The sequence below is a fragment of the Acomys russatus genome, chromosome 13 (genome assembly GCF_903995435.1).
Source record: "Acomys russatus chromosome 13, mAcoRus1.1, whole genome shotgun sequence".
Lineage (NCBI taxonomy): Eukaryota > Metazoa > Chordata > Mammalia > Rodentia > Muridae > Acomys > Acomys russatus.
In genome coordinates, this window is record NC_067149.1 from 33,808,399 (window position 1) to 34,961,831 (window position 1,153,433).

At 38.6% G+C, this 1,153,433-nt stretch overlaps 4 protein-coding genes and 1 pseudogene across 8 annotated transcripts; 3 read left to right on the forward strand and 2 right to left on the reverse strand.

Moving 5' to 3' along the window:
• Positions 1-37,947: 37,947 nt before the first annotated feature.
• Positions 37,948-784,750, forward strand: LOC127197235 (contactin-4). Of its 4 annotated transcripts, none has more exons than XM_051155008.1 (23): positions 37,948-38,003; positions 285,015-285,162; positions 437,006-437,132; positions 445,548-445,723; positions 518,275-518,370; positions 569,077-569,274; positions 588,774-588,876; positions 591,990-592,174; positions 605,384-605,520; positions 607,496-607,625; positions 629,924-630,074; positions 702,932-703,059; positions 749,550-749,725; positions 754,922-755,042; positions 759,181-759,339; positions 762,483-762,632; positions 764,278-764,348; positions 765,386-765,620; positions 767,808-767,920; positions 768,788-768,974; positions 769,411-769,523; positions 778,099-778,267; positions 782,077-784,749. In XM_051155008.1, the coding sequence occupies exons 2-23, from the start codon at positions 285,108-285,110 to the stop codon at positions 782,175-782,177; spliced, it is 3,081 nt and encodes a 1,026-aa protein (XP_051010965.1). In that variant the 5' UTR covers positions 37,948-38,003; positions 285,015-285,107; the 3' UTR covers positions 782,178-784,749. The 4 variants fall into 4 exon arrangements, with proteins under 4 accessions (XP_051010965.1, XP_051010966.1, XP_051010964.1 ...); XM_051155009.1 differs by lacking the exon at positions 37,948-38,003 and adding an exon at positions 230,811-231,279 and having other exon boundaries at positions 754,925-755,042; positions 782,077-784,750; XM_051155007.1 differs by lacking the exon at positions 37,948-38,003 and adding an exon at positions 230,815-231,279.
• LOC127196910 (rRNA 2'-O-methyltransferase fibrillarin-like) lies at positions 717,632-726,295 on the forward strand (annotated as a pseudogene).
• A 10,032-nt stretch (positions 784,751-794,782) lies between the features above and the next one.
• Positions 794,783-826,079, reverse strand: Il5ra (interleukin 5 receptor subunit alpha). The gene is made up of 11 exons (XM_051155011.1): positions 825,634-826,079; positions 825,324-825,408; positions 823,714-823,859; positions 822,063-822,201; positions 819,344-819,497; positions 819,080-819,267; positions 818,125-818,270; positions 814,898-815,036; positions 801,089-801,182; positions 800,063-800,147; positions 794,783-795,530 (listed from the first exon to the last, which is right to left on the reverse strand). Exons 1-11 carry the CDS (start codon positions 825,742-825,744, stop codon positions 795,444-795,446), a joined length of 1,374 nt encoding a protein of 457 aa, XP_051010968.1. The 5' UTR covers positions 825,745-826,079; the 3' UTR covers positions 794,783-795,443.
• Positions 826,080-843,722: 17,643 nt separating this feature from the next.
• Trnt1 (tRNA nucleotidyl transferase 1) lies at positions 843,723-861,115 on the forward strand. The gene is made up of 8 exons (XM_051155012.1): positions 843,723-844,325; positions 847,202-847,395; positions 849,870-850,008; positions 853,928-854,054; positions 856,822-857,015; positions 857,640-857,893; positions 858,036-858,317; positions 860,970-861,115. The coding sequence occupies exons 1-7, from the start codon at positions 844,136-844,138 to the stop codon at positions 858,282-858,284; spliced, it is 1,347 nt and encodes a 448-aa protein (XP_051010969.1). The 5' UTR covers positions 843,723-844,135; the 3' UTR covers positions 858,285-858,317; positions 860,970-861,115.
• Positions 859,724-880,135, reverse strand: Crbn (cereblon). Of its 2 annotated transcripts, none has more exons than XM_051155013.1 (11): positions 880,006-880,135; positions 876,111-876,226; positions 875,268-875,470; positions 874,483-874,632; positions 870,621-870,780; positions 863,726-863,788; positions 862,662-862,746; positions 862,145-862,260; positions 861,725-861,789; positions 861,028-861,159; positions 859,724-860,096 (listed from the first exon to the last, which is right to left on the reverse strand). In XM_051155013.1, exons 1-11 carry the CDS (start codon positions 880,070-880,072, stop codon positions 859,916-859,918), a joined length of 1,338 nt encoding a protein of 445 aa, XP_051010970.1. In that variant the 5' UTR covers positions 880,073-880,135; the 3' UTR covers positions 859,724-859,915. The 2 variants fall into 2 exon arrangements, with proteins under 2 accessions (XP_051010970.1, XP_051010971.1); XM_051155014.1 differs by having other exon boundaries at positions 876,111-876,223; positions 880,006-880,125.
• Positions 880,136-1,153,433: the final 273,298 nt, after the last annotated feature.

Below are 1,153,433 nucleotides of genomic sequence, written 5' to 3' on the forward strand. Positions count from 1 at the left end.
ATGAATAATCTCCATTGGCCCTTGACTAAGCTCTAAATACATTTTTATAAAACCATTTGACATTTAGGTATTTTATTAAGCCCAATAAATGCCAGAGAAAATTGAATTAAGAAATGTTGTAATGTGCTTTACTACTAGCCAAAGAAAATGTGGCTGTAAACGGTTCTGCTCTTTATCAAGCATAGATCACAGAATATACGTGTATATTTTTCTGTCTTTTTTTTTTTTATGCTACAGGCCTTGACCTTTCCTATTGATGGCTAGTTTTTAACAGCTTTACCTTATGTTTTATTCCTTTTGATTCCTAAGAAGTTTGATTATCAGCCTAGAGCAGAAATCATAATCACGGAAAAACAGGCAGATCCTTCAGGGAATAATGCAGAGTTGTTTGAACAGCACTGTGAAGATTGGCTTTTACTGACTCAGAAACACATTCAAAAGGGGAACACATCAGACTCCAGACAGGAATGCACCAGGTGGTGAGAAGCCTTTCCCCTGGGTCCTTGTCATTCTGTGGGGGCTTGCCTGACTTCTGTAACATGAATAAATAACTAGCAGTGTGACAACTCTGTTGTAAAATGATGCCCTACTTTCCTCAGATTAGCGATCTACTTGATAGAAACCATCAGTAACTTCAAAACTATAGTCTAAAATTGATGGGGTGATATAGGTAGAACCACCAGTAACGATGACAAATCTGTATTTGGATCCCATCTAAATTGGAACTGAAGTCATTCCTGATTGTGTTTTCCTTTATGACAAATCTTATGAGAAGTCATGTAAAGAAAGATGCTATTAACTTTGATTTTATAAAACCAAAGATAATTTGACTCTTACATAACTTAAAATAAATCTTAAAAACTAGGGCAAAATCTCACTTTAAATCTTTTTAGGATATATTAGAGACATTACAGCACTTACTTTTGAAACACAATCCTCTCTCCTCTATTCAGTTCTCTGACTTAGAAATTCTTAAAGGCAGGTCCTGGTCATAGCCTGTATCCAATTCCTCATTAGACACAGACCATAAAAAGTCAACAGCCTATTGTAGATATGTGAAATAGTGGCTATTTTTTCCCAAAGGGAGAATATCTATTGCTATTCTGGATGCTTCCTACACAAGCTCATCTGTCCTTAAGGATTTTTGTTAATATCTATTAATACAGTGTGCACTGTGTGTGTGGTCCTTTAGCAACTTTGTGTATCTTTCTCTTTCAGAAGTAATTAAACCATCACAGCTTTGGGTGGGTTTTATCTGACTTCTTATAATCACAGATAATCTGATTATCTGGTAGGTGTAATGCATAGCGATACTCAGCCCAAATGTCTCTTGATGTGCTCTTCATTTGATCATATCTGAAGAGATCTTCAGTGACATGGCATATTTCTTAAGTTGCTGTGAGAATTTGGGAATTAGTACTTAAAGTAGAATATTTATCTAACAGAATCTTTGAAACTTTTTCTTTGAAAGTTCAAATTTATATGCTTGTTTTTAAATTTTTCTCATTTAAATACCTAATGAATGCATTATGTAATAGTGATATATCCTTGTTGTGATGCTCAGTTGTGTGCTACTAAGTTATATTAGTACATTTAAAGAAATATATGATATATTAGAATTATATTATAAACTATTAGTAGTATTATTAATCTATACCATCTATACTCATTGAAACACATCTATAGCCAGATTTTATTGCTAGGTTTTTGTTTTCATTGTTTTAGATTTACGTGGTCTTAGATGTTATGATTAAAGAAAGTTCAAAGGGAGTGAAAGAATGTCCTGTCTGTATGAACAAGACACTTAATATGTTCTTGCTTGAGTTCACAATGTAATTAGGATGAAACACTGTTGGCTTTGCTAATTAGGAAAATAATAAAGGCTAAGGATTGGCTTTATCATATCATGCAATGTGACCCACCAAGTAATCTCTAGCAGGCGTGCAGAATACTCAGGGTAAACATGGTGGGCTTCTCAGTTGTAATCTACCATAGATGTCTTAGTAACCTGGCAAAATGTTATCTTTTGAAACCATCAAATACATTATATAAGCACAGGTATTTGCAAAAGGCAACAACCAGGCAGATATTCATAAAAAGCTACTAGGAAGTAACAGAGATTAAGAAGAGATGGAGTGACTAACGAGAATGGTGGAAAATGACTTCTCTCTGTGCTAGGTAGAATGAGTAGGTGAGTTTGAGGCCAGCCTAATCTACAAAGTGAGTCTGGGACATCCAAGGCTATACAGAGATATCTGTCTAGATAAACCATAAACCAACCAACAAAAACTCAAGAAGCTCTTGTCCATATTTTCTTGCCCTTACATTCCTTCGACTCCCTAATCTGCAATGACCAGACAGGTTTAGAGGTGGTGGCAAAGTGTCCTTTTAGACTTCAGCACTCGGCCATCACTAGTTGCCAGAATCTTGAGAAGCCATGCATCTCTGCACTCACTGCTGTCCATCACAAAGGGAAGCTTCTCTGCTTAAGGCCAGAAAAGCATCAGTCTATGGGTATACCTGTAATCTTGGAAGGCACCTTGGATGTTCTCATAACTTAGATAAACAGTAGTAAGCAGTAACATCACTTTTATGGCTCAAGACTTCCTTAGCCGTTTCTGTTTGTACTTGCTTTACTTTTCCAGAGCACCAGGGCGCAAGCATGAGATATTAACCAGAATTTTGGAGGGTTTTTTTAAATACAGAAAATAACAGCAAGACATTTTCCACTAAGCATTAGTTAAATATTTTTATCTTTTAAAAAAGAAATTTAGTTTATTATAATGTTTTCAGATTACATCCTGGTTGTTATCCTTTTGCTTGTTTCTTCCTGTTCTGATCCTGCCTCCTTCTCCTCTCTTAGGCCACTGACAGATGGGAACCTCCTCCTCCCCCATATGACCACAGCCTATCAGGTCTCATCCTGATAATCTACTACCCCTATTCTGTGTGCCAGCTGGGCTTTCCCATCAAGGGAAAGTGAACAAAACAGGGGAACCAGAGTTCATATCAAAGGCAGTACTCACTCTCCCCACAACCATGGACAATGAACTGTCCATTGGCTACATCTGAACAGGAGCTCTAGGTGTGCTGCATGTCTTGTCCTTCCTTGGTTGGTACAATAGTTTGTGCAGGCCCAGCTGGGTCTAGATCCACCAGACTCAATAGCCTCCTTGTGGGGCTCCATTTTAATTTTCAGCATATTGTGTCTCTTTTTCATTCGTCTCAATTTCCCCACCCCGCTTGAGTCTTCAGTATTTATGAGTAACTTCTTTACCTACCCATGGATTTGCAAATTCTCCAAGTTTGCTTGCAGCTTTGATGTCTAAATTAATGGTAAGAAAGCACAACTTTCATAATTTAAGTACCTGTCAATTAAATGAAGCTTGTGTTATGCTATCATATAGAAACCCTAGCTATGATTTCATGTTTGATATGTTGCTCTTTGTTTGCGTGTGAGCTACCACTCTTCTGTTTGGGATTCGAATTCTTTCTCTTTGACACTCTTGAAACCTAGGCTGTTACCCAGCAAAGAACTGACAAGTATAGTCTACCAGTTTTAGGTAATTGTTATCTTTTTATTGGGACATTCCTGTATACCTGGTCTTATAGTATGTCAAAATGAACAAATTTTTTTAATTCTTTTAAAAGATCCTTATTTTTAATATTTCTGTCTCCAGTCATCTTTTGCTCTCACAGAATGACACGTGAAGGCCAATTTGTGATAAAAATTAATTCATTCCACTTTCAAAGCCTGGGGAAGTCCATAGTGGAAGGGTTGCATCTAGTGATGACCTACTTGATGCATTACAACATGGTAGAGGATATTGAATTGTTACTGGAAATTCACATGGCCCTTCTTGGGCACCACATGTTACCATGGAAGTTTACATCCTGGCTTTATCTTCCAAGACTTGTTTTTAAAACTGTTTCAGAATGAACTCAGAAGGAAGGCTCAAGGCCAATTTTATTAGAGTTTAAAATAAAAGCTACAGGGCAGGCATGCTGTCAATTTCAGCAGCTGCCTAGAATAAGGAACTGAGGAAGAGGAAAAAAGAAAGCTTGCCTCTTTGAGTTAGTCAGGGAGGTCCAGTGAGCAAACACATGGCAAAAGTGTAGTGGCTTCAAAAAAAAAGGAAAAACCCAAAGTACAACAGAAATCAAACTTAGGCTTTGGCCAGCAACTATGAGATGATTTACAGGTCTATCTGGATGAACTTTTATTTTTTTAATAGCTTGGAATATTAGGACTCCACAGAGGACAGAGTTAGATTCCATTCCTTTAATGAGAAATAAATAGCTTTCGTTTAAGAATCTACAACAGAGCCCTGATCAAGGCTACTGTAACAATACGTTGAGAGGACTGTGATAGGAGATAAGCTCACCAGTGTTGCTCATGGGCTTTAATAATGATAAAAACAATCCAATGCAAGTGTGGACTCACTGTAAACTAGTCATCTCTTTAAAAATCCCACCTCTCAGTACTGTCTCTATGGCAGTTAAATGTTTCATAAATATTAGAGAGCTAATTCAAGCTAATACAGTTATACTATGGACTAGACTATTTTATGGACAAAGAGTAAAAAAAAAAATGTAGTTTTCCCAATATATCGTGTCTTAGAACCACTTGAAAGCCAGCATGTATGCTTTTTTTATTTCACACAAATTTTTTAATCTGTGAAGTAGTATATAGATACAGAGTAAGACTGCACTGTTACTGAATGCTTTCTGATGAGAAGGCACATTCCTAGCTTTCTTTAAACCTTGATTCATTCAGTTATCAGGTAAAATACATGCAAATTTCATCAACCTCCAATCATATACTCCCAAGAGTCAATGCTAGGAAAGTTAAAACTAAATGTATAAATGAGTAGTAAGATGCTCTCATAGTTGAAATATATAGCAAAGGACAGACTGAAGCAGTGTCTCTTGAACATAGCTTACCCCTTCTTTCACTGCATGCACTTGAAGTTTCCCACTATCAAGACTTCTGTTGCTTTACTGTTTCTTTACAACATGATGTTAGCATTGATAACCCTAAAACTCCTACTTTATAGATCAGCATTTTCTTCACTGTAACTGGTGAAATGGGACACCATGACCTACAGAAGAACATTTTCTCACTCAGTACAACATGTGTAAGGGAGAGTGGCTTTGTCATAATGTACAATGTCTGCCATTCACTGTCTCTAATAGTAATGTCCTCTGTGATTCACAAAGCTGCTGGAGAGACATTTATGGCATAAGGGCCACCATTTCCACTTTTCAACCAAAAATGTTCAGCTCCATCTTAACATCAGTCTCATTTTTTTATAGCCATCAGTTATCGTTAATATTTAACATAACATATATAGTATTGCTTGCTCCCTGTGAAAAATAGAGTCTGGCTTAGTCTAGAGGCGTATTAAGCATCTGTGAGAATGTATGTGCTCTTTGCTATTTTCACTAAAATTACCACAAATACCTCTTATGGAAAAGGCTTTTAACCTTCTGCTACCTAAGACACAGTCCTCTTTTGCTCCCTCTTGTTTTCAGTTACTCTAAAGAAATAAACTGATGACAATTGAATACTAAAAAGTGTTCTATAGCAGGGCCTGCATGCACCACACTCGTAAACACTCAAATGATAGCCACTCAGCCTGTCTTTCAAAGCACACATTTTGTTTTGAGAATTTCATGTTTGATTTATAAACGAAAGTCTCCCATGACTTTATCCTCCTATTTTTCACACTTTTTGTTTCTTTATAAATAGTGAAAAATAACAGCTTAGAAACATTGCCTGCAATGAAATTATCAGAAACAGAAGCAAATGGGCAAAAATGCACTTCTCTCCCTCCTTCTAACATTAATGTCTTACTGGGTCTGGGAAAATATAATGCTTTTCTAATTGAAAGGTATTTTTTCCCTATCCTCAATGTAACTGGTGTGCCAAATCAGCAGCAACAGAAATGTGTCCCTGTCTCTACATAAAGCAATGCTTTGTAGATGGTGGGGTAATGGATAGATTATTTCCTTCTTCTTAAAATATGCTTGCCTGTGTCATTCCATCAAGTGTCCGGTCATATTTTAAATTTTAATTTTATATTTATTTTAATCTGCTGCGTTATTTCACTGGAGTCATAGGTGAAAGACATCAAATGAGAGTATGATTGACCCGAAGCAGTAAGATATCTCTCCCTAACACAAGAACCACTGAGTTTTCTTTCTCTCCTAGCTTTTAATGGCTCTGCCAGTCTACCTTTAGTCATCTGAAGTAAAAGCAGAACACAGGGTGTTACTTGAAGCAGTGTTGACAGGAAGTTCAGCTGGGCACCTGTGAGAACTAATGACCAAGGCAGTGTTCCTTTTGGTCACTCAGCAGGGGAGGCATTTCAATAGGTTTTCTTCCCTACTCTTATCTGCCAAGGGCCTTCAGTAGGTTGCACTTAATCTACTATCCACACTGCTAGCTTGTTATGTCAAACAAGGCTTACACACATTTATAACATTTTGGAGACTGTTTGATTAGATAATTGTTTGGAAAATTGCATATGTGAAAAGTAGTTGAATTGAAATGTTTTCCAAGCAATTGCATTTTCTTCTCAAAAATCATTGCCCTTCACTTCAAGATGAGCAAACTTCTAAGGAAGTCCTTATTTTCCAGATCACAATGTTTTGAGATTCTTTTTGCTTGTTTCTTTGTTTTTGGTTTTTGTTTTTGATTTTTATTCTGAGATAGGTTTTTGCTGCTGTCCTAGACTCTCTTTGTAGACCAGGATGGCCTCCAACTCACAGATATCCACTTGCCTCTGCCTTTTCAAGTGCTGGGATTACAGGCATGCATAACCACACCTGGATGTTTAGAGATTGTGAATTGAGACAGTGTGTCTGACACAAGTGGCAAAGAGCTAATAAATATTCAATAGATGGATGCATGAAAACTAAGGATAAGAAGAATGTTGATCATATATACATTTTAAATTTTACAGTAGAAGAAAATACTATACTTGTGTTTCTTTAAGGAAGTAAAAGAATAATTATGCTACTTGTCATATCTTTGAATGTGAAGTATCCATCCCAGTTTATGTGTTTGAACACTTGGTCTCCAGCTGGTACTGCTGTTCAGAAAAGACCTGTATGGCTTTAGTCAGAGCTGGTGAAGGAGAATGACTGGATGCAGGCCTTTGAGGGTATATTTTCTCCAAGGTTCCCAAATACAAATAGCCAAAACATTATGAATGTATCATTAATATAATTCCTGATTGTGTCATGGTTCTTCTTGCTATAGGCAGTTTATTGTGTGTGTGTGTGTGTGTGTATGTATATATATATATATATATATATATACACATATATATATACACACATATGTATATAAATGTATTTGTGAAAAATAAAAATGTTAAATCAATAAAAAATATATTGTACCATGAGAAAAGTTAATAGCTCTAAATTTTATATATAATACTCTATAAATTAAAGTCATATTTAGCTTCAAAGGTTTCAACAGATAATCTTACAGAAATAAGAAAGTGATGAGCAAATACTTCAGAATACAATGAGAGCACATAGATCTGTAGTGTAGTTACGAGAGTGCCTATCTAGACTCCTCAGAGGTCTGTATTCTGTTGCCAGCACTGCATAAACGAGATGGTGGGATTCACCTGTAACCCTAGCAACTAGGAACTGGAGGCAGGAAGGTAAGCAATGCAAGGTCATCAACATCAACTACAGAGAGAGCCCAAGGTCAGCCAAGTGATGGAAAACTGTTGAGTTGGATCTATAAATATACTGAGCTGATGAGGCAATAAAAATCCAAATGTAGGCAATTTAAAAGAAGAAGGAACATAGACAGTTATGAATAGTTTCACTATTAATCAAAAATTCATATATTTAAGCGATAATTTTCAAGTATCAAATTCGCAGATGTACTAAAAAGTGGCTGCTGTTTGAGGTTCCGTCAAATAATATATCCTCATGATATGTAAAAAACTTTAGGCTACTCTCTCCTTAGAGTTTTGTACATAAATATATAAATCCCACTTTAATTTGTTTTAAGCAAAACTAAGAGGAAGCAAGGGAAGCTCGACTGGCAATGTAGTGGATAGTTCATGGCATTGACCGCACCATTGAGGTCGGCGAAGCCAATAAGCTCTGAGTACCGTGTCAGAAATTCAGTGGTGGGAGATGCATCTGCTTCTGTTGCTACTACTACTACCACTAATAATTAATAATAATAATAATAATAATAATAATAATAATAATAATAATAATAACAACAACAACAACAAACTATTTAATAATTTTAATTATTTTAAGATAATTATAATTAATAATAGTATTAATAATGTTTTTACAACTTATTTATTTTTCTCTGAAATAAATGATAACTTGAAATGAACACTAGTAAAGAAGGTGAACATTTGACGTAATTGATGTAATTTATGCCTTTTGAATAGAATAAAGTAAGAGTTTTAGATCCATAGCATATTTATGTCACTCGGGATGACATTTTTCTAGTTCCCTCCCTTTTGCCTTCAAATTTTGTGATAAATTAGATGATGAGACTCATGGCTGTAATCCTAGCAACTAGGAGCTGGAGGCAAGAAAATAAGCAATTCAAGGTTATCATCATCAACCACAGAGAGAGCTCAAGACCAGCCAACTGATGGAAAACTGCCAAGTTGCATCTTTAAGTATACTGTGCTGATGAGTACATAAGTTTAAAAAAATACTAAAAACAAGACTCTAGAGTCGTATCAACACAGGAGCAACATAATTCATTAAATAATTTTCCACATGCAAATGTATTTTTTTCAGAGGTGAGTAATCTGTTCTTCTCTTAAGAGACACGTCTTTTGTTTTCTTATTCTAGTTATTATGAGTAGAGTGGTGATAAGTATGGTTGAGCAAGTGTTCTTGTGGTTGGATGGAGTATCATTTGCGTATATGCCCAAGAATGGTAGAGCATGATCTGGAAGTAGATTGTTTCCCATCTTTCCAAGGTACTTCTATACTGATTGCTATAGTGGCTGCACAAGTTTACACTCCCACTAGCAGTGCAGACATGTTTCCCTCTGTCCAAATCCTGTCCAGCATGAGCTGCCACTTGAATTATTGATCTTAGCCATTCTGACAGGTGTAAGACAGAACTCAAAATAGTTTTGATATGCATTTCCATGATGGCTAAGGATGTTGAACATTTCTTTGTTTTTCAGCCATTTGAGTTTCCTCTGTTGAGAATTCTGTTTAGATTTGTATACAATTTTAAAATTGTTTAATTTGAATTTTATACACACACACACACACACACACACACACACACACACACACACACACACATATGTCTTCTGCCACGTATGAATAGTATAAAAATCTCTTCCCATTGTTTAGCTTCTGCAGCTAGGTAGAAAAGAGTGGAGGAGGCTGTATTCAGATTACATTGTATCAGAGAAGAATCTATGCTTAATAAAAGGAAGGAAATTAAAAACAAATTCAGTTTTTGCAATCACTAAAAAACAAGATTTTGTAGTCCTTTCAATACATGAGCAACATTGATTAAATAATTTTCCAGATGAAAAGTTAAGAAGGGATAGGGACTTGCTAAGGAAATCAAGGGTATCCAGGTTGAGTGTATGTTAGATGACTGTAGCTTTAGTTTTCCTTCTTCTGCTGTGTTTTTTTCCTCTGAAACTTTTCTTTTTTCACAAGGTGTTGCGTTCTGGCCTTATTTTCACTATATGACTGAGATGGCCCTGAATTCTGAATCCTACTGCCTTTACCATCCTCAGTGCACAGATTACATTTATGTACTACCAAACCTAGATTTTTATTTTCTCTAGTTTAAATTTTTGCCTAAAATATACATGATTTTAATAAGAATAATTTAATATATTTACCAAATTATGAAAATAAAATATATGTAGAGACTCCCTGAGTGACTCATATAAGCCAGTTAGTTTTCTTATGTAGTAGAATCATTTGTGGATCTAGCATCAAGTTTATGTTCTAGTTCTGTAATTCTCAGTTATTGATGTGAATGAACCATTTAATTTGTGGAATTGTTGGAGACCTTATCTGAAAATGATGGCTTAATATTAACATCTGTGTCAAAATATGACTAATTTTATTTAACAATCATGTCATATGTTCAATATATTTAAAGGCTTAACTCCTTGAATATATGTTTAACATGTTTGACTATATGTTTAAATGTCTAAATTAAGCCCCAAATATCATTTTGTCAAAACTTCACTGAACATGATGACTCTTCTCAAGTTGTTAATACAATGCCATTCTTATTTTTATTATTATGAAAGACAAGACCTTCCTCAGTGTCTCACATTATTTTTCATTTGGTTTTGAGGAGGTGAGTTTCTTACCACAACCATCTCAGAATACTGATAGAAAAGAATCCAGTTGCCTAATAATGTGAAGATGAGAGTAGAGCATTCAGTAAACTGTTAATAAGTATGCATTAACTACTTCAATATATAGAGATGTTTTATTCTGAAAGATTTCCACTGCTTTTATTAGACAGCAAGGTGTGATTTTTATGACATGCATTATCTAGGCTTATCTGAAGTATATGTTCTTTATTTGACTTATAAAATTGTGGAAATTACAATTAGACTTAGAGAGTAAGAGAAGGGAGTCTTAAATTATAGGTATCTGGTAATTTAAATATGTAGAATATGCAATGTAAAAGTAAGTTTATTAACAAGTAGCCAAACAGCCCTTTTACTTAAAAGACTGGTACAAACAGAAGCATGAGGCGTGGTCTGTTGGCACATTATTTATTATTATTCATGTCATCCATATACCACTACCATATCATATCGGTCCAGCAATATGTACATTAAAATTGACCTCTGAGAAGATTACTTCATCCATGGATATCTTTGAAATGTCCACTGATGGAAACTATTTGTGAAAAGCAGTTAAGCTCATTACTTTCCAAATTTTCCTTTCAACATTAAATGTGATTCTTGTGTATTTCCTTTTTCATCATTTTTACTGCCAGAAATAGCAATGGAACTGCCTTGCTCATACTGAGTAAGCACACTCTCACTGATCCATATCGCCAGCCTACTTGTGGCTTTCCTTATGATAGTGTCTTACTAAGTCACCCAGGCTGCACTTGAACTCATTCTCTCTCCCAAGTAGGCCTTAAGCTACTAATTCTCCTGCATCAGCCTCCTAAACAGCCAGTGTGTGCCCCCAAGTCCCTTTTTGTTTCCACACCTTCTTTTTCTTCTGGCCTTCCTTCATTCCACATCTACTCGTATTTGCATTTTCCTAATTGCTGCCTCGCTCGGGTAGTTCTTACATACTCTCATTTCTTTCTGAAATGGGGTTCTTTCCATCAGTACACTTTCCTCAGTGTCTTTGCGTGGAGCCTGTAGCAAATATTCCTAACATGCATTTCAAGGTTTTATATAAGTGCAAGGCTTAGAGATGCCTCTTGAATCTAAACCTGACATGACTTCCTGAATAGGGCAAGCTTGCAAATCTGAATTCAGTCAACAGTGGTGTCTATTTATGTTACACTTGGAGTTGCATTAGTTCAACCTTATTACCTTATGTAAAGATCAGATCTGTTTTGTATAGTTTGTTTTTTAGGTACTAGAAGGTAGATGATTCATCACAATAATAACCAAAATAAAAAGGGAAATCAATAGCTACTTTTCAACCATAGAATTTTTTTTTTTTTACTCCTCCCCCAGAGTTGTCTTTAAACAGAATGGTGGAGGTCAGACTGTTGCTCTTGGATTACACCTGCGCCGCACACAAACAGCCCTGAAGATGAAGGTACCCTCTGGCTCACAGTGCAGAGGGTCATCAAGGCATTCCTTTATGTGTATCCTCTGGCCCTTGATTCTCTTCTAATGGACAGACGTAGTTTACAGTAGTTTAGAGCTTTCCTTCTAGTTAATCTGTCAATTTTTCTCACGCAGTGCAGCTGCTGTGAAAGAGATTGGAGCTGTTACACTCCTTGCTTTGATACCGTTTGTAAAATGCAAGGTGGGAGACAGTAAACCAAACACAGCATGCTAGTAATTTCTTTAAAAGGACTGATGTGCTGGCTCTTAGCGTCTGCATCCCGGGGAGCTAGCATCTTTTTTTTTTTCTTTCCTCTGAAAAGATGAATACGATTGGAAAGTATTATCCCACTCTTGTGGCTGCAGTTCAGATGTCTTTGGGGTGACTTTTAAGACTCAATTCATAACATTTAGACTTTCAAGTTCATATCCATATTGTTTCTAACTTTTTAGTGGGAAATCACTTGGAGGTTAATCCTAGAATATGTAATATGATATGTTCAAAGCAAGAATTTGAATATACTGAATAGCATTCATTATGAGAGATCATTTAACATATATCATACAAGGAATGGTACATAAAAATTTATAAATATAATTAAATTGATCTACTCTCTATAAAGGACAGTTTATAATATGGCTAATGTGGCCCTTTCTTTGTTGAGAGTCTCACAACATGAGTGAGACTGAAAATTATCTGTGACACATGAAAAATCTTTTCCCTTCTGTCAGATGTCAATTCATTCTCCCTGTTGTGTAATATGAACTGCAACTACTGCATTTTAATTCAGAGTTCTCAGAGGAATATGAGACCATCTCCACATAAAGATGTATCTTTATGTTTCTAAGTGTGTACATCTTAATGTTATTGAGAAGCTATGTAACCCTCTATTGTAATAAAATTAGCTTTCTTTCTCTCTCACTCCCTGCCCCCTTTCTCTCTTTCTCTCACTCCTTTTTCTGCATGCATAGGTTCTGTGTGGGGTGCATGAGTTTGACTTGGGGAATCTTTTGGGTCACTATGCACCTTATATATTAAGACAGGACCTCTTACTAGGATTCAGAGGTCCCTGGTTCTGTAGACTTGATCTGTCTGGCCTATTTGCTGTGGTGCTCCCTTGACTATACTGAGATTATAAGTGACCTACCAATCCCATGTGGCCTTTTTTTTTTTTTACTATGTTGATGCATGTGATGTAAACTCAAGTCCTCTCACATATGCAGCAGGTATTTTACCCCTTAAGCCATCTTCCCAGCTTCAGTAAAGATTATTTTTAAGCCAAATAACACATGATTGGTATCACTGCAGTTAGACAGCATGGAACAATCTGTTAACAATTGGTCACATATCCCAGTGTAGAAGCACACTATTATCCTCACTGCCTGGGAGTCTAAGGTGGGGAGATGAAGAGTTCAGAATGGACAGACTAACAGAAGGGGAATACTAATCCCTGAAACAAACAAACAAACAGCCACACAGAGAGTCTTATGTACAGTAGCTACTCCATAAAATTAGGGGTGAGCTGAAATTTTATTATAAAAAAAATACAATTGAAGAAGTGTCAAAGTAAAGTAGGAACTTGCCAAGCCTCACCATGGAGGCTTAGGAGAAGCTCTTATATATCTCAAGAACGATATTATAGAGGTTGAAAACATATTCAAACTCTGAATGGTTTTAATTCACATTATGTAATGAAATATTCATATCTAACTGTCTGCATAGCAGCAACTTAGTGGTAATTAATGAAAGAACCACAGAAAACTACCTGGATAGATTCCTGTGTATAACATCTGTCAAAAAGAGACACAAGAAAGCATTTCTGAAGGTAATTTTTGGTTTTTTTTTCTTTTATGTTTTTTTATTAATTTATTCTTGTTACATCTCAATGTTTATCCCATCCCTTGTACCCTCCCATTCCCCCCCCCCATTTTCCCATTATTCCCCTCCCCTATGACTGTTCCTGGGGGGGATTACCTCCCCCTGTATATTCTCATAGGGTATCAAGTCTCTTCTTGCCTACCTGCTGTCCTGAAGGTAATTTTTGAAGACAGTTTGAGAAACTACAAAACTAGAGCACAATGCATGCCACTAGCCCTGGAGACCTACGTGGTCTTATCACATGGACCTACCTTTGTCCCTGAAGACCATACAAAGGAACAGGATGAGATATAGAGATAGTGACATTGCTGAGTTTGACCCCACCAAGTGTTTGTGTCTTCACTTTGATCGTCAACAAAACTAATGTTGTTTAAGTCATAGAATAAAGATGCAAAGAAATGGGCTGGAGAGGTTAAGAGCATGGTCTATTCTTCCAAAGGTCCCAAGTTCAATTCCCAGAAACCACATGGTGGCTCATTACCATCTGTAATGAGATTTGGTGCCTTCTTCTGCTGGACAAGCACACATACAGGCAGGATACTGTATGCATAATAAATAAATAGTTTTAAAAGATGCAAAGAAAGTATTTGGTAAAACTGCATAATGTACGTTTTAAGGAAAGAATTGCTATAACTGTCCAAAGTTTAATTTTTTATAATGAGCAAAAATAATAGTAAACTAAAGTAATAAAATCTTAAAGAAAGGGGACTTTTAAGATTAAGCTAATAAATTTGGTGGTTTTTAAAGTGTGTGGTAGCAATGTCTAAGTTCCTGCCACACAAGGTTATATATTTGAGGAACAATTCCTAATCCCTCACTAGACTCTTTCTCTGTATGTTTCAGCCCTGACTCCCATATACTGTATCCAGAGTAAGGGTAGGATGCTGCTAAGATATTTTAGTCTCTTCCCCAACAAAAGTAGTAGAGGCACTTTTGTAGTGTACATAGGTTGGGGTCAGAGAAAAGATGCTTGAGTCTTACTAGGTTCTTCTGACCTGGCGTGATGAATCAGCAAGAACAATTGAATTCCTACCTGGACTGGTCCCCTGCACCACAGCCCTGCACATAGTCCCAAGGACAATTCTCCCAAAGCAGAGAGAGGTTATTTTTGAAAAGGAAATTTTTCTGACATTTCTACTATGAAGATCATCCCTGTCCACAGGTTTTTAGTTTTTATTTTGATTGGGGTGCACTGAATCTGTTCACTTTAAAATATATATTCTTACAATACTCCTAAAGTCTGGTCCCAGGAATCAAGAAGTAAGTATAACCTTCATAGGTCTGTAATACTAAAGATATTTTCATAACATTTATGAGATGATTAGATAATATGATACCCTTACTCTTTTGATGTGTGCAGTGGATTTTTCCACAAACTACATGAGATTGATATAACATAGGTCTGAAAGAAGAGACCTCTGCTCCTTGATGTTAAGATATTAAAGATATTTACAAACATGTAGAAACTGCCACCTCTTAAAATTTTGTGGATGGATCATATATAGGGTTATAACAGATGACATCCTTGGCCCAACTCCATAGCTACTCAAATCCCTTATATAAATTGGTATAATATCACAGATAAACTACATATGTCCTCAAAGGAAGAAGGATTTAGGTTACTTTGGATCCAACTATAAATTATCATTGTCTAAGAATACAGATTTAGGTTGTCCTAGTTTTTCTAGTACATAACAAAGAAGGTCATAAATGAAAACACTTTTCAGGCATGTTGTTGAGTACATTAAGTAGGAATTTTCAGAGAAAGGAAATTTCAGTTATAGGCCTCAGATACAATCTAATGTCATTCTTCACCCTTTGGTTGGTAGAAGCTGGGAATCTGTTTATACACCCCCTGTTACTTAGCTGATAGTCACAATAAATAGGGTCAAAAATAAAGGGCGCAATGAATGCTTACTGAAAAACTAATGATGTGTTCACTTAGACCAGCAGCATTCAAATCTCACTAAAGTAGTGATAAGTTAATCAGCATTGTACAGTGCTCTGTGTAGACTCATATTCACTCTGAGGACTAGAGTTCAGACCATCAAGCAATGTAATCCCCTTTCATACAAATTCTACAAGGGGAAACTGGATTTTGATGTTCAAATCCTCCAACTGAGAAGTCCATTTTCTAGTCACTGAGTAACTTACAAAGGCAGAATAGGAGAATAAAATTTCAATTCAAGCAAGATTAGGAGTTTCTGCCACTATTTTTTGAATTAGTATTATGTGCTAAGCCCTGAACAGTAAAAATAGCATGGTCCCCATTTTCGCCTTTATTTTATTATTCTTTTTTAAAAGATGGTGTCTCTCACTATGCATAGCTCCAGCTGTTCTGGAACTTTCTATGTAGACCTGGCATCAAACTGAGAGAAATCTGCCTCCCTCTGCCCCTGGAATGCTGCTATTAATGGTGTGCACATCCACAACATCCAGCTGGTCTTCATTTTTGGATGCAGAAGTTGAAGCTAAGATTGGCTGTTCTGGCCAATTCCTGTAGAAAAAAAAATGTGAGCTCGGTAGGAATTCAACAAACCTTTAACTCTAATACCTTTTAGTTTTCTAATTTCCTAAGCTCATTGGTATTTTAATACCCATAATATTTTTGCCTGTAGAATATAAGACATAAGATATAATTCAAATGAAAGATCCCTTAACTAGTTCACTTAAACTACCCAGACTCTGTAATTATTACTGGGATCTCGCTGTGGCTTCCCCCTGGGCTCTATCCTATGTATTGAGACAACACACACAAGGTCCAGTGTATACGATAGATAGTTTAATACACTTAGAGAAGGGACAAGAGTAAGCAGCGACCAGAGGGGCCTTTTCATATGGACACTTTTAGAGGGAGAGTGAATAAAGATGAGACACTTTGTGTAGAATTGCATGCTGAAATAGGATTCATACCACTTCCCAGAGTCTATGAACAGAACATTTCCTGGGACATTTTATCCTGGAAGGTGATTGGGAGGCCCTTTTGGATAAACTCTTATGGGAGAGGGCAATGACATGTTTTGTTTGTTAGCAGAAAGTTAAGTTCTATCTAACACAGCAGATATAATTTATGATCTACTCTTTTGAATAAAAACTTCGTGTAATGGAGCAGAATTTAAAGGAAGTAAGGAAAGAACACCAAGTTTACAAAAATAGCCATGTGTTTTCAGGAGGAAATAGCATCCCCTTATTTTTCATCAAAGCCATTGTTTCTGCTCCTAACCCCAGTTTTTTGTATAGTATTTCATATCCCAGGAGGGGCTTATTGTAATATTACTCCCTTCAATTATGTTATTTGTTTTAAATTATATGTTACCATAGAGCAGGAGGTAGTGCCCAAGGCTCTGATTGTACAGGAGGGGGAGTCCATCCTCAATGACCTTCAAGATCACTCATTTCTAACTAGCCACCTGACAGTAATGATATAGGAAAATTTCATGTGTATGTACCTTTAAAGTGCTCATTTTCCTTTTAAAAATGGTAAAGAAATCCCTCACAGAGTCAGAAATATTTACATTCTTTGTGGGCTTATGCAAGGATTTCTAAATTGATGGCTATTTGCTTCAAAATTAGGCAGGAAATCAATCCTGGAAATTATTGTGTATGTAGCTCAATTCAGAAAGTTGTAAAATATTATTTCTTTATCCCATTTTCTGCTGTTTAGTTGCTATTTCATTTTTCAGGATAATAACAAAATAGTCAACAATACTGGAAATGCATACTGATCTTGAAGATTTGTTTTAGAATTGTTTCATAGTCCACATAACATGTAACTTTTACAGCAGTAAATCTCTTTAGGGAAGAAAATCAGGACATGATTCATAATATACATGTATTTCAGATGGTTTTCTTCCAAAATATTTCACTATGTAATTAGTCCTTCTGTTTTTAAGCAAAAAAAAAAAAAAAAAAAAAAAAAAAAAAGCGCCAAGGCAATCCCTTTAAAGCCCATAAATAATGACGATAAAATATGTAGCTGGTAGATGGTAGTATTTTAAATAGTAAGATTCTTTCAAGACTAAGAGAAGCATTGAGAAAGATTTCCCGCAAAAACTCCTTTCACTGACAGAGATAGAAGCTGATATAGGAGATTCAATAACCATCCACAATCAAAATGCATTTATTGCTTTTATAGAGTTGCAAAGAGGGAGGGAGGGACCACTGATCATAGAGTATACTGAAAGTACTAGATAGAATATAAAGCCTTAACTCTCTAATAACTTTGATTGCCTGTACCTTAGCCAACATTAAGAGAGCCCTGTGGATCCTTCTATTTCCCCATTCTCCCTGCGTCTCTCACCTAGAGCCCCAATAAAAAGTCTTTCCCTCCATCCAACTTTCCTGTAAAGTGAAGACTTTCATGGGACATGATCTTTGGGCTAGTGTCCAGATATAAGTAAGTATATGCCATTTGACTCTTTCTGCTTCTGGGTTAACTCACTCATTATGATCATTTGTAGTTCAATCGATTTGTCCAAAAATTTTGGGAATTCCTTGTTTTTAATAGCTGGGTAGTATTCCATAGAATAAATGTACCACAGTTTCTTTATCCATTCTTCTACTGAGGGACACTTAGGCTGTTTCTAAGTTCTGGCTATTATGAATAAGGCTCCTATGAACATGGTTGAGCAAATGTTCTTGTTGGGTGCTGGGGCATCTTCTGGGTATATTCCAAGGAGTAGAATAGCTGGGTCTTGAGGAAGCCTTATTCCCAGTTTTCTGAGATAGCACCAGATAGCTTTCCAAAGTGGTTGTACTAGTTTGCATTCCCACCAGCAATGAAGGAGTGTTCCTCTTTCTTTACATCTCACTAGCATGTGATAGTAGATCTGGGCCCAGGAGGTGCTGCTCAAACTATGGTACCAGCCAAGGACAATACGTGCAGTAAACTTCGAACTCCTACTGAGATCTAGCCAATGGACAGGACATTCTCCACAGTTGAGTGGAGGATGGGGACTGACTTTCACACAAACTCTGGTATCCCATATTTGACCATGTCCACTGGATGGGGAGGCCTGGTGTCATGCAGAGGAAGTATAGCAGGCTACCAAGAAGAGACTTGGTACCCTATGAGCATATACAGGGGGAGGAAGTCCCCCTCAGTCACAGTCATAGAGGAAGGGAGTAAGGTGAAAATGGGAGAGAGGGAGGAATGGGAGGATGCAAGGCATGGGATAACAATTGAAATGTAATATGAATAAATTAAATTTAAAAAAAGATAGCCCTGTGTCCCTACCTTAGGGCGTTTATTTGCTAGAAATCTAACAGCTAAACAGAGGTACTAGATAGGTTATAGACTTAATGCAAATTGCCCTAGACTTGTCAGGGAGGCAAATTACAGAGGTATGTGGCTAATAGATTTTGTATTTCTACAGTGGTAGGTATAACAGTTAGGTATATAGATGCATATATAGATAGATAGATGAAGTCTGAGTTTCACTTCTCTTGCTATGATACAATACCCTGAGTGAATAAACAACTCATGAGAAAGGATTTACTTTAGTTCACAGTCCCAGTGACAATCCATCATTGTGGGGAAGTCAGAGCATAGCATGAGCTTGAAACAACCGGTCACTTTGCATTTATAGTCAAGAGGCAGGAAGGAATAGAATAATGCAAAAATGATGGTGTGCAGCTTAGTCTCTGATCTTTTATATAGTTTAAAATATCCTGCCTAGGGGATGGTTCTACCCATGGTGGGCAAGACTTAAGATATCAGTTAATGTAATTAAGATGATCCCCTAAAGATGTGTCTACAAGCCAACATGATCTGGACTCCCCTTCCCTTGAGACTCTCTTCCTAAGTGAATCTAGATTTTTGTCAAGTTGTAAAAAACTAACCATTACAGATCGATAGGTGATTGGATCATGTCTTACTTTTCTAGTGCCATGAAGGTACATTGCCAAGGAAACTTTGTAATAAGGCATTTAACTTGGGGCTAATGGTCCATAGGGGTAGAGTTTATCAACATCATAGTACATGACATGAAGGCAGGCATGGCAGACACTAGGACAATAGCTGTGAACTTATATGTTGAAATAACAATGATGAAAAAGAGAGAAAAAAAGAGAGATATCTAGGGATGTTCTGAGCTTCTGTACCCTCGCAGCCCTTTCCCAGTGACATATCTCTTCCACCAAGGTGCCACCTCTTCATCCTTCCCAAACAGTTTTATCGAATAAATGAACCTATGTGGACATTCTCTTAAACTACTAGAGATGAGGGGAGGGTTCTGAAGGAAAATGAGAGAGAGAGAGAGAGAGAGAGAGAGAGAGAGAGAGAGAGAGAGAGAGAGAGAGAGAGAGATCTCAAAACCCTCTATCTTATAATTAGCCTGGGTTGTTTAAGGATCTCCATGGAACCTCCTTGGCCAAAAACTCAACCAAATGCAACCTAGTCCTACCACTGGAAGCTGTGCTGCCTACAAAAGATGGCCAGACCCTTTATACTTGATTACTAGGACTCTTCACTAAGGTCAGCCACATAGATTCTAGGAATTTCCACTGCACTAGATTTCTATACTACTCCCCAATTCCCCCAATTCCAGCTGTTTCTCCCTGCACACTTCCCCTCCACTTGCTCCTACTTAATCACCACAGCTCCTGTCCCCATCTACCCTCAATCCACCCACAAAATCTATTCTATTTCACCTTCACAGGGAGATCTATATTTCCCTCCTATAGCCCTTTTCTTTACCTAGCCTTTTCAGATCTATGGATTATAGTTTTTTTTTTTAATCATTTACTTAATAGCTAATGTCTAGTTATTAATGAATTCATGCTATGTTTCTTTTTCTGGATTTTGGTTATGCCACTCAGGATGATTTTTTTTCTCATTCCATCCTTTGGGTGCAAATTGTATAATGCCATATTTTTAACAAATGATAATTACTCCATTCTGTACATGTGCTATTTCTGTATCTATTCGTTGGTTGGGAGACATGAAGGTTTTTTCCAATTTCTGGCTATTATGAAAAAAATGCAATGAACATAATTGAGGAAGCAACCTTGGGAAGAATGGAGGTAGATCTACTTCCAGTTTTCTGAGGAACTACCATGTTGCTTTCCATAGTGACTGTACAATGAAGTAGTAATCACCTTGGCCTACATCATCTCTTGCAAGAGCTGTCACTTGTATTATTGATCTTAGCCATTCTGACATGTGTAAAATGGAATCTAAGAGACCTTTTGATTTGCATTTACCAGATGGCTAAGGATGTTGTACATTTCTTTTAATATTTCTCAGCCATTTGAGATTCTTCTATTGAGAATTCCCTATTAGATCTATACCTAATTTTAATTTAATTAAATTTCAATATCTAGTTTCTTAAGTTCTTTGTATATTTTGAATATTAGCCCTCTATTGGATGTGGACTTAGTGAAAAAGTTTTCAAATTCTGTAGGCTGGTGGTGGTCTGGTTGACTTGGTCCTTAACCTTGCAGAAGCTTTTCAGGTCCATGAGGTCTCATTTATTAATTTTTGTTCTTAGTGCCTACATTATTGGTGCTCTGTTCATAAAGTTGTCTCCTGTGCCTATGTGTTCAAGGCTATTCCCCACTTTCTCTATCAGGTTCATTGTGTCTGTGTATGTTGAGGTCTTTGATACACATGAACTTGAGTTTTGTTCAGGGGGACAAAAATGAATATAATCGGGTATTTCTACATGCATATATCCAGTTTGACTGCCATCATTTGTTGAAGATGCTTTCTTTTTTCTAGTGTGGATTTCTGGTTTCTTTATTAAAAAAAAAATCAAGTGTCCATAGGTGTGTGAATTTATGCCTGTATTTTATTTTTTTATTAATTTATACTTGTTACATCTCAATGGTTATCCCATCCCTTGTATCCTCCCATTCTTCCATCCCTCCCATTTTCTCATTATTCCTCTCCCCTATGATTGTTCCTGAGGGGGATTACCTCCCCCTGTATATGCTCATAGGGTATCAAGTCTCTTCTTGATAACCTGCTGTCCTTCCTCTGAGTGCCACCAGGTCTCCCCCTCCAGGGGACATGGTCAAATGTGAGGCACCAGAGTACATGAGAAAATCATATCCCACTCTCCATTCAACTGTGGAGAATGTTCTGCCCATTGGCTAGATCTGGGTAGGGGTTTAAAGTTTACTGCCTATATTGTTTTTGGCTGGTGCCTTATGCCTCTATTTTAAATTCAATTTCATTAATCAGTATGTCTGTTTATGCCAATACTATACATATTTTATTACTTAGCTCTTTAGTACAACTTGAAATCAGTGATGGTGAAACTTCCAGGAGTTCTTTTATTGTACAGGACTGTTTTAGCTATCGTGGAGTTTTTGTTCTTTCATATGAAGTTGAATATTGTTCCTTGAAACAATTGTGTTGGAATTTTTATAGGAATTGTGTTGAATCTATACATAACTTTTAACACAATAGTCATTTCTGCTGTTAATCTCACCAATCCCTGAGCATGGAAGATCTTTCCGTCTTTTGATATCGTCTTCAATTTCTTCCTTCAAAGACTTGAAGTTCTTATTATACAAGTCTTTCCTTGCTTGGTTAAAGTTACACTAAAATGTTTTATATTATTTGAGGATATTTTGAAGGGTGTTGCTTCTGTGATTTCTTTATTAGTCAATTTGTCATTTGTTCATAGGAGGGCTATTGATTTGGGGAGGGGAGGGGGTCACTTTGTATCCAGCTACTTTGCTCAAAGTATTTATCAGCTGGAAAAGTTCCCAGGTAAAATTTTTAGGTCATATACTATCATACTATCATCTCATCTGCAAATAATGACACTTTGATGTATTATTTTCCAAATTGTATTTGCTTGATTTCCTTTAGTTGAATATAAATCTAAAGAGTAGGCAATGTTACCTTCTTATTTTAGTAAAGTTTCTATGAGTTTCTATCCATTTAATTAAAGGTTGGCTATACATTTGTTGTAAATTGCCTTTATTACTTTTAAGTTTGTCCTTTGTATACCTAATCCCTGGACTTATCATAAAGGGGTGCTGGATTTTGTCAAAGGCAATTTTTGGCATCTAATGAGATTATTATATGAGGTTTGTTTTAAGATTATTTATATGGTAGATGGCATTCACTGTATTTTGTATGTTAAATCATACCTGCATCTCGCCTATGAAACCTAATTGGTCATTCTGGATGATCTTTTTTATGTGTTCTTGGATTTTATTTGCAAGCATTTTACTCACTATAGTTCATCTATGTCTATGAGGAAAATTGGTCTGTAATTCTTTCTTTGTTGGGTCTTTATGTGGTTTGGTTAGCAAAGTAACTGTGGTCTCATAAAAGAAGTTGGGAAATGTGCCTTCTGTTTCTATTTTGTGGAATAATTTGATGGGTATTGGTTTTAAATCTTCCTTGAAGTCTGGTAGGATTCTTCATCGAAACTGTCAAACTATGGGATGTGTGTGTGTGTGTGTGTGTGTGTGTGTGTGTGTGTGTTGGCAGAGTTTTAATGATGTCTTCTATTTCACTGTGGGTTATAGGTCTCTTAAAAATCATTTACATGATATTAATTTATATTTGGTAGGTGGTATCTATTGAGAAAAATATGTGGTAGGGTACATGATTTTAGAGTATGTATTAATGGTTTCTGGATTTCTTAGGTGTCTGTTTTTGTGTTTTCCTTTTTGTTTTTGATTTTGATAGTTTGGATATTCTCTCTCTCTCTCTCTCTCTCTCTCTCTCTCTCTCTCTCTCTCACTCTCTCTCCCCTTGTGTGTGTAGGTGTGTGTGTGTGTGTGTGTGTGTGTGTGTGTGTGTGTGTGTGTCTGTTTTAGTTAGTTTGGATAAGGGTTTTATATATTGTTGATTTTATCAAAGGAATAGTTTTTTGTTTCATTGAGTCTTTGTATTGTTCTATTTGTTTCTATTTTTACTGATTTCAATCCTCAATTTGAAAATTTCCTGCCATCTAATCCCCTTGAGTGTGTTTTGTTCTAGAGCTTTTATGTGTGCTGTTAGGTTTCTAGTATGAGGTTACTCCAATATTGTTTTTGAATGTATCCATGTACTGTTATCAACCTTCCTCTTAACATGGCTTTAATTGTGTCACATAAGCTTGAATATGTTGTATATTCATTTTCACTGAATTTTAGAAAGTTTTAAATTTCTTTATTTCTGTCTTGAACCTTTTTCTTTCAATAAAGGATTGATCAGTTTTCATAAGTTTGTAAGATTTTTGTCATTTCTGTTGTTGTTGATATCTAACGTAGAATAGGATGCAGGGAGTTATTTCAATTTTATTGATTATATTGAGACTTACTTTGGGTTTGAGTATATTATCAGTTTTGGTGAAAATTCCATGAGATGCAGAAAAGGTATATTGTTTTTTAAATACTTGTTCATTTGGTTAGTAAAGTCAGTTAGCTCTGACATTTTTCTCTTTAATTTTTGTCTGGATAACCTGTCTATTGGTAAGGGTTGGATACTGAAGTCTCACAATCACTGTGTGAGGGTCAATATGTGATTTAAGCTTCAATAGTGTCTTTTATAAAAGTGGCTACCCTTGGTTTGGGAGTATAGATATTAAAATTGAAATGTCATCTTACTGCATTTTTCCTTTCATGCTCTTGTGTCTTTCCCCATCACTTTTGATTAACTGTTAGTTTAAAATCTATTTTGTTAGATATTAAAATAGTTACACTTACTTGCATCCATTTGCTTGGAATACCTTTTTCCAATCTTTTACTGTGACTTAATGTCAACACTTGGTGCTGTAATGTGTTTCTCCTATGCAACAGAAGGATGGATCCTGTTTTTCCATCCTTCTGCATCTCTGTATTGGTGAATTAAGATCATTGACATTGAGAGATGTCAATGACCAATGATTGCCATAATTTGTTGTTGGTGGTGATGGTAATGGTTGTGTGTGTGTGTATGTGTGTGTGTGTGTGTGTGTGTGTGTGTGTGTGTGTGTGTGTGCATGTACAGCTAACCTCTTTAGGTTGGAGTTTTTAATTTTACCACCTATTGTGTGTTAGGATTTGTAGATAGATATGTTTAAATTTGACTTCATCATGGAATATCTTCTTTTCTCTATGATGATTGGAACTTTTTTCTGGGTATAGTGGTCTGTGCTGGAATCTGTGATCGCTTAGAGTCTATAGCACATCTTTCTAGGCCCTTTGGCTTTTAGTGTTTCCATTAAGATTTCAGGTTTAATTCTAATAGGTCAGCCTTTATGTATTGCTTGTGTTTTTCCCCTTGAAGCTTTTAATATTCTTTCTTTTTTATGTTTAGTATTTTGATTACTATGTGATGAGAGGAATTTCTTCTTTGATCCAATCTATTTGGTGTTCTGTATGCTTAGTGTACCTTTATATGCATCTCCTTCTTTATGTTAGGAAAATTTTCTTCTATGATTTTGCTGAAAACATTTTCCAGGCCTTTCAACTGGATCTTTCTCCTTCCTCTATTCCTATTATTCTTAGGTTTGTTCATTTCAAAGCATCCCAGGTTTCCTGGTTGTTTCATCTGTCATGATTTTTTTTTGTTTTTTATTTAACATTTTTTGATAACTTATCCTATTTCTTCTACTGTGCTTTTAATGCCTGAGATATTTTTCTCCCATCTCTTGGATTTTGCTGGTTAAGTTTGCCTCTGCAATTTCTGTTTGCCTGCCTAAATTTTCATCTCCAGAATTCCCTGCTTGTGTTTTCAATGTTATTTATATTTCCATTTTCAGGTATTGAACAGTTTTACTCATTTTCTCCAATTGTTTGTTTGTGGCTTTTCTGGCTTTCTTTGAAGAATGTATTCATTTCCTCCAATTGTTTGTGTTTTTCTATATTTCTTTAATAGACTTATTCATTTCTTCCTTGAGGACCTCTATGGTCTTTTACTTGTGCTTCAGCTGTGTTGGAATTTTGAGAGCTTGCTGTGGTAGCATAGAAGTCTTGCAGAGACATATTTCACTGTCTATTGTTTATTTTGTTCTTATGCTGGCATCCTAGGCATCTGGGTTTGGGGTTATTATAGGTCTAAATATTGATTTTTCAGAGTTATCTTTGTTGGGCAGGTGATTTATTCCTTGGCCATTTCCTCTCTAGATTTGCACTGAGTGTGTTGGCTGTATTGCCTTGTTTAGTGGCCTGCTCAGCTGTTGTGCTCATGTGGAATTCCTGCTATTGTTGGAGAATCGAGCAAGGGGAGGCCAGGGTGAGATTGTGTGATGCACTGATGACCCTGAGCATTGGGTCTCAGAGAACAGTGAGAGTGGAGAACTTTGCCAGCAGCCCTTTTGGTCTCCTGGCAGGCCTGACCTGTAATTGAGTAGGGAGTGTTTGCCCATATAATAGGCTGGGACATAGCCATGAGGGTGGTTGAGGAAAAGATACTCTGTAGAATCCACAGGAGCATGACAGGTGAAAGAGGAGCCTGCAGCTGCTATTCTCTTGCAGTGCTTGGAATGACCCTGAGGATTGAGTCTCTGGAAGCAGAGAAAGTTGAAAAGGTCTCTGGGCAGCCTAACTGGACTTCTTGAACTTCCTATGTTTTCTTCATCGCTTATTCTGGAGCCACAGATGGGTGGCAACTGATAAGGAACACGTATTCAAATTATCCCAAGTGCCATGTTCAAACACTCTAGCAGGATCATCTAATTTTTATAGTAAATGAACAAAGAAATATTTTTTAAAAAGCATTTTAACAATCCATTGGTTGATGGCCCAGGGAGATAGCTGCATGGGTAAAAACACTTACCTCAGAAACCTGATGACCTGACTTTCATCACTGCAACCCTCAGAAAAAGCAAATGCAGAAGCATAGATCTGTAATCACCCTTAAAATGAGATAGAACATGAATCCTGCTAAACTTTCCTTAAGCTTATGGATCAGTTCCCTAGATTAAATAGTCTGCTTCAAAACAAGGTGGGGGGGGGACAGAACCAAATTCTAAAAAGGTTGTGTTATGACATTTACATGTAATCCAAGACTTGTACACACACAGACTCAACCAAAAGTAATAAATACAGAAATAAATTAATGAGTTTATATAACAAGCATGCTACAAGAAAGAAAGTTCTGCAGTAGTCTATAGAACTGTATGATGGCATTCTTTGTTCCTAAAGATATACTTATTTTTTTTTCTTTTCTTTTCTTTATTTATTTTTTTATTAATTTATTCTTGTTACATCTCAATGTTTATCCCATCCCTTGTATCCTCCCATTCTTCCCCCCCCACCCATTTTCCCATTATTCCCCTCCCCTATGACTGTTCCTGAGGGGGATTACCTCCCCCTATATATTCTCATAGGGTATCAAGTCTCTTCTTGGCTACCTGCTGTCCTTCCTCTGAGTGCCACCAGGTCTCCCCCTCCAGGGGACATGGTCAAATGTGAGGCACCATAGTACGTGAGAAAGTCATATCACACTCTCCACTCAACTGTGGAGAATATTCTGACCATTGGCTAGATCTGGGAAGGGGTTTAAAGTTTACCTCCTGTATTGTCCTTGGCTGGTGCCTTAGTCTGGTGCTATCTCAGAAAAATGGGAATAGGGCTTCCCAAAGACCCAGCTATTCCTTGGAATATACCCAGAAGATGCTCCAGCACACAACAAGAAAATTTGCTCAACCATGTTCATAGCAGCCTTATTCATAATAGCCAGAACATGGAAACAGCCTAAGTGTCCCTCAGTAGAAGAGTGGATAAAGAAACTGTGGTACATATACACTATGGAATACTACTCAGCTATTAAAAACAAGGAATTCCCGAAATTTGTGGATAAATGGATTGAGCTAGAAATGATCATAATGAGTGAGTTAACCCAGAAGCAGAAAGAATCAAATGGTATATACTCACTTATATCTGTATACTTATTTTTTTATATTATATGTATGGGTGTTTGCCTGAATATATATTTGTATACATCAGGCATGTCTGGTACCCTTGGAGGTCAGAACAGGGTGGCATATATTCTAGAACTCATGTTGCACTTGTCATCCTCCACTTGATTACTGGGAACCAAACCCAAATATTCTGCAAGAGCAACAAGTACTTTTACCCCTGACTTGTCTCTTAAGGCCCTAGTGTTATTCTTAGCTTTCATCTAGGGGTAGTTAATGTTCTATTTGCACTTTGTAAACTGATTCACTTAATAGTCAGTATGGATGTGAAATCAAACCCAGGTGGACACTGAATAGTTATTAAGATGGTAAAAGATAGTTCAACATAGTTTGGTTTTTAACCAGCAGAGCAACATTCCAACTGTCTGCAATCAGAAGCTTTTAGTAGAAAACCAACCCTTTAGAATACTTCACACAGGTGTGTTTTTTCCCCTGAAACATTGGTTCACACCCCTTAGATTTCAGAAACTACATAGAAGCTCTCTCATTTAAAGATGTATTTAGAACACACCACAATGGTGTGTTGACATTTGAGGAAATAATAAAAGCACTTATAAGAACTAGAAAGAATCCTTCTTTCTTCTTCCTGAAACAGTAATGAAACCTGGATCACATTCCTTTAAAGTGTCTCATTCAACACTTACATTTCAGAGGATACCATGATCTCTATTATATGTAAATCATTTATGGTTGTAATTTTTTTTCTTCTTAGAAATGCTAAATGGAGATCTTCTCAGGTATGCAGACTGTTCTTTCACCCCCACACCCCAGAATGCTATAGACTACATGCAGCTAGGTGGTCTGTGTATGCAGCCATCACTAGGAATGAGGCCCTGTGCAGCTAATATAGATCAAAGCTGAACAGAACAAAAGCTCAAAGGATCAAGCAGAGGAACTGGCTTTGTCTGAGGAGTCCTACTTCAGTTCCCAAAAATTCATTTACATCTCTATACTGCAGGTTTACTAAAGATTGTTAAAAGTGTCCTTTACTGTGTACCAGTCAGAATTCTCAGGATTTCCCAAATATTTGTTTCTGGAATCCTTACAGTAACCCTATCAATCTTGTCCAGAAGAATTAAAGATAGTTTCCCTCTACTCATCACCCAACAGCCACTTTTTGTGAGAAGAATGCATGGGTTCCCAACAGGCCAGTTTACGTCCAGTATCTCAATATCTATTACTGGGCTTAAGGTCAGATCCTGGAAGTTCAGGGTTTATTGAAACTAGAATGTCAACTGGCTTCAGATGTCAATCACAGATCAAAACCCCTGAGACTTCTGATTTACCAGCTAAAGATCACAAGTTCCCACAATACTCTCCCAGGATTCAATTATTTGATAGACTGGTTCACAGAATTAGGGAAATCCATCTACTTACGTTAACTCATCAATTATAAAGTATGCTAAAAAAAAAGAACCTATGAACAGCTACATGGAAAAGGCATTGGACAAGTGTAGGGGATAGGAGGGGAGCCTCCTTGCCTCTTCTGAATAACCATCCTCCAGGCACCACTCCTACTCAGCAGGGTAAACTCTCTGAAAGGCTGTCTCTTCCCTGAGGTTTAGTTATACAGACAAGTATGATTAAATCTTTGCCAATTGATGATCAACTCAACCCTTAGCCCTTCTCCTTTCCAGAGGGCAATGGGCAATCGTATCTCCTGGATGTTTTCTCTGGCAGCAGGTCCAGATTTTTAGACTATCAGGATACCCCAGTCTTCAGTCATCTCACTAGTACATAAATGTCTCTTACTACTTTGGAAATCCCAAACTTTTTAGGAGCCATATGGGAAGAAGATCAAGTATATATTTGTTACTAAAAAATCATAGTATCTCAGAAGTGAATTGGGTCAGTGTTATCTCTAAGAAACAACAAACTAAAACAAAACAATGAATTTGCTGACAGTTACTTAAACAAAAACATGGGTGCTTTGTAATCTAGATTGCATAATCAGCCACTCACCCTATGATGTAATTGTTTGAGTATAGGAAATTCTGTTCATGGAAGTCTCTGGACCCAGCTACTGCACATGCTGTTTGTTTATCTTCCATTTGCTGTGCACAAATGTGGGTGCAATATTCTTCCCCTACATCAACAAAACAGCTGCCAAATAAATGACAAACACATATAGGAAATATTAAATTTTAAATGCCCAGTATATTTTATTTCACATCACATGACATGACATGTTAAACAGCTGTGAAATGTCAGAAATTGGCATATAGGATGACTCAGAAACAGAATGACAGGTTTCCATTCTAACTGTGCCAAGTTTTTGTTGATAGTGGTGAAACCTGGAAATTTTCATTTTCTGGTATTACATACTGCCAACACACTGATATTTCACATACGGGTTCCCAATTGGAAAAAAATTGTGTTTAGCTAAATCTGATAATTTTCTTCAATGGAAATTCAAGAAGTGATAAAACCCACATATCCCAATTATATTAATCAAAATTTCTTTAACTTTGCTGAAAAGTCACCTCCAGTTGAAGATTGTTGGTTTAGAGGAGTACAAACTTTGTCTCTTTATTACTGTAAAAAATAAAAATTCATTGATGCATCTCTACAGCTTTAAAACCTAAATGTTCTGATAATAGTAACAATACTGGAGAGACAGATCAGCAGTTAAGAGAATGTGACTTATGATCCACAGTGCCAAATATAGCGCCATGAATATTGAAGAATGATACTTACTCTTATATCCTGAGTCATATTCTACTTTGGAGAGTGTCAAGTCTGTCTCTCACAGAACCTAAAAGAAATCATGTATTCATGTAGCATTTTAAGATTTTACTAATAATCTCTCCAAATAAAAATTTTATTGCCTGGCAGTAGTGGCACATGTCTTTAATCACTCCAGAGGCAGAGGCAGACAGATCTCTGAGTTCAAGGCCAGTCTTTTCTATAAAGAGAATCAATGCCAGCCAGGGCTATACAGAAAAACCCTGTTTCAGCAAACCATACATTGCTGACAGTAACTTAACCAGAAAATGAATGCTTTGAAATCTAGATTGTATTATCAAAGCCACTCACATCATGATGTAATTGAGTATAGGAATATATATGTATATATATTTATATAGTGATATATATGTTTATACATATATAATATCATGTATAATATATACTCAATATAGGAATATATATACATATATATGTTTATACATATATGTATACATGTATGTGTATGTATGTATATATATATATATATTTGATAACTGTAGAAGGATTTTCTGCTCAAGTACAAAGGAGCCATTGCAATGGCACTAGGAATTTGCAAGAGAAAAACGTTTATCATGTATTCTCCTAGTATGCCATCAACTGTAAGTTCACAGTTGCCTCCCCAATCAGCCCCACTCCTTTTTCCAGATGTAGATATTTTTGAGATGTCTAGAGGTCATTGACCACACACACACACACACACACACACACACACACACAACATATTTTCTGGAATATGTAAAAGTTCACCTGTTGATATACTCCTTTAATCTGGGCACCTGAGAGGTGGAACAGGAGGATGGCCAGTTAAAGAACAGACTAGCATAACTGTGTAACTCTGTGTGTGTGTGTGTGTGTGTGTGTGTGTGTGTGTATACACGAGTTTGTATGATACTTAAGAAAATTGTATACAAGAGTGTCCATCTAGGAATTGAGCTGACTTCTGCTAATTTGGGCTGACTTTTGAAAAGATGGGGTTTTTTTATGCTTTTAAATTCAATGTTTTCTTTAGTTTCCACAGCAACAAGCTTTTTATTTGCAAATTCTCTAAATTACAAAAGAAAGACTGAAGAAGCCTAACTTCTGTCTTATTTTCTCGATTTTGGGGAGATCAGAAAATAACAGTGTTCTAAGTAATTTGGGGTGTGACAGTTCTCTAGTGAGTAGCACCCTCAAGTAAAGCCCGTATCTTGTGCCCATTACATTTTCTTTCCCATAAAGCAACATCAAAGTCTCATTGGTGTTTACTGTTTTTGGTTTCTGAATTGAAATCCATATTCCACTGTTGATGTTCAGATAGTACTTATTGGCTGTCTAGGGACCACATTGAGACTGAAATATCTGTCTTTGTCTCGCAGATGAACTGTCTTAATATACCAGAACAGCTAGTGAGGCTCAGAATCTCCTTTCTGACCTTACACTGCTGTTCTCAGTTCCCTCTATGTCTTAAGTCAATACACTGATCTCTGAGCCTTTAAGTTTCACTTACCCCTATTTACTTATAGTAAATATGCTAAGAATTTGTCATTTAAAATGGCTATTTTTGCCATATTCTTGAAAGTGATGGTGCTTAAGTACCCTTTGCAAGAAAACTGTAAATGTCATCTCAGGAATAGTCACTGCTTGTTAGTTAAAATTGTTAGCTTTATGATTTAGCAAAAAATAAATAAGACCTTTTCCCTAGGGTAATGGCTTTTTCTCACTTTGTGGAAACTGCAGGGACCCTTGTTATTAAGATATAACTATAGTCTAATGGTGCCACTTATTGTGCCCAGTGAAAGTCCCAAGGATGTGATTATCTCTTAATAACGGGGAAGCTGGTTATGTTTCATATTGTAGAGTTTACTTTGAGTATGTTTGTGTGGGGAACCCATTAGTGATCTCTGCAGTTGTTATTATTCATTGTGATAATGGTAAAATAATCAAGTCGCCATTCGTTTGCTTGTAGCTAGACAGCATGATTACAAATGCATTCACTTCCCACTGAAAAATGCATCGAAATATAATCTCTTGCTTAGTATTAGTTTAATAACCCTGATGTTAATAGTAAATTATGTCAAGCGAAGCTAATGGAAATTCCTGAAATGCACATGGATAATTTAACGTGTGCATGACCTTTATCTCCCATGGAGAATTCTGGTTGGGTTTTAACTACCTGTGAAGGAAGTAAATACCCATGTGAAATGCCTGCTGATTCAGTGATAGAAAATGCTATCAATAACCTAAGCAAAAAAAGCTAGACGTAGGAAAAGACCTTTAACTAAAATGTCCTTTTATAATATGAATAGATATTGAATGACAACCTTTTTTTTCTCTTTCATTCTACCCATTCAGGTACCAGTTATATTAGTAATAATCATATCATTTATTAAACACTTGCTCAGCCAGATTGTTTTCATATCTTTTCCCAGTGTCCTCACAAGGAGACCTCAAGGTCATTAATCTCGGTCTTCTTTGCAGTTGAGTGAATTATTTGATATTGTAAGAGATTATACAAATTGTGTACATGAAGCAATTTGTTGCAGAAGTTTGAATTCAAATCCATCTTCAAAGTTTGTTTTATTTAGTATATAAAGGCATACTGTCTTAGTTAAGGTCTCTATTGCTATGAAGAGATACCATGATCACAGCAACTCTTTTTTTTAATTTTATTTGTATTTTATTAATTTATTCATATTACATCTCAATGGTTATCCCATCCCTTGTATCCTCCCATTCCTCCCTCCTTCCCATTTTCTCCTTGCTCCCCTCCCCTCTAGATGAGAGAAGCATGGGAGAATGGCAAAGTAGAAGGATCCAGAGGGTCCTAGAAACTTATAAGAAGAACATTATGGTAGGCAGATTTGGGCCCAGGGGTCCTGCTCATTCTTAAAATACAATGGAGACATTAGTACCTCTAGTACCCTTAAAAAACACCTATTTTATGCCATGTTGTATTAATTCAAACTGATAGATAAAACAACAAAATCCATAATTCCTTCTTATAAGGGTTGGGTTTGGGAATATGGTGACCATTGTGGTAGAAACAGATAATGAATAAAACAAGCATCCAAGAAGTCTAAAATACATCATAATTCTGAATTGCAAGAATTGTAGTAAAAGAATTTTCCCAAAAATATCCTTTATGGCTTAGCTACCTTTGAAGATTTGTTCCTTTGCTTTGCTTTGCTTTGCTTTGTGTGTGTAGTTTGGCACCCTTAGTACTTTCATTTTGAAAGCAAACCATATGACATCAAAGATTTCTTTCTTTTTTTTTTTTTTTTTTTCATTAGTAAATACTCTCTGAATTACAAAATGAAAGCAAGGACTCCAAAGAGATGGTTTGGTCAGTAAAGTGCTTGCCTTGCAAATATAAAGACCTACTTTATTTCACAGAAGTCCTATAAAATAAGCACGGCATGGTGGCATGCACTTGTAATCCTAGCTTAGCAGTGGCAAGTATATTCCTGGAGCTCACTAGCCAGTGGGCTTTATTTACTTTGGAGATAGGTCTCCAAAAGAAGAAGAAGGTGGAGAAGGAGGAGGAAGAGGAGGAGAAGGAGGAGAAAGAGTAGATGAAACCAGAGGAATGACTCCTGAGGTCTTTTGGCCTCCATCCTCTATGCGTGCACACACGTGTATCTGTACACTCTCACACATGTGTACCTTACACATGAACATCTGTTCACTCACAGCAGAAAATAAAGGAAGTATGACAGCTATTACCATATATACTGATGTGGTTAATATTTATCAACCAGGAAAATTGGTACATGAACATTTCCTTTCTGGAGAGTTGGTACACACATGCACAAACACACACACACACACATACACAAACACAAACACACAGTGTTAGATTTTTGGAGGAATTTTTTGGAAGACATGTGATAATTGCTGTTTCATTTTCTCATATATTTACGTACAAACCAAGGCTTATATGTTACCTTTTAGAAATCTTGTTTTCATGAGCTCTTTTTCTTTTCCTCAGAAATTTATTGATGTCATATAAAGCTTTGACTTAGCTACTGTAAGAAGTGCTATAGAAAGCACACAGCAGGCAAAATGATAGCCACCTAAGAATAGAAAGCTGCAATGCCTGACCCTATATGTTCTTGGCTTTACAAGTCAAGAGATAGGGCTACTTCTCACACTGTCACCTTAATTTTAAAGCCTCACTTCGCATAGAGTGAGGAGTAAGTATGTGCAGTTATTTCATTTCTGCTGTTCTCTGTCTTTTTCTCTGGTACTCTCAACAAACTAGCTTCGTATGTCAAGAATTCCTGCCTTGTAGTCCTCAAATTCTCAGTGTTGCCATTCAAATCCTACAATACAGAGAATCATATTGGCTTAGTGTGAGGTAAATATTAATTGCTGATGATTCCAAAGCTGTACCTTTACAATGAAACATGCATCGCAAAGTGTTGATCTTCCTAGCGATGGAGATCTTCATGAGACCAGTCCCAAATCTTTCTCTCTCCTCTCCTTTTCTGTGAATTTTTTATAAAAATGTTATTTTTTACATATATTTATATTATTCCACATATATGCAATAAAGCATCTATATCAAGAATAATCATGACATAATCAGGAATTGTGTAAATGTTACATTTTTAGTGTTTTGGGATATGTTTTTTGTTTCTTTTTTTCTATTTTATTAATTTATTCATATTGCATCTCAATGGTTATCCCATCCCTTGTATCCTCCCATTCCTCCCTCCCTCCCATTTTCCCCTTACTCCCCTCCCCTATGACTGTGACTGACGGGGACTTCCTCCTCCTGTATATGCTCATAGGGAATCAAGTCTCTTCTTGGTAGCCTGCTGTTCTTCCTGTGAGTGCCACCATGACATCCTATTGGGATGTGTTTTGAAATTATATTTCTCTCCCTCTTCTGTTCCTATGTCTCCCACATGTGGTGTATGTGTGTGTGTGTGTGTGTGTGTGTGTGTGTTTGTGTGTGTGTGTGTTACAGAATGCACACGCAAGTCAGAAGACAACCTGTGGGAATGATTTCTCTCCTTTGTCAGTGTGCATCCCAGGGTATAAAACTCAGGTTGTCAGCAACAGTCCCTACCAGCTGAGCCATTCATTCTACTAACTCACCCACATTTCTTTGTCTTGCTGCACCTTTTCCTATTCTATTCTTTGCTAAGTTGTAGCTAACTAATCATATGAAGCTGTTCTCTTGTGTGTGAGGCCACACAGCACAGAAGCAAGTTACCTTGGCCTAGACAAGAGATTACAAAGTTCAAAGGAAGCTGATCATATTTTATATCGCAGGCAAGTATTTTAAAGCAGGTTCTTTGAGGTTCCCACTTAGCACTTGGTGGGTCAAGTTTATCATTCATGGTGCTACGAATAAATTGTTACTAGCATGGCCACCACTTCTAGTGTCTAATAGACTAGTGCCCATCCACTGTATGCCTAACTTGCCTATTACTAGTTAATAATTGAATTGAGAATTAAAACAATACTGATTTGCTGTTGCTTTATTTTCAAAAAGGGTCTCACGTTTCCCAGGGTGACCTCAGCACACTCTCTAGCTTAAAGATGTCTTTGAGCTTCTCATCCTCCTGTTTTCACTTCCCAAGAGCCTGTATTAGAACCATATACTACTATACTCAGGCTTCTACACTTTGGGTTTCAACCCTAGAACTTTTGCATAAACGGTAACTGCACTTCATCTGTGCTCCATCCATAGCCCTTAAGCAATTCCTTTGGGGTATATTACGTTACTATCTCTCATGAATAGATAAAGTTGAGGGTTTTATCAATTAAAGAATTGGAGGAAGATCACATATCTAGTAAATAATTGAATCACTATATCACGCTAACAACTTATTCAAGAAGTTGGGCATCTCAAATAAAATACAACTTAATATAAACATATTTAACTTTGTAAATACTTATGTTTAGCAGAGGGGGTAAATATAATCTCCACTTTGATTTGGGTTCTATGACCATATATAAATATATATGTAAATATGTGCATGTATATATGTAAATGTGACATGTCTCTGTTAACATTATTAAAAATTGACCAATACTGTAAGGATTTTGAGATTATAATTGATGCTGCTATTATTGATTGATAATTCAAGTAGGCACTATTGGTTTTGAAGCCATAAACAGTGTAGTAGTTTAGTGTCACTAGAGTGTATCCTTCACGTAAGAAGATTGAATCACATTTAAATTATATGCTGAATTTTTATAGTCAACTCATACAGCTAGTGACTGACCATATTCAAATAAAACAGATGGTGGTGTACTTGTGATTCATCTAACATAAATATAGGAGTCTTTTTTCTATTCCATAAGTAGCATTTTGTTATATTTGGCATAATGTGGAATGTTGTAATTTGAAATATGTAAGAAAGGGTAAGGAAAATTTTAACACTGCACATATTAAAAGTATCAGGAACAGGGCTTTGATCTTTGCTTTCTGAGTATAAACATATGGGTTTTGCAAACTTTTGGAGAATGTATACACTTAAGCGATAATGTAGTTATAGGTAATCAATACAGTGCAATACAATGCATTATTTTAATTCCAATTAATTACAATGTACCTAAATATAAGTCAGAATGCACTGTGCTAAATAATGTTTTGTAGAAGGACACAGATTGAAATTGAGAACCTGTAGTAAGTTCACCACAAAACAAAAACAGCAACAACAACAACAACAACAATCTATGCAGCTTCATTAAATGTAGCTTGAGACCACACATACAATTAGCTAAGTTGTAAACTAATTTGTTAAATTGTAGTCAGATTATTAGTTGATTGAGTGGACTGTAGATATCTATGTTTCTTTCTATGTTATACTTCCACCTCTATGTAAATACTGTCTGATTGTACAGTTGGTTCCAAGTATCTAAAGCTGATCTGGTTCTAGGAGAATCCAGATACAAGAATGAGTTCTCTCTGGCTTGCTACAATCAGCTCTACTGGAATTAGTCACTGTAGAAAAGTTTCTCCCTTAACATTTAAACACTTAAAGATATGTTTAAGTGAGTGACTAAGCTCTCTTTATAGAAAATAACATTATATGTATAATATAGTGTATAAATGTGTATAATATTTATAATTAATGAAATAACAAAATTACTTAGGAGTGGTTGTGTCGGGTAGAAACTACATTAGGGTATAAAAGCACACAAGCATATGTATTGGTTTAGTTCCTTGAGAGATAGGAATAAAATGAGTTGTTCAAGAATTTACCAATCTGTGATAAGTCCCCCTTTTCAATTAAAGTTTATCTTGGAGATTTTGAGATAAGACTTGTGATACTTAAATGAAGAAAATTTGTTTAATTTTTCTTATCTCAATATTTTATCTACTCATTTACCTAAAACAAACTGATAAAACCCCAGAAAAGACATATCTTAGTGCTTGAGTTTTATTACTTTTAAAGCTGTGTAATGCACTTTCTTGTACAATAATTATTTCATTTGAATCCAAATACCACAAAATATAAAATTCTACCAACTTCTAAAGCTATTCCCTGGCATGGGAAAGGTCCTGAACTGACAGGTCAAGACATTTGTTTATTAACACACAGCAGAGGGTAAAATCTGGCAGCTCAAACCCACCGTATCTAATTTTCATTTCCTCCTAATTTAATTTTAGAAGGGTTAATATAATAAGTGTGAGCTGTGTATGAGCCTGTGTTGAACAGTGTGCTAATTTGTATATTCTGTTTTTATTGTAGGATTATTGACACATGGTAATTCCACAACATGTGGCTCTCCGAGCTGCCCTGAAAGGTAAGCTCCCACAAGGGAGGCTTTCCTTATCTGTGCTTCACTTTGCTTAGTTTCTATGGAAACACAGAGAGCCAGCCTTTCCAAGTTATGCCATGAACTCCTTTTACTTGCTTTTATAAATGTTGTAGTTAATTTAGTTAGAGAAGTTACATAAATTAATGCTGAATCTGTGCAACAGAGACAATTCCTGTTTCTCTGGAGAGAATACTTGAGGTAGACTTTTGGTACTCAAATTACATTGGCAGTTCAAAAATACTAATATCTTAAATTGTGAAAAAAGTGTTTGTAATAAAGTACATTTCTTTGCCTGTTTCCCCAATAGTTTTCCAAAACAAGATCACTTTAGCAGCAGAATAAAACATTAAATTCTAAAAATGCTTATGTCCAGAAGGATGTATTTTATATGATAAATCATATACAATAATACAACTCAGTGTTTATAGTGCTTGCATTTTTCTTTGACGAAAAGTATATCTTAAAAAATCAAATTATTTTTAGTTCCTGAAGGAGAAATCAAACCTATAGTTCTATAGGTAACACATCCAAACTAAAGTATATCTGTTATGCCATGGTGTCTAACAGGACTTAAAGAGTCCTTCCTTGTTCTTAGCCTCTGGTAAGTATTAGTAACCTGCTGATTGCAGAATTGCTTGACAAGCCCACTCTCTAGATACGAAATTATATGATTTAAGGTTTTACTTCCACAAAGAAAAAGTTGAATTGTTTACCAACTGTCTTAGAGTTTCTGTTGATGGGAAGAGACACCATGATTAAGGCAATTCTAATAAAGCATTTAATTAGGCTGGCTTATGGTTCAAGGTTTAGCCCACTATTGTCATGGAAGGAAACATGGCAGTATTCAGGTGGACATGGTGTTAGAAAAGCAGCTGAGAGTTCTACATCTTACCCACAGGCAGCAGGAGATACTGAGCCACTCAACCCTAGCCTGAGTTCTTAAAGCCCTCTACCCCCACCAGTGACATACTTCCTTCAAAGGCTACACCTACTCCACAAGGCCACACCTCCTAATAATGCCACTCCCTATGGGCCAAGCATTCAAACACATGAGTCTATGAGGGACATGCCTATTCAAACCACCACAGCAATGTTTAGAAATAAGGGTTTTCATATTAAAGGGCATTTTCTAACTTATCTGAAAAAAAAAATTCAGAATGACTTTGTGCTTTGTGTGCATTCCTGCTCTATATCTCTACATGCCTATCATCTGGGTTTTATTCTTTGTTCTCTATACAATTTTTTATCTAACACCTGCAGTCAGCATTCACATATTGTACAGAATCATAGGTAGATGGTGTATGAATTCTTACCGCACCTTCTAAGTGTCTGTGCTGAAACCAAGATCAGCAGAGTAATTGCTGAATGGACAATTTAGTCATCCGCCAACTAAGGACAAACTCATTGTAGTCTTGTATTCACAGTGCTGCAATTGAATTCTTGCTTCAATACTTGAGTAGATAGCTTCAGTCTCTGATGCCAGTTTTCCCATCCTAAAAAACAAACTGAGGTGGCAATATTGCTCATAGGCGTAATGTCAGCTTGCTTTATTAAGATTGCAGATCGAGGCTATTCAGAACCCAGAGACACGGAAGAAGCTTACATTCACCTCTCTAGACTGGTTTAGATAAATGCAGTTATTTAGTGGTTTCTAGGAAACAGTGGGACTCAGAAGGGCATGGCTTTTTGTTATGACAAGGTTTCTGTTTGGTACGAGTGGAAATGTTCTGAAGTAGATAGTTGTAAACATTACACAACCTTGGAGATATACTAATGGTCAACAAGTTGTTTCTAAATGGTGAGTTTTATGGCAGATGATCATTTCAGTATGGACATGTGGAAATGTGTTTCAGGTAGAGAAGTTTCATTTTCAGCTATCATGATACAGGAGATATATCATAAACTCGGTAGACTCCTTGAAAGCAATGCAGACTAGCTTCCTGAGTGTTCTGACATGACTGTGCTCCAATCCCTTTCATAGAAAAAGGTTAAGAGAGACATGTTGATGGTTCAATTACTTTATCAGATGCTGCTTCTAGCCTCAGTTTCCTAAACTGATTTTGTAAGTTTGGAATGTCAAATACTTGCTGTGATGCCAGGCCTTGTGTAATTGACACTTTTTTATAATTAGTGTTATTTGGTTGTAAATATTAGGCTATAACATTAGCTTCTTGGCAGTTCAGCTGATGCACTGTCGGCTTTTCTCTTACTGGCATCTTGGCCAGAAAGAAAAGAATGATGAGAATTTCTGCTAGCTCTTAATGAATTCAATCAGCCTTCAAGGGACTTTTGATATAGTAGAGAAATATTTAACAAGGAGCAGAATTTGTATTCTCTCTGTGTTTCTCTTCATAGCTGGCAGAACCTTCCCTAGTAGAAGTAACATTACCTGTGCTGAGAGATGCATTAACATACCATGAGAGAAATGTTAGAACTCAGAAAACACATCCCTATGGCCTTGTGTTTCTGTGCTTATGCTACTGAATACATTTCAGGCCACTGCCAATAAGAAAATAACCCATTACCTGATGATGTGCAATTCTCTTGTTTATCTGTGTTATTGGTTATGGTTTTTTTTTTTTTTTTTATTTCAGTAACATTGTAAAGAGCTTTTAAAAACCCCCTTTGTCTTTGGAAATTCAGATAAAAAATCCTAGTTTGATGGCATAAAGTACTATATTCCAATATATATATGATATGCATATTACAATAGTAAAAATAAGGTGTAGAAACTGTTCATAATAATCATGTAAAAATGTCTAGATGGATTTTGTAAATTGGTCCAGTTTCTGCTATATACTTTTTCTTAAGTGTAATGGAAAAGATTATGTTATGTTTCATTGAAAGAATATCAGGAGCAAAGGATCCTTTGTTTTCTCTACAGCAATCTTCAGGAAGTCAATATACTAGAATATCTAATAGACTTGATGGCGCCATGAGAAGTAAAATACCTATTTCTCTGGAGTGTTGAATTTGAAGTTCCTTGGAAGAAATGAAAACATACATGTAAAATTAAAATAATGTGATTATGTTATTAAAAAGCGACAGAATGTAATGATAAACAGAGCTATGGTTTTACAGTGCTATGAACTTACCTGGCACGTAACCAGGTTTTCCAATTACCATGAGTGGACAGCAGCTATCTATCAATATGTGGAATTGATCTGTCTTCATTACTGTGTGATTCGTCACTTCTCAATAATTCTAACTTTTAAAAAGAATTGTTTTTGCTTATGTGTGTGTGTGTCAATGTGTGTGTGTGTGTATGCATACATATGTGTGTGCCGACACATAGGGCAGCAGAAGGTATCAAAACCCTAGAACTGTAATTTCACGCTTTTCCTGAGGCTCGATTCTTTAACTTGGTACTGGGATCTGAATATGGGTCTCCTTCACTGAGAATCATGTGTTCAATTGCTGATCCATCTCCTAGGCCCCAGTTTCTTTCCCACTTGTAATTTATTTGATACTATGATGTTGAATTTCTTTACTTAACTTTACCTCAGTCTGTCATTGATGTTTTATTTTGTTTGCAACATCTGATAATTCATTCCAGCAAGTTTTCTTTTCAGTAGCATGAAGCTGTATCCTTTTGGTCTTTTGTTCTTTTTAAGAGGGGAGTTGCATTTGGTTGTTCTCATTTTAATCCGTGAAAGAAGGGATTGTTCTTTCTTTGATGAGTATTTTTGTTTCTCCATGTGTCTCTGCTTTCCTTTGGAATGACTGAGTATTCTTTAAGCACTGTATTAGTGACTTTTCTGTTACTGTGATAAAGCACAATGTCCAAAAGCAACTTAAATAAAAAGTTTAGTTTGGCTTACAATTTCAGATAGGTGAGATTAATTATAGAAGAGAGGCATGGCTGCATGAAACAGGCTTGGTGGCCACAGCAGGGCACTGAGTGCTCAAAATCTGAACCAGGAACATAAATCAGGGAGAGCAAACAAGAAGAGGGGTCAGTATATAAACAGTCAAATACCTCCGTCTACCACCAGGCCTCCACCCACCTGAGCTGGGTACTTTCTCCAGGAATGCTTTGTAATTTCTCCCAAAGGTTCACCAACATCCACACAGATCCACGATTGGGGAACCAACTGTTCGTATGCCAGAGACTATGAAGGGTATTTCTTACTCAAACCACCAGAAACACTATTTAGATTATTTTGGAATTTTCTCTTTATTTCTAGTTTTGGTAGATGTCTCAGTAAGGTTTTCTTTTGCTGTGATGAAACACATGGCCAAAAACGAGGTGAGGAAGAAAGGATTTATCCTGCTATACTTCTGTACTCTGTTCATTATCCCAGGACGTCAGGGCAGGAATTCAAACAGGGCCAGAACCCAAACGCTGGAGATGATGAAGAGGTCAAGGAGGAATGTTGTGTAGTGGCTTGGTTACCATGACCTGCTCAGCCTGCTTTCTTACAGGCCCAGAACCACCAGCCTAGGGAGGCCACCACCAAAAATGGGCTGGGTCCTCTTCCATTAATCACTAATTAAGAATATGCTCTACAGTCAAATCTTATGAAGGCATTTTCTCAACCGAGTTTCCCTCTTCTCAGATATCCCTAGTTTGTGTCAAAGTGAAATAAACTAGCCAGGACAATAAGCCTCATAAAAATTTCATCTTAATAGAGCCCTATTTAACAGTGTTTACTAATATGACCTAAAAACTGAGCTATACAGCTCCTCAAAGCTCTAAGTTATCATTGAATAAATAGCTTTTTTGTTCAATGTTTTCTTCCAGTTAATGATTGTTATTATAACACAATGTAGTGAATGTTTAAATTACATTCGTTTTCCTATGTATTTATAAGATTATTTTTTTTTTTAGATAAAGAGACGTTTATTAAATGAGCCGAGGGGAGAAGGAAAGTGGGGAGGGGTACCCCAGGGAGAGAGAGAGAGAGAGAGAGGGACAGAGACAGAGGAAGAGAGAGGGACAGTGACAGAGGAAGAGAGAAAGGGGGTAAGAAAAAAAGTATAAGATTATTTTTAATTGCTTGTACTAATCCATTTCCTTTGAGTTCAGGTGTTTTTGTTCAAAATACACATTAATCATTTATTTCCGTGGGTGTATTAAGAGTAAACTTTCTATACTGTTTATAGTTGAATGCAAACCTTACCACTATTTTTGAATAATGTTAAAATATTTTTAGAATTTCTATATGACAGATATTACTTTTTTTCCTCAATACATTGAAGATATTGCTGCATTTTGCCCTAGCCTTTGTTGGTACGGAAAATGAGAAATGTTGTTTGTCCAACATCTGTTGTTCTCCTGTATGACACCTTTTTGTTCTTTTTGCTTTTAACATTTTTTTCTCTGTATGATTGGAGGCCTATTTCTTTTTCTTTTTTAAAAATTTTAAACGTTTATTATAATTTCTTCATATTCCATCTTGGTTGTATCCCCTCACTTGTATCTTTGCATTCCCATGCTCCTCCCTCTTACACCCTGTTTCCCTGCACTAGACCTCTGAGAGAATGGGTCCTCCTCCCTCACCATAGGACACAGGCTATCAGGTCTCATCCTCTGTATGCCCACAGCACCTCCCAAACAAGGAGAGGTGATTGAATCTGGGGCATCAGAGTTGATGTCTGGGGGAGCCCCATTCCTTGACAACCATGAAGAATGAGCTGTCCATTGGCTATATCTAAACAGGGTATTGAGGTTCACTGCATGCATAGTCCTTGATTGGTGTAACAGTTTATGCAGACTTCCTGGGTCCAGATCCACTTGTCTTGATGGTCTCCTTGTGGGACTCTTAAACTTTCTGGGACTTTCTACCTGCCTACTCCCCACCCCCTCCATCCGCCATGCTCAATACTTTGCTCAGAATCTAGCTACAAGTCCCAGCATCTGTTCCCCTACTGGGCGGAGTCTCTCAGAGGACGTCTATGTTGGGCTAATACCCACTTATAACTGAGTATATACCACATGTGTCAATCTGGTCTGGGTCACCTCACTTAGAATGATCATTTCTAGTTCCATCAATTTGCCTGCAAAAATTCAAGAATTTCTTGTTCTTAATGGCTGTGTAGTATGCCATTGTGTAAATATACCACAATTTCTTTATTTGTTCTTTGGTTGAGGCACATCTAGGTTGTTTCCAGATTCTGGCTATTACAAATAAAGCTGCTATGAATGTAGTTGAGCAAATGTCCTTGTTGTATGGTGGAGCATCTTTCCAGTAAATGCACAGGAGTGATATAGCTGGGAAACAAAAAACCCATAATAGCTAAAACAATCCTGTACAATAAAAGTTTTTCCAGATGTATCTCTATCCCAAATCACAAGCTGTACTACAGAGCAACAGTAATAAAAATGGCATGGTATTGATATAGTAATAGGCTGGCTGATCGATGGAATCTAATTGAAGACTCAAAAATAAACCCACACACCTATACACACTTGTTTTTGAAAAGATCTAGTTCTTTTTATGACATATTGAAATATATATGTATGTGTATATATTATATGTATACATATATGTATATATGTGTGTATACATGTATGTATGTACATATATGTGTATGTATATATATGTATGAATGCATATATATATGTACTCTAACTTCAGTCTGAGAACATCTTCACTTTTAATATTGAGAACCTCACACTATTTTTCTGTTGCCATTTTCTGCATATATGATAAGTTATATTTTAATCAATAATCCTGTCATTAATAATACTAATGTATTTTGTAGAATAATTATTTTACATGTTCAATTTGTATAGAAGGTAAGTACTTCAGATCTTCCAATGCCTTAATTATTTCCTCACCAATGTTTCTTCTACTATTGACCAAGCACTACAAGTTTTCTCATAACAACAGTAGAGTTTTTTTAATGTGCCATACTACATACCAAAGCTGATAAATCATATCAGAGAATATCTTTTCACAGTGAGAAAACTTTGGAGATTGGGAATAAATCTAATAGTTTCTTTTTGAAAATCAACTCATGATGTCTTTGGACAAATTCCATTAAGAAACTACAATGTTTTGACTCCAAAGTAGGAGGAGACCTGTGACACTCAGAGGAAGGACAGCAGGTTACCAAGAAGAGACTTGATACCCTATGAACATATACAGGGGGAGGTAATCCCCCTCATTCAAAGTCATAGGGGAGGGGAATAATGGGAAAATGGGAGGGAGGGAAGAATGGGAGGATACAAGGGATGAGATAACCATTGAGATATAAGAAGAATAAATTAATAAAAAATTTAAAAAAAGAAAAGAAAAATAAAGCAATAATTGTTTAAGCACATACCAGAAAATAAAGGAAGGCCATAGCATTTGTGAAATCACTGAACGTTTACACAAAGCTTCCACTTGTCTAAATCATTAAATGAATATTTAAGAATTCTAGTTTTTTAGAATTTCTTTTTGGTTTTCTTCCCATTTCAACCATTATCCATTTAATTATGGATTCATTAATGTCTTTTGTAGCTCTCTATATTTAGTTTCTTGTGAAGTTCAGTAATAATTATTTTTGTGTGTTTATGATGTGTCCATTTATTATATGTCCTTTTATTATGACACATACTCAAAATCACTGCTCAGATGTGATGTCACATCTTGGATGTCACAGTTCTTTTATGATAGTTTCTGCACAGTTTTGTTTTATTTCATCATATAAAACATCTTTTTAAAACTGTCCTTGGGATGAGGGTGTAATTAAGTGTTAGAACACTATCCCAACATGCATGGGGACCTAGGTTTTATACCCAGCACTATAAATAAACGAATGAGTCAAATTAATCTAGTTCTGTTGTCATGTAACTTTCACTGGGAAGATATGAACAACTGTCTGTTTACCCTAGTAGGCAACCAAAGACATACCAACATAATGAATCTACTCAAAGTTAGCTAAGTGAACCAACACAGTTATTAGTATTACCTGCAGGAGCATGGTGGGGGCGCAGTTACAAGAGCACAATTATCTCAGAGGCAGCTCCATCAATTAAAAGACTACCACAATATGTGTGATGATTCAAAAGAGCTGCATGTGCATATCTCTCTAAGTCCCCAGTATGACTCAGCGATAGGCCCTTTTCCCAGCCGCTATTGCTAACCTGGAGACTGGGCATTGTGGATCATGTATGATTTTCTAAACTTCCTAAGTCTTACAAAGTGCATGAGTTGCTTTCCTCCCTTCAGAAGGGAATGTGCGATTTTGGGGCTACGTTTTATTTTTATGTTTGCTGATCTACATCAGGTAAGTTATCCTGCTTTGAAAACTATAAGTTCTGAACATCAAGCTTCTAATGCACTAGAAAAGGTTTTCAAATTGCATTTTTTACTATGCTTTTCTAGCACATCTTTCCTTATAAACTAGTAAAGGAAAAGCAAGAATAATAATTCTTCGTTTCTTTCTGCTTTGATTTCAAGAAGGTTTGGGGCCATATTGTAAAAACTGCTAAACAAAAGCAGGGTACAAATTGTCCATCTGTACCATAAGAAACCATAGCTTGTGCCTTAAATAAATGCATTCTGTTCTCTAAACTAAGCTAGCCTAGATAGGATATTTCAGGAAAGGTCCTACAACCTCATCAACATTTTGATATTGAATATTTTTATTATTTCCCACAGAATTCTTTGGTGATATTACTTTAAAAGATGTGTTATTACACCATTTCCAGTAAAGAAATATCATATTTTATTGAGCCTGGAGTTGAATGAGGTTGGGTTTGCTGTTTGATAGTTTTCAAGAGGTGATAGCAACGTAAAATCAATGTTGATTGTTCTAAGATAGGTTTTCAAATAATCTTATGTTACTGATTTCTACATATAGAAAAACAAAGCAAGATGCATTATACCTTGTCACATGTAAACTAAAATATATCCAGCTTATTAAAATTTCCAAATAATCTTTTACAAACCTTCTAATTCATTTCATGTAAAATGGAGGAATGTATATTTCATTAAATCATGAAATATACACTGCAATTCTTTTTTTAAAGTACACCTTAATTAACATAATCAAAATGATTAAGTTTGTGCTCATTGGTAAAGTGTTAGGCCAGCATTCACAGCCTCCTGAATTTAATCTTCAACACAAAAAGAGTAATAAAATAAATAAATCATAAAATTAATGAAAACCCTCAACATCACAATAACTATTTGAACATTGTGAAGTTATACTCATTGATATAATTAATACTGGGAGGTAGTGACTGTTTTGATCATTAAGTTTTAAGGAAGGACAACAGTCGATGTGCTACCTTGAATAGCAGTAGGGCCCGGAGGCCTCCACCACACAGAGGAACAAAGAAAATTTGAGGGGAGTCTCCCACAGAAAAAGTCCACCAATAGATATCTAATAACAAATAGGCTAAGAACATCCAAACAACTAACTTTGTGCATACTTCCCAGGTTGTACTTATGTATCTAGGAATAATTCTATATAAATGTAACAACAAATAATGTAAATAGGGACCATGAATTTGAAAAAAAAAAAAAAAACAGGGAGGGGTAGTTGGGAGGTTTTGGAGAAAGCGAAGGGAAGAAAGAAATTATCTAATTAGAGTCTATAAAATAAAATAGTGGGAAGGAAAGAAAAAGTTGCATTAAATTTAATGTATTTACCTAGCCATTTGGATAGAGCCGAAGCGAGGAATGGGCCACCTATCCTGACAGCACTAGCATGGCTTTGATTTTACCTGCCTGTAAGGATTGGATGATGTTGCCCAGTGGAAACAGGTAAATGGAAAATGGAATAAGCTCTCAGATGCAGTACTGTTGAACTAAAATATGAACTGAGAACAATGAAGCAAACAACCAGAAGCAAGCTAGAGAAATTTCAGAAGCTTCAGCCTGGGTATTGGTGCAATGAAATTCAACAGCTGCTAACTTTATCTGAAAAGGATGAAATAAGAGTGGGACAAAATGTAACATTTATATAATTCCTGATTGTGTCATGGTTCTTCTTGCTATAGGTAGTTTATTGTATATATGTGGAATAATATAAATGTATATGTGTGTGTATGTGTGTGTGTGTATATATATATGCACTTGCCTCAAAGGTCAAGGACTCAATATTCTCTAGATAAGTGGTCCTGCTTCTTTTACCTTTTCACCTCCCTTTGAAATAAAAGATTAGAGATTAGAGGAATGCTAACTAGATCCTTACTAGGAGAAAGAAAATTTTACAAGGAAGCTGTAATTACAGCTACCTTCAAAGCTTCTGGATGCTGTGTCTCATGCTAAGGCAAGATTAAGTATGCTGGTAATGGCAGAGCATGAGTTGTTTCCAGCAGACTCCTTAAGAGCTTGAAAAAACACAGCTTAAAGAGCTGATGCCTGGACCTAGGTGTTGAGTAATCTTCACCTGTTCTCTGCAGGGAGGAGAATAGTGGGTAAACAAAAACTCCCAGTAAGGACTTGATGGCAGTGAGAGAAAAGGAGCATCGAAGGCTGCACACAGGTAGATCTACTCTTAATAATTTGAACAAAATAGGCAAGCAATTGCTGAAAGCACAGCTTATGAGCCAAAGACGAAGACGTGGCAAGTGTGCTTAAATAAAGATGATGTAGAATGTAATTCTGGGGGTATTTCTTTCTTCAAGACACTTGTAAAACTATCACTCACCAAATACCTACATCCTTCTTAATTCCTCTCCTTTAATTCTGTGTTCATGAAATCCCTAGAAATGAAAAAGCCATCAGTCAATACCTAATTGATGATTACAAATTGAACTTAAACAGGCACTGTATAAATATTTCATTAGCAGAGAAGTAGGATAACAAAAAGAAAACAGCAACAACACAATGACAAGAAAATTCAAAGAAGAAATGAGAACAGACCAAGTAGCACCAGTCTTTGTGTGAAGCATAAAATTTTAATGTTTGAAGCCATTATGTTCTGGATTGTTACCACAAAGCCTAACTCTAACTCCTAAGTAACCTAGTTCTCCAGCATCTAAGATAGCCTGGAATGAAAATGGCCCTGCTTATGCTCTTGATTGCTCCATAGCACAGTAGTACCGTGCTGTAGCAATGATGTCTATGATAAATCCTTTTATTGACTTTTCCTATACTACAAATGATTGCTTAAGATCAAATTGTGCTAATTGCATAACTAGCAAACTGCACAATACAATTCCACTTACGAATATGAGATTGTTTGTTTAATGAGTAAGCTGGAAAGATTAAACTCACAGAGCATTATACATAAAATGTACCCTAGGTTCCATCCCTGCCAAGATTGCCATTACATTGTAGAGGAAACAGGTTTAGAAATGGTTCTTTGTCTCACAGTTCCCAAGAATAGCATAAAAGTCTTGGCACACAGTGTATAGAGAATAAACTTTTTACCTCCACAAAATGTTTTCCTCTTTAGGGAAGAGCAACAGTGACATTTCCAGCACTAAAGGACTAACTAATCTTTATGTGTGCAACAGACATAGAGACCATCTAGTAACATATATAGAAGCAAATTATCTCTCTTGTTTGGGAAGTCTAGAAAAGTTGAGCTCATGAGATCAGAATGAGGAAAGAACAGGAGGTGGCAGAATTGAGGGATGTTGGTCCAAGGGCACATAGTTTAGATGTATGACTTGATTCTTGAGATTTATTGTATAGAAGGTGCCTATAACTGACATAGATAATATTTCCTAATAAGTAACAGATTTAAATCTCTCATCTCTGAGGTTTTTGAAGACCTTATCTAACTATCCTACCTTATCTTTCTATAGAATCATATCTATCTGCCTCAATTAAGAAGTATATTCTTGTGATAAAAGTAGACTAGCAATTGATATGACCATGGTTTGATCAACTAACAATGAACTTGTATAACTTATTTATCCTAAACAGCCTGCAATAGCACTTTCAAAGTATTGCAAATAAACATTGTATTATGATTGAGTTATATGGGTAAAATACCTCATATTAAAGTAGAAATATATTCATAATGTGTGTGAAGAATATTCTTCTTCTTCTTCTTCTTCTTCTTCTTCTTCTTCTTCTTCTTCTTCTTCTTCTTCTTCTTCTTCTTCTTCGGACTGTTTCAAGACAGGGTCTCTCTGCCTGCCTCTGCCTCCTGAGTACTGGGATTAAAGGCCTGTGCCACCATGCTTGGCTTGTGAAAAATAATCTTACATTTTAATTTTATACCACTGTATCTAGAATTAAACTTATTTTGCATCTATATACACAATTCTATACCAGTGAATTAAAAATGACCTTGTGAGTGACAAATGAGGCATTATGTTGAGGAATACATTCACTATTCTACTTTTTGTTCTATATTCCCTATGTATTTTTATATTCCCCCTTCTTTTTTTGAACCCCAATTGATTTACATTCAGAATTTTAGACGCACCAAGATAGGAAAGATGTGTTCTTTAAGGCTGTCAAATACAAATAGCCAAAACACTAAGAATGTAACATTTATATAATTCCTGATTACGTCATGGTTCTTCTTGCTACAGGTAGTTTATTGTATATATGTGGAATAATATAAATGTATATGTAAAAATTAAAAATAAATAAATCCCTCACCTCCCAAACATGTTGTTACTATATTCATACTATATTTGTTTTATTTCATTATTTTATATTAAAGGTGAGATATGTGTTCACATGACACTTTATCCTACAATGCTAAAAATCATTATTTTTCACATTAAAATAGTGCTTTTTAAAAGAAAAGCTGAAACAATCCTTAAGGAATAGTGGCATTTATAAGTTACATGTGCTGAGTGCTATTGGCTTAACAAACACTTTTCTGATTCCTATAATCAGTTCTTCTTTAGCACTTATGGCCAAGCCCAAACATAGATTCTAACATTTCTTCACATTTCTGTTTAAGAATGTAAACTTGAGATTGCTTACATAAGCCTCTCTATCTTTCTTGTCACTCTCCAGTGGAGTCAGGATTCCCAGCCACTTCCACCTGTGTTCTAGGGGTAGCATGGCAAATTATTGCTTCTATTCCTGCTTTTGAACAGAAACTTGAGGCTCTTGCACTGAGTGAGGTGAAGAGGAGGTAATGTTAACAGATGTTAAGAAAGACACCTGCTGGAGGGTTGTTGAAGCTCCCCAAACTCTCATCTGTTAGGAGGGCTAACAGAGCTCTTGTGTATGAGAACGTGATATTAGCAAGAGGCGTTTATGCTATTTTGCTTTTGGTTGAGGCTGTAAGAAAAAATTACACTTGGCTGAAAGTAAGCTGTTGATTGCTTACATGGGTTTCTGTGGCATGCTGGCTATTCTTGCCAGCATGCTCTTCCTCATGAAAGAGCTGGGAGCTCCAAGTGAGGTGAGAATCCCACTTGACAAGCAGACATAGTCCTTTGGGGAATATGCAAATTAAAAGGCTCCAAGATAGAAATAGGAACATTAGCAGCAGGGACTATCTTGAGGATACACTGTGTCAGCTTGCATCCAGTAGTTGAGAGAGTAAGTGAGTCATAACCTCCCAAAGGATAAACCCTGCTGTGTCAGGACTTGGACAGCCTTTGAATTTGTAGTAGCTATTTAAAGTTGCCAGAGATGACTTTAATACCCCTCAAGCCTGCAAATGCTTAGGAGCATTCTTTAATTATGCCCAGTATGCCTGTCCCCCATCTTGCTTAAGCATTTCTGCTAATTTCTAACTTGCAAGTCAAGCATGGCCATAGAACTTTGCTTGGTTTTTTGTTTGTTTGTTTGGTTGCTAGGATTTTTGCTTTTGTTTTCGTTTTCCAGAGGAAAAGTACAGAAATGTACAAAGTTAGAGATATTTTCCTAGGTTGCCCAAAGATTCACACAATCAGCTACACAATTGTGGTACTGAGTTCTATGTGCTCTTTATCAGAATATGTGACAATGTACACTGTCATGGCTACATCTGACATGTGTGTTGTCCAAGAAATACCAAGAAGAGACTTGATACCCTATGAACATATACAGGGGGAGGAAGTCCCCCTCAGGAACTGTCATAGGGGAGGGGAATAAGGGGAAAATGGGAGGGATGGAAGAATGGGAGGATACAAGGAATGGGATAATCATAGAGATGTAACAAGAATAAATAAATAAATATTTAAAAAAGAAATACTAATTATGACAAAGAAAATCCTTCTTAAACTAACTCAGTTAGTTTACTGGAAATGTGTGAAGTATCTTACAGAAACCGCATGGGTGGATGAATAGCTGTATCTGTGTCAGGAGCTCTGCTTTTCTGAACTATGTGTTTGCTCGCTTGTACCACCTTGTGCATCCATCTATCCATCCCACATTTCTTTTTTCCATCCATCCCTTGTTTGTTTCACTCCTTTTCTTCTGCTTATCTTAACCTTAATATTCTCTACTGTGCCTCCTGCTCTCTTTTACAATCTCCAATGTATCATTAACTCATCTGACAATTTATTATGAGCCCATTGGCCTTACTCACTCTGTATTCACATGACTCTTGGGCAGACTCCTTCAGGAATAATTTAGTCTCTGTATCTCAGTAAGAAGTTCCATTGTGAAACATGTCCAGTTGATTTGTGGTACAAAGAGAGTTTAGAACTCCCTTGCATACAGTTCTGTAGGTATTTAGTGAATCTATGGATTAGTTGCTCTTGCATTGCTGTGTCTAAATACCCAAGGGAGAGAACTGAATAGGGGAAAGATCCATTATAGCCCATAGGTGCAGAGGGATTCAAATTCATCATGCTGGAAAATGGGGAGGGAGATGGAACAGTTCTGTCCATTGTATTAAGAGTGTGATGTGCTCATAAAAATCATCAAGTCTCTTCTTGGTAACCTGCTATCCTTCCTCTGAGTGCCACCAGGTCTCCCCCTCCAGGGGACATGGTCAAATATGAGGCACCAGAGTTCGTGTGAAAGTCATACCCCACTCTCCACTATGAGCATATACGGGGGAGGAAATCCCCCTCAGGAACAGTCACAGAGGAGGGGAGTAAGGGGAAAATGGGAGGGAGTGAAGAATGGGAGGATACAAGGGATGGGATAACCATTGAGATGTAACAAGAATAAATTAATAAAATTTTTTTTAAAAAAGAGTGTGATGTGGAGTGTTTTCCTTGCCCACAAACCAAATACCAGATGATACAGCTTGTACCAGGGTCATGTGTAGCTTTCAGAGGCCCACCACTAGTGACTTAATTTCATAAGTAAAACTCTGTCCCCTAAACCAAATAGCACCACAAGCTAGAAACTAGGAGCTCCATTACATTTCTGTTGCTTAGACTTGATACCATAGCCAAAAGCAAATTAAAGAAGCAAAGGTTTATTTTGGCTTAGGCTTCCAGAGTGATAGTGTATACATCACGGTGGGGAAGGCATGGCATGGTGGTAGGTAGGAACAGGAAAGCTGGATGGTCACTACAGGGAAGACAGAGAGGGGTGGAGGAAAAATAGCTAATGGTATGAATTTATAAATCCTCAAAGCCCATACCCAGTGAAATACCTTCTCCAACAAGGCTTCACCAACAAAAGGATCTATAACACCCCTAAACAGTGCCATCATCAGGGCACAAGGTTTTCACATACTTAAATCTACAGGCATTTCTTTTCAAATAACCATATACTCAAACCATGGTCTTATCATGGCAGGCTGTAATGTTGGGCAAACAATCCAGTGATTGATTTTTACTTATGCATCTAGTAAATTATTTTCTCCAATGATCTCTTCTGCTTTAAATTATAGCATCGTCAGCACTCTTTCTTGGTTACTGTATACTATAAGCCCACCACCAGTGGACAACGTTATTTTTTTCCAGAATGTATGTTAGTTGCCCAGTTACCTCAGTTGAGGCATGTATCCTGATTGATGACCCTTACCAAGGAAGACTAAATATAGCAGTGAGGAGGGATTTTATGTACTATGATGCATGACATTTCTAGTTTTCAAAGTCAGAGGTACTGTCTTTTGTATACCCCTGGTTAGGATTTTATTACAAAAATATGATTTACAACTTTTATATAAAAATAATAAGAGCCCAGCTAGGTATCATGTACTTGGAGTCTCAGCTAACTGGGTGGTTATGACACTTCACCATTATCTAAGAGTTTATTAAGTCTAAAATGTGTTGTTCATTAAAAGCCATCAGAATTAATGTTTTCAAATTTTCGATTACTTCCGTTTATTATATATGTGTTTACAGCATGCATATTTGTGCACTACAAGGCTTTAGTGCCCTCAGAGGTCTGAGAAGGTGTCCAATCCCCTGAGACCTGAGTTACAGATAGTTGCCAACAACTACATGAACAGTGGGAAGCAAAACTGAGTCCTCTACAAGAATAGATAGTGCTTTCAATTGGTGACCCACCTCTCAAGCACCAGAGTTACTTTTTAAAAAGCTATTGCTTACTTTAAAGATGACACAGAAGTAAATTTTCATGGTATGTGTTTATTAGCATAGCTTGGTACTGAAACAAGGACTTAACAAAGTCCAAGTTCCTATGTGTCAAGTGGGAATCTCAATTAAAAAAAAAAAAAACACTCCATTACAGGGACTATGAATGTATCAATAAGAAAATTAAAGAAATGCTCATTTGTAATCATACCCTTAATTGCTACATGGTTGTCCACAGAGCACACTTAAATTATCAATGTCATGGAAAACTGATTTTGACTCTAGAATTATTAGGTTTTTCAGAATATAGCAGAAAAGAATAACACTCAAATTTTTCGCTTAAGCCTTAAGCAAGATGAATTGCTGTTGAGTTAGGTTCCCTGCTTAAAGACACCCCAGCTTGGAACAGGTTTGAATTAAAATCATAATTCTGTTGAATCTACCACCTGCTGGGACTGGTATTTACTACAGTGATTCCATGTTCCTTTGTTCACCTTAGGAGGAGTTACTGTGTGCACAGCCTTAATTCACTGCCTCTGTCTGTTTTTAGTTCACACAGGTATTGTGAACATAAACATATACATAGAAAGACAGATTTATCTATGTTTCAGCCAAGCTTTTGCAAGGCAAGTCCAAGCTGCAGAGAGATTGTTGATTGATAATAAATTTTTGACAGCTGCGTGTATATTTTCAGCAATAAGATGAGTAACTTGGGCTAAAGGGGACCGATGAGATAAAACTCAGATTTATTAAGGACCTTTCCAGTGAGCAGGCTGTGTCCTTACTCAGTCCTAAATAAATAGTGTCCGATTCCAATTATATGATCCTGTGAAGTGTAATTTAGCTTTGATTAACTGCTATAAATCACTATCATCTTCGTAATCTTGGGTTTATTTCCCATCATGCTTTAACATCTATAGATTTAAAATGATGTGATATTCTGTATATTTCAAGAATACACCCTACACTATGTCATATTGTACTGAGAGTTTTTTAAAGGCTCTTGCTACTACTGTCTCTAATGTAACACATATAAATTCTATTTCTAATAAGTGATTTACAAACTTAATATGTGGATTAGAAATAATTGTTTATTCCATATAACCTTTAGGTTCCATAGATAAAGGTAAATCATATGTGACAAATTTATATCTTTTTTTGCATTCCATAATACATATTTTTGCATGCATAGATATTTAGTTTTCTTTATGTTGGGAATTGTATACATGTATACAATGATATATCATATCTTCATCTCACCTGTCTTCTGTTACTCCGTATTGCTTTTACTTCATCTATTTTTTTAATAACCCATTAGATACAGTCAGTGCTGCCATATATCCATGGATGTGGGGTTCTCCACTAGAAGACAGCAATTGTACCAATGGTCACATCCTAAAAAAGAACAACTGATTATTTTTCTACAACAGCTTTCAATCCCAGAAGCTTTTCAGTAAGAAGTAGGTCAGTGTCACGTTGTAGAGGTTTTTTACAGGTTACCCCTTATGCTGCAAGTTCATTTTGATTTTTTTCTAAAGATTTTATTTTGTTTTATTGACATACACATTTATATTATTACACATAAATTAAAAAAACTAAATATAGCAAGAAGAACCACAAAACAATCAGGAATTATATAAATGTTACATTCATGATGTTTTGGCTAATTATATTTGGCAACCTTGTAGAAAACATACTTCCTATCTTGGTGAGTCTAAAATTGTGAATGAAAATCAATATCTATCATATCTCATTTCATTCTACTTAAAACATCTATCTAAATCTAAAAACCTCTTTACTCCTAAACAACTAAACTTAATTGTAAAACTAAACTATCTGGTCTTCAACCCCATCAGAGACTTGAGAAGGAATAAAACTTAATTACCAGAGTGTAACAGAAGTGCAACTTAGCAGCTTCCAAAATGAAAAAAAAAAAATGACAGAAACATTTTGCTGCCTGAACAGTCACCCAAAACTCTCTATAATGTTGGAGCATCATCTTCAGCCTTCTGGTCCAATATATCTGACAGACATTTTTGTGAGGCAGGAACTATTGAGGACTTGCTCATGCTGTCTTGGTAGAGGTCAGCCGTTGACTCTGCCTACATCCAAGCTTGCCCTTTTTTAGGCAAAATTCTGTCTCTGGCAGAAACAAGGTCAGTTCGCCCAGTGGCTGGTTTGCCAAATTTGAAGCCATTTCCCTAAGTAGGTTTTTTGATGCTCATTATCTTCTTGAGGTACGCTGGGTGTGGCCAGGAGTTAACCTGTCTTGTCAAAGAATCTTTAAAATATTAGAACCATTTTTAATTACCATATTCTGTGGGACTCTGAGGCTTTTGAAGGTCTTATCTAACTACTTTACCTTATCTATCTATAGGAGCATATCTATCTGTTAAACCAAGGCTATATATTCTTGTGGTAAAAATAGACTAGAAATTGACACAACCATGATTTGATCAACCAACAATTAGCTTATATTACTTACCTATCTTAAACAGCCTACAAGAGCACTTTGAAGGTATTGGAAGTAATCTTTGTATTCTAATTGAGTTATATGGATACAATACCTCATATTAGAATAGAAATATATGTAATGGGTATGGAGAATAATCTTAAGTTTGAATTCTGTACCAATGTATCAGAATTAAAATCCCCAAGTCCAATACCGTTTTCTCTCTGAATAAGACCAATGATAACTTATTACCAACTTCCCTTGAAAATAAGCATCTGTTGCCCAAGAGAGCAATCAGAAACCTACCCAACCCTCCTTAGAGGAAATGGGGTGTCCTTCTCTTAAGGTTTCTTCTGGCTGATTTGGGGGTGTATAGTACCTCTGTAGAGGCCCAAATAAAATTGGGGAAATGGTTAAACAAGACAGGAATAGCATTTGTAGTCCAGTTTGTAAATGTTAAGAAATTCCAGTCTTAATAGGAGTCCTGTGTGGGACAGTTTGAAATGCTGGGTCAATTTGCATCAGAAGCTTCCTTTGAAGCTGTCCTGGGAGCTAACCTGTTCTAATGAGTAACAGCAACTGAGGTGCCTGAGGCTGGAACACGAAGAATGTAGGATGTCAGCATCCAACATGCTGAAAGAATGAATCCTGTCAGGTCTGATCCGGCTTCAGAGTCCAGTTCTCTTGTTCTGAAAACATATAATTTCTCACAAGCATTATACAATCATACCATTAAAAATATATGAGGTGTGTGTAATACACAGAGCAATTATGAATTGTTCTCTGTTCTTCATATGAGCAGAAGAAAGATATCTGCAAATCTTCATTCATGCCGTACGAAAAATGACATCTAATAATAATCACAAGGATTCTATGACTATCAAGAGCCTTGTCTATACATGTACATTTCTACCCTATGTTCTTCCCCTAGTCCTCTGACAGGTGATGTCCTCCTCCCCCATGGTCGGACCACAGTCTATCAGGTCTCAACTAGATAGCCTGCACCCCCTTCCTCTGTGATCCAAGGGGCAGTGATCAAATCTGAGCACCTGAGTTCCTGTCAGATGCAGTCCGCCATTCTCCCCTCTCCTTTTCCATGTGAAGAATGAGCTGTTGCATTGGCTACATATGCACAGGTAATCTAGGTTCTCTGCTTGCAGTGTCCTTGGTTAGTGCATAGTTTATGCAGGCCGCCCTCAGCCCAGATCCACCGGCCTTTATATTCTCCTTGTGGAAATCCTGAAACCTCCCTTCCTATTCTCCCAACTCTTCCATGGGTTACGAACTGAGAGTTGTATAGCATTAAGTTTTAACAGTATTTAGAACTGAACAAATTAAAGTGTATATTTGCTGAGGAAAAAGTTAAAAAAAAAACATTCTTCTTCCTAAAGTTACTTAAAAATAATTCCAAGTGATATACTATTTAATATTACCCAAAGCATCACTTCTGTTTCTGCATCGTATCTGATAGTTAATGGAAAGTAATGGCTGGACAGATCTAAACTAATGTGCATGAATAGTTTTTATCATGCGACTATGATGTTGCTTGTAATCTCAAACTGGTTATATATAGTGAACAGAATGTGGGAAATCTGAAGCTATTACTCAAGGGGCAAGGTTCCTTTTGTAAAATATGGAAAATATGGTGGATAAAGAAGCGTTGCTGGAGCTGTGCATGGTGACACATGGCTGTAATCCTACCACTGGATAGCCTGAGACCAGAGGATGATGAGCTCAAAACAAGCCTATTGATATAGTATAGTGAAATGCTATCTCAAAAATTAAAGTACAGGGGTGATCGTGCCGCTATCAGTTATATGAGTTAAAAACAGTTTCAGAGGCACCCAAATATGTTTGTTTTGCTTTGAGAAAAAAAGGTCACTTCTTTTTCTATTACTTGGTCAAGGGCAATCCCAAGTTTGAATTCTCTCCCATGTCTTCCGCATGCCTGCACCTTGAGGTCCTGACTTGTCTGTAGTGTGTCATATTCTATCTCATCCTACGTGATGCCTAATGTTCTCTTTTGCCTTCTGTGAATTCTCTCCCTAACAGGGATTTTGCTCATATTCATTGAATAGCAAAGAAGGAATACAGGCTAGTGTAAAGAAATATTTAACTGAATTTTACAAGGGATTAAGCTATTTACCTCCAACTGACCCCAAAGCACTACAAACGCACTGATCAAGCAATATCATATATTGCCTCCAATTTTATTTTGGTCAATACTTGTCGCATAAGGTCACCTTCTACCTCTTTGCTGTACTCAACAAATGATGATCTTAACAAATTATATACATAGACAATTCTGTCTGGGACAGGGCCATGGATAGAAATATAATTTGAGATTTAAAATGTGCATTATCTTATTAGTAAAAGCTAACTATGAAATCTGAAGTTGATTGTTACATTGTTCTTGTAAATGTATATTAAACAAATAGGCAGCGTTACAACAGACTATTATTCTTTACTCTTCAGTGACTTCAAAGTGTATTATTAACTTGTCTGAGATGTCCAGGCAAAAGTCCAGTCTTTTGATATTCTCATAAAAGTATATCACTACATGATATTAAGATGCTTGCTGCAAAACCATAAGGACCTGAGATCAATCCCTTTGTGAACAAAACAGGTGTGATGATACTCATGCACAATCCTAGGACTGGTCATATAGAGCTCATGAAAGCCAGTGTAATGGTGATCTCCAGGCCAGTCAAAGACCCTGTTTCAAAAACAAACAAACAAACAAGCAAAAAAAAAAAAAAAAAAAAAAAAACAGAAAAAAAAAACAACAACCACAAAACAACAACAGAAAAGTAGAACTAACACCTGAGGGGACCTCTAGCCTCTGCACATACACATACCTACACACAAACTGCTGTGCACAACAGACAAAATTAAATAAAGAAGTAAAAGAACATGACTTGCGGCATCATTGGCAATATATGCTATTCTCTTCTACAGGAGCTGGAGGGTCTAAGAAGGGAACTTCTTCCTGGGCTCCATTTAGGATGACGCATGGGTGGACTTGGATTTGTAAATGTCACAATTGTATCAAATTATTTGATATTCTGTGCCTTTTTCCCCTTGTCACAGTAAAACAATCACCTTCCAAATGAAATACAGAAACATATTAGCAGATTTTAATCAGCCCATGACAGCCCTCTGAGATACTGAAATGGTGACTTTGGGAAATCTGATGCCACAAGATACGTCAATCATGTCTGTGCCATTTAATTACCTGAATGTGATTTTACAGATAGTGATGATAGATTTTTTTTTAGGTAAGTTCATTGTACTTGAATAGAATTGAGCATAACTATTAGACAATCACAATGCATAAGGTAAAATGTGTGTGTGTGTGTGTGTGTGTGTGTGTGTGTGTGTATTACATATATAAGGCCTAAGACTCTACCATTTACTTAGGAACTCCTCTGTGGAACTGATGTTGCAAATCTTACAGACAACATAGGCCCCTGATAGAAGTTACTTAAACCTCTGTGATGTTTAGCAGTGTGATTTATGACAAATCATCACTTCCGCCTTATACCCAAGTCACACCCAAACTAATACATTTTGGAACCAAACCATATATGTTAGAGTCTTCACTCCCATTTACTCCCTTCCTAGATCATTGTTTTGGAGTTCCTACCAAATACCAAGTACACTGAAATATATTTATAAACATAGACCTTGTAGAAAAAGGAATTAGTAGTAACACCAGGGTGAAATACCAGAGGAGGAGCTTATTACTGTGTATTAGGATGAGAGTAGTTCTATTGGAGCGTGGAGTACACTGAAGAGATAAGAAGATACTGCATATTAGAAGAAGGTGACGAAGAGCTGAAATGTCAAAACACAGTGTCTTTCTTCAGACATTTCCAAAGACAGGAATGTAAGCAGGAAATCAGGATAACTTTGTGTTCCTATATTAGAATGATTTTTCTATTGAGTTTTTCCAAACTAATTTCCATTTGGTTCTAAAACTATTAACTCTTCAGTTTATAGGTTTTAAAAAGAACTTCCAGGTTTTCAAATTTATTTTCCTTTCCTAAACAAATCTATTTAGTTTTTTATTGAAATGAAAAAACTACTGACATTCTCCCAGTATGTTGGTCTCTTATTTTGATATTTTGGTCAATAAAATGTGGATGTGTATGACATAACGTTAAAAGTTAACTTAAGGAGCAGATTTTTCTTCTCATCAAACACAAACAGTGGGGAGTTCAGATTTCTTTGTCACATAGCCAGGGTGATGACATCATACCCACTGAGACATTGTCTGGATGTGATAAGAAGTGTGTGTCATTGCTTTTACTAGGCATCTCATATAATCATATATTTGCCATGGTATAGCCTGCATGATGACCTTGTAAAAAGAGAAAATTTACCCTTTGCATTAAATGATATAGTATTGTCTTATGTTTCTTGTCATGTAAGCCTGTCTTGGTAAGGAGTGATTGATAATGCATACTTTGAATCTTTTAGTCCCCCAGGTAATGTTTGATGATGCCTAGAGAAAATTTTAGTTGGCACAACACCCTGAAGGAAGTTGCTATTTTGTATGTAGTAGGTAGGACCAGTATAGTGCTGATCCCTCTGCAAAGGAGAACATAGATTTCAAAACAGGCATCTAACCCAAAATATTAAGTCAAGTTATAGCATCCATGACTTACACTATATCCTAAGGTCTTTCTGTGATCTTAGTTTTATTTGCTCATGCTTTTAACACTCATTACAAAGTGAGAGATTAATATTGTTTTCATGCATCATGTAATACATTATTACAGAATTTATATAGTCTGATATTTATTTATTTTATAAGATGTTTATTTGCTGTATATCCCAATCATAACCTCCTCCCTTCTCTCCTCCAGTATCACTTTCACTCCCTCTTCCCCAATCCACCATGCCCTATTTCTCAGAAAAGGAGAGCAACACCCACCCACCCCAGCTCTTCAAGTTACATCCCTCTGGACTGAGCATGTCCTCTTCCACTGTTGCCACACATGGCAGCCACACAAGAGGGGAGCAATGAAAAAGCCAGCACCAGAGTCCATGTCAGAGACAGCCCGCACTCCCCCTACTAGGGAACCCACATAAAGCCTGAGCTGTCCATCTGCTTCTTTTGTGTGGGGCTACACTTGTAGTCAGGAGACTAGCATAGCTGTCCTCTGAGAGGCTACACGCAGCATAGGATCAAAAAAGATGCAGAGACTCACAGCCAAAAATTAGGAGAAGCATAGGGAGTATTGCAGAAAACTGGAGGATGATAAAAGCACCTGACAGGGTCTCCACAGGAAGACCAACAGAGCCAACTAATCCAGGCCCAAGGGGACTTGTAGAGACTGAAGCACCAAACAAGGACCATATGGACATTTTTGCATATGGACTTTCTTTCTTTCTTTCTTTCTTTCTTTCTTTCTTTCTTTCTTTCTTTCTTTCTTTCTTTCCTTACTTTAAACTAGATGAATAAGAACAGCTATGAAATAGTCAGTTACATTCATAACGTTTAGCTCATTTTGTACTTGGCAACCTTGCAGAAAATACTATCTATCCTACATACTTGAGTCTGAAGTTTTGTACCTACACCGTTCTCTGCCATAACTTATATTTATCAACTTAAAAAACAACTTTCTAGACCTTAAAACATTTTCTTAAATCCTAAACAACTTAAGCCTAACTGAAAATATAACTATCTAGTTGTCAACCCTGCCAGAGACTTGAGAAGGAATAAAACCATTACTGAAGTAGGAAATGCAGGCAAGCGGGCAATATATGACAGACAGTTTACCACCTGGTCAGGCACCCAGTCTCTCTATATAATGTTGGACCCAACTTCCCTATATAGTGTTGGAGCATCATCTTCAGACTTCTAGCCCAGTGTATCTGGCAGATATAATTGTGAATCAGTAAATATGAACAATTTAAATGTATTATAAGATAATATTTCTACCTAAAGTCCCCACATATAAAGTAAGAGTTGGTCAGGTGAAGCAGCCATTCAAAACCAAGCATGAGCAATAAACAAGAATATGTTGCAGAATTATAAAGAATTATACTTTCTCTTGCTGTGACAAAATATGTAAGAAAAGCAACATACGGAGAAAAGATTTATTTGGGCTCAGGGGTACTTTGCTCCATTGTTTCTTGGCCTGCTTGAGACAGAACATAGAATAGAGCACAAAGCAGAAAAATATCAGGGAAAGACATGGAAACTGTGAGGACAGCCTTCAAGATACTCCACTAGTGAGTTGCATTCTCTATGCTCCACTCACCAAAGTTTCTACTGTCCCACTCATGCCACAATAAATTATGACTCCACCCACGTATAAATCCAATGATGAGGCCAGAGCACCAGTGATCTTGTCTCCTCCCAAAGACCTGATGTATGACTGTTGGCACACTAAGTTCTAAGCCTTCCCATTAGATTTTGCAGAGCATTGAAAACTTAAACCATATTGTATTTAAACATGAGTAAGTATGGTTGTTAATGAAAGTAGCTTGAAGATTATGCAACAACCAGTTCTGGCAAAGGCCTTGGGGGCCATGCAAAAGGCTCATTGTCATTCTAGAAACAAGATTTTAAAACAGAGAGGTAACTATGGTAATGGTCACACTTAAAGCCAAAGTGAAATCATTGTCATTGTTATATAATAAATTTCTATAGTAGTACTTATGGTAGGTTTTAGTGATGGGAGTAATGTAGATGTCTCAGTTTGAGTCATTCAAAGAATGGCTGAGTTTCCTGTTGTGTAAAACACCCTGATACCTCCATTTGTCTCCTCTCCCTTAGTGAAGCAGGAGTTTAGTCAGCATATGATAAAGTATCATAAAATGTCACCATATGATAAAGTGTTTTTGACAAGTATAGACTAGATTTCTTTTAATGCCTCTTATTTAAACAGGAAAAGTAATACTGGTTGTTTCCAGATTTTCTACTATGGTATCTGTGGCCTAGACTTCACTTCTGAGGAGGGGGTATTTTCTTATAAAAATTAGAAAACCATGTCTTAGCACAAGTGCAGGACCCTACTAGATTAAGGACTGACCACTATTTATTGCTGTACATGGGACTAAAAGTGATCTGGCTGTTCCCCAAGCCTAGAAGTTTCTCTCTACATATCTAAGGACAGAACACTAATATCTTGTATTTGTATAAAAGCCATGTAAGGTTGACATGATTATGGCTTCTGTTTATTAGACATGAAAACTCTATCTAAATTGTCTTATTTAGTAATTCTAAGAAGCTGCACCCTAGATCCAGATTTGGTTCTCATTTTTTCCAGTTTTACTACATCCCAATTCTAGAATCCTAAATTCCCAAAGTCTTTCCTCTTTTTATGTACTTGTGTGGTAATGAAAAGTAACTGGTCAGCAAGATTGTCAAGTGGCTTTCTGCATAAATGTAAAGTCATCTTCAAGGTGTGGTATTGACAGCAAGCTTCATAAAGCACAGAAAGTGGTAATTCTTCCAAAGACTGAAACAATAAATACTATGCTAATGCATAATCTATAGCCTTAATGTAGGCGATTTCCTACAAATAGAAAATAAGTAATGTGTGCAGCATATTTCAGTTATATGATTGCTTCTTAATGATCATCGAAGTATGGAATATTTATAAGAGAAGAAGCAAGTTAATGTTCCAGTCATCTATGAGCCAGGGCTTTGCTTGACTGTGGTATTATAATATTTCAATGTGACTTCTTACTTTGTTTATTTGGGAATTTGACTTTGGGTGAAATTTGGTGCATTTAAATATAACTAAGCTTAAAAACAAAAAATTTTAAAACCTTGGTAATTTTTAAATTTTAAGTTGTAGCACTGAAAACAGCTTGCAGTACACATGAAATGTCTGACGTTCTGAGACTTTCTTTGAAAATGGCTAAGAATGGCTTGGAGATATTCACAAAGGTACCTGGCATTGATGGATAAGAGCTAGTAAGTTGTTTGTGTCCATCACTATGAGTGTTGCACTTACTGTTTGTCTTTACTTTGTTGACTTGGGATGACAGAGAGAGGGATTTAAACGGAACCTTTGAAAACAATAACAGTGAAAATCCTCCTTCCAAAAACAGTCAGAAGTTACCAAAAGTTAGACCACAGAAAAATAACACTCTGAATTTTATTTGTTTGTTTGACAGTCTATCTATTCTAGATCTCCTTGTCCCTGGATGACAGTTAAATAATAAGGATGTGTGCTTTGCTAAACAAAGTCAGTTGGTATTGTTTCCAGAAATCAGTTAAAGGGGTAAAAGAAGCAGAACTCTTTCCTGTGCATCCTGGTTTCTTACTACTTGAAAGCACGTGTAAGCGATTTCAACAAAGCTAAGTGGAAAACCCCAATGTACCCATTTTAACGAAGGAAACTCTCCTTGGTAAATGAACCTAGGGAATTGATTTATCAATACCAAGTATTGAAGACTCATTTTTCCACTTGTTTGTGCTACCTCACATTTGCTGTTTGTATTGTCCATAAAATGTTAATGGTCCAGATTTACTTTGTAATTTTGGCTTTTTATTCTAAAGAGTTTATTTGCTCTTGGGGGATAAGAAATTTAGGCTATCATGTCTTATATAATTTACATATTTTATGTGATGATGGAACAGCTTTATTTATTTTTTCAAAGTTTTATGTTTTAATTTTGAAGTTCCTATAGAAATTATTTAGTTTAATTTAAGTTTGTAATTGGACAAAAACCAAAGCGGTAAGTACAAGTAATATCAGTTTGGCATCTCTAGTCTCTTCATCAATGCCAACTGATGGCAGTCATGATTCTCTTCTTGTGAGTTTCTCTAATATTTTTTGGGATTTATCATCCTGAAGCACATTGCTTCAGAATTGCATATGGATAAAAGTGTCCCCTGCTCTCTCAAGCGAAGAGTCCAGTCCTGATAGCACAATCCTGTGATCTGTTCTCAGCTTCCCTGCCTAGTAATTATAGTGCCAGGTTTTTCCATCTTTTCCCTCCTCAGCCTCACTAGTCTCAGAAATGGGGAACAACACCCCAATGCAATCTATCTTTGCAAATTCCATTCCACTTGTTACCATCAATAGGTCAATAAATGTAAACGTGGAAGAAGGGAAAAAACAATCATATAGGCATTTTTCTTCTTAAAGTCTGTTCTTTCAAAAGGCCCAGGTACCTATACCATATGATTATCTTGTCATAGTCAAGGAGATTCTAGAGTTTATTTATAATATTGTACAATGTTGCAGCAAAATAGGGTATCCTGACAGAGGTCTAAATATAGATAGCAAAAGAGCCGTTTCTGGCATTAAAATGAGAAAAAAATATTGAAGTACAAAATTAAAGTGATCTTCAAAAGAAAAAGAAATTGGGGATTTCTGAAAGTTATGTTATTATTCTTGAGAAATGTGTCTTGAATGAAAAATGCAAATATATAATTTGGGTTTTTTCAAGATATTTGCTTAAAATATGCAAAGCGAATTAGTTATGCTATACCTGAAAGTATAAATGGACCACTCTCCAGACAGATTCTTTCGCATAAATCGGAAAACAAACTGCCCTTGTAAATATAAAAGTGATGCTTCTTGTGGTGGTGTTTAGTGAGTACACATTGATGTTTTTCCACTGGAAGGTAACATCTCTGGATTTGAACTTATTCTCACTTTTTGTTTTTAACACATGGAGAAAAATCCATTGAGAGCAGTTCTCTCCATACCCATAAAAATAATTCAGAAAGAATACTTGAGCCTTTAATCTCTTGGCCCAACTGAGCATCATTCAGTTTTTCACAGATCAGTACAGTTCCTTTAGCATTAAACTTACATCTAGATTTATTTAAGCAAGGATTTTCTTCCTGGTTTTCTAGCTTTAAAGATATACTTGTTTATAAGTGAATATATACCATTTGAGTCTCTCTGCTTCTGGGTTAGCTCACTCATTATGATCATTTCTAGTTCAATCCATTTGTCCACAAATTTCGGAAATTCCTTGTTTTTAATAGCTGAGTAGTATTCCATAGTGTAAATGTACCCAAGGGGCAGGTCCCATGAAAGTCTGCACCTACCAGGAAAGTGAGATAGAGGTGAGAACATCCTATTGAGACTCTAGGTGAGAAAAATATAGGGGATAGGGAAGTAGGTGGATCCAGATGGTCATAGAAACCTACAAGAGGAACATTATGATGGGTGGATCTGAGCCCAGGGGTTCTGCTTGATGATCTAAGGCACCAAGGACAAAACGTGCAGTCATCATCAAACTCCTACCCAGATCTAGCCAAGGGACAGAACATTCTCCACAGTTAAGTGGAGACTGGGGACTGGGGATCTCTGGTGCCCCGTATTTGGCCATGTCCCTTTGTTGGGGAGGCCCAATGGCACTCGGAGGATGGATAGCGGACTACCAAGAAGAGACATGATACCCCAGCACCATATTCAGGGGGAAAGGGCCCCTCAGTCACAGTCACAGGGAAGGGGGAGTGGGGTGAAAGTGGGGGGGGGAGGAATGGGAGGATGCATGGGATGGGATAGAAAATGAGATGTAATATGAATTATTTTATTTTTCAATAAAAATGTGTTAAAAAAAAGATACATCCTCCTTTATATGTCACATATAAAACTCATCTCATCCTTCTCAGTTGGTTTGAATTTATATGTAGATGTACATAGTCAGTGCCATAAGTCAGTTGGAAGCTGTCTTTTCCTTGGGTAGGGTTTCTCTTGCCATATCTACTCTAAGTTATTCTTCTTCAATTTAACATCATCAAATATATTAGAGCGACTGGATAGGTTACCTGTATCTCCTAGACATTTTTACGCTAGAAGATTATAGAGGCTGTTTCCTTATTAATAAATTTTTAGATATAATGGATGGCATTTGATATATAAAATATGAATGGACTGGATCCTTCATTGTTCTCTAATTTTGAAGAAAAGGGATTATTGGAAGTGACATGAAAGTCTCTAAAGTGCCCAGCCATTTTAAGAAAGCATTCGAAGCATTATGAAGTGTAAAGTTTCAAGTAAACAATAAGAGAACAGTGTCTTCTCTGGTTAACATGCAGTCACACCTCAAGCAGTCCAAAGAAGCGCAGAGAGAAATGGTGTAAAACTGAATGGTGAGTTCAACACTTGCCTGTGTGAAGAACCAAGTCCAAGGTCAAAGTACAGAAACATAAATAAAAACAGTGATGTGCCAGTTTCAAACCCTTGGCTTTATCTCAGTTCCTTAAGAATTTGGAGAACTATTATTCTGTTCACCTCTTCATGATCCAACTAAGGAGACACTGGCATCATTCTTTCACTGTCCTATCTGTACTGTTACTTTTGCATTAATTTAAGAAATTCAAACCCAATATTATTTGGCAGTACTCTATACCCATCCAGGTGTTAAATGACAAGTGCTCGTTTAAAGATCAGATGCCTTCCCAAGAAATGCAAGGCATGCAGATATAAGCAGACGCTTGATGCAAGTAGGCAAATTCCTCTGAATCCCTACCATTTTAAATTTCTTGTAGTGTGGACTGAATCTAATTATACATAGTGGTTTTTATTCTTGGGATTTGAGGTCATCCAGTGGATTGTCTACACTCTGATGGAAATCTGATGTCCCTTCCTTTAGTGAGGACATTGGAAATGTATATGTTTAGATAGCAAAGGCCACCCTTTCAGGTAAAGTCTCTGCATCTAATGATAGAAATAACTTATTGCAAAACAAAGCGGGGAAAAGAGTAATAATAATTACATTGACTTACAGCCAGCTCCCTTTTCTTTGTCTACGTTAATAGGATGGTGGTTTAGACTCATTTGTTAAATAAGATGATAGTTCCCTTGTGATGATTTCTAGGGCTATTTATAGTGTTAGTGTGCTCTAATATCAGATACAGTTGACCATATCATTAGTCAGCTCTCATATCTTATTTCCAAAGAGACTGAGAACTGAGACCAATTTGCACAGCATTTCCAATAAGTTACGTGCATTAGCTAAATGTCTGCGTTACTGTAGCTCTCAAACATATAGCTAGCCCTCAATATCTACCTATTCCATGTCTATAAACTCAACTACCAATGTCCCATGGTTTTAAAATGAAATTAACTTCTGTACTAAAGATGAACAGTTTTCTTGTTGTTTGTGCCAAAACAAGACAGTATAACAGATATTAGCATTGTACAGTACATAATCCAAATGTGTGTAGCGTCTATGGAAGAAGTTCATTTTCTGTAAGGGCATAAACATGGATATCCTTAAAACATGATGAGTAGCAAGTAAACACTTCATGAGTTGTCATATATCAGCATCATTCTTTGGACTTTATGTTTTTTCCCACAGGGCTCACATCCTGGGGCCAAAAGATATTAGTTTCTAACTGCTGACGTTATCTGTTACTCAATATGTGTCTTACTTTTTAATCTTTAAAGGCACATAATTTAAGACCAGTATTAGGCATTCTGTGGCATTTTTATGTCCATTAACTAAAAAAAGAAACAAGTCAGTCACAGTGTTACACTCAAATAATCCCAGCACTCAGCAAGGCAGAAGCAGGCAGATTTGGATATCTGTGAGTGTGAGTTCAAGGCCAGCCCGGTCTACAAAGGTGTCCAGACAGCCAAGGCTATGCAGAGAAAACCTGTCTTGAAAAACTATATATATATATATATATATATATATATATATATATAGAGAGAGAGAGAGAGAGAGAGAGAGAGAGAGAGAGAGAGAGAAAGAAGAAGAAGAAGAAGAAGAAGAAGAAGAAGAAGAAGAAGAAGAAGAAGAAGAAGAAAAGATTGATTTCATTTTATCAAAATCAAACCATGTCCCCAAAATGACTTACAAAGTAAACTTGGCTACAGCTTTCAAATCCAAGAGTCATAGTTGCACTTAAAAGAGTGAAATGAGCCCAATATGTCACCCAGAGGTGACCGAGAATTAAAATATTCCCTACTGTTTCTATACCTGTTTGATCTGATAACACTGGAAGGACAAGAGCTTAATGAGACAGCTCGATTCAAATGCACTTGCATGTTTTTCATGAGAGAAAATACTCTTTCAGTTTATGGAATGGGCCACTTACTGCACACATGGCAATAAACTCAAAGACCAATATCATGTGGCACTTGATAAGTGAATGGGTGATCTTATTTATTGGTTACTATTGCTGATTTATTTTCATCATAGAGCTAATGACGTAAAGTTTTATGTGTATATCCTGATATTTCTCAACCATGGATGTATATTATTTTTCAAACAAGCTCCTTGACCCTATATGTGCTTTGTTCTGTAGACAGTCTGCAGTTTGAAGACTGAACCAACCAAGTAGTAATATCATGTGTTATTCCCACTATGTGCAACATACCATTAAATTTTAAAACCTTTATATAAATACTGTAAAGCTATTATATTACTTGCTGACTCCATGGTTTCAAATTTAGACTAAGGGTGAATACAAATTAAAATGTACCACCCTCTGTTTGGGTATAATTTAGACATAGAAACTGGAGAAAGTAAAGTGGTAACTTATATCATCTGCATCTTGGATACTGTGTGTGTGTGGAAGAAACTCCTGAACCCTTGTGGCTCATTCTAATTGTTTATAACTCAGTGACCCACAGCATGATCCTTCTTATCACAATGGATGGACATTTGAGTTCACCTTAATGATTAACATCGCATGCCACTTGGGGCAGTGAATAGCATTCTTTTATGGGTCATACTTCTCTGCAGGCCATATGAAATTCTCTTTCATAATGCTTAAAGACAGTTATTATCTTTTAAAGATCTTCTGGAAATATCTTTGAAAAAGCCTGTTTTCACATCCTCCTTAACATTACAAACCTCCTCTGATGTCTTGGATATTCTTTTTCCTTGTTCCAGAATTTTATTGCTACTGTCACGATATCCTAGATCATTGGTTTGTGTATAAGCAATGCAATTTAATTATTTACAATTATAACTTTATCTAGTAGGTTCTCAAAATGTGTTTGATGAATGAATGAAGTTTTGTGTGAGTGTGTGTGTGTGTGTATGTGTGTATGTGTGTATCTGTGTGTGTGTTTATGTATGTAGTTGTTGACATAGGCCTCTCATGTAACCCAACCTGATCTCAAACTTTCTATTTAGTCAAGGGGCCACTTTGAACTCCTGATTTTCTGGTATCTTTCTCCCAAGTACTATTATTACAGGTCTGTACAATCATGCCTGTTTCTATGCAATGCTGGGCAGGGAACCCACGGCTTTGTAAATGTTAGGTAAGAACTGTACTAAATAAGCTATGTGTCTAGTACCCAATGCTGTTGTTTTCTATGAATTGTAATTTTCCAATGCCATGCACATATTAAGCAGATATTATATATATATATGTGTATATATATATAATATTCTCAAAAAATATCCAATTAATGAGTCAACAAAAGTACTTTGAAAAAATTTAATGTTCATGTGAGTAACAAAATAATGTTTGCTAGTCCTGGTAGAGACTCATAATTCTACTAATGCTGGTATGGTTTCCATTAAATTATTTCTTTTGAAAAGTGATGATGGGAAAATCAACTGAAAAATCAAGTGCATGTAGCTGCAGCATTTACAATGCAGCAGTTGGGCATGTTCTGCGAGTGTACAAATAAATTTTGAGCGGAGAAATTAAAGCCACCATCTGATTACTTAGTGCTGTTTGGTTTAGATAAGAATGCTTTCATCTCATTTAAATAAACAATCATTATGTTTTTCATATAAATGAGGATACAAGCTGTGGTAATAACTGCTTATGGAAGTTGCATAAATATAATCATTCTCAGAATAATCTTTTGTTAAACCCTGGGGGTGGGGTAATGACAAGTACTTGCAGAAGCCTTGTTTATTTATTTATTTTTATTGAGAACATACGCTTTGGAGGATTAAAGTGTAAAAGACCATACCAGTATTATAAAAGGAGACATAAATGGATTTTAACATAGAAAGCCAGAAAATGAAGTAATTTTGTGAAGAGGTTTGAAAATAAGTGTTTCTGGTGATTTATCCACATGAAGACTGAGAGTGTTTGCTGTAAATCTGTGACAGGATGCAGCATATGAATAGCAGTAAAATATGTGTCGTTTGGTTTTCTTTGTTTAGCATAGGATATAACAGATCCAATGAGAAAGCTGATCATTTATTTCTTCACTTGTAGAAAATATACTGGCCTTAAACTCCAAATCAGGGACAGCATTTAGACTTAACACCAACTTCTGATCCATGATTTTTTTGGAAGAGCATTCATTTTGAAGGGACTATATATTTCCAAATAAAACTCATTTTCTTTGGTGCTAGCTAGCTGGTTTTCAGAGCCTGAACAGACCTTTTTTTTCAAGTTCTGGAATGGAAAATAGGCATGAAGTAGTTAAAAGTACAATGTAGGGGTAATGAGAAGATGTACAGTTTAGCATCAAGTGGGCTTGGGTGAATTTTACTGTGGTAAGGTAACTATGTTTCTGGTCTTCTCAATCCTCAGATAGAGAGGAAGGCTGTTAATCAGTTAATCTCAGAAGTTCTGCCAAGGTTGACAGATTCAGGAAGCGATGTTCTTTACTGAATCTCAGGAGAGCTGTGACTTTTGATCAATGTAAGTCAAGGACAGTTTCATCCCTAAGGGTAAAGGCTAGTTAAGATCTTCAGATGAAGGTTGTAATTGCTCTGCCTGAATCTATCCTTCATTTCTAGTAGAAAGGACTGTACTTGCAGGAATTTGGTACATATTGAAAACCACAGATAGGCACAGACCCATGGATGTACTATATGTTTGCCTATGAATATTTATGGGTATGTATATGTGCATATATTAGTTTGGTTCTGTTGAAGTGATAAACACTATGACTTAAAGCAACTAGGGAAACATAGAACTTATTTCAGATTTCAGGCTTAATCCATCTCCAGAGAAGCCAAGGCTACTCAAGGTAGGGACCAGAGGCAAGAGCTAAAGGCAAGACCATAACAGAACACTGCTTACTGACTTGTTCCGCTGCTTGCTCAGCTATCATTTTTAGACAGCCCAGGAATATCTGCACAGGATGGCATGGTCCACAGTGGATGGGGACTGCCTACATCAATTACCAATCAAAAAATGCCCCAAACACATGCCCATAGGAAGCAATTCCTCCATTGGGATTCCTCCTCCCAGGTATGTTTAAATTTTTGTCAAGTTGACAAAAACTAACCAGTACATTTTACATGCAGGTATGTGTGAGAGTATGTGAAAGCCAGATGTGGACATGGGCTGTCTTCCTCTGTTTCTCTTCACCTTATTTGTGTGTGGCGTTCTCTCACTGAACCTAGCTCACTTATCATATTCTGGTTCTGCAGAGGCATCTGTTCTTGCCTCCCCAAAGCTAGGCTTATGGAATCACAGCACTTGTTTCTTTCTTTATCACGGGTCATGTGGATCCCAGTTTAGGTTCCCATGCCTCCTCAGCTAGCACTTTAACAAGTGTGCTGTCTCCCTTCCCGGCTCCAGGTACGGGTGAATGTATTATATGCTAACTGCTTTTTTAAATGTAGACATTACCAGGTTTTTACTTGAAAATTTTATGCAAGTTCCCGTTTTAATTTACTCTCCAAATCCATCCAATAAACCAAATATTGGCATTGAGAAAGCTGGTGACCAGTATAAGTATATGGTCAAACATTAAAAATCCCTTAGTGGTTCCTAAAGAGAACCTCAGTGTTTGATAGTAGTTACAGAAGTAATGTCTGGTGCCTAAAATAAACATCAAGTTGTGATTTTAGAGTCTTTGTAATCATACTTGTGCAGATACATTGCAGAAGGATGTAGCATGTAAAAGCATTTTAAAGAATTTCGGTTGCAGAAAAGCTCTTTAAAGGTCAACCTCATTAAGGCAATGTTTTTGAACCAGTATAAAGTAGATACTATTATTGGAAATCCGTGCAGCAGTGCAGAATGGCATTTCACTTACAGTTTAAACTTTCCATGGTTAATTTGAAAAGCAAAAATGATCTTTTGGGCGGTTCCTGATCTCTGACTTAAATGACATTTTAATCAATAATAATGATTTCTTTGCTATGATTAGGAGAACTTTTGTTCTCTAGAGTACGTGGTATGAACAACTGAGGAGTTTTAGATGCTCTAAAGAAAGGAATTAGTAATACAAGTCCCTTTCTTCTGAGCCAAAGAAAATCGACTTTTCCGGTAGGAGGCACTCTTACTTACTTTCTTTGGGTTTTTTTTTTCCTTTAATTCTAACTTTACTTCTACAACTGACTGTCCAGACTACAGAAAATGTATTGGTTTGTGTGGATCTCATAGGGGTACTCACCACTAGACACAAAATGAAGCCTGAGATAGGACAGAGAGCTAGTACCGGAACTCAGCCAGTCCCTCTAAAATCAATGGCCAAGTAAGTGTATGTCCATGTTCTTAGTACAATTTCACTGTAATTCCTAGAAGGAAGATTTATTCCTGTTACTCGCTCACTACTTTTTTTTTTTTTTTTTTACCAAGCATGTAGCCGAATATGCAAACTCAGACCAGTTGGGGAATAACTGGTAGTTACCAAGTAGGATCCCTGTAGACAGCACTAAATGTTTAGTCAGGTTGTGTCTACTTTGTCTCTGTTCAGCAAGTGAAGCTGACATAGCACATAGTCTTATATTTTTTTGAGACAAGGTTTCTCTGTGTAGACTTGGCTGTCTTGCACTGGCTTTGTAGACCAGGCTGGCCTCAGAACTCCCCAAGTTCTGGAATTACAGTCATTCACCACTGTGCCTGGTTTAGTGCACACTCTTAAAGACTGGCTGCCGTGGCAGGGCACACTGAAAAGAGCAAGACTCTCTACTTCCAATGACAAATTATTATTAGAAGCTATAAGATATTTATATTTAGTCATTAAACACTACTTATCATGAGGAAATTAAAGTCTTGAATGCCAAAACTATCATAAATACAGAAAATATGAATGAGTCTTTAAATTTTTATTTAATGATGAAATGGAAGATCGTATTCTTCACATCCTGCAATGCTAATTGAGGGACACCAGTTGAAATATTGATTAAATAAGTGAGAAAAAGATGAATGACTTTTCCAAAACACTTGTCCTATATTTAGATATAATTTAATATTTTATGTTATAATCCAGTCCACTTTTTCCCCTCAATGCATTTATAAGAGTGATATTGAACAATATGCCTTTAAAATGAGAGATTATCAGGCAATACACATAGTGTCCTGTCTTCACAGGTCATCACTCAGGTTCTCTCCTATCTGAGAAGGTTTGATGAGGTTGCATATTAATCTTTAACTGGATTAACTAGTTGGTGACAGTGGACACTGTTTAATCTTCTGTAATACATTGCAAACTCTCCAGTGAAATAGAAATTGCTACCTACAAATACTTTCTGTGACATTTTCTTTGTCTTACTCAGTGTATGTGTTACAGAAGAGATCACCAGTGGCACTCAGAGGAAGGACAGCAGGTAGCCAAGAAGAGACTTGATACCCTATGAGAATATACAGGGGGAGGTAATCCCCCCTCAGGAACAGTCATAGGGGAGGGGAATAATGGGAAAAAGGGGGGGTGGGAGGAATGGGAGGATACAAGGGATGGGATAAACATTGAATTGTAACAAGAATAAATTAATTAAAAAAAAAACAAAACAAAACAACAACAACAACAAAAAACAAATTTAAGCCTTGCCAAAACATCATGCAGTTCTATCTTCCTTGCTACATTACAGTGAAGCTATTATTTCCTCCTTTAATATCTTCTGTCCTACCTTTCTTTTGTTTCCCTCCCTCCACTCCTCCTTTCCTTCCTTCCTTCCTTCCAGTTTTTAATGGCTTTTTGCTGTTGTTGTTGTTGTTGTTTCTTTTTTTCTCTAAAACTGAAGTTGATTTATTTTGAAGTTTGAAAGAATATTGCAGCAACTTCTTTAACTCCAGAGCCTTTCAATGCTCAATAATATTATGGCCTTGGTGTCTCTAGTGGAAAAGACCACCTCGTTATATCAGTTAAGTTACATGTCCTACTTGGCACTTTCTAGAGACAGATGCAAGGGATTGCCTGAACACAGAGCTCCTGCCAGTCTCTCAAAGGCACAACAGTTGCCACAGGGTGCAGCTCATCTTCTTGGGAGCATGCCCTATTCTGAAGATCTCCAGATACAAATGACTCTTCTTTTCTCTCTTTTTTATCAATTGTCAATCGTTTTTATATCAGAAAGTGTCACCAGGTTTATGTGTCTGTCCACATTTCATAAAGTGAAAAGACACATGATAAAAATCTAAGAATAACAGCATAAATCATCCATGCCTCTGAATTTCTTAAAAGGTTAAGTGCTTTTGTTTTGGTCCAGATGTTCAGTTCACCCCTTTTATATAAGCCTGATGCACATCAGTTGAAAGAAATTTTTAAGAAATAAAAAGAAAGAAAGAAAAAGAAAAGAAAAAAGAAAAATGAATAGCTGGTTTTACAAAGCCACTATTGTCTTTAAACATAAGGTATGGTGTGTTTTCCTTTTTGTCTTATTTTGCCATTTATTGAAGGATCAAAACTTACCTCTACTTTATATAAAAAACACTTGCTACTACAAATGAATGGAAGAATTATATGATAAATGTAATTTTCTGTTATCCTATGACAGTAATTTGCTAATTTCTGGGAAAAGTTGTATAGTCCAAGACTGTTGGGGCCCACACTGTTCATTTCAACATTTTAGTAATCCAGGCATCAAGGAGAAACAACCTACTGCTTTGTGCTTTCCCTATAACTGTTCAGTTCAAATAATTCACTTGAAATAATGATATATTTCCTAAGCTAAGCCACAGTATTTTCTTATAGAGTAATTATCAGTTGTGATGATGGTGTTGTGGTTTTGCTTATGAGTTAAGAATTATTGGTATGTACAAAAGACAGATTACTTTTCCTTGGGAACAGGTGGTATGTGAGAGTCAAGGAAGGACTCAGGGTTGCAGTAATATTTGACGTAGACTGTAAAGTATTTGTATCATCTGTCAATGTTTTATATAAAAATAAAAAGTGTTATGTGTTAACTACAGTCAAGGATTGAAGAAGTAGCTCAGATGGTAGAGGGCTTGCCTGGCTTGCAAGAGAATCTGGGTCAGTTTCCAGCATTTTCTAAAAACTCAACCTAGAGGTACAAGCCTGTTATCCCACTCTGCACAGTTGGAGGCAGAAGGATCAAAAATGTATATATAATTCTGTTTCTCTAATAGAAAGTTCAAGGCCAACTCCCAGAGTGCAGTCTTCACATCTCTCTCTTTCAGCACTTTCTACTCTGAGTTGTTTCATTTGTGACATTTCAAGTTTCATCTGTTTTCTACTTAGCTTTCTGGGTGGTTTCAGGCATTTATGCTAATAACTTGGCTTAACACATTTTATGTTCTGCTACTTCATGTTGTGATGCTGGCTTTCTTGGTTCTTCATCAGTGTGTGACCACCACACACAGACTCATGTTCTGTCATCATCGTGTAGGTCTGGTAAATCCTTAGCATAAGATAAGTTAGTACAAAGGAAATACAATTCCAGCTAAATAAATCCAGTTATTATGTGATATCATGATGGTACAGGAAGACTAGTGTTTCTAGTGGAGCCAGGTGGTGATCAAAAGGATGTTCTAGAAATCACTACTTCTAATCTGAATGCCATTAAGAGTAGAGTTTCATTACACAGAGTATATTCATAGAATACTGCCTATACCTATAAGCCAGGGTTTCTCTCTTTCTCCCACACGAACATTGATATGTCACCAATGGATATTACACGTCTGTACCCTGTGCATAATTTTGTGTTAGGGGGCGTGACACTTCTCAGGAAAGGTCAGACAAAATCCATTGTCTTTACACAATAACACTTTAATTTTAGATAAGAGTTTCTCAAAAATAAAAATAAAAGTTTCCCTTGAAAAAGGCTCAATAAAACTGAAGCTGCCTGAAATATTTATGTTCTCATAAAATATTTTCTAGAGGCAAATAGAATGCCAAAATTAAAGTTTCATTTTCCTTAAGAATAGGCTGGCTGGGGATATAACTGTGTTTGAATAGTGCTTGCTTAGCATCCATGATGTCCTGAGTTCTGCCCTAGAACATTGTAAGTCACATATGATGGTGTAGTCATGTAATTTCAGAACTTTGGAGGGTTAAGGCAGGATAGTCAGAAGTCCCAGCCATCCTTGAATATAAAGAAGAGTTTGAGGCTGGCCTGGATCACATGAGATCCTGTCTTTAAAAAAGAAAAAGAATAAAAAGAAGGGAAGGAAAGTGAATAGGCCAGGACGGAAATAAGGGCTAGAGAGATTGCTCTTCATTTAAGAGCCAGTACTGCTTTTGTAGAGGATCCAAGTTTTATTCTCAGGACCCATGTCAGCTGGCTCACCAATGTCAGATGTCCTAGAATTCCAGCCCCCTTAGGGCCCATGGTCCTCTCTGGATTCTGTGGGCACTACATTCATGTGCAGAAAGCCACACACAGGCACATAATTAAAATTAAAACCTTCAAAAATTAAAGAATCACTTTATAAAATATGAGTCCCATTCCTATGTCATCCTAGATTTCTATATTGGGTCAGAAGATTCTAGACAAGTGTAATGAAATCATCAGTTGGCTGGATAAGAACCAGACTGCAGACAAGGAAGAGTTTGAACACGAGCAGAAAGAACTGGAGAAAGTCTGCAACCTCATCATTACCAAGTTGTACCAGAGTGCTGGTGGCATGCCAGGAGGAATGCCTGGCAGCTTCCCTGGTGGTGGAGCACCTCCATCTGGTGTGCTTCTTCAGGCCCCACCATTGAGGAGATGGATTAAGTCAGTCCAAGTAGAGGTGTAGCATTGTTCCACAGGGAAACAAGTGAAGGACCCAAATTTATTTAGCAAGTTACATGGCAGTTAAATTAAACTGCTAGAATAAATTTCTGGGCATTCTCAATACTTGAACATGGAACATGTGCACAGGGAAAGAACATTGCACTTAATAACACTGTATCCTAGGGTGGAAAATGGATGTCTAATAAAAATATTTCAATTGGCACCACAAAAAAGAAAATACTGTGGCTTCCTATGAGCCTATGGGGGCCACTTTCTTTCAAACCACTATGGGATTTATGCTACATCTGTACATATCTGTTTTAATGTAATCTGTGGCTACTGGGTATTTGGAATATAAGTAAAACAGAATCGACATCCTACAATATAATTCAGTGCTTGAATTAAGTAGACATCAATAGTGTTTATTTTAGAGCAACTAGATAAAATAAATAGGTCCACAGGCACTAGGTTCAATAAAACAAATTTGTTTCTTATGATCTTTTTGTCTTTAGCATATCCAGCACACAGGTGCCACCACAAATGGTTACAATTTTATTTATCAAAAAATAAACCTCCTCATGTATGCCAACAGTAGAAAAGAGGGATTGTTCTTACTCCTATAGTTATTCAGGTGTCCATGTGGAGGAGGTTTCTGCCTTACCAACATTCCACTCCAGGATGACATTGACCACCACCATTGTATTCAATAGTAGGATAAAACAACCTGGAACAACTTGGGAAGGAATATGTGAGACATGTTTGGATGTGACACACTTAATTTGAAAGCACTCACAATGGTTAAACTCAAGTCATGTACCTTAGTTGGACATACTGCAGTCTAGCTTTGTGTCCTGGAAATCAGGGTGATGGTATATTGTCCTTGTAATGGCAGGTGACAAACTCTGATCTACTTACTTCTTGTTTTATTTTCTTTTCCTTTCACTGGACATGTTTGAAGAGCAGGTTATATGCTACACATTGTGACATGAGCTGAGTTTATTATTGTCTTTCGCAATGGGCCGTCCCATGATTCTTAGCATAGCTCATTAAGGTCATCTTGCATAAGAAAGATAAGACTTCAGATTCATGTAAAGCATATAGAGAATTTCGAGCTCCAGCATTAGTTCTTCTGATCTTTCCTTTTTGATTTTTGAGCAGGAAATTATAAATTCTAGGGTCTGTTGCTACTATTGTTTCTAACTTCTGCCAATATTTCTGTCAGTTATTTTTATTAATGTAATTGACCTTACATTCTAATCTGAAATTATATGATATTATATATATATGTATATATATGTATATATGTGTATATATATATATAAAACACCACTATTATAAAGACATTTCACCTATTTATTATAAATATTCCTTCAGAGACACAGGTAGATGCTAATATAAAACAGTGGATATCATGTGTTCATACCTTATACTAGAAATTTAACTGCAGAAATTTAAGTATTTTCTCTGCTGTTTGACTAGGGAGCTTTTTGTAGCCTTCTTAAACAGCAGTTCTTTCATTAGCCTTAAATATAATGGACTGGGGTTGGAGCTGGGTGATAGACCTCGTCTGTAACACAGTTAACCATTCCAGGTGCAAGTCTCAATACCACACAAAATCAGTACCTTAGGAGTCAAGTGAGCACTTAATTTCATATTTTATGTCTTTTACTATAATCTGTCAAAGAAATCTTTCCTTGTGAAATGAAAGTGAGTTTTTTTTTCTTTCTTCAGCCCCTTGGGTTTTTATAAAAGTTGGGGGAGATGAGATGAGGTTTTTTTTTAAAGTACACCATTACTGTCATGTAAACGACAGGTATGGACAGTGTATCTCAATCTTTGATGGTGACGTTAAAGTTTGTATCTGTGTTTGGTACATGAAAATATCTGTTTTCCTCTTTTAGGTCTTTAAGTCATTTGGATAAAATATTAAAGAGGATTGAGATCTTGTAGATTAGAAGTGGGAAATAGATGAAGAAAATGAAATGAGTCTATTTTACATTTATATAGCTCTGAGGAGCAGGTGAGATTTGACATTAATTTGAATAGTAATGGGACTGACCACTCTTACAGCACCTTATAATTTCCAGACATTTTGCAGACTTTAACTGGTTTATCTAAATACCACTTCTGTGGTGAAGTAAATACTCTAATTTAGTAACTGAGGACATTTAACAAAATGACTTTTCTCACAACTCATTTACTGTATTGATGATTGCCAAAAGAGTTCTTCTAACTTAGACTTGCTAGAAATGCATTTTTGTTGTGTTGTTTCCTACCCTTATGCTATCTGAGATGAAATATCTTTTCCAGAGTACAGTAGCAGCTTCATCTGTGAATGGGGTGTCCTAGAGGGAAGGGGAGTCATGGAATTTCCATCTAGTTTCACTGAATACTTCTATGTTTCTCAATTCATTGATTTATAATTAACCAGTATCATAAATTCTGCCCTTGTGTACTTTATATTGGTATGAAAAAATACCATAAGCAAAAGCAGCAATAGAAAAATAGGAGTGATTTCATCTTAAGGCTTGCAGGCCACTGTGAAAGGTAGGTGGGCAACAACTTAAGGTGGGAATCTGGAAGTAGGAACTGAAACAAAGATCATGAAGGAAGACCACTCACTGCCTGGCTCCCTATGACTTGTTCAGTTTGCCTTATTACACATCCCAGAATCACACTGCCCACAATGGCCTGAGACCTCCTGCATCAATCATTAATCAAGAAAATGTCACCACACACTTGTTTACACACCAATGTGCTAGAGATATTTTCTCAATTTAGGCTTTTATTTTCCAAGATGACCCAAGGTTGTATCGAGTTGAAACATATTTTCCTTATTACTTCAACATGCGGTTTTCTATTGTCCGAATTTGCAATTATTTAAATACTTACAGAACATTTTTCTCTTTTATAGAAAGAGATATGTCTCTTCCTTTGATTGTTAAATTTCGTGTCCCATCCTACTCCATTAGTGTGTATATATATACACACAGAATATATATATATATATATATATATATATATATATATATATATATATATATTCTGGAAATGATACAGTTAGGTAATAAGTTTTTGCTTAGACATCTTACTTAGATTTTACTAATTGACAAAACTTAAAATCAAAATTTGAATTCTTTGGACTGTATTTTACTCTATAATATAGCATTAATAAATATGAACTCGCAAGTTAATGTGAAAATCACCCAATATAAAATATGTGAAGTTATTAGGGACTTCTTCATGTGCAAGCTGAGTTATTTTCTTATTTTCAAGCCCATATGTTAAGCCTTGCAATCTGTATATGGATTTCCCTTCCAGTTATAAATATCTGTAGGTGGCTCGAAAATAATTTCTGTTCTTTGACAATGTTACTGTCTTGATTATGTAGGGAAAACATATTCTTTTTAAAATACTGCACAACTTGAAAAGTATGTCTGCTTCTTTGAACATACTCAAATATGTCACATACTTTAGTATTTTCTCCTACAGCTTTGAAACGTTTCTGTGAAGAGGAAACATTCAAAGATCAAATTATCTGATTAGAACTGAGAACAAAAATGTAAGAACATAATTGAAAAGCATCGAGAAAGTTTTAAACCAAAGGTAATACACCTGAGGACTCAGCTGATTTTACTTACACAGCCAATGGGAATTTGATCTTTTTTACGGACATAAGATGCTGGATCTGTGATATAAGCTACTAGTTACTAACTAGTTACTAGACAGTTACTAACTAACTAACTAAATGTTTGTGTGTGTGTTTAAAAATATTTTTTCAAAGCTATCTAAGCATAGCTGACATTATTTCAACCTACTTTTCTTAGATTTTTGTCCTTTGCTGATTTGTTTTTCTGAATTGAGATCACTCACTGCAGGCATTTTCGGTCTAAACCTATAATCAGTAAAATAGAAGCAGTTTCTAAGAACTGCTCCCTTGCCTCTAAAAGGGCTTATCTTCTACTTCTGTTCTTCTCGTTTGCGTGATTGGCTGTTTGAATCTGACTTACTGATGGATTAGGAGTGAAAACGACAAATGCTTCCCTCTCCTTCTGGATTAGGCATCTCTAGAGCATGTATTAAGAAACACCAATTTCTGTGAGTGAAGTTCGTGTATAAAATGCAGGGATAGTTTATAAAGCTGAAAGCTGCGAGGTGAACAGAGACGGACAAACCCATGTTGCCCTAGAACCTTAATGTGTTGCATTAATTTTGAAACCTCAAATTGTTTCTAAAGCAGGCAGCATTTCCCAGGTTCTGTCAATATACATCCTAGTTGTTTTTTTTTTTTTTTTCTGATAATGATAACCATATCCACGCTTGTAACATCTCATGTTTTCCATTTGCCAAACCACTGTTGAAGTATTTGAGGCAGTGGATCACCATTAATGGTGGTGATGATGTTGATGATGAAACTGGGGACAAGTGAGAAATGCAAGATGTCTCTTCTGTGTACACTATGTCACATCTGAGTCCTCACATAGTCCTGTAGTTAAAATGCCATTTGTTTTCCTATTTCACAGTTGAGAACAATGAGACTGAAGGTATTAGGTAAATCATCTCATGTCACACAAAGCACATGCATAGGGATACAGGGATCTGGATCTTGTCCTTGGAGAGCTTTGTCAGATTCTGATAGATTTAAAATGAATGATCTGTATACATTTCTTCCCCACCATATCTCCATTAGTCCCTCCCTCACTTGGTCCTTCCATCTCTCATTTCATACTTGTGTCTCATATAATAACCTTAACAATTTAAACTATATCCAGATCTCTTATTTTAAAATCTGCTTATTTCTAAGCAGTTGTGTATTATATGAAAGAAATAGAACACTAGATATTCTGTAGGAATGTTGTTGAGTGGAATAAATGATTGGTTGTTGGGATGATATTTGAATTTATTGCATGTAGCCTGCCACATGATAAAGTCTGAATAAATATTAATTCATGTAGCTATTAGCCTTATTAAAAACTAAAATATGGTCGATAAAAACAAAATAGATCACCATTTATTTATGGACCCATTTTATGCTCTGGATACTAAGAAACTGTGGGGCAGGAAGGGAATCAATACTCAAGAAAATTGTCCATATGCATATATAGCATGGGCTCATGCAAGAGGTTTTCTGGCCTCCTATAATCACACAATTACTAAGCACACATAAATCCATCTATTAGATTAATTTTGTGGTCCGACCCTAGTCAAATTATCTTATGTTGAGATTAATGCCAGAAAATGCCAGAAAGAGACAAATTTATTATGCCTATTTTAATGGCTTTCTAAAGTCGTAGATGAGGAAATCAGGAATTGTCAGAAACAAACGTTCAGGAATGATAAACTGCAAATGCACAATTAAGTAGAAGGGAAAGTAACTATGCTTTGTAGGCTTGGTTTTTGCTGTTGTTGTTGTTGTTGTTGTGAGACAATTGTAGGAAAATTTCTATGGTCTAAATGTATAATTTCAAAGAGTCCATTCACAGAGTCATATATTTGTGTCTGTGTATATATAGATGTATGTATGTATGTATGTATGTATGTATATAGGTACACAGGTGAATAAATTGATACAATAGGATAGATAATCTGTGTGCAGTCCACATAGTTCCTTCTATAGAGGCCTGAGTTCTAAAATCATAGGACTACAATACTATGGGCTGCATTGGCTCCATTGAAGTGCCCTTGTCTTTCTTGCTTGCTTTACATATCATTTAAGATTCTAAATGTATCTCCCTCACCGTACTGCCCAGGAAAAAAATCAATTATCTATCATCAGAATAAGAGGAATGCTATCAACTTTTTATGTATGCATCCTCTTTGCTCTTAATATATAAGTCCCTCATTTAACTCTCCAGCCTTCTTCATGCTTTCTTTTCCATAGTGGTATCAGCTCATTCAAAGCTTTGTTATAGAAACAATTCCATTAGCTAAGTCTGTGCATTGTTTTTTACTATTCTCACTGTGCAGAATAAACAGACAGAAGATGTACAGCATAGTTAGCCTTTTGCTGAGCTTCTAACTAGAGCAGTCTTCATGCCTCCTTGTTTCTGAAAGGCTCATATATTCAAGCTCTTGTCACCAAGTACCCAGCACACAGAGAATGACTTGAAGAAAAAAGTTATTCTCTTATAATTTAATTTTTTAATTTATTATTATTTAATAAATTTGTTCAGATTACTTCTCAATTGTTTTCCCCTCACTTGTATCCACCCGTTCCTTCCTCCCTCCCGCTTTCACCCTATTCACCTCCCCTAGGTCTATGACTGAGGGGGACTTCCTCCCCCAGTATATGGTCATAGGCTTTCTATCAAGTCTCATTTTGGTAGCCTGCTTATCTTTTCTCTGAGTGCCACCAGGCCTCCCTATGACAAGGAAGTGGTCAAATATGGGGCACCAGAGTTCATGTCAGAGTCAGTCCCCACTCTCCACATAACTGTGGAGAATGTTCTGTCCATTGGCTAGATCTGAGTAAAGGTGTGCTGTTTACTGCATGTATTGTCCTTGGTTGGTACAGTATGTTGAGCAGACCCCCCCCTTGGGTCCAGATCTACCCATCATGATTTTCTTCTTGTAGGTTTCTAGGACCCTTTGGGTCCTTCTATTTCCCCATTCGCCCATGCTTTTCTCATCTAGGATCCCAATTGTATGTCTTCACATCTATCCCAATCTGCTGGTATGTGAAGACTTTTATGGGACATGACTTTCCGGCTAGTGTCCAATTATAAGTGAGTATATACCATGTGAGTCATTCTGTCATTGAGCTAACTCACTCAGTATGATCATTTCTAGTTCCATCCATTTGTCCACAAATTTTGGGATTTCCTTGTTTTTAATACCTGAGTAGTATTCCATAATGTAAATGTACCACAGGTTCTTTATCTAGTCTTTGACTGAGGGACATTTAAGTTGTTTCCATGTTCTGGCTATTATGAGTAAGGCTGCTTTGAACATGGTTGAGCATATGTCTTTGTTGTGTGGGGCAGCATCTTCTGGGTATATTCCAAGGAGTGGAATAGCTGGGTCTCGAGGTAGCCCTATTCCCAGTTTTTGAGAAAGCAACATATAGATTTCCAAAATGGTTATACATGTTTGCATTCCCACCAGAAATGAAGGAGTATTCCCCTTTCTCCATCACCTTACGAGCATGTGCTGTCAGTTGAGTTTTTAATCTTAGCCATTCTAATGGGTATAAGATGGAATCTCAGATTTATTTTGATTTGCATTTCTCTGATGATTAAGGAGATTGAGCATTTCTTTAAGTGTTTCTCAGTCATTTGATATTCCTCTGTTGAGAATTCTCTGAGCCCCATTCCTTAATTGGGTTATTTTTTGGTGGTGTTTAATTTCATGAGTTCTTTATATATTTTGGATTTTAGACCATTGTCAGATGTAGGGTTGGTGAAGATCTTTTCCCAGTCTATAGGCTGTTGCTTTATTCTGAATTGAAAGTGTCATCTGCCTTACAGAAGATTCTCTGCTTCATGAGGTCCCATTTATTAATTGTTGATCTTAAGGCCTGGGCTGTTAGTGTTCTGTTCAGGAAGTTGTCTCCTGAGCCAATGTGTTCCAATCTCTTCCCTGCTTTTTCTTCTAACCTATTTAGTGTCTCTAGTTTTATGTTGAGGTCTTTAATCCACTTGAGTTTTTTGCATTGTGATAAATGTGGATCTAATTGCATTTTTCTACATGTAGCCATCCAGTTACACCAGCACCATTTGTTAAAGAACTTACTCTTTTCCCATGGAATAGATATGGCTTCTTGTCAAAAATCAAGTGACCATATGTGTGTGGATTCATTTCTAGATCTTAGATTCAATTCCATTGATCAACCAGCCTATTGCTGTGCCAGTGCCATGCTGTTTTAATTACTGTTGCTCTGTAGTACAGCTTGAGATAAGGTATGGCGATTCCTCCAGAGGATCTTTTATTGTACAGGATTGTTTTAGCTATTCTGTTTATTTTTCTATATGAAGTTGAGAATTGATCTTTCAATGTCTTTAAAAATTGTGTTGGCATTTTGATGTGGATTGCATTGAATCTTGCCTTCAGTAAGATGGCCATTTTCACTATGTTAATTCTCCCAATCCATGAACAAGGGATATCATTCCATCTTCTGATGTCATCTTTAATCTCCTTTAGAGATTTGAAGGTTTTTTTTTTCAAACAAGTCGATCACTTGCTTTGTTAGAGATACTGCTAGATACTTTATATTGTTTGTAGGTATATTGAAGGGTGTAGTTTCCCTAATTTCTTCCTCTGCATGATTGTCATTTGCATATAGGAAGACTACTGACTTTTTTGAGTTTATTTTGTATCCAGCCATTTTGCTGAAGGTGTTTATCAGCTATAGGAGTTCTCTGGAGGAATTTTGGGTATCACTTATGTACATTATCATATCATCTGCAAATAGAGATAATTTTGCTTCCTCCTTTCCTATTTGGATCCCCTTGATCTCCTTTTGTTGTCTTAGTGCTCTGACTAGAACTTAAAGAACTATCTTGAAGAGATATGGAGAAAATGGGCAGCCCTGCCTGGTCCCCAATTTTAAAGGAATTTCCTTGAGTATCTCTCCATTTAACTTGACATTGGCTATTGGCTTGCTGTATATAGTCTTTGTTATGTTTATGTATGTGCCTTGTATTCCTGCTCTCTCCAAACCTTTAAACATGAATGGGTGTTGGATTTTATTAAATGCTTTCTCTGCGTCTAAGGAGAAGATGATATGTTTTATTTCTTTCAGTTTGTTTATATGGTGGATTACATTGATGGGTTTCCATATATTAAACCATCCCTGTATGGCTGGAATGAATCCTACCTGGCCATGGTGAATGATATCTTTGATATATTCTTGTATTCGGTTTGTGAGTATTTTATTGAGTATTTTTTTGTTCATCAGAGAAACTGGTTTGAAATTCCTTTTCTTTGTTGTGTCTTTGTGCAGTTTAGGTATCAATGTGACTGTGACCTCCTAGAATGAGTTTGGTAATGTTCCATCCATTTCTATCTTTTGTAGTAACTTGAAGAGTAATGGTATTAGCTCCTCTTTGAAGGTCTAGTTGAATTCTGCGCTGAAAAAATCTGGCCCTGGCCTTTTTTTGGTTGGGAGACTATTAATGACTGTTTCTATTTCTGTAGAAGAGATTGGACTTTTAATTTGTTTATCTGCACTAGATTCAGTTTTGGCAAGAGGAATCAATAAAAAATTGTCCATTTTTCTTAGATTTTCAAAATTTGTAGTATATATGCCTTTGAAGTAGGATTTTATGATTCTTTGTATTTCTTCAGTGTCTACTGTTATGTCTCCCTTTTCATTTCTGACTTTGCTAATTTGGATAGTACCTCTTTGCCTTTTAGTTAGTTTGGCTAACGTTCTGTCTATCTATGCATTTTCTCACAGAACCAACTTCTGGTTTCCTTGATTCTTTGAATTGTTCTCTTCATTTCTAACATTGATTTCAGCCCAGAGTTTGATTATTTCCACACATCTACTCCTCTTAGGTGCTTCTGTTTCTTTTTTTCTAGGGCTTCAAGCTTTATCATCCAGTTGCTTATATGAGATGTTTCCAATTTCTTTATAAAGGCACTTAGGGCTATGAATGTTCCTCTTAGGAATGTTTTCAATGTGTCCCACAAAGTTGGTTTTTTTTTGTTTTTTTTTTTTTCATTTTCGTTGAATTTCAGGAAGTCCTTAATTTCTTTCTTTTTTTCTTCCCTGATCCAGGTGTCATTAAGTAGAGTGTTGTTTAGTTTCCATGTGTGTGAAGGCTTTTTTTTAATTTCTGTTGTGGTTGAAGTCCAGCATCAGACCATGATGATCTGATAGGATACAAGATATTATTTCAATCTTCTTTAATCTGTTGCGGCTTGCTTTGTTACCTACTATATGATCAATTTCAGAGAAGGTCCCATGGGGTGCTGAGAAGAAGGTATAATCCTGTGTGTTTGGGTGAAAATTTCTGTAGATATCTGTTAGATCCACTTAATTCATGACACTGGTCAGTGTCATTATTTAATATATACATTTATTTCATTACACATGTATAAAACAAACTACATACAGCAAGGAGATGTGACAATCAGGAGAATCATGAGCTCTATAAATGTTACACCCATAGTGGTTTGGCTATTTGTATTTGTCCAGTTTGAAGTAAATGTCTTAACTGTTTTGTTAGGTCTAAATTTCTGAATGAAATTCAATATCTATCCTATCTCAACTCTAATAATTTAACTTCTTTATCTTGATCTAAAACTATCTTATCCCCTAACAAACTAAACTTGATTGTAAAACTATACTATCTTGCCCTCAATGACCCTCAGAGACTTGAGAAAGAATAAAATTAAATTCCTGAATGAACCAGCAGTGCAGGTTATCATCTTACAAAATGTGCAAATTGAATTATGCAGTTTACTGCTTCAACAGTCACCCAACACTCTCTATAACGTTGGAGCCTCATCTTCGGCTTTCTGGCCCAATATCTCTGCCAGCCTTATTTGCAGGGCAGGAACTATTGAGGGCTTGCTTACCTTTTCTTGGTAGAGTGCGGTCATCAACTCTGCCTGCATCTAGCTGCCCATTTTTAGGCAGATTCTGTTTGTGGTAGGAATTAGCACATTTTGCCCAGCAGCTGGTTTGCCACATTTGAAGCCATCATCTTCTTTTAGGTGGAATGGGTGTTGTCAGGTGTTAACTTGTCTTGTCAAAGAAATTTAGGACTATAAAACTACTTTAAATGCCATATTCTATGTGTCTCTGAGGCTTTTGAAATCCTTATTCAATTATTTTACCTCATATATTGATAGAGTCATAGCTATCTGTTAGACGTAGGATATATATTCTTGTGCTAAAATCTGACAAGTATTTGACATGCCTATGTTTTGTATCAATATACTAAGTTCTATAGCAATGACTTAGACATAACTTTCATTATGAGTAACAATTAAGGCCTTGAATTAAGGAGTAGGTGTAATCATCTCACTTTTGTTGTGTCCTCCCTCTATGTTCCTATATCTCCCTTTGTTTGTTTTCAGTTCCTATCTCCTTACCTATGTATGCGAGATAAAGGAAAAATAATATGTCCTTGTATTTCACCTAGTTTTTTTCTCTGTATAAGATCAATAAAGACTTATGACTAACTCCCAATGAGAATAAGTATTTGTAGACCAAGAGAGCAAACAGAAACCTATTCCCCCCCCCCCATTAGAGGGAATGGGGCATTGATCTGTTTCAATGACCTATCCTTCAGTGAAAGTGGGATGTTGAAGTCTTCTACTATTAACGTGTGGGCATTGTTGTGTGGGTTCAGCTTTGATAATAGCTGTTTTACAAATATGGGTGCCCTTGTATTGATAGCACAGATGTTTAGAATTGTGATGTCATCTTGGTTGACTTTACCTTTGATGAGTATGAAGATACCATATTCATCTCTTCTGATTAATTTTGGTTGGAAGTCTATTTTATTAGATAATAAAATGGCTACACCAACTTGCTTCTTGTGTCCGTTTGCTTGGAATAGCATTTTCCAGCCTTTTATCCTGGGTTAATGTCTATCCTTAAGAATGAGATGTGTTTCTTGAATGCAGAGGAATTTTGGGTCTTGTTTATGCATCCATTCAGTTAGTCTGTGTCTTTTTATGGGAGAATTGAGACCATTGATATTGAGAGATATTAATGACCAGTGACCGTTACTTCCCTTGATTTAGATGTTGGTTGCACTACAGTGTCTGTGTGGTTATGCTTTTGCCACAGTACATTTATCTATATCCCATGTAATTTTGGTTATAGCTTGTCACTTTGGGTTGTAGGTTTCTTTCTAGTAACTTCTGTAAGAACAGATTTGTGCATAGGTACTGTTTGAATTTGTTTTTGAATTTCTTGTTTTCTCCATCAGTGATTAGTGACCGTTTCACTGGGTAAAGTAGTCTGGCCTGTCATCTGTGGTCTCTTAGGGTTTGCAGGACCTCTGTCCAGGCCCTTCTGGATTTTAGGGTCTCTGCTGAGAAGTTGGGTGTAATTCTGATATGTTTCCCACTATATGTTACTTGGTCCTTTTCTCTTGCTGCTTTTAATATTTTTCTTTGTTCTGTATATTTTGTGTTTTGATTACTATGTGCCAGGAATATTTTTTTCTGGTCTATTCTATTTGGTGTTCTGAAGGCCTCTTGTATGTTATTATGCAGCTCATTCTTTAAATTGTGGTAATTTTCTTCTATGATTTTGTTGGAGATATTTTCTGGACCATGGAGTTGGGCATCTTCTCCTTCCTCAATGCCTATTTTCCTCAGGTTTCATCTTGTCATGGTGTCCATGATTTCCTGGATGTTTTGTGTCCGGAATTTTTCAGATTTATCATTGTCTTTGATGGTTGCTTCAAGTTCTACAATTGTATCTTCTACTCCTAAGAATTGTTTCTCCATCTCTTGCGTTCTATTTGAGAAGCTCGCCTCTGTGTTGCTTGCTTTATTCTCTAAGGTCTCTTGTTCCCCTTTTTCTTCTGTCTGTGCCTTTATCATTGTTTCCATTTTCATCTTCAGATCTTGAACTGTTTTATTGACTTCCTTCATCTTATTGTTTGTATTTTCCTGAATTGCTTCCAGTGACTATAGGCATCACTTATGTCTTCAACCTGTTTGGCTGCATACTCCTGCATTTGTTTATGGATTTTATTTGTGTCTTCCATTATCATCTTCATTACTAAGGATTTGAGGTCATTTTCTTGTATTTTGATTTTGTTTGAGTTCTCAGGGTTCTTTTTTGGGATAGCTGGGATCTGGAGATGCCGAATTGTTTTGGTTATTGTTGTTTGCATTCTTAAACTGGCTTTTAATCTTCTTGTTGTCTCTGTCTTCTGGCATCCTTCACTGGTCTTTGAGAGTGGATAGTTGGGGAGTGATTATATGTCAGGTGCCCCTGCCTGTGGAGAACAGGGAATTCTTCTGTGGAATAAGCAAGTGACCTGGTTTCTACTCCAGGAAACTTTGCTCTAAGCCTTAGGCTCCCCACTGGGTCAGCAGAAGTAGGCTTCTGTCTGGTCCTGTTCAGATTGCACTACTGAGGCAGTTCAGTCCCACTGAGTTTTGGCAGCTGTTTAGTTTTCTCTCCTGATACCTCAGGGTTGTCTAGCCTCTCCCAAGAGCATGGGAGACCCTGCTGGGCCATGTTGCCTGACTAGGTCAGGTTCTATGTTCCCAATTGTGCAGGCATCGATGGTAGTGGCCAGTAGCTAGGTTCCTATCTGGTCATGTTCAATCTTGCCACTGTGGCTGGGTAAGGTTTTCACAGCCACATGGGCTTCCTTGTGTCCCCTGGGCTTTCTGTGGACTGGTGCAAGGTGGGTGGGAGGGTCTTAAGCCAGATCCAACCATTGTTCCCCAGGCCAGGAGCTCTGGTGTTTCACTGGCCCATATACTAAGTTTGGGTTATAGAGCCCAGCTGCAGTTTGCCAGCGGGTTCCATAGCAGCATCTGGGGATGGGTCTCCTGTCCTCTGTGGGCTGTTGGTTGACCAGGGGCCAGGCCTGCCTGTGGTCTGCACTATGCAAGACCACACTCACCTAGTGTTCTCCAGTTCTTTCAGTCTGTGGCTCCCTGTCAGGTCACCAGCCTCTGTACGGTAGATCAGATACAGTGTGTGATAGGAGCCACCACCATGAAATCTGGGTCCAGGATCTTAAAGTGTTCCCATTCCCTGGATCCTTTACTACAACCTATTCTGTCTTTACCATATAGGGCTCTTATTCTGATTTTCAAGTGAGCAGATCTGGCTGAACAGTGGTTGACCTGGGAGGGTCCAGGGCCTCCAGGCTGTTGTTCCTTCTGCTGTGCTGCTGACTGGTGACTGTCCCAGGCTGGCAGCCAGGAAACTGCATCTCAGGAGAGATTTTTGCTCTTATAATTTATAAGCTAATAGTCTATGTTCTCTCTGAGCCTTCCAGAAGCAGAACTCTTGTTGCCCACATCCCTAGTTGTTCTGTGACATGTAGGAGCCTCACTTCAAGCTCTGTGTCTATTAAGTTTACGTTATAGATATTTTACATTGATATTTATAGTAACATGTTTCATTTTAACATTTCAGACAAAATGGATTTTGTTGATTTTCATTCCTTTTCTTTCCTCCATTTGCTTGACCTTGTTACATAACTTTCCACTTGTTTTACTCTCTCTGCTTTCATATTTCCTAACTCGCATTGCTTTACTCATGTTCCTAAATCAACATTTCTTCTTTTCTTCTTTCCTTCCTTCTTCCTTTCTTTCTGTCCTTTTTTTCTTGCTTCCTATAATTTTCTTTCTAATTTTTTAACCTGTGCCCATACTCACCCACACTTACAACATACCTATAAACATTGTAAGCTGAAAACTATGATTTACAAATGATAGACCAGGTAATTATTTTTCTTTCTGAGCCTGGGATATATTGTTTAATATAATACTTTCTAATTATTGCATTTTCTACATTTTTCCAATTTCATTTTTCTTTGCAACTGATTAAAATTTTTTAATGTATATATACCTTACTTTCATTATCCATTGCTCTGATGATTGACACCTAGGAAAGACTAGTCTCTTTCTATTGTGATGCTTTTTTTGGTAGTTATTGTGCAATTTCATGTTTCTCTTCCTATGGTAATATCAGCTAGTTTAGTCAACATACCTTGTTGGAAGACCCTGGTATATGAGGTCACTGTTTGCTGTGTCCAGACAGCTCTCCCTAGTTTGCTGCAGAATGGAAGACTCCCTTTCACAGCAGGAGGTTTCTTTATCTCCTGAATTCAGCTAGGGTGTGTCTCTAAGGAATACCCCACTCCTAAAGGAAGTCATATAGCCCATGGTTAGGAAGAGGTTCAGTGCAATTCCTAATAATGTTCTTTCTCCATTTAACATAAGGATAAGTGAGTATGCACTCAAGAAAAGTAATAAGATCATATGTACCTCTCTCCTCTCCAATCAAACTGCAGATATTAAACATTACATGATAAACAAACATTCATGAACACAAATTCTCTATCTTCAACAATAATTGAATAACAATAGCCTATATACATGCTATATTCATTATAGCATGTTTATTCATGCCTCAATTTCTTTATTTCAAACATGAATTTCAAGTCAAAGATTTTTTTCCCTAATTTAATATTTCAGTGCCTCACACTGCTCCTTGAAAGACAGAAGAAAACACATATCAAACTAATGTCTTGAATTTATTCTGAGTTAATTTCTATCTTCCCTCTGATGGCATTGTATAGGACACCAGACTGTCAGGATGTAAAGTTACAGTATAAACAATCCACATTTCTTATAGCCCACTTTAAATGCAAAGAATATTGTTACCATCTGCAGTGGTTCATATAACTACCACTATCCTTGGATGCTAATAGCCTGGTCTTAGAATTAGTTTAAATCATTGTTTGAAATGTATGTTTGTGTTGAATTGAAATTGTTCATTGGAAAAGATATTTTCATTGGTAACAATGAGTTTTTTGATAGATGATAGAAGAGAAACTCTAAACATTTTCACATGCTTTGCACTAGGAAATTTCTAGGGAGATATATGAAAATTGCAATGCTATTTCTGTTTATAGATTTTAGCTAAAAACTGAAAGCTAAAGGCATACTTTCCCATTTACAAATAAAACTAGAATTTATCTCAACAGATTATTCATTAAATATGAGGCATCTTTTCACAACCAGTTTGGGCTGGGGCATAAAGTGTATAAACCAGTGGCTAATGATAATTTGAGAATGCAAAGCTTGTATCGAGCAGAGGAGGTCATTACTACAGGAATTTAGAATAAGAGGCACTTGCAGCTGAGCATTCAATATCAAGATTACTTCTTTGCTTCTGTTTAGTAAGGGATAAAATTCATAGAGTCTCATATATAGCAAGCTCACACCACTCTCTGTTTCTGTCTGCTGTACTGAATCTTTGAGTACTTTGAGAATGTGAAAATAAAACTTAGATTTTAGGTGTTCTAATCTGCAATTCTAAAGTGAGTTTCAATTGCTGCAGAAATTCAGAGAAAACAACAATGACAAAGACAGTAACAACAAACTTTTCTGATGGTGAATTCTTATTGGTGCATATGATGAAATGGTTCAAAGCCATCTAAATATTAAAGTTACATAAGTACAAGGTATAGCTCAGTGTATATCACAGTTCTCTAGCGTGTGGAAGGTTACAGTTACAGCTACAGAAATGTAGAGGAGGGGAAAGCTAACGAAAGATAGCTATGGCAGAGATTCTTTCATTGTTATGTGTCCTGAAAGGTGCTGTTGTTTACTCCAGGTATTTGGCTACCGTAATTAGCTGGCATACTTAAAATCTCTTATTACACCCTTAATCTGATGACTTATTCATATCATCAAGAAGAGTGCTTATTAACAGGAAAAAAAAAGATTATTTAAAAGTAAGACTGGAATACACTATTGCTGGTACTGTACATTTATATTACATAATGAGGGCATGACTACTGTAGTGTCGACTTCTATATTCTATAGTGGTACTGTCTTCCATTTTAAATAGCTAATTTCTTGGTGGCCCTGAAACATGGCGAAGAGGATCATTTGATCATACGTTAGATGGATGGAATGCTTAATGAGACAGGAATGCTTGAAATGACGGACAACTTAATTATGAGAAATGAAATGAGCATGAGACTAATGGGAGGTGTCTGTGATGAGATTCACATTGACTATGTCCATATTATTTTCCAGTAGGAGAGGGAAACACCAAATTTCCGAAGGAAAGTTTCATGTTGTTGTTTGGCTGATGTTTTCCTACAGGAGTTTGGTACTTTTGAAGGCTGTGTTGCACTTCCATTATTCTTTATCATTTCTTGTGTTCCACCCATTATGCCTGAACTTTGTATATCATCAGAAGATAAAAACGAAGAGCTGGTTTTCCCAAGAACAAAGTGTGACTCAAATTGATTTTAAATTGCTCTGTGCCATGTAAGCAACGTGCTAAAGAAGAGTGCAGTCGCATTCTCTGAAGACACTGATCCTGAGTTTCGAGTCTGTTGTTAGTCTCTGTGCAGTGACATACTCACATATGCTACTGTGACTGCAGTGAAGTCTTTCATACCAAATGTAGTTAGTAATGCTCAGTTAACAAAACATGAAATTAAACAACATATATTTTAGAAAACATTTTTTTTTATTTCTGTGCAGATGGTCCTCACAGTTCAGAGTTACAAAGTAAATAATACAATTCAATATATTTCTGATGAGTTGGAGATATATTGTCTGGTTAAATTATTTGTATGTGTAATGCAATAAAATATTGGGTATACATGTGTCTCAGAATGTAATGTTCCAAATAGAAAATTGCAGTTAAATAAAATGTATCAGAAGTTTTTCTTTGAAAATGTTTTCCTCACAGTAGATCAAAGACTGATATTTTGGGGGTTAAATATATTTAATATCATCCTTGTTTCTCTGTTAGCCTGGTATAAGCTACAGTTAATTCATTGTCATAGGAGAAACTAGACTATTTTGCACCATAGCTTATGTTTTCTCAGAATAAAGAGTGTTTATTGGTATGGCCAGTAGTCTTATTATGATCAGAAACCTGCTGAACCAATATGTTTGCAAGTCTTCCATTCCACTTATTCTTACATGGACTTGCCTATTTCTTACATCAAAACTGCTGTTCTCAGTAACAAATGCTTTTAAACATTTTTAAATATTCATATTTTCCTCTCTTTCTGTGTATGAGTCAGAGAGAGAGAGAGAGAGAGAGAGAGAGAGAGAGAGAAAGAAGAAGAAAGAAGAAGAAGAAGAAGAAGAAGAAGAAGAAGAAGAAGAAGAAGAAGAAGAAGAAGAAGAAGAAGAAGAAGAAATGAAATACCCTTGTTGGAGGCACAGGCAGTTTATGATCTGCCTGCTGTGAGTTCTGGGAACTGAGCTCCAGTAAACACTCTTAACCTCTAAGTAATTTTTCCAGCCCTAATAACATTTTTTTTACATGACTCCTCACCATTTTGTTCTTTGAGGAATTTTTGTCTTACAGAGGTCTTGGCAAAATTTGTCTTTTATAGTCTATCTCTGTGCTACTAACATTAGCCACATTTTATTATTCAGTAACACTTCCTACTCCTGGGATAGGTCTGTATGGTTACTGTACATTTACTGTACATTCTTTATATACTTACTTGATTTTTATTTTTATGACTTTTGCTCACTTTTCTACCCATGTGTTATGGTCTCCTTCCCTTGAAAGTGTTGATATCTCATGAGAAATCAGATAATTTTTTTTGTTTCCTCCATTGGTCTTTCCCCTCTAACTATAATATAAAGATCGAAACTCCTTTGTGGAGAAAATTGATAGATACAATGCTACTCAAGTGAGCAAAGTTGATTTGACTGATACGGGGACAAACTTGAACAATGTAGTTGATTTGTGCTGGGGACATAAAAGAATTCAGAAAAATCATGCACAAAAAGATTAATTCAAGAAGAGTTCTAAAAATAATTTTTCTGTAATACTCTGAAGTGCCTTATATAAAAACAGGATGGATGGACTGCTCCAGTCAAGAGATGAAAGGGCTACTTTTCCTGGAAGAGCTGGATCCATGGTACTCTGAAGCAATTACAAAGGCAAGGCAGAAAAATAGAAATGCAATACTTCGATAATCGTACAATTTAAATATTTATTTTCATAGATATAGTATGGTTACATAAAAGAATGTTTTCCTTTTAAAGGAACATACAATAAAACTTAGATTTTTAAAGATTAAACACAATTCATGGCTGAAAGTGTGGTGTGTGTGTGTATGTGTGTGTGTGTGTGTGTGTGTGTGTGTATGTTTAATAATCTTAACAGGTTACTTCAGCTACTTATGAATTTTAAATATGCTTAGAAAACACATAGCAACATTGGTATCATGTGTATAAATTAAATTGATGTGAATACTATCAAATATTGTATATTGTTAGTTATTAATAAATATCTTAGAGTTTATTTTTCTCCACCACCTAAATTGATTTCACATGAAGTAACATTTGCAGAACCAAAAGTATTGTAATTTAAGAAAGGAAATAATGCTAAACATATAGTCAGAAATCATCTGGCTGATGTAATTTTTTAATAATGGTTTATTTTTTTTTTGTTTATTGCCTTGGGAAATCTTACACAGAGAGATGCCAGCCCAAGACTTCATTAAAAGCCATTTTTAATAGCATGACTTCCAGAAAGCACATCTCTATTCTAGAAGATACATTGTTTTTCAAGTATTTTTTTTTAGATTACTAAATAAGAGATGTAAAACATAATCCATAATAGCCATTGTGTGGCTTAAAATTCTAAAAGCAGGTGTTCCATACAGCATCTGAAGAGCTGGGCTATTGAAGCCACATTTAGTTCGTAATAGGCTCAGTATTGACCTTCCTTGCCACACTACCCATGGGCATTACACTAACCTGATGAAATGGCGAGGATCCGAGAGGCACTTTTGTTTATGGGTTGGACTCATGCCATATCTTCCAGTGTAATACCCAGCATCCAATCGGAAGGTACTGAGGCAGAAATGTGGAGCACAGTGCCTAATAGGGGTGTGTTGAGGTACGTGCTGTGTGCTTATTTCACTCCTTGTTTCTGATTAAATTTTCGCTGGCCCTTTTAGTGACCATTTTTACAATTGTATTATTTCAGCTCTACAAGGCTGAAAGTCATTATCAAAAATGCAATGTGTCAGCTCAAGACAAACCCTAAGAAAAAAGAGCAGCTTTGGTGTTTCCTCAGGAAACAGTGTTGTAATCATTTAAAGTCACAGGGTTAGAAGAGAAAATTACAGGATACAGATGCTAGCATCTCCGTGTCCTGATAACGGAATGTCCCGATGACAATATATCTGAGAGTAGCAGTCCTCATGGGGGTGGTGGCATAATAAATTAAGAGCAAAGCAGAAATGAAGCTTGTGTACGGTACCAGGTGAATTGTTCAAAATTCACTTGATTAAAAGCCCTGAGTACAAAATCCTTCAAATGGACGGCTCTAAAAATCCGATAATGATTTTGAATCATAATATATTTATCAGTACTAAATTTGGGATCAAAGAGTACCCTCAACAATAGAAAGCTTAGTAAATAGCCTTTTGGTTGAATTTGTGACTGATGAGATGTTTCTGAAAGTGCTAGTGTCCTGCCACTTTGGGGTACATGACAGGGAAACCTTTTCACTGAGGAGGCTCCATCTGCTTAATCAACATGTCACATCAGGGGCAGCAGCACTTTTTGTTTAGATGAGATGTTATTAACTAGTTACAGTCATTGGGGCTGCTTCTTAGGGTACTCAGAATAGAACTGAAATTTCTTCAAGATTACACCCCACTTGTCAATTTCAAACATCGAAGTGCTGTTGTATGCTTCCAAATCAGAAATGCTAAATCCATTTTTACTAGACTGTTCCTTAGATGCTCCATAGAAAACAACACATTTCTTTTTAAATTTTTTATTATAATTTATTCACATTATATCCTGAATGTAATCCCTTTGCTCTTATCTTCTTGTTCCCAACGTATCTCCCTTTTCTGAACTATTCCACTTCCCTAGACATCTGACCGGTGGGATCCTCCTCCCTCACTATCTGACTACAGCCTATCAAGTCTCATCTGAATAGCCTGCATCCTACTTCTCTGTGTTCCTACATGGCCTCTCTATCACCTGGCACTGATCAAATCTTAGGCACCAGAAATCATGTCAGAGATAATTCCCTGCTCCCCTCCACACACTTCTCCATGTGGAGAATGAGCTATCCATTGGCTACATCTAAACAGGTGGTCTAGGCTCTCTGGTTGCAATGTCCTTGTTTGGAACAAAAGTTTGTGCAGGACCCCTTGGGTCCAGATCCACCATCCTAGATAGTCTCTTTGTGGAACTCCTGGCAGTCCTCACCACACACCTCACCCGCAACCCTGTCCTTCCATTCCAATTTCTTCCAGGTAACTCACAACTCTTAGTCCAGAGTCAGGCTGTTAGTTCCAGTATCTGTCCCAATCCCCTGCTGGGTGGAGTCTCTCAGAAGACATCTATGTTGAGCGAATGAATATCCACTTAAAGTGAGTATGTACCATTCATGTCTTTCTGGGTCTTGGTTATCTCACTCAGGATGATCTTTCTAGTTCCATTCATTTGCCTGCAAATTTCAAGATTTCCTTGTTTTTAATATCTGAGTAGCACTCCATTGTGTAAATGTGCCATTTCTTCTTTATCCATTCTTTGGTTGAGGGACATCTAGGTTGTTTCCAGATTCTATCTATTATGAATAAGGCTGCTATGAACATAGTTGAGCAAATGTCCTTGTTGTATGGTAGGGCATCTTTTGGGCATAAGCCCAGGAGTCCTATAGCTGTATTTTGAGGTAACACTATTCCCAATTTTCTAAGAAAATACCAGATTGATTATCAAAGTGGTTGTATAAGTTTACACTCCCACCAGCAATGGTTCCCTTTTCCCCATACCCTCACCAACACGTGCTGTTACTTGAGTTTTTTTTATCTTAGCCATTCTGACAGGTGTAAGATGGAATCTCAGATCCATTTTGATTTGCATTGCCCTGATGACTGAGGACATTGATGATTTCTTTAAGTGTTTCTCAGCCATTTGATATTCCTTTGTTGAAAATTTGTTGTTTAGCTCTGATCTTTGAGAAAAATCAACAAGAGAAACAAACGATATAAAAGCCAAACTAACTAAAAGGCAGAGGGAGAGTATTCAAATCAACAAAATCTGAGATGAAAAGGGAGACATGACAACAGACACTGAGGAAATCCAAAGAATCATTAGGTCCTACTTCAAAAGCCTATATGACACAAAAATCGAAAATCTAAATGAAATGGATGATTTTCTTGATAGCTACCATTACCAAAGGCGAGCTAAGATCAGGTAAACAAATTAAATCCTGTATCTCCTAAGGAAATAGAAGCAACACATTTCTTGTCCTTCTGTAAGGATGGCTCTTCTCAGAGTGAAGTCAGCTGATCTCTGGTAGACAATGAATGACTTAATAGCTTTTTAATGTGTTTTCATTCCTGCTTAGAAGCTCAACACTTAGAAATCTCTGAGATTAAATATCTTTAGTATCTCTACTATGTTTTTTGTAAATTGTTACTTTTCAGAGACATGATATGTTCCAGAAACATGCACTTATTTCTCTCTAACTCCACTGTCCAGAGTCATTCACCAACTCATTAAAACAGCGTCCTACCATTGCTCAACAGTACAAGGATCTAAAGACCTTAAATATCAGGAAATTATTGTCTTACAGTATGATATGCTAGAAGACAAAAAAATAAGGTATTACCAGAGTTAGTAAATTGTGAAGATTGTATGTGAATTACTTTTAGCCTATATTCTGCATATACTTATACGTATTCATCTCTGTTCTAGAGGACTTATCACTGTGATAGATCATCTGATAGCAATACAAGAAAATCTGTATTATTCTCACAGTTTTGGAGATTTTGGTTCATTGTAGTAGGAAGGACATAGCAGAACAATCCATGTCACATCATCTGAAGCAGAGAGAAACAGGAAGGTCCATATATATATATATATATATATATATATATATATATATATATATATATATATATATATATATGTTAAACAACATAATCTAAAGGCACAGGCTTATTCTATCCAGGCCCTACTTTCCAAAGTTGCCTCCATGGCATAATAGTTCACTCAGCTTTTTACTAAAGCTTCAGTGATGCTAGAGCATTTGAGGTCTAACTCCTCTCCAAATGTCCTCACAGAGATTCCAGGTACATGCTTTACTAATGTCTTAGTCATTACATTCTGATCACAGGTAGCTATCATATCACTTTACTTTTCAAGTAGGAAAAATAAAACATGATATTATTGTCTTAAAAATCTATTTAATAGTAGTAATCTTTAGGAGTACTGAGTAAACATGAATTTTCCAATACAGGCTGTCTTTAAATTCATCTCTTGAAAGTTTTGTATGTGTACATAAAGTATATTGTTCATATTTTCCCCTAACTACTTCCTTCCATCTCTTCCCATTCTTCCCCTACCATGTACCACATTTCATTCCTAGCTTCGTGTCTTTTGTTGTGTTGTTGTTGTTTTTGCTATTGTTGTTTGGCTTCCTATTCCTATTATTCTTCATCTTCTTCTTCTTCTTCTTTTTCTTCTTCTTCTTCTTCTTCTTCCTACTGCTGCTTCTGCTATTACTACTACTACTACCGTAGTACCACTACTAGTATTGATGATGATGATGATGATAATGATGATGATGATGATGATATAATTAGCGCTGTCTGCATACACATGGGCACGGAATCAACCACTGGGGCAGAAGGATCATAACAGTGAACACAGCCCTAAAGAAAGTGACTCTTTCTTCCCCAGCATCCACCAACTACCAACAGTTCTTCAGCTAGCAAAAAGACTCATGAGCCAGCTTTGCACTGAAATTTTTAACTGGCTTAATCTTATGCAGGCTGTACGAATAACCAAAGGTGCTATAAGTTCATTTATGCTATCACCATGCCATGTCCATAAGGCCACATTTCACAGTAATCCTCCCCATCGTCCAGTGTATATATTCTTCTCACCTGCTCTTCAGTGATTCCCTGTGAGCCTTTGGAGATGTGCACAGTGATGAAATTGATATAGATATCACATCTACAACTGAGCACTCAAACTCACAGTGACTTAGTCTCAGAATTTTGAAAACTTAAATGCAAGAAACTATTTCTTTGAATGAAGAAAATCAACAGGCAAGGCATCAGAAAGTCAAAATATGGACATCTCTAAAGGTTCAGGAGGCATCTTTAGAGTTCTCTTATAAATAGGAACAATATGTAGACACAAGGTCAGAGGTCAGGCTTGGCAAAAAGAGCATTTCTGAAACCACTGATTAATATGAAACTATATAGATTTTTTTTCTTTAACTCTACTAGGACCTCAAGCCTAATTTATTTATAGTGACAGCTGAAACCTTTCCCAATAAGCACATAGAAAAAATTGCTCAGCATCCTTAGAAGAGAAATGAAGTTTGAAACCATAGAAAATGCTTTCTCAAGTGCTACTGAGATTGTGGATTGATATTTATACACCTTGGAGTTGTGGGGCTGATTGTGTAAATTATTCTGTGTAACAAATAATATTTAAAATTAGTACTCCTTGAAAATTATGGGTAGCTCATGTCTTGAAGAAATTATAATGTATAATTATATAAGTTTACAGTCAAATAATACATACATACAGACAGACAGACACACACGCACACACACCTATACACAGAGGCACACACACAGGGTGGGAGTAGGGAGGGATGGTTTTCATGCCTGCCTATTTTGGATTGAAGATATAATGAAAAAGAGACTAGATATAGGCCTAAAATGTTTTCTCAGAACTAATGTTAAACTCTGCAATTTAGAAACAGTGAGACTGACCCCACTATTTTCACCTAAACTGGCCCTTGAGATGGCTTTCCTGGCTACCCCCATCGATGTCCCACATATCACCCTTTGCTATGGACACTCATAGTCGCCAGATGTTCATTTAAAATGAATCCATTTGAATTGACTGCTCAAAGCAGTAGAACTCCCATGATGCCACAACAAATGCAACTTGTGCCAAGGCAGTCCTAATTTTAAAACTCGAGTGTTATGTCTGGGAGCTTTTTCTTTTTTTATTAACCTCTCCTATAACTCTTCTGTGCTGTCATACATAAATCAAAGGATTATGAAAGAAGTGGTGAAAGAAGCTGTTTCCTTCTACGACTGTAATTTGGTTCCATGAATTATTAATTATTTGAATGGTATGGCATGTGTTCCTGAGAACCCATATAAATGCAAAAGCTCCACCTTATCAGTGATAATCTAAGGAGCTGCAGTAATGTGATTCTTACCATTTAGTGCTCTGTGGTATGTTAAAGGGACTTGGGATATTTAAATTGCTAAAGTTTCTAAGAGAAAATGCAGAGGACAGAAAGATTTGATTTTTGTGATTAGATTTGAAACTCAGTATAAGGAAGCAGATGTGGATATCTCCAAGAATCCTGAAAGCTCTAGAAAATGGGGCTGCTTCCTAATGATGGAAGCGTGTGAAAGGCTGTGGCTGAAGCCGACTATGTGAGACAATGTGGAACATCTGCATCTCTGCTGTTTAACAATAGACAAATAATGCACCAGAGCTTGGGCTTGTGGAAAGATAGGTTCTGTGTATATTGAAAGCAGAGGTCAGATGTACCTTGTTTCTCAAATATGAATTATGATCCTTAGAATTTTTTCAAAGGAACAGCAATGATAAATATTAGATCCTCTTATTTCTTGCTATGGTCCTTAGCTTTAATACTTGATGAAGCCCCTAATTCTTTCTTTGCTTCTCCCTTTAATATATAATGCAATTTTGTTTTGAACCCTTCTGAAACAAATATATATCTTCTCCTCACTATGATGGCCATGTGATTAATCTCCTGTTCATTGTGGGTTTTGTTTACATGTTTATTTTCATTTTTGAAATTTATGAATATTTCAGAGGTGTGTTCTGCACATGCAAGTACATTGGACAACCAATTCTAGCAAATTCTATATATAGTAATTCATAAAAGGAAAAATTACAAATGCCACACTTTCAGACATTATGATTTAAATAAGGAAATAACATAAGTGCTCTGATCTGGCCAATATTTTTGAATTGTGGTTCCAGGAGATTTTCAAATAGAGGAGAGTATGCCTGGTGGACAGCTGTGATAAAATACATGAATTATGTTTTACTAGATTAGTTACTGTGAGATATTACTTAAAAATAATTAGTTCACTAAATCTCTCTAGACTTTCATATTATTAATACAAAATTCAGTAACTTTATTACTTAGAGCGCTCTGTAACCATTCCAGTGTTCTTTGACTGAAACAAGTAAGGTTGATTATCTACATAATTTTGTGGAGTTGAATTTGCTGTTGCAAATAGAGTATATATTTCTAAGCAAAATTGTTTACATGTGAAAGTAACTTGAGAAATAAAAGTGCCTTGAGTATTCACTTTTGTTTATGTGCAGTGGAATTTAGGAGATCAGCAGTTAAAATTCTGCTCTAATTCTACATGAGATTAATGTATTGAAAGTAGATAATTTTCTCATTTTTAAAAGCTTTTTAATTGATTCTTTGTCAATTTTACATCATGCAACACAATCCTACTCATTGGCCCATCACTTCATATCTGTCCCCCACACTTGTAACCCCCACAAAAAACCCACAAAAATTAATATAGAAAACAATCTTGTTGTGGAAGCTGCAGTGTGTCACAGTTTGTTACACAGTATACAGTTTTGCTAAGGTAGCTTGACTTGCAAATGTTCATTGAAACAAGTCATTGGTCTGGTTCAAGGCCTCTGGCTTCTGCCGCAGTATCAATGCTGGGTACTCACTGGGACTCCTCTCTGATATCCTGTTGTTGCCCTGTGTCATAGAGGTTCTGCAGCTTTGGATCTGCTGAACTGCCCCACTACTCATATACTCCAGCAATGCATAGATGGAATGCATGTTGGGGTTGGCCAACTTAGAGCCCTTGATCTGGGCCTGAATAGAAGCTGAGTTGCCCCAATATCTCTCCTGGGCAAGTGCCATCAGGGCTAGTTCTTCTCTGGTTTTCCCAGGCTAGGGGCAGGGCTAGTTCTCCTCCCCTCATATCCTAGAGACTTACTCACCTGTACCCCTTTCCCCTGAGCCAGCTCTCCTGCACTTATGCCAACAGAGTCAGTTCTTTCATGCTGTCCTGGCAAGAAGTAGGGTAGCACAGAACTCAGAATCAATAGGACCTCAGGAACAGATGATAGCCCAGACCAGGAACATCTGCATGGTCTTTGGTGGTAACATGGCCTCAGACATCAATATAGACTCTGGTTGCAGTAAGACATGGCCTCCACTGACAGCATGGGTCCACATGAAGCCATGGCCTCAGATGGAAGCACAGACCACTCAGATCAGTATGTCCCCCAATAGCAGCAAGGCCCTCAGGTACCTACATGGCCTCAGGTAGCATTCCAGATCATTGATGTCACCATAGCCTTCTATGGAAACTTAGCCCATGGACATTGACACAGATCCCAGCTGCAGCAGACTATGGAGCCAGACATGCCCCTCTGACTCAGCCTAGGTCAAGGTGTCACCATGCCCTCAGGTGGCAGCTTAGGTGACTCAGATAAGTTTGGTCCCCAGTGTCAGTAGGACCCCTGGACATCAACATGGACACAGGAAGCAGCCCAGACATCTGCATGGCTTTTGGTAACAACACAGGCCATAGAAATCAGCACAGACCCTAACTGCAGTAGGGCCTTGTACACAGACATGGCCCTTGGCTGCATCCTGGGCTTGACCTCTCCATGATCCCAGGTAGCAGTGTAGTCTCTTTATATCCACCTGTTTCCTACCACCAGTGTGTCTCCAGTTCCATCTCTTTCCACCGTGCATGAACCACTCAGCTCCATTTTTTTCTCTCATCTCTCCACCAAATACTCTCTCTTTCCCATCTTTCCATCATATATTCACTCATCCTAATAGAACCCACTGCAAGGCTGGGGTATGAGTTTGGGTGTCTCCTACTCATTTTCTTCTAGGCCCAATAAGCAAAGGTCTAACATATATACTTCAAATAATAGAGCATTATGTATTATAAAGACATGAAACATACCTGTATTGTAACTTTCATATTGGAAGTTTTATAAAGGTGTGTATTTCCTTTAAGACTTAAAATAATAAAAACTAATGGTATAGTTTTATATTCATTAATTTTCTATTTTAAATAAATATTATTGTGTATACAGCTTCAGGAGCAAACATAAAAAATGCCAACAGCTAAAAATCATTTCATTTTTTATGTACTACTACTTTGGCCTATTTACACTTTTGTCTGCCAATTAAAATGAATATTTCTCTGAATTTATTTTATTTGAAAGGTTGGTTCCCTACATTGCTTTTGGACAGTGGGAAGATCTATATAGAAGCACAGTCACTGTTGGCTTAATTGACAGTGTATGTTGAGTCAACTGAGCATGTGATATATGATATGATACATCAAAATTTATGAAGATTTGTGGAATATTAAGAAAAGAAACATGTAAATGGTACTCTTATTGACCTGATGCAATTGTCATCCCAGACACTACTGGATAACTCACCCTTTCTATCTCTTTCTGAACTCTAGCTGGCTGGTTCAATCCATCTCTTCTAGCTCAAAGTCCTCTTCAAGCTGGACCCATTCAATATTGTTTCTATCTCCTTGTGACTGAATTGCTCTGGTTAGTCTCAAACTAACTATGGCAATCTGTCCTAATCATCTGTCTCCTGCTTATTCTCTGGCTTTAGCTGCCTCTGTTAACCTGCAGTGAACTGAAAAAAATTATGAATGAACTCAGCTGCACTGACTTGAAATGCCCTACACTGCATTGCACTGCACTTGCTGCAGTGATCCCAGTTGACTAACTGAACTGATCTGAACTGAGCCAAACTGAACTCCTCCACTGCACACACTCCCAACTCAATCAAACTCAATTACACTTGAAATGACTGTCCTGTCCTGTATGGAACTCAACTCTAATGTACTATCCTCTCTACTGAAGTCTCTAGTGTGCTCAATCTACTCCTTTCTCTTTCTTTTCTACTAACCTCTCTACTTTTCTTCTTCCTCTTCCTCTTTCTCCTCCTCTTCTTCTTTTCTCTCTCCTCTTCTTCTTCTCTCTCTCTCTCTCTCTCTCTCTCTCTCTCTCTCTCTGTCTTTCTCTGTCTCTCTCTCTCTCCCTCTGTCTCTCTCTCTCTCTCTCTCTCTCTCTCTCTCTCTCTCTCTCTCTCTCTCTCTCTCTCTCTCTCTCTCTCTCTCTCTCTCTCTCTCTCCCTCTCTCTTACCCTTCTCTACTGTCTCACCTCTACTATACTGCTTTTGAGTACCTTCCCTGTGTCTGATGTTTTGAGAGTTGGGCTTATCCTATCTCTGATTCATTCTGTCAAATCTTTCTCTTATTCATCACTTTATCTGCCCCTCAGTTAGATATCATTTTCAAACATGGGTGTTTCTTTCTACAAACAAATTTCACCTTCATTGTTTGGGATTAAAGGTGTACACTAAGGGTGTGTCTGTATTCCAGCCAGAGGGATTAAAGGTTTGCCATTCCAATTGGATCATAGCCCTACAAAGACTTTGGATGTGATTCTTTACCAGAGCAACTATGTTTCTGTATTAAAATTCCTCTACAGAAACCTCTTTATAGAATCCTTGCAACTCCAAAAACTGGCTACTTGGGAATTGTGTTAGCACTTGAATATGAACTTTGATACTGGTCACAAATGAATGCTCCTTCTCCATTAATTCTTACATTCCTAACTTGAGACCTTCTTTTCATTGTTACTGTAGAATTGGCTTATACTCTTTGATTTGAAAGGAAGCTATATTTGAGTCATAGATTTATTTCAGGGATAGATTTATTAAATGAAACTTGAGTATTAAGTTAGACCAAAGTTGGCAAATTTAAAATAAATGAGCTAATTTATAAATCATAGGGCATTTTGGAGGAAAGTGGTATGACTTTGTAGCAGCCAGTGAACTAACTGTCTTTAAAACTAAGGGGGATTTATTGATTTGGTAAGGAGAAGTAAACTAATAAATCACTAAAACTAAGAAGGTTTTATTGAATTTGGAAGATGAGAAAAATGAAAAGAAAATGATGCAGAGATAAGAGCAATTACTCTTTTGTTACATAATCGGTGTTTCGTGGCCACTTTGTGCTGCCACGTCCTGGGTTATGTAAATCAATAAACACTGGCTAAGAGAAGTCTTCATAGACATTTTACACTTTCTCACATGTTCTACCCTGTCTTGTATACATTTTTATAGTTTTTTAAATTTTAATTTAATTATATTATAACCCAATTGTAATTCCCCTCACTCTTATCTTCCTGTTCTTATGCTCCCTCTCTCTTCTGTCCTGTTCTCCTCACCTAGACCTCTGACAGGTAGGGTCCTCCTCATCTTCCACCATCTGACATATCAGGTCTCATCTAGATAGACTGCATCCCTTTTCTCTGTATTCCCACAGGACCTCTCTGCCAAAGGGCAATGATTTCTTGAGTCTTTTATACCAATGTTCATTTGAAAAATCACTGCTTATATGCTTCAGCCAACTTTTTTCATAAATACATAGATTTGGAGTAGTTTAGCATCCATTACTAATCTCAAGTTAAGTGTGCAAGATATGTCTTTTGGAAACCAGCCACGATACTATATCACTGCGACTACTTGCCTTAGTTCTATGATCCTATTTTTATTATTAAATAATGGTATTAATATTATCTATCTGATCCAGGCATGGTAATAATCCCAGCACTCTGGAAGGCAGAGACAACCAGATCTCTGTGAGTTCAAGGCTAGCCAGATCTACAGAGAGTCCAGGACAGCCAAGGCTACACAGTAAAACACTATCTCAAAAAACAACAACAACAACAAAAAAAAAAAACCTAGCTATCTGATTAGACTGTGTGAGAAGTTAAAATGTAAATAAAGCCTTAGTATTTGCCTTGCACACACCAGATGCAGAGTTGTTCAGTATCTACATACCTTGTATCTGAAGGGCTTTATTTTTACTATAACCCTTGCAATTAATTCTAGTTTAGAGTAACAATAGATTTGGTTGTTTATATGATTTTGAAGTAGGTAAAAAAAGTATCATATTTAATTGTGCATTTATTTCAGTAAGGGAAAAAAATCACATGGTTTCTTCATTAGCATTTCACCACATAATCATGTGGTGGGAGAAATCTACTTAAGAGAAATAACCTCCTCATTTATCTTCCAGCAGAATCAATAGATGTGGATGATTTCATTAGCTATGAAATATTTCAGGGGAAAATATAATTGAGTACATCGTATAGTACAATTAAAAGTGAGCAGGAAAACTGAGATCAATTATAGGGTAGATAAAAGACTAGTCTAAGGGTCTTCCTGTTCCTATGCTCCCTCCCTCTTCTGTCCTGTTCTTATATAGAGTAAGAATCATATTCGTAATGTGTGCATGTTCTCTGCCTTCAGAAATGCCACGATTGCCTAGTTTTGAGACTTTGCATCTTTATGGAGCTTTCCTGACAAGGAATACTATTTGTTTACCTTAGGTCATCTGACTACTACAAAAAAAGACATGCATCCGCTTTTGAAATTTCCTTGCAGTTTCATTATACCTACCTCTTTTCTTTGGGTAATATTTTATTATGAGATTTGAAATCCTTGTTCTCATTGGTTCTCTGGTCCTCTCCTTTGTGCTTTTAGTCCTGTAGGGTAACTAAGCACCACAGTAAAGGTTTTTAGTGCTAGTTTAATGAAGCATATACTTGCTAATTATATACTTAGTAATAAGCCAATATCAAATTCTGAGTAGTTTTAAAAGAATAGTATTTTTCCATGGCTATTTCTGAGCATTGATATTAAAAATTATGACACCATAATTCTGAAAATGAAACATTATATTCATAAGAAGTTTGTGCTTATAAGTATATAAAACCCAAAATAAAATATTAATTTGGTAATGGCTTTTATTTCATGTTTTCAACTGGTTATAAGGTAGAATATTCTCTAATATTCCCAGTTGAATTTCTAAGGCAAGATGCTTGTTCTTTCTACACATACACTTCCCCAGTTTAATATCATCCCCTTTGGATGATCATTTTCATTTTCTTCTGTGGTTCCTAGAGGATAACCATGGATATTTAAAGAAAATAGCCTCAAGCACGTATTTGCATTTGAAAATATTTACTTTGTTCAATTTCTACCATTAAATTATATACACCTAATATTAAAGTATAGTGTTTCCACTTTAATCAGCCTGTATTATAGTTACGTAGCTCCCCTATGCCCAAATTTACAATAATGAATTCCATAATGCAATACTTCTTGGTAGATTTCTCAGAGTATATCAGTGGCATTATTTGAATCTCATGGTTGTAGATGTGTGTAAATGATCCCTAGGGAATATTTTGCTCCTTTGATCAATGGCATGATCTACTCAGAGCAGTTTCCGAAGGTCAGAGTTGTTAGTGAGTGGGAGGGTCCAAAAAGCAGGTCTCATCTCCTTACATAATTCCTGTTTGACTTCATCACATTTCCTCTGAGTCTGATCAATAAACTGTTCCTGTTGGCATTCAGAAATCACTCAGTTATTGAAGATGCTGTAGCAGAGTAGATATTTTGTAGCATCATTCCCAAGAAGAGACTTGATACCCTATGAGCATATACAGGGGGAGGAAATCCCCCTCAGGAACAGTCATAGGGGAGGGGAGTAAGGGGAAAATGGGAGGGAGGGAGGAATGGGAGGACACAAGGGATGGGATAAACATTGAGATGTAACAAGAATAAATTAATAAAAAAAAAAGAAAAGAAAAGATGACAAAAGATAATGTACCCTTAATATACTCTTGTGTGATATTTCTTTTATAGTCTAAATTTTACTCTTTCTATTAAATAATAGTATGCTTTTGATAATTCACTTTCCTTCTTGTCTACAGTAAACTGATTGACAGAGATAACCCGAGTAAACCAAGACCACAGATAAACACAGAAAATGGAAGAATTATTTATTTATTTCTTAGTCAGAGAGAGCAATATGTGCAGTGTGATCATGTCCTTGGGGAACCAAAATCTGTTTATAGTTAATAATCGTTTACCCTCCAGATAGGCTACAGAAATAGGGGTTAAAACTCATGCTGCATAAGTCTAGCTATTTGTTCTTCACACTGCATTTCCAGGTAAACTTTAATGGAAACACTCCAGAGATTTTATATTTTAATCCTACAGAAGTGATCTTTGCACCAGTGTACATGTACCTGAATTTTGAATATCTCTAAGAGGAGCAAGGCTCAGAACTCATGATACGTGAGAGCTACTTCTGGGGCATAGAACATTTACTCATCTGTAACCTAGTAAAATGAAGCTGGTCAGAGATGCTTATCTATGACATTTGATCTAGTAGAACCATGGTTGAACAGCCCAGGCAGGTGTATCTTGACAATGCAATCAAGATGGGGCTGCAGAAACAGCCTCACTAAGACATCTGCCTCTTCCCTCCAACATTCTGCTCTCCGTATCCTTTGCCGATGAATTTAGCAATATTTTACCATCTCAGAAGCATGCGTTCCATTGCCTAACTTCCATACCTTTCCTTTGATACAGTCTTACATTTGAGCCTGCAGTTAAATATGATACATTATGCCAAGCCAAAATTGACCAGGGAGGTTAGAAAAATGAAAGGCCACATAGAAGAAGGAAAGGAGATACAAAATATAAACTTAAGAATTAAATTTATTCCTTCTCAAGTCTCTGATGGAGTTGAAGACCAGCTAGTCTAGGTTTAAAATTAGGCTTAGTTGTTTAGGTAATGAGATGTTTTTAGGTCTCGATACACGTTGTAAGTTCATAATAAGATATAATAGATATTGATTTACACTCAAAATTTTAGAGTCACCAAGATAAGAAAGATGTTTTTTTCAAGGCTGCCAAATACAAATAGCCAAAACAATATGAACATAACATTTATATATTCCTGATTGTTTCATGGTTCTTCTTGTTATAGGTAGTATATTGTATGTATGTGTAATGATATAAGTGTGTATGTAAAATATTTAATAAAAATTGTAAAAAAAAAAAGAATTTCATTTTGAAATCTTTCTTTTCTTATCTCTGATTTAAAGCAATGTTCTCAATGTACCTGTATCCACTCCTTTTTTTCCTAAGATACCAACAGCTGTTCCAATCTAAGTAGAGAAAGAAGGAATTGAGCCTGAAATCTGATGGTAACCAAAGGCAAAGATGTATCCATAAATGAAGGGACCATACCAAAGAACACATGAAAGAACACATGCACTTATGAAATTTAAGTTACAGTTACTTATTTACCATATAGAACAAAAGAAATATTTGTGAGCCAAGAAGAAGATAAATACAGGTAGAGACTGGGGGAAAATGATTAAGTCAGTGTTATAGATGGTAACTGAGTGGATAGAGGACTGATTGGTTGTTATGTGATATATACATGCTAGATAATTGATAGGTGATAGATTAGTGGTAGGTAGATATAGATAGATGATAGATTATAGATAGATAGATAGATAGATAGATAGATAGATAGATGATAGATAATAGATGATTAAAAGACAGAGACCGATGAGATAGTATCAGGCACACAAAAAATGAGAGCTACTCTTTATGGTAAATTTACAGTACCATAAATTATATCATTATATCATGGAACAGGAAAAAGCCACTTGTGAAAACAATGTTAAGTACAAATAAGTCTGTTTTGACAGTTGAACTAGTATAATATGATCTGTTAATATTGGACTGCTATGGGTGTATATTTGAATCCTCTGTATTAATTTTCAACCAAAATTATTCTGACACTTTTTCTTTTTAGTCTAGCCCTTCCATTTCTGAGCTTCAAAATCTTGTTTAATTCCTAACTCTTCAATGATCCTTTTTTGCTTAGTTATGGACTGGCTTTCCAATGCAGGTCATATGTCACAAAACATAAGAAAGATAACTAAGAAAGATAATATAGCCATAATAGTTAAAAGATATTTTGAAGTGCTAGGAATTTCAATTCTTCCAATAAAATTATAGTCAGGACTGCATTATTAATTTTATTAGATGGGGTCTCACCTTGTTGCTGAAGCTGACCTTATCTCCTGTCCATGAGTCATCTTTCTGCCTCCTTGTTACTTGGAACTACATTCATGCATGAAGATGCTTGGCTAAGAGAATTTTTAAATTTATTATAATATTTTTAATCATTAAAAAATTTAGTCATGCCATATTGTACCTTACCATGTTGGTAAAGATGGCCACAACTTCTTTCCTTAAGCCATCCTCCTACCTCAGTTTACTGATTAATTGAGACTACTGATACTTGGCCAATGTACCTTAAGTTATAATGACATATTTATAACATAAAAGTTTAACCACTTATATTGTCTTCAGTGGAAGTAATTATATTCACCACATTGTACAACTGGCACTGCTACCTCTTTCCAAAACTCTTTCAAGTTTCACAGTAAGTAAAACCATTGGAGAACAAAATTTGGATTCAGTGTAACCTGAGAAAATGCTTCAACTGTCTGCAACCTTAGAAGACAAATCTCAAAGCTATAACTTTGTTACCAACAAACTATGTATCCCTCATTTCAGCTATTTTCACCACCCTATAATAATATAAATGTACTCTCATTAAACACAGAAGTTCTGTCTAATTTACTAACAAAGGATTAGACTTCCACTCTAAAACTACTACCAAATATGTGCATAAATAAATTACAATATAAGCTTTTAAAAGTTCTCTAATTTAACATTTTAAAAATTAGGATATTCTAGGGAGGTCACCAACAGGAGTGCACTCAGACTTATCCTCTATAAACTGACAAGACTGCACAAAGGCCATTCAACTATCTCCTGTAGCCCAAACCCACTATGAATACCACATTTTATTCTGCGGTGAAACTATGTTTACTTGATATTGATAAGCTCAATATTTCTGTCTGATGAATAGATTATGCAATCCCATATGTTGCTAATTCATTTTGCTCTCCATTTGCCAAGGTAAATTGTCAGAGAGAAGTAAGGAATTTCCCTCTTCACAATTTATTAAACAAACAATGAATGTGGTGCCATCAATGCTGCTTGGTGTCCTTCCAATGGGGAACTGCTGGCAAGATATTTCCCTAAATGAGAATTATAAATTAAAGCCCTTACTACTTTTTTCTCCTAAAGTACATTTCCTAATATTTAATTTATAAATTATGTCCCAGATGTATTAGTAATAAATGGCTGAAGGCGGCAGACAGGTTTCCAACAAGAAAGCCTCATGCTCCCCATTTACAGGGAGTCCTCATTAAAAAGGCATCAGGAGAAAGAAAAGTAAAACAACCCAGTGAACCTTTGTAATTGGTCTCTAGGGGTATGTAACTCTCAGGGTATCAATACAGAATTGTTCTAGCTAAAACTCCTCCTAGATAGTGCAGAAAATATCTACCTGCTGATATACACTAGGTATAGTTGAATATAATATTTTTTCAAACAAAAAAATACTGTTTGGGTTTATGTATTCTCTACTTAAAACAATATTTAGAATGAACTGCATGATGTTAAAAAATGAAGCAATTAGAATAAATCAAATATATTTATCAGGAACATAGAGGTTCAGGGATACACACATTTATATAATGTTCAGTCGGGGTAAAACATCCAACTGTTGTAAGGCATCACAGCATAATCATCTCATGAGGATTTATTTCATCTATTGTTAGTTATTAGTATTTTCATTTAATTCTTTTAAAAAACAATAGATACTCTTATAAAGAAAGATATTGCTTTGTGTTCTTTGTTATGGATCAGACATAATGTGATATTTGACTTATTTGGAACACCAATTTTAACACGTAGAATTATTTCTATTTTTTCCTTGATACACAGAATAATAATTTGTCAAGTGAAAGCCAAAGACAAACAAGATGTCTAAGTATTTCTACAATGTGAAGCTTGAGGCTAAGATGGCAAAAGTGCATACATGCTAAGCCTCTATATTATTTTTTATGTATTTTCTGCATCTCATAATTTTTTCATCTTCCAAATAATGAGAATGATTATGCCAGGTATGCTCTTATAGTTACAAAATTTTGGTTAATGGACGGACTAAGTAAGTCATAAGACCAATTAGCAATGGGACTGAGATACAAATAAAAATATGTACAGCATCAGCACAATTATATTATTAAATTTAATAATCACTATTATTGTTTGTATATGAAAAATATGTGTTCGTGTGTGTGTGTGTGTGTGTGTGTGTGTGTGTGAGTGTTAAGGGTTTTCATGTGGAAGTCATGGAAGATAACTGTAGGGAGTCAGTTCTTTCCTTCCACCTTCACAAGTTCCTGATTATGGAACTCAGGTAGCCAGGCTTCTGCAGTAGGCATTTTTACGCACTGGCCACCATCTGAAGACGCTTGATTCTTCATATGTATATTGGTACCTTGGATACTGGGTGGCAAGTTAATACGACTTTCTTGTATCTTAATTTTATGCTAAAAAAATTATATGTAAACACAGCATAGCTTTATGGACTCTTACCCCAAATGAACCCAGTACTTCAATCTCATTAAAAACGTTTTAAAAACAAAGGTAGATAAAAGAATTTCACCAAATTTCCATGAATATTTTGAAAAGGTGTCACTTCATTCAACAGATAACTTATAAACATGACGAATGTGTAAGAATTTTAATTTTTAGGATATATTTTGTACAAAAATATTCTAATACATAAAACTGGAACATGAGGATTTGGCTCTGAATTTATACTTATTTCTCACCTTGTTTCATCTTTACAATTTGTGCTTTGATTTTTGTGTCACATATAAAAAAATAAGACTCTAAGAAGTCTAATGTGTTTACCTTGGATAATGATTATGTATGCATAAAATACTTATTTTTAGAACACATTTTATACAAGACTCAGTAAATTTCTTTGCTTTTTGATAGCAACCTCAAGATAATAATTCATTTTGATGTAATAAGTATACAAAATACAAAGAAAGGGTAAATTCACATATTGTTCTATTGTGTGGCAATAACAATGACCATATCTTCTTGTAATGTAAATGGAAAAAAATGAAAGTCCTGGAAATGTTACAGATGTTGTTAACACAGAGAAACTGTGTTTTAGCAACCTCCATCCCCATAAAAACAAAAAGAAAGAAAAAAGTGAGAGAGAGAGAGAGAGAGAAAGAAAGAAAGAGAAAGAGAAAACAAACAAGTGCTTATATATATTTGGACAAAATGGAACTCTGAAGCAGTGCTGGTGATGATATAAACAAGTGTGACCTCAATGAAAATAAGTATGAAGGTTTTCTTTAACATAAATAAATAAACAAAACACTAGAAATAGACCTCCCATATGAGTGAGCTTTATCACTCTTGGGTATTTATTTGAAGGTCCCAGGTGAGCATAACATAGAGATTCTCACAGATCAACCTTGACTGCAGCACTGCTCACAACAACTACATTATGAAACCTATCTAGATGCCCAACCACAGAGGATTAGATAAGGCGAATGAGCTATATATGCACAGTGGAAGTTTTTAGGTCTAAAGAAGAATGAAGTTGTGTCCTTTGTAGGAAAACGGACCTAATTGAGGATAATTATGTAATGCAAGTTAAGTCCATGTTGGAAACACAAATGTCATATGGATTCTTTCAATTGCAGTTCCTGTTTTACGTATTTACATAAACTTATATATCTGCATATAAAATGAACTGGGAGTTATATTTCCCAGGAGCACAGAGGAAAGTGAGATTTGGGAGAAGAAGGTGATAGGGTATATGTTCAACTTTAATATATACCTACAAGAAATATTTGAAAAAAAATAATGACATTTAGTCACCTTTATTTTTTTTTATTTGTTTTTTATTTTGTGTACCTCTTGATAAAGCACTGTCTTGGTGAGTGTAACAAGGCAACAGTCCTTCAGACAAACTGTATGAGGAGGAGACCACACATTGAAAATCCATGTTGACAGCACATCTCCAATTGTCCTGACAACATTGGCATCTGCAAGAGAACAGACTTTTCTGTAAAAGTCATAGTTTTTTTTATATAAAGATTGTTACAGAGGCATAATAATTCCAAAAGATTTCCATCTTCCAGCAGTCTCTTGAAATTAATGAGTGAAGACAATGGGCTCCTACTCAATCAATTTTGCCACATCAGGCAGTGGAAATAGAAAGCAATATAAAATTAATTCCTTCTCTTGACAGTTGTAAAATTATAATCCTTCCTTTTAGCCTCCCAAAGGATATTTGAATATGACACATTATTCTCCAATTCAATATTCTATCTCATAACCTCATATATTGTATAGCCTATTTCATTGTTAGTGGTCAAAATAACACTCAGTAGAAAGCTATAGCTCAGCTAAAAGGGCCCCAAAGAATGTATCCATGCTGAATATCAATTTCAGATGTACTTTAGTGTTATTGCTTAGCATAAGTGTCATTTTCTAAGATATCACAAACCTAGACTTGAGAAACTTACTCACGTGAATAAGCTTAAATGTATGTCATCTGTTTTCAATTTTCCTACTTAAAAGCCTTACTGAGGGATCATGATCAAGAAGACCTAAATACTTCATTGTACTAGTCCTTTTTATATTAAAGTGTCAGCACTCTTCTTTAGTCCCTTCGTTATGTTTTCCATGGTGTTTTAAATAATGTGATTTTTAGAATAATCAATAAGCCAATAAATGTGGAAAAGCCTCCTTACTATCTTTTAACTAGATTTAACATATGAAATGAAACATTCTTAGATGTAGTCATCTCCTATGATTACCATTTAATCGTCTTGTAAACTAACAAACATATTATATATTTATTTCTTCAGAATTATAGGGGTATTTATTTTATTGTATTGAATTGTCTTTTTGTGGTTGATGGATATTATTATTATTTTTAATTATAATTTTTCATTAAATATTTTACATATACATTTATATTATTACACATATATACAATAAAATACCTACAGCAAGAACCATGAAACAAACAGGAATTATATATATATATATATATACACACACACACACACACATTATATTCATAGTATTTACACTCTTTGTATTTGGTACCCTTGAAGAAACATCTTTCCTATCTCGTTGAGTCTAAAATTCTGAATGGGAAATCAATATCTATCATATCTTGTCATTATCAACTTAAAACATCTTTCTAGACCTAAAAACATCACTGTAGGGATGTCCTACAGAACATGTCATTTAAAGATGTTTATTGTTTTAAGGATTTTTTGACAATAAGACAGGTAAACTCCTGGCAACATCAATCCTACCTCAAAGAAGATAATAAGCATCAAAGGACCTCCTTATGGAGATGGCTTCAAATGTGGCAAAGCAGCCACTGGGCAAGAGGTCCTCATTTCTTCTATAGACAGAATTCTGCCCAAAAATAGGCAAGCTTGGATGCAGGCAGAGTTGAAGGCCAAACTCTGCCAAGACAGGATAAGCAAGTCCTCAGTAGTGCCTGCCTCACAAATATGTCTGTCAAATATACTTGTCCGTAAGGCTCAAGATGATGCTCCAATGTTATAGGGACTGTTGGGTGATTGTTCAGGTAGCAAAATGCCTCTGTCATCTTCTCACTTTGGAAGCTGCTAAGCTGCACTTCTTGTCTACTCAGATAATTAATCTTATTCCTTCTCAAGTCTATGATGGGGTTGAAGACCAGATAGTTTGGTTTTATAATAAGCTTACTTGTTTAGTGCTTAAGATGTTTTTAGGTCTAGATAGATGTTTTAAGTTGATAATAATGAGATATGATAGATATTGATTTACATTAAGAATTTAAGACTCACCAAGATAGGAAATATATTTTTTCAAGGTTCCCAAATACAAATAGCCAAAACATTATGAATGTAACCCTAATACAATTCCTGATTGTTTTGTGGTTCTGCTTGCTATATGTAGTTTATTATTTATATGTGTAATAAGATAAATGTATATGTAAAAATATTTTAATGACAAGAATACAATAGAGAGAATCCTTGCATTTTTCTGGAAAGTAATTATTTTAACCCAGAACTATATGAACAAATAAATGATTCATCAAAAGTAAATAATAATAATAATAATAATAATAATAATAATAATAATAATAAACTCTGCTTCAAGGAAATTATATAAAACAAGGTACCTGACATCCTCCTCTGGCCCTCATGTATCACTTCACACATACACCACACACATACATACATGGTCATGCATTCATCTATACATACATACATACACGCACACACACACACACACACACATGAAATTAAGTTTCTGTATAGTTCAATTTTCAAAAGGAATTTCTGGAAAATTATGTTCCTCAATAAATAAAAATATAAACTACATTCAAGAATAGCAAAAGACTCAAGCTTATAAATAATCAGTCATAAAGCAGATAATCTCCTGGCATGAATTATGCACCCAAAATTTCATGGGGTAAAAAGCTTGAACAGATGTTATTTATATTCCATTGTATTATAGCTTTCTGTATGTTGATACATTCAGCTTCATTAAGATTTAATAATTTTAGGAATAAATATTGTTAATAAATAACTTGAAATGTCCTATAAAGAGATAAGTGATAAATGCAAGTGGTAAAATCTGTTCTCAAGATGCTCATGTGTTCACAATATATCCAACATTCATTTTGTTCTAGACAGGAGACAGAATAAGCTCATATCTTTGAGTCTCTTCCAGCTCCATGTTTCAAAAAACCTGTCATTTTAGTGAAATACAATATGAATGTCATAATATAATGTGGCTGACAGAGAAGTCTGCTATGAAAAGATAAAGTACTTGTATGTCAAAGGGCATTGTGTAAATAAACCTAAAATATAATTTTGAAACAATTTTTTAAACCTTTTACTACCAATCCTAATATGGTGTCATGCAGAAGAATGAGGTGGCAAAGAGTGTTATGAGGGGACATGGAGGCAGCCAATTGTCTGCCAGTAGTAAATGAATTCAGTAAATCTTTAAAGGAACGACCATGTGAAACAAATGCGAGTTCATTTTGTAGAACTCATGTATTTTTCTCTTTATCCCCAGTAGCCAGAAACATGCACACATATCAGCACAAATAATTATTTTCCTTTGATTTCAGACTTAACAGTTGCTCTACTTGATAAACATAATATCTGGCTACACACTGAATAGTCCCTGGGTGAGGATTGTGTAAAGATCATTGTCACTGGCAGCATGAAGCCTGGAAGACAGTCCAACGTATGGAATCTCAGGGCAATTCCTGGGGTTTGTTCCTTGTGAACCACAATACTGTAAGCAGGTATTAAAACTCCACACAGCTCCTACTTGCCAGCATCCTGCTGGATTGGGAAATTTTTATCAGTGCTCTGACAAAATGCCAGACAAAAGCACCTCTAGGAAGGATGTGTTTGTTGTGGCTCATAGTCTGAGGGGATAGTCTGTCATTGTGAAGCAGGTATGTTGGCAGCAGCGTGAGACAAGTGTCAATCCTGTCCGGTGTTCTCATGGATGCTGGTAACACGCTTCAGTTTTCATACTTGAGTGGGAGGGCCTTCATGTGCTGAGGCATTTTGATAGGCCCCAGGGCCTATTTCTGTGACTCAAGTTTCCAATCAATAAACTGGCATTAATCCTGCTACCCCAACCTGACCAGGAGTGTTACGTCTTGAGAGCTACTATACATGCTTGACAAAGTCAGCCAGTATCCTTGACTCAAAGAAACAATGGTGTTTAAAATCGGATGCACATGCATCTCTGGGAGAATATGCCATTGTTTCTGGGCATAATTCTCATATTGAAGTAACATTTAATCATTTCTGTTCATTCTCATATCCAACATGGCCTAGGAGGCAGAAGAGGTGGAAGAGTGATTGCATGTGCCTGTTAAATCCTTTTGTGAGTTTCCTATTACTCCTCTTATTCCTTTTTCTTCTCTAAGGGGCAGGACCAGGCAATAATACTGCAGCCCTTCACCACGGTTTCACTAGGGATCTGTTGCAAGACATGTTCTTCCACAAAGCCTAATGTCTGCTTTTCAAAGATGGGGCAGACACCAGTATCATTTATTATATAACCACTGAGAACTGAGCCTTCACTTTTCAGGCAAATTGCTAAATAGCTTTCAACCTTTTCTAGCATCCTGCTGACTCCACAGGTAGCATTGTTACTGCCATTTCACCAAAGGGAGGCTGCAGTCACACACACATTAGGTAATTTGCTCAACAGCACTTAAGCTAATAACATCTTGGGAGAGCATTGAGACTTCTTCCCGTTTTATGTGGCCTATGAAAATGTGAGATCTAACATCGGAGCGTTTGATTTTAGCACCATCTACCACCTAATCTTCCCTGAGTCACTACATTTTATGGACAACTTTACCTCTGAGGTCTGAAATTGAAAATGAATAAATTAAAGGCAGCACAAGATTTCATACTGACTCTTATACCAAATTAAAGAATGGTTTTTAATCACAGGAGACTCATGGCCTGGGAGGGGAATACAGGCCAATTATTTGCATCTATTTATGTTATCATTTACAGGAACCACTTCTGGTGCCTCCTGGGAAACCTCTTTCTCACACTTCTGGGGTCCTACTCTGAAACAATGGCATCCATAGTCCCAGAGAAAAAGGGTGCTTCTAATTCTGTAAGCTAAAACAAGAGGCTGAAAATCCTCTCTACTCCAAACATGTTTTCGTTATCATGGTCCTCAGCTACACAGCTTTTCCATGCTAAATTCTGATGATGTGTAATAGCCAATCTATCAGCATTTATAATAGACCATATCAAGAAAATAAGCAAAGAATCACATCCAACACGTTTGGCCTTTACATTGGTCTTGTGGGCCAGTCCCTTTTCGTGTGTACATTTTTAAAATGTGTCTGGTCTGCAAATCATTTTGCAATTGATTTTAGCATTTTTCTGCCCCCTCAACATGTTATTGAAATCTAAAATTTTGAGGACTAGATTTAACCCTTTGTCACAAGGTGTGGGTCTTTTCTCAGGAAGAGAGAAATATGAATACTCTGGTTTTCCTATTAGCTGGCAGTGACATTGCTCAAAGATATGTGTCACACAGGGTCCAGTTTGAGGAACCATCCTGTAATATATTATCACAGCCCCTGAAAATTACTTAGGGCTTTGTTCAAAAGAGCATCATTCCTTTTATCCCCATTTGCCACCTGTCCTGTTTCTAGTACCAAGTCCAAATTTCCATGCCAGATTGCAAAAGCAGAATTGGCCCTTGGTTGCTCTCTTTTTTTTTCACATCAGATTTGTATTTAAGCATGTGAGATGGTGCCATTGATTGTAGTAAAATGAACTTTGAGTGAACTCTCACAGCCGCTAACTGATAACCAATAAAATAAATAATTGATTCATCTCTGAGCTGTCAGATTCCTACAAGCAGTTGCGGGACCTCTCTGATCTAGCTGCCTTCTAGAAAGCCTCACAAGTTTTGGCCTTTCATCGTTATTTCTTTTTTTTTCAAATGTGCAATTTTTGACAGACTCCTAAGAGCAGTCAAGTGTCAAATACAAAGTTATGGCTGGTGCAGCTGCTTTGGGATCACACGCTCCATTTACTCATTATGGGAAGCTCAGATGCACAGGCATGTGGTGCCACTTTGTAGACCTGTCAATTTAGTGCAGCTAATGAACATTGATCATGTTCACCCAGACGCGCTTCTCAGTGCTACAAACAAGAGCTCAGGGGTTCTGAAAGACACCCTGGAAACTTTTCTTTTGATCTATATACTATTTTGCTGAAACTAAATTAATAAATCTAAATACAATGCCTTGGAATTAGCAGCCAACTTATATATGTGTGTGCGTGTATATGTATCTGCATGTATATGTGTGTGTATGTATGTTTTGGTCTGAGGTGTTGGCTCACAACTTTAATCTCAGCAGTTATGAGGCAGAGACAGGCAGATCTCCATGAGTCAGAGGCCACTCTGGCCTCTAGAGTGAGTTCTAGCCAGTCATATCTATATAGTAAGAACCTGTCTAACAAGAAAAGAAGCAAACAAAACCCACTTAATTTGGTTCTGAGTTTTGTAAATCTAAGTATTTCAATACTTAACATACAATGTAGGTTTCTCGGTGGTTTTTTGGGTTGTAGAGGTTAAACCAGGGCTTCAAGTCTGACAAACAGATATAGCACTGAGCAGTATTCCCAGGCACTGAGTATCAGGTTGAATGAGTGATAACTCTGATGATTATTGAGTAACCCTATGAATATTTAAATTTAATAGCTTGGCTGTTCCTAAACTCATTTGTAGCATTTCAGAATTATTTTGGCAATTATGAAACCTTCTGCTGAGTATTTTTACCGTTCATAAGTTCTACTGAACACACCAATCAAAGCAAGGTCTGTCATTCTACAGTGTAATGAAAATACACTTTGAGTTTTGCATCCTATCAAAATTCACATAAAAGGAAAACTTTGCATCATTATAATCAGAAGAAACAGTTTTTTTTATACAGGAGTAAACTTTTTGTTTCTTACCTCAGTTTTAGGAAATAAACAAAAATCAAGATAAATTATTTTGTCCTAGGTACATTGCATTATGGTTAGAAATGGCTTGTTCTTAACTGTGGTTTGTGGAGAATGAACAAATCTGTTTTTGGAATACACTGTATACATTTACATTAGATGGTATATGTTATTATTTTAGTGTAAATATTTGTTCTGTTTGAGGTTTAACTCTATCACATTGTGACACAAAATAGCTAAAGGATACAAATGTTTATAAATTATATCACAGTCCCATCTATAAACCTTGTGGGTTTTCCAACTTGCTGATAAAAATTAGAATTAAATCCTAATGCCAAATCCTACTTCACAAATACAACTTTAGACATGGTAACTTAGAGGAATAAGTAGAGCACTGAAATAAAAGAAAGCACACCTTTAGACAAAAAGGAAAAGAGAAACAAAAAACAACAAACAAAAAAACCTTTTTTATTTTTATAAGGTCCTATCATTCAAATTTTTTAACATATTTCTGAATGAAGCATTTTCAGAGGTATTTACTACAGAGGTTGTTTTTAATAAGAAAATTTTGGGTGATATAAATATAAATCCATAGTGGAAAGGTTCTAAAAATTATGTTCCAAACATCTGGTAGAGTATTGTAAGCTCTCTAAAATGATGAGACAAGCTGGCATGCACTGACATGAAAGAGTATGCATGCTCATAAAAAAGCATTATATACTATATTATGATACAGTTATGATTTCAGTTTAATTCAATCTCTATATTTTTGTTGGAGATATATACAAATATATATATTCCCCCTATACATAAACACACACATACACACACGCACGCGCACACACACACACACACACACACACACAGAGAAAGAGAGAGAGAGAGAGAGAGAGAGAGAGAGAGAGAGAGAGAGAGAGAGAGAGAGAGAGAGAGAGAAGCAGGGACAGAGACAGAGACAGAAATAGAGACAGAGACAGAGACAGAGACAGAGACAGAGAGACCTGACCATTGGCTACTTCTGTGTAGCACCTAAGTCCAGTCTATGCATGGTCCTTGGTTGGTGCTCCAGTCTCTGTGCGCCTCTCTGGGCCATGATTAATTGGTTCTGTTGGTCTTCTTATGGAGCTTCTGTCACTTCCATGTCCTTCTGTCTTCCCATTCATTTTTCCAATAGAATCACCCAATGTTTGGCTTTGAGTCTTGGCATCTGCTCATCTGTGCTGGATGGAGCCTCTCAGGAGACAGCATATCATTAGTAGTGAAAGGGTTGGCTCTCTCCCATGAGGTGGATCTCAGGTTGGGCCAAGCATTGGCTGGACATTCCTTCAATCTCTGCTTTATCTTTATCCCTGCCCATCTTGTAGGCAGGGTAAATTTTGGGTCAAAGTTACTGTGGGTGGGTTTGTATTCTGTTCCCTCCACTAGGAGTCCTGTCTAGTTAGAGGATACCCTTTTCAGTCTCCAGGACCCCTTCTACCAGAAGTGTCAGCTAGGGTCACCCCCATATCCTCACAGATGTCTTTCCTGTCTTGGATCTTCAGCCTGTCACAAAGATACACCCCGTCCCACCCATGGTTTCTCTTCTCTCTGTAGCCCTTCTGTCCTCCTGCCTCCAGTCCCCAGGACTGGTATCCACTCTCATTTCTTAATGTGCTTCCTATCCTACATTATTTCCTCTTTCAACTGCTCTATTGTCTATTCTGTTACCCCATCTGAGTGAGATTTAATCATCGTTCCTTGAATCCTCCTTGTTACTTATCTTCTTTGGGTCTGTGCTTTGTAGTATGTTTATTCTATATGGCTAAAATCCACTTATAAGTGGGTACATAGCTTGTGTTTCTTTTGGGGTCTGGGTTACCTCACTGAGTATGGCCTTTCCTGGTTCCACCCATTTGCCTGCAAATTTCATGATTTCACTGCTTGTTAAAGTAGAGTAGTATTCCATTGTGTAAATGTACCATAGTTTCTTTATTAATTCTTCAGTTGAAAGATATCTAGCAGATTTCCAGATTCTGTCTATTGCCAATAAAGCTGATATGAACATAGTTGAAAAAGTGTCCTTGTTGTATGATGGAGCATCTTTTGGGTATATTCCCAGAAGTGGTATAGCTAGGTTTTGAGGTAATACTATTCCCAATTTACTGTGAAAATGCTAGACTGATTTATTTTATTTTATTTTATCTTATTTTATTAATCTATTCATATTACATCTCAATTGTTAGCCCATCCCTTGTATTCTCCTACTCCTCCCTCCCTCCTGCTTATCCCCTACTCCCCTCCCCTATATCTGTGACTGAGGGGGACTTCCTCCCCCTATATATGATCTTAGGGTATCGAGTCTCTTCTTGGTAACCTGCTATTCTTCCTCTGAGTGCCATCAGGTCTCCCCATCCAGGAGACATGGTCATAAATGGGGTACCAGAGTTCATGTGAAAGTCAGATCTCACTCTCCACTCAACAGTGGAGAATGTCCTGTCCATTGGCTAGGTTTGGGTAGGGGTTCGAAGTTTACTGCCTATATTTTCCTTGGCTGGTGCCATAGTTTGAGGAGGACCCCAGGACCCAGGTCCGCCTGTCATAAAGTTCTTCTTGTAGGTTTCAGGACATCTGGATCCTTCTATTTCCCCATTCTCCCATGCTTCTCTCACCTAAAGTCTCAATAGGATGTCCTCCCCTCTGACCCACTTTCCTGGTAAGTAAAATTTTTCATGGGACATACCCCTTGGACTAGTGTCTTGATATAAGTGAGTATATACCATTTGTCTCTTTTTGCTTTGGGGTGAACTCCCTCATTATGATAATTTCTAGTTCAATCCATTTATCCACAAATTTCAGGAATTCCTTGTTTTAAATAGCTGAGTAGTATTCCATAGTGTAAATATACCACAGTTTCCTTATCCATTCTTAGATCTTCACCAACCCTTCATCTGACAAAGGTCTAATATCCAAAACATATAAAGAACTCAAGAAATTAAACACCACCAAACCAAATAACCCAATTGAGAAATGGGGCTCAGAACTAAATAGAGAATTCTCAACAGAGGAATATCAACTGGCTGAGAAACACTGAAAGAAATGCTCGACCTCCTTAGTCATCAGAGAAATTCAAATAAAGATGACACTGAGATTCCATCTTACACCCATCAGAATGGCTAAGATGAATAACTCAACTGACGCCATATGCTGGCGAGGATGTGGGGAGAGAGGAACACTCCTTCATTGCTGGTGGGAATGCAAACTAGTATAGCAACTTTGGAAATCTATCTGGTGCTATCTCAGAAAAATGGGAATAGGGCTTCCTCAAGACCCAGCTATTCCACTCCTTGGAATATACCCAGAAAATGCTCTACCACACAAAAGGGACATATGCTCAACCATGTTCATAGCTGCCTTATTCATAATAGCCAGTACATGGAAACAACTAGACTGATTTCAAAAGTGGTTGTACAAGTTTGTACTCCTACCAGCAGTGGAAGAGTGTTCCATTTTTCTCCACATCCTTGTGAGTATGAACTGTTACTTGATTTATTGATCTAGCCAATGTGATGGGTATAAGATGGAATCTCAGAGTTTTTTGATTTACATTTCCTTAATGACTAAGGACATTGAACATTTCTTTAATTGTTTCTTGGCCATTTGAGATTCCACTGTTGAGAATTTTCTGCTTAGCTGTGTATCCTTTTTTATGATTTATTTTGATTTTTAACATGTGTTTACTTTACATCCAGACTGTAGCCCCTTCTCAAGACTCCTCCCATTCCCATCCTCTCTGCCTCAATCCCCTCTCCCTTTTCCTAGTCCTCAGAAAAGGGATCCTTCCTCGCCTAACATTTGACCTCAACCTATCAAGCCTCATCTAGACTGACTATTCCTTTCTTCTTTGACAGGCAAGACCTCCACAAAAGGGGGAAGTGATCCATGAGTGGGAACCATAAACTATGTCATAAGTAGTCCCTACTCCCCATATTATGGACACTCCACAAGGAGACTGTTCTGCCTATCTACTATATCTGAGCAGAGGGTTTACGTTCTCAATATGCATGGTCCTTGGTTGGTGCATCAGTCTCTGCACCACCACCCTCCTCTGCCCAGATTTGTTGACTCCATTAGTCTCCTTGTGTAGATCCTGTTCCCTCTAGGTCCTACTATCTCCCAACTCTTCCATAAGACTCTTTGTGCTCCACCCTGAAGTCTGGCTATGAGTATCAGCATCTGCTTCAATCCCCTGCTGTGTGGAGTCTTTCAGAGGACCTCTATGCTAGGTTCCCTTCCTATTCTTTCTCTTCAACTGTTTCGGGTGTCTATTCTATTTGCCCCTCTGAATGAGAATTAAGCATTATTCCTAGGATCCTCTTTGTTATTTAACTTCTTTAGGTCGGTCCATTGTAGTGTAGTTATCCTGTATTATGTGGCTTATATCCTCTTATAATTGAATAGTATATACCGTGTTTGTCTGGGATACCTTACTCTGGATGATTAATTCTAGTTCCATCCATTTGCCTGGAAATGTTATGATTTTAATAGCTGAATAGTATTCCACTGTGTAAATATACCACAGTTTCTTTATTCATTCTTTGGTTGAGGGACATCTAGGTTGTTTCCAGATTCTGGCTATTACTAATAAAGCTGCTATGAACATAGTTGAGCAAATCTCCTTGTTATATGGTGGATCATCTTTTTGGTATATGTCCAGAAGTAGTATAGCTGGGTCTTGAGGTAGCACTATTCCCAATTTTCTGAGAAAGAGCCAAATTGATTTCCAAAGTGGTTGTACAAGTTTGTAGTCCCACCAGCAATGGAAAAGTGTTCTCCTTTGTCCATATCTTCACCAGCATGTGCTGTCTCTTGAGTTTTTTATTTTAACCATTCTGATAGGAGTAAAATGGAATCTCAGAGTCATTTTCATTTTCATTTCCCTGATGACTAGGGATGTTGAGAATTTCTTTTTTTTTATTTTATTATATTTCTTTTTTAACATATACATTTATATTGTTACACATGAATAAAATAAACTACATACAGCAGGAAGAACCAGGAGACAAACAGGAATTATATAAATATTACATTCATAGTGATTTGGCCATTTGTGTTTGGCAAACTTGAAGTAAACATCTTTCCTATCTTCTTGTGTCTAAATTTCTGAGTGGAGATTAATTAATATCTATCATATCTCATATCTATTAACTTAAAACATCTATCTTGATCTAAAAACATCTTAAGTCCTAACCTACAAAGCTTAATTGAAACACTAAGCTATCTGGTCTTCAAACCTATCAGAGACTTGAGAAGGGATAAAACTTAAATACCTGAGTGAACCTGGAGTACAGGTTAGCAGCTTCCAAAATGAAAATGACTGAGAACATTCTCTATAATGTTGGAACTTCATCTTCAGCCTCCTTGCCCAATATATCTGACAAACATATTTGTGAGGTAGGAACTATTAAGGACTTCTTACCCTGTCTTGTCAGGGTTTGGCTGTTGACTCTGCCTGCATGTAAACATGTCCATTTTTAGGCAGAATTCTGTCTGTGGAAGAATTTGATGCTTATCTTCTTCTTTGAGGCAGGCTGAGTGCTGCCAGGAGTTAATTTGTCTTGGTGTCAAAGAATCGTTAAAATAATAAAAACATCTTTAAATGCAATATTTTGTAAGTCTCTGAGGTTTTTGAAGACCTTATCTATTTTACCTCATATAACTATAGAATCATATGTATCTATCAGACCTAGAGTATATATTCTTGTGATAAAATTAGACTAGTTTTTGACATGAACATGATTTGCATCAATATACAAAACTCAATACCATTGAACAAAAAAAAAAAACCCCTCATTTATGGGTAACAATTAGGGCCTTGTGATGAGGAGTATATTCAATAAGCTACCTATTGTTCTATCCTCCCTCTATATTTCTATATCTCCTTTTTCTTCTTTTCAGATCCTATCTCCTTACCTACAAAAGAAAGATTCAACAAGACACACAAACCCTCAGCCAAATAACTAAAAGGCAGATTGAGAGTACTCAAATCACCAGAATCAGAAATGAAAAGGGAGATAGAGTGACAAACACTGAGGAAATCCAAAGACTCACTAGGTCTTACTTCAAAAGCCTATATGCCACAAAATTTGAAAATATAAATGAAATGGACAATTTTCTTGATAGCCAGCAATCACCAAAATTGAATCAAGATAAAGTAAACAAATTAAATATTCTTGTGCCTCCTAAGGAAATAGAAGCAGTCATCAAATGTCTCCCATGCCCCCCCCCAAACAAGCCTAGGACCAGATGGATTCAGAACAGAATATCATCTTATTGCTGTGTTGCTTTAGCAGAACAGTAGCATTTGGCTTTCCCCTAAGTCTATAACCTATATAGTCTCCGGTACTTGGCCACCAAAGCAATGCCTAAAATGAGTTTCCTCTCATAAAATTGGCCTTAAATCAATGTGATCCAATAAATACATGATCTATATATGCTCCAAAAAATTCTAGAGAAATATATGTGGTTCTGTTTATTTCCCACAGAACTTGGAACATCACTATGTGTTTCTTTGTTGTGTGATCCATTGCTGGTTATATACCTAAACTATGCGTTTATTGACAGAGCAAAGTGTTAAAGAAACAAAACAGGCAATGTGGGTCAAAACCCCATTTATTTCTATGTTACTGAGAAAGGCAAAACCTTAGTAAATGTCTGTTGGTGAAGTTGAATTGAATTAATTTGAAATGAATTGAATTGCTCTGAGAGAACTAGAGCTAGAGCCAAACCTTTGACCAGGTTTCATGTGAATATTTCAGCAATTATGCTTTCAATCAACATTTTCTTGACTAGATACAGTTCAAGACAGTGAATTTAGATATTAAATAAACATAGTGCCACAATAACTTCACAGTTCACAGAGGAAGATAATGTGTAATATACAACTGATGACTATAGTGAAAATTAAGGGAGTGTCCCAAAGGAGGAAATACATTATAAGATGGTAGAAGTCAGTGAAGTTGAAGAATACCAGAGATGTCCCATGAATAGAATCCTAAGATAATACCGTCATAGGCAATTGAGGCAAATAACATATGTAGTGGAAACCTATCACTCTAGTATGTTTAAAACAATTTATCACTGTGCTATTTCCTCCTGTTATTTTTCTATGTTGTTGGATTATCTTGCTGGAATCATTTTGTATTGCTCTCTAGTGTTACACATTTGAGCAATGGTTACTGAAAGAATACACTCATGATCTTAAAATTGGTAGGAATTGTAACTATATTAATCTATAGAAATATATGCATTTCCATCCACCTATTGTCTATCTTCTATCAATCTATGAATCTATGATCTATCTACCTATCTGTCTGTATATCTAACTATATATCAATTACCTATCTATAGATACAGATCTATAGATCTACTGTCTATTTATCTATTATCCTTCTATCATCTATCATTTATCTATCTATATATTATATTCATTTTCATTGCAGTTTTTAATTGATAGTCTTTGTTTCAGTGTATTTTATTTTCAGATGTATCACATATTTTCTCTTATAAATAAGTATGGATAAAAATTAGCACGTGGCGAATAAAATTGATACACTGAATTGTGGAAAAAATTTACAAGTATGCTTTCCTAACTTTGGGAACTGAATAGCCAAGTTTTGAGATTTTGGGTGTTTTTTTAAACCATAGATTGGCGAACTTGAAGTTTGCAGGTTTTAGCATTAAGTTACATCTTATCAGGTAATGCAATATATTCCTGCCAAAGTTATGTTTCACCTTCTTAATATCTTTAGTGGATGAGGATGAAGTTGATCTTTTCTAACATAAATTGGAGGTTACAAGATGGATCAGAGGTTAAAGGGGTTTGCTTCATAATCCCAAAGACCTGAGTAGCATCCCCCAAACCCATGTACAGGTAAAGGAGAACTAACTCAACAAAATTCTATTCTAATCTACAAATTAAATCCTGGCACATTCACTGTTCATATATACTGCATACACACAGACACATAGCATAATAAATTTAAATATTAAACATTAAAATTGAGTTAGATAAAATGTGTTTTGTATACACATAGATTGAGGCAAGTTATGCTTCAATTTTGTTTATGTGTATACATGAATTAATTCCTTTTCTGTTGCAGTGAAATAATAGCATAACCCGAGCCAATCTTGAGAAAGAAGGGTTTATTTGGCTAATAGTTCCAGAGCGATAGGAGTTTATTAGGGGAGGAAAGCATGACAGCAAGCAGCAACCATGTTGCCTAGAGCAGGATCAGAGAGTTCACCTCTCAAATCACAAAGTGGTTTGTTAGAATATTCCCTAAAAAAAAAAAATCAGAGAGAGCACACTGTAAACAGTACATGGTTTTTGAAATCTAAAAGCTCCTACAACTAACATACTTCCCCCGAGAATGCCATACCTCCTACATCAACCCAAACAGTGCCATCATCTGGAGGCAATACATTCAGATGCCCAAGAACATGCGTGGGCTTCTCATTCAAACCACCAGCTTACATACATGTCTTGGGTAGCTGCGAATGTGTCTATACGTTTGTGTGTGGATGTGCCTGCACATGATACACTTGCTTTGCCTGATAAGGACAAAAGCATGCTATTCTTCAGGAGTCAGCTACCTCCATTTTGAGGCATGGCCTTTCATTGGCTTAGAGTTCACAATCATGCTATCCACGCTGGCCAGCAAACCCTAGGGATCCACCTATCTTGACCTGCCCTGCACTTTTACTAAGTGTTTATAAGCACTTCACTGAGTGAATCAGCTCTTTATTTTTTTATTCCACCATATTTTTACACGGAAATATTTTTATTGTCAATCTTTGCTGACATGTTTTAAATTTATGATTTTTAGGGAATATTCTGAAAAAGTGGGCATTTCTGGCCATTCAATATATTTAGTAGACAATTATCATAGAATCCCCCCTCTTGGAAAACATTTGGTACAGTAAAAGTGGTGAACCTATCAGTAACTTATATATGTATAAATTTTTTCATAAGAAAAATCGCTCCATTAAGGCACATTAAAATTAAATGCTATATAGTAAAATAATGTCTATCAAAAGAACCAGTTATTTTTATTCTTTTTTTCACAGTATGATTAATGATAGCTTTTTGCTGCCAAAAAATGTACATTTTATTCAAATCTCTCTATGTTATGAAATTTAAATCATATCATTGCAATAAATCAAATGCCAGATTCTTAAATCCATGTATTTTATTCTATGGAGATCTCTGACTTGGAGCAGCAATAATAATAAAAAGAGCTCTAAAAGTAAAAGTTCCAAAAAGTTATATGAATAATTACTATTTCTATATTGATTAAAATACACATATCCATGCCTCTCCCAAATATTCTTTTCAAAAAGTCATTGTCTCCAGTCTGATAACTTTTTTTAAAATGGAAATTCTGAAAGGATACGATCCAGGTGCTTGCATTAACCACTCTGAGAAGCTTTGAAGTGTGAAGCCCTGTGCCTTTATCTTTGAAGAGCCTGTCTTTTATACTGGTGAGGAGTTAGAGCCACATGTTGAGAGAATAAGTTTTGATGAAAGCAGGTAATGGTGTTCTGAATTTACTGCTGGAACACACATCCCAGAAACAAATAACTATTCAGTTGTGTCTTTGCAGTCTCTATTATGTTCACATTAATAGACCCATTTCCATATCCTTTATATTTGAATCTCATAAAATGCCGTCATGCCTCTAGTCAATGTGCTTTTCAAATCATTCATTTTCTTGAGTTTCATCTCCTTTGCACTTATGTTTGTACTGAAGTTCAAAGGTTCAAATATTTTTACTTTCTTTCCCAACTGCTTCTTACTTTCACGCTATATTTTGTTCACTGATTCTTTAAAGATGACCAGATGTGCCAAATTTGGCACTGCATTATTCATTTTAATGTATTTACTTATTTATATGCTTACTTACATAGGAGCATATATATTTGTTTGTTTTATGGGAAATATGAACAAATTTTCTTGCTAGATGAGAAATGAAAGGTAGGAGCAATGTATAGTCAGCAGCATAGTTTAGAGAGTTACAATACAAAGGTCAACCACAACTATCTGGCAGGTGCAGTGAGAGCAGTCTAGGGATATGAACCAAGTATGTGGACCTGTTCTCAAATATTCAATTGACATTTATTATTTCTCATTTTGATGAACTTCTGAACAATGCTCCTCAGCTTAAGGTTCATAGGTAGGAAAAACACAGTAGTATATTCACGTACACACACAAGAGAAAAGGATAAAACGCATGTAAAACAGAAGGGTATAATATAGACTGTAGCAGAGGTCATCATCCCTATGTGACTATCTCTACAATAGTACCAGATGGTTGTTTTGATAGTAGATATTTGTATTTGTGGCTAATATAAAGTTTCTGGAATTGGGGACCTACAATCAACCTTTTTAAATCAAAATCAAGTCAGAAACCCCTGGCAACATGTTAGGACATGAGTATTCTCAAAGGCTAGATAAAAACAACAACATTCAGACAACACTACACACTTATGGAATAAGAACCTGGGGAAGACTAAACAGAAGTGGAGGTTCCTGGTTTCTCTGAAGATTCAGTTATGTCATGTGAACATGTTTTTTGTTTTGGTCCCAAGTGTGGCATGGGGGAGTGTTTTTCCACCACTGAAGATAGACTTGTGATCTTTGTTAGCAGAAAACAGACCTGAGGAAGGACACATTATGTTTTGCTGCAAGCTGTCTTGCACAAGGGGTGTGGCTTTTGCCAGCTGAAACACACCCTTGTGCAGACTCTGAGATGGGATAAATAGAAGCCCACAGACAGTAATCCATCGCTTTTGCATCTGTATCCTTTGCAATGGTTCACGAGGCTTAGAAAGTCTTGCTTTGTCTACATTCGCTCCACACACAGAAATGCTCCAGGGAAATTCTTGTGGCACTCTTGCCGAGTCTTGCCACTGCCACGGACTTGTACAGATTTGGCTGAATTTTACAGTTTCTGCTATATTGTACCATGTCCGCTGTTTCATGACACTGCTGCTGATTCATGTTGCTGTTTGATGTTTGCTATTTTGATTGGAGTGCGGGTATCCTGACAACAAAGAGCAGAATGGCCCCATGGACCTACATTGATAAAAGTGCACAACCCACTTTTTCTACTAACCTTCTTTTTACCCTACCTCTGGTCAGTGCGCTGGAATTAGGGGAGACGTGTTTAAGAACCCTAAGTAAAGTAGGTTTTTTTTTTTTTTTTTAATCTAAGCCTACAATCCAGGACATCTGTCATGGTTCTAGGTTTTGTTTTTTTTTTTAATTTTAATTTTGTTTATTTACATTTCTTGTGAGGATAGAGATCCAATACAGTGCTTTCCACATACCAAACAAGTATTCCTTTTTTGAGGCACATCCTCAGCTCAGGAAATTGATTGTAACAGGAACTATATCTTTTTTTACACCTTAAAAATTGTATTATAATTTATTCAGATTACAACCTGAATGTTATCCCCTCACTTGTATCTTCCTGTTCCCATCTTCCCTCCCTCTTCCACTCTATTCCCCTCACCTCGACCTCTAACAGAAGGGACATCCTCTCCCACCATAAGACTACAGCCTATCAGGTCTTATATGGATAGTCTGCTTTCCCTTCTTTTGTGTGCCCACCTGGCTTTGCCACCAAGGGGAAGTGATCAAATTGGGAGGGGGGATAGAGTTAATGTGAGAGATAGTCCCTGCTTTCCCCACAACCGTGGAGAGTATACTGTCCATTGACTAGATCTGAACAGGGGGTCTAGGTTTGCTGCATGCATTGTCCTTAGTTGGTGGAACAGTTTCTGCACGCTCCCCTGGGTCCAGATCTGCCTGTTTTGATGGTCTCCTTGTGGGACACCTAAGCCCTCTGGGTTCTTCCATCTCTCCATTTTTCCATGCAACTCTCAGTGTTCTATCTGGAGTCCATCAGGAAGTCCCAGCATCTATCCAGAAGCCCCACTGGGTAGAGTCTCTCAGAGGACTACTATGTTGGGCTAATATCCACTTATAACTTTCTCACATATGTTGATGTTTGAAATCCATTGACTTGCTGCTTCTGGCAAACCAGGGAACTACTGATTTACTCGGCATTATAGTCATGATAATATAATTCATTTTAATATCGGTTTTCTTTTTACTACTAGTTCTTCTTGTATTTCCATTTGTGTCCATGAGTGAAGATTAAACATTACTCAAACTAATAAAGAGAGATAGAAATTCTCTGCCTTTCACATTGTATTTAATTACCTAACCCTTCCTTAGGAGAAGTCTGAGTCAGTTCCCACACCTACTGTGTGTGTGTCGGAGGTGATAACAAGTCTGGTGGTTTAGAGTAGATTATTGTAGAGAAGAAATCTGATACCAATGAATATTTGAAGCTGTTGAATTCTTAGCAGGGTTGGTGATGATACGATGACCCATTCCCAAGCCCTGAGGCACTCCACTCTGCAGCAAGCACTAAAATGGTCAGGTTCACCTGACTTTTAGTTCAACAGTTCCACTGTTTTAAAAAGCAGTGCCTTTGGAATAATATAATCTTTAGAAGTAAAATTGTTACTTCTAGCTTTAGGAACGTTGGAACTCGTGCTAGCAAAGGCCTCTGGCACTAAGTAAAAGGATTAAAAAAAAGTGAAGAGAAATGCACAGGGTTACAAACATCAAAAGCAGCTTTCTCTCTTTTTTTCCCCCATAAATATTGCACTAACAGAGATGCTCTTGAAATTCAGGTAACTTATCTACTACCCATATTACTTTTTTAAATTTTCTATCAGAAAGTATATGAGATCAGTCACACAGATATCACATCATATATAGAATCCTTCTTTAAAATCCCATGCTTGTATTCCAGTCGCACTGGTAAGAATTAGTTTCACCATGTGTCATTGAACCTTTAATTTTATACAACCTCAATAAATAAATAGTATATGAAGGTAACATGTGAATTGCTCATAATACTCGATATCTCCCATCCTCCCATTCATGTTTAATCTATTTATATAAATATGAGCTTTTCTGCTAAAAAGAAAATACTGTACACATAAGCATCTCAAGAATAGAAATATGTGAATTTTTACTGGAATGCATAGAATATTTAGCTATGTATTGCAAAGCTAAATAATCTTTTTTAATTTATTCCGCTCTTCTTTCAAAAGATGGTAAAGAAGATTAAGTGTGTCATCCAGGGCTCCATGCTTGAGGGAAAGTTGATTGATCTCTAAAGCTGGTGTCCTATAACAAAGTATATGCTTTGTACATTTTACTTCTATTCTCTGCAATATATGTATATGATCCTAATTTGAAGAGAAGGTGAGTTTCTATGTCCTGCATTCAGTCATTCCTAAGTAAATAAAAACCCATAGGTTTTTTTGAATATATATATTCAAAAGTTTGTCCAAAAGAAACATTTTCAAAATAAGGAAAGATACCTTATTTTTTAAGCTTTCTATGTATGTGTGATATGATTGAATCAGCCTTGCTTACAACAGGACCCAAGAGAAATAAACTGCATTTCCTAATATTACATGTTCCCCAAAGAGACACTTCTTCACAGGGAAGTATTCTAATACACTGGCAAATAAAACTCTGGGCGGGGGTTTCTCTTCATCAATATACACTATTCTGGAAAGTCACAGGTAATATATAAGGTTTTAGAGAAGATTTTCAGTTCTAATTTAGAGTCTTGCAATGCTGTCATTTGCACTGTTCAAATACCATTTTTACAGATGCAAAGAGAGCACTATGAGATCCCGCAATACGAGTAATTGCCAGCTATTGTCTACACGAAGTGGTTTGGGAAGTCTCTTTCCGGGCATCTTACTGTGTTCAGGTTTCTTGACAATATGAGAAGCAGCGGGGGACATGTAGCCACCAAGAACAACCACGTGTAGAGATTTAAAGGTGGCAGCTGTAGGTAAGAGTAAAAGGAATGTGTTAGATCTTAGATTCTCTAATGTTAAGATGTGTCTTCACAGAGGTGAAAATCTAGGAGAATGTTATTATATGGGAGACTGGATCTTCATGTATGATTTATCTTCATTTGAAATTGCCTCTTTCCAACAAACATCTTCTTCTTAGAATTTCTTCACAACTATAAAGAATTTACCTAGGTGTTAAAAAAAAAAACTTTTTATGATGAATATACATTTCAAGAATTTCTATTAAGTACAAATTTAATAAAAGCTTAAGTCAGACTTGCAACTGTGTGAAAATTTTTGATTCTTATGATATTTGTATTAACCTTTCTTTGCATTGTGTCCTGTTTATAGTTCATTAAATATAACGTAGGCTTAAGCATAGAATTACCCAAACAATTAAATTTTTATAAATTATCTAGGTGAAGCTACAAAAAGTAAACCAATATTTGGTGAGCCATAAAGATCTATGGTACATGGGATAAAATGAACTGTTTCTAACTAAGAGATGAAAAAAATAAAAATCTTGTGTTTATATTGGGGTCCATTTAGCTATCTACAAAGCTTTGCGTTACATGTCAAGATATATTTTAACAGAAAAATCATGAGGCTTATATTTCTTCTCTATTTCTTTTATGGTACACTGCTTAAATATTAAAATGCATTTCTTCTCACATGGGAAGCCTCATATCATTATCTTTGTGAGATTCATTGACGAAGAGAAAAATTCTGATGACGAGCATCCCTCATCAGTGAAGTTTCTATATGTAGCAGCCTAATGTTATGACAGTAATATATAACTCACTGGACAGAATGCAGAGAGTATGTGACTATAGGGTGTCCAGCACTAAATGGAACATCTAATAAACCAGCCTATCCAAGACTCAAGGAAGATTATGCACAAGAGATGAGAAAGATTGTAAGAGCCTGAGGAGCAGAAAGACTTTTTCCAGACAGTGGCTCCATGTTTTGGCAGTATTGCTGTTCCCTTGAAATTCAACAATATGGCTGCCTAAACAAGGCCTTGAGAGACCACATTTGCCAACACGTCAACAGAGATGTAAAAGAATTTTACAAAACTCTACACTTATGTAAAGAGCTTTAGGTGGTCAGTGCTGCTGTGGGAGAAAGAAATAGTTTTTTTCAGAGATGTGTCCCCCAATCCTAAGTGGTCAACCCTAAACACATGTGCGTTCAGAAGATACCAATGCGTGCTGTATGATAAATACATACATACATACATACATACATACATACATACATACATGCATGTAGATAAATAAGATCATGTAAATATAATATTAAAAGAAGAGTACATGAATTTTTTAAAAAGGTGGGGAAGGAGCTGGATGAAGGATAAGGAGTTGTGGAAATCATCCAAATACAGTATCTTGTATGAAATTCTCAAATCCTAAAAACAGCTCAGTGGATTAGTTAATCTTGGTATGTTACCTGAATCTTCCAGAGTTTGAAGAGTTTAAGTGGCGACATCAAACTAGCAGTTTTAATACTTATTATATCATGTCTGTGACATGCATGTGTATCCTAAGTGCTAAATGATGAGAAATATTTTATTGTTGTTGTTTAATTCCAAGCTTAGTGACAGTTTGAATATCTGTACTTGGTCTCTGAAGGGGTATATTACTGATAGTATTTGCATTCAAGAAATGGCTTACTTAGGGGAAATTATTCTTTATGAACCAGTAGCATTTTTTTTTAAAGTATAATCTTCCTTGGGCTAGTATGCAGATATAAGTGAGTATATGCCATTTGATTCTTTCTGCTTCTGGGTTAACTCACTCATTATGATCATTTCTAGCTCAATCCATTTGTCCACAAATTTCGGGAATTCCTTGTTTTTAATAGCTGAGTAGTATTCCATAGTGTAAATATACCACAGTTTCTTTATCCACTCTTCTACTGAGGGACACTTAGGCTGTTTCCATGTTCTGGCTATTATGAATAAGGCTGCTATACTAGCCCAAGGGGCATGTCCCACGAAAGCCTTCACTTACCAGGAAACTGGGACAGAGGGGAAGGCATCCTATTGGGACTCTAAATGAGAGACGCATGGAAGAATAGCAAAATAAAAGGATACAGAGGGTCCTAGAAATCTACAAGTAGAACAATATGATAGGCAGATTTGGGCCCAGGGGTTCTGCTTAAACTAAGGCACCAGCCAAGGACAATACAGGAGGTAAACTTTAAACCCCTTCCCAGATCTAGCCAATGGTCAGAATATTCTCCACAGTTGAGTGGAGAGTGTGATAGGACTTTCTCACGTACTCTGGTGCCTCACATTTGACCATGTCCCCTGGAGGGGGAGACCTGGTGGCACTCAGAGGAAGGACAGCAGGTAGCCAAGAAGAGACTTGATACCCTATGAGAATATATAGGGGGAGGTAATCCCCCTCAGGAACAGTCATAGGGGAGGGGAATAATGGGAAAATGGGGGGGGGAGGAATGGGAGGATACAAGGGATGGGATAAACATTGAGATGTAACAAGAATAAATTAATAAAAAAAAATAAATAAAGTATAATCTTCCTAGGAAAATGCTGCAAGGTCAGCACCACCTTCTTAGAAGAACTTATAAACAATGCAGACAAAAGTCCCATTGATAAACATGTCCCTTCTGTGTAATTGATGAGTTGGTTCCACTGTGGTTGCCAGTGACTCATCTGGTGATGAGCCTGAGATAATGTACGAAACGGAAACCATGTCTTCATTTTTAAATGTGACCAATAGTTTCTTGCAGGACACTTGAGCTTCCTTTCTCCTTTTCTCTCACTTATGCACCATCCTTTCCTCCTTCAGTGCTTCACTCTCCTTTAAACCACCAAGGCAAGTGCCCTTTTAGTGAATCATATCATTAGTTCTAAAGGATCAAGAAGGTTTTTGATAAGCCCATATTGGGTTTTTATGGTGAAGGGTGAATAAGAAAGAATAAGCCAATCAGTTTGAAATCTTGCCAGAGTAATTTCAGTCAGATGGGACAGAGCTGCACTTTAAATCTCTGTTTCAGTGTTTGCCTAACCATCTCAGCAAGATTGAGCCTGTGATCTGCTGGAAACCTGTATCCTGATTAGCAAAACATCACTAAGGCCAGGGGCTCAGACTCAGGCATGCAACACAGTGGCTGAGCATCATGGGGAGTCCTCAGTTTGCATTCATTCTTGTTCTCTTCATTTCCTTATAGTTGGATTCTGATTCATCAACCAAATAGCTTCATTTGTGGTTCAGTCAATTTACTTGTGGTTTATATTATTTTCCTGTTTGTCTGCTGGCTATGGAGGTCTAAGATGATTAACATAGTTTGTATGCAAATCAACACAATCAAATTTGAATTAGTACTGCTCTAGGAAAGTCCATGTTTGCATATTTCTCAATTATATTTCTACTTTACTTTATAATCCTATATAGTTATTGATAATTTGTTATAATATACTTTTATCTGCTTTTAAAAGTTATTCATTGTTTAGTATTATTTGGACATGTGTTTCAAAGTTGACTACCGTTTCTCCATGAATACACACAGAATAAAATAGACGTAAATTTTTCCATGGACCATTGTTCTCATTAAGGGAAACAATGTGCCTGCTTTGGTGTCATATGCCTGTACTCTTGGGAGGGTAAAGAAGGAGAATCTGGAATCTGAAACCAGCCTAGGATATGCTGGAAGTCCATGAAAAAGGAGAGAGAAAGGATGAAAGGGAGGGGAAGCACACTGATACTGTGTTTGGTAAGGATATGAAGATAAAGCACAAGAGTTTAAAAATAATGAATGACAGACACAGCTAACTGCACAAAAACTGAGTACAAAAGGTATCCTCTTAAGAGAGGGGATGTAGGGCCAGGGACCACATAACATCCAAGAGGGGCAGTGCATAACCTTCCAAGAGGAGGGGCAGCCTTAGAGGGGAAACTCTAGTCTTGCATTGAAGGGTGAGAAAAGCCAGAAAGGCTACTGAAGAAGTTGGGAAAGATGGTTTGGAGAAGAAAGGAAAAAAAGTCAGTCACACATTCAGATTCTAACATTACAAAATAGAAAGAGTACAGCACTTTGTAGTTGGTGATAAATGAGAGGCTGACAGAAGTGAGATCATATGGAGTCCTATTAGACATATGTCTAAATTCAGTGAGGATGCAGAGCAGAAATTCATCTTTCATCTTTGCGACGTTGGTGTGAGCATGGGGTCTGTTGTCACCACTACAGTCTACCATGTGAGAAGTGTTGGTAAAAGTATAGTAGGAAAAAATGAATTCATGCCTCTCCGATCCTGTTTTCCTTTCTTCTGTGTGTCTATTGAAAGCAAAACATTTTATTTTCCAGTTAATTTTGCCCTTTAATATCAGAATTGCACAGATTTCTACTGATGTGGTATTTTAACCTATGACAAAAGTGTACTCACAGCTTACAAGATCCAGACAATTACAATTTCCCACACTCCAAGCCATAAATGCTATCGTTTTCCCTATATGCTGCAAAGCTTAAAAAAAAAAAATCTGATTGGCTTGACAGATTGAGCATGATTGAATGTCTACTTAAGCTTCCTGTGTTTCCATCTGATTGCTAATCCTGAAGGATGATGCTAAGCCGAATCCCCAGCTGAGAGGTCAGAGGATCAGAAATCCACTCCTCTAAAATGATGAGAGGGATAGACACAGTGCTTCTCGTGTGCAGGGGACCCTGGAATTGGATGCTTTTGTTGATTCTTTTCAGAGGAATGCCTCTATGTCCCTCTTTACTAAGTGGTCACAATACATAAAGTCCTAACACCTGAGAGTAAGAAGAGGACAGAGTACAATAGTTGATGAATCTGGAGAAAAGACATGCAGTTGAGGATGTCCCTCTTGAACATTTCATAAACTATAGTTAATTACTCTTCTTTAGAAGTAATATTTAAGGCTATAAACAAATTTATGTGCAAAGACATCAATCTCTTAGTACATAAGTTTTAAATTTCATTATTATTATTATTACTATTATTACTAAGTTATTTACATTACATCTGGATTGCTGCAACCCCTCCCTCCTCTCTTCCCAGTCCTCCCCTCCTCCTCCCATCCACCACTCCTCCAATTTGTATCTGTTGAAGGCTTTGTGCAGAATTTGGGGCAGTGTGGTTTTTTTTTCCTCATTGATTTACTTATTTATTCACTTTACATCCCAGTTGCAGCCCCCTTCCTCCTTTCTTCCTGGTCCCTTCCCCCACCCTCTTCCCTCTCTCCCCTTCTCCTCAGAAAAGGGGAGCCCCAGACAAGGCAGCCAAGCTACGAGAAAGAAGTCCAAAAGCAGACAATAGACTCCTGTCAGAGACAGCCCCACTCCAGTTGTTAGAGAGTACACATAAAGACCAAGCTGCCCATCAGCTATATATATGTAGGGAGTCTAAGTCCAGTCCATGTATGCTGTTTGGTTGGTGATTCAGTTTCTGTGAGCACCCATGATCCTAGGTTGGTTTATTCTGTTTGTATTCTTGTGGATATCTTGTCTTCTCCAGAATCATTCTATCCTTATCTCCACTCTTCCACAAGACTTTCTGAACTCCCCCAGTATTTGGCTGTGGCTCTCAGCATCTGTTTCAATCTTTTGCAGTGTGGAGCCTCTCAGAGGGCAGTTATGCTAGGCTCCAGTCTGCAAGCATAATAGAGCATCATTAATAATGTCAGGCGTTGGCTCTCTCCCATAGAGTGGGTCTCAAGTTGGGCCAGTCACTGTTTGGCCATTCCCTTAATCTCTGCTCCATCTTTATCCTGCACATCTTGTACACAGAGTAAATTTTGGGTTGGAGGTTTTCTGGGTTGGTTGGTGTCTTTATCCTTCTACTGGAAGTCCTGCCTGGCTATAGCAGTCACTCACTTCAGTCTAAATATCCCTCGATGCTAGGAGTCACAGCTGGAGCCACCCTCATATCCTCCCAGGAACCTAACCCATCACAGGTCTCAAGCTTGCCTTAGAGATGCTGGCCCCCCCATCAGTTTCTCTTCTCTCTCATAACTCTCACTTCCAACCCCCACTCTCCCCACATCTGATTCCCACCCCATTTCCCTCCACACTCCCTCTCCCAGCCAGTTCTCTCTCTTCATCTGCATCTGATGCCTATTTGATTTCCCCTTCTAATTGGGATTCACGAGTCCCTCTTTGGGTCCTCCTTGTTACTTAGCTTCTCTGGGGATATGGAAGGTAGTGTGTTTATCCTGTCCTATATGGCTAATATATACTTACAAGTGAGTACATAACATCTGTGTATTTCTGGGTCTAGGTTACCTCACTCATGATAATATTTTCTAGCTCCATCCACTTGCCTGCAAATTTCATGATTTATTATTTTTAATACTGAGTAGTATTCCATTATGTAAGTGTGCCACATTTTCCATATCCATTCTGCAGTTGAGGGATATCTGGGTTCTTTCCAGTTTCTGGCTATTATGAATAAAGCTGCTATGAACATAGTTGAACAAATCTTCTTGTATGGTGGAACATCTTTTGGGTATATACCAGGAATGGTATAGTTGGTTCCTGGGTTAGAACTATGCTACCTTCTTTTATCACCCCTAACAACAGTGAGTTTGCCTTCTTTTGCAGCACCTAAGCTTAATCTCTGGTACATGGGAGATACTGAACTAAAGTGCTGTATAACTGAAAGGTTAGATGAAGGAATGAAAATTTGACTTCTGTTCTGATTTTGGTTGAGTTGTAAAAATCTGTACATTCCTAAGGTGACAACTCTTGTTAGATTAGTGAGGATCACAATGTACTCACCTTGGTGAGGTCATAGGGGAGGTTTGTCCTAACCATGGACAGACAGGTTGTTCACATTATATTTTCTCTTCTTTGTTTTGTTTCTTTTGGTTTTTGTTTGCTGTTATTATTGCTTGTTTGTTTTCTTGAGACAGGGTTTTACATTGTAACCTTGGCTATCCTGGACTTCCTTTGTAGACCAGGTTGGCTTTGAACCCTTAGAGATCCACCTCTCTCTGCCTCCCCAAGTCCTGGAGTGCTGGGCTTACAGGCATAGGCCACCATGATGGCTTGGGTTGTTTTCACCTCTTAAAGTGAAAGAAATACTTATTTCCCTCTGTGGCACAGCTGTGGTTCTGTGTTATTAGCATGTCCAACTTGACTGCCATGCCTATGTCACAATGAGCCATGCCACACTGGTGCAAAGACCAGCAAGTGAGATGCTAATGCAGATTGAATATAGAATGTGGTTTTTCTCTTTTTCTGTCTCCAGAACCTTAGAGCATCTTGTCGTTGTTGCATAGTTAAATGATGTCTTTCTTAAAGGGCTGGTTTTTCTCATGCCAATTATTTTCTCATTCTCTCCCTGATTTCCTTTCACAAGAATTCAGTAACTCTCATCTTCTAGTACATTACCCTGCAGCTCATTCATACCTTCACCCTCACTCCTTGAATCGACTTCAGAATGTCAAGCTTGTCTCGGGGAAGTGTAAAGCACCCTCTGCTATAAATAAACATTAAGTTTACTTAGGTTTGGTACTACATGAGTCACTGCAGCATATGGTGTACTTTGTGCTATCAGCATCTTGTGGGTTCAGCTCTTATCTTTATTTTTCCTCTGAAAAATGACAGAATTAAATACATCTTCAGAAGCAAAAGACAGGTTGAGGAACTGGTTCTATGTAACTGTTGGAGACAGAAAAATTAAGCTTATAGTCCCAACAAGAGCAACAAAACAGCCCTCCTACATTTCCCCCAACCTCCTACTCCAGCCATGTAACATCTTTAATATGTGAGGATTATAGGTTAGAAAACAAAAGAGCGATTGGGGAACTAAGAATAGCTAGAAAAAATAAAATACCACTAATAACAATGTCACTCCATCATATTTTACAGTATTTTTACATGACCATAAAAGAGAATGGTTTCTTTCCACCCAATAGTGTCAAATATTACCAGACACTAACTATGTTGGCTTGAATTTGAAACTTTTAAACTCTGAGTCCAGACTGTAATATCCTATGTTCTTTCATAGGGGTGTTTGCCCTCCTGTGTCCTGTGGTCTAGGTCTTCATCACTTGACCCACAGTGGAGTATATACGTTTTGATCTCATAATGTAGTAATGCACCTAGAGAGAGACAGCACAAGAAAACCAAGTATTAGGACGTCCCAGGAAAAACCATTTTTAGACAGTTGCTAATCATGCCAGATACTATTGCTTTTGGAATCCCCATTTTCATGATCTTCCAGAATGTGATCTAGACACAGAACTAGAATGTGTGGATTGGCCTTCATTGGTATTAATTTGGGAGCCTGTCTTAGTTGGGGTTGCTATTGCTGTAATAAATTACCATGAGCAAAAGCAACTTGGGGAGAAATGGTTTACTTCACTTGCGACATATGACAATTCGTCATCAAAAGTAGTAAGGCAGAAACATGGAGGCTGGAGCTGATGCAGAGGACTTGGAGATGTGCTGCTTCTGACTTTCTCTGCTTTCCTATAGAATCCAGGACCACCTGCCCGGGTATGGCACCACCCACAATCCACAAGTTCCTCCCCATTTATAACTAATTACCCTTACAGAAAGATCTTTTGGAGGCACTTTCTTACATCTGTACCTTCCTCCTTTGTCATGACACCAGCTTGTGTGAAGCTGACATAAAACTAGCAAGTACAGGCCACTTTCACAATGTCATATCAGAAATGATTTTATTTAATTTTAATTTTATTTTATTTGCACTTATGTATATTTAGGCATTTTCCATATTCTGCTCGTAGCTTTTGATCTTTGTGCGCTCATTAAGTTGTCATCCCCACCCCCATGTTATATTTAATATTTGCACCACCTTATAAATGAGAAGCCATGCTCAATATTGGAAACTTGCCCAAGGTCAAACAGCTCTCAAGTGAAGGAGACACTCTCAGACTGACTTCAGCTTTTCTTCCATTAAGTACTTAACTTCTGAGGCTCAGAAGTGTGGATTAGCAGCTCTCTTTCCCCAGGGTATATATATACTTGGAGTCACCTTGAAATTTAGCGTAGTTCCAGGTCATCTGTGAACACATTCTCTTTATCACCACCAAATGATGCATGGGACAGAATAACTCCATTGTCTTTTTCTTGTGTCATTTTTTTATTATTCTATGCTTAATTTCTCTTTAACTTAATTTTATAGGTGTGGTGTTTTTCCCATACGTATATCTGTGTTCTGCTTATACATCTAGTTTACCAGAAGTAGCTGTTGGGTTCCTCTTGAAATGATGTTGCAGATAGTTATAAGCCACCATGTGGGTGCTCTGAATCAGACTCAGATATTCTGAAAGAACAGCCAGTGCTCTTAACCACTGAGGCATCTCTCCAGCACCAAATTTTTCTAATCTTTATGAAAGGAATGTATCCTCATGTATTTTGCTTTCTAAGCCACATTTCCATGAAAGAAAGAGCCTTTATCTTAGTTCAAGTTGCTAGTCCTCACCCCATAACTGTTATTAAACTATGTCTCCCAGTTTTTTTAAAAAAAAAGTGATATTCAAGGGCTGGAGGTATAGTTCAATGGTAGAACATCTATCTGCCACACAAAAATTAAGGACCACAAAACACCAGTACTGGTGACCCACAGATGAGAGGGGTCCAAACTGTGTGGAACATGGTTGGTTCTGGACTGGGGCCACCCTGTAAAACCATGAAAAAGTCCCAGGTCCCTGAAGAAATGCGCAGGTGCCAAGCCTCCGAAGGCTAGTGCCATATGCCTGGCTGGCAGGCAGCTCTTGAACTCCCAGGAGACAGGAGGAGCTATAGATTGCAAAACCACCGGTGTCTGTAGGTTCTAGCAGTTAGTAGATGCTGCAGTCTGGAACACAAGTGGATCTGACCTCAGGTCACCCAAAAAAGACACAGAAAGCTCCACTAGAGGTCAAAGTAGGCACTGGTACATACTCCAACCAGAAACATCACAATGGAACAAGGTCAGTGTAAGAATACAAGCAATAATCCCAGGACCATTTGATACCACAAGAAACCAGCACTCCCACCACCACAGCAAGTCCTGGAGATACTATCACAGGTGACACACAAGAGAAAGATTTCAAATCTGAGGTTATGATTAAGACCTTAAAGGAGGAAAATAAATCCCTCAAACTAGAATAGGACTACCCAAAGAAAGAGATGAAAAAATGAACAAATCACTTAAAGAAATTATAATCAAACAGGAAAAGGAAATGAATAAAAGGTCCCAAGACCTAAAAATGGAGATAGAAGCTATGAAGAAAACACAATCTGAGATAATCCTGGAAATGGGAAACCAGAGAAGAGGACAGGATCTACAGACACAAACATTACCAACTGAATTCAAGAGATGGAAAAAAGAATATCAAGGATAGAAGATATGACTGGAGAAATAGATATAGCATGCAAAGAAAATGTTAAATCTAAAAAGCTCTTGACACATCATATTTAAGAAATCTGGGACACTATGAAAACACCAAACCTAAGAATCACAGGGATAGAAGAAAAAGAAGACTCTCAACCTCAAGGCCTAGAAAATATTTTCAACAAAGTCATGGTAGAAAACTTCCCTAACCTAAAGAAAGAAATGTCCTTAAGTATACAAGAAGCCTACAGAACTCCAAATAGATTGGACCAGAAAAGAAAATCCACTTGCTTCATAATAATCAAAACACTAACCATACAGAACAAAGAAAGAATATTAAGGCTGCAAGAGAAAAAGGCTAAGTCACATATACAGGCAAATGTATTAGAATTACACCTGTCTTCTCAAAGGAGACTATGAAAACCAGAAGGGTCTGGATAGATGTCATGCTGACACTAAGAGACCACAGAAGCCAACCCAGACTACTATACCCAACAAAACTTTCAATCACCATAGCTGGAGACAACAAGATATTCCATGACAAAACCAAGTTCAAACAGTACCACAGTACCTAACCATAAGCTAAGCCCTAGAGAAGATGCTAGAAGGAAAACTCCAACCCACACATCTTAAAAAAAAAAAAGAAGAAGAAGAAGAAGAAAGAAAAGAAAAGAGAGAAAAGAAAACAAAGGAAGCTCATACACACACTCTAACTCTACCAACAGAAAACAATGGTAACCAGTAACCACTGGTCGTTAATATCTCTCAACATCAGTGACCTCTCCTCCCCAATTAAGAGACACAGGCTAACAGAATGCAAAAACAAGACCCATCATTCAGCTTCATACAACAAACACACCTCAGCAGTAAACATAAACAGTAATTTAGAGTAAAGGGCTAGAAAAAAGGTATTCAAAGCAAACAGACCCAGGAAACAAGCTGGAGTATCCATCCAGGTGGTGTCTAATATGATAGGCTTTCAATCAAAACTAATCAAAACAGATGGGGAAAGGCAATTCATACTGATTAAAGGAAAAATACCCCATGATGATGTCTTAATTGTGACCATCTATGCCCCTAATGCAGGAGTACCCATATTCATAAAAGAAATAGTACAAAACCTTAAATCACACATATATCCCCACACATTAATAGTGGGAGACTTTAACAACCCACACTCACCAATAAATTGATCATGGAGGTGGAAAATAAATGGAGAAACAACAAAACTAATAGATGTCATGAATCAAATGGGCCTAACTGATATCTACAGAACTTTTCACCCAAACAAGAAAGAATTCACATTCTTCTCATTTCCTCACAGAATCTTCTCCAAAATCAACCATATATACTGTCACAAAGCAAACCTCACCAGATTAAAAAAAAAAAAAGGTAGAAATAATCCCTTGCATCTTATCAGACCATAGTAAATTAAACCTGAAACTCAACAACAGAAACAACAGAAAGCCTACAAAATTATGGAAACTGAACTCCCTATTCAATGATCTGTGAGTAAGGAATGAAATAAAAAAGAAGTTAAAAGCTTCCTAGAATTCAATGAAACTGAAGGTACAACACACTCAAACTTAATGCGACACAATGAAAGCAGTGCTAAGAGGAAAGTTCACAGCACTAAGTGTCCATACTGGCAACTTTTAACAGCACATCTGAAAGCTCTAGAATAAAGAGAGGCAGAATCACCAAAGAGGAGTAGACAGCTACAAAGCATCAAACTCAGGGATGAAACCAATTAATTAGAAACAAAGAGAACTCAAAGAATCAACAAAATCAGGGGCTGATTCTTTGAAATATTCAACAAGATAAACAAACCCTTAGCCAAACTAACTAAAAGGCAAAGGGAGAGTATTCAAATCAACAAAATCAGAAATTAAAAAGGGAGATATAACAACAGACATTGAGGATATCCAAACAATCATTAGGTCATATTTCAAAAGCCTATATGCAACAAAATTTGAAAATTTAAAGGAAATGGAAATTTTTCTTGATAGATACCAACTACCAAAATTGAATCAAGATCAGGTAAACAAACTAAATAGTCCTATATCTCCTAAAGAAATAGAGGCAGTCATCAAAACTCTCCCAACCAAAGACAGCCCAGGACCAGATGGATTCAGCACACAATTCTATCAGACTTTCAGAGAAGAGCTAACACCAATTCTCTTTAAACACTCCACAAAGTAGAATCAGAAGGAACATTAGAAAACTCATTCTACGAGGCCATGGTCACCTCGATACATAAACCACAGAAAGACTCAAGAAAGAAAGAAAGAAAGATAATTTCAGACCAATTTCTCTTATGAATATAGATGCAAAAATACTCAATAAAATACTCACAACCAAACAAATCCAAGATCACATCAAAAATATCATTCACCATGACCAAGTAAGCTTCATCCCAGGCATACAATATACAAAAATCCATCAATGTAATCAATCATATAAGCAAACTGAAAGAAGAAAAACGCATGACCATCTCCTTAAATCCATAAAAGGCATTTGACAAAATCCAACAAACATTCTTATTTAAAGTTGTGAAGAAAGCAGGGATACAAGGCAAAAACCTCAACATAATAAAGGCAATATACAGCAAGCCTATAGCCAACATCAAACTAAATGGAGAGAAACTTAAATTAATTCCAATGAAACCAAGGACAAGATAAGGCTGTCCACTCCCTTCAAGTCTCTTAAATTTGTATTTGAAGTCTCAGCTAGAGCAATAAGACAACTAAAGGCTAACATGGAGATACAAATTGGAAAGGAAGAAGTCAAACTATCCCTATTCATGGATGACATGATAGTTACATAAGTGATGCTAAATATTTTACCAAGGAGCTCTTGCAGCTGATAAGCACCTTTAGCAAAGTGACTGGATACAAAATCAACTTTAAAAAAATCAGTATCCCTGCTGTATACAAATGACAAATGGGCTAGAAAGAAATTAGGGAACCTACACCCTTCACAATAACCACAAATAATACAAAGTATCTTGGAAGTCTAAGCAAGCAATGACAGACTTGTATGAAAAAAAAAAAAACTTCTAGTCTCTAAAGAACGTAATTGAAGAAGATTTCAGAAGATGGTAAGATCTCCCATGCTCATGGATTGGTAGAATCAACATAGTAAAAATGGCCATCTTACAGAAGGCAGTTTACGGATTCAAAGCAATTTCTGTCAATATTCCAGCACAATTCTTTACAGATCCTGAAAGATCAATATTTAACTTCATCTGGAAAAAACAATAAAACCTAGACGAGCTAAATCAATCCTATACAATAAAAGATTTTCTGGAGGAATCCCAGATCTCAAGCTAATATAGAGCAATAGTAATTAAAACAGCATGGTACTTGCATGGAAATAGGCTGGTTGTTCAATGTAATAGAATAGAAGATCCAGAAGTAAACACACATACCTGGATCATTTGATTTTTGCAAAGAAACCAAATCTGTACAATGGAATAAAGATACCATCTTCAACAAGTGATGCTAGTCTAGCTAGCTGACTACATGTAGAAAAATACTAGCAGACCCATATTTATCATGGTGCACAAAACTAAAGTCCAAGTGGAATAATGACCTCAACTTAAAATCGGATACACTAAATCTCTTAAAAGAAAAAGTGAGGAAGAACCTTGAAGTCATTGGCACAGGAGACAACTTCCTGGAGAAAACACCAACAGCTCAGGCTCTAAGATCAACAATTAATAAATGGGACCTCATGAAACTGAAAATCTTCTGTAAGGCAAAGGACACTGTCATCTAAACAAACTGAACCAGCTAATGAATGAAATATAATTGCTATTTACATTTATGTATCTATATTTCTATCTACATGTTTGCATATTCAATTAATTCATAATTGCCACATGTATTCATTATGCATTCTAATGGTACTATTGCGTACCTATGTGTGTGGCTCTTTGATAAATAAGTGCTTCAAATTAATTATTCCTTTCAGTCTTTTGATATTATAATTACATATAAATACTAGTCCTAACCTACTATTGAATTAATTAATAAATTTGTTTGTTTTGTTGCTGGGGACAGAGAACCCAGAGTCTCAATGATGCTGGTAAGTTTCTAATATTGAGAGATATCCTGTGCCCTATTAACATCATTTTTATAAAAACTATGGATAGTCAATATTCACATATATAAATCACTAAATAACTGCTCAGTGATCATGTGTATCTTCAAACTTTCCAAGTTTTTCATGGGGACGTACCCCTTGGACTAGTGTCTCAATATAAGTGAGTATATACCATTTAACTCTTTTTGCTTCTGGGTGAAGTCACTCATTATGATAATTTTTGGTTCAATCCATTTGTCCACAAATTTTGGAAATTCCTTGTTTTTAATAGCTGAGTAGTATTCCATAGTGTAAATGCACCACAGTTTCTTTATCCATTCTTCTACTGAGGGACACGTAGGCTGTTTCCATGTTCTGGCTATTATGTATAAAGCAGCTATGAACATGGTTGAGCATATGTCCCTGTTGTGTGGTAGTGCATCTTCTGGGTATATTCCAAGGAGTAGACTAGATGGGTCTTGAGGAAGCCCTATTCCCAATTTTCTGAGAAAGTGCCAGATAGCTTTCCAAAGTGGTCGTACTAGTTTGCATTCCCACCAGCAATGAAGGAGTGTTCCTCTCTCTCCACATCCTCACCAGCATGTGGTGTCAGTTGAGTTATTGATCTTAGCCATTCTGATGGGTGTAAGATGGAATCTCAGTGTCGTTTTGATTTGCATTTCTCTGATGACTAAAGAGGTCAAGCATTTCTTTAAGTGTTTCTCAGACATTTAATATTCCTTTGTTGAGAATTCTCTGTTTAGTTCTGAGCCCCATTTCTCAATTGGGTTATTTGGTTTGGTGGTGTTTAATTTCTTAAGTTCTTTATATATTTTGGATATTAGACCTTTGTCAAATGAAGGGTTGGTGAAGATCTTTTCCCAGTCTGTAGGCTGTCGCTTTGTTCTCTTGACAGTGTCTCCTGCCTTACAGAAGCTTCTCAGCCTCATGAGGTCCCATTTATTAATTGTTGATGTTAAGGCCTTGGCTGTTGGTGTTCTGTTCAGGAAGTTGTCTCCTGTGCCTATGTGTTCCAGACACTTCCCCACTTTTTCCTCTAACTGGATTAATGTCTCTGGTTTTAGGTTGAGGTCTTTAATCCACTTGGACTTGAGTTTTGTGCATGGTGACAAATAGGGGTCTAATTGCATTTTTCTACATGTAGACATCCAGTTAGACCAGCACCATTAATTATAAAGTCTATATTAAAATAACAAATGCCCTAACTTTTTAGACACACTGAAATGTTAATAGTTAGCTCCTCATATTTGAATATAGTGCTTATATATTTGTATGTATACTCTTATGTATATTTTGGTTTATTTCATCTCATTGTAATCTGATACCCATAAAAGAAAATACTTAATTTTATTCCTCTAAATAACTAGGCTTAGCAGAATATTGGGGCTTTCAGCATGCATATATTTTAAGTAAATGATAAATACCCTTTATATTGATAAACCAGTATAAAACTGATTGTGCATATAGGTATTAACCACACATGTTACGTAAAACTCAGTGCATATGGAAATGAATGTAATGAGTACTAAGTTTTTGGTCTTATGTTAAGAAATTCCAATGCATTGCCTGTCAATCTCTTCAGAGCTAGTTGTTTGTATTCTATATTTATGAATTTTATCCTTTTCATTATTTTTTAGATTAAAATTTAATTACATTTCCCCCTTTTATTTTCTTCTCCCAAGCCCTCTTATAATCAGCTCCCTGCTTTCCTTCAAGTTTATGGTCTCTTTTTACACAGTTATAACGTGCATGTATGTATATGTCTATTGTATATTATGCCAAATATGACCTGTTCAGTACATATACTGTCACCTGTACGTATGTTTTCAGGGCTGACCATTTGGTGGTACCCAACAACAAATCAGTGTGCTCTTCTCTAGGAAAAGCTACTTATGTTAACACTTGGCATTAGGTAAGTGACTTGGTGAAGGACAGTTAGTTCAAAACCCTGCAATTAGGGTTTAGATTAAGGCCTGTGAGACAAAGCAAAACCATTTCCGCCTTGATATGTATCCCCAAACTATTATGTAAGTGGAAATTTAAAAATATAGAAACAATTATGCCCTGTATATACACAAATAAAACTATCAGATGTCCAGTGTCCCTTAGAAAATAGTGAGCATAACCAAGCTGGAAGGAGGCAGCAAACCTGTTAGTGTAACAAAGTGTCTCGGTATAATTGGAAAGGAACATGATCTCAAAAAATGTATTGCTTGCTATGAAATATTAAAAAATATATTTGCATACCTCTCTCTCTCTCCTCTTCCTCCCTCCTTTCTTTCTTTCTTTCTTTCTTTCTTTCTTTCTTTCTTTCTTTCTTTCTTTCTTTCTTTCTTTCTTTCTTTCTTTCTTTCTTTCTTTCTTCTCTTATATATTACATCCTGACTGCAGTTTGCCCTCTTTCCTCCCTCCCAGTGCCTCCTCCCTGGACCCCGACTCTGACTCGCTGATCCACTCCTCCTACATTTCTCTTCAGGAAAGAGTAGTCCTCCCATGGATGTTGACCAAATATGGCATACCAACCTTCAACAAGGCTAGGCCCCTACCTATTAAGGCTGGGCAAAGCAGCTCATTAAGGGTCAAAAGAGCCATAGGCAGCCTCCCCTCACACTGTTAGAAGTCCCACAATAATGCCGACCTACACAAGTGTAACATCTGCAGAGGACCTAGGTCAGATCCATGCAGGCTCTTGGAAGAATGTGAGCCCCTATGAGTCCAGATTGATTGATTCTGTGTGTTTTCTTGTGGCGTGCTTCACCCCTCTAGCTTCTACAGTCCCTCCTTCCTTTCTGCAGTGAAATATTCTTAATCACAATCTTAGGAATCAGGAGCTGGGGGTGCTGCATTGAAGCAAGTGAGTGTATTCTTCTCTTAAGAAGAGGAAAACCAGGGATCATATGAGTAGCATGAAAGGTAAATGAGATCTTCAGTATATTACCCTCTACTTGTGACTCTTACAGAGATATGTGTAATGATAGAATTTCTCAATTTCATGTTACAGATGCCCACATTGAATAAAGTTGAAAGTGGCCATATTTCTCACCAGAATTAACTGAACATGTGAGACTTTCTGAGTGTTTGAACAGGTCACACAGCACTGATTTATCTGGCTCATATGCCAGATTTTCTTTTTATTTAAATTTTAATTTATTATCATTTATTTAGATTACATACTGAATGTTATTCTCTCACTCCTAGCTTCCCATTCCCACCCTCCCTTCTTCTTCTGCCATATTCCCATCTCCTAAAACACTGACAGAAGGGGACCTGCTCCCCCACCATAAGGCCATAGCATATCAGGTCTCATCTGGATAGCCTGCTTCCCCTTCCTATGTGTGCCCACAGGGCCTTCCCACCAAGGGAAAGTGATCAAATCTGGGGAACTAGAGTTCATGTCAGAATCAGTCCCTGCTCTCACCTCAGCTCTGGAGAATGAGCTGTCTATTGGCTAGATCTGAACAGTGTGTCTAACCCAACATAGATGTCCTCTGAGAGTATCCACCCAGCAGGGCATAGAGACAGATGCTAGGACTCACTGCTGGACTCTGAGTGGAGCAGTGCTGAGAGTGGTTTGGACGAATAGGGGCATGGAAGAACCCAGAGGGTTCAGGAGTCCCATGAGGAGACCATCAAGGCTGGCAGATCTGGACCCAGAATGTCCTGCACAAACTGTTGCACAACCAACCAAGAACAAAGCATGTAGCAAACCTAGGCCCCCTGTTCAGATATAGCCAGATCGTTTTAATGGACAACTCTTGCACTCAGACTCATGGAAGTCATGGCTTCATTAATAGCTATGTTAACAGTATCTCTCTCTCTCTCTCTCTCTCTCTCTCTCTCTCTCTCTCTCTCTCTCTCTCTCACACACACACACACACACACACACACACACACACACACACACACTTTATCTTTCTCTCTCCTTCCTTCTCTCTATTACTCTTCCCTCCCACTCCTGTTTACTATAATTTTAACAAACATATTATAGTGTACCATTTGATAAATTTTGTTGAATAGCAACTCTAAAAGGATGGAGGATATATCACCTGCTTTGTGAATTCTACTCTGCTAGTCCAAAAGCCCAGATGTCCCGCTTAAATAACAGAGTGATCAAGTCTGATTTAGGTTTGGGATGCAGATTGGGTGGGGAATGTATAGAGAGCCACTGTGTGAATTATGGAATGCATATAACATGAGGCGCTATTTTATCATCAATTATTAAAGCATGTGGCACTGACTTTCTATCTCCAGATGTTTTTCCTTTAAGTTTCTAGCTTGTGTTGCTTTTTTAAAGCATGCTAATTTTCACTTCCAAACAAAAGTTCACAGTTTTGAGAGAGCACATGTTACTGTTTCACTTTCCAATTAAAGAAGGAAAGATGCTTGGAGATAACGAAGACCTAGAATTCTGCATCTTCTTTTCACAATAACATGGTGTTTAGAACATGTTGGTCATCAGAGAGGAATATATAATCATAAAAATCTGTGCCATTCCAGAATTATCATTGGAAATATAGTTTCATCAGCCAGGAACAAGGAGGCCCTCTTTTGAAGTCATTTGGAAACACCCTGTTTTGGACATTGTTGTGATAAACATGGAGGTACAGTTATGTCTCCCAGATTTTACCTTCAATTCTTCTGGATGTACATCCAGAATAGGTAGTTAGATCATGTGTTGGACTACTTTTAAGTTGCTGGTGTATTTATGAAATAAAATATCATTTAGCCTCAGTAAGAACATTCTGTCATTTAAGAGCAGATGGGTGAACCTGTGGTCAGTATTCTTAATGCAACCAGACAGCAAAATTAAGCAAATCATCTATGGTTTTTTCCTAAGACGTTAAAAATTGTCAAATTCATAGAACCTAATAATAGAATAGCAGTTTCCGGGTATTAAGGAGACTGGGTGATGTGAAATTATTGTTTGATGGATATAGATTTTCAGCAACTCATGATGCAAATTTTCTGTAAATCAGCTGTATGCTATAGCATTTACAGTTAATATTTTGCTACACAGGTAAAATATTATTAAGAAGACCTAAGCCATGCTAAATCTTCTTAGGGAAATCAATAGAGCCTAAAGGGAACCCTAGGAGATAATATGCATATCTTTTACATTTAGTGTTGGTGGTATGTTAACTCAACAATTACACTAAGAATATATAGTATCTTCAATATACATTTACTTTATTAAAGGAATAAATAAATGTTAAATAAATACTGAAAAGAGATTAGACATTAGGCAAGTTGGGTAAAAATAAGAAGCACAGTCTCAGATAAATGTTCTAACATAATGACAAACTATGGTATATAATGGTACCTATGGTAGGTGTAGGAACAGAAGCAAGGCCCATGGAGGTGTTGGAGAATGAATTAAAAAAGGGAAATTGTCTTCAGACATGACTTATATGTGCTACATTTTTTGTGTATAGTGCCTTTAGATTCCAAGATACTAGTTAGTAGGAATATTGGAACTTGAAGAGTGAAAAGAAAAGGTATTTTATGATTAAAACATAGTAAAAGGCCATACTCTTAATCCCAGAACTCAGCAGGCAGAGGTATGCGGATCATTGTGTTTGAATCCAGCCTGGTCTACAGAGTGATTACCAAGACAGTCATGGCTACACAGAGAAACCCTGTCTCAAAAACCAAACAAATAAATAAACAAACAAAAATGTAATAAAAATTTAGTATGTTTCCTTGGCCTTGGAATTCTTTGCAGTATGTAATCTCTTCATTAATATTCTACCTCCAGTCTAGTCATACCATCAGAAAAAAGGGACTAATGTGCCAAATATAATTCAAGGTTTTATGAATGAGATTATTCTTAAGAGTAGACTCCCTGAGGAAACAGATTCCATGGAGTTCATTTAAAACAAATGTGCTCTCTTTCCAGTTGAAGATATGATGTCCCTAGGAAGACGCAGCCTTACTCCATTCAAATACTTACAGGCAAAGAGGTGAAAACAGAGACAGAATAACATAAAAGCTACATAAGACTATACTGTCTCTAATGTCACCATGTGGATCTAGAATACCCAAAAGGGTACAATAGATAGACTCAGTCAGTGAGTCACAAAGCAGAACAAATAAAACAGAAAGGGACCTGTTTGGTAAGCAAGGGTTGGGGTTGACAAGGTTGTATGGGAGAAGATAAAGAGAGGGCAAGAGTCATCAGAATGAATATGTATGTATGTATGTATGTATGTATGTATGTATGTATGTTTATGTATTTATATGTGTATATAAATATGCACTTGTCAAAGAACAAATTGAATCAGTATAACAAAAAATCAATGAATCCTTCTCTCTCTCTCTCTCTCTCTCTCTCTCTCTCTCTCTCTCTCTCTCTCTCTCTCTTTCTCTCTCTCTTTCTATCTCTCCTGTTAGGTAAATGGTCCTATGAGTATGCACACATAATGGACTGTAGCCAGAAGTTGATTCCAGCTTATTTTTTTGATTGCTTACCTCATTTACATTTAGAGACAGAGTCTAACTGAACTGGGAGTTCAACAAATTGACTAGACTTGCTGTCCAGTGAAATATGGGGATCTGTCTGTCTCCACCACCGCTGTCTCTGGCACTCAGTTTTACGGAGGTGCTGCTGTGCTCACCTTCATATATATATATATACATACACACACACTGAGGTCTAATTCAGGTCCTCACCATTACACAACTAGGAGGTTACCACTGAACCACACACACAAACCAGCCCCTAATTTATTCTAAACATAATGGAGAGGAATGAAGGAAAGTGGTAACTGTCCTCAAGAACAAGGCATGACTGAATCCCCATTCTATGTCCTAAAAGAAGAATGCAGATAAGAATAAAAGTATTTCATTTTCTTTCTTGTGATTAATAAATTTTGTTTATGAGATTAGAGAAGCGTTATTCTCAAGTAAGGAAATATGAATGACCTTGAGACCAGGTATGCTATTACCCAGATACGCAGATAGTCTGACTTTAATTTTTATTAATGTAGATAATAGCTTATGTGAGCCTTATGGTGACATTACTAGCACTCTAAAATTTAATTAGATTTTTTAGAGCTTCCATTAATGTCTTTTGTAGGATTATACAATCTAGGGCAGCAAGCTTCATTTTATTTTCATTATGGTTTGAGATGATGCGTTTTGTGTATTGAAAACAGTTTGATCTGAGTGCTTAAAAAAAACAGCATCAGAATCATTTTATGTGAGACTTCTAATATATATATATATATCTTGCATACATTTCTTAACTAACACTAGAGACACATTTGCTCATTTCTACTTTTTGAGGGTAATATTTTAGTAATTGTTAAGTGTAAAATCCTACAAACATTTTCATCCTTACATTGATTTTGAAACAATCATTTGGTGTTGGTATATATTTTTCCTAAAAATCTATTTCCTTTGGATATGCCCTGTTGTCATTGTCTCTTTATTATCACGCCTTGATTATATGAGTGATAGACTTTTACAGACTGGTAAAGCCTTGGAATTAATCGAAAAAAACTATTCAACTCTATTTAAAATCATCACACTAAGGCACTGGATATTTTTTTTTTTTTTACAAATTTTCAACTATTTATCTCTTTCATCCACAAACAAATACAAAACTTTAGGACAGAAATTAAATCTCTATTTTACAAAGAGCATATTTAAGAAAAAAAGATGAAAAAGAGGAATTCTATTGATTCATGGTAGCATTTTTTGTCATTGTTCTCATTCTCACATTGGGGTTGCTTAGAAAGTATGTGCACATTGTAAGACATTTGCAGGATCTGAGGAAACAGACACAATCTACATCTAACTTGAAGATCAGCACTATACAAAAAGTGGACAAAATGGGAATTAGAACTAAAGCTGTCTGTTTGGAGCCTATGGTGTTTTGACTTTGCCCTTAGCCCTGGATTGAGCTTTCTTTGCTGGACACAAAAAAAGCCAATCAAGGCAAACACAGTCCCAGAATACTATTTGAGTTGGAAGCAGTTGATGAAGGTAATTATTGCAGGGGCATGAGTATGTTCCCTGGTTTGTACATCATTGTGTGAATTTAGGCAGCCTGTATGCAGCCATGCTCAACTGTCACAACTCAGCCCTTACATGCCTTCTGGTGGGTTTACAAAGGAATTCTGTTTGTGAAAGGACTTAGTCTGGCATGATTATAGCCTAGTAATTACAAAAGCACAGATTATTCTTCATCTGTAATTACAGTGCTTGCTTGTTATTTCTTCCCCTAGTTTGTTACATTGAAGAGGAGAAGGAACCAGGTTCCTGAGACATAAGTTCATCTGCAGTTTTAGTCTTTCATTATATTGGTTATTTATCTTTAATTATAGGCCCCACTCCCTGTAAAATCAATCATTTCAATTTATGTCCTCTACTTGACTTTGGAATGAAAGACACAAGGTAAAGAAATAATCCTTAGTCAAATGCCTTACTTCAGTATAGTAATATAAAACTTTGATGGAAAACATTATCAAACACAGGCAACATGTAGCCCTGCCTTGCTACACAGGCATGACCTCACAGAAAACTATTACTGTCTCATAAGCTCTGCAGATCTTCACCACTATGCATTATGATAGAATTTTAATTATTTTCCTGATTAGGTATAGCATTTATTCCTAATGTTCATCTGAGTGAAATAAAATGATATATACCAAGGCAAGTGTTAACAGACTGCATCATCTATACAATTTGATATGTTATTAAAAGAAATGGTAATGACAGTGACCTAATTTGCGGAATAATCTCTTTGCATGAAATAATCTACTAGTTTGTAATTATATGATTAAGTCAAGAAGAAAAATAGAAGTCAATCAAGTCTGAATCCTCAAGTTACAGAATAAGAAGAATCTGTAACTTCTGTAACTTTTCAATTTAATTTGTTACCTACAGTGAACTTTCATGTGAATTCCAAACATAAACACTCATTAAAATTATTTTTAGGAGAAAGATGTTCATTTATTTGTCACGAAACCTCAAAAGATAAGGAGAAAAAAGAAATTCCTCAAGTAAAGATAGATCCTTGTTAAGCAGATAGTGTTTGTAAAGCTCTCCACACATAGGCAGTGTCTTTACATTGCCTGATTTTCTAGCTGCTGGGATCTCATGATGACAAGAAGGGAGATGCCTCATTGTAGATTACAGTTGACAAGCGGATGCAGTCTACTGAGAAAGGGAAGATGTGGCACAAATATGTGATAACGCATAATTTCACCTCAGTTCAGAAGCAGAGATGAACAAACAAAGTTACTCAGGTTTCCTCCTAATTTCTCTTTATATTTTGATTGGAACTCCAGCCTCTGTTAAACTTTATAGGAAACACCCACATAAACACTCCAATGTGTTTCCCATGGTGTCTCCATGGTGGCTTTAAAGCTGGTTAAACGAAGATCAGCTATCTACAAGAAGTAAGTGAAGGGAAAAGATGCTTTTCAACACTTGGTCACTGAAGATCATTAGCAACCACGTAGCCTTTGCAGAGTCAGATTTTGTAAATGCTGCAGAAATTGTGTGTGCTTTAATTATTTTAGGAAAAAAAAATAAGGCCAAGTGTTGGTGGCACACAGCTTTGGCCCAGCCCTCAGGAGGTAGAGGCAGGAGGATCTCTTGAGTTTGAATCCAGTCTGCTGTACAGAACAAGTTCTGAGACATGAGGCAGCCAGTGCTATACAGAGAAACCCTATTTCTAAAAGCAAACAAACAAAACAATACAAAAACAAAAATCCAATCAACCAAAACAAACAAAAACCACCCAAAACACCAACAACAAAAACTGAAAAACAAAAGAAAGGAAGGAAAAAAGAAATTAAAATGTAAGCAGTGTGGGTCTTGAAACTTTTCAACATAGTTAATTATATTGTATCCTATAGATTTCAAGTAAAACTTTATTCATAAGATACAAAATAAATAAACAGATATGTCTAGCTAGGAAGTTGGTATTATAAATTGCTCAAAAATGAGTATGATTTGACATAAAACCAATAAATGATGGGAAACTATATCTACAGATATCTAAATAAATTTCAGACAAAAAACCCACTCACTTGGAAATAAGGGAAACACTTTCATGGACAGGGTAGATATTAAGATGGCATCTGTGTCTTTATGTGTTATGTACATGCTGAGAATCATATAGCTTCCTGGGAAAGTAGATGTTTACCCTACATTGGAAACAGGAAACTTGTGTCTCAAAGTCTTAATTTTCTTGTGGTCCATTTATCAAGACAATAATAATAATTCAAAGCAAGTATTTCTGAATCCAAATTCTAAATATTTAGCTCTCTTCACCATTCATGATCTTCCCTTCTACTCTGCCAGCCATCATATGAGTCAAACGGCCAGTAAATGTTTTATAACTGAAGGGCTAAAAGTCTGACTGGCTGAACATTTTTGTAAAAGAACTTTGGCCTTACTCATGCTGCAGTGAGATTAAAATACAATTGTTAGATTTAAGACGCAACTAGTAGTTGAGGAATTAAGAGATAACAGTGTGCCTTTTAGAAGTAGAGGGGAAAAAAAAGAGTAAAGTGTCTTTGATTACAAATAGCTAAAAACAAAAGCAAATTAGCTAAATCTCAGGCTTATTTCACATGTCATTGGCATTTGAGACAAAAATAAAGCCAGTAAATATGGCCAGGAACCAGCTCATTATCACTGGATTGCTCAGGAGAGGAAATGTGTGAGACTCCACTGCAGGAAGGACTGGACTTGCAAGTGCTTCCAGGAAAAGCTTATAGCAGAATTCAGCAAGGACTGTGGCAGACACATATGCACAGAGCGATAGGCAAATTTAATATCGGTGAGGAAAGATCATCAACCCGTGTTTGGCTTTATAATAACCATTACTCTTCATTTGAGGTTATCGATTGTTCTAACAGCTGGAACAACAAGTGTAATGAACTGTTACAACCACTCTGGCTGAATGTCAGCCCTCTAAATGATCATTACCCAGAGAGGACAGTATAAATGGTTCAAGTGTTAGAAACAAACTGCAAAGACGACGTGAGGTACTAAAGGGGGAAAGTGGGTCCTTGTTTCATGCATCTGGTTTACTCTTCATAGGAGACATCTTTTTTTCTATGCTTTACTTCTGCGGCCAGAATTTCTCATGTAAAATCTCTTTCAGTGTGGCATGAGGAGGGGGACATTTTCCATCGATGCCTCTTTTTTAACTGATGGAGAAAAAGCACCCCAGGAAACTATAGAAAATCAAATATATTGTTTCAGTGCAATGCTTAGCCAGTTATACCTATGTTTCTTTTGTCTTCAGCAAGTTTTTGTAAAGCATATGAGGAAGGCATTGTATTGCTGTGTTATGCTTCCATGAGATGAATCATGTTTACTGAAAAGCCTGATAGTACAAAGGTTAATTGAGATGACTATTAAATTAAGAATCATTTGGCTCTAGGGTTGGAGTGACAGCTCAACTGTTAAGAGATTAATGAAATAGTTATTCACCATTGTAGTTCTTTCAGAGGACCTGAGTTTGGTTTTCAGTACCCACATAATACCTTACAATTGTTCTTAACTCTAGTTCCAAAGGGTAGGGCATCCGTTTCTAGCCTTTATAGGCATTAGGCATGCATGAAGTACACATACATACATACATGCCAAATATTCATATGCACACTTAAAAATAACAAATACACATATTTTAAAAGTTGCTTAGCATTAAGTAGTTCATACTTCGTCTTTCTTTCCTCTAGTTTCCTCATCAGACATCCTTAATATTTCTTAAACTTGTATCAAAGTTCTATCTGTTAAGTACCTTCTATGTGACAGATATTTTCCTAGCTACTGTGTGAGTGTGTGTGTGTGTGTTTTGTGTGTGTGTGTGTGTTGCTAGCTATGGAACTCAAGACCTAACACATGGCAGAGCTGTGCTCTCCCACTGAACTGTACTCCCACCACAATCTATATAATTTAATTCACATACTAGATTAGTCAGTTAGCCCTTTGTTATCTCTACATATCATGAACCGAGGTGGAGAAAAACTGGGTAAGCCAAGCTCTACACAGTAAAGGACAGATGGATCTAGAAAACAAATCAACTTTCCCTGCATCTGAATTGTATTTTTTTCCTCATTGTCTATCTGCCGGAACATCAGTACTTTGTTCATTTTTACATACCAATAATTAATACAGCTGTACACCTTTATGTATAAATGCCACATTGCATTTATCTTTTCACATCTGTGTGGATCTTTAGATTGACTGTATCTTTGGGGGTATTGTGAATATTTCTGTCACAACTGTGGCATGTAAGTATCTTCCTGTTTGTTGTTACTGTAAATTTAATGTTTATTTTTAAATATCTTTGATACATCTTTTGAGTATTTATTTTGAACTAGTTAATACAGTCAATAATGAAAATATTATTACTGCCTCAATTTTACGAAGCAGGATGCTTCTTCAGAGGTTTGTGTGCCTTGTATTGAGTCATGTGGCTAATGATACCAGTATTCAGAGGTTTGTGTGCCTTGTATTGAGCCATGTGGCTAATGATACCAGTATTTATACTATTACAGCCACATTTCAGAGTTTACACTGGGCCATTTTTTCCTTAAACATTGTAAGTTTCAGACACACACATGCAGCCTGTGGGACCCTGCCATTAAGGTTGAAGTTTGGCATTACCTGATAGCCCCTGAGCTCCATGTAAAATAGGGACTCCCTTTGTCAGCAGGGCTCCTTCTTCTCTGCCTGATAAGGACAGCCCAAGTCCCCACATCCTCTACTTGAGGAATGTTATAGTCTTTAGGGGAAAAAAAAAAAAAAAAAAAAAAAACAGGTTCAACTCCCTTCCTTCAGGTATAATCTGTTCAGCAGGCATGAGGAAGGGGATTCCTGGAAACACCCCACCTTATGCTTATGAAGCCTTAGATTTCAGCAAATGACCTTTAACCGTATCTGGAGTTCTTCCTCATCCCATAGAATAATTACCTACTGTGTTCCCACTTTTAGGACTGTGCTATTTATTGCCTATAAGTAAAGTATCCCGGGCATCCCTAGCCTTAACAAACCAAACAAATTTACTGTCAAAACCCCTCCCACTGCCCAAGGTTTTTACCATCCCTGATTCAAGAAATAAACACTTGCATACATTCTCTCCCTCTCCATTACTCCACCATGACTGCCTGACACTCATAATTTATTCTATAGAAGGATATGATCCCTTCATCCCTAAAGAATTCATCACTGGACCCTCAAGCCTTGGCTTCTGACTAGGCAGCCACAGCTGAAGAAGGGGTGAGCCACTGACCACCAAAGAAGTAGCCCACCTTGAACTGGCAAATCATGGGTGCATGCCACCATTAGCGCAGCAATTTAATGAAAGGCCTGTAACACTGTGGTGTCATCACCAGCTTTGGAACACCCAAGTTTCCATGCTGTCTGGTACCAACAATCTCATTAAAAAGAACAAAGTGTAACTAACACCCCACGGAAATCTCTTTTCCACAAGCCGCTGAGATCCGGGAGCCTTGCACATAGGCCTCATTCTGAGCACTCTAGCCACTCCTGAGAGAAGAATAAACACTTGACGCTGAGATTCCACCCACCCCGACTCAGAAGCCTTCCCACCCAAAAACTCACTTCCAGCATGGAGCTCAAACGACCAGCAGTGGCGGCAGGAATTCAGAATGACAGCAAACACCTTGTCAGTTTTACCTGGGTGGACAGTGTTTGGTCAAGTATCTTCTAAAAATTTACAATGCAGTATATCATATAAAATCTTATTATTAAGTAAAGCTAGCAATGCTTTTTACTCAACATGATTATTAATTTATATTTTATGTACGTTAGGAAAGTATTTCAGTGTTAGAGTTTAAGAATGTTATTTTAAAAAAGTGAAAAAACAAACAAAAAAGAATGTTTATTATTTCTTAATTTAAAAATCATATACTAGAATTAAAATAAACAAAAGCCAAGCTTAGTCATTAAGATATAGAATGAGGTTATAATACACATGTAAGTTTAGAATTCTGCACTGTAAAGAACTACACAATTTTTTTTTTTTTTTATGAACTTGTTCTGAAAAAGAAGTTGTGACTATTACTAGAGGTGTGTTCTAACAGCTTTGTTATGTATTTACTCACAGCTCTGTTTTGCCTTGCTTAGCAGGTTCATAACAAACAAGTTAGAACTGAAGGTTAATACACTAAAACACTCAGGACCCTTAATTTGCTGCTTGATCGTAGCTCCCCTTTGCAGCACTCAGCTTAAGTGCCTGATTTTTTTTTTTTTTTTTTTTTTTTTTTTCCGTCTACATACAGAAGGTCCCAAGCATCTGGAGAATTCACTGAATATATTTTAGATCCATGCCATACTATTAAGATAAGTTTAGATTTCACTGCTTGGTCTATTAATTTTCTTTCCTAGTTAGGAAAGTATGAAGAGTCTGCCCTGCGGCCATGCAGAGAGTTTATACCTTCAGTCAACAGCTGGGAGAAATCTGACCATTTTAAGTGTCACTTAGAAGTGTGTTTGAATAGTTTATTTTTCCTCAAAGCTAAACCTCCCATCTGCTGCTTTCTGAGTAGTGGGAGCCTTGGAGTACACCTAGGCTGTGAAATGGAGGGATTGACAGGTTGTCTTTAGGTTTACTTACAGCTTTTTGAAACTATGGAGTATCCTTACATTGAATATTAGACGTTAGAGTATCTCTCTTAGTATAATTTATTATTTTAGAGATGTGCCTATATTAATAGCTACTGATAACATTTTAATCTCACCTGCTACTATGAATAAAACAAACTATGCATCGGTCCATGAGTCTATTTTCATAACATCTTAACTTAATGTTGAGTTGTATTAATACAGTGTATTCTTTTTTTTTAACACATTTTTATTGAAAGATAAAATAATTCATATTACATCTCATTTTCTATCCCATCCCATGCATCCTCCCATTCCACCCTCCCTCCCACTTTTACCCCAATTGCCCTTCCCTATGACTGTGACTGAGGGGGACCTCCTCCCCCTGAATATGGTGTTAGGGTATCAAGTCTCCTCTTGGTAGTCCGCTATCCTTCCTCTGAGTGCCATTGGGCCTCCCCAACAAAGGGACATGGCCAAATATGGGGCACCAGAGATCCTGTGACAGTCAGTCCCCAGTCTCCACTTAACTGTGGAGAATGTTCTGTCCCTTGGTTAGAACTGGGTAGGGGTTTGATGATGGTTGCATGTTTTGTCCTTGGTTGGTGCCTTTGATCAAGCAGAACCCCTGGGCTCAGATCCATCCATCATAATGTTCCTCTTGTAGGTTTCAAGGACCCTCTGGATCCACCTACTTCCCTATCCCCTATATTTTTCTCACATAGAGTCTCAATATACAGTGTATTCTTGAGTCTATTTTTGTACCAACATTACCTTAGTGAAATGTATATTTTTAAAGTGAAATGAGTTTTATTAAACCCTAAGAAACATATCTTTCCTTTATAAAACAATTATATGAGTCAAGTTAGGCTTCTTCAATAAATTATGTTAATAAGCATATTAAATTTAACAAAATCAAAATGTTGTTAACAAACATTTAAATTATTTTATATCTGTATTAAGTCTAAATATATTAACCAGGTATAATATATCTATTCATTCTGTGTTTTTAATGAATATGTAAAGGTGGATATACTTTATAAAATATGCCATTTATTAGGAAAATTTCAAGAATGGATTTCTTTTCTCCATAATAGTGCTCATACATGTTTACCATTTCTTTTCATTAACGTCAAGGAAGCCAAATGGTTGTCTTGTTTCATGAAGGTTATTTTAAATGGGCAGAGAGTCTTCTTGGCTTCCTTTTTAAATGGATTTTCATAAGTGGATGAAATTAAAATGAAGTAACAGCAGTAGTGATACATGTTTAGCTTAGAGACTATAATGTAGAATATTGGCTTTGTGAGCCAATGGTCCCAAACACACTCCTTCCTGGTAGTATAACAAATCAAATGATGAAATTCTTTCCATCCCTAGCCCCTCTGCTGATCTGGCAGATCTCATTTTCACTGTGGTCTTTTCCTTTTGCATTCCTTTGTTGTGACGGTGATCAAGTGACAAGCAGAGAGAAAAGACCGGCCCTTTCAGAAATGGTACTCAAAATAGCTCGGTTCACAAAATGTGTTTATGTCTTCTATTAAACCACTATGGCTACTGCAAAGGCTAAGTGGGTTCCTGTCCTTTCAGGCTCAAAAATCCCCACAATTGAGTTTCTGGGGCAATCAATGACTGTAAGTAGATGATTTGATTTCTCTGAGTTTTCTTCAGTTTCTGAGGCAAGTCTAGCAAATATAGAGCTTGTTAGCCTAGTTTTCACCCTGAATTCATGGAAGTCGTCATTACTGTATCATCTTCCTCTGATCTTCCACACCTGAATGCTCTTTCATAATCTCTCAATAGTACCTGAGAGAGCTGTTGTTTGGAGTCAGAGATACTTCATTAGCTGCTACTGGTGAGGCCATGACTCTCCTGGTTGACTGACAGTCACTTGCCTGTTTAGCCAAAGGTAGACTTAAAGGTCTTTCTTTTATGATTCTATGTCAGTCCCATAGAAACACTCAAACTATTCTTTAGTGGCACTCAACTTTGAGCACCATTTTTTTGCAAGTCTTTTAATTGTCTTTGTTCAAAAAGTAATTTTCTGACCCATTTTGACTGTTTCTATTTTGAACATCTCCTGTCAAGACAGGAGGGATACATGTGCATGTTCTACAGCTGTTGGACATTAGTTTTATGATTAGTTGCTAGTTTCATGAAAGCTCAATAGGTGTATAGAGTGTGTCTGTGCCTGCAATCTCTGAGACTCACATGTCAAGGCTGCAAAGGCAGATACTGGGCCTTTTCTTAACATTTCATCCCCAATGTCCAAGACTACTGTACTCTATTTTGGTTTTTATGCTCTTGAAAATTACAAAGATGATTGTAATGATTTTGCTTAACTTGGGTAAGAAAACAATATATAATAATTCTAAATAGACTGAACTATAAGGAAACAGTGTCTTTCCCAAGATCCTAAGGGGAAACTCTTCCTACAGATAAGACAGTTAATAATGTTGGGCACTTTAGTGAGATTTCTCGGGTGTCAAAACATTGCTTCTGAAACAGTTCTAGTGTATGGAGTACCTCCTGTGTGTCTGACACAAAATGAGTCATGGGAAATGTGGCTGCAGATGAAAGGAAAAGAACTGTTCTTGCTGCTTCCTGTTCAAGAGACAGATGGACACTAATCTGAGAAGTCAGCCTCCTGATGGCTCAAACCAGGAAAGAATTTTGTCTGGCCTAGTAATCCCACATTACATTGGGCAATGAGTTGAGTTTATCTATACAATCTTAGTATACTAGTCCACAATAGTCATATTCAGAAGAGACCTGAGGGCTAGAATAAAATAATCATTATGAACATTAGAAATACCATATGCTTCATAAATTCAAGGTGTTTATTCCCTTGTCTAGGTTCTCTATTACTAAATGATTAATTTCCATATATTTTACAAAATGCTAATATGTATAAGCTATGAAAATTAATAGTGAAAGCAAAACTATCATAAGGTGTATATTACATCATTATCAAATTAGCTACTAAGTAATTTGCTTAATAACCCTGTGGAGATTAGGTTTTATTGTCCAAGTTCTATAGGTTTAGACCACAAAGATTAGGCAAGGTTATTGTTTTTTTTCCAAGACCAGAGAGCTAGTAATTTATCCTATAACTTCAAGCCAGGTGAGCTGATTCAAGAGCTTGGGCTCTTAACCTCTGTGCTATGTTGAATCCCTGGAAAACATCACTGCAGTATCTTTATCAATAAGAAAACTGAAGCTTGGGCTAATAGGTTTGTTTCAACATATTGCAGTCTAAAGAATAGAGACATATTTAATCTTACATCTCCACTTTGAAATAATATAAGTAGCAGGTTAGTCTGTAATGGTGTTCACCCTATGTCATTTTCTCTACGGATGATTTCCACGTTGGCTCATCTATTTTGTCATCACATATACTTTGAAGTGTTCCCATTTTACTATTTAGCAAGTGAAGACATTCTGAGACTAAGTTGTTTAACACCACATAACTGCAGTGTTAAGGAGGTGGGAGTCTAACTCAGCAATCCTGGAAGGAAACTTTGTTTGCTAACTCTGTGATTCCCAAACCAAGGATTTTTCTTTACCTAGCCTCAGGGCATTCTCAAACTGCTCACAAATACTTGTGTTGAATTCTAGTCAGTATAGTACAGGACTGCTGCATAAGACCATAGCATACAAAAGCAAGCCCTTGGGGCTAAGCAGACCACTCATTTGGTAAATGTCCTACACAAGCATGAATATTTGAGTATGAATTGCCACCATCACCTATGTATCTTTAGAGCCCAGATTTAGCAGAAGATCATATCAGTGTTTGTGTGTGTGTTTCTGGGTGTGTGTGTGTGTGTGTGTGTGTGTGTGTGTGTGTGTGTGTGTGTGTGTTTAAAAGCCATTGATAAAAATAGACAAGGTCAATTTCTGGCCTCCATTGCCTTCCACATGCACACACGCTCAAACATGTATACACACATACACATAATCATATTAAACAGGAGGACAATGTTGATGGAGACCCATATAATCAATGATTACTTTCGTCAGAATGCCATAGTATTCTAACTTCTAAACCATCTTTCTTTAATTCAAAGAGAGAGCAACCAAACCTACATGCTACTTTACAAAACTCTCAGGGAAGTGGATTTACCTCCAGTTAAAATTCTTTGTTTAGTGTGTGTGTGTGTGTGTGTGTGTGTGTGTGTGTGTGTGTGTGTGTTTCAGGACTGCAGGTTTGGGCTGCAATAAACTTTAGTAGGTACCTCATCGTATACAAACTAGCGCCATGCCTAGCAGAAAGCCTGGGGGGGGGGTGGGCTCATCAGTTATTAAAATAAAAGCATAAATTGGTATGCTTAGATTTAGGATGAAAGAATGGCAAGCCAGTTGGAGAAGATGATAAAAGTGGTACTCTGATGATTAGTTGTGATTTTGGCTTTAGTGCAGAAAAGTAGCTACATTGTTATTCAGAAAACATGTTATTTTGGAAGGGAGGAAATGTGATGTTTCAGGCATTTTCTTTTCATTAAAACAAACCTATTTTGCAGATTTAGTAAGCCTTTTATCAGTAGTACAGCTCAATTACAGTCTGGGCAGTACGTTTGGACAAAAATAAAAAGAGGGATAAAAATATTTTTATACCTACATTGTAAATTTCTCACAAGAGTTTCAAAGTGTAATTATCTGTGAGTTTCATCCAAAAAATATTCAACTCTGTGGATCTCGCATTTGGTTTCTTGCTAATCAGAACTGGGCCTAAGTCCAGTGTGTATGCTACATAAAGAGATGGGGACCATATTTCAAGCACAAGGAAAATTCTATACAAGATGTACCATGGTTTTCTGCTGTTCACACTCATCCTGCCTATCACCCTCCCCTTCTTTTATGTTTTTGTTTAATGCATACTTTGATATAATTTATTGAATTGCCTATTGTTCTGAGAATAATAGAAATACTAAAAATCTCTCTTCATGGCATAGGGGAGACAAAATTAATATATCTCATACAAATAATACAATGAGAATCCTTAGGGTTATAACAATAATTTTAGCAAATCAGCAGCTGCCATATTGAGGTCAATTAGAAATATATTTAAAAGGATGTGATCAGGCAGATATAGCTAGAGGTACAATAGTAGATATGGAAAATGGTATCATTGAACTCACAAGAATACAGTATTGGACGAGATCTAGGCTTGGATTGATGTTTCATTAAGCCAAGATGAAGACTAGTATAAGTTAGTATGAATTCGGACTTCACGACAGACATGCTACATAACTTTGTAAATACATGCCTGATACTTTACTTTTAACATGAATGTGATTTAGTTATTCTGATTTTCAAAACAAAAATCCTACTCATATATGTTATTATTAGTAGTATATTCTTCCTTATACTTTAAATTCTATGTCCAAAACTGTATTAGTTACTTTTTTTTTTTGCCATTGTTATAGAATAACCAAAAGCAAAATAGCAGACACAGCATGAGTGAGACAAAATTATTTAATCTTAGAAGGTTGTAGTCCATCAAGCCAGGGAAATCATGGTGGATCCATGACCATGGGCATGTATGGTGAGGACAAGCCATGTAATAACAGACAAGAAACCAAAATTCTAGAGTAGAAGTGGGTTAAACCTATCCAGCTCCCCCCTAGTGACCTGCTAATGACAGTGGGGCTCCATATTCTAAAGATTTCACAAACCTCCAAATTAGCACCACCAGCTAGGGACCATTGAGTCTGTAGAGGACATTTAACATTCAAATATTTTCACCGACTGTCTTGAAAATGCACGTTTATTGATGTAGAGCTATGCTCAGGGTTAGCCCATGTGTGTGCTTCACAGTATTGCTGTCCAGTAGAAATATCTTTCCAGATCCATAACATAGAAAGTTACTAATACATGGTATATACTCATTTGTAATTGGGCACTAGCCCAAAAGGCATGTCCCACAAAAGTATTCACTTACCAAGAGATTGGGATAGACGTGGGGACATCCTACTGAGACTCTAGGTAAGACAAATATAGGAGAATGGGGAAATAGAAGGACCCAGAAGGTACTAGAAACCTACAAGAAGAACATCATCATGGGTGGATCGGGGCCTAGCAGGTCTGCTCAAACTATTGCACTAAACAAGGACAATACAAGTAGTAAACATCGGACCCCTACTCTGATCTAGCCAATGGACAGGACATTCTCCACAGTTATGTGGAGAGCGGGGACTGACTCTGACATGAACTCTAGTGCTCCATATTTGACCTCCTCCCCTTGGTGGGGAGGCCTGGTGGCACTCAAAGAAAGAATAAGCAGGCTACCAAGATGAGACTTGATAGCCTATGACCATATAGTGGGGGAGGAGGTCCACCTCGGTCTTAAACCTAGGGGAGGGGCATAGGGCGAAAGCAGGAGGGAGGGAAGAATGGGAGGAAACAAGTGATGGGATAGCAATTGAATTGTAATCTGAATAAATTAATAAAATTTAAAAAAGAGAGTTACTAATATCATCACACAAAATAAAAAGGTGGATGCTTTTAACTTTCTATTTTATTTAATCCAATTAAATGTAATGCAGTATCATTTCAATGCAGTATTTATATAAAATGACTCATAGCCTAACAAAATGAAATCTGGCCCTTTATGGAGAAAAAATGATAGACTTAGAGATCGTGTTAAGTGAAACAAGCCAGGTACAGAAAGATAAGTGGCACATGAGCTCACTTGTGTGGAGTTTAAACCTCTTATGAAACAGAGGTCTGAAGTACTAAGTAGGAGGTACAAAACAAGGGAGAGAGGTGCGTGCAGAGAGAGTCTTCCGTGAGTGCTCACCATTCAGCTTACACAGGAGTAACAAGGTGTGGTGCTCTGTTGCATAGTACACATGACAGATTCAAAATGCCAAAGGAGAACAATTTACAGGTTACCGACATAAATGTTAATTGTTTGAGGAAGTGTTAAATCTTATTTAAATGTCAGTCTGTACATATAATAAGATATCATATATAGTACCCCAAAAGCACAAGTAACTTACATGTTTTACCTATCAGTTTATAACTAGCAGGCTGTAAATAACCAGTTTAAATATAATGTTCATAAAATAGTAATATGTGCTTTATATGTAATATATATATGCACACCTAGTCACATGTGTGTGTAAATGAAACCAGCCCTGCATTTTATTCTCATAGCAGATATAATATTGAATAACCACACCATTTTCTGAGATTCACCTATTTGAGAGCTGTTCCCTGGTCTATATTCTTAAGCAATAAAAATCACTGGGTGGATGTGTCGCTTTAGATGATTATAACGAAGCATGTCATGCCTCGATACAGATGTCAAAAGGTAGAAGGCAGAAATATAACTGGGAAAAATGACAAGCTGACATTTCCCCCCTTGGGAGAAAAAAAGCCACTTGCCTTTAAGGCGACAGATAAAACATAAGTAACAGTACATTTTAAAAATAAAAACCCATCATGAATCTTAAACTTATAATTCAACTCTTTGGGCCCTCAAGTCAAAATAAATCTTCTGTTAAATTAACACAGGTCATCTTTTGGTTATTGGATTAAATTCAGCACAAAGAATATGTTATATAAATCATATTGCTGTATTGAGAACTAGTGATATAACTCCGTAGTACTGTTTGTCTATCAGGTGCAAGTCCCTGGGTTCAATTCCCAGAATTGCCAAAGCAGAGAAAACCAAGCCTATTTGTATGATTGCTTTAACATTAAGCTGCTGTTGTTTAACTCTGTTTGTCTGGCTCTAAATATGATTTTGATTCCATGGGCTATCTTTATCTGTGAAGCTGTCTATGGTTGAGAAGCAATGCCATGATTAGTCTTTGCTTTCTAAACCTAAACACAATTCTAGTAAACCCTGGAATTGCCCAATTTTCATCCAACCTTCTTAGAAAACTGAGGGTACCTCCCACTGTCAGCCCCAGTTTTGTACCTCCGTGTGTGACATAGTCAAAACACGATGTGGCTTGGTTCACATATGGCTCTGTCCACACTAGCTCATTCACTGCCATCCTAGATCAGCTGAAATGTAGCTTTTCATCTCAGTACAATTAATTGTCATACAAACAATTAAAACATAATTCTATTTTTAAAAGTAGTACCTCACCATGTTTGAATAACAAGCTTAGCAGCCAAGCTCATCCTTGTATATTCATTTATGTTTCCAAAAAGAAAAATGTGTTTGCAACCTACATGGCTTTGATCTTTTACTATTTAACAAACACATGATCTTGTCAATTAATAAATAGTGGTGGGATTGAATGGTCATAAGTGAAATGGATAGTATCATTTTCTGTAATTTTTTCATCTACCCAAAAGATTAACCATCCATGAAATACAGTTAAAACCACTTTTTACAGATGACCTCATAAACTACTTCCCTGATCCTAAAATAGCTTCTGCAATTAAGGAAGTTGTCCAATGTGAGCAGAAGATTGAAAGATCTACAGTCAAGGACAAAAATTAAAAAAAAAATGCACTGCGCTATAACTTTTGTTTAGTTTTATTAACTTCAAACATGTTATTACACAAGAGACATTTTGTAATGAAGCCTTCTTTATTTTACACACACACACACACACACACACACACACACACACACACACACATGAACAACATGGTATATTTAAATTTTCTTTATTCCTCCAAAAGTTTATAACATGCAACCAGCAATCTTTGAAGAATATGGGCTGGAAAAGAAGCTAACTTAGAAATACAGTGGTCAATAAAATGAAAATGAAATGCAGCTCATATTTTTAAGGTGATTATTTTAATAGTATATGTTTTGTACTTGGGTAAAAGGAGTTTGCAATTTAGTGTAACCACTAGCAGCACTGGTCTGATTCATGTGTTTTTATTGTGGGTTTTGCCTCATTTTGGATTCTGACTTGGTAGTTAAGAGTAAGATTCATTACAGGCTTGAGTACCATTTGATCCTGGAAGCCTATCCTACTCTCTTACCACAGCTCATAGTGTTGCTATACGGTTTTTGCTTTTCTGTTTGTTTGTTTGCTTGTTTGTTGCCAAAAGCTACCAAACAAAGAATGCTTTATTTTCTCATTGCTGATGGTCAAATAAGAGAAATAAAGTCTTGATGCTAGTGATATATTAACATACACGGTAAATGCCACAAAAGAGAAATATGGTGATTAAATGTATATAGCATCCATGGCTTCTTTTATTAGTCTGCACAAATATTATCCACTCTTTCTCTTGTAGTTTTCCACTCAGAGGCCATTAGGAAACTATGGGAAAGTCAGCAAGTTCTATGTTTTGGTCCTTTCCAAGTTTGATTTGTGAGATTAAAACTAAAATGTTTCACCTATCTATGCCCCTCAAGGAGTTCATTATATGTGAATTATGCCAGACCTCATACTCCATGAGAGAAAAATCATTCAACATATATATCATGTTCTTGGTCAGTTGGCGAGGAAGAGAATTCAGTTCTGCCTTTAACCAATTATCTCTAACCCTCACTGTGGGAAATCTTGGCATTATGAACTAGTGCTTTGAGTTTGTTTTGAAACTAAAATGTTATAGCTCCCTTCTGCTGAAACTTTGCTTCTCTTGTTACTCAGGGTGACTTAAAGGAATGCCTTGGAAATACAAAAAAGAGACATCAAAATATTGTGAATTTGAAGGGGATGTACAGATTTAAGGGAAAAGGAAGAATTATAAAGGAAAAGTAGTCAAGGAAACTTAGGTATAGATTGTAGTCCCCTTGAGACCAATTAAAATGATACATTCTTAGGATTTTACTGAACATTAGATTGGAACTTGGAAGATGTATTTTATCAGTAATCCAAAAACAGTGGACCACAGTGAGAAATTCAACCATGTAGAAAAGCAAATTATACTGTAAAAAGGCATATCATAAGTTTCACTACTGATTCTATCTCAAGAAAAATGAATATTCCAGGATGTAGGTTAATTGGTGGCAATCAAAATTGTTGAAGCTTTCTGATAAGTGTATCTAGGACAGTGGTTTTCAACATGTGGGTCATGAGCTTTTGGGGGATCTCATATCAGATATTATGCAATTTCTATATTACAAGTCATAACAGCAGAAAAATACAGTAATTAAATAGTGACAAAATGCTTTTATGGTTGGGGGGTCACCACAAAATGAAGAACTGTATTAAAGGCTCACAGCATTAGGGAGGTTGAGAAGCACTGTTCTAGGGGATATGGTTTAAGTGTATCTTAATTTTTTAAAAAGGTTGGAAGCTTTGTTCTTTGATACAACAGTGCTAAAAGATGATGGAAATGGTAAGAAGTGCATTCTAGTCAAAGAGGATTATCAGACCATGGGGCTGTGGAAACATGCCTTAGAAAGGATTTGTGTTGTTTTGTTTGACCCATCTCTGAAGTCCTGTTTTACCATATAAGGCTCTGTCTGTCTGATTGTCTGCCTCTGCCTCTCCTCTGCCTCTGCCTTCCTGTCAGCCTGTCTGTTGGTCCGCCTTCCTGTCTATCTGACTCTGTCTGTCTGTCTAATTCCCCCCCCTCTCTCCCCTTTCCCTTCCTCCCTCCTTCCCTCCCTGCATCTCCCCTCTCTCTCTCACACACACACACATACACACTCACATTATAAATTCAACAGTACTTTGATCTTGAGATTATTGTAGTCATCTATGACATGATTAACAATCAGGAAAACTTCAATCAGGAAGGCATTAGGAAAGATAACTGGCTTTCAATTAAAAACAAAAAGAGACTTAGTTTAGTTTATTTCTTTGGGTTTTGGTTTCAACCAAGATCAGAAAAATGTGAACAGTGCTTGCTTTGGCTTCTTAAGAGAAGTCTAGTAAAACAAGAAGTCAATTTTTAAGTGTAAAACCTTTGTTTTTTATTTCTGTTTCTGTTTTTGTTTTTACACTTAAATGCTTATAGTTTGTAAGTTGAATCACATGGATTCTTGGTTCTTTTTCCACTGAAGTCCAACATCAATTATATGATACTTTAATGTTTTAATGTAATGTAAAATATTTCTCGTAAGTAGTGGACTGTATAATTCATAGCTGGAAAGCGGTAAGGGTCATAGCTGCTCTTTGAAAATGATTTGAATTTATTCAGAATGTACTATAAACAGGAACAAAAGCCTGAAGGATGCTAAAGACTTAGTAGTCCACTGTTTGTTGAAAGTACAAGGCAATTCACAATTCACTTCAGTGCACAAGTCCAACACTGTGTGAAGCCATCAGACAACACACGGTGACTTCACCAATTTAATTGAGGTAATTACTGCAGGTGCATTGGAAACATCTAAAATGGACATGCATACCATGATGCACAAACTTGTTGAAATACAATTATGAGAGTGTTTGAGTGGTTGATGTAAAGATGGAATTTATGCCAAACAAATGTATCCTCCTCAATTTGCACAGCAAAAACTCTTATTTGGGACTAGATTATAGGTATGCAGAAAAAAAAAACAAGGGTTTATGTCTTCAAATCACATTTGTATCTCTTATCAGAAAGTACTGCAGTTTTGTAGAGTGCTAAGATTGGAGGCCTACAATGCACTTAATGATGAAAGTGGAAATTTAGAATGAAATAAATTTTCCTAAGAAAGAAGTAATGACAGTACTTTTGTAAAGTTCCTTTTTTTTAAAGGTTTAAAAATATTTCTTTTTTTAACTTGTGATTGTGTTTGCTGACATAACAGGGGAAAAAAGCTAGCTGAAATAGTATCTCTAAATGATATCTTTAAAGTTTTATGTCTTAACTGTACATAGTCATATGGAGAGACAAAAAAACGTGTATTTCTGCTGTTGTTTGCATGTTATACCTAGATAAACAGAGATATGTTCTATAATAAATAAGTTATTTATTCAATACAAAATCCAAGCACCATTCTACAGGAGCTCAGTTTGAGTGGCTGATGTAAAGATCTGTGCTAAACAAACATGCCCCCGCACACTTTTCAATTAATAAGGGAATAAAATAGCACTTACATGCTGATGGCTCCGTGATATGATGGAGTAACTGTTTCCATTCCAGCTACAATGTTCAGCATGGGAAAAAGATTCAGGTCTTATCATTTCTTTGTTTGTTTTAAAATTTTAAACAAGTTTTTAATCTTCATTTGTTGCTTAATTTTTTCCTACATCCCAGCTGCTAAAGCTCTCAGTTACTGATCTAAATTTAGTATCCACATATGGAGTAGATGCCAGTCCTGCCTTGTTTGAACAAATCATACAGTGTCACTAGCTCATATTTTTCCCATTAGGTGATATGCTAAGGATATTTTTGAGAAGAAAAAAAAAAAAGACCTAGTCAGGCTGTGGCTCCCCAAAATACCAAAAATATGAATATTGATAAGATTCCTAAATTGGTCCAGGTTTGCTAATACATTTACTTTCTGAATTCTAAATTTAATCTCTAGCTAGAGTTCCCATTAGCCCTTCCTGTAGTTTGGCCTCTAGGTGCAAGAACTGGGAAATGGTGAATGTTAATTACGTTTGCCCTTGGATAGTTACAACTCCATTTTCCAACCATCTGCAACATATTTTAGGTAGGTCAAAGAAAAATTGAATTATATATGTGAGGTCCATTTTAACATGATAAAATGAGAAGTTTGCCCATTGTAGAAGCTGTTATTTGTGTAATATTGTTGAGGTATTGACTGCTTCTTCAGTGAGGATAGTTAAGGCTGCTTTTAATCTTCATATAAAATGTGTTCTAATGTCCAAATAGAATGCTTGGCAATTTGTAGTTATGCAATAATTACTAATTTGATTTTTTAAAAACATATTTTATTAATTTATTATATTACATCTCAATGGTTATCCCATCCCTTGTATCCTCCCATTCTTCCCTCCCTCCCATTTTCCCCCTACCCTCCTCCCCTATGACTGTGACTGAGGGGGACCTCCTCCCCCTGTATATGCTCATAGGGTATCAAGTCTCTTCTTGGTAACCTGCTGTCCTTCCTCTGAGTGCAACCAGGTCTCCCCATCCAGGGGACATGGTCAAATATGAGGCACATGTGAAAGTCATACCCCACTCTCCACTCAACTCTCCACTCCTTGGAATATACCTAGAAGATGCTCCAGCAACTAATTTGATTTTTATTAAGGAGTAATAAGAAGGAAATCTTGAGTTTAGAGAAATGGCTCAATGGTTAAGAGCATTTGCTGTTGCTACAGAAGTTCACAGCATCAGTCCATATGAAAGTCCAGGTCCAGGGGCTCTGACACCCTCTACTGGCTTATATGGATACCAGACATGCGTATGGTGCATGTACATACATGGAGGCAAACATTCTGACACATGAAAAAATTAAATAAAAGAGAAGCAATATTTGTTAAGTATAATTAGTACATGAATAAATATTTGCTTATTAATTACCTTATTGACAATTTGTGAAAATAAATTAATTAATTACTGAATAAATAAAAACTAAAAGAAACTCTTATATGTAGGTGGAGATTGATGCAGAATAAAATAATCCTCTTAAACCAAGACCTAGTGTGAGAGATACTTGAACTTGGCATTGTGATTGTGGTGTGCTCGTCCCTCCACTGTATTGAAATTATACTAATTATTATAAATCATACGTTTCATTTATAACTTGACTATATTTTTAGGCATATATTGTTCCTGTTAGTTTAATGGTATGGCCTAAAAATGTTTATTAGGCTATAGTTCTTACAGCAGTATTATCTAACCCGCCTTTACAATCAGTAAAGACCCAGACACCTGATGTATTTTAGAATAGCTTATTTTCACCTGGGGCAAGACAGATAATACCTTCTAAGCCTTTTCTATTTATATCCCCAGCTGCCATCACATGCCACCTGCTTCTAATAATTTCTGTTTGATATATTTCCCGTCTATAATCCCAAAATACTTACTAAGGTGGTTCATTTGGGCCATGTCTTCTATGTGGGACTTCAGAGTTCCTCCTCTGGCCACATGGCTCTTTCCTATCCCATGGAGATTGTCCTCTTTTTTCCTCCTCCATTCTGTCTTTTCTCCTTCCCAAGATTCTCTATGCTCTAAACCCAGGAACTTTTGCTCAGCCCTTCCTTCTGCCTTGCCCAGGTGTAGGCCTTTTATTCAGCCAATCAGGGAGGCAAGGTTCATGGCAGCAACTAGAACTTGAAAGCCAGCATTAAAATACAGAGCTTCAGACCAAACTCCAAGATTATGTTCTTCAAAGGAGTTATAAATTATGGAGTCTCTGCTCCTATTGTATGGGAAGGGACGTGAAGCCCCAGGTTTCTCAGTGGTCTGTAAATAAGGACAAAGTTACCCTAGGCTCAATTGCTCCTAGTTACTACCTTTGACCCTAAACCAGTCAGTTCCTTTAAGAAACCAAGAACAGAGGGTACTCTGAAAATAAGATATTGGAGCATTTAAGACAACACTGGCATTTAAAGTTCATTATAATCAAAACAGGGAAGTAAAGGTATAACAAAAGACCTTTTAAATCTAGGTTTCTAATATTACATTCTCATCAAAGGCAATACCGATAACTCATGATCGTTTCCAGGGAAATCAGAAGCCCCACCCCCACCCCCGCCATGAAATGGTACAACTCATGTTGTAGCTTACCAGTATGTTACCAGGGTATATGGTGTGTCAAATTTAGGGTTTGTGATATGAACACAGTCAAATAGAAGGTTATCCTCAAGCTTGTGAGAAAAATGATTTTTTTAGAACAAGGTGCTTAGTTATCATTTACAGGGTAGCATATATATCATGTAAAAAATACAGGTTTAGATGGGAAGCTCTGGTACCTTGGATCCTCATGGATTGTATCAGCTAAAATAATGTGCTACTCTCTTATGTTTTTTAATATATTTTATTAATTTATTCATATTACATCCCAATTGTTATCCCATCCTTTGTATCCTCCCATTCCTCCCTCCCTCCCATTTCCCCCTTAATTCTTACTAGGTTGGAAAACTGGGTTAGGGGTCTTATTAGCTCTGAGGCTGATGCATGTCAAAAGTGAAATTAAGTTTATCTTTCCCTTCTTCGCTGCCTTCATTAGTCTTTAGTTTTTGTGAATCTCAGAATGTGGTCTCAAGATCATTTTAGAACCACAGGAGTCATAATTGGTTCATTGTAGGATAAACTACAGGAAGATAAACCATTGGAATCTCTTTTAATATATTATTATATAAAGGCAAGAACTATGCTCAGAGATTCTTTCCTGTCTCTGATGTTAAGATTTATTGGATATAACCACCTCGTAACTCTCTTGCCTATTAGTAGCTGTTTGGAGTCAACACACTTCCAAATCTGGTTTAGAGACATATGATTAGTGCAACTGGCGTAGTCGCATCAGACATCATCGTGCAGTGAAGAAAAATGAGGTTCTATCATTATAGATAGGAGGAAGCTGGCATCATCCCATCACCTTCTCTCTGCTGTGATCATTTCTACAGATCTACATAAGTCAACTAAGTTTTATCCTTTTCACTAAATTATGCAACACCCTTTCATTCCTAAAATATCCCAATGTGTTAAGTAATAATCACGTACTTAGTTCTTTGCTTCTTAAATATGGCAATTACTTCTAATAGTCTGCTTTTAAAGTAGGAACTATTCTGGGAAAGAAAACATTGACTGATTTTATTAAGTCAGTTTTGAAGTCTAGAAGAACATTCATTTGTTCCATTTTCTGACAAGTGCTCATTATGATTTGTCCTAATTGTACCAGTGGCCGCAGGTGAATATGGTGCCTTATTTCTTACTTAACTTACACCCACTCTTATGGACTTTGAGGATTCTATTGGCATGAGCTTTTTAGATAAATTTTAGGTGGTTTGGTAGAGGTGATGGTGTACGTACATGTGGGGAGTATGTACATATTTGTGTGGATGTGTTCACATATGCAGAAGATGTGGAGTGTCATGGAGGCAGATGCATATGGAGGTCAGAGGCTGAGTTCAATTGTCTTTGTTTTCTTGCTATTTTTTCTCTCTACCTTATTTTTTGAAACAAGGACTCATACTGAACCAGGAGCATATCAATTTAGTTAGTTCATGAGGTCCAGCGATCTGCCTGTCCCAGTATGCTCAGCTTTAATGTGAGTGCTATAGACCAAACTCATATCCTCATGTCTGTGCAGCAGATAATATGCTTTTCAGAGCATTCTTAAATTTACTTTGTGATAGGATATACATGATTATCAGGTAGTTTTACCCCGTGAAAACTTAGTTTCTCTACTGATAAAATTATAGAGCATATCCCTTCTCTTATCTAGTATGAAAACTGCAGTGAATTCTGATTCTAGGATATAGCTGTTGCTTTTAAGATCACATCTAGTTGTATTTCTAGAAACTTCTTAATACTCCTTTCCTCTCTACAGTCTTATCTGCTGTTGTGAAAGACCCAAACATCTTCTACCCCTGTTACTTACTTTTCCCTGTTATGTCATTTTGTTACAAGAGACTATTAAGAGTTCTCTAGAGGAGCAGACTTACAGAATGGATATGTATATTGAAAGATATTTATTCTGTTGGTTGAACTACATGGTAAGAGCAAACAAATCCAACATGCCTGTCCACAGACTGGAGAAACCAAGAACTCCTCTAGTGGGTCAGTCCATGAAGTTGGATGTTTCAGCAATCCTAATATGGTCCTGAGGAGAGGGAGATTTGATGTGGAAAGCCTAGAGGCACTCTATTCTGCTGACAGCAAAGGATAGATGCAATTACCAGCACGAAGTGAAGGCAGGCAAGTATCACTGATTTTTTTTCTGATGATTTTAGATATGGGATATAGTTAGAAGGTACCACCCACTCTGAAGATAGTTTTATCCCCTCCAATAATGATTCCAGAAAATATTCTCAAGGATCTGTCCATGGAGGCTGTCGCTTAGTGGATTCCAGATTCAATTAAGCCGACGGTCAATATTAAATATTATAGACTTGCAACCTGACCTATAAAATTTAATGTTACGTATCACCTATTTGATCCTATAATTAAAACAGCTATGCATTCTTCTAATGAATATGCCCTATTCAAAACCATAATAATTTGCACATCTCCCTAGTAGAGGTGAGGAAAAGTTTAATAAATCTAGTAGATAATTATTGGCCAGATACCCTTGGGACACAAAGTACATGTTTAGTAGGTAGTAAAACACTTTGAGAAATCCAGGTGTAAAAATAATATTTTTCCCTAGGCAGTGCAACTTTTACAGGAAAAACAATGGTAAATGGGTCTATTGTAATGTATGTTATCAGCTGAATGAAATTTTGTTGAATAAATATGATTATAGTTACAAAAGCTACAGAAATTCCCAGGGAATAGTGACCACCATTTTCCACCAGATAATTTTTTGAGAGAGAGAGAGAGAGAGAGAGAGAGAGAGAGAGAGAGAGAGAGAGAGAGAGAGAGAGAGAGAGAGAGAGAGAGAGAGAGAGAGAGAGAGAGAGAGAGAGATTTCACTTCTGGGAAGTGAGGTCCAAATAGCACCATTTTAGCTTTGACCAAAATGAGATGTATTTGTAGACCCCAACAGAACATTCAAAAAGAGGTAAAGAAAAGCTGTCTGCGGAAAGCTGTACAACAATACACAACGTTATGAACATATTAATCTGACAGAAGAACTTGTTGAAAAATTATCCCAATATTGGGATTGATGTTGAGCAACCTAGGAAAGAGTGTGGAAAGTTGGCTTTCTGAATCCTGCATTCCCACATTTTGTTTTCTAAAATAGTCAAGTGTCCTACAGCAAAGGGGATTTTTTTCAAATGTGGGAAGCATCTGTGTTTTCTCTTTTTAATAAGAGAAAAATATCATTTACCTTTTGAAGTAGTTAATCTAACAGTTAATGCTTCTTTAATTTTGTGATTGCCCTTCATAAATGTTAAACTTGTAAATCATCAGACCTTGATGAATGGGAGGCCATCTGTCCCTCCAGAGATGTACTGCTTCACAATATTTCAAAATGAGGTGGTCATGACATGTTCCAGTGTAGGACACTAGAAAATCTTCCGTCTAAGTGTGTTGAGCATTCTAAGGTCATAGTGTCAAAAATCATTTTCCATTGGACTTTTCATTAACCTTGCCTGCATCTTATGTTAGAGTCTTGGGTTTTACCATCTGAGAACACTTGTGAATGCCTCATTCAGAGAGCAGATGTTAAAGTCTGGTTTTCTTTTCTTTTTTCTTTTTCTTTTTTTATATATACATCTATACTATTACACACATATACAATAACCTACCTACAGCAAGAAGAACCACAAAACAATCAGGAATTATATAAATGTTACATTCACAGTTTTGGCTATTTATATTTGGAAACTTTAAAGAGAATATCTTTCCCATCTTGGTGTGTCTAAAATTCTGAATGTAAATCAAAGTCTGGTTTTCAAAGATCAGATATGACACTAAATATATTTTGAGTGATTTGATACTAAAAATCTTACCATTCTGGAAAAAAAATCTTAAGCTGCTTGAAATTTAACTAAGAAAAGGAATTAAATTTAAAAGTTTCTCCATAGATTTTTCAGGCAACACATTAAAAGCAAGGTTTACTTAGATGGTGGGGTTATGCTGGCAATGGTAAAGCAGAGAAAGGATTGTTTAAAATAGATTGCCTTCTGAGACAGTGTTTGAAAAGAAACAATGCCTGGGCTAATAGGCCCTTGATAATGGAAAATGTAAATAAAACAGACATAAATAAAAAGGCCCAGATCTGCCCGTCATGATGCTCTTCTTGTAGGTTTCTCGGACCCTCTGAGTCCTTCTATTTCCCCATTTTCCCCTATGTCTCTCACCTAGAGTCCCAGTAGGATGTTCTCCCATCTATTCCAATCTCCTGGTAAGTGAAGACTTTCATGGGACATGTCTCTTGGGCTAGTATCCAATTATAAATGAATATATACCATGTGAGTCTTTCTGCTTCTGGGTTAACTCACTCATTATGATCATTTCTAGTTCCATCCATTTGTCCACAAATTTTGGGATTTCCTTGTTTTTAATAGCTGAGTAGTATTCCATAGCGTAAATGTACCACAGTTTCTTTATCCATTCAACTGAGGGACACTTAGGCTGCTTCAGGGTTCTGGTTCTTATGAATAAGGCTGCTATGAACATGGTTGAGCATATGTCCTTGTTCTGTGGTGGAGCATCTTCTGGGTATATTCCAAGGAGAGGAATAGTTGGGTCTTGAGGAAGCCCTATTTCCAGTTTTCTGAGATAGTTCCAGATAGATTTCCAAAGTGGTTGTACAAGTTTCTGCTCAAACTACTGCACCAACCGAGGACAATATGCGCAGTAAACATCAAACCCTTACTCACATCCAGCCAATGGACATGACATTCTCCACAGTTGAGTAGAGATCAGGGACTGACTCTGATATGAACTCTGGTGCCCCGTATTTAACCACTTCCCCTTGGTGGGGAGGCCTGGTGACATTCAGAGAAAAAATAAGCAGGCTACCAACTTGATAGGCTGTGACCATATAATGGTAAAGGAGGTCCCCCTCAATCTCAGACATAGAGGCGGGGAATAGGGTGAAAGCAGGATGGAGGGGGGAATAGAATAGGAGGATGCAAAGGATGGGATAACAATTGAGATGTAATCTGAAAAAATTAATAAAATAAAATAAAATAAAAAGCCTCCAAGGTGGAAGTGTACAAGAGTTTTACCAGAAGGATCTTTGACTAGAATCTTCTAATTTCAGAATTTTAAAAAAGGGAATATTTAATGGTCTTCAGAATTTTGAAGCAAACCGAAATCATAAAATAAATTTTTCAACTTTTTCTTTCCGGTTTCCTTGCAACAAAACAACACAGTGTTACTTAATGAATTCATTCAAGAAATTCTGGGCTGGACAGAAGGCTTAGTAGATGAGAATACTTGTTCTGTAAGTGTGAGGACACCAGTTTATAGCCCAGCACCCACATAAAAATTTCAGGCATGGCCACTTGTGCCTGTAACCACAGTGCTAGGGTAGAGACACAAAGACAGGGTGGGCTCTGAAGCTAGTCAGCCCAAGCTAAGTGAAAATACCTGCTTAAAGAGAGTAAGGCAAAGAGTGGTTGAGACAGAGCCATACAAATATACATGAATAACATACACGCAAGCATGCGCGCACACACACATGTGAAATGAGATGCATATATATTAAGTGCCTTTTAACAGTGTGGAATATATTGGGATATATTCAGAAGTATGGGGAACTGATATGGCTGCCCTGCAGAAGTGAACTAGCTAAGCCAGGTTGTCTCATGCCAGAAAGCAGAGGAGAAATCAAAGATGAATGAGAATACAGCAAAAGGACACAGGGCAATAAATGCCTCCCCACAGTCTTAAATTGGGACAATTTGAGCATCAATAAAAATAGTGTCTGCAACTGATTTGAAGTATTAAGTGCATAATAAATCTGTTCATTCATATGTCACAAGATGGATGAGTTCCTAATACCCTGATAAGTAGATTCATCTTATTTCTATTTACCAGAAATAAGACGAAAGCTTGAGTGGTGGTTGGCTTCAGACCCAGATTCTAACCAGCTGGAGCTGCACAGTCCCAGGGCAGAGGCTCGCTATCACTGAGCACCATCACAGTAGTACACAGCCCTCTGCTTAACTAGTCCTGGTATGGTGCTTTTCATGTGGAACAGAAAATGGCATAGATTGTTTTGTTGTTGCGTTTCTCTGATCTTTTTCTGTAACACCCATTCTGAGTTGTTCCCAATAATCAATTGCACAGAATATGAGGTCAAGGGAGAAAGCTCGTACATTGAAAAACAAAACAGCAGACACAGAAACATCTTTATTTACTCTTTCCAGTTTGAAGCGAAGCTTGGGGCTAGAGGAGACGGTTCTCACCTTAGCACTTCCAGCCACAAACTGGGTAAAAAATGGTTGTAACAGATATCATTCAGACAAAGTCTAAAAGTGGCATTGCTTTATCTTAAGTTAAAAACCTATGTGAAGATTTATTTTGGTCAATTCTGTTTAATTTTTTAAAATACATCTTTCTAAAGGATTTATTTAGTTGTACAGTGTGTGTGTGTGTGTTTTTGTGTGTGTGTGTGTGTGTGTGTATACACCATATGTGTGAGAGTGCTTATGGAATTTAGAAGAGGATGTTAGATTCCAAGGGTTGGAATTGCAAGCGGTTTTAAGCCGCTATCTATGAGTGATGAGAAGGAAACCCAAGTCACCGGCAAGAGCAACAAGCGCTCTCTCTCTCTCTCTCTCTCTCTCTCTCTCTCTCTCTCTCTCTCTCTCTCTCTCTCTGTCTGTCTGTCTCTTCCCCTCCCTCCATTCCTCCTCTCTCCCTCGCTCTTTCCTTCCCTCCCTTCCTCTTCAAGCAATTGATGTGTTTACTTTACTTCCCAGTAAGAAGTTTTCCTTCCCTCATCTCCTCCCAGGCCCTCTCTCTCATCTCCCCTCCTCTCCTCTCAGTCCCTCCCTCTCACTTCCCAGCCCTTGTGCCCTCTGTCCTTTCTTCTCAGAGAAGGAGAGACTTCCCATGGGTATCAAAGGCACACCTGATCTCCAAGCTAAGCAGACAAATCTGGGGTCACAATTCATTCAGCTCCTAAGAGGATCGGGGTATGGCCAGCACATTAGTCCTTTGAGGAGTGTTGACCAGGCATGGTGAACAGGGCAGGGCTGGTCTGTGTGGACTGAAGAAAATTATAAGAGAGAGAGAGAGAGAGAGAGAGAGAGAGAGAGAGAGAGAGAGAGAGAGAGAGAGAGAGGGAGAGACAGGGAGAAATGAGAAATCTAAAGTCCAGTGCCAGCTGGCAAGTACTCTTAAACACCATGCCATCTCTCCAGCTACTGTGAAATAAGTCTTAATCAAAGAAAACTTGTTGGTGCTTAGGGAAAAGGGAAGGACTTGAATGAGTATACCTTCACCAAGGCAGTTCTTTAACATTAATATGTGCTTTGCCATATTTTTACATGTCTATAATTTTCTATGAAACATAATTTTATGTATTTCATACTGCAGAGCATACTTTAAGACAGTGTGTGTGTGTGTGCATGAGAGAGAGAGACAGAGAGAGAGAGAGACAGAGAGAGAGAGACAGAGAGAGAGAGACAGAGAGAGAGACAGAGAGAGAGAGTGAGTTTGTTTATGTGTTGTGGCTGACCTTTGTAACTCAGCTTACCAGATTATATTACATGGAATCTCATAGCACTATTCACAGTCAAAAAGAGATTATGGGAAATTAAAGTTTAAGTTCTGAAGTCCTAATATCTAATACTACTCTTCCATGTGCTCAGTTACCCTTGTGGCTACTGACAATGATGTTCAACAGCACAGACTTAAGAACATATTCTGAAAGATGGCCAGTGTTTCCACGATGGCTTACAATATTATTTGGGGGGGGATAGGTGTGTTTTGAAAAATAAGTTATAATTGGTACAAGTGCATAGCAATAAATATAAATATAATTGGGAATGTGATTCAATGCCTAAAATCAAGTTGGATAGAACAGACTTGAGCATTCATGGCTTCTAAACTTCCCCAGAAATAGGTGAGCCGTGGGGACAGGCAAAGCTCAGTTACTGCACAGAAATCACTTTCATTCTCAGGAAGTCAGAATGCAGTGGCTGCAAAATAAATCTGATGCTTTGACAAGATGCCATCTCCAGTCACAGAGTCATCATCTACTCCGGAAAGATGCTAACCCTGAGCACTCTTCTCTATATCTACGTGCTGTCGAGAACCTAGTCCTGACCATCATCGCATCTACCAAATCCTTGAGAAGTTGAATCATCTGTCCCAAATCACTTCAGTGAAGACACCCCTCTCCCTGCAGTCCTTCCATGCTGCTTTCCTGTAACAGAGTCCTCTATGCAGTCTTTCCCTCCTCAATTCCATCAGAGCCAACAATGTGTTCATATCAAGTTACAACTCTATAATCTAGCACACCTATGCCACATAGACTGCAGGCCACCTGCAATGCTACCGGCCACTTTGCTCTCTTGTCACTGTTCCATGGGCTTTATTCCAGTCAGTAGGAAGTAAGGTGGCTATATCCAGGACGTGCTACTAGTAATGTAGCCATACAGCATGTAGATGTGACAATACTCTGTTGGGCAGCACAGGTGAGAATATGCTCAGTGTGGCAGGACATCATTTGAAGGATGGTACTTTATAGATCAGTGCTTTCCTTTAACAATGGCCCTTGGGGTATGTAAGGTGATTCTGAGATGACTAAGTGCATTTCTGCTCAGCCCCTATCTTCTTTACTTCTTTATCCAGTTTTGGTTTAGATGCTGAGAATATATATTTCTGCGTAGTCTGCTTGAGCTCAATTGCCAGTTCCCCACATATTACCCTTCCTTTGCCGGGCTAAGGCTCCTGTTGTAGCAACATGAAGCATTCCCAGCACAGAATTTATCATCTATATTGTGACTTCTAAGACAGTGTGTGTGTTTTATGGGTGTGCTTGTGTCTTCCCCTCTCTTACTTATTTTCATATGTAAGAGTTTAGCTTAATGCCCAGGTCTACATACTCTCATTTTCTTTTTTAAATTTATTTTAAAATGTATTTTAAATTTATATATTAACTTAACATCCCAATCATATCCCCTGTCTCTCCTTTCCTCCTGATCCCATCCTCTTTCTCCATCCCCCTTCCCCTTGTCCTCAGAGAAGGGGTACCCCCCTACCAACCTACCCTACCACATCAAGTAGCATCAGGACTGAACTCTTCCTCATCCAATAAGACCAGGCAAGGCAGCCCACTTAGGGCAAAATGTTTGCAAACAAGCAATATAGTCCATGACATAGGGAGCACCTGACCAACTTACTACGGGACCCACATAAAGATCAAACTGCCAGTCAGTTACATATGTGCAGGGTGATAACTCCAATCCATGCATGCTCTTTGGTTGGTGTTTCTGTCTCTGTCAGTCCCCATGGGTCTATCTTAATTGACTCTGTTGGTCTTCTTGCAGGTTCTAGTACCCTCCTGGTCCTTCTATCCTTCCCTCCCACTCTTGCACAGGATTTAATTATTGTATAAATTAAAATGCTTATTTGCAATAAACAGGGGAATCTAATAAAATAAATGCGGCAATTATGTTATTTACAGCTAAGCCTTGCAAAAATCAACTTTATTTTAAAACTCTAGAAATTAATTTATTTGTGTGAACATTCATTTCTGTTTCCTTTTGCAAAATAGGCATAAAATTAAGAGAGGAAGAATTTATATTAGCTCATAGTCTTAGAGCATTCAGCCTATGGTCCTTGGGCGTGGTGGATTGTGTGGCATTGGTGAAGAAGATCATCACAGAAGTAAGGTCATGTATCAAAGGCTTCTTACCACAGGGTACATAGGAATCAGGGATCGATGGAAGAAATGAGAGGTAACCTACAAAGGATTACTACCAGGAACTTCTTTCCTTAAGAAATAATGCTACCATCTGCAGGCCAAGCATTCAACACTATCTTTCTTCCTAATAGCATAGATTATGTAAAGAACTTTAACCTGAAATCATAAAATGGTGACCATGATTGTAATAATAATAATAGAAAATATGAGGAAAAAAATTTTACACTGATTACCAAGACTACATTTCATGTAAGCCAAGCCAAAAGAGCATTTCATTATTGAACATAATTAGAAAAAATGGCTGTTTTCATATTCTTGTGTTGCCTTCTAACCCTGGAATACATGAATATATAATTTACAGTTGCCTTTGTATTATAGTACCCAATTTTACTTTTAGTACTAATATTTCATCACAAATGTCATATATGAACACATAATAATTTTTAATAGCTGTACAACATTATATCCTGTTTTAACAGCAAATTTACTAATAAATATCTCTCTTATTTCAGGAACAATTAGATTATTTTCAGTGTTTCATATTTTAAGTACCCATGCATTGAATATTTTCATATAGACAGTATTTTGGCATTGTAATGAGACAGACAAAGAGAGAGAGAGAGAGAGAGAGAGAGAGAGAGAGAGAGAGAGAGAGAGAGAGAGAGAGGTATTTTTACCTTAGGCTAAATTGTTTTATCTAAATAGCATGAGTATCTGATATTTTAAAAATATGTATTATACATGTGTGTAATTTTTTGTTTTCTATTATTTATGTATCATTACATATCTAAACATAATTGTGCTTGAAATTGTTTAAAAAGTAAAATTCTCAACCTGCTCAAAGATTAAGTTTAACATTTAAGTAAAAATATTATCTAGCTTACTCATCTTCAAAAATTGTCTAGTGTAAATAAAACTGCAAGGTGGTTTGTGTAGTACATTTTTCAGATTTACAGATGAGAGAGGAGGGTTGATAAGGTTAAACTCAAAGGTCATGAGTGTTTTGGCCTTGAGCATGGTTCATTAGCTGTTTTAACACTTTTGTTTGAGATGTATTTCAGGAAGGAATTAGTGTCTCTCTAGACAACCTCACGGCAGTATGGATTTTGAAATTTATGTTGAAAGTCCCTTTTCTGTTTCCTTTTGTTTTCTGGGGTTTGGGCCCAAGGCCTTGTGCACAGTAAGCAGGTCTCCACCCCTGAGATACTTCCCAACTCTATATTTGTTACTCTTAATCCATGTTAAGCATAACCGTGACACTAGGGACTTCTTGGCCATCTCATGTCTTCTTAATGCCCCTGGTTTTTGTCTTAGCTCAGTGGTAATTTTTATTCATATCTTAATTGAATTTTTAAGTGTTTGAATGACCTTACAAACTTTTCTCTATTGTGCTCCTAAAATTTTAGAGTGCTATCAACAGCATATAACAGTCCTCCTTTCTTCAAATCCTGGCTAGCAATAATATTTTTTTCATTTGCATAGTGTCCATTACCTCGTAATGATCATGGTTTTCATTTACCTTATTATTTGATATCTCATTTTAATTGTTTAACTTTCATGACTAAATATTTTAACAGTGTCTTAGACTCTGTCCCGTAATAACAATAAAAACGAAGAAGTTCAGGGATAAAACAATATTGCCAAATTCTATTGATCATTATGCACTGGGCATTTCAAACATTTGAAACACATAAACAAAGCTTTTGCACATATTCGTTAATGTGAAAAAAAAAGAATTTCAGAGAGGTGGTGTAATTTGTCTGAAGCATCCCTGCTTTTCAGTCTAGACCAATTTAAATGAAGTTTCTGTTCTCATATGGGTCAACAGCTTTATTTTTAATTTTAAAAAAATTACATGAATTCTTTATCAGTGACTGCTTCTGGGAGGGAGAAACCCATTTATTTTCATTAGAGTGACACCTTCCCCGAGCCCAAGACAACACTAACTCATTTCTTTTTTTAAGTTAGAGCTGCTGATGTTAGGAAAGGGTGGAAGGGGGGATGATCACTAGATTGAGAGAGTAGGGAGACAGAGGTAGATCTGGGAGAAACTGGCATGGAAGACGAATATGATCAAAATACACTGTATGACTTTTTGAACGAACAAATACAAACATCATTTTTTAAAAAAAAGAACCTTTGAAAGCTAGTATACACAAATATATTCAATATTTCCTTGAATCCAACTATAATTACACATTTAGACTAAATGTCAAATGCCCCCAGAAAAATCTGAGTTTAGAAAGCATAGGCATCTCATTGCCTAAGAAGTGATTTAAATTTCCTCTAAACAAGTCATTCTGGTAACTGGTAGCCCAGAGTGCTCACTTAGGACAGGCCAGCTGGAATTTCCCAATATGTGGAATAGAAATTTCCATGACTGTATAATGAAAAATGCACAGAAGAACCAATACCTCAGCTGATGTCAGCCTGTGCATCCTGAATCACTTGATCATTCTCATAAAGCCAAAGCCGAGGAGGTCAAGTGCACCAGGATGGAGATAGCCCGCTTCTGACAGTTTTAGATTCTCCATTATAGCACTATTTAAATGTCTCACTTTCTTTCATGTTCAGGTTCATAATCTCTGCTACAGGGGAATTCTGGTTCTTATTTTAGCTACAAATGGTAAATATTGGTCCGTTAGCAGTTAGTATACCTATATGATAGCTTATTATTTAGCAGTAAGTAAGAACACACAAAGGATAACTCCCACAGGAAGGAGGAAAGCTTGAAGCAGTAGGCTGGCTGAGAGAACCCAGATGTACTGTGCGACACCATTCATATAATGACCCTAGAAAAGTCCAATATGTGGGGACACAATGCAGAGGTGTGGTTGGCTGGTGCTAGCAACAGACATGAGGACTGACTACAAGTGAGTGAGAGGGACCTGTTTCAGATGATAGACTTATTCTAAATTTTGATTCTGGTGATGCTTGTACAATTCTGTAAATGTGCGAAAGTATCATCAAGTTCTACAGTGAAGTGTATGTTATATTTTGTAAATTACAGTTGACCTCAATAAAGTCTTTTAACAAGGGCCCTAAAGATGTTTAGCATAGCCAGCTGTCATTAGTGTCTTCTTATCTTATGATTATTTCATTATTTTTCACATATTTTCCCTACCAAGTCTTTATCATTCCATTACATACAGTAAGAGATTCTGCCACAGGACTCAGTGCTTGGATGAATTTCAACATTTTATCAGCCTTTTGGATGAAAACACACTTTCAAGTTTTGAGAATGACACAGCTGGAAGGGATAACGAATAGAGCAGAGCTCCAAACCAAGGCTTTGAATTATTTTGACAGCCTGAAAAGCTGGGCCAGAAAAAAAAAAAAAAGACATCAAAATTAACAAAAAAATAAAATAAAATAAAATAAAATAAATGTGACGTCTGGCACAGGCTGGCTTCCTTAGGTAGAAACTAGAAGTATGTTCAGCTGGATTGGCTCACCGCTCGTTTTGAAAATGTGTATGTTTGTGATGAAGGAAATCCCATAATGCCCCAGAGAACATTTTGGAATGACACTGGAGACTGGTGAATTTACAATACATAGGTTTTTGAAAGATGCTGGAAGATTTTTCATCTGGATATTCTATGATTTGGGTTCACATGAATTTATATATGAATTTATATATAATGGACAAATTAGCACTCATAATTGCATAATTAATATATGTTTGTATAAAGTATTGCTTTAGCGTTTGTGAGAGCATTACTCACAAGAAACATGCTTATCCCCTGTGTAGTGTAGAGCTAAGACCTCTTGAACATTACTCAAACAGCGAGCATGGAGGACATACTTAAGAAACAAGTGCTCACAGTGCAGGACTCCTGTCTCAACACTTGAATTTTGCCTCCTGAGTTTTACAACTCTTCCTATGCTAAATGCAACTCCTGAATTCTACAGCCAAGCAAAAATGCCAAAGCACAGGCGTATAGAGTGTCTACACTTTGAAAGTTTAAGCACTGATTTTTTTCTTACCAATATCATGATTGGTTTATTTTAGCTCAAATCCTTTGGGAGGGACTAATTTCCATCACTCTGCTTCAAACTGTGGTGGATCTAATGAGCTGTATGAAAATGCTGAGGTATCAAAGGCTGAGGCCACTGGAGCAAGAAGGCAGTAAACTCAGTAGGAACAGCTGCTTAATAAAAGGCTATTAGTAGGCCAGAAAACAAAAGAGATTTTGCTGAGGCATACAACCTATTTTTAAATTAATTTGAAACAATCGCTCAGACATTTATGTGAAAGAGGCATTTATCATTTATCAAAATTTTAGAAGTTTTATTCAATGCCAGTAAATATAGTTTTGAATATTTATTTTCTGTTTTTTTTTTTTAATTTTGTGCCCAGAAATCTAAAAATAAAAAAGGTCAGTCATGTCTTTATAAAGACTAGAATGTATGGTATGCTTACTTGATATGCTTTTATTGGAAAGAAGAAAAATGCAAGGTGCAAGTTCAGCAAAAGCATAATTGCTATGTTCTTGTTTCAAAAGGTCATACACACAGAGGTAAGCTAGAACAATGCATAGAGCTCTAGGACTAGCGGATTAGGAGCACACTGGCAAGCTCCTGTGTACTGTATATAGTTATCAGAGCGGTGACTCAAATTAATTTTGAAAATAATGAATGAAAAATGTCAGTTACTGACATATAGGTTTCTTTATTACTTATTTAGTTAAGTCTGTTAATTATTTCATTTTTACACATTCTGATCACAACCTGGACAAAAATTATAATCTTTATTATCCTCATTGAAACAAGACATTTATCAACTGAATGTGTGTCGATTAGATTTTTATTCTTCTTGTATGGTCTGTTTTCAATGCTGATTAGACAGAGAAACATTTTTGTGGTATCTTTGTCTTTTCTTTGCTACATTCAGGTTTATACTTACACAAAAACACAAAACCATGGGTTTCTTTCTCTGTTCTAGAAAAAAATACACAATATTCTGAAATTTCCACCAAATTTTACCTTCTGTTACCACTTTCTTAGGCATTTAAAAAATTTTACGAAGCTAGATATTAATTTACTTTAAAAATATTTCATATTGAATTAAATAAATTATCCTTTTAATGTATACATTTGTAATGATGCCCTAATTAGAAAAAACACAGAGTTTTTTTTCTTCAGAATGCAGAAGAAAAAGCAAAGCAAACTCAAAAGAATATAAAAATAATTATATAACATGATGAGGTAGGGATTATTTCAGAAAGCAAGGCTAGACTGATACTCAAAGAAGGGTTACTGTAACCCATTGCATCCAGAAGTTAAAAGAAAAATGAACACAAACATATCAGTAGTGTCTGAAAAGGGTTGACAGAAATCAACACTTATTCGTAACAAGATCATTAAGTTAAATGGTAATGAAGGAGATTTTCTCATTCAAAACATACCCATAGAGTTCCTATAGAGTATGTAATAGAGATGAAAAATAAAATATAATAATACTTTCCCAAGAGATTAAAAAAAAAAAACAAATGAGGGTATTCCTTTTCATTCCTGCCTTCCAACATCATAGTAGAATTTCTGGGTGAGACAGAACAAGAAAAGGAAATAAAATTTGTTGTCCTGGCCTGATGGACAAATCGAACCAGGGTTTACTTGAAAGAGGGGCTGTGCATTGAAAGTGGGGACAGAGGCTCCAGAAAATTGAGTGAAGTCTGGAAATTTCTGATCAAGAGTCTCTTTAATGCAAGACTTTATTATATACCAAGGTCAACAGGATCTATTGTAATCTCACTTTCCCTAGCCCCAGGCAAGAATACAATCCCCTGAATAGCTCCCCATAAGAACCTCCTTAATCCTCTGGGTAGTTCCCTGTAAGAACCTCCCTATTTCTTTCAAAGGTAAACAATCTAAAGATAGCCTAGAACCATTCCCCTGGAGGGGGAGACCTGGTGGCACTCAGAGGAAGGACAGCAGGTTACTGAGAAGAGACCTGATACCCTATGAGCATATACAGGGGGAGGTAATCCCCCTCAGGAGCAGTCATGGGGGAGGGGAATAATGGGAAAATGGGAGGGAGGGAAGAATGGGAGGATACAAGGGATGGGATAACCATTGAGATGTAACAAGAATAAATTAATAAAAAAATAAATAAAAATAAAGATAGCCTAGAACACAAGACCTCCTTCAGCAAGAGTCAACAACTGGGAGGTCACAGTGCATGGCCTAAGCAAGGGATTTCTAACATGGCTGAATTCAGCATGGCTCCCCACAATTTGTGTCTTGGGAAGGTCAAAATCAAACTATAGGGACTCTGAAATTATTTCCAGAGGCCTAGAAAGGGCTCGATGGTAAAAAGCACCTGATACTCTTGCAAATAATCCAAATATAGTTCCCAATGCCCACATTGCACACAAATAATCCAAATTCAGTTCCCAATGCCCACATTGCACACTCACAACTGTCTGTAACTCAAACTCCACTACACTAATACTCTCTTCTGGCCTTCCTGGCACCTGTACCCAGGTGAACATACAAATACACAGGCAGGCACATATATGAATAATCAAAGATTTTTTTAACTCCTAGAACTAAGAATCATTAATAATAGTGCTACTTGATACAAACTCTACAAAGAGAGGGAACGTAATCCCTTCTCTGTAATTTATCAATGACTGAGTATTTTTGAATTAATAATGTTATGCCATTTACATTGATATAACAAAATGATATCCTCAGGCAAAGCTAATAAAATATGTAAGATCTAGATGAAGAAAACTATAGAACTTTATCAACAGAAAGCGAAAAACAAAATTTATGGAGAAATGTCAATGTTCATTGAGAGGAAAGAAATGTTGTCAAGATAGTGTACGCTTGTGAGACGCCAGACAGGTGAAGCAGCAAACCTAACCTAGGAATATATCCATATAAATATAGAAAATTGATCTAGACGTAGGAACAAAAGGCAGGTGCTAGAAAATTGTAGGGCTACGTACAAAAGACTTAATGGATGCCCACATCTCATACCTTTCCCAAAGATTAATGGTTTAGAAGACCAAGTATAAAATTCTAGGTTACTGAACAGCTGGATGATAAGTACAGGGGAAAACCTTATTTGACCTCAGTTTGAACAAAGATATTTCATTAAAGAGTAATTCTATAAGTTGAATATTGTTAAAACTTAAGTTTCAGCTCTATAAAATACATTGGCAAGAGAACGAAAATGATGAGCTGCATTTAGCGAAATAGAATATGCAAAGGATACATACAAAAAGATTTTTTTATCTAAAGTATATAAAGAATTCTCTTATAACTTGAAAATCACACAACAGTTTGGCAATTTCTTACAATGCTAAATATGCTTTTGCCATATGGACCAGCAGTTATATGCCTCTATAGGCTCAAATGGATTGAAAACAGTGTTCTGACAATATTTCCCTCTTAGCTAATATTCCTGACTAGCAGAACTTGGAAGAAACTAAATATTTATTAATATTCTAGTTTAATAGACATACTCTTGAATATCCAGACACTATTATTCAGAGCTAAAAATAAAAAATGAGCAACCCATATACAAAAACCTCCAGGAAACTGAAATGCACACAGATATGTGAAACATATGAATGGGTTACATACTATATGCATTCTAGACAAGAATAAAACAATGGAAACAAGAATGATGGCAGTTGCTAGGGCTTAAAGGAATAAATGAATGGAGATATGGGTACAGCTAATTGTTGAAGCCATCAAATCTCATTGTCTAAAATTATAGATTGCACAGTGCCATAAATGATCCCAGATATAAGCTATGAACTGGGGATAGAGATACATCATTGTAGGCTTATCATGTGTGAAAATTGTTCTACACTGGTTATGGATGTTGCTAGTGGAAGAGACTATACATGAACTTAAAAAATATATGTTGTGTACAACATAAAACTCCAGTGATACACTTTAATAACATAAAATTAACTAGTTTATGTTCATTACTAACTTGTAATATTTAAAATGTGCTTTTACACAAGAATTTAGCTTCTATTGTGTGCCTGTAGAAGTTCAGTTGCATAAGAACAGTCCCTTTGTTTCCTCCTTGCCATGAGCACCTTGCAGCTTTTCTTGCTCAATCTGTCATGTAATAGTTGTGATGATCTGGGATCAAAGTGTTCTTGATGTGGAAAGGATGTTAAGATAATGAGGAAATGGAATATCTAAACATACGCCGTAATATTTGATGTTCAGAACTATCAGCAATTAGCTCACTGACTCTATATTTTTAACCTATAGAAAAACATGCATGGAGTGACTGCTCTAAAATATCTGACTGAAGCTAAAAGTTGAATTGAAAAAAGTTCATTTTTGACATCTTAATTCAACCCTCCATCTGGACTAATGAGGTAGTGTGATAATGCTCCTTCAACACAGCAAAATGCCTGTAACTATTGACATATAAAGGAGAAAAGGTTTAGTTGGGTCACTGGTATACAAGTCCCAGTCCACGGTCTGATGGGCCTATGGCTGATTGACCTCTGAATGTGATATCAAATATAATGACAGAAAATGTATGATTGATCAATCGATCACGTTGTGGCCTGGAAGCAGGAGAAAGGGTAATGTGCTGGGAATCCCACAGTGGACATGACCTAAATATTTCCTACAAGCCTGTTTCTTTTAAAGGTCCACAGTACCTGCCAAATACTCTGCCCTGAGAATCAACCCTTGATCATAGGGAAATTTGGGAGACTCTGGCATCTGATCTGTATCGCACAGTCAGTCCAATTCTATTCCTAGATTAGTGCTGTTTGGATAAAAATAACTTGGGGTTTGTAATTTGCTTCTGAATAAGCAGAAACTGTAATGTCCTATGAACACTAGCTTGGATGTGAAGCCTTAGCATCCTTTGGTTGGGAAGGCATGACAACAGCGCTCAGAGGCAGCTCCTATTTTGGGTGCACAGATAAGCAAAGAGATGAATGCTGTTATTCAGCTCCTTTGCCTTTTTGTTCATTGTGCGATGCCTGTCTGTGGTGTAGTGCCGCCATATTCCAAATGACTAATCTCTCTGGTAACTTTCTCATAGTCAAAACCAAAAATGTGTCTCTATGATGTTTCTAAATGCAAATCAAGTTGTCAAGGAGTGAGAGGGGGGGATGAAGGGTTGAGGAGTATATTTTCTCAAAATAACATATATTAATGAATAGATAGAATTTTATCAAAAAGGATTAACCATTATAAAGATATTAGATTTAAAATTCCTCAAATGATTATTTCAAGAATTATATATAATTTTATATAATATTTTATAATACTTTTAGTGACATATATGATGTAAATTTTTAGCCTTGCTGAGATAAATTATTTAATGTGTGTACTATCTTCCCCCTAGTTGACAACCATAAAATGGCATTTACAGCAGACACTTCTATATATATTTTTTTCAGACGTTATTTCCATTGTAATTTTTCAGTGGTATCAAATTCTTGGTATAATTTCTGTTATAAAGAGAATAATTTGTATAAGTATTTATTTCTGAGTTTGACTTCCTTCTCTCTCTATCATCTCTTATATTTATAATTTCTTTTTGTAAGTGTTATCCCACCATATTTGCTGGTTTAGTAGTGAGGGCTTGAGCTTAGCAAAGAGAATAAGAAGAGACGCTACACTTGCATGGCTGTTGGGATGGGCATGTAGCTCTATGATAGAGTGTCTGGCTAACACTGAACTGAAAAGGGCCGGGCGTGGTGGCGCACGCCTTTAATCCCAGCACTCGGGAGGCAGAGCCAGGTGGATCGCTGTGAGTTCAAGGCCAGCCTGGCCTACAAAGTGAGTCCAGGAAAGCCAACGCTACACAGAGAAACCCTGTCTCGAAAAACCAAAAAAAAAAAAACAAAAAAAAACAAAAAAAAACAAAAAACAAAAAACAGAACTGAAAAGAAAAATTGCATTAACATTTTAAAATAAATCTTGAATGGAAACCACATTTCTTCCCTTCTCTCCTACTATGTAGCCACTTAACCAAGCAACAAACCATTTATGTAATCATTGACTCTGTCACGATTATTTGTTTCCAAAACATCTAGACATAATCATATATTGTCTTTCAGAAGGTCACAATCTTGCTGCCTGAGGAGACCACTGATGTTTTCAGACACACCCACATAATACTTCCTTCAAACAAAAATAAAAACCCATGTGTGTTTATAGTACAGACATATAAAATATGTTAATCTCTTTACAAAAGTTTTTCTCCTCTTTCCATTTGGTTCGGGGGATCATGAGAGTCAAGGAAGTTTAAAAGCCTTTGGCTAGACATTGCATTAATATTGCTTTCTTCCTTCCTAGGCCTTTTTAATTTCAAGTATATATGAGAAAACTTCTTTCATATTTTTCTTCTGTTTTTCAGCCTTTGCCACTTATAAAGAGTTGGGAAGAAATCAGCATTGGTAGCAAATTAATTTTTATAAAAAAAATTAATTGACATGAACCAATAAATTTTCTTGTTCATGAAAATAAATTTAAGCAAGTAAATTAAGACTCAATGAATTTTTAAGCTAAAATAGAAAGGAGGCTTAGTAATGTGCAGGTAAGAAAGTGATGAAATTACTCCTATTTTTCCTTGCTTTCTTTCTTTGTACATGCCTCCAGAATTAGCATCATCAAAGCAATTGAACTATTAAAATTATCAGTATAACAGGTTTACCTTCTTGAATGTTAGCCAAATTGTACACATTGCAACTCCTTATCCCCTCAAGTATAACTGCTTGCCATTACCTAACAGGTTTATATGTGGAGAGCTAACAGCAATGCAAGTTCATGTTAGCTGGAAGACTGCTAAACAAAAACTTTCAGACATGTATGTAGCTTTAAATATCAATGCATGCTCTTTTTGTATTAGTATATACAGTTGCTTTCAATTGAAATGGATGCTTACAAGTGAGAAATACAACTACCATAATGCTATTTAAATTGAATATAGACTCCATATTTAATAATAGATAGTCTGGAATAATAGATAAAAAGAAATGATGAATAATAAAATAGAATCCAGCTTATTCATCTTCTTGTTGCTCTACGTAGACACTTTGATTTCTATCAGATATATTCCTGGAAGCAAGACTTCCTTATTTATGTAAATTATTATGTTTTACTGTTAAAATATTTCCACATAATGTAAGCATGTATTGACTTGATTTTCTTTTTGTTGAGACACAGAGATAGCTCAACTTAAAGAATTGTCTGGTACTTTGGCCACTCTTGAGAGGATTAAAATCCTGTGGAAAACAAGTATTTTTCTCTCAACAAAGTACATTGTGCGTACAGGCCTTGTAAAATTATTCTATTTAGTTTTCCAGCACTCACTATAGGGATTAAACCTTACCAATCTTCCTCAAGACGTGGGTGTAAAACTAAACATGAAAACAGTGACTTTCCCACATATTTTTGTCTTGTATGGAACTCAAAGGTTGACAGATAAAAACAGAGAAGCCTGTACCCCACAAGTGCCCTTTATTTTCCCATCCCATATACCACACATTTTTTTTCTTAGCTGCCTGAATTTATCCAAGTAGAAACAGAGAAATCACTTCTTTTGTTCACATGTGTGTGTTTTTCACCACACATCCACAAAGACAAATGAGAAATTGAGAAAATTGGAGCCATTAGGTCATAGATCTTTTCTAGGCCAGGGATGCTGAAAAAAACAAAACAAAAAACAGAGTTGAAATTACTATCTATGCAAAGAAAGGACAAAGCTCATAGTGTGTGCACAGACAGAGGGCTTTCCCACCAAGCTCTCCTTCTAGATAGGAAAACAATGGTGATAACATCTGCAAGCAGCACCACTGCTCTAAAACCTCCACCAGGAGTTTCTCTAAAAAGGCTCACTCTCCTTTAGTAGGGCTTTCCTCTGAGTATATGACTTCATACCAAAAGGCACAGGTTTTACCCCACCTTTATCATGAAGTGCTTTCTAGACAGCATGCTAATGTGCTCAACTCTCTATCTGAATCAACCAAGATATACCCTAAAGAATATGTCAGAAATTATGTTTAATATACTGGTTTCAGTGTTGCACATGCTTTTAGTGGTCCAAGCCTATTTTAGTTTTCCTTTTTACTCTAATTTATTATAATGCATTCAGATTATATCCCAATTGTTGTCCCTCTCTTGTATCCTCCCATTCTCACCTTTCCACCCTATTCCCCTCTCCTAGACTTCTGAAAGAAGGAGACCCCACCATATGGCCACAGCCATGTATTCTCACACAGATAGCTTGCTTCCCATTCCTTTGTGTTCCCACAGGGCCTCTCCACCAAGGGGAAGTGATCAAATTGGAGGGCATCAGAGTTCATGTCAGAGGCAGTTACTGCGCTCCCCACAACCTTGGAGTATGAGCTGTCCATTAGCTAAATCTGAACAGGGGGTCTCTGATAAATGCATTGTCCTTGGTTGGTGCAACAGTTTCTGTAGCACTCCCCCTCCATATCCACCTGCCGTGATTGTCTCCTTGTGGGGCTCCTGAACCCTCTGGGACCATCCATCACCCCCATTCTTCCCTATTGTTCTCAGAACTCATCCCAGAGTCCAAGCAGAGAGCCCCAGCATCTATCCTAATGCCCTACTGGGTGGTGTCTCTCAGAGGACATCTATGTTGGCCTAATATCCACTTATAAGTCAGTATATACTATGTATGTCCTTCTGAGTTACTTCACTCAAGATAAATCATTTGTAGCCTGGGCATATACCCAAAAGATGCTCCACCATGCAACAAGGACATTTACAGCTATGCTTATAACAGCTTTATTCATAATAGCCAGAATCTGGAAACAACCCAGATGTCCCTCAACTGAAGAACGGATAAAGAAACTGTGGTACATACACAATGGAATACTACTCAGTTATTAAAAACAAGGAAATCGTGAAATTTGCAGGCAAATGGATGGAACTAGTTTTATTGATATTCGTTATGCAAAGTTTTACAAAGTGATACCCTTCAAAACCCCATATGCTAAAAATCATTTACACCTTAAAAGAACCCATATATGTCCTTTTGTACCTTGTTACAGAGGATCAAGTATCTATAAGAAAAGAAACATGATCCCTAGAATTTATGTTTATATCATCATCTACTTTGTGTATAACATTGGATAATATCACATAAAATGTGGTTCAAAATTAGGATTATAATCTACTTTCAAATGATTGTTCTAAAAGTAAAAAATGATCTTGCTTAGTATAAATAAACTTCTAGTGAAATGAAAATATCAGCAATATCATCTGGGAGAGTAGAATATTTTCTATAGAAGGAAAAAATAAGCTTCTCTGTAGCCTAAACCAATACTGGATAAATAAAGAGAATAAATGTCATATTTAATAGGCTTTTACCTTATGCTCCCCATTGCAAAATGGGCACTCATAAGATAGCTTTCAGAGATTGCCTGATCATAGCATTAAAAAATCCATCCCACATACGCCAATTAATCATTGCCAATGAAATATAGTTCAAGAAGGATTACAGAGATGGCTCAGCCATTAAAATCCTTTTTGCTCTTGTTGAGGTCTTCAATATGATTCCTAGCACCCACATGTTAGATCATATTCACCTGAAACTTCAGTTGCATGATCTGACACCATCTTCTGGCTTCCACAGCCAGCAAGCACACATATGGGCAGAACTCTTTTTTTTATTATTATTAATTTATTCAGATTATATCTCCATTGTTATCCCCACACTTGTATCTTCCAATTCCTCACCCCCTCCCTCCCTCTTTCATCCTATTCCCCTCCCCTAGGTCTGTGACAGAAGGGGATCTCCTTCCCCACCATATGGTCACAGCCTATCAAGTCTCATCCTGGTGGCCTGCTTATCCTTTCTCTGAGTGCCACCAGGGCTCCCCACTATAGGCAGAACTTTTATATAAATTAATTAAATTGATTAGTTAAAATCCAAAAATAATTCTGAGAAATGAAGAACTGAGTTATAAAAGAATAATGGAATAAACTATATTTTTGTTCTTAGTAGAATCCTACCTCTAGTGAATTAACAAATGACAGAAAAAGAAGCAAAAACATGAACACATATGTAGACAGTAAACTGTAAAATGATGTTGAATTTAAATAATGTATATTCTAGTGATTATTTGACCCATGTAATTTGTAAAGTGTAAGCACGGTCACAGTGAAACACTGAGAAGCACTTGACTATTACCTATGTCTCATAAGATATACTATTAAAAAACCCGCAGAGCAAAAAGGCTACAACAATCACATTCTACATTTGTGATTACCTTATTTGAACCATCTGCTGTTTGTGGTTTAAAATCTGTTATTTTATTTATTATATTTAGTTTTATTTTATTTTAATTTATTTTTTACATCATGACAGTAGTTTCCTTCCCTTCTCTCCTCCCTGTCTCTCCCTCAACCTCCTCTCTGTTCTGCTCCCCCCATACATTCTTCCTCTGTTTCTCTTCAGAAGAGGAAAGGCCTCCAAGAAGATAACAACCAAACATTCCATATCAAGTTGCAGTAAGACTAGGCATCTCCCCTTTTTTTAAGGCTGGAGTAGGCAACCCAGTATGAGGAAAAGGGGTCTCAAAAGTCAGTAAAATAGTCAGAGACAGCCTCCCACTCACACTGTTATGAGTCCCACAAGACCAAGGTACAGATTTGTAACATATATGCAGAGAATCTAGGTCAGTCCCATGTCGACTCCCTCGTATGCAGCTCAGTCTCTGTGAGCCCCTAATAGCCTAGGTTAGTTATTGTGTGGGTTTTCTTGTAGTGTTATTGACCCCTCTGTCTCCTCCCATCCTTTCTCCCCCTCTTGAATTGTAGTTTTAGTATATCTGACAACTGATATCCAGTGTGATCCAAATCTCTCTGATGACATCTGTATTCCCATTTTTCAGGCCCTTTTCATAAGACTGGAAATTTACTTTTTCTCAGAGCATGAGAAGGTGGGTATTCCATCATGTACTTGCCTGCCTTCTTAGGCTCTGTTGCACTCTGGAGCTTCACAAAAGAATTCTGTCTGTGATAATTTGTGAGTCTCTTCCTGAGTTTTCTATTTGTATCACACACTTATGTTGTCCACTTTTCAGACAGTGGGTGTTTTGTGTTTGTAACTTTTGACTTACCTGGAATCAAAAACATATAGTGGCTTAGGATTTATCATGTTGTTTTGATTTCTATTTTCTTTCTAACGGTATCTGTGTGCCTACTAGATTAGTTCCATAGAAAACTGAAGTTTACTTGAAGACAGGAAATACTCTCATTGGGTTACTGTACCTTAGACATGTTATTGTAACAGGGCATGTTGACTAAGTCAACTTGAATTAGTCAGGAGAGGTGATCCCTACATTTCACAAATAATTTACAGTTTTGTTATAGAACCTATTTTATAGTCTTTATAAACCATTCCTGAAATGTGAGTTTAGCTCAATAAGGATCTGAGTTTAATTCCCAGAACCCAGGTGTAAATGATAGCCTGTTAGTTAAACTGATCGACTGTGTACAAGGATATCTCAACTGTATAGTAACAAAACACTACTGAGGGAAAGTAGACATGGGCATTTGTCACAATGAAAATGAAGACATGCTGTATCTGGTGGCCCCTTGCCTGAACAAATCCCATCACCAGAGAAGCTTGAATAGGAAGACTCTTAAGTTCAAGGCCTGCAAAGGCACAATGGCACAAGGTGGCTTCAACCCAACAAGATGGAGTTGTTTGTGTTAGCCCTTCCAAAAAGTGACTAACTGTGAAGAGGTTATGTAGAAATGGATCATATGCCTGGTCACATAACACTAACTGAATGCATTCTAACCTTGACTCCTACTTGTGTTAGTTTCAGACATGGGCATATTTCACTTCAACTTGAGGTATTAAATCAAAAAATGGGGCTATGGAAGCAGGTTTTCCTGACAGGATGCAGCTAGATGATGAACTTGTAGGCAAGAGGAGCGTGTCTCTTGAAGAGTTCCTTCCCTGAGATGTTTAGCTATGTGTAGCTCTTCCCTTCTCTGACCTTCCTCATGTCCTAGAAGATGGCCTCCAAGTCTGTGGATCATTTTGTTCCTCTTCCTAGTGTGTCCGGGTTAAATAAAACTCCAGATGTAGTGGCATGCACTTTTAATGCCAGGGATTTTTACTGGCACATCAGCCTAGAATACTTGGTGAGCTCTAGGCCAAGGAAGATACACTGCCTGCAAAAACTTGAAAAATGCTTGAGACATGACATCCAAGGTGATTTTGGGCAGGGTCTTTCTTTCTGTCTCTCTCTCTCCCCCCCCCTCCCTTCCTCCCTCCTCCTATCTCCATCTCCCTCCCTTCTTCACTCTTCCTCCCTCCCTGCCTCGTGCACACATTGACAGAGACAGAGAGAGACCTAGAAAAACAGAGACGGAAACCCAGACATAGAGAAACAAAGATAGAATAGTCGTTTCTTCTAAATAGGTCTCAAATCCCAGAGACATTATAGTTTAGGTCAGTGAATCACATTATTGATAACAGAGATGACCTCAGATCTTACTATCCTGAGGAAACACTGTAACTGAGATGCCAAACACAATTGCAAACTCTTATAAGTTTCCAAATTGACAGAATGTCATGAGTTATATTTTAGAGTTTTCAAAGGTAAGATCAGCCATTTCTCCTTCCATTTTCCAGAAAAGTAGATGGCCATATTCTCATTCACAAATCCTTTCTTTTCTTTGTTCAAGAGATTAAACAAAACCCTTACTCTTGAATCAATATTATTTTTTAATACTGAGTTTTAATTTTCATCCTGTGAATCTTTGGTCCTTAGTTTAAGACATTGCAGCAAATTAAAGAATAGGGAGGATGAATGTGGAATACTTTAGAAAGAAGGACAGATGGTCTCCTAATTAACAAACAAGAAGTGTAGCAGTAAGTCATACTTCGAAGAGAGTAGCCTCCAGTCTTTGCATCGTATTAGTTTTTATAGAAAGAATATCCAAAGTTGTAGTTACAGTCTTAATGCTATGAGCATAAAGAAATAATCATTCTAGGGTCATTAAAAACTGTCTTTTACTGATGGAATATTTTTCTGGCATAAAAACTAGTTTTTTATAAACAGCTGCAGACTTTATTGTTTGCCTCTTAAAGTTCTTAAGTTGTAGGTATAAATAAATGATTCACTTTAATTGTGAACTCCCATACCACATTTTCTGTATGAACAAGGCAACAAAGAGAACAACATAGCGCTTGTGGTGGATGTCAAGGTCATAAAGTTACCTTCCATGGTCAACTTTTTTTTAATTTTTTATTAATTTATTCTTGTTACATCTTAATGGTCATCCCATCCCTTGTATCCTCCCATTCTTCCCTCCCTCCCATTTTCCTCTTATTCCCTTCCCCGATGACTGTTCCTGTAACCCAGAAGCAGGAAGACTCAAATGGTATATACTCATTTATATCTGCATACTAGACCAAGATGCATGTCTTATGAAAGCCTTCACTTACCAGGAAACTGGGACAGAGGGGAGGACATCCTACTGGGACTTTAGATGTGAGAAGTATGGGAGAATAGCAAAGTAGAAGGATCCAGAGGGTCCTAGAAACTTACAAGTAGAAAATGATGATAGGCAGATTTGGGTCCAGGGGTCCCACTCAAACTAAGGCACCAGCCAAGGACAATACAGGCGGTAAAAGCTTTAAACTCCTACCATGGTCAACTTTTAAAACAACTTTCTTCCTCTGGTTTCATTTACCAATTTACAAAAATTGTTATTCACTCTAAAATAGTTGAATCAATAGGGATACTTTAATGTGTTTATATGATATGAGCTACATTAGGCCTGGACATCTCATCTTCCACACATCAGAAAATGGCATCCTTGAGGCTTAAAACGATATCCTAAGGGCTGAGGTGGGCCATATTTTAGCTCCATTACAAAAGATTTTGAGACAAGTTGCAGGCTCAGATTTGTTTTTCCAGCTGTTGAGGAAGCTGAGGCAGGAGGATCCCAAGTTTCTACCCAGGCTTAGAATAAGTTCAAGCCAACCTAGAATTCCTAGTGAGACCCTATTTGAAAATAGGATGTAAATGAGATTTTACAATACATAATACTTGTCTAACACACACGTAGGTTGATTTCAATCTCCAATATTGGGAGAAAAAAAAAACTTTTCTAAAACAAAAGAATTGAAGCGTATTCATGTATCTGTTAAAAGTCATGAGATAGAGCCATACACTCATCTGATTGGAACCATCTTATCAAGTAAAACTGCCATTTTTATTTCATACAGTGATTTTTGTCTGTGTATTTTTATTTCTGATTTGAGTATAGATTTGGAAAGGAACCATTGTTTATAGGCAACATCCTTTCTTCCATTCTTCTTTATTAAACAGAACACTAATTATTAAGTGTGTCCAAATGAGATGTTGTCATTGCAAAAACATTTGTAACTCATATGATTGTTGAAATAGAGGTCTCTAGTGGAATACATGCTGGAATATCTGTGGGAAAGTATCTGTGGTAATTCTAAACAAGATGATTGGCTGGGAATTGGTCTTTTTATCTTTTCATTTTTCTTTTTTTTTAAAGATTTATTTATTTAATGTATGTGAATGTTTTATCTGCATATATGTCTGTCTGTTCACCAGAAGAGTTCATGTGGTCCCATGAGACTACAGTTATAGATGGCTCTGAACCACCATGTGGATGCTGGGAATTGAACTTAGGACCTCTGAAAGAGCAGCTAACTGCTTTTAACCACTGGGCCACCTCTCCAGCCCAATAATTGTCGAACACACACATTTTTTTAAATCCTTTTTGATGCCTTGAAAACATTCTTCAGGGCTTGGCCTCTGGTAAGTGGCATTTCATTCTGGAGAAAACTCAAAGATGAGTCTTAGGTCCTGAATTAACATGGGACATCTGCTGCACTGTGCCTGTCCAGCTTTTTAGGATTTTTTTTCCCTGTGTATGAGTCAGAAATGAGCTTCACTTTTATTTGAGCTATTATTATTTTTATTCTTTCTTGTATTTATTTGGAACTGTTTTTGACAGAATGAGGTCCCATATGAATGATGTTAAGAGAATTGGAGTTATAGAAATTTGGTGAGTCATTGAAATGAACATCAGGCATAATATAAGTAGCTCATAATACTGGCAGAGAGAGAGAGAGAGAGAGAGAGAGAGAGAGAGAGAGAGAGAGAGAGAGAGAGAGAGAGAGAGAGAGGGAGAGAGAGAGAGAGAGAGACAGAGAGAGAGACAGAGAGAGAGAGAGAGAGAGAGAGAGAGAGAGAGAGAGAGAGAGAGAGAGAGAGAGAGAGAATGATATCCTACCTACAAAATTATATTAGGTAGAAATTTTTGCAAAAATGTGGTATTGTTTGCATTGAAATTTTCCATTATTATAGTTCCTTGATCTAGAGTAGAGCAAAGTTTCTATCCCTGAATTAATTCCTTTAGTTCATGAGAAGTTTCATCCCTAAAGGAAAGCTTCCGCTTATACCCGATTCTGGAATTTCAGGGTGGTTTTGAAGTTAGAAAGATTGCGTTCACCTGGAGAAAGGCCTCGGATTCTGCAAAGAGGCTAGCATGGCTATTTGAAATCCCCCTCCCATCACACTAGTCCACGTCTTATTGCAAACATCTAAAAGTGAAACCTACTTCACATTTCATTTCACATAGCACCTCCTTACACCAAACATTTTTCAAAGTACTGCACACAGAAAATAATATTTCTTTTTCTAAATCCTATGAGGACTTTAAATTTTCTCTTAAAATACTTATCATTGTGTCTAATACACATCTACTAGACTTCCAGTTCCTTGAACACAAGTATCAAACCTGGAATTCTGTTCGATTCCAGGCCATTTACACAAATGGCTTAGCCAATACACGTTTAGGGGATGGTTTCCCACTTTAAGCCATTTTTTCTGACTTTATATACTGCATAGCTCTGTCTGAAGAGCTTCCATTGCAGAATAATTTAATAAGGGAGGCCTCCAAGTCAGACCCAGCTTCAGCCACTGGAACATGGCAGAGAGACAGAGCAGATGGTGAGCACAGCACATAGCTGTAAGGCACATCTTGTTACTTGTCTTCTGTCCCTAACTATGCAGGTGACAAAAGAAATTAGATCTGTGCATGAGTTTCTTCAGAAAAGTTAGACATGAAAAAGATGCAGACTGCTTCCTGCCAGGAGACAGATTTTAATATACTGAGATTTTGGTGCAGATATAAAATGAAGGAAAATTGGTCATGTGTTCTTTTGAGATTACAACTCAAATTCATTATGTCCTTCCATAAAAGTCATAAAAGTCTAGGAATCAGATGACCTCTTGTGCGTGATAGCATTCAGTGTGTTTACTGTCAATATTGGTTTAATTCTACCATGTTTTTTTTTTAAATCATCTTAATTCGCTTTTACTGGAGTGTTGTACCTTCTAGGCTATTCTAGGAGGGGGAAATATTTGGGAGTTTTACATAATATCAGAACAATCTGCATGGGCCTGGGGAGGTTCCTCCAGTGGATAAAACAATGTGTGCATGTGTGAGGAACAGTCTTCTAATCACTTGAAACTCATTTAAATGCCAAATGGGTGTGATGGTCTACCTGCAATTATAACCTTGTAAGGTATGGACAGGACTTCCCCAGAGCAAGCTGGCTAATGAGACTAGCTTTATTGGCAAGCTCTATGTTTGACTGAAAGATAATGTCTCACAAATAAATGGGGAAGAACAATGGATGATGAGTCTCAATATTAAACTTGAGCCTCCACATGTACATGCACCTATGTACATATATGTCCAAAAACATGCCAACATGCATAAACAGGCATAGAAATGGAAAACTTCTTTTAAAAAGAATCACTCCCTTTACTATCCACTGAGTGGCTGTCTTAGTTGGACCATGAAAAGTAAAGTACTTGTTCCACAAGCATAGGGACAGGATTTTAATATCTCTAAGAGCTGTGTAAAAAGACAGGGTGATGGTGCACACCTGTAATCCCTATCCCATGGAGGCTGACATATGAGAATCTCAGTTTTGCTAGCCAGACAGCATAGATGAGGCAGCAAGCTTAAGATTCAGAGAAAAGCCTTTCCTCCAGAAATAAGGCTGAAAATGTTTGAAAATGACATCATTTATCAACTTCCATATGCATGCATAAACAGGTACATACACATAGGCACACACACACACACATACACATGAAGACATGACTCACAAACTGAGACAAACAGAAATCTAAACATTATCACTGGCAAAGACAAAAGTATCCCTTGAGCTATAGAGATGCAGAGTGCTTATAGATTCCTCCTGAATGAGTCCAATTATTTACTTACCTAGTTTCTTGCACACCTTCACAGCTTCACTCTCTAGGACTCATTTCTGAAGATAAAAGTTCTACATTGTGACAGAGCAAATGGGACTTGGTTGTTATGTAGAGGTTTAGCCAAAAAACCAGAACTGTTTATATTCTTCTCCATTGTTCTAAACTCTCCAGGAAGGATAGGAAGTACTGTTATAACATTGCATCTCTAAGTGGGAACATGTTGCCTGAGTATTGATACTTTGCTGGCATGCAGCAGGGTTCTTCAGAGAAACAGAACAACTAATGTGTTTGGGGTATATGAGGGAGTAACTATGGGAACCACAGAGGCCAAAGGATGAGAAATGGGAGCTCAAGGCTGACTTAGATACCAAATTTGAACCTAGGGCTTCTGATGTCAAAGGACAAGGGAAAGCACATGATTCATCCCAAGAAAAGAGCTTATTATTGTTATTTTTTTATTTGGACTTTGAAAGGAATATATCAGCAAAACTCATACTGGTGACGCAGATGTCTGCAGTTTGCTGATTGAACACTTCAGAAACACGATTGTAGCCACACACAGAACTAAGTTTTTACCAACTCTTTGAGTGTTCCTTAGCCCGCTTAAGATGACACATAAAATTAACTACTTCTTCCCTCTTCTACAAGCCTTTCATTTTATAATGGTGTTGGTATTTAAAATATTTCCTAATTTTCTTTTCTCCAATAAACCAAGTATATTAGGATACATACTTTCTTTCCCCCCTGTGATTCACATATCAAATCCTTAATTTATTATTCAAGAGCCTCATGAACTCACCACTGAATATGTAAAACAAACTCAGTAATTAGTGTCTCTATAGCATATTCACATGATGTGGCTCATTATCTCACAAGTGTCCCATGTCTAGATACCTAAATTATCTTACTAAAAGGAGCCTTGAGTGATGTTAGGTTTATTCCTGTCACATCCAGATAAAGTAATGCCAGGAACGTGGCATAGAAAACTTCCCATGTTTTCTAGTATCACTTCTGGTTAGCGCTTCTAATGTGAATATCGTTTCTCTTTGTGACCTGCTGAATAGTGAAATGCCAATGTGTGTTTGTCTCTATTTTACAATTCTATTTTGTTTCTTCCAGAGGATTTAACCTATAACCACTGAATTTACTTATTGACTACTTATCCATTGTCCTCCTTTTACAGGTTGTAAATCTTCTAACTACTTCAGTCTCTTGTTCTATCTAGCTCTTCACATGGTGATTGATACCAACAAATAACACGTTTGAGCTAAAGGAATCCTTTACGTTAGTTCATTTCTTATCCAGTCTTCTCTTTACCCTATCTACAACCAATAGGCTTTCAGTTCCTATCAGGTAAAAATTACTTAAAAGACAGGAAACCACCATTATTATAGTATTAGTTATAACAGGAGATATTATTATGTGCCTAATCTATTGGATATTTCTATTTTATTTCCATTTCATATAACACTGTAAATACATAAGAATCCTACTAGCTGGTACTTAATAGATCTTTAAAAATACTATTGTATTTCTGGGCATGTATGCATTCATAATAGGCTTTAGAAGTTGGATGGATGTTTACCAGTGTGCATCACCTTACAATTCCTGCCTACTCTTTATCTACCTTCTGGATCCTGGCTTTCTACAACCTCACCAACATTTTTTGCTATTATTCTTATTTAAACTATTCTTATACATGTTATATTTCATTGCAAGTTTTAATTTTCATTTCTCTAATAGCTATCAGTATTGCATTTAACATTTTACCTGTATTTTCAACTTTTAGTAAGCAAATTTTTGATCTTGGCATTCTTTTATTAATAACAATCTTTTGTTTAACACAGTTGAAAATATTTTGCCTAGGCAATAATTTGTTCTTTCATCTGAACAAGCTATATTATCACATTAAAAATTTTTAAACTTGGTGGTATCTAATTTATCCATGTTTGTTTTCATTTGTATGGTCTGTGGTCATGTTATCTAAGCATCTTTTGTCTAAGCTTACATTCAAAAATATTTTATTATATTTTCTCTAAAACATTTATAACTTCCTGAATTATATCTAAGTTCATTCAACTTGAGCTAATGCTTATATAAGTTGTAAACTTTAGGTAGATATTCAAATTTTTCTGCCAATATTACTTTAAAAAATCTTTAATATGTCAAATTGTTTGTGTACTCTTTTGAAAAATCATCCTACCTACTGTTAAATGTAGACTTTTCATAGTGATATATTTGCTCTACATTACATACTAGTGATGGTCACATAAAGTTGTGACTATGCTACAAAACTTTAAACTTTCAACTTTCCTGGCGTGTAGTTTATGCCCACAATGTAGACTACACATCAATATCACTGCTATAAGAAACAGGCTGGGAAACTAAGCTACCTGGTCTTCAACCCCATCAGAGACTTGAGAAGGAATACATTTGATTACCTGAGTATTTAGAGAGTGCAGGTTAGTTGCTTTCCAAGTGAAAAGATGAGAGAGACAGTTTGTTACCTGAATAGTCCCCCAAAACTCTCTAAAATGTTGAAGCATCTTTTTTAGTCTTCTGGCCCAATATATCTGACAGACATATTTGTGAGGCAGGAAGTACTGAGGACTTGCTTCTCCTGTTTTGGCAGACTTTGGCCATTGACTCTGCCTGCATCCAAGCTTGCCCTTTTTTAGGCAGAATTCTGTCTGTGATAGAAATAAGGAAAAATTTCCCAGTGGCTTGTTTGCCACATTTGAAGCCATCTCCATAATGAGGTTCTTTGATGCTCATCATCCTCTTTGAGGTAGGCTGGGTGTTGCTAGGAGTTAACCTGTCTCATTGTCAAGTGTTAAAAGAAAAGAAAAGAAAAGAAAAGAAAAGAAAAGAAAAGAAAAGAAAACATATGGACAAATGATGTCATACTAATTGGAGGAGGGTGTATTTAGAAATATGCATGTAACAACAGGTTACATGTAACATTTAATGAAAATGTAACAAAAATTAATGAAAAAAGAGGCCATTAATTTGAAAGAAAGAGGGAGGACACATGGAAAGATTTGCAGGAATAAAGGAAGCGAGATATGATATACTTATATTAATCTCAAAATAAAAGAAAAATCTCTTTTCTTAAAAAAAGGAAAGAAACAGGTTGGACAGGTGTATGTGGCTCTATTTCTCGATATTCTATGTGGATCCATTTATCTAGTCTCTGTCTTTCTGTCAATACCATGCTCTCATGATTAATGAAGTTATATGGCTAAGCTTTGTTATTGAGAAAAGCATTTCTTCCTACACTATTCTTTTGTGTCAATAGTGTTTTAGCTGTCATGTGTATAGTACCATATACATTATAGCAATTTTAAAATATACTATTTATTGTAAAATAGTAATAGTATTAACTAATGAATTTAGTCTCATACACGAATGTACATATATACTATACATTATCGTGCATACACAAAATGTTGGAGTATCTAATGGTAATCTGATAGACACATTTTGGAAAATATTCCTATACAGTATCTTTCAGCATGAAAACCATATATAATTTTTATTGAACTGTTATAAGTTTAGTGTACATATTATATTCACATATATAGGTGTGAAGTTTATACCCAAGGATATCAGCTCATTGGCAGTGATTATAAATCACATCCTTACTTGTTAAATTTCCTCCTGTTCTCTGATCTTAATAAATACCAATATAGTTGATGTTTGTGTATTGGCCTTCCACCTACAGTTTTATATAATCCAACATTTGTAGTTTTAACATTCAGACCTACTGGACTTTCACAGCCTTATTTTGCTGAAGAGACAGGGCAGTGGAGATCACATGTCTAGTTTAAGCTGGTCTCAATTCCCTACCACTACCTAAAAGAAAGGAGCAGTTTCATACAATTATATAGAGGGACAGATAGGAATGGTATGGATATGGTGCTTATGTACAAAATACTCAAAATGGTTTTAAAAAAAACAACATATTCAGTTCTAGAATTCTCACTGACTATATATTGAACACGCTTATTCTCTCCTACCTGTGTGCTCAGATATTATACACATGTTTAATACTGTAGCTTACTATAAATTTACACTCATAAATTTAATCAGTAAAATCCTAAAATCTTTCATCCCCTCATTACACTCAAACAGAATTTAACTTGATATTTATCTTCCAGTGTACTTTTTAATTAATATTTTCTTAATATTTATGCATAATTTATGTATAATAGATACATGGACACTGAGTTTATAGTATGGAAAGTCTTCACAGTGTTCCTGAGTTTGAATTTTAACTATCAAGATACCAAACACTTCCCCACTACCTAGAATTCTCTAATACATGCTTTATATAATCTACCATTTCCCTCACACTAAATATATACAACTTTTAAAATTGCATGCTTGTCTTTACTTTCTTTTTAAATAAATTTTTGTTTATTTTTCTCTCATATAATAGATCCAGACTGAAGTTTTCCCTCCCTTCTCTTTACCCTGTCCCTCTCCTCCCACTTCCCCTCTTCCTCCAATCCATTCCTCCTCTATTTCCCCTCATAAAAGGGTAGGCCTTCCATGACGATCAACCAAACATGGTTTATCTGGTTGCAATAAGACTAGGCACCTCACCTTGTTTTAAGGCTAGAAGAAGCAACTCAGTAGGAGGAAAGGGTCATAAAAGCAGGCTCACATCATTAGGAGTCCCACAAGAAAACCAAGCTATACAACCAACATATAAGCAGAGGGCCTAAGACAGACAGGGGCTCTCTGTATTTGTGAGCCCCTATAAGTCCAGGTTAATTGATTCCATGGGTTTTCTTGTGGTATCCTTGACCCCTTTGACTCCTACAGTCTTATGTCCCCTTCTTCCTTGGCATTTCCTGAGCTCCACCTAATATTTGGCTGTGGGTCTCTGCATTTGTTTCCATCAGTTGCTGAATGAAACCTCACTGGTGACAATTGGCCTAGGCTTCAATCTGTAGGTATAGCAGAATGCCGTTCAGAATCATTTCATTGACTTTTTCTTTGTTTGATTGGTTGGTTCTACCCTAGGCCTCCAGGCTATCCAGCCTCAGGGTACTGGTCCTCTGGGCAGTCAGTCAGTGGTGGGCTCCCTTTTGTGCATGGGTCTCAAGGTAGATCAGCCATTGATTGGCCACTCCCACAATATCTGTTCCATCTCTACCCCAATACATCTTGAAGACAGGAAAAATTGTAGGTGGAAGGTTTTGTGGCTATGTTGGTGTCCCAATCCCTCTATTGGAAGTCTTGCCTGGTTAAAGGTAATAGCCCAGTTAGGCTCCATATGCCTCCTTGCTAGGAGTCTTAGCTGGTGTCACCCTACTAGATTCCTGTCTTTTATTTCCATACTGAATGTATATAGCTAATTCATGCTAGTTATCAGATTCTTCTATTATGTTTAGTTCTTTTTATACCAGTTAATGATTGCAACTTTGGATGTCTCCCCATGATGTTTTCCTTGTGTGATATATTCTTAGAAGATTTGTGATTAGCTGTAAGGGACATTTGTGGTCATGATGGTAGATAAATACCAATACAAAAAGTCTAAGTTCATATCTGATAAATCTCAAGTATGGTTATAGTGTTTTTATAGTTTCTAAATTTTCCTATTCATCTTACTGGACCGGCACTAGAAAGTATAAATTTGGCCTTTATACTTAGGTAGATTATAGTTGATAGGTTATCTTTTCTATACTAGTATCTTATTGATACTATAACAAATGTCCACTAACTTGATGTCTTAAATACACACACAAAATTAAAGAATATTTACTGTATAATATATTGTATATAATAAATTTATATTATATAATTATATTAAATTTTATTAGTATTATCATTATCATCATTATTATTTTATTTGACCATTTTGAGGCCAGGTATCTAAAACATGTCTGTAGAGCTGCATTTCTTTGAGCCTCCAGTCCAGAGAAGTGGGTCACATTTGAGAAGCTGTGTGTATTTCTTACACTGGGGCTTCTGGTGCTATGTTAAAGCAGTAGCATGGTTTGCCTCTTTTCCCTTTCCTCTCTTCTCTCTCCTTTTCTTCTTCTCTCTTTGTTGAATTTCCTTCTTTTGTCTCCTCAACAGTCTTTGTGATAGCCTCAGGCCCATTTATACATTCATAATATACTCACTGTGTTAAAATTTTATAGTGACCACATCCACAAAGGCCTTTCCACTATTCCAACATTTAAGGTAGTATATTAACAACTTTGGAACACTGTGTTTTGACCATTAGATGGAGGGGTATTAGCCAGCTTATTAAGTCTTTTCCATAAATTTTAGAGACAGAACAGTTCAATACTTGGGTATAGAGGTAGATTTTTCTTATGTTTAGTCTCTCTCATATTAGAGGTCTTGAAATTTTCTCTGCTGTGTATAATTTATCACTGTGGGGGAATGGAACCCGGTGTTTCAGTGTCCAGCAGTGATTTTCTCCAGGAAATGCATTCAAATGACCTAAGATGAGCAGCACTACATCCCTGCCAGCCACCCAAGCCCATTCAACATGCACTCCACCGTCGGTATAATGCTCTTCTTATGCTCTACCAGTTTGTTTCCTTCTAAAATCAGCATAGACACACCTGTGCATACATACCATTTTGATATATTTTTTTCAATCAGCATATTGATGAGTATGAAACAATAACATTAGTTCACCATTTTCCTTAAAATTTGCCTTCATAGTGCATGTGACAATCAGGCTTCTGAGCTAAGTGAATTGACTTATCTGAGTACACATGGATAGTAAATAATCAGAGTAGGCTTAATACGTAGCTTTCATTCTACTTTTTTCTATGTATTTGAAATTTTTTAAATAAGTGTCTGAAAAACTCTTGCTCTCGTCTCTCTCAGAGATATCATACACTGAATGCCTAGTATGCCAGCCATGTTTAAGAGCTTTACATTAACTCATGTAATCCTCATATCATCTGTTCATGATAGGTGATTCCATTGTCCTCATTTTCTACAAAGTCAAGCACAAATGAGTACTGTAATTGTTCAAGCTTGCCCAGCAAGTGGGTACTGACCTGCTTCACTCCATCATTTTCACTGTGAACCTTTTCAGGTAGAGGTACTTCTAAAAGGCTGGCAGGATTATCTTCATGATGAGTTAGATGTGTGAATGTGTTAAAAATAAAATGAAGATTGTATTTCATGGATCTGTAAAGTAAAAAGGAGGAAGGAACCATTCTACTTGACAAATGGATTATAAAGTACACATCTGTGTACAATGGGTGTGGTTGTCAAGAGGAGTCATTGCAGAATGGATGTTCATTAATTGGGAATTTTTTGGCCTTACTAGGTAATTAAGAGGAATCCACTGAAAGTTTTTTTAAAAAAGACATTATGTCTCCAGTTCCATTTTGAAACAGATACCCTGACATCGCTGTGGAGAATAGATTACAACTGGCATGTTCCATTTATTTTTTTTTATTCACAGGTGAAAATGCTGCAACAAAACAGAACAGTTTATATGTCAATAAATGGTACAACTTTCAATGTCTTGAAGGAATGTTTGGCTTCTTCACAGAAAGAGTGTCTTGCAAACACTCTAAGTGAATCTAATCTGGTAAAGAGCATTTTTAGCACTGGTAGGTGCAGAGAGGGATGTCTAACTATTTAGTTTAAGCCACTAATGGGAAAGCCACTCCCAAATTATTCTGTGCATTTTCCCATTTCCTTTAAAAAAAATGAGCAACATCTGTGTCTTTCTCCCATCTAGAACACCTTCCTGAATAGCTTCATGAACACATTGGCCTCTGACTCTGAAAGTAAGTCAGGAATCTAGTATTTCCTGAATATTATTCATTACCACAACTTGCAAATTTTATAGGAGATAACAATGACTACAAAGCCTACAAGAAAGAAAATTAAAATATTATTAATTATGGAGTTATGGTGGCATATTACAAATACTTTATTGGTAGCATCATTATAAAATAAATTTAGTTGGTGTGGTAGTACACATGTTAAGTCTAGCACTTGGGAGGCAGAGGGATGGAAATCTCTGTGAGTCCAAGGAAAGCATGATCTGCATGGTGAGTTCCAGGCCAGCTAGGACTACAAACTTAAACTCTGTTTATTTTTAAAAAGACACATTCTACATATGTCAACATGTAGAATAACTATTTTGTAAATGATGATGAAAAATTTTTATGTAGTTGCAAATTTTATTTTGTCTCCCCCAATTTTAGTGATTACTTACAAAGGTAAAATAAAATTTCATATTTATAACAGGAAGATCTGGTGATCATATTTAATATCACCAACATTAAGACAATAATGTCTGCCTCTAACTATATGGATTAAGATAACATGCTATTTATACATAGTTCAACTGACCAAAATATTAAACAATCAGTTATACATAATATAGTTGACGTTTATTTTTAATCATGAAGAAACAATTAAAAAAACTAATTTGGTCTGTGTATTGTAAGTTGTTTATCCTATACTATATGGGTAAATTCCACTTATGAGTGAGTACAAACAATATGCGTCTTTCTGGGTCTGGATTACTTTAATTAATATCTATTCTAGTTCCATCCATTTGCCTGCAAATGTCATTATTTCTTTGTTTTTAATAGCTGAGTCGGGTTCCATTGTGTAAATGTACCACAATTTCTTCATCCATTCTTCGGTTGAAGGGCATCTATGTCGTTTCCAGATTATGGCTATTATGAATAGATCTGCTATGAATATAGTTAAGCAAGTGTCTTTGTTGTTCAGTGGAGAGTCTTTTGGGTATACCCAGGAGTGGTATAGTACAGGATAAGCATACTACAATGCGCAGACCCAAAGACAATAAGTAACAAAGAGGACCCAAAGGAGGATGCTTAAATCTCACACAGAAGAGGAGGTATACTAGACAGGGATAGTGGGTGAAGAGAGGGAACAAGGTAGAAGAGGAAGCGCAGAGAGATATGAGGGTGGAGATCAGACCCGAGGAGAGCGAGGGCTGGAGGTTAGAAGGCCTGAGGAGAAAAAAGAAATTGTGGCTGGGGCCAGCTCTGTTGCAAGCTGGAGACCTAAGTCAGGGTAAGCTCCTGGGAGGAGATGAGGGACACTCTAGCAGAGATTCTTAGTTGCAGGGGCCATGGAGACTGAAGAGGACACTCTCTAACTAGACAAGGTATCTAGTATAGGGAGGGGAACAGCAATCCACCCACAAGAACTCTGACCCCAAATCCACCCTTCCTACAAGATGTGCAGGGATAGAGAAGATAGAGCAGAGACTGAAGGAATGCCCAGTCACTGCCTGGCCCAACCCATCATGTACCCCATGGGAGAGAGTCAACCCCTGACACTACTAAGGCTGCTCTGCTATGCTTGCAGACAGGAGCCTATCAGAGTTGTCTTCTGAGAGGATCCACCCAGCAGCAGTTAGAAACAGACGCTGAGACTCACAGCCAAACATTTGATAATGCTTAGGGAGTCCTCTGGAAAAGAAGTGGGGGAAGGGCCCTGGAGGAGACAAGAAATCCACAAGAAGACCCAAATAGAACATAGTCAACTAACCAAGGCACAGAGATGCTTGCTAAGGCACCAACCAAAGATTTTTCATGGATAGGACTTTGGACCCCTACACAGATGTAGCCCAATAGGCAGCTCAGGGCTCATGTGAGTCCTCTTGTAAGGAGAGTAGAGGCTGTCTCTGACAGGGAATCTGTTGCCAGTCCCTTTGATCACTTCCCCCTGGTAGGACTGCCTTGCCAGGCTACAAGGGAAGAAGATGAACTCAGCCCTGATGGAATTTGATAAACTGAGGTGGATGGGAAGTAGAGCTCCCCTTTTCAGAGGAATAGAGGAGGGGAGAGGGAAGAGGGAGGGAAGGTGGAACTGGAAAATGAGGATGTACAGGAATATTATCAGGAGGTAAAGTGAATAAAATGGTAGAGATAGATAGATGATAGATAGATAGATAGATAGATAGATAGATAGATTGACAGATAGATGGATAGATAGATAGATAGATAGATAGATAGATATAAATTTTAAAAAAGAAACAACAGATTGGGTATAATTTTATAAAAATAATTGACCTAGGTTCTTTATAGTTATTATTTTCACGAAGAAAGTAGTAGAGGGACTCTCCTCCGTAACAAAAATGTATGAACACACACACACACACACACACACACACACACACACACACACAGTCACCTTATAGTCCTTAATTGGGCCTTAGAACAGAAAAACAGAGAAAAAGGCACCTAGCCATAGAGTGCAGTCAGTACTGGTTCAATTTAAAACGTGCAGTGTTGACTGTATAGTAGAGTGTAATTGTGTGCCAGTGTTCAGTTCCTTGCTTTAGGTAATTGGGTCATAGTTATATAGCTAAATATTGCCTTTTTAAGATATGTGTTATATCCTTGGAAACTCGGTTTACAGATGAAATTGAATACATACTGTGCACTTTGGAATGATTTTTTTCCATTTACTTTATTTCCTTTTTTGTTTTTTAAATTTTAATTTATTCAGATTACATTCTGATTGTTAGCCCCTTGATTACATCATCCCACTCCCTCCCTCCTCCCCTCCCTCCCTCCCTCTTCTGTCCTATTCCCCTTCCCAAGACCTCTGATAGAAGGGGACCTCATCCTTTTCCATATGACCACAGCACATCAGTTCTCATCCTGATAGCCTACTTCCCCTTCCTCTGGGTGCTGTCAGGCCTCCCCACCAAGGGCAAGTGATCAAAACACACGCACCAGAGTTCATGTCAGAGGCAGTCCCTGCTCTCTGCACAACCATGGAGAACGAGCTGTCCATTGGCTGTATCTGAATAGGTTTACTGCATTCATTGTCCTTGGTTGTTGCAACAGTTTGTGCAGTCACCCCTGGGGCTAGATCCACCTGCCTTGATGGTCTCCTTGTGGAGTTTCCGAACCCTCTAGGTCCTTCCATCCCGGCATTCTTCCACATGATTTTTAACAATCTATAGTATAATAGAGGAGAAGTAGTGAGGGATATAAGGAAAGAGAATAAGTTATAAGGAATGGAAAATTAAAGTTGTTAACATTGCAATGTTTGGATTAACATTGCATACGAGTGATAAGGTTAATATTTTTGCTTAATTTTTTCAGTGTGTTTCAAATTTGCAAATTATATTAAAATTGCAAAGACATAGCTAAATATATCAGTTAGCATAAGAGTGGTTGTATACTTTTAAATTACAGGAGATTATGAAGCTATGCTATGTCAGGTTTATCAATTTCACATTCCTGGAATAAAAGATGATTTTTGTGGTTGGCACTTGCCTGCCATCTTACTATAACATAGATAAAGGATGGAGGAAGTACCAGTGCAGGCTGAAATATGCCAGGGAAGGTCTTTTAAGTTTTCCATATGGAAAGAGACCTGACCTTTGACCTAATATGTGATCTAACTTGTGTTCTAAATTCAAGCTATTTTCTTTTTTATGTAAATGAAATGAGGGAAACAAACACATTAGTCCATTTTTCAAAGCAAGTAGAAAAAGAAAAATGTGTCTTACCCTTATTTCTTCACACAGTTTATGAAGCTACAGGTTAGACCCATTCAAATCGGCACTCTCCCTGGCTCTAACCCTGCAGTAACCTTAAATATGGAACTCTTTGAGTTCAGCTCTGCCCTTGCCAAGCTTTATCACGGGGTTATCTGCTTTATCATCTAGTCCTGTCTCCATAAGTCTAATGGCAAACAGTTCCGCTTTAAAACAACCACAGTTAGCTATGACTCCTTTGGTGTAAAAGCCTGAACAGGGCATTTTGTAGTTGTTAGAAGGATTGCAGAAGAGTTAAATGAAAAGCAGATGCGCTGTGCCTAGCACCTATACTCCCTAGAGCTGACCGAAGATCTTAGGCACAGATCAGAGGCGTCCATGAGGCAGCACATTAGGGAAACAGCTGATTATAAATAATAATGTCCTCAGTGGATGACGAGAAACGCAGTAAACCTTTTCTGAGCCAGACAGAATGATGGAGGGGATACAACAGCAGTGCATAAAATCTGTGAGGGAAGCAGATGCTGAGAGGTTCATTTCATACCCCAATAATTTAAATCAGCAATGAATTCAGTAGGTGCTCAATAAATATTGGTTGACTCAGTAAGCAAAGGCAGTGTGAAACTGATTTCCTAACAAAAGTCAGTGAATCACATTGTGTTTATACCAAATACTAACGCCGTATTCAAATCAAAACATATTTATTTTAGAAGTTGAGAATTCTGAGAAGAGAGCATAGAGAATGAAGCTCATCTATTTAGAGTTAAGGACAGAGACAGAAAGAACATGTATAAATAGCATTCAATTTGCTCATGAGATGTGTCTGTTGTGTTGGTGGTGAGAAACAGGAAGAGACCAAGAGAGACTGGGGTGACGTTAAGATATGATTTGTTTTAATTATCCCTCTCCTTGAAATCTGAGTATAGTATTACCCGATAACATGAAAACAATGCCCGTACCAGACACCATAGGCTAATAAACAAAAACTCCCTGTGCTAGGAATGGGTTAATATGATTTGTCTTAATTATCCCTCCCCTTGAAACCTATGAGTCTAGAATTACCTGATAACATGAAAACAATGCCCATACCAGAAAACATTGGCTAACAAATAAAAACTCCAGTGCTAGGAATGCGTTACTTCTTCTGGAACTGTTAGCCAGTGAGGTCCCATGGACTCCCATACCTTACAGGCTATCTCCAATGTTCTTTCTTGCCCTCCACAACTTTGACATTAAGACCACCAAAAAAAAAATTGCAGAGTGTATACCTACAAGCCCTGTCATTACTTGCTAGGCTTCATGGTACTAGAAAATACAATGCACACCAGTGAAGAAAAAGAGAAATCATCTTTCCTGCCCAGATGCAAAGTCTGCAAGCTATAGTAAAGTCTGGTCTGACAGTGTATGCCCAAAATGTGGAAATAGCCAATCTTGTCTAATTGGATTTAGGGCCCACCCCACAAATTGAATACCATAAAAGGCACTGATGTCAGGGTAGAAAGAAAAAAAAAAAAACTCTAGATATATAGGTCACAAGCCCTAGGGCAAACCCCACAACTATTAATCTACTAAATGGACATGATATTAAAACAATTCCTAATGAATTGTCCTTTTAACTGTAGATTACTTTTTACATCTCTCAAATTTCGTCAGAGACCCACAACTGCTCAAGATGCAGGAAATAAGAGACTGCAGAATTATCAGCTACAAATGAGACATATATCACACCCCCTCCTAGCACTGCACAGAGTTCATTGCAGAAGATAAAGCAAAAAGATTTTAAGAGCCAGAGACAGTGGATAACTACAAGTCAAAAATGTGTTTTGTGGACACAGCAAGGGAGTTGCACACATGAACTAATAGTGACTGCAATGGCATGCATACAGGTTGCTTAATGGAGATGAACATGCAGTTTAGAGCCCAGGTGTGTAGCTGTTGTGAGAGTTTTCTTTATGAGTGTAACCTCTGGAAGGTTGTCTACCATCTAGTGATGGTCACACATCCAAGACTATATGAGAGGCACATTTGGAATCGATTTTTTTAAAAAATGAGAATACGAACTCAGGTACATAAGGAAAGAAGGCAAGTTTGGGGGAATCTGGAGGAAGGGGATGAAATACAATCAGAATATACTATGTACATTTCTCATAGAATTAATTTTAAAAGATATATTTTTAGTTATATTTAGCTTTATGAAACTGAAAGATGGCCATATTAGGGACTTATTGATGACTTTTTTCTTAGGCTCCTCACTGGTAATTTTGTTGTTACTGCTGTTGTTTCCTTATACCTGCAATTTGCATTGATACATCAGAATCATGCCTTTTTCCTTTTAAAATAGCTTGCTCTGCTAAGCATGCTTTCTTATTGTTGTTGTTATTGTTGTTATTGCTGTTGTTTTGTTTTTACAAAATCATGTTTCAAAATCTAAACTAACTCTGAAAGCAGGACAGCTTGATATACTCCTGCAACCATGTCTAGGACAACGCCACTCATCTAGGCATTTTGTAAATCACAGTCCTTGAAAAATCCCATCTTAAAGTGCTATTGCAGGTTGTTTAGGATAAACAAGTTTTACTAGTCTATTTTTATCACAGGAATATACATCTTAGGTGAGGCAGATAGATATAATTATAAAGAAAGATAAGGAAGGATAGTTAGATAAGGTCTTCAAAAACCCCAGAGACATGTAGACTATGACATTTTAAAATGTTTTTATTATTTTAAAGATTCACTGACAATGAGACAGGTTAACTCCTGGCAACACCCAGCCTACCTCAAAGAGGATGATGAGCATCAAAGAACCCCATTATGGAGATGGCTTCAAATGTGGCAAACAAGCCAGTGAGCAAAATGTCTTCATTTTCACCACAGACAGAGTTCTGCCTAAAATTGGGCAAGCTTGGACACAAGCAGAGTTGACAGCCAAACTCTACCAAGACAGGATACGCAAGTCCTCAATACTTCTTGCCTCACAAATATGTCTGTCAGATATATTGGGCCAGAAGACTGAAGAAGATGTTCTAATATTATAGAGAGTTTTGGGTGACTATTCAGGTAGCAAACTGTCTCTGTCATCTTCTCATTTGGAAAGCTGTTAACATGCACTTCCAGCATACTCAGGTAATCAAGTTTATTCCTTCTCAAGTTGCTGATGAAATTGAAGACCAGGTAGCTTAGTTTTATAATGAAGCGTAGTTGTTAAGGGTTAAGATGTTTCTAGGTCTAGATAGATGTTTTAAGTTGATAATGACAAGATGTGATCAAGATTGATTTACATTCAGAATTTTAGAAGCACCAAGATAGGAAAGATGTTTTCTTCAAGGCTACCATATACAAATAGCCAAAACACTAAGAGTGTAGCGTTAATGTAATTCCTGATTGTGTCACAGTTCTTCTTTATATGGGCAATTTTTGTATATATATGTAATAATATGAATGTATATGTAAAAATAAAAATGTTTAATTAATAAAAAAGAAAAGAAAAGGAAAACCCTATCATGCTGGCCTTCTGTCAGGGTTTCTTACCAGGGAACTTTGGATGTAATAGTGATTCTCTGTGATTGGTGCCATCCTGTTCACTGTAAAGACTCAAGTAGCCAAAGCATGCAACTACCAGTTGTTGCAAACACAAATCAGCCCTTCAAAACTTTCTTTTTACGTTGGAAGGAAAAACAGAATAATCTTAGGATAAGTCACTTCTTGATCACCTTTTGAATGATAAGAAAATCGGCTAGTACTTTTCAGTCTTCATAATAAAAGTAAGGAATATCTTTTGTAAGGTAATGTTACTCTATACACATAAAGAGACATATACATACGTACGTATATACATCCATCCATCCATACATACAAGTAATATACTTGTTTTTCCTATGGTCAGTCCAAATATATGAACAATTACTTGTAGGTGTGACACCCATTAAGCCACAGGCTAGTTTAATATCATTTTGACATGGATCCCATGGATTCTTTTCTCCAGAGAATTTTAATTTTCTGAACCTGGTCCCTCTGGGTTATTGTTGCAGAAATATAATCAGCTTCTGGAAATGAACATGGCCACCCACTTCGTTTTGTAGATGGATACTATTAACATACGGCTTGCTTGTATTTTTACTGGTCTTGTTACTTCTGTTTGGAAAAGAAAATTTAGTCACTGTTGTACAAATTGTCATTTCAGTGGCTGTCCTGGACAGCAGCGTTTGAGTCACTACCTTCCCAGCTGGAGAAATGTCATAGTTGTCTCTGCTTTTGACTCTTTTAGTGAGAGAAATGAAGATGAAGGAAATATATCCCTTTTCTAGAAGATGCAATGAGAAATTTTATGCACATCTGGTGACTTACTGTTGAAGACTCCAAAGCATTTACAAATATTGATTAAGTCTCAACCTGTTGGGAAATTGTTGCCGTAACTTTCCTTTTGTCCCTAGAATTGCTGAGGCTCAGAGCTTTATTTAAGTTGCTGAATCCTGTGTTATAGCCAGAAAGAGACCTCAGAAGCCCTGTTCCCCAGGTTCTTATTAGCCTTGACAACTGTTATTAAAATTGCATGCTCTTCAACATACAAAGGAAAGCAGCATCATGCAATTTGAATGCAAAGGTGTGTGTGTGTGTGTGTGTATGTGTGTGTGTGAAAAGAGAGAGAGAGAGAGAGAGAGAGAGAGAGAGAGAGAGAGAGAGAGAGAGAAAGAGAGAGAGAGTCCTGTATATATTTAGAAATAGATTACAAAGGGATACATTGTTTTACTTTTGCAAAATGTATTATTTGTAGTTACTGCTTGCTGTATTTCCCATCATTCTTTGGTATATTTATTACAACATTAATTGGTTTCATCTGAAACCAAAGAGTGATCCAGGCTTAGCCTTTTATACTAAACCACTTCATGTTTTAAGTAGTATGTCTCAAGGGAGAGGTGTATGAAGAATTCACGGTAGTTAGAAATTCTCAGTTTGAAATTATCACCTGCCATTAAAAATAAGTGCAAAGCATATGATATCAACGTGAATGTATCACATACCATAATCAAAGATGAATCAAAGTAATTACCAGCCAAGCTGAGAGTGAATGGAACCCAAAACCAATTAAACTATTTATTTCGATGTACCACTGAATAAACACTTTGGTGTTTTAATTTGTTCCTCTTTTCATCTACTCTAGGAATACATTTGCTAATACAACAAAGAAGCACAATTACTATTTAATTAACCTATTTTTGTCAGCACCTCACAATGAGCTACCTAAGTAGATGTGTTAAAGTCTCAATAATGATGATCCTGATAAAAATAACAAATGTGAAATTTGTACCCGTCATTTTTACAATGATCACCAAATTGCAACACCCGAAGAATAAAGGACGTGTGTTCACTTAAATTGACTTGGAAATACTTGCAAATACATATTGAACCAATATGAAGTAATTAAGTTTAGGACAACATTAACAGAGTCCAATTGCAGTCCCGTTGTTTCTGACACAGAGTTCTGTTACGATTAACGGGCATCAGGGTTGCAGAGCTAGAGCTGATAAGGACAGTGACATTATCTGGGAGCATGCATCTCATACTTGTCAGGTGTCACGTAGGAGAGCCACTCACCTCATGATTAGCAAAGTTATCACAGAGTGTTGGTCCACCTGTCACTTGTTGTCTGTGATCAGCATCAAAGCCATAAGACAGATTGGTTTGTGGTGAATTAGAGCATGAATGTTTTCCACAGGATCGGGACTAGTCATGAGGGTGGCCACTTTCTATTATTAGTTAATGTAGGAAGGAAAGCTGGGACAACCTAAATCAAATACCGTGCTGCGGATGTCACCTGGTGATAGAACATCTGCCCTGGGTCTGATAATCAGGATTCAGAGACAACAAATAAAAACCTCATAGTTTAAATAGAGCGGGAATCCACCCATAAAGGTACAGAGGTCTGGTCACTGACACAAGGAAGGCAAATTTGACCTTCACCTAGATGTTTTATTCTTGAGTAGGCTTTGTTAGTTGTAGCGATTTCACCTCCCACAACCTGCCTTTTGTTTACTCTCTCACATAACCTCCCAGCTTTCAGTGTTCAAAGTCCTATAAACCACAGCTTAGCAGACACTGGATTCTGGACTCCCTGTGGAAACAGACGTCTCCACTTTCAAATTGCAGAAATCAAGAATTCATTTCCATAGCTAGACCAGCCTTGAACTAATGGCAATCCTCCTGTCTCAGCTTCTAAAGTGTTGTACACCACATTCCACTGGGAAACCCACTTTCTAGCTTCTAGAACAATATTGGAATGTCACTTCCAGAGGTTCGCAGAGGACCAGGCTATTGTCTTTTACTGTGTAGATGGCTGTGTGCTGTCTATGTGTTCTTCTGAAAGAATGAACAGGTGTGATCTGAGATCCAACTTGATTTCTTACTCAAGTTCATTGGGAGAGCTATGCATGCATGTGTTATGGAAAACAAGACACAGAATGGAAGTGTCATAGTGTAGATCACCTGTGTTTTCCCAGTAAAATGAAGACCATAACTCAGGTGTGTGTCTCTCTAAATGTTTTCCCTTTTTGCAGAAACTCTTTAACTACAGGTACTTTAAGTGGCACATATTCTTAAAAAAAAAAAAAAAAAAAAAAAAGAATGTTTGTATTCTGAAACCAGAGTTTGGTCAAATTTACAGAAGTGTCTTCAAGGGCTAGAAAGCAGCCTACATAGTCATCATTAAGAGCAGCAGAGTTCTGATAAAGCATAACAAATATGTCCCATTTAAAAAATACATTCAGATTCTAAATCTCTCTCTTGCCAAAGCCTGCCAGTTTATAAGCTTCTGGCTTGGCCCCCCTGGGCGCGTTTTCCCATGCAGATGCAATAAAACAGAGTCTACAGCAGCAGCTCCAGCAGCAGCTCCTTTTAGATTCCTAGGGACCCCAAGAAGCTGGCGGGATACTCCGCTTGAACATCCTGTTCCATAGTCATTGGAGAAGCACATTTAGGTGTGGAAACCACCCCACAGGGAACGGATTCAATCCAACCTGTCTTCCCACAGACTAAACTCGAAAAGAATACACACAAACACATTGCATCAAATCCGTAGGGGAAATTACGCTGCAGCCTGCAGCCGCCCTGGGAGATGCTGAGAAACCGGAACAGACAAACCAAATCATCGTAGGGCAAACCCACCATATGTAGCAAACAACCAGTGCAATTATACTCTGCAGTTGAGGAATTACATAAATTGCCCACTGGGAAGGAAGCCTTAATCTCCACCCCTCCCAGCAAATCTACAGACAGCTGCGTGCTGTCTCCGTGTCTTTCTGAAAGGTTGAACACATTTGATCTGAGAATCAACTTGATTTCCTAATCAGGTTTGAAGTGAGAGACCGGTTATAGATATATGTGATTCTCCCGGTGTGCGTCTTTGATTCAGGCACTAATTACGTCGATCCTTTGGGAAGCACAACCACGGAGCTGGGTCCTCCTTGATTAATGCTGGCAGAGAGCCACGCAGCGCTCAGCAGAGAGCTGCTCAGAAGCTCCAGTCCCAGCTGAGAATATGGTCCCATTATCTCCCAGCTGCCTAACCAATCCATAAGGGCCTGTTCTGCGTGGATGATCAGTGTAGTGGAAGCAGGGACTCGCTGAGAGGTGAAGTCTGTTTGATTTGCTGTAACATGTAAGACGAACTGGGACGTTTTACTTTACAGTCTGTAAGTACCAAGTTCTCCTCCAGACCCCCCTTCCCTATTGCTCCATGTGAATGCGACTTTGCAAACCGTGTTGCGTTTTCTGTTCCTCGTTATTTGTTGAATGAAGCTGATGAGACAGTGTTATCTGTTCAGCGCTTTCTGCTCTGTCAAACCACTTAGACAACTGACTTATACAAAGCAAAGCATACTCTTTCCAGAATGCCTTTCTGGGAGTTACAAATAATTGACTTAGTTTTACATTTTGAGAGTGGGGGGGTGTGTTATCTATGGGGCCTGGAGTGGTCAGAGTATTTTATCTTCTGTAACCCTGCAAGAACAGTGTAAGGCTAATGTATATGTGAAGAGACCGTTTTGCAGGCACACCTGCATTAGAGAAGCAGGTCTCCTCTGTATTCCCAACCTTTAAGGTAGTTTATTTTGCTTCTCTGCTGCCACTAGGAAGTGTATAAACAGTAAAGTTCTACGCTTTTTTGCCTATTGTTTTTTTGGTTTTGTTTTGTTGCAACAATTTAGAAACTTTTCAAAAGGAAGGTTGTATAAATCTGAAATATTAAAACATACAAATTTTATAATTCCACTTAGTACCTCTGTTTAACTGCTGCTCACCATTTTTTAAAAGGTAATGAGTTGTTTTGTTTTTTTAAGCAAAAGCATACCGCTTCAAAATAGGCCCATTTATCTTTATATATATCCTTGAATGCAATCTATCAAGTTGGTATTTGTTATTCACACAAGATGAATTTATTATAGAATGCTATTAAAATTTAATATAGTTAATAGTATTTGAATAGTATCTTTCAACCGAGCATCGCCTCAGTGAAATTAAAGATTGTTATCATTGTGGAGAAGGATTTGTGGAATATTTTTACATATGGGTTTCTCTAACCTATATATAAATCACACTTTTTTTAACTGGATTAAAAATAGAATAATTGAATGGTTGTAAGGATGAATATGAGTCATGAATCATTGACACCACGAGCCAGTGTTAGTGTACACTAACATGAGCTTGCAGACATTCATATCCAAAAACCAGCACTTTGCTTCCCATAGTGAGCCCAAAACTACAGCGATCATAATTTTCAGAGTGCAAATACAGTGCATCTGAACAGGCAGTTAAGTCTCAAGGCAGAGGAGAAACCACACCTGTGAAGTATGAAAATGTCTCATGGAGTATGTTCTCAGTTGACTCAGCCCAGGAGCAGATGAGAGAGGAGACTCAAAATAGATGGGTGCCTGATTGACCTCAGGTATTCTCAGGGTTTGAAGTTTGGAAAAAAGACAAAACCGAAACCAAAGCCACAGCATCCCAATAACAAGAGAGGGTTTAGGGAAGATGAAGGCATGAAAGAGTAGCTGTCATAACTCTGAGCAGTGACCTATTTCAGGTTGGCATTGGCTGAGAACTCTGGACCCTGAAGAAAGTAAGTCCCGTAAGAGGCAGACACTGAAATCTGAAATAATTGCCAGTTGGGTTAGATGCTCAAGTTTCCGTACATGAAGGAATAGCTTCATAGCAAAGCTGACTTTTGAGTGTGTTGATTCTGAGCATGCAATTATGTTTTTAAATAATTGCTGGTCTTTATCTTGTTTATTCAAGTTCACGGTCCTGTTTTTTTTTATTTTTTATTTTTTATTAATTTATTCTTGTTACATCTCAATGGTTATCCCATCCCTTGTATCCTCCCATTCTTCCCTCCCTCCCATTTTCTCCTTATTCCCCTCCCCTATGACTGTGACTGAGGGGGACTTCCTCCCCCTGTATATGCTCATAGGGTATCAAGTCTCTTCTTGGTAGCCTGCTATCCGTCCTCTGAGTGCCACCAGGTCTCCCTCTCCAGGGGACGTGGTCAAATATGAGGCACCAGAGTTCGTGTGAAAGTCAGACCCCACTCTCCACTCAACTGTGGAGAATGTTCTGTCCATTGGCTAGATCTGGCAAAACTAAGGTCCTGTTTGTTTTAAGGAGATGACAGGAATAGAAAGTTAAGATCCTGTGTTTCTCTTACTCTTAAACAAATGTTTGATCTCCAAATGGCTACTTTAGTCAAGGCTGTGTTTGGATGATATTTTTCCTATTCCTTCAAACATTTAAAATGTTTAAATGATGTATTTGGATGGTATATATTTAATGTGTGATAGTCATAAACCTCAAAGTGGTATATGCACTATCTAGTATGCTGTTGCTACTTGCTTCTTTAAAAATGTTTGGGATTGTTATTTAAATGTTGAGAAACTGTTTCCTTAGTTGTGTTCAATCTGTTTAAAGAAAATTAGGGCAGGTTTGAATGCTCTAGGACCTGTTCAGGGTCTGCTGGCTCGACAGATGGGGAATCCAGATGGGCATCACACTCACCTTTTAAGAGGTTCCTTTAAAACCATGGTGATTTGATTGGTCTTCAAAATAAGTTTAAAGTGCTATAAATGAGATGAACAAATGAATCCTCACTTTCTGTACGAAGGTAATATGTCTGGATATGTCTGTTTGTATGTATGGAATCCACCCTCCTGTCTTTTGGACAGTATCTATGCTACCCAAAGTGTACTATCTCCCACCCCTCATCACCTCAAAAGTGATTATCTTGAACAAAATGGAAGGGTCAGGTGAGCTGAGTAGGGATGTACCAGCAAAGAAAGCTAAGTTTGCTCAGAGCTGTGGGAAACAAGAAAGACTGTCCTAGGCCCCTGAAATGTGTTTATAAACATGGCCTCTTTGCAGACAGAGTATACTCTAGTCTTCTTTAACAGACTGTGAGATGAGAAATGAAATTCTGTGATATAACCTTATAACACATGAAAAATAAAATAAGAAGTGAATGTGGTTGCATGAAAAATAAAGACTGTCGTAATCCTAATATTTTAGGCAGCTATAAATGTTTGGCTGTCTGGACCATGTACTAAGTGAATGTGTACCACACAGGTTGTCTATGATAACGTGGAAGTTTGAGTTAAACTACGTTAAGCTGATATGGAACTGCTTAGACTGTTTTACCTGCCTATACCTCGGTATCTATGTGTGAACTGGTGCCATTTCTAAGATCCCTTCTTGGTTAGAAAAGACTATGATCTCAAGATGCCTCATTCTGACCCGTCATTCCATTGGAACACTCTTCCAATTTCCAAGAAATGGAATGGTATTGTCAAGCTAAACAAGATCCCAGTAATCCTCCTGCCTCTGCTTCTCAAGTGTGTTGGTTATAGATTTTTACTACCACACATTTACCTTTTCTTCCCTTCATTCCCTGGTCCTTGTATCAGTAGAGTCCAACCGCTGCATACATACAGCGGTTCTTAGTCTCCACTCTACTTTCTGTTCCGTGTCTGGTTCTGTTTCCATCCAGAGTTGTTCCTTGAGTCAGGACTTTAGGAACAAGCAGTCATCACCTATTGCTTGCATAACCTGTTTGCTGGCTTTCTTCTGCTAGAAGAAAGTGTATTGTAGTAAAAACAATATGCTAGCATACTGCTTCTCTGTGGATTCCATCTCATTCTCTCTTTTACTCTCTCTCTCTCTCTCTCTCTCTCTCTCTCTGTCTCTCTCTGTCTCTCTTTGTCTCTCTCTCTGTCTCTCTCTCTCTGTGAATATTATGTGTATATGTGTATTATCATATGTGTGTATGTGTGTGCATCTGTGTATGATGATCATGCTCTGGTGTTTAGGTGAAGGTCAACACATAACCTCAGGTGTCAGTCCTTACACTTCAACTTGATTATGGCTGTGTCTCTTTGTCCTCTGAAATTGTGTAACATATAATGTGATAGCCGGTGATATCCGAGGGGATTCTCCTGTCTCTACCTTCCATCTCACTGTGGGGGTACTGTGATTACAGATGTGTGCTCCCATGCCCACATTTATGTGGTCCTGGGGATTGAAACTCATGTCCTCATACCTGTATGGCAAGTGCTTTACGTACCAAGCCATCTCCTAGGCCCAGGCATTCCATGTTCTTAGTCTTACACATGTATGGGCAGAAATTTACAGAAAGATAACTCCAAAAATTACAGTTTTATAGAGACACCCAAATAAATGTTAAAAATAAGAGTATATTCATGTTACATTCTCTGTAAAAGATGTCCAAGCAGGACTCAGTTTTATGAATTAGACTAAAATTTCTCATTTTAAGGTTAAAAATTCCCCATATGAAAGCTACTTCTATGCAACTGAATATTGAAGAGCTTTATTTTTAACAGAAGGAGGCAGGGCACAATCAAAGCACCTTATTTTCCACAGGAAATGACTGTCTTGTCCAACTATATGGAAGATAAGATTCATGTCCATGACAACAAAGTCATATAAGCAACTTTTGGGGAAATTCAAGTAAAATTAAATAAAGTACCTACTGGAGAATTTGCTTACGACCGATTAATTGTCATCCCAGAACTGCTCATTGCAAGATAAGCCTCTCAGGCACAGACGAAAGAGGATGCAATTACAAAACCTATCAGCAGTACTCTGGGAGCTTCTTGATGTGTCTAAGCCAAATGGTAAATAAATTGCATGTGAGATGCAAACTCGGTCACAGACACTGCAATAGGCTAAGTCAATCCAGAGTTTCTATTTGTAGTACAAAGATCGTAGCCCTTGTGCTTTTCTCACTATTAAATGAAATAAAATATGCACTGGCCATGTAGCTGGAATGACACAAATAATTACAGACTAATGCAGTACTTAACAGTTGGCACTTTATATTTATGTAGGTTTTTTTTTTTTTTTAATATCAAGTGTACTACTTTAGGATAGATGCTAAGTAGCTGTCTGAAGACAGTAATAGCTCAGAAGGATAACTGTTTTTCCACATGAAAATAATGTTTTGATGGCTTTTAAATATTAGTTGGAATAATCATTTTCATCTCATTTTTTTTTTTGCCACTAATAAATCCCAGTATATGCAGCTTATTATTCTGGAGTTTTAATGTGAATGTCATCCCATTGTAGCTGTAGACTGTGTTTCATGTCTCCACGCAGAGGATAAAATTAATTTTTCCAAATCCCACAAAGCTGAGTAGATGGCCCAGCTTTTAAGGCAGCAGGTCAGTTGTAAGTGAAATTTGTAATGAGCGATAATTCATTTGTTTTATACTTGTATGGCCTTCTATGACCAAAGTAATTTATGCCTGTGGACTCCTTCAACACTGAACATATATAAAATGACAAGAGATCATATCTGATAAACGGTGCCTCTTCAATACCTGATTATAAAGTTAACTCACAGTTCTACAGCACTACTTTGGCTTTTAAACTAGCATTTCTAATGACTTGAGATGCTTGGTCCACTCTTTTAATGGATCCATGATCCATTGGCTTGAATTTTTTTTTCTGCATAGTTAAGAAAGTAAAATTGTAACCTGCTGTCCTTTCTCTGAGTGCCACCAGGTCTCCCCCTCCAGGGGACATGGCCAAATGTGAGGCACCAGAGTACGTGAGAAAGTCATATCCCACTCTCCACTCAAGTGTGGAGACTGTTCTGACCATTGGCTAGATCTGGGTAGGGGTCTATGAGCATATACAGGGGGAGGTAATCCCCCTCAGGAACAGTCATAGGGGAGGGGAATAAGGGGAAAAGAGGAGGGAGGGAAGAATGGGAGGACACAAGGGATGGGATAACCATTGAGATGTAACAAGAATAAATTAATAATAAAAATTTTAAAAAAGAAAAGTAAAATTGTAAATTGGACTAATGGCTTTAGATTTCAGAGATGGCTCCCCATGTCTTTGTCTCTAGGTTAAAGAATGCACATCCTTGTGTATTTTAGCACAAATTTTCTGTTGTTTTGAGGATGGGGTGGGATAATTTATGGCTGTAAAGTTACATAAGAAGCTGAGAAGAAAGTGTTTGGGTTTTTTTAACAGTTAGATAGGAAATGCAGAGTTACACATTTGAAAGCCATAGCAGAATTTATAGAAGTTCACTGTGCCAGAAGGAAATCTTATATTGGTGGATAGAAATGTGAGTGCCGTCCAAGCAGAAATAAAATGTATATATGATAGTGGTGGAATGAGTGTAAATGTATTGTGGTTAAAAGTGCTGTGGCTTTGGGCCACAAATGGAAATAGTGGGTGAATGGGTGAAAAATATGCTACATAAGGGCTGTGGGACTTATCCCAACAGAGTTGGCCTAGGCATCACTGAGTTACTTTACACATAATTAAGAAATTTGGATCAATGGAGACATGCTGAGAAAAGGAAAGCTTTTGGCTCTTGGCTTTGATAGCTGGCATTCTTTAAAAACACAATTATTGTACATAACATGGGCACTGTGGCACAAGGTTTAGATTTCCTTATTGTGTGAGGATTTCTAGACAAATGTGTGGGCATATCCTGTCTAGTTAGGTGCATGTTGGTAAACAAGTTTCTACGGGAATTGTGCAGCTACTTACACAGATTGCTAGTCTTCTTGATCCAATTCCCCATTGTGGTGTTTCTACTCCACTGCCCTGTTGTCTTTGCACATTATCTAACATGATTCTAGGAGATTGCATGGGAAACTGACTCCCAAGAGATCGGTTTTATTAAATCATGTCAATTACCCAGGAAGCAAAGTTACAATTCTCAGTGTTGGGTGGGAATATAACACCACTCCACTGAATGGCATCTTGTGTTATTCCAATTCACTTTTCCTATACTAACTGTCTTATTAAAATTAATACATTTACATCAGCCAGGGATTGGATAAGAAACATTATGTGCTGGACATGAACCTTGATACCCTGAATTAAACACAGCCATTTGTAAGAATTAGTCTCTAATATGATTAGGATTCAATGTGTCCCTTTAAGATTGGAAAAGCTGCTCACATAGAGACAAAATGCCTGCCATCAGGGCCAAAAATAACCAACATCTCCCAGAAGAGAAAATTCATGTATTTAAACATGGTCTCTGACATCTTAGGGTATGACTGTAAGGTATGAATCTGGTCATTCAGTGTGTGTGACTCTGACTCGCCTCCAGTGGTCTGACAGTGTGCTTAGAGAGAACCCCAACAGCTTTAGACATCCATGCCCACTCCCTTGTGTCCCCCTCCCTTCACCTCTCCCTCTGCCCACAGGAATCCACATGGGTAGTCGGCTGGCTGTGGTAATTAACCGCTCTTGTGATATGCTAGTCCTTGTTTCAAGTACCTTTTGTGACATGTCAGTATGTGTAAAAGATGTGAAAGCCTTCAAATTAAACTCTCTTTCAAATTATTATTGGGATTCTGGTATAAATTAAAGGCTGTATAAGCATCCAAGATAAGCTCTTTAAAAATTTGAAATATTTGTCAAAGATCATGAAAAAGTAATACACAGGTAATCATTTTCACAATGTGGGATCCCATTTGAGATACTTATAAAACTAATAGACTGAAGTGTATTTAACTTGGAGAATATTCATAATTTTATATACCATACTCTTTTTTTGTTGTTGTTTTTGTTTTTGTTTTTGTTTTTGTTGTTGTTGTTTTTTATTAATTTATTCTTGTTACATCTCAATGTTTATCCCATCCCTTGTATCCTCCCATTCCTCCTCCCCCCATTTTCCCATTATTCCCCTCCCCTATGACTGTTCCTGAGGGGGATTACCTCCCCCTATATATTCTCATAGGGTACCAAGTCTCTTCTTGGCTACCTTCTGTCCTTCCTCTGAGTGCCACCAAGTCTCCCCCTCCAGGGGACATGGTCAAATGTGAGGCACCAGAGTACATGAGAAAGTCCTATCACACTCTCCACTCAACTGTGGAGAATGTTCTGACCATTGGCTAGATCTGGGAAGGGGTTTAAAGTTTACCTCCTGTATTGTCCTTGGCTGGTGCCTTAGTTTGAGCGGGACCCCTGGGCCTAAATCTGCCTATCATATTGTTCTACTTGTAGATTTCTAGGACCCTCTGTATCCTTTTATTTTGCTATTCTCCCATGCGTCTCTCATTTAGAGTCCCAATAGGATGCCTTCCCCTCTGTCCCAGTTTCCTGGTAAGTGAAGGCTTTCGTGGGACATGCCCCTTGGGCTAGTGTGCAGATATAAGTGAGTATATACCATTTGATTCTTTCTGCTTCTGGGTTAACTCACTCATTATGATCATTTCTAGCTGAATCCATTTATCCACAAATTTTGGGAATTCCTTGTTTTTAATAGCTGAGTAGTATTCCATAGTGTATATGTACCACAGGGTAACCCAATTGAGAAATTGGGCTTGGAACTAAACAGAGAATTCTCAACAGAGGAGTATCAAATGGCTGAGAAACACTTAAAGAAATGCTCAACCTCCTTAGTCATCATGGAAATGCAAATCAAAACAACTCTGAGATTCCATCTTACACCCATCAGAATGGCTAAGATCAAAAACTCAAGCGACACCACATGCTGGCGAGGATGTGGAGAGAGAGGAACACTCCTTCATTGCTGGTGGGAATGCAAACTAGTACAGCCACTTTGGAAATCTATCTGGTGCTATCTCAGAAAAATGGGAATAGGGCTTCCTCAAGACCCAGCTATTCCACTCCTTGGCATATACCCAGAAGATGCTCCAGCACACAACAAGAAAATTTGCTCAACCATGTTCATAGCAGCCTTATTCATAATAGCCAGAACATGGAAACAGCCTAAGTGTCCCTCAGTAGAAGAGTGGATACCATACTCTTTAAACTCCACATAATTGGGAAAAGAGAGGATCATATTGAAAGCCCGTTTAAGGCCCTGAAAATCCCTCTGAAATATGTACTTGATAAACTTCAGGCTTTAGTTTGCAAAAATTTGAATCTCTTCATCTAGTAGAAGGCTGAAACCCAGTTAGATATTTTTAATGAATATGTTCAAAGAAATTATCCCCCACACACACACACAAAGCACATGTTCTTACACATATAATTACACAGCACAGAACTAAGTTCTGATTTAGATTGCATATTTCAACTTTATCAGTTATCAGTTTTAAAATAATCTTAACTACAACCATTTTGTTTTGGTTTTTGGATTTCTGAGACAGGTTCTCTCTATGTAGCATTGGCTATCCTGGCCTTGCTTTGTAGACCAGGCTAGCCTCGAACTCACAGAGATCTGCCTGCCTCTACCTATGAAAATGCTTGGATTACAGGCATGGACCACTGAGCCCAGCTGACAATAGCATTTCTTGATAGTATGTTAATGTGCTACAAACTGCTCCTTCTCAGATACTCATACTGGGCCTGAAAGTTCAGGGGGAAAAGTAAATAAAATAAGAGGCCTTTTTTTACATGTACCTTTTTTGTTTTGTTGTGTTTACTTGTATGTTCCTTCATCCATAGGAAAATGGTGATTCAATGAATTGGCACGATGTAGTGTTTTTCTTTAAGCTGTTATGAAAGGCATTTGAAGAAAAGTAGTTAAGTTATATGATAAATAGAAGGCAGATTAAAGCTAATTTAGTACAGTCTGATATATGAAATTTTCCTGCCTTGACACAATGTCTCTGTTGATAAGTGGGTTTCTTTGTCTGGGTTTAGACTTGAAGGAGGATGTATTTGCAGTTGGATCTGCTTCTGTAAAGCAAAGGGAAAGTCATACTGCCCTTCTTTCACTATTGATCTTCAAATATCCGTGGCTCATAATAATCATTATAGCTGTCCGAAGACAAAATGGTAACAAATTTAGCAGTAGATCTCATTGATTTTTTATTTGCAACCCACGAATTATCTCTCGCTGGATTATACACAGTAGAATGATAATTTCTGCATGGCCCGGGATGAGCCATGGACCTTAAAAGATGGAAACAAGAAGAAAAAATAGAATTGCTTGGCATCAGGTTACTTTTCGTGAGTAATAAAACAGGGAGAATGAGTGGCCTGCTGACTCTGGTCAACTGGAATCTCTTGTCAGGAAAACATGATGTGAAGGCTCCGCTTCTTTGGAATCGCATTCTGGTGTTGCCGCACTTACCATAGCTGACTCCATTTTCTCTTGATCTAGTCTGATAGTCCTGGATTAGGACCTCAGATAAAAATGAAAAAGTTCCTATTAATTTTGTGTAATACACCACAGTGATACATTTGTAGTATCTCAATAATTCAGTTTATTAAGCTGTAATTGCAGTTACTTATCTTATAACATACTTGACATTTGTGTTTTCACTTAGGCATGAATTTCATCAGTCATGAATCCACTATTGAAAGTGATACACCTTTCTTATATATCCTTCTTCTCTTATGCAGCCCAGGGACTAATGGAGCAAATAGAAAATTACATATCCTCATCCACTCACTTGATTTTATGACACTTGGGAAAGAAAGATGGTTTGATTTTTCACATTGTTGACCAAAGTGCACATCCTAATGTCACTTACAATATGTGTTTTAGAAGGTGTTTCTGCTAAAGGTACATAAATCTAGTGCAACAGCATTTTGTGATACTCTGTAGTGAGTAGAATTACAGTCCCACATTCATTAAAAAATATATTACTTTATATTCATTATCTTGTCCTGGGGTTTAATGATACAAAATGATCAAAATCAAATAGACAGAGTTGGATTTTCCTTCTGAGAATGTGTATATTCTTCTGATATAGTCATCTAGATAGAAGAGGCAAGGGCATGCTCTAAGGGCACCAATAGTTCTGTGGTGGCCTAACTGTCTTTTCACTGCTTCTCTTTACTCTGCCCACTCTTTCTTTCAGATGAGTACACATCTGTGCTAAGTCAATTCCATAGGGTCCACATGAAGTGCAGGGCTGTTTTTAAAGATATTTTTGTGAACCCAAATGGGCTGAAATGGTCAGTTGAAGTACAGTGTATTTAAAAGTTTTTTAAGTAGGTCATGAAGCTACCAAGGCATATGTTTATTAAACCTCTGCTATTTTGTTTAAGTGAACAAAGCCTGACACCACCACTTCAACAATTGTTCCATATTTTAGGTGTTTTCCTGTCCACCTGCCTTATATGATCCCATTGGCCAGTGTTTTTATACCAATTTGGAATTCTCTAGATCAGAGAGCAACAGTCCCTCCCTGGATGATATTTTAAGAAGAGTTGAATTAATATGTAGGAATATATTTTCTGCTTTTTTTGAACAAGATGTTTTATAACTGCAAAGGACTATTACTATTAAAGATAATAATTTAGAAGTAAATATTATAGCAACTGAGCTCAAAGAAGCTTTTAGTGAACTATTTCTATTTCAATGTGTAAAAAGAAGATTGGAACTAAAATACAGTGTCTCTCTGCCATGTAATTTTGATTCCCCAAGTCTATTGACTTTTCTCTCTCTTCTAACTTCCTTTTGACAACTCACGAATGACTTAAGCTTTGAAGCTGCCAGCTTCAAACATGTGACAGCTTTGCATTTTACCCCTAATATGTGGCTGCTGAATGCTGTGCAGTGACTAACTGTGCCCGTGTCTGATGTCATTTTTCAGAAGCACCAAAGCAGGTTTGCTTTTCACTAAGAGTAGTTGGGTTTGGCCTTTGGCAAAGTATCCCTGACCTCATGTGATTCTAGGAAAGGACAGAAAGGATTATAATTACCCTTTGGAGCCTATGAGTCCAATGATCTTCTGACTTGATCCCTAATTAAATACAGGGTATTCAGGGACACATTTCACTACTATTGGGAAAGCAAGTCTCCTGCTAACATGATTGGATTATTCTGCACCCAGCCTTCCTGAGAAATTAATTCTATCTAAACACACTCACATATATAATTCAAGATATACAGCTATATAATATCAAATGTCTGTACTTATATGCATGCATTACAAGGAACTTTGTGCAAGCATCATATAATGTACTTATAAAGTCTGAGGTCATTGAACACACACATATTCTTCTTACCTGAAGCACTGCCCATAGTTCATAGTCTGTGGCAGTGCATAGAGATAAGGAAATAAGAGGGAAGGGAGGAGAGAGAAAGAGAAAGCAAAAGTGGGAGATTTTAGGTAGATAAATCATAGGTAGATAGAAATGTTTTATATGTATAGAGAGAGTAAGAGACAGACAATAGATAGATGATAGATAGATAAATAGATAGATACATAGATAGATAGATAGATAGATAGATGATAAAGCACAAAGTACCTAATAAAACACATGTTTTATTTTATATTTTATCTATGAGGTTTTATATTAAATACTCCAGACAACATACCTTCTTACATAAAATTCTAACATAGGCCAAATTAAGGTAGTATCTTAAATTATTTTATTTTATGGTTTTAAAAGGATATATAATTATTTCAAATTATAACTGTGGGCTAAACAGCAAGAACAGCACCTGCTGCCATATAAAAAGCAAACATCACTATTAATTTCAGTAATTTTGGAAGATATGAATGTCTTAAGAATTAAACTACTCCTTTTAGGTGTATTTGTGTTAATATTTATGTTTAATGATATATCTCACTGCTTCCCTCTTAAATTAAATTATGGAAAGTAATGAACCTTACAAGTGTATTAACAAATTTAGGGTTCTGACATATAACATAGGATCAAATATCATAGGTAATTGTTTTCTGTCTAGCCATTCACAAACAAGGTAATGTAGTATTTGAAAGGTAAAAGATTTTTACTCACTATTAACAGGAAGATTGTCTTTCCATGAAGAGTCTAGGAAATGCTATAGCTTTTAGTTTTTGGTGGTGGTGGTATTGGTTTTGTTTTTAGTTTTGGTTTTTTGAGACAGGATTTCTCTGTGTAACAGAGCCCTGCCTGTCCTGGACCCACTCTGTAGACCAGGCTGGCCTCAAACCCATAAAAATCCACCTGCATCTGCCTCTCACATGCTGTGAATAAAGGCGTGTGCTGCACCAGCTCATATTTTTAGTTGACATCCAAAAGGGAAATGTTTTAGACTAACAGTTCTGTCCACCTGTTAAGAGAAAGGTTAGCATTTAAATTTGCGTACACTGGGGCCTATATGGTGTCTCTGCTTTCTATTCCACCGTGATATGATGTACCTTGATTTGATACCCAAGTTTGAAAGGTTAGTTACTTGAAGGCAGGTGAAGTAAAATATTTAATGTTTCAGCTAAGATAGATGCTGTCTCTAGAATATTAAAAAATAATAGATATACGGGAGTAAAAAAAATGGGATCCATATTCTAGGGCATTACGAAACCTAATATTGTTTGTTCTGGTTTATTCCTCTAAATAAAAAAAAATAATGTGAACTTTTCTAATCTGCACCATCTAGGGTGCCCCACTGTAGATTTCTCTTAATAACATTGCAGATTGTCTAGTAGCTGGTACTGACCACATTTGGGAAAAGCAAGGACTGAGCCTTTTCTTTTCTTTTCTTTTCTTTCTTTCTTTCTTTTTTATTAAACTTTCCTCCATTTGTGACATGATGACAGCTGCCATGGGAATGGAAAAAGATAGAGCAATTTTTCAGAGTCTGTGAAATAAAGGTGCGTTCAGTGCTATAACATAATGAAAGTTGCTTCATTGTGACATGTGTCAGAGTCTTTGGTGACGCAAATGTGGAAGGATCTTTTCTGAAAGATTTATGCCTCCAGTCTAGATTTGAGCTAGAGGGACATGACCTTGGCTTTGAACTTACAAAGTTCATCCCTGTAATAAAATCCAGAGACAGGATGAAGAGTTTCTCAGATCAGGAAGACAGTCAAAATAAACAGCAGCAGCGAGAGATGGAAAGGAGCAAATATCAGACCAGCAGAGATCTTCTTACCTGCATTTTACCCAGAATCCTCCGCTAGCAGATAGCTATTTAGGCAGCCACCCCTGGGTATCTATGTATAAAAATGCATGACCTTTTCAGTCTTCATCAAAATGACCTTTTTAAAAGCAAATGGGCAACACACACACACACACACACACACACACACACACACACACACACACACACACACACACTTCTCTTTATTTAAATTTCTACTGCAACCCCTATTGTGAATGTCAGCATAGTTTCCAGAGTCTGGGAAGAGAGAGAAAAGAGAGGGAGGATAGGGGAAGGTGGATCATTAAATTCTATCACTGTAGCACTTGCAAGAAGTTACAGTGTGCTACTTCACAGGAGGATAGTTGCGGTTAACAATAACATCCTTCAAGTAGCCGGACAAAAGGTTTTCTTTGTTTTGTTTTGTGATTTTGGTTTTTGGTTTCATGAGACAGGGTTTCTCTGTATATCCGTGGCTGTCCTGGACTTGCTTTTTAGAGCACACTGGCCTCAAATTCACAGAGATCTGCCTTCTTCTGCCACCCTCTGTGCTGGGATTACAAGCATGCAACACTGCACTTGGTTTAGACAAAAGGATTTTAAAAGCTTTTAAATAAATAGCAGATATAAGGACATATACATACCTAAACCAATTTAAGCACCATACAGTGTATATAAGAACAAAACTTCACACAGAACCACATTCCAATGTACTTAAAAAAATTTGTATATAAGTATATCGATAAATTTAATTTTATGAATATTGAACAGAATTAAGAAAATCGTTAGTTTTTTTCTAAATAGCTTTACTGAATTACAATCATAACAATAAGAACACATCAGAGAGTAGCTCCATGTGGTTAGTGTATTTGGGGAAATGTATGACTGTTACAACAACCAATTTCAAAGCAACTTTATCATCCTTGAAGAAATCTTAAACTAGGTTTAGGGAGTTGATTCCATCAGACATTGGTTTCTATACAAACATGATGAGTACCTGCATTCAGGTCTTCAACACCCAAGTAAAAAGCCAGGTATACTGGTGTATGCCAGTCACCCAGCACAGGTGCTTGAGGCAGGAGACAGGGGCATCCCCGGTGCTTATTGGCTACCTAGCTTGTAAAATTGGTGACTTCTGGATATTGAAAGATATCTCAATATCACTAAAAATAAGGTAAAGAACAATAACAGAGAACACCCAAGTGAACCTTTGGTATCCACAGGTATACAACTGAACACATAGCTCTAAATTCACATACATGTGTGAGGACCCACACATAAACACACACACAACTGTAAACCTATTAAGTCATTCCTCATTCTCGGCCAGCACTAGACATACCTTAATCTACTTTCCTGCATTTGCCTGTTATGGATATTGTATATGTTTCACACAATATGTATTAGTGTGTGTCTAGATTCTTTCCTTTAGATTCCTGTTTATCCATTATCTATTTGATGACATTCGAGATGTCTAAAGTACTTGTAGTTATAATTAATGTACATATAAATAGCCATTTTTTTCTCTCTCTGTGGACACATATGCAGGGGTGAACTTTCTGGGTATAGATGAATTATCTTTAAGCATATGTTCAATTTCCGCAACACTAAAATAGTAAATTTTAAATTATAATAATATGTAAAAATCTGAATGTTTTCTTCCATATGAAGCAAAACCTGTGTTGTCCAATGTTTTAGTCACATTCAAATAGATGTTTCCTAACTGTAATCACTCTCATCAATTCTAGTAATACCACACTTTCCCACGATGAAGGATGTGACTAGTAGGCAGAAGTTTAAAGAATTTGTCACATAAAACAAACAATTGTCTTTTTACTTGTTAACATCAATATATGTCCATCTTAAATTAAGGTCATTTACAGACTAGTTTAGTTGGAACAGAAGAAAATAATTTCCTAATTTGGTCCCACCCAGCTAGGGTGTTTTGGTTTTTGCTTTGTTTTGTTTACTATTTGCGTAGCAAGATTGAAAATTATAGGTAAACTCTGTCACACTGTTTTCAAAATCCAAGGCTGCATAAGTAAAAAAGACATGAGGCTTGTGTTTTTACATTCCTACTAGTGCCAATTGACATAATAAAAATTTAGAGTGTGTCCATACAGGAATTAGATCTTTACTGTGGATAGCTGGATATAACTTAGTTTACAACACTTGTTAGGGAGGCACCTGCCAAATGCACTGGGGACAGTGATGTTATCCATGCAATCTGCACCTTGGAAGGCTATGTGGATTGCAAGTGATTACTACTCCTGTGGATTTGATGTTTAGTAAGTATCCTGTGGGGACTGCCTTCTATTTATTTCCAATTGAAAATAAGTTAGAGGAAGGATGTAAACATGTTAATGTGCTGCGAGGAAATTTAAAGTGATATGCTTTTATAGAAAATGTCCTCCTTGACCTGATTCCTCAAAAATAAAGTGAAGATGTAAACTGGCTATGGTGTCAGTAAAATATAGCCAGTTGTAGGCATTTTTAATGTTATTATCTCTGAGTGAAATAAGATGAGTTTCATTTAATACTCTCCAAAAACAAGCAAGCAATTATTTCATCTAAATGCAAGTTATTGACAGACCTTTGGTGGACACTACACAGCACTAAATTACTCTATGGCACCAAGCACAATGACATAGTAGTTTATATATTGCAGAATTTGTCCATGCTTTTATGTTTAATTTTCTCTTTTCAGAGTCAAGATTCCTATTTCCTTAAATGTTATTAACAGCAAATACATGAACTCAACACAGTATCAAATATTGGCTTTCTAGGCCTTTTGAAAATATATAAGGAGATGCAAATAGTTCAGGAAAACTGAGTTGTGAGGAGTTAATTGAATATCATGTTACTGTGAGAAACCCATACATGTATATAATGCTGCCTAGAAAGAGAAATTAATACTATTACTCATACAGTTGCCAAGTCAACCTTCATGAGACAAATATCTCATTGTATATTATATAGGATATTATTAAAGACTGAATTATGTCCTGACATTCCCCCCCACAAACACACAGTTTTTACACACACACACACACACACACACACACACACACACACACACACACATACACACACACATTTCCTGGAACCTATAATCCCTGCATTCAGGTTTCTTGCCTGTCTGTTCCACTCTGCCCCTTTTTAGCACTGAATCTAAACATATTTTCCCCCACAAATAACTCTTATTCAGTAGGACAGAGGAAAGGGGAGAGATGAAATGGAAGTTTCTACAGTAGATCAGATGGTTTGCACTTTATACTTGCACAAAGAACCTGAATAATATTGCCTAGATTTTTTTCTTCTTAGAAAATGTCATAATAAAGATATTCCTTACCTCTGTAATTCTTATAAATAAGTCTTCATAATAATAGTGAAATACAAATATAGCCTGGCATCTGTAATCTTAGCATTCAAAAGACTAAGACAGGGGGATTAGCCTTCAAGGTCAACCTGAACTACAGAGCAGAACCATGTCAAGAAAGCAAGCAAGCAAGAAATTGATCTCTATGTGCGTATGTAATAGATATTTTCTGTATACCTATGTAATAGAGGAAATGGAATATAAGGACAGAAATATTTCACTTTCAAAACTCAAAATATACCAAAAAAAATCTCACAATGGTACCCTGGCTGGCCCCAAGCAAACCCACTGCTTCAATCTCAAAAGGCCCTGTAACTACAGATGTACCCTGTCACACCTGACTCTGAGACAATTATATTTGAATAGAGAAAAATGTAGTTCCTCATGGAGTTTTTTTACTCAATATTTGCATAAGCAGGCACGTGTTTATGGTTGAGAGGGGTTGGGGAGGAGAAAAGAGGTCTTATTTTGTTGAAGAAGATGTAGGATGCATAACTCACTGGAGTGCATACAGATCACAAAGGGAACAGCAGGTGTCTTCTGGAGATTTGATTTGTGTAATCAGGGCTTACTCCTCTAGGATGTGGGTCATTTCCAGTCTGGACATTCTTTGTAAACTCAAGAGTGTAACAGTAACCCCTCCAACTTGGGGCCTGGGAAATTCTCTGGGAAAGTGTAGAAGGCAGTCTGGCTTCTCTGCTTCCAATTGTGGGATTCCTTCAGAGTGGGGCTGTTTCCAGGCAGCAAGTCCCCTTGCAGTGTTGCTTTCTTCAGACACTGTGTGGAAGAGATGCTACGGGCATTCACTGTTGATGTGAACAGCTGATTCTGTGTGATCTGTATGAATCTCTTGGCACCATATTGCAGCAGAGATCCCTGGCTTAAGAGCCTTTGATGTTTCACCTTTATCTATATTTCCTGTGAAAGTTTTGATTGTGAGCCTAACCTTTAATGGCTAAACCTTTTCTCCAGCCTTACTGTGAAAGTTTAATGGGATCTATTGTCCTATTCTCTGTCCTGTCACTTTAGAGGATGCCATTTTGTCCTTGAAGACTGGCTAGAAATGTGAAAACTCACAACACCCAACTCCAAGTTTTTATTGTTGTCTCCATCTAGACAGCATGACTGTAATTTGGTGAGAGTGTGTGCCGTGCTATGATGGAAGTGTTGTTAAAGGTTGTGCTACTTCAGTGAGGGGTGGTGCTGAGGGGATGGGAGTTTTATAACACTTACTCTGTCTGTGCTAGTAACACACACTTGGAAAGCCTCATTTCAGCTGTATAATAAGAGTTGGCTCTTTTTCCACTATGCGTTTGAGGGCTTCTTCAAATAGGATTCTCTGTCTCTGTCTTTCTGTCTCTGTCTCTCTCTCTCTCTGTCTGTCTCCCTCTGTCTCTCTCTCTCTCTCTCTCTTTCTCTGTCTCTCTCTCTCTCTCTCTCTCTCTCTCTCTCTCTCTCTCTCTCTCTCTCTCTCTGTGTGTGTGTGTGTCTCTCTCTCTGTGTGTCTATATATATATATATATATATATATATATATACATACATACATATATATATATACATATATACATATAGATGTGTGTATGTATTTCTATGTCTTTCTCATTCTCTTTCTATCTCTCAGTTTGTCTCTCTCTCAATCTCTGTGTGTGTTTATGTGCATGCTTGTGTGTGTGTGTATGTGTGTGTGTGTGAATGTGTGTTTCATATGTGTGTGCTTTCCTACAAAGGCCAGCAAGGGTGTTGATCCCGTGGATCTGGAGTTATAGACAATTGTGAACCTCCTGACTGTGGGCTAGCTTGCACCGCTAACCTCTTTGCCATCTCCCCTGCCTCAATCTGCCATTATTTTAAAGATCGTATCGTATCTTCAGAGAACTAGTTGTACCAAAGCTGCCTTCTCACAGAAAAGAGGTTGAGTTTTTGGCATTCCTGACGACACATTTTACCCACAGCTGGACACTTCGGCCTCTCACGTCATATCTGCCCTCAACTCTTCCTAAAGTTCTTTTTCTGATGCAGGGATTTCTATTTTTTGATCTATTGATATGTATATATCTTTCCTGGGGTCTCCCTTCACATGCCAGCTTCAGTTCTGAATTCCCTGTCATTTAAACATGGACCTTTTCTGTGTTCTTTCTAAAAACATGAGTGTACTTTCAAGTTTCCATATACATTTTTTTTCTTTTAGCTAATATCTGAGTTCAAAAACTTTTCAAACGCATAGTAAATGCATGGCCTTCCCTTTGTCTCAGCAGAGTTGCTGGCTTCTTCTACATAGTTCTTCACGTAATACCCCACTTGTTGCTCAGGCAGAAGGGAGCCCAGATTCTTTATTTTGGATCAGAAAAACAAAACCTATAAAATATGATTCTTTTATGTTCTAAGCTATTACCTTTTTTATTAGAATTGGATTTTGACTGTGTAGCCTTGGACATGTTCATAAAAATAGGATTACCAGCTATGTTATACCACACTGAGGGCCACTCAGTATGTTAGTCCATAAATTGGACATAGTACACACCAGAGATCAAGCCGTTCCCATTTAAACGAACAGTATACAGCACCAATGCTAGTAAAATCCTGTTATGACATACATGTAATTCAATCTGAGCTTACTCTAAGTGTATTGCTTCAAAGTGTAATACCTTAAGATCTGTTGCCTCAAACATATTTTCCCAAACACTTTAATGACTGTGGTGGGTCACTGAGACCAACCTGATGGTAAAAGGTATCTAAGTGTTTGCTGGGACAGATCATGTTGCTTCTTCCACATAATTTCAAACAAGATTTCACTGAACATGAACCTTTAAAAACACTCAAACTATTGTTTAAATTGCACAATGAATTGTTCTCCCATTGGCTATGGATGTCTATTGACTTTCATGTTTATATAAAATAGAAATTTTATAATATCAGTGTTTATGTTCATTTATAGTCTGACAATTGCTTCTTCTATAGAAACAACACATGTGATAGCAAGATATTCTATTAAGAAATCAACAGGAGAGGAAATATCCTTGGCTGCAAGGTATACAGCTCATTGGACACACAAGCTGATCGTTGAACTAGCTGAATTATTCACACTCTGTTCAGCTAGCTGCGTTGTCTTGACTCTTAGACTAAGTTCATGGTGGTGACTACCACATAATAATAACAACCACAAGCGCAGCGAAGCAACAGGATCAGCAGAGCTTCTCAGATATTTTGAAACACTGATACGCTTCTTTGATTCCAGTTTGATTTTTCCTCCTTGGCCCGGATGCTGCAGATGAACTAGTGGTGGTTTGTGTATTTCTGTCAGTGAACAGTGAGATGCTGTGTATACAGATTTTGTTCCTTGCGATAATGTGTGTGTGTGTGTGTGTGTGTGTGTGTGTGTGTGTGTATCTGTGTATCTGTGTGTGTGTGTCTGGGTTTTGCTTTTGAGACAACATTCTCTGTGTAGCTCTGGCTCTCCTGGAACTCATTCAATAGACCAAAGTTGCCTTGACCTCTCAGCTCTGCCTGCATCTGTCTCCTAAATATTGGAATTATGCATTCACCACTATTTCCTAGTGCTTGTTTTTATTCTATTACTGCATCCACCTAGAGCAGTGGTCCCAAGGGTCACATGTCAGTTATTCTACACATAAGATATTACATTATGATTTATAATAGTACCGCAATTACAATTATGAAGTAACATTCAAAGAGCTTTGTGTTTGGGGGTCACTACAACATGAGGAACTTAGTAAAGAGTTGCAGCATTAGGAAGGTTGAGAACCACTGACCTAGAATAATGGATGTGTACTCTCTGCCCTAGTGGTAACTCTTGGCCCCAGATTTAAGAAGCATGCTGACCTACAAAAATGTCCATTTACATTTTTAGGCATTCAGAGCCCTATTACATTATAGAAAATATAATGATGCTTTTCTGATTTTTGTGATGATCTTTTTGACATATTCTAATTTTCTTTGAATTGTACCCAAAACAAAGATTCATTTTTGATACTGGAATTTGTGTCCCTATGATAACAGCCATAGATACCCAGGAAGCTTATTGTGTACAATTTAATAAAATCAGACTCAAGTATAAATCTGTCTTGATAGTCATAATAAGGACTCATGTGCTATTTCTGACATAAAGAAGAAAAACAAATACCTTGCAGTATTAGCTCTAATACAGGACCTAGTGATAAAACAATTTTACCCATATAAGAAGTAAAGTATTGGGGCTGAAGAGATGGCTCAGAGATTACGAGCACTGCCTACTCTCCCAAAGGTCCTGAGTTCAATTCCCAACAACCACATGGTGGCTCACAAACGTCTATAGTGAGATTCCATGGCCTCTTCTGGTGTGCTTGACCATTGCCCCAACATATCTTGCAAACAGGACATACTATAGGTTAAATGTATTGTGGCTGGGTTGGTGTATCCAGGCTTCTTACTGAAAAAAAGTTTTCAAATAAATTCACTAAATGAAAAAAATGCAGCTTTAGAAACAACACGTTTCCAATATTTTTGGTTCATACATATGCGTAACAGTAATGGAAACTAACAAATACACTTCATTTTCCAAAACAACTTACCAACTAAAGCTAAAAATAATTATAAATGTTCATTTCAAAATTAGATGTTCACAGTGTACACACCACAGAACAATCATGACAGATGTTCCTTTACGTTTCAGTAGACAAAATGTATGTCTAACTGGGGTTGTCAGTTTAGTACCTGTGTAATCATGCATCCTTACATGTTTTAAGGAAGCTAGGAAAATAAAAAAAAAATCATGGGGTTCACAGTCTTGCAAGCTCTCTGGTTATGTTAATTCTAAAATATGAAAATGAGTATGTTCCAGAGACTTGTTTTGTGTGGTTATTGCACACAGCCCTGTATCTGCAGTTTCATTTCATTAGTAACCTACCCAGAATTACTCTCTTGCAATATTGCCCTTGCCAATGTTGGCTTTATTTGTGAACTCAGACCTGACATTTGAACTTCTTTGTCTACACTACTCTCTAGGAAAATGTTTCCATGTAGCATGACTGAGTTACAGCAGTCTTTCAGGGTTGGGTTGCTTCCAGCTGCTGTAGGTGCTTGGAAGTTATTGCCTTCTCTCAGATACATTGCCCAAGATGACAGAACAGGCATCTTGGATGTACATTATTGATAAAAACTCTGGATTCTGTGTGGTAGATACAAATCTCTTGGCACAGAAAGGCTTGACATAAGTGTCTTGACCCTGGCTCATGTTTTCTTTTTTTTTTTTTTTTTTTTTTTTTTTTTTTTTTTTTTATTAATTTATTCTTGTTACATCTCAATGGTTATCCCATCCCTTGTATCCTCCCATTCCTCCCCCCCCCCATTTTCCCATTATTCCCCTCCCCTATGACTGTTCCTGAGGGGGATTACCTCCCCCTATATATTCTCAGATGAAAGTCCTCTCAAGTCTTATTTGGTTCTACTCTGTTCCCTTTCATTCTCTTCTCTGTCATCTTCAAAGCCTCTGTTAGAGCCACTTCAGTCTTGAGACCGGGTATTCAAATTGCCTGTTGTTTTATTTTCTTAAATACTTATTTAGAATGTGGCAAGTGTAAGTTTAGGTGCCAAGTAGAATCAATTTTAAAGATTTATCAGAGGCAGGCCTGTTCTTCCCACAAATATAGAAAACAAGATATCCATTGGCTAGATCAAAACAGGGATTCTAGGTTTCCTGCATGCATTGTCCTTCATTGGTACAGCAGTTAATGCAGGACCCCTGGGTCCAGATCCATCAGTCTTGATGGTCTTCTTGTGGGTCTCCTGGACCCTCTGGGTCATTCTGCCCTGCCTGGTGCCCCCAATCTGATCACTTCTCCTTGGTGGGGAGGTCCAGTGGCACTCAGAAGAAGGGGAAGCAGGCTATCCAGATGAGACCTGATAGGCTGGGATCATATGGTGACAGAGGAAGTCCCTTCTGTCAGAGGTCTCGGGGACGGGAATAGAGTGAAAGAGTGAGAGAGCAGGGGAATGAGAAAAAAGTGAGATGTAATCTGAATAAATTATTAAAAAATAAAATAAAAATATTTATCTTGAGATAGAAATGTGCCTCAACAGTTAAAAGCACATGTTGTTCTTGCAGAGGACGTTGGTTTGATTCCCAGCTTATAGTTTCTTTTTCTTTCCTTCTTTTTCGCATATCCATTTATATTATTACACATATATATACAATAAACTACTAAACAAGAACAATGAAACAATCAGGTATTATATAAATGTTTTTTTCATAGTGTTTTGCCTATTTGTATTTGGCAGCCTTGAAGAAAACATCTTCCTATCTTGGTGAGTCTAAAATTCTGAATATAAATCAATAGCCATCTTATCTCATCATTATCAACTTACGACATCTATCTAGACCTAAAAACATCTTAACCCCTAAACACCTAAGCTTAACTGTAAATCTAAACTATCTGGTCTTCAACCCAATCAGAGTCTTGAAAAGGAATAAAATTAATTACCTGAGTATATAGGTATACAGGTATACAGGTCATCAGAAAATGACAGAGACAATTTGCTGCCTGAACAGTAACCCAAAACTCTCTATAACGTTGGCGCATATTCTTCCAATTTCTGACCCAATTTATCTGACAGACATATTTGTGAGGCAGTAATGAATAAGGACTTGCTTATCCTGTCTTGGTAGAGTTTGGCTGTCGACTCTGCCTGTATCCAAGCTTGTCCATTTTTAGGAAGAATTCTGCCTGTGGTAAAAATCAGGACATTTTGCTCAGTGGTTGGTTTGCCACGTTTGAAGTTATCTCTATAAGAAGGTTCTTTGATGCTAATATGAGGTATTGTTCTTATACAACTCAATTATAATGCAAGGTTTATTCCAATACTTTGAAAGTGCTATTGCAGGCTGTTTAGGATAAATAAGTCATACAAGTCAATTGTTAGTTGATCAAATCATACTCATATTAATTACTAGACTATTTTTAATCACAAGAATATATATCCTAGGTGTAACAGATAGATTCTATAGAAAGATAAAGTTTAATAGTTAGATAAGTTCTTCAAAAACCTCAGAGACATACCGAATATGGCTCTTAAAGATGTTTTTATTGTTTTAAAGATTCATTTACAATGAGACAAGTTAGATCCTGGCAACACCCAGCCTACCTCAAAGAAGATGATGAGCAGCCAGCTTATACTTTCACAGAAATGGGATTTCTCCTTCTTTCTCTAGAAAGTTGCTTACTTTTAATTTATTATATTTATAAATCATCTCACCTATATATTGAAAGGTTGATTAACCCATCCTTTTTTTTACTATTGAGCCATCAGTGATATGCAGAGAAGGAGCCCTGATTTTCTCAGATCTTCTAGATCTTTGGGTAAATTTCAGATGTACTAAGTTAAACTGGGAGGAGCATTTACTCAGATGGACCCATTCTTCTGTTTTTAAGCTTAAGCCTAATTCTGGATAAGAGTGCCTTGGGTTGTTGGGAGGAGTAGAGAGGAGTAGAGGAGGGGAGGGGAAAGATAGGGAGGGGAGGAGAGGAAAGGAAGGGAAGGGAGGGGAAGAGAGGGAAAGAGAGGAGACAGAGAAGAGACAGATAGATACACACAGACAGAAAGTGATTATGTCTGCATGTAAATGCAAAGACCAGAGGTCAAGCATGAATGCCATTCTCAAAAACTACCCACATTTTTGAGGCAGGATCTTTTGCTGAGACCAGGAACCGCCCAATTAGACTAGCCTGACTGCCAGCAAGGACAAGAGATCATTCTATATCTGCCTTCCCTATGCTAGCTTTTGATACGGGTGCGGAGAGTGAGCTCAAATCCTCAAGCTTGTACACCAAGCACTGTACCACTGTACTGACTGAACAGCCTCCTAACACCTATAATTTTATAAGGTGAGGTCATTGCTTCTATTCTAATATGTTTTAAAACATTTAAATGAGACATGCCAACCCTTGTCTATTCAAGGATCTGTAAGAGACCCTCTCAAAAGAGATTGAGTCCGAAATAACTACTTTCATTGACGTATTTTCAAAATGTTTGAGACTAATCTAAGGAAAGGATGATTTGGAAGGCACTGACAGCTGGTAGCCTGAAGAGATGCTCCACCTTCCTGAAGCAGTGCTTTTGAAGCCTCCTCTTCAAAGACCAAGCCCAGCATTTTGCCTTGCGTGCAGAACAAGATCAATGAGTAGAATTTCTGTGTAGCAGGGAAAAGACATGCATGAAAGACCTCTGAGCTAGCACCTTGAACATCAAGTGTGTGATCCTGTTGGGAACCACCTAGAGATTTATCAGGCAGAGATTTAAGAGGACAGCAGCTTATGTCCATGTCTCCCACCACATTACTCAGAGCTGACATTTATATACTAAGGAATCATTTAAAGACCTTCTAGATGTTTGGGTAAATTTTAGATCTACTCAGTGAAACTGGGAGGAGGGTTTACTTAGATGAACCCACTCTTCTCTGTTTTTAAGCCAAATCCTATTTCCTGGACTGACTCGGAGGCCAAATCACAATTATAACTCCTCAATGACTAGAGGTGATAATTGATTTCATAACTTGAGATAAGTTTTCCTTAAATTTCTGCTTTTCCTTTTTAAAAGAAACTAACCTGAAAGTCAATGTCTTGTATTGAAAATATTAAAGTGACATTATGTGTGTGTATGTATATATAAACATAGGTAAGGCTATATCAAAGTAATACATAGAATTTAAGTTCCAAAAAGAAAAATAAGCCAAGCTGTTTAAAAAATATCAAAGTGAGCCATTGTTATAGGTCACAAAATACCTTTCCTCTTTCTTTATACCAGAAATAGATTTTATAGCAAGTTCACATTTGAGAATATAATGTTTAAGAACTCAAGCCTTAGAATACTGCTATATTGTGCAGATTTTGGCTCTCATACTTGATCAATGTGACCATAAGAAAACAAATCAGTGCTTTCTTCTCAGTTTTCTTGTCTATAAAGTAAAGCAAATCATTGCATTACCAATTGAGCTTAATGCATAGTGCCTAAATGGTAGTACTAAATTTGATTAAGGAGAGTTAATTAAATAAGAATTAAGTCTCCCTAAGTAACAGGTGCCTTACTATATGCTATGGTACTATATAAAAAGAGGCAAAGTATTTCTACATTTTTGGAAAATCATTCCTTAGATACATATATTCTATAGGGAAAAATCTGCAGAAGCATTTTTGCTTGCTTCCATAAACTATATTGATCTTGTTGTCAATGGCACAGATACGTGAAACACTGTCTTAGAAACTTTCAATTGCCTATGTCACTGAAGTGAGCTCACTTTTGTATAACGTCCAGAAGAGACTTGGAAGTTCTGAGATGGTATCTGGGAAGTCTAAAGTGAAATAAATGGATGGAGCTAGAAGGATACAGAGTGTAGAGTTTCTGTATTTTCGAGAGAGCCATGTCTAGTTCATCCATTTGTCACCAAGATGTTTTGATGACTTCAAAGCTATAACTCTTCACATCTTCTTACAAAATTCCCCTTCATCTCATTTCTTTCTTGATAGCCATGTGTCGCATATGTCTGATAAACATAACTTAGGGTAAAATTTTTGGCACAAGTATCCAGACTAAGATATTTCTCAGCAAATTTAATGGTTTGTTTCCCAACTTACCATTTTCTTTCCCATCACCAACTACTCCATGAATTTGGTGTCTAGGGGAAAGATATTGTAAATGCTTAGAAACATGAGTTGTAATTGTCATTTATGTATGCATATATCCATCCACACATTGACCATTCACACATTCTCATCTCATGTATTTGTATAAAGGTGAGCAAGTTAACTAGAAGTGGCTCGAGAGCAGATTTCCAATAGCACTTCTCTTAGAAGTGGGATGAGAGCCCCTTCTTCCCCCTAATTCTCAATAAGGAATGCTACAGCTTGAATTGTGACCTTGTCCAGATTCATGTATGGTAATATAACCTTAGTAGGAAGTAATTTTGTCTCAGATTTAGTTACTATGATGCCATAGAGGAAGAGGGTGGCCTCTACCTGGCACTCCTGATGCTCTCACAGAAAGGAGAAAAAATGGAGCAATAGAGATGAGAGTATATAGCTCTTTTTCCAGAGGACCAGTGTTGGCTCCTCGGTGCCCATGTTTAGTGGCTTACAGCTGTTTTTCACTCTAGGGAATCCTATACTTTCATCTAATAGCCATTAGCAACGGTGCACATGTGCAAAGATGCATATGTACTTCTAATTTTTAAATCTTAACTAAGTATATATATTGGACAAATAGAGATCAATGTTATGAAGCCCATATAAGGCCTGGAGTCATTCCAGCTGTGGAAAAGGTATTTCGAGTGCCTGGCCTCACTGAACCCTTAATGAGAACCTTCTATCCTCCAGAACTTCTATACTGTAAAGTTCTGTACTGTAAAGGTCTCTTGTCCTTAATGCTCAGTAGAGCTATGGTGGCTCTAGCAAGTTTAAACAACAAACTAATTTTTAACTCTCCTGGTACGTGTGCAAATGATTCTTTGTCTACTTAGCAATATATACTTTAGTTATTTCTCTGTGTGAAATACTATGTCTCCATATTATTCCCAAGAATTTCAGCATATGGCAATTTTCAAAATTATAATAAAGCATGCTAATATGTTCACAAAGTTATATATCAGTGTATTCATTTGCCTCCATTCAAAATTCTGCAAATTAATGATATAATCTGATTTAGATTTGAAGTAATTTATTTTACTTTTTGTGAATATATATTGTATATATTCCTAATTCTAAAATTAATATATATATAAAATGTTCTATAAACTTAATAAGTGTGCATACTCATGTGTGTGTGTGTGTATACTTACCCATGTATGGGCATTGGAAGTCATTGGGTACCTTTCTCAGTTACTCTCCACATTGTCATCATCACTATTGGCAAATTATATTTTCGATTGATTTTTTTTTTTTTTTGCACATGCACAAATGACATGGGAGTAAAGACAAAAGGATAATTTTTAAGAATCAGTTTCTCTTCTTTTACCCTGTGAGTCCTGGAAATTGGACTCAGGTTATAAGGATTGGTAGTAAATAACTTTATGCTCCGAATCATATTACTGGCCTCCACCTTACACTGGGCCCATTTAACCCTGCTGTCTGACCCCACACCCTCACCAATCCTACAGCTGCAGACATACCCTACTGCATCTGAATTTTACATGGACGCTAGTGATCTAGGCTTAGACTCTCATTCTTGCACAGTAAGCACTTGACTAGGTAAGCCATTTTTCAAGTTTGTTTGTCTGTCTGTTTGCTTGTTTGAAGCTGAAGTTTTTATTCCCAGTTGGTGTGTGTGTGTGTGTGTGTGTGTGTGTGTGTGTGTGTGTGTGTGTGTGTATCAACCTACCCTCAAATTTTTAAGGATCATCCTGCCTTAGCCTCCTCAGTGCTGGATTTACAAATATGCTTTGCCATGCATAGCCTGCACATTTATTTCATTACTTAGTATGTTAAAACATGTTATACTTTTGTACTTATCTTATGGAATATTTCAAAATTGAAAGCTGTACTTGGTCAATTTGTATATGTAACAGATTAGTCATGTGATTACTTTCCATTATTAAACAGTATTATATCTGTAACATTTAACATTTGTTGCAGTGCCTGGGAGTACTAAAAACACAAGGAGGAAAGACCAAAGGTTGCGTAATTGTAATGATTTTTATGGTAATTATTTCCATATCGATTTATTTTAGGCACAATAATAGTGGAATTGCCTAATTTAAAATGCTTATTTGTTCTTAAATTTTGTATAAACTTGCAGTGTAAGACAATGTAGTGATATAAGACATATTCCTTATGCTAGAGATTAACACTGGGAATTTGATTTCTTTCTGAGCTAAGTTGAAAACTTTCACAAAAACTTCATCTCTTCCCACACCTGCCTGCTCAAACCTCTCCTTAGAATCCCTTTGTCTTGACACTAACTGGCTTTTATATCTGAGTCCTTGAAAAATAAATGTTTCCTTTTTTTGTCAACTTTGTTTCCTTACTTGGTACCTAGAAATGCCCTAGGTATAAACTCCTGAAGAGATTCAAGGTATGATGTCTGTACCACTTACACTTAGCAAATAAACTTTGACTTTTTGTCCTTCACCACATGGTACTGATGCCTAAATCAGTGAAGCATTCTGGTTTCATGAGCTTGATTTCTTTTTTTTTTTTTTTTTTTTCACAAAAAAAGGGAAATTCATGAAATTAATGTTGTAAGTAACTAGATTCCAGCTTTGTTCCTTGATATTCACCATCTACATACTCCAAACACACAGAGAAACATAAGACAACGTAGGGTATGTTGGGTGTTTTTTGTTTTGCTTTGGGGGATTGGATTTTGGTTTTCTTGGAGTTTTGCTTGCTTGTTTGTTTGTTTGCTTGTTTTGCTTTTGTGCTTCTGGTCGTTGATATACCAGGATCAGATACAGTTTGCATTAAGAAATACAGCTTGCATACCATTGGGTGTCTGCTACCCTAAATGATTGTGACAAGATAGGTTTCAATATTTCTGTATTGTTTGGAAGTCTAATGTATTTCCATTCAGAGGATGAGATATCTAGGAGTCTAAATGTGAAATTGTCTTATGTGCAATGGAAACCTCATACTCATAGCCTGAAGGTAATTTTGCTACAGCTCTTACCACTTCAGTGTTTAAAGTTTGACCAGTTGTGTAAAGTTTTATGTGGTGTCATGTCAGGATGAGAAAAAAAGATGCTTTGGATCACCTCAGATTCAGTTCCTTGATTGAGGATTCTCATCCTGCATTATAAACTCATTTGGTTATATACCACTTCTTGCTTTAGAGCTTGAGAAAAATGAAGAGATGCCCCTTTCCTCCTCTGAGGTCATCCAAGTAATATTTTGAAGGAAAGTTATTTTAACAACTAGGCATCATCACTTGAAAGCAAATGGCAAAGGAGGAGATGTGCGTGGATCAGCGTGGTCAATATGTGTTGTCAGCAAGTAAATGTGGAAGTGGTAGATAGTTGCAAAGCTTGGAAAACACAAGAACCATCCAAAGAAGCTTCCATAAATAACTAGCCTCACTCTTCTCTGCCCCTCTTTTGAGAATCCATCTTCTGTTGTTTGGTAATGAAATTGAAGATGGGTCAGAGTTGCATTTTTAAACTGCCCCAGCAGTAGTTTCATTACAACGAATTGCATCATCTTTCCTGGTACCCTGGGCTGAATCTCTAGACAGCTTGATTTGCATCATAACTCCTATGGGCAATGAGTATTAATCCTCTTGACACAAAATAAAGAGCAATGAGCTGAGGAGAAGGACTTGTTTGGCTACAGAGCAGAAGCTGTGAAAGGGGGATAGATTTTTATTTCTCCTGCTTTCATGCTAGGTACTAAAGTGCCTTTGCCTGTAGAGATTTCAAATGTGTGTGTGTGTGTGTGTGTGTGTGTGTGTAGAGGTGAGGGCAGCACAGGCTGGGGTATCTATAATTCCAGCTGGTGTGATACTGAACCTGGAAGAAGAAGCCATTGAAGCCAAGCTCCTCAATGCATGCTAAGTTTCAGGAAACCTGGACTAAATAGTGAGATTTTTATCTTAAAAAAAAAAAAAAAAAAAAAAAAAAAAAAAAAAAAAAAAAAAAAACCAAAGTGAAAGAAATTTCATGTATGGATAAATTTTAGGCATTATCTAAAATTACAATTAACAGTTAATTTTGTAAATATAATTTAGTAACCATTACTTGTCAAAAATACTAGGTAGGAACATATTTGGACATTTTTTTTTTGGTAATAAAATTGTCTTTGTTTTATTTGTCTGGATCCTAAGAGTACCTTCCATTTGACCTCTTTTAGGGAGAAAGAAGCCATGCTGGGGGCATTAAAGAATCTACCTAATTCCCTCAGTGGAAAAAGTGTGTTTTTTTTTTCCCCCTAAGCTTATTTGCAAAACAAAGTTAATAGAATAGTTAATAACTATTACACTGAGAAATTTCATTTGCACAAAAAACAGATGAATATGTGAAACGCTGTGTATGTATTGCTTAGTATCATTTATTACTTACTGATTATACCTCATATTATGCCTCATGAAACAAGAAATGAAAAAATGTAACAAAAGAAAGTGGCCCAGAGTACTGTGTAAGTCACTTGTGTTTTTTGCTTCCTTAACTTTTTTTCCTTAAAAAAGAGAAAACAAACTAAAAGGATAAAATAAGAAGAGGGGAAAAAGATGATACTGCAGTTAAATATTTTTCCATTCCATATGGAGTGAAGTGCTGCCACACTGACAGAAGAAGCTACAGTTGCCTAGCGTCTGCTTAGCCAATGAAGAAAACCACACCTTCAGATCCATTGATTGACACTGTGTAGCTAGCCCTAGAGTCTACACTTCTGTTTCTCTCCAAGTCTCTGAATTTAGCCATTCTCAGGTGATCAAGGCCAGATATGGGAAGTCTGGGGAATTGTTAGCCTGAATTTTAAAAACCCTCAAGTGCTATTTGCTTTTGCACTTGCCTGTGGTGGTGCTGGCTAACAGCCTTAGGGCTATGGCATGGGGTACTTTCTCTAGTTACAGTGTTTTCTTCCTGTAGTAAGGTGAAGGTAAATAACCAAACTCATATGCTCACGTATGTATCCATGTGACTGTGCCTAACAAACTTCTTAGCAGTTTCTTTTTCTTTCAAACCGCGCCTTACTATATATCCCAAGCTGGGCTAGAGCTCAGGACAGTCTCGCATCTGTCTCCAAATGTTGGAATTATAGACACAACACCCAACATCCTTATACTCTAGATAACTTTGCTTTATAAATAAGTCAAAGAAAAATACCAGTTTCTCATAGAAGATTCAGACAAAATAAATCTGGATGTTATGGAAGTCTCAAAGCATTTAGTGTCACCTCCTCCCTAATAGGTCCAACAGAAGTTGAACTCTGGAATTTTGAGGCTCTTCACGGTTCCTGGCAGTGAATCCCCTATATTTGTCACATACGATTTTTTCAAGATACCTGACATAACCTTTCCCAGACATTTGGCTTAAAATTAATTGGCAGTCAATGGCAGAGGGTAGAATCACTTAAATCTGATGTAGCAGGCACAGTGGCATGTACTGGAGTGCATGTCAGATTTTTCTCAGATTGCCAAGGGCAAAATAGGTGCTGGAGGAGGCCTTTCTGGTGGTGCTATGGTAAGGAGTCCTTCCCTTCCTAATTAGTAGACAGTGAATATAGCCACTGCCTTGAATGGTTGTCCAAGATGCCATCAGGCAGGACCTTGGCAACTCTCAGATCCATTTCTGTAGAACTCAGTGTGAACTGAAAGGTGCTTTCGAAATTCTGCTAAGTATTTTCAACCAGCAATTTGGAGCCAGCCTGCAGGTCATTAAAACTATCAGTGTATACTGTAATGGAAGGCAGGGTATGGTCCTGACGTTGGGTCACTGGCATGTGATCCATTTACATGTCAGTGGCCCTTGACATGTAACGCCATTTTAGCAATGTCATTTATATTTTCACCCTGAACTTCACTGCAGATTAAATTACATGAGAAAAAGTCTTCTTGATAAGACCAGGAAGGACACTAGAAGCAGTCTAAATGTAGCTACCTGGTCTGTCAGCCTCCCATCTTATCTTCCAAATGAATAAGAACCTTACAAATGGTCAGATAAGCAAAACAGATCTTCCAGGAATCCAGGCTAAAAGGCTTGATCAGGAAATGTGATTTAAAGACCAAGGAAGAGAAGGAGCAAAGGCAGAATACCAGAGTATGGGAGATAGGCTCAGGGTTGGATTTGTATCAAAAAATAGTCTACCAAAAAAAAAATAATAATATAAACAAGCAATAATCTCCCAAGCACAGGGTCGGGCTTCTGCATTTTCATTCTACTGCTAACAGTGTGCTAGCAGCAGCTGATAGCACATTTTCCTGGATGTCAGATTGAGACCTCCAGAAGGTTTATTTCTGCAGGAGATTAAGGTAAAAATATTTCCAGATTAGTTTCAGGGTGGCAAGATCAACTCACAGCATGGGGCTTCTAACATCACGGATAGACGATGCTTTGTCACACTTTTTTTCTACCCTCACAAATGAAGTGGCAAAATTGCCTCTTAAGTCAAATGGAAGAAGGCTGAATGCTGCTGTGTGAGGTGTCCTGGGGAGTGAATGGCACATCTCCTGGGCTGGAGAAGAGGTCAGGATGCAGAAAGAACACTCACCGTTCTCTGTAGAACTAGAGGATTAAAAACTATCTAACCACACTCTTCTTATATCACAAGTGACACTTAAAAAATCCCACCTATTCTGCTGTCACTAAAGTAAGCATGTGCTGAGGAAACTGGGCTAGAGGGCACCAATTGGTTCATGCGACGTTGCATTTGTACGATATACATATAACATGCTGTAAGATGCACTGAGAGGAATCCTCTAGTCATTTTTATCTCCAATTGCTCTTGGAAACCTGCTTTGGTCACTTTCAATATATATATTTAAACATACACACACACACACATACACACACACATCACTTGGTGAGACAAAGCTTCCCAGTTAAAGCTCTCAGACTGAGAAGTAACCTTTGAAAATAAACTCAGAGGAAGTCCATTTAATAAGCCAATAATAAGGCATGCTAGAGAAGCAGTCATGGGCTGATAAAACGGCTCAGTAAGTAAAGGATCTTGCTGAAAAAGATGACAACCTTAGTTCAATCCCCTATTACCTACACAGTGGAAGGAGAAAAGTGACTTCTAGAGTTTGTTCTCTGACATCCACAAATATGTGTGGACAAATTCACACACACGCACACACACACACACACACACACACACACACACACACACACACACACAGAGTGAATAAATGAATAATGAATAAACAAATGTAAAATTAATCTTTATGAAAGAGGCAGTTGTGTGAGTTATAGTATAATTAATAGTTTCTATGCTGTGACTATATCTCATTGAACAGAAGCCTGGGTCATGCAGTAAATAAAGGCTTAGCTGTGGACTCTGCTGTGCACTTGGAGATAAGAGGAGCCAGTTGGAGTACTTCAGCTTCATAGCTTCCTTGACTGTATCTTCAGAAGGGATAAGTACAGAGAACCAAAGCAAGTACACCCCTCTCATTGCTTCCTCTCCTCTCCATGTGGGAGCTGCAGAATACTCATGAGAATACAGAATTGAAAACTAAATACATTAAACCTCTTTCCTGTGTTCAGCTAAGATGCGAGGCTGCATTAAGAGTCACAGCGGTGTTCTTTCTTTAGGGTTACATCCTCTACCTGTTTACACTGAGGATTTAAGTAGATGCTTAATGTTTAATGTCTGTTTACCTACATGTCCTAAAAAAGGAAGAAGCATCACAGTACATACACATGATGGTGTTGCTTGTTTATTTCTTTGCCTAATAAAGGTTTACTTTGGCATGGACAGAAAGCAGAAACTACCCTCTCTTTCCTGACACTAACTTTGCATATCTGAGATATGACTAATTTCATGTTCCCTTTAGGGAAACATAGCACAGTTCCTATTATTAACTTATTAATTCAATTTTTCTGAAAATAGTAGTTACTACTGTTTTGCATAGTTGTGTTTACCAGTTGAGAAGCTAGTATCCATAGTAATAAATATTATTAATCTTACTCAGCTCACACTTGCCAATGCTCATAATAATTCTATAAACGCCATTGATATCTTATTTTTATCAATTATTCATGAGATAAGCTTATGGGTTTTGAAAATATTCTGATTGTCAACATTGATTTATATATATTTTTTTATTGAAAATAGATTCTTCTCTCACACAGTACATCCCAATCACTTCTTTCCCTCCTTCCACTCCTGCCAACTCACTCCCCACCTCCCCTCTCCCCCAGATCCGCTCCTGGATTCCATGTGGCATTTCTATCCATGTATATCTCTTACAATGAGCCTATGGGTCCACTGTCATTATACTCCTTCCTCGTCCCATAGTCTTGAACACCTCTTCCCTAGCAGCTGAGAATCTCACTTTTGTCTTCATGTCTTTTACTCCCCACAAATTCATACTCAACCTTCTGTATTGGGCTTCTCTCACTAAATATAATGTCCTCGAGTAGTTATGTACTTTTCTAGTGTGTGCATGCATGCATGCATGCATACATGGGACCATGTGTGTGTGTTGTGTGTGTGTGTGTGTGTGTGTGTGTGTGTGTGTGTGTGATTTTCTTTTTCCTTATCTTTATCTATATATGGATTCCATACCAAAGTTATTTTAAAGACTTCAAGAAGGGACATGTATTTCTAAGTATCCATTTTAATTGATGATTTTGTTTCCTGTGGCTAAATGCACAGGAGTGAAATATTTGTTAAATACGGTTGTTATACTTTTTAATTATTTAAGTACGTTCTGTGTTGATTTCCATTATGTCCCACTCAAACTAATAGTCTATAATGTTTGCTTCAATTTTCTTCACATTCTTCCTATGACTTGTTATTATTTTTACTTTTTGCTAATATCCTGTCTTAGCCAGTGTTCAATTGCCCAAATCAATTCTTGTAAAAGTAAGCATTTAATTGGGGCTTGCTTACCATTTCACATGTTTAGCTTATTGTTATCATGATAAGAAGCATGGTATGGCACAGGTAGGCATAATACAGGAGAAGAACTGGGTAGTTTTACATGTGGGTCTGCAAGCAGCAGGAAAAGGAGATGCCCACTTCTTTCAAGAAGGCCAAGACTACTCCAGTAAGGCTATGCATGCCAATCCCTTCCAAATATATAAGCTTATGGGGGCCATTATTATTATTCAAGCAACCACAGTGTCTAATGCTAATGCTCTACCTATCACACTCTCTGTCATCTTAGTTATCCTTGCAGACAAAGGGAAGAAATAACATTTTTATACAATTTTATGTGGTACATATACACTATGGAATACTACTCAGCTATTAAAAACAAGGAATTCCCGAAATTTGTGGATAAATGGATTGAGCTAGAAATGATCATAATGAGTGAGTTAACCCAGAAGCAGAAAGAATCAAATGGTATATACTCACTTATATCTGCATACTAGCCCAAGGGGCATGTCCCACGAAAGCCTTCACTTACCAGGAAACTGGGACAGAGGGGAAGGCATCCTATTGGGACTCTAAATGAGAGACGCATGGGAGAACAGCAAAATAAAAGGATCCAGAGGGTCCTAGAAATCTACAAGTAGAACAATATGATAGGCAGATTTGGGCCCAGGGGTCCCGCTCAAACTAAGGCACCAGCCAAGGACAATACAGGAGGTAAACTTTAAACCCCTTCCCAGATCTAGCCAATGGTCAGAATATTCTCCACAGTTGAGTGGAGAGTGTGATACGACTTTCTCACATACTCTGGTGCCTCACATTTGACCATGTCCCCTGGAGGGGGAGACCTGGTGGCACTCAGAGGAAGGACAGCAAGTAGCCAAGAAGAGACTTGATACCCTATGAGAATATATAGGGGGACGTAATCCCCCTCAGGAACAGTCATAGGGGAGGGGAATAATGGGAAAATGGGGGGGGAGGAATGGGAGGATACAAGGGATGGGATAAACATTGAGATGTAACAAGAATAAATTAATAAAAAAAAAAAAAAAAAAAAAAAAAAAACTTGGAAAGAGTTTGTCTTGGGAAAATGGGAGGAGTTGGAGGGGAATAGAGGAATAAAGCTGATTGTATTTCATTGTTACACACATACAAACTAAAAAATTTTTAAATAAGATATTAGTGACAAAATATACATAATAAATTTTAAAAGAAAGAAAAACTCCCAAAATCTCAGTATGTTTTAGAGAACATTAAAAATAAAGTTCAAGAAAAAAAAAAAAAAAAAAAAAAAAAAAAAAAAAAAACAATTTTATTTTATTTTTTTAAGGTTTTATACAATATTTTTATTTATTTTTTGTGATTTATGTTTTTTTATTAATTTATTCTTGTTACATCTCAATGTTTATCCCATCCCTTGTATCCTCCCATTCCTCCCTCCCCCCCCCCATTTTCCCATTATTCCCCTCCCCTATGACTGTTCCTGAGGGGGATTACCTCCCCCTGTATATTCTCATAGGGTATCAAGTCTCTTCTTGGCAACCTGCTGTCCTTCCTCTGAGTGCCACCAGGTCTCCCCCTCCAGGGGACATGGTCAAATGTGAGGCACCAGAGTACGTGAGAAAGTCATATCACACTCTCCACTCAACTGTGGAGATTATTCTGACCATTGGCTAGATCTGGGATTAAAAACAAGGAATCCCCGAAATTTGTGGTTAAATGGATTGAGCTAGAAATGATCATAATGAGTGAGTTAACCCAGAAGCAGAAAGAATCAAATGGTATATACTCACTTATATCTGCATACTAGCCCAAGGGGCATGTCCCACGAAAGCCTTCACTTACCAGGAAACTGGGACAGAGGGGAAGGCATCCTATTGGGACTCTAAATGAGAGACGCATGGGAGAATAGCAAAATAAAAGGATACAGAGGGTCCTAGAAACCTACAAGTAGAACAATATGATAGGCAGATTTGGGCCCAGGGGTCCCGCTCAAACTAAGGCACCAGCCAAGGACAATACAGGAGGTAAACTTTTATACAATTTTAAATTTACTGTGTACATATAAGCATTTCTTGAAGCTAAATCCTCCAGAAAGTGTTGAGTAGAATATCGTCAGACAAGTAAAAACCAATCAAGTTTTTAAACACCCTTCGATAGCAAAGATAGCAATTGTGGTGAAGCACAAAGAAAATGAGGACAAAGGCTGGACTCTGCCTTCAAGGCACCCGCTGTTCACTTGGCAAAAGAAAACAAAGTGTTGTTAACACAGATACAAATATCAGTTCAATTAAAATGAACATACTTGATTGAGTAATAACAATAATCAATGATTAACATGGTAGAAATTTGAGAAATAGCCACAGGTTAGCCCATCTTCCAAGGCCAAAGGAAGTTAAGTGGATTAAGTTGGATCCACAAAAATTTGTAAGATTTGTACATTTTGGTCAAAGCAGAATGAATGTCCTAGCAAGGGCAAAAGTAAAAGCAAAGAAATATAAAACCCATGACTGTGATGAAGATAGAGGTTAACTTTTATTAAGTTCCTAATATGATCATGTAAAGTTGATTTATATTCATTAAAGCTTCTGAGATAATTTTAAGACTTGTCAATTGATGAATTTAGTCCTGGACTGGATATAGATACCAGACATTTAGGAAATGGGAATATAGCTCTGAAAGTTAATATACAAGAATTCAAGGTCTTCAGGCCTACTTCTGATCTGCTTAGGGGTGAGAGACATTATGACACTCTCCAATATTATAGACACTCATACATATAAGTACATATATATGAGAGAGAAATAGATGACTGATAAAGAGAGATAGATGATAGATAGATCATACATACATTAATACATACATATTTACACATATCTAGATACATAAAGTTTATAATACACTATCCGGGGATCAGCTGATTTTATCATATCTAAAACAGACTTAAGGTCAAAAAAATTAATTTTGTTAATTAGCTCTCACATAACTTTTCCTATAAAAAGGCATTTTTGCATAATACCTTGCAGGTATCATGATCTTAGTAACACTGTTTATTCTAACCATTGCACCTAAGAATAATCATAGTTTATAAATAATCAGGTATCACTATGACCCAATATTCTCTGAGGACTTAGGCTTTGGGGTTTGATCCATAAGTTGGTAGCAATTCATCTAGGTTCCAAATAAGAAGGGATTTTGTCTACAGTCCACATTCCTCCATTCCTTGTTAGAAATATTGGCCACAGTCAATAGGTGGGTTCTGAGGAGCTCCTGAAAGGCCTTCACATCAGTTAAATCTGGTGAAAACCACATAGAATATCCCACTTAGAGATGTAAATATGTGTCATCTTCTTACAGGCTATAGGATTATACTAGACCTATCCTCATTGAACTTTAGGACCTTAAGTAACCTCACAAACACTTGTCCACGAAGATAACCAGAGAAAATACTAATCTGTTCCATGGCAGTTTGTGATAAATTGCTTCTTACAGTCTCACTTCATTCACTCCTGTGGACAATTTGAACTCTTAGATTTCCTTGAGTTTTTTTCTCAGTAATTTGATGTAGCATAGTTGATAGCAGTTCAGCTTGGGTACGAACTTTAAAATGCTGGGAAATAAGACATCCTTTGTCTTTTCCTTCAAGATTGTAGAATAACAGAGGGGAAGTAGGGATGGGTTTCAGTATTATTTAGTAATTCCTCTAAAGGATGAATTCTGGATAATGAAAGAGCAGCAGTGCAAAATACTATTGGGAAAAAATTAGAGAAATCATCCCCCAAATGCTCATCTAAGATGTAAACTTGAAGGAGACAGTAGACCAGTAGGTATGGAGGAGATGATTATCAGATGTATCTAAATAACCTGTTGTGTGAGTATGGTCTAGATTTATACTGTAGAAGGCTGTGGATGCTGGGAAAAGAGGGTCTTTTCTGGGATTTTTTTAAGGATGAGGGGTAGTTACAAGTTAAACGGAGCTTGACAAGATTTAGCATAAGGTCCCATAACTGTAGTTGGAGTATAGAGAAATGATTGGTTAGAGCCAGGCTGCTTAGATTGAAACATTTTTGGGTTTTTTTGTTTGTTTGTTTCTTTGTTTTTTAACTATCATAATATTTCTCTAGGGATTCTACTATGAGAGACATATAGTTCCAAGTTCTTTCTGCAAACAGCAATATTTGCACACCTTCTGGGTTATGATGAGAAACCAAGTGTTGCTAGTATTTTCCCCATAACCATCTGCTTGTGATTGTAAGCAGGAATGTTCATTTGTGGGTATTAGAAACATTATGAAGTGATGAATAAAAACTGTTTCCTAAAATTCAAAGGAAGCTTTATCATATGTTTTATAATATGACAGAGATTGGTACCAAGAGGACAGCCTGATTGCTGCAAGTAAAGGGCATACTTGACTATTGAGACAAACCTGGGAATGTTTTTCGATAACATTAATTAACCTAGAAGAGACTTGCCTTGAGTTGGTTTTCAGCCTTCAGAAGTGGTTGTCATGTAAAAATATGCATGTCTGATTAGACACCCTGTCTGATGTTCTCAGGTACTTGTACTGTTTACTTATAACTGAATGAGACATATTTTTCAGGTTCTCCTCATTTATATTAACAATATGTGAAGGATATCTACCATATGTAAGATAGAGCACTGGCATGGAAAAGCATGTGATAGTTTTTTATTGTTTTCTTCTGTGGAATACATTATGCTGTGTTAAAAATAAGCACCCAATTTAAAAGACATGCTAAGAAACATATATGCACATACAATTACATTTAGCTACATAATATAATTATACATGTTTTTATTTATAATATATTTGAGATATTGCAGATGTATTACATATATAATGTATAATAATGTGATTTAATAAATGGATAGATGATATTGTCATTGCTTTTGGGGGGTTATTTTTAGTAAATAAAATTATTAAGGAAAGAAAGGAGGATGGGTGTGGGAGATGAGGGGAATGAAAAGAATAGAATGTCCTTGAACTCCGCCGTCATCAGAAGGAATGTTTACTCAACAATGGCAGGAATCCAGCTCCTAAGATCTAAATTAAGGTTGCATGGGTATTATTAACTACTGGTTAATGTGATTGTGGATTGGATATTAAAAGATACAGGGAGGACCATGGGTAAGATTTGGGAATCTGATTCAAAGAGGCACTATTAATATCAGGACATGTTCACATCAACCAAAGAGAAGAAATATGTTTCCCTATCCATCCGTCTCCTGATCACTGGGATGTTCACTGGGAACATGTTCATCATGGTTCACAAACTTCTTTCTCCTTGTGTGAACTCAGAAGAGCATCAGATCTGCTGGAAGGAATCATGCCAGAGCTCAGAAGTAACACAAGGCTGTCACTGATATCTGATGCAACTACAGCTGCATTGCCAGCAGCGTGGGGGCTTACAGTGAGTCACGAGCATTGCGAAAATACAAAGCATTTTTGTAGTTAGTAAAATTTGTCTTCCCTGAACTTGGTTGGATTCTTGGAAGACAGTTTCACTGTGTTTATGTAGGTTATTCCTTTTTCTAACAAGGTAACTCTTACCCAAGAGGCATTTTGTTGTTGTCGTTTCTATCACACAGGTCCCTTGCAGTACCCAAGAAGCAATCTGAACATGAAACAAGAGACCAATGAAAGCTTAGCAATATTGACAGTGAAATAGACTTTAGTGCCAAAAGACAACACTTTACCAGCATTTTTCCTGTTTTTAAAAATACTGTTCTAAAACTGGTGGCTGGAGTATAGTAAGTGAGAGACTAATAGATAATAAAATAAAAACTTAAACTGTGTGCAGGCATATGCTTGTAAAATATTATGGAGTTCAATTTTCTGATATAACTTCAAGTATTTGGGTTTTTCTTTTGCTCTTTGTCAGATTTCTGAAATAGCATTAGTTTCAAATTTTGTGTCTTATAAATAACAATTTTATTCTCAAAATGGCTTTAACATGTAAACTATTTCTAATTCCTGTAAATAACCGAAATTACTATAGAACCTTTGATTAACAGCATCTCTGGGCTGCTAATTTGACAAAGTTTGGTGTGAGAAAACTTGTAGCATACAACTCTATTATGGTGCTGCACTATGTAGTTTCATGTTTTTCTGATAAAACACCATGACCAGAAGCAACTTGTAGAACATGGAGTTTATTTGAGCTTATGGCCCAGAAGGATGAGATCCTACCATGGTGGGAGGAATGAAACAAATGGAAGGTATGACAGTAGGAACAAGAAGTTAAGAGATGACACCTTCAGCTGCAAACTCAGAGAAGAGAGCAAACAGGAAGTAAGGTGATGATATAAACCCTCAAGACCACCTCCAGTGGCAAACTTCCTCCAGCAAACCCATAGTTTTTAACCTTCCTCAAACAAACTACCCACTAGAGACCAATTGTTCAAATGCCTATATGTGTAAGGGAGATGGTTCTCTTTCAATCCACCAGAGCTGCAATGGCCATTTTTATATTTTTGTCCTTTACACACAAGCCACATTTAATTGACAAATGTTGCAGTGGGAATACTGAGTTCTTACTTTTTTCCTGCATTATGATTAATACAGTAAATTTGGTTCTTTGTGCACCTTAGTTTGATTATCTCATAGTCTAAATAGTGCTATAGCAAAGCTTAATGCTGATGATAATGATAGTGTCTTAGAGTGTCGGACATTTATTTCCCAGAAGTTTTTCTATGATGCTCTTATCTTCTGGTAGCCAGCATGTAAAGATACATGTGCTTTGTGTGCCACTGATAGTAGCCACCACAGCAGAGCCTCAGCTGTTATACTGTGTATGTATGGAAGATAGTTCTGCTTTAGAAAAAACAATAACAATGCAAGGAGTAAGAGTAAAATTCCAAGGCTAGGGAAATATTTATGCATCTTTACTGATATCTTGAATTGACTATATACTTAGAGAAAATGTTAGGAGCCAGTTCTCTCCTTAGACTATGTGCATTTCAGAAATCAAACACAGATCATTAAGCTTAGTCACAATTATCTAATATATGCCTATACAGGTTCCCTTATATGAACATACACATGTGCTCATGGATACATATACACACAAATAATAAATAACATTAAAATGTTAAAGTAATATTATAAAGTTCTCATAGCACTTTTGTCCTACTTCTAAGTTAATATTATATGCAAGTATACTAGAAAAGGTTGGAAATTGTCATTGACATATTACTGTTAATTATGTAACTTACTGTATTTGAAGTTTCACAATTTTAAATTTCAAGATCAAACCGAAAATGTCAACATTTATACTTTTATTTTTTATACTTTCCATCACTGCATGGCAGACTTTCTGTGCCTTTTTATAACTTAGACTATATATTTATTGGGTAACTATTTTGTAGAATACTAGTAGTTACCTAACATTTTTCATGATCATACTGCTGTTTGAAATTTTGAGGGTACAACAAAAGAGTATTGTGCTCTCATCCAGTAAAATACCAAAGCAATAAGCAAGACCAGTTAAGCTTGAAAGTTAAGCTAAGATGGTCCTCTGACTTCACCACTGTAACCACCACTGCCACCCTGACATTGGCTTTATAAAAAGGCATGTGTATTCCTTCTTAATTTATTAAAGGTTATCCAATAACTGTGCTCATTTCTTCCTGTTTTCCTTACCAAAATTTATAAGATTAATATCTAGTTGTTATCCTAATATGTTTGACAAGAATTATTACACTGTTATTCAGAAATTCTTGGATAAAAATCACTTTATAAGTGGAAATGATCACCCATAGCTTTTTAAATAAGATCATAAATAGAATAGTGAAAAGTAAATTGGCTGTGTGTTCATTTCGTCCCCAGAGCTACAGAGACATCTGTTATATGAGTGGCAGTCCAGCCCTAAAACCTGGCTTTCTCAGAGCCTGTATCATTTGCCCAATTTAACCTAAGTCATCTTGATTAAATAAAGAACATATTTCTTACTTGCTACCTACTTTGTATAATTAAACTAACTAGATAGATAACCACCCACTGATAAAAGCAATACATAACTCCTTAAAAACTGTCACATGTGTAATTTCTCCTATTACTATAAGGTGTAAGCATACCATCCCCTCAGCATGCCTATCATTTTGAAACTAGATGCTGTAATTCAATTTCATTGGTTTATTTCTGTAACTAATGAGGATATCTTCCCACCAGAGCAGAGAAAGGCAGCCTTTACAAGGTTTACAGGATTCTTGTTCTCTCTGTCTCTGAGTGTCGCTGATGTATGCCCTACTGTAACACACAGAAGTGAAGTTGGCCATTTGGAGGGCCAGTAGGCAGCAACAAAAGTTATGTTGGAGAAATAGGTGGCTCTCATCCATTTCCAAGCTCCTGCCTCTTTGACAAATAGAAACTATAATGTACCTCAAGTTATTGTGATTGTTCAGTAATCTGTATAACCCTTTGGGTAACAATTGCTACACTGATACATGCTCAAGAAAGAAAATCACAGCTTGTGACTTTTCTTGTTCTTCCCACTAATTCCTAGCCAAGATTTAGATTTGGGTTAAAAAAGACAAGGCAATGGAGGCCGCGGGTTATTTCAATAGATCTTTTTTGTTTCTAAGAAGACCCTATAAAACTACTCAGAACTAGATGAAGTTCCATTGAGTTGTTCAGATAATATAGAAACGTGACAACATAGGTATACTGTCATTGATTAAAGAACAATAAAATAGATATAGGTTTTATAAGAAATTAGAACATTCAAAAAAGTATTCAAGAAAATAAACTAGAATATGTGTTAGGATATAAACTTAGTGAGAGTAGAGACTGGTCTCATTCATTAAGATACCCAATGTCCAACAAGATACAAATGTTCAACAGAAGATTTTTCATAACTTTCATACACACACACACACACACACACACACACACACATGTTCTCATGACAATTGGACATATATACATACTTATTTCTATCATGTTCTCCTGTCTCCCATTATACTCTCATGATTACCTCCAACACCCAAGCTCTTTCCTCCTCCAAACTACTTAGCCTTTCCACATTCCCATCTGCTTTTGTCTTTGTGACCCAATGAGTTTCATTAAGGCTGTTTGTAGAAACAAGAGTAAGGCTTTCTTTACAGGAGCACCTCATGACTGGCTACAGCACTAAAGAAAATGTCTGCCCCTCTGTAGAGGGGGTGGGTATGTGAACCTTCTAATTCCATGACGGGAGGTTGGCAGAACCAATCTCTTGCAAATCTCCTGTCCATGACATTGCTAGATGATAGTTTCAAAATAACATTCAGTTGTATAAGTGATAACACAGAATCCAGACATATGCTTTGGTGCTATTTTTCGCTTGGTTTATTTTCTTGATTCTATGTTTTGTCTGGGTGTCTTAAACAAAGAGATGAGTCATTGCATGTCCTGAAAGTCTACTCATTTTATTATGAGAGACTCCAAGTTTGCTATAAGTAAAACAAAGCTCTAAGATTGTGTTGCTGTATCTTCTTTCCCCATCAGTCAGTAGTTTCCTGGAGTTCCTCTTCCAGGGTTGAGACTCTACAAAACTTTCTCCAGTCCACATTAACCTGTGTGTTGACAATACCATTGCTTGATTTTTTTTAAGGTAGCCATTTTTAGGAAAGACTTTTTCACAGCACACTACCTGGTATTCTGATTTGTGAGTCCTTCCTTCCCCTCTTCTGTGATGATCACTGAACCATACATGCAGTAACTATGATTTAGATGTACCTATTGCGACAGGGCTCCTCTTGATCTGTTGATCTCTTCAATGTGTCAAGTTGTGATTTTCTTTGATGGTTTCCATTGGCTGGAGAAAGAGGCTTCTTTAATAGCAGGTGGTAGCTACTCTTACCTGTGAATATGAGGATAAAATTTATAATATAGGAAGGAATTATGCTCATCTAGCAAGATGACAGTAGTACATTATTTTTATTTTTTCATTATGGTGAATCACTCTTGTTTGCACCATCTCTTGAGTTTCCCTATAATCTTCGGAAACTTGTGGCAATATCTCCATTTTAGTGATGAAAATGGAGAAGATGGGAAACAGCTTTAAAATCTTAAAAATCAAGAATAAGTACATGTTATATTTTCTTAATCAGTATCTATGTCCTAATATTTCATCTCTATGGTATTAATATAATATTTGGTTATTTGTTACCTGGCAAGAGAAAATAATCTTCATGTGGCAGATTGTTTATTGTTCCTTGCTTGGGCTTGTTGCTAGAATCCTATACATATTTTGTGAGATTTTATTTAGCCCATTTATTGGTATAAACTATCATACAAATTGCTGGGGATTGTTTTTGTTTTTGTTGGAAATCTTATGGTTTTTATGAAGGAGATACAGATTCTCTTTCAAGCTTGCAGATATCTGATTTGGCTGTCTGAGCAATCAGCAATCTGTGCATAATGATAAATATACTAGTAAGCTTTACTTCCCCACTAAGTGCATGCAAGTAAAAGCCCTGAAATTTGCACGGCTCTTGCCTCTTTAAATCTGACACCTAATGTATTAGGTATTAGAGTGTTTTGTGCTTACCTTTAGCTCTTCTTTAGTTTAGGTGATTAAAAAATGCCTGTTGCTGTCTGTATTGCAACATGCTTCATTAACAGTGATTTATTTGGGAGTTTAGCAGAATTGGCACTGTGCAGCACACCAGTGGGCAGGAAGAAAACAAACGTGAGATGGTTGCTAAGAAATGTAATTTCCTCTGCTTGTAGTAAGAGCCCAAGAGTCTACAGAATCTGCTCCCTTGTACCCAGAAAGCTGGGATAAGAATGTGGCTTCTGGTCCCTGCCATTGGTCCCTCCTCACTGACTCTCCTGTAATACTCACTCAGAAGGGAATCCAAGGGTTTCCCCTATGGCATTAAGCACTCCTCTCTGCATCTGTTACTTCCCACTGCTTAATGATTCCAGGCCTTGCCTATGTTTCCACAAGTTTCCTGCTCAAAGCCAAGCACAACTTTTTCTAGTAGACTCCAATTATAAAGATTTTTCTCTCATATTCTTTCCAACAACTCTGCATCTTTACTGTCATTTTACCAAAGAAGAAAGTGAAGTTAGCAGAGGTTAAATGACTTGCCCAAGGTCAACAGCTAAATGGTAAAGCTGGGATTTAAACCTGCCTGGTATGATGCTACAGCCAACATGCTCAACCACCAAAGGAGAGCAAAGGTATTTTTATTTCACTTGCAACATGTATTGATTTTGTCGTGTCTATTTGAAATGCTCTGCTGAGAAGATTCTGGGGCTGCCCTCAGGCTAAGCAGGAATGAGTGCAAATCAATTAACATTGCTCTCCGAGGGAGAGGTAGAAGGGAGAGGCACCAGGCATTTCTCTTTCCTAAGCTATGATTTACTCTTGTTGATTTTATTGTAATGAGAATACAATATAGCACTGGCACCCCAATGTAAAAATGAAGCATCAGAGTGATCAAGATGTGAAATGAAAGCTCTGTTTTGTATGCAACAGTTGGCTCCACAATACTATTTTGGGAAATTCAAGAGTAGTTAAATTCCCATGAAGTAAAATGTGAGGATTCACTTGTGAGCAGGATGGAAGAATTGTGTGTGTCTGTTGACAACGTTGTTTGTCTTTACAGTTTAAAAAACTCATAGAACTATACAACAAAACAAGCTATGCCATTATGTAAAGTATACTAGTCTGAGGAAGGAAAGTATTTAAATTTAAAATTATTCTCTTTATCATAAGACTAGCAAGGAGCAGGCTATCCAGATGAGACCTGAGAAGTTGTATTCATATGGTGGGGGAGGAAGCCCCTGTGTCAAAGTCTAGGGGGAGAGGAATTGGGCAGAAGAGGGAGGGAGGGTGGGAATGGAAGATACAAAGGAGGGGATAACAATCCGGAATGTAATCTGAATAAATTATAATAAATTAAAATTTAAAAATAATAAAAAAAAAAAAGACTAAGCATTTACAAAACAATCTGATTTACTTTTAGAATACTCTCTGGTAGCAGATAGAGGTTGATTGTGATGTCCAACCTACAGATTATCTGAAACAATTAGAAACTACTCCACTTTCATGGCAAAACTAAGCAATAACTCAATGTGCTTTATTTCAAATCTAGCATTTTCCTGCTTTGTCTTCATGCTTTGAGGCCTTAAAAATACATTGTAAATTTAAAATATGCTTAGTAATTGAACATGCAATTCCATTGTTGGCCAGAGGAGAAAAAGAGAAGAAATGAAGTAGTTCATGCTCCACGTGGTGGCTTGGAAAGCAGATCTCTACACAGGGAAGTCAGCTTGCTGGGATCCTGTCCCTCATGAAAGCCATTCTGGCTGTGTTCTTGCCATTTAGACAAATCAAGTCTGAAAGTCTGTGCATGTAGAAGTGGTTGTCCCTAAGACTTGCCACCATACCCAGGAGTTTATGTTGTTTATGTGGATCTAAATTCACCCACCCATGCTTGAAGGATAAATGCTTTATTGACTGAGCTTTCTTTCTAGTCCAAGCTCAAAACTTTTCATATGCCATGAAGACTGATGGAAGCATTAGTTAGAACTTCTCTTCAAACCTTTTTTTTCTTTCTGACTCCCACCCACAGCTTGTTCCCCTCTGTCTTCAACAAGGATGGCTTCAGAGCCAACTCTAGGATGGTACCCATGCTGAGAGGCTCCTGTACGTTCTTAGTCTTCCAAAAAGCCACTGAGTGTGTGTGTGTGTGTGTGTGTGTGTGTGTGTGTGTGTGTGTGTGTGTGTGCATTTTATAGATGAACAACTAGGGAATGGTAGGTACAAGATGACAACAAGCCAGTATGGCATAATGCATTTTTTTCACTCTTTCATATCTCCACAACCTGGCTCTGTCTCAGATCATAGTTTCTTGACTTGATTTTCCACTAGTTGGCATTAGAAAGCTTTTTCTCCACTATTTGACCTTTAAGGTTGATTTATGCAGGCCCTCTGAAGTTCATTCTTGAAGATATTGTCCATCCCATTCCTGGATCCCTTCCCTTCTCATTTTCTGCATCTATAAATTTCCTTAACAGATTCACCAGAAGCTTTATTAAATTGTAATTGCTCGGTTATTTGCCTTTCACAAGTAAACTGTAAGCTCACCAGAGACAAAGTCTTGCCTTCCTTGTTTCTGCACACCCACCACTTAGCACTGTCCCTACCACATGGACAGAACTGATGCCATTTGAATGCCAACATAACTTCAATTTAGCCAATGGCCAGAACATATATGAATACATGTCTAGGCTGTACATATACAGTCCTGGAAGCCAAGGCTCTCAGTGATGATCTGGATCACTCTTCTGTGCTTTTGTCAGTGGTTTATCCTGAGGTCTTGTGTACGATTATGTTTATGACTGGGGGAATTTTTGCTTTGTATGAGAATATACGAACGAGAAAAAAAAGTAGAACTCTCAGTTATCCATCTCCTTCCTCAGAGAAAAACAACAAACTTCTGTTTCGTTGTGCAGCGTCCTCTTCAGGATTTATGTGTGTCTGTCCTAGAGAGGATCTCAGAGTTAGTGCATTGTATACTACCTCTGCTGCAGCTACCTTCCAATAAAGCAGAGAGAGCTCAGAGCTGCACGAGAGATCTATTGCCACCATAACTCTCCGCATATCCTACACCTTTCTTTCTGGCACTGGCAAGAAAACAGAAATTATGAAACTTTCTCTCTTGCACAAGATTGCCACATGAGAGTCATGAATCTCCAGCACCTTCAGAAAAACTGCTGCATATGACAGTACTGCCCACTTGAAAAATTACCAGCAAGGACACCATTATTTCTGATTATTAAGAGTGAACCTTACACATCTGAATGTAAATAAATGGCCATACAGTGCTTAAATTTCTCCAGCTTTAGAATCTTCAGCTCTTCAAAGAATATGCCTTCTAAATAGTATCATATCATAAACTCAATCATGGTCATATAACTGGATACATTTCCTAAGCTGGTTTTAATTGCTCCTAGAAACTGCTTAACATTGTAGATCAATCTCTAGATCTGCGATGGCATTACCCAGGCAAATTAATTATTAATACTCTGATCACTAACTTTGGACATTAATAGCTTTTATTGATCAGCACATCCTGTTTATCCAAATGCCCTAATCACTAATCATGTTATAGAAGTATCTGAACATATCCAATTATAGGCACAGCCCACTGCCAGCCACATCAGCAGCTCACAGGTCAAGGGTACCTCTTGTCTTCACAACATATTAAGTCTGGCTCTATCGCAGATGTATCTATTTAAGGGCAAAAAAAAAGAGGTGAGTTCTCCAATGATGGGAGCTCATTTTCTCTTGTCTTCCTGTCAGACATAAAGGCTTTTCAGGGATCAGGTAGGGTAAATTAATCCTAAAAGCACTTTTTCACAGAAGCCTGTATTTGCTCATAGTGTGTCTGTCATACATGAGACTGGGATGAGAAGCCTCAGGTTACATTCAATTAAAAATAGTGGGGTCTCTACAATGCGCATATGTGTCACATTTATAATTCATATCCATATTCATATATATGTATGTATGTGTATTGAGGCTGCAGTAATCATTATATGTGTTAACTTGTTGTGTAGTATAGTTTTCAAAGAGGTTTCACCTTGCTGAGGGCCTTCCAAGCCAGGAAATGTTCATCCTTCCATAATAAAAGTGTATTTTACAGTTGACAAAGTTGTAGCATGCTGTCTCCATTGGAGCATGAGCTACTAGAAGCTAGAGACAGGATCTTGTTATTTGGACAGGTCCCTTGTATTGGGAAAGCAGACGGTACTCCATACAAGTATGATGCATGGCTGCCTGCCAGCCAGCAGTGTGGAATAGCATGAGGATGAGAGGGAGCCCTGAGCTCATGTAGCAATGTACCAGAGTGAAATTGGTTTAAATATTTTATCATTATATAGATTTATTTCAAAATAGCATCATGTAAGTAAACATCTTAGTTAGGATTTGTACTGCTGATATAAAATGCTAGGAACTTGGGCAGGTGGGGGGAGTATTTATTTTAGTTTACATTTCCAAATCATAGTTGATCATTGAAGAGAGTCAGAACAGGAACTCAAACAGGGCAGAAACGTGGGAGGCGAGAGATTATTGTTGAAGCCACAATGAGTGCTACTTATTGGCTTGCTCCTCATTGCTTGCTCAACTGGCTTATACACCCAAGGATGGCCCTGCCCAGGGGTAGCACCATCCACAAGAGGCTGAGCTTTTGTACATCAATCACCAATGAAAACAATGTACCAGTGGCTTGCCATGAGCCACTCTGGTCGGCACATTTTTGGTCTTGAGATTTCCTCATCTCAGATGAATGACATAAAACTAGCTGATACAGTAGATATGTGCTAAATATTTTTGAGATTATAAAATTATTTTCTATTATCTAGGCATGGTGATGCATGCCATTAATACCAGCACTTGGGGAGGCAGAGGCAGGTGGATCTCTCAGTTCGAGGCCAAGTCGTCCTATAAAGCAAGTTCAGAACAGCTAGGTTTTTTTTTTTTTTTCAAAATCCTGTCTCAAAAAAAAAAAATCACTTTCTGTTGATGCAAACACATACAGTCTTTTACAAAAGCACTGTGTATAGTATTTGGTGGAACAGATTTCAAACACAGGTAACTTTTAAAGATTTCTACACTCAGTCTCTGGAGATTCTACTCAGTGCATTTTACTGAAGGCCTTAAGAACTGTAGTTATGGGAAACTGTAGTTATACGAAGCTGTAGTTATGGAGAGCTGTAGTTATGGGGAGCTGTAGTTATGGGGAACTATAGTTAGAAAGTTCATTCCAAGATTGTTGATTTTGTTCAACGGGAAAAAAATCATTTACTATGCATTTGGAAAGCTCTTACAGTTGATCATATGGTTTAGAGTGTCATACACATGTGTACATGATGTACCCTGACTAGTCTTGTACCCCACCCCATCCTCTCTTATGCAGACCCCCCCACACACTATTACTCATACCATTCATTTTCCAATATTTATGATATTTGATTTAATATTTTGAGCCACTTACTTACTTAGACTCATTTGTGTGAGCATTGGTTGAATTATCTAGTGGCATCACCAGTTGGGACAAAATCGAAAGCAGCGACTCTCTTCTTCCTCAATAGATGATTACCAATAATTCATCTCTTCATCAATCAATGCCTGAGTGTTGATGAGCCCATTCTTGTGTATTAGCAGCTTCTGTAAGTTCCTCATTGCACCTCTGTGTCTTTCCTAGAAGATGACATTTTACAGCTATCCTGTCTTCTTGCTCTCACATTCCTTCCCATCCCTTCTTTTACAATATACCCCGACCCTTAGAGGAAATGCTATGAATGTTTTGTTTAAGGCCAAACATTCAGTCATCAAGTGTTCAATCTTACTAAACATGCCCAATCTCATCTTAAAATATTTAAGCTAATTGCCAACCATTAAAACTTGATCGGTTTTCAAAATGCAATACAGTGTAGAATTTTTTTTTCTTTTGCAAAATTTGTAGGTACTCTATACATCTGAGGCTGAGCCTCACATATCCTTGCTCTGCTTGACCTGGGCATGGGTAAAATCTGCCCATTTCTGCCAGGAGCTACCAGGGCTGTCCATAAAGCCAGCAGTGCCCTACCTGCCTCACATATTTGGCTATGTAGCTATTAAAAGTTTCACAAAATACAGACTGTCTTTACTATAGAAGTCTTGTTTAAGATTTCTGGCCAATAGGAAAACTATTATGATTGTTTAAGGCAGTTATCTTAAGATTAAGTGCAATAAAAAAATCTCTATACTTTTTGTTTAATTTGGCTTTATTTTACAATGTTACATAAAGCTATTTTCATGCAAGTACATAATACACTGTTCCTACTCCCTGTTCCTCTCACATTGGATCCATTTGTCCTTCTAGGCAGTTTTGCTTCTATGTTTGTTCATGCCATCTGTACATATATGATTTTAAATCTCTGTGAAACCAGTATCCATGAATGAGAAAGAAAAGATACATATCTTTCTGAGACTGAAGTAATTTACTCAATATCATTATTATCAGTGATACACATTTTCATGTAAACAATATAACTTCCTCCTTTTTAAATTTTGGTTTTGGTTTCTCCATGTGAACTCAGTTGGCAGCAACTCACAATTGGTAAGATTTATTTCACTAGACACCAGAGTTGTGTGCTTCGATTGTCTTTAGATTTTCCCATTTTTCTTCAGTTTAATGAAATACCTAAGGCAGCTACTTATGTAGAATAAGATGTTTATTGTAGCTCATAGCTTTAGAAGATTAATATCCAAACATGTGATACAGACTCTAACACTAATCCTATGCTGGATGGAAGGAAAGAGTACACACAAAAGAGGTCACATTAGGAGGTAGGAACCAAGGGATGAGTGAGTCAGATCTTTCTGTTATAATTCACTCTTGCAAGGACTTATAGGTCCATTGACAGTTTACCTTAATCCCTTTTGAAGACATCTCCTGTAATAGCATAATCAGGTCTCACTAAGTCCTACCTTCTTCAGGTCTCATGATCTTTTACTTTACAATACTTTGTACATAGACCTTCCAAGAGTATATTCACAAAAATAATATCCACACTGTAAATTTTTTAATTAAGTGTGGAACAATATGGGGAAATACATGAATGGGTGGAATAATTGCAGGTTCTCCACCCAGTTCTATTCTGGAAATTCGGAGTTCACCTTAAGGTTTATGAAAGCTATCATTATTTATCTCATTCTATGGGTATTTCTCTCTATTCAGTATTTGGGGTATTATTATTTTCTGGAAAATATAATAAGATATTATACAAAGGGACAAAGGATGTCTTTTCCTCTGCCTTCAAGTTAATTCCTACCTAATCAGCAGAGGTTCTTGTTTTATTACCAGGTATGTATAGAAGCATATCAGTGCCCAGTTCTTCACTAAGTCTTATGTGAAAGAAAGGAATATGCATTGGGCTGGGTATCTTAGTCTACATTTGTAATTCTGGCATTGAGGAGACTAAGTCGGGAGAATTTGAAGTTTGGAGTCAGTGTGGGCTATATAGAGAGACCCAATCTCAAAATAAAATAGAAGTAGGAGGCTTATTTGTGTTCATATTCATAATTCAGTGTTCTTTCTTTTCCTTCAGTGATATTTTCCACAAGTGAATTTTATTCTTATTCAATTAAAGGCAGATATTCAGAGACCATAAGGAGACATGGAGCCAAATCTCATTGTAATGTCTCTTCTTGTCCACAGATTAAAGGTTGCACAAAACTTAAAAGGAGCAGAAGCAGCAGTTCTATTCACTTGTTATTGGACTTGAAACTCCTTTGACCTCGGAAACTGAAGATGAGGTTGCCATGGGAACTGCTGGTGCTGCAATCATTCATGTTGTGCCTTGCAGGTAGAGTGTCATTTCAAAACTTTTTGATTTAAAAGTGCTACTGTATTTCACACTAATTCAAAAGTGGGTGTTTGCTTTAGAAGGCAATGGTAAAATCATAAGTGTGCAGGTTACTGGGGCTTGCATTTGCTGACAGTGGGGAACACACCTTCTTGCTACACTTTCACTGGCTCTTTTCATGGTGCTCTGTCCAGTCATCAGCAGTGATCTTTTATCTGCAGACCTTTCCCTTTATAGCTATTTAAGCCATTATTTAGTTTGAACATTTTTATTTTTGTTCATCCCAGAGCTCAGTTGCATGGAGGTATTAAGCAGTAAATCTGATAATATAGCCTGAAGAATTGGCTATTTGTTGTTAGTGGATGGGATTTTATCTGGGTAGTTCTTTCAATCCAGTCCATCTTATTATTCTCTGTTTTTCATTTCAATGCCTCAATAGCCTACTAAGACCCAGAAACCAAAATACAGAAGGTTTTGCCATATACTCATAGCTAACCACTAGAAAAGAGGATTTAAAAGTTCAAACATACTGCTTATTGCATTTTAAGTTTTCTGGGAGATTTGAGCCTAGCATTTGACATGTGTGATTCAGAAGCAATGCCTTGTGAGTCCAATTGGGCTGGAAATTGTTTCCTGGATTGGGTTAATGCGTATCTTTCAGTCTTTATAAATGACTCTGGTTGACTTGATTTGTTGTTTATAGTACGAAATCCTAAAGAGATATTTGTGTGTGTATGTATGTGTATATATATATATATACATATATGTGTGTGTGCATGTGTGTAAATATATATATATATATATATATATATATATATATATATATATATATATATATATATATATATATCATTACATCATGAAGCAAATAAGACTTTTGGATCTCCCGTCTTTTTAACTGATTCATCCATTTATATATTACTAGGTAGCTTGCAGTGAGCCAGCCCAGGACTGGAACCTGAGGCTATAATCCTGAGCAGAATATACACAGCTACCATGCTTCTGGGATACTATTGCTTTTCAAATAGACTCTCTATTAGATCAAAGGCAGCATCAGCACATATGGGTCCCTCACTTCATGACAGGCACTCTACTAAGTGTTTGCGTTTAACAACTTTCCATTCTTGCTTCAAACACCAGGAGGCAAGTATTTATAATGGTCCTTTTGTTGTTTTTGTTCCAATAGTGGACAATATTGCTGGTCAATCAAGAAGTGGAAAAAAATCACTCAAGTTCACAAATCTGGTACTTGGGACTTCTATGTCTACATCACAAACTTAAGCAGACTGTAGTTTTGATAACCATGAGTTACATTCTTTTAGTGTAATTGTTAATTTAGGCAGTTCATGATTGAAATTCACCTTTGAAGTTGTGTTTCATCCCTGTTTTAGAACATTAAACTGTCAATTATTGATAAATTGCATACTTTATTATTTTACTAGTATATTAGTTGTTTTAATTTGCTGTATTTTATTTATAAATCTCTGATTACATTTTCTTTAAATTCAATTTTAACATTCTTGCCTGAGTTGGATATACAACACACTCTTCTGTGATTTACAAACGTTTTGAAATCTCTTCTTAGAGGTCATAGTTCTCTCCCTTTTGTGTTCAGAGCCGAACTCTTCTACCATCTCAACAGTGTAACACAAATTATGTACATCTGTTGGTCTTCTCTGATTCCTAACTCCCTAAAGACCATGACTGAGGTCCTGAAACTTTTATTTATTATAATGATCCTGCACAGATATCCTTCACACATTCAAGAAGTAAATAGATTTCTTGGTTTTACCAGCAACAATGCATTCACTTAATCCTGTGTTCTTGAAGGGATATTAGAAAATTAAAGGTTGCAAGCAAACAAAAAACAAAACTACAAACCTTTTCAGTTGTGTTTGGAATGTGAGCAGTACCACCCCAGCAATGCACACCATTGACTCACTACATATTTGTATACAAATACTCAGTACTCTATTTCCAGAAGCCTTATGTGAACTGTTTTACATGGATTAATGTTGCCTTAACCATATGCTTCTTTCAGAGTAGGTAAAGCCAAGCTTTAATTGATGTTTTTGTTTTCTTACTTTTTGTCTTTATTACATTAGTTTCCACAGCACTTGACGCTCCCAATACTGAACAGATTTCTTTAACTGCTCATTTCCATCTTCCTGGGTATCATCCATATTTTTCTATATCTCTTTAGCTTTAAGTTTCAGAATGAGTTTGGCAAGGACAGTATGTATGCTTATGTTTACCATAATTAACTTTCAAACATCCCCTTTCCTGATCATTTTCTATTCCAAATATTTAACCAGGTTTACCATACTTAAAAGGAATCCTTTAAGATGTAGGGGCACTAAATGATGTATTTTAGTTTGGTGGTTTTTTTTTCTTTTCTTTTTGTCTTGTCATCAAGTACTAGACTATTTGTATAGACTCATACATTGACTGTTTTCATGAGCTGATAATTCAAATATATATATATATATATATATCACCTAAAAATTGAATTACAAAGTAATTGACATTACTTTTGTGTCCCTAAAGCCACTCCAAACTGGAATGACAATACTATACTTTTTTTTAAAGAGCAAGGAAACCTGCAGATTGGCAACACATAATCAGGTGACAATTAAAAATGAACTGTGGTACATTTACACTATGGAATACTACTCAGCTATTAAAAACAAGGATTTCTCAAAATTTGTGGACAAATGGATTGAAATAGAAATGATCATAATGAGTGAGTTAACCAAGAAGCAGAAAGAGTCAAATGGTATATACTCACTTATATCTGCATACTAGCCCAAGGGGCATGGCTCATAAAAGTCTTCACTTACTAGGAAACTGGGACAGAGAGAAGGACATCCTATTGGGACTCTAGATGAAAGAAGCATGGGAGAATGGCAAAGTAGAAGGATCCAGAGGGTCCTAGAAACCTACAAGTAGAACATTATTATAGGCAGATTTGGGCTCAGGGGTCCCGCTCAAACTATGGCACCAGCCAAGGACAATAGAGGCCATAAACTTCAAACCCCTACCCAGGTCTAGCCAATGGATAGGACATTCTCCACAGTTGAGTGGAGAGTGGGGTCTGACCTTCACACGTACTCTGGTGCCTCATATTTGACCATGTCCCTTGGAGGGGGAGACCTGGTGGCACTCAGAGGAAGGATATCAGGCTACCAAGAAGAGACTTGATACCCTATGAACATATAAAGGTGGAGGAAGTCCCCTCAGTCACAGTCATAGGGGAGGGGAGTAAGGGGAAAATGGGAGGGAGGGAAGAATGGGAGGATACAAGGGATGGGATAACCATTGAGATGTAACAAGAATAATTAATAAAAAAATTTTTTTAAATGAACACAGGCTTGTATTTAATGTTTGTATTTCTGAACCCATAGTGTTTGACACTATGAAAATTTTCATGGAGTTTTAGTATCATAATATTAATGAATCAAATGAAAATATTTTCTTTTTTTGTTTTTGTTTTGTTTTTTTATTAATTTATTCTTGTTACATCTCAATGTTTATCCCATCCCTTGTATCCTCCGAGTCCTCCCCTCCCCCATTTTCCCATTATTCCCATCCCCTATGACTGTTCCTGAGGGGGATTACCTCCCCCTGTATATTCTCTTAGGGTATCAAGTGTCTCTTCTTGGCTACCAGCTGTCCTTCCTCTGAATGCCACCAGGTCTCCCCCTCCAGGGGACATGGTCAAATGTGAGGCACCAGAGTACGTGAGAAAGTCATATCCCACTCTCCACTCAACTGTGGAGAATATTCTGACCATTGGCTAGATCTGGGAAGGGGTTTAAAGTTTACCTCCTGTATTGTCCTTGGCTGGTGCCTTAGTTTGAGCGGGACCCCTGGGCCCAAATGTGCCTATCATATTGTTCTACTTGTAGATTTCTAGGACCCTCTGTATCCTTTTATTTTGCTATTCTCCCATGCGTCTCTCATTTAGAGTCCCAATAGGATGCCCTCCCCTCTTTCCCAGTTTCCTGGTAAGTGAAGGCTTTCGTGGAAGATACTAGATTTGTTCAAAGAAACACAAACTGGTCTGTATGCTTGGTGTAGTCCCTACCCTACTGTTTCCTAATTATTTTCCCCTTAACATTTGATTGTCCTGTCATATAGAAATCATACAGATACCATTTACAATTAGACTTAAGGGCCTCCTTTTGTCAAGAATATACCTTTAATATGTCTAAGATTTGTTTTCTACCATTTTTTAGATATGCCCTACAATGTTACATAATCAATGTAGTTTTATGACTATAAATAAGTTAAAATATCATTGTTCTTTTTTTCTCACATCTTCTACCTTCTAAATTATTTAAATTTTCTTTTGATCACTTATCAGTATCACTAGAATACTATTTCAGAGATATGTTGTTTAAAAGTCCATTATTAAATGGTTGATGTAAGATTTCTGTCTTTTCAGTCCACTGCTATACAGCTAGCATTGAGTGGCCTAGCACATAGGGCTAGTATTGATTTAATGAATGTCCCATATTGGCCAGTCACATAAAAGAGACAGGAGAAGAGATCGAGGTAGAGTTGGAGATGGAGAAAGAGGAAGGGAGGGAGGGAAAGAAGGAGAGAGAGAGGGAGGGAAAGAAGGAGAGAGAGAGGGAGGGAGAGAGAGAGAGAGAGAGAGAGAGAGAGAGAGAGAGAGAGAGAGAGAGAGAGAGAGAGAGAGAGAGAGAGAGAGAACCAAAGTACAGATCTCCAATTAAATGCTGTAGTGTAGTTATTGGGATGCCATGGGGTACTCATATCACATTAATTATAGGTTAACAAATGAGTTATCTATGAAGCTAACCCATACATGTATTTTAAAATTATTTCAAATTAGAAAAGAATGACTAAAATATTTAAATTGCTTGGTGTCCCTGGAGCTCTGTATTACATGATCTTGGTCCAACAGCCTCTTACCCATTCTGACTTCAGCTACACCTCTGGTGGCATTTTTATATATTTCTCTGCCTCTGGCCATTCTCGTACATCACAAACATGAGGAACCGTGAAACACTAACCCTCTCCTTAGGGGCAGTCCTCAGCCAATGGAGCATGACAGTCCACAGATAAATGACTCAGTCTTCTGTTCTTTGAAGAGTCAATTCTTAGGCAGTCTTTCTTGCAATGCCATAGGGATCCCCAACATGAAGAGCCCAGAGCCCCAAATGACCAAAGTAGCAACTTTTGCCTCTTTATTCTTTACACTTGGATTTTAGAGTTGCCTCCAGATAGAGTAATTGTTTAGACAGTCTTCTCTCAGACTCTGCTTTTGAGAGACTGCAGACCAATAACATATATAAAGCAACCAATAGAAACAGATACTTAGTGTAGTTTGTATCAGTAATTAGGAAGGACAGCAGGCAGAAAGAACAGCTTTAGCCAATGATGGAAAAGCTTACTGCATATGTTGCTCCACAAATGCCTAAGCATGCCTATACTTAAAGCATTTCATAAACATAAAACCTCATAGAGTGAACCCTGTAAACATGGAGGTCCTACAACTGGATCGATACATTCTTTCCACTGTTTACTAATTTTGCTGTTTACCAGATATTGGACAAGTCATTTTGCCTCACATGGATTCGTTTTACACCTTTGTGTAACAAAGGGCTAAAACAAATGGTCTCTAAAGAACCTGTTTCAACTCTAAAACTGTACAATGCTATCAATATTCATAGTTGGAGACACAAATACATATTCTGATAGGGATAAAACTAAGTCTAGGATTTCAACTAATATGAAATTTTATACAGGTCATATGTTTTACAATGTGTTCCTAATTCTGTTCGCATTGGCAGAGTTTGAAAGAAAGAATGAAATGTCTGGGCCATATGTTGATGTGCAGCAAGAGGCAGGAAGACTTTAAAAGGAAACCCTCTGTGGAAATGTGTAAAAATGTAAACTTAGATCAGCTTGGTTTCATGGAAGCTAAATTTACTCTCCTATTAGCCATTTACTAACTTCATGAGTTATCTCTTTTTGAGAAAGTTATTCTTCTGTAACTATTAGCATTTTGTTGATTTGATCTCTCTCTCTCACACACACACACACACACACACACACAGAGGGGGAGAGAGAGAGAGACAGAGACAGAGACAGAGACAGAGACAGAGACAGAGATAGATCTATGCAACTGTTACAGCTGCATCTGAGGGTAAGTCCTAGAGAAAGGTCTTGGATAATTCATAGGAGAAATATTCTGATATTAGCCTGAGATTGGTGAGTGCTCAGAAACTGGAGCAATGGGGAGTCCTTAGGAAAGTAGTGAATTTCAGGTATGCAGCTCAAATTTGTGATAGTAAAAATGCTAAGCAAAGGCCAACACCTGAAGTCAGAATACACAAGAAGAAGTCCCGAGTGAATTTCTGAACGATTCTTTTATTATCAGCGAGCCTTGGTCCCTAAAATGGAAGTGGGTTGTTGTCTGTGCTTACAGGCCCTGAATGTAAAATAACTCTATTGAAGTTATCCATATTTGTACATAGAATCTGATGGTCACACATTTTGCCACTTTATCAAAATATTACAGCACAGCACAGAACCGCAACCCATCTTCACACTTCATTCTTTCTTCATTATGCCTTTATTGTCTCACTAGGAAGAGATAATGCATGGGAGTGATCTGTAGGCTTGATATCACAGTGGACCAGCTATAATATTTCAATCTCACAGGCTTTCCTGTTTTTCCAGAGACAAGACAGAAAAAGAAACAGCAGGCATATCAAGCAATCCTTATTCTAGACAGATACTATGGTGGTTTAGATTAGCAATAACCTCCTTAGTCCCAGTCATTTGAATGCAGGAGTCCTATTAGATGGCACTGTATTGGGAAGCTTAGGAGGTGTGGCCTTGCTGGAGGAAGTATGTCCCTCAGATTGGGCTTTGAGAGTTAAAATCCTTGAGCCCCATCTAGCCCATTCTCTCTGATTTGTGCTTGTGGTTCAGGACGTGAGTTCTCGGCTTCCCGCTACTACAGCCTCCATGCCTGCTGCTTGCTGCCATGCCTCTGCACTATGGTTATGCTAGACTCTTGGCCCTCTAGCTTATCATCCCCAATAAACTTAGTTTTCTGTAGGTTGTCCTGGGCATGCTTTTTCATAGTAATTGATAATTAACTAATACAGATGACAAACCTACTGTTGCTTGTGGTCTCACAGAATATATTTAAGATCAAAAGACAGCAGACTGGGTGGTAATTTAGTGACTTCAAACAGAGTCCTGTCATGATATCTTATTTGACTGTTTCCCTATGAAAGTAGGTTCACAGTCATGTTGATGGAATCCTAAGCTTAAGATTCCTCTTTTCTCGGTGCTCTCTCATAATTATGGCCACGACATAAAGCCCAATTAGTACAAAGATTAAGCCCAGAAGAGAGCTAATGATTATGTTAAAATGGAGAAGGGACTACTTCTGACGTGGACTCTGATCCCGACATGTTGATCACATGCCCCTGGTGGGGCATCCTTGTCAGGCCACAGAAGAAAAGGATACAGGCAGTCCAGATGAGAGTTGATAGGCTAAAGTCAGATGTTAGGACTGGAGGGCTCACCTTTCTCAAGACTAGGGGAAGGAGGGAGAGGACATGAGGGAGGGTGGGTGGAATTGAGAGGCAACAAGCAAGGGAGGAGGCTACAATCAGAATGTAAAGTGAACAAATTAAAATTTTTAAAAACAGAAAACCATGGCTCTAGTGATAAAGAATTCAGAGCATGAAAAATAAAATATGCCCCTACACCAGAAAAAAAAAAGGAATAGGAAAAAAAAAAACTTTTTCAATGAAGAGTTTTATATTTAAGTAATTTCACAACAGAGAAATATTAATCAGTAGTAAAGATGACATAATAGATAAACCTCAGTGCTTATTTATGTGATTATTTATGGCCATAGGCATCATAGGCAATGGATGTATAGCAGCATTCATATAAAAATTATTAGAACAATCTATTTAATACTTTTCCTAAAGCAAATCCTTAATGACTTCATTAGGTATGCCCAGCCAGGCTAGATATCTTAACTATAAATAAGAGAAGAGTTTGCAGAGAGTGTCTGTGATATATCATATGGGAAGAAGGGTGATAGAATGCTGATGAGTAGAATGAATTAAAGATGGAAAAAAGACATGAGTAAAAATACTAACCTTCTATGCTGTTAATATCAGCTGACCAATGCTTCTTGTTGAAGTGTGAATCAATGATGCTGCTTCATTCAAGATGCAGAAAGTGAAATGGCCCATGGCAATGAGTTTCATGCCAAAATAACACCAACTAGAAACTTGGTAGAGCTTACAGATAAGAGTATCGACTGTGCCATTAGTAAACGTCTAATGCCTCTTAGCTATGCTATCACAGGATGCCATCCCTTAGGTCATAGGTTGTTGTTGTTTTTTATTATTATTATTATTATTATTATTATTATTATTATTATTATTATTATTATTATTATTATTAGTGGTGGTGGTGGTGTATTTTCTCATTAATATAGTGAGCAAAACTACTGAATTTCCTCTGGTGTTTCTGAAGACTGGACTCACGGTTATGTACTTTGTCTCTAGTCATTTGATTTTATTATAGTGCTGGTGTGAGTTTTGTATTCATTGCTTCTTTTGACATATGTTCAGTTACCTGCTAGTGCTGAACCAATTAGCTTGATTCTAAATTAAACAGTTTTTATCAGATAAATGATGATGATGATGATGATGATGATGATAATGACAGTGATGGTGATAATTATGACTGTGGTAGTACTACTGGTGGTGATGATATGATGAACTTAGTTACTCTAGTTATAAATTTCTTGGAAGACATATTTCTGGTCCTTCTTTAGAAGTTGAAGTGTTTTTGTTTTGTTTTGTTTTGTTTTATTTTTTAGAAGTTGAAGTTTGTGTACCAAAATTTATAGCACATCTGTTTTTCCAAATGTTTGCAATGTGACCTCTTTATACAATGACAATATGGTAACTATATATGAATACTAAATACCTAAGGAATGTTAATTTGTATATATGTGTGAGTGTATGTGCATGTGTGTGTGTGTGTGTGTGTGTGTGTGTGTGTGTGTGTGTGTGTAAGTGTATAAGTATGGAGTACTTAGAACAGGGACTGCCTTCATAGAGAGAGCATGTATCTGTTGCTTCTTTGGACATCCTCTTATAACCATGAATGGCAACTGTATCAGAAGCAGCAGAACATCAGTTGGCATCAAATGTTTTCACATAGGTGCAGAAACAGAGTCACTGTTTTACCACCTAGCCATTCAGGAAAAGTACCTATTAGTGAAATAGGGTTGGCACTATGTAAGAGCTGTAATAATTTCTATGATTGAGCCCCAGACATTAATTAGGTTTCAAGAGCATGGGAATTCTATCAAAATGGTTGAAAGTCTAAAATGATGAAATATTTTTATACTGAAGTGTACACTACGTATCAATATTGCTTACTCTTTCTGATATCCCTTCTTTATGGTCTCTAACCCACCAGTGGGTCTAGTACCATCCTATATATAAAGTGTATGATGGAATACAGAAAACAGTGTTTCTTAATTCTAAATGGAAATAGAAATGTGCTGTAGAATACTTGGATGTATCCCTTGAGCATACAAATAAAGTACAATTGAACATCATTTTAGCAAATGATAATATATATTATTAGGTATAAATTCTGTAATTTGGGAGATAAAATAAGTTTTCACTGTTTGCAAAACCCCCAGTGGATTGCCAGATTGTTCCGTGTTTTCTCAGAGTAATCAAGCATACTTTTCCTTAAGGAAGATGACATTATTTTGCTTTGAAAATAATTGACTCTGAGGGAGAGGGCTCACCTCCTCAGATACAAATTAAGACTTAGTTTATATGTTTTCATTTCCAAAGCAGTTTGAAAAGAGTCATAAAAGAAACCCTCTCTGAAGTTTTTAAGTTGGGCTAGAGATTTGCAAGCACATGAAAGGTGACCAGTACAAACTGATCCCCCAGTATGCATACCAGCACCTCAGAACTGCCATAAGGAATCACCGCCCACTGTTGAGCCTGAAACACCACAAGAATTACTGTTCCCTGATTCTTGGGGTTGGAAGTCTGAACTCAAGATGCCTACATGTTAGATTTTCCTGGGTTATAGAAACAAATGTCTATTTTTCCCAGGGAGTGCACCACCAGCAGCCCCCAGAAATTATTCCATCCAAGTCTAGCTAATAGAGACAATAGGTTAGAGGAATCACTTACAGGCAGATGGCCAGCTTAAATGCCTAAAGGTAGCTGATTCTCTGGAAAGTCGACTGCAGCATGGGTGACAGCTCACAGAAGCTTCATTTTTGCTGTTCTCTGTACAAAGGCTCCTCTATCTCACAAATTACTTCTTTTGTAAGCACGTACATGGAGAGCTGTGATTGGTACAAGTCGTTGCTTGCTGGTCTTGTAAGTTTCCTAAGCGTCTTGACTCCATTCCACTAGGATGGAATGTTTCCATTTGCAGGAAATTGCTAAATACCCAGCCACATGGCCACATCCATTCTGAGAATGGCAGATTCTGTCCTCCCATTCCTGGTGTCTGGCTGTGGCAGCGATCCTAACTTAGTGGCTTAGGGATGCAGTACAAGAAGTATCTGACCCTACTTAAACATCTCTCTCTCCTCCATCCACTGTCTGTTTAGCATGGTGAATGCAGAACAATTTATTAGTAGTTTTTATATAATCATGTATTTGATTTGATTTTTTGGTTTATGTAAAATAATGATTACTGTCCCTCATTTTCTTTGTTTTTTTTTTGTTTGTTTTGTTTTATTTTGTTTTTGTTTTTGTTTTGTTTTGTTTTTTGAGACAGATTTTCTCTGTGTAGCTTTGGCTGTCCTGGACTCACTTTGTAGACCATGCTAGCCTCAAACTCACAAAGCTTCACCAGCCTTTGCCTCCCTGAGTGCTGGGATTACAGGCATGCACCACCAGGGCCAGCTTTTTCTTTTCCATTAATGTGGGAACTTAGGAAACTTACAACTACAGACTTGCTTTGTCTTGAATTTCTAATGAGCAGCATGGGCTTTGAAGATAAAGACTTTGGGAAAGCAATTATGTATCTGGAAAGATGGCTCCATGGTTAAGAGCACTTACTGCTTGTTCTTCCAGAGGTCATGAATTTGCTTCCCAGAAGACATGTCAAACAACTCATAATTGCCTGTAATTTCAGCTGCAGATAATATGACACCCACTCCTGGCTTATATAGGCACTTGTACACACATGGCATACACTCACACAACTACACACACATGCACAGGAATAAAAGCTTATTCTTTTCTTAAAAAAATAGAAGAAACATATATGTTAAAATGGTAGAGGGTTAACTAAAAGTATATCTGTGTGTACATGTGTGTGTGTGCGTGCGCGTGCACGTGTGCGTGTAGAGAGAGAGAGAGAGAGAAATGAAGATGAGATGTTTTTAATCACAGTTCCATGAGACACCTCACTGAAGTAAAGAATGACTGTAATATATTCAGCAAAAAGACTGAAGCAGTGATACTTGGAATTTTTAAAAAGTTCTTTCCATAGACATGTGAATAGCACTGAGAAAAAATTAATTAGTACTCAATATTAAGAGAAGTAAGATCCGTGACTTTCTCCCGTACTCTGGTGACGCACATTTGACCATGTCCCCTGGAGGGGGAGACCTGGTGGTACTCAGAGGAAGGACAGCAGGTTACCAAGAAGAGACTTGATACCCTATGAGCAAATACAGGGGGAGGTAATCCCCCTCAGGAACAGTCATAGGGGAGGGGAGTAATGAAAAAATGGGACGAAGGGAAGAATGGGAGGATACAAGGGATGGGATAAACATTGAGATGTAACAAGAATAAATTAATAAAAAAAAATAAGAGAAGTAAGATCCGTAAAGGAGAAACATGCAGATATTTATTATTTGGTAAAAGAATACATAATATTCAGTAGGCCCATATGAAAAGATATTTATCACTAAAAAGTAAAAGAAATAGCAGGATATACGTAACAGCATGAATGAACCCTGAAAACCTTTTTCTAAGTGAATAAAGTTAAACCCAAAGGTTATACATTATAGTACTCCATTTATTTGAACACTAGACACATCAATCAAAAGAAAAAAATAAGTTTGTGCTGATCCAGAATAGAATGGGGGCAGGATTAAGAGACTGAAACTCTCTATTGTTCTCATGTTAGGATGAAGAGAACAATCAAGGATTAGATAGTAGTTAGGGTTGAGTAACCCCATGACTTAACTGTGTCTTTCAAAAGACTTAATTGAATCTTGTCTGTATTATCAATTTGTCTTTGAAATGCATCTGATCTCATGATATTTTTTCTGATGCTCTTTCTGCAAGAAATTGCCTTCCCTTTGTGTATTGTGTTGTGGATGGAAGAAATCTCAGAAGGCCCCACCACTAGATAAAGAGCTAAAGGCAACTAATGACAGTTGAGAGATGGAAAATCAATTGTCCCCAGGGATGGGCACTTTATTGGGTTATCCATTATCAAGTCATCAGTCCTAAAAACTTACTTATATATATTATAGATATAGACATAGATATAGATATATGTGTGTATGTATATGAGCAACACTAAATGGGCCCAGCAGACTATATTTATACCTTCATATGTATACATACATGTAATAACAATAATTTAAAAATAGTATAAATAATATATGAAAGTTGAAGGAGGGCTTGGTCATATAAGAAGGGGAAAGTAGAAGAGGGGAAGAGACTATGATATTATGGGACTACAGATGATTAAGTTCTATCATGCACATGTAAGAGATACCATAATTAAATGTATTATTTATGCAAATAATAAATGCTAATGAAATGAAGATGTTTAATGAGTGGGTAACAACCCTTTTAAAAATCTCTATTGAGTCAATGACACTAAATACAAATTTTAATTTTGCCCACTAGAGAGCTATAATAGTCTGGTGAGTCAGTCACTTTTCCATGATTCCAATGGAAAAATAACTGTAAATACAGGGAGTTTTTCCTTTCCCTCCATTTATAAAATTACCCTCACATTTTCTCCCTGGGAAAGTCTCCCTGCTCTTTCTCAGGGAGGAAGTCCATATGGCACAGATGAGAATTCAGTATCAGAGATACATTTACTCTCATCCCTGACTCTTGTTTGAAAAGTCATCCTTGCATGTAAAATGAAAACGAATAAAGTATTTCTTTATTCCATTAACGTTGAAATAAGTGTTCTGTGGCTAGAGAAATTACTAAGTGGTTAAAAGCATTTGTTACTCCTGCAAAGGATCAATTCAGTGTTCAGCACTCATGGGGTAGCTCATCAGATAAACACATACTGCACATATATACATGCAGGCAAAACACTCACACACATACAATGCAATATATTAATTTACAGGTAAAAATAAATAATACCCTAATTTCAACCACTTTGTTCCCACATTTATACCACAGAATAATGAACACAACTAAAAGCACTGCTCTTGTTGGAGTGGAATGAAATGTCAAACAAGTTAAAGTAAGCATGAAACATGGAAAAAAACTTTACTCTCTGTGTCTAAGTCATTTTGAAGATCTGGCCAATGGTTAACATAGCAACCTCAAAGTGATGATTCAGCATTAGAGATTCACACATGGTCAAAGTTTTGTGATCATATAGTCGTGCTGTCCCAATAAGATGATGAAAAATCTGCAGAACAGATAATTTTTACCTATTCTCCGAAGTTCACATTTCTACCTGCTCTGAGACCTAGACAATAATGTTGGAAATATCTAATTTATTGTTACAAAGCATCAATAATTTTCCATGATTTTGAGTTCATGTTGCCTTTCTTGTTACTTCACAACAAATCTGAACCGTTTTTAATGTAATAGACATGGCCTTGTTATTCTAAGGGTGCTTTGGATGAAATATTGATTGTCTTTGTGAGCATCTCACAGATAATGGTCTTAGAAAACGTGGCTAAATTGCTTTGTCCTCTTTCACTAGAGTGACAATGATAACTAAGAATGGCTTACTTGTTCATGTTTGAAACAGTTGACTCTGAATATACTGATCCATTCATTTATCAATTTATACATTTCCAGATAATATTTTCTGAAGCACTTCCTATCATCTGTACATTGATACTTGTTAGACACACTAACTTGTGTACTTAATAATTTATAAAGTGTGAAGTGAAACGATTTGCTTCAAAATATATTAGGCACAATTTAAATGAAAACTCCAAACTAATGATAATGTGCTTGCCACTGGCCCATACTATTACTGTGTTAAAAAGTTTTGCTTAGGTTTAACTTTAATAGATAAGACAGTAGTCCTGGGGCTGAGATTAATCTGCCTTCAAAATTTATCTCTAGTTATAACTGTTCAGTACACATTCTTTGGGAAGTAGTGTAGACTATATAAACATGATTGAATGGCCTATGGTCAGAGATTGATTATATCCATTATTTATTAGTAAAAAATATTAAATAATAATACTAATTTATTGCAAAATATATGCATATTAAAGTTTGTTAAGTACCTAATATATTATTATTAAAATATAGTACTCTAAATTTATTTCAAGTATGTAAGTATGTTAACTATATTAAACATATAAATAATTTACTTAATATATAAATAAATATGAATATATATGAACATAGATTAAAATGTATGTGGTATTTGTCTTTCCCACAAAAACACTTCCATTTGCTTTATCTTTAGTGGGTCTTAAATTAAATACTTTGGAAAAGAAAACAGCAAAAATAAAATAAAATTAGTGGGTGTCCAGAACGGAATGCCTTCATGGGGGTTTATTTCTACCTGTTCTATTTTGCATAAAAAAAATAGAAGAAGGTCAGAGTGATAGAGTTTAGTCTTGACCTTGACTTAAAGGATAGGACAAAGAGTTCTTCAGTCTCAATTTTCTTCTTTAAAGGGAAGAACAGAGGAAACAAAATTATTGGCTGCTGCTGTTACTTTATTATATTCTTGGGGTTAGGAGCAAGAGATCAATGATTAAGCATATGTCAACTATGAGCTTTGACCACAGAAATTACTGTATTTTCCAGCATATAAGATGACTTTTTAACTTTTTAATGCCTGGGTGTCTGTGCCCTGCCTACAAATAGACACATACCAGAGTCTGCTGTACAGAATGTGTGTTGGAAGAGCAGGAGTCTTAGATATGGGAAATATATTCCAAACTCTATATTTTAACTGGAAAAGTTGAGGGTCATCTTATATGGCCAGTCATATGCTAGAAATATTTTCGTGATGAATCTGTCTGTCTCTCTCTTTTTTTTTTTTTTTTTTGAATCTGTATCTTTTTCTGTTCATTGTTATATATACAATGATGTACATGAGCATTCTTTTTCTAAATTTTCACTATCTATTGGATAATCTGCTAATATTTGAATGAAAAAATTATATAAAAGGAAGAAAACACTATATAACTTATCCAATGTAATATAATTGCAGATTGCTATTTTGTGCATAGATTGCTTTTTTGTATATATTTTCACATGGAATAATGTCAAAACATGCCTTGGCCTTATCATTGCAGATGTTATCTCTAATAATTTAAAAACCCATCACTGCCCTCTTCCTTATCTGCTGACCACTTTTACTGAATTATATATTTATAGTGAGCTCAAAGCCATCATACTCTGTTGAATAGTTTAACCCATATATTAAAGGTGGATAAAAAATTATGTGAAGTAATTTTCTAGCTGTACTATTAAGTACACAGTGTGATATCTAATGCTTATTGTAAACTCAACTGAAATTAGAATCGCTTATGTGACAAGCCTCTGGTCATGTTCATAAAGTGGTTTCAGGAGTGTTAACAGAAGTAGGAAAACATACCCTGAACAGAGGCAGTACCGTCCTGTGCACTAGGGTGCAGGCGAGGAAAATATGTGCGCTGAGCCTCAGCATCCACTGACATCTGCTTCCTGACTGCAGATGCTGTGTGGTTAGTTGCATCAGGCTCCTACCAGCACCACTACCACAGCTTCTCTACCATGGTGCACTGCATCCTGAAATCATGCGGCAAGGCCCACCCTTTCTTCCCATAAGTCATACTTCTCCAGTGTTTCCTCACAGAGATGTGAATACTAATAGAGTAGGTTTCGGTGATCAACGTTATCCTGCACACCAGCAGCTTCAATTTGCAATGGTGCTTATAAAGCTAACAGAACCTTTGTTGTTCTCTGGAACATGGACTTCACATCCTTGTATTTAGTGTCTGCTCAGCTTTGCCACTTGACTGTTTCTTCCACAGTCAGATGTGCTGCTTGTTAACTAAGAAATAAAAAGAAATAATGATTAAACTGTGTAGATGTTACCCCTTTCCCTTGCTTTATTTGTTGTTCATAGCTAACTACAGCATGGTGGTTTCTCCTTTCCTCCAGGGAGACATTCTTCCCCTGGCTCCCCAGCATTTTATTTCTCTCTGAGTTGTTGCCTTGTTTTTCTTTCTACCCCCTGCTGAAATATTCATTATTACTCCCCCTGACCTACTCGGCTATGTTCTTTCTCCCTCCTTCTTGTACCCTTTTGCTTTATCGGTCTAATTATATCTTGCCTTAGAATACAGATTTAAAGCTAATGAAATTGTGTTTAAATACACCTTGGAACTCCAACTGTTCACCTCCCTCTGAGATGAAAAGAGTAAAGTTCTAATGTATTTCTTTAAAATTCCCTAGACTAGTATGTTCATATATGACAAAATGTTTCATATGTATTGTTTTCTGTGCTCCTTTGAGAAAGATTGTAAACTACTTTATCACATTCTCTTCTTTTGCAGAAAAGAGTATCATATCCCCTCACAATCATCGAAATTATAATTCAAAGAAAGCATACAAATCCAAAATAAATTCCTGGTCTTCTCAGAGCAAAAGGGTAAATATTAAAAATGCAGCAGTATTTGTCAGGGTCAACCATTTACCACTTTTCTGAGAATCTGATGTGATCCTCTGGAGAATTCTCTGTAAAGTTATGACTTACAGATGAGACAGATGACTATGATTGGACCACACGTGATCTTTGCAAAACAGAAATTGCCCAGTGAAAAATGAATGGTTCCTGCCCATTTTCTTTTACTTTCTTTAGTAGAGTTCTTTGGACACCCTCCTAAGGAATTTGTTTCCATTCTGTAATATTTACACATAAACTTGGGATGCCATATAATAATTATCCAGCTAGACTGTCTTAGTTAGTGTTTCTATTTACATGATGAAATACCATGACTATAGAAACTTGGAAGGAGAGGGTTTATTTGGACCATTATTCCACATCACTGTTCTTTACTGAAGAAAATCAGAGCAAGTAATCAATCAGGGTGGGGTCCTGAGGGCAGGACATGATGCAGAAGCCATGGAGGAGTGCTGCTCACTGGCTTGCTCCCCAAGTTTTATACTGCCTGCTTTCTTACAGAACTCAGGACTAATTGCCCAGGAGTGTCCCACATGACAATAGGCTGGGATCTTCCACATCAATCACTAAATGAAAAAAATGCCCTACAGATTTACCTATAACTCAGTCTTAAGGAGACATTTTCGCAGTTGAGGCTCCCTCCTCTGTAGTGACTATAGATTGTATAAAGTTGACAGAAACCTAAGCAGTAGACAGAAATAGCAAAAGTGTTAAGTTGATGTGCTAGTTTTGTTGTAATTTCTGTAAAATTTCTGTTAAACTCTCTACTGGATTACATTTAAGATGAGGGAAGGGGGAAGGGATTATCAACTATATTTATAATTGCTGATGAATTTATTTCTATTTTTTGTTTTTGTTGTTGGTTTTTTGTCTTTTTCTGGTTTTTGTTTTGTTTGGGTTTTTGGCTTTTTATTGCTTTGTTTTTTGTTTATTTGTTTGTTTGAGATGAGGATTTTCTGTGTAACCTCGGTTGTCCTGTAGACCAGGCTGGCTTTGAACTCCTAAATCCACCTGCCTCTGCCTCCTGAGTTAAAGCTGTGTACCACCACCACCACCTAACAATTAATTTATTATTTAAACTTGATCTTTAATTCAGTTAATCTATAAAAATTAAAATGAATTAATTAATTTTAAATAAATGTGTTGGAAAACACTGCTGATTGAGGTCACAGTCCACCATGTCTGGATACCTCTCCTGAGAATGTCAGAATGGAAGACTCCCTTTCTCACCAGGGGGCTTCTTTCTCTCTGCCTGAATTCCTCTGGAAAGTGTCTCTAAGCACAACCCTGACTCCTGAAGGAAGTCACATAGCCGTTGGCCAAAAGGCAGGTTCAACCTCCTTTCTCCAAATAAGAATCTGCCTGAAAAGTATCTAGGATTCCTTAAATGTAAATAATTCTGGACACCTTAAGCCAAGCAAATAGTATATATCCACCCTGGGAAATCCTCACCCAAAACCCAAGAACTATATAACTCTTGTTCATCTCAAATAAAGTTTATCTGTCTCACTGAAGCCGCACCTGGAAATCAGTCATTCTATCCTACTCATAGGCTGTCTAAACCTCCCAGCCCATTGCCTCTGTTCCCTTTGCCCTCATGGACCAATATCAGCCAATGATCCCAAAGGGAAAGGAAGATCACATAAATATATGTTTTGCTTACTATTTAGAAACCAGTATGGAATTTTGGTCTTTACTGTTTCCTTGAAAGTTATTGACCTAAATATACAAAGATATCACTATCTTAGTACTATCAATGAACTTCAAAAACTTATTCATTCTACTGCTTAGGTTTTCAAATCATGTGTGTGTCAAATTATGGTGTTGTGCCTACAGTGAGGATTCTAAGTGAATTTGTTCCAAAATTTGATCATCATCTTTTTATTCTTTCTGTGAATTATCTGAATGTCTATTTCCCTTCAGTCTTTTATGTTAAATATAAACATACATGTAGTTAACATAATGTGTAAAATCCATATTTGATAATGGTATAAAATTTTATACAAAAATACATTATATTTATATCATTCCAAACACTGCCTCTTCTCCTCCTTCCCCCACTCCTTCTTCTCTCTGATTCACTACTATTTCCTCTATAATTATTATTATTACAAGTATACATATAAACACACAAATATATTCACACAAAGTCCTGAGTCTTGTTAGCATTATTATATGCACATATGCTTACGCTTAGGGCTGACCAATTGGGACTGAATAACCTATAAGTGGCCTACTCCCTGGAAAAATTGGATTCTCCTTAACTCCACAGCCATTGCCTTCCTTCTGTTCTTCATATAGGAAAAGAACCTTGGAGATTTTTCTGACACCCCCAATAACATGTCAGCTGGCATGATCATTATGTAGGTTCTGTTCATGCAGCCATAATGTTGAGATTTTATGGGCACAGCTTTCCTGTTGTGTCTAGTAGAAAATGTACTGCTGTAGAAATCCTGCATCTCTTGTTCTTATAATCTCCCTTTACCTTTTTGCAAAATCCCTAGTGCCTTAAGCATAGGAATCACATTATAAATATATTAATTGGGGCAGGGCAACTCATAGTCATTACTCCCCACATTTTGAGTAGTTATGGACCTCTGTAGGAGCCTTATATCTGCTGGGAAAAGTAAAGCACGTATTTGATGATGCATGAAGTCCTTCTAACCACTTACCTGTGGGTATAAGTGCTTAGAATATACTTAACAACTATTGCTTCAGGACAATGGTTCTAACACATTTTGATATTTCTAGACACTGATAGTTGGCTAGGTTTATGGTACAAACCATGCATTCCTATGTACAGAGTAATACTGAACTATAATTATGTAGCTATTCATTAGTGTCCCCGACTCACACATACATGATTTGTGTCATTATTACACACTTGGAGGTATCCTGCCAGGTCATTCAGGTAGGCATTTATAGAGTTAACAACTCGGTCAGCCTATTGATTATTTTCTCCCTTAGCATCTTGATGAATACCTACTGATACTATGAGAGACAGACCCCGGGAAGAATGTTCCCAGGTCATTTTCCGCAAGTTTTGTGTCCAAAGTGTGTGGTATCTTCAAAATACCTTACAGTTCTTGGAAGCAATCAAGGCAATAGCAGTAGCTTACATTGTTTTGGGTGATTGCCTCAGTGTCCCAGCACAACAAACAACTCAAAGGCATTTGTTAGACAGTCTGTGGTGCCTGGATAGAACATAATAACCCATATGACAATTTGATTTACACTGTATTTCTATATGTAGTATACACATGTGTGTACCTATTTTAAATGAACTCATGAAATTTCCTATAGATTTTGCAAACATCCTAAGTGTTATTTATTTCTCCTCCTCTTTCTATATGCCTATTGAAACAGACCTAAGCTAAAGTGTATAGAATTCATTTATTATAGCCATCTTTTCCTCAGATAAAACATCACTCCATGAAAATAAGACAGTGATAAAGTACAGCACTTTGAAAGACACAGTAATGCCATCTGCAACTCATTTCCTTAGCTGAATCAGAAGAACTCAAAGAGAAACAACTAAGGTGTGACAGACTGATTCTACTTTGCATCTCTATTATCTAAAATTTGGCTCACACAAAAGTGTTGTATTTCTCTCACTTTAGAAAAAAAAGTCAAGAGTATATCTTACCTAAACTTAAAAAACCAGATACTGTAATGACTAAACCTGAAAGATCCCATATACACTGACTGCAATGATTCAGCTAAATCATATTTTATATGTCATTGCTTTGTTGTCATATGTTGGGTTTTTAAGTAACAGTTGTTTGCTTTTACTCTGTGTATTATGTAACATTCTTTCAGGAAGTTACAGTCAGGAGTCATTTGTGGAAATGGCCAAAGGAATTTCTATGACTATAATAGCAATTTCTCTCTCTCTCTTACTACTGTATTTTATATTTTTGAGCTAACATGTAAAAGTTAGCAAGTTACATAGTATAATTTAATTATGGGGTCAAGAGACATAACAATATTATTGCTTTTGTGATTCAATTTTATGATATGAGAAAGCTTCCTGAGCAACAAGGTTACAGCATATTTCATCTTGCTCATCCCTCTGCCCAGAATACTATATGGATAACTTCAAGAGGCTGGGTGAAAAGCATGAAGTTGGAACAGTAGTAGCCTGGCATGTAACACTGTTATGACTAGAGGCCTTTTGCATGCACAATGTTTTGACAGAGTGCTGAGTGTTTGTCAGTAGGAGTGTGTAATTCAACACAGAAACCATTCTCCAAATTTTTGGGAGCCCAATTGGCTCTCAAACACACAATTTGTGTGTTTCCTTGCCAGGTTCTTAAACATCCTTTCAAGTGTCTTTTTGTTCACAAGGCTGCAAAAACGCTGGCTTGTCTGTGTGTTTGGCCATCTACTGCTATTATAAGTCTAGTGTTGAAGCGTGAAATATCAGAATTATGGAATCTTTGCAAGAGTGTAGTGGTCATTCCCAGTGTACCAACTGTACTCTTTCTTCTGTAAAGTAGTATTAAAGAATTTTTAACTCTATACGCATATTTAGGTTAGGAATTTTGAGCAGCTTAGCAGTGGTTTTGATTCAGAATTCTCTCAGGAAATTTCAGTCAAAAGGTGTCAACCCTTTGAGGACCATCTTACCAATTCCCACAGAGGTAGTTAATATTCCTTCCAATGGCGAATAAGATTCCCCCTTCCCCACATTTTTCCTAGCACTTTTTGCCCTTTGTTTTCCTGATGATATCCAGGTTAAGGGAAGTCAGATAAAATCTCAAAGAAGCTTTAATTTTAATTGGCATGTTAGCTGAAAATGTCAACATTTTAAAGCATTTATTTAATAATGTTTCTTACTTTCAAAAAACTCAACTACCCCTGTCTGTTTCTTCCAATGATTGTTTCCTCTGCTGTCAAACAGCTTATTAAATTCATGCAATCATTATTGAGAATTTATATCTATTTCTTGCTGTATGCATGTCTGTTTTTTGTATCAAGGGTAATATTAGCATCAAAGAATGATGTGGGTGGCATTCTTTGCTTCATGCTTTTGAGAAGATTTTGACATGTATTCATGTTAGCTACTCCTTAAAGGTTTGCTAGAATTCAGAAGTGAAGTCTTCCAATCTTGGTCTCTTGTTTTAGATGAAACTTTATTACTTTTTCAATCTCATGATTGTTAAGGTTCTATTTGAGGTTTTTTATAGCTTCTTGATTTAATTTTGGTAGGTTATAATACTTAGGAAAGTTTCCATTTTTTCTACATTTTCCAATGTAGGAAACATAATATTTGAAAATCTTCCCTAAATATTCTGTATATTTCTTTTTTAATTTTTGTATTCATTCTTCTCCCATATATTACATCCCAACCACAGCTTCCTCTCCCTCCTCTCCTGCTATTCCATTCTACCCACTTTGCCCCATACACTCCTTTCCTCTTGAAAAAGGGACAAGCCTCCCAAGAATATCAACCAAGTATGGCATATCAACTTTTAGTACCACTAGTGCCTCCCCTTCTATTAAGGCTGGATGAAGCAACACAGTAAGAGGAAAAGAGTCTTAAAAGCAGGCAAACGAGTCAGAGATAACACTTGTTTCCATGGTTAAGAATCCTACAAGAAGAGCAAGATACACAACTGTAACATATATGCAGAGGGCCTAGGTCAGACCCATGCAGGCTCTCTGTTTGCCAATTTAATCTCTGTTAGCCCTTTTGAACCTAGGTTAGTTGATTCTATGGGTTCTCTTGTCCTTCACCCCTCTGACTACTACAATCTTTCCTCTACCTCTTCCACAAGATTCTTTGAGCTCTGCCTGTTAGCTGTGTGTCTCTGCATCAGTTTCCATCAGTTACTAGATGAAGCTTCTTTGATGACAATTCAGCTAGGCATCAGTCTATGAGTATAGCAGGATATGATTAGGAATCCGTTGACTTTTTTTCTTTTTTCTTTGCCAGTCATGTTTGGTTCCATTCTAGGTCTTTAGGCCATCCATCCTCTGGATTCTGGCCTTCTGGGTAGTATCAATGGTGGGCTCTCTCTCATGCCATATGTCTCAAGTTGGCCACTTCCAGAATTTCATTACCCCAGCACATTTTGTAGGTAGGACAAATTGTAGGTCAAAGGTTTTGTGGCTGGGTTGCTGTACAAATCCATCCACTAGAACTCTTGCCTGGTTAAAGGAGATGGTCAGTTGAGGCTCTCTAGCCCCATTGCTATGAATCTTAACTAGCTTCACCCACATAGAATCCTGGTACTTTCCATTGCACTAGATTTCTAACTCATCCTCAAGATGTACCCTAATTTCAGTTCTCTCTCCTAATAATCTCTCCCTCCAACCTCCTTGCACATTATACTTCTTGTATCTGTCCCTACCTACCCACCAACTCTACAGAAAGTACTAGAGAAAAACTCCAACCCAAGGAGGCTAGCTACATCTGTGAAAACCTAGAAAATAATTTCACACCATCATAACAAAAAGATGGAATACACACATATACTCACACACATATACACACACTACCAACAGCAACAACAACAAAAGATAGCAAGAATTAACAATCATTGGTCATTAATATTTCTCAATATCAATGGATTCAGTTTCCCAATAAAAAGACAGGTACTAGAATGGATCAAAAAACTGCATCCATCCTTATGTTGCATCCAGGTAACACACCTCAACATCAAAGATTAACTTAATCCACCTTTCATAGTCTCTGTTGAGAAGTCAAGTATAATCTCATAGGATTGCCTTTATATGTGACTTGACCTATTTCCTTTGTTGCTTTTAATATTCTTTCCTTGTTCTGCACATTTAGTGTTTTTATTAATATATGGTGAGTTCAATCTACTTGGTGTTCTATAAGCTTCTTTTATGTTTCTAGGCATCTCTCTCTTTGGGTTGGGGGAGTTTTCTTCTGTGATTTTGTTGAAAATATTTTCTGGGCCTTGGAATTGGGAGTCTTCTTCTATTCCTATTATTCTTAGGTTTGGCCTTTTTATTATGTCCCAGATTTCTTGGATGCTTTGTGTCAGGGACTTTTTAGTTTTATATTTTCTTTGACTGATTTATTGATTTCTTCAATCATATCTCATATGCCTCAGATTCTCTCTTCCATCTCTTTTTTCTGTTGGTGTTACTTGTGTCCAGAGTTACTGTTCTCTTCCATAGGTTTTCCATTTCCAAGATTGCCTCGTATTATATTTTCTTTATTCCTTCTAATTCTATTTTTGGGGTCTTAAACAGTCTTACTCATTTCTTTCTTTGATTTGATTTGATTTTCCTGTATTTCTTTAAATTAAGGTTATTCAACTCCTTTATCTGTTTGATTGCATTTTCCTGAAATTCTTTGAGGGATTTATTTTCCTCCTTTAAGGACTCTATCATTTTAATAACCATAAATTTAAGATCATTTTCTTGTACTTTAGGTATGTTAGTATCTCCAGCACTTGCTGTGGTAGTATAGCTATTTTTGAGTGGTGTCATGTAGCCCTGGGTTTTGTTGCTTGTGTGCTTATGCTAACCTCTAGCCATCTGGTTATCTTTGATGATAGCAGGCCTGGTGGTCTCTAATGTCCAGGCAGTTCAGTGTAGGCAGAGAAGGCTCTAAGTTGAATGTTGCTCAGGCCAGCACAGGGCTCCTTGGCTTGGCATATGGGCAATGTGGGTCAGACCCAGAGTACTGCTCATCTCTGCTAGCCTTGTTTCAGGTGAGATAGGCATGTCCTGGTGTCATCAGGGACAGGGCTGTAAGCTGAATGTTGCATGGCTCCCAACTGGACCACTCAGGATGGCAGACAATGGGGGTTGGGTCCCATCTACATCTCACATTTCTGGTGGCTGTGATCCAGATATAATGGGTAGATCAGGATGATCACAAGAGAGCTTTGGCATTATGAAGTCGACTTGGCAGTGAATGGGTTCTGGCTTTATGGAATCAGATTCAGCCATGTGGCCCTTTGCTACTGAAGCAGGCAGTGTGCTCCCTGCACTCAGGTTGGTCTGGGCTTTGCCATCTTGGACCCATGTCCTGTATGCTCATATTATCCAGTTGGTTTCTGCAGGGGGACCAACAAAACCATGGGTTGGGGGTAGGATGCTGACCTCTGGTATGTAGGCATTAGGGTTAGCAGCAGGGATAAGGTCTGATTGCTGAAGAGGAGTGCCCATGGAACTGGGGACCCGCATTCCATATAGGCATCTAAGTCCCAGTAAGATTTTCTGGACTCCTGGACCTAGGAGACAGCTGCATGGGGCCGGGAACTATGCATCCCCAGCTCCCAGGATGTCAGCTCCCATCTGGGAAACACTGATGTCTTCTGTGGCCATCTGTTAAGTTACTCACCATAACCAACCAGTCTCTGGTCTTCTGCCACTCAGATACAGTACACCCTGGCCACCACCATGATGGAAGTGTCTAGCTTATTTTCTATTTCACATTTGTTTTGTGTGTTGACTTCTATGATGTCATTTGTGGACATCATCACTGGTAAAAGGCTTGAAGATAACATCTAATTTGATATTAATTTTTAAATCTAAACTACTAGTCTGTTTCCTTTTTGTATGGTGGTGGTGGTGGTGGTGGTGGTGGTGGTGTGTGTGTGTGTGTGTGTGTGTGTCTGTGTGTGACTCACTATGTAGCCGAAGACAAACTTGAATTTCTTACCCTCTACCTCCCAAGTATGTTTATCACTGTGCATTACCACCGTTAGCATATGTTGTGCTAGAAATTGTACAGAGTACTTCTTGCACGTTAGGTAATCACTCTGCTCAGTTGTACCATCTCTCCAGCCATAGTCTGCATCTTTTAAATGGAAAGCTGGAAGTATTTGCATCACAGTCTATTATTGAGAGGAATTTACTAATGTCTATAATTTTTCTTATTGTTGTTCTGGTTTGGTGAATCGCTATTCCTCATTTTTCAAAGCTCCTGTTAGAATTAGGGGTCTGTTAGTTTATTGTATTAGTGATGATGAATTTCTTTCTCTTTGTCAATTCTTTTCATGATTTTTTTATGTGCATTCACAAGTGACTCTGCCTTTTTCTTTGTTTATATATAGTATTATGTTAACTATTTTCTGCAGTGCTGACTTGCTTATCTTGAAATGTCCTAAACTCTATGTACAAATTAAAAGATAGATCTGTTGACTATAAAAATTCTAGCTGACACTTACTCATTCTGGACTTGAAATATACTGTTTCGCCCTTTCATAGCTTTTAGAGTTGCTGATGGAGGATATAGTAGCTTTATGTTTTTCTCTGATGCATGAGTTGGCATTTTTTTCTTATAGCATTTAATATTCTTTCTTTGCGATGCTTCTTTGATGCTTTGTGTGTTAAGTGCATGTTTTGTCTGCACATGCGCACAATTGTCTATACAGGTGCACTCTGTGACTATGTTGCCTGGACACTTGTAGGCATGCAATAAAAATGTTTACAATGCACAAGCAATCAACAATAGCATCAGCTAACAAGAGCCCTTAGGAGAAGCAAGTGTGATTGTGCTTTAAGGTCAGCTGTGCCTGGGAGGTTTGTATGACAAGGCACAAGGAAGAAGGCCCTTGAGAAGCGACTGATTGGGAAGAAGCACCTTCTGCTCCTGAGAAAGCAGAATGAAGTGTATATTTTCAAGGCATAAACACAGGATAACAAAGATCCATTGTGGCTATCCTGTTAATTAGATGACAGAGAGTGAGTGTTGAATGCCAGGTGTCTGAACATTGTTTCAATCAAGGCTGAGAAGCAGTCACTGAAGGTTTTTCCTGGTCCTGACTTTTTGCTGTGCTAGCTTCTTGTCATGGTGATTAACATGACTCTGACAGATAAGACAGCATGTGTAAGACAGAGTGACCTTTGTTTTACCTGTCTTTGTAGCAATTATATCTTTTGTCATAAAGACAGAAAAATTACAAAGGTAGGTCAAAATATGTTTTAAGTTTGCTAAAACTAAATGAAAGTGAGAGTTGATATGACCATTCTCTAAAGCAATGTTAAAGCTGGTCAAAGCCTTAAACCTGTTCACACATGTATTAGGACATAGTTCTAATATGTGGCAAATTAGGACTTTTGTGAATATTGTATTTATTATACTGAGAAACTGTAGCCTAGTGACAAAATATTAATGAGAGAAACTGTCCACACAGGAAGTCTGATTGTAAGAAAATTTCTTAAGCAAATTTCTTTTTAATCAGCTCTAATCTCACTGTGCTGTATATAGAACCCAGTCACTAATCTTTAAAGACACCTTATATAGTTACCTCTTCAATTTCAACATATATGAATAGACAAGAGTATATATTTGGTCTATATATTCCTTTAGTGTTTGGGAGACTCCTCTTGCATATGAAAACCAATATAAACAGCCAATTATGTTGATTTCATTTTTTCTTTTTTTAATTACGTTTCTTTTTAATGTATACATTTATATTATTACACATGAATAAAATAAACTACATACAGCAGGAAGAACTATGAGACAATCAGGAATTATATAAATATTATATTCATAGTGATTTGGCTATTTGTATTTGGCAAACTTGAAATAAGCATCTTTCCTATCTTGTTGGGTCTAAATTTCTGAATGAAGATCAATATCTATCATATCTCATCTCTATTAACTTAAAACACCTATCTTGATCTAAAAATACCTTAGTCCCTAGCATACTAAGCTTAATTGTAAGACTAAACTATCTGGTCTGCAACCCCATCAGAGATTTGAGAAGGAATAAAACTTAAATACCTGAGTGAGTGAACTAGAAGTACAGATTAGCAGGTTCCAAAATGAAAAAAAAATGACTGAGACAGTTTGCTGCCTGAACAGTCACCCAACACTCTCTATAATGTTGGAGCCTCATTTTCGGCCTTCTGGCCCAATATATCTGACAGACATATTTGTGAGGCAGGAACTATTGAGGACTAGCTTACCCTGTCTTGGCGGAGTTTGGCCATCGACTCTGCCTGCATCTAAGCTTGTCTATTTTTAGGCAGAATTCTGTCTGTGGCAGAAATGAGAACATTTTGGCCAGTGGCTTGTTTGGCACATTTGAAGCCAACTCCTTAAGGAGATTCTTTGATGCTCATCATCTTCTTTGAGGCAGGCGGGGTGTTGCCAGGAGTTAACTTGTCTTGTTGTCAAAGAATCTTTAAAATAATAAAAACATCTTTAAATGCCATATTCTGTAGGTCTCTGAGGATTTTGAAGACTTTATTTAACTGTTTACCTCATATAGCTATAGAATCATATCTATCTTTTAGACCTAGAATATGTTTTAATGATTATTGACTAATCAGAAAATGGCATAGTAGGAAAATACCCTATGCATGCAATTTTTAGCTACAGTAATTATTATCATTTTGTTTGCGTCCACTTTGTGACAAGGTCTCTACTTAATGTTCTACCTCCACTGATATTTCAAATCCAGATGGATTTTTTGATAATATCTCAGTTTAATAGTTAGAAAACTAAAGATAAGGTAAAAGCTGCCAATATTCCAATGCTTACAAAGAAGGGTGTGATGGAAATTCGAGTTTGATAGTGTTGAAATGGTTGTGCAATTGGTTGATTTTTAAGCCCATGAGATAGCAAGGTTTTGTTTTATTTTTATTGTAGACTGGATATTTGGGGTAGAAAACAATATGCTACATTTTAGCTGTAGGCCTCACAAAAGGTTTATTTTCACAGTCCATACCTAGACATTTTGAAAATATTTTAGAGACTTATCCAGTTGAATTGGTTTGTTTCAGATGCTTCTGGATAGAGTGAGTAACACCAGGTTTTCTGTATATATAACAATGTCTGATAAATAATTAGTCATGAAGAGAAAAAGAAATAAAGTCTATGTCAATATTTCTGTCATTGCTTGCAGTAGTGATGTATAGTTTATTTCCAGTGATGTTTCCAGTTTATTTCCAGTGATGATGCCTTGTATTTGCATAGAATCATATAGTTCAATAAATATCATAGCCATGGAAATTTTGCATTAGTTTTACAAAAATAGAAGTTTTCAACTAATCTCACAATTTGTATGTTTCAAAATTAAAGTGCCTCGAGGACCTTAACTTGTTTGGGAATGGCGCATAAATTGGACTTCCTGGTACCCCATTGGCATATGTTTAAAATCAATTTACAAGCAAAACATGATTTTGAAAACAATGCGTCACTCTGCTTACATAGTTTCTGCCTCCTGCTCTATGTTTTACAGGAGAGCTCTATTTGCTTGGAGTAATTTTGAACACAATTCTTGAGAAATTGTTTTCTTTAGACAGTTTGAAACATTAAAATTAGTCATATTTAAGGACAATTCTTTGCATACAATATAAAAATTCCTGCTGATTATGTTTAAATTAAAGTTCATTATTTTATGTACACATATATTCTGGTAGAGGATCATTTCCTAGTGAAATCTGTGACCACAGCATAAAACAGACCCCAGAAATCTCTTTTAGTAAGTTATCAGTGAGTGAATGCTTTATACCTTCGTATTATGTATGTACATATGTTTATACTTTGATTATTTTTCTTCTTCATTTTCAAAGCCAGATGTGAAAAGTTTTGCGTGTGATGCCAATCTTTTTGTATAGGCAGTTTGAGTTGTAGTCGTAACTGGAGAGGGTAGAGCCTTTTGTAGAAATTGCTTTTATCACATTAATCACAGTTCCCTTTCAAATAGTACACTTGATCAGCCTTTACCCAGGTAAAATAAAGAACCTCAGTTGTAACTGGTTGTGCACTAGTGGTAATATTCCACCCTTTGATTATAACAGTGTAGTCTTTCAATGCTCTCATGTATTTTTGTTACTTCCTTCAAAATATTAGCAAATATTTTACAATTTATTAAGTATTCCCAATACTTCTGTTATAGTTAATTTAAGTAAATGTTTATCAAACAGTTATCTTATGGAGGTTAAAGATGACACTGTTCATGGCTGAGGAGATGGCTTAGTTGATAAAGAGCTTCCATAAATGGGAAGCCTAGAGTTTGGATACCAAACACCTATGTGAGACTCAGGAAGGTGTTCTAGCTGTGTGTAATCTTAGCACTCAGGTGACAGAGACAGAGATTACTGAGGCAAGCTGGCTGCTTCATAGACAAGGACTAGAATTGGTATTTCTAGGTTCAGAGAGAGACTTTGTCTCAGTAAATAAGATGGCACACAACTGTAAAAACACTCAATATTGACTTTAGGCTTCTACATGCACACATGTGCTTACATGTAAAAACAATCATGTAAAACACACACACACACACACACACACACACAAATAATGCCAAGAAAAATGTTTTTCATAGTTGTCATACCAGTTAGACTGTATCTGGTTCTATGCATGTTGTCTATACACGAGGACAAATTATTTGATATTATACATCCTAGAATAGAAAATTAATTGGGGAAATTACATAGGTTGGGTTTTAGCAAAGAAAAAATATGGAGGTCTCATGATCTCTCATCTCACCTGAGGACGTGGCAGATGAGCGATTCTTTAGTCTGCAACATAGACGTGTCTCTATGTTAAAGCCGCCCTCCGTACATACTAACACAGTCTACCACATTAGTAAAATAGAATATTTAGACCCAAGAACACTCTTTGAAGAAATTCTGGAAAGAATTCGTGTTACCAGCATCTGAGGATCCTCATACCCTGTAGAATGGTATGGTATCGTTGAGAAAGAGGTGGAGGCCACTGGTCACATGTCGAAATTAAGTGTGAATGCAGCCCCTCTTCCATGTAAGCCCAGGAATGGCTCTATCCTAATCATTCCACATATCTGTGTCACACACAATGCATCCCCAGCATTGTTTTTACAATTGTACACCTTGAAACTACAAGAGTAGGTTAACATGATCCCAAAGCAGACAGGTACTACATGTTCTCAAAGTTGGTCACCTTTAGACAGACTCTCATCATTTAATGGAAGAATCACTATAATTACTGTGGGAATTAGTTATCATCACCTACTAGATGTGGGTGGCATTACACTAATCTCGACAAAACAATTGTAGCTATCATTTAATAATACTGGGTAAAATTTTATAATGTAATTATTAAATATTAAATGTAATTAATTTAATAATACTATATAAAAATTGAAGCCTCTAGGAGTTTATAACTATCAGTTTATTCCCAAAGTCTACACATTATGAATTAAAAATAGCTCTTTGTTCATGCCTCTACATGTGGGCATATTTGAAAGTAAAGAGTGACTACTATGCTTCTGGCTTCTGATGGGTATCACAGTAAAAATGAACCTTGCAAAATCTTGCTATTCCTACTTCCTTAGAGAGAAGTAAGCGAGAGTGTATTGAATTAAACCTAATTCTTGTAAACATCAATTTACATAAAAATGAGTTTACTGTCCAAATAATAGTGTATGCATTAGGCATATTTACTTAATAGTAACCTACATATGGAACATAGTTGCTGGTCTCAGGATTCTGTACTGTCTTAAGTGAAGATGATATGCCATTCGTAGTAATTTCAAGGGCAAAGATAGCAGTGGCAATTGTTTATTGACTGCCTCCTCAGGAAGAAACTAGAAACCAATCTAGCCATATCAGTTTACATATCTATATATATGCACATACATAAGTACTATGCATGCAATTATATTTTTACTTACCTGCACATTTTTCTACATGTCCCTTTTCTCAACATCAATGATACAAAGTAGGTTTTGGGTTTGTTTTTTTGTTTTCTTTTGTTTGTGCCTACTTCTCCGTTAACTCTGATTAAGATTTCTCTGATCTGCTCCCATAACTGTGTTAAAGTAAATATTGTTTGAGTCTTGGTAGTTGAGATTTAAAGCCCATATTTTCTCTGTGGGCTTTCTCTGTTTTCTGCACTCACAAACTTAGGTGGTGTTTACCAAGGAATGTAACTGGACAAATATCCTGGGCTTCATGGTGGGAAGGAAATAGAAGCCAAAGATACTCCAACCAAATTCTCATGGGACATTGGTTAGCCCTGCCAATCACAGCTCTTCCATCACTTACATAAGACAACCGATGTTCTTTTGTAGTACTCCACCAAGAGTCCATAGGAGTTCAAGAGGTCAGAGGCTTCCATGGGAATTACAGTAAATTAGTGCTGTTAGGAATAGACTGAAGTCTGAAACTGTGGATAGCAAACGAGAAGACAATACCTTTCTGTCTTTGGAACATGTCTTTAAGGCTCAGCATGACACTTCATACAGAGTTTGGAAGGATTTTTGCCAAGTAAACAGTGAGAAACTTTCTCTTTAATATAAAGAAGCAAAATAGAAAGACATCTCTTTTCTGACTCACGGCTCATGAGTCATAATTCTGATAAACTCCAGCCTGCGGTTTAGGCAGCAGGAGACATCTGGTGACTACAGCCCAGCTGTTCCTCTCAAAAGGTGCAAAAAAGAGTCAGCAGCCTGAAGGGATGAGAGATGGCACCCAAAAAAGTGGTGCTGGGTATCGAGGAAGGAGCCAAATGAGAAGAACAGAGACCTAGCCTGAACTATCCCATGTGTAAAGTTTCTCAGGTACCAAAGGGCTGTGAAGGAGGGCCTTCCAATGTTATCAAACCTGGGATTTCTGGGAGTGACTTGTTAATGTTCACGAGTCCTGAAAGACAGCCTGGTTTGGTTCCATCTACCCATATTAGTAACATATACAAGAGAAATAAATACCTCTACAAACAAATGCCATGTTTGAGAGGAGGAAAAAAAGAATTGAAGTCATCTAATTTTATCTTCTTCTTAATGAACTATTTTGTATCCATCAGTTTCTAACCAAGCAGCCACTGAAAGTTTTATTCATGCTGTGTTTGCCCCAAGCATTGATTTTTGCAATTCTCTTTTACAGCCTTCCTTTCTGGGGCGGTGTTGAGGTTATAATACACTCAAAATTCAGGAGATGCTTCTAGCCTGGAAGTGTCTTACTGTCTCTCTTCTGGCTTCCTTTAGTGGCTCCTCATATCAAACATGATTGCTCCTCTGATTTTAATTTTTACTTGCTGTGTCAGTGAAACAGCCTTGTTAGTGCTACTATTGAGCTCAGTTGGCAGTGCTGGGAGCCCTGAATAGTTTTGTACCCCATAAACTGCCATTAGCAAGTACAATGCACTAAGAATTATCTTCCGCTTATTATGCAAAAAGTTTCTGGTTAGTTTTAAGGGAGGAAAATGCATTATAAAGGATAGGGGAAAAGGAAGAACTTGAGAGCAAACTGTGTTTGCCTGTCAATACTGGAATCACAAAGCATTAGAATTTTAAGGAGCCCATTCAAATTTGATGTTTCTATTTAGAACTGACTTTAGGGAGTTTGTGTGCACTTGTTCTCCCATTTATTTTATTGTTACTTGCCCTGCTATAAAGCCAGCACTCTTCCTTGCTTTATGAGTGTACCATGCTCATTCTGGAATTCAGAAACATAAGAGGAACATTATGTAGCTCACATAGACATTAAGTAAATTTAGGGATGAATGGCAAATAAATTCAAATGTCGGCCAGCAGCCAAAACCTTAACAATTAGTTCAATTATCTGTGTATGACATTGGCATTAAGTCTTGTCCCTACATATATGCATGAATGAACAACAAATATCCATTCTTTTGCTTTTGTAGCTAAACAAATTTCTTCAAGTTATTTATAAAAGTAATAAATATTCTTATATAAAAGCCTTTCTTTTGTATTGAAGATTATTTATTTATTTATTTATTCTTAAATGCACATTTATATTATTATACACACATATATAATAAACTACCTATTGCAAGAAGAAGCATGAAACAGTCAGTAATTATATAAATGTTTCATTCTTAGTGTTTTGGCTATTTGTATTTGCCTTGAAGAAAACATCTTTCCTATCTCGGTGCGTCTAAAATTCGGAGTGTAGATCAATCTCCATCACTTCTTGTTATTATCTACTTAAAACATCTATCTAGACCCAAAAAGATATAAAGGACACTTTCAAAAGGGGAAAAGGTTGGGGTTTTTTCTTTCTTGGCTTTAAATGCATTTTTGATCTAAGTAAAGTATACTTGTCTCTTTGAATCATGATATCTTGTTAAAACTAATTGAAATAACTTGAGTACTTAATAGAGACCAAATATTGTACAAAATTCTTTCCAGCCTTATTTTTCCTTTTATTGAACATAAATTATCCCCTCATACAATCATCCTGATTATTATTTTCCCTCTGTCTATTCCTCCCAGTTCCTCTTCACCTCCTCTTCCCTCCAGATCCACTTCTTTAGCCTCTCATTAGGAAAGAACAAGCCTCTGAGAGGTTAAAAACAAAACATTTGATATATTAAAATACAATAAAATGAAGCAAAAAAAAAATGTATTGAGGCTGGACATGGCAACCCAACAGGAGGAAAAGAGTCCCCAGAGCAGACATAAGGGTTAAGAGTTCCATAGAATCATCAAGCCAAAAGCTGTAATATATACTCAAAGAACCTTCGATAAAGCTATGAACGCCCTGTGCTTGCTGCTTCTGTCTCTCTGAGTTCATATGTACCTAGCTTAGTTAATTCAAATGGCCTTGTTCTCTCACTTTCCAAAATTCCTTCTAGCTCCCAAAATACCTGCACCTCCTGCTCCTGAGGATTCTGCAAGCTCTGGGGGAAGGGATCTAACAGAGACCTTCCATTTAGACTCTATGCAGTGCCTGCTTTGGGTCTCTGCATCTTTGTCTCTCTGATGATGACTGAATAACGGCACTGATCTCTGAGTATAGCAGAATGTCGTTAGGAGTCATTTTAATAATACATTTTTTAGACCAGTATTGTTTGCTCTTAAGTTTGTTCACCCAAGAAGTGTCAGATCTGGCCCAATCTCATTTTAACCTGAAAAAGTGGCCAACCTATACTGGCCTCAGACACTATGTAGAAAGGGTTCAGTCCTAGCATCCTTGCTTTCATATGTACATAAAAGATGTGCGTTTTAGTTTAATTGTTATTTGAAAATTTAGTTTTACTCGGTGCATATATTACAGACTAAAAAAAAAGTAATACTTTGTAAAAACACCAAATGTCACCGTCTATGTCAGACTTGAAATTTATCTATTACTTATTTAATGAATGTGGGCTCTATAAGTAAAAAGTGTAGAGTATAACAGTCATTGGCACCATTTCTAGTCATAGTTTCCACTTGATAATTCTTAGGATAATCAATATGAGGTTTATAGGGTATAAATAAATTCTCCTGATCATATATCTGTTAAATAATAAAGAATTAGAGAGACTGTAGGTGTTTGCTGAAGAACCCTGGGGACCTGAGGTCAATCCCCAGAATCAATGCCAAAAAGAATCTGGGTATGGTGGTACATAACTATAATCTTAGCATAGAAAAGGAAGAGTCGAGAGGCATTGACTGGGCCTTGCTGGTCAGATAGCCAAGCAAAATCAACATACTCCATTTAAAAATGAGCGCGTGTCCATCAAAGACAAGGGAAAAATACTAAAACCCAAGTATGTGAAGCTTTTATTTGATTATCTCATTCCATTTGTTGGGAGGGGGGTAAACCCACGGTGGAAGCATGGAAATCATAGCAAAGAGTAAACTTTTGTCTTTTTTCGATGAAAGTGAACGTTATGTGTGATATTACTGTACAGAGTGAGAAGTCTCTCAGATAGGCTGTCCCTCTAATTTCTTTCCTTTACTTACATTTACACTTTGGCTAGTGTAATTTGAAGCCATCAGTCAGTTAAAAGTTAGTCACTATGGGGATCTCTGGGTAAACATCCAATCAGAGAAAAGGATGCATTATATGAAATTATATTGGCATTATGTATTATTGTGGTAGAGACCATATTATTGCTGATTCCTAAGCACAGATCAAGTTCCCAGTGGAATTTGGTGTAAATTCTGTATGGTTTTTAATTCTCTGAAGCCTCGGAGATTTACACAAGTACATTTTTTAAACTCATATTTGTACCTTCCTGTTTTCAGATGATAAAAATGTGGTTTGATTTTGTGATTTTTCCCAAACTGCTTCTTAGTTTGCTGGATATGTATGAATAAAAATGGCAAGCAAGCAAGGATTACAAGTGCTCTCTGTTGAGAATACTTGAAGCAGCAGCGAAAACCAAAGTGCTGCTGTTCCTGCTCAGTGAATGAGCTCTCGAAAGTCTCTACTTAGAGAAAGTTGCTCTTACTGACCAAAGCCAATCCTAGTGAGCATGCATCACAATATGGCCTCCATTGTGAATGCAGATGAAGGAGCTTTTTAGAACTTTATCAACAAATACACTTTCAGATTAGTTTTAATAACTTTAATTGACTTAATTTATTATTAACATATCCTCATGAATTTCTGAAGCTTTCCACTTCCTCTAAGACACCGTAACCAACGTAATGTACATGAGAAAGTATTTATTGGAGAATGTTTACAGTTTCAGAGGTTGAGTCCATGGCCACCATGGCCAGGGATATGGAAGCAGGCAGGCAAATGATGCTGGAGCTTATATATTTAGAGAAAAACTTCAGATGGAAGAGGAAGGGAGGGCGAGGAGGAGGAAGAGGCAGGGGGAAAGAGATAAAGGCAGAGAGCTAATATGAAATGACATGGGCTTTTGAAACCTAAAAGCCCACTCCCTTGCTCTCACAAGGCTCTGCCAACCATCCAAATATATGAGACTTAGGGAGCCGTTCTCATTCAAACCACCACAGTAATGCTTCACCCCCAAAATAAAATATAGATCTAATAAATTCTGAAATGTAATGTATTTCCTTTTATTGAAAATAAAAAAATAGGAATACTGTCTTTGATTTGGGGGACATTTTAGGATATCTTTGGGTATTAATCAGAAGTCTTGTATAACATGCTCAAAGCAAACCTAAAAATCAGTACTGACAAAATACATTATGAAAGTTACAGAGTGTGGAGATTGTCATTGTGAGAGAAGCAGCCCATCAAATCTTTGCTCCTCAAAATCAAGATACAAAATCTCACAGAAAAGATTCTTGTGTTCTAGTGATTTATGTGTCAGAAAAAAAAAATGGAATAGGTAAATTAAAACACAAGCAAATAATAGGAGAGATGGTTTCTAAAAAGTCAGACTCTGGAATTTTTAGTTAGTGGCTTATATGTCAAATGGCTTAAAAATAATTTTTGAGAAGTAGCTGGAATGTTGCTGAATGGTAAAGTATATGCTTCAATATGTATATAAACATATACCTATATTACTATATATGTATGTATGTATATTGTTTTAATTTGAGAGTGAAAGCTTTAAAATATAATATACCTCTTAAGCAATATATATGTATATATATACATTTGTTTGTTTGTTTTTGTTTTTCGAGACAGGGTTTCTCTGTGTAGCCTTGCCTCTCCTCGACTCAAATTTGTAGACCAGTCTGGCCTCAAACTCACAGTGACCTATCTGCCTCTGCCTCTCTGAGTGCTAGGATTAAAGGCATGTGCCACCACACCTGGGTTTAGCAAAAATTTTAAGTAGACACCACAGTATTATTGATCATATTTCCTATGTTATATTGGGAATTTCCGGAACATCCTTATTTTGCATGACTACAAGCCCAACATTTGAGGATCAGGATTTCCTCAGTTTCTTTCAAGTGTCATGTGTGAGGAGTAGGAGAAGGAAGCTGAAATTTAATAGGATGATAATACAGTAAATTATGCAATCTTATACAGGGAATAATTCTTCCTGAGTGAGATGTTCCTCGTTGCAGAACTTTAAACAGAAGCCCATTATAGCATAGTTATAATATGTGTAGATATTTCATGTAGAATAGCCTTGATAGCCAAAAGATAAGTAAAAGGAGCACAGCTGAAAAGCTGTTGAAGCAATCCATGTAAGACAACTGTGGTTTGGACCAGATATGTGCTATATGAAGTACTGGATTTTGCATGCATTAGAAGGTAAAGGTATATAACACTCTCTAATCATGACACTAAAATCTTAAGGCATCCGTGATTACTACATCAATTTAATTCATTCATGTCGGTTAAGTATTCCTTATCTGAAGTGGTTAAGATCAAATGTGTTCAGATTGGGGGTCAGGAGGAATGCTAGTATAAACATAATGACATATCTTAGATAAGGCCCAAGTCTAAACATCTAAATATCAAATTAATTTTCATCTAATGTGCATCTTTTAAGTATAGCTCAAAATAATAATATATAATATTTCTTAAATATTTTATAAACAAAGTTTATAGTGCACATTTTAAAGTTATAACATATAACTTCTCAACATATTTCTGATTTGAAAGTATTTTGGATTTTAAGGTTAAAACCGCTACATTCAGTCCGCATAACTGACATCCTATGAGCTGCTAGGACTAGTAGAGAGTTGCTGTTCAATGGTTGGATGATAATTGTGGTGTTTGATTCCAGTCAAAGGAGGCCAGTCACAAATAACCTATCAATGGTAAAATAGGTAGAAGTTAATGCTAGAAAAAGAAGTGTTACCACGGAGATTTGCGTGTTGGAAATAGTCATGTAGGATAAGGAACTGGAATGAGGCCAGGACTGCAGTGCCCCATGTGAAAAGGAATCCAAACTGAAGGGATTTTTAGGTGGGATGAAGAGTGTTCTACATAGACACAGAATTGGTGCGATGGTTAGAAGGCTTAGCTAGTTGGAGGAAATGTGTCTTTGTTAAGCTCAGAGTGAGGGGACAAAGTGGTGTATCTGTATCGATGAGGAGGTCACTGGGGGTCAGATCACACTGAGATTCACAGACTGAGGAAAATTTTTACATTATCGCAGTTCTCTGACAATAAGATGACATTGGAGGGTTTCAAGCAGAGAAAAATATAACCTCATTTATCTTTTTAAAAATACCTCTTCTGAGTGCTGGGTTGAAAATGGATTTTAAAGGGAACTTTGACAATGGAGACACTCAGAAAGCTATTCTGTTGACTAATTCTGCATTCTTTTCTTTGCACAAGTTGATGTTAGCTTTGTTCTTTAAGCAAAATAAATGTTTACCCATTCATGCTACCATAACTACTTATTTGTCAGTATTCTTAGTGAGAAAGTGGCCACTCTTATACGTCCAACATAACTATGAGTTCGTTTTGAAACTCCCTGTCTTTAAGAGGATATGGTGCATTTCCATGGTTTCCCTGAAAATGTAATGCACAGTTACCAGTTAAATGAAGGATGGCCAAGAAGACCTGGTCTGTTCCTTGCTTCATCCCTGTTGTTATCATTGTTTAAAAGTGATGGCCTCAACCTCTTTAAATGCCCATCTTGCAAGCTATTGATGCATCTCTGCCTCTGTCCTTTCTCCTTTGTTCCTTTTGTAACTTCTGTACTTCACTTTTATAATTTTACATTTTCAAGATTTCAAAACCATTGTAAACTTCTTTTTTTATTATATTGCTGTCTCTCTCTCACTGCATAAAGAATGTGGACTTTGTGAACATCATTTTCTTACACATTATTTTTTTTAATTTTGGATCATTCAAGCTTTATGTTTCTGATAGGAAATTATGTAAAAGCAAGTTATATGAGTTTGTATTTTACAAATCAAACTGTAGAACACTACACTAACATCAAATAGATGGCACCTACAATCCAGAAACAATAACACCTTACAAAAACATGTATATTTCATATAGTACAAGAAATATACAAGGATGTTCACCAAAGCAATATTTGCATGGGTACATTGGGAAAAGCAGCATAACTACCTGTCAATAGGTAAATGTAGACTGGGGAGGCACTCATGAGTCCTATGCTCCCTTCTGAGCTATTGGCTATTGGTGGATTGTGGAGGAGGAACAGTCACCGTCCATTTGTTGAGCCCATCAAGCTGCAGTGGACAGTTTCAAAGCCATTGTTACAAAGATGGCCCTGGTTAAACACAGTGAATCCAAAAACAAAACAAAAAGACATTGAAAATAAACACAACAACTTGAGGCATAGAAGGAAGGTTTATTGGCAAGAGAAGGAGTCAGAGGAGAAACTGTAGAGTGGGACTATTGAGATGCACTATATATGTTTGATATTATTAGAAAAAATATATTACAAATAAAGGGTGGCTGTTTAGATAATTTATTTCTGTAATGTAATGTTGTCTAATAACATTTCTGAATGAGAGTTACATGTCAAAGAGAAAACCACAAATGTTTCGCTGTTTATCTGAAAGCTAATAGAAAAACTTAGTCATTTAACAATAAAAAAAATATTGTAAGAAATGTGTTGAGGGATTTAATCATCTTTTAAGCTTCATGGAGTCTATATATGTTCCATGATAGGACGGTACAGCCTTTTACATACCTAGTAATCAATGTAAAAGCCAGCATAATATTTAAGTATATTGAATACACTACATAATGAAGACACAGCACTACATTCTCTTTTACCTAAACATATAAAAGGTGCAGAAAGAATACAGTATAAAAGGAAATAATATATTGCTTCTGTGGTATCTTGAGCATGTGTATGCAACTGGAAGTAGCTGTACCCACATTGCGTGTAGAGTAGATGTAAATGTGGAAGACACTACTGTGCACTCTTGTAGTATCAATACAAATGGCACACCACGGCTACACTTATTTTTTGAGTCACCTGAGTTCTTTCTTTATCTCTTCAGTGATGTTTAGTCATTTCCATATAAATATATAATACAAACTTTTTCCTCATAACTGACAGTATGGTTTTCAGATGTGATACTAAACTTTTGGGGGGGGGGGGGTCTGTGTGTTCTTTTTGTTTTGTTTTTTTCTTTTTCTTTTTTTAAAAATTTAAAATAGATTCTCTTCTCACATAATATGTCCCAACTTCAGTGTCCCTCATTCCAATTCTGCCAGCCCCTGCTACATCTCCTCTCTTCTGAAGCCCCTACATTTCTTTTCAGGAAAGAAACAACAACCAAACAAAATGAAAGAAGATACCATGAAACTAGGAAAGCACCCTAATATCAAGTTTGGACAAGGCAATCCAATAGAAGGAAAAGAATCCCAAGAGCAGGCATAAGAGTCAGAGACACACATGCTTCCACTGTTAGGAGTTCCACAAAAGCACTAAAGTTAACAGCCATAACATATATGTAGATGACCTACTTAAGACCCTCATGCAGGCCCCATGCTGTTCAGTCTCTGTGAGGCCATTATGAAGTCTACTTAGTTGATTTAGTGGGCCCTGTTCTTTTGGAGTCCTCCACTCTCTCTGGATTCTACAGTCTTTCCCCCCTACTTCTACTGCAGAGTTCCCAGATCTCTGAGGCAAGGGTCATGGGGGCGACATTCAATTTAGACTCTGTATAATGTCTAGCTGTGAGTCTTTGAGCCTGCTCCTCTCAGCTGCCGGAGGAAGCTTCTCTGATAACTAGACAAGGCACAGATCTATGAGGATAGCAGAATATCGTTAGGAATCATTTTATTGATTTTTTTTTTTTTTTTTTTTTACCGTTCATGTTTGATTCTACCCTAGGTCTCTGGAATATCAAGTCTGTGGTTCCTAACAATCCAGACAATGTCTGGCATGGGCTCCTTCTTGTGGCATGGAACTTAAGTAAAAGCAGATATTAGTTGCCTACTCCTACAAGTCCTGCACCACCATGGCCCCAGCATATCTTGCAGGCAGGAGAGAGTGTAAGTCGAGTTTTTATGGCTGGGTTGGTATCCGATTTTCTTTTTCCAAAGTCTGCAGAATGCCTTCCGGTGTCAGAGACTAGAATGTAGGGATGATGCCAAACCTTTAAAACATGTGTTAATTTTCCAAAAAAACCATAGGACTTCATTATAAAATATAAGCAAGAGACTAAAATAACTAGAATGTGGTGAAATTTAGCATGCTTTATTGATATATCTGACTATATGAGGTAATAGTGTAGCTTTCAGTTAATAGCTGATCAATTTGTGTGTGCATTTGTTGGAGGAATTCAAGGCATTCTGAAACAGTTCCATTTACTCTTGCCTGTACACTTGAACCATTTGAACTAAGAAAGCTTAACGATGATTAATACAAGTCTCTCTGAAAAAAGAGAGTGGATTTCATAGAGGAAAGTTGAGACATCAACTCCCTGATGCCCTGATTTTTCTACCATTGTGATATTTCCAAGGGCATATGTATTTTTCAGATATTAAGTACTGTGTTTTTTCTCTTTATTTATTAACTCTTGATAACAAACAATTAAGAAAGCCACTGAGGGACTAGGAAGAGGGCTCAGTAGTTAAGAGCGCTTGATTCAGCTGAGGACCAGGGTACTGTTCCGAACACCAACATGGCAACTTAGAACCATTCCTAACTCCAGTTTCAGGGAATCTGGTGCCCTTTCCTGGCCTCTAAGGGCAATGGACATCCACATGGCGCACATACACACATGCAGAAATATCACTCATACACAAACATTTTTTTTTTAATTTAAAGAAGCCCACTGATAATTCCTAGGATGATAAGTCATACTAGGAAAACACTGACGTTTGTCTTGCTTTCCTTAGCGATCAGTTGCATTTGCTGCCTGTTCTCATAGATCTTTCTGAAGTTTGACTGAATCTATTCAAAATATATGTTAAAATTTCGTCCACGTTGTTGACGTTTTAAAACGTGAGGTCTTTAGGAAGTAAATCATTAAAATGATCTTTTAATCCATGTAAAAAAAAAACCTTGAATGCATTGTCTCACACCTTTTCTCTTTGGTCACATCTCAACCCAAGACAGTATCTAAAGCTCTGTCTAAGAAGCAGAACTTGGTCTCTCAAAAATCCTCACCATAATTGGTGGGACCTTAATTGAACCTCCATCTTCCATAGATATGAACAATAAATTTTAACTAATTATAAAGGGCCCCAAACAAGGTGTCTTGGCACAAGAACAAATAGATAAGACAGATTTTCTATGGATTTTCAAATAGTGAAATAGTTAAATATAGACAATTCTTTAAAATAGAACAGAGTAAATTCTGTCAGAGAATATCAAGCAGCATTAATTACACATTAATTTCGGTCCTTATTTTTGCATTATTATAAAGAAAATATATCTTTTGGATTTGGAAACATTTAAGTATTATGCAATTGTTTTAGGGTGGCTTTGGTTTTAAAATGATGACATTTTTTCCTTTATGATCCTATAGATTTCAAAATTTTTCAAGTATACTATTTCCCTAGTTATCAGTAAAGTAACACTTTGAGATTTATATACCCTTACATGTGGTACCATGTTGTTCCTTTGAATAGACATCATGATTACTATCACATACAAAGAACCCCTATGTTTTCTTAAACTTAATTTATATTTTTCCACACAGACAAAATACCTTTTATCTGGTTTTGTTTGACTTTTTTGAAGTTTAAGATGCTGTCTTGGAGGTACTATGTCTAGTCCCAGCACAATGCTGGTTCAAGACAGATACTTAAGTGGCTACTGACTGAAGTGTTTGGATAAAATATAAATATAGAATACCATGATATACAAACATATTTCTTATGTTTTCATTGTTTTATGCTTGTTTTTTTTTTGTTTGTTTGTTTTATGAAAAAAATCTGGCTGCAGTAATCCAGGCTAGTCTCAAAAGTGTCCTGTAACTTAGTCTACCCTTGAACTAAGCCTCTGATTTACTGGAATTATAAATATGTGCCACCATATTTGGATACTATACACTTATTTTCAAATAAACAATATGTTGTATGCCATATAGTTTCTTGTTTGCTACCCTCTTTCCATAAGGTGTGTATTCAATATGACAGATCTTAGTATCTATATTATGTTTGTTAGTTTTTGTCATGTTGGCACAAAAGAGAGTCACCTGGGAAGAGAAAATCTCAAATGAGTATTGGCATGTGGTACTGTATATGGAACATTTCTTATTTACAATTGATATGAGGGGGCCCACCCCACTTTAGGCAGTGCCACTCCAAATGCAGGTTCTGCATTTGTAAGAAAGCAAGCTGAGCAAGAAATAGCAAGTGTGTCAGTAAGCAGTGTTCTTTCATACAATCTGATCCCATTTCTTCCTCCAGCTTTCTGCTTGAGCTCCTGCCCTGGAATCCTTCTATGATACACTAGTACGTATAAGCCAAATAAACCCTTGTCCCACTCAATTGGTTTGGTCAGTATTTTATTACATAAAAAACAAGAAACAAACAGAAACCAAAGCAAACTTGGTCAGCTGCTTTAGTCGTATAAAAAACAATACACACACACACACACACACACACACACACACACACACACACACACGCACACACATATATATATATGTATAAATAAATACATCATTTGGGATTATATATAAATCTTTCGCTCAAATAAGCTATTTCAGCCTCCTAAACATATGGAAACAGAGGTATGAACCAGCACTCTTGAATATATATTATTTCTAATCAATGAGCAAACATTGTTTTTTATTAACTATGAAACAGATAATTGATGAAAATGGAGGGAACACAAGTCCTTTAAACATATTCTCAGGATTTAAATATGAAGTTGAGTGTTTGAGTGTGTCCTAGGAGAATGTTTGGATTCAATCATATTTTACCTGTCAAGGGTATGCTGCCAAGTAGAGGGTCACTTTTATTCCACTGTACTTTAGGAGAATCAGCTTTTTCCCCATTGTTCTATAGTCTGATCGGGTTTCCTCATTTTGACTTTTGAAATTGTCATTATCTTTTGCTAAGGAAATGATGTGTAGAAGAGCATCTTGGATAAGTTAGTTTCTGTTTGGATGAGATAGTTTTGTTACTCTGCCATCTCTTTTAAGGCACTTTTCCTATCCTTTTGAAACCTATGGCTATTTTTTATTAATTAATTAATTTATTTGTTTGTTTATTTTAATTATTAATTTATTCAAATTACATATCAGTTGTTAGCCCATCCCTTGTATTCTCCCATTCCTCCCTCCCTCCCGCTTCACCCCCATTCTCCTCCCCTATGTCTGTGACTGAGGGAGACCTCCTCTCCCTGTATATGCTCATAGGGTATCGAGTCTCTTCTTGATGACCTATTATCCTTCCTCTGAGTGCCACCAGGCATCTCCATCCAAGGGACATGGTCAAATACGGGGCACCAAAGTTTGTGTGAAAGTCAGGTCTCCTTCTCCACTTAACGGTGGAGAATGTCCTGTCCATTGGCTAGTCTGGGTAGGGGTTCAAAATTTACTGCCTATATTTTCCTTGGCTGGTGCCATAGTTTGAGGAGGACCCCAGGGCCCAGACCCGCCTGTAGTTTTCCAGGACCCTCTGGATCCTTCTATTTCCTCATTCTCCCAGGCTTCTCACACCTAAAGTCTCAATAGGATGTCCTCCCCTCTGACCCACTTTCCTGGTAGGTAAAGTTTTCCATGGGGACGTACCCCTTGGACTAGTGTCTCGATATAAGTGAGCTATTTTTAAATCACTGTTGCTATAGAGGAGGCAGCATGTGCCATGCTATATTATTCAGTTCTAGCATTCTGTTTGGGTGGCTCTGTTCACATTCACAGTGTGTGTATTTTTTTTTTAACTTTTTTGCTATTGTCACCTTTTCTACAGCTATTTCCACCAACTCGTGTTTCAATCCGTGTGAAAACTCATGACAAATTGTCATCTAGTAAACTCTTACATTTTATCCATTTTGCCATTGTGGGGGTAGATTCATGTACTATAAATGTGCAATTCTGTCCAGCAACAACAAATACTGCATGGAGAGGAATCCAAGAGCCTGTTTTGTTCTATTTGCATCTGTTTGTGAGTGTTTTTTTACAGTGAGCAGTTTATTAGCTATCTCATAATAACATGAAAATATCTTATAATTACAAACACACATCCAGGCAGAAAAGCAGCCACTGTAAATATTTGTGAAGTACCTTTTCTGAGACCACAGTGGTGGTTAATACTGCCAAGAGAAACGGCACATTGTTCTCATGTATCTGGAAAATTTTTACAAATGGGAGCTAATATTTCCATGAATTGTATTAAGATAACTCAACCAAATTTTTCTCTCTTTTCATCTGAGTAATTTTCTTGTACATTTTATACTATATCCAACCTGGAATATAGTTTGTATGTTTTATCTCTCGTAATCCTTAGAAGAAGCATTTCCAGTAAAAGTTCCTGCTGTCTCAATTATATGGATGTCGTGAGCAGAGTTTCAAGACTCGTATGCATGAGACAATGACTGAAAATGACACATAGCAAATCCTTCACCACTCTTTTTCACACTCATGAAGTAATTATTATGACATTTGCTATGTTCCCATCCTTGAACACATAAAGATCTAAAAGATTAGAGGACAAATTCTTCATACAACCTGGACCAAAAAAAATATCATTAAAATTCATATGACATAAGTCTCTCAAGAGCTGTGGCCAGATGGGAAATGGGTAAAAGCAAGTATGAAAATCAGCCAGTAAGAGACGTAGCACTTTGTCCACCAGCTTAATCTTCAAGAACAAAAGAAACAGGCACCTCCCTCCCCTCTACTATGGTGACTGATCCTTACCAAAAGTCATAATGCTACCTAAGTATGCGGGGTAAGGCTGGCCCGATCCTTGCAAAACCTAGTTTTAAATTTCTTGAGTTACAAAGGAGCTCCAAATTTGGGTGAAAATTTTTCATTCTATAGTTTCCTGTTCTTCAAAGGCTATCACTGTTGCTGGTTCATAACAGAGTCTTCACATCCATTCAGTTGGACACAATGGCATAAATCCAGCTGTCACTATGAAGGTCACTAGTTGTAAGCTCATGAGAAGTGCCATTCTTGTCTGTGTCTCTCCTGCCCAGCAACAAGTGATACTTCCAAACCTGCTGAGGGAAGCTGTTGCTGAAGGCACTTTTTGAACTCCCAACGTACTATGCCTTAAAAGGATTCCCACCTTTCTGCTCTTTCTTTTTCTTCCCTGCACTACTGAGTGTCCGCCTGCTTTGGGCTTTTTTAATGACTAGTCAGTGTGGGAGATGTCGAGGGAAAGGAGCCCAGAAAGATTGTTTTATTTTTAAATGCAGGATGGTTCTTACTAAAGAAAGACTTTATAGGTAGAAAGAAAAAGCCAATGAGGATGAGGACTGAGACTAGACAGTGGAGGACAAGGAATTTTGAGAGTTTTTTTTTTTTAATATTTGGAACATAGAACATTGGTAAAGGGGCTAAGATGTCTGTCTTTCTAGCATATTATAGACTGCCTTAGCACATATATTCTAGAGATAGAGGAAAGTATTTGGTTATGTTTTTGTAGCAGATAGACATTTATTTTTTATGCAAATGTCCTTTAGCAGAGTTAGAATGATGGCTCAGTGGTTCATGTACTGCTCTTGCAGGAGACCTGAACTCAGATCCCAACACTCATGTAACCTATAACTCCAGCTCCAGAGAAACCAATCCCTCTGGCCTCCATGGGTACCTGCACTCATGTGCACATACTCACAGAAAGATATGAAACATAACTAATTATAATAAATATTTCCAAGAAATTCTTGAAAAAAATTTTTTCCAGCCCTTTATTCTCAAGAGGATGAAGTAGTGCAAGAGAAATGTTTTCAGTGCAGTGAAACCTATTATGTACAGACATACAGTTACTGTTACAGATGCTTTTTGTTAAACATGGTTAAATCTTGTTGCTGAGAAACTTCAGGAAATGTTGCTTTTAGCCAGTAGAATCATATAACTAGTATTGATGGTTATTTGGGAGAAATGTCATGTAAAAACTGTATTTCTTTATATATCTTATTCTTAAATAATTAAGAACATTGGTGATGCCAAAATTGAGTATGCTAACAGATACGATTTTAATTTAGTGAAAATCCATGGTACAAAGTGGAAAGGATGGAGCAACTTATAACATAAGTTGCTTTGCATCATCTCATCCCAAAAGTGTTAGCCTGGGCGATGTTGACATAAAAAAAAAAAAAAGGGAGTTGTGTGGTTACTCAGCAGACCTCGCTTTTCTCTCATACATGCCAAGAATGTCTCTATGAAGGCAAATATTATAAAAAATCATTTTGTATCTTATAGCCCAGGCACTTGTAAGCTTATCAGTGGTACCGTGATATCAACAGTGATATGATATTTTTCTTTCATGATTTGTTAATTTTACTGACTGAGATTCTGAGAATGGCAGCTTATTTTCCTTTAATGAAAGTTGCCTAGACCTAAGCTCACAAGGAGATTCCATATCCAGTGGTGAAAATCCTTGGCAAATATTTTTTCAGTGATGATGACTTGTCCCCAGAGTTCCCTGACTCTCTCTTTACTTATTGTCACAAGAATTTCAAGGCATCAGTGGTGTCATCACTAGCAAGAAAATGGTGCTATGATGATATTCTTAGTTCAACTATGATTCAACCATTGACTACATGGCTTTTTCTTCCTAGTTACACAGGGCCAAAAAGAAAAAGATGATAATAAACTCCATTAGACAAGACAAAGGAAAGTAAAAAGTAGTAACAGTGGTTCTAAGACATTGATTAATAGACTGTAAAATAATTTGTTTTTCACATGATTAATACTTTTAAACATGTTATACATAGGACCATATATATCATACTTCATGCTGATACCAGGCAGTGTAGTAAGGCATGTTTTTGTTGTAGACTTAGAGATAACATCAAATCATGCATAAGACTACGCTAATGTCAATTTTTGCCTTAGTTTCTTTACTATTATCATATCGTCATAAACAATATTTTTGTTTTGTTTGCCATCTATAATGATAAGATATAAACCCAGAACCTCTTGTTAGTAAAGTACTTTACTATTATACCATCAGCCACTTAAGCAGTACTTTAATGTTGAAGAGAGAGTATAATTGGTTGATATGAAAATCTTATTAAACGTTAAATGTTTGTGGTTGTTGTTTTTAAAAGATATATTAATACAGATTTATTTTCTTCCTTTCAATAAACAAAGCTTGCTAGACCTATTGGTACACCCAAATAACTATGCAACCAATGTGTTTTCTTCTGTGTAGCTACTACTTTTTTTTTTTTTTTTTACTATGGTAAGAGAGCAAAGGATGAGGCATAAAAAAAAGAAAATAACCAAATAAGTCAACTACTAAAACCATGAAACAAAGTAGGATAGTTAAAGTGAGTGGTAAAAAGACAATGGGTAATTATTACAAAAAGCTGAAGATATCTTCTCTGGGGAAAAAATTAAATTAAATTCAAAATTAAGACACACAAGAAACCAGCATGCAACACCAGACTGGACTGTATTCTCGGCTTTGGCAATTTATAATCAAAGACCCTAAACCAGGAATAAGCTTCAAATATGACCTATGAGGAAAGAAGAGAACAAGGGAGTACTAAATTATATACCATTTTGTGAAACGGGTTATACAAAGTGTAGAGGGACATTATTACAAAATTATATATTAATACATTGTCAGTTACTCAGTGGATAAGAAATAGAAAATATACTGTAGAAAAATGAGCAAAACACAGTGTTATTGTTTTCTAGAGGCAAAGTGATGGTGGGAAGGCTGTGCATCTGGGAGGGGAGTGGTAGATTTAGGGAGCTCAGATTGTAAATGCTGGCACAAGGCCCAAAGTTCAGATCCTCATTATCCATGTAAGACAGCCAGGTGCCTGAGCATACACCTGTAATCCCAGCACTGGGAAGATAGAGACAAGAACTACCCTGGTGTTTGCTTGCCATACAATCTAGTTGAATCTGTGATATTCATATTCACTGACAGACTCTGTCTCAAGGAATAAAATGTGGAGAATTATTGAGGAAGTCATCAATCTCTGGCCTACACACACACAAACACCCCACTTACAAATACAGAGGCATATACACAAAGTCAGGAGGGGAGAGAGAGAGAGACAGAGACAGAGACAGAGAGACAGAGAGAGAGACAGAGAGAGACAGAGAGACAGAAAGAGACAGACAGACAGACAGAGAGACAGACAGACACAGAGACAGAGACAGGGAGACAGAGACAGAGAGACAGAGACAGAGAGACAGAGACAGAGACAGACAGACAGACAGACAGACAGACACAGAGAGAGACAGAGACGGAGACAGAGAGAGAGACAGAGAGAGACAGACAGACAGACAGACACAGAGACAGAGACAGGGAGACAGAGACAGAGAGACAGAGACAGAGAGACAGAGACAGAGACAGACAGACAGACAGACAGACAGACACAGAGAGAGACAGAGACGGAGACAGAGAGAGAGACAGAGAGAGACAGACAGACAGACAGACACAGAGACAGGGAGACAGAGACAGAGAGATATAGAGAGATACAGAGAGAGAGACAGAGAGACAGAGAGAGACAGACAGAGACAGAGACAGGAAGACAGAGAGATAGAGAGATACAGAGAGACAGGCAGACAGACAGACAGAGACACAGAGACAGAGAGAGACAGAGAGCCCGTAGGCATACACTCTCACTTTAGAAAGCTTTGAAGAGAAAAATCCTAAGAAGGAGGAAATGAAATAAAGGATTACCTGTGTTGACTTTTAAGTGTTGTGGAAGAATGGTATTCTGGGATGAATCAAAAACAGTTGTTTGGCAAGAGACTACACACAAGATAAATGGACATGTTTTGGTCTTAAGGTCTAGATGCCTGTCAGACATATTTGAAATGCCAAGAGAGCTGTTAAAAAACAGCGGTCCCAAATTTCAGGAAGCTACTGAGTCAGGAGACACAGATTGGAGATCCACCCGCATGTAAGAAAACAGAGAAACACATATACAAGTTTGATTAATTCCAGGCTGTATTCTGAAGAATAATTTGAATAACTGAAAATTGATGAGTAGTTATTTACTGAAATATTTATTTTGAAATTTTGTTGACAGCACTGTTACTGAGAATTTAATTGATTGCTCATGACAAGAAGCAATGGCTCATTTCTTCAAAGTTTCCCTACAAGACAAAGTTTTGTTTTGTTTTTACATTCTTTTTTTATTTAATTAATTTATTCAGATTACATCTCAGTCATTATCCCATCCCTTGTATCCTCCCATTCCTCTCTCCCTCCAGCTTTCACCCTATTCCCCTCCCCTATGTCTGTGACTGAGGGGGAACTCCTTCCCCTCTATATGATCATAGGCTATCAAGTCTCAACTTGGTAGCCTGCTATCCTTTCTCTGAGTGCCACTGGGCCTCCCCATAAAGGGGACATGGTCAAATGTGGGGCACCAGAGCTCGTGTGAGAGTCATTCCCTGCTCTCCACTCCACTGTGGAGAATGTCCTGTCCATTGGCTGGATCTGAGTAGGGGTTCGATGTTTACTGCATGTATTGTCCTTGGTTGGTGCAATAGTTTGAGCAGAAGCCCTGGGCCCAGATCCACCCATCATAATGTTCTTCTTGTAGGTTTCTAAGACCCTCTGGATCCATTTCCCCATTCTCCCATATTTCTCTCACCTAGAGTTCCAATAGGATGTCCTCTCATCTATCCCAATTTCCTGGTAAGTGAGGTCTGGGTTAACTCACTCATTATGATCATTTCTAGTTCCATCTATTTGTCTACAAATTTCGGCTGAGTGGTATTCCATAGTGTAAATGTATCACAGTTTCTTAGTCCATGCTTCTACTGAGGGACACTTAGGCTGTTTCCAGCTTCTGGCTATTATGAATAAGGCTGCTATGAACATGGTTGAGCATACATCCTTGTTGTGTGCTGGGGCATCTTCTGGGTATATTCCAAGGAGTGGAATAGCTGAATCTTGGGGAATCCCTATTCCCAACTTTCTGAGATAGTGCCAGGTAGATTTCCAAAGTGGTTGTACAAGTTTGCATTCCCACCAGCAATGAAGGACTGTTCCCCTTTCTTCACATCCTTGCCAGCATGTGCTGTCATTTGAGTTTTTTATCTTAGCCATTCTGATGGGAATAAGATAGAATCTCAGAGTCGTTTTGATTTGCATTTCTCTGATGACTAAAGACGTTGAGCATTTCTTTAAGTGTTTCTCAGCCATTCGATATTCCTCTGTTGAGAAATCTCTCTTTAACCAATACTATCTTTTGGATTGCCTTGAAAATTGTATTTACATGTCACTATTTAGGGTTAGCAATAAAATCATGTGTGTGCTTCATTAATCAAACAAGGACACCATTGTAAAATAGTCTGTCATATTAATTAAGCCCTAAAAGAAGGCAAGCATTATAGTCGTTTGTAACTGAGTATTGCGTAAGTTGCTAATCAATGAAAAAACCTGAGTAATTAACAAGCCACCAGTCAGCATTTTGAGAAGTTGGTGACTTTCAGCTTAATTAAACCTTGCAGGTGTCAGTGATGATGTGCTAGAATCTTTAATCTCTTTGTGCCTAAATTCCCCCAGATCATTTTAACATCTGTACATGTTTAAAGCCCCTGCCTATTCTGAGACAGGTAAGGGGATTTCAGAGTCTTAAAACACTTTGCATTTTCTAAAGCCTTCTTCTTAGCTAAATCATTGAAGGTTTCTTTTGGATTAACACAACAGAATGAAATTATGATCTACTTCACCCACAAAAAGATCAACTTGGAAAGCTGGGTACTGTCACTCAAATCTAATATACACACCAGGAAATCATTTCAATATGCACTTCATTGACTTTCAGTGACTATACAGAGTTGTATAGTGGTATTTACCATTTAATAAGAATAAATGAAGTTTGAAAGTTTGGAAACGTGCTCTCATAATGGTAAAGTAGCTTGGAGCAAAGTTAGGATGTGCATAGTCTTTAAGGTTTGCCCTTTAAGATGATAGTTATGTCTTTTCTTTGCTTCTAAAATGTGTTCATACTTCTGCTAAAGCTACCATCAAAAACAGGATTCAAGACAGGATCAGCCAAGGATTAGGATTAATCTGTTCTTTAACTAACATTTAAATACTACAAATGCCTCAGGAAGTGTATTATTTGGCAAAAAGTTAAGACTTCTGCTTGCTAGAGCTGTCCTTCGTTTTCCCTCCTGGTTAGGGGTAGTTCTCTTATTGAGTAATGTAAAGATCAAAGTGTCCCTCATTGTGGCATTTATATTTGTTATAATACCTATTGCAAGGTGGTGTCATTCTCAAAAACTTCCTTGGAAAGTGAGCAAACATTGATATTTAAAGTTAAATAGACATAAACATAAAATATTTATCATATAAAAACAAGATTATTATTTGCCATTTTCAAAACACTGATCGTAGCTTGTTGAAGGAAAGTAGTATTAATAGGCATAAAGGTCCGTCATCCCTTATGTGCCAAGGAACACACCACACACTTATATATGCATTTATGTAAATATGTACAAACAGATGTGTTTGTATATGTGTATGCATATACATGTGGGGTCTATATACTATTTCAAATAGAGTGTAGATCTCAGAACATATAGGTATGTCTTTTTATAGGTATGTGTAAATATATAAAAATGCATTTAATGGACATAATAACCTTATGGAATAGTATTTGTTTTGTTCTCATCCCACAAACTAGAAAATTAGTACTCAGTGAATGTAAATGGTTTTTTGCGGATGTTTCATATGGTTACTGGAAGCCATGTGATGTTAGATGCAGGAAGCCAGACTCCAGGTATCTTTTTCTTATTCAGTCTGTTGCTCCTACTAGAAACTTATTATCGCCATCATTCACATGACAAGATTTCACTTGCTCATTATCACTGGACATTACAGAACCTTCATTCAATGTCCCAAATTAAAATACCAATCAGAGTTTGCTCTGCAATTCTCCCTTCAATATTTTTTGTTTATTTTTCTCAATGTTGGTAGCTGTTCCCCTCAATACAATTATCTTTATTTGTATCAATTTGATACATCATAATTTCATTCTTTGTTCCAGTTGAATGTACCTCAGTTGTATATTTATGTAACTGTTTTTTCATCCATTCATCTGTTGATAGACATCTTGGCTGGTTATGTATATCGTCTTTGGTACATCAATAAATGTAGATATTTCTGTGCTTGTTAACTTAAGAGTTCTTTGGTTATAGACCCAAGAAGGTAATAAGTAGTTTTATTTCCCTTTTCTTGAGCATGTTGAATCCATAGAGGCTATGTCACTTTACATTTTCCACCAGTAGTTATAAGTAATCTTTCTCTTTTCATCATTGTCAGAACTTGTTAAGTCATTTGTTTTCTCCAATATAGCTATTTTACAAAGGTGAAATGGAAAACACCTTTAATTTGCATTCCTCTGATCTCTAATGACATCAAATGCTTTTTCAAATATTCCCTGACCATTTGTATTTCTTCCACTAAGAACTCATTGTCCTATTAATTATCCAATTTATGAGTAATTTTTTGGTATTTATATCCTAGAGTTCTTTCTACTAAGTCAATTGTGCATATTAAAGAAAAAATACTTGTCTTCCTTTGATGCACAATCTACATGAAAGTAGGTATATTTATTTCTTCTTCTTTTTTTATTAATTTATTCTTGTTACATCTCAGTGGTTATCTCATTCCTTGTATCCTCCCATTCTTCCCTCCCTCCCATTTTTCCCTTATTCCCCTCCCCTATGACTGTGCCTGAGGGGGACTTCCTCCCCCTTTATATGATCATAGGGTATCAAGTCTCTTCTTGGTAGCCTGCTATCCTTCAAGGACAATACAGGCCGTAAACTTCAAACCCCTACCCAGATCTAGCCAATGGACAGGACATTCTCCACAGTTGAGTGTAGAGTGGGATATGACTTTCACACATACTCTGGTGCCTCATATTTGACCATGTCCCCTGGAAGGGGAGACCTAGTGGCATTCAGAGGAAGGATAGCAGCCTACCAATAAAAGTAGGTATATTTAAAGGTGAGGGAACAACAGAGTAATGGAGTGTGTGTGTGTGTGTGTGTTTGTGTGTGTGTGTGTGTGTGTGTGTGTGTGTATGTGTGTGACTGTGTGTGTGTGTTCGGACTATTTAGGAGACAGAAATGAATCAACAAAGGTGGTAAGATAGAACAGAAGATGCAAGAAGAAATGAATAAAAACAAAGTAAAATGACATATGTATATGAAAAACTACAATGAAGTGAATGGGTTTTTTTTACGCTCACCAATAAAAACGTTTTAAAGAAAGTGCTAGTTTTTCTAATAGGTAATTGCAGAAGACTGGAACATTATTGTGTACTATTGAACCACTTATCTGTATAACAGGGAATTTGCTCCCTGATTGACACATTGCTTCCATGAGTGTCTCAATAATAACAGGACAGTCACACTTGCCCCACTCCTGGGAGTTTCCATTTACTTAATTATCTCATCATAGGCTGTAAGTGACACTGTGGAGAAACTATGCCCTCTTATGACGGAATCCTTGGAAATCACTTAGAGATTCCTCCTCTTACTTCAGACGATAATATTAAATTTCACGTGGGAGTAAAAGGTATAGGAAGAGATAATATTGTGTTTCCCAAAACAGTTGTCAAAAAGAGCAAATGTGATAAGTGAAATTCTCTTCCTGAGCTCTGGTGCCCAGTGCAAACTATAGCTTCAGCTTCATGTTCCTTTAAGTATAAATATTTGTTGATTTGAAGATGTAGGACCAAAAGGGGATTACAATGGGAGTAAATATTTTCAAATGTATTCCTAGATGAATAGATTTAAAACATTTCACTGTTCATTTGGAGGGAAAAACACTTACAGCATTCATGTACACCTTTATTTTCTGTTTTGATCATCTCAAAGTTATTTAGCAGGGAGGGTGTGTCTGTTAGGTCAAAATTATAAGATTATAGACATCAGAAACAGCATTCAGTTTAATCATCAGAGAAGATGAAGTCAGGCAGCATTTGCTTTTGCATCCTTCCTTACAGGGGAATATTTCTCTTGCTGGGTATAGGAAATGAGGGAGAAAGTGCTTTTTCTATGAAATGTTTTCTGTATCGATCAGACACTAATAACACACCACAGACTGTCAAGGGTGCAAGTGCTTTCACCTTCTTACTCAGTCCACTTAATGTTCTGGCCATTTTGCTTTGCCTTGTTTTTTTTTTTTTGTTTTTTTGTTTTTTTATTTTTTGGGGGTTTTTTTTGGGGGGGGTTGTTTGTTTTGTTTTTGTTTTTTTTCCTCAGCTGTGCTCAGAATGTATGCCTTTAACCCTTTGAATATTTTAGTCTCTTGTTCCTAAGACACAGACTATATTGTATGTCTCTATCTGGTGCTTCTCCCCTGCCCATCACAAATAAGACTATCTCCCCAAATTTGTATCTATGCAAGGGCACATGGGATTCTGTTTCTAAGGAGCTGTAAAAAAATTGAGGTAAACCAGCCATTCAGTGGATTATATTAACCTAAATCACTGATGCCAGGGAAGGGCCATGCTACATGAGATCATTTCACTTCTCACTTAATATAACTTTCAATGAGCTCCTTGTGTGATTGAGTCATTTGCAGCAACAGATACTCTTGCAGTTACTAAGAGTCTAGGGAAATCTAACTTGTAGGAACATGATGGCATCAAGTACCAACTCCATACTTTTGCACTACTCCTAAAAGATTTAGCTGTAGAAAATACTGCTGCCACTTGAATGTGATCCTTTATAATTGTTTAAATTTAAGTGAAGACCCTCTTTGCACAAGAATGTCCTTGGACATGGACTGAGAAGGATATTAGAAACTTTGGAAACATATTTACATAGATATGCAACCCTAGATTCTGCAGTAACCTCTACCTATGTATTATTTTCCCTATTTTTAAACAACAACAAAAACTAACCTCTCAACATCTCTGTTCAATATTATGGTTGTTGAGGAATCATTTTGTCTTTGTTTTCTCTTTTCTGTGGATTGAATAAAGAGAGATTATATCTTTTAAGAGAATAAAACTTAAGCATGAAATAGAAATGAAGTTAATGTTGGCTGTAGGGAGTACATAGTTAAAAACATATGTATGGCTGGATCTTATCAAGGTTTCATTTCATCATCTTTGAAATAACAAAAATAATACCAGCCTTATGAGGTTGTTTGGAAGATTGAGAAAACTCCTGACAAATTCTTAGCAGGTTGTTAGATCCATAAATTTCTCAATAAATGTCAGCAACTCCCTCTTCTCCTTCCATTTATCTTCAACTCACCACGAATGTATATAAAATATAACATGCACCATGGCAACTGGTCTGAATCTGCCTAAGCATTCTATAGAAGGGAACATTCCATTTATATGCATTTATCTCATACATTTATAATCAACTTGTTTTCAGTAGGTTGTTATGGTAATTACATTTTCATAAACTATTTTCTCAAAAAACTCAGTGTCTATGGCTATGAGAATGAAACCCATTTGAGTCCAATCCAGATTCTGTGTCTTAAAAGACTGATATCTCCTCTGGCATCTTTTGTGTGCCTGGACAGTCCTCACCAGGCCATCTCATGCTGTCATACTCTTTGTAGCCTCAGGACTCTGAGTCTACTCTGCAGACCTTAAGCCTAGCTGAGTGTTTGGATATTGAGAGCTCACAGGAAGGGGCCTTTTGCTTGCAGGACAGTGGAGCTTCTTGATTTCCATTTTTCCTCTCATTTTTAGGGGAAAAAACGTCATTCTGTAAGAAGATCCTTGTTCCACATTTCGAGGATGTTTTCTTTCAAAGTCTTCTGTTTCTGTGCATGCTCTACTCAATATGACAATATGTGGAAATATTTTAATCTTTGCCTTTTGAGAAACAGAGTCACTTGTAGATGGGAATCCAACAAAACTATAAACTGAAACCATAGCTCCAACTGTACAAGAAAATAAATGTTTCTGTCCCAGGTAGCACTGTTAGACCATTAGATGAATGTACACAGTTATGTTGAAGAAGGTGCATGGAGTTGATTCTTCCTTCAGGCAAAATGATTTATTAGAGTTAGGATCATGATGGAGTCTGAAGAAAAGCTCTAATCTGCTTAAGGAGAAAAAAAGTGTATTCTTAGACATTTTTATTTTTAATGTGGAGAGAAGAAAGGAAATTTTGAGAATGAAAGAAAAGATAGAGAGGAGGTGTTTTGCCACAAGGAAATGAGTCCAAAATCCATGAACATGGCCCCAAAAACTGTTCTGTGAGTTCTGGGCTTAAGCAAATGTTTGGAAAATCCTACAGACATTTCTGGATGGGGGCCTATGGAAAACCTCACAGAATATTAGTATAGTTCAACTCTGATATACACATTGAGTGTGCTTTTGCACTTGCCTATAGCTTTCTCATATGACTCTTTCCAGAAGTGACAGGTTCTCCACTTATGTGACATGACACAAACATCATGTCAATCTTAACAATACTAGGAAATCACTCAGAAGCCACAGAACTTAACGCAAATGTACAAAGCCATTGCTGACTCTTTAAAGTAACTTGACCTGAGGTTAGAGAATATTCATAACTTCGTTGTTTTTAATCTTTCCTCTCAATGAAATACAGTTGGTAAAATACATTAAATTGTGACTATTCTTTGTTGCTTCTGCACACAATCAAAGGATTCTGAGAGTAAGGAATTAGAAAGAAGTAGAAAAATAAACTTTGAAGTAAAGGAGATGACTAAAAAACATATAACAAGTTTGTCATTGTGGAGTAAATGTATTATTATTATTTATTGATTGTTTTAATAAGTGCCAAGCTTTTTGAGAAACCTAAATGTGTTCTATTGTAACAAAGGTGGAGATTGATTTATTCAATTTCAGATGACCCACCAGAGGCTAAGAGAGTTCAGTATCTCATGCGAGATCATGTAGTTGATATGAAAAATGTTAGGGTCTTGTCCATATGGGTCAGAGAGCAGTAGAAGGGGCATGTTACTGTTTTTTTGTTTTTTGTTTTTGTCTATAACCCAGCCTACATTCTGCATATTAACTTAATAAAGTGTTATTTTGTTGTTCTTAGCTTCCAAGTAGTCATTATCTGCAAAGAAATGAATGGGATAAGAGACCACATTGTTCCAGAGGGCAGATTGGCTGGCAGCTTCATAAATGGTGCAAAGCATCATAGAGAGCTACTTCTCTGTTCACTGAAGCATGACAGAACCCCTTCATCTCTAGCTTAGTCAAGGATGATGCTGTGCTGGGCATATGAACAATAAACATTAACAGCTTCAGGTACCCTTTACTGAGACCTATTCTCTTTTATTTTCATTTTTACACTTATGTTTTCCTTTCTGATTTCCTACCCTCTTGTTTTGCCCATTCATGGTCCATATATTTTTGTCATTTTAACTCCTCATCCTGAAGCTCAGCAATCATTTCTGAGTTTTATGGATCACTGCACAGATATTCTGGTGGTATGCTATTAATCCTTCTCCAACCACATGGCAGTTTTACCAAGACTTCAGGATAATATTCAGCTATCCCCGTGGAGCTTCCTCCTGCAGCGTAGGCAGGAGGGATGTGAGGAGGTCAGAGGATAGGTAAACATAAATCAGCTGTGTGCAAACAAGCATGATGAATTCTAGTTCCCAAAGTGCCCTGCCTTTTGTCAGACTTATATATTGGGAGAGAGGGCTGCGTAGAATGAATGATGAGTTTAAAGCTGTTCCCCGGTGAAGAAACAAGCATAGAAATGGCTACAGTGACACAGTAGCCTGGATGCAGAGAAAGCTTGAGAATACAGAGTGGAAAGCAAAAGCATCCCCAGAAGCTGGGATGAAGCAATAAAGGCAGAAGGAGCAGCATGGCGTCTCCCATCGGAGAGCCCGGATCCACTGTCACTAGGAGGAAAACTGGAAGATCTTCTGTAAGACACAATCCATCAAGATGGAATGGCAAGGCTCACAAGTAGAAAAACAAAACAAAGCAAAATACTGTGTGTATTAATCATCCACCGAAGTTCAGCAATTCCTCCAATTAATATTAAATAATCATGAAATTGTGGCAAGTTATGATGGTTGCATAACCAATAGAAGTCACTGACATATTCATGTATCATTTTAGTACAAATATTTTAAAATATCATCATGTTCATGGCCCTGAAATTGTGAGGCTTATTAAACTTGCCATTTGAAACATTTATTATTATCATTATCTCTATTATTACTGTGGTCCTGAGAGTATATGTTAGGCAAACTTATTATTGATAATATACCCAAACAGCACAAATAATTTTGTCAAAATATCTAAAATTCTTTCATAATTACTATTATAATTATTATATACTTTAAAATAATAATAATTATTATTATAACCACTGCCCAGCAAAGAAGCTTCTTGGTGTAACATACAGAGACTAAAACAGATATCTATAACTAATTAAAATTCATAGAGTAAGGGACTGTGGAGTGCCCAATTATATGTAAGACATCTTCAATGGAATCCCAATACCTACAGCTCAGAGAAATTTGGAGATGTAGCAGGAAGATTATATGAGCCAAATGCCCAGGTTACCTTTTGATAGGGTCCTCTAGGGGTGACAGACAAAATGAAACCATGAAACCCAACATTATGGTTGCCAAAATGAGACCATAATGATGACAATACTAAGTTGGCATGGTGAAATAGAAAATGGACCGCTTTGGTCCCACACCTCGATAAAAAAAAAAAAAAAAAAAAAAAAAACCTACAGATGGCTAATGGCTTCTGAAAAGGAGAGAATTAATTTCTTTCAGGGATGACATAGCCCAGAATACATGGACATTGAGGATTGCTACATGGAGAAAGTAGATTGTACATGCATGTTTGAACTTGTATGTGTATATATAACACTATGAATAAAGAAAATAATTATAATTTTGGAGAGGGAAGTAGCAACCACCTGGAGTTTGAGGTGGATAAAGGAATGACATATAAGCTGTGTTTGTGTATGAAGTTCTCAAAAAACAGTCCACCATTTCAATGGAGTTAAAAATGATCCAAAGAATAATAATTTAAAACAGCTTGCAATTCTCACCTTAACATCCAGATTTTTAAGACCTTAAATTAAGACTTTTCAAATTGCTTTGGGGGGAACTCTGCTTTGATAAGTTCAATATAGTTCATATATATTGATAAATGATTGGTTTATGGTGTAATTTGTGCTGGACTTTGGTAGCTGAAGCTCCCTCTGTATTGAAATGTCTCCTTTCTCTTGATGAACACCTTGGATGTCAACAGCTATTGGTCCCTACCTAGCTTGAGCCATCCTTCCTCCAGTCCTTCCTGATATAACACAAATGACATAAAAAGGCTTCAGTGTCCTTTTCACCCAAAATGAGTTTATCCTATGCATTCCAAGGTACTGTCCCTGATAAGTGGAAATTTTGTCACAGAGAAGTCATTGTAAAGTTCTGGGTAGTAGGCATTTAGGCATCAGGAAATTGGTGTACGGAGAGGAAAGGGCACACCTGGGATTTCAGGAAATGGAATAGGAACATTAAGAAAAATTGTCTGAGAGTCTGACTTTGCTCTGAACTTGGACATCTAAAAAAAAGGCTGTAAAAGCTTTGATTCGTGAGAATATTTTTCATTCATAATATGGTGTAGTAGATTTCTGATGTACCTAGTGTCAGTCTAAGTGACTATTGAGAGGATTTTCAAATTTCTCTGATTGCCATCAGTAGACAGTAATGAAGTGGACTTTTCCCCCCTCCTGGCCTTTTTCTGTGTCAGTGAAATGAGCATAAAGCTCTCTTTGCTCCCAAATTGGAGAGAACTCAGATCTGAATCTTCAGAAATCAGCAGAACATGTTCTATCGGTGTGCCTGATTTGGAGACAGTTGGTAGCCACATTCCTAAAAGAATCCTGATCTTGTGGTCATTTGAAACTGGACATTAAGCAAAATTTGATACTTGCTCAAAAAAAATCCCACCTCTGGATTATAAATATCTAGATATACATTTTTAAAGTAAAAAAAAAAAAAAACTAGAGTAGTCTTAAAAATAAAAGCTATGATATCATATTCCTTTTTAAAAAAGTTTTCTACACTGTGACTAGTACATTAAAATGACTATGAAACAGGGAAATTGGGGTCCTCTTTTAGGTTTCTTAATCTCAATAAAATAATCTAAGAATTAACTCTAAGAGAAGGTTAACAACAATTTTATTTTACATTTCAAAGTAAAAACTCCATGGGCAGGCAAGTTGAAAGGTCCAATAGATGGCTGGAAGAAGATGATGAAGGAGAAGTAGAGAAAGGGCATGCCTTATGAGCTGACATGAGGTCAGACACAGGGCAGACAAGTAGTCAGAGGGCTGAGAGAGAGAGAGAGTTTAGAGAAAGAATAAGGTAGCTCAGGATGTTGGTGGGAAAGCCCAGTGTTCAGGAAACAGTGCTTAGAAAAGAGACAGAAAGGGAGGGGAAACAGAAATTATGTTTCTCTGAATAATTCAGAAATATGAGCAAGCTTAGAATGCTTCATGACTATTGCAATAGGAGGCAGAGATTCTAGGAACAAAAATGCACCATGTCTCATTAAAGAACTAATTTTTTTCCTTTTTTTTTATTAATTTATTCTTGTTACATCTCAATGTTTATCCCATCCCTTGTATCCTCCCATTCCTCTCCCCCCCCCCCATTTTCCCATTATTCCCCTCCCCTATGACTGTTCCTGAGGGGGATTACCTCCCCCTATATATGCTCATAGGGTATCAAGTCTCTTCTTGGTAACCTGCTGTCCTTCCTCTGAGTGCCACCAGGTCTCCCCCTCCAGGGGACATGGTCAAATGTGAGGCACCAGAGTACGTGAGAAAGTCATATCCCACTCTCCACTCAACTATGGAGAATATTCTGACCATTGGCTAGATCTGGGAAGGGGTTTAAAGTTTACCTCCTGTATTGTCCTTGGCTGGTGCCTTAGTTTGAGCGGGACCCCTGGGCCCAAATCTGCCTATCATATTGTTCTACTTGTAGATTTCTAGGACCCTCTGTATCCTTTTATTTTGCTATTCTCCCATGCGTCTCTCATTTAGAGTCCCAATAGGATGGCTCAGCCGTTAAAGGCTAGGCTCACAACCAAAAATAAAAGAACTAATTATTACACCTATCTCTTTAGCATGGCTTAAGATGAACCTGCCTTTCTAGGAGTGGTCACTTACCCAAGTGATTATTACGACTTAACCTAACTCAATTATTAGGCCTCCAGCTAGGCAAAAGATTTTATCTTTTGACCAGTTTTTCACCATAGTAACTAAGTGTTAGAATAAAAATACAATTGTGGCTACTGTATGCATTCAAAAAATTTAAGGGAGGCATTTAAGGGGGAACTTAAAGTGAAATGAGGTCATAGGGTATGGCTGTAGCCCATCCTGAAGACAAAGACACACCAAAGGCATACAGAGATAAAAAGGTTTATAGGAACACAGACACTTAAGCCATAGAATTTACATCCACCAATGGCATCTAACCTTATGGTGATGATAGTAGGATGTATATGTAAGTATGTTTCTAATAGACATGCACAATGATGAATATGTGGAAGTTATAGGTCACCATGGGGGAGTTAATTTTGTCTTTCTATGGTGTGAGTTCTGGGCTTGAACTCAGTTCATCAGACTTGGCAGGAAGCACCTTTACCTGCTGAGTCATCTCACAGGGCCAAATCTAGTAATTCTATAGAACTAAATATATACTAACCAGGTCTCAAAGTCTCCAAACTTAATAGTTCCTTTTATATCACAGACACTAGAGATTATCACTGGCTCTGTTTCCAGTCACTGAAACAGAGTGAACTGTCCAACATAAGGTCCCTTTGGCAATAGTTCCCCAAACCAGGATTTAAAAAATATATATATAAAGACTATAAACTACAAAACTACACCATCCTAAGTATTTAAGCCGTGACTGCTAATAATGGCTAAGGAATTCTATGGGGCGAATATATTTGGTTTAAGATGTAAAGAATCTGTTAAACTTACAAAAAAAAAAAAAAAAAAAAAAAAAAAAAAAAAAAAAACTTTTCTGTACAGTGATCATTTCCATTGTCCAAAGGATGTTTTATGATACTGAAATCATTAGCCATTTGCTTTGAGGTCCATTTTCAGAAGCATTCCAAGTCATCTGCCAAGACTGGCACCATAGTGCGGATCCCTAGTGTTATTTCCATAGAACCCATGGTAACCAGTGGCCAGGCCGTGCCCAGGAGGAAGAGGGTGAATACATACTCACTGTCTTTGCATGCTCACTAGATATCAATTCCTCCCGTCAGTTTGCATCATGCATCTTTGTCATAACTCACAAGTTACATTCAGTGATACGATTCCAAATTCTGTGTCCGTACATATTTAATACACAGACAAGTCAGCACACTAATTAAGCTTTGAGGATTTCAGCTCCATGACTATTCAGGCCACAAACACCCCAAAAAAAAATCCTCCCTTTGATTAAAATGATCCCACTTGATTTAGGAGTTAAGTCCATTGTAGAAACAAAATGTATTTTTTTCACTCCACTGAGATTTTTCTAATGTCTGCTTTTATATTAAACTTATTAGTGATAATAATGCAAGTATAAAAACAACTAGATCCAAGGTGTCATAGCAGCATTCACCCCAGGCTGCAACTCTAACAGACTAGAAACACAGAAGCATTGTATAGATAACATTGCTGGTCTGAGATTAATTCAGAAAACTACTATGTCTTGACCTCAAATTCTACCCTCCCCCTACGAGAAAGGAAAAAATGGGGAAACAGATTTGCTTTTCACTCTCTGGAAATGAAAGGAGAAAATGCGATACTCAGAATTAAGTAATATACTAGAAACATATTTTTCTCTTTTCAGTCCTATTTCCTCTTGAATCCAATGATATTTTAGGTAAAGAAATGCTTGTCTCCTCTCTACAAATGATATCCTACCCTTTGCAATCATTGTTTTTCATGAACAGATGAACACAGTGGTTGGGAAATTATTTAAATTGTTTCTGAGTTCTTTGGAGGGTCTCATGCAAATTCATTAGTAACTCTGGAACTGTCTAGTATGCATTTATGTAATGAAAAATGTATTAGTTTCACTACACAAATGTATTAGCTTCCACTCTGTAGTTAAATGAAAAATGTATTAGCCTCTATGTATCAATGTATTATCATTCACTCAGTGGCATATTTTCTTAGATGATTCTCCACAGAACTAGTCAGTAATACAAACACTGCTGGAGAACTGTATTCTTTAAAAACAAATTCTTAGAAATATTAACATTGTTTGCTTTCAGAATGCATTCAGTGGTAGCTTTGTGTAGGATGCTGCTAGAAGTAGACACCTTGATCTATGAATAATTATACTCATTAACCTTATGAAGTACCTTTTTTAAGATGTGGAATTGGAGGGACAGAGAGATAGCTCAGAGATTAAGAGCACAGGTTGCTCTTATAGAGGACTCACGTTCAACCCAGAGCAACAATATGGTGACTCATGACTATCTGTTAAGTTCTGTTCCAGAGATCTGATTGCCTTCCTTGGCCCCCTACTGGCATCAGGTACTAATGTGGTGTGCCGACATGCATGTACATAAAACATCCGTACACATAACAAATAATAATAATAAAACATTCACACTTTTCTTAAAGAAAAGGCATGGTATTAACCATTAAATGACTGGAGGGATTCAATTTGGCAATGACTAAATATGGGTCTGCAAGACATAACTCCTTGAACCACCCAAGAAGTGCTGATTTTTTCCATTATTTGTTTCATTTTTCTGGTAGACAATGTAGCTCTAGTTTATTTAAGCTAAAACCCATTCACTGACTTCATTCCTTCACATCTTTCACCCTGAGCAACCCTAAATTTAATTTTCCCCCTCATTTCCTTGATATTAGCTTATTACATTTATTGAATCAATGTGAAAATCCTTCAATATGTATAAAAGTAAATTAATAATAATTATTATTATAATAAATAATAATAATGTGAAAAGGGATAGAACAGTATTAGATACATCTTCCAAAATTCATGGATGGGAATTTAAAGCATGGTGGTGAGAAGAGGGCCCATAAGAGTGGATCAGAATGTATGGGCTCTGCTTTCACCAACAGGCTGCTTCATTATGGTAGGATGAATTTAGTTATCACAGTAGGAATAGTTCATCTACCCTCTTATGTAGCCTATGACTACAGCTCTTTCCCTTCCTCCTTCTACCATTGCCTGTCCCAGCAAGAAAGCCCTTGCCATATGGGACCCTGAGTATCCCATTCTTCAGTTCCATAAAATAAATTGTGCTTACCGCAAATTAACTCTTCTCTCTTGCTTTTCTAACATGGTAAATCAAACTAATACAAATGAGATAGTAAATTTTAAGATGATACCAAGTACTTTATGGTAATTCTATGCACAATATTTTTTAGTGATTTTTTTTTTCATGTCCTTTTTTTCTCTTGTATAACAGTATTTTGAAAGAATAATACTTAATGAGACAATGGTATGTTGTCTGTATAGATCTGTGTATACTTTCATGAATCCATGTCATATATTTTCATCATGTAAACTGCTTCCTTCACAATGAAATAACCAGGTACCAATTCTATTCCCCTTTGTCCTGCAAGTAATTTTGGAAATTTCCACGGCATGACATATATGTGTGACAGAAGGGTTTGTTCTTGAAGTGCTACTTAGCATCGCTCTGCTCCTCCCATTCAGCTTCTTCTGGCATGTTCCAAGTTTACTTAAGTCAGATCTCCAAAGGAGCTGTCAGCCCTCATCAAGAGAAGAGGGATAAGTGAGCTCATCTGTATATTTGTGCTCCTGAGGCATCAGAATGTAATCCATCCTTTCTTTTCCATCCTTTCTTTTCCTGAGCAATATGATGTGTCTATTAAAATTAGACTTGGAATACAAAATGCCTAGAGTCTTAAGGACTGCACAACCATTTTACAGAAGACTTACAGCATTGCACACATCAGCTTGCCACAAATGAAATAAAATAACAGAGACTGTCTATCCCCACATTATCTGATTTAACTTGACAAAAAGGTAAAAAAAAAAAAGTCTTTCTTAGTGCATTTTGTTATTGGGCAATATGTAAACTCCCCAACTAAACTCACATTGGTTTATTGCATCATAACTACTCTTTCAGTATCAACAATGGACTCCAAATGAGTTTATACAGACTAACAGAATCATAGACATAGGCTTTCTTAAAAAGAGCATTGCATTTTATGGAGGCTATTCCCATTTTATTAGAATGCGTTTACTTCTTAAGGAAAAAAATAGGATCATCTCATATATGGTTGCTTTAGAAATAGCAGTACTCCCATATCTACATGCATATATTCATGTATTAATACATACCTGCATATATAGCTCGATGCCAGCCTGGTCTACAAAGGGAATTCAGACCATCCAAGGCTACACAAAGAAACCCTGTTTCAAAAAGAAAATGTATATATCATTAAAGCATTTTCTTTCTTTCTTGAGAGTTAATACATATGTGTGCATGTATCTTGACCATAAACATACCCATTTCCCCTCTTTCCTTCAAATTGCCCTACCCAGCAGATATCCCTCTTACCCTTACCATTGTGACTTTTTTTTTTTTTATGTATATCATATCTTTTTTTACACTAGTGCTGCCTACTTGTACATGGGCAACCTGCCAGTAGCCACACTCCAACACAAGCAACCATCATTTGTAATAATTCCTCAGCTGATACAGGGTCGTCAAGACTTCCTTCCCCATCAATCTGCATCAAGTTTTATCATGTAACTATACTATGTCGTTTCTACATTCTTTAGATGAAGCTTAAAACTTTTTAATGAGCTGGTATCCTCCTTTGGCTTAAGTGTAAAATCAGTTTTTCTTCAGAGTGTGGTCCTGGCCTTGATCCTTGCCTCATCAGAAAATACCCCAGAGTGTCAAAATTGTCTCTATTGTAATGTGTTAGATGAGTTACATCCACCTCCTACTTATTACCAGCTTGTTAGATTGCCTCCTATAAACCACTGATCCTTTCCTGTCAGCTTTCTTAGATTATTTTTTTTAATTTTTTATTAATTTATTCAGATTACATCTCAGTTGTTATCCCCTTACTTGTATCCTCCTGTTCCTCACTCCCTCCCTATTTCACCCTATTCCCCTCCCCTAGGTCTGTGACAAAAGGGGACTTCCTCCCCAACCATATGGTCACAACCTATCAAGTCTCATCTTGGTAGCCTGCCTATTCTTTCTCTTGCTTAGATTCTTGGCTGAAGTTTCCCTTGGGTATAGGACTGATTACCTTCCTAACTTGTGATCACCAGTACACCTGCCATTCCATTCTCATGTCTATCACTACTAAATATCTCTTTCATGAAATATCTAGTCCCCAGTTTACAGAAATTTCTTTTACCAATTCATTCAATACTTAATGAGACTTTGGCTACATGTGGAACTAGTGACTGGCATTAAAATCCATTGCACTTTTAAACTATTTGACCTTTGGCAAATTTCTAATCCCTTTATCTACAAAATCTGCCTCTAGGTGGGTAAAGTATAGGTCTTTAATAAGATACTTATATAAACTGCAAAGCTTAGGGCACAGACTTTATCGGAATTTAGCAGAGGCTGACACCTGCTTTCTCCTTGCCTGGACTGACATTTAGCATATGGGAAAAGGCATCCTAGTCTCCTCTGCATTGGTACTCACTCTCACTTGGCTTCTGATGTCTGTCTCAGTGTACACTTAAAGCCTGCCAGGGTCCTGTGGGTCCTGTGATCACAGGCAGGCTTTCACTCGCCTCACATGCTAACTTCTTGATCCACAATGTTCACGATTCTGCTCTGCTCTGCCCTAGCACAGCTGGAGCAACACGATCTTTTCATTTAGTAGAAAGGGGATTACAAGAGGGAAGGAAGAAATTTTCAAAGGAGGGGCCGGAGAAAGAGAGGGCAATGGAATACATATGGCAAAACAGTGGAAGGCGGAATGGGGGACTAATTGGACAGAGAAAGGTGACCAGTAGGAGGGAGGGAAAGGCAAAGGAAAGGAGGATCAGAACAAGGGATTCTGTAGTCTCTCAGCCTCCCCTCCACTGTTTTGGTCTTTAGCTCTAGATTCCCCTACGATATCCCACATATCAATGACTCAGTGCAATAGTAATTTTCTTTATGCTTCTGTACTACTTCACTTATCATATTTTCTGTTTCCAGGGTGACCCGTATAGAAAATGACAAAAGTAAACACTATCCCATATGTGTGTACTATAGTTCCTTTAACCATGTAGACATTGTTGTTTTCTTATCTTTGGATTGCACCTAACATTGCTGTGAATGGGAGATGACACTGTCTTCACAGCATGGTGATTTTATTTCCTTAGAGTGTATGCCTATAGGAGAGTTGTCTGGGTCATGTGAGAATATGCAGACTTATCATTTTAACCATATTAAATACTCCAAATCCATTTTATAGATTATTTTTGCACATGGAAATAATTATATCCAGTGACATTATTAGCAATATATATGTGATCTGAGGTTTAGCAAGCATCTCATACATGGCCTGTGAGCTTGACCACCTCATTTTATCATGCACATGAGTTTCACCTGAACATTTCAAGTGATAGCAGTTGGATGCTTTCCATTGCTTAGACCAAACCCTCCTTTTTGAAAACACATCTGTTGTTATTGTTGTTGTTATTATTTCATGTCTCTTAGCCAATCTATGCCTTTTAAATATGTTTACAAGCAACCTAGTGCTGGCCATGCTTCATCACATCTTCCTGAACTAAGATGCCACCAAGCATCTCTGCTCTGGGATATCCAAATTCTATAGTCAGGCTCTCTTTTGTTCCTTGCAATTCATTCTACCACTTTTGTCATCCTGCTTTCTCCTTGCTCATCCCAGCCTGTTATTATCACTTCTGTCAGAATAATTCTTTTGAAGAGTAAACCAGGGCTTAAGAGATGGTACTATGTCTGAAAGCATTGGCTGCTCTTACAGAAAACTTTGATTTGAACTCATGGTAGCTCATAACCATCTGTGAGTACAGTTCCAGGGGATCAGATATTTTCTTCTGGACTCCTTGGGCATGAGCCATGGAAGAGGTGAACAGACATAGATGCAAGTAAAACACCATTCACATAATAAATAAAATAAAAATAAAATTGAAAAGAGAATAAGTCAGAATAGGTATTCTCATATCTAAACCTTGCATTAATGCTACATATGCTAAGAGCAAAGCTGATTTTCTCTTGGTCACCATGTGTGAGTAGCACTCTGGTCTCTGTCAACGTCATCTCGCCTAGGCTTTGATCAGCTGTGTTACACAATGTATTTTCTTTTGTACCTTTCTTCACATTCACAGATTCTTTAATCCTATGCCAGTTCTTTCTTTTTCATTTGAAACCTGTGTTTGATAAGATGATAACATATCACATACTTCAGTCTTTTGTCATATTTGTTTAGCAGCTTCCTGAAACTAGGAATGTTGGTTTTCTGCACTTAAAATAGTTCCTGGAAGACAGCGTACATCAGTGGGTGTTTACTGAATGGATGGATAGATGCAGTGATATATGGATGAATAAATGAATGAAAGAAGTGAATTTTACTTTCTTAAATGCACTAAAACTTAGGAGAAGCTTAATGCACTCGTGTTTTGTTGAGTCGGTAGTTCATTGCTGCTGAGCTTTCTCTACAAGGTTGAAATACAGAAGAGAAAAGAAAAGCCTCACTACTTATCAGGCTGTGTGCAGATAATGCCAAATGATTGAATGCTTGACTGAATAGATTGCTTGTTTGGACATATTTTTTATAGTAGCTTGAGGAAAAACTAAGCTATCTGACTTCCTCTCCCTCACCCCTTGCTAGAGTTAGAACTGATGAAAAAGGGAGGAAAGTCACATAATACACACTTGGTTTTTACAGAATTCAGTTAATTGAACTCAATGAACCAAAAACACTCACAGTAAAAATCATCAACATTTATATGTAAAACAAAATCTGTTTTTTTTTTTTTTGTCTGGCTTAGAGGGGATGTAGCTAAGGGAGAAAAGATTACAAATAAGTAAGAGAAATATCTGACATTGCTTTTCTTTGCACATGAGCTTTCTAAACTATTGTCAATGGTACGAAATTCACACATGATGGTAAATGTTTGGCAAGTTGAAGAGTTTAAATGAAGTAACAAAAGAAAACATTACCGTATCACACAGGAAAAGCCTTGTCCAGACAACAGATCAAAAGCTGTACTTACAGTGTGGTACTTTTAGTATACAGAATTAATATTTTCAGGAATACTGAAGGCCATTCATGAGTTAGTGTGCAAAATAATGCTGTATCATAAAATAAATATACAGTTTCTGTATAGAATGTGTGTGGCAGGAATTAAAAAATTAGGAAGTGATTCTTTGGTGAAACAACCAAAATATGATAAGGAATTAGTGGTGACCTAGTGTAGAGAAAGGAAAACATGACCGGAGCCCATAGTGGCAATACTCACAAAACTGAATAATAGTTGTAGTATAGATTACTAGAAGCCAGGGTAAACTTCTATATATGTATGGGCACAGATGTGTATACAGACTTATCTTATTTACTTATTCTATATGTGTATGGTTGCTCATAAATACATGCCATATACACACATGGCTACCTCACATGCCTGCATGTGTTTATACACATGTACCTACCATATATATATTTTGCGTGCATATATGAAAAGCATTAAAGAAATCTTCAATTGAAAATATTACTATTTCTATTCAGTTCTTAATATCAAACTCCCCACCTCTGACAATTCTTTTAAAACTGGTTGACTTTCACAACTGAAAGGCCTTTCTAAGAATGCAGCTATTTCTCAGCTCATGTGTCCTCATGAACACAATTTTCTAGATGTGTCACATTTGTCATGTCCCCTTTTTTCTGAGCTGGGAGTAACATTAGAATGGCGGATATGGATATGAGGGGAGGAGAATAAAGTTGATTGATGGGGAGAGAGAGAGAAAGTGGAAGACGCTCATGAAGACCTTTTTGATTTCTCAATTCTGTGATGGCTGGCATTGAAAAAGGAGCCAGTGTGCTCCTTGAAACTCTGTGCATTTGTCATACCTAAAAATTAATATGATACACAACTTCAAGTGTTCTTAATGCATCAAAATTTTAGTGATGTATGAAATTAAGTACTGTTATGAACGTAGCCAGTGCCAAATCAATCCATTAATTATGATAGCTACTTTGAACAAAACATGTATTTAAAACCGTACTGAATTTGTCTTTAAATATATTTGAAATGATCTTTCTTTGTTCTGTTAAGGCTACTTGGAAAATACAGATTTTTCACATTTTTCACCAGGGCTTGAGAGCAGGAAAAGACATAGTCCAAAATTCAACCTTTGCATTTAAATCTCACGAAATTTTATTATTTTTTCATTTGTTTTGTTTTTTGTTAACTGTAGTCGATTATATCATTAAACAAATGCACCAAAGCAAATAAATGTTCTGAATGAGAATAACAATTCACCCGTTTTCTTTCCAGTATCCCCAGCACTGTCAATCTTGTTGCTTCAATTGATGCATCCATTTTCTCTTGTAGTTGGTTTGCTTCCACAGAAACTTCAATGTGACTCTAGTCAAAAATTCTAGTTATTTATGATTACTTTAAACAGCCTGCTCTAGTGACAACACTTTGTGTCAGATGTAAGAACGATGCCATTTGGTGTTCTAGAGGTAAGTGCTTTAAAATTTGTTCTTTGCTGGGTCGCCAGAGCTTATAAAACGCCAGCAAGGAAAAGTATTTAGAACCTCAGATTTTAATGTAGTCTATATCAGCAGATATGATGTATAAATCCAGTCAGATAGCAAGCTGCATTTGTATTATGCTGAATAATATATTTAATTATATCCACATTTCTTTCACACCTTAACTTGGTGGATCTCAAAATATTTCATGAGACTTTAGAAGTGAAAAAATTCTCATTCCTCAAATGAAACACATAGCTTGTATAAAGTATATTCCTCCTCTTCATCCCCAAGCCTTCCTGCCTCTACATTTTTTACATGTATATGTAGAAGATCTATAACTATACATTTCTTGTGTGTCTTTATATATAAATTATATATATATATATAATTATAAATTATATTTATATTATGACCAAATCTTACATATGGCATTTTTATATTTAGTGAATCTTCTGCCAACTTTTCTTATCCTGCTCAGTATGCCCACATATATTTATTTCCACAAATAAAAGGTAGAAATTATGTTTTTCTCTTTCTTTTTTCTTTGCTCCTCCTATTCAGTCTTTATCCAGCTCCACTTATAACTCCACCTGTACTTTCATAGATGTATGTTTTTCTGTGACTTGGACCACAGTTTGAAATGGGTTGTCAGGTAGGCTGTGTGACCTCACAGCTGGCAGCCTCAGTGTCATCTGCTGCACATTGATGGTGGAAATAGATGTAACTCCTGGCGTATATAGAAGATTCAATTGTATTCATCTCTGTAAAGCATTGAAACTAATACATATCACAAGGCAATGTTTCAGCAATGCAAAGTGAACTGTATTGTCCATGGAGTGCTTTGTGTCCCCATCTACTGATCTTTCCCCTTTTCAGTGACCTCGTGGTGCTTTGCATATAGAGAGCTGTGTGTGAGAACTGTGTCCTTCAGGCTAATCTGTACATGTGCCCACCTTCTGCATTGCTGAGCATTTCTAGAGCACTTAGAATGGCAAATGCCATTTACTAGTATCAAGACACCAGCAATGTAAGCTTACTTTCCTTTCAGCTAGAAAAGACAGACAGTAAACAAGAAAATAGATCAATAACACCATTTTAGACAGTGCTTAGAGCTAGGAAGGAAATGAAAACTGCTGTTTCCTTTTTGCTTTATATGTCAGGAACTACAGTACCAAAAAGTAGAGCAAGGCCACATAGCTGTTTCGCTTCCCTTTCAACAATTGCTCAGCTATCTGTGTCGGAGGACATATGTATCCTTTATGAAATTTCCACAGTGTATACTCTGGCATCTCCCAGTGCCACATGATCACTTTCATTCAAATCCATCCACTTTATATAAACCTGTTTTCTCTTGGTATCTGACCCAACATAGTGCCTTCAATTATATTCTGATTAAGAACACAGTGTTCTGGGTATTGCTATTAGATGAATCCCAAGATACTGTCAAGGACTTTGATCCTTCCTTATGATTCTACATACAAGAGCCTGAGAGCAGAACACAGAGCCCTGGCATCTGTTCCTGTATCCCACACCAGGCTTATTTTTCTTCTTGCCAAGGAGAGAATATATTTTTAAAAACTCTAAAGGTAAATCTTAATGATCTCCCCCAAGAAAAGCAACTATGTCTGAGATGCTCTCAGCAAAAATGCCAGCTGTCATTGTTGATTTTCTCTCTAGAGATTGAGAAGTGGTCCAGCAACACTGGTTCTCTGAATAAGGTAGAAGAAAAGGGTTGACTGGATCACGGTTGTCATTGTTTCAAGCTGTATAATAATTTCAAATTATTTATTTTCAAAACTCTGGAGGTTATGCTCAACAAGTAAAAATGGTGAGGGGAAAGGAAGATTGCATTTACAATGTTATGTGTGATCTGTCTGTCTGCCCTTAGTCATTCAATACTTTTACATGCTTTATTCATCCTCTTCTATAAACTATGCCTGGCTAAACCTAGGAGATCAAGACCATGGAGAAATTAAGTTAAGACCATGGATTTGACTCAGCCTTTGCTTCATGATTTGTCTACATGTAAGTCACAGATGCAAAGATAATTGATATTGGGCTATCTTAAAGTCTTTGGAAACAGACACAATTTCATGCTAGGGGAAAATATGTTTGGGATGCAGGTTGATTCTATATGGTATATTGGTACCATACAGAGGTAAACGTAAAGACTTTATCTGTGTCAAGGAAAGTCACTAATCTCTTATCCTGTATTTTGCAAACACCTTATGTCAGCCTGTCTATACCCAAGGCACAGGCTTCATTAAGTAATGCCTTCTTTTCCTGTTAAGTATTCAGAACTCATCTTCCCAAACTAAGTGGCAAAGAAAATAATTTCTAAAGCAGGTGTTAGTAGGGGCAGCTTGATTGTACTGAAAACATTTGATTACGTCGATTCAAGCGCCACATCCAAATTAATGAAGACTGGCACACTTTACCCATTTCCATTTCTTATTTTTCAGACATGAAAATTACTCAGACTTCAAGTCTAGTCTGTGTGAGAGCATTAAGTGTTTCAGAAACCAACATGTCTTATTAATCTATTGTGCTCTTGAGGAGAAAAGCCAACTTGTAACATTATTTCCTTATGCTCTGGAAGCCTGTGAATTCCTTACTGTACATCAAGAGCATAAGCAAATTTCACTGTAAAGAGGTTTCTGTGACAAGACCTGGGAAGAACATTGTTATTAAGTGTAGTCATTGATACTTACAGGATAGCTTTTCTAAGATTATCTTTTTTTTCTTGTTGGGATACAGGTGGTTATTTAAGACAATCAATTTACATAGAACAATTTATTCTTTTTTCATGCTGTTAAAGCAAATTGGTATGTAATTAGATTTATATACTGAATAATCTCATTTGCATATCCAATTAATTCTTCCTGTTTTAATTTGCTAGGGTTGAATTCACATTAGTAGTAAAAATAACACTTAAATTATCAAGGCCTCAAATTTTCCTTTGCTGTAATTTGTTCAAGATGTTCCATCTAAAAATTGGTCCCCAGCATTCTTTACAAAACCAACTGGGAATTAGTAAAATACTTCACTCAAAAATGCCCTTAGCCAAAACACACAGAGATGAAACTTACCCTTTGTTCATGATACATGAGATAGTGATTTTGAAAAAACATCCCTTGTCTAATTGTGTGTGTGTGTGTGTGTGTGTGTGTGTGTGTGTGTAGAAACATTATTTATTCCCAGATGGTTTATTGCATCAATAAAGGTGGTTTATCATTGTAGAAATGTAAATAGAATGGAAAATGGATGATATTATAGTGCAATACATGATGGTTTACTATTTACTTCTATGGTAGAATTTGACATGAAGAAAGGGATGTAAAGAAAATATTATGTACCATTGAGAGTTATCATGATTTCAAATGGTATAACATAAAAGACCCTACTCAATTGAGTTTGTCCACATGCTTCATATATTTATATTTAACAAACAGGGCTCAACATTGTATTATATACATACATATATATATATATATACACACACAAATATGTATACACATTAAATTTTGACATATATAGGTTTGTGTTTTGTGATTATGGCCAAAATAATACAGTAACTATTTCCATAGTATATACGTCACATGAGTTGTTCTAAGGAATTAAAAATTATTGAAATGAACAGATATAATTAGATTATATGGAAATATCACCTCATTTTACAAAAGTTATTTGAGTATCCACAAATTTTGGTGACTCTGGAGTAGGGAGTCCTTGAATTAAGTCCCAGTAGCTACTGAACAATGACATTTTGAGTGCCTGACCACACTCAGCACTTAGATCTGGTCATGTATAGTTTGAAAATTACAATTTGCTAAACATAGTGGTGCATGCCTTTAATCCCAGCACTCGGGAGACAGAGGCAGGCAGATCTCTGTAAGTTCAAGGCCAGCCTGGTCTATAAAACGAGTCTTGGTCAGGCAGGACTATAAGAGAAACCCTGTCTTTAAAAACAAAAGAAAACTAACAGAAAACCAAAAGAAACCATACCAAAACAAAAACAAAAACAAACAAACAAAAAACAAAAAGGAAGAGGAGGAGGAGGAGAAGAAGAAGAAGAAGAAAATTAAAATTCACTTTATAAGACTCATTATTTTATTAAGGTTTATGACTACTTATTAATAGATAGGTACTTTTATTGCTGACTCTGGATTCAAATATTAGGTAGTCTATATGCAATGGTTAATTAGCCATTGTCAGCCTTGTTTTCTTTACCTGATAAATAGGAATAGTCTTGTCTCCCTATTTCATAGAAATTCAGAAGAAGAAGGGTTAGCACATGTTAAATACTTGGACTATTTCCATAGGACATAATTCATGTTCCCCATGACTATCACTATTTTTTGTATTTTCATTTTTTGTTGTCCATTGGTTGAGAAACTATAGCATATAACTCAAGTTGTCCTCAGACTCACTCTGTAGCTACAAATGACCTTCAGCTTCACATATTCCTGCATTCACATCAGGAGTATTGGGATTACAGGTCTGTACCATTCTACCCAGTTTATGGTGTGTTGTGGAGTAAATCTGGAACTTTCTGTCTTTTAGACAAGTGTTACACATGCTAAGCTATATATCAAGCCCTTTAATTGTTATCTTTAAACATGTGTATGTAGAAATTTACTAAGATATAGTTCTGGGTATATTGTTTGCTAAAGCTATTAAATAAAGCAGCATGGATTTAGTGATTTAAACAGTAGATATTTGTTTTCTTATAGTTCAATAGGCTATAAGTCCCAGGTTCAAGTTGTCCATAATTTGGCTGTCCTGGACTTATTTTGTAGACCTTGCTGGCCTCAAACTCGCAGTGATTTGCCTGCCTCTACCTCCTCTACCTCCCAAGTGCTGGGATTAAAGATGTGCACCACCACACCTGACCTTCACTTGAGTTTCTTAAGGCATTTCTCATAGTAACTTACAGTTGTTTGCAGGGTTACTGTGTCCTTACATAGTCTTTCCTCTGAGTGTCTAAATTCCTCCTTCTATTCAGGTCACCAGTGAGAGTGGATTAGGATGTACCCTGAGGACATCATTTTGTGTTAATTACTTCTTCAAAGGCAGTGTCTTCACATATAAATTCTAAAACTGTGATAGATGAGAATCTAATATTTATATCTAGAGTTGAGGAACACCACTCAATCCATAACCTAAGACTGCACTTTCCTTACATACAAAATATGTCAAAACTTGGAGTTCAGAGCTGATGATAAGAATAGAAAACATACCTATTTTCTCATGGTATTCAGAAGACATATGTTATTATCCATGTGGTTTCTTACCAAAAAACTACCTCCCATTTTCTGTGTCAGCCTTTTGAGATTTTCACCAGCACTTAACCTATCTTTTAGTCTTTTAATTCTATAGTAGAAACAGCAAAACTTTATCAAAAGATTCTTAGCTAGATTTGTTACTTACTAAAAATATACAAATCTGTTGCGGCTGGGAAATTGGCTCAGCAGTTAAGAGCAATCATGTCTGCATTGCCCACATCCATTTGGTGGCTTACAGCCATCTGAAAGTCAAAGGCCAGGAGAATCAATAACTTCTTTCTACCTCTGAGGCCATCAGGCATGCTTATGGTACATATACATATATGTGAGCAAAGTACTCAGGCACATAAATTACATAGATCTTTACAAATGTACACGTATGCACTGTGTAATCTGGGCACGTCATTTTTCCCAGGGAACACATAGTCTCACAAACAGAAATAAAGTAACCTAAGCCAGCAGAGGAGAAATAATTTAGCAAACTCTAAATTGCTACAGAGATACCATCTGTCTCTGATACTAAAGTGGCAATTTTGATTCTCTTTTCTATTTTATGTTATTGTTAGTTTATAGTTATTAATACTAAATGACTTCAATGGCCACTTTAGGAAAGACATTAACTTTGTTGTTAAAGCAATGAGCTCACAATTATATACTGGGGTGCTTTTATTCTGTATTTTAAAGAAACCATAATTTGCAGTTGATACACAAATTACTATGCCCCACTGCACAACCTCCCTGGACATCAGTTGAGTATGCTGTAACAACTAGAGAAAAAATGCCTCAGAGATTTCCATTTGTCAAAATGCCACTATGCCTCGGGAACTGACATTTTAACATTGTGCTAATGTCACTTGCTTTATTTGCGATGTCTGTACTCTCTGTGTAACTTTCAACAAGACTATAGATATTTGCAGATCTCTGCCAGTTCATCAGTATTTTAATTTGGCGAAGGGGCAGAGTTGCCCAGAAAACAAAACCATCTTATTAATTGGCACTGCCTATGATAACGATAACTTGTGGCTTCAATCTCAGGTCTTCTTCAATGACTTTATGACTTCCATTTCCTTAAGTATGATTTCCTCACTAGTGCCACCATTACACCTTGTTAGTCACACAGTTCTATCATATTCCCATAGAACCTACTAAGTGAACATCAGTTTCCAGTTATAAAATTGTCCTCTCTCAGCCAATAGCCTGTATATAATACTGAAAGAAAGCCTATTCTTATTTTCTGCTTTGGTAGCCTGATCCAAACCACTAAAAGTTGGGAGCTGAGTGGAGGGATGTAATCCTATTACATATGCATTTGCAATAAGTATCTCTACCATATGACTTACCAAAAACGTGTTCTGACAAGATGTCCTCTGTCCACAAAGACTTGCTGATCTAAATAAGCACTCTCCATCCTGCTGCATCAATGTTGAACTGACTAATGAATACAAGTTGCTACATAGCTAAGATAAGATGTGGTCCCCAACTAGCTTCATCAAAGTCTGGATCTGTACAGAGGAGATGAGAGCTCATCCTGGGGAATGAGCTGCTGTGTCTCGATAATAAAATCATTAAGAGAAATTCATGAGATTCCCTGAGAGTGGAAAGTCCTATCTAGTGGCACAAAACAAAGTAGTTTGGGTCTTGGTAAACTTTATGTCTTGGGAATTATAATGCTCATGGTATAAACTGCAGTGCTGGTGAGTAACTGTGTGCTCCTTTCAAGCATGCGTCCAAAACTGCACACTTACGAGGTTATCTTGCCCATGTGTAAATCCTTCATGGATCTTCAGCTTGGCTGTTTCCTTTTTGACTTACACTTTGCCTCTCTGACTGTTTCTTCTATACTCTCGTCCTTTGAAGCTTAATTTCATTTTTGGCAACTCTTAAGCTTACTATTTTTAGAAAACAGTTCTCAGCCAAGTCACAGGAGAGGTTAGTACTCATGCTGGGCAAAACTGTTTTTCCAGTTGAAAATGAATTGTGACTATAAATTAATGAAACTAATTTTCTTGTGTGGGTTGTAAATCAGCTTTCTGTAGTATTTCAAAGAGGAATTTAAAACTTCAGTGAAGTAATGCATAGGAAAGCTTTTTTAAAAGCTATAAATCACCCTATAAAAGTAAAGGCTTTTTAATTGTTAGTAATTATTGAATTATATTCAACAACTGCTTTGAGGCTCAATAAATATGTTCTCAATTTTCCTTTTAAGTACAAAATTAATTTCATTAATAGTTATGCATTTGCTGGTGTATATTAATTAATGAACAGTTAAGTTCTTTTCCATATGTAGATCATAGGGCCACAGGAAAATGAGAAAACTGTCAAATGTGGAAAAGGAAGTTCAAAAAGGAAAAACAAATCAATTCCCTGAGTTGTCAAGGATAATAACTGATATATCAAAGAATAGCTTTCCAGTGTCCTGACCCTTGTTTCACTAAACCTGCTGTATTTCACTCATGCATCTGATGACTTTAGCCTGATATATTTTTGTCCTACTTTTCCCATGCCTTCAGCATCTCCTAGTTTATTTCTCCTTTACTACTTCTATGTTTTGGGCTTGGAACAAGAATAAGACAGTCTCCGTTCCTTTTCGTCCTTGTATTTCCCCTCAGTGACTTCTTGAAACTGATGCTTGTGTAATGGACATAGGGTGAGCTGAGTTGTAATTTTTGAAGAGTTTTGTTTTCATGAGAACCAGATCCTCTGCATCAAAGTCAGGGTGGGGTTCTGATTTATATGTTTTTGAGTTATAAGTGGTTCCAAAGGGCTAGGTAGAAGCTGGAAAACAAGAAGGTGGGGACTGGAGGCCACAAAAGGGAGTGGAAGTTTGCAGTGGTTGTTTGTTATTGTTTGTTCTGATTTTTTTTTGTTGCCCTTGGTAGATGAAATGAACCTGATGATAGGACTTGTGTTTTCTAATTTCCTCAACGCTTCCTTTCCTTTTTTCAAAGCAATTGGTCTGTGTCCTTTGGGGGGATGAATGGGCTTTCTTTCCTTCTTCTGCAGCAAAGCTGAGCTACAGGAAGCCAAATGGGACTTAGCATAGCATTGCAAACACAGAGCTTTACTACCTTCACTCAAGTGCTTGCCATGGCTAGGATCTTTGTAAATTCTTGAAAGAATTTCCCAAGAAGGCCCCATCAAAACTAGATCACTTTTATACCAAACAGTTTACTAGTGTCCAGAGAGGAAATGTATCATTTTGATTAATGTGCTATTTTAAAAACCATATTCTTTGTAATTGTGGGTATTGCAATGTGTATTATAAGGTGTATTCCATTTCCCTGCAAGCATTCTTGCAAACTATATGCCCCTTTCATGAAAGTCCTAATGATACTAGGCCAATGTTAATAAGTCTGAGAATAAGATGAGGTGTTGCTAGCCGTTCTCCAAAGTTGCATTATTAGAAGCAGCCCTTGCCCCCTCTCCATGTCATGGATATAAAATATGTATCTTTGTTTAAAAAGGCATATTTGGAAAGAGTATATGATTAAGTATAGGATTATGTATGTAATTACTTTGTACAAAACCTCTTCCTACCAGTTTTATGACACTTGGAAACCACAAACTGTGTTGATTAACTTACAGTGAAGAGACAGGTATCTGAAGGCTTAGGTAAGGTCTAAGTCATTAGAATTTTTGCTTCTCGTTATCCAAGTAGAAGGCTGGGTTTTATGGCCTACCTTGTTGGAAGCACAAAGTCCTTGGTCCCACAAATCACCAGGGAAACCAGGAATGTTAAACATTCAGAATTGTCTTTTTTTCAAAGGAAAGGAGGTAAAACCTGTTTTTCCACCCAGAAACCTGGGAACTGAGGTGATTAATAGCCTGGTGTTCTGTGTTATCTGTTGATCCCTACAGAATCAAGCTCCCATAACTAGAACTGGAGGGAGCTAGTAATTCAAATCACTCTAACATTATCTGTAGAGCCAGGGGCTCCCTCAAGCTCCCTCAACCAGGACCAAAGGTGGGTAATAGCACAAATGACTTCAACGCAATCTGTATACCCAAGACCACTAGATCCTTTCCTAGGCCCTTAAGGTAATATAGGTAAGCTATCATAGAATCCATCTTTTTGGAAGAAATGGCGTGTACTTTGAGTTGAGTTTCGATGTAATTATGCCTCCTTATGCACCAGGGATTCTGCTATACCAGAAACTGTTCCCCAAGTTGTACTATGTTTAAATATGCTGCCAGTAAACCACCTGGAATCAGGCCGATTCAGACCAACTATGACATACTGGAATGAGTGTTTTTTTCATATTCCTTCATAGTTGGTTTTGCTGCCTGCCATGACACTTAAGGGACCGCCCCCGCCCCCCCCCCCCCGCACTGCTTAAGAAGAAATTTGACCTGGTAACATTTGACTACAGCCAAGTATTCCAATACATGTGGAAATTTGCAACAATTGTAATGTCTCAGAAATTAGATAAACTTTCGACCTTCATTTCGTATACAAACATTTTTTAAAGAAATGCTTTGTCTATCTAAGGTAGAAAGTCATACATGATCATTTTCTCTCTGAAAAGCCATACTCTATAAGTGACATAAAGCTTGGTATGCCAAATAATTTAGAATTTTTTTTTTTGCGTGACTTCTCCTCTCCTCTTACTGAGGAACTCACATTGCCTCTTTAATTATTAGCTCTAAAGAGAGTTTAGGGATGGTACACTAGGGAGAGTCACAGCTGTAACTACAAAGCAAAATCCTGTCTCTTAAAGGATTTTTATGCACTATTGCATGACTCCATGTGTATGCTAGTTCTTCTATTTTTACCACTTATACTGACAAGCTGTCTCCTCATTCTCTGTGCCCTGCACCTTTGTTAGAATGAGAGTAAAGTGGGAAAGTCTATGCTGTTCTCATGAAAGTTGAAGTGAGGGTATTGACACTGGTTTAACGCACTCTCGATGTCCTTCTTTATTTGCCTAATTGCCTCTTCTTTGTTTCTGTTTTATGGTTCACCTATATTGTAGTATGTAAGCTAGCTCCCAAAGGTTGTCTATCCAATGAGGACACCATTATCAGCATAAGCCGTTGTGTCTGACAGACGAATAACAACGTACTGGAATTATGTAAACCACTATAATACTGAGAATGAGGTAAAGGATTGTGAGAGACCTTTAACAGCTTGAGCATGAGTATTCTAGCATAAAGTAGTATAATATACCTCTTCTTGACAGAAGTTGATCATGAAACATATATGTAGGTCATTGCTTTATAACCAAACTTCTTTTGACTTTGGCTTTCAATGTGTTCCTCTGTTTTAGCTTTCAAATGCTTGAAGTCCATCAAATGAGGAAAGATACTAAATAATTTGTACAACCAACACAAGTTGTATAAATAGTGAAAATGAAAGGCACATTCTAGGCCAAATATAGGATTTACTTTTCAAGAAATCTCACTAGTAGGATAGACTTTCAGAAATAGTGAATATGTCATTGTTTTATTATCACAAGAACATAAGAATTGTGACCATATGTAACAACAATAACAAGTTAAGAATAGGACCATAGACTACACGAAATTTTAGCAGCACTAAGATTAGAAATTAAGTGATAACTGACTCTCACACGAACTCTGGTGCCCCTTTTCTGACCATGTCCCCCAGATGAGGAGACCTGGTGGCACTCAGAGGAAGGATAGCTAGTTACCAAGAAGAGACTTGATATTCTGAGAGCATATATAGGGGGAGGAGGTCTCCCTCGGTCACGGACATAGGGGAGGGGAGAAGGGGAGAAATAGGAGGGAGGGAAGAATGGGAGGAAACAGGGGAAGGGCTAACAATCGAGATTTATATGAATAAATTAATAAAAAAAGATTTAAAAAAAGAAAGAAAGAAATTAAGTGATAAACAAGTTCAGATTTTTCTTTTCTGTGATAATTTTTCTTTCATTGAAAATAAGTTATTTTCTCATACAATATATCCTGATTATAGTTTGCCCTCTCTCTACTCTATTCAATTTCTTCCCACCTCCCTCTCCTCTTCAGATCTGCTCCCTTTCTGTCTCTTATAAAAAAAGAACAGGCTTGGAAAAGATAACAATCAAACATGAGAAAATTCTTATTTCACTGCATGAGAGTAGATCCAAATATACATGACGTTTTAAGAGAGAAAAATCATTTCAAAATCTAAGAAAATCAGAATTAACTTAAATAGAAATAAAAGCAAATTGTGAGGCATAACTATGCTGCTCTATATGGAAAGCATTTTGGTCAAAGTCCAGATTAATGAAAGATGTTGTCATATCCAATGAATGGTTCTCTCAGTGAAGCCTATTTTAACAGTTGAAATGAAGAATTTGTTTATATGACTGACTGGCCGATTTCTTCCCAGTGTAAATCAGTTATGAAGCCTACTACTTTGTCTGGTCTCCCTCTGAATCATGAGGTCTAGGAAGGTGCCTGAAACATAATGTGAGCTAAACACTTGTTAAATAAATTACTGACTGAATGGTTTTTGGTAACAGTGTAACAAATAACTGAGGGGTCATATTTCAGAAGGAAAGTCTTGGCTAAATAATCTTTTAAATTTGCTCATGATAGCATTTAATTTACAAAAATAACTTCCATAGATATGGGTAGCTACACAGCAAATGAAGTTCACTGGGGACATGTAACCATAGGTCTATATTCATTCCAGTGTTCTGTTTACAATGTATCAGCTATGTTCTTTATTCTGGAGTAAAAACATTGGCAGACTTACCCCAGTGCTTGTCTTACAGTTCAGGATCCTGGGTCATTGGGAATTCTGGTCAGATACTTCCAAATACAATTGAGCAAGCTCTCAGACAAACCTAGGTAGGTTGCAAAATAGTTTAAGAGTGCAGTGGTTTGATATGATCTGGAACGTTTCACCAACTGCAATTTGACAATGAAAAAAAAAAACCTATATAATAGGACACAAGACTGTAGCGGTTTGGAATATAGTTACCAACTAAAAATAATTATGTAGATTAATGTCACAAACTTCTCAACCAGACAAACATGTATTTTAGATTCTAGGGGCAAAGGACTCCCTGTAAGCATTCTTGTATGTCATGAAACTAAGTGAAAATAACCTCTACTTTTGAGACACTTATTGAAAATGTATTTTCAGCTGAACACACAATCCAAGATAATAAAGGCTATTTGATAAGAAACACTAGAGATATCTATAACATGAGGCTTTTTATTACAGGCTTATTACAACAATCTCTCCAGTGGGCAATGGAACCTGTAAACATACTCTATGTAGGAGGTTCCTTGTGGGCTTTTTATTCATGCTGAAGTAAGCACAGCAAACTTATTTGCTGTCAGGGTACATTGAATTTAAGATTAGTATTTATTTTGGTTCTGAGGAGGTTTTGCTTTTGTGAGTTGAAATTTGGATCAGCTGTGTGAAAACAAGACGAGTCTACAGAAAGCACAGGAAATAAATTAGTTTTTCCCCAAATATGCATTCTGTAAACCTACATGTTTGGTTAACACAGGGTGCATATGTGCAGTTTCTCGGATGGGTGACTCATACACTGGATAGGTGTATGTATGGCTCTATGGTTTGGGCAAGATATATATATATATATATATATATATATATATATATATATATATATATATATATATTTTTTTTTTTTTTTAATATATCTATTCAAAATACCATGTTGAGGTGACTGGTTTTTCAATTCAGGGAGTTCCAGAAAGACAAGGGTAAGAGGCTTTAGGAAGGACTACCATAAATTCTTGACCAGTGACTTTATGAAATTTAGGAGGACACATGAAATGAAACAGTCACACTTCAGTCACACAGACATTCTGTAAGCAGAAAATAGCATTGTTACGTTACTACATTTTATTCTAAGACTTAAAACTTATGAGAATAAGTTGACTATAGAAAGGATCACAATAGTAATAGTGGTAACTTGTTATGACATGCTAATGATCACATAGATGCTACGCTAAGGGATCTTCAGGAGTTACTTGATTTAAGCCTGTGGTTAGGAAGCATGAATATAAAGGCAGATACCATTCACTCTCACGTTGTAGAGGAGGGAAATCAGAACTAAGGGAAGCAGAGTAGAGTATTAAGAGTCATGGAGTTACTTTCAGGGCCTGATCCATTTACAGTTGTGTTGTCATTAAATGCCTCACCTCATGTGTGCATCACCTTTTTCTCTTAAATTCTAATGCTGTGCACCTTGGTCCCATTCTTTATTTCTTGAGGTTGAGAGTAAAAGATATTGGGTTTTTCTTAAATTTAGTTTATGTTTTATATGTAGTGCTGGCTCACATGCATGTGTTATATGTATGCACAACACATGCGTACAGTGTCACTGGAGGATAGGAGAAGGCAATAAAACCCCGGGAACGGAAAGGACAGATGGTTGTAAGAGCAACAAGGGCTCTTAACTGCTGAATCATCTCTTCAGACCAAGAGATGCTGTGTTTGATCTTAACTCATAACCTATTCCAATTTTATTTTCGAGAACTGAAGCTTGAAGAAAAAGATTTCTTCAGTTTCTTTACTTCCTTTGGGCACCAGCCCTTTTTAATAATAATGTCTCCCGCACTTTCCATGAGATCATGATCAATAGTCTCAGGACTGAATACAGAAGATAATTAACTGCATATCATGGATTCATCAGAATAAATATTTGAGGGAAATGTATTTGTATCATATGACTACAGAGCAGAGCTACCATCCCAGGGCATGTTACTTATATTGGGTTCAAAAGTAAAATCTGATCAGAGAATATGCTGCTAAAATCAGTGACATTCTTCTTTGTTATTTGAGTCACTTTGCTGGGAAATACAGCTCTATGAGACCTTTCTTAGAAATCGATCAGAGGGAAAGTCTGCAGCTATCACCCTAGTCCACATTGAGTTGTTCTGATCAACCTCTATAATGATTAATGAGCCATAGTATCTTTTTAATTCATGCACAAAGCCACAGACACATTTTTGTGCAGATTTGACATGAACAAGTGCTTGGTAATTTTGTTTAGGTTTGTTGGCTTGTGATCTCATACTCTTTGTGTATAATCTCTTGATGAAACATTATACATAACAGCATGTAAATTTCTTAACACACTGATCTTGTTTAGCACAGATAACTGAGTCTGGTCAGGCTTGGTCTGAAGAGCTCCATTTTCTCATCCGCTGTTTGTACATGAAATCCTATTTCTATTTGTCACTTATTGGCTTTGAAAATCTAGCATGACAGTTTGACAGAGTTACTGGGCTTTTGCAAATCTCTCTTTCTTAAGGGCCAGAGACATTTGCATTTCTTGCAGGCTTCTCTGGCTATGAACAGTCTGTCCGAGGAGTGACCCCAGTTCAGTCAAAAGCATCAGGCATCTTGAAAATTATAAAGCCAGGGCACCTGCAGGCTTTATAAGGTCTAAAAGATGGTACGTAAATGATAACAAAACTGCAGTTGCACACTCAAAACATTTTCTAAAAAAAAAAAAAAATAGCATTGTAAGTCTACAGGGACTTATGCAGAAAAGACGTGCTAATACAGGGGTGGTGAGTTCAGTCATACAGTGACATCAAACAAGTATTTCATAGCAGAGATAAAGCTGCAAACTATACAAAATAAGCAGCATGTGTTCACCTTAGATAGTAGGAGTATTTTATCCCGGATAAATTTGCTCTGCTTTTAAGAATCTAGGGCAATGTTGTCTGGTAGACAAGTACTGCTGCAGGCCTATCTTAATCCTGCCATTAATTGGCACCTATCCAGGCAATTAAAACTATGGAATCTAGCAAATTAACAAGGTACATGTAAAACCCCAAGGTCTTCTGAAATTCTAAGGTTAAATTGAGATAATATTAAATTATCTTATTTGGAAGATCATCCCCATCTCTGTGTTTTTTGTTGTTTTTTGTTTTTTTACCAATGATGATAATATAGACTTTGCATCTTCAAAGGAAGAAATCACAGGAATTCTGTTTGACAAACATCAGAATGACAAATATGACACTAAAATTAAACAAGACATGTTTTCCTGCATGTCTGAGGAAAACTATCACTAAAAGACAATTTAATCCCATCATGGATTAGGAATAAAGAAGCCTATGCTAGCATGGTAGGTGTCTTAAGGTCGTCATAGCCAATGCCCCCTTCATAGTATTCTCTTCACTAATGATTAGATTAGAGTACATAATTCTTGGAACATTGTCTATAGGGTGTACTGTCTGAGAGTATTTGAGTGTTTTAATTGTATAGCCAAGAAAACTAGGATTAAAGGGAAAGTACATGTTTCACCTCTATTTCACTGAATGCCTTACTCTTTCTTTCTTTCTTTCTTTCTTTCTTTCTTTCTTTCTTTCTTTCTAAGCTAAACTGAAAGCGCTCTATCCTCTCTGGTTCATTCTTAGTATCAAATGACAAAGAAATGCACCGAGTATGATTTCACACTTCTCAGTCCCTGGTTCTCCTGCTGAATATGTGTTTAACGGCAGAGAGACACCCCCAAAACCAGGCAGGCCTGATGAGGGAGCCTCTAGCATAAATATTCCAGGGACTCTTCAACCCCTGAATATTTTAATGGACTCTGTGACATATGAATCTATAGCTGAAATAAAACATTTTGAGAGTCTTTTTGGAAGATGTTTTCAATATTTATGATAGTCAAGGTCAAAATATGCTCTGTGGGTCATTTGCATTCAAGAAGCTTGATGCAGAACAGTAGCTGTACATAATAACTTGGGGGTCATTATCTTGTTAGTGCTCATTACTCTGTGTAAAATTTGATCATATGTACAATAAACAAACACAACATCCAACGTAGATTTTTCCAAATTTTCATAAGGAACAAAATGTAATCTCTATCACTACCCTTTGTTTAAAAAAAAAGAAAAGAAAGAAAAAGAAATATTCCTTTAAAACAGACACAGGAAAAGAAGTCTAAGATTTTTTAACTCCTTTAACAAATATTTATCAGTGTGTGCCAGGTAGGGGGGTATGAGTGTGTGTGTGTGTGTGTGTGTGAGAGAGAGAGAGAGAGAGAGAGAGAGAGAGAGAGAGAGAGAGAGAGAGAGAGAGAGAGAGAGAGAAGAGAGAGAGAGAGAGAGAGAGAGAGAGAGAGAGAGAGAGAGAGATGGCTAATATAGTTTTAAACATCCCAACTCAGTCCATGTCTTCATAGAGTTCACAAATTAGTGAAAAAAATAAGTCACAGTTTATGAGTTACAGTTACCACCCAGTAGTTGATAAGTGGAAGGAGGAATGTGGAGAGAGAAACTTGGACCATCTGGGGGCCTGGCTGTTGTATAGTGCTGGCTGTGATCACAGATTCCTTCTAGATTCTGAAGTTTAATATGCTAAACTTATTCTCACACATGCAGTGTTCAGGGGAGGGGCGTGAACAATGCCCATGCAGTCATTCATAGAAAAAGGTTAATTTTCAGTGTGTAATTTTCAAGATGTTCTGGATATTGGCATCCAGTCACTGAAAGGGAGAAGAGAAAGAAAAAGGAACATTGTACAGGGGGCTTTTGTGCTCTGTCCCTGGGGAGATTCTTCAGCGTCATTTCAAGTCTAATGCTCAGAAATATATCTGACGCTCGGCCCTTCGGACACAAGGGAAAGATTACATAAGGCCCACCTAGATTCTGTTTCTGTTTGTGATGTCAGTAAAGGCAACAGGAAATGTGGCATTCCATGTGTTTATTTGGTTTTGGTTTTGTTTCATGAATATCCTTGGTTGTTAAGAAGGATAACCAAGAAAAGAAAGATTTTCAAAACCAAAGGTAGAAGATAGCCCAAATGTCCACAAACTGGGGAATTTCTAATCAACAAAATAATACTAATAAGCAGTAAAAAGGAAAGAAATAGTGATGTATACTATTAAACATGCTAAGCAAGGTGATTCTACTGTCAACACCATGTATTGTATGCTCCCAATTCTTTGAACTGTCCAGCATGAACTAATGAACTGAAATGGGAAGTAAGCTGGGGAGTGCAGGAGGATGGTTTCACGTTTTATGAAGGCACACCCATAACGTCCAATCAGTGGCAAGCATGTATCCTGATGCACTCCCGGCCTACATACCTCCCACCCACATGTAACCAAGCATATCTGGTGCAGATGGGACAAACAGGAATTTAGTCTTAACTGTCTTAACTACAAACAGAACCATTAACCTGCAAAGTATATTTTTCCTGTTTTGGTTTCCCATTAAGTTGTAAGGTTTATTGTTCTTGTTTCTGTTTTTGGAACAAGTGCACAGGTGATAGAAATCAGTGCACGCTGTCAGAAGGTACGTAGAATATTCCTGGAAACCTCTCTGGGAAAGAGTCAGGGGACTTCTGCCTGCCCTGTAATGTTGCCTATAAGTACAGCGGTGCGTCTTTATTCAAGTAGTAGTTTTCTGTCAAAACCCATTAAAATAAAGACACCAAAATAATTCAAAAAGAAGAAGAAGAAGAAGAAGAAGAAGAAGAAGAAGAAGAAGAAGAAGAAGAAGAAGAAGAAGAAGAAGAAGAAGAAGAAGAAGAAGAAGAAAGGAAGAAGGCATGGTTAGTTTCAGAGTAAGGGTTTTAGAGAAACAATAAAGATATTCTTTAAATGATGTGGTGATAATTGAATAATTGCTAATTGTGAATATATTTAAATTCATTAATATTTGAAATGTGTCATGTTTTGATAAATGCATCGTTCAATAAAATTAGATAAAACAAATATTATATTTTTAAAAACTCAATAAAATTTCATTTGAGTTTTAAAAAAAAAAAAAAAAAAAAAAAAACTTAGCAACTACCAGGAGGAGGAAATGGCAGAGAAGGAAAGAAAGCCATGCCATTTAAGTGGGTATGGAGGCAGTGGACATGTAAAGAATCCCAAAGTCTTGGGGGAGTCCAGAGTGTTTGAGAAATGTGTTTTACAAAGAAGACTGATGAAAAGGAGAAGTTAGCTTCCAAATCTCATGGCTGTGGCATGACCACCACACTAAGAACTGGGATTCTGGGAAGAAAAATCGAGTATCTCACTAAAAAACTAATGATTTTTCCCATTTCTTTAGCTTGGGTTAGGGTAAGCCTCTCTTCCTAAGGCAGGTCCCTTGGCCAAGTCAACTGGAATGTTAGATCTCCACCCAGGCCAGACACTCTTTGCTCTTAGCTACAAGGAGGCTTTTGTCTTTTTTTTTTTTTTTAAATAATGTATTCATATTACATCTTGACTGATGTCCCCTCACTTGTATCTTTCCGTTCCCCACTCCCTCCCTCTTCCACCCTATTCCCCTCCCCTAGGCCTGTGACAGAAAGGGACCATATGATCAAGGCCTTTTTGTCTTAATGGAACCAGATTACGGATTAGAGTCTCTAAACAGTTAGGGAATCTTAACTAACTAGCAAGGACTAGGATTTGATGATTCCCACAGATACTTATTTATTTATTTATTGTTTTTATTTTTGTTGTTTTTTTTTTATTAATTTATACTTGTTACATCTCAATGGTTATCCCATCCCTTGTATCCTCCCATTCTTCCCTCCCTCCCATTTTCCCCTTATTCCCCTCCCCTATGACCATTCCTGAGGGGGATTACCTCCCCCTGTATATGCTCATAGGGTATCAAGTCTCTTCTTGGTAACCTGCTGTCCTTCCTCTGAGTGCCACCAGGTCTCCCCCTCCAAGGGACATGGTCAAATGTGAGGCACCAGAGTACGTGAGAAAGTCATATCCCACTCTCCACTCAACTGTGGAGAATGTTCTGACCATTGGCTAGATCTGGGTAGGGGTTTAAAGTTTACTGCCTGTATTGTCCTTGGCTGGTGCCTTAGTTTGAGCAGGCAGATATTTATTTTTAAATACAAAAGAATTGATTATTTTCCTTTGGGGTCTTTTTGCTCTAACTAAACCTTCTGTAAAGAAAATTCTGGTTTGTAAATAATTTTGGTCCAGAGTTATATTTAAATTATATTTGCATTTCAATTATTTAAATTATACTTAAAATCTATTTTGTTTGTAATTGGCCACCTTTTATGGCACAGAGATTACTACTCATAACTATTCCTTGTTTTAAAAAAATTAAATTATTTCTATAAATTAGCATTGAGTTTTCTGAGAGTTTGTTAGATAGTAATATATGTTTAATATCACAGTGTTGCGCAAATTTATCTTGTATGCTATTGCCATTAGCTGTGAACCCATGGCCCCCTGTTAGCTAGGATTGTACATTAACTGTACAGCCTGTCCTTAAATGCATCCATGCATGGGACCCCAAGTGAACCTAGACAAAATTTATCAGAGGAAAACATTTGTCACTTTCCATTTAAATTCCCATCCAAGATTTTTCTCTGGGTTTTCTTGGAACTTCAAAAATATCACAGTTATACATTATTTAGGAACCAGCTTGCTTTGCAAAGGTCAGGTTCATGTTATTCAAAGCGTGATGCTTAGTATGCACAAACAGATTTGTTTTTTTAGAGTAGAACGTGATGAGTGAAACTAACTTTCTCTGGAAGAAAAATGTTTCCTTTCCTCAGCATTTGATTTGTAAGTGGGCTTGGCTTCATTAATATTTAACCATCTTTTTAATCTGTATGTCAGATTTTATTGCAGCCTGCTGCTAGAGAGCTTTCCTTTTGAAATATCAGTAACACCCAGTCCTCATCCTTACATCATAAAAAGGGCTGTCTCAGGAGGCTACTAATTGCATTTCATCTCTAAGGATATAATTATATTGTGTTTATTCCCAGTTCCTCAGGGGACTGATGGGATAGGACACCCTTCTTACAAACCTTTGTATTTCCAAAGGAGAGTCTAGTTGGTGTTTCAAACATTAATTCAGATGGTCTTGCATCACCCTTGTGTATTGCCTGTTGCTAACCATGCTATGAACTAGTTCTGCTTTTGTATGAGTGTGCTACTTGCATCTTTGAAGCTCTATTAGTTGATCCTTTCAAGGTGTTTTTTTTTTTAATGAGCTTCAGTCTTTTCTGTTAATGTGTTTTTAACATTTAAAATTATTCTCAAGCTCAGAATACATCAGAGTAGAGAATAGAATTATCTACAACCCAGTCTGAACCATCAGTATGATCACACAGCAATAAAACTACAAATAGGAACTCAGAATCAGTGTCTGTGGAGATTACCATTGAAGAATCGAGGTTGGCATCTCTTCAGCTTGCCTCAGCCCCTTCCATGCAAGTTAGTAATTTTTACTTCCTGATTGGTTGGGAGAACCTGACTAGGAGGAAAACGTAAATTGCAGGGGTTTTGTTTCTGATAAGAGAAGTCCCTGTGGTAAAAGCCTTAACTTGAAAGGTGACATTCCTTGGCCCTTTCAGGAGAGGGTGTGAGGTAAGATGTTCTATGGAGAAGGATGCTATCCCCTTAATGAATCCCAGTGGGGTCAGAAAGTATGACTTTGTATAGTTTCCTCTTGCTGAGTACTGAACATGAGTGAGGAAATATGAGAAATTGCGATCCTATGTCTATCCATATCCTGAGAGTGTAGCCCTGTGCTGTGCTGGTGAGGAAGGCTTTGGCATCAGTAGAAATGATGCTTTGTCTGTGTTCATAAGAAGATGAGCCCTAGCATTGCCTTGAGTCTTCAGAGAGTTCATTAACTGATAATAAATACATGGACATGCTTTGAAGCTAAAGAATATCCCGTATTTGCCATATTTAAGCTTGTTAGGGATCTGTGCTGATAACATGCATGTCTACTGCAGTCACACACCAACGCTCACAAAGGTGAATTAATGTGACTATATTTCATGAATTTTTTTCCCAAGAGAAGACAAGCCCACTGGTTATCCAGGACCTTTAATGCCTTTTCTCCTCAGGCTTATCAATTCCATTTACTAGCAGCTTTGGGAAGTGTAACCAGGGGTTTCATACTTTAGAGCTTCACCTTCTGTGTAGAGGATTGTTTATGTAGAAAAACTTGCTCTTCACAGCCAGGATTCATGATTCTGTGAATAGGTAATCAAAAGTTACAAATCCGGAATTGAAAGCTGGAGGCCTGCCTCAGGGGATAAAGCATTCATTGTGAAAAGATGAAGACCTATCTGAGTTTGGACTTCTAGGACCCACGTAAAACAATGTCATTTTTTTTTGCATTTTTTTTATTAATTTATTCTTGTTACATCTCAATGTTTATCCCATCCCTTGTATCCTCCCATTCCTCCCCCACCCCCCATTTTCCCATTATTCCCCTCCCCTATGACTGTTCCTGAGGGGGATTACGTCCCCCTATATATTCTCATAGGGTATCAAGTCTCTTCTTGGTTTTTAAGATTTATTATTTATTATTATGTATACGGTGTTCTGCCTGCATTTACACCTGCAGGCCAGAAGAGGGAACCAGATCTCATTATAGATGGTTGTGAGCCACCATGTGGTTGCTGGGAATTGAACTCAGGACCTCCGGAAGAGTAGTCAGTGCCCTTAACCTCTGAGCCATCTCTCCAGCCCCAACAATGTCATTTCAACAGTCCAAAATCTCACATATCGCTATCCTGGAATATTCAGTGTCAAGAAACAAGAGACATTCTCTGAAACATGGTGAGAGGTGAGGACAAGCACCTGAGGTTGCTCTCTGACACCCACATATGCACCCAAACACATTAGAGCATGCACATTCATACACACACACACACACACACACACACACATACACACACACACGCATGTGCACGCATATACACATGTGCACCCCCACACAGGGGTGGAGAGGGAAATAAAAGAGTTGGAACTTCAAAAATCTGATTTTGATATAGTATTAAACATAAACAAAAAAATGTTCATTTTAGAAAGCTACCATTTTTTCTAAGTCATTGGGTAATAACTGTCTTTTATGATCACTATTGATTTTTCCAAGTAAAACGATGCTGGTTTGTTTTATCTATGTTAGCTTTTTCTTCTAAAAGAAAGTTCCTGGAGGAGATTTTTCTCACAAGAAATGAATTTTAAAAATAGGAAACTTTCCATTGCTCAAGGCAGAAAACACCCTTAATTAGTTTTGTAACATTTGAGTTCATTAATTCAGTAATAGTTGTCTGAAGTTGTCTATGAACCAGCCACCCACTGTTGTAGGCCCTGGGGATGAACAGATGGTTACAAGTAGTCCTTACTCCATAAAAGCTTCCATTTTAGTGAGATAGAGATTCACCTAAACAGGACTGGAAACAGTTTCATTATTGCAACAGTAGGTACTCAAAAGTATGAGAACATATACCGGATCCCTTTTTGAGCTTTTTGTTTTGTTTTTGTTTTTTGATACAGGGTTTCTCTGTGTAACTTTGGCTGTCCTGGACTTGCTCTGTAGATCAGGTTGGCTTTAAACTCAAAGACAGCCACCTGCCTCTGCCTCCTGCCTCCTGGAGTGCTGAGATTACAGGTGTGTACCAACATGCTCAACAATTATTTTTAAACTATTATGTCAAGCATACTGTACTGCAAAGAGTTGTTTCTTTTTCCTTTCCTGTCTATATAGTGAGAATTGGTACATTATATTAATTTAAAACGTGCAGTCTGATGGGATATTGATATGACATCTGCTTCTCCAGAGACTCGGGTATCATTTCGGACAAGGAAATGATGTTCCTCAGACTCTATAGGCTCACTGCACAGTAACTGTGACAAAACAAACCCCATGCAAACTCTAGCCAGTCCGAATGCCAGCAAGGAGAGAGAGGTTGGCATCAAGTGCCACCCTTAGCACAGCACTTGCCGTTTCCACTGCTGTCCTCTTGAAATGCTGCCTTGAGACAACCATGTCAGGGAGCTAACTTAGCGCATGGAAAAGGAAAGGCAATGTGGAAATAATCCACACCAAGCTCATAGAGTTTTCTCACCAACTGCTCAACTACCTCAGACCTTCAGGCTGCCCAACTTATCCACACTGAGGGTCAAGGTGGAGGCACCTGGAGGGAAAAAGCGCTCCAAATTTAACCACTCAGTATGGGAGTAGTCCATTCTACTGCAATAAAGAATTGAACAACCCAACAGAATCCACATAAGGAAAAATGTAGGTTTTCCAAGGACAATACAAGTAGTAAACACCGAACCCCTGCTCTGATCTAGCTAATGGACAGGATATCCTCCACAGTTATGTGGAGAGCAGGAACTACTCTGACATGAGCTATGGTGTCCACATTTGACGACCTCCTCTTAGTGCGAAGCCCTGCTGGCACTCAAAGAATAGGCAGACTACCAAGATGAGACTTGTTAGCCTGTGACCATAAAGTGGAGGAGGAGAGCCCCATCAGGCATGGACCTAAGGGAGAGTAATAGGGTAAGGGTTAGAGGGTAAGAGAAATGGGAGGATACGAGTGATGGGAGAACAATTGAGTTGTAATCGGAATAAATTAATAAAAAAAAAAAAAAGAGAAATGTAAGTTTTCAAGGCAAAACTGTTTTCATCATTCTAAATTTCTTACTTCGTATTGTGTTTGTTTTGCTTGTACATGTGTTCATATGTTCATGTGGATATGCATATATACTTAGAAAGGTCAAAAGGCAATCTTGAATATCATTCCTCAGGAGCCATCCACCTTACTTCCCTCACCCCACATTTTAAACAGACACCTTCCTTTCTACTCTGACCTTGCTGTCCTCACCATACGATAGAATCTTCCCTCTTCTCTCAAGTACTGGAGACCATCTCATACATCACATCTTACATAAATATCATTTTCTCAGCAAGGTCTTGAACTTCCTAAAACACCTCCAGCCTTATGGTAATCCTAAACCATTTACCGCTTGCTTTTCCGTCATAGGACCCATCATTATTTAAAGTTCCCTGTTTTGTATTTTCTTTTCTTCATTCTTTCTTAAAATTAAAAAAAGAGAGAGCTGCATAAGACAAGAAAAAAGAAGCCTGGGCCACACATGTCTAGTTCCTACGAAGTCATCTGGTGTAGTACATAAGCCTGATAAATGCACATGAAAGATGGGCACAGGGGCTGGCCATGGGGAAGGGTGGGGTAGGGGGCAATCAGTGTGAAAAATGGCTTGGTACCAGCTATGAAAACACATAGCAGTGATCATAGGTCTTATGAAATTCCAACAACTAAAATACTAATGCTTTTTACATTGTTTCTTTTGACCAAACAATCTGCTAAGCATATCTATAATCACCCTACCCTCTCATAGTAAACATAGTGTTCTAGGTTCTAGACTTTACCTTTTTTTTTTTTTTTTCAAGAAGAAAACTTGGTCTTATAAAATTCTTGAGAGTTCAACTTCCAAAATTTAACTCATGAAACCCTTTAAAAATGCATGGGATTATTTTGCTCAATCCTTATTTACAGTCATCCTATATTTTTAACCCTCCCTTTGGCGGGATCATGTTTTGCTTCAGGTTTGGATCATTAGTACTAAGTTCTTTGTGAACAGATTTCAAGATGTAACCCATATGGGTGATCACTTCTCCCTGGACCACCTGATGGGTGTGGGGGCCGGGAATTTACTGAAGTGCACCTTTTATTAAAGTTGTTAGAGTGAGAACCTGTATCCGAGCTGCTCCTACCTAACTGGGAAGGTTCAACCACTCATCTCCAGTAGGCCAATTAGGCAAGTAAGTAATAATGAGCAACAGAAAAAGAAAGGCATTTATTCAATGTGGCCATATTGAACAAAGAGATCCAGTAAACCCTACCTCTCTGTTCATCTACAGAGTCCTAATGTGAGATATAGGCCTAATAACACGTCAATATAGACATAGAGCTAAGTATTTCAGGTCAAGATGTAACCCTTTCAGCATTATCTTCTCAGATTGGATCTTTCCTACAAATAGCTTGACAAGTTTCTAAGTGAAATCTTGCATCCTCCTTCAGCTGACAAGATCTCAGCCTTTTCATTATCCTTGCATGTTATCCTGGAAATTTCCAATATATTGGGCTCCATTGTTTCATCAATCTGATTGCCAAAGGGAGAGAGAGACCCATCAGTCTCTTTAGAATACTTTTTTTCCTTCCAGGTTTATAACAGGCCATGAAGAATGGGCTAATTGAAGTTGACCAAGCAGAAACAGGAAATGTAGAGACACACAAATTACTATTATGTGCAGTTTTACAATATAGTTTTCACATTTAATATGTAGTTATACCACAACATTTTTGTGGGGAAATCTTTCTTGGTAAGCTTTATATTGTTGTCAACCTTGTTAAAAAAAATTTTTGGAAATTAAAAATGACACATTAAGAAGAAGGGAGTGAGCATGATTAAATAGCTGACCATCAGCAGACCCAAACTGAACAGTTTATTAAGTGATCTTGGTGTTTGTCCTCAATCAAAAGACGTTTGTGTGGATGAAGGGCATCTATCCAAACAGGTTTCATTTCACTGCAGTGAGCCTTTCTGAGACAACAGCATTGCAAACACTTTCAACTTTGTCTGAGAAACACCCTGCACATCAAATAAGCAAAATCTAGTAACAGGTGACAACAGTGAAGGGATTAGCAATGGACTCTAGTGAGAAGTCTAAACACTGCCTTGGGTGAATGATAAGAGAACAAGTTAAAAAGGCACAAATACGCACCACACACATACATCAGTGCATGACTAGTTTGTCTTCACAGATGCTTGAGGGTGTCTGGGAAGCAATGTCATCTTTGTGGATATAGGTCGAACATCATCAAATGGCGTGATTCACAGTGAATTTTTTGTTTCAAGTTTTTTAAACAGTTGTCTTCAAATTCCCAGCAGATGGTAGAGGCAGCAGGCAGGCACTGGAGTCAATGAGAAATCAAAGTGAACTTTCAAATTAGCTGATTCTTAAACTTGGAACAAAAAAAAAAAAAAGTGCATGTTAGGAAAAATTAACAGGTTTCCTACAATGCATCTCATTATGAGTAAATAACAAAATGTAAAACTGTGGAGTTTACAATAAGCACAATGGGTACTTTATATTATGGAAATTAAAAACATTTCATCAGTCAGTGACCAGAGAAACTGAATGTTCGCTGTCACCAAAGCTCTTCAGTGTATAATAACCTCAGAAATGCAGACCCATGTGTTTTTCTCAAGCAAAGCTTACTAGGGAGTTTTCTGAATAAGTTTTCATATTTATATTAGTGAATCAGAAGGAGAAACATGAGTATTTTCCTAATACTCATTGTACAATATTCTTCTTGTCATCTTACTATGCCTAATATTTTTGTGTGTGCCAGACTGCTTATTTTAATACTATTTTGGAAAGAGAAGTATTTTTGTATTACGGTGCTTTCTATAGTGTGTTCTTTTCTTTTAATATGTCAAACTTTAGCCGTCTATGATTCTGTGAAGAAAATAGTAGTCTACCCTGGTTAATAAAAAGAGGAAGCAACATAGTTTTATAGCTATGGCATTTGCATATAGCATCTTTTTTTGTGGTAACTTAGGGTTTTTTTAAATTTTTTTTATTAATTTATTCTTGTTGCATCTCAATGGTTATCCCATCCCTTGTATCCTCCCATTCCTCCCTCCCTCCCATTTTCCCCTTACTCCCCTCCCCTATGACTGTGACTGAGGGGGATTTCCTCCCCCTGTATATGCTCATAGGGTATCAAGTCTCTTCTCGGTAACCTGCACATACAGCATCTCTTTAAAAATACTATGTATAACTTCTTATTCCAGTGGAAATTTTTCCATCACTTTATTCATTGTTACCTTTATGTTATTGGACACTGCTAACCAAAAACTAAAGCAAAACTATATCTTTTTCTCCCCCAATTTCAATGTCTGTTTTGGTCTGTAGTTAAACTCTTTTCTATGACAGGAGATGAGATATTTATGGGGATAAGAGGAGCTCCAGAGTTACAGAGAAGTAAGCATCAGGACCAGAAGAGGTATTCCTAGCACTGGAAGACCATGTTTGCAACTAGTCCTGTACTTTCTCCTGGTATTGTATCTTCTGCTGCTTATGATTCCCCCAGGCTCTTTTTATACAAATCAGGTTATCAGTATAAAATGAAACAGCCCGAGATACCACTCAACTTCTCCATATGTTAGGCACTCGCCATAGCTAAGAGGCATCGTCCTATGCCAGGAAGAAAGAAGAGCCATTAGTTCCTTGGGGGCAAGTCCACATTAAATCTTTAGAGCTTTAAAGCTTTTCTCATGCCTTAAGAAGTCAGCAGATGTGGTAACTACTCCAGACAACTGGTTTCCTTTCCTTAGTTGGGTGATCAGCATGGTTAAAAAAAAAAAAATGTAGCTGTCATCTTAACTACAAACAACAGGCTTTACATCTAGCTGCAAAAGAGCATATTTGTTTTATTAAAATTAGTTCACTGAATGCATTGAAAATTTAGTTAACACAACTGGGTATACTGAAACTCTTCAGCAAGTGCTTAATCCCCTTGTTAATCGGCCATTTTCTATTGTGTTCGTCTTTCCTGCCTATCTGTCGAATGTTCCTTAATTAAGAATTATTCTTAATTACAAAGTTTATGCATCATTTTATTTTAGAGGTAATTAATTAAGTTTAACACTAATCGTTGTGGATATTGCCTTTCCTGCACTCACATTGTTGCTTAATTATTGGGATACCTGAATCCTTTGACTGAAGCGGGTAGGGCATATTGATTTGTGTGTGGCAGCCCATACTGAATAGGCTAGAGACTCAGCCCATCAACCAGACAAAGAAGTAGGAAACATTTTTTTCCTCAGTTGACAAAGGACACTGAACAAATGCACTCTGCCCATTCACTGCATTCTGTGAGGTTTCAGAGGGGCAAGGAAGGGTGATGATTATGGATGAAATTCGATCCTGGAAAGAATAGCCCAAGTAAAGCCATTCAAGAAGAGTCCTTTGGTACTTTCTGGAATGAATTTACCAATTTTCTTGTGTGGGAGATTATACTAAGGTCACCCTTGGCTGGCCATCTGATTGGGGAAGAAGAGACATTCTGTGGCCAGATCAGGCAAGGAATGTCTTACTGCTTCCTGCCCTCCATTGCACATTTTCTGATCTTATAAGCTATGTTACTTCCTCAGAGAAGCCTTCCACAGCTAAATGAGAGGCGTTCCTAAATATAACAGGTACTTGTTATAACCTGTTTATCTGCTCATCTCCCTCATTAAGTTATTGGAGTGTCCTAAAGGACTGAGATCATTTGTGATTTTGCTTATCATTGGGTTTTTGTTTGCTTAGCTAGTATTTAACTCAGGGAAGTGGTTAAGTAAACATTTGAGTGGGTGGTTATTTTGACGAAACCTCAAGTTTGCTGGGGCTACTACAGTATTGTGTCTGTTATGATGTATGCCATTGTAACTTACTAGCTTTTGTAAGAAAGGCATAGATGGATGAAAGCTAATTCATGCATTAAAACATCGTTAACACTGTAGAGAAGAAACACACCCATAAACATCACAGAAACTAGACTATAGTACATGCTATCATAGAGACATTGCAGACGTTTGTGAGAATGTATAGAAAGCAAATTGAAAGAATTTCAAACATGTGAAGCTGACCTGAAGTCTGCCTCAAGTGGTGCTTTGGACAAATGGAGAAAGATGACTGAGTGAAGAAAAGTCTGATATACAAACAAGTATGATGTTGTCAAAAATTAGAAAAGAGATGGCACTAGGGCCTAGCAAAGATGACTAAGAAGTGTGTACAAGAGTGTCATAACTGCAAATGGGTGAATTGGAAAGCAATTTTGCAGTGCACTCCAGGAGTGAGGTATTTCCCCTTCCTAGAATCTATCAATTACTATATGTTACAGTTTATTATGTTCAAAATTATACTATCATATTTAGCAAATATTAACAGACTAAGAAAATATTACAGGTTAATGACTAAATGAGTTATGGAATGTCTATAAAATCGAGCACTAAACATATTCTTGAAATGAAGTTTTAAAGGTATAAACAACTTCAACTTTATTCTTAATTGATATGTCATGTGCTTTTACAACTTATAGTGTATGATTAAACTTTTTAGGTTGCTCAATAATCCCTATACGATAGAGAGATGGCTCAGTGATTTATTAAGAGTACTTACTGCGCTTACAAAGGACATGGGTTAGGTTCCCAGCACCCACATGATAGCTCACAACCATCTATAACTCCAATTCTGGAGGATTTGATGTCTTCTTTTGGCTTCTGTAGGCAGCAGAAACAAATGTAGTACATTGATTATAAGTAATTTTAGAACACTTGGTAGTCATTATTTGAGAAATTTTAACCTCCACACAAAGATGTGGCATCCATTCACCATTACGCTGTTCCTCTGAACTCAAAAAAAATGTTACCATACAGTTCAACCCTGTGGATGTACTTATTCATTTCATAGAGAGGTATCATATGAAATGTGGCCTTTTCTAACTCGCTTTTTCTATTTAGCATCATATTATAAGGTTGACCCATAGAATAAAGTGTACAAGTTCTTTGTTTTCTATTTATTATTGAATAATACTTCCTGCCATAGCTGTTGAATCTTTTAAACATATTCTTTCACAATTTCATACAGACAGATAATGTACTTTCTTCACATTTCCCTATTACTCTTTCTTATTCCCCTCCCAGTCTGCTAGTCACTTCTTCTTCCCAGCAAGACTCCCTCCTATTTTGATATCTGCCTGGCTTTTTTGCTGTTGGCTCTAATGACTGCTGCCTACATAAGCCTGGGCAGCACCTGGTGGCATTTATATATGCAAGAACAACTGACCAGTGACAACACCACTAAGGAGTGTGACTCCTCCTCCCCAAAACAATGTGTTTTAGAATATTATTTAATGGTGTGGAGAAATGCCTGAAATTCCATATATATGCATGACATTCAATATGTCATCAAAAGTCAAAGTGATCCAAATATGGGTCAGAATATTAGGGTGTTATTTTGCTTTGTGGTGCTGCAAAGCAAACCCAGGGTGTCCTATATGATAGGCAAGCACTCTGCCCTTCTTGCCTTCCTCCAGCTTCAGGATGCCCGTTTCATAAGGGTAAAAATGCACTCATTTACACACTAATTTTCCAACATTTATTTACTTTTGTACAGTGAGTTTGCAATGAGTATCCATATTCATATATATATATATATATATATATATATATATATATATATATATATATATATATTTCATAGTGGATGTATCACCTTCATAACATAAGAAAGAAATAGGATGCATCTGATGGCTGAAGTAGAAATACAAAAAGGAAAGCTGTATTTCTTAAAGTACTTCTAGATGCTATAATATGAATCGAGTCTACATAATCAGCCATAGAGAATAAAGGCCAAGACCTACCCATCTTTTTGAGTATTTTAATATAGCCAAGGAGACAAAAATAAAAATGCTATGAAAATATCCTACAACAGCTTTTCTGATAACATGAGACAGGGTACTGCAAATCCTGGTTGTCCCCTAGTCATGGTTTCCTGAAAGATGTATAAACATACTATCTGTGCCAGTGCTCATGGTATCTGCACTTATTTTCCGTAGAAATAAAGTCAGGGGGTGGCTGAGGAAGTTCTAAAACATGTAAGGATGGTCTCCTTAATGAGTAGGCAGTTACACACTTTTTGGAGCAATAAGGGTTAAAAATACATTCATTTGCACATTAATTTGCCAACATTTATTTACTTTTGATGGGTTTCGCCATTATGGCAGTTCAAGCTGTAGCTCTTTACATGTTACCTGTGGACCAGAAACACTGAGGGCATCTTTGCTGATATAGTGTTTCGTGTCCAACTTTCAAGCTCTTGGACTGTGGGAATACTAGAAGAGCAATGAATGTGGCCCAACATATTTGTTACAATGCAATATGTTACATCAGGAAGTGGGGAACCTCTGACTATGAGTGTCTCATTTACTTTTCTCTTGCTGTGGAGAGACACCATGACCAAGGAAATATATTTTTAAAAAATCATTTAATTAGGGACTTGCTAACAGTTTCATAAAAGGAGTCCATGACCATCATGGTAAGGATCATGGCAGCAGGCAGGTAGGCATGGCAGGCACTGGAGCAGTAGCTGAGATCTCACATCTGATCCACTACCACGAGGCAGTGAGAGAAAGTTTAGGCCTAGCATGGCCTTTTAAAACTTTAAAGACAACCTTCTCCAACAAGGTCATGCTTCCCAATCCTTCGCAAAACAGTTACATCAACTGGGGACCAAGCATTCATATATATAAGTCTTTGGTGGGCGTGGGAGTAGGGGAGCTGTTCTCATTCAGACAACCACAGTAAGTTGCTCTTAACATTTCACTGTGGAAGAAATAGACCACGTTAGTCAGGTAATGAAAATAGAAATACTTCCATAATCTACAAGCCCAGGATACCATAATTAGCCTTTTTTAATGTGTGGATTTTCTCTAAGCCAATCCATGTGCATTTTGTTTGAAATTTCTTCTTGGATGAGCTGTTAGAATATAGATTACATTGGTCTAGAAGCAAAGATCACTTCAAATGAGAAAGCCAGTAAGGAGAAGTGTGTAGGCATTTTGATGTTGTGTGGGTCCCTTTGAAAGTCTGGCACTGGGCATGGGAAACCGATTGCAAGGCAAGGGGATCAAACTCCTAATTGCTAGAAAAATTACACCCTGTAACGTATTTATACCATGGGTTCATTCCCAAGGGCCCGTCTCTTAGCCATTGCCAGTCTTCACTTAATTTGACATAAGTGCCCAATCTCCTCCATTTCATTTCAAAGATTGCCCTTTAGCAGCAAGAGATTTTGCTCTTAACCTTCACAAGGTGGATTTCCTTCTGTTGCCAGCCTGCAGGTGTGCAGGTGGCACCTCGTTGAAACCAAAGGAGAAAACAGAGCAGTCCTTACCAATCACCAACCCCATCATTCAGAACGATTGAGGTCTGTCTTGTCAGTTTCCTGTGTAGGGACATTTTCTCTCCTTTGATTCCCTATAAGTCAAAACAATCCACCACTATTATTTTTAAAGCGTGTCCATCTCACCAAGTGTCAAACTCTTTACAACAAGAAATGGAATAGAAAGACGGTGCTTTGCAGAATTTGGGCACAGTTATTTTCAAAGAGAAAAGGAAAATGACAAGAAGAGATTGAGCTGAGCAGAGTAAAAGTAAAGATAAGAGCCTGGCTTGGAGAAAAATAAGCAAGGCAAGATTGAGAGATTCTGTGCAAAGCAATCTCTTGCTTTCTGTCTCCCCCAACCCTGGCAATGTACAGGGTATAACAATCTCAGCATCTTCTATCCAGAGTTTTGATGGTGAGGGTTCTTGTTAATTTTTAATGCCAACAATATAATTATATGCTTATTCTCGATGATCATTCAGTTGGTCTTTCCCAATATATGTTCACACTGAAGACTGAATCATTTAATGAATGAATGAAAACATTTAGATCAATGTGTGACACATAGGGACGCACTTCAAGGGTGTTAGCATTATTAATGGATGTTGATGAAGGTGATGATAATAGTGGTCTGTCATTAATCTTTTTATTCCTTACAAACTCTCCATGATGAAAAATATTTAATCCTTTTAATAGTTGAGTGAACTTAAACAGTGTTCCAAAAGTAGTTGATCCAGTCATATTTTGACACCTGACAATATATTCCAGTATTATTTGGGGTGACAGATATTCTTAGGAGTTCTGAAAGTTTCACTTGCATTACTCACCTATATTGCTTTATTTGGAATATGAAGTCCTTAGCTTCACATGAAATCTCCAAAACAGCATCTTTGGGGTACCACCCTCATGATGGTTTCATAATAATTCCTTGAAGTGATTCCATAGCATCCAAAAGTTTGAAAGCCATTGCCTTGAATTTGAAGGAATCCACATTTACCCATCTTTTATAGAATCTACCTAAAGTTTTAATTGGAAGAGAGCTCTGTGGAGGAAAAATGTGGTGTCTCAAATGTCTTCCATGGTTTTTGTGTAGTCTACAGATTAAACATTTATTCCTTTGATTTCTAGTGTACCTATAAGAGTCTCCATTTAAAATTTAAATACTCGAGGAAGCCATTAACATCCATTAGCACTCACTGTGAATGAGGTTTTTGAAAGTCAGTCATTCAGCAAGGCTTCAAGGGGACAGGAAGATGAATGAATCCCATTGAGGAGTTGAGAGGCCAGCCTAACTGAAGCATTGCAGCTGAAAAACCTGGGGAGTTTGGGGAATGGGAGACAAAGGGCTCTATCCTACCTGCCAAAAATCTAGCTGGGAACCAAGTTCTATAAAGTTCTGTGGTAGAGATCTTCCCCCAAGGGATACATTTTACTTGTTTTGGTCCCAGTGTGAGGGACCATAGACCCTGTGCCTTGATACCTGCATTTTAAAATTCAATGCAGGGCTGGGAGATGACTGAGTGGGTAAAGGGTCTGCATACAAGCATGAAGGCCTGAGTTTAACCTCCTAGTACCCATATACAACCTGTGTCTAGCAGTTCACACCTCTAATCTCAGTGGTGTGGAGAATGGAGATGCTTAGATCAATGGATCTTACCTGTCTGTTGGGCATTCTAGCCAATCTCATCAGTAAGCATAAGTAAGTCCTAAGTCCCAGAGAGACCCTGTCTACAGAAATAAGCCATTGAGAAAGCTACCATCTGACATTGGCCTCTTGCCCCCCCCCCCCGGTCTCTCTCTGTCTTTCTCTCTGCTTTCTCTCTGTCTCTCTTTGCCTGTGTCTGTCTGTCTGTCTGTCTCTCTCTCTCTCTCTCTCTCTCTCTCTCTCTCTGTGTGTGTGTGTGTGTCTCTCTCTCTCTCTCTCTCTGAATGCACACTTGTCATCCTTACAAGAATGATAGACTCTTGTAACTGAGTACCTGGGAAGCTGATGCAAACAGATTGTACATTCAAGGACAGCCATGGTTAGATCATGTGTCCTTATGAAACCCAGTACCATACATAGTGACTATACATCACTACAAATCAATTTCAAAGATAAATATCGTAGGGAAAATGACCTTCTCAGTGTTTCCTGACCATCCTTTGCCCCTAGTATATTGAATCCTAGGCTATAGCTGACTATGTGAAAGACTGCATATTAAATAAGGGATTTTTTATAATATTGAAAGCAAAACTAAATAATTAACAAAAATTTAAAAGCAAGCACTTCATTCAGCAAAAAGCATTCCCAAAGGAAATATCTTGGTATTATATCAATTGAGCATGTTTGATAAAATTCCCAAAGGAAATATCTTGATATCATATCAATTGAGCATGTTTGATAAAATGCCTATAGTGGCAAACAAATAGAAATAAAACAAAAGATAGGCTAAAAGGCTTTTTGCAGTGTTCCAGGCTGCTCCTCTGTGTAACTTTAGCATTAAATCTGAACAAAATGGACAAACATTATATCTTGGTTTAACAAAACTTCTGTAATCACATTGTTTCTTTAAAATATTTTAAATTGATTATTTTTTAAATTTTTTTTTATTAATTTATTCTTGTTACATCTCAATGTTTATCCCATCCCTTGTGTCCTCCCATTCTTCCCTCACTCCCATTTTCCCATTATTCTCCTCCCCTATGACTGTTCCTGAGGGGGATTACCTCCCCCTGTATATGCTCATAGGGTATCAAGTCTCTTCTTGGCAACCTGCTGTCCTTCCTCTGAGTGCCATCAGGTTTCCCCCTCCAGGGGACATGGTCAAATGTGAAGCACCAGAGTACGTGAGAAAGTCAGATCCCATTCTCCACTCAACTATGGAGAATTTTTTGACCATTGTCTAGGTCTGGGTAGGAGTTTAAAGTTTACCACCTGTATTGTCCTTGGCTGGTGCCTTAGTTTGAGCGGGACCCCTGGGCCCAAATCTGCCTATCATAACGTTCTACTTGTAGGTTTCTAGGACCCTCTGGATCCTTCTACTTTGCTATTCTCCCGTGCTTCTCTCATCTAGAGTCCCAATAGGATGTCCTCCCCTCTGTCCCAGTTTCCTGGTATGTGAAGGCTTTCATGGGACGTGCCCCTTGGCCTAGTATGCAGATATAAGTGAGTATATTTTTTGTTGCTGCCGTTACAATATGAAAAAATTGTTGCTTATTTCCCATCCTTGGTAGCATTAAACCTTCCTCTCTTCTGTTTGAATTCTCTGTTATTGAAATCACATCATAAACAATTTTGTCTTAGAGCACGTAGTACATGTTTAGGTTTACAGCACAAACTCTTCACAATTATGATTCTGTTCCAGTTTCCATTTTCAGTCAGCAATGTGACCTTGTGATTTTAGACAGTGGGAAGAAATACATTTCAAAAACAAACCTGATTTTTATTTGAAGAAAATATATCAAGCAAATGCAGTTACCCAGACGGTATTTTAACACTAAAGCACATGGAATTAAAATGGTTGCAAATATAAACACACATACAGAGACTTACTTCCTACACAAAAATAAAACTCTGCTACTTTATTGTTGGCTGGAGGGAAAGATGCATGCATTGAGTAGTATGTGGTTCCAATTAGTCAACAAAGCCCTTAACTTAGGAGTTCATTTATTTAGGGGGGAAAAAACAGATAAGCTAGCAATCTGTATGATGCATACTGCCTAGCAATGAGATGTATTTCCAGCAGATTTTAACTCTTCCGTCAAACAGAATCTACCTTCTATTATATCTTTAATCTTTGATCTGTCCCCTGGAACCAAATGTGTTCAGTCTAGTGCATCTGAGATTACAAGAAGCAGAACAGAGTCAAAGGCATTGACCATGCTTGCCCACACCCAGTCCCTTCATAACCTGGAGGTTTGGAAGCCTTGATTCCTCATTTCCTGTCTTTGTTGCAAATCCTAATACCAGCTTTTTGATGGATTTTGATTTAACATTTCTGTAAAGCCTATCGTCCAGTGTCTACATACTGTTCTCCAACTGCATAATGCATAAGAACTCTGCAGATGTCTAAGCTATAATATTTTGTTCTGTGGACTTCCCTGTTATTTCTCCCTGCCAGTCTTAGTTTACACAAGCACCTGTCCAGTTTTATTTTGCTCACAATTGAATTCCTGAATGCTATGGGAGAAAACCAGCAGTGTACAAATTGGTGCCACTAAAACTTTACAGTGTCCAAGGAGAGGTGCCCAGGAAACTGTGAAATTTGTGGCCTGAGGTTAATCATAAGAGTCAAGCTAGAGAGTGGGATTTGGGATTTCTTAGCCTAAATGTAACAATGGAGAAAGCCACTGGTCAGAATGACCTTATATAGGTGTCATGTCTTTTCCTTATCTGGCCAATATTTGCCTATATAAAGTTTCAGTTAATTAAATACCAGAAGATCCAACAAAAGAGTCTAGAGCCATATCTACTTCAGGCAGTGTGCAGATGACAGATTTATACCCGTACAACAATGGCTTCACTCTAGGAAGAAGTCACCTTCAATAGTCAGGACACTGCTCCTTGCTTCACTGAAGTTCCTAACACGTATCTCCAGTATTTGCATATCAGCATGTATTATGCAGACATTTACATTTGGAAATATCTGTGGGATGTGGTGAACCTATCTTTATCTTTGCGTCCTTTCTCTTCTAAGTTGGCAGTATTTTGCAACTGGTCAGTAGCTTGTGTTGGTAGTCTTGTTTTCTTCCATCTACTCTGCCTTTCTCTATTAATTTCTTCTTCTCTTTCTTTTCTTCCTTCTCTTTCTCTCCCCTTTTCCTTTTTATTTTTTTATTTTTTATGTGAATTCCCTGTATAGCCCAGGCTCACCTCAATCTCCCAATCTTTCTTCCTTTGTCTACTAAATGTTGTAATTGGTACATGAGCCATCACAAACTGCTCAAAGAAAATGATTTGTTGTTACCTTTTTATTTTTATCAACCCATTGGCAGCGTATAAGCTGTCGATGTTAGAGTAGAAAGAAACCTTAGTAGTATTTTATGGAAGAGCCAAAGAGGCAGGTACAGTGATTTCTTGAGAGTTAACAATAAGTTAATAATTTGACTTGAAGGTAAAAATCAAGTTGAATGGTATTCCCAAACTTTGGCATCTTCAGCTGCTGACATTCATTTTGACATATTTATTTTTTTTAATAGAAAAACCCAGGAAGTGAGTGCATGAATGAATATGTGAGACTATATGCATATCCATTTTGACATATTTATAATACATCCTAGAAGAAAGTGGTTGGGGATTCTATATGGATGTGGATAATAAACAGCAAAAACAAAATGAAACTGATAATTATTTTGATGGTTTATTAAAATAAGAACGTATAATATATAAGCATATTTAGGCATTACAAACTTATTTATACAGCTGTGGCTTGAATAAGTGATTTTTAAAATAATATGCTTATTTTTACCTATTGACAGAAATAGCAATTTCCTTAGTATTTTGCTTTGGGCCACATTGCTTTTTTCCCCCTTAACACAGTTTGCCATGCAACGAAATGAAAGGGGCTTTGGGTACCACCCTCCATCTCAGAGTCAAAAGAATCATTTGTTCAGAAAGGTATGAGCCATGCCAAGCTCAGCACCAGTCAATTACTGGTTACTCAAGCTATATTTTCTCACCACAAATATGTGGAATTAAAATAATTGTAAATGTGCATATGCACACAGAAAGAAAATATCATGTGCACACAGACCCTTGGTGATCATGGGAGCAATGGTATATTTGCCTCAGAGCAATATGCAATTCCTGTTTTGAAAAGACTCATTAACTTGATCCCATATTTATTAAGACAGCAGATGAATACAGGGAGCTTTGTATTGAGGAACTATCCAGCAGGGTTAGCCCTTCAGCTACACTACAGGCATGAATAGCCCTGTGTAGTAACTGGCTGGAAGAGTGGCAGAAAATACACATTGACCTACTAAAGTATTTATCAGCCCTTGCTACCTCTGCAGAATTTTGTGATTTCCTTAGAAATGTACTTAGATAAGTTCTGATCCCTGACTAAAAAGCTAACCATTTCTGCAGCCTACAAACTAGTGCTAAACATTGAAAAAGCTGAAAATCCAGGAATCAACCAGTAAGCTGGGAGCAGGGCCAAGATTGGGTACAGTCCTCCTGAGGACTCTACCGAAACCCACCCAGATAGAGGGTGGAAATCCAACCCAACAGAGAGCTCCGAAGCTTCTGCACACAAGAAAAAAAGATCAATGTGGATAGCTTAGTTTTCTTTAATACATCTTATTTCTGACTCCCACCCACCATTCATGTTTTAACAAGTTAGTGAAGAAGTTGGTTCTATGCTTCTTGTAACCAATCCAGCTATTAAGTATTAAATATGAAAACCAGGAAGGAGATCTAAATTCTATTCTTTTAAGATGGCCACAGACAAACTATGTGACCTTCTTCTTGTCAAATCCCAAGCTGTTCATTGACAGGTGGTTGTTGTATACTCTCTTCATGCCGTTGCTAGAGGCATTACTGAAGTTATGGCGTCAGTACCTTGGATAGCAGCTACTACAGGCCAAGGAGCAAACCTCGACACTAATTGATTTTCTTCTCATCCCAACTTTTACCTGTTTATTGCTAGAAACCAATTTACTTTCACTGTCTGGGCCTTTTCACTTCCTAAGAGGAGCGGGAGTGGTGTTAGAAAGACATGAAACTGAAGGAGAATGGTTCATAAGGTCAGGCTGGAACAGACTCTCAGAAGTCCATTCTGGGATTAGCAGTACAGAGAAAGATGTAGGAAGTTTGCATTTTTAATGCCATCCTCAGACCTTATCCACCTTCTCTTCTGTACATACCCCAGTGGGATTTTAGAATTCCTACAGGGACAGAGAAATGCTTCTTTCCAGCCTCTAGCATATATTTGAGTTAGTATTGACCGTTTTATGTGCGCTCTTTATGAAAATTCAGGCACAACTTACGAAATCTCTCTCCCTTTCTCTTTCTTTCTCTTTCTCTCTGTATGTGTGTGCTGTGCACTCTCACTTGTATGCCAATGGTATACCCAAAATCTTAGGTTAAGTTTTCACTATTTTTATTTTTGTTGTTCAGGGGAAAACTTGACTGTTAAACTTAGAAAAGGGGTCAGACAAGCAAATCAATTTTCTGTTCTCTTTACACTCTTGTCCTCTCAGCAAGTTGTATGCGTGCCAAGGCTTCTGGATATTTCCCATAACTACCATGTCTGTTAAACTGCATTCTCTATGCAGGTGAGAAACAGACTTTGGGTGACTGCATCTCTCTCTAGTGAGTTTGCTCACCAAGTCCGGAGATGTTGAAATTAGTCATTGTAGAAGAGAAGCCTATTCAAACACAGGGAGATAAATATGACGTTTGGAGGCCTTCGGATGCTTGTGCTACCTTTGTGGCCTTGGGTGGGTTATATTATGTTGTAGCTCTTGTTGTGTCTACATAAGTGGTAGTTGCTGCTAAGACTGTGTCTCTGTTAGCAGAGAGGAGTCACTGTCATTATCCAGCAATATATCATAGCTATAAATTATTCTAAACCAGAGATCTGTAACCCCAAGCTGGAGTAACTTATTTTTGTAATATATGTGCTAAAAATAATTTTAGTTAAAAATAATAAATGAGAAAGAATATTGATATTTTCTTTTTTAAAAAATTTTTTATTTAAATAATTTGTTCGGATTACATCTTAATCGTTATCTTCCCGTTCATTCCCCCTCCCTCCCTCTTTTATTCTATACTCCTCCCCTAGGCCTGTGACAAAAGGGGACCTCCTCCCCACCGTATGACCCAGCCTATCGGGTCTCATCCTGGTAACCTGAGTGCACACATGAAAATTGTGAGATGTAAACAGCAGTGTTTATCCACAATGTTTAATTAGAACAAAAGCCTATACAAACTTTTTCATGTTGCATATGAAAACTTTAATTTATGAGTTGTAGAGATGAATGGTTGAAATAAAAAACATTGTCCCACAGACTTTGCTCTCTGCTTCTTCTAGTTGTTGTTGTTATCATTGTTAGCAGTACTAGTTTTAGCAGAGAAACTGGGGCTCCCTTTTTTTTTTTTTTTTTGGAATTCTTATTCTCATTAATAAATCATTTAAAAAATGGTGAAAAAGATACCTTCAGAAATATTTTCTTAGAGTAACAAACAAACAAACAAAAAAAACCCAACAACAACAATAAATACAAAACAAATAAATAACCAAACACAGAACAGGAGAATTGTAAAGCTTAACAACTGCCAGGAGAAGAAAAATGAAAAAGAAGAAGAAAAGAAAGAGAAAGCTATGCTATGTGCAATGGGGTTCAACAAGTAGCCACATGCCAGAGGGAGAAAAGGCCTTCAGAGGAAGGAAAAACAAAGAACAACAACAACAACAACACACACACACACACACACACACACACACACACACACACACACACAGACACCAAAAAACATAACATCAGGGAAAAAATGCCCAGGCTCTGGCTAGTATCAAGAGAATGACAAATAGATAAAAGGAATAAAAAAGGAAGAGTTGCAGACTCAGAAAAGTACACAAGCCCCAAGGCCAAGATTCTGCAAACGGCTGTTAAGTACTTCTACTGAAAAGAAGCTTTGGGGAAGGAAAAATACGTTATCTCATTATGTGGATAATTATTCCTCCCATCTCTTACTAGATTAGTTTGGAAAGCCAGGTCTCCACCAAGGACTAAAGTTAGAATTTAGAACAAAGCCTAGATAACTTCACCTTTTCATATGATAATTTATATTTCTAGGAATTAGGACAAAGCAAATATTCCTTCTAGTGTTTTCAGGGAAAGGGGAGGTAAGGCTCAAAGCTACCATAGCCTAAGGCCCCATCCCATCTACAGAGGACTGAACCTAGGACCTATGCACACTAGGCAAATGCTACATACATCTCCAGATATCTTTTCTATTTGTATTTTTCATTTTGAGACAGATTGTCAGTCAGTTACCCAAGCTTTCCTGGAACACACTTGGTAACCCAGTTTTGAACCTTCTGACTTTTGGCTTTTTGAGTAACTAAAATACACACACTTTTGAGGGGAGGGCATACTCTGTCCCCTACATGTAGTTATGGTCAAATAGGCTTTGGTTTTCTGCCACCTGGTTTATTTCACATGTTAACTTTGGGGTCTTTTTGTCCATGCTCTACTCTCTAACCACACCATTCCCTAAAGTATACATTCAAAAATTATTAAAAATCTTCCCAACCATTTTCACCATGGTGTCACAAAGACTGTGTGTGTGTGTGTGTGTGAGAGAGAGAGAGAGAGAGAGAGAGAGAGAGAGAGAGAGAGAGAGAGAGAGAGAGAGAGATTTGGTGTTAACAGAGGTAGTTGCATTAAGATGCTAATAAGGAATAAGATAAGGACATGAAGAAAAAATTGGGGAGGAAGACAAAGGAAGGCAGGTGGGGGAAAAAAGAATTAAAAAGTAGAGAACGAGGATTTCATCTGGACCAGTGTGGGTTGACAGCAGGAGAGCTGCTTGTCAATACTGGCTTGAAGGTAACAGGACCTCAGTTCTAGGCTGGATAGAAGAAGAAAAATGATGTTTCACTTTCATGGGGCACTGGAAATGAGGACCTGTCTGAAACATAATAGAAGCTATGAATTTCAAAATCCAGTCCCTGCACAATAGCATTGCATCAGGCTGTTTACCTGCAGCCATTATCTTTGGGGAATACGTTAATTAGCATAGCTATCAGCTCATATACATAAGTTAAACATATGTATTTTGACTAACAAATTACCCCTCTAAGAAAAGGAGGTTAGATACACTTTCTTGGCACTGTAAGAAAATTGCAAGTTAAAATAAACATTTGTTACAGTATTTTTTTTCACTGTTGTTTCTAATTGAGTTTGTAATGTTTCCAACTGCAGACATGTTTTTAACCTTTGTTAGTTAGCACACTGGTACATGTCAGCATATTAGACAAGTAGAAACCCAGGGAACTTTCCGAGGATGATGACATTTGTTTTCAATGCTTGGCAACCTACCCAGGTGAGACGGGTCTACCCCCCTGCACCAGTACAATAGCTAGGCAGCAGTATACAACCTAGTTGATGTGCACTGAGTGCACTGCCTAAATTAAATCTCAAATTCCTCAATTAAAGCTAAGTGGCCCACTTTGACCTGTGAGAACTATTAAGTTCTTATAGGCAACTGGCATGTCTACCTGCTCATTCACAAATATTTGAAGACAGAAGGAAGAGTTGTCAAAAAGTAGCTTTGCGTCTTAGAGTTCAATGTTCTCCTTTCAGAAAAGCAAGAAGATGTGACAATGCCCACCCAGTGCTTTATCCTCTTCCCCACCCATGCTTTTCCTGAAAAAACATCAGTAATTTCCCTTTCCTTCTCATCTACTTACCCTTGATCAGTGAATACTTGAGTCTGGAAGATTGGGGCTGGAGCAAAGAAAACTGGTTTCTTTAACTGTTAAGAGAATACGAATACTTTCTGTTTTTTCTTTTGCCTCTCTTTTTATTATGACAGGAAATTTAGGATTAAATTTGTCTCTTGGAGGCCTGTTGCTATTTATTTCTTTGCCTAAAACATCCTGTGACAATATATTATGAGAAGCTTTCATTGTAAATATTCTTCCGTAAATATCTTTTGTCAGCCACACACTGACACATAGGCACACAATTTCATTTTGTCTTATAGTGATTCTGCCAAGAAAGAGAAAGTTCTATATAGAAAATTTTCTGAATTAATTGTTTGTGAAAAACATTTGTAAGAAGGCATTCGGGGGCCCACCTCAGTGGATAAAACACTTGTGTGCCAAGGTTCAGAACTAGCCCAGCAGTTAATAATGTGTGTTACTTCTGTAGAGGACCTGGGTTCAGTTCCCTGGGTAGTTCACAACCATCTATAACTCCACTTCCAGGAGATCTGATGCCTTCTTATGTCCTCCATAGGCACCAGGTAAGCATACAATATACATACAATAGACAAAGCATTTATAAACCTAAAATAATATTTTAAAAGTAAAAATAAATAAATAAACAACCCATTGAATACAAATAAGAAGACATGAATTCTGATCAGAACCCATGTAAACCCAGCCACAGCAACATGCAACTGCTCCCCCATGTTCCTACTACAAGATGACAGTTACAGAGAGGACACTCATCTGCATCTTGTAGAGCACCTAACATGATACGTGCATGTTGAAGAAGACACTCTGATTCAAACAAAGTAAAATACAAGGATCAATACCCAAGATTGTCCTTTGTGCATACATGGGCATGTGCACACACACACACATACATATATACATACATACAGAGAGAGAGAGAGAGAGACAGAGAGAGACAGAGACAGACAGTGACAGAGACAGAGAGGTCAAAATGAAGAGAAAACATTCAGCTTTTATTTCCTTGTATTTCTTTACCATACATTTAGTTGTTTATTGTTAATACGGTACCTTCAAAAGACTAATGTGATGTTCTTCTATGAACATTTGTTCCTGATTTTACTTTTTATTAATAGAAAATCATTCAACCATTGTGAATTTAAAATAATGTTTGAGAAAATCTTTATATATCTACAGATAGATTCCATCTTCAACTTGGACATATATATGTGTCTCCTTGTACCCACTGGTCAATCTATTCATCTTTTTGTTGAACTATATCAAAGTAAGCCACAGGTTCTCATTTGCTTCTCTATAAAGGTTTGTTCTGCATATTGTTAATTGGTATTTAATATTTGGTTTGGTTTTTGGTTTTTGGTTTTTTTTTTTTTTTTGAGAAGAAATTTAACCACAGTGAAACAACCATAAGTGGGCATGTTTTAATGCTTTGATAAATGTAATACATAAATTAAATCCCAAAGTATCACAATACTGAACATTACCCCAGAAATCTTCTTGCTGCCACTTCCCAGTCTAATCTGTTTTATATCAAGTATCAGAACACATATATTTTTTTTGGCGTTTTATTTTGGTGTCTTTAATGCCAGTGAAAGACCTCCGAAGGGAGACCCTCACTCAAGCCTTGGGATGGCGTGCACCCAAAGACACACAAACCACCGTCTTGCTGTAAACGCACGAGGTAGTTTATTGGCGGAGCTCCAGGTCGACACGTATCTCACGCAGGACACAGAGAGGTCGACCGAGAAGCCCAGGGGTTTGGGATTTATATGGCCAAAGGTCGGGGGGAGCGTGAAGTTTTGGCGTGGCCACACACAATTGGTTGTTTCAAACATTTGAACATCAGCAAATTGCGTAGGCAGATCTGGGGTAAGGTCAGACTTAATCACACGGAACATTCCTTGGTTCCTGTTCTTCTCGGAACCCAAGGGTAGATGTTTATCTGAGCTAACGACACATCTGGTTAAACTCAAACCTGGAACATTGTGTGTGGGCCTCAAGAGGGGATTAAGCAAACACCATAAGATCGGATGAGGGGTCTTGGCTCATTACTCACTCGACCATGCCCGGTACCTGTTTCTCTCAGGAATTTGTCCTTGTGTACCCTCCCTATCTTTTATGGCCAGCCAGTCCCTGGAACACTCAATAGGCCTCTGTCTCTTAGCTCCGCATTCTTTGTGACTTATCATCTAAGACCTTGGGCTAGCATACCTGCTGACCTGCACTTATGAGTTAGAGAGATGAGAGCTCTGCTGTTCTGGTTGCTTTAATGCTAACTAAAATTTTTCCCTTTCACCAGCAGAAAATATAGGTTTAATTTTTTTTTTTAATTCAGGATATATTTGCCTATGTGTGAGCTTATGAGTGACTTTATGTTGGCTTTTCTCTTGAATATTTTGGTGACACTTGTAGAGTGACTTCTTATCAGTGATAGCAATTATTACTTTTATTCTTCTGGTCATGAAAACGGTCTTCTCATGCCCAGGCAGTGAACATGCCCTTATCAAGCTGCTTTTTAGAAGTCCTCCATGCTAGAGAGTGGGCAACTGTTCTAAGTAGTCTATGTCTGCCATTAGAATTCTCTATGAAAGAGATGGCTCAGTTCTCTGATACTCTGGGGGGTCTATATCGAACACAACCAGGGATCATAGAGAATGGATTGGTAAGATCATTCAATGGGTAAAAAAAAGTATTTGCCTGCTGACATGTATGTGATCCCTAGAATTCACATTCAGCTGGGTAGGAAGCACTAATTCCAAAAATTTGTCTTCTGACATTCTCATGTACACTGTGATATGTGTGCACTCCAAAAACAACACTAATAAACAGTTAACAAATAACTCACAGGGAGGCACATGACTAATCCAAGGTCACACTCCTTAGCAGTTCTCAACTACATGTAGAAGGCAAGATAATAGTTTGTTCTTTGTTGTAAAATTTTATATGTATGTGTGGATGTGCATATGCACATGTGTGTGTATGCGTGTGTATGTGTGTGTGTGTGTGTGTGTGTGCCAGGTGTTTTCATGTATCCCTAGAGGTCAGAAGCAACTGGAGTTATAGGTAGTTCTGACCCACCCAACTTAGGTGCTGTCAACCCAAGTGAGGTTCTCTGAAACTGCCTCAAGCATTTTTACATTTGTGATATCTCTCCAACCCCTCTTCTTTTTTTAATACAGTTTATTAATTTATTCATATTACATCTCAATTGTTATCCCATCCCTTGTGTCCTCCCACTACTCCCTCCCTCCCATTTTCCCCTTACTTCTCTCCCCTATGACTGTGACTAAAGGGGACCTCCTCCCCCTGTATATGCTTATAGGGTATCAAGTCTCTTCTTGGTAGCCTGCTATCCTTCCTCTGAGCGCCACTAGGTCTCTCCATCCAAGGGACGTGATCCCCCTCAGTCACAGTCATAGGGAAGGGGAATGAGGTGAAAGCGGGAGGGAGGGAGGAATGGGAGGATACATGGGATGGGATAGCAAATGATAAAAAATGTGTTTAAATAAAAAGAGACAAAAAACAAAAACAAACAAGCAAAAAAAAAAATACGAGGCACTAGAGTTCGTGTGAAATTCAGACCCCCTCTCCACTCCACAGTGGAGAATGTCCTATCCATTGGCTAGATCTGGGTAGAGGTTCGAAGTTTACTGAACATATTGTCCTTGACTACACTATGGAATACTACTCAGCTATTAAAAACAAGGAATTCCCAAAATTTGTGGACAAATGGATTGAACTAGAAATGATCATAATGACTGAGTTAACCCAGAAGCAGAAAGAGTCAAATGGTATATACTCACTTATGTCTGGACACTAGCCCAAGGGGCATGTTCCCACGAAAGCCTTCACTTACCAGGAAACTGGGACAGAGGAGAGGACATCCTATTGGGACTCTAAATGAGAGAAGCATGGGAGAATAGCAAAGTAGAAGGATCCAGAGGATCCTAGAAACCTACAAGTAGAACGTTATGATAGGCAGATTTGGGCCCAGGGGTCCCGCTCAAACTAAGGCACCAGCCAAGGGTCTTGACTCTTTCTCAAGAACACTAGGAGGGAAATCTTAGGATTCGTGGAAGAGCTCTTTATCCCTTTGGCTACAAGAACATTTCTAATGTTCCTCCTCTGTGAAGTGCTGAGTCCCACTTCTTCACAAGGATACTTCTCTAACCTGCTGCACTGGCTCTCTGCTATATCTGACATTAAGATTTATTTTATATATGTATCTGTATATATGTCTGTTGGTGTGAATATATGTTATTGTGTGTCAATACCTGAAGAGGCCAGAAGAAGTCAGATCCTTTAAAGCTGGAGTTGCAGGCCATTATGAGCCAGCTGATACAGGTGCTGGAAACTAAACTCAATGTCCTCCAGGAAAATGACCAGCACTTTTCAATGCTATGCCATTGCTCTAATGCTGATGTTAAATATTCTGATATGAATTTAACCTACTATATATTTTATCAAAACCTTCATAATATACTCTAGTTTTGGTAGTCTACCAGTTGTCACCCTTACAATTACAACCATCTACTTTTCCATTGTAATGCCTTACCTAAGGTTTCCTTTCTTCCTTTTTTCCTTTTCTCTCTTCTTAATTAACTGTCCTTTAAATTTCACCTATCTGTTCTATCTTTCCCCCTTTTCCCATAAGAAGCCATCTTATCAAAGAACTCCCACAATACTTACTACTACCATCTCTTCCACCAACCTTTTAGAATTAAACACACCTGTTGAGTACCGCAGGCAGCTGACCTTGTAGCATTGTGCTTAGCACAATATACAAGACTCATACGTATATTTTCTCAAAAGTCACTGTTTTCTGTACATTTTGTCTTTGTTTTCTCAGAGGTTAAAATATAGTGTCTAGATTACTACTTCCTCTTACCTAAGTACCTATGTGGCCTCCTTGGATTCTTCAGTAATAGGGTCTTGTAATAGGCAGAATGAAATAATTAACACAATTATAACAGATTGGGTAGCCTGACTGAAAATACGGACAATAAAAGGCTTTACATCCCAGGATTTGAAGTTATGGCAGACAGTAGTTTCTTTTCTTCATTAAAACAGTTTAATTTTTAAGTGATAGTAGTCATGGTACACCAGAGAAATAGAACATTAATATATATATATATATAATATATATATATATATATATATATATATATGGCTTCCTTCCCTGTCATGACACACCCTTTAGAGACATGAGCTAAAATGAACATTTATTTATTTATTTTCATTTTGTCATGGTAGTTTACTACAGCAACAGAAAAGTTACTAATATATCTGCAGATTTCACTCTTAATTATATCAGAAATAACTCAAAAACATATGTACCAAGGCTGGTGTTTGACCAAACAATTGTGTAGCCAAGTTAGCATGCCTGGCCCTGAGATGTAACTTACAATTGGTGGAATAGCTTAATGCAGAAGGGAATTCGTTGATATATTTATCTCATGAAATGTAATCACTCAGACCCTAAAAACACCACATGTGTTACTACTCCAGGTTACCAAGGCTAAGACTTGTCAGAAGGATTTTCAAGTGGGAAAATCCATCATTGTTCATCTGCCGGAAGATGTTTCTGGTATGCTTTCGAAGTAGTTTCACACCTGGCACCTTGTCTCCTCTGTACTTGACCCTTCTTCTCTCAGCTCCTTTCAGAATGTTGCACCCGGATTGTCAAATACCACTTCAGACTAGATCGGTGCCCCCAAAAGTCACATGCAACTTCATAAAAGAATTCTGCCTGACATTTTCAAGTGCTGTTCACTTGAACTCATAAAAGTCAGGTGTAAATTGAGAACGGATTTACACCTAAGCCTTTTTGGTTGGTTTTGGTATTTATTTGGAACTGACATTTGGAAGAATAACCCAATTGCCTTTAGAATCAGACCCTGCTCACTCCAAGGTGTGTGTGTGTGTGTGTGTGTGTGTGTGTGTGTGTGTGTGTGTGTGTGTGTGTGTGCGCGCGCACACATGCAGTGGTGTGTGTGTGTGTGTGTGTGTGTGTGTTCTTGGTTGTGGGTTTCGTTGCAAATGGCTACTGCAATATGCTTCAGGTAAATTCCAGGCAATCTTGTTTATGAGTTTTAGGTTTAGCCAGTTTAAATTCGAAGTAAGCAATCTGTCAATTCAGTCATTTCAGTAGTATGGCCTCTTGAGGAGGAGTTGAATAGCTATCTGACTCACACTTCTTGCCTGAAGATGTGAATGATTGTGTGGCCTGGCCTCCCAAGCCTTACTCTTCAACAGTAATGTGTTGATCATTATCATTTGAGACCTGCTTGGTCCTGCAACGGAAGTCTCTGCTCACATTCTGCATCCACGAAAGCTTCTGCCACTGAGTGACTTGATGGAGCAGGTGATGCTTCTTCTCAGACTACTGCAGCAAACAGATGGAATGGCAAGTTGCCCGTGACTAAGTGTCTCTGAACAGGAAGCCATCCTTGTGCTACCCCAGCCATTCTGCTTTCATGTACCATGCAACTGAGCCATGGCAGGTGCACACCAGAAAGAGTACATGTGGTAGCTTTAGCCAATGTAACCTTTACACTGGAAATTCAGTGCAATGTGATATCTATCAGAGTCAGCCCCCAAATTATGTTTTCCAAAGGCAAAAGTCAAGGGAGATAACCCTATAAAGTTTCTGTGGAATTTTTTTTCATTCTAGAGAAGCAAAAGCATGTTTTTTTAAAAGGATCTAGTCCTTTCCAGAACTCAGTTATATAGTTACTGACAGAGGAAGAGCAAGAATCCTAGCTCCTCTTGTGTCTGAATAGTATCCATTTATTGAGTATGACAAATAAATAAAATTGATAGCAAGGAAATGAGAAATCAGAAAGTGTTCACCAACTTCATGTTTTCAAAGTTGAAGATATAATCTGGAATAATGGTACATGCCTGTAATCCTAGCTCATAGCCTATAAAGGCAGAAGGGTCAGGAGCTCAAGAGCATCCTTGGGTATGTAATGAGATTGGGGCCATTTTGGGTTATATGACACATTGTCTTAAAACATTTGTGGTTATATCTTTACATTGTGTTGCTTTCAACCTTGGTCAGTGAAGTTTCCTATTACAGATGGTAATGGCAAATACAGAGACTTCCAACTATTCAAAGTTTTGAAAATATTTCTAGCTCAATCCATTTATCCACAAATTTCAGGAATTCCTTGTTTTTAATAGCTGAGTAGTATTCCATAGTGTATATGTATTACAGTTTCTTTTTCCATTCTTCTACTGAGGGACACTTAGGCTGTTTCCATGTTCTGGCTATTATGAATAAGGCTGCTATGAACATGGTTGAGCAAATTTTCTTGTTGTGTGCTGGAGCATCTTCTGGGTATATTCCAAGGAGTGGAATAGCTGGGTCTTGAGGAATCCCTATCCCCAGTTTTCTGAGATAGTACCAGATAGATTTCCAAAGTGGCTGTACTAGTGTGCATTCCCACCAGCAATGAAGGAGTGTTCCTCTCTCCCCACATCCTCGCCAGCATGTGGTGTAGCTTGAATTTTTTATCTTAGCCATTCTGATGGGTGTAAGATGGAATCTCAGAGTTGTTTTGATTTGCATTTCCCTGATGACTAAGGAGGTTGAGCATTTCTTAAGTGTTTCTCAGCCATGTGATATTCCTCTGTTGAGAATTCTCTGTTTAGTTCCAAGCCCCACTTCTCAATTGGGTTATTTGGTTTGGTGCTGTTTAATTTCTTGAGTTCTTTATATACAAAGTTGTAGATAAACATCTACACCAAACCTGTCCCTCCAAAGCAGAGGGGATACTTCAGAAGAGAAAGTACAATGAAGATACTAGCCAGAGAGTGGCAGAGTGCTGAGAAGTGCTGCCTCTTGGTACACATGAACTCACAGCAACTGTGGTCCTCACAGATGACTAACCCAAGATCAAATATATTAAAACTTCCACCATGTGCTGCTGGGTGGGCCTCTGAGAGGCTCAAGCCTACAGGAGCCTATGGTAATGAATAGTTCTTTATGGGGAGTGGCCAATGGTAGATTGTCCATGCCCCAGTTGGATGACTTCACACACATATGGTGCATATGCTCTCCTTAATTGGACTCGGTGTTTTTGTTTTGTTTTGTTTTGATCAGGGAATGAAGATAGGAAGGAGATGTGTTGGTAAGGTTGTGGGGGAAGTTGGAGGGAAGTTGGAGGGAGTTGGAGACTGTGGCCAAGATACATTGCCTTCACATATGAATTTTCAACCAGAAAAATATAGTTAAAGCTTAAAGGCTTTAAAGCCTCTTTTGTTTATTCTGTCTCACTTTTTATATTCCTAGAAGGGAGGACTCTTGATGTATTCTGCCTTGTAGGAATATTAATTTGTAAGTTGCTTTGAAATTAGTCTGTCTTCTAAGTCACTGATATATAGTTAAAATAAATTCTCTCAGAGAGAATGGTAAGGGAGAAAGAGTTTTATCATTTGTATGGATCAGTTCCAGTACTTCACTTCAGTTTAGTTATTAGTTTTCCCTATAGCACAAGATATTCAATTAAACCTCCCTCAAATTGGCCATAAATTTCAATGAAAATGGAAGAAGTTCCATTGAGCAAACAATTTCTGTCCCAGAACCTAATAATCCATGATGTAATAAGAATGATTCCCATTTACATACCTTACTCTTTGTGTGTTGTGCTTTGAACACATGGTCTCTGCATGCCAAGCAAGGGTCCTGATGCTGAGATATACCCACAACTCCAACACAAAGCATTTTACAGTCATACATGAAGGTAATCCACAAGACAATTTTTGTAGCAACATGTTCCTCACTGATGTCTAAAATGAAATTTTATGATATACCACATGAACATTTATTTCTTTTTTTAAAAAAAATTCTGTGTGTCTTGGGCCTTTCTTGATAACAGAGTTTTTTTTATTATTTATTTAATTTATTCAGATTACATCTCAATTGTTTTCCCCTCACTTGTAGCCACCTGTTTCTTCCTCCCTCTCGCTTTCACCCTATTTCCCTTCCCCAGGTCCACGGCCAACCGAGGGGAACCTCCTCCCCCACTATAGCCTGCTTACCCTTTCTCTGAGTGCCACCAGGCCTTCCCACCATGGAGAAGTGGTCAAATATGCGACAGAACTGAGACACAAGTCATATCTGAGACTCTTTCTCCCATTCTTACCTGAACACATAAAATAGTTTTCATGGTCTTTGCTTTGTACCTTAGTATATGAAGGTAAAACTTCATACACTCAATGTCTCTGCACAAACACACCACTCTGATAAATATATGTGATTTTCATGGAGCAAAGAATGATCTGGGTATTGGCAACAATAGAAAATTAAAATAGAGATAGTTCCTTTAGGGATTTCTTTTCTAGCATGGAATATGCAGCACAGATGAAAATGTAATGAAGATAACACAGCAGGTACTTGTAAGCATCACTAATGAAAACACAGAGATGCTTAGTCCCTGTCTCCGGGATTGAAAGGCATTTGGGCTGCAACCTGTAAGGTTCTAGAAATATACTCTTGCAATTTATATTCTTCTTCTTTTGTGAATGGACTGAGGCAGAGATGTACAGGAAGTAAGGAGTAGAGAAAAGCCAACCATAGGATTGCAACATGTGTTTCTTAGAATAGACAGTTTTTTCATCATTACCTCACCTCTGATTTTACGGATGAGATCGTTGAGGTTAAATAAGGCAATACTTCTCTATCTAAGGTATAACACACTACAACATCCTTTTTAAAAAACTAATTAATGTATTTCTTTACTTTACTTCCCAATCATAGCCCACTCCCTCCTCTCCTTCTCATCTTACTAGGGGACCCAAAAAAGTCTGAGCTGCTCTCTGCTACATCTGTGTAGGGGGCCTAGGTTCAGTCATAGTTCTTGGTTGATGTTTCAGTCTCTGCAAGTCCCCCTGGCCCATGGAATTTCAAGACTGATTTTTCCAATTTCCTTTTCATGGTTGTTCTCAGAATACCTTAGTTATTTAGTATTGTAAGGATGTGAGGAATACAAACTAACTTTGTATAACTTAAATGGAAAAAGAATGCAATAGTAAGTGAGAAGAGACTTTGAGAAACTATGAAGATGTTTACAAACATGGATTTGTAGGCTGGGTTTGTGAGAAGCAATAACCTCAAAGGTATCTGCAAGTAAGGACCGAGCTAGTGGAATGAACAGGCTGTGAACTTTTTACCTATAGCTGTGTGTTATTTCTCAAAGTCCAGACGCTTAGAGAGAACACTGTATGATTGACTTTGCATGGAGACTGTGCTGGAGCCCACATCTTAGACAGCACGGGGATGCGCATCTTGATTTATACCCCACTGTGACAGCATCTGTAAGTGAACTAGAACATCACCAAACAAAACCAGGGTGAACCAATGAAGTTTTACTGTAGGAATAAGGTCACATGTCAGTGAAAGATGTAACCAGCAATGAAATTACATAATCACATGACTAACACATGATTCCTGTGGGTCTGAATTCAAAGGGTTCATTGTATAATATTTTTTCATGTTTAAAATACAGCAAATACATCCTAAGTACTCAACCAAATGGAGTGAGCATGGCACCCTGATTTCCCTTGTGCTCACTAGTGTGAAGATATATTCGACACAGTTGAAGTGTAGTAGTTGGGGGACTGTTCACGTATGAGACTTATAATTAAATTGACTCCCGGTTTAAAGTTTCCTAGGACAGTGTTTTCATGATCTCCCTCCAGAAAGAAAAATACATTCTGGAGTAAGAACAGTGTGATTAAAATTGCCTGGATGCTAAAAGTACACTTGTGTGTGTGTGTGTGTGTGTGTGTGTGTGTGTGTGTGTGTGTGTGTGTACATGTGCATGCACGTGCACTTTATTTATTATACTTGAGGGAATGGGGATGCTCTGTTTGGAAAGGTAGTTAAGGACACAGACAGAGTTTCTCACCACAAACCGGCCATTTTACAGCATGGTAAAGCCACTGGGGATTCCTTTTGTCCTTTGTTCCATACGCAGCAATCTCCTGCCTGCCTTCCCAAAGAAAAAGTGCTAAAATAGACTTCAGCTGCAAACTGTGTTGGCTAGCAGCCTGTTGCACCACTTTCAGGAAAGTTCTACTGGTAATTCTTGAAGTTTTTGCATGAAATGAAGTAGTTAGTACTTTATGGTTTTTACCTGTATCATTTCATACACTTGTCCTGGCATGGTATGTGGAAACTAAGTAGGGTAAGGTTGAGTAAGGTACATACTATCACCTAGTATGTATCTTTTATATAACATTACACTCCTTGAATTGTTCTTTTCTGCATTGAAGTAGAAGCCCTTTGGAAGCAAAAATGATCTTTTGTCCATACTTAGATGAAATATGATAAACATATGCTGGCACATAGTTCAAATTGACACAACTGCATAAATATGAGCAACATGATATCCAAGCAAGCAATATTTGTGCCTCAGTGAATATAATAGCTTACATGAGTGAATATAATAGCTTACATGGGTGAATACAATAGCTTACATGAAATGGAAAGACACATAATATAATCTAATTTGTTTCTAGCTCTCAAACATGTTAGTCTGTTTACTTAATACAAGACATACATTAAGTTGGAGGGAATTTTTGTCTTGTATTTTAACTTAAAATTTCAAAGATGATGTAACCTGTCAGTTGTAACATGACTGTAAGTAGTTCTTAATTATAAATCATCGACTGCACAACCACATCTTCAGTACATTTTAGAATGTCAAGATTGTACAAGATTAATTAAATAATCACTAAAACATGAAACTAAAGTTTTAGGAACACAAGTAAAACCATGAAGTTCTTTGTCTTACTATCAAAGAAATCAGCATATAAGTGTCACAGTTACTATCAGTATAACATGAAAATTAACACAACACACACAATTGTCTTTGAAGAAGAAAATATCAGTATGACACTATGTGAAGATTTTGAAGCTAGTAGCATCAGTAAAGAGATAGCAAGTAAATGGAAGACTGAATCTGGAAGAATCTAAATACAATTCTTGGGTATAAAAAGATGAAAAGAAGGACTCAGTCTTTCTTCATGCTTATTTTTCCTAACTCCATATCTTCTGATTTTATAAACATGGGTAGACCACATATCTGGATAGGAGGTGCTGCTGCTGCTCATATGAAAAGCAGATTCAGATGTGTTACAGATTAGAATTTGAATATTTGCCAACCCTCCATATGTTATAGGTATGGTCATCACCTTTGTGATTTTTAAAAAGCCATGGAAAGTTTAGAAGGCAATCTGCTGGAAAGGAAGGAAGCTAGGTCATAAGAGGTTTTCTATGAAGGAGATATTAGGACTGCTGACCACTCCTCCTCCTTTCCTTTTTGCTCCCTTGCTTCTGTGAGGTGAATGTTTACCTTAATACATGCTTCCACCATACTCCATTACATTGCCCCATACAGAAAGCAATAGAGCCCTCAAAAGTATCTGAGCCTTTTGTTTTGTTTTTTTAATGACAGTTTATGTGAAGATTCTTGTCATATTGATGAACACAGAATGACTGTCCCGGTGTACTCGAAGTCCTCTGTTTGAAGTTCCATTATTAGTGACTTGTAACTTGAGAAATCTAGGTCTCTCACTAGGGAAGTCATGTCTGGGTGCTCTCTTCTAGAAGTGAACAGTATATTAGTTTAGAGAGTAGGAGAAGCTGGTCTCTTGTTTGGACTTTAAATTGTATGCTAGGACATGTCCATGTTATTAAAATACAGACTTGGATGTGGGTCATCAGATTGACTTTAAGACGCATTAATGGACCCAGGTTTTTATAAGACTAGACCATTTAGAGATAAATGAAAGGAAAGATATAAAAAGGCTTTAATGCATAATAGTTTATTGAAATTGGCTATGGCTAATGATTGTTGAAGTTTAAATCTTAAGAAGACTGTCTTTCTTATAGAATATTAAAGTCTATTTCCTTCCCTATCTCAAGTCATATCCAAAGACTGTAAATGATAATGGGATCAAAGCTCACAAAGCACTGTACTTGTCAAGTGTTAAATCTAAATCCTTCAGAAATGTTCATATGCATCTGCTCTATGATTGAAATTCTCAAATTCTCTCATAGATGGTAGACATCTGTTAAACTTGTAAAATAGCCAAATGGCTATTTTAAAAATAGAAACAAGAAGGACCCCAGGACATTAGTGCATACTTTTTAGATTAACATGTCTTTTATGTTACACATATCACCGTGATCATGAGTTCTGCTTGATATGCACCGACTGAGAAAATACTCCAATTGACAATACTCCAACACTTGAGAAAATCGAAGTGTGGTTACCTATGGAAACTGATGTGTGCAGATGATTCATTAACTCTAAGTAAGGTGCTTCTACCATAACCACAGAGGAGAGAGGGGGAGTTTAACTTTTTAACATTATCTTTGTTTGATTTGGAAGTCACACTTAAAATTTGCTTTACATCTCTGAAGAAGAGACCTTCTGTGTTATCATGTAAGACCATGTTGCTTCCTCACTCTGGGTAATATTAGGGAGTAGGGACAGATAAATATTTCATTGAAAAGAAAGAAACAAACAATGACTGTGGCTACTGAGTTAGTCTTCTGCTGTTTGTTAGGTGTTTTCATCTGCTAAAGCTAAAGGTTACCTGTGTAATCTAAGTAGAGAGGTGCCCATGTAGAATTCTTTGAACTTTTCTACATGTTTAAAATTAGAGGAGCAGATGTAAAAGATTATGTAGATCTCAGAGTCTAGGTGCTCAGAATGAAATCCTACCTCTTTTGCTATGACCTTAAGAAAGTCTCTCATGGTCAAATATGGGGCACCAGAGTTTGTGTGAAAGTCAGATCTCCTTCTCCACTTAACGGTGGAGAATGTCCTGTCCATCAGCTAGTCTGGATAGGGGTTCAAAATTTACTGCCTATATTTTCCTTGGCTGCTGCCATAGTTTGAGGAGGACCCCAGGGCCCAGACCCACCTATAGTTTTCCAGGACCCTCTGGATCCTTCTATTTCCTCTTTCTCCCAGGCTTCTCACACCTAAAGTCTCAATAGGATGTCCTCCCCTCTGACTCACTTTCCTGGTAGGTAAAGTTTTTCAGGTCCCTTGGATGGGGACGCCTGGTGGCACTCAGAGGAAGGATAATAGGTCATCAAGAAGAGACTTGATACCCTATGAGCATATACAGGAGGAGGAGGTCCCCCTCAGTCACAGACATAGGGGAGGGGAATAGGGGAGGAAGTGGGAGGGAGGGAGAAATGGGAGGATACAAGGGATGGGCTAACAACTGAGATGTAATATGAATAAATTAATAATAAAAAAAGGAAAAAAAAAAAGAAAGTTTCTCAAACTTGGTCTCACAATTTCTTCATGCATAAAATAGTTCTTCTTGACATAGAACTCACAACATAACACATGCTGCTGTCAAAGCTGGTGCTCTCCTACCTCCATTCTCAAGTGCTCAGACTCTGGACACAAGTCACCACTCCTGGATTACTGAATGTTTTTTAATAAATTAAAATAATGGAATATTTATAAATATAAATATATTTCATCATCTTCATTTGTTGCATTATAGTATCATATATGTAATTCAACATAAGGAATGACTCTAGAAAATTCTAATTAACTACACATCAAGTTTTCTTCCCATGAATCATTTTGAGAGGTACACAGAAAACTTTTTTTAAAAAGCTCACCTTGTATGATACTGATTTATTCTTAACTTCTTCCTTTTGAGTACTGATAAAATAAAAATTGAAATTCACAGTATGATTTCAGACATGGAAGGTGATCAAACATGTCATCTCTAAGAATTTTCCATTTTGTTTTTTTGTCCTGGTGATTTAATATTGTATTCACCACTGGCAAGAAAAAGAAAGCAACACCGACTTAAAATACTTAATAATTCTGATCTTCACAACGTGTCTTAAAAATAATAATACTGACAAAATATCTTCAGCTACTCATAATAAAATGTCATTGTTAACTATGAGATGACACATAAAAATATAGTCATTTATATTAAACCACTATGCTTCTTATGAGAGATATTTATAAAAATGAATCCTTATTGCTGGTGACAAATGGCTGTAATTATTGGTTAGAGCAGTAGTGAAGGATCCCATTGGAGATTGGTTGTTCTTGGAAGGATGACTTCAGAGTATAGAGAATTAGGTCATCTCTGAACATTGTGCTGAAGCTCCGGGAGTTGGGCACTCACCTTCAGTGACAAGACTGTGATGTTTTAATAAAGTACTCTACTGCTGAGGCCCTTGGGGTCCAGCAATGTGCCCACACCATGAATATTCAAAATCTCCTGCAATCAGGAGGCATGCTCATGAACCTCCCAGGAAGATCATCCACTCCTTTCTAATCTCTTCTATGATGACAGCAGAAATGCACATACACACCAGGACTAGAATGACAGAGTGTCCTTGCCTAAAAATATTACTAGAATATACCATAATTAAATTGAAGTTGTTATCTAGAAAACATGTACACATATACACACACACACAGTCACACGCACACACACACACAGACACACACACACAGACACACACAGACATACACACACACACCAGAAGAAAAATGATAGTGTCCTTGTCTGAAAATAAACTAGACAATACTGTATTATACTATAGTAAAACTAGTGTCTCTGTGTGTGTGTGTGTGTGTGTGTGTGTGTGTGTGTGTGTCGCGCATGCGCCTGTGTGTGGGTGAGCACACTTTCCATTTCTCTCTAAAATGTTCTAAAAGGAAACATTTTAAGTGCAAATCCGGTAAAATATTAATGGATTCCTGCATGGAACTGCATCTCAGAAATGTGTTTATATATTTTTCTGTGTGCATCTTTAAGATAAAAGCGCATATCCTTGAGATGCTCCCATTCTAGTCCCCGCTGGTGATTCTTGTTTTTAACCACAGAGGCTGAGTTTAAGCCTCACAGATACAGCCTTAATGTTTGCTGACAACCCGGAAAACATGCATATCACATTTACAACAAACAGAAATAGATTTTTATCAGTAAAGAGAACCATTCTTCAGAGTAAGGGATTCTGCCATAGTTCTGGTTGGATGGGAGCCAGGTGTTGTGGCTCACACTTGTGATGCCAGCTCTCAAGAGACTGAGCAAGGAGGATTCCTGTAAGTTGGAGGCCACCTGAGCAACGTAGCAGGTTCCTAGCAAGTCTCAGAAAATCAACAACAGCAGAAGAGAAGTTTTGAAAGAAGCCAGATTTACCCTCACTGTGGTGTGGCTCTCAGACATAGCTGGGGTCATCAGTGCCATCTGGAGAGCTGTAAAAAAAACTATTGATGCTTGAGTCCAGGTATATGCCGATGACTTGATTGCTAAGTGTGCAAACCATCTACCAGGGAACTCTTCGGCTCACCTATATTGTACTGTGCTGCAAAACATAGGAACTGTGGAAACCCATCCTCAGACCACAGCACATCTATGTAGTTCAGCCCATGCCAAACACATACTAACTATTTAGATCATCCTTCTGTTCATTTCTCTAGCACAAACAGCTTCTCTTTGAAATCATGCTTTGACCGTCACTGGAGATGTCCGACGCATGTCTCCCGAGTTACTACTTAGGGCTAATGACCACCATTGCTAACACAGCTACTATGTTAACATAGTTACTCTATAGATAGACTAGTGCTTTTTTTTTTAGACAAGTCATTAAATTAAAAAAAAATGGTGACTCAGTCGCTGTAATATTTAACTCATATTATAATTAGAATCACATTTAGTAAATATAAAATACACAAGACAAAATGTCTTTAGTTTAGTACCTCACATCCACACACTTTGCATGAATTTTTGTGTTTGTTGTGTTAAATTTGAGCATGGGTTTTAGTTTTTAGCTTTGATCATTACATGGATTCAGAAAACTCCAAATAATGCATCATTTAAAGGCATCTATCCTTTGGAAGATATGGGTAAGACAGTGTATAGCTTGCTTATCTAGGTCACACACAAAGAGTAACTGGAAAGAAAAAAGAAAAACACATCAAAGATGCTTTAATTATATATTATTATGGCAATTTTAATCATGGTTTTGTTGTGTTTTGCCAACAACAGCTATACCCAGACATCTTCGCTTCTGTTACTAGGACAATCTCCTTGACTTAAAAGCTCCACATAGTTGTAACCTGGTCTTTTTAGTCTTCCTTGTTTCACTGAGGATATTAAAGTTTGCATGTGTGTTGCAGGATGGATAAAAGACAAATGCTAAAAGATGTCATTTACAGTCGCCTTTTAATACAGGAAAACATCCAAACTTGTGGTCTGTTTTCACTTAATTTTAGATATGATTTTAATTTTCTTGGCAAGCCATGTGCTTGTCACAAATTAATTAAATGCTTACTTTCTTTTATCTAATTGAGGCTACTTCTATCCTTGATGAGTAATATCAATAAATTTGTTACAAAGGAAAATACTTTTTGGATGATTATATAGAAATACAGAATAGCTCTCTTGTAGTTCTTAGTCATGACTGAGGCTCTGCAGACATTCTTCTGAAATTAGTTTGTGCTCTAAGAGAACAAGTTTCTCCCTTTTTAAGATGCACAGCAAGAAAGTATACTTGAACTCAAGTTTCAAAGCACAGAAGTCCACTTCAGCCAGTAGGTACTGTTTTGTTTTTGTTTTGTTTTCTGTTTTGTTTTGAAAGGAGTAAAATGGCAAGGTATGAAATGGAGGACTTGGGAGTTGGATTCAGATGAGATTCAATCAGCCCAAAAAGCGAATCATTTACAGGACGGCCTTCAGAGTCATTATCAATATGTCATGATTTCTTCAAGCCAAAGAAGTGTCACTCACAGGAGGAAGGTTACAGACCCAGATACCTATAGGAGTCAAGTACAGGAAGCAAAACTTGGAGCTAGAAATATAGGTAATAAATTGGTTGTGATGGAGGCTCCGCTCAGAACTCTGGAGAATTATAACTCTTCCAAAGCCATCAGTACTTTTTGAATTAAAGCCAGCTCCTGCTAATATGAAAGCCACCACTGTATAGAGTCCTGTATTTTTAAAGAACTGTAAAGTTGGATTACACTCTCTCCTTATATTCGTTAATAGAATTTAATATCACTACAACCAGTACATTACAATGTTTATACCAGTATTATTTTGATAATGTTGGAAAAACTTTAAAGTTTTTTTTAATGTTGTAAGCTAACACCAGAAATTCAAGGTATGTTTTGGAAGCAGATTTATCAGAAATTTTGACCTATATGAGAGTATATTTAAGAATCTCCAGCTTTTCCATAAGAAGATCATACAGAACTAGAAGAAACTGAGGAAGGTGGAAAGGACCCTAAAGAGGCAAATGGGGCATTACATCAATGCTGTCTTCAGATTAGAAAACTGTGGTAACCCCAGAGAGTCTTGGCATGGTAGAAAGAGAAATAATCATTATCTATGACAACTCCTCTGCTAAGAGTGTGTCTTGTCAGTCTGTTACCAAGAAAGAATCATAATACAATCAGAGAACTTGAAAGGACATCTTTAGAGATCTTAAATTACAGGACAAGAAACAACACATAGCTCTTTTCACTAGCTGATGACAAGCAGAGCCTATTTCCCGGTTGTCTTTGGTACAAAGGCATCTATCGTGCACATAAATAATACACAGTCATTCATTTTAACTCTTCCTTCATTATATTAAGAATTTTTAATAATGTTATTTATAGTATAGTTCATCTGAAGGCTGCATTGTTCAATTCTCTATTGCTGATAAATGAATCACCATTCATCATGTACTCAATTATACAGTCATTAAAATGCAGTTTGTAGAAACGATAGAAACGCAAAAGGTGCTTGTCATCAGTACAAAGCTTTTCATAAAGCCTCATATACACTGTTATTTCAATTATTATTGTAGCTGAATTGCAAACAAATAAAAGAACTGCAGTAAAAGTAGCTGTTAAGGAGGTAAAATTACATTTGATTTTTAAAATTAAGTTTCTTCAGAATACCATGCAGCTGAATTGATTTCAATTAAAAACATGATTATGGAGCTGGAGAGATGACTCAGAGGTTAAGAGCACTGGTTGCTCTTCCAAAGGTCCTGAGTTCAATCCCCAGCAACCACATGATGGCTCATAACAATGTGATATGATGTCCTTTTTGGGCCTGCAGGTATACATGTAAGCAGAACACTGTATACATAATAAATAAATAAATAAATAAATAAATAAATAAATAAATAAACAAACAAACAAAACATGTGGTTATAAAAATAAGTTGTTCTTTTAATATTACTATAAATTTGGCAATGTACTGGTTGTAATTATATTAACTAAAATAAGGAGGTAGAGGGTAGTATTTTTCCTCATTTATTTTATAACTCATAGGTGAGAATCTACAACAATCAATTAAACATTTCTTGGGCTTTTCTCAGGCAGCAGATGCCATGAAGGCTTGACTTAGAGAGCTAAAGATTTAGATACACTCAATTAAGCGGAATTAGTGTTTTTAGACTCACATTTATTCCTGTACTTTCTGTTCAGTCTACTTTTATGCACTGAACTTTATTGAGTGTAAAATTATACATTCCTTTTGTAAGACTTACTATCCCTGGATATTATTTCTAAGAAAAGTCTATTAAATCCCTCTTTGACCACAAAAATGTATACTGTAAATTTTATTTCAGTTTATTTCATAACTAACTTTGAAATTACAGAAACTAGATTATATTCTTTACCTAAAACTTACTTTGTTTTTATTGACAATTAGTGAAATATGAAGATGATTATTCTTGGAAAGGGGAAGGAAGACAAGGAAGGATGGGGAGGAAATGAAAATGAAGGAGAAGAAGAAGAAAGGTGAGAGGAAGTCAGGGAAGACAGGTTGTGTTGGATTCTGATAGGAGATTTTCAGGAGTCTGAAGATTCAGAAATCATCTTTTCATCTGATAAGTTTGAAAACCAATAGGTTTTTAGTTCCTTAAATTTTTGTATAACCACATCTCTGTGTCCATCCAGAAATGATTCTTTGTGTGGGAGTTCTCAAAAAATTTTATACTTTGCTAACTGACCTGCTTAGAAATTCTTTTTTCTTTAGGCAGTTTTAGACCTTTTATTTTCCATTCCTTAATTTTTACAGTGTTGAAACCATATCTCCTTTGATCCTTTTGATTTTTTTTTCTGTAACTGTTGTTTTTCTTATTTGTGTAATGAAACCTTGTATTCCTTTTAAAATAATATTCTTGAACTATTTATGGATCACACGTTTGTAGATTTCTTTAAATTACATATAACTTATTTTAACCAATACTTATTTTCTAATGGATCTAACTTTATTTTCTTTCCTTCCCTTTTCTTGTTTATTTATTCTTATTTCATATGTTAACTTTTGTAATGTTTATATATGAGTAAATAAGTAAGATATGAGACTATGAAACTAGATAGAATACTATGAAAAAAGAGCCAGAAGTGTTGAGAAAGGGGACTTTGGGGAGGGTAAAACATCACATGGAAAATGAAAGTGGATTAGAGGCTACTGGATGTGGGAGACAACAAGGGAAGGAGAGAAATGACACAGTAAATAGAGGTGAGAAACCAGGAAAAAAAACCAACAAATTTTATTTGAAAAATAGCAAAATAAAGCCTAATTTTTAATCTAATAAGAATTGTACTTAAATACTTTACTGTGACTAACAAACACTTAAAATATAGCTGCTCCTTTACTTCAAGTTAGAAATATTGCCAATGGAAATGCAGTTGATCCAGCCATTCTACTGAATATGCAAGCTCCTCTCAGCCCTCGTTAATGTAGGGATGCAAAATGCCTACATTAGCCTGCAGCTGAGCTAAATGACCTAACAAATGCCTTTCTTATAAAATAGTGATCTGTATGCCACGGGTTAATATAATACAGCACTGAAAGTGAAAACAGTGAATTATATGAGAATATACCACCAACATCCCACTGAATCTCCCTAGACCTGAGAAAGGTTTGAATCACTGAACTGTATTAGTTGTTAGATGACGGGGAAGCTACAGTGATACGTTCATCCATTTCTGACAAGCAGTTCTGGCTTTTCCCCACTTCCCAGCTCCTAGAATATACATTGTGGTTCATGGCACTGGCTTGGAAAAAAGTCAAAAGTCAGAACTGGAAGCATGATCTATTGTTGACCACACAATTGATCAGAGATGAGAAGCATCTATGATCTCACCGTGTAGGAAAGTAAATATCACAATGGCTAGCAGACGTTCCTGAAGCATATTTTATTTCAGGAGATATGCTGCCTTCCGAATGCAGAGATAAATTCTATTTGTATGGAACACCACATTTTGCTTTGGTGTTTTTTTTTTTTTTTTTCTTCTTCTTGTTGTCAATAAAATTAAAATGCCATGGCATCAAAAGACAGAAACCAATCAAAGAGGTTCTCACTCCCTTTATTTCCTGTTACAGTCAGGCAGATGTTGCCCATGTTCTTGGCAGCCTTGCCTGTGGGTGGCCTTTTTCAATTGTCTAAACATCCTGAGTCTAAATGTTGAGCTGCATTCTTTTAACCGTGGAGGGAAAGATTTAAAGCAGCTTGGCTGAGATTCACACCTGAGTTTCTGTAGCCTCAACAAGGGCACCAATTTCAAAGAAAATCCACACTGTATAAAATATATTTCAAAAACGTTAGGAAAATACTAAAAAAAAATCCATTTCTAGTTTTAAAACGAATAGTCTTAGCAAAAGTAGTGCATGCCTGTATCCCAGCAACTACGAATTAAAGGCAGGTGAGTTAGGAGAGTTCAAGGTCGACCTTAGCTATTAGTAAACTTGGGAATAACGTGAAGTATATGAGACCGAGTCTCAAAAATTTTTTTAAAAAAGGGGGAGGGGTTGCGGAAGTGGTTGGGAAATGGCTCAGTCAATAAACTGCTTAGAATTCAAGCAGGAGGACCTGAATTTAATCCCCAGAAACCATGTGCCAAAAAATACGAGCAAGGAATCATACTTCTTTAATCTCTCGGCTGTGCAAATGGGGACAAAAGAGCCTTACTCTGTGTGATCAATCAGTCTAGTGAACTGATGAGCTACATGTTCGGGGACAGGCTCTGTCTCAAAATCAATGCAGAAGCAACTGTGGATGACACGTGGTGTGGGAATATTTGATACATACTATCTTACTCATTCATTTTGCACTTCCCATTATATAAGCATTATTTCCTGTTCATAAAATAATTTTGTTATTGTAAATGATCGCGTAGTGTTCTAGCAGGTAAGCATATGATTATTAAACATTTTAAGTGCAATATTTTTTTTATTCCTTGGAGATTTTATAAATATATACATATATTTTGATCATGTTCATCCTCACTCCTCTCCCTAACATCCACCTCCCACCTTAGCCCACAATTTCATATCCTTTTATTTTGTAATAACATATTGAGATCAATCTGTGCTGCCCATGTTAGGGGGGAGCCATCCATTGGCCAGCATACCATACAGGAGGCATACTCTTATAGAAAAATAAAATCAAATGTTAGTAGCTCCTCAGCTAGGCGTGGAGGTTCTTGAGACCTCCTCTCCTGCCTCTGTTAGGATGTTGACTGTCTTCATCTTGTGCTGGCAACCACAGCTGCAGAGTTCGTGAAAGTAGCAGTTCCGTCAGCTCCAATTGTTACTGCTTTGTTCCAGTATTCCCTGACAATCATTCTGCCTCTACTTCTTAGAAGTTCTCTAAGCTGTGGAGAAAGGGAATATGATACAGATATCCTACTTCTGGCTGAGCACATCATAAAATATGAACTCTTAATTTATTTTCAAATACTTACTTGCTTTAATTATATGTGTGCAAGTGTGTGTGTGTGTGTGTGTGTATGTGTGTGCGCGCGTGCGTGCATGCGTACGCGCATGTAAATGCAGATACTTCTGGAGGCTAGAGACATCAGATCCTCTGGAGCTGCACTTATATGTGGTCCTGAGCTACTTGGGGTGAGTGCTGGAGCTAAGATCAGTTTCCTTGGAAAGGCAGTGTGGGTTCTTAGCCACTGGGCCGTCTCTAGCCCCAAGATGATGGTTCTTAAGCCTTAGATTTTTCTGCTTGCTAATGACTCCTTGCTACTTTCTTCTTTCATTTTTCTCCCTTTGAAAGGAGAATGTCAGCTCTATTCTTACCACACCATTTCATTCTAGAAGCAAAAATCCTGTTCAGTTTCACAGACTAAAATCTGAAAGAGAATTTACATCAATTAATTGGACCTTAAGTCTCATTCATATTCTTCTTGTATGATATTTAGAAGATATTCCAGATTTTAGACTTTTAATTGCTTTTGGAACACATTAAGACGTTGAGGAATATTGGATGGAACATGAAAAAACAAAGGTTAAGAGTGCTGTGGTCTGAATTTTTATTGTCATCAGAAAATTCATGTTGGAACCCCAGTTAGGAGGATAGCAAGGGGAGGAAAAGACCTTTTGAGTTACTATTTATTATAGAAGAGATCCCAGGTAGGTGCTCTGTCCTATCCACCACCCGAGAACACAAGTAAAAAATTCCTAATGAGTCAGAAAGCAGGTCCTTGCTACACTTGACATATGTCCATGCTTTGCTCACACACACCTCAGGCTTCAGAATTATAAGCAATAACCTTCCACTGTTTACAAGCCACACAGTTTACAGTGTTTAGTTATAGAAGCCCAAATAGACTCAGAGAAACTATAAAATTCAGTGCTTTCTGTGCATTTTTTTTCTATTTTTTTATATACTTTCTGCATGGAACTGATCATCTGTTTGGTACATGACATAAGTTACTTCAAGCTCACCTCCCTCATCTACATGCTGAACTGTTAGGGCTAGAATGTTTATTGATTGTTCTATGTTGAATGCAGTCTAGTGGTGCATATATTCAGTAAATACTTGCCAAGTAAGTTAAGATGTTAATCCATTATCCCCTATCAATGATGTTTTCCAGAGTTTATGTTTGTCTTATTTGGGGTTTCTTTTGCTGTCTTATAAAGAAAACATTTAATTGGGGCTGGCTTACAGTTCAGAGGTTTAGCCTATGATTGTCACGGCAAGAAGCATGATGGTGTGCAGGCAGACATGGTGCTGGAGAGGGAGCTGAGAGCTCTACATCTGGATCAGCAGGCAACAAGAAGAGAAGGAATCACACTAGGCCTGAATTGAGTTTCTGAGACTTCAAAGCCCACCCCCAATAACTCACTTCCTCCAACAAGGCCACACCTACTCCAACAAAGCAACACCCTATAAGCCTATGGGACCATTTTCATTCAAACTGCCACAGTGCTGTTCTACAAAATAGATATTTTTGTTGCAAAAACCAAGAGAAAGGGCTAGAGAGACAGCTCAGAGGTTAGGGGCAAACACTGCTCTTGCAGACCGTCTGAGTTTGGCTTACAACTACCTATAAGTAGCAGAAGGAGATACCATACACTCTTCTGGACTTGTTGGACACTATAGTCATCTATGCATGCACACCCACTTGCAGATATTATACACACACACACACACACACACATACACACACGCACAAATAAATTTAAAACATACTTTTTTTAAAGTCAGAGAAGACCATATTCATCCTCATGCACTGGGGCTAGAGGTGCACAGGAAAGGACGTGGACACCGTTTAGTGGGAAAATGAGAAGGACAGCTGAATGGGAAGTGTCTTTTTCAAAGGGCCCAATAACTTAATGGACTTGCTTTTTACCACTTAAGAAAACCAAGAAAGCATCTCTCTCCATCTCTTCATAAGCCTGTGAATTCAAGTCAAAGGCATTTTATGTTGCCATTTATCCCTTCACAAAAAGAAAATTTGCTTTGTATTTGCTCAAATCAGTGGGCATGCCACTTTGCCTTATGACAGAATGACATAGAAAAAGCATAATGTCCAATAATTAGCTGCAAACTTGAATGTTAACATTTTGAAAGATTATGAATACCCTCCTTTATAATGTTGTCTATTGAAACTGCTTTAGGACAAAATAACCCCTTCTACACATCCTAACACTGCTAATTCCTAAAGAGAGCAACCTTGTAATTGGAAAGAATTAGTAACAAGGGTGTCCTGCCCATGAATCACTTGTATCCATTCTTTTCTGTATTTAAAGGAAATTGCTTTTCACTTATTTCTTCCTGTACTAAAGTAAGAAGACACAAATATGGCTCTAAGAGGTTATCTTCATCCCTAGGGGAGAGACTACAGCATCCTTCTTTACTAAAGAAGACGCTGCTGCTGATATACATAAAATAAATAGGGAAAAAACATAGGAACTATAAAAAATGTTTAAATTGATTCAGAAAAGGAGGATTGTGGTTAGAACTCCATCACATATAGCCATGTAACTTTAGGAAATATCACTTAATGCCTGTATGCTAGTTGGGTTTTCTTACATGAACACAACTAGAGTCATCTGGGAGAATAGAAATGCATGTATGACCTGTGGTGTGTCTATAGGGCATTTTCTTCATTAATGATTAACATGGGAGGGCCCAGTCAGTGTGGTTTGCATCATCCTTGGACAGGTGGTCTTGGGCTGTTTAAGGAAACAGGCTTAGCACGCCACTGGGCAGATTTCCCCCACAGCTCTCACTTCTGCTCATGCCTAAATTCCTGTCCTGACTTTCTTCAGTGATGTGCTGTCACATGGGATTTCAAGCTAAATAAACCCTTTCATCGCCAAGTTGCTTTTGTTCAGTGTTTTATCACAGCAACAGAGAAAGAAACTAGAATAATCTGAAATGCTTTGGTTTTATCGCCTCAAAAATGAGCTAAGATTAAAACAAAATCTGAGTTAACATTTAATGATGCTTTTATTCTGTGTCATTTTTGCTGTTGTATTAAAATATTTGAGACTGATTTCTTTAAAAAAAAAAAACAGAAAGCATTTTGGGAATTTTTTTGGGGGGGTTCTTTCTTTCTGGGTATGAGAAGGGGTACTCTATTGGATGTGAGGAAATTTAGGGTCAGAGCACTGAGAGATTCAGTGCTGTGCTTCCAAGCTTATATCTTACAGCTGTGTCCTCCAGAGAGCATGGATACTTTGTATATCGTAGCACTGCGAAGCACAGAGGTTTTGTTGCTGTAACTGACTACCACAAGCTGCATAACTTATAATGAAATGATAATGTTTACTTGATCTGACCTTTTGGAGGCAAGATGTCTAAGAACATGGTCCCGAAATCTGCTAAGAGTCTTCATGCTGACAACATGGTAGTTGTCAGAACCTCATGACCTTCTTGTTCTTGTGTTATAAAAACACTGTTGTCATCATATGGTCCCTGCCTTGTGATGCCCTCAAATTCCAAGTACTTCTCCAAGGCTCTGTCTAGAAGTATAATGACCATATTAATTTGAGGGATTGGAGGACTGTGGTGGCTTGAATGAGAAGAGTGTCCCTCACGGCCTCTAATAGTTGAACTCTTGGTTCCCAGAGGAGGTTTAGGAAGCACATTCTTGCTGAAGGAAGTATGTCACTGGGGGTAGGAGAAGAGTCACAGTTGGTTTATGGTTTCTATCACTGAGCCCACATCTACCCTCCTTGAACGATTTATGGATTATGTTTGTCCTTCTTCTCAGGTCTTCTGCCTTCACTGAGAGAATGGTGCAGAACAGAAGCTTAGATTGGTTTTGATAAACAACTTCCAATTAAAATGCTGATGTCCCACATGGGACACCCAGACTCAGAGCCATTGCCTACCCTGAATATTATCTCAAAAATTTTTTATCCATTTCAGTTTCACCATGTATGTTATGACAACCCAGTTTTCTAAGAAACAGTATGCAAAATAATTAGCTATATACCAGAAAGAGAAGTATACTAAAGTCAAGTTTAGTAGATCTTTCTGGTTAAAACATGTTGCCAGGGTTTTAGTTGAACAGCATTCCCTCTCCCCATATGTATTCCCTATCCAGCTTCCTTGCATCTATATTGATGAGTTAGCTTTGTGCCAAATCAAAAGCCTGAATCTTGCAGAGGAAAGACAGAAGTGGGGTATTCTAACTGCCAAAGAGACAGGTGCAGAGGTTTATGAATAATACTTGAGGAGCCACAGTGCATGTAGCACGAAGGCACTGCCTTCAGGCCTTCTGTGTTTAGGCACTTTAATGTCAAAGAAAGCAGAGGGAGGAGACAGGACTTGTCACCGAGGAGAGAAGAACTACAGCAGTTCATGCCAGAAGGGCTTAAAACAGATGGTCTCTAAGAGGGTGTGATGGTGACTGACAGTAGAAGAGGCAACCTCAGCACTGTGGTCATAACATTTGTTTAGTTAAGAAAGAGGATACCTTGACTCTGAGAAACTTAGAGGCAAGCAGGGAAAGGATTGGTTATTTCTTCCTAGTCCACAGAAGCTTCAACAACCCTGGGCCCTTAGTATGCTTAATGCATGATACAGGAATGTTAGAAGTCAGAGCAGGTATTTTAGAATAACTTACATTTTATATTTTAAAGAGGGACATATACACTCGTGTATGTATGTATGTATGTATGTATGATAGGAGACATTTCTCTCACTCAGAGAATAGAGAGGAGGCACTCCAGCATTTTCTTGAGGAACCACACAGATGCTGTTCTCTCTCAGTTCTCGGTTCAGGTGGCCAGGTGCTCCCTACACATCCTGTCGTTGACATTTCCACCACTCTGCCCTCTTTAAGTGGAGGCTTATGAGGAGATCCTGCCTTTAGTTCCCAGAACAATGACGTTTAAAGCAGGAGAACTGCTTGAGCCCAGAAGGCTGAGGCCAGCCTTGCAGCAGAGACAGATCCTGAATGCAAAAAAGAAGAAAAGACAAAGGAAAAAATGTGGTATTTTGGATATGGATCACCTGTTTCTGGTAACTTCAGAAACATGGTTATAAACCACATGCATGTACCCCATTCTCAAGTCTAATCAGAATTTTAAAGAGAATAGAGTTTTGTATTCTTTATGTTGAAGAGAGAGAAATTTTTTTTTAATTTAGCACAGCAAGTAGTGGTCTTGATTATGGCATTTTCATTCATATGCATCTTCATTTTTACCTGGTTCTCCAGGAGAATCATTTGGGGGATCAGTGACTGCACAAAACATATTAAAAATGTCACCATAATCTAGCAGTACCATAGATAAATCTTTATTTGAAGCAAACAGTCTTCAGAATAGATTAGCATGCAAATATATATGTGTCTATGGAAAGGATAATCTTAATAGGTTTTACTGTGGGTTTCCATAAATATCAGAAGGAGCTGTGTTCCAGAGAGCAGTCTGATAGACAAATAGACATCAGCTAACCATAGGACCAACCAGGTTAAGCAACTGGCCAATAATTAAGTAATTAGCCTATTGTATTCTGTAGGGCTATAAAGCTGACCCTCTTCTGTGTTCTCTCTCTCTCTCTCTCTCTCTCTCTCTCTCTCTCTCTCTCTCTCTCTCTCTCTCCCCTTTAGATCCCACTGTCTAAAGGAAATAGGTGAGAGAGAGAGAGGAGAGAGAAAGAGAGAGAGAGATTTGATTCTGTGACTTGGATGATGGTACCCTTCATAAATTCAGTGTGCATTAGGAACCACGTAGTTGCAAATAAGAATAGCAACTCCAGCTGGCTTCAGGTCACTGGTTATCTCACATATCTGAGAATCACGATGGTCAGGGGTGGGGTGTGGGGGCGAAGGCAATCTTGGATTGGGGAAGAATGCCTTTGAGTGATCTACCTTAGTTTGAGAAGGGGTTTTACATCAGTAGTTTCATAAACCCTATAGTGAGGTCTCATTAGCCAAAACTGGGGTACTTTGTTAAAATCCGGTGTAACCAAGGGAATGGACCGTGAAATTACTGGGGCCAGGGCACATAATTTCAGACCCCTCAAATATCATAGCTCTTTTATTAGTGGACATGTGCCATAATGTACTTGCTAAAACCACAGAATATACACACAAAAAATGAAGTCTAGTGTAAGATCTATCATTTAGTCAATAGCAACATGTCAATACCAGCTCATCAAAAACAATACATCTACCACACTGAGGCAAGATATTCATAATGGTGCAACATGTCAGCAAGGGAGAATAGTCCATGAGGCTTGTTTACATTCCAGACTGTGTTTCATACTACCCTAAAGAAATGTCTGTTTAAAAACTCTAACCAGTTATTGTGTAGGTATGCTTCTAGATTACACATTGGCTATGCTCAAGACAATGTCTCCTTCTCACACTGCTAGGTCTGCTCTAAGCAGTATTGGAGTTTGCGTATAATAGAGGTCTCAAAACTCTGTTCATAAGCTATTTGGGTCAAATGTGTTTGAGAATTAAGAAATTTTCTCATTTTAGAAAAGAAAAATGACCCACAAAGCATGCCCAGTGTTATATAACATCCCCAGCTGAGTCCAGGTCAGCACTCCATAATCAAAGTGCCTCTAATTCTGCAGCAAAGTACATGAATATTCACACCGAGACTATAAATAGCCTCACATCAGTTCAGGTCAGCTTTTGCCTCCAAATGAGTAGCAACATTTTTTTGCATTTGTTGAAAGTGCCTCTTTCTAGCTGTAACTGGGGCCTGTAGTTAAAACCATCCTAGGATTTATTTTTAGACACTAGTTGCTCCATGATCCCTTGAGTATCAAGGTATGAGGTCAAGGCCAGAGGAAGAAGTTGATACAGCTTTTCCCCCCACTAAACCACCCCTGACTTTTCTTACCCAGCCTTACAAATTCTTGCACAGTATAAAATTTTTCTCTAAACAACTTACTTTTATCTCCCTATCCCATCCCAATCTCTAAGATCTGGCATTCTGCATGATTAGAGCCTTGTTATGTGTGTGGGGTGTCTGTTGGCAGAGACATTATTTTGTTAACCAGAGAACAAAGACTTAGCAGGACAAGAATTCACTTCCTATTTGGATTTTCTTTCACTTTGTGCCTTCAAAGATATGCCAGCCATTGTTCCACTACTCTATTTCTTGCTGTTAAAAATACTCATTTGAGACTGTTTAAAAAAAAATAAAACAACTGTGGAAGATAGAAGCGAGACCAAGTAAAAGAAGCATTCCACTCTTTAAGCAGATGTGTCTGTCTCTTCTAATATTGGTTTACTTCTGTTTTGTTCAACTGAACACCCTAGCAGAATGCTTATTTGGTACACACTCTGTACATTGATTACTGTGAGCACAAATACAGAGCCTTTGAACATCCTTTGCTACTTACTTAATAAATACTAACAACACTAAATCTTATTTGTAACGATGATATAACAGATGACCTATCATTTCTACAATGATTCTCTTGTTAAAAAGAAATTCTTGCTCTTGGGGGAATCATCTTTATGATATTTTATTCATGTTTGAATTTCCTTGGATTACACTCATACAATTTATGTTATTTATATCCACAGAGATGTGCAGGCCTCACTGGTTTTTAGCCACAATGAATTTCTACAATCATTGAAAGTCTGTGGAAGAATCGTAGCCTTGTTTATGCTCTTCCTGGAAAATTTGGGTGATGGACAATTCCAGGGGAGAGAAGAAGAAAATGAGATATAGATCAGACTTTAGGAACCAACCCAGAGAACCAGTGTAGCAGAATTGCCTGTTTCCTGTCCCAGAGGATGTTGTTATTCAACCCAATAAGTCCATGCATTCCCAAGGAATACACACCTAGAGTATGTGCTCTCTCCTTTCCTCAAGAATCACATAGCATAGAAGGCAAAGGTTTGCACAGCATGGCCACCATGATGGTTTTTGCAAGCACGCTTTTGGGCATGTGTACATAACCATCTACCTACCTTCCAGATGTGACCCAGATACAGCACACATCTAAAATGATGTAGTTGGTTTGTGATAACTGGTGTTCTATGCTTTTATTCAAACTCCTGTGCTCCCCATTAGTTTCGAGGAGTTCAATTGGAAGCTAAGATTGTTGCCATTTATGTCTCTTTTCCCCTCAAGGCCAGGTGTTTAATTAGGGAGCCTATTTGATGTCCTAGGAAGAATGGCTACCACAGTCTTAAATTCTTGCATGTGATGGCACCACTTTCTTACCTGCCATGAGGATTAAGGAGCTGCACAATCCCAGGTGCAGCACCTGGGATCTGTATAGCTCTTATGAGCACTTTGTTTCCTCATATGAGATCACAGTATTAGGCTCGTGGTCTTTTCAGCAATATTTCTAGCAGAAAAGTGCACTTTGATAGGGTCACGCTGGAAAGTGTGTTGTTCATCCCATGGGCCAGCTATAGATGATCTATCACATAACCCAGCAATCTGCCATGTGGCTTCTCATCATAGTGAATGCTTAAGGCAGTTCTGTGATCAATTTGTAAGTCTAAATATGAGTTTTGGATTTTAATATACAAGACTCAACAGAGGTATTTAGTAAAATAATATTTTGTAATTCCTGATAAGGAAGTCCAGAGGGAGTTCACGAATTGGTGGGTTTTAAATTTTATTTATTTTTAATTTGTTCACTTTATATCCCGATTGCAGGCTGACCCTCATTGCCTCCCAGATTCAGGTCCCCCTCCCTCCCTCAGCCCCTCTCCAGCTCCTCACCTAGTCCTCAGAAAGGAGGAGTGCTCCTCCACTATCATCTGACCTCAGCCTATCAAGTCCCCTCTGAACTGCCTGAATCCTCTTCCTCTGTGACCTGGCAAGGCTGCACCACCAGGAGAAAGAGGTCAATGTGTGGGCACTGGAGACCAAGTCAGAAGTAGTCCCGACTCCCTGTATTATGGGACCCACAAGAAGACTGAGCTTCCTACCTACTACATCTGAGAGGAGGGTCTAGGTCCTCACCATGCATGATCCTTGGTTGGTCCCTGCAGCACCGCATCCCCCTCCATGCACCCAGAAATGTTGGCTCCATTGGTCTCTATGTGGCGCTCCTGTTCCCTCCAGGTCCTTTCATCCCCAAACCCATTTTTGAAGACTGCAGTGACATAGGAGGCTGTCAACCAAATTTAGGAAATGATAAACTAGCTTAGTGTGGCGTGTTAGTTTTTGCTACGTTGTTTTCTATGAGATGTTCGTTGTCAGATTAGACCTGTTTCCATGTTTACTCTGCCTCCCACTTCATACCTTCACTGCTGTCTCAATTACATTTTTATAATTGTTTATAGATAATTCTGATAAACAAAAGACCCTCATCTAGTGCATATGCATCTTAGCCCGACCTTTCACTTAAACAACTTTCTGGTTCTGAGATCCTTTTCCTATTGTGTTCCTCCCTCCCAAACTTCAATGGTTAGTAAGTGTTATTGAAGCATTGAGAGAAGCTGAGTCTTCTCCCATCTCGTTGCAAAGATGTCATTGATTTAGAAACAAGAGCAGGAGAGCCTCTGTGGTGTTGTTACTAGAGTCCCAGGCCATACATCTGATTCAAGGGCTCTACCAAGCCTACCAAGCTGGGCTCTACCACCTCTCTAGATAGTCAAAACAGAGGTGAGTGATGAAGAAGCAAGGCAGGGTTTTACATTCAATGTCTCTACTCTAGGAAGCAAAGGGACCAGCCTCCTGATTTTCAGGATACTTCTAGACTTACACATTCATACAATGGACGGGCAATGTCAACAAGCCAAAAGGAGCATGTGCAAATAAACTTCATCAGACTATGGCCCAGTTGTTCATTATCTCAGATCTGTATCTCCACTGAGATCCTGCTAGTACCAGACACAGTACAGTTCCCATCCTGAGATGATTGCTTCGGCTAAGTTCTCATCATGGAAAACTTCTCCCATGTAGGGAGCAGTTTCATCATCCTACAGTGATCTGACACAAGCCTTGTTATCACTGGAAATTATACATTCTTCAGTACATTTTTTTTTATTTTGTTGTAGTCAGTTCTGAAGAGCGTTGAGAGAGATTAGGACAAATGAAAAGCTCACCAACCATGTATTTTTTATTTATTTTTTTATTCTTGAATGATTAATATATCTATGTGTAGAGTTGAACAGGAATTTGACCTGGAGTTTATGGTAGAAAAGAAGATGCAAAATTGAGGAAGAGGAGCCATGGTTTTGGTTAGCCTTTAGACATCTGCAGAGCCAAGTTAAGGCTTCGTGAATTTTAGCAGAAAGGGCCCCTAAGTTCCTGACAGCCATATTTGCAAATGTAGTGAGAATCTCTTCTGTGATAGAAGTGAGTCTCATGATTCTCTAATCAAAAGAAAGTAGCTCAGGAAGTCAAGCCTTATCATATGAGGACCAACATTAAATCACTAATCTAGGGGTGCTGTCAATAGTCTAAACGTATGAGACCATTGTTCTTAACCATGATTTTCAGGAATTCCAAGAATATTATAATGTGTTACTTCCTTTATGATGACACTATGAGTCTTTTATACTCATGTCTCCAAGGCAGCAAGGCTGTGGGACAATTTTTCTCTTTTGAGGGAACCCAGAAATAAAAGCATTAGTCTTATATTATGTCACCTAAATAAAGATGACAAAAAATTCGTTGCAACAGTAATGCTGTGTGCACCAAGTAAGAATAAAACATTTCTGTAGGCCAGTATGCTATTGTGGTCTCACCAAAGATTCTATTTATCTGCTCAGTGGAACCCTCTGGGAAGCCTTATGGTCAGCATCCAGAAGGTATGAGTGTTCTAAGGAAGAGTTCATTTGTACAACTTTAGTCCTAGGCCTTAACAAAACTGTCCATTTGTCTTTTCTGTCTGCTTTGCTTTTGTTTCATTTCATTTCAGTTTTTTATTGTTGTTACTTTGAGTTAGAGTCTCACCAGCTTCAAACATTGTATGTAACCTATGCTGGACTTGAGCTTGTAATCTTCCTGCCTTGGACTCCAGAGTTCTGAAATAGCCATGCACCACCATGCTCAGGCATCCATAAGCTTTTGGGGGCTCAGTTTCCATTCTTGGATATTCCCTTTTAGCTATGAGTCCGCATTTTCACTAAAACTGCCTCTCTAACTTTTACCAAGCAAGGACTGTGGGTTAGATCTTGCTCAAATAAATATCTTAGAGTGAGTCTAAAGTCAATGTTTTCTGGAGTTTTGTTCTGGGGAGATAGTGAGCTACAATCAGAAAGGTCTTTGATTTTAGTTTTCAAACTTTAATGTGCAAGGAAATCACTCAAAGATTCAGGGAGAGGGAGAGGGCTCAGCAGTTAGGAGCACTGGTTGCTCTTGCTGAGGACCCAGGTTCTGTTGGCAGCTCACAAGTACCTGTAACTCTAGTCAGAGGCATTTGACAGCTTCTCTGGCTTTACCAAGCCGCACATATGATATACATACATACATGCATCATAACTGCTCATATACATAAAAATAAAATATGTAAGTCTAAAAAGAGAATCACCCAGAGTGAAGTTAAATCTTCTTTGTGAACACCTATTTCTTCTGGTAGAGTCAGTCATTCTGGGATTTAATAACACAAGCCTAGCAAGGTTTGAACACAAGTGCTCAGTAACTTAGCTTGGACAGTGACTTCTCTGTCGTTAGCTGAAATGTTTCTTTATCTGTCTAGACTATTTAGATAGCAATACAGAGCTTCTGTGCAGTTGCAAGAGACTTGGGAGTCTTTTTGTGACCAGTGCGCTTAGACTATACTTGGCAATGCTTTCTAAGAAACCCTCTTGTGTCTGTTTCATTCAAGCTGGCACCTCACACTTTAGTTGAAACAAAACACCTCTTTTGTTCCTCAAATACATTGGTGACCAAGGTCTAAAGGTTTAAAAACTAAGATGTCAGCTTCCTACACCTGGGCTGCCAAGGATTATCAAATCTGTGTGTGTGTGTGTGTGTGTGTGTGTGTGTAACAGGAAACCAAATAGGCCAAGCACTAAAAACTCTGCACTGCTTTAGATGAGTGCTGAAATTTGGTTCACTTTATGCTAAAGGTCCTTTCCAGGCAGCTTGCTTAACTAACAGAAAATAAAAACTTTAGATGAAATGTGTTATTTATAGCGAATACGAAGCATCATTATTATCAATTCTTATTACAAAATACACAGAAAAAATACCCTTTTTGTTATTTAAATATGGCTTGGCTACATTGAGAAATAGTACAGATGTTAATCCACAGCCTCCCAGCTGCATCCTGGGTAATCATTATTATGTTTTATTCCTATTTGGAATTACTGGTAATAGACTGTATATTTTTGTGTGAAATTCAAATCAGGGAGCCCTGATGAATTGAGATGATTGATATTATATATACACACACATAATTTTGGAATTGGGGACAACAATAGAAATACTTCTCTCTTAGAGAAAATGTACTCCACTAGCTGCTGTCTCTGTGATCTTGTTACAGAATGTTTTTCATCAGAATAGATGTGCCAACATTTACTGAATTGTCCATAGTTGGAATAAACTGACCCTTGACAAGTAATCTAAATTTGTTTTGAAAATATCTATGCAATTGTTGAAAATCTGTAACATAAATATCTGGATCCTAAAATATATGGCTTTAATGCACAAGTATTTAAAACCTCATGACTGTATGCTTTTATTCTGTGTTTTTGTTTTCTTTGATATCTCCTGCATTCTCTGAGTAAATATCTCACTGGTAAAATTTTACATATATAACCTGGAAAAGAATGGGGCCAATATAATATGTAATATTGTTGAAATATACATTTTTACATAAACATTTGTGTTTATGAACAAATGTTTATTTTCCCATTTATAATCCCTTCTAAACTGACTGACCTAGTCTAGCATAATTACTTTGTAACAAACTAAGATACGGTGAGACGGTGGCTTCCCAGAGGTCCTGAAGTTAGGAGCCAAGCAAAGCATTAAGTGACAGTTCATGGTTCACAAATCCTCATGCTGCACCTTCCACATCAGAGTCGTATGTGGTACTTCCATCTCTGGAACAGAATATAATTCTATGAAATCATCTTGTTCCCTTTATGTACTTATGTCTCAACCATAACATGAAGCTTTAATTTTTAATGTCTGAGTTAAAATAAATCACCTTACCAGATTTTACTTGATCCCCAAACCATCTTGATTTATGTCCCTTTGTCCCAGTTCTAAATGAGTTCTATCTGGAATTATCACTCATCAGTTTAAAAAAAAAAAATGTTTATAAAGGTTTTCCAGACTAGATGACCTGGACTCTCAACAGAAAGCTGGTAATCTTTATCATGTCATGTTATGGGCAGCAGTGCTTCTGTCTGACCATTTGTCAGGCAACACCAAAATGGGCTAATTATTTAAAAATTTTTAATATCAATTAAAAATAGGACATGTCCTTATGGACAACTTACCAGCACATAGAGAATTAATGTGGAGAAGATGCATCATTCTCTTAAGAAATTCATGATTCAGGGAAGGGAAAAGAAAGGCTTGAATACCTTGATAGAAAAAGAGGAATATTAGAGGGAAATCATCTTTAAAATTATACGGTTGAAAAAAAGATAAAGGTCTAAAAACCTTCTGGGAGAAAGGATAGAAATTGCACATGTTTTTGAAGAATGAAAATCCTATAGATTTTCCATAGACATAGGTAATGAGATGCACTTTGAACAGTGTTTGTATGTGTATACTCTAATAACAGGCCCAGATACTTAAATTATGGTCTGTAGCTTATTCTTTGAGCTTTGTTCCTGTTCCATGACAAAATGACTGCCACACATCTAAGTTCTCTTCTTCAAAAACAAGATTTAGAAATGTACGGTTGTTTGCCTTTGCTCTGTGTTTAAGCACATGATCAGTTGGCATAAAATTAGTCCTTTGCTACAGATCATTTTAGGAATCAGATTTTCAGACTTCTTTTACTTGCCCGCATAATCATTTTAATTAGTGCCGCCCCCCCCGTGAGTGTGTGTGTGTGTGTGTGTGTGTTTCATGCATGTACACACTGACATGAGTGCTGAATATAAAGCTGTTCCTTATTAACATTTTATTATTTTTAAAAAATCATCATTGCTTTTTCCTAATTATGACTTTAATTACAAAGGGAGAAACTGTTAACTTTATGGCATTATGCAGCTTTCCAAAATGACAGCAGCACAAAAAGGATGTAGGAAGCACAAAATGTGGACAGAATAGAAGGTTGGGCCAAAGCAGATGGAACAATAAGACAGAAGGAAGAAGGGGATGTGCCAGGCAGCCTGTGTCTGGAAGCTGGTAGTGAAGCAAATGATCAACATGTGGCTGGGGAGCCCTGTCTCGGCTTCGTAAATGCTGGGAGGAGGTTATGCTTCAATAGGAAACTGTCATCTTGAAGCTGAGGCAGAGTATTGAGCATCACGGTTTCATGTTTGTTATTTCTTCACAGTGTGGTATTGATTCTGGTTGTTGCTCCTATTGGAAATGTGGTATTCAATGAGGAACTTTTCTCTTTCAGATGACTACACCCTGCATGGTCCAGTTTTTGTTCAAGAACCAAGTCACATAATGTTTCCTTTGGATTCAGAGGAGAAAAAGGTGAAACTCAGTTGTGAAGTTAAAGGGAATCCAAAGCCCCACATCAGGTTTGTTGATTTAAGAATGTGTTTCCAACCTGGGGTGATGATGGCACACGCCTTTAGTCATAGCATTTCAGAGGCAGAGCTAGGAATTCAGGGTGAATTCCAGACCAGCCTGATGTACATAGTGAGTTCCAGACCTACCCAGGTCTACATAGTGAGACCCTGGTTCAAAAATGAATAAATAAACAAAACCAAAACAAACATATTTTCATGCATATATTTTACATGATTAAAATTAAAATTGGCAACTACTTACAGAGTACTGAAGAAGAAATAGTATTTAGGATGGCATTGTAAGGTATCCTGAGAAACATGAGGAAATGGTTCTTTCATGGGGGAAAAAAACGTGCCAAACTTCTGTTATCCTGAATAACCTTTTAAAAAAATTAGCAATTTCTAATAACACAGTTTTAATAAAAGTACAACTTTTTATTTTGTCAGAAAGCAAAGAAGGAAATAAGAAGCACATGGATGTAAGAGTAAATGGATTTAGAACAAACAGGAGTTGGCACTTTGACATGTTCTGTGACTGATTTGTGCAACCTTTCAAGGACCAGAGTTGTAAGACAAAGCCTAGGCTCACAGGAACATGTAACAGAACATTCTCTCAAAAGAATCCAAACATGCAAGCTCTCCATGTTTAGTATAAGTGCTAACCAAAAACAGCTTGCCAGCTTTGGTTACAATAAAGTGCCATTTATCACTTACTTTAGACCAGACCATGTGTATTAGTAATTTTTGTAAGAATTGACATGAGTCTCTAAAGAGAACTGGCAAGCTGGATAAATGCAATCATCTCAAGGCAACAGAAAGAGGTGAAAAGAAGCAAATTTTGGAGAGTGGGGCAAATGGCGAGAGGAAGGGTGAAGAAAGGGGGGAGGAATGTGTATGTTTTGATCAGAGTCAGCCATCTTGAGTTCCAGAATGAAAGATGCAAAAAGAATGGGCCAGAAACGACTGTTAGAGAGAAGCGTCAGGATTTCTAACACTGCAGCTTTAGGAAGCCTAGCACAATTCCAAACAACAAATCCTGAAGTCTCTTCTAGAGCAGTGAACAGGTAGAATACCAGATGAAAGAAATGGCCATTATGGAGCCAGACTTCAAATCCAAATATTTTTAAATAAAGTGACAGTTAAACTGGCAACTGATTCCTCAATGTCAACAAAAAAGAAAGTTAACATTTTAATAAATGAAAAAAATTAACTATACAGGGGCTATTGTCAGAAATTGGAAAATGCAAAAAATCAGAAATGCTAGTAAGGATATAGAGAAAGAGAATTCTTAATTGCTTGTTAGTAGGAATATGAAGGAGATAGTTCTTCATAAAAGTAAAAATTACCTATTCCATACTGTTCTTGTTTGCTTTAATGTTGCAATGATAAAATTCTGGACCAAAACTAGTTCAGAGAAGAAAAGGTTTATTTGACTTACAGATGACAGCCCATCATTAAGGGAAAACAAAACATGAACTCAAGGCAGGAAACTGAAGGACAGAGCTAATCAGAGATCACCAAGAAATGCTGGTTACTGTCGTTGTTCGCCATGGTTTGCTAAGCTACCTTTCTTATACAACCCAAGAGCACTTGCCCAAGGTTTATACTGCCTATAGTGGGCTGGGCCCTCCTACATCCATCTGCAATCAAGAAGATACCCCAGTGCACATGTCTCCATGCCAATCTGATGGAGGCAATTCCTCGATTCCATTTCTTTCTTTACAGCTCACCCTGGTTTGTATCAAGGTCTTAAAAACCAAGCCACCCGTATCTTAGTATATACCCACAGAAAATTTAATCATTCTTCCAAAGAGATATCTGGATGTCCATGTTTGTTAAATGACTAAACATAATGACAAGAATATGGGATGAACTGGGGTGAAAATCATATGAAAGGACAAAGAAATAGAAGATTACTCAGTCACAAAAAGAATGAAATCCTGCTCTGTCACTCCCACACTGTGGATGGCACTACAGGGTATTACATTAAATGAAATAAGCCAGCTATAGAATGATATTTAATGTTCTTACCTCTATATAGAAACTCAAGTATTGATCTTTTAGAAATACAGGGTAGAAGAGTGGTTGCCAAAGGACATGAAGGGAGAAGGAATAGAGAGTGGTTGGGAAGCATGAACCAAAATACAGAAAGCATGGCTGACTTGCTCTTAGCTTTCTGTACTACTGTTAGATTAAGACAAATTTTCATATATTTGAAAATAATTAGGTTTGTGACAGCATACTTCCACAACATGTGTGAGGCCCTCGATTCAATCCTAGTACTTGGGATGACAAAAATTAGCCAAGATAAACTAATTCAATCTTCCTTTCCTTTCTTCTGATCTGGAATGTAGTTCAGTTGCTACAATAGTTATCCAGTATGTATGAAGCTCTGAATTTGATCCCCAGAACCCACATAACCAAAAATAATGGGACAAAACTATAAGGCCACCATTTAGGAGCTGATACTTAGTAATAGAGGCAAAATTAAAAGTATCAAGTTTGTCCTCAAATACCCAAAGGAGGTCGAGGTTAGCCTGGAGTTCATGAGGCCCTGTCTCAAAAAAACAAAAACAAAAACAAAAACAAAAAAAGAATTAATTTATATAAAAATAATTGTATTAACAAATTAAAATTTATTAAAATAAAAGTGAGTGAATAGATGAAAGTCTAGTTTTAACATTCTAAGCATAAAGAACTGCAAGGTACCCTAATTTGATATCGTATTGTATATGCATGTCAGGTTTTCACGTGGTACCTTATAAATATGTGTAATTTTTATTTAGACATTTCTATCAAGGAGAACAGACTATGTATGTCTGTAGGCAGACATACACTGAATTTTGATTCCTACAGACTCTCACTATAGAAAATTCTAAAAGACAGCTTGAGATAGGATAAAAATGATCCCAGAGAGAATTCCTGAGCTATGTGGAGACAGAATTAAACAAAGTGATTTGTCAATAATTCCACATAAAATTGATTGCACAAAAAAATGAATAATAAAGAGAATACATTTTTCTAAAAAAATCAAAAGAAGAAAAGTTAACATTCATGACAGTGATAGAAGTACTTTGAAAAGTCTTGCCTTGGTCAATGGATTGCCCATGTGGTTAAAGAAAGAAATAACATCGAATCCTTGTTTCACATTACACACAAAAAATCAATTTCAGGTTAATAACAGCCCTAAATGGGACATTTTGAAAGAAGAAAGAAAACAGGCATGCATATTTATGACATTGGGGAGGAAAAGGATTTTTGGTATGTCATATAAAAAAATAACCTCATTAATATTAATAGTAAATATTCTGTTCAATGGAATAGACTGAGCTGAACAAAATCATAGGCTACAGATTGAGGATGATATATTTAGTACATTTTTTCTTGGTAAAAACTTGATATGAAGATTAGGTAGAGAATGTTAGGTGGAGTAGTTGTGAGACAGAGGCATTCGAGGCCAGCCTGGTCTACAAAGGGAGTTCTAGGACAGCCATGGCTACATAAAAACCCTGTCTTGAAAACACAGAAAAATAAAAAGAAAGAAAATAAGGAAGGAAAGAAGGAAGGAAGCAAAGAAGGAAGGAAAGGAAGGGTAGAAGGTTATCGGGTCTTAGGAAGTGATGATGGTATTTTCCCAGTTGCTGTGGTAAGACGCCTGACAGAAGCAGCACAGGGAGAAAGAGTTTAGTTTAGTTCACAGTTCAAGGGTGTTGCCTACCATGGTGGGAAATAATAGCGCAGGGATTTGAAGCAATTGGTTAAATCACAGCGAGGAAAAGAGCAATGAATGCTTATGCTCACCCTTCTTGTGGCCTTGAGACAGTGTCCACCACAAGGCAATGTCAGTGTCTGCTTCTTAGAAATTGAATGATGGTCAAAGGGACCTCTTAGTTCTGTTAATTTTCACAAGCCTTTAGCCCACATAGGCCAGATTTGCATATTCTGATACATTCAGAACCACCCATAAGAACAACAGCAACAACAACAACAACAACAATAACAATAACAACAACAACAACAAACTACTTAAAACATGGTGAGAATGAGAGTGGAGTTTATACATGGAAAAAGGCATGGTTCCAATCAAAATGAACACAAGAGACCTCAATAGTAACTACTACTCACTTTATTAAACATAGGTCTTCAGTATTTCATGATCCTTTACAACACATATCTTATGTGAGTTATTTTGTCTGTATGTAAGTGTAATGCTGATACAGTTACTGCAAGAGTGAGTAAAATACATCTATACCATCCTTCCTGGCTCAGTGAACAGAGTTCAGAGAGAACATAAGAGTTAGGGGATGCAAATGAATCCTGTACAGTGCTAGCTTCCAAGCATTGCATGGCTGACACACTCATGAATGCACAGTAGCAGTGGCTACCAGGTTGCTGAGGAAATAAAAAAAAAAATTTTTAATTTAGAAGTAGTGGGTAGATGTGGTAAAGGCTTCAAAGAAAAGGAGATATTACAGGTCTTTGGGGAAAAAAAAAGGCCACCTGCTCTGCCATATAAAGAACATTCCACAAAGAAAAGAACAACTAATTAGAGTGGGCTTGATAATTGAGTGAACATGGCATTTATCATCTGAAATATTTTTGAAAGTGAAAGAACACTGTTCACAGTTACTGTAGAAGCTCATCTGCAAACTCTATGCTGTCCTGACTAGACCAGGGTACATCATCTCTCTCTGTGTATAATACAGTAAACTCAAGTTAATGATTTGAAAACACCCTGCAAAGTAAAAACAAATGCAAGAGGCAAAGTTGCTCAGATATATACACGATGAGTTAACAGTTCCCACTTTGAGCACAGAGCCAAGGGTAAGTTCATATGTTAGCTATAAATGAAAACAAATTTCGCAGCAGATTTTGGCAAGTTGTTGCATTGTTTTCCCCCAAACTGCGACCTTTAATTAACATTGCCTGTGTAACATTGTGTTCCTAGATATAGGGGCTTGCCTTGTTATTTAAAACAAGCCATAGAACAGAAACCTATTATGTTTTTAAAGATTGCAGGGGAAAGCTGGGGAGAGCTTTTAATCAAATGCATTAGCAATTCCAGGCAGTGCACAGTGCCTGCCTTTATCCCTCTAGCAGTTTCCTTGTAGCATAATAGCAGTCTGGACCTGAGAGCTTAAAAACTCCCTGTTGTTGATGGAAAGAGCAAGAGAATGAATAGAGAGATCAGGTGTTTTCTAACGCCTTGCTCGCTGCACTTTCTTAGTCTTGGCATTGAGTTTCAGCGGGTTGAACAAGTAGGAAAATTTCGAAAGTGAGTGCTCTGTGGGGATCTTCAGCTGCAGGTTTTTCCTAGGACACCCTAACTGACCTTTTTTTCTTTACATTTATTCCTTCAGCTGAGCCTTTTCTTTTCATTGTTTCTGCCTGTCCGTTTTGAAAAGATTGACCCCCGACCCAGAGATTTTAAGAAGTTTTGTCTCATGCCAACTTGTCTTGTATTAAAGTTCCCCAAGGAGGAGTGACATTACTTATTTCACTCAGCATCCCTACCCAGGTGGAAGAAACCTTCAAGCACCTGGTTAGAGTTGGTTTTCTGTGAAGTTTGTATTCAACTGAGTCTGCAAAGAACAAATTCCAAGTCAGGAAGGGCCTGCCCCGCCCTGAACGTCAAGTTCAAAGAGTTAACAGAGAAGGTTTTTCTGCAGTGATTCTGTATACTGACTTCTTAGCAGAGTGAGGACAACATGCCTTGTGGAGGTTCAAGGTGGCTGGATTGGCCTGCTCTCTGGAGAGAATTCAGCAGTGCTTCCCCCAAGTAATTCAGCTTACAAGACACCAATTTGCCTTGCCCCCTGGGAAAATCTCTTATTGACTCCAAATGAGCCTTGCCTCTCCATTACCAATACTTAAAAGATTCCTAAAACATTGAAAGTAAATTGTGAGGAGTTTCAAGAATGTTTCACTATGCAATGAGATAAGAAATCTGCCATGCAATCCACATTCAATTGGAATGAACACCGACTGCATTGCAGTAAAACACCATGTCATGGTTTATAACACAGACCTGACTGCGTGTCTCATAAAGCACTTTATTTTCTAAATAATCCCATCCCTGCTGCTGTTTGTATGTAAAAGCAGGCAATAAAGTAGATGAACGGACTTTGTGCACAGCATTTTTTGGTTGAGGTGACAAGTGCAGACAAACCTACAGAGGTGTCATTATTCCCTCAGCCAGCCTTCTAAAAGGACTCACATGGTCCCATTCCCAAATTCCACACTCTGCTTGCAGCTCACATTATATTGCAATTTCCTCTTTGAGTTCTTAGATTTGTCATATTAAATTGCTCTACTATCATTTGAACTGAGAGTTATGGCCAAGACGTGATCAGCTGACTAAAAGCAAATGTGTAGGGCAGGCAGTCAGTTCTAGAGATTCATGTGCAGCTAGCACTACTGGGATATAACTCGGCTGTTCTCTTTATTGCTTATTACTTTCTTGTCTGTGTCAGAGCACAGAGAGAATTACTGCAGAGCCTAAAAACACTGTCAGTGTCTAATATCCAGCTTCCTATAAACAAACACATAAAGAGCGAAGTCCTATTTCTGCTTCTAGCCTACTTTCCTGGCCCTCCTGTTTCTAGATTTTTGCACTTCAAAGACACAGATGTGAATAAACTCATGCTACTGTGCTGGGTGAGGCAAGTGGGGTTCATGAATTGTGTATATGCTCAAAGCTCAAATATATACCAGAGGAGTGCAATATTGAATGTGTTAAATTCAACAAGTGTTATTGAACACAGTAAGAGGGCTTAAGGTCCAGATGGATGAAAATGAGAATACGAAAGTAATTTAGGTAAATTGTCTTGTGGCAAAGGGAGTCTTTGCATGAGGAGGAGGAGAATTTCCATGGGACATCTGATAAAACATGAGACATTTTCATGAGAAATACAGACAAGGACTTCATTGGAAATTTTGCTTGACCCCCACCTTTTCTTTTTAAGACAGAGTTTCCTTCTTTAAACCTGTCTGGCCTGAAGGTCACTGCATAGACTAGGCTGGCTTCCAACTCACATGGATCTGCCTGCATCTGCCTGGTGGGCACTGAGTTTAAAGGCAATGGGCACACTAAAGGATATGTATTGTGAGCTGGGCTTTGGTGCTAGATGTACTGTCTTGTCTATAATCCCAGCACTTGAGAGATGGAGGAAAGAGGACCAGGAGTTTGAGATTATCTTACTTATAAAGAAGCCTGAGCTGCCTGAGACCATGTCTCTGAAAAACACGTGTGTACACATACACACACACATACACACACATTGTATGTAATTTGAAGCTAACAGGCTGACAATGTTATCATTTAAATTCTTTTGCATTATGTATTCAAAACCACAGTGCTCTGGGATATTATAAAGATTGCACCCACAATGGGTGGGTATGCACATACACGTTTCTATTTAGGTAATGGCTCTTGTTATTTTAAGAAAGTAAAATGAATAATTCTCAATTTCTACTCACTTTGTTGATTTGAAACAATTTTCTTTGTGCTACAATCTTTTCATGTTTTCTACTCCTATGAGAGTTTTGGTAATTCATAAGCTATCAAAAAGCAGTCATTGAATTATATTAGTTCAAAAGTTGATATGGATTCCTGTGAGTTCCTTAAAGGTGACGTGACTCAGATAAAGCTCTCATTCTTGGTGTTTTAGTGGCTCTGAGAACAGACCTGTAGATCTCCCATACCAAAGATAAGCTACTGAAATGAGTCCTCATAAAACTAATTTATTTGGCTCACTGCTACAGTCAGATTCACAGGTAACCCAAATAAATAAACTGAAGGACAGAAAAACATTCTTTGCTTTGGTTACTTAATAGCCTAGAGTTCACTGGGGCATTTGATTGACATTTTTAGTGCCAGTGGCTAAAGAGATCAGCAAGTTGATCCATGGTCAGGAAGCTTTGTTCCCTGAAGCATCTCAGATCAATAGAATTCCTTGGCTTTGCAACCAGGCACTTCAGTCATTTTAAGAACTGAGTCAAATCAGCTGCAATTTCAGCAACTCCTCCGCTGTCTCCCTGAAAGTGGTATATTCTGTCCTCTTGATATACCTATTTAAGCAGTGATTGCCAACCAGAAAGGGGACATTTTATGGAGCAGTAATAGAAATCATGTAAAAATAATTGTCTTCCATAAGAAGTTAATTACTTGTAGTAGTCTCATGTAGTCACAGAGCAGGTGCTAATGTTTGATTGTCATCATTTACCACAAAAGACAGCTCTTTCTTCATAAATATTTAAGATGTCACCATTGCTGAGTAGACACTTTTTAATATATGTTTTTACCATACCTCAAACGTTCACAGATGATATTTCATGGTCTTTATAGTTTTTGTCTATTTTAGACAATTTAGGAATATTGATTAATATTACAAGACCTTATCTACTGGCATTTTTATACTATAGGTGGAAGTTAAATGGAACAGATGTTGACATTGGTATGGATTTCCGCTACAGTGTTGTTGACGGCAGCTTGTTGATCAATAACCCCAATAAAACCCAAGATGCTGGAACGTACCAGTGCATAGCAACAAACTCGTTTGGAACAATTGTAAGCAGAGAAGCAAAGCTTCAGTTTGCTTGTAAGTAGCAATTATATTGCACCCCAGATGTTTCTTTGAGCTTTTGTACATTGTATAAATAATTTACAAACAGTACCTTCGGAAAAACCACATCATTTGAATGGGGCACATGATAGTTTTATCTTTTCTTCATATTTAGAGGATAGCTTATGTGACTTATGAACAATAAGCATGGGAGGAAAGAGGCATGTTTCATAAGGCTTGAGATAGTTTGTATATATGATCATTTGGTTATATGATGCTTTAAACACACATAAATTTACATGTGTTAAAGTTTACACATGATAAGTGCGTGTGTGACGCATGTATAAATATTAAACATACCATCTATGAAAAGGCAATTGAACTGCCAGCAACCTAGTAGTTAATGAAGAAGTGCTTTAATGATAAAATACAGAATGGAGATGTAGCTTAGCTATCAATTCACCAGTAAACCCTACAATTCTCTGTTTTGTTTCATCCAGTAGAAAAATATTTTTAAGTCCAATAATGGAAAGGAGAGAGAAAGTATTATTCACCTTTTATATTTATATACCAAATTAGAACACTGAAAAACAAATTGCCAGGTCCTAAGATTGCTATTTAATGAAAATTTTTGCCTGTGTGAAAGAAATTAGAATTTAGAAATAGAGAGTTGAAAATCAAAATCCAGGAGCAGAAGCAATAAGTACACGTCGTATTGCAGACACCTTGAGGATTGCTGTTCAGATACAATTTTAAGGGCATATGTATTTGCATATGATTATTTATTCCCTTGTATAAAGTCTCAACTCATATAGCAGTATGTTAATAGCAAAGGTTTCACAATTACTAAGTCTGTAGGTGATAACACTGTAGAATATTCTTATTAACAAAACCCTCTCTGGGAACAGGATATCAAATATACCTATTATAGTATTCAGCACTTAATCTTTTATTGCTATTTTATGACAATTTTTGTAATTGAGAATTGAATTTCCTGGAAATTATATATATTGGATTGTGAAGCTATCTTGTTTGTAAATGTCTCCTGAGATAGTCTTTTGATTTCGTGGGTAAGCAGAACAATAGGAGAGTGACACAGCTGACTAAGGGCCACAGAACCAAGGTGCACATTCTTCTTGGTTTAATACAAACTAGTACTCTGTACTCAGGTTTTGGTAATGACAGGTGAATTTCATTATGTCCATTCATCAAAACAATTATGAAATCATAGGTATTTAGCATAGAGGAAAATATAATTTTTCAATATATTGTGACTCCTCTGTGATTTTTTTTTTTTTAATTTACAGTAAAAATTTAACAACAAAAGGGCGGGAGGCAAAGAAAGCTACCATTACCAGCAAGTTGACTTTCTAATATACACTTTAAAAATAATTTTAGCACACCTCAAACCTATACCTTTATAAAAAGCACAGGCATTTTTGTCATCAAAATCATTATGAGGTCGAGATTATATATTCAAGAATAGTGATTTAAATACAACAGAACAGTTTACCAGGAGAATGTGTTCCTTGCTTACCTTTGATCGGCTTTCCTGAAGACAAACATTTGAAATCCTCCTTGCTCATCCAGTGTCACCAGTGACAGAAGCGTCTTTCCCTTCCAGAATTGTTGCTGACCATCACATTTCATGTTACGTCTATAGATGTTTTGTCTGCATGCATATCTGTACACTACGTGTGCATAGTCCCTACAGAGAGACTATATTGGCTCATTTGGAGCTGAAGTCACAAGCTGCCATGTGGGTACTTGGAATGGAATCTGGGTCCTCTGGAAGAACAGCCAGTGCTCTGAACTACTGAGTCATCTCTCTAGTTCTTTTCCAATTGTTACTATATAAAATATATGAAACTATATCTTTCTCGTCTATCTATTTATTTACTGGCTTTTTGAGACATGGTTTCTCTGTCTAGCCTTGGGTGTCCTGGACTACCTTTGTAGATCAGACTGGCCTCGAACTCACAGAGATTCACCTGCCTCTGCTTCCTGAGTTCTCGGATTAAAGGTGTGCGCTACCACACCTGGCTTTTCTTTAATGAACAATTATCTTCTGCACAACACATGCCTGTGTAAATTCATTTATTAAGAAGTCTACATTTTCTATACATTCCATGATCTTTGCAGAAGACAATAGAAGCCAGCATTTCCCTGCTGTGAATGTCCACTGCAGCTAATGGACTGGCTATACTAGTAATTTCTAAAGTGCTTTTCCTTTACTGCAACCATATTGTTAATTTACAGCTTATCCAATTATCTCATGTTATTAAACTAAATTCACAATATAGTATTCTCCTGTGATATATCCCTTCTCAGCAGTAGTCCATTGTTCTAACACATTTCAAATTATTTTAAATAATTTTCTTTCAGCACCTCTTCCAACATGCTAGTATCCCCTGGGATACTGTGATTCCCATGGGGCAGGGGTAGCTTGTCTTTCATTCCAAACCTATGTGTTTCCTGATATAAAAAATGATACTAGCCATTGTTGAATTCTTTCTTCCAGCTTGCAAGGATTGAATATCATAGTTGAGGTTAGACCAATGGCTCAAAGCTCAATATACGGTAGAAGCTTTTAATGTAGGCATTTTGGTTAAATTAGTATGGTGGTTGATGCTTCTATTCTAAGTACTTAGTAAGCTGAGGCAAGAAGATAGCTATGACTTTAAGGGCACTTTTTACTTTATAGTGAGTTCCAGGCCATTCTGAGCCACAGAGTAAAATCTTGGCTCACTCATAAGAACAAGAAAAGTGGTTGGGGTGCAGCTCAGTTCTCAGGAGTGTTTGCCAAGCAATCTGATGTGCTGGATATAATTCAACACCACATAAAGGTAAATGTGTTTTTATTAGTTTTATTTATATGAAATACTAATTAGCCTCCCAACTCAGTATGGACAGAAAATCTGATGGCTATGTCTCTACCAATAAGTCTCTACTGGTTATGTGTTGACCATGATGTCATGTGTACCATAGAGAGCTCTACTAATATGAGGTCAGCTCAAACCCTTACAGTAGTGTTCTTTGCACATTCTTGTTCAGCCAGCTGCAAATTTAACCAATTATTCTGTGATTGGACCCCAATTTCTATTTACCCTTAAAGCAGTGAGAATTTCCTTTAAAAAATCAGGATGTACTGTCTCTTCAGCATTCATTCCTGTCTGGCCTCTCTTTAACTTGGAGCCTTGCTTCAACTATTTGTCATAAAACAGCAAATATTCTTTTAAAAAATGTAAATTAGATCATTCCACTTCATTGATTTATGCCTTCTGCTGCACCTTGAAAAAAAATATTTTGCCATGTCTAATTTCAATTTCTGAAAAAAAAAATAGCAAACTACTCTTTCGGTACCAGATATTAATACTTTCATTCCCTTTGCCTGATACCCAACACTCCCTTTTTCCACTCTTTCAATTGGCTGTTGCTTTAAAATCTTCCGTTTTCAATGTCAGTGTAATAATCTGTGGTGGTTTGAATAAGAATGACCCCCCCCCATGGGCTAACATATTTGTATGTTTGGTTCCCACTTGGTTGTTGACTGTTAGGAATGATTAGGAGGTGTAACCTTGTTAGGGAGGGTATGTCATGAGGGACTAAGCTTTGAGGTTTTAGAATCCCATACAGGTCCCAGCCTATCTTATCTATTGCTTGTTCTCAGCTCCTGCCACATATCTGCCCCAGTGCCATGGCTGCCTTCCTACTGCCATGCTTCCCCCCATAATGGAAATGGACTAACGCTCTGAAGCTATGAGCAATCTCACTATTAAAGACTTCCTTCCATGAGTCTTTGCTCATGGTGTCTCTTGATAGCAATAGGATAGTAGCTATGACACATCCTAAAACGTATTTTTCACATGTCCTTTTCTTCCACAAAAGATACATTTCTTTTCCTTTCTTCTGCCTATCTTCCTCCAGCTCTCTACTTCAACACCACAGCATTCTCTGTTTCTTGGACAAGATTTGGCAAAACATCAAATGGCTATATTTTTCCATTTGCTTTTGATTCTTCTGATAGCATCTTCATTCCAGAGGACCTGAGATCATGTTCTCCATCCTATATTTGTAGACCTTAGCAATTTACTTGTATGAATTCAGACATTCCTTTGTTAACTCCAATTTAGTAATGAGTATGTCTCCAAAACTAAGAATGTAGAATGTTATGAATCAAGGCAATTTTTAAATATATGGATGAAAACAAAGGTGGTTACAAGAAGATGGAGAGAACACCCTTATAGGCCTAAGATAATATCTGGTGACATTCTTAGCTTTTAGGTTGGTAGATCCTAGTGATCTATTAAAGTTAATAGACTGCACAAGATTTTTATTAAGTAGTTACAAGACATTCGTTCCCATAAAGATGTGACAAAGGATTGACTATTTAGGGGGATAAATCTAGTCCCAGATAAAATAATTAGGCTCGAGCTCTATAACAGTCTAACATTTCCATATCTCTATAGTTCCACTCAGTCAATCGGTCTTGGCAGGTACAGCCTCTTTCAAGGATTCTCATCCACTCTGGTACTTAAAAAAAGGATAAAAGGTTATCCTTTACTTAATAAATAAGACTTAAGTAAAGTAGTGATGTCCTTTACATATCACTGAGCGATTTTTCCTTTAAGCATTTGTTTATTCTTGAAGACCAATGTTGCTTCCTGACCATATTCTATACCCTGTACCAAACAAGTAAGCCTATATGTGATTTTGAATCATGTGATTTTATGTCTGAGGAAATTCTATATATTTCTTAGTTTGTATCCTTATAAAAATGAAAGTGAAGATGGAAGTGGATGAACTATTTGTTGTTATTACACAGCCAATAATTTCCAGCCAAGAAAATCCAGCCCTCAGCTCTTAGTCCTGAGCTAGCTTTTTTTTTCTACTTCAAACTAACCTATGTCATAAGAAAAGCACCCCTTTTTTTTAAACACATTTTTATTGAAAGATAAAATAATTCATATTACATCTCATTTTCTATCCCATCCCATACATCCTCCCATTCCTCCCTCCCTCCCACTTTCACCCCAATCCCCCTTCCCTATGACTGTGACCAAGGGGGACCTCCTCCCCCTGAATATGGTGCTAGGGTATCAAGTCTCTTCTTGGTAGTCTGCTATCCTTCCTCCGAGTGCCATTGGGCCTCCCCAACAAAGGGACATGGCCAAATATGGGGCACCAGAGATCCTGTAAGTCAGTCCCCAGTCTCCACTTAACTGTGGAGAATGTTCTGTCCCTTGGTTAGATCTGGGTAGGGGTTTGATGATGGTTGCATGTTTTGTCCTTGGTTGGTGCCTTTGATCAAGCAGAACCCCTGGGCTCCGATCCACCCATCATAATGTTCCTCTTGTAGGTTTCTAGGACCCTCTGGATCCACTTACTTCCCTATCCCCTATATTTTTCTCACCTAGAGTCTCAATAGGATGTTCTCACCTCTATCCCACTTTCCTGGTAGGTGCAGATTTTGATGGGACCTGCCCCTTGGGCTAGTGTCCAGTTATAAGTGAGTATATACCATTTGAGTCTTTCTGCTTCTGGGTTAGCTCACGCATTATGATCCTTTCTAGTTCAATCCATTTGTCCACAAATTTCGGGAATTCCTTGTTTTTAATAGCTGAGTAGTATTCCATAGTGTTTATGTACCACAGTTTCTTTATCCATTCTTCTACTGATGGACACTTAGGCTGTTTCCATGTTCTGGCTATTATGAATAAGGCTGCTATGAACATGGTTGAACAAATTTTCTTGTTGTGTGCTGGAGCATCTTCTGGGTATATTCCAAGGAGAGCAATAGCTGGGTCTTGAGGAAGCCCTATTCTCAGTTTTCTAAGGTAGCACCAGATAGATTTCCAAAGTGGCTGTACTAGTTTGCATTCCCACCAGCAATGAAGGAGTGTTCCTCTCTCTCCACATCCTCGCCAGCATGTGTTGTCACGTGAATGTTTGATGGGTGTAAGATGGAATCTCAGAGTTGTTTTGATTTGCATTTCTCTGATGACTAGAGATGTTGAGCATTTCTTTAAGTGTTGTTCAGCCATTTGATATTCCTCTATTGAGAATTCTCTGTTTAATTCTGAGCCCCATTTCTCAATTGGGTTATTTGGTTTGGTGGCGTTTAATTTCTTGAGTTCTTTATAAAGTTTGGATATTAGACCTTTGTCAGATGCAGGGTTGGTGAAGATTTTTTCCCAGTCTGTAGGCGGTCGCTTTGTTCTTTTGACAGTGTCTGCTGCCTTACAGAAGCTTCTCAGCCTCATGAGGTCCCATTTATTAATTGTTGACATTAAGGCCTGGGCTGTTGGTCTTCTGTTCAGGAAGTTGTCTCCGGTGCCAATGTGTTCCAGGCTCTTCCCCACTTTTTCTTCTAACTGATTTAGTGTCTCTGGTTTTATATTGAGGTCTTTAATCCATTTGGACTTGAGCTTTGTGCATGGTGACAAGTATGGGTCCAATTGCATTTTTCTACATGTGGAAATCCAGTTAGACCAGCACCATTTGTTGAAGATGATATCCTTTTTCCATTGAATAGATTTGGCTTCTTTGTCAAAAATCAGGTGACTATATGTGTGTGGATTCATATCTGGGTCTTCGATTCGATTCCACTGATCAACCAGTCTATTACTGTGCCAGTACCATGCTGTTTTAATTACTATTGCTCTATAGTACAGCTTGAGATCAGGTATGGAGATTCCTCCTGAGGATCTTTTATTGTATAATATTGTTTTAGCTATTCTGGGTTTTTTGTTTTTCCATATAAAGTTGAGAATTGACCTTTCAATGTCTTTAAAAAATTGTGTAGGTATTTTGATAGGGATTGCATTGAATCTGTAAATTGCTTTTGGTAAAATGGCCATTTTTACTATGTTGATTCTCCCAATCCACGAACAAGGGAGATTCCCTCCATCTTCTCAAGTCACCTTCAATCTCTTTCTTTAGGGACTTAAAGTTTTTTTCAAACAAGTCTTTCACTTGCTTGGTTAGCGTTACTCCTAGGTATTTTAAATTGCTTGTGGCTAACGTGAAGGGTATAGATTTCCTAATTTCTTCCTCTGTATGATTGTCATTTGTATATAGGAAGGCTACTGATTTTTTTGAGTTAATTTTGTAACCAGCCAGTTTGCTGAATGTGCTTATCAACTGAAGGAGTTCTCTGGTGGAATTTTGGGGGTCACTTATGTACACTATCATATCATCTGCAATAGGGATAGCTTGACTTCTTCCTTTCCCATTTGGACCCCCTTGATCTCCTTGTGTTGTCTTATTGCTCTGGCTAGGACTTCAAGAACTATATTGAAGAGATATGGAGAAAGTGGGCAGCCTTGTCTGGTCCCTGATTTTAGAGGAATTTCCTTGAGTATCTCTCCATTTAATTTGATGTTGGCTATTGGCTTGCTGTATATAGCCTTTATTATGTTGAGGAATGTGCCTTGTATCCCCGATCTCTCCAACACTTTAAACATGAATGGGTGTTGGATTTTGTCAAATACTTTTTCTGCATCTAAGGAGATGATCATGTGGTTTTTTTTCTTTAGTTTGTTTATATGGTGGATTACATTGATGGATTTCCATATATTAAACCATCCCTGCATGCCTGGAATGAAGCCTACCTGGTCATGATGAATGATATCTTTGATATGCTCTTGTATTCATTTTGCAAGAAAAGCACCCCTTAACCTTGATGTAATGAATCACATGTTTTCAGATCTCATTTACATATTTTGTATGATTTTATCTGTAGAACAAGTATAAAGAAATAGATTTATTGTTTCTATTTTAAAATTTATTTAAAAATTGTCTCATACTGCGTTTGTTGGCAGAACTGGATAATTTCTTATATTGGCACTTAACATCTTTAACTTTTATTAATTGACCTGTACACATTTCATGGTTTACTAGAGAGAATTTGTCTAAGAATATGTTCTCATTTTGCTACACAATGTCTCTAGAAGATATTTTTTTCTTTAATTAAACAAGGACAGCATGATGTAGGCTCCTCTTAGTGAGATATGGACCCTTCCGTGAACGTTACTTATTTGTATTATAATTTTGAGAGCATTTTGCATTTTGTTTTTTGGTATCCACTCTCCCGGGGGTTATTATCTGGCCACCAGCAATCCTCTCCTTGTCTGCCAATTACCCGGCTGCATACCTCTCTAACTTTTACTCCTTCTACTTCACTTGGGTCTATAGAAAGTGATTGACTAATTTTCCCAGTGACTGGCACTTAGTTAACTCTCAATAATACCCTGAATGAATGAATGAATGAATGAATGAATGAATGAATGGATACTAAATAAGTGTTGAATAGTTGTTGCCTCATCACACATAAGAATGAGTGGCCACTGTCTTCAGGGACTTTCTTGTGGCCCCATGGAGAGTGGTGCGGGTGTGTCCAAACCTTACCACTTAGAGGCTAAGCAGGAGATGATTGGCATCGTAACTACAGATGTGTTCCTGTGCTGGGTTGAAAAACACTACCCACACTAAAAGGACAACCTATGTGAGATACAGCAACAGTGCCATCATAGGCAAGTCAAATATGAGACTATGCTTTCCTTTCATTTAAGTGAGCCTCTCCAACCCTCACCCATTTCCTCCTTTCAGTCATCCAGAAGAATGTCACACCGAATGTTGTTTTCAATATTTCACAGGCAAGTGAATCAGTGGACAAAGGTGAGAGCAAAGGGGATTTACTTGAAAGCATCATTTCCACAACATAATGACAAATGTGTTTCCAGAGGCCGTGTGTATGTAGAACAGGATGCTGCTGCCTCATCTCTGAGCATCCATGCTTCTTGCTTCTACAGCTAGGCTATCCAGACTAGATTTTCTGGAGAACCAAGATGCACTCAACAGCAGTTAAAGTATTCTCTGATATATAGACATGAATCACAAAGGACCAGGGACGTAGCTCTGTGTTAGATTACTTTCCAAATACAGACAAGGTCTGGGTTGATGCCCAATATTGCCAAATAAGAAACAAACCAACAAATCCAAATGTACCTCTCTACACTTGCCTATAACCCTAGAAGTCAGTAGGCAAAGGCAAGAGGTTTCTCAGTTGGAGGCCTGCCTTGTGGACATTTTGTATTCCATTCAGCCACACCACACAGAGAAATTCTGTTGAAGGAGAGAGAGAGAGAGAGAGAGAGAGAGAGAGAGAGAGAGAGAGAGAGAGAGAGAGGAGAGAGACAGACAGACAGACAGAGACAGAGACAGAGAGACAGAGAGACAGAGAGACAGAGACAGAGCCAGACAAAGACAGACAGAGACAGAGACAGAGAGACAGAGAGAGAGACAGAGAGAGAGAGAGAGAGAGATGGGAGAGAGACAGAGACCCAGAAAGACAGAGAATGTGAGATGAGAGAGATGCAGGCTTGAGAAGTACTGAATCTGTTTTGTGTAGTTGGAATGGAATGTGTTCCATTTCATGTATTTCTCCAATAATAGTTGTAGATCAGCAGCTCTGGTGGTGGGGTGGAAGCACTCCCCTCTTAGAGATATAATATCTCCTAAGGTTCCTAGCCTCAGAAAGTTATGCAATGATTCTCCCTTTCCTTTCATTTCTTTCCCATATTTCTTCCATGTCTTGTCTCTTTGAAATAAAAAATAGTTACACACTTAGGTATAGTCAGATAGAAATGCAAAGTATGGTCGCCATTCTTTGGAATCAGGTTCAGCTCCTACGGATGCCTATGACCTTGAACAAGGTGTTTCCTCCTACTTCAAATTCTTTACACCTAAGATAGAGGTTAGTTACTCTGCCTCTTTGGCTATAAAGATCAAATAAACTAGTATTGTAATCTCCTAAGTCATGCGTTAGTAAGACTGAATGATTATTAGGCATTATTATACTTTTATTACTCTATATTGGCAATTATGCTAAGCATTTTGAAAGCATTATCCCATTTAACTCTCAACGCAACCCAAGACTCTGTAGTCACTCTCTTCACCTTAGAGCTGAGTGGCATGGAAATTAGTGAATTGAAATCTCTATCCAGGATATGGGTTAGAAGTAAGTAATAGCATAGGACTCTGGTCACCTAATGCCTGAGCAGCTGTCTGTAACCCTGTGACACATAAAATATTTTTCTAAAGCTCTTTGTGATCAAAGCATTGATTTGGTACCTTGATAAAGTGTTTCTTTGATAGATACACATAAACTCTTTCATTGTATTTATTACCCTTGCTGTAGTAATCCATAATTTTTGTTTAACATTTTGGTTATAAATGCTCATAATACCATTATACTGTTGATTTGTAACATGAAAATGAATAATGTTATATACCATAATTATGTACTTATTTGTGACTCTCACTTTCATGTAATTGGTTTCAGGTTCTATAATTAGAATAATTAATAGCAATATTTCTGCTTGAAAACTTAACAGGCAAGGTTCCAATTTATTTTAAGTAGATGTTAAAAAACATTCTAAGTAATCGATTTTTATGACAAACAATGGTGGGTGGGTGCACAGTTGTTCCCCAATCAGAACATGACATATTACAAATTTCTTACTCCCATATCATTCCTCCTCAATAGATGACAAAGATGTACGTTAAATGTCTATTATGATGAAGAACTTCCAAGAGAATAAGCTAATAACTTTAGATCCTAGCTCATCAAACTGATAGCTTTTAAAACATTGTTTGGGGCCTTCTTCTAGTGAGTGCAGCTGTTTTATAACAGTTCAGATCTGCAACAAAAGACCTAAGCTATTCATCATCTCAAGTTGTGTATGACTATAATTCACACATAAGTAGCTGCAAATTGTTCACAGTACAATTAACTCCTTCAACAAAATCCAGTTACCTACCTGCTGTCGGAAGACTGGCATTGTCTTGGCAAGTGCCCCTTGTACTAGCATTCTGGTGGAACCAATAGGTGGCATGTAGGCTTCTAGTTCTCTTTGCTGATATCCAGCTTGAGGTAGGAGAGGATGGACAAGTGCCAGCATCTGAGCTGATGCAATGAGATGAGACCAGAAGCAAAGACATAAAAATGAAGGAAGAAAAAAATAGAGCTCATAAATGGAATTAAGAACAAATACCACTATATATTGGCCTTCTTTTCACCTTAAATAGCACATTAGGATACAATAATTAAATCTTGAAGTATAACTCAGTGGCAGAACACTTTTCTAGTGTGCACTCAATTGCCAGTATCACAAAAAAAAAAAAAAAAAAAAAAATACAAAATACAAAATCCACGCTGAGGGTAATTTCAGTAGATTTTGTCATTCGTGTCAGTCACCATGTCTTTGTATATTGAAACTGTCCAATGGAGCATAGCAGCTGATGAGATAAACTTCTTCCTTGTGGCTGCTGCAGTCAGCCTCATTTAAGGTCTTATGTTTGGCATATCATCTACTGTAAGGATGGAGGTGGCTTGTGGTGGGAATAGGAGAAAAGTGGTAACATGGAAAATGGTGAGGATTCTGTCAACCTTGTCTTTGTTCTCTCATAATTTCTAGTATTACTGTAATTTTCAACTGTTCATGATTTGAAATATTTTAAAAATTAGCTTTTTTCTCAGAGCTAGAGAATGGGCGCTCAATGAGAACAAAAACGGGGAGTTTGGTAGATGGCCAGCTTTGTGACTGGCTTGACTGGTTTTTAATTAGGAAAGCTGCTGAAATAGGCAAAGTTTTGTTTCTGAGCAATAAAATGTTGATAGATGGCTGTTTGAGTAAATAATTTGTGAATATTTAGGTCAATTAAAACTTAATCAATCAACATTTGGGTGTCAAAACTGAAAACATTTACAATGCAACTCTTGGGTCTTCGATGTAAGAAAAAAAATGTTCTTTTTACTTTACTGGTTAGAAGAATTCGATCCAAAACTTGCAGAATTTCTCAGGAAATGTTCTCATAAAAGGAAATCATTTCTGCCACCAAGTGCAGTAGTGGAGACATTGATGGTGAGTGACAACTGGTGTTGGTTGAAAATTGAGTAATGTGGAGCCTAAGAACTTACTGTACAAACAGATGCTAGTTTATTGTAATTCTTACCTATTATGCTTATCCCCTTTCAGACTTCTCACAGTTGTATTTGGGATCTGTAAAATAGGAAACAGTAGTTTGTGACTTAAGAAAATTTAACTAAGATGCTTATAATAGGATTATATCATGATAGTAAAAAAAAAAACAAAATAAATTATAATAATAAAATGGAAAAAAAAGAAAATTTGAAAAGTATTAATTTCTTTAAATATCAGAGATATTCTAAGAGCACAATATATGTGAAAATAGATTACAGATAGCAACCTAAACAAGTTTGCCCAGACATATCTTTTTAAAAGTTAATTAAATTAAAGTCAGTTCATTTTCTGTGAGGGATGGAACATGAATGAGAACATGAGAAGGTAACAACACATGGCAGTAAAAGAAAAAGGAGCTGACTATTTTAGAGAAGTAGCAGCAAAGGACAGGAGAGATGGAGGAAGAGAGCGAGGCATAAGGACAAGTCTAATGATAAGTGTACATAAAATGTCACAGTGAAACTTTACTAAAAATAATTTAAAAATCAATTGTTAGAAGCAGTGAATTTACTGAAATGTGTATCTTTCAATATTATGAACTAATAATTTAGTCATATAATTACATTATTTTAATTAAGTAATGATATTTATTTTTAAAAATCTAAGCTTTCAACACTGTTATTTTGTAGCCAATGAAAAGGGGAACAGATGTCAATCTTACTCTAGCTGGACTGCCCCTTTTCAGTCACAAATGCATACAGATAGTTACTTGTGCTCAATCTGCAGTCTGATTGACTGTCTTTAGTATGCTCATGCTCCATGCTAATTACTGCTGATGAGATAGTTGCTTTCTTTCCAAAATTGATATGTTAAAATCCTAACTACCCGAAGTGTGTTTAGTTGCCTCATAAGAACCAACAAATCTAGGCCCAATGGGGCCTGCAGAGACTGATGGGCCAACCTGGCACCATGCATGGAAAGGACCTAGACCCCTGGCTCAGACGTAGTCAATAGACAGTACAGTCTCTTCCATGTGAGTCCCATAATATGGGGAGTAGGGGCTGCTTCTGACATGTACTCTGTTGCCCACTCATTGGCACTTCCCCCTGGTGGAAAGGCCTTGCCAGGCCACAGAAGAAGAGGATGCAGGCAGTCCAGATGAGACTTTATACATTGGGGTCAGTTGGTAAGGGAGGAGGGCTCTCCCTTTTTGAGGACTAGGGGAGGGGGAAGGGGGAAGAGGAAGAAAGGGTGGGACCAGAAGGAGATAAGAGAAGTGGCTACAATCAGGATGTAAATAAAGTTAATTAAAACAAAACAAAAAAAAAATCATTTGTGAGAGCATCTTTGGTCCTGTACCTTGAAAAAGGATAGCCCTCAAATCAAGGTGTAGGCTCTCGACAGATGCCCAAATTGCAAATTGTGAATATGATCCTTTTTTTAGTCTTTTCAGTTACAGTTGAAGATCTATAGATGAGATCATCCAGGACTTCCCAGGTGGATCATAAATCCACCCAAGAGAGATTGTATGGAGACGAGACATTGTGACCATCCATACTGTGAATGACACAGTCAGGGGAGGCAGTGATCATTTTCAGGCAACAGAAGCTAAGCAAAGCAAAGAAGTGTCCTCTGGGGCTTTAGCATGAACACAGTTTGTTGACACACTCATTTTGGATTTCTAGCCTCTAGTGTTTTGAAAGAAAAAAGGGGCTCTCTGAAGGTGCTATATGCTAACGTTTGGGTGGTAGTGTCAGAAAATCAACAGGCTGGTATACATACAGATCATTTCCTCTCCTTTAATGATACTGGTCAAGACATGACAAAGGAAGATGGGCAATGATACTTCTGGTACTTTGGGTATTTAACTATACTAGTGTGCATGGTGCCTTCAGTGAAACAGGGATTTATCTGTAGACATTTTGTGTAACACTCTACATTTTACCATGGAGAGTATAACAGGATTTTGAACTTTATATAATAGTATAATTTGACCAAATAATGACAATGATCATTGCAGAAATTCAGAGAGTAACCTTTCTGTTTCCCCAGCACACTTCATTCTCCCGCTTGGACCAGGATTGGCCCTCTCTTCAGAGGGCAATAATTTGAAGTGATTCAGAAGAGGTTGTTAGCCCTGAATCCCTCTCTCTGGATTTCTTGCTTTTTCTGGATCATTGTCCCGGAATTTGACCCCTTTGTCTGGCACTCTAAAGCCCCAGAAACTGGCTATTATCACATTTAGAGTGTGTGACCTACCTGTAGCCCTAACAGTTCCACTGTAGTCTCTCAGGCATTGTTATCACTCATGCTGTGACATTTCCAGCCCTAGAAAGCCCTTGTGTTAGCAAGGGTTAGCTACTACCTTCTTCCCTATCAGCACCTTTTCCTGAGTGAGCTGTAATGTGAGAGAGCTGTTTACCTCTGAGCTGACATGTATTTTTATGCACCACACCAACTAGTTTTTATTTCCTGGCTACAATATGCAGTTCCTTTAGATAGCAATGCATGGCTTAGGGTTCAGAGGTTAGATCGCAGATTCAAAGGCATCAGGAAAAAATGTATGCGTGTTCTCCATGCCCTCAATTATTCTATCAGAGAATTTTCCAGTGATTGACTTTTGCCTTAGCCTCTAAGCCTTTAGTGAATGACACCAAGTGCCCGCAATTTGTCCCTGAAATGTGTATTTTGGGTACACACTAATTATGATCAGAGTGTTAATTTGCTTTAACAGCTGCATTGTTTTATTATATTAGAATTTTAGATTTGTTCATTTTCTCATAGCTGCTACTTTTTTCTCCTAAATGGAAGAAAGGTATTCTTGTGCAAAGAGCAATCTGTTAGCTTGGCCTCATAAAATTTAGATTTACTGTGCTATAAAGACCCTCATTTAAAAGCCCTGGAAGTAGAATGTATGATGAGGTGTGGGCATCAACAAATAGACTTTGAATGTCACTGGGTGCTTTTTCTTACTTTCTTCAAGCTTCACTAGAGTTACAGAAAGCAGCTAGGTTGGTGGTATAGGCCTTTAAGGCCAGAACTCAGGAGTCAGAAACAGGTGAATCTCAGTAAGTTCCAGGCTAGCTATGGCTACATGATAATGTGGGGAGATTTAAAAAAAAAAAAAAAAAGAATATGTACAAAAATCTATAACTGGAAGCAAACAATATTTGTGGACCGATGAATGAAATTAGGAGAAACAGGAATTACCTTTTTGCAGCCATATTGCCTTGGATGAAGAAATGCTTTTTTTACATTTCAAAAATTGGGAATCAGCCTCTAATAAGTCATAAATGCAGTATTTATCTTTCATAATATATAATTCCATAATTTGAGGTCTGTCAGTCAATGATTTTTTCCATGTTCACCAAGTTGTTAACCTATCTATCCTCTGTGTCCAACTTCAAAAGGCTTGCAGCACTCTAGCACACAATCCTATACCCATATGCTCTGTTCCTCTCACATCCTCATAGTCACCATTGTACTTTGTCTCAAATGGCCTTGTCCTATTTTGAACATTGCATAGAAGTAGAACCATTTGGGTTTTTCATGTAACATGTCTGCACACTGTTGTATTTTCTTATATGTCTTATCTTCAAGTGTTCTATCAGGGTTTTTTGGGTTTTGTTGTTGTTGTTGTTGTTGTTATTGTTATTGTTGTTCTATCAGTTTTTAAGACTGGAGGTAAACAGTATAGGTTGGTAGATGGTCTCACCTGTCTGTGTGCAAAATCAGTCTGAGCCTATTTGTCATTTAAATAGAAGTAGTCTCCCAAAGCCTCAGGTTGAAGGCTTGGTCCTCTGAAGAGCCCCTCACCTCGTAATAGATAATTCCACTGACAGGTTCATAGTTCAATGCCATTGTTGCAAAGAAGCAGAACTGTGAAACAGTTGGACCTACTTAGAAAAAGTAAGTCACTGGAGGCTGAACTTCCAAGTGCATACCTTATTCCTTATGGCTTCCTGTCTCTCAGCTCACTGCTCCCTGGCCAGCATAGAGCAAACAGCCTCACCCTCACAGTCCTACCTCCCTTATGTTTTCATAGATCTAGATACTGTTGGATTGAAACTTTTGAAACTATGAACCAAAATAAACTTTTCTACTTTTTAAATTGCTTCTCCTGGGTATATATCATAGTCACAGAAAGATAATTATATCAGGTCATGGTTTTGTATTTGATTTGGCATTAAACGCATTTCCCAATCACTAGAAGGTATTCATAGGCATTGAGTGCACTTTGTAGTCTCTCTCTCTCTCTTTCTCTCTCTCTCTCTCTCTCTCTCTCTCTCTCTCTCTCTCTCTCTCTCTCTCTCTCTGTCTCTCTCTCTCTCTCTGTCTCTAGCTTATTTTAGAAAATTGAGGACCCATGTATAATTCAATATTTTAATCACAGAATCACAGTCTGATGTTTTTGTAAGTTTTTCCCTTTGGGGTTGGTAAGATGGCTTAGCAAGGGTTTAGTCACAAGCCTAATGACCCGAATTTGATCCCCAGATTCCAAAACATGGTAGGATAGAACCAGATCCCTAGAGCTATCCTATGATATCCACAAGCATGACACATGTACATACCAGCACTCAAAACACATGTATACAAACATACATGTTTACATGTAGTAAAGTAAGTAGACTTTAGTTTCTTTGGTAATTTGACTCTGGAGCTTGAACCTAGGACCTCATGAATGCTATGTAAGTACAGCACCATACACATATCTCAATTCTGAGATTTTAAATATGTATATATTATTAATTAGCTGCCACGACTGTCTATAGTTTTTTATCTTTTATATCTTTGAAGATTACGTTTTAAATATGTAATATAAGCCACACAACAGATAGGATATGAAGAAGTTTATTTGTAGAAGTGTGGGAGAGCTGGTAGTGGGTGGGGCATCCCTAGGGGCAGGGGTGGGGGGAGAGACAGTCAGAGAGAACTAGAGAGAGAGGAAGAGAGAAGGAGAGACAGAAACAGAAAAAGAGATAAGAGGTAAGAGAGGTAAGAGAGAGGAACTAGGTGGTTTTGTCCTTTTATATAATCTTGGGCAGAGACACGCCTGGTGGCAGGCAGGTAATGAAGTCATTGGTTGCTAGGTAGACTGGAGGCAGTATGCTAACATTAAGCACCTTTGAAAACTAATAGGCATTTTCAAACTAATCAGGCAAATACATTGTAGATTGGTCTAGCAATACATAGTGTAAAGGTTTACCTTATTCTTTTCTTTTCTTCCCATATCAGTTAGGTAGGAGGTATTATGCAGCATGTGAGCAACATATCTGTGGATTAAGCAGACATGAAGTTTGCATCCAGCAGGGAAAGGGTGAGATTGAACAAGCAACCTCCAGTGTATGAAATGTTAGGAAGATTCAGGGTTCAGATTTCCAAGGCACATTACAGAATAAGCTAACGTTTATATAGCAGGTAATTTTGACAGATGTTAAAGGAATGATTGATAGAAAGGGGAGCAGAAAGAGAAAAATATGTCAAGAAAGGACCAGAACACTGGCTGCATGTAACCTTCATAGTGCACAGTTTTCTTAGCATGTGCTGTATAGAGAAGTTAAAAAAAAAAAAAACAACAACAACAACAACAAAAAACAAAAGCCAGACCTACTTCTTCACCTTGCATAGTTTATTTTTAAGTGAGAGAGAAAAATGTCGCACAAGCAGTCATACAAAAACAATCTCTCGTTGCAATTAATGCTGCGCAAATAGCTTTCAGTCTAAAACACTTGCGATAAAGGCATCAAACATTGCAATTACTAAGGAAAACCTCTCTGATGGAATGACTACAATTATGGTCTGAAAGGAAAACACAAAAGAATTTTCTCAGTAAGAATCATAGTATGTGCAAAGATACTCTAGTGGCATAGAAAATTCAAGGGTTCAGAACGAGTCTAACCTCTGGGATAGAGAGCACAGAGACAAAGTAAAGGCAGCAGAATGCAAGATGGTGGTGGCAAGTAAAAGAAGGATTGCATAATGTTTTTATCTTACTACACGATTTCCCAGTGTCACTGACTGTCCTTCAGCATATCACTTGACCACTTCCACAGTACGATGCTGGTTTTGAAATCTGCATGACACAGTACAAAACAGAAACTTTCTAGGAGTCTTCTCACCAATTCTATCAAGAAGCTAACCTGCCTCCCTTGATGTGCACACCCCTGCAATTAAACTGCATGGTCTCGTGTACCAGTTGCCTTGATTCCAGCCACATGCAGTCTCATCCATTCTCCTTTTACAAAGGAGGGAGCTGAGGCATGGAAATAACCAAAGTTCACAAAGATGCAAAGCTGAAGGACCTTATGCCAGGCCATTTGATTTTCATATTTTTACTCCTAATTACTGAACTTTCCCTGCTGTCAACTATTTCCACTACACATCTCCTACATAGGGTACATTTTGCCAGAGGAATTCAAGCCTAGATTTGGAGCTTGGAGGTTTGGAGATTTGGAGATTTGACGGTAATAAGATAGCCAAATTCACTTTCCCAACACCTTACTACTAAGTCCCACCTGTATCTGCAGATGGACAGGGAAACCTCTGTTTTGTTTTCTTGCCAATAAATTCACTGCTGAGGGCAGAAGGGCAGTAGGATTTACCATCACCACTCACGTTTGCATTGCTCACTGTCTTTGCAGGGATGGGATTGTCAGACGGAAGATGCTTATAGAGCCAGGAGAAGCTACTTACCAGATCCGTGTTGCTGGGTGGGGTTCAAGGTCCTTTCAAGGCTGAAGAGTCATTTCTCCTGGCTTGCTTTGACAAGATAGCAATGGCTATGTGAAAACCAGAAAATGTATGTCAAGGATCTGGTGTACAAAGGAAAAGGGAGCCTTTGTGTTTACCTAAAGTTAGACTTTTAGTCAGGCAAGGTTCTAATAGCTTCACGTGAGTTTTTAATTTTTAATAATTTTTAAATATTAACCATTGGCTAAATGTGGTTAGCTATAGTTAGGTATCGTTCTATGAGGTAACGTTGCTGGGCCTGCGAGTAATAGCATGTAGGTTTCCCTTGCTGTCTCTTGGCCCTGGCTTATAAAACAGGAGACCCCTGAGAGAATTCTGCAGCTTGATAATTCTAATCCCATCAAGAAGCTCAAATCCTTTTATTATACATTTTTATTTAAAATATAATGGCATCACTTTTCTTCTTCCCTTTACTTCCTCTAGCCCCTCCCAAATCCTCTCTCCAGATACTTTCATATTCTGCTCTCAAATTGACAACCTCTTTCTCTTTATTATTATACACACATACATGCACATAAGCACACAAAACCATAAATATAACCTTCTGAGTCCAATGTTGCAGTTTGTATATATACGGTTTTAGCATTGACCAATTTGTATTGAATAACCAGTTAGGGATTTCATCTCTGAGAGAAGCTAATTCTCCATCTCTCAGAAGTCATTAGTTGCTATAGTTTTTTGACTGGGGAATTCCTGGTTCCTGTGAGATTTCCATTCTTCTGCATTATACTGTCTATTGATATTGCCATTGTTCTGGTCTTATTTATGCAGCCATTTCTAGAGGAGATTGTTTCATAATGGAGTTCCAATTCTGGCTCTCCTGCTCTTTCCATACCCTCTTGCTTAATGCTCGCAGAACCATGGACACAAGAGCTGTGATTCAGAAGTATCCACTGAGGCTGGGCTGCCCATAATCATTGTTCTCTGGATTGTTGTGTCCAGTTGTAGTTTTCTGGGATTGTCTCCATTCACTGCAAATCCAAGTTCTTCTTCAGAAGCCACCTTTGCCTGCCAAAGAGCCATAAAGTATTTATCAATTTAAATGGAATAAAACAGACATTAGTGAATTTATCTCCAAGGACAATATTATACCTAAGCTTGTAGATGGCAACCATATTGGGTAAAAGGAGGAGAAATCACAATGTTTAAAAAGAAGGAATATTTTGTGATCTTAGAAATTTGGACGGTGAAAGTAATAACCTGCCAAAATTTTATCACCTTTTCATAGCTTTCCCCAAATATTTCAATTTCCTTGAGAAGCCATCCCCCAAGATTAGGTCTGAACCAGCTATAGTTCAGCCTACTCTTTCTACCTGACTAAAGTCATTCTCCCTGGTGACTGTCTCTTCTTCTGAGGTTTCCCATCACATCCCCCTCGGTTACCATCTATAATTTTATCTGCTGGTCAGGTTGCTGCTTGTGAACCCCACTGTACATGTCTACAGGGTTTCACAGTTTTCTACATATTTTTGTTGGATGAGAAAGTAAGCAAGTCACTTTGTGTAGAGGCCAGAGTAACCAAAGGAAGGTACCTTACTTTAAAAGTTCTCCCATCCTGAAATAAAGATGCAGGATGAACTCTTAAGTGATTCAGAGAAGCTCTCATTTCAGAAGACTTACTGATGTGGGAGAATAGGAAACGAGAGAATTCAGGGCTGCATTGCCCTGGCTGTCACTGTAGGTTGATCAAAAGGATGTAAACACAGCTCATCGACAAGTGTCCTTTATTCATGCCGTCCGCTATCAAGCGATTGGTTGATAGAATAGATGCATTGTGTATCTGAAAAAGAGCGTATATGAATTTGTTCCCTACTGCCTTGTTATTTTTCATTTCCCTTTCACATTAACACACAATAGAAATAATGAGTGCCCAGAATACTTGAGTGGCCCATTGGAGATGTCTGTCTTCCTTCTGGAAAGGTGCATACCAAAATCCCAGGACAGACTTCTGATGTTTGTTCTGTCTTTTGTTTTCTTTTTGGCTTGAGCCTGACAGTGACAAGAAGTGGTCTCAACTGGAAGTTCATTGCTGAGAGCAACTATGCTCTCTTTTTCCTGAGCGCCTAGCAACTAATTCATTGCACCATAGACAGCGTGTGCTCAATAAAGGAGTTTCATGTTAAATAGGCTTCTTTCTCCATACATGTTTTTAAGGAGATTACAAGACATTAAAATATTCTTGACTAGCAGTGGGTATGCATCAGTTGCTGTTTTCCAACCAAAAGGCAAAGCTAGCAAGCATTTGCATTTTTTAATTTAAAATTGTAAATGACTGAAAGGTAAATAAGCAGTCAAAGAGAGACACTTATAGATGAACAAATGTATTACATCTGTGGAGCCTTTGAATTCATTACTTTGAGTGTCATTGCCATTTCCTGATGGAAATTAAGCATCACAATGTACCCTTCATTTGATCAGGGGGCCTCCATGCCTCACAAATGAATGGGAAATCCAGGAATATAAATTATAATCATATCATAAACATTTTCCTCTTAACCTTGGCAGGCATATAAAAATAGTGCATTTTAAGCTTATTTTGAAGGTTAAGCAGGAAATCTTGTCTTGAATAATTAATGTATCAACAAAAACCTATATTGCTACTGTTAGCAGGTAAGTGATTTGGCTAATTGGCTCAATTGAAAATTTGTTAGCTATAAATTATCTTTTGGATGAAATTATGTTTGTAGATATTATTATGTGGAAATTGGTGAGGTGTTTACCATCTAATTCAGCCAGCTGTAGAGAGCCCTTGAAATAAATGTGGAGGATCATAGGAACTGATCCTCCAAAGGCCTACAAATAGCCCAATGATCTTTCCCAACTGCTTTGTAATGACACCAGGGATTTTAGCGCTTAGGATTCTGGCACCCTTCCCTAGGATGTACCTTGGCCCTTTATGTTTACTGCATCAGTTTCTCTTTGATGGTCCATGCCTTGAAAACATAATGAATAGCTAAATTGTCTACACTATTTGGCTGTTTAAAAAATTCTTCAAAATGTATTTCATTATTCAGTCATTACAAAGACCATCTTGATCATTTTTCCTATATTTTACAGATAAACATTGTGCATCTCAGAGACAGGAAGGGATTTCTGCAAGCCCATGGTACTCATGGTCAAAGCTAGGCCTCAAAGCTCAGATTTAGACTTCAAGTCCTAATGTCTATTCACCATAATTGCATCACCATTGTTCTCGGGAATGAATTCCATCAGAGACAAAGGAATAGATCTTTGCTAATGGAGTGTGTGTCATCTTAGTGATGTTGAAAAAACTTTTAGACTGGGCCTAGAGAGGGGTGAAGAAACACTCTCTTAAATATAGTTTTACTCCAATGGTGAATTTTCTAACATGCTACAGTGTATAGCATGTACTACTTTATAAATTTTATTATTAAGATTGAGTTCAGACAGTTGAAAGGGTGGTGTTCCTCCTACCATTGTGTTGTTCTCTTTCTCTTATTTTTAATGCTAACTAGTTTTGTCCTATATGAACTAATAGAAGAATGACATCATAATACTAACAGTTTTAAACATCTGTACTTGAAATCTATAAAGCTATGTTGATTTCATATAAATACCTTCTTTTTCTTTAATGTTCGATTTTTGGGATGCTGGAGAGATTACTCAGAGGAAAAGAGTATTTCCCTCTCTTTCAGAGGATCTGACTTTGGTTTACAGTAAACATGTAATGCATCTTACAACTACCTGTAACTCATACTCCAGGGCATATCTGCATTCATACACACACACACACACACACACACACATACAGAGACAGACAGACAGAGATAGAGACAGAGAATTTTAAAAGGTATGTAGTTTTGAGTTTGGAGATCTTAACTAGTGTGTTCAAGGTTCTGTATTTTGTTCCTAGTGCTGAAATTCTATTTGTTCATTAAATCAGAAGGTCTATAAACCATGTGTTTGAAAAGCAAATCCAGCTGATGGAAAGGAAGATTAGACAGAATGCTTTCAACCTGCCACCTAGTCCCATAGAAATCACCAATAGGGTCAAGGGTCTGCAACAATCAGAAGCAAAGCAAGGAAACATTCTTCATAAACAATGCCTACCTCTAAGCTAGTCCCTGGGAACCATAACTTACTCCTCTGTGCCTGAGCTAAGTCTTATTGCCTTGGCTAGATTAACATATCCTATTACTGGGGAACTAAAGGATAGCTGCCCTTCCATCTCTTTCTACCTAGCTGGGTGTTTGAATACTATAACCATTTAGCACAAAGCAGTAATTGTTTGATGTCCACACATAACTCTCTTCCCTTGAACCCAAATACATCTTCTCCCTTTATCACAAAAAGTAAGTACAATTTCTTCTCATTCTCCTCTGAAAAAGAAAAGGGATTTTGAAAGCTACAAGTTTTTGAAAAGCCTTGTCACTTCAGCTTACCTTTTCTAAGTACATGTATCATCACTGTGCTAACCCATTAGGATTAAGGACAATAACCAATAAAAGTTGTGTAGGGTTAGAAATGGTCAGTAGAAGTAGATCATTATGACGGGCGGATCTGGGCTCAGGGGTTCTGCTCAAACTATGGTACCAGCCAAGGACAATACAGGCAGTAAACTTTGAACCCCTACCCAGATCTACCCAATGGACAGGACATTCTTCACAATTGAATGGAGAATGAGGTCTGACTTTCATACAAACTCTGGTGCCCCATATTTGACCACGTCCCCTGGATGGGGAGGCCTGGTGGCACTCAGAGGAAGGATAGCAGGCTACCAAGAAGAGACTTGATACCCAATGAGCATATACAGGGGGAAGAGGTCCCCCTCAGTCACAGTCATAGGGGAAGGGAGTAAGGGGAAAATGGGAGGGAGGGAGGAATGGGAGGATACGGGAGATGGGATAACAATTGAGATGTAATATGAATAAATTAATAAACTATATTTTTAAAAAAGAAATGGCCAGTGGGCCAGGTAGAGAAATAAATGTGTAAGCATTAGGTAGCCAGGAGTCACAATTTGAAAAGCTAATATGTGGTGAATAGTAAGAAACTGGACCACAAATGCTATTCCTAGCTTGTTTAATTATATTCCCCAATTTTGTTTGGGCCCCTAAAAAGGTATTATTTATCCCAAATCAGCCAAAGAAAACTTAAAAGTATGACAACCCATTTCTTCTAATGGGGGTTATATAGGTCTGGTTCCTTTCTTGGGTGATAGATGATTATTCTCATTGGGAGTTGGTTAGAAATTATCATTGGTCTTATTAGGAGAGAAAACAAGCTTGAACTCCAGGATGTCTCTTTTTCCTTTATCTTTCATTCTTAGGTTTGGAGATAGGGGCTTAAAAGACAGAAGGGGGAATATAGAAAAAGGACAAAAAGTAGATTAGTGAACCTAATCTTCAACTTAATTCCTTAATTATTACTCACAGTTACTTTTAATTCACTGGTATAGAATTTTGCATATAGACACAAAATAGATGTTTAATTTTTGATATATTTGGTATAGAATTCAAATTTAAGATTATTCTTCACACAAACACACCATATATATATACTCAAATATAAGGTATTGTATCCATACAATTCAATTATAATACAAGGTTTTCTTCTAATACTTTGAAAGTAGTATTGCAGGCTGTTTAGGATAAGTAAGTTATACAAGTTAATTGTTAGTTGAGCAAAGCATGGTCATATCAATTACTAATCTATTTTTATCACAAAAATATACATCCAAGGTGTAGCAGATAGATATGATTCTATACAAAGATAGGATAAAATAGTGAGATAAGGTCTTCAAAAAACCTCAAAGGCATACAGATTTGGCACTTAAAGATGTTTTTATTATTTTAATGATTCACTGACAATGAGACAGGCTAATTCCTGGAAACACCCAGGCAGAACCTCCTTATGGAGATGGCTTCAAATGTGGCAAACAAGCCACTGGGTGAAATATCCTCATTTCTACCACAGACAGAATTCTGCCTAAAAATGAGCAAGCATGGATGCAAGCAGAGTCGACAGACAAGCTGTGCTAATACAGGGTAAGCAAGTCCACAATAGTTCCTTCCTCACAAATATGTCTGTCAGATATATTGGGCCAGAAGGCTGAAGATGATGCTCCAACATTGTGGAGGGTTTTGAGTGACTGTTCAGGCAGCAAAGTATTCTGTCATCTCATTTGGGAAGCTGCTAACCTGTATTCCATGTATATTCAGGTAATTAATTTTATTCCTTCTCAAGTCTCTGATGGAGTTGAAGACCAGATAGTTTATTTTTTACAATTAAACTTAGTTTTTTAAGGGTTAAGATGTTTTTAGGTTTAGATAAATGTTTTAAGTTAATAATGATTTGATTTACATTCATAATTTTAGATTCCTCAAGATATGAAAGATGTTTTCTTCAAGGCTTCCAAATACAAATAGGCAAAACACTAAGAATTTAGCGTTTATATGATTCCTGGTTGTTTCATGGTTCCTTTTGCTGTAGGTAGTTTATTGTACATAAGTGAAATAATATAAATGCATATGTAAAAAATAAAAATAAATTTAAAAAATACTTTAAAGACAGCACTTGATGATGACAAAGTATTCCAAGGTAGTATTCTGGTTTTTTTCCAAGATGCAATAAAAAATACCAAATATGAGAGATGATGCCAAGAAGTTTAGGCCGCACATAGTCACATTGAGAAATATTGAGATTTATCAGTAGTTTCTAACTTCCATTCTCTGAAAGGTCTAAAGTAAAAAGAACTTGGTGCAACTTCACCCATTGATAGGGATATCCCTTTCTAATATCAGCACTTAAAGGGGGAATGTAATTAAAACAAAGCTTGAAGTTCCCTTAAGGTATGTATACATTCTCCCATTAGATGCCGCCATTTCATTTTTCCTTTACGGACTGAAAAAAATCAACAAAAATAGTAAACATTATTATTCGTTTAATTGAGCACCAGTAGAAGGATGTTGCTAGGATTTAGAATCTGTATGTGAAAATTTACATATGTTAAGTACCATGAAAATGGTGAAATAATCTAGCTGCATGAAGCCAGTAAGAATTGAAACTTTAAAACAACTCTAGATGAGCTCCCACCTCTAACACTGTATGGGAAACTCACCATAGTTGCTGCATAGTGGATATTATTATATTACTGTTTACTGGTTGCATCCTCCCTCATGCATGCCAATATCCCATTGTGTGACCTCTCTGAAACTCATGTTTTTCTTGCATAAATGCTGACAATATCAACAGCTTATGTAAGGATCACTGTAGAGAAATGTCTGTCTGTATATTTTCTTCCAACTGTAAAAGTAAGATGTGTTTTCCTGAGGGGGAAAAACAGCAGGGAAAGGTCTAAAGAAAGAGATATCTTAAAGGACAAAAAAATTCATAAGGGTAAACATGCAGTCCAGTTAAAGAAAGAGGCATAAAGTATTAATTCTAACAATTATGGGGCAAGTGAAAAGACAGCAGTGTGTACAGTATGCTATGAGAACAATATGTAACCCATTCCTGGGTACACAGTAGGCTCCCCAAGAGATGTAGCAGCTGAGCCAAGTCTTGACAGATGGTTGAGAGTTAAAGAGGCCAACAGAACTGGCAATGAGCTCTATGAAACAGGAGCAGCAAAGCTGGAATTTTCATGGATATGCAATAGACATGGAAACACGCCATATATCAAGGTTGTCAATTATGAAATGGGCATGGGAGGCTAAAAGGTTATGGGAAAGGGGAAAGGTCCAATCATGGAGGCCCTTGTTTGACAGGCTAATGAGGTTGAGTTAATCGGTTGGTGGCTGATGATTTCAAAGGGTCTTAAGCATGGGAGTAATATAAACAAGTTTCGCATATTTAAAATTGATTGCTATGACCTCATTTCAGTGCTGGTAGATCAGCATCTAGAGAAAACAGTTACAAGGAGTATCTAACACACTAGGCAGGCAGTGATGATACAGAACAAAGATTAGTATGGCAGACTTAGAGAAGACATATTTATAAAACACTTGTAATAAAAATTTTCAGAGGCAGTAGATGGCTTGGATGAGAGTTAGGAAAGAAGTAGAGTGTGGTAGCTTTTAAGTCTATTGTCTTAAATAAAATGAATCAGCAACTGAATATAGAAGCAGGCTAGCATGGCTAGAGTGGGAAACCAGAAATGACAGATTTAATTGAAAAGAAACTGACCCTTATTATTTCTCTTGCATACATAGGCACTTATGACTGTGAAAAGAGCCTTTACTATTAAGCTTGTGAGGGCCATAAATACAAATCCCATTACCTCATGCAATCTGGCATGTAAAGTCACTGCATTTACAGTTTATTCTTATAGAGAGCAATGTGCTCATCAGACTGTTGAGGATTTGAGTGTATCACCTCACCAGGATTAAAAATTTACCGTAAGTAGAAACAAGAATAAAGGGTAGAATTCAAATCGAGAGAACGTACCAGATTGTCTCCCAAAGAGAGAAGAGCAGCATGTTAAGAGCAGGCCAAGGGCACCCAAGTAAATGCTAGTGCTGAAAGAACCCTTAAAGCAAACAAAGGGGGAGTGAGAAACAGTAGATAGCCAAAATACACACTGCAGGGAGTGACTGAAGGCATCCATTGAAATAGAAGAATCAGGTAAAGTAGCTATTGAAAAAAAAAATGCCCAGTAGATCTGGCAACATTCTGTTTTTATTTTTTGTCAGAGTAGTTTTGTGTGAGGATTGAGGTCAGCATCCAGATATTGTGGCCTGACGCATCAGCGGGAAGTGGAGACATAGAAAAGTGCAAAGCTGTAGCTGAAGGAAAGAAGAAAAGAGAAGCGTGTAGCTGAAGGGAAGTGAATCAGAGGGAGCAACTCTTTGTTTCTTCAAGTTGGCAGAAAGTTTTATTATTCTCTTAGGCTAAAGACTAAGTTAAAAGGTATACCTCTTCTTCATTAGTAGTACCATCCAAGCCAGTGCAATTTTCACTCAATTAGATATGAATGGATAGTATTTATTCAATGAATCTATTAACTTGTCTTATATTTGGAGTTATAAGTTCATCAAGAATAGAACCCATGCGGAGCTATTGCTTGGAGCTCAAGACCAGCATGTGCTACACAGTAAGCTCCAGGCTGTTACCAAGGATTACAGTTCCTTATTTGTGGATTTTGCCTACTATTAGCTAGACCTAATTTCTGCCAGCCCTACCCTGCTTCTGACATGTGCTCTTCCCTTCGCCATCTTCCTCATCTCGGAAGCTGCTGAGATTCACAGTGTGTTTTTCTCTTAAACTCTAATTAAATTGTACTCAATCTTCATTCAAGTCTATTCCAAATTCTTTTGCTAAGAATTTGGGGGTTTTGGTGGGAGAAGAGGGGAGAGGCAACAGAAAGCAAACTACAAAAGAGAATAAATCCAACTTTATTACTGGGCACATTCTACAGAACACTAGCTGAACTTATATGAGATATCCTGCAGTTAGAAGAAGCCGTCAAAGAGATCATTTGTTTGTGATCCAGATGAGGAGATCTGGGGCTGAAGTTGGGCACTTGGTCTGCTCTTGACTCACTGCAGAGAGGCTGCACCACTGTTTCCCTTAAGCATCTATAGGAAGTGTGTTCTCCCTTATGGGCAGAATGGAACATTAAGGGTATGAACTCTGGTGGTGTGCAATACTAAAACCTTTACCCCACTCCTAGACTTTTATTACTGCAGAAAGGAGGCACGACTCCACTCCTTGTCTACATTGCATCTGCTATGATTGTTGCTTTGTGATCACCTCACCTTGCTGAGGAACCCTTTCTTTGCTCTTTTACCAAATTCATATGATATGATACCTCCTTATGTAATTACCTTCAACAGAACTAATAAGATATTCTCTCTTATGTAAATCACAAAACATAGACCTATTTCCACTAAAAGCAATTATCTAAGAAATATTCTTCATGAGTTTATTGAACATATAGAAAGCAACTGGTATTTTATATATTTTGAGATTTAGGAAACCTTCCAAAATGCTGAATTTTGTCCCAGAGTATACAAATATGGCATAGTGTAAGGAGGTTAAAACAAAGCTGCACTCCTCAGATTGCTGTAGCTATCTACTTCTGTCCAGAAAACGTAAATAGCAACAACTGTTACAAGAGATCTGGGACATTGTTCTGTGAGACAGCACAGAGCTCCATCATGTTTATGTCCTTATTTTCACTAATTGTTTAGTCTCTGGAATATGAAACAAGGGTTCTCTTGGGTGATTTACGAACTACCACAAAGAAAATTTTGCAAGCTCCCCAGGATTCTATGTCAATACCCTTTCAAGCATAGACTATCCCTGGCCTTTGGAACCATACATGACCATCTCAGCTTTGCAAAAGATTGCTTGCTCTTCTAGTTATCCCAGCAGCCTTCTGGTATGCTTTATTCATCATATGCTCTGTGGGACAGTAATGACTCTCAAGCAAACAGAAGTGACAATTTTCATTTGCATCTTCAAAGCATTAATTTTGTATGATTTGATCCATATGCTTTGTCCAGTGTTGGTAGCAATTAAGCCTTTATATGGTCTCCTTTAGGGCATTACATTGGGTTACTTCAGAATTCACTTACTGCATAGGTTTTTTTTCTCCCTAGTCAGTTCATTCTTGTCAGTCTGTTTCAATCCTCATTCCTTTCTGCTTAACTCCTCATCACCATAATGCCTATTGAAGATTCCCCACATGCATAGTTCTTGTGGCAGTACACCATCTCTCCCCACCCTCTGGAAAGTTGATTCTACCATATAATCTCAAAAATACTTCAAGAATTCTAGCAGAAACATTTATTACACTATGTGTGATTTTCTCACTCTTAAGCTCTTATGTCTCCCTCATTTTTTAACAGAATTCAATGACAAAAAGAACCTTCTATTTTCATTACTATAATCCCCAGCATTGAAAATTACCTATTCCGGCAATTAACAGATATTTATTGATTGACTGACATATTGCTTTTCAGATGGGCCAGACAACTCTTTATATATGCCTTGTACTTTGTGCATAGATATAACATATGTAAACTTTGTAAAATGTAAACTTCTTGAGAGAAGAGATCAGATCTTCCTCATCATTGATTACCTAGTATGTAGTAAGTGTTTACTGAGTCTATATGGGTCAAACTTTGTTATGTAGAGAGGTTTTTCCTGGGGCAATACAACACGCACATCTATTCGCCTGAGAGAGGAGGACCATAACAAACCAGAGTAGCCACTGCACCAAAGTTCAATTTGGTGAAGCAATGGGTTTTCATGGGTTAGTAATAGGAGTATGAGTGAGGGTTTCTTCACAAGAGCAGGTATGGCTCTAAGGTAGAGTAACAGAAAGCCCATCCCAACACAAATGGTGACTCACAATAGCCACGCCCCTGGAGATCTATGCATAAGTTTCATTCAGGTCAATGAGTTCAAGAGTTTTCTTGGCAGCTTAGCTGGTTGGTCTCGTTGACCGTCAATGGTTATGGCTTCTGTAAGAATTGAGTAGTGTCTTTGAAACTCTTAGAAATTTCATATTTCCCAACTTATGACATTTCTTTATTTCTTGATTAGAGCTGAGCCACTCCCTTCCTTCTAGAGCATGGCTCTCAACATTCCTAATGCTGTGACTCTGTAATATAGTTCCTCAGGTTGTGGTGACCTGTAACCATAAAACTATTTTTGTTGCTACTTATTAACTTTAATTTTGCTGCTGTTATGAATCATAATTTAAATATCTTATATGCAGGATATGTGATATGTGACCCCTGTGAAAAGGTTATTCAACTTCCAAAGGGTTTTCTACCCATCCACAGGTTGAAAACCACTATCCTAGAGGAAACATTTCAGTAAGGAGAAAACTACTACAACAAAGCCTTCCATTAGACCTGAGTATTAGCTGTAAATATATATGTCTGCTTCAGCTACATTTGTCTTTTACATATATGATGTAGAAAGTATGTGTATTTTATATTACGTATTATAATTATTATGTATTTGGTTTTTTGCATGTATATGTGTGGAAGGAATGTCACCTTGCCTTAGCCTGGGCCCAAGGTGAAACAGTCTTGGGGCTTGACCCCACTGATACCCCATTGAGATAAACCTCTGTGATAAGACTGAGAGGAGCCATTTTGGGCCCAGGATTAAGGAAAGGGGTGAGGGACTCACCATGGGGGGTGGGGGGTGGGGGGGTTGGGCATTGGGAAGAGACCTGCAAGCAGAGCAAAGGGGAAGACTGTAAGTTCAGACCACAGTGGTACTGCTTTCTTCTGTCAGGCAGAGGATCTTCAAGATTCCCAGAGAATTATGCCAAGGGATTCCTCTGACGAAACTCACACCCAGAAGGTTTGATTCTTATTCTCCTTCATCTCTTTTCCCTCCTCCTGTTTAGGATAGTCGGGTTGTAAGGAAGATACCTTTGTTCAATCAATTCATAATAAAGTTTAATTGCTAAGGAACCAGAGCCAACAAATATGTGGTATGTGTATATGAATGTCCTCACGTGTGTGAACACAGGTGTATGAGTGTGATGTTGTAACGTGGGCACTGAGTGTCTTCCTCAATGCAAAAGTTCTTCACTTTAGTCTTTGAAAGAGGACTTTGATTCGAACCCAGAGCTTCATGAGACTGCTAGTCTAGCTCTCCAGCTTGCCCTAAGGATCCTGCCTCTATCTCCTACCCGAAAGCTGGGACTGCAACACACCTGCCATGACCACTAAATATTTACACTAATTTTGGGGATGCAGACTATACAGTAAACTCTTTATAGTCTGCTCCAGCACCCCACGCTGCCTTGTATCATATAATATGATATATATATATATATATATATATATATATATATATATATATATATATATATATATGTTCTCAGAATCTCTGTTATTCCTGATTGGTAGCTCTAACATGAGAGAAATTATGAGACCACCCCATCCTCAACATCTGGGGTATGCACTTCTGTCTGATTAGTACAGAGGACTTAGATGTAGTTATTGGCACTGAGTACCTCAGACTGTAAAGGAGTCTCCTCCTAGGATACTGCTATACATGTATTTGTTTGAATAATGATTTTAATAGATAAACAAACTTGACATTTATCCACTACCCTCATCCCAGGACAGAAGCGTCAGATTCACTCTAGCCAGAAAACAGCAGAAAGAGCACCTGAAGCATTGGAGTCTCTAATTCCTGTAAGCTGACCCACGTCATGAGGATCCAGAAGCGAGCTGCCGACTGTTCTGCAGTGGGGCTTTCCTACACACAGGAAGTGCAGCCAATCACAACTTGATTTGTGTGGAAAGTATCTTGCCCAACTCATCTCCCAAAAGTGAAGATTTACATAAAATCTTTCAGTATAAAAGTGTGTTTCTTAACATGCCAAACCGCACAATATTTTTTTCTATGAAAGTGCTTAAAACTATTTCTCAAGGACTTAACCTAACCAAATCTAGCTATTGCTTACTTGTATTTTAATCTATTCATTTTGCTTTCTGATAGACAGCACCTATCTTCTAATTTTAAGAAATAACTAACCAAGAAATACTACATTCATGTCATCTATATTCCATGTATATGTAAGAGAAAGTCCTGGTCAATTTTAAAGAAGATTTTAAAGTTAATATATGGAAGAAATGCTCCTCTAGAACAAACAGATTAAATTGGTGATTCAGAATGTGAGCCATTCATGTTTCACAGCAAATTTACAGCCCCCAAATCTCCTAAACTTAAAGATTTAAGGCTGCAAATTTCCTCAGTTTTCCTCTGTTTACAGCAGATAATCCTCTTTAAAAATCAGGGCTGTCCTCACCAATATCCATTATAAAAATTTTAATTTACTCTAACCATGACTACATGTAGTAAGTGCTGTTCCAGACAGGAAGTAGAACTCTTATAATGATGGACTCCTTTCTCCTAGTTATTAAAGAAATCTGTTTTATCATGCTGGTTCTTTTCAGCTTCCCATAATGTGTGGAATAACCAATGCTGTGTGTTCAGTATAATGGGGAAGAACGAGGAAGAAAACAACATGCAGAATAATAGCTGGCTTTTAATGAGAATTCTTTAGGGCTTTGACCAAGCAGATCCAAAATAATTCCTCTTATGATAGTAGCAAAGGCAAATTACTCACAACATTATACTGTTAAGGGCCGTCACTGTATTCCCACAGCTGTAATACTGCCTCTTATAGATGTGCTAGAATCAACTTTATAACTTTGGCTATTAGTTGCTAAGAAACAAATTATAATTGCAGTTCATATCCTTTCCTGTGTTAGCCTCTTAATGCCCCATAGTAGCATTTATTTCCTTCAGAAGATTAAATCATCAACAAAGTAATTGTTTTAAATATAATTGACAAGGAAAGCACTTTTAGAAAGCAGGCCATGGTTGTATTATTTTTATTTGGGAGGGGCTTGGGATTATCCTAATAGTGCTATTACATAATCATGCTGCAATGGCTTAAAACTTTGACAAACATTTAATGGCTTCCTTTGCAGGCAGTTGGTTCTTAATTAGGAACCAGTATCATCATTTTTATGAATCATCAGGTTCCACAAAAAAAAAGAAATGATATTTAGAAGGACACATTTTGCTGGGAAACTGACCAGAGTACATACAGTGGCTTTATCCCATATTGTATTGGCTGCTTTAAATTATTCAATTTCCTGAAGACTTCAGTGTTCCCTGCTGAGAAGCAGCAGTAAAAATATATCTGTGTTCTGTTGCTGAAGCAATAATCAGGATAATACATTTGAAATATGTAACAGCCACGCAGAAAATGGTGACAGTTAATTGTGTTCTTGTCAACTCTTAAGATCAGGGAAGAAATTCTAAAGATCATTTTAAACACCTTCATAAGGATAACTGGCTGCAAGGATTGATTAGCCACACATGGCTTCTAATTAATATACTGTTAACTCTTAGAAAGCTATATCAAAATCAGACAGTGAATGAGAAATTCACTAATTCATTCATTTATTTGAAAATGTGCCTGAGCAGTATTGCTTGAAGACTTAAACACTTCCTGATAAAAAAGGGCAGAAATAAAGGAAAGGTCTTAATGCCACAAATAGTGGTGATCACTGTGTTATTGAAGAGAAAATGCTCTTGCATACCAGACTCACACCCTGAGCAAATACTGAATCTAAAAGTATGATGATCTTGCACACTCTTCTGGGGAGAACTGCCTGTTGGTAGAGAACTACTTTAAATCCTAGTCACAGCCCTATCTCTCCTTCTCCCCTCTCCCCCTTCCCCTATTCCTCAGAGGAAGGGAGACCCCTTCCCATCCACCCCAGCTCATCAAATTGCATCAGGACTAAGAAAATCCTCTTCCTCTGTAGCTTGGCAAGTCAGTCCCACCAGGAGGACATGATAAAAAACCTGACAACAAAGTCCACATCAGGAAGAGCCCCCCACTTCCCTTACTAGGGGAACCACTTGAATCCTGAGCTGCCCATTGCCTGCATCTGTGTAGGCCTAGGTCCAGTCCATGCATGGCACTTGATTGGTGCTTCACTCTCAGCAAGCCCTGCTGTGCACTAGCTAGTCGGCTCTGTTAGTCTTCTGGAGCTCCTGTCACCTCCATGTCCTTTGCTCCTTCTCCCCACTTTTCCACAAGACTCTGTACACATCGCCCAATGTTTGGCTATGAGTCTCAGCATCTGTTTAGGGGCATTGCTGGGTGGGGTCTCTCAGAGGACCATTTAGCTAGGCTCCTGGCTGCAAGCTTATCAGAGTATAGCTAATAGTGTCGGCAGAGACTCCTAGTAGCAGAGGCCACATACCCTGAAGAGGTCACCCTCTAACTAGATAAGTCTTCTAGTAGAGAGAGAGGAATACCAACCCACACACCAAACCTGAGATCCAAAATTTACCCTGCCTACAAGATCTGCAGGGGTAAAAGATAGAGCAGAGAGAACAGAAATTGAGGAAACGTCCAACCAATGCCTGGCCCAAACCTCAGAATGTTTTAAGCTGTACTGTGGTCAGTACTGTGGTTTTCACTCCAGAGTGCTTCCCTAGTGTTCAGCACTTTGCCCCTGACAATATGAATCTCCTCAATGTCAGAAAGGTTCTTTGTGTCTGTTCATCTATGTGATCTTGTTTCTCTGACTTTTAGATTCCTTTCTCAAATAAAACAAAAAACTCATCACTTTTATAATCTTCAAGTGTTCTGGATACCTCAAATTTCAACATGTTCAATTTGTATGGCATATTTTAACTTTTAGAGGGGGTATGCATGAGAAAGATTGTGGTTTGTCTTATTAAAAAAAAGCACTCACTGGTTTTTATTGTTTTGGGGACTGTCATTCTGATTGGTGAGGTGACATCTCAATGTAGTTTTAATTTGCATTTCTCTGATAGCCAGTGATGCTGAACATTTTTCCTGTGGTTATTGACCATTTGCTCTTTATCTTTTGAGAACCGTTTTTGTTACAGTAGTTGGCTTATTGTTAGAATTGTCTTATTTCTCATCAGTTAGCCTTTTGAGTTCCTTGTCTATTGTAGATATTTGTCCTTTGTCAAATGTATAATAGTAAAGATAACCTCCCACTCTGAAGGCAGTCTTTTCACTCAGTTAACTGTTCCCATTGCTGTTCAAAAGGATGTGACCAAGGGGAACTCTTAGACACTGCTGGTTGTAATGTACATTAGTCCAGCCACTATGAAAATCAGTACGAACATTCCTCAAAACCATGAAAGTAGATTTCCCCATGACAACCTTTATTACTTATAGTTATGAGCTTAAAAGATTCCAGGTTGGCATATCACCAAGATACCTGCTCATCAAGTTGCAATCCAATACCTCACCATAGCTGAGCTGAAGAACCTACACACACATCCAATAACAGTGGAGTAGATGAAGGAAATTTATAAATACACAACGGAGCTTTTTTTATATTAAAAAGAAAAGCAAAATTATATCATTTACAGGAAAATGGATATTATCAGGCTTAATCTTCAAAAAGACAATTTTCGACGTTTATCTAACATTTGGTTCCTTGATTTTTATATGTACACACAAAATCTTGTACATATTTATGACATGAAATGCGGAATAAAAATGCTGAGGGGATCAAATGGAACTAAGTAGGATGAAAACTGGGAGAGTAGGTAGGCATGGGAGTTTATACTCAATAGACAAAGTATACATCTGTGAAAGCACACATATATAACACAGTACCATATATAAGGATTATATGCTATGAGAAAAATATAAGCAAATCCCAAATATGAACTCCTACATGCTACCCCCAAAATAAAATAAAATCTGAACTTCTCCCTTTGAGGAAGGACAGCACAGGCCATCATTTATGGATGACATCAAGCTCCTGTGAGTGAGTCATGCTCTCTTGTCACGTCCATCTTCCTGGAAGATGCAGTTACATCTCGGTGACTTCTCTCACTAAACATTTCCTTCTGACCTCTGTTGAGAAGCAGGTTTGTGTTTCTTGATGCCCTTATATTCTCATGCCATTCAAATTTTATGCTTGCATGGGTGAAAAAATTTGCCACTTTCATGTCTATAATAACACACTTTGCTTCTCTGAGGAAGGAAGCTGAGATGCTGTGTGTTATAGAAAAAAAATCATCTTTTTCAGAATCCTTCCACTTATAATTACAAATCTTAGGTGATGTGAATTCTTTGAGGATTGTAATTATCTCTCACAATTCCAAGCCCAAGTTAAGTTAAATGTTTTGATCTACATTTAAATGCTAACAGAGTACAGTATAGTGTGCAAGGAACACTGGGAAACCCAGCGTGAAATTAGATATGATTCTGCTAAAATCTCAAATGAATGGGAAGAGGGAAAGTAAAAAAGAAATGTACATGGTAGGCTTAGGTTCAAATGAAAAGGAAATATGCCAGAAGACCAATTGAAATAGAACACCTGCCAGAAGTTAGAACCATGGATATAGGTGTTACAACCTTAGGTCCAGAAGATGCACATGCTGTGTTCAGTGACCTCTACTTACGTTGTTTATTCTTCATAACCTTCGTTTCTCCCTTTGCAATTTATAAGAGATTACTCTGCCATCATTTGCTTGTCATCATTAACTAATATTCAAAATACATTACAGGCTGAAAAATGGACATGGAAGTGGACAAGAGTAGTATGCTATAAGTCAGATGGATATAAGCTATTAGTTAAAGTAGATGCAAGGGTTAAGAAACTCATAACTCTGCACTAACCCTTTGAGGATACCTTCTGTGAAGCACCTTTTCACCACATACTTTCGTAGTAGCAGTAAAGGTTGAAAATACCCATCTATAATAGATTCCAAGCTTCTATTCTGTTTCTTTCCCTTTAATGGAAAGCAATAGACAGTTTACAAAAACTCCTGCTTTTCTTTCTAACAAAGAGTTAGTGTAAGTCCCAACATTCTGACTGTTTCTCTAAGAAGTTAGGATACACCACTGAGCAGGCAGGAGACCAGGTGCCATGATTTCCTTTGGGGATCAAGAGCCAGTAACATTTCACTTTGAAAGTCTTGTTAGTGCTCGTTCCCTGTGGCTTCCAGACTAAGCTACTACTTTTCTTTATCTCTCTGCTCTATAATGCATAATAAGAAAGAAAGAAAGAATGCATGTGTCCCAGAGTCCTGTGGTGAGAAAAGCAACTAGATGCTTAAGAAGAGCTTTCAGGGGATCCAAGCTTAGGGCTGAAGAGTGTCTTAGAAACAAGCTGATAATACTGTTGCCTGTCTGACCTGAACCACTGATTTACTTAGCACTATAAGGAAGCCTATAGAAATCAGCATCTCATTTCAATAATTTCAAATACTAGGAGTACAAGAGCCTTAGAAGTCCATCTTGAAGGAGATCACAGATGGCAGCGTGGTCCAACTGCTGTTAATAGGGCTCCCTGCCCCTCACCATCATGTATATTATTACATATTGGTGTTCTCCCTTTCTTGAAAACAGAATAGCATCAAGGCAACCATGGTACAGTATCTAGGAGCTGAAAGGAGTGACTTGAGGAATTATGAACCAAAGGCAAGAGTTAGGAGCTAATTGTGACTTTTTTTTCTTAGCAGAATACCGGCTTTTAAAAGAAAGCAATACCAACTTTCTCTAGATAAACAGGAAATATTATTTTATTGCTTTGATGTTTGCATTATGCAAAAATTTTTAACAAATCAGATTTCCATGTTATTTCTAACCCAAGATAGGACTCATTATTTAGTAAGAAAGATCTATTTTTAGCATTTGAAAGATTATTTGATTATTGTAGGGTAGTTACTATTGTTCGTGGTCCACTAGGTTGACATTTGATACACACTTAAAACAACTCTTCCCCTTACCTAGTTTACTCTGTGATTTTTGTTGCTTTCTTTTCAATTTGTAATATTTACAACAAAGGTGCTGTAGACAACTTCCCAAAAAAGTCAATATATTTTCCTTATTAACTGTAGTTTATTCTGGTTGTCTATGTGTATAACTTTCAGTGAATAAATTATTTTATCATGACCTCAAATTTTAGGTTGTACACATCGATTACTTTGTTTATAATGCCTGCTGAAAATTCTGCATATAGCCATTTTAAAAAGTGAAGTAATAGCAGGCAGTTTTTATTATTATTCTTTTTGGAGTTAGAAAATCTCTCATCAGTGGGGAAAGTCCTCTGAAAGGCTAGACTGGGAGAGTGAGTATAAGAGCAATAGAGACCGAATGATTTTGTGTTGAGCCATATCTATGTGCTCTTATATACATTATTTGGTATTATGAAGGCAATTTAATAATCATGTTAGGCAAGAACATGGTAAACTGCACTGTTGTTCCCATTGTTGTTAAAATTAATCAGACACACTTTTATATATACTATCTGATAAAACATTGTATAGGCACTATACAAATAGCCCCATTTATCCGATAAGGAGACCAAATTTTTCAAGGTGAAGGTCTTTGCCTGAGTTCATGCAGCTAAGAAGTGGCAGAAATGATCCTCAGCATAAACCTTATTCTAATAACATGGAATCCATAAATATGTGTTCAGAGGGAAAAGATAACATTCTGGGTATTGGCTTGAGGGTGAAAATATTAATTTAGAAATACATAAATGTATTTACATTTCATGCTATACTTTGCTGCCGCCCCCCAAAGCATGCCTACAAAAATGCCTTTAAAAGTTTGGAGATGGTGGTGTATACTTGTAGTCATAGCTCTGGGGAGGCTGACAAGATAGATCCTTGAGATTTGCTGTTGCAACAGCCTAGGTGGATTGGCAAAATCCAGGACACTGAGAGACACTGTCTTAAAAAACAAAGTGATGACTCCTGAGTGATGATACCCAACGTTAACCACTGGCTTCCACATTTACACATACATGTATGTGCATACACACACACACACACACACACACACACACATCCTCACCAGCTTTAAAATGATGGCTATGTGCTTTTGTGTTCAGCCTGGTACAGTTACTATTGTATGCTCATGATGGGATCTCCCATACTGGATTCTAGATGGATCTTCTTACCATACAGAATAATGTATTGTGTAGACTGACAAAGACTGGAAACTGGTTTACCATTTAAACAATCTGTTTATCTCTTTGGGAACAAAAGATAGAATTTAAGGCAACTGCCTGCTGTGGTCCTTGTATAGGACTTTGAAGACGGTGTTTCACCTTCCTGTATTTCATTCTACTCCACTAAAGAATGAGAAAAACTAATAACGATTCATTTCAAGATCCTTCTAGGTGTGATATACCATTAACATGTGTGACCTAATTAAAATAACTCATTTCAAGCTAAATCAAACTGAATCAAAATCTCAAATTAAGATGAAATCATGGGAAATATGACCTGAACCCTGGAGAACCAAGAAGTATTTTTATGAAAGAAATTGAATCTGGGCAGGGAGGGATCTACCACGACCTAGAAGGAGAGGACCTTTGACAACAAATGTCCTTGGGTAAAAATCCCAGTCTTTCTTAGTTTGAGACAATGGTTTTACTTTTAAAAAGTTATTTAACTTTTCTCAAACTCAACCTGATCAGGTAGTTTTGAGAATTCAATGGCTTGGCTCATGCAAATTTTCATTGGTTCTCTTTCTACTGTGCCCAGGAATGCAGGTTTGAGGACAGCATTTTTTTTTTTTTTTTTCAAAACAAAAAAAGAAAGAAAAAAACAAAAAACAACAAGTGTTCTTTCATATTAAATATTTTAATGATAAAACTTGAGGGGTTACCGCTTAGATATCCTTTCATGTCTTAACTTCATTGTGTAAGATATACTAAAGTTCTAATCTTATTTATTTCAACCCAGTTATAAAGACACTTCTTGCTATGTACAACTGTTGGTTGATATTTACTATTTATAAAATTGTGTAAGTGTGCTAATCATCATTCGTCAGAGAATCAATAAGAGATGTATATTTTTCTTGAGAGAAGTTCTTATGTTATTATGTTTAATGTTATTATGAGGAATTAGCTCATATATTCATAGAGATTACAAAAATCCCATGATATTTGCCTACAAAACGTTGTAAGTCCTAGAATGTTAGTGCAAGCTAATAATACTAATTACCTGTGAAAGCTAATATAGTATTATAGCAAGCTCAAAACCTGGATGACATAGACAGAAAATTCAAGTCTACCTTGGACTGTTTAATGAGACTTGTTTCAAAATGTAAAAGTGAATGCTTCATGGCTCAGCATGTAAACACATCTGCTGCCAAAGCCTGACAACCTTAGCTCAATTCTACATGATGGCAGAAGAAATTGGATCTCCACAAACTGTCCTGTGACCTCTATGTGCATGCCATTGTATGTTGATATATGCACACAAATATATACTCACTCACCCCACCCCAGCCCACACAGAAGAACACACACTCACACTTACACCATATACACAAAAACAGCTTTAAAAGATAGCAAAAGGCAACCATCATGCTCTGGCAAAAGCATAGTTTGTCTTTGCATACATTGGGACCCAGGAAGGACCTTGATTTTGAGTTAGCAAAGCTTCTCTGAGGGCAGAAATATGTGGCAGAGTTTGAATATTTCTCCTTCTGATGAAGGAGATGTTTGACGTTAGATCCAAAGCAAAACAAACAAACCAAGGAGTGATTCTTACTTCTCACTATTGTCTCCAGCTTGCCTGAAATAATGAGCAGTATTGGTAATTATCAAAACCTAATCCTCATCTTTTTCAAGGGCCTTAATTGTGTTTAGAAAAAAATAGAATTGACTAAAGCCAAGAGCAGCATGACCTCAAAAAAAAAAAAAAAAAAAAAAGTGCTTCTTGCCTGTGGTTTCCAGTGTTTAAGCATCATTATTTCTGTTTTTTGTGAACTACAATGAATTTTACAGTGAGCAACATCTGAGGTTTGTAAGGGCAGATTTCCAGGAGAGTAAAATCTAGTGTCAGTCTCAAGGCCAGAAATAAAATACTAACCCTGAATGTGATGAGTGACCTCAGTAATTCATTCAAATGATTCCATTTTGTACTTGAACAATATTCTTGATACTCAGACAGGAGAAAAATCACTATCAGAAATTAATATGTAATAGATTCATGATAGAATGACTTTATGGTTTGAACTTGCCAACTAAGAATAGGGCAGATTTGAAGGTATTTTAAGAAAATCTAATACTGTATGTATTAGTACAAATACGAATTAAGGGAAAGGTGATTGAAGGCTGGATGTGAACAGAATTATTTTATCTCATGAGGAAAAAATTGTGGAGACACCTAGTTGTGGTGAGCATATAGACATTATTTGGCATAAGCAACAGTGTGTGTGTGTGTGTGTGTGTGTGTGTGTGTGTGTGTGTGTGTGATCAGTCTGAGCTTATCCAGAGATAATCCAGGGAAGTAAGAGTTCTGCAATGGCTCAGCTGTATTACAGTATCCTTGACCTCAAATTCAGTCTCTGACACTTACAATTCTTTTGCACAGCTAGTCACTCACATTCTCTGAGTTGATTTTCCTTCCTGGTGACATGAGAATGGTGTCAAGCATCCCTGATGGGCTTATTAGGTCAGTAATGCACAGTGCAGCCTCTTCTTGGCCCTGTGGAGTGTAAGTAATCACATGACATGTAGTATTACTAACAACTGTGCCACCCCATCATAACCAAAATAGGTAGTGTATTCCAGAATTCACTTTGTACCAGGAACTAGTGTAAACAGTTTGCAGGGCTAGCTTGCTTAATCAACATAAAGTTATGTGGTCTCCATTGATTTCTATGGAATGGAATATGATGTAGCCTAGAGACCTTAAATGTTTACCCAAGGTCACATAGCTTGTTAGTGGGAAGCCAGGATCTGAAGCCTGCTAGCATGACTCTTATTCTAACGCTATACTGTTTTATATTCTAGTATTAATCACTACAAATAAAATAATAATCCTAGCTACTAACTCAAACTAGTAAGAAACACTGTTATTATCAATGCATGGTCACTGTTTTATATGTTTGGCATGGCCAGCTCACTCTCAGGTCCTACTCTGTAGTGTTTTTCTCACTTGGATTCTGTTTCTGCCCACATGATTTTGAGTGGGCTGTGGTTATGGTACCTGTGTTTGTGGTCTAGTTTTTCTATTCCCAAGATACAAAGAGGAATGTGAGGAGGAGGCTCTCAGTCTCTCAGTACAACATAGTTGACTTCTCTTTCCACTATTAACACAGCACATACTAAGAAGAAGAAAAAGAAAGAAAGAAAAAAAGCCTTGAGCTCTGCTTTTGTACTAATGTTCCTTACTGCAGGTGTTTGCTTTCCGCAGTGCCAGGCTGCTCTGATGGTACTGGGTACTCCTTTATTACTATATTTTTTTAACTTTGCTCTAAACAATTTTTAGTATCTATTCTGCCTTCCATGTTGTGGAAAACTGAGGTACGATTTCTCTTCCTTCAAGACATTGGTAAGCATCCCTAAGGAAGTTCAGTCAGTAGCAGGGAAAAATAATCATTAGAGAGTAGTTTATATTTCTCCCTTTCAGACCCCATTTGGCATCTACCTGTGATCTTAAAGTATGAGGCTCAGTGAAAGAGAGTTTTTTGTTTTTTTTTTTTTAATGAAAAGCCACTCTAGGGAAATAGGCTTTTTAAGTGTGAGTTTTCTTCCATGTCTGGTGTACTCCTGTGTCTGGCACCCACTCCTTTTACTATATGAGATAATAAAGAATTATTTAACCCCAAAAAGTATAAACTGATACACTATATATGACCTCATCCAAAAATAATAAAATGGAATGTGGGAATATGTTATTGACCTCTAAAATATTACAAGTATCTATTCACAATATCTTTCTGTAGGTAATATACCCAATATCACATCTTAAAAATAGCTACGAAAGAAGGCTGCAATAGGGTACTTGTAACAAAGTTATGGGGCCTTATTCAGATAGACTTTCACAGAAAGTTCTGTCTTGATAATTTCTTTTCTAATTAAATTATAATCTTATAGAAACATTTATGTTGAAAGCCAAATTAAAATGCATTTATTCTCAAAGGCTCTAAAACAGTGGTTCTTGACCTGTACATCAGCACCCCTTTGGGGAAGGGAGGATCACAGATACACGACATATCAGGTATCTACATTACAGTTCAAAACTGTAGCAAAATTACAATTATGAAGTAACAATGAAGATAAGTTTATGGTGGAGGGGTCACCACAACATGAGGCACTGTATTAAACGGTAGCAGCATTAGGACGATTGAGAACCACTGTTCTAAAACATAGTTCTAAGAATGCCAACCTCAAAATGGAGGCATTGTTCAACTCAGATTCTGAAGAGCTTTTGTCAGAACTATCCACCCCTTCAGCCAATCTGTCATCTCAAGGGATAGTAGGAGCCTCTGTGCAGGATGAAACCTTACTATTTAAAATATATGACATTCAGAGACATGGGATTCTGCAGTTATGTATACTAAGATTCTGAGAGACATAGACAAGATAGGAGGGAAGCATTAGCAGGGATGCTACTGTTATTTCTTGTGTTTAAGCTTTCTACCAGTTCATAACCAGATGGCTGGTCAGGTCATATGATATTTGAGCTACTTAGTATCATGGGTAGAGCTCCAAGTGACTTGGCCAAGCACTCAACATAGCCCAAGTACTTTAGATCCTGGTCTATGGCCTGGTTGTGTAGAGTTCAATTTTTGCCTTAATTATTAGCATCATACTCTGTTCAGGCTCTGCGTTCAGAATTTGTTTCCTCATCTATAAATTGATAATAGTAATTACTAACACATGGATGAGTTGCAGTATTGAATACGGAACTTAGTGGAATAATATGATATTGTTTATTATTATTATTATTATTATTATTATTATTATTATTATTATTTATTACTATTATATCCTTATTGCTATTGACTTGCACCCTGAGAAGCCAGATTGGTGTTGTTGCCCAAGTGGGTGCACCTCACAAATTCCTTTTCAACAGAAATCAAAAGGGTTCCAAAGAACATTGTAGACAGGTAAATAGAAATGTAACTTAACTGGAAGAGAACTGGAAAGACTTAGAGCTGGTTTCAAGTGCTGAAAGATTACATGTTTTCAGCCTTACCTTACTTTCTGTTTCTACCACATGAAAGAACTGGCCATGGCCATGGCCATGAACCACGTGGTACTTTCTAAATGAGTTAACTCTCTCTTTGAGAAGGTGCAATCAATATTGTAATGATAATAATAATAGTAGCAATTGCTTTTTAATGGTTTATATTTACTATGTGCCAGCTTGTACAATTTGCAAGCATAATTCCACTTCATTTATACAGAAAAAAATCATTACATCTCATTAAAAAGAGAAAACCAAGGTTAAGCCGAATGAGGTAATTTATCTGAAGTCACATAGCATATGGCAAAGCTAAGCCAAACCTACACTTAGTCTACTCTAACCTTGTAAATGCTATCTCTCCCTACTCGTGTGTGTTGATTTCAATGAAAACGACCTCCATAGGATCATATGCCTGAATACTCCATTCCTAATTGGTGGAACAGTTTCGGAGGGACTAATTATATGTAGATTTCTTGCAGGAGGAACGCTACAAAGGGCAGATTTTTTAAGCTTTATACCAGTGTCTGCCCCCAACTTTCAGATCAAGATGTAAATTCTTAGCTATTCATGTCACGATACTTTTGTTCCACCACCATGGACTCTAACACTCTGAGACTGTAAGCCCCCATTTAAATGCTTTCCTTTCTAAGTTGCCTTGGTCATGGTATTTTATTACAGCAACAGAAAAGTAACTAAAACATGGGGTGAGTCCTTGTTTTCATCCATATTTGGGGCCATCAAAAGGAATTAGTTATGTTCAAGTAAGCTGAAGAGACAGGGGGGAGGCACTGAAGTGTAATATATCTCTGGAGATCGACTGAGAGAGCTCGTGGCCTTCATGATGTAAATGACCCAGCCATCTAGGACAGACGCTTCTATTTTTTATTTCCTGCAAGATCTCAGGGATAGTTATTTTCACGACTTCCTCCCATGGCAGGGGAGCAGAACCAGTCAAGCACAGCAGAGTAAGAGCACGAGTGGGCAGATGTGCTCTGTATGACTCAAACCCCCAGCAGACAAGCTTTCTGTGGACTGTTCTGCTTGAGAACTTTCTGTTTAACATGTCAGTCAAACCAGCCACCAAGTTAAGTGGAGGAAAATCACTTTGCTTCCTGTGATGCCCTATAGCCGTGTCCAGTGGCTTTAGCTGCTACTTTCCTATCATTGCTTAGAGGATAGTGGTTACAGGCTGACCAATGAGCTGTCTTTTCAGCCACCTATAACTTTTCTATTTCCCCAATAATGTGAGTTCATTGAATTTTCTGCAAAGCATGCATATAAAATAGATAAACGTTAGAAAATAGTGAGCATCTGTTATCAGCAATTTGCAGAAGTAGTAAGTATTATGCCTTTGTTTAGATAAGATTTAAGTGAGATTGGATATGGTTGCATATCTCCTATAGCACCCTGTCATTGCTAGCCTGTAAACTCTGTGTGGCCAAGTATAATCCCAGTGTTTTAAAGATATTATGCTCTGTATGAAAGGAGAAAAGAGAGACCCAATATAGGAGTTCCCAAAAAACCCATTTCCTTAAGAATGAGCCTTTCAGCCTCTAGTAAGGTTAACAAAATGAGATTTGCCACACAATTCAGGGGATATTGGGAAAGAATTAGGCAAATGGTGAGAATTAGACAAATGGTAGTGGGGTTTGCCACTTATTTTATCACTTAACTAAAAGAAGCATTTTTCTATTATTATTGTTAATTGCTTTATATCGTGGTTATAGCCCTCTCCTTCCTCTTCACCCAGTCCCACCCTCCTTTCCTCTCCATCTGTCCCCATCCCCTAGTCCTCAGAAAAGGGGAAAACCCCTACCCACACTCTGCAGCTCATCAAGTCGCAGCAGAGCAGAGTGTATCCTTTCCCCCTGTGCCTTAGCAAATCAGTCCTTTCAGAAGGAAGTAATCAAAAAGCAGGCAACAGAGTCCATATCAGGGACAGCTCCTGCTTTCCTTACTAGAGGACACACATAAAGCCTGATCTGCCCATCAGCTACATTTGTGTAGGAGGCCTAGGTTCAGCGCATGTATGGTCCTTGCATGGTGCTTCAGTCTCCACAAGCCCCTCTGGGCTCTGGTTAGTTGGCTCTGTGGTATATTGTGTAAATGGAATACTACTCAGCTATTAAAAGCACGGAAATCATGAAATTTGCAAGCACCATCCTGAATGAGGTAACCTAGACCCAGAAAGACACACATGGTTTGTGTTCACTAAGAGCGGATTTTAGCCATATAGTGCAAGAGACACATAGCCATATAGTGCACAGACCCAAAGAAGATAAGTAACAAGGAGGACCCAAGGGAGGAGGCTTTAAATCTCATTCAGAAGGAGAAATAGAATAAACAGAGATAGCGGTTGAAGAGAGGAAACAAGGTAGGAGAGGGAACGCAGAGAGAAATGAGGGTGGAGATCAAACCTGGAGAGAGCGGGAGAAGGAGAGGAGAAGACCTACAGAGGAAAGAGAAACTGCAGTAGGGGTATTTCTGTGACAAGCTGGAGACCTAAGCCAGGGTCGGCTTTTGGAAGGATATGAGGGGAAATGTAGCTGAGAATCCTAGTGGCAGAGGCCATGGAGACTGAAGAGGACACTCTCTAACTAGATAAGACTCCTAGTGGAGGGACAGAAAAACCAACCCACCCACAGAAACATTTTACCCAGCCTCAAGACATCCAGCGATAAAGATAGAGCAGATAAAGCAGAGATTGATGGAATGTCCAACCAATGCCTGGCCCAACCCAAGACGCACCACACGGAAGAGAGCCAACCCCTGACACTATTAATGATCCCCTGCTATGTTAGCACCCAGGAGCCTAGCAGAGTTGTGCTCTGAGAGGGTCCACCCAGCCGCGGTTGGAAAGAGATGCTGAGAATCACAGCCAAACATTGCATGAAGCATAAGGAGTCTTGTGAAAAAAGTGGGGGGAAGGAAAAAAGGACCTGGAGGCAACAGAAACATTTTTCTAAAGATAAAATATTGAAGTTCATACATATAAGTGACCATTTGGATAATGCAAACCTGGTAGACTTCTTTCCCGGGCTACTATAAGAAGTTAACTTCAGTCTGCCTGCTTGAAAACAATGTATATTTGCTCTTTCATGATTCTGAAAGCGGGAACTCCAACACATAATAGAGACGCATTATTTCTGCCTAATGTAGCACACGAAGCAAGACAACACCAACCTGGTGTACATGTTCGCTATGCCGCCATAACAAAGAAACCTAAGTTTGCTGTCATGAAACAAAAAGAAATGTGTTCCACTATGCTTCTGGAAGGCAGATATCCAAAGCTTAATAGGCACACATTCTTTCTGGGGTCTCAAGAGAAGAATTGGTCCCCTGAGCTTCTTATACCAAGGAATGGCTACCAAGGGAGTCATGAGCTGTGACCATTTTATTTCAAGTTCTTTCTGTGTTTATGTGCCTTTCCCTCAGTATATCTAACCTCACAGGCTGCACTCTTAAAGCACGCATGCCAATTGTAGGACCTACCAAGCTAATTCATAATGAATTTCTTCTCTCAAATCTTTGGTCATTTCTGTAAAAGGTTCCCTTTTCCATACTAAGTCTTATCAGTTTTAACTAAGGTTTATTAGATGTATTTTAAAGATATATTATATTTATTTAACGTGCAAGTATTTTGTCTGCGTATATATACATGTGGCATGTGTATCTGGTTCCTGAAGAGGCCAAATTGGTTTTGGATTCCTTAGAACTGGAGTTACAGATGATTGTGAGTCATCGTGTGGGGCTGGGAACTTTTGCAAAACCAGTAAGTGCCCTTAACCACTGAGCCATCCCTCTAGCCCCTACTGATTATCTTTTATGTGGCCATTTCTAGGTCCATTATACCTAGCCACCATTTGTTAATACAGTCTCTATACTTTCCTCACAGATATCCTGATGTGACATTTTTACAGTGAGAAATGTTGAAATGCCTAAATGCTGTTGTTTATTTCAAAGATGGATCATTTCATAATCTGCATTCCCTCCAGCCTAACAGATATAATGTTATTTTGTTTGAATATTAATATCATTTTTAGCTTAGAAGGAGATGTTTTTAAAAGTGTTTAAGGCTGATTGATACATGCAACTCTTAGTTTGCAACTGAATGGGTTCTAATTCTCGCTGTGAGCTCTCTAAGGCAAAATAGGAGAAAACCAATTGAATTAACAAATTCACTCCAATTGCTGTAGTATTATTGCACTAACTGTGGAAGTCCTTAAGGAAAAATCAGCCACAGAAACTATCTTGCTAAGAGACACCTGTCACAACCAATCCCTTCACATAGTACTTACTTCTAATATTGAAATGTATTTCATATAATTTCAGTTTCTTTTTCTCCCAAGAAATGGAGAAACAGAGAGACAGATAGATTGCTAGACCCTTACATTAAACTCTTACTTTTAAAATAGGTGTGAAGAAAAAAATATTCTGTACTATTAAAAGTACATGTATGTTATGAATTTTTAGAATACACATCCTGAAGTGACAGTTTTTATGGAAACATCCCCCTGGACAATGAAGGGTTGCAAAGCAGAGCTGATCTTTCATAAAGGATGGAGACAGCTCTGTCATGTCTCCAATGAACTGATATGGGCAGCCTTCTTGAGGAAGGCTTCTTATTTGCATCATGGTTGCTGGGGAACAGGAAGTTCAGTTGCCAAATTATTTCTGCCTAACAGGAGATGAAATGAAAAAAATCTAACCCTGTATACAATGGCATAATCAAAGCTAGAGTTCATATTAAAAAGAAGGAAGGAAGGAAAGAAGAAAAGAAAACTTCACAATTAGCTTCACCCTAAATGAAAATGGGTTTGCTTTCTGTAAATTGAAATCTTACTTTTCAGTTTCTATTCTCCCTCTTTCTCACTTTTCAAAATCTACAAGAAGGCTAGTTAATAATTTCATCTGCTCATAAAAGCAGTTAATCTCTATGGTTGACCAAGAACAAGTAGTGCCACCTACAGTGAGGCAGTGTATAGCCACGTCTAGCTTTTATCATAACCATTGGCTTATTTTCAGCTATATAAGAACTTAAGATTTTACTGGTCAGAGATTGTTAATTATTGACACCTCCTTTTATGAATATGATATGATTCTAGTTTTATCAAAGACAAACAAGACTGTGGCGATCCAAAATAATTTGTATTTTTGATTGCTACTTGAGAGAGATTCTTCTGGCTTCTTGCATGCCCTGACAATGGTGATCACACCTTTCTGATCAACTCGTTTGTGACTACCAATATGCTACCACCTATTCAATACTGTGTGTGAAATATCATAGGTGGAAAGATCAGTAATTGCCTTAGCTATAGTTCTCCAATATATATCAACAAGAGAAAATAGTTGGGTTCTTCCAGTTTGAAGGAACTAAAGGTTAGAAGTAGTGAACCCATTCCTATGAATGAGCCTTGGTGAATGAATGATTCAAATCCTGTTCATAAATAATGACCGCCAGATATCTACCACTTGCCTGTAGGTTGTGATTAGTTTGAAATACCAAGCAAAAGAAACAACATACAATGCAATAAATATATTATGTTGGTGGGGTGTTTAAAGCACACATTTAGCATGTTTTAAAATCCATAGTGTAATTTATTTTAGGTATAATTTCCCTATCTAATCACCTCCTTTATTGGTTCAAAATGAATTGTAAGATATATGTCACATTTTACAGATTTTGATCCTCAAAACTAATTACTATTATTTGTTTTAACTCTGCAAAAAAAAAATCTAGTGCCTGATCCAACTGTGGAAAACTCCTGGCTTCCTAATGCTTAGCAGAAGTCTTAGCACAAGTTTCGCAGGACCCTGCAAGAGGCAGCATAGGTACTAATTCAAAGGCCTTCTGGAAATAGTTAGTACTGTGAAATGCCTCATGTGTCCTTCTCAAAGGAAGTATTGACAATTCCCATGCCTAAAGTCAGTTGAAGACTAGCCCTGGTATTGCTCATAGGAAGTATTTTCAGAAGGAATGCTACAGTAAAATGACTACAGCAGCACAAGATAGCAGGATGAAGATGGATTGGCTGTGGCAGTCTGGTTTCCAACTCTAACTCTGCCACAAATGAGGCACTTTAAACACATCACTGATAGCTCAAAATGTCAGCTTCCTAAGGGAGGAGAAACAAATGTGTTCTTGTGTGTTTGAAAACTTTGCTGCCATAGTATGAATGACTTAGAAACAACAACAACACAAAAAAAATACATTTGTAGTAGTTCTGACCTCAGAAGTTCTAGACCAAAGCGGCAGCAGATGTGGTATCCACTGCTTTAGAGACCACTATCTTCTTGTACCTTGGTGTGTGGGAAAGTGAAGAGGCCACCTGGGGTCCTTTATATAAGGTTACTAAATTCGTTTATCAGCCCTCTTGGCTAATCACTATAGTCCTTATGTCTAAACAATCCCCCACAAGTAGTTAGGATTTTCACACATGAAATTAGGGGAGACACAAACACTGAGTCTGTAGCAACTTGAAATACTGTACAACCACCCAGGTTAAGACTCATGTGTGATATTCACATTTCCATCTTGCCAGTTTAATTATAGTCTTTTAGTTTGGATAAGAATTATCAAGCCCATAGAACATTTAAGTGATTAATGTCCTGAAAAATATCAATGCCTTGAAAGTATAGTAATCATGAGCAAATAATCTACATGAGACATATGGAATATGACAATTGAACCTGGTGAGACAATACTTTGATTTTCACTCTACATGAACAACTGGAATATATTCTGGCTCTTTCTAAGTTTCTTGAGAAAGTGTAGGTACTGAAGGATTCTGATTGCTTTTACTGCCATTAGTTGAAGAATCTGCTCACCTCTCCCCACGATCTGGTCAAAGTAGGATAATTGATGGTCTTCATTCTTTCTTCTTGTCTGATACATATTTTTCCTTTTTCCTTTTTTTTTTTTCCCTTTTTCCTTTTCTTAATATAATATGGCATAAATTATGCCAGGTAAATGAAAATCATCTCATTTTACTCCGAGACATCTTATTTTAAAATAAAATATATTCTATGTTTGGATTTAAATTTGTCTTCTATCTTTAAAAAGTACTTCTGATCCATACAAAAACCAGTCAGAATTATTGAAAATTTAGTTGTGAGTAAACACTCTTTTTGTTGCATCTAATTTTTATATGCTCATGATTACAAAAAATGAAAACAACCCCTTTCAGACATTTGTAAATTACTTGTCCTTTTATTAATCATGGAAACAGCTGAAAAAAAAAAAAGAACAAAACTTTTCATAGACTCATTGGATGAGGTTTCCCTGACACATGTGACTTAAAAAGCAGTCTGTCCTTATTTTCATTGTGTAAATCAAATACAAGTTCATTCACTTTGGTTATTTACTTGGTTTATTACAAAGTATAAATCAAAGGCTTAAGCTATACTATAACATATCAACTGAATTTTTTTACCTTTCACCATCTTTCAACATTAGTGTTCTTATAAAAATGGAATTATAAAAAGCTGTCCTTTAAAGAATTAAACACACAGGTTTTTTGAAAATAAAAACATGAAAAGTTGAGAAACTCATCAATATGACTAACATGAAGCAGAGTTTGTTAACGCTAAAATCTAGCAGAATCTTTTGACATCTCTTTACCTAAAAATACAATTGATTGAATTCACTCCTCGATGTCCCTTTCAATTCTATGGAATGATTTTTAATGTGACCTTATTTCTCTGAGGGAAAAAAAGCAGTGAAATTTAAAGTAGGAGTCTAAAAATAAAAGCTATAATTAATAAATAAGCAAAATATATTTCCAAGTTTTCTCATGGCCACATTAATTCAATGAAATCTACTTTAAGCTTGTGCCATTGTTCTGAATAAAGATGAGTGCATATTATAGGTCCACATTATGTTTCAGTTTCTTTCTTTTTAGATTGATCAGAAGAAATGCTAATTACTTAAATCCTTACATAAGCACCTATGTTCCTTTTTTTTTTTTAAATGGAGGCAAGATTAAGAATAAGGTAACAACTAAATCTGCATTTACTTTTAGCTTTCTCCACTTCTGTTGTTAAATTGCTAATGTAATAGCCCTGAATTCATACCACTTAAGCAACAGCTTCCTGAAAGCCAGATGGTATTGTGTAGCTCAACACCTTACCAGACTCTGTTCCTCAATTCCTGTAGTTGCTATTGTTGCTTACAGGAATCTTTCCCCGAACTGGTAAACTTTTCTACTGCATACTGATAAAGGAAACTTCAGCATAACCAGTTGTCAGACTTTAGGAACTGTTAGAATAAAATTAAACATGTCACTTTATTGAAGGTTTATTTTGTAGTAAACATGGTATAGCTGAGACATCAGTACATTTTTAACCTTCTTACAATGTAAAAAAAAAAAATCATTCTTACTTAGCAAGGTTCTTATGGGAAAACAAATGTAAAAGTCTAGGACCATTATGAGCCCACTCATACTAGCTACATGCCTATCTGACATATCATATATTGTTAATGTCCCTTGATCATTTGATATCATGCCTTAACCCTGTCCCCTCTCGTTCTCATCCCTTGTCCCATTCTCTCATTGCTTTCCTTGAAATGCTAATTTTCCAGGTTGAGACCATATATTATATACTATGTAGCTACATTTTTCCTCATGCAGTAAAAATAATTTGTTTTGTTCCTTGAGTACCACAAATTTTGTTTACACACTTAGAGAACTCTTAGCTCTTAGCCTTGATTTTTAAATCTAGTAGCTGCCCACATCCTCCTATAATTTGAGTCCTTCAGAGAGACAAAGGCTGTGTTTTAATTTTATCTGCCCACTTTTTCTTCTGTAGTTCTCTTCCAGACATCTAGTGGGCAATTACTGTATTTGAAGAAATTGATTTGGATAACCACAAAACCATCAGTCAAACCGTGTTAGTCTGCTTTAGAGACATTTCAGTAGCTTTTGCATCCACCCTGAGAGCTGGAGAACTCACAAAAATCCACAAGACTCTCTCAGCCTCTACCCTCCCTGTGCCCCCTCCGTGTTGCCTTTCTCCTTCATTCATTCTTCACTATCCAAACTGACCTGTGTGCTCTTTGAACATGCCTGGGATCCTACCTTTCATCTAAACTGTTTTCTCCCTAAAATGTGCCTGAATAAATTCTCACCTTCCTAAGTCTTTGCTCAAGTGTTACCTACTTGCTTTGGCTTACTTTTTTAAAGCTTTATTTGTAGATTTGTGTGGATGGGGAAGTAGGTCTTTGCACATGTGTGCATGTACCCAAGGAGGCAAAAAACAAAACAAAAAAACAAAAAAAAAACAAAAAACAAACAAAAAAAAAACCCACTAGTTTAAGGCTAGGAGCCTAACTCTGGTCATTTCAAAATCCATACAAACTCTTAACCCTAACTCCTCTCTCCAGACCTCGGAGTCGATTCCTTATATCATAGCCTTTCTTCCTACCCCTGTGCCTTCCATTCCTGCAACCCCGCACTGTCCCATAACCACAGTACCTCCTAACACACTGTCATTTGCTGTGCTTTGTTCATTGTTATACCACAAGACCATAGAGCAAGTCCTCTGTAAGCATATGTTAAGTGAAGTGAACGAGTGGACATTATTTTCATTCCATTTTCTAGTTCAGTGAATTTATGATGTCCACTTGCCACAATATGTCCATAGAGAACTTAATAAGATCAAGTGGGTTTTGTTAGTTTCCATTGTTGAAAGTTGGTGTCTGCACTTCAACTCACTCAAGCTGTGAAGGCAGTAAAACATTGCATCAATTAAAATATTCCAATTAACACTAATCAGGAAGAGCAATATTAATAACACAGCTGAACTGAGTTGATGAATCTTTGCAGCTTTGCCTATTGCTCAAGGCACAGTGTGTCAATTTAATAAGATAATTTTTATTCCTTATTATGGATTTTCATAAAATAATAAAGATATCAATCAAAGGAAGACAGTGAAGGTTTATAAGATAACAAAGACCTACATTTTAAAGCACATCACTTGCTATTCAAACCAGTATGTCATCATTTTCAGCATCATGTTACAGAGTAAAATTCTATGGTCCATCTATCTCAATAGGACATAAGGACAGATTTTTCAAACTCTAAGGAACATGGGATATCTTTCTCACCCTGCAGTACCCTCCAAACTCCAACATAAGTAATTGCACTAGATTCTTGTCCCACATTTTTTTTTAACTTGGCAGGAGCTTAATTAATGTTAAGCAACTTTTCCTGAGCTTCAAGTTTCTTCTTTATATCATATGTAATGCTGAATGGAGTCTTTGCTATTCTCCTTCAAGGAGATGTTTTCATAGTTAGACAAATGATTATGAGTAAAAAATGCTGAGTTTATTTATACTGGCCTGGAGAGATGACCCAGAAGTTAGGAACACTTACTGTTCTTGCAAAAGACCTGAATTTCATTCCCAGCATTCACATTGAGGAGCTCACAACAACCTGTAACTCCAGCCCAAGGATTCTGACACCCTCTCTGGACTCCACAGGCACCTGTGCTTATCTGCACATACCCAAATAGACACACATATATACATATAATCATTTTAAGTAGTATGAAAACTAAGGGAAGTATTTCAGCACTTCCAATATTGTAGTTAATAAATTATTATGACCATTATCCTTTTGTGTGGTATAATCATTTTACACACAGAATGTTCTGTGAGTAAAAATGAGAAAAAAAAGACTTCTGGCTATACCTATGTATAAACTCTGTGTGGTACACTAGATATTTAACAGTGCCATTTATCAGGTGCCTCTGGGTGCACATTTCTGAGCTAGGTGCCCTGAAATTTGTCTGTAACACCCACATTAACACTCAGAGCCTTTGCAGTTATTTGTGGATGTACGCAGAAGTCAAGCTATTTGAGTCACTTGACACTCATTTTTCCACCTGAGATTGAGCAAGGTGACACTCTGCCTTCTTGTTTCAGCTCTTTCACTATAAACAAGTGTCCTTTCTGCAAGTTATTTAGTGGCATGCCTTTTGCATTTTGGTGCTTATAGTTGGTGATTTCTAGAATTGCCCAAAGCAATAATACTGAAGTGCTATCTAGTGTTTATAGGCACAGGAAAGCCATGGCTCAGACAGCAAATACATGTTGTACATAAACTTCATTCAGGCATGAATTGTTGTGCCTTTGGCCATAAGTGCAATGCTCATAAATCAACATACATTAAGTAAAATGGCCTCTAACAGAAAAACACTTAAAATGAGCTTCTGTGGTGATCAGTTGATGGAATTGTAGTGACCAGGGATACATAGGAACCTAATTCTGTCTTCCCTAAGAGCAATGGTATAGTAGTTAATAGTCAATGCAGCCTTATTAAATATAGCTGCCACCAATAGGGGCTAACCTTAGCTTGCCTAATACTGCAGTGCTACAACAAGCAGCACAGTTCTGATCAAAGTAAGCATAACAAAACCATACTATTTTTGGAAAATACAGGAGAGAGTCCTCTACCTTTCAGATTAAAAAGAGTTTTCTGAAATAAGAAGTTAAAAATGTCAATCACAGAGAGAATATTGATGCATTCATGAGATTTGCATCCATCAAATACCAAGCAGTGTACAAAGTCTTATACCAGGAGATACTTGTAAGCCTGTAAAAGAAAATACAGAAGGAACTTAAGTGTATAAATAACACCAATGAGTCACCTGAAAAAGACAAAAATCCCAGTAGATAACAGGATAAATGGCATGAACTGACATATTCAAGTGTGATGTAAGGCCAATTAAAAATTATAAAATTACCATTTTATAGACAAAACTAACAAAGAATAAAATGTTAAGTATTGGTGAGAAGTATCAGGAATTTTCACCAAAAACTCCTAAGAACTTTAGGAAAATGATGGGATGCTTGCTTAATGAAATTTTAGTCTAAACATTTTTTGTCTTATACACACACAAACACACACACACACACACACACACACACACACACACATACACACACACAAACACATGATCATAGAAACACTTAAAAATGTGCTCAGGCCATAAGAATTCATTTCATATTCACAAGTAAGATGAATGGAAAGAGGGGAACATGGGAGAGTAGAAAGGTACTAGATTTAGTAGCATTTTATAAAGATGCATTTAAAATAATAGAATAACAGCTATAGCTGTCATGTGTGAATCTCTATAGAGGCTGGGGAGATAGCTCAGTCAGTAAAGTGCTTGCTTTGCAAACATGAGATGCTAAATTTGATACTCATATTTCATATTAAATAGCCAGCTATGGTGCCATATGCTTATAATCCCAGGATTAGGGTGGGAGGCAGACACATTAGTTAGACAATGTAACATACTTGATGAACTTCAGGCCAGTGGGAGACTGTGTCTCAAAAGGTTAGATGTATAGTTCCTGATTAAAAAAAAAACAAAACAAAACAAACAAAAAAAAAAAACACCCTACCTCTAGCTTCTACATGCATACACATATGTGTCCAATGCACCTTCAAACATACACACACACACACACACACACATACACACACATGTATATATACACACACATGAAAAAAGCAACTCTAAAATCAGCTTGTAGTGTCTTTCTACTTTTATGAGTACAAATTACTTAAAAGTATATAATACGTTACTTAGGGCCAGATATGTATGTGTATGTTTGCACTCATATTTATACAGAATAGTAAGATAATTTGAAATAAGGAAGAGCATATAGAGGATTTGAAACTCATAAAAAAGTTTCATCTTTGATGCTTTATTTTACAATCACATGAGTATTTTGTTCTTTAAACTTTGTGTTCACTTTATACTTTCTTTTGTGTGCTTATTATAGCACACAAATAAAAAATGAGACAAAGGGGGAAAAACATCATTTTATCTGGAATCATACAGCCCAGGTTAGAATTCTAACATTAATTTTATTACAATGATAAATAAATATCCTAGCTTTAAAGGCTTGTGTTCCTCACATATGAAAGAAAATGTAATATCAGGGACCTAATGGTATTATTGACAAAGTTAAATTAATTGATCCATGTGAAGTCTTTGAAATAATAGCTGGCATATAGGAAGATTTCAGAAAATGTTGACTGTAAATGCCAATTTTTCATTCAAATCCAAAGTGGTTGAATTAGTTCTCAGACTTCTTACAGAATAAGACATGAGTGTTTCTGTCATCACTGGAGTTCGAGAATACCTCAGCATATAGCCTTAATAATATTTGTTTGTTTATTCAAAGATTTTTTTTTCAGAAAACTTTAAGATGCCTCCATCATTTTCCATGCTGGGTAGTGGCCTGATAATTGTGGTCTCATCTATTATCTTTAAAGAAAGTCTGGAAATCAGAATCTACAGTAGAGTGTGTCTGTGACGTTTGCTGCTACAGGGGATCCATTAGAGACATGTAAGAGCTCAGTTTTTTAAGGCACCAGCATAAAAGTGCTAAGGCAGAAGAAAACTCATCAAATCAGTTGAAAAATGGAATGCATTATGAGAATGGGAAGACAATAGGCTGGTACTCAGAGTTTTAAGTTGAAAGTATGGCTTGATAGGAGCTCATCTTCTGGTTTGAAAAACAGAATACTGATAGCACTGCTGTTGTCATTCTGGGTGTGCATAATCCCTCTGAGCCCAGTTGATGCTACAGCTTCCTACCTAGTCGCAGCTTGCACTGATGTTACATAAAACAGGACCCAGTGGCCTTCATTAGACAGTAGGACAATAAACAGAGCACACGTGTGTTGAGAAGCAGGTCACAGAGGCCAATGGAGAAACTTGGTCATTTGATGTTCCACAAGTTAATGCTAAATTCTATATCCTCATAGTTCTGGGTCATTAGTCTTTACAGGTAGACTGTTGATTTGATGGACACCTAGTCAGAACTTCCAACTGTGTAGTACTTTCTAACTCTACACATCATTGACTACACTCATCCTCCAGCGTCTTCAGGGCATTGGCTCTGGAGTCCCTTCAGATAACAAAGTCTCTCAATGCTTAAGTGTCTCATATACATATGGTGCAGTATATACTTTACTTGCATGTGTCCTATTATATATTTTAAATCATCTCTATATGTATGAACTGTAATACCTCATATAAGGTTAATGTCATATAAATCATCATATGTCATATAAATCACAGATCATTGTGCTGTGTTGTTTAAGGAAATGTCCAGAGAACACATATGTGACATGGGAATTTGAATTTGATATCCCTCATAGTCTCAGGAATTTGAATACTTGGTCTCCAGTTGATGATGATGTTTGGGAGGCTTAAAAGGTGTGGCCTTGCTGAAGGAGTGTGTCATTGGGGAAGGTATTTGAGAGCGAAAAGGCTTCACCATTTCCAGTTTGCCATGTATCTCCTGCTGTGCTTCAGGGTGTAAGCCCTAGGCATCCTGCTCCTGCCTTCATATCTTTGTTTTATCACCATAGATTCTAACCCTCTGAAATCATAAGCCCAAATAAAGTCTTCTATAAGTTTTGTCAGGCATGATGTTTTACAAGAGCAATATAATAGTAACTATTACATACCTGTGTAGATTGCTGTGGGTGCAAACTTCACCATAACCCTGTAAGTTTATAATGGGTTCAACTCTTTGTGTACTGTTCATGAATAACAGAGGGCTGAGTAAACTTCCTTTAGATCTATAATACAGCAATGTTTTGAAATGTGGCTGCTAATCTAGGTTATAAAAACTTCTTGGAGCCACATCCAATTCACACTCATATTCTCCTCATAGCATCTACCATACATGACACTATGAATAATATTGAAGGAGGAAAGGAAAGATAGATTGAAGCCATGATCCTCGGGTCTTTACAATTCTCAAATATTTGGCTTGTGGCATATCTGAGACCGAGTAGCCCCATCTAAGACCAGAACTTTATCACAATAAAAGTGGAGAACTGTCTTCCTTTAAAAGTCCTGTGTTCAAATTCGCAATTCCTCTGCTGCTCTCTCCTTTCTCCTACTTGTCCTTCGGTAGCTATTTTGTTTTGCCACTGAGACATTTTAAACTTTTAAATGTAAGCAGAAAATACTTATTAGTTTCCTCTGGTTTTACATGACCTAAGGTGACTTCCACCACAGTTATAAATTGCACACTACAAGGCTCACCTAGGACTGCTGTGTCATTGGCTGTATTTTGTACCCTTCTTGGCAGACTCAGTGGGGGACAAGAGCTGACTTGGCAAGAGAGTATGATTTATCCTCTCACACTAAGAAGTAGGATGGGAAATAAAAAGGTTCAACATTATCTCGTTGTAAGCCTTCAAATAAAAATCCTTTACTGTGTTTACCTATTGTGTTTTTCTATGCAAATATAACCTCCAGGGAGTTACTTATATTTTAAATTATTTGTTTGGGTTTTTGCTCTTTTATGTATAGTAAGCTCTTTGAATTTTTAAGTTCTATTTTTGTTAAACTATATGTTTAAATATACTTTAAAATATATTTTTATTTGTTGTATATCTGCATATATTTGTGCATTTGAATGCTATTATGTGTATCTAGAGGTCAGAGGACTAATGGCAATCTGTTCTCTCCTTTTACCATGTAGATTCTAAGTATAGAACTCTGGTCATCAGTCTTGGCAGTAAGGGCCTTTACTAGCTAAAATGTCTTGCCTGCTCACTTCAAGTTCATTGAGACAAGAAATGTATGTCACGCTCGGACACTCCCTTTTACAAGCAGCCTTTGATTCTTTTCTGAGGGACAATAACTGCAGATCTTAGTTAGACCACAAAAGACACAAGCTTTCAGGTACCACCCTTCCAGCCCAGATATATGTTGTAAGAGTAAATATTAATAAATAATATTGGACTAAAAGATCCCACATTCATTCACCTTGGCCATGGGATTGTCCAGGTAGATGAGAGCCATACCAATGAAACAACTGGATTTGCAAACTTAATGTTACTTAATAAATTCTGACATTGTGCAAAGACATAAACACGTTCATGTTTCTAGCATAGCATGCTCCTGGCACCCTAAATCCTCTTTATGAAAATGAGGATGAAACAGTGCCCTTAGCCAAATCTAAATCAATAATGAATAAGCACTGCACTTGGATGTGGAGTTGATGATGGTTTTATTTTCAAAACTGTAATTAAATGAGATAAAAATATATGTTGAAGTTTTTGAAACATTTTAAATTCAGCTTATATAACAGCTGTTCCTCATCTGAGAGCTTGACTTAAGGGCAGATCCTTGTTTTTCATGCCTTCAAAGTTCATTAACCAGTACACAGCTGATTAATACCTACTATACCAAGAACTTTATAATAGCTACTTGCTATTTCCCACAGTCTTGGTTCACCTAAAATAACTTATATGGCAATGTATGTGCAACATCTTAGCAGCAATGAATCCAAACATGACTGGCATATTTTTATGAGTTAACAATCCCTATTTTATTGTTTTCATGCCCTAAAACAGAGTATACTACATGGAAACTTCTGTTTGCTTTGAAAGCAAAATTTTTCTGCAACGCTGAGAAACTACTAGAGAATTCTGACAACTGCCTTCCCGCTTCAGCATTGGTCACCACAGTTTCTTGGAGAAGGGAAGGGCTGTCTTTAAGGATAGAACTTAGAGGAAGTGAAGTTACATGAGCCAATGTCTTTTTAGTTTTATTTGAGTGGGAAGCCAGAGCCTATCTCTCCCACCCAAGACCTCTGACATACTGCCATTAAGTTCTCACCAAATGTAACAGTGAGTTCATTGCCCAGGCTTGTATCTCTGGAAGGTTTAAAACAGAAAAGCCGCTGGGAGAGCATGTTTGAGATAAAGGGATTCATTTCACTTTGAAGCAGGGCATTTCATGAGCTATTGTGTGGCTGGTAGATTGCTAGACTCTTGGGTTTGACTGTGATCTGGGGCACTTACATCTCCATTTGTAGTACGTTCCCAAGGTTTTTCCTATAGATTACTGACTTTGTGATAGTCTCTTGACATGTGACTTTTCTGCCTTTTCTTCAGAGAGTATTCAGCCTAGTGTTCCTTTGATGTGTCTGATTTGCTTCTAAGGTGGCCCGTTTATTAAGAAAACTGGGCCAATGGATTGCAACTTGCAGACTTTAATTTTCAGTGGGGAAAAGCAAAGGTTATGAAGTGAAATATCCAAATGAAGAATTATGTTTCTTTCTGTGAAGGCTGCAATGATCCTAACTTTTTCTACCCTAGAATTCTCACACTAGACAAAGAACAGATAACTTCTATGTCACCGACTAGTGTCTAAAAACTGACCACACTAAGTCTTTTCAATTTCCTGGTGTGATTCTGTGTTTAGGTCTGGTCACTCTTTGCTGGGATAGGTAGATGGATGGAAGAGATGGTGCTTCTTTTGCCTAGAAGTGTTACAGTTTCATGTGCTAAGTGTACCCTGCCCCAGGATGTTCTGCATCAGATAGTTTTAAGCATTGTACAGATTACTGATAAAGATTGTGTATATAGTAACCCTATGAAGAAGTAATCAAGAAAAGATATGGTAGATTATCTGGAGTCAAGATCCATTTTAGATGAACAGGAAAAGGCCCTTTGAGGAAGTTCCATCTGATTTGGACTCTGAAGATTGACCATGGGTCATGAGCGACTGTCCTTCAAGCTAATCAAACTTCCTTCGGGAGTTCATCTTCGTTACCCTTGTCAAAGATCATCCCTACTGAGATGGTCAGTCATTTACATGGCAACACAAAGGGCATAACAGGCCATGAGATTCTCTCCTGAGAATCTGCTGTTCCTTACCATCTGGCAAATCTGCACATGGCATGAAGGAGGAACAATAGTAGATAGATAGTGGCTGGGAAAGACTAGAGTAAGACTCCATCTATGAAGCTACAGAGAAGCCCACATCACTGCAGGTTAAGGCTTTACAGGTGCTGCCAAGTGGGGGAGAAGTGCCCACCTCCCTATAAGTTACCTGTCATCTAGGCTCAGCGCGGAGGCCCAACTTATTTACTGGCTCTCAGAGTGAACTTTTATGGAATCATGCATTGGTTTGTCATTGGGATCTTGGGAAGAGAAATGACCTTGGTCTACATCTCTTCCAGGGAAGGAATTTTAGCAGCACCCTGATATGCCCAAAGTAGAAGACTACATCAAATAAGAAATTGGCATACTCAGAGGTCCCAAGACAGGGTCAGCCTTAAAAGTTCTTGTAGACTAAAAGGAAAGCACAATATCACAGTAAAAAATAACAAAGAGAAAAAGTAGTATAGAGTAACTTCAGTGATGTAGGCAAGGGTCAGATCCCCAGGACCCTTTGCAGATCACTGTGAAGAGTCGTGTTTTACATAGAAATTCAATAGTTCAAATTGTTTTCCGGTTTGTCTTTGTACTGTGTTAGTATGAAACCAAAGATAAGAGAATGCAGCTGCCTAACCATTAACACTCCAACGTCAGGGTGATGTGCGAACAGAGATGAGCTCCTATAGAGAAAACTGCTGGTAATAACAGCTTGCATTTTAGGGCACCTGTCTCCAAATCAGAACAGCATTATTTGTGATGCCACATCTCACTAATCACAGTCACCTCGTGGGCTAGATGGGTAACATTTTTATGGAGCACCTAGGGAAGCTCAAGTGTTTTAAATTGAGTTGTTCTTTGGCTTCTTAAATAGCACAAAGGGTTAGATAAAATAAAGTATGTCAAAGAGATGAAAGAAAGGAAAGAACTCAAACCAGAAATAAAAATAGCTGCCTGGTAAGTCCTACACGGTCAGAGAAAAGGGAAGAAAAGCAAGCTTCATTTTCTTGTGAAGCCTAGAAAATAATAGTTGATGGTAAGAAAGTGTGAGTGTCACAAGGACCAATCATATAATCTGCTAGATGTTTTTTAATTCTGTTACCTAAGTCAATGTAGGAAAGAGGCTAAATTTATGGGCTTCTCTATTGGGAAGTTCTGGGTTCTAGTTCAGCCTCTTCCTTGTTTCCATTTGTAATCATGGGTAGTTTTCATGGCATTAAGTGGAATGAATAATAGAACCAACTTCACAGAGTAGCTGTGAGAATCACACGGGAATAAGTGTGTGCTTTGTATGTAACCTAGTTAGAATTGGCCTTACATTCTTCTGAAGAGGTACAGTTTATGAAAGGTGTGATGTAACCAAAGTAGCCTGCAGAAGCCACCTCAATTTGGAATAGCGACTCAGCTGTCTTTAGGGCTTGCTGGGGTTTTGTTCCTGGAAACAACAGGCAGAGTAGTAAAATGCTGCACGAACACAGAGCAGGTTAGTATCCTCTTTCACTAAATGCAGGATTTCTGACCCTGAGCACAAGTTGAACTTGGTGGGCTTTAGGGGTAAAAAGAGAGAGGATGGATATCTTGGAAGGGAATATGCAGGGTCTGGGATGAGAATGGGAAGAACTGGAGAATAAATATAATAAAATACTTTTATGCATGCATAAAATTCTCAAAGAATTAATAAAATGTTATATTTAATTTTAATTTAATAACATATTTTTATAACATCTTAAATATTATATTTAGTAACAATATTCTATTTTTTAAATGTGGGTTCCTTACTTTAGACAGAAAAAGAGATAATAATTTCCAGGCATTTGGAGAAGGTATAGAGTGCAATTTGCTTTGTTTTGCTAAGTTGTTTCTGAAAGAAAGTGGTTGACACCAATAGATGTCAATAAACAGCAAGAATCAAAGAATTATTGCTGAACATTGGGTAAAACAAATGAAAATTACTAACATAGAAAGATCAAGAGAGATGGCTTAGTGGGTAAGAGTGTGTACTTTCTCCAGAGATTCTGATCCCAGTGCCCAGCATCCACAACCTCCAGTGATTATAGCTCCAGGAGACCCAGTTTCTTTTTCTGCACTCATCAGCCCTCATTTGCATGTACCCCACATATACAAACACACAGATGCATAATAAAAAATAAAATTACCAGTTGTGCTAGTGCACACCTGTAATATCAACACTCCAGAAGGCAGAGGCAGGCGGATCTCTGTGAGTTCGAGGCCAGCCTGATCTACAAAGTGAGTCCAGAACAGCCAAGGCTACACAAAGAAACCCACACTTGAAAAACCAAAAAAGGAGGAAAATAAGGTAAAAATTATATGTCCTTTAAAAAAAAGGATAAGATACACGTACTTTTATCAGTATTTTATGAATATTAGTATAGTTGAATGTATTTAAGCTTAGAGATATTCGTGCATGTGTGTGTGTGTATGTGTGTGTGTATGTGTGTGTGTGTGTGTGTGTGTGTACATACTTATTGATACTTAGAGTGTGTAGAATGGACTCCTAAACTTTATGTTTTGTGGCTAAATGTTTACAGTAATATATTTTTCTTTCTGATTTAAAATAGCACAGTAGGGCTGGCAGTGTATGTGATTAGGAAGATAGAGAAACTGCCTAGTGTGCTTGGAGCCGTGGTTATTATCGTCAGCACCACATAAAACTGTGTGTAGTGACACATGCCCACAATCTCAAATCTCTGCAAGAGGAGACAGGGGTACATAAGTTCAAAGTTATCCTCAATCACATAGAAAACTCTAACCCACCCTAGGCCATTTGAGACCATGCCTCAATGAAATTCTAAAAATATAAATAACACATTTAATTTTAAAGGGAAAAATTTCCTATTTTATAAATTGTTTTCATTTTTGTGTTAAAAAGCAACAGATTCTCTCAGACCATAATATTATACAAGGAATTTCTTCCAGGAAAGTACCTGAAGCCAAACATTTATAATTGTAAGTCTTACAAAGATGTTAGCACATAAAGTAAAAGGCATGGAGGACTGGGTAGACTGTGATGCCTGTCTTGGCTTAAAAACATAGTAAAAGAGGATATGTTTAAAGTTTTATCCACATGATGTGGTGTGGTGTGGTGTGGTGTGGTGTGTTGTGGTGGTGGTGTGTGTGTGTGTGTGTATGTGTCTCTATGTGTTTGTGTGTTTGTGTGTGTCTGTATGTTTGTCTATGTGTTTGTCTGTGTGTGTGTCTGTCTGTGTGTGAAGTTATTCTGTATGTGTGTGAGTTTATCTGTGTGTGCTTGTGTGTGCAGTGTCAGTGCAAGGGGTGTGTGTTATATGTCCCAATAAAACTTTGGCTTTGATACATAAATGTCACCCTAGTGGAAATTTAATCTCTCTCTCCTGGTAAGCCACTTCGTGTACAGTCCTCTTGGACAGTGGTAAAACGAACGCTCACAGAGCACTGACTTCGGAATAGGCGGTGAGTTAAGTGCCTTACACACATCGTTTTAATCTTCCGAAAGCCCTATGAAATGAGAATTATTGACCTGATACTAGAGATGAAGAAGTTGAAGTTCAAGGAGATTAAAGAATTCACCCACATCATACAGCAATGGAGGAGGAGTGCTGAGAGCATATACAGGCCTCTGACTCCAAAGCCAGTGTGATAAACCATTAAGCAATTCTTCCTCTTGCTATAAAGTCACACTTGGAAACCCACTCAACCATGCCAGTCTCACTAATGGTTTCTTCCTCCTTCCTGAGCGGAAAGAATGTAAGAAAATGTGGCTTTGCAACCCATGAGGTTTTGTGAATTCAGATTTATTCTGGGTAGGAGCCTCTGCAATCCCAAGAACCACGCATATGTGCACTCACACTTAGGGAGCAAATGGAAGACATTCGCGACATGATTTAAAATATGCTGCCTGGTAACAGGGTTTTGGAATTACTCTCCAAAAATACCTCCTTCTTTTTATAAATGTTGAAATCATCATTATGGAAATCATATTCATAACTGATGTATTACTTGACCATCTTCCTGGGTTGGTATTGATTTCCTTATTGATTGCTTTTTCTCAAAGCTGAAGGAAGCAATAAGACAGGAGATGGGTGCTGACAGTTTCTTGTGCTAAGGACACATTGTGAGAATTAATAGAATCCAGGCCTATCCAACTCCACAAAAAATGTAAATTTATATTTTTAAACATATACAATACAGAGAATGCATAAGTAAAAGTGATTGCATTGTGTGTATAGTTTAGTATGCCGTTTTTCATTCTTCATTTTCTCCCTTTTCTCTGTAGACTTATAGTACATCATGGTGTGTCTTACTATCTCATTAACCTTTTCTGGCCATTTCACAACTCAACTTTTTATATGCTCCTCTGGGAGGTGCCAGCTTGCAGATAGCTTCAGTCCTTCCTACCCATGTGTGCAATGGCTGGTCTCTTAATGGTGGCTAAATAAATTGCTTTTTCTTGGTCAATGTTATTACTTCTCACAAAAATGTCTTGGATCATGTTGCTTTTATTGGTTCTGAAACACCTCCAAGTATTTATGGTAAGCTACTTTTTTTAACCAGCTCTCCAAATTTAATAACTTTCCAGACAGGAAATATTTAGATGTTTTCCACCTTACTGTCTGGTTTACTCTGTGATTTGAATTCCAAATGCTTTTCTGTTCAAAGAGTTTTCTGTTTGTCTGTTTTTTGTTTTTATTTTTACTAGTGATTGCATGTTGCAATCTTAAGGCCTTTATGCCCCTTCATGCCTCCAGGAATTTAACTGCTAAATCACTTTTGTGCCCTTGATGAGCTAACTCACTCCAAATGCCATAGCACATTTTCTAATTTGGTGAAAAATAACATATTAATATCATATTTTATAAGAGAATAAAGGATAGATACTTGGCAGTAAAAACACAATTTGAAAGCATACCTACCATAAAACTGTTTGTCCCTCAGCACATTATTTCTGATTTTTTTTTAATCTAAAGTAATGACAAATGAAATCACAACAGGACTAGAGGTAGTTATTTTTAAGATCTGTGCATTGCATACCAATGAGCCATATGTAAAGGGAGAAAAAAAAATGCTGTTTCAAGAAACTATGGAGATGGGTGTTAAGCCATGCATTGTGCCTTATATCCAGCTGTGGCTTTAGTAGCCATATGCATGAGCTAAAGGAAGAGGAGCTGAAAGAAAATGCTAGTTCAGCTCCTCAGATGGCCACTGTCCTTTTTCTCACTAGAGTTGGTTCTGATTCTCCTCACTTTGCTCCCCCTCCTCCTCTTGTCTCATCCTCTGCACACAAAGTTTAAACTTCCGCATAAAGTAGTCATCCATAGTGGAAACCAAGGGAAGATTTGCGGCTGATCTCCCTAGTCAGCACCCCCTTCACCAAATAGAGCCACCCTTGCATTCAGTGACAGGAAATTCATTTACACAAACTGTCTGTGTCAATTTACTGGTGTAGGTGTTCTTTGTCCTCAGCCTCACTACATTCCTAATGAAGCTAAGGATTCTCTCTCAGTGGCCCTGGAGGAAAAGACTTGGCTGTACTACCCTGACAAATTTCCAGGAGCATGAGCACAGAAACACTGAACTTTCTTACATGAACAGGGAATTTTGTTACCTTACTCATGAATGGTGAATTGGAGCCATAATGGAGAGAGATGAAGATGTGTAAGAAATGTACTTAGTACACAGCACGACCTCAGTACGATATGCAAATGGGCATTGTTGCAAGTCATGTGATGGTCATGGTGAAGCAATGTTACCCATAATTGGTTGTCTTTCCTGGGGTTGTTGCTGTGGTCATTATTTAATACCAAAGCTTTGGCAATAACATGACTAAATATTTGTTAGTTTGTGTTTAATATATTTTATATGTTTTACTTATAGACTTTACTATTGAAACCTTGCAACAACAGCAATAACAACATCCACACAAACACGCACATGCACTGAAGTTAACCAAACCCAAAGTCTATATATCTTAGTGAATTTTTATACAGTTAGAACAGCTATTTGGAAAATTGTGAAGCTTTCTTCTAACTCTGTCATGAATTTTTGTTTGTTTGTTTCAGTGCTGGATTAGGATGTAATTAAATATTCTGTATTCTATCATGAAAGTTTATGTTTTATATTTATATTATATAATTTATATTTTATTGTATGTCGTAAATACTGCCAGTAAAAAGCATGGACAAGAGTGTACAAATACAAAAATTTCCTATTCACTGCCAGGAGTGATGGCCCATGCCAGTAATCTCAACACTCAGGAAGGCAAAGGCAGGCAGATCTCTGTGAGTTCGAGGCCAGCCTGTTCTACAAAGCAAGTCCAAGACAGCCAGGGCTAAACAAAGATACCCTGTCTCAAAAAACCGAAATCATAAAATAAGTAAATAAAATAACTACTCATTCACACACATACCCTTTTGACTTAGAAAATAACCATGCTACTAGCTAGCCGTTATATGTGGATGGGTTATGATATTTATAAATATAAATTTGAGATCTGTCTTATTTTCCTAAATATGGAGAATATATATATATATATATATATATATATATATATATCCTAGTTTTTTCTACCGTATATTTATTTAATTACATTACAGACTGATCCCAGCCTCTCTCTCCTCTCCTCCCAGTCCCACCCTCATGCCCCCTCCTTCTTGAACTGTCCCTCCTTCTTTTCAGAGAAGGAGAAGCCCTCAAGCCCTCAAGGGGTATCAACTTACCCTGGCCCCTCAAATTGTAGCAGGACTAAGTGCATCCTCTCCCATTCAGACCAGATAAGGCAACCCAGCTAGGGGAAAGGGATCCAAAAGCAGGCAACGGAGTCAGAGACAGCCCCCACTCCCTTTGTTAGGAGACCCACATGATGACTAAGCTGCACATCTGCTACATATGTGTAGGGGGTCTAGGTTCAGCCCATGCACCTTCCTTGCAGTGGTCCAGTCTCTGTGAGCCCCCAGAGGCCCAGATAAGTTTACTCTGCTGGTCTTCTTATAGTGACCTTAACCCCTCTGGCTCCCTCAATCCTTCCTCCCACTCTTCTACAAAACTCTCTGGGCTCAACACATTATTTGGTTGTGGGTCTCTGCATCTGTTTCCATAAGCTGCTAGATGAAGCCTCTCAGAAGACAGTAATGCTAGGCTCCTGTCTGCAAGCATAGGAGAGTATCATTAATAGTGTCAGTGGTTAGCTCTCCCCCATGAGTCTCAAGTTGGGCCAGTTTGCTGTTTGCTGTTCCCTCAATCTCTACTCCACCTTTACCCATACACTTCTTGTAGGCAAGACAAGTTTTGAGTCAAAGGTTTTATGGGTGGATTGGTGTCCCCCTCCCTCCACTCGAAGTCTCACCTGGCTACAGGTGGCAACTTCAGATCTCTGGGAGAGTGGAGGCTCCTAGCAGTCTATGGAGGTGATGACTTATTTTTCTTAGCATCCACAGATTGTTCTTATTGTGTATTTACAAATTGGACACCTTTTCTAAAATTAGATGCTTAGAAAATTATTTCCCACCCAGAAGCAGAAAGAGCCAAATGGCATATACTCACTTATATCTGGACACTAGCTCAAGAGGCATGTCCCATGAAAGTCTTCACTTACCAGTAAAGTGGGACAGAAAGGAAGACATCCTATTGGGACTCTAGGTGAGAGAAGCATGGAAGAATGGGGAAATAGAAGGATCCAGAGGGTCCTAGAAACCTACAAGAAGAACATTATGATGGGCAGATCTGGGCCCAGGGGTCCTGCTCAAACTATGTCACCAGCCAAGAACAATACGTGCAGTAAACTTTGAACCCCTACCCAGATCTAGCCAATGGACAGGACATTCTCCACAGTTGAGTGGAGAGTGGGGTCTGACTTTCACACGAAATCTAATGCCCCACATTTGACCACAACCCCTGGATGGGGAGGCCTGGTGGCACTCAGAGGAAGGATAGCAGGCTACCAACAAGAGACTTGATACCCTATGAGCATATACAGGGTAAAGAGGTCCCCCTCAGTCACAGTCATAGGGGAGGGGAGTAAGGGGAAAATGGGAAGGAGGGAGGAATGGGAGGATACAAGGGATGGGATAACAATTGAGATGTAATATGAATAAATTAATAAACTATATTTTTAAAAACTTATTTTCTATGGAATCTCAACCATCCTTTGTGAACAGGACCATATACTGAATGCCAACCTCACACCTTGAAATAATTTGTGCTTAGCAATATACATTTTTCATAGTATTTCCTTTCATTTTTGCCACGATTCTTACTTTAAAGCCATCCACAAGAGCTGGGTGACGGCATACACTTTTAAACTCTGGGAAGGAGAAGCAAGAGGACCACTGTGAGTTCGAGGCTAGCCTGGTCTACAAATTGAGTCCAGGACAGCTGAGGCTACACAGAGAAACAAGTCTCAAAACACCAAGAAGAAAAAGAAAAAGGGAAAAAAAGAGGAAAGAGAAAGAAAGAAGGAAAGAAAGAAAGAAAGAAAGAAAGAAAGAAAGAAAGAACAAAACACATCATATTCTCAGTTTACCTGTCATAAAATGAACATGTTCCAAGATCAGCACAATTAATAAGAGGCAGAGATGGTTTCCAAGCTCAAGTCTATCCAAATCCATTCTTTCCATTCAAAGTGGATAAGTTTTATGACCTGGAATAATCCTTGTTAACTACAACCAAATATTTCTAAATATTTCCTCAAATGTCTTATGAATATAGTATACTCTGTGCACTCAGATATTATAAAACTAGGCCATTCATAAATTAAAGAGGCAAAGCCTGCATTCCATTTTTAAAACTCAGGTAGAGTACTTGAAAGTTGTTGGACATATTTCTTTAAGTTCTTTCCCAATTTTTGAAATTTTATTGACTTTTTTATGTATATGAGTGTTATATTTGCAATATATAAACACTGTGTGTGTGTGTGTGTGTGTGTGTGTGTGTGTGTGTGCGTGCGTGTGTGTGTGTGCAGTGACTGTGGAAAACCAGAGTGGGTGTCATATCTGCTAGAACTGGAGTTGCAAACTGTTGTAAGCTACCCGTGTGTGCTGGGAACTGAATCCAGGTCCTTTGGATGATCACTAAGTTCTCTTAACCACTGAGCCATCTTTCTAGTTCCCTCTTCCATTTCTTCACAGGTTCTTAAGTCAGAAGCAATGCTTGCTTCTATCTGTATGGATTGCATATCTACTATGAATAACTTCTTAATATTTTATGCCACTCTGAAAATTGGATGGGATAACTATTTTTAAAAAAATATAGATGACAGATCCTAAGAACCAAACTGTAGAAGAGATTATTTAGTAGGATTCAGTGTCTCTGATGGGAATAATGGCTTAAAACATTAATTCCATGACAAAGATTTTTTTTTAACCTCTACTTTATCTCTTTTCATATCATTTCCTTAAAGAAAAGAAAAATAGCATGTTTGCCCTACCCATAACCTAGAACCTATTTGAAGTATCTGAATGAAAATGCCATCCATAAGATCATATTCTTGGATGTTTGGTCCCCAGTTAGGGGAACTGTTTGGGATAGATTAGGACATGTTGTGTGCTCTAGGAGTAGGCTTAGAGGTTTCAAAAAATACATATACAGGCTATTTTCAGTGTTTCCCTCTGACGCTCCTGCTTGTGGATCAAAATGAAGACTCTCAGTTACTCCTGAAGCTCCATGCCTGCCTGCTTGCCTCCTACCATGCTCTCCACCATAGAGGATTTATATTGCAGAGGTAGAAGAGAAAAACAATGCTGAATATCATCTGCCCCTTTATCTCAAGGATCTTACATCACTCATTATTTATTTGCAACTAGTTTTTTGTTTCTTCTAGCTGTGACATTTGGGCTATAAATTTCTTTCCTCTCCTCCCATGTATAAGTTTCTCCCCACAAAAATGATAACCAGACCCTTATCAATATTAAAAAATAGATATGAACTCAAAATAATTTTGTGAATGTGTTTATACTGTACACACACACATATTATATATATATACATATATATCTGTGTATGTATTTAACGTGTACATAGAAGAACAAAGTTCAGTAATCCTAGTACTTGGAAGTATGTAGCATAAAAATAGTGTGTTTGAGACTGTGAGTTCAGGGCTAGCTTGGACTGTATCTGAGTACCATAATTCTAAAAATCAGAGCAAGGAAGTAAGGAATCTGCAGAGAGAGCAAGAAAGAGAGAGCTATTATTGCATAAAGTAGGTTTGTGAAATAAACAGACCTAAGTATTATATCAGAAACAAGTGATTGTATCATAACAATGACACTTAACTATAGGATGTCGTACAAACTTCAATTTCTTCGCCTGAGTTGGTAATGTCTAGTAGAATTTCTTAGAATGATAGAAGTGTCCTTTATATGTGCTATGGGGTGTAGTAAGTAGTTATTGAGTACTCAAAAATGGACTAGTTTTATCTGAGGATCTAAATTACACACTTAATTTTAGTTATTCTGGGTCTGAATAAGCATACATGGCAAGCGCCTGTTTTATTGACAACCTAGCAATGGAATCCAGGAGTAAGGGACAATGTTGTTACGAGACTGTGAGTATCAGTTAAGCAGAATTTCACTGGCGTAGGTGCAATCCAAGATATTTTTTTCAGCACAACCACCTTCTTGGAAATAGCAATGGTGTCCCATGGTATCTTAGGGCTGTAAAGCTTAAATGTGTTTTCCTTCATTTCTCCCAACAGATCTTGAAAACTTTAAGACAAGAACAAGAAGCACTGTGTCGGTCCGTCGAGGTCAGGGAATGGTACTCCTGTGCGGCCCGCCACCCCATTCTGGAGGTACCTATAAATATGTCTACATGAACACACTTTGCTGGCTGATAGTTTTCTTGCAGAATGTTTTCCCTCTTGACACCAGCTGAGGGGACAGTGTCATTTATAGAAATTCCCATAGTCCCTCTATGTACAGCAAGAGGTGTTGTGAATGCCTCCCATATTTAGAATAGGAAAATATCAGATTGTACAAATGTTCCATCCCCCCTGTGATCCTAGCACAAAGGAAAAACTGCCCAAGTCAGTCAAAGTCAAACTCTAGTTTAGTTCGGTATTCTAGCTAAACTATCAGTACCTGTTACATCTCTGGAGCATTCCAAGAAAAAGATGGTGCTAGGAGATTTTATCCTATTCTGGGTCTGGGGAGGGAATCTATGAACTACTCCTATTATATTTCTGATACATAATATGTGTGTTTTGATTTTCTATAACAATAAGCAATTCTCCAGCACTCTGGATACAAGTGGGCTATGCAGTGGTCCACGTCCATACTGATATCGCTGCCTAGCCTTAGCATGAGAGCCCACAGACACAAGGCTCAGAATCACAAGGCCACTCTACCTCCAGGGCCATGAGCAAAGACCTTCCCAATCTCCAGTGCTTCTGGCCAGCTACTCCTAACTGAGGTTAATGGTTTGCTATAAGAGCTAACAGAACTAAGGGAAAACAGTTTGCACATTATTTTAGTTCATCAAACCTAGGGGCAAAAGATACTGAAAAAATCAAGTGTTTTAAACAGTTACCTTATGTCCCAAGAAATATATTGGTTACATTCATAAAGGATAATTCTGAGAAATGTCAAGCAAAGTTACTGCAAGTTCAGAGTTAAACAGTGATACTAATAGAATTTCACAAAGGATTTTTGTGCTAATTTTATGGGTATGATTATTTTATCTGGGGTATGTATTCATCCACATATCTAATTCCAGTGATCAAAAGAGGGCATAAGGTCCACGGAAATGGATGTCTACATTGTGGGGAGATTCCATGTGAGTGCTGAGAATCGAACCCAGCTCCTCTTTAGCATCAGCCAGTGCTCTTAACTGCTGAGCTTTCTATCCAGTCTCTTTTTAAATTTTTATTTAATTAATTTATTCAGATTACATCTCAATTGTTAGCCCCTCACTTGTATCCTCCCATTCCTCCTTCCCTCCCTCTTTCATCATATTTCCCTTCCCTAGGTCTGTGACAGAAGGGGACTTCCTCCCCCTCCATATGGTCACAGCCAATCAAGTCTCATCTTGGTAGCCTGCTTATCCTTTCTCTGAGTTCCACCAAGGGGAACTGGTCAAATATGGGGCACCAGAGTTCAAGTCAGAGTCAGTACTCGCTCTCCACACAACTGTGGAGAATGCCCTGTCCATTGGCTAGATCTGAGTAGGGGTTCAATGTTTACTGCATGTATTGTCCTTGGTTGGTGCTGTAGTTTGAGCTGACCCCCTGGGTCCATATCCACCCATCACGATGTTCTTCTTGAGGGTTTCTAGGACCCTCTGGATCTTTCTATTTCCCCATTCTTCCATACTTCTCTCATCTAGAGTCCCAATAGGAGGTCCCCGCATCCATTCCAATCTCCTGGTAAGTGAAGATTTTCATGGGGCATCTCTTTTGCTCTAGTGTCCAATTATAAATCAGCATATACCATATGAGTCTTTCTGTGTCTGGATTAACTCACTCAGAATGATCATTTCTATCCATTTGTCCACAAATTTCAGGATTTCCTTGTTTTTAATAGCTGAGTAGTATTCCACAGTGTAAGTGTACCACAGTTTCTTTCACAGTTTCTTTATCCATTCTTTGACTGAGGGACATATAGGCTGTTTCTAAGTTCTGGCTATTATGAATAAGGCTGCTATGAACATGGTTGAGCATATGTTCTTATTGTGCTGGAGCAGCTTCTAGATATATTCCAAGGAGTGGAATAGCTGGATCTTGAGGTAGCCCTATTCCCAGTTTTCCAAGAAAGCGCCAGATAGATTTCCAAAGTGGTTGTACAAGTTTGCATTTCCACCATCAATGGAGGAGTGTTTCCCTTTCTCCACATCCTCACCAGCATGTGCTGTCACTTGAGGTTTTTATCTTAGCCATTCTGATGGGTGTAAGATGGAATTTCAGAGTCATTTTGATTTGCATTTCTCTTCAGGAACTTAGGGTGCTCTGAGCCTAGGACCCAAATTCTCAAGGCCCGAAGTCAGGGTATCCAAAGCCCAGCCAATGACAGGATAACCGGCTCTACATACGCTACCTCTATCCAGTCTCTTAACAAAAGTTTTCCATGGCAAACTTGATAAGGTCAAAGGCTGGAGAGTTGGACGAGCAGCTAAGAGTACTTGATGCTCTTACAGATAGCACAGGTTCGATTCCCAGCCCCCTCATGGTGGCTCATAGTCATCTGTAGCATCAGTTTCAGATTATCTGAACCTTCTTCTGGCTTCCTCAGGAACCAGAAATTCATATGGTGCACATATATACATGAGGCAAAACACTTACATGTGTAACATTAAAGTAAACAAATCTTTTTTACCCTAAAAGGGAAATATCTATTCTTAGTAAGGAGATCTGATTTAGTTTGGTATCTACTGTAATGATCCCATAAATGTTCTGTTTGGCATTCAAGGTTAAAGGAACAAGCTTTTAAACGTGCTGTTTGAAACTACTGGTGTTTTTGTCGCGTATTCAAAATTGTAACTTCCTTTGTATTTAAAAGATTGTGTGTGTGTGTTTTGTGTGTGTGTGTGTGTGTGTGTGTGTGTGTGTGTGTGTGTGTGTGTGTGTGTGTGTAAAGCCATAGGTCAACCTTGGTGACATTCCTCTGGAGCTACTCACTTAATTTCTTGGATGTTCTGTATGTTTTGTTTGTGTGCTTGTTTGTTTTATTTGTTTTGAGACAGGGTTTCTCTTGAATGTGGAGATTTTCAGACAGGCTAGGCATCCACCTGTCTCTGCCTCCCCAGCAGTGAAATGACGGCACACACCATCACACAGATTTTTACTTGGGCTCTGGAGCTCGCACACAGACTCTTGAGCTTGTTTGATAAACTTACCCGCTGAGCCATGGCCTCACCTCTGTAACTTCCTTTTTAATCTAATGTCACACTTAACATTTCCAGCATCAAAAACAATTAATGAGAAGGTTCGAAAGCTTGCAGTTGGAGCGTGAGCACACTGCTTATAAAGCAGTAGGAAAGGAATGCATTCAGGGAAGCCTGCAGGGACACGGGCCTGTTAGGGTCTGTTAGGTGCTCTCAGAGAGGGGTTTGTTTCTTAGTAATTCATTTCCTTACAAATGAAATAAGAAGCACCAAACTCACAGAAAAAAAGGGCTTTTCCTCATCCTGATTCAAATCATTATTTTAAATTGTGCAAATATTTTGGAATTTCTCCGACTCACTCTTCCTGTCTTGTAGGGAAAGAACTTACAACAAAACTCTCAGATCCCGATTATTCACATTATTCCATAATTGTAACTCAGTAAATGCTAATGAATGTCTTTATTAAGTGTGTTTGCATTGTAGAAGGCCAATCCTTTCCAAAGGAAACCAGTTAACCATTGAAATGTATTTTGATTCTTGTGAAATTTGTTCAGATTAGCATTTTATGAATATTTCATCTGATTAAAAGAAATATGGTAGTTTTGCTAGTTTCTTTTATGAGAACCGTCAGAGTATTAAATTTCTGTAACATGATGTTGATTCTAACAACTCATCTTAGAGGTGTATTTTCAAAGTACCCCTCTTCCCCTGTATAAGGATAATGCTGAGAAAGACACAACATGATGAGGCAAGGAGACTATGTTGCCTGATGATGAAGTGCCTAACTCCTTCCCCGTTCCCACAGAGAATGTTATTAAAAATTGCCATAGACTTCTGAAATGTGTCTGTCTCCATTGGCAGCAGTCAGCATCTCTGAAATCTATTTCCTTGAGCAGTTCTGACATTCTTGACAGTCTTGATGGTGAAAGACAAGGAAATAAATATTCTCATTATGGGCTCTATTAGAAGCCGTGCACACAGTAATACTGAGAGCAAGACAGATACAGCCTGAGATTTTTCAAGAAAACAACAAAGAGGATTTTGAAGGTTGTAAGAGAGCATGTCAGACATCTACCTGTTTTGTCCAGTGGAGTTACTGATTACCTCAACAAAATCTTCCATCTATTCAGAAACCTCCAACATGGGTTGTAGCTACAATTTTCTCATGCTTTTCTTTTGCAACTTGAATACTACCTAAGAGCTGGCAGAACCACCAAAGGCTACTGGACCTACTGAGCATTTTAGACTTACCATATGGTATCCGGGTCTCAATTGCAACATATCACACAGGGGGAAGGAAATGAGTCAGCCTCTTACTGTATCAGTGGGGTACTCGGTAATACCATGAAGTCCACTGTAAGGGATGCTGCCCATCCTGTTTCTAAGAGTGTACACTGTCAGACCTTCTTAAGGGAACACAGAAATGAGCAGCATGTGTGTGTGTGTGTGTGTGTGTGTGTGTGTGTGTGTGTGTGTGTGTACAGATGTAATCTTGCATAGATTTTTATCATTAAATGAGGATGCAGTCACAGGAAAAAAAGAAAAAAGAAAGAAAAAGAAACGAGTCTGGTAGATTCTTGTCCTTAGGTCCTCTTTTGTATTAGAAACAGACATCACTGAATTCTGGAAGGTTCACTTTAATTCTGCCACCCACTGTATCACTTGGCACCAGGAATTCATGACCTTTAGCCAAGCCTTCGTTAAACGGGATTAAAATGAAGTGTTTTTGTCATGGTTCCTTCTGATGTAATTAAGCCCCCAGATTATTCATCACTGAAATCCATCAACTATTTTTTGAAAGAGGTTTGAGTCTTCTATGCCACCAAGGTCCTTTCTACACAAAAGCAGCAGTGATCTCACCTGGGAATTTATAATAAGGGCAAACTCTCAAACGCCATGCAGGGCCAGTTGAACCAAGTTCCTGCTCTTAATGAGATCTCCCACTGTTCGCATGCACACTGAAGTTTGAGAAACCCAAAACTTCTTCTCTGGTTCCTCAAACACCTTACCACTCTGGCCAGGAGCAGCTTTAGAATTATCTAGGTGATCTATTATGGCTGTAAGTGGCCAACCATTTCTCAAGGGTAATCTGATTCCATAGAACTGGGGTTGGTTCCCCCCAAAGTATCATTATATAAAACTGTAGTTGACTCTGAGGTAGCACTAGATTTGAGATCCAGTCACTTTGTTCATGTTCTACAAAACTAGTGTAGGAACATCCCTGTTGGGGTAGAGTCCTTTGATTCTACATCACCCAAGCTGAATCTGTGACCGTCCCTTTATATAAAAAGAAATGTATATATACATATATATAATATATATTAGAGGTAGAGAGGTGGCTCAGTGGATAAAATAAAGTGGGGTGCAGTGGTATGTGTCTGTAACTTCAATACTGAGGGACAGAGGCTAGCGGATCCTGGGGTCTCACTAGCAAGCCAGTCTAGACTTCCAAGTTCAGTGAGAGACCATATCCGAAAACATAAAGTGAAAATGATTCAGGAAGACATTTGAAGTCAACCTGTGGTCTCCTTCTAGCTGTATACATATGTCCCATATAAATTTTTTAATGTTAAAATAAAATATGGTATTTTATGATCTTAGGTTTTGTCTTTGATTTCAGGTGTTCTTTTGGCTGTTGGTAAGGAAAATTAATGTCCTTCACTATTTTTCCCAGTTATTCATCTTCATGAGTTGTATTTTGTGGTTGGCCATCTCTTGCTAAACTAGCTAAACTATTGTCAGTAAAAGTATGGCTTCTTAAAGTTGAAAAAAGAAACAACATAGGCTGATTCTGTACTGAAGTTTTCATTTTAGAGACACTAGCTAGAATTTTCTTGCTTAGATCTTTTCATACAGAGCACATACCAGTAAAGTTAGACCCCATTCCCGAGACATGAGACACATGGACCTTACAAGAGAGCATCTGTGGAGTTCGTCATGGCATTTATACTGCTTTAGTTTGTATTCTATAGTCTCTTGATGTTCATAATAATTGAGATGAAGTAAGCATACAAATCCTATCAATAAGGATGATAAAGCAAAGAGATTGTGTGAGGATACACAATGATCAGTACCAGGGTTACTATAGACCAGAACACATCACTCTTTAACAAATAGTAAAGTGGAAATATGTTTTGTTCTCCCCATGCCAGGAATCTCTGGGCTCTACCCCAAGGCAATTAAATTTAAATATTCTTGGAAACACAGATCCTCTGTGGCATTCTTGGTAATTTTTAAAATTCCATATAAGATCTAATACATAGCCAGGCTGTAAAATTGATGTCTGTCATTACAAAATTGACACCTGACCCAGAAAAACCTTTCCATTGCAAGCCTCTTCAGGATTCTCCTTGATCTGGACATATCCACATGGATTCTACTCAGAGCTGTATAAGAATCAGCATGCCTTCCTACGCTGTGGGTATTTCAGATGAACTGTTCTGTAATCACTAAAGGGTGGAATAAAGATGGAAATGTAGGACACCCATGTTGTAGTCCTAGCTCTCTCCTATTACCCTACTGTGGTCTTAGGCTGACTGTGGAATTTCTCTGAGCTGTATTTCCTCATTTCAGCTTTCCGTTACTATCCTCTCATACCTACTCAGCTTTCAGCACCAAAAGGCTATTCTCAGGATTAGATTCATCCAGTTATGTGCTCAGTTCAGGCTAGGCTGACATGCTTCTGAGCCAGAAGTAATCTTACTGTGCTAAAATTGAATAGCCTCTGAACCCAGAATAATCACAAAGACATTGTAGTCAAGCTGCCTGACTCTCCACTTTATACCTCATTCCCATTGCCCTCCCCATGCTTACTCCCATTACTTGGCTATTCTTCATAGCTTTAGATTACCAAGTAAAGCATTATTTGCTTCAAATATCAGCCCATTTCATTGTTCTATAGACTTTCAGGTTACCTCTTGTTTTCATGTCAAACTCAGTGGTAAATTTGTATCTCTCTCTCTCTCTCTCTCTCTCTCTCTCTCTCTCTCTCTCTCTCTCTCTCTCTCTCTCTCTCTCCTCTCTCTCTCTCTCTCTCTCTCTCTCTCTCTCTCTGTGTGTGTGTGTGTGTGTGTGTGTGTGTGTGTGTGTGTGTGTGTGTGTGTCTTATATCTACATGGGAGGATGCTGGGTATCCTGCTTCATCAAAATTTGACTTATTATCTTGAGACAGAGTCTACCACTGCATGACCTGGCTATTGGCAGGCAAGCAACAATGGCCCCCGTGTCTTTGCCAGCAGCAGTACTTGGGTCGCAGGCACATGAGTTGCTGTGCCCTGCTTCTTTCATCGATGCTGAGGTTCTGAATTCAGGTCATCATGCTTGATCAACGAGCTCTCTCAGCTACTGACCCATCTCCTTGGTCCCAATTTAGCTTCATTCTGAAACCTGAACGATGATAGCCTGTCTTGGATGCAGTATTATGGGTGTCTAAGGTATCCGCTTACTGAGCCTCAGCTATTGAATCGTACCACACAGATTGAATCTTGGGTGTGCTGCCCTGTTATTTGAACAACTGACTACATTTCTCAGAACGTAACCCTTCTACGTCCACCTTATTCCCTCTCCTTTCTCTCCGTGAACTTGCAAGTGCTATCATTTTCCCATAACTTAGCTCAAAGTATGAGTCTCAATTCTTCATGTAGTACTAATCCAGCAGAATGGAATTGACCTTTGTCCTAAAAACTCAAATGTCAAAAAGACAGGGTAGAGAGATACAGAAAACATGGTACTAATGCACACAGCTAAAACTTAGAATCACGATTTTATTAACTTTATTAGTTTTATTAGTTTTATTTGGTCATTTCTATTTGCTTAAACATAAAATCAAGAAACTTCCTTTTAAAATATATATGATCTCTTGACTTACCCTCATATAACAACTCATAAGCAGGCATACACTTTTCAGCTGAGTCTCTTCAGTGATTCATCTATGATTTACATCTATTATTAATATAAAGTGGTAGTGCTTTGTATAGCTTTATGAAAATGCTGATTTAGCCATTTGTCTCAAATTTCAAAGTTCCTTTCTAAGACTGAAAATGACAGTTGAGATAAATCCTGCAATAGTTGTCATGCAGGTGAAGGCTGGTCTACTTTGTTAGGTTTGCATGTTCTATGTGAATTCTGTTTCACTTCCTTATGGAAGAAAACAGACATTATGTGGACATGAGGAGCCAAGATAGTGTGTGTGTTCTGTGTGTGTGTGTGTGTGTGTGTGTGTGTGTGTGTGTGGTGTTACTGCCAATTACATAGAACTCTTTTTGCTTGCTAGACAAACTGCTCTGCCACTGACTTATATCCCCAACTTCAGGAATAATTTACATAATTTAAAATATTTTGAATAATCCTGAATTGTTTTTAAATAGACTAAAGAACATTGTCTTCCACTTATTTTTATGGCATTTGAAAGTGAGCAAAATGTGAGCTTTTTAAATGATTATGATGCTAACAATTAGCTAATGTCATGAAAACTGTAAAGAAATCACACAAAGTGTTGAGTTATGTTCTTTTTCTAGTCATAATGGAATCACAGTGAAATGTGTTTGTCATGCACAATGTAAGAAGGCTCCATAATCTACTTTGTCTCATTCTGTGGGCATATGTATATTTGCATGAATAAACGCATGGATATACATGCATTTCTGCATGTGTGCATCTGTGCACATGTGTGTAAGTGTGTGTGTGTGCGTGCGCGCACATGTGTAGAAAGGGGATGTACCCATATATAGTCAGTTTTGAAAACATTTAAATTACAGGTGTCTAAATAATGGCCTTAAATCATGATTTTTGTTGCTTGGCCACCACTAAAGCAGTTTTGTTTTATCTCAATTTTATGTCACTTAAAAAGTGACGTTCCTGAGAGAGTTTTGCCTTAACTCCTGCAAAAAAGTTTAAAACCACAGCTGGGCAGTACATTAAGGCAGAGCCACTGGGGATAAGTAATTCAGAAGAGGTCCGTTCATCATGGATAAAGAGTGGATTCTTGTTTGTAGACTCAAACCCCTAGGCGTGCTGTTGCAATACTACTACAGAACCACTCCTTAAAGATGTGAGGACCAGTCAACCTGGGTAGAATCAATATTAACAGTATAGTCTCCATGGAATGTGTAGTCTATCCTCATTTTGAGTTTTTAGCAACGGAACCTACATATCCTCTTAATTCAGTGAAGTCAACATTTAGTGATAGATTATCAACCATGAGAAAGACATATGTCATCATTGGCATGAGGTGTCTTTAAAACTTTAGTTACATAATGTTAAGGAAATCTTGTTTGATCTTCCTTAAGTCTAGTATGTTTATGTCAACGATATGAATTTGGGCTCTTTTATTTTAAATAGGACCAGCCGATTCCAACCTTTTTTCTATCACTTTGCCAATCAGAGAGACCATAGAATGTTAGAGATGTAATCAGTGTGTCATAAGGGTAAATAATTTGCAAATACATGCTCATCTACATTCATTAAATCTCCATATTCACCTCCTTGTTGAACATAACAGGAAGAAAATAAGAAACTACCCAGGGGTAACTTGTTAAATACATTATCAGGCCCAAATGACATGGTAGAGTGTTTCTTGTTCAGGAAGATGGCGGGCTCTGTTCTTCTCAGCTATGAGGCTGTAGCACTCAAAGAAGGGGAAAAAAACAGAAGGGGAGGAACAGAGGCCTACGGGTCTAGAAGAGTAACTTACATCTTCCCTATGGAAGAAAACAAAAAAGATAATATGAAGAAACAAAGACACAAATGGCCCTGCTGTCAATTATCTCTAAAACTGGTGCCTTGGCTTCTATGATGCTATTCTCACACTCTTTCTCCTTGGATTTTTCTGACAACTCATTCTGATACCATATGAATGTTTCGTGATGGTGCTTTTGAGTTCCTACTATCAGCAGCTGTTCACACAGTAGGAGAATAAAAAACAAACTTTTCAATGTTAACAAAATATTTTCTGGGGACTAGAGAGATTGTTCTCTGGTTAGGAGCACTATCTGACCTTCCAAAGGACCTGAGTTCAACTCCCAGCACCCACATGGCAGCTCAGAACCATCTAATACTCCAGTTGCAATGTATCTGATGACTGCACACACAAGAAGTAGGCATAACACCAATGTCTATAAAATAAAAGTAGATACGTAGATAGATAGGTAGAGAGATATATAAAATATTCTCTGGCCACAAATTAGTTGATTCTAGATCCTATAGAACTGAGCCTCCAATTTTTTTATTAACCTGCTGGCCTAGTTTCTAAGAGATGTCCAAGAGTAACATTTTCATACTTTGCACCTTCATTCTGCTTTTTCATTCTGATATGAGAAAGGTTTATGATGCTTGGTTAGTTACAACAAGTGCCAGGTTATAACACTTAGAAATAGACTCATGTACCTTAATCAATAGCTATTGAATCAAAAGAATTTTATTCAATAGGCTGAATGGTCATTTCCTTAAAAATGCAAAAAAATATATTTCAAAAAACTGCTTTACCTCTTTTGCTCCTTCTTTGTTTATGCAAATAATTTATTTACATAATTATTATATACTTAATCCTTTATTAGGAAGAAAACAAGGATTATATTTCATTAAAATAGCTGCAATTATCTACCTTCTTTCCTTGACAGTTACTTTAATCATAGGTGCTTTTAAAATGTTTGGTGGATATATAGATTTATACTCGAGTTAGAAATGCTTCTATTTTCTTTTTAAGCAAAATTCACATCCAAAAAAAATGTAAGAGATTGTCTCCAGTTTATTTTTAGAACTGGAAGCCCCTTGATGAATTAGACGAAAGACTAAACACATTAATATTAAAGAAAAATGGCAATTTATAAAGTGAAATGTTTAACTCTGGGTCTGAATGACCAACAGATTGATCATTTCAGGAAACTCTGTCAAAAGCCAAGGTTTTTTATGTGGAACTTCTCACCCTAGAGAGCAGCCAAGGCATGATGGTGTCTGAGAGCATGAGTGCTAGCCGGGACAGGAAGACTCTAGAGATGTGAGAATATATCATGTTCCTAGAAGAGTGTTACCAGGAGTGAGCCAGCCAGAACAGAACAGATGACCAAAACTGATCCTTCAACAACACGAACCTCACTGAGCATCTCCACACAACCCATGGACATTCGCAGAAGGATCCATGGGAGCCATTCTTGTTTTAACGTTTGCTGGATATAAACCCTATGACATTCAGCTGGGAAAATAAAAAAGAAAGCACACGACAAGGGCAGTCCTTTGGATACATTTCCAGCAATGGACTGGTACTTTCAAGTTGTTATATCACATGATGTTACAGTGAATTACACAGGACAGTGAAGAATTGTTAGCTGAGTTATAAACGATTAGAAATAGTTTCTGGATAAGTATTCAAAGAATAAGTGTTTTCCAGAGTCAAATTTCTTGATCTTCTCAATATTAAGCATGAATAAGGAGTTAACCAAGTGCTATAGAGATCGCTCGGGGGTTAAGAGTACTGGTTGCTCTTCCAGAGGACCCAGGTTCAATTCCCAGCACCCACATGGCAGCTCACAAGTGTCTGTAACTCCAGGATCTCATACTCTCACACAGACATACATGCAGACAAAATACCAATGTATATAAAATAAGGTAAATAACTTTTAAAAAAGAAGTTAAGCAACTTCTTCATTATTAAATTTGGATTAACACACAAAGAAATAGGTTTCAAAGTCACATTTGCACACATAAATATTACAGATTTAATTATTGGATGTTTTAAAACTTTCTTATGTTAGATTTCAGATGTCTGGAAAGAAAATTATTATCATACACAAAATTAAAGGATAAAAGCTACCCATTTGAGCAAGTGACTTTCCTATTCACACATAAGGTAATAATTGCCAGCAAATGTTAAAGGGAGGATAAAGCCTTATGGTTTTATAAAGTATCTGAATAGTTATTTTCAAAAATTATTTAATTAACTGGCTATATATCAAGACAAACAATATGTGTGAAAACAGTTTTGAAACAGGGTCTCAGTATGCATCCCAAGCTGGCAATATGTATGCCTTGAGTTAGCGATCTTCTTGCTTCAGCCTTCTGAGCTAGGGCCCAAGGGCTTGGCAACATAATTGCCTAAAAACTTAGCTGATGTGAGCCTACCATTTTGGTTTGGGACTTTGACATTTATAGATATGTGGAATAAATAGAGTATTCCAAATAAAGTGCAGTGGTTATAAAGGGAGAAACTCTCCTGGCATTATAAACTATGTTGTGTCTTTAATTCAGAGTCTTATTTAGAGAATAATCAAGACATCTTAGGTAAATACTGACTATTCATGAAACAACAGGTATCCGTTTCACACTGAGCCAAGAAAACTTGTCTCACTGTAACGCACATTAGTTAGTTACAGGTTAACTCATTATCACAATCTTCCCTGTCAAAATGAACCCCTGGAAAAGAGGATGTGTCATAATAATTCTCCATAGGAATTCATAAAACCATATGGCAGGCACAGCTGGAGAGGTAGCTACAGTTGACAACGTAATGGTTTAGATGAGATCAGGCACATTCTGGGTGGTATGGCTATAGATGAACATTTCAACAACATCTGTAAGAGGCTGCTGAGATGGTTCCACACTTAAAAGCACTTGATGCTCTTGAAGAGGTTCTGGGTTCAGTTCCCAGCAGTCACGTTGTGGTTTGCTACCATTCATAACTTGGGTTCTAGGCCCTCTATGGCCACCAGACTTGCCCATGCTGTACATACATAGATGCAGGCAGGCAAAAGTCATATACATAAAAATAAGTAGTTGTTTTAAATAGAGAAATATCATAAGAATGACACCGTGTGAAGCAATTTGGATTGTACATGCTGTTTCGTTCCTTCAAAACAGCATACTCTCCAGGGAAGATACCACTATACTTCAGCTTCAGGGACTTAAAGCTCAGTATGCAATATTTTACACTGAGAAATGGTTAACCTTTAAAAAAATAAAGAATTCTAAAATCAAAATGTAGATAATTTAAGTATCATTTTTTTTCTTTCTGTGGTTCCTACTTCCTGCGAATATAGGCAGGTGTGACACCTTTAAGTCCTTTCCTACGTATAAAGCATGTATAGCTGAAATTTCTCAATTTAGCTTATTTCAGGTCCAGTAGGTTGTGATGGAGCATATAAATTAAGAGTTCAGGGTGAAGAGGTTAAAGTAGCTTACGGAGATAAAACATGAGACATTGGCAGAAGCCATCAAATACCAGACATGTAGAAGACACTGCACGTACAAAACTTAAGCAAGACAGAATGGTCCCTTGTGCTTCGTGATGTATGAAGGCAATCAAATAATCATTTGAGATGTTTGTTCTTGGTTATTAGAGGGAAGAGAGAGGGGACAGCATTCAGGAACTGATGTGAAATAGGAAAATACAATGTGTACTGGAGTGACAGTGCTTCCTGTAAGAAGATTTATAAATGTAAGTCTGAAGTTTAAGAAAGTAAAAAGAAAAAGAATAAATGAAAAAACAGCTATGTAAAGCTTGAATAGGAAGTTTGTCCCAAAGAGGTTGGTTTTAGGGGACTGTAAATATGGCTCAGTGATTAAGAGCATGTGCTGTTGTTACAGAGAACACAGTTTCCTTCCCATATTAAGCAACCCACACCCACCTGTAGCACCAACTCTGAAAAATTCAATGCCTTCTTCTGCTCTCCACAGGTACCTTCACACAGGCACACGCACACACACGCGCGCGCGCACACACACACACACACACACACACACACAAAGTTCAAAATAATATTTTTTATTTTGTTTTTTGAGACAGGGTTAATCTGTGTAGCCCTGGCTGTCCTAGAACTCATCCTGTAGGCCAGGCTGGCCTCAAACTCATAGAGATCCTCCTGCCTTCACCTCCTTGAGTTCTGGGATTAAAGGTATGTGCCATCACTGCTTGGCTAACAAATCATTTTTTTTTTTTAAAGAAGCTGTCGTGGCCTATTAGGATGGTATTCAAGTGTATGTGCTGTGGTTTGCTGTAAAAAGAAGCCTTGGAGCAATACAAAATTCTATCATGGCTTCTCAGAGTCTTACAAAATCACTGATAGCCCAACACTAGTAATTTGGGAACAGAAAATGACTGTCACAAGACTTCAAACTTAACATCTAACATAGGAAGCCTGGCAGCTCAGTGAAGTCACTTTCTGGAAACAAAGGGGCGTGTCCTCTGATGGTTGGAGAACTAAAGATCTAAACATAACTATAACATGTATTCGTAAAGATTGGACTTTTAAAAACTTCATGGTGACTTTAGGTGATATTCTGTGATAAAAGGAAATAGGAGGCACTGACTAAAGGAAAAAAACAAAACCAAGAACTATATGCTAAGAGGGTGCTACAAGAAAATGCAAGATGACTGAAAGATTTCCCCATGTTATATTTGCAACCTAGTATATAAAACAACAGCATGAAGTCTATAAAGCAAGAATGTTAAAGGAAAAAAGTTGCCTGTAATATATAATGAGGCATAAAAGGAGCTGGGAAAAAATTAGAAAGAATTAAAGTCAGCAATGCAGAGTCAGTAAAAAGTCAAATGAACATTACAGAAAATTGAATTAGTGATAAGCATGACTTACTAGATAAGTTTTTAATACAGAATTCAGAATGAGAGCATAATGATCAGAGACTTCATAAATATGGAAATGGGTGAATAAAGCTCCAATTTATGTATAATCAAAGTAATTGATAAAGACATAGACTCAGCATATACATAGTATCCTGTTATTTAGTGCTCTGACCTACTTAACATTCTCTTGCAGTTTGCCCTCTCCCTTGAGTTGTAGAATGGTGAATTGTTTATTCTTTCATAGAGAGTTAAACACTACTGATATTTAATAAATAGAAAAAATAAAGATCCAGGAGTAGGGAAAAATATAAATAGATGTGCCTTTCAACCTTAGAAAACAGTAAAATCAGCTAAGTAATGGACAAAAGACATATTCCAGTGTTGGAATCCCTACCCAGCATGAGTGATGTACCCTAGGTACAACTGCCAGAACCACCAAAACATAGTCATATGTGCCATCTAATTAGAGAAAATAAAACAATGCATACATGAAAAACTATACAGAAAATAAGTACAGATGGAACACTATGTACCTTATGACAAAATAGCCTAGCATTTAACTTCTGTATTAAACATACCAAGCTCTGAGTTGGATATATGTGTGTTTTAAACAAAAGACAAAGGCATAAAATACTTACTTTACTAAGAACAGATTTTAAGAAGAAATGATAAAATCACAAGTGTATTACTCAAGTATAAAGCCACTAAATATGAAAAGGCAATTTTATGCCAAAATCCTAATCACCATGAAGACATTCTATTTGCATTATTTATAATGTAGAGTCTCAAAGATAAAACTACTAACAGATCTATAAGGAGACATTTCGAGAGTCTACTTGTTATTCAATTTTGTTGATCAAGTAAATATATGAAGAATTTTAACATTGTGATACTGTTATCCTTTTTTGGTGTATGAATACGAACTTACGCTTTGTAGCTGTGTGGTAATGGGGAATAAAGCTAAGATGCTGCTTACTTTAGGTAACATTGAGCTACAGCCCAAGCCCTGTGTAACCTATCCTTTTGTACTGCCTCTGAAATCCTTACTATAATTGGTTCCACATTAAAACGAAAATGAAGAAAATTAAAATCACATTGGATAAAGATTAGTTTTTTTCCATTATGTAATTAAATAAGCAATTAGTTTATAGATGACTTTTGTACAAGAACAGCACAACACATTACAGAAAAACCAACCTGCGTAAATTTCAACTCATACTTTTATTATCCAAGGTGTCCACGAAAAAAAACATATTTCAAGCATGACATAAGTGAGAATAAATATATCTATACTTGTAGAAAGTCTGAAAAGTTTTTTCTGATGTGACTCAATCTTCTAAAAGTCATCGGTAAGAACTACTAGATGGATGCGAGGGTGACATGGCCATGCCATGACATCTGCCATGCCTGTGGTTGTCAGAGTTGATTCTGTTGAATTGGATCAGGCTGGCTAGTCAGGTGCCACATCATCCCCTGGACATCTATTTGTATCTGTCTTTCCTGAAGCTGTGTGATAGAAGAGGATGATCTTCCCCAAACAGAGAAAGACCAATCTTTAGTCAAGGTAGACAAGTAAGCCAGGCATGGTGGTGCACACCTTTAATACCATCACTGAGGAGGCAGAGGCAGGCAGATCTCCATGTGTTCAAGGCCAGCCTGAGCTACAGAGTGAGTCCAGGACAGCCTAGGCTATACAGAGAAACCCTGTCTTGAAAAACCAAAACTAAAAAAAAAGAACAAATGAGTAGATAAGTAGCTGTGTTGTGTGTGTTTCCTAGCTGGAGCCTCTGAACCAAGCTCTCAAGACATCAAAATCTGTAACAAGTATTTGCCTAATAAAGTTACCACAAACAAACAATCACAAACTCAAGAGACATACAATAAAAAAAGATAAAAGATATATTTATCAAATTTAAAATAGTACACATGACATATTCAAGGGAAGCTTTGAGAAAGATAGGAAGATATGTCTAAGGCAATTCTGTCAAAATAAAATCCAGAACACAAATGGCATACACAGTCACAACAGGATGAAAACAATTTTGTATAAAAGACAAAATCTAAAGGAAAATCCACATAAAATTATATGACTATTTGAACAGCTAGATAAAACACACACTCTAGTGAGACTGAACCAAGAAATGCAGACTAGACCAATTGTCATGGAAGGCACTGAAAGTTTTCAGGGATTTACTTTCTTCAAGTGTTTTTAGGAAATACATTTTATGGAAAAGATCTTTCAAATTTTACAGTAATTCCCTTGCCAAATAATTTGTGTCAGAGCAAAGACATGATGAAACCGACAAGCCAGAGGCTTATCATCTGAAACTAGATTAATCCTGGCTCCTGAACTTGTCAAAGACTGCAAAAGAGGCAATGATGTCACATGCGAATGTTAGGAACACACTGTAGACATGTCAGGCAATAGTTTAAATACTTTCCAAACACTTAGAATCCATCTTAAAAACATAAAATCCCCAAAATATTAGATAAATATGATATCACCCAGAAACTCATGAATAAACACTTTAGGATATGTCTATAAATAAAGGATGAGGAGAAGATTTCAGAAGTGCAAATATCTCAAGACAAGCTTCCTTTCCCCCACCAAAACTTTTTAAAATTCAAACCGTATCTCAGATTTAAAACACAAAATATACAAATTAAAATCCTGCCAGGCGTGGTGGTGCATGCCTTTAAACATAGCATTCAGGAGAGATAGGAAAGCAGATCTTTATGAGTTTGAGGCCAGCGTGGTCTACAAAACATGTTGAGAACAGCCAGGACTTTTTACATAGAGAAACTAAAAACAAACAAACAAACAAACAAAAAAACCCAAATAAAACAAAACCTCCAAACATGAGGACTGGGAGATGATTGAGTACATAAGAACTTAATGTGCAAATCTGAGTTTTGGACCAACAGAGAGCATGCTAAACACTGGGCAGGAGTGGTGGTCACCTTTAATCCAGTACTCGGGATTTCCAAGCTCTGGGTTTTATCAAGAGACCTTGTCTCAGTAAGTACAGAATAGGGTCTTCAGGGAAGACACTTTATGTCAACTTTGGGCCTATACATGAACATAAACACACACGCACTATACACAAACATGAACCCACACATGTGATCACGTATACTCATGTACACACAACTAAAAAACTTCAAGCATCATGAAAAGTAAAAAGATACTCCTATGGCCTGCTAAATGAAAGTGAATCCCACAGTTATGAGAGGGCACAGCAATAAAAAGTGATTTCTACTGTTTTATTTATGTATGTCAAAATGTTTTTATTTCTAAAGTCTTCTTAAAAGAAGGTGGCTGAATTCAGGAATCTCCAGTCTGTAGGAAGAGGTTTGGCAACACTTTTTAATATTTATTCCTTTTCTTTAAAAAGAAAAAACAATAGATTTTAATACTAAGTTTTGCCATGGTAACTGGGAACACTGGTCTCCTACAAGTCATATCGCTCTTTTAAAACTCACTCTGTTTACCCATGTTAATGTAGCTGTCCTTTCTACCTTGCCTTGAGAGATTGGTGTCACTAAAAATGCCTGGATTGGCAGTAATCCGCTTTGCTTCTGGCTGGAGCCCTTCAGAATCTCCAGGGGCAAGTGTTCAGTGAGGTACATTAAATCAGCACTCAGCAATTCTCATGCAGCTTGGCTTTCTGTGGTGAATCAGTCACACACACACACACACACACACACACACACACATACACTCACATGCATGTGCACACACACAGGTTCATATACACATAGACATATGCACACACATACAGGTGAATACAGAGAGAGAGAGGGAGAGAGAGAGAGAGATTTTATATTTATATATGTAATCCCTGTTTCCTGATGGCACAGCAGCCCAATTAAGAAAACTGCTTCTGGTCAAGTACATGATGCTAAGGGCACTGGTTCAGGTTAGGAAATGTACATTCTAGTTGGCAAGCTTTTATTGTCTTTTTCCTACTTAACTGGGGAAATGTGAAGTTTGTCACTATAAATCAACCAATGAAATAAAAAGGGAGGGTAGTTCAGTCACTTGGTCCAAAGGCTGCCAGCTGCTATCATAGGAAATATGGAAATATGTAGTGTTTGTGTTTATAAGAGATAGCATCCTGTGCTTTCCACTGGGCAATCTTCTCTAAGTTCCAACAAAAGCTTACGTACCCAGCAGTAGTCTTTAAGAGCAGAAAATACAATTAACATAAGATTTCTTGACTTGTACCAACATTCCAGAGAGCACGTGAACAGTGAAGGATCATGTGCCCACTAAATGCAGAGGGCCAGGGTGAGGCATGCTTATGGTGGGCTGCTCTCTCACTTTTCCTACCAAGAAAGGCCTCACAGAAGATGCTCCCCTGTGAAGCACTGCATGTGACCTCCCCAATTGGGATCTCAGAGTAGATCCATTAAGCTTAAGGTGCATAAGCTTTCATGCAGCGACTCCACTGAAGTGAGCGGAATGACAGTGAACAGTCTTGTTACAGAGCTAACTAGGTAAGACAAAATCGATCCTCCCTAATGCTAGCTTTAAAACATCTCATCTTTGCTAAGGACAAGTGTCTTTGAACAGCATGTGGTCATCCTACGTCTATGTAGCCTACCACATTTCCATTCCATTCCAATAGAAACTGGTAATTACAATATCAGTGGTTTATCACAGGCCCGAATGAACCGAAGAGTTGGCTACTTTTGCTGATGAGAGAAATGGTAAAGTTTTGAGAGTCTGTTGATGGACTGATAGAATGTGTTTGCCTTTGAGACCCTAGGCTTTGTATAGGGGTAAAAAAATGAAGAAGCAGTTTGGGTGTTGATCCTGGGCGATGTAATTTATGCATGGCTCATGTAAGCTGTTACCTCTTAATCATGCTGGAGCCCCAGATCTTGAAGAGAGCTAATGATCCCCTGCTGACTACCTGCTCTACTTGTAGTTCTTCCTTCAACACATCTGTCAGCACTACTTCCCAAGGGGACTGTGCGCAAGTTGGAAAGTCTGACATTGAGCGTTAACTACTCTGAGTCTTTCTCCATTAATAATGGACTGCTCCTCCATAAGCTATGACTTTCCCACCCAAAACACCCATGCTGCTCCTTTTATGTGCCACTGGGCCTGTCGTCTGAGAGATGGGCAGGAAAGAGGCATCTGGCATCTGTAACTCATAGGGGCTTCATAAAACTAAACCAGGAAGATTATTCTCTCAAATGATGTTCCTGGAAATGCTAAGAGATGAGTGAGTATCAAGATAATGACATTCTTTCCCTAGTTGGTGACAGTTAAATATATATATATTAACTCCTCACATATACACAGAGCCACACATACCCTACATTTTTATTTCAGAGATGTATTTCTAATTCTTATGATGGATCCCTGGAGAAAAAGCCCAATTATTTTGAAAGAATTACTCTTATGAAGGAATTGTCCTATAATGTGACAACTACCTATGCTGGCAACATCTATTTTCCAATTAATGGTTTAAAGAAATTCTCTGAAATAAATCAAAAGTACTTTTGTGATTTGGGGAGGGATGTTATTATCCATTTACATTAAATACAGGTAAAAAGAAGGGTGGGTTTAGGTCTAGAATAGGAAAATAAAAGGTTCATTGTAATGTACAGTGTTGCCCTTTGGCCAAAAAAAAAGAAAAAAAAATACAAACAGAAGAAAACAATAAGAGGAGGAGAGAGAAGGAGAGAGGGAGGGAAAAGGGAAAGGTAGTCAAAACTAATAAATAAGACTCTACATGTGAATGTTTAAATCTCCAAAGCTCATAAACACTGCTGTTTGTTGCGTCTTTTGACATATCCCTTGTGAAGTTAGCATAGGAAATCAGAATCCAGGATAGGTCTCTCAAAATTTTAGAGACCACACTGCAGTTGAACTGAGGCAAGGCAGATGTGAGCTGATGGAGAATGGGGAAGAGTCAGGAGACCTAGTTAGCATAAATTGCATCAAAGGGGAATAGCAAGTTGTCATCATGAACCCGAGGGTTCCCTCCGAGGCTCAACTAGACCATCCAATGAATTTGATTACCCTATGTCACACTTGGCATCTGATTCATTGAACATCATGATAGTGCATGCCAACAGGGGAGGCCAGATGTTTGTGCTCAGTAGGAGACCCTAAGTAGTCTCAAAAGTGATACAAGGACATTTTTAAAATTCTGCTTTTCCATGTGTTATCACAGGAACACTTGAACACCAAATTCAAATTCATGTGGGTATGTGTGGGACTTCCTAAGTTAGAAGATGCACGTCTTGATTTTTTTTTTCTTCCAACATTTGCATAGACTTACATTCTAGAGTTGCCAGGAAAAGCCTAGTGGCAAAAGTGTCTACCCTCAGAGAAGCAAGTGTAGTCATTTTTGACCAGATACCAGGTACTAATGGTCATTTTACCATAGTATTTTGGCCCGCTCACAGAGCTAACATTCTAACTTATAGGAGTCCTAAATAACAAACCCTGCCAAAATAGCCCATGGTAGCTTTATTCCCAGAAAAAAAAAAAAAAATACCGTGAGACTGTATGCAGAGTTGCTAGGAAATGCCTGGTCATTCTCCTTCCTTTTTATTTCTTTTACTTTCTGTTCCTCTTCTTCCAAGTTATACTTGCCTCACCTTTCTCTTCCTTTAAGAAGAAAAACCTCACTGTGTAACTCTTTTCAATGTTAAGTATTTTCAATTTTAAGTAAAAAAGAGTAGAACAATGACAGTATGGTTTGTTATGAAAATGAGACTCTTCTTGTATCTGGGCTCAAGGACAACAAGACTGCTTGGCTTCCTTCTCCTCCTGTAACCCACATTCACATGCAGAAACAACAAATTAAAAAAAACTTTTTTAAAATAATTCAGGGCTTTTCAAAGACATAAATGATTGGCAATTATCTAATTGTTATATTAGATTCCAAACAAAGTTGCATCAGGGGCTCAGCCATGCTAGGGAAACAGGACTCAGAGAGAGGCGACAGATTTGCTGTGCCAGGGTGGGTTGGTAATGGGGGAGGTATGGGGGAAGTGGGTGGGAGGGTGGGATGTAAAATGAACAAACAAACAAATAGACAAATAAATAAATAAAAGATTTCCAAACAAAGACATTAAAGGAGATCCTTCTTGGCAGACAGATATAACTCTATAGAAAGATAAAGTAGAATAGTTAGATAAGGTCTTCAAAAACCTCAGAGACATGCAGAATATGGCATTTAAAAATGTTTTTATTATTTTAAAGATTCATTGACAATGAGACAGGATAACTCCTGGCAAAACCCAGCCTACTTCAAAAAGGATGATGAGCATCAAAGAACCCCATTATGGAGATGGCTTCAAATGAGGCAAACCAGCTCTAGGCAAAATGTTTCTAGCACAGTCAGAATTCTAGGTAAAAAGGGGAAAGCTTGGATACAGGCAGAGTCGATGGACAAACTCTGCCAAGACAGGATAAGCAAGTAACCAATGCTTCCTGCCTCACAAATATGTCTCTCAGATATATTAGGCCAGGAGGCTGAGGAGGATGCTCCAAGATATAGACAGTTTTGGGTGACTATTCAGGTAGCAAACTGTCTCTGTCATCTTCTCATTTGGAAAGCTACTAACCTGTACTCCTGGCATACTCAGGTAATCAAGTTTATTCCTTCTCAAGTCTCTGATGGGGTTAAAGACCAGATAGTTTAGTTTTATAATTAAGCTTAGTTGTTTAGGAGTTTTTAGGCCTAGATAGATGTTTTAAGTTGATAATGGCAAGATGTGATCTAGACTGATTTACATTTAGAATTTTAGAAGCACCAAGATAGGAAAGATGTTTTCTTCAAGGCTGTCAAATACAAGTAGCCAAAACACTAAGAATGTAACATTTGTACAATTCCTGGTTGTGTCATGGTTCTTGTTGCTATCGGTAGTTTACTGTATATATGTGTAATAATATAAATGTATATGTAAAAGTAAAAATGTTTAATTAATGTTTTAAAATGGAAAAAAGGAGCTCCTTCTGACTAAAGTGGGAGTCGGTCCACCTCATTTGGTTTTGTTATCATTTCCCAGAGAAAATGGATCAAAATAGTTACCTCTGGGGACTGGAGATAGAGCTTGCTTAGAAACTATGTTCGATTCCCAGCACCCACATTATCCTGTAACTCTAATTCCAGGGGATCTGACACCATTTCTGACCCCAAGAATACCTTCACATACATGGTATACATACATAAACATGAATGAGTAATGTTTGTAATGTTGTTCTTGAGTAGACTCTACCTTGGCTCGGCTTTCCAGAGCATGGGTTTGTTCACATATAGGACAGAGATTCCAGCATGGTTATTGTGACTATACTGTGAACTGAAGTTGCATCCTGTTCTGACATGATCATATCCTACAGTGACTCAACTTGCTTATTTTTTCAGTTGCAAACAGTTCCCAGAAAAGTGGGTGTCGGGGGAGGTACGCGCGCACACATGTGTATGACTATACTCCTGGGTGTCGTGCCTGTAGAAGCCAAAAGAGGGGCTCAGTTCCCCTGGAGCTGGAATTACAGGCAGATGCGAGCTGCAGGAAATGGGTGCTGGGAACTGAACATAGGTCCTCTGCAAGAGCAGAAAACACTCTTCCCCACTGAGCCATCATTCCAGCCCCACTTCCATTATCTTGTTCCTACTATGCTTTCATTTATCAGTTTCATCTCAGATAAGGCCTGAGACAAGGATCCCATCTGTAGCCAACAGGGAAGAAATGAATTTGCCAATTCCAAATCTGGTTCTAAACCAGATGTACATGTAGAAAGCGGCTTAGGGATTGTATTCCTTCCTTCAGCCTTTTTCAGGAAATCATGTTGAGGGCCATGGGCCCTTTGCTGTGCAGTAAAAGCACAGACCACAGGAATGGAAGGAACTGAGTTGGAAGTAATTGTGCCTTGTTGATATTAAAGCTAAGTCTCGCTTGTGTTACGAGGGACAATTGCAGGATTTCTTTCTACCTCCACTGAGCTTTTCACTCAGGGAATGTTCTGTAGACGGTTAGTCTTCTGCACTAAACCTAATCTTTTATAACAGAGAGAGAACTCGACCAGAGGTGTTGAATGCTAGTTGTTAGAGGACTAAGCTGATCTCGTTAAAATATGTGTGGAATCTAGTCATCTGCTGCATTTAATTAGTTGCTTATTTATTCATTTTGAAGCATGATGAAAAAAATCATGGTCCTCCGATCTCAGTATTGGGATTACCTGTACCCAGCACTATTTCTGTTGGACTCCTATCTAGTCACCTTTAAAAATAAAGAGGAAAGTAAAGGAACACTTTAGTCATAATAAAACAGAGCATTCACGATGTGTAGCATTTTTTGCTCAAAACTGATGAGGCAATCTTAAGGAGTGTTCTTTAATTTAAGAACAATGAAAAGCCACTAGTTTTTAAGTGGATTTCAAAATAGCATTCATTTTAAGGATATGTGAAATGGGTGATGTCATAAGAAGGCACCAGAAAATTGATGTTATGACAATTCAAGCCATTAATGTTAGTGTTTTCCTGTTAGGTAGCAACTGTGGTGATGGGTTATTTGTCCTCACTCCCTTCTTGGAATGCACGCAAACAGTTTTGCTGGTCCCCTGTCTAACATGAGTATAAACCAATCCATCCTAACCCCTCGGTTAGGACCTTTGCTCTGACTGTGTGTTTCTCCTTTCTCCTTTACTAGGTAGACTTTCCTTTCTCTACATCACTAAATACATCTAGATTCAAATGCTCAGCATCACCATCCCTCATTTTTACATAAGAAAAATTATTTACATAAAGACTTGATTTTTATGTTTCTCTTTACAGAAAAATGTTACTTGTTATCTTTATACTTCCAGTTGATTCTTACATCCAGTCCACTTTAGAATTGTACCTGGCGTTGTATAATAATAACAATAACAATAATTAATAATAATAATAATAATAGTAATACAGTCGGTGATTTCCACAATGCTGATACTGATGTTACAATCTCACTTCTCATCTTATTCCACTTATCAGTAGTATTCAATGAATTTAATTATCCTACCCTTCTTTAAGTGCTTTCTTCCCTGGTCTATTGGGTTATAGCTAGCTAGTTATGAGCACTCACCCACTGGTTTTCCTCATTGGTGTCTTTTGATGGCTTCTTCTTATTTCCTTGCCATTTTCCCATCTTCTTAAAGTAACATTTTAGTGCCTTGAGACTCTAGTCCCAGGCTTTTCATGTCAGCATATGCTCTCTCCTTGGGGATTCAATCTTTCTTGCAGCTTTAAATAACATCTTTATATCAATATTTCTTAATGTCTATCTTTAGTCCTTTTAAGGTCTTGATTCACATATCCATTGGCTACCTGTCTACTTACTGTGTTCTGTATTACGTCATCTCAAATATAACAGAGGCAACCCTGAGAAATTTATTTCTCCTCCTAAATCCTACAGAGTTCAGGAAAGAACTCTTGTCTCTCAGTGGCTTGACTGAAATTCAGGGGACTGTCTAATTTCCTTTTTTCCCTATTCCATCATCTATCTCCTAGCAAAATTTCATTCTTTCTTCTTCAAAATATTCCCCAAATATTCACAGCGTACTTAGACTGAAACCACTCCTCTCTTTCTATCCACTGCAAGGCCAGGGTAAATACTTGAGATTTTCCCAACCCCTTCCTAACCAGTGTCTCCACTTCTGTTCCTGTGCCTCTCTAGCAATTTGTTAGCATAGAAACCAGGGTGAACATTCTAAGCATAGGCCGATTCATGAGTATCTCACATTTAAACCTTGTAAAGCAGCTGGTTCTCACTTAAACCCAAAAAAACAACAGTGCCATAAACTGTTCCCTGGCTGTAGTCTCCGTCGCGCCACCCATTTCTTTCATCCATACACTGCTTATCAAGGACAGTACAGCTTGTCTCTGCTGGAAGTGTGGCTTTTGGGCTTGTTCTCTTGTTTTGAAAGCCCCTCCCGCCCCCCTCAGACTCCAAAGCTTGCAACTTTTCATTTCAGATCTCTGCTCATTTTCACCTCCTCCCTGAGGTTTCTAAAACAGTGCTTGTCATTCTTTTCCTTGTTGCTTTTGTTTTCTTACAAGTGTTTAGCACTACATGACAGAAAGCTCCTATTTGAGAATTGTGTTTATTCAGAGTGAGAAATTTCATGGTCGCAATTACAACGTTTTATATTAAAGTCACCAGGGCTATATTAGGCTGTAGTACTAAGAAGTCCAAGTCAACATAAAATATTTGCTGCGGGCTGGCACAGAGGTCTTTCTGGTCATGCCTTCTGAGTTCTAGAAATGCTAGTTCTAGTAGCTGAGAGTATTCATTAGTGAGTTTTCTCCTTGCTATGATCAAATGTGTAATGCAATCTACTCAATGACAGAAGCAACCTGCTTTCCTGTCTCCATCACCCCTTGATCAGCCATCATACCTGTAAAGCACATTATTAGGATCCTTCACGCAAGCAGCTCCAATTGCGACATAGCTCTGAATGCCGTTGAAGAAGCCTGTGCAAAGACTTTCAGTGAAAATGACATCATCTGGTGAGCAAGAGTCTGTTTAAGAGACAGTAAAAAAAAATGTAGCTCTTTTGAAAGACATGAACAGGCAGTCTCAACCCACCTCCCCTTTACTAGCATTGTGGGTAAATAAAGTCACCCCATGGCTGAAAGGTCATAGCAGATAGGCTGCCGACAAGTAAGTCAAAACCCCTCCCCCCTTTTTTTGCTGGATAACGAAATGGTGTGCTGCCAAGGATCAGAAATTATTTTTCTTGAAGCTCTTTATGGCTTCTATACTATATAAAGTAATATTTTTAAAAGGATTGCCGTATTCACAAAAGGCTATGTGAAATCCTTGAAGAAGTCTCGAGAAAAACAAATCAATAAAATAAATTAATAAATAAGTGTGTTTTGAGCAAGATAAATATTTTAAGTAAAATGATTATAAATCATACTTTAGTGTGATTCTGTCCACAGATCTTTTTACACATTATTTTTTAAGGAAAGTAAAACTGTAAATGAGAGTGGATGGTACATAATTAGTAGAGATTTTTTGATCATGACAACTCCAATGAATTATGAAATTTAAACAAATGGGTGAAAAATAAGGGAGACACTTGCACAGTAACAAAATGTTGAAGAAATATATTTTATTGTCCAAATATTTTTTAAAACTTATATAAAGTAAGTATTAATATGTAAACTGTAGAAGATAAGCTGGGTTGAGTTGATTTCATGAACTATTTCAGATGTAAGTGTGATGCTTCTTTAAGACTTCTCTCTCCTAACCAAGATATTTGATTCACCAACAAACTCTCAAGTCCTAAAAATACATAATCAGTGAGACTTTACATTTTCATATAATTTAGTTTGGGGGGACACAGCTTACTGGGGATGTGAAATGTATGTGAGGGTGAGAGGACAGCAAGCAGGAGTTCCTTCTCTTCTCTCATGTAGATCCTTGAGGTCGAACTCAGGTCGGCAGGCTTGGTGGCAAGTATTTTTTTCTGCTGAGCCATCTCGACAGCTTGGCTGTTACATTTTTGAAAACAGCTTTAGCAACCAAGAATTGTAATCTTGTTGCAGACATATTGAGAACAGCAAAGGAAGTAAAAGCTGCAGAACAATTCTGGGAGAGAAGGCTCAATTATTATCCCCATTTTCTACGTGAGACTTAGAGAGTGCAGATGACGACCGAGGACTCACTGTTTTTAGAACTTAAATCTGCTTTAGTGGCATTTCTGCTCTCAGCACTCATGCTCTGCTGCCTCCACAGACTTCTTTCTTCTATGCTTTTCATTTAGATCTTTTATCCCAGAGATTTATCCAAATATATCTTGGCATACTGCAGAGGTAGTAATGTTTAGTTTATGGCCTCTCAATCACTGTGACATTGTGACAACAAACCTGCTAGTGTGTGTGTGAGTTCAGTAATCAATTAGTCCTTTGAGATAGTCTCTGAGCATGTCTTTGTTGAAAATATCTATAAACGTTTTCTTTTGTTTATTAGATGTACGTGTATATATGTGCACATGTGCCATGGCAGACATGTAGAGGTCAGAGGACAGCTTTCACACGTCACTTTTCTCCTTCCACTCTGAAGGCCTTGGGGATCAAACTCAGGTTGCCAGGCATGGGGACAGGCACCTTCTGCCACTGAGCCATCTGGGCAGCCCTAGAGACCTTTTATTGATCAAGTCATTTTAAGAAATGTCTTTGGAAGCTCCACAAGAAGACCATCAAGTCAGGTAGATCCGGATGCAGAGACACATGCACAAACTGTTGCAGCAACCAAGGACAATGCATGTAGCAAACCTAGACTGCCCTGTTCAGAGCTAGCAAATGGACAGCTCATTCTCTGTGGTTGTGTGGAGAACAGGGACTGCCTCTGACATGAAGTCTGGTGTCCCTGAATTGATCACTTCCCCTTGGTTGGGAGGGACCAGTGGGCACACAGAGGAAGGGGAAGCAGGCTATCCTGATGGGACTTGATAGGCTGTGTCCATACGGTAGGGGAGGAGGTCCCTTCTGTCAGATGTCTAGGGTAGGGGAATAGGGCAGAAGAGGGAGGAAGGATGGGGATGGGAAGATACAAGTGAGGGGGATAACATTCAGGATGTAATCTGAATAAATTAATAATGATGATAATAATAATAATAATAATAATAATAATAATAATAATAGAAATTCCTTTGGAGATTTGCAACACTAAATTTTGGGCAAGTGTCATAAAAATATATACAAGCTAATTATCTCCACAGGTATATGTTTGCCTTGGTTATCAAATAACCCCCTGCTCACCTTTTACTATGGCAGAATCTCAAAGCATAGTTTTAAACTATTTTATCAGCGTACCTTTCTTATGTTCATTTTGTTCTTTTCCACCTATCAGAGGGTGTGACTATTGCTCTCTACACTGAATCATTTTATAGTCCCCTCAGCTCCTCACTATACTTAGGAGAGAAAGGTAAATGTTGCAAAGGAAAAAAAAATAGGCTTCCCAGTTTCTTGTAAGAGCTAACCTGACCTTAGCACCCATCCCTTAGAGGTCAGTAAAGGGTGCATATGGTTATCCACAAGCCAATTCCACTGAGGGCTGAGATCACCCCTTTGCTCATCAGGTCTCAGTTAAGAAGCTTATGTAGAGTGGGGAAAAAGTGCAGACTCCTACCACAAGCAGAGCAAGTGCATCCGAGGTCAGGCAACATCAAAGAGGGTCAACTAATCAATGTTCACCTAGCAATTTGTGATCTGAAAGGCTGGAGGAATGCTAAAATTATAGGTCTCTTGTCACTTGCAGCTAACATTGACCTGTCAGGTGGTGATTGTTTTGAGCTTTTGAAGTTGGCTGAAAATAACTCTGTGCAGCCCTTAGCACTGGCCCAGATGCAACCACACATCCTTCTTTACACAATAACCAGGCTGTGGGAGATGTACTGCCATGTGTCTATCCTGTGCAAACTCAGTGTATACCAGCTTCCCACTACCCAGTATATAGCAGATAAACATGGGGAGCTTCAATAAAAAGCTTTCGTGAAGAAAAAGATTCCCTTTTACCCTTCTTTCTCTCTTTCATGAATCTTCACCAGCATACGTCAGAAGGACCTTCCTATAGAGACAGTGATAAGGAATGCCAACCTCACTGACATTTCTGCCCTGGTATTCTGACTAAGATAGACCTGACTAACCCCAAGACCCAGAGAATTCAAATGACTTGTTCAAGGTCACACAGCTGTGTTCCACATCAGTCGGTGTGGGGTTATATCTTAAATCATAGGCTGAGCCTCCTGACATCATGGCACTTTGAACAGTAAGAGACTGGGTAGATATCAGCTGGGGGTGATGGAAGCAGCGGTGATAGTCCTCCATCCTGTAACTACTGTCTAATAGTTCTGCTAATTAGGAAGGTTCCATTCAGTAATGTCAAATTCCAGTTAGAAGAACCTCTCCTAAAAACATGAGAATTTGTTGACAGGAAATTCGCATCAGACACAGCTAGCTTTGGTGTCTGAAGTGGACAGTTTAGAATCTGTTGATCCTCTAACTTTGCTTTCCCCAGGCTGCCTTTCACTGCCTAGTAACCCAGCAAAAAAAGACTGCCCTCTCCCCAGAAATCCTAACAGAAGATTTAAAAGTGTTTTTCACATGTAAATTTGACTGACATGCCCATCCTTAAGCCAGTCTTGGTGAATGAAGGTCATGAAAGCATCAACAGACAGAGAAAGTGGTCTGGTCAATGTAGAACATGGGTCTGTGGCCAGACATACTCCTATGTCTGAGAGTTAGAGAAATGGTTCCTATCACAACACTGGAACAAGCTTACTGGTTGTGACTGTAAGGGAGGAAATGAGATCCAAAACCAAATAATGTCCAGCCAACATCTTATTGACATGGTGTAGGTTATAACCCATATCTCATCTCTAGAGTCTTATTTCAAGATGAAAGAACTTTTTCCTGCACCATAGGATCTACTATGTTGGATTCATGAGCAGGATTCTCAGAACCCCTAAAGTATGTGTTTATTCCTTTGTCCTAGAACCTACGATACATGACACATGGTAGAAATGTATTTACTATTTATTGAGTGAACAGTTAAAAGCTTACTCAGTGGATACAGGATTTCAGTCTTGGACTACAGATCCCCTGAGATAGATAATGCTGATGGAGGGACAGGGATGTGATCACATTTAAAACCACTGAACAATAACTACAAAATAGTTGAAATGGTAAATTTATGTATATGCTGCAAAAAATATTTTTTAAAAAGGGAAAAATCTAAGACATGAAGGAAGATGAGATTCTAGTGGCTTCTCTATAAACTCCTTCTTTCTGTTTAAACTCCCCCTCCTCTGCGATTAGAGTCTGGAAGTTCAGCAGCCTCAGATTGAAACACAAAGGAGTATTGACTTAGTGTTTTGTCTACTACAGAGGAGCATAGATGTCTAGTACCTCCTACTTTACACAAGATCTAGGAACACAAAATAATTGCAGCTGCTGGAAGTTGGGATTCATTTTATGTACACATGCACTAAATAGAGGGTATCCCACCCAAATTCACCAGATCAGGTCATGTAAATGAGGAGCAATCCACCCTTCCATTTATATAATCCATCCACTTGTGAGCTTAGCCCAGTTATTGCCTTGAAGAAACTTGGGTTCATCACAGCTTGGCCTTACTGCTTTACATAGAAGCTACCAGTGTGGGATATTTACCTGAGGCTTGTTTTGTTTTCTGTTTGTAATGGGGTCTCATTATGTACCCCTAACTTCCTAGAATTCACTATGTTAACCAGGCTGTCCTTAAAGTCACAAAGATCTTGGCTGATTCAGCTGGTTAGGTGCTAGGATAAAAGATGTGCACCACCATGCCTGGCAGGTCTTTCCATTTTAATGTTAGCAATTACTTCTGTAAGCTTTATATAGTGGCATGGGAAACAGAACACATTTCATAAAGTGGCGTCAGCTTGAAATATCTGTAAAAAGTACTATGTATAGTCCATTTGTTTTCAGTTTTATACTCAATTAGATGAATATTTACTTTCAAACTTATGACAGTAGTGACCCCATCTATGCCTTTGCTTGTTAGAGCTGAAGATAATATGCACAGTCTGGACAGATGCCCTCAGACATACTCTTGGAACATTTGAGCCCTTAACATGGAGGGACTCAAGTTACAGATGGTGTGAAATAATATTGCATACCATGTGACATAGGGTTGTTGCATTCTGAATAAATATCCTCCCGTTTTCTTATTTATTATATATCTACATGAATCATTCCCTTTGACGCTGGAGAAAACAAATTTCTCACTTCTCAAAAACATCACTGGTTCATCATAGTGTAAGGAAAATCATTACTTATGCAAAACTGCAGAAGTAGATTTCTGTATTTATCCATAATAAGTAAAATAACTAGGGAATTTAGATCATAAAATAGTTTCCATCTTGCCAGAGATGGATAGATTTTTTTTTCTTTCCTGAGGGAACTTTTAAAAATGTGTTTAAATCCCCATGGCATGTTGAAATAATCATTAATGTTTACAGTTGCTATGGCAACAGAAAATGCTGGCAATTGTGTAGCAAAGATGCCTGAGAGGCGAAGATAAGCTGTGTCAATTATTGAACATCTGTCAAACAGCCAATTTAAAGTGACAGATAAGGCGCTAGAAATCGAAGGTGGAAAAAATATCTTTACTAACATGCAGTTAAGAACATCAAGTTTGTATTGTTCTGCCACTAACGTAGAAGAATAATTAGATTCTCTTTTCATCCACATAAAAGAAGTATTTTCGAGTGGTAACAAATGGCTGCATGTGTAATTTTGTTAATTCTCTAATAATCTTCATCTGTCTCTACTGAATGCTACTTTTTAGTTTCCTGAGTTTTATTACGTAGATTATTTAATTCCAGTTTCATGACAACACTCTGAATTTTTAAAAAAATAATTGCCACTTTATAGACTTTTACAGAGCAGAGAAGTGAGAAATTGTGCGCATGCTCCTGGGCCTGCCTTCCCATTCAGAGCTCTTCTTTGCCATTCTAGCCACTGCTCACTCTGGCTGTCCCATAAGTATTCTTCACATGCCTGGTGATGCCCACTCTTGTTCCCTTGTCAGTCATCACAAATCAATTGTAGTTCCTTTTCCTTCGGAATTCTAGCAATCCTCTAAATCCCGAGCCAGCATGCTGGAAGCCAATACCAATTAGGAGGAGCATTGTAGGCAAGTCCAGATCTTTCTGCAATCCCTGCCCTTTAATGATTTCTTACCAGGGCTTGGTAGTTATTGTTTACAACTTGTTTTCTCATGTATGCTCTCATTTGACCATCAAGCCTATGGAGTCAGGGGTTGTTATCACTTCCTCACATGGGAGAAAATTGAAATTGCAGCTTAGAGAGATGAAGTGATCAGAAGATTTCAGAGTCCAGGGGAACACATCTCCTCCAGTGCTGCCTTTTGCCATGCAGTGAGAAATGTGCACCTGGCAAAAATCTAGTGTAATGGGTTCCAATACTGCTGTGATAAGTTACTAAGGAGGGAGGAAAGGAAAGCAAAGCAAAGAGAAGGGAAGGAAAGCAAAAAATGGAAGGAAGGAAGCAAAGAAGGACGGAAGGAATGAGTGCTTAATTATTCTGTCAGTATTCACCCAACTTCTGACAAAGGAAAGCATTGGACAGGTTTTTTTTTTTCCTATAGTGGTTTCCAGCTATAATCTATAATGTGTGAACTAAGTATAAATTCACCTACTTAAGTCCCAAATGCATCATTTTTAACTATATGGAACACTTCCTTTGATCTTTATACCACCAACTCATTTCATATATAGGTTTCTAGAAGGTAAGAGACAGTATTAGTTTTATGATTTTGCCACAGTAATGGATTAATAAAATAGAAATTGTACAGATGGTTAAAAGATTTAATTTTACTGACTGACTGTTTAAGGATACATTTGACACCTCACTTTTTCTTTCTGTTCCCTGATTTCAGTTTTGGAGAGAAGATAGTATGATCTCATAGATGACTCAAATTCATTAACATAAGTGAATATAGGTGCAGAAAAATAAAGTATTGTCCTGACATATCAGTGTTGTGTACAGCTTTGTCAATTTTACATTCCACCCAGTTCCTGTTCCATTAACATAGTACATGATTTGGAATTGATTTTAAATTTCATTTTTAAAGTGAAATGGGTATGTAATTCATCATATGAGTCTAGTCATCATTTTCCTGCTCACTGATCATAATAAACCTTGGTATTTATTGAATAACATTATCTCCTGGATAGTTGGCTAATTATAATGTCTTTTGTTTTCAGTACTTCACTTGACCCTCTGAGTGGCACTGTGATAAATATTATTATTTATATTCCTCTAAAAAGAAAAACTGAGCCCTAGATAGAAAGCAATTTTCCACTCAGAGTTATAACAATGCAGAGTTATAGGGCCAACTATATCTAACTTCAGATCCCAGGATTTATCAGTATTATAGTCAACTGAGGTAATGATAATAATTTTAAATAATCAAACCAAAAATTATTTTGCTTAGGTATCAGATGGAGATTTTTCATTAATAAATATTGTTTTCTCCTGAAATTACTTTCTTGTAGTTGACATTTTTATTTGAAGTCTGTCTTTGTTTTACTGCCTTGGAGAGTTAGAAGGCTCATTGATAGGAATCTACCATTTTTAGGAGGCCATCTTAAAATGGACAATTCTAAATAGGAATATGTAGATGGCAGATTAGTCCACAAGGACCTCCCAAAAAGACATCTTGTGTAGGTTTACATAGATAAGAGTAAAATATGATTAACTCTGGGAGGGAAGAGGTGATCTCTCTAAGAAGAAGATGTCTCATAGATTTATATTGATTATGATACTTTGATCACAAGGAACGAAAGCTAGGATTTAGGGAACACAGGCCTTTCTGTGAATGAATGTGTCAATATAAACAAGGGAAAAAGAATGCTTCTTCTAAGTTAATTTCCTTTAAGAGCCCAACTTGTGTCTATTTCTTCCTTTTGCTATTAGCTGAGTTTTGCTTTGCCTCCTCTGACCACCTCTTTGTCAGAGTACGTTGGCATGGAAGCACTCCTTTATGACCTCAAACACTGAAGTGAGAAGGTTCAAAGGTCCCGTTCTGGTCAGGTTGAATTTTGAACATCTTGGTTTGGATATCTTATGTCATTTAGTCCTTACTGGACCAACAAATGCCCTATGCAATGAAGTAGTAATTATTCAGCCTTATAACTCATCTTTATGTCTCTTCTTGACCTTAGAGAAGTAAAGACTTATTGCATTGAAAACCAACTGAAGACACATTGGTAACAAAGAGAAAATTGGGCCCAGACAGAGTACAATAAGAATCTACTATGGGCAAATGGCAAATGTTATTAAAACCTTGATTTGTGTGTGTGTGTGTGTGTGTGTGTGTGTGTGAGAGAGAGAGAGAGAGAGAGAGAGAGAGAGAGAGAGAGAGAGAGAGAGAGAGAGAGAGAGAGAGAGAATTTTTTAAAAATTTGAGTAAGGTTAACTTATAAATGCTCAGAATTTGAACATCAATTATCTGGATTTTAGATCACATCTTTAATTGAAGAGGGTGTGAAGTTGTAATAATCTGGTGAAAGGCTGTGTGTTAGTGTCTTGTGTGGGAGCTGGTTATTACTGCTTGGAATCTTGCTCAGCTAGTCATATTGCTATTTAGAGCCTTTAAAAAGGTAAATAATTATAGCTTAATTGACATCTCCACATTTATCCAAATCATTCATCATTTCTAAGTATCCCTTTTAGTTCCATGCTGAATAATTCCCTTTCTCCTCAGAAATTACTAAGCTTAAAGTAACAAGAGAGATTTTGATGCTACTGCAGCAAACCTCTTATGTTCCTATGCATTATGCTTAATGTAACCTTTCTTGGGGTACATCTTTCATTTCTGACAATGTGAGTGGCAAATGTGTTCTGCTATTTAGTATTTATCAGGTCATCTGAGCTTCTGAAATCCCAAACATCTCCTGAGCATCAGTTGTATTCTGACAGCTCTTCCCAGTTGCTATGTCATAGCCCTTCAACCGAAGGTTGGACATATCAGTTACTGTATTCACTTCAGGCCACCATGTCACTAGTGAGTGTGGCTGAAGATTTCAGTTGCAATTGATTATGGCATAAGGCAAAATGTTTGCCTCCTCTCAAAAGACATCTTTTTAAACCCAAGATCTCATCCTATTGGCTCTTTGTGAACTCACCTCACTTTCCTATATCTGTTTCGTCTGTCTCTTATTTCAACCATTTCCAAATAAGAATAGAGATGACAAATGATATTGTGGTTATAAGTGCCTTTAAGGCACCGAGGCAGTAAAAGATTCCTTTCCTAGCAGGTACAAAGCCCTGGGTTCCAACCCCAGCTCTTAAGACAAAAAAATCTTAAGAAAATGTAAAGAATTGACAGGCTGTGGATTTATGACATACTTGTAATAAGTAATCTTATGTAAGGGGGACCTCAGTTATGAGAAGCTGTATGGGCTCCTCTTTGCATGGAAATATCTTAGGCTAGAACTTGCTGTCACCTTTGAGTAACTGCAATCTGGCCATGTTACTGGTATCATCTGGTAACTCAAGAGGGATCATCATTATGTGCCCTTTAACCTAGTTATGGTATGTAAGCTGGCCTCAGCCTCTCCTTATGCTTCAATTTTACATTTAATGATTATCGGTGACTCTTTTTTTTGGTTTTTGATACAAAGTTTCTCTGTATAGCCTTGGTTATCCTGAACTTTCTTTGTAGACCAGGCTGGTCTTGAACTTACAACAATCTGCCGGCCTCTGCCTCCCTGAGTGCTGGGATTAAAGGCTCGGACATCATTCAGATAGTTACAGAAGCAACTGGCATGTTAGGAAAAACAAAAAGAAAATTAAAGAAAAGAGGAGGAGAAAAGAGGGAGAGGGCAAGAAGGAATGTGGGTGCATGAAGAGTTCTTTGAAGGGGAAAGACTTTAGGCATCACGACTTAAAACTTACAGCTGTTGATATTATAGAATTTCTGCCTTCCTCTGATCCCAGTGATTTCAACGTTCTACCAACTATTTAATGAAAGTGCTATACCCTGCCATTTATGAGGACATTCTCCCAAGCACATTTGATCTGGAGTTCAGTAGTGATGTCATTGCTCTGGAAAGTTCTGACATTTGGTCTAGTTCATGTCTGCTCTTACTGAGCATCACAGATCAGGAGAAGTGGAAGAAAGACATGTGTTTCCTTCCATGTGTATATATTGCTGCACTTAATACTGAAGTCTACTAGATGAAAAAGCAGTAAACTACCTAGCCATTCAAATGGATGGGGTGCTGCAGAGATGAATGTACCAAACAAGGACCATGCATGGTGAGGACCTAGACCCTCTGCTCAGATGTAGTAGATAGGCAGCTCAGTCTCCTTGTGGGTCCCATAATATGGGAGTTGGGACTACTTCTGTCTTGGACTCCAGTGCCCACCCATTGATCTCCTCCTCCTGGTGGGGCAGCCTTGCCAGGTCACAGAGGAAGAGGATGCAGGCAGTCCAGATGAGACTTGATAGGCTGAGGTCAGATGTTAGGGGAGGAGAGCTCCCCTTTCCTGCGGACTAAGGGAGGAAGGAAGGGAGGGAGGGAGGGAGGGAGGGAAGGAGGGAGGGAGGGAGGGAGGGAGGGAGGGAGAGAGGGAGGGAGGGAGGGGGGGTGGGACTGGGAGATGAAGAGGGAGGGGCCTATAATCAGGATGAAAAGTGAACAAATTTTAAAAATTTTAAATTTTAAAAATTTAATATGTGAAATAGTATGTTAGTTGCTTTTAGGCAAACATAGAAAAGTGACAGCCAATTTTTCATGAAGAGATATCAATTTTTGTATCAGAAAATGGCTCTTTGCAAAAGGGAGTGTCTGTAATCAGGCAAAGTTTAGAGTCATCTAAGACGCAAACCTCTGGGCATGTTTGTGAGTGACTTTCTAGACTGAGGTGAAAAGATCCATTTTAACTGTGGGCAGTCCTGGACTGAATAAAAGAGAGAGCCAAACACTGACGTTCATACCTCTGCCTCTTGGGAGTGGAAGCCGTGTGACCACCTGCTTCGTGCACATGCCATCGTGATCAGTCCACGATGACCCCTCAGACTGTGAACTGAAACAATTTCTCCCTTACCTTGTTTTTGTCAGGCTTTTTTTTTTTTTTTTTTTTTTTTTTTTTTTTTTTTTTTTTTTTTTTTTTTGTCACAGCAACAAGAAAAAGTAAATAGTACAAACAGGCAAATAATGTGGAGTGATAGGGTGGTGAAGGAAATGAAAAGTTTTATGAATTCGAATCACTAGACTTGGAGGTTCCTAGGAGCCACTCTTCCCAAAGCCGAGGGATCCCAAAGCTGGATCTTAGAGAAACTCCCTAGAGAGACTCCCATAGATAGTGAGATGCTCTGAATTGTTGAGCCAAAAGAGGTTAATCAGCTGATTTCTTCTGTTTTCAACCACCAGATGAAGAATGTGATATTGTTTCTGAGCTTGACATTGACCTTTGATAGGCATTTATATAAGAGTAGGTCATTTCCATGGCATCTGAAGTATTTATGCTTGACTATCAAAGGGCATCCATGCTTCAGGAGATTCCTCCTTGTAAACACCAGCTATCTTCATGCTTGAAGATGCTCATGTACTGAGCCTCACCAGTGTGTTGAGCTCTCTGTAAAACAGGAAGCTATCTTGAATTTCTTAAAATACGAAGTTTTTAACAAATAGATGAAAATAGCATTCTTTATCTCCCACGAGCACTATTAAAACTCTGTAGGCTTGATGGGACTGGCCACATGGAGCAGGCTGGACCACACTTCCTCCTCTATCCTGCTATCCACTTCCCCACCCTCGTTTAGCACTTCTTGACCTATTATTCCTTTCTATGCCTTTATACCACTGCATTCTGTCACACCTCCTGAAAGCCCCGCCTCGTGGCCCTGTAGTAATTTCCTGACCTCTGTGGGTGTTCCAGTTGAAACACAAACATCTGAAGATTCAAAGCTAACATCCACAAATGAGAGAAAACATGCAGGGTTTGTCTTTCCGAGTCTGGGTTACCTCACTCAGAATGCCTGTTCCTATCTACAGCCATTTGCCTATACATTTCACTTCTTAAGCGTCTGAATAATATCCCATGGTGTAAATGTACCGCACGTTCCCTGTCAGTTCACCACCTGATGACCATCTGGGCTGTTTCCACTTTCTGACTGCTGTGATTAGACCAGCAAGAACTGCAGATGAGCAGGTACCTATAGGGGAAGACAGTGACTCCTTTGACTCTATACCCCAAGGTAGTATATATGGATCCTGTAGTAGGTCTATTTTAATCTCTTTGAGAAATCCCCACAGCTATTTTCATAGTGTCTATACATGTTCTCAGCCCCAACACCCACAATAGCATTTGTCTTTTTTTTTTTTTCCCAACCTCGGTCATTTCTTCATCCAATCATTCTGGAGTTTACTTGGGCTCAAGGACCACTTAGAGTAAAAGACACTAAGCTTCTCCCTGTAGCTGCTCCTCAGAACTGTTATCTAATGCTGTGTTCACATTACAAGGATAGCCTACTATGTAGACAGCTATTTTACTTTTACTATTTTAAAACCATTAGAAATCATAGAAGACACAGACACTGTCAAAATGCATGTCCTTTCATGCATGTCTACTAAGTAGCTGAACCATGCAAACACAAAGGACACTTTCCTGTTTCACACACACAAACACACACACACACACACACACACACACACACACACACACACACACATTTTGCTTTGTTTATGCAGAGCATTCTGGCTAAAGACCAATAAACATTTCTTATACTTTTTTCACAGATACATTTGTAAAAGCAAAAGAGAGTCATAACCTACCCTGGGAGTCTAGGAGTACATTGCAAGGCAATCAGCTCTAAGTATAAGACGTAGTTGAAGCTTTACAGTTCATGTGAATCTCATATTTCATTCCATCAGATACCCATATCAGTGTGTTAAATTACTTTCAAGTTAAATTCCTTACTTAACGCCGCCCCCCCCCCAGGAAAAATGCTCAATTTTCCCTGTAAAATAGTGACAAGAAAATAAGTAATATATAAAATTGGAGAAATTTTAAGCCATATCCAGAGCAATATTCAAGGACTCTTGTGCATTAGAAAATGGCACTTTTGGCATCTGCCCTCCCACACCCCCATTGCCACATCTCAGTGAGTAAGTCACATGTACTAAAAATACCATGGGAAAAAAGCCGAAGCCCCTTAGTCAGAGGCTTAATTTTAGAAATGCTGCCACGAGGTTGGGTGAGATTTAGCACTAATCTAATCTCTGCCTTGCCACCTCATTCCTCCACAGTCACTGCTGGTTAAATGGCCTTTATCCAAAATGCCTGGGACCAGAAGTATTTTAGATTCTTTGACATTTTTGACTATTTGTACATTTATGTAATGAAATATCAGGGTAAGACACTAATTCTCAATATAAAAATTCATTTATAACTAACATCTATATATCCACATGGCCCAAAGATAACTTTATACAATATATAAATAATTTTGTGCATGAAACAATGTTTTGTGTGGAATTTTCCATTAGTGGCATCCGGACTGTGGCAATGAAGCCTAGACCAGTTCATATTTGGGTTTTTCCAATGAGTGATATATATTGTGAAGATGATAAACCATTTGGGATTTTTGTGCCAACACAACTTGCTTGGAGTTAATTGACTATAGCACTGTACTGAGAACGATTCAGAATCTGTGTCTGGCAAAACCAAAGATAGCAGTCAGCCATGGGTATATGGATAGCAGCTTACAGTCCAAGTGACAGGTGTACGCCATACCTTCCCTGTTCTAACACTGGTAAATAAGGACATCAATGTCCAGACACTAAACTGTCCTCTCTGATGCATAGAACATTCTGTACCAAAATCTCTATTGCACAGAGCATTCATAATAAGATGTCCTGTCAGTAATAGCCAGAGTTTCATTGACCTTTGCTTTAAAGGGTTATCAGTGTCATTACAGGACTTAAGTACCCATAAATCTACCTTTAATTAATAAAGGCGCAACATTGATCCTCTTTCCATACCTCAATATTTCAGCTTCTCTCTGTACCCTCTTCAATACTCATGTTCTCTCAAATATTATTTATTGGAGCACAAAACACATACTGTTTTACATTTACCTTTTAATGTCTTAGTATAGTTATAGGTCACCCAGATTGTACTTTTTCTTTTTTAACCCAGAGTGCTCTTTGGGGTTAGCTCACAAATCCCTCAAACAACACACTCACCGGACTCTCTTAATAGCTGTATAGTACACATGGTCATTGGAGCTAATTTGCCCTTAGTGTTTCTAGACCAGTTCTCTTTTTCTTGGAGGGAGAGTTAGGAATTTCTTTGTTTTTAGGAAACTTGTGATTTACAACATTTCCTTTTGCCAAAATTCAGAAAAAGGTAAACAACTTAACACCGAATTTAAAAGGCATTTTGTTAGAAGGAAGGGAAAAATATGATCGCCAGAATCTCAAATGTTTATATCTCTGTGTCTGGTGACTTGTGAATGTCTTGGGTGAGGTAAACAAATACTCCTTTTAATAACTTGGTCTTCAGGTGAAAAGTAGGAATAGGACGTACTTAGCATCTGGTAAGCACTAAAGCTTGCACTCAGTCCATGTCTGTAGAGAGCCAACCCAGGGATGGTCCCCTGTGGCTATGCCCCTATTCAGGAAAACTACTAACCAACCCCAACTCATCTCTCTCAGACCCTCCAAGCCTTGGCCAGCACTGCTGTCCTTTAGTGTGCCCAGAGTACAGCTTTTATCAAACCAGTAACCCAATGGAGATATTGGCATTGGCTGTTTCATTTGCAAATCTCAAACCTACTTTCATAGCATCATGTCCCTGTTCAAATTCAGCCTCACAGACACTATCTACCCTGATGTTAAAATGCTCTTGACTATTAAATCTAGTGGATTTCCTATAAAACATAACCCAGATTCATTCAACTGAGCAACTGGGGGTGTAGTGGGGAGTGTATGCACATAAATATGTGTACATTTGTATCTACTGAAACCAAAAGAGAACATCAAATCTGCTGGAGGTGGAATTACACACAGTTGTGAACCATGCTGGGAACTGAATTTGGGTCCTCTGAAGTGCAGGAAGCATTCCTAACTGTTGAGCCACCTGTCCCAGTCCATTGGTACAATTTTTAGATTCTGCCTGTACAGTATTTAGGGAGGTTCTTGTCTCACTTTATTTCTTTGACAAATGGGCTATAAGATATGTTGACATTTATTTAGAAATTATGGACTTTTAATGCTGGGAGAAAGAGAGGGATCATCCCATTCTACTCCCTCAATGTCCACATCAGGAAAAATAGACCCCTTCCGACCCCAGAATAAAATAACAACAACATACATCTTCCTAACAAAGCCTACTCTCATACACTAATTCCACTCTACATCCCTGTATGCGCTGGGTACCAAATGTCCCATCCTGTACCCTTCGTGAATTTCTTTAGGATTCATTTTCTATATTTGTAAAGTGGAAGAGGTTGAAATACAATCTTTTCATATTTAAAAACTGAACCTCAAGAAAGGCATCTTTAAAATATGACACATTTGTCACTGTTGGACTAGAAGTCAATGCAATAGGCATATGACTCTGCAAAGAAAGTGGAGTGAGGAAAAGTTAAGACGGTCTGCCAGGAGAACACATTCACATCTGTTGCTCTGCTCAGTGAATGCCTGCTTCTTGCTGATCACGATTAGTTTAGTTTCTTAAAAAACCAACAACAACAACAACAACAACAAAAACCAGAGCATTCTCCACTCTTGGTCCACAGATATAAATAAGAGTTATTCAGATAATAAAGACTTGATCTAATTTCCAGTCAGTTTGTATGCTCCAAATCATAAACTCATTGCTAGATCCTTCTGCCTTAATTAGTGCCACATTATAACTAGCCTCACGCAGTCTGTTCCGTTGAGCATCAGAAGTTCCACAATCCATTTGATACATTGCATTCCAGATATCTGTTTATTCAGTTGTTACAAATTGCCAATGGGACAGAAACTGTCTGTCACTTCCAGAGCAATTAGTGAGTGAAAACTTATCAAAAGAAATCTGTCAAGTCTGAGTAAGTATAAATATTGCATGAAAGTCCCCAAGGAAATCAAACTGAGTGGGATCTGTTTTTTTGTTTTGTTTTGTTTTGTGCTTTTCTTCTCGTTGCAGCACATGATAGTTTGTTTTGTTTTGTTTTCTTGGCTTCACTTTTTTTTTTTTTTAAGAGTGTTGATAACATTTTATATAACCCAATGGATTAATGTTTTGCTCTGGTGAAAATAGGTTTTGGTTCTTCAGGGAAATTTGTATTGTCTGTTGAGTGGTTTAACAATGGTGTTCTTTATTTTAAAATGCCAAGGGTGTCTGTTGTCCTGGCAGAGTGCTGAAATGGGAGCATTGCCAGAAGCATGAGGTCATTTTCTGCCTAGCCATCTTTGGATGTCCCACCCTGACCTTTTCTAGGCCTCGGTATTTTCATATCTTCTAAGTCTAGAAATGCAGCATGATCTGTTGGTGCTATTTAGCTTTACTACTTTTTCTGCCTGTTTTGATATTGTTCTGTTATTGGATTATATTCTTTCCAGTCCTCCTGATGGCCCTGAACCTATATACAAACACAAACACAATATTTCAGGTAGTGATATTTGCTTTGAAGAAAACTAAGTTAATTTATCAGTTGGAGATGTCCTGTTGAGGGCTGAGCATTCTGTCAAACACTGTTATTTTACCTGTTCTCCAGCTGAGACTTTTCTCCTTGTCTTCAGGATGAGGAACTTACAAAAGGACAGGTTTTGAATTGATGGTTTTAGGGTCCTTCGCACCAGATATTTGATACTTTTTTATTTTAAATTAAATTTTGTTCTCTTACAAGGAAATGGGTTTTGCTGTGATGGAGCAGCTTTACACATAATATAATCATGCTTCATTATTTTCCCCACTGTGTACCCTCCTCTGCTTCCTCCTTGCTATTTTCTCTGTACCTGTACATGTTCTTCTTCTAATATATATTATATATTTTTTTTCATTTCTCATATGCACTCCTTTCTCCTCTCATGTCTTCTTCCTTCTTTCTCATAGTCTCTTTCTATTTTCATCCAGCACAAACACATGATCATGCATGCATGTACACATGGGTTGGGGGGGAGAGAGAGAGAGAGAGAGAGAGAGAGAGAGAGAGAGAGAGAGAGAGAGAGAGAGAGAGAGAGAGAGATTGAAGTCTAGGTTCTATAAACATCTGAAAGTAAAATATTTGTCTTTCCAATTCTGTATCCTTTTTTGTTTTCCTATAAATATCATAATTTTCTTTGAAATTCTTTTTGGCACTTCAGGTTTAGTCTCTTTTCAAGCGTGAAAAGTAGTTATGGCATCATATTGTTATTACAACTTGACAAGATTATTATAACTTACTGTTTCATCATTTTTTGCTCCCATTATTCACCATCATTTCTTCCTCAGCTTTCATTTACCCTTTATTCAATTTGAATATAAATTCTTCTCCTCAGTATGATTTACAACTTCCCAATTAGATAGAGTTCATGGCAATTGTGGAGTCAAGTGATATTCCAGGATTTGTCCCTGTAATAAGCTAAGAAAGATACAATGATGAGCTTGAACAGGTGATGTGTTCTCATGATCCCATCTACTCAGGATTCTGAGGCAGAAGGAACACAAGTTTGAGTCCTACATGGCCAACTTAGTCAAGCCCTGTCTGCAGATCAGAAGTAAAAAGAGGTTGGGAATATTGGTCTAGTATACAGTGCTTACATTATGTAATTTGTTCACCATCGATCATGCACGACAACTGGAACAAGTGTTTTTGCTAAAAAAAAAAAACAAAAAAACAAAAACAAACAAACAAACAAACAAACAAAAACCTTAATCCCTAGATGCTGTAGTAATTGGTGAGGCACTTTGAGATTATATTGCAAGCTAGTGATATGCAAAAGTTGAAGTATGACTTGAAATGTTGATTGCTTGCCTCTGTGCTATGACACAGTCCTTGAGAAAAGCGGCTAGAAAGAGATTGACTTTGGTTTATAGCTCTAGGGTGTAGCCCATCACAGTAGGGAAAGGACACTGGTAGGAGCTTACAGTAGCTTGTCAGTTACATGGGCTATGGAATCAGAAAGCAAAGGAGACAAAAGTTTGTGCTCAGCAACATATCTCCCTTTTATTCAGTCCAAGACCTCAGGCAAAGGGATGGCACTACCCACATTGAGGGTTTGCCTTCCTACCTTAACTAACCTACTCTATGTAATCCCTCACAACTGTGCACACAGGTTTGCCTCCCCAGTGAATCTAGATCTAGTCAAGTTGGGAATATTAACCATCACAAGTCCAACCTGACATTCAAACATACCACGTTTAAACCATCATCTTCTACCTACTGTTTCCATAGGCTTATGGCCACCCCATAATTCCAAATGCATAAAATGCATTCAGTCCTGCTTCACAAGTCCCCATAGTCTTTCAAAATTCCAATGTATTGTAAATCCAAATCCCAAATCTCGTATGAAATTTAATGCCATCTCTTACTTCATCATAAAATAATAAAAAGTTAGTAACATCCAATATAAAGTAGCAAAAAATAACATTCCGATTCCAGCAGGGAGGAATAAGGACGTAGTAAGGAAAGATAAAGCCAAAACAAACTGAGAGAGAAGAAAGATAGGGGCATCACTGGGACTTGCAGCCTTCTGGCCTAGCTTCAGGATCAGGGAGAGACTCTGCATCAAAAGGAATAAAGTGAACAGAGAAGGACCATGACACCTGATTTCCTCCTCTGGTCTTTCTAAGTGTGCACACACTACATACATACAGCAAACTTAGACACAGACAAACAGACAGAGGGGGAGAGGGAGAGGGAGGAAAGGAAGAGAGGGAGGGGAAGAGGAGGGAGAGGAAGAGGGGAGAGAGGTAAAGAGAACTTAAAGAGGGGAGGATTTATTTTGGCCCACAGTTTCAGGATTTGCTTCATCATGGGAGGAAAGTCATGGACGCAGGAGACTGAGGCAGTTGAGTTTATTGACTCCACGGCAGGACCAAAGGGAGATGAATGTTTGTGTTCAACTCAATTTCTCTTATATTATTCTGCTCAGGACCCCAGCCAATGGAATGGCACTGGCCACATTCAGGATTTGTCTACCCAATTCACTCAATCTAACCTACATAATTCTTCACAAATATGCCCGGAGGTATGATTCTAGATTGACCGTGCCAAGTTGACAACCAATATCAACAATGATACTTGGTTCAAATATGGTTATGATTTAATACTGGGGAGTTGGTTTGTTTAGTGTTTTGTAATACTTAGGGTTACGCATTGACAAGATCAGCAATCACTAGGGAGATGGGTCTACAAGCATGCTTGTGAGGGATTGTTTTGATTATGTTAATTGAGTTAGGAATACCTGCCTAAATTAGATGGCAGTATTCTTTCCCTGGAATACAATCCTGAATTTATTTAAAAACAAAAGTGAGCTAAGGTTCTTCTCTCCCTATTTCCTGATTGTGGATTCCATGTGACCTGCTGTTTCAGTTAGCGCTCCCCTGACTTGCCTGCCCTGTTAGACTGTACCCCTGACTTGTCTGCCATTTTAGACTGTACCCCTGACTTGCCTGCCATGTTAGACTGTACCCCTGACTTGCCTGCCATGTTAGACTGTACCCCTGACTTGCCTGCCCTGTTAGACTGTACCCCTGACTTGCCTGCCCTGTTAGACTGTACCCCTGACTTGTCTGCCATGTTAGACTGTACCCTCGACTTGCCTGCCTTGTTAGACTGTACCCCTGACTTGCCTGCCATGTTAGACTGTACCCCTGACTTGCCTTCCATGTTAGACTGCACCCTTGAACATGAGTGGAACTAAATCTTGAGTTCCTTGCCAGCATATTTAATCACAAAACAGGAAAATAAACTAAAACTAAAAATGCCCTATCTGCTACATAGATTTTGTTTTTGTTCGTCTCTTTTTAATTAAATTCATCTCAATGACTATAAAACAAATATTATATAAACTAATACAATAAAGTAATGCTTCAACACATATACACTATTTAAACTTTAAGTCAGGTTGACATTATCTCTCCAAAGGTTATTATTTTTTGTGACAAATACTTCTAAAATATTTTTTTAGGAAGTACAGTACATTACTGTTACTTTCTGCTGTTTCTTATTATTTTGTTTAATGTTAGATGATATAGTATATATAGTATACACGTAATAGTATATATTTATTTTCTATATATGCATGTCTGTGTGTATGCTCAATGTTTTTTAATTGAAGTCATTGCATTAGTTCAAGTTTTCCAAGTTGAGCTTTGTATGTTTAGAAAAACAATATGTGTACACAATTCTGTAGAACCATCTCTCTCTCTCTCTCTCTCTCTCTCTCTCTCTCTCTCTCTCTCTCTCTCTCTCCCTCACCCTCTTTCTCTCAGTGTGTGTGTGTGTGTGTGTGTGTGTGTGTGTGTGTGTGTGTGTGTGTAACCTGAAGACAGGAGCTGACATAGAGGCCATGGTAGAACATGGCTCACTGTCCTGCTCATACAGCTTTTCTTATATATGCCTGTATCCCAGTATCCAGAGGTGGCTCCACCCACAGAAACTGGGACCTCCTACATTTATCATCAACCAAGAAAGTGCTCAGTGACAAATTTAATGTAGGCCATTGCTCAAATGAAATTCCCTCTTCCCAGATGACTCCAGCTGACATCAAGTTGACAAAGCATAACCAGCACACTTATCAAAATGTCCAGGAAAAAAAGAAATTCTTGCCAAGTGACTTGATCATGTGACATTTTGAATTTAAGGTTGAGTGTGGAACAAGAGGGCTCCATTCAAGGACCAAACTGTAGGAGATGCTGCGGCGTGCTCTTAGAGTTGGTTATGTCTCCCATAAAATCACCAAAGCACTTAAGTCACGAATACAGCGAAAATGAAAGAAACTAACTTAGTCACAAATACACTAGATAGCATGTTAGCAGAATAAATTTTCTTTCTTGAGACAGAGATTCACGCATCTCAGGCTAGCCTGGAACTTATGTTGTTGTAGATACCCTTGAATTTCTGATTATTTTCTCACTCATGAATGCTGGGATTACAGATGTGCACTGCTATAACTAGAGAATGAGGTGCTGAAGGCTAAACTTAGGTCCTCCTTCATGCTAGGCAAGCTATCAAGCAACTGAGCTCTACCTCTAGCTCCATCAAATCTACTTGTAAAGGGAGAAGGGGGAATGTGCAGGTACCCAAGAAGCAGAATGGTTAAGAGAAAATATAAAGGCAAATATGTCTGAAAAGAGGCCTTGTGAAACCCATTCATTTGTATGCTGTAATGAATGAGCAAAATGAAGCATTTTTTTTTAATTATTAAGCTAGTGACAGAGATGATAATAATGGAAATCTCTACAACACTGCAGACATTTCAATAATTTCTGCATCAACTATTAGTACATATTCCTATATGCTATATAGGTACACATACCTATATACCAGTTTAAATTATCAACATTTTATTGATTAAGAAGTAGAGAGTGAGAGAGTATAAGTGGCTTCTCTTATGTAACACAGATTTAAGTTTTGCTGCTTTTCCTCCAGTTACCAAATACCAGATGCCTTTTTTTTTCTAATTGCTGCGTTCTGGTTGCTAAATTTCTCCCTTAGAGTTGAGAGACCTTCACAGCCACTAGCCATCTCAAGAATTTGAAAAAAAATCTCAAAGGAAAATTTATACTTTTGTATATTTGATTTCAACCCTCTTTGGGAAAGTGAGAAATGATTAATTTTCTGCTTGTAAATTGCCTTGCAGTGTCTACTTTGTGACTTTGGAGGTGGTAATTTATATCTAAATTTTTCTTATAGCTTCCTAGAGGATACATGGTGTTCTCATTGTCCATATGAGAGCACAGGAACACCGAGAGATGGCAGGGTTTGCTATAAATGGAATTATGAAGTTGAATACAGAGTACTTTGTCTGTCTTGCTGATTTTATACATCTTTTCTTACTGGAAGGTGTCCCTGCTATGTTATGTTTCCTCGTGACCTCTTATCTGGTCTTTTTCTATATTAAAGTTTATGTACTTTTGTTGTTATTGTTGTTCTTTTGGTTTGATTGTTTGTTTTTTTGTTTTGGTTGGGAAAATAACCAACTTACTGTGTGTTGTATGACTTTTCTTTTTAAATTTTTAAAAGTATTTTTCTTCTTTTTTTAATGTTTATGGAGTGTTTTACTTGCATATATGTTGGTGCAACATGTGTATTCCTGGTACCTAAGGGTGCCAGAAGAAGGCATCAGATTGTCTGTAACTGGAGTTTCAGATGATTGTGAGCTGTCATCCAGGTACTGGGAGTTGAACTGGGGTCCTCTGGAAAATCAAGTACTCTTAAATGTTGATCCATTTCTCCATCCTTATGTAACTTTTCTTGGGAATGTAAACAAACATCTACTTATTGCAGATAAGTCACTAATACAAACCAAAGAAACTATGCCCCCATAATCTAGACTAGAAAATCACATAAAGCCTACCTCACATGAGTGACAACTAAGAAACCTGTATCCACAGAGCTCGCTCGTCCTATCATGTGAGGTTGGAGTCACTTCTTCCTGATGCATCTTCCTACTTCCATAACTATGAAGAAAGGTTTTATGGATTTATTAAGTTTCAGGAACTTCTTGAGACTTAGATGTTTGTTTCCTTCTTGTTCCTTATAAGCTTCCTTTACTTTCTGAGTCTTAAAAATGCTTTTTTCCAAAATAGGATATTTCATATCAGAAGAAATTGTTCCATGACCTTGGGGAAAAAACTTGTTTGCTTCTGCTCAGTATCCTCTCACCATCAGCATGGGTTACCTCTAATTACATGCACATGCAGAAAGTGATTAACTTTTCTCATAGAAACATAATTATAGCTCTCTGAGATAATACATGTGGAAATGCTATAATTCTGGGATAAAGGGAGAGTAATTTACATGACCCTTCTTTTGTATGTCAACAATGGAATATTAAGGCAAACCATGTTTCTTATTACTTATTCAGTGGTTGAGGTCAATTATGGTTGGGATTCACTGAAGGATTAAACAGCAAAAATGCCTTCTACAGTAATTAGAGTTCTCTTTATAAAGCTCAAGTGGCCTTTCTGCCACTTACGAAGGACCATTCATGCATTTAGAATTTAAGTAGGCTCATATAAAAGAATGACATAGAGTAACTCAGCCAACTGTTTCTACAACCAGAGGCTCGCTGTGTGACTTGTTTTTTGTTTTTTGGTTTTTTTTTTCTCCTTCCCCCAACAAAGTGATTTTTAAAGATAAAAGTAATATTAAACAATAAGGGCCAGTAGCCAGTTTACCATGTCTCAGGTTTGGATACATCTGAGTTCACACTTCATAAAGAAGAATGAACTGCCTGGAGTTGAAGTTTGGTGTCCTGGATCATGATGGGTCATTGTAGCCCATCAGATAAATTCATAGTCATTTGGGGTTCTTTGAATTTGAAAACATGGGTTTATATGTTCATTCACAAAATGAAAGGAAGAGCTGTCCAAAGCATATTTCCAGATAGGACTGCTCCATACAATTGCCCCACTGCATTCTGGGACGAGTACAACTATTTACAAGCTTGCTTCTCTGACCACTATTGTTCCACATACACTTTTTTTTGTTTTGTTTTGTTTTTTTGAAACAGGATTTCTCTGTGTAGCCTTAACTGTCCTGGACTCACTTTTGTAGACCAGGCTGGCCTCGAACTCACAGAGATCCACCTGCCTTTGCCCCCTGAGTGCTGGAATTAAAGGTGTGTACCGCCATGCCTGGTCATGTACACTTTCTTATGGCTATGTCTTTTAACAACTGTATTTTGAAGAACATATCTTACATATGGAATAATTAAACCATCCGTGTGTGTTTGGCTAGAAATGACTACAATATGTAATTATTAGCTTATTAAATTTTTGGAGAAGTCATCCACTTTCTAAGTAAGGAGAGAAGAGAATTTCAGCTGAGAGTGGGAGAAGTGGGGAAAAACATAGAGTGAATCTTGGCGATCACTCTCTCTAGTTAAGGTTAAGAGGTTGAATTCATTGCTGTTTTTCTGTATCCAATCTTCATGAAAAGAGTGAAATGCATCAAATACCATAGAGTACTATGTAAACCTGTAACCCAATTCACTATAGTGACCATTATTATATACAAAAAGTGATCAAACACTGTGCAGGATAGCATCTCACATTATTATGTCAAGGTTATATACTGGGTCTTTAACATTTGCATTCCTTTAGAACTTGCTACAAAGTGCTTGACATGTGCATATTCCTTTGGCTTATAAAGGTTAGGCCTCTCTGGGTAAATGTCCAGCGTATTTCCTAGTCTTCTGGAAATAAAGCATTATTGACTGACAGTAGGAAACCTTAAGTGACTGTGATTACCTCCCATTTGTATCTTACAGGGTGAAGAGCAGCAATCTAAGGTTCTAGCTTGACCATTTCTGTTCTAGATGCATCAAAGTTCCAGGGACAAAAACAATAATTGCAATGATGATTCTTGTGCTTGCAGAGTTGAGCTATGCTTGGATCTTCAATGAATACCCTTCCTATCAGGATAACCGCCGCTTCGTTTCTCAAGAGACTGGGAATCTGTATATTGCCAAAGTAGAAAAATCCGATGTTGGGAATTATACCTGTGTAGTTACCAACACTGTGACAAACCACAAGGTCTTGGGGCCACCCACACCACTAATCCTGAGGAATGATGGTGAGTTGCCTAGCAATGTTCTCAGTTCTATTTATGGAGATCATGGGTGGGGCATGGAAAGGTACTGTATTATTGGCCCATAAGGCTTTTAAAAAAAAAAAAGTTTAATACATTCTTTATTTGGTTACCATTATTTTTTTTTCCAGTTGTGCAAGAAATAAGCCCATAAACCTATTTTGGAAAACTAGTTAGAAATCTGATTGTTAATCTCAATAGGGATGGAATATGGATTTAGGTGAATATAAATAACAAAAGGATGTTAAATTGTATACACAGGCGAAATGAAGTGAAGGGTTAAACAATAAGCTCATTAATTAACTCTATGTAATTGAGTATTCAGGATCCAGAAAGTATTTTTAAATTATCCAAATAATACCTAGATTTACAATAGTGGAGGCATAGTTTCTACCACAAAAAAATTCAGAAATATGTATAGCTCATTTGAGACAAAAAAATTTTAATTCCTCACCGTGTATGAGATTATTTTAGGAAAATATGTGAATTTTATGTACATGTCTGGACAGAACACATTATGTCACCATGTGCTTTTAAAAGACATTCTGGTTAGCTAAAGCATATGAGTACCAAGACTCGTTCTACTGTAGATTCTCATCTGTGCCATTTCCCTCTCCTGAAATCCTTTCTTAGTCCCAAATTCTGACTTAGTAGATGATATATGCACTGTGTCGTCCCGGTTCTTTAGAAATACCACATATTTTCCAGGAAGCCATCTCTCCAAGTCTACTGCTCCCACCCATGCTGCACCAGGCAACTTCTCATTAAACACCAATAAAGTCCATTACTATATGCCCACCACCACCACCACACATGCACAGTTTACACATGAACTACTTATCCTTCTGCACTTGCCAGTGAGTGTCATTTAAGCTACCTATACTGTCTTCCTTATTGCTGTCTAGTATAGAAGGCAGCAGATAGAAGTGTCTTGTTAAATATTCATTGGAAGAATGACAACAATGTGTATTTAAGCCCTTTAGGAAGAACCAATGTGAAGATTTCAATATTTGTTGTTGACAGGTTTAGGCTTTTATTCTAAAAACAAAATCAATAACATGTGAAATGGAATGACAAGATTTTATCATACAGGTAAAGAAATGATAGGTTAAGATATTAATAACAACAAACAAAAAAATATTGGTCACTTACTATGTGCTAGGCTGTACGTTTATCTCATTTAAAATTTAAGGAGTGTCTTCTTCCTCACTTGAGGAAACTGGGCCTCAGATGTGTTAAATAACAAATCCAAAACCACATAACTAAGATTCCAACACAGTACTCTGTCCGCTGACTCAAGGGCTTACATAGTTTTAACCTTTACCCTCTTTCTTTCATCGCCCTACACAGACCCTTACATGAAGTCATATAAGAAACAATGCCCTTTATTTCCCAAATCTATTACTCTGTACAGTTCTTGTCTTGAAATGCTAAGGATTGAACTCAGGTCCTTGCACATGCTAGGCAAGGCCTCTGCCACTAAGCCACACATGCACCTAGCTTCCTCTATCTCTCTACATTACCAGTGGGTTTGAACTTGAAGTTTCCAAGTCAGGGTTTTAACATCCAAATTAGCTCTTTAGAGATGGTCTACACATTCTTAAAATATAGACCACAGTGGACATTTTTAATGAATAGTTTAGTTTTCAGTTGCTTGACTTAGTCATACAATTAATATTTTTATTTAGCACTTGTTATGTGACAGTAATGCTTCTATGTTCCAGTAAGTAGAACAGAACCCTATTTAATAATTCATATATTCTACTGGCCAGGTGGGGTTTGTTTTTTAGAATAATACATAAAAATAATACATAATAATGTGGTAAACAGAGTCATGCAGAGGAAGAAATTAGGAAAACTATACCCTTCACATGAGCCACAAGCAATATAAAATATTTAAAAGTTACTCTAACCAAGCAAGTGAAGAACTTGTTTGAAAAAAATTTCAAAACTCTGAAGAAAGAGATTGAAGATGACATGAGAGGATGAAATGATCTTCCTCGCTTGTGGATTGGGAGAATTAACATAGTAAAATGGACATCTTACCAAAAGCAATTTACAGATTCAATGCAATTCCTATCAAAATACCTACACAATTTTTTAAAGACATTGAAAGTTCAATTTTCAACTTCATATGGAAAAACAAAAACCCAGAATAGCTAAAACAATCTTGTACAATAAAAGGTGCTCCAGAGGAATCTCCATACCTGATCTCAAGCTGTACTATAAAGCAATAGTAATTAAAACAGCATGGTACTGGCACAGCAACAGGCTGGTTGATCAGTAGAATCAAATTGAAGACCCAGAAATGAACCCACACACATATGGTCACTTGATTTTTGACAAAGAAGCCAAATCTATTCAATGGAAAAAAGATAGCATCTTCAACAAATGGTGCTGGTCTAACTGGAGGTGTACGTGTAAAAAAAAATGCAACTGGACCCATATTTGTTACTATGCACAAAACTCAAATCCAAGTGGACAGAGACCTCAACATAAAACCAGAAACACTAAGTCAGATAGAAGAAAAAGTGGGGAAGAGCCTGGAACACATTGGCACAGGAGACAACTTCCTGAACAGAAATCTAACAGTCTAGGCCTTAAGGTCAACAATTAATAAATGGGACCTCATGAGGCTGAGAAGCTTCTGCAAGGTAGGAAACATTGTCAACAGAACAAAGTGACAGCCTACAGACTGGGAAAAGATCTTCACCAACCTTGCAACTGACAAAGGTCAAATATCCAAAAATATATAAAGAACTCAAGAAATTAACCACCACCAAACCAAATAACCCAATTGAGAAATGGGGCTCAGAACTAAACAGGCGTGGTGGCGCACACCTTTAATCCCAGCACTCGGGAGGCAGAGGCAGGCGGATCGCTGTGAGTTCGAGGCCAGCCTGGTCTACAAAGTGAGTCCAGAATGGCCAAGGCTACACAGAGAAACCCTGTCTCAAAAAACCAAAAAAAAAAAAAAAAAAAAAAAAGAGAATTCTCAACAGAGGAATATCAAATGGCTGAGAAACACTTAAAGAAATGCTCAACCTCCTTAGTCATCATGGAAATGCAAATCAAAACGACTCTGAGATTCTATCTACACCCATCAGAATGGCTAAGATCTGATGGCACTCAGAGGAAGGATAACAGGTTACCAAGAAGAGACTTGATACCCTATGAGCATATACAGGGCGAGGAAATCCCCCTCAGGAACAGTCATAGGGGAGGGGAATAAGGGGAAAATGGGAGGGAGGGAAGAATGGGAGGACACAAGGGATGGGATAACCATTGAGATGTAACAAGAATAAATAAATAAATAAATAAATAAATAAATAAGATAAAAAATTCAAGTGATACCACATGCTGGCGAGGATGTGGAGAGAGAGGAACACTCCTTCATTGCTGGTGGGAATGCAAACTAGTACAGCCACTTTGAAAATCTATCTGGTGCTAGCTATCTCAGAAAACTGGGAATAGGGCTTCCTCAAGACCCAGCTGTTCCACTCCTTGGGATATACCCAGAAGATGCTCCAGCACACAACAAGAACATTTGCTCTACCATGTTCATAGCAGCCTTATTCATCATAGCCAGAACATGGAAACAGCCTAAGTGTCCCTCAGTAGAAGAATGGATAAAGAAACTGGTACATTTACACTATGGAATACTACTCAGCTATTAAAAACAATGAATTACAGGAATTTGTGGACATATGGATTGAACTAGAAATGATCATAATGAGTGAGTTAACCCAGAAGCAGAAAGACTCAAATGGTATAAAGTCACTTATATCTGGACACTAGCCCAAGGGTCATGTCCCACGAAAGCCTTCACTTACCAGGAAAGTGGGACAGAGGAGAGGACATCCTATTAGGACTCTAGATGAGAGAAGCATAGGAGAATGGGGAAATAGAAGGATCCAGAGCATCCTAGAAACCTACAAGAACATTATGATGGGCAGATCTGGGCCCAGGGGTCCTGCTCAAACTATGGCACCAGCCAAGGACAATACATGCAGTAAACTTTGAACCCCTACCCAGATCTATCCAATAGACAGGACATTCTTCACCGTTGAGTGGAGAGTGGGGACTGACTTTCACATGAACTCTGGTGCTTCATATTTGACCAAGTCCCCTGGATGGGGAGGCCTGGTGGCACTCAGAGGAAGGATAGCAGGCTTCCAAGAAGAGACTTGATACCCTATGAACATATACAGGGGGAAGAGGTCCCTCTCATATACAGCCATAGGGGAGGAGAGTAAGGGGATAATGGGAGGGAGGGAGGAATGGGAGGGTACAAGGGATGGGATAACAAGTGAGATGTAATATGAATAAATTAATAAAATATATTTTTTAAATGTGGTAAAATAGAACCCTTCCTGTAGAAAGGGTTGACATTGAAATCCTCTCGGAAGAGGACATGGGGATATCATTGAAATGATAAGAAATAAGTCCTGAGATGATTAGAAAAAGGAATAGTCCAGGCTGAGCTGTCATCATGCCCCAAGGTCCTGAGGTACAGAGCAGACACCAAGAAAAACGTTTACTTCTTCTCGGACTAAGAAGACAATTAAGGTGGTTCAAGCGTGGTAATCTAGGCAGAGAGTGGCCTGGAGTTTAAGGAACACAAGCCAGTCATGGAGACCAGAGAGAAAAGACTACATTTTATTTCTAGACTGGTGGTCCTCAGCCTTCCTAATGCTCTGGCCCTTTAATACAGTTCCTCACGCTGTGCTGACCCCAACCGTACAATTATTCTGTTGCTACATTATAGCTGTAATGTTGCTACAGTTATGAATCATAGTGTAAATATATAATATGCATGATATCTAGTATAATTGGCTGCTTTCCAGAAAAGAAAAAAAAAAAAAAAAGACTTCCAGGAAGTAGGCAGATAAAATGCACATCTGGTCAGAAGAGTGCCGGGAACGGTGGTAAGCTGGGCTAAGAAGAATAGTTGAGAGGGACAGAAGTGTATCTGAGGCACACTTTGCAAGTAAACATGCCAGACTGTAACAACACACAGGATATGATGGAGGGCAGATGAGAAAATCATGAATGGAAAGTACCTCCCTGGCTCAGCAAATGAGACTATATATTTTTTTTAAAAACCTATGTGCTGAAATAATTGAAATGATTTAGCAAGGAGATTTACAAATGAAAAGTTGAGGATTCTCGTTTACATTCTAGACACGTGACTTTTCCCTTCACAAATAGACAGAATTACCTGTTTTCTGGTGTTTCGGTCAAGTTCTGTCATAATATTCGTCTGATATACCTGCATTTGTTACTTGCATTTTGATCCTCACTCTACTCAAGAGAAGACTTTACCACCTTCATCAGGACTCCATGCTGAACACTAGCACCCTTGCTGAGACACAGCAAAGTTAAATTGCTCCCGTGGATTCTGGTTAAATTAGCATGGTGTATGGTAGTCATAAAACCAGTCATCAGTTTAGAAGTAGGCAAGGTGCACTGGTGCTGCAGCTCAACCCAGTTGACACGCTCCCTGCCTCACACACACAGAGTTCTAGGTTCAATAGAGTAGCTCAGTGCTGCATGCACCTGGGCCTCGTGGCATACGCCTGAAATCCCAACGCTTGGGGAGTGGAGGCAGGAGGATCCGGCGTACAGGGTCCTCCTCAGCTATTTAGTGAGTATAAATGCAGACTGGGCTACACGAGACCCAGTTTAAAAGATAATCTCAGGCAAAGTACCAGCCCTGTCAAAAGGCAAAAGTGCCACCTTTCCTGAAACAATGATGAAGAAAGGATTCGCTCCGGTGGCATTTTGTACAAGATCAGTTTAGAACACAGACCTTTGGGGGGGATGGGGGTTCCCTAAACAAATGTATGTATGCCAAAATATCTAGCCATGGGTATTACCTGATTTGGTGTATCAAGTCATGGATATAATAAAATATTGACTTGGATACAGCTGAAGACAAACATCACAGAAAGCTGCAGAAACTTTGGAAGTGGGAAGCAAATTAGGAACACAGAAATCCCAGTATCATCACATATACCTCAGGCTGGCAGCAACTTTGCCTTTTGCTCCCTTTTTAGATTTATTTCTGAAATGTATTCTCTAGTCCATCTCATAAGAAATGACCAATGCTTTGTATCAGAATATTTTATCACAGAATTAACAGGCTAAACACCTCATTCTTCGGCAATTAATGCCCATTCATTTCTAATTTGCATGAGAGTTGCATGGCAAAAAAAATTTATATCTTTCTCATTTAGACTGGAGTACATAAAATGGATATGAAGTTCAATTACTAAGCACAAAACAAGTTATTTAATTAGCTCCTGTCTGAAGGTGAGAGAAGAGGGGAGAAATAAATCAAAAGGAGATTGCAAAATTAAGATGACATCTTTAATGAAATCTATTCTGCAAGAGTAAAAAAAAAAATCTACGAAATTATCACTCTACAGGAGCTGGTATTTAGTGACTATGTTAGGCTGATATATGCAAGGGGTGTAGACTTGGAACAGTCATTTTGATCACTGAAGCACACTCAAAATTTCACACCCTTTTTCTGACTCAGAAATATAACAAGTACAGCAGTGGAAGTTCAAGCCTGAACTAAACTAATTGCCACAACTGGTACTTTACAGCGCTGTGAACAGAGGTAGCTTAAATGACTAGTTTTCCTACCATTCAAGTCGTGGCTTTTGAGTTCCAGGAAGACGGTTCTAGACTCACTGTTTCCAGGCTAAAAGGTCACCAGAGAATCATAAAACGTGAACTGTGAGTCTTGGCTCGGGTGTTCGCAGGAATCAAGTGTGGTGTCCCGCATCCACCTCACTGCATTTACCTTGTGCTCCTAGCTCTTTATCCCTTAGGTCTTTTGTATGGGCTCTTTCTTTAATCTCACACTGAACAAAATGCCTTCCTCTTGCCTCTCTCTTCCTTATTCAATTTTTAGCAAGGAAATAAGCCAGGAAGACTGAGGAGTAGGTTCTCTGTGTAGAATCAAGACCCACCAGTGACTGTCTATTTCACAGGGAAATTGCAATTTAACCCCATTGGCCTTTGTTTACTCATCAGTAAAGTTAGTATAACAGTATTTACCTCAGAGAGATACTTTGTGTATTAAAAATGCATGCAGAGTGATTTGAACAGTTATGAAATAAAAGTATGCATCAATAACTTTCCTAAAATATGCTTCAAAAATTTCATTTTAATAAGATTGCAATAATAAGCAGAAAAGATGTTGTTTACAGAATATAAGTGGAATTATGTTTTCCAAAATGCTGATTAACAAGGTGTTTTCCTTTGGGTATAAATTTTTGATTTGGGGCCTGGAGAGATAGCTCAGCAGTAAAGAATACATATTGCTCTTCCGGAGTACCTGCATTTGGATCCTAGCATCCATACTGGGCAGCTCACAACCATCTCTAACTTAGTTCCTGGGGCCCTGACTCCCTCTCTGGCCTCTCTGTGTACCTGCGCACATGAGCATGTAACCACACACAGAATGAGACAGACAGCATTTAAAGACACGAAATTTTACATCTTCAATTCGGAGGAAAAGGGATTTTTGAAGAGCTGGGAAGTGAGGCAGAGCAGCATTGGCTAGGCTTCTGGTCCCTGTCCATCTTGCTGAGCCTCAGGAAGAGCTGTCCTAGGCTCTAGATTCTCAGACCTCCCTTTTCTCTTTTTTAAAATATGGATGCTTTTTCATTTTACATTTGGGATTCTTCCAAATAACCAAAGCTTGTCCTCCAGTGTTCTCCTCTAAAAAAATATATAAAATTGAAAATTGTTAGACAGATATGATAGAATTTTGTTTCAGAGATTATAGTTCTTTTTCTACATATTTTTAATTTACTGTGAAAAATAACACAAGTTATTATTTGGCAACACGTGCCTATTGCTTAGGTATCTGGAAAGGGAAAGATTTTAATTAGGAAGAATGCATCTGGGTTATTAATAGAGGGTAGTCCAGTGGTCTTCTGGTCAATATTAGCCCCAATGCTGGTCATTAATAAAAGTGAGCTCAGCGTATTATATACTTGCTGCACAGATCTCAACAATTTGTCTCACATTTTTCATAAAAAGTAATAGATTAATGTAAAACACATATTAAAGAAAAATAAGAATTTGGTAACCCGAATATGGCTACTTTCTATATGCTCAGTCATTACCCTACACTCTCCATGCAAAAGCTCATGACAAAAGAAGTTAACCGGAAAAGCGAGCAATTGGGAAATGAAGAAGTCTCTAAGGATGCTGATGTCACTCACATGAGTGCATAATTGAGCTTAACGAGCACTTGTCTAGACTTGGCCTTCTATCTGTGTTCCTTGAGACTGCCTAGAGATATGCTTGCATATTGTTTTGCTCACTAGAACCAAGATAATTGATGAGCAAGATGATTTCATCCTGGCTCTGTTTAATGGGCCCGTGTTTTACACACTGATTGTTAAATATTTTAAACTAATTTCCCCGATCAGAACTCTATATAGGAAAATACCAAGGAGTAAGGAGCAAAAAATTTATCCCCAGAAGTTTCACAAAATTCTTTTTCTCTGTTTAATCCTGTGTTTATTTGTATCTTAGGAATATACATATATATCTTTATGTGAAATTTACATTTTTTGGATGCTTATACATCATCATAAAATTAAAATATTAGAGGTGATTGTCGTCCAGCAGTAGATTTTTTTCTCATAGGTAACTGAACCCCAAAGTGTCAATCTAAAACCCGTGAGCCTATGAGCAACATTGAATGCATTTTGTAGGATGTGTGTGTGTGTGTGTGTGTGTGTGTGTGTGTGTATTTGTGTAAAACAATAATTGAAGAAGAAAAAGGAGAGGAGGAGAAGGAGAAGAAGGAAGAAGAAGTAGGAAGAAGAAGAAGAGGAAGAAGAAGAGGAGGAGGAAGAAATCGTGAATTTAAAAGGGAGTGGGTTAAATGGGAGGAGTTGAGGGAATAAGGGGAGGTGGAAATATACTACTTATGTATGAAATTCTTGGAAAAAACCAAACAACTTAATTTTTTAAGTACTGAAAGTGTACATTTATGTTCTCAAAGTATAAATGAAATTCCTAACCATGTTTTCCTAAGTCTTCACCTTTGCCCCAAAGGTAATAGAGCTCAGCTGTGAAAACATGGGCCAGGCTCCCTGTTGAAACATTTAATGTTCTTACCTTAAGTCATGCTTTAACCAAATGGAAGAAGGGCGAGATGGTGATGATCTCAGCTTCTCCCAGATTCAGGAAAAACCCAAAGCGGACAACAATAAATGTTCTGCACACGTATAGGACTAAAAAGCAGAAAGGAAAGGTGATGGAATGCGGAGTACTGTCCAGATCTACAGTTAGTAGGAGATAGTGGTCTCACTTCTCTGGTCCTTAGTTTTAGTTACTGAATGAGTGAGCAGTATTTATTAATTTACGTCTAAGATTCTTTCTTGCCATCTAGGTGATTCTAGGAACAGCTTTTCAGCTTACTTCAGGCTCAGAATTTGCAAAGATTAGGTTATATAAAACACTACTGATATGGCAAGTGTTTATCATTGGGTCAGATTTCTCCCAGATACAAATCTTAGCAAACTGCAAGGCACAATCACTTACAGGGCACAGAGATAATGGTCTCCATCTCTATCAACATTAAAACTTGTAGTGCAATGACCAACACAGCCCATCCCATATTTACATATTTAAAACCAGCACAAATATTTAAAGCAAAAAAGAATGGGTTTTCTTGGAAATGTATTGCTTCCTTTATTGTCTTGCTAACGGCTCACAGCAAGTGTCCCTAATGTTTCCCTAACTTGCATTAGAGCCTCATGGGTCCCTAGCAACCACTATTTGTCTTTATGAATAAGTCAGCTTCATTTATGGGCCACTTAATTAACCCAGGGGTCATAATTTTTAAAAAGACATTAGAGTGGAGTGTTTCTTTTAGTGTGTACTTGGCCTACTTAAGGTCTATTATTAATATACCAGCATTTAGTCAACAGGCTATCCCCTCCATTTAAATGTAATTTTGTATTATTTAAGGAATTCTCCCACAAAATTCTTTGCTTTATTTAAGTCTCACTTTTAATTGCAACTTTGGTGCAGCTTTGTCACAGCAATCATGTCTTGTTTTTAATTTTCTAACAACTTCACAGTTGAGGATCTGTGGGCGTAAAACATGTTTGATGAGAACATCTAAATGACTAAAGGATGTGAGACGTTTTTTTCTAAGCTGCCTTTGCTAATCTGATTTAATAGAGTCTTAATGGCTGCGGATATTCTGAAGGTTTGACAAGCTTAGGAACTTGGCAGTCAGCTTTAGATCTCTATTCCAGCCAATTCCATTTTGGGTCCATGGGGGCCAAAGGTCTTGGATGGTCATTTGGCTAGTCAGTTAGGAAGCATCTGTTCAGTGTTCATGGCGGGCAGTATACTATGAAGTCAAAAGACCCAGTTTTTAGCACATTGAAACATAATCTTAGAGAACCCTAAACTAGCAACGGGTCTAGTTTTATTGTTTACTGGCTATAAAATTGGATTCTTGACAATAGAATAACAGATGGAGAAATTAGAGATAAAATAAAGTATTAGAGGTGTATGACTAGAATTGACTTAGCTTGGGCAAATGGCTTTGTTTACTTATTTCTTTATTGGGCTGAGGATGTAGAAAGTAAAGGATAACTTTCAGGAGTCAATTCTTCCACTCCATCCTGTGGGTTAAATAATCAAACTCATATGGATAGAAAGTTTGGGTGCGAAGGACATTTCCATGGTCTTAAGAATCATCTTCCAGGAAGTTGAACAATCTGAAATGAGAAAAGAGTTCCCAACAGAAGACATTGCTCATTGACAAACTCTTTGAAGGCCACCTGTGGCCTATGCCTATGGCCTGTTTCAGTAGGTAAAATTAAAATTTTCTTTATAGATAAGTTGGCTATTCTTGGATAATTTCTAGAGTTTGTGTCATTCTTATTGTATTCTAAATGATATTTTGTTTTTAACCATACTATCTAATTTGTTATTGCTTGTTAAAGAATGCTTTTACTCTTAAAAAGTATTCTTTATCTGCTAAGCTTATTGAAACCTCTTGTTAGTTCTAATACTCTATTGATAGCATTGTTCTTCTTTCAAATGTCACTATCTTCACCATTTCAGCCCATTATGACTCCTGGGCCCACCACCTGTTTTTATTATTAAAGTTTTATTTAGCACACAGTCACTTACCCATTGGCAAATATTTGTCTATGACTGTTTCCAAACCAGAGAGGAGAGAGAGAGAGAGAGAGGGTTCAGATCTTCTATCCCCAAAGTCTAAGTGAATCTTGTGTGCCCTGACCTTACATTAAAAAGCCTTGCTGACCCTATGAGAATATACAGGGGGAGGTAATCCCCCTCAGTCACAGTCATAGGGGAGGGGAATAATGGGAAAATGGGGGGGGGGGGAGGGAGGAATGGGAGGATACAAGGGATGGGATAAACATTGAGATGTAACAAGAATAAATTAATAAAAAGAAAAAAATAAAAAAGTTAAAAAAAAAAAAGATTACAACCAAAAAAAAAAAAAAAAAAAAGCCTTGCTGACTTCTGAGACCATGACAAAATCATTAAATATCAAGACAGTCTTCCAACCGTCTATACTGATTTCAGTTAGTGTCAGTGCATGCAGAGGCAGAGAAAGAAGTAATTAAACACAATATGAAGAACATCTTAGTATTTGTGAGTATCCTCAAAGGAGACAAAAATTATCCAAGACAGCCTATAATCAATTTCACATACTGCACACAGCAAGTTACCACCGGCGTCCAGGTAAGCAGACACTCTGCCAACCAATCAGAGATCTGTGCTCACTCTGTCTTTGTATTGACACAGTCTTCTAGAAAAAGTTTTTTCTGCATCTAAACTGTTGTAAAGAAAGGAAGGAGGTACAATTTTGTTTAAGAAAAATAATGCATTTATTTTCATTTCTCATGGATTTTTGAGACCATTCCAAGATCCTGGTGGTAAAACATAATATACCTTTTCTCTTTCTATAAGTGAGGAGATTCTTGTTTAGACATATGTTTCAGTGCGAATTCTTCTGCTGGGTTGTGATACATGAGATGCTGTGTGGGTTATTTTTTGTCATCTTGACACAAATGAGTTACCTGGGAAGAAGGGACCTCAGCTGACAACTTGACTCCGTTGGACTGGCACATGGGCGTGCGAGGTGTATATGTGTGTGTGTGGTGTGTGTGTATATGTGTGTGTGCGTGTGTGTGTGTGTGTGTGTGTGCATTTTCTGGATTAATGACTGATGTGGGAGGGCCCAGACCCCTGTGGGTGGTGCCTCCATTGTGAGGGTGGCCCTGCATTGTATAGGAAAACAGGCTGAGCACACCATGGAGAGCAAGCCAGTAAGCAGTGTTCCTCATGGCTCCCGCCTCTGTCTCTGCTTGAGTGACTGACCTGACTTCTCTCACTAGTGGACTGTGATGGGGATTTGTAAGCCAAATAAACCATTTCCGATCCTAGCCCCTTTTGGCCATAGGTTTTATCTCAGCAACAGAAATATACTAGGACCAATCCTCAGACATTTCATCAGGTTTTCCTCCACACTCAGAAGAATAAAAAAGCATGACTTTTAGAAAAAGGCCACAGTAGCAAACTCAGCCAAGGGAACTTGTATGACTAATCAGATATTTCCAAATATTTTTAGGTGAATGGAATACATACTATGTGACTTGTTTTTCAAGAAAGACAGTGTGGGAACTTTTTCCAAAACACTTTTTTTTTGGCAATTATTTTTTTTTCAGTAGAAAATCCCACTCAGTGGAAGTTAGTAAATGTTCGTTCCATCTGTAGTTTAATTTAGCAAGCACAGATTCCAGCTAAGGCAGGCGTTGGCAAAAAAAAAAAATCCTTAAGCACTCGGTTTTGCAAACTGTCTTCCTTCTGCCAGCACAGTACTCTGCAAATTGTACTTAAACAAGAGCAGCATGTGGCTGATTTCACTCATATTCTGTAAATTGTGATCTATTTCTTTAGGTCCTATGATCTTACAGACCTGGGCAACAGCCTTTAACAAGAGTCTAGGTTTTAGTTATGGAACAATCTCTACCCACGAAGTCGTCAACAATGTGGTTTTCAATGGCCTCATCACTGGTAGACCTTTATTCCTGGCATCTCCCCACCATGACATACTTGCAGGACAGGTTTATGAACATCAGGTGGAATGTCTTCCCTTTGCTCATAATTAGGATAGTGGCACTCAAAGTGTGTTCTTCAAGCCGTCAGCAGCATCACCTGGGATCGACCTGGAGGGGCAGAGCCTCATCCTCTGGCTTTCGCTCTGCTCTGTAAATTAGAAACTCAAGCCCTCCAGACAATTTCCATCACAGAATGAACAACTGCTTCATAACAAACACCCAGGAAGTTCTAGCCAGGTTTCCTGGTGAAGTCAACTTTTACTTACACAGTAAGCAATTCATCACAGTTTAAGTATGCCTCATCACCAGGCGACCTACCAAAAACCAGTAGTCTTATAAAAGCCATAAATACAGGAATCAGGACAGTGTGAACTGCAGTGAGCTCCAGCCCCCTTTGCCAGGCATACTGAATAGTTTATGACTGATGTTAGTATTTATTAAGTTCAGCCATAACATAAATAGAACCAAGACCTGGCCTTTTGGGAACTTTGACATAAGGAATTTCCATTACTTAATGTAACTTTCATAACTGTTACAATGGGTCTCTAGTTCCAAAAAACAGATAACATTGAAGGTGCCTTTTCATAAGCCATAAGGTTTTTCCAACCTCATGCATAAATATATAGAGGAAAGTATATCATTTTTCAATTGGACATAATAAAGAAATCATGTTATCTATATGGAAAAAAAAGTGTGGCAGAGATCACATTTTCTGGTTGAGCCATGTTATATTGCATGCATTCTCTCTAGTTTTTTTTTAGGTTTTTGTTATGTAAATGAACTTAAGTTTTTATATCTCCTACCTTTGTGAAGATAGAAAATAGATTTAGGAGTAATTCTATCAATGGCCATGCTTTGTAAACCGCCAGACCATCTGTGGACCAATTAAGTTCAACCATTTCCAGGTGGTCAGAGAAACAGCCTAAAAAGATGTGTCTCTGTTTTCACCAGCCTTTTGTTTTCCGCAAAACAGAAAGGCAACAGATTTGACATCTAATGTAAAATGTAAAGGGCACAATATTTAGAATTTAAAAAAATAGCCAAAGCAAAATACAGCATATACCAGATGTTCCCAAATTAAATGGTGAACTTCCACAGGTGTTCCCCAGTATATCACTCATAATATAGTTGAAGCAAAGTGCTCCCCTTATAAGTATGATTATAAAATGAGGCTACTCATTATAAGCATTGACATTCCTATAAGCAGCAGTGAAAATCATCTTTATGTACTATAACTACTGCTGTGTATTCAGATCAGTCTGTCCTTACTGATACTTATTTGTTCGTATTTACATATCTATAAATATGGATCGCTCTATAAACCAAGAAACTGCCCCCATATGACCAGGAAAACAAGCTATCCTGTTCATGTTAGTAAAGGGAAACCACAAGGATAGATAGTAAATGACTCTCATGGCAGGAAAACAGCATGTGTCTCTTACTATTATAGGCCATATTTAAAATGCCTGCATGCCTGCCATCTTTTCCCCCTTACCACTCATCCCTGCTCATCTCAATTTTTTTCCATATTCATGTTACTAAGATATGGCTTGTGAATGATATGGAAACATAATAAGATTTTCATTTCTCAAGATACAATGTACAATGGAGGAGAAGCCTTGCTTATAACTAGCTATAAAGATGATGGAAAATGGCTCACTCTTTGAGAGGTGCTATGGACTTTGTAAGATGCTTTATGTCTGTAGTTATTGACTGAACACCTACTAAGAGATTGTGAATCTCAGGTAGGTATACAAGTTAAAAAAAAACAAAACAAAACACTATATCTCTTGGTGGTATCTTTTCCCCTTTGAGTGAAAGCTAATAAATATATAAACAAATGAGAGAGTCTTACACATGATAAGTAACAAGAAGGAAAGGAAATGCTAATAAAAAAATCAATAGTAGGGACAGAGTTTAAACAGGGTGATCTGAGCAGGCAAGATAGCTCAACCATTAAAGGCTAGGCTCACAACCAAAAATATAAACAGGGTGACCAAAATACAATACTTTGAGGCTGCATCATTTGTAGTAAGACATAAACCAGCAGACTCATGTATATGAAACTCTTAGAGAACATAAGGCAAATAAAACATATGGCCACACAAAGCATATCATGGCTCATTGAAGCATCACTGGCAGTAGCCAAATATGACAGCTGCCCAAGTGCTTGTCAGTCAGTGTTGCAGTATGTTGCATCCTACCTCTTTCCTTGCTCTACCTTCAAAAATGCAGCCTTATAAAGAGCTAGAGTCATTGTAAGTAGAGATAATTAAAATGAGGACATCCTGAAATAGAATGGGGCCTTAACTCACATTGTAGATACAGAGAAAGAGTCATTTAAACACAGGGGCAGTGATCTGAATAACATAGCTACAAGCTGAGGATCGCTTCAATTGACTGCACCCCCCCAGAACCTGGAAAGAAGCAAAGGTATATACCCAGAGCCTTAGCTCTAAGACCTGCCAGTGCCTCCAGGACTATGGCAAAATATGTTCCTTTCAGCTACTTAGCTTGTACTTCTTTGTTATAGGACCACTACAAAACTAATGCAAATGTTTATCTTATAAATAAACAGTGTAATGTGCACACAGTGACATCCTGTTTTGCAACAGGTCATGCATAATGCTGGTATGCTATGGCATGGCCCTTAAAAGCATGGCATATAAAAGAAGCCAGACAGGAAAGACACCAATGGGACACTAGAGAAAGGGCAAACAGTTAAGAACACTGGTTGCACTTACAGAGGATACAGGTTCAGTTCTCAGAACGTACATGGCGCTCACAGCTGTCTGTAATTCTATTTCTGGAGGATCTGGTACCCTCTTCTGACCTCCAAAGGAACTAGACATGCATGTGGTATACATATATACATGAAGGCAAACATTCATACACATAAGAAGAAATACATTTTATAAACAATGCAGATATATGGTTCTATTAATATGAAGTGCCGTGACCAGATAAATGTACTGAAAGTAGGCCAGAGGTGGCTCGAGGCTGGGCTGGGCTAGGCTAGGCTGACAACAGTAAATGGCATCACAGATATAATTTGGGTATTGGTAAAAGGAAAAAAGATGATGTATACAACATGAAGAGAAACCAGAGTATTTATTTGGGTATCAGAAATGCTCAGAAACCAGTTTATGGTGACAGTGGAATCATAATCATTGAATCTGCTCATTAAATTGGCGAATTGCTAATATGCAAGTTATATCTTTAAAAATGTTGATATTTTTAAAGTACTTTAAAAATAGAAAGAAATGAAGCAGAAAAAAAAATATTCTTTCCGGTTAGTCACAAACCTCAGTCGGCTAGAGACTAGTTCACTCAGAGACAGGGAGGAGGGGTTTTATGTAACAGTTCTTACAAGTGGGAACTCTGAATCCACACTCTGATAGGCAGAATTTTTAGGATGGAGAATAGACATTTGGGGATCTAGACATTGAGTCCACATCCACACTGATGCTCAGAACAACGCTAGATTCTTACTATACTCTTCATAGATTCATTAAAGAAACATGATGCACATGTAGAAAAAGACGACACAGACAAGACCAGCCACTTCCAAGACACCCTTGCCCCTTGTATTTCTAACCTTATTGTCTCATCTCTATCCAATATGCCACATATTACGCTGCAAATGTCTTGATTTCCTGGGAATCAAAGGCAACTTTTTTTTTTCAATTAACACCGATCTCAGAGTAAACAGCCACATGCACATCACCAAAAGGTGTTAACTTGCTCCCTGCACTCCGAGTCATACTCCTGATATTTATGGGATGATGATTCAGCCGTACAGACGGTTTGTTAGCAAGTTCAGCAGCTGTGTGTGAATGCAGTTGTTAGCATGCACCACGCCACTACTCAGTCAGCTTTGTGCAAATGCTCAAAGGAAGGCAATCAAATATAGGTGCAAGAGGAATTTTGGCAGAGACTTGAAAAAAAAAGGAACTAGCTTTGTTTATGAACAAAACAAATGTGTCTTTGGTGTGTTTTACTTCACTTTGACAGTTGTATACACTGTAGAGGAGAAAGGGCACAGTACAAAGCGAAGACTCAACTTGAGTTTTTAACTTTGACGGTGAACTAGATCTTGGTGGGACTGAAAACACATTGTTAAACCATTTTAGATTAAAGCCTCCCTTACAAAAATAGCAATTGTACCCTTTTTGAGGATTAAGAGTTGTCTTAATCCCTTCCTCTAAAAGGCCCCTAATGGTGATCTCCCCTGAATGCAAAGAAGTCTGGCTGGAGTTTTGGCTGCTTTATTGGGTTCTTTTACCTACCTCCCTACAGTACCCCTATCCTCAAAACCCCCAACACTAGGTAGGAGAGAAAGAAGGTTAGAGGGGAAGGAGGTCATTGATATCTTTGGACTACTTCCTGCTGATTAGGGGCATCAAATTCCTTGGGGTGAGTTCGATCATTACCATCAGGATATCTCCAAAGGAAATCCAACAACACAGCAGAAGCAAACAGGAATGGGCAGCAGAGGAAACAGCAGCGCTCCCCACCCCTGCCTCTTGGGGCTTTAGCGTTTATACGCTCTGAAGAGTTCCCTGAATTCCATCCTCAGATGGCAAAATCATGCCCATGCTAGAGCATGAGACAAATCATAGTTAGCTGCTGAGGACAATATGAGCAGCCCTATACCCCATTCCTGGCCTTAAAACAAAAAGATATCCCCATAACATTTCTGTGTTTTTAAAGAAACCAGGAATTCTCTGTACACAGAGTATATATTCAAGGAATGTCAAACTTATCCCTGGAAGATGAGATGGCTCAACTGTTAAAAGTGCTTATTCTTGCAGAGGACCAGGGTTCAGTTTTCAGTGTGTACTGGTGGCTCATTTCCATTGGTAACTGCAGTTCCAGGAGATCTGATATCTTCTTCTGATCTCTTTAGAGAGCAGACACTTCACATAGTCTTTTCTTATACACATAAAATAAAATAAAGAAATCTAAAAATGTCTTTTAAGAACACAGGGGAAAATTACCTCGAAGTCCCTCCTAAAGCTGCTATTCTCTGTTATTCTAGACAAGGAAAATAAAACCAAACAGCAAAGGCAGAACTGTATCCCAGTTCACCCTTCCACAACAGACCTCATGATGAACCTAGCAACACTGTCAATATCTAACTCGTAGTGCTGAGTTGTTGTTGTTGTTGTTGTTGTTTTTTTTTTTTTTCGTAGACTGATTAGATCCTTGTGACTCCTCTCGGTCTAAGCCAGCACATGAAACGTGTTTGCAAAATGAATAAAATCAGCTCTCTTTGTTTCTGCACCTGTGCCTGTCCATTCCTTGTTGTTACTCTTCTGAAACCATTCATGTCTTTTCCCTCTGACTTAAGGGAGGCCTAAAAGAGAGATGAATGGAAGAGACCATTCACTTTGAAAAAAAAAAAAAAAGTAGATACCATCAAAATCTTCGTCAGTGACTGTTGAATCGGTAATCATGGGAAATGTCCAGGGTTTAAGTTGAAATAGATACATTAAACTGATGACAGCCTTAACCAATGAGTCAAGATAGTATTGATAGGAAATAAATGATATGTTTTTAGTCATTAAACATAGATTTACTCTTTTGGGCTGTTACTGTAACTGTCACACACCATCATCTTTCTAGATATGGGGGACAATGGCTACCAAGGTAACTAACTACTCCATTGACAAGACAAGCACATGTAAACTTTGCCTATTTCAAGTGCTAATCATTTGTTATGGGTTGGCAATTTAGAATACAGGCTTCTTATGCTGCCTTGAATATACTCATTTAGATTCCTTCACGTTGGCCTCAGGAATAAGTAAACATCGTAGCCACAGAATGCCTCTGAGAAATCACTACCTGGACACCTTAAAGGACATATTTTTAAGGTGTTTTTAAATAGTTTAGTGTTTTGTGCAGTCTGTTTCCAAAGGGGTGATATTTTTACTGATTAGGAAGATATCAACTCCTTTTCCTTTCCCACCCCAAGTACAAAGTACTTCTGAGGAGCGTGGAGAAATTAACCCTCTGCAGGTGGTATAAACGCTGTGGTACTGGGAGAAACTGTAGGGGAGGGGAATAGGGTGAAAGTGGGCGGGAGGGAGAAACAGGAGAATACAAGTGATGGGATAACATTGAGTTGTAGTCTGAATAAATTAATAAAATTAAAATATAAAAAAAGAAACTGTAGCAAGGGTTGGGGTTGCATGGTGTTGGCATAGAGCCTATTTTATATGAAGAGGTTAAATGTGCACATAGGAATATAGGAATATTCTGTATTGAAAGAAAACACTTATGTGTATGTTGACAGTTTCTTTGAGACTTAGTTTCTTTTTCTGTATACAGGGGTGATGGGTGAATATGAGCCCAAAATAGAAGTCCAGTTTCCTGAAACCGTCCCGGCTGAGAAAGGAACCACAGTCAAGCTGGAATGCTTTGCCTTAGGAAAGTAAGTTCTGCTCGTTCCTCCTCCAGTCAGCTCTGGCAGGTAGAGGCCTGTCTTCGGGCCTCACAGTGATGGTTTCTGAGCTGTCTGAAAAAATCAAATCATCTTTCTCTTTGTAATTCTGTATGTGCATCTTTGATTCTGCCCCCTTCCTATAGAGAAAGACAGGTAATGGCTGCAGAAGGATTGGGCTGCCACAATTGACATGGCCACAAAGGAGAGGAGAACAGGCGATTCTGCAAAAGTATTTCATTCTATTATTATGACCTATAACATGCATGCTGCCTAAGCCAGAATGACAGGAAAACAATGGCTTTCATTTGAGGTGCAGGCACGCTGACTATTTGGGGAAAAAATGGGGACTTTCATTCTGGCCCCATTTACAGAGAATACATAAAAATTCTCTTGAATTTCTTTTCAAATTGCCCAACTCTTCTCTCTCATTTGGATTCTCTTCTGCTCTCACTAGAGATAGGGAAGAGCTGGTATCTAAGAGTCTATTTTAGAGTGGTCTGAAAATTATTCACAACTTTATTATCCCATCTGGATTACACTTAAAAGAACCTACTTGGAAAGCACTTAGCCTTCTCATAGAGGCTCTGCCAGAGGGCATCAGAAAGGAAATGCAGATCAGCTGGGATTTTTATATGCCAGGAACCAACAGGAACGGTTTGGCATCAACAATATAAACTACAACTAGAAGGGTGAATACTGGGGCCCTTGTGGATTTTAATGGTCTGTAACTATCTTTTCTCCCAGCCTCATCTAGCCAACTACCCATTCCTAACTCTGTCTGGTTTGTTTGTTTGTTTGTTTGTTTGTTTGTTTGTTTCTGTGCCTGAGTATTAATGAAAGCCATAACGTAAGTTCTTGCCCAGTCCTTTTCTCAGTGTATATTATTTTTTAAATGAAATTATTGTGTCTTACAAAAGCTTTAGCCAGTCTTTGCAATTCCAATTTTATTTTCAACTCTAATGGAATGATGGCATTCAGGTTGTGACAACGCGGTCCACAGTGGTATCTACACTTTGAAACACTTTGATGAGGTTCAATGCAGTGGTAATTTTGTATTTCCGAGAAACCACAGTATATAAATTGTGACAGAGCTGCAAGCCTGAGCACTACACGGAAATGAATGGCAAGCTGTAAAGGCACATGTAAGACACAGCAATGATTTATTGCTGAGAAGAAAAGCAGATTGCACACATTATATTGTGGTTGGTCTTAAGTGTTTAAAATCTTTCTGCAAACCTATGAAATAACTAGGGAGACAGTAAGGTAGGTGACTAGATCATCAGGATCTATATTTGGTGATCTTTGCAAGATGACACTTAAAAAAAAAATTCCTCCCTGGAGAAGGAAAAATTCACATCGCTCGCACTTCCGAAGGGACTATGAATTAAACTCTATTCACAGTGCTTAAGTGGCACTAAAATAAAAACAAAGGACACAAATTGGGTTTCTCACATCCACACAGAAATGTTTGGATATGCATGTCTTGCTGTTGAAACACTCCATCAATGCCCATTTAAGAGTAGAAGACTAGTCTAAGTGCCCTTGTGTTTAAAGGCATGTATTAAGTATATATATGATTGGATATAAAGGCACCCATAATGGGCTTCTGATGGAGCCCTCCTGCATTTTGAGTCAGTGTCTGCCTAATGACTTAAATTATTTTAAAACAAATATAGTAGAGTTGATAACGTTAATTTTTTAAATACCATCTCAAGTTTTCCAGAGAAGATTGGCAAATCTTTAGTGTAATTACTTCTCTGTGAGTGTTTTTGTGAAAAATAAATAAGTAAATAATTGCATCCCCTGCTAGGAAGCTGCAATCCTAAAAGCTGCAGTTAGTTTAAAAACCACTCATTTGCAGACAGGCTGCCCTCATTGGCAATTTAAGATGGGGTCTGAACAGTTATGGGAAAAGGATGGTGGGTGTGCTGAGAGAACAGTAAGACCCCACACATGGCTCTCTTCTCCATCCTGCTACTTTAACTATTGTTTCTACAAACCACCTTCCGAATGGGCCACTCTAAATTGGTACGGTCATCAATATGGAAATGACTATAAGAACAAACTGTGTCGCTCAGATCAGGTTGTCATGAGTGAGCTGCTCCTTTATACTAGCAATTAGGTTGCAGTTTCCAGGCTTTATGAGCTCATTACTTTTATTATCGCTTGTTCAATATGTGGGTGTAACTGACAGTGTGGTACTCACATTGCTGGACTTAACACTTAGAAGAATATATTGTTTCTACTCTCAAGTGTTGCATTACAAACTTTGAAGGAACAAGCAGCCAACATCGTATTATTATCTCATAATTTATGCGTTAGGAATCCAAGCAAGGTTTAGCTGGATGATGTTTTTGGTTTATGTGATGTCTCGTGGTGTGAAGCTGGCACATCAATGCTGTGGAGACCTCAAAAAGGTATCTTTCACATTCTGGCATCTTGGACGCAAGGTTGGATGATGGAGGCAGCTGGGTCTGTCACTAGGTAAAATCCCCCTTGCGACATCCTCTGTGTGGCAGGATTAAGGTAGGCAAACTTTTTGCAGTTGCCTGTAAGAAAGTATTCCAAGAAATAGGGCATGGAATCTGTCTGTTTCTTAATACTGGAATCTAGAATTCAATTCAATATCACCCCTGTCTCTTTATAAGTCAAAGTAGTCAAAGAGCCCAACAAGTTCAAGGGGAGGAGCCATGAACCTGGTCTCAGTGGGAGGAATAAGTAGGAAGTTGTCTCTATCTTAACTCTACCACACACGTGCCTGAACATTTTTGTTTTAATAGTCATAATGTAGAAACCCCATATATATTGGAAAATTATAAAAGGAATATACTAAAAATGTTCTTTTCTTTCAATGGTAATGGTGTGGAAGAGAATGAATGCATTGTTTAGTGTTAAGAGTAAGAAAACCATGACGTGGATAATGCTAGACATGTAGATGTTGCTAAAATAATGGTATTGTAGAAATGAAAATTAGGAAATGCTTTAATGTGTTTGTGGTTTTGAAAACAATGGAAGGACTTATTAGTGTAGATTGGAAAAAGAGAGAGAGAGAGACAGAGCTTCCTTTAATTTGGTTCACCCCACTTTATTCTCATTTTTAGCCCAGTCCCAACTATTCTATGGCGAAGAGCTGATGGAAAGCCAATAGCAAGAAAAGCAAGAAGACATAAGTCAAATGGAATTCTGGAAATTCCCAATTTTCAACAGGAAGATGCTGGTTCATATGAATGTGTGGCTGAGAACTCCAGAGGCAAAAATGTAGCCAAGGGACAGTTGACTTTTTATGGTAAGTTTTCAGTTATGATTATTATTTGCCATGCTACAGACTGTTTCATGTTAAGATCATGCACTGGCAGACCTGCAGTGGGAGATTGTTTTTACAAGACTCATGTAGAATAGGACAGTAAGATTCACTTCCCGACATAATTAGCATGCCCTAGATGGCTCTGAGTGTGGAAAGCAGAGGTGGGGGCAAGGATGTTGAAGGAGCAGAGAGGAAGGAATTAAGCTGATGTGTTTAGGATATGGATGAGAGTGTGAACACACTCCCAGGGGAGAGCGTTTCCCTCTTTTTCCTCTTCCCATTGAGCTATAAGCCTGACACAGGAAGTAAGTGTGTGTGTGTGTGTATGTGTGTGTGTGTGTGTGTGTGTGTGTGTGTGTATGTATGTGTGTATGTGTGAATCTCTCTGCTTCATTTGAACTTTGATTTAAGCCTCACCCTAATCCTTCTCAGTAGCGGTTTAAAGCGGTATCATGAACGTTTCAAAATGCACACTGTCCAAGTTTAGTTCTCAGAGGAGAGCATGAGAAATATATTATCATATATACATATATACATATATATATATGATCATATAGACTTTCTACGTGAAGAAAGCAGTTCCTGTTCTGATCAAACCATCTGTATTGACCCAAACATAAGTGTAAAATCTGTGCTAAGAAGAGACTTGATATCCTATGAGCATTTAAGGGGAAGGAAGTCCCCCTCAGTCACAGTCATAGGGGAGGGGAGTAAGGGGATAATGGGAGGGAGGGAGGAATGGGAGGATACAAGGGATGGGATAACCATTGAGATATAATATGAATAAATTAATAAAATAAAATAAAATAAATCTGTGCCACAAGGCAATATTTTTCTTTCTTCTTAGTTGAATAGAATTTTAGATTCAGGGGTTCCTATATTTTTTTTATTTACTTTACACTCTAACTGTAGCCCTATCCCCTTTTCCTCCTCATCCCACCCTCCCTATCTCTTCTCCCTATCCATACTTCCCTACTGCTCAGAACAGGGGACCTCTACCCCTATCAGCCCAAGAGAATTTGCTAAGTCCTGAGTGGTTCCTAAATGCTACTTAAATCACAGGATTAATTGAATAAACTTACTTTCACTTCCATGGTTTTCTCCTAATGTGCAATGCTTGCATTCAGCATGTTAAGAAGGTGTTTACTGCAGCCAAATTTTGCTATAGGTCTTCCTAGGCATTTGAGTCTCCCACCCTGGAAATACAGTGATGTAGAGTCACTGTAGTGGGGAACAGACATTGTCACTGGGCCCAACCTTGTGTAAATTAGGTACTCACCAAAGGATCCTGCCCTAGAGATGGAAATCAGGGCCTAATAACATTTGTTTGTCTGTCTGTTTGTTTGTTTTTAAATTTTTTCTTTTATTTAAAAATTTATTTATTTATTTATTTATTCACTTTACATCCTGGCCCTAGCCCCCTCCCTCTTCTCCTCTCAGTCCCATCCTCACTCCCTTTTCCCCTATCCCCCAATCCAAAAAGGGGAGCTCCCCTTATCCACCTAACCCAGTCACATCAGGACTGAGTACATCCTCTTCCCCTCCTTCCATGAGGAAGTGATCAAAAAACAGGCAACAGAGTCCATATCAGAGACAGTCCCTGCTCCCCTTACTAGAAGACTCACATGAAGCTTTAATACCCATCAGCTACATCTGAATTGAAGACCTAGGTCCAGTCCATGCATGGTCCTTGCTTGGTGTTTCAGTCTCCACAATCCTGCAAAGTTGTCCTGTGAGAGGCTCCACGCAGCAGCAGTTGGAAACAGATGCTGAGACTCACAGCCGAGCATTGGGTAAAGCATAGGGAGTCTTGTTGAAAGTGTGTGTGTGTGTGTGTGTGTGTGTGTGTGTGTGTGTGTGTGTGATGTGGGGGTGGGGTAGGAGAAAAGGACCTGGAGGTGACAGGAGCGCCACAAGACCAACAAAACCAATGTTTGCCTTGTAAATGGTGCTTGGCAGAGGAGCAGAAAGATTTGCCTGTTTTCCGAAGATAGCAATGTCCCATCCTTGTCAGTCACCCTTGATGTCAGGCCAGCTGACTCTTCCAGCACTTGGCAATTGAATCTGTTTATTCTTGTGTTTTTCCTCTACTAGCATATCATTGATATTGCTTTTACTGTTACAGAAGGGTTTAATTATACAGAAGTGCTTCGCTGCCATTTTTTTTTTCTTGTCTATATTTTTTCTTGAAGGGAGGTACTTGGTATGGTTCCAGTGCTATGCTCTTAATATCCAGCTGCCTTAATCATCAAGTTAAAGGAATTATTATAATTAAAATCACCACATAGAGTCCCACAAAGGGAGGAAGCAGTCCTAGTCACTTATCCAGGAACATCCTGCCTTTGTTGACAGGACAGTTCCTTACAACATTAAAGTATACTTGCTCAGGGATTAGAACCATGGGTTTGTGCTTAGAAATACATACATTCAGTTTTAATAACGAAATTTTACAGGAAAAGGATGGATCTGGAAAGTGTAAAATTAAACAAAGTCACAGAAAATAAACAAAATTAGCATTTTCTCTGTCACATGTGGTCACTAGTCTATGGGGTAAACATGTATATATGTATATAGGTGGATATCTTTCACATGTAGATATGAAACAGGAAGAGAAACTGGAAGATTATAAAAGAGAACCAAGGTTAAGGGACATGAGGAAGAAACAGAAGCACAAATGCAAATTTTGTTTGCCTGGCAAGGTGATTGATTTCTAGGACTTTGTGTGCTAATGAGTAACTGATAATCAGAAAGAAAACTGAGGGAAAACATTGTTTTTGTTGTTATGCCACAGTGCTGACCCATTTAGGAGCTCTGCAGTCACAATTCTGGTAAAGTGGATTTTCATTTCCCTGTTGCACTAAAAGAGCATTTAACCTTATTCCAAACATTTGCTGTGCAAAATCACATTGCACTTGCTCCCCCTGTGGGAGTAACAGAGGTACTTGGCCCATGCTGGGGCAATCCCTGTGCCCACATAGCTTAAGGAGTGTCACTTGTCTCGCCGTGTCTGAAGAACTGGGATGAGTGCAGATATAGTGCTACCTCATCTTATTTGTTTATTTTGCTCAGGCCTATATCTTGCTAGGGCAGTTAACTTTAATCTGCTCTTTCACTCTGTTTTTTTTTTTTTTTTCAAGAAAAATATCTTTAAAATAAATCTGTCTTCAGATGCAGAGTGCTAAAATGTGTTTCCTGGGGCAGAATTTCTCCCATATGACTTCACTATGTTATGCATTTGTTCAAAACTATCTTCATGTGGTCCTACTATGTGGGGCTCCACTGCTGTGTAGTAGGATGCTAGAAAAATCTTTGCCCCCAGGAACCAGAGACTTCACCAGATGTGAGGAGATAAAGGACTCAAATAAATGAACTCAAACATTGCAGGTTTTAGTAAGAATACAGGGGGAAATAGTGATAGCTTTTTGATATGAAGAAATTGGCTGCAGAGAAAGACACCTAAGGTAAAAGAGTCAGGCAAGGCTCGTGTGAGATTGACCTCCAAGCAGAAATCCAGAAGTTAAAAAAAGGATAGCCTCCACAGGGACGCATACTCCAGGCAGAAAATAGGAAGCTGTCCCAGAAGCCCTGAGGCTGACAGCTGTATGACAAACTTGACATGCAGGATGGAAGTCCGTGTTTCTAAATCAGAAGGACCAAGGACATATGCCTGAAACAGAGGTAAGAGCTAGGCGGTGTCTTATATGTCTTATAAACCAGGGAGAGTTTAGGTCTTATTCACAATCCATGAGAAGATGTTGAATGATCCATCTGATTCATACTTCTAAAATACGTGTTGCTTTGCGATGAGTAGATGTTTCATTCACGAGCGCCTAAAAGAGAATTAAGCAAGCAGCCACTTGTCCTGTCTGTGTGGGGCAGGTTTGTGGCTAGGACTTTGAGAAAAAATAATTAGGGACAGGTGTATTTTGGAGTGAGAGCCAGTGGGACTTTCTTATTTCATTCTTCCACCTACCCAGTTTAGAGGAGGAGCTGACTTCCAAAAGGTACTAAAGTATGCGATTGATGTTCACATATTAGGAAGCAGAACTGGATTCCAAATGCTTGTGCTAGAGGTTCAGAAGCTTTGGTGTACAACAGGGGAAGTGGGAGAACTTAAGAAAACGCAGATACCCCACTCTCCACTCAACTGTGGAGAATGTTCTGTCCATTGGCTAGATCTGGGTAGGGGTTTAAAGTTTACCGCCTGTATTGTCCTTGGCTGGTGCCTTAGTTTGAGCGGGACCCCTGGGCCCAAATCTGCCTATCATAATGTTCTATTTGTAGGTTTCTAGGACCCTCTGGATCCTTCTGCTTTGCTATTCTCCCATGCTTCTCTCATCTGGTGCCTCATATTTGACCATGTCCCCTGGAGGGGGAGACCTGGTGGCACTCAGAGGAAGGATAGCAGGTTACCAAGAAGAGACTTGATACCCTATGAGCATATACAGGGGGAGGTAATCCCCCTCAGGAACAGTCATAGGGGAGGGGAATAAGGGGAAAATGGGAGGGAGGGAAGAATGGGAGGATACAAGGGATGGGATAACCATTGAGATGTAACAAGAATAAATTAATTTAAAAAAAAAAGGAAAGAAAGAAAGAAAACACAGCATACTGGATCCTGTCCATGGGGGCTTTGGTTTTGGTAGAAAGTAGAATGCCTTTCAGTTAATTTCCCAGGTATAATTTTATTGCTGATGCTTGGGTGGGGACATCATGGTAAGGAGAGCTCTTCTCTGTGAGAGATTGTTTCCAGTGTTATAGTGAAGCCAGAGGTAAGATCACTTGCAGAAGATTGTTCCTGGTGCTCTGGAAAGCTTCTATCCCGGTGTCACAGAAAGCTCTGCAGTCAGTCCACATATGCCAGGTAGAAGCATCTAGTCATGTTTGAGAAGGGAGGAAAGGAAAATGGAGTGTACATCATTCTCTTGGGAATTGGTCATTGTTCCATCTAACCAGCTCTGGAGCCACTTATTTTTTCTCTTGTCCAAACACACAGATGGAATTACAGTCCTCACCTTGAAGAATGAACTGTGAACTGAGAGTCTGACAAGCAGAGCCTTTCGTACACTTTCTCCTATAGGAATAATTGATATACTCATCACTAAGAAACAGAGAGACTTATATCCCATAAAGTCTCTATTTCAAAGAGCCTGCTAACTCTTTTGTTGGAAGAAACTATTGGGTCCATTCCTTTGATTTTACAAGTAAAGTAGAAACCTAGGGATGAAACAATATTTTACCCCAAACCACATACTCTGTGGGATCTGACTATGCCATGCAATATGCGCTGCTGTTGATCTCAGTTCAAGGCTCATCAATCAGCCACCCTGGCACTCTCTGCAACCAATGAATGGTATGAATGAATATTTCTGGATAAACAATTGAGTCTTATTTTTCTCTTACCCCTCCCCCCCCCCCTTGTATACATTGATCAAACTTGTCAGTGAGTACAAAAGAGCTCTTTTGAAACAAAAACTGTTCTTCAAATTTTTGGAAGCAACTTCTATGCTGCAGTCCTGTGGCTGTAAAGGAAAGGCTGTGAGCTGGATTGTACTGCAGAGGGTATATAAGTGTGTGTGTGTGTGAGGTCATCAATAAGTGATTACAGAAGCATTCTGTGTACAGCTCCCTAATTCCCCATGGATGTGCTCTGTATATGTGATGGCTAGATAATATTCAACTCGGCAAAATGGCTTAAAGAACAGAGTGACCAGAAGATAAACACAGCAGTTAAGGTGATTTCACAGTACAGCAATAAGTGCTTAATTGTCCTAGGCAGAACTCATATTGGGAAGCTCAGTGCCCTCTGGGTGTCACATAAGGTACAGCCTATGGTTTTTGTTTCTTTTCTTGCATCTAATAACACCAATGAATTGAATCTCTACTGTTTTTCAATGAGTGTGCATTGAAAACCTGCTGTAAATAACAAAATATGGGACGTAATACAGAAATGGAAATAGAAGCTTGTCACCCCATGAGAGCGGACCACAAAGGAAATGATCACACCAGTGACAGTATGTTGAAACATAGGCCTAGCCTCTCTATACTGTAACAGAAGACAAAAAGCATACTAAGTATATTTTTATTGATTAAACGTACCATACCAAGGTTTTCATGAATATAATCATCAATGGGGATAGCTTATGATTCTAGTTTCAAGTGTCCTTTTCAGACCAAAAATAAAATCACTAAAAGCCTCAAATATGTAGTTATGGCATTTCTATCCACCAACACCTACCATGTTGTAAGTTAAAATAGATTTTGATTTAGTGTATCCTTAATTTAAAATGAAAAAAAATGTATTTAGATATTTATCATATTTTAAGAAAGCTGATTCTATTTTCCCAAATCAAGCAGCTATAGAGAAAGTAGGATATTATTTGTACTTTTCCAAATGTCTTTCATATCTATTTTAAGAGAAGATAACTGGATTCTCCTATGTATTTCTCTGATCACCCTGCTATGATGTGTTGGTTTGTTAGAACAATATGAAGACAATCTGGTCTCACATAGGTATATGGTTTCATCAGGTGAATTCATGGATGCTCTGCAGAGATCCTGGGGATCCACAGTGGTCCAGCAGCCACATTTTTACCATCATACGTCCAGATGAGTACTCCCAATGTCTTTAGCAAAGCAGGCATAATTTTAGATCCTCTGGCTGAAGAAAAGGTCTTGAAGTAGAATAGGTCCTAATCTTTGCCCTGTCAATCTAGATCCAAACATCTCTGGGCCTCTAGATAAGATGGGAGTGATTCCACCTAACTTTCATGTTGGTATTTGCCTTAGAAGAGATATACCTCATGTGATACTGGGAAGGTCCACATGTAAGTAGTGTATTCCGTTGACTGTATTGGGAATTTATGGTGGACAGGAAAAGGGAAAGAATTTAGCATAAGTTAGAGAAGATTCAGAAAACTATTAGGTCAAAGCTTAGGTAAGGATGAAATGGAATTAATTTTTGTTAGACTACACTTCTTGGTTAATTTTAGGGGTGTAATTAGCCTTAGTATATCAGCACTAAGGCCTTTTAAATAGTGGAAATACTGTGATTTAACTTTTTTCTCTCAATAACTTACGTATAAACTCATGAATTGTCTATCATACCCCTGGGAGGAAAAAAGAAAATATGTACTTTTATAAAAACGAACACGTGTGGCCCAGGGTGGTGTCACTGTTTCCCAATGGATGAGCAGCATTTATTTGACTCAGTGAGTAAAATCAATTCAGCCAGCCATCCATAAATCAATAAACAAATCAATAATTATGAGGGAGAACATAAAGTCAGTAGGAAGATGTGGGAGACTGGGAGGAGCTGCAGGGGAGAACTTAGGGGCAGATGTTATCATATGTTGCATACATGTACAAAATTTTCAAAGAATAAATAAAAGTTAAAATTAAAAACAAAGAGCAAGGCAGCTGATGGCACACAGTACTTAGACTGTGTGTGCCAAATGAGCTGCAGATGAGGAGAACTGAGATTGGCAGGACAGATGGGTTCCAGAGGGGGTATACGGTGCAGCAGAACATTGGGTAGGAGGTGAAAGGAAGGAGAAGATCCCTGAAAATAAGATGGTATAGACAAAGACGTGGGGGCAGAAACTGGCTTGTTATTATATCTAAGGATGAAGAAAACCTATCTGACAAGAGCTTGGGATTCACTGGCTGGAAGAAAATTGGGTGAGAGCAGATGGCAGATGAGTTTAAACATTAGCCCAAAGATATGAAATAATGGTGATGGCCTCTTAATGAATGTCACATTGACAGCGGGTGAAGCACATTACAGACTTCATTCAATATCTCCTATGCACATGACTTTCTGCAATCATATTTGTTTTCTATGCTAATGCAGACCTAGTAACAGAAATGTGCCCAGTATGGCTTGCCATCTAGGGTATCTTCACATTTTTCTACTGATTTCTTTATTATATTTTATGTATATGGATGTTTTGCCTGGATGTATGTGTATCATATGGGTGTATGGTGCCTGTTGTGGTCAGAAAGGAGCATCCAGTCCCCTTTAACTGCAGTTAAATATGATTGTGGGCCACCATAAGCCTGCTGAGCAACTAGTCTCTGCAAGAGCATGTGTTCTGCAAGGGCAACTAGTGCTCTTAACTACTGAGTCATCTCTCCAGCTCCTCACCATGGTAGATTTTTATGCTTGTTTGTCACTGGTGTCTGTGAAAGTGTTGATTCAGAGGCATCTCCTCTCCTCTGCCCTTACAGAAAAATCGACTGGATCTTATAGAGAAATCAGAAAGCCGTAAACAAGAGTGTGTGACTAAAACAAAACAAAACAAAAAAAAATAGTAAAATGCACAACAGGCATGAATCCTATTGGTGTAAAAAGCAATATATAGGGCCAGAAAGGTGACTCAGCTACTGAGAACATGTGCTGCTCTTACAGAAGTCTCAAACTCAGTTCCCAGCACCTACATTTAAAGGCTCACAAATACCTATAATTCCAATTCCATGGAGCTCCAATGCATCTGATGTCTGTAGTCACCTATTCTCACATGCACATACAACTCCCATTCATAGACTCAAGAGTGGAAATAAATAAAAATATTTTAAAAAGAATGTAAACAGGGATTTACATATGGAAGTCAGAGGGGGTTTTTCAGTGTCAAGTTCAACTTTCAGTTCCAGAAGAAAATGTGGGTCCTCAACCTCTGCGCCTCAAACCTCTTCCTGCGGCCACACGACCTCATATTAGAGCAATGTTTCTCACTATGAGTGTGATTAATCATCAAGTCATATTTTACATGAAATGTGACAAATGCTTAGTGTTCAAAACAGAGAAGGTCTGCTCTTGTTAAATCCAGTATCTTCTAAGAACACTTAGTCCTGGTAGAGCTTGCTTTGAATCCCTGTGGGATAATGACAGCCATTGTAGTGTGAGTACTAGAGCCCATCACACATAAACAAAGATGGAATCTGGATAATATCTTGGAGCATAATGTAAGTGTAATTTCAATGATATATGTAAACCAAGGACTTTCTAAAACCCAGTCTATAATTATAAACTATCTATTCAAACATTAAAAGATGGTCACTTGTAGTATAAACACAAGGGATATTAGATTTAAGGTCAACTGAGACTATTTTGAAAATTTTAAGAGTCATGGTTAGAATCCTAGGAAGTGGGAGGCAGAGGCAAGCAGATCGCTGTGAGTTTGAGGCCAGCCTGATCTACAAAGCGAGACCAGGACAGCTAAGGCTACACAGAGAGACCCTGTCTCGAAAAACCAAAAGGAAAAAAAAAAGAAAGAAAGAAAGAAAGAAAAGAATCCCAGAAAGTTTATATATGTGGATGGCAAAGTGAAAATGAGTAGTTACCTCCAGACTCAGAAAGCTCACTACCAACAAAAGCAGTGTTTGAGCCAGCTCTCTGCATGACATGGAAACAATTCAAGCTGCTTCAAGATAGTTGAAGTCATCAGAAATAATTGCAAATGTCTATAGGTCAACTTTGCAAAAGTTACTGAAAGGATTTGCCTAGCATGCCCTTTCTCTTAGATGTTTAAAACTCCAAGGTCTAAGGCCGAGGCTTGCCCTTGTTTCTGTGAGAAATTTCTGGTCTGGGGGAATGAAGAGAACAGATCCCTCTGAGAATTGTTTGACCCTTGAGTTCAAATTATATTTGTTTGAAATAGAAATTATTATTGGATAAGAGGCTTGTATGATTCCAGGGGCTGGAATATACAAACCTTGATTTAGGTCATTTCTGGCAGTTATTGAACAAAAGATTGAAATGAAAAGATTGTTCATCTGTCAAAATATGAACAGTATGGCAGGGTCAAATCCCAGCACAGAGATTTAATCTTACATTTGAACTTGTGGCTTGAGACAAGACTTAGGAATGATTCTTCTGTTCCAAATGTAGAAGAATGCAAAAGAGCAAAACAGTGATTTCTTTTTTGATATAAGAATTTATTTAATTCTATTTGATGCATGAGCTCATAAAAGAATATTTAGAAATCTTTGTAAAACAACAATTCATGTGCACTTCTGTGAACTGATGTGTGGCATGTTTAGTTAAATATTATCATTGAATTTTGATGACATATGATAAACAATATCTACTCGATTTAGTTTACAAATGATGTTTACTGAAATGCACTGAGCTCAAATGTTCGCCAAAGATTTTTTTTTTTAACTTGGTGGCCCCAAAGCATATGCACACCTATAAACCATCTCTAGCAAGCACACAGATTTTGTTATTGAAAGGAAAAAAAATCACCCAGTTATAATATATGTGATTTATCCAACATAAATAAGTGGTAGTGAAAAAAGTGACAATGTATGGTTTTGACCTGTAGATCCACAATTGGCACATTAAAATATAAACTATCCCTCGTACAATAGGTTAATCATGTGTGTGTGTGTGTGTGTGTGTGTGTGTCTGTGTGTCTGTGTGTCTGTGTCTGTGTAAGTAAATAAGACATGAATCCCAAATGTTATTCCTTGGGATGTGGCCACATTAAATTTTAAGACAGGTCCTCCTCACATTAATAAGCTGACAGTCCAGTGAACCCCAGAGATATGCCTATCTCTGGTTCCAATTTAGTTAAGCTGGCTGTCCAGTGAACCCCAGATGTATACCTGTCTTTGCCTTGCTGTGTTGGTACTACAGTCATGTATCACCATGCCCAGCCTGTATACGCTAACTCATGCTTGCATATCAAGTCCTTTACTAGCTAAGCAATCTCCTCAGTCCATGCCACCCCATTCTTCGCCTCCCTGGGTTCCTGTGCAGTTATTCACTTCAGAGCAAGTGTATGTAGGTCATCTTAATTTAACTTCTATGAACAGATTTTATTTTGAAAGCAAAGAAAGTACCTGATGACTGTTGTTGTCAAACAGCAAATTAGTTCAGTATTAGACAAATTAGTTGTGGGTTTCACCTCAGCTGGGACAAATTGTCCATTCTTGAATGCTTTGACTTTCATAACCCTATCGCACAAGAAAGGAGGAGCCCTTACAAGTACCTAATTAGTTTGAAATTTGCAAGGTCATTTTAAACTCTTCAAAGGCTCCCTTTTCCTAATCCTTTGTGAGATGGCAAGGCTTGGCTTCCAGCTTTCTAAAGTTTAGAGGAAAAAAAAAATGAGCCCAAGTGTTGCGGGAAGTGGGTGACATTGAAATCTGTCTCTGTGTGTGTTTGTGAAGTTTCCTGTTTGAACTTCAACTTGACATTGCTTCATAAGTTACATTCGCCCTTCCTTGTTTTGCTTTTTATTCCCTCATTCTTGTTCAGAAGTTTATTCTTGTTAGTATTCAACAGATTTCCGTGGCGTTCTTGTTCTTGTTTGCTTTGTTTCCTGGGACTCTGCAGGGGGTGAATATGCTGCAAGTTGAATGTGCAGCTGGCAGGCTAGGCCATTCGTCCTAAAGGAGTTGCACACTGCCTTCTCCCAGTGGAGCTCAGGGAAGATATTGCCTCCTGAGCTTCCCTTCCCATTAGCAGCCGGATGATAGAGGACAGCAGCCAACTTGCAGTTCTTTCAGTGATGCAGGTTATAACCCTTCATTCAAGCTAATGCTTGTTGATGTTGTAACGTTTTTTTGAAGTTGACCCTTTTGGCCTACCCTCTTAAGCAGCCATGCATCATCTCCATCAGGAGAGGTTTTGCAAAATTGTGTTTTGCTCTTTGAAAAACATGGAATTGCTTGGAGATGGAAAAGAAGAAAACAGCATTTAGCCAAGGACCTAGAGACCTCTGCTGGTTAAGTGACTCATTGTGTACTTTTCTATTTTTGTTTATTATCCAGAAAGTAAGATACACAGTTTGGCCATCACACGACCAATGTCTCTTTGAATTAAATTATCCATGACTTGAAGCCTCGCTGAATGGCTATACTGAGGTCAAGTCAGCTAAAAGACATGTTAAGAACATGTAATGATATCTCCCAATTAATGCTGGTATCAGCTCTGGTTATTGAGTTGCCATCAGTAGTTCTTACCGTGTAGAAATGACCTGTGAACAGGTAACTACCCCAAGTAATAGCTGTGGTTATGTTCTGCAGGAGTTTTAGCAAAAGATTTTCTACCAATATATATACCATTGTAGATAAAAGTATGAACTGTGCTGTAGGGAAGAACTTCTATTTATTAATATTTTATGGAATATTAGTTGTATATATAAGGAGATCATTGAAAATTAAACATGCTTTCAACAGAAACATGAAAAATATGGTACGATGTGAATGGTTGGTGTAGTGTTCAGTGTCATGATATGTGAGAATTAATTGCTGCTTTCAGTTTCTATGTGAGTTTGTGGGCAGAGCTTGATTTTCTAAAAGGGCTCTATAAATCCAAAACTCACTCAAAATATTGGGTTTAAGGATTATAGTGATGTGGCTAGCATTCTTCCACTATGGGATCAGAAAATAATAAATGGCAACTGTTCTTCATAGGCATATAAGGGACACAGAGGGTTTCCATGTAACATATGGGAATGAAACATGTTAGTAAAAAGATGAGATAACCTGTTCTAATGAAAGAAAACTCAACATACAATGGCTTAAATGAGAAGCACATTTGTCTCAGGTTATCATTCCAAGAAGGAATAAGTAGCTCTTACTATTGAGTTGCTTTGCTTTGTAATATCACTCAAGGGTCAAAATATACTGGTCATCAATTTCATCTCTATAGAACTGTCATCTACCTTTCTACACCTGTTAAAGTTTTTACTATTTTCCAGTCAATGCAGAGGTGCAAAGCTCCAGGGCTTGCTAGTGTCTGAGGGGGCCCTCTCCACTTCCACCAGGGACCAAGTGGAAAGAATGTAGATACTTGGTTATTTCTTAATGAAAAGGAGTCTTGGAAAAGTACAGTTAGAAATCATGAGCTCATCCAAAAGTGGTATGGTGGTGGTCCTTGAAGTGTTCTCACATTAAAACAAAATAATAACAGTACTTAACGAACAGGAACAATTTAAACCATGGTTAGTAGAACTTTTGTCAATCGTGCCTTCAATGATTAAAAAGACCCACAGTATGGATGAGAAACAAGGTGTTCATAGGGGCATACAGTCTCCTTATCATTTGTATGTCATATAGAAAAGGAATTTGATTAAAATCCCATTTTAATCTTCAATTGCTTAGAATAAAAAGAAATTGACTATACACTGAATATATGCCTCTTGTTTGTTTGTTTATGTTTTTGTTTTTGAATGCCTATAGCTCAACCTAATTGGGTTCAAAAAATAAATGATATCCATGTGGCCATGGAAGAGAGTGTCTTCTGGGAATGTAAAGCAAATGGGAGGCCCAAGCCTACTTACAGGTGGCTAAAAAATGGTGACCCACTGTTAACACGGGTAAGTAAATTGATGGTAATTGTGTCTTAATGTAATATAATGTTTACTGTGGCTTCGTTGCTATGGAAACAGAATAATGTTGAGTTGTCTCCAATATAGCAAGCAACCAAATGCCATTAGTAGTAGAAAAAATGAATGAATACAGTTAGCAAGAAGAAATTATAAATAAATCCTGTTAAGCTTCTATACCAGTCCTCTATAGCGCACAGATTACCACTTTGGTAGTTTTACAGAATGTCTGAAACCTGAAAATATGCTAAGATGTTTAGAAAGTGAATCCAAGGATCCATTTTGAGGGTGGAGACGAGTCTTGATATGATACAAGGATAACCATCACAAGGGAATGTGTCTCTCAGAAGGAAATCTGAGAGATAATTATGTCCATTTAATTTTCTTTATTGTGTCTTTCCTATGAAATGCCGAGTGTTACCTAAAATTTGGCATTTTCCTCAGCCCCACGCTGAGAGCCAGCTTTCATTCAGATTTCTTGCCTGCAAAGTACATCTAGAAAAGAAAATATGTCTGCCCCAGACAACTGGTAGAAAAAGGAAACAATTTCTTCTGACCACATCATCTCATGGTCATCCCCAACCCCCTGGATGGTGCCTCTGGTTCATCATTCCCTCTGCTACAGAAGTCAAGCAAGTTGCTAGTGTGCAGATTCCCTGGCACTTGGCATTTCCCTCTCTTCATGAAATGTGAGGGACAAGGATTGCTTGAAAGTCTAACAAAGTAACTCTTCAAGTAGACAGCCATGCCTCAGAAAACAGGATTCTTTACTCTAAGGCTTTGTGTTCACTGGGGAATGATGTGTGTGTGTGTGTGTGTGTGTGTGTGTGTGTGTGTGTGTGTGTCTGTGTCTATCTATGTGTGTGTGTCTATGTATGTATCTATGTGTGTGTCTCTGTGTGTATCCATGTGTGTGTGTGTCTCTGTGTGTATCTATGTATATGTGTGTCTGTGTGTGTATCTATGTGTGTGTGTGTGTATGTGTGTGTCTATGTGTTTGTCTCTGTGTGTGTCTCTCTCTGGGTGTGTGTGAGTGTGTGTGTGTGTGTGTGTATGTGTGTGTGTGTGTGTGCATAATGTGGAGACAGGAAATCCTTAGTGAAATAGAAGTTGACACTTAAGTTGCATGACTTCAGCTTTTCCCCTAAGAAGGTTCTCTCATCTTATATACTATCTTTCTTCTTTCATCTTGGCTAATAGTAGATCCTAAGTGTAAATCATCCCATTGACAATAATCACGCATCACAACATTGATTTATTTTTGACACAGAGCTTTACTATGTATCTCTTACTAATCTAGAACTCACCACATAGACCATCCTATCCTCAAACTTAAGGTATCTGTGTGCCTCTGCCTCTGCCCCTCTGCCTCTGCCTCTTGCCTCCACTTCTCTGCCTCTGACTCTTGGGTGCTGGGATTCAAGGTATGTGCCACCATCATGACTGGTAGAATATTGAATTAATAACACCTATTATTTTTTGGTAAGTCCAACAGGTACTAAAAATTTGTGTGAGCCCATCTAAGATTATAATCCTATCAGCCCTTGAAGGGCCACCTGGTGATAATTTAAGAGCTTTAAACTCTAATGATAAACTTGATTGTATTTTCACCCTTTCACCAATTAGCACAAAACCATAGAGTAAAAACAGCTCTTCAGCTTTCAAGGTCAAGTTCACTTATTTACAGGGCATATTCATATGAATGACTTCACTATTAAATCAACGTGAATGCAAGAGAATCCTACAATTTAAATTCCATTTACCAACTGATTTGCTGCTAGTTCCATTTGCCATCTGACCTGGCACAGATTTATTTGACAGATAAGCAGATCATGTTAATGTAAATTGCTTATATGATGACTATTTGTCCTCCCATTAAGCCCTCTTGACATTACATGTAGCAAAATTGCCTTAAGTTCTCAGATATAGAAGGTCACTATTTTTATACTCCTCTTTTCTTTCACAGGATAGAATACAAATCGAGCAAGGAACACTCAACATAACAATAGTGAATCTCTCAGACGCTGGCATGTACCAGTGTGTGGCAGAGAACAAACATGGAGTCATCTTCTCCAGCGCTGAGCTTAGTGTAATAGGTGAGTCTGTATAGTGGAAAGAAAAAGAAATAGAAAAAAATCTCTTTAAGTCACTAAAGTAATAAGCGAACCTGCCAACCGTAAATGTTCACTTCTAGAGAATGCATAAAGAGATCCTCAGGCTTGAAGATGTTCTAGAAACAAGTGGCATAGTCTCCAAGCAACAGGAAGAGACCACTTTTGAAATGGGTCTCTTCTGGCACTTACAGAAGCTAACACAGCTCCCTGGGTACTCACTTTCTATTTCTTCACAGTCTACATTTCTTAAACGAACAAAGTTTCAGAAACACATCTGCTGTGATCATTATGATCTGGTACAACTTCCGCTTGGGGGGAGTAGAGTTGACTTGGATTGGAAAGGCTTTTTTGAACAGCTGGCAAAGTGACCATTGCTCTTCCCTGTCTGAACTTTCCAGCCTATGCACTAATGGTCTGCTGATGTGCTATGTCTTCCCTTTAGAACTCACCTCTCCCATCCACATACATAGCAACCCTTTAATTATTCCTTTATTATTCCTTTAATTATTATTTACTTAATTCCACAACTCATTTTATGAGACATTCTCTCAACTCCTTTATTCACTTAATACTCTCATTTATTCATATGTTCATTTAGTGCTTGTCAAATGACAACTGTGCTCTTCACTGTTGCATTTAGTTCCGGGGAAGCAGTTTTCCCACAGGCCAATGGAACACACTGCTCCTGCTTGCACGGCTTCTGTGCCATGCTCCAAGCCCCAAGATGGCTTCTGCAGGAAATCACATGCCCTGTGCCCAAATAAGTTCCTCCTATTACTGATTTCTGTACTGTCCTTTACCTTTATCGCCTTAATAACAGAGGTCAGAGGTATATAATACTTTGATATGTTTATCCTTTTATTCTCTACTATATTTTAAACTCTCTATGGTGTCAAAGTTCATAATTGTGTCCTCAGGGCTGAATGAAATAGATAAGTACATGGTAGGTACTCAATAAATGCTGAATGAATAAAGATAGTAAGTGAATGATGGAGTTGAGATATCATTTTAGAAAACATATTCATGTGCCAATAAATACCTCATTGAATAATTGGTTAATCTAATCTATAGATATTGTTTTTAAGTCCAGGAAAGTGATTTGCATGTATCCCATAGAAAGTTCTAAAAATTTAGCTATTACTAATGTAAAGGTAATGCTAATTGTCTAAATGCACCAAAAGGATTGTAAATTATTTCATCAGTAGCTCTTAACACAGAGGGACTAAACAATTGTTCTTGGCTGGAGCATAATAGAAGGAATAAAAGGCCAGAACAAGAGCAATTCCCATTGCCGATGGATTTCCCAGGTTCTATATCCTGGCTCTCTCCTTAAAGGTTGTGCTCAATGCCTAACATGTAGATTTTACATTGAAAATATATCATCTCAAATTGACTATCTTCTAACCTGTGCAAAGACAGGAGAAATCTCCACAGTTACTCTTCTTGTCAAAATCTTTACATTGGACGAGCGTCCATCGGGTCAAAGGCAAAAGCTTCCATGAGTTGTGGGAGCTACACATGCCGTGGGCAGCAGGCCTCAGAGAAGGTAATGGAAGCTTCATTTTCCTGGCATGATTATTTTCCCTAATCACCACCTTGTAATACCATTATCTTAGGTATTAGATCCTCAAGTCAACATTTCTTAAAGCACAAACAACTCAGGTCAGAGCCTGAAGAGTGAAGACGAAAACTCCTCAGAAGACATTAGCCAACCTGATTTCAGTCACATTTAACATGAGGATTTTAATGGCACCTCAGGAAAGTAATAGGCCAAACTAGCACTGAAGAGAGAATTGGTAGGAGCCAAGGGAGGGGAGATTAGCTGATGAGCGGGACTAGACAGCTGAGCCTTGCACAAGTTGGATTTGAAAAATTCAAACAGAAAGAAGACCAAGAATGTGTCAGAGCAGAGTAAAATGGCCTGAAATCAGAAAGTACCCAGCACGATTTCCTGTAAATATAGAACCCTGGATGTGTTTTTAAAAATCAGTTCATGTGCTGAAAGCATGTGTAGACAGAATTTACCTCAAGACATAAAGATGAAATCTTATTAATGAACAATTTCAGAAACTCTTAAATGACAGATTTAAAAGCTCCATCCTTAAGAGCCCATTTTTCATTCCAAACCTGTCACATTGTGTATTTGGGGTTAATTTAAGGACATTTGTGTGTTGAGTGGGTAGTTCCGCAGATTCTCCCTCAAGGGAGGAAACATTCAATCTTTTAAAATGAAACATAGATTAATATTGCTTAACTGTGTAGTAAACTATAATTGTCTTTTATTGCAAAGACATTTTGTTCCTCAAAAAATAATAATACTCTGACTCTTTGGGCTTCCATATTCTGTTTCTTCTTCCCTGTATTAGAATTGTGAGGCTAAACTGAAGAAACAAAACCAGAAATGAAACTAAAATCATCCTTAGGGATGAAAAAAACATGTTAGTTTCAACTATTAATACAATATTAGGTACTCTTTAGTGCAATGGAGGAGATTCCCTTTAATGCTAGATAATAGCCATCATGAATAAGAGATGGCTAGGAAGTATACACTTAATAGGATTTCCCTATGGTCTGGCTTTATGTGTTCTGTGAGGATATTTAATATACTTGTAACATGTCTGTTTTTCATGGATTGAAACTGCTGAATAATAAATGAAAGTATTGGGTGCTATGCTCACAAGGCCTGGAGAGAGTTTTACCTTGAGGTCAATACATTAATATTACATAGAGATGGCCCGGTTTTTAACTGATCAATTATAACTTACTTTTTTTTTTTTTTTCAATTTTCCAAGGGAACTGTTACCCAAATATTTTAAATTTTTTCAATTATGGTTTCCTTTATTCCTTTTGTGGGACTGTATGTGACTCAGGCCATCAGGTGTGGAGGCAAGCACTTTTAGCCACTGAGCCATCTAACCCATTCTCCAAGTCTCCATTTCCACTACTAGCTTATGTAATAGGTGAGATTCCTTTGGGGATCATAATTCCTAAGTTTGGAGGGGGCTGCATATAAACCCTGGGTGATAACTATAATTCCAAGTCTCTCCTTAACTCCTGCGAATATATTACAATTGAAATGACTACAACTCTGAAAGTACTGGGAAACTCGGTTGTTAAATAAATCATTTTAAAACTAATGGCAACTGTCTACATTACATATTTCCTGGGTTAAACGGTAACCATTCTAATGTAATATTTCTACTCTTGTCCACAAAGTGACAGGATTGCTCAATGAACCGCCAAAGCATAAGATTATCTGATATATTTGATATAGAATGTTTATGTGATATAAATAATTATGATATAGAGAGTGTCTGGATTCTTAGAGCAGAAGCACAGGTCATATAGCTATAAGCATTAAAGGAATGTTCTCTGGGGAAAAATCCATAAGATAAGAAGATTAGCCAAGAAGAAGCAGTGAGCAGAGATAAGAGCTTCACTAAGTGAACACTAGCCCAGGTGTGATACAGAAGGGAGATTTTTGAAATGAAAATCACACCTCAGAGTTATTTTTTATCTTGAGACCGGGATGCTGGTTTTACTTGAGGAAACATTTCAGTTTCCCTCTGGACTGTCTCACTAGTGACAGAGATGAGGTCCTAGGTTGGAGGTAGAGGAGCTGGGAGATAGACTGAAGAGTGAAGCAGGTCTCCCAAAGTCAACTTCCCAGAGAAGAGAATAGCTTGGAGGTGCCAAATACACAACATTCAGTAGCTGAGGAGAGAAAGCAGCGCACAAATCACTGTGCGAACCAAGATACTTGCATGCTTTGTCCAGTTGGACTCTAAAGGGCAGTCTCATCAGCATACTAGAGAACCTTTACTTTGTGCCATAGAATAGGCTCCCTGAAAGAGGAAGTGGTCTGCCACTTTGAATATGACATGAATTTTTCAGGACTTAAATGAAACAGTAGCTACCTCTGTCCTAAAGAAATTCTTTTTTTAACTGTTACTTAAAATGTGCATTGGCAGCCCCGACTGCAGTAAATCTTAAGGAAATTCCATTGCAGCAATTCTCCTGCCCTGCTTGGGAGAGGACATCTGACCCTAGCAGGACACTCAAGCCACATTCAGTAACTGATGAACCAATTAAACTGAGGTGCAGGGTTGAGCAATTATCCAGTTAATTTGGCATTTATCCAGATGATTGGCTCCCAAATTAGAAAACCATTAAGGCTAAACTAAAAGTTATTTCAGAGGGACTTTCACAAGTGCTTATCTGCATCTCTGTCTGATTTCTCAACTGCCTCGTTGAGCCAGATTACAAAATAATCAAATGGAGGCGTGTGAGCAGCATCTAATGAGAGGACAAACGTCTTTCTTATCCAAATGCAACTGTCTAGTCAGAAACTCTACCATCACAAAGAGGCAAAGCAAATGCTTGCATCTCAGAATCCAAGTTTATGCATTTAAAACATCACTGAGTCCACACTTGTCAGATGGAAGAGGATATTGTTACCCCATCTTCCTGTGAAGACTAGGAAATCTTGTGGTAATACCTTTTCAAACTTGAAAAGTGTTTATAGCAACATGGGGTCATTTGTGTTAACTCTATTCAAACAAAAAATGTGTAGATAGCTTCAAAATCAATAATGCATATAATTTTTGTAATTATCAAATTTTACTGCAAACTATTATGATCTAGGGAATCTTTTTCTGATGTTGTACTTTGTGCATGTCAAGTGATTCCATCTCTGTACTCAGAACCAGGCATTATTCCTCAAAATTCTCTGAGTATGACTCCCATGAAGAGCAAAAGCCAGCAATAAATGTCTTACTGATTAAATCTAAATACCATAGAACTTTGCATAAAGTCTCAGTTCTCCAACTTTTCTGTAAACCAATATCATCTAGATTCTATTCCATCTACACATTGTTGCACCTGTTCCCCAGAATTCTGGATAGTGCTTCTGAGATGAGACCTGAAAATTCACATTTCTAACAAGGAACCAGGTCATGCTGACATTTCTGGTCAAGAACATATGTTCAGTTCTGAATGGAACATTTGCTTTCTTTTTAAAAGTTGAGCATATTCTACCTTGGGAATTCTCTGGTTAGCAACAGTATTTCACATTAGAAGTTTCCTGTATAGGAGAAATATGAAACATCATGAATAGCTACCATGGTAGGATTTGTGTCACCAGGACACTGATAGAAAGAACGTGAAGATTGGGCAAAGATGTTACATGCTATGGATCTTATATCTTAAAGGTTATGTAGGAGAGACATTACAGTCTCGGAGATATGTATTATAATTCTTAACAGCCATAGAAAGGCAATGAGTTAAAATGTGAAATCAAGACATTGGAGTGTGACATTGAGTATATGTTGTCTTTTTTAGCAGAATTCCCTTTATCCCCGATAAAATTTCTGTGAAAGCATTATCTACCTTGAAATCCATGTTTTAAAAAAGATATTCCTAACAAATTGATCTTAAAGCGAAGAAATTTTTCTTTAAAATAGAAAAGTGTAAGCCCAGAGCCAAAATCTTCACCAGCCAGTAATAAAGAGATTCCTTTCCCTTACTCTCCATGTTGCTTTGTCCATGTTGGCTTTCAAGAGTCCAAGCTTATTTAATGCTCCCATACAATTCTACTGAGATTGTTTTCCTTCCTTTATTCTGTTTGACTCGAGTAATATCTTAAATGCACTTATTGTTTTATGTATTTTACCATTATCCCCTTAAATCTTTTTAATGAGAAAATGTAATGAAATGAGATAATTGTTTTCCTATTTACCTCTTTCTAGTAACAAATTAATTACATTTTTGGTAGCATGGCTTAGGGTATGCTTAGAATTGACATTTATGAAGTTTTTCAAGTAGAAAGTAATGGCAGCAAAATAAAAGAAGGACCCTCCTGTCCACTGGATACACAGACTTAACAATACATAGAGCAGTTGCAATTGTGACATTTCTAGAAACAACTGCTGCCGGAAAAACTGAGACTCCTTTTGTATGTTCTTAGTCTCATTAATAAAGGAAATTTAAAATGGACATAGAAGGAACCTTGAGAGTCATTTTATTAGTGTTTTATAGATTAACCAGAGTGTATGTAAGTGGTGAAACTCAGACGCTTGTGGGAGGGCAGAGATGAATAAAAGAATGAGAGATAGCCATTCCTTTTGAGTTAGGATCCGACAAAGCAGGACAGGTTCACCCTTGGTAGGCAGGAGGATTTGGGACAGCATCTCAAAAAGAGATAACAAGAAGAAAACAGAAAAAAAAAAACCTTGTGGAGTTAGAACTCCGAAGAGTTAGCAGGTTTAGCAGTGAAGATCTATGAGCAAGTAAATTGGAAGAAGTGTTTAGTGTATAACTATGTAATCTCATATAGGGTATAATAATTCCTCCCATCTCCTTAGCATGTCAGAAGGTGAAACAGCCTTCCAAGAGGTGAACTCCTTGTCAACTAATTGACAGGGCCAGCTGTACTAATTCTTAAGGGAAGAGACAGTCCTATGTAGAGTTCTACTTTAATAAGTAGGTCAGACTGCTCTATCTCTACCCAGGGCCTGACATAGAACTCAAACTCCACTCTTCTGACCATAAGGAAGTACTTTTGCTTTAACAGGGCTTAGCAAAGCCATGGTATGGTCAAATTTTTCAAGTAGCATTGTAAATCACATGAGAAGTGATTGTGACTCTTCCCTTGCTCATATTACCAGGGAAACATGGAATGAAGTCCAAAGCTGACAGTGAGGGAGGGATCCATCCTTAACAGCCTCTCAGGTTGGGAATATCAGTCTAGCTACCTAACACAATGAATGTTTCTGCTTTCTAGTCATTGGGAAAAACAGCCATGTTAAGTCATAGTAGAAAAATTCATAGTGCTCACTCATTGGGAGTCAGTTATCTCTACCCATTCCACCAATATCTGAACATTAAATAAAGTCATCCGTAAAATAATCCCAACTTCCGATATTTATCTGGAGACAGTGGGGGAAGAGTATAAGAAGCATTTAATATAGTGACTATTTATAATTTATTCAAAGGAAAGGAGGAAAAGGAACAATGCCAAAAAGAACAATGTATATTTCCTTAAATCTAAATGCTGATATAAAAAGGCCTTTGGGGGTAAGGCCCACTGAATACAAAAACTACTTATCCAGACTTAACCTGGTCTGACATCAGAGTCAGTTATACAGTGTACACTAGGGGCATTCTACCCTCACAGCCAGGGCACACCTTAGAAAAAGACAAGGCCACTCTCAGAGAGAACACTGTGGAGGCACTGAGCACTGAAAACCTCTGTACACAAATATGGTGTATTTAAAAGAACAGCTTAAGAATTTAGAAACCAACTCTAAAGAATTAGAAGTTTATTAATTACCCAAAAAATTCAAATTAACCACAATTTCAATTCTTGATAATTTTTTCAAGACAGCAAAATTAAATTGATAAAATGATACATTGGAAAAAATAGAATAATTGTGGACAAAGAAGAAGAAGAAGAAGAAGAAGAAGAAGAAGAAGAAGAAGAAGAAGAAGAAGAAGAAGAAGAAGAAGAAGAAGGAGAAGGAGAAGGAGAAGGAGAAGGAGAAGGAAAAAGGAAAAAGGAGAAGGAGAAGGAGAAAAAGAATAAATTCTGGAGGTGAAGGAAGCCAACTTAGCCAAGAAGAAGAAACAATCAGTAATTCAGAGACAGAACACTGGAAATTATGGAGGCAGAGGAACAAAATTCAAAGGAAAGTGAAAATAACTAAGGAACTTATGTGACAGAATCCAACAGAATTATATACTCATTCTGAAATTCAAAAAATGAAAATAAAGCATTAAATAAATATGTTTGAATAATGAGGAGGCTTGGTGGCACTCAGAGGAAGGATAGCAAGTTACCAAGAAGAGACTCGATATTCTAAGAGCATATATAGGGGGAGGAGGTCTCCCTCAATCACAGACATAGGGGAGGGGAGAAGGGGGGAAGTGGGAGGGAGGGAGGAATGGGAGGAAATAGGGGAAGGGCTAACAATCGAGATGTAATATGAATAAAATAATAAAATTTTAAAAAATGTTTGAATAAGTGATGGCTTAAATTTCTTGGGGAGGAATGGACATAGAGATTCAAGAACTTCACAAAATACCTCCTAGAATTAATCCAAAGAGATATACACTTAGAAAAATGATGATTAAATACAAAACCAATATTGCAAAGAGAATACCCATATAGCAAGAAACAAGTGACATATCTCATGTAGGAGAGAGATCCTGAAAGACTATTTGCAGACGTCTCTGCATGAGTTTTACAATCCAGTAGGAAATTCTGGGAGAAATATATTTTCAATGAAAACCACCATAGCTAACAATATTTTCATTTAAAAATAGAATAGAAATTAATACTTCCTCAGGTCAACTAAATCAAAGTTCATCATTAGTAGGCCTGTACTGCAATAAATGCTAAAGAAACTTCTGAGTTAAAGTGGATGACACAGTCATATGAAAATCTCGGTCAAACCACCATGTAGAGATACATACATAAATAAATGTAGGATTGCAATAGTCTAACATAGATGCAAAAGGCACTTTTAAGTCTGGCAAAGATATATATATATAAGAAAAAACATAAAATGTAACTATAAATTTGAGTATATGTTATTAAAACATTAAAGATATTTTATCTCATCTGCAACAGGGTTGCAGGACAAAAATCAAACTAGAAATAAAAGAAATTAAGCTTGAAATAAATTATTCTGATTTTAAGAAATGTCATATAATTGCAAGGTTAAACACAAATATATATATATATATATATATCATATTCATGCATATGAAACATACACAAAGAGAAATGATCAGGAAAAAAACTTGCCACTAAATGATCAAGGAAATAAAGACTAATATGTAAAGAAAAGGAGGAACACAAATGATAAAATACAAACAAAAAACCCACAAAATGGCCATTTTAATTCCTTCCCTTATCAATATTGTCTCAGGTATAAAATGGATTTTATATACATTTAAAAGACAGATTGACTGAATGGATTTTATAATATTAAAACTATATGCTATCTTGAAGAAATTGTATATAGGGGTTGTAGAGGTTACTAAGTAATTAAGAAGAGCACTTGCTCTTGTGGAGAATCAAGGATCTATTCCCAGCACCCACATGATTGTTCACAACCATCTGTAACTGTAGTTCTAGGTAATCTGCTGCCCTCTTCTGACCTCTTAGGGCACCAAGCACACATGAGATGCACATACATATGTGTAAGCTAAACACTCTCATATGAAATAAAATCTTTTTTTGTGAAAATCAGTGTATCAGACAAGACAAAATGTAAGGCAAAAACCTGTCACACTAAGAAGATTGCCTCATGGTAAAAGAGTCAGTTTACCATCATAGGAGGATGATGATGTCTGTGTCTGTGTTTGTGTGTGTGTCAGAACCCCTCATGTAGGAAACAAAAGTCAGAAAACATGAGGGAATAAATAATTGTAAAGTACTTTGATATTCCACTCTTATGTTATGGAAAGACGGAGAAAAATATCACAAAGGAAACAGGCAACTTGAACAAAGGTAGACCAGTTGGACGTAACTGGCACCTACAGATCAATTCTGACCCATATTCTTTGCAAGCATGACTATGACATTTTATAAGATAATCCACATCTAATAAATCTCAACAGATTTATGCTTAGAATTATACAAATATCCTTGCTAACCACCTTAAGATGAAAATAGAACTCATTAGTCTAGGGAAAATAGGAAATTTGCAAATATGTGAAAATTGAACAACTGAACCTTATGCCATCAATGTATAGAGAGAAATGAAAGAAAACCTGAAAATTTTCTGTAGAGAAGTAAAAATATAACAAAACTTACAAAAGCAGCAGAAGTCTAGGTAAGGAGGTAAACTTTTAGTAATAAATAATTTTACAAGAAGCTACCTGGGTTTACAACTAAGAAGTTAGAAGAAGAGGTTAAACAAAACAAGAAAGTAGTAACAAGGAAATGATATTTATTAAAGCAGAACACATGACATAAAGAATAGAAAAGAAATTAGTAAAATGAAGAGTTTATTAATTAAAAAGATCAACAAACTTGGTAAACATTCGTAGACTAAGAAAAAGCTAAAATAAAGCAAAAAATAAAATATTGAAAATTATAACACAGATGTTTTTTAAGCTTGATGCCTTAGAAGCAGATAAATTACTGCACACAACTTTTCCAGCTGAGTTATGAAGACACAGGGCATCTGAATAGTTTATAACCAGTGATAAAGTGAAAGTCATAGTTAAAGCCTCCCAAGCAAAAAGACCCAGGACCAAATGAAAGGAATTAGCACCAGTTCTGCTCAAACTTTCCACAGAAATTTAGAAGAGGAAACATATCCAGCCTCCTTCTTTGAGATTAGTACTTGCCTGATATCATGAGCAGCAGACATCCATACTGTATCTCCTGATATGTTGTGATGAGCAAAGTCCCTCACTTGAAGAGGGTTCATGCTGTGAATCTCTGCCTGTCTTTCCACTACAAGGCAAGACTGAAGAAAACACCAAATATCACCTCAGTCAATGAGGAAAAACAGCTGACAAATTTTAGCACCATTTCATGATTTTAAAAAGAGCATTCAGCAATAAGGGTTAGAGAGAACTGTCTCTGTAATAGGAGTTGCAAACAAAGCAGCCTGCCAACATCACACTCATTCTTGAAAGCTTTAAAGTCTCCTATGATTGGGAGCAAGGAAAGATGCCCACCCTCATCATTATTGTTTAGTTTAGGACCAGAAGTCCTAGGAAGAGCAATTAGATGAGAAAAAGCAGTAAAGACTTCCAACTTGGAATAGAAAGAAAGTAAAGTCTTTGTTTGAAGATGACATGATCTTGCATAGAGCAAACTCAAAAGCAGCTACAAAAGCAGAGATGCCCTATTGAAACTAATAAATCATTTCAGGAAAGCTGCAGGATGCAAAGTCAGGACACACAAAGAATTCAGTGACAGAGAGGTATGCCAACAGAGACCAATCCAAAAAGGAAATAAAGAGAATCTTATCTATGATAGTATCAAAGACAAATAAATTTAGGAGTAATCAAGGGGGGCAAGAAAATACAGATAGAAAAGCATTCCCTACTTGTATTAGAAGATTCCCTGCTCTTAAAATGTCCATTCCTCCCAGATCTGTTGACAATTTCAATATACTCACATTAAAATCTTATGTGGAAAGTAATTTTTAATTATATACATTTTATATATATTATGAGGTCTCAAGAAGGCCATCAATAGCTAACAGTATGTTAGAAAAGAACAGAGTTGGAAACTTCATTATTCCTGATTGCAGGACTGAAAGTGCCAATACAGTGTGCCTCTGCACATAGGTTCATAGATCACTGTGAGAAAAGCGAAAGCCCAGAAAGCAAACCGTGGACTATAACCAAATAACTTTCAGCAATGGTGCCCAAAGATCGCATAGCAGACTGGCACACTCACAGCAATAGTCTTTTGAACTAATGAGTCCTAGAACGATGGCTCAGTAGGTACAGCCACTTGTACACAAACCTGAAAGCCTGAGTTTTATGCCAAGGATTTCACAAGGCGACAAGATGGAATCAGTTCCTAGAAGCAGTCCTTTGACCTTTGGCCTCCACATGGGTGCTGTGGCACGAGTATCTACACACAACAACAACAACAACAAAACACACACACAACAACAACAACAACAAAACACACACACAACAACAACAAAACACACACACAACAACAACAACAACAAAACACACACAACAACAACAACAACAACACACAACAACAACAACAAAACACACACACACAACAACAACAACAACAAAACACACACACAACAACAACAACACACACACAACAACAACAACAAAACACACACACACACAATTCTTTTTATATTCCCTGTCTGCTGTGATATATATATATTCTCCTGTAGGATATTACAACCTGCCCCACAATTTCCCTTTCCTCCCTTCCCCAACCCCTGCCCCAAACTCCCTTGATGTGATGATATGTGCTGAGTCTTATTGTAGTTTTCATACAGTTTTTGGTTGATGATCGCAGGAGACCTACACACACACAATTTAATATGGTATTGTAGGAACTGGATAGCCACATTTAAAAGAACAAAGTTGAGCCTCTATCTTAATAGAAATACATCAAGCAGAAACTATTTGTGTAAGGAGATAACATTGAAAAGGCCACATATGAAATGGAGATTATATTTTTATAAGGAATAAAAACACCTACTGAAACTTAATAACAAGAAAAAAACTAACTAAAAATATACAAAGGAGGCTGGAGAGGTGGCTCGGCTGTTAACAGATCGGCTTACAACTAAAAGACAACAACAACAAAAAAAAAACAAGTAGACAAGTTTTTGAATAGACATATTTGTAAACAACAGACACAATTCATGAAGAAATACAAATCAGAATCACAATGTATTGTATCATACACCACTAAACAGAGTGTGAAGGGTAAAGGATGAGGAAAAAGATAGCAAATGCTGCAAGAGGGCCATGGAATCCTTGAAATTAGCCAAAACAGTTCAACTAGGGAAAAGCAGTGGATTCAATATATTGTAACTTGTGTGCCATTGGTGACAGTTAAAAAAAAAAAAAAAAGTTACAACACTACAAAAAAAAATAGTATCTCCTCAAAAAGTCACAAGTTATTATAGGACCCACCAAGCCTCCCTTTTGGTATATATTCAAAATAATTAAAAAGCAGCATCCCAAACAAGTATTTGTACACCCATGATCACTGCACCATTATTCATAATGGCCAAAAAACAGAAACAATCTAAATGTTCATGACTGGACACATAGTGAAATATAGCACACATACAATGGAATATTCCTCAGTCTTAAAGATATGGAATTACTGATGTATACTCCAACACAGATGAACCATGCATGAGGAGACATGGAGTAAAATAAGATCATTACATGAAGGAAATTGTGTATATTCCAGTTACGTGAAGCACCTAGACAGGTCAAATCTATAAGCAGAAAGCAGAGGAATAAATGGAGAAGAAGAGGGGAGATGACAGGTCATGAATTAATGGGTGTGTAAATTTTCTATGTTGAAAAATGAAAAAGTACTAGACATCCACTGAATAGTATCAGATAGACTCAACATTGATGTATACAGAAAGTAGCTAAGATGATAAACGTCATGTTGTGTGCTTCTTAGCACAATAAAAAATAAAGATACAGCAATAAATTTCGATATTTATTACCTGTGTGAATTACTTTGAGATGTTGAATTCTATGTCTGGTTTCAAATCCAAAAGAAAATCTGGAACTATGTGTCTTTATAGCTTTACTAGCTGGTGGTGCTAATTTTTCTCTTCCATGGAGCACATGGTCCCTGGGCAAAGTTCTTATAATAAAATTTCCAGGTCCCACTTATGGTGGGTGTGTTCAAGAGCATTTGGTGTCAAAAAGCACCTTAACATGATTATGTTGAGTTATCTGAGGTGTCAGTGATGCCAAGTCTGGGGTCCAGGTCCCTATAATCCTTAGTCTTACCAATCACAGCAGGTATCTTGCTCCTTCATAAAATATGGAGAAGCAGGGCAAGGGCCATGTTCAATTTATCTATCTTCCTGGTCCCATTGTCCATACACATCATAAACCAAAACTTGATTTAAAAAAAAATCTGTGTCCTAGAAGAAAAGTTTTTTTTTTTTTTTTACCAGGTATACAGTATGTATTAGACCAAGACCACAGCCTTTGATATTTTTCTACCCTTAGAAAACTGTGGCTTGTCAGGGTTTCTGAAGCAATTGAATTGTCTTTTGAGTAAGGCATGCGACACTTAATGAAGTCTTTTAAGTGGGAGTGAAAACAAACATGGCCAAGGGCAAGTGACACACTGGCTGCCTGCACAAGTGTTTCTGATGCCTTGCTGAAGGAGCAGGATAACCAGGAATCTGCCTCTGCTGTGTTCCACACACAGCTCTTCTGCACCATACTATGTTCCCATGGAAACAGAAGCACTCCAAACTGTCATAATACCTTGATTCATGAAGTCTAGAAACCAGATTTGTGGAATAAAGTGAACTCGCAGAGGGAACTGGGAAAGTGTTGATGCTCTTGGCTTTTTAACTCCGGATCCCCCTGTGGGGTATACCTAGAAAATAAACAAAACTCCATGCTGCAGCTGCAAAATAAGGCCTGCATCCAGCAAGCTGAAAGCCCCAGGGAGCTTGTACCTTGAACCTTGTTGCCATCCCTAAGTGTACTTTTTGTGGAAAGTGGACAAAACCTGTGGGGTTCTGGTGCTAGATCATATTGACAGGAGCTGATTCTGCAAAGTTATTTCCAATTCTGCCTTTAATGATTTCACATTGAAATAAGCAAAGGTAGAATATTTGCACTGCAGAAAATGGCAGGTGCCGCAATCAAAATCATTGGTATATTTTGTTGAGTGAGATATTGAATGTATCCTATGTTCAGGTGATTTGTGAGTATAAATAGCCCAGACAATAATTGTTAGCTAACCCTTTTGTTATATGTTTTTAATAGATGCTATATATGCTTCATTTAACTGAGGTCTCACTCTTTGTATGTTCAATTGTCTGATGTCCAGGCTTGGTATTTAAAGAGGCAATCTGTATCAAGGAAGAAAGTGCTATAGGACCTAGGCAAAGCATCATGTGGAAGAAATGATCCAGACCGCTGAGTTCTCTCCTTGAAAAATGCACCGGGCTAGAGAGATGGGTCAGACGTTAAAGGCTAGGCTCACAACGAAAAATGCACCAATGCAACATATACATATATTTCATATAAAATACCATGCTTGATTACAGGGCTATGCAATAAACATTGTTACCCTAATGGAACTACTGTGGGCTAGAGATACAGATAGTGTGCATGAACCATGTTCATACCACCTATAACTAGAGATGAAGGCAGAAGGATTAGAATTTCAAGGTCATTCTCAACTACATAGTGAACTCAGGGCCAGCTGGTGATATGTGTGCTCTTGTCTTAAACAAACAGACAAACAATAAATGGCCTAATAAGAGCTAATAGCAAAACTATCTTTTATTAACCACTAGTTTTATAATTCATACTGTGCCCCTGGAGGGTCTCTATTCTATTCTTTTAGCAAATATTTCTGTCACAAAATAAAATTACTTATAATAATGTATAACTTTGTAGCTATATATATACATGTATTGTTATGGGTTTACATAAGTTAAGAATATATTGCTAAATACAACAAAGTAACATTTGGACAGATACAAGAAGGTCAATGCAATTACCCAGTTTTAAAACTGCATAATGTCTATTTATCTTTATGTAGATGGTCAAAGGAGGTTAACAAGGGGTCAGTGGGACAAACCTTACTAAAGCATTACATAAGAATGATTTAAAGTACTGAGCTAAAGAGTGTTTGAGCAAGGATGTTCTAAAATGGAGTTAAAGTGTTTTCCTTGAAATAAGAAATAATTTCTTTCTATATTTACTTAATTAGTCTTTCGATATTCAACCCGTTAAAAAAGAAAGAAGAAGAAAAACTTGTTGGCAGGGAAATCTTGGAGAGATTCTGAAATGGTGTCTGCACAAAAGCCATTTGGCAGTCACCATTGAGTCTATAATGTCTATATTAAAGTGACATTTCATATCCACACTAGGGTTTACCACTCAGTAATACAGAGGAGCTGTTTGGATGCACACTAGCTTAGATGGCTAATCAGAGCTCTGAAGTTCAGTGGAAAAGAGAAAAGAGAAAGCAGAAAGTTGGCTGCTGTGTGACTCTCCATGTCTAAAATAATCTCAGCGTGGGAAAGGCACACAAAGAAATTGGTGCTTCCCAGGGATTAAGAACAGTGTGGTCAAGAGGGAAGGGTAGGACTGATGAGGAAAAGAATATTGTTTGCTATCATGTCTTTTCTTGACCTCAGCACTATATACATAAATCTGTATAAATGACTGACATACATCTAACGGTCAGTTTCCTTATTCTGCTATCTGCTGGTTGCCTACCACTCAATCGTTGGAGAAACACAGAGAAGGATACAGAGGCCATCTCTATGTTGTTCTTGAAAACTCTCTGTGAGTCTATAATTATTTCCAAATAAAGAGAGTTTGTTTGTTTTATCTCTCTTATTGCATACAAGTCCCCGTCCTCCTCCCCCAATGCCTTTGGTAGAACTTACTGCTGCATTGGACATAGTAGTGGAGCAAAGGGAGTGCCAGGTTCTCTGGCACAAGTACCAAGTTAAGTACTTCTATAGCTTCTTGTCAACCTGCTATAAAGTCTACTGACACAAGCAACAGAGGTGAGAAGGTTTCATTCTCACCTTTTGCAGGTACCTATCCATCACTGTGAGTTTCTGACCATCACTGCCCATCACTGCAGTGAAGTCACAGTGGCAGGAGTTTGAGACAGCTGGTCACATTGCATCTAAAGTAAAGAATCAGAAAGTAGCAGATGAATGAGCGCATGCTAGGCTTGGTTCACTTTCTGTGGTCTCTGTAGCCATGCCCAGGGAATGGTCCCACCCACAATTAAAGACTGGCATTCCCATATCAATTATATAATCAGAATAATCCCCCAGAGGCACAGCCATAGGCTCATCTCCCATGAGCCATAGGTTCTTCTAAATTTTGTTAAGGCAACAATGAACATTTAACCACGACTAGTGCTTTTTGTAGATGTGTATTTTTTCTCTTAGTCCACCCAATAACGTTGCAACTATGAACAGTGTTTCTCTGCTTCTGCTTTCTTATATCTCACTCAAAGGGGCATGAGTTCTTGGAGTCTGAGGAAACAAAAAGGTCATGAGTGGATCATCCCAAAGTCAAACAGACTTTGGGAGCTTGGCAATGACACCTCATGCTGAGGAGGAAAGAAAACCATCTCCTTCAGAGCTGTGTGGAGTATCTCTTTATGTAGAGTTGGCTAATCAGGGAGGCCAGATTTTAAACCCAGAAAGAAACACCCCCATGCTCCACACCCACACTCCCACCCCCACCCTGCTGCCAGCAATCCAGGAGAAGCTTGAGCTTTGTGGTCTGATATCACCATTATCTCCTCAGTAAAAGAAAGACTGGAATTAATGCATTGGCTCTGGGTGTTTTTTATAGGACGATGAAGTAATGGCTAAAGATAATGGATAAAGGTTAAAATAATATGAAATCCTCAACTTCCAAAAGCACCAGCCTTAATAGTCTCCCCTGGCAATGTTCCCAGTGATGTTTCTACAGGCCAGCTGTGACAGAACAGGCATACAGAATTGTCCTGTCCTTTTCAGTAATGTAGTAAAACATTGTACTCATGCATTTCCCAAATGGTATTGCCACTGCATAGCTAGTTAAGGGATTATCATTTTATTATCGCTCTTGAGAACGACACTAACTCAGACACAGAGAGAACTTCTGTTTTTTAAGAGGTCTGTTGGCCACTTTAGATATCCTTGATATGTGACCAAGAGTCATTTAATTGATTAAATATAAATAGTTGTGAATTGCATAGATGGATTCCCACAGTTTTTCATAGTTAGTATATGTTTAGTAGAATGCAGATCATTGGTAAGTAGTTAAAAGTTGCACCTCCCACATGGAAGAGGGCCGCTGCAGGATACATCCCAGGCCTGAGCGATTGCTGCCATCTAGTAGCTCACATGAGAAGCACTAGCCTCCAGGTCTACTGGGTTCAGCAAATGAGCACCTGCAAGAATCTGTCAGCAGCTCCCAGGCTTAATTGGGTGATTTCACTGATGGTTTTGTCACTCCAGCACTTTTCTGACGACTGAAATTTTACCTCCCTGGGCACTAAGTGTTTAGTATGAGCAAAGAGTGTGTTTTAATGCTGCCCTCCTGTGGCCCTACCATTAGCATCTAGTAATGACACTCACCTTTGTGAGTGCCAAATGGGGCAGAAGGACCTATTTCCCTTTCCTCCAAGCCTGTGTTAGGCCACTGTTTGGGTGAATATGAGTAAATATAGGGTATCATTAGGAAAAATCACCCCTCCATGAGCTAAACTGACTCTCAAGTGGCACAGGTTGTCACCAAACAGCAGAATGTTAAGAAACCTATCTGGTATTCAAAATGTGATGGAGCTTTGATAGTTGTACCCTAGAAATCACTATGGCTTATGGTGACAACTGATACATTTGCAGGGTTAGATAACACCGGAAACAAATGGAATAGACAACGGGAAAATATTTGATGTATAATTTCATTTTTATGAGTGAAAGATGTTCAAGTCAGTCTTATCTCTAAGCTATCCAAAAGGTAATATGTCTGTAACTGGAATATACAAATACCTCTTAAACTAGGCATGTTTTCTGCTTTCTGATACTGTGCAACTTCAAATCTGTAAAAGCGATATATAGGTTTTTTTTTGTTTTTTTTTTGACAAATACACCCATGTGTGGTGCACAGTTTGATTTATATAAACTCATTTTGAATGCAGAGGCAGAATTCCTCCTGAACAGATGAAAATATCTGCCTAGAGTGATAAATGCATGTGTGTGGAAAGATAGAGTTGTAAGAAGGGATTTTTTTTATGAGAAAGGTTTGTAACATTATTTTAAATTTTCCCTTTAAACAATCTTCTGGAAGACTTGATTTTATTTTTATGTTTTTTTGTGTCAGTTTGGATGTTTACCTAATTTGAGAAGGAGTCTGTTCTGCCAAAACATTTTCCTGTGACACAACATAGCTGATGTGGCGTTGCTAAGTACAAGAAGACACTGCTATAGCATAAAGGCTTTACATTAGCAGTTTTGAGCCCATGGGTCACGACCTCTGCAAGGGTTAAAAGACCCTTTCACAGGGGATCACATATTAACTATTTGCATTACTATTGATAACAGTATCAAAATTATAGTCATGAAATAGCAATGAAATCATCTTATGAGCGGGACCCCTGGGCCCAAATCTGCCTATCATAATGTTCTTCTTGTAGGTTTCTAGGATCCTTCTACTTTGCTCTTCTCTCATGCTTCTCTCACCTAGAGTCCCAAAGACAATACAGGCCATAAACTTCAAACCCCTACCCAGATCTAGCCAATGGACAGGACATTCTCCACAGTTGAGTGGAGAGTGGAGTATGACTTTCACACGTACTCTGGTGCCTCATATTTGACCATGTCCCATGAAGAGGGAGACCTGGTGGCACTCAGAGGAAGGACAGCAGGCTACCAAGAAGAGACTTGATACCCTATGAGCATATACAGGGGGAGGTAATCCCCCTCAGTCACAGCCATAGGGAAGGGGAGTAAGGGGAAAATGGGAGGTAGGGAAGAATAGGAGGATACAAGGGATAGGATAACCATTGAGATGTAACAAGAATAAATTAATAAAAATAAAAAAATAAAAAATAAATCATTTTATGGTTGACGGTCACTATAACATGAGGAATGGTATTAAAGAGTTTCAGCATTAGGAAAGCTGAAAACCACTGTTCTCAGAATGTTCTTGAATTTACTCTTGATGCAACTAGAACAACAGCCCACTAATACAGACCAGTACAGCTATCCAGTGGGTGAAGACGATCCCAGGCAATCTTACTCACTCACAGTCCACTGATGCAATTTCTGCCACAATCTCCACTAGTGTGTACAGTTCAACTTCTCTGCAATTTAAACATAACTATATACCTTAGCAATGTAAACATTTTCTTTCTTCCTCCTAGTTATATTTACACACACACACACACACACACACACACACACACACACGCACACACACATGCACACACACACAAGGAGAGAGAATGAAAAAATATATATATATTCTTTATATATTTTGATTTATATATTTTGATATGAATATTGATTATAGCATAACAGTTTAATCATGCTTAATATTTACTAAGATTTTTGTTAGTATCTTAACCTAAGTGTTTAGTGGCTCTGCCCTAACCATCTGTTCCATTATCTCTATTTTTTTTTTTTTTTATGATGTAACTTTGTAGACCATACTGGTACCATGTTATTCTTAGCACAATATTACAATATACAACATTTTCGTTATAAATAGTTATACTTGCACACTGTCCACTGCATTTATCAGTATCAAGTTACCGTTTGCATTGCAGATTATTATGAATCCAAATATACACATTGAGATGTCAGTAGCCTGGTGATTCATTTAATTTCAGCTTCACAGTGAAACCATCCCCGTGTAAATGTTATAGCGCCCCCTCGCGAAGTAATCTTCTCAATGTTATTTGTTGCTAGGCAGTTGTGAAAATTACTTTTACCACAGAAGCCTTTAATAAGAGTCAACTCATTTCCACTAAAGCTTGATTGGAATTTTAAATATCATTGGTTATAGCTAGGACTTATTATGCAGGCCTATCTCTCCCACTTTGGAGGAGACTAAGACAGGAGGGTTACACGTTCAAGGTATGCCTGATCTAGAGTCACTGCAAAGCCAGTCAGGGAAACTCATTACAAGAGATCTACAGACACAGCACTGTGGTAGAGCGTTGCCTAGCATGCATGAAGCCCCAGGTTCAATTCAGTCCTTGATTTTAAGAATATTTACTAGCTATGCTTTGAGAGTATTTAGGAAATGTGCCTATAGGTTGGAGAGATAGCTCAGCACTTAAGAGTACTTGCTGCTCTTGCAGAAGATTTGGATTTGGTTCCCAGCACCCCATGGGGTTCATAACCATCTATAATTCCTGTTCCAGGGGCTCTGACATGTTCTTCTGGCCTCTGTGGACACTGAATGCATGTGGTGCATATACATACTGTAGGCAAAACACACATACATATACAAATAAAAAATTGTTTTAAAAATAAGCAGGTATGTACTTCACCCATATATACACACACACACACACACACACACACACACACACACACACACAAAGTCTTTGTTTAAGCCTTTTATAGTTTCAATTTAAAGGCTGCCTCACCATGATTTGAAATCTTCAGTTCCATGACATTAAGTTGCAAGGAGTCAGAATTTTAAATAAGATACAAATTACAAAGGAAAATGAATCCACCAGGTTATTCAAGAATTCTTCCTCCCATAGTAACAAAATAAACTCAGAAGAAAACAGAGATCTTTCAGAAAGGCTTGTTTGTTTTGTTTGTTTGTTTGTTTGTATAAGACAGAAGATGGTGTGTTCTGTTTCATAGAAGCAGTAATTATTTGATATTATTAATATATCAGCACAGTGTAATATATCAATATGAGTGGAGTCCTTAGAGCAATAGAAATTAGTGTGTAACATGGTTTTCCAAATTTCTGCACCAAATGAAGGTGAGGTCCTCTAATAGAATAAGCACTGTGTTGGGTATTGGTGATGAGAGGTGAACAGAGCCCTTGATTTTTAAGAATAAACTCACATCCATTTGTCCATGGGCCCAAGGGTTCTTCTCAAACTACTGCACCAACCAAGGACAATACTTGCTGTAAACATAGAACCCCCTCTCAGATCTAGCCAATGGACAAGACGTTCTCCACAGTTGAGTGGAGAGCGGGGACTGACTCAGACGTGAACTCTGGTGCCCCATATTTGATCACTTCCCCTTGATGGGGAGGCCAGGTGGCACTCAGAGAAAGAATAAGCAGGTCACCAAGATGAGACTTGATGGCCTATGACCATTTGGTGGGGAAGTAGAGCCCCTTAGGTCACAGACATAGGGCAGGGGAACAAGGTGAAAGTGGGAGGGAGGGCAGAATAGGAGGATACAAGGGATGTAATAATAATTGAGATGTAATCTGAACAAATTAATTAAATTAAAAAATTAAATAAAATAATAAAATAAAATAAAAAGAATAAACTCACAGAAGGCAATAATGGAAGGATTTGCTGGTGAATACATAGAGAGAGGACGTGGTGAGGAAAGGAAACAGGGAAGGAAGGAGCGAGAAAGCCACGTTGTGTAACAGAACCAGTAACTGTCAGAGAAAAGGGCCACTTTAGCATATATAATCAGGAAAGTTACCAAATGTGTTCTTTGTTTTGCTTTGTTTCTTTCCCTATTGCTTCTCTTAAATTTTTAAATGTTTGTCCATTTGAAGGTGGAATAAATTTTTTAAGAAAAATCCTCCACAGGGAGGGTAAGAATGTTTGATATCTAGATCTTCGTGGTAGTAGATACAAAATCCATCAAGTTACATCCATATAGCAGTTGTACTTTATCATATATAAATCATGGATTAAATTTTAATAACCCATTCAAACATGCAGTGCTGTGTGCTTTCCATCAGCAAAAATTTAGCTTCCTGTCTCTGGTGATCTATAGTAAGTAGGTAAATAAATATCACAGAGAGAAAAAGGCTAAATTGTTTCTTCCTTCCATAATAATGTTATTTTTCTATATTTTCTCTAGCTGAAAGTCCAGATTTTTCAAGAACACTCTTGAAAAGAGTGACACTTGTCAAGGTGGGAGGTGAAGTTGTCATTGAGTGTAAACCAAAAGCATCCCCAAGACCTGTCTACACTTGGAGAAAGGGAAGAGAAATATTAAGAGAAAATGAAAGGTACTGTGTTGAAATAGTTTTACATATTTGATTAACCTGTAATAAATTGTCTTTCTGTTCTACCTGAGCAAATAGTCAAAGCTGGAAACTATATAAGACGGGGGTAAACTGCTCTCTCTACCCTATGAGCATATACAGGGGGAGGAAATCCCCCTTAAGAACAATCATAGAGGAGGGGAATAAGGGGAAAATGGGAGGGAGGGAAGAATGGGAGGATACAAGGGATGGGATAACCATTGAGATGTAACAAGAATAAATTAATAAAAAATTTAAAAAAATAAGACAGGGGTAACATTGACCTCCACATTCTTTCTTAATATTGGGGTTCTAGAAAGCCCTCCAAGCAGAAAGAGAGATGGCATGAACCCTATGAGGTCTCAAAAAGGTGCTTGCAGGTGAGCAGCTGGAAATATATTTTAAGCCTAAAATTTTGTCTCTGTGCATCTACCCATTATAATTCCTTGGCTTAGTCAAACCAGTCTAGTTCCATACCACGACACTCTTCAGACATTTGACACTATCTGTTATGTTTCCTGGTGTGATATAGATTGCTTATAGCCAGTGGCTCTGCGTGGTTGTTCATTATTTCATTTGTATCTCTTTAAGATACCAGATTGGTTCTAATATCTGAATTGCTTGCGTCTGCTTCCTATTATACATGAATTACATTCAGAAAGCATATTGTTTAAAGGATGCAAATTTGTATAGGTTACTTGGAGTTTGACATCAGATAGTGCTAAATAGCATATATCTCCAAGACCTTGTCTTGGCTGTCACCCCCATAAAATATCTTCTACCACTTTCTGTAATGTATTCAATCTGTTGAAAAAGGGTAATTATGCATAAACCTGTGTTTGTCACCCATAAGACAGGATTTACCAGCTGTATACATAATGATTTTAATTGGTGTTAAAGGGCAAATATTCATATATCCAATAAGGAAGCGTTTAAAAATGTGTGTATCTACCCTTTTACACCTGCACACCTTCACATTTGCATATACAAATTAGCTCACTGTGCCAATGATGTTGTCTTTTTTAATTATTTTTATAAACAAACTTGATATGGTTTCAAAGTGACATATCCACACACGTATTAACTTCATAATATTCCTTTCTGATTCCTGATATATTAAGGAGGCAGCATAGTCCACTGAATACCGGAATGGCAATCAAATTTTAAAGCAAATCTGGACATTGAAATCAGTTTCTAAAATTTTTATTATGCAAATTAATTATGCATAATTGATTTTATTATGATATTTTGTGCATGTGTATAATTTATTTTAATCATATCCACCCACTCACCTACTCTTGTCCTCTTCTGTTGACCCGGGTTCCTTTTCACTCCCCACATAATTCCTCTTCTAATTTCTTGTTTTGAATTTTGCTTTTCGGCGACTCAGTGAGTTCACCTGGGGTTCCCTCTAAGAACACAGACAACTATCAGTGACTACACCACTGAAGAAAATTTCTCTGCCTCCGCCAGGAACCATTGATACCCTATAAGTCCCAAAGGAGTGGGACCTCATGACTCACACCACTTTTGATAATATAATATCAACAGGCCCAAGTGTGCTGCATGTTTTGTGCAAGCAAGTACAAGCGCTGGCAACTGAAGAGTGCAGCGACTGTACCTTACCCAGAAGACAGCCTTGTAAGCTATGCCCTATGAGTCTTTCTACTCCCTCTTCCCTTATGCTTTCTCAGCTTTGGAAGGGATGCTGTAAACTCACTGAGGCCTGAGCATTCAGCAGTGACTTCTTCTGCACGCTTGCATCAGTTTGAGCCCCACAGAAACCACCACCTGTGGCAAACAGAAGTGTTGGGGGACGGTCTGATGTATTTTTATGCTAAAAACTGTTTGCTGTCTATGTTACCCACCTTTTGTTTAATGAAAAGCCATCCCACCTGGGCAGGGCAAAGGAGGTAGGTGGGGCTAAAAGAGAGAGAAATTCTGGAAGAAAAAAAGACCACCACGAGGAAAAAAGAGAGAGACCTGAAGAAAGAAGAGGAAGGTCGCCGTGGGTTAGCTGGAGGAGAAGCACATGGCGTGGATGGAGAATCCGGCCCAGATAAAAAACTTTAACAAGTATTTGGGATTATTGATGGGAGGTAGCTTGATAGAAGCTATTAGAAACAGATGGCATGGGATTGAGGCAGGGATCCCATGCCTGCCCCACTATGGAAAAGAGTTTAGAGGATTGATATCTGCCCTGCCCCAGATTAGCTAAGGATATTTTAAAATATAATAAGTGTCAGTGTCTTAATTGAGCACTAGCAGGGCCTACTGATAATACAGATAATTTAAAAAACAATACAGAAGCTACTCTTACCAAGCTTGAAAGGAACTGCTGGTGTATGGGCGATAAGACAAACATTCAGAAGGTACTGTCACAGGCATGTCATGTCCACTTAACAATACAACAGTACTAGAAAGCAGGATTTCTTACTGAAACACCTTAGTGTTTCTCAAAATGTGGTGTGTGAAATTATATTGAATATCTACAATTTAAATATAATTGAATTATAATTAGTATGCACTGCTTAGAATAAGGCTGTGTTTTTAAGATTTAAATTGTAAGATGATTTAAGAACATAACATTAAGAGAATGGTAGAGGGGCTAAGAAAGCCCTTGCAGAGCCGCGGTTCCACTCACAGCATTCATGTCCCACAGCCTCCGTAACTCTAGCTTCCGGGATCTGATGCCCTTTTGTGTCCTCCATACCTACAGACACACACACACACACACACACACACACAGCATACACACATACTCATATACACACAGTGAGAGAAAATAAAATCTACATAAATAAAGTACTTTATAAAAATGATATGAATTTAAAGACCCATCAAAAACTGAATGAATGAAGGTCGAGAAATTATTGAGGACCAATCTAGAGAGTAAAGCATGCTAATATAAGAAGCCATGGTGATCTTGGAGAAGATCATGGAGAAAAAGCAATTTCTCATTCACACAGCACACCAGCAAGGGTCTGTTGATAGCTCTGCTCTCCTACAAATACCACCTCGGAAGACCAGGTCTCTCTGAAGCTGTGCCAGTGCATAATAAAATGTGTCAAACACATGACCTTTTAGTCTTTTAGGCTGGAAATGAAGCAGCTTTCTGTTCACTGATACTATATTAGCCAAAACAGGCCAAGTGCCACCCTAAAGAAAAATATAATTGTGCTATCTACCTAGAAAAAAAAAAAAAAAGAAACAACCTAACAACGCATACCTGTTTATACATGACATCCTAATGTTTTTTACTGTATTAATGGTAGCTTGGTACTGCTAAAGCATAACCATTTCCACATAACTGATTTAATTTTCTCTTAGAAGATGGTATATTATTGTGCCGGTTTCTATAGGACAAATGAATTTGATTAATTATTCCCACCACTTTACTTACTGCACTTTTTTCTATTCAAGTTGTGTTGGTTTCATTAATAGACACCAAGCATGCTTCCACATTCCTCTGACACAGGAAGTATATTTAAGCTGAAGCTACTCCCTGCTGTTGCTTCGTTTCTTCTACTTATCACCTCCACCTCCGGTGTCACCAGGCTGGTCCCAAAGCATCAATATTAGCACTTAATCTCCATGTGGGTGCTGTGCTCTCATGGCTCTACCGTACTCTTGCCTGTTATCAGGTAGAATGGATTTGGTCATGTGGATGCACTCAGCCCTAGCCAAGTGGAATGTAAAGGGGAAAAGTAAGACATGCCTGCCCCACAGCCACATGAAGCAGGTTGGTGTTAGACCATTTTATTTCTCAGGAGAAAAGAGACACTTAGATTTGGTTTGAAGTTCTGATTCTCAGACAACAAACCAACTCTTTCTAACATTCTGATATAACGACAATGAGCACCATGAATCTATAGAGCGAGTTCACTACATGAGCTACTGGCTTTTAACCTCCAAGTAAGACAAACACACTGTTGAACACTTCATACAATAAAAAGAGCTGGGAATCAAAGAGACCTCACTATTGTCTCCTCATCGACAAAAATAAATGCTATTTTTCTTTTTTTCCTGATAGAGATGAAAGATAATTAAGTGGACAAATGAGCAAAATCAATCATACGTGTTATTTGCTAATGAAAAAATTATGATCCATATTTTAGGAGAAGATTGACATAGTGGACTACTACAAAGGGTAATTAGTATTGAGTAATAATTTCTAACATACTGCCTTATTAGCCTTAATTCTCTGTTGAGACTAGACTCTTCACAGTCAAATAGTGAATCTTTAACCTTTGAATACAAATTATTAATCCCTTAATTACAAAGCCCTGCTCTAACTACTCTGAGACAAAACTTCATCATCTAGCATACTATTTAATGTTCTGCCTAAGTTCTATATTTCTGAAAGACTTAGTCAGACGATGCTTATCAATTTCTATGTAATTCCCATTTCAGCTGCTTAATTGTCTACAAATGAGTTTGCTACAAAAGCAGAAGGAAGAACATGGAGAAAACTCATGACCCTTTATCTTAAAGTCAGATGTTAGAGGCCATGGTAGAGTTCAGTGTACACAGCCTGGAAATCCTAGTTGAACATCAGCACGTTGTTGGTTTAAATATATAGTCATAAACTTATTGTTTCCATTTCTCTTTGCTTGCAAATTTAAAACATATTAGCACTGCTTTCATTTAGATGAACCCAAACATCTAAATGAAAGTCGAAAAAGTAAAGCAATTGTTTAGCTTTGCTGTAGGGCAGTCCACACATCCATATGTTAATGGAAAGTTTCTATTGTCTTCTATTCTTACCATGCTATTAGTGTTAGCGATATCAGATGTTTGGAACAGCCCCACTATTTCAGTCCTCAGGAGGGAAGCCTAGTCACCGTGGAAGTGAGGCCAATCATTTCGATGAATTGAGCAATTAAGCTTTCTAACTGAATAAAGTTGATTATTTTGTTTACTTTTAGTTTTTAAACAGAAGGCCCTTGAGGCAAATAAGAATGGCTTTATGCTGTAACAAAAACAAGATTGTGCATAAGTAGCAGAATCTTTAATAACCTAACTCCTAGAATTCTAAGTACAATGATAACCATTGTATCAGTTGGGATGGACCCTTATGGTTGTAAATTAGACAGGCTCCTTGCGGCCTGGGTTAAGTATGAAAGTGAGTTTTCTGGTCATTTCCTTGAGAACATCATGTGAACATGGCAACTGTCAACATGGCTAAGGAGATACCATCAGAACTTTGCTTTGCCTGCCTTAGTCTCATTCTCTAGAAAACTGTTTTCTGCTGGTAGTATAAGGGTCACCAGTAGCCCCAAGTTTGCCCTTTTTCTCAAGTGATCACAGATATTCGAGAACAGATTTTCTAGGTATCAGCTAAGCCTTCGTTGGTCCAGGTTCTTCTCAGAACCAGCTGTATTCAAGGAGTATCTGATTACCCTGTGTGCTGATTGAGTGGTTGTGGGTCTTTGAAGGCATATGGCGAAATGCCCCTCCAACCACTTAGCCCAGTGCTTCTCAACCTTCCTAACACTGCAACCCTTTAATTCAGTTCCTCACATTCTGGTGACCCCCAACCATAAAATTATTTTCATTGCTACTTCAATAACTGTAATTTTGCTACTGTTATGAATCATAAGTATTTTTTAAGTGAAGTTTTGTCAAAGAGCTTGCGCCCCATGGGCTGAGAACTGCTGACTTACACTGAGTGATGCAGTGACATAGACTGAGTTTATGAAATAAATCTACCTGCTATTATAAAAACTGAGAATTCAGAGTGGGCAGGCACCATTGCTACATGCCTCCTACTACAATCCCTACAGATCCCATCCCTCCTCCAGGACAAGGGTCCACACAAGTCTTAGCTCTTCATCATTTCCCTGGAACTCATAATGACAGACCCTAAGTAGATGAAAAATTATATTCCCAGCAGCATCCACTCATTTTTGGTTCTACTTTATGAAGCTAGGCTAACAAATTTAATTCTTCTTTACTGTTCTTCCCTGTCTCTTTATGTACTTACTGGAAATATGTTTTCATTGCCTCTTCTAGATCTTCTGCAAGCTCAAATATCCCATTTCCTTCTGCTGTTCTTATTGTGATATTGTTCGCCACCCTCTTCCTTGCATCATATTGGTCATTTCTTTGACTGTCTTCTTGAAGGTATATCACCCTGATCTAATGGCAGCATTCGTGAGCAAAAGACACCCTTTATTCATCAACCCAGAGAAGGATGGTCATTATGATTATTCAGTGACCTCTTTAAAAGGGAAAAATTGTCTCTAGTGAACTTAGATTAGTAAAACAGGAAAGTACATAAGTAACCTTGAAAACCTGCTTCCTGTAAATAGTTACTTTAAAACATTATCCCAGTGTTTAAAGGGTAAGTATAGACAGATGTTGAAAACTTCACTTAGGAGAAAATAGTTTACTTTCTACTGAAGGTGGGAATAAAAATGAATAAAATGGAGCTCTAGTTAACATTGTGTAAATAAAGACTTCTTCCTCATAATCACATTTGAGCCTTCCACAGCCCCCTCTCATAGACATGAAGTTATCTATTAACATCAAGTTAAAAAATAATAACTAGGTATAGATAAGCCAGTGAATAGTTCAGAAAAATGTCTCAGAACTATAACCTAAATATCACTGGCCTGGTTCTGGACAGCGGCATAGATGCTCTACCATAAACTACCCACCTCCATTCTCATTCAGTGAACAAGACCCTCCTTGAGCATTTGGCATATGCTAGGCCTACTGCTTGGCACTGAGAATAAAAGGGAAAAATACATAAACCCAGTCCTCGAGATGCTCACAGTCTTCTGCCAGGATCCGTGAGCAAGATTACATGAGTTTTTCAGTAATGCTGAGGGATATGTTATAAAGGTGAATTATTGAGAAGAAACATTGAAAAATGTAGGCTAGCAGTAGATTGTGGATACTTCATACTTTATATCTGAGGAGCTTAGATTTGGACCTCAACACCACAGATGGAATTGAAGGGTTTTATGTGGAGTGATGCACAGCATCCAGCAGCAAGAAACAGAGTGAAACAGAACTGGGAATTCAAGGAATCCAAGTGTAGGCTGCAGTCTGGGGTAGAAATTGTGAGTGGCTGAAGGGTATCACTGTCCTTAGAACAAGGCGAGGAGACAGATGTGTGGGATAGAAGTTGAGGCCCTTAGTGATATCCTAGGCAGAAAGATTCAGAGAGCAAGAAGAAAAACAAAACATGACCGTAAAGATTCCTGCTTCAACAGCTGTTGAGTGATAATGTCATTTGCTACAATAGTGACTGTTTTTTAAAAGTACATTTGGGACCTAGAGAGATGACACAGCAGTTAGAAGCACTTGCTCCCTGGGTATCCAACCCAGATTCGGGTGCCAGCACCCACATGGTGTTTCATAACCACCCGTAATTCCAGGCCCAGGAAACCTGATGCTTTCTTCTGGATTCCATAGGCTCTAGGGTCACAAATAAAGTTCATATATGCATGTCAGCAAAACATTAAGATTTAAAAATAAATAAATAAATAAATCTTTTTAAAAAATTGAAGGAAAGAAAGAATGGTTTCTCTCTCTCTCTCTCTCTCTCTCTCTCTCTCTCTCTCTCTCTCTCTCTCTCTCTCTCTCTCTCTGTGTGTGTGTGTGTGTGTGTGTGTGTGTGTGTGTGTGTTCAGATTATGTGCTTGATTTAAGCAATATAAATTTAGTGTATGACTACTGAAAGCATCCAAGTTTTAAAATGGGCCTTACTAGGCTAAAGCAAAGGCCTCAACTGTGTTGTATTCCTTTTGAGAATACAGGGGGAAAATCTGTTTTTGGCTCATGTAGACTCCTCCAATCCATAATTTGTGGCCCCTTTCCTCTCTCTTCAAGTTAGCACAGGTGAGTCCTCCTTGTATCTGTCCCACCTACTATCATACCTTCCTATTTCATTTTGATGGGCTACTGTATCTGCGCTGGGCCCTTTCTATATAGTTATTCCACTCTGTCCCACTTTCATCTAAACCCCTGCCTAGTGAATGCTCCGCAGCTGTTTCCTAGTAGAAAGCTGGAAACACCAGTCTAAGCTGAGGGATGGGCACAGAGAACTGCCCATCACCTGGAGGAGGTCATCAGCAGTGCTGTTGAGGTCAGATCACTCTGGGGTTCAAAGGAAGGAGCCCTTAGGAACTGCCATTTCCACACAAGATAAAGAAGAAAGCTGCCAAGGAGGGCAAGAAGGAAACTAAAAGAGATAAAGTAACAACTAGGAGAACATAACAGACACAAGCCAAAGCAGTGGAAAGATGCAAGAACAAGCAAGTGGCTTCTAATGTAAAGAGGTCCCTGGCTTAGGGTTGAGCAGCGGCATGGAGGCCCCTAGAGCTAGTGACCCTCTGGATGCTGAGAATGGAAATGCTCATTTGCTCAGCACTTTGACTAGTCGGGGAAAGAAAATGACTCCTGCACACCTGCAGTTTATGTGACAGATGTAACTTTCCCAGTGGCAGAACACACTGCTACCGCAGCAAAGCCAGAGCAAGGTGGCCTGCCTGGGTATGAGCGATTTATGGTTATACCTTCTACTCAGTATCCCAGGAGTGTTTCCTTAGGGAGCCCCTGTACTTGATGAATAAATCCTAGTGACCTCACAGTGTCACTGGCTTTCTAACCTCAGACTACGACTGAGCCCAAGAAGCCAGAGACTGCATTTAGCCACTGCCAAAGGGGGATTGCTCACTTCAAATGCACTTTGTACAGTTACTTAGCCCTTCTTATGTTCTGGTTTGAGAGATATGCCACTTTGCCTTTCCCGGAACTTTGTGGTTTACCCCTTCACGCCCAGGGGCAAGGTGTGGTATATCTGCAAAGTTAGAACCTAAAAAGTGGGAAAGATAGGGTCAAGTTAAGAATAATAAAATGAGTCATCCTCCTAAAAAAAAAGAAGGAGGAGAAGGAAGAGGAGGAGGAGGAAAAAAGGAAAGAAAAAGGAAGGAAGGAAGGAAGGAAGGAAGGAAGGAAGGAAGGAAGGAAAAGAAAGAAGAGGTTTGAAGCTATTACTCAAAAGATATATCCAATTCATCGCCCTACCATCATTTTGCACAGAACACGCTAAGTCACTGTGGACCAGTTTTGAAGACAGGAAAACCACACTAAGCATTCAGAGTTTTCACCATATCTTCTTAGAATGATACACATAGTGATGTTTGCCTGCTCTGTGCTGTATAACCCAGGGACAGCAAGCAATCTGTTAAAACGCTCAACCCAAACAGGAATAAAATCTTGTTCACGTGTCTTCTTAGAGACGCTGACAGCTGCCTCCAAGGTGAAATCGGATTATGGCCTCAATTTGCCTGTCTTCCCAAAGGCATTTAAGAGAGTTGAAATTCATGTAAAACATGGAAGGGAATCCCAGGACAGGGCTGTGAAACTCCATGTTATATGCAAGGTGTGAAAGCCAGGTCGGAGGATGCCAAATGTGATGGCAGGTATTTGCCCAGAAGGCCAATTGAGTCCTGGTGTGGGGACGGGAAGCTTATTGCTTGAGGTGTTCTGTTTCTCTTCTGGAGGCAGAATGTCAATGTATGTGTTCCTAATGAGAAGCCTGCCCTCAGGATAACTCTCACTGTCGTTGCAGAGCTATACTCTTCTGTTATTAGGGATTCTGCCCTAGGGAACAATTATGTTATTGCAATAATTAGAGGCAGTTCATCTCCATAATAATGGAAATCCTGCCTTGGAGGCAAAACAGCATCAAAGCAACAGCAAGCACCATGGCTCTTCTTAGAATCTGCAGCCCTGCTCATTGACGGCATTATATCACTTTAATTCTGCATACACAGTTGTGGAAATAAACCTTACCCTGCTCCTCCAAATCTAGTTCTAGAACTTTCACCCATTACCTCAGCTTGCCTGCCTTGGAGCTACAGATGAGACACTTATGGGCTTAAGCACCTCTACGCAGTTATGAAAGACTAGAGAGAGATTTCTTTTAAATGGTTCTCATGATACATTTGTTCATCGTGTAGTCCTTTGGAAGACTCCATGAACTTACCACCACAGCCTTTTCTACCTTAATGTAGTACATCAAGTAATATTATGGTCAGGGGTGAATGTACTGACCACACTAAGACAGTGACCACCTGAGACTGTCCTGCCCCCTGTTTGACTCAAGGAGCCGAGTATTGGTTAGGTCTCAAACATATATATGGAACTCATTTGGGAAACTCAGTCTAAATGCAATACTTGGTTGTTGTTTTTTTTTTTAAACACCCTTTCCAGTGTTTCCTATAGGAATGCTGTCTTTGCCAGCCAGAGAGAGCCCTCTGCCCCTTTGATCATTTTAAATCCTTACATTAACTTTGCAACTGTTAAACCTATTAGCTGGTTTCCTTAGGACCAGCCCTCACCCGGGTTTTCTAAATGCTGAAGTTTTCCACATCTTACCTCTGATTAATTCATTTTAATAAATGCCTGTCATGTCTCTCAGTCCCCCTCTGTACAACAAATATTTAATATGATAGACATAGTGTCATTGGAATAAGGGTTCTGTGGATGACATAAAAAGAGAGACTAAAGTTTTTCTATTGTCATTTAAAGGGTAAAGACTAGTCGCCCTGCTCTCTTAGAAACTTTGTTTGCCCATAGAATGAGCTGATATTTATTTCTCTTCACAGAATTACAAGGTCTGAAGGGAGCGATGTTATTTGTCTTAGACCACGGAGGTAACCCCTTGCACTGTGCTGCAGATACTCATTAGTTTCATATGTAAAGAATAACCCAGCTGCTGAGGGCTCATGTGTTTAAACACTTGGCTACCAGCAGATGGCGCTGTTTTGTGAGGTTGAGGACTCTCCATTGTGAGGCCTGGGAAGATGGAAGTGGAGAGGTTCCATTATACCCTTGCTTCTGGACTGAGCGCTCTGGTTCTTGAGCCACCAAGATGTGTGGTGCCCCACTCTCTTGTTAGCCACCGGATATGACAATCTGCTAAGCCTTCCCCACCTCGATGGACCGAAACCACAGGCCAAGATGTTCGCTCTTCTTCCCTAGGTGGTTTCTGACACTGCAATCAGAAAAGTAATGGGAAAAAACAAAACAAAACAAAACAAAACAAAAAACCAACCAACCAAACCAAAACAGCAACAACAGCAAAGAAACGAACAGCCAAGCAAAAGCACCTGCTTTTTGGAGGGGATTGGTGAAGGTGGCACTGGTATATTTAAATATAAGAAGGAAAGTTTAAAAACATGAGCTATAATCCCAGCATTAATGGAGGCAGAGGCAGACACATTGCTGTGAGTTCCAGGCCAGCCTAGTCTACAGAGCAAAACCAAGACCTCCAAGGCTACACAGAGAAACCCTGTCTCGAAAAACAAAACAAAACAAAACAAAAAAACCACAATGTGACAAACTGAGCTTGCATTTCTCTGAGGACCAGTCAAAGTCCAGAAGGATGCTGTGATACCTCTTCCTACTTCCTTTAAGGGGCATCCTATCTTTTGTCATTTGAATTTGGCCACTGTATTTGGAGTGCCAGCTGTGTCTTACCATGTTTCCAATCAGGAGATCATCAGGCTTCCCAAGGGTAGAATTTCTCCATCTAGACACTAAAGACCTAGGAGAACTTCCCAAACAAAGCTCTGAACACTAGTGCCTGTTGGCTGTACAAACATTAATACAGGTATACCAAGTCACAGGCTGAGGAGGTGGCTCAACTGCTAAAAGTGCTTGACATACAATGGCCTGAGCTTGGATGTCCAGCACATACATACACACACACACACACACACACACACACACACACACACACACATACAGCTAAACTTGGTCACACACATACCTGCTCCCTGTTAGGGGCAGGTATAGGAGAATTACTCTGGTTTACTGGCCAATACTCTAGGTTCATTAAGAGAACCTATACCTATGCATATACATATACCACAAACATAACACACACACACACACACACACATACACACACACACACACACACACACAAACTCATGTACATGTATAGGTTTATGTATGCCCTATAGCACACACACCCATCTGTTTGTGTGGGGATCTAAATCCTAATTTTTCACAAATTCTGAGATGAACCCAGAATATTGCCGATATTTTGTGTTTCCTAGCTGAGTCTGTGTCAGTGGCCCCCACATTCCATGACTTGTAAGACTCTAGATTAGCAGTTCTCAACCTAAAGATCACAATCCCACTCTCCACTCAACTGTGGAGAATATTCTGACCATTGGCTAGATCTGGGAAGGGGTTTAAAGTTTACCTCCTGTATTGTCCTTGGCTGGTTCCCCTGGAGGGGGAGACCTGGTGGCACTCAGAGGAAGGACAGCAAGTAGCCAAGAAGAGACTTGATACCCTATGAGACTATATAGGGGGACGTAATCCCCCTCAGGAACAGTCATAGGGGAGGGGAATAATGGGAAAATGGGGGGGGGGAGGAATGGGAGGATACAAGGGATGGGATAAACATTGAGATGTAACAAGAATAAATTAATTAAAAAAAAAAAAAAAAAAAGATCACAATCCCCTTGGGGTCACATATCAGATATCCTGCATATCAGATAGTTACATTACAACTTGTAACCGTAGCAAAACTACACTTATAAAGTAACAACAAAGTAATTTTATGCTTGGGGGTCACTATAATAGTAGGAACTCTATTAAAGGATTGCAGCATTAGAAAGGTTGAGAACACTGACCTAGATCTCTCCAACCTCACTCACTATCACTGGAGTTTCCTCTATTGCATTGTCTTCTTTTGTTTCTTCAAACAGCCTTTTTGTCCAGCCCAAAAGCCTTACGTGTGATGTTTCTTCATAAAATGCTCTTTCTCAGACAGAAATTACAGTCCAGGGGCTGGATCCCACCCTCTGCTTGTTTTTGTAGTCTGAAACCCGTGGCATGAATCTGAAGAATTGAAACACAAAAGTTGCATCAATGTCAAACTTCAATCTACACCTGAAGCTTTATCAAAGGCACTAGACTAATTCATTGCTTGGCTATCCATGCTGTTTTCATGCCAGAAGCACAAAGTTGGCTAATTCAATGGAAGCTCAGCTCCCAGAGCCTAAACCACTGACTGTCCAGTCCTTTGCAAAAGAAAGCTTCCCAACACCTATTGTGTCTGACAGAGCACAGTAAAGCATCCGCATAGCTACATGCCCTTCTCCCTAGCTGGGGCTCTTTTTTATGTTGACTTTATTTGGGTTTCCTGTGCTTACACTTTTGATTAAATTGTCACTTCCATTGGGCCCATCTAATGCAAAGTGAAGGAGAAGGAGATTTGGTTGGAGGCCTGAATTATTTCCCTTGGCTCTCTAGAGCAAGAGCCCTTGACTTTTGCCAAGGAAGCTTCTTTTGGACTGACATGAACCCCTTGGGGAAATTAGATCAAGGATAGGGGCATTAAACATGAAGGCACAGAAGGCAAAGAATGGCAGAGCGGCAAGGCAAACAGAAACCTGGCCAGGTCCCCGTCCCCCCACCACCACCACATCTCTGACCAATTCTGCATAGCAGCAAAGAAAAGACAAGCTAGTAAGCACCTATCACTGGTGAGAAACTCATAGTCACGCCAGCTGTGTTACATAGCAGCTTCCCTTTAAATTTATACTTATAAAGAATATAAATATCTAGCTTGGGAGAGAAAAGAAAGAAATTGTGAGTCTTGCTTCCTAGGGCTTCATAAAATATTGTTATTTCTACAATATGTATACCTGTAAAGCAATTTACAAACCACCGAGAAAGCACAAATTAACATAATAGAGTCCAAACATCTCAAAAATTAGTGCTTAGGCAACACTCAGAGAAGACACCATCCCAGGAAGGCAGAACCTGCCAATAGTGGCTCCCAACAGAATATGAGTTTGAGCTGTTGTCCGACCAAGTGATCCTCATAAAGAAGGAGACAGGGGAAAGAGTATGTGCACACATTGGCACTCAACTGCATTATTCGAAGACAGACATTAGCAAGTCATATACGGACATGAAATGAGGGTAGGGGTAGACTCAGTACCTGCAGAATTTAGATGGGAGGAATAGAATCATCCTCAATAAGAAGGTGCTATGAGTTTCCTGAGAGATTATTGACATTATGAAATAATGTGGATGGATGTGAAATAATAGTGACAGAAACAGAGTGCGTCAGCTTGACTCCAGGAAGCCCTGGGGAATCTCTGGCCATTAAGCTGAAATGAGACTTTGATCACCCTCTGTCACTGTTGCATTCATGAATAAATCTTAGGCAATGGGAACCTTGGGGATTCCAGAAACATCTTTCTTTGGCCCTAGTCATGTATTTCTTGGTTGTCTTGTGGCCATCATTTAAATTGCAATTTTAAAAAAATGAACATTTTCAACCTTTCTCCCCAATTTGTTAGTACATTTTAAAATTATCTTTACTATGCCCTTTGCTAAATATTTTATAAGATCCTTTTGAATCCTTATAAACATGTTATGAGGCCAGCACTGTAGTTAACTTTCATCAGGGCCTGACAGTGTGTATACCTAATGGAAGCTTGTAGAGCTTGCCACTGTTTGATTTGGGAGTTGAAGCCATGGTTTATATATCCCAAGATCGATGAAGTCACCAGTTTTGCTAGAAGATGAAATAATTATACATGTTTCCCTGTACTGCACAGAGCATCTGTAATCTGGTCACAAGGCAAAAATTATTAATACAAATAAAGCATTTTATTACCTCCTTTTTGGAACACTGGGAAATGGATGGCACTTTTAATACAGATAGTATGAGTGGCCACAGCAGCCTTGACTCTTCATCACCTCAAAATTTCAGTAATAAACTGGCAGCCTTTGTATCCAGAGCTTTATCATTGTAGAGAGTTGCAGGGGTGGAGCGGTAATGGCCTGATTTCAAAGCTGGGTCATACTAGCTAAACCCCTTGGAGAAGAGGTAAATGAAATCCGTGAATTACCTTAGCAGTGCCTTTGTTCAGATCAAATAGCTTGGTGTCATCAAGTGGGTTTAAGTGATCATGAAAATATCCAAACCAAAGTGGCATATAATTAAGAGCAATTAGAACTGAAGTGATGTGACTGGTATTAAAACCAGACATGCCACATCTTCTGCCTACCCTGTGGAAGCAAGGCCATAATTTCAGTTTCTCCTGACTTTATCATCTCCAGAAAAAAAAATCTGTTAGATAGCTTAGATGCACTGATGTCATGTAAATATTGAAGATCTGAGATCGCACAGTTTTTGGCCCTGATTTTTCTGTTGTATAGTTTTTCCCTCATATTTCAATAACAGATATGCCATAGTTAATTATGATCCTACTAGTAAGTATCCATCATGGTGTTTCTAAGTCCCCTTTGCCAAATGAACTAATTAGAGCAACACTTGGCTCTCTATATAATTACAGCATATGGTACCTAGAGGGTTCATATAGCAGAATTAGGTTGCCTGATGAGAAATCCAGGTGGTGGCTAAAAGACGCTATTAAACAGAGGTATCCTGTGTGTGTATGTGTGTGTGTGTGTGTGTGTGTGTGTGTGTGTGTGTTAACTTACACAATCTCTCCTACTGATCTATGAAGCATATTTTGTAATTCAACTATCTTCCTACATGGAACAACATAATTATATCATAGAATTAGAGTTTTAAATTTTAAAAGAAAACAAATAAATGGTATATTAGTATAAATTATTTAACATCCCATGCCTCTTGTCATGTAAAGCAACTCAGGAGATGTAAAGCAACTCAGGAGGGGTGAATGTAAGTCTGTGAGGGAATTGTTTGATGAGAAGTAATAATCTCTCAAAGCTAGATCACTTGTGCAAACTGCTATGTGTGTGTCAAGAGTAGGCCTGAATCCTAAAACCAAAAATAAAAAAGGAAAGAAAAAAAAGGAAAGAAGAAAGAAAGAAAACAAAAGAGAAAGGTTCTTTTGTGACTAGTCATAATCTCTGTAAAACAAACAAACAAACAAGAACACTAACTGGTTTGGAGTGGTTATGTATTAGTGAGCTGGACTGCGCTCACCCAGGCTCACAAGAGCTGACTCTGTACTTTTCTTCCCAGTTTATTTTCAGTGATATCAGCCATTCTATAACTTGAAATTGAACTCAGTGGGGCTAATTACACCATGGGAATTGGCATGTGTCAAAGGCACGTTTCCCTTAACCAAGAGATTGCTAAGCAATTACAAATGTCCCACTGCTCATGGAGTACATGCTGCTCAAGCTTGCCAATGCCAGACTGGAAAGAGCAGAATCAGAACTGTGGCTTTCCCAACCACCTTCGAAGTGTTATGAGTAACTAAGCTTCATTGAGTGAAAATGTGAAAATGCTACACAAAAGGATTCTAGAAAGATTCATTTGAAATTTGAAGTGTATGACAGGGAAAAAGAAATCTTTCTGGAAACCTGAAGGACAACAAGGAAATAGGCATGCTCTGAAACTCTAAGGACAATGAATAGGTAGTGATCAATGACATAAGGAATCATCTATGCCCATAAAAACTGAAGACCACAATATAAGTGTGTGCGCGCGTGCGCGCGCGCGCGTGTGTGTGTGTGTGTGTGTGTGTGTGACAACAAAGCTAAAATTAACCTTGAAATAAATACTTTCAATGAGAGCAATGCTACAGTGGTTGGCGATTAAGCAGCTAGAATCAGGGTCTATTTCTCTTTCTAAGAGATAAACGAAACATACTGGAGTGAACTGAGAAGTGTAAGAAAAATATTGTATGACGATAGAGCATGTGAGGTTGCAGAAATCCTAAGTATGAGCTCAGAGGTACTATGTTCATTGAGTTATTATTATTGTATTAAAATGCCTGAGGTGGGGCTGGAGAAACGGCTTTGGAGTTAAGAGCTTGCCACTTTTGCAGAAGACCAGCATGTGAAGCTTAGCAACCCCATCAAGCAGCTCACAACTACCTGAAATGTCAGCTCCAGGGAATTTGAAAGCCTTTTATTGACTTCTACAGGCAGATATACAACCACACAGAGACACAGACACACACAGAATCTTTTTTCTAAAATCTTTTAAAAACTCAAATATGTGAGGTAGTGAAGTTTAAAAAGAAGGACAGAGACAGAGACGTTTATTTTAGTTTTTTAAGGAAGTTCCAGCCTGCGTTCAGACCTGGGTACCTACACATCATGGTAGGTAGTCAGGATATGAAGGGTTAAAAAACGAGTTCAGACTCTGGTATCTAACTTCTACCTTCCTTATACTCAGCTCCGTCTTCTAAAGATTCCTCCATCTCCCATTAATACTGTAGGCTGGTGATCATGGCTTCAGCACACGGGCCTTCAGAGGACTATTGAACAAGCTTAGTGTAAGACAGGGCATTGAGGAATTTCATATAATGAAACTTTTGCAGAGAGAGAGAGGGGCAGCGGATTAAAGTCTAGCCATGGAAATGATTGTGTGCTTGAGAGAAGGGAAGAACGAAAGGTCTAGATCAGTGGTTTCCAACCTATAGGTCTTGATCCCCCAAAGACAATCTGAAAACAGATATTTATATTAAAAGTCATAACAGTAGCAAAACTAGTTATGAAGTAGCAATGAAAATCATTTTATGTTTGGAGGTCACCGCAACATGGGGAACTATGTTAAAGGGTCACAGCATTAGGAAGATCGAGAACTACTGGTCTAGATTGTTTCTATGATCAGTACATAGAAATACAATTGAACGTTTTACATTTTAAGTTGCTGTCATACACATCTACTTTCCCACACGTTGATATTATCTTAAATTTTTATTCCAAAAGAAGCATTTCCAAAGCATGCATAGAGTTGTTACAAAAACAAAATTGAAGCGGGATGCTCTCACTATCAAGAAAAACATTTGGAGGAAAATATAATGTATTCTGACTCAGAAAAGAACAGTGCACTTCAAATATGTTGTCCCCTTTGCTCATCATCTTGAAATCTTTGCCCCCTATGTCACAATCCTCTTTCTCTCATCACCAGCCCCTCCATTGCCCCCTGTGTCACACATCTTCTTTCTCACATCACCAGCCCCTCCATCCCTCTCACTTTGTACCACTGCATCATTCCACCAGTGCATCAAATGCTGCCTCATCTACACCACCTCCTTTGCTCCCTCCACTTCCACTGTCTTTCTGGAGAGAGGGTTCCCCGCCCCCGGGTGGCTTTAAACTCTAACTGCTGTTGGCTCTCAAACTTCAGCTCAGAATTGTCCCCTGAGCAGTTCACTCTGGCCACCTACCTCAGCCCAGAAACCCAGGCTCTCCCAGCAGAACACAATCCTCCTCCCATGGTTCAAGCTAGAAACATAGAAATTATTCTTTTTCGTTCCCATTCTGAATGTCTAATACACTAGTAAAGTTTATCAATTCTACTCCCCCAAATAAGTATCTGTCTCCTTTCTCTCTCCATCATCAGTGCCCTGGCCCAACCACCACCATTTTTTTTCTAGGCTGCTACAGCAGCCACCATTCATTGTTCCTCTGTGCTTGGCCACTAGGACCCTCCCTATTCTCTATCCCATGGTCAAATGGACTTTTAAAAGAGAAATCTAGCTCATGGCTAATTATTAAGAAAATAAACAAAAGGCATATATGTCAGGCTTATTTCCTATATTCATTGGTTGCTTTTCTCATTCATGTAATAAAATACCCGAAGAATTTATTTTGGCTCATGGTTTAAGGAAATTCAGATTTATATTAACAGGGAAGGCAATGCAGCAAAACCAGGTCGTCTGTGATGGCAGGGGCATGGGGCTTCTTGTTCACATCTTGGTGGACCAGAAGTATCAGGAATCAAAGAAAGGAAAGTGTAGGCACTGTGCTAGCATTCCCCGATTTCCCTTTCTTTTCATCCCATGGACCACATCTCTCACATTACCAATGGGTCTTCCTCCCTCAATTTTCTCTGCTAAACTCTTCACAGTCACATCCAAAGTCTTGATGCATTAATTCCCCGGGTGTTTTTCTAATCCAGCCAAGTTGATAATAGAAATTTGCCATGACACCAACACATCACCAGGATGCACTTTCTTCAGTTCTTTGTTTACATTTCTCTGTGCTGTAAAAACTCATTCTTGTCTTGGTTGACTTGACAGTTACTGTATTCCTGAACTGTCTTCAAGCTGTGTGAGGACAGACCTCCTGTGCATTCACCATTATTTGTTCATCACTACAGGTATATAATTTGCAGTGTTAGGAAGTATGTGTTGGATAAATAGAGAAATCTGACAATACGAAAACTCATAAAGGAGTCTCATACAAATGTAAAAGCAATAGAAAAAATAAATGTAAGTGGGGAAGTTGGATATAGTGTGGGATAATCAAAACAAAGATAGAAATGTCACAATGAAATTCAGCACAGAAATACTTTCAGCATGATTCACATGTTTGATTGTATCTATTTTACTACCCAAGCAAAGATTGATCTGGTGAGCATAGTTAAAATATAGAGTTTCTAAGCTTATAAACAACTCAGGCTGGAGGGATGACTCATTGGTTAAGAGCATTTGCTGTTCTTCCAGAGGACCAAAATTCCCAGCACCCATGATCCCATGATGGATGACTTACAGCTGCCTCTAACTCTGGCTCCAAAGAATTTCATCTGATGTCCTCTTCTGGCCTCCATAACACACACACACACACACACACACACACACACACACACACACACACACACTACTTAAAAATAAAAATAAACCTTTTTAAAAAATGGGTTTTAAAATCTTAGCAAACTCTTCCCGACAAGAAACAGTTATTAGGAGACCCATCAAGATATCAGATATGTGCATTCTACATTGGACAAATTACATAGTGATAAAGAACAAGAAATAAAATTCAGTCCTACAAGGTGGTATGAAGTTTTCAAATGGGAATTTTTAAGTCAAAGGCAAAATAGTAAAAAGATTACATCAATATTTTTCACAGTCATTAATATGAGAAGTGATACATATTATCTAAAGAAGTTTCTAATCAAAAAATAATAAGAAATGCAATTTAAACTTCCTGGAGTATAGTCTTTCTCAGAACACTTATTCTGAAAATTGCATTGAGAATATCTTAGAATTGTGGCCCCTAAATATATTTCCAGATGAACGGTATTGCACAGAATATTCAAGGACTTAAGGATTTCAGGTAGCTAAATAAAAAAATAAATGATTTTAAACCTTAAATGTAGGAGATTCTGATGTTCTTTATTATGACCAGAATTATAAAGACTCATTAGAAGAAATGCTAAGATTATAACTCCTAGAAATAAAATGAGATGCAGCAATTTCTGTGTTATCCATCTAAGCCAGGCATACACAGTTGAGTAGGCCAAAGAAGACAAAGTGTGAATGTTACCTAAGAATGATATGATTGTGCAAATCCAATATTAGAAAGCATAAGAAGGGGACTGGAGAGATGGTTCAGTGGTTAAGGGTGCCACCTGCTCTTCCAAAGATCCTGAGTTCAATTCCCAGCAACCACATGGTGGTTCACAACCATCTATAATGAGATCTGGTGCCCTCTTCTGGCCTGCAGGGGTACATACAGGCAGAATACATTATAAATAATAAATAAATGAATCTGAAAGAAAAGAAAGAAAGAAAGACAGAAAGCATAAGTATGAGACATTTAACCATTACTGACTGGTACCCACAGACTCAAGCTAAGGGAAGCTTGATGCAAGCTTCACCTACTCTTTCACATTTTTTTCCAAAACTTCTAAACTATGTATCATAAATGAACAGCTAAAATTTTTAAAAAGCCATTATTTCTATGTAGAATAATAAATAATGCGATGTAGCCCAGTAAAGCGCTTGACTGGCATGCACATAGCCCTGGGTTTGACCCCTAGGATTGCATAAATTATATAAACCCACCAGCGGTTTACATAATGATGCTGAGACTTCTTTATAGTTTTAAGTTTGTCCGGACCCGCCGGACAATCAACTGGGACCCTCGGACCCCTAGGGAGAGAATGAGGGACAAGAGACACAAAGAACGGACAGCAAGTCAAGGAGTCTGATCAAGCTGACCAAATTTTATTTTCTCACAGGCGAATATGTACCATTGAAGCAGGAGGTTGAGTGAGGTGATCCGGGTGGGCGGTTTTCGCAAGATATCAGGAAGTCAGGAAGTTTGGCAGGGCGAGGGCCCCTGTGGTTCTGGGTCTGGGTAGAATTGTTAGGCATCTGGAACCACAAGATGTTATCTATAGACTTCGTTTTGCTCATCCTCTGAAGGCCTCTGTAATTCTGGGAATACTGAGAACAGCTAGAGAGTACCTTGAGGGAGGGGAAGAGGTTACAAGGCAGCCTTCTGGAATGTACCCTGAGGCAAGGAGGGAAAGAGGCAGCCTGCCCCAGGTCTACTCAATGTGTTATTCCAAGGTCTGAGATGCTTGCTGGCCATGGTCTTGGCTCCTCACAAAAGCTTAGGCCTTTTGCTGAGGCAGTTTTCAGCTAACATCTAGACATAACCTGTCTATTCTATCATTATGACCTGCCACATAGCTAGCTCTTTACCGCCCTGCTCAACTCTACTCTGTGTCTGTTTGCTTCTGCATTCTCTTGGAATCTCATGCTTCAACTTGCTTCTTCAGGTGTCACTCACCCTTTGCCCAGAAGTTCCACCCTTGTAATTCCTGCCTCAGCTATTGGCCATAAGCTCTTTCTACATAACCACTCACCAGTGAGACAACACCTAGTTCATCTCTTAGATGTGTCTAGCCATAAAGGGCTGTCTGACCTTCAGTATCTAAGCAGATGTGGAAGAACAAGTATTTACAAATATAAAGCAGGTACAGAATTAACAATTAAAACTACAGAGACACACCTTCATCTGATGTAAAGGAAAGACACCCCAACAAGTGTATACTGGGACACATCTGTAATTCCTGCATTCAGGAAGCAGAGGCAGGAGAGTCAGAAATTCAAGGTTATTCTTTCCTATATAGTGAGTTCCAGGCTAGCCTCAGCCTTTCTCAACAGTAAATTAGTAAATAAACAAACAACAGTGTGAACAATTCAAGGCTATAATTAGCACAGTACAAAGAGAGCTTTGCTTTCAAGGATGAAGAGGCGGAAAATTTATGCACAGTCAAGGAAAAAGTAACACTCAGCAAATTCTTAGCTGCAGCATCTTTGTTGATCTGGCATCTGGTAATTCATGCAGATTAGTGAACACAGATGTTCCACAAAAGACAATGGTCCAACTTTATGATGACACAAAAGCACATACATCCAGTAAAAAGAAACTGTACTTTGAGTCTGAATCTGACTCTTTTCCTGGGCTTGTGACTAATCATAACTTGTATCTGATGATGCCGTGTGATGGTTGTGTCAGCTCCCAGTTAGCCAAGGGAGCAGGAGAGGAAATGACCAATAACCTACAGTGATTGTGTTACTAACAGATGAATGTTTAGTAAGTTGACTGGCTTGCTTTTCTCACCTCATACACTAAATAGCGTCTTCTGTAGTTATAGAGATGTTTTTACATTAATATATATTTGCATAGTACTTCAATAATTTAAATAACTACAGACAATTTCCTAATAACTGGCTTGGAAATCTGGTTTAGATATGAGTACCCCTCTCCACAGTTTATTGTTGAGCAGTGTTATTGAAGACTTACCTCTCAGCTGATAAGACTATTGAGAGGTGACTGGATCATGCAACTGTTATTCTCAAAATGGATTCATCCATGTATGGGTTCATAGCATCTTGTATTTTAAAAGGTAGAGTCTGGTTGAAGTAGGTCCCTGGGGACATGCTCTAGAAGGGCATATCTCATTCTTTACCTTCCAGGTGTATGTGTTTGTGTTTCTGATTATATTACACTGGAATTATAATGCCATAGTAAAAAAGAGAAATTTTTTATTAAAAACTAGTTCAACAGTTTTTCCTGTGAATTTTTTTTTCTCTTTGGAGACTGGGTTTCTATGTGTAGTCCTGGCTGTCCTGGACTCACTCTCACTTTGCAGACCAAGCTGGCCTCGAACTCACGGTGATCCACCTGCCTCTGCCTCCCGAGTGCTGGGATTAAAGGCATGCGCCACCACAACCGGCTTACTATAACATTCCTAATATCTTTACTATTTCATTTAAGTAAGAAGCTGTGAGCTAAAAACATTGCCCAGATAATGGTACCCTTGCAGTGGAAGGATCATCTGAAACCAGTCATTATCTCACAATAGCCAGCTAGTCTTCCGTGGGAAGCCTGGAACATTCTGCATAGATTTCATGCTCTATTCAAAGTACAGTCTATGGTAGAGAATAGCAATGGATCAAAGTATGAGTCCCCACGTGACTGCATTGTCCCAATCCTCTCATCAGAAGACCAACTCAAACAGTGAACCACAGTCTTGCCATTCGCAGACTGAGTGGAATTGATGTCCATTGGTTCTCTGCTCCTTCCATCCCTGCTTCCTAAAGTGGCCTGTCAGCCTCCACATGCCAACAACTGCACTCTCTTTCTAAACTTCTGTTCAAGGTTGTCAGTCAGTTTCTTCCATTTTTACCTCCTGGATGAAGTTATTAATGACCTGTGATCTACATTGAAAGGGGGAAAGAAAAGAAGCAAAGAAACTCAAACTTTGACACTAGGTTAAGAAGACTACTTCCTTTCCCTTCTTCTTGAGCTATTTTATACAAAAGATTTAATTCTCTTTTTCTGCTTTGAGCTGAAAAATGAGCAGTAACTAGAACAGCAGAGCAGTTAGTAAAAGTTACTGTAAGCTAGTTGTTCAAGGAGAATTTTTGTCAAGCAACCCCTTCAAAACAGAAAGGATTAAAAATAACACACACACACACACACACACACACACACACACACACACACACACACACACACACACCCCTCATTTGGGAACTTTCAAAAGTTGAATGGAGTAGTACTGAAATTATATTGAGTATAATACTACTTAAATGTTTCTATAATTCATATGTGTGGGTAATAAAAGTAGGAGACGGGCTTAGAGAGCCCATCATCTTTTAACAATGCATCTGTTCATGTAACAATCTCACCTCTTGATTATGCAGATTGGAGACCTAGATGAAGCTTTACAGTCAAAACATGATTTTCAGTCTGTTGTTGCCTCAGCATCGCAGAGTATGCCCATTGTTTAAGTAATCATTGTAAAACCGGGGGAAGTAAAGGTGGGGGAAAGAGCCTAGGAGTGCGAGGGATGCAGGGACCACAGGCAAGGGCATGCCTCAGAAAAACCTGCAAAACATTCTTTCTCATCTAGCTTTCCAACACATGGGGCCCACTGGTTTGCTAGCACCATAGTTTTACATTTACTAGATAATTGTGCTTAGATGGCTTAATAGAGATCTCCAAAGTAACTATTGCTACATACATGTTGGTGTAATAGTATGTCCAAACTAAGGGTCCCCCTTTCCATGAAAGCAATAAGGATTTCTTGCAAGAATACCAGTTAGGAACCTTCAACGATGCCAGCAGAAGCTTTGAAAGTTACCCACTGAAGCACTCACCAATTCTAGCTTTCAATTCCAAAATGTTTATTTACTTTGTTTATTAGCTATTTTGTGTGTAACTATGTGGGGTGCAGGCGCACACATGCCACAGCGTGTGAGTGGAAGTCAGAGGAAGAATCTGGGCAGTCCATTTTCTTTTGCTGCCTGTGGCATCTGGGGATTGAACTGGAACCTCTAGGCCTCTTTATGCTTCTCCCCACTCTGCCAGCCCCTTTAGCTTGCATTGAGGAGCTCAGCGTATTAGCATAGTACCATGTTTCATATTTTTAAATTAGCTCCCCACAAGCACAATATGAAATGTGTCATATATCTGGACTTCTGACTCCTCCTCAGAGCCTGCAGTAGTCTAGATATCTATGTGACAGTAATTGGCTGGAGCTGAGGAAAGTTTCCTTTTCACCAGTGATATGAGAACTCTAGCTAGCCATGTGACCTACGTCCCCATGTCATGCTCCATCACCACTGGCCACTTACCATTACCCTTGAGTGTCATTCTTGTTCTTCTTGTTATAGTAAAATTATGATTTGAGGAAAGCGTAGGGAGTGGAGAGATAGATCACTGTTTAAGAGCACTTGATGCTCTTGCAGAGGACCAGGGCTTGGTTCCTGATATCCATATGGCATTATAAACCTGTCTGTGACTCTAGAACAGTGGATCTCAACCTGGGGTCACAGCTGTCTGGGCTGTCTCATATCATATATTCTACATATCATCTATTTGCATTGCAGTTCATGACAGTAGCAAATTATCACAGTTATGAAGTAGCAACAAAAATAATTTTATGGTTGGGAGTCACCACAACATGAGGAAATGTATTCAAGGATTGTAGCGTTATAAAGGTTGAAAACTACTGGTGTAGAAGATCAGACACCCTTCTTCTGGCTTTCCTAGGCACCAGGAACACACATGGTGCACAAACATGTAGGGAAAACACTCATATATATATAATTACTTTATTTTATTTGGGGGTTTTAAAATTTTATTTATTCGCTTTACATCCCAGGCATAGTCTCCTCCCTCCTGTCCTCTCAGTCCCACCCTCCCTCTCCCATCCCCTCCCCTATTTCTTGGAAAAGAAAAAGGGGAGCCTCTCACCCACCCACCCACCCCAGCTTATCATATTGCATCAGGACTGAGTCATCTTCTTCCCCTGTGGCCTGGCAAAGCAGTTCTGTCAGGGGGGCGCAATAAAAAAAGCAGGTCCGTATCAGAGACAGCCCACACTGCCCTTACTAGTAGACCCACAGGAAGCCTGAGCTGCCCATCAGCTACATCTGTGTAGGGGCCAAGGTCCTGTCCATGCATGGTGCCTGGTTGGTGCTTCAGACCTCACAGCCCCCTCTGGGCCTGGTTAGTTGGCTCTGTTGTTCTTCTTGTGGAACTCTTGCCATCTCTAGGTCCTTTTATCCTTACCTCCATTTTCCACTGGACTCCCTATGCTTCTCCCAATGTTTGGCTGTGATTCTCAGCATCTGTTTAGATCTGCTATTGGGTGGAGCCTCTCAGAGGACAACTCCGATAGGCTCCTCCTGTAAGCATAGAAGAATATCCTTAATAATGTCAGTGCTTGGCTCTCTTCCATAGGGAGTGTTTTGGGTTGGGCCAGGCATTGGGTTGGACACGCCCTCAATTTCTGCTCTACCTGTTCCATCTTTTTCCTTGCATGTTTTGTAGGGAGAATAAATTTTGGATCAAAGTTTTTGTGGGTGGGTTGGTGTTCTCCTCCCTCTACGAGGAGTCTTGTCTATTTAGAGGGTGTCTTCTTCAGTCTCCGTAGCCCCTGCTACTTGGAGTCTCAGCTATAGTCCCACTTATATCCTCCCAGAGGCTGGTTCTGACTTAGGTCTCCAGCTTGTCACAGTTGGATGCCCCCACCCACAGTTTCTCTCTTCTCTGAAGGTCTTCTGTCCTCCCACCCCTGCAGCCAGGTATCATATCCATCCTCATCTCTCTCTGTGCTCCCTCTACTACCTTGTCCCCTCTCTTCAACTACTACCGCTGTCTAGATTTCCTGGGACCTCCCCTATCCCAGGTCTGTGACAGGTCCCAGAGGTGCACCCCCCCACCTCTGATCCCTGTTCTCTCACCTGGCCCTCTCTCCTTCACTATCCCAATTCCTAATCGTCACCCCCAATCCCCTCCCCATCCTCTCTTGTCACACTCTTTCTTTAAAAAATCTACTTTATTTGGGGTGTTTGGGCCTCAACTTCCCTTCCAACCTCCCAAACCTATTTTACTTCTCCCAGCTGTTTAGAGTCAAGTGGGTTCTTTTGGGATATGCCTGTCTCTGTCAACAGCAGCATGCCACATGCCAACATCACATACCACCCCCATGCTCTCTCTGTGCTCTTTTTACACCCTTGGAGTGCTGGACCATACTCCCATGCTGCAAGTGAAAGGCCTTTACCAGCTGGCAAAAGCCAAGTGCTTCAGGAGACAGTTAACAGGTGTGGACAAGCAAAAGCTCAAACTAAAACCTCACATGTGGAATTAGAACAAAAATATATTTACATAACACAACTGAGTTTAAAAAGAAACTGAAACTTCTATGACCCTCTTCTACCAGTTCCCTCCCTTCATCCACCTCCAATGCCTATTTTTATTACCTCTTGTGAGTGAGATTCAAGCTTCCTCCTTTGATCCTTCCCTGTTACTTTGCTTCTTTGAGTTTGTGGAGGGTAGCATAGTTAGCCTGTACTTGACGGCTGATATCTGCTTATAAATGAGTAAATACCATGTGTGTCTTCCTGGGTCTGGGTTACCTCACTCAAGATGATCTTTTCCAGTCCATTTGCCTGCAAATTTCATGATTTCTTTGTCTTTAATGGCTGAATAGTACTCCATTGTGTAAATGTAACACAGTTTCTTTATCCATTCTTTGGTTGATGGATATCTGGGTTGTTTCCAGATTCTGGCTATTACAAATAAAGCTGCTATGAACATAGATAAGGAAATGTCCTTGTCATATGGTGGAACATCTTTTGGGTGTATGCTCAGGAGTGGTATAGCTGGTCTTGAGGTAGAGCTATTTTCAATTTTCTGAGAAAGTGCCAGATTGATTTGCAGAGCAGTTGTACAAGTTTGCACTCCCACTAGAAATGGAGGAGCATGTACTGTAACTTGAGTTTTTTATTTTAGCCATTCTGACAGGTGTAAAATGGAATCCAGAGTTGTTTTGATTTGCATTTCCCTGATGACTAAGGATGTTGAGCATTTCTTAAGTGCTTCTCAGCCATTTGATATTCCTCTGTTGAGAATTCTCTGGCTTTCCCTGTGTATCCCTGGCTGTCCTGGGACACCTTCTGTAGACCAGATTGACCTTGAATTCATGGAGATCCACCTGCCTCTACCTCTCAAGTGCTGGGATTAAAGGTGTGTGCCACCACTTCTGGCACAAAATCATTTTTTAAAGGAAATAAAAGCCAGTGGCAGTAACGAAGATTTGAAGAGAAAGAGGCAGGAACATAAAACTGAGAATACCTTGGAACACACACTCTAAGAATCACAATTTGAAAACCGATGCTATAAAACTCTACAGAACTTAATAATAGATTGAATTTGTTTTTAATTACTATTTAAAAAAATATTGAACCATTTTTCCTTGTTATTTCCTGCCTGAATTCTGTGTTCACTGATACTTGAAATTCTGCCATTTGAATCTGTCACTGTGTCCTTGCTTCTGGTGGTAGCCGGAAAGAGCAAGAGTGTTTTATATCTCCCTGGCTAATGAAGAACTCTAATCCAGTGTTTATAGAAATTTCCCTTGGAAGGTTAAATAAATGCTGTATTTCTTCCCTGAGAACCTGTTGTATCCACTAGAGTTCTCTAGAGGAACAGAACCGGTATAATGAATATATGGTACACAGAAATTTATTAGATTGGCTTTTAGAGTCCAGCCTGGGTAGGTCAACAATGGCTGTCTACCTGCCAGAGATGCTGAGAACACAGCAGCTTCTCAGTGCACAAGACCTAAAACCTCAGCAGTCCCTGTGTGCTTCTGAAGGACTGAGAGATTCCTATGAGCCAGTGGTCCTCATCCCATGTATGAAGGCTGGAAAAGCTGACCTCTGGTGTCAGTGAAGAATGACAGCAGGAGCAGCAATAGAGTAGATGCACGCACCAGCAAGGAGCAAAGGCATGCAGGTGGAAGTAGGGCAGCCTTAAAAGAAGGCAGCTTTCAGGGTGCTGCCTGTTCTTAGGGATGTCTTCTCCCTCTTGCAATCTTCCCAGAACTCTCACAGTGCCCTGTGGGTGTCTCTTACTTTATCCCAAATTCATACAACTTAACAGCCAATATTAACCATCACAATAGTTCTAAAGTTGTATGTTCATGAGCACATGCATGTGTTTGCATGCCCATGTGTATGAATGTGTGCATGCATGTTTATGTGCATGTGTTGTATGTGTGCATGCCTGTATGTGTGTGTATGAGTGCAGGCATGAATGTGTATGTATGTGCATGTGGGGGGGTGTGCCTGTATGTGTGTGTGCATGCCTCTGTGTGTGTGTATGTATATGTGTATGTGTGCATGCATGCCTCTGTGTGTCTAGTCTTAGTTTTCTCTAGCATACTGACAGGAATAACAAGCCGTCAATTAACCTCCTTCCCAGATTATATTAAAATCTGAGCCTAAAAGTTGTAGCTGCCTTGCCCCTCTCTCATTATAAACATGAGACATCTAATACCCCCCAAGTTGTGACTTTCTTTGTTATTTTCCCCAGCAGCTGACTGTCAGCCTAACCCAGTGCCCATAGATGAATTCAACAGAGAACTCAACTTGCCTTCTAAACCAGGAAATTATTCTGTTCTAACATTATTGTTCATATTAAACTCCTGTACCATTAAAACTGTCTCATTTAAATGAACGTACACTGGATGCATTGTTTATTCAATTTAATTGTAGTGGGAAAAACACCCATAGAAGGGAAATGGCTGTTTGAACTGGTTTTTACCAGTCACAATCCATGTGAATGAGTGTCCAATTAAAGTGCGGCTCACTAGGACTTGTATAATTGTAACATCTGTTATCTTAATTAAACAAGTTGCTATATAAAGGAGCATGCACAGCTCACTGTTAGAATAGGTTCTGACCTAGAAACTTGCAGAGGGGTTCACCTCTTGGTGGGATTTTTCCACTGGTGGCATTCCCAGTTGGTCCCATTATACCATAGACCTGACAACCTCTGTGATCTACAGACCTACACATATGTTCACACCCTCAGAGCCTGAAGGGAAGAAGGAAGTGAAGTTCATGATGCAAAGCCAAGCAAATAAAACAAGACAAGCACTGGGTGAGAGTGCTTCCTAGCCCTGTGGTGTCCTCATGTGCTGTGACCTGGAGAGAAATGGTTGTGAGCAATGGGTCCTTGAAGAATAATGGTAGCAAGTATTTATTAACTCCAAGGTGTGCCAAGCACCCAGGAAAGCTCGTGCATGAGAGCACAGACTCAGAACTCTCTACCTGCACCTTTGAGATCCAAAACAAAGCAAAAAGGTGTTTTTCTTTTTTTTATCTCCTCCACCATTTATTAATTTATTCAGGTACTTGAGGTGAACTCATGGCAAGCCTCAGTGATGATAAAACTAAACTTAATCCTGGATCTCTTATGTCTTTAGCCCTTTTAGTCACAAAATTAAGATATTTGGTTTTGATACTATATTCTTTAGATGTTATAAAATAGAGTTGTGTGTGTGTGTGTGTGTGTGTGTGTGTGTGTGTGTGTGTGTGTACATGTGCCCATTTGCTGTACATGACAAGATGGAGTCTCTTATTTTTTTAGACATTTACTTGGTTTTGTGTAGGTGACTATTTTGCCTGCATGTTTGCATATGCATTGCATACATATTCAGTGCCTCCTGAGGTCAGAAGAGGTCAGGATAAAGTTGAAGTTGGTTGTGAATCACCATGTAGATGCTGGGAATCTGGCACTGATTTTCTATAAAAGAAACAAGTGTTCTTAACCACTGAGTCATTTCAAGCCCACGCGATCCTTTTGATTGTACCAGTGTCTTGTGATAGGTACCATTTCAACTGAGATGTAGGATAAGATGGAGGTGACTATTAAAGATCAGAAAGGAAGTGGTATATATGTACCATGATGACTGCATGTACATCAGAAGACAACAATGCATGTGTGTGTGTGCATGTGTGTTTGTGCCTGTGTGTGTGTGTGTGCATGTGCGCATGTGTGCACATGTGCACAGGTACCCATAAAGTTTAGGGAAAAAAACCTTGACAGATTCCTTGAAGCTTGACTTATCAGTGGCTGTGGGATACCCAACTTGGTTTCTGAGAACTGGACATTGGTCCTCTACAAGAGTAGCAGGCACTCTTAACTGCCATTTTCAGTCTGCCCCAAACCTAGTCAGTTCAACCTCAGTCATCTTTGTCGGAGTTCTCTTTGCTGACTGTGTGCAGCATTCTAAGTTTGTCAGTGCTGGTGGTGCCTTTGCCTTTCCAATAGTTAAAGGTCTGACTGGGTGCACGGTGTACAATAAACCAGTAACACCATTTTTTTTCTTGGAATAAGAATCTTCTTACAGTATGGCAGAGTTAAAACACTGTCATTTGAGGGCAGATCTCTGTGAATATTATCCCTTAAACTCTATTTCTGCTTTCCTAAAGCCACTTCCTGCCACTTCCTGCCCCTTCCATGTCCCCTGTGTTAAACTTCTCTAGTTTAGAGCCACCACTACCCCCTTTCATTCAATAAATTCTTCTGTTAACATAATTTATCAGTCTGTTCCAATTACTGACAATTCCAAACCCTATCTGATCTTTGTAAGCAAAATGGGCCATCGGTCAGGAGATTATTTCTTCTCTAAATCTTCCATTTAAAAAAGAAAATTTAAAAAAGACAACTTTTTAATGACATTTCTCTTATTTATTGAAAATAACTGGAATTTATCCCATTTGAAAAAAGACAACTTCCTAACTTGACTGTCTGACATCTCTGGGGACAGAGTGAAATATTTTGCCTCATCAAGGTGTTCTGTTTCACTCACTCCATGAACAACCTCATCCAAGGCATATGGAGTTGTTCAGCATATAGAATGGCATAGATACTTGGAACTAAAAAGTTTCCCCTCCAGAGACCTGTATTTCCTAGAACAGCGCAGGTTGTGTTGTGCCCATCCTCCTGGGCCTGTTCTCAGTTCTCTGGCTGTGATACAAGAGGAGGTAAAGTTTGGAAGATAAAGCCTTTGGCTAGGTTTATGTGGACTCAGGTTGTCTGGCATCTGCATCCTCCCATAGTGAGTCATTGTTCTGTGCTTCACTGATTTTTGCTGAAGGAGATTTGGACAATGGACCTGAACGTGCCAAATGAATTAAGAAATTGCTGGCCCATCAGCAGCTTGTTATATAAGCACCTCCAGCTCAGTTGTTAGGCCTGACACCATTTCTGATGAGTAGCAGGTTTTTATGTGAGTGGCATCTAATCTGGTCCCTTGCCCATCTCTAGGCATAATATTTGAACCAAAGATGCTGGGATATGCTGCCTTTAGCAAAATGAGCTCCCGTCAGCCTGGTGGCATTGCATAAGCTGGCAGAGAGTATAAAAAGCACCCTGGCACATCATCTTAGCCACAAATAAAGAGGGAAGGAGGATAAACAATGTTGGAATTAATGTTTTTTTTTCCTATGCCCACTCTAGCTCCAAATAGTGAAATGGAGACTTACTATATTTATTAATAAGCTTTAGAGCATCATAGCTCGGCAGATATGATCTATTCTAACCCGGCTATACTCTTCTGGCTACTTCCCAGCCATGTGCCCCATGCTGCTTGCCACCTAGTCTCTCTGCAGCCACTCCAGCTCCATCTTTGTCTTCAGGGTGACTCCTCAAGGTGTCTGTCCCATTAGCATCTCCAGTTGGCCTCCCCTTCCCGCACATAGTCTGTTAAATCCCACTCCTTTCTCCAACTCTACCCCCTTAAAGGAAAGCCTCCTTGTTCCTTGCATTCCTGAGGATCCCCCAAACACCCCCCTGGACATACTAGCTCCCCAAGTCCAGCCAGTGGCAAACACATCATCTTCCTTCACCTGCAATCCTCAAAACCCCTGCCTGCTTTGGAATGACTTCCTGTGACCTCTTTTCCTGAAGCTGCTGAATCCACGAGCAACTTCAGTTCCCAAATAAACCTGCCCTTTTTATACTTTTAATCTGGCGTTGATTGGTGACTTCCTGGGAACAGGGGAACAACAAGGTGTCTAAGGAGGGCTGAACCAGCCCAGGTCAAAACTCCCATGCTGATCAGGAGTGGGATTTAACAGATCATGTGGAGGAGGGGAAGGGGGAGGGCAACCAGAGATGCCAACTGAACAGCGACCTTCTTCTTTCTCTCCCTCCTCCTCCTCTCTATCCCTCCCCCATTCCCCCCCCCCCCCCACCTCTCCATCCCTCCATCCCTCCTTTCCTCCCTCCATACCTGGGACCCCTGAGAATGAAAATCCTGCCTACCATTTTCTCTGCCCATCATAGACTCTTCAGTTTTATTAACCAATCAGAGATAATTGGGAAGTCATCTGTACATAACACTGAGGTAGGAGATTCCTCAATAGCAATGACAATACCAGAATCTGTGATCATTTAGCTCTCTGCTGGTTCTACAATTAACAAATGACTATACAGAAACACGCCTTAATACAATGAGAATGAAGGTCACCTCTACAAAGCACAGGCCTACCTTCCCAAAGCCGCAGAATCTAAGGGCTTCTTCTGGTAGAGATGGAGCTCATTGGCATTCACATCCTCCATCTCTTCTAAGCTTTTAAGACTTTCTTATATCTTGAGACAATTCATATACTCTTATAAGTACTGTATTTGGGGAGTGAAATCGGGAGCCATCTTTCCTATCTATATCACATACACACAAGTCACTTTCTCATCTGTAAGCTAAAAACATTGAATACCTGCAACACTCTGGTGAGGTTTCATTACATGTTAAGCCGTTGTGGAGATTCTATTTTATGCATATTTTTACAATTTTATAATTTGACTTTTGTGACACATGGTACTACCATCCTATATGGAAGGCCGTGATATTTGCACCTTATATTTATGTAGCACAATCCTTTTTTAAGATTTACATATATATAAATTTTTATATATATGAATTTTTTGCCTGCTTACATGAATATCATCCAAAACATGCCTGGTGTCTGTGGAAGCCAAATAAGTATGTCTGTTCCCCCTGGAACTAGAGCTACAGATGGTTATGAGCCACCATACAGATGTGATAATCAAACCTGAGTCTTCTACATGAGCAGATCTGTCTCTCCAACATGTTTGCCACAATTTTATTGCATCATATTAGTTTTTCAGTTTGATACAAATACTTATTAGTCAATTTTAAATGATTGTCTTCCTTAAAAATTGACCTTAACTGCATGGATATACAAACATGCAAATCAGAATTAAAATACAGATTGCGTATCCATTTTCTGTAATACATGGAACCAGAAATGTTTGGCATTTTTCAATTTTTGAGATTTACCTATTCCCATAGATATAATGAGATATGGAAACAGAACTCAAACCTAGATATGGCATTCAATTGTTTCATACACTCCTTACCCACATAGCTCAAATGTAATTTTATATGATTTCTCTTTAATAATTTGTACCAAAAAGAAGTTTCATAGCATGGAGTTAGGGATTATGGATACTCAATAAACTAAATTGAGAAATGCTAGTCTGCCACAGTTTTAAATGTCTGTCTATATAACAGAAACAGATAGTTGTTTAAGTACCTATTCTGAGTTAATTTTTAATGCATATACTTATCTTAGTCTCCCCCAAAACTCACTATTTTTGTGGTCATTTTGCTTGTGGAGAAACTGAAGCCATGAATGTTAGCCAGATCATCTAGAAAAGAAGCAACTGTAGTCCACTCCCTGTGTAAGGCAACCCATGTGATGCTAAACTCTACTTGTTGGCTTCTTACTTATTTTACATGTTGCTCTTCCTAAAACATATCTAATTATGTATCCACTGTGTATCTACTGCTGGGAATGGTTCCACCATCTCTCCTGTTACCCTGACCATCAGCCCTTTCTTCCAATATCCTAATCCACTCTTGGTAAGGTTAACTATTGCTGGGTTGTTGAGGCTAATGACCACTTTTGATTCTTGGCCTTTCTATGACATTTGACAAGAGAGTGGACCATTCCTGCCTCTCCTGTCACCCTTGATATTCAAGACCCTTTAGTTGTCTGGTTTTCCTTTTCCTATGGTTCAGCACCCCAGCCCCTGACACCAGACATTTCCCAATATGTCTGTCGTTCTCCTTTCCATAACCCCTACAGTGAAACAGAGCCCAGCATTTGAGCTAATTTTGTCTCTCCATGGCTGCTCTTCTTGGATACGTTTATTGAGTCCATCCACCTCTAACATCTCTAAATCCTAAAAAAGTCCACTTTTATATTTCCAGTCCAGAATTCTCCCTGGAATGCCAGAGTCCTATATTGAATGACCTATTCAACATCAACCTGGTTTTGTGATCCATCTTAGGAATAAAAGATTCCAACTGCAATATGTAAACTGTCTTCCTCCTTTGTGAAAAGAGGGGGAGACAGTCAAGCTTCGTTGGGCCTATTGATTTAGATGACATGAATTCTCTAAACCACCTAGAGGTATTCATTGATTAATTGAGTAATTAATTCATTGATTCACTCCTTCAAATATTAATTAGTGACTACATCATATGCCAAGTACCATGCTAAGGATTTATATAGGATTTTTAAAGCCAATTATCTAGGCAATAGGAAACTCTAAATTAAGTTGATAACTTAGGAATCAGCTTTCCACTTAATTATACACAGTGAATGGAGAACTTCTCAATCGCTCATTCCCTGAGTCTCTTTTCTAAAATATTCTGAATATGTTCCAAAATGGAGATTTATGTGGTTGTCATATAAGATAATTGCAGAGTTGTAAACCTGACCTGAGGGAGATGGAGTTCTCATTCAGAACTTTATCTTGACTGCTTAGACATCACCCAGCATCCTCTGATCTCTCTGCTTGATGTCACTTTGTCTGCCTGTCTTCAACAGAGAAAGAGGAAACTTCACTAAAATGAACAGGGTCTTCCACCTTCTCGCTTTGGGTTAGAGGAAAAAGCTATTTATGAGAATTGTCCCCGAGTACCCATTGGGAACTTAGAGACAATCAATTACTACAGATGGACAGCATGTCTGGTCTCTCTCTGTCTTTCCACATATTAAATTGTCACTGTGTCAAATGTCTTGTCATCAAATATGGTGCTGCTGTGTCAAATGTCTTGTCATCAAATATGGTGCTGCAAGGAAATTGCAATTATATTTATCAGGTGTTTTTTTTTTTCCTCTTCTGACCTTTGGATTCCATTCAGTCTACAGAGAATCGCCCTAGGTGGTTCTGAGAACATGTGTCATCCAAATCAATAGGGCTGACAACACCAGCCTCCTCTTTCTGTTCACAGAGTAGGGAAAATGGTTCAAGTGTAGCAGTCAGAGCTCTTTTCTGTGCTATGGATAGCAAAGTCCCTCCTTGTCAGTCCACTTACATGGGAAATGTGATGATAGTGTTATAGGCATGTGTGTTATAGGCATGTGTGTTATAGGCATGTGTGTTATAGGCATGTATGTTATAGGCATGTGTGTTATAGGCATGTGTGTTATAGGCATGTGTGTTATAGGCATGTGTGTTATAGGCATGTGTGTTATAGGCATGTGTGTTATAGGCATGTGTGTTATAGGCATGTGTGTTATAGGCATGTGTGTTATAGGCATGTGTGTTATAGGCATGTGTGTTATAGGCATGTGTGTTATAGGCATGTGTGTTATAGGCATGTGTGTTATAGGCATGTGTGTTATAGGCATGTGTGTTATAGGCATGTGTGTTATAGGCATGTGTGTTATAGGTATGTGTGTTATAGGCATGGGTGTTATAGGCATGTGTGTTATAGGCATGTGTATTATAGGCATGTGTGTTATAGGCATGTGTATTATAGGCATGTGTGTTATAGCCATGCAGTCTAGGTCCATCAGTAACGATACTGTGTGGAGTTTCCTACTCCTTGTAATCTCTGTGCCTCCTATTCACTTTGAGTTTCTGTTTTGAAATCTCTTATTCTCTAGTCAGTATTTCTTACCATGAGTGTTCTGGCTGTGAGATCCCAAGATATCTGTCCTAAGTCTATCTAATGTTTACCTAAAGTCCTACTTCCTCAACAAAATCACCTAGGCTATGCTGAGGAGACACATGGCAGGTGGCAGCAGCTGAGGTTACCAGTAGTGCTGCTTTGTTTTAATATTGACTAAAACAGAAATAATCAAAAAGGCAAATATGCCGAGAAAAGTCTTAGAAAACATTCCAAAGTTAAATGGATCATTAAAAAAAAATAGTAGGCAAAGAAGACAGCTAAGTACTCACCAAGCTCCAAGTTTGAAAGTTATACATAATCAGTAAGATTAGATGCAAAAGCAGCCTTAAAGATAAAATATTCCTTGGGACTCCAGGCTAAAATGCACATAAATCTTATTTATTAGCATGACTGAGCGAGCTACCAAGTAAATGATACTTGCACGTGTCAGTCAGGTAGAGTTTATTAAGTCTCTTCTGGTGTCTCAAGTGGCAAAATAAACCCAATCTCAGCTCTTCTGTCGGCCATGTTATTCTCACTCTTAGACAGTGCATTAGTCACTTTTCTAGTGCTATGATAAAACGCCATGACCAAGGCAACTTATATAAGAAAGGGCATGTGATTTGGGTGTATGATTGTGAAAGGACAAGAATCTATCTTCATCACGGCAAGGGAGTGAGGCAGCAGGCAGACACAGTGGCTGGAGCAGTAAGCTGAGAGCTCACATCCTGAAATGCAAACAAGAGTGTGACAAAGAAGCTTGCACTGAGAATGGCTAGCTGCTTTGACACCTCAGAGCCTGCCCTGGGGACACACTTTCTCCAAGAAGGCAACATCTCCTAAACCTACCCAAACAGGCCCACCAGCTGGGGACCAGTTACCCATGAGGCACCTGAGCCTATGGAGGACATTCTCATTGAAACCATCACAAACAAGTTTCCTTCTCATGAAAAGCAAGAGCCTCTAAACATAGAGTTTTCGTATAGATAATTTTAAAAGAGTTAAATGAGAGTCATTTTCTAGAAAAAGTCTTAGGGGAAAAAAGGTCTCTTTACTGTTCACTGTCTCAGATAAAACCCTGAGATGTGCCCCTCCTAACTACAGTGACCAGAGGACATTAATGGCTATGCTCAGCCTCAGCTTGGGTTGGGGTTTAAATGGATCTAACCAAAATCTCATGGGTGGAGCTTACAGGGACCATTTTCAAATGGCTTTTATTATCCATAGCACTAACAAACCCAGTGTCCAACTGCTCCTGCAAGAAGGAATGGCCAAAATGGGAAGAGATCATAGAGAGATTGGAACCCATGTGCACTGCTAATAGGAATGTAAAAATGGCTCAGCTGAAAGGAAAACAGGAAGCTCAGTCTGCAAAGCGATTGCAGATACAATTAACAGCTCATCAATTCCAGTTTAAGGCGTTACTCAGAGGGACTGAAAGCAAAAGCTCACAGACAGATGTTTTTCCCATCATGTTCCTAAAAAAAAAAAACGTGATTCACAATAGTCAGGTGAAAACAAGGCAAACATCTTAGAAAAGACAGATTTATAAACCAAATACATGGGTCTATTTACAACAGAATGCTTTGCAGGCTGAAAGAGCGACAGAGTGCTAATGTGTGGTGCGACATGAATGCACCTTGAAAACAGAGTGAGTGGTACAGAATAGGCGGAAATGAACAAATAGTGCAGATTATTACCATAGAAGGAGCACATGTGCACATCCATAGAAAGGAAAGATAGACTATCAGTTCACATGAGTTGAAGTGGGGGAGGAAATAGTAATTCTTTTGATATGGGACCACAGTTTCAGTTAGGGATGATGAAAATTCTGAAACGTAGATGATGGTTTTCCAAAATGGAGATGTGCTTAGCATCATTGGATATACAAAGCAAAAATCAAGAAATGATAATTTTATGTTATACCTATTTTATCCTAATAAAAAGCTAACAAAAATAAAATATAGACAAGAAAAAGTCAAAGGCAATAAGCACCCACATAAAGGAGATAGTGCTTCTTTCTCTTTTTTAAACAAGTGAATGACACCAATTTTATTTTAAAATATTGTACTTTAGTTAACAATTGATTGTACTCAAGACATTTAACATATTTGGTATAATGGTACATACATATAACCCCAGCACTGAGAAAGCTGGGGTAGGAGCATGGCAAAGTTGGAGGCCAGCCTAAGATACATTGGAAGCCGTATCTCAAATTAATCCTGTGTATACACTCTCTCTCTCTCTCTCTCTCTCTCTCTCTCTCTCTCTCTCTCTCTCTCTCTCTCTCTCTCACACACACACACACACACACACACACACACACACACACACACACACACGCACCACACTTACAGACTGTATGCATGTATATGCGACCCATCATATATACTGGTCACCATCATGAAACTGAATATATCTGTAACCACACAGAGTATACATTAAATCAGCAGAACTTGTCCTGTAACTGAATTTTTGTAGCCTTGACCAGCATCTCTCCATTTTTCCATGTCTTAGCTTTTCACAGCTACTGTTCTGTTGTTCTGTCACTAATCTGCTTGTGTGAGTTCTATATTTTAGGCTCCACATGTGAATGGTATCATACGATAGTTACCTTTCTATGTCTGGCGCATTTCACAGACTGCTATGTTCTCTAGGTATATCCATGTGCTTTTAAATAGCAAGGTTTCCTTTCATGTAGCTCACTAGTGCTCTGTCATACATGTGCATCATAATTTCTTTACATTTCCACTGGTGTTTTGAAACCTTGCTAACTGTCTGTAATGCTGCAGTGAACATGCACATAACCCTTCCAGAGACTGATTTCTTTTCACCTAAAGGTGTATCCAGAAGATTACCTGGTAGATCTAATTAGTTTTCTCTGATAAACCTGAGTACTTTTTTCTACAAAGTCTATAGAAGTCTCACTTCCTACCTTCACAGTTCCCTTTTCCTATAACCCTGGCTAACACTTGTCATCTCTTGTGTCTTTTCTTAAAGTCAGTCTATCAGACATGAGGTGGTATCTCACTTTGGTTTTGATTTGCATTTTCTCGTAACTAGTGACTTTGAACACCTTCCCATAGGCCTTTGGACAGTTGTGTATCTTGGAGAACTGTCTCTTAGGCCTTCGGCTTTTGCTGCCCATGGTTGTGACTATCATACACAAGACTTTCCTGACAAAAATTAATGCCATAAAGTTTTACTCTTTTGTTTTATTCTAGGGAATTTACAGTGTCACTTTTTCACACTGAAATATTTTTAGTTTAATTTAGCATATGAGAGCTGGAATATTGAGCTCAAGACCAGACTGGACACAAGTGAGGGCCCAAAGGGCTACACTAGATATTCTGTGAAATTCAAAACATAAAGAAAGCGAGGTAGGGAGAAGGGAAGGGAGGGAGGGATGGAGGAAAGGAAGAAAGGAGGGAAGGAGAGAAGGGAGGAAGGACAGAATGAAGGAAGGAAGGAAAAGGAAGAAAAAATGGCAAGAAAGGGAGAAAGACAAGAAAGGAAGAAAGACAAGGAAAAAAGAGTCACAGGACACCACTGTGTCCTTCTAGCATCTCACTCATGGCCACTCTAGACTTGAAATCATTATCCTCCCCCAGTCTCTCAAATACTGAGGTGTTAGCAACCATGTCTGGCTTTAGAGTCCATCTTTCTTTTCTGCATGCATCTTTGCTACATTTTGTGAAATCTAGCATCTCTAGGTCCAGGCTTTCCTAGCCACTGTGACAAGAAAAACCTCCATCTATCTTAAGCACACTGTTAGAGATGCTGCTGCTTCTAATTAAGAACTAATGGTTTGTGGGGAAAGAGTAGGCCAGTTCAGCTGGATGAGTGACAGTTTTATCTTTCATGGCACATTAATAACTGAACATCCCATTTTATGTACTAGGTTCTCACATGTTCTTATATTTTATAAGTAGACAGCCTAATGAATTCATGATGCAGGGAAGGTAGTTTCTGAACCTTCACGGGTGAGGTCTAGACAGTGGACCATGGAAATTCAGTGGTGTACCTCAGACTATTGAATTCTCATCACAGCAAGGCTCACACCCTCTTTCTATTTGTAGTGAGTGCCTTTTAAACTTTAGCATAAACAACCAGAATTTTTAAAAAAACATCCTTGTTAAAAATCACCGGAATGCAACTGCGCATGATAAAAAAAAAAAGAAGTCACATTTGGAGTCGACCTCAAGGAGCATAGAAAATATAGGCATTGTAGTACAAGATAGAGCACAGAACCCCTTAAGAAGTATTGGCATCTGCCTGCCAGCATCTAGGAGAGGCAGAGAAAGGGCATCAAGCTGGGAGAAAGCAGCAGGGTGTCATGAAAGAGACAGCAACTAAGAAAGACATGTCTTCTGTTATGGCTGAGCAGAAACTTTAAAGAAGGGGCATTCTGTGAGTAAAGCAGAAACTACAGCACAACCTCAAGCATCTTTGTCTTGGCCATCCCTTCTGGCCATCCCTTACCTCAGCGTGAGGTAAGATAAAAGAGCCATTTTGTTGATTAGTTTTACAAGGTTTGTTCCTTCAGGGAACAGGAGTATCACCAGAGTATGATGTATATGAACACAAACAGGTAACAGGTCAGGATGCGTATACACAGGGCTAGAGAGATGGTCTGCTGCTTAAGAGAACTTCATGGTCTTCCAGAGGACCAGAGTCCAGCTCTGAGCATTCATGTTGGGTGGCTCACAACTCCCTGAAACTCCAGGTCCAGGGATCCAAGGTTCTTTTTGGTTTCTGTAGGCGCATCAACACATGTGGCATGCGCACAGGCACACATATAAATAAAGATAAAAATAAATCTTTTTGAAATGCATAAAAGGAAAGTAATTGGGGTAGAAATTAAAATCAAATCCCATAGTCTCTATTCAGAGTGTTTCCCCCAGGCCATACTGAGTAAAGTCTATCAGCATATAAACTTACTGTATACTCTTCCCTGTGCTTACAAATAAATATCACTGCAGGAGATCACCACAGTATCTTGACATCAAGAAAAGAATATCATTCTTTGAAGTCCTTTTAGGTCAAGGAAAGTAGTTTCTGGAGAGAAATATATTAAGTATCAAAAGTCCAATAGTGTTTTTGGAGAGTGAGTTTTCACATAGCAGTACACTGTCAGTTATGTCCATGGGAAGCTGGGGAATTAGAGTTATCTATTCCATATTCAGAATGGCTCAACTAGCAGGTCTGCACAAATGTCCATGAGTTCTTCAGTTCTTTTTACCTTGAAAGCCCTTTCCACAAGCCTTTGCCTTAGCTGTGGTGTTAACCCTAGAAGAACTAGGACATGAATTTGGAATTCATACAATCATCTACGATTAAACTCTGCAATGCACCCACCAGCTCCTGTTTTGAATACTTGGGCCCCAACTGGTGCCAAATTTTGGGATGTGAGAAGTAGCTGCATGAAGTAAAGTCAATAGAGACAAGGCTTTGAAGGTTATGCTCAATGCCTGGTTCCTGCCTTGCCCTCTGCTTTCGAGCTGCCATGATGTGAGCAGACTCCACAAGGACCAGGGCTATAATAGGAGTACCCGCTGTCACACCCGTCCATTGTGATGTGAGAACCCTCTGTCATGTCCATCCACTGTACTTAGAACACCCACCCACTGCGATGTGAACCCACCCACTGTGATGTGATCACCTTCTGTCACACCCACCCACTGTGATGTGAACATCATCAGTCACACCCACCCACTGTGATATGAACACCCTCAATCACACCTGCCCACTGTGGTGTGATCACCCTCTGTCACACCCACCCACTGTGGTGTGAACACCTCTGTCATACCCACCCATTGTGATGTAAACACTGTCAGTCACACCACCCACTGTGATGTGAACACCCTCTGTCACACCCACCCATTGTGATGTGAACACCTCTGTGACACCCTCCCACTATTATGTGAACACCGTCTGCCACACCCATGCACTGTTATGTAAGAACCTGACACACACACCCAGTGTGATGTGAAAACCTCTGTGACACCCTCCCACTATTATGTGAACACCGTCTGCCACACCCATGCACTGTTATGTAAGAACCTGACACACACACCCAGTGTGATGTGAAAACCTCTTCCACACTCATCCACTGTTATTTGAGCACCCTCTGTCACATCCTCTCTACTTTGCCTTCTACTTCCAGAAGGATAAGAACTCTCTGAAGCTATGGTCCAAAATAAATCTTTCCTCCCTTAAGTCATTTCTGTAAGTCATCACCATCACACCAATATGTAAGTAGTTAACACACCATCTAACTATTGTTTTAAATTTTAGATTTATGTACATGGTCGTTTTGTTTGCATGTATGCCTGAACACCACATCCATGCAGTGCCTGAGGAGGCTAGAAGAGAGCTGGATCCCCTGGAACTGGAGTTACAGATGGTTGTGAGCAGCCATGTAGGTGTTGGGTCCTCTAGAAGAACAGCCAGTACTCTTAGCTGCTCATTATGCCACTTGCCCCCTAATTATTATTTTAGTGTAAACTCTTTCTTTACCATTTAGATGGAATTCCAAGCCCATTTCATATTTAACTGAGAAAGCTTCAACTCATTAGAAATAATTTGGGATCTCTAAAAATCGCCTAGTTTAATCCAGAGCTAAATTCTGCCAAAGACCTTTAAGACCTGTTAAGTCTTTGTCTTAGCAGACATGAGAATTTTCTACTACAAATTTACAGGAAAATGTTAAAAAAAAAAAAAAAAAAAAAAACAGCTTCAATAACTTTCTAGTGCTATTTAACTTTGGTACAAACTTCAATGAAAATATTTCAAGTCAACATTTCAAATTCAACTGCCACGTCTCAGGTACTGTTCCCCAGCCTCAGTCGCAGGGCCATGAAACACTGTAGCTCTGTCTTCAAAGCCCTTTGAAAACCTGCCTCATGATATCTTTGGAGGAAAAATATTCCAAAGTGAAATGAAGATCCTCATTTTCAGCTGCATGTGTTTTATGTCTGTCACCTTCTTAGGCTTTATGCTCTGAATTTTAAAATATTTCTCTTTTTGAATCCATGAGGACTGTAAAAGGCTACATCCCTGCTGAAAAACTGGCTTAGGATAATTTCCTGAAAAACTTTTGTCAGGGTATTCCATTGTCACTCAGGATAGAACCAGGAGAATGGGGGCTGGAATAGTGACTAGGCCTCTTTAAAAGATACAGCACCCTTCCCTTCTATTACAAACATTTCAAATGTCTGCAGGTACCATGTGGACAGTAACAGTGCCTTGGATAAATAGAAATATGTTTTTCTTATCACAATAGCTCTCACTACAGAGAATGCAGAAGCACACTTCATGCAGCTTAGATGACAGGTCATATAGAACAAGGTGAGTGAAATACAGCATTAGACCATGAAGAAGCAAAAAGAATACAGCAGTAATGATGTAGTAAGGGTGTGTGGGGGGGAACAAAGTGATGGCACATACCTATAAATCCTAATACTTAAGTGCTGAGGCAGGAATATCACAAACATGAAGACAACCTGAGCTACATAGCAAGGCCATGTCTTTTTTTTTTTTTTTTTTTATTAATTTATTCTTGTTACATCTCAATGGTTATCCCATCCCTTGTATCCTCCCATTCTCCCTCCCCCCATTTTCCCATTATTCCCCTCCCCTATGACTGTTCCTGAGGGGGATTTCCTCCCCCTGTATATGCTCATAGAGTATCAAGTCTCTTCTTGGTAACCTGCTGTCCTTCCTCTGAGTGCCACCAGGTCTCCCCCTCCAGAGGACATGGTCAAATGTGAGGCACCAGAGTACGTGAGAAAGTCATATCCCACTCTCCACTCAACTGTGGAGAATGTTCTGACCATTGGCCAGATCTGGGTAGAGGTTTAAAGTTTACCGCCTGTATTGTCCTTGGCTGGTGGCAAGACCATGTCTTAAAACAAAATATCAACAAAGGATTTAGCTAATGATAATACTTGATAAAATACTTGATAAAAATACTTGAGTTTCTTCGAAACAGAAAATATACCAATGACACAACAGTATTTATTATCTGAAAAAAAAAACTTAAAGAGAAAAAAGTTTCTTCTGATAAGAAATTACAATTAAATTTCAAAGTCTGATGAGTTGTGGCTTGACTGGTATTTTAGTGGCCACCTGTCATCACGCCCTTTCGTGGAACCTTTATATTTTGACTTTGTACTTGATCTCATTGATGAGTAATGCCAGGGAATGCTTTTTTAAAAACTTTCACTTGGGAAGCAGACCCTGCTGGTTTTAAAACTCTGTCTCTATCATGTGGACAAGAGAAGAGAAAACTTGAGGGAGGAAGGGGCACAAGTCACAGTCCTATCTGTACCCCTAGACAACTCTTAGCTACCTATAGAATACACAAGTAAAACTCTTGTTTCACAAAACTGAGTCTGGGAGTTGTTTGTCCTGAAGCAAGAGCTGACTGATATAGGTCCTTAAAGGAACAAAGAAAATAGACAGTAGATAATTAGCAACTGTAGCGTGCTTTCTATTTATCAAATGCAATCCTTGAGGGCCTTCAATCTATGAAAATAAAAGCATATTACATTATTCTTAATGCAATGTGTAGTACAGAATACGTTACCAAATTTCTACTAGAGATGGTCCAGCCACCTGTGAAAGGTCTTTGTTATGAGAAATCAGCCACCCTCTCAGTCCTGCTCAAGAGCTTGCTGAATGGCTGGGAAAACAAAAGCTATTATTGCTCTCTCCAATGCATTATAAATGGGACTTCAGAAAGAATCAAGTGACCCAAGTGCAGGTTAGCCATGCTACCATAGTCAAAGGGTGAAAACAGAGCCATCCGCAAAGAATAACCTTTGAAAATAAAGCGAGATTGTATTCGAGCTCTCAGTGGCACTTCCAATAAAACTCCATCACTTTTTTTTCTTCTTCATCAAAGTCTGTTTAAGCTTGGGGAAAATATGCTTGCAAAAACATGTCAAGGGCAATTACATCTGAAAAGTCAAGTCCTATGAAAGACTCCATTTGAACTCCAAGACTTATTGAATCTCTGGATCTTAAAAGTTATTTCTGCCAAACCCATCTCATTCCTGTCTTCAATCCACCCACCCACCCCAAAATCTGAGCATGTCAAATGCACTTCATTCCAAGACATCTCCACTAATAGAAACTTTGGTGAAGAACTGCCACTAAGGAAGCCTTCATCGAGTAAAACTCTTAACCATAGATAGTCTGTAGTAATTGAATTTTAAGCAGGCCCCTTAGTGTTCTGAAGACAGCCAGGCTCCTCTCCTCGCCACTCCTCCGCCCAGGTTTATCTAACTTCTTTGTTCTCTGGCTCAATGTGTCAGCATTCCTGGGTTGCGATGAACAGAAATAGCTCCAGCTAAGTCAAGCACAGGGGAATTTTGTTGGAAGGATGTAGGGGCCTTGAAACAATCCCCGGAAGAAACAGGTTAGAAAATAAAAGGGTCCAGGGTGGCTCTCTGGAGCTAGGACACAAAATGCAGATGTGATTTTCTTTTACAGGAACCTTTTGATTAGCGGCCCCTGTGGAGATAAATATCAGCCAAGCTGGGTTTCTTTGTCCTTTGGGGTTTAAGGAGGCAGCTACTGTGATGAGACTTTGATAATAGGCCGCAGGAGGGAAAGGTGCAGGCAGCATGGGGCCCCTATTAGAAATAGACACGGAATAACGACACTTTTAGAGGGGGAAAAAAAGTGAACTTCGAGCGCCATTCTCTGTCTTCTTGTGAAGTGGCCTAGATTCACCTCGGCCTTGTTCTCATAAACTGAGTATTTCCTGCGTTCTGGTGATGCACAGTGCTTGCTTTTCAACAGTATGTCCCTGCTCCACACCGGAGGGCTAGCTTCGACTTAAAATCCAATTATAAAAAGGCTCAATTGATAAGCTCTGTAATACAGCAAATGATCCTAAGAGGTATAATTCTCGGGTCTACAAAATATCGCGGTGCTTGAGACCGAGTCTAGCGACTTGAGTTTAATCCCTGGGCCGTATGTGGTGGAAGAGTCCACTAAATTGTTCTCTGACCTGCGCGCGCGCGCGCGCGCGCACACACACACACACACACACACACATTCACACAATACACAAACACATACATTCACACACAAACATACACACTCTGTCTCTCACACACACACACACACAAATAAATAAATAATAAATAAGTGATAAACCTTATATAACGTTAAAATACAAGCATTTGCTTCCTTGCTAGCATGTTTATAATAAAAGTCACTTCTAGACTTATGTAAAAGATGTAATTCTTCTTGTACAATTCTGGTATTGGAGTGTGAACTGAAGTCCCCAGAAGAAATACATTCCTGTGCTAAAGTTTATCCAAGGTTGACTGATGGGTTAGAATATCATTGATTATGGAGAGTTTTAGATATTGCAAATCTAGAGACAATTTATCTTGGGCCCTGTTTAGCCTCCTTTAGAACAGTCTGAGACTCTCAATTGGGGTGTTGCCGCTATCATATTGACTTGTGAACACATCGAAGGGAATTTCTTGATGGATGTTTGATTCTTTCAGAGGTGGCAGCCCACCACGGGCAGCAGAATCCCTGCTCATAGGATCCTGGTTGTGTGAAAAAACTGGCTGAGCAGGAGCTAGGGAGCAGGGCAGGCGCATCACTCCTCCACCCCTCCATGGTTTCTGCTCGGGTTCCTGCTCGAACTCCTAACCCTGACTTCCCTAAGACAATGGATTGTGACCTGGAAGTATATACTGAAATAAACCATTTTCCCCAAAATGGTTTTGATCAATATTTATTCTAGGAACTGGAAACGGATGTGAACTCTGGGTCTGACCTAACATTCTCATGACTATCACATAAAATGGCACCTATGTCAGTGGGTATGTCTGTGCTGTAAGCATGCAGCTCTTGAGTCCTCTCATTCTTTAAAGTATTTTTTGTAGTCCCTAGCCATCTGGAAAACACACATTAAAAGTGCTTTGAAATTTCATTTTAGCCCAGGTAGAATAGATAAGACAAAACAACAACAAAAACAATGACAGCATATGCTGACGTGAATGAGAGGATAGGGGAACACATATTCACTGTTAGTGGGAGCACATGCTAGTGCAGCCACTATGAAAATCAACGTGGAAGTTCCTCAGAAACATTTTGAGTTTTCACTTTGGTTTTTATTTACATTTATTTTCTGTGCACGTTTGTCTGTGTGTGCCGCAATTCATGAATAAAGAGAACTCTGGACCATGGGAGAATCGGTTCTCTTCTTCTAACATGGGGCTGACAGAGAGGAGACCCTGGTCATCAAGTGGGTGGCAGGCAGTTGTACCCATGGAGCCATCTCTACAGCTGCCTGTGCTCCCTCAGCATGTAGCTGGTCTTGGTTTTCCTGGCCTATCTTATGCTATAGCTTGCTTGCCTCTTTATTGTCAGTGAGGCTGTTATGTAACACACCTTTGAGAGTACTGCTTCCCTACGTCCCCATGTAAAGGAAGAAAATCTTTGCTCTGAGGTGTATTCCAAGATTCCTTGTGGCCAGTCATTTTGCTCCAGTCCCCTCTCCGCCTCCCAGCTGATGCTCAGTCAACATGGTCCTATCCTGCTACCCAGTGTCCTCTGTATACATCTGCATTCTGTGTATCCTCAGGAACCAGCTTCTCTGCACGCAAAGCCTCCCTGGCTCATCCCTACTTGTATCCTCTGCTCCCTTTTTAGGTTATGTTAGAGTTCTGCTTCAGTCTGGCTACCTGCCGTGTCGTTGCTTACCTGCCACAGGGGCGGGGCCCTGCCCAGGGCCATATAAAAAGACAAACCATCCACATGGTCTCTCTACTCGCTCCTCTTCTCACTCTTCTCTCTCTCTCTCTCTCTCTCTCTCTCTCTCTCTCTCTCTCTCTCTCTCTCTCAGGTACTCGTCCCCCCTTTCCTCTGCCCCCCCCATGTTCATTTAATAAACTCCTCTACAATATAATACCTGGCATCTGGTACCTTATTATCTTATTGCCTTATGTCTTATATCTTTATTTTTGATCATGAAAGGTTACCCCATAAATGTTCATATCACTATGGTTATTGATATTCTATTATCTACTTGTGCTTGCATGCTGGTGTGGCATGCGCATGATTCTCCTGAGACCCTCGTCTGGCTAGTAAACCCAGAGAGACACTGAATAAATGTGAGGTGGAAGCAAGAGAAAGGACGGATTTGAGAGAGGGCTCATCACCCCCAATGTTACGCATACATATAGAAATAGTGGGTGTTAGTGTATTTGAAATCTCAATTTCTTTGTTCACATCGCTTTCTTGCTGTTTTAAGAGCATACTGCCAATTTTTTAATTTCGAGTTGGAAAAAACTCATTATCAGGGTTATTTTTTTAATATAGCTCCCCCATAAATAACTGATACAGTGACTTTAGTTTCAAATGTGAAAAATAAAAGGCACGGTATTGTAACCAGCTTGGTAGAACTGAAGGTGTTCTAAAGAGACACTTGTGTCTCTCAATCTGTCAGACCGTTGTTGAAACAATGGACCTCAAAGCAATAGGGATTGTCCCAGGGGTCTCATGCTGCTGCTGCGGAAGGAAAAGGCACCAGGCAGCTAGAGAACACATCTCCCGCAAAGGGATTTCACACAGTTCCAACAATTTCTTAGACCACCTTACAGGATGAGACTGAAGCCCTGACAAGGATGGGTCAGTGGTGGCTGGACCACACCTTGGTTAGGTATGTGTCCTTAGCCTTCTATCTCAATTTTGATCTCACTTCAGGTCCCAGAGATGGCCTTAATGTGGCCCAACTAGATCTCTCTGTACTTCTTTCCAATGTGTTGGCTCTCTTAATTAGCTTTTTGAGCATGGGAGGCCAGATCTGACTTGAGGCACAGTTTGTGAACCCTGAGGTATCTACCCCACGTGGAATGACTGTTTGAATCAGCTAAAATGTTTGCCTTTTGCTAACATTTCTGAATCTTTGATTACAGTGACTTGTGTCCTAGTCTTGAAATCTCCATGTGTGCGTGTGTATAGATGTGTGTGTGTATAAGTGCACTTGTCCAGGTGTGTGTGTGTGTGTGTGTGTGTGTGTGTGTGTGTGTGAGAGAGAGAGAGAGAGAGACAGAGACAGAGACAGAGACAGAGACAGACAGACAAAGACAAAGAGAGACAGAGAGACAGAGAGATTCCGTCAGAGCCATTTACTTTGCTGTGTGAAACCCTGACCTGGAGCTTACAAATTAGGGTACATTGTCCGAATAGTGAACCCCAGGCATCCTGCTGGCTCTCCTGCCCCAGAACTTGGATTGCATAGGTGTATCACCAAGCCTGGCTTCTTATGTTGTTCTGGAGATTGATATCAAGCCCTAATGCTTGCATGGCAAGCACTTCACCCACTTTGCTTTCTCCCAGGCCTTTGACCATGGCCTTTTAAAGACAGAAAACACTAAGGCCAGTCCGTCATCTTCAGAGCAATGTACAGCTTGACCATGGTAAACTGGGTACTGACATAGTGGATTTGGTTGACCCTGATGTGTAGAAGAGCACATGGTGAAAGCCCAAGTGTATGAGGAAACCATTTTAATCTGCAAGTCCCCTTTTTAGAGCAGTTTCTTTTTTTTTTTTTTTTAAGGGGGGCGGGGTTTGCAATGATCTTGATGGGATTTTTTTCTTCTTAAAACAAGAGTTGCAGTGCTCCATTGCATTTTGAACTTCATGTTCTGTCGGAGTGGGGCAGGTCATTGTCTTTGACCCATGGTCATTCAAACTTAGGGAGTCTGCCTTATCTCAGAAGCCTGCGCCTCTGGCTGCTGTTCAGATGGTATCAGCTGCGACAAATAAGCTGAGATTGCATTTGCTGCTTTTCTCAGCTAATCTCAAGTATGGCTCCAAAAATGGTTTGTCAGCAGCTAAAGGAGCTCAGTGTCTGTGGGCATGTACTTATGCCTCCTCACAAGAAAATCAGCTTTTTACTTTCTTGGGCGTTGATTATAATGTGCTTTTTCTCTGTCTCCACGCAAGTAAGACAAGCATCCCAATCTCTCAGATCGTACTGTAAAATGTGTTTCTAAGTGGCAAAAGACACACATCCACACTGAGAGCAAAAATATGGATGGACCAAGCCAAATAAAACTGGGATTTATAATTCTTACTGAATCTATCGATACATGGATGAAGAGAGTTGAGAACTGTGGCAGTTATAAGTAACTTTACTGAGTTTCGTTAATGACCTTGATCAAATAATTTCGCCCTGAATTTTCTTAAAAACACAGAGGCCGATAAAACCAAGTCTTAACTCTGAATAGTGCTGTTGCTATCAAACCTCAGGGCACAACATGCTTCATGTCAGGTCCAACACAATCCTCAACAAGCCAATTAAACGAGGCAAGTTAAACAAATGGCAAAATTATATATAGAAAACAATTATTTGAAAATAAACCTTCTGATTTGTTATCAGTAAAAAAAAAAAAAAAAAAAGTAGAAAGCAAAAACACCAGGTTTATTGAGTGTGGTTAGATGGACAAGGAGATCCTGTGAACTCCCCACACCCATCTAAAAGGAGATCAAAGTTTAAAAGCAAGGCCAAGGACACGCCCATCTGAGTAGACCCAACCAAGGTGTGGTCCAGCCACCGCTGACCTAGAAGGTGGTCTGACAAGCTGTGAGAACTATGTGAAATCTCTTTCCAGCAGACAAGTTTCCCTCTGGGTGGGCTTTTCCTTTTCAAAGTATGAAATATTTCCTATATATCAAACTCTCACAAATACATACCATATACACCAAGCAGGAAGAGTGTTATATTTCTTTATTGTATTATCTGGTAAGGTTACAAAACCAGGAAGACATTTAATACTTTAGAAATCTAGCCATTTGGTGCTGAAAGGGAGTGTGCTGGTCAAAGGATGGCTGGATATTGAGACTCATGTTAACAGTCAGCAGAAGCTGAAAGGACTTAGCACATTTTAATTTCTATTAAAATATTTCTGAACTCCATAAATCTTTATACATATCATGGAAACAATAAGTGAAATCTAAGGTCTTTGGAATAAATAATAACAGCAGTAATAAATACCTTCAAGGTCTATAGTTTATGTGAAAAGTGAAAAGACTAGGGCTGAAAATTGCAAAGGAACAACTTGATTTTTTTAAAAGTAAATTTATACTTAATTTCATAAAAAGAAATATAGTTTGTGGCAAATTTCAGATCCTTAGAAACCATATTTTTCTGGTGGCTTTGAAACTTCTCTTTCTTGACAGGAACTTTCGACAGTGGCAAGATATTATTTTATGACCTTAACCGCAATCTCACCAGGAAGGGGCTGTAAAGACTTGCAAATGAGGCTGTGAATAGCTCAAGTGAAGGGGCTGACTCCCTTGCCACATCGCCTAATGTGCATTTTACATTATGCTCCAGATAAATACTAAGAAATAAACATGAATAGCCCATGAAAAAGTCCAGTTCCCCATTTTCCAAGAACAGTAATATAATTGCAACTCCAATTTATGGCATATTTCATAGGGTTGCTGATTAATTATACAGACCTCCTGGTGTTTTATATTCTTTTCAACTTTGTCTCCTTCTACGATTTGACCACTACAAAGCAAATATCTTTAAATCACTTATTATTCAAGTTACCTCATTTTGGGGAAAAAATTGAATTTGCTATTAAGATCAGTTTCCTCATAAATCACTGTAATTCATAAATACTAATGCTTGTGCTCGTTAATACTGGTACCCCCTCATTCTTATTCATGGACACACGTAGGCACATATGCACTTAAAAGAAAGCTTTTAAGAATTCTTTTCTCATTTACATGATTACTAAGTGTGTGTGTGTGTGTGTGTGTGTGTGTGTGTGTGTGTGTGTGTGTGTTTCTATGATAACTTCCTCCAGAGATGTATATAGATATCTGCTCACTCCAGAGACGGAACCAAACACAGACCAAAAGGGTTTAACTAAAATCCAAGCAATGCATTTTGGGGGCGCTACCTATAGAAATACAGGTGAGGGCTTACTTACAGAGGCAGAAATGGCTCAAAGAGAGCTGAATTACCAAAGCCCAACCTAGCATTGGGTGACAGCTCATGAGAGTTGGAAACCTGAAGTTCACTGGACAGCCTGCATGCAGTTAGACAGGTTGGACAGTATCCTTTCCAGAAAGCCCAGCTAGCCTGAGCCTCTTCTAGGCAGTGCAGCTCATCTGAGTCTTCTGTGGTGCTGGGTTGGTCTTCTAGTGACTCTCAGCAGTCCTTACTGATTCTGTTCTTTTAGAACAGGAAGGCCCTAGTGAATCTGATCAGTTTCAGGGACCTCCTCAACCCTTTGTTGTTTCTGAGCTTAAGAACTTCCCTAAAGGATTGGATGTTTTCCCACCTCTTGGAACATTGGATATCTTACTGGGCTCCCCCATCAACATGGAATGCTCCACCTCACAGGAAACTGCTACATAAAAGTTCTATGTGTGCACATGCTTGTGGGTTTGAGAGGTTGACTCCGGGTGTCTTGCTCCAATACTCCTCACTTTATTTTTTTGAGACAGGGTCTTTCACTGAAGTTAAGGCTCATTGATTAAGCTACGCAAGCTGGCTAGAGAGCTCCTAGGATCACACAGTTCTGACTCCTACTAATGTACTGGGATTATAGGTGCATGCTGACACACCTGGGATTTTATGTAGGTGCCACAGGTCTGAATTCAGGTCTTATGCTCACATGGCAAGTGCCTTAACCATGACTCCATCTTCTGAGTCCTATGATGCATTACTTATTTTATAGCCAAGGCAAATATTTTGTAAAGTGCTGTATTTCTTGACTTGAGGAATTAGACACAAAATAAAGCGTGCTTTGTTAAGCAATCTAATTTTTTAAGTAGTTAGCAATTTAATTGGTGGCAAACAGTTGTTGCCCGTTTGCTGCAGAATGTTGAAGATTGTCAGTATTTTCAAGATTGCTCTTCAGTTCTTGATTCCGTTGAGTTTTACACTTACATAGAAGCCTCATCTGCCATATTTTCCAAGTGTGCTGTGCTGATTATCAGAGAAGGAATTGTCAGAAAAAATCTTTTATACACACAGAGGATAAACATGTTCAGGTGGTTTCTTGCTTTGCACTTTGCTTTAAGTAGGTCATTTGTACAATGGCCCATCTTCCTCAGACCTTTCTCATGCCCTTATCAAACTCCGTTTATCACTGGCATATCTAAATTACTAGCCTCTCCTCTCCACCAAGACATTTTCCATAATAAAAGCTTCCTGGTCCTTCCCTAAGTCTTCACTTTTTCTGTCATCAGCTTCCCCTTGGAATTAGGAAAAGGTCCTTGCAGATTTGGGCTATTAAGTAGGAGAGGCCCCATATATCAAGTATTTAAATGTTCTGTCATCTTGAGAATTATTTATTGCAACCCATTACCTGTGTGACTTCACCGTTCTTTTTCGACGGTTTGTCTGAAAAGAATAAAGACTCTTTCTTGAGAAGAAATAGCTTCCTTTGCCATGAGCAGAGGCAGGGAAGGGGGATAGCTGAGTACAATAGTTGAGAGAAAGGGGAAAGGAGGCTGCTGCAAGGACCTGGGTTGATTAAGAAAATTGCTGTACAAAATAGACTTGAAGAAACAGTGCACATAAAAATGATTTCCCTGGGAAGAGAATACTTATGTATTAACTTCATAAAAGAGTTATTTACTGAGCCTCATAGAAATAGTAAACATACCTTATACAGCTTTGTAACTAGAACTTTTACAGTCTCTCTGTTTGCCCAAGGGCAGTGACCTTTTTTGCAGAGTTTTTTCTTTGTTTGTTTCATTTTATTTTGTTTCACTTTGTTTTGTTTTTAATTTTTAGAGACTAGTAATCTTTAGCAGTACTGTGAATAGTTGCAGCTTCATCTATAGAATATTATAATTTTATAATTTGCTTTGGGTTCTAAAAAATTTTTGAACTGCACTCATCCATTAAAATTATTTTTAAAAAGTTAGAGGGTTTTTTTGTTTGTTTGTTTGATGTGTGTGTGTATGTGTGTGTGTGTGTGTGTAGTTTGTACAAATGTGGGTACAAATGCATGCACCCATGTGTGTAGGTGTCAGAGGAGGCTGATCTTATCCCCTGGAGATACAGTTGCTGGATCTAGGGTAGTGGTTCTCCTGTCTGAGATTACAGACATCTCAGTGACCACACCCTATGTGGGGGATTTGAACTCAGGTCTTCAGGCACACAGTAAGTAATTGCTTTCATCCATTGATCCATATACTGTCCATCCATTGTCTAGCTCATATATTAAGGTCTTAACCTTAAGAAGTTGCCACTGTGTCTGATATCCTTTAAGACTAAATACTTTTAATGCAGTCATCAATGTATTAACTACTTGCCTGTTGATGTGAAGTAGTAATAAGGGGATAGAAGAAAAATAAGGCCTGGGACCTGGTATTTGGAGTTTTTATATAGGTTGTGTGTGCAGCTGGTGTTGATAAGTGCTAAGTCAATTCACTGGGCAGCTGTGGAGGGCTATGAACTGAGTAACAGAAGCTGCCTAACACACACTGACATTCAGAATGTCATACAAGGAATGGTAGGAACAGGGCTGACGGAGAGCATGTTTCACATTACTGAAGCCGTGCATCTCTCCATGTCCTTGAGTGCACTGGAACAGCACATAGCGCACAGCTGCAGAACCCATGCACACCCTTCTGAGAAGAGAAAGAAGAAACTCAATTTGGCTCTAGCATGTGCGAACAATTTGGAAGCCCAAGCAATCCCTCTTACACGAAAACTACTGCTGCCTCTGGGCTCCGATCTTGTCAGACAACTGTACCTGATGAACACATTCATAATATTTATTTTTATTGTTATCGTCATTTCTGGTGGGCAGATACTGATTTCCATCAGTCATAGGCATATTGTATTTCCTTTACCCAACTGCTGCAATTTTCAAATTTAGGCTCTTCAAAGAAAATGTTAACTGACTATTGATTATGAAAATGAATCTAAAAATAGTAACAAAAGCAATCATGGCAATCTCATTTATCAGCTGCTTACTCAGCAGTGGTGATAAGTGTTTCAGGGCTATTTTCATATTTAGCCTTCTCAAAACTCAGATTGCATTAAGATGCTATCAGTGTGGTCCCAATTTTATTTAATTTTCTAATTTTTTGTTATTTTATGTGCAGGAGTGTTTTGCCTCAAAGTATGTATATGTACCATGTCCATTCTGGTGCTGACACACCAGAAGAAGTCATTGGATCCCATGGGACTGTAGTCACAAATATTTGTGAGCTGCCCCATGCTGTCCTGAAAACTGAACCCAGGTCTTCTGTAAACAGAGCAAGGTTCCGCAACCTCTGAGCATCTCTGCATCCATAAGACTCTGGTTCTAAAGGTGCAAACCAGAATCTTGAGTGTTGAGACTTTCTCAAGCTCTGTGCTTGAGAAATAGAGATTTAAGCCACTTTGAATGACTAGAGCAGAGATGGAAGGCCCATCAAGTATAAAGTCTGAGAAAGGCCAGATGGTACGACTGTTTTTGTGATTCCAAGTTTCTGTTTTACCACAGCAGGCAAAGGTGCTGTGTAGCCAGTGTTCAGGACAGGGAAACCATTAGGCATTACATTTCAGCTAAACCTTAACAATGGCATTCTGTCATGACCTAAGCAAGAATGAGGACATTCATGCTCCGTTTCTACTCTGAGAAAGACATTGCAGTTCTGGTATGACATATGAAGCAAACACAGCCTTGTCTTGCAGTTATCAAGAGACTGAGAATTGGGAAAATAATCCAGTTAAAACAAGTTTTCTTGTTATTACCAATATCACTGTGTGCATTGTGGAAATGGCTTCTATGCAGTAACTTATACAAGCTGTGTAGTGTACTCCCTTTCTGGTTGATAATTAAAAAATTTCTGACTAATAATAATGCCTTCTAGGCATTTCAGTTACTGAGACAAATGGACCATCCTGTGATTTTGGTCTTTAATTCTTTTTATATATTCTTTACTTGTTCCTATGCTTTCCGACATATTGGCATGAATGTAAATTCCTTGATATGAGAGAAAAGACATTTTGATAAGTTAACTAGAAAAAAAACCCTAATTATAAATAAATCTCTAGTGGAAGTGGAAGGAAAATCACTTAACTATGGTTGTGTCCTGTCTTGTGTTTGTGTAATTTCTGGTAGTACACAGGGTGAAATAATAGAAGCAGTAGAAACTGTGGGCATACCTGGGCTTGTGACGTCTTTTCACCTCTTACTGATCTTGACCATTTTAGTACATTTCTCTGAAATGATCTTCCTACTTGAGATTATGTCAACTGAAATGACCTTATAGAAGCTGGAGCCACACAGCAGTAACCATTAGGAATTTGAAGGTTCTTAATAGGCTGTATGTCTTTCATGCTCAACACCTCACTTAATACACTCACTTGTTCTATGTTTTTTTGTCCATCCGGTCTTTTTTAATTGACAGTTGTTTCCAAAGGTTCTTGAACTTGTTTATTAAATTCTTCTTTTACTCACTATCTACTCTAATGTCCTAGGAAGATATTATATAAAAATTTCTGAATGCCTTTAGTAGTATTTTTTTTCATCACATAAGTAATATTACTTTTCTATGATGCTTTGACAGAGGCATATGAAATTATAAACAATGAAATATATTACCTTTATCCGTCTGCCCCTCATTTGTTTTCATGATGTCTGGTGAATTTATGTTAACATTATGCCATAATTTCTCAGAAGAAAGAAATTCTAAATCCTTTATTAATGGAGACACAAAATAACCTTGCATAAATTAAACCCTGAAATTTAAGAAACAAAATTTAGATCGAAGCATGCTCTAATGTTATCCCCTTCTTCCCAGATGTGGTATGTTTAGTCTTTTATATTTACAAGAACAAACAAAATGACAAAGTTTTAGTAGATCAAGAAAATATTTTCCTTTCTATCATGCATGGCCCAGAAAATATTATGATTAACTCTGTGATTGTTTTTACTCTTCTACTGTCAGGCAGTTGCTTCTTCCCAGGGCTTTGCAAAGGCAGAAGTTAAATGTAACCATCATGACTCTGTTTTCTCTTGGAAGCAGTGCTTTGTGCAGAGGCTGTGGGGGTCACAGTAGCTGAGTGTTCTTCTGATGGACTGAGATACACATGTTGTTCGGTACTTTATTGAACTCAGGTCTTACGACAGAAAGCAAATTATCTCCGAGAGAACTTTGTCACCAGGGAGCCTGTTCAATAGTGATGTCTCTTGCTGCCACAGAAACTACATGGGAAGATCAATGACAGGTTCCCTTGAAACTGTCCTTGGACTCAGTCTCATCTTGCTGGCCCTCATTTACATTTGTAATCTAAGCATCCTTTTTGCCTTTCAGTGGGAGTAAAGCTGTCTTCTGCTGTTCTCAACTCACTTAAATTGCACATCACCCTAAACAGTATTGCTTTCTAAAGTCAGCAGAAGTCACTCCCTCCCTGAAACTGAGAATGCTTAGATCTGTTAAAATTAAATATTTAAGCTTGGGCACATGCCATTTAAAGAAAAAGTAGAAGGGAAATCAAACTAATTCAAACCACATTATAGTGGCAGGAATGAGAATGGCCCCCAGGAGCACATTTATTTGAATTCTCGGTCTATAGTTTGTAGACCTATTAAGGAAGGTTTAGGAGGTGTGGCCTTGTTGAGGAAATGTGTCACTGGGGGAGGGCTTAGAGGTTTTGATAACCCAAACCATTCCCAGTGTCACTTTCTCTGCTTCGTGCTTGTGGATCAACATGTAAGCTTCCAGCTTCGGTTTAAGCATCAAGTCTACCTGACTGCTCTCGTGCTCCCCCTAAGATGATAATGGACTCATCCTCTTAAACTGTAAGCCCCAAATAAATTCTTTCTTCTGTAGTTTTTCTTGGTCATGGTGTCTCATCATAGTAACAGAAAAGTAAAAAAAAAAAAAAAAAAAAAAAAAAAACCACATCCTTTTTATTTCTTCAGAGGCAAATTTAGTGTTATCTGCTGTCAGGTAGCTATGTGATATACATACCAATGATGATTATCCAACCCGGCTCTTCAAATTTCTCAGATGACGAAAATCAAGGGAGCTTCTTCCAAGTTCATTTATCACCCCTGTCAGGTTCTGTTGTAAAACCCTGGTGACATGCCAACCGTAAAAATAAAGACACTGAGACCTTGTAATATTTTAAAGCTTAGGCCTTAGCTGGGCAGACTTTCAACTAGCTCATCTAAGTTAACCCAACCATTTAGCATCATCCAGTCACGTGGCTAGGTATACCTTCCAAGTCCATAGTCACATCGGTCTCCTCTTGTGTCTTCTGGTAAAAAGAACCTCCTCTTTATTTTTCCCAGAGTCCCTTTCTCTCTACCAGGAAGTCCAGCCTCCCACTTCCTTCCTGGATATTGGCTTTTGGATTTTTATTAAAGCCAATCATGGAATGCCTTAGGTAGGTGAGGAAAGACAGAGACACACTTTTACACAGGGCACCCCAAAATCTCCCCCTTTTAGTCCAATAAAGGGCTTTTCCCCCTCTGACTACAACAGCCTCTATACAATAAGAACAATTATGAAAACTGTCATGTAAGAACTACATTCACAATGTCCAGCCTATTTATATTTGCAGCCTTGGAGAAAATATTCCACTAGCTATCTATCTTGGTGAATTGAAATTTCTGTACCTAAATCACTATCTCGGCGTTTTTATCCTCTAACAATCACAACTTGTAATTACCAACCTTAAAAAACCTGTTTACAACTTCCCCCAACCTTCATAAAATACATTCTTAGACCCACTAACCTCCATTTACCAACCTTAAAGCACCTTCTTACAACTTAGACTTTCATGTCCCCCAACCTTCATAACTTGCAGCTATCATTCTTAAAACAGCTCTTTGGACCCTAAACACTTTCTTAGATTCTTCACAACTTAAGCTTTTATGTCTCTCAATCTTAATAAATTTTACTTCTCTTTTTTAGTTTCTTTTCTGAATTTGGTAACAAGGAAAGCCATAAGACTATAATTATCTAGTCTTCAAGCTCAGTAGAGACCTGAAAAGGATAAATTTTACCTGAGTAAGCAGGACGTACAGAGCAAAGAGTTTTTGAACAACAAAAATGACAGACACTTACTGTCTACCTGGACAGTCACCTTAGATTTCTCCATGTCAGTGACGCATCCATCTTCTCTGGCTATTGGTTCCAGAATATTTGACAGGCTTCTCTGTGAAGCAGAAGTGCTGTCCTACCTTGACGGAGCAGAGTTGGGCAATCGATTTCCTAGTAGCCTGCTTGTCCCCAGTTTGGACAGCCAGCTGTCAGCAGCGGAGGCAAGGGCAGTTTTCTGCCCAGTTGACAACTTTGCAATGATTGAAGAAAACTTCAGATGGTAGTTGTTCAGTGCCCATCATCTTTGGAGGAGGAGTAGAATAAGGGTGCTATCAGGAGCTGATCTGTCTTTCTGTCAGAAGAGCCTTTTATTATTAAAACATCTAAATGCCATGTTCTGCTGATCTCTGAAGTGTTTGAGGGCCATTTATCTATCTAAAGCATATCTAAATAGATAAAAGTTGTTTGTTTCTATCTACTTACTTTCTGTTTAACTTAGAAAACATACAGTAGACTAAATTAGGCTTATTTTATTAATTAAACTAGTACCTAATATGACTATATATTGACTGACTAATAACTTGCATTCCTTAAGTATCTTTAACAGTTTTTATAGTAACTTCCAGGAGATTAGGACTTTGCATTTCATTTCTAAATACATTGTATATGCATATATACCTTAACCAAGAGTTGGACCAATCTGCAGTAGAATAATTATAACCTTACATTTCTGTCACGTCTGTCTATATCAATTTTAAAATATTTGAGACTTACAATAATCTTCTTCTCTTTTCATGGAGATATTGTAATCTATCCTGTTATCCCTTATTCCTCTCCCCCTTTACCCCTTTTCACCACCAAACATTAGATAGAAAAGGAAGAAGTTTATAGGAGAGAGAGAAATGCCTGAATCTAATGTTCTTTTGTTACCTCCCTCACCATTAACAATCATCGATTCAACCCTATAGATGCCAGTAAACATCAATAACCCACTGAACAACAACAAAAAACAAACAAAAAAACCACCCACCCCACCTCTCGGGACTGAGGGTGTCATTTTTTTTATGTTTCCTGCTGTTGGGGGTGACAACATATTTTGGAGGCCCTAAGAAAGTTGGGATGCTGGTAAATCCTGGGAGGGCTAGCTGTTTCTCTTGTTATCCAGGCTTTATGTGACAGGAAAGTGCAGGGCTTACCTAAGTCCTGGATGAAGCAGTCTGAGTCTGGACCAACAGGTGTCAGCCAGTTTAAAGCAAGTTTTGATGAAACAGTGGCAAAGGCAGTCTATGAGGCTGAATCTAGCAAGATGCTGGCATAAATATGTCTCAGTATCTCAGTATCCTTTTCAAAGTTGAATCTTATCAGGGCCACTTTAACTGTCCGGTTGTTTCTCTCTGAAAACACAGAAACATTTAAATATAACATCGAGGAACATTTTTTGTATTAACATATGTATACAACAAATCTGCTAATGATGAATCTAGGTTTGATCAGATGAAAAGCATCTGTCAATCTTTATAAGTCAAATTAGATTGTACAGCCAAATTTCATGTATACAAAGATTATGTAATCTTTATAAATCAGGTTATATTGTATAATCCCCATCCATGCCATATGAGAAAGAATGGCATGTAATAATAAGACATGAGGGTCAGGTAGCCAAACGGATTCATTGGCTATTTCAGAGATATTCATGGTTCTCCGAGCTGTTCCTACATATGGGGATCAGAATATGTGTCACCTGTTTTGTTGGCAGGTCTTCTGGGTCCTTTTCATCTTCCATGTTAGGAGCAAAGATCTTCTTGAGATCTCTTAAGGTCAAATCTAATTTTTATTAACTTTGAAAGAATCCACACAGCTTTCCATTTTCTGTGGAAATAAAACCATAGCCTCTTTCCCAGTGCAACACATTTCCAGCCTTCCATTCTGAGATCAACACATCTTTAAAATATTTGGACTGATTTAAATCAGCAGGCTTTTCTAAAATCCATTGTTTTTCAGCAGCTGTGCTGTGTCATTGACATTAAAAAATTAAAGTTAATAAAGCATTATGTAATCTATGTCTGGGAGATCCCATATCCTTCTGTTTTTATAAGCATTACCTTTAAAGTATGGTTAGATATTTCCAAGATTGCTTGACCTATAGGGTTATATGGTCAGTAACATGTTTTATATTATAATATTAAAGAATTGCTGTATTTACTAAATACATATGCTGGAGCACTATTAGTTTTAATCTCTAAAGATGTCCCCATGACAGCCATTGCCTCTAATAAATGGGTAATTACAGAATCAGGATTATTAGAATTCAAGGCAGAAGCCCATTGAAATCCTGATTAGGTATCAATTATATGGTGTATATACTTCAGTTTTCCAAATTCTGCAAAATGAAAAATATCCATCTGTCATATTTCATTTCTTTGGATACCATTAGGGTTTCTTCCAGCAGTTAATGGAACTTGATTATAAAAAGAACATTAGGTCAATTATATATAATCTCTTTGTCTTGCTTTCAGGTTTTAGATATTTTTTTCTTTAAATCTCTACTATTTACATGATTCCTTTTAGGAAAATTTGAAGCTTTTAATACATTTCTATTAATAATTGATCTATCTCCTCAATTTTTAGTGCCAATGGTCCTGATAACCCTGTATGAGACAAATATAGATTATATATAATGGATGATCTCTGTTTAAAATGATCTGTTGTACTTGTATAAATAACAAAGTTAATTCTGAATCATCCGGACCAACTTCATCAGCCTCTATATACAAAACAGCTCTTTCTGCATATTGAAAGTCAGTTACTATAGTAAGGGATCCTGAAAAATCTAATAGAACAATGAGAAGAGCATATAGTTCTGATGTTTGAACTGAAGGATATAGGCTTTGAACTACTTTACTCGTATTTTCTGATTTATAACCTGCTATTCCCAACTTATTGACATCCATTTTTAAATGGTAAAAGACTGAGAAATTGGTGCTCCTCTTACTATATAAAAAGAATCAAATTAGTTCTTTTTAATAAACTGGACTTGTTGGCTTTTGGGGTATCTGTTGTTAATTTCAAAAAAAAAAAATGCTGCAAGCTCTTTGCCAGTGTTTGTTTTCTGCCCATAATGAAGCAATTTCAGCATTAGTAAAACGTACCGCAATTTCTGCTAGGTCTGTTCCTGCTAACTAACAGAGTCTCATTTTTCCTTTCAGAATCAATGCAGAAAACTTTTCTATATAGGTGTTTAATTTTTCACTCTGTTTGCTAAAAATATCCATTCTAAGATATTATCTTCTCTCTGAATACAAATTCCTGTGGGAGAATAAGTGAAAGACAAAATAACTAAAATAAAATCCAGCTTTGGACCCAAGAGATTCACATGTGCATCCTGAAATTTCTTTTCTACCAGAGCCAATTCTCTCTCATGACCCAGCTGATAATTTTCTTGGACTTTTTACATCTTTATCACTTTGTAAGGTTTAACACAAATTACTTACCTCTTGAGTAGCTAATCCAATACTGGCCATAGCCAGTTAATATTTCCCAGCAATTTCTCTCTCCTTCCCTTATTATCTCTTTCTCTCTGCTTCCTTCAGAGCCTTTACTTTTTATATTCAAACTCAATATTTCATTATATGATTGACTATGTTCAGTTTCTTTCATTTCTTCATCCATCTTTCAAAGCATTTCTATTTCATTTACTTTCCTTCAGAGATTTCACTTTCTATGTGCATTCACTAATTTCTCTTTCACTGCGTTCAAACTCCCTCTGTAATTAATTTCCTCTAAACACTGTTTTCTTGGGATTTCCAGTTTCAAGCATACACTACTTACAGGTTCAATGTCAGCTTTTCAGTCTTCAGGCACTGTGGTGGCCTCAGTCTGTGCCTGTTTCTACTGCCTGCAAGCTGTGTCTAGATATGGATTCTGAGCCCCAGGTTTCCCATGTCTAAGCTAGGAATTCATGCACCTGGGTATCACTTTTGGAGTCCATTCAGGGCCTTAACCTTGGATCTCATGATCTACTTTGGTATGCCAATTGTTGTAAGACCCTGGTGACCTGGACACCATAAATATAAAGACACCGAGACCTTTCTAATCTTTTAAAGCGTAGGCCTTAGTTGGATAGATTCTCAACTATCTCATCTAAATTATCCTAAGCACCTAGCTCCACCCATGGCTAGGTATACCTTCCAGGCCTGATGTCATAATCTGTCTCCTCTTGTGTCTCCTGGTGAAAAGACCCTCTTCTTTCTTCTTCCCAGAGTCTCTTTTTCCCTACCAGGAAGTCCCATCTTCCATATTCTGCCCAGATATTGGCTGTCATATTTTTTAAAAGCCAATCAGTGAATGCCTTAGGTAAGGAAGGACAGAGACACATCTTCAAACAGTGTACCCCAACAAATCTCCTCCTTGATTAGCCAAGTCTTTATTCTTCTTTACCTGTGGACATTTTAAAATGTAAATTTTTAAAAATGTGTATGGGTATTTTGCCTACATGCATGGCTGTGTACTTCAAGTATGAAGTTGTTCGTGTTGGTCATAAGACAATATTGAATTCCCTGGGACTAGGCAGTTGTGACTCACTATGTGGGTGCTTAGACCTTTCCAACCCCACCTGAATGGTATTACTTTTATATTCCATCTCTATGTGTTGCTCCACTGTTGTTGGAAGACCCTTTGCAAATAGCAAAGCAGTTGATCAGTAAGCATGTGAGCTGGTAACCAGGCCTACAGAAACAAAATCTTTGTACTTTGTATAAAGCTCCTACTTTGTACCCTCCTCTTTTTATCCTATAATTTAGTATACAGGACTATACTGTAATATAGACGTTACTTGATCACATAGGACTAATAACTCTGGTGAGTTTCTTCTTTTGATAGATTGAGTATTGTATCCCTAAAAGTCATATTCACTTAGAACTTTGCAGTATGTCCTTATATGGAAATGGTCATCAGAAATCAATCAGATTACAATAAGGTCAGAACAGACCACATAATTCAATGATCAGGGTCATGGTGGGAGAGAAATTTGAGTACGGAAACATGTACAGGGAAGGCAATGTGAAGAACACATGGAAAGGATATCATGTGATAATAGAATCAGAGTACTAAGAGATGTCTCCACAAGATTAGGGACAAGTGTGGCCAACCAAGAAGGATAGGTCAGCCTCTTCCTTAGAACATCTAAGCAGAACTAACCAATCCTATCTTGAGAAATTAGGCTTTCCTTCAGAACTGCTCACAAAAATCAATAATATCAGACTTCAGCCTCTTGAGATATGAATTAAAAGGTCTCGTGGTGAAGGTACTTGGTATGTGGAACGTAGCAATGGTAATACCCTACTACCTTTACCTGCTGTTTTCTATGTGGTAAGTCAGCACACAGAGATAAGAGGGAGGGACTTTATGCCTTCAGCTTTATGCCTAAAGGCTGCCCCAACTCCTGCTCCAAATGCTTCACAAATGGGAGCAGCAAAAAAATAAGGAGTTACAATCTGAGAGGTCCACAGGGGACAGATAGAAAATACAATGAGAAGTTCATCTGTTCCTAGAAGCAACTTCTGTTTTCTGGCCTATTGCTGCCCTGAAGGGATGTGTTACCTATAATACCCTGTTTTCCCATATGTCACAATTATTCCAGAATGGAGTTTTGCGTGAAATATCCCAATTATTTGAATGAACAGAATGTTCAATATAGAATGAAACACACACACACAGGCCTAGGCAACCTATGCTCTGATCTCGCAATGAGGGGATGATTGACATGCTCTGTGGTATCCCTCAACAAAAAGCAGGAGGGAATCCCTGGTTGAGAGCAGGCATGTCTTAACTGTACCTAAGGTATCATTGGTAACCCTTGGACATTGTAGTCCACTCCTGTGTGGAGCCAAACACCATGAGGCAATGCCACCAACCTGCCAGTCTTCCTGAGCCAACAAGTAGCAATACCTACCAACATCGCTGCTTTTTAAAGAACTCCAACCCACCCTGCAATGTATGAAACTATTGCCTTGTTCTCAGGCTTTCAACTTTCAATTGTGTAATTTTGTTTTTACTATATTTCATGTAAAGTAGAGAAAAAGAGTTTTATAATCCCTTTCTATGTATCAAAAGGGTGTTTTCTTGCCATTTTGCACAAGGAAGTGTGGCTTTGTAGTGTAAAGAGATTTAATTATAAGAAAATATTTCAAAGTGACTCAGGCAAATGAGTATGCCCTGTCTCTCTCCTTAACAGCAGGACCTCCACGCACAACTGCTCAGAAGAATTACAGGTCACCATTCAGAGATCAACCTTCCCTTTGGGGTGATAGAATATTGTGGAGTTGGCAGCTTTTGTCATCTGCTACTAAAGCCCCCCAAAAGAAAAGATTCAGCACTTTTAAAGGTCCCCTGTCCCCAGACTGGTTTTGATTTACAGGGCTGACAAGGTCAGCTCTTTAACGGCTGCAAGCCAGAGCTTCGAACTAAGAAAGAAAGATTCAATTTATTTCATAATTCCAGATATGCTCCTGCCACCCCCAACCCCCACCATATCTGAAACCTCTGGTGATAGTAGGAGAGCAAACATTTCTGTGTGCTGCAGGTAATTTACTGTGTTGTGAATTAGATGACCTCTCCTCATGTAGAGACAATTGAGTTCCATGTCACACCCTTGTTTTTATTACTTGATACTTTATCATTGTTGACTTTTCTCTGATATTATCAGGGATGTCCTCAAAAACCCACTGGGAGGTCATGACGGACCCATTCTAAGCCACGGATGGATTTACATTTTTCAATCCTTTTTATCTAGTTCTATCACTATTCCTAAGCCTTAGGAGGAGCTTAGAGTTCAGAGTCAACCTCAGGGTCAATCAATAGCCTAAAATGGAAAAGCTCAAGTGAGATGGAGCACAAAGGAAGCTTTGTCATCTTAGTGAGAAGGGCTCCAGGGATGGCTTAGTGGTTAAGGGCACTTTCTGCTATTGCATAGGAGCCAGGTATGTTTCCCAGCACCTACATGGTAACACCAAACCATCTGTAACTCCAGGTCTAGGGATCCAGTACCCTCTTCTGACCACTATAATCACCAAAAACATACATGGTGCACATAAATACACCAGCAAAATTCTCATACACATAAAAAAATTAAATAAAACTTTTTAAATTTTCAAGAAAATTAATGTACAATGAGTCTTTGAGGAACTTGGTTTTTTTTTTTTCTTTCTTTCTTTTTGAAAGTTAGTGTGGCATCCAACTTAAAAGGAAATATATATAGATATAGATATAGATATTAATATTGGGTATTATCTCAAAAAATATTTGAGATTGTCCAACTAGCACTTAAAATATGAGCTATTTTCTAGCTCATAGAAAGGTTCCATAAAACAGAGATTAAAATTAAGGTTCAGTCAGTAAAATGCCTATCATGAAAACATGCAGACTGAATTCAGATCTTGAGGACCTGTGCACAAATCAGACTTTGCAGTGCATGTATATAATTTCATCTGAGGAACCAGGCTGCAGAAAGGAAGGAGGAGACAGAAGGACCACTCAGGCTCATTGCCCAGCCTGTGTATATCCCAATCTGTGACCTCTAGCTTTAGCGAGGGATCTTCTGTCAAAAAACCCAGTAGAAAGCAAAGAGGTCACCCGATGTGTCAGCCTCTGAGGTCCATACGCATGTACTCACATGTACACATATAAACAAGTATATGTAAGACACACACGCATACACACATCTATAAAACAAACTTAAAGCAATAGGTTAATGTGTAACTTATAGCCTTTAAGTGTAGAAATAAGTAGCTAAAAGTATGATACAGCTATACATGAGGAGGTATCATGCTAGTTTTTCCTATACTCACTACTCTGCGGCTGTTCTACCATAGTAAGCATTCATCAGTTTGTTCATAATATGTTCTGGAAAGGCAGCCACCCGCCCCCCTTCCCGACTCACTGGCAGAAACCCGTCCTCTGTCTGCCACTCTCATATACACTATCACCTGGACAAGTTCTGAAATGTCTTGAAGAGATTGCATTCTTCCATTTTTATGGGCTGAAAACTATTTCTTGTGTCTGAAATTGTTGGTTCGTATATCATGGATTCCTAACTATTGGACAGAGTCAGAAGCTCAGCATTGAAATAAAGTGCTGGCCTCTCCATTTTTGCCTCTCTCAGTCTCTTTGCTTGACTTCCTTAAGAACTGTCTTTTTTCTATGGCAAGTGAAGTAACTGCCCACATTCCTGTTTTATATCATCCAAGTTTAGCAATTTGCCAGAAAAAGGTTGTCTTCTCAGATAGACTCTGGTTTCAGTAGCATGTATATCCTTAAGCCAACCACTGCAGAAAAGACAAGTGGGTCTCCTGGTCAGCCAGGTCTGGCCACTACTCTTCTCACAGCTAGGGTTATGAAAAACATCTTTCTTATTGGAAGAGTAGTGACCTTTTCACTCATAGAAATGGATGGTCTATAACATGATAACATTATTTCTAGTTCTATTGTCATGTTTAAAGCATTATTACATTTATTGAAAATGTAACTATATGGGTGAAGGCTATTATACTAATTTTTCCTGAAGAGATATAAACAAACATTTTACTCCAGATAGGGCACCCCGCCAAAAGTCAACTGCTGAAACAATGAGTTTATTAGCATTTCTTACAGGGGGTGTGAGGGAGGGGTTGCTCAGAGGCAGCTGAATCCTGCCCAGGATGGGTGCCAACTCAAGAAAGCTCCAATTCAGGAGCTCTATGCATGACTTGCAGGTGGCTCTACAGATCCAAGAGTAGCTTTTCCAAGCAGCTCAGCTGGTCAGAGTTTCTTCCCCAGGCAGCTATTTCCTGATTTTTTAACTATGGGGAGGGGCCTTGTGAATCCTCTAAGTTTCAGATCTTCTTCCTTGACTTGTAAGATCGTTCATTTTCTGAATTTCATGAGCTTCCCTCCTCCCTCTAGGAGGGAATATCTCAATTAGGAAGTAATTGTCATATGACAAAGGTATATTAAACACCCATGGATGATGCTCATACGCCTTCTCTATTGTTTGACAACTTAGTGTCACCTGTATGCCTTGTTGAATGTGCTGATATGTCATAGGACTCCAGATGGTAGAACTACTCCCCAGTTCTCTTGACCTGAGCATTCCCTTACGGATACTTGAAACAATGGGGGGAGGGGGGAGAGGGAGGTGCAGCTCTCCACTGATGAAAACAATTGGTTGATACAGCTAACTGGTACATTTGGTGTGCCACACATTTTCTAAGTACCAACAACCTACAAGACAGTTTTTATTCGTGTGTTTGCTCAAATGAGACAACTTAAGTACAGAGATACCACTTCACTCAAAATGATACAGCTTAAGCGTAGGAGTGAGTGTTGAGTTTAGGTTCAGAATTGGTCTTCTTAGCCACTGAATTTTGTTGCAAGAGAATCATTCTGCAAACACAAGATTGGCCCCTAATCTGGATTGCACCAAGGAAGAGTAAAGAGCTGAAGCAAGAAGACGTGATTTAGTGAAGGCTGCTGAAGTTGTCCACCTACCAATGACCTTGCTCACTCGCATCCTCCCTATGAATTCTAATATTCCAAGTCTTTTTTTTATTAATAACAATGAGAAGGGTAAAGTACAAAACAGAACCGATGTCAATCACTAAAATAACAAATTGCCTTAGATCAGTTCTCAACTAGAGGTAAAACTTGCCCTCTCCCCAAGGACAGGTCCCCTTGATCTTTTTTGATTGTCAGAACGTTGGGCTGGGAGTGAAATGGGGACAGAGATGGCCCTAGTGTGCTCTTGGTATCCTTCCCTAAGACGAAGAATCATCGAAACCAAAAGAACGGTACTGAAAGGGTCAAGCTGCCCTGTCCTTGAGCATAAATAATGTGGGCACGTTACGCACTTGACATGTATCAGGGTCAGTCTAGGGCCCAAATCATTTTTGGGAGGATCCTCTGCTCGCTTCCTGCTCCGTATCATTTGCATGGTACAGTTTTATTTGGGCAGTAGCTTTAGGATTTTGGAATGCAAATGATACTGTTTTAATTGAAGCAATCTATTAATAGACCTTTGTGCATCAAAAGTGTCCCTCTGAGTGTTTACTATACTCCAGGCTCATCTACCTCATGTTAAATGAATTCACATCCAAAATATGAAAGCCACCCTATTTACTGAGTTATCATATGTCAACATTTCTCAATTTCCAGCAAATTGTCTCATAAATAGGAATGTGATTAAGTCCCTGAAAGCTATTTTGGTTATTATTGAGGTAATTAAAATGTGGTCACCACTCTGCTTTTGTGAGTACATCTGCTCTCTGGTAAATAAGGAATCAAATTCTGTGCAGTGAGAAACTGTATATGCCTTTGTGGGTGAGTAAGCAGAAGGCCTCCTGTCTGCTTCTTTTTCAACCAAGGCTTTGATTTAACTGGAGCAAGAATACCTTTACCGCTGTAGCTTTGAGGAATTGTACTGTGGGAGATAATCCCTACGTATAAAAACTAAGAGGAACTTCATCATTATTTACTACATTTTCTGTATGTTTTCCCACATGTAAATGATGTGCTTTGATAGTATTCATTTCCTCCCGCCTCCTACTCCAGCTAAGACCCTTCCTCTCCCAAAATATCCCCCCTCCCCCTTCCCCCCCCCCCCGTGAACTTCCTACCCTGTGTATATGACTCAATGAGTTTCATTAAGGTTATTTATGGGCATATGGGCAATGACTTATGTAAGGGTGCTTGGGTCCCTTCTTGGTGCCTGCATCACTAAAGAAAACATCCCTCTTTTTCACACATCAACCATTGCCCAAGTAAGAATCCACAGGGAAAGGTGGGGCCCCTTTCATGGTACTGTTGACAGGTGCAACCTTGTCCAGTGCTTGAGAGGATTTATGTTACCTGACTTTATAGCTTGATATTCTATTGATTTTAAAGCTTTGTTGGTTTGGGCTCCTATGTCCTTCTTTGCCTGGGTGACTTAGAAACAGAAGCTGCAATGAGCAGCTCCTTTTCTCTTTGTGTTGCAGATAGGACCTGTGTGTGATTTTAAGGCTGCTTCCTCTTGTGTGAGTCTGAATTCACAGCCATGGCCGAGGGCAGGTTTTATTACTTGGAAAACTTTGCTTTAATTGTGTCTCCATAGGCTTTGTGGCTTGTAAAACAGAAAGAATACAACTACTAAGGCAACCCTCTCAGGCCAGCTGCCAGGAGCTACTGCCACGTAATGGCCATGATTCTGACATGACTTTTTAGTCTCCACAGGGGATCTATTTCAGCCCACAAACCATTGTCCCCCAAACTCCAGTCCTCTAGCAGAGGGCAACACAGGCACAGCCACCACCCACCAGTACAGACCCTCCCAACCACAACACTCTAGCTGCCCCTCTGTACCTTCTCTGCTGATTTGTGATGACTCAGTTTATTTACAGGCTGACTTAACTACTCTATAAAATGAGAGTACTGAAGAGGGTTTTGTAGGTCCCAACCCCCCCTTATGTAGAAGTGACTAAGTAATAGTCCATGTTTCAAAACAAAAGAGAATAGATGTCTTAGTATATTCATCTATAGTAGTCCTAGCACTTGGGTCAGAAATACAAGGCCAGCCTGGGCTACACAGTGTGTTCCTTTCTCAAAAATAAAATCAATCAATTGATTAATAATTAACAAAACAAATAGATGAAAGATACTGCTATCTGATAAATGTGCTAGAAATTCCATAGAACCTGCCTTTTCCAAGAGCGAGTCAGGTTTATTTTAATAAGTTTGATTTCATAGATAAGGAGACCAAAGGTCACAAAGATGAGCAAGCAGAGTTGGCATATGTGGTGTACAAATCACCTGTGTGATTCCAGCATCTTTGTTTTCCACATTCTAGCTAGCTTACTCATAGAATCTGGAACATGTCTGAGAAGACCTGTAGCTTCATTATGCAAAAGATAGTAAATGTGGTGTCTGCAATACAGTAAATTTAAATCTTCAATTATGTTTATTTAAAAATCAAAATTTCTTTTAAGTGAAGCCCTGTCCATTCTAGATCCTTGGCTGAAATAGCTACTAGAACCCCCACTGGTTTAGCCACTCAAGTTCCCATAATATATGACAGTTCTTAGAATAGAATTTACTTACATACTTATTCATTCTACCACTTAACAACAGTTTACAGGACATTTGTAACCTCTACCCAATATGCCAGATACAAGTTATGTCATAAGATGAACACTGCCCCTGCTCTCAGAAGATATAGGACAAGGAACAAATAACTGACAAAGGGAGGCAATGTCCAAGTCTAGCAGAATTGTAAGTACAAAGGCCCCGAGGTAGAAAGAGATCCGAAATACTCTAGGAACTTGTAGGGAACCACTGTGCTTAAAGGTCATTGAAGGCAAAACATAAGAGAAGCAAGAGAACAGTGTGTGAGTGTGTGTGTATGTATGTGTGTGTGTGTGTGTGTGTGTGTGTGTGTGTGTGTGTGAGAGAGAGAGAGAGAGAGAGAGAGAGAGAGAGAGAGAGAGAGAGAGAGAGAGAGAGAGAGAGACAGAGACAGAGTCAGAGACAGAGACACAGAAACAGACAGAGGGAGAGGTAGAGATCATGAGGGAATAAGGGCATGGGCACGAGGATGTGAGGGAGTAAGGGCAGGAGTGTGTGAGAGCAAGCAGGCATGAAGACAGATGTGTTAAGGCTAGGGTTAAATCTTGAGTATCATCCCCACATGCTGGCCACCCACCTTAGTATTTTAAGACAAGGTTTCTTATTCACCTGGAAGCTCACTGAGCAGGCTGAAACTGCCTAACCCTTAAGTCTCAGGCATCCACCTACGGCTGCCTTTCCACTGCCTTTACAAGCTCATGACGTTCCAACCACCTTTTTTCACATGGGTTCTGGGAATGGAACCCAGGCCCTCACCGTTCTGTGGCAAGCATTTTACCAGCTAAGCTATCTCCTCCACATCCTTTTCTAATTTTTCCTTAGCTGTTTTAAACCTGATGGTGGTCTTCAAGATCTCCCTTTGTGTTGTATGATCAGAGGTATTACAGAACGAGAGATGTTATTTTAACCAAAGTTTGAGAGTGTTTTCAGCAAGAAAAATAGTAAAAGTATTAAATGCACCACATGTCCCAATAATTTTGATGCATATGTAGACAAACCGCCTAAAAACAGATGAGCCTGTCAAAGGATGTAGCTATGATGTATAGTGTGAAAGGCCGTAGAATGGCAGAAATCATGTCTCATGAGAAAACACTTTACCTATTTGCTTTGCTTTCAGAATTACCATTTCTGAAGATGGAAACCTCAGAATCATCAATGTGACTAAATCCGATGCTGGAAGCTACACCTGTATAGCTACTAACCATTTCGGAACTGCCAGCAGTACTGGGAATGTGGTCGTGAAAGGTAACGTCTAACTCAGAGAGGCCACGTGTCTTCTAAGAATAGATTCTCTAGACGTGGCAGTGCTCATATTAATATGTATAGATAGCACTGTTGCTAGATTAATTCATCACAGCAAGCTTGATATGATTAACAATTCTTCGAGAACCGTTGGTAATGAATATGATTGAAAGGCTATCTTATTTCGGCATCGTCCAATACAATTTGAGAATTACAGCCATTGTGTCTATTATAGTACTGTAACAAATGTTATCTGCAGTCCTTTAATTAAATTTCTTTCAAGTCTCTATAGGTTTGAAATTCATGTCTAGGAACCCTGCGCTAACAAATTAAAAACCCATGATTCAAGTACTATTTTTAGCAAACATTGTTTAAACAACGACTCTGGCAGTTTTACAAAGAGCTGCCCTGGGTATTCACAGATATGGATATGGCTTCTGCAAGTAATAAAGGGTTTTGATCACCTCTGTGCTTTGCTTAAGTCACCCAGCCAACCCTGTCAGTTTTATGGAAATAAAATGTCCCTCATCTCTTAGTCTGGGTGCTTTATATTTCACGACTGAAAGTCCTTTATGCTCCTCGCACAGCGTATGATGTGAAACTGTCCCAACACCAGCTCGATGGCATTGCTGCTGGAAGTGCTAAGGATTGTAAAGGATGAGATCTTAATTTCCATTTCATTTGAATTTCTATCACCTCCTGTCTTGCACAGTCAGTCTTAGGATTTTTCAGTTGCTTTGACTAATAAAAATAACACTCAGTGTGGTGACTTATTAGAGGTCACCAAAAATGGAAGGACTTAAGCCTAGGAATCTGACTCCAGGTTTTCCCTAGTTCTACAAGTAAAATTGGAGACCATTTTTTTTTTCTTGCTGATATGTAATGCATTCTGATAAGCTGCTTCATATTCTTCCTTACTGACCTATTTGTAGCTTCCTCTCTGAAGTAAGATAGATCAAGGAAAGGAAAAATATTCAAAAACAATATTTACCTCAATTATCATTTAAACAGGAAGCTAAAAAAATCACCTAATTATATATGTCAGGGTCATAGGAGGTTAACAATTTGTTGTCATCTTGAAAAGTCTTTTTTTTTTTTTTTTTTTAAACCATGAATATCCTTATCTGTACAGATGGAGAATTGAAAGTCAAAGAGACTTAGAGGTAGATCTGTGTTTAGCTGGAGTCCAAATATTTTGGTTTATTATGCATTCTCCATGCCAGTATCATAGGCATATGACTGTGGGTTTGCTCTGTTTCACAGGGCAAAAGAAAAAGTGGCTAGGTAATATTTATAGCATAGAATTCCAGCTAGAGACCTTGGGTAATGTATGGTTGTTGGCTGCCAGAGGAAATTTAGTGATTACTAGGACCTGGACAGAGAGGCCAAGCTTTCCAAGACAGTTACTAGTTAAGCTCAGGCCTGTTAGAATGATGTTTCCCTTGTGCAGATACAAGGGAATACTAGCACACCATGTTAAATTACAATCAAAGACCAGGATTAAAGTCAAAGAGATGTGGCTTAGATCTCACTTCTTCTCCTTACTATCTCCATGACCTTGTACATGGATTAGTAGCTTGTATGGAGACAATAGCTTGGCATGGTTGATGTGTCTGTGGTGATCCACATTAAGAAGTAAGCAAGAGGCAGAGGTAGGAGGACCTCTGAGAGTTCAAGGCCAGCCTGGCCTACAAAGTGAGTCTAGGACAGCCAAGGCTACACAGAGAAACCCTATCTTTAAAAAAAAGGAAATAAGTATGGGTATCTGAAAATAGGAGGTGTTATTTATATTATAATAAAATTATTATATACACATTCTAAATCACTGGACACTTACTGAAGTTCCTCATCCAGTACAGTAATTAGGAAAGACAAATAAGAGGAGGTTACAGACATACTGATATAGACATCATATGTCCCTGCCGCACTGTAGAAAGTAGGGTATTTTCCCATCAGCCTTCTGATGCTGGAGGTGCCACCAGAAAGATGAAGAAATGGTTCCCAAGCAACTGTTCAGTTCTCTGCTGCCATCTTGTATGGTGCCACAGAGCAAAGCTTCCAAGCATACCAGGATGAAGTGTATCACAGCCACCTCATATTCTGTATAGATATAAATATTACTGAGATAATAGCTTTTACTTATCTTCATAAATTAAATAATTTATTCATTGCCATCTAGTAAGATGTGAACAGTAGTTCCTCAAGAATAGTACAAGAGTTCCTGTGGGTTCGCAGTTAAATGTTTTTCATTTTAGTAATCATGTGCTTCAATGTGTGTTAGGAAAACAATAGTTTTCTGTCAATAGCAATGAATCAAAAATGTTAAAATATACTTAAGTATGTCAGCACACATAAGAGTATTAAATATCCATTGTTACAAGAGACCATGTCAAAGTAGGCAGGGTGGTGCGCATATAGTTAAAGATTGGAACCAGACCTTCCAGGACATTTTCAAGAGAACTCTAGTGAGTTTAGAAGGTCAAAAGACATCCTGCAAGGTGTGCATAGAGCACTCTAACTGTAAGTACTAGGCTGAGAAGGCTCCATCTTTACAGTGCTAGTCTTGCAAGCATGTGGACCTGGATTCAGTGGCCAGAATACAGGTTTCAAGAGCCAGGCCTGGTGACATGCACATATAATTCCCAGGTAAGGTAGGTCTCTTATGCTCCCTAGCCAGCCAGTTCAGCCTACGTGGCATGGCACTGTCTCAAGAGAACAAGGTGGATCACTCCCAGAGAACAGAATCCAATCTGCCTCTAGCCTTCATATACATGTGTACCATGTCCATGCCCACCTACACATACATGTGCAGATACACTTGCACACACACACACACACACACACACACACACACACAAATTTTCAGAACAATATGAGAAAGAGGGAGTCCTGGGAGAAAAGGCACATGGGTAATATGAAGAGAGGAGAGGAAGGCAGACATGCTCATGTATGAACAGTGAGGTCAGGTCATCCCAGCCCAGGAGCCCGGTGCCCACTTGAACTTCATGTCTTTCATTGGTCTCTCTGGACTTACTCACTGGCACTCAGATATATCAGCGTCCCCAGCCAGGCTTCGGATGCCTGTGTTGTTGTGATACAGGCATGGGGATATGAGCTTCATCTCATCAGTATGGTCGTGGAAGATAAGAAACCTGTTACCTTTAAGTACAGCCCAAGGTGATTAGGAAGCACTCCTGTCTCCTTCCAGGGCTTGAGTCTGACCTCTGCCGGTATTAGGGGGCAGTGCCTGTGTGTACTGGGGACTGCTAGGCTGCCAGGCCTCTCCCAAAGACGATAACATAAACTGAGACATGCAATTGAGAAATCTGCTCCATAAAGCACAGTAAAAGCAGAGGAAAACCATTCTGAACTCAGCATGAACTGTGCCCAGCACTCAATTCCACATCAAATGCTTGAGCCCCACACCTTGAGTGCAGTTGTAGCCATTTAGCCTGGAATAGGAGATACTGCTGTATTTTAATTCACTTTCCAGATCTACAAAGAGACTGAAATTTATCAGAGATGGTGCTCTCTAATCTTAAAACGTGCTTCTGGTCGTTTTGATCTCTTCATATGTCTGGGATTCGAATTCTGGGAAGATCATACATCAGAACACATTTCCCTCCTAACTTTTTTTTTTTTTTTTTTTTATACAATAATTGTGTCATTAACCACTCCTTTAAAATTCAATTCTTTTACTCACTACCTCTTGCCCAGCTATTTGGAGAGAGGCTGAAGGGAGATATTTTCAGACACAGGGTCAGTAAGTAGGGGAGGGAAGGGGGCACATTTCTACACGAGACAGGAGGTTTAAATTAATCCCTGGCAAGTATCCATCTAGGGGATAAATATTCAGATTATGCATGAGCAGGCTTCTAGGCTGCAGGATTCTGACAGGTGCCCAGGAGACTCTTGATTATCCTCCTACTGTCTGAATGTCTAAGTCTTACTGATTTAATTTTATGGTAGTTGTAGTATACTTAGAATTTGGTTTGTTGTTTAACTCTAAGCAAGATCATTTCTCAAGTCCGACTCCCAACTCCTAACAGAAAGAATTGACTTACCTTTAAGTCAATTCTCCAGGGATCATCATGTAATGCAGCTTTTAAGCTATGGCTGTGATTACCATGGTTATCTTGTTGAATTACCTCAGAGTGACCTTGTATGACTGTAGTTAGTGGTTTCAGTCTGTGCTTTGATGGGCAGCCTCCTAAGATGAAGGACTTTGTCCATGTTCCCTAGCAAGGGAGAACTGAGTAGAGCTCGTCTCCTGGAGGCAGGTCTCCTGGGCCCTGCCACTAACCTACTGTGTCTTCACATTTAGGGACAAGACTTGAAAGAAGCCACGTGTTAAATGAGCACTCCAATTGCTCATTATACTTACCTGAGCTAGAGAATGTAAGGATTTGAACACCACGGCCCGTGGGTTGTACCCAGCCCTCTGCCTGCTGTCTGTCCCAAAGCTCAGAATAACAAGCACTTGTCCAACTGGTTCAACTGAGAAAATAAAATTTTTGAATGTAGAAATTTTATGAAATTGATATTTCACTATTCATAAATAAAGTATATTTAGAAGTCAGGCAGAACATTTGTTTACATAACTGTGCTTTTATACTGCAGCAAGAATGTGGAGTTGTTAAGACACAAACTTTGCCTCATGGCCTGCATGGTCTTAAGTATTTACTGTTCAATCCTTTGGATATATGTGGATCTTTTCTTTGGGTAGCTTTTCTTTAACTAATCCTTCAAAACTTGGTGTGAGACATCCTCTTATCCGTACACAGCTCTGCTTGCACCTCGTGCTAACTTTGCATGATGGAAATTCCTATCAGATGGCCAGCTGCAGATGGCAGAGAGATTTCTTTCCCAAACTCTTTTTTCACTCCAGTGTCAGGAGAGTGACCTTCATAACTTGGATATATGCTGAAAATACAGAGAGACAATATAGGTCATTAACTTTCCCTTTGGCTGGTCACTAAACAATGCATTCAGTTTAATTCTATGGGATTTGTGGAGCCTCATACAGTTAAGACAAAAAAAAAAGTGTATGCTTGGAAGACCCCACAATGTGAAGGATAATCACTGGGGTTCTTGAACACACAAACCTCCCACTGTGACCAGCCTAATCCAGCTGAATTTCTACCTTGCATTTTCCCTAGGCTGTTCCTTTACTAATGCATTGGTGTTTCTTGTGAGATCAGCCAACATAAAAGTTCAACATTGTTTTACCCAAAGAGTAAGACTTCTTTCTGTGCATCTGTTTATTTTAATTCATTACAAAGAATCACATTCTCAATAAGACAAAAATTAATTTTCACTTCAAGGAACTATGTGAGAAGTGAAGTTTTCTGTAGGCCTTCACTCATACTCCATATACTCCCAAGGAAAAGCTAATTTTGCATTCCTTTCCAGCCCTGCACACTGAAGGTGCTTCAGGGATTATGTGAACATTCAATTGATTGCTTTCTTGCCAGACACAGTGATCATTGTTTGCCTCATCGAAAGTTTAGTCATGTTCAGAAACCACAGCTTCTTTAAGTATATTCATCCATACACATACGCATGCGTGCGTGTGTGTGTGTGTGTGTGCGCGTGTTTATAGTGACTCCATCACATAATACATGTATTGGTATATGTTTATATATCTATATGTGTATGCACATATGTGGTGGTTTCAATAGGAATGGCCCCCATAAATTTGTGTGTTTGAATGTTTGGCCATAGGCAGTGGTGTTACTAGGATGTATGGCCTTGTTTGGAGGAAGTGTCACCGTGGAGGTAAGCTCCTTGCTACCTGCAGGTCAAGATGTAGAATTCTTGGCTCCTCTAGCATCGTGTCTGCCTGCACTCTGCCCTGCTTTTCACTGTGTTGATAATAGACTAAAGCCCTGAAACTGTAAGCCAGCCCCAATTAAACATTCCTTTTTAAGAGTTGCCCTGGTCATGGTGCCTCTTCACAGCAATGAAACCCTAACTGAGACCGCACACATATAAGACAGAAAAGGAAATGTCTTCTCAGAAGCAAAGGTTAGGTTATCTATAATATCTTTAGTGTGGTCTGTCTAAAATTCAACTTTTGTGCTACCTCAATGGGACACTGAGAAATATCAACTGTCGCCTACATAAAGAGATGAATGGAAGATAGTCTTTCCTGCTGGAACCATTTTGAAGAATGCATTTGAAGCAGCCTATATATTACATGTAAAATTATTTGACTGGGGAATCAATCAGAAATCAGTAACCAGCAATGACATTTGGCTGCTAACACACAACAAAAGCTTTTAACAGTAGACCCTGATAACAGAATATATTTTGACCTAATTAGATGTCTTCCACTGGAACCAATTATATCCAGGCAATAATTAAAGGCCTTCCTAATAGGATTAGCACAATTTATGACCCAAGGCACCTAAAGCAGGAAAGAAAACTTTGTTGGTTAGAAGTGCTAAATACTAATTATAATAGATCCTTCCATAGAATGACAGTGGCCGGGTCATGTCAGTAGTAGATTCTACCACCATCTAAAGTAGTAAGAGAAAGTGTAGGCCACTGAACCTCATGGTCTGCCCATGTACACAGTAGCTTGACATAGTTGGAAATCTAATGACACAGGACATAATGATATCCTCTGACATTCATGAGGACCTTGACAACAGACACTAAGATTTCACAAACTACCTGACATTAGCATTACTAGCTATGGACATAGTGATTCTTTCTTTTAAACAAATCTATCATGAAAGAGACCTTGTAGCACTGAGATTTAAGTTTATAAAGGTTATATTCCATGAGGCCCTTTGCCACATCTGGTGGGTACTTGACGTCTCCATTCTTGGCCTAAGAGGAAAATAATATCCATTGACTTATACTTCTTTATATGTTGTTCTTTCATGGGAAAGCATGTAGGGCGGAGAGATGCATCTCCATCACATTCTTGGTTTGGGTGTACTAGACACACAGAGAGCCAGCCAGCTTGAAAAAGAAGCATCACCCAATATATATATATATATATTCCCATTAAAAAAAGAAGCATCACCCTTACTGCTAATAATCACAAAATCCATTGAAGCATCCAACTAACTTACATATAAGATTAGCAACAGGAATCAATAGCCTTTGTTGGTAAGTGTGGAAGGAAAATGGTAACCAAAAACCAGGAATGCTATTCACATACAACCAGAATAGACACTTGAATAATAAAATTCACAACACATAATCACTGTGGACCAGGAATTCCATTTCTGGATACCTACTCTAGAGGAAATCACAGATAGATGCTCTAGAAATGCAAAGAGATGAAACAACATAAACCATTTTAAAAACAGTATTATCTAATTTATGTATTGTGGCTAAATACTAAGTTGGTAATATAAAATAATGCCATGTAATTTTTAAGCAGAAAATACGTGTGTACCATAAATATACATTATTGGAAAACGGATATTGAGTGTTCTTATAATGAAATGAAATGAAAGCATTTAGCTCTGTTACTCATAATCTTTTTGCATAGAATGTAAACATATATTCTTAAAGAAAAGGGATGAAAATGTGTTGAAAACTGCTAATTCTAGAAATGTACACATGAGGATTGGTAAGTTGTTGCTGTGGTTCTGAAACATCTCAGATTTAAAAGGTCAGATCAGAACTCCATACTGTGGGTGATATCATCTAGACAGCTGATCTGAAAATTTCTTCTTCTTGCCCTCATATTGTAAACCAGACTCAACTTTTATACCAAAGGTCCTTAACTAGCTCTGTGCAAATGCTTTCTTTTAAGGTTAAAAAAAAAAAAAAAAAAAGGTAGGATAAAATAATGGATATTTTTCCTTAATGAATATTTAACAGTCAGAATTAGTCAAACAAACAAAGGCAACACAATATGACTCTGGAGCCTCATTAAATGTGAAGCACATAATTAATTTCTTTTCCAGCCATTCAAAGACACTTGTGTTGTACTGATTCAGTTTAATTGAACTTATTACCACAAACAGATAATAAGAAATATATTGAAGATATCCATCTGGCTTGCATCGGAAAACTCACATTTCATTCTTCATGGCTGTCATAGGCCATACTAATTGCCTCCTTTCAGTTGGTTTACAATCAGTATGATTTAGCTATTAATGTGATAAAATTCTTACTCAAGAAGAAGTTGATATTAAAAGCATAGATCTCTGAGCTACCTCTGCTACCACTTCTGCACACATCCTCAGCATTATTAAAGTTATATATTTTTAAGCACATAAATACAAATTCATCGTTCTCATGTGTATCTTTTTAGGGTACATCAGTCATCTTTCCACAGAGCTGTTCCTCTAACCAAGGAGAGACATGGTTTATGTTTGGCTTTTCAGTTCATTAAATGTTTACTTCCTTAGCGGAAATGGATTTTAAACAACTAATTGTTTAATAAATAAAAAGCAGAGCAAAATTAGCCATCCTCTTTCCTGCTTCTGTCTCTGAACTCCAGGTGGTTTCTTACTCTGTCAGATAGGCAGTTTTCGTGGTCACACAGTGTCTCAGAAGCAGAGGGTGTGTGGAGTGTGTATATTTCTGTTAAATCACCCCTCTCCTTTTGTTAGAGAGGTGACCCAATGGATAGAGGGATGTAACGCCTGCTCCCAACTCTGAAAGAGAAGGCTTGGTCTCTTAAAAACCCTGAACCAGAAAGGAAATGTGCCCGAAGAAGTCACAAGTGATTCTCCCCTTCCTTCCTTGGCATTTGTTTTCTGCACCAGAGGCAAGATGGGCATGACTCTCCCAAAGGAACAGGCTCTCCAAACCATGATTGAATTTCTCTAGCTGTCATATGCAATCAGATCTTAGAAAAACACTCAAAAGACTCTAGGCCTTGAGGTTAAATACAGAATCTGACCGAGATGAAAGCAAGTTAATTAACATTTTCATCATCTCTCTGTGATTTGCTTTAGCAGGGGCCATTTCTAAAAGGTTAAAATGGTTGTCTCTGTTATACATCCATTTGAGGAGCTGAAAGGAGGCTCCTGGGTTCATGGTGTAAGAGAGGAAATGTGGGCAGAACATGCAGAGAAGCAGTGACTTTTCACGTGGCCTTCTCGCAGGTCTATAATCAGTGTGCAAAAAAGCAAGATAGGCCATTAAGGAAAGATTAACAACTTCTGCTTTGAAGATTTCCCAGACTGGAGAACATGTCAACTGTCATCTTATTGACTTTCCCCCTTTCCCGCTTCAGAAGTGTAACTATTTGTAGAAGCAGGGAAAGCTCGGATTCTACTTTACAAATTAAGATGCACAGAGTCTAATCAACAATGCCTTCTCCTCCATGTATATGTTCTTAAACCTACCCTGATCATTCCTGATATAACATTTGTCTCTCTCCATTGGGTTTCCCTACAGTGTAGGAACAATATTTGATCACTGCTGTTTGCCTCAGCATTCCTTAATGCATAAGACAAAAAATAATTATGAATAATGACCAGGATCATTGCTTAAGGGACTCTCTAGTGTAGTTCCAATATGTGAGGCAACCAAAAGGTACACAGTACCTAGCCATCTCCTTCACAGGCTACTATGCACCCCAACCACAGGCAGCAGAACAGTATGGGAGCTTTAAAATAAACACACAGCCCCCAACTGTTCCCCAAAACACATGTAGCCAGAAGATCCAAGGATAAGACCCAGGAATTTTCCTTCTTAACTAGGTTTATAGATAATGTCTAAATTATGCAAAAGCTGCAAGGATAGGAGCTGATGATCTAGGAGTAGTTGATAAGCCAAGACAGAGGTATTCAAAGAGCAGGTAACTTTTCTCATTGCCATGACAAGAGGCGAGATGAAAGCAACTTAAAGGAAGATGGCTTTCTTTTGGCTCACAGTTTGATGGTGCAGTCCATTATAGAGGAAGTCCATGGTGGCAGGATCTTGAAGTAGCATGGTCCCGTTGTTTCCACAGGAAGCAGAGATAGATGAGTGCTGATGCTAAGCTTGCATTCTCCTTTTTACTTAGCTTGAGGCACAAATCCACAGATTGATATTTCCCTCATTTAGAATGGGTCTTCCCTCCTTGATGAACCCAATCTATTAGTCCCTTTCAGACGGGCCCAGCGGGTCATCTACTTGGTGCTTTTAGATCTTATGAAATTGGCAATCCAGCATACAAGGCACATGGAGGAAGGAGAAAAGAGCAAGGGGAATAAAGATGAAAGCTAAGCAAATATTGACAGATCAATAAAATTCAAATTAATAAAATAAAAAGGAGGGAGTATTGATGGTGCAGAAGTTAAGAGCATCTGATCACGAAGAGTAGAGTTACCTTGGATCCACAGATGCAAGCTAGGGGTTCTCCCTAACACTTGTAACCTTATCTCCTAGCTGTGGAGGGGCAAGACAGTTGCTGGGGCTTCCTAGTGTCCAAATTAGGAGAGAGAACATGAGCCCCAGGTTCAGGGAGAGATCCTGACATAGATTAATAGGTAGAGAATACTAGACATCTCATTCTGGCCTTCATCCACAGGCACAGGTATGCACACAATAACATATATATGCTCCAAAAAAAAAAAAAAAAAAAAAAAAAAAAAAAAAAAGTAGGATCTGGACAGATGGCTTAGCAGTTAAAAAGAATTTACTTCTTTTGCAGAGGACCCAGGTTTGATTTTCAGCACCTGTGTCAGATAGATCACAAGAGCCTGTGACTCCAGCTCCAGGGAATCTGATACCTCTGTCTGGGCTCCACAAGCACTGCATGTGAGTGCACAAAGCCACACCAACATACACAAAAGTTTAAAATAATAAAACTAAGTCTTAGTAAGGGTAAAGAGTTAAATGCAAAAGTAATGCCAGGCAGAGAGACTATAAGTAATAACCCAAAAGCAAGAGACTTGCAGAACCTACACATGGCATGTGAAAGAGGAAAACAGAATAGATCTGGGAAGAGGCTTCAAAGGGAATCAGGAGCAGCCAAGAATGTGGGAGAATGTCAAATACACACACTGCACTGCTTTATAAGAAATGTCATGATGATGTCTAATGCCTTATATGATAATTTTAAAAAGTGTTTTAAAGCCTCAAGGAAAATCCAGTGTGAAAATGAGGTGAGCTCTCATCATAGGTGAATGCTCTGGATGACTGTTGGGCAGACTCCAGGAGCTGAGTAGAGCAGAACATGAGTGGTTTTAATTTCTTGTTAATAAAAATAAAACACACTCTATTAATTGGAGTGAAAAGATCTTGACACCAGCTTCACAGGGAATTTTTATATCTCCAGAGAAAATTTAGAAAGTGATTAATACATATAGAAGAAATTTGTATTATGCATTAGTCATGCAATAATTTGTCTTATTAGTTATGCAAAAAAATCTGTTAGTTATTTATAGAAATATAAAGCCAGGTATGGTGACATGCATCTTTAATCCCAGAGCTACGGGAGGCAGAGGCAGGCAGATCTCTGTGAGTTCGAGGCCAGCCTTGTCTACATAGAGGACATCCAGGACAGCCAAGGCTACATAGATAGACAAAAAACAAAAACAAAAAATGAAAGAAATAGATAATCCCATCATTCAGAAAGATCCTCATTTTTAAACTTTTGTTTTATATTTATATAGAGGTTCAAATAAATCTATATCTATCAAAATATAATCTATATCTGTTTACTTTTAGCCCCATCACAAAGATATGATACTATGTTCAAACTAAGGAATTTATTTTTCATTAATCTTTCTTTAAGAATAGATTGTCTTTATTTTATTTTCTTTGATATGTGTACGGCTCAGTGTATGTGCACTGTATGAGTGCACATGTCTGTGGAGGCCAGAAAAAGGCATCGGATTCCCTAGAACATGAATCACTGGTGTTTGTGAGCCACTCACTGTGGGTGCCAGGAACTGAATTTGGGGCCTTTGCACAAGTAGCAAATGTTCTTCACAGGTGAGCCATCTTTCCAGACCCTACAAGGATAGATTTTTGAGCAGTAGATTAAATTTATTTTCATATAAATATGTTTATTTCTTCTTTTATTATTAATATTCTTGTTACATCTCAATGTTTATCCCATCCCTTGTATCCTCCTATTCTCCCCCCCCCCCCATTTTCCCATTATTTCCCTCCCCTATGACTGTTCCTGAGGGGGATTACCTCCCCCTGTATATGCTCATAGGGTATCAAGTCTCTTCTTGGCAACCTGCTGTCCTTCCTCTGAGTGCCACCAGGTCTCCCCCTCCAGGGGACACGGTCAAATATGAGGCACCAGAGTACGTGAGAAAGTCACTCAACTGTGGAGAATGTTCTGACCGTTGGCTAGATCTGGGTAGGGGCTTAAAGTTTACCGCCTGTATTGTCCTTGGCTGTTGCCTTAGTTTGAGCGGGACCTCTGGGCCCAAATCTGCCTATCATAATGTTCTACTTGTAGGTTTCTAGGACCCTCTTCTTCTTGCTATTAAGAATAATACCTAAAAGAATAATATCTGTGAAAGAAAGAAAAGCTTCTATGATGTGTTCATGGTTAAGAAGATAGGAGTAAAAGAGGAGCAAAAACTAGGTCACATGTCACCCCAAAGCTGGCCAGAAAATTATCTTAGTCCATTCATAATGTGTGTCTCATGTCTCTGGAGTTGCCTGTAGACTTGATGTGTGGTGAGGGCCTGACCCCTACTTCCAAGATGACTCTTTGTTGCTGCATCCCTGTAGAGTACCAATGCTGCCATGTGGTCCAAGAAACAGACCAGGTGGAAGGGGTAGACTTCCTCTGAAACTCTTGCTGAAAGGAACTTAATCATTCACATGACTAAGCCACTTTACAAAGCCTGCTCTTAAAACAAAACAAAACCAAGAACATTTGTTTGTGTGTATGTATGTTTGTGGGTGGTATGTACACCTGAATGCAGGTACCATCAGAACCCAGAAGAGGGTGGCAGATCTCTGGAGCTGGAATGGCAGGTGTTTGTGAGCTACCTGATATAGGTTCTGGGAATTAGATTCAAGTGGCCTTGGATGAACAGCACAAGCTCTTAACCCCTGAGCCATCTCTCGAGCCCCCTGCCCACCTTTAATAGTGTTGTGTTGCAAGTTAAAGTCTCGGCATGGCTGTGTAGGGGACAGCAATGTCACTGGTGATGGTAGACCTCTGGTTATTACTTCCCTTCCTCAACCTTTTGCTATTGAAATTTCTTATCAGCAGCACTGGGCATTGCTGATAACATGCAGAGTGAATGCTGATCATATGAATCACTAGGGGATAGATTAAATGACAGAGTCGGCATTCAGAATTACCTTGAAAAGATCATCTTGGGAGCCAAATGTGACAAGTTTCATTTTAATCATCATAAATATAGATTTGCATTCAGGTTCTAAGCTCCTGATGAATTTCAGGGTCAGGCTTGTGTTAGAGGTTTTAGTTGACCATAAAGCAATTGATGGCTCAATTACACTCTATGCTTTCTAAAAATGCAAATTAAATCTAGACTGCAATATAGTATCCTAAGCGAAAGAGCAAAACCTTTAAGATCTACCAGAGCAGTAGGAGCAGTAAAAACCAGGGGAGGATGTTGCTTTATTTCCAGATAGACTTTAAGATTTGATGTCAGCTTAAAGAGTGGCATCTGGGATAACAATAAAAGCAACAGCTATGGGGAGTCAGGCTGGGTAAGCTACAGAAGACTCACAGAGGGCAGAATGAGGAAGGATGGTCATTATTTACAGACATTTAAAGAGCTTTGAAACTCTCGGTGACCTGAGAGGGCAGGAGCAGAGGAGATGGGAGGTAACTACAGGGGCTTATTCATGTCAAGTAAAAGGTAAAAAGCTGCAAACAAGTAGGCCACTGAAAATATAAAATTCCTGATTTTTCTATTGTTGTTGACTGGACCTCTGCACTGGGGAAACACTGCAGAGAGAAGTCGTGCATCCAAGGGAATGTGTGGTCTGAGTGGCCTGTTGAGGGCATTCTATTCATCTCAACTTTCTTAGGACCTTCCCTGAATAAACATTGACCTGTGAGCCCCTCTCATCTCTGTCTCCAAAGTACTAGCATCCTCTGATTTTAATCTCTGCCCTAGTGTTTTCCTAACTCCTGAGAAAATGTGCTCCTGCTTGTAATTTACTTTGTTTTGTTTTGTTTTGTTTTGTTTTTTAATTGCAGACTGCCATGGAACTTTTTCTTCCCTTCTGGCATCAACTTAGCCATTATCAGCAGTGCATTGTGGGTTTTTAAAAAAAGGTTGTTCTATAATATAAACAATATTGTCTCAAGTAACATAGTCTAAGATAGTATCCAGCAAAAAGATCCCATTTATGTTTATTCATGTGTTGGGGCTTTATGGAGTCCAGTGACTAATATCCTGTTCAAATATATAGGCTTAGAACTAGTTGCAAATAGGTCCTCTAAAGAGGCAGATGCCAATCATAATTAACTGTGTTATTTCAATTGTTTCCAGTTGTTAAACATCAGGTAAATAAAACCTGACTGTGTTGTTACGGATGTGAGAAAACTGGAGAAGGAAATATTCCAACTCCTTGCATTTATGATTCCACACTCAATCTGCATTTCTCGCAGTGTCTATAACCAGAGGTTATCAGTGGGAAAGAAGCTCAGGTTTCTGCGTGGATGTGGGCTTCTCAGGAGCAGTCTGTGGTTAATTGGGACAAGAAAATACAAGCCATTATCACCGAGAAATCTGAAGCAAATGAAGGCAGGTTTGTCACCTCTCACCAAGAAACAAATTAGTCCTGTCTTTGCCTTTCCCCAGCTGCTGACTGGGGATTCTGTCAACCGTCAAAGCAACTGGGTCCCTGTAGATTAGTGTTACTGAAATCATGGTCACAAGAAGACTGTGAACCCATTTTCCCATTTCCATGAATATTTCTAACTGATTGAGTAGTACGCTTGATTGACACAGTTTGTGTGAGGCCCTCTGCTACAGAAATCAAGGTGTCATTTCCCAGTGGAAATCATTAGTGAACCTTCTTCTGTACAGAAGTTCTCGTATAAAGTGGGGAAGGACCGTAAATTATAGACAACAAACCTCTACCTCTTGGTTAGCTTACCTTTGTAGATTGCCATCTGGGAAAGTGCACAGTTCAGCTTTAGCACTGAAGAGAAACAATAAAGCAGAAGACACTGTGCTACATTCTGAGTACAGCCTTGAAAATGTGTAGCTTTCTTTTCTTTCTGTGAAGGTGAGTGAATGTGTCTATGTGTGAGTCTGGATAGGTTTATATGTATGTGTGTGTAGAGGCCAGAAGACAACATCAGGTATCTTTTCTCAATTGTCATCCACCTTGATTTTTTTTTTTTTAACAGACTTGAAACTCACTAAGTAGATTAGGTTGCTGACTGATGGGTCCCACCTGTCTCTGCCTTCACAGGGCTGTGACTGTGTGCATGCATCACTATGTTCGGCTGTTTTTCATATGCATTGTAAGGGTTGCACTCAGGTTCTTATAGTTGCAAGGCAAGGACTCCACTGATTAGGCTGTCTCTTCCGCTTCCAAAATATAATCCTTTTGAAACTGTATGAATATAGGATGATCTCAGCAGAGGGGAAAGAACTGGGACCCTCTGTACTTCTTTTTTTTTTTAATTTTTTTATTAATTTATTCTTGTTACATCTCAATGTTTATCCCATCCCTTGTATTCCCCATTCTTCCCTCCCTCCCATTTTCCCATTATTCCCCTCCCCTCTGTACTTGTTGATTGGTCCTGGATCTATTAGTGACGAATGGTGTGAACTGGATAGGGTGTATCCCCCAGACTCCAGTTTTCTCTTCCCAAAAATAAAAAGACTTCATCACAAAGAATTAAAGCCTCTTTTCTTAAATTTCTATGAAACTATTAGAGGAAACCATCAACACACTCTCATTTCAAATATTTTTGTAAGTCTATAAAGCAAAAAGTCTATCTGGGAGTATAACTCAGTTTCCTGGTGAAAAATAATATGAAATCTCTCATGTGCAAGAGAGTTGCATTATGGGAACACTCATTTCAAACAAATTCAGGTTATGATCTCTGAAAGGAAAGGAGAAAAATTACAATTTAAACAGCATGGGCAGTTTTGCCAACCAGTCCATCTGCAAAAGGATCAAGTTGCCACGCTGAATCAAATTCCAGTGTTTGATGACATGCTGATGTTATTCAATACGATCTCCAAACACAAATAGTTATTCCATCTTTTTCTCTACTCAGAGCTCATCAATTCAGAACTCCAGCAGCTGACCAAATAGCCATATCCTCTAAGCATTTGTCTATGCCACTGCATTCTTGGAAATACACATAAAACCTTCTATACCCACTAGAGTGGCATTCCACTGCTACAGCTCTTCAGGGCAGGAGTTCTGCCTCAGGATTCTGCACTGTGACCACAGCAGAGTGTGGCTGGATGAAGGCAGTCTGAGCTTTGGAGACAAGGTGAAGATCTCCCTTTCAAAATCTAGGAGGGGATTCTGATATTCTTTGAATCTCTTACAGTGTCATTCTCCTGTTTTGAAAGTTTCACATATTCAAAACCAAATACCTTTATAGACACTTGTGGGTAAAATGTAGCATCATGAAAGCCTTTCTTCCAGGCATAAACCTCTGGGGCACACACACACACACACACACACACACACACACACACGTCATGTACAAGTGCCCACACAATTGGATGTGCATACTTACATCAATTTGTACCATACACATACATGCAAAAAAGAAAATATAGCATCTTTTAAAATGCATGATTGTATGCCAGGCACAGTGGCACACACCTTTAATAAGTTCATCTTTAGTGAGTTCAAGGTCAGCCTGGTCTACATAGAGAGCTGTAGGACACCCAGAGCCACATAAGGAGATCCTTTCTTGGAAAAATAAAAGCATGATTGGGAGTCTAGAGAGATAGCTTGGCTGGTAAGAGCACTGCTGTTCTTGCAGAGGACCCAACTTTGATTCCCAATACTTGCATTAGGTGGCTCCCAAGCAGTTGTAATTCCAGTTCCAGACCATCTGAAACCCTCATCTGGCCTCTTAAACATTAAATACTTCTCTGTCTCTGTCTCTGTCTCTCTGTCTGTCTCTGTCTCTCTGTCTCTGTCTCTGTCTCTCTGTCTCTGTCTCTGTCTCTCTGTCTGTCTCTGTCTCTCTGTCTCTCTGTCTCTGTCTCTCTGTCTCTGTCTCTGTCTCTCTGTCTCTGTCTCTCTCTCTCTCTCTCTCTCTCTCTCTCTCACACACACACACACACACACACACACACACACACACACACACACACACTTGGTGCCTATGTATATACTCAAGCCCATACACAGGCATATAAAGTAAATCTTTAAATTAAGTGCTGAGTAAATTTGTAAGTAGACTAGGGAGAGTGAGGTCTTCCGTAGAATACAGACATGCATTTTTATATGAAACAGGCATAGTTTTACAATCCAAAGCTACCATTGTTAGTAGATCTGTTATGTGGCGACAAACTAATCTTTAAAAGTTCTGGTATCCTCATCTATAAAATGAGTAATCTGTCCAGTTACAAACATTAGAATTGTATACTTCTATATGTATAAAATGTATTCTAATTCTAATGTATTCTAATTCTAAATGTATAAAATACTTGATGGCTCTTGGTGTCTAGCCACGTACCCACCATTGTGCTTGTGCGTTTTTTACACCTGCCTCCATGATTTCTACTGCCACTTACCGAGGAACAATATCTCAAAGTGCATGCCTCTGTGTATTGCTACACTTCTCTAAACAATACACCAAGATCCATCAGTGGTTGTGTCACCGCCTGGAGATCTGAGAGATTAGTCATCCCCTTCTCAGGCAAAAGTAAACCATCATTATATATTTACTTCTTATATTTATGCTGTTTACTGTCATGCAAGTATTATGACACCCACAAATCAATACACTCAGCAGGCAAAACTGTTTCGACCCGCAGCGTGGTGTGCTTTTTACTAGTTCTCTGACAAACCCATGTCCGTCTCCTCTGAATCCTTCCTGCTGGGTAGGACAGTGATGTGGGTAGCTGAGGTGTGTGATTGATCTCTGGGTGACTTGCAAATTCATCAAGGAGCAAAAATAATTTCTATGTATCTGATTGACCTTCTCTGTAAGATTACCATCCCTTCTGTAGTGCCAGTGACTTATTCTTCACTCATAAAGATGGATATCAGCTCATTTTAATCAGTAGCCAACAAAAGGTGTCACCTGGCTCTGCCTGTGGTTAACTGTAATGTCTGACCTGCATGATCCTGTCATTTGTCAAATAGCTTGGTTTCATTTAATGCACCTGGGAAATGAACCTGCTTTTATTTTAAGACAGTATGCAGAGTAATGCATTAGGTTAATAAAATTTTTGTTTATTTTCTGGATAAAGAGAGAGGAAAAAGTAAAGAGGTTAAAAAATCCCTTTACCCACCTTCATTATGCCTCAGTATCAGAGTAGAACAAATCTTAACACGTGAACAAGAAAGTCCCAGCATAAGTCCTGAGTAACTCACAGCATAGTAACATAAAAACAAATTGTAAAGTATCATAAGGGCGTGAAATAGCCATTTTATTACAGTCAGGTTATACAGAGTGCTGTGGGTACCCTAGAACTGCAGAGACAAACCAGGTCTTCCCTGGGAAAACAAGGACGTAGGTCAACCCAATGTTGAGTATTGTGGTAGTGGTGTTTCTGAGATGGACTCCTCTTGGGGGTCCTTCAGATAAGAAATTAACCTCAGCAAAACAAATTAATCTCAGCATGTTACTCAGACCTGTGAGGACTGTATGGTTCCATGTTCGAGACAATGGTTTCTGTTAGAAGATGTGAGGTGTTAATTCCTGGGAAGGAGTGTAGACATGAAGCTTGGACAGCTTTCAGCAGGTCCTAAGCCCCTCCTCCATGTCAGTCTAGGAACAGTGCTAAACCATCCTATCTAAACTTCTGTTTGGAGGTACAGTGGGGCAAGCAGTAAACTGCCTTTCTCCTACATGAATGTGAGACAGCAGAACTCAGAATGACGACACTTGATCTGTCACAGAACCTCCAAAGAAAGCAAGCCAATTATAGCACTCATATCTGAGACATAATAGCAGCAAGGCACAGAAACAGGGTTTTTTACCCTGAACAAATGGGAGAATCTTTTATAAAGTTTGACAATATCCACAGGTCATTAAACCTGATGAGGAAGCTTAAAATACAGTGTTTGGGGTTCTTAGGATGGCCTTTGACTTCTTCTCTGAAAACAGTTTACCTCCTTCCTCTCTGAGCTTCAGATCCTTTCTTTGTAAAATGAGACTGATAAGCCACCTATCTGCAAAGCAGCACTGGAAAGAGAGCACGCAACATGTTCCCAGACACAAAGATGCTGTAAATGACAGGTCTTCCGGTTATTTATAAAGCAGGATAGAAGTCCCCAAAACAAAGAAATGATGATGCAATGGAAATCTTAATCTCCCCAATTTGATCTCTAGACACTGTTTATGAATATCAGATTATCACACTGCCTTATATAAATATGTACACTTTTCTTAAGTTAGCGAAAGGGTTTGTTTTTTGTTTTGTTTTGTTTTGTTTTGTTTTTTTAGTGATTAGGAAGAACAAAATGCTACCTGCAGTGATTTAATCATTCATCACTCCTCGTATGTGTACTCTGACTTACTATGTCCTGCCTCATGAATGTATTCTGTTTTATTTTTAAGAAAGGAGAGGTCTTTCCTTCCTAAGGCAACTCAGCCTTTGAGAGCCCACTGGCTTTCTGGTACTTGAGAGTGTCTACAGAAGGCTAAGGAGACTGCTCGGCTGGTGAAGTGCTTGCTGAACAAATAGGAGGTCTTGAGTTCAATTTCTAGTACCCACACAAAAAGCCAGGTGTAGTAGCATACACTTAAAATTTCAGCTCTGAGGAAGCCAACACACATAGGCTAGGGGCTTACTCACATATACACTAGCACACATGTACATACACAGATAGCAGGCATATGCACAAAACCAGAGCACGTGCACACACACACATACACACACACACACACACACACACACACACACACACACACACACACATGCACACATTCCTCCTGCCACAGTGCTTGAGTGTAAAAGTATCCTTTATTCTCCTGAAGTAATTGTCATTTCAGAGGCTAACTGCCTCCATCTGCTAAGCTAGACCTAGTCCTGAAAGCTTCCAGCTTCTGTATAACCTTATTGGAGACTTACTGCAGAATAAGCTCACCCTTTCTAGTTCTTTCTAAACTCTGTCTGACTGGCTTACCTCAGTTGTTCTGGCTCAAATGCCTCTTCAAGCTGACTGATTCAATCTGACTTCTCTCTCTGCCTCTGACTGAATTGCTCCACTTGGCCTCAAACTAACTCTAGCAATCTGTTCTGATCTTCTGCCTCCTTCTCATTCTCTGGTTTGTTTTCATCTGTGTGTAGCTTGTTCTCTTTTCAACCTGTCTCTGTAAAACTCTCCTGGTAAAACTGCCTCTGAATTCCATGAACCGTACTGCCCCAAGTTCAACTCCACTGTACTGTCTCTCAACTCACTGACTCAACCAAACTGACTGAACAAAACTGACTAGAACTCAGAGATCCACATGCCTCTGTCTCCTGTGTACTGGGATTACAGGTGTGTACCATCTTGCCTGGATCTAAGCTTTTCTTTAGCTGAAACTTATTCTATACCGGGCTGGACATAAACCCACAGATCTGCTTGCCTCTGTCTCCTGGCATTAAAGGCATGCCTGTATTCCAGCCGGATCATACAGACCTAGAAGGTCTTTTTTTGATGAGCAGCCATGTTCTGAATTAAGATTCCACTACACCTGTATGCTGGGATTGCAGGTGTGTGTCACCACAAACCACTCCAAAGTTTTTTTTTAAACTATGGTGAGATACATACTATAAAACATATAAGACAGGCTGGGGCTCACTGGCTAGCCATCCTAACTTAGGGAACGCCAAGTCAATGAGAGACCCTGTCTCACAAAATGCAATGTAGATGATTCCTGAGGGAATGATCCTCAAGGTATCTGGCCTGTGCACACACATGCTTGAATGCATGCATGAACACACACACACACACACACACACACACACACACACACACACACACTGCCTACATATCAAGAGGAAGCTTTTTTACTACTTAATTGTGTGAACTTTCTGAGTCTTAGTGTCTGCCTTACAGTTTTATATTTTCTAAATTTATGTTTTCCCCCAGAGATAGAGAGAAAAATAAGACTCTCATATTTCTAAAAGGCTTAACATGAATAGCAACCTTCCTGCCCGTTGCTTCGCCTTTCCTCGAGGCGACAGCTTCCACTCACTTGGCCTTTGCTGTCCTTTGGTTTGGTATTGATTTTCATCTGTAAGTCACATCCCCATAGTCACATCTCTTGATCCTTTGGTTTCATGGATTATCTTCTGACTTACAAAAAAACAAGTTCTAAACTAAACATGTAGGACACGCCTTCAGTCCCTGCTACCCCAGAAGCCAAAGGAAAAATAAGAGGCTGACCAGCCTAGCTTGCATAGTGAAGTCCTACCTTAAATAAATAAATATCTTTAATTTTATTTCAAACCTCTTCCTATAATAAGTCAATCATAGTCCTGGCTAGCTCATTAATCTGTAGCTACAATTATAATTATTCTGTGTTGTTCCCACGGCAGTTACGATCACTTTTCTCTCCTTTTCCCTTTTCTACTCTCCTGGTTCCTCTTTTTCTTCCTTTTTCACATTATTGTTATTGTATTTTACTGATTAATTTATTTATTTACTGTGCATATGGTTGTTGAGGGGACATGCCCGAAAGTGAAGTCAAAGGACACCTTATCGGAGTCAGTTTTCTCTTTGTATCATTTTAACTCAGGGGTTTATCGCAGGTAGGTAGCCAACCTTTGTAGCAAGCATTTTTGCCTGCTCAGCTATCTCAGAAGCCCTCTTCCATGTTTTCCTTCCTGCCATTTTCCCCCGTGTCTATATTTGTTAGTTTTACAAAATATTGACATTACTAAGTCAAATCTCAAGCTTCTGAACTATTTTCCAAAATGTACTAGGGTTTTGTGTGCCTTGTTTTGTTATGTATTTGCCGTGTGTGTGTGTGTGTGTGTGTGTGTGTTGGTATTTATGTGAGTGTCAATATGTCATCACCTCAGCCCCATGTTTTGTTTCTCAGACAAGAACTTGATGTGTACTCTGGGCTGACCTGCAACTCATGGTCCTCTGTCACAGTGCCTGCATTACAGGAATTACACGTGTGTGGCAAAACAGCCTGCTCAAAAGTTTTTTGAGCATTTAAAGTGTCTTTAATGATGGTTAGCACTAAAGTCAATTTGACCTAGAGTCACCTGAAAAAAGAGTCTCAGTAAAGGATTGCCTCCGTTGAGTTGGACTATGCACATGTCTGGAGGACTGTATAAATTAATTCAATTGGTGTGGGAAGAGCCAGCCCATCATGGGTGACAGGGAGCTCCTGAATTGTATAAGCATTATGAAACCAGGCTCAGCACACACAAGCAGGCAGGGAGGCATGTACTCCATTCTCTACCATTTACTATAGATGCTATATGACTGGCTACTTTAAGAACCTTCAATCTTAGAAATCCTGAGACTCGTGGAGGTGGGGGACACTGCAGATGCTGGAGCTGCGTTACCAGAATACAGTAAGAAACCAGGTTTCAGGCCCATGGGGGTGGTTTTGGTGGCAGAAGAGGCTTTGGTGACAGAGGCGGTAGAGGAGGAAGAGGAAGAGGAGGCCACGGAGGCTTTGGCAGTGGACTGGTGGATGAGGAGGTTTTGGTGAAGGTCGATGTCTGGGTGGAGGTGGTGGCTTCAGGGACTGAGGAGGTAGGGGAGGAGGCAGACTGGGGGCAACCAGGGTCAAAGAAGGCAAAAGAGGAAACCAGTCAGGGAAGAATGTGATGGTGGAACTACGTTAGTATGAAGGCGTCTTTAACTGTCACAGAAAGAAGGATGCACTAGTCACAAAGAATCTTGTCCCTGGAGAATCTGTGTATAGAGAGAAGAGAGTCTCTATTTCAAGGGAGATAACAAAATTGAGTACTGAGCCTGGAACCCCTTCCGCTCCAAACTAGCAGCAGTAATCCTTGGTGTCATAGACCAAATCCACACCAAGCCCAGGGTCAAGGTGCTCTACCTTGGTGCAGCCTCAGGCACTACCGTCTCCCACATCTCTGATATCGTTGGCTCAGATGGTCTGGTCTATGCAGCAGTTGAGTTCTCTTACTGGTCTGGCTGTGACCTCATCAACTTGGCCAAGAAGAGGATCCCATTTGTCTGGGAATAGAATTCTAGGATAGGAACAAATTTCCCTTTGCATTTGGAAGTGTTGTTCCACTGTCATCCAAACTCCAGTACTGTTATGGAGATGTCTATGTTCTTTAAATTATGACCTGTGGATAAAAACTTTTTGTATATGTGTTTCATATGATTGAATCATTTCCTTGGAAAATTCTTCAACCTCATCAGAATTTATAGGTTTTGTTGTTGTTGTTTTAGGCTGATTGCTGCTTATAAATACTATCCAGTCTTCCTACTCTTTAGAAGGCATAAGTTGCCTTTGAAATCATATTGAGAAAAAAAAAGGGAATATTAGCTTTCAGTTATTTGAACATTTACTATATCTCTACTTGTTCTATCTCAATTTGATCTTCTATCCTCTGGCTCAGAGAACCTCTTGCATATTAGCTACTTTAAAGTAAGATCTAAGCATATTTCGCAGGTGGGGATGCTAGTTGCTGCAGTGTGTGGAATAGTACAGATTTTGCAGGCCCAGCTGCTTCTAACAACACTCAGCCAATGAGAGCTCTGCTGCTGCACATCAGGCAGACCACTTTGGGGATTTTTGGAGGATGTTTTATAAAGGTGGACTTCCTTCCTGCCTGTCTTTCCCCACTGCTAACAAGTTTCAGGAATTAACAAGTAGAACGGCCTGAAGACGACCTGAACAGGTACTGCAACAAACCTAAGGAAGGGCAATGCATAGTGATACAAATCCACCATAAACCAAGCCCAGCCATAGCAATCACAATGAAAGTTTCAAAGAATATTTTAAAGGGAGGAGGCCGCAAAGGACAGTGTAAACTGCAACGATGTATTTAAAAGCCTTGCTGAATGATGAGAGTGGGAGGAGTGTTTAAACATGTGACATCAATACAACAATGGTCACCTGTATAGCATGAGTGCCTTTTTGGAAAGAGCATGTTTCACTTCGCAGAAAGGCAGAACCTTAAACAAACCATGGCGAGCCCAACTACCTAATAGATAAGGTTAAACTTGCATCCATACGTAAGCTTTCACCATAGTGCAAGATTGTCTTTAAGTATCCCACTAGCAAAAGATTGTGCCAGGGCCTTCACATCCTATGTGACAAAATAAACAGCTATTCTCTGTTTCAAAAAAAAAAAAAAGTTTCAGGAACTCTTGTTCACTATCCATCTAATTGCTTCCCCACACCCCCAATTTAAAAAAATGCCTTTCAATCATTCTTTCTGCCTTCTAGACTTATGAGAAGAAAAAAAGCCCACTCCATCTCTATTTAAAGAAGTGTTAAATGACTCCCTAATAGAGTTATGATGAAAAGGGAACAAGATAACATGAAAAGAAGTTAGCAGAGTGCTTATACATATTCCTTGCAATTATTTTTATTTCTCTGTTATTCTTCTAACCTTGTAAAATCTTCCAAGTGCATAAATTACTTTGGGTCATTTCTGAAGAGACAAATAGCACACATAAGAAAGGACCTCTGAAATTAAGCCTCCTGTGCTTCACCTGCATTTTTTAAAGGTCTTATTGTCAGGTTATTTATATAACTATTAAGTGCTTGAACTGAGCTTGTAAAAGAAACAGAAATGGAGTGTGAGTGCCACCCAGCCATAACATGATGAGAATTGTAAGTCTGTGTTTAGCATTATTTAAATACATGCCTGTGTTGTAATGCAGACCTGAAAGTTTCCTGACTTCTGTTGAAGAGTGAGTTGCCCACCTGAAGGTTGCTCCCTCATCCCTGCCCCCAGATGTCTTATCACTGTACAAAGACCAGCAGCATGCCTTAGGTGCCCCTGTGAGATGAGCAGTCATACAGTGCATCTAGGACCCTGTCCTGATGGTCCCCAAAGCAGCCCTTTGTCCTTGAGCAATTTATGGCTTCTGGAGAATTATAAAACAGAAAATAAGAGGAGAGAAATAAAGATTTGAAAAGATTCTGTGCTGCAAAGCCAAATATGCCACTCATTTAAGCTATGCTGTGAACTTTCATGTCCCTCAATAAAGTCTATTTTTGGCTATGCCCCATAAACTACTCAAATAATCCATTAGGATAGCTGTAGAAATCAGCATAGCAAACGATCAGTGAACTAGTTTAGTTATTCACCGGTTATTAATCTTCTCAGTTCAGGGTCATATTGTCCTGTCTTCAGCATTTTTCACAGCGTCTGATGATGTCCAGAGAGTTAATGGAAGTCTGGAGTGTGGATTCAACAAGCATAATAATCCTTTGACTTGATGTCATTCTGGGGATCGTCTTTCTACTTGGTGTGTTGCCCTGGCAAATGAGCACGGAGGCACCTGTACTATTTATCTAGGTGTTTGTACATTGTCCTGGCAAGAAAATCTTCATGCACAATGATAATTTTCTCATGGTTCATTTACTAGCAGCAAATTTTCCTAGGCATTTGTTATCAATATTAGTGGCTGTCAATTCTACTTCTTCTTTGATTTCCTTGAAGAGTTTTAAGTGGGCTTAGTTACAAGTTAGACGTCCATGGTATTGTTTAGTAGACTTACATAGGCATATTTTTCTTCTCTAACTAAAATTTCTTCGCTCCCTCCTCCAATGCATGTGTGTTTGTAGATGCTGCCTATATCTAAAAATTTATGGATTTAAAATACTTGGACACAAGCACAAATGGGTGTGCAATGCTAGAGGTAGTGATTGATGGAGCAATAACTTTTATCAAGAGCTTAAAATGTTTGTCGTAGTGTATGGAGCCATAAGACTATTCCAGACTAAAAATAAATAGTCTAAAGATGGAGAAGATAACTCAATGAGTAACAAACTTATTGTACAACCATGAAGATGTGAGTTCAAATTACCAGCACTCAGATAAAAGCCAGGTATAGTGACACATGCCTGTAACCTCAGTGCCAAACCATGGGAGGAAACAAAGACAGGTGGATCCCAGGAGCCCACTGTCCAGCCAACCTAGCCAAATTGAATTAAATACAGACTCTTTCCTTAAAAAATAGAGTTAAAAACAGATGAAAAAAATATATCCTGATACCAAACTCTGACCTCTGCAAGTGCCCTCTTAGCAAGGACACACACACACACACACACACACACACACACACACACACACACACACACACCATAGAGAGATACATAAATAAATAATACCTAACTTTCAAGTCAAGAAGCTTATTTAGAATCAGATGACTGGCAAGCAGCAGAATCAAAATTTCTTTCTAGATATTTCCGAGTCAAGTGCTTAGTAATTTTTTTAACTACTTATAGTTTTTAAGAATAGCCTTCTGTCTAGATTCTAGAATCTCTAGTGATCAGAATTCACATAGAAATAAATGTTCAGTTTGGATATAAATGGTACAAATATCTATTGTTACACAAGAAAGGAATTCTTTCAGTGAAGAATTATGTCTTCAATGAACTATCATTTGAGATCATGTATGTTGTTACGGCCATTGTAAAGATCACCATATTTACTCTAAGCTAAGTTTGTCAGCATCTCTGATTTGGTTACTTTCTTAGTAAAAGTTAGCACATATTGCCAGAGAAAAGTAACCAACAGTCTTAATCAGCTACCAACTCTGTGTGACAGCGTAAGGACTGGCCTACCCAAACATGCCCACTGATTAGGTGGTGGCACAAATGTTATGGGAATAACCAATCATTTTCTGCTTGGATTTAGAGCTTGTTTCACAAATGGAAGTCATTCCTGGTACTGTTGTCTAGTTTAAGAACCTATGGATAAGTAAGTCACAGACCCTAAGAAAGAACTTCCTGCCATTATTCTACTAAATTGACATAAGTTGGAATTGCCCTATGAGTATTTATTTTTATAAACTAGTGTATCTCTCCACTCTCATCAGAGTGTTTTCTTTCTGTAGTAGATGACAATTAATACAGAGACCCATAGCTGATCAGAGTGGAGAAAATAAGAGATTATGGAGTTCCCAGCTCTAGATGAGACACAGATACTGCACCTGCTCCTTTAAGGTGCAGGGAACATCTTAAAAGAGTGGGGGGAAAAGCCGGGCGTGGTGGCACACGCCTTTAATCCCAGCACTCAGGAGGCAGAGGCAGGCGGATCGCTGTGAGTTTGAGGCCAGCCTGGTCTACAAAAGCAAGTCTAGGACAGCCAAGGCTACACAGAGAAACCCTGTCTCGAAAAACAAAAAACAAAACCAAAATAAATAAATAGTTATAAAAAAAAAAAAGAGTGGGGGAAAGATGTTAAGAGCCAGAGGTAGTATATGACCATGACACAACGGTTTTCCCATCATGCCAGGGCTATTGCACACATGAATTCACAGGGGCTATGACTAAATTCATAAGACTTGAACAAGATCAAGCAGGGATCAACAAGGGATAGGTAAGAAGCTCATAAATTCCCATCCTAGATGATGATCTACTGACACTGTGTGGTTTCTGGTAAAAGGAGAGTCAATTGGTAGTGTAGCTCTAGATAGACCGTATGCGTGGCCCAAAGGGCATGCATAGACTGGAAGCACTGAACACACCCGTTTTTAAAGAGCATATGAAGTTCGCAGATAAAAAAAAGGTAAGGAGGACAAGGGACGAATTGAAAGGAAGAAAATAATGGGGTGGTCAAAGCACATTATATGCATGTATGAAAGCCTCAAACAATAAAGACAACACATATTGGGTTCTTATTATGTAGTGGTACTCTGGGAACATTTCATAAATTTATCTATCAATTCTCAAGGTATAAGAGATGTGTTGCTATTTCAATTAAATCAAGAGAAAATAATGTACTAAGAAAATATTTAATTTCCCAGTGGTCAATATGGTAGGAGGTAGAAGAAACACAACTAAAATTTTGGGAATTCTGTCTGCACTGCCCATGGTCTTCACCCCTAATCCCTAAACTATCGCTCACCTAAGGGCCCTAATTTTCTACATGATTTTAAATTAGCTATTTTTTTTTTTTTTGTCTCCAGTCAAGTTGTTACTCTATGTAGGGACATATTCCAGTGGTGCTTCCCTGTCTTCCCAATATGGAGTCCTATGCTTTTGCTCTTGGATGCTTTCCTCATCACTTTGTACTCAGCCTGGTTCCCATTTCTTCATCTACCTTTCGTGTCTTGACTCCAGAAAATATCTCTTGTTCCAACACAGCATGTCACAATCTTTCAGAGTAAAAAGAGAATTTGGCAGATTTCATTTATACCTGTGCATTGGCAGCCACCCAAGTGCCTCTTTCACAGCAAATTAAAGTGAGCAGTGAACTGTAGTCATACTGAAATAGAAATCAGTAACTTACAGGGCTGTAGAATCAACCAGAGGTGGGAACCAGTACCTGTTTTCTCCTTTAATTAGCAGTGTAGCCTGTAGCCTGTTAGAAATGTGGAGGGTGATGAAACCTATGTCATAGACTAGAAAGCTGAACTGCCTGTGTTTGCTGATCATATGTTCTGCCGTGTGTGTGTGTGTGTGTGTGTGTGTGTGTGTGTATGTGTGAGCGCATCTTTGTGCACGTCTACTGTATGTGTGTAGAGCTCAGAGAGAGCAGTATTGGGGTTGCCTTCCACCCTGATTGAAGTAGGGTCTCTTTATTACCACTACCTACTCCAGGATAACCTTCCAGGAGTTGTCTTGTCTTTGACCACCCTGTTTCCATAGGAATGTTGAGAGCACAGGCGGGTACTACTGCACGCGGCTTTTAGATTTATTCTGGAGCTTCAAATACATGTCTTTTCACTTACATAGTGAGATATTTACCCACTGGATCATCTCCTCAGCCCTACTCATTTTAGATATTCAGATACCTGTTATGCCAATGACTGTGAGATATATCCACATTGCATAAGAGAGGCATCTTTGCCTCATAATGCTCATATATAGTGAGGTCTTGGGTACAGTTATGCAGTAAAGACTCTGACCCATGAAAAACACAGGACATATGTATGCTGTCAAGCAGACAAGTATGATTACATATATATACACACACACACACACACATATGATGCTCATGATGGTCTTTCCTATGGTTTTGACCGAGAACCTACAGTAATACTTCCAACCAGTAGAAACTAGATATCAGTAAGAAATCTACTTGCTCATTTTTTAAATTTCTTCTCATATAAATGATTCACCAAGTAACTAAACAACAAAGAAAAACTATTTACTATACACATTGCCTGAGTATATACCTTGACATACACCCTGCAGTTTTAACTCTTCCTGCAGAATAACAGAGGGGAAGCACTTAGCATCAAAGCTTCTGCTTAGAGACAAAGGATTATCATGTTTTGAAAAAGTCATAAATGAATGTAACCTCGTACTGCCCTGCAGTGAATGATGCTTATAAAAAAAATAAAAGCAAGATTGTTGTTTTTATTTTTAACCACCATTTTTAAAAAGCTATCAGTTTCTTCTTTTATCCTTTTCCATGTATGTGGTGCACATGTATGTATGTGTATGTGTGTTCATTTGACACATGTATGTGTGGGTACATGTGTGTGGGTGTGCATGTAGAAGTCAACTGTTGACACCAGATGCCATCAACCATTATGCTCCACTTTGTTTACTAAGGCAAGGTTTTTCACTGAACCCAGAGCTCATTGATTGGCTGGTATGGCCAGCCAGCTTGCTCCAAGATCCCTTCTGTTCGTCAAAAGCCCTAAAACTACAAGAGAGCCCCCACCCCACCCAACCTGTATATGGTGCTAAGTGTCCATACCCTGATCCTCACGACTGCAGAGCGAAAGCTTTTCCTACTGAACCATCTGTCTAGTCCCAGTCTGCACCCACATTTGATTTCCTTCTCTTGCCAGTGGTTTATATTCTTTTTGATTCCATAGCCTTTCTCGTCGGTTTCACAGTTACTTCTTCTGGGTAATTTTCCCATGACATCTCTTCCTGTTGGAATGTACATTTATGCAGCCCTCTGGCTTGAAATGCCAGAATGTTGTTGGCGCATGAAGTGTCTTTGGATTTAGCGGCTAGCTTGAAGCATCTGGCAATTGCACATAAACTCCTGTACTTGAGCATTCATGCTTGAACCAGAAATTACTTTGTCATCTTTGCTGGCTTTTACTAAGCAGCCAGCAGCTGCCTTGGAACTATGACTTATTACAGAGCTCTCTTCCTTAGTCGTCACACTCTTCTAATTCTCACAACTACTGTTTCCTTTCCTTCCCAGGCAAATCTTTGTTACCAACATTAATACTACCATTTTTATGTCACACCATGTAGCAGAGTTTATGAAGCATATTAAAAATCCATCGATCCGTACAATGATCCATAAAAACTCCACAGTCCTCCTACACTGTCAAATGCCATCACCTTGAAAACTGCGTATCTGAGATGCCAAATGACTTCCAAATGGTGACTGATGCACCATTGCTGTGTGCCCAGAGTTGACAACTAGGTTCTTAGACACCAGGCTATGTGTTTAATCCATTTCTTTCTGATGATTTTTTTTTTAACTGACATCAACCCTAATGCTTCTTTAAGAAAATGTCTTCTGCCTCTGAAGGTCTAACTACTAGCCACCATGTCTGAGTAAACTCTGGCTTAGTTTCTAGTAAAGGGTGTGTGAATACTCTCTCGGTTCCTATTTGACCACGTACCCTACAGTGAATGAATCCCACTTGGGATTATGAAAAGGAGCCGGTCCTGGTATGGTGACAAAATGAAAGATTATTTTTTCTTACAGAGAACAGATGGAAGAGTTTTGTAAATTACAGAACAATCTGTAAGTAGAAAGACCCATACACCTTGCACACTAGGCCTGCTTATGAGTAATCTAAAGAGTGAGTTGGTTTTTCTTACCTATATCTTTGTGAGTATCAGTTTATCAGAAATGGTAGCAAATTGGCAAAGTCTTCTTCACTTTGTCCCACTGCAACCCAAGAGATCAGTCCAGGGACTTAATATCAGTTGGTCAAATAATGTATTTATATTTGTTAGAATTTTAGATGTGGTCTTGCCCTTACTATCTTTCCTACCAATGATAAGCTGTTGGTTCTAATGAGTAATTTAAGTATATAAATTGCCTTTTAACTAAAATTTATTAATGAATGCACACGCATACACACATATGCATACATTCATACATATGAACCTTCAAAGGTTCTATTTGTTTGAATTTAAGCAATGCTCATGTTTCTGAAATGAGGAAGTTATGTTTTTAGTTAATGAAGTCCTAGCCACATAGCTAATTCTCCTTCTGACTTTCACTAAATCACTTACTAATGTGGTCTATTGTTTGTTTGTTTGTTTTGCTACCTTCTGCTCAGTATTTCCATATATGATGCTATAGAGTGGATGTCCTGTGTTCATCACAATGACAAAGGCCATCTGTCTTTGTAGATGACTTAAGTGTAGATTTGGGAAATATAAGACATTGGGTAAAGTCTGAACTCTGACTTACATTCCAGGTACCATTTTAATGAAAGTAGCAACATAATGCATTTTACTCATTTTTACCCCCCAGCATCCCTTTTTCATCTCCAGCCCTCCCCTATGAACCCCTTCCTCCCAGAAGGCCCCTACTACTTTTACATCTTGTCCTTTATTTGAGTAGGTTAAAATTATTTTATATATATGTATATATATGTATGTGTGTATATATGTATATGTATGTATGTGTGTATATATATTTTGTGTGTGTGTGTGTAAGTGTGCATGTGTGCATGTGCATGCCTGTGTCCCTCTCTGTGTATGCCCCTGCCCATGGCCTGGAATGTGTGTGCAGAAGAAAGATGAAAGGACAACATTAAGTCAGTTCTCTCCTTCTACTATGTGGATTCTTGGGATCAAAGTGGGTCACCAGGCTTGGTGTCCAATGTCTTTACCTAGCCAGCCATCTTGCTGGCCCCTCTTTGGTTTTGATTTCTTGGTATGGGTGACCCACTGAGTTTAATTAACGTTGCTGGCATGAGCATGGTGGGAAGTTCTTTCTCATAACACCTTTTGTTTCTATTTTAATGTCCTAAAGACCAATAAATGGAGCATTGCTTCATAAGAGACAGCCTGTTTACGTGTTTTTATTGTTGCTTACCTGTCTAGCTCTCATTTGTTACTGTCTTTTATCATGAGTGTGGTCTGTTTGGTGTTTATGAGATGGAAGGTCCTATGCCCTTTACCCATGTCTTTCTTGGTCAGTTTCTCTGTTTTTGCATCTTTTCTGCCAACTTTCCTGTTCGACTTCAGATTTTGATGTCCCCTCAACCAAATTTTAAAAACATGAAAAGTTGTGCCGTCACTCTGAAAATAAACTGAATTAAGTTGCTTTATACTTCTCTTACCTCGCATTGATTTTCTTTTTCTTTCTTTCTTTCTTTCTTTTTTAATTTGGGTCAGAAATTCTCAATGAAAAGGAAATTTCCCCTTCTTCTGGGGTGGACAACTGTACTCTTGTGCAGTGACCCTCAAACCTACTCCAGAGAGTTGCCCAGACTTACAAGAGCATTTTCCAGTAATTGGCATTGTCTCAAAATTTAGAACACTGACAAAGCCTTAATTGAGAATTCTACGGATTTTCATTTGCCATTAAATTTCGAGAAAGTGTGCACCCACTCAGCTCTGAAGCAGGAAGCGCAACAGGAAGAAGAGTCTCCTTAATGCAGTTTGTGATGTCTCCTCCAGCAGGATTACCAAAGGGGCAGCCATTGCCAGGAGCCAAGGAGCTGTTAATAGTTGTCTTCTGTTGATAGGATCCCAGAGTAAGATTCACTTAAAATGACAGCCGAGCCCCCCAAGACAAGCTAGCGGCGGTGGACCTGACTGCTGGGGGTATGTGGGTCTGCTCAGGATTCTGTTCTGCAGAAGGCTTTAGAAATCAATCTCACCATGCCAAATAAAGGAAGGCCAGCTAATAATGCCCAGCAAGGAATTAATACCCTCTCTCTTAAGCTCTGTGAACACCTCAGCGACCTCGGCTCAAATCTATAAGCAAACACAGACACATGCTTTAGGATAGATGGAAGAATTACAACCTTTTTCCCAGAGTCCTTAAACTCAAGAAACTGAAAACAGGAAAATTGCTGACAGGAGCCTCTTAAGCAGAATAAAGGGTTGCGTTCTCATTCTGCGAGGTTGCAGCGCCATCTACTGTCTAAAATATTAATCCTCCCGTTACACCGAAGCCTGTGTGTGAATAGGGATAGGTGCTCACGTGTAACTTTGCTTTGTCTTAACGTTCATTTTCATTGTCTCAAGAAATACATGTCATTTCTTTTTGAGTCTAGCTAAATGCTCCCTTATTTTTCTATCAGTAGATACAGAAAACGTCGCTCAACTTCAAGACTATTTCTTTAATCACCAGAGACTTCATTGTGCCATATTTTTGTAGTGTTTATGGTGTGATTCATTCTGTCTTGTTGACACTAATGGGACTCTTTGTAACCACTATGCCCAGTGACTCATGGGAGATTTACTTGTGTGTCGTAGGTGAAAGTAACAGTCCTATAATTCCTCCTTCTCAACCAGAAAGAAATCTAATCATTACTTGATGCAAATGTGTATGAATCTTTTTTCATCTTCCATCACAACCAAAGGGTTCTAATTATACTTTAACATAAAGATGTTCTTTATTTAATTTGTCATTGAGAATCGTTTTTTCCAAATGTCTATTCTAGATTATTTCTTTTAAACTATAAAGAAAGCTTTAAAAAGGAAAGTGTCAAACCAAGATGGTAAATTTAGCAAACCCTTCAGCCAGCCCTGGTTACTTACTGGCCAGTCTGATTTCAGACTATTCTTATTGATCATAGAGGCTTGGACACCTTTGGAAAATTCTTTGCATTTACAAAGACATCCCAGAGACCCCATGACTTCAGCATAGCATACATTCAAAACCAGAATGTTGGCTTTCCCTGATGGCATGAGAAAAAAAGAGTAAGCAGATAAAGTAGGAATAATTTCCAGGAAAAGCTATATAATCTGTTCTTAAGAATAAGCAACTTGATATCAATAGTTGAGCCAAGACTTGTAATGCAACCATGTGTGTTGGGGTGTCATTAGAACAATTCTATTCTTGTAACTAAGTAGGCACTCTGCTACACATTGGAACCAGGAAATTTTACTAACTTTGATAATCACAACAGTGCTTGCTGTACAACACACTTGCCACCCTCGGTTGGCTTGTGACATTTCTGTTTGTGTCAATCACTCTTATCGCACAGCTCTGCTTTGTATTTGTTTTCTCTACTCCTTGATAATAGACCATAAGTATTCTGCTCACAGGCCGTTTGTAAATTGTTTTACAAAGGAGTCTCCAGTTTCTATTCTGTGTGACTGGTGGGGGCTGGGGGGGGACTCTTTTATGTCACTTATCACATTACTAAAAGAACCAAGGCACCAATTAAACACCTGGAGTCAGGAAAGGGTACATACTTTGCTGTCCTCTGTAGGTTACAAAGCTAAGGAGAACTGTAGAACATCGTCCTGCCCATGCTTCCTCCCCCATCTGCTACGTCCACCATACAGATGAGGGTGAGTTCTGATCAGTCAGCATCCCAGCTCCTTTCCTGCTGCTTTTAGAGCATCCTCCCTGTGCTTTTAATTGAGCCATCTTATTTTTGTCATTTTGATGTTTATGGTTTGGAGGAATGGAGCCACTGTTAGAGACAGGCAGAGCTGGCAGAGTATCTCCCAAGGGGAGACTTTAATTTGCAGGCTGGCCCTGCTTGGGTGAATTAGGTTATCTGCTGTCAAAAAGGCAGATGATCCTACATCCTTTTAGGGGAATACTCATTCAGACTCAGGGGCATGGAATTTGTACCTGTAAATAGCCATAATAAAACAACATGAAAAGGGAAGTGCACATGGATTTCTCAAGGACCTCCATACCCTGTAGTGGATATGAACGTGTTTTTGTTTTGATCCCAAGTGTGAGATGTGAAACTGACTTGCCTGAGGGTCTGCAGTGTTTGTTCTCTGGAAACAAGCTTGTAGGGAACATGTGATGTTTGTCCACTAGAAGAGGAGCTGCTCTTGGAGGGGCACAGTCTTTGCCAACTGATAAACATTTTAATATACACCAAATATATGCCCAAAACAAAAGGCTTAGCTTTTTTTGCTCTTTGGTTTTGGCATCACCTCCTTTGTTTGTCTGTTCATTGCTCCACTTTGAGGTGCTCCCAGAAAGAAAGACTCCAGAGAATACTTCTAGGTTCCTGCGTTCTAGCTGCTGCTCCAGATTTCAGCTGCTGTGGTTGCAGTCACCTTTGCTGAATTGCTGCTTTGCTGGTTAAAGGGTCTACTGGAATCCTGATGATGAAAAGTGGAATAACTCCAAGGAAATGAGTCTAAAAAGATCTACTTCTCCTGTTCCCATTAACCTCTTTTCTCTACTGTCTAGGGTAGATGGGCTGGAAGGGAGATATAAGCATTAAAGAATCCTGAAAAAAGTAGTTTTGTAAATGTTCAAAGCCTACAAGACCCCATCCATCTCATGCTCCCATTCAACTCCCCAAAAGAATGAATTATTTTGTCTAAGTAATGCTGGGGAAAGGATGCAAATTGGACATGGGTGTAGGTGTGCGTGTGTGAGAGTGTGAATGTGTATGCATGTGTGCATGTTGAGGGAATGTTACAATGTAGAATCTATGACAGTGACCAAGTGCTGACATATTCCTGTAATCCTAACACTCAGGAGCCTGAGACAAAAGTGCAATTCCAGAGCCGCCCAGGCTGCATAGCAAGATACTATTTCAGAAAAACAAACATGCCACCCAACCACCAAACAAACAAAACCTCAAGACATACAAATAAACTGTAGAATGTAATGACCCAACTAATTTTATTTATTTAAGGATGAATTTTTCTCTGAAGATAAATATATATATATATATACACACACACACACAATGTGTTGCAACTCACAGTAAATATTTTTATTTGTGTATTTACTAAGATTTTCCTCATTGTGTGTGCAATGTGTAGAAAGTTATTGTTTACATTTTAGTGGAATGGTTAATTCTGTTTATTCTTGTGTAGAACTTGAGCTTTTAAATGGTATCTGCTCTCCAATTAGACTTAGCGTCTTGTTTGGTCATGTATTTTGTCTTACTTTTTTATTCTCATGTAGATATGTGTGTTATATACATGCACTCATGTGTGTACATGTTCTCGTGCATGGGTACACATGTTTGTGCAAACTCACCTGTGTATGTGTGTGTTAACGTTGATATTGGGAGTTTCTTTCTATTACTTTCCATCTTTTCTGATTCAGGGTTTCTCAGTTGTACGAAGAGCTTGCTGATAGAACTAGTTTGCCTAGTCAACTTGCCTGAAGGATCATTTTCTCTATCTTTGTGTTGGAATTAGTGGGGCTGCCCACTGACCTGATATTACGTGGGTGCTGGGGATCCAAATGCTAGTCTTTATGCTTGTGGGTCATGCACATTAGCAGATGAGCCTTCTTTCTAACCCCTGGTAATGTGCTTTCACTTTTTATATGTTAAATAAAATTTAAACTAAATAGCCTTCCCTTCATTTCCTTTCCTAGAACAAAGAAAAAAATGAGAATGACTATGAAGCATGACGAGATGGGTTGGAAAGCTCTATGAGTGCATCTGTGGGCCCAGAATCTAGGACACAAAATGATCATGGGTAGGCACAAAATGATGCAAAGGAAGTAACCAGCAGGGTTAGGGGATTATTGATGAGCATAATAGCACAAGAAGAAACTCAACACCATAAAGAATTACTTGAAATTAAGATATATTTAAAGCTATAAATGTTTATGATATATGTGTTACTTGTGTATGTATTGTGGGGCGTGTGTGTGTGTGAATGATATTGATAACAATGAACACATCAATTTTCCCTACCTGGGTTCTAAAAAATATAGTCAACTAAAAACCACCAGGGTTCCTTGGAGAAGTGATTGATTATATATATATGTGTGTGTGTGTGTGTGTGTGTGTGTGTGTGTGTGTGTGTGTGTGTGTATGGATTCATATATAAAATATATATATATATGGATATATATGGATATAGAAAAAGGAAATGTAAGATAAGCTTAGGGCTGGGGAATCACTGGTAAGCATTGCTGTCAAAGCATGTGGGCATGAGTTCAATCCCTAGCACACAGATGAGAGAGAGAAATGCTGGGTGTGGCTACATGTGTGTGTGCTTGCTGTAACCCAGCACAGCCTAGCTCAAAAATAACAAGCATTAACTCACTCTCTCCCTCTTTCCTTCTCTCTGTCCGTCTCCCTCTCCCCTGCTCTCTCCCTGTGCATGTGTGTGTGGGTGTTTGTGTGGTGTAGGTACACACACTCATACAAGAGAGGTCTAGAACATGTTGTTGGATCACACTGTAAAGAAATACTCAGTGATAAAATGCCAATAGGACAGAAGCTTCCCACTGGCCAAAATGGGAAATTTTTAAGCATTGAAAAAAATGTTAGTAATATCCCATAAACTGTTGAATAAAACAAGAAGGTATGAGTTGTTGTCAATATCTGTAAGTAGGTACACCAGAGAGATAGGAACACATTTCCCTAGAGTAGAATGTCTCCTGGCATATGTACATAGAATGGCGGCTACAAGGGGTCGTTTGATAGCCACCGTAGAAGTAGTTGGTTCAGACAGGATTTTCTGTGTAAACTCAAAACACCTTCCCACAGACTGCCCACCAGCCACAGCAGGGAAATGATATAAGGTGGAGAAGCCAGGAAGATACGTTTGTGTGGTAGGTGCTGATGGAAGGAGAAAATCACAAATACAAGGCACAACACATCTTGTCCAGCCTGCCTGGACATCAGTGCCACTTTGTATCCATTTCTGATGGTTCTTTCATCCTTTTGAATACTTTCTAAATGGAGATTCGTGGTTCCCTCAGGAAACCCATTTTCCCATTAGAAAAATCCAATGATTAGAAAAGCCCTTCTTTATGCAGGACTAAAACAGTCTTTTCTACTGTGGGCAAATACAAAATAGGCAGCTAAGCTTCTGCTTATAAACCTTTCATGGGTTTAAAAGCTACCATCATGCCTCTCTTTGTTTTTCTTTCTTGAATTGAACACTCAGGGTGATTTTTGCTGTTTAAATGTATTGAATCCTTCAGTAGCAAGGGTGTGCTCATCTGTCAGTAAATGCAAAGGAGAGTAGTGGTTAGCTATGTCCCGACTAATGCAAAATACAGCTGGACTATTACCTCCTTAAATTGGAATAACATAGGCAATGAGTGTAGTCCAAGATTTCATTAACTTTTTTTGGCAGTTACATGGATCCCTCACATTATGAAATATTCATCTTGTCTTTGGGCACTGCCAATCCTTCAGTATCTACTGAGGTTGCTAACTTTTAAAAGTGCAGCCATTTGCAATTATCCCTGTTAAATTTCATCCTAGATTTTAAAAAAGCATGGTCCAGTTTGACTCACTGAGAATCTTGATTTCCATCTAATATTTAAGACATCCTTTTTGATATATATCTTACAAAGAATTGATAAATTCATTTATCCAGTATTGATTTTATTTTTATTGAAAAATAGGGGCCAACTAAAAAGTGTTGAAGATTACCCACAAGTATGTGACTCCAGCATTATTATTATCATCCATCAATAGCTTTTGCTGTGGCATTTATTATTGAAAGCAGTTCTCTATCCATTTTCCCTTAAGTCATTAAAAGTAAAACTAGCTCTTAGCTCTTTGGCAAGTTGCACGCCTTTAAAGAGTTTCATACTTTTTAAAGCTCCTTCCTAAAAAAAGAAATGATAATTTAAAAGAAGACACACAAAAAAAACATCATCTCAGCCATCACAGTTAGGACATTTGCTAACAAATGATTCATGATGAGTAAACACACATCCATACACTCTTACACACACATCCACACACTCACACGTTCACTAACACATTGACATAGGTATACACTTACACACACATTGACACATACTCACACACACACATGTTCACACACACACACTCAACCACACACTCACACACTCATGTACACAAATAAATGAACATGCCCACTCACACATAAACATATACACAATCACACACTCATACATGAGCGCATAAATATACACAGCACATTTACTTGCTCACACACTCACACATACACATGTATGCACACACATACTCACACACTTCCTTGATAGGCACCAAGTGAATATCTTAGCATTGTGATTGAAATGAAAAGAAATTGTAAAGGAAAAAGGAAAATGCAATCTTGAAAAATAACAGCAAAACTAGAGTCATTGGGCTTGAAGAGATGGTTCAGTGAGCACGTTGTTGCCATGAAAAAAGGAGAGTCTAAATTCATGTGCCCAAACACACATGGTGTGCCTGTACTCCCAGGGCTCCTACTGTGTGACAGGATCTGGAAATAGAAGAAACCCCAGAGTCTCACAGGCCAGCTGGGCAGGTGTGCACAGATGAACAACAAAGAGATCCAGCCTCAAACAAGGTAGAAATCAAGGACTGTCACACAAAGTTGACTTTTTACTTCTGCACATGTTCTAGGTATGTAAGTACCTGTACTCACACACAGACACATTAAAAAGTTTTAATGGAATTACTATCTCATAGGCACAAAGAACTTTTAAAATTACTGTCTATTTGCTATAAAATGACTCATTTTATTGTGGCACTTTTATGCATGAAGATCGTGGACTTTTAAAATATTCAATCCCCATGCCCTTCTCTGCCTTCTTTATGTTTCCCTTCCTTTCTACCACATGTCATTATGTATATTGAGAGAATAGTTAAGTAGGTAGGTAGGTAGATGATAGAGAGATGATAGGGAGTGACAGAGAGAGACAGAGAGAAAGACAGAGAAAGAGAGAGAGAGAGAGAGAGAGATGAGAGGCACAGAGAGAGAGAGAGAGAGAGAGAGAGAGAGGGTCCCTCTATAACCTTGCATGTGCTAGAACTTACCATGTGAGTTCAAGCTGACCTCTGTGAGTTTGAGGACCCTGGTCTACAAAACAAGTCCAGGACAGCTAAGGCTACACAGAGAAACCCTGTCTTGGAACACCCCCAGCACCCCAAGAAACCATTGTTTATGGTAGTTAAACAATAAACATGGCTATGTAGTTATTACTCTTGTATGACCAAAACCATTTGCTTCTACAGACAATATCTATAATTTGAAATGCCTTTTTACCCATCATCAAGTCAGCACATAAAATGGCTTGGATATGTATTATGTACCCATTCATTTGTTAATTAATCTGATTATTTACTTGTCTAATTATTAACTTTTTCTTGTGGTTGTTAAATTCTTTAAAACAAAGCAATTGGTCTATCTAGAAATCAATGCAGGAAATAAAATAATTTCTATGAGCTCTTAGTAGCTTAAGCAGTTAGTAAATAAGTGTCAGCTTCAGTGCTCGAGCATCCTGGATTTGTCACTCTCCATGTTGGAAACATGAAACAACCACAGACTGGATGTCTGAGGGTGTACTTGGTCCTACTATTGTTGTCACTTAATTGCAACAGGATTCAAACAGCATCTTGAGTTTTAATTGCCACTGAGAGTTCTGTGCACAGAACAATAGTGAGAGTGACTTGTCAAAACAGAAGTCATAAATACAGGTCCTCCGTGATCTTGATGAATTAAAACCAAAGGAAGGGAGACAGTTTGTTTTCACAGGAAGCCATCTGTTTATTTGTGTACAGCAGTTGTATTCAGATTTAAGGAAATTAATCAAGTAAAAGCATCAGAATTCATAACACAGTAAACAAGAGTGCTGAAGAGGTAAACACCGATAAAACCAAGGACCTAATGAGGTTTTCAAGCTCCTTAGTTTAATCTCCTCTGGTCCCTGGGAGACCTCTCTGGTGTGTGGACATGCATGACTTACTTTGCATTGATTGTTGCTACTCCAGAGCTCAGACCATGAATTGGTAACAAGCACTAAATTAATGAATTAGCTCTTGTCAGTACTGCAACTTGGCCAGCACAATCCTTTATGTGAGAAACCCCACTGGTCCTTGGCTAACAGGCATTAGAGTTTCATTAATAAAAATCTGTTCCAGATCCCTGAATGTGCTAGGGATGTGACTCGGTATTACAAGGTATGCAAAGCCATAGGTTCGATTTCTAACACAAAAGGAGAGAATGTATATAGAGAAGAGAACACGATTTCAGATATATGTAGATTTTGTTATATTTGCAGATTCCTTGCGGATATCCCACACAAGGTCAGGGAATAACAGTTTTATGGTCTTGAGCCTGGATATTTGACTCTACTCTCCTAAATTTCACATGTAGGCTTACTACTAGAGGTAGCATTTTAGGAATCACTATGTGGTATCTACTTGTAGCAACAGGTCCATTACCTTTACAGTAATATTTGTGTCCTGTGTCAGAAGCTCTTAGAATCCATCTGTACTTAAATATCTTCAGTTGACTACACATAATAAGGAGTGCAAATTGCTGTCTTATGCTCTTAGGCTTGTGATATGCAAGACGTGTGCACTGATCTCGTGTTCTCAGCTACATGAAGGAAAGGAGGATAGTACAACACACACTTCCTTAACCTTTTTTGGTCATCAATCTTCTTGTCTATTAGACAGAAATAGTAATGCTGTCTACTAGGAATATGTGAGATATGCTATGTGGAGTGTTTAACGGTGCTAAGGGTCTTAATAATGATTCTTATTATTCTATCAGTCCCTTCGATGTGCAGCAGTATATTGCACAAAGCCCACACAGGCATGGTCCTAGCAAAGAGTGGGGAGTGAGCATGGGTTCCCACTCCTATCTAAGAAGTTATTTGCAAATGATGCCTTCTAGCAAATGGAAAATCAGTTTTCTCTAGTGGAGTATATCCACACTATAGGGAATGTCCTGTGCCCAGGAGTAGTTGGCCAACACAAAACAAACTCCATTCTTTGGTTTGTTTGGTTTGGTGAACTTTTTGTTTCATTTTATTTTGTCTAGACAGTGTGTGTCCTGTTGGTCCTATGCTTGTTTGTTTTGATTTTCATTTTGATGATTTTGTTTGGTTTTTTTGTTCAATTAATTTTTATTTTTTATTTTGAAAAAATAAAGAACATAAAGCTGGGTGAGTAGGAAGGTAGGAAAGTTCTAGAGTTCTGAGTTGGGGGAGAAGAAAAAATAATCAAAATATATTAAATATAAGTGTGTATTAAAACAAAGAAAACTCACATTATACATATATACTGTATATATATATATGCACACTGTATATATATACACACAATGATTGTCAATTAGAAGGAAAGTAGAGCCAAATGAAAAGTCTTCCATGAAATTTTATTTCAAAATTCCTACCATAGATTTTAATCCAAGCAGTACATTTAATAAATAGTTTTATAAGTCTTACAGGCAGGCTGAAACAGTTCTATGAATATGGAGGATATTTAATTTATGTTTTCTTTGTTGTTGTTCTTGAGGGTGGTAGTTTCGACTTAATATTGTTTGCAGCTTTTGTTAGCATATAGGTGGCTGCCTCTAGGTTGATTAGCAACTTATGATGTCATTGCTTGCTGTCACCAGGTGTGTGACAGAATATGAAAAGGCCAACCGGCCACTTTATCTCACCCTCTTTCTCTCTTACCTCTCTCTCTCTTGCACTCTTCCTAGGGGGTGCCTCCTTTCCCTACCTCTCTCTCCCACTGTCTCTCTGTCTCTGTCTCTCTTTCTACCCTCATGGCCCCCTCAGTCCTAACTCCACTCCCTTTCCCTTCCCTCCAATAAACCTCCCCACATCTCCACTGCGTGGTATCGGATTCTTAATGAAAACAATACTTTGGTTTACTGCAAAGACCTTTGAGAAATACGACTGAATTCAGATTTCGTTCATGAGGTGTGGACGTGACCACTGTGTCGAAGTCGTATTGCTTGTTACCATTGTACTTTCTGACATCATTTATGAAACTCTGTAGCATTGTAAACAACCACATGTGGGTTAAGAATTGACAAACCTTCTCTGCTAAGCAAGCTTGTTTCACCCCAAATAAAACAAACAAACAAAAAGTGTAAAGGGTAACATTGAAAACTAATAACTCTTGTAAACATTTTAATTTTAATGATGTATGCATGTTTGTGTGGGTGTGGACAGAGGTGGCAGATAACCCTGGAGCTAGAGTTACAGAAGGTTATAACCTGCCTGATACAGATGCTCAGAACAATCTCAGGTCCGCCGGAAGAGAGCATACTCTTAAGCAATGAGACATGTCTTCAGCCCAAAACTATTATTCTTTATTTCGAAGAAGCAATATACAGGTTTCACCTTCTTTGTGCTATTCATTACTTTTGTGGTTGTATTTAAATCCCTTAAAATCGCTACTAATTTCAAAGTGGCAAGCTGTAAATTGATAGACAGATTATGAAATAGCTTGATAAAGATATAAGCAAACACATACTAAGTTGGAAGGAATGCCGTGCTATCTCTGCACCATGTGTAAGAAATAAATCATTAGAGGGGAATAAAAGAGGAGCCAGTATTCATATCAATTCAACCTTAAAACAAATCACAGGAGCAGACTCTATTGGTTTGGAAGGTTGGCACCCAGAAGCCTGAGGCTCAGGCTCAGTATAAAGGGGACAGGAGAACACTGCGCAGGGTCTAAGATTTAGTTTTTGTTGGGAGGCATGGGGATTGAGGAGGACCTGGTGAAGCCAGGCCCAGAAACTTGCCTTTTTTAAAAACTATGACATAGGACCTAAAGACAATGTACCTGTTTTTGTTGTTGTTGTTTTGTTTTGTTTTGTTTTGTTTTTCTCCCAGCTCCAGAGTCTGTGATAAGGGTTAGCTGCTTTATGAATTACATGGGCAACCGATTTCTTAAAGCCCTGGGCCTGATTTAAGGCCCTGGTTTTGGGGTGAACCCACTAGCCTGCTTTTAGGGTATTGGCAACCCCTTACGTCAAGTCTCCCCCACGCCCCTCCATGACTCTGTCCTCTTCTGTCTATCTGCCTGTCTACTCCTCTACTCCCCTTCCCCTAAATAAACCTCATTTATACCAGATACATTGCCTGGCCCTATTTACATTTTATAAAAGAAGTAGGAGGTTTCCTTTATCATGTTTACAGTGGCATAAAACAAAACAACTGAAAAAAAAAAAATGAGCCTGAAGATGGGGGGAAATTCTGCCTAAAGAGATGAGGGAGAGGGCTACAATTGAGATGTAAAGTGAATAAATTAAAAATAAAAATTTAAAAAGTGGCCAAAAAGAAAACATCCCAAAGGATAAATATCTTTCCTTTGTTTCTAGAACTTTTGTAATAAACTCTACGGAGTTAGTGTCAAGTCACAGGTAGTAAAAGCATGAAGTCACGGAATTTCGAGAAATCCAAACTCTTTCTTCTGACATCAGTAAAATGCAACTCCCATTGATGAGCAATTATAACATATAGAATAGCCCTCTGGAACAGGAAGCTATAGCTATTTCCTAAAGCTTGTCTCGGGGTTTCTCTGGAGCAATTACAAGGGAGGCTGTAGCATCTAGTAAGACAAAAAGTCAAAGAAACTAACCTTCTTACCTAATCAGGAGGAAAGGCTCCTTGGTTCCTCATCTAGATGCGTCCGTGGAGTGGGAGTAGCCGTCAATATCATCACACTTTAAAACACGTCCTCGTAGGCACTATTCGGTTTTATTTCATTCAGTTTTAGGTCCATTGACCACTGTCCAGACCTATACTTCAGTTCACTAAAACAGCTTGCTGATCAAGGCTTGAGGAGCATTCCAGTCCTTTACTGCCCTGGTTTCTTCACAAGTCAGTATTTGGCTGTATTGAGTCAGTCTTTTTCTGGATGAAATAATAAAATTAAGACTGGGGCCCCCAAAGAGCTGTGAGTCTGCCCTTTCTTGTAACAGATGGGAACTAGTACACCCTAGAGGCTGGCCTAAATTGTTCCACCTCCTTAGATGTAACTTTTAGAACTACAGTATCTATCTATCTATCTATCTATCTATCTTTCTATCTATCTATATCATACAGGGTCTCTCTGCATAGCCTTGGATATGCTGGAACTCACTATATGGAGCCTTGGCGGGGGGGGGGGGGGGTGGAATAAAAGAAAAGGATAGTTTCACTACTTCTCAATCTTCTGCTAAGATCAAGGGAAAACAGAAGTTTTATGTGGATGTGGTTTGGTATTGCTTTTTGTGGAAATTTTTTGCTTTGATTTGTTGTCCAGTTTCTGGATTTTTTCCCTCTCATTTTGATATACTACAATTCTAGACACTTTTGCAACAACAATAAAAACAAACGAAAATCCAAAAGTCAAACAAGCTTCAAAGTACATAGATTATTAAACATAGATTTTTTTTTCTGCTTGTATGTATATAAACTGGTGGCATTACCATTGTGTGGTACGGGTAAAGGGGAGGCTTTTATTTTGTATATGGGAGAGAGAACCACTAGGCGCATATTGAAGAGTCTAGAACAAAGGGAGAAAATAGTAAAGGACATAGGGCCAGGAGACAGGATCTGAGAGAACCAGGGCTGGAGAGAGAGGGAGGAGGGAGACACAGAGAAGAAGACAAAGAGAGTGAGAAGAAGGGAGAGGGGGGAGCACTGTAGAAATAACAGAGTTTGAAGGAGAATGAATAGCTGGGGGAAGAAAAGCCCACGAGCCAGAACATTAGCGTAGGGGAGGGTTGAGAAGGGCTAGGATGTTGGCATGGACTCTGGAGTGTGTAACAGCTATTTGTGCTCCTGAGGGAGCCTGGAGGCCAGCGTGCACTCTGGTATGCTAACAGACACCACAAATAGCCATTTGCCCCTTCTGCTACTGATAAGGAGAATAGCTCCTTTTTGCAGCAGGCAACTGGCTTCACAAGTTCCTGAGGAATGCTGGCTTTTGTCTAACCTCCGGAATGGAGGCATTTTCCTTTGGACCTGACAGTATGAAACAGAGATATAGCTTGTAGTGAGACCAGGGAGACATGCAAACCTTTTAAAAAGAGGATCTTTCAGAGCAGCCTGCCAGCCAGTGAACCCTTGTGTGCATGTCTCCTGAGATCTCACCTCATGGCTTCTGGGCTGAATTCTATTGCTCCGTGAAAGTGCACATAGAGAGCAGCTTTATCTTTTTATATTGAAAATAACCTCCTGTCTGAATCTGGGCATCTCAGGTAACTTAAGCTGGGTAATCTCAGCTTAAGAAAGAGCATCAAACCAAGTACTTTCCTTCTGCTGTAGTTTCAAAAGGGTTCTACACTGAATTGCCATACAAACTGATGAACTGTTTGTTTGTTTGTTTGTTCGTGATGATGGCTAGGGGGAGTTTGATGGTACTGGAGATTGCATTTAGGGCTTGACATATGTGTGTAAGGAAAGTGATTTACCACTGACCTGCATCTACAACCCTTGTTGTTTTCTTTCAAACTCTAGACCCAACAAAGGTGATGGTACCTCCTTCCAGCATGGATGTCACTGTGGGAGAAAGCATTGTTCTTCCATGCCAGGTGACACATGATCACTCCCTGGACATTGTGTTCACTTGGTCATTTAATGGACACTTGATAGACTTTGACAAAGATGGAGACCACTTTGAAAGAGTTGGAGGGGTAAGTATTAATGTCATACTATCCAGAGGAAACAGCACACCTAAAGTTCTGCAGTCTGAACCAAATTAATTTGTTTGGATTAACTTGCAAACAAATGTAAAGTCATTTTTGAAGTCTCTTATTTCACAGAATTTTTTATTCATTTCTGCTCTTTTCTGCATCCTTGGTTGAGTAAGTGGTATTGCATATAGCATGCATAGCCAACCTGATGTCAAGTTAGTTATTTACTGCTGTGTGTGAAGAAGGGAAGTGAAGGTCGTAGGAGTTATATGAAGTGCCTTTTCTCCACATTTGCTAAGTGAACAGACTCAGCTTTGAGCTTCTCAGCCTAAGCTCTACTCCCATATTAGATAATATACCACCAAGCAGTTAATGAAGTATCTTTTTTTTTTCATTATTTGTGGTGTTTTTAAAAATTTTATTAATTTATTCATATTACATCTTGATTGTTAGCCCTTCCCCTGTTTCCTCCCATTCTTCCCTCCCTCCCACTTCCCCCCTTCTCCCCTCCCCTATGTCTATGATTGAGGGAGATCTCCTCCCCCTATATATGCTCTTAGAATATCGAGTCTCTTCTTGGTAACTTGCTATCCTTCCTCTGAGTGTTGCCAGGCCTCCCCATCCAGGGGACGTGGTCAGAAAAGGGGCACCAGAGTTCGTGTGAGAGTCAGATCTCACTCACCACTCAACGGTGGAGAATATCATGTTTGTCGGCTAGGTCCTGGTAGAGGTTTGAAGCTTACTGCCTACATCTTAAAGTTAGTTTCCGTGTATGCCTTTAGGCTGATACTGTATCTCTCTATGCTCCTATGGGAGACTCATCATCACAAGGTTGGCATTTGTTTTCTTGATTCTGCAAGTACACAGAGGTGATTTATTATCTCCATGGAGTCTGACTCCAAATACTTCAATTTTTGAAATGCCTTACTTTCTAGGACAATATATATATTATCATTGAATATGTGCCAAGAGAAGATTAAATCTAGGAACAATATTTGTCCATTGGAAAAGTTTTCCCCAATTATTTTTCTGTATTATCACAGCTTTACATTCCTGTTGGTAATGAATATTCACTCTGGTGGTTGCTTTCTTAGAAGGACAAATCAGAAAGCACTGTGGTATAAAACTAGGGCTATGATTTGAAAGGCACTAATCTCCCTCAACTGCCATAGAAATATGATATACTGATTTGCTCTTCTCATCCCATGTGTACCCCTTTAGGTGGATTATAAATGCCCTGAATCTAAGAACTCCTTCTATAAGATATATTGGGAATATATTTTCTTTTGGGGGAAGAATATATTTTCAACCTAACTATTGTAATATTCTACCCATGACAAGCATGCTTAGTTTGGTATAGTTTAAGTTGCAGAACACTAGAAGAGATCTGAATGAATATTCTCTTTATTCCCTCAAGGATGATATTTAAATGATATCACTTTGTATGCACAGGAGAGAAGCTAATTCATGACACCAGAGGCTGTCTCTGTTTGTTAAGGATTCTCTTTTGGAATATTGGTTGAGTAAGGCTGGATGACTTTGCCATTATTAACCATTCTGGGCCCCTTTCATATAGCCCAGCTTAGTGAGAACAAGTCTACTTCCTTAATGCATTAATGGTATCAAATACTTTAAAGTCTAAAAATATACTTAGGCCCATATGTATCTCACACACACACACACACACACACACATACACACACACACACACACACACACACACACACACACACATTTAAAACTCTAATGGCTGTACACTCTGAAAGAAGGGTTTTTGTTTTTTTTTAAATAATAGGGCAGTATACATTGAGACAACCCTTTATCAACTAAACTGAATAGTTGACTTTCACATTTAAACCAACATTGTAAGTAAAATCCATATGAAAAGTATGATCTCTGAGAATTTCATGAGCAATAGCTAATTAGCATGGATTGACAATTGATGACTGAAAAAGATCCCTGGCCAATCAGACCTACAAGCCGTTATACACCATTTCAGCTGAGATGCATAGGAAGCATCTCAACAGAGCAAAGGACCACGGACACTTATCATTCACAGACATGCTTTCACTCAACCTCCTGTTGTGGTACACACCTGTAATCCCAGCATTCAGGAAGCAGAAACAAAAGGATCTGAGTTTGAGACAACCTTGTGCTACATAGTGAGGTGTAGGTCATCCTGGTTTCAATAGAAAGACCCTGTCTCAAAACCAAACAAAAACAAAAACAAAAGCACTAAAAACCATAATAATTGTTCTCATTTGCTTTTCATATAAGAAACATCTCTCTCCTCTGTGCAACTAGCATAGTCATCAGGATCAGCAATCCACTATTGCTACAAACAAAGAGAGGGAAGTAGGTTAGTCACTATGGTCACCCATGGTGATAATTTTAGGATTTCACAGTTGAGAAGGTAACTATGTACCATTCTACACTCAGACGCATTTGAGTTTGTGTTTCCCAAGTCAGCATAATGAAAGAATGGTGGACAAATCTGGCCTATTGGGTTTTAGGAAATGTTGTTTTGTCATTCTCTGATGTCCTCTAGTGCTCTTTCAGAAACAGAACAGAGACCACAGTTGGAATAAGAGTTAAGTACCCTGATACTATTTTGTTCTGCTAGGTAGAAACATAAATGTAGACCTTAGTAACAGTTTGATATGGATATTTCTAAGGAAAAGAAGAGCCCCACTTTGTGAGACTTTTATTTCAATCCTTTCATTTTTTTTTCAGTTTGATTTAAAAGCTATAAATCTCACCAAAATTTAAGAATAGCTAAGACACGTTCTTAGTCACAGAACCATGAAATTATGTTAGTAGGTTGCTATGTGTTGAAGTAGGCTTACAGTAAGTTTCTTTGATACTCATCCCCTAGTGAATAGAATGAATCACTGAGATAGGATAAAATTATTTTTCTAATGTCAATATACCTTCCACCTTAAAGTCAGCATAGCTCCTACCTTAAAATCAATATGGCTTCCATTTTAAAGTAAATATGTTGCCCACCTTAAGATCACTATGATTTCCTACCCCCTGCACACATTTCCATTATGAAGCTTAGTTTTTGTTTAAGTATCCTCTTAAAGCCCCAACATATGAACAATTTTAGATTCATAATGTTGATTCCTTTTATTTGCAAGGCATCTAATCATTCATCAATCATCTTCTTATTATATATGAGCTCCCCAATTCTCACAGGAACCCTATAAAATAGGTCAGTAATTATTTTCCCATTTTTATACTGAAATGTGTTCAGTATATAGTGGAAAAGGATGAGAACACAAGTGTTATAAATAAAAGAACTTTCAGATAAAAAAAATCTCAGCTCTTCCTGAATTAGATTTAAGGTCTTTGACATGATTATTTCACAAAGAAAATTGATCACAGCCATCAATAAGACAAGTTTAAATTTACTCTATGCTTCATAGTCTGTGAAAGGATTTCACAGAGATATCCAGTCCCATTTGATTTTCACAACATCGCAAGGTAGGGAGGGCATCCTTCTTTGAAAGGTCAATAAACTGAGAGGCAGACAGATTAAGAGACTTAGATGAAATCACACAGCAGGGATGGGCCCCAAGCAACTAAGTCTCCAAACTGAGGCTCTGCCTCCAAGACATATTCCTCTCTTTTTTTTTCCCTAATCCTAGCAGCAACAGTTGGCATGCCTGACATTTTCCTTGTTCCTGGTAAATAAGCATGTGACTTGTTTTAGTGAAACTAAAAAGAAACCAAAGACTTGTTGCTTTTACATAGGAATAAGTTCTTCTCTGGGGAATATAGAATTATCATCAATAACATGGGTTGGCACAGGGACATGGCTCAGTTGGGGAAATGCTAGTCTGTTGAGCACAAAGACATAAATTCAAACCCCAGAACGTATATAAAATTCAGGCATGGTGGCACCTGCTTGCAATCTCAGTGCTGAGGAGATAGAGACAGGCAGATTACTGGGGCTCCTTTGCCAGCCAGCCTCGTCTACTTGGCAAGCTTTAGGCCACTAAGAGACCCTGTGTCCAACTGACAAACTAGACAATGCCTGAGGAATGACACATGAAATCGTACTCTTCTCTGCATGTATCCACCACAGACATGCACCAGCATATACACAAACATGTTTACACATGTGCCCATACATAACACACAGACAGTAAACAACAGGGATTAGAACTGAGTGTCTTTTGCTACTTCCGTGGCTTATAGTAACGTGCTTAGCCTCTTTGAGTTAGGGTTTTTTCCTCTATAAATAAGCTAACAAGAGAACCTGCCCCATAGAACATGTGGGAACTGAGCGTGTTAACAGAGCTAAAAGATTGGAAAGTTATGGGTGTGTACAGAATCCTACAGAGAGTCACCCATTGTCACTGCTCTTTAGAGAAATAGCTTCAAAGTCTGTGCCAACTTCTTGTTCTGTAGTTTTGATTCCAAAAGAAGAACATTTCTGGTCTAACCCACAAAATGGTCACTTCCTAATTCTCCAAGCTTCTCAATATCTGGGCAGTGAAACCAAACTCCAAGCTGGAGCAGTCTGGTGGAGAGATCATTTTCTATGTATGAAAAGTGATTTTCTGGTGAGCAGTGTAGAAATGATTGTGGGGCACATAGGCATCCATACTAGGATGTAATTAGTCCTATTCATCTGCTAATCAAACATGCATTTGGCATTTGGAAAACAAATTAGCACTATTCCACACTAGATGATTCGAGATTTCCTTAGAGAGTCTGGCCTTCATAATCCTTTAATTCAAACCTGAGAATAATCAAAATGCTGGCTGCAAGTCAGGATTGTGCAGAAAGATGCAGATGCCTCCAAATGTAAGTTTGCCTCCTTTCCCCTCCCCCCCAAAAATAGGATTTCAAAGTTTCAGAATGCTAGTGCAGGCAATAGATTGAGAGCGGACTGAAGGGATCCCATAAGGCTTGATCAGAAGCCACATTGTGTAACTTTGAGTGATGCCACCAGGGGAAGCAGACAGATCCAGACACCTGAGCTCCTGTAAAAGATAAGCTCTCTTAAAACATTGGTGTTCTTATCTCTCGGGTTGGCTCACATAGTTTTAATAGCCATGGCTTGCATCACTAATGCTTTCATCAGCCGGTGTAAAATAAATCCATTAGTCATAGTGTCCTTCATGTGATAATGATATTTAGGGCTCATTAAAAAGTAATTGTAGCCACTTTCCTCTACTTTATCAGCAGGATTCAGCTGGTGATTTGATGATCCGAAACATCCAACTGAAGCATGCTGGGAAATATGTCTGCATGGTCCAAACAAGTGTGGACAAACTCTCTGCTGCTGCGGACCTGATCGTAAGAGGTACTAGACTATTTATTTTTGTTTCTTAGTGCTTGTTTTTTTGCCTTTTCAATATTTCTATGGTAAGTACTCTGCCACAGCAATGGACATCCTCAGTGGGTTTGAATTATGTTAAAACTACAAAAGCTAACCACTCTAAAGGGTGGTTAACAGTCTACAGATGTTTCCTGAACATGTATCCCTCATAAAAGATGGACAAGCAGAAAGTGCACAGAATAGGTCTAGTTTTCAGAATGAGAAGAACTCCCACTGCCCTAATTATGACTACTCAGGTGATAGGATGTTCTAGAATAACTTTTAGACTGACAAAAGCAATTAGGTAAAAAAGTGATTCAACTAGCCCTTTTGTGTTTCATCTGGACTGAACCACATTAGTGTTTTAGGTTAGTGGTATAGCAGGGGCTTAAGGAAACTTACTTTTCCCCTAATATTATTATGCCTGTGTTTACCACTCTGGAGGTGGTGGGATCTGGGGAAATGGAGCCGACTAATGAGGCAGTCTGAAAGTCTCATGCAATTGTCAACTTTGTTCAGTGCATCAAACAACTTATACTCTGAGGGCTAAGAAAGATCACCTAATGAAAGTTCTCATAGGTTCAAGCTGTAAACAATCAAAGGACAACCCACACATGGCAAAAGCATGTTTTCCGTAGAGGCATATAAACATTTAATTGAATAATACCGGCAAGCAGTAACGAGTAATCTGAAGTTAACCCACACCTAGGCACTACACCTGGGAGGAGAACAGAAGACACATTCCAAGAACAAGTTTGTGTTTTGAAGAAGCTGAGGTCACAAAACTCTTTTCTTGTGCTCTTATGGAATGTTCTCACAAGCGTTCAGCATTTTTCTAACACAACTTTGTTCCTGGACCATGTTCTGAGAGGGCTGCCTTGATTTTAAAATATGACTTGATAAGGAAACACTCATGTGCGTGAAATGTCATGAATAGGAGGGTATTTCATACAGAACACAGACCTTGAGCAGACTCTTAGTACTAGTGACATAGTCTAAGTTAAACCTTGCAACTACGGCTACCCTAAATGAGTTCACCAGCTGGAGAAAACTCCGGGCTTCAAATCCATTTATAAAAGACATTTAGGATTTTTAGGATTTTTAAAAAAGAGAAACTTGCTTCAAACTCACAATCTTCTTGCCTCAGCCTGGAATTACAGCCTCAGTGCTGGAATTACAGATGTGTGCCGCCACATCCTACCAACAGCAAAAAGAAACAGAGAATTGTCATTGTATTTCATGTGAATAGTGTTTTATTTGCTTGTATCTGTATACCGTGGGTATGCAGTACTCACAAAGACCAGAAGAAGGTGGTAAATCCCCCAGGAACTGGAGTAACAGATGTTTGTAAGCCACCATGTGGATGCTGAGACTAGAACATAGGTCCTGCACAAGAGCAGCCAGTGTTCTGAACTATTGAGCAATCTCTATCCCATCAGAAGAAAAAATAATGAAAATTAAAAGCTTTGTGAAACTGTGTACCCAAGTTTTTTTTTTTTTTTTTTTTTTTTTTTAAGTTTTAAGTGCGCAGTCAGGTGGAAGTTAAAGGTCCATGGTACAGCATTGAAGCCTTGGGCTCCACACCCAACTCCGCTAAACACAGAAACAAACAAGCAAAAGATAACCCAGATCATCAAAATAATCACATGCCGCAAACCCATTAATCAGAATTACTAACTGTTGGTAGTGGGAATTTTTGGTCAACTACCTGAGCCTAAAATACAAACCCTGGCTCCATGGGTAGGGTGATCCAACTGCACAGGGTATTTTGAGAATCAATTGAAAGGATTGCTCTATGCCCAAGGCAGATGTGAGGGGGAGCTGCACAGGAACTAGCAACTTAATTGTCAAAAGAGGTTAAAGAGAAACTTCATTCCTGTTATGACTGCTTTAGTTACCTCTTAATTGCCACACACAAAAAAGTTAACCATAAAGATAAAGACCAGATAAAAATGAAAAATTGTATTTTCAACTCCGGTAGCTCTGCCTACAGAATAACTTACAGAAATGTGTTTATTTCCATTTTTAAAATACACTAGAGCTGATCTGCTCTCCCCTTAGGGACAAAAGAATTCTGTTGCTGGTAATTTATCCTCTATTTAATTAGGATAATGTTCAGATCAGCAGTTTAAAAACCAATAAATTAGACTAATAAATATTTAAATCAGTAGTACTTGAAGTTCTTAAATTATATTGTATACTTCATTTCACAAAAAATATCACTGGATACCAAGAGGAATTTGCTAACGCAGTCTAAAAGAAAGTGTAGCCCAATCAGTTAATAAAGCCAATAAATTAATATGACACCTAAAGCCGCAGTCTTTCATTTTCTCTCCTCTTGCTCTGTCCTTGCATCTTTCATGCACATTGCAGTGGGGAGACAAAAACGTACTTCACTGCCCTTAAGAGGGTTTTGTATTTGGAGTGAGTGCTGGTTTGTATGTTGACTCTGGACCTTTTCATTCCTTTGTTTAATCTACAACTTTCTCATGGCCTCTAGTAAGCCTCCCTTCCTTGAGCAAGAAATCAGACACCAGCATCAGAGTACTTGTCCTAGTGCTGGGACAAAACCATCTTACACTTTGATCAGTGGGTACTTTTTTGTTGTTTTAAAAAACAGGCCTACTTTCCCTAAAACACAGTAAACCATCCCCAAGATCACAGCTATGCAGTGATGGAGCTGGGTGACAGGAAGATAAAGGATGAGAGAAGCCCTGAAAGCATCTTCCTCCTTCCGGTGACAGGCCCACACCACTCCCCTTCATTTCCTTCCTACACAGTGGCCACAAAGGGGCCCAGATACTTCCTATTGATTCAATTCTTTGAGCAGTTGAAAAGGAACACTCTTCTATTTGTGGAAGAGACTAAAGGCTCCCAAACAACATTCACAGAAAAAGGGCAGAGATACTAGGAGGAGAAGGCTGCTCGGGTACAAAGGGGTGTATATTGTCTTCTGGACTTTACCTGGTTATTAGGAGTAAAGACCAAAGGTTACCTCAGCTCTATCTAGGTGGCATTAGACTGCCATGCTGAAATGTCACCATGGAAAATTAATCAGTTCCAACATACACATTTGCAGACATTTCATTCAGGAGTCGGGGGAAGAAGATAAATTTAGCCTCACCTGTGAATCCATAAAAGTGATTTTTTAAAGAAGCAAAGAGACTGCAGAGTGTTGCATAAAGGTGAAAGGGTGAATTTCAGAACAAAGTCTTACCTGGGGGATTCCCATTAACTTTTCACCACTCCACGAGAGGTGTCCTTTCTACCTTGTCTCTGAGCTACAGCCCGGGAATCTTCTGAGAACACATTGGATTGCTAAATTGGGTATCAGAAAAAAAAATCTTGGGAATCCTTCTTATGTCTCTCCAACAAATATGGGACTTGTCACCCTGTTCTCTCATCATCACCTTCTATTCCAAGGTGGTCAGTTGTCATTTAGACTACACTTTTGAAAGTTCATTTAACTGTCTGGCCACAGCTTCTAATACTGACAACTAGGTGTGTCCTGGATCTTTACTCTGACCCTGTTGTTGCTTCAGCTGCGAATTGTTTCCCGTCCCTCTGTGTAGGATCTCCAGACCTTCGTGTAGGTGTGATTTCTACCCCTTCCAATGGTTTAGGTCCATGGATGTAGAGACGCAATAACTGTCAAGAGGATAAGTAGGAAAAATATAGGTATGACTTATAGAAACTGCTACAGAGGGATGTTAGTCTCCAGCTTAGTTTTAAAATTACTTCAAACAGAAGGATGGCCCTGTGACCCTTGAGAACTGGTCCTTTTCACAGTAGCCCCTTTGCAAGCAAGCACATGCAGCTTCTGGATACAGTGAAGAGGGCAGCGGTGCCCATTACAACACTTTGTCTATTTTTGTCCCCCTCCCCCCATATGCTGTGATTCCCTTGCAAAGAAACGGGCTTAGAATGAATGAGTCAGTTCATTGCTATAATTTCAAAGCTAAACAGGGCTCTTGTTACCCAGCTGATTTCCAAAAAGAAATTATGGGAGAGATATGTAAGTAAATAAATGACGGAGTGAGCCAGTACCCCATTTAAGTAAGTAGATTATATACTTGGCCATTTGAGTGCACGGTCCACTTCTGAATACCTTGCTCTCTCCCAGGCCCTCCTGGTCCTCCAGAGGCTGTGACCATAGATGAAATCACAGACACTACTGCTCAGCTGTCTTGGCGACCTGGACCTGACAACCACAGCCCCATCACCATGTATGTGATCCAAGCGAGGACTCCATTCTCCGTGGGCTGGCAAGCCGTCAGTACAGGTATCATCCTGCATGCTGAGTGCTGGTGTCTATCAGAGACTTCTAGGATGGCCTGTGAATGAAATATGGAAGAACTGGGATACATCTAGGCCAACACAGCTACAAATGATACATTATATCTGTGTCTCCCAGACACAAACCAGCTCTACTATGGTTTCTTTAATGTTTTCCTCTACATTAATGGATATTAATGTCATGGATCTAAGCATCTAATCTATGAAATGATTGGTGTGCTGTGCTGGGTATTTTTATTTTCTTAATAAGCTCAGGGCTATTTATAAAAATAAAATGCATTGATCTGTGTATTATTTAAAATCACCTCTATACCACAGTGTTCCACGTTGAAAAGTAGTGGAAAATGCAAATCTATAATCACAGTCTTTGCAAAGTTCATGGACAGCTGTCCAGAATAAAATACCTAAGAACTGTGCAGAGGCTTTTGTCTTGCTGCCTCCACCTGTACATGAATTAATTTGGAGATGACAAGGCATGAAAATGTTTTAATCAGTTCCACAAACTCTAGTCTGTGTTTTTTTTTTTTTTTTTTTTTTTTTTTTTTTTTTTTTCTGCTTTTTTCTCCTTAGGTATCAAGCTCTTTTGCCATTTTGACAAATACTTGTGAGAAATAGTTGAAGAGGGATAAGAATTGATTTTTGGTTCATGGTTTTAAAGATTGGCTATCCTGGGGCCTGAAGCTATGGAGAATGCCAGGGTAGAGAGGACATGGTATGTCAGAACTCAAAATATGGTTTCTGGGAAACAGAGACAGCTAGGCACCAAAAACAGGACTCTCATCAGAGGAATGCTCCAGTGACATACCACTTCCAGCTAGATCCACTTCCTAAGGTTTAGTCATTCCTCAGTACCCCAGGGCCAAGATTTCATCATGTGATCCTTTGATGGAGATTTCAGGTTCAAACCATAACACTGTTGTCATTATAAGTAGTAGGGCATCATTATTATAGTGAAGTAATTCTCACTCTCTTTGTTACATCAGTTCACTCAAGTCAGACATCAGTTGCTGATACCATAGGACACACAGTCTTCAAGGGTCAAAGATGTTTCATTAAATTATTCTCACTTTACATGTTTTCTGCTTTTGCTATGTGATGCCAGGTACATCTGTAATTCTTACAGCTATTCTAATGGTAAAGTTAAAATGATTATATTCGCACTCAAATTTGGTTACTGGGCCTGTTAACAGAAAAAGAAAATGAACTTTCTACAGAGATCTGTTGGTTAACATAGTAAAGATGATCATTTTTCTTATATTCCTAAAACACCTCTTTGAATCCACAGAAAGTTAGTGTTTACAGTCAGAAAAGCACTTCTTAGATGTGTCAAACTAAAGGAATCAGGGGTATGTAATAGAAACACATAGTATGAAATTTACAAAGAATTAATACAGATATTATATTCTGTGGGAGTCTGTGGGAGTGACCCTAGCTGAGACTCCTAGCCGCAGGGGATATGGAACCTAAACTTGCTACCTCCTTCCACTGGAGGTAGGGGGATACCAACCCACCCATCAAACCTTTGGCCCCAAATTTGTCTTACGTACAAGAAGTGTAGGGATAAAGATGGAGCAGAGATTGAGGGAATGTCAACCTAGTGACTGGCCCAACTTGAAACCTCCCCCATGGAAGACAGCCAACCCCTGTCACTATTAATGTACTCTGCTATGCTTGCAGACAGGAGCCAGTTGTCTTCTGAGAGGTTTCATCCAGCAGCTGATGGAAACAGATGCAGAGACCCACTTCCAAACAATAGGCAGAGATCTGGGGTCTTGTGGAAAAGTGAGAGGAAGGATAGAAGGAACCAAAAGAGTCAAGGATACCACAAGAAGACCTACAGAGTAAACTAACCTGGGCCCATGGCGGCTCACAGAGACTGAACAGCCAAGCAAAGAACATGCATGGGCTGGACCTAGACCCCCTACACATATGTAGCCGATGGTCAACATGTGGGTCCCCTAAGAATGGGAGCAGGAGCTGTCTCTGACTCTGTTTCCTGCCTCTGGATCTCTTTGCCCTAACTGGTCTTCATTTTCAAGCCTCTGTGGGAGAGAATGTGCTTAGTCCTACTATGACTTGAGATGCCAGGGTGGGTTGGTACCCCTTGGGGGCTTCCCTTTCTCTGGGGGGGGGCAAAAGGGTGGGACTGGAAGGAAAGGAGGGAGTGGGCTGGGATTAGGCTGTAAAGTGATTAAACAAATACATGAAACTTTAGATTATCAACAACACAATTTATATAAATTGCATAAAATTGGACCTAACATTTATTTCTGCTTCAAGACATCATCAAGGCCACACATCCATCCTTTGCGACTAAAGGAATGTGTATTTTGCTTGCAAGAATTCCTTTTTGTCTAATTTCTTCCTCAAATGTCATCTCAAAGGGAAAAAAATGAAATATTGACAGGGGTTGGGATAGGTGACAATAAAATTTTACAAAAAGGAAATATAGCATTAATATAAATGAATGAAAGAAGAAAGATAAAAAAAAAATATCCCTACTGCAGATAGCAACAACTGTGTTATGATTTGAACTTGAAATCTGCCTCAAAGAGTCATGTGATGAAAGCTTGGTCCTAGACTAATGACATTACTTCGGGAAGTGACAAAACCATAGGAGATGGCTCTAGCTGGAGGTGGTATGTCACTGGGGTACTCCTTTGAAAAGTATCCTGTCTTTGGTGCCTTCCTGATAATCTGGGTTTTCAAGACACTAGGAGGTTTCCAACTCTGAGCTACTGTGTTCCCAGCACCATGGCATTCTGTCTGGCTTCAGTACCCAAGCATTGAAACCAGCCAACCTTTGACCAAAATGTCTAAAACTGTAGACCAAAACTAATTCTTTCCCCTCTCAGACTATTTCTCCCAAGTATTTATCACAATAACAAAAGAACCTAACACAGAAGCAGAAAAGAAAATGAAAGCATGGACTAGAATTTGTGAAATTGTTGTACAGCATGTTCTGACCTCCTCGTCGTCGTGCCAGGAGACTGACTGTGATGCCCTCCTGGAGGTGGTAGTGGTGCTGCTGTTAGAGATGATGCGACATGCTCCTAAAACCATCTCTGCATTTTCCGGGCCCAAGTGGATTCTCTGAAGCCTTCTCACTCACCTTTTGATCTCTTTCAGTTCCAGAACTTGTTGATGGGAAGACATTCACGGCAACTGTGGTGGGCTTGAACCCCTGGGTTGAATACGAATTCCGCACTGTTGCAGCAAATGTGATTGGCATTGGGGAACCCAGTCGACCTTCAGAGAAAAGGAGGACAGAAGAGGCTCGTGAGTATCCTTCAAGATACATATCGTCTGTTCCGGCAGCTCCCATTCCTTAAGACAGTGGTTCTCAACCTGGGACTCCAATGACACTTTCACAGGGGTCACCTAAGACCATTGGAAAGCACAGATATTTACATTATGATTCATAACAGTATCAAAAGTACAGTTATGAAACAGCAATGAGGACAGTTTTATGGTTGGGGGTCACCACAACCTGAGGAATTGTAGTAAAGGGTTACAGCATTAGGAAGGTTGAGAACCATTACCTTAAGGAGGAACCTTGACTTCTTCCAGATCATTAGCTTCAGTGAGCTCTATATTTTACACACCCTTTACCTTAAAGGATGATAACAATCATAAACCAGACCAGGAGAATCTCAACCGTGGGGTTCCTGAGCTTTGATCAGCTTCTCAGTCCTCTGAGCCACTGGTATAGCAAGAAACAGTATAGTCTTTCTTTCAAAAGTCAATTCTTTCTTCTTCATATATGTCAGAAAAAAAATCAGATGGTCAGAGAACATTTTCTCAGAAATCTTTGTTAGTATTTTCTTAGGACATAAACAATTGCCACAAGTAAATGATGAGACTATGCTGCATATAGCTTGCTTGATGAACACAGGATGAAAGTAATGTGTACCCAGCTGGGCCAGATTGTGCTCTTGTAAATTGGGAGATCCTGTTGTGTGGTCTCCATAGAGTTCCCAGCCATGAGAGTAACAATGATTTATAAAGGCATAACAAGATCCTAAGTAGGCCAACAATTCTACCTTATTCTTGAAATTGATGGGGGAGAAATCCATCTAGGAATGTATCGTTGGATTTAAACAATAGGATATACTGACTCACTAGCTATAGGTCCCCAGCTACTTATTTAAAGAGTCTTCCTGAAGTTCTTCATTCATATGACGGCATAACTAATACTACGCTCTCTTCTCCCATCCCCAAAACTATAACTCAGATCTGCCCTATCATCCTGAAAAGGAAGTGAGTCTGATTTCCCCTCTTTTACAGAGAAAACTGGGCATCAGAGAGGTTAAGCACTGTGAGCCAGGGTTCAACCTATGTCCACCACTTCCTTCAACACCCAGCTCAAAGCTCACCTTCTTCTGAGAAGCCATTAGCCCAGAACTCCTCTGATCAACCTGCTACTCCAGAACACCACTGCTCTTCTCTGTTATGTCTGCAACATCATTGAGTGTTGTCCACGTTTCTCTGTGACATTCTGCATGTGCTCTCACCCTCCCACTAGATTGTAAGGTGGCAGTTTGTCCCACCTTTCCTTTGTGTTACCACCACATGGTTAATAAAGGTCTAACCAAGCATGAAGACAGATTTTTTTTCCAGTCCTTTCTTCTTCTGTGGAACTCCTAGGTCTTTAAGGATGGCACTAAACAATTGGTCAGTAGTATCTGGTAATGTGTATACCCTGTTGAACCAGAAACAGGTAATTAATAGCAATTTTCTTGGGACATTTTGTTTCTTCAAGTCAGTACAGTGCTCCCCTTGTGGCCGTTATTTCTGATTTCCAAAAACAAAGGGGCAGGTTCCCAAGTATTCACTAACAGTGAGTCGCCCCATCTGGGCATCACCTAACCCCCATTTGTCATAAGCATTTGAAATAACTTAGTTTCTTTTTTGTCTCCTGCAGTCCCTGAGGTCACCCCGGCTAATGTGAGTGGTGGTGGAGGCAGCAAGTCTGAACTGGTTATCACCTGGGAGGTAAATCCATGACAGAACCAAAGAGACAAGCATTTTTCTGGGCTATTCTGTTATATTCCTCCATATGACAAGAAGCCAAAAACTGTCCCCCTCTGTTTCTGAGAAATCTATTAATGGCTATCAGAAAGTGAAGGTTCTTGGCCACCCAGTGTTAAAGCAAGTTTTAATTTGACTGCTCACAGGAAAAACAATCATGAGAGAGGAGATAACGCAAGTTTTAAAAACAAAAAACAAAAAACCAATAAGGAAGTCTGTTTCAGAGAAAACCAGTCTTTCTTTTCTTTCTGAATTGCTGCATGGCCAATTGATTTAAAACATCTGCCAGCTATAGATTGAGTGTCCCAGAACAATTTCCTGGCAGTTGGCTTTGCTGCTGGGTTATGAGGTATTTCTTTATAAACAACCTGGAGGAAGGTTAGTCACCAATTTATTAAAAATTGATTTTGAGAGAGGAGGTGGGAGCTTCAACAAGGGTTTGAAATGTGTTCCAAAGATTTTAGACAATGTCCCCTGAAATAAAAAGCCTTTCATTCACCCAGAGTCCCATCAGAAAAAGGATAGAAAGCTCTCCCTCCCTCCCTCCCTCCCAGCTGAACTCAGAGTCTCTCCTGAGGAGCAGAATCTTGCCTGAGCAGAGATGGCCCTCTTTTATGAATTCTTTTGTCTATTTGGCACTGAAGGAAAATGACTATTAGATGGTGCATGGTGGAAGGGTTGTTTTGTAGGAAATGAGCTCTGTGGTTAATTGGCCATCATTTGTAGCTGTTTCAGAGTTGAGTCCACCTCCCCAGAGCCCAACTCACCACAGCAAATCTTTATTTCATTTTTCAAGACTGTTAATTACTCTGGTACCACATGAATATCTTGGGCAGGTTAAAGTATAGCCCTAAAAGATTTGTGAAAATAAAACCCAGTATAAAGTGGTGAGGGAAACACTCTGAAATATTTGAATCAATTGAGGCAAGAATTGGGGAGTAGCCTTTAATATTTTAACCAAACTACTATGCGTTCTGAATATGGCCTCCTTTCCTCACCAGACAGTCCCTGAGGAATTACAGAATGGCAGAGGCTTTGGTTACGTGGTAGCCTTCCGGCCACATGGCAAAATGATCTGGATGCTGACTGTGCTGGCTTCAGCTGATGCCTCCAGATATGTGTTCAGGAATGAGAGTGTGCGTCCATTCTCTCCCTTTGAGGTTAAAGTGGGTGTCTTCAATAACAAAGGAGAAGGCCCCTTCAGTACCCCCACTGTGGTGTATTCTGCTGAAGAAGGTACGGTTCATGCTATCTTGATATTTCCTCAATTCTCAAATGATGTTCCTTTCAGGCTGTATGATCAACTTAGAGTATAAAATAATAGAAATCAAAAGAGAATTCTCATTAGAGACAGTATACTAAAAATTATTGGTTCACTATCTACCATTTCTCTGTCTCTTTCATTCCCCCCCCCCTCTCTCTCTCTCATTTTTAGAAATACAGCACCCCTGACTATGTGTGCTATACACCAGCAATCCTACAATATGAGAGGTTAAGCCAGGCTGGGGTACATGATTGAACCTGTCTCCAAAACAAAAAAATTCAGTGTCATCTCTATCATATATAAAAACATGTGGCTTTCCATCAATTGATTGCATTCCTTAACACCAAGCAAGAGAGCAAACATCTTGTGTTATCTTCACGTTTATTTTTCTGTGCCTATTATCTATCTATTGATACATAAATACCATGTACCTATCCGTTAACATCATTTTAAAAGAATCATGTTGTATCCTTTTAGGTGAATATCAAGATAGAATGTTTCATTCTCTTCCATCACTTATGTTTTAAGCCATTTTGCTCTGACTCTGACTTCTTAGGAGAGGAATCATAAAGCTGCTTGATTGCAAACATTGCCGTTCACACTGTCATAATGTTCAAGAGCCTTCATATTATTACTTCTTCTGGGAGGTCCCTGCACTCAGAATGCCTCTCACACAGTCTTCAGTATGCTTGGAGCACACCATTGTTGTTGTAATGATGAAATTCAGAATTAGGCCATGTAAGAGCATCTGAAAGTTGAGACATTGGTTTGGCGTCAGCAAAGAAATGACACGTTCTTCTTCCCTGTGGAGAAATAATTCCCCTAGAGACAGCAGGTTCCCAGGGCTTCTCCCCTACCTCTCTGCTGACTCTCACAGCTTCCCCCTGCATATTACAACCACACGCGAAACTATCCGAACCAAATCTTCTGTCCTCTTGCATGTGCTTCAGCATTTCTTGTTGTCTGTCTTATACACATTGTGAATCCCTGTACATTCTTCTGGTCAGCAAACCCTTGGGCAGCAAAGGGTTTCTGAGTTCCCTTGGGCCTGCCAAGTGGAGTAAGTGTTTGTTTATGCCTTGTCTCCTGGTTGTCATTTATAGCCATGATATTTCTATCATTTGCATGTTTCTCTATTATAACTTTCAGGCCAACGTATTTAAAGTTTTGAAGTTTTGTCATATGTTCTTGTTTAGGACAGTGTTTCCTGAGGATGGGTGATGTTTTTCCCTGTGTATCAAGTAACATATAAGAAATTTCAAATTAACACATAAGCAGAATATTATTGTTATGTATAAATAGAGATCTCCATGTCCAATATTTCATGGAGTTTGCAATGTAGTAGAGTACACAAATTGACACTAAATTATAATAGACAATGTTTTAGCTTGAAAAGGAGCTTTATTGTAGCATGTGTGGGGACATAAGAGAACAAAGATGGTGCTTTTGCAAAGCAGTAGTGAGTGGGTCTCTGGAACAGAAGAACTTTTAAAAGTATCAAATAGTCATGTAGTGATTTGAATTGCAATTTCAAAAGTACATAACTACCCAAGGTAAAATTTTGTGAATGTTATTATTTAAGTCATGGCTGAATGAGGTTTTTCAGTAAGGCAGAATATTAAGAGAAAATTTATATACAAATGGTGTACAACTCTCATAAAAATATGGCAAAACAAACTAGAATTTGAGAAGCTATTGGTTCAGTCTACTGTCAGCATCTGAGGATACTGAGCCCCAAAAACTGTAAGTGACTGGTCTAGGTTTGGAGATTACTTTATAGTGCTAAGCCACCACTCAGTTAACTGTCCTGATTCTTTCTCTCTTGTTTTCATAACCCAGCAACTGGGACTACAACTTAATTAAGATCTACCTAAAAAAATTGCTGACTATGAAACTTATGGCTGAACTTGATCATGGGTCACCTTAGTTCCACTTACCTGCAGTACAGACCTTTGTTAAACTTTGGAAGTATCTCTTCCTTAACCACCACCCTACACTTTATAATTGTTTATCTGGGGGAGGTGTTGTGTGGCTTACAACCATTAAGGACATATGGCCATGGGTTCTTTTTACCTTCTAATCCCATTTCTAGAAGTTTGTTGTTTTGAAGCTAACCAAGAAGTACTTTTTTTTTTTTTTTTTTCTGAATTCATTTCCAGAACCCACCAAACCACCAGCCAGTATCTTTGCCAGGAGTCTTTCTGCCACAGATATCGAAGTTTTCTGGGCCTCCCCTATCGGGAAGAATAGAGGACGGATTCAAGGTTATGAGGTAAGCTAGAGGCCTGTGCATTTGACCTATATCTGATCCCTTGTGAGACTTCTAAGACATACTCATTGCCTTACACAGTGTCTGTTCCAGATGCTCGTTCTACCATACCATTGAAAGAAACACTGAAGAATCTCCTGTGAGATAACCCTTTATCTGTGTTTATACTCAAACTTAGTATATCTGTGTGTGTGTGTGTGTGTGTGTGTGTGTGTGTGTGTGTGTAAACCTAAAGATCTATAATGTAGTTGGCACAATGAGCTTAAGTATGATATGCCCATGAGGATACAGAGAAGTCAAGAGTACATTGCTCTTACAGAGGATCCAAGTTCAGTTTCCTGAATGCATGTTGGGCAACTCAACAACTGCCTGTAACTCCAGCTCCAGGGGGTTTGATGCACTTTTCTGGCCTCTGTGGTTACTTAGTTTCACATGTAAATACACACACATACACACACACTTAAAAAAAAAGAAAGTCTTTTTTTGTTTTGTTTTGAGACAGGGTTTCTCTGTGTAGCCTTGGTTGTCCTAGACTCACTTTGTATAAAATAAAATCTTTTAAAAGTTTATTTTCAGTCTTATATGTTCAGAATCACCTGGACTCAAAACAAGGTGGGAAAATAAATGAAATAGCTATTGATGATTCACCAGACTGGCTACTTCTGTGGAAAAATAAGACCAAACAAAAATTCTTACTGTGAATAATTTTGCAGATCATGTGGCTCTTCTTGTTCTAAAAAGCAGTGTCCATGAACTAACATAGAAAGTTAACACCATCATAAGAACTTGCAAAACAATATTATTACCTGATGACATTGGAAATATCTCTAGTGAATATGATTTCCAAGGCCTTTCTTTTTATTTTCTCAGGTAAAATATTGGAGACAGGATGACAAGGAAGAAAATGCTAGAAAAATACGAACAGTTGGAAATCAGACATCTACAAAAATCACTAACTTGAAAGCGAGTGCACTGTATCACTTATCTGTCAAGGCATATAACTCAGCTGGGACAGGACCCTCCAGTGCCACAGTCAATGTCACGACCAGAAAGCCACGTAAGGACAGAGTTGCTCAGAAATATTTTGGGGATTCATCAAACATACTCCGAGTTCATTACCTATCCCCACCTCCCAGGGATCATTTGCATACTAATTGGTATCATTATATGGATTCAAATGCACCTTAGCATTTTAACTGAACCTTTTAGAATACCATGCCAAATTCATTGCTCCAGAGGACAGAAAGATAAATGTTTTTCTCCTCACTGGGAAGGACTACTTCTTTTAGCTATAAATGGTAGGCGACCAACTGAATCTTTTTCCATTTGCAATGCTGTATCTCGTCAGATTTCAGTGACCTTGAAGACACATATTAGTGCAATCGCCCATTAAATTGCCTCTACTCTCGAATTCTAGTAAGGGGATATTCCTCAGAATCCATTGAGATTTAATAATCTGTGACTTCGTCTATCTTAATTTTTTTTTTTTATAGCACCAAGCCAACCCCCCGGAAACATCATATGGAATTCGTCGGACTCCAAAATTATCCTGAACTGGGATCAAGTGAAGGCCCTGGATAACGAGTCAGAAGTGAAAGGATACAAAGTGGGTAATTTCTCTTTGGAAGGACACCTATTCCTGCTCTTAGCAGGAACAGTCTGCCCTGCAGCAGGAGCTGAACCTCCTCCCCCTTCCCTGCTGGGCCCCCTGCTGAGGGCTTCCCATTCAGGAACTCAGCTAAAGTGGAACCCTCTAACTCTTCTGTGTGCCCTGTCTTCACTTTTCAGTACTTAGGCAGTCACCTGGGTGAGCCAGTCTTTCATTTCTCTCATAAATAACAGAGATAATAAGCTTGGAAATGAAAAGAAAGGCTTAATTTGGTTCACACTTGAGGAGGCTTCAGTCCGTTGTCAGGTTAACTGCTGCCTTTGGACCTTTAGAAAGGCAAAAATAATATATCCTGTCAGGGGAGAAGGGGGAGGGAGAGGGAGGGAGAGAGGAAGAGAGAGAGAGAGAGAGAGAGAGAGAGAGAGAGAGAGAGAGAGAGAGAGAGATTAAAAGATAGTGTTTGTTCTTGCTGGAGCTGGAGTTTCAGAAGGCTCTGATCTGCCTGACATGGAACTGAATTCAGGGGCTTCTAGAAGAAGTATTTTCTCTTGGTATCAACACAATTTCTTTAGCCTTTGACTAAGTTTAAGCTTCCCATTGCCACCAAAAATTGGGCTAAAACAATTATGCTTTACTTTTATGATTGTACAGTTTCGCTTGGCCAAATGGGCAGTGTCAGTGGTTAGAATCCATAATGCAGGTGACACACATGTGGCTTTATCACCTGGAGTAGCTTTGCAAAAGCTGGAGGGTGGCCAGAGAGCACCCACTCCATGAGACTTCCTGTGTAGAAGCTGGGCTTTCTTCCAGTATGGCCATCACAAGGTAGCCGGACTTCTAATGGCCGAGCTTCAGTAAGAGAGACAGAGAGTGAAAGCTGTGTGTCCCTTTTATTTTTTTTTTAATTTTATTAATGTATTCATATTGCATCTCAATGGTTATCCCCTCCCTTGTATCCTCCCATTCCTCCCTCCCTCCCATTTTCCCCTTACTCCCCTCTCCTATGACTGTGCCTGAGGGGGACTTCCTCCCCCTGTATATGCTCATAGGGTATCAAGTCTCTTCTTGGTAGCCTGCTATCCCTCCTCTGAGTGCCACCAGGTCTCTCTATTCAGTAGACTTGGTCAAATATGAGGCACTAGAGTACATGCTATGGATGAAACTAACTCTTGTAAGGCTAGCTCAGAGTCAAAGGGGTGAAGGTTGAGAACACATGTGTGCATTTTCTCCTTTTTTCTTTTCTTTTTTTTTTAAATTTTTTATTTTTTTATTTTTCAAGACAAGGTTTTTCTGTGTAGCCTTGGCTATCTTGCACTTGCTTGCAGGCCAGGCTGGCCTCAAACTCACTGACATCTGTCTGCCTCTGCCTCCCAAGTGCTGGGATAAAAGGTGTGTGCCACTACCACCTGTCAGTGCAAGCAACAGTATATCACTCTGATGTTAAGGGTGCTGTCTGTGGGCAACGAGTAGAAGGGTTGGCTGTGTCCAAATGCGTAGGCTACATGACACTCTGAGCAGACCATGAGCACAGGTCTGTCTTCAACCTCTGAGAAGAATGAACGAAGGAACTGCAGATGTTTAGCTAGAAGAAAAACAGTTCTCAGAAGCATAAAAATGCAAATATCTAAATATCTAAAGGGACTTTAATAATAATGGGTAGAATTGTTCCCAAGTTTATAACACTACTGAAAATTTTGATTTCCAAGCTCTTCTCCCTCAGAAAAATGTAAAACCATAGGCTTAGCTTTCTAACCTTCCTTAAATAATCAAAATTATAAAAGGGTTTATTTAAGTGGGCTTACAAAATTGCAAGGAAGGTATTTTTTTAATTTTATTACTGTAAAGTCAGTAGTAGGTAAGACCATGTCAACATAGCCAAATGGATGATAGTTTATCAAAAGCTTTGCAAAATGTCACTCTTCCTGTGGCTAGACAGGCAGCAAAATGCCCTTAAGTTGAATTTCATACTGAATTTTCTTCCCTGACATCTCAGTAGAAAGTAGCATAGCTAATACCTGCTTACTCTCAGCAAAGGAGTGGTGTCCATCTTCCTTTGAGCTAAGTTCATTTTTGAATAGCCCTGTCTTCTGGAAAATACAACTGAATCAAAATTTTTCTTCATGTCATCTTGCTTTGTGGGCCATATTCTTAATCCTTTGAATTCTTCAGAACAATTCTATTGGATTTTAAGCTTATTTTCAGGTTGGTCCCAAAACAAAATTAACAGAGAGAAGAGCTGTTCAAAGTATTCTAGGCAATCAGGAAAAAGATTAGCTTGACAAATGATCATTTACTAAAACCATATATATATATATATATATATATATATATATATATATATATATATATATATATATATATATATATACACACACACATACACACACACACATATATATGTATATAGTGAATTATGAATGAACACTCACCCTCAGCTTTAAGTGTGTTAGAGTGCCCTTGGCTTTCTCGGGTGCAAGGAGCAGTGTGCATGTTGAGATTTGCTAACTGGCAACGAGCACTACTTTGTTGGCAGTCCTTTGTATGTCTGCTCCATCTCATAAGTGCTCACACCAGATTCTTTCTGTAACATCTTCCCAAAAAGGAAGTTTTTTGTTTATATCTTGAGTTTATTACCTCTGCAGATCCTTTTACAGACACATAGATTAGTCCAAGCAGCATACATCATGTAGGGTAAACAGAGGACAAAGTAGCCCAAGAGAAACACAGGGACATTTGCATTTTATTTCCCAGAAGAAACCTGTTGTTCTTCATATATTTGGGAAGACAATGTTTACTCCTGTAGTAAAAGAATAAAATATGGGAGTAAATTAAAATGAGGCCATTTAGTTCTCTTTCTGATTCAATTATCAGGTCAGATGAGGTCATCTTTTATGGCATTAGGCTTAACATTTGTATCTTTTGAATGTAGACCTTGAGAATATATAGTAGCCCCCCTGTGACAGAAAGGTACACAAGGGAGGTATCACCCATAGATAGAGTGAGGTATACACAATGCTATGGAAACCACATGTAGTGAAGGTCAAAGAAAGATAGGGTGACAAGGTAAGACCTCAAAATGGCACTTTCCAACAAAAGGGCACTTTCTGAGTCCTTGATTTCCAGCTCATCTCTCCTTTTTGGATACAGCTGGAAGAGCTGAACTCCCTACACCTCAGTTGGATCCCAGAGAATCTCACCATCACTGGCTATCTATACTGAATACTCCATGTACATGTGCAAGCTTAAGGATGTACATGTATACCTGGTCCCTCCTGTGATGTCACTGACTGAAGTCATTTTTAGAGCTGGGGTTACTGGAGTCAAATGTAGATCTCTAAGCTGCCTGGGAGAGTTGAACAGTGATAGAGAACTTGTGTCATTACAACAGGCTTTTGCTTATACCATATGTACCCCTTAAATTCACTTTCCTTCCTATATACTGAAGGTTTTACAATAAGGGTGTTTACATTTTTATTTTTGTTGTCTGGGTCTATTCAATTCCTGCTTAGGTAGAACAGTCTCAATAAGAGGTGGACTTTAGAACACTTGAGCCTCAGATTATTTTGTAAGTTCTTTATCAGTGTATGTGAGTGGACACAGTAAATGACTGATAACACGACCGATCCAGTATCAGGAGGAAGACTTTTAAGACAGAGAACATATCCAGAGGCATCCGGAGGAGTACAGAGAGAAGGAAGCCAGCTGGACATGGCCAGGTCAAGGGAAAGGGGAGAGCAGGAGACAATAGTGGAGATATCAAGAGATGGAGAGTAGAGCAGAGTGGGAAAGAGAACAGTGAGAAGAGCAAGACAGCAAGAGGGTGACAAGCAAGAAGAGCATGGGGAGAGGACTGAGCATGAGGATTAGAAGGCGTCTGAGTGGCTGTGGGGAGGGAAGGGCCCAGATTTTAGCATGGGATTTGAAATAGAGGACAGGTATGTGTGATACTGAGGGAGCCTGGAGGCCAGCATGGACTGTGGTATGCTGATAGATGTCAGGGGTAGCCATATGTCCCCTCTGTCAGGGGTAAACTAAATGATTCAGCTTGGGAAACGAGAGCCTGTTTTGCAAGTTTCTGAGGCATGCCAGATTTTATCTAACCTTTAGAAATCCTTCTCTAGTCCCACTTGAGCTAATTTCTGGACCTAAAAATTATATTTAAAGGCATAACCTCTGGTTTCAGTCTGGTAAAACAAACTGCCTACACAAATAAGTGTAACAGGGTAACTGAGCTCATCCATCAAACGCTACAGTTATCTGTCTCAGGTTCTTAATCATCTTAATAACCCCTTAAAAAGAAGAAATTGCCAGAATCTACCATTTCTATTAAGCTTAACTCAGAAGACACAAAACTCTGCTAAGATAGTATTTCTAGGATATTCAAACCTGGGATCCAAACACAGCAGTGTGGAATCTGGTTTTGCCCCTTGCCACTTGGTTATTTTGCCTGGCAATAATCTACAGACACAACAGATGAAAATAAAGCACGCAAAGAAAAAGGCTTGAGGCTGAGACGACCAGAACAAGCTAGGGGCAAACAGGAAAGCTTTGTCATTTTTATACAAAGGCCAGGAAAAGCCACTTTAGGAGTGATGTCTCAACTGGGCTTTGAAAGAAAGGAGGAAATGAGACAGGCATCTCTCTGGGAAAGTATGTAGGCAGAAGGCATAAAGGTCCAGAGGTGGACGTATGCTAGTGTTACAGAACGTGAAATATTGGTGACATAGCCACAAACCTGTGACTTTCCAGAAGAGGTAATGGATTTTTAGCTCCAGTTGTTGGAGTGAGAAGTATAGATCAGTGTCTTTGTCGGTGTGAGCGACTATAAGAGACTAACTGAAGCTTCTTAATTTATGACGAACAGAAACATATTTCTGGAGGATAAGAATTCCAACACAAAACTGTTGACTTATGAGGTAACTCTTTTTTTCCGCATCATTACTTAGCAGAAGGCAAGAGACTTAAACATACTCAAAGAGGATGGGATTCCTTTAAGAGCACCCACCCCACAATGAAGGTGGGGGGACTCTTTTTTTTTTTTTTTTTTTTTTTTTCTTTGGTATTTCGAGACAAGGTTTTTCTGTGTAGCCTTGGCTGTCCTGGACTCAACTTGTAGACCAGGCTGGCCTCGAACTCACAGTGATCCACCTGACTCTACCTCCTGAGTGGTGGAATTAAAGGCATGTGCTACCACCTCTTATATGGTCCATTTTTTTTTTTTTTTTTTTTTTTTGAGACAGGGTTTTACTCTGTAGCCAAAGCTGATCTATAACTCACTACATAGCCAGGTTAGCCTCAAATTCACAATAACCCTCCTGCCTCAGCATCCTGAATAATATGATTTTAAGCATAAGCCATCAGGGTTCACATTTTAAATTTGTTAAACTAGCAATTAAATTTTAACAGGGATTTTAGAACTGATAAACACCCAAACCATAGCAACCATGATGGCAGTATCTTTCGACAGTTACTATAAACCTCCATGCATAATTTCTTATTTTATAAAAGTGGTATTTAAACAAAATTAAACACCAACCTGTTCAAACAAATAACACATGTGAACAGCCTATGATCCCCAGGCCACGTGGCCTCTGCTTTTAGTTTTTTTCACATTTTATTTATTTATTTATTTATTTGTGTGTGTGTGTGTGTGTGTGTGTGTGTGTGTGTGTGTGTTTGTCGCTTGTACCCACATGTGTACAGCATGCATCCGGAGGTCATAGGACAACTTAGGTAGTTAGTTCTCTCCCTTCATGGAATGGATCCTGGAAATCTAATCAAGGCCATTAGGCTTTGCAGTAGGCTCCTGCTGACGAATTTATTCTTCTACCTCCCATCCCCTTTTAAGTTCTCTGTCAAATCCCCTCATTTTGCACTGATGAAGGCAGAGACCAGAGAGGGAAAGCCATTTCACCTAGAGGTGGCAGCCAAGTCAATATGAATAATCCAGGCCCTGGAGTTAGAGTATTTAGGGTTAAACATGGAGTCAATCAGTGCTCCTCATGGGAGCACAGGCAGTCGTCTACCGTCTCCAGGTCTCAGGTTGCCCATGTTGGAGGTCAAAGCAATAACTAAGAGTAGCTGGAGAGATGACCTGTGAAAGAAAGGTTTAGATACTGGAGAAGCGAAAGGAGTCGGGGTTTGCTATTGTTATCGTTAGTCCCAGGAAGTCTCCCTTTTTCCCTGGCTGTGTTATATCAGATACAGGCATGGCCTTCGTGTCAAACACTGTACCAAGGGTTTGGTGTAAATAAAGCGTTTTCTGGCCTTTATTCAGGTACTACTGTCTCTGCACTGTTACCAGACTGATAAGCAGTGTTGATTAAAAAAAAAAAAAAAAGCCTGCCTTTTTTTTCTTGGAAATGTTTCTCTTGGATTTATACTTGAAACTGGTTGGATCCTCTGAGCTCTTGCAGCAGTAAATCAAAGAAGCAATTTATTCCTCCTAGCCAGATGTGACCTTGCATCCTATCAGCCAGCCCATTCTCCTGAAGGGCTGGGATGAGAAGCTTGCCTGAGGATTTATTGGCACTTGATCATTAGCAAAGGGATGCTGAGCCTGGCACAGCTGATGCTTCAGTGTGGGGAAGGGGAGGGCTTGCGAATTTTTCCACCTTAAAGAAATTGTGTTTTCTGCCTTGTATTAGAGGGCCATAAATTAAGGTGATAAAATGCCAGGAACAAATGGGATCTAAACTATGGTAAGGGAATTTTATGAGTTTCACTCATGTTTTCTTCTGTCTTGCAATAGAAGGCTGACCATATCTCTCTGGCCTCAGTAGATCAGTATTTATAGGGGTCTTGGTGAAACATGAGCAAGTCCTGTCGTTCTCAGTCTGGGATAGCTGGTCTAGTAACATTGGTGGAGGCTGAGAACTTAGAAGAATGACAGAAGTTCAGGTCTCAGCTCTGACCTCAGCAATCAGAAACTCCAGGGATGGGCTGAACAAATGATGTTCCAAGTATCTCACCCAGTGAGTCTGAGGCAAGGTTGAATTTGCAAGCCTAATCTCTGATCCACATTATCTGAATGGTTTTTTTGTGTTTTTTTTTTTTTTTTAAATAAAAGCATTTCATAGCCTGCACTCCCACATCTGTAAGTGCTTTCTCGGGCAACCAGGGGTGGAAGTGGAGGGAAATTTACAATCCCCTTCCTACCCATCCTCTGAGTGAGAGACTGCTTTGTTGTGGGGCTGCCTTCAGCACTGTAGGATGTCCGGCCGGCCATGAGTTTCTACCCTCTACACAGGTAGCATTTGTGACAATCAAGTATGTCTGCAGATGTTGATGAGTTCCCCCCTGCAGGGCAAAATTGTATCCCACCCTCCTAACTCTGCTAAGAAATAGAGGATTAGAGCATCAGTCAGTGTCCTGAGGCACCCAAGGCTGAGGACCACTGGTCTCACCCATCCCCTTTATCCTGTGGGAAGTTGGAGAAGGCAGGCTATTTTGATTCATGACATAGGCTTAGGAATCACTTCCTACCGTTTCTCCAGGCTGTAAGGGCCCCAGGCTTCAGTGTCCTCACCTGTGAAAAGGCATAGTAAAACTTGCATTGTGGGATTGTGGCGACACTGACAAGTTACCCATAAGAGTCAGAACCTACAGGATAGTTGTCCTCCTTCATAGCTGTTGCTGGGCACACAATGGCAGGTGCACATTTTTATCCCTTTGCATTTTGTCCCCTACTGGGTTGAAGACCATCAGAGCCCCAAGCAAGTGGGTTCTCAGGAAAACTAGCCAACCCCCTCATCAGATAAATCACAGTCCAAACTCAGCATCTAAGAGGCCCGGGAAGGAAGGCAAAGGTGACGAGTGCAACTTTTCTGAACCACCACACCTCTAGATTGTCACTGATTGCCTCTTCTATGGGACCCTCAAAAGGGGTCCAAGTGGGAGGCAAAGTGGAGAGTTCACTGCCCTTGCCATTCAGGCACCCTCTTTGTGTGGAAAAAAAAAATGTTCTCCTCCAAGAAATTTCTTTTTTTATTTAAATTTGTTTTTTTTTTAATTTCTTCACTTTATATCCCAATTGTGGCCCTCATTTGTCTCCTCCTGTTCCAACCGTCTTCCCCCCCGCCCCATGCGCTTCTAGTTCTCAGAAAAGGGAAGCCCCACTCCCAATCCACCCCAGCTCACCAATTTGCATCAGGACTGAGTGTATTCTCTTCCCCTGTGGACCTAGGCCCCCTGCAAAGATGTAGAAAGACATTCTTAGTGTGACCTTTGAATCTCCAGCCCTTATTGCATTTATCTTTGCAAAATCTTGTAAAGTAGGCATTTTGCCCCCATTTTACAGCGGAAGGAACTGAAGTTGGGAAAAGTGAAGTAAATGGCCCATGGTCACACAGAGCCAAGTCTATTCTGATGCCAAGGCTCCTGGTGTGTCACTGACTCTGCATCCTTACATGACCCTCACCATAAATGAGCTTTCTCAGTAGGAGTGGGCTATGAGAGCACTTTTGCCATTATTTTACATTAAACTGGTACACAGAGTTAGAAAGGAATAAACACCACAACTATATGTGTCAGTTAGAGCATCAGATGACACCCGCTCTTTCTGTGTGGGCAGGTCTTGTACAGATGGAACAGGCAAAGCAGCACATCTGTCATCGAAACAAACAAAACATCAGTCGAGCTTTCTTTACCTTTTGATGAAGATTACATCATAGAGATCAAGCCATTCAGCGATGGAGGAGATGGCAGTAGCAGCGAGCAAATCCGAATCCCAAAGATATCAAGTAAGAACGGTTCTTTTTGTTCTTGGCCTTTCCCCCTGCCTACTGTGTCATTCTCCCAGGTGACCCCAGGCTTCAGAGAAACTGAGCCCCAAAACAAAGAATCATAATTAAGGTGAATGACACGAGTATCCTTCAGACCATAACAGATGTTTTCTGATTGCAGAAAATTTCATGGAAAAAATTCTGCCCAGTTTTGATGGATTTAGGCAATGACCAACCGAAATAGTAAATTAAGGCTGTCCCACAGAAGTCACAAAGGGTTTTTTTCATATTGACCCATTTGGCTCACAAGTGCCTAGTCCTCAAATTAATTATGGCCTCTAAAGTTAATAAACAATGCAGTTAGGAAGAATAGACAGAAGGGTTTTGTTGTTGTCATTGTTGTTATAAGTCAGGGTCTCACTATGTAGCATGACTGGTCTGGAACTTGCTGTGTAGACCAGGCTGGCCTTGAACTCACTGGGATCCTCCTGCCTCTACCTCCCCAATTCAATGATGCTCTGGCCAAAAAGTTCTTAACAAGGTTATGATGTTTTATTCCCAGTAAACTAGTGTAAGTCAGTCTTGGGTTGGAAACATTTTAAAGTTAATGTGATATATTTTGATTGAGTATTTCTTCTCCATGTAAAATACATATGACTATCTATAGTTAATTGTCTTTATTTTAAAATGTTGCTAAGTAGTATGTGACAGTAGCCATTTTGATCAATTGAATTCTATTCTGTTTTTAAGTATTGTGTTTATAAATATCTCAATAGCATACTAATCTTTGTTGGGTGATTTTATTTGTTTTAATAAAAAAATTCATAAAGTCAGAAATCAGAATAATGATTGGCAGCAGCTGGTGATTGGAGAGTGACAGCTCATTAAATCTTTGTGTACTATTCAGCATGATTTTAAAAGCATCTAGAAAGAGTGGTGCTGGCTACACAGCATCTGGAAGTGCTTCCTGCCAGTAGATTTTGCACAGTTTAGGGTGTTTGTTTCACTTTGTTTTCTGGGTTTTGTCTGTGGTTTGGCAGGCAGGGTCTCACAAAGCAGGCCTGATTGGCTTTGGGCAGGTTGTATAGAGGAAGCTGTCTACCAACTGGTAGATATCCTCCTGCCTCTGCTCCCTAAGTGCCAGGATTATATTAGCCATCCCTGCCCGAATTGTCTTCTTTAGTTTACATGATCCCTTTGTTTATGGCATGTTTTACCATGATAAAGAAAAGATTGGGTATATAGCCAAGTTGCCATTCAATATCTAGATACATATTTTTCTGGCCCTGGCCTTTGAGGTCTGGATAATAGAGGATCAGTGCAGGCTAGAATAATAAACTTTCAGGCTATTCCCAGAAAGATGGTACTTTAAACCATAGCTGATATACTCAGCACTAAGACCCTGCTTTTAGTGCTCGGGTAAGTCTCTGCTAGGTGTCCACCATTTTATTTTTCAGAGAAAGAAAGGCCTATTATGTAATACAGACAGGAAGTGATAGCAAAGTAGCCATGAAGCAATTTTAATAGCTGCTTTGAAACTTCTCAGTTCAGAAGAGTGAAGAGCTCCCTTGTTATTTCACCCCTCCTCAGAAGTGCCTATCATTTAGGAAGGATTCAATAAGGACTTGTTGTATTCAAGAGTAGTGCAGGGTTCAGTGGGAAACTGAGGCCAAAAGCCATACCCCAGAGATGGAGTTACTTAGATAAACACTAATATAAATATACATATACACATACACATATAAAAATATAGGCATATATGTATTTATATGTATATATAATATATATGCTTAATATATTATAAAGTTAATACATATATGTGTATGGTTAGTGGACTTAAATGCCACTGAATTGTACTTTTATTTGTTTTGTTTTGCTTCTAGGGGGATCTTATTAAGTAGCTTGGGCTGGCCTTGAACTGGCTATACAGATGAAACTATCACTAAACAAGGCCTATGACTTCCACTGTCAGGGAACCAGCTCTACAGTGAGCTGTAAATGTAGTATCCAGTCCACAACAACATACAATTGGGATTTATTTATCTCACTTTGCTTAAATCTTACTACAAGTGTCTTATCATTGCAAAAATTGTTCTTCTCCTCACTGGGGATTCTTGGTCTTCTTCACTACAAAACCATATATAGTGGCTAGATAGATCATGAAGATCTGAGTGCTGTTAACGGAGCATAATGTCTTCCCTTACGGGACTTCCATTTCGTCAGTTGGGGAGATCAGGAGAAAACATTTTTTTATTAAAAAATGCATTACCCATATGAAGAAGTTTGTTTAAAAGGTGATCATTTTGTCTGAGCAAAAGAGATATATTTAGACAGAGATGGCTTTGATTCCCATCCAGACATTAACTTAGCTAGGCAATATTAAACAAGTAAAGTTACCTCATCTCTTGCGAGCCCAGTCTCCTCATCTGATGAACAAAACAATGACACTATCTGGTCCATAGAGGGGGCTGTAAGAGCTGAGTGTGACATTGTGCAGCACAGAAGTGGAATGGAAAGGGAGAATCAGTCTTCATACTGTTACATCATGGACGTAGCACCCTCTATCAGGCACATTGCTAATGATCTTGAAGCATTTGTCACACTGAATATGAACACCGTCAGTTTATAACAATCTAAAAAGAGCCTGCAGGATGATCCAGCCCACAGTTGGGTCATCACGGAACTGAAGTTGGTGAATCAGTGAGGAAGAATCATGTAGGTAGGGCTGGGAAGAGAGCTCAGTCAGCAAAATTCTGGAGAACTTGAATATGACCTCCAGCCCATGTTTAAAAAGCACTCTAGATATAGCCATACACCCTTGTAATCCTAACACTGAAGATCCCCGGGTGAGTTCTGGCTAGTAAGAGACATGGTCTGAAAAAGCAAGGTGGAAGGCACACATTTAAGGAGCTGATAGTCTCCCCTCACCTCCACGTGCATGCCTATGTGTGTGCACACATACCTGAGCACATAAGAGTTTCTGGACATATATACTCACATAATAAAAATAGAATAGCCCGAAATTTGTGGATAAATGGATTGACCTAGAAATTATCATAATAAATGAGTTAACCCAGAAGCAGAAAGACTTAAATGGTATATACTCACTTATATCTGCATACTAGCCCAAGGGGCATGTTCCACCAAAGCCTTCACTTACCAGGAAACTGGGACAGAGAGGAGGACATCCTATTGGGACTCTAGATGAGAGAAGCATGGGAGAATGGCAAAGTAGAAGGATCCAGAGGGTCCTAGAAACCTACAAGTAGAACATTATGATAGGCTGATTTGGGCCCAGGGGTCCTGCTCAAACTAAGGCACCAGCCAAGGACAATACAGGTAATAAACTTTAAACCCCTACCCAGATCTAGCCAATGGTCAGAACAGTCTCCACAGTTGAGTAGAGAGTGGGATATGACTTTCTCACGTACTCTGGTGCCTCACATTTGACCATGTCCCCTGGAGGAGGAGACCTGGTGGCACTCAGAGGAAGGACAGCAGGTTACTGAGAAGAGACTTGATACCCTATGAGCATATACAGGGGGAGGTAATCCCCCTCAGTCACAGTCACAGGGAAGGGGAATAAGGGAAAAGGGAATGGAGGGAAGAATGGGAGGACACAAGGGATGGGATAACCATTGAGATGTAACAAGAATAAATTAATAATAAAAAATTTAAAAAAATAGAATAGCCAGATGATGAACAAACAGACAGGATGGTTTTTTGTAGGAGCCAGTCAGCCATAATGTTTTGGAAAGCCCTGCAGCACCACTTTTCTTTGCATACAGGATGAGATCCTTACTAATGAATTTGTTCTCTCTTTTCAGATTCCTATGCAAGAGGATCTGGGGCTTCCACCTCCAATGCGTGCACACTGTCAGCCATCAGCACCATAATGATATCTCTCACAGCCAGGTCTAGTTTATGACAAAAGTTATCTAAAGGACTTGCTATTTATAATCTAAGCAACATTTAGCTAGTTGTTTTGAAGACACCCAGTACTAAGTAATATTGTTGTTCAAGTACATCTTATTACTGGAAAAAAATGTTTTTGCTTCGTTAGGAATGGCATTACACAGTACTTCCTCAAAGCAAATCTAGCTTTGTCTGAAGTTTCTTTGGAAACTCTGCAATGCACTGAAGACATCTGTAATATGATGTTACCAAAGCAGTTTACATATGTCCTTATATGCATATTTTTTATTATATATTTAGTGTTTTATAGAATTTTTTAAAGTTAACATATAATGTAGATATTGGTTTTTTTCCTCTGCTGTAAAATGCTCTGGGCAACACAACCACACAATTATGATTTGAGAGAATTTCCTTTAAGGGCAGAGTTTGAAACTCATCTCAGTAAACGAATTGCAAATGACTTGTACAGTTTTACAAGGATCTAGTGGCAAAACAGCTAGAAACTGGGTCTGTATCTCAAGGCTGATGTATATAAATTATCCCTTGAATAGTTAATGCATTGATTCGAGTCCCTTTCACATATGTGATATGGTTTCCCGCCCTGTTGTGAGTTTTGTTGTTCAACACAACTTGAAATGATTTCAGGAACTACAAATCTCAAAAGCTGAACTTCCCAGCCCAAGAGGCACCTTGTGCAATCCTCCCATCCCTGATCTTAGCATCGTCGGGTAAGACTTTATTTGAGCATCGTCTTTGTAGTAGCATTATCTTAGGCATTGAATTTGAAGTTACATATCCTGCAGTAACATAGACAAAAAGTTACTATAGTCAAACGAGTCTTTCATGACATAAAAGGTAATTTTACTCTTTAGACATATCTGGTTTTGAATGTAAGTTTTTTAATAAATAATTCTGTCAATGAAATTTATAATTTCAATTTTTCTTATAGACAACATGTGTAACTGTAATGATAGAGCCCTTCTTTTGAATGACAATAACATATGTAATTTGAAAATTTTTCCTATTTCAGCAAATAGCTGCTGCAAAGAATTTTACATATGATTCTATAAACTATCAGTAGTACAAATGTATTGTATCTTGATGTCTCTCCTGTTTTGCAGTAGCTAGTCTGATTGCTTTATAAGCTTTACATTCTAAATCTTAAAGTCATACAATGAAAGATGGCAATATCAGCATAACATTATTCTTATGGAAAAGAACTCTTTGTTATATGGGGGACTTCTTGTAACCTGACAAGGGTAGACTATAGAAGGCAATGAGATTTTCTATAAAGCTTTTCACATGCAAACACACAGATATCTTTTTCTTCTGTCTTGGAGAGCTCACAATTGCCTGTAATTTGTCATTTTTGCTTCCATATAACATAGCTTTTCAACCTGCTAACTATATGCATCCAAAAAAGGCATCATCAGGATTCCATTTGTGTAAAAATTAGGATGGTAACAGGGAAAATATTGTCAGTATTTCGGCTGTGTTCCTTTTTTAGTTTGATATGGCTTACTTCTATGTTAAAATATGATTTAAAATCACCTACAAAAATCAACAAAATAATAAAATGAATGAAAAAACCTGATACCCCAGGTAGTTCCCAACCCCAGTGTAAATGATATCTACCAGTGATCTAGCATATGTAATCTTTTTTAAAGATATTGTTAATAAATATTCTGTCATTTGTAAAGATATCTGCCTTCTGGGAGCATTATTCCTGCCTGCCTGTCAGGGAACTTGTTAGCTTGCCCTTGTGCTAGTTACAACTTGGGATCATAGGGTGACTCAAAAGTCTCTAGATCTGCTCCAAAACTAGGTGACCCAATTCTAAAGGTGACTTTGGAATTGACAGCCCTGAAGACAACCATTTTACATCCTCTTTGGAAACAGAGAGGATCAAAATCAAGCAACCGATATCTTGAAACTGAGACTAGAATATATTTTTTTCTTGGCTAGCCAAAATTTTGTATATTTGATCTAAGTGTATCTGGTGTTTCCCTTTACCCATTGCCCAAACCATAAAATCTATATATAAATTTAAGCATGTCAGTCCCTTCTTAATCTAAAAATCCCTTACTACTATATCCAGCCACACTGAGCCCTATTTGGTCCCTGAACACTGCTTGCTTTGGGTCTCACCTCTGTGCCTTTTGGTCTCATGGCTGTTCCTTCTTGAAATGCTGCCCCTCACTCTCCCACCCAGATACAACTGTACTAGGGCACCCCAACACCTCAGCTCATCTGTGAGGTATTCCAACATGCCTGTCCTTGTGATGTTCTCCCTCTAAATTTGCTGCAACCCTTCATTTACTATTTCATAGGGTACTACTTTTGGAACTATCTTGTACTGTTATCTTGCATTTGAGCCCAACTCCTGTATTGTTACTGACTTTTCCTTGTATGTATGCCTTGTCTTCCCAACTAGATTGTAAGCTCCTTGAGGGCAGGGACATTGATCTTCTCTTCCATGTACTCTCCATAGTGCCTAGCACAGTGCCTTGCAATAAATACTCATTGATGAATTGTTTGAAGGGGTCTCTGAAGTAGCATTTTGCATCAGTTGCCCGCCTGTGTAATATATAGACAACCAAGCAGGGAGGACTGTCTCACTATTTCTTCTGTGATGTTCTGGAAATTGCTAGTGGCTTCCTGTGTTATGCTTTGGTGAGCTTTTCTTCATCTCTCAACCTTGTCATCTGGTAGTGATGCCCTGAGCTAGCTGAGGCCAACTTCACTGAAGAGTTTAGCAAGTGCCACATTGGCACCTTCACCAACATTTGTATGATTTGTTGGCTTTGGTGGGTTTTGTTGGTAGGGAACACCGTTTGAAAGCAACAAAAACAGCTCTCCTAACTGGACCAAGCAGAAAGGAACTAATTAACATCTCACAGGATCATCACAGGAGCCCAGGAAATTCCAAAGGTACAAAAGCCTTGATGAGTATAAGAACTCACTACTCTCAGGAGTACAGAAACCTTTCAAAGTCTCCTTGGTGTGTGGTTTGAAGGATAAAGAAATTGTGTTTCTGGGTTTGATGTCATCCTGCACAATGTAAACCCTCTTCAGGAAGTGTCTGATCAATCTGTGGATCACACAAGCTGATCATCCTGCTCACACCAAGTCTTCACTCAAAGGGACAATGTGTTAATTCAAGAGCAGAATGATGTTTCTAGAATTGAGACAATAGGCGTTAGAAGGCTCTAAGCAATAGACTTTCTATGTATAGCCAACCAAAGGAACTTCCCAAGCCCTAAGCCCCAACCCACAACCAGGTGGGGTGTGCCACTCCTTGACAGCTTTTCCTAAGGGAGGACTACTAAGAAAATGTGTTTTCTTTAACCCTTTCGAGTTCTTTCGTGTCTTACCCATCTGTATTTTCACTATACAAAGAGTTGTTCTACTCTGACAGGTAATTGGATCCCATCAGGGTAACTAGCTTTGACTGAGCTAACAAGCCCTCTGCATGAAGCAGCACCTTTTCATGCACGTGGGAGAGTGGGCACTAAAGTTTGATTCTAAGGTAAGAGTTGAAGTCTTCCAGCCAATAACATGGGAAGTGCCATGAGACTTTATCTTGAAACAGAATAATTATGGCTATTTTACAACTAGTAGACTATTAAAATCTTGGTTAACCTTTCCCATACTCTACCGACCAATATGCTCAAGGAACATTGCCTAGCCAAGCAGCCCACAATTAACTACTAAACGTAATGGAATTTATGTAATATCAACTAACAGGTGATTTTTTTTATACTAGATTGTCACCCCCTCCTCCCTTTCATTTTTGCATCAACCTTCAAGGTTTGAGTGTATTTTCCTGCTGTTGAAATTGGAACTGGGTTCTCACTGAAAATATGGTCAACTACAGTGACTTGAAATACAGACTCGTAAAAGTAAAGATTTCTAGTCAAATAGTAGACATACAAATATCATTCCATGACAAAATGACAGTCTCTAGGGTCTCACAAAGACAGCCTAAGCCAAAGGCTAATGATATGTAGATTCTAACAATCTGGGCTACATTCTGACAAATGCCACTCCTTGCTCAGGATGATCTATAGGAGATTCTAAATGTACAGCTATCTAAACATTAGTCATTATTTTTATAAATTGGCTATTGTATTTGTCCAGGGCCATAATAAAAACTGTAATATTCAATCACCTTACTATAATAAGTAGAATATAAACTAACACTAAATATTAATATTAATGTTTATATAAAATAAGGTAGGCATTAGGTTCCTCACTAAAATGCCTGGTTTTCCACAAAATTGCCTTCAGTTTCCCCACATTGTACTGAACTGTACCTTTTCTTCCAAGGTACGTGTTCTGACAGGCATTCCTTTGTAGCTGGTATGTAAATCATTTCATTTGTCAATGGAGGAACATTATCTGTTGCTATTTCATGTGATTTCTAAGCCTTTTGCCAAAAGATGATCACTCTGTGCAAGGCAGGCTGCCCACTGTGTGAGCCTTTGAACCTTGTGCTAAATGGCCCATGCAGATTTAATGCTTGAATTCCACAACTCAAGTGTAAAAGTGCAACACTCAGCAGAGTTCACAGTTCAAACAAAATTGGCCTCTGTTCTTTATCCTCTTGGTTATGGTCAGATAGAGATTAACAGGGGTATAGTAATACAGGTCACATAGATGAAAGCCATAAATAAAAAGGTCAATCACATGATAGATCTGTAAGTCTAGAAACTATAAAGCTGAGGTATTTAGTATGTATGTAAAAAAATGTGAGAAATCCTCCCCTCAAGTCTCTGTCAACCCAGCTTTCTCTATACATTCTTTCTACTTATTAGGAATAACACAAATTGTGTGTGAATATAAATATGCCTTAAGGTTTTAGTGAAAAAAATTACTATGAATTTAATCTTTTGTTGTTCATTTGAGACAGGGTTTCTCTACATACCCCTGCCTGTCCTGGTATTCAGTATGCAGGGCACGTTGACCTTGAACTCATAGATAACCACCTACCTGTGCCTCCCAGTGCTGGGATTAAAAGCATGTGCCACCACACCAAGCTGATACTTAATTTTTATGTTTCTCAAAATATTCTTCATGTAAAGAAGAAAGAGGTACAAGTTTCTACCATTTCAACTAATGGAATGGGTGCAAATAGGACTATGTGGAGCCCAAAATGGAACAGACCATTAGAAAGGCAAGGTTAGAACTGAATTCTTGACTCAATACATTTAAATTTTTAGAGGTTTAAGCTTTTTTATGTAGCTGTGACTAAAATACCTGCAAAAACATTTTAAGGGAAGAACTATTTATTTTGGTTCATCATGGAAGCAGAAACATGTGGTAGAGACTGCCTGCCTCAGGGTGGACAGGGACAAAGAGAAGGAGAGATGGATTACCAGGTAGGGTCTTTAAAGGCATGCCTTGAGTGACATACTCCTTTTAGCTAGGCCTAACCTCCTGTCTTAGGGCTTCATTGCTGTGAAGAGATACCATGATCATGGCAACTCTTATAAAGGAACACATTTAATTGGGGCTGGCTTACAGTTTCAGATGTGTAGTCCATTCTGGTCATGGCAAGAAGCATGGCAGTGGTGCAGACAGGCATGATGCTGGAGAATCTGATCATCTTGATCCAAATGCAGCAGAAGAAGACTGTGTGCCACACTGGGCATAGCTTAAGCATATATGACCTCTAAGCCTGACACACTCCTCCATCAAGGCTACACCTATTCCAACAATGTTGCACCTTCTAATAGTGCCACTTTCTATGGGCCAAACATTCAAATACATGAGCCATACATATTCAAACCACCACACCTCCCAAATTTACCACCTCCAAAAATAGTGCCATCGGTTAGAGGACAAGCATTCAACACATGAGCCACACTGGGAATGGCTCGTATTAACATAATATACCTAGACATAGGAACTTACTAAGAGAGAAAACAGACAAAGCCAGAATCTAGAACTCTATAGAGGGCAGAGCAAAGATAGTGAGTCAAGAGGAAAGGGTATATGAAGTAAGGATTTGGGGCGAGGAGTTCTGAACAAGGCCATGTGCAAATCACTGTTCCTCAAAAAAGCAGGAGAGGATAAGGGCCATGAAGTGGGCCAGGCTATACTCAGCAAAGAACTGTTAACTACTCTCCGTGCACCATGCAATAATGTAGGCATGGGAGGAATGTGGGTAGGAAAGCCAAGGACCTTGTAACAGTATGTTGTTACAATCAGGAGGTATGTGGTACTAATAATAGCCAGCCATGCTTTATAGCATGCAATAGCCTCACTGAAAATCAACATGGTGATTTAATTAATATTTATCATCCCTTTTGTGTACATGGAGAAGTGAGCCTGAGAAGTTCAGAGATGATCCAGATCACACAGCTAAGTTGAGTCCAGGGATTAAGATGTTCCTGGCATAGTTTAGGGCCCTTTCCAAACACTAGATTATTATGCCCTTGTATAGAAGAAAGATTAAACTGCTGATAGATAAATAGATAGCCAGGTAACAGATGATCGACAGGCAGGCAGGCTGGCAGACAGACAGACAGATGTAAGCTTGATGTCCTAATAACCAAAAGGGAAGGTAGTGAATAGATGAAAAATTGATTAGATAGATGATAGATAGATAGATAGATAGATAGATAGATAGATAGATAGACAGATGAGTGTTAGATAAGTGTCTAATTAACACCATGGAGGCAAAATAGTATATAGTGAGCTTTTAAGAGGTTGTGTATTACTGTAAACATTGACCAGGGATGGGGTGAGCTCCCAAGTATACAATTTTCTGCAGAGAGAGCCCAGAATTTTATATAGTGATTTCTTTACTCCAAAGAGGCCTAATGGGACTGCTTCCCTCTCTTTATTGCAAACTGTGTTTTTTACTTGCATTTGTATCAGCAACCCTTCACTCTTCAGCTACCACAGCAGTACTGCAAGTTCAATGTATCAGGTAAATCATGAGAAGCCTGGTCAACCTTGGGTTTCAGAGAAAACAAGTGAGTATCTTCTTTTTAAGCGTAAGTATGCTACATGCAATATTGATTTGAAATACACATTTGATTGATCTTTCTCTGTATGTGCTAAATCTCTCAGGGGAAAAAATGCAGCAACTGCAATGAAGTCTTTAATTTTTAGTTCAAATTTCCAGGGGCTTTCTGGTGTCTGAAATTGACAGCCCTGAGCTGGAAGCATGAGGCTTGCTAACTAGGACACTCTTTCATTGGCTAATCTCTTTTCGTGGACGGTGCATGAGTTGCTTGCCTGTGGGTGCATGCAAGCATGAGTGAGTGCCCTGCGTCTTGAGAGCCAGGGCTGGTACGTAAGGTTCCTCTTATAGTCACCACCAAAAGAATACTAAGACAAAAGGGTCTTTGCAAAGCAAAAGTTATATGGCAAGGAGGTAAGAAGTGAGTGGGAAAAAAAATCCAGAAAGATTTTTTAAAAGTTATACTACTGATCTTCTTCCTGCCAAGAATATAAGCCATACAGCTTACATAGAAAAAAGGATTTATCGGTCTTTCAGACAAACTATCTGACAGCAAATATCTATCAGTTTAATTGGTCGCATCTTATTATTGAATAGTCAGTAGGTAAGAGCTGGGTATTGTGCTGAAGAAATGGAAATAAAAGAACTGAGATTTCTCTTCTTATAGTTTATTAGAAAAGACCAAAGCATGCCTATATTTGAAAAATGGCACTAAAATATGGACAGATAAAAACAGGAACAAAAGTACTACACCTGTGTTTTCATGCAAAATCAATTAGGAGCAAGCTTAAGTTCAGGGAAGCACCATGTTTTCCACCAACAGAACTCAAAATAAAAATGCTTTTTTTTTTTTTTAATTGGATCAAACATTTTCTCAAATTCACTGTTTTCCAAAGAAACTGGAAAGGAACAATACCCTTGAAGTAACATATGTGGGGTTCATTGAGCTATGTACAAGTAAAAATCGGGCCACCTGTGAAATCTAGCCCATTGGTCCATTTCCTGTACGTGAATATGAGGACATGACCATGCCCATGTGCACTTTGTGTTAGGTCAGAGAAGTGAAGCTGCAACAACCATAGAGTCCTCAGAGTAGGAACGTTTACAAGCTAGCTACCTTTAAATTGTTCTACTCACTTACTGTTTTCTATGCACACACACACACACACACACACACACACGCACATGCGCGCGTACACACACACACACACACACACACACACACACACACACACACACACACACACACACACATGCTCCTCCCAGGTTTATGTATTGTTGCATTTTTTTCACCTGGTAGGGACCAACCTTGCTTTCAATCTGAATAAAAGAAATGAACTTAATAACACACTGTCAAGTTGAAAAATAAAAGCCTATTAGAATTTCAACTTAACACACCTGGGCTACTTCGTGTTCATGATATATATGCTAATCACCAAATGCTTAGCAAAGATGGGAGATGTGCTCAGGTGAAAGCCCTTCTCTGCGTAGGAGCTTGGCTACTCTGCTGGCACACTGCATGTCTGAGGATCAAGTGAGAGGTGTCAACTGTGAGTTTTTTTTAAAGCTTTGCTTATTTATTTATTTATTTATAAGTACACAGTGTTCTGTCTGCATGTGAGCCAGCAGGCCAGAAGAGAGCACCAGATCTTATTATAGATGGTTGTGAGCCACCATGTGGTTGCTGGGAATTGAACTCAGGACCTTTGGAAGAACAGCCTGTGCTCTTAACCTCTGAGCCATCTCTCCAGCCCTCAACTGTGAGTTCTTATTACACTAATTTCTGGTTGCATCATTTCTGGTAATTACACACAGCCTTTAATGTGGGAGTCTGGATTAGAGTTCTAAATATCTGTTGGATGCTTCCGTTTCTTTTGTCTGGCTCAGCTCAGCAACTACTCAGTTCCTACTGAGGGCCTGTGTAAATAAAGGTGATACAAACAAGGGACCCTTCTTGATCTCAGGGTGCTTAGATAATAAATACAAAACAAATGGTTAGTTGGTGTAAGAATTGCCCAAAAGGCGTCTGGAAAACATATAGAGGCACGTCTACCAAATGGGAAATTGAAGGAGCACAGAGCTCAACCTTCTAAAATGCAGGGCTGAAAAAATGGAAAAAAGAATCAGAAGGTGCTTTCAGTGGAGAAAACATAAGCAGTCGTGAGGGGAAGGAGAATAGAGGTTAAATTTTGTGCAGTTTTGCTAGACCGCTACAGAGCAGCCAGATAGCATTGGACTTCATGATATGATGAGCTTTGATTTAATGAAGTGCTCTTTTAGGGTTTTTAGGAAAGAGGAAATCCTGGAGGTCAGAAATTCAGTTCAAGGCCCGGCGTGGTGGTACACAGCTGTAATCCCAGCACTCAGGAGGCAGAGGCAGGTGGATCTATGTGAGTTTGAGGCCAGCCTGGTCTACACAGCAAGTCCAGGACACCAAGGCTACACAGAGAAACTCTGTCTTGAAAAACCAAAAAAGAAAGAAAGAAAGAAAGAAAGAAAGAAAGAAAGAAAGAAAGAAAGAAATTCAGTTCAGAGGGTCCTAGAAATGCTCAGTAATGGGAGCAGAGAAGGGGAAATGTCTAAGCGGGGAAATCAGAAATATACCTCTCTTGATTATGTAGACATAGATAAATCCTTTACGCTAAAGATTCCTATCTTAAACCACATTTACATTCACATTTACTCCTTAATACAGAGCAATGCTGAAGAAAATAGAAACTGCCACTTAACTCAATACGATATTCTGAAGAAAGCCTTTTGAATAGTTTGTGTCCTGGAACTCCATGTATTGAAAGCAGGAGCAGCTCCATTACTTTTGTCACAAAGATCCTTAGGGTGACACTAGGTCCTGTTCCAATCAGACTCATCACCTTTTCCTGGGGCCATCAAGGATTATTTATAGTTCTCTATTCTTGCCAGAAATCTACTTTTTCTTAAACAAATTAGCACTTAGAGCTTATGAATTTCACCAAAAGCTGGTCCTGACACATACAAGTCTCACCTCAAAAACATTTGGGTTTTTAATCAGGCTGTTCTTTGCCCAAGGGGCTACCTCCCCAGCCAGCGTGATAGCTCGAGGCCCGAGACTTTTTAATGAGGCTCAGGTGGTTTGGCTGTTTGTTGCAGACATAAGCTTCATCCCCGAGACTACTCAAACACCCCTTCTATCACTTTCAGTGAATTCTAGATACTAAGGAGAGGCGTTGGAATAAACTTCATTGCAGAGGATATCTTGGAGAACCACTGTTTGTCCATACGCTGTGCCTGGGAAATGATCTAGGAGAATGGTGGGTCTCTGTCCTTTGCTGGTGGGAATCAGTACTGCGACCCCAGCTTCCATCAATGATGAGGTATCTCCCAGCTACTTCCAATTACATTTCCATTAGACACCTGCCTTTCTTTCTATGGCGCTGTAGGTCTTGATAATATCTGCTGAAACCCTTGAATTTTAAATATATGAAAGGCGCTGCTCAAGGGCTAAGACAACCCTGGTAGCTCACAAACCATATATTATTTTTAAATGTTATGTATATGAGTGTTTTGCAATGTACGTCTGGGTACTGCTTGCATGCTAGTGCTCACAGAAGACAGAAGAGGACATCAGATCCCTGGAGACTTGAATTATAGATGGTTGTGAGCCACTATGTGAGTGCTGGAAATCCGACTCTGAAAAAGCAACCAGTGATCTTAACTTCTGGGCCATCTCTCCAGCCCTGTAACCATATGTCATTCTTAAGGTTTAGGTACAGGTCAAAATCCTGAAAATAGAGATGCATCTCGTACGCACAGTGTTAGTGCTGCTGGGGCATATCATCAAACAGAGAGGCAGTAAAACTGTTGGGTACTTCTTCAGGTATATAAGGCTCATGATGGGACTCCAGAGGCATGACCTACCAACTGTCTTTGAAGTATTTATAGAAGAGATGGTGTCAGACGGTTGTCACAACCCAATAATCAGGAAGAATAAGTCCATAGCATGCTGATATGCTCACATGAATTACTTTGTACATGCACCAGGATTAGATGGTAGCACCAGCCTAGGGATCTGCAAAACCCAGAGGTCTAGGGAGGCATCTCTGAAGAGAGAACGACACATATATAAGATGAACTACTAACTTTGTATGAGAGCAGCTTTCTGGGCCCTTCTTCTGGTCCAGCTCCCTAGCTTGAGGCAGGTGTACAGACTTTCTATGCTTTGCTTGCATGGCAAGAGATGGAGAATTCTTGGACTTGGTTGTCTCCATTTGTTATTCTTTCCTCAGGCAGCTTCCAAATTGTGATGTTACCCAAAATCTATCACTTATCAAAGTATGGTATGCCAGCCCACAGCATAAACCTTACCTGAGAATTGTTGATCACGCAGATTCTTAACTCTACCCCAGACCTTCTCAGTCCATGTTAAAGATTAAGTACAATTTTCACAGATTCTTGGTCAGTTAGCTGGTCAAATCAACCCTTTGCTTGTTAGAGTAGCACTTCCATAGGCCTCAACTTCCTGGTCTGATCCCTAAAGCCAACTTCAGCTTTTTCATGATAGTCTCCTCTGTGATACTGAGGTCCTCTGAGTCTGCTATTTAGCTCATTGCTGTACCCTTTCCTGGCTAGTGACCTTTCTCATCTCCAGGGAGGCAGTACTGTGTATGACTGTGACACCCCACAGACTTGTGAAGACCAGTGAGGCTGTGCAGAGAAGCTGGCATAGGGTTCTGACCCTTCAGAGAAGATACAGTGTTGGCAGTTTTCCATCACCGCTGTACCTTTCATTCTGAGCACAGAATGGTGGGTGATTACATGCTAAATCAGAAAAGCCACATAAGGGATATTTGGTCCTCCTTGTGCACCTCACTCATAGTATCAAAACTGACTAAACCAGTTCTATAAAGTGTATAGAAAAAGTGTGCCACGGTGTGGATTTTGAGTACCTTCATCTCCTTTCATTGTCCTAAAGTCTTCAGGACTATGTAAACCCAATACCATTAGGGTCCCTTCTACCACTAATTATTCTTCCTCCTAGGACATAGTGTGCTTGCTTCTACTTTCAGCCCATTGCCCATCACAAAGGCCTATAGATACAGCTTCATATATGAAGATATAGAGATAATATATTTCTATGCAATTGTAATGTATACTAAGATGGCTTACAGGAAACTCTAACTTAAGAGACTAGGGTTGACCAAGCACTAGGTGACCAATAAGTTGCCATGAAGGCTTTTCCATAGGAAGTATCTTCTAGATCCAACAGTCACCTCCAGGGCAGAATCATGTTCAATGTCTTTCTCGATTTATTTGCAGAGCACCTAAATGCCTCAATGAGTATAATCTTTGAACAGACTCCTGTCTTCTCTCTTAATAGGGGGTGATGTTTTTAGTGTATGTTCATGTGTGTACATGTGTTTGTGTATGTAGGCCAGAGGTCAGTGTCAGGGCTTCTCTCAGTCACTCCTCACATTAAATGTTTGAGACAGTATCTCTCGCTAAACCTACCTAAAACTACCTATTTGGCTAAACCCACTGGCCAACAAGCCCCATGAAATTTCTTGTCTTTGTTTCCCAGCTCTAGGATTATAGGATGTGGTGCTTGCACTGTAGTAGTTGTTGTTGTTGTTGTTGTATTTCTTGGAGCTAGTTGATCATTCTCAGGTCCTCATGCTTCGGCACCAAGCACGTTACCACCTGAGCAATCTCCTCAGCCCCAGGCATGATGACTCAGGGCACATTTTAAAACTTACTTTGGCTTAGATGCTTTCCAGGACAGCCTGTGAAGCTGGGCACAGTCTTTGTTTCCACATCACAACTACTCTTTTATGACACAGGCCCAATTCTTGAATGAAATCTATTCTGGAATTCACAAGGAAAAAGCACTATGAAATTGTGGGTCCCACTTGCTACACAAAAGACAATCTCAAGTTTGGGTTCACTTTGGATGGCTTCCACTCTTTCTTCTTGTTGCTGTAGCTGAGGGATACCACTGGCAACTTAAACCAAAGTAAACACTGTCTCCCATGTAAAAAGTTCAAGGTAAGTCATGCAAATTGCAAAGATGGACCAGTATAATCACATGAGGTGATGCTTTGTGTCAGGAAACAAGGCCCTATGCTGGGATGAATCCATTGCCTTGCTGTGAGCAAGGAGGTTTTGATGAGGCATGCACCCTTTAAGAGATGGGGCCTTGGTGACTGGTATTTGAAAGTGTGGCCTTGCAACCAAACTGAGCAGTCATTTGAAATATCTCCTTGCCAAGAAATATCAGTTCTTGCTTTTTCCCCAGAGTCCTGTATGAGTTCATTTCCAAATGTCATAAAGCCATCAAAACACGGAATTTCCCATGACTTCAAATCCAGCCTCTTCCACACAAGTTACAACTTCAATTCTGGTTTCATTTGAAGAAGCTTTCTGCAAAAGAAAACATCTTCCTTACAGGTCTTTTAGAGAACATCTTATTCCTTTGATTTCTTTCTTTTCTACAGTTAGAGTGAATAATTTTTAAACAACAGTAGTATGTCTAGCAACTAGGAAAATTTAAGTGGGAAGAAGAAAAAACATTCAGAATCTTACCACTCAAATATACCTACTGTATCTCCTCAGCCCCTTTTGAAGATTAATGTTTTCTTTTACAATCCTAATGAAGTAACAGGGGTATATAGCTTTATATTTACACAATTTATTGCTATTATTATTGTTGCTGTTATTGATGGTCTGCCATTAAGATATATCCCTCTAGCCCTTGCATAGGTATATGAATTATTTTCTTTATAATATCATATAATGTTTTAAGTATCTTGTATTTTGGGGGTTGTGGTATTTTTATTGTTCTGGAGATGAAACCCAAAGCCCCAGGCATGATACATAATAATACATAATTGTTACATATTATTAGGTAGGTGTTATGCTCTTGAAATACACTGCCAGTTTGATGGGATCATTATTAATATTCCCATCATATTGCACTCACCATTAGAGTAATATAAGTCCAAGACTAAAGATATAGTTCAGTTGGTAGAGTGCTTGCCTAGCATGTACAAAGCCCTGGGTTATATCCCAGCACTGTGTAAGGCCAGTGTGGAGGTGCATGTCTGTAATCCCAGCACTTAGGAGATGGAGGCAGGAGGATCAGAAACTCAAGGTGATACTCAGCTATATATCCAGTTTGAAGGCCAACATGAGCTATAAGCAACCCTCAAAAAATAAAAAAAAAATTCTAGTAAATTGGAGCATTTGTTTTTATCTAATTTTGGATATAACAGTTTAAAGGGAATGATAATTAAAAATTACATTTAAAATATCACCTACAATAAGAGGATACAAGGGATGGGCTAACAATTGAGATGTAATATGAATAAATTAATGAAATACAATTTTAAAAAAGATCATCTTATTTTCCCTCATATACTCATTAAGCACTTTATTTATTTATTTTGTTTTTTTAAGACAAGGGTTCTGTGTAGCCTTGACTGTCCTGGACTTGCTTTGTAGACCAGAGATCTACCTTCCTCTGCCTCCCTGAGTGCTGGGATTAATGATGTGCACCATCATACCCAGCTTCAGACAGCACATTTTTAAGACCCTTTCTACTCCAGTAAAAGTGCTATATATTGGGCATAATCTGAAAAACACAACAGGGTTCCTGCATCACATACTGTATATTATTTATAGTGGATGTAACATGGGGAAGAATCTTCTCTGCTTACCACTGCATAAAGTGAACTAGAAAGTCATCTCTAATAAATTGAAAAACTCAGAGTGAGATCTAAAAAATGCTAACTGTCTGATGAATGTTGTAAATTTTGTTTTCTTTTGTCCTTTTGAGACACGGTTTCTCTCTGTAGCCTTGACTGTCCTGGACTCACTTTGTAGACCAGGCTGGCCTTGAATTCACAGAGATCTGCCTTCCTCTGCCTCCTGAGTGCTGGGATTACAGCTGTGCACCACCACATCCACCCATAAATAATTTCTAAACCGAAGTCCAAAGAAACAAATCCTTGCTTAAACAACAGCTCCAGAATGATCACTGTCTTCAGAGGTCTGTGATTTTGAGCATTCCTCCCAAGTATGGAGGTGCAAGTCACAGTGAGCCCCTAAACCCTCTGCTTTGCGTCTGTGGGTTCAAACAAGTGCTCTTGTTATTCCGCAGTCTATGCAGTATAATAACCACCCCCTCAGCATTTGCATTGTGCTATTTTAAGAGGAACTTACAGTGTTGGGTAGACTGTGTAGAACCTAAACAAATACTACACCACCATTTTACACCAGGGACTTGAATATTACAGCCTTTGACATCCACAATATGGGTTTTGAACCAAGTCCTCACCTCATCATGAAGGACCAGTTCTCAAAGTGGAGAGCTTCATTTTCTACTAGTCAGGTACTTCCCAGGGGTTATGGTGCAAATAGTACTAGTGGGCTTTCATTTTGTTGTATCAGGGTCCCCAGGAATGGGATGGAATATGGATGGCTGCTGCCTTTGGGTAGAGAGGCAGAAGCCCAGCTCTGCTGCATATAGTGTGTGGTCAGCTCTGTACTTTCTCATATGCTATCTTAGGTTGAAACTTTAGACCACAATGCTGGTAGCACCATATAATACTTCTTTTCAGTCTCTAATTGTCTGTGCCTGTCTCTCACCTCCTTCTCCCTTCTCTATAATCTTTCATATAAAACTCACAATGAGTGCACAGAGTAAGTTACCCTAAGAAGCCAGACAATGCTGACATTAATCCTACGCATAGTCTGAAGCCAGCTTGTCTACCCCATGCTGTTATTCTGCACACATGACTTGATCTTAATTAACAACAATCCAGAAAGATTAGGAAGTAAGCTCTTAAGCCAGTTTCAGTCACCAGTCTCAGCATATTAACAGAATCTTTCCCTGCTCTATGGGGAAATTAGATATCAGCCTTCAAATGTTCCACTAACAGAACAGGATGAATGACAGAAGTATAACTTTGAACTCCAAGCTGCTTCCCTCTGCTACAGAACAAAAAAAGAAAAAAAAAAAAAGGAACAGTGCACACTAAGATGGACAGAGGCAGATCCACACATGGCTTGCTCCTTTGCAAAAAGTTAAAGGTGAGCCAGCATGGGTAGTCTGGTCCCTCAGTGAAGAAGAAAAAGATCAAGCCCTTCCTCTCTGGCCAGCCTCAATTCTTTACTTCAGTCGCTTAGTAACCCACTGCCTATAAATCATCCCAAAGTCAACTGCAAAGAACTCTAAAGAAATTTGGGGGTTTGCTGAAATTAACCATATTGATGAAGTTTTTCATCAACCTCTGTCTTTCCCTGTAACTAGCCATGAGATGCATCATCCATATTGGTTGAAGAAACATCTAAGTCTGTTAAGAAAATCCCTTGATCTAAACGAAGCCTGGTCTGGCTTGTTATCTCCTGTTGTAAATAAAGTTTTATAGCACAGCCATGCTTCTTCATTAGTACATTTTCTGTAGGCACACTCTGTAAAGCAAACAATTCTACCTTAAATGCTTATTGTGTCTTTATAAGAGGAGTTCGCTGCACTCTATCACAATAACCACTTGACTGAAAGATAAGGTCGACAAAGTGCAGTTAACTATACACAGAAAATCTTGAAATGTTGCTGACAGAAACTAAGAAAGACCTGATATATAGAGATGTTGACAATAATGTTAGGATGTTGCTTTCCTGCCAAATTAACCACAAAAGTTCAAATTTACAACAGACTTCCAGTTTCTTGCCTTTAATTTCAGCATTCCAGAGGCAGTCATGTGGATCTGTGTGATGAGGATAGCTTTGTCTACACAGAGTCCTAGCCCACTTAGAGCTACCTTATCTAAAAAGAAAAAAAAATCCAGCTGCTCATACTCCTCTCATCCCCTTCCATCACTTTTTTTCCCCACTTATACAAAGGGTCAGATGGGCTCTAAAATGTATATAATAATAATTCAAAAGAGCTACCTAAAATGTCTTGGGGGGCAATCACTTTTGGAGACCTCAGCCTCCATGTTGTCCAGTTTTACAACAAAGCTATAGTAATCGTGATAACATTTTTCTGTTAGGATCTCATCTGTACCTCTTAGGTATAGGAGAGGAACTTAAGATTCCTGTTCTTTCCATCTTTATGGAAAGTGTCACATGTAGTAAATCTCTAGAACCCATCTTTATGGAAGATGTCCCATCTACTTTACAAAGAGTTTTGATGTAGTCCAGTCTTAAGATATATTGTCCACATGAGATTGAGCTAATTATTGCCAGGACAGTTTCACCAAATTGTGTTGTGCTTATACATGCCTAAAATAAACTACTTGGGATCAGACTACTAAAATTTGAGAATATCAGGTATTGAGTCACAGTAACCCAAACTGCCTTCCTTCTTGCCTCCCAAGGATCATTACTCTGCTGACCTTGATAGTTGTGGGAACTCTGAAAATCTCTCCCCTAATTTTTTTCCATTCTTCCATTTCCCATTTTCTCTCTTTTATCTCCCATTGCAGAATGATAGAACAAGAATGCCCCTACCAGGTGATAACCCTTCCATCTTGGATGTCCTAGCATTCAGAACTATGTATACGAAATAAATTTGTGTTGATTTAAAAAAATATTCCTCTTCTTGGAGGACTTACAAGAGATTAAGTTAAAAGATGGTATACATGAAGTGGAAATTCAAGTTTAAATGGCAAGAGCCCTTATCATTAACAAGACTTTCCCAAAAAAGTAGAGGCAATAATAACATCTATAGCTAATTACACACACACACACACACACATACACATGTGCGAGAGAGAGACAGACAGACAGAGAGACTGAGACAGAGAGAGACAGATAGGGAGAGACAGAGAGACAGAGACAGATAAGTATTGACTGCTGTGTGCATACATAGATATACAGAGGGAGCTTGATAACTTGGTACTCATCTCTGGGCACCTAGGATACCATCTCTTTGTGTCTTTTAACATTACCTCATACTCAGTCTCCACAATGAGATCTTTGATGGTACTCTTCGGGGCTGGAACTGGTGGGAACAACTTGGTCCATAGGTGACACCTGACCACAGAGAAGGAACTGAGTGAGCATAAACAATGTTTGCCTAGATTTCTATTCAAACATTGACCAAATTAGTTCCATGTGCAGATGTGTTACAAATTTGGATTCTCTGTTGGTTAAGATTTCCAAACATCTTCATCGTTGAAGACTCTGGGATTGTGCCAGGCTGAATGTGGCTTCTGAGATCTCCAGGGAAGAGAAAGTCGGAACTCACTCACATTCACACTCTTTGCCAGCCTTGACTTCTGAAGATGGCTCATCAGCATCCTTTGCTTGTCTCTTATTCACTGGTCATTCTAGCTTTCCTCCCCCAACTGTGCTAAATTCACAGTTCCCTCCCTTCTATCCCTTTCCTTTGAACTACCACCCATCACCCACACTTAGCATCTAAATGTAATGTTAATGAGTAATGTCATTTAATATGGATGTCACTTCCTAAATTGTTAGACCGTTGCCTTAGGAATGGAAGAAGGGAGTGGGGAGAGGTGGGAGGATGAAATTGAAGCAGATGTGGCCATTTGCAGGCTGTAAGGTGAGATATGAGATCTGTGCAGCCTTTTCAAGAATCTGCATCTGACCTCAGAGGCCCGTATGTGAAGGCAGTGTAACGACTTCAGACATGGGTGGACTGCTGTGTTTTCATAGGAGATGTCAAAAGACAAGCAAGTGTGGAAGGGGAAGCTGTGATGGAAAACAACACAATTCCAAGAACCTCTGTAGAAATTAAAATAGTCAACAGATTTGAGGAGCGTGTGGTGGCTGAGGGCTATGCTGTGTCTTGTGTAGCTTCTGTATGCCACGTTTTACTTTGCCTCCTCGCTCCTGGTAAAGGCAGCCCGAAGGAGCATGGTGTAAATCCCACCCTACAACAAGAAGCCTTGTGTTAATGGCTGCACAGCAGATTGGGAATGTTGTTGCCCTCGAGTGTAAAGAATACCTACATTCTGCAGACGAGTGAGAAAATCAACAAGATGAAGCAGATAGTGGCTGGAAGCACAATGAGACACCATTCTGCCAAGGGCTTCTTTTCCTTTCCTGGGGAGAGGGAGAGGAAAGAGAAAGCAAAGTCAAAATCAGGGAGGACAATTACAATGAAATAGATGGAGCATCAGAGGGTTTGGGTTTGAGTTCAAGGTGGTGGGAGAAGGGGCTAACACTCACCTTGCAAGGTTGTTGTGAGGGGGAAATGAAACCATAGCAGTAAGGCCTTTTAGTTATTATTAATTTGGGCATGATTAATTCAATCAGCCACTGTTTTGATGTCCACCCCTACCCTATGCCACCTGGGTGCTGGGGCTTAGAGTCTCAGATGACTAGTAGTTTCTTAGGTGGAAAAGCGACAAAGCATAAGGCTTCTGTACTCATTAGAGTATGGTGAACTATATTCTTACCTACTTGGAAATAAACTTATGGAGGAAGTATAAGAAAATATTCATGATTAGCAATGCAGGTATGAGAGTCTACTATAAATGCTTTACAACTGGAATTATCTTCAAAGCAACTCTTACTCGCATTCCCATTTCACAGATCAGAGGTAAAAAAAAAAAAAAAAAAAAAAAAAAGAAAAAAAAAAAAAAAACTACCATTATCAGCACAGGAAGAATTTTGCAGACCATCCTGTTCTTGAATTTGTTCTTATTCTATATTCAAGGGAGAAGGAGGGCTGAGTAGGGTGTGGGGTTGGTGTTTCTGACTTTAGAAATGTACTCCTGGAAAAAAAATCAAAGGTGTCTGACTAAATGGCACTGATAGAAATAGTGTTCCTCCTAAACGGCCTGATTCACTTTCAGGGAACAAAAGCAAACCCTGAGTTATAGTCAGTTCTCTTTCCTAGCGAGAGAGCTGATCCATCCACCCATCCACCCATCCACCCATCCACTTAGCAAGTGTCTGTTGGGCTCTTGACAGGTACACAAGTTACTGTAACACAGTGGTTAAGGGAGCACATTTGACACCTCCCATCCTGCAGCTTGAAGTCCATCAGGGGAGACCTGCAGAAAGCAAGTAATGACTCAGGCCATGATTTGAGAGTAGCTGTACTACGTAAGCACTGTGGTGAGGTTCAAACCACGCTACACCCACATAAAAAGCAACACAAAGGAAACCTCAGTTTGCTATAATTTCTTCTATGAAACAAGAAGTGCGTGTAAATGGAGATTTTGACCACATGTGAATATCCTAAGGCTTTCCAAAAAACAAAAAACAAAACAAAACAAAAAAACCTTCAAGTCATTCAAAGCCCACAAACTGTTCAAGTACCACAGAAGAGAGCTGTCTGCATTTAAAGCTAGTGGTTCTTGCCTCTCCTTATCTCTTCCTCATTGCCTGCCTAGCATCCTCTGTCAGGTGTCTTCTTTACCTTCCCAAAGTTTTAATCTCTTCCTTAATCTCTTCCTTTCCGCTTTCAAATATTCATAGAGTCCTTTATCTCCACTAAGCCATGGGCCTGCTCACCACCCTCCCCAACTATCATGACATTCTTTCTTACTGCCCAGCCTGGTTTCTTAAATAAAGATTCAGGCTTCTGTATTTTCATACCCCAGAAACTACAGTTAATGTCACTGGAAATGTCTTTCTAAAAAAAAAAAAAAAAAATCCCAAAAGGCCCCTTCTTTCCTGTTCTAGGTTTTTGTCTTTGGACCACTCGCCTTAATTTCTTCTTTTCCTTAATGTAAGGTTCGTGGCAGGGTCTCATGTACTCCTAGACCAGCCTTAACCTCAGTATGTAGCAGAGGATGAACTTGAACTTCTGCTCTTCCTGCATTGGCTGGCTCCGTGAGAGCTCTGTCATCCCTCCTTTATGTCCTGCGGAGGATGAAGTCCATTGCTTTGTGCATGCTAAGCAAGCACTCTACCAAGTGAGGTGCATCCCAGCCCATCCTTTAAAAAATTATATTAGACTATATTAATTGCTCAAAATCATATATTCCTGTCATATTGGTCCCATTGCCATCTCTATTCTGAATTCTAACTGTGCACAGCCGAGTGAAGGGATGCCTTGTGTGGGTGGCTCTTCACTGAAATGATCCCCCTCGTCTACAGCACTTCCTTCTTTGGAACTTGCTCCTGGTTCCCTTTCATTGCAACCCCTGAGCATTTCTTATCTCAGTCTGTTCTTTGAACATTGAACATTTGTTTGTCAGACCTACAAATTTTAGTTCCATGAAACTTCCAGAGTCGTTTTCTTTTTCCCAGCACTGCCCTGACAATCAGCTCTGGGTTAGGATGATCAAATCCCCATCCATCGCTCAAACTCACTTGACTATTTTGCAAACCTGAAGATAGTTACAACCAAATGTGTGTTTGGGATTTCATCAAACCTATTCTCAGCCAGGCATGAGGCTGCAGAGCTGTAATCTCAGAAGCTGAAGGGCCAAGGTAGAATGATGATGAGTTGGAGACAGCCCTTCCCCCAGGGCTGTCAGCAGGGAGTGCCTGGATCAAAGGAAACAAAAACAACCAGGAACTCCTCCTTTCACTAGCTTCTCCACTTCAGTCGCTGCCCTTTGAAGACGCAAACCCATATCTTTGGGGCTATATAGACTATTTCCAATTTTTATAGCTCCAGTTCCTTCCTTATGCCCTCAGCATATTCGATCTCTAAGTAGAATCATAAATGCCCCTCCCCAGATATCATCCCCCCCCCATAGTACTTATGCTAACCAGGGTACCATCACTTCATTACATATTCTTTAAACACAACCAATTTTTAAAAAAGCATATATTTTTACTACTAGTCTGAAAGTTATGAAGTATAAAAATGTAAAAGTCATTATTAACAAACATTAACTAAAATGTTATTCTCTACACATATTTTATACATACTTCTTTGAGTGGTCAGATACAGTGTACACCTTTTAATTTATTTCCAGAGCACCCTGTGCAGATGAAAAAGCTGAAACTGAGAAAGGGAGAGAAGCCAACTGAGGACACACAGCTGTCACTCAAGGAAACCAGAAACAAAGCCCAGGACTGGGCAATGACTGCATCCCTCAATCTAATGTTGGGTTCCCAGCCCCTTCCTCTCCATCTGTCACACTGAGGGTGTGCTGTGTGGGCTGGCTTTACTTTGTATAGTCTAGGTGTCTCTTTGTGTATTCCAGGTGTTTCATTCCTTAGTGCATTCTAGGTATCTCTAGCTGTGTTCTAGGTGTTTCTTTATCATCAAGATCCATCCCATGAACGTCTTCACCTTCGTGGCTCGACCTACTTTATTACAGTAGCAGCTTGTTTTATGTCAGATGTATATTTTTGAAGCCTCCTCTTTACTCAATGCCATGTGAGCATGCTTTCAACTTAGATTTCCTTTGAGCGAAGGCCATAATGCTTGTGTTCTTGAGCGTGAATTGTGTTCTTCACATAATGATATGGGAGAGGAGCCTGGAGAGGTTAACTACTTCCAAGTACTGGCTATGACTATGCTTGAGGTTTGCTCCTCTGCAAGCTTCCAGGGCCCTTGACATGGCCAGGCTCTAGGTGGGACTGAATCATTTTATTAACTCCCTGAGCAAGGACTGGAGAGATGGTTATACTGCTCTTGCAGAGGACTGGAGTTCAATTCCCAGCACCCACATGAGGATGCATACACTATCTTGTGGCTCTGGCTTCATGTGATCTGATCCCTTGTGCCCTCTGAAGGCACCACACACATGTATCACATAAACATATACTCAGACACACCCACATATACATACTTTAAAAAATATCTAAAACTTTAAGTCTGTCTTTTTAAAAAAATGTTTTCAGGTCTGTTATAAGCCAGACCCTGGAATGGTGTTATGTGCCTGTCTCCCCAGCATTTGAGAAATAGTGACAGGAGGATAAAAGCAAGTTAGAGGCCAGCCTGGTCTATACAGTATGCTCCCGGCAAATCAGGGCTGCTTAGTATCAAACTGTTGTTGTTTTAATTCTCTTTATAAATAAAAAAAGCCATTGAAAATTATTAACTATATTGTCTATTTTTTCGTAACTTTGTTACAAAGACATGCAGCAAAACTTTGAGTCCTTTGAAAAGAGCAAAAAGTGTTGTAAATATTATCACGGTCACAATCATTTGTGGTTCAGATTGTACAATATACACCAGCCTGGTATGCCAAGGCCTGATAACAGCACCGTTGTCTTTTGACCATGATTACAAAAATCTTTTCAGTTATACCACTGGTTTATTCACCTTTCCTCTTTCTTAGATAAGTAAAGACTCTCAGTGAATGAGCAAAACTCGTGGAGGTAACTGATTTTATTTCATCCAACTAAAAAAGTTCTCACTGCATATAAATTATTGTGTAGGAGGTATAATCCTGACCAGTTATTGGAAGGAGTTAACCTGCCTAGGCTCCTTTTCCACATCACCATATGAAGAGTAGAACTCATGCTCAACACAAGCATTGTGAACTTTGTCACCAGAAAAACAGAAGTTAACAGGTAAATTCAGGGCAAGAAAGCATGTTCACATACTGTTGAGTAAAATTGACTTGTAAATTACTGGCAGTTCAGTTACTTAAATTTTATTCCTACTTTTCCCCCAACATTTATTTCTTTTATGATGGACAGTTGTGTGTACAAGACACATGTGTGTAGATCAGGGACAACATGCTCAGGGATTGAACCAGGTCATCAGGGTTGGTGGCAAGCATCTTTACCTGCTGAGCTATCTCACTAGATGTTTTATAAATGGGAGACAGAGAGAGAGAAAGAGAGAGAGAGAGAGAGAGAGAGAGAGAGAGAGAGAGAGACAGACAGACAGACAGACAGAGAAAGACACAGACAGAGACACAGAGACAGAGTGAAATGGAGAGAGACAGAGACACAGAGAGACAGAAAGACAGACAGAAATGGGCAGAGAGATAGAGGTTGGGAGGGAGGGAGAGAGAGAGAGAGAAACAGACAGACAGGCAGACAGACAGAGACAGAGACAGAGAGAGACTTAACAAGTGTAAAAACAATGAATCCTAGCAAAGACCTTTTTTTGTTGGCTGAAGATAGAACAGGAGAGCATGTCCCACTGATGAGATATGTAACATGGAGTGAAAATAATTAAGAGTTTCAGTGCTCTGAAAGTCCAGAGATGTTTCAAATGTCCTGGACTACATGATCTCAGACCATTCCTTCCCTAATCTCATGGGCAAGGCTCTAGGTTCAATCCTGAGGCTGAGGTTGGGAAGTGGGCATAGCAAGAACAAAAGAGAAAGTTCTTCGTAACTTGAATTATTTGTCTGACTTAAGGAGCATTTCTTATCTGCTGTTAATTGTGAAGCCATAGATGTTTCTTAAGAAATGGTTAGGTACTCTCACTTGATTGTACAGAGCTGAGTTTCTAAGAGAGGAAACGGCATAGCATGCCTAGGGAAATGCCTACAAGCCCCTCCACCTCATTTCTGGATGCTCTGCAGACCTTACTAACTCAGTGTATTTAGAGAACTCAGTCATGCGGTTCTGTTGACTTTAGTTTTCACTTTTGACATCTCAGCTAGTTAACTTTAAACCAAGGAACCTCATGGAAAGCCTGTGGGCAATGTACAGTGTGTGGGATAGGATGGGATAGGGACAATAGAAGTCAGGAAAGCTCTAGGTGTTGAGAAGCTGGCTTCCTCTAGCAGCCTATGGCTACTTGGGAGCTCTATCAAATGACTCACATCTTGGTACTTCAGTGTCTCTGCCTCCAGGATTCTGTGATCTATTAGTTGCGACTGATAGCTCTAAGGAGGTAGATTTGATTCAGAGGACTGTTCCCTTTAGTTGACACAGTGGACCAAAGTTTGTACTTTCACTGCTTCAGTATTGATTTTGAATCTGACTGTGACTCAACAATAGGTTTCAAGCAAAAGCAGTAATTAGCAAATTGATGGAACTCAAAGAAAGCAGCCCTGCTGTGTTTTTACACCAGCAGGTGGTGGGAGAAGTTTAAATGGCATCAATAGGGTTGAGTAATTAAGATGCTGTCAATACGTTAGTCTATGATCTGGGGCTTAACTAGCTTCCCGTGGCTTTCCTCTGGTTGGAGGGTAAAGCTGGGGTGTCACTCAGAAAAGGTTCCCAATTCAAGCAAAAGTCAGAAGTCACCTTCTGTGACTGAGCTTTCTATGGCACCTTTCAGGTAGGCTCTGTGAGATCAACTGGTTCACGGGAAGCAGGAGTGGGGGGCAGAGAACAAAAGGTAGGGGTGGTAAAATGCCTTGCATAAAACCCAAGATCCATTTTTTAAAAAGCACAAAGCTATACTCTCCTGGGGAAACTGGGGTCAGGTGAAGGAAGGACAGCAAGGCAAGATCATAGGTCATGGAGACTGCACTGCCTACATGAATGACTTAGCAATCTCTGGAGTGAGTGGATGCTGGGGGTTTCCATAGCACCAGGCCCAGACTGGATGGATCAGAATGGGCAGAGGTTTCTTCTCTGCTGGCTTCCTACAAAGAACCTGTGCCTTTCAGGGCTCCCACAGCCACAGAATTCTCCACTATGAGCAGCCATGGAGGCTGCTTTCATGACCCTGCTGAAGAACCTGTTGGCTGGCTGAAGAGGGTGCTGGGTCAGGACTGAAAGGTTTGGGCCTAGTTCTGTCTCTTGGTGTTGAGGTGACCTTCGTCGAGCACTCTGTGTATTGCTTTGAAGCTGAGGCCAGGAGTGAATGAGTTAATACACCCAAAGCGCTTAGCATCTGTGCCAGTGCATAGGAGGCGATCAATCCACATCTGTGGTAATTATGATTAGGATTAATGCATTGTGTCAGAACACAGGCATAGAGTTGATTCCCTTATCGTCTCAAGGGAAAACCACAATTGGAGTGTTGTCGGAATCCTTGGGTCAGGAGATGCAGACACCAGACATTCTGGGTATAAAGGAAGGAGGAGGTCAGAAGTCATTATCAGTCCCACACCTCAAGGCTCTGAATTAAGATGAACATTGCACTGGGCTGTCAGGGTGGCTTAGTGAGTACAATAGTTTAGCATACAAGCCTGAAAGCCTGAGTTCAGATCTCCAGACCCCACATAAAAGTCTAACACTGCCGTAAAGGCATTGTTAATCCTGGCAAAACCCTGCAGGGAGATAGGAGGCAGAGATAGGAGAATTAGTAGAAATCTGAGGGCCAAATAGCCTGATTTGTACAACCCCAAAAAGACTAATGCTAGAACTAATACCCAAACATGGGCCTCTGACTTCCACAGTGGACTGTGCCACATGCATGCCTGTACTAAAAAATCCATAAGCAAGCACACATATACATGCACTCACATATCAGACACACACACACACACACACACACACACACACACTCACATATCACACACAGAGAGACACAGAATGAGTATTGTGCACATGGAACATTTAGATAAAAGCTCCCTGCAGAGGTCAATATAAATGCCTCCATGGCTTGGCCCAGATGGAGCCTGAGCAGGCCAAGAGCTAGCAGGATGTTAGATTTTTGCAGCAGTCTATAGCCCAAGCAAGGTCTACCTCCTTGCCTCAGTTTCACTGGCTGGAACACAACAAATGGGACGAGAGAGCATCAGTCAGCATACACAGGGATGAAGCCAGTCTTGCTGTTGGGTAGTAGGCCCAGCAGTTTCCCAGGTTTGGGTCTATCTCTTCCTTCTTTTTTTCCCATCTGTTTGGTAAGAAAATGATATTTGGGCAGGTATTCTAGATACTATGAGTAAACTTGCCTTGCACAGGGCCAGGCCCAGGAATATAGTTCTTCCTTGGCCTAAGTTGTTAAGTGCAGAGGATTGATTGGTATGGCCACCTAGAGAAATGAACACACCTGAAATTAATAATAAAAAACTTGGGCTAGCGAGATGGCTCACACGTATCTATAATTCCAGTTCTAGAGGACACAACACCCTCACACAGACAGACACAGGCAAAGCACCAATGCACATGAAATAAACATAAATTCAAAACTCTTGGGAAAAGAAAGAAAGAAAGAAAGAGACTTGGCCTTAGGGCACAGAGCCTGAAAACTTATTGCTACCTGTCCTTCAGGACAGAGGAGTAATCCACAGAGCCAAGGCGGTTCAGCCCTGAGGCTTACCAGGCAAGATCCATCCAAGCTTGAAACCACAGAAGCCTGAGTCAAAGGAAGCAGTTTGACTCAACTGAAATGTCTACCCAGCTGAAATCCCCCACTTGCAAAGGAAAACCCAAAGTTTTACAGCTGTGACAGTAGCCTAAGTGGGGTTTTCCTTGTCGCTGTTGGGTCACCTATTTTTCTTTCCAAGAATTTTCTTTTCTTGCCGCTGTCTTGACCCAGAGTCTTCCTTCTCGGACCTCAAGGAACTTTGGACTCTTTTGGAAGCCGAGAGAGAGTGAAGCTGGCTCCTTCCGTGTACCAGCTTCCCTTTTTTCTTCCCCTGTCTGCTTTGTCCCTTGTCTCACCACAGTGTGAGAATTTTTTTCTTTTTTTTTTTTTTTATTATTTATTTATTCTTGTTACATCTCAATGTTTATCCCATCCCTTGTATCCTCCCATTCCTCCCCCCCCCAATTTCCCATTATTCCCCTCCCCTATGACTGTTCCTGAGGGGGATTACGTCCCCCTATATATTCTCATAGGGTATCAAGTCTCTTCTTGGCTACCAGCTGTCCTTCCTCTGAGTGCCACCAGGTCTCCCCCTCCAGGGGACATGGTCAAATGTGAGGCACCAAGAATTTAAGAAGAGCTGGAAAAGCTGAGAGAGACAGAGAGGGGCAAAGAGACAGACAGATGAAGAGGGGGCTGTGAGAAAACTCCAGGCACAGGAGCAGGAAGGGGCACAGACTGGAACGAACGGGAGGTTCTTTGATAGGCTGTAGCACACGAAGGCAATGAGCTCGTCTCCTCCTCCTCCAAGCTTTTGGGTCAGCACGCTTCAGGTAGAGGTAAGTTGCTTCAAACGCTTGTCATGAACACTGAGTCACAGCAGGGGAAAAGCCTTCCTTCCATGCAGACACACTTCTAAGTATCACATTGGTTTTTCCTTTCCTTGGACACCCATCCTACCACACATGTTCCCCTACACACACACACACACACACACACACACACACACACACACACACACTCACACCATAGCAGGAAAGTAAATGTCAGGACCTCCTATGAGTAGCGTATCATTGTAGCTGAAGGATTTGTCCCAGTAGACAGCAATAGTCACCCTAATGCTGACCATGCTGCTGACTGAACCATGTGAAAACTGGGGTGACCGAGTCTTCTTCTGCTTTCCAGGTTAAGTGCTACCCATCTTAAGCCTGAAGAAAGTTTTTTGGAAGAACATCTTTTCACTGATTGGCTGATTGCCACTAACTGAGTGGCAGATATAGCCTTCAGTGAGAGTGGAACAAATGCATTGCTTGCATAAAGCAGTGCCTCTCAACTTTTCTAATGCTGCAACCCTTTAATACCCTCATGTTATGGTGACCCTCAGCCATAAAATTACTTCATTGCTACTTCATAATTGTAGTTTTGCTACTGTTATGAACTGTAATGCAAATGTCTGATCTACAGGGTATCTGAAACATGACTTGGGAGGGGGTCTCGACCCATGGGTTGATAACCACTGTTGAGTCCCATGCTTGTCAATCTAAGCTTTTACCAAAAGGTCAGATCCTAACAGGGGTACAGCTACAAATAATGCAGCCAACATTCTCATTTCTTGGGGTCAGGATGCACCTGAGGAACATTTATATCTATAATTGTTTATTTCACACTCAGTACTTGAATGTCACAGAGTGGAAGAGAAAAGAAGACTTGAAAAAAAAAAAAAAAAAAAAAAACAAAAAAACAAAGCTCTAGGGACCAGTAAACAGGAGATGGCAGAGATAACAACGGAACAGAAGAACCCGGAACTTCAAGTTTGAGAAGGAAAAAGACATTCGAAATTGGGAAATTCAGCTCTTAAAGCAGAAGCTAGCAGATGGAGGGCAGTTGACAACAAGTACTGATAAAACAAAACTTCTGCTATCACTTATGAAGATGGAGGAGGAGGAGGGGAAGGAGAAGATGATGATCATGATGATGATCCATACTTTGAAAATCCCAGGGCAAGATTCAAGGCAAATCTCCAGGAGGAAGGGAAAGCCTATTTGCTCTACTGTACTGCTGTACCGCTCACTGTATCTATACCCCTGTGCCTGTTGGACTGATCAAGGGCCTTGCCAAGTACAGCAGAAGCCATCTCCTCCCACCCCAGCTCCCTACACCATCAATCCGACTTCCTCTCTGCCTCATTTTTTATGTAATAACCTTGGGCTATAATAGGTTGATTAGTTAATTTAAACTATTCTAATTTGCTAATTGGTTCATATGTCACTTATTTGGGGGAAATTACACATTAATAGCCACTTCTTGGCTATTTGACAATGACTGAGTCATTTAATATCTCCAGGCTTCCATTTCCTTACCTTAATTAAAATAACGGGGGTGAACATAATATCAAAGGCATAAATGATATTTCTGTTGAGCCCTCTAGTGAAAATCCAGGAGGGCTCTCAGGGGCCAGTTTTAAGGCAAGATAGGAGAGAATGAAGAGTGTTTGAAGGAAATGAACACAGCAGCAAAACTGCCTGATAGACTGCAAGCTGAGCGTAATTATTACTGCATCCTCCAGGGGTAAGGAAGAGCCATGCAAAGTGTCCCTGAGGGGCTTGGACTTCCTATTATGGTTATTAATCATCTTGATGAAAACAGAGAGTCTGCATTGATTAAATTCACTAATGATCCTAAACTGAGCAGGGTAGTAAATTCCAGAAAGGATGGATTTATAAGGTAAGCGCTATTATTAATCAGCTCGTCTTCATAAAATGGGTGGCAATAAATGAAATAGGATTTGCTGTAGCAAATGGCAATGAGGTGCTCTTGGGTGAAGGAGGGTATATAATGAGGCCAGAGCCAAGCCTGGAAGCAGTTAGTTAGGAAATGGTAAGAGCGCCGGGGAGTGGAAACTGAATAATAAGTTAAAAACAAGCTTAAAATAAACTCTCGAGATGGATCGCAGTCTTAGTCCCAGTCCTTCAGTGGTGAGAATTGGAGAGTGGAGCAATAAGAAGAGCAGAGTTAGAAGCAATCAGAGAATGAAGAGTCGCATTTACAGGCGAGGGAATTGAACCCAGAAAGGTTAGGTGTTAGGAACTAGGTCCAAGTAGTAAAACCCAGACTGGCTTGGTACTTCATTCAGTCTCCTGCATGGTGGCGGATTGCCACTCCCTCTTACAACCTGAGTTTATTCTCCGAATCCTTCTCTGAAATGTACTGTGTTCTCTGATTACTGAACCATCTCTCTCTTGGTTCATTGAACTATACATTGGCAGAGCCTTGGCTAAAATCCAGATCTCCTTATTTTGTCTGTGACTGCTCCCTCCTCACCCTCTTAAGCTCTAAAGTGTCAATAGTCAATACTGACCATCACGTCAGAACTGAAGCACCCAAAGAGCACTATTGGCTTCTTAGCCAGGACTCTGACTTTGATCTCTACCATATTCATCTGAGGTCTCTTGGTCCATATTAATTTTTGTTCTAAATTTGTTTAGGTTGTATTGTTGTGACAACAATGAGAAGCATCAATAATTTCAGACCAAGGAGGTTTGTGTACTTGAGAAACAATATAAAACATTTTGTAAAGTATTCTATGGAATACAAATAGACGAAGCGTCTGGCACAGTATTTGACAAAATTATTACTCTTGTTAAAAATTCCCTGAGACTAATGAGTCTTGTTTTTCTCTTGGGGCACAGGGTGTATTTTATTTGTAAAAATGAAGCATTTTTTTAGAGAGGTCCTAGACCAGGTCAGCTGAGTTCAGTTGGGGTGTCAACCTGGGGAGAAAGGGAGGGAGAGGAAGATTCACCTCAACAAAATTATAAAGTAGGTGAGTCTGTCCAACTTTCAGTTCCCTTTACTGGCCTTTCAGTTCCTCTCCTCCCAGGAAGCTCATGTTGCTGCTCTGAGCCCACCTCCCCTTCCCCCATTGTTGTCAGGGCTACGGCACAAGGCAGTGTTGGTTGTGTATTGAACAACTGTAGGGTGCACCACTCTCCTGTAGCAATACAGGGCAGCAACAGGAGTGTCCTCTGAAAGTCTTCATTTAGCAGGAGATTGGGATAGATACTGGGACTTCCTATTGGGACTCCAGGTGAAAGAAGTATGGGAGAATGGGGAAATAGAAGGATCCATAGGGTCCTAGAAACCTACAAGAAGGCCATCAAGGCTGGCGGATCTGGGGGGGTCTTCTCAAACTACTGTACCAACCAAGGACAATGCATATAGTAAACCTAGAACCCCTATTCAGATCTAGCCAATGGATAGCACATTCTCCACAGTTGTGTGGAGAGTGGGGACTGACTCTGACATGAACTCTTGTGCCCCCTATTTGACAACTTCCCCTTGGTGGGGAGGCCTGGTGGCACTCAAAGGAAGGGTAAGCAGGCTACGAAAATGAGACTTGATAGGCTGTGATCATATGGTGAGGGAGGAGGTCCCCTTCTGTCACAGACATGTGGGAGGGGAATAGGACGAAAGAGGGAGGGGGAACGAGAAGATACAAGTGAGGGGATAATAAGTGAGAGGTAATCTGATTAAATTACTTAAAAAAAAAAAAAAAAAAAAAAGGAATACAGGGCAGGAAAATCAGACTTCTTACAGACCCAGATCTGCATTCCACCTCTTGAGCCCTTCTGCCATTCCTGTCTCCCTGGAAATGTACCTGATATGTATCAACTCTGACTCACACCACACAGGCTAATGGTTCACTGCCCAAGAATTTTGGCACTGCCTAATGACCTACCCTGTAGCCCAAGTAAATGAATTACTTTAGTAGAAATTTTTAGCATGTGCCTAAGAGAAATTTCTCCTTATGTATGCTGTCTAAGTTGTTCTGGAATACCCCATAGGTTTTGTGAGAGGTAATGTAAACAGATTTAACCACAAAGTCCTCTGTGCTAGTCTAATTTACTAAGCTCCTTGAAACATGTAGGGCCCTCTCACACCATGACAGAGGTGCTAAGAGACTAGGCTCTAGAATAAGTGAACTTAGGGTTCACTACATCTCTGATGCTTGCAGTGGTAAGCAAATCTCCTAAGCTTTCCAAATATACATTCTTATCTGAACAATGGGTTTCTTCCTAGCCTTAGCCAAGAGAATACATGAAAAATCATCTAGGATGGTGTTTTGCAAATATCTATTTATACCAGTAGTTTACTTTATCTAAGAAATAGACCCCTGTATCCATGGTTACTACCCCTTCCCTGTTACTTGTCATGTATGATACTCATTTACCAAATAAACAAGTCAATTTGATCATAAATTAAAATAGGTACAAGACCAACAAAGATGCCTGACAGATGCATAAATTACTATACCTATATACTAGCTGTTAGGCTAAATGGTCCGGGATTGATCCAGGTTTCATGGACCTTAATATTATTCAATGTCAAATCTTTTATAAACAAACAAAAATAATCATTGACACCGGAATGTGGCAAAATTATGGTGGTGAAGGCCAGGTTAGTTCTTTCCATGGGCTAAAGATGAGGAGAAAAGAGGATGGGTGTGTTCTAAAAGGCTAAGGGAGCAATTGTATGATGCACTGCTTGGCATCCTGACTGAGCCGTGACATAAGTACTAACCCTGCACAAAACCAAAGATACACAACTAATGACACAGTAGATGGATGGAAGATGAGTCAGAATAAAAATGAAGCCATCTTAAGACCTGAATGAACATGTACACTTTCCAGGATCATCTGTTGCCACTGCTTTTAGCTATACAATAGGGACTCACCCACATAAATAGGCTGACTCCACTCGCCCCAGCTTCCTGACATTCTGCACGATGAGCTCACAGCAGCTCTCACTTGAATGGAATATGGAGAGACAGCATCAATTTTTGATATGAACTTGTTGGTGCTCAGTCTTTCCACCTAAATGGGAAAAAAATAACATTATAATAATGCTAGCCATATAATTTATAGGAAGTATGAACTTGAGAGGTCATGTGCCTCATTATGTAGCAAGTAATCTAAAGTCAATAGGGAGTAGTCATGAGTTTATTCTACACTGTTCCAGGGTGGTGTCTTGGCAGTTACCCCGAGGGAAAAAGTGATCTTGCAACTAAATGTATAAAATGGTCTGCTGAAGGGTAGGTAATGCTATGTAGACAAATTAATGTTTCATATAGAAAACTGGAGCCACCTTCAGCAGCATACATAATCTCTCTATTACTTTGCCCTTCCATACTGGTAAGTCACAGTCCTAAACAGCATGTAATTTGTAGCTGTTCAGCCCTGCCCAGTGACCACATCCCATGTGGGCTTTCCTGATCTATTGCTTCGACTGTCAGAGTAGCTCATATCCCTGTATTCACATGGTCCTCCCTTACATCCAACTTTCACACTGCTACCAAGATTACCCTTCTACCCTGCAAATGCTACACTTTTCTATCACTTAAAATCCTTTGGTGCTGCTCATTGCCCATGGCTGTGGTTTTAAAATAGGCACGGTTTGACTTTTAATAAAAGCCTCACAGAGCCATTCTGAAATTCTGATGTAAGGTACAGTGTTACAAGTCTAGTTTTAGCCTTGTGTGCAGGCCAGCTTAATCACTACCACTCGGCTGAAGGAAGCAGGGACTCTCAAGCCTCTGGGTAATTCATTTTCCTCACACCCCTACCAGGCTTAGTGTGGTTGTGGACTGGTACTCAGGAAGTGCTGATTACATTCTATGATAAGGTCAGGCAGACAGTGAAATCATACTTTAAAGACTGGGAGTGCCAGAGATTGGGAGAGCCAGAGCGATGGCCATTGCTGTGACATCCAAGCACGTGATGAATTTCCTTGTATTTTTCTATCTTTGGCTATATTTGTTTGTTTGCTTAATAATAGTTAATCCTTTTTAATGTATGAAAGTGCTAATTTATGGTAGATTAGAAATTTATGAAAGAAAGCCGGTCCCTCACAGAGGATATTTCTGGAAGTACACACTATGACATTCTCCTCTTGTTTCCTCAGGAAACAAGTTTCTGTCTGACACCCATTCCTGAGGCTGCATGCAGCTCTGTGCTGTGGAGGCAACAAGGCTCCTCCTGCCTCCCTGCAATCTCTGCGTTATGTTGATCTTTCCTATGGTAGGGAGGTTCTGGAGTTATTTGCCAGAGCAGGACTCATCTCATATACCCATTTGTTTTTATGTGAATGACCAGCTTGGCAGCTCACAGGAAAGTTAAAGTAATGTGTGCTATGATTTGGTACATAATTTAAAAATGAAAAGTACATGTGAGTCGGTTTATCCCAGACTGCAAAAACGGGGCCTTATTTTTCTGTATGTACTACCTTAAGCAAACAATTTGTAGATATTAGTTAAATTTAATTAAACTGTCTTAATTTGTCTCTTTTCATTACTTTTACACTTATTTTAGCTGTGTATGTACAATCTATTCTCTCATTCTACTGTGTGGGTTCCAAGAATCAAAGCCAGGAAAACCTTCTTAGCAGCAAATGCCTTTACCTGCTGAGCCACCTCACAGGCTCTCGGTTTCTTTTATTTGTAAGACATGAGGTTGAATTCTGACTTCTCTGTGTTTTCTTTAGTTTTGTGATTATGAGAAGTTATTCATCTTTGGGGGAAGGGGACTTACTTGCCAATAAAATGAGAAACCTAATTATTCGACAGTTATTGTGGGCTAAAATAACATAGCAAAACTCCATGGATATAAGATATGCCTGCCTTCTGCACTGTTTTCAAGTGTGCAGGCCAGAAATGTTAAACAACCACACCGTTGTGCAAGCAGACCGCAACACACTTTATCTTGCAAGGCTAAGAGGTTCCTGGTTGGGGGTATGGCTCATGTTCTGCATGCATGAGACCCTTGGTTCAATTCCCATCACCCAATAGTCAAAAATTCACAGCCTGTTTGTTTCCATTAGACAATGGTTCCTCATTTTTCATTCCCCATTTCCTGGCAGCCATTGTATTACTTTCTGTTTATGTATGTTTTGCTATCCTTAGCATCTCATAAAGGCAGAATCATATACGTTTGGTCCTTTGTGAGCCGTTTATTTCACCTTGCTTTCTGTTCTTAGGTTTATTCATATCGTAACATGTATCAGAATTTCCTGTCAAAGACTGAATAATATCTCTGTGTGTATGTGCACACACACACATCACAGTTTGCTTTTCTATTCATATTCTATAGGTTTTGAGGTTTGAATTGTTTGTTTTCAGGTAAGAATCTTGCTAGTCCAGACTAGCTTCAGATTTATAGCATTCTTTCTATCTTAGCCTCCCTGCTGGATGCTGGAATGAGAGATGTGTGTCACCAAGCCTGGCTCTACTCATTTATGGATTTTGGGGCGGCTTCAGCTCTTGCCTAGGTGTGAGTAATGCTACAGTGACCATGGGGGTCTAAGCATCTTTTTGAGACCCTGTTTTGAAATCATTTGCATGTAGACCTAGAAGGAGAATTACAGGCTCTTAGGATTTTTTAAAATTTGGAAAATTTGCCTTCCCAACTTCCCTAGTAGTAGTATCATTTGTATTTTTAGCAAAGCTCTTACAGATGAATTTAATTTTATCCTATGTATTATTTTGAAACCAAAATATCTTCTTTCAAAATAAGAGTCCTGTAAGATTTTACTATTTCTGTAATAACTAGGGCAGATGTAAGTCAACCTTGACTTTGCTAGTACAAAAAACAAATAAGCAACAACAACAAGAAAACAACAAACAAAAGCCTTAGAGCATTCAATACTGAATATTTTAAATCAGCAATTCTCAACCTGTACGTTGTGATCCCCTTTTCAAACCTCTATGTCTAAAAATATTTACAACATGATTCATAACAGTAGCATAACTACTAGTAACCATGAAAATAACTTTATGGTTAGGGATCACCACAACATGAGGAACTGTATTAAAGATCATAGAATTAGGAAGGCTGACAACCACTATTTTAAATGCTTCACAAATAAGAAATGTCTATCATGGAATACTGGAATGATATGAAGAATTACCTGAAGGTAACCATTCTTTGTGTTGCAAATTTTCAATTCATAGTTAAAGCAATGGCCTGGAAAAGCAGAAACTGGTTTCTCCCATTGGATATAGAGAGAAGTTTCTTCAGTCTCAACTGTGACATTCATTGGAGGATTTACTTGATCTAGGTAATAAGAGGAGAGGTCAGAGGCAAGTCTGTACAATGATCAGGGATGGTAGCCCCAACCCACCATTTCTAAGATACTCTCTTCTCAAGGTTTACCATTAGGTATCAGTCAACCAATCTCAAAGCCACAGGAAGTGAGTGGCTTCCCATGAGGTTCTCGGTATGGCTGTGCCAAATAGACTTACACGTATAAAGAACAGAAATCATTACCCCAAATGGTCATCACAGGCTTCTGCATGGACAAGCACACATGTACAAACATGATCCACTACACATATGAAAAAATGAGAGAGGAAGAATGGCATGGGGAAGGCAAGAGGAAGGCAGAGAGAAAGAGAGACCTATGAACATATTGTATGAAAGCCTAATGAGGAGTTCAAACAACGATGAAGTATCAATGAGGATTGGAGATAGTTATCTTTGAAATAAGAGCCACATTGTGGAAAACCTTTGGACTGCTGAGGGACCATAAGTTGGGGAAAGGCTAAGAAGTGTTCTGGGTACAATCTATTGCAAGACCAGTAGACAGACATTTCATGAAAAAAGCTAGAACAAATCAACACCATCATGACTTCTGTTCTAAAAAAAACGAGTTTACTTTTCCTGGTACAGTCATTCTCAGCTCGGGGGAACTCTACCCTCAAAAGGATATGTTGGAGATGTGATTTGGTTAAAGCTGGGAATTCTGTCTCAATGGTTTTCCTATGTTTGTTAGATGGCTATTTAACACTTGAGAGGTAGGAAGATGCTGTCCAGTGCCAAGATTGCACAACTTCATTATTCCTGCATTGGGATAAGTCTCTTACCAATGACATGTGGAGTGAACAGCTGATCAAAGGGCTTGATTGCAGCATGCTTGCTTGAACCATTAATGTGCACTGCAAGCTGCTCAAATCCTTTGCTGTTGATGAATGTCCTGGGAAACCAGCATGCAGTATTTCTGTTCAGTGCATCTCTGCTGTATTCTTTGCATTCTTCAGTCCAAACACCAAACCTACATGGGAATGCCCATTAGTCTTTATAAGCGAAGAGGAAATGGATCGTTTGCATAAGTAAAAATAGATACTGACCGATAGTATAGGAAATACTGTGTGTCCTCAGGGGCATCCTTGCCAACAAGCCAGGTGCAACGAAGAGACACTTGATATGGCCTTAAGTTGGTGTGGCTACTCATGACAGTGTTTGTGGTACAAGTTAAATTTATAACCGAGGTTCCAGAAGACCCTAGGGGACCACAGATAAAAAGAACAAAACAGTGCCATTATGGCTTCTTACGTTTGTGCTTTTGCTTGAGATATTAATTGTGGACGACTACAAGCATCCATTTATAGAATCTCATTTGCAAGGGCAAATTTACTAGAGAAATGAAACTAGAGTTATAAAGCCTCAGGTTTTGACATAAAAGAACTTTACAGCTGCGTTAGATGAAGGTATGGGTATGTGTCAGTGAGATGGATGTCTGAAACTTCAAGTCTAGTGTCTCGTGTCTAACAACATAAGCATTCCGGTGGTACATTTAACAGTGCCTGACTGTGATGGATTGCCCCATATAATGTCTGGATTCTGTTTTCTCTGCTTGTAAGTGAGAGGTTAGGTCAAGGAAGCTCTCCAAAGTCCCCTTCCCTCCCGAACCATATGAGCAATTCCTTAGCATCCATGTCTCTTGGATTGCAGGAATTATTGCTCAGGAGATGAATTTTTGCAATACCCCCAAGATCTTACCATTACACAAAAGCTTGCAAAAATCTCCCTAACATACCATAACTTAAAAATCTGAGATTTCAAATGTTTGTTTGCACTAGATCTCCCAAACTTATGTTTGTGTTACCAAGAACGCTCTGTCTAACAAGCTTGCTGTTGTTCCTCAAAGGAGAAGACACCCCCCCCCCATATTTTAGGGGCTGAGTCAAAAGGAGAGCCTTTCTAAAGAGGAAACCATGAATAATGGAAGAGTTTTTATTTGCATGTTTTGTTTGCTGCTTTTTCAAGACGGAGTTTCTCTGTGTCCTGAAACTCACTTTGTAGACCAGGCTGGCCTTGATCTCACAGAGATCTTCCTGTCTTTCCTCCCAAGTGCTGAAATTAAAGGTGTGTGCCATTCCCCCCCCCACCTAGACAGAAGAATAATTTTTTCTTACAACAGCTATAGATTAATTCTTTAATAGTGTAATTGAGTGTCTTTCAATGGACAGAGAAAAGTGGTGAGAAAAGAGAACCTTCTATTGCCATGTATGAGTTGGAGATAGGAAAGTGACTTCTTAGTTTGCCTTGTGATACTTATATGCATGTTATATATGACATATACACATAATCTATACAATTCTGCCTCTTTATCTCTGGTATTGGTTCCAGAACTTTCCCCCACACTAAAACCTTCAGCTGCTCAGGTCTTTTATATGGTGTCATTTTGCATATAACTTACACAGCCTCCAGTCTAATTATATCCTTTTTAGATTACTTAGAATACTTAACGTAAGTATCCTGCAAATAGTTCTTAGACTGTATTATTTAGAAAATAGTGGCATGAAACAATCAGTTCATGAGCAGTATTGATGCTTTAGTGCTTTTGCCTTAGAATGCTTTTGATCCATAATTAGTTGACTCCCTGAATGGGAAGCCAATGGATACAGGCCTTCCCCCTTCACTCTGGGTATGCATGCAAAACATCCACATAATGACATCTACATAATGTCAAAGTAACTTGGAAATTTCCTTGTCCCCACCCAAGAAGTAACTTTTCACTTGATTAATGTCAACATGTATTGGGGATACTCAGAATAATTAGAACTGTAGAAACTGAACACTGAAGAAATATCATATAGAGAAAGTCCAATTATTCAGTAGAGGTAGAATAATAGCTTAATGCAAGGTATACAATCAGCCATATTTATATTCATCTATATTCTTTGAAGTACTTCCTTACTTAGGGTCAAGCCTGTTGGAAACTCACTGGAGAATGGTGAGTAAATGCAAGCATCTGTGTTGTTGGCAACACAGTTCAGGCAGGATTTGAGCTGACTGTGCCCCAGGGTTTATTTTTTAAAGACTTTTTTTCTGCAGCCCTTAGTCTTGTTGGGAAGTGAAGAGTCCTTTCTAATTTGGGGCCTTCTGAGAAGTGTTTGGGGACATATCCTTAAAGGGCATGATAGCTGGACCCTTGCCCTTCTTATGCCTTCCTACTGCTTTCTGGCTATAGACCTCTACCACCTGCTTCTGGCATGATGTACAGTGTTGTCACATAGCCTAAAAACAGGAGGCCTGACAGGTCATGAGTGGAAACCCCCATCAAAACCAAAAACCAAAATAGGTGCATTTTCTTACATATTTGTTATCGTGAAAAGAAAGCTGACTAATAATACAGGAGGCATGGTCTTCTTCTCTGATGAAGTGGAGGAGAAAGACTTGAAAAACACTAATAGATGTGGGACTATGACATATATCATTTAGAAAAGTGACATATCCTAGGGTATGATGGCCTGCCTCTTTCTTATTTCCCATTGTGTTTCTGTGTTTCTCTGTGTTAAAAATGCTTAGTCAGAGCTATCTCTGCTCATGTGTATTAGAAGCCTCAGCTCCCACTGGAGGCCAATATAGATTCGGGGGTGACTTGTAGGGTGTAGGGTGTGACTTGTAGGGTGTGCCAGAAGGACGGCCTGTGACAGCCATGGTTAGAGTGTAGATTCTGTGGAAGGGGGTTGGAAGGCGTGGTGCTGGGCTAATGAAAAGTGGCTTTTCTTTCCTGTTTTGAGAAGTAAAATCCGTAACTTGGCTGACCCATGACTCCTTTACCTGGTGGAGCTTTGAGTTCAGCAGAAACCCAACTGCTAGCCAGGGGAGAATGGCTGCTCCTCAAGGTGGTCCTCACACTAGCTTCAAAGCCTTCATGAAGTGGGATCACATATTTGCTTTCAGTCTTCCTGGTGTAATACTAAAATGAAACCCACCAGTTGCGGCATGTTAGAGAAAAACATTAATCAAATAGGCCCTTGACTCCACTTTAAAAATGTAATGAAGTAATTTTCTTAGAAAAGGACCATTGTAATATTAATATAGTTTCTCAGTGACATGTGACCATATTCCTCTTTTTTCTCTTTTTAGGTTTTTTGAGAAGGTTTCTCTGTGTAGCCTTGGCTCTTCTTGAACTCACTCTATAGACCAGGCTGGCCTCAGAGATCCACCTGCCTTTGTCTTCCAAGTGCTGGTGCTAAAGGCATGCACCACCACTACCCAGCTAAAATATTCCTCTTTTAACAACAAAGAGCATGTTGTAATTAAGGCTCAAGTTGCCTTTGATTCTCATCTTAATTCAGCTCCTCTCCATGAGCAACTTCTTGACAGGAAATTCCTTAAAATTTTATATATACTGTAAAATGGTTAATACAAATCATATCTCCCTTTATTTCACCTTACTACAAATATGATACACAATAGGCATAAATAGCACACCCCTATTACAAATCAGAGACTCCAGGAAACCAACTCAAGACCCAAGGATATAAACATAGGTAGTAAATGCACTTGGCCTTGACCTTGGGTTTTCTGACCCTGTATCTTTCCTTGTGTCATTTCTCACTGCTTTCTTCTAGTTTTATTGACATTTTAGGAGATATGTAAACAGCATTATCAAATACATTACAATTCAAAAGTTGGTGAAGAGGTTGGGAAGATGGCTCAGTCAATGGTTTCTGCTGTGTGAACACAACAACTTGAGTTTGAGTCCCCAAAACACATGTAAAATTGGAGTCACGTGCAGCATGCACCAGTAATCCCAGCACTGGGGACAGGGCAGAGACAGGTGGATCCCTGAATGTCATTGGCTCATAGCCTAGTAAAATTGATAAGTTTTCTATTCACTGAGAGACTTCTCACAACAACAACAACAACAAAAATAAAACAAAAGGTCTTGGAGAGTGGTTAAAGAATGTGTCAACCTGTGAGCTTCATACTCCTACATGTACAAGTGCACACACCCACACCAACAAGTACATAGCCAATATATATTCTTTCTTTGTCTCTATCTCTGTCTCTCTGTCTCTATCTCTCTCTCTGTCTCTGTCTCTCTGTCTCTGTCTCTGTCTCTGTCTCTGTCTCTCTCTCTCTCTCTCTCTCTCTCTCTCTCTCTCTCTCACACACACACACACACACACACACACACACACACATGAAGGGGAGGTAGGGAGGGAAGGAAAAATGTGGGGGCAATAGGGAGTGTTCTTTTGTAAAGGAGAGAATTTTCCTTGAGCTAAAGCCTTCTATGCTACTGTTTCATTTTGGATAATAAGCATAGGTCTAATTAACTTTACAGATGCTATGGTAATACAACAAGAGGATCTTTAGTAATTTGCTGGTATTTATCAAGAATTTCACTTCATGAAGAAAAACGCATTTTAAACATGAATGTCCGCTCTCTGTAACGATTGCCATCAGACACAACACTTACTTCATCCTCTTGTGGAGCACTTATTTTCACATAATATTGGAGATCAATATTCCTTTGCTCTTGGTCAGGATTTGGGTGCCAATGTAAAAGAACTTGAGCTAATCCAATGGCTTTAATCGTAAAATTGACAGGTGGTAGAAGTGAAACTATTAAGTAAAAACAAAAATGAATGATACAACATTCAGCTGTTCATAAAGAGTACTTTTTGCATATGGTGCTGGGGCTGAAACTCAGGGTCAGTGACTGTGGGACAGATATATAGCCACTGAGCTACATTCCCAGACCTTACCATTTTATTAAATCACATACTGGTTTGTTGTGTCTTATTAGAATATATAATACTGAAATAATTTGGCGAAAGTCTCCTTAAAACTATTGCTAGCTCATTATTCAGGGGTTGCCTGTACATTTCACGTGTTTTTCTTGAATATGAACATCCAACCATATTGTTATTCATTAAAGCTACAGTTTTCAAGCTAAGAGTCATAACCAATGAATGGAATGTGATAACTGTGGAAGCTCGAACCCGCTTCTTTTTTCACAGTAGTATAGATGATAAATATTACATACCAGGAGTGAGGGTTATAGCAAACATGATAACAATTGTCTCATAGACGTCTGATTTCCATCGCATAAAAGTACCTACTTATTTATAAGATCGGTGATTCAGGATGTAAAATGTATGCATTTCTCATTATGAGCCATATTCAAAAGTATTTGAATACCAAAAAAGATTTGCCTCCAAAATAAAATAGTTCATTTAATTAAAGAATTAGTAACCATTTATTGTAGAAATTCTATGAAACACAATGAGCAAAAAGAAGAAAGTAAAAAAAAAAAAAAATTCAAAGGACTTGTATGGTTAAAAACAAAGATAATTCACATCTTATTTTGTTATGTTTTTCTGGCAGATGTCTAAACAACTTCTTATAATTTCTCACCTAAACCAGAGCAACAGTATCCATTGTGGTACACATTTAATAATCTTTAATTTATTCATTTACTCAATTGTCAATGTTTTCCCCTGACCTTTAAAGGCCCTTTATTACACTGCACCTGCATTTGGCACGCGAGGGTTTCCAGGGTGTCTATGTAGATCACCTTTATTCCAGCAGTCACTGGCTACTGTGGCTTTTTGAATCTAAATTAGCTACTAAACCCCAAATTTTATTGCTCTAGATGCACAGCATATAGAGAGAGTTCTTGCCTCTCTATAAAGAGGGCTGGTGACATCAGACAGTTTTTCTCTCTTAACCGTTGTTATCATACTAAAACCTTAGGTCAACAAGTTTCAGGGGAAAAAAGAAAAGAGAAATGGTAGAAGTTTATTCTTGCTTCTTGTGAGGCCTTTTAAAAAATTCCTGGTGGAGATGGAAATCCTAAGTGTGACCTACAGTGGCTGCTTTCTTCCAAGATGCCCAGGTGTACCCTTAGAATTGAATTTCCCGTTGAATTTACATTTCTGCCCACACTGCTTTCTTAAATCTCAGGAGTTTATACTGTTTTATAAAAAGTTACCAAATGAATGCTTACTTAGGAGAAAATCCTATTACCTATTTTTTTAATGTACCTTAAGAAAAATCAAACATTATTGAATAGAAGATCCTTACAGTTTTTGTTAAGAAGTAAGTCAGCTTGCAATGTTGTCAAAGCCCCTACAAGAATTAGTAATGTTGGCACCATGATGATCCAATACTGTGGGAAACATGGAAGACAAAAATCCAGGTCATCACATTATCATTTCTAAGGAAAGCTGGCATCTATGTTCCAACATAAGATCAGGGAGTTGGTCATTTAGCAAATGCTTATGATCTCTTGCATGCTAAGAATGCAAGCATATGGAGCTTTGCTCTTGGGTTGTAGATTCATGGCTGTTGGGGGCCGATGACATGTAAATCAATATTTAATTGAGAAATTTACCAATACACACAGGGAAAGATGGATCTTCCTGCTAGAGTCCACTGAGCAATTGTGCAGAGCTAGAAGAAAAGAAAGAAAGAAGGAGAGGTCAGTGGTCAGTATCCAGGACATTAGACCAGACCAGGACAGGAAAAGTCTAAGAAATTATTAGCAAACATAAACACTACTAGTTGCATTGTGTGTTTTAGATTAGAGGTTTGGTGGTAGAATGTTATGGAGGAAGTGCTGGGTTAGATCCCCACCACTGTTTTTTCCAAAAGGTCAACGTGACAAGAAACTTACTTTGATAGCAACTTGTAATGCGAGAAAACATAAACGGCCTTTAAAACTCAGGGCAAATTTGTGGTACTTTGAGTGTGGGAGAGGATAATCTACTATCTGAAGGATGGCAACGAGAACAGGCCAGGGGAGGACAAAGAAACATAGGCATACACACCTTGCAAAGCGTGTTTCTCCCTCCAGATGCAGAGTAGAACGCTGGGTAAGGTGAATAAGGGAAGAAGACACTTTTAGTACAAAAGGGCACTGCAACAGCTCCGGCTGAGACCTGGAGATGAAAGGTGTGGAGTTGTTCCCAGAAACGTTCAGAAGTTCAGCGTTAGGGGCTGTGTGCATGGCTTCCACCTGGGGTGTGCCTCCTCCACACTTAAAAACAACTATCAGGTGTGTGAACGCTCACGTATCTGTGTCTATGTGTGTCGACTTGGACACTACCTCAGATCTCTTCAGACAACAAAAGAAATGTTTCTGCAGCTTGATAGTAATTGAAATGACTTACAGGGCTGGGATGTAGCTCAGTGGGAGAAGATTGTCTAGAATATGAAAAAGCATAGGTAGACCCTTAGCACTTACATAACACCGTTTTTATTAAATGAGTCAATGAATGCAGATTTTACTTCAACATTATTTGAGTGGCCGGGCATTTTCCACGTCTAATTCCAGTGCAGCCAATGAAAAGACCTTCATTAAATGAATAATTTCTGAAAATTAATACCAGATACTCTTGCTTCATTATTGTATCTTATCTTACAATGTCTTACATAACATACTGCTATTACTGCTGAAGTTGGAGAAATAACAACACAACAGCTGTAAACAGCCAATTCCTCCTTTCTCTCTCTCTCTCTCTCAAAACTTATCAGTGTTATACCCGTTTTCTTCAAAGTAATCCTGTTTCTTTTTCCCTCACATCTCCTCCCCGTATAAATGAATTTTTATCCGTGATCATGACAATGAAAGCAGGCACTGCAATAGTCTTCTAAATTTTTAACACATCAGACTTTTCCTGCTAAAGGGAAGCATTTCTAATGAAATAAGCCTGAGAGGCTCAGGTAAGATATCCTTAGTAACAGCCAAGATAACTGCTACCTCACATTATGAAAGCTATAATTTCAGATGTCAGCATTTCCTGACACGATGTTCAATATGCCTTACCTTTATTGGTTTTCACTAACAGGAGTTCTAGGTCAAGGGAAAAAAAGCTCTCAAATTAATACCCTGTAGTGACTTTTACTGACTGGTAAAACAGAAAGTGTCTTAACACAGTGCTTGTAAAAATAACAAACATCTGTTTATCCTTCGCAATTAAGGTGTTGAAGTAAATAATGACTCTATTGAATATCTCAGTGGGGAGGTAATTGAATATTTTATATTAGTAAGCACTCTCTTCTAGAATTTACCTTGTATTCTGATTTTATAGCAGCTAAAAATAGAATTCTCTTTCAATTTGATCACTCCAACATTCTTTTCCTTTCTTTCCTTTTTTTTTTTTTACTAAGTTTTGGCCATTAATGGCAACATAATTTTTCATATCTCCTGATTTTTCTATGCCATAAGCAATACCTTTGGGAGAAAAATAAGGTGTTCAATGGAAACACAAGGTGCTCAAATGGGCCACAAATATCTCAAAACCTGAGCAGATAAAATTCAGCAAAGGCTGGATATTACTGGTGCTTCGGGTCTGACTTTGTTTCCTGTGATTAGCTGACTCTGTTTTCCCAAACAATTCTAGCCTTGGTCTCTGTGTGGCTGCTTAAAGCACACCAACCTTTTCTAGGAACTGTCATCTTTAGTTAGGTATAAAAGATCCAAACTCTTTGGTTCATGCATTCAAAGTTACACTATTATCAGATGAGCTGTAAGGCATCACATTAAAATATAGTCAATACAGTAGCTTTATTTATTTATTTATTTATTTATTTATTTATTTATTTTGTATAATCTCAAGATAACAATATACCTAGCTCACTTTTCTCTTGGCTATCAATTAAAATGCAACCCAAAGCCATTACATTCTTAAACTGAGACATAAATTAAGAAGAGTAAGGTAAATAAAAATTGCCTACCTATGGTCAGAAACATACGCGCTATCTTTGAGGGTGATCGGAAGTAACTTGATGACGCACGTAACAGTTCTGTGGATGAACTTAGATTTCTTGAGTGCCAGTCCTTGAAATTTAGAAGACAAAAAGAGTGTGATCTCTCTCATGACAGATGTTTCTAGACATTAACTTGAATCCGGCTCTAGACATTAATGACGGACTTCCCCAGTGTTCCTGAGAATCGGTCAAATTCTGCCGAAGTTCAGAAATAAAAATTTCCCTTTCCAATTAATGTTTCTGCCTGGAGTATTCATTTTACAACCAAAATGATATTGGCAGCCCCATTTTTAGAGCCTTTGTGAGTGACCTGTGGTGGCAGCTGATTCCAGGCACAACTTGAGTGACAGAAATTGAAAAGCCACTGGGAGGGCTCATGATCTTTTAGGTTGTTGCAAGGAAAGAGTCTGCTTCCCCCTTTTAACCCTATACAGCACATTCAGCCACAAAACCTAATTCCTCAGTGTGGGTGATAAACTAAAGTTCATATTTAACTAGTTACACTGTGCCATCCCCCACATCGAAGAGCTGGACACACTCACACACATATAAATGAGAAACAGGATGACACACGCAACTCTTTATTTTTCCCACTACTGCACTTCTGAATATTTTTCTAAAATATTACCCTTCCATTCAAGTTGTGGCCATAAGTCCAGATGTAAATTGCCATCGCCCCCCAATATTCTCTATAGAGAAGGTCTTTGCTACAACTATCCCAATACATAACCACATGTGACCAGTCCCACTTGGCAGTAAGTACTATCCACATAGATGCTTCCTCATTGGTGGACATACCTGTCTATGGACGATCCCTTCACATCCACAGGTCTCAACCTTACAAGCCAAGGACCATAGCTGCCTTTCGCATCTGGCTTCCCATCACAACCCTATCAAGCACTCTATCAAGTCCAGGGCACGTGCCTGTTAGGCTTGGTCGTATGAATAGGGACAAGTCAGAACCCAGCCCTGAAGAGGCAAAATAGGTCTGTTCAACATCAGCAAAGGGATAACTTAGATCAGCAGTGTGACTCTGTGGGGAACACCTAGCAAGCCTGGCTCCTTGCATGCCTTATTTTAAAACTTCCCCACATTGCATTTTAAGTAATGTTAAACAAATGAGACAGTTTGATTTCTAAAACTTTACTATATTTCAAAATGTAAACTTTAAGTAAACAGCTACATAAACTTATCACCAGACAACTGTTGAAGAGAATATATTAACACTTAGCATAAATAACAGGTAATGAAATGTTCAAAATTATAATTCATTGAATTATGATTTTTCCTCTCTTTTTCTGTTTCTCTTTTTAATTATTTTTAGTTCCTTTCTATCCATTCTTTCTATGTATATGGAATATATATCTACCTGGCTTTAGATAACAAATTAGTGAGCATAAAGCCAAGTGGGACATTTCAAAAACTTTTGTACATTTTAGATAAAATAAAAAAGTCATGTATACCAAAGAAATTTCAGCAGAAACCCAAAATACCTTCAGTTATATGATGACATAATTTCCTTATTGTTGTTTGCTTATGAATTTGTAACTTTTGAAATTAACTTTGAAACATCTTCTTGAAGCTATCTAACAAGATCTATAGTTTATTGTCTAAATGCTTATATATATATATATATTTTAAGAAATCTTATCACTGGAAACATACACCTTTGAATTTGCTAAAGTGTCTTCAGCAGCAGGAGACAAAAGCCTTCTACTTCCAAAGGCATTGACAAAGCACAAGATGTTACTTTAATGGGACTCACCTCGGGATGAATGTGCACATAAGATATAGAACCACCGCCAAAAATAGAGCTGCATAACCCAGACCTGTCCAGCGAGCTTCTTCAAGTTGGCACCCCCAGTGTTAGCTCTGCTCTGCTGATAACAGGGCTAGGAAGTGTTCTGTTTCCTCTTTTCTCTATTGAAACATTTTCTATATGTTTAACAATTATTTCTCTTTTCCTGCCCCTCCTTTCATTGGGGGTCCTGGGTGTGTCTCCAGCCTATTCATAGTAAATGGTATTTATGGGCCTCACAAACCCCACAGTAAGTCAAGCATTTGATTCCCTGCTTACTGAGAAGTGCGGTGGCTACCACAATGTAAGACAGCAGCTGTGAACCTTAACTCTGGGTGCACTGTTTGACTTTGAGGCGGTTCTTAGTTCTTTCATCATTAGCGCTGTAATGGTTAAGAAACCACCTGCAGTTTCTCTTAAGATGGAAAGACCACGTGACTGCTCTTTGGAGGACGGCTTCCTGAGAGCAACCCATTAAAGAGGAGCTACACTGGACTCTCAGTGACCATATTGCTCAGTGACAAAGGCTTGCCTTCTCCAGCTAGTCATGTCTGATAACCCTAGAAGCTTCAGTGTCGGGGGTGGGGAGTGGGGGGTGGGGGTAAGAATGTGCAGCTGACTTTGGGAGTTAGGATGGCTAAAAAACTTCACCAGAAAGAGAAAGCACTGTGTCTGGCCGCTACTCCAACAGTAGGCTTGTGAGTGGATAGGTCACAGAGCCTGGTACATGGGCAGCTCCATCCACCCTGAGCCCAAGGAGCATTTCTCAGACACTCTGACTTCTTCTGTGTTATTATTAAATCCTGAACCCCGCTAAGTGGATGTTTGGGGAGAGAAGTGCCAAGGGGTCTGGGTATAATAAATTGCTAGTGTCTATCTAGCCTGACCCAGCTCATCCTTCATAAGCCTTGACAGTGACAGTCCCCAAGGCATATTCCACACACTTTCCCTGAGTCATCTCCCAGTGCCCAGTATAACACCTAGCTCTCACTGCTGTGCTTGAGTTGATGTAGAGGCACTTAGATTTTCCAGCCCTTTGTTCTTTTCTGGGTGTTTCAATCCTGGGAATTTCAAGCTGAGTGACTAGCAGAGAAGAATGTTTTCCCTTTAATTATAGCTTGGAGCAATGATTCTAAGCCCCAACCATAAAAGTATTCCATTGCTACTTCATAACTGTAATTTTGACACTGTTACAAATCATAGTGTAAATATCTGAGAGGCAGGACACTTGATATATGACCCCTGTGGGGGGTCGAGACCCAAAGGTTGAGAACCTCCGGCTTGGAGTGCGCATACACAAGGGTCGTGTTCAATGGATTATTTGAGCCAGATATTAGAAGCTGCCTCTGAAAGGGCAGCTGCAGGCCCAGCTGTAGGAATAGCTGGTGCAAGAATTCTAGTCCCCAGAGAAGCCAGCACAGAAGCTTTTCAGAGAAGAGGGGCAGCCATCCCCTCAGAGCAGACATAGAGAGGCCATTATGGAGGCTAGATCAATGTTCCTGTTTGTGAGGTGATACATGATGCGTCCCCTGAAGGAAACTTCCACATGGCTCAGTGTCTGCACACTGTTAAGTAGAGTACTGTGTGTGTTCTTGGGGCTCCCAAGGTAACCGTTTTAAAACAGTTGCCAAAAATGAAACCAGATCAATTATTGTTTGATGACCTGAAAAATATGATTTTCCTTGGGGAAAGGAGAAGTGAAACAAGAAACAGAAAGCGCTCCAGCTTGTTGTGAGAGCTGTCCAGGAAAGCTTAGGCAGGGTTTCAGCCATCTGGCCTGTTCTTTGGAGGACTGCACCTCTTAGTTCAGATGCAGCAATTCATCATTGAGGAATGCAGACAATACTTAGCAGTCATCATGAGCATGGTATTTTGTGTCCTGAAAGGCTACTTTTAACATTCGCTATATTTCTTACACATGTCTATTCAAAATGTATTTACCGAATTCAGATAATCACAATGGCAGACCAGCTGAAGGCTTCCAAAGAACTATTCTGGCTGTGCCTCTGCATACCATTTTTTCAAGGATGTTGTTTTCTATTTTAACTTACTACACCAATAAAAAACAAAATATACGCTCATATTTCTCCCATGTCTTTCTGTGAACTCAAAGAAAATAAAGGGGAGAATTTGCATAGTTTATATTTCATGGCAAAAGTTTCATTCTTTTAATATAAAATAAGTGTCCAAAGACATAGTGAAATATTTTTAGTAGAATTCACAAAATTAGTTTTTTCTTTTTATATCTGCTTCATTTCTTCAGAAGCAAAACAGTGAGGATTTAGTCAAATGGCATAGGTAAAATCTGAGTTGTAACTACATGGGAAGCAAGATGCAGTGGCTCTCCCTTGAGCTCTGGCTATGGGAGCTTATTAAACTGTGATATGTAGCCCAGGGTTCATACAGAAGACACTGAAATGCATTGCAGCTTTCCCTGCAGTAGGGCAAGTCCTATAGGGATGGGTAAAAGAGAGTTGGAGCTCCTCAAGCCTGACTTATGTGGACATTAAAATGGGTGATTGTGGTTAGTTTCTTTTTTTTTTAAATTTTAATTTTATTAATTTATTCAGATTACAACTCAATTGTTATCCCATCACTTGCATCCTCCCATTCCTCCCTCCTTCCTGTTTTCCCCCTATTCCACTCCCCTAGGTCTATGACCGAGGGGGACCTCCTCCTCCACTATATGGTCATAGGCTATCAAGTCTCATCTTATTCTTTCTTTGAGTGCCATCAGGCCTTCCCACCAAGGGGAGGTGGTCAAACATGGGGCATCAGAGTTCATGTCAGAGTCAGACCCCACTCTCCACATAACTGTGGAGAATGTGCTGTCCATTGGGTAGATCAGAGTAGGGGTTTGATATTTACTATTGAATTGTCCTTGGTTAGTGCAATAATTTGAGCAGACCCCCCTGGGCCCCAATCCACCCATCACGATGTTTTACATTTTCACTATGGAATACTACTCAGCTATTAAAAACTAGGAAATGCCGAAATTTGTGGACAAATGGATGGGACTAGAAATGATCATAATGAGTGAGTTAACCCAGAAAATGGGTGATTGTGGTCAGTTTCTTTATGTGTTTTTTGTTTTTTTGTTTTTTTTGTTTTTTTTTTTTTGTTTTTTTGAGTCAGGGTCTTATGTAACCTAGGCTAGCCTCAGACTAGTTGTGTCGCTGGAGAAGACTTCAACTCCTGGTCCCCTGCGCTCTTCCCTCTATTTTCTGGGGTCAAAGGGCATGTACCACTGTGTACATTATTACCAAGGACTTTTGATATGTAGCTATTATAGGAAAAGCAATATGAAAGTGTACACACACACACACAAATACACACACACACACACTTTATAATGCCACTTTAGGTGAAGAATGGGAGGAGAAGTTAAAAGGTTATGTTAAATTGTAGATGTCTTAGCTGTTCACACAGAGCAGACATGGGGGCTTGTTAGTGGCCATCACTGAAAGGCATCTGTTTCTCACCTACATGTCTGAGTTTTCACTTCAGTCTAGTTTATTTTACATTGGGTTTCAGATTATATAGTGGGTTCAGGCTTGGCCCAGGCATCTGCTGGACTTTTGGAATTGGCATTATCCAAGCATATTCTTTTTGCAATGATAGTAAAAGTGCCAGAGGGCAAGATTAACCATTTAGGCTCCTGTTGGTTATCTGCTCAATGACATTCTGCTCAGAGCCTAAAGCAGCATCAAACTCCAAATCAACAGTCTCACGCCTAAAGTGTGCTCTCATCCACACTTGTCAGGCCAAGATAAAAAAGCATGGACATACTGGTTAGTGAGGAACTTGGAATAATTCCTCCTTTTTTTTAAATAGCCATTATCTTGCATTTTATTCAAGATGTACATATTTGAAAGAGTAAAAATAGCATGGGATTTACAAGATGAAGACATGAGTTTGGATGTTTATTTATTTATTTTTTAATATATTGTATTAATTTATTCATATTACATCTCAATTGTTATCCCATCCCTTGTATTCTCCCATTCCTCCCTCCCTGCCATTTTCCCAAACAAAAGGAATAATTCCTCCTAATCCTGCAAGATTAATATTTCTCTTGTTTTATCCATGAGTTTCTCACATAACACAAATACTTCATACAAACACCAAAACAAAAAGTTACTTAAAAATATTGAAGGTATACAACTGACAATCCAGAAGTAAATTCTTAGACTTATGATCAATTAATATTTTTGCATATGATATATATGGTATATGTATATAGGTAAATGTGTGTGTGTATAAAATTTCAGAATTGTCATCTGGTGTTGTCCTTGATTAATCTCTACTTTATTTATTGAGCTAGGGCCTCTCAAATGAGTTTAGGCCTCCAAAATCAGCTAACCTGACCGGCCACCCTGCCCTGCAGTCTCTGTTTGTCTCAATGAACTGGCACTGCAGGTGGCTGCCAGAAGTGGCCAGCCTTTATGTATGTTCTGGACACCCAAACTCTAGTCCTCCAAATGCTGGTCCTTATGTTTGCACAAGAGCCTTCTCTACAGAGCTGTCTCTCCAGCTCAGTGAAGGGATTTTTGAGAAGGATACCAATATAACAATTCAATAAAAGAAAGACTAGTCCTTTCTACAAACAGTACACACTCTCATGGTGAGCTTATTTTACAACCGATTTTTAAAAAATCAACTTACAGAGATAAAGGATATGAACATGACCTTGGTGGCCCTTCTCGGTTGTCAACCTGACTACACTGGGAATTAACTAAAACCTAAGCTGCTGGGTACACAGGCTAGGGTTTCTTCTCTCTCTTTTTTTTTCTTCTTTCATTTTCTTTCTCCCTTCCTTCCTTCCTTTCTTTTTCTTGTCTTTGTTTTGTTTTGTTTGTTTTTTCAAGACACAGTTTCACTGTGTAGTCTTGACTCTCCTGGAACTCATTCTGTAGAGTAGATTGGCCTCAAACTCACAGAGATCTGTCTGCCTCTGTTTCCTGGGAAGACTCACCTTTAATCTGGATCTTTTGAGATGGAAAGACCTACCTTTAGTCTGGGCCACAACTTCTGGTGGCTGCCTATAGAAAGGACACAGAAGAAGGAAGATTTTCCTCTTTGCCTGCTTGTCCTTGATTTTGTTGACAAGATATCCCAACACACACACACACACATACACACACACACACACACACACACACACACATACACACATGCACACTTATGTTCACGCACGTGCACAAACACACACACGATGAATATATAAACACCAATAACATGTTGATAACAAACAGAAAGTACTGATCTGTGCTATAAAATAGATGAACCTTAGAAACAGGAAACGAAGTCAGGCTGCTCAGAAAGGCTCAAGGTGTGATTCCATTCTTAATGTGAAGTGTCCAGAACAAGATAGTGTACAGAGGAAGAAAATCAGCTAGTGTTCATGAGTTCAGCTGTAGAGAGGACACAATGGGGAGAGTCTGGAGACCATGAGCAGTAACTGCTATTGAGTGTGAGTTTCCTGGGGTAATGAAAACATTTTATACTGTGTGTGTGGTGACAGCAAGTCAACCGATTTTCTAAACTCATTGAATTTACACTTTCCATAAATTTTATGGCACAAATTATGTGCTAGTACAAGTGTCATAAAAATATGAGAATGATGCCCCTAACAAAGTTTAATCAGAGTCCCAGGCAGTTATTTGGGAAAACTGTAGTGTAAGCTCAGTGTGTGTGGCTTACTGTGTTTCTTTGAAATCCAAAGCTTTGTTCAGCAGAGACTCTCAGAAGCTGAAGCCTTCCCAGTTCTTTTTCCAGCAGCCAAGGCTTTGCAAATCAGACAGGAAATCAGCCAACGTGTATAAAATCCAACAACAAAAAAAGCTGAAGGGATGGCTTATAGATTAAGAGCACTTACTCCCTGTGCAGCTGGGATGGCTTAGGTTCAGACACCTGCATCTACATAACAGGCTAAGCGAGGTACTCCTTGTGCCTGTAACCCCACTGGTGCAGAGCTTGGAGACAAGAGGATTGCTGAGGCTTGCTGGCTGCCAGCATAACTGAAAAATTCAAGGTCTCAGGAGAGATCTTGTCTCAAAGGACAGAGGCGGATTCCCAACACTCTCCTCTGGCCTCCCTGGCACATATGCACAAACAATATATGTAGTACACAAACACACAAAGAAAAGAAAAACTATCAACAGCTATATGGTTAAACTGTTAAAAAATAATGCTTTGTTTCAGTGAAGGAAGAAGTTCTTGTGTGTCTGAAGTTGTCTTTTACTATGCACATATCACTGTAGCCTCATAAACCTGTTTTATAGGTGAGTAAACTGAGGCTTAGAGAATTTACATAACATTGCTTCTTTGTGATGGTCCCCAAATTCACATTGCCTGGGATGGCAGAAACCTTCATTCTATAAATATTATTGTTTTAGAAGACATGTTTGACTTGGAAGGAATGTTTAATTGGTAATGGCTGGTGAGTAATTCTTCCTGAGAACCCATTGATGAATTCACGGTTAAGTTTGAATGTCCTCTGGTCCACCAAGCCCTTTCTTGCTTCCCTCTGCCTCACTGTCCTGATGCTTGTACATTTCATGGTGTTACTGAACTGAGAGTGATGTTTGTACTTCTGTCCCCACTGCAGTGATGGCTTGGAGTGCATCTCCCATCTTGAATCCAAAGCCCTGAGAGGGTCAGAGGACACATGTCTGTTTTACTCTAGCTTTGGTGTTTCAGAATTTTTGCTGGGAGCCAGCACACAGAGTAAGTCTGGGTGCTGCAAGGAGGGAGGCGGTTTCTGCTTTGGCAGTGGACTCTTTCATGTGAGCCTTCACTTAGAGATAAACAACGCAGTGGAGAACAACTCTGTGAGAAACTGACTTTAGACTCCCTCGTTACTCTGATCTGAGGTTGCTGGAAACTCAGACTTTTGAAGGTGATTATTTTCAGTCTTTACCCTTGGGCCCCGGTTCTCTTAACTATTATTGAAGTCCTATCTTTTAAAATTAATGACCCGGTATGAAATTTCAGAGCAGCTAAACTTGATTCGTGTATTTACTTACCTCTTTTAAATGTAAAATAAAATTGCATTTGTGTGTAAAATCCCCCAGCACCAATGGAAATTGCGATTCTACATTTGCTGAGAAATATCTTTATTTGTCCTCTGGGAGATCTTAAACTTTAGTTGGCTTCTATTAAATTTTTATGAGAACAAAACTAGAAAATGACTTTTTCTTCAAAGAGGTACCTTTTGTTGTTTCATAGAAGAGCACAAATGCCTGAAACAGACCTTGTGTGTTTTTTTGTTTGTTTTTGTTTTCGTCAAATGAGTGTGTGTATCATTTACAGAGAAAAAGCCCAAGGTGGGAAGAGGCAGGGGAGAAGGCCACCTGAACTCCTAAATGAAGACTGTCAGATCAGGTCACAATCACATTTTTCCTGGCGTATCTAAATACTGCACAAAATGTCTTCCTCAAGTGGATAACAATGCTTTTAACTCCCAGGACAGTGGGAAGAGTCCTTCTGCCTTCTCTTAGTATGCAGAGATGTGGATACTTCTAGCAAGGAAGGTAAAGTGAGGAGGGTAGGGACAGAAGGGGCGTGTCCCTGTGTGAACAGTCTGGAGGGAGTTCTACTCATATTCAGCTGTGTTTTTGATGTGTGTGTGTTTAAGTAAGAGTGATATGTGTATATCTTTATATAAAGGTGCATGTATTTGTGTGTGTGTGGATATGTGCATGTGTGTGTGTGTTTGTGTGTGTGTTTAGGACAGAGGTTAACATCTGGTGTTATTCTTCAGGAACATGGTCATCTAATTTTGGGGATCAGTGTTTCTCACTTAACTTGTCAGTTAAGCTTCACTGATTGGTCACCAGTAAGCCCAAAGAATATACCTACCTCTGCTTCCCTGAACTGTAAGGTATGTCATGTATCATCATGCCTGACTTTGATTTACATGGGTCTGGGTATGGAACTTAGTTCCCCATGCTTAGACACCAAGAACATTACCAATTAAGCTATTTTCTCAGCCCTCCATCCATACTTGTGATGGAAATCACACAACCTGCATAACAGCCAAAAGGGAAAACTCAGAAAAGTGTTTAGTGTTATCTGATGTAGCTAATGCTATTACACCTTTGTGGATGTTTCCACGGTATCCCTGTATAGCCACTGAAGATTTGACAGGGTGAATAATGAGAGAACCCAGAAACCAGCCTATGTCCATGAACCATATAGTTAAGGCAAGACATTTTCTATAGAAAGATCATCTTAGGATATCTGGATAACAAATCCAATCACCAATGTCCTTGTGACAAGGTGGCAGGAAGAAGCAGGGAGGACTGGCATTGTGGTCTTGGCTTTGAAGATGGAGAAAGAATTTTTCTTGGAGCTAGAAACATCAAACCAAAAAATAAAGGCTTCCTCCCCCCCCCCCCATACTTGCTCTAGCTCCCAAATAATAGCACAGAGACCAATTATATTTATTAGTAATGTTCAAGCACTATAAGTGGACAGCTTCTCAGCTAGCTCAATCTAAATTTACCCAACTAATCCTGACATGGGCCTACTTCCCAGTCATGTGGCCTGTCACCTGCCTCTTAAGTCTCACCCTGGCTGCTCTATCTGGGTCCTCATAGCGACTTCTTTCAAGGCAGCCCCTCTCTCCCTGCTCTCCTCCTGGCACCCCCTTACTAGGATCAGAAGTAAAATTTCTCTTTATCTTTCCTGTCCAGCTATGGGCGCTTCAGTTTTTTTTTTTTAAACCAATCAGAGGTTATGGAGAACAATTTTTACACAACGTTAAGACAGAAGATGCTTCAGTATTCAGTAATTATGGTCTCTGGGTACAGAAATCACAGCATTTGAATACATAGTATACAAAACATCCTCCAACAGCAAATGGTACTTCCCGGAGTACTCAGAAGGAACCCTACTCAAAGAATTCATTTTAGAGTTTTGACTTGTAGGTGCTTTGAATGAGATATGTCTCCCATAGGCTTAGGCATTTGTACTCTTTCTTGGTCTCCAGCTGGTGCAGTTCAGGGAAATTTAGGGGGCGTGGCCTTACCCCGTACATCGCTGGAGGCCCACACTGAGAGTTGGTAACTTCGCCCATTTACAGTTTGCTCGCCTCCTTTGCCTCTTAACTGCTTTGCTTCTCCACCATCAGGAGGGCTTATCGCTCGGAAACCATAAGTCAAAATAATCTCCTCCTTCCATAAGTCGAGTCTGGTCATGGTGCTTTATCACAGCAAGAGAACAGTAACTAATGCAGACTTGCAGAGCTGTGGGATGGCACGTTTATGTGGCTTCAAGCCAGTAGGTTTGGTGTAGTTGGTTACGCAGCCACAGGGGGCTGATGTAGTGGGTTGCCCCTCATTTCCTCTCCTCACTCACCTTTATGTTTTCTCAGTTTTCTTCTGGTCTGGTTACCATTCATCCCCTCGCCCCCTAGCCCACCAGTGCTGTGGGGCCATAATAGCCCAGGATTATGAAGAAAGAGTCGTGGTGAGCTTCAACTCCCAGATACCTCAGATAAAAATGGCAGGGTTTGGCTCCTGCCCTCCTCCCAACTTGGTGCCATAAAGTGCCCCAGCGATTACTCTAGAAAGAATTGATTACCTTGACAGTTATCAAGCTTCCCTCCTTGATTGACCTTATAAGGTCCAGCACAGCCCCTGAGTATGTAGATGAAGTATCTTCCAGCACCCCTGTCCTGGCCAATGGTACATAGCTACACAAACCTTGGACCAGAGACCCTGGTCACTACCCCAAGGGTATAAACATCCCTCCCCCCGAATAAACGAACTAGTTCTCAGAAACTGTTCCCGAGCCTGTGTTCTTTGCCCAAGCACTCACAGTGCCAACCAAGATCCTGCTTGCACCTACTTGGCCCCCGGCTAAGCTTTCCTCCTTCCAGTCTAGCTCTGAGAGCAATGAGCCTGGATAACCCAAGGGAAGAAGCAGAGACGGTGTGACACTGCCACCATCTTGGCCCCCATGCATAAGGACAGCAGCTTTAACCTCCTTCTCAAGCCTCGATGCCACCAGCGTGCAGTGATCGCCCTTGGGAACACACAGATGGGTTTGAAGAAACCCCTGCTTCAGTAAAACCATCAACTTTTTGCTATTAAAGTTAAAAGTATGGTCAGCGTCATGCTGCATAGTGTCATCCTGTGTGATCTGATCTCTGTGGTGTCCCCGCCCCCACCTCAAATCTGTGTAATCATTGTTGAGTGACAGTTCTGAATCAGAATGCTTGAGTCACTTGAAGCCTGTGATGGCTGTTCTTGATCGTCAATTTGATTACATTTGGAATTAACTGAAACCTAAGAGACTTGGTATGCCTTTGAAGGATTTCTCTTAATTAAACTATTTGAAGTGGGAAGACTCTCTTTTAAATCTGGATCTTTTGAGGTGAGAGGATCTGAGCCACACCTTCTGCTATGTAAAGGACAGAGAAGAAGGAAGGTTGCTCTCTTTTCCTGCTTGCTCTTTCTCTAGTTGGCAAGCCCATTGCTTCATTTGCATTGGAACCTGGTTCTTTGGGAGCCTGACATATTTTGATGACCAGCTGGCATATACAGACATCCAGCCTATGGACTGAACAAGTACTGGATTCTTAGGCATTCCATTGGTAGACATTGTTGGACAAACAGGACCACAGCCTGTAAATAAATTCCATATATACATACACTCAAAAACATATATATAATGTCTAGACAGATATGTACATACATATCTGTTTAGATTGCTTTTATTTCACTTTCCTGATATTTCTTGTTAATCACATATTGTCTTCTTACTGATGAATAATAGTTTTGACAGTGGTTTACCTAAAGAATAGTAAAAACTTACCCGACCCTTACACAGGGTATCTGTCCTATAATCATATCAGTGGATAAAACCCATAGCCAGGGAGACTTCTTTCTGGGCTGTTTTTGTATTAAATACCAGTTCTTCTGAAGGTTAAGTTTTCATTTTCCTGAAGGTTGGTTTGAAGTAGGAGGTCACAGTAAACATCTCTGTGGAAAGGAGAGAGTTTTGGATCTCCAGAGGTCCTCACGGTATCCCAGTGGTTCAGCTGCACATTCTATGCATAAAAGTTGCATTAAACAGATTCAAAGTTCCTGATCTTGATTTCATACGTACTTCAATTAAAAATATAAGCATTTTTCTGTTTTCTTTTTTATTTTCTTTTATTTATTTTTATTTTTATTTATTTTATAAGCATTTTTTCAAGTGTGATTTTATGTTCTAATTATTTTTTTCAGTACATACAAAGACAATTGGGGAGTTAAATTATTGTAGTATAATTATGTATATAAAAATTATCTTTCTCGAAAACGTTTTTAAATGTATAGTTGTGTGTGTGTGTGTGTGTGTGTGTGTGTGTGTGTGTTGAGAAGCACACAGTTATATAATCACAAGCAATGTCAATAACTAGGGCAGTGTTTTCCTTTCCAGCTCTAAATTTTGCTTTGTTTCTTTGTACTGAACTCTGTTCCTCTACTCAGCCCTGGATAACAACTGAACTGTTTCTGTCTCTGACCTTTTTCCTGAATAGAGTCATATGCAGCCTCCTAAAGCTAGCTATCATCACTTAAGAGTGAAATGTGTTGCTGTCCATATTAGCCGAATGCTCTTCTTCATTGCCAAGCAAGCTTTCATTAAGGACATACTGAAATTTGCACATCTGTTTATATGTTGAAGGAAAACTGAGATACTTGCAGTTAGGGATATTACATATAAAACTATAACCACCCAAAAATCCGGTTAGGTATGAATGTATTTTTTACATCTTAGTATTTTGGTGTACAGCTACTGAGTAATAAGTTGTGTTATAATCCTAAGCTTTTTTTTCCAAAGTAGCATACCAATTTGTTTCTTTCAACAACGTATGAGAAGTCCGCTCACTTCATATCCTTACTGACACATAATAGTGCCAGATTTTTCAGTTTTAAACATCATGTCAGTTTTTAATTGTGATTCGATATGATTTTCATTTCCCTACCCTTTTGGTGATATTGAATATCTGTACATTTTTAACTATACATTTATTCCAACATATTTTATTTATATACAATTTATGGATGCTTTCCTTGTATGTTTTGCTGATAGACTGTAACAGTAGAATTCTTATGTAGTTATGTTGTACTCTGAGACCTTATTTATTTATTATAATTTATTCACATTACGTTTGGATTGTTATCTCCTTGCTCTTATCTTTCCATTCCCACTCTCCCTCTCTCTTCTGCCCTATTCCCCTTTCCCAGACTTCTGACGGGGTGGGAGTGGGGCTAGGGGGTGGCAGCAAGGAGGGCTCCTCCCCCACCATCTGACCACAGCCTATCAGGTCTCATCAGGATAGCCTGCATCCCCTTCCTCTATGTGCCAGCAAGGCTGCCCTGCCAAGGGAAGTGAACAACGCATCAGCACCAGGGTTCATATCAGAGTCAGTCCCTGCCCCACCCCTTACACCCCATACACATAGAGAATGAGCTGTCCATCAGCTGCATTTGAACAGAGGGTCTTGGTTCTCTGCATGCGTTGTCATTGGTCGATGCATCAGTTGTGCAGCCTCCCCCCTACGCCCCGCCTTCCTCAGTCCAAACAATTTTGGTTTCTTCTATATTGTTGCACTTAAAATCCTTTTCTTTCTGTTATTGATGATGACTTAGTCACATGTTGGAAAAGGACAGTTATACTGAATAGCTGCTACGTTCCAAATGCTACGGATCAAATTCTCAATCTGATGGGAGCTGTAGATTTTTACTCAGGTGTCCTTTATTTTATTAAGAAACTCCTGTTTAAATCTTAATTTTCTGAGTGAATATAAAAAACAAGCTCTTGAGCGACTCTATGGCTCTTTTAGGGTCTGTTGGGATGACGAATTACCTCAACTGATTTCTGGACATTAATTCCAACTTAGATTCCTTGAATTAGGAATAAACAGACTTACAGGGATAAGTCCTCTGTATATGGTGTGGGATTTAGTTTGCTAATATTTTATTTTATTTTTGTTACTCGTTGATACTAGTTTGGAGATTGAGTTTGTCACGTTAAACATTTTATCTTACCTCAGCGCAGTTCTCTTTTTTATAGAATTTATCCTAATACCTACTTAGTGTGCAGGGATAAAGCCGAGGGATCTGAGCTTTGTGCCCTTTAGGCTTTGGACTCAGGCATCAGTGTATCTGTCACTGAATCACGAGTGGGACAGACAGTCTGTCGTTTCAAAGATTAAATATCCATGTTCCCTGAAGATAAGAGACCGGGTGATAGAAAAATACAGAATTACTATGGCGTATACCGTTTTCAAGGAAAACTTTTAGGAAGATTGAGGAATTTAAGTCACATATCTATTTTTCCACTCTGCAGTTTCTCCATTCTGCAAAGTACTGAATCAAATCCAATATTTTCACATTGCCTGGCGAAGCTTCCAGACTAGGTAGCAACGGTCACGCTAAGCTGGTAATTGCTTGGACAAAGAGTGTTGAGCAGGTCTCAAGCATCAAGAGGTGCACGCTGCCAATTTTCCGTACTTTAAGTGCCTGGAACATTGCCTGTCCCGCACGCAGGTGCAGGACGAACTGGCGCTACTTGGAAAAAACCTGGCCCCTCCCGGAGGAAGTGGGCGGAACCTGTCGTGGCTTCTCATTCGCTGCGGTTCCTTAGTGCGTGTTGACGTCACTGAGCCGCGACCCGGAAGTGCGCATGCTGCCCGGGCCGGGGATGGGTAAGCGGGCCTTCGGGGTAGCAATACAGCCTTGGTGACTCGTGTGTGCCGCGTGCGTGCGAACGCGGCCTAGGTAGATCGCGGGAGGTAGAGGCTGCTTCCTACTCTAGGTGACACCCCGTCTTTTTTCACTAACTCGTGTGCGGCGGGCGTATCTCAGGGCGGGTTCGCCACAGTTTTCAGAGTTAGGAGCGAAAGCTAGGGTTTCAGACTCGTGGCCTTCTCGTGGGTAGCTGGCCCCGCGGCGCGATAGTTCTCTTGGAGTTAAGAGCTGCCGCCTCTCGGATGTCGAGCAGAAGGCGAAAAACGCTGGGGCAACCTCGCCAAGTTCTAACTTTGAAGGCAATAACCTTGAGGCAGACGAGGGTGATGTGCACGTGTAACTGACGTGCTCTGGATGTGTGTAGTTCGCGCTAGTCAAATATTTCGTTTTCTGGGCTTGTCATCCCCCCTCCTGTTTCCAATATAGTAAACGTAGCAAGAGCACAGAACTGGGTACTGCCATCTGAGAGGTTTAGTGTTCCTTAACGGGCTTCCAGGTTATACGGAGAGATGAGTTTGCTTGTTGAGCTGTCTGACAGCGTTTGTCCGCCCCCATTTTGAAGTTTAATTAGCTTACCTATGTGTTTGTCATGTAGATGTGTGGTCGGTGACGGTCTCCAGATGCACAGGCACCTGTATCCTTGGCACAGGCAGGTCCTGAGCTGCAGTTGGAGTAGATTGTGCCTCCTAAAGCGATACCTATTTACAATGAAGTTGCGGTCTCCAGAATTCCAGTCGCTCTTCACAGAAGGCTTGAAGAGCCTTACAGGTGAGAGGTTATGGTTGCCTTCTGGGCTTTGGAATTGTCCACCACAGAGAAGTAAGGGGCAGGCAGCTTTCGGTCCTACTTGGGATGAATTGAAAAGCTTAAGCCCAGATCACTAGAAAAAGTGGGAAGCTGAGTGCAACATGAAACACAGCTGTATACCCCAAGAAATCCCAATTACCATACATTATGTGATGAGACCCAACACCTTTAGATACGTGTTCTGATTGGAAGAGGAAACACCTGCTTAGGAAGTGAAGCGCTTTGTCTGCTTGCCTAATAATAAACTGAAGGAATTAGAGTTGAAATTTCAGAGTCTGATGTCATCCAGTTTGTAAACAGCGAAGCTACGGTTTTCTTCCTTTGTATAGTTGCTTTCTGAGAAAACAGAAGGAAATGGAAACGATTTCCTCTTTTTCTATATGTGTGGCTTGTCTGGGAGGCAAACAGAAAAGTGCTGTTGTCACAGTTTAGTCAGTATTGGTCTTTATGTAAGCAAATGATGCTGCAGCATCCCGTAGCCGCAATGTAAAGCCTATGGGTTTGTCAAGAATGGCTTCCAGGAATACACAGCACTTGAGGTGCCTTTTTATTACCAGAGTTAGTAGGGTGCATGCTCCGTGTTGAGGGGTTTTGTCAAGAATGGCTTCCAGGAATACACAGCACTTGAGGTGCCTTTTTATTGCCAGATTAGTAGGATGCATGCTCTGTGTTGAGAGGGTTTGTCAGTAATGGCTTCCAGGAATACATAGCACTTGATGTGCCCTTTTATTACTGGAGTTAGTAGGGTGCTCTGTGTTGAGGTTGGAAGACTACTTGTAGGAGTCGGTAGTCTCCACTGTGTGTGCTCCAGGATGCAGCTCAGGATGTCAGGCTTGGCAACAGGGACTTTTACACACGAATAACAAACATCTCACAGGCCCTTGGAGTACTTTAAAAATAGAAATGCTGAGATTCTGTCCTACAGTCCACTGACTCTCAGAAGGACAAACATAATATTTGCTTTTCTTTTCACTCCATAGATTAATTCTGTCGAACAAACTGGGGGAAACATTGTTTTAAACTTACTGTGCTATTCCCAAGGCTACTTTTGTACTCTTGAAATGAGATGATGGTATTTTTGGTACCTACGAAAAGAATGAGGAGAACATTCTTTTAAGTTCTTTAGGTGAGGTAGAGGCTTGTTTAAGTGCAAGTTAATGATGCTGTTTTCACTGTGAAAAGTGCTAGAAATTCTCTGACCAAAAGAAAAATAAAAAGAAACGGGTAAAAATAATAGTTATCCAGGCATCATAGTTAAGCCTCTGCACGTCTTATTCAGACTCACCATTTCCAATGCTCAGTAACCACAGTGGCTGGCAGTTTCTGCTTGAACACTGCAGATCTAAGAGCTCAGTTTGGCTGATTGAATGTGTTCTTTTTTCAGATCCTTTCCCAGTCCCTAGTTTTCCTGTTCCCTATTACCCCCCCACTTAGAAACAATATTTAAGTTGTTAAATAGTATAGTTTCTTAAATATCTTTTTAAAAATAGATTTTTATTCTTTGAAAGTTTCATATAATTTTAGCATAATCACCCTAACCACTCTTGTTCTTCCTTACTGCCCCAGCTTCCTGTCTGTGTGTCTGTCTTTCTTTCTTTCTTTTAAATAACCCATCAACTTCAATTTGTGCTACTCACATACTCCTCGGTGTGGAGCACTGTCATCTCACCAGGAGCCACACCCTTAAAGCCTGTCTCATTGCTAGTTGGAAGTAATGTCTTTCCTAGTGGATGTTACTGGACAAGACATTTGACCACCCAGCTGGATTGACCAAGGTGGGAAGCAGCTTGGAGAGATGTACTCAATGCAAACAAAGTTGGAAGGAAACCACAGGGAGAGTTTCATTAGGCAGCGGATGAGGCTAGGATTAGAGATGAGGCAGAAGTTAGATATGGGAGCTTTTGTTTATTATGTGAGAGACTTTGGACATTGAGTGCAAATCTGTAGGAGGAGGAACTGCCTAGTGTAATGTACTCTGCTGCTTTAGAGTAATCCGGCTAGGGAGGCTAGCTTTAAGGGGCCAGTGGCGTGACACTGGGTCAAGGAGATAAATGAAGACACTCGAGAGCCCTGTGTCAGAATAAGCCCAGAGTGTAGAGGACCGGCCTAGGTGTTAAGGGAGATAGATCCCAGTTTGGACAGCTTTTCAGTTGTTTGGGACATGGAACTCTCGATTAGTTTTATGAAAATTGTGGACATGATTTTTACATTTTAAAGACTCTCAACTGGGGCATTGGTTGGGAGACTCGATTGGGAATTAAGGGAGTGTGAAACTTTATTGGAGAGGGTTTATGGAAGTGGTGTCTTGTACAGAGCCCCCATTTACTTAAGGCAGGATTGTTTAGTGAAGCCATTTCAGAAAACCTACAGAGAGGGGATGAACAAATGCTTTGAAAAGAATTAGGCGGAAGAAGAGTATGGTACAAGAGCAGAAGCTGAGGATTACATTTTGTGTTGTGGTTAGGGATGGGTTTGGCTGATGACAAGGACACATCAAGCTACTTCTTGCAGTAAAGGAAGAATGCTGCCTACGGAGACCACTGTGCTTGCTTTTCTGTTGATAATAATTCATATTCATAGTGATGATGCTAAGGTGTCTTTGGATTCTGTACTAACTTCTGGATCACAAAGAAAATTTCAAAGTTCTTAGGAGCAGAGTACTGTAGATGAACCATCTCATATGTTCAGGACTTTTTCACTCTCATACACATGACTGCTCTGTTCAGTGCGCTCCACTGTCTGCAGGAGACGATAAGACTGTGCTTTTATGAGTACTGGTCTTGAATCACATTGTGCTTAAAAAACAACAAAACCCAACTGAAATCTTCTCTCCTCAGAGTTATTCGCCAAAGAGAATCATGAATTAAGAATAGCAGGGGGAGCAGTGAGGGATTTACTCAATGGGGTGAAGCCTCAAGATGTGGATTTCGCCACCACTGCCACCCCTACCCAGATGAAGGAGATGTTCCAGTCAGCCGGCATTCGCATGATAAACAACAAAGGAGAGAAGCATGGGACCATCACTGCCAGGGTGAGTGAGGATGAACTTACTGGCTCTGACACTTCTGTGATCCAACGTTTTAAAAGTCTCGATAGGAATGTCAGTGAATCTTACCAACCCTCTGGAATCCTCCATCCTCCTCCATGGAGCTACTTATTATGTAAGTTTGTTACTCCAGCCACTTCTCCAATTTCTGAGGCAAAACCAAGTAAGTCCTCTGTTGGAGATTTTGAAGATGGTCTTCATTCCTGTGGTATAGTTTTTTGCCGCACCTCTCCAGAGCAAGCCCATATATTCCTCCATCTTTCCAGGGTATGGATACTATAGTTTTGGGTTACTTTCAGGTTCAGACTTAGCATTTATGCCTGTGTTATTTACACCTGGTTCTGGAAATACATTTTTAACCAGATTCAGGCAAGTCTCTCCGGACCTACTCCACAAGGTACTACTTTTATCATGGGAGAGACCAGTTCCATCTGTAACTCCACAACAGCGTTCCAGTGGGCTGGGATGTGGGTGGACAACAGTGTTATTGATCCTCACTTCCCCTTCTGTCCCCATAGCATTAAACTAATCTGTTTTAAAATGAGGAATATGATTTACAATAGGACATAAACTATTTTTATAGTTGTATCTTATGTTTCAAGTTATTGTAAAAAGTTTTAAAACACTTAAATTTTAATGAAATTGCTTAGCAACAAACTTCTTAAAACATACGTCCTCTGTTAAATGAATGACATGTGACATACATTAAAGTAACTATAAAAAATGTAGTGTGGTAAATACAGAAACTAGTAGTATTTGTCTGTTATCATTAATAAAGACAGGAGAGTGAAATAATTGCTTATCATTAGTAAAGTATGAACTATACATTGCTGCATGTGTGGTATGCTTTTGCCACAAACATTGTAAAATGTTTGTCATATCATATGCTGAGGCCCATTCTTAAAGTGTCCTTATGTGGCACAGGACTGTTTTTCTTTCACACTGCTCTGTTCTTGTTTCAGATTCAATAATGTTTATATTCCATAGGCTATCAGTTATAAAGTTTTGACATACTGTTTTTTTTGTTGTTGTTGTTTTTTGTTTTTTTTGAGAATTTTCTGTTAGTGGCTTTCCTTAAATGTGCGTATCCTATGGCTCTCATTCTGTTTGAATGATGCACTTAACCAGTCCTGACCAGACAGGCCTCTTGGATGCATTTGCAGACGACAGTGTCATGTCATAATGTGCTCCTCATCTTCAGCAAAGTGACCTCTTGTTGGTCGTCTCATGAAAAGTGTGAGCTAGTGCTCCTGATGCTGTTAAGAGTTTTCCTTAGAGATCAGAATCCCCCAGGGTTGTGCCAGGGGATAAGCTCAGTTGTATTATATTTAGAAAATCAAATGGGGAAAAGGACAAGTCTTGATTTCCACTTAATCCTGTTTTCATTTGTGGTGCTTCATTCTTCTATCAATAGTTTCTGGTGCCCCAGGTTTTTATTTATTTATTAAGTTTTTTTTTTTTTTTTTTTTTGCCTACACTGGTTTTGTACAGGGAGGGAAAGTATACTTGTTTCTAACAATTTCACATAGCTTTCCTACTTCAAGTCCTTCTCTTTCTTTCATATGTAATTGTACCTCAAGAGCCTTACTTTATAATGAGAATATAGATACAGCTCTATATCTGAAAAAGTATGTGAAACTGTGAGGAATGGAAGAACAAACTTCTAATGAGGAGATCCTAAAGTCCTCTTTGGTCAAAAAAAAAAAGAAATCTCTGTACTTGACTCCCACTAATAAGCCATTTTGTCAGTGCAGCATTGGTCATGATCAGATGAGTTCGCATTTGAAATTTGCTTCTTTCCACATCCCATGCATGTCCAGATCTTTCTCAATGTACAGCCCGCATCATGTTGTTAGCAGAGTTCACGGCTGGAGGTGAGCTCTTTCCAGGATACACAGCACTTTGAGCTGCTGCATCTCAGTCTGCTGCTCAGTGTTATATGTTGCAGAAACTGGTCTTTGGCTCTGCAGACCAGAGCTGTTGAATAGTATTTAAGAGAGTAGTTTGCTCTGAAATAGAATAACCAGGGTCCAGTGCACTGAGGCCTCTTTCCTGACACCCCGATCCCACTTCTCAGAGTTGGATGCATGTGTGGGAAACTGATCCTAACCAGAGTGGATATTTTTAAGAAACTATTCTTTGGATTTTTTTGAATTCTATGTTTCTGTTCCAAGTTATATTCATGGGCTTTAAATAGACAAAGTAGTTGGCAGGTATCACAGCAATCCTGCCTTAAAATATTTGGTGAAACTAAAAATTAGCTAAGAAGAAAACAAGAGTTTGTGGGGGCCATTGTGGTGGCTCAGTAGGTAAAGGTACCTGCTGCCAAACCTGACAACTTGATTCAGTCTCCAAAACCCCAGGAGTGGAAGGAGACAACAGACTTGTGCCAGCTGTCTTTGGCTGTGGCACAGACTTGCACACTCACTAAATAACAACAAAAACATGTTTAATTGCAGCTTCATGAAGAAAATTTTGAAGTTACTACACTCCGGATTGACGTCACCACTGATGGAAGACATGCAGAGGTAGAATTCACAACTGATTGGCAGAAAGATGCTGAAAGAAGAGATCTTACCATAAACTCTATGTTTCTAGGTAATCTCGTGAGAAAATAAGACAGCACTTTAACTCATTTTCCTGCTTCCTTTCTGGGTTCAACTGCTGCTGTGGTGGAAATGTCCAACTTTTAAGTTGTGCTAATTCATCAGAGCCTGTTGGCTGGAGCCAGCATCACTAGCTTTGAACGGGAGTGTCTTTGTTGGTTTCCTTTGTAATACTGTAGCGAAGATTAAGGGTACCTGTTAGTGCTTAGCAACAGTGCCTGACACATTTGTGCACATTCCGTCTGTTAACTTACTGTACTAAACAGGGCAAGAAAATGTGTTTCACGTGTCACTCATTCTCTCTGCATTGTTTTATACATGTGTGTCCACTCATTCCTCTTTTCAGGTATCTTGCTGCACAATGGCAAATAGCTTTCAAATCTTTGTACCTGACTCTGCACACAACCTGAGAATCTCTGTTAGCATCCAATCCTAGGAATCAGCAATTGAGTTGCCATAGGTAATGAAACACGTGTCAGCATAATCTTCCGTGATATTAGAAATGAGGAGAAACATTCAAGACCTAAGGTGAATTGGCATAGCATTTTGGTCCATTTCTGCTACATCAGCTTTTATACTTTAAATTTCACACAGTCTCTGTGTTTGATTATTGTTTCATGGGCCGAGAAAGTAAGTTTAGGCAAGATGGATACATGAAACTGCAGAATTGCTAAGTGCTGTAGTTAAGTCTGGTTAGTGATGGTAGGAACTTCCAAAGCCGAGGCAGTTTATGATAGTAGGGAGCCAGATACTGAATGGTGTATACATACATACATACATACACACACAAACACACAGACACACACACACACACACACACACTCACACACACACACACACACACACACACACACACACAATTGTGTTGCCTAACAGGACTGTTTTCAATATACTTCACTAAAATTGAGAAACTAAGTCTTTAAAAGTGGTATTTCATATAAAACAAAGCTAGTCTTGGTGCAGTTTGCTGAGCTTTATTATGTGCCCAGCACAGTTACAAGCACATTACAAAAGTTGAATCTATTCAGTAACTCTAGGAAGCCATTTAACTCATGGCAACATGCCTAACGTGTAGCTTGTAAGCTGTACACGTAGGTTTCTTGCTGAGGCATCCTGGCTCCAGAGGCCATGCTCTTTGCATCTTCAGTCTTTTTTCTTTTTAAATAAAAATAGTAATTAGAGCAAAACAATGATAACTACCCTCTCATTAGCCTAGTTTTCTGTTCAGGCTTTTTTCAAGTCTTACTGGTTCAAGCATTAAAAGTATGGCCATAAATGGCTTGTTACTTGGCTTCTGAAGGCATTTTCTTCCTGTTTCATTTTGCTTTTTGTAATACTAGAGATGGAAATGAGGGGCTTGTACATGGTAGCTGGGAAGAGAGTCATCCTGCAGACCTTGCATTAGAACAAGGATCTTTTTTGTTTTTTCGAGACAGGGTTTCTCTGTGTGGCCTTGGCTATCCTGGACTCACTTTATAGACCAGGCTGGCCTCGAACTCACAGCGATCCACCTGCCTCTGCCTCCTGAGTGCTAGAATTAGAGGCCTGTGCCACCAACGTCCAGCAGAACAAGGATCTTAAGACAGATGTACTCTGTAGTCTTATTTTGCTTGTTTAGCATCTCACTGCTTTTTTTTTCTGGTTGTTTTTACATGGTGCTTTTAGAAATTGTCATAAATCCAGATGCTTCTGGTACAGTAGTTGGCCTATGCATAGATTCAAAACAGTTGGAAACATTTAAAGCCTAATGTTTGAGCTGACCAGTGCTGTTGCTTTTAGAATAATCAAACAGCATTTAATGTGAAACACCTAAATTGACAGTCATTTTCCAAAGGTGGTGGTAGTTTCTCTTGTTCCTGATGGCAGAGTGAAATATCTCACAGGGTATGGGCCAAGATGCTTTAACTGAATGAATGCTTTTAGTGTTTCTTTTCTCTTGAGTTCTTGGGATAAGTAGCTAGCAATCTGGGTTTGGGATTATCCCTGGAAGGTTTGATTAAGAAAATCCCAGGCTAATGAAGATGAGTGAAGGTTTATAAGCTATTAGGAGTAGTTTTAACAACTCTCTTCTGCTTGTTAGTGACAGAATCATCATAGTAAGTCGTGTGTGTGTGTGTGTGTGTGTGTGTGTGTGTGTGTGTGTGTGTGTGTGAGAGAGAGAGAGAGAGAGAGAGAGAGAGAGAGAGAGAGAGAGAGAGAGAGAGAGAGAGACAGACAGAGAGAGAGACAGAGAGAGATATGGAGTAATAGGTTCCCAGAGTCTAGTGTTGATTCCAGACTGCCTGCTTTGTCACAGCCTGTGGTTATCAGACAAGTATTACCACTCTGAGAGAAATCTGAAAAACTTATCAAAAATTTGTACTGTGACTAAGGTTGGAATGTTATTTTTTAAGATTTCTGGATTTTATTTTTTAACCTGTTTAGTTATGAGATCTGCTTTCTGTTTTTGTAGTTTAAGTATGTGTTCAGGCCATCTTAGAAATTCTGTGTCCTGAATGCTGAGCTAATAGGTGTTTTGCCATCTTGGTCTGTTTATTTCAAAATAGCTTTTGCATATTTGGGAAATTAGTTATTAGTCTCTTCATACTGAGATATTTCCTCCAGAATTTGTAATTTTCTGGAAGATTTTTTCCCAATAAGCGTATTTGTATTTTCAAAGTTTTTTTTTTTAAACTTTTAGATTCTTTGTGAATTTCACATCATGCATCCCAGTCCCACTCATCTCCCAGTCCCTGCATATTTGCCCTCCACCTTTGCAACCTCAGTGCCACCTGCTGCAAAGAAAACAAAAACAACCAATTAAAAAAAATCTTGACATGGGAGCCAGGTGTTACTGTGTGTCACAATCTCCCATTTTGTCCAAACAGCTTTACTTAAAAATGTTCATTGCAATGAGTCACTGGTCTGGTTTGAGGACCCTGGCTCCTGCTACACCATTAGTACTGGACCCTCACGTGACTCCTTGGATATCCTGTTGTTGGCCTGTGGCGTGGAGATCCTGCAACTTTGGTTTGCAGGGCCAGCCCCATCACTCACTCCAGCAGTTCATAGATGACATGGATGTTTTTATCTACTATGTCTGTTACTGTGTTTTATTTTTTTAAAAATACAGTGAAATCCCAATCGTTCCATTTTCCCAATAAAGACTCAGGAGCCAGATGCAGGGATGAAACTAGCTCAGAGAAGCAGAGAAAGCAGCCAGCTCATCTTCCTACTCAGCTTACGTCCCAGAAGAACAAAACCAAAATCCCCTTTTCTCTAGTCTAAATACACTCACTCAGAATCCCTCCTTGCTGTTTAATCCTGTGAGCCAGTTTCTTGCTCTGCCTCTTGACCTAGGGTCAATTTTATTTCACTCGGCTTAAAGGTATGTGTTAGGGCTGAGCCCCATCAAACAGGAAAAAGGTTTTTACAGTTCACAATGACACCAAATATCTTGTAACAATATTTTTCTAAGATTTAATTTCTTGTGTCTGAATGTATGCAGGTGTGTGTGTGCGCAGAGGCTGGAAAAGGGTAATGATTGTTCTGTATTACTTCCCGCCTATTCCTTGGAGGCAGGGCCTGTCCTGATATATTTACTTTACAAATATTAACTCCTATGTTTAGAAGATTATCTCTGCTGTTTATGTTCTGTATTAACATGAAAATCAGCCTCTCCCTCCTATTTCACACAAGTGTGGTAAATTGAATTTGTTTATTCTTGAAGGTTCTATCTTTTCAATTGTAAAGTGGTCTTTTATTCTGTCTCTCATTTACTAGTGATATATATGAATATGACTAATACCTGTATTTTTGTTTCTAATTCTTACCCTTGTCGAATTTTTGCTGTTTGTGGTAGCTTTCAGATGATTTTTTTCCCCCACTAAATCTTCGCTAATGATTTTTCTTCCCTCTTTTCTAATAAATAGGTTTTGATGGAACCCTGTTTGATTACTTTAATGGTTACGCAGATTTAAAAAATAAAAAAGTTCGATTTGTTGGACATGCTAAACAGAGAATTCAAGAAGATTATCTTCGAATTCTAAGATATTTCAGGTAAGAATTTATAAATTTTATTTTTTTTATTAATTTATTCTTGTTACATCTCAATGTTTATCCCATCCCTTGTATCCTCCCATTCGTCCCTCCCTCCCATTTTCCCCTTATTCCCCTCCCCTATGACTGTGACTGAGGGGGATTACCTCCCCCTGTATATGCTCATAGGGTATCAAGTCTCTTCTTGGCAACCTGCTGTCCTTCCTCTGAGTGCCACCGGGTCTCCCCCTCCAGGGGACATGGTCAAATGTGAGGCACCAGAGTACATGAGAAAGTCATATCCCACTCTCCACTCAACTGTGGAGAATTTTCTGACCATTGGCTAGATCTGGGTAGGGGTTTAAAGTTTACCGCCTGTATTGTCCTTGGCTACAAGTAGAACATTATGATAGGCAGATTTGGGCCCAAGGGTCCCGCTCAAACTAAGGTACCAGCCAAGAATTTATAAATTTTAACAATAGGAAATTTCAGTTTTTAATGTCACCCCTTGAGCACAATCCCATTTTGTGTAGTACATTAACAGCAGGAATACAAAATAGAGACATCTCAAGTCCCTGTCCTCAGTGATGAGGTAGCACCCTTCTGAAGTACACATATTTTAGACTGTTTTCTGGTATGTTCTGTATCAAAGCTGTAAATTATTAGTGCTTTCCCTTCATTGATCCTGAGGCCTGCATCCTTACCACAGGCCAGGCGCTGTGCTAAGTGCTCTGATCAGTGAAGCATGATTAAAAGTGTCTGCCCTCACAAGCTAAAGAGTACGATATGCTCTGGAACATATGTGGCACCTCACCACAAAACATGAGTGCTAAAGCAGTCAGAGTATAAGTCTACTTAACAGTTGGATGGACTTGCTGAATGTGAAATGCATGGATAGTGGTTTGAATTTTTGTAGATTTTTAACTGATACATAAACACAAGCTATTATATGTATGTGTAATGTCTTGATACATTGTAATTTAAGCATGACTCTGAATGTTTTGTAGTCACTGTACTCTGCAGCAGTGATGAGGATCCCATCTTCCATGTTTACCTGTAATGTAGTGCCCACGGAGAAGTCAACTAACAGATCCTAGTCCTTGGCTTTTTTTGTTACATGTGATATTATGTATTTGTGTTTAGATATTTTAACACTTTTAACTCTATCTTTGTCTGTTGCTTCAAGAGTGGTTGCATACGCCTGTAATCCCAACACTGAGGGAGCCTAAGGTAGGAAGGTCATGAGTTGAATGCCAGCCGTGGCTACACTGAGTCTGAGGCCACTGCACATTTTCAGTGTGCTCCATTTTCTGTCAGTTGATCAACAGCCTGTTTCATTTCTTGGCCATTTGCATTTTCCAAAGTGAGCCACTGTGAACATGAGAGCCAGGATCACCTTGTGGTACTGACTTTACTTCTTTTGGACATATAAACTCTAAAGTGGATCTCTTTTTCATTATCAGAGGAGTGCCCCTACTTCCCACAGTGCCTGTACTAGTTTACTTCTTCCTAGCTTTACACATGGGTTCTATATAACTTCTTTAGCACTTGCTATCTTGGGTAACAGCCATTCTTATTCGAATGAGATCACATAATTGCATGTGCATTTTGCAGTTATTTCTTGAGTTCCTTCTATAAGCTAAATAATCTCTCATCAGATGTACCATTTACAAATATTCTGTAGGTTGTATCTTGATAGTTTGTGTTTTTAAAAATATTTTATTAATTTATTCATATTACATCTCAATTGTTATCCCACGCCTTGAATCCTCCCATTCCTCCCTCCCGCTTTCCCCCTACTCCCCTCCCCTATGTCTGTGACTGAGGGGGACTTCCTCAGCCTAAGTGTCCCTCAGTAGAAGAATAGATAAAGAAACTGTGGTACATTTACACTATGGAATATTACTCAGCTATTAAAAACAAGGAATTCCCGAAATTTGTGGACAAATGGATTGAACTAGAAATTATAATGAGTTCACCCAGAAGCAAAAAGAGCCAAATGGTATTTACTCACTTATATCGAGACACTAGCCCAAGGCCCATGTCCCGTGAAAGTCTTCACTTACCAGGAAAGTGGGTGAGAGGGGAGGACATCCTATTGGGACTTTAGGTGAGAGAAGCATGGGAGAATGGGGAAATAGAAGGATCCAGAGGGTCCTAGAAACCTGTAAGAAGAACATTACGATGTGCGGATCTGGGTCCAGGGGTCCTGCTCAAACTAAGGCACCAGCCAAGGACAATATAGGTAGTAAACTTCAAACGCTTACCCAGATCTAGCCGATGGACAGGACATTCTGCACCATTGAGTGGAGAGTGGGGTCTGACTTTCATGTGAACTCTGGTGCCCCATTTTTGATCACGTCCCCTTGATGGGGAAGCCTGGTGGCACTCAGAGGAAGGATAGCAAGTTCTTAGTGATTTTTTACAAACCCAAATTCTATCCTAAAACAAAAACAAACAAACCCTATGTGGCAGTGTACATCTAGTAACATTCATTGTTCACTAGTTGGGACCACTCTGAATCCTGTGCAACAGAGCGTATCTTGTCAATAAATCCAAGTTTCCTACTCTTGAATATATGTAAACAGTCTGTTAATAGCAAATCAAGCAGCAAGACTTAAACTGTAGCACTGTTTATGCTTTGTTGACTCATCACCTAGAGGTATCTGAGACAACCATAGTAAAAATGGCAAGTATTTTATGTGCCTGCACAGAGGTAATAAAACTCTGAGGGTAGTTATTGTTTTTAAACTTAAAAAAAATGTGTTACACATCAAATATCTTACAGGTTTTATGGCAGAATTGTCGACAATCCTGGTGACCATGACCATGAGACTCTAGAAGCAATTGCAGAAAATGCCAAAGGCTTGGCTGGAATATCAGGCGAGAGAATTTGGGTAGAACTGAAGAAAATCCTTACTGGTAGCCATGTAACCCATTTGGTGCGCCTGATGTATGATCTTGACGTGGCCCCTCACATAGGTGAGAACAGGCTATACATACAATGTGTCAGTTTCTAGGCACAAAGCACCTAGTGTGAAGTACATGAGGTAATGTGCTTGTGTTACATAGCTATAGACTTAAGTGGGGAAATGACATTCTAAGGTAAACACTGGGATCAAGGATTAGGATAGTTTATGAGTAAAGAACAGTTCAGAGAGTCCAAAGCTGTGCCACTTACTGGCTTTGTAGGTTGGGTTGTTTATCATCAACAGTCACTGGAAGCAGTAAGTTAATGCATAGTAAAATCTTTCACAGTAGTACTTAATATACATAAAGGAAGTCAGTAATTGTAGCCAATATATTCATAAGAACATAACATTACCAAGTAGGGAATGGGTACAGATAGGAGCATGACTGAGAAGGCATCTGATGTGACCACAGCTCCCAAGCCTCCTGGTACATCCTGCTCAGGAAAACCAGAATGTGATAGGGTTTCCCCTAGGAGTTGAGAGAGTGACAGATGGATGGGCTGATAATAAACAATGGAGAAAGAACACTATGCATTCTTAAACTACATGGTTTAAGAGATGAGTGAGGGTTTTATAACTAAAACAAAACAAAACATGACTTTTTTTTTTTTTTTTTTTTTTTGGGTCTATACAGGTTTACCTGCTCTTGCAAATCTAGAAGAATTCAACAAAGTCAGTAAAAATGTTGAAGGCTTTTCACCAAAACCAATGACTCTTTTGGCCTCTTTATTCAGAGTACAAGATGATGTCACAAAACTGGATTTGAGATTGAAAATTTCAAAAGAAGAGAAAAACTTGGGCTTATTTATAGTTAAAAACAGGAAAGATTTGATTAAAGCAACAGATAGTTCAGAACCATTGAAACCGTATCAAGACTTTGTTATAGATGTAAGTATGTATTAGGCTTGGTCAGAAAGTAATTCTTCACTAACTGGAGAAATAACTTTTTCAAACTAGATTTTATGTAAGTACTTAAATAGTAGAATGAAATTGTGAGTGTTTAATACATGTAAAATTCTGTGTCATTTAGTCTAGGGAACCAGATGCACCTGCCCGTGTGTGTGAGCTGCTGAAGTACCAAGGAGAGCACGGTCTTCTCAAGGAGATGCAGCAGTGGTCTGTCCCACCGTTCCCTGTGAGTGGACATGACATCAGGAAAGTGGGCATTTCTTCAGGGAAGGAAATTGGGGCCCTGTTACAGCAGTTGCGTGAACAGTGGAAGAAAAGTGGTTACCAAATGGAAAAAGATGAACTTCTAAGTTACATAAAGAAGTCCTAAAATGAGCTCCGTTTGAAACAGTGGAAAGTCTTGGTAAGACTGGTTTTCCTTCCTTCTGTTTCTTACTTAAAATGTAAGAAACAGCAGCAGTAAACTCAGTGTTTTCAGTTACTTCTATTCTAAGCTCATGTCTACCTCCTTTTAGTACAGTTTAACTCCGAATTTTCCAACTCTTTTGGAAGAGTGCCAGGTGAGAAAAGTCATAGCTTTTACTTGTTTAGACTGGCTGTTGATCTTAAAACATGGTAATTGTTGAAGCAAAACACTGTGTGTGCTAAAACAACTACTTTGTTTATGTTGTCTTAGCTGCTTCTTGAATTTTAACACTAATTAGTCCACAATGGCATTCATTTACACAGGATTGTTTCTGATTTCATTATCTATGCATTATCTATGCAAAGCTTAGAAAGTTACAGGAATAACTGAAGGGCTGGTGTGGAGACTTCTAGGTGTTTATTTTATTAATTAGACAGATATGGCTTAGATTTTGACATTGTATATTAACTCTCCTTTCTGCATAGCCACTCATAGTTTCTGTGTACTGTATATACAAACAGCAGCTTTTGATGAAAACCCAAATAAGAGGAAGTTGAATAGGGTTATGTTGGGGAAAAGGGGAGCCTCAAAATCTACTTTACCCAGGTCAGTAAATACCTGGATTTTATACAATGGAATTTCTGCTGTTGGCACCCCACCTACATGATTATGCAGGAAGTATCCAGATGGAGTAACATCAAAGCTGCTTTGAGGTGTAAGATCCCTTTAAACAATATATGGGCGCTGACATTACATTGCTGAACTAAAAAGCCGAATTCTCTCACTTCATGACTATGTCTCGAATGAAACCAAAGTGGAGTTTTAAAATAAGCGACATTGAGGAACAGCCTATTCTTGAGTTGCATTTTATTACTGTAGTTCCTACACTTTAAATATTTCACTTGATCAACTTTGACATAATTCAACTTAATAGTGTAGGTTTGCATATAGGTATTAGTTTTGGTCAGTTTTAATTATGCTCCTCAATTGCTTTAGCTTTCTTTCTAAAGGGTATAATCCCAGAAGCATATACTGCTCACTTATATTTGCAAATGAAATGCAAAATGGACATATACTACTATTTAACATGACAGAATCATCAAATAAATAGTGCACATACACAAAATGCTATATTTTTCTGCTTAAACTACTATTTTACTCTTTAATATTTTCAAAATTTACAAATCAGCATCTCACACAAAGCTAAAGAAAATTATAAGGAACAATGTCCTTTAAAAATAATATACACTGCCTTGCTTCTGTCCTGTGCTTGCCAACTCAGCTTCTGGAGCATTTTTATTTAGAGCAGTGGTGCCACTCTCCTACCCTGTTCCATAGCCACTCCCAGTATGTCAAAGGTGTTTTCTTATCCTATCAATGGCATATGTTCAACAGGATAATTAATAGCACCAAGCTACTAGCAGATACTTCTGAATCCAACCTTATGTTTTATCCTGCTTTTTCATCCCTTGAACAAGTTGCCTGTGAACTTGGTAGTCAAATGCTGTAACCCAGCACACACATCAGAGGGAGTGATGTCTGGTGCAGATCTGACTTGAGGAAACAATGTTAGGAAGTTATCCCTAGAGGTGCGCTTATAAACAAAGTATTACTTTGTCTGGACTTATTTCATCTTCAGTCTCTGGAATTGTCGGTAACAGAGCGGAGCGAGTTAGGCCCCAGAATTTTTGAGGTGACATGTCTTTTTTGGTGGCTGTAAATTTCCATCCAATATGACTTGCACAAATCTTACACTGGGCAATGGTCCATGCATACCTGTAAAGTGAAGGAAAGACACAAGCTAAGGAAATGTGTTTTTCACCTTTGGTCTAGGCTTGTCATGCAATTTCTTTGAGGCCTCCTAAGCTTATGAAACCACCTGCCATGGTTTGATGCCGTATTGGTGTGATCTGGTAGTCACTTCTGCAGGCTTATGCTGCTGGTTTGCTCCAGCTTCAGCGTCACCGCTTTCTCCGACATTTTTGTTAGAGAACAGCTATCTTAAGACATGGTGAGGTAAAGGAAGGAGAGCTTGAACTTTGAAAACAAAGTCTTTTGTTCTCAAGCCAGCAATCAGGCAGAGGGTTCTCCATGTAGTACTTGCACTAGCATATTAATGTTAGTTTTACAGTCCTCAAGAATGATGGCAAATAGGAGGACTTTTTAAAAAGTAGGGATTAGCAAGTAAAGTCACTACTCTGTAATTCCTTTGCCACTTCCCAGTGTAAAAGGTTGACCCAGAACCAAACAAGCTAGAATGAGCCAGGTATGGTAGCCCGCCCCTTTAATCCCAGCACTCCGGAGGCAGGTGGATTGCTGTGAGTTCGAGGCCAGCCTGGTCTACAAAGCTAGTCCATGACAGCCAAGGCTACACAGAGGAACCCTGTAACCCTGTCTTGAGAAACCAGGGGAAAAAAAAAAGAAAAGAAAAAGCAGGATTGCTACATCTCATTATGTCCCTGCTATAAGGCCTTGGATACACATCAATAGTTGTAAATAGTTACAGTGGACAATAAAATCTTACAATGAGCTGACAAAACTTCAGTTTTCTCTGAATGGAGTGAATCATGCCCCACCACCCAAACTGGTTTTAACCTATTGACAAAGCTAAAATTAAACTATTCCTGTCCTGTTTTGTATCATTTCTAGAAGCTTCATTTAAGACTAAATGAAGAGTCAAGAAAAAAAGGTTAAACAACCATATTACCCAGGAAACCAGCTGTGCACTGTAGAAGGGCGGCCTATCAGATTCAGGTTGGACGCTTTATACACAGTCAGTGTCTCATGTACATATCCATGAGGATTCACATATGCTGCCATTGGACCACACAAGGATAAACTGCCACAAAGAAGCAAGATCCAGCGTAAGACAATGAAAGAAAAATAGTAATCCCAGTTTGTTTGTTTTTCCCTTTAGCGTGTAAGTTATGGTTTCTAATCTTTGAATTTAGGTTCTGTAGCCTTTGTGTAAAATATAGGAATGGTATATACGAGTTTGGCAGATGGATCTATTTTGGCTTGAAAATTTTCTTTGATTCAACAGGAAATAAGCCAGTGTTTACAAAGCCTAGTGAAAAGTCATGTTTATTTATCTTTGAACAGTTGGTTTGGTCCTCTGTGGCATAGCAGGTTCAAATATAATGCTTGAAGCACTCACATGTCAGAAGATGATAGACTATCTCAGATTTTAAGCAAAAATTGAGGAGCAAAGTATTTTATATGGATGTTTCCAGCCTGGAAGACAGCCTTACCCCAAACTGAATTAATTTCCTGTGTTTATGTTCTTTATTGGGTATATTTTTAAGGCATTGGAGGAAATAAGGCAAGTAGGACACTACAGAATTCTGAGGTGAAGTTGGAAATATATTGTGGGAGGCAGATTAAAAATGTAATAAAGAACTTACCTAAATATTTCGTTCTTGGTTGTTATTTCTGTTTCTTGACATTGTTTACAGCAAAGGGAAGTACACTGGAAAGGTTACGTGGAAAAACAGGCATGTTATCCAGATCATGAATAAACTTCTCTAGGGTTGTACATCACACTCCCAACCAGACAAGTCTAGATTAAGGACTACAGAATAATTTGAAATGCTTCAATTTTTCAAACCTTATTCAAAGTTGGACAAGACTTTACTGTTTATACATTCCTAATACCCCAAATTTGGAAAAGAGATGCTTTTAAGGCAAACTAGAACAGGTAAATGAGCACTCCTCTAGTATCTGACTATGTTACTGCACAAAGAGATAGCTCCTGATCTCAACTGTGCCAACCGTCTGTGTAGCCTGGCTGACAATCTACACAACAGAATGTGGGCATTACTCACTTTATTCATGATGTCTAACTCACAGCGAAGTCGTTGAATAGCACTACCAATTTTAAGGAGCTGAATTCTCAATACATCATCAATAGGAAGACAAGCAGCTACTCTGTAAGAAAAGTCTTAAAAGACATGTGAGGTTTGCAGGCTTTAAACTTAGGAACATTTATAGCTCTTTATATCTCAGTTATTTTCCTTTAAGTCAAACATAAACCTGGACGAAACTGACAAATAGAGGTCACATTTAAAGCTAAGTCCTGGAGCCAGCTTTACTTGTAAAGGCTCTATAAGGAACAGAAGTGTCTACATGACGGCCACTTCTGCAATTCAACTTAAGTTAGAAAATTTAAAAATTATGAAGATTCTGTTGCCCCTTAAATATTAATTTCTTTAAAATGTTCTTCAAAGTGAAAGAAATGCAAATGCCAGTTTAGAATTAGAAGGTCAGTTTAAACTGATTAATATTAAAGGATTCCTGCCCCCGCCCCCAACAACATGCCAGAGACTGCAATACTTTCCATACCTATTGGATTTGCAGGAAGAGAGTCATCTTTGAGATTTTCATCCCATTCACGTAGCTGTTTCTTAATTCTATCCATTAAAGTTTCCTGGTTTAAAATAAAAATAGCCACAATAGGATTCACCCCTTTAAAAATAGTACTAAATCCAAGACTAGGTAAAATGACTGTATTTTAAAGGTGAAACTGGTTGAATCTAACTCCTTTCACAAGTGCAGTTTCCCAGACTTCTTGCCCTTAGGCTGTCTATCCTGAGGACTGCAATTTTAAATGCCTCTGGATGCTCCTCTAGGCTGCTGTTTACACTGCCCCCACCTCCCTTCTAACTTTTCTCAAGCCCTTTTCTGGCTTAGTAAATGGAGGTATGCTATAACATGCTGCCTACATACTGTACTTGACAGCCAGTCTTTATAGAAAAGTGCTATCTTTTTCCAGGCATTAACAGACTTTCACAACGCATATGTGTATCTTTGTGAGGGCAGAGGTTAACTGCATTTTTCCTTTAGTGGTATGAACATCATTCGTGCTTAAATTACTTATTTAATTTTTCTAGTTCTTTAGATTTCTTGGCAGGGATTCCCTAATAAATACATTTGTTTAATGCTTGCTATGTGCAATAGCTACTATTACACCATCTGCCCCAAACCACAGAGTAACTGTTAAGCACTGGGCTTTGAGAGTAGTCTTTTTGTTCCAAATCAAGATCCTTTAAAAGCCATCCTAGTGTTCTCTTAGTGATTCTGTAAGCAGTGACAGCACACTCTTGTAGCTGACAGCACAAGCTGGTGTAGATGCATGTTAGCTAATATGCAAATGATGCAGAAATAAATAGTAATATACTTGTTTGAAAATAAGTATTGTGGTGTAAGAATCCTTATAGTGTGACTTCCACATGACTCTTCATAATTTCCATAACCAAAAATGTGCCCTGTTTTGTTAAGTTATATTGTAGTAGGCCTATAAAAATTCTAATAGACAAATTCCAGTAACATCTGTCTATTTTTACTTTAAGTATAATAAATTACACCACATGCTGAAGTAACATGCAAGTTTCAGGCAAGATACTTACGGCGTCATATAATGAATACAGCCAGCGAGGCCATGAAGTCAGATTTGCACAGTGAAACTTTCTCTGAAACAAAAAGTGCCATTTAATGAAATTTCAAGGAAAAGATTCTAATACTACAAATAGTAATGTGTGAAAATGATTAGTCCTAAAAAAAATTCCTAATTTAAAAAAGATAATTACCAACAAATTACCTGAAATGCATTCATAGTCTCATCGTAGGTGATTATCTGAAATATTTGACAATTACACGTTTATGCCTTTTAGATATGTACTGGATCTGGAATTCTTATTCTTACAGAGATGCAGAAAGTTTGAACACCTTTAATGACAAGGTGACAGTCTGAGAAATGCTACTCACAAAATGCACTCAACACTACCCAGGTGGTGTAACTACACACCTAAGCTAAATGGCACAGCCTACTGCTCCTAGACTACAAGCTCACACAGCATATTGCAGTACTGAGTATGCTAGGCAACTAAAACACAATGGTAAGGACCTAGGTACTACAAACTATGTTTTAACAAGTATAAAATAGGAAATGTTATGCCAATATGGGGCATTTACCATGGGTGGGTTATGCAGAACTATTAATTGTTCTGGCCAGGTCAGTGGTTGGGAAGGAGTAAGACCTAGGCTTACTGCCTGAATATTGCTAAGAGTATGTGTAATATATATTTAAATATACAAAGTATTTTCTTCAGTAATTTTGCCCAAGAAAAATTCAACTAGAAGGCTTAGAGGTGTATTTCAAGGGGACACGATTCTTGTTTGCAAATATTTTAGGAACTACCACATGGTAGAGACAGATTTTTTTGAAGCACCTGTGGGCTACAGCTCAAACTAGATACTTGAAAGAAAAAAACATTTAGATTGGTACTGATGTTTTATTTCAGGCTACCTGAAAATGGTCTGGACGGTTTCATATAAACGCTTAGCTTAGGAGTCTAGCCTAATGGGCCGGAGCGAAAGACTTAAGTCCTCTCTAGGAAGTTGTCCGTTAGCTCTAAGACCATGGACCTTAGGCCAAGAGTTACTGCCACAGTTCAATTAGAGTTTGAAAATGTGCTACCAATAACAGATGACTGACCAGTAATTACCATGAAAATCATAAATACTATGGCAAGAACTTCACATTCTATTAGAATAGCACATGGCCACTAGAAGTATCTCCATTTCAAACCTAAGTAAATTACAAGCATAGGATGTCACAGATTTGGTAGTGGCAAGTAGCTAGGATTTAACCATTACTCAGTGTGTTGATCATTTTTATGTATTTAGGATATTATGCATCTATAATATAACTAACGTAACAAAAAAGTAAAATCACAGCCCATGAGGCTTATACTTGTGGGGAAGAAGTCTGCTTACTAAAACTAAGAAATTCTTTGAAAAAATAAGAACCCAAGAAAAAGTTTCCGTTTAGGTGGCTGACACATGTCTGACTAAATAGTAGAACATTTTTCACGTTAGGATGATTACTTCTGTAGCATGCTGCATTATGAAGTGTAGTGCAAAGGTGTAATTTGAGCAGAAGATAAATGACATGTTAACAGTGACAGGAATGCATTGACTGATCCCATCCTTTTTCATAGCCCTGACCTAAAAGCAAACTAGTGTCTCCATTCCCTTTGGAAAAAAAGGACTTCTAAAAATATTTATACTGGTTATTATTCTGAAAAACTCTATTCCACGTACAAAGAAATGTGTTGAATATGCTTTTAACAGTAGGCACAACACCTGAAGGGAGCAGAACTAGTTCTTACAGAGCAACTGCCCAAACTCAGCACTCATTCATGAGTCCCTCGACTTAAAGGCACAGTGAGTGGCCCCTCTTTTGTGTGCGTGCTGTTGATCACTTCCAGCAGCTCACAGGCTTACTTTGTAAAGGGGTAACCCTTTAATTAAGTCATAATACTAGCCAGAACACTTAGGCATGTAAAGGGGCTAAGGACTGATTCTCCATAGAAGTTGCAGTTGTTCAAGGAACAGAGTTTACTGATCATAGCATGCAGAAAGGCCCTTAAATGAAACTCCAAGAATTTTTAAGAATTGTGAAAAGCCAATTAGAGTTGCAAAGAAACTGACAGGATAACGGGGAAAAAAGAAGCTAAAAGAAATCATTTCAGTGACTTCCTTTACAAGGGCTCAGAGATACTGTTTGTTTGATATCCTAATACAGTGAGCAAAGTAAGTGATCACTACGGAGAATCAGTCCTTATTTATTTAAATAAATTGGATATTGACAGTTTTGCTTTTCTTTCATTCATCAAATTTCTCTTGGCAGTGAGAGCTGGTAGGATCTTTACTCTTCTAGTGGTAGGTATAAAACTACATGTGCATAGTCTGTGTGCAAGGGGAAAGCATCAAAGTGTTTTTGTGTCAGTAGCTGACTACACAGGGTCTAACATGTCTGAGAAAGTTTCACTAAAAAGGAGCAGTGATATGGCTAGAGGCCCTGTTTGTTCTCACAGTGTTTATAAACCTGAGAATTGCTACAACAGTACAGTGCATATAGGCAATAACAGAAGAAGTAAAAGAAAACTAATGTGCGGTGGCCATTCAGATCACTGTGACGAAAAGCAAACTCTCAGAAACTGTTAATGGGACAAAGATGAGCCATCTGGAAAGTGACATTTATAAGAGGATAAACATGGACTTGTGTTTACATGGGATCCACTTCCATGAGAAAACTGTGTTCGTACCCTTCCTTAGGAAGTTACTAGTTATAATTTAGAATATTAAGGCAATGTAATAAAATATAATTACATAAAGATAAAAACTCGCCAGCTATGGTGGCACATGTCTTTAATCCCAGCACTTGGGAGGCAGAAGCAGGCAGATCTTGGTGAGTTAGAGGCCAGCCTGGTCTACAAAGTGAGTCCGGGACAGCTAAGGCTACACAGAGAAACCCTGTCTCCAAAAAAAAAAAAAAAAAAAAAAAAAAAAAAAATCAAAACAAAACCCAAAAAACAAAAACAAAAACAATACAAAAGCTCCGTGTAATAGCACACCAAAACCAAAACCAGCTGATGAGTAACTGGAGGAAATGATTGTGATTACAAAGATGATAAAGATCAAGAGTTACTGGAAGCCAGTGAGCCAGTAAGGGGAAAAGAAAAATATGCACAGAAACTTGACAAACATACAAGCCCCTTAAAATGCTAAAAGTAATTATGCAAGTTAAGTTAAAATTAAATCCATAGGGTACACGTCTCAGATCAACAAGCGTGGTTGTGTACTATGACACCACAGAAACAAGGAATACCAACAGGTACGAGCCTCCTTTAAAAGGGGCTGTGAACATGAAACTACAAGCCTCGTTGTCACTTCCCCTCACTCTCAGCGTTGATCATGTGTGCAAAAGGAATCTGTATTTTAGTGCAGTTGCCAAGGACGGCTGGTTATAGTGTAAGCACACAGTAGCTTGCTGTACGTTTAAGCGGGAATGATGCTGCGTCTATCAAAGGATAAAGAAATGTTTCCCATAAGCCACCATTAACAAAGAGAAGGCCAACAGTAGTGGATATCCTTTTGCATAATGTACAAGAAAAATGAAAATTCCTATCTTTATAAACTCTAGATGACTGCAACTCAGCCTGGGAGAGCATGCTTGAGGGCCATGCCTTTGTAAGTTAGCGCTCATTTCTGCCCTGCTCCACACGTCGCTTAGGAACACCATGTCTTGTTTATTTAGCACAGGCAGGAATGATGAGCATCCAACACTACTACATTTACTTTGTATTTCAGTCAGTTCTTCTAATTAACAAATCAAGCTTTATATATGGATAGGCTGACAGTTTGGACAAAAAAGAAATTCAAGTTTGTCATCTGAGACAATCTCTTCCAATAATTCCACTAAGTTTAGAAAGGTGCCATAATGTTAAAACAAAACAAACAAAAAACAAACAAACAAACAAAAAAACACCAGGAACTAAAGCCTCTAGTGTAAATGGGTTTCACATGTTTCTCAATGAACTTGGCTAACACATTACCCTTCTCAGCATCTAGTAGGGTGAGTGTGTGTTGTGTCTATCACATCTGTACTGCTACGGTCAGAACGGGACATTGCACAGAACACTTCAGGAAGCTGCAACACTATTTGATGTGATCTGGGAGTAGTTTATAGATGCTCAAGGTTAACTAAATGTATCCCAGGAAGACCATATTCTCCAGGATCCTTTATCTTTCCCACCACAAGTATGACAGCTACCTTCAAATCATGCTAGAAGTCTCCCAATTCTGCCGTCTTAGTTACTACTCAGCCACAGAAGGGCACATCCTGTATGCTTTACTTTGTGATGGAATGTAAAAGTGAGTGGGAATAAATTCCATGAAAGGACTTAACTGACTTCAGGTCTGTCTAAATGCAATACATGCTCATTTTCAAAGTAATCAACTGTCCACCTACAAGTACAGTATGCAGACGTCACAGGAAGTACTGACCAGCCATCCCTGCATTACTTTCCTGTTTTGGAGTTTATATTTTGTTATGCATAGAATGGGTCTAAAAGGAGTAACATAGTTTACAAATCACCTGGGTACAATATACATTTGCTAACACCATTTTAAAATTTTTTACTTTTGGATCTGAACAAGGAAATCATTGAAACAATGTGAAAAATAAAGAGGCTGATAGCTGCAGCTGCTGCTGCTGCTGCTGCTGCTGCTGCTGCTGCTGCTACTGCTTTTACTTTCTCCCTTCAAGCCTCCTGTGCCTGCCCCATTCATCCCCGACTCCCTTCTGATGAGGCCCTGGCCACTCTTCTGACAACCAGCGAGGGCTACTGAGGGTAGGGCTAGAGTGACAGAAGACCACTCAGGAATGTTCGGTTTCTGTCCCCAGACAAGCAGGGACTAGTCCTTGGTCATTAGCCAGTGAGCAATCTAGTTGCAAAGGAAAAGATCCAGAATCCAATGTAAATATGCTGAGGTACTTTCACCATACAATATGAAGAATTTAACCAATAAGTAACCACAAAAGTTTAACTTTACAAGCTGTATTATTTGCTTAACTGAAGTTCAGGTTTAGAATTTCAAGGTCCTAGCAGGGCACAGTGGTGCATGCCTGTAATCCCAGCAAGGGGGAAGTGGGAGGCAGACACAGGCAGATCACTGAGTTCGAGGCCAGCCTGGTCTACATAGCCGAGTACAGGGCACCCAAGGCTACACATAGAAACCGTATCTCAAAAAACAAAAACAAAACAAACAAACAAACAAAAAAAAAAAGAAAAAAAGAAAAAAAAAGAAAAGAAAGAAAGAAAAAAGGAATTTCAAGGTCCTGTAGGCAGGACAGGATTTCCTATACAGGACTGATAAATCAGTTATTAACAACAGTCCCATCCTACACTTACAACTTTTCAAAGAGGAGTTACTTTAGAAAATAGAGGATTTCCATTACCATCCAAGTATGAATTATAAATCTCAGTAAGTCCTGCTGAAAAAGTGTCCAGTCATTGAAATGGACAACTAACTATGTGTGGGCATGACATGTAGGGAGCAAGAATCTTGATGCGATTGATTTTCCACATAATCACTTCACTAGTAAACAGATCACAATAAGCATTAATTAGCTTAATTTAAAAAGAAAAGTAAAAGAAAGCACAATAGAGATATTTGACATACTTATTCTAAGAATTATGCTCAAAATCATCATGAACAAAATTCCCCACTGTTGTATTGATAAGTAAGGATGGATATATGGAAAATCTCTCTACCCAGTTTAGAAAAGAAAGTACTATATAGGTGAGACTAAAGTTGCCTGCAACTTAGGGTAGTAACAATAATGTCAAAGCTTCCAAAATATTACTTTCATTATTCTTTTTGCATTTAATTATACGTTTTAGAAACACTAACTAAAGCATACTGTACTATTCATGAATGGCTTACAGAATAAGAAAACAAGAAAAACTGTATACCCTAACAGTTATGAGACCATCAAACACCTGCTCTGCCCAAAATTCTCTAAAGCTAAAGCCTTCCATAAGAACACTAAATGTGGTAGATCAGTGAAAAGAAAACGAGACTGTCACAAGAAATATATACTAATTCACATCAATTCAGGGTACTGGTGCTATTTACATCAAAGTGTAACCTTCCCTACTCTAACTTAACAAATATGGCAACGATTCACAGGATTTTTATGTTTACAATGGAAGTAAATACCAAACCCCACAATTTATTCTAAACTTAGAAATTAGTACATTTCTTGGTTTTGGGGGAGATTGTAAATCGAGGAAGCGTGTTTTGTACCTAACGCTGTATTTACATGTACACCTACAAGGAGGTCCTAAGTCACCAATGAGGCAGAACAGCTTTTACTTTTGTCCTAAGAGGAGAACTTATTTAGTAAAAGAAACACGTAAGAAGTAATGCATACTTGCATACAAGCATACTTGGCTTTCCTCAGTGCTGGGCATCAAATGCTAGGCAAGACCTCAACCACTGACCTACATTCCCAGCACCAAACAAGCAAGTCAATTTCTGTGTGACCAGCAGCAGCATGCTGAAAAACAACGACAAAAAAGCTTTCCTCTGAAAAGTCAAAGGACAGCATTCTTCTGCCACTGAATGCCAGCCCAAACAAATTTGTCCCTTCTTCAATGCAGCATTTAACTCACAAGCCAAATATGTGATCAGAGTTTTCTAAGGTTCCCAAGGAAACTAAGAACCACAGGCCATTAATACATGCAAGATAAGCATAATATCAAGAGAGCCTTACAAGTGTGACATTGCACTACTATTGTCAGCTACTTTTCATAACTGCTGGTGAATTGTTTTTAAATCCATCTATGATCAAGTGAGCTACAGTGTCTAGAAAATATCATGACAGTTGTGACTGTTTTTAAAAACAATCTGTCTAGAGTTTAGAAGTCACATAAGAAATTAGCGTCTCACCTTCTGGTATTTCTGCCACCATTTACATGAATACTGGTCTTCCCAAGACATAGGTTTTGAAGGAAATATCTGGCACTTATTAAGTGATTCTAACTGAACTGCAGACATGGTTGACGGCAACACACACTCTGGCAAAATTTGCACTTTAGCTTGCTGGATTCTAAAATAAAGAGAATCAAGTATGTTGTTCATTTTTAAGATACACTAAGTTAATAAATTTCTCGACAAAGGATAATTTTAAATATCAAGATTTCCCCCATTTCCCCCTTTTAAGCAAATTGACCAAATGCTACATACATACATATTCACACATACAAGAAATTCTCAAAACAATTTTAATAAATCTTAGTATATAATATACAAGATAATTTAGATGTAAATTAGTCTCACTTATAGAATCAAAAGACTATACATTTCAGATAAATACAAACAAAGCAAAATTTATTTAAGAAACCAGCATAAAGGCTACAGACTGTCATGGCTCATCTAACATCTTTTTGTTTTATGACTTATTTACTATTATGTATACAATGCTCTGCCTATGTGTACACCTGCAGGCCAGAAGAGGGCATCAGATCTCAGTCTAGATGGTTGCGAGCCACCATGTGGTTGCTGGGAATTGAACTCAGGACCTCAGGGAGAACAGTTAGTGCTCTTAACTGCTGAGCCATCTCTCCAGCACCCCCCCCCCCCAATCTAACTTCTTAGATAATACAACTCTCCATCCCTAATCTCTAGGCTGTGGGCCTAACACACTTTGTCATTAATATCCAAGAAGCAAAACCAGGTAGACAAAGAATGGAAAAAGCACACACTAATGTACTTTGGACAGCATTACCCACTTGTCTATCTGTCTCTCTGTTCCTAAACAAAAATTCATTGTACCAAAGACACTGTGACCCAATGTCTTCTATATCATACCAGGCCTTTGCAGCACCAGCTTTTAAAACTGGAGAGGAAGTGAGCCTTCACAGTCTCTGTTCAACATGCCCGCAGCACTCGCCTGTGCGTTCGTTCTCCCTAACATGCTTATGGCAGGTACTTTATGATTATAACAACGTGATTTTATAACAAAGGCTGTAGAAGCATGTGAAACTGAGGAAAGTCTGACCAATTTAGGGTCTGCACTCACACTGACTAGTGCGTCCTTTGTAGTGCCTGTAACAGGAACTGCGAGTGTGGAAGGGCGATGTGTAACAAGAACTGCGAGTGTGGAAGGGCGATGTGTAACAGGAACTGCGAGTGTAGAAGGGCGATGTGTAACAGGAACTGCGAGTGTGGAAGGGCGATGTGTAACAGGAACTGCGAGTGTGGAAGGGTGATGTGTAAACAAACATCACCAGTGGCCCTCTACATCCTAAAGGATCTGCAAATGTAGTTCCAAGAAAACAGCTTGTCTCTCCAAAACCCAAAATGTTGCCCTATTTTAAATTTCAGCTAAAATGTTTGTCCAATATAGTTCAAACTTATTTGACTAAAAATTACTTATCTCAGCTGAGAAAGATAAGAAATCCCAGCCAGATGTTAATTTCTCTTTTACTTCTGAACAGTCCTACACTGAGTCAAATACCCCACTGTATTACTTTTTAAAAAACTATGTATTTAAAAAACCGACTTTTAACAGGAAGGTTAGAAGGTGACAGTATGCTTATCAAGTGTCATTTAGGTTAAAAAACAAAAACAAAAATTGAATCTTAAACTACAGATTTCATTGGGTTAAGTTCCCAATATGCTAAGGCGAACTTCTGGTCGACAGCTAGGTTGGGAGTCAGATTGTGGAACACACCAGCTGGTTCTTATTTACTTATATGACTTTGGGCAAGCAAACTCTTTGGTACTCAGCCTACTCCTTTGCAAAAAGTAGGGATGGCCATGGACCATCTTCATGGTTTCACTTGATCATTTTAAGTGACTGGTTTTAGGACTAGGGTGGAAGTGGAGGCAAAGAAATCTTATTCCACAGAGGGCTTTTAAGCCGAGACACATCTTTTTGAGAGGCTTTAATATATAATCGTCTATAGAATACAAGAAAGAATATTCCTTTTCAAGGCCTGTCCACCTGTTAGTGTGATGTCAATCTTTACTAGGTCAAGAAACATGATTTTCTTGGCCTACTTTCTGACAGTGACTACTTACAGTTTATGTTTTAGAGTTTTACACAACTAATTATTGAAGTCACATACAGAAACACACTATCTCCCAAGTCAATTCCTTTTGTAGGTTTTAGAAAGTAATAGTCAGAGGTTAAAAGCACTGACTGCTCTCCCAGAGGTCCTGCGTTCAATTCCCAGCAACCGCATGGTGGCTCACAGCCATCTATAATGAGATCTGATGCCCTCTTCTGGCATGGAGGAGAATGTGCAGGCAGAGCACTGTATACATAGTAATAAATAAATAAATCTTAAAAAAAAAAAAGTAATACTCAAAGATAAGCTGTATCAAGATGTATACAGGGATTAAAAACTGTTAGTGTCACAGTAACAAAACAAGCAGCCAACTACTGCAATACAGGCCGCAGACCACTCCTGTACTCATTCATGCAACGCTGTCCCAAATGGAGACTACAAAAGCTTCAGGCACTTCTCCGGCAGCATGCCTACCGAGGGACTCAGGCACAGAACCTTACAAAGGTTTTCAGTTTGTATCATAAAATTTCCTAGGGAAGACCTGGAGAAAACCAAGCCCGTCACTGCCTAGACACCCCACCTAATATCCACATGGTTTCTCGTCCCAAAATTCTGCCTGACTCTTACAGTTTTGTGACCTAATATTTACAGTTGCTTACAATATGAATGTAACAGACAACAAATCTGTCCTCATGCAGCTCACATTCTTATTCATTCCTAAAATCTTCAAACCTTCCTGTGCTCAAATGCTACACGCAATAAAGAAGTCAGACCGAATTTTGAATTCTGGCCATAGACCAGTGAACGGTTCCCCAGAAACAGGTAGAACCCAGAGGCTGTCCCCTATATATTACAGGTGCTTCCTGTGTGCCAGAGACAAGACAAATGCTTGCTTTATTAATTTCCTGTTTTAGAAGGATGGGTTAAGTTAGCAGAGTCTAATGGGAAAAGGATAAACACACAATATTTCCCGATCCTATGAAAAGCTGTGTTAACTGCACTGCTCTCCCCAGGGAACTTCTGAACTTCACACATGCAGAGACAACAGCCATTTCTTCACCACTCACTTAAAAGACACCGAGGGATGCTATAAACCTCACACTACAAACAGCCACACTCCTCTATGGTACAGCTCAGGTGTAGCTGTTGGAAAGTATACTACTCAGTGTGGCTTTCAAGCAGCTCACAACGCTGCCAGTGGCACACCTGTCCTGGTGAGCACACTGGGCAGAGTTTTTGCTTTCTACTCTGCTGCAGAGCTCTGCATCTCCAAAAAAGCCTTGTCCCCAGGTGGCACTACCTTTTGGGTTTATATTACTGTTCTCAAACCTGGAGAGATATTACAATAACCTAGAAATAATTTCTAAAAATGCTGCAGCCTTACTGCACATTAAGTCACAGTCAGCTGGGAGATAAGGCTAAAACTGAAGCCTCTACAGTTTTACACTTGACAGGTAACTCTGCCTAACATCAAGGTTGGAAACCATAGGCTTTCACCTTAGAAGGCAAAGAGAACAACTAATGCAATTATAAAACAGCAGGGATCAGCAGTTAGTAAATCACCATAGGAGGTCCCCCTCAGTCAACAGTCATGGGGAGGGGAGTAGGCGGAAAGCAGGAGGGAGGGAGGAATGGGAGGATAGGATGGCATAACAATTGAGATGTAATATGAATAAATTAATAAAATATTTTTTAAAAAGGGTTCATCTCCCTGTAAGATGTTCAAAGTTTCTTACCCATCTGACTGTGTTCGAAGTTCAAGGACCTTGAACCTCTGGCGTCCAATTGCTTTCACTTTCACTACTTCAATTCCAAACTCCTGCTCTTCTCGATAAGCATATATCTCTGCCGTTGTCCCAAACTGTGCTTCCCTTTCTTGGACATTACTTCCAAGACAAAAATTTACAGGGAAAGTTTTCAGCCTTGGCTTTTAAATATGCAAAACTGGTAAAAAGCAATACGATGGGGAAACAGTGTGACAATTTACAGCAGACAACCCTCACAGTAAAGCTAACACACAAGGCTCCAGAAGGCAAATAGTGCATTTCAGAATAAGGGTAGATTTTTAAGATCCACTGAAATAACCTACAGCTTTCACTTTGTGAGATAATGATGGTTGCTGCAAGTTAGCAGCGTGTGTGCGTGTGTGTGTGTGTGTGTGTGTGTGTGTGTGTGTGTGTGTAACAGGAGGCTTCCTGTTTCCATTTCCTGCCTCCACCACATGTTTCCCTCATTTGCCATAGGCTACTTGAAGAACAGCTTCAGTTTGCCATGGTTATGTATTGGTACAACTCATGAATTTTGAAAGGGAGTAGTAACCTCTCGATGAAAATATAAAAGCCTAGCTATCTGACAGTTTTGAACTCAGATTCCAGGCAGGTTTTCCATTAAACGAGTGAAAGTTTTTCAAGAGCCAGACACAGCTAAATTGTGAAAGTAAATGTTTGACTTACAAAGTGATGAAAATACTATTAGATACCCCAGTTTGTACTTTCAAACACCTACCTACCCAATCTCGTACCTGTATGCAAGAACGGCAAAGGTTCGGTCTTTCTGAATTAAATTCCGCACCATACTGACTTCTTGCGGGTGAGAAAGCTGCAGTGGCAATGTCTGCCCAGGAATCAGGATCATCATCACTTGAGGAAGGACTGGAATCATCTGACAGCTGTCATCGTCATGCAGAGTCCTACCATGAAACTCTTCCATATCCGCTCCCAGATACTATTCAAGGACAAACAAAGAGTCAAAACAGACGTCTAATACATCTCAACAGATTATGAAGAAAGCCGAGTAAGAGCACTACTCAGATAGAGCACATGTGTTTATTTATATAAACTTGGTTAAGTAAGCACATCTCTGTTAAACTCTAAATTTTGATCTATTATTTCCTAGAACTCCCAATTTTTATGAAAAATCAGTATTTTGTAGTTAAAATTATTTTAACACCCCTCCCGCCTGTGTCCAAATATGACAACCAATATGACAGAATATAATTACGTAGGATACCACCTTACATCTCAGCACTGCTGAGAATACATACCAACAACTTAATGGCCCAGTGACTAGAACCATTCAGAGGAGGATAATTCCTCAAAGTGTCACACCCAGGATAAGTTAAAAAATTAAAGTTGTATGTTTACATATTAGAAAATAGTCAAGAATCACAGGAGGATATAGTGTTACATTGCTTAGATTATTAAAGTTGCATGCGTGTGCACTTCAAAATAACAGCCTGTCCTCATCCACAAGTTCTAGAGTCGGATAAAATGCAGGAGTCCTTTAGTCAGCCACTTGCATTTAGGAAATGCCAGCACAGTTAAAGGTCCATCGATTGTATTAATTCAGGGACTAAATTACATACTGTATGTGAGGTTGGCAGACTGGTGTCAAAATTTATGATATTTGGTTTTCTGGCTTCTTTACTATCTTGGTCTTCAACTTCCATTTCAATTTCATCTTCTTCATCTTCACTCTCTGCTGAAGCAGAATAATAGCAGAAAAAAATGAGATACATTAAAAAAAAAAAAAAAAGGCAACTCTGTTCCCATTTACACAGCCCACCTCAAGGAAAGGTACTCTGTACAATGGAGCCTGAGTCTCCTGCTCCTTCTGCAGCGACAATGCTTTCCCTTTTTTCCCCCCTCTGTTTTTAGTAATTATTTTACAAGAATGTCTGAAAAATGGAATTCTAATATGCCAAGAGTTATCTTCCTCTACATTTAGGACGGTATATTCATCTGGTATTCTTGTCACAACTAAGTCATCAATATTGGCACATTACTATTAACTAAATTCTTTATTTTATTTGGATTTCCTTAGATTTTTAGCTAATCTCCATTTTCTGTTCTAGACTCCCCTTCAGGACACCACATTCTAGTTAGGTGTCATGGTTCTTCTGCTGCCTCTGACAGGCTGGTTGCTCTGTTTGCCTCATCAGGTGCCTTCCACAGTGTCCCTCCATGGGGCTCAGGTGGGTGTAGCCGGCAGGCCTCTGCTGAGGACAGTGCTGTTTCCTCACCTCACATCAAGGGAACATACAATCAACCTGACCTCGGGGTTCATGGTCCCCTTCATCATCTGGCCAGAAATGGTCACCAGGTTCCTTCACTATAAAATTCCCATCTCCCTCCTTTCACACTGTAGAAAGCAGCACACTAGGTCCCGCCTTACAAAGGAAATAGCTCAACTATGCCATTCTCCTGTGTGGACGATGATTTTTGTCTTCTCCATAACTACTAATTAATTCCAACACCTTACACAATAAATTCCAATTCACTAAAGCTTGGCTTCTTCATCTGAAAAAAAAAAAGCAAGGCTTATACAAGATAATCTCTGAGGTTCTTTCAGACTTTAGCTTTAAATTTTCTGTGAGAAAGAAAGCAAAGAAGAAATAAGCAGGCAAGAAAGATGTGTTAAAGTGGAAATAGACAGCATAAAACCTGGCAGAGGGCACTGCTTTGCCAGTGACTACTTTCCCAGCTATCACATCATATTTACAAATGAATGTTTGTAATTATTTTCATAAAACACTGCTTTGTTATTTTAAAGTTAAAAGAGATATCTTATTAAAGCTAAGCTGATCCACTTTAAAACTAGATGCTACCAAAGGCAGAGATGAAAGTCTGGAAAACCAAAACAAATCACTACTTTATAGAGGTGTTATTTTATCAAGTAGGAGTTGTCCTTTTCCTGCCAACTATGGGTAATTTCCCACTCCAAGAGTGATTTTTTTTTCCCTTGTGATATTTGGAACTGTCTGAAGATATTTTTGACTGTCACAACTATAAAAATCCCAGGTAATCCAGGCATACTGCTAAACAAACTGTACTGCTGAGGGTGCACCTTACAACATGAGATTCTCCAGCCTGAAATGTTGACAGTTTCAAGGTTGGACGACATTGGTCTAAACTAAGAATTAAACCCCACTACATCTCACTTCTGTTCATATATTTTTAAATGCCTCCATAAAACTTTGAAATACGTAAGGTTTCATTACAAATTGGTCAGCTTTTCAATTGTGGAAATTATTCAAGCCATCTGTAAGTAGGTTTCTAACAGAAAATATCTTTTTTCTTTTTACAGTAAGGTAAATGCCTGGAACTTTATTTTTACTAAAAATTCCTAGCTATAAGGCTCTGTCAAAGAGAATTACAGAATTATTTCAAGTTGCATCTGATAATTGATGTTCAACACAACAAGAACATGTTTTCTTGACAAAAAGGATAAGACAAAACTAAAATGATAAGAAAATCATTCTGAATTTAATTGGTTTTTCATGCACAACTCTGAGAATCTAGATTTCGCAGGGCATTTGGAGACGCCCATTCTCTTTTCTACTACAGTAAGTGTAAAATATCTGCTATTAGCTCAAGGGCTGAAGCTATATAAAAGTTACATTTGAAATTTTTTACTTTTATTCTTTAAAAGAATTTGTTACTTTATGGTGGCCATTCTCATAAACAAGGCCAAAACCCACCTCTCCCATGTGGCTATGTCTATCTTTGAGCATTCAATTTGTCTAGTACAGACTCTTCACACCTAAAATATTAAGCAATTCCCTTAGCACTTAAAGATGATCACTTTTGAAAGCAACTTACACTACATGGGTTCAGGGGACAAGCCAAAGTTTCTCCAGAAATAAAACCATTATTTGGGAAACCATTACTCTCCATCTACAACATCTGTGAGCCTCTTACCTCTACTATTTTAAATTGAGAAAACACACAGACTTTTCAGAGCTTTGATGACTCACACAGGCCAACATGTGCATCCTCTGTGTTCGCCACCCCTCTCCCTAAATCTCTGGTACACTCAGAGTGGAGCTGATGTCTCTGAAATCTCTTGTGCTGAAAGATGCTTTTATGAGCTTCAGAGAGTACAGCTGCACAAGCAACCAGTGACTTACAGAAAAGGTGCCTTCTATGCACGGCATCCAGCACATTTCTCCTTCAGTCTACAGTACTACAAGGAACGGATTCATACCCGAGCACAGCTTTATCAAGGCAACTAACTGAAACCTGAAGTTATTTCTTCACTCCTCACAAAAAAAAAAAAAAAGTCCTAACTCAGATGACTTACAGATGCAAGTAAGTTTTCAACAACTTAGAACTAACCTAGTCTGCAATCATATCCCTATCACAAGATTTTCAAGTTCTCTAAGCCCAGAATAACCCCCACCACTGAAGAATCACAAAAGCAGCTGGAGACACAGCTCAGAGGATTTGGGAGTCCCTGGTATCCAATCTGCCATCACAAAGAATCAAACACAAACCCAAAACACCTGAGCAGTACTTGTTTATAGGCCCCCCCAAATGAACTGCACCTGAGATTATAATCATATACTGAATTATTCTCAAATACTGGGAATTAGCCTTACTTCAACTGTGAACCTCCTAAAAGTAGAATGGTGTGCATGGTGACTGTTTTCATACAAGCAAAGGCTAACACACTGCATGCCTTATAAAGAAAAGAATCAGAATAGTCTGTGTTGTCTACAGCATTCTAAGAAGAGTATGTACCACCAGTTCCTGTCCTTTTAGTATACAATGTATGCTAAATGTAAGTAAGTTGTCATAAAGCATACAGGTATTAAGTAAAAAGGAAAGAGAAATCGGTAATACCATTCTCTCGAGTATCTTAAAAGGATATTATTTGTAAACCTGAGAAAAACCATCAAATTCTGCCTCCAGAGAGAGATAGTTAAGAGATACCAGCTGTGGTGCCAGACCAGCACACCGCGAGCGAACCCCTGTGTGACCTTCCATGTCACTGAATTGAACACATTTAACAATACGTCCATACGTCTCTCCTCTATAAGCAAAGTTCTGACCATGTGACAGGTGTTAACAGTCAAAGGAGAAATGCATGCAAAGCTTTTACTTCGGGGCGCGTGACGTTCAAGTGCCTAGTAAATATTAGCTGTCAGTCTTAATTAAAAGACAGACATGCAGGAAAAGTAACGGCTACTAATGTGACCCAGTTCCCGATGTGGCCTGGTCCTAGAGCATTTTCACGGAGGCCTGCTAGGGAGAAAGATGGAAAGAAACGGGACCCAGCTCTGGGAAACGAAAAGTCCCTCGTCGCAACCATCCCCCACAGCCCAGGAGACAGAGGAAAGCACTGGGCAGAGGAGGGCGAGGCTCGCGAGAAGCTTCCCAACTCTCCGGGGCGCCTGGGTTGCTGTCCACGTCCTCCCTGTGGGCTCAGCCCGGGGCCCCGCTCTCCACCCGTGGCCAGGAGCGGGTCCCGGAGATTACCAGGCAGGAGCGGCAGGTGGTTGCCCATGTTGTGCGCAGCGTCCTGATGATCTCCTTCGCCGGCCATGTCTGTTTACCCGCAAAGGAGTTTGGGACAGGGCGGTGCCGGAACGCAGAGGGAGGATCTGCGCCACTCGGCCTTCACGCTCCCGGGCCACAGCGCCCCCTGGCGCCTCCAACCAGGCGAACAGCGAGCTACACAGGCAAGAGATCTGAAAGGATGCAGTGAGACTGCATAAGGCCGAACAGCAGGGGGCATTATGCTATCCACAGGCATCCCTGACCTAGTGACCCCAAACAGGTTGTACAGCATCCCTCTTCTTCCCAGGCAAAAATGAAGAACCCAAGTCCGGGTTTTTAGGGTTCGTCTTGAGCAAACAAACCTTAAACAGCATCCTCTTCTGTCCGGAAGTAAGGAAATGAATATTCAGAAAACACATCGGCTGCTCCAGGGGCTGCTTAAATATGCCTGATTTTTAAAACAATTTCGGTAGTCCTCATATATAGCTCGAAATTAACATGTATCAATATGAGACAAAGAGCAGAAAAAGGTCGATACTCACCTGGAAAATAAAACTCTCAGAATATAAACTAGCCCAGTCGTAAAGACTTCACTAGGGAAAAAAAAAAAAAAAAAAAAAAAGGATCAATATAAAAAACAACTACAATATACCAGAAGAAAGAGAATTGTTTTGGCACTGGAATCGTGGCTCACTTTTTTTTTTCAAGAGTATAGACAATGTCTTTTCAACATGTTTTCACCGAAGAAAGAAAACTGAAAAAAAAAAAAAAAAAAAAAGTAAGCTATCTAAAGAAGAAAGTGGTGGTGGTGGTGGTGGGGGAACACAGAAAGTCAATAAATCTGAGGTTGTAAGACTTTTAACCCCCAGAAAAATTGTTGCGTTGAAAAGCAACAATCTGAAAACATGTCACTCTGCCTTCTGTCCGTGAATCCCTCTGGCCTTGGCCAAGCCACTTTATATCCTAAGGACTCAGTTTACCCAATGTCAAAACCAGAACAAATAATGTCCAAGATGTATCCTTCTTAATGATGTGTGAAATACTGATGGCTTTTATGATCAAGTTAAAAACAGCTGCACTGTGATGAGTTTGTGGGGTTAAGGTATTGTTCTAGCTAGTCAAGTGACGACTCAGTTCTGGACCCCTGGAGAGTGTATGCAGCAGAGGGCACATGGATCAGATGACCATTAAAGAAAGAACAGAGAATCCAACCAAGTGATGCAGAAATGTGCATAGCTGTACACACATATATGTGTTTTTGTTATCACAGGATCAACTTAAATACAGTTTGCAGAATTTCAATAAATTGTTTATCTGCAGAATTTTTCTATATACAGCAAACCTCTGGTTTGTGTTTTATATGTCTGTCTGTTTGTGCATGAGTGTATTCACATTTTTTGGCTCATGGGGGAGTAAGTGTGCCAGTCAGTATGGAGGCCAAAAATCAACTTGTTTTATTACTTAGGAGTAATCCACCTTGTCCACCGAGGTGATGCCGTTCACTGGCCTATGGATAAACAATCCCAGTGAGCCCCAGGGACCCCTGACTCTGCCTCTGTAGTGTTGGATGGTATAAGAAGTGAAGCTTACTGCCACGGCTGGATTTAAAAAAAAAATATATATATATATATATTTTTTTTTTTGTATAGATTCTTGCAACTGAACTCATGTACTCATGCTTACACAACAAGCATTTTTACCAACTGAGCCACCTCCCTAACCCTAAGTATTCAGTTCTAAGTAAGGAAGCTCTTGCCCTCCTGTGCTGCTCTCAAGAGTGCCTGCCCTTCAATTGTCTGAACCCTGACTCAGTGGAGAACTGTCTGGGCAGGAAAGGGCCACTGGAATCCTAGAAAAGCTCTCTGTCTCTCTCTGTCTCTCTATCTCTGTCTCTCTGTCTCTCTCCTTCTCTGTCTTTCTCTCTGTCTCTGTCTCTGTCTCTCTCTCCTTTTTTAAACAGTGCTCTAGCATCACCAGAACTCCCCCTTTTGTGTGTCTTTCACTATTTTTTCTTCTTTTATCTCTCATCCCTTCAAATTCACCACCTAGTTCGTTCTTTATTTCATCTCTCTAATATGGACACATTTATCTATACCTTTATTTTTTTGTAAGGATCACAAGAAATATCACTGGAAAAAGTACATAAGCAAGCAGGCTTCTTGTACCAAAGCCCTGCGTATTTGAAGTAAATAAGAACCATGATCATATATTGATATGTGTGTGTGTGTATGTGTGTGTGTGTGTGTGTGTGTACCCAGATAGGAAGACATCTTTTCTTTAGTGTGTGTGTGTCTGTGTGTACCCAGATAGAAAGACATCTTTTCTTTAGTGTACTTATAACTGTCAAGTGCTGGGTCTGGCAGCTATTGCTGTGAGATGTGTACTTCAGCATCTCATACTGCAAATCCCAGTTACAGGTGGATAAAAGATGGATCTTGTCTGCTCCACACAGGTCTAGAGGGGAGAGAAGGGGGAAACCTGCCCTGTAAGCAGGAATTCATCAGAGGCAGGGCATCTTTCATAGCCTCCTCAGTGTCAACAATTTTATTAATGACTCTCATATTTCAGTTATACGTAGAATAATGCAGGGTTTGAAGAAATTGTTATATGCAGCTTTCACAGCTGCTGTAATATTTTCTGGTCCTCCAGAGTGTATATAGATTCCATAGAGGTTGGGTTATTTGTGAAAAATTATTGTTTGGGACAGTACTTAGGACTGCAATTTACTGCGACCTCCTACAACTGCATCCATCTTTGACTTGACAGGTAAAGTAGAGAAAATTTATCAAGATGGTAAAATGTTGGGCAATTTATGGTTTTTAGACTTTTTTTTACAAAGTGTTTTCATGACTCACCTGGATATACCTAGTGGCATGTGACACTTCCACTGCAGCTGAGGATTAGTGAAGAGAGGTGAGCACAGAACAGGAAAGAGGTTCTTTTCTCACTTTCTCTTTTGGTTTTTAGATCATAATTTCTACATCTTTCTCCTTGGCTCTATTTTCTTGGTGTTGCCGTAACAGCTGACCATATACACATCATGTGAGACTTTTCTACAATGACAACATACCACCAGCTTGATGCAACAGAGGGCTACGCTTTGCTCCAATAAGTTGGGGGCTCTCCAGGACACCAGGGTCTTCTCTGATGATATCTTATTACTCTACTTCCCAGCTATAGGACCTCCCCACCTGAAGTATTTCTACAATCACTAGCTGCCATTGCAGAAGGAAAGGCTTGGAGAAGGAGTCCCTGTCACTTCAGTGCCTTCACAACCTGTACTCATATTTAGCTGGCCAGAGCAAAACCTAGAGCTCTGTCTAAGCTGTAGTGAAAAAATAATATTTATCTCAGAAGTGGAATTTGGTCATATTAGAAGCATTTGCTACAGAGTGGGACTAAATAAGTAGTTTTCACGTATGTGGATGTATACACACATACGCACACACATGCACACACATTTCCACACACATGGTTATGTTTCATTTAGCCACAGGAATAAACTAAAAAAAAAAAAATCTTTAAGTGATTTCAGTGTTATAGAAATCTAAGTGACATAGTCTGATATATATCTTGGCTACTTGGTCTAGTTCATCACTCCTAAGCTAAAACTCGTACAAGTTTCAGTATCCTGAATATGTGAGAAAGTTATAGTATACTGAGGATGTGGCACTGTGGATGAAAACTGGCACACTGTACCAGGACATGAGTGAGGCTTCCAGCATTTAGAAATTATTCTGGGTGAGTTGGTGAGTGAGTGATGAGCGCGTATGAAGGTGGAAGGCCTTGTGTATACCTCTGTAGATTTGGTAAACATGATACACATAGACTACTCTAAATTTATAAAAAAAAATTTGCTTCAGGAATCAAAGATTAGCCTATTGAAACCTTTTCACCATATGAGATATTTTTTCAAATGTGTTGATGTGTATCTAAAAACAGAAACACATTTTATCACTGTACACTTTTTTAAAGTTTCAATTCTATATTTAATTTGTTTTATTTTAAGTCACAAATTTAAAATTTCTAAACTCGTTTCTTTGTTGGTTAAAGTGAAGGCACGAACGCACATACATTAGCTGGTGCCTACACAGGTCAAACTTACCACCACTGTGTTCTGCTTCCGAATCATGTCCTGCGGGAGGGTCCTCAGGGCAGTAACATTTGCAGTGTTACATCCTAGGATCACAAAGCCTTTAATAGAGTACTTTGAGAAGGCCCTGCTTGAGGCTGTTAAAATCAGGTAGAAGGAATGCTCTCTAAAATACTCATTAACATATATTACAGTAAATACATAAACCAGTAATAAATAATACAATAGTTGACTATCTGTGATGTGACAAGTGACTGACAGGTTTATGCGGGTGATAGGACAAACATACAAGCAATGTGTTTTGCTATGACACTGTAACACCACTAGGTGGCAGTAGTTCTTTAGCTGCATCTACTTTCCTAAGCCATCATAGCAGAAGCAGTCCAGCATGACTGTACTTGGGATTCCTGGTAGCCTGGCAGGGCATTTGGTTCTGAATCAGAAGAGTTAGCTCTGGTTTGTCACTCACAGGTGAGCAAGCATTTGCTAAACATTTAACTCTAATTCAAAATTGACACGTGTGCTTTGTATGTGGTTTCTTTGAATTTTATGGCACTCTTAAGAACTCTATTTTCAATATCCCAATATGTTATGATCACAAGTCAGTTTCCATATATGAAAGAAGTTCAGCCTGAAGGATTTTCAGCATCTCAGTCAGCTTTCAAGTCTTTGCAGCTTTGTCTCTTTAAGCCTCCTTACTTCTTTGTTCACTGTGTGTTTCTAACTTTTGTCTTATCCTACTGTGTCCTGCTCAAGCGCGCCTAGGTCAGCCTCAGAGTCCTTCTCTTACTATGGTTCTGTAGCCATATTCTTGCTTCTTTGTAGCCCTAGTGCCATTCCTTAGCTTTGTCCAGAATACCAGAGAAATGTTGGTTTCACCTAAGTCATTGTTTTATGTTTTTTCCATATTTATTATTATTATAATTTATTCATATTACATCCCGATTGTAATCCCCTCACTCTTATCTTCCTGTTCCCACCCTCCCTCCCTTTTCCACCCTATTCCCCTCCCCTAAACCTCTGACAGGTGGGGTCCCCCTCCCCCACCATCTGACCACAGCCTCTCAGGTCTCATCTGGATAGCCTGCATCCCCTTCCTCTGTGTTCCCACATGGCCCCTCTGCCAAGGGGCAGTGATTGAATTGTGGGCACCAGAGTTCATGTCAGAGGCAGTCCCCTCCTCTGTCCTCCCCCTTTCCCATGTAGAGAATGAGCTGTCCATTGGTTATATCTGAACAAGGGAGTCTAGGTTATCTGCTTGCAATGTCCTTGGTGGGTGCATCAATTTGTGCAGCCTCACCTCCCGACACCTGCGGGTCCAGATCCATCAACCTTCATAGTCTCCTTCTGGGGCTCCTGACTAAACTACTGGTCAATTTTCTCATTGCTGTGACCCAACAGGAAGTATTTTAAGGGAGGGAAGATTATTTTGTTGGAGGTTTGGGAATAAAATCCATCATGATGGACAAGACCATGGTGCAGCCATCTTTGTGCTATGGCAAATGGAACTACTTGATCATATATCTTTGTGGATCATGGGGGAGAGAGGAGACAAGTTGGACCTCAAGGCCTAACACCTGATGATCCACTTTCTCCAGCAAGGCTCAACTTCCCAAAGTTTACAAGACTTCCCAAAACAACAGCACTACCACCTGAAGACCGAGTGTCCAAACACCCTAGCATATATATATATATGCTAGCACAGTAGGCCACCAGTCAACTGTTGGCTCCCAGGGCTCTTATCAGACTAGCTGAAAATATATCCCAGACTCTGTGCTTTTCTTTGAATACTGTAGACTTTGATGATTCTCAACTTGACAGGCTATAGAATGACTTAGGAGATGGACTTCTGAATATGTCTGTGAGTTTCTAACTAAATGAGGTGGGAATGCCCACTTTACATATGGATGGCACCATTCCATTGGCAAGGCTCCTGCTGAGCACCAACACTCATCTTCCTCTGCTTCCTGATTGTGTGTGACCACAAGCTCCTGCTGGCATGACTTTCCTACCATCACAGACTGTACCCTCAAACCATGAGGCAAAATAAACCCTTCCTTCCTTAACTACACTTGTCAGATATTGTGTGACCACAACAGGAAAAGTAACCTACGCATAGGCATGAGTGCTCATAGCGTATCATTTTGATATTTAACTAAAGGCTACTTATTAGTAGAATTTAAAAATACAGAAGATTAAAAATTGGTTTTCACAAAATAAAATTGAGGCATGATCAAAATCTGGCACAGACTTTACTTTTGTAGTCTGTCAAGAAGTCTGGTGGTTGCCCACTGTTTTGATAAAATTGCAAGTCTTCTACTGAGAATGTACAAGCATGAATCAGAGAGGTTCCTAACACTTTCTGGAAGGAAGCTCTACTTCTTCTTCTACTTCTACACCTCCTACTTCTGCAGCACCAGCCTTGCCTTAAAGTGGCTTAGTTTTATTCATTGCTCTTGTTAGATGCTGCTGAAATATGCAAAGATTAGCTTGGGTTGGTCATTTTGTGGGGTGACTTTCCGGGACTTTGCTGCACTTATCCTGTCTGTATTCTTCTCAAGGTCTTTTGCCTTACCAAGCAGGTGTGCACAGCATGGGTTGAATTAAATCTACTGATCTGCTGTCTGGAGAGTGAGGGAGTCACAGTTTGCAGCCCAGCCAGATGTCATCTGAGCTTTGCCATGTGGTCATATTCTTGTCATCTGGTGTCTCCCTGGGCTGGCTCAAGGTTTGGGAAGCCACTATATTGTAACCAAATACATAGCCTGTGCTGCTATAAATTTATACCATGTTGTCTGTGGTGGTTTGAATCAGGGAAATGCAAATCAAAACAACTCTGAGATTCCATCTTACACCCATCAGAATGGCTAAGATCAAAAACTCAAGTGACACCACATGCTGGCAAGGATGTGGGGAGAGAGGAACACTCCTTCATTGCTGGTGGGAATGCAAACTAGTACAGCCACTTTGGAAATCTATCTGGTGCTATCTCAGAAAAATGGGAATAGGGCTTCCTCAAGACCCAGCTATCCCACTCCTTGGAATATACCCAGAAGATGCTCCAGCACACAACAAGAAAATTTGCTCAACCATGTTCATAGCAGCCTTATTCATAATAGCCAGAACATGGAAACAGCCTAAGTGTCCCTCAGTAGAAGAGTGGATAAAGAAACTGTGGTACATATACACTATGGAATACTACTCAGCTATTAAAAACAAGGAATTCCCGAAATTTGTGGATAAATGGATTGAGCTAGAAATGATCATAATGAGTGAGTTAACCCAGAAGCAGAAAGAATCAAATGGTATATACTCACTTATATCTGCATACTAGCCCAAGGGGCATGTCCCACGAAAGCCTTCACTTACCAGGAAACTGGGACAGAGGGGAAGGCATCCTATTGGGACTCTAAATGAGAGACGCATGGGAGAATAGCAAAATAAAAGGATACAGAGGGTCCTAGAAATCTACAAGTAGAACAATATGATAGGCAGATTTGGGCCCAGGGGTCCCGCTCAAACTAAGGCACCAGCCAAGGACAATACAGGAGGTAAACTTTAAACCCCTACCCAGATCTAGCCAATGGTCAGAATATTCTCCACAGTTGAGTGGAGAGTGTGATACGACTTTCTCACGTACTCTGGTGCCTCACATTTGACCATGTCCCCTGGAGGGGGAGACCTGGTGGCACTCAGAGGAAGGACAGCAAGTAGCCAAGAAGAGACTTGATACCCTATGAGAATATACAGGGGGACGTAATCCCCCTCAGGAACAGTCATAGGGGAGGGGAATAATGGGAAAATGGGGGTGGGGGGGGAGGAATGGGAGGATACAAGGGATGGGATAAACATTGAGATGTAACAAGAATAAATTAATAAAAAAAAAAAAAAAAAAAAAAAAGAATGGCTCCCAGAAACCCACATGTTTGAATGCTTTGCCTATAGGGGTGACACTATTCAGAAATGTGGTCTTATTGGAGTAGATATGGCCTTGATGGAGGAAGTGTGTTACTGTGAGGGCAGGGCTTTGTGGTCGCCTATGCTCAAGATACACCCTGTGTGCCACATAGCCTCCTTCTGCTGCCTGCGGATCAAGATGTATAATTCTCAGCTCCTTCTCCAGAACCATGTCTGCCTGCACACTACCATGTTTGCCCTCATGATGATAATGGACTAAACCTCTGAAACTGTAAGCCAGTTCCAATTGAATGTTTTCCTTTCTAAACCTTGCTGTGGTCATGTTCTCCCTTCGCAGCAATAAAACCCCAACGAAGACCCTGCCGCAGGCAGAGCAGAGCATCCTGCAATTCACTCTTCCCATTTACAACTTTCTCCTTGCTAGACTTCAGTTAGAAAAAAATATCAGGGGTGAAACTCTTATTATTCTGAAACATTCATGCATGAATCCTGCTGATGACAGCAATTGGTTCAATGCCTCAGGTAGAGATATAATCGATGAATACAGAGAATACTAAATGCGCATAATTTAACCCTTTTCCTAAAAAGTTACTTTCTGCTTCACTCAGTTCAATTGGCTCTTAGCAGGAAATCTTTATATATATATATATATATATATATTTTTTTTTTTAAGGAAGAAAGACAATCCCCACATTATTTTGAAGTCCTTCTTTCCTTCCTTCCTTCCTTCCTTCCTTCCTTCATTCCCTCCCTCCCTCCTTTCTTTCTCCTTTGCTCCATCTGCCTTTTATTTATTTATTCCTCTTTTCTTTTATTCTATGAAGCAGGATTTTACTATATAGTCCAGGCTTGACTTGAATATGTAGCCCAGTGTGACCTTACATTTATGATATTCTGCCTCTGCTTCCTGAATGCTGGATTACAGGCTAAAACCTGCATGTCACATGGCATTTTATTCTCGTGTTCTATTTGGCTTGCTCTGCAGACTGGGCACTGGGCATAGAGAGTATGCCTCATTCATCTTTTTATCCTCAGTAAATATTAAAGTATAGGATGTTAATAAGAGATGCTTGACTTTAATTCAAGCCAGAAAGAGAAGGCTCAACCATCTTTCAGGTCAGCATGGACCTCTAGACTCCAAGCCAGGACAGAAGCAAAAGAGGCACTGAAGATAATGACTGTAATAACCTACGTCCACAGACTACTTTCTATTTGTCAAGCCCTAGGGGAAACTTCTTTTCATAATTTCACTTAATGATCTGTTGGGGTAATCTTTTGAACACCATATGAAGGTATATTCAATTATTGATTGGTAAACTAGCAGAGAGCTGAGTACTATCAGCACTTTGGTATTGCTTTTCTTATGGATCAGTACCTGCATTATATTTTTGTGAACAGTCTTCTTCCCTCATCTTTTGATTGGCTTAATAAAGAGCTGATGGCCAATTCTACGCAGGAGAGAAAATGTGGGACACCCAGGCAGAGAGAGGGTCTCTGGGAGAAGGATCAGATGCTGGTGATTCACCAGTGTGATGTGGAGAGGAACAGTTGGTAGGACTGAATGACAGAGAGGTAACGGGACACATGGTGGGATTTGGATTAGAATAGTTGGGTTAATTAAGTTAGATGAGCTATCTGGGGGGAAGCCCAAGCTAAGACCTAAGATATAATAAAAATTAATGAGTCTCTGTGTCTTTATTCATCTGCTGATGGATCCAGAAAGCCCCACTTAAATGATCTCAGTAACCCAGAAGGTAGGCATCTATAAGTCAACCTGATTGAACCAGAGAGCTGATATCCCATGACTAGGGTGGCAGAGCCCTTAAGAAGCAGAGCTAAGAAGCCAAGCCTAGGACAGGATAGCTCCAAAGAGAAGCTGCCCACAACCACTGAACATAGTGAAGGATGGGAAAAAACAGGCAATGTAGGAAGAAGAATTTCTTCCATGGAAGTTGTAGGAAAGGATAAAGAGGTGAGACTTAGAGTATATATTTAGCTGAATATTGGCCCCCAAAGAAGTTTATTTATAACTATGCTACCTTTCATGGAAAAGGAGGACTTGCAGATGTGCCAAATGGAAAAATTTGAGTTTGGCGAAACTGTCTTGGTTCTCTGAGTGAGCTTCATGTAGTCTGATGGGTCATTATAAGAAGGATGCAGGAAGGTGAGAGTTCAGGAAGATGTGATGGTAGAAACAGGGGTTCAGAGATGTGTGATGCCAGGAGGCAAGGATTGCAAGGCAAGGAGTCTTTCTCAAGAGCTTCCAGATTTTTGAATTATCCTTTCCACAACAGAAAAAGAGGATTTGTTTTCCAGCCAAATCAGAAGCAGGAAAATTGTGTAAGAGTGACTATCCATATTAACTACAAACCCAGCCTCTGCCCTGAATCAAATATTGCCCAATCAGGTATGACCTCATTTGCATGGCAGGAACTAGGTAGTGAGAGTTCAATCCAAAAGGAAGGTAGCTCCCAGATAAAAATCCACAGTCTCACAGCCTTGGTGCAAATACTTCTTTTGACACTACCTTCCTACTGTTTTTCTTGCAGTGTGTTCAAAACCATGTCTTCCTTTATCTAGATATTGACTTTGCTGAATTCTTTCACTGTCCATGATTCTGGCCAAACACACTAATGAGACTTTTAAAAGAAGTTAGTTTTTTTTTGTTTTTGTTTTTGTTTTTTTTTAACTTCACCATATGCTATAGAAAAGGAAAAGGAGTGAATAAGTTCTCTCATATACTGATGAGCATTCATTGGCTAAATAAAAAAAGAAGTAGTAATCATGGGTTAAAAAAGGGGGAGTTGGAGGAAAGCTGTTAGTATGCCTGTAATCAGATCAGTTGTGGTCAAACTATCAAACACGGGCAATGAACAAACTACTGATCAATGCATTGGGAGCAGACTGGGCTTAAGTTTTGATTTTAGAGCAGGGAAAGAAAAGTTCTCACTCAAAGGTGACTATCGTCTGCAACTGAGAAGTGCAGAAAAGATGTCAGGAATCACAGTCTATAACAACAGAGCCTGTACTTATTGTCACTTCTGTGACAAAGATTCCTGAAATACCAAGTAAAAGCTGATAAAAAAAAAAAAACAAAACTATACATAAATGAAGAAAGATGCTGATGTCATTGTCCATGTCTTTATGAGATTGTATGACCAAAAAGTATTGATTACTGTAAAATTCCCTTAAAGTCAGGAGACCTGATGTTAAATTTATTCTCATTTACTGTACTTTCTTAATGTTCCCTTTAAAATAGTAAATCACCTTTAGTTTTGAATTTGAGCTTGAACATAAAAATTAATGAGATTTGTCTCAGATGCTATCCACTGTATCTGGGTCTTCTTGGCTTCTGAAACCCCTGGCCTCTTTTAACTCATCAAATCTTTCACAGGAAATGATACTTCTTCAGATTTAGGCCAGGGAGTGACGGGGATGGAACACAGTGCCTTACGCATGCTAAGCATTTTTAATCCCACAAATATGAGAAGAAAGATGACCAATCCAAATTATCATGGCCAAATTAATTAAAGCAAGCTTTAAAAAATTCATGTACATGGTCTCCCTCTCTCTCTAAAGGTAGAATTTAAGACATCAGCATTGGACATGCAAAAGATAATGGGTTTTTATAGTTCAGGTATGTGGAGTGTTCCAAATGGGGGATTTGGCAGGCAAATAGGTAGCTTTAAAAAAGCAGAATATAAGCACAGCAAGTTGCTCACAACAACCTCTTGAAGCAAAGACATGTTTGCAAGGTGGTCATAACAAGGTTGTTATAACAAGGTTGTTGTAACAACTGGTGGTCATAATAACTTTCTGAAACAAAGGCATGGTTATTGTTTCTTGGAACAGATAGTGGAGAAATATTTATAGTTAAGATGAAGGAGGGGGCATTTCCCAAGTCCTTAAGAAACAGATATTTAATAATAAAGAACTACTAAAAATGAATCTAGTTTGTCCTTTACTATAAGATGGATTTCAAGCCTAAGAAGGAGACAAGCTGGTTTATCCTCATGGGCTCTCCCGTTGAGTTATTGAGTTATCCCAATCCCTGATAGCTCACATCTTCAAAGACACTTCTGACATGAAATGTGACAATGTGAAGAAGCATGAGAACAAAGCAGGCACAACCAATGCCTAGCTATTAATAGCGCTAAACAACACTTCTGCCAAGATGGCATCCTTTGTTGAACGAATAATTCTACTTCCTTGGCTTGCTTTTTTCTCTTGTCACTATTTAAGCTGTGGTCCATCCTTTCTGACCCACCATTCTATTTTGTGACATTGAAGGCTATTATGAGGTGATGGAGTGAAACTTGCAGGTGGAAAGAACTCCAACCTTTTCTTCTCCATCTGGCACGTGGCAGCATCAGACTAATTCCTCATTTGCACCACTACAGGGCTAATGTGCTTTCATAGCAATCCTCTCCAACATTCACTAATGTTGCCTTTCACTCCCTCAAAGATATAGTAGTAGTTGACCAGTGACAATTTTTCTATAGCCCAAATTGCAGCTAAACGTTTTCATAACATCAATGTGCTTCACTTGAAGGCAGCTATTTCCTGAAAAATGATGCTCCAGAATGTCTTACTTTTTCCATTTTGGTTTTGACTTACCCACTTAAAAATACACATCTATCTAGCCCCTCTTCATACACCAGGGTCTCTCTTTTCTCATAATAGGAATAGCACAGGTATTTCTAGTTTTTTATATTGATTGATTTGTATTTTGTATGTGTGTGCTTCCCCCAGGATAAGTTCATGCTCTTACTTTGAATATCATACAACCAAAAACCATTATGGAGAATAAGACAATAATACAGAAAATTGAGTGAGAGTCTTGAAAATTGAGTGAAGAGCTTATAAAAGATGATTCCTAAATGTCCCCATCCCCAATATGAGTGGCTATTCCACTTTCTTAGTAATATGTAAAATGTTATTTCAGACTCACTGCAATACTGAGTCAGTACACATATACTTTGCGGCATTAAATGACAAAAACACTAGACAAACTATAGGTTCTCATAATGTAAGTAATGGACATAATACTGCTGAGTAAAAGAACATAGCTATGAAATAATACATATAATTCCATCTAAAAGAAAAGTTAAAAACTAGAAAAGTGGATCTAACAAAGTCCTACACCAAAACATTAGGCAGAGCTTGGGGAACCCTGTGGAAAAAGTAGAGAAAGGATTATAGGAGCTAGGAGGGGTTGAGGACACCAGGAGAACACATCCCACAGAATCAACCAAATAGGACTCTTAGGGTTTCACAGAGATGGGCATGGCATTTATGGAGTCTGCATGGGTCTGTGCTGTGTCTTCTGTATACATGCTATGGTTGCATATTGCTGTAGTTGTTTAGCTTGGGTTGTTTGGGGGCCTCTTAACAGTGAGAGTAATGTGTCTCTGACTCTTTTTCCTGATTTTTGGACCACATTTCTCTTACTGGGTTACCTCATCCAACCTTGATATATGAAGGCTTGTGCCTAGTCTTATTGCATCTTGTTATTCCTTGTTAACTTGAAATCCCTGGGAAGCCTGCCCTTTTCTGAAGGGAAACAGAGGAGCAGTGAATCTGGGGAGAAGGTGAGGTATGTGTGAGGAAACTGTGAGTTGTGGAGAGGGTGGAGGGTATGGCCAGGATGTATTGTATGAAAGAAAAATAAATAAAAAGAAAAATGAATCTGGTGTTTAAAATCAGCACTGTAGTTAACCTTGACCTGATGTAAGGGACACTGACTGGGAGAAGAAAAGGGAACATTGGTGTTGGTAAGAGTCTAATTCTCGGCATGATTGATGATGTCATAGGTGTAATGATTCCATTTATTATATAATAATTCATTAACTTAAAAATTGATTTATGTATGTGCTAAATTCAATAAGAGGGTTTAAAGTATTTAAAGCCTGACATTTCTGAACTCTATTCAGCACTTATTTTGAAAATTTATTTTCAAAGTTTCTCTTTTGTTATGCTTTAACTTTCTTCAGAATGTGGCACTTGTCTTTCATTTCTTGCAGATTCCTATAGGCCTAAGCCACAAAACAAAGTGTGCTTTATTCATTAGTTGTTATGTTACATATTTTCAAGCAAGCTTACAACTTTATTATTGAAGGGTTTTAGTTGGTTTTGAATTTCCAGGGCTTAAGGCATTACCTGAGTTCAGCAAATGTTCAATAAATATCTGTTGCATAAAGGCTAGGGAATATTTGCCTAAAATATCTCATTATTATTCAGACCACCTCTTATATACTATCTTGTATAGTGAAAACATTCAAACATATTTGTTGAGTATTTGAAAATGAATTCTGAAACCATAATTGCAATTTAAGCTACATGGTACCTCACAGGAAAACTGATTTCAATTTTTTTAAAACTAAGCAGTTGACTGCTACCAATTTCTTAGGTGAAGTATGTCCCTGTCCAAATAAATTTTCTGCTTAAATGATTTTTTCCTACCAAAACTTTTTAGATAGTTGAGAAAATACTTATTTAGCCAGGCACAGTGGTACACACATATAATCCCAGAACTCAGGGAGGCAGAGGCAGATGGATTGCTGTGAATTTGAGGCCAGCCTGGTCTAAAAGTGAGTCCAGGACAGCCAAGACTACACAGAGAAACCCTGTCTCAAAACACCTTCCTCTCCTGAAAAAAGAAAAAGAAAATAGTTATTTGTTTTTCTTTTCAGGATGTTTTTATTGGCTGTGTTTTTATTGCTATGACAAAAATAATAGTGGCTAGGCCAGGTTGATCACACATCAGCTGTTTATTACAGTAAATATTGACTGTAGGATACTCATTCTTGAAATGGAGGAGTACGGAATTGTGAAAGAAAATAAATGATTTCTGTACCAGCTATTCAATCTCCCAAGGTAGATATCACTAACCAATAGCATCACATTTTTCTACCAGGTTCAAATATCACTTTAGAATTCTTAGCTTAGTACAAAAGAAACATAAAATCAATTATAGTTTGCAATTTTTAAGTTGGCAAAGCTTAGTTGTCTACCATTAATGCTATAATCAAACACATATCCCTTCAATTTCAAAGTTCCATGACCTACTATAAGTCATATCTCCTGTGATGACTTCAAGACACCATACAACTTTTGAGTACATGCAGGATCGTCAAAGAAAAATTACGTTGTTTTCTTCACATTTTCAGGTTAGTTTATTAAATGATCACTCTTTGCAAGTGATTATTCAATGTGTAGGGATCATTTAACACAGCTCTTCTTAGTTACACATTTCATTTCTAGAATGAGATTTAAAATTAGCACAGGGACAAATAACAAGTATCCCCATGGAATGCAAATTCATTCAATTTGAAATCCCACTGCCTCTTAAGTATCAGCAGTGAAACGAATTTTCTTACAACTGTATCACTTGACAGGTAGAAATTTGTTTTTTGTCTTTTGGAAATAGCCCCAGCAAAGGTCTTGGGTGATTGCGTATTTTGATGATATCTTTGTGTTAAGTTTAATATAAAAATGGCTCAGGATCACCAACTTTATCTAATATTAAGTATATTACACTGAGTGCCTGAGTAATTGCTGACAACTTAATAATATGGTATTATGTGGTAGATGAGAAGAAAATGAGAAATCCATAGTTTTCAAATACGTTGTGTGGGTGAGGAGATTATCAGAGTACTACCAAAATAGTTAGGGCCCTTATTCCCATTCTTCCTGAAGAAAATGAGGTGTCCTTTACTTATTCACTCAAGAGCTGGGCGATAAGACTATTTCTTCTCTTAGGGCTATAAACTCTCACCTAGTGAACACACTTTAAGATTGAAGGCTAGAGAGTGGCTGTGCATGTGCTGAGTTATAAAAGCATTTTATGAGACTTTAGGATATTGCTATAAAGGCATCTCTAAATTCCCGGTAAGCAGAGGAGAGAGAGCCCAGGGTCGAGACATAACAGATGCATATGAAACCCTGTCTGTATTACTAAGATCAACCTTTACCCTTGTGGGATATTTCCTTTTGTATTACTTTGGGAAAAAAAAATAGGTAAACCAAGTTTCTTTCGGATTTAACATCCTAGATGACAATAAATGTTCACTAGGTGAACAAATACATCAGCGATAACATCAAAATTTTTCAAATGGTTTAAGCTGGAGTGGGCTGTAAAATGCTTTAAAGGATGGGTACGAGGAGATGGCTCAGTGGTTAAGAGTGCTGCTGGCTCTTGCAAAGAACCACCAGAAGGGAGAACCCACATGGTGGCTAACAACTATTTGTAACTCCTGCTTCAGGGTGAATCTGGTGCTCTCTCCTATCTTCTATAGATACTAGGCAAAAAACTGGTGCACAAACATGTAAATAAACCCATATATATATTAAATTATATATTTATTATTTATATATTATACAATTATTTAATATATTATATAGTTATGTAATATATAATATATATTTACCATATATTATATATAATAAAACATAAAAGTTAAAAATATTAAGATATTATAATGTTCTACTTGTAGGTTTCTAGGACCCTCTGAATCCTTCTACTTTGCTATTCTCCCATGCTTCTCTCATTTAGAGTCCCAATAGGATGTCCTCCCCTCTGTCCCAGTTTCCTGGTAAGTGAAGGCTTTCATGGACATTATGATAGGCAGATTTGGGCCCAGGGGTCCTGCTCAAACTAAGGCACCAGCCAAGGACAATACAGGCGGTAAACTTTAAACCCCTATCCAGATCTAGCCAATGGTCAGAACAGTCTCCACACTTGAATGGAGAGTGGGATATGACTTTCCCACGTACTCTGGTGCCTCACATTTGACCCTGTCCCCTGGAGGGGGAGACCTGGTAGCACTCAGAGGAAGGACAGCAGGTTGCCAAGAAGAGACTTGATACCCTATGAGCATATACAGGGGGAGGTAATCCCCCTCAGGAAGAGTCGTAGGGGAGGGGAATAAGGGGAAAATGGGAGGGAGGGAAGAATGGGAGGATACAAGGGATGGGATAACCACTTAGATGTAACAAGAATAAATTAATAATAAAAAATTTTAAAAAATTAAGATAAATATTTTAGAGGCGACTGTGCCTATTATTTTGAGATGAGAATACCTTCCTCTCTAGTTATTGTTCAGAATAATATTTGCTGCCTTCTTGTGGTAGTTTGAATGAGAATGGCTTTCATACATTCCTATATTTGAATACTTAGTCCTCCATTTGTGGAACTGTTTGGGAAGGATTAGGAGGTGTGGCCTTGTTCAAGGTGGTGTGTCACTGGGGGTTAGGGGGGAGGGAGTTGAGGTCTTAAGAAACTCAGGACCTTCTTGTGAGCTTTCAACTATTTCTGTCATCACGTCCACATTCCATCATCATGAGCTCTAACTCTCTGAAACCATATGTCCAGTTAAATTCTTTCTTTATAAATTGCCTTGTTTATGGTGTTTTATCACAGAAATAAAATAAAGTAACTAAGATGGTACCGTGGAGTGGGATATTGCTGTGACAGACCTGACCCAGTGATTTTGGGGAGGAATGTGGAAGGTTTTGAACCTCTGGACTAGAAAAGCTGTTGAATGCTTTATGCAGAATGTGATAGGCCACCAGAGTAGGAGCTTAGAAGACAATGCTGAGAGCTATTTGGACCATGGAGGGCTATGTCAAGAAGTTTCACAGGAGAAAATTATTTAAAATATTGTGATATTTTCATATACTAAAGAATACATGCTAAAGAGTTTGGGAGGCTAAATTAAAAAGTGATGGATGAATTTCTTGGCAGAGGATATTTCAAGACACCCTAATAGTGACTCTCTCATGTGGTTATTAGTAGTCACTCTTATGCAGATCTACAGAGAAAAGGCATGAGTTCATAAAAAAGAAACATAAAATGTATGTTTTGAAGAGATAAAGAATACTAGAAAATTTAATAACCACCCAGGGAAAGATCCCATGTAGCTAAGTTTACACCTTGTGAAAGAAACAGGCCTAAGGAATTTTCAGATCCTAGCAAGGAAAAATAAATAAAAGCTGCAGCAAATTTGATTCAATGGGGGCCAGACTTTATGCCAAGCAGTCAATTAAAGTTACCCTTGCTGACTGCATAATTTTTGGCTTTAGTGTCATAAAGGATACAAAAGTAAAGTTCTTAAATCTTCCTCAAGGATAAGAAGAGCTGCTCAGGTCAGGCATGTGGCAGGGGAGTCCCTGTATAAAGACCCTGAAAGATCATTATTTATTTCACATGTGAAACTGTAAAAGTGAAGCCAGAGTTTCATTGAAACCCGAAGGTATTAGAGGTGACACAGCTGTGGGATATCCTCCAAGGACAAGTGCGTATAGGAAGAAGTGGAGACATATATTGAAGGCAGCAAAGCTAGACAGAGATAAGCCATCAAGTTCTTTGACATCAGACATGAAGCTACAGGATTTGGAGTGTCCTTGCGGCTTTCAGTCTTTCTTTAGTATATTATTTTCTCACTCTGCCTCCCTTTTAGGATGTTTATTCTGTGTCATTGCATGTTAGGAGTATATAATATGCCTTTTGACTTTTACAGGTTGTCACAGTTAAGGGCTTGCCTTGCATCTCAGAGTATACTTTCAACCTTAAAACGCTTTTGGGTCTGTGAAGGATCATGAGGACTTTTGAAGATGGACTAAATGAATTTTGCATTACAATATGACCATAAGCCTAGGTGAGGCAGGGAGAGAAATGTGGCAGTTTGATTAAGAAGAATGTCCCATTTGAGTCATATGTTGAAATACTTGTTCCCAAGTAGGTAGAACTCTTAGTGTCTTAGACACTGCTCTATTGCTATGAAGAGACATCATGATCATGGAAAATCTTATAAGAGAAAACATTTCATTTGGACCTTGCTTACAGTTTCAGAACCTTAGTCTGTTATCATCAGAGCAGGGAACATCATGGCAAGCATGGAAGGTATGGTACTGGAGAAGTAGTTGAAAGCTATATTGTAATCCATAGGCAGAGAGAAAGGAAGACTGGACCTGGCATGAGCTTTTGAAACCTCCCAATGACACACTTCCAGCATCAAGGCCGCAGCTCCTAATGCTTCAGAGTTTCACTCTGTGGTGAGCAAAGATTCAAATATATGAGCCTGCTTCTATTAGAAAATGTGGCATTGCTAGAGGTGTGTCACTGGGGGCCAACTTTTAGGTTTTAAAACACTAGAGTTATTCCCAGAGTGCTTTCTGTTTCCTACTGGCTGTTTGCTGCCCTGTCTGTGTCCTACTCTAAAGGACTCTAACCTTCTGAAACCATAATCCCAATTAAACTTTCTTTTATAGGTTGCCTTGGTCATGATATTTTATGATAGCAATAGAAAAGATACTTATCTTCCACCTGGTGCATTTATAATCAGGATTAACTTCCTGGTTTGGTTAAAAAGTCTACAAAAGTTGATATACTAGTTATCTTTTAAGACAAGCTCATATAATGCAAATTTTAGGATAATGTTGACATATGTTTACTTTGCACTCCTGCTTTCCTTTGAATGGCAAAAACTCCTTAGTTTTTCCTGAAGAGGCACTTACCCTACTCCCCCTTTTTTTTTTCTGGACAGTGTCTCTTATTGTCCTGGAGATCTCTAATAGGCTATGCTAGCTGACCAGCCAGTCCCAAAAATCTACTTGTCTCTAGCTCTCTAGAGGTGGGATTATAAGTACATACTACCATATCCATTTTTTAATGTGGGGTTCTGGGGAGTGAACTCACGTACAAATGCTTGTGAGGAAAGCACTTTACTCTAATTTCATGTACATATAGGTGCTACGTTCAACTTCCAAGTTTCTCAAATTATTATTACATTTATAATTCAAGGATGTTTGTGTCAGCATATTTTTGTACTCTGTGTGTTCTGCTCACCCAACACCATGAGCCCAGCTGTGGTGACATTTGCCAACATGTTTTAGAACACTATGTGTCTTTTTTCCACCTAGGGCTTTCTGAAAATTAATCTCACTAATTGTATCTGACTAAACATGTACATTTGTACATATGCAGGCATAAGTATATGCACAGATAGATACATATGTATGTATTTCCATGTACACAATTTATATACATACATGTTTTAAATAAAGTATTTGTAAATTAGTACTAAAGAATCTAAATTTTAGAACTCTCATATGTATGAGGCTCAGGCCAAAAACATTGTAGATACATTTACTATAGGTCCTGGTTTGCCCAGTAGTCTGTACACAATACTGGACTCTTGCCTATTTCTTGCCATTTAATACATGTTTATTAGGGGTTTTAAAAACTGTTATAAGAACCAACCATAATTTATCAGTTTAAGCACTGCATATTTATAATCTTGTAGTCTCATTGGGCTATAGTAAAAGTGTTGGAGGTTTCTTTTCTGGACACTTAGTAAACAACCTTGCCTTTTTATAGTGTTCAGAAGATGTTTATGTTCCTTGACAGTGTTCTGCCTCCACGTTCAAGGTTCTCAGTGTTGCCTCTCTTTTTTATTCTGAGTAGTAATTTTTTAATTTAATTAATTAATTCAGATTACAACTCAATTGTTATCCCATCACTTGTATCCTCCCATTCCTCCCTTCCTCCCACTTTCATCCTATTCCCCTCCCCTAGGTCTAACACTGAGGGCGACCTTCTCCCCTACTATATGGTCATAGGTTATCAAGTCTTATGTTGGTAGCCTGCTTATTCTTTCTTTGAGTGCCACCAGGCCTCCCCACCAGCCTATCTTTGACCTTTCTTTCATCCGTATGTGTTCCTCTCCCTCCAGCTGCAAATGAGAACAGCAGTCTGGTTTTGAAAGTAGACTGTGATGAGGATTGACCTCATCAAGTGTGTAAACTTTCCTGTGCCATGTAAGGAAAGACATTCATGGGTTCTGAGGAGCAGAATGTAGGCATCTTTGGGTAAACTATTATTCTGAGGACATAATTAGTGGTGGTCTAGAGGAAAACTTTTTTTTTTTAACCTCAAAAGGTGAGGAGTGGGAGGTAAGGTTAAAAGTTCAATGATAAATAATATGCAGAGCCCAAAAAGCTATGGCAAGCACTTCTCCAAAAAGGGAAAGTATGGCCCAGTCAAGTGCATGTCTTGTTCAAGGTTGCTCAACAAGCCACAGAGGTACCCAAGATTTTGCACAACTTCCTCTTCTGTGGCTCCTCTTATTGGATACTCACTATAGAAAAGGGTTTGTTTTATGAAACCACGGATAGACATCTCTGTTCTGCTGAATGAATAGTTATGTATGAGAACAGAAATTTGTTAAAAGGTTTGGAGATGAAATGTCAAGATAGTTTGCCATTTTACAAAAGAATCATTTTTAACTCCAAGTGACAAAATTACTCAGTTGCCAAAGGGAGATGGTATTTCAAAAAAGGTCACACAAAATTAAGGGGCTCAAAATACGATGTATGTGAAACTTAAGAAGTCCCAAGTATCTTTCGACCTTGGAACATTTATGGTTCTGCTTTCTACCCTTGTCCCCTCTTCAGTTATGTGAATATATGTACCTTTCATCCATCATCCACACCTTCAAGTGACTCGCCATACAGACTATGTGTCAGGAGGACCTGTGATACACTGGTCCAGTGCTAGCTCTACATGATTAGTAGAAGTAGACCAAGGCACTCAAAAGTGTGCCCTGGAGCTCACCCACACCAGGACACCAGACGACAGCTCACCCACACCAGGACACCAGACAGCTCACCCACACCAGGACACCAGACATGTCAGATTTCTTGTTCCTGCACATCTGTAGTGATGGAAAGAAGCAACCTTGACCTCTGCAATTCAGCAAGCTCTTGATGTGATATTTACAAACACTGCTTTAGAGTCAAAAGACAAATAAACTGAATTTGACTGATAGACACCACTTTTTTGCCCTCTGTACAGTTCTCTGGGATCCTGGCAAGAGTTGGAAGAGGATTGGGAGGCAGGTGAATAGCCAATTAGGGCATGCCCTCTGATATCACTAGGCTTCATTAAAATCGTCTTTGTTTTATTTTCTTTGGGGGAGGCTGTCAATCTTCTAATGAAATGAATGTTTCTCATAATAAACATCTGGAAACCTATGAACATGCTAAGTGCAATGTAGTCTACCACCTGAAAGTCTATGTGATGTCAAATTTGAACCTATATACAATTTTGTTTTTACTTTTCTATCATGTCCCCTTGCTCACAAATAGATTCTTATGATTCTCTGTCTGTCTGTTTGTCTGTCTGTCTCTCTCTCTCTCTCTCTCGTGTGTGTGTGTGTGTGTGTGTGTGTGTGTGTGTGTGTGTGTGTGTGTGTGTGTGAGAGAGAGAGAGAGAGAGAGAGAGAGAGAGAGAGAGAGAGAGAGAGAGAGAGAGAGAGAGGAGCACTTATCAGAATTCAAAGGATAAACTGGATATCACTAAAGGCATGCCTGATGTGACCTCAGTTCATATTCACGAAGACAGAGTTCCAGCACTTTCTTTCTACGCATGGAAATCAGCTTGCTCAGCAAGTGACGAGTCTCCCAATGGCAGGGCTTAAGTCGGTTATCTAAATGTCACTTAATAACCTCACAGAATCTGGCAAACATCAAAATGTGAATTTCCCAGCTGTTCTGGCTTGACTGTTGATTTGGAGAGATACCAGTTCATTGGTAACGACCAAAGCTTCCATGAGAGGGCTTCCCATGGCTAATGAATGACACATCACTGTATAATGGATGCCTTATCCTAACAGTCTTGCTTTCAGCAACATGACCTGAATTGCTGTATCCTTTGAAAGAGCAGAGGTATGTATCCAAGTTAGTTTTACTGAATTCTTTGAGCAAATGCCAGTTCACATCAGTCACATAGATTTTTCTAATTCATGCTTTCCTACAAACTGCTCTCATTTGTTTTTATTTAAATGATAAGTTTTAGTTATTAGATTTTTTTATTAGTTACCACAGTTTGACAAATACTTGTTGAGTGCCTCTTGTGTGTCAGGGACAAATCTAGGTAGGTGTTGGGTATGTAATGGTGAAACATTTAAATGAAATGTCTCACCCCAAGGAGTATATTAAATCCCAATGTAAAGCAGAGGCGAAAACAAAGTAATGAAAATGTATAATAAATAATCATAAAGAGAGGACAGTGCAGAGAAAGATGAAGGGAATTGGCTTTAGTAAAACATAAAACAATTTGCTTCCAGGTTGAGAAGTCTGTATTAAGGCATAAATGTGTGATAAGAGTTTTGTAACTGCCCTTCATTTCACAATAAATATTTTACAATGAGAATCTAGTTCATTAACACTGCACAAGAGTCAATAGTCATCATATTAGAATTCATATTTTATTTAATGATTGAAGGTAATTAGAAATTTTAGTGTGTGCACAGTTCAAAATGTGACTTAAATCTGGAACACAAAGATCAAAAAGCCACAAGATGGCGTGGTTGATATTTACTGAGAAAGGTGTGTGGGTGGGTGTGGTTGTGGTAACATTTTTAGAACTGTGATTCTTTCTCTTTCTCCTTTCTTTCAGTGATGAACAAAATGAAAGTATATAAGAAAATGAGTTCCTTTTTAAAATACTCGACTGGAAATTTAAAAATAGAAAGCATTCCCCAAACTTGTGCATGAAAACAACACTAACTGTATGTGCGCCAGATTTGACTCTGCACAATGATGTCAATAACATGGATCTCTCTATTCCTAAAATATACTTGCCACTAGTACAACCTTCCCTCTTTCTCTTTAATAAAAATTATTAAGTAATTAACAAACAAATAAAAACAGGGAAAATATCTTGGCCTTCAGTTGGTAGCCTTGACGTTTGGGGTATGTTCTTTTTATGGGTCAAAATATGGCAAATTTGTGCCTTTGTCCCCACTCCCTTTCAGGCTCCCCTCCCCCCACACTGTGCTGGATGCACCTGCATTGCTACATACTTCCATGCTGCAACTTTCTCACTGTCCCCTTTTCACTTTTTAACTAGTTGCCTTTGCCACTGTGAACTCTTTTCCTGTTCGCTTTTGAAGGTAGCTCTCTGGAATTTTTAGGGTTCCTTTTGGAATTTAGCGTATGGATTTAATCACCATTCCTCAGCCAGTCTCTTAGTGTGGGCTCCCTTTCTATGTATGAACCCTACACGTCACTCTCAACACACTCCTGCTCTAGCCATTGGCACCATAGAGCTTATTGTCATCGCTACAGGGCTACAAAGGCTTCTCACAGTTTGCACTGCTCTGGATGCACCTCACATAAATTTCAATTTCATTCTACCTGGGCATTCAAGTGAATATTCAATCTTCACGTTTTGCTAACTGATTCTCCTTACACTGTGGAAACACAATGGAAGGCAGATATACTTTGTTGCAGTCAGGTTGATGTAGCTCATACTTTTTACTTGGCATGTTGGATTGCACCTGTCTAGTGTATATTCTGGAATGTGGCTGCCAGTCTCAACTTCTACACTAACTATGGGATCCTCTGGGTGACCTTCCAGGACCTCTGAACCCTCTCTAAAGAGCAAGCTGTGGCACCTGCTCTGAGAGACCACTGTGTTTTGGTTTTTTTGTTTGTTTTTTAACATTTTATAATTCTGTAAGTAGGTAATATGTACTTTGCATAACCTCTTCCTGTATATTTCCCACACAGTTTTTGTTGACTTCTAACTAATATGTATAGGTCTACTCTTGTGTGTTAGTGGAAAAGTGGCAGGGTGATTGAGTAGAGGTAGGAATAAGCTCTTTAGTTTCCCCTTCTACACATTTTGTGTCCTCCCTTCTTCTGTGAAAGTTACCTAGCTTTAACAAATTAGGAACACCACATTATCTTTTAAATTCTGTTTAGGTGGCATAGTGGCTTTTGCAAGTCATCTTTTAAGTCCTATTTAAAAGAACAGTAAAACCAAACAAGTTAAATACAAAGTGGTATTAAAAATGATAATTTAACCTTCAAAGAATGGATAGGTCTCTTAGTGACATTTCTCATGGCCAAAGAATAAAATCAAGTCAGCTGTTCCCAAGAGCAAGGAAGGAATGGTCTTTGCAGGCCTCACCTTCCCCATCCTCCAGCTCCTAGCCTGGAGCTTTGCATTGTAACTGTTGCCAACACTGCCTCCCATTTTGTACCTGCAAGCCTAAGAGCTTACCTGATGATGCTTATCCTGAATTTCTGGCACCCCAAGAACCTCCACTCTGAATTAAAGCAGGCAGGTCTGATCCCAGCTCTCCACCATTCACACTGTCTGTTAATCTCTGCTCATTCTTTGGTAGAGTGGTGGCTCCACACATCCCAGTCCTCAAACCTTGTGAGGACCCTATGGAACTTTGGGAACTTTGCAGATGCCTTTAAAGAAAGTATCTTGAAATGGGAAATATCTAGGGTTTCAAGTGTGGGCCAATAGAATCACAAGGACTTCCTAAAACAGAGATAAGGGTGTCAGTCTGAATGAAAGGAGAAGCAACAACAGGAACACAGTTGATGTGATGTGAAAAAGGGACCATGAGCCAGGGAATGCAGGAAGTCTGGGGAAATTGCAAGAATCCATAATAGAGAACCTGCTTTCTTGCCTCTTCTAGATTCTTTCCATTGAAATGCTGGAATAGGCTAAAAGCAGTTGCCCATCAGCACTTGCTGTCACTCTGAGCCAGTGGAACACACACAATCTATAATCTTCCACTGACTGTACTTATTTTCACGTAGTTTTACATTTTGTCACAATGCATTAGATAGTATGCTGTGTGTCCTTACTCCCTGAAAGCTTTATGAACCTTGTCTATGTAAATGTTTATAATAATTCAAGTGCCATACTTTAGAGAGACAGTGAAGAAACTGAGGCAAAGAGACATTTTCTCAAAGGCACACAGGTAAGTAGCAAACCAGGCTTCAAATCTGGCCAGATGTCTTAAGCAGACTGGCCCCTCTGACTCAAGTCACTTCATGCCCTCTCCCTGCCCCCCAATATAGAGAGATTATTATAGAAGCATGAGGAGAAAAAGAAAGTGAGAAGGGCACCCCGGGGAAACAGAGAGACAGACATGAAGAGAGACAAAGTTGGGCCACTTCATTTTAATAGGAGAGAAATTTCACCCATTTTCCTACAAGGAAAAAGTTGTTCTTGATTGGTATAAGGGAGGATGTGAAGTTCAGAGCCCATTGAGTTATACTAGACTTTTCAGAGTGTGAGTTTTCAGGAACATGGGCTAATTTTCTGTTGCAGGGAGCATAGAGAATAGCTTAACAACATGGGGCTCTACTTGGTTTGGGCTATGTACAATAATAGTCTTAGTATCATGATGCCATACTAGGCTGCATACACATGTGCAGGTGTCAGCATCTGTACTGAGCATCACACATATGTACAGGTGGCAGCACCTGTACTGAGATGCCCACACATACACAGGTGGCATCCTATACTGAGCTGCACACACACTCCATTCAGAACAATGGTCTCAATTCTCCTGCCTTTAACAACCCTTAAACTTAGACAGATTCTATTTAGGCATATTCCTCTTCTGTCTGAGGACAAAAGTGGAAAGGCTAATCTGGCCTTAACTAGTTTTGAGTTCATGAACAGTAAAGTAAAACTGTGTCCTAAAGAATGCCCTATTTACCATGTTATGGATAGATATCATTAGGCAGACATATCAAAATTCATATGTATATGGGAAGGGGCATTCCCAGTAGATGAATGATAATATAACCTAATGTGTTGATCAAAATAAAGACTCTTCCAAACCAAATATGCTAATAACCAAGTTCCCTTTCCTTTAACCCTCATAGAAGGAAGCCCAAAGCAATAGTCAGGGCCCTTGCATGTCATCATTCATGGGGGACATTATTTTCTTGCAGTGTGTTCTGACCTGTTCTATTGTTTTCCTTTGAATATGGTTTTCCCAATACTTTTCAATTTGTATGGGTTTTAATTCTTTCTTGAACAAGAGGCCAAGAACTTGGAAACACCAGGCCTAGGCCTTGACCTGCTCTCTGTAGCTCCATATCAGCAGCTTCTGCTGTAGAAAATTTATAGGATTTAAGGCACAAAATATATTGTTTCCCAATAAATCACTACTACGGCCTATCATGGGAGCACTTGGAAGGAAACAGATTTGTTTTCATTTAGTGTTCTTAAATTCTCACTCTCTTAAAGAGTAGGAATATACCCAAGATGCTCCACCACACAACAAGGACACATGCTCAATCATGTTCACAGCAGCCTTATTCTTAATAGCCAGAATCTGGAAACAACCTAAATGTCTCTCAGTTGAAAAATGAATAAAGAAACTGTGGTACATTTACACTATGGAATACTACTCAGCTATTAAAAACAAGGAAATCCTGAAATTTGCAGGCAAATGTTTAGAACTAAAAATGATCATCCTGAGTGAGTTAACCAGACCCAAAAGATGCACATGGTATATACTCACTTGTAATTGGAGACGAGCCCAACACAGGAGATTGGGATAGATAATGGGATTTCTTACTGGGACTCCAGGCAAGAGAAGTAAGAATGGAGAAATAGAAGAACCCAGAGGTTCCTAGAAACCTACAAGAAGACCATCAAGGCTGGTGGATCTGGACACAGAGGGTCTGTTCAGACTACTGTACAACCAAGGACAAACCACTGTACCAACCAAGGACAATGCATTCAGTAAACCTAGAAACCCTATTCAGATCTAGCCAATGGACAACACATTCTCCACAGTTATGTGGAAAGCAAGGGCTGACTCTGACATAAACTCTGGTGTCCCCTATTTGACCACTTCCTCTTGGTGGAGAGGACTGGTGGTTCTCAGAGGAAGGGGAAGCAGGCTACCAGGATGAGACCTGATAGGCTGTGATCATATGATGGGGGAGGAGGTCCCCTTCTGTCACTGTCCTAGTGGAGGGGAATAGGATGAAAGAGGGAGGGAGGGGGAAATGGGAAGATGCTGGGGGGGGGGAATAACAATTGAGATATAATCTAAATAAATTACTTAAATAAAAAAGGAACATAAAAAGACCCATGGAAACAAAACAAAAGAAAAAAAGCCAAAGAGTAACCATAAGGTTCCTAAGTGCGTAAAGGCATTAAGCTTGACCAGGTGAGTTTGATTGCTGGGCCCAACATTATGGAAAGAAAGAAAGAACTGACTCCCATACATTGTCCTTTGATCCTCACGCACTTGCATGGTACACATACGTATACACACACACACACACACACACACACACACACACACACATACTCACATACACATGTAGTGAAAAAATTAAGCAGCTATGAACTAAATACTTGCGAGCAATCTTTGATTTTCATTGTTTGTGAAGTGCACATAATTATACTCTGTAAGCACCAAGGGCTTTGAGACTATTCCTCACTTCATTTTAGGAAAAAAAAAATGTTTTTGGTAGCTTAGCTTGGAATCATGAAGTTTCAAGGTTAACTACAGAAAGACAAAATAAAAACCTTGTGCAGTCAAATATACACTGGTACCAAGTTTCAAAGGCATCTCCTTAATAGGACTTCAGGGCCTGCACCCCTTTCCCTGCCTGTACTGCATTCTTCTTAGGCTCCTGGAGCTCTGCGTGGAGCAGCACGGCAGCCACAAAGGATGGCCATGTCAGTGTAAAAGTCTAAGACTGAATGTGTAAGTCTGGCATGCAGCTGAGTTGATGGAGTCCTTGTCTGGCATGCACCATGCCAGGCTCTCAGCATAGTATGAACTAGATTATCTTCATCTATATATGGATTTCAAGGCAAGTTTGCACCAGAGACTCAGTTAACCAGCAAACAAATAGATGAAATTGAATGCACACCTCCTCAATGCCTTTGATGTGGAGGTTGGCCTGTACTAGAAAAGACACCAAACATGCCTAACACAGAGAGTGTTTCTGGGCAGGGCTGCCTTACTTGTTTCTTTCTACTAACCAGTGCAGATTATTCATGAGTAATAAATTTGATTCCAATAATAAGACACCTGGAAGAAATACTGGAGTTGACTCAGTTCTTTAATGGTGACATTGGCAACAGTGTATGGGTTCATAGCCCCTGGGCCAGAGAGTTGGTCAACAGATGACTGTGTGTTTAGCTAGAAGAAAGAACTAGACTTCATCTTGACATTGTTTATTTATGAAAAATGCATGATGAACTAGGCCATTTTAAAGACAAAGAAAATTATGTTGAGACAATATATATGATTTGCACAATACTAAGCTACCAAAATGTAGACACAAATGTTTAATCATATTTATTAACATAGGAAACTGAGGTGCAGAACAGACATTTTGTCTGTGATATGTGTGTGTGTGTTTCTGTGTATGTGCATTTGCATGTCTCTCTCTCTCTCTCTCTTTCTCTCTCTCTCTTTGTGTGTGTGTGTGTGTGTGTGTGTGTGTGTGTGTGTGTGTGTGTGTAGGCCACAGGACAGTTTTCTGGAATCCGTTCTTTCATTTCACTTTGTAGGCCTTGCACCAAACGGGTGGGGATCCAGAGGCCAAGAACCCACTTACAGAGCTCTCATCTTTCTCTCTGTACATATCAGCAAAACAAAGCAGGGCTGAGTTGGAAGCTGTGAGTTCTGCAACTAAATATGAGTTTGCGGTCTGGTTACTACAAACTCCTTAAACTGTAGTTGCTTGGGGACCAAGTTCTGAGGAAATTTTATGACTATCTGAGAGTGACCCCTGACAAATGGTCAAATCTGATCAAGATTCCATCCACATGGTGTAATGGGAATAGTGAAAATAAATCTCTTGCCCTCCTATCACCAATTTTTGAAGCTGTGTCTCCAATAAAAACTCTATTTTTGCAAAAGATCCTGGGCTGATCCAAAACTCATGATCACATCACAAGTTGACTGCATACGAAGATGGTTACAGAGGTTAAAAAGTTTTAGTATCTTCCGGTTCTACCTGAATCTGAACTCAGATCAATTTTTCTATGCTCAGACTAAACACTGAGCTTTTTAAGAGTCGTAAGGGGAAATCTTTAATAGTCTATGCTGCTCAGCTTCCTCCAGGGACAGTGATGGGGAAATGAATTTCTGCCTAACTAAATGAGAACAGATTGCTCATGAAGGTCTGTTGTCCCCTGCCAAACTCCTGTGAGAAGCTGCTTTGCTTTATGATACCTAGTTCTGGAAATTAGCCAAATAGACATCCTCAGGTATTCTGAGGCTCAGGCCCCTGATGGAAATATTCCTGTACCAAGTTTATGTCCAGTGACAGGCAGTGCTAGCGATTTTATCCATTACTACTGGTACAGCCATGTTAGAAGGTAGTTTTGCAATTCCCCACAAAGCTATGTAATTTCACCATATGGCCCAATATGTTTCTTATAATCTACCCAAATGAAATGAAAACTGATATCCATGCAAGAACCTGAACCATACAAACTTATGGCAATTATATTCATAGTTGTCAGAGCACGGAATAAACCAACACTTCCATTTAGTAAATGAATGAATAAATGTGAATCAGGTACGGTGATGAGTGAATATAAAACCAATGCTAAAGAAGTGAAGGCAAGAGGACAATTAATTGGAGGTGAGCCTAGGCTACATTATAAGTCCTAGTTTCAAAAAGAAACATAAGTATAAACAAACAAAAATATCAACAACAACAGCAAAAAAAAGGCTGTGTTACACACAGGCAATGGAATATAACAGGAAGTGAAAGATGCTGTGTAAGCAAGCCTTCCATTACTGTTACAAATACCAAAGACAATAAGCTTTAAAAAAGGAATGGTTGCCAGCTATGGTGACGCATGCTTTTTTTTTTTTTTAAGTTCATTTTTTCCCATTATTTATTTACTCACTCTACATCCTAATCTCACCCCCTCCCTCCTCTCCTTCCAGTGCCCCCCTCATGCTAATTCCCCCATTGCCACCCTCTGCTTCTTCTCAGAGTAGGGGAGGTCCCCAGGGGATACCAACCTACCCAGACATTGCAAGTGGCACATGCCTTTAATCCCCACACTCCGGAGGTAGAGGCAGGTGGGTCTCAGTGAGTTTGAGGCCAGCCTGGTCTACAAAGCGAGTACAGACTAGCTAGGGTTCTCTTACACAGAGAAACCTTGGCTCTAGAAACCCAAAACCAAACAAACCAAACAAAAAAGAAGGGTTGTGTTGTGACTCACAGTTTTGGTGGCTTTTGTTGGTGCTTGGTGGTCGAAACAGATGACTGAAGAAGCTCTTACTTCCTGGTCTACAGACAAAGAGGAGTCTTCAAAGGCCCACCAGAGCACACTTCCAGTGACCTATGACTTCTCACTAGACTCTTCTTCCCCTCTCTTCCTTCCCATCTTCTGCTCAGGTCTCTCCTTTTTCTCCCCCCTTCTCCTTCTCCATTTATTCCTTTCTCTTTCTCTTCTTTTTTCCTCTATCTCATCAAGACAAGTTCTTACTCTATAAATCCGTCTTCATCTCAACTTCTTGATCCTCTTGCTTCTGCTGCCCTGGTGCTGAGATTTCAGGCATGTGCCACTATACCTGGCCATACTTCATTTCTTAAAGTTTCCACCACTTTCTTAGATTACCAAGCTGGGGATGGACATGTGCAGTTTTGAAGGAAATTGCAAATGTACCTTGTGAAAGGTCAAATATTGCTTGGTTCTAGTGACATGAAATTCTACAAACACAAAATGCTTCACCAAGTAGAAACACAGAGATGTCAGGGAGAGAGAACTTGAATGCAGACAGAGTGTTTTTAGGAGTGTACAATAATGACTCAGGGTGATGCTTAAATGGTGGGCATACAGTGTGCACTGTCCAGACTTATTGACTTTACAACATGGACAGTGAGCCATCATATCAACTATACACTTTGCTTGATAGCGCATCAATGGGCACTCATTCTGGTGGGACAATGATAGTGAGAGAGGCTGAGCATATGTGGCTCCAGGGAAGGCCAGGGAATTCCTGTATTTTCCATTAACCTTTGCTGTACACCCCAAACTCTCCAAAATATTTATGAAAATACACTAAAAATTGAAAGACAGGAAAACAGAGTGGGAGGAATCCAGGATCTTTCCTAATTCTCTCTGTCTCTTATATACCTTTGGCTTCCATATATATATGTGTGTGTGTGTGTAATTTATTTACATGGGGAAAGGAAAGCTGGGTCAGAGTCAATCCTAGTCTCTTGAATATCTGACTGTCCTGGAGAAATATGGAGTCTTCTCCCTACTGTGACCCACAGAATAAATAAAAAGAACCAAGACAGATTTTAAACACCAAGCAGTGGCAGAAAGCTGTCAACAGTCTGCACTCTTCCCATAGGCATATCTTATATTTTAATCTGAACTACTTGCCAAAGTTTAAACTTAACGATTCTATTAAAAAAAATCAGAACTGGCACCAAAAACCTAGGTTTTCATGAAACTTTCACAAAACCTAATGTGTTTCCTTGACACTGCCTTCTGACCCTTGAAGCAATCAGGATTGAAAGCTCTATTACATTGGACCACATTATTTATGCAGTTCTAGGTACTTTTAACTTACCAGAGAGTTGCTTCCCATTAAAGCAGTTGAAGTTGAAGTTCAGTAGGAGTTGAAAATCTGATAAACTCACTCTGTTCAATACAGCCATTCTCCTCAGTATCCAAATTTAGCACCAAGCAGCATACTGTATTGTACATTGTCAGCCGAACTCTCACACGGCTTCCTGGGTGCTGTGGCTGGCTGCTACTGCCCAGTATCTCAAGAGAATAATAACCACATATTACTAGCCTAGGAAAACGTCAAAAATCAACATTTCAGCTTTAGTGTCTACTGAATGCATATTACCTTTACTAAGACAGAAAAATCATTAAGTTGAATCATACAAAATGGTTATGTATTGATGCCTCCAATTACATAAGCATTCTAATAATATAATATTCATGCAGGAGATGGAAAGCACAAACTAGGGAATTACAGATCACTCAGGCCTCATAGAAAATTTCCAGAATATTTAAAACAGAGGAATTTTTCAAAGGTAACATTGTCACAGAAGAGTCTAAAAAATGGGTAGGCAATGGATATGCACAGGGGCAGAGAGAGCTGTACCAAGAACCAAGGCATCTGCAATTTTATTCTGATTTCAATGTCATTACCTGGATGACCTCAGAAGACCAGAAGAAATTTCCTCCCAAGATACAGGATTCTAACTTTAGGCCTTGGCATAGCCAGGGTTCCCAGAGAGCTTCTTTAAACGACCCATCCCAGAATGAATTGACATGAAAGCAAGGTTCTGTTTTCAAAATATTTGTGAACCACACCCCACTTCACCCCCCTCCACCATGTGTGTGTACACATTTACATGTAAAGACCTCAAGTGTCAATCATCATGTACCTTTTTTTTGAGACAGGGCCTCTCATTGACTGGGAACTTGTTGATTTAGCTAGGCTGGATGACCAGTGAGTTTTAGAAAGACAACTGTCTCCACTTTCCTAGCTTCCCAGTCTTTGGATTACAAGTATACCAACATGTCCTTTTTTGTCTTTCTTTCTTTCTTTCTTTCTTTCTTTCTTTCTTTCTTTCTTTCTTTCTTTCTTTTAAACATGGGTTCTGAGTCTTCATGATTGAAGCATGCACTTTAGGGACTGACCCATCTCCCTTGCTCTTTGTGTGACATTAGAGGATACTTTTTGGCTATTAACACATTCAGGAGTGGCTCTATAGGAAGAAAACTTGATTAATGTTCCTTAATTTAGGGCATTTTATATATTCAGTTGCCAAAAGAACATTTAAAAGACACAGCATCTGTTAATGCTATGACGAGCTAGTGTGCTGTGGCACACACTTTGCTAAGTCACAGGTATAGAGATGCATGCAGCCCAAGGGTCTGTGAGGGACCTTAGATACAGATTCAGAGTTTGAGAGATTTGCATCTTAGAATGCTGCTAAATTAACTCATTTATATTTTTTACTTTTCCCACTGGAAACAACACTCTCCTTTTCTCTCTTGCAAAGATAGCTATGAAATAAATTAGCGACGGAAACTACATTCTCCTTACAGTTTCTGAATTTGATTCTTCTGAGATCTTCATTTTCTGGTTATAATGGGTACTCATCTTTTCCAAAGTGATCATTATGCTTGCTAAAATACGAAAGTCTGGCAAGATCCAATCTACTTTCTGCGGAAACATCAAGAAAACACAATGACTGCACAATGGCACCCCCTAACATGGTGTTGTCAAGACAAATCTCAACTGGAGGAGAAGAATTTTTTAAAAATATATTTTCTGTAGCATGATTTCTATGCTTTTTGTTTCTCTTTTACACAGAGGACAGATCAGAATGCTTTATTACATACATTTGAAATGAGAATTTTAAAAGAAATCTACTTCCTGTGAACAAGGCAAGCTTAATCTTTTATGGCACCTCAGGGGCAAGTTTAGAAGCTTGAAAAATACAACGGCTTCTGGAGCACTAAATTCTTTGAATGAGCTTATGGAAATGCTGTTCCCTTCAGGGGCTGTACTATCCACAGCAGGCACAGAGATGTGCACCCTGCGAGCTGAGTCTACCAGGTATTAAGCCAACCAGAACACGTTATAGGGCTAAATTTAGATTTGTATTTTAAAACTGTTCTGAATGGTCACATTTAAATGCCTGGTATGAAGTTCTATCTCTTTCACAGCAAAGGGAGGGATTGGGCAGGTATTCTGTGGACTCACTGCTGATTTTCCAAAAGCTCTCAGTGGTTTCAGCAAGCGCCTTCTTAGAGGGTTGAGCGCATCTCAGGCAGACGTGCAGATTATCCTCTGTTTAGAAACTTGTGTCTGCCATCTGAAAAGGACTTTTTGTCATGGTGGTATATTCAGAGATTGAACCCAGGACATTGTGCTATGTAATCTATGATCTTTAGAACTTTAAATAGGATTTTGATATTAACGCATCAGAAAACATTAAGGAGTCTTCAGCCTCTCACTGAAATCCAAACTAAAGAAACTGCACAAATATACCATGAGTTTGTGGACCAGTAAATGTGGTTAATATGTGCTCATGCAAGCCCACACTTTCTCTGATTCTGTTAATAAGAGAGCAGTATTTAGTTCACACGAGACATCCCTGTCTTATTAGTTAATGCTAATACTAGCCTGATATTTTAACAGGGAGTGTGATAAATGGGGTTTATAGAGACCACTAAGAGGCAACAAGAAATCTAGGAAACCTGACAATGGGGGTGCCATGGCTCCCTGAGACTGTAGGTAATTATGCTTGTATACCCAACAGCTGGCTATTGGAACAAGGTGGGAAAGTATGGACCAACAAAGAAAGCCTCAGAGAAGTAACAGCCAATCAGGCTCTGGGCAGAGTAACTTCCTCATGTTACGGCAAAGAAACAGGACGGACAATAGCACAGCATTACTGTACAGATGGCATACCACTGTGTGTTTCATCTCAGGGTCCAGTGTCAGAAGTGAACTTGGAATCGGTGAAAGCCTTCTGCTCACTGTTTCCCCCCTATCATCTGCTCAAGGAGCTGGGGCTGTCAAGGAGACGTGAAGTGATAGCCTTACAGCATGGCTTTTTGTAATTGTTCCCTTTCTACTGCTTCAGCTAAATGGTTCAGGGTATATCTGTTATTTTTTTCATGTTATCACCTAATCCCCAAATGACTCCAGTGATAAGGAAAAAATGCAGATTGTCAAATAATATCAAGCTGAGTTCATCAGTGACATGATAAACCTAGAAACAGCAAAGCATGAGACGACACTTGACTTTCCCATGTTCCGCTTGCTGTTTGGATTGCCATGGTGACTGGGGACAGCGACTGAAAATGTAAAATTTCAGCTGAATTTTTTCTGTGTGTGTGAAAGCCAGATAGACACAGTACTTTCTTTCTCGTAGTTTAGTGCTGTAGAAGCTGAGGCTGGATGATTGCATGTTTCAGGCCAGTCTGGGATTCATATCTAGGATCTATCTCAGAAAGCACAGGAGAAAAGAGTGAACGAAAAGAATGTTTAAGAAATGGAAAGTTAAAAATAAAGAAAGAAATGGAAAGTTTTTGTCTTTGTCCAAAGGCTTGGATTTGACCTTGGCATGATTTCTACTGCACGCATGTGACATGTTAAATCTCCCAAAGTACTTTCAAATAGTTTCCATCTGATTTTTCAAGTAACCTACTTCAAAGGCTCATAAAGATAAGGAGATGGTAATGGACAGGCTGTGTGTGCATATGTGTGTGTGTGTGTGTGTGTGTGTGTGTGTGTGTGCACGCGTGCACACTTCTGTGACACAGAAGACACAGAGAAAGCTAATAGCTGCTGAAGTTTTCAAGAGTGAGAATAGTCCAAGCATGTCAGAGCAGTTATCGCCTGACCTTAGAAAGCTATAAGTAAAGAGCCTGAAAATGTCGCCACAGCAGTGTGGAGCCTCATAACATTACCAAGGTGGATCAAAAGGCCTTTCTATCCTTCAAACCACTAAAAGGCAGTCACAAAGCAAAACAAAGCATGGGAATCCTTCAAGCTGCTACCTATATAGCAAACCAATTTTCCAGTCTGCTAGAAATGTCCTTCTGCATTTCTCTGTTTAACTGGTCATCCATGTTAATATGACCCAGAGAGAGAAAACCCACAGTTCCCTGGTCATGCTGACCTACCGTCTTCCCACCTCTAAACAGCAGTAGTTCTAGCAACTGACAGAAAATTAATGTGTGGGTGGGGAGCAGGCTGAGACAGTCCTGCCATTTGTTTAGCTTCCGATCTGATCCAAGGAACAGATATAAACTCGAGGAGACAGAATTCAGAGTCCCTCTTCTCTAGGGACACAAAAATTTAGCTGAAGAGGCAAACATACAGATACCTAAATTGTCTCCCTTTCTTCACGAACTCCTCAGCCTTGTGTGAAGCTAACCATTAAATCTGCAGTGGTCTACACAGATTAGTTTTTCTTCCCCTTTGCCTTTCCTTTTTATATCTATTAAAATCTAATTTTGTGTATACATATTCGTGTGAATGTATGCCACGCAAGTGCAGGTGCCCTTGGAATCAGTAAATGGGCATTAGATTGCCCAGAGCTGGAGTCACAGGCTCATGAGCCACCTGATGTGGGTTCAGAAAGCTGAATAATAGATCTTAACTGTGTGCACCAATCTCCCCAGACCCGGCAGACCTTCAACTTCCTACATCTTGATGATCTCAGATTTGTGCTTCTTGCCCATAAGTTTCTAATACTTTTAACATTTAGTTGCTCTTACTTTCTCTTTCACTTGAAAAACTCAGGGGAACTCCATGCATTCTCTTCAAAATAATTAAAAACCCTCAGGGTGACCTTCAAGCCTTGCAATTACCTGTTCCAAATACTTGTACCTTTGGTCATAGACAAGCTGGGTAGTGGTACTTTGATATGAGCAATTTGTAGCCACCTGCAAGCCTTTTCTGGTAGAGAAATCTTTAAATCTTTGGATCTTTAAATTTTACCTTCTTCCAGGCCGTATTCAACCTCTGTTTTCCCAGTAAACCAGTGCCAACTCTCTCACATAGGACTTCCCCTTTGTAACAGATTCACAATCAAGCTTGAAATATATTTGCATGGAGTAAAATAAAAGAAAAGCTATTTATACTTTTTAAAACGTGTATTTAGCAAATAATAAAATAAAAAGTCAAGAAACTATACAAAATAGGCTATCCTACCTGCAGCTCTATTCAAATGTTATGTGCTTTGGAAGGGCCCATAATGGCGATGAGAATGACCTGTTAGATCTTTTGTTGATGATATCCTTTAGGGCTTGCTCTTATGACATGTTGCAATATAAACAGGTCTTTAAAAACTAGTGTTTAGGGAAAAGATCCCACAGTGCACCTTGACTATTAAGGTGGACATAGCTTGGACACAACTATGTATAGTTCCCTGTACTCTACCAAGTATAGCATTGAGGGCTGCCTGAGTCAGTTTCATTTTTCTTTTCCTGGCCAAATAGGAAAGCAAAAAGCATTCCAGTTCATACAATGCACAGTCAGAGTCATGACTGTGATCCAGTACAACTTATAGGAAAACTGGTGATCATATACATTTTGAGGAAGAAATAAGGTTTTCCATATGTTCCAGATCTTCTTTAGTTTCTCTTTTTATCTTTGGAGATTTCAAGTGGAAAGCTTGCTATGGGCTTTGTTTGTTTGTCTCTATCAATGCAGGATTTAGACTATGACCTCAGCGTACTAAGTAATCCGATGATGCACACCTTAACACTGAGCAAAACAATCTTTGCTGGGGGAAAGGTTTATTTGACTTAGAGATTATGGTTCATCATCCAGGAAAGCCAGAGCAGGAACTCAAAGCAGGAACAAGGAGGTAGGAATGGAATCAGGGACCAAGGAGGAGTGATGCTCATTGGCCTGCTTCCAGTCTTATGTTCAGCTAACTTCTATATGCCTTGGGGTGCCACTGACCACTCCTAAGTCACTTGCCAGTTAAGTAAATTTCCCCACAGAAGTTTCCCGTGGCCAATCTGATAGAGGTAATTATTCCTCTTATGTTCCCTCTTCCCAGCAGTGTCAAGTTCACAATTAAAGCTAACTATGACTGAAAACAATACTCAGGCTACTTAGTCTATCTGAGAGGAAGTGAAGGCATGTCAGGTGGGCACAGCCCTTGATATATTTTTAAAGTCTAGGATGAACAATACCCAAATCTGCCCCACAGTGGAGTCCATGAAACCCAACCCAGACATTGCCAAGTGATTAGTTTGAAGTAGTGACTTCAATATGCACACAGACTATAGCAGTATTCACCCATGACTCCCCAAATGCTACCTTGTAGGGAGGAAACCAGAGGTCTGAGTTTCCTGAGAATAACTGTTTGGCACAAAGACCTGACACCTTTTCTTTTAACAGACAAACCAATACAGGCAGCATAAGAGCTCAAACACCCACAGAAGCCCGTGGTGTAACCACGGTGCATTGTAGTCTCTTCTCAAGCTCTAGGATGCATGGCTCGTCACATAAAACTGATGCACATTAACTATGTGCCGCAGATGATGTCTGTTTCTTTATATCCCAACTTGTGGATCAGCCATTTATCATTCAAATGCACAAAGCGGGCTGCATTGCAAACGTGAGGAAGTCACCCCAGCCATATTTCAGCTAAGAAGAGACTGTCACCTCATCGAAAGTATATGGAAATAAATCCACCTGATATATACGTTTTTGATCTGTTCCAGCAGGACATGATAAAAATGTCTCTGGGTAAGTTTTATTGCTGATGAAAAGCAGAGGCTTACAGCCTGTGGTGGGGGTGGGGCAGGTCTGCAGAGCACAAAGCGCATAGGTTCTATCTCCTTTGTACTGCAAATACTCTTTCCCCCTCAGATCTTTCCAGGTAAATCATAGAATATGAGATTTGAAAGGGAACTGAGCTAGCCTTTTCCAGGACTTTCAACCTAAAATCCATAATCTTTATAGGTCATGAAGTTTATAAAGCTCCCATGAGCACTTCTTGGAGAGGGCTTAGAGTAGCTCTTTTGAAGAGATTCATGAACCTCTAAATAACACACAAACATTAAAAAATTATGACACAACACACACAGCATAAAATTAATTACTATTTTCCTTTTGGTTTTCTGAAGCAGGTCTTGCTATGTAGTATAATCTGGTCTTAAAATTACTGTATATCCCAGGCTACCCTCAAATTCACAATGCCCCTGCCTCAGTCTTCTAAGTACTGGGATTTCAGGCATGTGCTGCTATATCTGGCTTACATTAAGAATTGTGTGTGTGTTGGGCCCAGGGGTCCCACTCAAACTAAGGCACCAGCCAAGGACAATACAGGAGGTAAACTTTAAACCCCTTCCCAGATCTAGCCAATGGTCAGAATATTCTCCACAGTTGAGTGGAGAGTGTGATATGACTTTCTCACGTACTCTGGTGCCTCACATTTGACCATGTCCCCTGGAGGGGGAGACCTGGTGGCACTCAGAGGAAGGACAGCAGGTAGCCAAGAAGAGACTTGATACCCTATGAGCATATACAGGGGGAGGTAATCCCCCTCAGGAACAGTCATAGGGGAGGGGAATAATGGGAAAATGGGGAGGGAGGAATGGGAGGATACAAGGGATGGGATAAACATTGAGATGTAACAAGAATAAATTAATAAAAAAAAATTAAAAAAAAAAGAATTGTGTGTGTGTGTGTGTGTGTGTGTGTGTGTGTGTGTACAGTGCATATGCTGCTCTATGAATCTCTACCTTATTACTTTGGGACAGAGTCTCTCACTGAGCCTGGAGCTAGGCTGGCTACTAGCCATCTGCCCTTAACATAAGTAGGGTTAGAAGCACACTCATGTTCATGATGGTTCTTGTCTTAGTCAGTGTGCTACTGCCTTAAAGAGACACCATGACAATGGTAACTCTTATAAAAGAAAGTATTTAATTGGGGCTTGCTTACAGTTTCAGAGGTTTGGTCCATTTTCATCAAGGTAGGAAGCATGGCAGCATGCAGGCAGACATAGTGGCTGGAGAAGTAGCTGAGAGTTCTACATCCAGATGCAAAGGGGATGAAAGGACCTCTGGGCTTTGCTTGGCCATTTTTTTGTTGTTGTTGTTTTGTTTTGTAACTCATCCTCAGTGACACACTTCCCCTAACAAGGCCACACCTACTCCAACAAGGCCACATCTCCTAATGACTTCCTAATGACTAAGCATGGGAATGAATATATATATATATATATGCCTAAGGAGGCCATTCTTATTTACAACACTGCAGTGCTATAATGTGAGCTCAGGTACTCACACTTTGGTAGCACATGGTTCTACCCACTGAGCCACCTGCCAGCTCCCACACTATCATTTTTAAGAGTAAAGTTTATTAGTGTTAGTTTACTCATGCTGTTGCATAATAAATCCCTAACACCTTTGTATATTGGGCCTCACACTGATCTATGACCTTCCCGAGACAGAGGTTACTGTAGAACTTGGATGTGGTTTGTCCCAATCTTGAAATTTGATGCAGTGTGTAGGGTAGTGGGGTTTTAAAGAGGATCAATGTGGTTTTTTTTGGGGGGGGGGACTAAAGTAATTCCTGTGTGACTAAGAGCAGGCTGTAATAAACCAGGCCAGCTCTGACGTCTGCCTCCTCTTCTACAGGTGTAGGGCCTCTCTGCATGCACTGCCTTCACGTGGCTACCTGCCATGCTATAATGCAGCATGGTGCCTTGCCAGATGTAGCCACCCTTTTGGGCCTTCCCTATTCTTCAGATCTATAATCTAAAAGACCCCTCTTTTCTTTATATATTGTCCAGCCAAAAGTACTATGTGATAGCAACACAAATATGGTTATGACAAGTTCAAGAAGGAGAATTCAGGAGCAATGCCCATTGTTACCAGCAATGCCCCCAGCCTTACCTTTCCTTATTAGGATCTCTTTTGAAGGTTTAAATGTCAACCCATGAAAATATCAAGTAGAGAGACCCCTGAAAGAAGATTATTGAGTTTTAACAAGATGGCTATAAATAGACAGAAATCCCTCAAGTCCACTTTTTAAGTATAACAGAAACAGCAGCTATAGGGTGGAGGAAAATAAAGACCCTGAATTATAATCAAGCATCATAATGAGAATTAGTTTTATGGTCTCTGAGGCTGAAAAGCAGAGGTGTGAGGGTGCTAATGCCCTCATTTTAGAGCGTATGAGCCCCAGGATATTCCATCCCTTCAAACATTACTTTGAACATAAACTGAAATTTCATCAGAATGGTGCACAGAATAAGCAAAAAGGTGAAGGGTCAATTCCATCAAAGTCTATTATGTGTTCCCACACATAGGAAGTTGGCTGTGCAGGTCTGATGACATAGCACAGAGCAGCTTTATTCTAGTAAAGATCCTACTGATGAATATGGAAGTCATTTATGAGCTGACAGCAGGATCCATGGAGAACAAATCATAGCCACACACCACACATGCCTTCTTTTTACTCTCACATATGCCTTCTCCATGTCTGGAAATGACACAAGCTCTTAGCACAGATTTTACATCATCTTTGTTTAAACCTGTAGTGAACAGGCTCCTTTATAGAGACTACAAGATTGAGTTTAAAATAACTCACATTGGCATATCCATAGCCACAGAAGCAATGGTAGAATTAGGAATTGAACTCATCCCCTTAGCCTTGAAGATTGGCTTTGTCCTGAGGGGACTGCTTGAAAACTAGTTTCAAGTAAAGACAGGGAGGGTGGGTGGTGATTGGGTCAGGTGCTCAAGAAGAATCCAAAAGGTCTTGGGCTGGTGAGATGGTTCTTCAGGCAAAAGAGCTTGCGATGTAAGCCTGTCAAAGTGACTCTAATCCCCAGAACACACAGTGAAACCAGAGGACAGATTCCTGAAAGTTGTCCTCTGACCATTACACAGTGAGGTATGCAACCCCACCCCCCAACACACACAAATAACAGACAAGTAATTATATAAAGACTTCCACATTTTCTGAGTAAACAATGGTTAGGGATGGGGACAGGACATCTTAGTAAAGTTAAGCATTGAGTTGATAAGCCTTCTCATTTAATCTCTAGTCTTTCCAGGTGTAAATAAGTGTGCATGCGTGCGCACACACACACACACACACACACACACACACACACACACACACACACACACGACTCTTTCACTGTTGATGATGTCATCTATCCTCATCTTCATCCCACAGATCATTTGGAATAAAGAGATGTTTATCAGTCATGCTTGGCTCCTTTCTATTACACCTTTCTTTCCTGGTGTGCTCCTTCTTGTTTGATGCTGTGGCAAAAGCATGAGAATGCCCAGGTAAGGCAAGCATCTTAGTTACTTTACTATCACCATATCAAAGCATCAGACCAACGCAGCTTGTAAAAGAAAGCACTTACTTCGGCATTCCCAGTTCCAGAGGGTTAGAGTCTGGCCATCATGGTGTGGAGCATGGTAGCAGGTAGGCAGGTATGGTACTGGGGCAATACCTGAGAGTTTAGATTTAATGCACAAGAAGTAGGCAGGGACAACTAACTAGGAATGGCTTGGGCGTTTGTAACTTTAAAAGTCCAGCCCCAAAGACATATCTCCTCCAATGAGGCCACACCTCCTATTCCTTTCCAAACAGTTTCCAACTAGGGACCAAGCATTCACACAAATGAGCCCCTGTGGGGCATCCTCTCTCAAATTACCACAGCCAAGATTTAGAAATTTATATTGAATCTGTGCTGGTCACTGCAGACTTCCACGCTAGGAGTTTTTCTTTGTAGTAAATTATTTAGTAACGCGGAAACCTCCTGGCTCAGAAACCATGGGCTAATTATCATTCTCATAGTTATGAGGTAAACAAATCTCCAAATTGCAACATTAAATTTTTTCCCTAAGACTCCCCAGGAGTTTCATTTTCTTTAAGAATTTTTTTCTCATTACTTATTCATCAAGCAGATTTATCAAGAAGTAGATAATATCATCTCTCTGGAGCTTAAGTTTCATTACCTTTCCTTGAAGTTAATAGATGAAGGTCAGCGATAAACATGCCAAAGAGCTTTTAACTTTCTTGCTGTTGCTGTTGCTCTGGTGGTTACTGGCTTCTTAAAAAAAGTATTTCACTAGAGCCTAGATGAGGGACTTGACCTTTGGGATTCTCAATATAGCCTCAAGGTAGAATATTAAAACAAAACAAAACAAAACAAAACAAAACCCAACATTTGAACTGGGTCCAGTAATAGATACAATAACACATTTTACACATTTCTTTTCTAGGGAAAGAAAAAGGCATTAGGCTCCTCTTATCAAGATAAGGCAGGCAAAACATTTCTGTTAAGATTAAATCAGTTTAAGATGGCTTGACAGCTCCTCAAGATGCTCACGTGAAGCATAGCAAAGGAGGAGGGAAGCTGAAAGTATGCATAGCCAGATAATTATGTGGATCTATGTGTGCACATTTGTGTGGTGTGTTGTGGTATGTGTGTGTGTGTGCGCGTGCACACATGTGTGTGTGCATGTGTGCATGTATAGAATGTGTTATATATATCTTCAGTAAAATAATCTTTTGGTTTTAGGATTATTGATGTATACTTCTACTTACAAATATGGAGATAACATATGTTCCAATATATTATTTTAATGTACAAAGTGTACATGAATTTTCTTCTACATTAATTCATATATAGACTAATAATTTCTGGATTTTCTACAAGAATTCAGTGGTATTATTTTGTGCACCATCTGGACCAGGTCACAGAGTGTCCAGTTAGTTGGGTAGACATCATTTCTGGCAATGTTTGTTGAGGTAAACATTTGAATTGATAGACTGAATAGAGCCCATGGCTGCCGCTGCTTTGGATTGGGTTCATCTAATTCACTGGGGACACAAACAACAATAAAATGGAAGACGAGTGGGTTGATTCTTTCTTGCTATCTGATTGTAGGAGTTAGGGTATCACCCTTCCTCTGTCCTCAGCATCTTGGCTTTCAGGCTATGAGGGCAAGACTTGAACTTGTGACATCACTTCTTCAAGTCTCACATCTTAGGACTCGGGATAGAACTATGACACTTATTTGTAGGTGGCAGATGTTGGGATTGCTTAGATTCTCATTCTCAGGAGCCAACCATTTACATAAATATCTACTCCTCAGATTTTTTCCTTAGTCCTCTCTTTCTCACTGGCTCTCTTTCTCTATCTGCCAGTGGCTGTGTTTCTCAGTGAACTGTAAAAAGCACAAACACTACATGAAGTTGGAGTAATCAGGTGAGTCAGGGCTTGACAACTATAGTATCATGGACCTTGAGTGAATTTTTGAAACAAATAAGCACAAGAAGACCCTGCCACAGTCTTTCTGAGAGGCATGCAGCCATTTCTGTCTTTTGCGTTTGTATTTTCTCTAGAGGCATGCACCCAAGAATCATTTCATCTTAGCTGCATTGCAAGAAAGAGACTAGCACAAATATGAAACAGCAAATGATAAAAATATTTTCAGGAAATAATGAGACTTGATGAGACTGGAGAAAACTACAGACTAGACACCTGATAAAAAGGGCATGGTTGTTACTAAGCATTAGCCGGATGGCAGAGATGGAAAAGCAATGATGAGATGGAGTGAGATTTTTGCTGTCTTAAAGAACCCAGTTATGTTATATAAACATGTTTTTGTTTTAATCCCAAGCATGGGATATGGGGCTGCTTCAGATTCCCCACAGTAGCAGACTATTTGCCTCATGTGTGCTCTGGCAGGGGGTGATTCTTCCAGCTGAAGATATTTTAATTCTGGGGACTCTAGTGATGGTATAAAAAGATCAGAGCCCCAAGAGAGGAAGCACACGGCTGTCCCTCCTGCTGGTTCCTGCTGCTGGTGGTTTGTCAAGTGGTTGTGGAGGAGACAGTAAGAAGAAATTAGAGACATCCTGACTAGACAAAGAAGATTAGACTTGCCCCAAGGAACTCAATGCCTCTAATCAGCAGGGACTAGTAAAAAGATCTTACCGCCCACTCTCCCTACTAACCTGTCTCTCTATCTGGTGTTAGGTGATTGGAAGAAATTGGGGTGGAGAAAGGTGGTGTAAGAATTCAAACAAAATAGCCAAGAGAAAGATGCTTACAGCAAGATCTATCCTTTACTTTCTTTTATCATATGTCTGTGGTTTATTGGCATGCATGTATGCATGTTTGCATGTATGTAGGTACACCCCCTCTGTGTGTGTGTGTAGACATAATGTTAAAGGCATATTTTCTGCATTGTTTTATATCTTATTCACTGAAGTAGGGTCTCTCAATTGGATCCTGAGTTAGTTGTTTCAAGTGTTCTACCTAGTCAGCTTGCTCTGGAAGTCCTGTCTCTGCTTAGAGAGCTAGCATTACAAGAAGGCCACCATGCTCACATGTCCCTGGCATGGGAGTCCATCACACATGTGTAACAAACATGTCACCCACTAGGACCCCTCATGAGCCTCATCACCAATGCTTCATTTCAAGAGAAGCTAGAAATTTAGATTTATAAGTAACTAACTCATTTTTGAGTGGTCAATAATTCAAAAAATTAAAAACCATAATCATTTGGATAGAAGACTTTTGCAGTCCTTGTCTGGCTCACAGTGTAGGCCAAATAAGAAGGTTGGAACTTTACGTGGAGTGACAGGGAGCCGGAAGTGAGTGGGAGGCAAGAATTCAGGTGCTTCCTTCATCTTATCATCCACAAAGCTTGAAGGAAGCAGATGCAGCCAGACAGTTTCCTATGTTGCCCACAGTGAATGTGTCAAATCAGAGCTCCTTCAGGGCACTTGGAGAGATTATTATAATGATATGTTGGCAATTTGAATTAATTACATACTGATCCACCACAGATTACTGTAAATGAAAGAGAAAATGAAAGTAAACACTGAACTGGAAGAGATGGATGGATCCACAGAGAATGACACTCAGGAGGAAGTCATAGACGAAGGATTCAGAATCCCTATACTCACGTCACTTCCTTGAGAGAGCATGAACATGTGACCGTGGTTATGTGGCTGTGGCTGTGAAACTTACTGCTCTCATATATGAAGAAATGGCTTCAAATTCAGAAGCACTTCAGAAGAGTCATCCTTTCTGTTTGGCCACAGGAAACGTTTACACATCACTAAAACATTAGGTGTAATTGGCAACTTCAAGACAGGCAATGATTGTATTTGGTCTTTATTTTCTTACTTGGAAAAATGTGGTGAGTTTGATGACTTCTTAAATTTCTTCTAACATATCACTGGAAGCGATAGATGTCCTATTATAGAAGGTTGTATGAGCACTGGAAAAAATCAAAATAAACTATTATTAATTATTATTATTATTATTACCATTATCATTATCATTATAGACAGAGTTTCTCTGTGTAACAGCTCTGGCTGCCCTGGAACTTGCTCTATAGACCAGGCTGGCCTTGAGCTCACAAAGATCTGCCTTCCTCTAAACACAGATAAAATAGGAAACAAGAATTCATAGCAAGCAGGGAAATGTGTGGTGGGAGATTTATCTTGAAAAATGAGTCTAAAATTATAAAATTTTATTCCAGAGTTATCAACATTTAAATTATAAACACCACTGTGCATAGAATATAAGATTGAGCTCAGCAGAAACCGAGCAGCAATTGATTTGGAGGCGGGCATAATTTTCTTCTTACTAATTGGACTGGTACAGGATACACTATTCTTTATTTCATGTTTGAATTTCCCAGGGTGGCAATCAGGATGGACACTGCTGCAAAAAAGCCTTTGAAGGCTGAATCAGTTTCACAAAGTGCCTCTCCTCATCTTTTGTATTCAAATCTTTCTCTTCTGAGGCATTTACCTTATAATCGTTTCCATCTATTTTTCTCTTAATTGTTAATCATCTGATTCTACTAGATTCTGTGAAAATAGATCTGCATGGAATCAGACCGATTTTCTTCCTCTCTTACAGGGTTTATAAAATCTTGCATTTGTGCATAGCACGTATAGAGTCACACACTGAGAAAGCACAGAACTGACAAGTGTGTAACCCATGAGCTGCCACCCAAAACAGAAAAAAAAAAATCTCCGAGTATATCAGACTATTTTAAAGTAATTTTAGGGTAAAAAACAATAAACATCCATTAGTTTCTGTCTGACTATGATTGATAGTCATACTTGATTCATCTTTTTTTTCACTGATACTAATTAGAATTAGTCACTTACACAAAGGATAAGCATTATAGTGAAATCCTGAACATTAGTATCTTTCCAACAAGAGATGTTTATTTCCTAAAGCTTATATTCACAGAAAAAAGATTAGAAAATTAACTCATATAATTAGTCTAAATACAGTTTTCATGCACAGACCAAAGTTTCAGACCAAGTACTTATTATTAGTTGTAGGAACCAAGGCTCAAAATATTGACACCAAATGTGTCTAATAGGACATGAGACATTGAATCTCATTAGAGAAAGAAATTTCAAAATAAAATATAAATTACAAATAAAACATAAATTAGATCTTAAAAATCACAGGAGAATAGGCAGTGCAACAGTTTTTAGCTCTTTTTCTCTTCTCTTTTTTTTTTCCATGCGGGTTTAAAATTTTTTTTATTTAATTAATTTATTCAGATTACAACTCAATTGTTATCCTATCACTTGTATCCTCCCATTCCTCCCTCCCTCCTGCTTTTACCCTATTTCCCTCCCCCAGGTCTATGACCGAGAGGGACCTCCTCCTCCACTATATGGTCATAGGCTAGCAAGTCTCATCTTATTCTTTCTTTGAGTGCCATCAGGCCTCCCCACCAAGGGGAGGTAGTCAAATATGGAGCATCAGAGTTCATGTCAGATTCAGTCCCCGCTCTCCACTAACTGTGGAAAATGACCTGTCTACTGGTTATATCAGAGTAAGGGTTCGATGTTTACTACTTGTATTGTCCTTGGTTAGTGCAATAGTTTGAGCAGGTGGTCCTGTACCACGATCCACCCATCACGATGTTCTTCTTGTAGGTTTCTAGGACCCTCTGGGTCCTTCTATTTCCCCATCTCCTATATTTCTCTTATCTAGATTCCCAGTAGGATGTAGGTCTGTTATCCTAGGGAGATAGATGGTGACAGGATCATCCCTGCAATTTCACAGGCCACCTATTCTGGAGTATACAGCATTCTCAAACAAGGAAGAAGGTGAGGCTAGACACCACACACACACACACACACACACACACACACACACACACACACATGAAAAAGAAGTTGCAAACAAAAGGCAAAAAAACCCTATGCAACTAGAATTTCCAAAAACAGTATAGTATATTAATCTAGTAATTCAATTATAATTTACATCCTCCCTCTCTATAAAAGTGATGTTTGTTTTATTTTTAAATGTCTCATTTTCACTATGTGTGGGTTTCTGTGTGTGAGGTTTATCCAGTGCCAGCCTATGGGGGCCTGAAGAGGATACTGGATGCCCCAGAGGCTGGAAGGATGGAGGTTGTGAGCATCCTGAGCACTGAGAACTAAACCTGAAGAACAGCAGTCACCTTTAGCCACTGAGCCATATCTCCATGCCTCTCTCAAATAGCTGTTTTTGAGAAAAGGTATTGCTCTGTGTGCTAGACTGGTCTGATGCTCACTGTGTATCCTAGGCTAGCTTTGACAATTTGTCTCTTGCCTCTACCTCCCATTACACTGGGCCAAGAAAAAAATAAATTCCATAGTAGGGTTTCATAACTAGTAATTTTGTTTAGTTCACTTAGCTTGGCAATTGCCAATTGTCATTCTGTTGTGTGTCCTGTAGTCAGTCAAACAAGAAGTTGCAGCCTGGAGACAGAGGAGAGCATTGTTTGTATGACTACACATCTCACAGTGCCAATTTACTCCCAGGTTAAGACAAGTCTTGAAATCTGGAAGCCCCTTGAAAGTCAAATAAAAATTAAAATAGAGGAGCAAATCCTCTTAGGTGCACCAATTGTATTAAATCAACGGCACGAATTCAATCAGATGCCTTAGTTATTCCCGCCCATGGACTCATGGCTACTGAATATTTGCATGGTCATCTTAGAACAATGGGAAATGGTGGTGTGGAAAATTGCATCACGCTGCTTTAGGATGTATAACCCAGGCTGAAGTTAGATGTTCTTGAGGAATGCTGACTTGTTCTTATTCTCACCAAGTTATTGTTTAGTTCACCAGGCTATTGTTAGGAATGTAGTAGCAAATTTATATTCAAGTTTAGTTTTCCTATTCCCCAAACTCAGAGGAAAGACAAGCTGGTACTCCAACCTCACCTACAACAAACTGGGAAAAAACATTGGAATAGAGTAATTGTCTGTAGGAATACAGAGAGGTTTTGATGAGAGAAGTGAAGGACTAGAAAACTCACTTTGATATTGGAAGTCTCTCTAACAGTTCTGGAAACTCACTCAGTCCATCCTTTGAGGCAAAGGACCCTTCTAATTCTTTTTCTCTTTCAATACCTCGTATCCTTGGATATCAAGCTGGGGTTAGATCCCAGCTCTGCTAGGAAAATATTTTTAAGATTGTTTCTATTGAGACATGTAGACTTTCTTCCTGTCCTCACTCCTTTTGCAACACAATGTCAAAATATTAACTTATTATTTACATTATATTGGGTGTTATGAGTAACTCAGGCATGATTAAAGTATACAGGAAGATTTGTGTACATTTCATAAAATTTAGTGGAAGACATTTAACCCCTTCTGGATACCCAAGAGTCTTTCTCCTGGAATCATCTTCTACAGATACAAAGAAGCATCTATAATTAGCTACAGAAAATGAAGCAGAAAAAATAAAATAAAACATTATTTAAATATCATTAAAAATAATATAGCTAGTAGTTATCCACTTTGGCAAGAATAATGAATAAGAATCGACATTTCTTCTCCCCAGCAAACTGAAGACTGATTCTCTTTGCACAGGATATAGGCTCCTTCCCTGGTCGCACAGTGTGGTCTGGGAAACTGTATGGTAATTCTGATGTCTTCAGGGAATGAGTCTCACTTTACATTCTGACTTCTTCAAGTCAAGCCAGTGACATCAAATGCTGAAGCCTTTTCTAGAACTTTGCCCTTTTCCCTACAGGTTTTCAGGAAACTTTTAAGTTGAAGCTTATTTCAGTTCCCTCTTCAGAGTGTTTTTACCCCACAATACTCTTTCCTGCCTTCATCTCTCTGGATTATATCAGTCATCAGCCCGACAAAGGCACCAACATTGGCTAAAAATTATGACCTATTTTTCCTTTTCTTTTTTCTTCTTTTCCTTCCTTCCTTCCCTTCTTCCTTCTTTCCTTCCTTCCTTCCATCAACACATCTCTCTGAGTCTCATTCCAGCTGGAGGAAAAGGTAGACATGTAACCAACTTCTGTATAATAGAATATGTGTAGAAAGAGTTCAAAAGTTTCCAGGTCTTTCCTATGCTGACTACAGTCAGCTATTTCTCATTGGCTGTAGGCTACTAGAACAAAGTGAAACAAGTTCATTACAATAATACCAAGACTTAAGAGGAAATGGGCTCTGAGTTGAGTTCTTGAAATGGATAATGTTCACAAACTGCCATATTAACATAGCTTGTATGTGGGATATACTGTAGCAGTCTTAATAATAGCCACTGCTCCAAAGTTTCCCATATTCCAATCCCAAGACTCTGACTGTGTTTTCTCGTACAACAAGAATGACTTTTCCATTCTCCCATGTTTCTCTCATCTAGAGTCCCAATAGGATGTCCTCCCTTCTGCCCCAGTTTCCTGGTAAGTGAAGACTTTCATGGGACCTGCCCCTTGGGCTAGTGTGCAGATATAAGTGAGTATATACCATTTGACTCTTTCTGGTTCTGGGATATCTCACTCATTATGATCATTTCTAGTTCAATCCATATGTCCAAAAATTTCGGGAATTCCTTGTTTTTAATAGCTGAGTAGTATTCCATTGTGTGGACAATACGTGCAATAAACTTCAAACCCCTACCCAGATCTAGCCAACGGACAGGACATTCTCCACAGTTGAGTGGAGAGTGGGGTCTGACTGTCACACAAACTCTGGTGCCCCATATTTGGCCACGTCCCCTGGATGGAGAGACCTGGTGGCACTCAGGGGAAGGATAGCAGGTTACCAAGAAGAGACTTGATATTCTATGAGCATATACAGGGGGAGGAAGTCCCCCTCAGTCACAGTCATAGGGGAGGGGAGTAAGGGGAAAATGGGAGGGAGGGAGGAATGGGAGGATACAAGGGATGGGATAACCATTTAGATGTAATATGAATAAATTAATAAAATATATTAAAAAAAAGTGCTATTGCAGACTGTTAAAAACAAAAACAAAAACAAAACAAAACAAAAAACAAGAATGACTTTGCAGAGGTAATTGAATTAAGAACTTGATGTCAATCTGGTTGTGAGGATGAACACAGCAATATCACAAAGTTCTTATAAGAAAGAGGCAGACATCTTACTAAGGGGCAGTGACAAAATTGTGGGCATGGAAGTGCAAGTTGGAGGTTCAGCAGCAGTGACCCTTCCCCCATGTGGAGAATCGGCAGTCTATTGGTTACATCTGAACAGGGGGTCTCGGTTCTCTGGATGCATTATCCTTGATTGGTACATCAGTTTTTGCATGTCCCCCTTTGTCCAGATCCACAGACCTTAATGGACACACAGAGGAAGGGGATGCATGCTATCCTGATAAGACCTAATAGGCTGTCACCAGACAGTTGGGATAAGAGCCCCATCCCTCCATCAGAGGTCTAGGGGAGGGGAATAGGCAGAAGAGGGAGGGGGAGTGGAATGGCAAGATAAGAGTGAGGGGATAACAATTTAGATGTAATGTGAATAAATTATAATAAATAAGATATACATTAAAAAAAGAAAGAGGCAGAGGGATATTTGATGAAATAGAATCACAGTAGGGAAGAGAGGGAGAAGGAAGCAGGGAAAGATAAGGGAGCTGGGGGTAAAATCAAACGATTTTAAGGGATCAGCTTGTAGAAGTACAGGTTTAAACAGTTTAGTCTAAAACAGGATAAAGGCGATCACCTGGCTACCTACACTGGGAGGATTTCAGAACAAGTGCAGTCTACCTTGTAGCACATTCCTTCTTGCTCAGAGTTCAAGTCTTTTTTTTTTTTTTTTTATATTAACCCCTTCAACAGGATGGGATGGTGCTCACCCCTCATTAAACCTAATTTGCTTTACTCAAAACCCATACATTTAAAGGTTAATCTCATCCAAAATAACACCAACACAAAAATATCTAGAATAATGTTTCATCAAATATCTGCTCACTGTGGTCCAGGCAAACTCACGCACAAAATGAATCATAACATAAAGATTAAATTCTAATGTATTTTGGGAGGCTTATTATAGCAGATAAATTCTGGGCACTATGATACCCTTTTACATATATTAAGTCATTTAATAGCCACAAGATCCTTGAGAGTAGAAATACCATTATTCTCTCTATTTGACAAATTAGGAAGGTGAAACAAAGATGATAAGGCATGTGACTGAAGTCACCCAGCTGATTAGTGATGGGGGACTAAGATTTAGAAGAGCCTTAATCCAATTAAATTGCAAATAAGGTTCATGTTTTTGGTAGGTCTCCATCTTTATTGCCTCCTTACACTCAGCGTTTATACCAATGCCTAGCTAATGATACCTACTATAAAGGAGAGAGTAGTTCCTGTGCTAATTTCTCCTTTCTCCTCTATTTTTTTTTCTGGCTTGGCCTATGCCTTGCACTATGCCCTAAATTTTGAATATATACCTCACTTTGTGTGTTCTGTCTTCTTTTGGCATTTGACACTTATTTGGAGCCTGTCTCATGCCAGATCCTGTTCTCAGGACGGGTCTAAGTCCCATGCTGTTTCTCAGTACTCACAGCTTCCTCCAGAGCCTACCTGCTCTTCCATTATCTTTCCCGAGCAGATGCTAAAAATTGGCTCAGAGTGCTTAAAAGCCTCTGGCTCCTGTTCAGGGGCTTCCGAGAGGAGTGCGTGAGATATTTTAATACAGACTGATCTTGAGAAGATGGTGGGTGGTAAACCAGATGTAATCATCCAAGCTTCTCTTTATCTCACGAAATCCAGCACAGCACAAAGATGGGCTGGATGTTCATAAAGATTCATTGACCTTAAGCAGCATTGTGTTCCATTCACTCTTAGTCACTTAGCACAACAGAGAGGGGGGTCCATCTCCTAAAAGGGAAATATGATACCACAGATTTCATAGCTGTCTTCCTTTCCTTAAGCAATTCACACTGGCATTTATGTAAGCTTTCAATTTAAATAGCTACATTTGTGTGTGTGTGTGTGTGTGTGTGTGTGTGTGTGTGTTTCCGATAATGACTGAAGTTTAACAAGAATCATTTTTAGTTTTCACTCTGATTGGACAGTTCTTTTAGTATATTCACACATTAGACCTATTTCAAGGCTCCACCACCACTGTGAGGCAGACAGGGAGAGACTGCTGAATCCTCTGTAGAGGAAGCTGCTCATATATCCCCCAAAACACTTATGTGGTAAGTGGGAACTTTCCTGTTTAATGCTTTGTTGGGGTGGTTGTGTCTTTGTTTTGTTTTTGCTTTTTTATTACAAAGGAAAGAATTTAATTGGGGCTGGCTTCTAACAGTTTCAGAGGCTTATTCCATTATCATCATGGTGGGAGAATGGCAGCATGCAGCCAGAGATGCTGCTGGAGAAGCAGCTAAGAGATCTACATCTGATCCCACAGGCAGTAGGAAGAGAGAGACACTGGGGCTGGCTTGGCATTTTGAAACCTTAGAACAACACCTGCCCACACAACCCCCCCTTCCCCCCCAACTCCAAGAGACACACTTCTCCCAATAAGGCTATGCCTCCTAGGCCCTCTCAAGTACTGTCACTCCCTGATGACCAAGCATTCAAATATACAAGCCTATGTGGGCCATTCTAATTCAAACTACCTCAGAGGTATCTTTGGACCTATCTTACATGCCCCTACTATATTACAGAAGGATTGTAAAATAACCAAAATACTTAATGAGTCGTGATGGGAAGTCCACACGTCATCCCATATTCTTTTGGTCATACCTTCGTGCTTTTGTTTGTTTGTTTTTCATTTTTCGAGATGGGGCTTCTATGTGTATCCATGGCTGTCCTGGACTCACCTTGTAGACCAGGCTGTCCTTCAACTCACAAAGATCTGCCTGCCATTGCCTCCCCAAGTTCAGGGAATAAAGGTATATGCTGCCATGCCCAGGTCATTTCTGCTTTATAAAGGTAAATTTTTCTGTAGTTCTTAATGATTTTCAAGCTAGATAGATCTTAATAGTAACTAAAAAAAAAAAAAAAGAAGGTAGCATTATTTTATACACTTTCCAGACAGAAGTGCAAAATTATATCTGGCTCAAAGTACTGGTTAATTGAGTTGGGCTTTGACTCTAGCAAGGTCATTTATATGCCTTCAGTCTTTTAAAAAATATATCATTTATTCACATTATTTCCAGATTATAATATTTTCTCTCTTATCTTCCTGTTTCTCCCCTCCCTCTTCCATCCTATTAACCTCCCCTATAGACCTCTGACAGGTGGGGGTCCTCCCGCAACACCTGAACACAGCCTATCAGGTCTCATCTAGTGGGCCTGTATCTCCTTTTTCTGTGTTCCCATAGGCCTCTCTGCCAAGGGCCAGTGTCAAATTGCTGGCACCAGTGTTCATGTCAGAGGCAGTCCACCTTCCCCACATGGATAATGAGCTGTCCATAATCTACAGGCATTCTAGGTTCATAAGTAACCAAAGAATTCTACCAAGGAACTCCTACAACTTATAAACACCTTTGGCAAAGTGGCTGGATACAAAATCAATTCAAATTCCTTGAATTAAATAATTTTATGAAAAATAATATAATAAGTTGTATGTAGAAATGTAATTATTCTGTGTACAGTGGAGAAAACTTGAATTAACTAGTGAAGTTGTTGGGTTTTTTGTTTGTTTGTTTTGTTTTGTTTTTTTACTGTGCTTACTTTACATAGCCACCACAGTGGCCGATATTAAGCTATTTAGTAAGATTCCTTCAACTTGGCATAATTTCTTGGCCTGTGTCGAGGCTGGCCTCAAACTCACAGTGATCTGGCTGCCTCTGCCTCCATGAGTGCTGAGATAAAAGGTGTGCACTACACACTTGGCTTAGAATGACTCATTGTTGCATCTTCAAAGTCAACAACAAATGTCTGCTCAAGTCTCAAACTGTGTGATGGTCTTTTTGCTGTGAAAAGACACCTTGACTATAGCAACTCTTATAAAGGAAAGCATTTAATTGGGGCTTACTTATAGTTGTAGAGGTTTAGTCCATTGTCATCGGTTGGAACATGGTCCATGAGTGAAGTTGGGTGACAAGATCTTTGAGAACTTGTGAGAAAACTCGAGGTAAAAAAGACAAGAGTCTTGTAACCTCTGTTCCTGTATAACATGGCTTGTTGTTTGAACGTACTTTTGTGCCACTCCCAAGTGTGGTAAATAGGAGTGGAGTTACCCACTATTACTCTGAGTGATGTTTCCAAGCACAAGTTACTCTCATGACTGAATACAGCCTAAACTCATGTGACATTCTACTTGTGACTGTATATATAGCTTGAACGCAAGTGAATTTTGCTCACATGTCCTTGCTTAACTCTAAGAATGTCCCCACAATATAAATTGTCTGATGCCCTAAATAAAGTTGGCTATTGCACTAGACTTTAGTTCACCTTATCTTTAGACTCCACTCTCCCTGGTTCATGCAGCCAAATAGAGTGGCAACAGTCATCATGGTGGGGATCATGGTGGCCAGCATCCATGGTGCTGGAGACGTTTCTGGATCTGCAGGCAGCAGGAACGGAGAAAGCCACTGGCCCTGCCTTACGCTTCTGAAACCACATAGCCCAACCACAGTGACACATTTCTTCCAACAATGCCACCCTTCTTAATCTTTTCAAATAGTGCCGCTCTCTGTTGACTAATCATTCCAATATATGATCTTAAGGGAGACATTCTTATTTAAACCACCACAAAAGATAACCAATATTAGAAAACGTCGTTCTGCTTGTGCCTCATCTGTACTGTAACACAATGTTCTATACTTGCTCTGCTCTCTCTGTGATACCAACACAAGGGATAAGTGGGTAGAAACTGAACTAATTATGAGATGATGCAAAAAAAGAAAAAATGAAATTGGCTCTGAACTTTACCTCTCAGTCTATTTTTTTCTTAGTAAAGTATCCGAAGCAAGGAATTTAAAAATGATGGTGTGAAAATGTCAGTTGCATTTAGTGGATCCATAGCAGTCATAAACCTAAATATAATTTTGTATTTAATAAAATGTTCTGCATTCCCCGAATTACAGTTCAGGAAACTGATTCATGCCATAACAATCACTCTTTCTGCACATTAAGCTGAACATTGCATCTAAGCATCTGCTTTGGTGGTTGCAAAACATGAGTAGCTTCAAAGCTGCTACAAAATTGGCCCTGCTGATGAATGTTCCTAACCTCTTCCAGTGATGTCTGTTGATTCTTCTATTTTTATATTATTCTTAGTTGTTTTTGCTACCTCACAATTCATAACTTATCAGTTGCTATTCGATTTAGCTCTGCTCTCACACCTTGGTACAGCATGCCCTGGCTTCAGAGAGCCACCGCAATTTGATTTTTACACTTCTCATTGTGTTTAATAATTCTTTGAAGAAAACTTAACAAGCCATGCAAAGAACTTTTCCTGTAAATGTGAGAGAAGAGCACTATAAGATAGAGAGCAGAGTTAAAGAGGAGAGAGGAAGGACTCACAGAGTGGAGTTTTCAACTGATTTTCCACTAATGACAGGAAATGCACAAGTTTGAATCCTATGTGCATAACTTCTTACATCATCCAGATTTTGGAGTTTAAACACTCTCAGATTGAATAAAAGCCTGTTCTGAAGACATCACATAAAATGTAAACTTATGGGACTGGAAATATGGCTCAGAAGTTAAGAGTTCTTGCTGAGAACCTGGGTTCACTTACTACATCCACATGGCAGCACACAACTGCCTGTCACTCTAGTTCCAAGAAGTTTGACGCTTCCTTCTGGCCTCCATGTGCATTGCATGCACATCACACATATAATGCATAAACATTGAGCATATGAAAGCACTACATAAGGAGGCAAAGACCCATGTACATAAAATAAAAACAAGTAAGTGAATATAACCAAAATACATGTGTGAAAATTTCAGAGAATGAAAATTAAAAAATAAAATGTAAATTCTTGTGCTAATGAGAGTGTTTTATAGTGAATTGCATACAGTTTAACTAGTCAGCGCCCTCCCACATCAATCATTAATCAAGAAAATGCCCTACAGACTTGCCTACAGGCAATCTGTTGGAAGCATTCTCTCAATTGAAGCTCCTCGCCACAGATAGCTCTAGCTTGTATGAAGTTGACAAAAGCTAACTAGCACAGAGTACAGATGGACTTGAGACAGGATAGACAGAAAGGGAACATTATGGGGGACAAGGGAAGGAAAAGGAGACCCTTACTCCAGATTCTGGTGGAAGTGTCCTGCCAGGTGAAAATCAAAGATTCCAGCACATTTAACATTTTCTGTGAAAATTCCTGACATTGAGACAGTGTTTCATTTCTATAGACATATCTTATGCCAAATAGATAAGAAACGGGCCTAAGACCACTCCTATTTGACCTTCATGGACATTACTCCTGTGGAAACTTAATGGGACACTCACAGACAAGACTTAGCTTGGCTCACAATGGGGATATTCTAACATCTCATAACCTGTGGTCTAGACATAGCTCAGGAACCACTCTGTGTTCTCATTCATACTCATCAACTTTTCACATCAGAATGGGAGTGACTTGTCACTGGATTCTATTGAGGTCCTTACTATCCAACCCCCATATAGTCATGACCTTAATTATCCTCTTGTAATTTTGACTTTTTGTTTATATTATCACTATTATTATAATTTATTTTCCTGAGATAGGGTCTTGCTATGTAGCTCAGGTTGTTTTCAAACTACCAATGCCTAATTACAGATGTCAGAAATGCAGACGTATACCACTATACATCATTGCCTTTTTGGAATTAATAATCTTTATAATAAAAATTGTAAAGTAAGGAACAAAGAAATGAAAACCCACGTACCGTATTAGCTTTTCTATTAAACTACATCTTAGATGGGTTGAGAAAGGGTTGGAAAGAAGTGCTGGTTGATGGGGCTGAGTACTGTTATTTGTTATAAGTGTTGAGAAGATCACACTTGACAAGGACTCAGAAGAGCTTCCTCACTCATAAACCAGTGCTGGCTCCCAGAGATTGTCAGTTGACCTCAGTGGGATTCAAAGCTTTCATTAACTAAGCATACCAGAGAGTCATATCAGAGGAGTCAAAGTATGTTGTTATTAGGGAAACAAGAATGGAATTTGGATCACCTTGTGCTCTGTGAGAGACTTTTCCTCATACAGAGGAGATACAACTCTCTCTCTCTGTCTGTCTCTGGCTGTCTCTCTGTCTCTCTCTCACTGTCCCTCTCTCTACCTCCCTCATTCCTTCCTTTCCTCTCTCCCTCCTTCCCCAACAACAGCCACCAACCTATATGTTTAAAAGGAATACCAAAGTAATTTCACAGAAAGGACTCTGAAATCTAATGAATGACTAAGACTATAGTTTGGATCAAATAAGAGCTTGACTATCTGGTTTGCCACACCAGCTGGCAGAATAGAAAGTAAGCCAAACATGTAGGCCCAGCACCACATATGCTCATGTGCAGAGAGATCTGCTTCCTGTTTGGAGATGGAACGTAAGCAGCCAGCTTCCTGCTCCTGCTACCTGCTGCCATGATATCCCCACCATTGTGGATGCTACACTTCTGGCATAATAAGTGAAAATAAACTCTTTTTGCTTTGGCTTGTGACATTTTATTTATTTTTATTTTTTTATTTTTATTTTTTTACTAATTTATTCTTATTACATCTCAATTGTTATCCCATCCCTTGTATCCTCCCATTCCTCCCTCCCATTTTCTCCTTACTCCCCTCCCCTATGACTGTGAATGAGGGGGAAAGTCTTCACTTACCAGGAAAGGGGGACAGAGGGGAGGACCTCCTATTGGGACTCTAGGTGAGAGAAGCATGGGAAAATGGGGAAATAGAAGGATCCAGAGGGTCTTTGAAACCTACAGGAAGAACATCAAGATGGGCAAATCTGGGTCCATGGGTCCTGCTCAAACTATGGCACCAGCCAAGGAAAATACATGCAGTAAACTTTGAACTCCTACCCAGTGGACAGGACATTCTCCACAGTTGAGTGGAGAGTGGGGACTGACTTTCATGAGAACTCTGGTGCCCCATATTTGACCACATCCCCTGGATGGGGAGGCCTGGTGGCACTCAGAGGAAGGATAGCAGGCTACCAAGAAGAGACTTGATACCCGATGGGCATATACAGGGGGAAGAGGTGCCCCTCATTCACAGCTTGTGACATTTTAAAAACAGCAACAGAAAAGTACAGGATATAACAAACAAGGTACAGTACTATGACTAAAACCAGCCACTTCCTGCCCCTTGGTGGTCTGATTCTTCTTGGCCCTTAGGACCTGTCAATCCTTGAAGTATTCTCTGCCTTAGCAAGTTGTACAAGTGAAGTAATACAAGATAAGCAATACAAACTAATTGTTAGTTGATCAAATCATGGTCAGGTCAAAAACTAGTCTATTTTTATCACAAGAATATATATCCTAGGTCTAACAGATAGGTATGATTCTATAGATACATAAGGTAAAATAAATACATAAGGTCTTCAAAAACCTCAGAGACCCACCAAATATGGCATTTAAAGATGTTTTTATTATTCTAAAGATTCTTTGACAACAAGACAGCTTAACTCCTGGCAACAACCAGCCTACCTCAAAGAGGATGATGAGCATCAAAAAATGTCCTCATGAAGGTGGCTTCAAATGTGTCAGAGCAGCCACTGGGAAAAATGTCCCACAATTCTGCCTAAAAATGGGCAAGCTTGGATGCAGGCAGAGTCAACGACCAAACTCTGCCAAGACAGGGTAAGCAAGTCCTCAATAGTTCCCGCTTTGCAAATATGTCTGTCAGACATATTGGGCCAGAAGGCTGAAGATGATGCTCTAATGTTATTGAGAGTTTTGGGTGACTGTTTAGGCAGTAAACTGTCTGTCATTTTTTTTTTTTTTCATTTTGGAAGCTGCTAACCTTCACTTCTAGTTCAGTCAGGCAATTAAGTTTTACTCCTTTTCAGGTCTCTTATTTGCTACTTTTAATTGTTAATTATTTGCACATCATCCATCACTTCCAGTTAGCTGGTGAATTAGTTTTTTTTTTTTTTTTTTTTTTTTTTTTTTTTTTTTTTTTTTACAGTTGTTAGACAACAAACCCAGTGGCTTCCATTTGTGTGGAGGTCACACATGTAAAATGGGCATTACTAGGCTGAAATTAAGGTCTCTGATGCACACATCTCCTTCTGGCAGCTCTACAGAAATCTCTTTCCTTGTTTTTCAGGATTTTTGGCACCTAAATTCTTTGGGCTGTGGTTCCTCCTGTCTTCAAAGGCAACCATGGCTGGCTGAGACACTCTTGTACAGCATCCCTTTGATTTTGACTGTCCTAGTAAGGGTGCTATTGCTATGATGAAACACCATAATCCAAAGCAAGTTGAAGAGGAAAGGGTTTACTGACTTACATTTCCGTATCACTGCTGATCATCAAAGAAGTCAGGACAGGAAATCAAACAGGGCAGGAACCTGGAGGCATGAGTTTATGCAGAAACCATGGAAGAGTGCTACTTACTGGCTTGCTTCTGATGGCTTTCTTAGCCTGCTTTCTTATAGAACCCAGTACCACCAGGCCAGGGGTGGTACCATTCACAAGACCCTCGCCCATCAGTCACCAATTAAGAGAAAGCCTTACAGCTGGATTTTATGGAGCCTTTTTTTCAATTGAGGATCCATTCTTTCATATGACTCTAGCTTTTGTCAAGCTGATATAAAACTAGCCAGCATATTGTCTTTCTGCCTCTCTCTTACAAATTTAAAGGACACTTATGAATACAGCAGCTACTTGTGTAATTAAAATCGTCTTTTGAAATTAGATGAGTAGCTAATTTATTTCTGCTGACAATCTTTATTCCCCTTGCATGTAATATAACACAGTAAAACATCTTGGAGATTATGATGTGGGCATCTTTGAAAATGTATTACTCTGTCTACCATAGTCTATAATTTCACAGAATGTTGTCAAGTGAAATAAACATAGCCATTCTAATGGGTATGCAGTGGCAGTTCACTATGTTTTAATTTGTATTTTTCTAATTAATAATTATGATCAGCATCTTTTTATGTACCTTTCTTTGCCATCATATATCTTTTTAGTGTTTAATATAATTGTTTAGATCTATAACCCATGAAAGTTGGAGCTAAAGAGATGGCACAGTGGTTAAGAACACTTCCTGAACTGACAAAGGACCTTGTTTTATTCTCAATGTCCACACCAGATGGCTCACAATTGCCTGTAACTCCAGCTCCAGGAACTCCAATACTCTCTTTTGGGATCTGTGAGTCCTTGTGTTCATGTGCACATACACATATACGTAGGTAAAAATAAAGTAATTCTGTTAAAAGTGTGTTTTCTTCTTACAGAATTTGAGAGGTCTTTCTGTTTCCCACCAAAGCAATTTATTAGATATGTATTTTACATATAATTTCTTCAAGCGTATGGCTTTTGTTCTTAAATAGTTATTTGAACAGAATACTTCAATTTGAATTAACAACAAATTATTTGTTACTTTTGTGTCCTAATACATCTGACGAATCCAGATTTTTAAAAAATGTTTTCCTCCAGAAATCTCAAAATTTTTAGTTTATGTCTTATTTACAATTCATTTTTAGAAAATCATGTTTGGGCACATAGTTGTCCCATTTTTAAGCCTTTTATTGAAAATTATCTAATTTATCTTTGCTTATTTCTTTGTTTAAATGAAAATCTTTGAAGAAAAATGTTTCAGCTGCCTAGGATCTTATTATCTCAGAGCCATTCAGTTGTTTTTGACTTTTCATTACCTGTGTGCTAATAATTACACACTTTTAGTAGACTCAAATCATTCACTCATTACACACCAAGTCAGACAATTCAAAGATGGTCCATGCACATGATAGGATTTATGACAATAATTGATTTGTCACTGCCATAGGAAAGCCCAAATAATCTGATTATGCATTTAGCTGGTAATGGAAACTCATTAGCAGAATTCTATTTCATGCTTATTTGCACCTGCAAACAATTTCTTCCTGTTGAAAGGATCATTTTCATTGATCCTCCTGATGTAGCCTGGCTGGTTAATATGGTATTGATGATTGCTACTCCACACCTAGGTAATATGATGGACTCTCAATCACTCCTTCAGCCTGGCCCAATCTTCAGCCCATCTTTGTACTTTCACTTACAGAAAGGACTTGGAAATTGATCCCAGTTATAAGAACAGCTTGGACAATCTTTATGGGAGATTACTTAAACAAAAACAAACAAACAAATATAAACAGACAAAAACAAAACATCCCTACAAACAAACAAAAAAACCAAAACCAAATTAAAAGCAAAACAAAACAAAACAAAAAACCAACAACAAAAACCCCAAAGCACAAGAGCCTAAATAAAATAGAAATCACACCTGTGCATAATATACTGTTTGAATATTTATTTTTACTTGATATTACTTTAATTACGTTTTGGTTAGCATTCAAAGTAGTAGTTTCAATTATAATATTTCCATACAAATGCCATTATAGTGTGTTCTTATTTGTCCTGCTTTTCTCACCCCTCTTCCCGATGCTCTTCCTTACTACAAAAACTCTTCCGTTCATTGCTCAGGTAACATATATTCCATTTCTCTTTTATTCTGCCCATTCCCACTTTAAACCTCTTCTACCCCTCTTATCACCTTCTTCCTACTTTAACACACACACACACACACACACACACACACACACACACACACGCACACAAGAAAACAAGTAATATTTGTCTTTCTTAATTTTGGATTGGATTATGTTGTTTTATGTAATACTATTCAGCTCTATCAATTTTCCTGCAAATATCATAATTTTATCATTTCTTATGACTAAACAAAATTCCACTGTGTGTATATTTTACATTTTCCTTATCCCTTCAGCAAATAATGGACATCTAGGCTGGTTCCATGTCTTCAATATTGTGAATAATGCAACAGTAGACACAGATGTGCAAAGATGTGGTTTACTGACTTACATTCCTTTTGGTATATATGAAGGATGGCAGAGCTGTACAATATAATTGCTCCACTTTACAAAAAATTTGTAGAGGAACTTTAATTCAGAACATGGCTGCTCTGGCAAGAGATCCCAACCAAAGACCTTCTAGGTCTGTGTGATTTGGCAGGAATTCAAACAGGCCTTTAATCCAGACAGAGACAAACAGATCTGAGTTCGAAGCCAGCTTGGTAATAGAGCAAGTTTTGGGTAAGGAAAGGGTTAGGTCCAGGCATGGTGGTATATGCTTTTAATCCCAAACAATGAAGGTAAAGTTAGTTTGTCGAAAAAAGCATCCAAAGTGTTGTCTAAATGAGAGGCAGAAAAATAACAAATAAGAGAAAGATTTGACAGAATAAGATGCACCCAGCTCTCACAAGAAGAGGTAGGCAAGGAAAGCTACTTAAAGGGCAATGCATGGGGTGGGGCAGTTTTAGTGGATGGTAATAGAGACAAAGGTTGCAGAGAAAGGACAAGCTAGACACAGGTGAAGACCATGAGAAGGTGCCAGATTAGAAAAAAATTGTTGGAGTTAGTTTGAGACCAAGTAGAACATTTCAGAGGCCAAGAGAAAATCCAGATTGAATAATTCAGCTGGGAGAGGGGTTTGTTCCAGAACAGCTCAGTTGAACCAACAAATCCAGCACTCAGTAAGAAAGGGTGAACTTACTAAACAGTAGATCTCAGAGGCTAATTATATGGAGACTAGAAGCTTCAATGAGTGGGTCTAGGTTAGCAGAAGGATGCAATAATCCTCCAAGACAACAATTGTTTCTTCCTTTAAGAAGTCTCCATTCAAACCATTTAGCTCATTTGTTGATTGGATGATTGAGCTTTTTGATGTTTCATTTTTGAATGTTTTTTTTTTTGTAGATTTCAGTTGTTTATTTTTATTTATTTTATTTAATTAATTACAGCCAGAACAAATTTTTTCCTTCCTCCTCTCCTCTCAGTTATTTCCCCTGACCTTCCCTTTCCCGCTATCCACCCCTCCTCCGTTTATCTTCAGAAAACCAACCTTGGAATATCAAGTTTTGTTATGTATAGTAGTCTGGGATGACATCTGAGGTCTCTTAGAGTCTGCCCCAGGCCCTTCTTCCCTTTATAGTCTCTCTTGAGAAGTCAGGTCTAAATGTAATAGGTCTGCCTTTATATGTTGTTTGATCTTTCTCCCTTGTAGCTTTTTAAATATTCTTTCTTTATTCTGTACATTTAGAGTTTTGATTATGATGTGATGGGGAATTCTCTCTTCTGGTACAATCCATTTAGTGTTCTGTAAGCTTCTTGTACATTTATAAACATCTTTTCCCATAGGTTAGGGAATTTTTCTTGTATGGTTTTGTTGGAAATATTTTCTGGGCCTTTTGATCTGGGAATCTTCTCTTTCTTCTATTGCTATTATGCTTAAGCTCGGTCTTTTCATAGTGTCACAGATTTCCTGCATGTTGTGTTAGAAACTTTTTAGATTTAACATGTTCTTTGGTTGATGTATCAATTTCTTCTATTGTATTTTCTATGACTGAGATGCTCTCTTCCATCTTTTGTATTCTGTTGGTGATACTTGCATCTGTATTTCCCATTTGTTTATGTAGGTTTTCCATCTCTAGGATTTCCTCAATATGTGTTGTCTTTACTGTTTCTATTTCCATTTTCAGGTCTTGGACAGTTTTCTTCATATTTTTTATTGTATTTTCCTGACTTTCTTTAGAGGACTTATTAATTTTCTCTTTCAAATCCCCTATCATCTTCCTAACATTGGATTTCATATCATTTTCTTGTGCTTCAACTGTGTTGGAATATCCAGGTTTCATTGTAGTAGGAGAGCAGAGATCTGGTACAGACATATTGCCCTGGCTGCTGTTGATTGTGTTTTTATGCTGGCCTGTAGTCACCTAGGTTTAGAGGTTATTATAGGTTTAGGTGGTAATTTCTGAGATTATCATTAGATGGATGTTTTTTTGGATTTCCCCACTTGGTTTCTGTTTTCTCTCTGTCTTCTGTCCTGAGTGTCCTGAGGCTCTGGTGACCAGCAAGTTTTCAGGTTCAGTAAGGTGTCTCTGTTGGGGTTTTTGTGGGTTTTGTGATCTCTGGGGCTTTAGGTCCCTATGTTGCTTCTGGGATTCCTGATACCAGTGTAGCTTCCAGAAAAGGAGAGCTTTTCTATCAAAGATGGGAAATAGAATATGGAACCAGGATATTGGGTGAAGTTTACAGATTTTGGTGTGTTTTATGGAAACTTGGCAGGCATAGGGCATGGGGTAGAGTCTTTCTGGGGTCCTTAGTCCTGGTGTGGCCTCTGAGAAAGCAGGAGTTGTGGTCTAGATTTCAGTTATTAATCCAATGTTGGGTATGTGGTTGACAATGAGTCCCCTCCTCCAATTTTGTAGGCTGCCTGTTTATTCTGAAGATTGTTTCATTTGTTGTACAGAAGTAGTTTTTGCTTGTTATGCTTGTTCCTTGACAATTTATACACACATATAATGCAATGCTTATTCTTTGCTGTTATTCTCTCTTAACTTTCTCCCATCCCTTTTCCCTCACTTCCAGTCTGTTTCCCTTATTCATGACCTTTTGTTTTGTTGTGTGACATATTTTGTTTAGGATGATTGGTTGTAAGTATCCACTGGAGCCTTGTGATACCACCAGCAAATACAGAACTGAAATCAGTATCTCCACAACTTCCAAAGTCTATCAGTACCAGTAGTTCAGTAGTGGGAGGCAGAGTCCCTGGGCCCTTTGTCCACCATGCATTCCACTTGTGAATTCTTAGGATTCTTTTCTAATCTACTGGCATTCTTTAAACAAAATATACTCACTGTTCATGAACATTCAGTGCATTCTATCTGGAAAGGCGGGAAGAATAAAGACATTGATTTGGAATCACTGGAAACAGCTTTTTATACATTGAACCAGGAATGTTTGCCTTCTCCTGATATGGCCTTATCTTATCCAGAACATACTAACTCCACTTTAGCTTTGAATATGAAATCACTAGGCGATTGACATTTAATTTGTATAGGGATGGATCTGAGGTGGATTTTGCCAGTGGGCATGTGGCTGGATGTTCAATGCCTACATTCTTTACAGGTTTTAATTATCCATAGCTCCACAGATATGAGAAAAGCAAGGATACAGAAGACTAGAGCTAGTACTTGGAAATATTCTACTGTGTACCTGGGAATAGAACCAGTTATCAAACTATAAATCCATGATTACTGATGTAAAAAGAAGCAAGCAAATGGCCTTCAAAGCTTCAGATATGGTAAAAAAAAATCTTTGTACCTGATTTTAGGTTTACTATACTTGTATCCAGATAGGCCTGTATACAAAACATCTCTTATCTTTTAATCATATTAGTAGTCTATGGGGCAGTGTTCTGTGGAGCACCACCTTGGGAATTACTGACATCAAAAGGTGATAAGATTCCCTCCTGGCCATGTGACCATACTCCATTCTTTGAATGTTTTAACATTTTTCCAACTCTCCTAAATGTGACAGATTTACCTTCTTTAATTATAAATTCAGTGTTTGCATGTCACAAGGATAGTCAGGAACATGTTACGTTCCTGTACAACCACATGTAAGAATAGTTGCCGTCTTAATCTTAGAAAATAATATTTTCTGGGCCTTGGAGTCAGGTGTCTTCTCTTTCCTTGATGCCTATTATTCTTATGTTTCATCTTCTAATGGTATCCTTGATTTCTTTCATATATTGTGTCAGGAATTTTTCAGATTTAGCATTTTCTTTGATTGTTGCTTTGAGTACTATGATTATATCTTCTAGTTCTGAGATTTGTTCCATTTCTTCGATTCTGTTAGAAAAGCTCACCTCTGTATTGCTTACTTTCTTCTCTAAGGTCTCTCAATCCCAATTTCCTTCTATCTGTGCCTTTATCACTGTTTCCATTTTCATCTTCAGGTCTTGAACTGTTTTATTGATGTATTTCATCTGGTTGTTTGGAAATGCAAACTTGTACAACCACTTTGGAAATCTATCTGGCACTTTCTCAGAAAACTGGGAATAGGGTTTCCTTAAGACCCAGCTATTCCACTCCTTGGAATATACCCAGAAAATGCTCCACCACACAACAAGGACATATGCTCAAACATGTTCATAGCAGCCTTATTCATAATAGCTAGAACCTGGAAACAGCCTAAATGTCCCTCAGTTGAAGAATGGATAAAGAAACTGTGGTACATATACACTATGGAATACTACTCAGCTATTAAAAACAAGAAAATCCCAAAATTTGTGGATAAATTGATGGGACTATAAATGATCATACTGAGTGAGTTAACCCTGAAGCAGAAAGACTCACATGGTATATATTTACTTATAACTGGGCACTAGCCCAAAAGGCGTGTCTCATGAAAGTCTTCACTTACTAGGAAATTGGAATACATGTGAGGACATCCCCCTGGGACTCTAAGTAGGAGAACTATAGGAGATGGGGAAATAGAAGGATCCAGAGAGTCCTAGAAACTTACAAGAAGAACATCGTGATGGGCGGATCAGGGCCCAAGGACGTCTGCTCAAACTTTTACACTAACCAAGGGCAATATAAGTAGTAAACATTGAAACCTTACTCTGATCCACCCAATAGACAAGACATTCTCCACAGTTATGTGGAGAGCAGGGACTGAATCTGACATGAACTCTGGTGCCCCATATTTAACCACTTCTTCTTGGTAGGGAGGCTTGATGGCACTCAAAGAATGAATAAGCAGGCTACCAAGATGAGACTTGATAATCTATGACCATATAGTAGAGGAGGAGGTCCCCCTCATCATAGGTCTAGGGAAGGGGAATAGGGTGAAAGAGTAAGGGAGGGAGGAATGGGAGGATACAAGTGATGGGATAACAATTAAGTTGTAATTGGAATAAATTAATTTAAAAAAGACTCTAGAGGTAAAAAAAAAAAAAAAAAAAAAAAACCCTCACAAGTCTCAGAAACCTTCTGAAACTTAAAAGATTCATGAAGCTTCTCCTAGAGGTTATATAAGGATTAATAATTGCTGAAGGGAGAAATTGATGACCTGCTGATTTGCTTGCAAGATGCTCAAAGGGTGTTGCTTTCATGAGTTGCTACTTACACTCGGTGGGCCTTAGAGTGGCACAGTTATCTTTGAGTCACCATGATTCTTACCTAAGTCCAATCAACACAGTGTTTTACCAAACGAACCTTATGTAGAATGAATAGACACTGGTTCACATCCCCCAAGGGAAAAAAATCATACAACAGATGCTAAACAAAACCAGATAAAAGACAATGTGCTAGTGACACATGAAAACTGTGAGGGAGAAAATATAATGAAAGGATACAGTTAAAGGAGAGTGGTCATGAGAAATGATTCGGACTTGCTGACCCTTGAAGTGAATGTATCCTTAGAATCTACAGGACCTGAGGAAAAAAAAAAACCTCATCATGGCTGTGGTAATCATACTGCTGAGGAGGTTGAGTCTCTGGGTGTGGGGCTGGTTCTATTTAGCCTGAGAAAGGCTCTGCATTTGGTTCAATGCTTTGCCATTGCCACCTTGAAATTCTTAACCATTTTTTAAATGCAGGGAACCTGTGTGTTCGCATGGTGAGTCTCTTTACATTTTATGCTGCTGGCCCTACACACAGATTTCCATTATAATTCCACACCATCTCACAACTGGTACCTGAAAGCTGAGTCATGTCACCAAACATGGAGGTGGTAATAGGGCAACTTCTAGGTTAAATTATCTGGGGAAGGATGACAGGAGCAAGATTTTTGTCTTCATTGTTCAAAGCACAGTATCTCCCATCAGGATTTCAAAGGTTCCGAGAGCATCCCACATTCAGCCGTGCCATTCTTTGTTCAATGCAGTGCTGAGTGAAGCAGCAGAGTTCAGTGGTAGCTACCAGGTGTGAATTCTAATGAAAAAATCACCAGTGATTCCTGCCAGAACTGTTGGAGAATGCCAGTCTTAGAATGAGATGCGAGAGCAGAGGAGTGAGTTTGTAAGATCCCGAGAAAAGGAAAAGGTAAGGGCTGAGGATGAAGCTCAGTTGGTGGAATGCTTGTCCAGCACACATAGGCACTGGGTTCTATCCTCAGGGTTGCAAAGCAAAAGAAGAAAAGAACCAGCAGACATGGAGGCACAGAGGCTAAACATGTTCCATTTTTAAACTCAAGTATCAAACGTGCAAAAGAGGAGTAATCTCTAGGATGTCCACTTGGACTTAGATGATTTCATGCCTGGCCTGAGAATTAGTCCCCAGAGCAGTTGGCAACATAAGTCACGGGCTGGAGTGAAATTCCCTGACATTTCTCTTTCCTGAGTTACAACATAGAATCGAAAAACACATAGCAAGCCACAATAGCATGATAAAATTACACAAAGTCTGATTGTCTTGGTGAATAGCAACATTCTTAAAATCCCCTGCCCACATCACTTAGGTAGCTCCTTCTTTGAGAAGGGTGATTGCATGCGTTTTCAGAGTTCTCCCAAGCCATTGGAAGAATGTCAGATAAATTACAGACCATGACATGTGACTTATTTATCTAATTTTGAGATAAGATCTCACTATGTAGCCCTGACAGGCACAGAACTCACTGTGTAGATGAGGCGGGGGCCTCAAACTTACAGAGATCCCCTGCCTCTACATCCTGAGCACTGGGATTAAAGGCATATGCAACCATACCCCAGCTCAAGGATTCTATTTTTAATAGCCCCTTTTTTCTACAACTGCAAACAATGATAAATCAGGGCTTCTGATGTAGCTTAGTTAGTGGAGCTTGCCTAACATGCAGGAAGCCCTGCCTTCATTCTCTTGAACCCCAGAGAACTAGGCATGGTGGTGCAGGCCTACAATTCCAAAACTGGTGATGGAAACAAGAGGATTTGAAGTTCAAGGTTCTCTGTGGCTACATGGAGACTTGGAGGAGTGTGGGCTAACATGGGCCCTGGTCTCACAAAACATCATCATCATAATCATCAATAACATAACCCAAAATATCTTTTGTGGCGTCCCGAGAAGTACTGACCCCGCAAAGAAGTTATTTGATCGGGTTTTAAGTGTTTTATAGCTTCAAGGAATATTCTATGACAGGTTTTGACAGGATCACAAGCAAGTCACACAATTTTCAACAAAGAGGAAATAAATCTTGATTTTTATGCTTACTCAGCTGAGATGGTCATGTTCCCTGCAGTTCACTCCCGTAGTGTCATTAGTGAAGGACCCCCACAGTCAGGGTCCCCAGAAGGATCATCAACTGTGGCACAGGGGCTGCCAAATTCCAAGTCTGGCAGCCGATTGCCTTGGAACAGTCTTATGGTTGTAACGCAGGCTCCTTTGTAGATGGCACTGCACCCACAAAATGTCCTTTTCTGTCTCTGCTCTTTTACTTACCGTTCACAATGAAACGAGATTGAGGAATATACAAGGCTCAGAAACTGACTTCTTTTGTCTGTGTACTTGACATAGACTGGATTAACAATGCAAACACTCCTTTTGTACACAAAGGATACAGCTCTAGTGTCATTTGACACATAAATTCTTACTAAAATTTCTGCAAAGGTTATGCCAGTTGGGGGGATCTCAAGCCTCCTTTGCACAGCCATAAGCTCACCAGAGCAATGCACCATATTGCATTTATCTTTTTGCACTGGTTCCTGGGAAACTCAGAGATTGCTCTGTGCCCTGACTTTGTAAGTTTCTTGAACCTCAGTTTTCCCTGTAGTTGTTTAAAAGAGAACCCGTCACTCATCGTAGTTTGATCTATTCTTTCTTATTTAATCATTCTACCAGAGCTATGTTTAGTATGAGTAGCTAAAAACAGGTATATGCAAACCACTTATTTCAGTTGTAGAACAGTTATCCTGGTGTATATATTTTTGTTGTATTTTGTTATGAGACAATGTTTCCTTTGCTTTGGAATGTGCTGTGTAGTCCAGGCTAGCCAAGTCAATTTCCACCTGCCTCCACTTCCTGAGTGCTGGAATCCCAGGTAGATATCACCATGCCTAGCACATTCCTAGTGATCTTCAGGAGAATGAGTCTGCAGGAAAGGTGATTCTTCTCAATGGGATCCTTGTTTAAAGGCCCTTCTCTCTCTTGAGAGGCTAGGTTCCTATAGTTCAAGAAAGAGTCTTTTAGGACACTTCAGTACCCTTTAGCCTTCACCTGAGTCACTGTTACTGAGGACTTCACAGTCGCTGTAACTGTTTCAATTGTTAGTGTTGGTGATTCACAGTGATCTAACACATTAGTAGACTCCACAAAACATGCAGTGAAACACCACAAAGAACAGTCACCAAATCTGCTACAATTTTGTCTCCTAAAAATGACAGGGACACTTCACCCATGTTACTTCAACATTATGACTGACCAACCAAGAGCCAAGGAAGCACACCACCAATAAACCTATTAACATGGTAGGGGGGATGTTACAGGGCCCTGTCCCTAGGCAAAGAACTATGGAAAACTACAGAAAGCTGAAAGTAGGAGTAATAATGAGCCCTGTGATTTTTCAAGATAATATTTTTATCGATTATTTGGGAATTTCACATTATACACCCAGGTCACACTTAATTTCTTAGTCCTCCCATGTTAGTCTCCTACCTTTGTGATCAACCCCCCCCCAAAAAAATAAAATTAAAAAATAAAACAAGTCCAATTTGTGTTAACTATATACTTACTGGAGCATGGTCAAATTCTCAGTTATCCTGCCCCGTAAATAGAACTGAATTGTTCCCCTCCTGCACCCGCATCAGAAGCCATCAACTGTGGAGAGGTAACTTATCACATTTTTTAAAATTATGTTTCTTTTTTAACATATACATATATATTACTACACATGGGTAAAATATACTACATACAGCAGGAAAAACCACGAGACAATCTGGAATTATATAAATGTTTCATTCACAGTGATTTGGCTATTTGTATTTGGCAAACTTGAAGTAAACCTTGATAGTTCCTGCCTCACAAATATGTCTGTCAGATGTATTGGGCCAGAAAGCTGAAGATGATACGCCAATCTTATAGAGAGTTTTGGGTGCCTGTCCAGTCATTTTTCATTTTGGAAGCTGCTAACTTACACTCCAGGTTCACTCAAGTAATTAAGTTTTATCCCTTTGCAAGTCTCTGATGGGTTTGAAGACCAGATAGTTTAGTCTTTCAATTAAGCTTAATAGGTTAGGGGTTAAGATGTTTTTAGATCAAGATAGATGTTTTAAGTTAATGGAGATGAGATATGATAGATATTATTCTCCATTCAGAAATTTAAACCTTATCACACTTTTTAAGAGTTCTCTATGATGGTATCTTATTTATGCTGGTACTTTGGGAGGGGGGATTTATGGAGGGTAGAGGTTGTCACAAAGGCCTTCCATGTGCCTCTTTCTCAACGATTTTTTTGCAGTCATCAATATTACTGCAAAAATCGCTTTCTGGCTCTTTATAGTCAGCAGGAGCTCAGCTCATGGGTTTCCACATGGTTTCTGGTGATAGCTCAGGCCAGGATTAGGGCTGCCAGCAGCAGTTGGCCCTCAGACACTGACAAGACCTTCAGAGGCAGCTCAAGGAGCCCCACAGGCCACTCACATAAATATCGCTCCCAGCACTATCACGGCCAATGGACATCCTTATGACCCTTGGTGGTAACATGTCCCTGTATATAAACACAGACCCTGGCTTCAGTAGGACTCTCTTAATTTTTATTCAATCCCAAGTTAGCCCTGAACTCATATACATACAAGTAACATTAAACAGGCTGATATGTATGTATATATATGTGTGTATATATTTATGGCATATTCATATGTACATATTAATATATGTATATTAATATATCAATAAACAAAGAAAAAAGTCCATAAATTCAAGAAGAATAGGGCACAAGTATATAGGAGGAGTTAGAAGGAGGAAAGGGAAGAGATAAAATTATGTAATATTTTCATTTTTAAAATTTAAAAAGATATTTACAAAGGGAATTAGATTCATTGTTTTGGAGAAGCAAGGAATAACCATGGTTATTAAGTACACAGATGAGCAAATAATGAATACATACTGAATAAATAAATGGTATGATAATGGAAATGATCTTGATTTTACATGTCAATGGCAAATTCTGAGTTCAGAATGGAGTGGGCCACATTGTCATGCAATATCATGGAATATTCCCTGCCTTTGTTGAAGTGGAAGGCAGGTGACCCTAGTTCTAGCCCCTGCTCTTCCTGACATCTTGGGGACCATGAGGGAGTCTTTTAAAAATTGTTCCAGTGGACTTTCTTGTCTTGTAAAATAAGCCAGAAGACCTGTGAATGCAGGATGCTTACCACGGGGGACAGACCCTGGTTAGTCTGTCAGCCCCATCCATGGGGATGGCATGTTGAGAAACAGGAGAGGTCTTTGTGCTGCCAGATAAATGGCACAATGTGAGAATGACAGGAAAGACCTTTTCTGTAAAAAGTCGATACAGTTTGGCTTCCTGCCAGAGACAAACGCATCCACTTTTGTTCTCCAGTGTTATAGATGAGAAGCGGTCTTCAGAAGCTGTGTGAATGGCCACTTCATCAACAAGCACTGAAGCCAGACATAATAGTTAAATATTCACAATCAATAAAACCAATCTGTAAACTTGATCTACCTGGGACCAGAACAAGCTCCCAGGAAAGCACCAAGGAGCTGAGAAGGGAGGATACTAAATATAAAGACTCAGGTCTTTTTTCCACTCTACCCAGGTGCATATTTCCCCAAACAAAGACTAGAATTCCTTTGTATTAATGACTACTTAAAAATGATGAAATCATAATCCTGTGTTTCTCGTGGAAACAGAATGACCATGACTAATTACCCTCAAAATTTAAAAAAAGTACTATTTCCCCAAGAACATGCACTCCTTTCTCCCTATCTCACAGTACAGAGCTCCATTTTAAACCTAGAAGATGTAATTAAATTAGAATTCACTGTGGAAAAGAAGAGCCTGATAATAATTGCTTTTCAGAGTCCGTGGTAATTGGTGCTCCAAGGATTTTATTTCGAAGCATCAGAGTCAATTTAGGAGGCTTGTATTATCTGGACTTGACTTGCTTTGATGAAGACACTGCATCTTCATGTGTCTAGGTTTCCTTAAATTTAACTAAACTGTTTTTTAATGATTATGCTAATCATTACAGTACGGTGATGCAGCTTTATAGTCACTAGGAGATAAAATTTCAAATTCCCTTTCTGCCTATTAGTTAAAGTTGTAACCACAAGAAGTATACCATCCTTGCTCATTAGCCATGTGGTAAGCCCTTGAAAGTGTCTCTTCCATGTGTTTCCTCCTGCAGATTTTAACATACAAAGTCCAGGGATGATGAAAGACAATCTTAATGAGCACCCCAGTAAACAGAACTGGTGGAATTGGTCACATTACCTCTGCCATCCAGAATCTCTACCCTTGTTGTTCTGAGCCAATGAGTAAAGTCCTCTCTTACAAAGTCTTCCTTGATTACCACTGAAGGATTCAACCACTTTAGATGCACATCCTAGAGCTGAAGCGTGCTTCCCCTCCCAGTGGCCACATGGAGCTGCTGCAGATGAGAAAATGAGTCAGCTCACAGGACCTTGTTACCGTGGATAAGAATCTTTCTTGCATCTGTGGAAAGGGCTCAGTGGGGAAAGTGGTTGTTGCACAAGTGCGATGATCTAGTTGTCAGAACCCGTGCAAAGCCAGATGCAGCAGCACATAGCTGTGACCTTGCTCTGCCTGAAGTGATGTGGGAGTTGGATACAACAGAGTGCCCAGAAACACTCAAGGCAGCTGGTCTGGTATACACAACAGCAAAACCAAAGTCCTTTTCTCCAAAAGGATGTAAAGTGAGTACCAATACTTGAAATTGTCCTCCAATCTTCGTAAGCACGCTGCAGCACATATGAGTAGGCATATACACCTCTCAGGCACAACATTTGCTTTTAATTTTTCTTTTGATTCTCTATAGTTTTTCTTCACTTCTTATTAGTATAAAACCAGCTGGTTTCTGGGATATAGTCCAGAAGCCAGCTACAGGATATAGCCAGTGGGGATGGAGCTATGACTCCACAGTTAATAATCTTTGCTTACTCTTGCAGAGGATCCTGATTTAGTTCCAAGTATACATAGGCAGGAACTCCGGTTCCAGGGTATCAGACATCCTCTTCTGACCTCTGAGGAAACCAGGCATTTACATGACACAGACACAAACATATAGGCTAAACAGCCATACACATAAAATAAAAAAAAAAAAAAATCTTTTTACAACAGTGAACACTTGAGTCATGGAGGTGGATATCAAGCTAGTTGGCGTTGTGTTTTAACTCTGTCATGAGTTTTTTGTTTGTTTGATGTTTTCTGGTGGTGAATAAATGCATAAAATATATTTGGTAGTAAAAATATAAAATCGTCTCTGGAATTCCACAGCTTTAGAATGGCTTTTCTAATTGCATAGAAGTTCATTGAGATGCATAAACTTTGGGTCTGGCTACTTTTGCTCATGATTATTTTTTTTTTTAATTTGGAAGTTCCTTATAATAACATTTTAACATTATTTTTTAAAGTCTAAAAAATGAATAGTCACTGAGACAGAAAGAATTTTCACTTCTCAGCAATGAAAGCTCACTACCTATGAGGCAATATTTTATTTATTTTAAAAAAGGGAGGCAGAGGCAGAGACTTATGACCTAGGTTTGTCACCTTGGGACATGGGATTCTTCAGGTCTCTCTTGAGAAAATCAAATTTATTAAGTTAAATCATCACAAAGATTTGTTTTAGTCCCAGTTTTTTTGTGTGAGTATATTTACAGGTGATACAAACCTAAACATAGCCCCAAAGGTACCTGCAGCCCTAAAAGTAATTAATATCCTACTTAATCATGCCAAGGGAGATTGGATTTTTCCTATGTCATTACTGTTGCTGGTTTCATGAAGACAGGGCAGAGAAAATTTCATCATCATAGCACCCGATGCAAAGTGGATTAGCTATGTCAAGTATGCCCTGTAATTAATAACCAGAGAGGCATTTTCTGTCTTATTGTGATACCCTCAGTTTGAAAAAAAAAAGCCAGAACCTCTCCCCTGTTGTATTCTGTATACCGAATTCTGTGAACACTTGCTAGTTCAATGGAAGTTAGAAAAAAATCCCAAAGATAGGTCAAATAACAGCTAATTATTTCTCTAATCCCAGCTGAAGCACCATTATCAGCCATTTTGCAAACATCTACCATGTGACAGAAGTGACACTGAGTGCTTTGCACTAACTGTATGGCATTTATGATGAGGCACCTACTCCCATTTCTCTTCTCAAGTCAGGAAACAGGTTCTGAGAGGTGAAATCTCTGAGTGAGGATTATATCACTTGTGGGAAAGATGGGATTCAAAGGCAATTCCAGTGACTCTAGATACCCTGTTTTCCTAGAGAAATGTCAAATAACACAACCCCGCTGTCACTAAAATGAAGTAACAGCCAGTATGTCATAAATGGGTGATGTAAGTACTAAGAGGTGGGTTGAGGTCTAGCTGGAAAGTACATGTGTCCCTCAGTGCTTGCAACACATATTCCTTATCTCAAACATTGCTGCTTTGCTCACATTCCAAGACCTGTGTCAAGGTCCCCGGGCACTGTAGCCTCCCCTGTGAGACCTTCCTTCCTCCTTACACCATTTCCTCCACTGGTATTTCTTTCTGACTTAGCAACAATGGATTGTCAGGGCCTGTGGAAGACCCTGATGCAGGGCTAAGGCTAGCATCCAATTTGACAGCCTGTTATCCATTTGTTAATGATTGCCTAGTTGAAAGAATTACTCCCACTAAGTAGGACTACATGTCAATGTGCTATTGGTGCTTGGAGCTCAGAGTCTGGTTTTGTTTGACAACTGGGGTAGGAATTTTGGGGGTCGGAAAACTCCTGAAGCAATTATTCAGCAAAGAAAACATTAAAACGTATAAAAAATGAGGGACACGTTAGAGATACCATTCTAAACATTGTTCTTCAATAGAGGGCACATTGACAAAAAAAACTATTCCTAGGACCAGGACAGCAAAAATCCAGGATGAGCCTGGAGAGTTTTGAAGTGCTGGGAGTAAGGAGGTGTTTATATTTTCCAACAGAAGAGTAGGGATGCAGTGAAGGTATCAGAGAGGCTGGATCTACTCTAGCAAAACAATGAATGATCATAGTAAATCACTACCAGATCATCAGCCCTGGAGAAGAATATGTATCTTTTAGCCCTAGCTGATACACATCAAAGCTGAAGAAAAGTGGAGAAATAGGTCCAGGGACAGTGGCTTTACTGGTAAAGTGCTTGTCTTCTAAGCAGGGGAATCCAAGTTTGCTCTCTCAGATCCCACATTTAAAGAAAAAACAAAAACAAAAACAAAAACAAAAACAACCCAATCCCTGTACCTAGTTGCATGCACTTACACAATGCCACTGCTGGAGAAGTGGAGCCAGGCAGACACATGGAACTTACTGCCAGCCTACTTTGCCTACTTGGGGAGTTCCAGGCCAATGAGAGAACCTTCTAATACGAATGGTGGCTGGTGTTCTGAGGAAGAACCACTGAGACTGTCTTCTGGTCTCTACATAATGCGCACATGAGCATGTGCACACAAACACAGAGAGAAATGTCAGCTTTACTTTAGAGATGAACTAGCAAGTCATATTTAGAGTACATACAGCTGCTTACTGCCAGATAGAAACCTTGATGGATATGAAAATTAGTGAGTGAAAGTTTAAACTTAAAAGCAGAAGTAGTATTTCTATAATTTCAAAGGTCTCCCCCAAGGATTTAATAACTACAAAGGGAAAATACTGACACTGTAGTGGAGAACTGTAGAAGATACCACCTTAATAAGTGATGAAGGTTGTCATCACTGAAAGACATCATGTTACCTTCGTCAGACACCATGAAATGGACATGGCACCTCCATGGTCCCTTTTGATGCTGTATCTCTTTGATTTAATAATTAGCAAACATCTGATAAACACCAATTGGAGGGCTTTCTATATAACAATTTACCATGACAATATTATCTCTTGACTGTGATTTAGCTATGTCTGGATTCTGGACAGGCAAAGTTCAAAAATATTAAATGCAAAATTCTAGATGTCACAAGGTTGGCCTTAAATACTTTGATTATGTTATATTACTATTACTATTATATTTTGTTACTAAGGATTGTTGTTACTCCTTAGTATGCCCAATATATAAAGTGAACCTTGCAGTATATGTGGGTAAGTAAAATGAACATACATACACAGCTTAGTGGTTTCAGACAACTATAGAATACTTGGGATGTACTCCCTCAATTAAGAGGAAGTGCTGTATTCTTCAGTGTGTGAATACTGTGAGGTAAAGAAAAGGAGAAATTGTAACAGATTGGAAAACTCTAACAAGACACGACAACTGAATCCAATAAGTGATCATACATCATTGGCTCCTGAGGCAGAACAAGAACATTAGCATAAATTTAGAGTAAAGTCAAGGAAGAGTAGTATAGAAGGTGGAGATTTTTTAGTTTATTATGGTTTATAGTTCTGCAAGGTGTTAATAGAAGAAGAAGTCGAGTCAAGGGCATATAAACTGTATTTTGCAAATTTTCCTTAAGTTTTCTCTATTATATGAAAATAAGAGTGATTTGTATTTGTTGTTATTTTCATTTTTATTTTTATTGTTTTGCAGTGGTGCAAGTTGAATTCAGAGCCTGAGTCAAGGGCATATGAACTATTTTGCAAATTTTCTGTAAATCTAAAATTATCTGAAGATAAGAGCGATTTTTTTGTTTTTGTTTTGTTTTTTGAGATAGAGTTTCTCTGTGTAACATTGGCTGTCCTAGACTTGCTTTTTTTTTTTTTTTTTTTTTTTGAGACAGGGTTTCTCTGTGTAGCCTTGGCCATCCTGGACTCACTTTGTAGACCAGGCTGGCCTCGAACTCACAGCGATCCGCCTGCCTCTGCCTCCCGAGTGCTGGGATTAAAGGCATGCGCCACCACACCCGGCTCCCTAGACTTGCTTTGTAGACCAGGTTGGCCTTGAAGTCACAGAGATCCTCCTGCTTCTGCCTCTCTGAGTGCTAGGATTAAAGGCATGGAACACCGTGCCTGGCAAGTAAGACTGATATGTGTGTGTGTGTGTGTGTGTGTGTGTGTGTGTGTGTGTGTGTATCATTTTTGTTTTTATTTTATTTTATTTTTTGCAATGGTGCAAATTGAACTCAAGACTTACTTATGTTAGGCCAGTGTTCTACGTCTGGTCTTAGCCCAGGATCTTGAAATGGAAATAAAAGAATGCCTTAGGAGGGCTTTCTACATTTAAAGCATCCAATGGAGTGTTTTTACGGAAGCATTTTTAGGGTTGGAGAGATGGCTCAGCCAGAGAACTGCTTGCACCAATGAGGACCCGAGTTCAGATCCCCAGCACCCATGTTAAAAAAAAAAAAAAAAAAAAAACTAAGCGTATTACCAGTGGCATGCGTGTGTAATCCTAGCTCTAGGAAGGCAAAGAAAGAAGGATCCTTGGGAGTTGTAGGCCACCCAGACTAGCTAAATCTGAGAGTTCTAGGTGCAGTGAGAGGCTCTGCCTCTGACCTCCACAAGTCTACCCTCCAACATATAAAGGAAACATTCCTCCTCCACTTATTTTCTAAAACATGCAATTATGATAATCATAAAGCTGGAGAAAAAATTAAAACACTAACAAACACTTGCTTAAAAACATATCGATCTAGCCATCTTTGCGGATCTCCCACTGTGAGCTAAGAAAGGCAATATCACAAATATCTTTTCTTCTACATTGCATAATCTTCATCTCATGCCCCTTCAGCCTGTCATATGAACTGAAATGAACTTTTCAGATATAAATCTATTTTCCCTCAAGAAATTTCTTTTGGTTAGCTTGTACTGCCAAAACAATGCCTGTCAAGCTTCTGGTGGTTTCTTTGTGTTACCTTGGGTGCTGCTGGTGATGTGAAGGCTAGGGGCGTGTTGCTGTATTTCATTCCAGGAAAATAAATTACCATGCCTGTGAGATCCCTGTGTAAATAAAAAAAAGTCCCAGCTATGGTGACAACATGCTGGGGAGATGTCAGGCTCAGCTGTGTCCTGCCTCTCAGGGAATGTGGTAAACAGAAACAGAATCTTGACACAGTACCATCAAAATGTCTCTGACTTTCATGTCACCTGCGAATTCTTCTGACACTTCTCTGTGATGAGACTTAATTCATAGCCCATGGGCTACAGTTGAAACTGAGTATACACCATGACTTGAGAAAACAAGTGGACCTTGGTAGTTTTGTGCTCATGGGTAATATTTTAAAAGGACATTTCAGTGGCAGAATTACATGGCTTGTTGCAGGGAATAATGGGGACATAATTATGGGCTATTACATTGGCAATAGCTCAGTTTATTCATATGACATAGGTTCAACTTTCCCATCATGTTCTTTTATAAATTGAAGCTTAGGTCTTAGTTGGTCTTGAACTTTGGCCTACTGGTTAGAAACACAAACCCTCAATTAATAGAAACCGAGATGGTGAGCTGAGAGAATGAAAACTAGGAGAATCAGGGGAAATGCTTGAATCTGAGGGCTTACAAAACATGGGACACTGAGGGAGAGTGATGACAATAATGGTTTGTAGGGGAAAAAAATCTACAAATTAAATGCACAGGCTTATATATGTCATTTTTTGCATGTATACATACACAGATGATGAGGAAGTTACACATATAAAGAAACCACAAAGACACAAAAGATCAGGAATAAGTATGGGTAAGATCAGTGAAGAGCTTACACATATCTGTAGACCTCATGTGGTCCCAGATTTCAGCACTATATGCAGAACAATTTTGATATCAAAAGATGAGCTAGACAGTTGCCCAGCCTTGTTCTTGTCTCTTGAAAACATTAAAGGAGCCCCATCTACAGTCTTCAGGAACATTTCTTCAAAATCCCCCTTGCCCTTTCCCAATCAGTTCCTAGACCAATTCAACAAGCTCTTAAGTCCAAGCTTAGTAGCGTTTCTTCCACTGTCCTTATTTCTTCCCCCAGGCATCCCTTTACTATGTAACTGTATTCTCCTGGCCTACTATCTTCTTGAACTGCCTCTTGCTTGTGAAATTGGAGTCTCAGGGATAAGTCTCAGTGGGTGGCGGGAGGGAAAGTGCCAAAGAAGGCCCCAGTGGAAGCTTCTGGCTCATTTTAGTCTCAACCGGAAGTAAGTAGGATCGTTTGGGTCTGTTAAAAAAAAGTGTTTCCTTCCCTTTCATTACCCAGTGGCTCTGTCACCATGGCCAAGTTACAAAAGGAGCTTTGTTCAGACTTAAAAGTTGAGAAATCCAAGCTCAGGGCTGAGTTCTAATTGTTACTCAGTGTAAGTAAGAGCCAGTGGTGCCCCTTCGTCGTCCTCACTCTTCTCCACTGAGCACCTGCCTTCTCTGCCAGCTTCCCTTCCCACAGAACTTCCACAAGCGCTGTTTTTTATTGCATAATTATACTTCTGTGCTTTGCAGTTATGCTAGGTAACTACCCACAATTAGCATGTTTAATTAGGAAATTAGGTGTTATAATCACAATGTGAAGCAAAAATTTGTCATGAAGTTTTACTTCATAAACAAATGGCTTCTTTCTTTAAGGAGGAGAGCAAACCACCGAGTCAATGTCAACTCTGTTTTGGCGGATACTGAGATTTAATTTATGTTTTGTGCTAAGAGGGAAGATTCCATCTGTTTGCCAGATGGAGCCTGCCTTCCTCCTTGACAGAGAGTTAGTTGCTTTAGCGTGTACCTGTCCCTCAGTCACTCCTGGGCTCCATTGTTTTATCTCTGGGGAAGATGTACTGCTGGTTTTTCTTGGGACATATACAGTGAGGTCCAAATACCCAAGTAATTCCTTCCATTAAAGGTAAGGAGTTATGTCTTATCCTGATCAAAGGGATGAATTGTCATGAGGATGCTTTAGAGGGAGAGTCTGGGACAATCTACAAGGGAATGATGATCCCTTTCCACTTTGGTGAGTGAGCCTCTCAGGTGTCTCCTGGTCAACCAAGCCCTTTCCTCAAATGAGTTGGAGAGGCCTTGGGTATCTCTATTTTGCTCGAACACATATGGGAACACATTTTCAGTCATCTTGTCTTGTAAGGGTATTGAGGGCCTGCATCTATAGCATCATCCTCCATACTCTGTGATGTAGAGCACTGTTCTTATTTCTTCCCAACGCACTAAGACTATGGAGAATCGGATACTCTGAAATCTTCATCTCTAAAACATCAAGGGACAGAGGCCTCTCAGACCATCCGGTAAAACACTGGGCATTCAAAAGCTATTTCTATGAGCCTTGCTCATTGTAGCATATCTATATTGTGGCATTTTTCCTTGATTCCTGATACCAGCCCCTGGATAATTACTATTTTACCAGTAGTGAGCAAACCACTGAGCTCATTCTAAGGAAAACCAGAACCATTCCTGGTTTAGCTAATAAGATTTATATGTTTAGATTCATCTGACCTGGACAAATGTTTGCAATTCTCTTGCATACTTGAATCTTTAAGAAAATTTAAAGGACTTCTCTCTTCACTTAGATCAACAACATTTCCTGGTCCCAAAGAAACCCAAACCAAACATTTCTTTTCCCTACTTGTACTTTATCAGGTTTTGCCATCCAACTGGGCAAGAGGAAAGTCATTGGAATTTACAACAGAATAAATTTTTATTGAAATACCTGGGTCAAAGAAAAAAAATAAAAATATTGTATAAAAGAACAGTCCAGACAACACAGCACCTGGTATCCTAATAAGCCTTTGCATAAAACAACAATTTGCAACAAGTATGGATGTATCATTAGTGCTTTTGGAACAATAAACCTTTCATCTGATTGCAGCATTTTAAATATTTGATGAACTGTATTATGATACCTAATTTAGTTGTTCTTGGACCACAGCATAGATCATGTTCACCATTTGCAGTTCATCAAATGACTGTCATTCTCTTCTGCAAATAATTCTGGAAGGGAAATAGGAGAGTCAGGGTGAAGTATATACAGTGAAAGCTATCTAAGAGCAATCTAGGCACAACCATGGTGGTGGATTCTAGGAGGTGATACAGAAGTGCAGGCTGACCATCTCACTTACTAGGAAGTCCTGTTTGCTCCATCCCCAGAATCCAGTTGTAGAAATTAACATACAACTGATACGGTAGTGGGTATTGCTTGTATTCCAATCTTCTTTCTGATTGTAATTCTTCCTATCTTTTGGGAAACTCATCTACCTATGTATGTTGCTTTTGTGGGCTGTTAATCATAATATCCTTGCTCTCATTCCAATGTACCTTGACTGGGAACACAGTAGAAGAGACCACGTTTTAGTTCACTCAACTGCCTCAAAACGATGACATACTCAGCCACAAGTATATAGCCAAAATCAGAACAACAGATTTGGTCCCCAGATGTTACTTGTGGGAGAGACAACTTGTTTTCAGCTCATGAAATCTTAACAGGTAGACTCTTCCACACTTATCTTTCACATTATGTAGAAGGAGCTTCCATGGGGCAAGAGAGGACCAGGGTGAGTATTTAGAGAAAATTACTATTTAGTGTCAAAGAGTCCTCATAGTCAGAACATCTTGTATCAGATTTGGGTATGACTATCTCTTCCCTAGTAGTACATTCTGAACCTGGAAGAGATGACTCCATTAGGAAATTACTTGTACTGTTATAATGAGGACCTGAGTTCAGTCCTCCAGATCTACAATTGGTTTTTAAAAGTGGGATGTTGTGGTGTGGTGTGTACATTTATAATCACAGCACTGGGGAAACAAAGATAGGTTGATCCTTGGGGCATGTTGGTGAGATAGTCTAGCTAAATTGCAAAGCTCAAGGTTCAGTTAAAGATCCCATTTAAAAATGTGGAGAGTGATGGAGAAAGGAAAGCAAGATTACCAGCAAGACACGATTAACTTCTGGCTTCCACATGCATGTGTGCACACATGTATATGCCCATGCAACACACATGGCTTAACAATCTAACACCTCCCTCCATGCACAAATGTGGTTTGTCTTGCAGATGGAGTAAAGAGTGTGAACAGGAGAAGAGATATGACACAGGGAAGGGACATATTCCTTCCTCCTGCTAGGATAGAAAGTAACATAAGTGGATGCATGGGATTGGTACCTCTGACTTTTTCTTCACCTTTGAGGCTCCATGTCGCGTCCCTTCCGACCAGAGGAAAATAAGGACACGACCCGAGCGTTCTTCTCCAGGCAGTTTATTCAGGAACCTTTTTAGCAAGCTTCTTTTCCCACTCGCTCGCTTCTCCTCCCCCAACACCTCCGTGCCCCTTTATATCCTCTGCCTCAACCAATCATCAGCCCTTACGTCGGTAGCTCCAATTGGTTCCCGACAAGGCGGGATGCATACGTCAGAGCAAAGCACGGCCCACAACCCAAATAAGGACTTGTTTACCAGGAGCAGAATTGCAAGTCATCCTGCCTGGCAGGTTGCCAGGCGCCATCTTAGCGAGGGTGATAGCTTCAGCTTCCCACAGCTCCAGTTGTATATCTTTATTGATATATATATATATATATATATATATATATATATATATATATATATATATATATATCAATTATGAGCTATATTTTACACCATATCATGTGTAGTTTATTTTTAAATAACATATTTATGATCTATTATTGATCTGAAGTATATTTGATACCTTTATGTAAATTGTCCATTTAGCCATTTCCTAGCTTATGTCCATCTTGGCTAAATCCTTAGTATCCATCTTAGAGTCTGTTACAACACAACTATTTCTTGAACAGAACGTTGTTCAGTACATAATAGAGAACAGTCATGTTGGCTTATATTCTTTAAATACTAGGGGTATCTACATATTTGGCTACATCTGAGCAGGGGAACTAGGTCCTTTCCATGGATTGTCCTTGTTTGGTGCATCAGTCTCTGCAGGCAAAATGGGAACCTACCATAGATGTCCTCTGAAGACTGTACCCAGCAGGGGATCAAAACAGATCCTGAGACTCACAGTCAAACTTTGCACATAGCACAGGGAGTCTTATGGAAGAGTGGGGTGGGCGGATAGAAGGACCCAGAGTAGACAAGAGCTCCACAAGAAGACCAACTATTCACTTCTTTAAGAAGAAAACTTGCCTTAATATTTTCATAGTGGAATTCACTATACATGGCCAAGAGTATTTATGAAGAAGGCAAAGCATCATGATCCTGAACCTATTTGAAGCTAAATTTAGTATTCTGCAGGGCTCCATCCTCTGTTCAACATTCCATGGTAAAGAAAAAATGTCTCTTAGAATGAGACTGGTGTATCTTACCCAGCTTAAGTTCAAATTCTAGATTCAGCTGTGTACTGAACCATCATACTCATGCCATTTGGGTTATTCTAGTACAGAACAAAAGATTTATGACACCAAGAATTAGGAATAGAAATTTCAGCCTGAGATATGAGACCTAAATGCCTTTCATTTTTCCATGTTGAATAACTTTAGCAAAACAGAAAGACCTCTTTTCACCTCCTTCAGTACATTCTTCCAAGAATACAAATGTTTCTATTTGTGCCTAATTGGGTAATAGGGAAGAATTAGTTATCTATATTCCTCTGCAGCTGGCTGGCTGGGAGGTGGTACTTTTTGTTTGTTTGTTTGTTTTTCTTGAGATAGAAATAGTAAACTAGTAAGATTGAGAGCCATGAGTTTGAATCTTCACATATAATTTTGGACAAGTTATTCAGCCTCTTTTTGCTTCCATCATTTATATATAAGAGCACTACAGTAACTCTACCTCTCAAACATAAGTGGTATAAGAAGTAGATGATTGATCACATATAAAACACTTAGAACTGCATATTTATATGGTTATTAGCATCTTCCTTCCCTACCTTCTTGTTTTAATCTTTATTTATAGCATCTTTATTAACTTGTAAAATCACTATCAATAAAGACATAGGAGGAAGAAGAGTTTAAATAAAGGAAGTAGTGGTGATTTGAACGGGAATAGCCCCCTTAGGTTCATGGTGAGACATGTTCAATTAGGAACCTGTTTCCTTTGGGACATCTTTTTTTAAAAATTATTTTTATTAATTTATTCTTGTTACATCTCAATGGTTATTGCATCCCTTGTATCCTCCCATTCTTCCTTCCCTTCCATTTTCCCCTTACTCCCCTCCCCTATGACTGTGCCTGAGGAGGACTTCCTCCCCCTTTATATGCTCCTAGGGTATCAAGTCTTTGGGACATCTTACTAGAGACATCTAGTGGGTAAATAGAGAAATTGGCTTGGAGGTCAAAGGTGATGTTTTGGGTTTCTGATGTGGATTTTTTTGGAACCACTAAAATACGAGCACACAGGACAGAAATAGCCAGATCATACACTGGATGATACAACATAAGGAGCGCTGGAGAAGTGAGATGATAATGTCCCCATATAGTCCCCATGAAGGGACTACAAAGAAAGAGGATCCAGTGACAAAACTAGTGGCCTTAAAAGTAGAAAAGACATCAGTAGGTTGGAAACTAGGGGAAGGGAAGACATAATATAAAGAATAGACCATGATAATAAACAATCTAGAAATAACAAAAAGCATAGGAGACTAGTGAGTGCATGGGCCTCAATAATTAAGGGCTCATTTACTATAATGTTTTTAGTGAGGCCTCCCTCACTTAAACAGTGGCTAATTTAAAGTTGGAGGCCATGAGTGGGCTCATAATTAAATGTTTTTTTTCTGTTAGGGAAGAAACATAATTGTTTGTGTTACAAACTCAAGGAGTCAGGTCCTGATGAGGAACCTCTTTCCATTTAGGAGCTTATGTCTAAGGAAGAATATTTTTCAGAATGGCAAATAACATAAAAACTCAATAGTTAGTTGGCAAATATTAAATTCTACTGGGGGATATATTGGCTACTTTTATGTCTATGGGACATAGGAGATAGTCATTTCGGTAAAGAAAATCTTGATTCAGGAAATGGTCCTACTGGATGGCTTGCCAGCAAGTCTGTGTTGCATTTTCTTGATGTATGACTGAGATATGTGTCAGGGGAGGGGTTCCAGGTTAGTCCTGGCCTGGTGGTGCTGGGTGCTATGAGAAAGTAGTTTGAGAAAGGCACAAGGAACAAGACAGTAGGTAGTACTTCTCCATGGCTTTGAAAGAGAATGTCTACATATAGAACACTAGACAGTTATTCTAGTCTTCATAGAGCATTATAAAATATTGATATACTGAAAGTGCTGCCTGGTTAGGAGGTGTCGAGCTTAGTCTCTATGTTCCCTGTGGCTACAGTTCTCAGCTAGAGTTACCTCATATCCTCCCAGGAACCTACCCTGTCACAGGTCTCCAGCTTGTCCCAGAGGTGACTTATCCCCCTTTCCCTTTTCTCTCCCAGCCTTCTCACCTCTTACTCCCACTCTCACCACATATGATCTCACCCTCATTCTGCTCCCCATACTCTTTCTCACCCAGTTCCCTCATTTTATCCACTTCCAATGTCTTCTATTTCCCCTTCTCAGTCGGATTCAAGCATCTTCCCTTGAGCCCTCCTTGTTATTTGGCCTCTTTGTGTCTATGGTTTGTAATGTAATTATCCTGTACTATATGGCTAGTGGAGGGATGAGGTATCAACCCACCTACAGAACCTTCAGCCCAAAATTTACCCTGCTTACATAACGTGCAGAGGAAAAGATGGAGCAGAGATTGAGGGAGTGGTCCAACCAATGCTTGGCCCAACCTGAGACCCACCCCACAGGAAAGAGCTAACTGATATTATTAATGATACTCTGTTATGTTGCAAACAGGACCATAGCATAGCTGTCCTCTGAGAGGTTCTACCCAACAGCGATCAAAACAGATGCTGAGACCCACAGGTGAGTCTTGTGGAAGAGTAGGGCAGGATAGAAGGACCCAGAGGGGACAACAACTTCACAAGAAGACCAACACAGTCAACTAACCTAGGCCCATGGGGGCTTGTAGAGACTGAAGCACCAACAAAAGAGCATACATGTACTAGACCTAGGCCCCTAAGACATTTGAAACTGATGGGTAGCTTGGTATTCATGTGCATCCCCTAGCAAGTGGAGCAGGGAGTATCTTTTACATGCACTCTGTTCCCTGACTTTTGATCACATTTTCCTAGATGGACTGCCTTGTCTAGCCTCAGTGGGATAAGATGCACTTAATCCTGATGGAACTTAATGTGCTGTCATGGGTTGGTAAGCAGGGCTCCCCTTTTCTGAGAGGGGGAGGGGAGCAGGGGGAAGAAAGTGGGAGGGTGGTATGGGAGGACAGGAGGGAGGAGACTGTGATCAGGATGAAAGAGAATAAATAAATAAATTTCATAAAATATTGATAGTTAATTCTAGGGATGATTTTAGGCAGAAACTGTGGCTCTGTTGTATGTCACAATATAAAACTATAGACACAAAAATCACATCCATGAAAAGTCCTGCCACTGATCTGACTGATTGATAGTACACCTTAACTTTTGCTTGCTGCTCAGTCATTTTTTTTGTTGTTGTTGTTACCAGCTAGCACTCACTAGCAGATGAGCAATAGCAGGTGCAAAAAAGTTGAAAAATTTTGGCAAAGAAAAGCTTAAAATCATGAAAATTTTATCCACTAAGTTAAATTTTTTTTCTGGAAATTGCATAATTCCAGAAATTATTCCAATTTAGTGATGGAATGTTTTCTTTTTCAGAGATGGAGAATCTCCGAACTACTTTTGCAATTTCATAATATAATCTGTCCTGTTCATTGAGGGTGAAGACTTGTCCATAAGGAGACATTATAACAATGAAGGAACTCCTATCACTTCAATATTTGACTGAAGCTTGTCAAAGGAACACAACAGTGAACTTTCATTTCTCATAGTGCAATATAATTTCTGATTAAGCAGAAATGAAAATTTAACTTCTTTGTCCTTTCTCATATTTGAAATTCCCCAGTTTTTGTACCATATACAAAAGCATTTTCATCTATAGCAGCAGCTCTCAACTTGTGGGTTGTGATCCCTTTGGGGGTAGCATACCAAATATTCTATCTGTCAGACATTTATATTATGATTCACAATAGTAGAAAAATTATAGGGATGTAGTAACAACAAAAATAATTTTCTGGTTGGGGGGGTCACTACTACAGAAAGAATATTAGTAAAAGTTCATAGCATTAGGAATGTTGAGAATTATTGATGACTGGAAAATGATGCAATTTGGGTTAACACCCTTCCACACTGCACTCAGAATGCCTAGTTGCCTTGGTCTTCTAAATTACTTATGAATGAAAATGTTCTGTATTGCACTGAATGGAAAGCATCAGAGCAGGACCTCTGTGCTGCCTCATATACTTACAGAATCTACTTTGGGGCCAGATACACAGGTATTTGGAAAATATTTGTTTATCAAATGTGAGGTTTTCAGAACAGTATGGGTTTTGGAGTCAGGGACACCTCATGTGAGTGGGCTCATTATCTTAGGAAAGGAACTTAATAATGTTTCAAAATGTATTTACAAATCTAATTAAGTAGACACAATTCTTACTTCTTCTAGTAGCACTGCCATGAAAATTGATATTGGTGGTATTAGTGTGTGTGTGTGTGTGTGTGTGTGTGTGTGTGTGTGTGTGTGCTTGCCTTCTTTTTCTTTTGCTGGTGTGCAATTACTTATTTTTTGTGTTTTCTTGGATGTAGTTCTCCTCATTGGGATGGTGTTTTCCTTCTAGGATTTTCTGGAGGGCTGGATTTGTGGAAAAATATTGTTTAAATTTGAAATATCTTGTTTTCTCCATCTATGGTCATTGAGAGTTTTTCTGGGTATAGTAGTCTGGGCTGACATCTGTTGGCTCTTAGTGTTTGCAAGACATCTGTCCAGGCCCTTCCAGATTTCATAATCTCTGTTGAAAAGCCAGATGTAATTCTAACAAGTCTCACTTTATATATTACCTTTTCCTTTGCAGCTTTTAATTTTCTTTGTTCTATACATTTGGTTTGATTATTATGTAGCATGAGGATTGTATGTTTATAAGTATCTCTTTCTTTATGTTGAGAAAATTTTCTTCTATGATTTTGTTGAAAATATTTTCTGGTTCTTGGAGCTGGGATTCCTCACCTTCTTCTATTCCTATTAATCATAGGTTAGGTCTTGTCATAATATCTTAGATTTCCTGCACGTTTTCTATCAGGAATTTTTTGGCTTTAACATTTTCTTTGACTGAGGTATGAATTTATTCTATTGTGTCTTCTACAGCTGAGGTTCTCTTTTCCATATCTTGGATTCTGTTGGAGATGCCTGTGTCTATTATTCCTGTTCTCTTCTCTAGCTTTTCCATCTCTAGGATTCCTTCAGATTGTGCTCTTTATTGCCTCTACTTCCATTTTCAGGTCATAGACAGTTTTATTCATTTCCTGTGTTTCTTTAAAGGATTTACTCATTTCTTCTTTAAAGGCCTCTATAATCATCATGAGACTAAATTTAAGGTCATTTTCTTGTTCCTCATCCGTGCTGAGATATCCTGGGCTTGCTTTAGAATGATACTTGGGTTCTAGTGTTGACATATTTCCCAGCCTCTTGTTATTTGTGTTCTTTCACTGGAATTTAGCCATCTGATTGTCTCTGATATTTGCTGGTGTTCTCTGGGGACCAATGGCTTCCAGGGATGCATGCAGATGTGAAGTCCAGTAGTTAGAGGGTATAGGGGGCCAGGTGAGCTCACCTCTGCTGTATTTGCCCTATGAACTCGTGGTCTCTGGGGCCTCTAGGCCCCAGTCTTCCCCAGGTGTCTGCCAAGGGCTTCCAGGGATCAGGTGCTGGATTGGGATAGGGGTGCACCAGGGATGGTACAGGTCTCTCTACTGGTAGGCTTGCTGGGAGGACAGGACAGACTGGGAAATATGATCCATACGGTCTCACCTGCTGGTCCCTGGTGGGCACTGTCCTGTTTTTCCCAAATGAACACCAAGGGCCTCCAGGGATTGAGGTGCTAGTGGTCCCCATGGTCTGCTGCCCTCCAGGAATTCAGGAATGGGTGTGGTCCAGTAGATGGAGGGTGCAGGGAGATGGGTATAGTTCACTACTGCTGTGTTTGCCCAACGGTCTGGTGAAAGCAGGGAGCTGGTTCTTAGAGATCCTACCTGTCTTGCTCAGCTGGCTGCAGTGGGCCTTCAGGGCCGAGATGGGGTACTGAACCCAGTGCCATGAAAAGTATGAGTTAATAGAAGCAGAGCATTAAAACAGCACCTTATATGTAGGCAGTAATTGATAAATGGAGGTTACTGTTATTAAAGCCTGCAGATTTGATTTCTTGTAGTTTTATATACTTACTAAATTGTACAATCATCAAGCAGTGTGGGTTTATTAGAAGGCAATCTTGACAGCAGAGTGTTTCATGATTCTAAAAACAAAGTAAACTTACTAACACATCTTAACAATTATCACTCCACTCAGCAGGGAATAATTTGTTATAGCTAATTTAAATCTCTACTGTTAATAATTAAAAACAAAGAACTTTGCCAGTCAGAGGAACTCTAAAATTGTTTGCTTGCAAAGTGAGCAAAAAGCTTAGGGAATGGACTATTTTAATGAAAATCATTTTTGTTCCTCTTATTGAGGCAGACTTGCTAATTAACACCACTAGCTTTTCTATGATTACTATTTAAGCCAAACAGATGGGCCTCGGATTTAAGAGCCAATTTTCTAAGTTGATTTACCTATAAAAAGAACGACTATGAGATGTTTCTACAAGTGAACATCTGATTTACCATTTGCATCTCAAAGTAAATAAATAAGAAAAGCATATGAAATCTCTAACAAGGTCAAAGTCCTGGGCAGAGTCTGGGAATAAGAAGCATTTGAGAGTTTGGAGCTAAGTCCCAGAATTTGGAGGGACCATATGATGAGCAAAGTGTAGTGCTTCTTTGTTACAAGGCAGAGCAGCATGGGCATGTCTGTGCACGCACATGCTGTAGCTGGGTGAAGCTGAACATGCCCAGCTTTCTGTCTTGCATTTAACCCCAGGCTTGAATAGATTTAGTCAGAAGCATATCACTATTAACTAATCATAGGTAATGTTGGATTTTTTCCCCAGTCTGGGATTATAGAGGAACAGTGATATTAAACAGGAAGCCTAGGAATCTAAATTTGGAGACAGCTGGCTTTCTTTACTCTTCTTGTTGGAGGGCAGTTTCTAGTTTCCTAGCATAGACAATCAGATTACCGTTATATACATTTCTTCTTTTCTCATATGTAATTCTGGGTAATTATTGCTATGCTGCACTCCATGAAATGAATAATATTTCTCTTCATTTAGTTGAGAAGATTAAATGTTCTCTAGGTATGGCAGTTCATAGCACTTGGGAGACAGAAGAAGCAGATCTTTCTTAGTTTGAAGTCACTTTACAATCACCCTGGTCTACACAGCAAGTTCCAGAGTAGCCAGGGCTACATACTGAGACCTTATCTAAAAAAAGTAAATTAAATAAAATTATATTATTATTGTGATGATGGTCATATGTTTTGGGGAGCACTTGGTGTGCCATGGTATGTGGTTGAAGGTAAGAGGACACCTTTGTGGAGTCAGCATTCTCCTTCAACCTTTACAAAATTCTTACACTCAGACTTGGTGAGGCTTCCTTGCAAGAATCTCTACCCACTAAGCCACCTCACCAGTCTCTAGTTTAGACTATTTGAGCAGTTCTCTTATATCTATATTGCTTTTAAGACACATTGCTTGATTTTAAGGTATCTGTCTGGGGGAGTTTTCTAGTTGTCACTGATCCTTAGCTTAGTTCCACTGTGGTCTGAGAACATGGTCCATACAATGTTCATGATCCCTTTCAGGTATCTTTTATGGCCTACAGAGTGCCTGGCCTTATTTAAAATACCCTATGAGCATGGAAAAATGTGTGTTACAATGTCCTGTAATTGGGTAGCCTTTAGATTCTAATTAGATTCAGTCTAATGTTGTTAATGCTGTTAACTCAGTCATGTATGGGTTCTGAGGTTCTGTCTGTTTGATTTATGATTTATTGACAGAGGAGTGTTGAAGTTTCCAACTAACATAATGATTTGTTTACTTCTTCCAGCCTATGCCTTATGTATTTTGACAGATATTTATTTATTTGCTCATTTATTTATTTAGACATGTTCACTATAAGCTGGACAAATACTGAAATTAAGATGTTACCCAACTCCTAGATATTTTATATTGCTTGTGGCTTATGTGAAGGGTGTAGTTTTCCTAATATCTTCCTCTGCATGATTGTCATTTGTTTATAGGAAGGCTACTGACTTTTTAAAATTAATTTTGTATCTAGTCAATTTGCTGAAGGTATTTATTTATTAGCTGTAGCTCTGGTAGAATTTTGGGGGTCACTTATGTTCACTATCATATCATCTGCAAATAGGGAAAATTTTACTTCCCCCTTTTCTATTTGGATCCCTTTGATCTCCTTTTGCTGTCTTATTGTTCTGGCTAGAACTTCAAGAATTATATTGAAGAGATAAGAATATAGTGGGCAGCCTTGTCTGGTCCCTGATTTTAGAGGAATTTCCTTGAGTATCTCTCCATTTAATTTGATGTTGGCTATTGGCTTGCTGTATAGAGCCTTTATTATGTTTAGGTATGTGCCTTGTATTCCCGATCTCTCCAAAACTTTACACTTGAATGGCCCTTGGGGAGCCCCAGTGGCACTCAAAGAAAGAATAGGCAGGCTACCAAGATGAGACTTGCTAGCCTGTGACCATAAAATGGGGGAGGAGATCCCTCTCAATCATGGACCTAGGGAAGGGGAATAGGGTGGGAGTGGGAGGAAGGGAGGAACGAGAGGATACAAGTGATGGGATAACATTTGAGTTGTAATCTGAATAAATTAATTAAGTAATAAAAAGATGTTATCCAACATATTTTCCTAGACTGATTTCAGAAATATGTCAAAAATGAATTATGTTTCTTTGGAGCACCGAATCCTCTGTCCTTACATGGTACTACTCCACCCTTCATGAACTTCTGTCCTATCATCTTACTAGTCTGAAACCATCTTAACCTTCTCTTAATCAGCGTTAGGATGGTGTGTCTTTCTCCATACTTCTATTTGCAATTCATTTAAGTTCTTATAGTTAAAATAGAGTTCTTATGAACACTATATCTGGGTCTTACTTTGGTTTTATTTTGCTTTTTAACCCTCAGCATCACTCTCTTCTATCTTGGTCAACTTATGTTATTCATACTTAAATCAACTAATAATAAAGTTCTAATTCTGTTCTACATTCATTTTGTTCCTCCTTTTCTATCTTCTCTGATTTTGAACATTTTATAACTTTGTTTTTCTCTCTCATCAAATAAATTTACTTCCTTAAAGGATTTTCCTTGTTGCTCTAGAATTCATATACATTTTAAAAAGTGTGATATGTTTAATATAAAGCCCATAACTTTAACCATCCTATATGTGTGTTTAGTAGCATTAACTACATTTTTATTATTGTACAACCATTTAGAACATTTTCACTTCCCAATGGGAAGATTTGTATCTATTATGAAATACAGAGTTTAAATACAAATCCATATTCAAGCAAATGTAGTAGACACACTTATAATAGAATATCCCCAATTAATTCCTCCCATTTCATGTGATACTGATGTTACTAATTTGCAATGATTTCTATGCTATAATTGCTAATAATGATTAGTACTAGTTTCACTTTAAAAAGAAAATGTGTTGACTATATTTAAAGTATACAAGACATAATTTAATTATATAACAATAAATATATATTTCTATTTATATCTTTCTACATCATATATGTATAAATGTTTATTATGGTGACATATAGTATCTTCTCTACCATCTCCCATAGTTTTGGAGTTTTCTTTTTTGGTGTTTAGGTCAGCTTTCATCTATTCATTCAATAGAATTTCTCCTTTGTTTTATCTTCCTACGTATTTTAACTTTTCTCTCTAATTAGTATTTTACTTTTTATATTTTCCACTTTTTTATATTCCATATTCTTCTTTGTCTGGCCTATTTCAATCAGCATACCCCCAGGTTAATTTTATCCACATTGTGGAGATGACACAATTTCTTCCTGTTTAAAGACTTATATACAAATCTCACCAAGTCTTGATCATTTTTGGTTTTTGACAGGGTGTAAATATCTTTCTGAATAAGATAGTGATTTTTATTGTAGTTCCTTTAAGTATATAAGCAGAAAATCATGTAGTAATTTTAATTTAAGTTGTTTATTTTTGAAAGTTTAATTTTATATCATTTGACAAAAAAAATACACTTTATCTCCAAAGTCCATACACACATCACACACACACACACACACACACACACACACAAGTTCTGATGTATACCTGTCTTCCTATCTTAAGGATTTCTTTTTATATTTCTTTTTGAGAAACATTCTTCCAGATAGACAATTTTCTGCTTTCCTTTATCTGAGAAAGCCTTTAACATCATCTTTATTTTTGAAAGGTAATTTTGTTGGGTATAAAATTGTAGGATGGTAGAAAAAATTTTCTTTTACTACTTTATATATTTAATGCCATACTTTTCTAGCATTACTCAGGCTTGTTATTCTTACTAATTTGCCTCTTTAACTAAGGCATCTTACTATATTGTCTTGAATAAAATGTTTGACGATTTTCTCTTTGTTTTTCTACATGGTTTTTCGATGCCATGCCTGTGTTTGTTGTTTGGGTATTAATCCTGTTTCCTGTTTTTTCCATCTTTCTGGATCTGTGCTAGTAGTTTGGAAAAGTTTGTGGCTATTATTATAATATTGTTTCCTCTCTATTCTCTCCTCCCTGATATCTCACTGGCAACTATAACGATTACCTTTTACAGTTGTTACACTGCTGTGCTTTTTCTTTTGCCCCCCCCCACCCCCATACTTTGCTTCCAGTTTTTAAAGTTTTGAATGAACTTCCAACTCACAGATTCATCCTTAGACTGTGCTTTGGATCCTTGATTTACTTATTTTTTTCATTTTTAATAAATGCTTTCATCTACATTCCCCACCTGTCTTTCAGGTTTTTCTCTTTCCTATTAGGTACAATATTCTATTATTCAGTTATGTCAAATATTTGTCTGCTAACTTCTACAACTCTGTCATATCTAAGATTGTTTCTTCTTCTTCTTCTTCTTCTTCTTCTTCTTCTTCTTCTTCTTCTTCTTCTTCTTCTTTCTTCTTCCCTGTCTTCTTATTTTCTCATTCTTTGATTAAAGTCAGGACATGTAGGGCAAAAGAATTTATGGAATATCAGTCTTAAGTGCAAGGCTTCATGGTCATATAACTAGAAGTCAGAGTATATTTCACCTTTGCTCTAGCATGGAGCCTCAGCGTCTTAAAATCTCTCTAAAATCCTTATTTTTACAGTACCTCTAGAGTTTGGATTTCCCTAAGTATGTTTCCTAAGATACAGTATGCATTTTTCTGCTTTAATCAATTACTACTACAGTGGGTTCTTATTGGTATGATACTCAGGGCAAGATATGGGGATTCTTTTTAAAATTCTGGGCAAATTTCAGTCCTTTAGTAGGCCTGAGGTTATAACCTTCATAAGTATTTCCTCTTCTCCATTCTCTTCATCTTTTTTGAAGTTATGTTCATTTGGTTTATTTCTTCGAACCTGTGTTTCCTAGTGAATGCTTTCTCTCCTGCTCTTTTAAAGAGACACAGAAAGCTTGAGGAGATGTGTGTTGGAGGGGTGTCCTTCTAGATTAGGGTCCGAGGAGTTCTGAATTGTAAGTCTTTGTGGTAAGAAGTTTCTGGACAAAATTTACAAGTCCTCTTTTCTCATTTCCCCCTAGAACTTTTGAGGATATCTTTCTAAACCACCATGATAAAAACAAAACAAAACAAAACAAAAAAACCAAACCAAATCAAAACAAAACAAACTGCTGGGGCTCCTGTAATCAAACCTCATAGATCTCCAAAGTCTGTAGTCCTTAGCAGTTGGCAGGAAAATAAGAAGTAGTTAATTTTCTTTGTCTGTTTTTTATTTTTTTTTCTGTTTTAATGATGGTAGAACACTGTTTCCCAAGGTGATAGCATGTCACAGTTGATATCTCAGGAGTCTGTCTCAAAAACTGCCTACATAACAAATCATGGGGTGGCAGACAAAGCTGCTTTCAGGAGCTATCAGACTAAGGTTGTGAATGCTGCCAAGACTGCTTCCCCACACTTTGACTTCTTCTCATTTCATTGGTAATTTTCACTCATGACAGCTGCCCATCTGTTTCTGTCTGTTGCTGCAAGCTTATCTGGACTCTGATATGAACAGGTCTGTCACTACAGAAGGTACTCACAGAAGATAGTCCCATGACTACGTTTTTATTTGTTCATTTTACTTCACATGTGCACAGCCTAGACCAATCACTATAGCTGTGCTGTAAAGGAAAAACTGTGACTGGCTCAGTCTCAGAGGAATGACACTCTTTTTATAGCTTGCAACCTGACAGTCCATGGAGACTAAATTATTATGACAAGAGATTTCTACTGTCCATTTTGTTGAGTTGCTAACTGTCAGAATAAATCTTATGAGAGGGGAAATCAAAGCTGCTTTCTTTTATTTGCTTTTTTCATATTTCACAAATGCTGAGATTCACCTTGGTCTGATGTATAACTAAGTGTGGAAGAACAAGGTGATAATTTTACTGTAAGCTGTCATATCTCTAATCCCCACAAAATAAAAGTGAAAAAAAATCCTCTGTGATAACAGTTCCTAGCTGTTCCAGCTGAGTGAGATCACTGTTTTTGATTAATTAATGTTTGCTCATTCATGTTTGACCTGAAAGAACCCAATTTTCCATTAAAACTTTCAAGGAATGAATAAAAGTTTCAATAAAACTTTCTGTATGAATAAATAGAAAGCATGTTAAATGCAACTTGCACAAGTTCAAGCAAAACAGTAAATATCCACAGACAAAACACACACACACACACACACACACACACACACACACACACACACACACATACACACAAACAGTTTGATATGACATGACTTTAAAGTATGCTTTTAAAATCTTATTTTTAATTAGGGATGTGTTTGTATTGGGGGAAGCCCTTTCATAAAGGTGCCCACAGAGGCTAGAAGAGAGAACTCTAGATCCCCTGGAGCTAGAGTTCAAGTCTTATGAACACCCAATTTGGGTGGAACTGTGGTTTTAGATGTGATGATTTGGATATTTTTTTTTTATCTTGGCTTTCCAATTTTTAATGACTGTAGACTATTTCTTTGTGAGGTGATGCATAGTGGAAGGGAAAGTACAAGTCTCTGATACATCTATCAGATCTAAAAATCATACCTCATTTGTTAGCCTGGACTACATGCCTAAATTTCCATCAAACACTGTAGCCAGGCATGATAATGGATTTGATTATTTAGCCTGGAAGTACAAGGCAGACAGAGGATATTATTAAGCCAAATGGTGAAAAAATGGTTTGCCAGAAAAATTCAGCATTTGTCACCAAAATATTAGTAATAACATAATGACAGGAATAATAATAGAATTATTATTTAGTACATTCTATCTCTCTTGTGGACATATTACATGATTTACTTATAATATTTTATAAACTAATTTAATGATAGTCACAAATTTATGCAAAAAAAGATTTGTAACTTTCTAGAGATTTCCTGTGGTCTTAGTCTATTTAGATTGGTTATGACAAATATACAAGATTGTGTATGTGATAAAGAGGCTTATTTGGCTTACATTCTAGTGATTGGAAGATCCAAACAGCACTGTCAGCATTGTTGCACTCCTTATGACACATCACAGTGTTGGAGAGAAATTAGAAAAGGAAATGGCTATGGGCAAAAGAGTCAAATCTTGCTTGTGAGGTAGCCTCTCTTTATAACAATCTACTTTTGCAAGAATTGCAATCTACCCTTCATAGCAATCTACTCTTGCAAGTTTCATGCCAGGGAGATCCAATCAACTTAAAGAGATCACTATTGTTATCCTCACAGCCTAATTTCTTGTTACTAAGCTCCACCTCTTAAGGCTCTTATCACATCCCATATTTACACTAGGACAGTTTTAAGAACAAGAACTCCTAGGGGATAACCCATGCCTTCACAAAGGTAAGAACTCAGGGAGGCTGGCTCTCGGTTTAGTGCAGTTAACAACAGTTAGCTCCTAGCTCTTCATAGATGTGGGCAATAAAGTACAAAAGGTCATCCTAGAAATCAGATTATAACAACCCAACAGTCAATATCTCTTCCTATGATCTTTAGTTTACAGCCGACTGTAGTCTGATCTCAAATTGCAGGGCCCATTTGAAAAATGAACACATCTGGACTAAGAGGCTAAAAACCTCTTGATTTTCAATTTAGACACCCTATAATGTTTCAATTTCTTTTATGTTTTATGTGGGCCTGAATAACAGAGATATTTCTACAAAGAATTGGTTTTGAAGTCAGTTCACATTTATATGTGTATCTGCATCACACTCCTTCTGTTTCTTTCTTGAGGCAAAATACTTCAGTTCGAAATATTCAGAAGTCAGCAATTTCTCCATTCTTATAAACTTTATTCTGTTGCTTCTTTAACCCTATAGGAGCCCCACTGTGTTGGACATCTGAAAATGGATTTCACCCTCTGAGGCTATGCAAGCAACCTGTAGTGTCCTTGGACAAGAGATGAGTTTTAAAGAACTTCCGAGGAGAATTTGTACTGTCAAGGCAAAATATCTTGCTTCAAACCTCTAGAATTATCTATGGAATTTTCAGGTAAAGATTATGAAACTTTAAAGTAAGGTGAATCCATGGATAGGAAAGCAGAAAAATTGAAATTTTGGAGTTAGAAACTAGGTATTCTGGTTTGAAAGAAAAGAAAATCATGATGAATTTGGTAACAAACATTTTGTAAATGTGTTAGAGTATTTTAAGTTAAATAAGTTGATACACTATTGGGTTCAATTAACATTTTTCTTCCTAAAATGGAACTACACTGTTTTACAAAAACCACACAAAAACCAATGGCATAAAATAATTAATGCATTATTTCTCATTAGTCTTGTCTCACCCAGGCTGGGTTTGGTAGTGGAAAGCTCTACTTCCTGCTTCCCAACCCTCCCAAGAGATGCTTTATTGATGTCCTAGATGCTTTTCAGCTGAATCAAGTGGAGAATCTGGATTTACCACCAGTCACTCTAGATGTGGTCATCTCATGAGGATGGCCAAGGATCAGTAAGATCAACTGTGGGAAAACTGTCTAGACTTAGGTTCGCATTAGGAAATTTCCCCCAGCAAAAACAAACTACCAAAGAAAGCCTAATATGAAAGCATGGGATTTGTGTCATACCCCCAAGAGGACAGTACCAAATTATCCACAATATATTATCCCACAATGAATCAGAAGATTAAAGGAACACCCTCTTTCATGCTCTAGTTGTGAGATTCTTCTCTGAGAGCAGGAGATGACCTCATAGGGAGAGATGGAGAAGCAGACATAAATTATTGAGATCTTAGTCCTCTACAATAGTGACAGGAGAAGCGTCTATGGAAATTTTGGAGACAGAGCTTCATTCTTGTCTGGGTTCAGTGGTGACTGCATCTATATGTGCTTTCGATCTTGGGGTTCTGTTTCCAGAGTTTAGGCTTTCAATCATCACTGAGCAGCTGGAGCAAACGTGGATGACTGAACGCTAACAACTCCCCCAAGCTCCCGCCAATCACTAAACAAGTTCTTGTAGACCTTCTTGGTTTTTTTTCCACTTGGAGTCAATAAACAAACAACAAAAAAAAAAACAAAACAAAAAAAAAAATGAGAAATGGAATAGGGAAGAAACTCAAAGTCCCACTAAAGGATCCAAATGTAAGAGCAATTAAAAAATACTCACTTCTCTCTCTCTCTCTCTCTCTCTCTCTCTCTCTCTCTCTCTCTCTCTCTCTCTCTCTCACACACACACACACACACACACACACACACATACACACACACATGTTTTTCTCATGCTCATGTGCAGCCAGTGTAAAAGATAATTCATTTTGCCTATATCTTCAATGCATATGATTTATTTTTTTAATCTGAAGAATAAACAAATTTTTAAAACTCCTGTTTTGATTTGCTGAAATGTCCTAATGGCTTGCCTTGCCAGGTCAAGTGGAATTGAGACTCAAACACAACAACAGCAACAACAACAACAACAAAAGAGGTCAAGCACTTTATGTAGATAAAACAATCACGAAATGTGGAAATCTGAATAGTCAGTTCTTCCAAAACCCCACTTTCCTGTTAACTATTACAGTAACACTTCTCAATTCAGCCTTCATGTGCCCAAACAATTGATTTAACCTGAAGCTGAGCATTCCTTCTTTGCTTTGCGTATGAAACCTCTGAATAAAACAGTCTTTACAGTATCTGTTGAAAACTGAGCATCAATCATGGGAAACATAATAAAATGGTCATTTGTGAATGCTTTTGCCCCCTGAAGCAGTCACACAGGTTTAGATGATGGGTGTGAGGAGGCATCCTGACTTAATGAAAACATTATTTCACTTGTGGTGCTGAAAAAAAATAAAAACAGGCGCACACACAATCCTACACAGCTTAGCAGGTATCTCTGTAGTGGGAACAGCAGTTACTGTGACTAATTGTATCTTTGCAAAGTCTTTCCTATAAAGTGCTAATAACAACAACAACAACAATAATAATAAACTTAATCCATAATTCTTCCCTGAAGCCATCATTTGGCCTCAGTGGGTGGCCAGCAACAAAAGTACAAGCATGAATGTCATAGCGTCTCAGTGTGTCTTTCCTTTGATCAAAGTTGGAACCCAGACAGGAAACAATATGCTCCTTGCATTACTGCCATTTCAGATTGTTCATTAGTTTTAATTATTTTCTAAGATCTAGAGGGAGCCATCAAAAGAAATTAATCATGAAAAGAAGGCAAGGCAGCGTTCTGTGATCATAAAAATGCATAAAGTGTTTTGGATTATGGACTTTATAATTTACTCTCAAACATGAACTGGAGGGGGCATATGGCATACTAGCATTTATTTAAAAGGCATGGGAATTTATGATAAATCATAAGCTTTATTGTAAAATAAAATAAAATTCTAGTGTGTTCTTAATGTTACTTTTATAATTCATCATGGTAGAGCACTTTCTTAATTTAGAGCATGCTGGAGAAATAAGCTAAAAACTAGTAGCATGAGCTTAGGGGTGTTAAAGATTAGACTAGTTATGCAGGGCTTGCAGTCTTTTGAGAATTCCTCCTGAGTATAGGGATGCCTGGTTTCTAGAACAGTCTCTCCAGTCTTGACAATTAAGAAATTCAACATCCTATGACTCATTGTCAGAACATACTTCCAATCACCAGAAAACGTGACCCATTCCACACCTCCTCTATCTCCAGCTTCTGAAGGGCTGAAGGTTACAGGTACTGGAGTCCAGCTGGTTCAATTGGGGGTTCTCCCAATCCTCAGGCATGTTGCCGGCAACTATTAAGGACTGTAAGCCTTTGCTTTTCTAATCATGACAAATGGGGGGAGGGATAATTATACCTACTTATGGGTTGATTGTGAAGATTAAATGATGATATTTATCTAAATGTTTCCTGAAATGGTGAACAGAAGTACTCAGCAAATGCTGATGACAGCCTTTACCATGATGAGCACATTTCTGATTCTCTCTCTCTCTCTCTCTCTCTCTCTCTCTCTCTCTGTTCGTATGTATGTATTCTCATAAGAACAACATGTTCTCATGTGATGTGGGCTTGGACTTTCACTAGTAAAGTGACCAATGAGTCATATCATTGAAATTCAAAGTTAGGGCTTGTGAGAAGGTTCAGAGGACAAAGATGTTTGCTACCCACTTGACAACTTGAATTCAGTTCCTAGGACTCTTATGGTGGAAGAAGAGAAGTGGCTTATGCAAGTTGTCCTCTGACCTCCACATGCACACTATGACACTATGGCATGCATGTTAACATACTCACAGCGAGAGAGAGAGAGAGAGAGAGAGAGAGAGAGAGAGAGAGAGAGAGAGAGAGAGAGAGAGAGAGAGAGAGAGAAGGGGGACAGAATGCATAGACAAATAAATAAAAACTAAACAAAAAGTGATTTAAAGTCAAAGTTTTACATCTTGACATCCTGAGAAGCATTTTTTTTCACTTTCAAGCAAAATGACATTGGTCTCCCTCCTCACTATCTAGCTTGTCACTTGGATCTTCCTATTCTAATTAAAGTACACTTTTATTACTTTTTAATTGAAAATAGATTCTTTTCTCAAACAATGCATCACAACCTCAGTTTCCCCTTCCGCCACTCCTCCCAACTCCCCATTTTGGAGGATCCACTCTCATTCTATTTCAGTTTCAGAAAGAGCACACCCCCAAGAGACAACAATTAGGCACGAACAAACAAATTACAATGGGCCAAGACAAAAGCCCTCACACCAAGGCTGGCCAAGGCAACCCAACAGGAGGAACATAGTACTAAGGGCAGGCAAGAGTCAAAGACACACCCACTGCCACAGTTAAGAGTTCCACAGAAACAACAATTAGCAGCTGTACCCCATATGCAGAGGCCCTGGATCAGACTGTTGCTTGTTGGGCTTGACACTCAGTCTCTGTGAGCTCATATGCACCCTGCGAAGTTCATTCAGTAGGCCGCGTTCTCCTGATGGCCTTCATCCGCTCTGACTCCCACAGTCTTTCTGCACCCATTTTCTCAGAATACCCTGAGCTCCTAGATGAGAGACCTGATGGAGACCTCCAATGGAGACTCTCTCCACATAATGTCTGACTGTGAGTCTCTACATCCCTTCCCATCTGCTGCTGGAGGAAGCCTCTCTGATGACCTATGTATGACCATAGCAAAGTATCATGAGGAATCATTTCATTGTCCTTATTTTCTCTTACAGACAAGTTGAATTTTGTCATACTTTAGGTACTAGGGCTATTCAGTCCCCAGTTTCTGGCCATCAAATAGGTATAGGGCATGCATCCCTCCTCATGGAGTGGGCTGCAAGTTCAGCCAGATACCGGTTGGCCACTCCTACAAGTTCTGCAACACCATTGCCCCAGCACACCTTGCATGCAGGACAGATTGTAGGTCAATGTCTTGTGGCTGGATTGCTACCCATATTTTCTTTTAGTACTCTGCAGAGTTAAGAAGTCCCCCACAAAACAAATAAACCAAATATGCTACATTGTATGAGTCCACTTGAAAACGTCTAAAGTGTCAACAATTTGGGGGGATACTTTTAGCCAAAATCAAACCTGGGCCAGATGACATCAAATGTCCTTCCATGATAATGACCTTGTGCCTCCAGGGCTGTGTCTTCGGCGCTTAGATTTTTGCTGACTCTGGATTAACTTTCTAAAAGCATTGGCTCCTTTGCCATGAATGAAGCTAAGCTGATACCCACTGTGGCTCACCTTGTGCTAGTTCCTGATGTCCCTAAATACCATGCTGAGGCTAGATAGACAACCCTCCCCCAAACCACAAGATAAGTACTTGGAGACAAAATATAGTCTTTATTTATGAGTCTTCTCAATTGGTACCTTTGTCTAATATATAGCACTGTATCTGACCCATTTTGTGTTTGGAATGTCCCCTATAGACTTATGTGTACAGGCTTGACTCTCAACCCATGAAACTGTTGGGAAGTAGTGGAACTTAAGGGCTGGGGCCTACTGAAATGCAGTTAGGTTATTGGGGTGAGGGATGCATGCCTCTGAAGGCAAATATTTGGGAATCTGGATTTTTCCTCTTTGTGTTCTGGCCACCATGAAATAAATTGTTCCCTCTACCTTAGTGTGTTTAGCATTCTTGAAAGCATTGTGTATTCACTGTAGTATGACATCAAAAGCAACAAGGCCAAGAGGCCATAGACTGAAAAGTCTGAACCTATAAGCCAAAGTAAGCATCTTCCATATAAACATTTTGTCCTAGAAGTTCAAAAATGAGTACTCCATACATGCCCATAATGATTATGAAAAAATAAGTCAGTTTCATGCTAGATCTTTAAGACAGCTTTTCTTTAAATGGCTACAGTACACACAGAGGGTTAATGTTGATTTCTCAGAATATCAAAATCTACATCTATTCAATTACCTTATACAAAATGGCAGTGTGTGTGTGTGTGTGTGTGTGTGTGTGTGTATACTGAGTTTGACATGAACTCTAGTGCTCTATATTTGACCACCTCCTCTTGGTGGGGAGGCCTGATCGCACTCAAAGAAAGAATAAGCAGGCTACCAAGATAAGACTTGATAGCCTATGACCATATAGTAGGGGAAGAGGTCCCCTTCAGTCATAGACCTAGGGGAGGGGAATAGGGTGAAAGCAGGAGTGAGGGAGGAATGGGAGGATACAAGTGATGGGATAACAATTGAATTGTAATCTGAATAAATTAATAAACTAAAATTTAAAAAATTACTGTTTAATTATTTGCTTGAGGTGCATATAAACACATACATGAGATTTGTGTTGGGCTTATCATAGCATTGCCAGCAATTTCTGAAATATCTTTAATTATACTTTGGCCATTTTATACTATGCATTTATTCCATACCATATTTTTAGCATTAGTTGCCATTTAATCAAAATAGAGATAAATTCTGAAAAATTTAGATATCCAGCTGTTTTAATTTTTATGTAAAAATAGACACATAAAGTTCAATTCACCTTTAATAAATGGTAAAAATATATGTATATCAAAGAATTATTTTAAAGTATAATTCTTTATGAGTTATTATTAGTAAATGTTTTATTTCTATACCTATTTTTTATATCTGTATATCTAGCTTCATGCACAATTTCTCAAGTGAAAAGGGGATGCAGGCAGAGAAAAATATTATATATACTGGATTAGCAAATAGCAAGCAAAGATTCGGTCACTGGGCTGTGGCAAGAGCTCAGTTGGTCAAGCACTTGAGCCATGAACATGATCACCTGAGTTTGAGTCTTAGAAGTAATGCTTTTGAGAAAGTGAACCAGACATGGTGGTCTGCCCTTCTAATTCTAGTGCTGAGGAGATGGAGGGAAACAATCTCTGGTGCTCCTAGGCTAGCATGTATAATTTGCAAAGTCTAGGAAAGCGGCATAATATGGAGAACATATTATGGTGGACATTACAAATTGAAGACGCTTGGAGAAATTTTCTTCTATCTTGAACACAGGAAGATCTCTCTCTCTCTCTCTCTCTCTCTCTCTCTCTCTCTCTCTCTCTCTCTCTCTCTCTCTCTCTCTCTCTCTCTCTCTCTCTCTCTCTCTCTCTCTCTCTCTCTCATTGTGTGTGCATGTGTGTGTTTGTGTGCCACAGTGTGCATGTGCACAAATACACACACAAGAAGATGCATATGTACAATTGGAGGTCATGGTAGATTGTATCTTTGGATATAGAACCACTACATACACAGAGCCAACTGTATACTAATTTCTTTTTCAACTGCTTCGTAAAACATACATGTTATTGCAAAGCAGGAGAATCAAGAAACTTAAAACACAATAGATCCAGGAAGCAGTTGTTATGTTTCTGTATTTGTAATGTATAAAGAAATTTATCCATTTAGAAGTGACTACACACAGTGGAAGGTAATTAATATGCCTTAGTTTTCCAAGGTCCTTACTGGGATCTACAGTTGCTTTCCCCTTTGAGTGATGTAGAATTCTTTATATGTAATAAATTATACTCCTCTATTATCAAAACTCTGTATATACACCTTGCCTTCCAACTGAACTTAAGGTGTTGGCCATGAGCCACACATTTACCAGATAAAATTGATTTGTGGAAAACAGCCTCATTTCACCCCCAACTATTTACTGGTAGATTTAGTTAAATCTCTGGCAAAGTTCTTGGGCCAACTCTCCTTACGAAAGGAAACGTTGATACTTAGATTAGGTAAAATTTGATACCTAGAGCTAGAAGTATTGCCTGAGATTATATTTAATACACTGGTTGATGTTATGTTTCATGGATTTTTCTCCTCTTCACAATTCAGACCCAGACATCATGAGATGGATTTGGCAATATTCCTTTTGTCTTAATTTTGTGGTATAATTTGAGACCACACTCATCCTGATACTCAAACCACACAAAGACTCAATAAAGAAAGAAAATTTTAGACCAATTTTCCCTATGAGTATTGATGTTAAAATACTCAATAAAATATTTTCAAACCAAATCCGAGAACACATAAAACACATCATCCACCATGGTCAAATAGTATTCATCCTTGGGATGCAGGGATGGCTCAACATATGAAAATCATCAATGTAATCCACTATATAAAAAGCTAAAAGAAAAAAGCCCACATCATCATCTCATTAGAGGCAAACAAAACAAAACAAAAACAAATGAAAAAAACCTTTGACAAAACCCAACACCCTTTGATGATAAAATTCTTGCAGAGAATAGAAATACAATGAACATATATAAACAGAATAAAGACAATTTACAGCAAAACTCAATTCAAATACATAGCCAAATTCAATTTACATGGGGAGAAACTCAAAGTAATCCCACTAAAATCAGCAACAAGAAAAGGCTATTTCTCCATATCTATTCAATATAGCCCTTGAAGTTATAGCTGGAGCAATAAGCCAACTGAAGGAGATCAAGGAGATACAAACTGAAAAGGAAATGTCAAATATCCCTATTTATAGATGATATGATAGTATATATAAGCACCATCAAAAATTCTAGTAGGGCAGTCATACAGCTGATACATACCTTTGACAAAGTAACTGGATACAAGATTAATTCAAAGAAAATTTGTAGTCCTCCCACATACAAATGACAAAAGGACTGAGAAATAAATCAGAAAACAACACCCTTCACAATAGCCACAAATAATATAAGATATATTGGAGTAACTCTAATCAAGCAAATGAAAGACCTGTATGATAAAACTTCGAGTCTTTGAAGAAGGAAACTGAAGAAGATACCATATCAGCAGATGGAAAGATTTCCTATGTTCCTGGAACAATAAGATTAACATAGTAAAAATGGCCATTAGACCAAAATAATCTACAGACTCAATGTAATCCTCATTAAATTCCAACACATTTTTTACAGAGGTTCAAAAGACAATACTCAACTTCATATGGGAATACAAAAAACCTAGGATATAAAAAACAATGCTGTACAATGAAAGAACTTTCAGAGATATGATCTTCTCTCATCTCATGCTGTACTACATAGCTATAGTAATAAAAAACTGTATGGTATTGTCATAAAAATAGATATGTTGGTCAGAAGAATCAAATTGAAGACCCAGACAGAAGTCCACACACCTCTGGACACCTGAGTTTTGGTAAATAAGCCAGAAAGACACAGTTGGGGAAAAGACAGCATTTTCAGCAAAGGCTGCTAACAATATTTCCATGTAGAAAAATGCAAAAATCTTACATCCAAGTGGATCAAAGATTTCAACATAAAACCAGCCATATTGAACTTGATAAAAGAAAAAGTACAGAATATCCTTGAACACATTGGTACAGGAGAAAACTGAAGAGAACATTAAACATCAATAGCACAAGCACTAAGATCAACAATTAATAAACATGACCTCATGAAACTGAAAAGGACACAGTCAATAGGAAAAAAGGCAGCCTACAGAATGGGAAAAGATTTTCATTAACTCCATACCTCAGAGAGGGCTACTATACAAACTATATTAAGAACTCAAGAGACTAGACATCAACAAACCAAATAATCCAATTAAAAATAGGATACAGATCTAAACAGAGAATTCTCAATAGAGGAATATCAAATGGCTGAGAAACAATTAAAGAAATGTTCAATATCCTTAGCCATGAGAGAAATGCAAATCAGAACTATTTTGAGATTGCATCTTATACCTGTCAGATTGGCTAAGATCAATAGCACAAGTGACAGCACATGCTAGTGAGGATGTGGAACAAGGGGAACATTCCTCCATTGCTGGTGGGAATGCAAACTTGTACAACCACTATAAAAGTCAATATAGTGGTTCCTCAGAAAACTGAGAATCAATCTACCTCAATACCCAGCTATACCTCTCTTGGACATATACTGGTGGGAGTGAGAACAGGAGCAATCAAGTGGGCAGGAGAAATGGATGTAGTAGGTACAGAGAAACATGACTAGAACTGGTAGGCACTTGGGGGATGATGTGGAAACTTAATGCAGTAGAAACTCTCAGGATTCTATGAGGGTGACCTTAGCAAGGACTCCTAGTAATGGAGAATTTGGACCATGAAGGTTTCCAGTGGTGGAACTGAGACATCAACCTAGCCACAAATTCTTTGACCTACAACCTATCTTGCCTGCAAGATGTGCTAGGGCAGTGGCAGCACAAAACTTTTAGGAGTGGCCAACGCATGACTGGCCTAATGTGAGGCCCATGCCATGAGAGGGAGCCCATGCTCTACACTGTTTGAATGTCTAGGAAACAGAAAATGGATTGCTCAGAAAACAAGGGTAGAACCAAACACAACAGGTCCAAGAAAACAAATCAAGGGGATGCAAATAGGAAAGAGAGAAGTAAAAATATCATTCAATATAAGTGACCCCAAATACTCTACCAATTTACTCCTACAGCTGATAAACACCTTCAGCAAAATGGCTGGATACAAAATCAACTCAGAAAAGTCAGAAGCCTTCCTGTATGAAAAGGAAAAATGGGCTGAGAAAAAAATCAAGGAAACCACACCCTTCACAATAGCCACAAATAATATCAAGTATTTTGGTATAACTTTAGCCAAGCAAATGAAAGACTTGTATGAAAAAAACCCCTCAAGTCTCTGAAGTAGGAAATTGAAGAAGACATCAGGAAACAGACCCCTCCCCCCTTTGTGGATCAGGCAAATCAACATAGTAAAATTGGCCATCTACCAAAAGCAATCTACAGATGCAATGCAATCCCTATCAAAGTACCTACACATTTCTTTTTACAGACCTTGAAAGATAACTTCTCAACTTCATATAGAAAAAAAAATCCAGAATAGCTAAAACAATTCTGTACAAGAAAAGATCTTCTGGAGCAATCTCCATCCCTGATCACAAGTTGCACTATAGAGCAACAGTAATAAAAACAGCATGGTGCTGGCATGAAATAGGCCAGTTGATCAATGGAATAAAATTGAAGACCCAGAAATAAATCCACACACCTATGAATATTTGATTTTTGACGAAGAAGCCAAAACTATACAATGAAAAGACAGAATCTTTAACAAATGGTGCTGGTCCAATTGGATGTCTACATGTAGAAAAATGCAAATAGATCCATATTCATCAATCTGCACAAAACTGAAGTTCAAGTGGATTAAAGGCCTCAACATGAAACAATACACTCTAAATCTGTTAGAAGAAAAAGTGGGAAAGAGCCTAGAACTCATTGGCACAGGAAACAACTTCCTGAACAGAACACCAATAGCTCAGGATCAACAATTAATACATGAGACTTCATGAAACTAAAAGACACGCATGGTATATACTAGCTTATAAGTGGATATTAGCCCAACATATATGTCCTCGGAGGGACTCCATCCAGCAGGGGTTTGGGACAGATAACTGGGACTTGCTGGACTCTGGGCGGACCGTGGACAGGTATAGGGAAGGGTTGGGGGATAAAAGGCGCCTGAGGTAGCAGGAGCTCCACAGGGAGACCATCAAGGCCTGCAGATCTGAACAAAGAGAGGCCTGCATAAACTGACACACCAGCCAAAAAGAATGTGTGCAGAGAACCAAGACTCCCTGTTCAGATGTAACTGATGGAATGTTCATTCTCCAGGTCTGTGTCGGAGTGGGCTGCTGCTGAGCCTCTGACATGCACTCTGGTGCCCATGATTTGGTCACTGCCCCTTGGCCAGATGGCTCAGTGGGCACACCGAGGAAAGGGATGCAGGCTATCTTGATCAGACCTAATAGGTTGTCAGCAAACAGTTGGGGTATGAGGGCCCCCCATCAGAGGTCTGGGGGAGGGGAATAGGCAGAAGAAGGAGGGAGGGTGGGAGTGGGAATATAAGAGGAAGAAGATAACAATTGGGATATAATGTGAAGAAATTATAATAAATAAAATATACATAAAAAAGAAAGAACACAATGAAATGGTTCCTAATGATATTCTGGTTTACTTACAGATCGGGGGCCCTTGTACAGTTGTCATCAAAGAGACTGTAAGCTGATGCAGAAACCCATTACCAGGCATTGTGAAAAGGGAGAGTCTACATTGGAGGTCTCCTTTGAGTCCCTCCTATAAGAGCTCAGGGAATCCCCTGGAAAAGGGGGTGGCAAGATTGTAGGAGTTAGCAGAGATAGAGGGCACGTACATTTTATCTCCATAAGCTGTTCAAAGAGCAGCAATTTGATTTATTATTTATTTATGTATGTATCTACATTGTTTATCATGTGGGATAGTATCAAGTGTTCTTTTTTGTTATTATTATTCTTTGTGGAAGGATCATTTCCAAGTACTAAGCACTCCTCATAATGGAGGATATTGGAGCCATTTAAAGGCGATCCAGCACCGGGGACATTGGCGACTACAGACAGATTGATCTTCAGTGGAACTTTTCAAGAATGGTATGTGTTTGTGTCCTCCTCAGTCCTCCCAGCATGAAGAATTTTGGTTGGCACAGCAGTTAATTACTCATGATGTGAGTTCTTAGTCTTAATACATCTCTGTTAACAACATCATTAATACCTGTGTTAGATTTGAAAAATATATGAAGGATTCAAGAAGACCAGGAAATTAAACTTCTGAGTGCATTACCTCTTCATAAAGAAGTTGTGTGGCCCTTACTGTTTTCATACATGGGCTTTTGCATTGTTATGATTTGGTCTTTAATTTCATAGCAAGGTAGGAAGAAAAGGTTATTGAAATAGCAGCAGCATCCATTACAACCTTAAGTGTTAAGTCTTTCATCTCCACACCCAATTCCCTATCAAACTCTCCCAGTGATCACACTAAGTAGGTACTATGTGTGTCCATGTCTGATTTGTTCTCTACATCTTCTATCTGACTCTAAGTTGCCATTATTTCTCAAAGATGGCACTGGCTTCCTATGGGGTCTTTCTCTGGCCATCCCCTGACATCTCTGATTCCCAAATTGACTGTGTAGGAATTCCCTTGAGGACTTGTTAAGATACAGATTTCTGGGCTCAATGCCCAAGTAGGATTTGATTTCACTAGGTCTGGAGCTATGCTTAAGATTTGACATTTTAACAAGTCCCTAGGAGATACTGATGGGGCCAGCCTGGGAACCATACTTTGTAAACCACCGTGGTATAAAATCTATTTCACAAACAACAGCCCAAATAGTCATTTCTAAGCTCTCCTAAAACCATGATCTTACTGGCTGCATTTCTTGTTTTTCCCCTTCAAAGTTCTAGAATGCAACATACAAGGCCATTTTCTGCCTTGTTTACTACCAGAGCCCACATCTGGCATCTAGTGAGACCCTTGAAATATTTGATACACAAATTAAGGAATATATTAGATTCTCTTAAAATTCATACTATCCTGCTAGGATCTCAGATTTCGAGTGTTGTGACACTCTGAGAGTGCCTAGTTCCCACAACTCTGTAATGTTTCTTGTCATTAAGGAAACTACTACCTACAATGTAAGACCTATGTGATCACACACTTATCAGAAGGAGAAAAAGTTAGAGATAAATGTGGAAATAAGTAAAGGAAAAGTTTAAATTTTCTTCATTATTTGTTTAATATAGATGCAAGATCAGATTAGGTGAAATGAACCATGGGTATAGATTTGAACACATATATAAATCAGCAAACAAATACACATCACAAACAAAACAAAACATCTTTGATACAGGAAGACATTTTTCAAATTTTCTTTTCAATATATATAGCCCTAGTGGAAAATCCCTCACCATCCTAGGTCCATTGTGGTTACACGATTCACTCTTTGCCAATCAGATTACTCTCTTCCTCCCAGTAAGGATTGGTCAAGGAACACATATATTTGTGTCACTGAAGGCTAATGATGATCTCTAGCAACTCTTCTGGTGATGTCCAGAAGCATACTTTCTCAGGAATCATGAGAAACCCATAAAAGGATAAGGCTACCTTGTCTTCTGATAGGACCTCTCTGAAAATAGTATTGAACCTATATCCAAAGAGGTGCAGTACAAAGGACAGATATGCTTGAATCTAACACTTGGGGTTTCTTCTTAGGGGAGTATATTATTGGCTGTCTGTGCTTAAACCAGTCTGACTTAGAATCTGCCATTGAGGATGCTAAGGACACTGTTAAATGTCCTCATGAGACTCTCCTTAGAAATGCTCTGATGGGCTGTCTTATTTTTCTATAAACACCCAATTCAAAGGCAGTTGGAACCACCCACAACACCACATAGAAATGACTGTGAATTCTAAGCCCACACACCATTGCCAAAACAGCAGATAAAATTTTATGAGCCAGAATGCTTCCATTTCTATGGCAATTTCTCATAAGGAAGCTCACCAAACCTAGTGTTTATGTCTATGTCTATATCTCAGTCTGGTAAAGGAATGAGGCATCCATATATTCTCAAAATTACATTACCTCCCAGAGTGTCAGGTTCAGGTGTTACAACAGACACAGAAAGTGAGGCAGGAGTTTCAGATCCTACATTCAATGGTGCTGGGAGACATAATGAAAAATAATTAGCATCCTAGCCATAGGAATTTGTGACACAACACATTGACATTGACTACTACTGACCGTTGGCAAGGAAAGTCTGAGAGAGGACATTCTCGGTCACATCAGACACATTGAGGGTAACTCAAAAGAAGCATGAAGGAAAAAAAGCTCTCCTAGATGTCCTCAAAAGATCTTATTAGAAAAGAGTATGCACCGTACCAAAGCATTTTATTGCTAGCTTCTCTAGAGAAATAATGTTGTCATTTTATCATAAACCTTGGACATCAGCCAGAATAATGTGCCCAAGAGTTAAGTTGTGAATTATAGATGTCATCATGTTTTCCCTAAGCAAACCTGACTCTGAGAAAGGTAAGTTTATATGGCCCATGCATGCCAACAAAACACATCTAAAATGTTGCTCCTTACTGGCTTACAATCCAACTGTTAATCTATTTTCTGGCACTCCTGAAAGCCCATCAGCCCAACACAATTGCAGCATGAGAAAATAATTATGGGTCTCACATGGAATGTGTTCAGTCAGACAGGTTTGAACATTTACTATGTTCAGAGCTGAGAAGCAGACCCTACAGAAAAACACAGCACAATGCTTGTATCATGTTATAGAGTCACTCACCTGGCAATCCATGAGAGACATCAAGAAAATAATTTTTGTGAAAATACCTAACTATATGCTAATTAATGGGATGCGCATACTAGCATAATAAAAAGTGAAAGGCAAGAGAGTGAACATTGTATGGAATTATTGGACAAAGGGTTCACTGAATGAATTAAACATCACTCTGAAGTTAAATAAAAGATAGGATGCCTGTACTTGTTTAGAAAATATTTGAAGATTTTTGTGTTTGTTCATGGATGGTAGAGATAGGAAATTAATTTACCCATGTGGGCCAGAAAACAATATTAAATGGCATAATTGAAGACTCTACCTACAAGGTTGAAGACACAGGCATCTCTGAAAGAACAATATTGAATAATTACCAAAGTAACAGCTGTGAATATTTTTTAAGTAAAAGTATCCCCCCCCCAGTACTATATGGAATATATTTATAGAAAACATTATTTCTTATCTGAAAAAATTGCAGGGCAAGACTACAGCCATAGCTCAGTTGGTAAAATGCTCATTGTGCAAGTTTGAGGACTGAAATTTGGTTTGATAAACTTTCATAAAGATGGTGAGTGGCAGTGTGTGCCTATAATCCTAGCACTGGGGAGACAGAGGCAGGTGGATCCCTGGGTCTCGCTGGCTGACCAGTCTAGCCGAATTGGTGAGCTCCAGGCCAATGAAAGATCGTGTCTCAAAGAAGGTGAACAGAATTCCCAAGGATAACCTTCAAGGCTATCTTATAGCCTCTGCATCTACTCCACCCCACACATCAACACAAAACACACCCGAACAGGCACCCTATACATCTAAATTTTCACACACATTTCTTTTCCGTTCACTAAACATGGAAATGCTATGAAGAAGTATCTCAATCTAAAACTACTTTAAATTAAAGAGTTAAAAATTTAAAGTACTTTAAACACTAAATTTTAAAGTGTTGAAGAGTATGATATTCATTATATGTAGGGCTCTATTTTAAGCCTGTTGTATATTTTTACTCATTTAATCCACATAAATTATATAGTAGGTATTATTATGTCCTTTTTCAGAAGGCAAAGCTGGGAAACAGAGGAAATATTCATTTGTCCATGATAGCAAACTACTGACTTGTAGAGTAGAGGCAGGATTTGAACCAAAGTAGTCTAGAACCAAATGGTGTCCTGAACTGCTATATCAGTGTCATAGGTGAAGTCTGTTTTTGTGGTGACAACAAAACAAAACAGGCTACCAAAGATGCTGTAAAATCATGAATGCAGATAAAAGCAACACAAAATGCTCGTGTTTAATTATTAGCCTAATTCTTAGATCGAAACACATAGTCCCCCAAAAATATCATCTTAAAATAAAAACACTATAGCCGGCATGGTAGCGCATGCCTTTAATCCCAGCACTCGGGAGGCAGAGGCAGGTGGATCACTGTGAGTTCGAGGCCAGCGTGGTCTACAGAGTGAGTCCAGGGCAGCCAAGACTATACAGAGAGACTCTGTCTCGAAAAACCAAAATAAATAAGTAAATAAAAATAAAAACACTATTTATTTATTTGTTCATCCATTCATTTGTTGGTTTATTATGTGTGAGAGCATGTACATAATAGCATATGTGTGGAGACTAAAGGACAACTTGGGGCACTTAGTTCTCTCTGTCCACATGTGGATCCTAGTGATTGAACTCAGGTCATCAGAAATGTCAGTAAGCGCCTTTCCTAACAAAGCCATCTTGCTGACCATCATCATTCATCTTACAGTGAGGCCCAGAGGTCTATTCTATGACATCCACCTGCCTAAAGGATTAACAGGTAGTCAGATGTTCACTGGGCTCAAAGGAATTCGCACTTTGTATCAAAACTTGTACCCAAGATGGGGAGAAAGCTCTTGATACACCTCCAGAGAAGAGCAAATGCCATACACACCACAAGATACATCCACACAATTCCAAAGTAACACATACATTACTTAAAGGTCTTTTTTAAATTGAATACATGTTCTAGTCCATATGACAGAAATGGATGAATATCATAAATGTACATCTCTAGCATATTTAAAATTCATTAAGTCCGGTATTGACATATTCAGACTTTCTGTCCCCAGCCACCATTTATGTTCACACATTTTACTTCCAGTGAAATGCTTATTCCAATGAAGTAATGTTAAGGCCCTCGTTTGTTCCTACTTACAGCTAAAGCATAAGTCTATTTGTAAGGGCTCTTACATGAGGATTATATTGAATACTTCCCTATGTAATCAGACATTACACAAAATTAGAAACAATAGGGGAGCAAAATCAATCAGCCATGGCAGAGGGATTGAGATAGGAGCGACTCAGTCCACTGCATTGCTTTGGAAAATTAATAACAACAGAGGTAATTACTAACCTGGGAGAGGCAGACTTTTGATCACTCTCGCAGACTTTTAAACATGAAGCACGCACACATTCGTCATTGTAAAGCTGCACGCCTGCTTCCTACAGCTGGCAATTGACTGGCTCAGGTGTCTCTAAAATCACATTTTCTAGATCAGTGGTTCTCAGTTGAACGTGATTCTGTCCCCAAGGGGCCATGGCAATGGTAGCAAACACTTTATGGTTGTATAATCTTAGGAGGTGGTTGCCATCAGTGTCTGGTAAGTGGAAATCAGAGATGCTAGTACGAAATTTACCACATATCTTCCCTATGGCAGAATGCTCTAACTCTAACTGTTAATAGTGACAAGGTTGAGAAATCCTGGCCCTAAGCCCTGATTCCAATTTAGATTCATAAACTGTCCTGGACAGAGCTCAAAATGCAGGTCATTAGAGCACTCAGGACAGGAGGAGCAAGGACAGGTCCAAGATGAATGGCTCACCCTCCCGTGTCCTTTGCTTGAGGTCTCTATTCCACACAAAGGGCTGGGCAAATCTCTTCATTTTTCTTCCAGCTCTACTTGCTCTCCAGTGCAGGGGCATCTATCACAGACACCTGTCTGCTGCCTCTAAGACACCCCCTGTATAAAACAGACAGCTTCATGTATCAAAGAAAGAACCACTGCAGACAAAGCTGAACAAAACGATGTGCAACTGGGAAACTCAATCTGGCTCTTGTCTCCAAGTCCCCAGCTCACGGCTACTTGGAAATACCTTGGCCTTCGTAATTGCAGAGATTTACTGAGCCAGCTTCCAGGTGGCAAAATGTACAGGTGTATAAGAATGCATGAGACCACTGGAGTGATGTGTAAAAATATCTGATTTCCATGTCTAAATATTGCTTGTTTATGCCTGGAGTAGTTTTGTGTGTGATTTGCTTATTTTGTTCAAGGAAGATGGTGACTATTCTGGGAAGAGTTCTAACCTCCTCCCATTTCCATCAGGTACATAAAACCTGGAAATAGAGCTACCTGTTCTTTGCTCCCTTAGTCCTAATCATTATTAAACATTTGGTCACATTTCACAACACTAGAAAACTAAATTTTTGTTATAATAGAAAAAAAGGTCAAGTTAGAGTGTACACAGCTTTTTAGGTATACACATAAACAGAGCTCAATTTGCATTGAAGATTCCTTTTCTTTATTGTGCCAATCACAGCAGTTTGTTACTTCCCTAAAGCTCTACCGAACTTGAAGGCCAACAGCAGATTCCACTGTGTCTCAGTGTTAGACTTCCCTGCAAACCTCTGATCTTTCCTATTTTCTCCTTTCCCATTCTTTAGCAATATAGACTCAGGGCCAGGCATGTTGACTCACAACTGTCATCCCTCCACTGGTGATACTTAGGCAATGAATAGATTTCAAGGCTAACTAGGCTACATAGTTAGTTCCAGAGCAGTAGTACTCAACTTTTCTAGTCCTGTGACCATTTAATCCCGTCTCTCATGTTGTGGTAACTCTCCGCCATAAATTATTTCCTTGGTACTTCATTTTGTACTTTTAAAAAATGTATTTGTTTTTTATTCACTTTACATCCTGGTCATAGCATCATCTCTCCTCTCCTCCCAGTCCCATCCTGACTCCCTTTCCCTGCTCTCCCCTCCCTTATTCCTTAGAAAAGGGGAGCTACACTTCCCATCCATCTCAGCTCATCAAGTCATATCAGGGCTATACATGTCCTCTTCCCCTGTGGCCCGGAAGGCAGTCCCACCCAGAGAGTAGTGATCAAAAAAGCTGACATTAGAGTCCATACCAGAAACAGTCCCCACTCCCCTTACTAAAAAACCTACATGAAGCCTGAGTTGCCCATTGCTACATTGTGTAGGCGGCTTAGGTCAAGGCCATACATGGTCCTTGGTTAGTGCTTCAGTTTCGCCAGGTTCCTCTTGGCCTTAGCTAGTTGGTTCTGTTGGTCTTTTTGTGGAGCTCCTGTCTCTCACCTGCAGTTCTTTTATTCCTTTCCTCCACTTTTCCTTAAAACTCCCTACACATCACCCAATGTTTGGCTGTGAGTCTTAGCCACTACTGGGTGGAGCTTCTCAGAGGACAACTCTGTGAAGTTCCTTTGTGCAAGCATAAAATAGTATTATTATTAGTGTCAGGGGTTGTCTCTCTCCCATGGGAAGAGTTTGAGTTGGGCCAGGCATTGGCTAGACCTTTCCTCCATCTCTGCTCTATCTGTTATAGTTCTACCCCTGCACATCTTGTAGACAGAATACACCTTGGGTTGGAGTTTTATGGGTGGGGTTGGTGTTCCCTTCCCTCTACAAGGAGATTAGTCTAGTTATAGGGTGTTCTCTTGAGTCACTATGGCCCCTGCTACTAGGAGACTCTGCAAGAGTCCCCCCTCATATTCTCCCAGAAGCTTATTCTGACACAGGTCTCCAGCTTATCACAGAGATGCCCCCTACCAGTTTCTCTTTTCTCTGCATGTCTTCTGTCCACTTCTCTATTGTATTATCTGTAGGCCCAGCTAGCAGTCAATCAACACACAGATACTTGCTATATTTTAAAATGGCCTTAGTTAACCTGGGGCAGCACAGATATCAATCCTCTAAACTACTTTCCGTAGTAGGGAAGGCATGTGATCCCAGCCTCAATCCTATGCCATCTGCTTCTAGTAACTTCTATCAAGTTACCTCCCATCCATAATCCCAAATACTTGCTAATGTTCTTCATCTGGGCCGGATTCTCCATCCACTCCGGCCATGTGCTTCTCCTCCATCTAACCCATGGCAACCTTCCTCTCTTTCCTTCAGGTCTCTCTCTTTTCTCCTCCTGGCGGTTTCTCTTTTCCCAAAATTCCTTTCTCTCCAAGCCCCACTTATCTCCTTTGCCCTGCCCAGGTAGGATGGCTTTTTATTAAGCAAAAGGTGGGTCACACAGCCAGCAAGCAGTAACTAACATCAAAATACATCAGACCATCTCCCAACACCTGTCTCTCTCCCCAAGTCAGATTTCCATCCTCATATCTCTCTGTGCTTCCTCTCCTACCTTGGTCCCTCTCTTCTACTACTTCCTAAGTCTTTTCTGTTTCCCCTTTTGAGTGATATTTGAGCATCATCCCTTAGATCTTTCTTGTTAGTTATCTTCTTTGGGTCTGTGCATAGTAGTATGTTTATCCTGTACTATATGGCTAAAGTCCACTTATAAGTTAGCACATGCCATGTGTGTCTTTCGAGGTCTAGGTTAACTCACTCAGGATGATCTTTTCTAGCTCTAACCATTTACCTGCAAATTTCATGATTGCTTTTTTTTAATAGCTGGCTTGTATTCCATTATGTAAAGGTATGACAGTTTCTTTATCCATTCTGTTGAGGGGCATCTAGGCTGTTTCTAGATTCTGGATCTTATGAATAAAGGAGCTATGAACATAGTTAAGCAAGTGTCCTTGTGGTATGGTGGGGCATATTTTGGGTATACATCCAGGAATCATATAGCTGAGTCTTGAGGTAGAACTATTCCCAATTTTCTGAGAAACTGCCAGATTGGTTTACAAAGTGGTTGTACAAATTTGCACTCCTACTAGCAATGGATGAGTGTTACCTTTCTCTACATCCTTGTCAGGATGTGCAACCTGAGTTTTTTTTATCTTAGCCATTGAGACAGGTGTAAGATGGAATCTCAGAGTAATTTTAATTTTCATTTCCCTATGACTAAGGACATTATGCATTTTTAAAGTGCTTCTCAGCCATTTGAGATTCCTCTGTTGAGAATCCTCTGTTTATATCTGTTCCCCATTTTTTATTTGGGTTATTTTGTTTGTTGGTGTTTAATGTTTTGAATTCTTTATATATTTTGGATATTAGCCCTTTGTCAGATGTAGGACTGGTGAAGATCTTTTCCAAATCTGTACACTATCATTTTGGTCTATTGACAGTGTTCTTTGTCTTACAGAAGCTTTTCAGGTTGAAGAGGTCCCATTTATTAATTGTTGATCTTAGAGCCTGAGCTGTTGGTGTTCTGTTCAGGAAGTTATCTCCTGTTCTAATGAGTTCAAGACTCTTTGACACTCTCTCTTCTAATAGATTTATTGTATCTGGTGTTATGTTGAGGTCTTTGATCCACTTGGAATTGAGTTTTGTGCAAGGTGATAAATATGGATCTATTTGCATTTTTCTACATGTAGACATCCACTTAGACCAGCAGCATTTGTTGAAGATGCTTTCTTTTTTTTCATTGTATAGTTTGGCTCCTTTGTCAAAAATCAACTTTCTGGGTCTTTGATTCGATTCCATTGATCAGCCAGTCTATTTCTATGCAGATATCACACAGTTTTTATTACTATTGCTCTATAGTATAGCTTAAAGTTAGGAATACCTCCACAAGTTTTTTTTTTAATGTATAGGATTGTTTTACCTATTCTGAGGTTTTTGTTTTTCCATATGAAGTTTAGAATTGTTGTTTTAAGGTTTGTAAAAAAATGTGTTTGTATTTTTTATATGGATTGCATTGAATCTGTAGACTGCATTTGGTAAGATGGCCATTTTTACTATGTTAATCCTACCAATCCATGAGCCTGGGAGATCTTTCCATCTTCTGATATCGTCTTCAATTTCTTTCTTCAAAGACTTGGTTCTTGTCATACAGGTTTTTCACTTGCTTACTTAGCGTTACATCAAGATACATTACATCATTTGTGGGTATTGTGAAGGGTGTAGTTTCTCTTATTTCTTTTTCAGCTCATTTGTCATTTGTATACAGAAGTGCTACTGGTTTTTCTTTAATTAATCTTGTATCAAGGCAGTTTGCTGAAGGTGTTTATCAGCTGCAGGAGCTCTCTGGTGGAATTTTTGGGATTACTTATGTATACTATCATATCATCTGTGAAAAGCAATATATTTACTTCTTCCTCTCCAATTTGTATCCATTTGATCTCTTTTCATTGTCTTATTGCCTTAGGTAGAACTTCAATTACTATATTGAAAAGATATGGAGAGTATGCACAGCCTTGTCTTGTCATTGATTATAGTGGAATTGCTTTGAGTTTCTCTCCATTTAGTTTGATGTTGGTTTTTGGCTTGCTGTATATAGCCTTTATTATGTTTAGGTATGGGCCTTGTATCACTGATCTTTCCAAGACTTTCATCATAAAGGTTTGTTAGATTTTGTCAAAGGCATTTCTGCACCTAATGTGATGATCATGTGATTGTTTTTCTTTCAATTTGTTTATATGGTGAATTGCATTGATGGATTTTCATATGTTGAACCATCCTTGCCTCCCTGGAATGGAGCCTACTTGATCATAGTGGACAATATATTTAATGTGTTCTTGGGTTCTGCTTGGAAGTATTTTATTGAGTATTTTTGTATCAAATTCATGAGTGAAATTGGACTAAAATTTTCTTTTGTTTTTTTGTTGAGACTTTCTGTGGTTTATGGATTAGAGTGATTGTGGCTTTATAGAATGAGTTTGGCAATATTCTTTCCATTTCTATTTTGTGGAATAGTTTGAGGACTTTTGGTACTAGCTCTTCTTTGACTGTCTGGTAGAATTCTGTGCTAAAACCATCTGTCCCTGAGCTCTTTTGTTGTTGGTGGTTTGTTGTTGTTGTTGTTGTTGGGAGACATTTGATAAGTGCTTTTATTTTCTTAGGGGTTATAGGATTGTTTAAACTGCTTACCTGATCTTGCCTCAATTTTGGTAAGTGTAATTTATCAAGAAAATCCTCTATTTCATTCATATTCTTCCAATTTTGTAGTATACAGGTTTTTGAAATAGACAGAGAACTTTGGAGAAGGCTCCATGAGGTGCTGAGAAGAAGGTATATTCTTTTGTTTGGGTAAAATGTTCTGTAGATGTCTGTTAGGTCCATTTGATTCATGACATCTATTAGTTTCATTATTTCTCTATTTAGTTTCTGTCTAAATGATCTATCTATTGGTAAGAGTAGAGTGCTGAAGTCTCTCACTATGAATGTGTGAGGTTCAATGTGTTATTTAAGCTTTATTAATGTTTCTTTTACAAATGTGGGTGCTTTGCATTTGGGAGATAGATATTCAGAATTGAGATCTAATCTTGGAGAATTTTTCCTTTGATGAATATGAAATATACTTCCCCATCTCTTTTTATTAATTCTGGTTAAAAGTCTATTTTACTAGATACTAGAATGGCTACTTCAGATTGTTTATTACGTCCCTTTGCTTGGAAAACCTTTTTCTAGCCCTTTATTGCTGAGGTGATTTTCTTGTATGCAGCAGAATGATGGATTCTGGTTTTGCATCTATTCTGTTAGCTTGTGTCTTCTCATTGGGCAATTGAGGCCATTGATGCTAAGTGATATTAATGACCAGTGACTGTTAATTCCTATTATTTTGATGTTGGTGGTTGTAGTATGTGTGTGTGTGTGTGTCCTTTCTTTTGGTTTTGTTGATGTGGAAATATTTATATCTTGTGTTTTTATGCATGTATTTAGCCTCTTTGGATTGGAGTTTTCCTTTTAGTATCTTATATAGGGCTGGATTTGTGGATAGGTAGTGTTTGAACTTGATTTTGTCATGGAATAGCTTGTTTTCTTCGTCTATGGTGATTGAATGTTTTGCTGGGTATAATAGTCTGGGCTGACATCTGTGGTCTCTTAGGATCTGCATAACATCTGCTCAGGTCCTTCTGGCTTTCGTCATCTCTGTTGGGACATCTGGTATAATTCTGAAAGGTTATATTCATATGTGACTAGGATTTCCTTTCTTGGTCCAATATATTTGGTGTTTTGTAAGCTTGTATGTTTATAGTCATTTCTTTCTTTATTCTGAGAAATTTTTCTTCTATGATTTTGTTGAAAATATTTTTGGGCCTTGGAAGTGGGAGTCTTCTCCTTTTTCTATTCCTATTATTCTTAGGTTCGATATTTTCATAGTGTCCCAGATTTCTTGAATATTTTGTATCAGGGACATTTTAGGTTTAACATTATCTTTGACCGATATATCGATTTCTTCAATTGTACTTTCTACATCTGAGATTCTCTCTTCCATCTCTTATATTCTGTTGATGATGTTTATGTCTATAGTTCCTGTTCTCTTCTCTAGGTTTTCCACCTCCAGGGTTGTCTCAGATTGTCTTTTCTTTATTGCTTCCATTTTCATTTTTAGGTCTTGAACATTTTATTTATTTCTTTATCCTGTTTGATTATATTTTGCTTTTCTTTAAGGGATTATTCAATTCCTTTATCTGTTTGAATATATTATTATGTATTCCTTTCCTCCTTTAAGGCCTCTATCATTTTTGTAACCTCAGATTTATGCTGATTTCATTGTGCTTTAGGTGAGATAATATCTTCCAGGCTTGATGTGGTAGAATAGCTGGTTTCTGGTGCTGTCATATTGCACTGGGTTTTGTTGTTTGTGTTCTTATGCTGACGTCTAGCCATCTAGTTGTCTCTGGTGGTAGCAGACCTGGTGGACTCTCTGCTGGCCTTGTACCAGGTGGGTCTGGCAGATCAGGAATCAGCAGCAGAGAGAGCGCTAAGTTGAATGTTGTTCAGGCCAGACACAGGCCTCCTTGGGATGGAGAACCCATTTCTAGACAATTCAAGTACACACACTGAGAGTCTTGTCTCAAATTTCCAAACAACCACAGTGGCTGCAATAGCTTACAGGTCATTAGAATTCCCCATCTACCATATCTTTGCAGCCCATCCCTTGTCCACACTGGGATTTTGGCTGGCTTGGCTATGTGTAGTCCCAGCTAATGTGAGTTCATCTTTATAGCACCCATGTCATGTCCATAAAACACCACTGTGAAGAAATCCTCCCCTATAACTGGCTTATAATCCTGTTCCTTTTTCCAAGATGGTCTCTGAGCCTGTGTACAGGGGGTATGATAGAGGTGTCTCACTTAGATCTGACTACTCCACAGTTGCTTGTTCTCCACATTTAAACAGCTGTAAGTATGTGCATTCATTACTACTTTTGGAAAAAAGCTTTTCGATGAAGGTTAAAAATGCCTCCAATCTACAGGTCTAAAGATAAGCATTGAAATGCATAGTATTAACTATGTTTCCTAAATCGGATAATTCTATTGATTCTCCTTCCACCCACCACAGCTCAGGGAACATTTTGGAAGAGGAGGTAGACCGAATAGATGAGCTTGAGAATAATATGGAGTGCTGTCTTCTGGACATGTCATGGCTATAGTTACCCACACAAGATCAAGCCAGTCAAAATCCAACATCTGTGGAGTTCCAGCCCTGAGGAGCTATTGGCAAATCATAACTTCTGGGAGAGGGAAATCTTTCTTTTATTAGAGAGTGGCCCTGGTAGGTTTCCCATGCTTCAGTGGATGCTCCCACACCCACAAATACATAGATACCATTAAATAAACTTATTGAATTGTTAAAAAAGAGAGTAAGATGTTAGAATGTGGAAGTGTATGTGTTAGGGTAGGGAAATCGTCTGTGGATATGATATTTCGTTGTATGTGTGTATGTGTGTGTGTATGTATGTATGTATGTATGTATGTATGAAGTTCTCAAAGAATTAAAAAATATAAACAACTGTCTTGTGTTCTTTGCTGTGAAGAAACAGTATGACAAAGTACTTCTTTTAACAGGTGGGTATCATGGGCTGCACACATGGTACTGGAGCACTAGCTGAGACCAATATCCTGGTTTGTAGGCAGAGAGAGAGAGAGAGAGAGAGAGAGAGAGAGAGAGAGAGAGAGAGAGAGAGAAACAGAGAGAGAGAGACAGAGACAAAGAGAGAGAGATACAAATATAGGGGTGCCTTTAATTCTGGAGAATCTATGTCTGGGGAATCTATATTCTTATGACAGGTTAGGCATGAATAATTTAAGTATTCCAAAAATCATGTCATTTTCTTAGTTTATTTCACTACTTTGTGAAACTCTTTATCAGAATCAAGAAACCATTGCTAGTATTTCATACCCCTGGGACATAGAAGTTGTAACATTGTCTAGAACAACTTTCTTTTTCAGAGATTTGCTCCAGAACTAGTAATAAATCTGAGCCTAAGTTTTCCAACATGCATACTCCCCAGTTTCTCAAACATTACACACTGAGATCAGAAGAGTAGGTCTACAGACACTCAGTCCTATTTCCCTAAACCATACATGAGGTAACCAAAGTCACTGACTTGTGCAAGGGCACTTTTGCGGACCATGATTCCTCATTTTATTTGCAGTTTCCTTCGTGAAAATGACTTCTTTTTTATTCTTCTGCCAATAGATTTGGCTGTTATTCTTGTTGGCAAATGGTATGGAAGCATAAATGATGTGTATAATTAATTTTCAATGAGTGACTTTAGGAGTCATCAGGTGGTTCTCCTATGCTTGTCTACGTGATCACTCTCCAAGATAGGAATTTATTCCTTTATCTTTGGTTTCAACAGAGATAAAGGGAAGCAGAGCCATGGACAGCTCCCAGCAATATAAATAAGCAGTAAAGCTTTGATAAGGTGAATTACCTGTGTTGTTATTGCGTTGATCCCATTTGTTACAGCTATAGCAGCAACATAGAGAGGGTACTAACACCATCATCTAGAAAGTTGACACTAGAGAGGCCCACCTTCGGCCTCTCAGCATGGAAAGGCAGAATACAGACAAGAAGAGAGTCACCCACCTCCTCAAGTGGTGAACTGGTGCCACTATGAAGAGTAAGTATGTGGTGGATGCATGGGAGAGAAAGAGAAACACAGTAGTTTGTTCTCTATGAAGAGAGGCACAAGTAGAGATGTGAAGGTGGTGAGGAACAGCCTGATGTAAATAGCCTGAGCTGCCACTTAAGGCCATGGTGATGTTCAGGATGTGTTGCCACTATGGGTCATGTCTGGGTCCATGATCCTGCCACAGCGGGGATCTGTACAGATATCCATGGCCTTTGGTACCACCAAAGGCCAAGAGGATACCTATGGTTGGGGCTGCTACCTGGGGCGATGTTGATGTCCAAGGGATGTGGCTGAGCTCTCTTGCCCCTCACTGGCCATGGCATATGGTACCAGTGGTGATGTGGGCATGTGAGAGCTGGTACAGATCCTCACCTAGGCACCATGAGAGAGCTAGCCCTAGTGGTGTGGGCACAGGAGAGCTGGCTCTGCCCCTAGCCTGGGCAGAGTGGGAGACCTGGCCCTGGTGGCATTGGCCCAGAAAAACTGGTAGGCTAAACAACTCAGCTAAGACCTTGGCCCTGATCTCAGGTTTTGAGTTGGCCCACCCCAATATCTACCACACCTATGAGTTGCTAAAGCATGTGTAGGGGCCTGTCCTGCAGAACCAAAGCTTCAGGATCTCCATTACTCAAGCAACAGTGGGATATCTGAGAGGAGTCTGGGAAGAATCCAATATTTATAGTGTAGCAGAAGTCAGAGGCCTTGAACCAGACCAATGATTCATTGCAATAAAGATTTGTAAGTAAAGCTGTTTGAAAGCATATACTGTGTGACACACCAAGACACACCACAACTTCCATGGCTAAATTTTTTTTTGTGGGATGTTACAAGGGTAGAGGGCTGATATGGAAGGACCGAGAAATGAATGGGATTGGGGTGCATGATGTAAAATTCACAAAGTATCAACAACAATTAAAAAAAAGAAAGTTAACACCAAAGCTGCTATAAGCCCCAGTCTTGACACCTAACATTTCGTGTAAAGAAAGGGTATTTCAGCTACAATGAGCTACAAGAAGAATCTCATCCTATATTTCAGTACAGTAGCCTTGGTTTTTTGTACTTTTACTTAGCTTACTATTCCAGAATAATTAGACATGACTTGCGCATCACCCATAATGTGGGTCAGTTGAACTTTCAGGTAATCAAACATAATTAAACAGAGTTTCTCAGGAAAGCTTAGCGCAAATGTTCACACTTTTTTTTCAATTTGCATTTTTCACCCATCAGAAGGCATGTCTTATCTTACATAGCTGCAAACCTATCATGTTGTTTACATAAGAAGTAAAGTAAAAGAAATATGAAACTTATTTAGTGGGTGGCAAGCAAAACATAAGTCAGAGTGATGCAAAGACAAAAAGAAATGAAAAAGAAAAATGCAATCCCCTAAACCCTGCCTGTAATTATAAACATCATTTAGGTGTGTACATTGAGTTCATTATTTTCTACTTAATGAGTTTTCAAATAGGGTAAGAACATTCTGGTGATGACTTTACTTAACACTGTAATTTCAGGAGCTGTCAGGAATGAAGAGCTCCATTGGGGTAAATGAAGATATGCTTGAATTTTCTTAATTGTCACCTTGCTGTGACTGCAAGCTCATTGTTCAGCTGTGTGACAAATGGTACTAAGTACTGTCAGAGAGCCGCAAGGGAGATGGGTTGCTACACAGTGTGCCCATCTCATTACTGAGTGCCTGACAGCTGCAGCAGCTAAAAGGAAATAAAACTTGGTCCCGGAGTGAAGAAGCAGGAGACAGGGTGGCAGTGACTGTCAAAACGTGGGTGGTCTTCTACTGATGCATGTTAGCTATTTATGGATGTATCCAGTGTCCCTGGGTGAACTGTCAGTATAGAGGTAAAAACCAACAACTTTGACCCTCTACATCAGTCCTTAATAACACATCTGGCACACAGAAAAGTCTCAACAAGTGCTTGCAGAATGGGTCATGCAGTGAAGGAATGAGCACTTCTTCTCTACCGAGTCTCATCAGCTATTTCATGTCCCACATGCCAGAAGACAGATGAATAACTATTGGCAACACAATTATAATCAAGTTTCACACATTGGATGAGTCTGTCTACCCTTAGTCTTCATAAACCACCTGTCTTCCCTACATTCACAATCTGCCAAGTTCTCTAGCTCACCAGGGCTGACAGGGCCCTGTGAGGCAAGAGTCTGTGTCTGAGTCAACTTTTAATCCTTCTAACTGCTTCGTGAGATATTTTGTTCTTATTAGGTATTCTGTGTAGTTATCTTTTACATGTGTTTGTTGGTGTGTGTTTGTGTGTGTGTACATAGTCTATACACATGTGTGTATTTGTGTGTGTGTGTGTATGTATTCATATGTATATGTGGTTGCACATGTGAGGAGGCCTGAGGCCAATGCTAGAAATCTTCCTTGGTTATTTTCTGTTGTTCATTGATGTAGATTTTCTCAGTTGAACACAGACTAAAGATATAGACTGATCTAACTATCAGCTTACTTCTAGTACCCTCCATCTCTGCCTCCAAAGCACTGGAATTATAGCTGGGCCACCATGTCCACTTGGCACTTAAGTGATTTCTGGGGATCTGAACTCTAGTCCCAATGCTTGCTGCTTTATAGCAAGTGCTTTACCCGTTAAACGAATCTTCCCAGACTCAATATATTTAAATTTTAAATCAATATTTTAGACTTTTAGTGTGCTGCATCTTAGAAATTTTAATTTTTTTTTACAGGAGAAATGGAAGAAGAATGAAAAATGTGTACATAAGAATGAGTGACTGAAGGAGATATTTCAGATGCAAAGGTAAAGGAGTTATATTTTGTCATCTTATTGCATGAATGAAATTTTGGGCCTTGGGTCGCAGCCTGGCTGCCATGTATGCTATTCAACCATAAAGGAAATGATAGTGTCCCCAAGAGGCTAACAATGGTTATTGTAAAAAAATGGTGAAAAAATCTCATAGTATAATGGTTGTGGTCCTCTCTAGAGCCACAGTACAGAAATATATATATATGGTCTATCTGTGGCATTAACATTTCATGAGTAGGTATGATCAGAAAAAAATAGATATAATGACTCCTTGACAAAAAGGGATCTTATAACTACTTGATTATAGCATGTTTCCTAGCCCGAATGAAAATGTATGTGTATATATAATTTTGGATATAATATATAATATTTATATTATATATTCCAATGTATATTCACTTAAGAAAAAAATCTCAAAATGAAGTTCAAGTCTGTGTTTACCCATCAAAGTCTTGTTAGCAAAATCAAACAAGCTGTTAGCCATGTCTGCTCATGCTGACAGACATATATTTATACTTATTCCATAATGTATTTTAGTGGTATGGAAGAATGGGGGTATAGAAAGACCCAGAGGGTTCAGGAGCCCCAGAAGGGGACCATAAAGGTCAGTGGCTTTGGACCCAGGGGGACCTGCACAAACTGTTGCACCAACCAAGGACAATGCATGCAGTAAAGTTAGACTCCCTGTTCAGATCTAGCCAATGGACAGCTCATTCTCCACGGTTGTAGGGAGAACAGGGACTTCTTCTGACATGAAATATGGTACCCTCCATGTGATCACTTCTCCTTGGTGGGGAGGTCTGGTTGCACATAGAGGAAGGGGGATCAGGCTATCCAGATGAGACCTGATCGGCTGTGGTCATAGGGTGGGGAAGGAGGTCCCTTTCTGTCAGAGGTCTAGGGAAGGGGAATAAGGCAGAAGAGGGAAGGAGGGTGGGAATGGGAAGATACAAGAGAGGGGATAACAGTCAGGATGTAATCTTATTAAATTATAATAAAAATTTTAAATGCACTGGAAAATCCTCTAAAACTTTCAAAAAACCCCATATATTATGGAATATATATTCCATATATAAACAGAGACTTAAATTTCATTTTGAGATTTTTTTTCTATAAGTAAATTAAATACTAGGTAATCCCATTGGTATGTATGTTAAAAACAAAATGTTATTAAAATCATATTTTTTAAAAGAAAAAAAGTATTCTAGAGTCCAAGAGCTCTAATTTTGAGCAATGGGAAACTCTGTCCATTTATAAAACAAAAATTGCCAAATATTAAATAAAGTGCTCAATTTTAGAGCAAGGGGAGAGGATTACCTCAGGCCCAAAACCAGAATTCACTTCAGAAAAAAACAAAACAAAACAGGGCTCTGTAAGACCATTGGCAAGGGGTAGCTTAATCAAACTTTTCAGTTCCTGGTAAAGGATCATCAATTCTCTTGGCTGTTGGCTTGATTCACTGATTCATTAAGTCTATGCAAATCCACGCAAATGTCTTTCTCTTTCCAAATGCTAATATGGTAAGGCATACCGCGTTTATACATCATTTCCAAATGTGCTTCTTGTTATGTGAACATATTTTTAATGTATGTGCAAGCTGTAGAATCTATATTACTCTGTTTCATACTCTCTAACCCCCAATTGTTTCTGCTGGATCATGTCCCAGAGGGAGTCCTCACTGACATATCCAGAACGATTATAGCAGCAGGTACCCAGGCATTCTAGCTCCTGAGTAGCCCAAACATTGTGGTGATGAAGCTTTTAAAAATATTTTATTGTTATTTTATTTATGTGTATAGGCATATGTCTGTGTAAGGGTATATGACTGTGTGTGCAGTGCCTGTGGGAACCAGAAAAGAGCATTAGATTCTCTGGAATTGGAGTTAGAGGCAGTTTGAAGCTGCCCTACATAATTGCTGGCAGCTGAATTCTAGTCCTCTGCAAACGTGGTGTACACCGCTTCTAGTATCCATTATATCTATTATTAGTAGCCTCAGTACCATGGTCCCTATTGTTATTTCTTTTAAATATTTTATAATAGCTTTATGGAGATATAGTTCATGTATCATAAAGTTTACTTTTCTTTAGTATAAATTTAGGGATTTGTACACACAGCCCTCATCACCATCCAGATGCAATTAGCTGGTAGTGTGGTGGGGTCATCATACCGTTCCATGTACCCATATCTACATACTAGGTAATCCTATTGGTATGTAAGGCACCTCCTCCCCCACTATATGACCACAGCCTATCAAGTCTCATCTGGATAGTCTGCTTCTCCTTCCTCTGTGTGCCACCAGATCTCTCCACCAAGGGGAAGTGATCACATGCGGGGGCGGGGCGGCGGGAGGTAACCAGATTTTACGTGTCTAGATTTACTTTATCCAGACTGTATTCTGTAGTTTGTTTACTTGCATTTCTATTTAAAATGATAATAATTTTACTACTATATATTATCATCATTATTTGTTAATCTGTATGTATATTTACATATGTGCATACACACCTGCACATGCCATGTAGGTGTCATGCACAGATAGAGCCCAGAGGACCTTTCTTCTACTTTTATTTGACTTTCAGGAATTTTGCTCAGGTCATCAGGTTTTTGCAGCTAGTACCTTTATCCTCTGGGCTATTTTGTCACTCCTTCATTGTCATTTTTTCCTTTGTAAAAACTATTTAATTTTATGTGCAAGAATGTTTTGCCTGCATGTATGTGAGTGCAGTGCATACATGCCTGGTGCACATGAAGGCCAGAAGTGGAGCGTGTTCGACCCTCCGGAACTAGAGTTCCATATGGTTTTAAGCTACCTCATGGGTGCTAGGAACCAAACCTAGATCCTCTGCAAGACCATCAAATGCTTTTAACACTCATAAGAGAGTTATCTTTCCAGCCCCAACTCATTGTCATTTTCTAATTGCTAACCTCTAATTTTTTTTCTCAGGCTGGTTTAGGAAGATTTCTTCTGAGTTTACTGTGACAGTTACTAATCACAGCACCAAGGTGAGGATACATATCTGCTGTTTCCTTTGATAATATTCCCAGCATTGCCTGGGCACGGTCTGTGCTCTACTGATACGTCAACCAGGACTTTTCCTTTCCTTGGGCAGGAGCCCCATCACCTCACTTCCCCCTAATGACAGAAACTCAGATTCTGGGAAAGTTAACTCTGAAAACTTGGAGGACCTAAGGATACTGATTTCTCAGACCTGTCTACAAAGCATCCAAAAATGTCTAGGAATGCTGGCTTACTATGTCTACCACTGTGAATCACGGAATGTTAAGAGTAGGAAGAGGAGAGAGATAATATAAGGAGTTTGGTCAATGCCTGCAGAGTGGAAACTATTCCTGAGCTCACCATTTTCTGTGAAGGAACCAGAAAACTCCCACCACCATCTGCAAAAGCCAAGAATCAGGGGACATTTAGAGGATTAGGAGAAAATCTGAAGCCCCCATGTCTTGCCCTGTTCTGCAAAGATGGACAGATCTATATGCTGCAGACTGTTTGATTCAATAGAAATCTATCTAATCTCATGTAATTCACTGGGAAAGGAAAAGTTTTAAGTCTTTCTAGTCACTTTAAAACATTGTATTTGTAAATATTTACAACAGGAATAATAATATATTATTATATGTATAAAATCTTGCAATAGGGTGACACCCTTTAAGAAACTTCCACTCTGTTTTCCACACAATCAAACCCTTGGAAGTTCCCAATTTTAGAAAATAGATTAAAACAAACAAACAACAACAAAAAGGCCCAGGCAACTACATGCACTTAGACTTTCTCAGGGCCACCCAGGCCACACTTAGTGACTGTTTGGGGACACACAGATGGTGTCAGAATAAGAATTAAAGCTGGCATTCACCCCACTACATGACTCATGTTCTTTCTATACTTCTACACCTAAAGTATGAGGTCGGGAGGAACTTTGAGTTCACTGAAGGATGTATTCCCCAAACATGAAGGAATCACTCAGGTACCACTACCCTCAATTTTCACATATCCACATAAAATGTAATCTGGAAGACAGAGCTGTATTATGTATTTAAATTGTTAAATGTCATATAAGATGTACTAATTAAAGTCCTTTTTTTATCACCACCCTAAGTACAAGTGTGATATTTTCAACAAGAGGTAGGTGGTAGAACTATTTTTCTCACTAAACCTGTTAATAAATACCCACAAAGCTAGCAGCTTATACTGTGTACTTAGCTCACATTTGTATATCTATGGTAGATCTGGCTGGACTTAGCTGGTCAGTCTCTGGATTGCATTCCTGTTTCTTGGATCTCATTCTGGGCTTAGAACAAGGGACAGAGATGTCCATCTGGTCCCAAAGTAGCAAACCATCATGTCTACACACATTGGCCAAAGCAACTCACATGACCAATATAAGTTAGAGAAAAAATATTTTGTTTAGAAGTGTTAGGGGGAGGGAAATTATGTTTAACAATAATGTTATTTACACACAATCGATACACAAGATGGTTCACTGGGTAAAAATACTTGTGGTCAGCCAGGTGGTAGTGCATGTTTTTAGTCCCAGCACTGGAGAAGCACAGGTAGGTGGGTCTCTGAGTTCAAGGTCAGTGAATTCCAGGACAGCCAGGGCTATTCAGAGAAATATATTCTTGAAAAAAATAGTGGTGGCTGGAGAGATGGCTCAGTGGTTAAGAGCACTGGTTTTTCTTACAGAGGACCTGGGTTCAATTTCCAGCACCCACAGGTCAGCTCACAACTGTCTGTCCAGAGGATCTGGCATCCTTAAACAGACACACATCAAGGCCAAACACAAAATGTACATTAAATAAATGAATGTATGAATGAATGAATAAATAAATAAATAAATAAATAAATAAATACTGGTGGCAAAGCATAAAGATATGAATTCAATCATCAGGACCCACATTGTAGAGGGAGAAAAACTGAGCCTTTTAAGTGTTCTTTGATCTGTACACATGTGTGTGGACTGCTCCCACACCAATAAACAAGTAAAACACACAATTAAGCGTGCCAGTACTCTTACAGAGGTCCTGGGTTTGGTTCCCAGAACCCACATGGCAGCTCACAACTGTCCTTAACCCCAGTTATTGAGAATCCATTGTCCTCTTCTGGCCTCTACTGACACTGAAATATATGGTGCCCAGGCATACATGCAGATAAAACACCCACAGTAATAAAATAAAAATGAATAAATAAATTATCAAAGTTGTACTCAGCTACCATTACTTTCAGAAATAATATACAGATGCTTAAACTTGAATTTTAGACAAGAATCGATTGCAAAATACTCATCATCATTTTATGTATATTTAAATGATGTGTGTAAGCAACCACAATGGCCAGCCAGAATAGGAAGCTGCACTCACTAGAGCTGGAGTTACAGGTGGTTGTGAGCCACTAGCCATAGGCGATGGAAACCAAATCTCAGCCTTCTACAAGGGCAGCAAGAAGAGCTGGAGTTACAGGTGGTTGTGAGCCACTAGCCATAGGCGATGGAAACCAAATCTCAGCCTTCTACAAGGGCAGCAAGAATTGCTGAGCCATCTCTCCAGACGTAGAAGCAGTTCTCCAGTTTGTTTAGACACTACACAGAATATACCATAAAATGATATGTTTTTTGTCCAAATTAAAATCCGCTTAATAGTCGATATTTTTACCTGCTAAATTTAGCAACAGGGTACAGAAAAAGTTAGTCTAATCCTGCTTTTTCTTTCTTTCTTTCTTTCTTTCTTTTTTTTTTTTTTTTTTTTTTTTTGTTAAAATAAAGATTAACAAATCTTATAAACATTCCAGAATTTAATCAACCAATGGACCTCAACACAGAAACTAAAGAATCAGATGCAGGGGAACAACTTTCTTATGATGCCATTCAGTATCTTTAAAGATCCCTTCATTGTTTCATGTAAAATCATCACACATTAGCATCACAGTGTATGCAGCAGGCAGTCTGTTTTCCTCAGCCTCTGGAAAACCTTCCTCTTATAGAGGAGGAAGCCAAAGACCAGAGGCAACCCCACTTAGCCAATGACGGAAACACATCTCCACTTGGAAGACTCCACAAAACTCCAATTTCTATTCCTTGACAAAATATCAATAGTTGGGTACGTGTCTCTTTAGGATATTTGTTTATAAAAGAAGAAATTGCTGCAAGTCAACTTTATTATTCTGATCCAGGATTTGAGTTGTAAGAAATAAGATGAGAGTTTGGCAGTAATGTCTAGAAGTCTTCTAATTAACTTTTGTATGAGTTTCGTCCTTTCCTACTAGTGAGATAGCAAAACTTTGTGGAAATAAGCATGTTCCACCTCTTGAAGATGTTTAAAATAAATGGCTCGATGCTGGGAAATCATTAATTAAAAGTCATGGATTGTGAGTAGCTTTTTAATGGTTCTCAAACTGCTAATCACCTGTTTCCTCTTCTGTGGTACTTAGGTGGACCTGTGGGATTTGAATGCCCATCTATTTAATGAGAAATTGCCAGGGCTGGGCTTCATTTTCTTGAAGCCTGCCCCTATTCCAATTCACATCTCCAAAAGCAGTTTCAGCACACACTGGAGAACCTTTACAGTGTCCATAAGAATGTCCTTGGAAATTCTTTTTAACTGAATCCAAATGGTTGGGTACAGGGAAGGGCCCCGCAGGAAACTATAGGGAAGGTGCTTTGCTGACCAGCTGGACAAGTTCTGATGGTCTGCAGGTGTGGAAGCCCTCTCCTACTGATTAGCATTTCTCTTTTTCCTCCCAGCTTTCTCTTCATTCCTGTCTCCCTCCCGGTTTTTCTTTTCTCACTACTTCCATCTTCCCCATGGTGCCTTCCCCAAATTCACCAGCTCCCAGTTCTAACATATCCCTTGGTCTTTACTCCCTTGATTTGGCAATGAACTAGCTAAGGCTGGCAAAAGGATGCCACCAATACTGCCTGTGGGTTCCTTTCCCTGGGAGGCTGGACTGAGAATCTGGTCACAGAGTTTTCTTCAACCTTCTGGAGGCTAGCTGAAGAAGGTTCCCTCCTGAGAACCAGTCACAAAGAAGGCCTTCTGGGTAGGGAGGGAGTGCTGGGCAGCCATGCTCGCTGGGTTGAGACAAGAAAAATCTGTGTCCCTTCCCCAGGGGAAAGGAAGCCTCTGGCTTGTGAAGGGCGAGACCATACTTGATTAAAATAAAAATAGTCACGAGTCAAAGAACTAGATTTTAATTCACTAAGCTTAATGATAAAAGAAAGACAAGGGGAGAGAGCTATGGAGAAGTGGGAAGTGCACTGTCAACCCTTCTAGCCTCTGGATTTTTAAACTAAGTGTACTTGAATAGCAGGAGATAATCCCAGGACTCTTGGGGGGATGGTGGCTTGTCTCCAGGGCACCTTTGATATGTTTTTCTTCAAAGAGCCAGCTTTTGCCACCTTTTGTGTGGGTTATAGGTCTGTAATGTACTATCTTTTTTTTTTTTTTAAACACATTTGGGTCTGGTGGGTTGTTATCAGCAGGGGGTTCTACTCACCTATGTCCCAGCACCAAACTTACCAGGAGGGAACTTCTCCTCCGCCTGCAGACAAGGGCCCACAACTGTGTGTAGAATGGTGGGTGAAATAATGTTGTGAGGAGAGTGGTGTATATTCCTTCCCTTTGACTTGGCTTATTTTTTTCACTTTGGTGCTGGCAAAGAGGTTTCTCTTTTAGAGCTTGATGGTATCACAGACCCACTCCATTAGACCCTGCTTTCTTATCTAGCTCACTTTCATATTAAAGGGCCAAACCTGGCTTTGGACTCAGGAGGACTTCCCTGATTCTTGAAAAAAAACTCCATCACTCTAAGTGACATTTTCATGGCCCATCCAGATAGTAGTACCAGGAATCAAATATTTTCTACCAAGGCCAAGTCAGGAATACTTCTATTTGTGCTGGCCATAGAAGGTCTATGTCACAACTGCTCCAGAGTAGCTGTGGGTTCCAGCAAAGTATCCACAAACATGGAAACGTGAATTTCATAGCTAAAAGTCACTGTGAACTACTTTTGAGTTATTTCATGCTTGACTCTTTAGTAGCTACCAGCTCCCCTCCCCCTCAAATAGAATTCTGGATATATTCTTGCATTTACTTTGTCTACACACACACACACACACACACACACACACACACACACACACACACACACACGTTTACTATATATTATTCCCTTTTGTATTGTTTATTTGATTTTTTTTAAAGTGGCCCTTGAGGCCCCCCATCTCTGTGCACATCTTGAACTCAGCTCTGTGCCTAGGCTGTGTGATAGAAGTTGGTTTAGGCTAGTTACTACATTCCCTAGATCTGACAACAAAATGAACAGCACTAGTGCTGGGAAAATGTCTTTCTTGTATTTAAGCTACAGATGGACTCGTTGCATTTGACTACAGATGGGGGAAAAGCACATAATCAATGCAACAGGAGATTATTAAATGGGCGTGACCTCCTTTGAGATCTTCTACGTGGAGCTCCGAAGAGACCCCAGGACTATGCTGAGAGTGAAGATAGATTTTTCTGCCCCTCCTCCTTCCATGTTTCACTCTGTCTGCTGATCTGAAAAAAAAAAAATCTCTCCTTGCTTGATGTAAAGAAAAAGTCTTTGCCAGCTTAGGTAATTCCTTTCTCCTTCTCCTCCACGAAGCATCTCCAGGTCCCCACATCCTGTTTGAGTGATACACTCTGCTTGGGGGTGTTCTTCACTGTGGCTAATTCTTTCTTGTTTTTAGATCTCAGCTACGATGCCGCCTCCTCAGAAAGGCTTTCTCTCTCTATGCACGCAATGTTCACATGTCCCTTTATGCTGCTTTACGGTTCTGGTTGCTTCCTTTCCAATATATGAGAATGTCTAAGACCTTGTCTATCTTCCTGTTTCATAATTATCTCCATAGTCCAGCACTGGTCTAAATACACAGTAGGTGCCCAGAAAATGCTGAGTAAATAAATGATCAAAAAATTAATAAATCCGGGTGCAGTGGCATATGCCTGTAATCCCTGCACTCAGGCAAGCAGAGGCAGGCAGATCGTTGTGAGTTTGAAGCTAGCCTGGTCTACAAAGAGAGTCCATGATAGACAAGGTTGCACAGAGAAACCCAGCCTCCAAACAGACAAACAAAAATAATAGAAATTGGCTTCAGGAGCCTTACAGCTTACATCTAAATTCCAACAGCTTAGTTACTCACACTTTAGTTATTCTCAGCTATTCTATTTTTAATCTGTAAATTGAAAATAATCCTTTCATAATCTTGTACATATAAAGTGATAATAGCACAATAATGCATTTGATGTACTTAGCGATCTGGTTGACACACAGTAACAATATTTGTCCACCCATCCTTTCCCCACCTACCCATACATAAACTTATCAGCCATTATCAACTATCTTCATCATCATTGAATTCATTAGAAACTTCACAATGAATGATTTTACACTTGAGAAACTTATTAAAAGTTATAAACCAATTTATTGATCTTTGGCAATACCATTTTATTTATCTAAACACTGGCATAAACAAACCAAATTGCCATAACCGGGTTTCTAAATGTTTACTTTCACACTGTGTATTTGATGTTGCCTTGTATACACAGACAGGCCTCGCTGTGGGAAGGTTCTGTTTATGGTAAGACCATATTCTGAGCTACAATTGCATCCAGAAATACCATGCACATGAAGCATGCCATAAGTTAGCCTGTGCATACTAGAGGAAAATAGTCATTTTTAATTAAAAACATATTTCAGCCTCAACTTTTACTGCTGGTTGGAAGTGGATAACCCAAGACTGTGCTAATGAAAGCAAGACTCCCTCATTGAGAAGCAAAGGAAGGTACAAGGAGTTCATGGTTACAAGTGGATTTGGTCTGTGAATTCCCTAATTATATGGATTGTTAATTGCTACTACAAGGTGATTAGGTTATATTCTCTATGTTTTCAAAATGATCTTGAGTTTAGCTGTCCTTAAGAATGACCTGAATCAAGCAAAGGGGGCAGGGAACACATTATCAGAGTATGGTGAAAACACATACACACATACAAGCATAAACTCAGGACTTGATGAAAAATATTCTCATATCTTTATTCTATGCTTCCTAAGATACATTATATGTGTAATACATTTATTATATTACAGAATTATTTACACAATGGGAAAGTGAACATTTTTAAAATGTTTAGAAACCTGAATCTTGTGGTTTTGTTTGTTTATGTATAAATTTACCTATATATATGTGTGTGTATATACTACATAATATTATGCCATATATTTATATTTAGTTTATTTATAATAATAAATTAATTTAATTTATGCCATATATGTGTGTGTGTGTATAAAACTTTTTCTATTCCAAATGGTAAATAAAGAAGAGCAATGTCTGCTGAAATTTAGACATTAACTCCTGAGACAACAATAGAGTGTTAACATTTATGGTAGGAAGTAATGAGTGAGTAGTCATTTTTCATGCATGTGGCCCTCTTTTTGAGTGCTTCTTTTCATAGTGCAAAACTTTTCATAGATTCCAGCAGTTGTAGTTTGAGAATGAAATAATATTTAAGCAACATGCTTGTAAAGATGCTCCCCTGTATTTACATGGCTGGCTTAGTTCTTTTGTTTGGCTTTGTTTCAACTGTGCGCTCCATGGGCACACTGAGAAGAAGCTATCATTTCTGTTGCTTGCTATTTCTTCAAGTATTACTATTTTGAGACAGATTCTCCTTACATAGCCCAGGTAAGAACTTGCCTCAGCCTTTCCAGTATTGGGATTATAACAAGTGTGTGTGTCATCACACCTGGTTCTATAATCTGATATTTCTCTAGTTTTCTCTAATGTCCCTCATAGTTTCTATTACAGCTGAGTCAATACATGGATGCACAAATAAATGAGTGCCAGGCAATAGCATCAATTCAACAGAATGCCACTCAACATAAGAATGACTGTCTGGTAGCATAATCTCTGAGCAGTTCTACCTCAAAAAGCAATCTAGAAATGGGCTTACTCCTCCCTGAATATTTGTGCTAACAATCCTTAGCAATGGGGCTGTTCTGTCAGAAGCAACAGTGTTCTTGGGGTGTACAACTTATTAGCTTCATGACAGGATTTATGTTATTACCACTTCCTTTTTAAATACTTTTATGTGGACTAGAATAAGATAAGACAGATGGGAGGCATTTACTTTTAAATTACTTGTCAATGCTGATCATGGTGGTGGTGCATGCCTGTAACCTGGCACCTATGAAGGAAAGGCAGAAGGTTAAGTGCAGGTTTGGGGCCATTCTATATACATTCTCTCTCTCTCTCTCTCTCTCTCTCTCTCTCTCTCTCTCTCTCTCTCTCTCTCTCTCTCTCTCTCTCTCTCTCTCTCTCTTATGGTCTCTGTCTCTCTACATAAATGTGCATATATACATATGGTGGCCAGAGCTATCCTGAGAAATATACATGTATGTATATATACATATATGTCTATATATCTATGTATATGCATATGTATACACACACACATATATGTAGATTCTAGGCTACATAGTAAAGCCAGACTTACAGAAACAAAATAACAATAATCAAGACAAAAATGCTGAAAAAAAACACCTATAAGTAAGATGCTTAATTAAAGCACTATGTGAACTCTAGACATGATGACTGGGGAAACAGCCTGCATAACCAACAAAGCAGCAGGGCTCAAAGGTCTATCATGAACCTATTTGAACTTTGGAGTCTTGTGACTGAGGTCCCACAGGGAAGATCATATTAGGTTAATAATGACTTCCAAAGGCACCAGCCCTAACCCCTGTGGTCCGTTAAGATGATCTGTATGAGAAAAAGCCACTGTAGATGAGCTTACATTATCCAGGATAAGCTGCATGGAAGCTATATTTGAAAGTCCTTTCAGGAGGGAAGAAAACAGATTTCAGAGAGGGTAGGAGGAGAAGAAGGCACTACAGCCTAGAGGTAGAGTGTTGAGACAAATAATTCAAAAGATGAAAAAAAAAAAATAAAAAAAGAAAAAAAAAAAGAAAAAAATAATTCAAAAGATGAGGGCAACCACTCAAAGCTGAAGTAGGCATGAAGGAAGTCTTCCCCAGACGCTCTGCAGCTAGTATGTCCCTGAGAACATGTGAATTTGGGGGTGGTGAGACTTATTTCAGGTTTCTGATCTCCAAGTAAATATTTTCTTTTCTTTCAAGCCAACAGGCATGCTATAATTGATTAAAGAACTCATAAGAAACAGCCACAGCTACAAATTTTGCTTCTATTCAGGATAAAACTAAAATTGTGCCAGGTTTTGTAAAACTCACCATCAAAACACATTACTACTTTGTGAAAGCTTGTTACAAAGGCAGAGTTTGTGCCCTAATCTTTAGACTCAAGATTTGCAGTTTAACAAGATCCCAGATGATTCCTGCACACCTTGGTGTCTGAGAATCTCAGCTCTAAAAGAGTATGCAGTGAGAGTCAGCCGCACAATCCCATCTACTGTGAGGTTAAATGTTGCGCTATGATCCATGCAGGCTCCACTGAGGGCATGAGGAAAAGGAAACAAGGTCTCCCAGTACAGATTAACCCTCTGTTACTTCTTCAGAGATGGGCCAAAAAAGACCAAGATCTTTGTTGTTTTTTTGTTTGTTCGTTTGTTTTTGGTTTTTTGAGATCTATATAGCCTTAGCTGTCCTGGACTCTCTTTGTAGACCAGGCTGGCCTCGAATTCACAGGGATCCACCTGCCTCTGCCTCCCAAGTGCTGGAATTAAAGGCGTGTGCCACGATACCCAGCTAAGGATCTTTGATTTTAATGGTATTCAAATATCCAAAAATTTGTTCTGATGTTCATATGATCAAATGACACATTTCTCCACTGAACAATAAACAGAAAGAGACGATGGCCAGAGCCATCCTGACAATTGAGTTTCAGCTGCACATTACATAGGTGCACATAGTTATTGTGGAAACACGTGCTTTAAATAGTGACCAGGTGGCTGTAACTTCTCCTTCCACAAAAAATCCTTACATTTCTATGGTTCTTGATTGCTGTCAGAAGTCATAATTCAAATGAAAGGTTTTTATTATTGTTTTTTTATTTTCTAACAAACCCAACAGGTTGACTTACAGCTAAGGACTCATTAAACAGCTTGGATGAATCCCAATAGCTGTGTACAATTATTTTCTGACCTGTAGATGAATCCAGAAGAGGACATTTACCTGCCAACTCCTGCCTTAATAAGCAACAGCAAAATGCTGGAGTCAACAACACAAGCTGTAAATGTGCACGACAGCTAATTTTTAATTGGCACTTTCTCCTGCACCTGCCATCGCAATTTCACACATTTATCAACCCACTGAAAATGCTTACCCAGTATTTGCAACCTTGTTGCTTTCACGTGCTATCAACACTTCTCAAATGAATGTCCCTATGAATGCTCAAAGATACATGGAGTGAGGAAAAGACCACTGTAGAGTCAAGTAGTTGGAAGAAAGCTCAGGGTTAGTTTTAAATTCCTGTTCTAAAATAAAAATTTTTATAAGTTAGAATACTGGCAGTGGATGCTTAAACTCTCAACAGTTCAGGAAGTTTCTAAGGGTGAGATGACATATGATGAAACTCATCGAACATGAGCATGGATAGAACAGTGGGAGGAGATGAAGTGTTCACAGCAGGAAAGAGAATGCCCCAAACTGAATTGGATAGTGGTCAGATATTAACTCTCAAACCCACCTAGAATGTGACACTATGGCTCATTTCCTTATCCGGAAGTACTATTTTCAAATATAACTGGTCATCTTCCAATGGTTGTTTCCTTTACAGGAAAGCCAGGAAGAGAGGCAGCCACATATGGGGTGAGGGAGACAATACTGTGTAAAACCAGAGGCAGAATCTGGAGTGATGCTGGCACAAGCTAATGGATGTCAAGGATTTACAGCAATTCATAAAAGCCAGGGAAGAGCATGTAACAATCCTTCCCTGGAGCCTCCCAAGAAAGCCTGGCCCTGACAATACCTGATATTTTTCTTCAAGGTCCAGACGTGAGAGTGAATATATTTCTGTTGGTGTAAAGTACCTAGTCTGTAAGTAGTTTGTGGTGAAAATGCTGGGAAATAATGCATATTTTAGTTGTAACGATTCCATTGCTGTAACAGACACCAGTGACAATCAACATATAAAGAGAAAGGTTCTGATCTATATATTATTTTAGAGGTACAAGCCTAGGGGTATGTAATATAGCAAAACCATGCATCTGTAGCTAAAATGTGAAAGAAAAGAAGAGATGCCCCTCTCTGTGTATGTGTCAAAAACCTAATTATTTCACTGGGCCCCATCTTGAAGTTTCTACTACAGATATATATGTGTGTGTGTGTGTGTGTATATATATATATATATATATATATATATATATATATATATATATATATATACACACACACCACACATATATATATGTATATATACACACACACACACACACACACACACTCATCATCATCATCATCATCATTAGTACCACCACCCTGGAAACCAGGCCTTTAACACACGGGTATTTAGAATGTAGGCTACATCCAAACTCTTCCAAATTCCTTAGAGGCATCTTTGACTGTTACCCTCCTTCGTGTACTCATTGCCCTATCAGGTGTAACTAGCATCTGAGGCAGAGTCTGAATGCTTTCAGTTCAGGACACAGCTGCTGTTCTGTAACGTCACTCTAATGTCTTCAAGAATGACAGGCACATCCCCCTCTCCTACGTCAACTGTGCCCTCTTTCTTCAACTCTGTTTCTACATACATTTTGAAAGTGAACCCACAACACTGAAACAATCAAGTGTCAGCTGCTTCCGCAACAGGGAAAAAAAAATATCTTTCCACAAGGAAGCCTCTGTAGTACCAGGTCATATTAATGCAAAAATATCATTAATACCATTCCCTTATCCTTATCTGTTATCAGTACGATTATTGCAAGGTTTTGTGTTTTGAATCCAGTGGAATCATCTTAGAAACAAGAAACTGGAGGTTAGACATGAGAAGAATTGTCTGTGATAACAAAGGGTTTTCATTAGAACTGGCTGCTTATCATTCTAAAATTCATTATAAGCCACTTCTTATTCATAGCATATTCTTCTGTTGATGCATCTATCCACTCATTCACTGATACATCCACCCATCTGTACATTCATTAACTCATGTGTCCATCCATAAGTCTATCTATCCTCCTGACTAATCTATACATTTCCCTGCCCACTCATTCATCTAGCTATCATGTATCTATTCACTTAAGAATTCACTAGCATCATTAACCAATTGGTCTACTATTAATAATCTACTTAGAGTAATAATTCCAGCATAATACTGGAGAAGTTTCTCTTGCTCTCACCAGGAGCCCAGTGTCCTACATCTGAACACATATCTATAAATCAGGTGTTCAAAATCCTTAGAAAGAGATGAATCTGAGTGTGAGTGTGTGGTTAGCTGTCAAAACTAGTGCCAAAGATAACAACTTTGTGTTTTCATTTAGGCTCTGTAACTCAGATTTACCCACATATGAGTTTTCTGCAATAAGAGAACAGTATCTGGAAAATGGAGTTATTAAAAACACCTAAAATTAATAAATATGTTGGCCTATGTTTGCAAGATGTAAATTACCATCATGGCCCTTGTGGATGTGTTGTGTGATATTTTTATTTTCTTATGTAGTCCACTTAGTTGCTGAACTATTTTAAAACAGTCCGTTTGAGGGCATCTAAGGAATAAAGCAACACATAAGCACCGCTATGTAGATAAGCATGTCATATTGTCCCATTCAGTAGTGACATTTGCTGCCATTATCTTTTTCTATCCCCTCCCAACTGGACATAATCATACTGGGACTATGTGGTGGGCCATGGTGAAGTGCTTCAATGAGTAACTCAGATCTTTGGCTCAACTACTTCATGCTTCAGTGTATTGAAAATTCTGGTCCAGTGGGGTTATCAATATTAAGAACCATCCTCATCTTGTTTCCTAAAAGTTTGGCTTTGTAATCAGGCCTCTGCAATCCAAGGTTTTGCCCATGTCTTCACACTCAGACAGAAGGCTGGGAATGTGAGACATGTAAGGTATTAGGCAATGCATGTTGTCCCTGTCTAACTCTCAGTGGAGTGTCTCAATAGAGGCTCTAGTCCATAAAGGCGTGCCATGCTGACCTTCAGGCCCAGTAGACATGAGAAACTCTCATCCCAGTATCTTCTACACACTATCAAAGACTGTGGACAGGCTATTAAAGGTACTTTTGCCCTCATATTTGCCAGTCTTATAGTGGACAAGTCATACGCTCATAGTGATACTCAGCCTCCCCATCCCTCTGCATGTCTGAGACATTCCTCATGGCAGATCATGCAGAACACAAAAGAAGAAGCCTTGGAGTAAGCTGTGGAGGAGATTTGGAGTGGTGGCTTTTCTAGTTACTGTTTGTTTGTTCCTAGGCATTCTGCTTGTTGATCAATTTTTGAGACAGAAGCCATTTCCACAGTGATCTACTATCAATATCACCTTTGCAGATGAAATTAACAGGACCCAAAGGGGCTGAAGTGTGTTCAAGGTCCTGTAGCTAATTGTTAATGGAACATTCTCTTTAAAGGCAGTCTTGGACCAATAAGATGGTTGAAAGGGAGAGTCACTTGTGTATAAGACCATGCCTTGAGTTTACTCTCTAGATCCTGCAAGGTATCAGAAGAGAACCAGATGTTGAGATCTGCTTTGTACTCTTTCTCTATCTCTGTCTCTGTTTGTGTATCGATAGGTTCCTATGTCTGTCTGTCTGTCTGTCTGTCTGTCTCTCTCCCTCTCTCTGTCTCCCTCTCATGCACACACACACACACACACACACACACACACACACACACACACACACACGTGCGCAGGCACATGTGCATGCGCATGTGCACATACACATGCAAATATACAATGAACAATTAAATAAATTTCAAAGTAATTCTTTACTCTCCAGAACATTTTGAGATTGAAGACTTATTTTCTCTATTCTTTGGTCAGACTTCCTAGGTTGAAACCCTATTTCCTTTCTTAGCAGATATGTAACATAGGATTAATGCCGTTGTCTCTCTACAGAAAGTAGGAAAATAATAATACCGATGTTATTATGATTTTGTAAGGATTTAATAGTATAATCCAAGGAGAGAAATTTGGATGACCACTGCCTGGCACTGTTACTATTAGTTTAAATTACACCATCTGTCTTCATTTGTGAAGCTTTTGATAAAGATAAAATCCTTGAACACTTAATGTCTAAACAGATCCCTAATTAAGAACAAACCTTATTTTTACTTATCATTTATTCAGTCACTTACTGAGAATTTCTTGAATACCTGTGCCATGTAGGCACAGATGTAGGTTAAAAAACAAAACTATTAAAATACAACAGACTCCTTTAAATTCTAGTAGCTTTAGAAGAAAATAATAAAGTGATGTGTCCTTTATGTGAATTAGATAGTGGTAGATGTCATATAGAAAAATGAGGCTAGGAAGGGAATAATTAAGACAATACAGGTGAAAAGGATGGGACAAGATGGTTAATATTTTAAATAGGTGGTCAAGAAAGGTGACAGTTAACTATTTAGGGGCAGAGAGGACATTATTTGGGTAAAGATATGAGTGAAGAGTGTCCGACAGTGGGAAGTCTAAGGTCCCACAGCACAGAGGCCATCTCAGGCCTGGCATGCAAACAACAGCAGGGCATGCAAAATGGCTAAGCTGGGAATGAATGTAGGATGAGTAGTGGGTAGGGAGGTCACAGAAGACACAGGAAGCAGGCCTTCCTTACAATTATGTGAATACAATTTTGTTTTATTTTGCATAAGTAAGGAAGCCACTGGGAAGTTTGGAGCAAGATAGTGTGTAATGTGATTTTTAGTTTGCTTGGCATGAAATGCTTTAATTGCTGGCATGTTGCTAATAGAGTTGAGGAGGTAAGAACAGAAACAAAGTCAGAGGACGTGACATAGGGAATGCTACTGAACAGAGAGCTATGCTGTCTTCCCAGGGCCACAAGAAGACTAGATTTTCCAGCCTTCTTTATCTTGGCAGAGCTGTTTGTCTTGACAGTGGACAATAGAATGTGAGTGGAAGAGACCAAAATTACACCCAGGTACCTCTATACCTTTATACATTTCCCTCCTTTCTTTCTGTGAAAGACAAGAACTCCTAAACTGTAGGGAGCTGTAATGGGAGAAGAATGAATGATTTTGTCTTCAGTCAAAGATGAGCTGCCCAGGGGAAATCCTAGGCTTGGTTGAAATAGGGAGCCAAATGAGAAGTAAACCCTGTCATTGCTGGATTGGCTACTAGGATCTGGGGATGCTTCCTAAAGCTTTTGTTATATGGAGAGCTTTATCTCTCCAATACATAATGCTTGTACAATATGCACAACCATGGTAAAGACTTCTATACATTGGATCTGGATGTTGTCATAGAAAGAAATACAGTTGGATATTGGAGAGATTTTAAAGGTAGCAGTTCCTATATTTTTTCACTGATTTGGAAAGAGGTATGAGTTAAAACAAAACGAATTCTGTGAAGGATTTTGCTCTGGATAATTGGAAACATTAGACTGTCCTTAACAGAGACTGGGAAAACCACAGGTATAGGAGGCACCTGAGGTGTTGTGAGGGGGAATATCAAGGTCTCAGAATTCACTTCACAAAATGTGAGATGAGAATAAAATATGGACTAAGGTTAAAAATCAGTTATATTTTTTATACAGTGGTGTGTCAGTGCCTGACAGTTTCAGATTGTGAGAAACAACAGAAATTTTTCAAGAGTTGTATGAGCTAGTAACTAATTGATGGAAATGTTTACACCATTAAAACAGGCATAAGTTAGATCAGGTGAGTTAAGCCTACTGGAGGAGAAAAAGTAACCATCCCTCTATCCACTGTGAACCCTGTGTGCTACAACAATGACCAGCCTGACAAGATATGTGCACTGATAACATAACATCAGGAATATCACTGGAATAACAACATACTTTCTTATTGTATTTATGTCCTGCTCCACAAGATTGAAACCCATAACTGGTGTTGGAAATCCTGCTGCTAAGGTCATTACTGGAAAGCCCTGAGCTTGGTACAAAATGGAGGACACCCTTTGTCAGCAATGCCTCCTCTTCCTTGTTTTGGGGATCCCAAGTACCCCAAACCTTGTACCTGAAGAATGTCATGTAGTCCTTAGGACAATTAAAGGTCCAACTCCCTTTCTGCAACTTGTTTGTTCAGCAATCACCTCGGATTTCTGGAATGCCTCTCTATGTTAATGAGACATCTCAGTACTTTATCCTTTCAGCCAATGATATTCCCTGACACTGAATATCCCCCCTCTTCCCCAAAGCTCTATATAACCCTAGGTCACCTGAAATAGAAATGATTTGCCTTCCCACAGCTGATCCTGGAAGGTCATTTCCATTTGCACTCATGGGTCACCAAACCCCCAGTTTGGTGCTGCTTGGCCAGTGACTGCAAAAACAAAGGAAAGCCCCAAACAAACAGGCGCTAATTTTGCGCTAAGGAAGAACCTACCACTATTATTCTGCTAAGTGGACCTAATATTAAATAAATTCCCAGTCACTATTATTATAGACATAGATTGCATGCATCTTTCATCCATCACCAGAGAAACATTTACAGTAGATAGTGAGCAGCACAGAGAACCACACTGGTCAAGGTACATAAAAAAAGAGATTGCAGAGTGTTTGTCCTAAATGGAACATCTATATCACAGCCCCTCCTCCTAAGACACAAGAATCATTGTGGAGGGTGTGGAAAGAGTGTAAGAACCAGAGACATGGATCCAAGATGGCGGCGAGCAGTGTGGACCGCGTTTGGAGGCTCCAGTGAACAATTCAGGGAATTGCACAGATTTCTGAGCCAGGAACACCGAGGTCCGAACATCACGGCAGCGGGAGTGCTCCACGGTTCAGAGGGACCAGGGTGCAGAGGACCTGCGTGCCCCTGCACACGGGAGGAGCGTGAATTTTCTCTGATCGGAGCGGCAGTGGCAGAGGCAGCAGCACCAGCGGCACCAGCAGCGGTGGCTGAGGTTTGCAGCTCATAGCCTTCCGGTGGAGGCGATTGGTGTGGTGGCTGGTGGGAGTTGCTGCGGAAGAGGGGACTCGGGGCAGGATTTGGGTTGTGTGGAGCCTTAGGACCCAGACTGGACTCGGCGGACAGTTCGGCCCCAGAGTCCCGGGTACTGGCCCAGCCCAGCAAGCAATTCTGCCCGAGGCACTAACTCAGCTTCGGCCACAGCTCCCCTGCTGTGGTGCAGGCTTAGTTGAGTGCGCAGCTCCACGCTAGGCAGCACCTCAGCTCAGCGGCAGCTCCCCTGCGGTGACACAGTCTGGGCGGAGCACTTGGTTCCACAACCGGCGCTAACTCAGAGCAGCCGCAGTTCTCCTGCTGTGGCACAGGCTTGGTGGCGTGCTCAGTTCCATCCTAGGCACCACCTAAGCTCAGCGGCAGCTCTTCTGCGGTCATACAGTCTGGGTGGAGCACTTGGTTCCACCACTGGCACTAACTCAGAGAAGCCGCAGTTCTCCTGCTGCGGCGCAGGCTGGACAAAGTGCTCGATTCCACCAGCTCTAAGACTCTGGTTGGACACAGTGTGCAGTTTGAATCCAGAATTCCTGGCTGAGATTGGTGGTCAGTTCGGGCCCTGAGTCAATAACTGACCACAGCACGCACTTTGGGCCAAAAGGCCCTAGCGGAGCTTGGTGCGTAGTCCCAGCCCAAAAATTCTGGCTGGACCCTGTGTGCATTTTGGGCACAAAGAATCCCTAGCTGAGCTTGGCAGATGGTTCAGGCCCTGAGAATCTAGCTGAGTTCAGCCCGTGGTTCGGGCCCAGTGTTCCTGGCTGGAATTGGCAGGGAACACAGAAGGCTGTGTATACCTTGGCCTGACCCAGCACTCATTCAGAGACCCAGAACAATTGCAGGATCCACAGCACAGGGGGGCTGAAGATCACTGGCCGTGAGAGACCAGAACAACAGGGCTAACCTCCTAACATCCACACCAGTGAAGCTTTGAGCTCGCAGCCTAGGGAAATCATGAGAAAACAAGTGAATCTATCGTCAGACACCCTCCATCCAACTCTGGAAGCTACCCAACAAAAACAAAGATGGCAAGATGTCTAAAGGACAACGAAAAAGCATACGCAAAAAACCCCAAAACAACATGGCATCTCCAGTTTCCAGCTATCCCAAAGAAAACAACCCAGAGAACTCAAATACAATGGAAATACAAGAAAATGACCTCAAATCCTTAGTAATGAGGACAATAATGGAGGAAACAAATAAAATTTGTAATCAAATGCAGAAAGACGCAGACAAACAGGTGAGAGACATAAAAGAAGAACATAGAGTGGAACTGAAAAAATTGCAGGAAAATGCAAACAACCAGATGAAATAAATAAATAAAACGGTTCAAGCTCTGAAGACCTATAAAGAGGCAATGGAAGAAACTCAGGAATATACAAACAATCAGATGAAAGAAATAAAAAAATCAGTTCAAGATCTGAAGATGAAAATGGATTCAATGATAAACACACAGGCAGAAGAAAAACGAGAACGTGAGACCTCAGAGAAGAAGGCGAGCAACACAGTGGTGAGCTTTTCTAACAGAATCCAAGAGATGGAAGAACGAATCTCAGGTCTAGAAGATACAATCACAGATACTGAATCAACCATTAAAGAAAATGCCAAATCTGGAAAACTCCTGACACAAAACATCCAGAAATTAAGGACACCATGAAAAGAAGAAATCTGAGGATAATAGGCATTGAAGAAAGAGAAGACATCAGACTCCAGGGCCCAGAAACTATTCTCAACAAAATCATAGAAGAAAATTTCCCCAATCTAAAGAAAGAGATGCCTATAAACATACAAGAGGCCTACAGAACACCAAATAGAATTGACCAGAAAAGAAAAACTGCCCGCCACATAATAATCAAAACACAAAACATGCAGAACAAAGAAAAAATATTAAAAGCTGCAAGGGAAAAGGGCCAATAACATTAATGGTAAACCTATCAGAATTACACCTGACTTCTCAGCAGAGACCATAAAAGCCAGAAGGGCCTGGACAGAGATCCTGCAAACCCTAAGAGACCACAGATGCCAGGCCAGACTACTTTACCCAGCAAAATTATCAATAACCATTGATGGAGAAAACAAAATATTCCATGACAAAAACAAATTCAAACAGTACCTATCCACAAATCCAGCTTTACAGAAGGTACTAGAAGGAAAACTCCATCCCAAAGGGTCAAGCTACAACCAAAACTACCCAGGAAATAGATAACTATCCCACAGCAAAAACACAACTACACAAATGCTCGACTGGAAACAACATCAAAATTAAGACTCTTAACAGTCACTGGTCATTAATATCTCTCAACATCAATGGCCTCAATTCTCCAATAAAAAGACACAGACTAACTGAATGGGTACATAAACAAGATCCAACATTCTTCTGCATCCAAGAAACACATCTCACCCATAATGAAAGGCATTACCTCAGGGTAAAAGGTTGGAAAAAAATATTCCAAGCAAATGGTCACAAGAAGCAAGCAGGTGTAGCCATTTTAGTATCGAAAAAAATAGACTTTCAACCAAAATTAATCAAAAGGGATGAGGAAGGACATTTCATACTCATCAAAGGTAAAGTCAACCAAGATGACATCACAATTCTGAACATCTATGCTCCCAATACAAGGGCACCCACATTTGTAAAAGATCTGCTAAAAAAGCTTAAACCACACATCGATCCCCACACAATAATAGTGGGAGACTTCAACACCCCACTCTCACTGAAGGATAAGTCATTGAAACAGAAACTAAGCCGAGAAATAACCAATGCCATGGGTCAAATGGATCTAACAGATATCTATAGAAACTTTCATCCAAACAAGAAAGAATATATCTTCTACTCTGCACCCCATGGAACCTTCTCCAAAATTGATCACGTCGTAGGTCACAAAGCAAGCCTCAACAGATACAAGAGGACTGAAATAATACCTTGTATCCTATCAGATCACCATGCTCTTACGTTGCAATTCAACAACAACAGAAATAACAAAAAGCCTACATGTACGTGGAAACTAAACAACTCTCTGCTAAATGACACCTGGGTCAGGGAAGAAATAAAGAAAGAAATCAAGGAGTTCATGAAATTCAATGAAAATGAAGGAACAACATACCCAAACTTGTGGGATACATTGAAAGCAGTGCTAAGAGGAAAATTCATAGCACTAAGTGCCTTTAAAAAGAAATTGGAAACATCGCACATAAGCATCTTAACGACACAACTGGAAGCCCTAGAAAAAAAGAAGCAAAAACACCCAAAAGGAGTAGACATCTGGAAATAATCAAACTCAGAGGTGAAATTAACAAATTAGAATCTAAGAAAACAGTCCAAAGAATCAACAAAATCAAAAGCTGGTTCTTTGAGAAAATCAACAAGATAGACAGACCGTTAGCCAAACTAACTAAAAGGCAGAGAGACAGTATTGAAATCAACAAAATCAGAAATGAAAGGGAGACATAACAACAGACACTGAAGAAATACAAAGAATCATAGGATCCTACTTTGAACGCATATATGCCACAAATTTGAAACTCTAAGGAAAATGGATTATTTTCTAGATCAATTTCACTTGCCAAAGTTGAGTGAAGAACAGATAAACAAGCTAAATAGTCCCATTTCCCCTACAGAAATAGAAGCAATCATTGATAGTCTCCCAACCAAAAAAAGCCTAGGGCCAGATGGTTTCAGTGCAGAATTCTACCAGACCTTCAAAGGCAAGCTAATACCGATACTCTTCAAGCTACTCCAAAAGATAGAAATGGATGGAAAATTACCAAATTCATTCTATGAGGCCATAGTCACATTGATACCTAAACCTTACAAAGACTCAACAAAGAAAGAGAATTTCAGACCAATTTCTCTTATGAACATAGATGCAAAAATAGTAAATAAAATACTTGCAAAACAAATACAAGAACACATCAAAGATATCATTCATCATGACCAAGTAGGCTTCATTCCAGGCATGCAGGGATGGTTTAATATACGGAAATCCATCAATGTAATCCACCATATAAACAAACTGAAAATAAAAAACCACATGATCATCTCTTTAGATGCAGAGAAAGCATTTGATAAAATCCAATACCCATTCATATTTAAAGTTTTAGAGAGATCAGGGATACAGGGCACTTTCCTCAACATAATGAAGGCTATATACAGCAAGCCAATAGGCAAAATCAAAGTAAATGGTGAGATACTCAAGGAAATTCCTCTAAAATTGGGAACAAGGCAAGGCTGCCCACTCTCTCCATATCTCTTTGATATAGTACTCGAAGTTCTAGCCAGAGCAATAAGACAACAAAAGGAGATCAAGGGTATCCAAATGGAAAAGGAGGAAGTCAAATTATCGCTACTTGCAGATGATATGATAGTGTACATAAGTGACCCTCAAAATTCCACCAGAGAACTTCTACATCGGATAAACACCTTCAGCAAATAGTCTGGATACAAAATTAACTCCAAAAAGTCTGTAGCCTTCCTATACACAAATGACAAACTTACAGAGGAAGAAATTAGGAAAACCACACCCTTCACATTAGCCACAAGCAATATAAAATATCTAGAAGTTACTCTAACTAAGCAAGTGAAGGACTTGTTTGAAAAAAATTTCAAAACGCTGAAGAAAGAGATTGAAGATGACCTGAGAAGATGGAATGATCTTCCTTGCTCTTGGATTGGGAGAATTAACATAGTAAAAATGGCCATCCTACCAAATTCAATCTACAGATTCAATGCAATCTCTATCAAAATACCTACACAATTTTTTTTAAAGACATTGAAAGTTCAATTCTGAACTTCATATGGAAAAACAAAAAACCCAGAATAGCTAAAACAATCTTGTACAATAAAAGGTGCTCTGGAGGAATCTCCATACCTGATCTCAAACTGTACTATAAAGTAATAGTAATTAAAACAGCATGATACTGGCACAGCAACAGGCTGATTGATCAGTGGAATCGAATCGAAGACCCAGATATGAATCCACACACATATGGTCACTTGATTTTTGACAAAGAAGCCAAATCCATTCAATGAAAAAAGGATAGCATCTTCAACAAATGGTGCTGGTCTAACTGGAGGTCTATGTGTAAAAAAATGAAACTGGACCCATATTTGTCACCTTGCACAAAACTCAAATCCAAGTGGATTATAGACCTCAACATAAAACCAGAGACACTAAGTCACTTAGAAGAAAAAGTGGGGAAGAGCCTGGAACATATTGGCACAGGAGACAACTTCCTGAACAGAACACCAACAGCACAGGCCTTAATGTCAACAATTAACAAAAGGGACCTCATGAGGCTGAGAAGCTTCTGTAAGGTAGGAAACACTGTCAAGAGAACAAAGCAACAGCCTACAGACTGAGAAAAGATGTTCACCAACCCTACATCTGACAAATGTCTAATATTCAAAATACAAAGAACTCAAGAAATTAAACACCACCAAACCAAATAACCCAATTGAGAAATGGTGGCTTGGAACCAAACAGAGAATTCTCAACAGAGGAATATCAAATGGCTGAGAAACACTTAAAGAAATGCTCAACCTCCTTAGTCATCAGGGAAATGCAAATCAAAACAACTCTGAGATTCCATCTTACACCGATCAGAATGGCTAAGATCAAAAATTCAAGTGACACCACATGCTGGCGAGGATGTGGGGGGAGAGGAACACTCCTTCATTGATGGTGGGAATGCAAACTAGTACAGCCACTTTGGAAATCTATCTGGTGCTATCTCAGAAAAATGGGAATAGGGCTTCCTCAAGACCCAGCTATTCCACTCCTTGGAATATACCCAGAAGATGCTCTAGAACACAAGAAAATTTGCTCAACCATGTTCATAGCAGCCTTATTCATAATAGCCAGAACATGGAAACAGCCTAAGTGTCCCTCAATAGAAGAATGGATAAAGAAACTGTGGTACATTTACACTATGGAATACTACTCAGCTATTAAAAACAAGGAATTCCCAAAATTTGTGGACAAATGGATTGAGCTAGAAATGATCATAACTAGTGAGTTAACCCAGAAGCAGAAAGACTCAAATGGTTTATACTCACTTATATCAGCATACTAGCCCAAGGGGCATGTCCCATGAAAGCCTTCACTTACCAGGAAACTGGGACAGAGGGGAGGTCATCCTATTGGGACTCTAGATGAGAGAAGCATGGGAGAATGGCAAAGTAGAACGATACATAGGGTCCTTTCACATGTACTCTGGTGCCTCATATTTGACCATGTCTCCTGGAGGGGGAGACCTGGTGACACTCAGAGGAAGCATAGCATGTTACCAAGAAGAGACTTGATACCCTATGAGCATATACAGGGGCAGGAAATCCCCCTCAGGCACAGGCATAGAGGAATAAGGGGAAAATGGGAGGTAGGGAAGAATGGGAGGATACAAGGGATGAGATATCCATTGAGATGTAACAAGAATAAATTAATAAAAAATTTAAAATATAGTATTTGTCATGATTATCTGTTACCCAATGCTATTTTCAGATGACCAATTCAAATGCAACCCCACTGAATATAGTTCATGGTCTCTGGACAGCTTCCACATGGGGGAGATGCTAGTTCTATTTCTTCTATGATCTAATTTACTTAAGGCATCAAAAATACAATTAAATAACCTCACAGTCTCAAATACCAGAAATGCATGTACACATCTTTGTATATTTCCTTTTTTTGTGATATCTTCTTGCTTGTGAATACAATCTCTTCTAACTTCCAATTAATCATTCTTAAACCCACAATCCTATCTATGCATTTACACCACCATGGAACTGTGAAGAACAAATGGGATATACAAAAGTCATGTCACCTAGAAGGAAAGAACACATGCAATATACTGGAAATGAAATGTGCTCTTCAAAGGTTTATGAGAACTTACTTGTTCATGGAAAGGCACCATTCAGAGCCAGCTGAGAGGATATAATCCTGCTAACATGAGGACATGGTATGGTAATGAATGTGGATGATGCCATGTCAACCTGTATGTAATATATGCAAAATAATGAGTGGAAATGTCTTCTTATTTCTTTATCCATTACTTGCTTATCCTGGGCACTTCTTTACTTTTGCAAAGAGTATGGTTTTTAGATAAAGTTTGTTGCATAAGGTTCTTCTCTCAATATTTTTGTCTGTATGTAGGCATGAGGGTGTGTGTGCGTGTGCATGTTTGTGTAGGCCAGAGTACAACCTTGGATGTACTTCCTTAAAAGGCATGTATCTTCTTAATTGAAAGAGCTCTCTCATTGTTCTTCAGGTCATGAAATAAGGATAGTCTGTTTGGCTTGTGGGCCCTAGATATATGCTTATCTCTTCCTCCATAGCATCGGGATTACAAATGTGCACCACCATACACAAATTTATTTTAAACATGGATCCTTGGATGAAACTCACATCCAAGTTTGCAGAAAAGCACTTTCCTGTGTCCCCTTTGCTTTATTGTCTTCAGTTTTTTTCTGGCCTCATCTATAGTTTAGTTAATCAACATTTAAGGACTTTCCTTCAGATGGGTACAATTGCATGAACCTTCTATTATACAAGAATTAGACGCATCTTGTCTTTTCTGGGACCAAGACATCTAGAAATCTGCTGAGGATCCAATTGTACAGCTTATAAAGCACAAGATAATGGTTTTCCATGGATTGAACATGGGAGAAGAAGTCTTTCCTGGGTAAATCAGTACAGCACCCTCCCCCAGGAGGTTAGGGACCTGAAGCCCCTTAGCCAGGCATGTCTGTAGTTACACATGGGGCAGCCGAACACAGTGTTATCTTTCTGGCCTGGCTGTTTTGTCTCCTGTATCTGTGTTCTTTCCCCCTTCCGTACTCTCTATTCCCTTTCTGGGGTCCCAGGCTAATATTATTCCTCCAAAGATTATCTCTCCTTTCTTTTGGTTCCATCTCATAGTACGGTGAAAATTATGTTGCATGTATATTAAAATTCTTGGTTCTTTTAAAAGGTTTATTTTTATTTATTGTGTATGAGCCTTTGTCTGCATTCACATAAGTGCAACACATGGATGCCTGGTGCCTTCACAGCCTGGACAAGGATGTCAGAGACACAGGCTCTGCGAACTTCAAGAGCAACTCAAGTATTCTTCACTCCTGAGCCATACCTCTACCCTCATAAGCTATGACTTTTTGATGATTCATTAAGCATGAGAACTATTAATAATAGAATCCAATTATTATAGTAAAACATACATCAAACTAGACTACCTTCACCAGGGGAAACAGTTAATGACAGTAGATTATATGAACTCATCTCTCAAAGACTAAAACCCCTGCTTTGGTCTTTTACATAAGTGTGAGGGATGCAAATCCTTCTCACAAAAGAAATAGTTGGTGTAGTGGGGTCAGAAAACAATACATCATTAAGGGAGATATGAAATTTGTGTTCAATGAAATTCAGTTATTTTGAGAAGGTTGGACTCATTATGTAAAAGTCCTATCATGGAGATAAGATGTGTAAGAAAACTAACAGCAGCAGCACAAATACAGCAGCACAGAAGAACCCATGTGCACCAGTCAGTGTGCGAGTCAACTCTTTATGAGCATTCCCACTTGTATCCACTCCTACTTCTACTTTGCAGATGAGAAAACAAGAGACTCAGATATGTTGAGCTGGCTGGCAATAGCAAGGATGAGAACCTGGCTCAGTATAACTTCCAAGTCCTTGATCTTAGTCATTCTCCCTTTCTGGCACCACAGAGGCATCGATTTCAGCATGGTGCATTTAATCGCCAATGGTCTGGAACATGTCACTGGCTGAGCCACAGGCATGAATTTCCTCTATCTGGAAAAGTGACCTGACCACTGACCTGCTGGGTAATGTGTGACTGAGTCTCCTGAGAATTAACATGGACCCAATATAATGCCAACTGCTCAGTTACTTCCTCCATAGGCACATAGGTGGGTAGCAGGAGACAGTTATGGCATAATCCAGGGAAAACAAAGGACGAAAGTGCAGCCTTCAGAGGCTTTTCTATAGAGGAGTCAATGTGAGGCTGGAGAGTAGCCAGAAAGAGCAGGGCAACATCATCAGGTATGGCAAAACTAAACATTACATCTGGGAGAGCCACTACATTTTGTCGGTAAGAATCTGTCCACACTGCTTAATATTATTTCAAATTGAACTAACAGTAGGAGGTTTCCAGAATAGCCCTCATTGTTATTAAGGAAAGCACTATCTGAATTCAGGCTTTAATCAACAGTTGGTCAGTTTGACCTTCAAAACTCCTTCCTATGTAGAAAACACAACTAACTTACCTATGAGGCCTAGTAAGGGTGTTAACAACACATACCTGCTAATTACCAGTTCAGAAACTGTGACAGGTTTCATAATATATTTCTAGTGAGCTTTGGAAGGCAGAAAAAATGTTGGCTTCTGTTTGAGTCAAACATGGCTTTAAATGCCATTCAAATACTCTTAATGGATGCATTTAGGATAATCCCTTTAATTCTTCCCTCAGTACTTCTCCAACCATCAAACACATGGAATATCCATTAACCATCTAACATAGATACAAGAAAATAAGGCTGTCATAAGACAGTGGAACTCTCAGATAGCAGGCACATTGGGCGTGCACTGAATCACAATGTGTATTCCCACTGCCACTGAGAATTGCTTATCATTTCTTAAGGCAAGCTTCTCTGTTTTTTTTTTTTTTTCTCAACTATGCCTCATGTGCGCTTATCTCAAAACTTAATTAAATTGCTTGTTTCACAGATGTGCTTAAAGGATATTTCAGTTTCCAAGCACAGGAGACAGGAGAATGACTGCTATTGGGTTTCATATTAGAAGACATTAAAGAGGGTGAGGTTTTAAAGGGCGTGCTAGAGTTTAAACACTTAGAAGGGAAGGTGGTGTATTTTCTGAACATCCTTCAGGAGGATTTAGTTTTTGGTGAGAGGAGGAAAGAATATTAGTATCAGACTGTGGGTCAAGTTTGTCTTGGCTGAAGGATGGGCAAATGTTCTAGGGCAAATCTCTCCGGCTCAGCTACTGAAAGAAATGTGGGTGATGAGAAACAGGAGGGCTCTTGGGAAAAGAATAGGTGAGAGGATCCAGACAGAAAGTGGTGTTGAGCTCTTAATGCAAAATGCTTTGTATAGACTCATGGTGATAGGTCACTAGTTGGCAGCATTGTTTTTGGAATTTCTGGAAACTTTAGAAAGTGAAATCTAGCTGAAGAAAATAGCCTACAAGGGACACGCTATAATGATTTTTCTTTGATGGTCAACTTGATTGAGAATCACCATGTGCCTTAGGTTGTTTTCTATTGCTGTGACAAACACCATGACCAAGAAATAACTTACAGCGGGAAGGAGTGGGGTGGAAATGGTTGATTTGGCTTATTCATCCACATCACAACACGTCATAAAGGAAAGCCAGAGCAGAGACCTAAAGGCCAGAACTGAAGCAGAGGCAACGGAAGAGCACTGCTTACTGGCTTTCTCAGGCCTGTTGTCTTATACTACTCAGAAACACCAGCTCAGAAGTGACACCGTTCACAGTGGATTGGACCCTGCCACGTCAATCACTAATCAAGAAAATGGCCCAGAGTCATGTCTAGAGGTCAGTCTGGTTGAGGCATTTTTTTTTCTCTATTGAGGTTCCCACTTCCCTGATGACACTAGATTGTGTCGAGTTAACAAAAACTAAAAAGAACAACATAAGAGAAATCTCTAGTGGTGTCTGTGGGGATCATCTAGCTTAGGTTAACTGCAGGAGAAAGACACCTCCTAATGCATGGCTTGAGGCTGAGGAATGCATAAAATAAGCAAAGAGAGAAAGATGAGCCCAAGCATCTGCCACTTTGCTCCCTTTCTCTGAACAAAACATGATCAGGAGCCTCCTGTTTCTGCCTCTAAGCCTCCCTGCCAAGGTAGAATGTATCTTGTTGATCTGTGAACCAAAATAAGCTCTTTCATTCCTAAGGTTCTTTTGTCAAGGATTTTGATATAGTATCAAGACAAGTGACTAAAACACATGTCTTTGAGCCCTCTGCCCCCTCCTCATTCTCTGTTTCCTGTCCACCATACAATCAAAAGCTTTTGTCCCATGCTTCAGATGTCATGTTCAGGAACATGGACACAGAAAGTTCCATGATGGCTGTTCTTGGTGGTCAACTTGACTAACATCTGGAATGAACAGCAATCCAGAAATGGAGGGCACATCTGTGATCAGATCCTGAGGCAGGAAGACAACATGCCTTTGATCTGAATCTTGAGGCTAAAAGACAGAAGCTGTTGATCTGGATCTTGAGGTGGGACGACACACACCTTGAACTTGAGGTACGTCTTTAATCTGGGCGGTACCTTCTTTTGGAAGCCTACATAAGAACAATGAATGGATGAAGAATCATTCACTAGTTCTTTGCCTGCTTGCCCTCACTTGGACAGCATACCATTCCTTCACTGGCATTAGAGTCTACTTTTTCAGGATTTCAGTTTATTCAGAAGATTAGTGATGACACCCAGCCTCATGGGACTGAGCAACCACCAGATTCTTAGACTTTTAATCTACTGATAGCCATTGTTGGACTAGTTGGACTGCAACCTGTAAATCATTCCAATAAATTACACACACACACACACACACACACACACACACACACACACACACACACACACACACACATTTCAGAAGTTCTGTGACTCTAGAGAACCCTGATTGATACACTCTGAAACCATGAGATAAAATAAATTTTTCTTCCTTTAAAGTTGCTTTTCTTTAATATTGGGTCACAATGACATAAAGCTGAGTGATATGTTCAGAGTCTTTCGAGACAGCTGGAAAATGGGCAAGAGGATTGTTTCCTTTGCTATTATTGTCCTCTGGACACACAATTATTTCCAAATTAATACTTTATTAACCCAATTCTTATCTAAACCCAAATGAAACATCAATTATTAACTTAATGTAAGGGCAGATGTATGGGGGTTAAACCTCAGGAAACTAATATTGATATCTAAGGCTTATGTCATTGAATCCTTGTATCAAGTGAGAATCTTACAATAAAGGCTCACTTTAGAGAGTCTTCTCACCGTGCCTACAGTCATACAATAAGAGTGCAGCTGAGGGTTGAATTAGCTGATAATGAGTCAGAAGTCAATGGTAGACCTGTTCAGATCATGGCAAAGGCATCAGTACTTATTTTGCTTTGAGAGTGAAATATCTCTCATAAGCTCATGTGTTTGAAGACTTAATTCCTACCTGGCTGGTGATACTGTTTTCTTCTTTCCTTCTCTCTCTCTCTCTCTCTCTCTCTCTCTCTCTCTCTCTCTCTCTCTCTCTCTCTCCTCTCTCTCTCTCTCTCTCTCTCTCTCTCTCTCTCTCTGTCCTCTGTCCTGTCTCTGTCTCTCTGTCCTCTTCTGTCTCTTCTCTGTCTCTCCTTCTCTGTCTCTCTCTCTCTCTTCTCTCTCTCTCTCTCTCTCTCTCTCTTTCTCCTCTCTCTCTCCTCCTCTCTCTCTCTCTCTCCTCTCTCTCTCTCTCTCTCTCTCTCTCTTTTCCCCGACTGTGGAAACTTTAAGGGGTGGAGTCTCACTGGAAGAAATGGAAGAATATGGATAAGCCTTAATGTTTTATGACTCAGATCCACTTCCCTTTGGTTCCTGCTTGGTCAAGATGGGAGGAAGTGAGGAATCTCAGCTGTATATTCCTACCACTATGAAGAGGCCTGCTGCTATGCTTTCCACTCTATGACAGGACTGTGTCCTCTCACAGTGTAAGAAAAAAATGATCCCTTCTTTAAATAGGTTGCTCCTTGTCTGGTATTTAGTCATAGCAACAACAACAACAAAAAAATAATCAATAAAGAGCTATATCTAGAGGTCCCACCATGATTTGGGCACTGTTTGGCACTTCCTCTGCATCCTTACCTAAACCCCAGTACCAGCTGGCAGTAGAGTCTTCTTTTATGCTTGAGGGAATCAAAAGGTACCAGCAGTTGAATTGCTTAGCCAATATCACCTCATTCATGAACTATGTGACTGTCATTCAAGATCATAATGTTTTGGCCTCAGAGTCTTAATTATTCATCTACCCACAGAGAAAGCTAATAGATGTTTTAAGAACCAGAGTACTACAGGAGTCTTATAGGAGGCAATTGCTATGTTTTATTTTTATTATCTCACACTGCTAACAATGATGGTAATCAACAATTATTTAAAAAGAAGTTGATTCACAAGGGTCAAATCACACACTTAAAGACTATGATTAGATAGAAAACGGAAAAGGAGGCTGAACACATGTAGACTTGGGGAACAATTCCATATAGAAATAACTACATCAGCAGATACAAAGGGTTCTGTGGTCTGAACTGTAATGTCATGCTGGTTGTGTATTGTTAATATTAAGAGCAGAGTATGGATCCTCTTACAGATGGAAATTTAAGTCCAAATGTGATTCTATTAAGAGGTAGGACCTAGAAGATGTGGACAAATAATAAGAGCAGAGCCCTTGTGAATGGTTTTACTGCCTTTGTAAAAGAGGTCCCAGAGATGCCCATCCATTCTGCTCCAAGTAAACACAATAAGAAATGCTGTCTGTGAACCACAAAGCTAGAGTTCAACCATACTGACCCCCAGTCTCGGTTATTCAGACTTTTGAACTATGAGGAATGCATAGCCATCATTTATTAAAATCCCTATCCATGGCATTCTAGAACAAGATGTATGGAGCTTCAGGGCCAGAGACCTCCCTTGAGAATCACTTTCTTAGAAGACCTGAAGGAACAGTGTCTAAAATGTTAAAGGTATTTTTCTGTCGGTTTCACTGAGGAGAGTTTACTTAGTGGTGGAATTTCTCAATGTCAGGACATCTCCTTCTGCCATCCTCTCATTTGATCTCCTAGTTAGTGCCACTTTGGTCTCCGGCTTTTAATGGACTCAGCCAGTCTGTTTCCAAACTGATAGACCCTGTTTTATCACTGAGGCAAATCTACTTTGGCATCCTAGACAAGTTGAAAAGTAGACCTCACATCAATCAGATTATTTTTATTTCCAAATTCACTTAGCAATGTCATTACTCCCAGGACCGACAAGTTGGCAACGGTAACTGAGAACTGTTGAATTTCAATTCTGCTGTACTGTAGGAGAATGGAGTTGTCTCTGACAGGGACCTTGTAGCAAGGTGAGGAGAGAGAGAAGTCAGCTCCTATCTGAGGAACCATCAGGAAATCCTCAGACAAGTCTTGAGGTGGGATTTAAGGACTGAACAGCAACAGCAGGGTATTCTGAAATACATGCACTCAAAGCCAAGAGACTGGGGCAATGAGAAAAGCCTTTGTTCTGTCAAGTGCCTCTGGTTGCCCTAGGCATCTTTTTTATGTCAAACACTTGGCCAGGTTTTTTAATTTGCAGGGTCCATTGTGGTCTCTGATCAGCTTTTCTGATGTATTCTTCCAGGAAGACTGGAAGGTGATATGTCTTTTGCTGGGCTCTTTCTTTAGTGCACCGATAGTGTGAATATGCAAAGGGAAGTATTTAAATAACCAACTCACCAGTACTTAGAAGAAGCACTAGAACTCACAGACAATTTAAGCTCTTTTCTCTGGAGTGGTGGTTGAATATAAATGACATTTTTCATAATTACAAATATATTAGAATTGAACATGTGTATAAGCTAAACCAGGCTCCACAATTTTTAGTAATAATGTAAGATTATAGATAAACATAATTATTTCTGATTTTTTAAATGGAGAGAAACTCCCTTGTGCTTCTATTCAGGGGTTATTAATATATGTAGTGTATGTCTGTCCTGACTTCTAATGGTAGAGATGCATTTTATTTATGCTCAAGTTTCTACAAATTATAATCTTCAGTTGCAGTTGTGCATGGTGGTTTTCACAAAGTATTATATAGATGAGAACTGTTTATAAAAGTATTACCAGTGGGATGACAAGATTGTTCACTGGATAACATTTGCTGCCAAGCTTGATGACCCGAGTTTGATCCTCAAGACCCACATGGTAGGAAAGAACTGACTTCATAAAATTGTCTTCTGGTTCACACACGCGCGCGCGCACACACACACACACACACACACACACACTGAACATCTTTGAAGTATCAATAATGTATTTATTTTTATTTCTCTATAGTACAGCATTGTATGGATATATCTTCATTTATTTTTCCATTCAATATTTGATGAACTATTGAGAAAGTCCTAGTTTGGGACTGTAAATAATAAGACAGTTCTGATAATTCTTGTGAACGTGCATTGGTGGTCATTGCAAGCCAGTATGTAGGGTATATGCCGAGGTGCAGGTTTGCTGGGTCACAGAACATGCTAGGCCCAGCTCTTGACCATCAAATTTCCAACAATGGCAATGTGTAGCTCCTAGTACATGAGAGCTTTTGCCTGCTGTTCCACAGTCATGCAAACATTTGCTATTGTTTCTTTCTTTAAAGCATACCTGTATATACACAGCAGTATTTCATTATGATTTTACTTTTTATTTCCCTGATGACTAATGAGATTGATACATCCCATATATGCTTTACATTTACCACCTCTCTTTAATGTGCTTGGTTTAAAATCTACTTATCTTACTTTTGTACTGAGTTGTAGAAATCTCTTTTTTATTCTGGGCTCACTGTCAGTTGTCAGCTTATGTGCTTATTACCTAGCTATCTCCATGCCCTGGCTTGCCCTCCTTTCTCTCTTCTTGATGTCTTCTTACAAATTGTTCATGTATTTTTAGAGAGTTTTTCCCACTAACCCCAGAGTAACCTCTCTTCTACAATTATCGAAAACATATAAAAACATCCTTTCAATAAGAATGAACAAATTGGAGGGTAGGACATTCACACCTGAGTGATGAAATTAATATTTTTAAATTCACCTATTGGATGACCATATTATTCTTCATTAATTTATACTCTTCCCCCCCCCCCCATGTCCCCCCACCCACCCACCCCCCGCATCCCAGTGCTGATTCTACACATAGCACCTGCCTATTGAAACTTCTCAGCAATGATTAAGTGTCAGTGAACTCTAGCAACAATCTATCAGATACAAACAGACTTCCAGTTGTTATTCAGTTGCACCCTTCCTGCCAGTTCACAAGGGAGACTAAGGAACGATGAAGAGAATGTTCAAATACAAACAAAGTGGCTTAGAGATAACTGGAGAAGAAGAGAAAGGAGGCAAGCTTTTATTGAGCTGCAGATTTGGCTCTGAATGAAGTCTTTGGAGGATGCTGGTCTTTAGAGCCAGTTTATTTTGCACATTTGCAAAGAAGACAATTTACATAAGCAGAAGACTGTTACTGGAAGTAACCATAGAAACTCCGCTCTTCCATTGTATACAGGGTGGGCATTTGTTGCCCCATTTAGTGAAATCTCCTTAAGCTCTAGATATGTAAAGCTTTGCATGTTGATGGAAGATTTAATAAAAGGATCAGAGACAGAGAAAACACTGGAGGAATTGTTGAGTGCATTGGGAAAAGGCAGTGGAAGGCAGTTGCCAAGGTGAAGAAAATATATCCTCAGGGCTTCAGTGGAAATTGCACCTGCCCAGGAAGCTACAGCCCTAATTTATGACTCCCAATAGTTGTTATTTTTATTCTCTAACATTAAGTAAACATAGGAAGAATTAAAGCTAGAAATTAAAAGCATTACATTAGAATGTAATACTTAGCCTTTTATGTACTGTGTGTATGTACAGTGACGTTACACTATACTCATAAAATCATGTTACTTGTCATTTTTTAAATTCCAATATATTGTTTCTCATTACCAATCCTTAGAGACCATCCTTCTGAGCAATGAGGTGGCTGACTAACACTTCCAAGAGTCTGCAGGGGCGAGATGACCACAGCCTGTCACCAAGACCAAAGCTCACCCATGTGGGTAACTGTAGCATATTCCTTCTTGCCTGGGACTCTACCTTGGGGGAATCTTTCAAGATTCTTCTGATTACCATTAACTAAACCAAAAGTATATAATGGTTACCCCCTCAGCAATCAAAATAATAATAATTTTCTCATTTGAATGCTTGCTAGCACCAACAATGTGACTCATTATATAAGGACTGCTTTTTTCCCTGGGTACTGTATCAGGACCGGTTTTTACTGTGAGTGCTGGCCAAGTAGATTCTATTCCATTGACTCTATGAAGAGAAGAAAAACCAAAGACCAATATGGTATGACTTGCCAGGGTCTTGAGTTGAAAATATGGTAAAAATCCAAAAGGAGAGGAACCAAATATTATCGTATTTTCATCAGAGGATTCTAAATACGTTCTAGGGCCAAGAGAATGGATAAACCACCTAAGTGATATCACCCAGAAATGAAGCCATAGTTCATTTCCATAACTTAGATTCTGTGTTGGGGATTATCTAGCCCAGGACTTGTGTAGAATGCAATGAGTAACATCCTTCTGACTCAAAGTCATTTTTAAAGAAATATCATCAGAAAATGCACACTCACTGCAGAAAGGAATTAGTATGGATTTTCTAGTATAAAATAGTGTCTCAGCAAAAGATATCTTGCATATGAATTTTCAAGAAAGAAGAAAAATTGCATAGTAAATAAAATTCTCTGGAGTCACCACCATGATTTAGTATCTTTTTATGGCTGCTTATTCTAAGACTTACATTCTTCTCTCACAAATAAAATCTCTCCTCCTAAACTAAATTGTTTAAAACAGTGCTTTTTCTGTTTTGGAGTAGTTGCTGTATTTGAAAACATAGGCTGCATTTGAATTCATGAACCAAAATATGGTTTGTGGCAGCCCTATGACACTACTTATTAGAAATGCATGCTGCTTTTGTGGTTATTGTATAAACAAATTGGGCTTCCAGCTAATGTTTCTTCCTGATAGATGCCCACAGTGAACCTTTCATTGTGAACCCTTCCCTGACAATTTCTCATGTATAATTTTGCAGTAAATTTTATTTGTTGGGTAATGGAATTATTTCACTCAGAGAAAATTTGCTTATTAAACACATTCTTTCCACCTCCTCTTGCCATAAAAAGGAAGGAGAAATGTAAGTGATTCACCTCAAACGTGATATGCACTACACATGTGTATGTTAAGAAAATTATATTTGCATTGCCTCAGCCATTTCATAAAAGCATACCAAGGGGACCAGAATTTGACTTTCATGCTGAGAAATTGCTTGATAAGTAGTGTTATCTAATTCAATTCCATAAACATTGTAGTGTTTCAGAACGACTCAAATAAAATGCAAAATAAAACTAGCTCAGACAATGTCCAACTTGGGAATTGTGACTTGATATTGAATAGTGTAATGCAATATTAAAAGTCACTAATTTTAAGAGCGGTTGATAGTTTATTCATATCACATAATTTCACATCATGTCTGTTTAGCAAATATATATTGGCAGATGGATGGGAGAATATAGGTAGGTCATTTAAAAATGAGATGACAGGGCTTATGGAAATAACTTTGGCTTCAAACCAAATGAATGGATGAGCAAAGTGTAGTACCAAACTATATGGAGTATTCCTCAGCCTTATAGAGGAAGGAAATTCTGACACATTCTAAACATGGATGAAATTTGAGCCCAAGGCAGTCATGAAAATTCACCCCCATGGCTATGAGGCAGACAGTAGAATAGTGGTTTCCATGTGCTAGGTTAGGGGAAATGGGGAGTTAGCTTCAGTTTTACAAGGTGTAGATTTCTGGGGATGGATGGTGGTAATGGTTACAGAACAGCAGGAATGTATTTAATGTCACCAGATCATGCATTTAAAAATGACTAAGACAGTCTAATTTACATGAATTTTACCTGAATACTAAAGGAGAAACAAAATGTCCATGCCCATAACATGAAGTGATAGGAGTCTATGAGAGGACATTCTCTGCAGATTCCATACAAAGAATGACCATATGACCATTTGTATGCCACATCTACTTTAAGACAATACAGTATTTACAGGGGCTCCATTAGAAATGTAAGTGCTAAGCGTACAAAATCATGAAATAATGGAAGAAGAAGAAGAAAAAGAAGGAGGAGGAGGAGGAGGAAGAAGAAGAATAAGAAGAGAGGGGTTGAGAGAGTAAGTTTATTGTGACTAACACAAATATGTTTGAAAGCTGAGTATCAGAAATATGGATCTTCATATATATATATATATGTATACAACAACAATCCAAGTAAATAAAAAGAAAATAACAAAAGCCAAACAAATAAAAAACAAAACAAAACAACAACAACCCAAACAAATAAAAAAGAAAACAACAACAAAACCCAAAGAAACAAAACAACAACAACATCAGAATCCCAAAAACAAAAACCAAAAAACCCATGATTACTGTCATTTCCTACTGAGCAGAATGGATAGTTTGGAACCACAACATTATAAAATAAAACTCACCATAGACATTCTGACTTCATTTTAGAGCTGAGAAAGCTGCCCCAGGCATTAATTCGGGCCCCTCATCTCTCATCATTCAGATGCCTGACACCACCACTATATGGGATCCTGACTACCAATCGCTCATTATTGGTCACTTGACTGTTGGTGGAACAACAACTTGTTACTTGTACACAACTCATTGAAGAGCACACTATTTTATGACCATGCTTAAATTTTTAACAATGTTCAGGCCATTGTGCATGGCTCTTTCATCTTCGGAGCGGCTAAGAACAAGGCTATCAGGAGACCCTTTCCTCCCCATGCATTCTCTTCAATAATTGGGCAGCAGTAAGCTTAAAGGGATCCAGAGTTCTTTCCTCTCTCTCTCTTTCTCTGTCTTAGTAGTACTTGGGCTTGTTAGAATGGATGCCGACAGCATAAAGGCAGAAAAACAGTTTCATCTTTGCTTTTATCCCAGCACTATTGATCTGCTATTCGGGAATATAATTATGTTTCCAGCTTAGTGGGAAAAGACAGTTTCAGAGCAGTTACACACCATGTTTTTCAAACATCAAAACATACAGTCTTCAGCTACCTAGCTCCTGTGAGATGTTTCCAATTGTATTTTAATTTAAAATTTGCCAATGGGAACATGAAGGTAGGTAAACTGTTCTAATATCAATGTAACATGAAGTTCTCAATGTGGATGTGGCTGAGGCATAATGACATGGCTAAAAGAAAAAAAAAAGGCATATTCTTTAGCAATTCTTTCTGTCTAGGATTGAAACAGCAATCCTGCAGCCTGTGTTCTGTAGTCTGTGCTTTGTTCTTCCATTCTCCAGACCATCTGTTCTGTGTATTGTACCAGGGTCTACCTTCAAAGTCAAATATCTTGTGTCATAATTAGGGTTTTTATTGCTGTGATTAAACACCATGAACAAATCAAGCTGGAGAAGAAAGGGTTTATTTGGGTTACACTTCCATATTGCTGTTCATCACTGAAGGAAGTCATGACAGGAACCCAAACAGGGAAGGAACCTGGAGGCAGGAACTGCTGCAGAGGCCATGGAGGAGTGATGCTTACTAGCTTGCTCCTCATGGCTTCTCATGCTGCTTTCTTGTAGAACTCAGGACCACCATCCCAGGGATGACAACATCCACAATGGGCTGTTGCACACCATCAGTCAGTAATTAAGAAAACGTCCAACAGGCTTGTCTACAGCCCAATCTTATGAACGCATTTTCTCGGTTGAGGTTCCTTCCTCCCAGGTGAGTTCAGCTTACTTGTCAAGTTGACATAAATTATCCAGCACAGCCCCTGTTCCCTATCTTAGAGGAGGCTATAGTATTGTGGTGGAGGCAGCTAACTAAATTAAACAGTGGTTGTGATATAGCTTAATGAAAATAAGGGGACAAGGTGCCTCTGGAGTCCATAACAGAAGCTGCCATGAAGACTCAAGGAACTAAGAAAGTTTATGGGTTACTTCCTTTACCATCTGCTGTGACCAAATACTGAGCAAAAACAATCCACAGAGTACCTATGTTGTCTCACAGTTCAGGAGAAGACAGCACATCAAAGAAGAGAAGACTTGATATGAACACAAGGCAGTGGGAGGACTTACTTTTACTTGCTGGCTTGATCCCCATATCTTGCTCATCCTGCTTTCTTATAGCTCCTGGTGGTCCTTGGCTACCAAAAGGAAGCAGAGAAAGAGGAATATCAATGATCAGTGAGTGTCTTGTTTTGTTTTAGTTTTTCTTTAAATTGTGTTTCTGTTTGTTTTGTAACATAACACAAGTTGGAGTCATCTGGCAAAGGATGCCTTAGATAGGAAATCATTTGCATCATATTCGGGCTATGGACATAACTATGGCGCATTTTCTTGGCTGAAGATTGAAGGGGGTTGTGACACTTTGGGGCAGGTAGTCCTAGGAGCTATCAGAAAGCAGGATGATCAAGCCATGGGGATTAATCCAGTAAGTAAAAGTGAGCATTGTTTCTCCATGGCCCCAGTATCAGTTTCTGCCTCCAGGTTCTTGCACTGGATTCCCTGTGTGATGGACTGTGATCTGGGAGCTAAAAGCTGAAATAAACCCTTTCCTCCCCCCAAATTGTATTTGGCCAGTGTTTTAGCACAACAGAAAACCCTAACTTAGACATCTACATTTTTTCTTTATCCTTTTCTATTTTGAATGTGACCCCAGCCCACAGGATGACATGAACCACATTCAGGAGAGCTCTTCCCTCCCTAGTAAAACCTCTACAGAAACAACAGAAACACCCTCAACCACCCCTGAGAGTCTACCTAATTAATACCATCAAAATAAGTTAATAGCTCTGTAGAAGGTGCTGCTGAGTGAGTTATTTGAAAGGACTGAGTGAGGCATTTCAAATGAATCAAAGTCCTCTGTCAAAGCATAGAGGCCAAACACAGTGACAGGAAGAGAGAAGAGGAAAATTAGCTGATGTGGAGTTTGTAGGAGACATGCAGACTCTGACCATTAAGTTCATCCACTCTGGCTCTTGAGAGGCATTACTAAAACCTGTGTCTTATTGCTGGTCGTAAGGAATGGCCATCGTGGTCTGAATTCTTTACCTGGGGAACACTAGGTGTGTTTGTGACTGAAGCAAAAGCAGACTCTCACAAAACACATGCTTTATGGGGACATGGTACTAATTTGCTGCGATTTTCTGTCTTTTAAATGACATTTCATTCCCTAAGCCTTTCTGACTCTGGAAGGAAGTCCCTTGAACTCTCTCATTTTGAGTCATTTATTAAACTGCTCAAACAGATTCCACGAGGAACAGCTTTGTCATTTGACCTTTAAAAATGAGTCATCATTCTCTGCGTTGGTGGCTCTCCATCCACTCAGAGGCCAGTGACTTCTGTGAACCAGACGGTGGCTCAGCAACAAATCTCTGAATCCTCCCATTCTCATCTGCCTCATGGGTTTACAATGACTCTTGGCAACATATGACAGATTTGAATTATATTGCACTCTGTATACAAGCATAAATAAAAGGCTGGTAGATGGAGGAATAATTGCAAGGCTCATATAAGCATTTATCTTTGTGTGAAGCCTGGAGACTCAGTGCTGTGTCTGAGAGATAATAAAAAACAGGTTGTCTGAATTATGAGCATCTGAGTCTGCCTATTGGAAATAACTCAGTTACTGAAAATAGCACTACTTTGTGGTACTCACAGGGAATGTAGGCTTTGTGGGACAAGTTGGGGGTTTAAGGAGAGAGCACAATTTGCATTGTTGGTTGGCATTTCCTGATATAAAACTGTGTTTATCTGATGATTCAGCCCAAGCTAGGAGACATGAGGTTGAGTTTACAAACTGTAAGCATCTCCTGCAGCCCATAAACATAGTCTTCACTTTAAACTCTGGACTCAGAATCAGGTACAAAAAGTGCTAAGGATATATCTTACCCAAAACATTTATCTGTTATATGTATGGACACTTACAGAGCTATGGGCTACAATGGTCACAACATCAAGCTTAGACAGAAAGGAAAGTACAAGTGCCTAACTGTCATTTTAACCCTGCAGTGAGGGAGGCACGATATCAGGGAAAGGAGTGTCTGTTCCTTTCTTCTCTTCAGGTGAAACTACTCCAGTGACTGGCAATTTCTATAGGCAACTCCGATTCACTGGTCTGGGCTAGGTGTCACTACAGCCATCTGCATCAATCCTTAAGCAAACACCAAAGCTATAAGGTGATGTTTCAGCCATGAAGGAGATTGTTTCTACTATAGAAGATAAGGGCTGCATGCAAGAAGCACAGGCACACACTGCTGTTGAATTAAATCACAAGTCTTCCAGCTATTTCTATGGTTATTATCTGTGGTGATGAGGGCCTCCTTACTCGGCTAGGCATTGCCGCTGATCTGCAGCCATGTTGCATTTGCAGTTAAAGTGTTTCATTAAATATTGTGCCCAAAACTGTGTGCATCTTTAACTGCTGGGCCTCGAATACCTGCAGTAAGTGTGTTTATAGATGAGTACTCACCTTCTATGAGAATAAGAATTACTTTTGGCAGTAATAAGTGACACCTGCAAATGTAATTCTTAAAACACCAGCATTGACATTTAATGGTTTAGTTTTTGTTGTTGTTGTTTGTTTTGTTTTGTTTTGTTTTTGGTCCAAAACCATCATTGAAAATACCTTTCAAAAAAAAAAAAAAAAAAAGAAAAGAAAAGAAAAGAAAATACCTTTTCAACAAAGACTATCTAAGCACACCTGAGAAGTGTCTAAACAAAATAAAATTGAGAAAGTTGAAAGAAGAGCTCAGGAAGTAAACAGCTCAGTAAGTAAAGTGGCTGCTGTGCAGGCATGAGAACCCAGTGTTGCATGAGCTGTAACCATAGTGCTAGAGGGACAGAGATCGGAGGGTCCCTGGATGTTATTGGCTAACCAGTCTAGCAGTCACAGTGAACCCCAAGTTTACTAAGAGACCTTGTCTCAAAAATAAGGTGGGAACAACAGAGGATGAACTGATGTAAACCTCCAGCTTTAAAGTGGACATGCTTACCACCGCCCCCAAAAGAACATATACCATACCACACACAGACACACATGTCAGACACACACACACACACACACACACACACACACACACACACACACACACATACACGAACAAATAAATAAATTAAAATTCACACTTAAGGTTCCTGGAGCTGAGAAGGTCAGTACTTTGGGCTAAGGGCTGAAGCTATTATCTCTAGTTAGTCAATATCATATTTTTGGTAGGGTCACAATCTACAGAGAAAATCAGAGAGGCCTTTGAGAAAAAGGGCAGAAAAAATGTCAAGCCTAGGAATGTCCATGTCATCCACGCTGTTCTGTCCTGGTGACAAGATTCCTATTCCAGGTGACAAGATCCTCCCAACACTGTTATACAAAGCAAATTCTGGCATATGTGAAAGGGCTCCTATTTTCGGGATGTTTTAAAATAATTAAAAGACATCCACACATATATTATCTGGTACAATATTGTTCTGAGCTTAAAATAAAACACAAACTTCTATGATGAATAAAAAGACTTTTGGGAATTGCCTTAATAAATGACTTGCTCCTTTTAATTTGTCTTAATTAGAACTCTATTTTTGTCTACTAGGCCTAATCTCTCTCTACTGTAAATTAGTCTTCCTTCTGATGCAAGTCAAGTGTATTGAAATATAATTTGTGTGGAACAAAATTCAGTAAAACGTAATGTACATAGCCTCATGAAATTTAGCACATCATCACATAAGTAACACTAGGATTAAGGTATAGAGAATATCTTTCACCCCCATATATGCCCTGGTTCCCTTGGTCGTTATTTACCTCCACCCTTATAGTGACCTCAGTGTTTGGCTATGCTAATTATTTTTCTTGGGTTGCTAAAATTTTTACTGTTCCACAATATTGTTGTACCTATTAGCAGCTTCCCCTTTTCTTTGTTGGGTTATATTCTCCTTTTGTTGGTATACAACAATATTAAGCTATTTACCACTAAAGTACATTTTTCACAAATGTTGGGTATCTTGAGTAATTATGGCTTCTACATGCATTTATATAGGCCATATCCTCAACATATATTTTCATTTCAAATGTGTAAAAAGGAGCATTTCCTAGGTATGGAAATACTCTTCACATGTGAAATATATGTTGTACTTTGTCAGAATGGCCAAACTGGTTTTCTGATGCTTTATGTTTATTTTTCACCCCATCTGTCACTCATGTTACACCTCACATGGTGTCTCTTCAGTTTGGCTCTGACTGAGGGGGCATGTGCTGAGTCCTTTTCATTGTTTCATCTACAATCCCTACATCTACTTTGAACAACATTGATTCAAATATTTTGCATATTTTTTGGTTTTCAGTTTTCTTTCTTCTTATTTAGCTAACTAGTCCATCAGCCTAGATTCAAGTGCTTCACTGTGTGTGTGTGTGTGTGTGTGTGTGTGTGTGTGTGTGTGTGTGACAAATATTTTTACCAGCATGTCTTATAATATTTACAATGTTACATATTTTATTTAGGTTTTACACTTTTTAGTATTGTCTTAACAGATTAAAAAACCAAAAATCTACATCTCCTTCCAATGAAACGTTAAAAAGGCCTTTCTTCTATTTTGTTCTACAAACTACAACTTCATAGTTTGCATTGAGGTCAGCAATCCAAACTGACTCACTTTAAAAATTATAGTTGAGATCAAGGCCAAGGTCTTCCAAGTTCAGAATCATTCAGATGCTGGGAGTATAAGAACAGGGTTGGGCAGCCTGTTTCCTGACATAAAGGATTTTCTAGTTACAAAACACTCCCTGCAGCTTGGCCCTGCAGAACTGGGTGGCTGCCTTCTTCCTCTAGTCAGATGACTTTTTATAGAAAGTTAAAGTTATTCTTTACCAACTACATACCTGTATATAATACATGCTGACTTCAACTACCCACCCCAACCCCCTCTTCTCTACCTCTCACCCATGTCAGATCATCCTCATCTCTACAAGTCCTTTTCCCACCTTCTTTTCTTTTCACTTTGTGTGTGATCCACAGAGCATAACCAGGGCTATCTGCATGGCCATGGATGTTCAGCTAAGTCCTGGAGCCTGTTGGCCTCACCATCTTTGCTTTCAAACTGAAGACAATGTCTCTCCTTCCTGAAACATGCATCAATAGCCAACAGTATCTTAAGGAAGGGTAGTGTGTGATGAGCTGCTCATGTCCATATATCCATGATTGAGCGTTGACAGGTCTAATCTTATGCAGGTCAGTGCACACATCTTCAGCTGCTCAGGTTCATGGTTGCATTGGCTAGTTCAGGCCCAGAAGATATTGTGTAATGGAAATTCTCCCTTTCTTCCAGCTCTTATGTTCTTTCTGTCCCACCATCTTAATCCCTCATGAGCCTTAGGTGGAGTGGTATTAATGAGTGAAATTTTTATCATTTTATACTCCTCTTCCTGTTCTCTCTCTTTCCCTCTCTCCAGTGTCTTTCGATGTAGCCCAGGCTAGCCTAAGACCCCTGATCCTCCTCTGGCTTCAGCCTCATGAGTCAAGTGCTGGGATTCCAGGCATGTACCACCATGCTGGCCTCCATCTCTTTTTGGTTATCTTTCAAAAATTTACAGAGAAATTGGAACTATCATTCTTTTTTTTCTCAATTTTAGTTTCACATTGCAATGCAGCACTGTGAACCTCTTCAGGATAGTCACCGAGCAGTGACAGTATCTTAGGCCATTTCCTCCTTCTGCCTAAATAGAGGTTGCTATGGTTTAAAACATAAATTTCCCCAAAGGCCCACATGCTGGTGTCATTCTTTGTGGTAGCACTAATGGGAAGTGTTGGAAGCTTGGGCATATATGACATTCTTATGTCATTGGGGATTGTATACAATAGTAACCAAAAGCTGAGAAACACAGGGGTTAAAAGTTAAGTGGCTAATAATTTTCCATGGAAAATTTCTTGGTATACTCTTAAACATCTAATTTAAATAGTATTGTTAGGAAGCAATGCCACTGAAGAGCTTTGCCATGTAGTTTCCCTCTGAGCATTTCAAATCTATTTTGAATATCAGGAAACTCAGGCAAGCAAACCAGGAGGCACACCACAGAGCGGATTCTCTGGAGTTTATCACGGTTCAGGACTTCTGCCCTCATTCTCCCTTCCCCCTTGCTACTGTCTTAGCAGTCCATCACTTAAGTCACTCCAGCAAGGAAATTCTGAGTCACACAGCAGCTCTACCATCTCTGTCCTCAGAATATATCTCCTTCCTTTCCTCTGCTCAGCTTTAACAAGACAGAAGATGCACTGGCTACACTGCAAGGAAACTGTTAGGAAATCCCAGCACCTCCTGACTCATTTTTATTGTTTTCTCAGTCTTTAGTAGGATAAAATTGGCACTCTGACAAATACAAGAGACAGCACTTTCTTTGCTTTCCAGCTCAGCTTTCCCACTTTGCACACAGCTACCCTCTTCATTTGCAGTAGAGTGTTTTAACACACCCAGCAATGCTTTACAATCCCTGGCTTTTCTACATTGGTTTTGGTGTAGAAATACAGACAAGGGTTTGATGGAGGGGCTGGACAGATGGTGTGGCAGTTGTGGGCACTTGCTGTCCTTTTACAGGGATCTCAGTTCAGTTCCCAGCACCCATATTTGACAGCTCACAACTACCAGTAACCCCAGCTTCAGAGGATGGTATACCTTTTTCTGGGGGGTGCACACACATGCAGAAAATCTTATGCATGCATGTGCGTGTGTGTGCTCACACACACACACACACACACATACACACACACACACACAAATAAAATTAAAATCTACATGAAAAAGCTTGATGAAAAAAGCTATAAAAGAAATAGAAAACTAAGACAGTTATGAATCTCGGAAGGTCTCATGGGATAATGAACAACAACAAAAATAGAATGAAAAAGAGAGAGGTTTTCAAGGCACAAAGGTGTCGTCATAAGGAAGAGACAATTTTACTGCATGTGAGTGCTTGAGGAGCTTAACAAGTGAGAATAGCAGGGGAAACAGACTGGTGTGTACAAAATTCTGCACCAAGTGGCCATGGGCACGGTTACCTATTATGAACATGCTGCTAAATCTACTTTCTCTTGTGTTCTCAGATTTCCCCCCATCTGCTCTTCCCCAGTCGGCTTTGGTCTCTGTCTCTGTCTTTGTCTCTCTCTGTCTCTTCTCCCCCCCCTCCCTCTCCCCCCCCATCCTCTCCTTAGGCTTTTCTTCCATCTCCACAGTCATAGAGAACTTCATTTCACCTCATAGTCTGCTGATGTAGGAGTGAGAATATACTTCTCCAGAAAAATCTCTATCCCAATCCTTGAAAGCTACATAGGTCTGACTTTCTAAGACAAAAAGAAATTATAGTTTCTGGAAGGATTAAGTCTATAAGCAGCTAAACAGAAATCTATAGCTGATTTTGATTACTGGGTGGGGGATGGGGTCTGTATCAGCATCCTTACTAACAGTGTGATCTGGGTGCTTTATACTCTTTCCTAAGGGCCGGGTGCAGCTCAGTGACAGAGTTCTTGCCTAATATGTGCTAGGGCCTGGTTTCACTCCCATCTCTGTAAACAAACAAAACCATGTTCTTCTTGACAATTCATGTTCTCAATATACTTAGATAATTTCCCTTTTTCTTTTTTTAGATATATTTTATTAATTTATTCATATTACATCTCAATTGTTATGCCATACCTTGTATCCTCCCATTCCTCCCTCCCTCCCATTTTCCTCTTACTCCCCTCCCCTATGACTGTGACTGAGGGGGACCTCCTCCCCCTATGTATGCTCATAGGGTATCAAGTCTCTTCTTGCTAGCTTGCTATCCTTCCTCTGAGTGCCACCAGGTCTCTCCATCCAGGAGACGTGGTCAAATATGGGGCACCAGAGTTCCTGTGAAAGTCAGTCCTCACTCTCCACTCAACTGTGGAGAATGTCCTGTTCATTGGCTAGGTCTGGGTAGGGGTTTGAAGTTTACTGCCTATATTGTCCTTGGCTGGTGCCATAGTTTGAGCAGGACCCATGGGCCCAGATCTGCCCATCATAATGTTCTTCTTATAGGTTTCTAGGACCCTCTGGATCCTTCTATTTCCCCATACTGCACGCTGAGCTCAGCTAGGTTCTGTGGGCTCAAACCACATGCCAAGTTCAGCCAGAGTCCCAAGGCCTGGACTGCTTGCCAAAATCAGCTAGCATTTTGGGGCCCAAACTGCCCACCAAGACAAGCTAGGTTCTCTGGGCCCCAACCGCTAGAGTCTCAGGGGCTGAACCAAACAGGACTCAGTGCACGAGCCGTGCACCGTGTTGAGCTTGGGTCACAGGGCCCAAATATTGCACTGAGTCCCCTCTCCCACAGCAATTCCCACCAGTCACCATGCCAATTACCTCTGCCAGAGGGTTCCCAGCTGTGAACCTCAGCTGCCACCACTGCTTCTCTGATCTGAGAGCATCCAAGCTCCTCCTGTGCTCAGGAATACACAGGTTTTCTGTATTTAGATCCTTTCGAACTGTGGAGTACTCCTGCTGTACTGGGGTGAATCGTTTGGTGTTCCTGGTTAAGAATTTCATACAATTCCCTGAATCGTTTACTGGAGCTTCTAAACATGGTCCACGCTACTTGCCGCCATCTTGGAGTCTCCCAATTTCCCTTTTTCTAACCTAACCCCCCAAAAAAACAACAATAACAACAACAACAAGAAAAAACTGCTCCATGGGAGAGAATTCATGCCTCATTCTTTTGACCTGGTCAAAAGCCTGTGGCTGGGAAGGCCTTGGGCCCTAGTGGTGAAGCTCTTGCTGCTGTATTTCTAAATGGACATGGTGTTTCATGGGGTTAGAAAGCCATGTGACTCAGGGAGCCAGTCCAGAGCAAGAGTAGGGGTGAGATGTGTACAAACCCTGAAAATCTAGCACTGAGACTGGCAGGAGTAGGACTGTTCCCTCCTGCTCTGGGCCTGCATGTTCCAGTGCACATAGCCTCTACTACCCCCCCAGCCTGAGCCACCCTTGAGGTAGCTAGGTAGCCTGGTGGCTAGGTTTTTGGTTAAACCTCTTCTCTCCTTAAAAGGATGTGTCCACCTAGCACTTGGATCTTATTGTCACACAAATAAAACATTCCTAGCACCTAGGCCCAAGCCAGTGATATACACTCACCCCAAAATGCCTACCCACTTTCCAAAGATTATATAGCCCCTTTCACCCCCAATAGAGAGAGCTGTTTCACTGAAAACCATCTTAGGGAGGGCTGTTTCTCTAGCACTCACTGCTGACCAAGATACTGCTAACTCACCCAACTGGCTAAGCTTTACTCCCTGCCATGTTGCTGGTGTCTGGATTTCCCAAGAGCAGAAGCAGACCCCTGGACAGCACTGTTTCTGACAAACTGCCTCCGAGATGACTATGTTGATGCTCACAAACTATTAGTGTCTCTGTTGGCTTTGGTCAGAGACGCCTCTGTTTACAGTGTCCTTAAATGGCTGTAGAGAATGACTAGCCCTGACTGATATCACTCTCTCTGAGGCTCAAGTAACAAGGAGGAAGAAGTGACTGGAAGAATGAAAGACCAGAAGAAGTGCCAGAGGTGATGTCGAAAACTGAATTCTGGGCACGTCACAGCCATTGCAGTCTTGACCAACCACAGGATCTCTAAAAGACTAGGCCCATCAGCTCCTCTTCATAGAAGGGAGAAGGACACACATAGATACTTGATGTGGGGAGGAGGAGATATTGTCTCCAATGGCATAGCTCCTGGTAAGGTACGCATGCTCCATTGAGCAACCCTAGTGGAACTCAATGGGTTCTTGCAGAAATCCAAAATAGAGGCTCGAGGGAGCTGCTCACCCTTTCTACCACAAGACAACATAACAAAAAGAAGGTAGTACTGATGAGCTGAGAGACAGGACTCTGGCCAGACACTGAATCTTCACTATTGACCTACTGGCCTTTAGCACTGTAAGGAATTAACTTTTTTGTTGTTTGGATGCTATTGCTGAAAACTGATTCCCTTTCAGTGATTGATTCTCTACACTGGCTAGAGGTCAGAGTCAATTTTGGACTTTTAAAAATTGAGCTGCCTCTAGCTTTCTGAGTCAGGAGACTCATGGAGATGAGATGCACCTCTTCTACCAAAAAGAAGTCCAAACATCTCTCTCTAGTCACTGTGCTGCTGTTCTGGGATTCCTTGGCAGAGACATCTGAATATCATAAAATATCTGGAAAAGAATATGTCCCACTTAAGGGCTGCGTAGTAGTAATTGTGATCCTGATACTGCAGGGAACAAGTTTGGCTTAGGAACAAATTATAAGAATTTGAGGGTATTCGGTGTATTCTTGGGTAAAAAAAAATGGAGCCATAGAGGAAGTGGTCCAGGCATTGTCACCAGTAGACAAAATGTGAACCAGCTCTACTGTAGCTACCTAGCCTCAGTTAGCAAAGGTTGTTGAGCCTCCAGAAGCCAGCCTGGTATAAATGGTAAGTTCTCAAGCAGCCAGGGATACAGAGACCTTCTCTCTGTGTCTGTGTCTGTATCTGTCTCTGTCTTTATCTGTGTCTCTCCCTTTCTCTTACACACACACACACACACACACACACACACACACACACACACACACACACACACACTCAAATAACAACAACAAGAACCCTCAAGAAATATGAGATTGAGCTTACCTGCCAGAGGAAGGCTGTGATTGGATAACTTTCTCAGAATTACAAGTGGCATTTGTAGTTTTACCTTGATGTTTCCAAACTATGAAAAAAAACCCTGCAGTGTCCTTTAAGCTATACCTCCGGTACCATACACACCTCACCAAAGAGCATCACCTAAGCTAGCCAGTTTTATATTAACATGACCAGGAACTGTCATAATTGCCTTTGACTAGTAACCTAATGTCAAGGACAAAGAGAAAGTCTGCCTCAAATGAGAATGACTGGAAGTATAGCTTGGATAATCTTTTTAGCTTTAACAAAGCACTGACTAGCAAAGCGCTCCCCACTGTTAAATACAGAAACTATGCTGCGGCTGGAAGCATGTGTGCAGCTGGTGGAGAGTGGCAATGTAAATCTTTCAGGGTGACAACCACAACACCTGCACATTTACGTCTCTGGTTTCCAAAGGGTGCCAGTCTTTGGTTATTAATGTTTGCTTCTCCAGCAATTAGATTATTGCCAATTAATCATTAGTAATTTTTCTGACTATAAACTGTTGGCAGAAAAGCCATTCTCCCTGTAGACATATTAGCATCAAGTTTGTTCTCCAGTGGAGAAGCTGAGAGTACTCCATGCTATTTCTGAAAAAGTACAGGGGCCTTTCTCCTCTCCCCCAGTTTTTTTTCTTTTCAAGTTGAACACAACAGAGCTGGCTTGCAGTCAGGAGTGTGGAATCCAGAGATGGCTGTCTGGAGACTACTAAAGAGAGCTCATTTCCCTGGGCTTGATGTGGTCACATCATCTGTAAATTATAGCACTCTACTATTTCTCTACTTAGTCATTATTCTGTCCTTTGATAGCTGCAGCTATAATCCCTCCTTAAGCATGCCCTGCTACAAACTCCAGAGGCAGCTGCTTCAGGAGTGAGCTGGTTTTTGGTGGTGGAGAGAATAAATATACCCCAAATCAAACTGTGTTAAAGTAGATTAGCTCTTGCTTAACATTTTTTTCACATTATCTTTTCATCACTATGACTAATCTAACTCTTTAAACAAATCTTGCTCTTGAACTGATTTATACTAGAATGTGACTTGAATCTGTACCTTCCAAAGTCAGGACTGGATAACGACCCCCCCTTGGAATGCTAATCTGATTTGCTTATCCTTAGGAACAACTTTGCCTCCAGTCTTTACCCCTGTCCTTTTCTGACTCTGCAGGCTTAGAGAGTTGCTGAAAGGAGTCTGGTTATAGAGTTAAGATGCTCTCTGGCTGTTTGTTCTTGCCATCCTTAGGTAGCATGAGAGGCCAGTGACATGGGGATCGCAGAGAAAAATCAGATGTAGAGAGTCTCCTAGACTTCCTGTGATTCAGGCCCAGTGAGCCAAACAGAAGAAAGAACCTGTGTGGAGACACTCTGAGGGCTTGCTTCTATGGGGGGAGAGGTCCTTTGAGGCAGTTGAGGGGATTTCGTGTCACACACTTATCTGTGGGTTTGTTTCTCTTAGGAATTGGCTGTCTCTGTAAAATATTCTGAGCTGCAAGGAGTCTCACTCCAGATGGTCTGGTGTCAGCTTATTAAAGTGTATTTTTCACAATAGTGTAACCTTCTGATGAGAAAATGGTCCAGCCTAGAGGTATCACTCAGTGACCTTGTTCTGAGCTCAGATGGCTCTGAGGCAACAGCAGCCTTGTACCAAGGCTAGAAGGACTGCAGTCCAGCAGCACAGCTATTGGTCCCAGGACAGCTCCCACAGATGTGTCCTTAAAAAGTGTGTGATACCCTCTGCAAAGGTAAACCCCGTTCACTGGCTGGGATGACTTCAGACCACTGTGACTGATGCACACAACTTCATAAATGGGCTGATCCCTGATCCCTGCAGTCTAAGAAAAATGGTTCTCAACGTTAACAGTGTAGAATAGACACATGCTTTCTGTTAGTACCCAACCCTGTTCTCATAAAGCTAACATTGCTTTTTTTCCCCTACTCTTAGTCCACTGCTGAATTTACAATCCCAGGCTAGACAATCAGAGCATGCCATCTCCTGTCTGATTGGCTGATTAATGAGCATGTGACTTAAGGGAGGTGAATGTATTCAGTTCTATTTACACTGTTCTGTGCCACTGATATGTAATCAGAGAATTGCTGGGGGATTATTTCTGCTGTTGAGTACTAATGCTGGAGATGAAGGAGAGTTAGAGGGATACACGTAGATAAGAAAAGAGACAGCATGCTACTTGTGGTGGTGGCTTTTGCTCCCAGAAGACACTATGAAGAGAAATAGCAAGAAGTCACAGGATATCTGAACATTATCAATAGGGAAAAGGGGAGGACTCCGGGCCTTACAAAATACTCAAGCCATTGTCAATTTAGGGGACACCCCCCTCCCAAAGGGATAAAGCTGTGCCTGTCACTCACTCTGTGGGCTTGGTCTTTTGCCTTCTTCTGACATTAAGCTCTTTGTCTCTCCTAAGGAACAAGCTTGGTGGTTCCTGAGATGACCACCATCATCCTGTTGCAGAGATATAGGACAAATAGGGACAAGAGAATGGGATCCAGAAGGCAGTAAGAGATCAGCTGACCTGGTGCAGCCATATCTAAGGGACTAATTACTTGTGTATTTCAATTCTGAGTATCAGTAAGTGCTCAGTTTCACACAAGCAAGCTTGAGCTATAGTTTAAATTGTCAATAAAAAGAGTCTTGACTCTAAAACTCAAGACAAAGATACAGAACTTGGGGCCATGCTTTTCTGTCTCACTTTCTCTTATATTTGTAATTTCAGGCAACCACATAATCTATTAGACATGAGTTTTGTTTTCTTACAATGTTAAATAATGGATGTGAAACCACATTATTTAGAGTACATTATGTTTCCAATCAATGATAACATCCATTATGGCTGCTGTTATTTATAAATTAGTAACAACAGCCATAACTATAGCTGGCAGCCATTCTCCTCAGACGGCACAGGCAGCCTTGACAGGAGCTGCCAAACTTCCAACAACATGACTTTGTCACCATCAACTGATTTGCAAAAATCCCACAAACATGATCATTTATAATCTAAGTATACGAAAAAGCATGTGTTATTTTCTGGAAACCACAAAGAACTCTTCACTTAACATTAATACACATAAGCACACACACATATATACAAACATATACACACAAACATACATTTATAAAATACATAAAAAGACATACATATATCTATACACATATGTATACACATGTATACATAAACTCACAGAGAAACAAACATATACATGTATACATACACTTATAAATGCAAGGAATAGCCATAATATGTACACATAGAAACATAATACATACACAGTACATACACACATACATACTACACATAATAGCTATTTATAACAGTGGATGCTAGAATCTAGAGTAGTGAAAGAAGTTCTAATTAGCTTCTAGTAAGTTGCTTTGCACAGAAGTTTCATGTAGGATGGCATAAGGAGTCTTGACAATTGCAATGGTTACCCACAGTAGAGCTGCCTTCTTCATATTGTGAGGTACAGCTTATAGTTCTGCATAGTAAAACACTAAGTCAATTTAAGAAAATGAAAACAACAACAACAACAACAACAACAACAACAAAAGGATTGTTTGGGCTCAGGAAAACTCTGCTGGCCCTTTATCAATCATCTTATACATCACATGGGGGGCTTAAATCTTACAATATTAATAAAATTATTAAAAATGTCCAAACCTTTCTAATTACTAAGTATTAAGTTGGCTAAATATTCCCACATCCACATTAATACAGAAAAGAGATGATTATATGTTGCAATTAAGACCTGTGACATTGATACAAGACCATATACACTACATTAGCAGCCACTGTAAAGTCCTAAGTAGGCCCTGACAAATGCTAAGTTGTACACCAGGACACAAACAGTAAACTTGAGAGACGAGAAGAGACACGGGGCTCAAGTAGACTCAATTACTCAGCAAGAGACCATATTACTTTTTTGAATTTTGATAGTTTACTTGAAATTAAAAAAAAAAAAAAACCTCAACCTTGCAGCTACTCCCTTCTTTGGCATCAGCAGAAATCTCTTCTATATTTTCAGAATTTGAGGGTCTGTGTCTGGTTCTGAGGGCAGGAACTGAAGACCTCAAAAGATCTGTGATCAAGATCTTCTTTCTATAACTGAAAATAGAAGAAAGAAGAAGAAAGTCCTGATGTGTTGGGGGTGATGTCTACCCTTTTCTGAGGAGTAGGGGAGGGAGTATAGAGGGAAGAGGAAGGGGGTAGGATGGGAGGACAAGAGGGAGGAGGCTACGATCCGGATGTAAAGTGAACACATTTTTTAAAAAAGAAAAGAAAAACATCCTCTATGCACAGGGAAGGGCTCTTGATGTGAAAAAGTCAGACACTGTGGATGGAACACTGAGCTTTCCTGTGAAGGAACTGGGGCGATTCTGCTAGAGCACTGTTCTGTTGAGATGCAGTGTTGTAATTTTTCTCCCTTCCTCACCTTTCAAAACAGATGTTCTTAAAGTATGGTCAGTGTATCGGAGGGAAACGTGCTGTGACATTGTACTTTCAAGAAGAGGTGAAGTCTGGGTTGGAGAAATAGCCAAGTGGTTAAGAGGACTGGCTTCTCTTGCAAATGAATGGGGTTCAGTTCCCAGCACCCACACAGCGACTGTCTGTAACTGTAGTTCTGGGGACGTGATGTCCCCTGTGGGTACCAGTCACTCAGGTGGTATACAAGCACTCATACCCATAAAATAATAATACATCTTGGCTTTTTTAAAGGTGAATATTTCTGCCCCAGCACCATGGATGGCAAGATGGAGAAGCTAGTGACCTGGGAGACCTGAATTAAAATACTGCCTTTGCCCTTTAATATCTACCAGACTCAGTTTACTTAATCCGTGATCCCTCCTTCATATAGAGAAAAATTATATCTACTTAAAAAGAAACTGAAGAGAAGAATATGCAAAGGACACTGTCTTATAGACCAGTTGCCATGTGTTATGTGTGTCCTCCAAGTCATTTCATTCTTAGCCCAGCAACTAGATTCTCAAGCAGTTGTTTAGCACTGGTCTTTAAGCTGTGCTCAAGAAGTTGCCTTTGCCGTGGAATGATTCTTTGTCTTCTTTTTTTTTTTCACTGATTTTTTTATTAATTAAACATTTTTTGTTTTTTATATATACATGATATTATTACACATATATAAAATAGACTGCCTATAGCAAGAAGAACCATGACACAATCAGGAATTATAGAAATGTTACATTCTTAGTGTTTTGGCTATTTGTATTTGACAGCCTGCAGAAAACATCTTTCCTATCTTGGTGCATTTAAAATTCTAAATGTGGAGAGTAGGGACAATTTCATACACGCACTCTGGCTTTTTTTGTTTTTTTGTTTCGTTTTGTTTTTGTTTTTGTTTTTGTTTTTAGATTTTATGTAAGAGCGCTCCATCTGCATATACATTTTTATGACAGGAGAGAGCATCAGATTCCAGTATTGATGGTTGTGAGCCTCCACATGGTTGCTGGGGATTGAGCTCAGGACATCTGAAAGAGCAGACAGTGCTCTTACTGCTGAGCCATCTCTCCAGCCCCCTTTTTTTAATATCATATTTATCTATCTATATTTCATTTTTAAACTGAGATGGGGCAGGGGAGAGGAAAACTGTGGAAGCAGGGCAGGGGTCCCAATGCCAACTGACCAACTGAGCTATTATCTGAGACCAGATTCAGGACCTTGAGTCGGTCCACCCCAACATCTACCCCATCTACAAGCTGCTGAAGCATGTGAAAGAGCCTGTCCTGCAGAAGCAGAGCTGCAGGATGACTATGACTCTGGCAACAGCAGGATTTCTGAAACGAGACTCCAAGATGGTCCAGTACTTATGGTGTTTCTGAAACCAGAAAACTTGAACCAGACTGATGACCCATTGTAATGAATATTTTCAGTAAAAACTGTCTAGGCACACACACACACACACACACACACACACACACACACACACACACGTATATTATATATGTATTATTGTGTGACATACCACAGTTTCCAATGCTACCATGGTGAATGAATGAATATTTGATGGAGAGGTACGAAATGGAGCAGTGAGTGAGCAGTGGAGAAGCAGAACTAGGACACCATGGTAATGATAGGTGTGAGAGAAGCCTGCTGTAGATAGGGAAACATGTCATTGTCAAGTAGGGCCAACAGGGTGCTGTGCAGCAGCCTGGAACTTGCACTAGAAAGGTTTCTATGGTTTCTGCTGCTACTGAAGGCCACACTGCACAAGGGTGTGCTGAATCTCAAAGTTCATGCGAATGCTTGTGCAGCTAGGAACTGTTGATGTCCCTGGCCCAAGGTACCACAAAAGGCCATACGAATGCCATTGCTCCAGGCCACCACCTGAGACCATGCTGATGTCCTGGTCTGTGTTGCTGCTGAGGGCCATACTGATGTGAGTGATCTGCACTGCCACCTATGGCTATGGTGGTGTCTGGTCTGTACTGGCAACAAGGGCCAGGTCTGGGTCTGTGGTGCTACCATAGCTGGGGTCTACGTTGATGTCCCTGGTCTGTGTTATCACTGAAAGCCATGCAGATGTTTGTGGTGAGGCAGTCTAAAGCCATAATGAGGTCAGTGGGCCATTCTGCTACTGCGGGCCATACTGATGTGAATGACCTGCACTGCCACCCAAAGCCATGGTGATATCTTGTTTCATGCTGTCACTGAGGGCCCTATCTGGGTCCAATGTCCGTGCTCTGTACTGCCACAGGAGACCATGCTGGGTACAGAGACTATGAAGAAGTCCATGGGCCATACAGTCCCCAGAAACTATGTGTATGGCCATGATACGTGCTCCCACTGACTGTAAAGGACAGGGAAGTTTCTTTTGACATGACATTGATGACTGCAAACTCACAGATAAGGAAGAGAGACATAAAGGATTCTGTGACAACTTCTACCCTTACCTGAAAAGTAACAGCCTAACAGAAATAATGAAAGAAAACTCTTTAGAATTGTAATAAGGATGCTGAAGTGTAGCTCTCCACAACTGATAGCTTCTGTCAAGGATGGGAGTGGGGAAGGACTCAGTTTACTTTAAGGGGCTGGCCACTAGGCATTTGACCATGCTCCAGTAAGTGTATGAGCAACACAAATTAGACTTCCCACTCCCTCCTCCTCCTCCTCCTCCCCTTTTTCTTTTTTGGAGCAATGGGTCACAAGGTGGAGTGGACCTGGGAGGACTTGGAAGAGAGTGTGCTCAGGTTCATAATGTGAAATTCCCAAATAATCTATAAAAATATTGTGGGAGAGAGAGAGAGAGAGAGAGAGAGAGAGAGAGAGAGAGAGAGAGAGAGAGAGAGAGAGAGAGAAACAGAGAGAGAAACAGAGAGAGAGAGAGAAACAGAGAGAGAGAGAGAGAAACAGAGAGAGAGAAACAGAGAGAGAGAGAGAGAGAGATTGGGAAGGAAGTAGAAGTAATTCAAAAGAGATGGGATGGTACTAAGAAATTGACAGAAGACTTAGACGGAAGACCTGGAATGAGGCACAGGCCCCTTACTCTTCCTACAAATGTTATTTGCAAAAGGGAGGAAATTGTAATGCATTCACACACTACTATTTAGATGATGTGTCATCCTGCCGGGAGAATACTGCACCACATACATGGGATATACAAGGATGTATACAAGGAAGTCATTTTTAAAAAACTTATTAATTTATGTACTTATTCACTTTACATCCCAATTACAGGCCCTCCCTCCTCTCCTTCTGCTCCCATTCTCCTTCCCTCTTCCCCCTATCCACCCCCAAACACACCTCAGATAAGGAGAGATTTCCCCCTACCAACTCAACACAACATATCGCGTTTCATCAGGACTGAGTGCATATTCTTCTCATCTGGTCTGGTGAGGCAGCCCCACCAGGGAGAAGTGACTGAAAAGAAGGCAATAGAGTCCATATCAGGTATGGCTAACTATTCCCTTTCTAGGGGACTTACATGTTGGCCACACTAAGTATCATCTATCTATGTGTAAGGGGTCTGGGAGGAGTCCATGCACGGTCTTTGGTTGGTGCTCGCTAAGCCCCCTGGGCCTTGGTTAACTGGCTCTGTTGGTCTTCTTGTGAAGCCCCTGTCCCTCCTGGGTCAAAATGGTCTCACTTCTTCAGGGGATGTCTATCTTCCTCAATTAACCTAATAAGGATTATCCCTCACAGGCATGCCTGTAGACTAATCTAATCTCAGCACTTCCTCAGAGGAGCACCTGGAGGCATGTCTCCTAGGTGATCCTGGATACTGCTAAGTTGATAATATTTACTATGACAATAACATTTTCATCATACTCTTTTTCTCTTCCTCTCTTCTTCCTTCCCCTCATCTTCCTCACTCCTCATGTGGTAACATAAGTCATGTTAGGATGTGACAAGAAATCCTTCATCAGATGCAGCCCCTTGATGTTGGACTTCCCAGCTTCCAGAACCTGGACCTAAATCAGCCTCTATTGTTTCTGCTTTACCTAGAATATGATATTCTGTTGTGGCCACATAAAACAGATGAAGTCTCTAGTAACGGTGTACAGACTGTGAGAATGGGCCCTGGAGTCCAGTTCCCTGAGTTTGGTTTTTTACTTGTCATTCCTTGAAATTGTAGCCTTTCACATCTCTGAGTTTGTAATTCCATTGCTATGAAATATTCTGTAATGGGGACTTGTTGCTGAATAACAAATGGTCCCCAACTTAGCTTAAAATAACCACCATCTATTATCCTACACAGACACAGAGAGCACGGAGCATGAGTCAACTTAGCTAGATGTTTCCAGTTCCATGTTTTGCGGACTCGGGCAGCAGCCATAGTTTGAATGAGTTTGGAGGATTTTTCTCATAGTGGTTGACCCACCTGGTCTCAGTCCCTCTTCATGTGAGCTTCTCAAGGGGCTGTGTGAATCCTCCTGCCATGGCCATCTTTCATAATCTTGAACATCATCCAACATCACTTCCTTCATTTTCTAGGGCGCACAGATAGCAACGCTTATGCCTTATGAAAGATAACCATCAATGGACATGAGCATGGAATTACTGGAATATGTCCCTGGTAGTGCTGTGGTAATACTGGAATGTGGAAGAGGAGGTGGAGAAATTACTGGAATATATCCTAAGGAGGACTTTGGTAATATTTAGGTTATGATGATTCCTAGTAAGTACAATACTGCACACAGGGACTGCTGAGATGCCTCAGTAGTAAATCATTTGTCCTGCAAACATGAGGACCTGAGGTCAGATATGACAATGTGCATAACAATGCAAAGTGTGGAGGTGCACACACTTAAGACCAGTGGTGGTGGGAGAAGAGGCAGAGACAGGAGGAAATCAGCTAAGGAGTAACACCCAAGACTGACCTCTGATCTCTGTACACACACACACACACACACACACACACACACACACACACACACACACACATGGGTTGTGCTCAAATTCTAGTGCCTGCTACACACGCTCTGTCAGGGCTCCATTAGAGACTGGCTGGCTATGAGAACAGTGCTCATGGTTCTTTATTATGAAAGCGTATACTGTTAGCATCACCATTGCTGACATTATCATTGTTCCCATCAGTTCATAAAATGCTTTTGCACCATAGAAACTGCTGCTACCAGGAGATAGTGCTTCCCTGTGGGAGATTAATACTTACCTTGAAAACCAAGTGCATTAAGTTTAGGAGCAGAGACAAATATCTGGGGAACTTGGGTATTCTGCTCATCCACACCAAGGGACATCCTTAATTCTGCCCATTCATCAGTGCCTTCCTTAACTGAAGTCAAGAAGTAATCTCTCTCTCTCTCTCTCTCTCTCTCTCTCTCTCTCTCTCTCTCTCTCTCTCTCTCTCTCTCTCCCTCTCATGTCTGTTTCCCACCTGTACTCCAAGTCTTAAAATAAAAAATGGGGTTGTGCAACATGCACACTAATTAATTGCATCCTACTCTTGTATTATAGCTTTAGCAGATGGGGAGTATTATTTTTACTTTGTTTCTTACATCAGAAAACTGAGACTCAGGAAGATGAGATCACTGGTGGAAATTTCCCAGACAATGAGATGGGGATCATGGTTGAGGCCAGCTCTTTAGCCCGTAGTCCTACCTGTACCTTTCTCTTTCTCATCTGTTTACACGGTCCTGCCTTGTGTCTGGCTTATAGAGGGTACTCTTTGGTTTTCTTTTTCCATTGTCACTTTATTATGAAGTAACTAGAGACAAAGAGAACATGCATATCAATCTCTCTCTCTAGAGACAATAGTGATGTCTCTTGGAACAGTCAAAGGTGACTTACATAAGAAGAGGCCCTTGGAAGTCCAGATACAGATTAGCTGGTGCTCTTTAATGGGGAAGGATGTAGGTTCAAGGCTTTGTGTTTTGAAATGACAAAAAAGAATCTCTGTAATCCCTGGCTGGGCCAAGCAGGAAGTGGAGGAGGACAAGTGTCACAGTTTCTAGAAGAAACAGCTGATATCATAACCCACAGCTTTTGGGGCTGCCTGGCCATCTGAGAAGAGCTATACATGTGTGCTAAGAAAGGCTTGGGAAAATGCCTCTGAGACTGTTACTGAATTTGGGGACACCAATCTTTACCCAAGCCAGGCCAAGCCACCCATCCTCCATAAGCCAACTAAGGAAGCTAAATTAAAAATGGAAAGCAGGGAAAAGATTTAGCGTGGCCACACTAGAAGGAGGGGCAAAGAGAGCCACCAAATCCCTTGCATCTGTTTTCAGGTGCTAAATTGAGATTAAGTGTAAATAAAGGGCCAAGGATTTACATATCTTAGCTGTGCTAGTGTAGGTATGGTCTCGCCTACCATAGATCCTGTAAGGTGGTCTGATAAGTTCTTAGAACTGTGTGGAATCTCTTTCAAGGAGACAAGGTCCCTGCTAGTTGGACATTTACCTTCTTCCCCTGCTGTAGTCCAAAAAACCAAAACAACCCAAGCAATCACAAGAGTCCATTGTTTCATTAGTATGACAGACTGAGAGATACAAGAGTCTCTTTAGAATATCTTCATTTTTGCAAGCACCATTGTAAGACACGACCCCAGTGATTCAGAAGATCAGCTCCTCTGAAGCATTTTTATAATGTGCCTTTTCCTTGGTTGTAAGTCTCTATTTTTCCTTGGTAGACACCAAGTACCACCATCACTCTTTCTGCATGTCTAGGAATTAGTATCACTAGGAACAAGTTAACTGTCTGATGCAGAGAAGGGCAGCATAGGAAAATGTAGTTTTATTGAAATAGGCAATACTTAGTTGGTTCTTACTATTCTGGGGCAAGAATCATTGTTTAAATTGTACACAAGTATCTCGCTGCAATTTACTTGAGTTGAGTCCTAAGTGAAAAGCAGAACAGCCAAAGTCTGCTTATGTTGTTCCAAGCTGAATAATTCACCTTCCGCTCACAAGTCCCATTCGTGAGCTGTGGTACAATATACAGTCTAGTTTTATCTCTGCAAACACTGTCCTCAGAGCCTCAAGGTAAACCAAGTGAAATTTCTCACCCTTGTTTATAAATGAGACTAAACCACTAAAGAGCCTGAAACCACTTCCTGCAAACTAAAGCTCCTTCTATGTCCTCACCTATCAATCTCTTGCCTTTCAAGTATAGAGGTGTGAAGTAGGACACCCGCTTCTACTGCTAAATATATAGCAAGCTGTGGGGTAAGTGAGCTCTGGGACTGGGGGACAGGACTGGAACAGGAGTGATGTCTAGATGTGTCCAAACTCAGAAAATCTCATCTTGAGACCCTCCCTCCCTGTTCTGGGCCTGTATGCCTCAGTGCACATAAACTTATGACCCCTACTTCTGCTACCCTTGAGGTAGTCACATAGTGTGGTGGCCAAGTTTCTGGTTTCAGGATAAAACTTTCTATTTCCGATAAGAGCATGTCCAGTTAGCACATGGGATTCTTCTCCATGCAAATGAGACCTTCCTAGCACCGAGAGCCCAGCCAATGCTGTACACTCACTCAGAAAACCCCTCCCCCTCCCCCTTCCCCAAGGTTTATATAGCCCCTATTCTCTCAATAAAGAAGAGCTGTTTCACTGAAAACCATCTTGGAGAATGCTGTGTCTATGTCCCCCACGCACCCGGGCATTCACTGGTGAGTCAAAATCTTTCAAGACCATCATCTGTGCACAATGGTACCTGGATGGCACAAGGTAAGAAACAGACCCTCAATCCCTGAACAACACCAAGCAAAGAGGTGTAATTAGCATGCAACTGGGTATAGAAAGTAAGCCATCCCAAGACCTTCAGTTCCTAGCCTGCCCTACAGAGCGGAGAATAAAACAGTCTCTACAGAGAGGCTGTAAAACTGGGCACTTATCAGAATGAATTTGCCCTTGCTAGACCTGCATCCTCATTACACACCAAGGGAGAGTAGCAGTAGTTGCACATTTGTGTGTGTGGCAGGTTGAATAAGTATGGCCACCATAGATATGTGTATTTGAATGCCTGGCCATAGGGAGAGGTACTATTAGGAGGTATAGCCTTGTTAGAGTAGGTGCAGCCTTGTTGGAAGAAGTGTGTCCCTGTGGGGGAGGGCTTTGAAGTCTCCTTTGCTCAAGGTACACCTAGTGTAACACACAGTCTTCTCCTGCTGCCTGTGGACCCAGATGTAAGGTTCTTGGTTCCTTTCCCATCACCATGTCTACCATGCTTCTTGTTATGACAATAATGGAATAAACCTATGAAACTGTAAGCCAGCCCCAATTAACCAGTTTACACTGGAGGAATTGCTGGGGTCATGGTGTCTCTCCATAGCAATAAAACCATAAAACAATGTGATTCTGTGGATAATCCTAGATAATCCTGAGCTCAAAGCCTAAAGTAACTGCTTTCATGGCTGCTTTTGTTTTGTTTTGATTTTTATTTTCTTTCAACTTCTGAGCCAAATGGAGCCAAATCTTAAATACTGCAGTTAACTTTCAGGAATTAAAAAAAACTCCTAAACTCTGAGAGATATTATTTTTAAAATGAAAGCAAAAAGTAGATTATAAATGTGGCCTAGTTACAATGGACCTCAACGGTCCAATGTGTATTAAGAGTAATTCTCTTGAAAGGGTTAGTAATCATGGTTGATAGACTCAAGGTAAGCAGCTGGTAACTCATCAAGACAATGGCTACTAAATCAAAAGGCACAGGCTCGAATTCAGACTGAGTCATTATTGTCTCTAAAGCTTAATGTATGAAAATACAATGTGCTAAGCTTCTCTTTTCTTGTATTTGATATGAGATTTAAAGGGAGAGTGCTGACAGAGTTCCTGTAATGAATATTGAAACGTCATGTGTTCAGAGTTCAAGGAACACATTGAAACACATCATTCTCCTGGGTAAGATATCCATTAGAAGAAATGCTAATCTCACAAGCAGATAGACAGACAGACAGGATAGTTGAAGCCCAGGAGACAACATGGGGTTTCTTCTTATAGGTTTTAGAGGGCTAGGGGGCTTGCTGTCTGATTCCTGAGTAGCAATGGGAGGTGAGGGAGTTATACAGAAGGAAGGTGCCACTATGAAAATGTAGAGGAAGTATGCCAAGTATATGTGCAGAGATGTGTGGCCATGCATATGTGGCCCTCTTGTGTCTTGTTGTTTGGAAGCCTGGGGCTGTACACTTCCTTGGGCAAGTGATATAGGTGCCTACCATTTTTTTGTGTTGAGATCTGTGCTAATCCAAGACCTTCCATGAGGTCCTGATGCATGGCAGAGCCAGTAATGGTCTGGAACTAGGGGCTTAGGGAAGCTGGAGCTTCAGATTCAGAGAATTCAATTCTCACCATTGTGCAGGACTATGGTCATTAGTCCCAAGGTTCCTTTGTGCTTAGTCTTGAGGTATTCTTGAGACACACTGTGTTCCTCCTATGCAACATTTTTGGGTTAGCTTCTCATTGACTTTGTTCTTTTTGCTCTTTTAAAGGAAAACCTGTATATAAGGTGCTGTACTTCTTAATAAACATGCTTGGCATAAGACCCAGCTTGCACAAGACCTCCTGACACCACCTTTCCCATCTTCTTCTTTATCTTCTCATCTCTTGGCCTTCCTATTTAAGATCTTGTCACTGAAGAATGATCTGCTCTTCCAGGTTACTGCTGGAATCTGGGCAGCTGGAGAGTGTGTTAGGAGGTTAGATATTCACAGACAGGCTCTAGTTAAGGAGAGGGCCATTTCCTCTATAGCATCCATAAGAAAAAGGCTACCGGCGGGGCATGGCCTGAGTAGTCCCAGGCTGAAACCTAATAACTGCAGGTGACAATGTATATGAAGTTATAACACCAAACCTAGCACATAGCATATGTTTAATAAATCCTATATGCCTACAATAAGGGGTAGCCCAAGTTTACACAACTGATCAGTTGGGAAATTTTGCACTGAAAGTCAACTCTCTTAATTTTTATGTGGCGGTCATTTTTTCTGTTGTTAATGAATGTTGAGTATGTGTGATGTCCTTTTAGGTTACTGGTTTACAAAGCACAGCTATATATCTTAAACAGTAAGTTAATTTTATGTTTGATTCTAGGCTTACCAGATTAGAATCTATATTTTTAAGAATTCCTGGGCTGAAAATATTGCTCATAGAGTAGAGATGTTTGCTTACAAATACGGTGAGTCAAGTTTAAACCCTGGAAACTCCATGAAGGTAGAAGGACAGAAATGTCTCCACAAAGTTGACTTTTGGCCTCAACATGGTTGCTGTGGTACACATTTCCACACACACACACACACACACACACACACACACACACATACACCATGCACATACACACAATAATAACAGTACCTAAACATTTACACAGGCACTCTCCCGTGTTAAGTGATTTGGGAAGGTCAAATAGCATAGTAGCTCAAAACATAAGCACTGGGATCAAACACAATTGCATGTAGACCCAGCTTCTGTTGCTTTCTAGTTGTACAGCCCTTTCTCAAGGCCTCAGGTCCTTATCTCTAAAATGGGGACCATATGGAGTTACCTCAGCAGGTTCCTGTGAGGATCAAAGTGAACATGGTTCAAACACATAGCATTATATCTAAAATAGAGTAATTGCAAATCAAACCAAAACAAGAAGTGAGTAAGCAAACAAAACTAGTGGTTTGCACTTTTTTAATTAGTATGGATGGAAAGAGACAAAAGCAGAGCTGAAGGGCAGATACATGGGTCTCTGTGAGGGCACCCTAGAGCCTGAGTGATAGACCCACCGGGATTCAGATAGGGATGGTTGTAGTTAATGTGGCCCATCTGCTAGGCTGCAGTAAGTCCCCGAGTTTTTTCCCATGAGTATTCATTTGAGCTGATTAAAGCTTTTTTAATGTGTCACTAGCATCTGGTACATCCTGTACTATTTATATTGCTTTGCTATTATGCTGTTTGCCTTAAACAGCTTTGTTCTTTTCAAAAGTAAACATGTAACTCTCCCATGGAGGTCTACATTCCCAGTCACAGCGTGACGGACAGATGTGGATAGTCTGGGGAAGGAGCACTGAACCAGGAGTATTCTCCTTAATGTGTGAGACTTTCTGATGCCCTAGGAGCTCCTATGATGCTCATGTTCCTTTTAAAGAAATTCTCTGTCTGTCTGTCTATCAGTCTCTCTCTCTCTCTCTCTCTCTCTCTCTCTCTCTCTCTCTCTCTCTCTCTCTCTCTCTCTCTCAGAGGCCAAAGACCAAATGCCTGGCTTATTAAGTGAGTGTTGGGATTCCTGAGTCTGGTCTTTATGACTGTCTAGCAAGCATTCTTAACTGCTGAGCCATCTCTGCTGCCCCAGTTTCCTATTACATTTTTTAAAGGGCAAGATCAAGATGTGACCATTGTTTTGTTCCCTCGTACTATGAAAATGCTATGACTTGTTTGGCACACATGGCCTGTTGACTGGCAGTGTGTGTGTGAACATACTTAGTAGATATACCATTCTCATTGCCTTTTAGACTATTCTGTAGAATGGCATGCATCCCACTTTCACATATAATGGAGCTAACAGACATTGGTTAAACAGAACAAATTTAACAAGTAAACAAAATGAAAAGCTAAACTTTGGGGAAGCTGATTACGAATAAAGTCCATGGTTTTCAATACCTACTAATGTTTTGTATAATTTCAAGTACTCCTTTGTGGAATAGGTACAAATACTTCTTGTGTGGTTTTTTTCCATTTTAAAAAATTGGTCAGATCCAAGATGGCGGCGAGCAGTGTGGACCGTGTTTGGAGGCTCCAGTGAACAATTCAGGGATTTGCACAGATTTCTGAGGCAGGAACACCGAGGGCCGAACATCACGGCAGCGGAAGTGCTCCACGGTTCGGAGCGACCAGGGTGCGGAGGACCTGCGTGTCCCTGCACACGGGAGGAGCGTGGATTTTCTCTGATGGGAGCGGCAGCGGCAGAGGCAGCAGCACCAGCGGCACCAGCAGCGGTGGCTGAGGTTTGCAGCTCATAGCCTTCCGGTGGAGGCGATTGGTGTGGTGGCTGGTGGGAATTGCTGCGGGAGAGGGGACTCGGGGCAGGATTTGGGTCGCGTGGAGCCTTCGGACCCAGACTAGACTTGGCGGACAGTTCGGCCCCAGAGTCCCGGGTACTGGCCCAGCCCAGCAAGCAATTCTGCCTGAGGCACTAACTCAACTTCGGCCACAGCTCCCCTGCTGTGGCGCAGGCTTAGTTGAGCACGCAGCTCCACACTAGGCAGCACCTCAGCTCAGCGGCAGCTCCCCTGCGGTGACACAGTCTGGGCGGAGCACTTGGTTCCAACACAGGCGCTAACTCAGAGCAGCCGCAGTTCTCCTGCTGTGGCGCAGGCTTGGCTGAGCACTCAGTTCCACCCTAGGCACCACCTCAGCTCAGCAGCAGCTCCCCTGCAGTGACACAGTCTGGGTGGAGCACTTGGTTCCACCATTGGTGCTAACTCAGAGCAGCTGCAGTTCTCCTGCTGTGGCGCAGGCTTAGTGGCGTGCTCAGTTCCATCCTAGGCACCACCTCAGCTCAGCGGCAGCTCCCCTGCGGTGACACAGTCTGGGCGGAGCACTTGGTTCCACCACTGGCGCTAACTCAGAGCAGCCGCAGCTCTCCTGCTGTGGCACAGGCTGGACAGAGCGCTCGGTTCCACCAGCTCTAAGAATCTGGTTGGACACAGTGTGCAGTTTGAATCCAGAATTCCTGGCTGAGATTGGTCGTCAGTTCGGGCCCTGAGTCAATAACTGACCACAGCACGCACTTTGGGCCAAAAGGCCCTAGCGGACCTTGGTGCATAGTCCCAGCCCAAAAATTCTGGCTGGACCCTGTGTGCATTTTGGGTCCAGAATCTTTAGCTGAGCTTGGCAAACGGTTCAGGCCCTGAGAATCTAGCTGAGTTCAGCCCGTGGTTCGGGCCCAGTGTTCCTGGCTGGACTTGGCAGGGAACACAGAAGGCTGTGGATAACTTGGCCTGACCCAACGCTCATTCAGAGACCCAGAACAATTACAGGATCCACAGCACAGGGGGGCTGAAGATCACTGGCCGTGAGAGACCAGAACAACAGGGCTAACCTCCTAACATCCACACCAGTGAAGCTTTGAGCTTGCAGCCTAGGGAAATCGTGAGAAAACAAGTGAATCTATCATCAGACTCCATCCATCCAACTCTGGAAGCTACCCAATAAAAGCAAAGACGGCAAGATGTCTAAAGGACAACGAAAAAGCATACACAAAAAACCCCAAAACAACATGGCGTCTCCAGTTTCCAGCTATCCCAAAGTAAACAACCCAGAGAACTCAAATACAATGAAAATACAAGAAAATGACCTCAAATCCTTAGTAATGAGGATGATAATGGAGGAAACAAATAAAATTCGTAATCAAATGCAGGAAGACGCAGACAAACAGGTGAGAGACATAAAAGAAGCACATAGAGTGGAACTGAAAAAATTGCAGGAAAATGCAAACAACCAGATGAAAGAAATAAATAAAACAGTTCAAGCTCTGAAGACCTATAAAGAGGCAATGGAAGAAACTCAGGAATATACAAAAAATCAGATGAAAGAAATCAAAAAATCAGTTCAAGATCTGAAAATGAAAATGGATTCAATGATAAACACACAGACAGAAGAAAAACGAGAACGTGAGACCTCAGAGAAGAAGGCGAGCAACACAGAGGTGAGCTTTTCTAACAGAATCCAAGAGATGGAAGAATGAATCTCAGGTCTAGAAGATACAATCACAGATCTTGAATCAACCATTAAAGAAAATGCCAAATCTGGAAAACTCCTGACACAAAACATCCAAGAAATTAAGGACACCATGAAAAGAAGAAATCTGAGGATAATAGGCATTGAAGAAAGAGAAGATATCAGACTCCAGGGCCCAGAAACTATTCTCAACAAAACCATAGAAGAAAATTTCCCCAATCTAAAGAAAGAAATGCCTATAAACATACAAGAGGCCTACAGAACACCAAATAGAATTGACCAGAAAAGAAAAACTGCCCGCCACATAATAATCAAAACACAAAACATGCAGAACAAAGAAAAAATATTAAAAGCTGCAAGGGAAAAGGGCCAAATAACATTTAATGGTAAACCTATCAGAATTACACCCGACTTCTCAGCAGAGACCATAAAAGCCAAAAGGGCTTGGACAGAGATCCTGCAAACCTTAAGAGACCACAGATGCCAGGCCAGACTACTTTATCCAGCAAAATTATCAATAACCATTGATGGAGAAAACAAAATATTCCATGACAAAAACAAATTCAAACAGTACCTATCCACAAATCCAGCTTTACAGAAGGTACTAGAAGGAAAACTCCATCCCAAAGGGTCAAGCTACAACCAAAACTACCCAGGAAATAGATAGCTATCCCATGGCAAAAACACAACTACACAAACGCTCGACTGGAAACAAATTCAAAATTAAGACTCTTAACAGTCACTGGTCATTAATATCTCTCAACATCAATGGCCTCAATTCTCTAATAAAAAGACACAGACTAACTGAATGGGTACATAAACAAGATCCAACATTCTTCTGCATCCAAGAAACACATCTCACCCAGAATGAAAGGCATTACCTAAGGGTAAAAGGTTGGAAAAAAATATTCCAACCAAATGGTCACAAGAAGCAAGCAGGCGTAGCCATTTTAGTATCGAACAAAATAGACTTTCAACCAAAATTAATCAAAAGGGATGAGGAAGGACACTTCATACTCATCAAAGGTAAAGTCAACCAAGATGACATCACAATTCTGAACATCTATGCTCCCAATACAAGGGCACCCACATTTGTAAAAGATGTGCTAAAAAAGCTTAAACCAAACATCGATCCCCACACAATAATAGCGGGAGACTTCAACACCCCACTTTCACTGGAGGATAAGTAATTGAAACAGAAACTAAGCCGAGGAATAACATCATTAACCAATGCCATGGGTCAAATGGATCTAACAGATATCGATAGAACCTTTCACCCAAACAAGAAAGAATACACCTTCTTCTCTGCACCCCATGGAACCTTCTCCAAAATTGATCACATCGTAGGTCACAAAGCAAGCCTCAATAGATACAAGAGGATTGAAATAATACCTTGTATCCTATCAGATCACCATGCTCTTAGGCTGCAATTCAACAACAACAGAACTAACAAAAAGCCTACATGTACGTGGAAACTAAACAACTCTCTGCTAAATGACACCTGGGCCAGGGAAGAAATAAAGAAAGAAATCAAGGAGTTTCTGAAATTCAAGGAAAATGAAGAAACAACATACCCAAATTTGTGGGATACATTGAAAGCAGTGCTAAGAGGAAAATTCATAGCACTAAGTGCTTTTAAAAAGAAATTAGAAACATTGCACATAAGCATCTTAACAACACAACTGGAAGCCCTAGAAAAAAAAGAAGCAGAAACACCCAAGAGGAGTAGACGCCTGGAAATAATCAAACTCAGGGCTGAAATTAACAAATTAGAAACTAAGAAAACAGTCCAAAGAATCAACAAAACCAAAAGCTGATTCTTTGAGAAAATCAACAAGATAGACAGACCGTTAGCCAAACTAACTAAAAGGCAGAGAGACAGTATTGAAATCAACAAAATCAGAAATGAAAAGGGAGACATAACAACAGACACTGAAGAAATTCAAAGAATCATAAGATCCTACTTTGAAGGCATATATGCCACAAAATTTGAAAATCTAAGGGAAATGGACGATTTTCTTGATCAATTTCACTTGCCAAAGTTGAATGAAGAACAGATAAACAAACTAAATAGTCCCATTTCCCCTACAGAAATAGAAGCAATCATCGATGGTGTCCCAACCAAAAAAAAGCCCAGGGCCAGATGGTTTCAGTGCAGAATTCTACCAGACCTTCAAGGGCGAGCTAATACCGATACTCTTCAAGCTACTCCAAAAGATAGAAATGGATGGAAAATTACCAAATTCATTCTATGAGGCCATAGTCTCATTGATACCTAAACCTCACAAAGATTCAACAAAGAAAGAGAATTTCAGACCAATTTCTCTTATGAACATAGATGCAAAAATACTAAACAAAATACTTGCAAAACGAATACAGGAACACATCAAAGATATCATTCATCATGACCAAGTAGGCTTCATTCCAGGCATGCAGGGATGGTTTAATATATGGAAATCTATCAATGTAATCCACCATATAAACAAACTGAAAATAAAAAACCACATGATCATCTCCTTGGATGCAGAGAAAGCATTTGATAAAATTCAACACCCATTCATGTTTAAAGTTTTAGAGAGATCGGGGATACAAGGCACTTTCCTCAACATAATAATGGCTATATACAGCAAGCCAATAGCCAAAATCAAAGTAAATGGTGAGATACTCAACGAAATTCCTCTAAAATCGGGAACAAGGCAAGGCTGCCCACTCTCTCCATATCTCTTCAATATAGTACTCGAAGTTCTAGCCAGAGCAATAAGACAACAAAAGGAGATCAAGGGTATCCAAATGGGAAAGGAGGAAGTCAAATTATCCCTATTTGCAGATGATATGATAGTGTACATAAGTGACCCTCAAAATTCCACCAGAGAACTCCTAAAGCTGATAAACACCTTCAACAAATTGGCTGGATACAAAATTAACTCAAAAAAGTCTGTAGCCTTCCTATACACAAATGACAAGCTTACAGAAGAAGAAATTAGGAAAACCACACCCTTCACATTAGCCACAAGCAATATAAAATATCTAGGAGTTACCCTAACTAAGCAAGTGAAGGACTTGTTGGGAAAAAAATTGCAAAACTCTGAAGAAAGAGATTGAAGATGACCTGAGAAGATGGCATGATCTTCCTTGCTCATGGATCGGGAGAATTAACATAGTAAAAATTGCCATCCTGCCAAAAGCAATCTACAGATTCAATGCAATCCCTATCAAAATACCTACACAATTTTTTAAAGACATTGAAAGTTCAATTCGGAACTTCATATGGAAAAACAAAAAACCCAGAATAGCTAAAACAATCTTGTACAATAAAAGGTGCTCTGGAGGAATCTCCATACCTGATCTCAAACTGTACTATAAAGCAATAGTAATTAAAACAGCATGATACTGGCACAGCAACAGGCTGGTTGATCAGTGGAATCGAATCGAAGACCCAGATATGAATCCACACACATATGGTCACTTGATTTTTGACAAAGAAGCCAAATCCATTCAATGGAAAAAGGATAGCATCTTCAACAAATGGTGCTGGTCTAACTGGAGGTCTATGTGTAAAAAAATGAAACTGGACCCATATTTGTCACCTTGCACAAAACTCAAATCCAAGTGGATTAAAGACCTCAACATAAAACCAGAGACACTAAGCCACCTAGAGGAAAAAGTGGGAAAGAGCCTGGAACATATTGGCACAGGAGACAACTTCCTGAACAGAACACCAACGGCCCAGGCCTTAATGTCAACTATTAATAAATGGGACCTCAAGAGGCTGAGAAACTTCTGTAAGGCAGGAGACACTGTCAAGAGAACAAAGCGACAGCCTACAGACTGGGAAAAAATCTTCACCAACCCTACATCTGACAAAGGTCTAATATCCAAAATATATAAAGAACTCAAGAAATTAAACACCACCAAACCGAATAACCCAAATGAGAAATGGGGCTTGGAACTAAACAGAGAATTCTCAACAGAGGAGTATCAAATGGCTGAGAAACACTAAAAGAAATGCTCAACCTCCTTAGTCATCAGGGAAATGCAAATCAAAACGACTCTGAGATTTCATCTTACACCCATCAGAATGGCTAAGATCAAAAACTGAAGCGACACCACATTCTGGCGAGGATGTGGGGAGAGAGGAACACTCCTTCATTGCTGGTGGGAATGTAAACTAGTACAGCCACTCTGGAAATCTATCTGGTGCTATCTCAGAAAAATGGGAATAGGACTTCCTCAAGACCCAGCTATTCCACTCCTTGGAATATACCCAGAAGATGCTCCAGCACACAACAAGAAACTTTGCTCAACCATGTTCATAGCAGCCTTATTCATAATAGCCAGAACATGGAAACAGCCTAAATGTCCCTCAGTAGAAGAGTGGATAAAGAAACTGTGGTACATATGCACTATGGAATACTACTCAGCTGTTAAAAACAAGGAATTCCCGAAATTTGTGGATAAATGGATTGAGCTAGAAATGATCATAATGAGTGAGTTAACCCAGAAGCAGAAAGAATCAAATGGTATATACTCACTTATATCTGCATACTAGCCCAAGGGGCATGTCCCACGTAAGCCTTCACTTACCAGGAAACTGGGACAGAGGGGAAGGCATCCTATTGGGACTCTAAATGAGAGATGCATGGGAGAATAGCAAAATAAAAGGATACAGAGGGTCCTAGAAACCTACAAGTAGAACAATATTATAGGCAGATTTGGGCCCAGGGGTCCCACTCAAACTAAGGCACAAGCCAAGGACAATACAGGTGGTAAACTTTAAACCCCTACTCAGATCTATCCAATGGTCAGAACAGTCTCCACACTTGAGTGGAGAGTGTGATATGACTTTCTCACGTACTCTGGTGCCTCACATTTGACCATGTCCCCTGGAGGGGGAGACCTGGTGGCACTCAGAGGAAGGACAGCAGGTAGCCAAGAAGAGACTTGATACCCTATGAGAATATATAGGGGGAGGTAATGCCCCTCAGGAACAGTCATAGGGGAGGGGAATAATGGGAAAATGGGGGGGGGGGGAGGAATGGGAGGATACAAGGGATGGGATAAACATTGAGATGTAACAAGAATAAATTAATAAAAAAAAAAGACACTTACAAAAAAAATTGGTCATATATACATGGTGGGCATGCCTATATTCTCAGCACTATGGAGGCAGAAAGATCATGACTACACTGTTAGGAGACTCTGTCTTATGGCATCGAAGGAAAAGTAACAAGTGTCATTCTCAATTTTGTGTTTTATGCAAACCCTGAGAAACTCAGAGAGAAAACGAGGAAGCAAAACGGATCCTACTCAGCTTGCTACATCGAAATGGAAGAGGATTTTCTATTGACAACTTCCAAATGACCTGTTATTTTGATACCCAGATACCCACTGCTTTTCCATCCCAACACTTGTTTTTCCATATCCTCTCACACCCCATACTCTGCCCCCACATCTCTCCCTGTGTTTTCTTTAACTACAAAAAACAAACAAAAATCTAAATTATACTGCAGTGATATATCACCCTACATGCCAGGGATGAAGGTATCTCTCCCCTTCCCATACCACTTTCTGCCGACACAGGACTCTACCGTGAAATGAAGTATGGCACCTTCCAAATTCCCAGACTCTGCTAAGACTCAGGAGCACTTCCTCTGGCTTTCTCTAGCACTGCATCCTGTCACCAATCTCTCCTATATAATGCAAGGGTATTTTCCTCTCTCCTTCTCTCCTTTCTCCTTCTTTTTTCCTTTCTTCTTTTTAACTTCCATTTCCTTATTTCCCCATCTTCCTTTACATCCCTTCCTTCTTTCTTTAGATCCCATGTATACAGGATTTTTTTATTTAAAAATTAAGATTATGAGATATATTACTACCATTTCAGCCAATTAACCTTTCCTAAAGAAATGCCACCGTCCAAAGGCACCAGAGCCTCCATGTTCCAACTGTGAAGGCCATGTTCCTCTCTGTCATCTCAGAGCAATATCTGAATGAGTTTGCAATGTTCACCTCCACAGAACTCCTCTCTTGGCTGTTGTCAGTGTGCCCCCTATTCCCTACTGAACATTCCTGGCTCATCCTTTCATAAGACCTCTGTGTGATGGAACTCCTCTGTGTGCAGCTCAGTATCTTTATTTTCTGTCTACATTTTGTATGGTTATGGAATGTCTATAGTATGACCATCCAAGAAATTTACATGCAGTCTCATCAGCAATGTGGGTTCCTCATCCTACTAATGGCATTGTACACCCTAGTGTAGATCCTTGGCAAATGTTTTCTGAAGAACGAAAATCTTTCTAAAACATTTGAATTGCATCTATGCAATGTACCTGTTCAGCTGAACATGCAGTTCATAGACAAGCAGCCTCAAGCTAGCTTGAAAGCTCATCAAAGCACCGACCCATGGATTTCTAGTTGCATCTGAACTTCTAGGTTTTGGAGGTAGGGCTCAATCATCTATCTATCTATATAGTTAGATGATGCTTCTGGGAGTTACTGTCAAATACTGTGACATTCATCAGAGCATTATCAATAGGACATTGTAAGTCCCTTGGAAACTTGTCAGGATGGTGTAACCTGGAATAACTTTTCCAATGGGTTTGACTAATAGCCAGAAACAGAAGGGCCATCTGAAATATTGGACTGGGAACCAGAATATGTTTTAAAAATTGTATTGAATTCTTATGACAATGTAATATACAGTAACAAAACAAAATTAATCTATACAAAATAACTGTAAGCAATTTTCAAATGATCAGGAGGGCAACACTGTGCTTCCTTAGAGCAGTCATTTTTTTTTCTCTTAATTTTTTTTTAATAATTTATTCTTGTTACATCTCAATGTTTATCCCATCCCTTGTATCCTCCCATTCCTCCCCCCACCATTTTCCCATTATTCCCCTCCCCTATGACTGTTCCTGAGGGGGATTACGTCCCCCTATATATTCTCATAGGGTATCAAGTCTCTTCTTGGCTACTTGCTGTCCTTCCTCTGAGTGCTACCAGGTCTCCCCCTCCAGGGGACATGGTCAAATGTGAGGCACCAGAGCAGTCATTTTTTAACCCTTTGTTCACAGTATTAATGCTGAGATTCACTAGAAAAAACAACTCCACAATTTTGGGTCAAACTAAAACAAGCCTATTAAATATTAAATAGTGATCAAGAAATGAGCTTTGGTAAGAATCATTCCTCAGACTTTTCCAGCTAGAATGTCCCCAGCCACCTGTTGCGGGGCCTTGTAAGGACAAACCTATAGCCCATTCCTATGAGGTTCTGTTATTTTTCCAGAACTATAGTTGCCAGAATTCCAGGAAGTTATCTGGTTCTTGGGCAGGGGGGTGGATTTACAGGTTAATTTTGGGCATTACAACACTTACCCCAGATAATCTTTGAATATAAAAACATTAACATATCTGCATGTGTATCTATATTATGTACATATATACTTGCTCTTAGAATGTTTTAAAAATATAAATAAATCATATATATTCTTTGTCCTGGCTAATTTTTGTCAACTTTACACATGCTAGAGTGATTTAAGAATCAGAACCTCAACTGAGAAGATACCCCATCAGATCAGTCTATGGGCAAGCTTGTGGGCATTTTCTTGAATAATGTGGGTTGTGTTGTCCCTGCGCAGGTGGTCCTGGGTTTTATCATAAAGTACACGGAACAAGCCACACTCGAGAAAGCCAGTAAGATGCATTCCTCTACAGCTTCTGCTTTAGTTTCTGCCTTCAGTTTTCTGCCCTGCTTTCCTGCCTTGGCTTCCTCTCTGTTGTTTTCTCATAGCAATAGAAACCATAACCTAGGACACTCTTCAGTCTCTTTTCCTTTCTTTCTTTTTTTTCTCTTTCTTTTTTTTTTTATTAATTTATTCTTGTTACATCTCAATGTTTATCCCATCCCTTGTATCCTCCCATTCCTCCCCCCCCCCATTTTCCCATTATTCCCCTCCCCTATGACTGTTCCTGAGGGGGATTACGTCCCCCTATATATTCTCATAGGGTATCAAGTCTCTTCTTGGCTACCTGCTGTCCTTCCTCTGAGTGCCACCAGGTCTCCCCCTCCAGGGGACATGGTCAAATGTGAGGCACCAGAGTACGTGAGAAAGTCATATCACACTCTCCACTCAACTGTGGAGAATATTCTGACCATTGGCTAGATCTGGGAAGGGGTTTAAAGTTTACCTCCTGTATTGTCCTTGGCTGGTGCCTTAGTTTGAGCGGAACCCCTGGGCCCAAATCTGCCTATCATATTGTTCTACTTGTAGATTTCTAGGACCCTCTGTATCCTTTTATTTTGCTATTCTCCCATGCGTCTCTCATTTAGAGTCCCAATAGGATGCCTTCCCATCTGTCCCAGTTTCCTGGTAAGTGAAGGCTTACGTGGGACATGCCCCTTGGGCTAGTATGAGTGAGTTAACCCAGAAGCAGAAAGAATCAAATGGTATATACTCATTTATATCTGCATACCAGTCTCTTTTTCTTGAAAACTGTTGTTTTAAAAAATGAATGGGGTAGGAGAGTGGAAAGACCAAGAGGGTTCAGTAGCTCCACAAGAAGACCATCAAGGCAGGTGAATCTAGACCCAGAGGTCCCTGAAAAAACTGTTGCACCAACCAAGGACAATGCATGCAGTGAACCTAGATGCCCCTATTCAGATCTAACCAATGGACAGCTCATTCTCCATGGTCGTGGGTAGAGTGGGGACTGCCTCTGACATGAACTCTGGTACTTCCAATTTTATCACTTTCCCTTGGTGGGGAGGCCGGGTGGCACACAGAGGAAAGGGAATCAGCCTATCCAGTTGAGACCTGATAAGCTGTGGTCATATGGTTGGGGAAAAGGTCCCCTTCTGTCAGAGGTCCTGGGGAGGAGAATAGGGTGAAAGAAGGAAGGAGAGTGTAAACGAGAAGATACAAGCAAGGGGATAACAATTGAAATATAATCTGAATAAAATACAATAAATTACAATTTTTAAAATTCATTTATTTTTACTTTATGTGTTTGAGTTCTTGCTTGCATACACAACTGTGCACACACGTACCCGATTGTCCAACAATGTCAGAAGAGGGTGTTGGATGCCCTGGAACTGGAGTTACAGATGGTTTCTGGGGAACTGAACTCAGACTCTCTGCAAGAAGAGTAATCGTTCTTAAATATTGAGCCATAGCTCCAGACACCACTACTGTTGCTTTTGACACATTTAGATGCATCTTGTTCCCACAGTCATTTCACTGACTAAAGCAATCTTATTCATTCTACCCACTGCTGGCCACTTGCTTCCAAGTTTTTTCTTTTGAAAGCTATGCAACAGGGAAGCGTGCTTGTTCTTGGACATATGTGTGAATACGTCTGTGTGGTGATCATCAGCAAACAGACCCGCAGACAGACTTTGTCTTACTCTCCTCACCTAACACCTTCCAGGGACCCTTTGAGGCAGCTCAGCTTAGATTTCCTCACACAGCATCATGTTTTCTGCCACATTAGAACGTGTGAACCCATGTTGATAATGGACAACAACAGGCTTTCTGATGGCAGTGGGTAAGGAAGCTCCACACTGTGCAGATGGGGGAAGGGTGTTAAGAAGTGAGAGAAGAATATGTTGCAATATAATTTCATTGGATCATAAGCAATTAAATCCCTCTCAACTCCACTTCACAGTGGCTGCTTTCTTTTATAAACCTGTGTGTGGAAAGAATATGAATCTCCTCCTCTTCCCCGACTTATCTAAACCTAAGTTGTTCTGAGACTTACAATTTCTCAGGTTTTCTTGTAACACACATAAAGTAGCCTGGTGTATTCTGTTCACAAGGTTTATATATTAACATATTTTTGATACCTTTTATTTGAAGTGACCCTGCAGTGTCTAGCATAACACACAGTCTCTCACACACACAAACACACACACACACACACACACACACAGAGTCACACACACAGAGTCACACACATGCCGCTGCTAAGCCTGTGTGAGAAAATCCTGCAGGAGGGTTATGGGGCAAGTTTTTCTTTGCTACTAAGAAGATGGAAGACTCCCTGACAAGGTTGTATTTTCATTGTAGTAGCTGTCAGCATGGCCATTTATCATCGCCTGCATTAATAAGGGAAGAACAGAAGAGAGACGGCTTGCTGCCAAGCAGCTTGGGGATGTCCCCGCTCCACAGATCAATCATCTGGGCACACTGGCCATTGTCTGCTCATCAACTCATTTTCGTTGAGTTTCAGGATGGATAACACCAGGATTTTCTCAGAAACACGATCTTATACTGACCACCTTTCCTTGCTTTTCATTCCACCCTTTTAAAGCCCACGGGAGTCTCATCCCAGTGGCATGTTGTGTTTAGATTAAGCTGCTTCCCTAGAAATCAACTTGTGGCAGACCACTTCTCTTTTCCACTGCCTGAGTGCACCACCGTCTTACGGACCTCTCAAAGCTAAAAGGCAAAAGAGATTGGCATCTGCCACGTGGACGCGAGAAGAAAGACTTGCACATGGGTGATAATATAACAAATTAAACAAAAGAAAGCAAAACATGTAGTTAGAGCTACTGCAAGATAGGCAAGTCTTAGAGGAAAGCTACAGAATTCATTTTCATTTGGCTGGTGTAGTGGACATTTTTTTTTCCCTATAGAGAATCCATTCTCCTTCTATGCAGAAGAGCTTCTGGTGTTTTTATGTCATTGTTTTGAAGCAAGCAACTCCTGTGCAACTCTCGCAGTCTGTGCTTCTGGGTGAGGCCCACACCCATCTAAAGTGCTGGAGAAGTTAAGGATGGTATGGTACAACCCAGCATCTCACTCTCCATGGCATAAAGACTGACTCATAAAGGCTCAGTGGCCCAACAGGATATTCTTAGAATTTCTAGAATTCTTGGGTATTTGTGGCTTGAGATCATAATGTTAAGGTTAAAAAAAAAAATTGATCCCTTAGGGACCAGCACATACAAATTGAGGACACAGCCAACATGGCAGAGAACTAAAATATCAGGAGAATGAAATAGAATTTGTTAGCATATTCAGGGCCCTCAAAGAAGCCACACTAGCAGCCAGTGTCTCTCTGGATTAAGTAAACTAATAACATTTTCAAAAATAGTTAAATATGATTTGAATTAGATTTATAATAGTCCATTGTTTCACTGAAATTCCTGCATATTAAATACTAAATATCAAGTATCAAACTGAGGCTCCAAAATACTCATTGAAGATTTATTCTGTGTCTCTTTGTCTCTGTCTCCACTTCTGCATCCACCTCTATTTTCATCTCCATCTTTCTGGAATCAATGACTTTTAAAGCTATAACCAGAAACATGGCCAGCCATTCTTGGATTAGCTGGATCACCGCCTGTAAGTCATTCTAATAAATCTTCATTTTATATAGAAGGACAGAGTCATTCTATAAGTTCTGGAAAACCCTGATACTATACTGGTTGTAATCATCCTCATCATCCTCATTATCCATTTTTAAAATAAAGCTATTGAAAATGTGGACAAATTTGAATGAATATTGGCTGCTTAAATACTGCCTTATGTGAATTAAAATAGGTGATAAATAAAAGTAAATGACAAAATCAAAACAACTCTGAGATTCCATCTTATACCTGTCAGAATGGCTAAAATAAAAAGTTCAAGTGACAGCACATGCTGATGAGGGTGTGGAGAAAAGAGAACACTCTGCCACTGCTGATGGGAGTGCAAACTTGTACAACCAGTTTGGAAATCAATATGGTGCTGTCTCAGAAAAGTGGGTATAGTGCTACCACAAGGCACAGCTATACCACTCCTGGACATATACCCAAAAAGATGCTCAACCATACAACAAGTCCATTTGCTCAACTATGTCATTAGGTTTCATTCATAATAGCCAGAATCTGGAAACAATCTAGATATCCCTCAACTGAAGAATGGATAAAGAAGCTGTTTTATATTTATACAACAGAATACTACTTGGCTATTAATAACAAGGAAATACTAAAATTTGAAGGCAAATGGATGGAACTAGAAACCATCATCCTGATTGAGGCAACCCAGACCCAGAAAGACACACATGTTATATACTCACTTGTAAGTGGATATTAGCCACATAACACAAAATAACCACTCTACAAAACATAGATCTCAAGAAGCTAAATAATAAGGAGGATTTTAGGGAGAATGTTTAATTCTCATTCAGAAGGACAAATAGAATAGACACCAGAAGCTGTTGAAGAGAAGGAAAATGACAGGAGCCTACCATAGAAGTCCTCTGAAGGACTCTACCCAGTGAGAGATCGAAGCAGATGCTTAGACTCACTACCAAACTTTGGGGCTGAGCTCAGGGAATCTTATGGAAGAGTTGGGGGATAGAAAGACCTGGAAGGAACAGGAGTGTCACAAGGAGACTAATGGAGCAAAAAAAAAAAAAAAAAAAAAAAAAAAAAAAAAGGGCCTGGTGAGGGGGCTGCTGAGATTGATGCACCAACCAACTACCATGCATGGTGAGGACCTAGACCTCCTGCTCAGATGTAGCTGATAGGCAGCACAGTCTCCTTGTGGGTCCTATAATATGGGGAATAGCGGCTACCTCTGACATAGACTCTGGAGACCACTTCTTTATTACTTTCCCCTCATGGAAGTGGCCTTGCCAGGCCATAGAGAAAGAGGATGCAGATAGTCCAGATGAGACTTGATAGGCTGGGGTCAGGTTATTAAAAAGGAATATTCTTCCTTTCTGTGCACTAAGGAAGGGGGTTGAGAAGGGGAAGAGGGAGGGAGAATGGGACTGGGAGATGAGGGAGGTGGCTACAATCAGGATGTAAAGTGAGTAAGTTTTTAAAAAAGAAAGGAAAAAATGTAATTGACCAAAGAAAGCATATTAATTGAGAAGGAATAAAGATGTTAAAGTACTTCAAAGAACATGAAATATTAAGAAAGAGGTCAAAGTAGAAAACTACAAAACACCACTGACAGAAAAGAAAGGAAATATTCCTCCTCTTCTCTCAGCAATACATGGAGAGACACACAATCCCCACAGACTTCAATAGCCAATTTTGTCAAATGTTAATTATTCTCTGATTGATCTCTAGACTTTTCTGTAATCCTAATTAAAATCCCAAATCTTTTATTGTGGAATTTAAGATTATTTTAAAAAATCAGTGCATAAATGCAAGAGCTAACATGAACCAATACAATCCTGATGAAGTCCAGTGCTGCTTATAAAGCCACAAATAAATAAATAAAAATATTGGTACAAGGACAGACACACAGACAAACAGGACAGAAGAGACAGCTCATGAATACACCAATGCATCTAAAAGGGCTTGGCATTTGGTCGAAGCATCACTCCTAAACAGCAAGGAAAGATAATCTTTCCAATTTGTAGTGCTGTGCCTGAAAGAATGTGAACCAGAAAACATAACTTAACCTCTGGCTCATGGCTAACACAACAGGCTAGATTCTGATATAAACATAAGTGGAAAAACAATTGTGGTGTTAGAAGACCATGTAAGTAAATATCTTCATGATTGTACAAAGGCAACCATTAAGAAAAAAGAGAGAATAAAAACACTAAATGAAAATGTGGTGGTGGGGATACTGATATGAACAATTTTACTGTGTTAAAAAAAATGAAACTTTATTCTTCAAAAAAAATTAAGAACCTGTTTCAATTCACAGAGCAGTGTAGTATATTTGAAAAACAGCAGTAGTAATTCATCTCATGCATAGAGTAAGGCCAATAAAGAGCTGAGACAGCTCAGCTGCTGAGAACCTGTACTGCTCCTGCAGAGGACTGTAGTTGAGTTTATGGAATGCACATTGGGCTGTTCACAACTGCATGTAACTCCAGGCTCAAGGGATCTGACACCCACTTTTAGCTTCTTTGGGCACTTGCATACAAATGTACATGCTCATACACAGATACACAGGCATGCAGGCACGCAGTGTAAACATTCTTTAAAATAGAAAAACTATAAGATAAATCAATGAAAATAGTGTACAAGGTACCTCAGCAGGCCTGGTACAATTGGGGTTGTCTACATGACTCTGGACATAGAACATGATACTCAGGTTCCAAAGTAAGGCAGACAGTATCAACTAAAACCACAATGAACCACTATTAGAGTTTACCAGAGCAGTTAAAATTCAGTTAAAGAATACCAGCCAAGCTGAAGAGATAGCTCACCAATTAAGAGCACATACTGCTCTTGCACAAAACTTGAGTTCAGTTCCCAGCACTCATGTATAGTGCCTTACCATCACCTTTAACTCTAGCTCCAGAGGATCCAATGTCCTCTTCAGGCCTCTTAAGTCCCTTGCACTCACATTTGCACACGCACATACAGAAGCAAACACACACAATTAAAAATTGAAAATAAATCTTAAGAAAGGAATAACACCTGAGATGAATTAACAGAAAACCCCACACTGGAGGTAGAATATATATATATATTGCCATTAGCATATGAAAATGGGTGATAAAGACCAAAGCTAAACTTTGCATATTCACAGACTCAGTTATTACACTTGTAACTACAGTAGTTAGCAGAAATCCATGTGTATGTTTAACACATAACAGAAACAAACATATACACAGGAACATGTTTTTATAATACCCTTAACTAGAAACAATCAAATAAAGAGTGACAATAAGACAGAGGAATATATAGGTATGCTTTCAGAGAGTCAACATATAATACTGACTGTAATGAGAATTCTGGGTTCTATAAAAAAAAACCCCAGTTATGTTATGTGAAAATCCCAGGTGTTGGATATGAGGCTACTCCAGATTCTCCACAGCCTCTGACTACGATTGTCTGCTGCTCAAGGAGGGATCTGATGTTTTCTAACTTCAGATAGTTTGATTCTGGGGACTCTGGAGAGGGTATAAATTGGATAGCCCTGAAAGGGCCTGTGTGCTGCTACTCCCTGCTTCTGGTCCCTGCTGCTACCTGTCTTTGCTGCTATTTTTGCTATTGCTGGTTTGTTGTTTTGCTGGACTGCTGGATATTCTCACAATGAAGGCTAGACTTGCCCCTAGAAACCTGATACCCCTAATCAACAGGAAGTAGTCCAGAGAAGTCTCTGTCCCCTGTCCTCTTTAACCTTCTTTCTTGACCCACTAGTGTTGAGGGGTTGGAAGGGATTGGGGTAGAGAAGAGTGGTTTATATAAGTCACCAATAAAATAGCTAAAAAAATATATGTCTACAACTGAAAATAAACAAATAGTTTCAATGACAGAAATAGGAACAAAATGTCAGAAAAACAAAAGAATCCAGACAAAATATTCTACAGCATAGGACCCTGTCTATATAAAGTTCACAAATAGGTATGTCTAATCTGTCAGGTTGGATAGAGGAAAGCCCTAGAGGTAAGTACTGATAAGAAAGTGTGCATCATTGTGGAAAGCAAGAATAGTAAATAAATGGATTTGAAGTAGGGGCTTTGATGATGGTGGTGGTTGTCTTTACATCAGTTCATTAAATGCATTTAATAGTAGTTGCATTTGAATATATTTAGAGGGTATATGTTACATTCCGTCACTAAAATATTTAGAGTGTCAGCATTAGCTAACTGATGTATATAATGTCATGCCATAGGGTATATCTGGTAGTAGCTCAATAGAGGTTCCTGTAGTGGTGGTTTTGGGTAAAAACAACTGTTATTTCTAAGAGAAATATCCTAGTTTCATTTTTATTAATGTAACAAATTCCCCAACCAAGAGTAATTTAGGAGAGTAAAGGGTTTATTTCAGCTTGCAATTACAGGGAACAGTCGATCACCGAGGATGACAATGCAGAAACAGTGAAGACAGGCCTGCTTACTATTCCAAACTGCAAGACACTCACTTCACAGCCAAAGAAGTACATCACAAGTCATAGGCTATCTAGAAGGGTGGCTTATACTCAGCTAGCTTTTTTTTTTTTTTTTTTTGACTTGAATTTTTTTAAATTAATTTATTCTTGTTACATCTCAATGTTTATCCCATCCCTTGTATTCTCCCATTCCTCCCCACCCCCATTTTCCCATTATTCCCCTCCCCTATGACTGTTCCTGAGGGGGATTACGTCCCCCTATATATTCTCATGGGGTATCAAGTCTCTTCTTGGCTACTTGCTGTCCTTCCTCTGAGTGCCACCAGGTCTCCCCCTCCAGGGGACATGGTCAAATGTGAGGCACCAGAGTACGTGAGAAAGTCATGTCACACTCTCCACTCAACTGTGGAGAATATTCTGACCATTGGCTAGATCCAGGAAACTGGGACAGAGGGGAAGGCATCCTATTGGGACTCTAAAGGAGAGACGCATGGGAGAATAGCAAAATAAAAGGATACAGAGGGTCCTAGAAATCTACAAGTAGAACAATATGATAGGCAGATTTGGGCCCAGGGGTCCCGCTCAAACTAAGGCACCAGCCAAGGACAATACAGGAGGTAAACTTTAAACCCCTTCTCAGCTAGCTTTTTAAAAATACATATATATAATTCAGGATCTAGGGAATGGTGCTGCCCACAGTGGGAAAGCCTCTCCTACATCAATTAACAGTCAAGACAATTCCCCACAGACATGCATGAAGGCCAATAGGATCTAGAAAATACATCCCAATTTAGATTCTTTTCCTACATAATTCTGGGTTGTCAAGATAACAGTTAAAGTTATACAGGGAAAAAAAGCACAGCACCAAATACCACCGGGTATTTTTTTCATTAATGATCGCATCATTGATACATGAACACCTTCCACCCTGGCACACATGCACACATATTCACACATAGGCACACATACGCGTGTGTGCGCGCGCACACACACACACACAAAACACATGCATAAAACGTGTAACAAATTTATGTAAATTCTAGGAAAGAAAATAAATGTTAGTTTTTTTTAACTTACTTTTATCTTTCTTTTTAAAATTGAAAACATTTTTTTTTTGCTTTTATGTAATTATTTATTTATTTTTACTTAACACAGTGCTGTTGCCATTCTGGCCCAAATAGACACAATTCCCTTTCCGTTAGAGATAATCACCCATAGCCTAGGATTGGCCTTTGTACTCTAGCCTTTTGGTCTGACCTCAGACAGCTTAGTAAGAAAGCACCTGTGTCCGGCAGAGCTGGTGTAAGAAGTGACAGTTCTTCCTTTCCACCAGGATAATCAAGATTTTTGACTGGACCTTTGAGGACACATTGGGATTGAAAAGCACAGACTCTGGTGCTGAAACATACTAATAAGGAACTTAGTGATTTGGTGTGTGGCCTCCAGCACAGTGTTCTGGAGGTCCAGTTAGAGATGGAAAACATTTTTTTTTCATACAATATATTCTGATTATGGTTATCTCTCTGTCAATTCCTCCCAAAACCTCCCCAAACCTCCCATTTCCCAACCTACCCAAATCCACATCTTTTCTTTCTCTCATTAGAATTTCAACAATTCTTGTACTTTTTCTTTGTCTTTTTTCTTTTGTCTTATTTTTGTTTATGTTTTCTCTGATCTGATGTTATTATTTTTCTAACTTTCAAAAACAAAGAACTTTTTTTGATTCTAGTACAATGTTATTTTGGTTTAAAAATGGCTTCAAATTCTATAATCTCCAAGTCCAGTATTTATCCTTTCAAGTTATCTGTAATCATTGGATACATGCTAGCATACCTGTTAGTATAGCAGGTAGATATATAGATATATTTGAAGACAAATAATTAATGCTTATAGCTTAATTAAAATAATAAGTGGTGATTAAGAAATGGTTCAGCAGTTAAGAGTCCTTAGTGTGCAGTCATGAGGATTAGAGTTCATATGCCAGCATACCCATAATAAGGGTGTCCTGCACACACCTAAAATCTCACCTCTGAGGAAAGTGTAGAAAGGAAAATGGCTGGTGCTTGCTGGCTTCTCACATAGGCAAGAGCCTCTGAGGCTCATGTTCACAGTAATCTTTCCTGGAAGAAATAAGTGGAGAGTGCCAGAGGAGGACAATCAACCCTCTTTTCTGGTGCCTGCATGCACACTTGCATGTGGGTGCACACATAGAGTTACACAGAAATATACCACCAGATAAATAAATACATATTTAAAAAATAAGAGATATGCTGTGGTTTAAATGTAAGGTCCACACCACTTTTGAAAATAAAATATAACTATATGACATTTCAATTGTGTGAGTCTTTAGGTGTGTGTGTGTGTGTGTGTGTGTGTGTGTGTGTGTGTGAGCAATCACTTATTTCTGTTTTCCCACCTCTTAGGCATCTACTGGTGAAGCATTTTTTAAGGCAAATCAGTTAAATGATCAAAGGAGAAAAGCCATCAGGGTCAAATAAAGTGAAAAAGGCAGGAAGGCCCTCCTTCATGAACTCTAGTGTTGCAATTTTCCTGCTGTGATGATTGTTTTATTCTTGATGTTTAAATAGGGTATCATGATGCCCTGCTTCAGGTGCGGGGGTGGATGTGTGCTATTGCTCTAGTCAGATGATCTGGCCAGCCACACAATACCCAAGGTGCAAAGCAATATTACCCAGTAATGAGAAGGAGAGTTGGCTCATGTTCCCTTTGTTTTCACCTTGGCTTCTGGATGGCTCGCCTGCTCCATCCCATGTTCTCTCTTTCAGAGCATGCTTGTGATGAGATAACAGCTTTAAGAATGTGACTTTGTTTTTCCAGCTTAATACAGAGTATGCCAGCAGTGTGATTTGTTAGAAATCAGCCCAGTACATAGAGAGAAAAATCACCTAAACCCAAGGCGGCTGAGAGTGGGACATGTCATGTCTTTGAAAAAAAAAAAATCTAAAACTGCTCTCCTGATAAGGTTCCTTTTTGTTTTGGCCCTCTACTACCTAAACCTGCCAAGAAACCCCCACCCCCTGTTTTAGATTATCTAGCCATAGACTTTTCTCACTACAACATCTCCTAGCCATTGGTGTCCTTCTGCCATGAATGACTGTCTCCTGAGCCAAGATCGCTATCTTCGGGAGCTCAGATGTGGCCTCTTGCAAATGACATTCCAGCTGGATAGGTTGACAGTTTAAGGCCCCTCCATAGAGGTCTGGAGCAGGGCTTGTATGAGATTCCTCCAGGCTGTTTCTCCTCACTTGGCAGTGATGCACATGGCCTGTGGGAGGGGCTAGAATATAGAGAGGCTGGGGAAGACCAGAGTGGGTCCTCACCTGTGTACTTAAAGGGAAGTCTTCATTCGTAATGGATAAGGCCGGCCATGGAGGGAGGGATGCGTACACCTCTGTAAATCACCCCTCCCCTCGGCACTGTAAGGAAGCTCAGTACATTCATTATCTCGCCAGCATAACTTTGGCTGGATTATGCTTCAGTTTGCCATTGGGATATTGGACAAGGGGTAAACTTTCCTTTACAGAAAGTTTTATAGCAACAAAAGATACATGAAGAGGAATGATATTAAACTGAGCATACCCAAAAATATGCCTATCTTTATATGCAACAAGGAGTCTGCTCTGCGTGAATGTAATGAGTTTCTACAACACCCATACCTTGCGTTATGACTTTGGGCAGATGATGCATGGGAATTATACACAGGGCGTTCCTTACCTGTAGCAACTAATAAAATGCTCCTCGGTGGTGTTTGGATCTCCTAGTTTTCTTACTGGTTTTGTACTCACCAAGAGGAAAGCCCTTTGGTGTGTAGAACAAGAAAGCCCCCCCCTCCCCATCTCAGCATTTGAGCACTTGGCCCCCTAGCTTGACAGTGCTGTTTGACGAAGTTTAAAATGTACAGTCTGCCTGAAGTAAGTATGTTACTGTGGGTCTGGCTTTGAGAATAAAATGCCTGGCCTACCTCAGTTCATCTTTCTGCTTCTTTCTTATGTTAAAGAGTGTGAAATCTAAGCATTCTGCTTCAGCCACAGTGCCTGCTGCTTGCTCCTATGCCTCCCTGCCACGACGGACTTTTATCTGTCTGGAATTATAAGCCAAATAAACCCTTTCTTCTATAAGTTGCTTGAGTCAAGGTGTTTTATCACCTTGTATCACCAGTAGAAAAGTAACAAATATAAGCGTATTGCATCCCATAACAAAACATCTCCTATTCTGCATGTGGCCTACAACAATGCTGAGTATGAAGAACTCTTACTCTCTCATTAGCCAGATAGCCCCTTTTAATTTTCCAAAAATATATGAAGGGGTTTCAGTTAATATAAACATTCCCTAAAGAAGCCTGATGCCAACACTTCTTTGGTCTTGCATAACAGAATACTAACTAGGTCTTCTTACAGAACTTGGTCAGCTAAGGCTTCAAAACTGAAACCAGAAGATGCATAGTCATTTTATGGAGGTATTTGATAACTTATTTACATAAGCCCATCTGACCAGGAACAAAGAAAGAAGACTATAGATGGTGGGAGGAATTTGGATAAATAAACAGGGTGAGAGGGGGGCAGGGGATCTTGTTACTATTTCCTTTTACTAATAGTTTGACCTTGGAGGAAGCCAGATTAACCTTTAGCCAATGCTGTTTAAGATACCAAAGAATGTAAAGAGGTGAGGTCAGCACATATATTTCCATGGTTCAGAGAGGCAAAAAGGGAGTGAGTCGTTGAACATTAAGTGAGCACATCATACTGAAAGATGTTAACTTAGAGCTGACTGCTAAGGAAGGGATACTACTTCCCTCTCAAAGGTGAACAAACATGCTACTTGAATTAGACATCGCCATCACATTGGCCCAAAATAGATTTATGTAAGGTCTGTAGAGATGATGGCCCAGAAGTTATAAGAACCAATACGAGTCTTGCAGAGGTTGCAAGTTCTGTTCTCAGCATCCATGTTGGGCAGTTTATAATTACCTTCACACCAGTTCCAGAGGATCTGATGCTCTCTTCTGGATTTTGTGCATACCTGCACTGACATGCACATACCCCAACATAAATATAGTGTGAAAATATTAAAACATAATGTATTTGTGTTATAAATATGAAATAAAAATATTTTTAAAAGAGAATAGAATTATCCAGAATTTGGGAGATTTTGCTAACAGAATTTGGCAACTGTGGGAGAAGCATTTTTAGCTAAAAACACATTTATTTCTTCAGGTATCAATCTTTTATTCTTGCCTCCTTTGTTCTGTTTTCCAAAATCTCTGTTAAAAGAGATTTTCAAGACCGAGAGCCATAACAGAAAACGTTGCAGAATAAGGAACTTGACAGAATGGTTTATACTGCCCTTCCATGCTTCCCTGATCAAAGAAGTGTGAGCTGAGGTGGGTAGGGAGGGGAGTTTAACTGTCTGCCGTTTTGTAAAACAGACCAGACTTTTTATTTCTTTTTTTACATATACATTTATATTATTACACATATATAAAATAAACTACATACAACAAGAAGAACCACAAAACAACCAGGAAGTACATTCATGTTACATTCATAGTGTTTTGGCTGTTTGTATTTGGCAACCTTGAAGAAAACATTTTCCTATCTTGATGAGCCTAAAATTCTGAATGTAACTCAAAATCTGTAATATCTCATCTCTGTCAACTTAAAACATCTATCTAGACCTAAAAGCATCATAACTCCTAAACAACTAAGCTTAATTGTGAAACTAAACTATTTGGTCTTCAACCCAATCAGAGACTTTAGAAGAATAAAGATGAATCTTCACAGCCTATGACCATATAGTGGGGGAGGAGGTCCCCCTCGGTCTTAGACCTAGGGGAGGGGAATAGGGTGAAAGCAGGAAGGAAGGAGGAATGGGAGGATACAAGTGATGGGATAGCAATTTAATTGTAATCTGAATAAATTAATTAAATAATGAAAAGAAGAGTAAAATTAATTACCGCAGTACACAAGAAGTGCAATTTAGCAGCTTCCAAGTTAAAAAAAAAAATGAGAGAGACAGTTTGCTGCCTGCAGAATCATCCATAACTCTCTGTAACATTGGAGAATCATCTTCAACCTTCTGTCCCAATATATCTGACAGACATATTTGTGAGGCAGGAGCTACTGAGGGCATGCTTTCCCTGTCTTGGCAGAGTTTGGCCATTGACTCCATCTGCATCCAAGCTTCCTAGTTTTAGGCAGAATTCTGTCAGTGGTTGAAATGAGGACATTTTGCGCAGTGGCTGGTTTGTCATATTTGAAGCCCTCTCCATAAGGAGGTTCAATTGATGCTCATCATCATCTTTGAGGTAAGCTGGGTGTTTCCAGGAGTTAAACTGTCTTGTTTTCAAACAATCATTAAAACAAAATAAACATCTTTAAATGACATATTCTATAGACTCTGAGGTTTTTGAAGACCTTATCTAACTATTTTACCTTATCTGTCTATAGAATCAAAGCTACCTGTAATATTTAGGATGTATATATTCTTCTGACATAAATAGAGTAGTAATTGAAATGACCATGATTTGGTCAGTTGACAATTAACTTGTCTAACTTACTTATCCTAAACAGCCTGCAGTAGGATTTTCAAAGTATTGGAGGTAAAGCTTGTATATGTGGATCACTTCTCCCTGGCTGTGTGGACTTTCCAGACCACAGAGGAAGAGGATACAGGTAGTACAGATGAGACTTGATAAGCTAAAATCAGATATTATGGGAGGACAGGCCTCTTTCTGAGGCCTATGGGAGGGAGGGAGAGGGTATGAGGGAGGAAGGGAGAGGATATGAGGGAGGGAGGATGGGATTGGGAGGTGAGGAGGGAGAAAACTGCAATCAGGATATAAAATTAAATTAAAAATGCAGGACAATCAGGTAATTTATATTCCAAATCCCACTACATGAAACTAGCTCTGAGATAGGCTGAGACATGAATGTCTATGTATAGTCAATGTTTCTTATTGGTTACAGAATACCTGTAACTTAGAAATAGATGCCATTCTTCATATGGCACGAATGGAGATTTACAGATGTCTTTCTTCTGCTCGTGCAAAGAGCAACAAACTAGCCTTAATTGCTATGTGCACCTTGCCTACCTCATATACTTATAATTTTAGGATGGTATAATGCTTGTGAGAAAGTATATGTTTTTAGAACAAAAGAACCGGACTTTGAAGCTGGACCAGACAAGACAGGATTCATTTCTCTCAGCATGCTAGATGCTGACATCCTACATCCTTCATACCCCAGCAGCAACTGCTTCAGTTGCTGTTCTCCATCAGAACAGGACAGCTCCCAAGACAGCTCCAAGGAAGCTTCTGGTCAAAATTGGTACAGCATTTCAGACTGTCCACACACAGGACTTTTATTAAACCTGGAAGTTCTCAACATTTAGGAACTGGACCACAAATGACATTCCTTCCTTGTTTAACCATTTTCCTCAATTTTTCTTGGGACGACTCTACAAAGGTATTATTCATCCCAAATCAGCTGGAAGAAACCCTAAGAGAACTACACCCCGTTTCCCTTAAGGGTGTGACTCGCGTTACCGTCTCGCCAGCAAGAACGACGCTGCACACACAAGATCCTTCTGCAGTAAAGATTTAATGCATCTTAAGAGGGAGAGCATAAGCTTACGACAAGTAAAATGGAGACCCCAAACAGCAGAAACCCATCCCTTATATAGGAAACTGTTCTCCGCTTAGGATGTGTCAGTCCCTGATTGGCTGTTACTCATCAGGCGATATGACGCCACGAGAGAGGCAGAGCACAACAAGTGGAAAGTTCCTTCGCACATGCGCAGATTACTTGTTTACCAGTTTGGGACACAGGATGTCAGCGCCATCTTGTAATGGCGAATGTGAGTGCGGCCTCTCACATAAGGGGAGGTGGGTAGGTTTTTTATTACTTTCTTGGGCTTTAGACATTTATTTTCATTGGGAGATGGTTATAAGTTACTATTGGTCTTATCCAGACGGAAAACAAGATTGGACTCAGGGATGTCTCTCTTTTCATTTATCTTTCTTTCTTAGGTTTGGAGATAGGGGTTGAAAAGAAATAAGGAGGAATATAGAAATAGATAAGCATGATAGGGCAGAAAGCAGAGTAGACTTTTAAATACCTATTCATGGTAAATACTGTAAGTTTCAAGACTTGAGGAAAAAGTTATAATTAATGAAAGCATTAACTGAGAGGTTCAAGATAATTTATAATTATGTCCTAACAAATTCAACCCACCCTGAAAGAATTATAGGCTGTTTCACGTGTCATAATCCTGTGATTCTCAGAGAAATGCATTACCTTCTTTTTATATCTTAAAAATCAAAGGACCACAATTCCCTGTATCTGTCAAGCAAAGAACTTGATACATTTCATGGAAGACAAATCACAGCTGCTAGACACAAGAACAAGTCACGAGGTCAAATTTTACCTCTTTTGTTTGAAGAAAAATAACACTGGGGCTAAGGTGATGGCTAACGGGGTAAAGTGCTTGCTATGTGGAGATGGAAACTGGAGTTTACATTTCTAGTACCCATTTAGAAATCCATGCTAGAAGCTATCTTGGTAATGCCAGTGCTGCGAAAGCAAAGGCTTGTGGACTCCTGAAGCTTTCCTGGGCTTCCAGTCTAGCCAAAACGGTGAGCTCCAGGTTTTGTGAGAAGTCCTGTCTCCAAAATTAAGCTAGAGAAAACCAACAGAGGAAGACAGTTGACATTGAGTTCAGGCTTTCACACATGAACACATAGGTGTATATTTGCATACATGTCACAAATACATAAAAAGAGAAAATGCACATAAATAATTCTCATTATGACTTTAGACAATAGTTAACAATTGAGTTTTCATGCTTGTAATAATGCATGCCAGCTCTCCAATATCCTATCAACTGGCACATCCAGGCCACAGAATGGAAATGGTCTGACTGTCTTACAATTACACTTAACAATATAGATTAGTCTTTCTGAGTAATATAGTGAATCAGTTAGTACAATGTTAAAAAAACATGCAAACTAGATTGATTAGGTTGGTGTATGTGGCAGAAGTGCTCTCCCTGGATGGAGAGCAGTGGTGTGTGTGTGTGTGTGTGTGTGTGTGTGTGTGTGTGTGTGTGTGTGTGTGTGTGTGTAGGGGCTGTAAAAGTCATGGGGGGCAGGCAACAGTCTGTTACTTTGTCTGAAGTAACAGGTTTGTGAAGGTGTACAATTATCATTTGCTTATATATATATGTATATATATATATGCTATGAATAAATAAACATGGTGAATACTTACTATCTTCCACCAATAAATCAAGTATTAAAAGTCCAAAGAAGAGTAACTGTTATGACAGGCATGGGTGACTAGAAATGCACAGGGAGATGGTGGTAGACCCCAATTTTGTGAATATGCTCCATTTGTAAATATTAATTGAAGTAAATTTCAGTGTAGTTTCTTGCATTTCAATATCCACCCACCTCAATAATGCTATATTAACATAATGGTATATTTGATTATTTGTTTTTGGTTTGGGTTTTGTTTTTTTGATACAAGGTTTCTTTGTGTTGCCTTGGCTGTCCTGGACTTGCTTTGTGGACCAAGCTGGCCTTGAACTCTAAACTTATATGCCAAAGACCTCCAAACAAACCCCACCTAGAGCTTTTTTAAAACTTAGGGCTTCAGTGAAATATCCTCCAGCTAGTCTTTCGTAAGACTAAACTTATTAGTGATAATCTAATAATTATTGATCAGAGCTTCAACGTTCTTGATCCACAGGTGTTTCTTTGCATACCTTCCTTTGCCATTTTGGATATTAAAAATTTCACTTCATTCGGGTTAGTGACAGCTATAACTCAGTTTGCACACTTTCAAAACACCTGAAGTCCTTATGTGGATGAAGCAACACAGCTCCTGGATTTCCCTATAAGTCTGGCACATACACTGAGGAGAAGACTGAAGCAGAGCATCTATGTATGCTTGTTGTGAAAGAGCTCAATTCACAGCCATTAAAAACCAGGCAAGCACCTGGAGCAACAGATGGTGCACTAAAATGACAAACAGGGGCAGATTTAATTTTCTTGGATTAAAGAGCGCAGGCTCCAATCTACTAAATACATAGACACAATGAAGACAGAGAGTTATTTTACCAGGTAACTAATAAGATTTGGTAAATAGAGCCATTTGACCATATAACTGCATATAAGATTAAACCTGGCAACACAATTCACCTGTTATTACTGAGTAATTATCATTTTAACTATGACATCTTTTTAATGAGGGGGTAGGGAAAGTATGCTGTTCAGAGTTAAGAGAGGATTTTGCAAATATGGATAGAGAAGATGAACCCTGCATGGATCTTATTAACTTTTCCATCTGCAAAGCTGAAACTGTCTAACATGTTGCATTTGAAAGCAGAAACTCCCAAACACTCATGAAAAAAGCTGAATCATGGGCCCATTTAATTTGCAATTACTCTGAATGCCTACAGAAGGGTACAGTGGTGGTGCCCTGGAAAACAGAAACCCAACCCTTAATTACAGAGCAGTTAATACAGAGGAAGAACCACGGGAAGAATAAGAAGAGGAAAAATCCTATGGGTCCTAACTTATGCAAGATATATATATATATATATATATATATATATATATATATATATATATATATATTAGGAAGTTTATCTCAACCACATATAGCAAGTCTATAGAACTAAATCAACAACAGTGAATAAATGGGTTTTGCTCTTGTACTTCTCTTATTCCATAAAACTGTGACGTTGGAATTTATCCTATGCTAGAACACTGGCTGCAAGGTTGCTCCTGAGTTTTTATGGCTAGAAAATTAAGCAGCCTTCAGAGTGCATTACAAGAAAGCATTTTATTGTGGTGGCAAAACATGATAGGAGGAAATTCCCCTTGCACTCATTTTCAGAGCTATGAGATTCAGAGAAAGCCATAGCTCAGTTACTTCCTCTATTATTAGAGAATTCAGCAAGACACAAAACAAGAATGAACCCCATTTGCCTGGGCAAGGAGCCTAGGGAGGAAATAATTGCCAGCTGCGACGCAGCTGCAGATAGAGGCTGATCAAATCCAAAGACTAAATGCTTATTTCGTTTCGATAAGAATCATTAAATCAAAACCCAACTTAGCCCCAGTTCCTGTACACGCAGAAAATGTCTGTATACTGTGCCTGAATTCACTGAGGTGGTGCAAGCAGCCTTCATTATGCAAGCTCCAGACAGACATGATTTATCACAGTGCAAGTGATTGTGATTCACAGTTCATTTAGTCACCAGAATAGTATTCAGCATTTGAGTGAACTTAAGGGCATTTCAAAGCAATACTCAAGTTTTGGAAAACCAAGTGTATTAGTCAATTCTCTATTGTTTCGATAAGACACTATAGCCAGAGCAATTTATAGAAGACGAGTTTATTTGGGTTTTAGCTCCAGAGGTTAGTGGCCTTGGCTGTAGAATAAAGGCATGGCAGTTGGAGTAGGGAGCTGAACACTCAAATCTTGAACCACAAACATGAAGCAGAGGTGAACTGGAATTGGTGCGAGGCCTTAAAACCCCCAAGCCAGGCCTGAGTGGCACACGTTATCCAGCCACTCAATGTCTCTTAGATCTCCCTAAATAGTACCGCTATCTGAAAACCAAAAGTTTAAATGCCTGGGCTTATGGAGGACATTGTCACTATAAACACCACACCAAGATTCTGCAAGGGGGGCATATACTAAACTTTGATATGTGGTATTCATTATTTTCCATTCAAACTGTGTTTTTTTTTTTTTTTTTTTTAGTCATTATTTGCATTGTATTGACTATTCAAGACCTGCAAGATATAAATTCTCTTATGTTAACACTGAAAGTTTACAAGAAACATTAAATGTGAGAATGTTTTGATAAATATGAAACGTGTTCATCAGGTGGAAGATGGAGAAATGTTTCAGTTTCTCTCCATATATCAGGGCCTGAGCACAGTTCCCCCAAAACCAGCATAACAAGTCAAATATGGTGTTGTGTGTTTGTAATCCCAGCATTAAAGAGGTAGAGACAGGAGCATCCCTGGATGTTACTGACCAGCAAACCTATTTGAACCAGTGAGCTCTAATTAAATGAAAGAGCATGCCTCAAAAAAAATTAGGCAGGAAGCCTCTGAGAAAGACATCAAACCTTGACTTCTGGCCTCTCTCTCTCTCTACACACACACACACACACACACACACACACACACACACACACACACACACACACCAAAGAGAAAAATATAAAAATATGTCATTAAGATGTGGCTGACTCCCAAGCTTACATTTAGTCCTTCCAGTACCAAATTTCAAAATTCTTCTTGAAGTCTTCACTCAGAGCAGGATTGTAACAGATGCTGAGACTTCGTATTGAGACTCTAGGTGAGAGTGGTATGTGAGAATGGGGAGATAGAAGGACCCACAGGGTCCAGGAACCCTACAAGAAGACCATCAAGGCTGGCACATCTGGACCCAGGAGGGCCTGCACAAACTGCTGTAACAACCAAGGACAATGCATGCAGTAAACCTAGAACCCCTATTCAGATCTAGCCAATGGACAGCACATTCTCCATGGTTGTGTGGAGAGCAGGAACTGACTCTGACATGAACTCTGGCGACCCCTATTTGCTCACTTCTTGGTAGGAAGGCCTGGTGGCACTCAGAAGGGTAAGCAGGCTACCAGGAAGAGACCTGATAGGCTGTGATCCTATGGTAGGGGAGGCAATTCCCCTTCTGTCTCAGGTCTAGGGGAGGTGAAAGAGGGAGGGAGGCAGGAATGAGAAGATACAAGTGAGGGCATAATAACTGGGCTGTAATCCGATAATAAAATTTAATAAAAGAAAATAAAAATTCTTCTTGAGTGACTTAAGATAAAACTTGATATTTACTTGTGTCATCCCTAGATTTGTATTTGAGTCTCCTATGAAATGGGCACAGACTCTCACACATTGCATGCTTGTTGGTGAACCAGTGAATGAGGTAATAGATTGTGAGCATATTTTACTGACTTTTAGCTTGTACTTATGACAAGCTAAAGCTCATGTCTCTAATTGGTTCTGGTGTTAGCCATGAAAATGCACCATTTGATACACATAGTGGATGGTATAACTGGCTAGATTAATGATTGCATAAGGGGTCAAGTAGCCACTGTACATTTGTTCTATTAGACACACACACACACACACACACACACACACACACACACACACACACACAGGTTTCTTATGTCTTTGATTCATTGATCAAATACGGACAGGGCTATGTGCAGATTGCTTTTAAATCTAAGTTCTGTCAGCCCAAGCTGATCAAAATTTATAGCTATAGCAAGCAGATAATGGTGGTTTGGATACAGAATATAGGGTTTTGTTAGAACTCACCTTGGGGTAGAAAGTATTTTTGGTGAGTAAATTCTACTTTCTTAGAAGTCACACTATGTTTTTGGACGACTTGGTCACTATAAAATGTCTGAATTACTCTGGCAGGACAAGGGCCTTGTTCCCCAACCTTAGCTAATGAGACCGACTTCTAATTTTGTCATATGTTTCAGTCATGTCAGAAGAGACACCGAAGCTTAGATGTGAATGTCAAAACAGCCATTATTTAAAAAGAAAGACTCTTAGTGAAAATATTTTAGTCCTTGCATGTTTTCTCAACCCTTTGCTTCTGTGGCTTTCTTCTCAGCAGGTGAATGTTGCTTTTCTAAACCTCCAGGAAGAAAATATGAGGAAGCGAGCTGTCAATCATAAAGCAAAGGTTTTCTTCTTCCATCCCTATAGACTACAAAGGCATGGTTTATATTGTATCTTCTGAAAGTCTTGAGGGAATGAAAACACTTAAAGTCATTTATTTTTCTAATTGAGGGAGATAGTGACCATGAAAATCCAGAAAGAAGACAACTGGATTTGAAATGTAAAATAGTAATTTGTTTTAGGTTAGTGCTGTTCACTGAGATTAATACACACACAATAAAAAGATTGAATCTTTGAATTTGGGAAAATATTACCTGAGAATGCTTGAAAATGAGAATTTATTTTTCTTTCTTTTAACTTTCTATGATTTAACTTACTAATCTAGGACACACCAAGATATTGGATACATAGGTTGGCTTGGAAATGAGCCTGGAAACTATTAATACCGCATAGGATTCAGGCCACCAGACTAATTTTGCACTCTTTGGAAGGGTTACCAACATATATTTTAAATTCAATATGGTCTCTTGAAATAGTGGCTCAAACTTCTGCTAAGAATAATTTCTAGACTTATCACCAATCAATATGTTTTAAAAAAGATATTAGAAGTGCACATTGTATTTTGATTTTGAGGGGCTGGGACTTTAGTTCAGTAGGTAATGTTTCTGCTTTGTAAACACAAGGAGCTTGGCTTTTTATCTCCAGAACTCATGCAAAATCATGCAAACAAACAAACAAATGAAAAGTGTCACTGGCAGACTCTTGTAATTCCAGCACTGGATAAAGGAGACGAGTAGATTCCGGAGGCTCACTGGCCACTTAGGCTCATCTGCTTCACTATTCCAGGACAGGTAAAGATATCACAGTACCTAAAGATAAAACTTGAGATTGTCCTCTGCCTTTCACACTCCAAAGCATATATGCACCTGCATACGCATATACACACACAACACTGAAATTTTCAAAAAAGATGATCTAATTTACATGCATGAGCTTTAACAAAGGATACATTCTCCAGGTAAGGAAATTAATCCAGGAAGTGGGTAATGATGCCTACTGCTAAGCCTGAGGACCTGAATTTGACCCCTAAGGCCCCTGTGGTAGAAAGAGAGAGCAGATTTGATCCCTGCAAGTTGTCTTCTGACCTCTAAATGGAATGTGCATGCCATGAGCTTCTTCCATAACAGCACATGCATATGTACAATCAATAAATAAAAATATAATGAAATTTAAAAATAATAAAATAAGAAGAGAAAGCATTGGTAATCATGATTGAAGAGAGGAGAAATGGTATAAATGGAAATGTGGTATTTTAGAAACCTCTATGTAAAAACAATCTACCGTAAATTTCATTTTTGTAAATTGCAATGTACAAAATGGACTAAAGAGAGATAAGTTTAAGAGATCTACAAGAAACACATAATGTAGAAAGTACCAAAGCTTTAAAAATTTCAAAATATTAACAAAGAAGGCTCAGTACCATTTCTAAAGAATGACGATTTTTGATCAAGTAGAGTCTGCTGTCTAGAACACAATACTATCTCCAGGTAAGGAAATTAATCCACACGATCACTGATATGACTCCTCAAAGGAGGATAAACACGGCCATTTAGTAAATATCAAAGATGCAAGCGCTACTTGAAATGTGCCTGTGCATAAGGAAAGAACTGAGAAGTCAATGTTCTTCAAGCAATAGTTACATATTTCATCTTCTCTAAGTGATATTAAAGATCACCTAGCAGATAAGTCAGAACACCAAGAAGTTATAAAACAGAAAATAATGTGCTTAATCCTATAAGCAAATAAAATAGGAGTATGAATAATGCTTGTAAGTATATGCTGTAAGCAGGGAAAGCAAATAATCAACAAACTGCTCACCCTGTAAGTGAATTTATTACACAATCACAATAGAAAGTTCAAGTCAGTTGTGAAAATGCTGGTGTGATCACTCATTAACAGGTGGATGAGTACATTGTGATCCTGTTAGACTTAATGTCAAACTAAAGCCAAGAGCCAAAAGTTATTAGAGAAAAACTCTATGAGTTTTACTCATGAGCCATGAGTAAAAGTAAAAGCATTGATTTTGAGATGGCCTGTAACGTAATAGAGGGTCAGAATAATATAATTTTTAAATCTTTATTTAATTTACTTTATTTGTAAATTGAAGTACGTAGTTATTCTAGAATTTTTTTTCAATTTATCTTTAAAAAAATGCTGTTACTCTATTTACTAATCAAGCATACCTTAGATCATTGGTAACAAACTCAATTTTTTGCTTTATGTTCCTAAACTTGGTGTGTCCATGTAATAGTTAGACTCTTGAATGTCTTAACATATACAATGTTCATATTTTAAAACAAGCCTTGTGATCAGTGAGCTCATTTTTACGTGCTGTTACTGTACAAGATGGTCTTACAAAACTTTTTACTTACAGTAGAACCCTAAGGCATAGGGTGGCTCAGCTCAATATTTTACTGGAGGCACAAGGCTAACTTGTAATTTCATTAGGCCTTCAGATGCATACATGCAGGTAAGTGCTAAAAACAACTGTGCTGTTCTCAGAAACTGCATGACCTATCTCGTTTCTATATCTAATTTTCTATTTCCCCAGAGTTAAAATAGACTTTTTCATTCCATCTGCAATACCTCAACCTTCTGAGATTTCAGGTGATTGAAAAAAAAAAGTCAGGGTATTATATGATGGATGTCTGGAACTACTCAGGCCCTGGGCAGTTTTCGTTAGGGGGAAAAGGAAAGCCTACGTTGGAAAACTTGAGGCCATCAGGAAACCAAAACTTCGGCCCTTCAGAAAGCTTTTCCTTCAGCTAACATCTCTAAGACTTAGGTCAAGGTTAAGTCTCACCTTCTCCACTATTCATTAAAAACAAAACAAAACAAACAAACAAACAAAAAAACTAGCACCTGGGGCCTAGAGGACTGGATCAGTGGTTACTTAGATGTCCCTCAACTGAAGTGTGGATGAAGAAACTCTGGTACATTTATACAAGGGAATACTACTCAACTATCAAAAACAAGGCTGTCTTGAAATTTTAAAGCAAATGGATGGAATCAGAAATGATTATCCTGTGTGTGGCAACCCAGACCCAGAAAGATACGCTGGCATAGTCTCACTTATAAGAGGATACAAGTGATGGGATAACAATTGAGTTGTAATCTGAATAAATTAAATAAAAAAGCAAAAAATATATAAATGTATATGCCAAAACAATAAAATATTTTAAAGAAAAAATAAGTGGATATTAGCTCAACATAGATGTCCTCTGAGAGACTCCATCCAAGTGCGGGATCAGGACAGATTCTGGGACTTGCAGCATGACTCTGGAAGAAGAGCTGCAAATAGTACGGAAGAGTTGGGGGATAAAAATTTGTGGGGGAGGAGTTGTTAGGAGCTCCACAAGGAGACTATGAAGGCTGGTGAATCTGGACACATGGGGCACGCACAAACTGAGGCACCAAGAACATTGCACGCAGAGGACCTAGACCCCCTGTTCCGATGTAGTCAATGGACAGCTCATTCTGCACATGAGGGGAGGTGGCTGGGGAGGACTGCATCTGAAAAGAATTCTGATGCCTGCAGTTTGATCACTAACCTTTAGGGGAGAGGTCTTGTGGGAACACAGAGGAAGGGGATACAGGCTATCCAGATGAGACCTGAGAGGCTGTGGTCAGATGGTGGGGGAGGAGGACCTCACCTGTCAGAGGTCTAAGGGAGGGAGAGTGGGGACAGGAAAATAAGAGCTAGGGGATTACAATCAGGATGTAATGTAACATCATCATCATCATCATCATCATCATCATCATCATCATCATCATCATAATGTTTAAAAAAGATTGACCATGCCCAGGACCTGTGAGAACAAAATCCATGAAAAGTGTCAGAATGGAAAATAATAGAATGTTTAAAAGACACAGAAAATTTGTTAATTTGAAAAATAGATATTTAAATCAGTTTTCTACCATCAATAAAAATGCTGGTTGAAAACTAAAGATTCTTTTGTTAAAGAAATCTAAATCCCATTACAGACAAGTAAATTATCAGACCTAAATATAAGCAATGCCAAGAATCCAAGAAGGTGAGAGGAGCCATGCAGTCATTTTCATCTGCTGGCTTGTGCCAAGTCTGAGTTATAGAGATTAGATTTTGACAGTTTGGGATTTAAGACAGTGGAAAATGATCAGGGTAATGCATTCAATTTCCTACATGGACACCAAATCTGGAAAGCCCACCCTTGCTCATGGCAAAAAAAAAAAAAAAAAAAAAAAAGTTTGTTAAGCATGAGGGCTGAGGAAGGTGTGGAAACTATTTCTCAGCACATTTGGGACTACACACAGGTTAAGTTCAAGCAAATTAAAATATGGTAATACCTTTTTACTCACTTGTTCCTCTAGATATGAAGCAGATCTACGTAAACAGTCCTTGATGAGTTCTGATTGGCTGCTGGTAGAAGCAAGCACAGAGCCTGTAAGTAAGGAAGTATTGCATTTTAGACCATGAAGATGCTCACAAATAAGGAAAGAAGTCAAGACGATGAACTCACATTTCATAGATTTTTGCAAGTTTCAAATTTAACTTATTGAGAATTTCATATTGGAGTGCTTGATTACATAATTTCTTTCTCCTCCAACGCCTTCCACGTGCTTTCCAAATTCAAAGCTCTTCTTTTATAATTATGATTGTTCCACGTAGTGTGTGTGTATGTGTGTGTGTGTGTGTGTGTGTGTGTGTGTGTGTGTGACATAAAGCCATTTAGTGTTGCTTGTACGTATGTGACTAGACCTGATTACCTGGGACTGGATAACTTATCAGGAGGCTGGTCCCTGGAGAAAACTGTTTCTCCATCTCTCAGCAGCCATTGCTTCCCTGTAAGTGTATGCCTCTTATCCTTCAGCAGCGACGGTTCATTTTGCAGTAGTTGGAGACTATTATAAAGTAACACAACCGACGAAAATGCAGTGAATAAATGTCCACAGGGCTTCCAACCTAATCAGTGTATCTCCAATGCAAATGCTACACCTCAGGCTCAGGGAATACTGTTGAAGAGAACGGAGAAAGATTGCGAGAGCCTGAGGACTAGGAGGCATGCTGCTGGATAGGTCCTGGATGTAACCAGGAGGCTGCAGCCAGCAAATCTCAACAAGTTGCCTTTTAAATGTAATTTTAGAACATTTTTTCTTTTTTGGTAGAAACATTTCAAAAGTTTAATATATCCCAAAATATGTCACTAAAGAGAAAGAAGCATGCTCACTAACTAACTAACTGGTGAAATGTTCCTCAGAGGTAACATAGCAATGTTTAACACATCATCAAATGCTATCCATTTTACTTGAATAATTCACTGTTAGGCATTTGATTTCATGTTTGTGATAAATGTACAGCCATATTTAAATTATGCTGTTTCCAGTAATATTGAGACAAATATTTGATGAGTAATAAATATGTTTATTTTTGTTTGTGTAATTTTAATTTTTATACAAATTGTTTTAGACTTTTTTACATATGTACTCTGCTCATATCATTTACACCCTTCCCATATCCCCTTAAACTTTTCCCTATCCTCCATCTGAAATTTAATACCTGTTCTTCTCTTATTATTGCTACACACACACACACACACACACACACACACACACAGACACACACACACACACACTGCTGAGTCCTTGTAGTGTTGTTCATATGTATATGTATTTAAGAATGACCACTTGGGGCTAGATAATAAAATACCAGAAGACTCCCTCAGTATCCATTAATTCCATTCTAAAACCTTCTCCTTCTACCAACAGTAAAACGTGGGCTTCCACACCTCATTACAGACGCTTTTTGAAATAGCTGATGGAGACTTAAAAATCCCACAATGGGTCAAAAACACAGAGAACTAGCTCGAACTGATACATATACACTGGAATCTCCACACATAAGGCTCAAGACAGAACTCTGCAGGCAGAGGGAACAGAAGGACTGTAACAGCCAGAGGACCAGGACATCTGCTTTAGGATAGTTTCTTCTATCTATAACAGTCAAGCTGTATACTGCACCCATGATATGTCAAAATCATGGTTACTTAAACAAGACCTGTACAGTGACAGCAGCTGACATGCCACTGGGGATCAGGCAAATCTCACTGGAGCTCATTCATGAATGAAGCAGTAAGTGCTTAGGTATATTGTGGAATGCATGCATTTTCACTGTCCTAGCTATCACAAAGCATAGGGTAGATCTGTATATATTCTTAAGGAAGTGCTCTAAGACATAAACACAAAATACAAATAGATTAACACTATTTTGAAATAGGTATTCATTCATTATGCCAGTATATTACATGCACATATGGAAACATAAAACATATATGCTGTCCATATGCATATTTATTGATATATGCATACAATTTTTTTCTAGAAAATTATGATAGTTTATCTTGGATACCAACTAGGTTAAGGGATGACTAGGAAAATAGTTAAGCACACTTTTGTGTTTTGTTTTTGAGGGTATTTGCATATACAAAAGGCATGCAAGACAGCAGGCAAGCGTGAAAGATCTGCCATGGATGTGGACATCTCATCCAGGAGGTTACAGGCCTGGATGGTACAAAAGCGGGACAAGGAAGAACCATGTCAGCATGTCCAACGCTCCATCCATCCTAAATATTGGCATTTACCATGTGGCCATCATCCACGGACACTGAACTCCAGTTTATTCAGCCTAACAGATATGGACTCATGGCAGTGCTTCTCCAGGGAGCCTCTAGATCTTCATCTTTAAACTGGGGCTACATCTTTGGTCCCTCTTGTTCTAATGCTTCCAGATTTTTTTCTATTGACCCCTACCAGGTTCTCTGACACTCCATTGTATAGATAGATAGACATTATAGGGCTAAGTTAGCCTCTAGACATAAAAACCAATCCAAATAACTGTCCATGCATGTGTACACGTGTGTGTATTTTACTATTCCTATGCTACTACAGAACACTGGCTAATACAGGGTCCACACAAGTGCTAGTAGTACTATTTTACATGCATTATAAGTTATGGTGAGGGTTTCTAATGATCATTTAATGCTTATTTGTTTTTGCCATATTTATAAGCACTTTAAGAAGTTCAGACAACTGTAATTTGGAAGAAAAATGTAGAATAAATAATTTTCAGGACACTATATTATGTGTGTTCATGTTGATCTCTTTCTAGGTGCTGTGTGCACATACAGGACCAAAAGGTCATGGTGTCTTCTCAGTACTGTTTCCATGGTAATTGTACAAACTGATCAAATCTCATTTAGGGATCAGTATGTCTGAACAAAAAGATGCTTGAAAGCGTACAAAATATTATTTCTTTAATGTATATATTTGTTATTATATTTTTGTTCTATTAATTCCTATAATATGATTTTTATCTGAAGTCAAGTATCGTATGAATGATTTTCTATTTACTAATGTTCTAAAAATAATGAGGATGAAATAGATATAGTTTTATTGTATAAATTAATGAGACCAATAACTGTAAAAAACCCCACAGTAACCTGCTTGCCATATGTCTCTATCTCAGTCTTGGCAGAATCGATCCAAAGTTAATCAAGAGATGAATAGATAATGACTGACCATTACAATCTGTTCTTTAGTCATTTCCTTTGGGCTTTGTGTTCAGCTGGCCTCAATTTCAATATCTAAATTGGACTGGTTACTTTGCTTTCTGTAATTATTTATGAATGTTCTGCAAACAAGCTGAATACAGATGTAAAATATACATATAAAATAATTATGAAACCCAGATTTTCTTGTGATTGACATTATAAGGACTCACTGAAGAATCAAGCTCTTTAAATGGGAAGTTTATTCTCTGGTTCTGCAGCTGCACAACTTTGTCCAAGGTCATTCTCTTGGTGCAATGAGTGCAGGTGTCCTGAATTTCAATCTAGGGCTTTGTCCTATAGCATGCTACCATGAGCCAATGCTCTAGAATCAGTGTTACCACCACTTATCATTAAGTTCACTGCTTTTACATTGTAAATGCACAGGACCTTCTCATTTATTATGTCCTTTCTGTGGGTTTACAGTTCTCTCTTCCAATACCTCATATATTTATTTATTATGTACTCATTTTTGAGATAGGGTCTTACATTGTGATCCAGGCCTGTCTGGCACTCATGACAATCCACTTGAAGCAGGCAAGCACAAAGACCAGCTTATCTACATATAACTCAGCATGCAGCCTTCTTATAATAACACACTTGGCAGCTTGAGACCTTAACCTGCATGTGCTATGCATACATACTCTACTCTGACCAATGGACCTCAACTTTTTAGCAACCTAGGACCCCCTAGTACCTGCATCAAGCGGAATGCACACCCTACTCTACTTGGAACAATGGAATAAGTTTCTTCTCTTCTTAGCAGTCACCAAACGCATGCAGATCCTGTTCAATCATATTCCAGCCATGTCCAGATGAAAGGGGAGGGATAACCAGCCTAGAATGGCTGTGGATGTGTGTGAAATAAGGCAAACTGTGCCCTCCAGATGAATTGCTGTGGAGAATCTATTTACCATCTTATTCCTACAGAATAATAGGGTATTTATAAGATTATAATAAGATTATAGAAAGGGACACATAAGCCAAAGTTTTGACAACTTGAAAACTATTGATCAAAATAGAGAAACTCCTACACTACATGTTTAGTAGCCATGTTTTTTAGACCTCATGAAAAATGCCATAGGAAGTAATCTAGGTCCCTTGAATATGTCCACTCATACATGCCACTGTCACTCTTGAGAGTATATTTATTTCCGATCTGTACTACAACCAAAATTTTGCTTTGAATAACTCTACCTTTCTACTTAGTGACCTATTCCAATTGTCTTTTATTCCAACTCTTTGAACAAGAGGCCAATAATTTGGAAACACCCAGCCCAGACCCCACCTGCCAATGGTGCTGTAGGTCCTTGATTAACAGGCAGGAGCCACCCATACTTGGTTTACCTCTCATATTTTAACGAGCCTATGTAAAACATAATTTATTCTCTCATTTTTCTTTCTATTTTTGTGTATGAGTCAAGCAGATATTTACAGGTGCAGACCACAAGACTCAGTTGGGAAATACTGTACTTTCTTTTTCTAAATGCCTCCACATGTGTGGGTTGATCCTGCTGTTATATGGAATACGTTAACTAAATAGCTCCAAGACTTGTAACAGCCTGGACAAATGTCTCTATTAAAGAAATATTTTTCCAAAGCTGAACTATTCCCCTTTCTTAGTCTTCATATTTTAAATATGCAAGATACACAGTAATAAATGGTATTGTCAATGGATTTACACTTGGCATTATTACTCAACCTCTGATTTGGACCTGTTATACTAAATTCAGACTGAATATATAGAAAATCAATATTAGAGGAAGTATTTAACTTATTGTGGAATAAGTAAACTTATTTTCTTCATAATTTTAAATTATTTTTAAGGTCAGTAAAGTAGAAAGTAAGTGAGTATTCCCATTAGTGTGTATTAATTCAAATTTCTTGATAGGGTAGATAATAAAGGATTGTATCTAAAAATTCAGTTGATGAAGCCTTTAATTATTCTATCAATGTCTATGCTTTATGTTATGCATCTAATTCTATATCCTGTAGAAATTATCTTATATCCTATACATTATACTATATTTTATATATCCTATGTCTATACAACATAGGATAACACACCCCATATATGAATATATTTGTATACAAGTACATATATATGCACATATGTATATATATATCTCACATATACAAACATACAGAAGTATGATGCTTTCTTGGGGGTGGGAGGGAATAAAGTACAAAAGAAAAGAAGAAAACTCATTGAATTCCCTCTGACTTCTTGAACTAATTGAGCAATGCTATTAAAGGTACATAAGTTGTTTGCTGAGTACTTAAGTGACCTCACAGGTTTACGTTTCTGGGCACTGAAACACTAACTATAACTCAGCACTCACTGAAAGAGCATCTCACAGAAGACAGTGGATATTGCCAGAACCACCAGCTCCACACCTTTCTGGTGGTTACAGTTTCAGTCTGAAGTGTCTCTCATATGCTTACATTTTACATGCTTGGTCATCAGCATATAGCATTACTTTGAAGGCTGCTATAGGATCAGATATGGTGGAGCATGGTGGATAGAAGTAAGTGGCTGGACTGGCCTTTGAAATAACTGTTTCTTGCTCCACAGAATGAGAAAAGCCACCTCCTTACCCTTTGACAGTCATGGGCAGAGATAGTGACATCGATTTTCCAACCAGAATGGAATTAAATATCAATGAAACTGAGTCAAAATGATCTTTTCTGTCAGGTAACATGGTCATAGAGAGAGAAAACTAACTAATATACTTTTATTGCTCAAGAAAATCACCACCTGCCAGAGAATTAAAGATGTAAAAAATGATCTTTGATTCAAAACGTTCACACTTTAAAATCAGAAATGAAGAGAGTGAATGGCTCCAGGTGCAAAACTCAAATTCTGCCACCACCAGCATAGGTCTCTACCTTTGATGAACATACTCTCTTTCTCCTCTGTACCAGCACCATCTCTAATGACTGACAGAAAGTGAATAAAAGGAGAGGATTGGAGAGTCACCAGGTGTGCAGATTCATTATAAAGAAATAATGAATGACTATAGCATGCAATCTGCATGCTTGTGAACAACCAACATATGATTACAAGGTGGCAGAAAAATACGGGGGTTTCTGCATGTAAATTCTAAGACAATGCCTCATGGATCTGGAAGGGTGCTTAACAGCTAAATTGCTTTCAGTAGGATGATTCCTCAGAGACAGGCACAGTGGTAATGAATGTTTCAAATCCCACTTTCAGTCCTCTCACTGGCCCAAGGAAGCCACAAGAATGAGAAAGGAATGAAGTAGAATCTGAATGCTTGAGATATTCTAGATATTCTGAGTTAACTTCATGAAGTTCAGTCTATGACAAAACATGACCTCTTCCCAGAACATTGAATCAAAGGGTTGAGACAAGTTCCAAGCTGCCTCCTCTACTGGCCATACTATTCCTTAGCCGGATACTGGATCGTGAGTGTATCATTGTTAGAGACAGAATTTGGTGTGATATTTTTGCACCATAGACACTTTTACTAGCATGTCAAGAACTGGGAATAGGGTCAATAAACAAGATACTCCATACTTTTGATGCAAAGTAAATTTGTGGAAATACAGGTTTTTAGGCCTCTTACCTAAGGTGACTACTATGGAACACAACACATCTATTGCAAATCTTAATGAGTCAAAAACATCCCTTTAAAATGGTTACTGTTTTGAGTCTGGAATTTAGTCTCTTGTGGTTGGCATCAGACACTGGCTGAGGCCACCCTCTCATGAAGGGTCAGCTGGACCAGATATCTAAGATGGCATATCCACACATATAGGAGTGTTGATAGCTCAGTTGGGGAAATAGACTACATCATCCCTATGGACCTTCTCCAGCCTGGCAATAGCAGAGTCAGCAAACTTCCTCCATGAGCATCCTAATAGAACCACATAGGAACAGCATGGCCTTTTCTAGATTATCCACAGAAATCATATTGTGTCACCTCTACCATTATCAGTTGGTTATAGTAGATACAAACTAGCCTGAAATCAAAACAAGGGGACACAGTGTACCATACCACTGGATAGAGGATTGTCAAAATATTTGTAACATTGTTTAAATGGGAAAAAGTTTCTTTTGTTTGCAAATTACTTCTATACCTCCCACTTGAAATAATCACCTCAACTCTTTATGTATAGGTTTCCTTGGAGATAAAACATCCATCTTGGGGTAAAGCTAGTTAAGACACAAGTTGTTCTCGGGGGAGGTGACGTGCTCTGTTCTGCCAATGAATTAATTAAGCTCTTAAAGTAAACAGCTCAAAGGCTTCAGGAAGTTTCTAAAATTGACAAGATTCATTAGACTCCTTCCTTCCCAAGTATATACAAAAATAGTAAGGACTGCTGAGAGACACTTAGGCAACTCAGATATCTAGAAGACCCTTAGACCAGCTGAGATAGCTAGAAAGAATGCTCATCCATCTGTTAGTTTACCTGCCAGTGACATGATTTGCTCTAGGTTTCCAGCTTTCATGAATTGACTTTAGTGATGTGGCTATTATTGAGCTATATCTGTTCCCTTTGAACCCCTTCACCCATATTACTGAAAGTAACTAAAATAAACTCATTCGTTAACCAAGTTCAATTTTGGTAGTATCCATACTTAGAACCATCACCCATTCTGAGGTAAGTAGATATTTGTTCATGTTTTTTAGGAATAGTGTCACAAAACACTACTTCTTTCTAGTCCTATAAATAATCCTTATTTTATGTCATATACTCAAGATACTGGACCTTGCCATCTAAATTAGGGTTAGTGTAGATAACTGCCATACCTAGCATGGTTCCAAGGATAGGCCTGACTATTGCACCAAGGGAATAAATAACACACACACACACACACACACACACACACACACAGAGAGAGAGAGAGAGAGAGAGAGAGAGAGAGAGAGAGAGAGAGAGAGAGAGAATTGGTGTACTATCTTTCTGATGGAGAAACCATAACACATCAGAAATTCAGTGTGTTTATTGTATACAGCTGAACATGGAGAGGTTATTACATACAGCTGAATCAAGGAGGCAGAGTTATTATGGGTAGAGAAAACAAAAGGTGGGGTTTATGGTGTACATGCGGACAAGGATAAAGGATTAGATAATCTCACCAGGATCAGTCTTTGTAGTGGAACTGTTAATGTCCAGGGAAGAAAGACTGAATGTAGGGTCAACAATTTGGGCCAGTAAGATTGTACTTGGCATCTTCTTCTCAAGTTCTACACATAAATTTAGAAGATTTTATACTCAGAGACTGCCAGAGGCATCCAATAAGGACAAGGAAGAGAGTGACAAGGTTTTGGCTCTGTAGCTCAGGATAGGCTGCTCTGCCACTGACGAGGAAAACTTAAACTGACCTCTGTTTTTCCTACAGCAGAGCTGCATGAAAGTGGTTTCTAGCAAAAAACTGCTGGGGGTTGTAAAAGGAGGCTCTTTGATCTGTAGATAGACCTTTGCAGAGTCTCTGGTAGGCTAAAGTATGCCTGTTGATGGCAGAGCCCTGAGTCTGTTAACTTACTTGTGAACCTACAGCGTAGTAAGAAATAGAGAGAGATAGAAAATAGACACACAAGCATTTAAGGGAAAACAGTGGATAAAGTTAAATATTTCAACCCCATTTACTGTATGGTCATAGCTTATATGCTTCTGAGAAAAAGCTTTCTATGTCAGAAAGGGAATTACCTCATAGTCAAAAAGGAAAGGTGAATGGATAGAGAGGGGAAGAGAGAGGGAGGGAGAGTGGAAGGGTGGGGCCATGAAGAGATGAGGGGGGCTACAGTCAGGATGTAAAGTACATAAATTAAAAAATAAACAAAGTGTATATATATATATATATATACACACACATATATATATATACACACATATATATATATAATATGTGTGTGTGTAATTAGTCTCTAAACAAATGAATTAAAAATACAATAGGTTACATGTTTAAACATTTCTTATCTATGTATCCATTACGTTAGTTCATAGTGAGTTCAGAATGACAAAGGTTGACAAGGCCTTAAGGTTAACAGCATCCAAGAGGTCACAAGAATATACATCTTTTCAAGTAGGACTGACCTGGCTACAGATTTTACAACTATCTTTTAGTTTATAGTAAGTTCAGGACAATAATTTTATCTGTATCTTATTCCAAGAAACAAAATAAGTTCAGAATGACAGTATATTATGCCATAAGCTGACAAGAAATTCCAAGGTATAAGAAATTACAATAAAATGATTCTATTTTCTGGCATTAAGATTTGTACTTAATTTAGACATTCTTGGGAGCCCCATTATATTTTGGGTTCATGGGAAGTTTAAACCAACTTGCTAATATTTATGGTTCATACCAGGATTTGTGGTGCCATATCAGGAGTGAAAGCTTGGGGCTGGAGAGATGGCTCAGCAGTTAAGAGCACTGGCTGCTCTTCCAGAGGTCCTCAGTTCAATTCCCAGAAACCACATGGTGGCTAACAACCATCTATAATGTGATCCGATGTAGACAGAGCACTGTATACATAATAAAAAAATCTTAAAAAAAAAAAAGTGAAAGCTTATCTGAAGCCACAAATCTTTTTCAAGCCTGTCTTCTAGTGCGGCATCTGGAGGGCCACAGAAGCATTTATTACAGCTGTAAACTTTCTATTAACTTTTTAACCTTGTATTTCTAAAATAGTTTGAATCAAGTCAGAAATTCTATAATGTAATTATTAAGAATAATGAAATAATTAGTTCATCTGAAGAGCATTGCATCTTCATAAAGATCCCATAGGAAGTTGGATCAATCAGAGTGAGTAAATACCCAGAAAATGAGGGTTCACACAATGCCAGAGTTTTGAGAGATACAGAAGCACAGAAAGAAAGGATATAAGAGCCTGGAAACAATTTTTTTGGGTGCATCATGGAACAGACATCGCAAAATACCAGAACTACATTCTAGAAAGCCCACATGCCTACTGGACTTCCCCAATTCAATGGCTCTTGGCATGTAACAGTGTTCAGGTTGTAATTATTTTAGAGAGGAAGCTATGATAGATATTTTCTTCTTATACAGTCAACATTTTTACATGGTATAAGAAAGGCTTTGGTATCTCTTTGAGCCTCACTCCTGGAGTGAGGAGGCTTAGACATTTTCTCATAGGTCTGAGGTATGATACTTAACATGGCTGAACTACTGTCAATGGCACACACACACAGACACACACACGCACACAGAGGGAGAGAGAGAGAGAGAGAGAGAGAGAGAGAGAGAGAGAGAGAGAGAGAGAGAGAGAGAGAGAGAGAGAGAGAGAGAGAGAGGAGAGGAGAGAGAGAGAGAGAGAGAGAGAGAGAGAGAGAGAGAGAGAGAGAGAGAGAAAAGCAAGTATGGATATGCCCTTGCAGGTATTTCTGTTTGGAAAAGGAGAGTTCGGGAAATGGAGTAGTTTCTATTCCATAAGCCAGATTGAAAGCCAAGCAGACATATTTACAGATCCTTGAGTAAGGCTTTTGTGTTCACCATACAAAAGCGTGTGACCTTCATTCGCAGAATTCCTGGTTGCCACCCCAGTAATCCCTTTATTTGGAATGGGCATATTGTGTCCAAATAAGGACTGCTCTTTAGAGTGGTATCTTGTCTTTTTCAAAATAAAATTATACAATTTAAAAGTGCTGCGACTTTTCTGTATATGAGTTAATGAGCTATTCCATTAAGCAAAATATTTAGTCATAAGTATCTTAGAAAAAAAGTCATCTCCCCTTCTGGATTCTTGTGGGACTACCCTGGGATAACCTAGCAGCCACAGGAAGCCTGTCTGTTACCAGAAAGTATCAGTGGGGATTTTATTCAGTATCTTTAAAGATATTTAGTTTAAAAGTGACTTGAGTGGAGAGTGGGATATGACTTTCTCAAGTACTCTGGTTCCTCACATTTGACCATGTCCCCTGGAGGGGGAGACCTGGTGGCACTCAGAGGAAGGACACCAGGTTACCGAGAAGAGACCTGATACCCTATGAGCATATACAGGGGGAGGTAATCCCCCTCAGTCACAGTCATAGGGGAGGGGAATAAGGGGAAAAGGGGAGGGAGGGAAGAATGGGAGGACACAAGGGATGGGATAACAATTGAGATGTAACAAGAATAAATTAATAATAAAAAAATTTTTAAAAAAGTGACTATGGTTTTAAATCTTTCTTTTTAAAATTTATTTTATTATCAAGCTTTTAAAATAATTCTTTGATGATTTCTTTTTAATTTTTTCCTAGGTGCATTGGTGTTTTGCTTTCATGTTTGTCTGTATGAGGGTGCCAGATCTCATGTAACTGAAATAAACAGACAGTTGTGAGATACCATGTGGATGCTAGGAAATGAACCAGGGCCGTCTGGAACAGTCAGTGTTCTTTATATCTGAGCCACCTCACCACACACTTAGTACCAGACTTTTATCTTTATTTTTCACTGAGATATTTTCCTGACAATTCCCTGGTTTTGGGTCTTAGGTCCTTCCTACTTCTTCTATAAAAAATTAAACATCTCTTAATACCACAAATAATTTTAACTATTCATCACATGGATGAGTTCATATTTAATCAAAATCATTATTCATACGAGGGAGAAGACTTGTTTATGAATGGAAAGGATATAATGGCACATTGATATTGAAAAATAACTGAAGGGGAAGCAAGAGAAAATTTAACAATTACAAATTACAAAGATTAAAAATTCAACATTTAAAAGAAGATTAGATCCAAGAGCATAAGTATTAGAGAGATAAAAATTAATGTAGAGCATACCTAGGCTACTGGATAGAGAAATAAAGACCAGAAATGAAAAAGGAAAAAATCTTGGAAAATATATTAAACCATCTAAAAGAACAATTTCATGATTATAAGATTCTAGAGAAAAAAGGAGGCAGAAATATTATTATGAATAGAGAGATGAGCCAGGTGGGGAGGCATACACCTGAAATCTCAGCATTCAAGGAGGTAGAGGCAGGGCAATCTCTGTGAGTTCAAGGGCAGCCTGTTCTACAAAGTGAATCCAGGCAGCCAAGGCTACATAGAGAAATTCTGTCTGGAAAAACCAAACGAAGCCATACCAAAATAAAAAAAGAATATAGAGTTGGAGGCTGTTCCCAGACAGAGAAAACACACCAAGACATTCTAAGTAACCTTCAGGTTCAAGGACCACTAAAAAACCAAAAGAGAACAATTACCTTAGCATACATTTATAAGATTAACTAACTAACTAACTAAATTAATGAATGAATAAAAAAATGGAGAAAGAAGAGCCATGTAGTGAGGGGGACAAAGCAAAATGTTTCTCTCAGTGAATGGAAATTTACCAACAATACTTAAGAAATATGTTCTCAAATGGAGCCACAAACAGTGCAGGAGGGAATGGAGAGCAACAGAGAGACAAATATGTAGATAACACTATGAAATGTGTTCTGTTAACAAAATATTTTTATTATATTATAATAAAAATAAATAGAGACTAGAAGCTGCATCTAGTGAGGAGAACACCCAAGGATGCATGAGAAATAAATAGGCAGTACTCCAAAGAGAAAGAATTGAACAGCTCCAGATATTCATTGACAGCAATAGAACTGCTGAAAAAATATGGCGACAAGACAGCAGTACAAGACGGCAGAAGGTGAAGGGAACTGCAGATATGCATGCCTCCTTGCCTTTGGAGGGCAAGCAGTGCCTTCATCCCAGAGTTGAGCCTGACAACCTCATCCTCAGAAGAAGCTCAAAACAACCACTGATACATTTGCTGTGATTTCTCAGGCAGATGGGTCAGCAGTTATAAAGAAACCTATTTGTCACTCTATGTGACTCAGAGGGCAGTGGCCAGGTGCCTTCTTAATGGGGAACCTTTTATTTTAAAACTGAGCTGCACTGGGGACCTGTCAACAGAGGACAATCCAATCACACATTAGGGAGTTGGATTTAACTGCCACAGCTCCATGGTGAGAGGCAGACTTGGTAGGCAGTTGTGCAAAGCTGGAAGGTGAAATACTGATAAAATAGACAGCTCAGCAGATTCATTGAAGGGCACAGGAAGCAGTCTCCATCTTGGTACTAGGAACAGAGGTTATCAAATGACAGTAACTGTGGAGTTTGAGAGTCTTAAGCCCGAGGTCCCTAGGTAAATTTACCTTTCCAATCATTTGCCTGCTCAAGCCTCGTAGCTGATAACCATGGCTCCATCCCTCAAGCATGGTGAACGGTACTTGCATGGTGGGGTGGAAAGTGTAGAGACTGGTCTTTTGCCTGTACAGATGTCTGCTGCTGGCTTTTGTCTCCACTCACAACAAACACACTTGGGACATAGCCCTTAGCTAGAACATTTTCCACCCTTGGGTGTGCTAATTAGGAAGTGTCTAGAATGTGAGAGCCTGCCCAACTCACAGACAATACAGCTAAGTGAGGCTTCTGATATGTAAAGAAGGAGAGCTATTAAGTAAATACCATTGGGCAGAAATCAGACACCTTGCCAACATAAGAGCATCACAGAAAAGCCACAGGAAAGACTAGACAACATATTCAGTCAACACTCTCCTCATGCATATTCCTAGAAACTCCTACTTTTAAGGAGCCCTGGAAAAAGTTGTTTCAACACTCCATTTTTTTTTTTTTTTTTTTTTTTTTTTTTTGCCTCTGTGCTGTGCTCTTTTTTAAATTCCACTTTTAATACTACTAAAATACTTTTAGCTTTACTCATATTCTTTTGTGTTTGTATTTCTTCTTCTTCCTTTTTCTATATTCATCTTATTTGTCTTTAATATATATATATATAATATATATATATATATATATATATATCTTATATCACAACACGTTCTCACATCTACACCAGATTGCTATGCTCTGCTTTATAGCTATTACTGATACATCCATGGGATTAAAAAAAAACCCAAACCAACTATATGCATCAAGTATTTGGACCACCAAGTTCAAAGTGTTGAGGAAGTATCTAACATTAACGTAAAAGTGTGGTGGGAGAGATTGCTTTCTTTCTTTGGAGATTTTGTTTGTTTTTAAAACAGGGTATTGGTATCACTCTGTGACCCAGACTGGCCCGAAGCTTACTCTGTAGCTCAGCCTCGCCTGAAACTTACACTGTAGACCAGGTTGGCTTCTCCACACTTTTAAGAATCCTGCCGTCACATGAATTCTGGTGCCTCATATTTGACCACATGCCCTGGATGGGGAGGCCTGCTGGCACTCAGAGGAATGATAGCAGGCTACCAAGAAGAGACTTGATACCCTATGAGCATATATAGGGGGAGGAGGTCCCCCTCAGTCACAGACATAGGGGAGGGGAGTAGGGGGGAAGCGGGAGGGAGGAATAGGAGGATGCAAGAGATGGGCTAACAATTGAGATATAATATGAATAAATTAATAAAATATATTGAAAAAACAAAAAATATTCTGCTTTAGTATCCCATGTATTAGGATTTTAGACATAAGCGATCATGACAGGCTCAAACTGGCAAATATTTTGAGCTGGGCTTGGTGGTACATGCTTGTAATTATAAAAGGAGTCTGAAGCTAAGAGATTGTGATTTTGAGACCTGATTGGCCTACAGAGTAAGATCCTGAGCTACGTCGTCACATGGTTTAAAAAACACAAGTAAATACATAAAGGCAAAATGTCTAAATTACATTAGACTATAATAAATCAATGGTATTAAAATAATCACTGTAAATAAAAATGAAAGAATAAAGGTTTAAAAATGGGGAGAAACTGAAAATAGCAATTACTATAAAAGAAATAATGATAAATATAAAAGCAAAAGAGAGAAAAGAAAAGCAAATAAATGGCACAAGCTGTGAAAGAGTATGTTCATGTATCCATAGTTTCATTAAAGGGAAATCAAATAAATGTGTGCACATGCAATAAGACCATCCAATCAAATTCTCAAAATACATACCGTGGTACTTAAAAAAGGCATGTCTTAGACGTAACTATGAAAAGGTTTAAAAATGAAAGATGAAAAACAAATAAATGCCATGTAATTTAGAACAGGCTAGTTGAACTGTCATGTTACAGTGATTATGGACCATGGAGCAAAGCAACTTTCAAAGAGGAATTATGAATGGAGATAAACAGAAATATTACATAAATATGTAAATATTATATATTATCAGCTGAAGAGATGGCTTAGCAGTGAAGAATACTTGTAGAGGATCCAGGTTCAGGTCCCAGCACCCATAAAGCAGCTTACAATGGCCTATAACTCTAGTCCCAGAGGACTTGGTGCCCTCCTCTGGACTCAGGGTACATCATGCGTGCATATGGCACAAAAACATGTATGCAGTCAAGCACTCTTGTATGTATAAAATAAAAGTAAATACAGCTTTTAAAAATAACTATTGCTTTGTGGGCACAAATAAAAACAAGCTCAATGGAAGGAAATAAAAAATGGACAAAACAAAAATAGAAGATTTACATGTCATATACAGGCTGTTGATAAGAACAACTATAAGGGCCTGGAGGGATTTCTTGGTCATTAGAACAGCATATCACTCTCGTAGAGGACCTGAGTTTGGTTTCTAACAATCTTACATGATGGCTCATAATGACTTGTAGCTCCAACATCCTCTCTGTGAACAATACCACTCATGTACACATATCCATAAATACACAAAAAATAAAAATAATATTTTAGAACCATATACAAAAGCCCAACAGGAAACACACAATTTTAAAGTATTAGATAAATATGTTCTCAAACCCCAAGTTGAGAATGAACCCAATTCAAAAGATGAAAACCACATAGCATATTCCTTCTGACTAGAAAATTAAATCAGCCATTAGTAATACAAAAGGAAACATCCCAGATGTTTAGGAGTTTAAGCAATGGCAAAATGAAAAGCTGCAGTAGAACATAGAAAACACTCCAGGCTAGATGATAGCAAAATTAAAACTATAGCATGCAGATGGCGTTAAAGTCATAAGCACCGTGAAATAGAGAATGTAATTACATTACAGAAGATTGAAGCTCAGAGATATCAAATACATCTCAAGGGGAGGGGATGTATTTCAATTAGTAGTGTTTGGCTGCCATTCATGAAGCTCCGAGTTCAATCCACGTACCACATACAATTGGATGTGATGGCGCATGCCCATAGGCCCAACACTTGGGAGGTGGAGACAGGAGGATCCTGTTTAAGGTTAGCATCATCCAGATTGTGAGTTTGAGTGTCAGCCTGGACTTTGTCCAAATCTGTGTAAAAAGGCAGTCCCCCAAAGGAAAAAAAAATGCAACTTAACAACTTTTACATAGGATGCAGCAAGCTGACACTATGTCAGGGAGAAAGGAGAAAACAAAGATCTGCACACACATAAGTCACAACACAATAGACAAGAGAATCCGCGTACTTTGAAAGTCTTCATACATGGAAACTTGCAAAAAGTGATTCAGACAAAATAACCAATAAAGGACTTATATCCTTAAAATGTAAAGATTGTAGTAAATATGTGTGCAAGTTGAATAATCCAATTTTATCCTCTGTGTTAGAGACTTAACCCAGAGCCTGCAGCATGCTAGGCCAGCTCTCTATTGCTAAGCCATGTCCCCAGCATTTAGATAATCTCATTTTAGAACACACACAGTATAAGGAAATTTGCTTCACAGGAAAATATATTCAAATAGCCCAAGGCATGTTATAAAGTGTTCAATCTCATTAGTCATTGAGAAATGTAAATAAAACCACAATAGCTTGTCAGAATAAAAGCAACAGAACAGCTTTTAAAGCCAAAATAAGTGGTTCAATCCACCCCTAATTATATTAAATGTCAATGTAATTCTGGCATGACATTGCTGTTTTAGGAGCTGTGAGTTGAAATGAATCACTTTGGAAAACCAGAGAGACATGGTTACGAAAAGCTGAGCCATGTGCAAAACCTATGCTCAACATTTTCTACTCCTGAGTGTACACTGAAGAGGAACTGTGCATGTGTACACCAAACACATACCTTAGAATGTTTACTGAAGCATTACTTATACTATCCCTCAAATAGAGACCAGCACACATGTTCAACAGTAAAAACAATGGATTTTTCAAGTTGAGATGTAGTTGTACAGTGGAATTAAACAATTTTTATTCTTTACATATACATTTATATTATTACACATATATAAAATAAACTACCTATAACAAGAAGAACAATGACCCAATCAGGAGTTATATAAATGTTACATTCTTAGTGTTTCGGCTATTTGTATTTGACAGCCTTGAAGAAAACATCTTTCCTATCTTGGTGCATCTAAAATTCTGAATGTAAACCAATCGTCATCACATATTGTCATTATCAACTTAGAACACCTATCTAGACCTAAAAACATCTTAACCTCTAAACAATTAGGCTTCATTGTAAAACTAAGGTACCTGATCTTCAACTCCCTCAGAGACTTGAAAGGGAGCAAACTTGATTATCTGAGTATGGCAGGAGTGCAAGTTAGCGGCTTTCCAAATGAGAAGATGACAGAGACAGTTTGTTGCCTGAATAGTCACCCAAAACTCTCTATAACAGTGGAGCATCGTCTTCAGCCTTCTGACCCAGTATATCTCACAGATATACTTGTGAGACAGGAACAATTAAGAACTTGTTTACCCTGTCTTGGCAGAGTTTGGCCATCGACTCTGCCTGCATCCAAGCTTGCCCATATATTAGGAAGAATTCTGTCTGTGGTAGAAATGAGGACCTTTTGTCCAGTGGCTTGTTTGCCACATTTGAAGCCATGTCCGTAAGAAGGTTTTTTGATGCTCATCATCTTCTTTGAGGTAGGCTGGGTGTTGCCAGAATTTAACCTGTCTCATTGTCAATGAATCTTTAAACTAATAAAAAAACATTTTTAAATGCCATATTCTGTTTGTCTCTGAGGTTTCTGAAGATCTTACCTAATTATTTTACCTTATCTTTCTACAGAATCATATCTATCTGTTGCACCTAAGATGTATACTCGTGTGATAAAAATAGACTAGTAATTGATATGATCATGATTTGATCAACTAATAATTAACTTATATATCTTATTTATTCTAGACAGCCTGCAATAGCACTTTCAAAATATTGGAAGTAAACCTTGTATTATAATTGAATTATATGGGTATAATACCTCATATTACAGTAGAAATATATCTAATATGTGTGAAGAATAGTAAAGAAAATGAATGAACTATTTCCAGAGAAAACAAAGTCCACGATTTTGTGACTATTATGTTGAGTGAAGACACAGTAGAGTACCATTCTGGGCAATCATGTGGCTGTAGAATTGAAAAACTATTCTGTGGTGTTAAAAGCCAAACTCTGACTTGTTACTGAGGATAGGGATGACACAAGGGAGACTTCCGGGATGCTCATTGTTTTCCTTCTGATCTTTGAGCAGTTACACAAAAGCACTTTGGATCCACATTTCAAGGTGTCTATTCAGAGTGTGTGCATTTTCTCCCTATGATGAACATGGGTACAAAGGCTTATTATTAAAACAAAATGCAAGGCTGGAAAGATGGCCCAGTTGCTAAAGTGCTTGCTGTCTAGCATAAGGATCTAAGTTGGAATCATAAGAACCCACATAAAGTCCAAGAATATTGGCACATTACAAGTCCAGTATAGCAGCACATGTCTCATCCCAACATGGGATGAGGGTATAGAGACAGGTGAATTCCTGCATCTGCATGGCCGGTCAGCCTTTACAAATTAGTGTGCTTTGGGTTCTGTGAGAGAACATGGCTCAAAAAATAAGGCGGGGAGTGATCAAGGAAGACATCCAAATTTCAATTTCTGTTCTCTACTCACATGCGTACAACATACATGTGACCACACAAATATGTATGCACGTACACATATGGTTATACACACAATAAATGTATACAATAAATGGACCTATGCACAATAGCATAGAAGAATGTTTTAAAGAAAACAGTTTAAGCTAAAGCCATACCATTAACCAGTGGAAGAATCACTGTTATTCTATGCATGACTTTTAAAATGTTTTAGAGAATGTTAAATGCTTACTTTTGGTTGAAACATGAACATCTATTTCCTCGATGGTCATCTAAAGCCTTAAAGTGTTCTGTTTCTTTGGCAGACACATCATGTGCTACTTAAAGTTAGTAATTAATATGCTCAGGTTTATAACTTAGATCTTCTACATGGTTTTGTTGAAAGCTTCTAAATGTGTTATGGGATATATTGGTTTAGATTTTATTTTATTTTTAATTTAGTGCTTATATCTGGGTCTGTGATAGTGCATGAAAATGCCAGAGAAAAACAGAAGGTTTCAAAGCCACAGTAACCTGTGTTGTCAGCTGCCTCACATGGAAGCTGAGATTTGAACCCATGTCCTTTGGGGAGGCCATATGTGCTTCATGCTGAGCTGTCTCTGCAGCTCTGCTGTGCAATACTTCTGAAAAGCCCTTTCAGGTGAGGTTTTGTAGGGGGTTCGTTCATTTGCTTGTTTGTCTTACTTTCCTTAGGACATTCGTTGCTTTTAAAAAAAAATATGATACTTTTTCTCAGTTAGGAACCTGCAATCATTTGCCTTCACTTAGAACCCCAAACTACACATACTTACCCATAGTAAAAACTTTCATAAATTGCTACTTCCTTTGAAGCTGTGTTTCTATTTGTTTTATTTTCTCCTTACTTTACTATTTTTGCTTTTATTTCCAGTATTATGGCTTTGATACATTTCCACTTCTTTTGGTCAGTCCCTACTGAATCACCATTTCACTGTTACATGTTACATTGAAGACACAGAGGCAACATAGCTACGTGCTTTGTTGACTTTGAAAAAAAACAACCCCCCCCAAAAAATACCTGAACAGAATATACTCCTGGAAAGCTTTCTATGATGACAAAAGGCCTACAAACTTTGAGAAGATGATATGATTTTTTATGATTATGTTGTACACGTGTTTCATTTACTTATTTATTTATTCATTCATTCATTCACTCACTCACTTTACATTCTGATTATAGCCTCTCCCTCCTATCCTCCAAATCCCAACATCCTTTCTTTTTCCCTCTCCCCATCTCTTACTCCTCGTAAAAGGGTGTTCCCCCAACCCACACTAGCATATTAAGTCATGTCAGAGACAGAGAACATCCTCTTTACCTGTGGCCCGGCAAAGAAGTCCCGCCCTCTGCCACATGGGAAGTGATGTACACCTGTTTTTCATGTTGAGGAATGAAGAGCTACAGTGAAGCTTATACAATCAGTCAGTGTTTACATACTGTGGTAACTAGAATGGAGCAATGCTGCTAAATGATTCATGTTATATAATTCAGCTGTGATAACCCAGGCATACCAGGGCCACACAAAGGTAAAAGTGTATGTAATTTAAAAATTCCTCTCTGAGGGGATGGTTCAGTGGGTAAAGCATTTGAATTTAGATTTTCAATATCAGGGTAAATGCCAGGTATGGCAGTATAGGCTTGTAACTCCAGCATTGTGGGGTAGGACTCTAGTTGCTCACTGGTCAGCCAGTCTAGTCAGTCAATGAACTCCAGGTTTAGTGAGAGTTCTTATCTCAACTAAGAAGATGGGGAGAAATCAACAAAGACATGCAACACTGCTTTGTGGTGTATCACACAGTGACAGACAGACAGACAGACAGACAGACACACACACACACACACACATCCTGTACTTCATTATGACATTTCACATGTATATGTCATTAAACTGTTTTACTGATTCCCTTGTTTAATTGCCTTCCTACCTCTTAGACCTTTCCTCTGGTTCCCTATCTTCTTTGGTGTTTAATTATTCTTTTTCTTCCTTTCTCCTCTTGTTAAGGTCTCTTCCTCCCCTTTCATGGTGTGTGTGTGTGTGTGTGTGTGTGTGTGTGTGTGTTTGTGTGTGTAATATTATATAGTTATCTAAAATATATAGTCATATGTATTCTGCATATAATTGAAAAAGAGGTATTTGTCTTTCTGAGCCTGGACTTTTCACTTAACATAATGATTTCCAATTCTTTCCATTTTCCCTATGATACAATTATTTCATTTCTATTTATGCTTGAATAAAATGTAAAATTTGATTGTGAACATCTACCATATTTTCTTCATCCACACATTTGTTAATGGACATATAGGCTGGTTTCATTTTCTGGCTTTGTGAATGCTATACTAGTAAATATAGGTATGAAAATATCTCTGCAGTATATTAACTTATAGTTCTTTGGATATATACAGGAGTGGCACAGCTTGCTCCTATCTGTAGCTTTCCCGGACTCCTCCACTTTTGAATTCCTCAGTGACTACAACAGTTTACATTCCCAACAGTGAATAAGGTTCTCATTTTCCCCATACAGCATACCAGCATATGTTGTCTTTTGTGAAAACTGAGCTTTGAAATTGGAATAGATTGGATGAAGAAGATAATACAGATGGAAAAATCTCATGATTTGAGAACTATAATTTAAATCAGGAGTTTGTGGCTACAAAGTGCTTCCAATAAGGAACTAAAGGCTGATTGTGGTACTGGGGGGGGTGTTGATACAGTTGATCTTCTCCCAAGTTCATTTCAAGTCATGCCATCCCCAGGCTAGCTTCAGTTAAAGGCCTTGTAAGGAGAATAGCCAGAACATGGAAACAGTCTAAGTGTCCCTCAGTAGAAGAATGGATAAAGAAACTGTGGTACATATACACTATGGAATACTACTCAGCTATTAAAAACAAGGAATTCCCAAAATTTGTGGACAAATGGATTGAGCTAGAAATGATCATAATGAGTGAGTTAACCCAGAAGCAGAAAGACTCAAATGGTATATACTCACTTATATCTGCATACTAACCCAAGGGCATGTCCCACGAAAGCCTTCACTTACCAGGAAACTGGGACAGAGGGGAGGACATCCTATTGAGATGCATTCCTCTGGATGGGACTCTTGCTCAAATGCTTTTTCCTTAGGCATCATCTAACTTTCCATCAAGTCAGTGGCAACTTCAGGGCTCTAAATTCCAACCCTACAGTCCAAGTCAAGAATTCCCTTAGATATGGTTACAGTGAAATATAGCTTCTTTTTCTAGGATTATTCAGTGTGCCATTATCTGTTATTTCTGTTATCTCTCAAGAAATGCTCAGCTGCCTAGTTCCACAGTAACTGCAGCGCACAGTAGGCATTCAGAAGATAAGATCTAGGCTTATGTATAAGCCTCTTTCTATTCTTAAGAGCGTGAAAAAAAAACTAGAAATAGTTCCCTGCTTTTTACATTTGTTTTCTGATCATTGTCAGTTAGCAAGAGTGGATGGGAGCAGTATCTGAAGCGAGTTCTCGTTACATCATCCCTGGCCTTTATCCAATGACCTTGTTTCTTCCCCTCCGCTCAGGAGAACATATTGTACAAGGTCAGCAAGATGGATCTGGAGCCCCAGTTTAATGTCTTCCCTTGCCAAAATATCACTTCTGCTCAGGGGCACACACCTGCTCCCTCCTTCTCTGCCAGCTCTGTGAGGTGAGCTAAATTACAGTTTGTCTTCTATCCAGGGTGGGTGGGATGCAAGCCTCTAGCTTCTTATGCCTGAACCTATTCTCTACCAAGCAGCAGGCATTTGATGTATTATTGAAGGCACAATACAAGACCCAGAGCAACAGGTCTTGGCCCCAATATAAATCTAGATATTTGTCTTGCTATACCCAACCTGTACACAACCAGACACCAATACCTAAGTCAAAACAATATTTCTTCCAGTCACTTCCTTTAATGCAAAGTGATGCCAGCATCTTTCTTTGCCTTGAGTTTTAAATGCTGTCCCAGTTCCCATGCTGGTCTTTTCCAGCTGTTTTCACTCGAGGCTAAACAACCTGTGTAAGATATTTTGTTTTATTTATCTCCCCCACCCCACTGCTCCTATACCTGATTGCTATCATCTGGAATTGTTAAGATGGCCGGACTACAAACTGCACCTCTGTTTAATATAATATGAATGCACAATCCAGTCCCTTCATGTGCTTGTCCTGCCCTCTTTCTGGTCTTACCTTATGCTGTTCTAAACCTTTCAGCCTGTGCTCCAGCCACGAGAGCCTCTGGGCTTCCTGCAGGAATGACCACCCTGCCCAATCCAGAGCCTTGTCATATGGCGAGCTCTTTGTCACGAATGCCTTTTGAATCTCCAGTCCTTTCCTGTTTAATTTCTTCACTTCAATTATTTTCTTTACTATCACTAATAAATAGCAGACTTTGACCTTGAATATAGCTCCTTTGCCAACAATGCTAGCTACTCCCCACTGTTACTTCCTTCCCAGAGTGAAACAGGACTGTGAGGAACCAGATCAACCTGACTCTCAGAGGCCCCATGAAAGGAGAAAGGGTACTTTAGTTCTATGGCCTTGTGCAGAAAGAGACTTAGAAAGGCCTGTGCGACACTGGAGTCAGTCAGTGCCTTGTAGCAGCCAAGGCTGTGGTTTCAGGGGACCTGACTCTGTCCCTCTGGACTGTGGTTATCAGTCCTAAAGTAGCTGTGTCTGAGCAACCTGTGCTTGCTTTGCCAAGATTGACTGTTTTTTTTTTTTGTTTTTTTTTTTTTTTTTTTTTTTGATTTTTTTTTTATTAATTTATTCTTGTTACATCTCAATGTTTATCCCATCCCTTGTATCCTCCCATTCCTCCCCCCCCCCATTTTCCCATTATTCCCCTCCCCTATGACTGTTCCTGAGGGGGATTACGTCCCCCTATATATTCTCATAGGGTATCAAGTCTCTTCTTGGCTACTTGCTGTCCTTCCTCTGAGTGCCACCAGGTCTCCCCCTCCAGGGGACATGGTCAAATGTGAGGCACCAGAGTATGTGAGAAAGTCGTATCACACTCTCCACTCAACTGTGGAGAATATTCTGACCATTGGCTAGATCTGGGAAGGGGTTTAAAGTTTACCTCCTGTATTGTCCTTGGCTGGTGCCTTAGTTTGAGCGGGACCCCTGGGCCCAAATCTGCCTATCATATTGCTCTACTTGTAGATTTCTAGGACCCTCTGGATCCTTTTATTTTGCTGTTCTCCCATGCGTCTCATTTAGAGTCCCAATAGGATGCCTTCCCCTGTCCCAGTTTCCTGGTAAGTGAAGGCTTACGTGGGACATGCCCCTTGGGCTAGTATGCAGATATAAGTGAGTATATACCATTTGATTCTTTCTGCTTCTGGGTTAACTCACTCATTATGATCATTTCTAGCTCAATCCATTTCCACAAATTTCGGGAATTCCTTGTTTTTAATAGCTGAGTAGTATTCCATAGTGTAAATGTACCACAGTTTCTTTATCCACTCTTCTACTGAGGGACACTTAGGCTGTTTCCATGTTCTGGCTATTATGAATAAGGCTGCTATGAACATGGTTGAGCAAATTTTTCTTGTTGTGTGCTGGAGCATCTTCTGGGTATTCCAAGGAGTGGAATAGCTGGGTCTTGAGGAAGCCCTATTCCCATTTTTCTCTGAGATAGCACCAGATAGATTTCCAAAGTGGCTGTACTAGTTTGCATTCCCACCAGCAATGAAGGAGTGTTCCTCTCTCCCCACATCCTCGCCAGCATGTGGTGTCGCTTGAATTTTTGATCTTAGCCATTCTGATGGGTGTAAGATGGAATCTCAGAGTTGTTTTTATTTGCATTTCCCTGATGACTAAGGAGGTTGAGCATTTCTTTAAGTGTTTCTCTCAGCCATTTGATACTCCTCTGTTGAGAATTCTCTGTTTTTAGTTCTGAGCCCCATTTCTCAATTGGGTTATTCGGTTTGGTGGTGTTTAATTTCTTGAGTTCTTTATATATTTTGGATATTAGACCTTTGTCAGATGTAGGGTTGGTGAAGATTTTTCCCAGTCTGTAGGCTGTCGCTTTGTTCTCTTGACAGTGTCTCCTGCCTTACAGAAGCTTCTCAGCCTCATGAGGTCCCATTTATTAATGGTTGACATTAAGGCCTGGGCCGTTGGTGTTCTGTTCAGGAAGTTGTCTCCTGTGCCAATGTTCCAGGCTCTTTCCCACTTTTTCTTCTAAGTGGCTTAGTGTCTCTGGTTTATGTTGAGGTCTTTAATCCACTTGGATTTGAGTTTTGTGCAAGGTGACAAATATGGGTCCAGTTTCATTTTTTTACACATAGACCTCCAGTTAGACCAGCACCATTTGTTGAAGATGCTATCCTTTTTCCATTGAATGGATTTGGCTTCTTTGTCAAAAATCAAGTGACCATATGTGTGTGGATTCATATCTGGGTCTTCGATTCGATTCCACTGATCAACCAGCCTGTTGCTGTGCCAGTACCATGCTGTTTTAAGTACTATGCTTTAGTACAGTTTGAGATCAGGTATGGAGATTCCTCGGGAGCATCTTTTATTGTACAAGATTGTTTTAGCTATTCTTTTTGTTTTTCCATATGAAGTTCAGAATTGAACTTTCAATGTCTTTAAAAAAATTGTGTAGTTATTTTGATAGGGATTGCATTGAATCTGTAGATTGCTTTTGGTAGGATGGCCATTTTTACTATGTTAATTCTCCCGATCCATGAGCAAGGAGATCACGCCATCTTCTCAGGTCATCTTCAATCTCTCTCTTCAGAGTTTTGAAATTTTTTTCATACAAGTCCTTCACTTGCTTAGTTAGGGTAACTCCTAGATATTTTATATTGCTTGTGGCTAATGTGAAGGGTGTGGTTTTCCTAATTTCTTCCTCTGTAAGCTTGTCATTTGTGTATAGGAAGGCTACAGACTTTTTTGAGTTAATTTGTATCCAGCCAATTTGCTGAAGGTGTTTATCAGCTTTAGGAGTTCTCTGGTGGAGTTTTGAGGGTCACTTATGTACACTATCATATCATCTGCAAAGAGGGATAATTTGACTTCCTCCTTTCCCATTTGGATACCCTTGATCTCCTTTTGTTGTCTTATTGCTCTGGCTAGAACTTCGAGTACTATATGAAGAGATATGGAGAGAGTGGGCAGCCTTGCCTTGTTCCCGATTTGAGAGGAATTTCCTTGAGTATCTCACCATTTACTTTGATTTTGGCTATTGGCTTGCTGTATATAGCCTTTATTATGTTGAGAAAGTGCCTTGTATCCCCGATCTCTCTAAAACTTTAAACATGAATGGGTGTTAATTTATCAAATGCTTTCTCTGCATCCAAGGAGATAATCATGTGGTTTTTTATTTTCAGTTTGTTTATATGATGGATTACATTGATGGATTTCCGTATATTAAACCATCCCTGCATGCCTGGAATGAAGCCTACTGGTCATGATGAATGATATCTTTGATGTGCTCCTGTATTCGTTTTGCAAGTATTTTATTTAGTATTTTTGCATCTATGTTCATAAGAGAAATTGGTCTGAAATTCTCTTTCTTTGTTGAGTCTTTGTGAGGTTTAGGTATCAATGAGACTATGGCCTCATAGAATGAATTTGGTAATTTTCCATCCATTTCTATCTTTTGGAGTAGCTTGAAGTATCGGTATTAGCTCGCCCTTAAAGGTCTGGTAGAATTCTGCACTGAAACCATCTGGCCCTGGGCTTTTTTTTGGTTGGGAGACCATCGATGATTGCTTCTATTCTGTAGGGGAAATGGGACTATTTAACTTGTTTATCTGTTCTTCACTCAACTTTGGCAAGTGAACTTGATCAAGAAAATCGTCCATTTCCCTTAGATTTTCAAATTTTGTGGCATATATGCCTTCAAAGTAGGATCTTATGATTCTTGAATTTCTTCAGTGTCTGTTGTTATGTCTCCCTTTTCATTTCTGATTTTGTTCATTTCAATACTGTCTCTCTGCCTTTTAGTTAGTTTGGCTAATGGTCTGTCTATCTTGTTGATTTTCTCAAAGAACCAGCTTTTGGTTTGTTGATTCTTTGGACTGTTTTCTTAGTTTCTAATTTGTTAATTTCAGCCCTGAGTTTGATAATTTCCAGGCGTCTACTCCTCTTGGGTGTTTCTCTGCTTCTTTTTTTTTCTAGGGCTTCCAGTTGTGTTGTTAAGATGCTTATGTGCGATGTTTCCAATTTCTTTTAAAGGCACTTAGTGCTATGAATTTTCCTCTTAGCACTGCTTTCAATGTATCCCACAAATTTGGGTATGTTGTTTCTTCATTTTCATTGAATTTCAGAAACTCCTTGATTTCTTTCTTTATTTCTTCCCTGACCCAGGTGTCATTTAGCAGAGTTGTTTAGTTTTCCACAAACGTGTAGGCTTTTTGTTATTTCTGTTGTTGTTGAATTGCAGCCTAAGAGCATGGTGATCTGATAGGATACAAGGTATTATTTCAATCCTCTTGTATCTGTTGAGGCTTGCTTTGTGACCTACGATGTGATCAATTTTGGAGAAGGTTCCATGGGGTGCAGAGAAGAAGGTGTATTCTTTCTTGTTTGGGTGAAAGGTTCTATAGATATCTGTTAGATCCATTTGACCCATGGCATTGGTTAATGATGTTATTTCTCGGCTTAGTTTCTGTTTCAATGACTTATCCTTCAGTGAGAGTGGGGTGTTGAAGTCTCCCACTATTATTGTGTGGGGATCGATGTGTGGTTTAAGCTTTTTAGGAGATCTTTTACATATGTGGGTGCCCTTGTATTGGGAGCATAGATGTTCAGAATTGTGATGTCATCTTGGTTGACTTTACCTTTGATGAGTATGAAGTGTCCTTCCTCATCCCTTTTGATTAATTTTGGTTGAAAGTCTATTTTGTTCGATACTAAAAATGGCTACCCCTGCTTGCTTCTTGTGACCATTTGCTTGGAATATTTTTTTCCAACCTTTTACCCTGAGGTAATGCCTTTCATTATGGGTGAGATGTGTTTTCTTGGATGCAGAAGAATGTTGGGTCTTGTTTATGTACCCATTCGGTTAGTCTGTGTCTTTTTATTGGAGAATTGAGGCCATTGATGTTGAGAGATTTAATGACCAGTGACTGTTAAGAGTCTTAATTTTGATGTTGTTTCCAGTCGAGCGTTTGTGTAGTTTGTTTTTGCCATGGGATAGTTATCTATTTCCTGGGTAGTTTTGGTTGTAGCTTGACCCTTTGGGATGGAGTTTTCCTTCTAGTACCTTCTGTAAAGCTGGATTTGTGGATAGGTACTGTTTGAATTTGTTTTTGTCATGGAATATTTTGTTTTCTCCATCAATGGTTATTGATAATTTTGCTGGGTAAAGTAGTCTGGCCTGGCATCTGTGTTCTCTTAGGGTTTGCAGGATCTCTGTCCAGGCCCTTCTGGCTTTTATGGTCTCTGCTGAGAGTCAGGTGTAATTCTGATAGGTTTACCATTAAGTTATTTGGCCCTTTTCCCTTGCAGCTTTTAATATTTTTTCTTTGTTCTGCATGTTTTGTGTTTGATTATTATGTGGCGGGCAGTTTTTCTTTTCTGGTCAATTCTATTTGGTGTTCTGTAGGCCTCTTGTATGTTTATAGGCATCTCTTTCTTTAGATTGGGGAAATTTTCTTCTATGATTTTTTGAGAATAGTTTCTGGGCCCTGGAGTCTGATGTCTTCTCTTTCTTCAATGCCTATTATCCTCAAATTTCTTCTTTTCATGGTGTCCTTTTATCTTGGATGTTTTGTGTCAGGAGTTTTCCAGATTTGGCATTTTCTTTAATGGTTGATTCAATATCTGTGATTGTATCTTCTAGCCCTGAGATTCGTTCTTCCATCTCTTGGATTCTGTTAGAAAAGCTCACCTCTGTGTTGCTCGCCTTCTCTCGAGGCCTCACGTTCTCGTTTTTCTTCTGTCTGTGTGTTTATCATTGAATCCATTTTCATTTCAGATCTTGAACTGATTTTTGATTTCTTTCATCTGATTTTTGTATATTCCTGAGTTTCTTCATTGCCTCTTTATAGGTCTTCAGAGCTTGAACCGTTTTAGTTATTTCTTTCATCTGGTTGTTTGCATTTTCCTGCAATTTTTCCAGTTCCACTCTATGTGCTTCTTTTAGTCTCTCACCTGTTTGTCTGCGTCTTCCTGCATTTGATTACGAATTTTATTTGTTTCCTCCATTATCATCCTCATTACTAATGATTTGAGGTCATTTTCTTGTATTTCCATTGTATTTGAGTTCTCTGGGTTGTTTTCTTTGGGATAGCTGGAAACTGGAGACGCCATGTTGTTTTGGGGTTTTTTGCGTATGCTTTTTCGTTGTCCTTTAGACATCTTGCCGTCTTTGTTTTTGTTGGGTAGCTTCCAGAGTTGAATGGAGGGTGTCTGATGATAGATTCACTTGTTTTCTTACGATTTCCCTAGGCTGCGAGCTCAAAGCTTCACTGGTGTGGATGTTAGGATGTTAGCCCTGTTGTTCTGGTCTCTCACAGCCAGTGATCCTCAGTCCCTCTCTGCTGTGGATCCTGCAATTGTTCTGGGTCTCTGAATGAGCGTTGGGTCAGGCCAAGGTATCCACAGCCTTCTGTGTTCCCTGCCAAGTCCAGCCAGGAGCACTGGGACCGAACCAGGGGCAGAACTCAGCTAGATTCTCAGGGCCAGAACCGTCTGCCAAGCTCAGCTAGGGATTTTGGGCCCAAAATGCACACAGGGCCCAGCCAGAATTTTTGGGCTGGGACTACACACCAAGCTCCACTAGGGCCTTTTGGCCCAAAGTGCGTGCTGTGGTCAGTTATTGACTCAGGGCCCGAACTGACCACCAATCTCAGCCAGGAATTCTGGATTCAAACTGTACACTGTGTCCAACCAGAGTCTTAGAGCTGGTGGAACCGAGAGCTCTGTCCAGCCTGTGCCACAGCAGGAGAACTGCGGCTGCTCTGAGTTAGCGCCAGTGGTGGAACAAGTGCTCCGCCCAGACTATGTCCCCGCAGGGGAGCTGCCGCTGAGCTGAGTGGTGCCTAGGATGGAACCGAGCACGTCACCAAGCCTGCGCCACAGCAGGAGAACTGCGGCTGCTCTGAGTTAGCGCCAGTGGTGGAACAAGTGCTCCCCAGACTGTGTCCCCGCAGGGGAGCTGCCGCTGAGCTGAGGTGGTGCCTAGGATGGAACCAAGCACGTCACCAAGCCTGCGCCACAGCAGGAGAACTGCGGCTGCTCTGAGTTAGCGCCTGTGGTGGAACAAGTGCTCCGCCCAGACTGTGTCCCCAGGGGAGCTGCCGCTGAGCTGAGGTGGTGCCTAGGATGGAACCGAGCACGTCACCAAGCCTGCGCCACAGCAGGAGAACTGCGGCTGCTCTGAGTTAGCGCCAGTGGTGGGACAAGTGCTCCGCCCAGACTGTGTCCCCGCAGGGGAGCTGCCGCTGAGCTGAGGTGGTGCCTAGGATGGAACCGAGCACGTCACCAAGCCTGCGCCACAGCAGGAGAACTGCGGCTGCTCTGAGTTAGCGCCTGTGGTGGAACAAGTGCTCCGCCCAGACTGTGTCCCCGCAGGGGAGCTGCCGCTGAGCTGAGGTGGTGCCTAGGATGGAACCGAGCACGTCACCAAGCCTGCGCCACAGCAGGAGAACTGGGCTGCTCTGAGTTAGCGCCAGTGGTGGGACAAGTGCTCCGCCCAGACTGTGTCCCCGCAGGGGAGCTGCCGCTGAGCTGAGGTGGTGCCTAGGATGGAACCGAGCACGTCACCAAGCCTGCGCCACAGCAGGAGAACTGCGGCTGCTCTGAGTTAGCGCCTGTGGTGGAACAAGTGCTCCGCCCGCACTGTGTCCCCGCAGGGGAGCTGCCGCTGAGCTGAGGTGGTGCCTAGGATGGAACCGAGCACGTCACCAAGCCTGCGCCACAGCAGGAGAACTGCGGCTGCTCTGAGTTAGCGCCAGTGGTGGAACAAGTGCTCCGCCCAGACTGTGTCCCCGCAGGGGAGCTGCCGCTGAGCTGAGGTGGTGCCTAGGATGGAACCGAGCACGTCACCAAGCCTGCGCCACAGCAGGAGAACTGCGGCTGCTCTGAGTTAGCGCCTGTGGTGGGACAAGTGCTCCGCCCGGACTGTGTCACCGCAGGGGAGCTGCCGCTGAGCTGAGTGGTGCCTAGGATGGAACCGAGCACGTCACCAAGCCTGCGCCACAGCAGGAGAACTGCGGCTGCTCTGAGTTAGCGCCTGTGGTGAAACCAAGTGCTCCGCCCAGACTGTGTCACCGCAGGGGAGCTGCCGCTGAGCTGAGGTAGTGCCTAGTGTGGAGCAGCGTGCACAACTAAGCCTGCGCACAGCAGGGGAGCTATGGCCACGCTGAGTTAGTGCCTCAGGCAGAATGTTTGCTGGGCCGGGCCAATACCCGGGACTCTGGGGCCGAACTGTCCGCCGAGTCCAATCTGGGTCCAAAGGCTCCACGCGACCCAAATCCTGCCCCGAGTCCCCTCTCCCGCAGCAATTCCCACCAGCCACCACACCAATCGCCTCCACCGGAAGGCTATGAGCTGCAAACCTCAGCCGCCGCTGCTGGTGCCGCTGGTGCTGCCGCCTCTACCGCTGCCGCTCCGATCAGAGAAAAACCACGCTCCTCCCGTGTGCAGGGGCACGCAGGTCCTCCGCACCCTGGTCCCTCCGAACGTGGAGCACTCGCGCTGCCGTGATGTTCGGACCTCGGTGTTCCTGGCTCAGAAATCTGTGCAATTCCCTGAATTGTTCACTGGAGCCTCCAAACGCGGTCCACACTGCTCGCCGCCATCTTGGATCCTCCTGAGTCAAGATTGACTGGTTTAGCTCTCTGCTGGCCTTAATGGTTGTCCCCCAACCCTCACCCCTGCAAAAAGTATATAAGGTGCTGTACTTCTTAATATACTTGCTTGGCATAAGTTTTCAGCTTATACAAGACCTCTTGTCCCTAGCTATTGCTTTTGTCATCTTTAATTCTCATTTTCTTTGTTTCTCATCCCCAGTCCTCCTTGATTTTGGGGATCCTTATTCCTGGTGGTTCAGGACCTAGGACATGATAGGGAAATACTTTGAATACAAGCTTAGCTCAAAATCTGTGTGACTTTTCTGGTCCAGGTCTCTCCCAAGGATCTGCTTTTATCTCCTTCTGCAAACAGCTGCTGCCAGCTCAGCTGAATCTTTCCTCTGCTTTCAGTCTCATCATTTTCATTCAGGACAGTCTCTATATGGGCTCAAGGAAGAACTGTTTAATGGACAAAATATTATATTGGGTAGATAGCAAGATGGATCTGGGTGTCTGCTGTGGCAAGGACCAGCTGCACGAGCATCCTCACGTGGTATTACCTTGCCGAGTGTGCTGGCTTCTGCCGCCCAAAAACCAGACATCAAGACAGGGTTAATCAAGCATGAGACTTACGGAGCAAATGCCTGTGAAGGTTTAAAGAGAGAGTCAAGAGAGATTCACAGGTGGTGATGCAGATTTGACACCTTCAAAAGGATGGGAGGGAGAGCAAGGGCACATCTGGATTCTCAGAAAGGTTAGTCTAGCACATTATGGAGGAGTGGTGCCAGGTTCCTGTGAGAGGAGTCCCATGCAGAGGAGTGCATCTCCTTACAGGGCCTTTGACTGGAGCTAGCCTGGGGATGGCATGACTTGACATGTAGTTGGGAGGTCAACTGTATGAAACCACACCCTCCCCCCAGTACCATAATTAGCCTTTAGTTCCTTACTGGAAGTACTTTTTAGCCACAAACTCCTGCTTTAAATTCTAGTTCTCAAACCATGAGATTTTTTTCACCAATACTATCCTGTTCATTCATCCAGTCTATTCCAAGTTCAAAGCTCAGTTTTCACAAAAGACAACATACATTGGTATGCTGTATGGGGAAAATGAGAACCTTATTCACTGTTGGAAATGTAAACTCTTATAGTCACTGAGGAATTCAAATATTGAGGAGGCTGGAAAAGCTACAGACAGGAGCAAGCTGTGCCACTCCTGTATATATCCAAAGAACTATAAGTTAATATACTGCAGAGATATTTTCATAGCTATATTTACTAGTATAGCATTCACAAAGCCAGAAAATGAAACTAGGCTAGATGTCCATTAACAAATGAGTGGATAAAGAAAATATGGTAGATATTCACAATCAAATTTTACCTTTTATTCAACCATAAATAGAAATGAAATAATTGTATCATTGGGAAAATGGAAGAAATTGGAAATCATTATGTTAAGTGAAAAGTCCAGGCTCAGAAAGGCAAATACCTCTCATTTTCAATCATATACAAAATATATATGACTATATATTTAGATAGTTATACAATATTACACACACACACACACACACACAGAGGAGAGAGAGAGTGAGAGAGAGAGAGAGAGAGAGAGAGAGAGAGAGAGAGAGAGAGAGAGAGAGAGAGAGAGAGTGAAAGGGGAGGAAGAGAACTCATCAAAAGGTGAAAGGAAGAAAAAGGATAATTAAACACTAAAGAAGATAGGGAACCAGAGGAGTGGTCCAAGAGGAAGGAAGGCAATTAGACAAGGGAATCAATAAAACAGTATAATGATATGTATGTGAGAAATGTCATAATGAAGTATAGGACTTTGTCTGCTAGCTTTATAAATTAATAAACATCACCTTTTTCTGATCATAACCAAGGAACTACAGAGGGTCCTAGAAACCTACAAGTAGAACAATATGATAGGCAGATTTGGGCCCAGGGGTCCTGCTCAAACTAAGGCACCAGCCAAGGACAATGCAGGAGGTAAACTTTAAACCCCTTCCCAGATCTAGCCAATGGTCAGAATATTCTCCACAGTTGAGTGGAGAGTGTAATATGACTTTTTTCACATACTCTGGTGCCTCACATTTGACCATGTCCCCTGGAGGGGGAGACCTGGTGGCACTCAGAGGAAGGACAGCAGGTTGCCAAGAAGAGACTTGATACCCTATGACAACATACAGGGGGAGGTAATCCCCCTCAGGAACAGTCATAGGGGAGGGGAATAATGGGAAAGTGTCGGGGGGGGGGGGGAAATGGGAGGATACAAGGGATGGGATAAACATTGAGATGTAACAAGAATAAATTAATTAAAAAAAAAGAATAAATAATACAAACCAAAGAAATATGCCAATAAACCTTAAAATAGTTCTTGGTTTTTTTTCTTCCTTAATTAAAATGTCTATAGAATGGAAAGGATTTATCTTATGGATTCTTACATCTCTAGGACCCAGTATAAATAAAGGCTATGTAGCTGATGCTAATTCATTCCTCCTGGATGCATGTATCTGATACAGGCATTAGGTCTTCATGTGTCAGTTTGTGTAGGGTTACTGTCCAGAGGCAGGGACAAGCTGCTATAGTGATTGTCTACACAAGAGCATCTAGAAGAGGTGCAGAAACCATTTCTGGAGAGTTAAATGTATTCTCTGCAGGGTCAGAAAGACATGAAGAGATTTTACTTTTCAAGAGGGGACAGTGTGTGCTAGTTAAAAATAATAACTGGATGGTTCAGTTATTTGGTGTCTATCATACTATTGGAAGGACCCTGCTGTTTGAAGTTGTAGTCCTCCCAGGCCAGATAGCCATTCTGAGCTCAGCATTAGATGGAACACTCCCTCTCCCCAGCAGGGCTTCCTCCTCTCTGCCTGTCCTCATCTGGAAAGTGTCTTTAGGCATAGATGCCCCTAACCAAATTTGATATATGGCCTTTGGCTCAGTTCCCAGTCAGCTCTCCCCTCCCTGTGCCTATAGGATAAGTAGATACTGTGTTCCTGTTCATATGATAGGAGCTAGCTGCATCCTGTAAATCAAGCATCCTTGAAGTGCCTAGTTCCAACCAACTATGCACACTTGTCCTGGGAGAACGCTACCCACTCCGCAAGGACTATATAGCCTTGATTCTCTCCAAATAAAGTTGAGTTATCTCCATGAAGTGGTTCCCAGATGTCATTCTCCATCATTCTTGTGGCCTTCAAAGCCTTGCAGCTCACCTTCTGCTCCTCCTGCCTTCATAGGCTGATGTTCAACAGTCCTCAGGTAAGAGGAGACTCACATCCCACTATTGTTTTAAACACGTTTCTTTTTCTATGCTCCAGCAAGCTTGAAGGCAGTCAGAGAGAGCCTTTCTCAAATTTGACAAGGTAGAGAGTCTACCATATGTCACTTAGTCTGACCTCATAAATGCAGTGGACTCTCTGAGAATGTGCATGGAATTTAACTATGAGGTTCACCAAATAACATGGGGGAAACCAGAAGACATGTTGCTGTGTGGACCTATAAGAGGCATGGGGGGACAAGGCTGCTGTATGTCCTGGAAGCTGTACTTACTTTAAAAATTTTTTTCTCTCCAACAATATATCCCAAACTAGTTTGCCTTCCCTCCATTCTTCTCAGTTACTTCCTCAGCTCCCATCTTCCCAAAATCCATTCCCTAATATCAATCAATCACAGTATACCAAGATGCTGTAACTACTTTTAAGAAAAGTAATACATTAGTGTGTAGAGTTTCTAGCCCCAGTGATGACAACAAGCAACAGCACCAAAGACAAGACAGATTTTCAGGTGGAAAATCTTCTTTGATGAATACTGTTCTCTGTCACAAGCATAGTTGTTTGAAGTCATAAACTGTCTCATGCCCAGAATTGCCTTATTAGTAAAACAGGAGAGGGGACAGTGCTGGCCTGTAATTACTACAGTTAGCTACAGTAGGCAGGCTCTTATGGCTTTGGAAGCCCAAGAAGGTGCTGCAGATAGTGGCTCAGCTCTGTGGAAGAGCACAGAGGTGCAGATGAGTGGAGCGGGGAGGATCCACACTGCCAAACAGGAAGACAGAGAACTGGGTGGAGGCAGCATTGCTCCTTTCATAACTCAGGAAAATTACTGAGGTGGCCTTCAAGAACTTCCTTACTTAGTTCTCTGTTGAGGTAAGTGCACTTAATGACCAAGTTTTTCCTACTAAGACCCACTTCTTAAGGGTCCAGGACTTCTTGCCCCCACAATACTGCCACTCTGAGGAACATCTATATTAAACTTGTATATTAAAAGCAATGCAAATGTTCATAAGGTCATAACTGGTGGGTTTTGTTTGTTTGTTTGTTTTCTTTTTGAGGCAGAGACGCACATCATAGTCCAAGCTATATTTGAACTCACAAGGTAGCCCAGGCTGTCCTTAAACTCTCACTAATCCTCCTATCTTCCAGCCTTGCAAGTTCCAGGTCATAAAAGTGAGTCCATGTATGGCTCTAACTGAATATTTATAAATAGGCCAAACATTGGCTGATGGTTCTGAATATCCAGTTCAACTTGTCTAGTCTTGGAGGGGAGGGAAAAGCAAGCAGGCATGTTCCATAGGTTTGCTTAATTTCATAAAAACCAAGTGTTAACCCTGTGACTTTCTGAACAGTTAAGTAAAGGCATTACCATTATCACTGGATAGTCACAATCATCTGCAGTATTGTCACAAATAATAACGCTACTTAGTGATAAAAAGCAGTTCATTCCTGTTCACAGAGCGTGGACTGCAGAAGGAAATTCTATAAGAAGTGTTACAAGTCAAGATTCTCAGAATCTCCAAAGGCTGTAAGGTGACCATGAACTTTCATCTGTTAGGGGAACAGACACACAGTAACTTTGATGAGTAAGTACTTCTTGAAAACTAAAACTAGTTTGTTGACAATTAAAAAAAACTACTTCAGATGTCAATTTTATTTCCTCTTCTGAGTGAGATTTATTTGGGTCCTCCTTGGCTTCTTTTGGTCTGTGCACTGTAGCATAGTTATTCTGTTTTTTATGGCTAATAGAAACTCATGAGTTAGTACATAACCATGCATGAGTTTTTGTTTTGTTTTTCAAGACAGGGTTTCTCTGTGTAGCCTTGCCTATCCTAGACCCACTTTCTAGATCAGGCTGGCCTCAAACTCACAGCAATCCACCTGCCTCTGTCTCCCCAGTGCTGGGATTAAAGGTGTACAGCACCAGACCTGGCAACCACGGATGCTTTTCTGAGTTTGGGTTACATAACTCAAGATGTATTTTCTAGTTCCCCTCATTCGCCTGAAAATTACATGATGTCTTTGTTTTTAATAGCTGAGTAGTATTTTGTTGTGTAAATATAACACATTTTCCTTATGCATTCTTCACTTGAGGGACATCTAAGTTGTTTCTAGTTTCTGGCTATTATGAATAATGATGCTATGAACATAATTGAGAAAATGTCATTGTGGTATGATGAAGCATCTTTTGGGTATATGCCCAGGAGCAGTATAGCTAGGTCTGAGGTATCACTACTCAATATTCTGAGAAACCTCCAGATTGATTTCCAAAGTGGTTGTACAAGTTTTCACTCCCACCAGCAATGGAGGAGTGTTCCCCTTGCTCCACATCCTTCCAGCATGTGCTGTTAACTTGAGTTTGATCTTAGCCATTCTTACAGGTATAAGATGGAATCTCAGAGTTGTTTTCATTTGCATTTCCCTGATGCTAAGAACATTGAATACTTCTTTAAGTGCTTCTTGGCCATTAGAGATTCCGCTGTTGTGAATTCTGTTAATTCTGTATCCCATTTTAAAAATTGGGTTATTTGGTTTGTTTGTGTTTAATTTCTTGAATTCTTTATATACTTTGAATATTAGCTCTCTGTCAAATATAGAGTTGGTGAAGATCTTTTACCATTATATAGGATGCTAGTTAGCATTATTGACAGTGTCAATAAGAGGGAGGGAACTACATAGTAAAGGGGCTAGGGAAGGTAACAGGGAAGGAGATCACGTGTGGACAGGACAGGTGGGCGAAGGACCTGCAGAGAGTATAGCAATCTGTGGGAGGACATCTCTGGAAAAGGGGATTCTCTAGGGAATCTATGGAGGTCACCCTAGCTGAAACCCTTAGCAGCAGGGGATATGGAGCCTGAAGTTGATATTCCACTTAGCCAGGTGGGACTTCCAGCGGAGGGAGGGGAACATCAAACCACCCACAAAATCTTTGACCTAAAAGTTGTCTTGCCTACAAGAAGTGTAGGGATTAGGATGGAGCAGAGATTGAGGGAATAGCAAACTAATGATTGGCACAATTTTAAATCTACCCCATGAGAAAGAGCCAAGCCCTGTCACTATTAATGATACTCTTTTATGTTTGCAGACAAGAGACTAGCATAGGTGTCTTCTAAAAGACTTTATCCAGGAGCTGAGGGAAATAGATGCAGAGAGCCACAGCCACACAATAGGATGAGCTCTGGGAGTTTTGTGGAAGAGTAGGTAGAAGGATTGAGGGAGCTGGAGAGATCAAGAATACCACAAAAAGACTTATAGAGTAGACTAAGCTGTGTCCATGGGGAGTCATGGAGACTGAACCAGCAACCAAAGAGCATGCATAGGCTGGACCTAGACCCCCTATACATATGTAGCAGATTTGCATCTTAGTCATCATGTGAGTCCCTTAACAATGGAAGTAGGTATTGTCTCTGACTCTTTTGCCTGCCTTTGAATCCCTCTCCTTTAGCTAGGTTGTCTTGTCTGGCCTGAGTGGGAAATTATGGACTCTGTCTTGCTGCAACTTGAGGTGCCAGGGTAGGTTAGTACCCTTTTGGGGCCTCCCTTTCTCTGAGAAAAAGGAGGGGCAATAGAGGGAGGGGCTGTGAGGGTAGGACTTGGAGGAGAGGAGGGATGAGGCTGGGATCAGGCTGTAAAGTGATTAAATAAACAAACAAATAAATAAATGAAAAATTTCCCCCAAGGTCTGGACCTAATATTCTGCCTGTGATGGTTAACACCTGTCATCAGCTCCCCCAGAGCCTAGGATAGGAAGAATACAATGTTAAAACCTGCCTATGATACAGTGAATTCAAGACAGATAGGACAGCTGATTAAGACTCTCTCACATCTTAAAAAAAAAAAAAAATAAAAGTGTAGAAATGTAGGGAATGTAGGAGAGGGGAGGGAAAGGAATTGAAGAGAAAGGGAGAGGTAGGGAAGGAAGGAGAGGGCACTGGGGGTGGAGGGAAGGGAAAGGAAAGTTTAAGTACTTTTACTTCTTTCTTCTACTGCATGTGTTCCTACCCACAGCACTGTTATGAATTCTCATCTGAACTGGAAGTCATTTTCCCACTATTACAACACACATACATACACAAACACACACACACACATTGCCAGTCTCTTGGCATGAGAACAGCATCTTCTTTGCGGAAGATTTAATTAAAGCATAGTTTTAATCAACAGGACAGATTCATAACTGAAGAATTGTTTCTCCTACCTACCAACAAAGCTGTGACCACCCCCGAAACCAGAGAAGGATTGAGGTCTCTTTGATTTACTATTTTTGTCAATGTTGCTCATGGGGATCACTCAACGGGCCTTTTTATTTAGCCTTGATTAAAGAGCAAAGCTGATGAGACAAGTGAGCTAAGGGAATGAAGCTCCAAAATGGGCATACTTTTATTTAATCTTGTCACTCTGCTATCTGGTGCTCCCATCAGTGGTATTTCTTGTTTGGGTTATCAAAAAAAAAAAAAAAAAAAAAAAACAAACCAAACAATGTAAAATACACAAAATACACACACACACACACACACACACACACACACACACACACACACACACACAGTGGAAAGCTGTCTAGATCCTCGGATGCCACCTCCCTGCAGGGAGAAATACTCAGATGATACAATGACAGAGAAGCAACTGTGAATATTTTCCATAAGAAACAAATGGCTCTGTATGAAGAAAATCAAAGAATAAAACTGGTTCCTTTTAAGGAGAATCATATCCACCTTTTTTTCACATGTGGGAGAAGTGGAACACAAAATGCCCCCCAAAAATTTACATGCAGGTTGTCAAGAATTTGCAGCCCATAGTCCAGGTTCCTCATCTGAAAAGATGTGTGTGTGTGTGTGTATGTGTGTGTATGTGTGTGTGTGTGTGTGTGTGTGTGTGGTGTTCCACTGAGTTCAATTATCATTGCCTATATAATTATGAGTGGGTGGATTATTTTCTGCTACATGGGAAACTTGTTAGTGGCAATACTACTGAGGAAGCT

Coding starts and splice junctions, on each gene's coding strand:
- LOC127197235 (XM_051155008.1), top strand. CDS start 285,108: ATGAGGTTGCCATGGGAACTGCTGGTGCTGCAATCATTCATGTTGTGC. Junction 764,349..765,385: donor AACTGGTTATCACCTGGGAG/GTAAATCCATGA, acceptor TTTCCTCACCAG/ACAGTCCCTGAGGAATTACA. Junction 768,975..769,410: donor TGTCACGACCAGAAAGCCAC/GTAAGGACAGAG, acceptor TTTTTTTTATAG/CACCAAGCCAACCCCCCGGA.
- Il5ra (XM_051155011.1), bottom strand. CDS start 825,744: ATGTCCTGGATACTGACCACTGACCTCTCCTTCTTTCTTTCTTTTCTT. Junction 825,409..825,633: donor ATCTTTCCCTGTGTGTATTG/GTAAATTTCTCA, acceptor TGTTTCCCACAG/TATTGGATCATCATGGTGCC. Junction 800,148..801,088: donor TTCTCACTCGTCTGCAGAAT/GTAGGTATTCTT, acceptor CTCTGTGGTCAG/GTGTCACCTATGGACCAAGT.
- Trnt1 (XM_051155012.1), top strand. CDS start 844,136: ATGTGTTTGTCATGTAGATGTGTGGTCGGTGACGGTCTCCAGATGCAC. Junction 844,326..847,201: donor AGGCTTGAAGAGCCTTACAG/GTGAGAGGTTAT, acceptor TTCTCTCCTCAG/AGTTATTCGCCAAAGAGAAT. Junction 857,894..858,035: donor ATCAAGACTTTGTTATAGAT/GTAAGTATGTAT, acceptor TGTGTCATTTAG/TCTAGGGAACCAGATGCACC.
- Crbn (XM_051155013.1), bottom strand. CDS start 880,072: ATGGCCGGCGAAGGAGATCATCAGGACGCTGCGCACAACATGGGCAAC. Junction 861,790..862,144: donor AGTTAGACATCATGAATAAA/GTGAGTAATGCC, acceptor TAACCTTTCCAG/TGTACTTCCCTTTGCTGTAA. Junction 860,097..861,027: donor GTGCACAGCTGGTTTCCTGG/GTAATATGGTTG, acceptor TTCACTTTACAG/GTATGCATGGACCATTGCCC.